This window comes from Grus americana, chromosome 3 (assembly GCF_028858705.1).
Source record: "Grus americana isolate bGruAme1 chromosome 3, bGruAme1.mat, whole genome shotgun sequence".
In the NCBI taxonomy this organism is placed as follows: Eukaryota; Metazoa; Chordata; class Aves; order Gruiformes; family Gruidae; genus Grus; species Grus americana.
In genome coordinates, this window is record NC_072854.1 from 1,931,410 (window position 1) to 2,812,800 (window position 881,391).

The 881,391-nt window shown below is 44.7% G+C and overlaps 11 protein-coding genes and 2 long non-coding RNA genes across 47 annotated transcripts; 6 read left to right on the top strand and 7 right to left on the bottom strand.

Annotated features, from left to right (window-relative positions):
- Positions 1-259: 259 nt before the first annotated feature.
- LOC129203975 (uncharacterized) lies at positions 260-4,704 on the top strand. The gene is made up of 4 exons (XM_054819079.1): positions 260-366; positions 669-726; positions 2,207-2,327; positions 3,711-4,704. The coding sequence occupies exons 1-4, from the start codon at positions 260-262 to the stop codon at positions 4,208-4,210; spliced, it is 786 nt and encodes a 261-aa protein (XP_054675054.1). The 3' UTR covers positions 4,211-4,704.
- Positions 4,705-12,660: 7,956 nt separating this feature from the next.
- On the bottom strand, positions 12,661-14,660 carry LOC129204924 (uncharacterized). The gene is made up of 3 exons (XR_008576537.1): positions 14,080-14,660; positions 13,858-13,950; positions 12,661-12,935 (listed from the first exon to the last, which is right to left on the bottom strand). It is a non-coding gene; the product is annotated as an uncharacterized LOC129204924 (long non-coding RNA).
- Positions 14,661-18,269: 3,609 nt separating this feature from the next.
- ZNF395 (zinc finger protein 395) lies at positions 18,270-34,364 on the top strand. 2 transcript variants are annotated; one of them, XM_054821922.1, is made up of 10 exons: positions 18,270-18,372; positions 23,361-23,619; positions 25,659-25,888; positions 26,268-26,380; positions 27,102-27,337; positions 27,455-27,555; positions 28,655-28,919; positions 29,837-29,929; positions 30,149-30,252; positions 30,438-34,364. In XM_054821922.1, the coding sequence occupies exons 1-10, from the start codon at positions 18,287-18,289 to the stop codon at positions 30,547-30,549; spliced, it is 1,599 nt and encodes a 532-aa protein (XP_054677897.1). In that variant the 5' UTR covers positions 18,270-18,286; the 3' UTR covers positions 30,550-34,364. The 2 variants fall into 2 exon arrangements, with proteins under 2 accessions (XP_054677897.1, XP_054677898.1); XM_054821923.1 differs by lacking the exon at positions 18,270-18,372 and adding an exon at positions 18,645-18,675.
- A 1,363-nt stretch (positions 34,365-35,727) lies between these two features.
- Positions 35,728-45,712, bottom strand: PNOC (prepronociceptin). 2 transcript variants are annotated; one of them, XM_054821559.1, is made up of 4 exons: positions 45,667-45,712; positions 41,715-41,851; positions 37,748-38,183; positions 35,728-36,781 (listed from the first exon to the last, which is right to left on the bottom strand). In XM_054821559.1, the coding sequence occupies exons 2-4, from the start codon at positions 41,832-41,834 to the stop codon at positions 36,732-36,734; spliced, it is 606 nt and encodes a 201-aa protein (XP_054677534.1). In that variant the 5' UTR covers positions 41,835-41,851; positions 45,667-45,712; the 3' UTR covers positions 35,728-36,731. The 2 variants fall into 2 exon arrangements, with proteins under 2 accessions (XP_054677534.1, XP_054677535.1); XM_054821560.1 differs by lacking the exon at positions 35,728-36,781 and having other exon boundaries at positions 37,071-38,183.
- A 9,529-nt stretch (positions 45,713-55,241) lies between these two features.
- LOC129205353 (serine/threonine-protein kinase PDIK1L-like) lies at positions 55,242-66,089 on the top strand. The gene is made up of 5 exons (XM_054822744.1): positions 55,242-55,302; positions 57,093-57,719; positions 58,743-58,959; positions 60,939-61,191; positions 64,044-66,089. Exons 2-4 carry the CDS (start codon positions 57,174-57,176, stop codon positions 61,172-61,174), a joined length of 999 nt encoding a protein of 332 aa, XP_054678719.1. The 5' UTR covers positions 55,242-55,302; positions 57,093-57,173; the 3' UTR covers positions 61,175-61,191; positions 64,044-66,089.
- An 11,247-nt stretch (positions 66,090-77,336) lies between these two features.
- On the bottom strand, positions 77,337-166,715 carry ELP3 (elongator acetyltransferase complex subunit 3). Its single transcript, XM_054820511.1, has 15 exons — positions 166,609-166,715; positions 165,158-165,257; positions 163,797-163,935; positions 162,432-162,502; positions 159,995-160,058; positions 158,265-158,333; positions 156,301-156,455; positions 136,767-136,928; positions 133,027-133,153; positions 115,540-115,733; positions 109,853-109,943; positions 106,465-106,530; positions 101,640-101,867; positions 99,019-99,100; positions 77,337-79,345 (listed from the first exon to the last, which is right to left on the bottom strand). Exons 1-15 carry the CDS (start codon positions 166,625-166,627, stop codon positions 79,269-79,271), a joined length of 1,644 nt encoding a protein of 547 aa, XP_054676486.1. The 5' UTR covers positions 166,628-166,715; the 3' UTR covers positions 77,337-79,268.
- A 5,448-nt stretch (positions 166,716-172,163) lies between these two features.
- On the bottom strand, positions 172,164-216,909 carry FBXO16 (F-box protein 16). Of its 3 annotated transcripts, none has more exons than XM_054820513.1 (9): positions 216,821-216,909; positions 209,260-209,411; positions 202,065-202,100; positions 194,197-194,403; positions 192,570-192,734; positions 191,712-191,917; positions 182,475-182,580; positions 176,658-176,883; positions 172,164-174,442 (listed from the first exon to the last, which is right to left on the bottom strand). In XM_054820513.1, the coding sequence occupies exons 2-9, from the start codon at positions 209,353-209,355 to the stop codon at positions 174,375-174,377; spliced, it is 1,110 nt and encodes a 369-aa protein (XP_054676488.1). In that variant the 5' UTR covers positions 209,356-209,411; positions 216,821-216,909; the 3' UTR covers positions 172,164-174,374. The 3 variants fall into 3 exon arrangements, with proteins under 3 accessions (XP_054676488.1, XP_054676489.1, XP_054676487.1); XM_054820514.1 differs by having other exon boundaries at positions 176,666-176,883; positions 216,821-216,883; XM_054820512.1 differs by lacking the exon at positions 216,821-216,909 and adding an exon at positions 215,221-215,317 and having other exon boundaries at positions 172,181-174,442.
- A 195-nt stretch (positions 216,910-217,104) lies between these two features.
- Positions 217,105-280,059, top strand: FZD3 (frizzled class receptor 3). Of its 3 annotated transcripts, none has more exons than XR_008576639.1 (8): positions 217,112-217,200; positions 222,079-222,599; positions 247,194-247,390; positions 248,947-249,964; positions 272,468-272,616; positions 274,463-274,696; positions 275,381-277,748; positions 278,675-280,059. XR_008576639.1 is itself a non-coding variant. In XM_054822390.1 (7 exons), the coding sequence occupies exons 2-7, from the start codon at positions 222,411-222,413 to the stop codon at positions 275,592-275,594; spliced, it is 2,001 nt and encodes a 666-aa protein (XP_054678365.1). In that variant the 5' UTR covers positions 217,105-217,200; positions 222,079-222,410; the 3' UTR covers positions 275,595-280,059. The 3 variants fall into 3 exon arrangements, 1 of the variants encoding a protein (XP_054678365.1); XR_008576640.1 differs by having other exon boundaries at positions 278,719-280,059; XM_054822390.1 differs by having other exon boundaries at positions 217,105-217,200; positions 275,381-280,059.
- Positions 280,060-288,960: 8,901 nt separating this feature from the next.
- On the top strand, positions 288,961-447,285 carry EXTL3 (exostosin like glycosyltransferase 3). Of its 17 annotated transcripts, none has more exons than XM_054821145.1 (10): positions 288,968-289,061; positions 335,435-335,509; positions 350,305-350,401; positions 383,032-383,134; positions 404,540-404,668; positions 408,587-411,211; positions 436,855-436,982; positions 440,542-440,686; positions 441,608-441,736; positions 443,139-447,285. In XM_054821145.1, exons 6-10 carry the CDS (start codon positions 409,064-409,066, stop codon positions 443,346-443,348), a joined length of 2,760 nt encoding a protein of 919 aa, XP_054677120.1. In that variant the 5' UTR covers positions 288,968-289,061; positions 335,435-335,509; positions 350,305-350,401; positions 383,032-383,134; positions 404,540-404,668; positions 408,587-409,063; the 3' UTR covers positions 443,349-447,285. The 17 variants fall into 17 exon arrangements, with proteins under 17 accessions (XP_054677119.1, XP_054677120.1, XP_054677117.1 ...); XM_054821128.1 differs by lacking the exon at positions 288,968-289,061 and adding an exon at positions 313,051-313,245; XM_054821130.1 differs by lacking the exon at positions 288,968-289,061 and adding an exon at positions 313,515-314,083.
- Positions 447,286-455,019: 7,734 nt separating this feature from the next.
- INTS9 (integrator complex subunit 9) lies at positions 455,020-525,302 on the bottom strand. 2 transcript variants are annotated; one of them, XM_054822267.1, is made up of 17 exons: positions 525,245-525,302; positions 520,975-521,102; positions 516,159-516,219; positions 513,599-513,661; positions 510,127-510,266; positions 508,407-508,493; positions 503,270-503,390; positions 501,095-501,229; positions 496,046-496,157; positions 490,435-490,615; positions 487,155-487,215; positions 477,718-477,889; positions 471,817-471,941; positions 470,468-470,635; positions 458,804-458,902; positions 456,432-456,569; positions 455,020-455,485 (listed from the first exon to the last, which is right to left on the bottom strand). In XM_054822267.1, the coding sequence occupies exons 1-17, from the start codon at positions 525,251-525,253 to the stop codon at positions 455,309-455,311; spliced, it is 1,977 nt and encodes a 658-aa protein (XP_054678242.1). In that variant the 5' UTR covers positions 525,254-525,302; the 3' UTR covers positions 455,020-455,308. The 2 variants fall into 2 exon arrangements, with proteins under 2 accessions (XP_054678242.1, XP_054678243.1); XM_054822268.1 differs by lacking the exons at positions 520,975-521,102; positions 525,245-525,302 and adding an exon at positions 513,262-513,458 and having other exon boundaries at positions 516,159-516,174.
- A 374-nt stretch (positions 525,303-525,676) lies between these two features.
- HMBOX1 (homeobox containing 1) lies at positions 525,677-648,965 on the top strand. Of its 10 annotated transcripts, none has more exons than XM_054819934.1 (12): positions 525,677-525,892; positions 574,183-574,266; positions 586,169-586,365; positions 587,345-587,824; positions 589,781-589,866; positions 598,875-598,985; positions 606,083-606,236; positions 628,455-628,537; positions 630,756-630,851; positions 632,545-632,639; positions 632,848-632,979; positions 636,362-648,965. In XM_054819934.1, the coding sequence occupies exons 4-12, from the start codon at positions 587,358-587,360 to the stop codon at positions 636,497-636,499; spliced, it is 1,362 nt and encodes a 453-aa protein (XP_054675909.1). In that variant the 5' UTR covers positions 525,677-525,892; positions 574,183-574,266; positions 586,169-586,365; positions 587,345-587,357; the 3' UTR covers positions 636,500-648,965. The 10 variants fall into 10 exon arrangements, with proteins under 10 accessions (XP_054675909.1, XP_054675905.1, XP_054675911.1 ...); XM_054819935.1 differs by lacking the exons at positions 525,677-525,892; positions 574,183-574,266 and adding exons at positions 583,589-583,645; positions 584,960-585,070; XM_054819930.1 differs by lacking the exon at positions 586,169-586,365.
- A 9,627-nt stretch (positions 648,966-658,592) lies between these two features.
- On the bottom strand, positions 658,593-792,902 carry KIF13B (kinesin family member 13B). 3 transcript variants are annotated; one of them, XM_054819275.1, is made up of 41 exons: positions 792,761-792,902; positions 780,871-780,964; positions 737,698-737,713; positions 735,820-735,880; positions 734,013-734,105; positions 733,187-733,367; positions 732,715-732,802; positions 731,227-731,361; positions 729,765-729,877; positions 729,214-729,325; positions 724,293-724,505; positions 721,313-721,423; positions 718,613-718,747; positions 716,545-716,675; positions 715,443-715,529; positions 713,236-713,426; positions 712,194-712,404; positions 710,885-711,047; positions 708,652-708,798; positions 708,006-708,155; positions 707,216-707,344; positions 705,571-705,741; positions 703,887-704,044; positions 702,418-702,550; positions 701,224-701,370; positions 698,726-698,755; positions 696,794-696,893; positions 696,335-696,461; positions 694,779-694,834; positions 693,353-693,477; positions 692,038-692,214; positions 690,348-690,440; positions 689,234-689,386; positions 688,197-688,274; positions 687,518-687,571; positions 686,536-686,556; positions 679,204-679,321; positions 678,098-678,231; positions 668,940-669,002; positions 666,375-667,395; positions 658,593-663,745 (listed from the first exon to the last, which is right to left on the bottom strand). In XM_054819275.1, the coding sequence occupies exons 1-41, from the start codon at positions 792,813-792,815 to the stop codon at positions 663,453-663,455; spliced, it is 5,868 nt and encodes a 1,955-aa protein (XP_054675250.1). In that variant the 5' UTR covers positions 792,816-792,902; the 3' UTR covers positions 658,593-663,452. The 3 variants fall into 3 exon arrangements, with proteins under 3 accessions (XP_054675250.1, XP_054675252.1, XP_054675251.1); XM_054819277.1 differs by lacking the exon at positions 701,224-701,370; XM_054819276.1 differs by lacking the exon at positions 686,536-686,556.
- A 24,293-nt stretch (positions 792,903-817,195) lies between these two features.
- Positions 817,196-819,870, bottom strand: LOC129204871 (uncharacterized). Its single transcript, XR_008576520.1, has 3 exons — positions 819,545-819,870; positions 818,408-818,504; positions 817,196-817,852 (listed from the first exon to the last, which is right to left on the bottom strand). It is a non-coding gene; the product is annotated as an uncharacterized LOC129204871 (long non-coding RNA).
- Positions 819,871-881,391: the final 61,521 nt, after the last annotated feature.

The following is an 881,391-nucleotide window of genomic DNA, read 5'->3' on the forward strand; positions in this document are numbered from 1 at the left end:
TCCTGCGCCTGCAATCACCCCCAAATCCTCTGCCCCCATGAAGGCAGAGTGGGATGGGATGATACTGGGCACCCCGGTGGGATGAAGGGATGAGGAGGGATCTCTGGAAGAATTGCTCCTGATATTAGAGGGGGAATGGGAGCCCCTCTCCAGCACCCCCTAACCAGCCCCGAGCACCCCGTTATTACCCCGATCCCCCTCCACCGGCCTGACTCAGGGCTCATCTCTCCCCCAGCTCTGCCTCCCTGCCGGGGGCTCGATGGCACCGGCGCTGGCAGAGGGCTCGGTGGTCCCGGCTGCTGCGGTGGCCTGCGGTGCTGGCCTGGTGCTGCTGCTCCTGCTCCTCCTCTGCTCCTTCTTCCACAGGTGCGCTCGCTTTGGGGGGGCAAAAAGCGGGGGGGGGGGGGGTGTTGGCTTCTTCCCAAGGGTTTGCCCTGGATATCGTGGGCTCTGCGGACGTGCCACGGATGGGGAGGGGGGTCACCATCCCTCCTGGCGTGGGATGTGGAGCGGGGAGCTCCGCGGCCGGGGATGCTCTGGGTATAAGCGACTTCTGCGGGGTCAAGCGGAGAGGGGACAGGGGATGGGGGTGTCCGTGTCACCTCTGAGCCCCCCCTGGCCCGGGCATCCCTGGAGCGGGTGACCTCCTCTCCCTTCTTCTTCCGCAGGGAGAACCGGAGGTTTTCCACCCAGACAATGAGAACGACCCCCGGGCTGGTGCGAGGGGTGAGTCCCCCGGGGTGGCTGGGGGGCAAGGTGGTGGGATGGGGGCTGGGGGGGCCGTGGCCTGGCCCCACTCGTCCCCTGGCCCCACTCGTCCCCTGGCCCCCCGCGTCCCACGTGCTTTGACAGCCCTCCAGCGTCAGCACGGGGAACATCCCTCTCCTCGCCCCAAATTCACCCCAAATTCACCCTAAATCAGCCCCAAAAAAGCGTCAGGGCCGGGGCGGGGGGGGCAATGGTGCTGGGAGCGGTGGATGGGGGCGCTGGGATGGGGACAGGGGGTGGCCCTGGCCGTGGGTGGCCCCATGGGTGCCCGCCCCGGGGGTTTGCAGGGGTTCAGCAGAGGGAACGTGGGTGTCCGTGGGTGTCCGTGGGTGTTCCCCCCCCCCGCCCCGGAGCCGTGGGGCCGGTTGGAAGCGGTGAGTGCCGGCAGAGGGCAGCCGCCCCCCTCCCCCCATGTTCCCACGCTGACACCCCCCCCTCCCCCCAAATCCTGGGTCCCCCTGAGCCCCCTGACACCCGGCACAAGGGCTGGGGGGGTGCACGAGTGCTGGGGGGGTGTGGGGTGTGTGTGGGTGTGTGTGCACAAGTGCCCAAGGGGGATGCACGAGTGCCGGGGGGGTGCACAAGTGCTTGGGGAAGATACAAGTGCCAGGAGAAGATGGAAAAGTGCTGGGGGGGTGCACAAATGTTGAGGGGGATGCACGAGTCCCAGGAGACATGCACAAGTGTGTGGCAGAATGCACAAGTGTCTGGGGCGGGGGGAGTGTGCAGAAGTACTGGGGGGGGGCACGAGTGCCCAGGGAGGATGCACAAGTGCTGGGGACAGAGGGAATGCACAAGTGCCCAGGGAGGGTGCACGAGTGTTGGGGGCGATGCACACATGCCAGAGAAAATGCACAAATGTCTGGGAGGGGGATGCACAAGTATCGAGTGGGGGTGCACGAGTGTCCGGGGTGGGGGGGGGTGCACGAGCAGCAGGGAGAGTGCACAAGTGGAAAGGAGGGGTGCACAAGTGGAAAGGAGGGGTGCACAAGTGCCAGGGAGGATGCACGAGTGCCGGGGGGGTTGCTACGTGAGTGTCCACTTGCTGCAGGTGAAGCTGGCACAGCTGGGCTCCAGCGACGGCAGAGCAGCGCTGCAGCGAGGTAGGTGACGGCACGGGGACGAGGACGCGTGTCCCTCCGCCATCTCTGGGATCCTGGGTGCCACATGCCGGCTGGCCCGTGGGCCCTCCCTGGCTCCCGCTGCAGGTTTGGGGTGCAGCAGGACAGGGACCCCCCCACACACACACACCCCCCCCAGGATGCTGGCCATGCCCCGGGGAAGAGCCGCGCCGGCGTAACGGAGCCGGGCGCCGTGGGCCGAAGGTCCCTGCGGCTCAGCCGCGCGACGCCGACCCAGCGTGGTTAATGATTTGCCCGGGCCATGAACTTGGAGGAGCTCAGGGGCTCGGCGGGACTTTGGGCCGGCCCTTGGCCAGACATGTGGGGCTGCACCCCCGCACCCCCCGGCTGGGGTCACGGCTGCACCCCTGCACCCCCCCCCCCCCCGGCCGGGGTCACGGCTGCCAAAATGGAGGAAATTAGTGAAGCTCGTTAGCGGTAAGCGGCCGCTCTCAGTTCCCTGGCACGGAGGAGAGGATGGGGATGCCCCACGGCAGAGGGGTGCGCGGGAGGCCGCGCGGGCTGGCGGCTGCATCCAAAATCAGCTCCCAAAATCCCCAGTCAGAGCAAAACACCCCAGTAAAACCCGCTGCGAGTCCCAGTCCCTCCGGCAGCACGGCGTAAGCCGCTCCAAAACACCCCCCGGCCCGCTCTGTGCCCGCAGAAAGGGAATTGCCTGGGGAGAGCTTTAAAAAAAAAAAAAAAAGATGTTTTAATGCTCCAACCCCTCCCGCCAGATTACGCATTCGGCCGTTTGCGTTTCCACGCGGCGGGAACAAGGTTCTCTTCCCGTTCGCGCCAGGAACGCTTCATTCGGCATCGCTGGGTGATGAGGATGATTGAACCCCGTGTATTAATTGCCCCTTTTCGCCACGTCGTGGCTGAGCTTCGAGATGCTCGATTAAAATTCCTGCTCCTCCTTGCATGGCAATGGGGAGTTCCCGAGTATTTTATGGGGTGCCCTCCCTACCCCCCCCCCACCGTACCCCATTCCTGGGGCTCCCCCGACTGCGTTTCCTTGGCGAAACACCCCTCGTCCTCTACTGCTTTTCTGCAGCGGGACAGGGAAGGGACACCCCGAATGCGAAGCCTTGGCCCCTTGGGGTGCACCACGGTGCTCACGGCGGGGTGCTCACGTTGGGGTGCTGATATTGGGGTGCTCACGGGGCGGGGGCTGCTTTCTGCCAGGACGGCGTTGGAGGGCAGCGCGGAGGCTGTGCTGACCCCAGGGGCTCTGGCCTGGATCCGACCCTGCAACCATCAGTGGCCTCCACCCCCACGCACGCACCCCGTACTGCGTCTGGGGGGGGGCAGCACCCGGGGTCTCGCACCCCAAATCCCACGGGACCACCATATCCCTGCATATTTAAAGCAGGAGGAGAAACACCCGGTTACGCAGCTTTTCCAGAGCCTCCTTTGCCTTCGGAGCCAACAAACCGGCCAGGCGTCCTGCTCTGCCAGCTCCCCGTGTTGACAGATCCTGCACACAGAGCAGAGCCTCCTTCTTAAATAAATATTTGACCGAAGGCATGAGCCGCGGCGCGGGAAGGCGGGCGGCAGGTCCCGACGCCGTGCTGGCCCTGCGGCGGGGAGCACGGCCCCCTGCCAGCAACCCCGGGGATGCTCGCTCTGGTTTTTCTTTGCTTTTTCATATTTTTCTTGCTAAAAGCAGCGAGCGGGGACAGAAGCAGGAGCGGGATCCGTTTAATCCCATTTCCTTTTTGCTATTTTACCCTCGCATTAGCCGGGGAGGTTCCCCAGCATGGCAGTGATGGGGGTACCCTCCCCAGCTCAGCACCCCCCCCTTCTCCCTCCCTGCAGGCACCCCCTCTCCCGGTGAGCCCCGGCAGCAGGCGGATGGCCCCGCGGTGCCGGAGGACCCTGGGCTGCACGTGCCGGGCTGGACACCCCATTCCCACGCGCTCTCTGGACCAACCCCAAAGACCCCCGAGTTTCTGCGGCACCGGCAGCTGCCAGTTCTGCCTGGGGATGCCGGCACACCCGCAGCGGACTGTGTGCCGGATGCCGAGGGAACCATCTACGAAAGCATCCGGTACAAATCCAGGACAATGAAACACCCCCGGGATGCCGGCAGCGCCCCAGAGGACTCCCCATCCCTGCCTGCCGGTGACAAACTGAGCATCCCGGTGCCGGAGGTCATCATCCGGGAGGAGCCGGGCAGCGAGGGGAGCCCCGTCCCCGTGTACGCCCGGGTGTGCAAGCCACCTCGGGTGCCGCAGCCCTGGCAGCCTGCCAGCCCCCCTGAAGCCCAAGAAGAAACACCGCCAATGCTGCCAGAAAAGCATTTCGATGTGGCATAGGATGCCCCGGAGATGTTTCGGAGCTGCCTTGAACCTGGCCGGTTCGTGCAAGTTTGATGGAGGGTTTTCCCGGCTGCAGGCAGGAGCGTGGGCAGGCACGGGCAGCGGCCCTGGAGAGCTGCCTGCTCCCTTCCCAGCTCTAAAATAAAGTGTAGGTGGCCCAGGTTATCCCCCGGCACCCGGCACAAGGGTCCCCAAGTGTCCCTCTGGGCTGTCCCCGTCGCTGGGGAGCCCTGCGTGGAGTGAGTGGTGGGGTGATCCCCACATGGAGTTGGCCGAAGAAAAATGGCAGAAGAAAAACGTGTGATTATTTTTTGGAGACACTCCAAAAAAAAAAAATCCAAAAAAATACTTCCACGCATTATCCAGCTTGGATCTCCTGGGAAAAAAAATCACCTGTAACATGGTCTTGCTTCCCTGGAGCAAGAGGTTATGGCTGGGGAGCTATGTAAATAGTCCTTAATTGCTATTTTAATCATTTTTAATGTGTGTGCTGTGCCCTCCTTCATCCCTGGGGTGGTTTGGATGGGCTCTACCAGGGGGGATGAGCATCCCACAGCCGGGGCTCGGGCAGGGGTTGGGACAGCGGCCGTGTTTTGCTGGATCCTAGTTGTGGGCTGGCCTGATAGAGCGTTGGGACTTGGCTTATCTCCCCCTCCCAAAAGGCAGGCAGGGCCCCGGGGAGGCCTGGGGGCAGCATGTAATGGGAGCAGCGGTTACGTGGGGTGACTGAGATAACGCTGTTGTGCCTGCTCCCGGGATGTACCTGTACCGCCGCTACAGCTGCAACCACCCACCGGCCCTGGACGGCTCCATGGGGACCGGCACGGCCCCATCATCCCCTTCCCCACTTTCCATCACCCCCACTTTGCCATTTGGGGCCACCAGTGGATGCTCATCCCAAAGCCGGTAGAGCCCAGGAGACCCCTCATCCCTATCCCGCCACCGAGGCAGGAGGGTCTGGCTGCTCCCTTCTCCCAGCTCTCATCCCAGCAGTCGTCCATCCTCTCCTCCCTCCTTCTCTCATCATATAAACCTCCAAAGCAGCCTGGGCTACAACCCCAGCCACTCCTCCCTCTCCCCTTTTTGCTCCAGAGCTCTGCATCCCAGCAAAACACTGAGCCATGTCCCACTGGGATGTGGCATTGTCCTCCCAGACCCGCCTCACTGGGCTTTGCTTCTCCCCTCCCGCATCCGCCCCCACAGACACTGGTGGCTGACGTGCCGCAGGCCACAGTGGAGAAGCCAGGGAGGAGACTTTGCCACTACACAGTGACTTTATTGGGGCTGAGTCAGAGAGAATAAAAAAATCACAGAATCCCAGACTGGTTTGGGCGGGAAGGGACCTCCCAGCCCACCCAGTGCCACCCCTGCCATGGGCAGGGACACCCTCCACTAGCCCAGGTTGCCCAAAGCCCCATCCAACCTGGCCTTGAACACTGCCAGGGAGCCAGGGGCAGCCCCAGCTTCTCTGGGCAACCTGTGCCAGGGCCTCAGCACCCTCACAGGGAAGGATTTCTGCCTCACATCCCATCTCCATCTCCCCTCCTGCAGCTTCAGGCCATGCCCCTTGGCCTGTCACTCCCTGCCCTTGGCACCAGCCCCTCTCCAGCTTTCCTGGAGCCCCTGCAGGGACTGGAAGGGGCTCTAAGGTCTCCCGGGAGACCTGTCAAGGATTTCACTTTAGAGGGAAAAAAATAACACCAAAAAAAAAATAGCCTGCGACGTTATTCCTGGCTCAGGAGCTGGGGCCAATTCTATTTTCACTTGTTGCTAGTTGGAAGTGTGTTGCTGCAAGCAGTGGAGAGAGTCATCTTGGCACAGCCCCGGCACGGCTGTGCCGGCGTGGCCGTGTTCGGTGAGGCGAGGTTTGGGTGGCTCGGAGCCACGGGGAGTTACAGGTTTCTGCTCGCCTGAGTCTCGTACCCTCCCGCAGACCCTCCACCCCCCGTAAGCGGGCTGTCAGTGACGGAAGGTGCTGCCACTCGCGGCTACAGCTAACTGACGCCCAGGTGTGGTCAGGGCTGGCAGCGCCCATATGTTCACCTGCCTTCCTATACACTCATCCACCTTCCCATACACTTACCTGCCTTCCTATATGCTCATCTGTCTTCCTATACACTCACCTGCCTCACTATACACTCATCCAGCTTCCTACACACTCACCTCCCTTCCCATATGCTCAACTGCCTTTCTATATGCTCACCTGCCTTCCTATAGTCACCTGCTCTCCTGTACACTCACCTGCCTTCCTGTACATTCATCCACCTTCCTATACACTCACCTACCTTTCCATATGCCCAAATGCCTTTCTATATGCTCAGCACCTTCCTACACACTCATCTGCCTCCCTATACGTTCACCTGCCTTCCTATATGCCCATCCGCCTTCCCACACACACTTACCTGCCTTCCTATAGAGTCCTCTGCCTTCCTATAGAGTCCTCTGCCTTCCTATCCATAGGTGCTGTTGGTAGCATCCCCCCCGGAGCTAGGGCAGCGTCTCCGCGGGCAAGTGGCGAGGCAAGTAGGTGGCCACGTACCAGTCCACACCATCTGCAACCCTATATAGAGAGATTAAAAATGGAGATTAAAGGAAAAAATAGTGTCTTCCCCAGCAGGTTTCTCTTCTTACGGCTTTGCTGTCACCTGCAGCGCACGCCCTTCTCCTCCACCACGGGGACCAAGGTCCCGAGCTGCATCCCGGCGCTGCCAGGAAGGCGAGAGGTGACAGTTCGCTGTCCTGTGAGGAATGCGTGGGGGCTGGAATCGCCTGAAATGCCCCTAAAGGAGATGAGGTCTGGAGCTGCTGGTGGGAATCCATGAGAAACATCATTTTAATAAGCAGTAAAAAAAAAACCTCCAATGGAGGTTCAAGGGGATGCATAAAGGGGCTGACTCCAAACCCCTCGCACCCACGTTTCTCCAAGTAATTTTAGCAGCATAAGGGAAAACACTGAATTTTTAGGAGGGTGACACGTGAAGATTAGAAAAGACTGAAGATTTTCTTGGTTTGAGCCTGGTTTGCACCGGCTATCTCAGGAGGGGTGTGATGGCATGCTCCCTGTCCCTTCATAAATATTAACCCATCGGCTGATTTGCACTGGGATTTAACACTAACAACATCTCTACGGGTGTCGTAAAAAAATAAGGGCGTGGGGTTAGAGCCTTTGCAAGCTCACCCATCAATTGGAAGGGTAAATCTTTATGAAAAAGGATTCCCTTCATCCAATTCTGTCAGGAGTATTTGGATTTTGATTTAATATATCTAAAAGAGGTGTCTTTGCTTCTCTGGATGTTGTTGGAGTTGTCCTTGAAGCACCAGAGAAGGGGGCGCTGATGTTCCTGGTCTGTAGTTGACTAGGGATGGGAAATAACTCAGGACTTTCCTTCTCCACTGGAAAAGAAAGCCAACCTTCTCTCTCCAGCCAACCAAAGCATCTTTCATAAAAACAGGGTAATACATGAATTAGGTGAAAAACAAGCAGAAAGAGATCAAACCACGCAACTCCTACCTCCTTTCCTATCGTCCTTCTGTATCCCAAAGTTCCCACTTCACTAGGGTGAAGTTGCTTACCATTCCACCTTCAGCGGCTGGAGCATGTTGACGTGCGTTGCAAGATGAGTACAAGAGGACTGAGGTCAGCGAAGGTGGTGAGATGCTGCAGGGGGTTGGTGACCCACCGGCACACCTGGGCTCGGAGGGAAGAACCTGCAGATGCAAAAAGACATTCATCCTCTGAAATATTTATAATATTTCACAAATACTACGGCCAAGAGATGCATTGCAGTAGGATAGGCTTGTTGCAAAGAGAGGTGGCTCTGGCTGGTGGAGGAAAGCTCTAGGGCGGTCAGGAGGCCACCCCAAAACACCAGCATCCTGCTTGGGGAGAGCAGCTCACTGGAAAAACAGACTCCAGGGTGACAGACAACCCAGTTAATTATTAATTTCCTATTTTAAATGGAGCAGAGTGAAAGAAGGAGGGTTGGCTGGGTGAGAAGCTTGGGACTGCAGGGAAAGGCAGGTTGAGATCGAGACGGGCAGGCCCAAGAAGAAATGTCTGTGATCCTAAAAACCCGCTTGGGGAGCGGCACTGAGATCTCATCTGCTGTCAGCAAGCCCCAGGAGAGGATGAATCCTGCGCGTGTCCAGCCAGAAGTCCCCAGCCCCTCTTCTCTAGCTCAGGTGAAGGAGATCCAGGACAAGAAAAGCCTTTGCTGATGTCCCCCATGAAGGGTCTTCCAGCCTTTAGCAATCTGCAGGTCAGGAACTTTGTGAGCCAGAAGCAATGTCTTTGTGTTTAAGAGCCCTCGGTGGAGTTTTCTTCCGTCTACCTGTCCCGCGAGTTTCTGGAGCCACGTGAACCTTTAGCACCCGGAGCATCCTGCGGCAAGGAGTCCCACAGCTCCGCAGGAGACCGAGATGAAAGGCTCTGCGTGGTTCTGAACTTGCTGCAAACCAGTTTCACTCATTATCCCCCCTAGTAAAGGAAAATTCAGCGCCTCTGAGCTACTCACCATCTTACAGACCTCTGTCACGCTCCTGCCCGGTCTCCTTCCTCCTCATCAGTGACATAAGCTGCACGGATCACCGTTTCCCCCTTACATCAGAGCTGATACAGCTTCTTCTTGTAGATGAGCTCCTCCACACTTCTCCTCATCTTCATCGCATTCTCCAAACAAGACAATTTCCCCCCAAACTGCCCCGCTGCGCTGCCCACTGAGATGCTGTGGAGAAACTCCAGCTTGCGTCCAGCGGTCCGACTCCTTAGCCTGACTGCTCTGGCTTTTTCCCCAGGAGCTCCGTATCTCACCGGCTTGGATCCACTCAGCTTCCAAAATAAACCAAGCTCAGACGTGAGACAGAGCCCGTGCCCAGTGCACTTGACTGAGTACTTTGTATACACCCGGAGATTCCTGAAACCATGTGGACTGCAAGGCAAGAGCGGTGCTGGGAGTGAAAGCAAAGAGTTAAAAATGAGCAAGCCAAAGGAAAGCGGAGGAAAAAAAAAAGAGCAAACAGGCCAGCGTTTAAAAAAAAAAAAAAAAAGGCTGCAGCAAAGAGCAGAAAAGGAAACCTCGTGAGCGTCTCTTCCCCTCTTGGCTTCTCCTTGCTCAGGCGGTGAAGAGAAGGGGAGGCTGGAGCCCGCGGGTCTGTTCCCGCAGCCGGGCTTTTCTCCCAGAGAAGTCCCTGCAACTCCAGCACCGAGCAAACCTCTTCCCTGGCAAGAGCAGGAGAGGGGCTGTGAGCTCTTTAACGCATCCGCGTGTTTCCTAAACACCCTTAAGAGGCGTACGTGCTGCAAAAAAGCTGGTTATTGCTGGGTTTGAACGTTTCCGCGAAAGCCAGGAGCTGCGGTGAGCGGCTAAAAGCACCATTTCCTCCAGCGAAACACGGCTGGGGTGCTTACACCACAATTATGGAAATGCGGGTTTTGGGACAAGCTCTTTAACGCAAGAGCGGGCTCCGCTTCCCCGTGGGTGTCTCGGCAGCCGCTGGAGCAGGAGCCGGGAGTCGGGAGCCAAGCGGCTTCGCTCCCTTCCCCCTTCCCAGCTCCGTCGGCAGCTTGTTGAGACGAGGCGGCTCTGGCTGCCGCGCGTTTGGCAGCGAGGGAGCGGGGAGCCTTGCCCAGGTTTGGCTGGGCGAGTTCCCTGGGTCGCGCACGACGGATTTGGGATAAAATACGGTCAATCTGTTGTCCGCCTGTAATTCGGGGAACAAGGAGGTGCTGCCACAGTGCAGGAACACTGACAACGGGGTGCGGGCACAGCCGACACGTGGTGCCTGGGGGATGAAGAATAACCACGCTCGGTCCCATTATCACATCAGAAAATAATTATACAGTTGCAGAAAACTGGAAGGAAAGATAAGGGGGAGCCGAGGGATTCCGGGATGATTTTTGAGGTGATTGCTCCCCAAATGAGCTTGTGCCCATGGGGCTTGATCGGTGACCTGCAAGAGAAGAGCCCCCTGGCCGAGCAGGTGCTGGCTTTGGGGCTTTTGCTTTTACATGGCCCATATGGTGCCTGTCAAACACTGTTTCTTCAGACTATCAGGGAGCACTTGCATCACATTTCCAAACATTTTCCTACTTGCATTAGAAAAAGCAAATTTTTTAATGTGCGAGTGAGGTGTCTCCATGGGCCTTAGTCACACGGTACCTGAAAACAGCACCCCGACATTGATTTTTCAGCTAACGGTGATGCATCCAGCAAAAAAAAAAAAAGATCATTTCCCCCTTTTTTTCCCCCCCCCTAAGAGCTTGTTGCAACAAGTAGGGGCTGAGGGCCAACAGCTGGAAGCATGAGAGGCAGTGGAGGCAATCGGGAGATTTGCAACCCGGCCAAGGGCTCTGCAAACCTCTGCCAGCGCCCGCCTCTGCTTCCACGGCCCCCTCGGAAAAGCTGGAGGAGAGGAGGAGCAGGCCTGGGGTGCCGGCGGCACCGTTTGGAGCCCACCGCGAGCACGGGCTTCGTTACCGATGTTTACATCGTTCTTTCCTGTTTCCTTTTTTGTATTACAATTGGAAATCCCGAGCGCGGCCAGGCTGCCGTTGAAGGCTCCTCGCAGCCGCGCCACAAAGCATAAACAGGCGGCGAGCTCTTTATTGCACTATATATGGACAAGGAGCTGAACTCCCTTTTTAGTTTTGAAATTAAACGCTCCAAAAAAAAGCGCACACTTTCTTTTTAAAACGTGCTTACTCCTTGCAGTTTGTTTCACCTGAGACAGCTGCGCTGAAAAGCATTCCCTACAAACAAAAAGCAGAAGCGCAACCCAGAACGAGCGTCCAGGGCACCAGTTTCTGCCTTTTGCATGAAATGTTGCAGGCTGTTTTGCTTACTATGTGGAAAAGAGCCCAGAGGGCGTTTGGAAGGAAGCCAAATGGCAAACGGCTGAAATTGCATAACCAGGAATCACAGCCGCGTATCACCATCTTCTCTGTAACTTAGAAACGACACAGCAGCCGGCCGAGAGCTGCAGGACGTGCGTAGGTCAGAGCTTCCTCCGTGGATGCTGACGTGACGGAGCTTTCCTGGGTCCCCCTGCTCATGCAAGACGCCACGAATAACTGCGTCGCTGAAGGCTTTCCCCGACATCACGTTTCACTTCGGCGTACGCGGCTTTGCGGGATAATCTTTTCAAGCACCTCCCAGTGTCCCGCTCGGCATCCGGTATGCTTCCGCATGGGAGAATTGGCAAAATTTCATTAAAAGGGCGTTAGGATCAGACCACCAGCTTTCGTGTCAGTGACTGGAACAGGCACGTTGCAATAATCGGGTAGCTGGAAAAAAAAAAAAAAAAAAACCAAAAAAGCTGGGATTATTTAACTTAAAAACAATAAGCACGTAAATTATTCTTTGTGGATACCTACTTCCCTTCTCCCCAGACCAGTCCCTGACCACACAACATTTACCACAGCCGCTCTGGATCAGATGAGGGTTTGTAGCTGCTTGTAAATCTAGGATGTAAATCTGGGAGGCTTTTCCCCCTCCAGCTCGTTGAGAGCGTCGAGCCTGAGAAGGTCACGTAATCTGCTCCCAACCAGAGGCTGCGCAGAGGCACACGCTCGAGCCCACCGACCTCCTGCTCCCTACAGTGTGCAAGAACTTCATCTCCTCCTGACGGCCTGATTCGAACTTTTCCTATATGTTGGAAGAAATTACGCTCTGCAAAACAGAGATGAGCAAGGCAGGTGTCCTGAATCCCAGCAGTTGGCTGCTTGCAGGAGATGATGCTTGGCCATGGCTTCCTCTCGCATTTCTCGGCCTGGCAGAAGTCATCGGGAGGAGATGAACCGTTTTGCGCGGTCGCCACAAAAACCCTCCTACCCCACAAGAAGTGGTTTTGCAACCCTTGCTTCAAGAAGGTAATTAATCGCTCGCGGCGTGTGAAGCAAGAAAGTCCCGTTGAGACGTGATTAACTTCAAATCGATGGAATCGCTCACGCTGTTAGCACAGTCCTCAGCATAATTTTGCCGTGGGTCAACTTGCATGCCTCCAAATAACTCCCAGGCATGGGTGAGGAGTTAGCACGAGCTGTGGATGATTTCAGGAGGCAGCTGGAATAAAGCGTCTCTTCTCCTGGGGCTAAGAGAGTTCAGTAGTGGGGACGTGGCCAGACTTTGTCAGTGGCCCTCAAGGCCCCCAGAAATGGGGGGAGCAGTCTGGTTTCCCAACTGGATGGCCCTGACAAGATGCGACTTCAATGAGAGCCAGTGCCTCGAGTCTGGGAGGGCATTTAGCTCTTCTTTTGCCAGTCTCAGCGGTCGACGCTCGATTTGGGAAGGAGGGCAGTGAGCAACGACGGGTCGGTTGACTTGCGTAACTCAGAGCAATTGCAGCCATCAGGAAGGCGAGCTTGTGTGTCTCAGGAAACTCAAAGGGCAGCATCCAAACTCACAGAGGATGCTTTTTAGGATATTTTCATACCTTTCTTCAACAGCATGGTTGATAAATTTTAGTTTATTTTCTCCTCCCCTCCCTACATTTCTTCCTCAAATGTATCGATCTCACAAACTGAGGATTTTAACAGCATCACATTCCAACAACTGCAAGAATTAGCAACTTTAAAATTGAGATCTCGATTTTCCCAGTCTGGAGTTGCTCAGATCACAGTACATGTCGATCCTTTGTAACAGCAACAACATGCAGGAAAATTTAGTGAAAAACCTCCAGTTTATTTGGTTAAATTGGTATTGGTGGCTTGGCTCTGATTCATCTCCTATCAAAACAAAATGAATTATATTAATGGATTCAAAACGTCAGTTAAGCAGTTTATCCTGAGCTCATGTATTCAGAAATGAATAATCTCTTGAGGTCAAGGGACAGAGGCCAAAGTAAAATGCCGGGCAGAGCAGTGGGTGGGTAAAAACAAGCCAAACTTATTCAACTGCAAAGCTTTGTTGGACTCAAACTAACATTTAATATTAATTGAAATTAAAGCTGGGAGTAATGCTCATGCTGCAGACACAGGTGGGGGGGTTTATGCATGGCATTCTTCTTTCCATTGTGGTTTTTCCCCCGTTTCAAAATGTTGCACAATTAATTAAAAAATTGGGTGTGTTGCTCACATTGCATATATAGCAATATTGGGACCACTACAAAGATTTAAGAGTCAAAAAAAATCCCCCCAGAAATAGGCATATATTAGTTCTATTTATGTAAAACAGGTCAAACCATCATAAAATATTTTTAATTGTGATTTTTCACTTACAGGTGCACAGAAATTTGCCAAGATTCCCTGTCAAATTTTGAGTGACCAACTTTTTGTGGCATAGGGAAGGAAGCTTCTCTTGTAGATAACTGGTTAAAATTTTTTGAGAAACCAAGGGTAGGAATAAACAGTTTCATGTCCATTCCCCAAGGCGAGAGAAAAACAGATGGGATCCCTCATGGATCTGGACAGGGCGATCTGTTGTTCAACACGTCATTACAAAATCTGACCAGGGAGTGAGTAGTGAGGTGACAACATTTACAGGCAAAATTATCCCAAACAGCCGTGCCTGAAACCAGGGAAAGATCTCACAGCACGATGCAATGAGGAGACAGAATGGCAGATGTGATTTTATGTCAGTAAGAAACACATCTTGGAAAAATTATGCTAATCATACGTATACAGTCATGGGCTCTAAATCAACTATTACCTCTCAGGAATAAAGAAATTTGAGGGTGATTGTTGATAGTTGTCTGAGAAGATCAGCTTAACGCTCTGCAGTAGTAAAATCAAACGTTGGCAGCTGTTAGGAAAGAAATAGAAACCAAACTATTAAACATCGTTATGCTGGTGTATAAAGTATCACATTTTGATGACCGATGTCAATCTGGTCACCCCATCCCAAAAGCATAGGTAAAACTACTAAACTTACGGCGAAGGGTTCTCAGGGTTCATCAGAGGGAGAAGTCAGCTTCTGTGTAAGGGAAGACCAAAAGGACGTGACTGGTGGGGCAGGGAAGGAGAACATGATAGAGCTCCTGAGTCACGAATACTGAAAGAATAATTAGGCAGTAAACACCTAAGACAAAAGCTGGAGACACCAAAGAAATTCCCAGGCAAACAAAAGCAAGGTAAGTTTTTCACGTAACACATTGGCCTCTGGTGAAGCTGTGGGGGCAGGACGTGGCGGAGCCAAGGGAATTAAAAGGGTTCAAAAAGGGACTAAAGAAATTAATGGATTAGAGACACAGGAATTAGCTGCCCAGGACTGGGTAAATATCTGGGATATTTAAGCAGTGGATTGCACACACATACTGCTTTCGCTGTATTATTAAACTCTGTGTAATGCTATACCTATACCAGGGCTCTGAATCTGGACTGTCCACAGGCACCATTAGTACTCACTCTCCTCAGATTTAGCCTATTTAGCTTGCTTTCAGCCAAGATTTAATCCAACATCAACCCCAAACTCTTGACAATAAAGGCAGAATTAGTGCAATGAGAATCAGTAAAGCTGGGGAGAAGTCAAATAATGTCCTAAGGTGAGAGTTTTCCAAGGTCTTCGAAGAATTTTGCAAGATTTAGAATGGACAGTTGATCAGTGCAATTATTTATTCACTCTTATGCGTTTATGGCATTATTTTAATGGGCTGTAAATGGTCTTTTAAAACATGGGGGTGAAGAAACATCTCTGGAAGCAGGAAGCATCTGTGCAGGATGCTGTGGCCATACTGAGCGCCTGGGCTGGGTATCCAGCCTAGATAGGACAGGGCGTACTTGCAACGCAGAGTGCCTGCCGCTCACCACCTCTTTGCTTCTTGCACTGAAAGTGAAAACACAACATCATTTTCCCTCAACTTTAACCGAACTTTTCGCTCTTTTAATAAAATAAAACTGCAGTCCCCACACGCCAACCTGAGGTCGAACCGTCACCTTTATTCCCCCATTTCCCGGGCTGTCCCCCTCTGAGGAGCAGCTCGCCCGTGCCTGGGCTGTGGTAACGCCGGGGCTGAACGCAGAGCTCCCCCGTCCCTCAGAGGGAGCTCTCACCCCTCCAACCGGGAGGGGAAAGCGGCAGAGCGGCACGCAGGACCCTCACGGCTCCTCAGGGAGGCCGGTATCCCGCGGGAGACACTCCCGGCACGGAGGACGAGGCCTAAGCGGGGCCTCCGCCACGCCCCCCCCCCCCCAGCTGAGGCTCTGGCCTGGGTGAGCGGCAGCGGAGGGAGGGAGGGTCGCCGGCGCCGAGCCATAACCCCCACCGGCTGCCGGGAAGGGGGCCAGCTCCTGGCACCCCTCACGGGACAGGGGGCGGGCGCCGGGGCCGCCGGCCGAGGGAAGGCGGGAGGCGCTGCCCGCCCGCCGCAGCCGCTCCAAGCTGGCGCCGCGCTCGGCCGCAGCGCCGCTCGGGGCGCCGGGGGGCGGGGCCTCTCCCGCGGCCCCCTCGGTATTGGCTACCGCCCGGCGCCGCCTCCCGTCATTGGTCCCTTCCGGCTCGCCTGCCTCCCGCCGATTGGTGGCTGTCCCTCGGCGGGCTTCCCCCACCCCACCCCGCCTTCCCCCGGCTCGCGGACGGGGGCGCGAACGTGCCGGGCGGGCTGTTCCCTGGCCGGGGGGCGCGCGCGGCCGCCACGTGGGGAACTGCACGTAGTCAGGGCGGGCGGGGGAGCGGGAAGGGCACGCGCCGTTCCCGCCAGCGCCGGGGAGCGGGAGGGGGACGGGGCGGGGGGGGACACACGACACGTTCGGGACGTCGGTCAGAGGGAGAGGGAGGGGCGGCCATGAGGGGTGAGGGACGGTCCTGAGGGGTGAGGGATGGTCCTGAGGGGTGAGGGACGGTCCTGAGGGGTGAGGGACGGTCCTGAGGGGTGAGGGATGGTCCTGAGGGATGGAGGACAGCCATGGGTCATCGGGGACATTCCTGAGGGGACAGGGACAGCTGTGAGGGGTGGCCATGGGATGTGAGGGGTCACCATGAGGGATGGGGGGTGGCAGCTATGCAGTGTGAGGGGCCACTGTGGGGGGAGATGAGGGGTGGCCATGAGGGGAGATGAAGAGCAGCTGCAAGGGGTGGCCATGGGGACATACGGGGCAGTCGTGGAGAGATGAAGGGTAGTTATGAGGGGTGAGGCATGATGGCCATGGGATGTAAGGGGCCGCTATGGGGGGACATGAGGGGTGGCCATGGGGAGATGAGGGGTGAGGTGGCAGCCGGTGCAGTGTGAGTGGCCACCTTGGGAGGAGATGAGGGGTGGCCATGAAGGGTGAGCGTTGGCCACGAGTGGTGGCCATGGCCGCTTGTGAGGCCAGGGGAAGGTGACTAGCATTGCCTCCCTCTGAGGAACAGTGCTGAGGTGCCCCCAACACCACCCACCAGCTCCTTCCCCCAGAGCCTGCTGGCCATGGGGGTCCTGCCCATCGCCAGCCCCGCTCCTCTCCCACAGCTGCCACGCCTGACCCCCAGGCCTGGAGGGGTGACAGGCCTCGGCATGGGGCCAAGCATCGCCGGGCTGACTGGCTGCCGAGGGCGGCCTCCACCAACGCTGGTGGGGTGTGTGGTGCCCTCCCAGCCCCCCGTCCCGGCTGCTTTGCGATGTCTCTACTCGCATGTTGCAGCAGCACGTCTCTGCGGAGCAAACTGCCTCCTAACGTGCGTGAGATCGCAGGTGAGGGTTTTCATAGGCACCTGCCCTCATCTGCATATGTAATAACTCGCTTTTCATTTGAACAGGTATTGAGGTGACTTAGAAATCCAAGCCTGAGGAGCTTGGAAGGAAATTTAGGAGCACTGCTGGAAGTAGAAGATCTTGGCTTCTGTTTGGGTGCTGTGGAAAAGGTACCTTATTTTTACTGGACAAAAAAAATACATACATATAATACTAGAGTCCTCATACAGACAAGGCAGGTTTCATTTTTTATACAACGAGTGGATGATAACCCCTTCCTGTCCCAACAATTTACCTTGGACAACCGTAGTAAAACCCCGGTTGCGTTGTGTATATTAGTTGGTGGTAAAAATACATTATTTTTTTTTTTTTTAAGTTGGCAACAGGCCCAGCGTTTGTCCCCGCTAGCTGACACACATTAAAATAAATTGCCTTGCCTGTACTGAGGTTTTAAAGGTGATTGCCCAAACGGGCTGCCTCTCACTGAAGGGAGGGATATCCTGGGGGGTATGATTTGGTGTTTGGGGGTTCCCCAGTAAAGCCTGAAGATGTTGTGTTGGCCGCTGCATTTGTAAATCAACTTTCTGTTAACATGCTGTAAAGGGACAAACAGCAAAAGTGGGAATTTTTGTCACTGGGAACCCAAAAGCCAAGGCTTTGAGGGGGTAAATTCAGTGCCTGAACCAAAATAAACCCCAAAAGGAGCATCAGTGCTATTGATTTAATTACTTATTGCTAAACAGGCTCGGTGAGACCAGTGAAACTGCTCCAGTAAAAGAAAAACCTTCGAGGTTTGTGTGTGGTTGTGCAGGAGAGCTGTGGCAGGGACTCGAGTTGGGGGTCACCTCAAAATTAAGATAAATTAGCGGTAGGGCCCATTAAACGCAAACCGAGAGACTCTGGCCACAGAGCCGGGACCCTGTGAGGTGTCTGTGGGGTGTAAGGACAGCGGGGTGATGGGGAACCCCGTCCCTTGGGCAGGGGGGTGCCGGGGTGTAGGGGGAGCCCCGGCCCTGCAGAGGCAAAAAGCCCCAACAGACAAAACTTAAAATATTAAAAAAAAAAAAAAAAAAAGCGCCTTTCAGGCCAATACAGCTTAGTAAGCAACAAGAAATCGCATGAGCGCTGCCAGCCGCCACGCCTGGCGTCTCCCCCCGCTCGCCCGGCCCCGACGCTTGGGTAAACAGCGGAGCCCCGGGGGCTGCGGGGAGCCCAGGCGGTGGGAACGCGGGGCCTCCCTCCCCCTACCCGCCGGGAGCCGGCTCGCTTGGAGGCGAGAACCGGGAGGGCAACGGAGGGATGCATGCGCCTGCCCGCCTGCCTTCCCCCCGCGGTGGGCGGGCGGGGAGCGCCGGCATCCCCCGGGCCGGGGCGGTGCGGTACAACCCGGCGGGAGCGGCGGGGCCGGGGCTGGGTGGCGGGGGCGTGCATTTAAAGGGAGCCGCGGAGCCAATGCGCAGGAAGGGGCCGAGCATGTGGGGAGGTTGTTTACACCAGCCCGGCCCCGGGAGCTTTAACCCGGCCGGCGGCGAGGCGCAGAGCAGGGCTCCCCGGACGCTGTGAGTAGCGGGGCTGCGGTGCCGGGCATCCCCCGCCCGGCTTCCCTCTTTTCCTCCTCCCCACCCGGCATTACCGGGAAAAAAAGCAAAAAAATATTAAAAAAAAAAAAAAAAGCGCGCGCGGGAGCGGTGGTTCCCGCCCGGCCGGGCCGCGCCTCCCTGGCCCCGGCTCCTCCCCGCCCCGCCCGGCGGGGCTCCAGCCCCGGGCCGCCGCGTACGTGAGCCGGCCGCGGCGGGGACGGGGATTTCAAAACAAGCTGCGGCGGGGGAGGAGGGTGGGGGAAGGCGGGAGCCGCGCCGGAGGTAAGCGCCGAGCCGCGCCGGGCCCACTCTCCCGCTCTGCGACTCCCTCCTCCTCCACGGGGGGCAGCCGGCTTTGCCCCCCCCCCCCCCCCCCCCCTCCCCGTCCCCCACGGGTCTTTGCCGTCCCCAGCTGCGCACACCCCCTCCCCCGAGTCCTGCCCGCTGCGCTCCCTCCGGTGCCTGCCCTCCCCGCCCCGGGCCTGCCCGGTGCCTGTGTCCCTCCCGCCCCCTGCCCGGTGAACTCTCCCCCCTACCCCGGTGCGTGCCACGCCCCCGGCTGCCCGGTGCATGCACCCCCCCCAGCCCCCCCCCCTTTTCGAGTCTGCCCCCCTCCTTCCCGTGCATGTCCCGCCCCACCGGGGCCTGTGCGCGGTGCACGCCCCGCCTCCCGGCTTGCCCGGTGCATGTGTGTGTCCCCCCCTCCCCGTGGACGTCCCCCGCCCGCCGCAGCCCGCCCCGCGCACACGTGCCCTGCCCGGTGCCTCCCTCCGCGGCAGGCCCGGACACACGCCGCCTCCTCCCCTGCCTCCGGCCCTGCCATCTTCCCCACGTGCCCTGCCTGTCCGCACGGCCGCGGGCCCTGCACACGCATGCACGCACATATGCACACGGGTGTGCATGCACATATGCATGCCGTGCGTGCCCTGTCTCCTGCTGCACGCTCGTCCCGGTGCCCGCATGATGGCTTCAAGTCACGCTCCGCCGGCACCGCTCCCAGAAAGCAGCAAACTCCCGCCCTTTCCTTCCTGGCTGTCCTTGCCGCCAGCGCACACCGGCCCGCTGATGCCCAGGGAAGTTGCACTGCCTGCACCGGCATTCCCACCTGCACCGACATTCATGCCTCTGCTGGGAAAAGTGTCTTTAGGCAGGCGGGTGTTTTCAAAAAGCGTTTTCTTCTGGAATCACCCACCGGTGGCAAACGCCGTCGTGGGTGAAACGGCAGGGTGAGGGTCAGGGAGCCCTTCCTGGCACTGCTGGTGGGGATACGGTGCAGCCCCGTGGTGGTGACATGTCCACGGGCAGAACCCAAGCGGTGGGCAGCAAGCACGGAGGCGGGATTAGGAAGAAACTGTTGGGGAAGGTGCCTGTTTTGCGTTGTTTTCTGTGAGGGTTAGGTCATGGATGGTTTTGGCTCTGTCTTGGGGTCAGTAGATCCTTGCCACTCTTTTTTTTTAAATAAAGGCCCAAACTTTGCAAACCGCTCCATGCGGATATCTTGTTTCCCAGTCACGTGTGCTGATGGGCGCAGGGCCGGAGTGCGGTTTGCAAAGGGCTTTGGGATGTGTTGAGATGAGAAGGGGCTTTTTGGAAACCGTGGGCTGGGAGGGAGGATGAAAAACTGGGGTTTGTTATCAGTTATTGCAGTGTTTAGGGTCTCTTATAGGGTGGACTTTGCGGTCTGGGTTGCTGATCTTGTGGCGTGGTGGTCTGTGGCAGGAGTTAGGCTGGATTTGAGGGAACCTACCAGCACTTATTCCTGAAAAAATGGGGGGTGCTGTAATTGCACATTCCCTGGGAAGGGGATTTGTGCCAGCCGCCCTGGTTTGCGCAGCACCATGGGTGCAGGAGCTGCCTTTCTACCGGCAAACCCCAGACAAACAGCAGTCGGGGTGAGCGCCAGGGCACCCTCCCCGCTTTGCCGCACGCCCCCCCGACCTTCCCTGCTTGCTAAATGAAGTGTTCCTCATTTGCCAAATGAGGCACCTTCTTTCCCAAAACCTCTACCCGGGCTTGCTCTGCCGGCAGCAGCGGCAATGCCGGTAGTCACAAGGGCTGACATTTTTCCCCGGCGAGCGCTGGAAAAATGCTGTCCAAAATACACGCCCGGCATTGAAGCAAGAAATAATTTGGGATCTGTGCCGGCTCTGACCCCTGCGGCGCGTGATTGCTAACAGCTGGGAGGGCTCGCGGCGGCAGCGTGGCCTCCCGGCTCCGCCTGTGCCGCTGACGCCCTCCCAGCTCTTGCTCCTCTTCTTGCTTTGTGTTTTGGGGCACGGGGGGAGGGGGGGGGAAGAAAGGATTTTTTTGGCGTTGGTGTGTCACCCTCGGCTATGGGCTGAACGCTGAAATGGGATCCGGCATTCAAAGGTCTGCTGGAAGCAGATGTGGCTCCCAAAACTGGCTTTTGGGAGGGCTTTCCTTCCCTTAGTTGCAATCGCGCCTCTCTCCTCCTTCCCGCTTCCCCACCCTCCCCCAGGCCGGAGGGGAAAGGAAAGGGAAAGCGAAATGAAACCCTGAAGGAAATGAGAAGCAGCCTCCCACCTTTGGCGCTGCCCTCACCACACCTGGTCGCCAGCCAAGCACTGCCTTGAAACCGGTGTGCGCTGACCGTTGTTGAAGTGACGGAGATTTGGCGCCGTTTTCTGTGCCGTGGCAGCAGTGACATTGCTCCATCGACTCCCTGAGCCCTTGGAAAGGCAGTTCCCAAACACCCCCCCCCCCCCCCCCCGCCTTGGAGATCTGAGCGCGAGGTTTTAAGGTGATGCAGGAGGAAATGTGGTCTGGTGCTAATTCCTGCGGTGAGGTGGAGGGGCTTTGCCGCAGCTTTGCTCTGGGATTTGAAACAAACCGCCGTGTCCCTCCCTCCCAGCCCTTTCGGTTTCCTTTTGGATGAGAAAGTCCCGTATGGGTATATAGGAAATTTAGGAGCAGAGCTGCTTGGCCAGGTCACTTGTCTTCATCAGAAAATATGTTGCACCATGGAAAGAAGACATTATCGGACAGAGTGGGCTCAGGAGCATCCCCCGGTGATGCCCATACGCTGCGAAGTCCTGCATGTTTCCTGGGCAGGGCAAGATGAGAGGGAAGCGGCTCTGCTCTGCCAGCCGCTGCGGCCTCTTTGATCCTGCTCTGGAGGCAAGGCGGCGACGACGGTGGCAAAGTCCCCGTGCGCTGCGAGACGGGCAACCCTGGCGCGAGGTGCTGTCCCCAGCACGCCTCTATCCGTTATGCACCCTATCCTGCTCTTCCTGCTCTATTCTTTATGGCTCCTAAATAGCTGTTAATTTTCTACTCGGGGATGGCTGGATTTCGGGGGAGGACAAAGTGAGCTGAGGGCATACAGTTATTCATAAAACCGCTTGTAAATCTTGGGCGTCCTTTGAAGCGGGACGTGGTTTGGAGTAACCCTTCCTGGGACAGTTGGAGGTCAAGAGGAGCAGCAAGCTCCCCTTCCCTTCCTTGGAAAACTTTTCTCATCCAAGATAGTATGTAAGACAGTGCTACATAAATCAGATGTAAAAAAAAATATATATATATATTTGATCTGCCATTAAAATGCCATCACTCTGTAACGGGGAACTGAGCCATCTCTTGCAGCGACCCTGCACGAGAAGAGGAGGGTCCGGGTGCAAGCACCTGGCAGCTCAGGGTTAATCCTCCCTCTTGCACAAGTAGCAGCTCCTCGGACTTGGACTCTCCGTGGCCCAGGTTACACTCCAACCCGGACGCCCGACAAACACCCGCAGCCCCCATCCAGCTGGGTGACGCTCGCTGACAAGCCCGGGCGGGGTGGCAAAGGTGACAGAGTTGGTGGTGGTGCAAAAGCACACGGCTTTTTCGATGTACCCCGAGACATGGGGCTGCACCAAGCCTCTTACCTGTTCTTTCTCCTCCCAAACCCCGAGTGCCGTCACCCTTTGGCCTCACCATGGTGTGCATCCTCTGTTCCCGTGCTCCTCGGAGAGGGTGTTGCAGCAGAGGAGACTTTGGGAGGAGGATGGGATGGAGGAGGATGGCGAGTGCTGCTGGAGCTGTCAGATTTATCAGGGCTGGGTGCATCGTCTGTCCCCGTAACCTGGGTGTCCCTTGCTTATAAGGAAACCTGTAAACCTTTGTTTCTTTTGAAATGGCAATAAAATCGAGAAATCCAAACAAACGAGCCAGGCAAGCTGCTCTCTTGATAGGCTTGCTAGCAGAGCCACACTGATATGATGAAAACCTATGTCAGAGGAAAAGGAAGCTATTTTGGAGGCAAAAATAGGTTAGTTACAGAGAAACAGTTTAGGATAAAAATGCACCAAACTTTTAATTTTCTAACAAAGCAGGGTAAGAGGATGCTCCTGTTTTGTTGCGAGACTGACCCTGGGAGTGCTGGGCATGAGTTGTGAGCTTGGAGAAACCTCTCCCAAAAGCATGAGAGCTCTTGGAAAGGGGAGGATTGGGGTGCCAGGTGAGAATGAGCGCTGGCTTTTGCTGCCAGAGAGCTTTCCTCCCCTGCCAGAGCGCAGGCAGGACAGTTGCAGGACTGCGCTGGGAATGGGCCCAAGTCTAGAGGTCAAGGTTGAAGAGCACCGATGGCGGGTTTCAGTGTGATGCGCGGGAATAGCCGTGGTGGCCTCCGGAGTGTGCACCAGAGGCAACTTGGGTGGGGGACATGGGCTCCAAGGGCTGTCCTGACTCCATCTGCAGGGTTTCCTTTGGGCTGGCTCATCCCTTTTTTTCCAGAGGGGTTTAGACAGTGAAGAGCTGCAGGGCAGGGGGAGCTCAGGCACGCTGCTGTCCCCATGTCCCCGAGATGTCTCTGTGCCTAGGGGCTGACTGGAGCCCCTGCGCAAGTGCGTGGGGATGCCGGAGCAGTGGAAAGCTGCTTTCTTGGCCGCCAGCATGGCGGTGGGGGGAAAACACTGATTGACCATCATGGTCCTGCACCAAAGGTAACATCCTCATGTCTTTCTCTTCTGCAGCGTGTCCGAGATGGCGAGTGTGCTGTCCAGGCGTCTGGGGAAGCGCTCCCTGCTAGGCACTCGCGTCTCTGCCCCTGGCGCCTTGGCCGAGGGGGTGCTGGTGGCCGCCCAGATCCCTGGCTTGCAGACTGACCTCGGCCGGGCATCTGCCCACGTGGCGCTGCAAGAGGACGGGTCCAGCATGCCGTTGGCGGAGGAGAGCAGCCAAGCACCCAGGTTCCCCAGCCCTGGCCACCGGCAGCTCTGCACTGGACAGCAAGTACGTAAGGAGGCTCTCAGTGTCCTTGGCTGGTGGGCTGCGATCCAGTGGGGGGCTCTGGGGAGGAATAAAACTCCTGGGGCTCTCCTGATGTATGGTGCAGTGGGGTTCTGTGATTACCGAGTCATTAGTGGGTGTTGGCATTAGTGCACTCGGCCCTCGCCATGCCTGATGGGTTGGGACCATACCAGCTCAAACGGAGATCTATCTCTTCCATGAGATGTCTCCAATCCTAGCCAAAGGTGAGTGTCCAGAGAAGAGGGTAAGAAGACCTGACGCTTCCCTCCAGCGTTCTCCGGCTGTCTGAGGCTAAGGGAGATGATTTCTGTACATTTAGTGACCCCCAGTGGACCTTTTTTCCATGAACTTGTCCTGTCTCCCCGTAACCCATGTTAATATCTGCAGGGAAGTGGCAAAGAGCCCCGCAGCTTAGCCAGGGTGGCAACGAACCTCATGGCTCAGGCCTCAGAGCTCAGTCTGCAGCAGCTTTTTGCTGCTGAGAGTTGACGATGTGGATGTATGTGGCAAAGAAGCTCTTAGGGAGGAGTGAGGAGCAATGGCTCGTCCAGAAAAGACATCTAGTCCTGCTGGGCTCCACCATTTCTTGTACCCCAGGCTCCTGATGCTTAGGAGGGCTGTGCCTTGGCTGGGATGCTGCCTGGGGCAGGGAATAGTGTTCATTCTCAATCCCACCGGAACAGTTCCTATTAATGCCTGGCCAAGCAGCACTGTCCGAGGGAAGCCGTGAGCTGCCGACATAGAGCCCATTTCTTGGCTGCTACTTGCAGAACTGTAAAACTTTTTCTGGGCAGAGCTTGTGAAATGGAGTGTAAATAAGGTCCCTGTTCAGTTTTGTGGCTCCTCCTGCCCCATGTTTATTAACCACAGGACAGTGAGAGTTGTTTTCTCGTACGTGCTCCGTGGTGGAGGATTTTGCTTGCTTGGTTTGCTGCTGGGAACAGCATAAAACCAGTGATGGGGTGCCTTCCCCTCCCAACGACAGCCGGGACCTGTGCTGGTGCCTGTGCAAAGCCTGAGGAGGTGTCGGCTCCTCGTGCTGTGCGCAGTCCAGGGACAGCCCTTGTGGTTCACGCGGAAGCCTTACTCCTTGTTTTCAGAAAGCAGGGTCAGCGTCTGCCGTGTCCTGATCCTCGCACTGATCCCCTTATCCCTGGTCCTGCCATGGGTGGCTTTTTCTGCCCGAGGTCCCACCTGAGATGGTCTCGCAGGCTCCTCCCCAGTCAGAGTATGGGTGCGCGTGTCCATCCCATATTGGCTTCTTGGTATGACACCCATGGCGCTTCCATAAAGAGATGTTCCTGTTCCTATAAATAGCCGAGGACACGTGTAGCGTCTTTTCGACACAGATACATTTCCATTAACAGAAATAGGCTCATGGGTGGTAGTGGTGGAAAACTGCCCATCAGGAGTTGGGATGCTGTGAAGCAGGAGGAGTTGAGGTTTCCACATCTCCTTCTCCTGCCTGAGACTGGACTGGAGCCGGGACTGGAAAAGCCAAGGTGTGAATTCAGGATCACTTTGCCCAAGAAACCTCCATTTCCATGTCCCCCTGTGGCTTTAAATCCTTTTATCTACATACTTCAGTGTTTAATAATTGTGGGAGTCCTTGCAGCAGGATGGTGTGAGAACAAAGCCAAAGCAGAGAAATTCATTGGAGAAAAGTCCACCCAAAGCCGTAACACTCAGAGAGGCAGCTGACACCGCCTCAGGAAATCCCTCAACTTGGGATTGCCAGAGTCAGGGAGCTTGTGCCCGGGAAGAGCAGATCTCTTGGTGGTGGGGTTGGGATGAACCCAGGCCACCCCTTTGGTTTGCTGTAACAGCAGTCTGAAGTCCAGGCCCTTCAGGACAGGCTCTGTCTTTGTCCTAAAGCCCTCTGTGGCCCCCTCCGCTGTGGGAGGGAGAGGAGGGGGGATACTGTGGCAGGTGAAGTCTTGCTTGTGCTGTGGCCTGACAATCCCCCGGGAGCAGCGGGGCAGTGAGTGACACTGACAAACCACCCCTCATGCCGTTTTCAGGTCCTTGTCACCTACAACGGGCAGGAGTGCACCGGCCTGGTGGAGCAACACAACCCGCTGAGCGACAAGGTGAAGGTGCTGCTGCCAGAACAGGGCTTGCAGGCGTGCTGGAGGGCGCAGGACGTGCGGCCGGCTGCGCTTCAGCCCCCGGCCCTGCCCGCAGCTGGTGGTCCCAACCCTGCCGAGGCGCTGCAGAGATCCGTATCCAGCAATATCGATGTACCCAAGAGGTTTGTGCCTTTGGCTGGTGGTATCTCACTCAGGTGGGAGAGCGGCTCTTGGTGGCTCCAGTAACACGATTGGTTTTACACCAACAGAGCAAGCAGTGATGCTGAGGATATATCTGCCTTCCTAGCGCAGGATTATCTGGAGGACGGTTAAATTTAGGATTAAGGGGATTTTATTTTTTTTTTCCTCCAAATGGGGAGAAAACATCCTTCCCAGTGACTTAAAAATGACGCAAAGTTTAGGGGGGGCGGGGGGAAGAACCTGCGCTGCTGCTGCAGGTTGTGCTGCCCTTTGGGTGCCCAGTGACCCCCTGGGTTATACCCAGGCTGTTTCTCTGCTTTTTTCCTCTATGTGGTTCACATCTCTCCCTTCACGGTGCAGGAAAGCTGACGCAGCTGTGGAGATGGATGAGATGGTGGCAGCCATGGTACTGACGAGCCTGTCCTGCAGCCCTGTGGTGCAGAGCCCTCCCGCCGGCGAGAGTGGTATCCCCCGTGAGTGTGCATTTAAAATATTCTTGTATATTTATTAAAAAACCCCAACACCTGAAACAAAAGGAGATGCGGATAAACATGCTGTGCCCTTTGGATCTCAGTGTCAGGGCTCTTGCTTGCTGCAGAGGTGCTTTGCGGGGTGCCAAATAGCTGCCAGGACAGGGACCGTGCTGGGCTGGAGGTGGCCAGGGAGCAGCACCAGGGGCGCAGTGGCACCCACGGGTGCAGTTGCTGGTTGGAGCCAAGCAAGCTGGGACGCCCCTGGCAGTGCGTTGGGGGTAACCCTGCTCTCCACAGCCGTCCCGGGGGGCCGGGGAGCCCCGCGCAGGAGTCCCAGGCCGGGGAGCACCGCCCGGTCGCTCCTTTTTTTAGAGACAGTTTCATTCCTGAGGAGTCAAATGCAGCCAGAGGGATAAAAATAGCCGCCTGGAGCCGTGGGAAATGTGCGTGCCCCGGTGCTGGCTGCTCGCCGTGTGCTGGCTGTGCCCGCAGGATTGCACTGATGCCAAGGAGGATGGGGAGGGGAAAAAAGGGATAAATGACCAATAATTGGGAGCTGGCACTGAGCAAAGGTGCAAAGGCTTCACTTTGCCAAGTTTTTAAAAAAATAAATAGAGGCAAACTGTTGTTGCTGGTTATCCAACTTCAGGGCTGGTCTCTGCCCTGGGGGGGTTTGGTCAGCCTTGAGCTGATGATGGCAGCGTGTGTCCCCTCCCCACAGCATCGCGGGTGGCGTGCGATCCCTGGAAGGAGAGCGGCGACGTCTCAGATAGTGGTAGCAGCACCACCAGCGGGCACTGGAGCGGGGGCAGCGACATCTCCACCCCTTCGCCCCCTCATCCTGCCGGCAGCCCCAAGTACTCCAGCGAGGCCCTGAGCTCCCCCCAGGTAGATGATGGCTTCGAGACCGACTCCGACCCCTTTCTCCTTGACGAACCTGCTCCTCGCAAGAGAAAGGTACTGCTGCCATGGGGTGGGGTCCCAGCACTGGTGGGGTGGCTTGAGCTAAGCTGGTGTCCTGTGGAGGGGATGCTGCCACCAGGCAGGGGGTGACACGGGCCGTCTCTCTGCCAGAACTCGGTGAAGGTGATGTACAAGTGCCTGTGGCCAAACTGCGGCAAGGTCCTGCGCTCCATCGTCGGCATCAAGCGGCACGTCAAGACCCAGCACCTCGGGTAAGGTGAAGGTTTCACCTCCTTGATCCCTTCCCAGTGCCAAAGCCGCACACCCTGCCACTGCATAATTCATAATTCCTGCAGCAAATATCCCTAGTATCAGAGATGGCCACCTGCACTGAGCTTGGCAGTTCTTAGCTGAGCAGTCTGTGTCACCAAAGCCACTGCTGTATTTGTCCCCACCTTCAGGGAATGCAGGGCTTTCCGGGAGGCACGGGAGCTCCATCTGGGGTTCGGGACTGCCCAGCTTGGGTGTGCATTTTCAGTCGGAGGGGTTCAGGTTACACGCGAGCCCTGGGCTCCTGGGCAGAGGCAGAAAGGCACCACCCCAGCTGGGTTTGGCAAGGGCTGGCAGCATGAAAGCTGTGCCTGCTGCAGCAGCAGCAGCTGGCTCCAGCTTGGCCGTTGGGGCTGCCATGGGCACCTACATACCATCCCGGTGGTGACCATCCCGGTGGTGACCACCCCTTTGGCAGTTTGCTTTGTCCTGACTTTCTGTGAATTCTTCCCAAAATACAAAGTAGTAAGGGTGTGGGGATCAGCTTTGCTATGCTCTCCTCCTGCAGCCCCATTGCATTTCTCACCTCAACCTCAGTTTTCTTGTGCTTTTGTCCATGTTTTCCGGTATGTATTTTTCTTCTCCCTTGCAAACGTGAATGCTCAGGGAAAGGCGAGGACAGAAGGGCCGTGGCGCAGTGGGCAGCGCTGGACTGCCATCCAGTGCCGAATAAATGCACTGGGAAAATAATAAGAAAGACTTCAGAGGCTGTTTCCTGCTGGGTCAACCACAGGGCTTCGGTTGCAGCTGTGCTAAATGAACTCGATGAGAAGTGAGCAGGGGATTTTCAGTGGCACCCGGTCAATATGCCAGCATTTTTAAAGGCCCTGGAAGAGTTATTGATCTTTCTTGGAAGCGTGAAGTGCCGCTGCAGAGGCAGTGGCCGTTGCTGATTGTGGCCGATGTGATGCTTTTGAGCCTGGGAGTGGAGCTTCTCTGCCAAGGAGGGCAAGATCACTCTCCCCTGGGGAAGTTGAGGGCTTCTCACCTAGGTGGACACAGGAGCACCTTTTCATCGCTGTCCCCCTTTCCTCCCTGCAGGGACGGCGCAGACTCTGACCAGCGGAAGCGGGAGGAGGATTTCTACTACACCGAAGTGCAGGTGAAGGAAGAGCCGGCGCCGGAGGCGGCTGCTGCCGTCAGCCCTACGTCCGCGTCCGCCCCCATCATCATCCAGCAAGCCCTGGCAAAGCCAGAGGCGCTGCTGGTGGAGCAGCCGGCGCTGGAGCCCGCCCTGGCCAGCAGCGCCCTGAGCCAGTCTGCCCCCAGCTCCTTCTGGCACATCCAGGCTGATCATGCCTACCAGGTGAGCTGGTGGCATCTCCCGGGGACCAGTCGCCTCCTGAAATCTTGCCAAAGGGCAGGTCATGATCCGGTTTGCTCCGCAAGTCCCCCCTGCGGCAGGGACGTTTCGTTGCCACCCCCACAGCACGGAGAGGCTTTGGTGCTGGTGTAGCACAGTCCCCTGCCTGCCTGCCCTTCAGCCCTTGAGCAACCAGCTTTGTTAACACGCTTGGTTAAGGGGCTCATGTGCTTCTGCCACCGTTCCTGGGCTGGGGGGGAGCTGCTGGCCTCTGCTTCCCTGCAATTACCCCGTGCTGGTATGTAACACGCCCTTCTGCCGGCAGATAACACGGGGCTGGAATGCAGCCGTGCCGGATCCTGCACGTCTCCGCTGCACGCTTGCTGGGGCACGGGCTTTTGAGGCACAGGAAACTTGGGGACCTGGAGCAGTGGCCCTGTGGGTACCCTGAGCCAGTGGCCCTTGTCCCAGGGACTGTTTGAGAGCCAAGTGCTGTTCTGGAGCTGCAAGCTAGCGCAGGGACAGGGTATATAGATCCATAAGCTGCATGCATATCCATTCCCATTCCAGGGAACAGATATGACATCATCTAAAAGCAGAAAGCCTACGTAAATAGGTGCAAAAATGCTTAAATACAGACCAGGGTGGTGCACGAGGTTTGGCATTGCCACCAAATGCGGTTGCAGGAGTGAAGAAGCTGCTGTTCCCCTGCAAAAGGTGACACAGCCTGTGTGCCGTGCCCTGTGTTAGCAGGATCCCGTGCTGGAGCAGAGGTTGCATGGGGATTTCCATCCCACCCCCAGTGCTCCCAGTTTACGGGTACTCCAGGATGGTCTTCACAGGGAGATGAATGCCTGTGGGGTGGCACGTGGAAACAGGGGACCCCCGGGGCTAATGCTGACCCCTCTCTTCCCCTACAGGCGTTGCCCTCGATCCAAATTCCAGTGTCCCCCCACATCTTCACCAGCATCAGCTGGGCCACTGCCACCTCAACTCTCCCGTCCCTGTCACCGGTGAGTCCTGTAGGTGTTTTCCCTTCATCCTTTTGGGATGTAGGGTTGGGCTGGGAGCTGTGGGGACCTTGTCTCTGCATTCTCACTCCCCACTTTAAACATCCGGGTTTGTGGGCTGGGGGCACCCATGTCTCCCGCTACCCCATCACAGTGCCCAGGGGCTGCATAGCAGGAGGACAGCATCGTCCCACATACCCTTTGACACCTGATTCCCTGCAGGTGCGGAGCAGGTCGCTCAGCTTCAGCGAACCCCAGCCACCGACGCCGATGCTCAAGTCCCACCTGATCGTCGCCTCACCGCCCAGGGTGTCCATCGGCACCAGGTGAGGGTCCTGCTGGCCAGAGGGGAGCAGAGGGAGAGCCCGTCAGCAAAAGGGGTGCCCTGCATCTCCGCTGAGATGCAGCAGAACGATGCTCAGTCGTGGTTACGGGGCCTTACCCTTAGATACATGACCGAAACTCTGCAATGAGTGGGTAAATGTTATTTCCTCTCTTCCCCCTTTTGCAGGAAAGTCCGTGGTGAAGCCAAAAAGTGCCGTAAGGTGTACGGCATTGAGCATCGGGACCAGTGGTGCACGGCCTGCCGGTGGAAAAAAGCCTGCCAGCGTTTCCTGGACTGAGCGCAGCACCGCGGTGCCGCGTCCCTCCCCTGCTCCTGCCCTGGGAGCACTGGAGTTCCTCACTGCTGCAACCAGGGACCTTGGAGGTACCTCTTGTGACCCCAGAAGACACCTCCAGAGCTGCGTGTAAATTCTTCCTTCTGTATATTGTACATCTGCTGGGTTTGCTCTCTTTTTTTTTTTTAAAAAAAACTTTTTCCAACTTTTTCTTTTTTTAAACCTGAAGAATATCTCCCTTTGTACAGTAAAAGCTGGGGCTGGGAGGGAAGGAAGCCAGTTCCTCGGGGTTCAGGGGAGATTGTAGGCGATTTGGGGACCAAAGAACTACCTGCATTTCCCAGATCAGCCCTAAAAATCTCCTGAACGGTTGCAGCGTGGCTGGGGTGAGGCGTTGAGGCAGCTTCCCGTGTCCTTTGACTACCTAGAAAGTGCCAATCCCTTGTACCCTTTAAGGGAGGGGATTGGTAACAATTATAGCTTTAAAAAAGAAATGCTCTCGGGTTGCTGCAAGCAAGGCAGGAGCGGTTCTCGGGGCAGGAGTCAGAGGTTTCTCTCCCTGCGTGGATGTGGTATTTGCTCATGTCGCATCATACCAGTAGCTCGAGCCTGCACGTACCTCCAGTTGGTTCCAGCGTGTCATTTTTGGAGGCATTCAGGGGAAAAAAAAAACCACCCTAAACACTTTAATCAGGAAAAATATGAGAATTTTTAAGGCAAAACCTGGTGTTCCTTCTCATTTTAGGCTTTGTAAGTCTGCTTAGCTCTGTGAAAGTGTATGTTGTGGCCCTCGCCATGTCTTTCAAAACTAGGCTGAGCAATTTTATTTTTTTTTGTTTAACAATTCCACCAGTAAAGGCAGCTGGGAGGACTGGGAAGGGCTTTCCCTTAGCATCACCATATGGTCCCAATTCAGCAAAACACTCCAATGTTTCCTTTTGAATCCCATGGAGCCTGGTGGGAGTCAGTTTTCTGACTTCTGTCTTTTAAAACATTTATTTACCCAACCCGAATTGCTGCTGGTTTCTCGTCACTGTCGCGACTGTCCCAACTAGACCAGCATCACTGGCGCGGGGCCTTGCACTTGGTGTTGGGCCAGAATGCGTGTGGCCGGGGAGTCGGATTGCCCCGTCAGTTTTCTCCCCTTGCCGGGGCAGGCAGCCATTTGGATTTGTATTACTTTTTTGCTGCATTTTTGATAATCATAGGCCGTAACCCACAACCATTGAGCTGAGAGCAATCCCTGCACGCGGCTTGAGCCCGGGGTGTTTTTTAAGAACCCCACGCTGAGACTCAACTTTCCTTATAAAAGCGAATCAACTGGCTGGGAGAGTGCGATACTGCTCCTGGATTGCCATGAGCCCCGTTGTTAAAGGGATCGAGTGGGCAGGCAAAGCGGGTTGAGATACATATAGATGTATTACTTGGTGCTTGTCGACGTGTTTGGGTATTTTTCATTGTTTGTTTGTTTGTAGTTTTGTACGTATAATCAGTATATTTTCCCGCAACCTGATCTTCTCTCCGATATCCAAGTGGCGGATGCAAAATTTGGCCATTGGAAAGCAGGAGCAAAACTACCCTGGGCAGGGTGTGACCCTGTGGGGGGGGTCAAATCCCAGCTCAAATCCCAGCAAGGAGAGGAGGTTTTGCTCCTCGCTCAGACTCCCGTTCCTGCTGGAGCGCGGTGTTAGCAGCAGGATGTTGGGAAAAGCTTTTTCCTCTCCCACCACCGTTGGAGACTCTTTGCAGGTTCCCAGGTTGAGCGTTTTATTGCAAGAATGACTTCCCAAAGCACGTTGCAGGTTGGTGCTCTGCATTCACAGCCCTGGTAACAATTAACTGTGCGGTGGGGTTGTTGCACTACTCAAAAATAGGTATTTTTTTAATACAAAAAAAAAAAAATCCCCTGCGCCTTTGCTTCTGTGACCTCCAGTGTTTGAATGGCCAGGCCGGCGTTATGCGTCCCGCGTTGCCTCGCGGAGCTCAGCGTGTTTATCCTTTCAGGGAAGGGCCCTGCGATGCCGGGGCGCAGGCAGGTTTTCGGTGATGTCGGAGTTGCTGGGTGGCTCTCTAGAAGCGAGCTGGCGCTTTGAGAAATCACATACAGCACCTCGCTGCATTTTCATTTTCCAAATAGTTTTTAAAAACGGGGCTTGAAGCAGCGCCCAGAGCATGGAAGGGCGGGGGGGGGAAAAAAAGGGTGAATTTGTGCTTTCTTCAGACCTTGTGCCTTTGCCCCCACCACTTGGAGAGACCTGGGCAGGACCAGAGATTTTACTTCTTGCTTTTTATACCTTTTCTGCCCCAAACAGCGTCAGGCAGAGCCAGATCTGCAGCAGCACTGGCCAGACACAACTCTGCTCCCAGGGCTCCCAGCTCTATCACTCAGGAAATGTCAAACCAAGCCATCGGGGTGCAGCATCGCCCTGGCGGGGGGAATTCATCCCCCCGAACTCGGGGTGTAGCATCGGCCACCCCTAGCCCCTCCCAGCGCAGATCTGCCTCAGAGATCAGGTTTTTCACTACCGGGAGCTCGGGTATCCAAAAAACAAAGCGAAAAATACCTTTCTGCTTTTCTGTTAAAGATGTTTTTTAAAAAAAAATTATATAAAAAGGAAGAAAAAGGTGTCAATGGCATTGGAACAAGCAGGCATGCGTGGCGTGCAGCATCCCTGGGTGAGACGGGGGCCGTTTGACCCCCCCCCCAGCAAATATGGGGGACGCTGCCCCTCGGTCCCGGTGGTGCCACCTCCTCCCGCAGCGCGTAGCACTTACTGCCCGGCAGCCGGCAGGGATTATCTCGTGTAGGAGTATTTTATATCAGTGTGGTTTTATCGTGGGCTTGGGAGGGGTGGGAGGTGCGTACAGCTGCTTTTCCGAGGGCTTTTGCGGTACGGACTTAACTGGACAAAATTGTCCTTGTGCTCATGGCTCTTTTCTGTTGGGTTTTTTTTTATTTTTTTAATGGAGAGACTGGTGCAGGTGGGTTGGTCGTTCTTTTTTCCTTCTGGTTTGGGAGTATTTTGGAATTTTTACACTTCAAAACAGAAAAACCTTGTATTTTTTCAGAAACGACAGCAGGCTTCCACCGTGTCTATCGGGTTGGTTGGCATTGGATATATAATTTTTTTTTTTTGGTCCTTTCCCTGTTATTTCCCTTTCCTATTATTTTTAAACTCACTTCCAGCCACCTCCCGACCGTTGGACTTTTCCTCCCGATACTTGAGTCTTGCTGGTCTCAAGAAAAACCCTCTTCAGCCCCAACCGCGGGTAACCCCGACCTGTAAATCCACCCCACAGAGCTTTCCCTTTCGCATCTGGCTGTCTCCCGGAGCGTGTATATGTATGTATATAGGAACCTCTTAATTGGGCACTAATTAATTGGAGGCTGCTCCCCCTTCTCCAACCGGGACACTCTGCCCACCTCACAGCCGGTGGGGGGGGTAGTTGGACCCCGAAAGGCAAAGCGAGTCGGTTTAGTGCAGGGTGACCCCGCGTTGTCACTCGGTGCCCCGTTGCCGGGAAATGTCGTGGAGGTGTCGGGGGCGGTGGGGGAGCAGGGAAGGGGTTGGGGACACTTGTCAGCGTGGCTGTGCCCCCATGGGGCCACCGGCCGCCCGGCCGAGCAGACGCGATGCCGTATCAGTGAATTTTCTGTCTTGTTGGAGCTTTTCTCAGCTGTCTTCCAAGTATTATTTTTATTGGTTAAAAAAAAAAAAAAGAGGAAAAAAGTTTAAAAAGAAAATAAAAATGTGAAATGTAATTTTTACAGCAGCAATATGAAATATATTTTATAAGAAATAAAAAGAAATGTTGCCTGATAGCTTGCTGTCTCATCCTTGTAGCCCGGTGCGGTGGGGGTGCCTCCCTGTCCCCCGTGTCCCCCGCCATGTCCCCCAGGGACCCCGTGTCCCCCGGTGCAGAGGTGGGGGCACTTTCTGCTGCCGCTCGGCCTCCACCCGCAGATGGTTTTTTCTGGCACCACTAGATAGCAGTGTGTGCCTGGCGCTGGGAGCCGCCATGGCAGTTGGCAGCCGATGCTGCTCTTTTCTTTTTTTGTTGGTTTTCCCCCCAAAACCCCCAAATTCATCAAGTTTTTAACCTAGAAGCTGCAGGGAAGTGTCAGTATGTGCTAAACCCGGCAGGTTTTTAATCGGTGTCCTGCCGTGGGCCACTCCGCAAAGTCTTGTGGCCCGGAGCCCTCCCTTGCTGAGAGTCGAAGGGCGAGCTGAGAAGTTGCCTTTTGATGCAAAAAACCTGGATAATTTTATATATGTATTTTTTCATGTGCATGTTGAAGTGGAAAAGGACAAAAAGGGAGGGGAGGAGAGGGGAAGGGGGATGGAGGGTGGGGGGCAGCATGGGGAAGGAGCGGGGAAAAAAATAGACTTTTTAAAAAATGGCATCCTGGGAACACCAAATTGATGCAATTCCTACAAATTCCACGGCTGGCCCTGTACCTGAGCCCTACCTGTCCCACAAGGGACCTTGGGGACTTCAGGTCCCACCTTGCTGCGGGCAAAGCAAACTCTGCCCGGAGCTGGTTCTTCACCAGCGTTAACCCAGTTTGCAAACTGGGACCCAACTGGGGCCACTGGGGCCAGCCTGTGGCACGGCCACCGACCGTCCCTACCCTGTGCCGGAGCCCGGTGAGACCCAGCCGCCTGCTGGCACCGTTTCTATGGCAATGCTAAAAATAGCGCCCAGGCGTTTGGGCGGTGATGCTGGTCCTCTCCCCAAATCCAGGGGCTCCTGAGAGAGGTGAACCCCCAAATTCCCAGCGGGGTCACGGATACCGGGCGGCTGTGGGAGCCTTCATTATCCATATGGAAAAGGCTCCGGATGTGATGGAGCCAGGCAGAAATTCTTCTCTCTCTTAAACCCTAAAATCCCTTTTTTTTCCCCAAATAACCTCCCAATCCGTCCTGTATTTGGCTGAGAGGGTGTGAGCAACAGGACCAACACCCCGCTGCACACACAGCAGCTCTGGGGGGGATTTCTGCCATCCCCAAAGCCTCCACTCTGGAAATGATGCAAATTTACAAAAATCTCCCTTTTTTCCCCTAAAACTGTTCCCCAGCTGAGTGGGCGGTTCAGTTCCCCCCCATGGCTGGAGGGGGGGCGGCAGCAGGGACCTGCTCTGCAAACGTTGACCCAAGTGACGGTCGCCAGTCGCAATAATATCGTAGAAACAGTAAACTAATTTATTAATCCTTTTGCTATGTACAAGTTTAATGGAGAAATCTTTGTATGAAACAATTAAAAAGAACAAGATCTTGGGGTTTTTTTCTTTTTTTTTCTTTTTTTTTTTTTCCTGTAGGGGTTATTAGGGTTTTTTTTTTTTTATTTTTTTTTTTTACAAACAGTGAAGGGCAGCACTGCGGGTGAGACCCGGGCGAAGTCGCTCCCGGGATATGCTTTTTGGATAGCAAATTAGGCAGGAGAATTAACCGGCTTCGATTCTTCTCCTGGGAGCGACACGGAAAAACCGCATCCCGGCGCGGGGACTGGGACGCGATGCATGCCGGGGAGGGGGTGGGGGGGGGGGGAATGCAACGAAAACACGCGTGTGGTTTGTATTGCTGAGCAAAGAAGTCAACCCCGGAGGTTTTACAAAACTTCAAGGAAAACACTTTAAAAAAGGGAAAAAAAAATAGAAAAGGGAAAAAAATTAAAAAATAAACATTTCCAGGTGGTTTCTGGGCGCTGGGGTGGGATGGAGCCACGGCGGGACGTGACCCCTCGGCATCCCCCATCGGAAAAGCTGGAAATAAATCCCGTGGGAAGCCAAAAGCCCCAGCCGGGGGATGCCGAGCGCTGCCGGGGAAGGCACTGGGAACGTGGGGCAGGGGCTGATTTTCCGCTGGATCCAAGGTGGCTTTTTCACAGTGGCTGACACCACCCCCCCAAAAAAAAAAAATCCCCCAAAATCCAATTTTTTTTTTTCTTTTTCAAAAATCCCTTTTTTTTGTTTTTTTCCCCCTTATTTTGTTTAAACTTCCGCTCGCTCCCCCGTGGTCCTCTCCCTCCCTCCCCGCGGCATCTCGCTCCTGTCGCCGGCGGAGGCCGAAATTCGTCGGGTCCTGGTTTAAATCGGGCTTAGTGAGTGAAGAGCAAAGTGATTTCTGAAGCTTTGGGGTCCGTCAGAGAGAGGATGGAGGCTGCTGGGGTGGACAGGAGCAGGGTTAATTTTGCCTGTGCTTGGCAGAAGGTGCTGGGATGCGATGCCGGAACGCTATAAAAAAAATAAAAAAATAGAGAAAGGGGAAAAAAAAAACGAAAACAAAAGAAGAAAATAAGAAAAAAGAAAAAAAAAGGGGGGGAAAAAAAGGGGAAAAAAAAGCAGCTGAGCCGAGAGCAGAGGGAGCGGGGGGGGCTCTCTCCCGGGGGGCTGCGGGGCTGGGGGTGCATCCCCTAATTTAGGGAGATGCTGCCCGGGGTAAAAAAAAAAAAAAAAGAAAAAAAAAAGGGGGGGGGAAATTTGAAAATTCTCCCAAATCGTAAATTTGGGGGGATTGGGGATGGGTGGTCTCGGCAGCTGCAGAGTAGAGGGGCTGGGGGCTCCGAGCATCCCGGCGCGGAGCTGGCGGAGGGGGGGGATCGCTGGTCCCTGGGGAGGGGGTTAACCCGCTGCTCAATTTGGCAACGTGAAACTGGAGCATTTTGGGAGGAATTTAATTTCTAAAAGGAAAAGGTTCTGCTTTGGTTTAATCTATTTAATTTATTTTAATTTATTTTAATTTTTAAGACTTTAAAATTTATTTTAATTTTTTTAAAAATCAATTTTTACAACTTACTCAATTCTTTCATTTTTAAGTTTGGTTTTGTTCTTTTTTTTCCTGCTTTTTAGGGGACTGAACCATCCTTCAGACCTATTTGGTGGCGAGGACAAACCCGTTTTTGCCCGTCCTCCCTGGGGTGGGGTTGGGGGGGGGGGGCTGACAGCAAAGGGCCTTTCCCTGAGCACCCTCCGGATGCCGAGATGCCGACGGGCCACCCTCAGCATCCCTCCCCGGTCTCCAATTCAACATTTTTCAAACCGTTTCCAAATTTTTGCCCCCTTTTTAATTTGCGCCTATGGACACGTGGTGTAGAGGGGTAGAGGGTTGACTTTTTTGGCCATGGCGGACCTAGCCGGGCGGCGCGGGTCTCCGTTAGATCTCGTTGTGCTCGCTGATGCCGCCGGCAATGTCGTACTCACTGGAGCGGGGTGACATGCCCAGGTACTGCTTCAGGAACTCGCTAAACCTCTTCTGGTTGTTCCACTTCCTCGCCGACTTGCGGACCCCGATGAAGCCCCCGTATCGCTTCTGCACCCCCCTGGCTGTCGGCGCCGGCCGCGAGCCGTGCGTCCCCCGCGGGAAACCACCGAGTCGTCGGGAAATGTCCTCGGGTGGCTGCGGGAAGGCACCCGGCGCCGGTTCGACGCCTTCGTCTTCGGCTTCCCGGCGCCGCAGGAGCTCGCTTACCTGCAGCGGGCTCACCGGCACCGCCGGTACCGCCGCCACCACGCCGCGCCAGGGATCGCCGTCATCCTGGAGGTCGCGGGGCCGTGGGATGGCTCGGCCGGCGGCGGCGGCGCACAGCTCCCAGGTGGCCCGCGGCACGGCTTCGCCTTCGCACTCCAGGATGCAGACCTGCGTGAGAGACATGGGGATGGGCGTCGGAAGGGGTTTGGTCCACCCAGAACTGCGGGGCACCGGGCAGCGCCGGGTGGTGCACCCCAAATGCCAGGGCATCGCCCTGCTTCCAGCCCATCCAGTGATGCAACGCATTGGAAGACGCCCATGGGAAGGCACTGGCAGCTCATCAGCCCTTGCCTGGCCTCATTCAGGAAGGTGTCCCCTCCCAAAACCCATTCCTGGGCTCCCAGAAGTGGTGGTGGTGGTGGAGATGCTGGGGAGCCATGGCAGCTGCTCAGCACCCCTCTCCCGACCCTCCCTAGACAGGCTCTGCTCCGCACTGGACACACTCCACACTTCCACATGCTGCCGGCTCCTTCAGCCAGGCATGAGCCCAAAAAATCATCGAGTCACAGGATAGCAGAGGTGGGAAGGGACCTCTGGCATGTGCCCATGGCATGTCCTGGTGCCTGGGATTGTTCGTCCCCAGGGCAGGTCTTTGCTCTTCTCCTTGTTGAACTTCCTGAGTTTCCTACCAGCCCATTTTTCCAGCCTGGCGAGGTTCCTCTGGATGGTCGCATGACCCTGCGGTCTACCATCCATGCCTCTCAACTCTGCATCATCTGCTAATTGCTGGAGGTGCATCCACCACATCATCCTGGTCATTAATGAAGATGTCAATGTCCCCCAGGTTTTAGTCCACGTCACTGCCCATTTATCTACCCTGTGCTTCAGCAGCTTGTCTATGAGGACGTCATGGAAGACAATGTCAAAGCCTAATGAAAGTCAAGACAAGCTGGTTGTCTCAAGGCAGAAAGCTATCAGGTTGGTCAAACACGATTTCCCCCTCATAAATCCATGCTGGCTGCTCCAGATGACATTCTTGTCCTTCATATGTCTGGAAATGCTTTCCAGGATGATGTGCTCCACTGCCTCCCCAAGGGTTGAGATGAGGGCAACTAGCCCATGGCTTCCCAGATCCTCCTTCGTGCCTTCCTTGAAGTCAGGTGTGACATCTGCCTCCTCCCAGCCCCCAGGAACCTGCCACATCCCTTCAAAGGCCATCAAGAGCAGCCTCGTCAAGAGGTGCCATCGGGTTTCCTCAGCACCCGTGGGTGCATCCCACCACGTTTGTGTCTCACGTCTTTAAAAGAGATCTTGTCCACCAAGGCAGGACACAGACCTGGCACCGTTTTGGGGTGATAGCCCCAAGTGGGCTGCTACCACCAAAATCAGCACCCAGGGGAAACCATCCAGGAGAGAACTGTAGAAGAAAAAATAGGCCATACTAAATAAATACCCAAAGAAACCAGGGCTGGAGGGCCCGGAAGGGAAGGGTTGTCCTCCCTCGCGTTGAAGTATCTCCATCCCAGCATTAGGTTCATGGTGGGCTCTTTGAAATGCTTAACACCAACTGGGGGACCCCATGTTGAAGCACATTGGCGTGTCTCGTTGCTACAGGCTGTCTGCAGGACCATGGGCTCGTTAGCTTTGCCAAGAGGGAGGTGCTACAAGTCCCAACGTGGTGTCTCAGGGCTGCAGCTCAAGCACATGGCTCTGCGGCAATTGGCTATTTCCATCCCGGAGGGCAGACAAAAAGACAAAAGAAAAGTAGTTGTCCCAAAGTGAGGTGGTAAGGAGGGTCTTGTAGGCTGGGACACCTACAAGGGTCCTTGTGGAGACACTGAGGGCATTCTGTGCTGAGTCAGGATCTTGTCCTGGGATCTCCAAGGCTTTGGCGGGATCTATGGCTGATGGACAGTGTCCTGGCAGTGGCTCGCACTGGAGATGAAAGGTGATGGATCACATGCAGGGAACAGCTCTGATGAGCACCAGCTAATAGGCTTCAAGAGGAATTACCCCAGGCGTCAGGCTGAAGACCATCCGTGGTCCTACCATCCATCCACAAAGCAGCACGATGAACATCCCAGGGTCCTCGGCCATCACGCTGTGGTCTTAATTCACATGGAAATGGCTTCTGCCACCGGGCCAGCTCACAGTGTTTTGGGAGTCCTCAGCAAACGCCAGCCAATGCTCCTCCACATCCAATGCCGAAACTATGCTCCTTCTGATCTTCGGTTGGCGTTAATGGTGCCACCCTGGGTTTGCACCGTCCCTAGATGACTCTGGGGACCAGGACATAGGTGATTCATCCACATCTTGAAGACCAGCTCCATCAACTGGTCCCTGTCCTGCCCCGGCAGCTGTGATACTGGTGCAGGCATGCCTGTAACTTCAGGGGGATCTCCTAGTTCTACCTCTGAAGGATGGGTCAGCCATGTCATTCCTTGGCCGGTGCTTTGGAAATGGTGGACGGTTGTATCAAATCCCACCATGATGCTTCTTCCAGCTGAAACTGAGCCTTGAAAGACCCCAGGATCCTCCGCTCCTGGTTCAAACCACTCTTGCTTTGAGATATAACCTTGCACGGGACCCGTGAGCCACCAACCATCCCATGTCCTCTCCATCTTGCTGTCCAGAGAGGACAGAGCAAAATGCAGCTCCAGAAGCAGGACCAGGCAGGAAGTGGGGGGTCACTGCAGAGACCCTGGTGCCTTCAGACTGCAAAACAGCATTTTGGGGCAAAACCAGGGAGATTGTGCCCCAAAAGTTGGTGGCAGCAACGTGCAATTGCAGGAGGCTTTGCCGGCGAGGGGGTGGCACTGGGGTGGCTCCAGCATGTCTGCGCTGCCCTGGAAGTCACTGGTCCCCTCTGGTTTTGGGGGGACATTTCCCAGCCCTGGGGTCTTCCCAAGCTGCCAGCTCCTTTCGGGTTGACATCTCAACCCACCGTGATTTATCATCGATAAGAAATAGGTGAGTGGGCAGGGGGAGCGACGGATAATCCCCTGGGGGGTGGAGGGGGAACGGGAAGGAAAGAAATGCTGCTGGCCAGGGCACGGCCACGGATCAGCAGAGGGGAAAAGAAAGGATTAGGGGCTGGGAAAAACCCCAAAATGCTTTTTAGTGGCTCTTCCCATCCAGCGTTGGAGGCAAATCAAGAAAGTGAGAGGGGCTGATGCCCAGACCCCAGAGACACCGCAGTTCTCCAGCCATCTGCAAAGCTGGTCCCATCCCGATGGAGCTCAGAGCGGGATTTTGGTGCCTCCTTGGAGGATGGGGTGGGGGTCCGGGGGGTCTGGGGTTGACATAGGTGCAGACGGCGATGCTGCTAGCCATGGGCGCAGGAAAGCTGGGGATGCTCGGGGTCTCGGGACCCTCCTTGGGCCGTTGCAGCCTTGTCCCCATCACTCCCAGCAGCTGATTTGGGGTCTGCATCCTCCCTCGGGACCGTCTTGTCCAATGGTGTCCCCAGGGGGTGCCCAAGGAGGGGGGACAGTGGCAGCAGGTGGCACCTTCCCCTCGAGGTTTGGCACCGACCGGCAGCCAAAGCCTCCCCAGACCCCAAACCCCAACCCCGGCACAGGAAGGAGGGTGCCCACCCGGTGTGTGTGGGGGGGGATGCAACTGGCACAGCACCCATGGGTGCTACCCCTGTGGGTGCTGCCCACAGCGGGGGACAAGCCAACGGGCAGAGGGACTTACGAGGACGTCAAAGCTGTCCCGGTAGAGGTGGCGGTCGCAGCGCAGGCAGTCCCCCCGGCAGTCCCCCCGTGCCCGGGCGAAGAGGCAGAGCAGCAGGAGGTCCCAGAGCACAGCCCTCATGGCGGCACCGGCAGCAGCTGCGGCGCAGGAGAGAGAAAACCCGTCAAAGCGGGACAGCACCGGCACCCCCGAGCCCTGCACCTGCACTGAAATGTGCCCGGTCTCAGCCCGTCCTCCCTCGTCCCCCCCAGACACACGTGTTCCCGGTCTCCCTGCCAAAAATTATCCTTTCGGGAAAGGAGCTCGGTTGCCTCCTCACCCCCAGAACAGATCCGGCGTGTCCTGGCTTGATTTTTTCCAGGCTACCGCATGGCACAAGTCCCGGCCGGGGCTTATTTTAGCAGGTGGACGTGGTGGGGCAGCACGTCCCCAGCTGTCCCCTGAGCAGGACACTCCTTATCCGAGCATCGCCGGAGCTGGGAGAGGATGCCCCTCTCCGATTTCCCCTCCTGGCCATTTTTGGGGTGCTACAACCCCTGTCCCTATCTCAGGAGGGCCATTGCTGCCAGCAGGGATTCCGGGATCTGAGCCTGCCCGGTGCGGAGCAGCAAAGCCAGTTCTCAGAGAACCCCTCGCGTACCGTCCAGCTTTGCCGACATCGGTGACGGGTGACGATTAAGTGACGTGACCAAGGCTGTGCGCTTCCTTCCCCATTCCTGGAGATTTGGTCCTCCTGACCCCCCCCCACCTCCCTCATCCCGTCAGGAAAAGGGATCTGATGTCCCCGTGGTCCTTGGGAGCGCGTCCCGGTGCTGCACGGCATCAGGTTTCTAAGCCAGTGATGGGACGAGATGAAGGTGATGGAGAGGAGCAGGACAGGGACGTGGAGGTTGGTGCCACCCTTGGTGGCACTGAGGTCCCTCCATGCTGGAGCAGCACCCAGAAACCCCCGTACCGGGATGCTTGGAGGCGAGGAAGACCTCGGTGACGGTGGCTTTGCAACCTGTGTGTTGCTCCAGCAGCATTTCAAGCCGCTTTTGGGGAGGTTGGGGTCCTGATCAGAGGGTCCCCACTTATTTCCCACCCCACCAAGGTGGGGTACACCCCTGCTCCTTGCAACGGAGGCAGAGCATCCGCTGGGGTCCCCAACCAGCGTCACGGTCACCTTTCGTCCCCGCCAGCGGGGCAGTGACACAGAGCCTGGCAGCTCCGGGTTGTCATTTGCTGGAGGGTACGAGGGGAAGCTGAGAAGGAGCAGGAATTGAGGTTTAATCTTTGTCGAGTCTCATTAAAACTGGCTGGCGGCGTGAGTCAGAGGCTCGGCAGAAAGCTCCCAGGAGAGGGCAACACCCCCCCCCCCCCCAAAAAAAAAAAATTAAAAAAAAAAAATCACTCAGCCCCAAAATGGGGTTCAGCGGAGCCGGGGAGGGGTCTGCAACCCACCGCCAGCCCTGTGCCCATGTCCCCGAGAGACATCGGCGGTGTCCTGGGAAAAGCAGGTCACATCTGGCTGCGGAGGACGCTCCCAGATTACGGCTCGGCTTTTCTTCCCGGTTAATTGAAAGATGCTATCGGGCGGGCGGGATGCGGTACCCCGCCAGCAGCGCCGGCCGGGGCAGGGGTGGCAAAGAGGGAAACAACCCCCCCTTTGCGCATCGGTGGGCCCCCACCCCCCCAAAAAAAAAAAATTAAATCAGGTCGTTAAAAGGGAAGGAGCCGAGTGCAGCGGATTTTTTTTCTTGCTCCTGCCCTTGCGTGTTTGGGGGCGAGGGGGGTGGCAGGGTTGTGGGGCGGTGACGGCACGAAGCCCCTCTCTGAGTTTCGCAGTCACAGACCCATGAGAAAAAAAGGAATGCCTTTTTTCCCGTTTTTCCCATTTCTTCCCTTTTTTCACCATTTTTCCATTTTCCCCTATTTTTTTCTCATTTTTTTCATATTTTTCCCCATTTTTTTTCTCTGGGAAAACTGAACCTGGGCCCTATTTCTCAAGGGCTGCACCAGCCGGCCCCGCTGCCCTCACGCCCAGGGATGCCATCGACCCTGGCAGAGGATGTGCCGGCCCCGGCGTCACACCACAGCCACCCCCGCCGCTCCTCGGACACCGGGGCTGCTCCTGGGCACGAACCTTCCTCTTCCTCCCTGAAAACTAAAACCTTTCCCTCCCAGAGAAGGGGCGGGGGGGTCAGGATACGGCCACCCCATCTCCCAAACCAGCTTTGGGACCCCCCCTGCTGCTACGGGCTGCCCCAAAGGCGCATCCTCTCGGGTTCTCAATCCAGTTGAATTACCCACATTAATATTTGGGGGGGGGGGGGGGGGGGGGGATTTTTTTTCTAGAAATCCAGCTTGCGGTTCAGATAAGGGCGGGGGTCCGGTTATCCGTCAGGACAAGCGGCTTTTATTTATTGCTCCGGGTGGGATGATGTGGGAGATGGAGCCGTAGGAAAAGGGCTGATTCCAGGGGCAGCGGGAAGGATGGAGCGGAGCTCGTGGGACGTGAATAACCCGAGGAGAAGAGGTGGAGGGGGAAGCAGGTGCTTGCTGAAATGGGTTTTATTCGCTTGATTTGATGCGATTTGGGTCGGGAGCTCACGGACGGCGCTGGGGAGCTGCTCCCTGCCTCTCCCCAGGGATGCTCCATCCCCTTTTCCCATGGGAGACGCTAACCAGGGCGGGAGCAGGGATTATCCCGGCAGCGGGATCACCATCCTTCCCCAAACACCTTCGCAGGGGTTTGCACGCAGCGATGCTCTCGCTTTCCCAGGTCAGGATCAGTCCCGCCACGTGGGGAGCACATTTAGGAGCTTTTCGCTTCCCACACCCGGAGCTCAACCGGCCCCAATTAATTTTTGCCCTACTCATTTTTTGCCCCACGCTGCCCAAAGCCAAGGCCTGATCCAGAGGGCAAGAGAGATGCGACCGGGCAGGATCCGGCCCCGCTGGGACCCAGCATTGAAGGAGTCAAAGCTTTTTCCAGTCAAAAAAAGCACAATATTGTCCAACAGTGTCCCCCGCTGGCACCGGGTAAAACACTTCCCCTGCTCCCCCCAAACCCTGGCGATGCCGTACGGCTTCGTGCCGGCAGCTTTTGGGGGGATTTTTAGGGAGAAATGGAGAGGTTTGGGAAGGGGGGGGGGGGGGGTTGGCTACAGATGCCCGGCACTCACCAGAAAAATAAGCGTTTCCTTTTGTCGATCCCCTTCAATCAGGTAATTGGCCATAATTGGCCGAAATTAGATGCCGCGGCGCGACTATAAACACAGATGTGGGCTCCAGAGACCGAGAAAGGCTGTTTGGAGGTAAAAAAGCTCGGGGAGAACGTTCCTCCCCGCGTCCCCATGTCTCAGCCATTCGTTCCTGGGTTTTGGGGGGGACTGACAAAAATCGAAGCAACAAACAAACCCCCCCCCCTCACCCTGTTTTCCTCCTTTTTGTGCTTTTTGGGAAGGAAAAAGGGATTGCTCGCAAGCAGGGCATCTCTCGGAGCATCCCGCAGTGATCCCGGTGAAGTCCCGGCTAGAAGAAAAAAGGGGCAGAAATCGTGAATGGGGAAAGTCGTGGTGTGGCGGCTCCCCTCCAAAAAAAAAAAAAAAATCCCCTAAAAAATCCTCCCCATCCTGGAGGAACCCACCATCACCCCGCGGGCTTCCCCCCGGCTTCGGGCAGGCGGCCCGCGCCGACTCTTGTCGCATCCCTCCGGCTCCACTCCGGTTGATTTTGGGGCTGGACAGTGAAGCCGAAACTTTTTCTCTCTTGGGATAGAGGGGATGGATTTCTCCCTCCGGGAAGATATTTCATTTAACCCTTAGCAGGGAGGGGATTATCTATCCATGAATCGAAGCCGGACGGACCATCTTCGGACTTAAAAAAAACCAAAACCAAACCCCAAACCCCAAAAACCAGAAAACCAGCCGAGCCCCCCCAGGATGGAGAATTAAAGCGGATTTCCTACCTGCGGGTGTGCTGTCGGCTGCCAGCTCCTCTGATCTGTGACTCCTCCGGCGCCTGTGCCACGGTGGTATATATAGACGGTGTACACACACATCCCCACACCTCCCTCCCCGAACACGTGCGTCGCTGAGCCCACCCCCGGGGGCTGCCGGCGGAGGGATGAGCCAGCCGGCAGCTGGGGACCGGGGATGTTCATCCTTCCCCTCTCCCGCATCCCTCATCCCTTCCTCTTCCTCCTCCCCAAATCTGGGGTGGGGCGGGGGGGGGGGGGAGCGGCCCCAAAAGAGGCGAGGGGTGGTTAGGCGAAGGCGGGGGGTGTCTGAGCAGCCTGGGGATGGAGGGGTTGGGATGGAGCCCCGGGGTGGGGGGGGGTGAAGCTGCTGCTCGGTGGCCCCGCTGTGCCCTGGTCCAGACCTGGAGGGGTTACGAGGACCCGAAGGCACCAGCAGCCAGGTGAGCCCCAAAATCACCCCCCACACCCCCAGAGCAACCCTCAGCCCTACCCGGGGGGGAAGGCTCTTCAACCCCCCCCCCTCAGAGGTCGGGAAGGGGCGAAGGGGGGGTCCCCGACCCCGTTACCAACCCTCTCCGGCACGGCCGCGGCATCGCCGTGCGGCTACCCAGCGCGTCGCGCGTCGATGGCAGGCGTGCGGGTGGGAATAATTGATTTCGGGCTCGGTGGATGATGGAAGGGGAGCGGGGGGGGGGGGGAGCAGAAAATTCCAACTTTACATTTCACGGCTGATGGAAACGCCTGGTGAGCCAAATGCAGCCGCGTGCTGGCACCTCTTGACGCGGGGAGCCAGATTTGGCCGCTCCGGCGGCAGGGATAGATGCCGCCTTTGGTTTGGAAAGGCCGAATGGATCTCGACCTTCAGTGGTTTCACCCCCAAAACCAGCATCACCCCATTTTTTTAAGTTTTTTTCCCCCCATTTAGGTGACCTGCAGCGGTAACGTTCATCCCAGCCAGCACCGGCATGGAGCCAGGACCCCCCCCCACCCCGAGCATCTCTCCCTGCCCCACCTCGGCAATTAAATAATAAAATCTGCCGCGGCGCTGTGATCCTATCTTGGTAATTTCTTGTAACGACTCCCTAGGAAGGGCTGGAGATCAGAGCGAAACGCCTTTCGGTTCGGCGTTTAATGCCCCCCCGGGTGAGACCTCGGCTGCGCTGGCGCTTGGGCAGGCGTTAAAAAAAAAAAAAAAAAAAAAAATCTATAAATTGATGAAAATGCCCAAAAAGTGGTGAAATGGCATCGTAGAAGTAGGTAGAGGGAACCTGCCTGGTGCTGGGGGCGAGGTGTGAGCCTGGATTTGGGGTGTTTTAGGGGAAAATAGGGCTGGTGAGGAACTGCCCGTGGGCAGCCTGGGGCGAAGCGATTCCCCATCACGCTCCCTGGTGAACACTGGAGATAAAGAAGCTGGGGTTTGGTTTTTTTAATATATATATTTATTTTTATTTTTTAAAAAAAATATAATTTTTTAAAAATTTTTTTTTTCCTTCCGTCTTTCCTTAACGCCTTGGTTTTTCATTAAGGACGTCTTCCCCGGCTCTTATGCAAAGCCGAGCAGCAGCTGAGCCGGAGCGAGAAGGCTTCGGGCTTCTTTTGTCCTCTCCGGGGGTAATTTTACAAGCTCTCAGGGCTGCCGTTCTCCCCGCAGCCCCCCAAAATATTCACTTTTTGGCATTTATTGAAGTGCCAGAGCCTTTTCTCCCATAACCCGGCCGAAGGGGATTGCCTCCACGGCCCCTTGGTTGAGCCGGTGATGATGATGCTGATGCTGTTGAGCTGGCGGGAGCAGGAGGCAGCAAATGACATCGGGGTGACGTCGTTTACAGTCTTGCTAATTAAGAGGGGTGGGGGTGGAGGATGATTGACAGCCAAAGTGCCCAAAGCCAGCACGCTAGGCAGGAGAAATACCCATTTTTGCAGCGTTTCCAGGTTTTTCCAGGTCTGTGTGGGTACCAGCAGCTAAACTCCCATCAGCAGTACCGGGGAGGGAACAGCTCTGGGATCCGGGGACGATTCAATCCTTGTAAAATTAGCATAGAAAATAGAGATGTGTATTTTTTTACAAGGTTTTTGGGTACTTCTGTTTCAAAGTTGGGTCCGACCGAGCGCTCTCCTCCGCAATTCGGGCGGGGGGGGGGGGGAAGAGCATCCCTGGTGAGGTGGAGCAGGAGGATTGGAAGTGACAGGCAATTAGCAGCGAGAAGCAACGATCCTTTTCAGAAAGAGGACATAAAGCAGATGGGATCTGGCGCAAGGGAAACATGGAGAGGCTTCGAAAGCTGCCTGGAGGACGCAGGAGCTAGAAAACTCGGGAGCCGGGAAGTTGTGTTGTTCCCCTGGTCTCGTGGATCCCTTAAACGTTGCGGCCGGAGGGGCTGAGGACGTACCCAAGCCTGTGTGATGCAGCCCACGTTCACTTCTGGATGCTGCCTGATTATTTTTGTAATTAACTCTGGGCGCTTATAGGGCAGCTGTCCCCTCCTTCAAGAAAAACAGCCCCCCCACCCCGAGCATCCCCCCCTCTCCCAACCCCTGCTCAGGTACCCCCACCCAGGAACAGCCCCCACCCCGAGCATCCCCCCCTCTACCAGCCCTGCTCGGGTACCCCCACCCAGGAACACCCCCCCACCCCGAGCATCCCCCCCTCTCCCAACCCCTGCTCGGGTACCCCCACCCAGGAACACCCCCACCCCAAGCATCCCCCCCTCTCCCAGCCCTGCTCGGGTACCCCCACCCAGGAACACCCCCCCACCCCGAGCATCCCCCCCTCTCCCAGCCCTGCTCGGGTACCCCCACCCAGGAACAGCCCCCACCCCGAGCATCCCCCCCTCTCCCAGCCCTGCTCGGGTACCCCCACCCAGGAACACCCCCCCACCCCGAGCATCCCCCCCTCTCCCAGCCCTGCTCGGGTACCCCCACCCAGGAACACCCCCCCACCCCGAGCATCCCCCCCTCTCCCAGCCCTGCTCGGGTACCCCCACCCGGGAGCTGATTCTCCAGGAGCTTTGCAAGGACCAGGCGCTCGATGCTGGGGCCACATCCTGCGCACAGGCAGCTCGGTGAGAAGCTTTAATAAGATGAAGCAGCACTTTAAAGGGCTTCACTGCCCCCAGTTTTGGGTTGATAAACGCCAGCAGCGGGGTGCAGACTGGTGCCACTGGTTTACTCCCACTGGCAACGACGGGGAGCTTTGAGCTCTGCCCTGGCAGGGTGAGGATGAGCGTGACGAAGGCTCAAGCCATTTCTGCCCCCCTGCAAGCAGCTGGAGGCTGGGCAGGGGAGCGGGGCCAGCACGCTACACCTCGTCGCCGAGCTTGGGGCTTGCCCGGCCGCCCAACACCGCGGGCGGCAGAGTCCCGCTGGGCGACGGGTGAGGACTTGCCGGGCGCGACGGGAACCCGTTTGCATCCTTCGCTGCCGATAAACCTTAACCGTGGCCGCTGGAAGCCCTGCCAAGGATGCCGAGGGTTGCCTGGAGACCTGCCTGCGCTGAGCAGGAGGCAGATGCGCTGAGCAGGGGTGCGGGCGGGCAGCGAACCCCGAATTTCAATGCAGGGGACGGGGGGAAGCCACGGGGACGAGGCGCATGGGGGGTACCCTCCGGCTCCATCGCCGTCGAGGCGACGGGTGCTGCGGGTAATAGCGCAACCGGGCTGGAGCCGATTCAATGCGCCGGGTGGAAAATAAACCGCTTTTTGCTCAGGTTGGTTTTCCACCACTTTAGCGAGTTGGATGAGCTCGGGAAGGGGCCTGATGGGCAGCGGGAGGATGTGACGGGGCAGAAACCATCCTCCCGTGCAGATGTAGCTCTTCATGGACGAAGCCGCGCAAACCTGTCTGGTTTCCACCATAACGTGGGCAATAATGGCTTCACCGCTGGGTCTCCAGCAGGTCCTGGCTGAAATGAGGAGTCTGAGGCCAAGAATGGACGAGTTGAGGGATTTGGAGACATGTTAAGAAAAAAAAAACCATGAAAAGGAGGGGAGAGCAATCCCTTCCTGCACTTTGCACCAAGCAGGAAAGAAGGAAAGATGATATTGGGCAACCTGGTCTGGTGGAGGGTGTCCCTGCCTATGACAGGGGGGTAGAACTAGATGATCTTTGAGGTCCCTTCCCACCCAAACCATTCTATGATTCCATGATTCTGTGATCTCTGAGGTCTCTTCCAACCCAAACCATTCTATGATTCTATGATATTTCTACAAGGGAAGAGGGACTAGAGCAATTCAGCTTGAGGCAACATCTGAGAAGATCATAATTTCTGCACGGTGCCCTTCATCTCTGCTGCCAGGAAGGGCCAATTTGGACATGGGAACTCCATTTTGTGTTGAGAAAGGGAGGTTTTACCCTCAAGCCCTGAGTGACATGGCTGCTCCCCTCTGCATAACCTCAAGGCTTCATCCTCGGAGATGCTGGAACCATGTCTGGATGGGTGCTGCATGACCTGCTTTGAGGTTGGTCCTGCTTTGAGCACAGCTGGGACCAGAGTCCCTCTGGAGATCCCATCCCACCTTCCTGGGACTTTCTGACCCAAGGTGGGCGGAAGGAAGCAGGGACCCAAAATGGGCCAGGAGGACCTTTATTAAAAATAATAAGCGAGGAGATTATTTCATCTCCCTTACCTGTAGCAACCCCCAGTAGTCACAGGACAGTGGCCATCTCCATCCATTTCCATCTCCATCTCCACCTCCATCTCCATCTCCATCATCTCCATCCCTGAGCTGGTCCCGGTGGGGATGTGGTGGCTCTCAGGGAGCTGCAGTAGCTGGGCAGCATCTCTGGCCCACAGCAAGGTGATGGGGAGAATCCATCCTGTTCTTTTCTGAATTAATTTCTGGGACCAAACTGCCCTGACCGAATCAGAAACCCTCCACCAGCACCCAGTTTGCTTGTGGATGGACCTGGAGCCCCCACCCTTCCTCCAGTGTTGGTTTTGGGGATCTTGTCACATCAACCTATACAAAGAACAAAGGTGGGTGATGGTTTTTTCTTCAAACATCTCAAAATTTGCCATTCAAGGCAATTTTTGCCCCAAAAGCTCTTTGTGGACCATCCTCCTGGTTACCCCATGCCGAGACACACCATCCCCAAACGTGCCCATGGCTCTGCCCTCCTCAGCTCCGTTCTCCCACAGAACACACGGGTGTTAGCTGCCACCACCATCACCATGTACCCACCTCGGCGTGAACCCACAAAGCAGAGAACGGCTGGATGACGGTCTGCGGTCTTCTCCAAGCAGAACCATGAATAGGTTCCTCAAGAAATAAAGACAACGGGAGATATCGCCAGCAACACAAGAGGTCTGTCGCTCGACGCTCAGCCTCAGCGAGCAGTGGGGGCTTGATGGGGCCCTGCCAAGTATTTGTGTCACCTCATTAGAAATTGCAGTTTTATTGAAAGCCCGATTGCGCTCATTTAGCTGTCACTCAAACCCTTCTGCAGCCGCTTATTAGCGCTGGAGCGAGGAGCAATAAGACTTTGCTGAAGATCACCCATCCTTTCACAAATTACCTCTTAGTGATGAATTAAGGCCGTCGAGACGATGGTGCCTGAGACAAGAGGATATCTGAATTTCAGAAGAAGTGCCTGAAGCCGTTCCCCCTGTCTATTCATCACCCGTGGAGCCACATCTGGAGCGTGGCATGGGATGTTCGGCTCCAAGGAGAAACGCAGGGACTGGGAGGCCACGGGGATGGTCGGAGGCTGGAGGGTGGGATGTCGGCGGAGCTGTTAAAAGAGGCTGCGGAGCAGTTTTTTTGTTCAAATGGAGGGGGGAAATGGTAGATCTCACCCCACGTGTGCTCCAACGTATGGCGTATCGTCCCTTGTATGTCCCCTCCACGCCGGGAGCAGGGGGGTCCAGCTGGAGATGGGCTTGATCCCGGCGTGGGAAAATCACCTTATTAGCACCATAGGCTGATTTTTTTGGCGGGGGGGAAGCTCTTGACTTTAGGCAAATCTCAAAAAACACTTCAGGGCGGAGAAAGAGCTTTGTAGGGGAAAGATTTCAACCCATGACACAGGAACGCGCATACACGTACGTGGGTTCAGGGGTCCAAACAGCACCTTGGGACCAGCCGAAAAATTGCCGGCTGAGGCTTTCTGCCTCCCAGAGCATCCGGGAGCGGCGATGCCGTTACCCCCCCGATCGTTATCTTTTATGTTCAACCCCTGGGGCCAGCACTTGAAAGATGGGAAGGATGATGTTTAAACCATCTACTGGCTTCTCGCTTTGGGGCCACGGCACCCTCCGTCTCCTCCTTCCCGCGAAAAAAATCTTCCCCGGGGAAAAAAATCTGCTCGGCTCAGCCCCGTCTGATGGATGGTGGCGGGGACGGGCTGGCGAGAAACCAGATTGAAACCGGTGACTCATTTCCCACCGGCGGCTATTTCGGGGGAGAAAAGCGGCCGTCCCCCCCCCCCCCCAACATCCATCAGGTGGTCGGAAAGTCCCCGCAGCCACCTCCGACACCCGCCGCGCCGCCATGGGGCGGACAAATGAGTTTTTGCCCTAATTGGATCTTTTTCTCTCTTTTCTTGCATCCCCGCCCCGTGCTATCCTCTGCCGGCCGTGGGATGAGGATGCAGCTTCGTCCCCGCTGGTACCCAGACCCCCCGTGTCCCCCCGCCGGCTGTCGATGGGTGACATTTGGCTGCGATCGAGCAGCTTTCCCCGGGAGGGGAGATAATTAGCAATCAGCTTCCCTAGGAGACTGCCGTCGCTTATAGACGCTATAGATATCTATAGGCGCTGCGATGGAGCCCGTAACCAACCCAGAAATTCCAGCCAGCACAGATGCGCCTGGCGGTTTTGGGGCAGGATTGGGGTTTTGAGGTGCCGATGATTCCATCCGAGAGCGGAGGATGGCTCTGAGCCCAAAGCACCGGCACGCATTCATCCTTGCACAGCCCCAAACCCTTGCGCTGCCTCCGGCCAGGCTGACGCCAGGAAAAAAAGAGCACGAAGTTTAATGAAACGGGTTCAGCAATCAATAATAAAAAAAAAACCAACAAAACTGATAAGGGATTTCTTTGCTCAGCAACAACTAAATCTCTTCTCCCACCTGGCAGCCCTGCCCAACCGACCAGCCTCGCACCCTTCGCTCACCCCATCGTTCCCAGTATGGGTCCCAGCATCTTCCCAGCAAGGAGCCTGGGCTGGTACCCGCTAAACCACGATGCACCAAAAAAATAACCCCCAAACCCCAGCATTTAGTGCTTTGCGAAAGAAAAACTGCTACATCACTGTCGTCTTTAGCACATAAAACCTCTGAGTCACCGGAGGAATGTGCAGCGCTTTTTAATAGAGTCCAAACTGTCCCAGCGGACCCGATGTTTAACAGTCAGGGCTTTGATTTATTTTATCTATATTTATTTAAATTGCTTCATTAAAACATCCCCCCCCCCAACACCCCGACACGTGGGACGACGCGATTACGGGAGAGAGGGGGATGCTGCGCGGGTGAGGATGGACACACTGACCCCGCCACTGGTCCTCTTGATGTTGAATTATTTTTTTAACCCAAATGTAAAAATAAGGATTCTCCCTGATAGTGGGAGTGGGTTTCTGGCGACACTGGGCGGGAAGGATGGGGTGGTCCCCCCACGACGCATGGGGATAGAGGCAGCTCAGGGCAGACGTGCTCAAGCTCTTGGAAAACCTGCAACAGGCAGAAAAGTTAACCAAAAAAAGACTTTTTGTCAGGATAAAATACAGAAATGCGGCGAGCAGATGGGTGGCTGGAAGGGGAGAGCAGGAGGGATGAGCTGCGGGCTCCTTGCTGCGGGACATCGCGGCGGCTGAAGGATGCTGCCGTGATAATAAGGGAATAAAAATCCAGCGGAGACAATTAAAACCCTCCCTGCCAGCTGGCCACGGCTGGGAAGGCGATGGAGTGACACCCGACATCCCATCGGGCTCAGCTCCACGCGGAGCCAGGATTTGGGGCTGCTGTACCCCCGGGGGGGCGGGGGGTGGTACCGCATCCCTGCGTTTGGCTCCTCGTTTTTAAGACACAAGGCAATATTTCAAATGGGCGCCGTGGGTTTATTTCAGATCGCGAGCGCTGGCCGTTATTAAATCCAATATTGAGGGGGTGCGATGGCCACGCAGAGCGCGGCAGGGCGGGGGGGAACTTGCCCAGCCTCGCTGATAAACACGGGTGGGGGACGGACCGGGATGCTCCGGTCCTTGGGGCTGGCACCCAGCTGCGACCCCCGGATCCCCATCGCTGCTCCCCCCGGGATGACGGGTGGGATCACTGCGGGGTTTTCTTTTTTTTTGGGGTTGCAATTCCTCATGCAAGTACAACCAGGGGGGATGTTCCAAGTGGTTTTTTTTTGACCGGAGGACCACAACAGCCCTTATTGCTGGGATGGAGCCGGTCCCAGCTGCCTCTTGCTGGTCCTTCTTCCCGGCCCCATCAGTGCTAAGGGCTCGTTTAGGACACAGATAGCTCCCACACCTCATAAAATAATATTTTAGTTTGGAAACGTGGCCAGGCAGAGTTTAACAGGAGCAGGAACAAGATGTGGAATGGTCTGAAATCCCCCTGCTGAGAAATTTGCACCCGCCCCCAGGCACGCAACCCAATCCAGGCGCTCTCTATACATTAAAATCTTAGCAAATGGCTCCATTTTCTGGCGAAATCGGATCATTGAAAACTGTTTTGGTTTATGACTTTCTGCAGGTGTGGTGGGGGAAACCCCCGTGCACACCCGGTTTTCTCTCCCGGCCGCAACAGGGAGGGAAATAAGAAACCAGATTGCAAGGCACGTTCCCACCGCCTGAAAATGCCGTAAATTAACGGAGATGAGCTAGAAATCAGCCTGCCCACGGTGAAACCCCAACCTCCTCCTCGGGGGCACGGGCCAAACCCAGGGCTGAGAACAAGGGGGTGACGCACAGGGCAGGGGGAACCCCCAAGTGATGCTCTGGGATGCGGGCACATCCCTCTGCCGCTCTTTTTGAGGCGTTCGATGCTACCGCTTCTTTGGGGCCTGCACCAGGACCCTGATTCGTGGGGGAAGTGGAACCCGGGTGGGCTGGGTACCCTCTGGGTATCTGCCAAAAATTTCGAAGAAATTGTATTTATTTATTTTTTTTTTTACCATCGGGGCCAAATCAGAGGTAGGAGGTGAGGGCAGGGAAGCGGTTGCGTTTCCCTGCGTTGTACAATTGCCTCGCTAACCACCGCCGGGACAAGGGGACAGACGGACGGACGGATGGACAGGACACAGCCTTTGCTGTCGCGCCCAGCGCCCACGCCACGCCAGTCAACAGCTCCAGCACACGCGGCGTTTTGCGGAGGTTTGTCCCTAGCGGGCAACTGTCGTCCGCCGCAGAGGCTGCTGGGAATTGTAGTTTCCTCCGCTCCACCACAACCACGCAGGCGCAAAACTTCCCCGCCCGGGCTGCTTGAACCGGGGAAAGCGAAGAGTTCGTCGATTGGTCCGGTGACAGCCTCACCTCCACTGTCGCTGACTTGTGATTGGTTAGACCGCGCCTCCTTCCTTCTGGTTGGTCGGCTGCGGCCAGTGGGCGGGGCGCACGGCGGTGGCGGGAATTGCGGCGGCGGGGCCGGCTGTGAGCGGTCGCCGGTGGTGAGGGGCCGGGCTGAGGTAACGGCTGGGCAACGGGCTGAGGCGGGTGGAAGCGGGAACGAGCAGGGCCCGAGGGGCTGGCGGGGAAGGGGGTGGTGGGGCAGGACACCTAAGACTCGTAGGTGCTGGGACGAGCTGGGCCTGAGGGGATGGTGGAGGTGGGGAAGGGGCTGAGGTGGGGAAGAGGCCTGGGGTGGGGAAGGGGAAGGAGTTTTAGGCAAGAAGAGGGGAAGAGCTGGGCCTGAGGAGACGGTGGAAGAGGGCAGGGGCTGGGAAGGGGGCTGAGGTGGCCGAGGGGTCTTTGTTGAAATGCTGGGGCCTGAGGGGATGGCGGTGCCGGGGAGGAGGGGAAGGGGTCTTAGGCGAGAAGCGGGGAAGAGTTGGGCCTGAGGGGCTGGTGGAAGAGGGCTGAGGCGGGGAAGGGGCTGGGGAAGGAGCCTGAGGTGGGGAAGGGGTTTTAGGCGAGAAGCGGGGAAGAGTTGGGCCTGAGGGGCTGGTGGAAGAGGGCTGAGGCGGGGAAGGGGCTGGGGGTGTGGAGAAAGGGCCTGAGGGGACATGCTGGGAAGAGCGGGGCCTGAGGGGCTGGTGGAGGCGGGAGAGGGGGCAGGGGCGGGGCTGGACCCCTGTGGTTTTGCCGTAGGACCGGGGGGCAGTTTGGGGGGAGGTCGGGCTCGGACTGTGGGGGGGCTGAGGGCTGGAGAGTGGGGAGTAGGGTGGGAGAGGGTTGGGAAGGCTGGGTGAAAAGATGAAAGGTTTGGGAAAGGAGCAGAGCTGGGGGACGGAGCTGGAGGAGGGGGCATTGAGAAGGAAGCTGGGGTGGGCTGGGAAGAGGGGGTAGGTTGGGGGAGCTGGACTGAGGGTTTGGGATGGGAGGAGAATTTGGGGGAAGTGGGGGCTTTGAGGGCAGCAGCAGGTGGGGTAGGGAGTAGCAGGGAGGTTTGAAGGGGGAAGGGTTCAGGGGATTGGGAAAGGAACATGCGGGGTATGAAAGCAGAGAGTTATTAATGTGTTATTAGGGAGCGAAACTTGGGATGGTGCTGAAGAGCACTGGCGTGAGGAGAAGTGAAATGAGAGGCTGAAAAGGGAGCAGGGTTATTGGGGGGCTGGGGATTTGAATGAGGGACTGTGAGAATTGCGCTGGGAACCTGTACTAGACAGTGAAGTGAAGAATGACCTGGGGTGGGGGGCCTCGGAGTGGGACACGGAGCTTGACGTGGACGGGAAGCGCAGTGTAAGGCTTGTGAAGGGGTTGGGAGAGGGTGAGCTGGAGAAAAGGGGGTGAGTATCAGGACATGGACTGGTAGAAAATTGGTAGTGGAAGTGCAGGGGCATGATGTAGTTGCTGATGGATAAGTAAATTAATGAGGGGGGAAAGTGAGGGTGAAAGATCTAGTGCCAGACTGGCACTTCTGGCTAACTTAATTTCTGTAAAAGTCAATTCTGGTAAAAGTAAGTTCAGCTGTTACCCAGGAGGTCTTGTCTTCTTTTTCCTGCCCTGCTTAGGAAACGTGTCTATAATACCTCTTTCTTTCTCACTAAACTTTGTCTGCTGTGGACAAATCAATGTCACTTCCCAGGTGGTTGTATCCCACTGTGCTGTCAGGATTGTACTTGATAATGTCTCAAAGTTACCATGGATATAGGCTTTCTCTTAAAACTCCGTTTTAGCTGTCGGTCCTCATGCAGCTGCATCATGTACCGATGCTTATACTGCTAAAATTGATACCGGTTGGAAGTATTTGCAGTTGATCGTTGGTAAGCTGCTTCATTTGGGAGAGTTTTAAGCTTTTTATCCCCTTCTCTTCCAGGGTTTTACTACAGGTGACAACTGATTGCCATGAGTTCAAATATTTTCCTCTGATTTGCTGTTTGCTGGGCCAAAGTGAGGGATGGCTACGGAAGCCAAGTATAGCATTGTTCGAGAAGTGGGCCGAGGGAGCTATGGGGTGGTTTATGAGGCCATCGTTAATCAAACTAGAAGCAAAGTAGCTGTTAAAAGGATGCATTGCAATGTGCCTGAAAACGTAGAACTGGCTCTGCAAGAGTTCTGGGCCCTGCAGAGCATCCAGAGGCAACATGAAAATGTGATCCAGTTGGAGGAGTGTATCCTGCAGAATGGCCAAGTCTTTCAGCCAATTAGTCATCGTTACAGGAAATCAGATAGCCATTTGCTGCTAATTGAGACCTGCCTGAAAGGGCGGAGGTGCATGGATCCCAAATCGGCCTGCTTTCTCTGGTTTGTGATGGAGTTTTGTGATGGTGGAAACATGAACGAATACCTGCTGTCTCGCAGCCCGGATGCTCAGCTGAATAACAGCTTCATGCGGCAGCTCAGCAGTGCCGTGGCTTTCCTGCACAGAAACCAGATAGTGCACAGAGACCTGAAATCCGACAACATTTTGATTTCTCATAGACGTGGAAGTCCCATAGTAAAGGTAAGGGAATAAAATTTTGCTGTAACAAGTGTGTGATCTGTGCGCTTACAAGTCATGTGCTTTGGAATAGTCTTTTGGTTAAGTCTTGTGATACTTGTCATAAGTGTACCGAGAACATCTGATATCAGTTGTGGGGTTGGGGTTTTTTTTAGGAGTTTTGGAAGGAAGTAGAGATCACAATGGTGTGTTTCTGTGTCGTCCTTCATCCACTGCTTATCCTGTTGAGAGGAGCAGTTCAGGGCTGTCGAACTTCTGCACGCTAGATAATCAGAGAGATCACGATCAGTCAAAGATGAAGCAATATTTTCTGTGCCCTTAAACTTTGAGAACATACTGCCCTGTTACAACAGCTAGCGCTTCCGATATTGCTGCCTCAAGCACATGCTGACGTTCAAGGAATGATGGGGAATTTCTTTGTGCTTCATGTGGGTTGATGCCCTGATTGAGATGAAGACTGGCTACCTGCCTTTTTTGTAGCACCAGACTTGAAGGTCTGCGTGGCTGCTTTTCAGAGAGCTGGGAAAGCTGGGAGCCAGTTCGCTCCTGAACTTTCAATCCCGAGAGTTCCCGTAGTTAGACGTAAAATAACAGCTCAGTGCCTGGCAGATAATTCATGTCTTGACCATTCAGATCAATAATGGTATTTGTACTTCAACCTATAGAGCCATCAAGGAATATTTAAATCAATGTCATCTTAATCACTATGGATAGTAATGCAAGAGATTCAGTGCATGGGAGATCCAATTTTTAGGAAGAAAATGGCAAGATGGCCTTCGTCAGATCCCAGTGGATGTAATCGACAAAGTAGCAGCCATGTCTCCACTGACTAGCAAAAAGGAAAGACAAGCCGCCTTAGACGTTGTGGGCTTTTGGAGAATGCATATTCCAAATTATAGTCTTGATTGTCAGTGCCATGCTGTGGTGGATTTCAGAGTGGAATTCGCTGAGCTGCTGTTTGTAAACACGCTGGTAAACTTGATGTTTGTGAATAAGTTATTTTGCTTTTCTTCTTATGCGTTGCAGGTAGCGGATTTTGGCCTCAGCAAGGTGTGTCAGGGGAAAGGGAATGTGAACCAGCATCGCTTCTCTTCTGCGTGCGGGTCAAACTTCTACATGGCTCCAGAAGTATGGGAAGGTCACTACACTGCGAAGGCTGACATATTTGCCCTTGGGATCATTTTCTGGGCTATGGTCGAGAGGATCACCTTCCGAGATGGGGACACTGAGAAGGAATTGCTCGGTGAGGATCAGATCAGTGCTGTCCTGTTGTCAGTGGACGTTCTGGATCTTTAGGGATCTTCTAAGAGGTGTTTTTCCCAGGCATAGTTACAAATGCTGTGGCATATATGCTTTGGATGTGGCTTTTTCCAGAAATCTGCAAGCACTTTGCAACCCAAAGAAATCCAGAGCTGTTTTTTTTGGGTGGTTTGAGTTTTTGTTTTTAAGAGAACTGCAAAGAAATCTCTTTTTCTTCATCATGCATTGCTCCTAATTTGGTTGCTTCTCATGCAGGGTTTCCAGGTCTTGAAGAGATATCACTAAGGCAGAGGGAATGCTTTTTATATTTACAAATCACTTTGTTTGGAAGATCATTGCTTCTGCCAGAAATACTCTCTGGGATTTAAAGGTCAAGGGAAAGATCACTTCTGGCTTTTCTGCTGTCAGGCCTCCTTTACCCTAAGGAACACTCTTAAAAAATGGATTTGGCCCTTATTGTCACTAAAGAACTGTAAGAGAAAAAACTCATAGCTGCTGGTGAGGCATCTGTCTTACAGTGATGCTCTTGATAGACAGTTTACTATCTGTATACTTCCATTTGCTCAGAAATACTTTTAATGCTTTTTTAAAGCAAAACCTTTCTGGAATTGGGCTTACGGGTTTGCTTGTATCCTTGACTTGGCATAACCAAGGGACGGGATCACTCAGAGCACCGAAAGGATGTTCCAAGGAGCCAAATAATAAACTGGAAAAGGATGTTTAGATATACTTCACTGCCATCTGGCTTGAGTTTCCTCGCAGTTTAGAGATGCAAGATCTCACAGGGATGACTCCTTTGATGGCCTGCGCTCGTTCTCTCCCCGCCTCCTCCTTCCTCCAAATCCCCCACATATATGCACGCTTGAAACACTTTATACTAAATGATTTCAGAAAAGTATATTGCAGTGGAAAATCCATCTCCAGAGGAGAGAATGCCAGTTATGCACATTAGCATAATAATTGAAGACATCTACCCAGGCTCTGAGATCATAGTATACCTGTCTGTCTGTCTTTTAAATGTTTAAATTCTTAAAAGGAATTTTTACAGAGGAACTTTGAGAAGCTATTGCGCTACCCCTTTAATTTTTTTTCATCTTCAAGTAGGCTCAGTTCTAATTCTATTATTTATTTCTTTTTAAAATGCCAAACATTGATAAATGTTTTAGTTCCTGCCTACAGAAACAAGCAAATGGCTGCAGCTGAGACCAAAGCATGAACAGATTTCATTAAAATAGCTACCCGCCAACTTGAGATAAGGAGTTTGCAAGGCCAACCTTTTCTATACACAGACAGGTCACTGCCTTTGAAACATTTATTCTTTGCTTGGTGCAGGGGCAGAACAGCTTGAGTGAGCAAAGCTGTTTTTACTGTCTGGTTTGGAAGCTGGTTAATCATTTTCAACAACCGGTGAAATTATTTAGATTACCAGGAGCAAATTTACATTTCCCTTCCTTAATCTTGCTGAGGAGAAGTTGGCTAATGGTAAAAGGCATATGCTGTCATTTTAATTGAAAATTGTTTGACTAACTGAGCAAATAACTTTTTGGTTTAACTCTTTCAAGTCACCTCAGCCAAGCAGAGTCTCCCTCCTTCTTCTAGAGCTTCTGAGTCTGCTAGTAGGGTGAAACGGAGTAAAATGGAGGAAATTCACTTCAGCAGCCCATTTTCTCTGCACATGGTCCGTATAACTGCTCGGTGAACAAGCCCTGTTTAACTTGCTCCCTCTGTTCCATGCATGGTTACGCACACAGCCTTGTGCAACATCTTGATTACTATCTGAAAGTGAAAGCCTCTTCTGATAACAACCTCTCCTAATATTTGACTTGGCGGTCGCCTCTCAATAAGTGATCTTTCCGGTAATCTTTCAGATGTTTTGTTTCCCAGATTGCTTCTCCACACTACAGCATTTTGTGTAGACTGTCCTCTACCTGTATAACCTGACTCCTTCTAACCTGTGTTCAGGAACGTACATCTGCCAAGGCAAGGACCTCATTCCTCTCGGAGAAGCGTTGCTGGAGAATCCCAACATGAAATTGCAAATTCCCCTGAAGAACAAGAAGTCCATGCCGGATGATCTCTGCAAGCTCCTGCATGATATGCTGGCTTTTAACCCAAAGGAAAGATTGGATGCCTTCCAACTGGAAGTCCGAATCAGGCAAATCTCCTACGGTAAAAAGCGTCAACACTCTGTCTCGTAGAGACGAAGGACATTCAGGTTAGTGTCTTTGCCAGGTTACTCCCTATTTAGGCTGAGCTTACAGGGGATTTTCTGTTCTATTGACCTCCAGGCCAAAGCCCTCTAAATCAAAAGTGATCTGTAGCAGTTCTGAAAATTCAGCAATAGAAAGATGCAGTCAAACTAGATGAAGTAGAGGCCTCGATAAACATTTGGGAAAAGGAATTTGATTGAAGTACGTCTAACAAAGAAACTTTTGCCTCCTTAATAGTGTTTGTTCAGGGAATGGGCTGTGCCATCTGTATTTGGGCCAGATCTATTGCCACAAATGAGGGCAGATTTCTGCCCTTGCTCCAGCGTTTACCCGTGCTTGTTTGTTGCTTTTACAACATATTTGCTAACTAAATACAAGCGGAAGTGGGCAAAGTTACTGTGTACGTGTAGGTGGTATTCAGGTATGACAGTAACTGTCAGATTAAAGACAGATTTTTTTTTTTTTTTTAAATTAAAGCGCTGTTAATGCTCAGAGTGTATCAGAGCTGGGTGCACCAGGTGATAGAGGAGCTTTCTGTTCTGACCTGTTTAACATGCAAAGGCCTTGAATAATGGCTTGGAAAAGGCTGGACTGGAGGTCTGCTGGTCTTGTTGAGTCCTACAGTGAGATTGTTGTTTTTATGTGCCTGCTTTGGGGGGTGGGGGGGGGAAATCTGGTCCTTATTCTTGTGAGTTCTTGACAGCGTCTTCAGTATGTGCCTTGATGGAAGTTTGAATGTCCAACATAAAATTCAAGATGGTCTGTCAGATAGATTCTGTGTCTTTCAGCGGAGCAATGAAAATACAAAAGGGAGTTTCCAGGATTTTCAAATCCTGTCTTCTGCTGTCATGGGCTTCGTATCCTAGAATTTATTCGATAAATGCATTGTAGAAATAAAAGGGTTTGTGTCTGATACTGAGACTGAGCATCTGGCGGTCCTTATAGCTAAGGACATTGTCCTTTGCAACACAAATGCATTTCTGATGAGTTTAATACTCTTGATCTTGTGACAGACTTGTCCTTTAGCTTAAAATGTTCTTCTCCTTCCCCAGTGTTTGCCAATTCTGAACTATTTTATAGAGAACAATTGTAACCTTAGCAGCATTTCTTCCTGCCCAAGGTTGGTTGGTTGGTTTCTCCATCTCCTCTATATACAAATAAGTTCTGCACTTACTCTAGACGAGTCTTTTCAGGTCCTTATAAAGCACTGGCATTTACCATCTAGTCTGGAAATATCCTCCTGATGTATTCCAGGATAGCATCTCCTTTCATATCTATATCACTTAATTCTCTCATAATTACTTTGTATCCTAAAGCCCTTTTTGACTTAGTAGCTTCAAATCAATAACATTCTGGGTTACAGCAGTTACTTTTGTTCACAGATGCATGACCTTATTTTTTCTATTACCGTGTTTCATCCCCCCGTCAGTTAGAAGCAGCGGTGAATTACCCTGAATATTTCCTCATCCTTTTTTATAACTGTAATACCTCCAGCTTTGTGTCTCGGTACGCTTCTAATTGTGCCAAGGCTCTTAGTGAAAACATTAATTAAACAAGTCCGTTGCCAGTGCCAATCTTGATAAAACTCTACTCAAGCCTCTTCATTTCCAAATCATTCGTTTCAGTTTTCCCTTGGGACAGGTTAACTGCTTTACATCTTCCTTTTTACTAATCCCAGTTTTTTCCTGTCTATCTAATGCTTTCTTGTGTGGTACTACATCAAATGCTTTACTGAAATCTCAGTGGACAAGACCAACGCTTTTTTTTTAATCTAGAAAAATCAGTTTTATCGCTGAAAACTACTTGATTAGTCTGGTAGGATCTGCAGTTCTGGGGACTCCCACCTGAAACAGGAGGCCTGGCATACTGTAATAGCAACCGTACCACTAGTTGGCAGGCCAGCCCTGAAGTGGTTAGCCTGCTATAAAGGAATTTGCAAGGATAAAGAGGGAAAAGAAGGCTCTAACAGCACAGTGTCAGGCTTACTACTGCTGACTTTCCTTTTTCATTATGAAACCATAAAGGTAAACAGGTTTGCGGGCAAGGTTCGGAAGAAAAATGCCAGCACAGCCAGGATATATCGTTGAAAACCCCCTCTGTCTCAGTACTCTCCATTTATTTTATTTTCCTGTTCAGTAGGAAGCTAGCTGAATACTATACTTGCTTTCGGCATGTAATCGGAGTTGATGCAGCAATGACTTGTGGCACAGCGTTCCATGCCACGAGGCGCTAGTCTCGCGTTGTTGAAAATACTGTCAGCCGCTGTGTTAAGCGTGGAGTGAAATGAAAACCCAACTCACCTTTCAAATGGGCTTGTCCTAAATACCAGCCCATGGATGCTTCAGTCCAGAAAACAGACCAATTTCATATCCGACTTCCCTAATCTAAAACTGGGTAGCACAGAAGCTGAAAAGTGTTTCTTGCAATGCTAAATCTAGGTGCTTCAGAAGAAATTCTCCAGTAGCAAGTTCAAATCAAACAGGAGATACCTTTTTTTTTTTTTCCCGTACTGCTTTGTTATCACAGGGCGATGAACCCTACAACGTAGGGCAGCCAAACACTAAATCTCCTCAGAGCAGTGTGAAAACTATCTAAATGAGTTTTCTTTCATGAATTTAAAGACAAGGATACGGATATGACTTCAGAGGACTTCCTGAATCACAGGTTAAACATTGCTTACAACTGGGATTTTTACTGAGGAAAGCCTATTTGTGTACCTGCCCTGTGCTCTTCCCTAAGTGTATGTCTGTGAGTGATGTCCCCGAGGCAGAACAGCGGGCTGGGGGACATGTGGTATGGGCCAGTGCTCTCGCCGAGAAGTATTTTATTTTGCAACTTTGGTGCATTTCTTTTGCAGGTATCACGTCCCGCTGTGGTCTGGGAGCCTCGGAGGCGGTGAACAACTCTGCCTTCCTTTGGAATGAGTGGGTCAATCAGAAGACCATTGCTGCCTTCCAGTTTTCCCGAATGGTTATATTTAAATGGACAATAACTTTATTTATTTGTACAGTAATTTTAAGAGGAGAACTACAAAAAAAAATCTATTTTTATGCAACCTTTGGTGTTTTTATATTTGCGTTCTTTTATGCAGCGAGTGGCGTAGGTGCAAACTTGACTGGGGTGACCTTGACTGCTTGGCCATACTCAGCACAGTCGTAGAGGAGTTTTTGAACTTTGTCTTCTTAAAGCATCCCTTGTGTGTCCTTTTGTTGCCATCCCATGACCATCCTTCTGAAGGATGGCAAAGAAACATGTAGAAACCATCTGGAGACAGACTTCTCTGCCCTGTTGCATGGTGACTGCCTTTCCAGCCCTGGCTTCTCACTGATAGCTCCATGTCGCTTGTCCTTGGCACAGAAGTTGTCTTTAGAAGGTTGAATTGGAGTTTTTTTGGTGTAATTCTTCACTCCACGTTGCTTGGCCACGTAACTGAGTGATGTCTGCTGAATGAGCTGGCAAAGCGTTCAGTGTCTATTCTGAAAAGTTTGAGCAGAAACAAAAATGTATTTTCTTCACAGTAGCTTTTGAATATTCTTGCTTAGATTAACTAAAATGCTTTCTTAAAATAAATACAAAGAATGTTAAAGATGCCAACTCTTGATTAGAACGTATGCGTCACTAACACTTAAAGTAGTTTAAGGAATCATGCTTCCTGCTGTGTTAGCTGCTTGTGCCAGCTGTTCTTACAAGGGAAATGAAAAGGACTGAACTGGAATCTTGGCAGGTAAATGGGGAGTCTAATTTGCACCCTGTTTGAAACATATTTTAATGTATCTGTGAACTACTGCTGATCGTCGCTTTTCTTAAGGAGCTGGGAGCTCCTGGAAAAGGTTCCTCCTATGCTCTTCTGTTGTGCAGAGGTGAAATAGCGTCCTTCAGGGAAGGCTTCCTTTTGTAGGAGAGGAATAAACTGCCAAATGAAAGATAACATGGGGAGCCCCTCTGCGCCGCCGTGCCACGCAGGACAGACATATATTTGTTAGAAATAGATTATACATTTCTTCCCCCTGTCCTACTCTACTGAGATTGTGGCTGCTATATAGAAGACTGTTGTTATAAGCAGCGTGTCGTAAGCTAAATTAATGGAGAGGATCTTTCTTCTGCCATGACTTTATCCAGAGGCTCCACTGGTCTTCCGTGGGGAAGCGTCCATTTTCTCATCTCTTCCTCCAGGCTGTAAAATGTTTGTCCTGCACAAACAAGGATTAATTGACCTCTGTCCCCGTAACAGATAACAAAGGGACTACCCGATAGGAGTGGTCCCTGAAAAGAGCTGTTGTGGGAACGTATAAAAAATAAGTTAATTCGACTTGTTTAATTAAACTTGACTCTTGAATTTAGAGAATCCCTAGTCCAATGGTGCTAGTGCGTGCAGCGATGATAGGGTTGCTTTGAAGCTTATTCAGCTCTTGACACCTCTGCACAAGACTGCATGGTGACTGGAAACAAGCTGAAACTGGGGCTCTGGATCTTTTGTTATTACAAGTTCTGGAGAGCGCTTCTGTCTTCTGGTAGGAGACAGGTCTGGCTTTCATTGCAGCTCTAGCTAACCTTGGAGTTCTGGGGAATTGGGTTTTCCTTTCCGCAGCTTTCGCTTATAAATACTCTTGTGCTTTGGAGAGCTGCTATTCTGAAGTAAGAATTCTTCCTCCTTCTCTTTCTAACCCTATTGTCTGCTTTCTGCCATCTCTCCTCCTGGTAGTCTTCCAGGGCTGTTTTTAGTTGAGACCAGGTGCATTTTTCTGGAATACAGATAGGTTTGTCCACCCTCGCAACACGTGAGAAAATTGCAGGGCACAAGAAGGGCTGTTTACTCATTTTTTTTTTCTCCTTGTTTTGCCATGCTAGGCGAGTATCCTCACAGCTGCTAGATATTTTTAGCTAGTCTGTACATATGCTTTAATCCCCTGAAACTCTGTATTTTATAAATTAATAAAGTGCTGTGGTTTTTTTACTAATGGATTAAAAAGTGTGGTAATACTGAGCATCTCTTTAGAATCACATGCGACACTTCTTTTTATGTTTTTAGGTACCACAATTTAGTAAGTCTTACTCTAATACCTAGTGAATTGGTAAATGAACATATGCAATGACAGCCTCTAATTTAAGTGACGACTACTTAGGGAAAGGGGCGGAGGGAGCCGCTGCGTGTAGCTCTGAAAACAAGCTCGATATTCAACAGCGATCTAAAGGGTAAATGTAATGTCTGTAGCAGGGAAAGGAACAGAAAAAAATGGAAGAGTGCGTGAATCCATGGTATTCTGTTTCAAAAGCTGTGTGGAGCTCATTAATAACAATATAGCTGAGAGGGAAGAAAAAAATACAGTTAAGTTTGTCAAAGACCTACACTTTGGGAACAGGGGATGGGAAGTTTGTTAAATTGTCTATGTTATGGAGAAAATGAACTCCGCTTTATTGCTTTATTCCTCTCGTGCTCTGGGAACTAAGGGGTTGCCCAGGGGATGCCCAGGTTTCACACAGCGCGTCCCTGAATTGCTAAACTCCCTGGTGATAGCAGAAGTGGCAGAGGGCTTAAATCACACCTACTTGTGGAAGATAAATCTATGAGCGGCTATTTAGAGCACCCTTTGGTTCAGGGAGTTCCTCAAGTGTTGTTCAGCTGCCGATGGAGCTGATCTCTCTGTGGTACCCTGTTCGTACGCAGTTTTTCTTCCAGCTCCTGGGGGAGATGGCGATGCTGCTGTCTTCCTTTCTCACCGTAAAACACTGAACCCTAAACATTGCCGCCCATCACTCCCGGCATGGTAAAGCAGCTGGGTCTGGGTGGAAACCGCTGCTTTGGTGACTGGAGGAAGACGTTTGCCAGCGATAGCTGCTGATGTGACTTTGTGTTTTGGGAAGAGAACGGGGCGACAGGGCTGAGAATGGGTATCTCGGCTTGGCACCTGGCTCACGGGGCTTTGACGCTGTTTGTTTTTCCCTAGGGCAGGCAGTGGTGTCTAAGGATGCATCGCTCTGTTTTTTTTAAATCTACGGTCATAATTTCTCTTGAAGAGAAAACGGAGAGAAGTGTGGATCTGTGATTCAGCCTTGTGTTTCAAACGAACAGATAGTGGGGGTGAAGCTTTGTTCTGCTGGGAAAACTCTGTAAGTTTGCTGGGTTTTTTTTATTCTCTTGAGCCTCGTGCATCGCCGTGGTTTGTTAGAATCGCCTCTAAATGCTGGAGTTGTCCATTGAGGCAGGCAGCTAAATTCATTGCTTTGGATTAAGAATGCTTCAGACTATTTTTGTTTTCTTTCTGTGGGACAGATAACATCACTCACAGAGATGCAAGATAGCTAGGGGCTGAATTTAGCAGGGGAAGAATTAAAAACTTGCTACCGTCCCCAGTCAGGATCAAGTCAGTCAATACTATTCTATTTTTCTCTAAAATTAAGCATTGCCTCCAAAGCATTCATTTGCAGAATCCTCCATTAATCATAAATCCCAGCACATCTCGCCAGCCAGCAGAAGCAGAAGGTCTTTTTTCCCCTATGTCTGTTAAATACATCATTGTAGCCGATAGTCTTACAGCTGCTGGGAAGCGGAGGGGGTTTTTTTGGAACTAAATAAATTCACAGGTCTGTTAATCACAAAGACTAATGAAGGCGCTCCTGGACGCCTGTCACTGAGCAGTTATCTGCAGGCAACCAACATGCAGATGGGGTGGCTGGAGGTGGAGATCATTCCAAGGGGGGGGGGGACAGGAGCTGCTTGGATTAAGTGTTTCATCTCAGCAGGGGCTCGGGACGAGATAAGGAAAGCAGATTTGTCGACCTGTTCCGGTGCGGCGGTTGGCTTCGGTGAAAGCTACAGGCCGCGGCATCCGTGATACCGATTCATCCCCTAGAAACGTTCCCTTTGCGAAGGGTTCAGAGAGAGAATTTAATTTCTTCACGGCTGGAGAGTTAAGGAGGAAGTTATTGACTTGTGTGGGTGCAGAAGTGAACCAGGCGTCACTCGTGGACTGATGGAATCTAAAGAAATATTTTTGCAGAATAAAGAAAAAATGGGGAAACCTGCAGCTTAACCCATCGGAGATGGATCCGGACTATTTCCTAATTAAAACCTTTAGCACTGGAGCGCTCAGTTCACATTGTTCCTCCTCTCTCAACCTAAACTTTGAACACGTTGCTCCTTTGTTCTGTTAAATAGCTGCTGCCTTCTTCCACCAAAGGAGGCAGAAACCACTAACGCTGTATTTGCATTCTGTTTGCAAAGCATGAGCCAGGTACTCTCGCCGGCAAAATGTAAAGACACCTACGTGCCGCGGCTGACGTTGCGCAGGAACATCATGGAGAGGATTTGAAAAGGTAATGAGCTCGTGCGGTTCAATCTGTCAGTCCCCGTTGTTCTTGCACAATTCTTTGTACACTCTTAATTGATTTTGCTGGGGCTTTTTGAAGTTGGAAGCAGTGGTTTGCTCTCTTTTAAGCTTACTTAGCTTTCCTTTAGTCTCAAAGAGCTGCAGGATCAGAGAATTTAGATGAAATGGGTTTTAAATGGAAACAATGTGCAGTCTACTGGCATTATTCACACCTCCTCGCAGTGCTCCTGCTCAGCGACAGCCTTACGCTTGCTCCCTCATCAAAGGGCTGTTTGCAGAATAGCCTGCAGCGTGGAGCGGCCGGGTTTCCCTAAAAAAACGGGCAAGAGGGAATTTGAAAGTCAGTCCTGCCCTGTGCTGGTGGACACACAGAGGCGTAAAACCCAAAAGCCATCAACACCTGCCCTCTTGCAGCTTCCCCAGAAAGTTTGGGGTTTGAGTTGTTGACAAAGTGGGGTGGTTTTTTTTTTTTTTTTAAAAGTGGTTTTGTGGATGTCTTGCAAGCTGCACGGAGCTGTGATGTGGGTCCCAGCCACATAGATGGGGGATGGAGAGCAGCCCTGAGCAGAAGGACTTGGAGGTGTTGGGGGACGAGAAGCTCACCATGAGCCGGCAATGTGCGCTGGCAGCCCAGAAAGCCACCCGTGTCCTGGGCTGCGTGTCCAGCAGTGTGAGCAGCAGGTCGAGGGAGGGGATTCTGCCCCTCTGCTCCGCTCTGCTGAGACCCCCCTGCAGTGCTGCGTCCAGCTCGGGGGTCCCCAGCACAAGAAGGACATGGAGCTGTTGGAGCCAGGCCAGAGGAGGCCACGGAGATGAGGCGAGGGCTGGAGCACCTCTGCTCTGGAGACCTCAGGCTGAGAGAGTTGGGCTGGTTCAGCCTGGAGAAGAGAAGGCTGCGGGGAGACCTTAGAGCCCCTTCCAGTCCCTGCAGGGGCTCCAGGAAAGCTGGAGAGGGGCTGGTGCCAAGGGCAGGGAGTGACAGGCCAAGGGGCATGGCCTGAAGCTGCAGGAGGGGAGATGGAGATGGGATGTGAGGCAGAAATCCTGCCCTGTGAGGGTGCTGAGGCCCTGGCACAGGTTGCCCAGAGAAGCTGGGGCTGCCCCTGGCTCCCTGGCAGTGTTCAAGGCCAGGTTGGATGGGGCTTTGGGCAACCTGGGCTAGTGGAGGGTGTCCCTGCCCATGGCAGGGGTGGCACTGGGTGGGCTGGGAGGTCCCTGCCCACCCAAACTGTTCTGGGATTCTGTAGTGGGGGATGCAGCCACCCACGGACCCTGCTGCTGCCATTGCCCTGCTACCTCCAGCTCCCAGGCAGAACAAAGGCCTCAAGGTTTACTTAAACTATACTGATGGGAAAATACATACGTGTAAGGCTGGTAGGGTCTATGTGTCAGGCTTGGACCTAGATCTAGTGCCCGAGAACCACCAGCAGGTACTCCTGACAACTGCTCATAGACATGGCCAGAGCAAAGCTTGTATTTAATTTTCATCATGATTACCAGCTGGATTTAGACTAAAACTAGATCTGCATCGATTCTGGAAAGAAGCGTCAATGAAACCGGAGGAATTTGTACACATTGACTTAAGAGTTTTATTTTTTTGAAGCTTTTCCCTTAATAAACCAGCATCAACTTGTGCTGGAAAATGACTGTGCTGAATGAATTTAGCCGTCACTTTGTGACTGAGGAGTCTCAGCCTTTGCTTACATGAAAGACTGAGACTAAACCCACCGCATTTGGTTCTTCCCCACAATTATAAACAAACTGAAAGAGAGAGGAGAGGGGGGAAAAAAACCAACATAAACCCAAATGTGTTCCTGCAAGTGTTTAAAACCAGCACAGCGGCTCTGTAAGCCAGTGCAGGGGCTGGTGGCCTTCGAAGGGGACTCTGGGCATGAAATCCCGCAGAGCCACCCGCGGCCCTGCGCCATCCGGCTGAGACGGGGAAGGGACAAAAGGGGAAGCGGGCAGCGATGTCGATAAATTGGTGCCAAACCTCTTCTTTCCCATTTGGAAAAGGATTCGAGATGAGCCCAAAGATTTTGTGCTGCTGTTTACCCAAGGTCTGAGTGGTGCTGTTTCACCTCGACTTTGTTTTTCCAAACCACCAACTCCTTATTCATTAAACAAAGCTGATGAGCACATCTAGATCGTGACTGCTGTATTTTTTAAAATCAAGCTCTTTTCTGGCTCCTGCTTCTCTTGATTTAATTTTCTCCTTTTCTAACAGATTCGCCGCAGATTCCCCGAGCCCCTGGCGTGACTGCTTATTGCACTGAAGGCAGGAGGCAGCCCCTGCTGCTGCCGCACGAAGGATGCGAGTGAAGAAGAAAAACAAAATCCGTGCTGGCAGAAGGGGATCGATCCTCGAGAGCAGGTCAGACCCCCACCACCCTGTGCTGCTGGCAATACCTGGCCTCACCAGAGAGGCTGCCCAGTGTCATTAAGTAGTTCTGGGTTACTTACTTTTGGGTTTTTTTTATCTATTTCTTTTTGTTTTTTTTTTTTTTTTCTCAGCTCACTTTCTTTATAATGAATAGAGCTGCTGGGGTCTTGGGAAGCAACGGAGGTAACCGTGGTTTAGAGTTTGCAGCCAGATGCAGGATGTGCCAAACCTAGGATCTGTAAACAGATAGTCTTTTATTTTCCCCAACCTGAGCAGCACCTATTCTGCTAAATTCATCCCTTTCAAATGTAGACTGGTCTACTGGATGTAAACGTTGCCCTTAACATTAATGGCAGCAGAGCAGCTGAGCCGCTCACACCCTACTTTACCACGTTTATCTTGGTGTTGGTGTCCTCTCGTTTTACGGCTCAGTTCCTGTAACGGTAATGCTTCGCCTTGGCCATCTTAGGCTTGAACACCTCGAGTTTTTGGAGGTATCTCCCAGCTGCTCTTCACTTTCCAGCTTCCTGCTGCTGTTAGGCTGCAGTCAGACATCCTTCTACTGGAGCCAGCTCCTCTACCTCGCAGGATTTACTGCGCGGAGTCGTTCAGCACCGTGCTCTGCCAAAAGCCATGGGCACGTCAGATCCCGTGGCTCCCAGCAACAGCTTCTTTTTGCCCAAAGAAGTTGTTGAATCACTGTGTTCACCCAGTTCATCTTGCCTGATCGGGGTTGTGCATTCACTGACGTAGCCTGCAAGCTACAGGCAGTGAGGCCAGGTATTGCACTGGGATGACCAACAGGCAGCTGTGGTCGGCAAGGCAACCAGCTGAAGGTACCCACGAGCCCGTTTTTGTTGGGGATACGGGACAGGGGTTGTGCAGGTGCTGGCAGATCTGGGGTTTTTTTTGCTGCAGAGCTATACGAGTAGGTGATGCCCATCAGGTCCTCCAAGCTCAGGCTGAGCACCAAAGCTGAGGGAACAGCGGGGCCCAGATGTGCCTGAAAGGTGTAGGCATAGAACCATAGAATTGTTTAGGTTGGAAAAGACCCTTAAGATAGTGAGTCCAACCGTTAACCTCACCCTGCCAAGCCCACCACTAACCCATGTCCCCAAGCACCACATCTCCACGTCTTTTAAATCCGTCCAGGGATGGGGACTCCACCACTTCCCTGGGCAGCCTGTCCCAGGGCTTGACAACCCTCTGGGGGAAGACATTTTTCCTAATCTCCAACCTAAACCTCCCCTGGCACAACTTGAGGCTGTTTCCTTGTGTCCCTGCCTCTCTCTCCATGCCACTAATTGAGAGATTGTTTGCAGCCAGGGCAGAAGGCAGGGACTGGGAGAATGCAGAACTGCCCACTGGAGGAGATCAGGTTCGAGAATATCTAGGGAACCTGAAGGTGCACAAGTCCATGGGACCTGATGAGTTGCATCCGCAGGTCTTGAGGGAAATGGCGGATGAAGTGGCCAGGCCACTCTCCATCATATTTGAGAAGTCCTAGCAGTCTGGCGAAGTTCCCGCCAACTGGAAGAGGGGGAACATAACCCCCATTTTTAAGAAGGGTAAAAAGGAAGACCCAGGGAACTACAGGCCGGTCAATCTCACTTCCGTGCCTGGCAAGATCATGGAGCAGACCCTCCTGCAGACTATGCTCAGGCACACAGAAGATAAGGAGGTGATTGGTGAGAGCCAACACGGCTTCCCTAAGGGCAAATCGTGCCTGACAAATTTGGTGGCCTTCTATGATGGGGTTACAGCATTGGTGGATAAGGGAAGGGCAACTGACGTCACCTAACTGGACTTGTGCAAGGCGTTTGACACTGTCCCACATGACATCCTTGTCTCTAAATTGGAGAGACATGGATTCGATGGCTGGACCATGCAGTGGATAAGGAATTGGCTGGATGGTCGCACTCAAAGAGTTGTGGTCAATGGCTCAATGTCCAAGTGGAGAACGGTGACGAGTGGTGTTCCTCAGGGGTCGCTACTGGGACTGGCGCTGTTCAACATCTTTGTCGGCAACATGGACAGTGGGATCGAGTGCACCCTCAGCAAGTTTGCTGACAACACCAAGCTATGTGGTGTGGTTGACACGCTGGAGGGAAGGGATGCCATCCAGAGGGACCTGGACAGGCTGGAGAGGTGGGATCGTGTGAAGCGCATGAAGTTCGACAAGGCCAAGGGCAAGGTCCTCCACGGGGGTCAGGGCAATCCCAAGCACGACTCCAGGCTGGGCAGGGAATGGATGGAGAGCAGCCCCGAGGAGAAGGACTTGGGGGTATTGATTGATGAGAAGCTCAACATGAGCCAGCAATGTGTGCTTGCAGCCCAGAAAGCCACCCGTGTCCTGGGCTGCATCACAAGAGGTGTGACCAGCAGGTCGAGGGAGGTGATCCTGCCCCTCTACTCTGCTCTGGTGAGACCCCACCTGGAGTACTGCGTCCAGCTCTGGGGGCCCCAGTACAGGAGAGACATGGAGCTGTTGGAGCGAGTCCAGAGGAGGCCACGAAGCTGATCGGAGGGCTGGAGCACCTCTGCTGTGAGGACAGGCTGAGAGAGGTGGGATTGTTCAGCCTGGAGAAAAGGCGGCTCTGGGGAGATCTAACTGCGGCTTACCAGTACCTGAAGGGGCTCCAGGAAAGATGGGGAGGGACTGTTTATGGGGGAGTGTAGTGACAGGACAAGGGGGAATGGGTTCAAGCTGAAGGAGGGTCGATTTAGATTCGATGTTAGAAAGAAATTCTTTACTGTGAGAGTGGTGAGGCACTGGCACAGGTTGCCCAGAGAGGTTGTGGAGGCCCCATCCCTGGAAGTGTTTAGGACCAGGTATTGGATGAGGCTTTGGGCAGCCTGGGCTAGTGGAGGGTGTCCCTGCCCATGGCAGGGGGTTGGAACTAGATGGGCTGTGAGGTCCCTTCCAACCCAAACCATTCTAGGATTCTATGAAACGCTGGGGGTAGGCATTCCTGGGCAGTGGGCTCAGGGTTCTCTTTACCTGGGCTCTGCTTTCATTGCAGGTGGAGCCTGTGCTGGGTGGACCCACCTGGATGCCTGCGTGACCCAGGGCAGCAGCTTCGGTCCCTCCTGCAGCTCCCAGCTGCCCCTCTGATGCAGATCGGCGATGCAGAGCGAGGCAGTGCCGCAGCCTCAGCGGGGTTCCTCTGCCAGCAGCTCTCCTGGGCAAAGATGGGCTTCTCCCCCGGCCCTGGGCAAGCAAAACCCTGCCCTGCAGCGCGAGAGGTGCACTTAGGCACTTTACTAATCGCTCCAGCACCACCAAGGCAGGAGCAAAAGATAATTTTAAAGCAATACAGAAAAGGTATATAAATAGAAGCAAGAGAAATATTGAAGCTGGCAGTGCTGCTTTTCACATCAGAAAGCACAGGACTACAGCAATGAAATCACGGCGCGAGCCCCGATGCTCCTGCCCTGAGCAGGTTATTACTGCTTGAGCCGCACCTGAGCTCCCCGCCAAACATCACCCACGTGCCACATCTTCACCACATCCCACCGCAGGCAGAGCCATTAGCCTCCCAAAAAGTTAGAGCAGGAGTAACGCAACAGGCTAAAATTAATGCAGACATGAGCATGACTCACCTTTTTCTTCTTTTTCAAAATATTTTAAACTGGTCAGCTTCCATTAATGACTTGCTTTCTTCATGCCTGCTTGCTGCTTTTTCCTCATCGACTGTGAAGTTGCTGGGGCCAGGCAGTGGAGCTCAGCCCTCGCTGGTGCTCTCTTGCTTGAAAGCATCAGCCTCAAAACCCTCTGCCTGGCCAAGGCTGCGATGGGTTACAGCGGGGAGGATGCAGCATGAGCGCCTGCTCCGTGGCAGCCACCCGAATCCTCCCTCGGCACCATTTCAACCTGGAGCAAGGAAATTCGTGGCCTTCCCAGCCCCAGGTTTCATTTCCACAGGCGTGGGATCGGCCACAGCCCTTGCTCTGTTGGATTTTTACAGCCAAATTGTGTTTTCTTGACTTCTTCGTTTATCTTTTGACCAGTTGCAGAAGCTCTTCTCTGCTTAATCCACCTCATTCCCATCATGAAGGCAGGAGGAGCCGCAGCTTGTCAATACAAATCACCTGGGGCGGGGGGGGGGGAGGGTTGGGGTCTTTTTGCGGGTGTTGGAGGAGGTTTTTTTTTTTTTTCCATCCACGAGGCTTCAATATGGTCTTCCACATTCCAACAGATGCCGGGCTTGGCCAGCGAAGGCAACGCTGGCCGCATTTAGCCAACCTCAAACTGCAGGACGATTCCCGGCTGCACAAGACACATCTCACGGGCTGCAGCGAAGCGCAACTGCTCCTGGATTTCAAGGCTGCTCTCCCTTTTGCAGTTAATTACAGGATGCTATTAGTTGGTTTCCTACACGATAGCTCTGTAAGAATGATGTACCTGTACTGAAATGGATGCTGTTTTCAGGGAGGAAAAAAAAAAAACAAACCAAAGCCTAACATAATAACCCAAACTTTCAGATTATTGCAAAAACCAGGTCAGAGCCAACTGGAAAATTCCTTGGCGTGGCCAAGTGGCTCCCGGGACAACATGCCTCATCTAAACTAAATTGTAACTGGCCATTTCTCTTACAGCAAGGGAAGTTTTTGGTGCTCAGCAATGCCTCCTCCTCCCTGCACGCCTAGGGGAAGGCCTCTGCTCATCTTCAGCCAGAAGTGTGAACTTTTAAGTGGAGGGGAAAAAAAACAAAAACAAAAACAAAAAAAACCCCACCAGAAAAAAACCCCAAAGACCAAAGACTTGTTTGATTTATTTCCTGGCAGGGCTTGCAGAAGAGGTTAGCCATGAAGACTGCCAGCACCAAGACTGCGCTTTGCCGGAACACGAGACGTTTGTTGCAAAGCAGCATTAATGACACAGAACGCAGGCAAAGAACACGACCACGTCCCTCGTGTACCTCCCTCCTGTACAACCCTCTTGACAAAGAGCTGCCGTCTGTACATCCGCGCCGTCGCAGCCCCTGCAGGAAACTGGCTGTGTGTCTAGCCGCATCAGGATCCCCTGGGGTCCCCAATTTGTTATTTGGGTACCTGGTCCCATGCTGTCACCCCCTATTAATGAAGTCTAGCTCAAGAGGTGTCCACAAAGCTTCAAGCATCACCACGGGAAGGATCTGCTCAGCCCCTTTTCTCCTTGTAGTGTCTCGTTTCCTCTGTGCCTCCCTTTTTTTGCAGCTAAAGCTGTCTGAAATCTTACAAGACTTCGGCTTTGTTACTGTTAATTCCTGGCGTACTTCAAACCCAAGAAAGCCTGAAACCCTTCAGAACAACTTTAGAGGGAAGCGTGGTTTTGCTTTTCCCCTCCTGGCAGCCAGACCACAGGCAGCAGAGCGCACCGCAGGAACCGAGCTTGTCTGAACTTACGTCCAGGCAACCGCAGACCCCACAAGCCACACTAAAACCCATGGAAAATTCACACACACCTGCTAACGCCTCCCTTCCCCGGCTCTCTGCGGGTGACTGACACATACCACTAGATTTTTAAACTCGGGCAGACAGACAACGGGTGAGAAGCCGCAACTCAGGCCCTTTCCTCAAACCATCGCGTCTCCAGGGCCGTCCCTGAGACCCTCTGAGCCCATCCCAAAGCCCGGCAGCGCGTGGAGCGGCAGCAGACAGGACGTACGCCAGGAACACGCGTTGGAGGAACTCCCTGTCCCTGGCGAAAGCAATGGCTCGGAGAGAAGTACAAACCAGCTATTCATTTGGCTGCATTTATATCAAATGGGCAAATCAATACATCACACTTCAAAACAAACCCGAGCCTGTGCAGACAAGCCCGCAGAGTTTCGCAGAAGCTGAGCCAGTGCAGCATGAAATCACCCCAGAAAGAACACACAAATGGGAAGCTAAAAATAAGACAACCCCCCCCCCCAATTGCTTTATTTCATGATAAAGCTGCTAGTAAACTCAAAACGCATTGACCTTAAAACAAAACAAAACAAAACAAAAACAAAAAACCCAAAACCCAACAAACTTATCCGATATTTCCTAGATTTGCCGGAGGGCCATGCTTTCAGACGCACGGAAGTGGTGAGCTTTTCTGGCCAGTACCTGGAAAAAAACCTGGGCTGTCAGAGCTGAACGCGTCAGAGTGATTCATAATTATGTCAGCAGTACCAGAACAACAAATTTTACGGAAAATTTTAAGGATTCTGCACAGAAATTGCATCCCCTCTCAATGCATCCCTTTCCATCTCCTCTGCTTTTATGGTGTCAGAAGCTTAACATGCCCCATTTACCAGTGTCTTGGAGGATGAAAAAATGGTTCCACAAATCAAGAAGCAACAGTCTCCAGCTCCCTTCTGTAAATCAAACGGGGCAGGAGGCTCAAAACACGCTTGAGGTTTAGGTACCAAGAAGCTGATCTGTGGTTTTCATTCCCCCCCCCCCCTTAAAACACAGGCCACCAGCCTTTACCTTCAATAATAAAAAACTTTATTGTCAGGTATTTCGGTTCTCCAGCAAGGGCGCGCGTTTTCCGCGCTGCCCGGGCAGCCGCTGCCTTTGCCACTTGTGCGTCAGCAGACGTCAGCGCGGTTCTGGCCACTGACCCAGCGAGTCGCCGTTCGGGAGCAGCAATAGATCACGGTGGCAGAATCGCATTTACTGCGCGGCACCGCCGCTGCCGCGAGAGCTTTGCTCCCGGAGCCTCTCCTCCTCCGAGTCAATCACGTGTGTCCGAGCGCTCGTTATTGGCGATGTTTCCAGAAGGCTCCTGACAGCGTTATTTATTAGAGCAACACCTGAAATGTCAACTTCTCTACAAGCTGCTACTCCGGATTTGAACCCTATTTTTGATTGAAATACTATGAAAAGAGAAGCGGAGGAGGTCAGAGCTCTGGCTGCTCCCTTCTGATGTTGTTAAGCGCAGCGGGCAGCACCAGGCACGCTGCTTTGGGAAACCCTGTGTCGCTGACGTCAAAGGACACCCCACCTGCCCTGCATGTCCAGGGCCATCCCCACCCCGCCAAAGGGCTGCGGAGAGGTGAGAAAGGGGCCGAGCTCTTTCCCCATCTTTCTCGCATCCCATCTCACTCTTTGCAAAAAGAAGCTTTAATATTTCTACCATTCCTGATAGAATTCCCAATGCCTGGAAAAGGCAACCAAGGAGAACCAGGAGGAGGATCTGAGGGGCTACAGGGCAGCCACTGCCCCACCTCCGTGCTGGGAGAGAGGGACCAAACCCTCCCTGAAGCCCTTCTCTGCCGTGGGATGGAGAGGGGAAGGGTTGGGAACAGCCAGGAGGGATCCCCCGGGGGCAGAACGTGCCTGAGCAACCCAAGCACCTGCTGGGGGGGGATGAGGGCAGCGCGGATGATAAGGGAGGGCCATGGGTGTTGTACAAAGGCCTCCGACGCTGCTACCACACGGCATCCTCACGCCCAAATCAATGGGTTAAGGGCTGGAGAAGCACCTGGAAATACAGACTAATGGAAGCGGAAGCCACCAGGACGGTTACGGCGTTGGAGTATGCCATGTGCAAGGAGAAGCTTGGAGACCAGCAGCAGACTTTTCCCAGAAGTGCACAGCGACAGGCCAAGAGGCAACAGGCACAAGTCGAAACACCGTAAACTCCAATCGGATATTAAGAAAAAACTTTTTCAACACGTGGGTGGTCAAATATTGGAACAGGGACTAGACACTGAACTCTCCATCCACATCCATTGAATATCTCCACCTTTGGAGATATTTGAGCATCATCACCCTGATCTAGTTGGACCTGCTTTGAGTGAGGCTGGAGCAGAGACCTCAGAGGGCCCTTCTAACCTCAGTTACTCCATGGTTGTGTGTCCCTGGAGAGATTTGGTTTAAATTTTAATCTCAATTCCTACCGCTAGCAAGGGAATGCCTTCCAATCCTCACGGCCTCCTACTGTAAAAGGATCAAAGGGTGTCGCTTGCGATGGACAGAAAGCAGCCAAGCCCAGCATAAATAAATACGCAGAAAAGGAATTCATTCATGTTGCACAATAACCCACACCATTTCAATGCTGAAACGTTAAAAGCCCGCTGATAGCATCATAGAAACAATGGACGTTTTTAGTTCACCTACGCTTCAGTCCTCTATCGCAATGCATCAGAGCCCACCCCGGAGATCCGGCGGGTTTACGCAGGTAACGAGACACGTGAAACGTCCCCAGCCTCTCCTGGGGCAACAGGCAGGTCTCAGAACCGCTCTCCCCAGAGAAGATGCCCTATTTGTTGCCGTGGGCTCTGGCATAAGCAAGTCCTTCGCGGTTGGCAGGTTTTGGTCTTTAGCTTACGTCCGTCACCTTGAGCTTCTTTTCCAGGATGAACCTCATCTCCTCTTCTCTCCTGGGTTGGGGTGAGGACCTCCTGGGCCATCAGTCCAGCTTTTTCACCATGTAAGGCCCTTCCAGCTCGTAGCCGATCTTCCTGTAGTAGTTCCTTGTGCCAACACCTGTGAAAAGAATGACAGAAAGGTTTAATTCAGTGTGTGACAAAAAGGTTTAATTCAGTACGATGACAAACCAGCTGGAAAAGGCAGAGCCGGGCAGGAAAGTCACTTCCATGGAGGGTCAGTGCCGAAAGGAGCTCAGCCTCTCCGAACAGTCAGCTCTGGGCCGCCCTGGCTGCCGTGCTGTGCCGGAGTGGGGGTGTTTACTCGTTAGCATCTGGACCGATTACGGTGTTTTTAAGTGGGGAAGTGCAGGAACATAGCTGTTCTATCTGCCCTGAATCATGCACTCTTTGTCCTGAGAAAGGCTGCAAGGCAGAGAGGAAACGACACAGGAACAATGGTGAAACGTGAGTCAAGACTTCAGAGTACCCCAGGTATAACAAGACCCAAAGACAGGCTCTTGAGAGGAGGCGGCCCAGCTGCAGGCATCATTACCAGGAACAGAAGGGCTCTAAAACCTGACAAACTGTCCAACGGCTCCTAGAAATGAGCTCAGCTCCACTTCAGATAGACAAGTGGGCTCCGCAGCCGCAATCCAATTTCCTCGTTGAAAAGGATGGCTCCGATCACCTCAGTTCGCAAACAGCCCCTTCCCTCTCCTTCCTCTCTTAATGAGACATCGCAGCATCCGCACGCAGGGTGAGCCCAGCCCCAGCGACCAAGGCTGCCTTGCTGCGGCAGGACAGGTCCAGCACAGCAGCCTTCCCCCTCACCTTATCTAATTACTCACAGATGCAGACATTAGTCATCAGGGGAGGGAGGAGGAATTCAGCATCACAGCATCATCGTCAGCGCAGCTGGTGGGTAGGGACAGAAGGACAGCTAGGACACTGCTCTCCATCAAGAAAAGCAGCCCCTCTTTCCTCTAATCTCATCCCTCCAGCCAGTTCCTGGAAATTGCGGTGCTTGCAAATGGCTCTCCAGGAATCGGCTGCATCTCCTTGGGCAGGGAGCGACCCGGTGCAGCTGGTAACCCCTTCCTGCCCACGCATCCCTGCGGCGATTTTACCCACTGCTGCTTTGACAGATTTGTTTAAAATTGCAGTAACGTGTTTCCTGAATGCACATTACAATAGTTACCCAACGGCTTAAGCACCACAGCTCCTGACAAACCTCCAGCCAACATCCCAGAGAACCACTGTATCAATTTAAGGTATGGAAAGGAGACCTGAAACCCAGACCTGAGATGTCCTCGTGCTCCTCATTCCAGCTGAGGCTGGGAAGAGCTTGAAAAACCACAAGGAACCCCAAACTGGGGAAGACCTGAGCAAATTTACTTCCAAGCAGTGGTAAAACCCCTGTGACATTGCAGCAGAGCACCGTGCTCAACTGAAAACATCCTGAAGGGACCCAAATTCACTCAGCTTCAGTGTGAACCTGAAGCCAAGGAAAAACTCAAGTCCATTGCACAAACGTCCGCTCGCCTCTTCCTGGTCTCTGCTCAGGAGGGTCAGGATCCTGGAGTAAACCATCACCTTTATCAATATCTTGACTAAAAAACGTCCTCTGGGTTTGTTAGCTGAGATGCTGGGGTATGACATACAGATTTTGGCAGTAAAACAGCAGAGCCACCTCCTCCATGGCCCAGAACAACTTGGTTAAAAGGATTAGCGAAATCTAAAGCTGAAGAACAACCCTCTTGGAGCTAAAGGACAACTGAATAAGTCAGCTGATGGTTTTAAAAACACCTTGATTAGAGTTATTTAACACTTCCCCTTTTTTTCTGAAGCCCTTGGGAAATGTGTGGATTTTAAAGAAGGCTGTTTAGGTTGCCTCGGAGCATCGTGTGCTGCGTCCATTAATCTCAGAGCTATTAAGTGGCGCTAGTTAAGCGCCAACTCTTCCTCGTTTGAGGGCAATGGGTTCAAGCCATTAACAAGAACGATGATGCAGTTGGCCGGCCCCGTGCCCCAGGGGTCCCACGCTGCGCCGCTTTGCGAAGCATCTCAGTCGTCATCTCAGCCCTGCTCGTAGCAGGAACTTCTTGCACAAAATTAGTGTCCTTCAACAGCAAAGTCTGCCGTGAAGAGGAGGCAGGAGATGCCTCAAGCTGAAGGGTGCAGGTGAAGATGCAGCATGGTTTCCCTGCTGCCCAGCCCTAACTTGGGATGTCTCGCTAGCTCCAGCGCTGCAGGAATGTTTTCAAGGCAAGAGGCTTTTGAGGGGAAAAGCTCTCGCCAAGACATCTCAAAGCTGCCGTTGGGTTTGTGTCCAGAAGCGTGAAAGCCAAGCGTCCAGGATTACGTCCCCTGGGCCATCAGCCTGTAACATCACGCTGCTGCGCAGCGGGATGGTGGCAGGCTGCCCAGGCACGGGGCGATACCTACATGTGGAAGCAGGAGAAAGCAGGCAGGTGTGGAGGCACCAGCCAGGGACAAGGACTTCTTGCAATCTCACCTGGTGTAACAGGAGTGGATCAGTAGATGGAAGCACTTGGTGCTCAAGCCCATACCTCTGTATTATATTGGACGGGCAGGTGACTTCAGACTGGATTTTTGGTACCCTGGACCGCGTGTCCCCACCACATGCTTGGTTTGAAGTTGGCCAAAGAGCCGTTCATTCAGTCCCCTCTGCACCCTCAGCTTAGCTCCTCTGCATCTGGAGCAAAGCTCATGGTTTAGTTTCCTGTGAAAGGAACTGCGCTTGAAACGCACCAAAGCCTCCCCGTGAGCCAAACTGATGCACAAGTGAGGATGAGGATGGGATTCGCTTCAGCTGCTCTAAACCTAAAGGCTAACAAACCCAGCCTACAATATTCACTAGAATGCCATTAATATGAAGGTATCTCCTCGTGGTCAGAGTGCATCAGGGAAATCAGAACGAGAACAGAGAAAGGGTGTTTTGGGATCAGCATGGCACAACTGGAAGAGAAATGGGGTGACAGCCAGAAACCATCCATGGCCACCTTCATCCACAAGAGAAATGCAACACAGCCGGCACTGCTAAGTGGAATAAAAGATCTGTGGGACACCAGTGACTGCTGATAAATCACACAGAAGGAACCCATCTTCACAGACATCTCCATTGTGAAATGATCACAACCTTGTCTGAATGCAAAGTCCAAAAAACCACAGAGTTGCAGGACAATACTGCTGGATTCTGATCACAAGGACAGGATGAACACGCAGTCCCAAGAAAATCAGAGCTATTAAAACAACGTGCCGTTTCATCTGCTCACAAGTCATTCTAGGGGTAAGAGCTGGAGAAGCAATTTGTCATGACCAGCACGCACTCAAGCATACCTGAAAGGAAGGTCTCCATGGCACAAGTTCTCTTCCCAAATCTTTGCTGCTCTAATTTACAGCAAACATACAACAGAGCTGGTGGGATTTGTTCAGGCAGCACCCTTCCCACTGCTCCAAGTCACACCCACGCCTTCCAGTGAAAAGAAACATCATCCAAGAAATATCATCCAAGAAATATCACCCAAGAGCGGAAGAGTAAGCCCAAAAGCTGGCCCAAGAAGCTTTTTGACTTTCAAAGCCAGAACTGGTTGCATTTCTCATTCTGGGTCTTTAAAACAGGGTTTTAAATTTTAAATATTGCACATCCAACTGTGCAGGGGAGCTTAGTTTGAACTCAGCAGAGCAGATTCCAATCACTCCCTTCCAGATTCACCACCAGTGATTTGGTTGAAGGGCCGAGGCTCCGATCACGCCTGCCTGGAAGGAAACCCGTGGCCAGGGGCCAGCTGAGGCTTTTTGGAAGCGTCCCTCACCGCAATCTTCAAATGACACATCATCTGGCAACGGCCGCTGGTTAATTTAATTGCCTTTTGTTCTCTTCTTTTGGAAGCATCCGAATAATGGTGAAGCAACGGTGAAGGCTACTGATAAAACCCCAAACCTGGCTTTTCACCATAACATTTAAACCTCAAAATTAATTCATTAAATAAGTAAAAGTCAGCCTGTAGCAGGGGACAGAGAAAGGTGACCGCAGCGTCGGGGTTAAACACTCTCCTGGCCCAGAAGGACAAGCAGTGGGCACGAGACTGCTACCCAGAGGACGGCAGAAATCAGATTTCATTGCACACGTGCAGCACCCCCTGCCCGTGACCTTTTCTGTGCAGAGCCCATCAATACGCCCTTCTGACTCAGCCCTGCCACACAGAAATATTGTGATGCAGCATCCGAGGCTGAGTATCCTCAAAGATTCCTTTCACCACGGCTCACTAGTCACAGAACTAAGTGAAAATGAGATTGTTTTCAGGATCATTAAAGAGCTACTAATAGTTCATAAAATTTCCATAGCAGAGACTTACTGAGGCACACGAGAGACTTATCTCTACACAGGCCTCCGCATCTTTTGGCAACGACTGAAATCTTTTCCGAAGATGCACAGTCAAGGCATATCGTGTCTCGCGGCTTCCTTCCCCCTCAAGATATTTCTTAGAAGCAGTTAGCGGGGCTCTGTGTGCAAGGCAGCGAACCTGAGTCAGCTGAACTTTCCAAATTGCCTCGATCCATTAACGTGCCGGCTGCAAATCTGGTGATAGCGAAGCCTCTTCCAGGTTTTTTTGGGGAGTAACTACCTGGATCCGTGCTTTGCCTTAGGAAGGGAGAACCCTGAGATCACCACGTGGACACCCGGATCGTCTGTAGGATCTCTGGCAAGTAGGATTATCCTTCAAGGGTGCTGAGAAAAGGATTCGTGGTTAGCGCAGGCAACAGGACAGGGAAGGGTGATGCTACGTTCACCCAAGCGCTACGGATTTCACCCGGAATCGGCAGCGAGTCTCAAGCCAGCCACTGGGATTTGGCACAGCCGACGTTGCTTCTCCTGGTATCAGAAAGGGCGTTCCCCCCATGACCACTGGTGTTGCTGCTGACGCAGCGATGCTCTACGAGGGGAACGCTCTGCCGTGGCTGGAATATAATTTTTGTGGTTTTGAAAAGGCACAGAGAAGGAAGCAACAAAAGCTTCTGCAGTCACATACGGTACTTCCACAGACATCGGTAAAACACAGCGACGGCACAGAGCCGGGCAGGAAGCTCAGAAGCCGCTTCTGTCACGGGACAGACCGTAAACATCTGCAGTTTCAACACAACTAGAAAAGCGAAGAAAGAAAACAAGAGCTCTGAGAGAATCTCCTTGGCCTCCAAGCGCGTCTCCCATGATCAGACTGAGGCTGCCAAAGCATTAGGAGGATTCAAAGGCCATCATTCAGAGATCACAAAGCTCACATTTTAGAGTCTTTCAAGACTTGGGGTCGGGTGACTTGGAGCCTGATGTCAGCGGTGAGCGAGCAAACACAACCCTCTTTTTACCATGGGTCTTGGTGGAGACTCAGGCTACTGAAAGAGAAGTTTTAGGTTTTTCTTTATACTCCTTGCTTTGACCTCCACCAAGTCCAAGACGACTCTTTGCCAGCTGTCAAACAAACGCCTTGTTGTGAAATCCACTCCTATCCAAAACCCACGCTCTGCGTAGGACTTCAAAGCAAAGCCGACACTCACCGGCACTTGGCAGCCACTTGAGCAAGCGTCCAGAGCTTGCTTTGGAGCAAGCCCTTGCTCTTCAAGTTGGCAAGACCTGCTTATCTGACAAAGGGTCACAGACTCACAGACTGGTTTGGGTTGGAAGGGACCTTAAAGATCATCTAGTTCCAACCCTGCTGCCATGGGCAGGGACACCCTCCACTAGACCAGGTCAAAACTAAAGTTTCCAAACACATAAGAATGGTAGGAAAATAAGATAAAGAACTTCTTCTTGTCTATCGTGTACTGGAAGCTGACCGAAAAACCACACGCCACATTTCTGAACGGATGCACGAGTTAAGAATGCACAGCAGATCCATCCGTGACCTCCGATGAGTTTGCTTTGGCATTCATGCTTTTCACAATGCTGGATTTTATCTTCAGGGAAAACATGCGGCTGTTTCCTGTGAATCACTACCAACCGACCGCAGAGGACGGTAACAATGGGGAAAAGGCAAAGGATTTGAGATAACCAAAACGCCTTATCAGCACCGAGGAAAGAGAAAAAAAAAACAAAATTCTTAACACCGCTGAGAAAACGTGGGCACGTCAGAGCAATTAGAAAAAAAATATTAATTTAAGAAACCAAGAAACAATCCTTACATCAATCCCTGCAGCAAAGATTTTTTTTTTATTATCTTTTTTTTAAGATTAGATAATTGACGACTCATTTCCCAAAAGTTCCTAAAGATACTGAGAGATAAACATCTTATGAAACTCAGAAGTAGGGGCTTTTGGAAATGTTACCCAGTATCATACAAACACAAGACTCCCAATTTTCAAGTTATCATAGAGAGGAAACACAAACATGCTCACTCTTCTTTTAAAACAACAGATTCTGCTGAGAATTACTGAGAACTACTAATACTTTGGCAGCCATCAGAAAACGTAATCCAGGCAATGCGAATGGAAAATAGGAATGTGATATTTTTATTATTTTTTTAAAAAAGATAATTGTAAATATTTTTATTTCAATAAACATACTTTAAAAACGGAGCACTGGAAACTCTGATAATTTTTTGTACCCATAAGCGCACGGCAGCGCCGGGGCCTGAAGCATTCTCGCCGCAGAGCGACTCCCCCCATGTGCTTCTCCAGTCTCTGGAGGGACTAAACCCGGGGACGGGAGAGTTCAGTGTTTCCTGACCTCCTCCTGCTGCAGGAACCACAAAGAGCTAATCAGCATCGCAGTTAGAGCTGTGATTTAAACATATCTTTACGGACTTACACAATTGTTAATATTGCTGCGTGTGACGCATTTCATAATCCTGTCTCTAGTACGGGCTAAATGATTAGCAGCATCAAAGCCACTAAGAGCAACTGTGCCTAACCTGTACGTAGTCTGTGGGTTGCTCTTTGTTGGACCTGGAAGAGAAATCTGCACCCGAAAACCTCATTTCTTTTTTTCCTGTCAAATGCAAGTTGTGCTTACTTCCTGCCCGGATTGCTTCTCAGAGATTTTAAATTACTATTTTCACAACACCTCTGTCTAGCAGGGAGGTGCTGTCATCGCCACGTCCCAGAAGAAGAGCCAAGATCCCAGGCAGCTGGGTAATTTGTCTGAAATCACAAAGCAAGTCGGTGATAAAAAAAAAAAAAAAAAAAGGGTTTTGAAGCCTAGGTCTCCCTTCATCAGCTCAACAGCTCACTTCCCTATTGCAAAACACTGATGGCCTTTCAGATTCAAGACTGGATTGTTTTTGAAGCCGTGCCCCACAAGCAAAAAGCCCTGAATATCTCCAGCAGCCCCAGCCTCCCACGCAAAAGCAATCCCTGCTCCATTTCAACCCGCTCTGGATTTGATGCGAACGAAGAGATGCAGTCCCTTTCTGATAGAACTGATCCTTCCTCCAACTTGTGGTCAGCTCTTGGGCTTGATAAATAAAAACGAAGGAAGAAACCACACTGCGTAAACAGCACAGGAGACCTTGACTCTCCCTTTTGCAACTTAACTCTTTATACAGTACAGCTTTAATTTAATTTAATTTAACTCGATTTAAATCTAGAATGGCATGGTCTAGGACCTGGCCAATTTAACTCTTTTTCTTCCTCTTTTGCATCTCCCACATGAAAGGCAGCAGCCCCTCATTTACCTTTAGTCCTTTCAAACAGATCTCTAATCTAGCAAACGAGGTCCAGGGACCTGTCCTACCCCTGTCCCCGGCTGCAGATGGAGCATCAGCAATTACTTCAGAGGAACCACCTCAACTTTAAAGGTCAACTCGAGCTGTAACAGCAGCCACACTGACTCACCGGCAATTTCAAGGTGAAAGAGAGACCAGTTCTACTAATTTGCTGGGGGAGGTCTGCGAAACACCGAAACCCACCAAATACTATTTAAGGGGGAAGTTTCTGGGGTGACACTACAGGGTGGGAGCCTGGCACGCTCGAGTGCTTTGTGGGGTACAGATGCACCAGCCCCGCTCCGGAAAGGTATTTTGTTTGTAAGGATTATAGTACCTTGATAGAATAAATTTAGTGAACTGCTCGTGAAGCTTTACTGAAACAAAGCAGCTATACCGTATTTCCTCCTATCCTGTCACACTGCAGAATTTGTGTGTTGGTGAAGCAAAAAGCAAAAGCTTTATCATTAAGAAATGGATCGCTCGGGGATTTTCTGATTTGTTCTAAGGCCAAATCTCAAACCCAAGACTCTCGCCAATAACTTTTTTTTTTTTAAATAAAAACAATTAAATAAATGGTAAAATTAAAGAACTGATTTTGCATCATTCAACTTTTGGGGTCCCTCTTCGCACACAGGAGATGCCCTGTTTTTAAATGGCAAGTCTGCAGCCAAGACCCATCCTAAAGCTTCCAGATGGTGAGATTACATCTCATTGATCTCTTTATTATAGAAGCAATATTTCATTAATGACTACACAGGCCTGCCCAAACCCAGCTGCACTGAAAGCATCCACTGTCAGGAGAGAGAAAGCCACCACGCCAACACCACCTTTAACTGTGACAGATGAAGCCAGAGGTGACAGATCTTCTGACCCTAAACCAAGCAAAATTAGATATTTAAGAGCTTCTCTTACACTTTAACAAAGTGCTGCTACTGAGGATTGAGAGAGATGGGGACAGTGAAATGTGTCTGTTACTCAACCCCAAATTTCTTGGGTTAAATGTTTGCAAGATTTTAGATCTACAGGCTACGTAATGTCTTGAGGCTTCTTCCAGAGATGGTTGCTGAAATATCCAACCCAGCTGGTAAGGTATTACCGGGAGTTCGGGGATTTAGGATGACTCACCAAGCATGTGAGGCATTCACGATCGATTTTCTTTCCTATGGAGATTTTAAACGCCATTGAAGAAACACTCAGCAATCTTGAGAGTGAGCCTACCAGTCATTAAATCAGCAGCGTCCCCATATATCTACTTTATCACAGAACCACAGAATGGTTTGGGTTGGAAGGGATCTTTGAAGGTCATCTAGTCCAACTCCTCTGCCATGAGCAGGGACATCTTCAACCAGATCAGGCTGCTCAGAGCCCCATCCAACCTGACCTTGGACATTTCCAGGGATGGGAAACCTCTGTGGGCAACCTGTGCCAGTGTTTCACCACCTTCAGCGTAAAGACACAGCACATGGCTTCAGGAATCTGTTTCGGTACCTCTCCAGTGCAGGGGTCAGAAACCAGCCTTCTCCTCTGAACTCTCCCTCTTACTCATCAGAACAAGAATGAGATCATTAGTGTTAGAAATATGATGTCTCTGTACCAAAGAACAACTTAAAAGATTCCTGTAGATCTACAATTTAATAGTGCAGATTGCTACATCAGACGTGAATCGCTTCTGGTGAGTAAAAGTAATGTGAGAAAAGAGCAGAAAGACCCCAGGTGCCTACCAGGAATCCCCGCAATGTGTTCCTGTACGCAACAGGCACACTCAGCAGTTTGGGTGGCTCCACCTGAAAGTTATTACCACAGGTATTTTTAATAAAAAGCATCAAAACACTGAAGAAAAATAGTGCTACAGCGAGAATGACTGGGCAGGGAAAAATCCTTTATGATCTCTTCTTGGTTTTGCTCTATTGTCCCTCTTGCAAGCTGCTGATAGGGTTCCTACAAGTTCATGTGCTTGTCTGGACCCAGCAGCAACACAAGCGGAGAGGGTCACTCGAACATCAATTACGTTTGCATCTCTGCAGTGCAAGGAGGTCCTAAAAAGGCTCCAGTCTGGCATATAACGAATTAATACAGTTAATATAAGTCACTACCAGCTAGCCTCTCGCTTCCAAATTTTGCAGACAGCACCGCTTACCTGCTCTGCAGAAATACCCTTCAGCTTAGTTCTGAACAAAGCACACCGAGATGGGCGGTTAATGAGGGCTGTGCATGCTATGGGCGATTTTTCTCCAGCTTCTCCCCAGCTACTCGACTTCTCTGATGATCCAGCTAATGAAGCGGGCCGGCGACGCTTGACATCACCTGATCCTCCACGCCTACCATTCAGAAATCCATCCTGCCTTCCCATCGCCACCTTCAGCCTCGGCGCACTCAGGCGTGAAACATCCCTGGCCTGTGTCCATGTTAATTTTCTACTTGACAGAACACAAATAGAAACCTGGTCTGGGGGAAAACTGATCATCTTGCCGCATAGTAATTAGCTTATAGCAGGGGAACGGCAGCGGTGCCAGACCTCCACACCGCCGTGATAAGGCTGCTACGTCACCGGGATGGAGCGAGGCTACAGTGAAATCTCGCTGCAGGGAGACATTAAACTACCGCTTCAAAAGATGAAGCGTGCTGGTGCGGATTTGGCTGCGGTTCCAGACACCTCTCCAGTCTTGGGAGTAAATTACCAATGAGGCTCGTTTAAAGGCTTCTAGAGATGGCGTAGGCACAGGTGACAAAATGCCTGCAGTTTAACGGAGAAAGGAAAGGGTGCTTATTAATGGGCCTCGGTGCATCCGATTCGAACAGGGCAAGCACCTGCGATAGGGGAATTCAATCTCATCCCCCAACCCTGAACAAGCGTCTTCTGTACAGAGATAAGGAGACAATCCTGTTGGTACAAGCCAAGCTAGTCTGCTTTTCTAATGCCAGCATAAACAGATAACGCTGACAGACGTCACAGCAGATACTGCAGCCAAAAAAGCTCTTCCGTGCAACAGCACTGTATTTATAGAGCTAGCTTTTCGTGTTTGAAAAGCAATTTGCAGTCTTAGAGCGCATATATATTTGGTCTGTGCATTCCTGGTCCTTGCCCTTGGAGTAGCCAGCAGCCTCACCTACAGCATCTCAGCTTTCAGATTCACTAAACCAAGGAGGTAGGTCCCCTGCTGCGACCCGCACGCTCGTCAAGGACAGTCAGTGAGATGCCAACCCTTTAAGGACGACACGGCAGTATGAAGGTGCTGTCCTTCTCCTTTTGGCAGCTGATTTAGGCTAGGTAGAGAGGGATAGAGACAGCTACTCAATAGCTCGTTACCTTCAATTCCTCTGCTGTAAAGGGAATACTCAGCGGCAGCTCCATCGTACCTTCATACAAGAAACTCAGGTTACGGAGTCAAAATAAATAAGCCATGTACTGTTAAATGCCACTGGTACCGAAACCACCACCCTCTGCTGTGTCCATAGAAAATGAAGTTGGAGGCAGCTACCTGTGCTCTGCACGTGCCAGCGGTGTAAAGTTTAGAGGAAAGTGGCTTTCTCGCACGTGTGAAGGGCGCACAGACGCAGTGGTGGACAGTACAACTAGAGGTTTGGAGATGATAGCATTGAAAATCCACACGTAACGCCAGCCGCTATCCCTAAGACAGCAGGAGACATATCCTTTTAAAAAAAACCAAACTCACAAAAAAACTCCAACAGCAATGTTACGTGCGGAGTCAAAGCAAGATATTTTGGTGCCAGGACAGGATGTGAGTTTGGCACAGCCCCAACGCTTCTCACAAAGAGGAGCAGGAGATTAAGGACTTGGCGAGGAGCTAGCAAAGCATAACAGCCCAGAGCGTACTCGGAGCCAGGAGGAGCGCGGTGTAGAGCCAGGCTGCCCGGGCGCAGGCAAGCTCTGACGCGTGGACGTCTTGTGTCGGTTATTGCTAAGCTGCGTGTTGGCACGGGCTGGCCAGAGCCGCTCAGGTATCGGTCTTCAAGGTAGAGACATGAAGGCCACGAAGCCCAACCAGAAAGACAGCAGCACTGAGCAGATCCCATCGCTGGCTCAGCTCTGGGTCGTGTGGCTTTCTCCCTCCTCGGGCAAGCACCCGGGCTTGGCCAGCAGTGCTGGGCACTTCCAGGGGCAGTAAGTCCTCATGAGTGATCTTGAACATGTGTGTGCTGCTACGTTGGCTCGCTCGCACCCTTCTGTCTCTGCAGACCTGCTGATTACAGCCTCTCTCCAGCTTTCCTAGATTGCTATAACAGATGACGCATGCATTAAAAGAACAGAAATACTCGAAATGGGAACTTTCCCCAAACTACACCTGCATAGACATTATTTATGTTCACAAAGATTATTTTAAAAGGAGGTAGGGAAACATTTCTGCCACATGTTTTTCAGTATAAAGTGTAACTGCGAGACTTTAAAAGAGAAAGGTATCAGTCTTGTAATTTTATTGCTCTGGCGCTTCAAGTAATTGTAAAGCACCAACTCAAATTTCTCTGGTCATTGCTATTGCCAAAGGTAACCACCAAAATCAGAGGATGACATCAGAACAAGTAAGTTGCTGCTTAGAGGAAACACAAAGGACCCACAACGTATGAATTTGTTTAAGCACATCCAGTCAGGAGCTCTACGCTTCTGTCCTTTAGGAGGGGGAGGACCCAGGACTTCTAATATTTCAGAATTTGTTGTATGTTACATTTCACATACTCATCACTGGTGCTGTTTTAAAGAAACAGTTTGAAGTACTCGCTACAGGATTAGGGTCAGAAGGGGCTAATTATGGGATGTCAAGCAGCAAAGTCAAAACAGTGGCGATAGGAACCCTCAAGGAGACAACAGGAAAGATTTTAACGGAGGACTGTCCTTCATCCACCTTCACTTGGACCGAATGATCACTCCTCTCAGGCTCAAGGTACACCGGCGAGGCAGTACAACCGACCCAAAAAATCTCATGGAAAAGGACGGGGAGATAAGTTTATCAGTTGTTACAGGCAGACAGACTGGCAAGGCAGAAAAATCCCTCGAGGGCTATCAGACACAAAGGCACCCTCTCTGACTCCAGAAGTCCTTGGGCAACAAACGGCCAGAGGCCAAAAAAATGTTTGCATGCCTACCCGGCATTTACTCCCTTCCCCAGACACCCAGCATCGGCAGCGTCAGAAATGACATATTGATCCGGCCCGCTGCAGCCTACTCGTAGTCTTTGGGCAGGGGCAGAGTCTGAAGCGAATATGCTGCAAGTTGGACTAAGAGACAACAGGCACGAAGGCTGCGTCGTACGTACGCCATGGGAGGAATGCAGGGAATCAGTGCAGAGCTCGTGTGTTCGTCTGAAATCATCCTCTGGAAGCCGCGCGGTTTCTGACAAAAAACCTGTAGTTGAAGTCACTGCACGGGACCGCTCACCACCAGCTCCCAAAGGGGACCCTGGCAAGTGCCAACACCTACGGACCGCAAAATGGGAGATAGAGCCTCAAAACAGAGCTCACAAAAATCCCACCCCAAACAGAAAGAGATACAGGTCTGTAACTTGAATGGTAAAAGAGGACAGGAAGGGAAAGCTTCGTTAGGGATTGGAGTAGCATGATCAGACCAAAAGGAGAGAAAATCCTGAATACAGAATTCAAGCATTGGCTATTGCCAAAAAGGAAGAAACAATTATAAATTCAGCAAGTTTACGAGCTCGTCCACTAGCCTCAAACACCAAGGTGCCTCATGTTTTCAGTGCCTAAGGACTTGTGGACATCAGAGGAGTAATGTGTTTAAAATTGTTTTAGCATAATTTAGGTTTGGGGGGGCTTTTTTTTTAAAGACAAAAAAGATGCAAATTCAAAGCAGGTAAAACTAAAAGCAAAAAAAACCCCAACAAACACACGCCACAAAACCAACAAAAGGCAAAGAAAACACACATGCAATTACAAATGCTGGAAAATGGAAAAACAGACATTTCAGATCAGACCTCCCCAGAGCACTGAATAATGGAGTGATGCCTCCAGGGTCTACCATTCAGCTACCCAAGCCTGCATACTAATACACTACTCACATCAGAAGAGTAGAAAGGCACCACTCATGCAGAAAATTACCTTAAATGAGCAACGACTTCATGATAAACAAGCCACTCGCTTTTTTACTTTGCTCTTTGATTTAGGTGGAGGGGGGCACCTCCTCCCTACTGCTAAGGAGCAGACCAGCACCCCTTCTGGCTCTGCACAGAAACCTTGCAAGCAGGCCACAAACCCACCTCGTTATTGTGAATATTTAATTCTGATTGGTTTGGTCAAACGTCCAGATTGCATCTTTTGGGGGAAGAATGGACCTTGCAATCTTACCAGCCAGGTTCCAAAGCATCAGGATCACTAGCATCCAAGCTTTAAATAGAGCAGAGAATCTGCACAGTGGCAATACCAGAGGTGTAACTACAGCATCACGCACAACACGAAACCAGAGTATCTACGGCCGACATTGTTTCCCATCCCATCGGTACCGTAATTTCCCCATGTGCTGCCAGAATCCAAAATGCCCTTCCTAACCTGGCTTGCAAGCGCTCATCTTCCCTTACGAATGTGCTCCTAGTGCATTTGTCACTGAATCCACAGTCGATGAAATGCAGTTCTCCCACCGGTCCTCTTCAAATGAAGTGATATTTCACTACACAGACCACGAGGCAGCTGCTGTACAGCCTCGCTGGCTTTTGCATCATTCCCCGGTTCATTGCCTGTGATGACTCCTGAGTGCCTGATGCAGGGGACCTCAGATTTTCCATTGTTTGAAAGTAACCTTGCATGGGTTTAGGTACTGTCCTTATAAGCAACAGCACTCCTGTTAAATCCTGCTGCGTTTTTCCTTTTCTGTCCGTAAATTAAATATTCCTAAGAGCAGAGAAGACAGGTTCAGCTGAACCTCTTTACTCCAAGAACGGCAGGGAGAACAAAATGCTTTGGAAAGAGTCCGTTGGGAAACTCTAAATTTTTTTTTTTTTTTTTCCTAGGATTGCTAACTAATGTGCTCTGAAGAAGCGCAGGAACTGATAACATTTGTGCAGTCCTGGTTTGAATGTGCTTTTAAAGGAAAATCTGCTCAGTGTCTCATGAATAAGTCCGCCCATGACGCAGGGATAGGTCCTCACCCTGCGCCGGGTAGGGTGATTGCAGCTGATGAGGTGCAGAATGCTACCCAGATGGCAAGGTGAGACTGGTAAACCAGGGAGGAGCGTTAGTCTTTCTATCACAGCCTGTAAAGACGAAGAAAGCACACCGGAGATAAGCCTGCCTTAAGCCAGAAGTAGATTCTCAGCTAAAGCAGCAGCTGAAAAGCTGGACTGCAAGCGTGCGCCAAATTTGGGTTATAAACACAACAAAGATGAACCCCACAACTCAACGAATTCTGCACTTGAAGCCTGACTAAGAACAAGCTTTAAGCCCTTAACCCCTGGTGCAGCCTTGAAAAGGAGGATTATCACTTGCGGGCAGTGTACGAACAGTGCCAGTCAGAGAGGAAGATTCCCATGAAAGAAAACGATATTTATTTTTAAATCCCTGAAAACTGCTATTGCTCACAGCTCTGATTCAAAGCTATTTATACATGCTTGTATTACAAGTCACTAGGATGGAAATCACCTTCATTTTGTCATCAATCTGATTTCTAAATACTTCCTACCCAATCTAATTTCAGAATTTGTGGGGTTTTTAGTTGTTTGGGTTTCATAAACTTGGGAACAGTTTGGGTTGAGATTGGGGAAAGGGTTGTAGAAAAAAGGAAACAGCATGAAGGGGGTATCCCCACGCATTTAACTCCTGCTCCCTAGACTTTGCGTAGGGTTTGTCTTACTGGTTCTTCCTCTGCCCGCTCCAAGGAAAGCTCCTGCAGACGGAGACCACGCAAAAGCCTTTAACAAATCAAGATAGGTTCCAGCTTCCCAAAAAATGCTCAGCTGGGACGGATGCAAGACAGGTGGAAGCCTCTGGTCTGTATTACGCAGAAGTTAGGCCACATTATAAATCTGTATTTGTAAGGTATATGATGATTTGTATATATAAATATAAAGCTTCCTACCAGAACACCCTTGCAGAATGCTGGCTGTTGCAGAAGCGTCCTTGCTTAAGGACAGCGATATTCCTGTTCACGCCTGCGCCAAAATCCCAGTTAATACGCTATCAAGCCTGTTTTCAAAGCTGTTACATTATTAAACCTTCAAAATTGAAGTTCATTACGAACTAGAGGATTGTACACAGCAGCTATTCCACAGCACCAATCCCCTAGTACAGGTTTATCCTTGGCTTCTTCCAAATCCCCCTAATTAATTTTTTTTCAAAGGCCATCAATCTGAAGCAGACAAACATCAGAGAGTCAATTCATTAACATTCCCATATTTCCACTTATCTTGGACCACTTCTCTTATTAATAGCTAGTAAGATTGGCATTTCTAAAAATAACCAACCAGAGCTGGAAGGAAAACTCCCGGGAGCCCTCCCAAACGCCATCAATCCTCCCAGCAATACTTGGGAGTCTCGTCCTAAGGTCTCCCGAGTACACCCTGGCAGTTGGCAATCTCCAAGGCAGCCCATGAATCAACATCCAATATGAACTATGAGACGCTGATTGCTCAAGTAATTTATTACTTCTAGGGTGACCAAAAGGCTGTTTACATGAGGAAATTAGGATGCTTTAGAGTACCGTTGAATGCGCCCTGAAAGTTTACCTCTGATTTATACGCCAGCTCAGTTTCTCTCCCCGTAATGTTCTTGATCGCAGGTGAATTTAACACTGCTGTGATGCATCGGGTTTACTTTTAGAAAGTTCTGAACCTCCGTTTTCTCCCTAACTGCAAAAGGCGAAGGCAAGAGTAGCACAGTTCCCTTAAACACATGAGACAGTGTGCTCGAGCAGCACCAACAGACTGGGAGATGAGTCACCGACTGTAATGAACAATTTTATCTCTCATGGAGACTACAGAAAACAGGTGGTATTAGTTTAATTTCTATTCACAGCCTTGCGATTGTGGATTCCTGGCTGCTGCAGCATGCTTAGGAGAAAGATGTTGGGATCAGTCACCCCAAACCGATTATTATGGTCCTACCGATCTTAATCAGGAGGCAATCATGAATTACTCACTTGTTTCCCATTTGCATGTTTGTATCAAGTGATTTTTACAGTACTGCCTGATAGAGAATATAAAAATGCGAACGCTTCACACTGAAATACGCCACTGACTCACCGCTGAGGGGGAAGGAGTTTTAGCCCTCCTTGAAGCAAGAAACGGGCAAGCACAAGAGACGACACCTGACCTAACGAAGGGGACATTTGCAAGGCAGAGAAATAACGTTTAATTAAGAGTATTGACTAGGTTATACGTGGGAAGGAAGCAAGCGGAGGGGAAAAGATGATGCCTGAAGTTCTCCAGGGAGCCTGGACAAAAGGAAAATTGGCTCTGGCAGCTAACACGCTCTGCCACGGAGGAAAGAGGTTTCTGATGAGCGAGGCTCTAATGGACACAGCCTGAGATGTCAGGAAATGTTGAATACTACCTTGATCAGGATGGGCAGCAAATCAGCTGGACAGGAGAGAGGCATTTCTAATGTAACCTCACTAAAAGCAGATTAGTCATGTGGTGGGTGGGTTTTTTCCCCTTTCTTTCCTGTTTTTCATAACCACTTGTAACTGTATTGCCTGCTTTTATGTTGTACATACATATTTTTATCTGAATTTACCTTACTCTGGCTTGAGTTAAATATCTTCAGTGATCAACAGTACGAAGCAAGGCTCTGGCATACAGCAGGATACCGGGGAGCGCCCAGTCGTTTGGCGTCCCAAGGAAATGGGCTAAACCAAGTGGTATGAGATACCCCTACTCAAAGCCAGGGTAGGGAAAGTTACAGAAGATCATGGAATCATTTGAATGGTTTGGGCTGGAAGACAATCCCCCTGCTAATTTCTAATCAGAGCTGAACCTGAACTGATCTTAGAGATAAGCCCGTCCTATCTTAAAAACACATATATTTCTTACTGAAGAAAACAAAAAGAGAGTTTGCTACTGAGACGTAACTTTCCTAAAAATTGTTAGAGTACAGAAATTCAACCATTCACTTTGTTACTTTGCTAGCAGGAGCCCTGAGAAGGTTTCGGCACTGCCCCACGCACGCAGAGTGTATGCAACGGGTCAGGGACCATTCCCTGCAGAGGCAGTTTGCATGTTCTGGCACTATTTAGTCAACTAGTACCGATGTAGCCATTAAATGCAAGACTGGAAAATACTGTGGAAGAAAGGACACTGTTAAACAGAACACTGCAACAAGGCATTCATAAAAGCATGCAGTACTAATGAGATAGAGTCCTGTGAGAGACATCTTCAAAGCAGGTTTCCCTTACATGCTTCTCTCTAAAACGTAGTCCAAATTTCACAGTATGGTGGAGACCTAACCTTGCAATGGGTTCCCAAATTAAAAATCTATTTTGAAACCAAAATTAGCAAAACCAAGTTCATCCTCCAATGCAGAAAGAAGTTCTGACTGCATTTTTATTTCAGATAAAACCTACGGGAGAACTGAAATTCAAGTGGTAACATCTCCAAGGAAACGGCTGGAAAACTTGTGGCCCTTTGCAGATGCTGTAGTATTTTGTATTCCAAGACAAATTGTACCATGTTGTACTTTGCGCTCCAGGGTGGTGGTGGTGAGGAAGGGAATAAGGTCTTAGTAAAACGCCACAAACTGCGCAAGCAGCAAAACAAGACTTCTTGCACTGGATCTCGATGCAAAGAATATATTCTTCACATCAGTTTGCTAAAATACAGCTACAATAAGCAACACAAATGCTTTCACAAATCATGTTTTAGTAATTGCTGTACGCTTTCTGTTCTCAAGCGTTCTTTAACACAGAGGAATTGCGACCTCCTCTCTCCGCGCATCCCAAGCCAAGATGCTACTAGCAAAACCAAAAGAAACCCTTTTTGCTTTCACCTCTCTCCTTACCGAGGAGTGACGTGGCATGGATGTTTCTTAACCATGTGAAATCCCCAGTTCAAATTTACACTCATGCAGCAGCAACAGAGGAACAGGACTGGCATATGTCTTAAGCAAAGAAAAAAATAGAGAGTCCAGAGAATATAGAATGAATTATCTTTAAGCATCTGGCTACTGCCTGCCCTTGTCACAAGTACTTGGCGAGACGGCACACTTTGGTTTTTCAACATGCAGGGACATTACACAGCTGGAAACACACAGAAAGGCTCTTCGCTTCAGCACTCAGCAGCCTGGATCAAAGTTGTGGTTTTTCTGCTTTTCAGGGGTTTTTGGTGCGGTAGCAGCAGATTATTGTTGTTTTTTTTAAAAACATCTATATTACAGCTATTCTAAGTCCCCCAGGATACATTAATCTTACACCAACAAGAGTTTCTCTTCCCACACAATCCGCCAGCTTCCCCAGTTATATACCCTATATGCCTGTGAAAGCTTCCTATAGCTACCGTAACTGCTAATATAAGACAAATTAAGGCGCAAAGGTAGTCCCGACCTTGACTTCACACACACGTACACACGACAAACTGATCCCGCTCTTAGTCACAATGCCTTGAAATTGAAATAGGAGAAAGGGCTGCAGCTCTTTCTTATATAGCTCCCTCCTTCATGATAATGCTTAATGTATCCTAAAAGCACATCTGTCCACCCCTAATGACAGTACTTGCAGAAAGACTCTAAAATGGAGGCCGGCAATTTTCTATCCTCATAAGCCCTAGAAAGCAGCCCTCGACAATAACAACCTGCGACGGGGCCGAATCAGTGAGGTCAGAAATAGCAGCGTTTGGAGGAGGAAGACACCCATGGTCATGCAGTCTGTCTCCGTCGGCGCTAAGAGCAGGATGGTTCCCCGCAGCGTGTCCCCTGGTATGCTGCTTACAGTAATAGTATTGTCCAGACAAAGCTACGATGGAATTTGACTCTGTTACGAAGAAGCATCTGCTGATGCTCATTTTTTACCTAATACGATGAATGTTCACAGCAGTGGTGCTGGCTGCAGCGGTTTTATTTTCAGATTAAGAGAGAGAGAGAGATATATATATATAAAAAAAAAGGGATAAAGCAAAGGTACCTGAAATTACAGCAATTTTCCATGACCCATGCTCCTCCTTGGCTATTCTTTCTGCCTCCTCCATTAGTAACATACCAAATCCCTATAATGGGAGAAATAACAGGAAGCAAAGATAAGTTGTGTAAAAATAGAAAGCATAAGCAAGGTCAGAACGTAAGCATTAGTACAGTTCCAAAAGACTCATATTTTTGGCACAAGAATGATCCTGTGATCAGAAATATTGCTAAATATTGCAGAAGAAGGCTTGAGAAGAGGTGTACCAACACGGAGCTTTACAGCGGAGCTTTCTCAGGGTTTTTTTTTCTGATCATGAAATTATTCACAGGCACTTCTAGTGTCTGATTGCTTCTCAATGGCAGGAACAGACTGAAGTTAAATCCATTGATGGTAAGTCAACTTGGTAGGCATCCCGTAATTCCTGGCGCCGAACAAGTCTATCCTACCAGGATAACTGACCCTAAACAACAGTCTCCCATCCTAACGGCTACCTTACTAGACCTGGGTTTGTGCTAGGGAATTAAACAAAGCCAGAGCACACACGCCAGATGCAATTGCCTACACTGCGCAATTGCTGAAGAATCCCAGTGCTATTCTGACTGGGACATCAGTCAAAACAGACGTGGTCAGACACTACAGACCCACGGACGAGCCCTGCTGCTGGTCGCTTTTCTGATCTACGTGTTGCCTTAGCGCCTCACAATCTTTATTTCCACAACCCCTGCAGGAGTCAGGAGTTGTTCCCCATCCCGTTTCAGGATGAAGAATTGAGGCATGCAGGGACCGCAGGGCTTGTCAGGGCTACCCACAAAGGCTGCACCCAAATGCTGCGTGACCCTCGCAGACCTAGGCTAGGCTCAAGCTCTGTACCGCTCTCCTAGGCTCGGCTTGTGACGCAGGGAATGCCAAATGAAAAAGAATTGCAGAAGAACACGTTAATATTCTGGCCCAGTTCCATGCCTCTGTGTTTGGATATCTTGCACAGCAGGGCTGCTACTGGAATCACAATAATGCTGCAAAATAAGGGAGTAGCCTTTCCACTCTATTTAGCAACTTTGTTGTCCTATATATCTGGGAATAATCGATCGGATTAATTCACTCCTAACATTAGGATGCAGGAATGATACTCGGCTTTGTTCCTCTCTTTTCCTGACAAGATGCACAGAATGGGGCTGTGGCGACACTGAAACAGATGTGATTTAATTCTAAAAAACACTTAACACTTACAGGCATTTTTAAATAACACACAGAAATCTTCATTCTAAAATGGCCTTCTAATCAGAAATTGCCCCTGCAACTGTGAAGAACACTTTCTGATTAACCTCTTGAACACTGACTATTCCGAATGAACATGAGTGCATCATATGCCATGAAATTTCAATTTGCAACCTATTTTCATGTTTGTAGTTGGCTACTTTCAATTGATTTTCTTTTTTTTTTCCCCAAATACTTAAGATGAGCACTTTTTACTTCCTAAATTTTTAAGTGTTAACTATTTTACTATTTTATAATGCAAACATCCCCTTCTTTTTCTTTTTTTTCCCTTTTCTGTCCCTGCCCCCCGCCACTGCCTTATGGTCACACATCACCAGCATCTAGCAAAAACTGCATCTTAATGCATATACTCAGGGAAAAATTCATAAATACAAGGAAGTTAATTTAAAACATCAGCCCTGAGCACTTCTGGCAAAAAGGACAAACTGATTGCTTTTTCTAAAAGCTCAGTCTAAAGGTTCAAAACCTACCAGGGCAAAATTTAATTCACATTTTTGCTCATTGCAAGCCACAGCATGTTACATGCAGCAGAAGGATAATGTGCCGTTTTCATACGAGTCACAGCAAGGAATTAGAAACACAGCTTTCCATTCCGTTCTTCACATGCTTTAACATCTATATGAAATGGTCTCACAAGCATGTCTGAAGCAAAAAAAGCGTCAGACCCAACTAAGAGACTTTACTCAGGAGTCTCACCAAATCACTCAAACCGATAAACCTCTCGGAACCAAAGCTGGATGCCTTCTGTTTTGGTAGGAAGAATGTATTCACAGTAAATGTTCCTTTGAAAGAAAGCTGGGTAGTACCAAATAAAATCTCACCTTCTCATATGTAATTATTTCTGATTTCAGAAATGAAATTAATCTATTGAACAAGATCAATTTTAGAAGGAAATAAAAAGACACAATGGATGGATCCCCTTTGTCTTGTTTTTACTCAGTTTGCAGTCAAGTCAGAAGTACTGTACAGGGTATCAAAGGGAAGATACTTCAGAACCAAAGATGCTTAGCACTCAAAAGTCATTAAATTAGCACCAGCATACATGAGCTGACATTGTATGGGCACGAAGCAACACTGACAGCATTCAGCCATGCTTGGTTTTTTTTATCTCAGAGCAGTTGCAATTACCTAAACATGATCACACGAGCAAAAACTCAGAAGCAGCGCGATTGCAGCACGTGAAATGCGAGAAGGGGCTCAAATTCAAGTCTCTCTTGCAGCAGACTAGTATTCAAAACAACCGAATGAATCTCAGGTATTAAACAAAATTCTTCTCCAATTATATTGGGGAAAGGGGAGGAGGGTGCAAGAAAGAGGCACAGATGAAAAATAAAGATGGCTTGGAGTACCTGGTGCTGAAATTTTGAAGGATCCCGACTGCTCACGGGGACCACGCTCCCATACACGTGCAATTCCCGGACAATGGAAACGCCTCCTTTCAGCTCAGGTCTGAATGACTCCTCTGAACACTTCCGCAGTCGTAGAAGGCCAACGAGAATATCCTGCTCTGGATCTTCATAGGACAGGAAGGTCTCCCAGCCACCATTTGCCACATAATCTCTTCTAACTAATTCAATCTGGTCAAAGAGAAGAAGCGATGATGAATACAAAGAGGAAAAGAGAAAAGAGAAACTTTAAAAATATTTAAGCAAAATGTTGAACAGACCAAAACCAATTTCATGGATCCATAAACTATTATGATTCAGAGAAAACATGAAGTGCTTTCTTAAAGGCCAATTTAATTCTAGATGGATTTTAGCAGTACTGGATAAGAACTGCTGTTACTGCAGTCATATTAAAGATAAAACATGCAACTACTTTAATAGAAATGTATTTGCCAGTGGGACAGAACTAGTCTTCTATCCCTATTCGCAAACTTTCAAGAAGGGCTGGTAACCCACACACTTACCTGTTTGTCACTCAGAAACCTAAAACCTGAGTTACTTGAGTTTCATAATATCTGCAAGACCAATGGGGGCAGCAACTCCTGCCTCTAACCAAGGGACTTGCTCTAATTGAAATTCAGCTTCAGTTACAAACTTCATAGAATCCCCGACTGGTTTGGGTTGGAAGGGACCTCCCAGCCCATCCAGTCCCACCCCCCTAGTGCCACGGGCAGGGACACCCTCCACTAGCCCAGCTTGCCCAAAGCCCCATCCAACCTGGCCTTCAACACTGCCAGGGAGCCAGGGGCAGCCACAGCTTCTCTGGGCAACCTGGGCCAGGGCCTCAGCACCCTCACAGGGAAGGATTTCTGCCTCACATCCCAACTCCATCTCCCCTCCTGCAGCTTCAGGCCATGCCCCTTGGCCTGTCACTCCCTGCCCTTGGCACCAGCCCCTCTCCAGCTTTCCTGGAGCCCCTGCAGGGACTGGAAGGGGCTCTAAGGTCTCCCCGCAGCCTTCTCTTCTCCAGGCTGAACCAGCCCAACTCTCTCAGCCTGAGGTCTCCAGAGCAGAGGTGCTCCAGCCCTCGCCTCATCTCCGTGGCCTCCTCTGGCCTGGCTCCAACAGCTCCATGTCCTTCTTGTGCTGGGGACCCCCGAGCTGGACGCAGCACTGCAGGGGGGTCTCAGCAGAGCGGAGCAGAGGGGCAGAATCCCCTCCCTCGACCTGCTGCTCACGCTGCTGGACACGCAGCCCAGGACACGGGTGGCTTTCTGGGCTGCCAGTGCACATTGCTCATGGTGAGCTTCTTGTCCCCCAACACCCCCAGTCCTCTTCCTCAGGGCTGCTCTCCATCCATCACATCCTAACAGTGGAGTATAGGATTGATGCCTATGTATATCTTGCTCTTCCCAGTACTACTATAAAGACTAAAGCCAAGGACCTCAGTATTTTTCCTGCAAATCCTCTAATACCCAGAAATACATGAATTAAAGATTTGTTTACAGAAAAGCCATAAGGGATTCTGTCACCTGCCTGCTCTACTCCATGACAAAGCCTGGGTGAACGCAGCTCACAATTAAATCCCTTACTGACTACAGAAGCGAGGCTCATTTCAACAGTGACGTACAGCTCACAGGGTACAAGCTCACAAGCACCCAAGCAGATGTCTAGCGATGTGCCAAGTTCTCCAAGGGCACAACTCCACTCCAGATTGTGTGTCGGGACGGGTGACACACACTGATCCAGATCTACTGTCAGGTACGTAATACCTCTAGTAAAATGGAAATGTACAGGAAAATAAAAGAATATGAGATTTTTAAAAATACGCAGATTTGGCAGTTAGTTTCATACGTGGAAAAACAGTTAGGTTAAAGCTTACCGCTAACGCATCAAAAAAGCAGAAAATATTGTTAAACACAGCTATACTAAGAGTTCGAAATGGCAGGATTGCAGAACAACTGGATTCTCCTGAGGACAAAACAAGTAGAAAACATGGCTCCATTGCTTGTCCTCCAGCAGGGACTACATGCCATGTTATGCCCACATCCACTTGTAGACAGAGCCAAAGCAAAGCTACGGGAACCTTCACTAGGAGGCTTTATACTGTGTGCATTTTATAGCACCATAAACATGTACCAGATAAGCTGACCTGCTCAGAAAAGTCCCTACTGGATCGAGTCTTTTGTCCTCCCCACCTCCCTGGGCACAGAGGACCCTAAGATACAGAAATCCCCTCAAAGGGTTTTCAGGGACTCGGGAGACGTACAAAGCCTTTTCCTTCTGGGATACTGGTATAAACGCAGCAAAAGCCAGCCTGACTCACCTCCTGGGCAGCTGGTGCAGAGCTAGGTGCGGCAGCATGCTGAGGTCCCTTGTCCCTACACCATCCTGTGCGCCGGGTAAGAACAACCCTCACCAGGGTGGATCACCAAGTCGGTGTGCAGTCCTACTAAATGTCCGTCACCATCCGTTTTAAACTTACTTTAACAAACAAAGGGAAAACCCAGTTGCAGATTACACTCTTAACCTAAACCAGCTACTCCCAGTTTAAAAAATCTGCCTTATTCCTACTAAGGCTCTATATCGAGATCATTATCTTGATACAAACCCCCCCGCCGCTTTGCAGCAACAGCAGCTTCTACATCTTACGCTTTCTACTTTAACACTAACGTAGGTTCCCACTCGTAACAGAGCTGTCATTGCCCCTTGCCTTTCAAAAACTGTCAATCCAACGTCTCTTTACAGCAACAATTCACCAGAGCGTTTTTAAGGCTATTACGTAGCGCTATGCAGCCTTAACCATTCCGAGAGCAAGCAAATACCTTCCGCTGCTATGGAGAAACGCCACTAACTGAAAAGGCAGCTTAGAGACAGCTCTGTAAATAACCAGCTATGGGCAAGTAATCTACTTCAAATTGATTTTTGTTTTTAAATATTTTTAAAAGCAGACACACCATCGGCATTATCAAAATACATCCAGCCTACTGCTCCTTAACAGAAAGAAGTTGCATAAAGTGTAACTAATTACAGCAAGTGATTAATTTATTTTAGATCTGACACGATAGCCTCTCTTATCAAGAGGATACATTGTTTACTCATGAAGCCAAGAAAAACATCATACCTTGTCATTAGTCTAAAGCGCATGAAAAATTATCCCATCTTCGGAATATTTCTCTCGTTTGCTGTCACGATAAATTTTGCTAAGACTACATAATGACATCCTCCTGCCACTCAGACAGATGAGTTTAACAAAGGGAATTTTCAACATAATGTTGCTTTGAAAACCCTGTGATAAGCTATTTGCTAACTACTCCAGAAATTTACAATTTAAATTAGATTAGCGCTGCTGACAACAGACATCTTTGGAAGATATTTCGTGAGATGACCGCAGATTAGTTAACAGGAGCAGAGCACAAAGGCTGCACGGCCTATGTACAAATGAGTCTGTACAGGCTCAGTTCTTGCAGAAATCTAGTAAGAACAAGATAATTTATTGGGGATTGTTATACATTTATATATGTTACGTCCAGTTATACTGGATTTGCGTTCTGCAAGATGGGAAGTATTGCACTCCATCTGAAGTCGCATAATGGCAGGAGAAAAACAGAATATGGCTCCTAGTAATCTCTGGTTTGCAAAGTGAGAACATCTTTCAGATGCTAAACTCAGAATATTCATTCTACTTAACTCCTGGCACCAAACTCAGAGCCTTTTTGAAGCCTAAATAATCAGTGGAGGTTCCAAAGCACAAGTGAGAGGACCTCTGTTAGGAATCTCTCTCTGTGCTGACACACAGAAAGCCTAACCCCAGTTTCGTGGCTCACATTTACAAAGCGAGTACGTGCCCACTGCACAGAAGAGGAGAGAGGTACGTAAGCATCATTCTGGTTCAGCTTTCTACCTGGGGGCGGCAGTACCTGGCCCAAACAATTCTTGTTTAAAAGGAAAGGCAATACATGATGGACAAATTCCAGAATCATTTCAGTCCGTCCTTAATGTCAGCAAAGGAACAGGAAGAGAATACTTCCAGGGTATGATTTATTAGCCACAGAATACATGTATAGTAAGATGGATCAGACCCTGTGTGATCTCAGAAAGCTCATCTCCTTGGGTGCCATGGACCTCCTGACCACTTTCTGGAAGGATTGATCCCTCCTTGTGACTACAGTGAACTGGAGTATTAGTTTCCTAAATTGGATGCTTGAAGTTCAGAAGTGAACATTTGCCTTTCCATAAAATAAGCACAGCAATCTTTTTGCAGACTATTTAAGGATGTTAGGAAGGAAAACTACAACATATGTGTCGTATGCTAAATGGATCTACTCACATATAAATATATACATACATGTGCAGAACTGTATATATACATATACTGTTTGCCTATATAAACACACATCTTCACAAAAAAGGCTGTAAACTCATCTTGCTAAATGTTCGTTCCTGTTCAGCACGCACACACGGTGTTACTGGTATTTTCTAAATTCAAATTTGTAACGAGGAGGGAGAAAAGGGAAGGCAGTTATTTTGTTATAGCAGCGCGAACACCAAAATAACTGCCGGCTGCAGTCAGTTTATTGAACATAGTGGTCCATAAATTTCAACATGTGACTGTGCTCAAACAAAAGACACCCAAAGCTGCTGCGAAAATAAAGGGAAAATTGGATCCAGCTACAAAGGCAAACCACAGGACTGGACATGCAACAAATGGGTCCCAACGCCTCCGCACCAAAAAACGTGTAACAAACTGTGTCCGAAACAAGCTCCTAGAAAAAAAGACCAATCTTACCTGATATGGTCTCACTTTATGGTGAATTTCTTGAATTCCAACCTCTCTTGTCCTTACATCACGACACTACGAAAAGAAAGGGAGGAGAAAAAAAATTGTATAGGAGAAAAACATTAAGCTTGGAAACATACAGATTTCCAGCCACCTATTGGGTTCAAAACTCAACTAAAATAGCATGAAGTTGCATGGATGAATTTCAAATGGGTAGACTTCAAAATAAAAATGCTCACCGATCCATCCCTAATACACCTCAGAAAGAGGGCTGAGTGCTAAATGGGAAGACATGCTGGCAAAAATCAATTCACTAAGCAACCATTATGGCTCATGAGGAAATGTACCCTTTGATTCACAAACAGCAGGGTCTGGTGGCAAAGTCAACATACTTAAAAAAATAACAGAGAACAAAAAAAAACCCCCGACTTTGGCATAATCCATTTTTACCCTACATCGGAAAGGTCTAACATTGGCAAAATCTACGCCAAGGCACCAGAGAGTCCTTAAACAGCGAGTTTTTGAATTTCAGCAATCCTGTTCTTGCTTTTAAATGAGAACTGTTGCAGAAGCCCTACCCAGATATCAGAAAGTAAAGTTAATGCTGATCCGGCATCCACAGAGCATCACTGAGGCTTGGGACCAACGATGGAGAAAACAAAGACGGCCAAAAGAAACCTTCCCTCCCTTAGAAGTCAGACAGAGGAGGAGATGAGGCTCCAAGCTCGGCGCTTGAGAGATGGGTTGTAGCTTGTGAAAGTTGAGTAATTTGGCGCCCACTCACATAAGCGAACAGTTGTGATAGTATAAGCACTCCTACTGCGGGAGACTGCGTGCACTCACGTCTTAGTGGGTTTATTGGGAAGTCCAACGCTAAGCTTAACCCAACTTCTGTCAGCAAAGTGCAGTCACAACAGTTTTACCCAAAGCAGCTGAGCTTCAAACGCTCGTTTCATTCCACTAGCCCTGCTGTACTTGGAGGGAAGGAAGATAACCTCTATCAATCGGCTAAAATTGCTCTAACAGCAACAACATCTACCTGCCCACAGATTGCCAAAAGCCAGACTTTTAGACAGGGAAAGAATGTGTGAAAATCCAACTCACACAAACTCAGAGTACACAGAACAAGCACAGCTCTATCTCACGCCCTGTCCTCCTCTGAATGCTTTTAAATCCCATTATCAATATAAAGCAACGATCTCCCAAATAGCAGAAAAAAGTGGGGGGTTGTGTTTGCTTTTTTAGAGTGGGCTATGGTAAAACAAGGATTCACTGTCATACCAGGATTCTAGAGCAGACAAACCCTTCTCTGCTTTACCATTTCCTGGCGACACAAACAGCACAGTAAAAGGCAGAGAAATATCCACTCTTCATGAACAACCCCAGAATTGAGGAAGGACAATGTTTTCTGGGATGCTGCTTTAAAATTCTGTGTCCCAACTGCCTATCTCCACTCAGGCTGGAGTGGAAGGTGAGCACTGGTCCCTCCAACAAGGATCCTCAAGAATATTTTTTTTTTCCAACAACCACAGACACAAGTTGCAGTGTTGGCGTGCCTGATTCCCATCCCTCAAACGCACTCCTCACCAAAGATAGGTGCCAGAACTGCTGGAGCTGGCATGTTGGCTGAGCTTTACTACTGAGCCTGCAAATACATAAGATTCCTACAAGTCCCTTCCTTGCCTTGGCCTTTTCCTCTCTTTTTCCAAGCTAAGAGGCAAGAGGACAAAAGCATATTTACAGTTTTCTCCTACGACACAAGAAAAACACACCATTTCAAGCTATATTGCAGTAGACTGTTTGGTTCCTTACTCCACCAGCTGCAGTGTTTCTGCCTCACTAAATTAAAATCTATAATCATCTGCACAGCAGAGATATTTACAGATCTGGTTCTTCTAAAAGCGATGACTGCCAGCCCGGTCAGCTCAGCTCTGACTGCCATGGATCAGCTATCCCTGCTTTTCCAGCTGGTCTTGATCAGGTTCAGATCAAATGATGTGGTTTTAGCATCAAACCCAGGGAAGAGTTCACTAGTAGCCCTAAAGAGCTCTGTTGAAAAGGCTTAGCTGCACCATGAAGGTTGTCTCCCCTGCTTGGTTCTGGAGTGAAAAGTCAGCAGGAGGGATGGAAGCTTCTGTGGCTGGCAAAGCTATCTGCCAAATCCTGGCTTGCTGCTGGAGAGAGACTGGGAGGAATGATTTAAGGAGAAAGTCCACGGCATCAGCTTAGGAGAGGTTAAGTGGTATGGAAAGCCCAGCTGGAAGGAAGACAGCCTGGAGTTTATTTTCTGATCTTTTGCAGCGCAACCGCAAGATCCAAGTGAGATGTTGAAGGCAGTAAGGAGCTAGATGCAGCTTAGAGAACTATCCATGTTAAGTACCAAAAATGTAAGTCAGCAGCACAAGCTGATGTGGGACTACAGGCACACACGCAGTAGCTGAAGACTTTACTATTGCTGAATGCAGGAATGCCTTAAAACCTCGTTAAGAAAAGGTAAGCTAGAAAGAGGGAGCGCTAAATCACAGTACAGACACATGGAACAGTTGTGGTGAGCATCTGCCCCCACCTGAACGCCAGGACACCAAAGCAATTAAACCTCTTTGGAATAGTCTCAAGGAGCACGGGGTTTGTGTGATGTTTTGTCTAGGAAGCTGGGCAACCCAGAAAAGGCAGAACTTGGGCATAACTTTGCTGGAGGATCTGCAAACTGTGGCCAATAACCGGGTTTTGGAGGGAGGTTCAAACAGCAAGCGATGTCAGAGCAGACCATGAGAGGCACCGTGAATGCCGACTGCCACAGCAACCTTCCGAAAGAAATCAAGACTGAGTATATGTCCCTCCTGGTGACTTCAAATATAAACGCAATTCCTTCCTCCCCTTCCTTCTCTCCACCCCCACTTGTATTTTTATTTGACCTTAGAAATATCAAGACTATGAAGTCTCATTTGTTTGTGCTGAAATCTCTCTTGCAAGATTTCTCCGGCCTCAGACTAAGAGCTTTTCTTCCAATTTTTCAGTCAAGTAAGTGCATGCGTGGGAAAAAGAAAGGAAGGAGAATTTCTAATAGCATAAATTAAAAAGAAACCTTCCTGCCTTCTCTCTGATTTAAAGGTTTCATTCTGTTAAAAAATAGAATATCACAAACTAGTTACCAAGTGCCTTCAGGAACGAGGTGAAAGTGCTAAACTAAAAATCAACCAAACACAACCAGCTTTTCAGAAATATCATCAAGGTGCTTTTTAATCATTAGCATTTTTTTTAAAGACCTTTGCAGATCATTTCAATTCAGCCGTAAACCTGGCTCCTATCATATCTTCTAGTCACTACTTTCCTCTCTGCTACTTCATCTAAAGTTGTCAAGCAGCTCTCCCTTGATACCAACTGACAAATATTTTACCTGTGTCCCAAGATCTTTCATCCTGGCCAAGGCAAGCTCTCTCAGGTTCCCGTGCTCCACTCCAGAGCTGACTAGTGGCATCGGGATATCTCTGCATATAAGAGGAAAAACAAAGACCTCAAACAACTGCATTAGCAGACAATACACCATAAAGCATCATTATGGTCACCTAAGCTAAGAGCCCAAACAGCAGACTACAGAACTTAGCTGAATTACCTTTGTTGCAAGTCTTTGGTTGAACAAGAAATAACACAGGCAAAACACAACTAAAAGCAGCAGAAAAATGAAGGGGAAAAGCTACGGATTTTATTTCAGTAAAAAGACTGAAGACAAAAGTAGGCTTTTACAATCCTGAGAAATAGGTTATAATTTTGCTCTCAGTTCTTCACTTGGGAGTCTGGGGAAAAAAAAAAAAAGGATCATCCAGCCATGCCTGCGCCTCGCCTAGGACTCCAGGTCAGATGTTCTGTACGGTATCTGCTGCTGGAGACGAGCAATTGGGAACCAGACTGCGTCCTTCTGCAGTCTCAGAGTTGAATGTCCCTCAGGGAAAATTTATCATAATTACAACATTTTTATATTGGGACGCTACCTGCTTAAAAGTGAAAAAGTTCTGTTTAGCAAATGATTTGCAGCAAAGCCCAGCAGAAAGCCAAGGGCCTTCCCATGGGAACGTCAATCACGACTCTACAAATGGCAGAACTCCTTCCTTCAGTTCTCCAAGGGAGGTACAAAACTGAAATTTGAAAGCAAGACCAGGTTTGGCCTCTCCACTGCCTTCCAGGGCAGAGCGTCCCACTAGAGATTCGGAAAGCAGGACACCATCCCTAGGGAAAGGAGGATTTATGCATCCAGATCAAGCTGACAAAGAAACATGCGGATTATTGGCACATCCCACTCCACACATTATATCTAATGCCGTACTATACGTTGATTCCAAATGCTTCTCCCTCTCCCTGCTCAAAGTCCACCCTGGCACCACTGATAACACACCGCCCAAGTGCACCACTGTGTAATCCAAACCCCTTCAGATCTTCTCCAGGGAAATAAGGACTACACAAGTGTGAAAGGTACTCAGTATACTGTACAACAGGTTGGTCTCAAAACAGGGCTCAAACATTCCTTGGCGAGTATTCCTCCTTTTTCTTTATCTATGCAAGCATTCAACAAAGAAGAGAATATCACAAAAACCACACAGAGAATGGGATGGTTCAGGGAATTGGTAATGTAATTAGCTTAATCCATCTTGGTTCAGTAGTGATTGAAAGTCATCACCATCTAGCAGCTGTCTGATGACCTCCGTAAAATGTATTAATTGATCTATTCAGTTCCTGGAGGACTTGCATTCACACCGTGGCCCCCATTAACAATCACTATTTTTGGCAGTAGCTGCATAGAAGATAAAGACGGTCTTCAAGGGTCCTAAAGACCTGATCCTTATGCTGCTTCAGAAGAAGTCCAAGACACTGGCAAGGGGGGCAAGAAAAGGAGTTCTCCTTTACTGTTAAGAATGAAAACAAGGGCTTCAGGACTCCAGAATTCTCCTCCCGTTTCAGCATCACACTCCAATTTTGGTGCAACTTTCGCCAGCATAACGGAGGCCCAGTGTTTTACTTTCTTCCCCTCTTTTCCCTGCTCTTTTTTCTATAAAAGCCAAAGGGTCTATGAAAAATTCCTCGTTTCTTACACTCACATGCCAAAAAGTTGAGACAAAATACAATTAGCTAACCAGTTCATTTGTTCAGTGGATTTCTTTGAGTAAATAAGACACTGCAGATCCAACACAACATACTTCAAAGAGCTTCAATTAGAGGAAATGAGCACTTCACATTGTGACTAAAGGACACACTAGAGGAGAACAGCATTTTCATCAGGGTATGTTAGATCTACAGTGATAATCTAACTAAACGCCTTTCTTCTAATTATGGAACGACTCCAAAAAGTCAGGCTGTACGTATTTTCCCTACAGGGACACAGATAAAACATCCTGACATCTACCAGTACCAGGTCTTTGGCTAAATCCAGAGTCAGCTATGAACTAGTAAATGAAGTACTGCAAATAAAAGATAGATTACAACGTACAGTAACTTGAGCCTCTCTCATCTGCCTACCAGGGAGCAAACTAAATTAAAATATGAACGTGAAAAATAAGCTTTTTAAGAAAAAGAAAGCAAGAAATAGGTTTTTCTATCCTCACTTCAAATTAGGGCAGAGTATTTAAATAAGTACCCTGTGCGCATGATGAGTGCACACACTAACTGCCTATTTTGGACAGCCACAAGACAGCATTGTACCAGTGATTTTAGGACTTGTTAAAATGCTAAACAAATTCAGGGATACGGGGAATTAAATCCTGACCCTATTAAAGTTAATGTACAATTTGCCAGAAGCTTCAACAGGCCTATTTAATCTTCTATTTTTCAAACATTTTGCATTACTTAAGACACTTGTGAAGCAGTTGATTGAAGCCCACAATGAAAGTCTAAAGACCTTGAGTCTGCTCTAAGCTCTGACTTATTATATGATCTCAGTTGAGTAAGGTATTTTATTTCTTCATACCTACATTTCCCCATCAGTACAGTGAAAATAACATTCATATAAAACACCGAGATCCACGAAAGAAAAAGTCTCAAGGTGTGTGGCGTTACTCCTGTCATTTCACACCTTCTCACACACCAAAGCACTTCGGTGATAATGAGGTTCGGGATAAATACAGTATTAAGCATCTCTGACAGTTACAAACCACCCTGGAAGATATATTCTCCCCCAACCGGCCATTAGCAACAGGATGTCATTAAAAAACCAAACCGAACCAAAAACATATTTAACCTGGTTTCATGAAGCAGAAAGACTTCTACAGTGTTTTGTCAGTGACACCTCTCCCATGCTCACCTGACTCATTAAACTGATTATTTTGAGCATATGACAGACTGCAAAAACATTGAGTCCCTTATGTTTCCTCAAATAGGGAACAGAGATCCCAAACAGTGGTCCTAATGAGGGAGGGCATAGACAGCTCAGTCTTTTCCTGGTGGTGTTTGCTAGGAAACCTGAATGCAGGTACCAAACAGTCAGCGTGCAGAGAGCTCGAGACAAGTTGCCATCTGGGGCACAAGGTGAATTCTAGAACAGTTTGGGTTGGAAGGGACCTCAAAGCCCATCTAGTTCCAACCTGCTGCCATGGGCAGGGACACCCTCCACTAGCCCAGGTTGCCCAAAGTCCGAAGGATTTGGGGATCTGAAAGGATTGTGGAAAATAGAACCTGAAATGCAAGACGTGAAGGATGAAGGACTCGTGGCAGCAGGCTGGAGGGCGATGGAAGGGGCCTGGGGCAGCAATGGAGAAAGGGAAACAAGTGGCTGTCCTCAGTGAAGCAGTGTTGGGAACAGACCACCGATGTTTTTAGAAATCTGGCTTTGTCTGTTATTCCGTTACAGTCACACAATGGCCCTGAAAGCAATTTAGATCAAAGTAATAGCTTTTGGACTTTGCACTGCAGGTGTAAAAATCTGTAATCACCACAAACAAGTTTCTGATAACATGAGCCAGTCAGTAAGAAAACAGCTATTCCACTGGAACATAATAACTGACAACCGGATGACAGCTGGATGGAGGCTGCTGCTGTTGAGAGAAGAAATCAGAGTCAAGCTCAGGCAAATCAGCACACCAAGCAAAGATTTTTCCAGGCCTGTGTTCCTTAGGAGAAGACCTGCTAGGCTGCAAACTCATGCTGTCCTTTAAGAATAAACCTGTTAGTTTTAGATATGACGCTATGGTGATAGTACCATGAACAAATGGTTCATTGTGTCTATAGCAGAGTTGATGAGGAAGGAGGAGATGTGCGGGGAGAAAAAAATAGGAGTTTTGCCTTTAATAACGCTCCTACGAGTGATGTGAAAAGCCTGGGGGAATATCAAGTAGATATTTCTTGTAAGTCATCTTTTGTTTTCTTCATCAGAATCACATCCTCTTCCTCAGAGTTCAGCTACAGCCACCAGTTTCTCACAATAACAAAGATCTGAAGGAAGGATCTCCTGGTCGCCGAAATCGTGTCTCAGTTACTACAGACTGCTGTATCTCAATCACGTTCACAAGCCTAATCACAAGCCTTCACCACACTCATGTTTAGCATCTGTTCCTCTTTGGTAACTTTGGAAAGCTACTCCAGAATCTCAGTCCTGACCAAAAATTCCCAGCTTCCTGCCTCATTTTATGCAAGGCTACTTCTTATTTTCTGCCCAAATCCATGTTTCTATTTCTTAAAAGGTTATTTTCCTTCTCTCATAGATTTGCAGGGGTCATTTATGCCCACATCTATCCTTTGGACAAAAGGATATGCTCTTTGATGCTCCTCTGCACATATTTCCACAGTTTATTTTCATGAAGATGGGGATTATTCCAGACAAGGTCTTGCCAAAAAGCCTTGTCTGGCTGCTGCATTAATACTTTCATCTCTAAGAAGAGTTATCCTGAAAAAAAAAAAAATGCTTTTCACGGCTGTATCCACCAGTGGCTTATTCATATTACAGACCAAGACATTAAGAACTTCTCCTCCTCTGCTGTTTTCACATGGTGATCTCATGGTTCACAGCAAAACCCCCTCTGAGTTTGACTTCAAACTTCCCTGAACTGCAGCTCATCCCATCTCTATCACTCCAGCTTCACCACCACCACATCCTGCTTGTGCACCCTCTGTCTTTCAATGATGCTTCCCAGCCCTGCAAGGTTTCGTCAGCGCCCTACTACTCTTTGTGTCATTGTAAATAAATACAATTTTGAGGAAGATTAGTTTTTAAATGGATGTTTGAGAAATTCCACTAATAACCCTGAGTCCTTACTGTCTTTGTCAAAGCTACCCAGCGTTTCTTGCCTTCAGCCACTTTCTTCTCCACCACGTTTGTCTGCTTATCCCTGCTCCATCATATTTCTGGTAGGGCATGAAAATCAAATGCCTTAGAGAAGTCCAAGCAGGCGAGGTCTAATACACAAGGCTTTCTCATGCTGCACGCTCTTGGAGAGCTAGGCATCGGCACTGCTTCCAGCTCATGTAGCTGGAAGCCAACCGAGTATTGTCTGCACATGCAAAAATAGGCAAGTATGCTATAGCTTCCCTTCCTAATATCAGACAGATGTAGGAGATAACAGAAGAAAAATACTCCAGGGAAGACCCCACACTGAAAATACAGCGCTAAAGGGAAGTATTATCTATCGTCCTGGGAGGTGAGTGCCGGAAATAACGGCACGACCATAGTACATTTATGAAAACTCTGAAACACCCACGGGGAAAGAATAGAAGTCTACAGCCAAAAGAAAAAATTACACACCTTGCAGCTCCTCAATAAATGTAGGAAACTTCACCTGCAGCCAAGAGGCAATTATCTATCAGTATCATTAAAGTACTGTGTGCGCCACATCCTATGCTCTTGTCTGACTGGCAGCGAAAGCGGGGCCTCCAGAAATCTTGACGTTTCTGGGTGCATTAGAGAGGCAGTTCAATTTAAATAGCTTCTCATTCCACTTGGCCTTTCCCGTTCTGAATAGATCGGAAGTAGTTTTAAAAATATTTAGTGCATTAATGATTAAGACTGAAAAATAATAAAAGCCTGAGTCAGATCTTGCTGTAATTAAAGAAAGAATCCCTCCAAGTGTAATAAATCAAGATATGAGGCCCACCACAGAAAATTACCTCTGAACACGGTACACACGTGTCCACGGCGGGACAAGGGCCAGGATTCTGGCCACCAGATCCACAAGAGTGCTGGGGGGGTAGCTCTTGTATCTTCCAGTCTTCCAGAGCTCGTACAGACCAGTGCCACGGATCACTAGTGTCGGATAAAGCTTCATGCCATCTGGGCGAAAAGCAGGATTCTCAAAAAACTCCTGCGAAAGCAGAACAAAGAATGTAAGTCAGGGCAAAACAAAACTACATTTCCTGGGGCTTCAGCGCCCCAACAAAACTAATTCCAAGATAGATTTTGCAAAAGACAATTGTAAGTACATTTTAAGAAGTACTGTCTTACATCGAGTTGCCAGTATTTGTCAGTTTACGACATTTTTTTGAAATAAAAGAGCATGTTCTAGATTTAAAGAGAAAGCCACGAAAGAAAAAAAATCCACATGACAATGCTACGAGTCAAATCTGTACATTACTTCTACCTTTCAGCACGAATTCAATAGATATTGCACCATTTATTGTAACACACTCTGCTCAGAATTAGAACAATAGAAATGAGTGTACTTATCTTCAATCTCAGCAGACCACATTTAGAGATTAATCAATGTGTCTGGGACACATCATTTGAATAGCAATGAAGAAAAACAGATTTATTCTACAATGATGTTATGAACAATCCTGGAGAAGGGGAGGACAAACTGTATCTTCTGCTAACTCCTATGACTAAATCCCAGCACAGAACTGCAGATTGAACAGCACTAGCTCGCACTACACAACAATCACATTGGTTTTTTGCTGATTAAATTTCGGTAATGACAATTAAAATCACTTACAAAAATAATCAAAACCCAGGCAAGGCACCCTGAACCGAGCAACCATTAAACTGACGTAAATGATAACATGGCCCTCTCGTTATAATAGCATCGACGGGCCAGACCTAATACTGGATTAGACTGTTGCACATTTGAAATCCACCGCTTCATCCCTCTCCAGCATGGTATTCTCATAGTAATAACAAAAATAAAATACAAGTTTGTTAAGCTGAGTTAATGGCAGGCTATCGTTGTCCCACCAGTTGCAGTGCTAGCTTTGGTACTCACCGGCATTTTCCTGAAGTGCTTCAACACATTCCTATGGCCCAGACCCACTCATTTTGCTCCGTTTTCTACTGCTGCTGCGTGTTAAACCTGCTCCTGGAGTGCTCCAGCAAGCCCTGACATCGGAATAAAGTGCCTTCAGCAGCCTGCTGGGAGCAGGACCTCCCCACCTGGGCAGCTCTATTGGCTCCCTGTGCTTCACAAAACCATACTTCAACATGATAAAAAGCAGCAAATGGCTTGCTGCTAGCTTAAGCGCACCAAAATGGATCTGCACAGACTTGAATGCGTACTAGATCCAGGACAAGGACGGGAAGAGGCGAGGAAGGTCAGAGAAACGGCAGAACTACGTCAGCCCAGGCCGTTTCTGGCAGACTCCCTGCCTGAGCCTGGGGCCAGCTCCAGCAGCCCCTGCCCTGCACGCCTGCGCTCCTGTGCCACCCTACCTGCTGTGCAGCTACAGAGCAAAACAGACCGGAGAGCTAATCCAGCTGAAAAAAGAAACCAGTTAAAAAATACCTTTTCCAGGCAGACCAGCCTCCTGAGCCATTTATACACAAACAGAGAGACAGGGACAAAGGAGTCAGTCTAAGAGACAAAACAAGGTCTTGACCGTGGATAAATCGCAGACTGGTTTGGGTGGGAAGGGACCTTTAAAGCTCATCTAGTCCAACCCCCCTACCATTGGCAGGGACATCCGCAATGAGATCAGGTTGCTCAGAGCCCCGTCCAACCTGACCTTGGATGCTTCCAGGGATGGGGCATCTCCCACCTCTCTGGGCAACCTGTGCCAGTGTTTCACCACCCTCAGCGTAACAAATTTATTCCTTCTATCTAGTCTGAATAGTCCTTTAGTCTCAAACCATTACACCCCTTGTCCTATCGCTACAGGCCCTGCTAAAACGTCTGTCCCCAGCTCTCTTATAAACCCCCTTTAAGCACTGAAAGGCCACAATAAGGTCTCCCTGGAGCCTTCTCTTCTCCAGGCTGAACAACCCCAAGTCCACACCGCTGCTGCAAAATTAACTGTCAAATCCTGCATTCATGGTCCAATGAAGCTCCAGCCATCACCATCCCAGCAGCACTGCTGGCTTAAGTCCTGGATGGCTCCATAAAAAAAAAAAAACCAAACAACAACCCCCCCCCCCAAAAAAAAACCCCAAAAAACCCCCAAAAACAAACACAAGGGGGAGGTACTGGGTTTAAATTTTGCAGGACTGTTTTAAATCAGATCAACTCACTGACTTGAGTTACCTGCAGCTTTGCAAAACGGTTGTGCCAAAACCTGCGGCTGCTGAAAGAACCCTGCTGTCCCTGCCCATGGCAGAGGGGTTGGAACTAGATGATCTTTGAGGTCCCTTCCAACCCAAACCATTCATTGATTCTATAACCCCATCCAGGCAGAGGCTCGTTGCACTCACCTCGTTACAGAATCGCTAACCAATTTGGTTCTCCACCCTCAGCCTCCAGGAGGAATAACTAACTCATTTTTCCTCAAAGAGTATTCAAGACACAAGACCAATCACCCCAGATGGGTAACGCATCTTGTATCCCATTAAGCTGAGCTACCTGTAAGGTACGTAGGTTATGAGGAGGTTAGCCAAAGGCAGATAAGGCCAGATGACTCTGAACCCCAGTGCCAAGGTGCTCAACTCTGGAGTGTGTGTAGAAATAAGGTTGGTCTCCTCCTTTCCTCAGGACTGGTTACACACTCCATAAATATTCCTGTTCGTCATGAACCTCACATGGCCACCATGAGATGAAAAACCATACTTATCTTGCCAGCTCCACAAAATAATAAAATTTTCATCACCTCTGAGGATAGGACATAGATGACTTATTTGGCATCAGATGTGATGGCTCCCTGCCCACGCTTCCAGCCATGCTGTCCTGCTCCCAACCTCTTGCCAGCTCCAATTCCTGATGGACCCCTGACCAGGATGACTCACCTCACTAATGTGAGAGAACCCAACATGCATTTTGGAGAGAGTGTTTTGCTTTTGCCTCAGCATTGGGCTAGGTTACGGAGCGGTCTGTTGAGCACCACTGATGAATCATACAACATCTCAAGTGGGAAGGGACCCATAAGGATCATTGAGTCCAACTCCCAGCAAGGAACCACAGACTTGTAAGGGGTGGAAGGGACCTCTGGAGATCATCTAGTCCAACTCCCCTGCTAAAGCAGGATCACCCAGAGCAGGTCGCACAGGATCATGTCCAAGTGGGTTTTGAATCTCTCCAGAGAAGGAGACTCCACAACCTCTCTGGGCAGCCTGTCCCAGGGCTCGGTCACCCTCACAGTGAAGAAGTTTCTCCTCATGTTCAGATGGAACTTCCCGTGTTCCAGTTTGTGCCCATTGCCCCTTGTCCTGTCACTGGGCACCACTGAGAAGAGTCTGGCCCCGTCCTCTTGACCCCCACCCTTTAGCTATTGATAAGTGTGGATCAGATCCCCTCTCAGCCTTCTCTTCTCCAGGCTAACCAGCCCCAGCTCTCTCAGCCTTTCCTCACACCAGAGATGCTCCAGGCCCCTCCTCATCCTCGCAGCCCTCCGCTGGACTCTCCCCAGTAGTTCCCAGTCTGTCTGGAACTGGGGAGCCCAGAGCTGGACACAGAACTCCAGATGTGGCCTCACCAGGGCAGAGCAGAGCAGAGGGGGAGGAGAACCTCCCTCGACCTGCTGGCCACGCTCTTCTCCATGCACCCCAGGACACCGTTGGCCGCCTTGGCCACGAGGGCACACCGCTGGTCATGGAGAGCTTGGTGTCCACCAGGACGTCCAGGCCCTTCTCCGCAGCGCTGCTTCCCAGCAGGTCACCCCCACCCTGTCCTGGTGCTGGGGTTATTCCTCCCTGGGTGCAGGACCCTACACTTGCCCTTGTTGAATTCCATTGGGTTCCTCTCCGCCCAACTCTCCAGCCTGTCCAGGTCTCGCTGAATGGCAGCGCAGCCTCCTGCTCTGTCGGCCTCTCCTCCCAGTTTGGGATCGCCAGCAAACGTGCTGAGGGCACGCTCTGTCCCCTGTCCAGGTCAGTGATAAGTTGAATAAGACTGGAAGAAGCACTGACCCCTGGGGCACACCACTCGCTGCAGGCCTCCAACTAGACTTTGCGCCACTGATCACAACCCTCTGGGCTCTGCCATTCAGTCAGTTCTGAACCCACCTCACTGTCCACTCATCCAACCCATGCTTCCTAAGCTTGCTAATGAGGATGTTATGAGAGACAGTGTCAAAAGCCTTGCTGAAGTCAAGGTAGACAACATCCACTGCTCTCCCTTCATCTGTCCAGCCAGTCATGCCATCATAGAAGGCTATCAGATTGGTCAGGCATGATTTCCCCTTGGTGGATCCGTGCTGACCACTCCCAATAACCTTCCCCTCCACATGCTTATGGATGACCCCTAGAATAAGCTGTTCCATCCCCTTTCCAGGGATGGAGGAGAGGCTGACTGGCCTGTAGGAAGTAAGGTCAGAAAAAGGATCTGCCCCCATGTGACAGCAGGGGACCATTATGTCTGCTTAATGCGTCTCTTGGAAGCGTGTGTCCTCCCCTCTGCTCCAAGGGTTCAGTTTGACTTTGCAGGTCAATACTGTTGCTGGCGGCTGTCAGAGAAAGCAGACATGCTCTGCCCTTGGCCAACCACTCTTACTACTTCTTCTGTGCCAGCCCTGGTGCGCATCTGATGCTCAAGATGCAAGCAGGGGGAAAAGAAAAATAAATCACTGGACTTATTTTCAAACCAGCCAGCTGAAACAGGTGTGTAATCCAAAGTCAGATAGCATATGAGGCGGCGTAGGGTCAGAAAAATAACTCAGAATCCTGCTGTCCTGGAACAACCCAAAAGGACAGACTTCCATCTTTTGTGGGTGGTTAGAGGTGCTCTAATGTAAAACAAAGCAACTGTGAAAGAAGGAATAAGAAAATCGTGTAAGAGGTGATTATTCTGATGAGAGGAGCTCTATGGCCAAGTGGCACTGAAGAAGAGAAAGACATTAAGGTAAGGAAGCAATGATGCTTCCCCAATGAGAGACAGGAAGGCAAATAAACCACTCCAGCAAGGAAAGAAGGCTTCTAGTAAGGTTATGTATTAATATTCGCAACAATACTGAACTGAATGCAAAAGCATGTATGATTCACCCGTCAGAATATTTAAACATTCCCTGATTTACATTGCAGATTAAAGGCAGCCATCAACACAGCACTAAGGTTACAGCCATCCAGCAGGCAAAGGCAAGGTCAGAAGTTAAGGTTTCTAATTCACATCGTGAATTTTGCCATTTCATACACACTGCATGTTTTACGTCAATATATTAAGCTCGCTGATAATGCTACTTTATACTTCAGCAACACTAGCATTAAAAAACCCGACATTTTCATATTTATTTCTTAAACTATTTCTCAAATTATTCCTCAAGTTTAATTATTTCAAAAGTCATTAAATTCAAACAATGTAACAAAGCAGTATCTCCTTTATTCCCCTGAACCCCCTTTTCCAGCGGTAAACTTTAAATAGTTTCTGCAAATCCCAATATTTACAGGCTTAACCTTTTCCCATTTACAAACAGTTTTGATTAAGTCTCATGCAAAATAAAGGAACTATAAAATGCTAACACATGCCAAGCTTTAGTAGGAATTGTAGCCTTTTCTTTTTTTAATTAGACACCTTAAAAGGTGTCTTCGACTGATAAAAACGTTCAGAACAGTTTCCTGCCAAAACAAATTCAATCCCTAAAACAACATTTGTTCCGGAGACCACCATCCATAGCATCACTGGAGTCAACGGGAGGCTTTCCATCAGCTCTAGCAAGCGCTCAATCAGGGCTTAAATCCACGTCTGCTAACGCACTGTGAAGTTAGAGGTTAAAGATGACCTAGAGAGAAAGGATCCTTACGTATTTCCAGTCTTTTTGAATCACTCGAGGATGCGGCGTAGTGCTCTCACATGCATGAATATTCCAAATGGAAGCACATACAACTTCAAAGCTACTAAACCAATTTTCTTTGAAGTTTTCTCCCCTCTAGCTAAAGACTGTAAGCCAACTAGCATTTAACACGTCTCGTGTAATAAAGACGGATGTCAGAGTAAAATTTTAAATTGGTGCATGTAGACAATGGACAAGATGTAAGAGATCATCATAGCAGTTTAATTGTAATAATAATAAAAAAAGGTCAATTCAGATCAGCTGAAATGTAAAGGATCTGGAGGTTCATAAACACGGACCTTTTCATACCCTAAAATAATGTTCCTCATAACCTTGCCTAATTTATGCGATATTAGAGAAAAGTTGAGTACTTTTGCACAGTAAATAATATAATGAGTAACCAGAGAATCCTGGAATTCACAAATTTTTTTTTTTTTGCATCACCTGAGTTCCATTAAACATACTTTACTTGTTGGAACAGCTGCTCTGTGAATTACAAACAATGAATCTTAATAAGATCTCATCAACACACATTCAGGCTACAAGGTTATACAAGTTAGCCACTAACATGTTTTATGAGAACAGTAATTGATTTTAGTAGCATATGCCTTTGTTGTAGAAGTTCCCTGTTATTAAAGCTAATGGCATCTATAGGATCCATTCATCCACCACCTCATAAACTCACTGCCACTATGAATAATCAGGGTCCAACGGGTGTAAAATTAGTCATTTAGATGCCAAGAAGCCACTGATTTTTCCATCAAGGCAGACGTATCAAAGCGCATGATGGAATCCTTTTCTCCAACTCCCATCGATTGCTTTGAGTCTTAAAAATTGCATGCCATTGTAATTACTATCCAAGAAAACAGACATCGGTTGAAAACCCAAAAGTCAACGTGACACTACGTGAACCAAAAAAAAAAAAATCAGAATATAAGAGGAGATGGAATCAGAAGATGAAGTTCTGAACTCAAATATTTCACTTTCATATGCGTTTGCAATAACCTTTTTAAATTAGAAACCCTGTTCGTCACCCATAGAGCTGTTCAGAGTTGCAACGAAAAGGTCAAACGATTTGGGATCGTAATGAGACCACACAGCGGTTCGGTCCCATTTTCAAGTTCGGTAATAGCACAACTCAGCCAATATTAAAAGATCATACCTTGCAGTTTTAATCTGATTTTACTGACCACTTTAAGTACAGAAGAAATTAGAAACATGTTTTGAAGACACCCCAAAGCTGCAGTTCTCCAAAGAGAAAAAAAAATATTTTATGGGATTCCACTTCATCTTTTTACAGACCAAAGATTCAGTTGCCATCTTTAATCTTCTTGCTCTCAAGATGTTCAACTGTTTGAGGAGATACCAGTTATAGGTTAAGCGCAGCAATTTTTTAAAGCTATTTACTAAAATGTCAGGATTTGTTAAAAATAAAGGTCACCAAAATCTATTTTTTAATGACTGTCCACTAGCAATCAGGCGCCACTCAACCTGATTCTTGAATTGGTTCCTTTACTATAGTCCTTGCATTACACAGATGATTAAATTCACATCCGACTACATTAAAATGAACATTATCTTAACTCTCCACATTACAGCACTCCTTATCTCCATCAGCTGTATTATTTATAACTATGAATACTGGTAGCACTTGAAAGCTACTGCGTCAAATGACACTTCCAACTCTACAGGGAACGAACAATCACTTAGTAGTTTAATTATATGCATTAATAGAAGCTTGTGGCTCAAAAATGTGGCTGCCTTTTAGTTCAAAATTTGCATTTTCCCCTCTTTCTTGTAAATGCTAGGATAATTAAAATGTAATGATAGGATCTGCATTCGCTGATACTGACAATGGCCTACTGACCGAGAAGTACAGACTAAATTGTGCCTTTTTACAGCCTGGGAACACACGCGTTGTCAAGCACAGGGTGTCACCTGGGAAGCAGGGAAATGCAGTGCCAACAGCAAGCCAAGAAGTGGTCATTTGAAAGTCACTTAACATCAATATCTTTCAATTATGTGACCTTAGACTTCCTATTAAGTTACCAGAAGATAGGAAGATACTACTTGTTAGCTGCTCCGAACACCAGCTGTTGGCAGAGTCTGACTTGTGATAAATGAGCAGGTTTTAGATTGAGCTTATCACTCAGTGGGATAATGATGAAAAAGAATCGTGTTTACTGCGATGCATATTAAGGGCATATATGTCACATACCGTGATCGTACACAAAAACCAGCAGAGCACACGTGAGCGCGAAAGCAATGCAGGGCATCCAGTGATGATAAAGCAGATCAATGCTCCTTGAAAGGAAAGCAAACTCTCTAGTATTTCACCTGCGGCAAGCTGGAGCTTGTTGTTCTGCTGACTGTGTGCACACCCACTCTTCAAGGTATCTCTGCCTGACACTTATTTTAAATACACAGAATTAAAATATATTAGAAAAATGTTCTGATTGTAACCTGGGGAATTCCCCAAGTTGCCCTGGGTTTATATGAAGATGGTATGTTGATATTACTTGTGCCAAATACACCACTGTTTCTTAGGTCCATCGGGTGTTATCTTGCCTCAAAGAGCAACGCTTTCTGTCCATTCAAATATTCTTTGGAGGAGTGACTTTACAGTGCAATTAGTAAATCCTGTTGCCGAATCAGCAATGTTTGATGCAAACACAGTACAACACGGCATCATTTTTAATTAGGCTCTTCTGAAATGCACACGTTACTTTATATATGGTGCCATGAATCTCTATAAAACCGACTCAAAGGTTAACGTAAAGGAGAAATAAATAAGTCACTTCTGCTTAACGTCTGCGCTCATGACAAAGACTCCTACAGATGGAACGAGGGGGCAAAAAGTTTTTAAAAGCAGATGATCCAAATTTCCAGCTCTCCTGAGAGCACCTGTAAAGCACTCTGCAGTCAAGGGAGGAAAGACCATTTCCCAGTTAATTGTTATAACTTTCCTGACTATTTGACAGGTACATAATAAAATCCTTTCAGTTCCTGACACATTCAAGCTGTCAAATTTCACCATACAGTCTGAAAATATGATTATGGAAACTACTAAGGTAAGGAAACAGTGACATAACCCCCAACATTTCTGCCCTAAGGGTCAGTTTTGCAATGATGAACAACATCTATTTTTAGCCCATCTGCCCGCAAATCTCTTCAACGCTAGTACATATTAGTGTGTAGAAAAACAGCACGTCAGAGGTTGTAGCATGGTAATGCACAGTAGGTGAAATGGGAAAGTTTGTTTTGTATTAATTTTGCATATTCATTTTGCTAGTCTTTAAATTCCAAAAGGAAGAGGCTCAAAATGCTGAAGAAGTTTAGCAGTAGCACATCACTGAAGACCTTGATGTGTCTTATTGAACTATTACAATAGCACACATTAACAAAAACTTATGTTTTGGGTTGCTACTTAACAGAATAATCTACGTGCTTACTTGAGGATGTTCTATAATGCCTCATATGTAAACTCTGAGCGACAAATAAGAAAAGTGGATTTGTCTGCTAACGTCCAGCGGGAAGAGTGTAAAGGACCTTGTCATTCACCCTTGCAGATGCAGAAAGCTGTTATGTCTCCTCCCTTCCCCGACAGCCTCAAACCCCCCAAATCCACATGCCAAAGGGAACTTTTCCAGAAGGGTCTGACACAAGTGAATCCTCACGATCTTGAGCTTCGCTAAGAACACTTTATCACATTGAACCCAGGAACAAACTGCTCTTGGGGTGCAAAGCAACAATTACAGTGGAGACAAACTAATTGACAGGAGCATTTAGCCCACAGATGCGAAGCTGTTTTCAGCGAGTTATTTACTAAGACTATGCACCTCAGTGTCATAAATACCCTAATTCTCTACATGGTGTAGGAAACTGCTGCTGCCAGACGAGGAAGGAACATGCCTGCCTCCCATCCCATCCCTCCCACGGTCTCTTTTTACCCCCAGACTGTCAGGATCTACAGGTTGTCTCCTATCTAACACTGTTGGATAGCTGCTCTATCCAAGTTTGCACAGAACTTACCACAAGGAGATCCTAGTCTGTGACAGTCCCTGCTGCTGCTAGAATACAACTCAATAGTGAGAGGAGACATTTAACATTTGGAAGAGGCCTTGGGCATCAGCAGCATGACCTTGGAGCGTGGTTTTGACTCCTGAACACAGTATCTATCCGAACACCAAGACAAATCTCTCCAGATTGTGCTCACTGCACCGAGCAGTCCCATCTGCTTAGTCTTGCAGGTGCTCCAAGTGAGTCTCCATTTATTACGCAGTTTTGGAGAAACCCATGAGAATACCTCAATCAATTTGCTGTGAAGTTTCACCTTCACTTTTACCAAGCACAGAACTCTGGGTTTTATGTTTCTGGGAGGGTCAGCTTTTCCCTAGGGCTAAGAATGGGAAATATAGCATTTTTCATTGTCTTAAGTACACGAGTTTTGCAACGCAGATCCCTTTAAAGTATGTCTTCTACCCTAAAAAACATTGAGACCAGCAAGTCTATAATGTTTTTGATAATCTAATCCTCCTTCATCAGACCTTTCCATAAGGAGCATCAATACAGCCATGTGCTCTCTCCCACCCCACTCAGCTCTGCAAAAGCTTCTCTCATTTATTACGCTCACAATAAAACCATTATGCTTTTCCAGTATGCTTTTTTTATTATTATTAAAAAACAACCCCAACAACTAACTCCTCAAAGATTTAATTTGGACATCGTGGTTTATCCACCCTGACAGCAAACATTCAGTTGCTGCCGATGATTTGTGGCAATACATATTTTACCAAATGATGCTCTCTCTGCTTAAATGCCTGGCAAATTTGTACTCTCTATTGAAGACACATCCCTTTATTCCTGCGCTTCTTTCCATTTGGCTGTATGTTCCCAGCCATATGCTCATTATTGACTTCAGCAGCAAGGGGCCTTAGTGAAAGAGCCCCAGAAAACAACTTCTGAATGCTGGCTTGAAAAACCTCCGCTTGAATAGACAGAGCAACCGTATGGACCTATGCAACCTGCAGCGGTCTGGGGACTGTTAAGTGCAGAAATGATCTTTTAGTTCAGGTATAAAAAGGGTCTCAACTGTACCTTTACATTTAGCAGAAGCTTTTTCTGGATGGGAGGCTATTTTAAAGGTAGCGATTGTTATCGTAACTTTTACCGCTGGCACACTGGAGGGAAACGTGCATGTGGGCAAAATACTAATTCAGAAAGACAAAGGAAGCAATCCAAGACCCATAAGAAATGTGGTTTTTCCACATAGCCTTGCAATTTATCACGTCCATACTATTGGTATAGAAATACATACTGTTTCTGTGCAGTACAACGCAACATAGCAAAGATCGCTCTTACTACTGAAACTCCCATCCTCTGCATTTTCTGGTTTAAATTGTGACACCCTATTCAGGTTAAGCACGGATCCCCAAACGATGCCGAAGATAAAGGACCAGTTTTACCTGTACTATTCAACTGACTCAGCTATTCTGCTCCTGCGCATCAAGGGCCGCAGCTTTAACTTCTACTTCTTTCCTACGTCACACGTATCCGGAGAGGAGTCTGACCCAGAGCTGCAGCAAACACACTCAGCGAGCAAATAAAAGTTATTTCCACAGAGCCACTGGAGAGGGAAAGAAGCTTTGTACACACAATTCAACCATCTGCAGAAGTGGGCACACACTGGGGCTTTATCTAGATATTTTATCCGCAGAAATACGAGTGCAATTATCTGTGAAAATAGTTTCTAAAAATAGACTGTTCCTTACTACCATGATTCTCATTAACATAAAAATTACCATGGCGTTGGCCATAGTTCATGAAACTATAATTGTTTCCAAAGTGAAGAGCTTTTTAGCTCTAACATTTACTAAGACTCCAAGAGAAGCTCTACTAACTGAAGGACTGATCATTAAATACTGCCTAATCTGTTTCTGTAAATGTGCCCATGGAAAAAAAAAAAAGATTAATTTTCAGAGGTAATGCTGGCTACCTGCCAATAATAGTGTTTCAATGAGATGTTTAGTAGGAATTGAAAGGAAAATCATATGCCCCACTAAACATTTCAGAGCTATATTTAAAAACACAGATAATTGTCTTCCCAAAAGAGTAAAAATCAATGTAGATCAACAGTTTAACTGTCTTTTATTACAGTTATTAAAAGCTCCTGATAGAGGTGCAATATATTAGTTTCATTACAAATTTCATCTCTTTGATAAAAATGAGAGCCCTCAGGAAAACTATCTCATTTACAGCTAAAGGCAATACAGTAGTATTTAAAGTTTTACAACAACATCAAATACGTTGCAAAGAGAAAGGACACTTGTATTACCCGCTGCATTACTTGCCCATTATTTTTCTCTTGTGTTCAATACACCCAGGGAGGCTGTAGCCCTCTGCACAGCTCACACTTGGATCACAGATGCATCAGGCATTTCACTAAAATGAGGCTATTTCTGGGAAATGCTTATTTTGCAATTCCTTCAGGAAAAAAAAACCCAACCAAAAAAACCAGCCTGACATATGACTGTAAGAAAAGGAATTTTCAGCAGACTACAATCATTCATTGATTGCATCTTCTTTAAAGCACGTAAGAACAGCTCTGCTGAATTGAACCAAAAATCTCTTCAGTCTGATACCTGTCTCCAGTACTGACCATTAAATGGTCCTGCCTATGCTCTTACCCTCATCATCTTATTTCTACGAGGCTTTAGATGGAGAGTCTCAAGCCAGAGGACCTCCTCATCGATCTCCTCAAGGAAAAATAGCTTCTCAGCAACTGAAGGCCTATCCAATATTTCCAAGCAGCATCCACCAGCTCCCATGCGCCTTCAGAGCTGGAGGGTTCTGCCAGCTGACACTTCCCCTGACGCTTCCCACACTTGAAATTTCTCATTTTCTGGCTCTCCTCCCCATTTCCTTTCCTTTTTTCTGCTCCCCAGATTTATTTCATCTATGAAGGGTCTTTAAAGTTGTTCAAGATGGGCTCACAGCCATCCCTCCCAGAGGGCCAAGAGGAACAGCAACAGTAAATCATGCTTAGGCAAAGACCATAAAAATAAAATAAAGGCAAACCTAGCAATATCTGCTCCATTAATAAATGTTGCTAGCTTAGTAATATTTATTCTAGAGCAGATACGGTTTGTTGATTACACTATTGCCACTCAGTGGCTTTGCAGAAACAGAATGAGGAATTAGTAACAGCATCCTGGGAATTCTTTAGCCTCCTAAAGTTTTTGCTTAAATCCAAAGTTCTGCTTGGTAGCCCTGTTGGCAAGTGTGATTCATGAATCCTTCCAACCATTTACCCCTAGAGTCACCTCATCTCTCTCGTGCTACAACAGCAAAGCTGTGTGTTTATCGCGTTCCACAGAATGAGGTGTCTGCTCTGGTAACAATTCCATTATTCCCGCTGAGTCCTTGATTTATTCTAGCTATTATTCTAATTATTTTCTCCGACCACCTGCTACGTGAGGCACTGCGAATTGGTCTTATCCGTTATGCTTGCATTTACCAACAATAAAGTAGCAGTGTGCGCGTGTATATGTGTACGCTACCTGACACTCCTGGCACAACGACACGGGTGGTGGGAGGAAGCAGAGCATACTCCCTCCCTGCAGCATTTTCCCATATGTGGAATGGGGTGGAAAGACCCAAAGTTGAAGGGAAATCCTCTGAGGCTATAAAAAGAATCAATAATAAGGGAAGAAAAGAGGCATGACGGGGGAAGGAGTGGAGAAGCACAATGTAACTGGGACACAGGACTAGTACAGCCACTCTGTTTAAAAAAAAGTATAACAATCTTCAGGATGAAGGCAGGAAAAAAAGTCACCTGTCACTTACTGTAAAAAAGTATACATATAACCAAGTTTTGCATAATTAGTAATAAACTCTCCAGGAAAAGAGTTGCTATACACACACAGAGAACTTTAAAAAAAAAAACCAAAACAAAAAAACCCCAAAGAAACCCAAAACCCCCAAAAAACCCCCCAGATAGGCTTGCAAACGAGTGGGCATCCTAGCTGCTGGATGGAAGTAGCAGGAAACACTTTGAAATCAATAGGTCATAAGGGACAGAAGCAATGTTACTCTTGAAACTGTAATTACCTGTTCAATTTGAAGAAGCACCCAGTATTTTCAGTATGCAGTCAGCACAATCAGCAAGTTATTATCTTCCCAGGAGAAGCCCCTATATTTAATATATCAACTGGTAACGAAGGCAAGGCGCTTAGACCTCCTTCTAAAGTCATCTGGTTCCTTTTCATCCTACCTTTCCCTGGTCTGAAAAGCAGGATGGCTAGAAAGGTTAGTATCACAACAACTTTTTTTGCCCCAAACTTATTTAGAACTATTACAAAATCCAAAACCTGTAAGGATCCTTGATAAGCCGCAGGTGTCTGTCCCAAAAAGTCAGAGGTATCTGATAGGAAGATTATGTATTTTTGTGAACTAGGAGAATACTGCATAAAAGCGCATGACCGCTGCTCGTGAACAGCTTAGTACTGTTGCAAGAACACAAACTCCGTTCCCCTCTTTGCTCTCACATTATTTTTTATGTAGTAGAAGTGTCTAAATATTTACCAGCGCAGACTAACATTTATACAGCACAACATATAAAGAGGTTGTTTTAATAACTCAAAACCGTGATACAAAATTTTAAGGTAGGAAATAGACAATGTACTATCTAGCTGAATTCCCAGGAAAGAAGGAATTACTGTCTGTTGCATATTTCTATTATGTTCACCAGTGCAGGGCTCTGGGAAAAAAAAACAAAACCACAAAACAAGAGGGTTGTGTTTACCCTCTATTCTCTCCTATTCAAGACAAAGGATCTTTTAAAAACAAATTAGAAAGCATTTAAGATAGGATGAGAAAGGCAGGGAAGGTAAGAGGAAGAGGGTAGCTCTCTCTTGTTTACCGTTCCATCTTGAAATATGTCAGAGTGATCCACAACCTCTCCACTCTCATTCCCTGCAGCTCCATTCTCCGAAATGCACGGCCATCAGTTAGTCGGGCATCGACTCTGCAGCTGCCTCTTTCACACAGATCTCTTTTCATGTGCCATCTGGTCTCAGACCACAGTGGAGACCCTGTGCACCTCACCAACACAGGCATTTTTGATTCCTCCTTTTGTCTCCTTTCCCATACTCCCTTCTCTAAACCACGCAGGTATAATTCTTCTCCATGTTGATGTGATCTATCACCTCTTCCCCACCAGCCCGCCTCTCCAACTCCCATTTTTCTTCCTCGCTCTGCAGCAATCACATTACTTCTTGAGGGCTTCATCCTCCACACCGATTACTCATCCTCCAACTTCTCATCTGTATTTTCACTGGCATCAAATCTTAATTTTATCTGTGAGTCCCACTTCAAACTTCTGAACTCATTCACAGGGCTGTCACTTGAGTTGGTCTTCACCCCATCACCCTCTCCGTATTCTTGAATCCCCTCTCAAACTATCACCTAGTTTTCTTCCTCCTCTGCTTAGCATTTCTCTTTCCTGGCCCTCCAACCAGCCTTTTTGCCAATGCCAGCCCTTCGGCAAAAAATTTTGGTCTTATCTTAACCCCTCCTTTTCAAAATGGAAAAATTTCTTAATTCTCCTTGGGTCTCATTCTCGTGCACTCTCATTTTTCCCCATCACAACATGCAAATTCCTTCCTGCCACATCCTGGAGCTGTCCCACCATCAACATTGGTCTTCCCAGCTCCTAAATCCAAGAGACTTCTCCGACAGAAATAGTCTAAACCAGTTGACCTTCTCTCCTCTGTTTTCTCCTTCTCTTGCTCTTCTACGCTCAGCTATTTTTCCAGCTTTCTTTTAATCCCTCCCTCTCACAATTCCAGCCTCTTCACCATATTCTTGACTCCTCTTTCTGAAAACTTTGCCTTCTGCTCCTTCTGTTTCTGCAAAAGTTGTCATTACTAAATGGACAAAATACAGCATTGCATTACCGTTCCCCTAACAAGCAGGGGAGCCTGCTGGCCTGCAAAAACTGGAGGCAGCTCAGCATCACTTGAAGTTATACCTTTTAAACAGACTCCTCAAATCTCCTACGATGAAATAGGAACAACTCCAGATCCGACAGTGGAAAAGCCTTAGCCATTTATCATGAATAAGCAGCAAAGCATAATAATAATAATCACTAAATACTTTCTATGGAAGCTTGTAATTCTGCCTTAAATAATCCCTCCCTCTTCAGTTTTACATCTTGCAAATACCTTAGATTATGGTCTCCTCTTTGCTGGGTCTTACCCAAGGTTAGCTCTTTAAATCTTTTAGTCAGTGTTGCTATTCTTCCTCCACAAATTCTCTCCAGTCTATTATTACCTCAGTAATGACAGGCCCATAAAGAACCCAGAACTACAGCTAGAATGGGATATTAAGTAAGAGACTCGGGTTTTGCTGTACCCTGCATAACAAGTAATTCTATGAAAACACAGCTAATGTGATGTCCACCCTCTATCTCCTTCAGCACGGTAAGAAGATAATCCAGGAGCAGAGTCTGAGGCAGGAATTTTGAATTAACTTTCAGCTCTGTCACTGATTTCCCCTCTAGTTTCATGCACATCACTTTGCCCCAGCCTCTTTGTCACACAAACGTAATATTTGCCGAGTACTATGACATTATGTTTATGAAAAGCTCAAGGAATTCTGCACAAAACCCCTTACATAAAGTACTGACCACGATTTTCAGAATTTCCTTTGTGTACTGTACAGCTGTGGTTTTGATTGCTTTTTTCTAGACGTGTCTGTTTGCAGTGTACCAAGCTAAACCCCTGCTTTCTGCCTGCACTTCTAATCAATATATTCCATCGCATTGATAGCTGTTTAGTGCCAGAAAGCACCTAGTCTGACCTTGCACAGAAATGTACCTGTGATTTCTCTATCATGACTGCAATTTCTGCACTATTTTAAAAAGATGACCAGTTTTGACTTTAAAAAAAATGAAAAAAATCTACCATGCTATTAAAGTGGTTAATTCCCTACACTGTTTACCATTTGTTCTTTTTTTTATTTCAATTTCTCTAGAAATAATTTTATATTTTCTTCCACATCATTGATAAAGGTATTGAATAGCACTAAGCCAAGAACAAGGATACTATATAATACACGTACCTATACGCTCTACTTTGCGATTAATTACCTCTGAGATAGCATGCTTTTAACTTTCAATCATTTACTATTGTAAACCCGAGGAAAGAAAACCACCTTGGAAAAAAGTAAGAGCCCTAGTTCATATCGGAAGAGCTATATTCCACAGAGAGCCGAGTGACTCAGTCTTTCATGAGGCAAGGATATAATTTTCTGGATGAAGTAGTTCAACAAATCTTTCTCACCCTCCACCTTCAAAAATGAATTTTAAATTATTTGTCCTTAAGAAACAATTCTGGCCTGGATCATAACTAATAGCGCAGCTAAGAAAGAGAAGCTGGAACAAACCAGAAACTCCCGGTTATTTCAAGCCATACTCACAACGAACTGGTCCATGTCCCTTTCAAGCCCCATGTTTGGTAGATCAGGCATCATGTGTGCCACAACTTTAAACCCGGCATCCTTGGCTAAGTGAAAAGACTCGCACACAGCCTTCACGGTGTGACCTCTGGGAAGAGAGAAAAGAGTTCCAGGATTACACAGAAAAAGATATATTTTGATAGAGATTATTCTCTAGGAAGTGAGAAGGGTTGAGTTTTATTATCAGTTTATCACCACTCAAGTCTTGGAACGTGGTTGCTAATAAACTACACTAGGGGCTAAAAGTAGTCCAGTTTGCTACTTCTATAGCAGGTGAACCACACCAAGGCTGCAGCTATTCAAATCACAGCCTGAGAAACTTTGGAAAGCTGCTGAAATTCATTTTGTAAAGCAATGACACAAGTTGAGGCCACAGGACAAGCTAGGACACGCGGCACCGAAGACTGTGTATAATCAACATGAAGCATAACCAGAAACAAAAGCAACAGAAGAGGAAAAGGAGAAGGATGGGGTCTAAGTAAAACCAGCTAGCTAGAAAATCATCCTGCAACATGCTTGCCAAAAATACTCAAGTCCTCGTTCTTAACTCTTCCTAACTTCTGAAAGGTGCCAAACTGAAACATAGGCTGGATTGGGACTCTCAAAGGATTTCGTGCTGTTCTCCACCGACATCAAACCAAACTAACTCAAGGCTTGCTCTGCTGGAGCTTGGTAAGAGTAGGAGCACGAATGACTGTGGGAACAAAGGTTGGATCTCACATAACTCACTAGCCTTAAAGCAAACTCTTCTCTCTCCTTCCACCTCTATGGTGTAGTAGCCTTCTGCCTCCACAACAGCAATCGCTATCACTATAAACAGCAACGAGGAGGTCCCCATCACATGTGACCAGTCTTCCCACAAAGTCCTTGCTTTTGCTCTTCCACAACTGGGACGGCTCTCCTACTGCTGGCTGACATTTCTGGACATTTCCTTCCTCTCCAATCCCCATTTTCTTCCCATCATACTTTCACACCAGCTCACCCCATCTTTTGGAATTCCTTGCCAACAGTCAGCAGGCAACTCTTCTCTGCAGTCCTTTGGATGAAAAATTAACACCATCTGGGCATCTAGCAGCCTTCCAGTCCCTAAAGGGACCTACAAGAAAGCTGGAGAGGGACTGCTGACAAAGGCAGGGAGTGACAGGCCAAGGGGCATGGCCTGAAGCTGCAGGAGGGGAGATGGAGATGGGATGTGAGGCAGAAATCCTTCCCTGTGAGGGTGCTGAGGCCCTGGCACAGGGTGCCCAGAGAAGCTGGGGCTGCCCCTGGCTCCCTGGCAGTGTTCAAGGCCAGGTTGGATGGGGCTTTGGGCAACCTGGGCTAGTGGAGGGTGTCCCTGCCCATGGCAGGGGGGTTGGAACTGTATAGGCCTTAAGGTCCCTTCCAACCCAAAGCGTTCTAGGATTCTAGGATTTTTACAAATGCATGCCTTGTGCCGAGACCTAACATTAACCAAACCAGCTACCTCCCTTGTTTTAATGGCCTCTTCCTTCCTCTCTACTGGAAGATTCTGCCTCTGTTAAATCCCTACATGTAGTTTTATACCTATAGTTTTATTTATGATTTTTTTTCAGAAGTATTAACGGTGTTTTTCTGAGACTGTTCAAGGACAGTATTATTCAGGCCCTTGAGTAGCCTAAGGGGAGTAAATGGAGACTTGCTTCATAAATAAAAATTATTTTCTTATTAGAAGTGGAATTTGAGCTGCATCAATAACTTGATTATTTGATGCCTAGATCTGTTCTTGAATATTTTTCTGCCTCACAGCCACCAAAGGCAATCAAAAACCTCCACTAATGACTTATGGAACATAATAGAAAGTAATTTCCAAACAGTTAGCCTAATTGGTTGTAATCTGACATTTTGCTACAAGGAAAATATTAAAAGTTTAAAGCCAAAACACATCCCCCACAAAGTAAAACAGAAGCAAAATGAGGTAATTTCAAAAGAAAGAGAAACTTGAATCACCCTCCTCTAAAAGTATGTTCCAATTCATTGCTCTAAAAAGTTGGAGGGAGATATTTGAGTGAACAGCCTGCGTTTTCCCTGCTCTGAGACAGCCTGCAGCAAAGCCTTTTAGGAATTCTGCAACCAGCTTTGAAAAGTGCCAAAACCCTTTAAAAATATAATAATGTACAGAATTACTTCTGAGTGAAATCAAGTCAGTAATATACTATTTCATTCTTCTTCTGATTCATCAGCAGGAAAGCAAGGGTTCATTAGCAAACGTAGAAGCCAAAAGTGACATACAGCTTTGAATGATTTATGGTACCGGCTCTGATGTGACTGACAAAATTGGAGGAAAACTGAAGATGACTGAAGTGATAGCTAAGTGAGGTTTTAAAGTTCTGCCTCAGGATAGGACACTTGTAAAAGATCTGAGGTGGAAAAAAGTAAAAGCTGAAGAGAAATTAATTGTTAAATTTACAGTCTCTGTCACAATTAACTGTAAGTGAATACATCTAGCCTAAAAGTGTGATCTCGCTACAGTCCTTAGTATGGATCTTTTCCTTTGGAAAGCTCTGACATCTAGAGGAGGAAAGTACCACCTATAAATATTAGCTCTTAACTCTTGGACTACTCAATAAATGGCTTTTTCTGCCTACTGAGACCTGGAGCCTGACCATTTCATAGCAGTGACATCCTGCACTTCCATGCACCAGCAATACTACAGCTAAACCCACAGGAGGAAATTCATTTTGGATTCCTTAAGCCTCTAAAAGAAAGCATCCAACATTTTCAGTTTTGCACTACTGCCTTTAAGGTAGGTATTAACAAAAATGTGCTTTGCTTATTGAACCATAATCTCTCTGTCATTACATATGATTATGGTTGTTAAACGTCTTTGGTAGGTGACTGGAATATGCAGTAAGAACGAAGGCAAGTTCTATGAGTGTCAGAAGTGAAAAAAAAAATCAGGAAAAAAATCACTTCTTTCAAAATCTGAACAGAATTATGAGACTTGAGATAAAAAATAATAATAAAAAAAGAGATTGACTTACTTGCCTGTAAGGGATGAGATGAACAATGTGTTGCGCACTCTCCTACGTAAGACAACTGTTCTTTTAGCCATAGGTCCAATATGACAAGGAATACATCACAGACCTCTTGTCAATGTATTTTGCAATCCCTAGAGACACTGTATGCCTAGAATGACTGTGGTTAATCTTTCAACAGGTGTTGTTTCTGGTTATGCCTCAGCCTCTGTACCTGCCAGTGTCATCTCTCCTCTCCAATACTCAGCAGAAAAAGGTGTCTGGTGTAAAGAACATGCTGTTTGCTGGTATAGTACCTCCAACAGATTGTACTGCATTTTATCTACTCAAGCCTACAGATTATGAGTTATGTAGGACAAGAACTACGAGCTCTCTCTGGGCACATGCTCTACTTCACAAAAACACATTTACTTATAAAGCAATAGTAATAAAAAAGAGAAATGTACAATACAGGAAAAATATGAGTTTAAAATAAAACATCACAAATAACTCCATTTTCTCAAGCTGCGGTCTACACAAATTCATGAAGCCATTGCAGTTTATTAGTTTTTCTTAACAGACATATGGCCACACAAGCAAGGAAATGAGCTCAATGTTTCAGCATTCAGTGCTAAATGGATGTTCAAGCAAACAGGTCAAGACACACTACTCAAAAGCGGACAACGAGCAGCCACGCTCAGCTTCACACTGAAGCTTTCTCCTTACCTGTTGGTGTCCCTGGCCACGTCCTCGTACACGCTCTGCACTCCAATCTCCAGCCTCGTACAGCCGTAGGATAACATATCACTTAAATGCCGCTTCAGGCAGTAATCTGGTCTGGTCTCTATCGTTATCCCAATGCATTTTGTCAGGCTTCGTTCTGAATACCTGCAAAAAACCCCCATCCTCTATTAAAACTGAGGTGTCATAGGTAATTTCAGAAGAGTTTCCAACATCTTCCAGGTGAGAGTTTCTGTGTCACTACCAGAATTAAAAACCAGGTTGAAACCTTCAAATATCCCAGCAGCAAGGGAACCCTCAACCTTATGCATGGATGGATGAAATGATACACAAATATGCACACTAATACAAGTCTGGGGTTTGCTTTGTGTAAGAGAAAACGAGACTGCAGCAGCCTTGCAGGGCTTTTTTAAACAGTACTTGTTAGGAAGATGCTCCCAGACCAGACTGAGCCTTCAGTACTCATCATCTGAAAATAAAGCCTAGGCAAAAGGGAAAGTCAGAGTAGGCAATGAGAACTCTGTTCAATTTGGGGACAAATCAAAGGCAGTCTGAGCACTCGCTCCTGCTCAGACACTGACAGTAATACAGGACCTCACCTTAGGGAGAGTTTGTATAGTTGGTACCTTTTCATTTGATTCCCATGGTGTACAGATAGACTGCAGGGACTGGGACAAGATCCAGCTGTGTTCACACAAGAAAACATACAAGACTGTCTCTGAAAAATTCCATAAATCGCCTCCCTTTGTGAGCAAGTGGCATGCTCTCAACTTCATTGTAGTCTAATGCCGAAACAAAATTCATTGATAACCTTTTTCCCCCTCCTCTCCCATTTATCACTGGATGTCTAACAGAGACTAATTATTCCAGCTAGTACAAAAATCCTCTACTGATGACAAATGGTAAGTTACTGACCTACAAGTGAGTAAAACAAAAGAAAAAAGGAATCCAAAGCAGTCTTGAACCAAAATTCACAAAAGGAAACCATTAATCAACATAATCTCCAACACCACCAGCAAGGCTAACATTCCTTTCCATACAGGAATCACTCCACCTCACCATCTTTCCTGCAGCATATGGTGGTTGTATAACAGAGGACTGCAGCACAGGAGAAAATATTTACAGCAGGAAGAAGGAAACTTCTTCTTTTGAAACCATTTGAAACTGCAGAGAATCTGGATAAATCCCAAACCAGGATGTGGGCAGCATTAACAGCCACTGTTTGAGAGGAATATCGGTCTCTTTAATGGTCCCAAATGATGAAGATCTCAGTATTAATATTAAATGTTGCTGAAAAGAGGACACCTTGAATTAGAGAGAGATGTTATGCCGATACCTGAAAGAATATTGCACACCAAAATCACAAGGATGACTAACTTCAGCTCTTTATTAGGTGTTCTATAAAGATTCATCATCCAATTTCCAGCTCCGGATAGCTGGAAACTTCTGAATCAAAATAAATCTCCAGAGCCTACCTTAGAGCATGATGGAGGTCCCACTTGACCAAAAAAACCCCCCAAAACAACAAAAACACCCCCCACTCTCAACCTCCCCCCAAAAAACCAGCAAAAACCCCAAGTGGGCTCAGACTCACAAGGAAAATATTAACTCCCTTCAAACTGTTAAAGCCTAAGATACATAAACACCAAGATATTTGCAGGATAGACTGTAACAGCTGTCGAAATAAGCGTCTTAAAAAACCCAACAACAAACATGCAGAACATTTCAGAGTTTGTGGCTCACTAATCTGACAGACTAACCGAACAATTGTTTATCACGTCAGGGAAAACATTGCCAACGTGTGGTTCATTAACATCAGACTGAGAAACGCTCACTTTTAAAGACGTGATTTGCAAGAATTAAAGAAAGAAATTTTAGCTAAGGGGGAGAAAAAAAAAAGAAAGTGAGCAGATAACTCACTCATTGTGCCAGAGGGTACACGTTCACATGAAGCACCTGCAATCATGGCTAGAAATACTGAGGGGAGAAAAAAATAATTATATCCCCCTCCCAAGCAAATTTATGGCCAAGATATAAAATGCTGAATCTAATAAACACCAACAGACCCTAAAGTTTAGCACCTGCTAGGGCACCAACGGGATTTCAGTATGGTGTAATGGCTGGTAAAGTTGCCTTGCCTAACTCTACGCTGAAAAGAGAAGCGTGTCTTAATGAGAACCAGAAAAGCAAAACAAAGCCGAACCCAAACCATATTTAAAAAAAGACCACAGATTCCTTTTAACTAATGGAAAACAAGGAAGGAGTGAGTGACAGCCAACCTTCAATGGAAGGTGATTCTGACAACACATCTCCATCATTTCTCGAATAAAGAAAAGAAAATTTGACTTTTCTTCTGTTTTTTCTCAACTTTTAAACTTTAAACACTCATTTGGATATTCAATTTTTTTCCTATTTGCAAAATGAGCAATTCTATTTCACTTGAAATCCAATACTAAAACTAAGAACAGGTACAAATTGTAAGATTATAAGTTAAGAAGCCAAACACAGAGTATCAGAAGTGGACATGAATTAAAAACTTTACTAGATTTACGTAACCTGACATTTTATAGAAGGAGTTATCAAATAGTACCCATAAAAGCTGTATGGATCATCATTATGCAGCACAAAGCTGCACTATACAACTAAGTTAAATTTTTCATTTTTTAAAAATAAATCTGTCAGCATTTAACATTTAGTTTCACCATTTCCCTATGCATGATCAGCACCTCCTTCGCTGACCGAATCCATGGCAAACTATGAGAGAGCGCTCGGGTGCCCAATACGATCCCCTGCCACGGGCACTACTTCTCACCCCAAGCCACCACCTAGCAAGAGCAGATCTTACAAATAAAGACCAAGGCAAAGAAATGCTGCATATCTCAGCCTCTTCCTGTGTCCTTCATCATGGAGCTGCCTGCCTCATCCAGCAGCAGACTCACATTTTCTTGTGTCTTCATTTGCTGACAATGTACCTATGGAAGTCCTTCTTGTTGTCCTATAATCCCTTGGAGTTTCACCTCCAGCTAAACTTTCCTAATGTGCCTGTATCCTTCCTGGGTATCCCACATCTCCTTTCACCTTCTGCACACAGTCCTTTTCCAACGTTTGAGCTCTAACAGGACTTCCCCATTTAGCAGTTAAGCAAAGCTGAGGACCTGTCAGGCCTCTTGGTTTCCTGCGCATCAAGATGCAATGTGTTTGCAATTAGAGGAGGTTGTCCTGGAAAATCAGCTAAGCTCACGTGGACTTATTCACCCTTCAGGGCATCCTCCCTTTTGGTTCAAGTCTGTTGTCCTGAATTCTGACTTCTTTATTCTGCTACTCACATCCCCCAGGATCTTAAACTCTAACATCTCAGGGTCATTGTAGCCAAGACCACATCCCTACCCTCAACCAGCTCTTTGCAAGTAGCAGATCCAGGAAAGCACCTCTCTTAGGCACTGTATGAGCCAATTATTTCAAATCATCATCAAAATGCACTCCAGAAATCTCTTAAATTAATTGTGTTCCACCATACTGCCATTCTAGCAGGTATCAGGGTGCCAGGCTAGATTCAAGGAGGTTTGTATATCATTCATTATGTGCATATATTCTAATGCTTACATAATTTTTATAACCTTTTCTTAGCACTAGCTCCAGTTTTTAAGCATTCTTATTGTTGCCTTTGATACCAAAAACAGCCACAGAACTTTGCAGACACACCAGTACTACATCCAGATGGGATATGATTTGCCTATCCCTATCCAATTTTCCACTATTTATACAGTCAAGGGTAATTTGGCTGCTGAATCATACAGAAAGCTCATGATAATGCAACTTAACTCCTAAATATTTTCTAGATGTTTCGCTGCTTCTCAGAATAGAATCTTGCACCATTCCTAGAAAAACAGCTTTACATTTTCCCATAATAAAGTACACAGCTTGCTCGTATACAACTTACTATGGAATACAAATTTATCCCTTATTTGCCCATCTCCAATACTGATAGCTCCTGCCAACCCTTAGAAATGACTATTTTAACACAAGTATTAAACAAAAGCCCAGAGGCAAAAACAACAGAATCCTATTAGAAACCATTCAGGTCAATGACAATAATTTTCTGCTATGCCTGTTTTGAAAACCAGCGTAATGGGTGACATGTTGTTCTAGTCTCTTTTTTAACGTCAAAATATCTCACTGTACCAAGTCAATTCTCTCGCAGAAGTTTATGCATATTACACTTCATTTCTCCAACCCCCTCTAAGCTCGCTAACAGGATATATGACTTATGATAATGGACACGATGGATTTGCCTTCACTTAATCTTTAAAAACAACAGACATCTAGCCACATATCCTGCTGGAACAGCACGCTAGCCAAGGCACTTATGAAGTCTCTATCCAACTAGGCAGACAGCCTGAAAAACAAATATCTTGAGCACTGAAGAGAGTGACTTCAGGATATTCACACACAAGAGGTTCAGGCAACCTCGATGATGACCAAGACAAGCAAAACTATTACTAACTGAAGATCAAGAGAAGCAAAATAGAGAAAGCCCTGAGAAATCAGATGAACCCACACTGGAAACTCCACCCGTGATGGTCCTGTATATACAAGTTCACCTGATTTCCAGGTTCATTCTGGCATTAATATTTTTCTTCTGGAACCTGGGAGCAGAAATGGATTTTATCTTCTCAAGCAGCAACAAACATCTTACAGTATTTCTCCTCCTTCCCTGGAACAGTCTTATTTGTTATTTGTAATACAGCAGTGCTGAGGAGCCCCACATCATAATCAAAAGAATAATCAGAAATCAAGACAACTGTATAGCACAAGATGACAGTGAGGCAATTTTAATAACAGACTGACCAGAAGTGAATTATGCAAATAAAATAGATGCTAAGCCATACAAATGAAGAAAATGAGATACAGAGAAACGTTAAGGTGTGCACAGACATAGCTGTTGCAGAGTCAGTTCTTTTCAGCATGATTATACAACTGTCTGAAATAGAAAGGAGAGATTGTTAATTTTAATAGAGAATATTTGACTGAATTTTCAAAGAAAGCTGATACATTAAGCAGACCCTCAAATCCGAATCTGCCTCTAAAATAAGCTTGGGGTTTTTTTCAGATCAAAAAAGCATCTACCTTTCCACCAGACACAGCAGTTTGATACAGGGTCTCAGATACTTTCTCACTTAAAGAAAAAACAGACAGAACAGTTCTGGCAGAAACCAACTCATTTAACAAAGCCTCTACTCACTCTCAATTAAACTTTGGTCTACAGACAAAAGTCTCATCAGCTAAGAGACCTAAACGTCAAAGACTCAATTATTTACAATCCATACTACAGCAGCTTCCAAACTCCCTGGTTGGGATCAGAGTGGCAGGATGCCAGACAACACAGAAAGACTTGCCTCATCCCAACAAGCTCAGAAAAGATAAACTATAAGACTAAAGCAGGTGGGTTAACACAGTGCATATACAGCATGTTGATCACACGCCTTTAAACCATTTATCTGTTTTACACATTTCAGAGTAGGAGAGTACATAAAGAGGAGGCAAAAGAGCAGAAAAAGGCACAAGAAGCAGCAAAAATGGTTCAAAGGCAGCATCAAAGAGAACCAATCACCAAGAGGAAGAAGTGTTTAGGTGTACCCATCTATATAGAAAGAAGGGAAGAATCTAGAACAACTCATCCAACCCAACAGTCCCCAAAAACTCGCCTGCAGGACATTCCAGCGCTACTTCAAAAGCCAAAGAAAACCTTCTTGAAGGTGAAGATGGAATAAATGACAAAGATGATCATAATACTTGATCAGCATTGCTGCTAATGGGTTATCCAACAGCAGCAATTTCAACAAAATGTGGTGCTCCGTACTCATACACATTGCAATGAGTGGTCACAGCTTACCTGGGAAGGGGACGGCTCTGCTTCTCATCTGCCCTCAGCCTATCCCAAAAAACCCCACAGTTTGCCCTAGAAGAGGTGCTTAGAGTCTTGTGGAAAGAGGGAAGTGTTGGAGGGTTGGGTGGGAAAATTAAGAACTTGGCAACAAGTTCCTGGCCTCAACTTTGTGAGCCACAATGGTTGTCAATATCCCACATCTTAAACAAGTCTAATACCTTGAAAAAAAAGAAAACCCTTCTTGTGTCCTTGACTAGAATGAGCATGGTCCTAGGTGTAACGCAATTACAGGTGTTCAAGACAGACAATGCTGTCTATACATACGGAATTAAGACAAAAAAATGACATCATTGGCTTCTGAAGAGGAAACTGCTGATGTAATACACAAGTACCTTATGTACCACATCCTCACCTATTACTTCAATGACCTCCTTTTTCTTGATCCCTAATAGCTCTGCTTTATCACAACACCAATCTCTGAAACATAGCTAGCAATGAATTAATTCAAGATCTACAATTTCCTGCTAGTAAACAAAACAGGTGGCATCTTACTCATCCGATATGTTTCAAAAGTTGCATGTTTGATAATTGCCCAGAGCAGATATTTCTGAAAGCTCAAATGCTAGTTATTTGGCTTTATACTGCTCCCTTTTTATTACAACATTTCAGTGTTTTCTTTATCACTCCTACCAGGAGTACAACGGACTGCTTTGGTTTCTTAGCAGCATTGGTTTCCCAAGATTCAGTTTTCAAATACTGAAAAACTTAGTTACTTAAAATAGTAATTTATTGACTAAAATATAATTTTCCAATTTTGATGAAGTAACAGTATTTATACCTGCTAAAAGATAAGCGAGTACGAATCCTTTCTTTCCCTGTGAAATGCCACTAACAGATAAGTCATACGCAATTATGCTCCCTCCTGCTGTGTCACTTGGTGTTAGAAATCCAGGATAGGATCTGTGTTCAAAATAGTATCCATTCTGAAGCAAAAAAATCCCCTAGAACTTACCAGTTTTCTCTCTTTCTTAATTTGTTTACCAAGTTGTAACCACAATGAATGGATCCGACATCTGAAAATCCTCCAAAGCAGCAGCACAGCACGAGCAGAAACGGCAGAGTTACGTTAACACGCTTCAGGCCTAATCAAAGTAGGGTTATTTGCATGGACTAATTAAATGCCTGGCTGTAACGACAAGGAGGTAATGATGTTAGCTATAGAGGGAAGAGTATGGAGGGGGTTTGTTTGGTTTATTTTTATATCATTCACAGCTTTCATAGAGCAACGTGGTGTAGAGGACCTCTGGGCAAGGAGGCTGCAGCTTTGCTGGAGGGACCCTGCCAGTGAGGACAGAGCCGCGCATGAGAGCTGCTCTGCATCTACCAGGCTGGGCTAATAAATGTGCAATTATTTCAAAAGCTACAATCGCTATTCTCAGAGGACATCTGAGCAGGCCCTGAAAGGTTTGTCTTAGCTCAGGAGGCAAAAAAACCCAAAAAACCCCAGAAAACCTGGACAGGACCTTCTAACACTGCAGGCTTATTTTCTAAGCTCCCATCCATCAAGTTCAAGGCAACAGCAATATAGATAATGTTTTTTTCAGCAACAAATTATTAGCAAGCTGTAACTGAAAACACCGGGATGAATAAGCATATGCTAGAGTGAAATATTTCAAACAAGAAAAATTGCATATGCGTGGCTCTAAGAGGAGCCAAGTTGCAACCTCTTTTTTACCTATGTCTGTCAAAACTAAAGGTTTAAGGGAAAAAAGCGGAAACAAGGCTAATACGGGCAAGAGAATGCTTATCTCCCCCTCCCTTACTGCTAGCTCTTTGCCTTTCTCAAAGTTGCCCCAGTGAGCAGAGCTAACTTATAGTCTTGGAGACCAAGGCCTTCATGTTTCTCCCAGAACAAAAGCAGCAACACGAGCCACTGGCATCCTCGCACCATGGTTTAGGGAGGCTCACGTCTCCAAACTGCCTTCAGATGGCAACTGGAACACCACTAACAAACTGAACCTGGTCTGGAGGTGGAACAATGGACCTGCAAGCTCCAGGAACACACGAACAGTGCCAGGGGCAAGTCCAAAGGTCTGTTTAGCCCAATATCCCACCCGCCCACGGCTGTTGCAGATGCTTAGACCAGAGCAGTAGGAGCAGGGCAAGCTGCAGTGCTATTTTCCTTGAACACTCTCACAATTGCCAATTATTTCCTCTTCAGGGACTCCCTGAGCCAGAGGTGATGTCTATAGTAGCAGTAGGTGTCCTCAGGACTTAGCAGCTCTCACTGGGTATTTTTCCTAGGAACCCCTCAGCCTAACTACGTGCTGCACAAAGAATTGCCTCCTTTGTATTTAATTTCCATCTCTTCTGATACCCCTAGTTCTTGTGGTGTAGGAGATAATCAACATTTATCCTTTTTCTGTCTTCTCCATGCTGCTCAGGTTTTCATAGATCTCTATTATACCACACCCAAATATTTTTTCCACAGTATCATTTTCCTTCTCCCCTCCCTTCTTTTTAAAAAGAAGAATTGAATATAGGTTCAAGCTGTGAAGGCACTGCTGAATTACGCAGTAGCATAACAATATTTCCCAGTTTGCTCTCTATTCCCTTCATTATAATTCCTCACACTGAGTTGCTCTTTTAACTAATACCAAGCAGCAAGCCTGTGTTTCTCATGGTTATCTACTATAACTTTAAAATCTTGTTCCTGAGTGGCATTAGCCAACTTGGAGCTCATTGTTCTGTAGTAAACTAAGGAAAAATCTTTCTTATACCCATCGCTCTGTATCTACACTAATTTTTACCTGCTCCTTCACTACCTATTCCAGCACAGATTCCTCTGGGACACCACTAATAACCTTCCTCTGTTGTGTAAATTGATCATTTGTTCCCTTTCCCAATATCTTTCAACTATTTATGCATGTGAGGCCTTCACTCTCATTCCCATGATCCAGGTAAAGTTAACACATATTTGTCAAATGCAACGAGTACAACCTAGAAGTTTCATTGAAATATTAGCCCATTTCAAGTAGCCAGATGAAAAGAGTTCATCTGCCTGAAGAGGAAAACGTGTACTATTGAAAGAGCAACCTCTCTATACTTATTCTACATACAGGGAGGTGGCTTGGCTTTTTAAAGCTACAGAAAACAAAACCTGTTATCCTAATAAAGACAATTTAGGTCCGACACATCATCAAAACACAACTTTTTCCAAAATGTCCGAAAGAAGAAAAACACATACAATGCTTGTAAAATGTCCACTTCCTAAGCTGATAATCTCTTAGATGAGGACCGTACACATGTTCTTTCACCATGAGGCAGCCACTTTAAATTTCAGACTAATATATGAATGTCAGAAAACCACCAACCATCTGTTGTATATATGGAAGGTGCAGCCAGTCCAACACACCACGCTGATCATTCCAGCTTGGGCTTTCAACAGCCATGACAAGCAGATCAATGAGCCACATGTAGATGAAACGCTAACTTGGTTGCCTACGTGCTCCACCAGCCACTCTAAAACTCCCGTCCCTGTTTACAAGGGCAGGGAGTGACAGGCCAAGGGCAAGGGCCTGAAGCTGCAGGAGGGGAGATGGAGATGGGATGTGAGGCAGAAATCCTGCCCTGTGAGGGTGCTGAGGCCCTGGCACAGGGTGCCCAGAGAAGCTGGGGCTGCCCCTGGCTCCCTGGCAGTGTTGAAGGCCAGGTTGGATGGGGCTTTGGGCAACCTGGGCTAGTGGAGGGTGTCCCTGCCCATGGCAGGGGGTGGAACTGGATGGGCTCTGAGGTCCCTTCCAACTCAAACCAGTTGGGGATTCATTTGTCCGTTTATGATGCAGAAGAAAAGCTTGGAAAAAGTATTCTCAGCACAAGATTGAAAACTGGACACACTAAGCTATGAAGTTTTAGAAAGAATCAAAGGCATTTCTCTGTAGCAGTTTGGGAATTTCTGTCCAGTAATCCAGGAGAAGCACTAAATACAGAGTCCCACTCTTTGCTTTAAGCATCAGAGCTGTGCAGCACAGTGACCTTAACCCACACGGTATTTCAAGGGAAGAAAAGCAGCAGGCTGTGTTTGGTTACCATTTCACTTTGGTCCATTTTGCCTGTCTGGTATCTTTTCACCAAGCAATATAAAATCTAACAAGAAGTAGCTCTTAGTCCCATTTCAGCTGTCCCTTATGTGGATTCCAGTACAATTTGATTTGACCTTTAGTTAAATTCCACCTCTACCAGGCAATCAATATCAGCTATTCCCACAGGACAGGTTTTACTCTACATACCTTTCTCTTTTTATCTAAGTGTACAGAAGCGGATAACACATCCCATGAACAACAAACCATGTCACCACAGTGACGCCGAAGTGCGAGCAACTCATCACATACTGTGAAACAAAAGACTGTTACAAAACTTGCATGAGTAGATGCCCAAGATTTGCCCTTGATTTCTCCCATCTTTGCTGTGCAATTTAGTTCAGGGAGACTTGAAAGAACAACAATTTAAATGTCTGTTGCTAAATCAATATGATCAACGATTAGGTCATAATTATATAGACAGTTTACCACAGAATAGTCAATATGTAGTTATAGACACAGGATAAAAAGAGATTCAGGAGGAAAAAAAAATCTTGTATCTAAAATTATGAAAGAAATGACACGACAGGCTCTTTTATTAAATCTAAACTGAAGTTCAAGTTTTTCTTGCTACAGTTGATGAGACAGCCAGCACTAGGTGAGACTTGTATGTATTTAAAAAAAAAAAATCTAGTTCCAATTTCAGTTCTGATGTTGACTCACTGTGGCCTAAGGAAAGTTGCATATTCTTAGTAACAACCACTTCCTAGCTGTTATTGAGGAAAATAACCACTTCTGCCACTGCGGTGCTGCATATATTTTGACAACTAAATGCCCTAAAAGCTATTCTTGCACAAAGACAGTGTCCAGTAAAAGACCTTGCTTTGTAGTTTCTGCATCTACCTATTAAACAGAATTCATCTCGCCCCCATCTGACACTCGGATATAAACATTTAGCTTGAGGAAGGAAAACCAGCTTGATTGCTGTTTTGAGGAAACAAAGAAATTGTATCAATAAAATTATAAACAGAGCTAATAAAAAGCAATCATCAGCCAAAACTGCCAGGGAAAAGCTATGGCTTAGCTAATCTTCTCTTGCCAAAGCAACTCCCTCACCTATAAAGCTGCAATATGATCTCCCTCAAAAAAGAGTGCTACAAAAACACACACGTGCTTGTAAAACCACAGGTTCAGGAAGAGGCTTGCTGGAGCAGACTGCAAGAACTGATGGTGCCATTTCCCCGGCTCCATTTGCCGTCCGTCATAGCTCCAACTAAGGCGCCAACAGCTACTCAACTTTTAACAGTGATTGAGCTGATTGCTTTGGAAAAGTATTCCAGCTTTTAGCTGTTACAGTAGCTTAAAACTGCGTTCTCCCTAGGCACAGACATCCTTTGCAACTCCAGTGAAGATGTGCTGGTCCCAAGGAGCAAATTCCTGCTAAGGAGTGAAGCCAAACGTTTCCCATCACAGCTACAGCCCCCTCTGAATGGCACAACCTGGCTTATGAGACAAATACATAGAGAACAGAAAAAGAGTACAACCAAAGGTGAGCGACCACTTGTGTCTTCCTAGAGGTGGGGAAAAGCAAAGACCTAGAAAGGAGAACGGGACCAAGAACCAACACTGGAATAAATAGGAGTATCTTGCAAAAAGTGACACTGCATCAAAAACCAGCATGAGCTCAAGGAGTCAGAAGTCAGAGATGAAGAATAAAACACCTGCTGCACAAGCCTGCGATGGAGCCAAGACTCTTGGTGTGGGACCCAGCTCACGGATGCAAACACCTACCTACACTGAGCTGGGGTTCTCGTCTCCCACACTGGGTCAACAGAGCCCAGAGAGCAACGCAGACCCAGAGCTGTCTTAACCCACAAGCTGAACCACATCTCACCTCAGAGCTGTTAGAGGAGAGGTGAATCTCATTTATATCAGAGGAATAAAGGTCCTTCTCACTAATTCTGGAATTTTTATAGCAGCATACAAGATATCTTTGGAGACAAACTAAGCAAAGGCCTTGCAGAAAGAGGAAAAAAAAGTAAGTAATCGTATAATCCAAGGCCAGACAGAGGGTGACCAAATTAAGGCTGCGCAAACCCCCCCAGCTATGCCAGCCCCCAGCTTTTGAGTACTTGACTTCACAAACCGATGGGCCATGAGGAGGCCCAGAGGCCCAGAGCGCGTTAGCTACAACACATTGCACAAAGACGTATTTCAAAAGCAAACAGCCTCTGCTCTGCCTTGTACAGCATTCACAAAACAGTCACAGGATGCAAAGAGAAGATGTCAACCACTTCTTGACATCCTTCCATAAAAGTATGAAAATTAAACCTGGGTTGTTTGGGGTTTTTTTGCATGCCTACTGCACCCACCATGTTACTAGAAAATGACTTTTCTTTCAAATTAATTTAGCACTGTTGAAAGGCAGTGGATCTCAGTTTACAATACCAATGAGGCAAGCACAGCACAGCTGAGGGAACTATAAACCGTATCTCACTATTTTACCAGCCCATTTTAATTTGGGCTGGAAAGCAATCTCTGCTGAAAGACAGGGGAAAAAAGGTAGCGCGGGTCTCACGTTAGCTCTCCAGGGCACGGGAGCATCAGTCTAGGATCGTTTGCATCCTTACAGAGCTCAAAGCGACCGCAAATGTTTGATCTTCTTCCCATCAAAACCAGAACACAACAGCAACTAAAGCAATGCTTCTGAATACACAGGATGGTGTAATACTTTCTGTGTCAGGGAGGGAATTAACCCAGAAAGCTTATTTAGCACATGCCACGCCATCTCTTTGTGACATTACCTTTGGGTCACCAGCACAATTTGAACTGGAACCGTGTAATAAACAGGCCAGGTTCACGTTCATACAGGTGACCAAGCCATTGAATAAAACTCCACCTCCAGTTACCGATCCCAGTTGACCATTCAGATCCCATCCTAGCATTAACATTTTAGTGCAGGTCACCGGAGAACTTGTTATGCTTGCCAAATTACATACGCACAGCAGTGAAGCAGCAAAAATGAGAAAAGTATTCCCTTTGGCAGGTGTTCAGCAGTAATTTGCTGAAAATGTACAAAAAAGGGCATCGAAATTCATTATTTAGCTTTGACAATGTCATGACCGCTAAGGCCATCATCCTTTCCACCAGTGTAGGATAAAATACAGATCAATAACATTTAGAAATATTGCTAGATTTGGTGTAGCTCAGACTTCTGTTATGAATAAACAACTACCACCTTGTGAACCTACGTGACAAAGATATATTTGGTTCCAGCATCCACCTTACAAAACCTGAAGTCACACAACATCAGATGCTCTGTTACATACGCACAGAATTACGTGGGTATGGCTTCCTCATATCTACCTTCCCTAGTTGTCTATGTTCAGTCACAAACCTGAATATTTTACTTGCAGGAGAAAATGCTGCGGAAATACTGAACAGGACAGATAACTGGATAGGTAATCACTTTCCATAGCTGCAGGAGGAAAAAAGATGAACAGCTACCCATAACAAGATTAGGATCTGATGAAATGACTTTCGTTTAAATATCTTCCAAATAACATGCACTTCAGCAGCTAAAAGTTGGGTCTTGCGGTAGAAAATAAGCAATGCAAAAGTAACAGGATGCCAACAAAGGCCAGCCAGCTTTGGAGTAAATTTCCTCAAATTCTGCAAGCTGGAATGATGTTATCCATACTGAAGGCATTTCGGGGTAAACACTCAGCAACAAACATGTTTTAATGGCAAACATGGCTCCTGCACCATGAAAGAGTCACATCCAAAGCTGGAAAACAAAGAAAATCTGCTTGCTTCTCCAGAACGTTAGGAACTAGTCTCCAAATCTCTGGGAATAAAAGAAAATTGAGGCAGAATCTCTGTTGTAAATGATCTGGCACTAAAACAATAGCCAGTTATCTCCTGCCTGGCACAGGAAAAATCACTGCCCAGTCAGATGTCCGGAGGGATTTGACAGACAAGCTCTGATGGATACAGCCACAGCAATTTGCAATGTTGCTGCCTCCTGCTATTCACTTCCTTCTCTGCCCAAAGCTGCTGCCTGCACAGGAGGGGACACAGAACCGCAGAAGTACCCCCACACCTCGGTTGCCCAAATTACTGCTAGAATAGGAGCTTAAGCCGACAATTACCACGCTTCGTGCTGGAGCTGCTGGAGCTGCAAAAGCCTACCTGTCACAGTACCTACTCATTACGGCAAGTCAAGAGGTGAGATCTGACTATCAAATTCTGGCAATTTGTAGCAGGGCAATTTAACAGGCTGGGCTCCCCGCAGCCAAAGAAGTAGGATATCTTCTTAAAGCCCTATCCCTTCCAGATTACGTTGATTTGCCAGAGGGTGAACTCTGGCAGTTGAAGGGTGGACAACTATGTTTAGCTGCCTGTTTTGGAAGCGGTAACCTCAAGCAGAGGGTCAAGGTAGATAAAAGGAGAACAGTAACCTCTTAAATCGCCCCAGCATGAATCACTGGAGGTAGTGAGTCAAAGCTCTCGGTTATTTTTGCTAGAGTCACAATTCATACTCGGAGAGCACAATTAAGATATATTAATATAACAAGCGACTATATGTCAATTGAGCCATCTGAATTGTAGGAGAGCATCTTCTATGCTTATGCTAACTGCAAGGTAAAGCACGTTTGCTTAAATCTCTTTCCTTTTGATTCACAGTACACTAGAATTTCTCACAAGTGGGGCCAGCAAAATATATACACAAAGCCAGCTGCAACAGCACAGGCATAACATGCCCACTTGTTACTCCATATAACTTCATTGCGTGTCTGTGCCCTAAAAGTTAAGCAACCGGGCTAAACCTTGGTGAAATTACAGCACGGGCAGCAGCAAGACTAGACTTACCTGCAGAAACCTACATCTTCTAACAAAACTCCTAAAGTCTTATGTGGGAAATTTAAGGCAAACTTCAACAACACAGAGTGACGTTTTGAAAGCAGATTTATTCCTCACTATTGAAAAGCAAAATTAGGAGTTGCTTAGCTGTCAACCTTCAAGATCACTATAAATCTTGTGGAGAAACTGCAGCTCCTATTTGAAGAATTACTGATACATGAGACCTAATGTGTGTATTTAAGAAAAGAATATAGCGACCTTTCCAGCAAACACATCAGCTGACAACCACACAAAACACATTTTTCATGGGTTGCTCTGATCTGGCATGTTCAAGAGGAGTGATTTCCAGCTGGGTTTTAAAACATATCACGAGCTCCACATATCAAACCAACTGCTGCTGAAACTGCCAGTGCTTAGGGGTTTTTTTTTTTCCCTCAGATGGGCTAAGAGGTCTTAAACTGGACACACAATAATCCACCCCTAAGCAGTGGTTATTTAAAACCCACATCTTCTCTTTCAGCAAAGGCTCTGAAGCAGCTGGATCTATCTGCTCGCCGAAAGATCAATACGGCTTTTGGGATACCTAAAGGAAATTTCCTCCTGCATAATGAAAGATTTGTGGCAGCGGGAAACGTTGCTGCCTGCTCACCAGCCCAGAGGAAGACACAGCTAATGGTGGAAACACAAAAGGACACTTGGCAAAAGCAATCGATGACAAGCCTAAGAAAAAGGCAGTCTCACTGTGCCGGCCGCTATTAGGAGCTGCAATTTCTCCACGAGGAATCAAATGCAGCCGACAGTACTCACTTCTGCAAGTTCTGAGTTTCAGCTCATGATGCAAGTGGAGAATGAGACTTTTAAGAGATTACTGACTGATGAGTAGATGTAAAGTCGAACGAGTCTTGGATTATGGACCTATTATGGAAGTAGTTATTATGTCTGCTGTGCACCTGAATACTGTCACATAAATACCAGGTACACAAGATGCTCGAAGTACAGAACATGAGGTTCCAGTAATTTTATCCCCTACTTTCTTTGCCATTAACAATGTGATTTACAACCAGATTGAACATCAGACAATGCACGATACTCTTAAAATAAAATTTAAAAAATAATTTCTGTGCATTTTTAAATACAGTAAGAGAAGCCAGGCTTGATGTTGCAGTCCAAGGAGCTGCATGGGCACGTAGCCTAGGGGGACCTTTCCGACACCTGCCTTTCCCAACGCAGGGAGGTTCTCCTTTGGCCTCGTTTACTAATTAAAAGTCAGATCCTGGCTCAGAGAGGAGGTGCTCAGCCCTTAAGTGGTGAGTCACGGTGGCAGTTAAAATATGCCCAGAACCTCTAATGACTCATGGGTCAGGTGAGAGGAGCAAAATGATGGGGAGCAGCAATTCTCATTTGCATGTGTATTTTACATCTTCTTGGTTCACTGTCCTCACAAAAGAACAAAGGCAGCCACAATCAGTGATCAAGTCAACACTTTGGCCTGATGGGAACAGCTCCCAGAGGAAGATCTATTTCTCTGGTGTACAAAAAGAAAAATCTGTCATAGCGAGTCTTTAGCAGTAATTACAAATCTCCTCCTAAAGAAGGCAAGTCCACAACCTTGCTTGAGAGACATCCAGAAGTGCACTAAAGTCTCCCAAGTGGTGTTCTCAGCAGATAAAAAAATTAAAACTTCTTAGTCTTGTTGCACACTCTCTACAAAACAAAGATCCCCTCTGGCTCTGCAATTCCTTACCCATTCCTCGGCCAACTTATTTCTCAAGCATACCAAAGCACCTCAAGCAAAGACTTCTGTCTGAATAGCCTAAAAAGTGTTTATTACCTCAGTAGGGAGGTGCTGCAGAAATACTAAACACCAGCAACACTTTCTCAGGGAAGTCATTTCCTTCCTCCACTCGCAACAGTCGCTAGGAAAGCCCAGCGGTTTATCCTTTTAAAAATCACACTTTTGGTTGGCAAGTTCACCTATGTAAATACAGTGACTTCTACATTCGTTTTCTGTTCACGCATCCATAAAACTCAAAATCCTAACTCACTTCAGGTCTCGCTCATGCAAAAAGGATCTCCTACCACTTTATAAACAGAGGTATAAAGGGAGCTCTTCACACCCCCCAAGTCAGCTGCCCAGTTTACCTGGGAACAGTTTAAACCAGCAACCTAGCTTACATGCTCAGAGCCATCCCATGAAGATCCTGCTCTCTCCACTCACTATAAACCCACAGTTTCAGACTTATTTATTCAGCAGCAGCTGGTTAGAGCAGTGCCCCACTTCCCTGAGACAGATCACGGGGCCAGATTCACCATAAGACTCCGAATCTGTAAGAAAGCCATAAGCCAACGCAGAACATGAGCCGGAGTCCGAGGGCCAACACAGTTTGAGGACTTACTTCTTTAGTCAGACTCGTAGTGCCAGTTCCTGGCAAGGAACAATATATAACTCCGCGGCATGCTACGGTCATGCTCTACTGCTTGAAATTGCAGAGTCACATCCTTTTTATCAGATTAACTGGGACCAGAAGCTGCAAAGGGCTGATCAAGAGAAAAATATTATATGAAGAAAATTCAAAACTACATCAAGAGAACACCAGATTGATGAGCCCTTCAGTGCTGCACAATTCAGACCGTATAGGTGAGCGTATCACTATCACTGGATAGCACAGGACATAGAAGCAGAGCTCAAGTTCAGGACAAAGTAACGAAATGACTGGGCAAAAGGGAAAAAAATGTGTTCACAGTTAGGTGGACTGAAGCCTATACAGATAGATGCTGCACTGGTTTAATCAAAGGTCATGCTCAGAAAGACTTTTTAAGAAGTATCCCAGCTGAAGGTCTTTTTCCTCAATAGGGAATCACTGTACAAAATGTAAAATTAACTAATGATTTCACGAGGCCACAATAATGGCTATCAAAATAAGGGGCAAGAGAGACCAGATCTCAGGTTATTACCTAACGCAGTGCCCACAATATGAAACAAGTAAAGTATTGCCAGTATTCCCCACGTAGTATGGCCTCTGTCAGTGGAAGTAATGAGGGAGAAGGGCTGAATCCTCATGTACAAAGAGAAATAAAACTCAACCTTGACTGTTTATTCCAAGTGTCATTGATCATCTCAAAACAGTACTGCAGTGACACAGTACAACTAAATGCAAGAAGCACAAAAAGTAAAAGGTCTGATTCATCTTGAACTCAATTTTCTCGCCTCTAGAATATTTAGGAAGTGCAACTTGAATAACTCCCACATACCTCCACTTACTAAGCATTTAAGATGTATTTTATGTTAAAAATATAAACCTTTATTTATCTGCTGGAAAAAAACCTAACCAAACCACAAATTGTTAGCGCAGGTTTTCTCACATTGCTCAATCCACGTGCTTGCAAGGCAGTACACTGACTTCAGAGTCGCTTCATTTTTGCATGCACTTAAAATTACTTGGTCACACAGTCTGTGTCATAAATAGTTTCCTCAATAATCTGCAAAGGACAGGCTACTGCAAAAGCAGTTTTGGGTCTGATAAAATTAGCTGGACACCTGCAGCAGAAAAAATACGAAATAACCACATCCCAAACCACCTGATGTACATATAAGCACAGCATTAATTTGAATAGACGATCTGCAAACTCCACCCTCCTTCCATAATGAGCTGTGTCCTTCTGTGCTCACAACCAGGGCACTAGAGCAAAAGAAAAGCAATTTTTTTCCCAACCTGTTTGTGATTTTATCTTGATGAAATCCATTTGGAAAGAGCAGCATAGCACTTTTTGTCTGGTCTTTGCATGACAAGAAAAAAAAAACCCACAAAGAAAACCAACAAAGTGTTTGCTGCCCTCCAGAGGAAAACCAAATGAAATTACAGATTTAAAATACGAAGGTAGACACGAAGCTAGACAAGGGCTTGTCCTACCCAGTTTTAAAATCTTTCTTCAGTAGGCGATAATGATATCAAGGAAAATCTACTGCACTCAATAAAGACAAGGTAGCAAACCAAAACAGTCAGTAGAGATGCTCACGCAGTTTTAACAGCTCCAAAACTGCAAATCTCTCATTTTTCTTCTCAGTTTTATACTGCAAAATGCACTGAAAAGTTATGTATTTAATGACCCCAAGCACACGTAAATCCATCAACCTCTGATTTTCAGTTCATCAACTATAAAATGAGAAGAGGAGCATCTCCCTGTCACAAAAATACTGCAAGGGTAACTGCGTTTGAGACTGCAAGGGGCTCGGAGATCCTGATCACTGACGCTCTCAGGGGTGAGTCATCCCTTACGGGAGCTGACGTCTGGCCTCCCTCCAAGACAGGATCAGTTCCCCTTCCCAGCCAAAGGAAATAAATCCCATGGCAATGCAATTCGTCACAACTCCAAATCAAGGTGATGAGGCATAAAAGGTAGAAGTCCAGATGGAATGCCAAGAAATTAGAAGCAGCTTAGCATTTCCTACATGAGAAAATAGATAAACCATGGTCCTATCTTCTGCTGGTGCTAAGCAGTACACAGAGCAATGCTGCAAGTTGAGCTATAAATTCTCTGTGCCTAAATACGTATTTGGATAAACATGGCCTTTCAAAAAAAAAAAAAAGAAAAAAAAAAGGCCTGAATTTTTGTCTTCAGTATTTTCTGTTCTTACACTAGTTAAGGAACACTTTTAAACAATTACATTAAGGAAAACCAAGATGCTTACTTGACGGCCTCTGCTACATTATTGGAAGTGTGACCTGATAAGGCATCGTGAAGGTTTCTGATGAAGTAATCTCTGTAGTCTTCAGGCAGGGCCATGAACGTTCCACCCATCACAATGAACTCTACTTTATCCACGCTGTGGCCCAACTGCTTCAGCTGTAAAGTTAAAAGTACCAGGGAAAAAATTACCAATCAGGGACTTCTCTGAAAACCGTGACATTCTTACACCACATTTCCTTCTTTAGTTGTTGTATCTTTTATGAATGACAAACCATTAATGCTTCTGTACAGATTTCTTACAATTCCCCACCCAAAACCATCAAAAATTCTTTTTCTAATCAAAGAACATAGTATAAATATTGAGCCCAGCGTAACAAGTTTTCTTGACAAAGCAGAATTATTTGAGCCTAGCATCTTGCTGATGGAGCTACACTGGTTCCAGTTTGAAGCTAGCTTAGATGCGTCCAGTAGGAAAAGTTTCTTCACGTCTGCTTCAATCCATGTATAACTAACTCTCCTTAAGAACTTGTGGGAGAATAGGACTATACTGAATCCATAGAGAATTTTCCAATGGATTTGGAGATAAAACAGGAAACCAGTCAAAGCAGAACAGGATTGAGAAACTCTTCAGATCTAATTCTCCAGCAGAGACCCCAAAAAAATTCATTTTGATAGGAAAGTCACTATTTCAGTACTAAATTCTGCATGTAAATAATCATCAAGAATGAGCAACTGCCACAAAAGTTCAGTATATTTTTGTAATAGGATCTCCTATCAATAATTGGGTATTGTAATATCTTATAAGAGGTTCCAAACTTGTCATTTATCGAATGGAGTGACAGTTAGACAATTAAAAGGTTTAAAATTATTTCTCTGTGGGAATCAAGTCAGCCTAATGTAGCATTACAGAATCATGAAACGTTGAAGTTGGAAGAGACCTCTGGAGATCACCTTGTCCATCTCTCAGATCAGATCAGCATCAGCTAAAGCAGTTTGCTTGGCGCTGTGTCCAGACAGGCTCCGAGTATCTCACAGGATGGAGACCGCACAACCTCTCTGGGCAACCTGGTCCAGCGCTCGGTCCCTCTCACTGTTCAAAACTGTTTCCTGATGTTCAAATGCAATTTCTGATGTTTCAATTTGTGCCCATTGCATCCTGTCCTGTTCTGTCACTGGGAACCACTGAGGAGAGCCTGGCTCCATCTTCTTAGTGTCTCCCACCAGGAATTTGTACACAATGGTGAGATTCCCCCAAGCCTTCTCTTCCCCAGCCTAAACAGTCTTGGCTCTCTCAGCGTCTCCTTGGATGCTCCAGTCCCTTCATCATGTTAGCGGCCTTTTCCTAGACTTGCTCCAGTACGTTCATGTCTGTCTTCTTCTGGGGAGCCCAGAACTGGACACAGTTCTCCAGATGGGCCTCACCCTGACCTGCTGGCAACACTCCTCCTAATGCAGCCCAGGAGGCCGCTGGCCTTCTTTGCCTCAAGGACACAACGCTGCTCATGGTCAACTTGGTGTCCACCAGGACTTCCAGGTCCTTTTCTGTCAAGCTGCTTTCCAGCTGGTCAACTCCAAGCACATACTGGTGCCTGGGGTTGTCCCTCCCCAGAGGCAGGACTTGCCACTGCCCTTTGTTGAACTTCAAGAGGTTCCTTCCAGCTCATTTCTCCAGCCTGTCCGGGTCTCTCTGAATGGCAGCACAATCCTCCAGTCTATCATCTGCTCCTTCCAATTCTACATCATCTACGAACTTGCCGATAGCATGCTCTGTCCCAACACCCATGTCATGAACAGAGAGGTCAGCACCAGTATCAACAGCTGGGTTGTATCACTAAAGACTGGCCTCCAGCTGGACTTCATGCTGCTGATCACAACCCTTTCAGCCCACCAATTCAGGCAATTAAAAGCATTCTCATTATTTTAATCACAACCACAACGTGTTCCCCTTTCACTGTAAAAATGTACCTGTTCCACTCTGTGTCTTGTCTGGAGATAGGGGTCATATCTAGCCCGAATGGCCCTCATGGACGTTGGCTAAAAAACACAAGGGAATTCATTTTGTACACTTTTTTTAAGAACACGGTGAAAAAGAACAAAAGACAACTTTTAGCATTGAAACGGATGCTAAAGTCTTCAAATCCTAATGGACCCTAAAGTCTTCAAACTCACAACCAAAGAATCCATCCAACTATAAATTTGAATTTGGCTCCTGAATTTTTTAAAAAATGGTAACAAAACACTTTTTTGCTCTGAAATGGTAATATGATATAAAAAGAATGACAAAATTGTTCAAATTTTCAGTGCATCACGACAGGACGGATAAAGAATTTCTGCAGTGATTCGCAAAAGATATTGCAAAAGTCACAAACAAAATGTTCTTCAAAATAACAGTTCTTCTGTCCCACTCATTTCAGATTTTCTTCACTTGTACCACAGTTATCCAAGGAGCAACCTCTAGAGCTCAGTCTAAACTTAAAATATTCTTTAAGCTCAACATATTCTTTCAACTGAAACCTCTAACCACTTTTTATGTTACTACCTGATGTAAGCCTATTAATAATACCCTAAGATAATGTTTTCAAGTATCTTGCGTATCCTGGATTTGTTTGGTATTTCAGATCTGTTCTATTAAAAGCTCTAAAGAACGAGGACTGTTCTGGTCATGCACAGCTCCTGCACGCTGTTAGTACTAAACAAATGAATACAACATATCCAAACCAACATGAATTATGAAGAAGTTACATATACACAGGATTTTCCTACTTTGCACTAACGGGACAAGTTTCAAGTCACTGGAAAGTGGGTAACAACAGACAAAATCCATACTAAAAGTATGCTGCATCTGTTTACCAAATTAATCCAGTTTGTACTTTACCTCATTTTACAACTTTACATCTGTACTATAGCTATGAGTTGTTCTGTTAAAACCAGTCACGATAATTTAGTCACAACAAGATCTTCCGCTGTTAAACTTTCTCCAGACAACAGGAGAGCACAATTTCAGAAATATATATATATATCTCTCTATTTAGTGAGATATCACTGCAGATACAGAGACATAAAAGGGCACGGATGTAACTTCAGAGGCACTAACAGCTAAATAATCAGCTTTCTTCCCAAGCTCGACCTTCGTTAATCTGTAGCGTCTTGTAGGTTGGACAGAACTGAAAGCAGGTCCAGTTAGGGCAGGATGCTCAGGACTGTGTCCAGTCAGTGTTTGAGCATCTTTAAGGATAAAGATCACAAAAATCTCTCTAGATCCCTACTAAAGTGTTTGACAACCAGAATGCGAAAATATTCTTATATTAAGGCACAAGTTTCCACATTCTAACTCATGTTGGTTGCCTCTCATCTTTCCACTGGGCAGCTCTGAGAAGGAGTCTGGTTCTGCCTTCTCTGTACCTTTCCCTCAAAGCAAGTCACTTGCCCTGCTCAGGATCACAGGCTGCTCACTCCTGCTCTACAGCATATTACACGTATGACGGTATAAACAGCAGCAAGGTGAGGAGAAAGAAACAGCAGGTACAATAATTAAGAATTTCCAGTCCTGTAGTTGAGCTGCTTTAGATCTGGAAGTTTATGAAGACTGCTTTGGGTTTTTTTCTTGCAACACGGGTGAATTTGTAGAAATAAAGAGCTGCCTAACCCAAGTTTATAATGTGTAGGCAATGTGTTACGGCAGACAGAAGCAATACCTCATATCCAGTGTAAGACTGTGTTGAATATTCAAAATCAGAATCAGGTCCACCTGGGCAGTATCTGAAAACATTAAAAACAGAACACAGGCATCAAACTCGTACAACTGCAATGACTTAACGTGTCTGTCTGAGGTACGGGTACACAAGAAGGTGCAGGCTGAGCAGACGCTGCTCTAACTACCCCACCTCTCATCAGAAATGCAGGGAAACACAGATTCGAGACAGCTTGACCACAGCACCATGCCAACCGCTCTCCTGGTACTTGGGAGCTCTCATACAGACTAAAACAAATCCACAAAAGGAAGGCCTGACTAGCTCAAGCACTACAGTACCTTAACACTGTAATACAGCTTCTAGACTAAAGCTGGCTCACGACTGGTCAGCTGAGAGGGCAGGACGATGAATGAATTAATTCCCATGTTTCTGCATCAGCCAACATAAATATAGGTACAGACCCAAACGCACATGCTGGAGAGAGGGATTCCATGATATCCAGTAACACTGAGAGGAACTGAGCCTATGTATGTTTACAAACGCTAAGTATACAGTGCAAAACAGTTGTTTCATTTAATTTTAATGAGAATGGGGTGTCAAAAAACAGTTCAGACCTGTCAAATGACTACAGCCACATAAAACAACTTGATCAGACTTACTAGAAGCAAAATGTACTGTGAACATGTTTCTGGAACATGGCATTCTCTTAGGGCGCCGTTTACAGCTTTGGAGTAATAGTTACATACAGATTATTAGATTTTTAAAAGTAACTTTACAGTCATAAACAATTTAAGTATTTTCCACCATTCTATCAAAAACATCAACTCATTTGATATAAAATGTGATTTTTGTTTGGCATGGAAAGACAGAGAGACATTACCCTCTTACACAATCTCCATTTCTTTTCCAGAAATTTATAGAATTTAACTGTCTTGATGGTGAGAACACTAATTTACATTTGTTTTCTGAACTTAAGAACATGCTATTTAATGAATATAGCATTCTAAGATTACTTCAAAAGAACACAGTCCATCTACTCTGGATAACTGTAGGGCAGTTTGGTATTAAATTACAGTTTCTGTGTCCAGAGGCTTGTTTGAAACTCTTATTCTGTGGCACAGCAAGACAGACTTGCTGCTATCACCGCATGGCTGCTATCACCACATGGCTGCTAGCCAAGAGAGGAACAGTACGTGGCAGATAGTAAATAAAAAGAATATAAATTTATTCTGAAGGGTCCTTAGCTTTCTTTCAAGGGCTGTGGGATTAATCTACAGTCATTCTGTGCTCAAAGATGACCTGAGACGGGTAGGTTGACAACCCCTTCAGCTTTAGCTGCAGGCACTGCGCACCTCCAACAGACAAGGTAATCGAGCTGTCAGTGTATCGTTACTTACGGCGCAGATCTCAAATGCACAGACTAAGATAATGCCATCTCTATCAATCAGACATGTTCGGTTCACAGTATAATTGATTAGTTTCCTCACTGTCTGCCCTGCAAACTCAACCCAAGTCATCTGTCACCATTATAAAATTAATTACCATATTACCACGGCCAAATTAATTTGCTGGCAAAATTTGTGCAATCCAAGCGAAGACATTTCATATCCATAATTACCTGGAACACCTCAAACGCAATATCTGCTCATGTGAAAACAAGCACAGAGCCAGCTCGCTCTCTGTTAGGCAGCTGGTAGTGAAACACACTGATCTTTCAGGAGTGACGAGGTGGGAAAGGCAAGCAACATTTCGAAATAGAAGAACTGATGCAGTTAGAAAAAAAAGCAGGTGAGATTTCAGGTGCACAGACTCTTAAGTCAACCAGAGGTAACATACTTCAAGGTAAACCCAGCCTGGGTTTCTCAATTCAAATAAACTCAGAAGCTATTCCCTTAAGGCCACAAGCTCCTGGCAGCTGGAGGCATTCCCATCCATCTGTGCTCTCCTTTCATTCCAGAGCCAGGCAGAGCCAGACTGTCACATCGAGCAAGTTTGTGCAGACACCACCTGCACCTCCTCAGGTGGGTCTCAGCTCAGCAGTTTTCAAACTCTTCAGATTGAGCACTGTTTCTTTTCTGTAACAGCCTTCTCCAATCTGCTGAGGTACTCAGCCACGTGCACGCCACACTCGCGCACCCTGACACAGTAATACAACTTACATTTGATCATTAACATATTCTCCTGGTTACTATTTCACAAAAGTGTGTATATAGCTACTAAAGGTAAGCAGGCTTTGGCCCACAAAAGAAAAAGGTGTTGTCCTCGAAGAAAAACTGACAAGTAGATTTTTTTTAAATGTAACGTGCAGGTATCAGCAATCTGTGACTTTGCACTTGTGCAGAAAGGAAGCTCATCCCTGATACAATGCTACTGCAATACTAGATTTATACAGAAATACTGGAACACAGTCCTCTTAGGTCATCTAAGCTGTCATACTTACACACATATGTTGCCTGTAAAGTTAATGTGAGGACACCTGTGCGGTTTACACATGACTGCAACGACAGCAATCTGCAAGAAACAAAGTTGCAGAGGAGAAAAATTACAGTAATTGCTTCTGAAGTTACTAAAGCGCATCTTAGAAGGCTACGCGTACGTGTGCATCTATGAGAGACTAAAGATGTTTTCTGCATAGTCTGCCACCTAGAATATCTATGCATTAACTCTTGAAGGAAATAAAAAAAAGCATCAAGAAATAGGAATCCTATTATTTAATATTTTCACAATTCAGAATAAACTGGCAGCATATTATAAAGAATCAGATTTGGTATAAGACACCTGGTTAAGCACCTTGCCGAAGAGATGCAGACTGACATTCAGGTATTCCCTCAGATCATCTAAATTGCATCTAAACCAGTGCAGGGGTGAGAGCATGCCACCAGGCATACCCAACACCACCTGGAAGAAGAAAATGGGGGAAGAGATGAACAGAAATAAAAAGATATAAACCAAAGATAATAAAACTAGCTTCGTCCCTCCACCTAACTGAGCGAAGCCTTTTTTTTCTCCCCAGGCTGGTCTCAGGCAGCTTTTCACACATTAAATGCAAGCACAATGTAAGATGCTATCTTCTTTTTTGAAAGGGACCAGAGGGAAGAAGAGACAGACATCCTAAGGTTTTGTAGCGTCTGCTAATTTGGGGCACCCAACTTGGAACACCTCACTTCCAGTTGTCAGAAATCCTGGTTGGACTAAGAGTTTAATGAGATACTCTGTGGCTAGAAAGAAGAAATTAAAGAAATTAAGGGGGTTTTTTGGGGGGTGGGTTTTTTATTTGTGGTTTTGTATGGGTTGGCTCGGGTTTTTAGTTCTAAAAATGGAACGCTTCCTGGGATTTTGTTTTCTGGTTTGGTTTTTGTTGTTAGTAACTTGAGTTTAGGCGTGCTACACATACAGTAGGGAAGCTTAAAAACACACAGCTGCATGTTAGCTGTACCTCTATTCCTGCTTTCAGCCTGAACTACCTTTGAAAGAAACAAGTTAAACACTAACATTTTACCTTTGCTCACTGAGAGAGCCTGCAGATGAAGCTGCACTGTTTCTACAGCAACTAAAAAGCAAGACATGCTGCTCAGACAAAATCTCCACACCTCCTCTTTCTCTTCTCCCAAATGCTTTGAAAGCAATAGCCCCGCGGGCACATCATCCCAGAAAAGGCAACCTGGAAGCTGGCAATGCAGCCAGCACATCTGTATTAACGCTTCTGGACAGTTAATATCCTGGTCTTTGAAAATAATTAAATACAATTTATCGATGAGAGCAGAGGAGGATGATAGGGAATGGAGATAACGACGTATGTGCTTACCCCGCTAGCAGTTCTTATTGGCTTGGCCTTCAGCTTTGGTACCAGCACCTTGCGGTACTGTGGCGGAACAGCAGCGATGATGTCAACCAAACGTGGCTGTGCTGAAAGTCCATACTTTGCTGACGTCTTGGTTTTCAGCCTGAAGGCAGAAACACCTCAAATTAACAACTCCATTCTGACTTGCATACCTATATTCCACAGCTGTGCTATCACATTACTGTTCAGTTACAAGGAGATCTAGGTAGGGTCTCCCAGTTTGCCTTTCCAGGTAACTTACTTAAAAGTAATTTCTTGCAACAGGGGCATTGCGTATTAAGATACAGAAAATAAATTCCAAGTAATGTTGATATGCAACAACTGCCAATTTTTTTAGTTTCTGTATATTTTTCTTCTAAATATGGTTTTATCCAAACATTGTGAAAGCTGCCCGCAGACTCTAGTTTATCAGTTTTCAGTAATTTAATTCTTTTCATATAATCATAGACTGGTTTGGGTGGGAAGGGACCTCACAGCCCATCTAGTTCCACTCCCCCTGCCATGGGCAGGGACACCCTCCACTAGCCCAGGTTGCCCAAAGCCCCATCCAACCTGGCCTTGAACACTGCCAGGGAGCCAGGGGCAGCCACAGCTTCTCTGGGCAACCTGGGCCAGGGCCTCAGCACCCTCACAGGGAAGGATTTCTGCCTCACATCCCATCTCCATCTCCCCTCCTGCAGCTTCAGGCCATGCCCCTTGGCCTGGCACTCCCTGCCCTTGGCACCAGTCCCTCTCTAACTTTTAATGTCTTCCATGAGATTAACCCCTACATACACAGACTCTAGCCAAGTTCATTTCTCAGACATTCGTGTCAGTTATTTCCAGCATCAGCAAAAAGTTTCCAATTATATCGTGTAAATGAAATAGAAACAGTGGGAGAAATTCAGGTTTTATTATTCCACATATGTAAAGAAGGAAAAACTTTCTATAAACAGCAACTTAATTTATAACACGTTGCTAAGAAAACTTGATTTAAACTTTATCCCTGAACTAATCTCTCCTTGCCCTGATGGAACTGACTTTGGGACCACTAAAGGATGAACACAGGTGGAAACACAAAAAGACAATGACAATTTTCTTAAGAGCTTTTCACCAATACAACCCATTTTGTACTCCAAGCATTGCCAGTCAAGTACCAAGTCGTGATTTCAAACCACCACACAATTTACAAATCTTGGTGGTGGTTTTTAATCAGATAACAGTAAGAGAAATGACAGTAACCCGCAAAAATAAAACATTTTAAAATAAAGCCTGAATATAAGAGACTGCACAGGACACGTTCATCACTGGTGGACCAGCTCTTGTGTCATCCCAGAGTGACTTACTTGTTCAGATTCACATCTTTTCCCTGCTCGTGAGCTTCAATTAATTGCTTTATGATGTCAGCTATCGTCATCATCATCAGCTCTGCATGGCTGAGGTCTGCTGAAATGCGAACAAAACAACAAGCCACGTGTATAGCCAGTGCTTTCTAACCACTTTTGTGACCGTCGAGGTGCATCTGCTCTGCAGTTCATTTTCAGTATTTCCTACAATCGTTGCCTACAGAGGGAATTTTGTCACTGCATATCACTCAATTTGCAGCATTCCCCTGAACAAATGACATTCACCACCTCATATTGCTGCTTTTCTTTTACTTCTAGGACAAACCCCGCCTTCGTATGTCAGAGGAATCCACAACAGCCAGAAATAAGTCACTGGAAGTTAAAGACAATTAGTAGACTAGTCTGACTCTACCAGAACGCGTGGCAAGGGACAGAACGTGTTTTGAGAAGAATGGTGGGGCAAGCCAAACAAAGAAGTCAGCTCTATGAACTCCTCTCCATCACAGAGAGGGTACGCCACTGCGTCAGGCAGCGTATCAGTGCCTTAAAGCTTCCCTGCTGCACAGTATACACTGTACACATTGCTTACATTTCTTCCATACCAGCTTTGGGAGAAGAAGGGCACTGCTATTAAGAGATCCAGCCACGCTTCCTAACAACAATGTGCATTTATTTCACCTCGCACAGCTCTGTCTACACCAGCAAGCATTGGGACAGTAAAACATACACACCATACTTGTCAGAAAACCCACTAGCAGGGACATAGCTGGGTGCACGACTGCTCCAACAAGCTTTTGTTCACGACAGCTGTGCTGAGATCCTACCTGAAAGGAGCACCGCAGCGATGCTCCCAGCAGGTCTCTGCAGGCAGTTTTGTGGGACAGCCTGTACCCCTGCCAGTCCCACACTGCCCTGCATCGTCTTTGGTGCCCCATATCCTTTCCCCTGTTTTGGTTTTTTTTGTGATTTTGGTTTTTTGGGGGGTTTTGTTGTTGGGGTTTTTTTACCTTTGCCAGGAGGGAAAAGCCCAGCAACACCCGGACTGCCCTGCCAGTCAGGAGCAAGGCAAGACAAACTCCTCAGAACCCAGCGCCAGGGGAGGTGGTAAAGCTTTGCCACCCCACAGCCGCCACCCTCACAGGGCTGGGGGAAGCATGAGGAGCCCCGTCCCACAGACCCTCTGCCATGCCCAAAAACAGGCTAAAGTGTTGCTCCTCATTTCCCCCCTACACACACACACGGCCGGGGAAGGCGGCAAAGCTCTGCCCCGCTGCCCCCACACAGGGCCGGGGGAGGAGGGCAAAACTCTGCCCCACAGCCCCTCCTTCCCCCTCACTCCCAGGGCCGGGGGAGGCAGCAAAGCCCTGCCCCACTGCCCTGAGCTCCTGGGAGAAGGGCAGGGGCTGCCCCGCCGCCAGCCCCCGGGCACCGTGATCCCCCCACTCCGATACCTTTCCTCTTCTGCTTCATGCTGCCGGCAACTCCTCAGCCGCTCCCCTCACGAGCCAGGGCAGGCTACGGACCCCTGCCGTCAAGCGACACCACCCCTCACCGTCGTAAAAACGCCGCACCTCCAGCCGCTCTGCCGGAAAGCGACAGGAAAACGGCGGGGGGGTGTCACCGTATCGCGCATGCACCTTCCGCTGGCGAGGCGGGGCGGTACCTCCGCCAGGGGGCGCCGTGGGGAGCGGCGGCGCGTGGCTGGGCGAACAGCGCTCCCTCAGTGGGCGGCCGGTCCCGCGGGGATCCCCCACGCGTGTGCTGCGGCCCCGGGGTGCCTCCCCGCCGTCACTCATGCTCTCCAGCGTTAATTGTCCCTCGTTGCAATACTCGGGGTTTACCCATATCTGTCGATATTGCGGAGCCGCCAGCGGGGAATTCCCCCCTCCTCCGTCCGCCGGCCTTCGGGCCCTGCGCCCCTTCAGCGCTAGGTGGTAGCAAAGCACCGACCCGAGGGAGGGAAAAACCAACTCGATTTTCCTGACCGAAGGGTAAAAGTCCCTTCCCCGAGAGCTGGAGCTGGGCTGGCTCCGGTCTTGTTCAACGTCTTCATCGCTGACCTGGACAGGGGACAGAGCGTGCCCTCAGCACGTTTGCTGGCGATCCCAAACTGGGAGGAGAGGCCGACAGAGCAGGAGGCTGCGCTGCCACTCAGCGAGACCTGGACAGGCTGGAGAGTTGGGCGGAGAGGAACCCAATGGAATTCAACAAGGGCAAGTGTAGGGTCCTGCACCCAGGGAGGAATAACCCCAGCACCAGGACAGGGTGGGGGTGACCTGCTGGGAAGCAGCGCTGCGGAGAAGGGCCTGGACGTCCTGGTGGACACCAAGCTCTCCATGACCAGCGGTGTGCCCTCGTGGCCAAGGCGGCCAACGGTGTCCTGGGGTGCATGGAGAAGAGCGTGGCCAGCAGGTCGAGGGAGGTTCTCCTCCCCCTCTGCTCTGCTCTGCCCTGGTGAGGCCACATCTGGAGTTCTGTGTCCAGCGCTGGGCTCCCCAGTTCCAGACAGACTGGGAACTACTGGGGAGAGTCCAGCGGAGGGCTGCGAGGATGAGGAGGGGCCTGGAGCATCTCTGGTGTGAGGAAAGGCTGAGAGAGCTGGGGCTGGTTAGCCTGGAGAAGAGAAGGCTGAGAGGGGATCTGATCCACACTTATCAATAGCTAAAGGGTGGGGGTCAAGAGGACGGGGCCAGACTCTTCTCAGTGGTGCCCAGTGACAGGACAAGGGGCAACGGGCACCAACTGGAACACGGGAAGTTCCATCTGAACATGAGGAGAAACTTCTTCACTGTGAGGGTGACCGAGCCCTGGGACAGGCTGCCCAGAGAGGTTGTGGAGTCTCATGGAATCATAGAATGGTTTGGGTTGGAAGGGACCTCAAAGATCATCTAGTTCCAACCCCCCCTGCTGCAGGCAGGGACACCCTCCACTAGACCACGTTGCCCAAAGCCTCATCCAACCTGGCCTTGAACACTTCCAGGGATCCAGGGGCAGCCACAACCTCTCTGGCCAAGCTGTGCCAGTGCCTCACCACTCTCACAGTAAAGAATTTCTTTCTAACATCGAATCTAAATCGACCCTCCTTCAGCTTGAACCCATTCCCCCTTGTCCTGTCACTACACTCCCCCATAAACAGTCCCTCCCCATCTTTCCTGGAGCCCCTTCAGGTACTGGTAAGCCGCAATTAGATCTCCCCAGAGCCGCCTTTTCTCCAGGCTGAACAACCCCAACTCTCTCAGCCTGTCCTCACAGGAGAGGTGCTCCAGCCTTCTGATCAGCTTCGTGGCCTCCTCTGGACTCGCTCCAACAGCTCCATGTCTCTCCTGTACTGGGGCCCCCAGAGCTGGACGTGGTACTCCAGGTGGGGTCTCACCAGAGCGGAGTAGAGGGGCAGGATCACCTCCCTCGACCTGCTGGTCACACCTCTTGTGATGCAGCCCAGGACACGGGTGGCTTTCTGGGCTGCCAGCGCACACTGCCGGCTCATGTTGAGCTTCTCATCAATCAATACCCCCAAGTCCTTCTCCTCAGGGGTGCTCTCCATCCATTCTCTGTCCAGCCTGGAGTCGTGCTTGGGATTGCCCTGACCCCCGTGCAGGACCTTGCCCTTGGCCTTGTCGAACTTCATGCGCTTCGCACGGTCCCACCTCTCCAGCCTGTCAAGGTCCCTCTGGATGGCATCCCTTCCCTCCAGCGTGTCAACCATACCACACAGCTTGGTGTCGTCGGCAAACTTGCTGAGGGTGCACTCGATCCCACTGTCCATGTTGCCGACAAAGATGTTGAACAGCGCCGGTCCCAGTACCGACCCCTGAGGAACACCACTCGTCACCGTTCTCCACTTGGACATTGAGCCATTGACCACAACTCTCTGAGTGTGACCATCCAGCCAATTCCTTATCCACTGAGTGGTCCATCCATCGAATCCATGTTTCCCCAATTTAGAGACAAGGATGTCGTGCGGGACAGTGTCAAATGCAATGTCTCCTTCTCTGGAGAGATTCAAAACCCACTTGGACATGATCCTGTCCAACCTGCTCTGGGTGATCCTGCTTTAGCAGGGGGGTTGGACTAGATGATCTCCAGAGGTCCCTTCCAACCCTGACCAGTCTGGGATTCTGTGATTCTGTGAGAGGTGCCTGGGGAGCACAATGGGGGGCACTGGGGGCCAGAGGTGGTGCAAGGAGCAGGGGAGGGGAACGGGGGTGTTTGAGGGTCCCTGTGGGGAGAGGCTGAGGGAAGGGGCTCATTCCACTGAGAAAGCATGAGCTTCGGGGGCCTGACAGCAGCCCCTGGTACCTCCAAGGAGGTTATGTCTTCACAGCAGTGTGTGGTGGGAGGTAACAGGTGGAAGTTTTAAGGACAGTTCAAACTGGGTGTAAGGAGAAACTTTTTCATTGCGAGGGCAGCCGAGTGTCAAAGGTGGGCTGCCCACAATGGTTCTGTCATTTTCTTTGGAGCATTTGAAGACCCAGCTGGGTAAAACCCTCATCAACCTGGGCTGATGCCAGAGCTGACCCTGCTTAGTGCAGGAGGTTGGACCAGAGACCTCCTGGGGTCCCTTACCACCGAAATCCTCCTACAGTCCGATGAAATGAGCTCGAGATCCTTCCATGAATCTCCAGTGACTTCTAGGGCCCATGTGAGCTTCAACATCTACAACTTCTCGGGGCAGGGAGTTCCACAGCTGAATTACATCTCACATGGAGAACTCCCTGCTTTAGTTTGGTGCTGTTAGCCAAAGCCTCGCTGGTGCCACCAGCTCCTGCCTCTCCTTGCTGGTGGCATCCTGGTCAACCAGTAGATTCTGGTGGATCTCGTCATAAGTAATGTGAGCAGAGAGGAGAGGCCACCCAGACGAGAAAACAGAATTGCAGAGGAGAACAGGCTGCAAGGGAAAACAGGCCCCCAAAAAGAAAAAAACCACACCGCCAAATGACAGGAAAAAATGAAGAGAGATGCTGGCAATGGCCAAGTGACCTGCTCTTGTGATTCATGAGCTGGTAAAAACCCTTCTTGGAAAACCTCCTGATCTGAGGGCTGACCTGAAGATTTTTGGCATCACGCCGATGACCGGTGTGCACCCGGAGACTGAAGGTTCAGGAGGGTTTGCAGGGAGGGAAGAAGGCACATGGAAGGAGTTGCAGGTCAGCTGTTCCCTCTGTGTGGGTTGGTTTATCAAGCAACCAGAGCGTGCTCTGGTGCCTGAGGTCCGCATGCGCAGCCCGGCAGGCACCTTGTCCTGGGATGTATGTCTCCGCGCACGTGTTGTGAGACCATACGGCCTCCCCCACTTTGCTGGGTGGATTTGGCAGCATCCTGCCTCTACAAAGCAAGATCCCAGGATGGAACAGGTTGAAAATATGGTTTAGACCATCTGCTCCCGTTGCTACTTCTCTCCTGCCTTCAGGGCTTTTTAGAGAGCTGAATTCAGTTTCCTTCCTACAGGATGTGGTGGGAGTGCCCTGCAATGTCTGGACCTGTCTGTACCCGTGATTTTACCTCCCCGGGGGTCTCCCAAGCATCCCGTGCCAACCAGCAATTTATCAGTGGTTTGGAGAGTGGCTGTGACCGGGCTACAGGCTGTGCAAACAGCTACAAAGCATCTATCCAGGCATGCATCTCCTGCCATCACCTCTCTCAAACCTCCAGCAGCAGCTGCTGTGCAGCACGGGACATTTCGGATGCGATCACGCAGTCGGGATGTTTGTGTGTCTAGCCGTGCCCTGCCTTGGGCTGACTGGGGTGTGATAGCAATTCCTTCCCCCTGAATTATTTGGTGGTGCACATACTACACAGCAACTCTCTGGAGGATGCCTTCGTATGTTGTTGGGGATGGCACAGAGCACAGGACAGGCAGGATGCCTGTGCTAGACGCACGGTAAGGGGATCAAAGAGCATGCCAGCGGGGACAAGGCAACTGGTTTCAAACCACTTCTCATACCCCCTCCCTCCTCTTAACCCACATCCGCCTAAACGCAACCCTACGCACCGCGTCACTGCCTCCTCGTCTCCTCAGCCCTTTGTTCCATGAGCTGAGCTATGCTCTCCATTCGTTATCAGTTTCATCCACCTATTGCAGCAACTTTTTATCTTGCGCTTAGCTACTCTCATTAAGTGCTTTCCCTTTGCTGCAGGGTCTCCACGTTCTTCGGTAACTGTCCTTTAACCTATTACAACCCCAGCGTCGCTGCTGAGACTTTGCTCTCTGAATGCTCTTACTTCCCTGGCAGCAGCTCGTGTTCACTCATCTTCCATCTCACCGCACAAGTCGGGTGTTTCCAAAAAGCCTCGGTTTTAATCCAGCTGTGCTCCCACCTGCAACTCCCATCAACTTCAATTACGCATATTCCTTTTTCCAAGTTTTTGTTTCTTTAGCTCAGAAGAGCAATAATTAGGAAAACTTCATTTTGGCTACAAAGCCAAACTACGCTACCAAACTCTGCCATTGCTTCTGGCAAGGAACACCAGGTAAATGCAGGTGGAGTTTTGGGCAGAAATGGATGATAAAGCTTGGGTAAAAGAGCGGCTGGCATGTTTGGGTTTGTTCCCCACATCTGAGCAGGGCTGTAGCCTAGGGCTCACATTCTGATCTTGCTCGTACTGGTGGAATTCAGATGCAGCAGTGCTGATTCATTGGCCTCTGGGCTTTAGAAGGTACTTTCAGTTCTTTAATCGAAGGCTGCGGCTAATGAGAGTTGGGCAGGATCTGGAAATGCCGAGCAGTGCGGGGAAATGTGCATCTACAAGGAAGGGCGCAGGCATAACAACCTTCCTCTGTACTCGTTTAGCAATTTCTTATCGGCATAGCTGGAAGCGCACTATAAAGGCGGGTAAAGAACCATCTGCCTCTGCAGATCAGCAGCCCGGGGCACAGAGGGTGATACGGCCTGCCTGAGGCCAGTGGCAGAGGCAGGTGATGGAGACTCTATCTCTCTGTATCTTTTCTCTCTGTTTCAGATTCTGACCCATTTTGTGACTTCGGGAATGATTTTAAAGTACGTTGTGAGTACGTACATTTTTATTCTGATAAATCATGCTAATATCATCATCGGTAGGAGTTACGTCAAGGCATTACATAGGTCTGCTGTTCAAGGATAGACTACTTGGCTTGGTATGCTCCTGGACATTACTGTTAGTTATTTTACAGCATCATATATACAAAAAAACTTTATAAATCAGAGAAGGCCTAAGCCTTAAAATGTATAGCGAGCACTTAAGACGCATGATCTGCTGCAGCAAAGGCACAGGGTCCGCAGTAGTGCCCGAGCACTCGGCTCCGAGACCGGTCAGACCCTGGGAACTTTGCGTTTCCGATGAGGATGCTCATTGATGAGAAAAGAAAAAAAACATTGCTGCAGGGTTACATCATTTCCTCGTGTAGCCATTTGGTGTTTGTAACACGGACCTAGCGCTGAACTGCTGCCACAAGAAGCCACATGCTTCCTAATGGAGACAAAAAAAAAAAAAAAGCTGGAACAACAAATTGCACTTAAGAAGCCAAGGAAACACCCATGAAGCAATCAGTTTAACTTGGTTTTCTGAGGGAAAAGGCTTGCGAGGAGAGATTTGCAATAGCAGGGAATGATGCCGATGAATGTTTTGGATGGGATTTACCCCATCTTACTTCAAATGCTCAAAAGTTAGCTTTCTTAATCAAAATTAGTCAGTCTGGTCTCTTGTATAATCAACAGATCCTAAGATATATGAGATAATTGCCATCTGCGAGTTCATCTTTCCACTGATTGCTGGAGAGGTGACCAGCTTAGACTTAATTAGCTCTTAGGCCATCGTCTTGGTTGAGATGAACTCCCCCTTCCTTACAGAGCAACTAGAAAAATGAAAGAATGAAGTTTGGAGAGGGAGGTGCACTGAGTTACCTAATCATTGATTTGGAGAATTCACATGACACTCGACCAAGTACCCAACAGGCAGAGTCTCCTGCTGGATGCTCTCCCTTCAGGTCAGATCCATGGTGCGTCGTGCCCGGTGCATGGTCTTGACGATGATCAATATCTCTCGCACCAAAAAACCTGAAACCCTCAAATGACGCACTGCAGAATAATCTGCTCACAGAGCAGAAGTCTCCTCCTAATCCTTGTCGATTTGTAGTTGGCATTTTCTCTGAAACGTGATTTCTAGTCTATAAATGTTGAGAATTCACGGGCGTACTGTGACTCTTCCTACCATGTGGAAAGGTTCCATTTTATCCCAGCTCTCTCACTCTGGCATATGATAAGGCAATGAGTTAGAGTTGCTGTGCATTCAGTCCTCTTAGCCTTAAAAACTACTATTTGTTACATTTACTGGTTATTTCCTTAATTGCGAAAAAGACAAATAAGAGCACATGATTTACATTTTCTTAAATAATTAGACTAGTGCCAGCTCCCCACACAGATCCATGTGCAATGCTGTAATCCAGAGTGTGGGATTTGATTTCCTTCTCACTAAACATGATTGCAAAGATGGAGTTGCCTTGTTTAACGTGAGAAAGAAATTCTGTCTCCCTTGTCTTCCACAATCCCCTCGGAGCCCACAGAGACAGACAACTTCTGTAATTCACTGGCAAAGCATCACAGAGCAGCTCAGGGCATGGGATATGCCCCAAGATGTCTGAGTGACACGCAGGCAAGCTCACATGAGGTCCGGCAGCTCTAGCAAGGATCTACGGGAGTGTCTCCATGATCAAAAGCCTAGGTGAACTCCGCAGAGACGACATACCCAGAAGAAAAAGACAATATAGCACCAGTTCAAGAGCAGCAGCGACAGGAAACCAGGCTGAGAAGCACAACAGGAAAACAGACGTAGACCGTACTCCAGTTTGGAAATGAGAGATCCCACCTGGAGATCCCAAAGGCTGGCAGGAGTCATCGCACCAAGTACAGTAGTTCAAAAAAAAAAAGGTATAAAGCCATTGCTCCAACACCTTTCTGTCCAAACTGGCTGCAAGGTAGTTAACATTTCTTTTGGGCAGCCTAAGCGAGAATAGACACAGGACCTCCATGCCCATTTCTTTGCATTCTGTGGTGAGGTCAACGAAGAAAGTCTTTTCTAGCAACAGTTAAAAAAAAATTAAGCTGGGTCCTTATGAAGGACTCAAAAGCAGCTGTTCTTCACCGAGCACAGCCTGTGACTCGGGCAACACCGCTGTTGTTTCTCCAGTGCCAGGCAGATAAGTTTCTGTTCTGCTGGGATGAAAGATACTCTGGATCATCCCTTACTCTGTGTCAGATCCTTGGTTAGATGGAGGAATGTGCCAGGGCTGAGCCTCAAACAGTGGAGATGCTAGATGAAAAAGAAATAATGTAAGAATCAGATTAATTTAGTCAGAGAATTCAGATTCTAAATATATTTAGGTACTCAGCCAATTCTTGGGATTTTGGTGGCATTTAATACCTCAAATACCTTTACAAATCTGGATTGAGTGGAAAGACAGTTTCCGTTCATCATCTCAATACAGAGAAAATAATCATCAATCAAGATGCCTTTACTTTGCCTGCCCACCGCTGACAATCTGCAAACACGCCCTGGTAAAGCCCAGCTGGAGCACTGTCTAAAGCTGGTTAAGTTTACCTTGGGTAAAGCCTGGCAGAGATCACAAAGGTCCAGGAGAGGTCACTGAAGGAATTAAGATAGGATTTGTCTCCTTCTGATATAAAAAAAAATATAAAATAGTTTTGCCTTGCAAATTGCCCCTAATCCAAATGCAACCCCTCAGGGATAATTCACCTTGGCAGTTTTTATACTGCAGCAACGGTGTTCGTAGGTAGCTCCCTTCCCCGCTCTCCCCAGCACTTTCCTCCTGCACAGTTTTTAAATTTCTTATCGTGTAGAAGAAGACAGTGACTGCAGCAGAGCTCAGAATGCTGCACGTCCCTGCATACGCCGTTATCCTCCACCCATACGGAATCATTAATTATCACTGGGCGGCCACTTCCCTGCAGGAGCCCCCCTGGCTCCATCTCCCACCTCCTCTTTGACAACACTGAACCGCACCTTCAGCAGCAGTTGCAGATTGGTTCGCGGAGGGTAAGAGACTTGAGAAACACCTTCTTCCCATTCCCAGTGCCTCCCGGGTGGCAGCAGAGCCGAGTGCCACATTCCTGGGAGGCCACAGCAGCCGGAATTCCCTTGATTGACTGGAACAACCCATAACTCAGCCAAGGCTCAGAGCCCACACTTAACTCTTCCTGACTTGGCCCCAGTCCACTGTACCACCTTCCAAAGGCTCTGTCCAGGCAACATGATGTCAAGATGAGGGTTCTATTTTACAGAAACCTTGTATTGCTTTAGAAATATGTGGCACTGTAACCCTCTACCCTAATCTTGATGTTTTCCTCTCTTGGCTTTTATGATTGGGATGCATTTATGTACTGCTTCCTACATGAAGCAATCTAATGTGTTTTCCTTGGGCCTCTTACTCATTCCAGCGCTTTCCTCTATGTAGCATCCTTCATCTGTGGTTGGATTCTTTCTTCCACCTCCCACAGAAGGATTTGTGATCGCTCATTTGCGCTGTGGGTCCTCCTTACGGGGGTTAGCCTGTGCCCCTGCTAAAAACACTAGATGCTAGGGAGACCCAAAGGGATGCTGGAGGTCTCCATGTGCTCCATTATCTCCCTTCTAGATGGGGTCATCAATAATTACGGGATAGTCATTGCCCTGCAGGAGCTCCCCTCACTCTACCCTCCGTGTTCGCTTTGAAAATCCTAACAGTATCACACTGGAAGCCTCTTTTCCTTTGTGCATTCCAGTTTCTTTATCTCCTACCCTTCCTGCGCTATTAAAAATCATCAGGGGTCACAAATTGCGATCCTTATGTGGGCAGCCCGCTTGTGAACTAATAGGACTTTCACCAAAGTCTGCACAAACATTGTGTGCTTCTGAAAGACATCCAATCCTTTCCCAGCCAGCTGCAGACATTAAGGACCTTCAGGAGATGCTGGCTGTATCGAGAGGTGAGATCTTCATGAATAGCTGCCCAAGCCAACCCTAGACTGAAATGGCATCAAATTGGTTTTGATCGTGTCAGTCTGCCTTCCTTATTTTTGGAAGGCATTCACACATCAGCTGCTTTCTCAGCTGTTGTTTCCCTGGAGTTGATTGCTTTCTCCTGTAATTTGCTGACTGCTCTGATTCCAACCCAACCGCTCCAGCTCCTCCTGGCATCTATCCAGGACCTGGCAGAGTCCGTGGACTTTGGGCTGAGCCCACTGTCACTTCTAAGATCTCTTGCTCTGCCATTGAGTACTAGTGAGTTAAACCTGTGTGAAGCCCACGCCAGTGTTCAATACCAAGATGACAGTTGTGACAGACGGGTGGATGTAGCAAGTGCTAGATGTGACGTCTTTGGCCATATGTTCTCTTTTGATGGAGCACATCACTGTCATCTGGATTCCCACCATCCAGAATTACCGTCTTCTCCTTCCCTCTGTGCGCTAAATTTGGGTATCGGCAATCTCTACGCTAGCCTCCGCGTGGGACAGGGCAGCATACTAACACGGAGACCTGGTGTTCGTCCTTGTGAAGTCTTTCTTTCCTCTTTCATGTGCCTTCGGCACTGGAGCTCGAACAGGTGCTGGTCGTATCCCGGCGTTCCACTGGGAGCTCTGGGCCAGGGTCTTTGCTGCTGCTTTGGAGGGCAAGCTCCCGCTTGACTGGGGAGTGGCCCAGCTGGGACGAACTGGTGGTTTTTGGACAGACTCAAGATGTGTGGAAAGTGATAGCTAGGAAGAGAAGGCAGTAAATATCATGTCATCCCAACAGCTTCAGAGGGACTGAAAATGTTGGAGTCCATTGAGAACTTCTATAAATTCTATACATTCTATAAATTACATCCCTGAATTATATTCCTAAACGATACAAGCATAATCTGCATTGTTTGCAGTGACCTGTGCTCTGTTACAAGTTTACCTTAAAAAGGGCCCAATTAGAAATTGATGCTCGTAAAGCCAAACCCACATTAATTGATTCTCCACATCAATTCATATGTTAATGCGCAAATTCTCCCCCTGTGCAAATGGCCGCGACTGATCCCAGTCTTGCTTGCTGTTTGAAGTCTTGCAGTGTAAAGGATGAAATTTATTTTAACACACTGTTCAACGAACATTTTACTAAACAGTATAAAAATCAAGCAAAAAAAAAAATCATCTTAGCAACACAGCGATTGTTTATTCCTCGAGAAAGATCTCAAATCTTCAAAAAGCGCAGGCTCTGCGGACCAAGACCTTTGGCTTTTTTTTGACCGATACAAATTATTTGGTAAGAATAACGTTAACAAAACCAAACATTTCTATAAAAAGCAATGTGGGCAGATATTCTTATGTGAAACTGGTGTCCATAGTAAAATGGCTGTGCAGAAAAGTCAATGCTGTTCTGTAATTCCTTCCTGCCTGTTTCCCCCTTCCGTTATTTGAATTGGCAACAGCGGCAGATTGATGGGGCTTCGTGCCTAATGGTCTAGTTATAAAGAAGCAATCCAGCAACGGCTGAATATCAACCTAAAGAAAGGCCAGTGATTATACAACCGCTGAAAGTGGTCTTGGATCGTAGCAGTGCTTGATGTGCGACAGAGATGGTGCGCTAAAAGCAGCTGCGGTTTTTCTGTCCTAGTGAGACGAGCACCAGACGACAGAAGCCGTAGTAGTTGCAGCACAGATCTGACCATTCCTTGCTTTTCAGCTCCTGTGTTGTTGCTGGTTCAGTTTTAGAGCTCAGAGGGACAGCTAGGCATAGACTATTAAAGCCAGGCTGTACTTTTAAAATTACAGAGACATGTATAAGGTGACTTTGAATACGCAAACATTTTACTGAGTTATTTTCACTTTCAGGACTAGTCCCATGAAGTTCAACAGGATTTTTTGTATGAATAAATAAAATTCAAAATAAGGGTTGCAGAATATTGGTGGTATAAATATACACGGGACAGGACGGTGTTTCAGTGCTGAGAGTCCTGGATCTTCACGTGGGCTATACCCACACAGTACATAAATACGATCCATACTCAAAACATCAATTCCCTGTCAATATGTCATAGGGAAATTTATTCCTGACTTCAAATGCTGCAATCTTATTACCTTAGGATATATGCAGTGAGGCAAGAATGACTGATCCTGTCAAAAAAGATGTTATTTAGTAAGTACTAAAAATAAGTCAATAATTCAGGAGCAGCTGTGAGGGTGGAGCAGTCTCTCGAACAGAAACAAGCAGCCAGCCTGAAAGGCAAACCCAGCCCCTAATTGCTGACATTGCAGTCATTTGCAAAGCTGTCAAAAGCATCAATCAAATTTTACCTTCCTAATAAAGTATCTGGGAATTTTGACGTTTGAGCATGAGGCTGCCTGTTCTGCTGAGAAGCTGCAGAAGAGCATTGGAAGTGCTCGAGGACTCGTGTGAAGGACACTGATGTGACAGCAGTGACGCCTGCGAAGGGACCCGGAGGGCCAGAGCTCCGAAATCCCAGCAGGGCAGCGCAGCTCCATGTCAGAGTGAGCAGGAGGGATGATATAGTGACCCAAACCAGAGATCCGGTTTCCACGCCCAGCCTCGTAAAAGCTTGGAGAAGTCACCGAACCCGTTGCATTCCTCACTTTTCTTTATATAATCCTGGGAGAGTAGCTGCTGAAGGCAACGGGAGCGTCAAGGTGGTAGAGACAAGCTATAAAGCCCTGATCCAGCGAAGCGCTTGAAGAGATGCTTAACACTGAAGCTATACGTATCCTTCGAGTAAGGCATCGCTGCCCTGGGTAACGATAGAGCAGGTATTCCCTCCCCCCTTCAGAGACGTGAGGGTTGCACGTGCCTTCGTAAGAACGAATGTGTCCCTTCATTCAGAGACCTAATTACCTTAATTTATTGCAATTTACTATTTATTGCAATTGAGCTAATTTACTTTAATTAATTCTAAATTAAGTGTGAGCCTGGTCACATTTTATGCTACCGTTGCCATGATTACTAATAAACTCCAAAACCTCACAAGTTTACTGGGAGGGAGAACTGATTCACCGCATGCAGACGTGGAGCCAGTGGATGTAATTCCAGGGCTCAGTTCATCACCTTAATTACGTGTTTCTTCTGTTTTAGTGTGCTGTTGGTCAGCCTCCTGAGCTTGGAGCTCCGTATAATAACCCTTTTCACATCTTCATTGTTGGCTGTAATAGACTTTATTCTCACCTACTTACTGTACATGGATCATTGATCTATTTAAGAGCTTCATTTTAATTTGACTTGATGTTTGTTTGCTTGGGGCACTTAGTCTTTCATCATAGTCTATTCTTCTTCTAAGGATTTACTAAAAGATTTGAGCATTAAGCCTCTTTATTTGGATTTGATTAAATAAGAGTCTTTTCACAGGTCTTCATTTCAACAAGGCTTCCCAGTGCTACCTTAATAATAAATGGAAATTAATTTTGGATTGTTCCTAGCGAGTTATATATATATATTCTTTTTCTATGCATCAGCCTACCGTAACCTAACCTTTATTGTCATGTGATGATGTAGTCATTAATGGCCTGCGTAACAGCAGGCTTCTACATCAGAGGATAAGAAACATAGATCTTCTACTGAAATTTGGACAACTCTCAAGTCCAGAGAAATACAAGTCTATTTACAACGTAAAGGTCTAGGAAAGAGTGACACAGGCTACCCCAGGCTACCCCAGGTTTTTAACACAAAGAGAAGCCAGTGCTACCAAGATTGCATCACACAAGGGCGTGGAGGCTGTTCTGGGCTGATGGCACCAAGGTGTAACCCCCTGGATTTTCAGGACTCCTACTCCTGGGTTAGGCTTTCCTAACTGCCTAGGAGGGACCAAGGGAGGGTGGTGGACCTGTCAGGCCTGTGGCAGCAGGCAGTGGCTTTAAAACTCTTCCCAGGGCTTTTTGTGGGGTGAGAATTCAGTGCCCACTAACTCTGCGTGCTCCCCCTGACATCTGGGTGAGCATTTTGTGTCAGCTAAATGCTTTCTGACCATTTGCTACAGGAATAATAATGTCCCTTTTAAACTGTGAGCAGCCAACTGAAGGTGACACCTACATCCACACCATTCAACCCTACTGCCGCAATTTATAGCAAAAACTCCCACTGACATCGTGCAGGAGGGTATGGACTTCGTGGTGGAAGTCAGAGTAGATACTTGGGCCTTCTGATTGGGGGTTGCAGGTTAAGTTACTTTGAAGAACTTTGGGGTTACAGCGTTGGTGGATAAGGGAAGGGCAACTGACGTCATCTACCTGACTTGTGCAAGGCGTTTGACACTGTCCTGCACACCATCCTTGTCTCTAAATTGGGGAGACATGGATTCGATGGATGGACCACTCAGTGGATAAGGAATTGGCTGGATGGTCGCACTCAAAGAGTTGTGGTCAATGGCTCAATGTCCAAGTGGAGAATGGTGACGAGTGGTGTTCCTCAGGGGTCGGTACTGGGACCGGCACTGTTCAACATCTTTGTCAGCAACACAGACAGCGAGATCGAGTGCACCCTCAGCAAGTTTGCCAATGACACCAAGCTGTGTGGTATGGTCGACACGCTGGAGGGAAGGGATGCCATCCAGAGGGACCTTGACAGGCTGGAGAGATGGGCCTGTGTGAACCACATGAAGTTCAACAAGGCCAAGGGCAAGGTCCTGCACGTGGGTCAGGGCAATCCCAAGCACGACTCCAGGCTGGGCAGGGAATGGATGGAGAGCAGCCCCGAGGAGAAGGACTTGGGGGTATTGATTGATGAGAAGCTCAACATGAGCCGGCAGTGTGCGCTTGCAGCCCAGAAAGCCAACCGTGTCCTGGGCTGCATCACAAGAGGTGTGACCAGCAGGTCGAGGGAGGTGATCCTGCCCCTCTACTCCGCTCTGGTGAGACCCCACCTGGAGTACCACGTCCAGCTCTGGGGGCCCCAGTACAGGAGAGACATGGAGCTGTTGGAGCGAGTCCAGAGGAGGCCATGAAGCTGATCAGAGGGCTGGAGCACCTCTCCTGTGAGGACAGGCTGAGAGAGGTGGGATTGTTCAGCCTGGAGAAAAGGCGGCTCTGGGGAGATCTAACTGCGGCTTACCAGTACCTGAAGGGGCCTACAGGAAAGATGGTGAGGGACTGTTTATGGGGGAGTGTAGTGACAGGACAAGGGGTAACGGGTTCAAGCTGAAGGAGGGTCGATTTAGATTAGATATAAGGAAGAAATCCTTCCCTGTGAGGGTGCTGAGGCCCTGGCCCAGGTTGCCCAGAGAAGCTGTGGCTGCCCCTGGCTCCCTGGCAGTGTTCAAGGCCAGGTTGGATGGGGCTTTGGGCAACCTGGGCTAGTGGAGGGTGTCCCTGCCTGCAGCAGGGGGGTTGGAACTAGATGATCTTTGAGGTCCCTTCCAACCCAAGCCATTCTAGGATTCTATGATTCTAAGAACACATAACTTTCCTAAAAGCTGGGGAAAGACAATCAAATTCACCTCTTTTTTTACCCTGAACTAAGATTCTTTCACTTCTGGACTGACACTAAAACAGCTTTAAATTTGCAATGGGAAGCCATGGCGGAATGAAACCGTGTACGGGCGCGCTGATCTAAGGGCTACAGAGGAAGCCTTTGGAGAATGGCAATTGTAAGACACAGGCTGAATAACTTTAATTATATTTTCTGTTCTTTAACACTGACTGAATCGGTTTCCTTGCAAACAGGCTGTATTTGGGTCAGGAGAATGCCTCCCAATCTCGGGAGACAATGCCTCTCTTTTATGTAAACCTCCTTTAGCTCAACTCACATGCGTTCCCTGGCTTTCATCGCTTAGGAAACATGCTTCCAGGTCTGCAAAAACCCCCGATATGCTTGTGAGCACGTCCTTCTTCTGGCAGTTATTTGTTGCCGTATCTATAAAAGCTTAAACCCATGATGCTTTCTGGAAAGCCAACTTCCCCAGCCTCCTTTCATGTGAGGATGCCCTATTTTTACCAGTGATGAGCACAATGAACCCTCAGTATTAAGACCTTGGGGCTGCTTGCTCAGGCTCAGTGCAACGAACAGAGAATAAACTAACATCGAATTGTAACGTTCAAAAGTTGCGAGCAGAGAAATGAAGCTTTGGGAAGAGATGCAAATGTCGTAAAAGAATTGAGAGATCGCCCCCGGAGCAGCCAGACACGGGTTGCTTTGTGTCCTCCTTCTGCCCGGATAATCTCCCTTCGCGATAGGCAGCAAACGTGCCTGGCAGCCTGCTTACAATCAGGAGCAAAGTTTCACAGTTACCCAAGTTAAGTCAAAGCTCTGAGTGAAAATGTTCCTGGGTGTACGCGACACTGGGCCCCAGTTGGTATAATTACAAGCCGGTGATACTTGCCAGTGATTTTGCCTTCTGGAGTTTATTAGATCCACCACCCGCTCTCTTTTTTTTCTCAGCCGCCTGCCGGCTAAGGTCTGGGGTCTCCCCTCCTCCTTTCTTTCTCCTGCAGAGTAGAACAGACTGGTATTAACAATGCTATGCAGTTGGTTCCCTGGGGTTGAGAAGAAAATCCCTTATGATATTGCCACCCGAACAGCCACAGTTTAAGAGAATACATTTTATCCGGCACCTGGGGCAGAGCGAGAGCGCACAATCAAGATACCGTGGCTCAGAGGAGGGTGGTAACTTGCTATTTTTTAAGTTATGATAAGGTTATAGCACTCAGACATATGCCTTTAGCTCGAGCCTTACTGATTTAAGCTAAATTCACATACCATGTTACATCAGCTTAGGGGAATACACAGAAAGGCAAGTTTAGCTAAATCAATTTGTGAGTTTTCAGTTAAATCCATGTAACTTATAAATAAGGCCAGAGGACTGCCTCTCCATCAAGCGCTTTTATATCAAAATACTTCTTGTATATGTTACGCATATACATTTATAAGCAGCTCTTAATAAAGTCAATATAATTAACTGGCAGAACAGGAATATTCCAGAGCGTGAAAATTAAGTACACCCGAATATGGCTAGTTGTTACGTTTTTCCAATATCAGGAGTTAAATCCATGCTACGAGGAGGATTTTTCAAGAGCTCAGGCAGGTTCATAAACACATTTGCTCTGACGGTATTCATTCCCCTGCCACACTCAAATTCTGCAATATAGAATTAGTGAATTTAACGCAGCAACTCTGTGTACTCTCTGGGTTGGGCTCCTAGCTCCATCACCAGCGCCTCTGGGCTCCTGGCAGGCATGCTAAAAAGCACATTCTGAAGAGAAAATCATAGAATCATAGAATCACGGAATCCCAGAGTGGTTTGGGTTGGAAGGGACCTCCCAGCCCATCCAGTTCCAACCCCCTGCCATGGGCAGGGACACCCTCCACTAGCCCAGGTTGCCCAAAGCCCCATCCAACCTGGCCTTGAACACTGCCAGGGAGCCAGGGGCAGCCACAGCTTCTCTGGGCACCCTGGGCCAGGGCCTCAGCACCCTCACAGGGAAGGATTTCTGCCTCACATCCCATCTCCATCTCCCCTCCTGCAGCTTCAGGCCATGCCCCTTGGCCTGGCACTCCCTGCCCTTGGCACCAGCCCCTCTCCAGCTTTCCTGGAGCCCCTGCAGGGACTGGAAGGGGCTCTAAGGTCTCCCCGCAGCCTTCTCTTCTCCAGGCTGAACCAGCCCAACTCTCTCAGCCTGAGGTCTCCAGAGCAGAGGTGCTCCAGCCCTCGCCTCATCTCCGTGGCCTCCTCTGGCCTGGCTCCAACAGCTCCATGTCCTTCTTGTGCTGGGGACCCCCGAGCTGGACGCAGCACTGCAGGGGGGTCTCAGCAGAGCGGAGCAGAGGGGCAGAATCCCCTCCCTCGACCTGCTGCTCACACTGCTGGACACGCAGCCCAGGACACGGGTGGCTTTCTGGGCTGCCAGCGCACATTGCCAGCTCATGGTGAGCTTCTCGTCCCCCAACACCTCCAAGTCCTTCTCCTCAGGGCTGCTCTCCATCCATTCCCTGCCCAGCCTGGAGTTGTGCTTGGGATTGCCCTGACCCACGTGCAGGACCTTGCCCTTGGCCTTGTTGAACTTCATGCGGTTCACATGGGCCCACCTCTCCAGCCTGTCCAGGTCCCTCTGAATGGCATCCCTGCCCTCCAGCATGTCGACCCACCACACAGCTTGGTGTTGTTGGCAAACTTGCTGAGGGTGCACTTGATTCCACTGTCCATGATTCCACTTCTCCTCCCCCAACGCCCACAAGTCCTTCTCCTCAGGGCTGCTCTCAATCCATTCTCATGAACATAAAGGGTGGAAATAGACTCTAAACCTTCTATTGCTGTATTCTAGAATCGTAGAATTATAGAACATTGGACAGGCTGGATCCTGGGCCAAGGCCAATTGTCTGAGGTTCAATAAGGCTCAGTGCCAGGTCCTGCACTTGGGTCGCAACAACCCCAGGCAACGCTACAGGCTTGGGGAAGAGTGGCTGGAAAGCTGCCTGGAGGAAAAGCACCTGGGGGTGTTGTTTGACAGCCCACTGAATGCGAGCCAGCAGTGTGCCCAGGTGGCCAAGAAGGCCACCAGCATCCTGGCTTGTATCAGGAACAGTGTGACCAGCAGGACCAGGGCAGTGATTGTCCCCCTGTACTCGGCTCTGGTGAGGCCACACCTCGAGTTTTTTTGTACAGTTTTGGGCCCCTCACTCCAAGAAGGACATTGAGGTGCTGGAGCGTGTCCAGAGAAGGGCAACCAAGTGGTGCAGGGTCTGGCGCACAAGTCTGATGGGAGCGGCTGAGGGAACTGGGGGTGCTGAGCCTGGGGAACAGGAGGCTGAGGGGAGACCTGGTCGCTCTCTGCAACTACCTGGAAGGAGGGTGCAGCCAGGTGGGGGGTGGTCTCTTCTCCCAAGTAACAAGCAATAGCACAAGAGGAAACGGCCTCAAGTTTCCTGCCAGGGCAGGTTTAGATTGGAGATTAGGAACAATTTCTTCACCAAAAGCATTGTCAATCCCTGGAACAGGCTGCCCAGGGAAGTGGTGGAGTCCCCATCCCTGGAGGGATTGAAAAGACATGGAGATGTGGTGCTTGGGGACATGGTTTAGTGGTGGGCTTGGCAGGGTGAGGTTAATGGTTGGACTTGATGATCTTAAAGGTCTTTTCCAACATAAATGATTCTGTGATTCTATAAAAGCAACATTTATTCTATAAAGAAATACAGCCACACCACATAACACACACATCCTCAAAAGCAGCCAACACCAGCACATGTCTGTTATTCACTTGTCCCAGATCAGCTGCAGATCAAGAACCATAAAGACAAATTATTTCAAATAGTAAATTGAGGAAAACTACAATCTGGTTTTAAACACTTTGCTAACAGCCAAGAGAGAAAATTCAATCGAAAATATTATTATAGGGACTGACCTGGTCATCTTTAGATAGAACGCAGACCTGGCCTGGGGGTCATAAATTAAGTTATCAACCTTTACTGCTGTATTGTAGTGTCCATCAGCGTTCTAGCTGATGGTGTGAGAGCATCCTTCTGCAGCAGGTCATCACCATGATCTCACTTCAAGGTCAGGAAATTCCCATCCCTGGAAACACTCAAGGTCAGGTTGGACGGGGCTCTGAGCACCCTGATCTAGTTGAAGATGTCCATGCCCATGGCAGGGGGGTTGGACAAGATGAGCTCTAAAGGTCCCTTCCAATCCAGATTCTATGAAAATGTAAGCAGTAAGGATGAGTTTCTCAAGGCTGCAAAGGAAAAGGGCATCAGAGCCGAGGTGCGGACGGCAGGTCTCTCACTCCCGGTGCTGACCTGGGTGTTTCTCACCCCACTTTCCCCCCTTAAGGAACGTTTTCAATTCCCACAAGCCTAACAGGCAGTACAGAGAGTACTGGGCTGGCTATTCAGAAACGTGAAAAGCAGGAGACAAGCGTTAGGATTCGGAAGGACGGTGAAACACCATGCCCTTCTCACGCAAGCCAGCCCCTTTTTTGTCAGAAACTGGGCTCAGGCTGCTGACAGAACAATTACTGAAAGTAATTATTTTCTCGTTGGGTAAACACTCCAGTACAATATGCATCTGTTTTTAGAGCCAGCCTATGTCCATAAATTATCTAACTGAATTAGTGCTGCCTTCCAGAAGCCCGAGCTGGTTGGGGTGGGGGGAAGGAGCTTGCATTTTGGCTGAGCTGTTGTCATGAGAAGTAGCAGGGCTCTTTCTTGAGGCACAAGGACACAATCTTGGCGGGGGTCCAGCGCTAGGCTAGAATCGGAATTCATTATTCATGATAAAGTGGGAGGCAAATCTTTTGATTTATTGGCAACAAGCAGCACAAACACCAGATGCCTTCCAGCAGAACTGCACACGCATGGAGTGAAAGAAACGCCCCTCCCGGTCCTTTTTAGGCAGATCCGAGTCCCAGAGAAAATTTGCTAACTTGGTTCCACGCTTTAGATAAAAATCTTGCACTTCACCTTTGCGATATTGCTTTGTGCCCAAAGAGACAAATCCATCCTTGCTAGTCTCCGTTTGCTTTGTATATAAACAAAAAGCTACCTGGACAATTCAGGCAGAAAACAAACCAGCCCTACCAGAAATCATCCTCATGACAAATTGCACACGTACATGCAGCAACACCAAAAGTCACAGCCATAATTCTGCCATGGGATTTTGATAACCCCTTCCAGGCAATTTGTAATTCAATCCCTGTCTGTAGCTCTTCTATATCGTCTCACCACTCCCTCGACCATGCATCTGATCATTGCTATTCTTAATTTCACTGCTCAGTGACTACGAAGCTTTTCCCACACCATCCCATCTAAACAAAATAACCTCTCAGTGAACGCACTCAGGGATCTCTGTCCCTTCTCCTTCATGCTGCAGCGACGTTTGTCACGGAGGCTCTTGGGTGCCATTCAGTTTTTAGAGTACAAACCCATCCCTTTCTGAGCGAGCAGCAAAAAAAATCCATCAGAAAAAAACCCCCAGTCAAGTCTCAGTTATCATCCAGATTGCAAATTAGCACCGTTCGGCCATTATTTGGGCACTACCCAGCTGTGGCAGTGTTAGGGTTCTTCTCCCCAGTGACATGAAGCACCAGCACTGTTCCGGCCAAACCCTCACTCAATTGCTCCGTAGAAATCTATTCATTTGTTTTTCAAAGGCAAACACCCAATTATCATCTTAGAGCCCAAAGTATTTGTTTTGTGTTACCTCTTTTAGGTCTCCCTTCGTCTCCTCTCTCCTGCATAATTGAGAATTGACTGTAGCTTGTTCCATTTCCCATGTTTCACATTTTTTTTTGGCTAAGCAAGGATAAGTTCTCTGCCGTGAATTCACAGCAGTGTAGTTTTGATAGCATGTAGCTAATGACTCCTCCCGAAAAGCCAGCAAAGAAACAGATGACAACTCTGCCATTCAAATGAGATCAGTGTGGACACCCTGTTATGATGAACAGGAGAGTTCTCACCTCTCTTTGGACCAGAAAACAAAGGTAGAGTGAGCCCTGGCTCAGAGGAGATTTTAACTAGGTACAAGAGTTAGGAAAAACTTTCTTTTTTTTGGTACCTCTTAAATTCTGCAAAATTTAACCTGCCATTAGGCAGGTGAACTTTGATTCAAAAAAGTAGCCAGTGACTAGTCTCACACATTGCTTTGATGATGGCGTCAGGTATTCCTTTGATGTAATCTTGTTTATTCACAAAGAATTTTCTATAACTCGGGTTTTCCTCAGCACAGCAGAACTCAAATGGGAAGGATGGTTTGCTGGCTCACAGTTTTCCCGTCAAGCTGCTGGCCTACAAGCGCTCTCTCTAGTCCTTCTCTCTCAGCCATCGCTTTGGCTTTCTGCTGCTTTTCTGCTGGTTCTGCTGCGTCTTTTCACACATGCTCACGACCTCAGGAAAATACTCATTCCCCTCTATATGCATTCAGACTGCAGCACAACTCATTTCCTCTCCCAGACTGCCTTTGCAAAACCCTGTATTTTGGGAAATCACTCCTGGTGGTTTAGGAATCTCATTTTACATAGTTTTCATTACTTCTGACATTCATTTTATATGAAGACTGGCTGTTACGCCCGTGAGCTCCAAGAATTCATCTAATCTGAAGACTAACTATACCTAACACAGCCTGGGGGGTCAGAGATTTTTATCTTGGTTCCCTATTCTGCTTTACAACCCTGCACACTGGTCAGGCAGGGTCTGCCTGAGCCTGTAGGCTGCAGTGAAGGTAGATCATCTTGCATAGCATTCACATGAGACTCCCTCGCTCAACCGACTAGACGTTCACTCACAGTTGGCTGAGCATGGTCTTCATGAGCCGTCCAAAACAAAGCTTGGCATCACAGCGGGGCACTCTGACAACTTTGCCATTGTGCTGCTGTTGACAGGCACCCACCACCTGCCCAAAACACCCATTAGCTGCCGCTGCCACCTCCACCGAAAGCGTACACTTGAGGAACGCTCAAGCATGAAAGGTGGTCCTACTGTTCCTACCACAGACAGGGAGCTGAGTGAAGTGCTGAAGACCCAATCCCCAGGAAGCTGCCCAGAAGCCAAGGGTGGAGGATGCAATATTTAGATGGGGCATGAGGAAGCATTTCTTTATCGAGAGGGTGGTCTGGCTGGAACAGGCTTCCTGGAGAGCTGGTCGATGCCCCAAGCCTGTCAGTGTTCAAGAGGCATTTGGAGAACACCCTTAACAACAGGCTTTAACTTGGTCAGCCCTGAATTGGTCAGGCAGTTGGCTAGATGATCATTGTAGGTCCATTCAACTGGAACAGTCTAGTCTAGTCTAGTCTATATAGACCCTTAGCAGGAGGACTTCTGGGAAGGGGCTTCAGAGGGGACTCTGTCGGCAATGTGTCCACACAAAAGAAGCACCAGAATATCATTTTGTGAGTGGGAAGCTGGGTCGGCACGTGAAACGGCACACCTGCGTTGCTGAATAATTATTACAGACAAGACTACACACTAGTAATTACTTTCAGCTTAAGTGATATTAAAGGGACATCCTTAATAAACAAGCAAATCTCATAGAATTCATTTCTCTCCTTGCAATAATCCTCTATAATTACGGCTAAATGCCAGATTTGCTAGAACACTCGGCATTAAAATATTCTCCATTGCACAAATGGATAGAGGCTCAAATCTCACTTAGGAGAAGAAAACAGTCAGTGTGCTTACTGTATCATTAGCAACTCAGAATTATTTGCATCTGGTTGTCAGCTGCATCTACAGCTCAATGCTGGAAGAAGTGACTTCTAAACTCTTCAAACAAGGCTTGTCCCACTTTTGACACTGGGTCACGGCCACCACAAGGGAACCCTAAACCTCACAGAAAGCTCGGGGAGCTGCTAAATAGAAACATTTAGCGCAACTGATAAGTAATATCAGGACATTCCTTTGCAACGAGAGGCATTTTGTCAAAATATTTAGTTAAAAGCCTCAAAGAACTCTACCCAAAATGGTGCTAGAGTTTGGAAACATACCACAGAAAGAGGGTGAGGTGGAAACTGGAAAACTCTTTGAAGTACTGCAGTATCCTAGGACTAGGGGACGCGGATTAAAAAATGATTCATAAAAGGCTTGTGCTCAGACACTGGGAACTTTGTGGAACACCCCGGAGGAGCGGTGGGTCCAGCAAAGTTAATCACATTGAGAAAGAGCCTACGTGAGTGCACAACTGCTTAGCCAAATAATCACTGGGCTGGGGTAATTCATGGGTTGATTGTTCCTGTGCACAGGGCTAAACGCAGCTCTATCAGTTCTTCACTTAAAGTACAGTCTGGATACTTTCATTGCGGCTCAATTGGTTCCCAAGGTTTTTGTTGGCACAGCGAAGAGGAATCTCCTCTGCTCTGCACATTCGGTTGGGTGAGAGTCTGCGCAGCGCTTTTCACAGGGACTCGCACAAGAACTTGGCAATGGTCATGCTAATCCATTACTTGTTCACCAGGCTCAGATTAACGATAGAATTACCAGTTTCACAACTTAGCGCTCATCAGCTGAACTGAGGTAACTGCTGTGAGCCCGTGAAAAATGAGAGAACGTATTAACCAAGACTTCAACAAGAAATGAGCCAAACACTGCACACAGGTGACGACCGCAGCCTTCTTGCTATTGCTCCTACTGATGCTTTTCAACGCACAGAAATTTGCCCACAGATCTAAGATTCTGAAAATATCCAATGCCAGATGTGTCAAAGGAAAACATAGGGCAGGCTTAACACAAGTTGATGTGCAAAGCTATACTTTGGAGTGGAAATGCCTTTTTTAGCCAGTTCCTGACCAGATAATCCTGGAAGCCCAAGAACTGATGGATCTAGGCACTCTATCCCAGGCAGCATAGATGCAAATACTACTGATTACTTAAATAGGAAACATAATCTCCATTTTAAAAAAGCCAAAAAAGGCACAACTCCAGGCTGGGCAGGGAATGGATGGAGAGCAGCCCTGAGGAGAAGGACTTGGGCTGTTGGGGGACAAGAAGCTCACCATGACCCGGCAATGTGCACTGGCAGCCCAGAAAGCCACCCGTGTCCTGGGCTGCGTGTCCAGCAGCGTGAGCAGCAGGTCGAGGGAGGGGATTCTGCCCCTCTGCTCCGCTCTGCTGAGACCCCCCTGCAGTGCTGCGTCCAGCTCGGGGGTCCCCAGCACAAGAAGGACATGGAGCTGTTGGAGCCAGGCCAGAGGAGGCCACGGAGATGAGGCGAGGGCTGGAGCACCTCTGCTCTGGAGACCTCAGGCTGAGAGAGTTGGGCTGGTTCAGCCTGGAGAAGAGAAGGCTGCGGGGAGACCTTAGAGCCCCTTGCAGTCCCTGCAGGGGCTCCAGGAAAGCTGGAGAGGGGCTGGTGCCAAGGGCAGGGAGTGCCAGGCCAAGGGGCATGGCCTGAAGCTGCAGGAGGGGAGATGGAGATGGGATGTGAGGCAGAAATCCTTCCCTGTGAGGGTGCTGAGGCCCTGGCCCAGGTTGCCCAGAGAAGCTGGGGCTGCCCCTGGCTCCCTGGCAGTGTTCAAGGCCAGGTTGGATGGGGCTTTGGGCAACCTGGGCTAGTGGAGGGTGTCCCTGCCCATGGCAGGGGGAGTGGAACTAGATGATCTTTGAGGTCCCTTCCCACCCAAACCATTCTAGGATTCTAGGAAATGTTCTATATTACATACATACTCTTACACTTGCACCCCCATTCAATTATCTAAATCTCTTTTCAGCCAGAAGATCCTTGAAGTGATAGAATTATATTTCATCACAATTAATTCATTCTTCCTCTTCTGTGCAAAACCCGCAGATTCCTCTCAATCTTGCAGCTCTATTTAAAAACTCTTGAACAACCTCTTGTCCTGATTCTTCCCATTACGTCTGTGTAACATCCCCAAGTGTTACAGCCTGTTTTACAGGCAGCCGCTAACACGCTCTGCCCATGCTCTGCGCTGAAATGACACAAAGTAGTGCAGCTGCAACTGCAACTGGACCAAGATCAATCCAAGAAACGCCAAAAGAACAGCAAGGTTGTTTGCAGCCAGGTTGCTGAAGCATAAGACTTCCAAGCAGCTTGGAGCACAGGCAGAGCTAGCTTGCAAAGCACACGGACATACGCTATGTCACAGAAAAAGCGAAAGGGAAGAGATCAAGCTCTTACGCCTGCCTAGCCTGCTCGATGGGATCATAGTTGTCGAGGTAGTTGAATCGGATGGTGTCTGTAGGATGCCTGTCCGATGAACGCCATGGTGGGAGCTCTTTTCTCTCCTTGTTTTTTCTCCTTCCTGGCATAGAACGTTTTGCCTCTGGGATGTTGCTTCTTACCGGTTGCACATCAATAACTACAAACTCGTCCTTTGAAGGAGTCTAATAAGAGACATTAAAAGAAGAAAATAAATTTTTAGCTTATAATGAAAATGAGATTTATTTTGCCTAACTTTAGACTTCTAAGAATTTGATATTAACTCAAAATTAGTCCGTCCAGGCTCTAATATGGTCAGTGGACAGAAACAGGCACCCTAACAGTGCATGTCATCGCCCGTGTCCCAAAATCTGTGTTAAGATGAGCTGAGCTGCTCTCGAGATGCATTGGCTTCTCTCTATTGACTACAGAGAGAGTTTACAGGGGAGTTTGGTTAAAATTAGAGGGCTATACCCCACCTTGGCTTATCAGATTGAGGCAAGCAATATGCTCTATAAACTGGGGAAAAAGAGAGAACAGCCTTGTGTGCTGGAGTGAGAAATTTAGAGGATTACCCTAAAAGAATAGAAGAGTGAGACGTTGGTGACTGCTTCTCCTAACCAGTGAGATTTTCACTTCCCCTCTACCAGGGATGGATGATGGGAAAGTAGAGCGTGTGGCAACACATGAGTTTAGATTCTAATTTAAAATGATGTATCTTGTGTGCTACTAGTGGGAGATTACAGAAAGATAAAGAGGCAAAGGGGTTAGGAACCCAACCAGCCCAGTTTTCCCACTGGCCCCGAACACCTCTAGAGGTGGTAGGTATGTATGTACCTTTGGTCTCGTGACATGCAGCTCCTTCACCATCTCAATGTAATGTTTCTTCCAGATTCCTTGCTCAAAGGGGGTTGGAGAGAAGTTGATGTACCAGCCAAAACGCAGGCATTTCAGCATCCAGAGCTGATCCAGTTCAGACAGGTACTTCCAGTACCAGCTCACCTGTGAATGCCCAGTAAGTTGAAAACCTTTGGATTTCAAGCATCCAAGATTGCAGCTAGAGATTTCTGTGCCGTGGATGTAATTCCCCTATGTCCTTAAACTAGTAGAATTCTTCAGCACTGCTTATACTCCATTTAAACCTTTCATTAAACCATTTAAACCATTCAAGGTCTTCATGATGTGCTCAGTACCTGTGTTAGCTGATCTCCAGCACAGGGTGAAATATTCCAAAAATCACAGGTCAAGAGGAAAGATTTCAGCTTGTTTGGAGCAACTTCCTGCACTTCTACTCAATAAACCTACAGTAGTTGGAATAAACCCTTTGTTTCCACTGAGAAAACAGCATCAATAAACTCCCCAAGTCTGATAGACCCGTTCTGAACTTTTCCTCCCTACTCATATTCTGCTATTATACTCCATCACTAGATTGTGAACTAGATGGTTGGGTTGGAACTAGATGATCTTTGAGGTCCCTTCCAATCCAACTCAAACCATTCTAGGATTCTAGGATTCTAGGATTCTAGGATTCTATGATCACAGTCACCTTGCATGCAACGCTTGGTCCAGCTTAAGGACAAACATCATCTATTGGCACTGCCATGCTTATAACAGCAGCTGTCCAACGATATCACACAAGTAGCACTGGAAAGACCTTTCTCTCGAAGTAAGTAATTTCCTAACCTGTCTTCTCCCTGTCTGCGAATGAGTAGTGTGAGTTGCATCCACATAAAACATGAAATGCTGGAGAAAGATACTAGAGCAAGCTTTAAACACACTATTTTGATATATTCATAGTATTATATGGAGTACTGCGTTAGTGCAGTCATAATGTCACCAATATCTGAACTTATTACTTTGGAACTACTTTGGGCATCACCTCACAGCACTTTATCTCATGCAAACATATTTTTTGAGTCTTAACTGCTGTGCTGAAAAGACTGAAGCCCTAGCCACTGTGCTCAAAAGCACATCTGTAACTTCTCTGCTTCTCCCCATCCAACACTTTAACCTCAAGCATTTTAAAGGATCTGGTTTTCTTAAAGCATCGTGTGCAGTTCTTTGCAACTAGCACAAACCAATACTTTTCAAAGCAACTAATGAATGCTGCACACAGTGCAAGGTACTTTAAACTAACATGATTTTCAGAAGGTACCAAGCCTCCTTCTTGGGAAGAATCAGTCTTGTAAAGTGCCACATTTTAAATGCTGAGCATCTAAAATTACTCTTCACTTTCGTAAATCTTGGTCAATCTGGCTTAATTTAGGATCTGTGGAAGTGTTGCATTCGGTCTCATGCAAGCGTCACTAAGCATTTGGCACCAGGCTGCCAAGCCAGAAGACATCCTTGCGTTATGAACAGCACTGGTATGTCCTTGCTGAAAACTAATGCTGTTTTCTTTTTTTTTTTTTTAAATTAGCTTGACCTGACTTTCTGAACCTTAGGTACGTGTTGGCTTTTTTACCTGTGCACATCGACAGAGGCTCCGCGGGTCCAGGAAGGAAAAGATGTATAAAGACAGGACTCTAGGAAGCTTTGTGGTAAAATCTAGAGCCTCGGTGGGGATTCGATCCTGTAGCTGCTTGGCACAGAATTTCTGCTGTGACGGGGAGCAGCGTTCCAACAGGTCCACCAGGATCCTCCGCCTCTGACCATCTGTCCACTTGTCAAACTGAAAAAAGGAGTTTCAGGTTCTGAGAAACCGGAGATTCAGCTTCTTAAAATAAAGCACACATTTAAGGCAAGGGAAAATGCATAAGCGGCAGCTTCTGGTGACTCATTCAAGAGCAAAGCACGTAGGAACTGGGAACAAATGGAGAGGCTACATTAAAAGAAACTCTGAAGCCACTTAACATATGATTTATAATCCTCAAAGGATCCAGGATGGCCTAGTCCAGGACACACTCATGCTCACAAGACTCTTTACTCCTGGGACCTGCTCCGAGACTTGGCTTCACTCGTGGTGTTTACAGGATCAGGTCCCACCTTACCTTACAGTGAGTTCACTGCTGATTCCTCATCAGTCCGGACACTTCGATGGCCCCCACTACTGCAGTATTTGAGTGCCTCACAATTTGTAAAGTATTTATTCTCACAGTCCCACTGTAGAGGAGAGAAATCCCCACTACAGAGAAGCAGAGCAAAGAGAAACTAAATCAGCTGCCCATGTCTCACAAGGAAAATCTGCGGCACAGACCCGGCAGCGCAGTAACAAAGATTTTTCACGGCATTTCTGTGCTTATAACAGGTATCTAAGGAGGAAGATTCAAACAATTGGGGGAAGAAACGAGCACTTAGGTAACCACACAAGCATGTATCGCTTTGCCATGATGGCAACAACAACGCAGCATTGAGCGGAGTGGGGCAGAGCTGTGTAAACAGAGTGGGAGCAACGGTGGCGGTGGCTGGTGTTTAACTTGCGTTGATAGCGGAGGATGGAAGGGGCCCTGTCAGCAGGAATCTCCTGGGAGGAGACTGACCTCATCGCCACAATCTGCGCAATCTGTCTCAAAACCTGCAAGAGCGGTCCTGGCTGCAGGGCAGCGCAGAGCGCCAGGAGGGAGGAAATGTCAGAGGACCACAGCGGCTGCAGGCAGGATCAGCAGGAATTCCCGGTGGGAGCTGCCCGCAGCAGAACCGCAGGGTTAAAGATGGCTTTCCGGAGGTGAAGTACAGATTTTGGAGAAGTCCTGCTTCATCTCGCTTCCAGCGAGAGCAGCCTCGACCTAAACTCAACTTCTTTCCAAAGAGAAAACTGAGCTGGCTGGGGAATTCCCCTGTTTGGGGAATGCTGCTTTCCCCTCTTTGTTTCTCACGCGTTGGCCATCCCCAAAGCACACGCTGTGCTTTCACAAGATTGTTTCCTGAAGCCTTTCCACGGCTGACAACTTGCTCCCCACAGGTCAAATCACAGCACATTCATTTTTGCATTTAACCTCAGGGGCATTCAAAGTCCTTATTTAAATGTGACCTCCAAAATTAAAAAAAAAAAAATAAAAAGAAAAAACATGCATTTATTCCAGGTTTTTTTTTTTTTTTTATTACAATGGGTAAATGGTTTAACACCCAATGTCCTCTCTTTTCCCTTTCAGAACAAAACAGACTAGAAATTCAGGTTTGGGGTTTTTTTTCTCTGCTTCCCCCCAAAAAAATCTATTGTTAAAATCTATTGTTAAGTGGAAGACTGGCAGAATAATAGTTTAAAATACACTGTGTGGATGAAAGGTAATTGAGAAGTAATTTCTTTCCAGATCATTTTAAAGAACCCTTTGTTTCTTTCTTTCTTTTTACTTGGATGTATTTCATTCCAGTAGTGAAGAATAAACTCTAAGAAGTAAATAGCTCTTCTCCTTCTTACAAACACCTCTACAAGAAGGTCAGCATGAAGAAAGAGTGGAACTGGCATTCCTGAGATCCCGGAGAGACAAAAAGCCAAATAGAAAAAAGCTCCCAAATGTCCATGCCTTTTCAGACACACACAGTGAATTAAGGAATACACCCTTTCCCTCTCACCCCTGTTTTGCATATAACTTTCACCTCTAATGATGTTTAGCAGAGCACTAAGGAAAAACTGAAGCAGGACCTTTGGATTTGGGGCTCAGAAACACGTTCCCCTAGAATAAAATCAGACAAAGGTGTAGCAGAGGGGGACGGGGAGGTTCTGCCTGTCCCCTTCTCACCCTCAGCTTGATGTGAAAGGCTTCCTCTGTCACATGGTGCTACACAGACATCCCATTCATGATCACAGCTACATCCTCTTCTCATTAAAACAATCCACAGTCATCAATTTGCAAAGATAAATTTCTCCCATACACGTTCCAGAGACACGGGGGTAACTGGGTTACTCTCTTCCACACAAAGAGATTAAGGGAACTGATCAAAGCAAATCTAGCTTCTCTTTTGAGGAGACAGACTATTTGCTCCTATTTAACTCTTCCCATTCTGCCACGGGTTTCGCAACAAAGCGATTCCTTCCAGCACCCTCGGCCTGTGCTTACGCTCGAAGGGAAACTCCATTTAAATCAGCGCCATACAGTCAGGAGCATGGGAACACGCAGCTTCTTCTCCACGGCATTCAGCAGCAGCCAAGTAGTTAAGTAGGCATAATTTGTCTCTTTTCCAGTATTAACAAGCATGTCCCCATCCTACATTTGGCTGCCTTTCTCCACAGTTCCTCCCCTTGCATCTGATTACAGCAACCCAACCAGTTGGACCGGATTCCCCTTTTCAAGGTGCTGCACCTTCTCTAGCCGCAGCTAGGAACGGTTTTTTTTTCCTTTTCTGTGCCTTTCCTGGAGCCCTGGTGAACAATGTCTCCCCGGGGACTGTATGACATAAGGCTATGCTGGCAATTCAGAGTGCTCAGTCCCTGCTTCTGCGATCAGTTTACAATTAATCCATGAGTGCACACACACAAATAACACAGCCTGACACCAAGGGGAGAGCCCAGGACCTCGGTGCCAAAGTACAGAGGCTCTGCCGCTTAACCTAAAGAGGCCCCTCTCTGTTGTAAGAGACAGGTTGTTTTACTGACTTCAACTACCCACCGAAATGGGACGTAATCCTCATCTCCAAACCAGCACATCGACACGAGTTCACCGGGTTACAATCACATGCAGGCATCCCTGTGCTCTGCAAATGTAGGACCGAATTCTCCGGTCAACGAGGCTCTTTGGCAGCATGGCTTGCAAGCAGATGGAGATGATTCACCTAGGGAGAAGCGATTTTCCCCTCCCTCCCCAGGCATCTTCTCACAGTCCTGATAAAGGGATTTGTTGGAGATGCGGGACCTGGGTGAGAAGGGATGAAGCAGACAGGCACCTGGTATCCATAAGATATACTAGTCCACGCCACAAAATCCTAAACATCTCTGCTGCCAAGCTGCTCCTTGCCAGCAATTAGCAACTAGCCCCCAGGACCTGTTCCGTTTTGTTTTCGCCACTGTACTTAAACAACTAAACCTGAAATTTTGCAAGAGGAAACTCCTGGGAAAATTGCTAAGGAAGGCAAGCCAGCAGCCTGGTGACAAGAAGCAGCCCTAGGCAGGAGCCATTGCTCCTTGACCTTGGCACCTACCATGGGGTCAGCTCCTGGCTGAAGAGGTGTCTATAGGTGGGGGTCTGCAGGGACTAGGGATGGGGTTCAGCTGCGCGAACATCAGTGCCCTGTGTTGTGGGCTATCCTGCAAAAAACCTAGAGCTGCCACTCCAAGAGTGACAGTTGCCTGCAAGTCCTGCATCGTATCTGCCATGATACGAGAGACCAAGAGGCAGATAACGAGACCGAGAGGTAGATAATGCGTATGTCCACACTATCATACTCTCACCCTTCAAAACAAGGTGGTTGGATCCAAACCGTGTATTTGGCACGGTTTCTGGCCCAGGCTAATGTCCAAATTGTGTCTGAACAATGTCTGGAAGAGCGCTACCGGCCCAGGCCAAAATCTTGCCAGGGAACGTGCTAACAATTTCATAGCGTGGATGAGCAAGTTCCAGTACCTGGGAACACTCAGATGTGCTGTATAAATTACTAGCAGAAGATGTAGCCCACAGGGTGAGCTGAATCACTGTCTGGGCTCCCCTGTCTACATCTCATTTGGCTATAACGGAAGCTGAGACGCTCAGATCACCTGGAGACACTGAAGCTTAGGTGTCTTAACCTACAAGTTCAACCCCAGCTTCATTGTCAACTTATTAACCTGGGTGTCAGCATGATAGCAACGAGCATTAAGGTAGAACAAAATGCTTTTATGTTTTTTAAATTAATGGGAGGAATTTTTGGCTTGCAGAACACAGCGGAAAGGAAGGCTGAGAGACCGCATGTCAAGGCATCTGCCCGGCGTGCAACGCAGAATAAAAGCAAGTAGAATAAAGCAGAAAAATTAACAGAGGGATGTTAACCCTTTCACAGTTTAACCCTCCAAAGGGTTTCAACTGAAAGACAGCAGCACAATTTCTCTTTTATATATATCTGGATAGTATTTGGGTAAAGGAGTTGGTGTGAAGGAGATTCATGGCAAATGCCTCCAGGAGGATCAAAGCCTGCAGATACTCATGCATGGGAACAGCCACGTTAGAGAGGCAGCAGCCTGCTGGCGCTACACACCACCACTGCTTCCACTCTCTGCAGCAATAATACTTTGTGGAGCTGAGCACAATCTGAGACAGCCAAAAAATTGCAGAGGGTCCCACTGCGCGTCTCGGATACTGCAGGTGACAGCACAGCCAGTCCCGTGCCCTTTGGGGCTGCCCAGCAGCGCAGAAACAGAGAAATGAAATCCCTTCAGGTCAGCTAGTTCACTGTTTCTCAACCTGTGCTTCATGGACCACAACAGCCTGGAAGACATCAAAGATGTTCTGTGACACAATTGCAAAAAATTAACTAAATGAAAACGCACAGACATAGTCCCTGAATGCATGCAAATAAAATCAGGAAGAATAAAATAAACAATGAGCATCCGAAGTTTAATCTAATCCTTATTTGGCTGTAAAGGAAAACCACCGTGGCAATGCCACACGAGGCGACCTGTTCTGCTTTCCCAGAAGGTTAGATGGTCCTTCAGCGTTAAAAGGTTGAGAAACACTGAGCTAGTTCAGCTCCTGCCCCAAGGCGGGATCCACTCTACTTAAACCATTCCTGACACGAGTTTGCCTAACCTGTTCTCAACAGAGTCCAGCAGTGGACATTCCACCCCTAGCTCCTGGGCAAGCTGTTCCAGCAGTGAATTATCTGTAGCACTGGATTTTGCTGGTGTCTGAATTGTGTCTCCATCATTGCAATTCAAGCCCATGTTTTCTTGGCCTATACAATGTGAACAGAGAGATCAGATCGTTCCCTTCCTCTTTTTGGACATTTTTGTGTGTCATTGGAAAGACGTTATTACGTCTTTTCTCCATCTCCCCTACAGCAAAGGGATCGTTTTCATATTTTCTGGGCCTGAGACTGTTCTCACATATGACTTGTTCTCAGAAGTATCTCCCGTTGGTCCTCAGCTTTCTCAAAATGCAGGGACCAGAACTGGGGACGGCTCTGCCTTTTAGACAGCTCTTTGGGATATTTCCCTGTATTACAATTATAAGACACTGTCAGCTTATATTTGGTTTGTGATCCGCCGTAATTCCCAGCAAATTTTTTTTTGCAGAGCTGCCACTGGGTTTTCTCAGATCTGCAGTTTTTGTAAACGTCATTCATACACGCAGCACTTTTCACTTGTCCTTATCAAACTGCAGATCATTTCAATCTGATTTCTAATCTCCAAAGTGCCTGAAATCCCTCCAAGCCTGGTATCATCTGCAGATGAGTATGTACTTTCCATTCCATCATCCAGATATTACTGAAAACATTTAACAGTTCTGAACTTAGGACAGACTTCAGCCTTCCAGTTTCATAATAAATCATTTACAATTACACTGAATCTGGGTTCCCAGCCATACAAACCCACCCTTCAGCAGCTTCATCTAGTCCAGACTTCCTGAGAGCACTATGAGAGGGTCATGTGAATCGATGTAAAAAGCCCTGCCCAGAGCACTGTGATTTCTTGACACGGTTTCTCCCAAACTCAGAGTGCTCTAGGCTTTGCATACCACATATTATAATGTCACACACTTTGAAGGGAGTTAAGAGCAGCTTTTGTGCTTTCTGCACCCTTTTCATTCGTATGATGGATGACAGAGGCACAAGGAGAATTGGCTCTGAAGAAGCGTGATGAGAGCTACTGATCTAGTGTCATATGAAGGGTCAGAAATCTAACCTTCCAGAAGATGATTCAGCATTCTTACGTGTGTTTGCAGGAAGGTTGTTTCCAGATTTTGGCTCTTTCAGTGGGGGTTCTAATGAAAACAGTTTTGCCCTTTTGCTATGGGCGATTTACAACATCCAACAATTTTCAAGAGACAGGTTTTAGGTCTGCCAGTTACTGACTATCATGCTAACAGATGTTTTTTGAAGAATAATCATTAAATTCTTTTGTTTTCTTGCTGTCCATGAAATTCCCTATTATCAAAATGCATGCATGCACATCAACAAGTTATGGAAAGCATATTTCCTATAAAGATGAATAATCCTTATGAGCTTAAAATCAAAATACTTTCTGTAAAGGCCAGTTCATATGCAAAAAAATTTCCATGAGTGACCTATTAGGCATAAAGAATAAGCATCATAGTTCAAATAAAGTTACTGTGCAAATGCTCTTTATCAAAGAGTGCTGCTAAGGAGCATCATTTCTGTATTTCTATTTAGCCTGTGTATCACATGTGACCACGTAACAGGTTCTTTGGTTCCATTTCTAAAGATATTCACAGAGCTCAACCACACAGTTACTACCAAGCCACATTAATACTGAATTCACTCATTTATTGCAATAAAGTCCCTGTGTCCGTATTCCTGTTTGCACAGGAGGCTGAGCAGATTAAGCTGCTTGCCCACAATGGCCTGTAAATGGATTTTGCCTTATAAAAGAGAAAGCACAAAGCGATATTTAAGGGGTGAGCTTAGGACTTGGGGCAAATCTTGTGCCATTGCATGCTCTGCCACCAGTTTCCTGGGTAGGTCAACTGGAGTTTTCATTTCAAGCAGGAAGCTATGATTCCCTTCAGAGGCTATGGAAAGAAACAGGCATCTCTAGAGGGCTGTTCTTTTATCCTACATTAAGTGAGATGAATAACCCTCTGGAAGTACCACTTTCACTCCATTGACTGTAGAAGGAGCCTGTGATGACCAAACCGGCCAGGCTTAAATATGATGTTTCAGACATACACACCTCGCCAGAGAAACCCCATCCCGAATGGCTAACTTGCAATCATTTGTGGTTGGGGCAGACAAATCCTATCTCATGTCCTCCTGTGCCTTATTTTTTCATCTGCAAAACAAGGTGACAGCACTTTTCTGTCTTGTGCAGGAGCTGTGAGGATAACGACAGGAAGAGATTGTGAGGTGCTCAATGATTACGGTATTAGGAGCCATACGTGTGCACTTGGCAGATAACACGCTATTTATTATTAGTTTCAAAGACCTGCTAGCAGGCAATGGCAACACCTAAACATCCAGAATCTTCTCTGAAGACTTCGCAGGGCTTCTTATCCCATTTCAGATCGTTCTGATGATGGAATACGATTTCCCAAGTTCAGAACTTACAGAATGTGGACACTGAGGGAATTTACACATTTACATTCCTCAAAAGTAAAGCGGTTACAGCTCACTCGCTTTCACATCTACATCAGGAAAACGAACCCCTTTTCCAAAATAGGATATGCTTTACATTCCCATTACAGTAATCTCCCGATCGGTTCAGAAATCTAGCTGTATTTAAATATATATTTAAAGGGAAAAGTTTACCCATTTTCCAAGCAGGGCTCTTCTTTCTTCGAATACCTATAAAACATACACATACAAATAAAATTGAATGCTTAAAGGGGATTCAATATATCCTGAGAAAAATACAGCTTGAAAAACAATATATGTAACCTACAAAATATAAACAAAATCACTGAATGGAAGAGTGTGGAAGGAACCTGTGGAGATCTTTCAGTCCAAACTCCCTGCTAGGGTCAACTAAAGCAGATTGCTCAGTGCCACGTCCAAACGGGTTTTGAATGTTTTCTTGGATGGATACTCTACAACCTCTGTGGCAACTTGTTACAGTGTGTGACCACCTTCACAGTAAGAATGGGGTTTTTTATGTTGAAATGGAATTTCCTGTATTTCAATTTGTGGCTCTTGCCTCTTGTCTTTTCACTGGATGCCACCAAGAAGAGTCTGGCCCTGTCTTCTCTACCCCTTCCCAACAGATATCTATATACATTGATAAGGTCCTCCGTGAGCTTTTCTCTAGGCTGAACAACCCCAGGTCTCTCAACTCTTCCCTATACATCAAATTCTCCGATTCCTTAATCATTTTTGTGGCCCTACACTGGCTTTGCTCCAGTCCATGTCTGTCTTGTACTGAGGAGCCCAGAAACGGAAACAGCATTCCAGATCTGTCCTCACCAGTGCTGAGTAGAGGAGAAGGATCACCTCCCTTGACCTGCCACCTGTACTCTTCCTAACGTAGCCCAGGATGATGATGGCCACCTTTGTTGGCTCGTGGTCAACCTGGTGTTCACCAGGACTCCCAGGTCATTCTCTGCCAAGCTGCTTTCCAGTCAGACCATTGCTCCAGCCAGTCAAAGTCCCCATTAATCACTACAACAACCTCCTCAGGGACGTGGTAGAGACCCCACCACTGGAGGTTTTCAAGATACGACTGGTCGGAGTGCTAGATAATCTCATCTAGACTCCCTTTCCCATGAAATGTTGGACCAGACAATCTTTTCAGGTCCCTTCCAACCTGGGCTGTGCTATGATTAATGACAGCACAAATATCTGGTCTATCAACTACTCCTCCCAATTCTGTATCGTCTGCAAACTTGCTGAGGGTGCACTCTGCCCCATCGTTCAAGTTGTTAATGAAGATTTTAAATGATCCTGGCCCCAGCGTCAACCTCTGGTGTACTCCACTAGTGACTGGCCTCCAAGTGGACTTCGTGCTGCTGATCACAATCCTTTGAGGCCAGTAAGTCAGTCTGTTTTCAGTCCTCCTCACTCTCCATCCATACTTCATCAGCTTGTCTATGAGGATGTTATGGTAGAGAGTATTGAAAGCCTTACTCAAGTCTGAAAATCAGTTTTCCTGGACCTCTCTTCTCTCCAGGACCATATCCCATGTGATTCTTCCACATAGATCCCTGAAGAGGTCAAAGCCTGCTCTCCTAAGTCCAGGGTTGTGATCCTGCTATTTGTTTTGCTCTTTCCTCTTGGTATCCTGAACTCCATCATCTCCTGGTCAGTGCAGCCACCATTGCCCCTGACCTTCACATCCCCAACCAGTCCTTCCTTCTTTGTAAGTATGAGGTCCAGCAGAGCATCTTCCCTTGCTGGTTCCTCGATAGCCTGCATCAGGAAGTTATTATCAATGCACTCCTGAAACCTCCTGGATTGCATGTGCCCTGCTGTGTTGCCCTTCCAGCAGATACCAGGGTGGTTAAAGTTCCCCATGAAGATCAAGGCCTGTGAACATGAAGCTTCTTCCAGTTGTCTGAGGAAAGCCTCATCTACTTCTTCCTGATCTTCTTCAACTCTACAGGTTGGTTCCTGTGGAAGGTTCCTTTCCCTGAAGAAGACTTCTAAAGTTCAAGGGCTATGTGTGCATGACTGTGAAGGACAGCTCTGCAGACTGGCTGCAATGTGCTACCTCTCATCTCCACTTCCCTTCTTTGCAGCTACTGCACACATGATGTGCCAACGTAGCGCACTATTTTCTTGGGTATACAGTGATGTGTGGTGTCTCACATGGTTAGGTAAAAGCAGAAACTGGGCTTCTCATCTCTTTGTTTTAGAACTTTCAGTTTTCCTGAGTTGGAGATGTTGGGTGCCTGAAAGCTCCTACAATGGATACAACATGGGTAGCTATCATACAGCCCTGGCAATGCCTTCAAACTCAACGCAGCAAGACTGTGAGGAGTAAGATAGTAAGACCTGTCTTTGTTCCCTGGCCACTTTACAGTGATAACTAACAAGAAGGATGATCAGTATGAAAACACAGCGGAGGATTTATGATGTTGACCTTTATCCATAGGGAGCTAGACCTGAAAGCACTAGCACGTGGCTTCCCACTACCACAAAACTGCCTTCTATACTCAGGATTGTGACCTGGGAAGTGAGGAAATCCTGTAGATGATTTTTCCAGAAGACAGATCAAAGAGGAAAAAGCCCAGCTTATAACTGCACATAAAAAGAGCTATTAACCACAACTAGGAAAACGTACTTGATCATTATAAACTCCAAACATGTTATTGCTATGACAGCCTGCAAAGAAGGTTCCTGCAGAGAAAGACATTATCAGTGCTGATGTCTGGTACAGCAGTTGACAGTGTTAGCTCTGTCTCTCTCAGCAGGAGTGTCTCTTGCAAGGGGTGGAAAATGACATTTCTTTTATTTGTATGTTGACAGTTATTATTTGCTTTATTTGCATGTGGGACACTTGGCAAAGTAAAAAAAACCCACAATCCTAACAAGCTGAACTTGGAAAAGGATTTGCTACAAGCAAGTGATGAATAGTCAAAGATCTAAGTTTTGGGTTGGATAATTCAAGTGAAGCAGGGAGCTATTTATATAACTGAAAGCAATGTTAATGGTCTTTGATCAAAGACAGACACATATTTGCTCTCAGCATTCTTGGAGATACATCTGAGCCTACTCTGTTAGAAAGTTCTGCCTACTCCAAGAACTTGGAAGTATTAATTAACAACAGAATGGCCCAAAATTGGTATAATCATGCACTGCCTTAATCAAGCCCATGTTTGCTGTCCTCTCCTCCAGGGCCTTGGAGTTATACCTATAGCATACCTAAGCTTGCTGGCTTTGGACGCAGACTGAGGCCTAGGTTGCTCCTGAGACCTGCCTTCTCACATCCATGTCTTCAGGTGATTTTAAATAAGCTCAAGTTCAAGGCTACCTGGCAAAATCCTCCAGCCCTTGGTGCAAATGCCACTGGGGCCTCTTCTACCCCATGACTGAATCACTGCCCAACAGAAGGCAAATCATCTCCCAGCTTCATAGAATCCTAGAATGATTTGGGTTGGAAGGGACCTCAAAGATCATCTAGTTCCACTCCCCCTGCCATGGGCAGGGACACCCTCCACTAGCCCAGGTTGCCCAAAGCCCCATCCAACCTGGCCTTGAACACTGCCAGGGAGCCAGGGGCAGCCACAGCTTCTCTGGGCACCCTGTGCCAGGGCCTCAGCACCCTCACAGGGAAGGATTTCTGCCTCACATCCCATCTCCATCTCCCCTCCTGCAGCTTCAGGCCATGCCCCTTGGCCTGGCACTCCCTGCCCTTGGCACCAGCCCCTCTCCAGCTTTCCTGGAGCCCCTGCAGGGACTGGAAGGGGCTCTAAGGTCTCCCCGCAGCCTTCTCTTCTCCAGGCTGAACCAGCCCAACTCTCTCAGCCTGAGGTCTCCAGAGCAGAGGTGCTCCAGCCCTCGCCTCATCTCCGTGGCCTCCTCTGGCCTGGCTCCAACAGCTCCGTGTCCTTCTTGTGCTGGGGACCCCCGAGCTGGACGCAGCACTGCAGGGGGGTCTCAGCAGAGCGGAGCAGAGGGGCAGAATCCCCTCCCTCGACCTGCTGCTGCTCACGCTGCTGGACACGCAGCCCAGGACACGGGTGGCTTTCTGGGCTGCCAGCGCACATTGCCGGCTCATGGTGAGCTTCTCGTCCCCCAACACCCCCAAGTCCTTCTCCTCAGGGCTGCTCTCCATCCATTCCCTGCCCAGCCTATAGTTGTGCTTGGGATTGCCCTGACCCACGTGCAGGACCTTGCACTTGGCTTTGCTGAACTTCATGCGGTTCACACAGGCCCACCTCTCCAGCCTGTCCAGGTCCCTCTGGATGGCATCCCTTCCCTCCAGCGTGTCGACCCACCACACAGCTTGGTGTTGTCAGCAAACTTGCTGAGGGTGCACTCGATCCCACTGTCCATGTCACTGACAAAGACGTTAAATAGCGCCAGTCCCGATACCCACCCCTAAGGAACAGCACTCGTCACTTCCTTAAAGGCAGCACAGCCCTGCTGTCAGCAGGACTGACACTGAAGTCTGTCCGGTTTCGCTGCAGGCGAGCAGGCTGTCCTGACTCCTACCTTTACTCCATCTTTAAGTGTAGCACAACCTTAACCTATTTTAAGATGGCACCTCTGGTTTTCTGACCATGAATGATGCATAATTCAAGGTTTCCTAATTCTGGCTTCTTGACTTTGGTCTGTCCCAGATGGTTATCCTGGCTTTAAAACAGTCATGACTGCCCCTGTCCCATTAGTAACACCCTGGATAGTCTTTTCTGTTCTAACAGCTGATGTAAAGGCAGAAAACCCTAGATGGAGGCAGCAGGACTCCTGATGTACAGTAGGTAGGAGAGAGTTGGGTCCTATCAACAATGCAGACAAGTGTACTCTTGAGCACGTTTGAAAATCCAGGGAAATCTACAGGAGCTATGAATGGAGCACCCCCGGGATTGCCCAAAATTAGGCAGGTGGCAAATTTATGCTACCAACTGTATTTGGGTCTGCTCCTAACTGAGGTTTAGGTGGAGCTTAAACGCTTCTGCCTTGGATTGGCTCTGATTTCCCACCACTGCTGCCCTTCATTGCCTATTCTACTAACAAGTACCCCTCTTAGGCATCTCTTCTCTCTATGCTTTCATCTTCTCACTGTTTCTCACATACCTTCTACCTATAAACCCTTTTCTTTCTTCATGCTTCCTCTTAACTCAAGAGTGCAGAAATGAACAGACATACGATTCTGTGATATATATAGGTTGCTCCCTATATATATCAATTGGATTATCTCCTGATTTCAGCTGTCAACAATATTTTTGTTGCAACTTTTTCTTTTTTCTCCTAAGTCTGCAGAGCCAGCATTGAAAGCAGTGGAGTGATATAGGAAAAGGAGTTTCAAATAGGCCAATGCTTTAAAACCTGGATCAGAAACAAGAAAACACTTTTAATCATTAGTTTCATCACTGAGCACAGGTCTGGGAGATTATAGTAGGTTATATCTTACCTGGAACATCATTAAATGTTGGAGTATACAAGAATCTAATATGAGCTCCTGAAAGTTTTGCTGCAGCCCAATGCAACATCAGACTGCCGAAGGAGCAGAGGAGTAAGAAGGCAGGAAAAGGTGGTTTTACCCACAGACTTACGGCTAGTCAGATCACACTTTATTGCACAGTGATGTGCATCTGTAAAAATATGTTTTAAAGGGTGTAAGACACAGACATTAAAATGATTCAAAGGCTGGAGGATATGCCAGATTGAAAGGACTTCAAAGAGCTCAATCTGTTTAGTTTATCAAAAAAAGTTCAAGTGTTGGCTTGAAGCAGAGTAAAAGTCCTTCCACAAGGAAAAAATACTGATTACAGAAGAGTTTAATAAGCTAGCAGAGGAAGATTTAAGTGATGGAAGCTAATGCTAGAAGTATTCCGACAGGAGACAAGGTTTCATCTTTTCATGGTATAGGGGATTAATCATCAGAAAATTATTAGGGAAGTGATGAAATTTTCATTTCTTGATAAGCCTAAAGGAAGTCTGGGTACCTTCGTGGAAGATATATTTTAGCCAAATTCTAGTTACTGAGATCAAGGCTGGGAGAACCGTGCGAAACAAAAGGGCCCAAGAAATCCAGGAAGCCAGACTACATGACGTAATGGCCCACTCTGGATTAAATTCCATGAATCATCAACAGAAATTTAAACTGAATTCTGAGAGAGGAATATGCTCCTGGTGATACATGAGCCAAAACCCCCTCAGTTATGTTAGCAGATCCCAGATATAGTATACAGAGTGGGAGGTTAGGAAATGCATCTCGTTATTTATAAATTGAGTGCATCACTTCAGTTTCCAAAATATCAAGGTAGTCTCATCACTGCCAGGCTTAGCAGAGAAGCCAGAGCGTGGGTATTAAGGTCTCTCCTACGAGCTGAGATGGAGCACAGCAGCCACTTGGAAACTTACACTGACACTCGGTTTGCTCTGGGGTTAACTTGAAGTCTTCTGGTGCAGAAAAAGAATGATTTGGCAACTTTCACTAAGAAAATAATACACATTTTTTGTTTAAAGACAACAGATTTGGCAAAATAACAACACTTGAACTAAATACTTGTACGTTTTAAACAATTTACTTTAGAACTTTCAGTTTTTACATAACATTAGGTTTTATATATATGTATACATAATAAAAGACTGTATGCGTGTTTAATATATACACAGTTCTAATAGTAAACAAAATCTTTATGTTGTTATTCCATTACTCATGATCTACAAAGGCAAAAACATATTCCTCATGGGGGACTTCAACCACCCCGATATCTGCTGGAGGGACAACACAGCAGGGCATAAGCAATCCAGGAGGTTTCTGGAATGCATTGATGATAACTTCCTTCTCCACATGATAGAGGAGCCAACAAGGAGAGGTGCCATGCTGGACCTTCTTCTCACCAACGAGGAGGGGCTGGTGGGGAACTAAACTTTAAACTAAAAGAGGGTAGATTTAGATTAGATATTGGGAAGAAATTCTTCCTTGTGAGGGTGCTGAGGCCCTGGCCCAGGTTGCCCAGAGAAGCTGGGGCTGCCCCTGGCTCCCTGGAAGTGTTCAAGGCCAGGTTGGATGGGGCTTTGGGCAACCTGGGCTAGTGGAGGGTGTCCCTGCCCATGGCAGGGGGTTGGAACTAGACAGGCTTTGAGGTCTCTTCCCACTCAAACCAGTCTGTGATTCCATGATAAGTTAATTTTTTCTGCGACTTAGGAATTTGTGAAGTGAACCTGAGAATTTGCCTTAAGATTTGAGAATATTCAAAATCTGACCAGACAACATCCTGAGCAGATGATCTAGCTGACGTTGCCTTGAGGGGTCGGACTAGATTTTCTCCAGAAGTCCCTTCCATCCTCAACAATTCTGTGATTCTATGAATTTGACCCATGTGTGCACGGAACTTACCTTGTCATTCATGAGTTGATGGTTCAGTGGAGTCCATGTGCTCATCTTGGTTTGTAGCTTGGGGCCATCCATGTTTCTAGGAGGTGCAAATGCCATAGATATGGGAGATGGTGGGTCCTCTGATGTCTTGTCAGCACCAATGGCTATAACAACTGAACAGTACAAAGACCAGCATTATCTCTGTGCTACTCCATTACAGTATGTTAGTGAAAAGCAAATAATTTTAAGAAGGAAGCCAGTGATTTAATAGTATAGCAATGATACAAGTAAAATTATTTGAAAGTCAGTTAGGATAAGGCCTTTTATTTTATGTACCCACAGTAACCATGACAGTAAAGACCAGATTTCCTGATGGAACCTCAGTGCACTAATGTAATATAAATACTTAATAATTAAGCAGCTCTTCCCAAACACAATTATTATTGAATATGCCTTTGATTTTTGCTGCATGAGTGATCACAACAGGGTATTTGCAGCGAGCTAGAAAGTACACAAAATTTCTCTTTCCAGTTGTTGGCACCGAAAATTGCAGATAACTTGTGCATCTACTTCGCTGACATTAGCTAGGTTTTTACTGATTTTGATGGGCATATAATGACAAGTCTCAAAGGGTCAATTTTTTTCTTTAACACTTAACTGAAAGAATGAAATCCAGAATGGTTCAGAACTGACTGAAACCTCGCAGAGTCCTGTGTTCAGGCAGATTGGTTTTGATGGTTTAGACTGACTGTGCTGCTCTTTTAAACAAAAATTCCTGTGTGAAGTAAATAGGAAATTTCACAAAATTTTCCTTTCCCTTTTGTGACACCGAATAACTGGACAGTGTTCAGACAAAGCCATTTCTTTACATATTTTTGCCCAAACATAGGAAAAGCTTTTTTTCCCTTCATCTTCTATCCTGCAGCTGGATTCAGCAGGATAATGTTATTGCTCACCCTAGGCATCCAATTTCCAGACTGCAGGCATAAGCTGCAGCATCCTGAAAACCAAGTCACTTCTTTACCACATTAAAAAATATCTCAGTTCCCTGTGTATAGTTATTAGGCAATTTTTCTGTAAACACTTCAGATTCCTTTAAAGCTTCATGGTGGCAAAGTGAATAATAGCACTTTTGGAACAAAAGGGAACGTAACTCCACTAAGTAACTCCAATATTGTGTTGCTAGCCTACCCTGAACCCAAGCACCTCAAATCCATCCAGCAAACAGACCTTTCTAGCTAATACAGCTCTGAGGTTCACAAGACACATCTTCATGAAAGCCCAGTCCCCCGTTCCTTACCCAGACAAAATTCTATATCAATGGAAGATTAATCTTCAAAACCCACCGCAGGATCTGTCTGAGCACATCACCTTTTTGATTAGTGTTTCCTCCCTTTCTCTCCTAAGCTATGATGGAATCAAAGAAATATAGAGAAAAAATGAAAAATCTGTTACATCTTTCTCTCTGCATCTAGTGATGTTATATGGTCTGTGGTTAGGAAATAAGTTCATTACAAGAGTCTGAGTTCTTATATTTTACTTTTTTTTTTTTTGCTAGAGATCCTTAAATAACATTGTCTGCACACTGCAATTTTAATTTCCCACAGAGAAGCCACTGAAAGCTAAGAGACTTAATAAGGTTTCAAAGTCTCCCATTCTCTAGTTGGCCAATGTTAGAGGCTTCTTGTGCAATAGGTACATTCGGTATACGCATTAATGATGGGATCACTTACTGGGTTGTTTTTGTTTTGTTTTGTTTTTCTGCAAGGTCCTTGCCCTTTTCAATGCACAGAAACACAACATTACAAGCTAGAGAAACAGCTCCACTGCCAAAAAAACAGGTTCAGGCAACCATGTCCTGTTTTTCAGGGACAACCTTCCACATTAGTCACAAAAACATCAGTTGTCACTGCAGCACACTCCCAGCCCTGGATTCGTGTTCCAGTTTCCCTACACAGACGCTGCTTTCTTGGTGCTGGAGCAGCTGCGTTCACAAAGCACCTCCGTGAGCTGGCGCATTAACAACTCGTAACCCAGAGACAGTTGTGCCTCCGGACCCTCTTGTGCTCCTTCTGTGCCAAAAATGTGGCTCACAGCACACCTGGCAGAAGTCATATTCCCAGCTTCACATGCCATAAACCTGCCTGAATTGCACTTGATGTTTGAGCACGATGTGGAAACAGGGCTGCAAAGGCAGGTACCATCAGGCAAAAAGGTGAGCGTAGCCAAACATTTTAACTTTGTTCACGATGTGCCAGCCTGCCATCCCGCCATCCCTCCCTCACTACCCCATTGCTAGCACAGTCACAGAACCACCGTCTGCTCTGCTCCTCTCCCCAGCTACACTCAAAATCACCATGAGGGCAAGGAGGTAACTCCAAGTCCAACCTCAGCGGCGCGTGTTTACAGGATGAATTCTTTGGTGAAGTCAGGACTGTGCAGTGTCACTTTAGAGCACGTGTTTTCCCTGGGTTCCTCAAGGGCACGCTGTACATGCTGGGACTCACAGAATCCCAGACTGGTCGGGGTTGGAAGGGACCTCTGGAGATCATCTAGTCCAACCCCCTGCTAAAGCAGGATCACCCAGAGCAGGTCGCACAGGATCACGTCCAGGTGAGTTTTGAATCTCTCCAGAGAAGGAGACTCCACAACCTCTCTGGGCAGCCTGTCCCAGGGCTCGGTCACCCTCACAGTGAAGAAGTTTTTCCTCATGTTCAGATGGAACTTCCCGTGTTCCAGTTGGTGCCCATTGCCCCTTGTCCTGTCACTGGGCACCACTGAGAAGAGTCTGGCCCCGTCCTCTTGACCCCCACCCTTTAGCTATTGATAAGTGTGGATCAGATCCCCTCTCAGCCTTCTCTTCTCCAGGCTAACCAGCCCCAGCTCTCTCAGCCTTTCCTCATACCAGAGATGCTCCAGGCCCCTCCTCATCCTCGCAGCCCTCCGCTGGACTCTCCCCAGTAGTTCCCAGTCTGTCTGGAACTGGGGAGCCCAGCGCTGGACACAGAACTCCAGATGTGGCCTCACCAGGGCAGAGCAGAGCAGAGGGGGAGAAGAACCTCCCTCGACCTGCTGGCCACGCTCTTCTCCGTGCTCCCCAGGACACCGTTGGCCGCCTTGGCCACGAGGGCACACTGCTGGTCATGCACTTACTTATTGGGCAGCCTTGAACTTCATGGGATGCATCAGAGGAACCAGCAGCATTTAAAAATCTAGAAGCATCTTATCCGTAACATGCAGCTAGCCTAAAATTTGATTGCAAGCTCTTTATAGGCTCTCTAAGAAGAGACTTGATTTACCAACACAGTTTAGCTGCGCTTCTTGTCTTCACTCTGAATTCACTATCCCTGGCAGGATTAACAGCTAATCCTGCTTCTTCAAGAGTCTAGAGTAACTCTGATCAGAGTTAATCTATGACACGATACTGAGTTGGCTGCAGCAGCTTGCTCAGTATGCTTTAAAAAGCAGCTGGTGTGCCGTGCAGACCAGCGATTGTCAAGCTGTTTAGCCAGGGCCCCACTTTTCTTCTCAATAGTCGTTATCTTTGGACTGGTTGCCTGAAATAACATTCCAGAGATTGCTCCAGCTTGTTCTTCACGTATCCTGGGATGAAATTCATCAAGCTCAGCTGATCTGAAAACATTCAACCAGCAAGAGATGTGAAATGAGGTTAATAAGAAATGGAGCTTTAAATATATATAAGGACAATGCTGGTTCACTAAGAGAGAGGAAAAGTTATTGACACATGACACTTAAAAAAGAAAATCTAATATCCTTCTCCAAGGACAAGTAAAAAGGCAACGTAGGAACAGGTGGCAGGCATAATACATATCAGTGCAAAAGAGGTTTGGGGGAAAGATTTGGGAAAGACTAGGTTTATGAGCGTATACAGTGTTTTCAAGCTGGTTGTGTTTGATTAACTTCATACCACGTTGGTCAAAGATCTCCAGCTGTTTCAAAGCAGTTATGCTACAGAGTTTGCAGAGAGCAGGTGAGTCTGGCAGAGCGCAAATGTTAAAAAAGAGCAAAACTGCCTGGGTTACTAGATCCAGAGAGCACCTAGGAATGGCTCACAGTTCGACTGAAAGGATATACTGAGTGAGGACCCAAGAGATTTGTGCTTTTTGAGATGTATGAAGAAGGTATACGTTGATTTTACAGGGCAGGAGATGCGAATGGCGTTGTCTAACAGCAAGACAATTTCAAGACTGATCGAAATCCTGCTGAAGCCAATGGAAATACTTTCACTGATTTCAGTACAAGTTGGGTCATGCCCTTGGTTTAAAAAAATGTGATTGCATTTAAGAAATATTAACAATACATAATGATCATATATTAACTAAGGGCATTGGAATCATTTCCTTTAGCTGGGTTAATCTCTGCTTAACCCTCTGGAATGGCATTCCATAGGTTTGTAGAACAAGTCCTTCAGAAGCAGACCCGCTTTATTAATGTTTTTGACCACATCTCTATAGCAGTAAGCCTTTGTGGTTCAACAGAGCCTGGTGCACTCAGAGGCTTAAGGATGCATTTTGCAGAGAAAGAGCCTAATCACATTAATCCATGTGACGACAATGGCACAGTCGAGGAGTTCAGTTGCGAATGAACAGAATTTAACTGAATCAATCCCAAGCTCAGACAGGAAAGTAATTTTTATTGTATATAAATTATTGTATAGACAATAAACAGCGCGATGATTGATGCTGTGGAAGAAATGCTTTAAACAGTAGGAACAGAAAAACAATCTAGAATGTAGGCCAAACTATGGGGCATTCAAAATGGGAAAAATTCAAGAAGGTAGCCCGAGGTGGAAAAGATAATGTGAAACAGATCCTCGGATGTAGGGGGACACCTGGAAAGACGACAGGAGGAGAAGGGCAAGAGGCAAAGTGCACATTCGCAATGATTTACAACAAGGAGGCCAATACTGCCCTCCTCCTTTCCCTCTAGCTAGCCCTTCACCCACAAGCTGCAAAGCACTGATATCATCTGGCCTTCCACATTTGTCACCTGCACTTCGCATAGTGTCGCCCTGTCCTCAGTGAACATGTCCACTCTGACTGCATGATATTGCCAGTGCTCCCCACTACCGCACTGGTCTTCTCACAGTTGTCCCCAGTCCCGTGGAAGGCTCTGTGACCCTGACACAGACGTCTGCCCAGCTGGCTTCGAGGATCTCTGTGGTACCAATGCAACAGCATCAATAAAGCCCAGAGTATGGCATTGCCACGGTACTGATAAACCCAAACACCTGCAGCACCTGGTGCCACTGATACTTCTGCCTCTCCCCAGCACCATCGCCTCTGTGCACCTTGCACTGCACGGGACCAACACCCTTACCCCTCCCAGGGTGTGCAAGAAATACCCCTGTGCACAAGAACCCAAGGTTTGAGTACCCCTGCAATCCCCCTTACTCCGGGCAGTGAATAACTCTGTGTTCCTCCCTGGTCCATGACGTCCACCAAGGCACCATACTATCCCAGAGGAGGTACCCTCCACTGATCCACAGACCCTAAAACCCTTACCCTCCTTCATACCATTGCCCTCTAGCAATGCCCCTGCTGTGTTGCTTTAACTTCCATACCCCTTCTCCTCATAACCATGGCTCAAAGCTGCATCAGAGGAGGTTCACACCAGACATTAGGAAGCATTTCTTTACTGAGAGGGTGGTCAAACATTGAAACATGCTTCCTAGAGAGGTGGTCGATGCCCCAAGCCTCTCACTGTTTAAGAGGCATTTGGACAATGCCCTTAATAATATGCTTTAATTTTTGGTGAGCCCTGAAGTAGTCAGGCAGTTGGACTAGATGATCATTGTAGGTCCCTTCTGAATGAAATATCCTGCTCTGCCCTGCCCTGCCCTGCCCTATCCCATCCCATCCTATTCCCTTTACCCCACAGCATCACTCAGCTCCAAAGGACCGGTACCCTCTTTGGTCTCCAATAAACCCAGCAATCTCCCCTCTCCAGTGGTGTCAATACCTGACTGCTCTCCTCTGTGTCCACATTACAGATGTTCTCCAGGATCTGCTCCGAGCCCAGAAGCACTGACTCCCACTCCTGCTCCACTTCAGTCTCCTTGGGTCCTGCAGGGCCAACATCCTCCCAGGAGCTGTCACAGCACTGCATAGTCCCAATGACATTATACCCAGGGGAATGGATCAGCGTTGATCCCTAACACCTTTTTTCCCTCCTAAATAAGACAACAGCAAGGTCCCTTTTATCCCTAGAGAATAAAGCATTTCCCTTTCTACCCCAAACCTTGCTGGATTTATAGTCATAGAATCACAGAATCCCAGAGTGGTTTGGGTTGGAAGGGACCTCAAAGCGTATCTAGTTCCATCCCCTGCCACGGGCAGGGACACCCTCCATCCCTTCCAGGGAGCCAGGGGCAGCCACAGCTTCTCTGGGCAACCTGTGCCAGGGCCTCAGCACCCTCACAGGGAAGGATTTCTGCCTCACATCCCATCTCCATCTCCCCTCCTGCAGCTTCAGGCCATGCCCCTTGGCCTGGCACTCCCTGCCCTTGGCACCAGCCCCTCTCCAGCTTTCCTGGAGCCCCTGCAGGGACTGGAAGGGGCTCTAAGGTCTCCCCGCAGCCTTCTCTTCTCCAGGCTGAACCAGCCCAACTCTCTCAGCCTGAGGTCTCCAGAGCAGAGGTGCTCCAGCCCTCGCCTCATCTCCGTGGCCTCCTCTGGCCTGGCTCCAACAGCTCCATGTCCTTCTTGTGCTGGGGACCCCCGAGCTGGATCCCAGGTATTCTGTTATGCAGTTGGATGATCCATGATGCTCTTACCTCACAGTCCATCGGAACTTCCCTAGTCCTGCAGCACATACAGTTGCACTGCCCACTGTCCCCATGTCCTGTAGTGCCCCGATAGCTTTCCTCACCCCTCTTTAAAAGGCAGTAGCAAACCCCAGCTGCTCGGTACTTGTGTCTATAGATACTAGTGCTTTTCCCACCCATTTACTGAGTTTATGCTCTTTGCATGACTTCTTTATGCCCTGTCCCTTTGAGCACTAATATTTCTAAGCATTCCTTCCACTCAGACACTAAAATCTCTTCTGGGACCAAAAGGCAACAAAAATCCCCTCTGGCCCCAGGCCTGACGATGCTGGCAGATGGGCAGACCCCAGGCCCTTTGTACCTCAGTGTCCCCCACCGTAGCGTTATACTTTCTCTGCCGGGTACATCAGAGCCCCCGTTCCGCACAGCATGCTTGGAGCACGCCAGGGTCTTCCATCTTCCCATCAGACTTCCTGCATCCTATCAAATCTGTTATCCCCTCTGCATATCCAGTAGCGTTTGTACTCCCCTCTCTTTCCACTGTCCCACTGTGTCCCACTGCATTTGTATCCCCCTCCCATGCCACACTGCTTTCGTCCCCTCAATGTCCCACTGCAACGTCCCCTCGGACGACTGGAGTTTTACCCCTTCCCCATGCAACCCCCTGCCCACCCCCGTGTGCCCCACGCTCTCCCAGGGGATTCGTCCACCCCCTTGTCCCCTCACACCTCAGTCACCCCCGAGTTCGGGGTCCCCGCGGCCCCCAGCGCCGCGCCGGGCCGGGCCGCCCCTCACCTTCCTCCTCCCCGCCCGCGGGCGGTGCGGCCTACTCCTCCCGCAAGGCCGCTTCCCGTCGCTATGGCAACCGCTTCCCGCGCCCCCCCGGGAAGGCGCCAGCCAATCAGATCTTACCAGTGGGGGGCGGGAAGACAGAACGGCCGGAGGTTCCGATCTACCTAGCAACCTGCTCGACCCATTCTGATTGGTTCGTTCGCTTCGGCAGGGAGAGGGGCGGGGCGCGGCAGGGCGTGGACGGCACGAGGGGGCGGGGCGGAGGCGCGGGGCGGGGCGGGTGCTGCGGCGGGGTCGGGCGCGAGGAGGCGCGGCCGTTGCCTCCGCCGCCGCCGCCACCTGAGGGAAGAAGCGGGGCTGCAGCGGCGGGACCCCGCGCTGAGGTAACGGCGGGGACCTGGGTCCTGGGCGGCGCGGAGGGGGGCGCGATGTGCAGATGGGCAGGGGGTTTCCCTCAGGGATGTCGTATTTTCGCCCTCACAGCGACCGCCTCGCTCGCCAAGGGCAGAGACACCCGCTCCCGGAGACGGCGCTGTGGGGGGCGGCCATGAAGCGTCCTTTGGGCGGGGAAGTGAGCGGAGCAGAGGGTTAAGTTCCCCCCACTCCGATGCGGCGGGCGACCGAAGGACAGGGGATGCTAGTCCTGTCCTCCGCTGAACGACGTGGAGGTGCAGGATCCACCCCCTCTCCCTCTGCAGCGCCCCGGGGCCGGGAGATGCTGGTCCCGGCTCCCCCACCAGTGCGCCGGGGAGCCGGCAGAAGGGGATGAGGCTCTTCCCCCGAGCAGTGCACTGGGGACCCGAGGAGGAGGGGATGCCGTTCCCCCCTCCGCATACAAACACCTTTTCTTCTGTGGTGTGCTGGGGACCCAGGAGGTTGCTAGCCCCATGCTTCCCTCCTTTCTCTTTGCAGTGACCCAGGAGGAAAGGGATGCTAGTCCCACGCACGCCTCCCTCGCCCTTTTCCTTTTGCAGTGCAGCAGAGACCCAAGGGGATGCTAGCTCTGTCCACGCACACTCTCCTTTTCCTTTTGCAATGAATGCAGTGAAGACCCAGGGCGGCAGGGGTGTTAGTCTTACCTACTTATATCCATCCTTTCCCTTTGCGATGCAGCAAGAATCCAAGAGGATGCTAGTCCCATGTGTACACTTGTTCCTTCTGCCTTTGAAACAGAGCGAGGATTCAAGGGGAAAGGGGATGCCAGTTCAGTCTGCACCCTACCTCCTCTCCCAGTCTAAGGGATGCTAGCTAGCTTCCTCTCCAGTTCCTTTAGCTTGCCATGCAGTATGGACTCAAATGGAGAGAGATGCTAGACCTGTCCCTCCATATACGTGGAGAATCTAACCAGAAAGGGTTTCTGCCTTTCCATCGTCCCTGCGTGGAGTGGAGCAGGGACTGCCGTGGTGTCACTGTGCGGAGGGAGAGGGGAAGAGGAGATACTCTGCGTCTTTCTTCATTCTGCCCTCTAGTACAGTGAGGAGGAGCATGGAAGAGTGGGAGAGTGTAGTATGTGCCCTCCTTCCTCCATGGACTCCAAACTGAAATAGAGGATGTTGGGGATTATAGTGTGGTTCTCCCTTAATATGTAATACAAGTGGAACAGGGGAGTACAGCACTGGAGTTTCTTTCCCACTGACTAATTAAAATGGAGTTGGGAGAATAATGTATTCTCCTTTTGTGCCTTCATGTGGGTGGGAATGGGTTGGGGAAACGCTGCCAGTGCTTGTATGCAATGAGTGAGTTCCTTTCCTTTCACCATGATCAGAACTGGGTGGGGAATGACTAAGGTGACATTCTCCTCTTGTCTTCTCACTTGTACAGGAGGAGTCAAGCTTGTTGTTTTGTCACCTAATTTCTCTGGGACAGATAACTGAATTAATCCACCTACATACTTTCTTTCTAAAGTCTGATGACTTTTTTTTCTTGTTGCCCCCCTCTCATTGCCCCCTTAGTAACTTTGAAATTTATTTGATTTGAAAAAAAAAAAAAAAGTTGTGGGATTCAACCCTCTCATTTCATGATTTTCATTCTTTATAATAGTCTTCTAGGCATGTCTTAATTTATGCTTTACAGCAGGAATTGGATGGGCTTCTGATGATTATAAATAATGTATAAATCCATAACCACACTAACAAACTAGCTGTTTCCTACTCCTTTTGCCCACAGGTTTTTTTGCAGTGCCTTGGGGTAGATGGGTAGGCATCCCCTCCTCCTCTTTTATTCCCAGTGTCATTGAAAGTGTTTTGTTTTGTTTTTATATACATATAAAAATAACCACAAAATTTCATATGTAGAGGCTTAAGTTCTGTATACAGAACTGGATTTGTGGTAAGAAACTATCTTGACACTAAAGATTGCTTATTACAGCATTCATCTGTCTACACCAATTAATAGGTCATCTATATACTTGTTTGCAAAACTTTCGTCTCCTTTTGCAATGATATGGTTATATCTTTTTCTTAATTTCACCTAGATTTTTTTTTTCCGCGAAAGGGCACTGCATGACGAGGCTATATAGTTTGACGTTCTTTTTTGGCTCTAGAAAATACGTTCTTCATTTCCTTTATGACACTGTATAGTAATAAGATCTCAAGCATAAAATGGAAAAAAACTGAAAGAAAGTGATGAATTTTTTTCTGCTTTCTGCACAGTTATAACTCTTCATGGCTTATTGTGTCTGGGGTTTTGCATGTTATTTTCAGTTTGAGGTTGTGAGGAAGTCAGAGGATGGGTGGATTTGTTTTGGAGTCTCTACTTTGAATGTCATTAATATGATGATTTGTGTGAAGTGTTCTTGGAGTTTTTCCCAAGACTTTAGATCCTGACATGGATTTGCCCAATGTTTGTGCTTCCAACTTTAACATAATACCTGGTATGAGTACAGTTCATATTATGTTGCTTTTGAAAGCACTTATGAAGCATTATCTACTGATCACTACTGGAATGGCATCTGGATTACAGGGAGTACACTAAAAAGTCCGTTGCTAATCCACGCTACAAGTTGACTTTGCTGAAGTTGTTGGATAAAGTCTTTTGGAGTTGGTGGCCAAAGTGTCTGGGAAAAAAGAAAATAATTGCTTGAAGCCAGTGTTTTGGAGATGACAATGAGCTGAAAAGGCTTCTTTTCCTGAGTTTGGGAAACTATTAGTAAAATGTCAAAATCAAAAGGCTAGATTCAAAGGGGATTAGGCACCTTGTACAAAACTAAGTAGGAATTGATTTTGTCTGTAACTTGTAATCTTCTGGTCAGGATGTGAGAATATGGAGAAACCTTTAGGGTTAAGTGATGCTTGTCTGTCTTTGGTTTTTGACGGCACCAAATTCTTGAAAAATAAGTCTGAGAAATGGCTTCCTCTGATCAGAAGGACATAGCTTTTCAAGGCCATGTGAACTTGAAATTGGAGTAAAATCAGGTGTGGTTAGATATAACATGTCTTATATATAGTGGCTAATTTTGATCTTTCAAATTCAGTGTCTTGACTTCTCTTCACAGCAACACTTGCTTGCTTCAATATATAAGCAAGACACTGTAATTTGGGCTGTGTTGGTTGGTTCTACCACCTAACTTAAGGTGTAGGTAGTTCTCTTTTCTGCTTTTTTTGGTCAAGTTTTATTTTTCCTAGGTTTGGAACAGTTTTACTGTGTGTATTCTTTTCTTTATGTACTTCAGTGCTGCTTCAAACATAGATTCCCCGTCAATAGCTGTGAGAGAGGAAGCAGCCTGTGAAAGCAAGTTGTCAATGAACTTAATTTAACATGGTTATGTTTAGCATCTTGGTCTTTTTCCTATTTGCATGTTTGTTTTTACCAGCCTGTCTTGAACAGCTACAGCCAAAAACATTGCTGCACGTGATCTAAAGAGAAGCACAGAATTGTTTAGGTTGGAAGGAACTTCTCAAGATTATCTAGTCTAACCCGCAAAGTATATGAGGGTTTAAAGAGGTATATGGTGTTTAATTTTTCTGACCATAAGATGGGCCTATGTAAACAAAAGTGTGCATGCATAACTTTTTTGATCTGCTGATACCAGCCGAAGTCTGGTAATTTAACTCTTTCGTATCCCTCACTAAGCTTGCATTAGGGAGAAAGGAAAAATTTTTTCCGTCTCCGAGGTATAGAATTTCTTTCCCTTCCTGAATATCTAAGGAAAAACATTGTTTTCTCAAGATTGGAGTTCTGCTCAGATTGGCCTACTCTTGGGAATATTGAAGCAGTATTTGGGTTTTTCTAGTTCAAACAGATTTCTAAATTCTTGTTACCTTTAAGTGCAAACCATAATTTTTTTAAATGCAGTTGGTTAAAGACTGAATTTTGCAAATTTCATTGCCGTAAGACAAAATTGTTATAAGAAAAGGGCCTCTCTGTACTCTTACAGCTCTGTCAGCTTTTTCTATGCTTTAGCCTCCAATTTCAGGGTTTGTTTCTCCAGTCAATGAGCACGATATGCTGAGTCCCTGGTTCTGCTTGTTCCACTCCAGCCCCTTAATGCTGAGAAAATGCAGATCCAGCCCTGGGGAATGTTTGCTGTTTAAATTGGCTCGATAGGTAGAGTGGAACTGGCAGAACAACCATACGTAGCTACCTTCGCAGTTTCCATCTTTAAGAGCGTGTGGAGAAAGGGGCAGTCAAAGAATGCTGTCTTCTGGCTTATCCGCAGCTGTTATGATGGTTTCTGGAGAGGAAGATATGAGATACATGTGCAAGTAAAATGGGTTAGAGACAACAAAAAAAGCTGTTTACAACTGGACTAAAATTACATATTTGAACACAGGTAGCCAAACCATGACTGTAGCTTGTTGGACAGAACAGTAGTCTTCAGTACTGCAAGTTGGGACTTGTGTATTGGTGGTGGTGACTGTTTTGTTTTTGTTTTATAATTATTCAGCAGAAGTTATAAGGCCATGCAACCAAAGAGATGCTATCGCTGTGAATGTACCAGTGGAGATGCTGAGTCATAAATAGCTTGGTTTCAGTGTGGTCAACAATTGTAATGCTCACATGGTTAAATTTAAAGTGTGGAGTTTTCTAAAAATATTTTCTTCATAGTAAGTAGTACATTCCTCTTTTTTCCCTCCTGTGTTTTGCTGCATACCAGCTTTTTTTCTGTCAGAAATAGTCTGAACCCAGGATTAAAACTTGTCAAGGGACCCTCTAGTCTTGCACATGAGAACTTGAAGCAATTTGTCTGACAGGCTATTTAGAGTTAAAATATTTTAATCAATTACAAGGCTTTTTACTGTTTGTTGTGTTTTTTATTCTAGGTTACCTAACAAAAGAAGAACGTAACTCGGCTGCTGTTCTGTCACGATGGGGTCAGTTGTGTGGGAATGTGGTTAAACATTTTAATACCTTAACCTAATAGATTCTATATAATACTGAGAAAAGAAAAGGCAAGACTTCTCACACACCTGTCTCAAATACATCATCTTCTGGACTGAGCTAACAATGCTGTATACAAAGAGTATTCCAGTTTTGAAGAACCTTAAACAAGGACTGAAAATATCACCATTGAAGTGAAATCTGAGGGTACATGAGGCGTTGAAAGAGCTTTCTGACTGGTCTCTATAACTGGCCCAATTCTCAGTGCGGAAGGATGGCTATTAGCTGGATGTTCTGTTACCTTTGGCTTTTGGATGTTTTGGTGGGGCACACAAGAGGGCACAGTTTATTTTCTTGTGAGCCCATCATCTTGCGGATGTGCCAGGATCTGCCTTACAATACCACCTTCATGCCTAATCTTCTGAATCATTATGACCAGCAAACAGCAGCATTAGCAATGGAGGTAAGACTAGTTTTTACAGCAATATATATGTTTTTGGCGTTTACTTGACAAATAATTGGTAACAGAAACCAGGAAGATATTTGTATTAGAAATAAAAATGAAAAAATCAAGATAATTAATAATTTAAATAGAAAAACAAATACCACTTGCATAAGATGTATTATAATATATACTAAAATATTCTATGACTACAAAATTTGCCTAATTTAGTATAACTGAGTGTGAAATACTCTGGATGTGTTTGTATGTTAGTCTGTTACTTTAAATATTTAGACAGATCAAGAATGCATATTTTGAATGGTCTGTCATTTAACTGAATGCTAGAAAAATAGCATACTGAACAATGAATAGAAGATTTTTAGTTCTGAAAACTTACGTTCTCTGCTGGCTTTGTAATATTTGGCCTTTTCTTACTTGCTTAAAATTTGGTGTGAAGAAAATGAGAATAATAAGACATACCATGAAAATAATGCAAATTGCTCGTTTATTAGTACTGCTTTTCTCAGCTGCAAGAAAGTCTGTTGTCTTGCAGACAATTTAGTGAACCTGTTTCTGTTCTATGTCCAGACAGACAAGCTTTTAGACTTGTACTTTGTTTGTTACCATATTACTGTAACCATTATTCCCCAAAACCTTCTTTGGACTTATATATCATTTCTCCTTTTAAAAAAAAACCAAACAACACATTTCCACTGATATTTGTCTAACCTTTCTTTGGAGAACTTTCCTGATGGGGTTTCAACCACGCATTTAGTTTCTTTTTATTTATACTCTAGCTTATCCAAGACTTTTAAGTTCACTTCAGTATGTTCTCTATCCTGTCACCCTACCTAAGGTGTTTCCTTACTTGGTATTCTGTGATATGGCTAAAATTCAGAATATTAGGCAAGTCTCACTGTCAGTCTATTCAAATTTTCATGAGAGATTTGTGCAGATTAGGTTTATTTGTATTTTTTAAATGCTTGGGAATCCTCGCGGGTAGATATGCCGTGCTGTACACTGAGAACAGAAACAATAATCCTATGTTTTCATCTTTCAATGTTCTTCCTGGCACTGTAGAAACTTAATTTAATTGCTCTTTTTAAATAATATAAATCCAAGGCTTTATATAGTCTTTCTATGGAAGAGTTGTGACTTGCCAGACTTGACAGGCATTTTACTGTAAGAAGAAAATAGAGATTCCTACCCTTAAATTTGCTTCGTTTGAAAGAACTATGGACAGCTGTTTCAACGGCTCATTTGGATGTGGCCAGGGATTCCAATTATACTAAATACATAGCAACAGGAATTAATTTTATTTTAGAATTGCTTCTGGTAAGTTCTGAGCACCTTTGGAGATCTAACTGTAAGAAGGAAAAATGAAGCCAAAGCAAGTAAGCAAGTTTAACAGGATAACAATGTGAATGACTAGGTGTGAACAAACTGTTTATTTCATCTTTGAAAGGTGGAACTTAGGATATTAAAGGAATTGACAAAGCCAGCTGGATTGAAGACTGCTGGGACTTGGCTTGCAGAGGTGTGGAGATAGTAGGTTTTGGTTTTGTTAGGTGGTTGGAGAAGTAGATGGTCACCTCTTGGAGCAGAAGTAGATTATCAGTCGAAGTCTTTTGGGATCTGTACAGTTCAGTATTTTCTTAAATGATCTAGAAGAGAAGACTAGCAGTAAGATGAGAAAGCCTATTGATACTGTTGTGACTAACTTAAAACTAAGGTCAAAAGAATGAAGAAGTGTAAAGATCTTGAGATTATGTTTGCGATACCTTGAGCAGTAAAATTGTTGAGGAAATTCAAAGTTTATGTGTTGGAGGGGAATAATAGTTTTCATATCAGTGGTGGTGGTCAGCTTATTTCATTGGATTTATGACGGCTTGTTCTATTGAAATATGAGTTGAAAGCTTGACTGAGCGGTAAGAAAGCCAAAAGGCAAATCAGATGTGGAATTAGGAAAGGAATAAAGACCAGACATTACAGTGGTGTTATATAATCCTGTCACTCACAAATAGCTGGAGTGTTGTGTGAAGTTCTGAGCTATCTCAAAAACGTGTTCGACCTGAAAGAGATCCAGAGAAAAACTAGGCTCCATCAAATGAAGTTACTAGAAGCCAAGTCAGAATAAAGAGGAAGAGGTAGTTCTTCAAATAGCTGGCAGTAGAGCCATGAAACGCTTAGACAGTACTGTGTATGCGAAAAGTTTGAGGAGACTGGACCAGAACTTGGAAGATAATGCCAATGAGGGTGACTAGGTAGAAATAAAACACTTTGGGCTCTTCTCCTCAGTTGTCACAGGTAGGGAATGTAAGAAATGTCCTGCTAGCAGCCCATTTTGCCAAGTGCTCTGTGTCTGCTAATGAGAAGAGGAGATACTATTTGGGGAAAGGACGCAAGCCTGGCCACTTGTCTGTGGGCTGGTGCTTCCCCAGTATCTACAGTCCCTGAATTATGGATGTTAGAGGGTACCTCCCTGCCTGTTCCCTTTAGTATCATTTCATGGCTTTATTATCAATGGATTTCTCTATTTTATGAATACAATACTGTCAACCAGTTCGCTAGCCACCACTTACTCTCTAACCTGTTTTAAACCAGTTTCCTGCTAGTTTCATTTAATACCCTTTTGGTCCAGTATTATGCAATATTGTGCTGCAGTTAAATCCTGTTACACTTGTGATTTTGGAAACCTTGGTTTTATCCCCCAGGCTTTTCCTCTCCAAATTGAAGTGTTCCAGCTGTTCGGGCTTTCTTCTTGCAATTCAACTGCTTCATTCCTGTAATAATTTTAGTTACCTTTCTCTGTCCCTTTTTCTAGCCTGGGTCTTGCTGAGGTGTGGAGATGAGAATGGCACATCACTCCAGGTGTGGACACACTAGGGATTTATTTATAAATAAAATCACGTTTTTTGCTGCTAATAGCTTCCTAGTAATGGCCAACATTATGCTCATTTTTCTGGCTTTTGTTGAATGTTAAACCAATGATTTCAGAGAACTGTCAAAAATATCACTTTCGCTAACAGTCTGTTTATGGCCGCTGTTGGAAGCAGAGCAGTAGTTATATGGACCCTCAGTCTGAGCCAGAATAACTGCTGTAATTGTTCTTATCTTCGTAAAATAGCCTTCCGCTACAGAGAGAGAAACAGTTCAGAAGCAAATGTTACTTCTGTGCACTCTGTGATATAAAAGCTCAACTTGATAGCATAAATTAGCTTGCCTGAAACACTGTGGTGCTGCAATTCATATACTAGCTTGATGCCAAAGCCATTCTTAGACTTAGCATGGGTGTGTTGGTGTTGTGGGTGTATGTATAGTACCCCCTTCTGCCAATATAATTAGCATATAGACCAGTGGTTTCAGTCTGGGGATGGACTATGGGCTACTTCTGAATGCTCTGTGAAAAATGGTGAAGGCTGTGCGAGGAAACGAGGCTATTATCAAGCTTAAATTCACTATGCAGGGGCCTGTGACTCCATTGCAGAGTTTTTTTAGGGATTTGAACAGAAAGAAAAAAAAAAAAAAGAATGAAAAGCCACAGGTTTTCAGAAGTATATTTCTACTCCTTGTATTAGCCTAGATTGCCCCTTAAAGAGGGCAAGAAGGAAGTTTTTATTATTTGGCTTTTTAGACATTATTTAATGGTGCAGTCAAATGGATGGAGCACTCAAATTTTGAACTGAATGAAGTCTATTAAAACTTGCATTGTGACTTTTTCCGGTAAACGTTTCACATCTCCAAGCACTCCCTAATTGCTGCGAGCATAAAATAACGTAGCAGCAGAATCAGTGTGATTCATCTTGTGTATTGGGGGGGAGGGGGAGACCTTGTAATTCTCAGTTTTTCAGTACTAATTTTTCACAACAGTTCCTAATAAAACCCATAAGAAAAATTCAGCTTGCTTGTACTGAGAGTACAATACAAGAAAGAGTGAATGTGAAGCAAAGAACTACTACAGCTGTTGTCTTACTATCAGTAAATTGAATGTACTTCTCTTCCCATACCATTAATTGCTTCATTGAAGGAACTGTTAAAAAACTTATTGTTATTTCTTGAAAACTCAAAAAATCATCAAGTTGCCTTTTTGAGACTTTGTGGTAATATGATTCCTTCATAATTATAATAAAGGCTAATAAGTCACATCATCAGTGTTGTCTTGCTATGATGCAGCAATATTGGTATTAACCACCTTGATTAAACAAAGAAAAATAGAATGTTACCTCAGGAGTCCTTCTTAGTGAATACTGGTCCATACTGTAATGAGTTCCTCGGTCTTTATTTACTCCTAGGAAAGATAATGCCTTAAGCTTTCTGCTGTGCTACATCAGCAAGGCCTACTTTAATCCGGGAAGATTGAAGGGAAGGCTTTCTGCATTCAAGGGCCTGGAGCATGATTTTATCCCCAAGTGTCTCTGAAAGGGCTTACTCCTTTTGATAGGGAACAAGCACCAGTTGCACTAGTCCAACCACTGTTAACATCTGCTTGGCTTTAGCTGAGCCTAAAATGAGTCCTTTTACATCTGCTTCTTTCTAAAAGGAGTAATGCCGGCTAATATAGACAAACACACTAGTTGTGATAGAGTGTGGAGAGATGATGGGTGTAAAGGGTAGGTGTTTTTCAGAGCCCCTGCCCCAGGCTGAGCTGTCCAGGCAGGAGCGGAGCTGGGAGCTGTCCTGCCCTGCAGTACTGCACAACGGCAGCCGCTGCACACATGGCAGGCCACGCGTTTCCTGACTCTGTGGGGTCATGTAAAACATGTTGTAAAGGTATTTTAAAAATTTTCTATAATCTGCTAACAGGTTGCTTTATTACAATAATCATCTAGCATAGTCTGTCTCAGCTATGCTGTTTAAACTTTCCTCAAAATATATTTGTGACGCTAGTGTGACATTGAGATGATGTTGCACTGTGCTGCTGCCACAGTTCTGCTGTGTTATATAGATCGTGTGCTGAATGAGGCAGTGACAATGGAGAAGTTAAATTACTCCTATCCCCCTGAGGGATCTGACCTTGTTTACCCATCTCTTGGATTATTATTGCTACAATGTGAAGAATTATCTTCAGTCCCTTTTTCACTTAATATTCCTCTGGCCTTGAAGGATTTGCTTATGTGTAAGACTAACAAGAAGTGGTTTTTACCTACCTTAATGCAATTTTTGTAAACAAATACTTTTTATCAGAGAGCATTTAACTTTTGGTAGCCTGCTGGAGCTCGGGAGCATGCCATTAAGTCATTTATCACTCATGAAGAGAAGTGGTTTAATATGATGATTGCCAGCCTTTTTGCAGTTAAATATACTGCCAGCACTTCCTTCTACTTACCCTGATTTTTATGGGACCTCACAAATGATACTAGGGATCAAAGAGGATTCAAAGGAGAAGAACCAGACATAGTTGAGGGCTAAATGGGTCCCTCTGGGTGAATGCAGAAGCATTGTCTTTTGGGAGGGACCTATTAGAGGTCAAATGCTCCAGAAATGAGACGATACAGTCACCATATGGGCAGAGGAGATAACATGTTATTCCTTTGCACTCTCTCACAACTCCTATTCCCATTTTGCATATCAAAAAAGAGCAGTAGTAGGGACTTACGGATGCACTGTAGCTAGGTTGGTAGTGTGTAGGTGGGAGATGCAAAGGGAGAAATACAGAAATAATGTTATCCTGCAGTTGATTTAGTCTTTGCACTGTGAGGGAGGTAGCTGGAAAGGGAGAGGAGTAATGTTGACTCATATGCTCCTACTCCATCAGTGTCACAGGGTTCACTAGCTGGGAATCATTGGATTAATATAAATAAACTATCCGGTCATGGAGTTTTGAATATTTAGAAGCAGAGCTAGTGGCTAGTTAATGGATTTTGTCACCGAATATGCAACTACAGATGTGAAGACCCATTTTTTCATACCCTATTTCAAATTTAGTGGTTTCTTGCTTGCACTGATTCTTGCAGAGGATAATGCCATTGACCTGCCGCAGAGCAGAGTGCATGCTGCAAGATTTGCATACCCTTGCTAACTATATTTCTGTGTGTATAGCACAGTTTCTTTTCTGTGGCAATATTTTTTTTTCTCTTTTTCTCCTCCCTGCAGTGATCTTTGGAGTCTAGTTCATTTTTGTGTCTTTTTTTAAGCGAAAAAGTACCTAAGTATGCTTAAAAATGGCATCAACAGAAGAGATAGCTGTATTTATTCCCATCCTGGTCTTAGCATGTGGGATAGGAGTTAGGTATTTTTTTCCAGTATAGGTCAGTCAAGTATTAAGTGACTCATTTTAGTGGTGTTTCTCAAATAGCTTTTCTACCAGGCATATATTACTACTGATTTTAGATAATCAGGGTTTGGACTCAACATGAAATATTGTCTCTTAATTCTAGATTTGCATAAGGGCCAGGGCGAAGTGTGCAAAATTCACTGATCTTGGTTTACGTGATTGTGATTCCTACCTTACCTGGAGCTGGGAGGTAGTACAGCCCCATTCCTCTTCTACTTCTGAGTGATTTTTTTTTTTTTTTTTTTTTTGGATACAAGTAGGAAGCATCTTTCTTTGTTTCCTACTGAGCAGCAACGATGGGGGGAATGTAGGGTGGAAGCTTCTTAACTTCTTACCCCATTAATTCCATCTTTATTCCTTTCTACCCCCCCCCCATGCCTTCTTTTGCCTTGCCTGTGCACTATACCCTCCTAAATCTCAGCACTTTTCCTTGGCTTTCTGTATTCTTCACTTCTGCATCCAATACTTGTAGAAGTATAATATAAAGGTAATGGAAAAGTAGGTTTTAAGCAGCTGGTGTTTTGTAAGCACCCTAATCTCAGACACTAATTTGCAGTAAGGATTCATTTTCTCTTTAGTGTGGAAGATTATGATGCCTGCAGAACAATGGAACTGTATGTGATCATAAGAATGCAAGCTGTGCATTAGCTGATTAAAGCCTACTCTTTCATTAACTTTATATTCTCTTATTCCCGCTCTGAATTTTCACCTTAGAAATAGCCATGTAAAGATTTTAGATTGTTTTATTGTTAAACCGGAATGTCTCAAAGCTAGAATTGCAAAGATGATTCTGCAGAGTACAGGCAGAGCAAAGGAGTGCCTAAGAATGTAGTTCTTAGAAATTCTTGATTTAGGAATACCTGAGGCTTGTCTGTTTGAAACACGTCAGTTTGCAGTGTCAATCTTGACCTATAAAAGCCATGAGTGTTGTGCAAAGGTGGTAGAAATCCTGAGTGGGTAAGAACAATTTGGGAAGAACTAGAGTTGATGCATCCCCAAGTAGATCCATACAAAAATTAGTATGATCTGACAATTTTGTAAAACGAGGCTTCTGAGGAAACTGTTTCTTGAACATAGCCCTAGATGTCTCATGCTAGGACCATCAATCTGATCCTTTTTACATTAAGGTCCAGTGAACTTCAAGATAATCTGAATGAATAATCTTCAATGAATACTGAAGTGTTTAGACTCTTTGGACAGGAAGTGCAGCCATGTGAGATAATCGTTTGCATTCAGATAAGGCATAGAGCTATGCGTATGTACCTACTTTGAAGTTGGTAGAGGCTTAAAGAAGGAAGAAAGGGAAAGAGCCTTGTCTTTGGCTATAAATCTTTTGAAGCAGTTAACCCGAACAGAGTAATGTCCGAGAATAGATGCATAAAAGATGGACTTTTTGGCTGCTGTTGCATGCAGTGTTTTGTGTTTGGGAGAGCGTTGTATTTCTGACAGACTGTCAAATACAGACTTACTGAGGAAGATATTTGTCAATGTGGAGGTACCCAGATCCAGAATAGCAAACTGAATGGATTTGTGGACCTCGATTATACTTGAGCATGTGGTCCACCCTAGTACAACAATCAAAGTGAATATAAACTGTAACTGGCATTTTAAGGAGGAATGGATGCTTCTTTAATGTGAGCAATCACAATGACGAGTCTCTCATTTTTTTTTTCTCCAGGGCCATATCATTACCTTCAGATAAAGGTATTACAGTGTTATTGCTGTACAGAGCAGCATGAAAGAATAGAGTACTAAAAAGATGCTTCCTTTTAAAACGAATGCAAAGAACACAAGGGTTAAAACTTCTGCATGTAGATCATCAGTACTCAAGTAGTAGAGCTAGATAGCAGGTGTTAGAAACCCTTACTTTCTGTTGCCTGGCTAACAGACGTTCTCCAGAGAATAATTTCAGAAATACTGTTTTCTAGTCTTTTATGTTTGTTAATGAGAACAAGATGCCACGTGAATATTTTCAAAATGCAGACTAGTAGTGAAAGATGAAGAGAAGTAGGGTTTGGGGTTTTTTTTGATAAATCGATAAACTACTGCTTGCACATTGAAGATGAACTCTGTCACCATGTTCATATTTTCTTGAATAAAAGATTAATTCTGAATGATGATTCAAGTGGAAATATGGAAACGAAGTTTAGCCTTAATAGTTTAGTGCAAGCCTATGAAAAAAACATTAGTTTTATATAATGATTCAGTTTAAAGTGAATGATCTACATCTTAATCAACATCTATTCACAGTGGGCTTGTTTTCAGGGTCGTGAAGGCAGATGGCTCTGCATTGTGGCTAATTCTGTAGCATCTGGTGGAGGCTTAAAGAGGAATTATTAGGAAAGGTGGAACACACATGAATTTATTTTGAATAGTTAAATGACAATGTACCGTATAGTCAGTTGTAGCTTTATATTGGCAAGTGTAAACTCAGAAGCAAAAGAATGTTGTGCTGGAGCATCAAGGGAATATTGGTTTTACCATTTACCATTCCTCTTACCTACCACAAGCGTACAGACATTCATTCCTGTCTTTGTATGGTTTTTTCTCTACCTTAATCAAAATCAGCCAGCTGATTCTCTTAGATGCAGCTGCTGTGAGACAAAAACCATATTTATATTGTATATTGTATGCTGTAGTAGTACAGGTTAGTATTTGTTACAGTGACTAGACTTAGCCTTATATCTAGTAGTATATATAACTTGGAGAATATAGTACTGCTATATTAGTACTGAAATAGCTACCTTGTATTCTGCACGTATACGATTCGATTCTGTCCCTCATAAGGCAGAGATCTAGTGTGTCTGCTGTAGAGTCAAGTCACCACTTCTCTTTAGTCCAAGTTACTAGCAAGAGCTTTCTCTTCCCCCTTTACACTTTTCTGATACTAAGATTATTCAGATATCTCAGTTATAACTTGTAAGCTGACATAATAGGTTGGAAATTCTGTAGTTTTCTGACCTTTCAACTTGCCTTTCTTTCAGAACATGTTTTTCGGTGCAAAAAGTTGGCGGTGAAGTTGTGTGGCTTGGCTAGGACGTACTTTTCATTTTGCTGGTCACTTGGAAGTGTTGGTTTTTTCCTTGCTTTCTCTAGTGTGTGATGATGGTTCCAGTTACAGGATAGTTGAATTCAAAAAGCAAGCCACAACAGACTGACAAGACAAGAGAATAAGTACGAAATAACAACTTAAGCACCAAGGGAGCAGTTGTCATAATTTTTACCATCTTCCTGCAGTTTTCTTCTTTGTTTTGGGAGACATTCGTGGTGATTTTAGAGAAAGTTAGGATGGCTTTTATGGATTTGAATCATTTTTTGTATCAATGGGATGTTCCTGTGTGGCTGTGAAGCTATTGTGTTCTGTGGTATAAGAAGAAGAATTCACCAACGCACATTTTTTAATGTTCAAAGGACAAATCTTAAATTCACATGTGCCTCATTTGCGCACTGCTGCCTTACTCCCCATTTTGTATCCTGATCACTAAGAGATGTAAATGTAGGAGAGTTTTGCAACTTTCTGAAGGAAACTGTGTCAGTGTTTGTCCAACGTCTAGCACTAAACTAGTACCGAAGGGAAGTAGCCTGTGAGCTGCAAAATATCCCTAATGGTTGAGGAGCCCAGTGCTCTTGAACTGAGTTCATTATTCAATCTTGCAATGCTTTGGACCTGCAAAACAATAACATTTGTATAAAATAGGCTTTTAAAGAATATATTTGGTGTGAGAGACAGGCTAGTAGAAATGAATTTGGGGAGGAGATGGATAATGTAGGAACCTAAGAACAGTGATACGAAGTCAGACCAGAGGTCTGTTTAGCCTGGCATTCTGTCACCCAATGGTGGCCCACAGTGGGTGCTGCATGAAGCAGGTCAGGTATGTAACATACATCTACCCAGGCTGCTCTTCAATGTTCAGCAAGTTGTGGCTTGGAAATGATGTCTTGCATTAGTAACCTTTGACGTCTTATTGTTCTACCAATTTACCAGTTTTCTTCCTGAACTCATACATTCTTTTAGCATCCACACAAATCAGTGGCAGAATTACATAAGTTAAAGGTGTCATGTGAAGAATTTGCTGTTGTTGATTTCTTACTTTTCTCTTGAAACGAACCACCTGCTGCTTTTATGTTCCCCGCTTCTTATGCTGAAAATACAGTGAACAATTGGACCATATTTTTCCTCTATGTATCATTTGTGATTTCATAGGGCTGTCTCATGCCTAATCCTCCTGTTGTACAGGTACAAGAATAAAAGTATGCCATATCTATATTTTTATGTAGTATATGAATGTGATGCCATGTTAATATAATGTATGTAAATCTGCTGTCAGATTGCTCTTGCAATAAAAATAATAACTGGATTGTCTTCCATATTTTGCAGAACTGTTAGTGTAAACTGGCTCTGCATGTAAACTGGCTGAAGCCATAGCTCAGTAGCAGTCTTCCAGAAGCTTTTGTTTCCAGTTATCTGTGAGACATTTAGAAAACATCTTCAGAGCCCATCGGAATCTAAGGGGAATATTCAACATCTTTTCAGGAAAACATTAAGTACTTGTGTCGAATTTGAGAATCAGATCTGCCCAGTTCCTCTGTGGTCTCGTATAAATTAATTTGGTGCCATTATCTGGACTTAAAACCAGTATGAATTGGATACTGGGTCCTTAAAGTTTGATTTTAATTTTTTTCATTTGTAAGACCCTTTTTTTTTTTCACTGTAGGTTCTAGCATTGCATTTTTTAACGCCACCTATCCCGTTTTGTTTACCATCTTGTGAATTTGGCCATGATACTCCCTCCTCCTCTTCGCCCCTGTCCTGCAGAGTTAGTTCCTATGGTAACCCCCGCTTTGTGGGGTGACAAAGGTTGGCATCTTGATTCTCCCGAGCCAAATTCTGCCCTTTGACTCTCTCCCCTTTTCACACCCCTTGCTAAGCTTGGCCTCTTGCTCTGCTCCGAGGCTTGTCAGCGAGGAGGTTCCCATGGAAACGAGGAAGGAAATTTGAAAAGAGAAGAGGAGCGAACAGAAGCACAAAGGGCTGGTTAATTTGAATTTGAACAAGGAAGGAAGGCTCCTTGTAGTTCATCTTTGTGTGTTGTAGAAACCTGAAATTTATCTTTTAAAAGTTGCTTTCAATTTGTAAACTTGTTTATATTCCCTGTTTCTTGATTTATAGAACAAAAGTTGTCATGTTTGTGGCACTGAGCAAGAAGAAACATCTTTCTTTTTAAATTCAATGAGAGAATTCTGGTCAACCATTCATTTAGCTTTTTATACCCTCACAGGTCCAAAAGCATCATTCACATTTTTAATATTTTTCTCTGAAAAGTTACATGTATTACATTTTTTCCCTTCGTAATGATTCAATCATACTGTCAATTATCTAACATCTGTGCATCCTCTTTTGTGGAGGAGTGGATGAATATATGCCGTTCAGAATCAGCAGACCCATTAGCTGAATCCCTGCTCGTGACTATTCCTTCTGGTTTCTTATACATTTTTAGCATTGTGGTCTGATCAGGACAGGTGCGATATGGAAACGTAACTGCAGAGAAGAACATGGCAACAAAGTTTGGTCTTGGATTTCAGTTTTGATGCTCATTGTTAATAATAAAGAGAAAATTCAAGAAAACAAAAATATGTGTCTTTGAGACGTTTTATCTGTATACTTTATAAATGTGTTCTTAAAGAACAATGAAGTTACTTTGTCTTCTGATTTTCCACAGTAGCTTTTTGAATGACAAATAGTCTGTCTGGTTCTTACAGAAAAAGTGTCTTTACCTTATGTAGAAGAAATATCATTTAAATGTTCTGATTTGAAAATTTGTCCTCCAGCTGCACTTTTACAAAATCTTGTGGCTAAAATACTGAAAAATGTCAGACCCTGAAGAGTGCCCAGACATTTTCCTTCGTCTTACTTTGCAACTACGGGCAAATTATTCCTGTTATTCAGAATAACGTTAATTAAGTGGCATGACAAAAAAGGCGACATAATTCTTCAGATCCATCAGTTACTTTTTTCTGACACAACGGGAGGCAGTTGCTTTTGTCTGGAAATAGTAAGCTTCCAGGCTTTTAAAATTTAGGCTTTGGTTCCCCTCCCACTTTGTACTAGTTGCTATTAGTAGCCAGGGTCACGGAGCGGACTCAAGAAAGGGGTGTTGAATTGAAGCCAGGACTGTAAAAGATCTGCGGCTTGTGGTTCTCCCACAGTGGTAGCCGATTCCTCTGACATAACCTGTTGTACCCGTCAGAGAGGAACCAGTGTGATGGATTAAAGGACACGTTTTTGATCTCTGGGTGTTAGTCCTCACCCGTGAGGTAAGCATGAGTGAAATCAGCAAAGGGCTATTGAGCAGAACTCACAATGAAACATTAGCAAATGCATGTACGTACACTCCTATCCACTGTCCTGTCCCCATCCTGCTGCTTTTGAGGCTTAAGAGACAAAGGGAGCTGGAAAGCCAGCTCCGCTGTATGAGCTTCCTATGTTTCTTCAGAGCAGAAACGCCCTCTGACTGGTCTTCTGTGGTCTGCCAGGTGGCTAACCAAATGGGGCTTATCACAGCAGGCTTCCAGCTCTTTTTGCCTTCCCTACCTTATAGCCCCACACCTGGGCTTTGCTCAATTGCATTTTCCAGCCTTTTAGACACAGATATATATATATATATATGTATATATAAAAAAGGCATTTTGCAGTGTTGGGCAATTATTCAAAGAGGCAATGAATGGGAAAATACACTTACCCCCTCTTGTCTCTTGCATCACCCTCAGATGCTTACATCTCCAAGCAATTTAATGCTGCAGTCTTTCCTATTTATCTGACCTGCTCTTTTATAGTTTGATCGCACTAATTCTATGTCGATTCTCCTGTTGCAAGCACCCCTGCAGTATCTTCCATACAGAACCTGACATACAGAGTACATTTACAGTGCTTGTGTCCCTGTTTGAGATACCTTTTGAAAAGGTGGTACTTCCGCTGCACCCATAGATATTTGCTTCTCTTTATTCTATTTCTTTAACTGGAAAAGAATTTGGGTCTATCATCCTGGGTAGGGGCCTCACAGAGTAGCTGCATAATCTTTTTGTCTTCCCTTGTTTCCTTCCATCCGTGTCCCCTCTTTCCTCCCACTGTCTTGTTAATCCTGTTATTGTGTGAGGTCTTGTCCTACTTGTCTAGAGCGTTTCAAAGACATGCAGGATACACTGTGGGAGCAGTTTTTCCTGAAACTATGTTAGCCATACAGAAGAGCCAGGCACAAACTTCTGTCCTCAACAGGGAGAAACTTCTGGACCTTTGAGGGCAAAATATTATTTAATCTATTTTGAGAGAAGCAAGCACGCTTTTAGGGTGCCGCAGAAACAAATAAGCGGAGGCACTGTGGGAATTCCTGTCAAATATTTATCTGGTAAATTATTAACTGTAGGGGAGAAAAATCAACTTCAGGAGCTTGGGTTTATTCTTAATTTGATAGTTTTGGTCAGGCTTTCAGAATTGGTCATTCATATGCTCGTGAGGCAGAAAACAGCTTTCTGTCCCGTGGAAAAGTGTTGTACAATTGCAATTATTTTTTCAATTCTCTTTCCCTGTCCTCCCCTGTAGAGTTCATCTGTGACCTCATTAACTTGACACTAAATGGGAAGGATAGTATCTCCTGATGATTCTTAAATTTTAATTTACAGGTGCTGTGTTCAGACATGTGTTTTAAAAATGGTTAATTATTAAAATTGAAATCACCAACTAATTATCTTAAAGCTTCTATTTTGAGCAGAAATTATTTTTCATTTAATATGTTGGAGTAAATTGAGATTTTTCTGTCCTAACTTTTCTCTTCTTTTTTGCTCTTTGATGGAGTATAGAGGCCCTATTAGCGACCCTCTTGTAATTCTGTCATTAGGTAAAAGAAATATATATTGGGATGGACAATCTCTTTTAAAAGTTAAAAAAGCCATCCTAGTGGATGGAGTCAATGTTTGGTCAGAACGTGTAGACTCATTGTAGAATTATAATAGTGAAAGAAAAATCTATCTCCAAAGACTGAAAACTTCCCCAAAAGCCATCACATTTTCCCATTGTTTGTGTCCAGCTGTACAGATAGCACACAGGAAGAATGTCTTGTGTAATACCAAAATATAGAAAGTTGATCTGGATATTCAACTAGCCGGGTCACCTTTTTTTTTTGTAATGACTTTATTGTGCTTGCTCGCAGTAACAGCAATAGTACAGGATGATTCTGCATGGAGCCCCTGGTAACACTGAGAGATACACTGTTGTTTTACTCAAACTTCCAGGTACATATACAAATTGTCCTGAATAAAATCTGGATTATATCATCATCTGCCCATGTCTACCCAATTAATGCATGTGAAGAGTACTAAGTACTGCAGCCTTACTTGTGTTAGAAATTGGCTAAAATAATCGCAAAACCAGATCTAAACCCCTGAGAATCCTCACAATCAAAATAGTCTGAAAACTGTAGTTGGTATATGAGAGAGAACTAGTAACATCTGCAGTAGAGTAACTGTGAAATGAAGTGGAAAGTGCTGTTGAATTGAGATTTGGAGATGATACAGCTTGATTTGATTTGATCCTACTCTAGTAAACGCATATAGGGGACAGCAGGGCTGCAGAGTTTGCAGAGTGTAGACCACACATCCAGGAAACTCATCCTGCATTATTTATGCATGTGAAATAACCTGCTAATTTTTAGAATTAACTACACCAAAACACAACATAGTATACTAGACTGATAGTGTAGCCTTCCTGGAAATTAAGTGTAAAGGAAAGAAAAGAAATAGATGTCAAGCCAACAGACTATATGCTTTAAATATTGCCCTGTGAAATATCCTTAATTTTGAGGCCTGAAGATGCAAATCTCCCTCCTATCCAACTGTTGACGTGTGTGTGTGTGTATGTCTGTGTGTGTGTGTGTATGTCTGTGTGTGTATGTCTGTGTGTGTATGTCTCTTGGTGTGCGGATGTGTTTTTGCTGGTATGCAGATTTAACAGATGGTTTGTAATGTTAGATTAAGACACAGCTGTTAAAATATTAGCATTCATTTTACAGATAGGTTTAGTTTGCTATTTAGAATAATTTTTATAGCTTTAATCCAACAGATTATGTTCTTACTTCAGTTTGCGTCATGTTATTTATGTACATAGTTGTATTGGATCAGTGTCACACTCTGCTTCTTTCCAAGACATATATACCAAAACCCCTGATTTTTCCATTGTTAGAGATGCATTATTGTATTCCATAAGTATTCCTTCTCATTTTCAATTTGGACAATAAATATTGGGCAGAGTCAAGAAAAGTTTCAATATGTAGCCAAACACATCTGTAAATTCATTTGGCACAACTCATTTTGGTTTTTTTATATAATAGTACATGACAAAGTAACAGTCCTAATGGATATTACAAGATCATTCCCTGAAGTATTTAGGTTATATTTATTATGGACTTTCATAGGAGCAAAATTAAGTCATTTAACCTATGCCCAAGGAGATGTTGACCCTAATGTAGTCAGGTAAGACATGAGAGTTTTTGAATGATGACTCCTGTTTTGAGAACACTGACTGATGTTCATAGCTCAAGCAGTAAATTTATTTATTACAATGACTGAATTGGCCATTCAATTCTCATATATGAAACCAGGTGTTTTGGCTAGTCAGAGAATTTTGTGAGAGAATTTTGAGAGCAGACTGGCTGCCAAGGGAGTAGTAAATAGAGCTTCCTGAATTCAGTGTTGCTTTCATTGTATTTAAAAATCCAACTTGTCTAATTTTATTCTACAGGGTATTAATGTTTATTGTGTGGCAAACATTGTCCTTCTGCATGTTGATGGCAGTAAAAATGAAAAGGTGAAGCGAATCTGATTGGTGATTTTGAAACTTGGCTATGTCCTTATCTGTATCTTCCCTCATGTTTCCTATTTTTAGAAATTCCCTTTTTATGAGCTCTGAAGAACTTGATCTGGCTACCGACTCCATTGTGTGCTCTCAAGTTAGTGTCAAGCCATCTAACAAATCTTCATACCAAATGCTTTTCCTCCTTCACTCAGCAAGATAAATTTTTGAGCACCGCGCCAACAGTGAATTGTTTATACTCTTCACTCCTGCTATTCTTCAAGGAGACAGACCTCCCTTGAGCTGGCAGAAATAGTCCATGAGTCCCTGACATGCAGATCAGTCTGCGGTGGCAGAATTGAGGGGAAAAAAAAGGTTGTTATCGCTAACACTCCACTTCTCATAAGGGGTATCTTTCTCCTTCCCACAGCGACAACAGCACTGGAGCATTTTTCGGCAGGCATCAAAGAGGTGATCACACTCAGTTTGTACTTGGAAGGTTGTCTTTGCAACCATAGGAGATAGGAATGAGTCATTTAAATGAAAAATATTATTTTGTCAAGACTTACAGCTCCTGCCCAATGGTGTCTTGCTTGTCCAGGCAAGTGTGCTTTATAGTGTCTTAACTTAATAGTATCTAAAATATGGTCCAAAAGACTTTATATTTATTTCTCTGTGATACTTTGGAATTCTCCCAAGCCCATCACAGCAGGCATATGGAGAGGAAGGAGGAAGTCCACGCCATCTCAGCTGTCTTATAAAAACTAACACTTCTTGCAAATGGAAATTGTTACCAGGACCACCCATTCGCATTCATCGGTTCCTAAAACTTAAAGATCACATTTAGGAAAAGTGCAAATTGACAGATGGATGCCATCTTTTCAGTGTCTTCCAAAGGAACTTCAGAATTTAAAATGAAGCAGGAGACATCTTTAAAGAACAAGAGCAGATGGCTTTGCTCTTTAGTCATATAGACAGAGATTAATGTCATTTGCTGTCTTTTAACTACTTTCATCTTTATCCTACTTTTTTTTTCTGCAGTTGAGAAATTAACCTCAGCTGTCTGTTTACAGACCAGAAAGCTTAGGATGGTTTGCATGATTGCTGCCCTTTCACAATTAGGGCAGGTAAAATAATTGGTCTTAGGTTTTAAAGTGAATAACAGGGTGATTGTCTGGTTCAACCTATAGCATGAGAAAAATATCATTTAAAACCATACTAATTACTTGACATTTTTATTGTTGGAATGACTTAATAGCTATGTAAATGCGGACATGTATTTTTAGTACTAAGGTAAAACAATCCGATTTTTTTTCCTTCTCAGTCCCTAAAGTAGTACAGTGTTAACCTAATCCTCATTGCAACCAAAGTTTTTCCAGCTAACATCAAATTATGAGACATGGGACAGCAGAAGACAGTGGGTTATGTGGTTTGTAAGGGTTCATACAGACAATGTGAGAATAGCTTTTTTTCCATTCTGAAGAGGAAGGCTTAACAGGCAGCCAGAATTGTGACCCCATTTGGCTTTTCATACATCACTGTGCAAAGCTAAAAATAATTACCAAAATAAGTATACCTGAGTTTCTCCAGACAAGTAAGTTAAAGGTGAGGTAAGCTTTGAATGTACATTATGGTAAGTATTCTACACTGAATTTGTCTTGGCACTGTGCATTAGAAACAGGTTTGGGCAAATTAGCCTATTGCCTTTTGAAAACAGAATAAAGCATGTGTACAATAAAGCTGCATTTCCATAATCACATTAAGCTGAGCAAGTGTGGGTTGATTCCAAAAGAAGTGGACTTTTACACACCTGAACATGTGTTTTTGAAGGCCAAACTGAGTGGAAAAAAAGTAGCTTTCCGTTAGATTTGGCTTTGGTTTTTTGAAGAAGTTAGTGCCCCAGACCTCTGCTCTTTGTGGATCCCCACTCTGCTGTGCCTTAATCTTCTTTAGGAAACACCAGCTAGGTTAAGGCAGGACTCTCAAGTGCAGCCTTGTTTGAAGTTAGCATCAGCAGTTGAAGTACTACAGCAGTTGTTCAGCTTGGGATATTACCTTACAACAAATATTTTCAGGTTAACTTTGTGTACCAGCATGACTGTGGGCTATAGGCTCCAGCAAACCTAGCAGGACTCAGAGGAGTGTGCAGGTCAGAGCCACTGGAGAACAAATTTCCACTGTCTCAAGAAAACCAATTCTGCTTGTAACAGTCTCTAGAGAGCATTCACCCGAACTGTCAGAGCTGTGAGAGCAGTTCAGTCGAAGACTTGTAGTTATCAAAAACAGGAGGCAGTAACATGTTCAGTCTAACTAGCAGTTGTCTGAAGAGTTAAATCTAGCTGCAGCTTCTGTGATTCTCCTCGGGAGGTAGCCTGGAAAACATTATTACCCATGCGCTTTGAGATACAATTCAAGATTTTTTCCTAATAGCAAGCTAAATTCAAACATAGGGCAACACAGGACAGAAAGAGCAGATCATGTGGCTGGCCTGAGACAAGGATGCACCCTCAGGCAGTAGCTTCCACCAGAGAATTGCAACAGTAATTGATAGTCATAGCATCACTCTTTTCCCATGAGCCTGAGGGAAGAAAACTTCCCTCCTTCCGTCCATGAGTTTATGAGAATGCTTTCTGTTTAGTTTTCTGTCAAAAGAAAGGAATATATAAACAAACAGAACAGTGAAAGATCACCAAAATAGTTTTGTTTAAATCTTGCAATAATGTCACTTCCCAAATAACAGCCGGTTAAATGGCTACTGCTGTGTAAAATAAAGGGTAGAATTTGGTTTATTATCTCTCAGTAATATGAAAAGTCTGAAACTGTAACGCAGTTCCATAGTGTATTTAAAGTTAGAGTTATTGCTCTAGCTTTGTAAGCAAAAGTGAGCATTTTTTAAAAAAAATTATTTTGGGGGAAAAATCTACACATAGCATTCCAGCTCTCCTTTGTCTTTCATCCCCTTCTGAAAAAAAAAAATCCCAAAGAAAACCAAAGGCAAGCAGGAAATTTCTACTCTCTGTTAGAGCATGGCCATTAAAACATTTTCAGCAGGTAGGAATTGTAGGGAGGGAAGGATCTGGAGCCACACTGCTCAGAATCGGAAAATTTCTTAAGGCGACTTTGCTACCAGCAAAGAAAGTTCTGAGAAAGAGGGAAAGAAGAAATGGCTAAGGTTGTACTGCAAGTTGGCCTGCTCTGAGGAAAGCAGTGATACAGGATTGTGGTGTGTTATTTGGTACACAACACCTGCGTGGTGAAGCAAAGGAGGGATGAGAGTGTTCTGACTTAGCCTGGAAAAAGTGGAGTTCATAATGCTGCTGTTATCTCTGGGTTTGAAGGAATTTGCGTGGTCATAAAGATTGTTCTCAGAGGTGGAGGGACCAGTGGGTGTATGACTAGATACAGAGTTATGTGATCTGGCATATTTTAAATACGTAAGTACCTTCAGGAGCGAAGAAGTGTTTATCTCTTCTTAAACGTTTATCTCTTCCCTTTCTTGCATTTCCCAGGACTTGGCCTGAATTATTAAATCAGTTTGGCTCTCACATCTTCTCTTGCCCTTGTTATTTTCCTTTTTGCTCTGTATGTTGAGTTGTTCAACAGGCATTCTTCAAAAGCACGTCCCATTTAAACAGAGAGCCTTTTGTTAAGTACCAGTGGAGTAGGGCTAAATGTCATAACTTGCACTGCATCCTTGGGCAAGAACATAAAAACCCCCTCTTTTAATCTCCCTGGCTTTATTTTTAATAGTGAACAACATAATCAGTAGATGGAAGTGACTTTTCATCTTGGAAGCCGTAGCGGAGTAAGATAATTTTAGAGATAGGGTGCTTACAGACTGAGCTGCTTCCAGGCACAAATGCTGCTGTTACAGGTCGAAAGCAAGTGAGTCTCTTTTTCTCCATGAGGAGTAGTGGTTGTAGGGTTTTTTCTTCTTGTATTGTCTAGCTTAGCCTCTTCATGATTTTAAAATAAACTGATTTGATACAATTTGTAAGAGTTTTTGTCTGCCTACAGTCGCTATTTTGAGAGACAGAATGGTGTGAGAGAGGCCTGGAGTTGCTGAGAAACAGAACAGCCAGCACTGGGGGAACACTCCTATTAAATTACCCCTACTTAAGTGTATTTCTTCAGTGTTGTTGGGGTTGAGTGTATCTGTACTGTGTTTTGAGGAGGATGCCAAGGCCATACCAGACTTCTTTTCTGCAGCTCTGAAGAACCCTAAGTTCAGCTAATGTGCCCTCCGGGGGACTTTGTGAGGGAAGATTCAATTACACTGGTGTTACTTCAGATGTTTCAGCACCTTCAACCCAGCCTCCAGCTGCCAGAAGTGAGTGGGTGTCTGCATAGGTGTCCCACCTGTCAGGCCCCAGAGAGGACAGATCTTGTGCCAGATCGTCCAGGCCCATCTGGATGTCTTGGAAAATAAATGGCGTCTAAGATAGCAGGAGAAGCTGGTGTTTAGGCAGCTGTCTTGCGTCTTGTGTGTTTGAGCACCATGTAACTTTGCCCTTGGGCTGCTGACGGGGACAGCCACGGAACGCTGCTCTTACTGAGAGTGCTCTTTCAGACCCTGGAGTTTGGATGTTTCCTGTCAGTTCCAATATTCCCTCGGACACCGTTGCCCAGTATCCTTTGGAGTTGGCTGAAAGCCGTTACAACAGCCACCTCCCTGTAGTAGGATCAACAGGATACAAGGAAATAGTGGTACCTTTCTGTTCCCTTGAACTTGCTTTACTACTTTTCCTTTGCTTTGCAATAGCCATGATCTGGAGCTCTGCTTGCACAGTTTTCTTACATGCACACCGTGAAATAGGTTGGGATCTTCCTAAATGGTACAGCTTTCTGCAAATCAACTGAAACCGAACAGATCTTTTAATGAAGGTGAAGTAGTAGGAAAAGAGAAATTTCTGAAACATTTTTTCTTAATAGAAGGTATCTCGGAGGAGAGTAGTAGAGCATTTGTCAGGAGAACTTGAAATTTAGGTATGGGTACATGCAAAACTGCAGTGGCAGGGGGCAAGAGTTTGGGGTGGGACATGCATTAAGCCAGTAGCTCTTTTTCATAAAGATCTAACTTCGTTTTCTTATTTTCAAGGTTCTTTGGAAAGAAGGAAAGTTAAACACTTCCCAAAATAAAAGTGGAGTTTTCCTTTTATTTTCCCTTTCCATCAAAGGAAGACTATTATCTTAAGCTTTTCCAGTCATATCAGGTGTCATAACTACCTAGAATCAATTTCTTGGATCCTTGTTGTCAAACAATAACTTTAACTGTGTTATAGGCAATAAGTATTTAAAAATGAAAACATATATGCATCTGAAGTAAATGTCCAGCCAAATAGAAAGTGTTCCTTGAGTAACAATGAGCTTGTAAATGTAAATACTTTCCAACTGTTGCTTCCTTTTCCCTTGTCAATAGCTCCGAAGGCTTATACCGCTCTTTATACAAGCTATTGCCAAATTGCATGGCTCTGTTGTCATGCAAAACCATTTTCAAAAATGCATAGCACTGAAGAGAATTTAATCAGCTTGGTAAATAATAATTATGTTTAAAAAATCAATAAAATCACAGCATGGTTGTGTCTTGTATTCCAAAAATTAACCTTTTGCAGAGCAAAGGAGGTGCGTAGGAAGAATTGGAACTTTTCCTCATCATTTCTAATAATTGTCATTTATATTGCCACAGAAGATGACCTATTTTTTGTTGCTGGGTCTGTTCTGTTCTATGGTTTGGAAAAAGAAAATGGTTTAAAATACTTCTCAGGAAATTGCTGTTTGGAAATGTAATCTTTCTACAGCTTCCTCTTCAGCTTCAGTTATAATAAGATTTAGGTTTTTTATATATATAGAAGGTTCATTTGTGCTTCTCCTATTGCACAACAAATTCTGAAGATTAGGCTTCTTGCTCGATAATCCTGCTAGGCTGTGGAGAAGAGGAAACTCTAGTATCAAGATAATGGACTTTTTATAAAAACCTGTTGTGGTGGGTTGACCCTGGCTGGAGGCCAGGTGCCCACCAGAGCCGCTCTCTCACTCCCCTCATTCACTAAACAGGGGAGAAAAGGCATAACGAAATGCTTGTAGGTCGAGATAAGGACAGGGAGAGATCACTCACTAATTATCGTCACGAGCAAAGCAGACCAAACTTAGAGAGGGAATTCATCTAATTTATTACTAGGCAAAACAGAGTAGAGGAATGAGAAAATAAAATCAACTCTTAAAACACTTCCCCCCACCCCTCCCATCTTCCCGGGCTCAACTTCACTCCCGGCTTCAACCTTCCCCCCCTCAGCGGCACAGGGGGACGGGGAGTGGGGGTTACGGTCAGTTCAGCACACGGTGTTTCTGCCGCTTCTTCATCCTCAGGGGGAGGACTCCTCTCATCGTTCCCCTGCTCCAGCATGGAGTCCCTCTCACGGAGTGCAGACCTTCAGGAGCAAACTGCTCCAGCGTGGGGTCCCCCACGGGGCCACAAGTCCTGCCAGCAAACCTGCCCTGGCGTGGGCTCCCCTCTTCACGGGTCCACCGGTCCGGCCTGGAACTTGCTCCAGCGTGGGCTTCCCACGGGCCGCAGCCTCCTTCAGGTGCCTCCACCTGCTCCGGCGTGGGGTCCTCCACAGGCTGCAGGTGGAATCTCTACACCCCCTCATCCTTCCTCCATGGGCTGCAGGGGGACAGCCTGCTTCACCATGGCCTTCACCACGGGCTGCAGGGGGATCTCTGCTCCGGTGCCTGGAGCTCCTCCTCCCCCTCCATCTGCACTGACCTTGGTGTCTGCAGAGTTTCTTACATCTTCTCACTCCTCTCTCCGGCTGCAAAAGCTCTCTCTTCAAGTGTTTTTCTACTTCTTAAATATCACAGAGGCACTGATTGGCTTGGCCTTGGCCAGCGGCGGGCCTGTCTTAGAGCCGGCTGGCATTGGCTCTGTCAGACACAGGGGGAGCTTCTAGCAGCTTCTTACAGAAGCCACCCCTGTAGCCCCCCCGCTACCAAAACCTTGCCACGCAAACCCAACACACCTGTCTAGAACAGAGCTCATGTTAGCATTGCCATCAGTCAAGCAACTGTCACCTTTTCCCATCAAGCTATGATTTGAAATATAAGTCAAGGAAAAGAAGTGGCTTACTGAAATGTCACTGCTGTTTCTCCAATCTGGAGGTAGCTGAAGAATTCAACATTCACATGCTATTTTGTTTTATTCTAGAGCTGTTAAGTCCTAATGTATTTCATCTTCTGTATTACCAGTCCAAAGAGAATATAATTGATCTTATATTACTATCTGAAGATATGGCGAGGCTTTGTATAGTGGTAGGTGCCACGCAAACTCAGAATAAGATACTGATTGACTCCTGGAGTGTTTTAAAGACAAGCCATAACAAGCAAGAGCAAAATGAATCCATGCTTGATAGTAAGAAGATAATGTGGATTATCAATGTGCACCAGTTTTTATTAAGACATAAATCCCTGTCCTACTTTTTTTCCCTCTTTTTCATATTCAGAAATACTTAAGAACAGCTCTACATTGGCTAATTGTGATAGGTTTTCTCTTGGTGCTTCCAAGGAATGTTGCTATCACTGTTATTTAAACCTGTTACAAAGCAACACAGTAGCGCAAGACACTAGTTATTTTTTCTGACTAATTTTGTCCAGGCTTTGATTTCATAGTGCTTTCTGATGATTAGTCAAGAAATGACATTCTTAATGTGACTTCATTGTGATTACAGCAACGTTCTGTGTCTGTACAAGAATTTATGTAACAATGATAGCTTGCACGTTGGGACTGTTTTCTGTCTACGGATATACTCTGATGATAGAACTGAGATTTTAACAGATGGATTCTCTTGAGTTGGACAAGGTGCTGTGGGAAGAACACAATGGAAAATGTCCTGTGTTTGCATTTCATAGAAAGATATGAAGAGCACTGCCCTGCTGAAGAAATTAACGAAATAGGTTATTTACAAATATTAGGTTGTGATCAGAAAATAATATTTGAAAGATCACAGTATGCTATATTTCTATACTGTCAAGGAGTCTTGCATTATCTAACATTCCTCAAATTGTAATCTCATCAACCAAATGCAAGTTTTTTGTATTATCCTACTAAATAAGCAGCTAGCAATTCATGATGTGTCTGTCGGTTACACAGGCACTAAAAGGAATCAAGTTTATATGACTGTTATTGGAGAGTGTGAAGCTAAGCCTGAATCCTCAAAGGTGTTTAGCTGTCTAATTCCCATTGATTTTAATGCAAATCGAGTACGTAAATGTCCCTTGTGAATCCTTGTCATTGTCCCCAGGCTCCTTGATTGCCTGTCTTCCTAAAATACCTAAGTGCTGTATTATGACGATCACTTCTTCCAACAGACAAAGTTCAGAGAAAGAAGGTCGTGGTTATGGTTGTGAAAGCCCTGACATCTCGTGAGACAAATTATAGCTTACTGCTGAAGTGTTCTACAAAATTGCTGTTTGTAGCTATTGAATTCTCCTTTTTCTTTTCTAGCCATTTCATCCCATGGTGAATTTGGAATGCTCTAGAGATTTTCGACCGTTTCTTTGTGCCCTCTATGCTCCTGTGTGCATGGAGTATGGCCGTGTCACTCTCCCTTGTCGCAGACTCTGTCAGAGAGCATACAGCGAGTGCTCCAAACTCATGGAGATGTTTGGGGTCTCTTGGCCTGAGGATATGGAGTGCACCAGGTGAGCAAATTTGGGTTTTTTCCAGAATCCAGGATAAAATTTTTGTATGATCTGGGATGTTTTATGATCTGAAACAGACGTTTTAAATGTGTTCCATTCCAAGTGCCCTTATTTTCCATTCCATTTGTGTAACAGCCTGTTTCCTGGGGTGGAAAGCGAGTTCATATTTCTATCATCTGCCCAAGAGATAAGTTGAAAATACCTGTGGGCAATTACTGTAAACTGCACATGCGTGTTCTTAAATGAATGAATATACCCATCTATTTTTCTTCTTCTTTGTCATTTGTGCTGACCTGGTTTTGTCTGCTATACCAAAGTTTAATAGGTGATACTGCTATAAATTTCTCTGAGAGTTAGGCAAAATTACATACACTAGAGATTTATGGTCTCTTTTTCTGAAGGGGGAGCTGGCTGTATTTGATGAATATATAAAAACTCAAAGCTCTATTTTCAGAGCATCTACCTGTTATTGAGCTTGTGTGCAAACAGATATTTTCAGCTTTGCATTACACAAATTACTTTATAGAACAGCATTCGATGATGTTCCAATCTGTTTGAAACAGAATATACATGAAATTGAAAACAGCATGCTTTGTTTTTTTTATAAGTGACTCGAACAGCTAATAAACAAACAGGAAGAAATATTCTCTCTTATAGTTGGATTGGAGAGAATGAAAAACGGTTAAAACTTCTTTTAGCAAAAAAGTAAGTCAGAGGATGATTCTAGGTCCTGGTAATCTGGCTCTAACTCCATACTCTGAACAGATACCTTGGCCCTTTAGATCCTCCCATCTCCTCAGTAAGGCCCAGGTGGTGAAACTTCAAAACCAGAGCTAAAACTACTAAAACTTTGCTGGTGCTGTGTTAGAACCATTGTGCCAGAACACGAACTGTGGCAGAGGAGCAGGCATACTTAGTTTATGCTGCGCTTGCTGAGGCGATAACATCTAGCAGAGGGAGGAACTGGACAGCTACGCGTGGAATCCCTCCAGTCTCTCATTCAAAACTTCAGACTTCTTCTCCAGCAACCCTTAGCCTCCAGTCAGAGCTTTACTTAATTACAGAAATATCTTCATCATAATTTCAATTTATTAATGCTAATAGCAGTACTAAGTTGGATTTTTGGTCTAACTAACTCACCATCCTGTCTGATAGCAGCTGGTACTGTTGCTTAGGGAAAGGTTTTAAAATATTCTATAAAATCGTGCTCCTTGGGCACATAGCCTCAGTTTACAGTAAGCCTAAATTTATAGACTTCCTGAGATGGATTTTGTATCCTCACCTTTATGCTTAAAGTCCCAATGGGCCCCATGTTCACTTATTTCTTTGGTTTAGTTTTAAACGTATTTTATAGTTTCAACATCCACTGCATTCTAGGACAATGAGTTCTAGAGTTTGTTTAAACGTAGTGTAGTATTTCATGTATTACCCATTATTTGGATTGTCTTTCTTTTCACTCCAGTTAGCGTGTCTAAAATAAGACATATAAATAAGGTTGCTAGTCTTTGTAAAGTATGTGTATATTTCTTGTAAATAATTTCTTTCTTACTTTTTAGATTCCCAGATTGCGATGAGCCATATCCTCGTCTTGTTGACCTCAATTTAGTTGGGGAGCCCACAGAAGAGGCCCCAATGGCAGTACAGAGGGATTATGGTTTTTGGTGTCCTCAGGAGCTGAAAATAGACCCTGATTTGGGTTACTCTTTCCTGAGGGTACGGGACTGTTCTCCTCCTTGCCCAAATATGTATTTTCGGCGTGAAGAGCTCTCCTTTGCTCGCTACTTCATCGGAGTGATCTCCATCGTCTGCCTTTCGGCTACCTTGTTTACTTTTTTAACTTTTCTGATCGATGTCACAAGATTTCGCTATCCAGAAAGACCGATAATATTTTATGCTGTCTGTTACATGATGGTGTCATTAATTTTCTTCATTGGCTTTCTGCTTGAAGACCGAGTAGCATGTAATGCATCTAGCCCTGCCCAGTACAAGGCTTCCACAGTGACACAGGGCTCTCACAACAAAGCCTGCACCATGCTTTTCATGGTGCTCTATTTCTTTACCATGGCTGGCAGTGTTTGGTGGGTCATTCTTACCATCACGTGGTTCTTGGCAGCTGTGCCAAAATGGGGCAGTGAAGCAATCGAGAAGAAAGCGTTGCTCTTCCACGCCAGTGCCTGGGGCATTCCAGGAACTCTAACCATCATCCTCTTAGCAATGAATAAAATTGAAGGTGACAATATTAGCGGCGTATGTTTTGTTGGCCTCTATGATGTGGATGCATTAAGATACTTTGTACTTGCACCTCTCTGCCTGTATGTCGTTGTTGGAGTTTCCCTTCTGCTAGCTGGCATTATTTCTCTCAATCGGGTTCGCATTGAAATCCCATTAGAAAAAGAGAACCAGGACAAACTAGTGAAGTTCATGATCCGGATTGGCGTGTTCAGTGTTCTGTACCTCGTGCCACTGTTGGTTGTAATTGGCTGCTATTTCTATGAGCAGGCTTATCGAGGTGTGTGGGAGACAACATGGATTCAAGAACGCTGCAGAGAATATCACATCCCATGTCCCTATCAGGTGAGGAAACCAATATGACATATTCAGGAGTGCAGAAAATGGATAATGAGGGGATATGTTAAGACTTACTTGTCATCCCTAACTGAAAGTGCTGCTATTCCTACAAGGGAAGGTTCTTGCCATACCCAAATTATTTGGATAATGCATTAGGCCTTCTGGAAGACTAGGTGTTATTGGAAAATTGGAGGCTGGCTTCAGCTGCTTGGTGGCTTTTTGTGGAGTTTCTGGGCTGCATGGGACCTACGCAGGATATAAAGATGCTATTTTAAACCAACTTTGAGAACAGGATGTGATGAGTTTATTTTTGGTCATTAGAGACATGTGAGAAGTTTTGATCTGAAGGAATTTTGGCATTTAAATTAAGTTGTCATCAGGCTCCTTACTGCTTTTTCTAGTTTTTGTTGTTGATCTGTAACAGTTTGGTTGCCTTGATTAGTCAGAGGTTCGGTGCTCATTTTAGAGCAGTCTATGCATGTGTCAGAAACGTCTATATAAAATCTTACTTGAAGTGTCTTCTGAAGAAAACCAGAGCTTACAGCTCATCAGTTTTGTTTTTACACTCACCTGCTCAATTTGTTTAATTGAGTTATCCCAGGAGCAGAAGCCTCTAAGAGCACTAGATATCAAACTGTCCACTGTTTGCCTCAGTATTATGCTGCTGTAGTTGCAAAGAAAGTATTGCAAGTATTAATTACTTGAAGCTTACTTTCCTTTTTGAGCTAAAGTGGCAAATTGTTTTTGCAATGATATTGCATAGATATTTTCTGCAACTTATTTGAAAGCAACTTTATTTCAAGAAGGTTGTATAGTGAGCATCTATTATATAGCTGTGCACACAGGGGTATAAAAAAAAGTTACTATTTTGGCTCTAAAGCAGTTAAAACACCAGCTGGATCATCAAAGCTCACATTTTAATGCAATAACATATCACTTAAAGGTTTGGCTTAGTCTATATAGCTTGATAATAATCCTTTTATTACCTTTTAACCCTTTTTATTGTTTTCTCTGTTAGATTTTATTAGGGTGCGACTCTTCCCTCCCATCCAATGTGTGAGCATTTTTATGGCAGGAAATATCTGTCAGTGGGTGTGCTTAGTTTCATTTGCTTGATTGACTCTTCTTTGCTGCCAGGTTTTAATATGTTAACCTGATTGATGTTTAAAAAGAGAGAAAAAGAGGGACGTGAAGTTTTCTCTCAGTTAATTTCAAATACCTACCATATGCCAATCCACAATTTGTATAAGAGTCTATAAAATTGAAAGGATATTTCTTTCTCAGAACATTGAACAAAAACTATTTTAAACCTTGAAACTTCTGATGTCTAAGGACTAAAATCCTGGCCAGTGGAATAATGAAAACATGTAGTAAAATGACACTCGGATCTCTAGAAAACTGTTAAGCTAATGGCTCAGCGGGAGTCAAAAGAACAATAATAGTTTCATTCACATCAAATTGGGTTGAAGGACCCGTAGACCCTAGGGAGTTTTTCTTCTAACGCATCCTTTTTTTTTTTCTTAAACTAAACATGCTTCCCTAATTAAACTATCCAGACTTATAATTGAAACAGATTTCCAAAGCTGTGGGGAAAAATAATTTTATCCTTAGACTGTGCTAGTAAAATTTATTATTAAATTAGGGGAAAATTTAAAGCTTTGTAGAGAGTATCACTCGCAAAATAAGATTGTATTTTTTCTAAGCCTTGATGTTATCTAACTTAACTTCACATATTTGAGTATCAGTGTCAGAGACCAGACTCTCCTAAATTGAGAGCTGTAGTTGATTCCACAGCGGAAATAGGTTTTATGTGCAAAACTTATGCAGAGTTGCAGTAGTTGGAATTCGCTGCTTGCATAGGCACGCTTTTTCCAACACCAGCAAATCTGAGGTTAAAAATTCATTAGTCTGTTTAACAATTACATCATCTTTGTCATCATAGGATGATGCCACAGTAACTCATCCTGGAAAATTGCTAATGGGGGAGTTCAAGTGTGCAGCTGCTACAGGCATGCCTCCCCGCCTCCCTCCTGTGTGACTGCTCCATGCAGGAGATACCGCGGGGTTAATGATTTGCTGCAGATTCTCCTGGCTGCTGCTAAACCAAAGAGTGCCTCTGCAGCTGGTGTTCAAGTGAAAAACAGACATCACGTTTCTTTGACTACCAAAAGGGCTAAATACTCCCTGGAAGACCCCAAAATGGAGTTCAGGCAGTAGCTTTAATCTGTTGCTTGGGCAGCAACAGCAGGAAAACCAGCAGTCGCTCCTCTCATACCATGGCTGTGAGGGCTCAGATGAGCTCTGAGATGAGCTGTCAAAAGTTGAGTGGAGTGAATATTGTTTCCTCGAGTCTCCTTTAGTAAGGAAAAAAACAACTACTGCATTGAGAGGTGAGGTTTATTTACAGTATATACAACGTATCTAACATGGTTAAGAAATTTAGTTGAATTTTGCCCACTATAGGGGAAATGCGTTGTTTCTGTGGATGTCAACTTAAATGGGCAACTCGAGGAGTTGCGTTTCATATCAAGCTGGTTAAATCTCTTAATTTTGTTAAAAATATCAAGGTTCCTATACTAAAGCATCCTTTTTTCAATGTGAATAAAGGCAAATTGGCTAAGTGTCATTACTACAAATAATTATTTTAATGGTTTCTGATGCTAGGACTATTCACAGTGATGTAATCCATTTCCAGTCAGTATTACTTCTCTGTGAAATACCTGCTCACAGCAACCTAAAAATGTCTTAACCAATCCTCCTCCATTTTCACCAAGGTCAAGACATTTTTCTTTTTCTGGAGGGGGGACGGTGCCTTTGTAATCTACTTTCAGCACAGTAACATTCAAATGAGGAGCTGAATTTTATGTTGGAATCGCACTTTTCACTCATTGCCTTAAAAAGGGAACTCACGCTTGGCCTCAAAAAATAGATTAATGTTTTTGTGCAAGAGGAGTTCATGCAGCAGAAAATGAAATTAATTTTCACTAGCTATGGAACCTGGTACCCCCATCAGAAATGTAGTATTTTAGTCAGGCTGTGTGCATTACAAGTCTGACCTGAAGAATGTGTATCTATCTCATGTATAATCTTTTTTATGAGAGTATAGCGCAATTTTACATCAAGGTAAAATGCGGAAATGGAGGGAAAAAAGCAGGGAACTATGACACAATCCAAACATAAAATAATCTAGTCATCTCTCTTGCTACGGTTGAAAATACCTCCTTTTCTGCTCCTTCTGCTTCTATTGGTAATGGTGATGGTTCTACCAATATTAAAGCGTCGTTCAGAGGGCAGAGCTTGGAGCAGAGAGCTAGAGTTCTGTAATGTTGGGCTCAAGGAGGGACATTTGGTGAAATAAGATTCTGCATGCTCCTAATGCTTTTCTGTATGGCTATCATCATCATCTCTTTAATAATTTTACCATTCTTAACAAGTTCTTGGTACTGGCTTGACTTTGTAGTCTGCAGTCCCAACCCAAGAGTTAGCTTTCGCAGTTTGTCTCTTTCCTCTCTTACTTTGCGGTTTCTACCTTGTATGTCAATGGAACATGTCGTGCTACAGTGACTAATTCAGATGAAGTGGTGGACTGGGATAAGATTTTGTCCAGTCACTTTACAGCAGCACAGAATCGCTCAGGTTGAAGGGACCTCTGGAAATTATCTAGTCCAACCCCTCTGCTCAAGCAGGGTTGGCCCAGGACCATCTTCAGACAGGTTTTGAATTTCTGTTGCCATAAAAGCTGGAAGTTCCTTTCTGTCAGACATCTAACCTCAGATGTATCTGATGTAAGATCAGAAGTAGGGTAAAAGGTTTGAAGTGCATTTAGCTGCTGTTACATATTCGTGTCCTCCAGGCACTGTGATGTTTTGTTCTTTACAAGGAGAGCGTCAGAGTTTTGTTCCTCTTGGAAATGACAAAGGCAATCAAACTGGGACACAGTGACCTGACCCAATCTATGAAAATATGTCCCAAAACTGGGATGAGTTTGGCTACAAAGTGAAATAGATACTTGGCAAAGTCTGTCTCCAAAGCTGATTATAATTACGTTTCTCTTATGAAAAGTAGGAGTTCAAATGCTCAGTACAGCTTTTCTAGCCCAGAGAAAAGGAACGGGCTGCATCAAGTCAGAAACATTCAAAGATGGAAGAAAGTGACAATTGTCATCTTCCCAAGATAAGGAAGTTGTGTCTGCTTTCTTGGAATGACAGACCATGGTGTTAAAAGCTTTTACCTCTTTTATTAGTCCTGCAGTTGAACTATGTAAGGTAGTTTAGGCCTGAAAAGGTTTATTGGGCTGAACCACAAAATCAGATTTTCTGCAAGGTAAAGAAGGTCCTGAGTTAAGATTTGTTTCTCTTAAATCCAAATAGACTCTCCAGTTTTCACTAATGCCTCAGGGCTAGGCTAGGCACGGTACTGATGGGAGAGACATCTAATTTAGATATTCAAGAGAAAAAAAGGAAAATAAACTATTTCAAAGACACTTGCTACTCTACTGGGAGTCCTTGAGAAATGAAACTAAGCAGTATGAATTATCTTTGCTTGTGATCTGATATTCATAATTTCCCTACTCATGTGGTTTTGCCAGATTAAGAGACTTTAGTGCTAACTAAGAATGAAGGTGGTGCTCTCCGCTTATCTTTTTGATATTATTTAGAGGAATGAAAGCAGATGTGGATAGCACGTTTGATTTCCCGCTGATGGGGAAGACTTGATAGCAGGGTGAGTTTAGTATGAATTGCAAACTCTGGTTTTGTATTGGAAACTCACTTTTTCTTTTCATTAAGAACTTGATTTTGTGCTGGATGCTGAGTATCCATCCAGTCTTGCTCAGTCACTGTTGTAAGGTACTCCAGGTAGATTGCTAAGCCCAGAACCAGAAGTAAAAATAGTGACAAGAGTACATTTAGACATGGAAGGCATTGAAATGTGTAGATCCAGCAGTGGAGTCTGTTTACAACCGACTTAACCAACGAATGCCACCAGGCCTGTGCAGTGTCTGCTTCCCTCTATCATCTACTTCTTTAGCTTTGGGGCTTGCCCTCAAATAAACCAGTGGAATTTCAGAGATAAAATAATGGAGCACATATTAGAATGAAAACAATGTGAAAATCAAGAACAGTTACTGAGAGCAACAGTCATTTATCTAATTTCGGGTGTCTCCATCTAAGCCAGGCATCCTAGCCTCCTTTTCTAGCTGAAGCAGAGAAATGAGCATTTTTATAGTGATACATCGGCCGTTCAGATGAATTGTACCCTGACTTCATTTATTGTCTGTTTGAAGGGGTCACATTCGCTCTTGCTGGACATATTTATGTTAGGATTTTTGCTGCAAAATTCTGGGGAAGTTTTTAGGGGGAAGGAAGAGGAGAGATTGAGGGGGGGGGGGCAGTTTGCAATCTCTCCCCTTCAGATCAGGAGGTGCTCAGCACCTTTTAAGAACACTTTCTAGATCCTGACCAGTCCTGATCTGAATAACAGTCATCCCAGAAAGAAAGCTTGGTAACATGTTTTTCACTCATTTTTGAAGAAAGGACATAAATAAGCACCTAACACCGCAGTACCTGGAAGGACATGGGCTTGCATTTGAGAATCCCAATGACAGATAATTTTGCTTTGCTAAGCATATGCATGCTTCAGCTACTGATGGAGAAGACCTCTTCTGCAAGAACAATGAGCATAACTATTTTTGCAAATGTAATTTGAACCAACTGAGTTCTTGAAGCAGTTACTATGCTTATCTCTTTAAATCTTTTCTGTTTTCCTTCTGATCTTCACTTTAAAAAAAGTAAAACTGGCTTGGTACTTTTAAGGACTTAATTGTTGAGAGCGATACTGTAAGGTGATGTAATTCTGAATATCATTTCTATCAGCAACAAAAATAGACAAGTCGACCCAGCCAATTTTTTTTTCCTCTCTGCCCTACCAATTCCACTCCAAGGTCCCAGTGTAATAATATCAGATGGATTCTTACTGAAGATTGGAATTCTCACCCACTCACTTCTGTTCCTTGCTGGTGTCAGATAGAGAAGAGAGGATTAATTGTGGTTACCTAAGAGACCAAAAGTGTAAATGGAAAGAATGTTTTGTTGATAGTTCCTCTTGTCTGTCAATGGCAGTTATATGTATCTAGTACAGGCACAAGGGAAAACAAAGTACAAGCTCACTAATATCTTTCTGTTAAGACTGAAATTATATCGCATTACAGATTATTTTAAGGTATTATTTGACAATTAACATTGGAGAAATGGATTTTAATTCTAGGATTAATCTCTGTCACCTGCTACTGATTTTGGCTCAAGAATTTGTTAGCTTTCTTGTTTCCCATTTTCACAAATGTACTTTTTGATCTACTCTTATTTTTTTTTACTGCAAATTTTCAAGATCATTTTAGATGTCTCAAAATTAACACCATCATGATAAAAACCTCTTCTATTTCAGACTGGTTTGGATTGCTAACAACTATAAATTGCTTTGTTTGTTTTGCATCCTTTTTAAAGATTGCCCACGTAACATTTTCAAGTGTGTTTCATTCCCCCTTGGCGTGGCTTTGTCCTTCCTTTACTTTACATCTGGTGCCCTGAATAAACACCACAGGAACGTTACCAAAAGCGGAGACTACACGTAGCCATCTAGCAGAACCATTTCAACACAGGGAAGCTTTCTTCTGAGCAGGTGCCAACTGAAAAGCAACTATGGTGGTAAAGTAATGGTAGGCTGAGAGCCAAGAGTATGGGAGTGTTTAGTCATCTGCTGTTACTTCGCGCTGCTGAATATAGTGAAATAGCTTATAGTGCCTACTTCTAAATAAAATTGGGCAGAAGCAAAGGAAACGCTGAGACAAGCTGCTGTAAGTTCCAGCTCAGGTTTTGCAGCTACATCTCTTCATTTCTCCCCCACAAAACCAGAAGATAAACAAAAAAGCTTTACTTAATAAACTATATTTGTATTCAATTTTTATAGTACTTTTATCCCCAAAATTCTTGATAGACCTTTGAATTTAGTGTAGAGATTTTAAGTTTTGTGATGGCAAAGTTGACTCGCATGCACTTAAGAAACGCTCTTGTAGCAGACTGTCTTTTCCCATGGCTGCGTTATGGGTGAAGTGTAACCCCTGTTGACACAGGCTTTATTTTCATGCACAAGTGCTTTAAAACAATTGCACACGCGGACCAAAGAGAAGAAAAGATGGGGCTTGCAAACATCTTGCTGAAAACAGTGGCAAGAAGTAATTGTTGAGATGGAGAGGCTGCGGTTTTGGGGGGCTGATTAAGTTGGGGTGGAGTTTCCCCATTTTTATTGCCGGCGATATATGACATTTTCCAGGTTTTGCCATTTTTTCCACTAATCAGGGGTGTTGCCACTATCTTTTTAAATACAAAATGTCTCGGCTGTTTTACCATCTGTGTTACAGTGCGTCTTCAGAAACGTGGGGGAGTGCGCTAAGCTGGATACAGAAAAGAGGCTTTGTTACGAAATGTCTTAGCATCGTTTGTGTGTGGCACAGGCATAAAAAGAATATATTTAGAGATGTCTATAAATCTAGATTTCTCCTCCCCCCTCTTTTTCATTAGTTATTGTTCAGAATTCCTCTTAGAAGAGGTAATAGATTTACTTAAATCTGCCCTAAGGAATTGCTTCTTGTTGAATGTAATTATTCTGTCCTAAAAAAAAAGGAAGGAAGAAAAAAGAGGTTCACATAAAAACATATTTTCCATATTGCTATTTACTCAGAAGAGACAGAGCAAATCTGAATTATGAGTTAGGCTTCCTTCAAAAACAAAAGTACCGTCAGCTCAGAACAGCAACATTAATCACAGTATTACACTGTTTCCTAGCAGTGATTCAGTTAATTTCTCCTGTTTGAGATGCTTAGGAAAAAGAATATATTCAAGGAAAAGAATATACTCGAGTTAATTTCTCAGAATTCTCCTTTTACACATTAGTAATATCAGCCCTGTCTCCTCCTTGCACATCCAGGGCTTTGATAAATCCTACGCAGGATGCAGTGTATTCTCTTATCTCACCTTGGCATGTATGCAATTTCCAGTCAATTAACATATTGAGTGAAAGCAATCATTTCATTGACATGACTCATTTCTGGCTGGTTTTTTTTAATTGGATTGACTGAGCTAGAGACAAAGGGAAATGCTCATTTCTCCACCATTATCTTCAGACAGGTTGATTTGTACTTGTACCCAAGTATGACTCCTCAAGGTTCTCTTTTTCCTTTTTTTCTTTCTTTTTATTCAGTGTTTTGCTGAGGGTGAATTGCCAAAGGAGGTCAGATCTTGCTATTTTTGAGTTCTCAGTTTCATTTCATTCTCTTTTTAATAAGCATGCTTTATATCTAGAACAGCCTTTAATTCTGATTATTAAGGAAGCTTTCTTTTTCCACTGACTTTTAATTGCAACATTAAAGTGGCAATAAAAACTAAGTTAGGATGTCTGATTTCTCTGGTTTTGAAGCACCAGTCACTCCTAACTGTCAGAATTGAATGTTGCAGTACATGTGTTAGGATATCAGTCACCTTGAAAAAGATTTCACTTTTAATTTTAATAAATTAAAGGAAATTGCCTATAATTTGCATTTGAAAATTCTGAATAACAATGCATTTGTTAATGAGTATGACTCTTGCACTGGGTTTCAGACTCTTGCTCGGAGATGTTGGACAGTCACGTCAAAATAGCTGTAGACCAACTTGCAAAGAGCAAATCTTTAATGGGCAGTTAAGTGTAGATCTCTGCCAAAACCTCAGCAAATGCTGAACCTTGACGTTTGTCAGTCTGAATATTCTGCATCCAAGCAAATTTCAGTAAGATGGCTTTGTTGTGCTCTCTGTAGCGCTCCTTGACTATTGAATGACTTGTCCTGTCAGCACAGAAACACAAGGTACAATAAATTTCGGAGATACTTCACTTCGGTGCATTTATTCCTCGTGATTCCAGAGTAACATTATTATTTTCAACAAATTTTTAAAATTTCAGTTCTGGAAGGGTACTTACATTTGAATATCGTTGGTCTCAGGAGTAAGCAGCTCTGAGTTATACTGCTGACAGTAGATTTTCTTCTGAAATCTTCAGCTTTTCAGCAAACTGTGATTGCCGTCACTGTATCTATCATGCCGCGGGGCATAATGTGGGCAACCAACTCCCACTGTGAGTGTTTTGAGAGGTTTTCTTAGTGGTGTAACATAAAGCAGTTCAGAATACAGTCTGTAAATACACAAATATAGAAAGATGTTTACTCTCTCCGTTAAAACAATTTGTTTCTAGACCTGAAATCAGTATTAGTAAGTAAGGACTATACAATAATAGATCTATTCTAGTGATGGAATATAATGAGATATACAAACTAAGTTCACCTGTAAGACTGGTCCAGATCTCTTGGACATGTTCTGTATGTATCTTATCTTGGTAAACATCCGCTTAGTTTAGACATGACTGGGCTATATAGCATGAAAGTTTAACAAATACTTGCACATTTCAAGTTTGATTTTTCTTTTCCATTTTTCATATGAACAAACAGTGCTCCCCAGCATCATCCTTCTATTAGTTATTTTCTCTTAACAGACAATTATTCTGTTTCCTGGAAAAGTAAATGCAGACAAAGAGTACGGTATCTCTTCCCAATATATATGAAGGTTTGCTTTCCACATGAGCTGAGCCAACCCAAGAATCAGGTGCAGTTTCAGAATTTAACTGAGGAACATAAAAATACTTTTTTTTTTAATAAATAAGAATCTTTTAATGCAAATTATATATTAGTGCTATATAAAGAGCTAGGTTATTCACATGTTTTCCAATAAGAGTTTATATTCTTAGTAATATGGATATATATTTACTTGTGTTTTGTTTATGTAATTTTTCTTTATCAATAGAGTTTCTGAAGTCATTATATATGTAGTCTTTAATGCTGAATTATGTGAAAATATCTGTTCTGCTCAAAAAAACCTAAGACCAGTGCCAATTTCTCATTTTCACCATGAAAGAGTCAAAGTATGAACACAAAACTGATAAGCGGTACCATAAACTGATGAGTATCAAATTGATAAGCGATATCAAAACTGATGAGCTGTGTCATCTTCCAGGATGTAGAACAGTCGCAGATCAGAGTTATAATGCTTTGACCTTGTGTTTGAAGTTTGGGACTTGGCTTTCTAAAAATGCATTATTGTATAGGTTTAAAAGCTCAACTTTAATATATGAAAATACTTTAATATCTAGTCCAGAAGCAGTTCATTCAGAGAGAACTAAGAGGATTTTTAAGTAGAAATAAGTCATTAATAACTGTTGTTATTATATTTGAGTATTTTATACTCTTGTATTTATGTGAGAATAGCTGAGAGTGGAAGGGACCTGTGGGAATCATCTAGTCAAGCCCCTACTCAGAGTGGGGTCACCTAGAGCAGATGGCTCACAGTTGTGTCCAGCCGAATTTTGAATAGCTCCATGGACGGAGACTCCACAACCTCTCTTGGCAACCTGTTCCACTCTTCAACCACCCTTACAGTATTACAGTATTCAGTATTACATTGTAAAATTTTATCAATTGATGTAATAACCCTGACACCAAATTATTTTTCAAAGATTCAATTGAACTGGATTTTTAAAATCAAATAATATAAATTTGTAAGTTCAACATGAGCCGGCAATGTGCGCTGGCAGCCCAGAAAGCCAACCATGTCCTGGGCTGCGTGTCCAGCAGTGTGACCAGCAGGTCGAGGGAGGGGATTCTGCCCCTCTGCTCCGCTCTGCTGAGACCCCCCTGCAGTGCTGCGTCCAGCTCGGGGGTCCCCAGCACAAGAAGGACATGGAGCTGTTGGAGCCAGGCCAGAGGAGGCCACAGAGATGAGGCGAGGGCTGGAGCACCTCTGCTCTGGAGACCTCAGGCTGAGAGAGTTGGGCTGGTTCAGCCTGGAGAAGAGAAGGCTGCGGGGAGACCTTCGAGCCCCTTCCAGTCCCTGCAGGGGCTCCAGGAAAGCTGGAGAGGGGCTGGTGCCAAGGGCAGGGAGTGACAGGCCAAGGGGCATGGCCTGAAGCTGCAGGAGGGGAGATGGAGATGGGATGTGAGGCAGAAATCCTTCCCTGTGAGAGTGCTGAGGCCCTGGCACAGGTTGCCCAGAGAAGCTGTGGCTGCCCCTGGCTCCCTGGCAGTGTTGAAGGCCAGGTTGGATGGGGCTTTGGGCAAGCTGGGCTAGTGGAGGGTGTCCCTGCCCATGGCAGGGGGATGGAACTAGATGATCTTTGAGGTCCCTTCCCACCCAAACCAGTCTGGGATTCTATGAAATGACCATTAACATTATTCTGCTCACACTATAACTTGAACAGAAGGCCTTTAGACTGATGAACATAGTATTTATGTCTGTGGAGAATAAGAACTATTTTCTAAATACCATGTTTGCTAAAATAGCTATTTGTTTCTTCCCTGAACTTCTGTACTTTTGCTTTAAACTATGGTTTGGCTATTATTTGCATCTTTACAAAATTACACTAATCTGTTTCTTACGACTTTGTCTCCAGCAATTTCACAGTGTGGCAATTACTCATTCTGAAGCATTATTGGAACAAATATAATCTCACGTGCAACTAGTTTTTTCTGTATGGCATTATATGACTGACTGCATTGTGTTGGATCAAAAAAGACTGGAAGAAGAATACAAAAATAAATTAAAAGTAATGAAAGGGTGCCAGGAATAAAGTTCTATTAGAGTTTGTCTTTGGAGGATGAGGGTGTAAGAGTGCATGTAGCCCTGCCAAAGGAGAGTAAGAAGGGATGTAGTTGTAGTTTTAGAAGTCCATAAAAGACATTAAAAAAGAGCTGTAAAAGTCAAATGGCAGTGCTGGCAGAGTGGTAACGTGGTCATGAATAAACTTCAATTGGAAATTAGAGAATTACATGATGAATTGAGGAGGGGAGCTCATGATTTCAGGATAAAGCTGGATAACTGAATAGGCTTGTGTGCCATTGCTGGCTGCAGCAGTGGAAGACTTGACTTGGCCAAGGATGTTCCTTTTGTTCTGTGTTCTTAAAGCCAAGTGTCTTCATTCAAGTAGTGGGAGTTTATTAATGGGGATATATTCCAAGCCTGGGTTGTAGTAAGCTTGCTAAATTTTGCCTTGTAAGAGTGGAATAAATTCATGAAAGAATATCTACTGCCAAAACAGATATTAAAGCTTCAAAGATTTTAGTCCAAGTACATTTTTAGCAGCAGCGTTGACAGAAAACAGATTTTCTGATTCATTATGGTGGGTTTTTTTCCCTGACTTACTGTTTGATTCCCAATGAATTGGTAATATCTGGAGAAAAAACTGCTGGTTTTTCTGAATGGCAACAGGGAGCTTCCAACCTCTCTGGCCATGGGACAAATCTGCAAATGCAACCTACCCTAACCCTACTCCTACCCCTAACTCTAACCCTAACCTACTGCAGCGACCCCTCACTATCTCTAATGTGACAGATTTGCCAGTAATTCACGTTGGCATCTCTTTAATCTTGTCTTAATCTTTGTAAAGATAGGTATATCAAGCAATGTGTTGTGGGTGCCAGTAAAGATGCATTTGTTTCAGCTGTAAGTTTATTGACCCATTTTAGCCCATGCCAACTGGAATCCCAGTTTGCTCAAAGACAGAATACTACAGTAACGCCATCTGGTTCCACAACAGGGGTAAGGACAACTGCATGATGTTTGTTTTGGTCAGCATTGGGATTTAAGTACTAGAAAGTGTAGTAGATCGAGATTGTTTCTTCTTTGTATTTAGACCCCTTTGGGAGAGCCATGCCTTGACTCAGAGTGACACTTTTTCATTTTAATCCGTGCGTTAGTCACAGGTCTGTAAGGGAAAAAAGGGCTTATGGGTCCTTGGACCTGTTATGAGCTACAGCTCATCCAAAAGGGGGCATTCAGGAGAGGGGCTGAAATGGTCCAAAATGGAATATGTTCAAGAATCATGCCGTGATTCTTTTATTCCAGTGACAAGAGGCAAGATAAGCTGTGCTGGGGAAAACAGCTGTGTGGCGGCTGGGGACCTGTTTGCTTTTTCTCTCTGCAGAGGACACCCCACTTCAGCTTGTATATGTCCACAGGAAAAGGAAAGAGAGGTCCAAGGCTTTAATGGATAGTACACCCAAGTAGCCTTGCTTTTCCCGTGCTTAATGCCTGCTGGTGGTGCTAGGAGACTTGTGATACCGGTTCCTCATAATGGTATAACAGAAGGCAGGTGCTTGGTCAATCTCCTAATTACAAACTGTGGCTAGCACTTAAAAAATTAGTTGCTGTGGTTGAATGCTGTCTTCCATTTCAAGATAAAGCCACAAACTACCAGACATCCTCATAGCTTCATCAAGATTCAGCTTTCCCTTGATAAACAGGGCATTGAAGCTGCAGAATCATCCTGTGCTGGATTGTTAGGAGATACCTGTGAGATGATCACTGAAGGTCGAGCATTCCGCATTCCCATCCCATGAATGCAAGAGTGGTTAGCGTCAAACTTCTTGATGATTGCTGGTTACTGACACTGTGACTAACTACAGGGCCTGAAGGGCAAAAGCGTTGGAGGCAAGTTATTAGACTCTAGTCATGAGTCAGGACCTTTTTAGTTGTCCTCTGGGATCCCTTTTCAAGAAGGAGATAGATGAGGAAACCCCTGCAGCATTGCCTTATGAGAGGCCGCTCTCTGCTGCGTTATTCTTTATTCAAGCTATTTTTCCAGTAGAAGATTAGACTCCAGTGTGTTGCCCTGGCACATCGCAGACAAGAGATGACTTCTGGTGAAAACTGGTGCGGTTCTTCTATGGACCGAATGATTTCTTTCCCAAAGATTTATTTCCCGTATATTTATTTCCTGTAACATGCCAGAGAAACTCAAGAGAAATTCTTCTAAAATTTAATTCATTGCATTTTAAATGTTCTGTAGAGGCAGTTTTCGTAAAGATGTAATTTTTAGGCACTTATACAGGTTAAATTCTTGAAAATAAATGTATTGTAGATGAGTTCAGCATGGCGAGATGAATCTACAGTGCCTGGGCTAACACTCAACTTCTGTGGTGAATACGTTTCCTCCAGAATAACCTCTATCCCATTAAGATGGTAATTTTATAAGCTTTTATTACAGTGTCTTATTTATTTATTTTTTGCTTGGGTTAGGTTTCGAAGCTATCTGTTACTGGCCCAAGTCTTGCACAGGCCGATCACTTTGCTTTAATTTCCACTCTGGTTATATAGCAACTCAGGAGTTGTTAGGTAAGTCTGGAGAATAGTTAGTAATGCTTTTTCATAATTGTTGTAACAATTTAATTGTTTTAATGTGAGCCAGTGGGCAAAGTTAATGCACGGTGCTTTCATGCTCCTGCGGCTGAGGAGAGTGCGACTGAGAGCAAGAAACAAAAAGCATCCGTGTTCTCACGTGGTAATGCAGAGCTGCACCTTCCAAAATCCTGCGGTCTGAATGATGGTGTTTATTCTGCTTGGAGTACTCTGGATATCTTGTGAGCCAGAAAAGTTGCCTTTTGTTTCTTTTGGATGCAGGGAACTCCCCTGATCCTGCTGAGACTGTTTCACGCAGGCTTGAGCTATTCTGAAGCTCCTGAAGCGTCTGTTGGCTTTGTCATCAGCTCTTAAACAAGGGCTAAATCAGGTTAGCCGTTACTTTTTTTTCAGGTGCTTTTAGTTTCTCAATTCTTCAGCTCGTGCAGCCTCATAGCCAGAATGGTGGCATGGATTTGCTTGTTGGATAAAACAGGCAAGTTGCAAGATTTTTATAACCTGGAAATGTGACAAATGCTACTACGTTTTACTGGGAAACGAGCAGCGTGAGTATAATATTCTAAGTCTCAAAGTAATGACAGTGATGGAAATGGTTATGAAAGTGAGACTGTTGGATCAGATTCCCTTTGGTCTTTCCCCCACTTCTCCCATTTTCAACAAAAAGATGAGTTAATTTGAATTTCATTGCTTTTTATCCTTAGGGAAATATCAAATGATCAGCGTTATTGTGGAACCGTGCCCCAAAGGAGGGGGACAGGTGTTGTGTTTGTGCTTTCTCTTCACATATGCAGCAAGCTTATTAATTCGCAATTTCATACATTTTAGTGGGAAGAGGCCGCCGGTCTCTGTCACTAAAAAGCAGCCGTGATTGATCATTCAGGGGCAGAAGGGGAAAATATTCAGAAATTAGTTATATAAGCATCTTAAATTAACAGTGTGCCTACAAAGAAGCATTGTTTTTCCCTGGAGGAATGCTGAAATTGATGTTTTTAACCTCCTTTCTGAACACCTGCCACTGTGTGTTTCAGTAGGGAAACAATGCATTCGAACTAATGTCTTTTTGTATTCACTAGGGCAAGTACATTTCTGTTTGATGATCTGTACCAACCCAGCTGCTACGCCAACCCAGCAGATGGGGGGAAAAAAACAAAAGGGGTTACAGCAATCTCACTATCGCATATGCAATCTTTGTATCTGACAGAACTTGTTTGTTGGTCTTCACTAGGTGAAACATCGGTGCCCATGCTGCTTGCGAGACGTGTCTGAACAGAATAGAGCGGAGTGTAGAGCACACAACCCAAACCCCTGCCTTGACATCTCGGTGCTTATTTTTTTCTTGTTAGTCAAATGCCTCTGAAGGTCTAGAGCTGCATAGCAAGACAAATTCAGTTCAGGGACTTAGATCCATGCAATTTAGCATTCATGTGGATGTCTGCATGAAGCCTGTCAAGGTTTTCCAATCACATCCTCGTGTGTGGCTGCCTTAGTAGTGGGTTCAAGTCAACATGCAATGAACAGGCTGTCACTCAAGAGCGATGCTAACTTGATTCGTGCCGGCTTGGCTAAATTGCCAAGTTCTCATGTTGCTAGAGTGCACGAGCCCCTCTTGCATCTCCAGGAAAGCGATTGGGTATGAAGGAAAACGGAGAATCACCACCTGTATTATCTTTCCTCTAGGAGAGGTTCTCGTCTTGAAGGACATCGTCACTGGCTGCCTTCTGGTCTCTGTTTCCTTGACACTGTCTGCCCTCATGGAAAGGCAGCTCCTGATGTTCAGAGCAGACCAGCGGGCTTGTAAGACAGGCTTTTATCTTGAAAGAAAGGTATTATCACAGTTTTTTAAGGCCCAGAGGAGATCTGCAGTGTCTCTAGATTTGAGTCAGTGGCTTGCCAATATATAAGAGGTCTTCAGAAAGCCTTTGATACATGATAATGAGGGGAGTGCTGAGGTTAAGGGACATAAAGAAGGGGCTGGCAATGGTGCCAAGGGGGAAACTGAAGAAATGACTGAATTAAATTACTTAGTAGATGTTCACAATTATCGTTTCGGCTGATAAGGTGAGTGTAGCAGGCCTGAACTGTGGTATTAGTTTAAGAGTTTTTTCCCTCATTGGCTGCATCTGCAGTGGAACTCAATTTCTAATATTAAAAGGATCGCTTTTCTAATGGGATTTGTGCTTCTCCATCTGCGCCAAAAAAGTAATACTATTTGAGAGGTGTTATTTTATAGCTGAAACAGTGTTCGCCCTCTATTTTTAGATGCACGTTGGGACTTCTAATTAGCTCTTTTGCAACTTGGATTACTTGTGGAACAAAACTGAAAGTTGAAGTTGATGCTCATACAGAACTAATTTCAGGTGAAATTACTGTCACGCATAATCTGCGGTTAACGTTGAAGTCCTAAAATCAAAAAACTAAGGTGAGCTGGATGGTCCTGCAGTTGCAGAGGGTATTTTGTGATCAGGTACCCCTTTAGATCCCTGCTTTGAAAGCTGAATACCTAAAACTCCTTCCGTCTTTAAACCATTGGGGGAGGACAGTACGAAAATATTCTTAAATCTTTAATTGTAGCTCCAGAAGCTACATAGCATGCACTTAAAATCAAAGCACAAACAATAATAGACTATATTTCTTAGGCTCTTTTTCCCTTGTGCCACTGAGAGTGCTTTTTATGGTATTTAACAGTCTGTCTCCCGAGTAAATTACAACATAATAATGATTAACAGTGCTTTGCTTGCGTTGTAATTCTATAAAAGACGAGGAAATTCTGCATAGAGAGTTCAGATCAGTGATTTTTACTCCTCATTATTACAGTATTTGTTATGTGTAGTTATATGGAGCTCAGCATAAGTCAGCAGCTGTGAAGGGTTTTGTAGAAAAGTAAGAGATGAAAATATATTTTAAATTCTTAGTAACTGCATTTCAGTTTCTTTTCCTCCTTTCAATTATGTCAATAATTTAGCTTTTGGGTATTTTTCTTAAATAAACATTTATATTTATAGCAAACAGTATCAATGATTTAACTTTACCCATGTTGTTGTTCTCATGCAAGGACTGCAACATTTTCATTCAGAACTTCTCACTGGAGAGAGATTTTTATCTGAGAGATTTTGTCTGAGAATAGAGTTTTAAAAGGAAAACTTGTCTTCCTGTTCTTGCCATCTCTCAATTTCCAAATTGTATATTCTACCACACTTCAATTTTAGTAGTTTTAACATTGCAACTGTTTTTCACTCAAAGTTGAAATATTTCTGTTAGAAAGAACAATAAACACATACCGTTTCTTTAGATGCTTCCCTACATCTTCACTTTTAAGGAGCTATATAGGCCCAATTAGTGCTTAAAGAAGTTTGCATTTGTTTAAGCTCAAACATATTTGCTTATTTTCTGAATTTTTAAAAACACAGATCAAAAGTGCACGAAGTGACCTTATTACATAAGCACAGACGGCATCAGAGACCTGAGTGTCTCAGTTGTTAATTAATCAATCTTCCCATTTTTCTTCATTTCTGTTGTGCCCCAAGTTTGGGTGACTTCTTTCTTCCCTCAAATTTGCAACATGCTTTCTGCAAAGAATCAAACAAAGCTGAGCTAATGGGCTGGAGACGAGAAAATTATAATCTCTGCAGGGATGGGAGGATGCTCTTCTACAGCATCTAGGACTGCATGATATGTTCCCCACATCATCTTCTCTCTCCAAGAAAATAAACAGAAATGGGGGATCTTGTCCAGTTTTCACTGTTGTCTTCACAGGTGGTTACACGTGTCAGTCGTACGGTTTTGCGGAAGTCTGGGATTTAGTGAAGCGTCGTCTCCACTTTTACTCATTCAGCTGAGATCAGTTGTAAAAATTAAGATGCTGATTATTTTAGAAGTGTGGACAGCATTACTTTTTGTCTAAGTAATCCCTCAGAAAATTTTTGAGGTTTCCTGTGTTAGAGTTGGATACTCCTGGAGGAGTTTGGGTCCTGCACAATGAATTCATCAAGAAAAGGAAGAGCAAGTGATGTCGTGATGCTGGAATTGCTGGCACTGTTGCTTTGGCTGATCCATTGTTGCCTCAGTAGTACCAGTTACCTGAATTTTCTCAGCAGGAGGCATAAATATGAATAGGCAAGTGAGCTTTGGAAGCTGAGAGTATACAAAAAATGGTTTTAAAATAGCAGAAGTGCTACTGAAACAGTTTCAACATTATACTCGCTGTCAGTGGGGATTTGCTATAAATAAGGACCCTTATTTCTACAACTGTCAATGCTGTGGTTGTGCAGCAAAGCAGATCACATTAGCAGGTGCTTTTGGAAAATGTTTTGCATTTGAGTAAAGTGGTGTGTGAAGTTTGGATATTCCAGGTCAAATTCTACTTTCATGTATTCTGAATATATCTAACCATGTCAAAGTCTGCAGTACTTCACTGCTCTAAGTTGTATTTTTTACTCTTCCTACATAGCCATGCAGCATAGCAAAAGTTAAAATCTCCTGGATTTCAGTTTTGAGGGTGAACATGAGTGAGCTTTTGCGTAGTTTTACTGCTTGTAAAAACTGTACAACCTGGTCTCTGTCCTAATGAAAGGAAATGGGCAGCGTTTCGGGCTTAGAGTTACATGAGTGCCATGCTTCTGGGAAACAGGCTCGCAGGCTTTGGGTTTAAACACCTGGTTTTTTCAGTTTTGTAAGCCTGGAATAGTAATTTCAAGTTTTATTTTCCCTAGGTTAATTATCATGAATGTCTCCTAATCCGCGGATATATGTTGTTTAAAACAGGTGCAGTACTTCAGTATAAATGATCAGTGAGTCTAATATGTGTTACTACTTGAATTGCTTTGTGCAAAGTAGCTTATTTTCAAGAAATGTATGTAATGATGTTTAATAACTTGCTTTGCCAAAAAGTAGGATGTTCTTCCTTTCACCTGAAGGAATTTGTTGTACTTATTTTAATTTTCCCTTGGAATTATTTGTAGCACCCAGCATGACTATGTTGAGCCAGAAGTTTTGATATCAAGTGATTTAATGTAATAACTTCATAGAAATAATACCATTTACTTAGTGCAATAGGGATTTGTAATATGTTCAGTATGGGCAGTAGTACACATCACAGCACCTGATTTCTGTTGGCTCTAACATAAAGCAGTATGACTCAGTCAATAAAATAAAGATGTCCTGTAGTACAGTGAGCAACTGAGAGCTAGAGCTCTTGTTTCATTCTTAATGCAAGAATCAAAATTAAATTCCCTTCAGGCCAGCAGTTATGCCAGGGGAGACTTGGCCCAGCGGACACGCATTATATGTAAATATAAAAATTTACCTCAATATTACCTTCATTAAGAAACAATGAATTTCACCATTTATTCCACTTAATGCCACATTTGCCCATTATGAAATGAGGTAATAAGGTTAATTTTTGAGAGCTTAATTTTGTTGGATAATTTTTTATTGGGTAATTGTTAATGTGTTGGTTTTTTCTTGAGTGGAATCTCACAGGTTGACTGGAAAGCCTCCAGACTCATTTTGCATGGTTAAATGGATGCAAGCGTAGGAAGGTCCATAGTGTCATCAAAGACCTTCAACACCAGTGTGTTTCTCCTGGGGCATAGATTGATGGAAAGCAGGCTAAGCAGTGCTGGGGAAAGAATTGACATGGGGAGAGCCTTGGTCCCACTTCATATGAAGATGAACTCCAAGAAATGTCTTATAAAAATGCTCATCATGTTTCTACATGGAATTGAAAGATGGGCACGTAATTGCTGAAGAGAATAATCAATGGTCCTGAATTCTGGCCGTGTTCTAGTCTACCACAGTTGTGCTGTGTGATTTTGGGCAAGACACTGAAATTCTCCTCATTTTCCATCTACAACAGTGATATTATTCAAAAATGTGTAATAATACAAAGCATTAAAACAGTGATTGCTGTATTTTCACTGGTTCATATGGAAGCTGTGCTGCCTGTCAGCATTATATGGTTGAAAAGTCATGGGGCGTGAGCCTACTTCTGGCAAATCATCCTGACACAGCGACTACATTGAATTCAGATTTTCAGTTTGGGGGAAAAAAATGGTTCTTGATGTCGTTTTAGGAGGCTGTATATATGTTTCTACATTAATACAGGCTCGTGGGATCAGAGGGAAGCTCTGACTGTCACTGTCAACAACATCTTTCATAAACTGATAACCTTAAAAGATAACGCTCAACCTTAAAAGATGCTTGGGGTTTGGTTTTTTTCCTATTGCTTAGCTTCAATACTGCTAGGTGGGGGTTTTTGCCATTTCAGTGTTTAGATATGTCATATTCTGTAGCAATTATTTTTCTCGCACCTTTGAGTCTTTATAGGCCAGACAAGACCGGCTGGCTGCTCCCTGTCACCCCACCAGCCCTTCTCTATACCCCTCTGCTTTCCAGGAAGGTGAACTCAACCTGAATTCCCAGAACTGTACCAAGTATTTCAGTCTCACTCTTACCTTTCAGAGCAACGTTCCCCTGACTTGAAACAGCTTGTTTGGTATTTTCTTCTGTTTTAAACAGGCTGGTAGATATCCAGATTGCTTTGTTAAGTATAATGGTTTGTATCAGCTGCGTCACCAACAGTCTGAAAGCTGTTGCTGCAGGTGCTCCTTGTTGGAAAGAGACTTAATTTCTTGAGCAGCTCCCCACGATTAAACAGCCCCATATACTAATCCTTGAGCCATCTGTGGACCTTTGTTATCCTGTTACATGCCTACTTTATTTCTGTTGGGATCAGAATTTAACAGAAGAATTTCCACTTGTTTAAACATATTTCCCAGCCATAGCATTACATTCTAGTGGGAACCTCATACTGTCACATGTCACGACAGGAGACAGTCACTGATATCTTCCCCTTGCCTGTCAAGTTCCATTTCTGCCTTGCGTCTGCTGCTTTTAGCTGTGCTCCTGTCGGGCAGAAGACCCTTCTGCTCGGGATCTGCTCTGGTTAAAGGCCTGTCAGTCCTTCCCAAGGAGGCCCCAACTACAGTATCTCCTCGCCTTCCTTCTGGTCTGCTTTCTGCTCTTGCCTTTACGTCTCCGTCCTTTCATGTCATCTGCTTATCATTCGCATACCTTCTTGGTCCCTGGCTGCCTTCATTTTCTTGCTCTGCTTACAGGACTACCTGCTCTTCTCCTTTATTGTGCCACCTCTGTTCATAGTCCTCGTCCCCTGCTGTAATACAAATTTTCAAGGTGTTTTGCGGACCCATTCCTTTAGACTCAGCCTTGCTGCGGGCAGTTTTATTGTCTTCCCTGGTTGCTATGTTGAGTCTTTTGACTCATCCCTCATTTAGGTTTCCTGACCAACTCTCCCTCAGCTGTGGTGAAAAGCAGGGAACCTCTGCCGATACCCCAAGGCAGTGGATGCCTGAGATCTAGAGTACCTTCTTCCATGGTCATAGTGTGATAGCGTCACACAAATGCTTACGGAGGACTTAATTACACCAGGGTAAGTTAGTTCCTCTCCTCTATGGCCTTCGTGTAAGAAGATGGTGGTATCTTTCAGGCTTGCACTTGGTTCTCTGTCCTTGAAGGTTCAGCATTTGAGTTGGATTACCGATTCAAGAATGTCCCTGGATGACTATTTGTTTTAAAGCTACCTTACAGACCTTCCTGGAAATAACACCTTTGCATCTTCTCTGCACCTTTTCCAAACAAACCCTTTGCATATCAAAATGTTTGCAAAACTAGACGTGGGGAGCTTTTTCAAATTCAGTTGATCCTGTTGAATAACTGGAGAGAGGTCGGAGTTTCGCCGGGTCGCTGAGAATCCAGCAGCGTACCTTGCCAATGCCTTGAGTTCTTGAGGGAGGGAAATGACGGGTATAACCCTTCACTGACGGGCAAGGAATAAAGGATCAGCGCTCAACATCCCATGAAGCATTTCATTGGGCTTTTTCCCAACAGCGAATGCAGCACCTGGTTTTATATAGGTTACTTCCATCAAAGAAACGAGTCTTTATAATTTCTAGACTAGAAAATATTTCACAATTACTCAGGGCACAGACAAAAGACCAGAAATACAAATGAAGGCCAGGACCTCACAGCAGTTGGATCTTTTGTTTTACTCAACACTGGGCTGCACAACAGACTCGGTCATGCTCCCTAGAGCCACGGAACAAAGGAACCCTGTTAATGTTTACTTTGGCTCAAGGCAGAGACAGTTATTTTAAATGAGTTAATAAATGGAGTAGTGCACTATGCTGGTTTGTATAATCATCTTTTCTCTTTTTTCCCTCTCTAGGTCACTCAGATGAGTCGTCCAGATTTGATTCTCTTTCTCATGAAATACCTGATGGCTTTGGTTGTTGGGATACCTTCCGTCTTCTGGGTCGGAAGCAAAAAGACCTGTTTCGAGTGGGCTAGCTTTTTCCACGGACGCAGGAAAAAAGAGTGCGTATTGATATCTCATAGATAACTAGTTGAGTACTGGCAAATCATCTCCTCTTCCCCTGTAGTCCTGGAAGAGTATTTGGTTAGTTTTTCATGGAGGCAATGACAGGCACAGATGGGGGCACCTTCTTAGAAATCTCTCACTGTCCAAAATGGAGCAAGGAAGGACAAGACAAGAAACAGCTCAAAAAAACACAGAAGAATTGTCGCTTATTTTCCCATAATTATTCTTTGGTCTCAGAATCAAATTTAGATTACTCTGTCTGTTTTCAAAATATTTTTTAACAAGAATTAGGTTTCTCTGCCATTTACTGAGAGGTGGAATTGAAAGTTTTTATTTATACACCTGCTTATCTAGTCAACTGAATCAGACCTTTACACTGAAATTAAACGTAAGTTCTTTTCACCGTGATTGCAGTTAAAGGCAACCATCTCTGCTTTTAAACTTCCCTTATGCATTAGTGCCAAAGCAGGGTTTGAGAAAATGACAGCAAGGATGTCTTATAGCTTCTGTGAGACGGAAATTAATTTAGACTAAGGTATGGCATAAATTTAGAGATGATCTATATGATTATGTAATAGCTATGAATATTATCTTGCAAGTAGATGTTTCAAAATACATGCACAAATATAGCAAGCCTTTAAGTGACTACTCCATGACTTTGACTTGTACGTCCTTACAAGAACTGGCCGCCTGCTGAGGTTAAAGTAAAAGTACCTTCTGTAAAGTTGGAGTAAATTTCTCTTTATTCGCAAGATAACCTACTAAGATATGCACGGGGTTAACAACAACTGAATCTGATTTTAATACATGTACATACATTTAGGTAGGATTTACGTAGAGGTGACATACTAGTTTGGTGGGTAGAGGACAGGAATAGAGTTACTGAAGGCAGAGGAAAGCTGTTTTACAGGACTGTCTTATCTGGGACATGCTATCTCAGGGAGAGCTGGGTGGCTCCTGGAAGTGCCATCCTCTCTCCTGGTGCGGCTAGGCAGCAGAGCAGCTCCCACGCGCAGCAGCGTCTGGCTGGAGCCAGATTCCTTTGCATTCCTAGAGCAGTAAGGGGCAGAGCCGATACAAACCTCCCTCCTTAGGCAGCCTGCGATCCTCTGTGAGCAAGAAAATGAAGAGGAGGAGATAGCCAGGCAGAGGAAACGGAACATGAAAGAATGTAGAGAATGGGGGTGAGGAAAAGGCCTCCCCACAAGAAAAGAGATTATAAAAAAAGAAGGAGAAAGGAATGTTGAGGATGTGGTAGCACCTCCTTTCATCAGGCTATGGTAGAGCGGCTGAGTGTGCGTCCCTCTGCCAGCCCTTCCCAGCAAGGGATGTCGGCTAACAGAAGCTGTGGGACTGTAACCGCTGATCTAAGGGCTACAGGCCAGCTGCTTATGCATTATTATATATGTTGTGTATAAATATAATATGCGACTCCTGCTGCCGTTTTAAATGCTCATTGAAATGAGGAAGCAGGTTCCTGTCTTCCCTGAGAGGCAGTTCCCCAGGGTAATCAGAGCTTGCTGAGTCACGGGGGTTTTCTGGTAGCAATATTCGTGAGCTAAGGCCGTGAGCAGATACACTGCCGTTATTCCATGTGCCCAGGCTAGGGGATCAGATCAGGGAGTAGGAAGGGTTCAAGGATATGAACTTTGCTATAATATCCAAATGTACAGGTGCTTCAAAATTAGGCAAATAGGGACATTATAAGGTAAATAGATGGTCTTTTTTGCCAAGCTGTAATGTGTTTCTGTTCTGTTTTTAAAATAGTTACAGTACTATTACTGTGATCACTTTTCTATTGTAGTCATCGATGTTAACTATTCAAATTGCATTCTTCTTCAGAGTTGTAAATGAGAGTCGTCAAGTGCTGCAAGAGCCAGACTTTGCTCAGTCTCTTCTGCGAGACCCCAATACCCCCATCATCCGAAAGTCGAGAGGCACTTCCACCCAGGGCACCTCGACTCACGCTTCCTCTACCCAGCTGGCAATGATGGACGACCAGAGGAGCAAGGCAGGCAGCGTCCACAGCAAAGTGAGCAGCTACCACGGCAGCCTGCACCGATCGCGTGACGGACGGTAGGTTTCTTCTCTTTAAAATCGTGTCGAAAATTGGACAAGCCTCTGCTAGCTGGATGTTTGGCCATCGTGTCGCTAAAACTGCAAGTTCTGCTAATATTTACTTTCTCTGATTGCATCTCCTCTCCTCGTTAGTGTCTGGATTGGAAAGGGAAGAAAATACCATGATATTTTTCAGAGTCTCTGCTAGTCTTCATGAATTACATGGCATGAACGTGTTCGGCGCTGGTTTTCCTGCAAAGGCAGTGATCTGTGTTACATCATCTAAGTGCGTGGGAAAACAGATCCGTTCCAAAGTCCGTTTAGTATTTTTGTGGCTGCTTTTGTCTGTGTGTAAATTGATTTTATTTCCATAAATAGTCCTAGCCCTGCTGAAGTAAACAACAAGTTACCCACTCTAACTTGAGGTGTAGTTAAGGTTTATAACATAATTTATCATCAAATATTTTACTCACCTAATTGTCAATACTGTAGGTAGCACTGTAGTAAGAACCAAGCTGCGTAAGGAGTTGAAACAATTTGCCTGGGGGCTGTCTAAGCTAAATGACTGAGCTAACAACAGCTTTTTTCACAAAGCAGAGGGTTTGTGTGCATGTGCGTGCACATGCACCGAGATTTATTTACATTCTTTCATGGCTGCGATGGTAACAATAGTAATAATTGTCCTCTGTTTTTATAAATTAGGTACACTCCCTGCAGCTACAGAGGCGTGGAAGAAAGACTACCTCATGGCAGCATGTCACGACTGACTGATCATTCCAGGCATAGCAGTTCTCATCGGCTTAATGAACAGTCACGTCACAGCAGCATCAGGGATCTCAGCGGCAACCCAATGACACACATCACGCACGGGACCAGCATGAACCGCGTTATCGAAGAGGATGGCACCAGCGCTTGAGCCGCTTTTATCGGAAAGGAGTGGTTGATGCGGTTGCACGGCTCGCGGTCCCTTCCTCAGTGATGTGATAATAATGCTCAGTATTATCATGCCTCTCATTGGGTGCTGATTTTGTGCATCAGGAAGCCGAAACTGGCTTCTTCGTGTTGAAGCCAGCGTTCTTGTGCTTGCATCAGAGCTAGAGTGTTCAGCAATCTTGAATTATTGAGTAAAAAGCTGGTTGCCTCATTTGAACCTATCTGTAGGTAATTATTTATTCGATAACTGTTACTCATCAGACACCATTGCTGAATTTCTTATTCTTTGTGGCAAAAAATCTCCCTTTCCCTCCGATGGCTCTGCATGTCGGTAGGTGTTACCCCGAAAACTCGCTGGCAGGGTCACGCTGAGATTTTTTTTCTACGGCATAAGGCAACTCTTGAATATTGAAGGAATTCCTCCGCGCGCCTCTCTTGATTCGATAACAAACTGGTACTTGTTTTTATCAAGCAGAGGGAGAGGGGACGCGTCTTAAATGCTGTGTAAAGGACACCTGTGCGAAGTCGGGAGGCATTTTTAATGATTACACTGGAAATGTGACACAGGAATGAGCGTTTTGGAGAAGGAAAGGAAAGGAAAGAAAACTCCACTGATGATCACCAGCTCTTACCGGAGCTGTTCAGGCTCAGTTGTTGGGATGGGGTGGGATGGGAGGGTGGGGGGAAGAGAGAGGCAGGGAAGAGTGATTTTTGTATAACTTGTATTGTCCTTGCTTTTTTACAAAACACTATTTAAATTTTCTACTTGTTTACAATTTATGTAGGAAGAGATCAATTTTAAAATCAGTTATCTAGATAATATTCAGCCACTTATTTTTTAGATTAATGTACAAAAGCTGAGATTGCCTGTTCCTGATCTATTTAAAAAATAATAATAATAATAGAAAAGCTGAATTTGTTGCCCAAACTGGAATGTGCAGCCCTTTCCTTACAAACAGAACAAATCCTGTTTACAAACCCCGTAGCCTGGGTGAGGAAGGCTGAGGCCAAATCGGACAGGAGGAGTTTGATCAGGGATGGCCCACCTTCCTTGCAATGTCACGGCTATTTTTCTTTTGGGAGGATTCTCTTGGCGCTGAGCAAGCGGGGAGCAGGAATTTAGACACGGGTGGGAGAAATCGAGCCAGGAGGGTGGGGACAGAGCAGGAGGCAGCGGCTGGAAACCCGCTGCATTGTTGTCTTGAGGAGGAGAAGACAGGTATCCACCACAAATTGTTGGCTCGTTCCCAGCCAGGAAGCTTGCATTTCTGATCGACCTCTACTTGTAGGTTATTTTCTACTCGTAGGTTATTTTCTTTTCATTCCCCACTGCAGATTCACAGTAGAGAATTCTCAGTTTGGGCTTTTTTTTGTGTGTAAATAATCTGTTGGGGGACAGCGAGTCTGTGTTGACACTGCAGGCAAAAGTCAAGGCATGTCTCCAATGGTGCGGTAGATCTTCTGAAGCATCTCCTGTAAGATTCATTCAGCATGAGGAAACACTGATTGCATTTAAACCTACCTCAGTAATTACTACAGATCACTGCTGGGAAATGAATACTTATTTTTTCATTGTCCTTACATAATTCCCTTTTTGACCTGTTTGAGGCATGTTGAAAAGCCTTTGTACACGCTTAGATGGCACAACCTCAAGGGCAGGAGTAGGGCAACAGCCCGTGGTGCGTACTTCAGAGGCGTTCGCAAACAGCAGAAGCTGAGCTGCGCTACAATTACTCGTTTTAATTCTCGCTGATGACACAACAGCAAAGCACGTAACCGTGCGCTCTTTGAAATCAAAGGTCGCCCTGGGAGTCACCGTATCTTTTGGAAATGTATTTACTGTAATTGTCTTTCTTGCTCCCACCAGGCTTTTGCTCCAAAGGAGAAGCACAAACCAAACGCAACATCGAGTAACAAAGCTTAGCAACGACCTCTGCGTTGTAAATCCAGGAGGGAGGTTGCTGCGCCGACTGCCCCGGGGCAGCGCAGAGTCTGCTTTGCCTTTTCTGGGCACACGGCCCCGGGGCACGGCCGCGGGGATGACTGTCCTGAGAGGCTGGATCACCTCTTTCAGAGCCGATGGGTGTGAAAAGTCTTTTGAGCGACTGAAACCGGGGAAACTACAATTCCCACAAAGGTGGACCCTTTTTTTTTTTTATTTTCAAATTTGGCTTCTAGTAAATAACTTGCTGCTTCAAAGGGATGAGAGTTTTAGGAATCTGAATCTACAAAAGGAGCTGAGTTTTCCTAAACACTGTAACTGAACTAAAGAAGCTCAAGTATTTATGTTGAGCTTCTTGGCTCAATTTCCAGTACTTTTTTTTTTTTTTTTTTAATTGTAGCAATGCTTTGACTTGTTTAGAGTCAGGGAGGGGAATGGTGATGGAGGTTTGAAATATATCCTGCTTGAAATCTCATTAATTTGTGAGGTTTAGTCCCCGTATTGTTTCCAGATGGGAACATCTAAGCTGTTCCTTGCTCGTGTCTCCTGTTCTCAAGGGACAGGCTCCCATCACCCCAGAGAGGTGATTAAAATGTAAAACTCGAGTTCTGGCTGGGTTTTATTCCCCCTCCCCCGTAATCCCAAACCCTCCCTTTTGTCTGCCACACCTGAATTAGCATGCTGCTCTCTATTTCTGCAAAGCGTTCCTTCCTGGGATTTCAAAGCCCTTCACCAATGACTGTTTCAGGTTTCACGTGTAAGATTCCCTGGCCGGGGCACTTGCAGGGCTTCAGCTCCCAAATCATCGTGCTTGGGGGCTCTGAAACGTGGCTGAGATATTGAACACAGCCCAGCCACCATCTCTGGCAGAGGTACCAAGGCATGTTTTTGGGGTGCTTTTCTATCTGGCACCCCCTGCTAAGCGGCAAGAGCTCCAGAGTGCCTGGTTTCTGGGACCAGTGCCAATCTTTAAATTCCCCGGGAGCTGAAACCCCCACCCAGGACAGCCATTCTGCTGTTCCTGAAATGCTCTGGTTGTTTTGGGCTTGGGCCGACCTGTCGTACCTGTAGCTGAACGCACGTTCCTCGGGATTTAACAGCAGCGCCTCGTCCTTCTCCAGCAGATGCATGCACTGAAAGCCTGACCCTCTCTCCTTTGAAGCAGGCCGAGAAGTTGTACGTAGCCCCGTTTCTCCAGCTCATCCCAACGGCAGGCTAATGTATCTCCATCCCGCGCACACCACGACTGAAGCCCCAAAATACTGCCTTGCAAGATCGTGATATCAAAGCTTCCCATAAAATCCATGGCTGCTTCTTGCCAGTATTCACAGGGAATTGAATCGCCATTTAATTTGTGAATGCATCGTTTCCTTGGCAGCTGTACGTCCTCGAGAGGTGGCGGGTGGTGGCAGGTGACTCCTGGTCTTCCCTGCAGGCTGTTCGTGATGTTTGTGATGTTCTTTCTTCCATAATCCTTTCGCAGCTCTCATCATTCATTGAAATATGGTGAATCAGAGATGCGGTCACGTTGTACGGAAAAGGCTGTCTCAGGACCACGCACAGCCGCCCTCTTGTTGGATTGGTAGTGCTTGTCTTTTTAAAGCGTAAAAAAATCCAACAGCAGCAAAAAGCCACATTTAGTTGTAAGTTTATTTGTCCGCTCTCAAGTGCTGTCCATTTTATTAGCGCTTAGACCTAAATTTTGCTACGGAAGCTTTAGCTATAAGCTGAAATCCAGCCGCAGCCAAATGATTCCAGCAAGGAGGGGAGGGAACACCCCTCAGGAAGGGCCGGGGGGGCACAGGAAGAGATGGGGGAGTTGGAGCTGGCCCTTAAGCGATGCCCACCCTTCCGGGGGAGCCAACTCCCCAGCCCAGCTCCAGGGGGCCAAGGACCCCCAAAAACGACAGCAGCAGGGTGTGGGCATCCCCAGCTGTACCGTGGACCCGGGGTGCAGAGTGGAGCAGCCCCCGTGCGGGAGACATCCCGAGGTTTGCTTTGAGCAGCAGAATGTCAACTTGAGTGTGAAATTTCACTCCTGTCCCAATGTACTTCTATAACCGGATCGGGATTTATTTTCCCCCACGGCGGGATGTTTTACGCGGTTTCTGCCTGTTGCGAGCGGCTGTCGGATCCGTGTGCTGGGGAACTCGGTGCATGTCACAGCGCTGCCGCCACTTCCAGCGCTTTCCCTTGACGCGCTCGTGTACGTATTGTAATTTCATCCATTTCTGCGTGAGAGAGGAAGCTTTCGTGTTCGTGAGACCTGTACGTAGAGAGTGCACGTGGCTGTTAGCATGGGGTAGTACCTGACCGTAGCTGACTTGACTTGCACTCAGCTCTTGGTAGACTTGTTTACAGTAGTCCAGTGTCGGTTTTGTAACGTTTAATTTTTTAGCACTTTAACTGTGAGTGTACAAACTGTTTATATTGTAGTAGGTGTACATTTTCATTTTAGATCTTTAAAAGTTTTTAATAAAACGATGGAAAAATCCTAGTCTCTTCATCAACAGGCTTTCAAACTCTCTCTGATGTGTGTAACTATCCCCCTCCCCTTTAGAAACCCAGTTCAGAGGCAGCTGAGATTTAAATATAAAATTTTACGCTGGCTAGCGGAGCTCTGCATTTGAAGAAAGACTTTCTAGACTTAATCTTTCCCCAACATCTGGACTCGTGGACGCCGGGCACCCTTCCAGCAAACGCAAAGCTCTCTGCAGACTTTGGGCTCTGGTTTGTTCCACCCTTTTATGAGCAACAGACCACTCAAACCACCGGCAAAGAGACGAGCGAGGTAACGAACGGCGGCCAGGTTTGGGAGCAGCGATACTAGGGGTGTTTGGGGGTTCGTGCTGGGTGTTTTATTGCCAAATTAAACCTGAGAACAGGATGACTTCTTTTTTTTTTTTTTTTAAAGTAGCTGTCTAGCATTCAGGCAGATATGCAGTTATTTCAGTTTGGGAAGCTGTACGCTCTGAGCCTTGCATGGCTGGTGATAAAATAACTAGTTTTAATAATCACAGATGGGGCTGGTTCAGCACACGGTGCTGTTTTGGGTCTCTTTAAGAGAAATAACTCAGTTCAGGGATGAACCTTTGGGAGCTGCCAGTTAAGACACGGGTTCTGCAGGGCCACATGGAGACACGGGAATCAGCCCAGTGCCCGTGCACACCCCTGCGCAGCATTCTCGGTGGAGTGGCTCCATCCTGAAATGTCCTTGTCCGCGGAGATGCTGCAGCTGCAGCACCCGAAGAGCCCCCGGAGCGGTGGCAGTCAGCTCTGGGAAACTCCTCCTAGGGAAAAACCAAGGTAGGGCTGTCGCTGCCGGGCACTGGGGACTTGCAGAGCTGCTTGGGGACACTTAAAGGCAGCTGCCCGTCCTGCCGTAAGGACCTGCGCCACACCACAGCGGGCAGATGGGACAAGATCCCTTCTCCTCCGTCTTCCCTGAGTTTAAACTCTCGCTGTGCTGGTTTGTGAGCGTGCCGGCTCCAAAGTTGATCAGCTGAAGAAATGATCCACCTCGGCCTCCTGGGGCAGCCGTGGGGATTTGTCACTACAGCTAAAACCATCGGGGTGAGGAATCGGAGCTCACATCATTTATCTTCCCATTTTCGTGCTGCAGTAGCAGGTCCCAAAGGGGTGAATGTAGAGGATGAGGGGGTGGGGAGGAGAGCGAAGTCACCTGGAGTGTGCTCAGCCCACAAGATGTGCAGAAAAGAACTTTAAAGATGATTTTAATGACCTGCAGGCAAGAGAGATGGGACGGGCATGAAATAAGAGAGAGCAGATGGGAGAGGGGCCAGAGCTGGAGGCAGAGGGCAGCCCAGACCCCCCTTCCTCCCCGGGCTGGGACGAGGGCAGCGTATATGAGTCGCTGTTGTGCTCCTGATGCACCTCAATGCCCTGTTTGCTGGTTTGGAGCCAGCTTTGCCCCTCAGCTCTGCCGACTCCTGCCCTCATTGTGATTTCTTCACCCATTTGAAGGGAGAAGAGCATCCACGCACGCGTAAATCCTACAGAAATTAAGATCTCCAGGAGATCCATTGAAACAAAATAGGTGGAAATAGAAAGATCTTTGACAAAAAGTCATTTTCTTTAGGTGCTATCGCCAACTCAATGCCACTCCCGTGCAGCGGGACAAAGCTGCCGACCCTTTGGCGTGACCGTGTGCTGGGATCCACGTTTCAGCCATGCTTTGCTACCAGTCTGACTGGTTTTTATGGTAATAACTCCAAGCACGTTTGATTGATATTCAGTCTCCAGTTTCAGTGCCTGCGCGTATTCGCCGCCTGTTCCCAACACCCACATCCCGTGGTCCCGCCGGCGTCTTCTGCTCCCCCTCCATCCCACGGGGACATCTCCGAGGGCTTCGGCTCGGCGTGGGGAAAGCCGCTTTCTCCTCGCCCATCTCTTTGCTTTTATTTTATTAAATCCCACCTTCCACCGAGACCTTTTACTTCACGCCCCCATTTATTGCATCGCCTCCGCAACTCCCCCTGCAGCACTGTGATGCATTTTGAAGTGGCTGCCTCCGCATCGCTGCCGACTTTAAAAAGTTTCCTGGGTGGCCGGAACGTTTCCCGAGGGGAGGGTGTGTGGATGCTCGGCAAATTGGAGGTATCGTGACACCTGAAATGGTGGGAAAGCCAAAGAAGGATGGATCTGCAGTGCCAAATGGTTGCCGGCCTCTTCCCAAGCTGCTGTAATAGAATATTTTCAATATTGTTAATATTTTAATATATTTTATGTATTTAAAATACAATATAATTAACATAATGTAATAGAATAATGATGTACTGTATATAACATATACTTATATATATGTTAAAATATAAAATGCAATAAATATGGCCTAAAAATAATCCCGTCACTACAAAATGTGTTTGCCAAAGCACACATGTGAATGTGGGGAGAGAGTCCACAGACTGAAGTTGATCCACAAATGATTTTTGGGTTTTTTTCAGAAAAACATGACCTCCCTTTTTGTAAACCAGACATATATTAATATATAAATACATATTTAATTTCCCCATAAAATAATCTGGACTTACAGCCTCGGAGCTGAGCTGCCCTGTGCAAGGCACAGCGGTTACGTCTGGATGCTTTAATTCTTCATTTCTGGCTCCCAGCGTTAGGCTGATGTCTTCTTTTCATTCCCCAGGATCTCCTTTCTCCCCAGTTTCTGACGGTTTAGGGTGTGGGGTTTGGTTGCTCTATTGTCCTTTGGGGGTGATGTTGGTTTAACCAGAAAAAGGACGCGGGTTTCTCCCAGGGCAAGGGCTAGAGGTGCAGTTGAGAAGAGCAGCTGATGTATTTTTTTATTTCGCTTCCATCTGTGCAGGACAAGAAGGGTGCAGGGGGCCTGGCCAGAGCCCATCAGTCCGCCACAGCTTCGCGGCTCTGCTGAAAACAAGGGGATTCAGATACATTTTTGGCTCTCAGAGCTTCAGATATTGACTTTATTTCTTACTGTTTCGTCTTAGGATCTACAAACCATTCTTTGTTTTCTTTCTTTTAAATCCATCTTGTTTGGCATAGATGTATCCTCCTCTGCTTCTCGTGCTTGTTGGCCCAGTGCTGGTGTGGAGGGTTCCTGCCTTCAGGAGAACGTGCTGAAAAAATCCCTTAAGGCTCTGAATTGCAACATAATCCAGCTACAAATCCCACCTGGAATCTGTCAGCAGTGACAAGCCCCGACATACCTCCACCGAGCTCCCGCGACGCCTTCAAAGCCCTCTGATCTCCTCCGTGGAAACGCTGCCGTCAGATAAGGCTCAGCCCCTGCCAAAAGACACAAAACATCTGCTTGGCTGCAGAAAGTGGGATTAGGCAAAAGCTAACCTTGCTCCTAAATTTTTTTGGGGAACCGTCCTCTCGTGCAGATTCTCCCTTGCACAGGGGGCTTTGGGGCTTTCACGGCGGCCCGCGAACCCTGAGGACGAGGTGCTGCCAAGCCCTTGGGGATGGTGACACCAATGCACAGAGGGAGCGGAGTCGGCGATGTGCCAGCTCATGGAAGAGCAAGAAAATCTGGGACTAACCAAATATTTGGACCCCATCAAAAACAAGAAATCATCTTTATATTTCAAATCTTTTTTTCCACTTGAAAAGTTTCTCCCTAAATGCAATTCTGAAGCACCTGGATGTCCAGAAAAGCTCCTGGGGCTCCCTTGGGGCACCCAAACTTGGCATCAGCCCAGCAGTGAGCCCCCAGCGCTGCTTGGGCATGGCATGGCAGACGAAGGGTTAACGCTGGTCTTTGGGTGCCTTTAACTGTGAGCAAAATCCCCAAATCCTGCCAAACCTCGTTAGCCCGTGAGCAGGGTGAAGCGCAACAGCGCTAATTGGAGTGACGGTCTTGCTGCGGCAGCCTCCGGAGCTGTGATAAATTAGCAGTGGCACAACAAGGAGGTGCTGAGCTCTGCTGCTGTTAACAGGTGCTGGGTCACCCCCAACCCCCCCCAAAAAACGCCCACTCTCCCCATCACTCGGGGTGAGTGACCCTCTCAACCTGTCCACAGCGGCATTTCTCCCTCCAGCTGCTGGAGAGGGATTTTGTTCTGTCTGTGCAGCATCGGCAGCGGGATCCGCGGCAGCAACCCGTGTCCGCAGGGCCGTGATGGGGTACGGGGCCCCCCAGTCCCACACCCCGGACATCCCAGGGACACTCAGCAGGGATGGGAGGTGCTGTGGGATTAGGGGCTTTGGGATAATGGGGGGGGAAACGCGGAGCAGCTGCTGCTGGAAATGCTGTGACTGGCAGGACCGAAACTTTCGTATTTTTGCCGAAAGCCTGGGAGAGAGGAGCCCCGTGGCCCCGGCAGTACCGGTGGCTGTCATGAGGCCGTCTCCATTCCCTCTCCTTGAGCAGCAGTAAATCAAACTCCCTCTGGGGCTCTGCATTAATCAAATTAGTCGGACTGGGGATAGTACAGGAGCAGGCCAAGAGCTGCACCATCCCGCAAGCTCGTGTGCCCAACACCGGGATTAGGCTGCGCTCAACCCAGCTCCCAGCATCAGGTGAGCCCCTGTCCTCATCCTCTTCTGCTCCCACCACAAGCAGAGCTCATTGTAAAACATTTGCCCCCCCCCCCCGTGCCCTGTTTTCCCAAGGACAAACCATCCTTAAAGGCCTTTCCTCCCTCCTGGGACAGTGGGGAATTGGGAGCCTCGTAAAAAAACTCTTGGAGCAGCCTGGGTGCCGTGCGGGGATGGAGGGATGGTCATGGGAAGGAAGAATGCTCACAGGGACGGATGCTCGTGGGGACGGAGGGACACTTGCAGGGATGGAGGGATGCTCAGGAGGATGGAGGGATGCTCCCAGGGATGGCGGGATGCTCCCAGGGATGGCGGGATACTCCCAAGGACAGAGGGGTGCTCCTGGGGATGGCTGTTCATTGCAAGGAGAGTGGGACCTTGGGACAGGTTGAGATCTTGCCTGCTTGGAGTGAAGACAATGAGCCCAGACTTGCAAAGCTGTTGAGTGATGTCAATAGCCTTGTAAGACCAAACCGGGCAGGTTATGAGAGGACGTTATGGGAGAAGCAGTGATGTTAATCCTGTGCAAGGTCCTGAGCGCGGGTGATGTCTCACCCCATCTCTCAGGTGGCTGCTGCTCGGGGCAGTTTGGCAGGACCCACCACTGCTTTTCCACCCAGGACAGAAACTCCTCCGTCACCCCCGAAAAGGAAAAGCCCCAGGGAAACGCAAGGTGTCATCCTGGCGAGGCTGAGCTCCAGGCTGGGCACTATCATCTGCCCCAGCTTCTCCGCTGTGTTTGGGGAGCCCACAGGGAAACCCTTGGGGCCGGGAAGGCTGCGGGGAATCATCCCCAAAAAAGCAGCATCCCCAGAGGCCAGCTGGGATTTCTAATGCAATAGTGCCACCCCGTGCGCCGTGCAAGCCCTGGGCTCCTGGCTCCGGTGACAGGCGGCACCGGTGGCCCAGGTGGCCTTGGCTGGGATGTAGATGGGTGACAGGGAGGATGAGGTGGCCTGCTGCAGTGGGGTGGTGGCACTGGGGGTGAAAACACCCAGGGGTGGGAGACACAGCCATGGGCATGGCAGCGGCAGGGAAGGGGTGACGGCTGTGTCCCCACGGGAATCACTCGATCCCTTTGCAGTTTGGATCCTGCAGATGCCAGAAACCTCTGTGGTTTGTAGGGACACCATGAAAGCTGGAAAAACACAGAAATTACATCAAACTCAGTGCTTTCTCAAGCTGGAAGAGGGAGTTTTATGTTGTTTTATGCTCTTCTCTATCTTTGCTGGTGGACTGCGCCAGTGAGCAGCTCCTGGACCACGCGGCCCCTTCTCTGCTCCGTGTCCTGTCCTGGAGGGACACGCGGGGGGGGCACATGGGAATATCCCCTCTCTGACCCCACAAGGGGAGTGTCGTGTCCACAGCCCCTCCCTGAGCCCCAGGAAGGGCCAGCACCACCTTGGAAGAAACCTCACGCGGGATGTTTGGGATTATTTAGTTGTCACGCTACATTTGCATGGCCTATAGGAGGGTCGGGGGGGAAGCAATTATTTTGTGCATGTACAGGGCGATGTTTAAGGCAGTGGTGATACATCCTGAAATCTCGCTGCTGGATAGGCTACAGCAGCAAGGACAGATGGGTGATGGGTGTCTCCCCAACACCCCAGGGACCAGAGGCACCCCGATGGGTGCCTCCTCAACAGCCCAGGCACCCGAGGGTGCCTCCAGGTGCAGCTCAGCTCACGCAAGAAGAGCACCCAGGAGGAGGAAGCAGAGCGATGCTCCTGGTTTCAGCTCCCTAAAATTTCTTGCCACGGGAGATTTCAGCCCACCATGACCCAGCTCCCTCTGTGCCCACATATTCCAGAGACCGTTTCAGGGCATCAAAAGGGGACAAGAAGCTTTCAGGACAGGACCCCTCTGCCCCTGAGCATTTTTAGGCTCAGGCTTTGCTATTTTAGTACCCTCAAGGGTGCACACTCATAAGGGCACACGTGCAAATACATGAACATGGCCAAGCACCCCGTACGATCCCACTGAGGCTGTTGGGAGGGCACCCCCATCCTAAAGGGTCCGTGTGGGATCACTGTGCCCTCGTCGCTGGTGGAGGGATTTGTTGGACACATGGCTGGAAGGAAGGAGAGGGCCCCTCGGGCTGTGCAAATAAATACAGAGCAGTGTACCATGCTGCTGAGTAATGGGGGGGGAGACATGGTTTTGTGGCTGATCACTGGTACAACGCACACCCCCAGAAAGGCTTGAGACGCAGCCACCTCCCTCCGCTCGGATCAGAAAGGCTAATCCTCCAGGAATAATAGATGTAAGCCTCTTAGCCAGCCGTGCTGTCAATGCCCGTTGCTGATGAGCTGATTAAAATCGAATGGAAAAGATTAAACTCACCTCCTCCGGGTACCCCGGGAGCCGCCCCAGCGGCAAGCGATGGAGAGGAGATGCGCCTCGGTGGGCTCGGTGGCTTTGCTCTGCCCTGTCCGTCTGTCCATCGTGGGTCTGTCCAGACCTGGGTGCTCTGTAGCCAGGAGGAACGTTTCAAGCTTTCATAATCTCTGCAAATACCCCGCGCTGCACCGGTCGGTCCCAGCAGCAACTGGTCTCTTTGAAGACGGCGGATAATCTGTGTCCAAGCTGCCACCCAGAGATGAAGGAAACGGTGCCAGAAAAATCAGTTATGGGCAAAATTTCTCATAAGGGGCCCCCTGTCCCAGTCCTCGGTTAGCCTCAGGGGACAGCCCCAGTGTTTTACTTCATTTAAGCAGTTGTATGAAACAGCCGTTGCTGCTCTGGACACAAGACGGCAAACACACTGTGTCATAGCAGAAAAACATGGGATTCCCTTGGATTTGAGAAATTTCTGCAGCCTCCCCAAGATATTTGGGCCGAGTGTTGGTTGGGAGAGGGACCAGGTCACTTCCCTGCTCCTGGGAAGCAACTGGAGAATGTGGAAAGGCATCATGCGAACAGAGCTGACAGGATGGGGAATTTGGTTAAAAAAGAGGCTTTTTGAGCCAGAGCGAGCAACCAGTGGGATTTCAAACGTCACTTCACATCTGCAGCAGACACAGGGTGACATCGGAAAGCACGGTCCTACCTGCGAGGCTGCCCACGGTCGCTCAGCTGCACTTGCCCTGGTAAGGAAGCGAGACAAAGCTGGAGATCAAGCTGTGCGCACTCCCACTTGCTTGTGTCACTGGTTTTCCGTTGATTCCTCCAGTAATTCTCCTCCGTTGTTGCTGGTGGCTCTTTCCCAGGTCTTGTCCATGACCTGCAGTTGCTTCTGCTGTGGGAAAAAACCCAAACCAGGAATTATATTACAGGAGCCTGCTGCAAACTGGAAATGTGGATCAAAGCACGTGGGGTCTCCTGTTGACCCCTTTGCAGAGCGGTATTTGGGATTTTACCCCATTTTTGGGGTGATCCCACCCTGGCTGGGTGTAGGGTCCTGTTCTGCCATGGTTGTCACCCCTTTGGGATCCCTTTTCTTTGGGGTTTTACTGAATTATTGATTGGCCTTCGAGTGGGGTCCCACCACTGGGGTGACCAGAGCAAAGCTCCTCCAGCCATGAACCGGGGACATGACACCTCCCTGCCAGCCACAAATGCTTGTTAATATTTAGTTGATCATTCCACGGAGCTGCGTTAATTACCCACCCGAGCTGCATTAATTACCCATCCAGCAGAGAGGAGAGGAGATGCCTACAGGGAAAAACAGGTCAAAACCAGTTGGGGCTGGGACTGGGACCCCAAGACCCCAGATCCACCCTGGCCCTACATCCCTCCTGCAACACCCATGGCATATATGTAGTATATCTATACATTTCTATAGCTATATATTATTCTGCATATATGGTTAATATAAGCTCTTACAACAAGGGGAATACTCCAGCTGCGAGCTGCACCCCAAAAGCTGATATGCCCCAGCACCTGCCCCTCCAAACCGGTGTGTCGCACAGCACTTATTGTCTCAGAGGTGTTGTAAGACACCTTTTCGGGGTGCTTTCAGGGTGGTTTTTGGCAACGGGCAGAGATTTTGGGTGCTGTGTGGGAACGGGTGAGATTTGGGGTGCTGCACTGGCATGGTTGAGTAAAGCAGCAGCTTCATGTGGGCCCCCGCTTCTTCCTGGCACCCTGCTTTTGAGAAGCCCCCCCCCCCAAATTTCTTGTAGGGGGTCAGAGCCCATCAAGGGTGTCAAATTCAGATGGAGATTATCGGGGGAGGGGGTCATATAGTTTAACATACACACCGACCTCTCTCTATATCACATTACAACCCCAAAGCACCCCCTGGGTCCCAGGGACCCCCCCCCCCGCCCCGCCCCTTCCCACCCGAGGAAACCCCACGGAGGACCTGCCACCAGAGGGCACCGCGCCCCCATTTTTGGGTGCCGCTTCCCACAATGCAGCGAGCCGGGCCGGGGGGCTCCGCGCCGCTCCGCACGCCGGGCTGCGGCCGCAGGGCGAGCGCGGAGCTCCGCGCAGCTCCGCGCAGCCCCGCGCAGCCCCCGCCGCCAGGTAAGCACTGCCCCCGGCCCTGCAGGGCGAGCTGGGCTACTTTGGGTGGCTTAATTTAATTTAATTTAATGTCTATCTTTTATTTTACTTATTTTTTTAATTATTTTACTATTTTATTTATTGTATTTTATTTATTGTATTTATTTATTTTATTTTACTTTATAATCCCTCCCCCCGGGGGCCCCGGGCTCTGCCGGGGAGCAGCACTTTCCCCTCCCAGGATGGGTCCCGGCTAGAGGGGACCCATCACCCGCCCCCCCCCCCCCCCTTCTCCTCCCCACCCCGGGCTGGGGGGGTCCCCGGGGGGGGGGGGGGGTGTTCGGTGCTTGCAGCATCGGCAGCGGGGTGAGCCCTGGCTGGGCTGGCGGCTGCCTCCTTGGAGAAGGGGGACTGGGTTTTCACCCAGACCCCCAAAGTTAGGGGAAACTTGTGCCCGTGGCTCTGGGGTGGCACTGGCTGGTCTCTGGCTCCTCCAGGATGGTGCAACTTAAATTAGGTTTAATGTGAAAGCAGCGGGCGAGGGCTCCTCTGCTCCCGGTGGAAGTTGCTTTGGAGTTTGGCAATTTAGGCCATGGGGGATGCCAGGAGAATTGGCTGCTTTGAAAGGGCTTTTGAGCCACAAGGAGAAATCCCAGCCGGGATGGCTGGAGAGGAGGTGAGTGGCCCCCGAAAGTGGCTTTGGCTTCCCCCTAGAGAGGGATCTAGCCCATCGCTGCTGGTGTAGTGGTACCTCTCCATCGTTTGGCTATGGCTGTGTTAACTCCTCGTACTGGGACGTGAACCAGGGGAGAGCAGAAGGGCTTGGAGGAGTCAGGATGCCTCAGTCTCGCTTCCTTGTCTGGTTCCCTCTTTGTGTGATGGATCTGGAGGTGCTTGGGACTCACCAGCTCCCTCAAATTGTGTTTTGGGTTGGTTGGTTAGTTGGTTAAAAACTTCAGTTTTGCACAAAAGCCCCCAGCCAGAGCAGCATTTTTCTGTGCTGGGGAGGGAAGCTGGACACAGGCTAAAGCAAATAAACTTGTATTTCATCATCATGCTGGGGTTGGGTTTCTTTGTTTTCTGCTCTGGGCAGTCTGGGCTCCCTATGGCTGCAAATGTTTCCACGTCCAACCTTCACCTTCAAATGCGTCTCAGTGGCTGAGCAAAAAAACTTCTGCTCCTTCTTGCAAAACTCACTCCCTGTGGAGGCTGCTGTGTCCTCTGCCTCCCCTGTGCTCTTCCTTTGGGTGTTTCTCCTCTTGGTTGCTGCAGGGAGGGGGTTTGTGGGGTTTCTCCTCCAGCCCCATCCCCACAAAGCAGCTCAGGACCAGGCTGAGAGATGCTGCAGCTGTGGAAAGTGCGAGCACGGCTGACCTGACAGCGGCTGTGCGTCAGTCGGGGCTGTGCGCTCTGCCGAGGGATGCAGGCCAGCTTCGTGGCTTGTGCTCCTCGGCTCGGGAGGTAAAGGATGCTGTAAACAAGGGAAGCTGGTGGTGTTTTTGTCCCTGGAAGGAGTGTTAGAAAAATAAAAAGCCCTGAGATATTTCTTTGCTCATCCCCACTGCCTCAGACCTGGCCAGGTATGGGAGCCGGAGCCCAGATGCATCCCAGTGAGCGCGGGAATGTGCCTCTCCAACTCAGGAACCAAGGGGTGAGGGGGCTTCAGGGCTGGAAGCTCCAGTACAGAGCATTTATATGGGGCTGTAAATGATCCCAATTGCTGGTGCAGAAATCTCGAGCGAGAGCTTTCTCCTTGCTGGAAGAGTCTGTGCAGTCCCAGTGATGCAGGATGGACACCGTTTATGTGCGGGAGCGATAGGGTCAAAGCACAGGACGCGTGAGGAGATGCAGTCCCATGCTATCCAGGCGGATGGCAAAGACCAAGGATGCTGGGGAAAGTGGGGTGTTAGTGGGGAAAACAAAAAAAAGATTAAAATTAAATGATTTGTTGTGCCCTGATGTGCTCTTCCAAAATAAATGGGAGGGGACGGGAGCCCACTGACCCCATTGCAATGGGCCGGGAGGAGCCTGTGGCTTCTTTGCTGCAGTGATGCCAGCGCAGAATCTGCATCTGAAACTTAAAATCAGTGTAATTTGTTAAATGTATTCCATCGTTTTATAAGAAAGCAGATGAAACGTAGGTGCCAACATCTAAAGTGCATGCAAAATGCTATTACATCGGGAGAGAGAGATTTTTACACACTGCGCAAGTTCCCATCCATTAGTCATAATATTTCCAGCACACAGACCGTTTTTTTTGCCACGCATGCACTCGCATTTCTGTATAAACGAATGCATGGAAAGCAAAATCGGAGGTGACACGAGGGAATGGAGAAACCCAGGTGGGTTTTTCCTCAGGAGGACTCCTTGCTCTCCAAGAGGGAGAGGGACTTCCAGCTGATCAGGCCTGATTTCCCAGCATTTGTGGTTGGGGTAGGTGATGCTTTCTTTCCTCCGACATGTTTTTGACTTCTTTATACCAGTCTTCAAGCTTTGGGTGGAGGGAAGGTGGAAATGCAATCATCCCTGTAGAAAAGTTTGACATTTTGCAGCAGATACAGCCAAATGTAGACAGTTGCTTTGATGTGGCTCCTTTTTGCTGAGTTTAAGGGGAGGCAGGAGGGGATTTAAGCTAGAGATGGAGAAAGGAGGTGGCACATGCACCCCTTGCGTCACGATGACATCCAACTCTGGGGTTTTTTAGGAGAAGTACATCTCTGGGAACAGGCTCTTTCCAACTTTACTCCTGCTCAGAAACTTGAATCAATCATATCCAGCCAAAATCTGAAGGTGAGGGAACCTCTGCTCCTGTGTCACGAACATCAAGTTTTGTGGCAGCTGTGATTTGATCACTGGGGATCCCAAAAAGGATTTTGTGGTTGTTGGGTGAGTTGGAATTGAAGGTTCACGGTTGTGTCCTTCATCTCTTCTATTTCTTTTGGAAAGGGGAAAAGGGTTTCTAGTCCTGTGTCAGTATTTGGCTTTCTTACATCTACAGCTATTCTCCAGCGGGCCCAGGGAGCAGCTGACTGGAAATGATCAAACAGAAAGTTTTATGATGTGTGCTACCTTGTAGCAGGACCAGGATAGGGCCCTGGTGGCTTTTTGGATGGGAGGCGAGAGATGGGCACAGGTGGCTGTCACAACGGGGTGGGCACAGCTGCTGACTGCTCCCACCCAGGGGTGGCTCTTTCTGGATGTGCCGTTTCTTTGATTTCTTTCCCGAATGTCTGCTGGCTTTTCCCAGAGAGGAGGTACTGGATGTCCAGTTATGACTGGGGCAGAAGGAGACGGTGGCATCTTGCCCAGCTGCTCTCTGGGCTGCGTGCCGCCTCCCTGTCCTTTCCGTATTCCCCTGGAAAAACCACAGGGCTTGCCATGGAGCATGGCCTGGGGATGCTTTTTCCTCCAAAATAGGTCTGAACCTGCCCATTTCTGCTGCAAAATCTTCAGCTGCTTGTGTGGGCCATTCTTTAAAAATAAAGGCACTTTAAAAACTCTTCTCCCCCAAAATAGCGTTGGTGTCTGAGATTCTCACTGGGTTGTATACCTGATGGTTAGAGGATGGCTTTCTTCTTATTAGTTAATGAGGCAATGCTTATGATAGGAAATTAATAAGAAATGCTTAAATTAATTAATTTAATTAGTAGGAAATGCTGACGAGCGTTTGTCCTTCCCTGGGGCTGCCAAGGGGTGATGTCTGCGCAAGCCTTGGCTGGAGGTCAGAGCCTGCGGCAGCCCAGACATGGGAGCGGAGGGGCTCACCGGGGAGCTGGAAGTCCTGATTTGGGCACCCCTGTTTCGCACGGGGATCATTCACTCACCAGCCAAATGGCTGGCGTGGCAAGGTGCGCATCCAGCTCTCGGCGGGAGCTGGCGGCAAAGCGATGCTCACTTTCGGTCTGGTCTGGCTGGGAGGTGGAAGCATGTCCTGGTGCCAAATGAGGAGAAACTCTGTATTTCTGCAAATACAGCAGAAGGAGGAATCACTTCTAGTGATGTAAAGGGGCTGAAAGGAGGCAAAAGGGATGATGAAAAAGCACAAGATGGGTACTCACCTCCAGCGTTGCCTTAGGAACAAACTGATCCACCTTCAGGAGCGTTGGACTTGTCCTTCTGCCTCTTGGTGGGAATTCCTTCAGTGAGGCCCCTCGGGATCAGCTTTAAGCCATCTGCTGGCACTGGCCCTGGTGAAGTGGCTGCAGAGAGCAAAGAAACCACCTGGGAATCGCTTTGGGTCTTGGACTGGCTTTGCTAGCTTGAAACCAAATCTGTCCCCGCAAGCTGTGGCAGGGGAGGTTACACACTGGGTTGCAGGCAGATGTAAACACTGTTATTTAGCAACAGGTAAGGATAAAGTAATGAAATAATCAGAAAGCTATTAAAAAGCATCCTAAAGCGAAGGTAGTGGGTGCTAAATGCTGCTGCACCTTTGCAGTGCTCTCTACCTGGCTGCGTGCTGTGGGTTTGCATAAGCTTCTCACAGGGATCGTATTTTGCTCCAACTTCGTCAAACTTTTTGAATTTGCTGTATAAAAATGGTTTAAAAAAAGATGTTCCTGGATGCCTTGAGTCCCACTGGTCTTGTGCTTTGCCGTCCTGTCCCGGGCTTTCACTAAGTCCTGGCTCTGGCATCGGTTTGAAAATCTGAGTGCGTGGCTTTGTGGCGCACAAGCAGTGTTCCCCGAGCCTAGGGATTTGCTAGAGAATTACTAACGCTGGTAAAAGGGGGAGGAAATGTCAATGCATTTGTATTTGAAAAGCGGCTCTGCGGAGGAATCCTGTGGGGATACGCGTGCTCGCCTCAGTCGGAGGGTTTGGCCACATATGTCAGCAGTAGGATTGGGGCCAATACTTTGCATTTCCATCACTTTCAGCATATTTTCTTTTACTTGGCTGGCATTATAGAGATTTCTTATAGCTGAAAATGAGAAAACTCTGTGAAAAAAAAAAAAGCCCAAGTAATTTTTTCTCCCCCAGCTTTCATTTCACAGTTCACCTTTCTTTCTGGCTGTAATTTCTGCTGGGGCTTCTGGCTTCCTAGAGAAAGGGTAAAAAAAAAAAAATAGAGAGCAGGCGTTTAATAATAGATCAAAAATGAGATTAAGCAGTAAGTCAGCCCTCCCCTACATTCTCCCTTCCCAAAAAGCAACCAAAGAAATTGCAAATTGTCTTGAAAAAGGGGAGTGAAAACAGTGAAGATCAAACCTGATGTTAAGTATAGATGAGGTGTTTATATTTTATTTAATGACTGTATACTGCCACCCTCCTAGAAAAGCCCCCCTCCCCTATATTTCTGTATGTGATTAATAAAACAGTAGAGACGAACTGGAACGGGGAAAATTCAGCAAGTATCGCGCTCCAAAGGTGAATGTAACAGGCAGCATTAGCAGGTGTGGGCAGGGGTTGCTGCTTGGTACACTTGGAGGTCTCTGCACACCAAGTGACATTGGTGGTGGCTGTAGTTAGAGGTGGCTCCCAAAAAACAGGAGGCTTAACGAGGTGCTGTTAGTTCGTCCATCCTTGATGACTCTTTGAATCAATTCTGACCATGTTCAGTAGAGCGGTGGGGTCTCAGAGTGAAGGGACCCCCACGGGCTTTGTGCAAGATGCATGGGCACTGGCAGAAATGGCACGACGGAGGGAAGAGGTGAGCTCATGCGTTATTAGTCACCAGCCAAGCTGCACCAGGAAGAACCTTTTGGCATGCCTCGGCCTGGGAGAGCGTTCAGTCAAGGCTTGCGCTTGATGAGACATGACTTCCCTGGAAAGGAGGCTTAGCCCTGGCACTGGGTGTTGAGGCTGTCAACCCCAGGTCTGTTCCTGCTTGCTGTAAATCCTCTGGCTCCTTTGGGTCTTGGTTTTGGTGGGGCCGTTGCTGCAGGCCAGGCAGGAGGGTGGGAGTTGGGACTTGGCATGGCCCCAGCTGCCTCACCAGCCCATGGGGCTGCTCTCCTTCTGGCTCATCCCAAAGGTCTCCAGAGCCAGCGTGGACATTGTGTGTATCAGCTGCATGGGCTCAAGCAAGCTGCGTTAGGAGGATGTGCAAGGGGAAAGCTTGCACCGTGTCTCCACCGGAGACAGGACAGCAGAGGAGAGGACCTTTAGTCTGACCCAACCTGTGGTCCTGTTTGCAACCTTGATGAATAAAATACCAAGAGGGACATGAGGCATAGCCAGTCCTCTCCACTATTGTCTTTGTCCAACACGAGATAACCCAACCTGGGTCATGCCATGGGGATGAAGACCTACACAGGCAGCTGCAGATGTTTTTCTTGCTAAATCACCCACTTTTAAATACAGATTGTGTCACAGCCCCGCTCGCTCTGCAACCACTGCAGGGAAGCGGCTGAGGAGCTACATCCATGGCGGCTGTGGGTGGTGAAGGCATGGGAGGAGGAGAATGCGAGCAGCAAACCCTTGCGTGGGTCTGGCATGTGGGGCTGTGCATGTTCACCAAGGGCTGCCAGAGCATGAGACGAGGCAAAAACTGCCCACTTGCTGGAAAGAACTGCTCCCACGTGCAATTAGCGTCTTCTAAGGTGTTAATTTATCTTCTTTGTCACCTCCTTGGTCTCAGCTCTGTACTTTAGAGTTGGAGGAGAATCTGTTTCGTTACCTGCTGGGCTGCTGGTCTTCTTGTTCATTCCCCAAAAGGAGGAAAATCAGACATTCCAGAGCTTAAACTTAAAAAAAAAAAAAATATATATATATATAAAAATCCAGACTTTGGAAACAACCACTTGGAGGTAGAATGAGCCTCAACAAGAGAAGTGTTTGTCTTCCACCTTTTTTCTGAGGCTGGCTGGAAGTAAAGTGCAGGGAGAAGACATGGCAAGGTCTACTTTCTTTTAATTTCAAATATATTCCAAAAGTGAGGCAGTTGGGATTCCTTTTTTTTTTTTTTTTTAAAGTTGCTTTGCCAAAATTTAGGTGGAGAAAACCAGCTGAAAACCTTGCCTTGGTGGGTGTGGGATGGAGGCAGGAATGCATTTATTTAATTTATTTACCTATTTTTACCGGTGAGGCCCTGAGGCAAAACACCAAAGCCATGGCCACGTTGCCTGCTGCGTGCCGGCAAGAAGAGCACTCTTCCCCCCAAATTCTTTTTCCCGGCACCAACCAGATCAGCACCAAAGATATGTGATTGAGTCAGCAATGCAGATGCCATCAAATGTCTACTTTATTCCAGTGTATGAATCAGAGCAGAGAAGTGTCAGAGCCTCATATCCTGCATCTCCTGATAAGAGTGCAGTTACCTCCGAGGAAACAAAACACGGTGAAATCCCATTATCCTGCCTGTTGTGAGCACCTATAATTCACCGGGGCACCAGCAGTGCTTATTTTATTGCAACTCTTGCAATAGCACGTGTTGATTTTATTTTTTTTAAAATCCTACATCCTGAAGCCAAAAGATTTTTTTTTTTAAATATTTGCAGAAAAAGTGATCCAGCATATCTATATGCACACCCATGTATATAAATATAGAAATGACTGTTGTCTGGCGCACAAGCCATTTGTTTTAACCCCTCTTAGACCCAGAAGAGCAGTGTGTGCCACTAGTCTGGGTGCTGGTTGCTTACTTTACAGGTTTTTCCAATGTATCGTATTCTGGGGGAGAAAGGGGGATTAGCTTCATTTGACTTTCCAACCATGCGTTTATCTCCAAAAGCAGCTTAATTTCCAGGCTTAAAAATTTTCCCTTTTGATTCACTGTGAAAATTATATGCAAAAGTGAAACCCTTTATCCCCAGAAGGTTTCTGCTTCTCTTTTGCAAGACTTTTCCATCCCCAACCACTTGTTTTGAAGACACAGACCACAGCCAGCTCAGCGACAAGCATTTCCTTCTATTGTTCGATGGGGGCAGCTTCTGGCTCCCTCCACAAGAGTTACGCGCGGCCACTGGCTTTTGCATCAGCTGCCTCCTTTCTCCTGATCCCAGGGGACCATCTGTGTCCTGTTCCTGCTTCGGTCCTGCTTCTGGACCCGGCCTGGGAGGCCTCAGTGGTAGGGAAGGAGACTTGTGATGGTGCAGTTTATATCCCCTAAAACCAGATACGATAGCGAAATTTTGCAAAGATCTGGCTGTATTGTCCCCAAAGGACAGTGTGGAGTTGTTTAAAAGACAGTTATGCTGCTGTGGTAGTGGCGGAGGCAGAGAAGGACAGTTTTCACCCAGAATCCTCTTTTGAATTGCTTGCTTGTTCCTTGCGGTATTTTACACTGGAGACTGTAGAAGTTGTGGGGATAAAAAACATTTCTGTGGTTCCCCATCTGTAGATTTGGGGGAAAAGTAGTTCAAATCCACCACCCTAAGCTACATCATAAATCTTGCTGCAGAAATATGGAGACTAGACATTAATAATTAGAAGCTTGCACAATAAAGCGCTGGAATATTTCACGCATGACACAACATCTTTTGATCCAGCTGATGCTGCGCAGAGATCTGTGTGAAAGTTCTGTGCAGCCAAGTTGGAGAAGGTTTTGCTCCCATGTGAGTCTTTTGAAGAAGAAGAAAATGGGAAAGAAAAATCAGGTTGCATCCCAAAAGTATTCACTAAGGCTCACGTGTGGGGGTTTTAAGGTGCCTCCCTATTGTAGAGTGTTTGTATGTATTGAAAGAAAATGATGAAAATGTTTATTCTTTCCTTACTTCCCACGTCTTCAAATCATTCCCATTTAGCCAAGCTGCCTCCTATCAAACTTCTAACACGAAAAAGAGAATATCTTCTGGACTGTGACCAAACGTGACATGTTAGACCCCAAGGGTCTGTGTCCCTGAGGTTCGAGGGCTGGAGGGTAAGAGCTTGGGGCCGTGACATGACAAATGTAACTTCACAGTTGCTCATTCATGCTCCGGCAAAGGTGTGTTTTGGGTGTAGGTATTTCCCAGCAACAAAGCTGAGATCTTACCAGCTCTTACATTAAGTATTCTTCACCTTTTTTTTAATGCAGTTAAAAGTAATTGGAGGCCTGGTGGTATTTTGAACAACTGTATCCACCTAGGAAATGATGACCTTGGATTTATTCACTCAAATAATATCAAGATTAAGAGTGAAAATAGCTGAGCTTGTCAGTCACAAGGAATTGTGTTGCAGCCTGGGCTCAAATCCATCACCTGAAATCAGGAAACTCTGGCAGGGTATTCTTCATTCATCAGCAAGAGGCATCACAGCGAGATCATTTAACTGTAATTCATCAATTTACCAGGCTACTCAATTAAGTGGGGACTGGAGAGAGGATGAAGGGAATAATTCTGCCTGTTGTAATGAATCTTTGGCCACCTGAGGACTTTTTTTGCTTATTGCTGTGTTGTGTTTCATGTTGCCTTGAAGGCCCATCAGGAGGAGAGCCCAGACTGGCGATGCGCTGCCATTAGTGGCCCTGGGTTTTTGTGTCATATCTGCACACTTTGTGCATGGGGAAGACTTGCACCATGCATTGACCCATGCTGATTGTGGGAGAGGAGGGGGGGGATGCTGTCCAGTAGCTGTGTACAAGCAACCGTCATGTGCAAATACAAGTTCTCACCCTGTGACTGTTAATGAGGAAATATGCATAATATGAATCATAATTTCTGAGTGTAAAGTAGGCTGGTACCTCAGTATAGGCTGTGTTTGCTGTTGAACTTACGTAAATCTCTCAACTCCTTGTGCCTTGGCGCTAGCTTGAAGTAGGAGTACTGGTTTCTGTGCTCTTTCCTTGCTGTCCAGGTCAACCTTGTGACTTTTAAAACTGCACAGCAATCTCATGACTGCAAGGCTTCCTACATCTTGATGTCAAAGTGAGCCTTCAAGTGGTATATCTCTCATCACTCTTCCAAGCTTTGTTAAAAGGAAAATGTAATCATAATGGTGGTGAAAAGAATGAGAGGGATTAATGAGTCAGAGCTTTTCGTCTACATGGTTTGTCACTGACCTGAGCCTGACTTAACCATAGTCTGAAGAGATCCTGGAGAACCTTGGGTGGACATCTGCAAAAAAATTACTTAAGTAAAACTTCGTGCAGCCTGGAGTAAAGGGATAGGCTTTTTCAGGTCCATCGTGGCTCTGTTCTTCCTGTGTTTCTGTGGTCTGACCCCAGACTCATTGGTGAAGCAGTTTGGGAGCTTGGTGCAACCTCTGATTCTGCTGAGTGGTCCTGTCTGCCATCAGCTGCCCTGAGACCCTTGGAAGTGTCATTCTAGTGCTGGCTGATGCAGCTCTTCATCAGTCTTGAAGAAAGAAGCTGGGCTAGAGGTTTCTTCACGAATGTGGTATTTTAGACATTTGCCTATTCCTGAGTACATCCAAATACTGATTTTTCTGTATTAAATCTTTAGGTTGCTTCACTGCGGATAGCTCACTGCTTGGGATCTCTGCTCGGATCCATGATGACGCTGCCTTGTTTTGCCCTTACGATCAACATCCGTGTTGTTTGTTTCCTTACAGAATGGGACTCAGTCTCATCCAGGTTTCTTATCACCCCATATGTATGTATGTTTGCATCACCTCAGTAACTTCTGAACCCGTTGGCCTGTTTCAGTCAAGCCTGGCAAAGAGATACAGGTCTGCAAGGGTAATTAAGGTTGCATAAGTTCATGAAAAACAGGCAGTCAGGCACGAGGAATAGCTCAGGTACTTACCGAGCCTCCGGGAGAGATGCAGCTCGAGCTTGCCTGACAGTCTCCATGAGGAAGAGATCTTCCAGTTGTTTTGGTCATGAGATTTATCAACTGGAGCCAGAGCGTGGCCCCTCTGTTGCTCTGGTAGACCCCAGGCCCATGGATGGCAGTCTCTATTTGCAGTAAAATGTCTTCTCGGTTTAAATGCGGAGGTGGTTCAGGCAAAACTAGCCCTAGAGGAAACTGGCTGGTGCCAGGGAAGCCTTCGGCTCAGTGGGAGGTGTAGCTGCTTGCCTGCTTTCTGTAGAAGCACAGCAAAAGACTTCAGCAGGTCCAAGGACTCCAGATTGTGAACATTTCCTCCTAGCTGGGTTTCTCACAAGTCCTATTGTTTTCTTTCAACAAAAACAAGAGAAAAGGATAATTCATTTGATATTAATAATCAGATACATCCAAGGAGATGAAGCAAAAGGAACGGTTAGCAAGAGGAACAGGTGGAGATTAAAACCACATTCTTTCTCTTGCTGTCCCTTGCACACGCACACGCATTATACAGACCCCTTCTCCTTGTGTAACATGGGAAAACTAAATTGAAAAGGAGACAATACAAATCAGGATGAAAGGGAAAAAAAGAGGATGAGTCAGCTCTACTCCTGCCTATCTGAACTAAGGGGAAGCCTGCCTGGTGCTCATGACAGATTTTTTGCAAAAAAGATAATGCATCAGACTGATGACAGCCTATGAGATATACTGTGAGCGGTGTGAAAATTGCTGGTAGGTACTTGAATGTCACTGCCTGCACAGAATGGATTGTAGGTTGAGTCGCAACAATTTCCCTAAAGCTGTGTATATTAACATAAAAATACCAAGGAAGTTCAATCTTTGAATTTTTATCTGCTTCAGCTTGAGAGTCAAATAGGCGCATTACAGAAGTGTCATCCATTTGAATCAATTGTGGCTGCTGCATTTGTGGAAAGGATGCATCTGGGTTTATTGATAATGTTATTGAGGTGCTTAGAAACACAAGTGTGTTGGGTTTATTCTCCCTTCAGTCACTTATTCTTGTTTCTGGCATTTTGTTAAAATATTTTTTCAGATCTGGTCTCCTCTGGAGATCTCTGCTGAGCAGAGCATTAGTAACGGAGATGCTCTGTACATCCATATCATCTTTCCTCCATGAGCTTGTTATAAACCTGAATTTATTTCATAGCTTTCTTGTAAATTTTAAGGTAATTTTATTTGATGGAGGAAAAAAACTGAGATGGAGAAGAGAATCTAGGAATCGTGATTTACTGACCTTCTAGTGAGGAGGCTTAGCTGCTTTTTTTTTTTGTCTTGGTTAAACCACATCAGCTGAAATGCAAATTAGTGGCCAAAACTTCCTGTTGATCTCCATCGTACCAGCACTGCACCCATTTTACTTCCTCTGCTGCTCTGCTGATCCCTGCCTGTGCAGAGAAGATACAAAATCAGTCTTACACCCACTTGAGAAGTAACTTTACATATGAGGTTTCAGGTTTGGGGGCAAATATTTTAGGTCGTAGGTGTCTCCTGCTGTCAAAGAAACACCAGGAGAATTCTGCCTAGTGAAGGGGCTGTGGGACTGAGAGCCCTGAATTTCTGCCTTGTGCTTAGCTTGATTTAAAAACTGCCTTTTAGGAGCTGTGACCAATGACTTCACCATTTTGCCTTTGTTCCCATCTTTATAAACAGTTCCTGCACCTAAGGAGGTGGTTGTGAGGATTAGTCATTGGTTTTAAAGCTCTTTGAAGATAGCAAGTGGTGTATAACAGCTCGATGTTTATTAATGGAATGGCTTAATATGATGAGAATTTTTTACAGCTGAGTTTAGATATGCCAGGACGGAGTCTCGGCAAGTTGAAATCGGCATTGCTTCATTGATCCCATCCCAGCTGTGCCAGTTGATGACACCTGATTATCTAGCACATCGTACCTGATCTGTAGGCTGCAGCAGGGAGCCCTCCCTCTTGTTACTCCTCTAGCAAGTTCTCCTTCCACTGGCCTCCTGCCACAGCATATGCCAAGTTTAAATCTGGTTCTGTGTTTTTGGCTTCATTCCTTCTAAATGTTTTCAATTTTGTTGGCTTTAACTGATCCCAGTGGCATCTTTTTATGATGCACTTTATTCAGCTTCTTCTACTGCTTCAAATACAATAACACTCCTAAAGTTCAACCTATTTTTTAATTACAAAAAAAAAAAAAGACAAAGTGTAGTATTGTTCTGTCACTGCTGGGAGAAAGGGAGGACTTTTCTGAATCTTTAAATTTGATTGAATTTAAAACTTGACATAGTGGTTTTAGTGGAACATTGCTGTAATGGGAAGGACAAATTATTGCTTATTCTTCGTAGAATCATAGAATCACAGAATGGTTTGGGTTGGGTTGATCTACTTCCACCCCCTGCCACGGGCAGGGACACCCTCCACTAGCCCAGCTTGCCCAAAGCCCCATCCAACCTGGCCTTGAACACTGCCAGGGAGCCAGGGGCAGCCACAGCTTCTCTGGGCAACCTGTGCCAGGGCCTCAGCACCCTCACAGGGAAGGATTTCTGCCTCACATCCCATCTCCATCTCCCCTCCTGCAGCTTCAGGCCATGCCCCTTGGCCTGTCACTCCCTGCCCTTGGCACCAGCCCCTCTCCAGCTTTCCTGGAGCCCCTGCAGGGACTGGAAGGGGCTCTAAGGTCTCCCCGCAGCCTTCTCTTCTCCAGGCTGAACCAGCCCAACTCTCTCAGCCTGAGGTCTCCAGAGCAGAGGTGCTCCAGCCCTCGCCTCATCTCCGTGGCCTCCTCTGGCCTGGCTCCAACAGCTCCGTGTCCTTCTTGTGCTGGGGACCCCCGAGCTGGACGCAGCACTGCAGGGGGGTCTCAGCAGAGCGGAGCAGAGGGGCAGAATCCCCTCCCTCGACCTGCTGCTCACACTGCTGGACACGCAGCCCAGGACACGGGTGGCTTTCTGGGCTGCCAGCGCACATTGCCGGCTCATGTTGAGCTTCTCGTCCACCAACTAACTCTGTCACGCTCTTGGGAGCCAGTACTAGTATTGCTTAAACACAAGTATTACCATCTGTTGGATGATCTCAAAGCATTTCAGGACTGGTGAGTGAAGAAGACTTGGAGAATGTCATGACTTTCTCTACTGATAAGGAAGCTGGCGCAACAACTACTGGAGACAACAATTCCTGATCCATAGCAGCATATTTATTGTGCTAGATCAATTCCCTTCCCACACCAGCTGAAGTGATTTCCATGTTTGTTCTCTGGTTTGCCCCTCTCATTGACCTCTGCTTTTCTGCACTTACACCGTAAACAGCTTCGTTGCCTGGTTCTGTAGTTGATGAGATTTCAAACTGACGTGGTGTTGTCAGCCTATGTCTTTCTGCAGAGTTCCTGTGAGTAGAAATGAATTTACAGAGAGGGAGAGAAGGGATGGGAGGAGGACAGCATCTGTGTTTGGGGCTGTGTGAGTGCACTGTCCTCTCTTCCACTAGGTCCAAGCAGCTTGCATCCATCTCTGCTGAGAACCACAGTCTTACTGACTCAGTTGTTGTCAATCTGCTGCTAAGGAGATCTATGAGTAATAACCAATTTAAAGCACCCAGCGTTTGCTCACCCATCACTGAGCACTGAATACATGGGTTTGCATTTAGGAAAAAACAGAAGAGAAATCACTTTCCTTGGCAGGCTTAGTTTTTGATTAGCTCCTTGAACTGTTTTGCTTTGCAGTCTTGCCATCACCAGCGCTAACATAAGACACTGCAAATGCAACTGCCCATTGAAGTTCACAGGACTGTAATGACTACAGTCTACATCAGCTCAGTCTGCCCCAAAACTACACCTGTAATTATATTTTCACAAACATTTTAGGCAGGACTACAATTAGCAGAAGCAGTCCTGCTCCCCCCTGCCCATCTTTGCTCGCTGCTGTTGCTCTTCCTTCGTCCTGCTAACAAAAGCGTTGCTAACAACTCGGGCATGGCTGCGTGGGCAACTGAGCTGCAGAAGTGATCTGGGTTAAAAGAAAATGTTTGACGAAGTAGTTTTTGTCACGTTCATTTTAATTGAGCATCAGCTCTTCCTTTGCATGAGAATAGAAATTAATTTTGTTTCAAGTTTTGAAAACCTGAAGACATGCTGAATAGATAGAAATTGGTTCTATTTATAGGCTGCAGAATTCCTTTGTACAATAAAAGAGTTTGTTTTAATTTAAACTATGTATTCAGCACATTTAGCTTAATTTTATTTAACTACAAGTTTTACATGCCGTTTTCCTGCATTCTAATTGTTTTTTAAATTTGTGACATAAATCCTAAGTACAATTAAAAAGACAGACTAGTCATTAAGAAACTTCATTTACCATTTTTAATGTAAAACGTGTTGACTTGCATAGTTTATTAATTTTTACAAATGTCCAACTGTAGAAATAGGACAGCTTTCCAGTTTAGCCAAAGGCCTGAATTGCAGAGAAATATACCTTTGTTGTTCTCTACCAGCAAAAGTCCATCTTTGGTTAAGAAAAAAAAAAGACAAAAAATGCAAAGCAAGACAGTTTAAATCAATCAGAATTGAAGCATTTTGTGCTCCGTTTTGCATCAATAAATCCTGTAGTCACAGTAGAAAAGGTAGGATGGTTGAAAAAGGATTGGCAGACAAGTTAGGAATAGTGTTCCACAAGGACTGGTCTCAAGGCCAGTGTTAATCAATGTATTGACTAACGATATAGCAGAAATTAATGGGATTTGGAGATGTCATCAAAGGAGGAAAAATAGGACATCCCGTCAGAAGAATGAATGACTTTAAGACTATTTGCCTGTAAGCAAACGTAATGCAAGCTCTGATAGAAAGGTGGGGTTTCTATATTGGAATTGGAATGTATTAATCAATCATAGGATAATTCTGATGTCCTGGTTATAAACATACATACCAGGATCACATTTGTCAACTGAGTTATTTCCATGAGCGACAAGGAAATGAGAATGGCACTGCAACAGGTTTTAGTGAGGCATTGTTTAAAATGTACTATGCGTTCCTTGTCCATGTAAGAGAAAGATTGATTTCAACTGTAAAAGGTGCAGGGCAGAGTGTCTTCTAGAAATGATCTGGAGAACAGAGAAGTCTGTTCACAAAACGATTAAAGGAGCCTGGATGGTAAGCCAGTGACAAAAAAAGGCAGAGAAAAATTATATTCCTTCTCTATAAATACACTGGCATAAATAACCAGAGAGGGAGAAGAGTTATTTAAGTTAAATGACAATTCTGGCACAAGAACAAATGGCTCTGAATAAGTTTAGGCTGGAAATGAGCAGAATGGCTTCAAACCAAGTGAGGTTCTTGAATAGCCTTCTAATGGGAATTGTGTAACAGGGGCTAAAAACCTGATTACTGTGAAGATGGAGCCTGATAAATGTATTAATGGGATTACGCAATGTAGTTGACTTCACTATTAAGGGATCAGACTCAGGATTTCCGGTCCTGTGCTTTTGTAAATACACTTAAGAATTCTGCAGGTATGAGAAAAAACATAGGAAGTTTTAATTTTAAGAAATATTTTCATAATGATTCAGCTTTGAGCTGGTTTCTCTGTTTCTAATGCACGAATAACTGAATTGAGTGATCTGCAGAAAGAAGGAAGTAGCCTTTCTGCACAGGGAAAAAGCAGCAGCTGGCAACTGTTTCCCTATTTTAGTGGTCGATTTTGGCAGCAGGCCTGTACTACTTAATTTTATTTTTTTTTTAATTTAAAGCATTTTGGTCCATTATATTAAAGTTAGGCCTTGAAATACATTGTGCTCAAAACGATGACAATTATTTATTGTTCTTAACTTTGTAATGACGCTTTTTAAAAAAAACTGTAGCACTTAATGCACACTAGTGTTTATTATCGATCTCACCGTTCTCTTTATCGATCCCCATTTTCCCCCTTTCCTAATGGTCCCCAGTTTTCTTGTTGCTTTGCTAAAAATCCCAATAAATAAGACCGACTGCCTTTTTGTCAAAAGAAACTGGTTATTTTATCAAAGGTGGGTGCCAAGTAATTTTAGCACAATGTAACTTTGATCTCACAGTGCACGTTACACTATTTCCATGCCTTTTATGTTTTGATTCAGGCTCTGTTCTCAAGTCTTGTCTGCAATTGATAGCTGTGGCTTCCCTGAGCGCTGCCGCCTCTAGTCCTCCTTCCTTAAGCAGAGATATTCTGCGTAGAGGTCTCCGTGATTTGGGAGAGACGCTAGTTGAAGTAGGCTGATATTGATGGTATGCTGTGTTGTTACATGAGAATGTCAGACACGCACGCTGGCACTTTGATACATGGGCTGTGGGACCAGGAGGTTCATTCCAGCACTTCTAAGTGCTTATTATGAAGATTTCTGAATTTTAGTTGGGGGATTGTGTAGACCTGCTAGAAGTCCTTGCTAGTGGACGTGACATTTTGGCAGCATGGAACAGAGTGGACCATGCAGTGTAGTTGACTTTCCCCTGGCTGGGGGAAATTGCAGGCAGACTTTCTTGCAGCCCACCCTCCCTTCACCCCTCTGTTCTTCGCTCTCCTCTTTACTCAACAGCAAGGCAGCATCTGTATTCAGCCTGGGGGCTTGACCGTGACTATCTCCAATCTCCAGGATGTTCTCGTTGCTTCCTTGCGTGTGCTTTTTATTCACCTCCTCTATTCCGTACACAAATGGCAGATGGTTTTTCTTCTTTGATTTCCAGATCTTCTCATTGGAGCTTTTCAGCCATTCAACCCAGTCAGCTTCACCAACTAGTCCCCTTAATTACCTCACCTTTTCTTTTTGAAATTTAAAACTTTGTAGATCTTTTTTTTTCTTAAACTGAGCCGATTTGTGGAGAATAGGCTCGAATTGAGTGATCACAAGCAGCTTTTATTACAACATCCTCACTATTTGCCGGAAGTCTACAGCAGAATCACCTCTTGTTTGCTCAGCGCCTGTTTTGTAAAGAAGTCTGTTGGCTATTACATCCCGGACTTACAGGGCCCTGCTGTTAGTATTTGTTCTTCCTTCTCTATCTGGAATTTAAGACTCCCTTATCAGCCAATTCCTAGGAGTATTTCTTTCTCTCTCTAGTCATTTTTAAAAGCTCTCTGCACACATCCAAATCTGACGATGGGGTCTCCAGCGGACCTCTAACACAATCCCAGCAGACAGCCTTTTACAGTCTTTTCCCAAAGTGACTTTAATCCAGAATGATCGTTTTATGCATGCTATCACTTTGGATTTCTAGCAAACACAGATGATTCACTCACTTCACAGAAAGAACTGCAGAGCAGTGTCCCAAAAGATTATTTAAATAGTTTTGGAAGTGGATTTGGGGTTACGTGGGCAGTGTGCATGCTCGGGTCTGACTTTGGTTTGGGGCTTTGAGGGTGGGGGTTTTTTTCTTAACCACCTGTGTATGCATTTACTGCCCTCCTTCACTGTATGATGACTATAATTTCTAACAGATTGTTTTTCTGACAGTCACGTAGGAAGAATTATCCCCAGTTTACATTGCGGTAACTGAACCCAGGGACAAATGAAACAGCTGGCTTAAGCACATAGGTCTCTGTGAGTGGAGTCTGTGTTCCCTGAGTCTTCTGTCTTTTCAAGCACTCTTGGCAATCTGGCAGGTTGTCAAGGCCCCTCAAATTGCGTGGACTCAAGGGTGAGCTGAAGCGCTGGAAACTCGCAGCCTTGAATCTGGTAGTCTGGTGCAACAAAGCACACGCTTAAAATGATGCTTTTGTACTTTACTGAACTGCTTGTTTTGCAGTCACTTTTAATTTAAGTTTAGGCAGTGCTGAATGCTTAATTAAAAAAAGTGCTTTTGGTAGACAAGAGTGTAATGCCCAAGCTATGCTGCAGTTACAATATGTAGGTGTTTGGGGATTATGTTACATACAAGTGAAATGATTGTTTCTTTTTAACTCCTGTTTAAATATAGTTCAAATTATGGAATATTTAGTAGAACAGAATAAGCTGTTGCTTGCCAGCTTTTTCATACCAGTGGTTACCAGATGCTTCTGTATTTATAACCTCGCCATCTGTTCCAGGGTGGAGTTTGGGGGTAGTCTAGGTATTTGGATGTGTCTTCTTTCTTGGGTATCTCTGGAAGACTTCAAAGCATCTGTTTTGAGATGAAGGGAAGCATGGTTAGCAGTAATACTCGAGGAATTCAAGGGAATTTTACAGAAATGCAGCTGATTCCTTAGTGTAGCTGGACACAGAAGGGGAAGGAGCCTTAAGCAAAGACGCAGTGCTGGTATTTTGTGCTGTTACTCAGTCATCGCCAAGATCCACTCAGAGTTTTGCTTGGCTGTCACTAGACTGGGTTGCCTCTTCCTGCTTTGGATGGCATCTTTCTTATGAAGAAATTTCCAGGAGTATTGCAATATGGAAGTATTCACTGAAATTTCCAAGAGTATTGCAATATGGAAGTCTCATAACATTTTTTATTATTTCTGTAGATAAATTTTATATAGGTATGCTTTAGATAATTTTTTTGATGCCGGGTGACTCATCTTTTTTTTTTTTTTTTTTTTAGAATGACAAGAGCTAAGTCTAGCTAAAAGAGAAACAAAGATAGCACATTCAGACACATTCAGCCTCCATATTGTACATCCTGCAAGGGCCCAGGAGAGGATGGGAGAGCAATGACACTCTGTAGGATTGAGAAAGTAGCTCGATTGGTTATTTAGCTCCTTTGCTGTGAAGCCACCCTTGTAGTGGCTTGTGTGCAATATCTCTCTGTTCCCAGGGTACCACTGTCCTGTAGGCTGCTGGTGGTAAGGGCTTGCTGTTAATGTAGCCAATTTGTAACCACTGTCCTAATCTCTCTTAATTTACTTCTTTGCTGCTGAAATATGAAAATTACTCTTTTAGGCATTGTGGTTCTCGTGAAGAAAATAACATAGTGTGGTTATGTATGCGTTTATAAACAAAGCATAATACAGTCATTTAATTAATCTATCGAGAATGCTGCTTCTTAATAAAATGTGTGGCGGTGCAACTTGACATACTCCGAGTGTGATCCATAATATTCCACCTTAAACCAAAACCTTCTACCCCATTTTGTGCCTCGTGATTTTTCTTTCAAATAGCTGTGTAAAATAAGAAACACTAACTGTGCCTTCATTGACAGGGGAATGGACATTTCTTTTCCTCACCCTGTTTAAATACCGGGCAGCATCCTCCAGCATCCCAGCATCTTGCAAAAAGCTTTCACGGCTTTTATAAACTCACTTTCTTCTGCCATCAGGATGTGGTTCCCCTGTGCAGGATGCTGATAGCTCATTGTATTTGCTTTTTGGACCCCAGCTGGGGCCGCACTGGGTCCAAACTAGAATTAGCATCTGGGAGGGAAAAGTCTTTATGTCCGTGTGTCCATTCTTATGCTAACTTTTCCTTTCCCAACATAGATATTGCTGCTGAGTGTTTCATTTCATGCTCTAGCCCTTGCTATGCTTTATGGCCAGCAGTAGGGTGGATTGTTACAATACTTCTTGTGCCCATGGGGTCCTCAAAGTGCTTTATTTAAACGTATCGAGATGCCTTCACCTACCACTGAAATGCAGCTACTTATGCTGCAAAGCCTGGCAGCTGCTTTAACAGCAGGAGCAGGACCAGGCCACTGCTTTTATGACATAAAGTAAGGAGAAAAAAAAATCCATATCCATTAAAAACTGCAGGGAGAATGTAAATTGTCAGAATGTAATTACCTAAACTGGAATTTGGCCAGCATTCCAGATTAACATTTCCTCTCTTGTGAAGCATGCTGTGGGATACCTGATGGCCAAAAGCAGTCAGAGTCGCAGCAGGATTAAAAATTGAGCTTTGCTGTGCATTTGTTCCATAGTGGCAGAGAGATGTCTATTATCTGTTTAACACCTACAGCACACTGGGGCTAAAAAGTGACTGAATCCTATGAAATCTGATAGGAGTGTCTGAGGTTAAGAGTGTGGTCTAAAAACATTCCATAAAACTTGTAAAATCTGCAGATGGTCCCGCCTTGGTACTGTCTCCTGTGGAAGGGGGGAGAAAGAGTTTAAGAAAGATTTACCAAAAGGACTGTAGCAGGGAAAGATGAAAGTTCAAGGTCCTCCCCTTGGATTGTTGTTCCCCTGAGGAGCGATGGATGTTTCTCTTCCATTTCAGGCCATGGAAGCATGTCATGGAACGGTGCATTAGCTGGCTCTGAAACTCCTTAATACCTGCTTGAAATGACTCGATGGAATTTATAGCAGAGAAGAGACACCAGTATGTTGGATGCAAGAAATGCTTACGAGTAAAGGAGATGAGGAAGAGGGAATTTGGTGCAAGTAAGGAAAAGAGGTAAAGTGGGGACCATTTCAAGTAGAGGAAAGGAGAACATGAAGGTGTGATGGCATTCACTGTATTCAGTTGCAGGTGCTAACTGCAGAGCTACTTAAAAGGTAATATAAGGGAGGTTCCCAGCATGAAATCATAGAGACTTGTCTAAATAAGTCGTTCTGTGAGCAGTGGCACTCATGAAGCCAGTTTTTTTTCCCATAGCCTCTGACTACCACCATTTCTTCTGCCTAGGGTGTGTACCATCAAGGGCCCTCAACCCATTTCCCTTTCCCACCGCCCCCAAACCTCCCTCCTTCTTGCTCTTACTGTACACCCCCAGATCCCTCTTTATCACTACCCCCTGGCAACCCCCCGAATCACCAAACCTCCTATGGCTGTTTAGGCTGCTGGCTAGAAATACATCACTTGCATAGTTGGGTGGGCACCATGCACAAGCTCGCAGCTTGGTTGGTGAGCAGGTCGAACAGAAGGGACAAGATCTGAACTGCTCCCGCTTTTTGGGTGTCTTTGCATAGCATCTGCATGCTTTCATATAGCAAGGTCTCGTATTTTTAGACCTCTGCCCCTCTGTCAGATTCAACTAAAACTCGCTAAGAACTTTCAAAGTCTTTAAGAACAGGACTGGCACTGTGCAGTCAGTCAGTGCTGTGCGTGAAGGCTTGTTCCTTTGAGAAACCAGGCTGAGAAGCTGGTAAGAGTGAAAGGCTTCTCCTCACTAGGAAAGGAGTCAGGCAACTTCCTATGCAAGTTATTTTCTTGCTTAAACTATTATTCATCATAGATTATAGACTCTCCCCATCAGGATCCACTTCCGAATCAAAATTTTACATGTGTTCTTGGATACTGTATATGAGAAAACAAAAACCCTGATAGCAGAAAGGGTGGAAAATGAAGATATTTTAACATAGTAATTTTTCTGTTGGGATATATTGAAGGCAGTTGAGGAGTTGGAGGATTTTTGGCTTGAAGAGAAACTGAAACTCCCCTTTAATACTGATCTCCTGTTACATGAGAAGAAGGGTAAGTCCACAGAGAAGGCGATTGAATCTGAAGATGTCTTCGTCAATATAATGTGTAATAGCCTTTCAGCGCTTTCTGAAAGAAAGGCTTGCCAGACTGGCTGCTGATCCTGAAAGCTTGTTTTCTTTTGGGAGCTGGGAGAAGAATTGTTCTCTTGAGTTGTGTCCTGAAGTGCACGTTCTCCGTTTGTATTTCTTTCTCAGTGAGGTCCTGAAGGGAATTTATTGCCTCCCCATTTCCTCACGCAGAGCTGCAGGTAGGGCAGGGTAGAATAGCAAAACCTCAAGCCGTGGTAGAGTGGGAACAGATGCGTGTGCACACACACGGGTGTGTTCAATGATTTGGATGTTAATTTTGTCTTTATACTGTACAACACAGTCATAGTCTATCTTTTTTTCCCCCAGAAAAATATAAAGTATTGTTTCTTAAAGCCTTTGAACCTGCAGTACCTATTCCTGCCCTTCAGTACAGCACGTTCCCTGCTTGTGAGATTGGATTTTGTATTGTTTATCCAAGGGTAGACCTGTGCCCCCCTCCTTACACTCCCCCATTTTTTCATCTCAGTTCAAAAGTTAGTTTCTCCTGGCATTCTTTACATGTGTGTAAATGACTGTTAAAAAGTGCAGAGCGGTGGAAAAGTGGTTTCTTGCAGTTTTGAAGTGCTCATGTTTTATTAAAGCTGAGATTCCTGGAGCTCTGTGGCCAGAGACACACTACAGTTGCCACCCTCTCCACTCCTACAGAGATAAAACCTTATTTCTTCCTGTGAAAATTCTCTAGTTCCCCCCCAAAAGTTGTCAGTTTGTGTGCTTTGGGGTGAGACTTGATTCCCATAGATACAAATGCCTTTCATGGGGCTCCTAAAATACAAAATTAACGTTAAAATGCATAAAGCAAGGAAGCAGAGTACTGAACCTGTTTGACTTGGCTTTGCTGTGAGAAGATGCTGGCACCATTACTTGTTGTTTTCCCCCTTTATTTCCCATTGCAATTTTTTTTCCTTTTGCTTCAATTACCATCTGTTGCATGGTATGCTCAGTACTTGTCAACCTAAATTTTACATAGCTGCTCTAATTTAACAACATTTAACCACTAATGACTTTTAACACCTCTCTAGTATTTAAAAGTATTTTGTCCAGAATGAGTGATAATTTGTGCTGTTAATGAAAACCCTCCAGGTTGGATCTTGATGTAATTTTGTAACAAATTCAAAGCTGTAGGGCTATTTTAGTACCTGCAAGGAGGCTCTGCAGTCAGTGCCATTATCTTTAGATCAGCTTACCACAATACAGTTGTTTTTGTAACTCCTTTTGTCAAGAGTCACCTGAGCATCTGCCTAGGAGACTGGTGGCAACCTTTGCAGTCACCACAGCGGTTTGACTGACACAGCTGAGGTGTGACTGAGCTCTGTGGGTGCACCCCCAGCCTCACAGGGGTGCTGGGGAACAGCCAGGGAAAGGCAGGGCTGCCGTGGCGAAAGGCCTGGGACGCGGCTGCCCGTGCGGGGCAGTGTTGGGCACTGAGGGGACGGCGGCTCCTCACGGACGTTCCTCTGTGAGGAGGGAGAAGAGGGGTAGCGGAGCACGTGCCTGCCTTTAGGCGGGAAAAGCGCCTTCACACAGTGCGCATGCGCAGTGGCAGGTGGGTGGGCTCTCGGAGGAGAGGGAGCGGCTGCTCCGCCTCCTCCACCGTTTAAAGGGACAGAGCTCCCCTTCGGTTTGCCGTCCTACTCCCCTCCTCTCCACTGGGAGAGGGCGAGTAGTAACTGTGTGAGCCATTGCCAGCGTTGGGCGCTCTCTGTCCGTGCTGGAGGCGGAGCAGAGCTGGGGAGCTTCGGCTGTTCTCGGTAGGTTCCGGAGCCAAGAGTCTCCTCCTCTGTTTCTGCTTCCCGCCCCTTCAGCCCTTCGGTTCGCTCCGCCGCCTGTTCGGCTATCTCCGCGCACCCTTCGGATAAGGCCGTTAAGTTCCGCCACCACTTCGGCAACTTCCGCCGTTTTGGTCGGAAATGGCCGAAGACGTGAGAAATCCAGCGGTTTAGGGTAGAAGACCGGCCGGCTTCTCGGAACAAACCAACTGCGTCCGGACTCGGGGGGGAGGGGGGGGAGCAGGGGAGGGCGGACGGAGGGGGAAGACAAGGCAGCGGCTATGGCTCCCCCCCCAGCTACTCGCGGAGGGCGGCGCTGCGGGCGCCGGGACCGCGGCTCCGCCAGGAGGGTGAAGTGAGGGCGCCAAGAGGTAGGGTGGACCATACCACGTTAGGGGGGAGGGGGAGGCGGGGGGAGAGCGACTCGTGGCGGTAGCACACCCCCACTGCCATCACCCCACGGGGAACCTGTGGGGCCGGGTGGGTGGCGGGAGTGGTAGAGTCCGGCGAAAGCCCCCTCCTCCCTGAGGCGGCGGGGGCGGGGGGAGGCCTCCAGCCCGGCTGGGGCGTCCCTGAGGGGCAGGCCGGGGGGACAGGGTCCGTCAGGGCTGGGGACACGGTGAGGGGGGTCCTTCACAAGGTGAGGGACATTGTGAGGGTCTCACAGGGCGAGGGACGCTGCGGGGGGGTCCCGCAAGGCTGAGGACCCTCATGGCGGGATGGTTGCGATGGCACCTGGTGCCCAGGCGCTGCTGACAGACTCCAGCCTTCCCGCCTGCTTTCCCTCCCGCTCTTTCAACTAACTCTGCGAGGGGCCGGGGTGCAGGCGGCTCCGAGACCCCCTCGTCCCGTCTGCCCTGGCTGCCTGCGGCATCTCCTGCACTTCGGGGGGACATCAGCTCCCCCACGGCCGGTGCAGTCCCGTTCCTCCAACTCTGAGGCAGGTTTTGGTGTGGGGGCTTGAGGCCTAGCGCCCGGTCCGGCTTCGACGGTTGACGAAAGCCCTGACCCCGACACGCTTGTCAGCGACCTGCGAGCTTGTCCCGTGTCTTGGAAACTTGACAAAGCTCCTGCGCTCACCGCTGCCCGTGGCAGCGAGTTCTCCCGGATCGGTGCGTGCTCCCTGTTGCTCTTGCTGGGGTTTTGCCTTGAGAGATGGTGAGGACAGAAACAACAAGGCTGATGTCTCTGAGCTTCTCAGCGTTTCTGGTATGCTCATATTGCGCTCCTGTGAATTGTTTGCTGAAGTTGAGGTTCCTGTTTTTTTTTTTTTTTTCCCCCAGCTGTTTTCCCCCCCCATGAGATCTCTTGCTCAAAAATGTAGGGGTCTTAATAAAAAATTGTAGCAGTGTGGGGCTAATACATTATTGCTGACTGCCTAACACCCTGTTATGCTGGTATAAACTCAAATGATTTGGATCCTGGAGGAGCTGAAAATGGTTAAAATTGTATTAAGGATTCACAAAGATGCTGGGAAGCATTCTAGGTGTGCTGTTCTGTTCAAGCATTGAGAGTCTCACTGACTAGTGTCTGATCTCTTGTTGCTTGTGCCTGTGCCTGATAAATTGTGTGTGTTGATATCCTGATGTGATAGCATGGCTTTAAAATTTCTGTGTTTCCCTGCTGCAAGTCTAACATCTGTATGAAGAAGATTAAACAACTTTCCTTCCTGGAAGGGGTGTCACATGCAGGTGATTATCTTACAGATATTTCTGGTTTTGTGGAGAAATCTATATATGTGAGATGTCAAAGTTTAAAACAGATGTTACAAATGTGTTTTAATCAGTATTTCTATTATGTTTAAGATAGTAAGGTTCTGGGAACATGGGTGTGTTTTGTATGTTGTCAGGTTTTATCAAGTAATGCGTATTCTTAAGCTAGTTTCTATGCAGAAGTAGCATGAGAAATGGACCACAGGTTGATTATGTGGTGATGGGGTGAGAGAAGTGTTCTCCCCCAAAACAAATCCCTTAACTTCATGTGCCATCTGAGGGTCTAGTTTACATGTAACTTTATCCGTATTCACTCACAGCTTTGGGATGCCTCTTCCTTTCAATTTTTCATTCCAGAAACAGGAGTTTGCATTGGTTCAGTTCAGTGTTAAGAGATTCTGGTTTTGGAGTAATTGGCTGTCTTCATTTGAGCACGGTACAGCCAAATTCTTCTGGCAGCTCAGCTGTGGTACAGACAGTTCTTGAACTTCTCGATGCCTTGTTGCAGAAGGCAAGTCCAAAATAGTTTTCTGAAATTCTCTGATTTTTCAAGTGGAGACTGTTAGCTCTCATATTTCTTTGCATGTGAGGATGGATTTTGGCAGTTGTCAAGTCAGAGCAAGAGCAGCAAATACGCAAAACAAGATAAACATGATTGTTCAATTGCCTTCACTTAGACTGTTTCTCAACGACATATGGCAAAATCGGAGGGTTGTTTGTGTACTGTTAAGATGCAATGGGAAAGATCATCATCATCATCATCATCTTCCCTTGAATATTTGTATTGTGGATCTCTGGGACTGTTCAGCCAATGAGTTGAACGTTGTTGATGCATTCCCAGGGCAGAGGGAGAAGTAGAGCCAGAGCCCATCTTGAGTCTGCCTTCCATGACTATGTCTTGAAACACCATGATAACCATCATCTTAAGTTTTTAGAGTTTGTGTCTTTCCTTCTGGCTGTGTATATATGTGTTCTTGTTTCCTTTCAGTCTCTGCCTGATTTTTCTCTTTGCTGTTTGACTCCTATCACCTCTCGCAGTTGCCTTGCCTGTTTTCCCAGGGCATTCCTCCCCCTGCCCTCAATAACGATTTTACCGGGGTGGGAAATGCAGCTAACTACATATGCTGGCTGTTTGAAGCCAAGATCACAGCAGTTGAGTGTGAATTGGTTGCTAGTCCAGAGGCAATTTTTCTGCTTTGGAAACCCCACCAAAACACTGAACTAGAGAGGATCTCCTCCTGATTGTTGGATCTTGTCTCCTCATCAGCAGATAGGTTTTTTTCCCAGTGCTTGCTCTCTCACTTCTCTACCTGTGATCTCTGCTAAACACCCCTGTTTTGGGGCAGGAACAGACTGTAAAACATTTTGAAGCAGTTCTTAACTCTGCGGTTTCAACCCAGGGTGGAATTTTTGCTGAAACGAAGGAGTCCTAACCTAGACTGGGATTCCTATGTCTTAACCACCCAGCAAGCAAAATACGTGGGGTTTTTGTTTGCTTTCTTGTGAAAAAAGTGATACTCATAGGCAGATTTCAGTACAGATAGGCTAGTATGTGGCTAGTAGGGAAGCATTCACGTGGGATTTGGGGGAAGCAGCTGGCACTTCCAGTTGTCTGTCATAACCCGTGCTGACACAGGCTCTGCTTGCTGGGCTAAAGCTAGCATGAATATGCTTGCAGTTCTGTGGTTGCAATTTAGATGTATCCTCAAAAGCAAAGAGCCCGTAGTTTTCTTCTTGGAGAATACTTAAAAGTAGTGTTTACTGGGGATTGTCGTGGTTGAGTTTGGCTCCTGCAGCTTAGACGGCTGTTTGTCAGATGCAAATGATGTTGGTGGATGTTGCCTGAGAAGAGGTGCAAAGCCAATTTGAGGTTTTGGGGGTTTGTTAGGAAGGATAAAGACAGAAGCGTGTACAGCTCCGTGGCTTACAGCTAATCAATCCCTGGATTGCATGGGTGTAGGAAGCCTTGAAGTGCTGGCCGACCAGGTAAATTGATGTTATTACGCAGCAGTTGCAGGACCAGTTTTGAAGTGGAAATTGAAATCCCATTTTTATGAAATCAGTGCTATTAGTTAATTGATGTCTGTTACCAGCAGGAGTGGTTTAGAGGACTGAGAAATCTATCACAGATGGATTTGAAGGGACATTTTGTAGCTTCTGCCTTGACTTGCTGGACATTCTACCAAGACTATAGCAATTTTTAAGTAAGTTCCAATATATTTATGTGTTTTAATTCAGTGTTTACCGAGGAAGTTTATGTTACTTAGCCTTTCATATAAGTATGTAGGTGTGCTGTGCTCCCTCTGCTGGCATGTGCCCTTGCTAACTCCTGGTCATTGGTTTCTCAGGGCTACATTGGTGTAACCAATAACACTACAAACTGAGTGGTCCCTCATTGATAAAATCAAGTGAAATACAAAAAAATCGAGCCTCATAAATCAAGCAAATGAATCTTATGTTTGTCAGGCAGGCGGGAATCCTAAAACTCCAAACCAACAGATAATCTGTAGCCACTAATGGATGTAAAGGAGTTTTTTTAAGGCACGTGTTTTAATGAGTCTCAGAATTTCTGCCCTTACAGTCAGTTTCTTAAATGGTTGGGATCTCTTTTCCTGGAGTTGGGGGTGTGTGTTTTCTCTCCCTGTCCCCTGCCCGCCCCCTTGCCCATGAATTTTGGCGCATTAAGAAAGCGTGTCACTTTTTTCTAATGCAAATGGCTGCCTGAGAGTAGTATCAGAACATGGGATTAACCCATGAACATAAGAAACTCTCTCAAGTTTCTTCTAATACAAAATGGTAATAACATTTCCCACTGCACAAGTAACATTTTTATTTCCTTTTTAATGTACAGTTTCCATCTGGTTAGCCTTTTATCTGTCTTGTTTCATAAAATGCTTTCTTTTATTATTTTAAATACTTGCAGATATCTTCTTATCTGACTTTCTTTTTGGGGATAGTGGCTGTGCAGGTAGCCTGAGGTTTGTTTCCACTCCTGTTGTGTTTTGGTATGAATGGTGCTGTGCTGAAGTGTATATCCTGAAATCTGACTCTGTAGGATGAGCTTTCTTACTGTGTTGTGCTAGCCCTTCTGTGTAACAGGAAAGGATTGTGGAGCTGTGTAGTCATCTCAAATCTCTGCCAGTATATTGGTCATCTATGAATTCATTTGAAAGTGGATTGTATTTATTTGAAAGCCAAGATGTCATGGAGTAGGAAATAAATTGTTCTATTGTTGCCTTTCTTTGGGGATGCTTCTCGGCAGGTTGACTGCTTTCTAACTCCAGTCAAATAGATGATGTATTTGGGTTTGGCAACTTAATGTGGAAATTGGGTCCTCTGCTTATATAAAGGCAGTACAATTGAAACCGTCAACGCCCTCCGTTATGTTGTCCCATCAACGTGTCTCCATTTCCAATGTGAAGATAAGCTTTTCTTTTCCCCATCCCATATGTACCCCACCTGGTGGGTCCAGATCCAAATGTGATGGAATTAAGGACGTCAGTGAACGTGGGAAAGACTTCTTTATCTTTTCCTCCCTTGATTAAATGCCTCCGCATCATATGTAATGCAGGAGTGCATCAGGATGAAATTTGTACATGTCTTTTAGTGTTTCTATTATGGGTACGAGGAAGTAATTATACTGCAGGTCTGCTCTGTGTAGGCACTTAGTGGGAAGTGATGTGTTCTGGATTGTGTTGGTGTTGAGTGGAGTATATGCTGTGGAGTACTGCTGACATGCAGATGACGCCTGGAAAAGGTTGGCATGAAAGCGTTGGAGCTTGTGACAAGAAGAGCTGCCAAACAAGTGGGGAGCCTTGGAGTTGAGAGCAGAGCCTAAAAATATAGAGTAATCGTGTGAGTCTCTTTCTGAGGGGTCTATAAAGTTTAAGCAAAGCAGTCCTGAATTTGCTATTGGGAGCCTTTCTGTCTGCGGGGAAACTCGTAAGCATCTGCAAATAAAATGGGCCAGAAACCTTTGATATAAGTGGAGTAGTAACATCAAAGCCGTGATGTGTAACAAGCAGGTGGGCAGAAGATGGGACGGTATGATCCTGTCTTCCTCATTCAGGGGTAGTTTGCTGGCCAGAGATAACATGTGATACAGGAGCCCATTGACTCCCAGAAGTGCATTGTAAATCTGATAATATATATCAGTGGATAGGTTAACATCATTCTCAGATTATTAATAAAGATAGCAGCCCCATAGCAAATGGGGGGGGGGGGGGAAACCCCAACCAACCCATGCATTGTTTAGGCAAGATATTTCTTTCCTTAGGCATCTCTCCTGGGAAGACCTCGGTACTTGTAAATGAATCTGCCGCCTACCTTGTATGCCTTCATTTTAATGTGGGGATTGAGGAGGAGCCAGCTATCAGAAAACCAGCCAGAGATGGATGCGTTGGAAAGTTGCCACTAATTACTGTGGCGTCTGACAATTAGTTGTTGTTAAGCCTTTCCTTGCAAGTTCTCAACCGTGCATCAGGAAAAAAAAAACTAAGGACCTGGAGAAAAGCAAGAACTGTCCTTGTAGTAATCTTGTTTTAAAAAAAAAAAAAAGTCCTGGGTGGTTGTTATTTCGTTGATCTCGCTAAAAGCAGAATGTAGAGTTGATTCTGACATGGTTCCTTTCTAGCAGAGCAGGCAGGATTTGATGCACCCAGAAGATCTCTGGGTTTGTTGTTGTTGGGCTCTCATAGTCTACAGCGTTCTTATGCCTCTTACCTATAAAACAGGTTTGAGGCTACCTTACTTTGCGGTAAATCAGTAACATCTGCAAAGTGTTACTGATGTTAACCTTAGAATTCTTAACAAAAAATAAGATTCAATGAAAATAATAAAAAGATTCAAAGACATCTTGCAGTTGGTTTCTCACATTTGCCTCCAGGGTCTTCTGACTTTGTTTTTACTTTGTGGCAGTGATAAATAGCAGCAAGCCTTTTGCAACTGTCTCAAGGGTGTATTTAGTTAGGAGTAAGGATTGAGCTGGAGCTGGCAGGTATCTTGAGGCTTTTGTACAGAAGCTAATTTGCCCCCAACCCCTCAGGATTCAGACCTGCTCTTTCTCTGGAAATGACTTTTACATTGCCAAGACAATGATGATTTTGATTAGAAAGGCCAAACAACACAATTATTTCTTCCTTGTCAAAGGAGCTGTCGGGGAAGAAGATGTTTTTGCCTCAGTTGAATGTCTGTTTTACTGAGCTTGCATTTCAGATGACATTGCTCAGGCAGCAAGGCCCACAGCATCTTCTGGAGTAGTTTATACAAGTATGACCCAGGCTGTGCACCGACCTGCGTCTCTGTATAATTCCATTGAGTTGGAAGGAGTGACATGTAATCTCTAGACAGATCTCCAGTCTGTTTTAATATGTATCTCTGATTTATAATACATGCGCAGACACGGCGATCCTTTTGGTTATCACTGAAAGCAGTTATATCTGGGACAGAAAGTGGCAGCTGTTTGACAAATGTAATAGAGTAGGTATTATAAAAAGAACCAAAGTGAATTTCCTCTTCTTAAAACTGATTAGAGCAAAAGCAGCGTTGCCAATGTTTCTTGCGAGCTTAATGCCACTTTGCAGGGGTGTCTTGCTTGGATGCTTTGCTGTCCCTGTACCTATTCTTAGCCTGTTTACCAAAAGCTGTTGTTTACGTATGAGGGAGAGCTGTGTTACCTCATACTGTGTACTGTCTATTTGTGTGTTTATGTAGAGCCTTTTGGGGAGGGAGGGGATTATACCTGAGCTCTTCTGTCACCTTCCCCTGCTTCTGTGCTTTATAAATCTATAGGAAATAGAGATTAACGTTTCCATAGTATCTGAGTGTATTGCAGTGCTTCTCTGGTGTAGGGAAGTACTGCCCAGTACTTGTTGATGCCAACCTTTGGATTCAGGATTTGTGACGTGGCTGAACTGATTCCATAGTTTGCTGCTGGAAGGGATAGCCTTGATCCCTTTCCCTGTCTCGGCTCTGTGGTCCTTGTCATCTAACCCCAACACCAAACTGCTTGTGGGTTTTTTGCAAGGTGTTCCCTTAGTAGTAGAATTTGGGGAGGGCGGTTGCTAGGCACCCCTTCTCCCCTTTTCATACTGTTAGTTTACTGTCTTAATGATCCTGCATTAGGATATTCCTGTCTGGAGTCCCAACCTGGTTCTAAGATGATGTGAGATAATGAGCATTCGCATTGCTGAGGAGGCAGGGAGTATCTCTGTATTTTGATATTTTTACTCAGCTCTGGTACTCTGAATTTTGCTGCCCCATGGCTATGAGGAATAGATGCCCGGTAGGAGCTAGCCTGTTTCTGTTACTCAAAAGGCAAAGCAAGAGGCAGAGCAGCATGATGCTGGGCTTGCTGCTGGAGGGGATGGTAGGGATGGGCACCTCCTACCTGGGGAGGGCAATGCCTGTATGTGCTTGGCCCCTTCCGCTGGTAGTGATAGGAGTGACTGAGCATTGCAAGGCTTGGGCAGATGTAGGGTAGGTAGTGGGACAGTGACAGAGCTGCTGTGCTGTGTCAGAGGTCTGCTCTGCCGCTCTTATCTTTATTGCAAATCTAGAGTCTGCTCAGGACCAACAAGGGTAATTTAATGAAGCGGGGGGACTTGTTACAAATGAACGTGCTGAATGGACAAGAATGGTTCGCTGTTGTATATGACTATGAAGGTCACTGGAAGAGGATGCTCATTTTTCAGTTCCTGCATGCTGCTGGATGAAACCGAGGTTTGTGCTGACACATGCAGTTCCTGTTACTGGGGACTGGAGTTGCACTGAAAGAAGAAAATGCCCCATTTTGAAGGCTGCTTGGCAGTGAGACAACTGGAAAGATGTGGTACTGGCACAAATCTTTTCAGAGTTTGGCGCTTCTTTTTATTGCCTGACTCTTCATTCTGAGGCCTTCTTACTATGACTTCTGATCTTCTGTTTTGAGAATTGAAATTAATAATATCCCTTATTTCCCATACATGGGAAGGAATGCCTTAATTTTGGCCCAAGTTTAACTGCAGATGAGATCTGTTTTGGGAACTGCATTATGCAAAAGCAGAGTGAGAGGAAGAGGAAACAAACAGTTCTGTAGCCTACACACGTTGAAATGCAATTTTAATGGTTCCCTGGTACTCATAATTATTTAACTGGCTATGCAATCCTTGGCATTATTACTCTTTCGAAGTAACAACTAGAGCAGTAAAGATATCTTGTTAATTTGAAAAAAAGAATCAGCATATGTTGTTTTCAGAATTGCATTTTAGTAATTGTTTGCAATGACCTTTTGGAATCTCGTAGAGAAAATTTGTTTGCTTGACTCTATTCCAGATCAGCTCCTGGCTATCTCGATATAGAGCATAATTGAGTTGTTTTGGTTTTTTTAATTACATTCTGACAGCAAAGCCTATTTTTCTGTATTTTTTTACAGTTCTGGCTTTTTTTAAAGGTTAAGCTGTCTTTAACAGGACTTATACAGATGTAGTTTTCTGAAACTTTGGGGTGGGTTTTTTTTTTTGGTTGCTTGTTTTTAGCCAGAATTGCTTGTCCTTGGTGTTATTTCAAGATAATGCTTTATTTATTAATTTAGGGAGAAAATTCTCACTGTATTTTTGAATGTCTAGAGGCATGATGATGAAAGGGCTGTGGTTTGTTGTTGGATTTTGTTTGGGATTTTGGTTTTGTGTATCTTAAAAGGTTGTGATGTGATTAGGTCATAGAACCTTGCCAGGTTTAGAACAAATTTTTGTTGCTTTCTTTTTTTTTTTTTTTTAACAAAGGTTTAGCAAAAGTTTTGTGAAATCTTATTCCTCAATGTCACTGGATTGTGGTCACAGCCCACTGCAGGTTTGGTATGTAGGAAAATATCAAACATCTGAGAGGGTGTCAAACTGTGCGTCTGTGTGAAACCTACTCTTCTCGGGGATGAGACCAGTGGTTCCTCCTTTTACCCTTTTGAAATGTCTCTTCTGGTGTTCTTCCTCTTTCCTCTCTAAAATCTGACAACTCTTGAGATTGAAGGGTCAGAAAAACAGATTGCGTGAAATCTCTCAGATCAACTCAGTGTTTAAGTGTGAGTTTTCACATGAGAGCCCATTGCACCGTGTGTTTTCCGAAGCTGTACTTGGAGAGGCTGTGAGAGCTTGGTCCTTCAAATACACCAAAGAAAGCTCTGTGAAACAAGCGTCAAAGAGCAGGTGCTGCAAAATGAGGGTTCTGCCAAGTTTTGAGAAACAAAATTGCACTGACGGAGATCTGCATCTCTCAAGGGAAAATAAGTCTCCAAAATGAGTGTCCAAGCTGGAACAAGAGAACAGACACCGAAATATCTCCAGTAGCTCAGTTCGCAGCTGGTCCGTCCCTGCCTCTCAGTCTGGTCCATTAAGGCAGCATGGTATCTAGTAGGACTGAAATGCTGGAGTTACTTGCATAGATGACAGAAATGAGTGGAAGAATCAAATGGGACCCAACCACGCCTCCTTAGATCGACACTGAACTGGAGCTGGGTGAGCAGAAGCATATGTGATTTCAGCCCCCTAATCAGGCTGATTTTTGCATATTATTACTTGAAAAAGTGGGCTTTTCATCCTGGAATCTGAATAGACCTGAGGGACACTCTGTATTTCCTGCTAAATTTTAGATAAGATCTTCTACTGTTTGAACTTGCAAAGCAGTTTAGGCGTGTGCTTCCCTGCTTGCAGGGCTCCTGCAAAGAGTTTGATCTACCCCTTGATTTTGTTGAGTCTGTTAGGTTAGGAACGAATGATGTTCCTCAAGCTGTGAGCACAAGAATGGTTTACCTTTAAAAACAAAATAAGAAATCCCCTCCAAACATACAATGAATGCCCAAGCACCACGTTTAAACAGTAGCTAATTTGCGAGGGGATAAACTAGAGTTAAAATCTGTCAGGCTTTCTAGTTCCCAGATTCAGCAGAGCTTTGTGCTTTCAAATGCAGGATATGTATGTGTGTCCACTGCTGTCGGTGTGATTTCCTTCAGCTTCTGTAGCTAAAGAGTTTGTCCAGGGGCAAGAGAAAATGTTGCTATAAACCTTGATATGTATCTTTTTAAGTTTTACTCAGTGACAATTTAAAAACAACAACAAACCCAAACAAAGCTATCTCTTTGAGCAGCAGCACTGTGAAACAGTTTCTTCTGAATTTGGATCTTGTGTCTTTGCAGGCCCTTTCCTTTTGCCAAGCAAGGTTAGCTCCCTGCAAGGTCCTAGAGCCACTGCTGAGTGGGAGACTCCATGCTCTGCAGCTGCTTTGGGCTGCACATGCACTGCTTACTTGGTGTTTGGACTCTCCTCTCCTAGACACTTCTGTACAAAACAAGGAGCGCTTAGTTTTCATGCGTGTAGCTTTGTGAGCAGCTTTCTCTGCTGGTGGCAGCTCTGACCTGTGTAATACTTCGTATCTGCTGACAGGAGGGGACTTACTGTGGTTAGTTGTGTCAGAGGGAGGTTTGTATCAACAATTCCCCCCCAGTCCCTCCTGGGATGTTCTGTTTATTGGGATTTTTCACTGACCTATTCCTTTAATCTTCAGTTTTGGTACCATTTCCCAGGGTTCGTGTGGGCAAAGCACTTTGCCAACAAGCAGGATGAACCAGCACATGCAGCGGGGTTAGAGGGATCCAGAAGCTTTAGTATCTGCCTGTGATGATGGAGGAGAGAAGATGCTATCATGAGAAATTGAAGTGGCAGTTAAAGGAGTTGCTGCTTTCTTTTTTTTTTTCCCTAGCTTTTTATATTGAAAAGGGAAAAATGTCAGTCTTCTGACTTGGAACAGCTTCATATTAAAAGTTGACACAATCTGGGGCAAACCTATTTCTTTGCGATGTCATTAACCAACTTGGCATGCTGGGTGGTTTCAGCATTTTTTCTTCCTCTAAACAGTGCTGGCAGAAAACTCTTGAGAGCGAGTTGCGCTGACGCTGCGCTTGGTCTGGAGATGTTGCTCTGGAAAACAGGCACTTTGGGAGAGATGACATCTGTGAAGAGACATTGCTGACTCACAGCATCGATATCTGCTGGGATGTGCTCGTTTTAAACAACTGGATTTCAGAAGCTTATAAAAATTGCAGAAGGGGGTGGGAAGCTGAGAGACTGTCCTGCGATTGATGGTTTCTTACTTTTTCCATGGTTTCTGTTGAAAAGCATGAGTAAGAGTAGTGGGCCAGTTGCAATTTATGGTGCAATTGTGCTTGATCTGTTCTGTTTATTATTATTTTATTCCTCACACTCTGCTTGCTGACTTGACTTGCTCCTCTTTGGCATTATTTTCACATAAATCCTTTTCCTCAGAATTTCCCTGTTCTCTGCCAGCTGTGGAGCAGCTGTGAAGATACCAGAAAACATTAACTGCTCTTAAGAACTGCTTGGAGATGCACGGTTTTGCGACAGAGACTGAATTTAGCTGGAACTTCTTGTATGGGCTGAACTGCCCTATAGCTAGCAGTGATGAGGATGTGTTGAGAAATTGTGGACTGGTTCAGACAACAGTCCTTTTGTTTGATTGCCTTAGCAACCCTGCCTCTCTGAAAGACGAGATGTTTCGCTCGCGCATAGTGTTGTTTGCAGGAGGGCTGGTTGTTTCTCGTGAAGCAGGCCTGGTTTGGAGGACTGATCTCAGGAGAAGCTGGTCCTTCTATTCCCTCAACCCCTCTTTTTTTGACAATGAGATCTCCATCCAAAATAAATCTGTGGTTACCTAGTGTTTGTCCTCCAAATCCCAAGCAGCGTGTCCTGCTGTCTCTCATCCTTTGCTATATCTGCTCCTGTGGGCACAATGCAATTTAAATAAATTGTAGTCTTTGCTAAGTATCTGTCAAATATTGACTTAGTCAGCTGACTAAGCTGAAATTAATGGTGTAATTCTAGCTTGTTTGGCACATGTGTATATGCAGTTTCATTGCAGATGGAAGAGGAAATTAAGATCTTACCTTCACTCCATCTCAAGGGGAAGAAAGAAAAGCCTCAGGCTTATAATGGCAGTAAGGAAAGACTTGGCGAGGACTTGGGGGGGAGTGTTTGTAAAGATGTTATTTGAGGGTGAGAAAAACTCTTCCTAATGAGTGAGGTCATAAGACAAAATTGAGGAGTTGTTAATTGTGTGCTATTACAGATGTCTTGGAAATGATCTGCATTCTGGTCTGATGCCATACCCCTGGGATAATTTTTCTTAATCTGTTGAAAATGAGATCCAAAAAAATGAGACAATCTGGCTGGCTGAGGTTTCTGCATAGATCAGCAGACACAGTGCTGGTATCTACTGGCCTCACGGGTTCTGTGGAAGCTTTACTCTCTGTGGAGATAAGGGTATCTAGAAAGATACCATGGCATCTCCTTTCCTTGGGTTGAGGTGATATGGACAACTGCATGTGTTTTTTGAGATGCTACTGCAAAATGACAAAGCACTGATGTCTCCAAGCAGACAAGAAATGGAGATGTCAAGAGGCGTCTGAAGTCGTACGAGTCATCCGAATGAGCTGATGGCAGCACTGGAGCAAAACATGCAACTTCCCTTGTGTTTCAGAGCTACTGTGCAGCCTGCCCTTCAAATGCCTGGGAAGCTTGTGGTTTTTTGAGGTTATTTTTTTTCAGAGGTTTGTTGCTGGCAAAAATGAATCTTGGGATCCAAAACAATAAAGATGCAGCTGTAGGACCAGTCCTGCTCCCTTGCAGGGATCTCACTGCTGGTACAGTGAATCTGGTGGAAGCTTATATAAACAGTGAGCTCATGAGTTGTGTTGTTTGTTTTTAAAGACACCTTTTTTTCTCTTCACCCCTCCAACTTTTTGCGCCACAGTTTTGATGCAGGCAGCAAAGTCTCCGTTGTAGCTTTCGGCTTCGTGAGAGATTTATGCCTATAATTGATCAGTTCCTAGCTGATCCTCAGTAGCCCAGAGAGCGAATGTAATGCAGCAAATTCATGATATGCTAAAATATTTATCGTATTACTGTAAAGGTCATTGACAGCAATGAAGGTTCAGTGCAATACAGTTCTGAATCTTTCCAAAGATAGTATCTATCACCACTCTTTTTTGAAAGCAGCATTCTTTAAAGTACCTGGAATAACTTATCCTTGGCACATGCTTTTGAGGTACGTGCTTGGATCCTCCACAGGTCAATAAATAGCTGTTATAACTGCATCTGAAAGTTAACAGCTGTATTTAGTTTTGTTGTGTGCGCTCTCACAGGCAGGCATGAAGACTAAGAGCAGAAAAGGAGTCTTGTGCTTTTTTGCTTGATTTAAGTAATTTGCAGAGTTGTATAATAAAATCTCTGTGATCTTATTTCTGTTAAGATTATAGTAATCTAGAATTGTTATTAATGCTGAAGGGCATTTTTGTTCCTACATGTGTAGGAGTGAATTACTTGTTGCATAACATGATTGGGAAAGATAGCAATGAAAAGGCTTCTCAGCAATGAGGTGGCCTGTGATTTGCCTTCCCCTGAACCACAAAATGAAGTATCATTTGGCAAATGAATTTGGGACTGTGAGGAACCTCTCAAACCATTTTCACAGGTGCATGAGTGGTGATGCGTGACTGTTCCCTGTTGGAGGGCCCTGAATGGTGTAGGATATATGACTGACCTATTTGCTCATAGTTCTAGCATCTGGCTAGGATTAGTTGCTCAGCCAGCTGATACCCAGTTCCTTCTTATAATGGTATGTCTTTAAGCAACAGTTAGATGATTGGATGCTGAGGAGCATTTTGGAGTCTGGCAAATACAGCTTTTTAATTGAAGCTACACTTGCTGTCAAGGCTGCCTTTTTAAGTTCTGGTATCTGTCCTCCTAACGATATTCCAGTCTCTCTGGCTTCTCATTGACTGCAGATGAAGTGCTGACTGCGGTCCGCCTCTGATCCTCACTTTGTTAGACGGGGACTGCAGTTTGTCTGCCAAGCAGCGGCTGCTGGCATGCACATTTGTCACCTGTGGCCACTCCTCTTGCTGTGATGGGCTCTTTCCTCGTTGCACCAAGAGTTTTGCTAATTGGAAGTGAGCATTGAAGGGGCTGCGTTTATTGTTCGGTGTCACGAGTAAGCTCTTTGCCTGAGCGTGCATTCAGGCAGCTGCATGAGGTTCAACAGCTTTGTCTGTCATGATCAGACAGATCTCTAGATAATCTAGCAAATCTCTTGATTATGAGGGTGGAAAATAATATGCTTTGACTTACAGATGTTGCTGCACAAAAAGTGCTTCTGTGAATTCTCTGAATGGCAATATCTGGGTGTGTTTGGCATCCTCATTTTCTGTGTACATCTATTTTTCTGAACATATCCAGAATTTCTGCATACTTTTCTGGACAGAGTGTGCAGTTACCTGTACATATAGCAGACAGCTGTTTTACAGACAAGCAGATTACTAATAATTTTTCAGTAGCATTTTAAGCCAAGTTGAGGGATTACATTGAGTCAAGAGTCCTTGAAGTTTATGGTAAAAAAGACAAAGGATGATAGATGCTATTGCCTTATGTCTGATTTTACAGGCAGGGTTGAAAAAGGGAAGGGGGCGAAGCGTATTTTGAAATAAATCCTCTAAGCACCTTTTCCTTCTCTCCCTTAGGAAGTTGTAGACAAACTTGAAACCATTTTCCAGTGTCTCTACCTCTATGAGCAGTGGAAGGGGGAAAGATGCAGCAGGCAGTGATATTTTGCATCTGCAGCTCGTGGTGGCTGTTTTGGTGAGGGTGCATGAGCAGCAGGAGTGGTGCAGGTATTTGTGGAGGATATTGAAATATTTTCTCCTTTTGGGCATGTAAACTCTTGTGGTTATAGACTGACTGACAGATATACAGAACATCAGGAAATGTTTTCATAACCCCTTGGAAGTTGTGGTAAGCTGGAAAAAAGAGGTCCTGTGGTCTCTGTTGCCTGGCTGTGTGGTAGACCAGCCTGGGAAGTGATCAGATTGAATCTAAGCTTGCTTCTTGTTTGCGAGGTTAGTTGTAACCTCAGTTTGCTGTGCAGCCACACTGTGCTTTCACCTGGACAAGGAAGAGGAGAGACGATGGGAGGGTAGAAATACTCTGGCTTTGGTTTGAACTCATGAATTTATGGTGTTAGCTTCTTTGCTATTTAAGGTGAGGGCATTTGAGTTGGAGACATTTAGGTTGGGACTCATTTGTATAGGTGTAGTTGTCTACAGGGTTGTTTCTTTTTTTGTTTGTTTGTTTTCTTTTTCTGTGGTCTGCTTTATAGTCAACAGAGAAAAACAACCATTTCTGTAGCGTGGTTCATCTTGTCCTAAGTAGACATCTTGAACCAATCAAGTTTTATGTGCCCCAGAAGTGCCTGTTTCTTTTGCCAGCCGTAGAGAGTGCCAGACCAGCTAGTTTAGGTGTAATGGTAATCGGTTGTGGCCAACAGCGACACCTTATTGAATGAGAAGTGTCTTATGTGAGGCCAAACCTTGGGTTCTGGGGAATTTTGGAGACTGTAGGAGCTCCTTGAAGTTGCAACTTCCTCTTCCTCTGAAGAAGGAAGAGCTGATGTGATTGTTGCATCTGATTATACCACACGGTAGCAGAACTGAGGTTTGAGGCATGTTTCTGACCATTTTACTGAGAATCATTGTATGGTGGTTCATATATCTATGAAGAAAGTTGAAGGGTGGGCTTCGTTTCACTCTCCTGACCCTGGAAAGATTGGCCAGTTTGTGAGCTGTGATCCATCCACAAGGGAAAGGTCTGGCTAGATGGGGTGGTGTCCTGGTAGCCAGCTTGGAGGGCTCTTGCTGCACTAGCAAAGGAGGGAATGAGATAGTGCAAAGGGTCTTTTCCCAGTGATTATTGTATCTCTGATCAGATGTGCATTGGTGGAGGAAATCACACTGAAAATGACCACAGTGCTTTTTGTTTTAACTCTCTAACTTGAGACTAGATCATACAAAGCAAACCCTCCGAGCCCTGTGAAGGGGGTTTTGTGGAGGAATAAAGCTTATTGTCAGCTGCAGTGTTCAGACCCTTGGGAAATTGTGACCATTGTCTGGGCTATTATTGCTTAATAAAAGCTTTGCATTTCCTCATTCAGGGTCTTGAAAATCTGGTTCTTTGCTTTTAAAAATAACTCAGCATGAGCCACAATTGGGAGCATTCACAGAGGAAATTCTTCAGCCGCTTAAAACAAAGTGAAGGGGGGAAAAAAGCCCTCTTTAAAGTGCTTTTACTTGTCAGTGAAGAGTGAGTGTGTCCAAGCCGTGCTCCTCCTATCTGGAGGAAGCACAGTGTGGTGGGAGCCTGGTTCTGCTCCTGCTGAAGGCTTGTTTGCCTGCAACCTTAAAGGATTTTGGGCCCAGTGCTATCCTAATTGGGGAACCTGGGCTGGTACAGGGCCGGATGCACTGAACACATCCTCTTGGGATGGAGGGGATAGTGTAGTGCATGAATGAGTTTCTCTGGGCAGGTGGGTGGACCAGCATTCACTGATAGGTGGTTTGTGCTTGATGCAAAAGGCAGGAAAATGTTTTTCTTTCTGCTTGTAACAGAGGCTGCTCCAGAAAAGGTAACGTTAAGCACACTGAAACTCGGTCACACATTGAAGGATGTGTAGGATTTTAGGGCACCTGCTACTGCAGGCTCTGCGTTGCCTTTGGGGTGCTTCCTCAGTGCAGATGCTACTGCAGGCTGTGGGGGGCAGAAATGGAGCCAGCACTTGAAATGGAGCCAGCGCATTATTGCAGCGAGCCTCAGTGCTGTTGAGATTTTGGGCAGGGGAGTTTGGGTTTTTATGAATCGGCCAGCACTGGGGTGGGGAAGGGGGCAGAGGAGGAGATGCTCTGGGCTTATAGCAGTGTGCACCAGCCCTGTAGTGTGGTTTATCTGTAGCTGTTGCTCTTCCTGACTTCTGCTGTGAGGTTATAGCCCTGCATGGAAGCCCCTGAACTATCTTGCAAATCCAGTCTTGGAGGCTTTTTTCTTTCCATATGTGTGTTCTTGGGTTTATTTTCCTTCTTGTGTGGAAATAATTATATTGCTTGTTTCTTATGTTCTGGCTTTCACTATGAAGAAGAATGTTTTCAGGGTTTTTTTTTGTGTGGTGGTGGGTTTTTTTCCTTCTACAGCAAGCAGTACAGTTTCTGCTGTTAAAATATTCTGGACAGCAGTTGCTGCCCACGTACAGCACAGAAACGTGTGTTTAGTGGTTGCAAGGCATGCTTGCTCTGGGCGTGCCTTCTTGTTTTGTTCAGTGCAAGTGTCCACGTATATGATTTGCCGTAATTTATCATCTCTGTTAAGCTAGGGAGGTGTCATTTACATTAGTAACTTGTGCTTTGTGCAGGCCGGAATTATATACATTGACTCTGGATTTGTTGAAATAGGTTTCCTCTTGGAGCTGTGTGTTTCTTGCAGGACAGAGGCCATGGCATGAGGAGGGAGCTGCCTGGCATGACACTGGGCTGCAGCAGTGCTGTAGAAGACACTTGGTAGTGAAGAGGCTGATGGCTGGGATATCCGCTCAGTTTTACCACTGAGATGATAGGAAATTAATTTAGGCAGAATATGCCTCTTCTGTGCCTCAGTTTCTCCACTGGAAAATGAATACAGCATGATTTGCCTTTTCACTGCATTGGACTGCTTGTGAACTCCTCAAACTCTGTGTAATGAAGTCAGAAAAAATACAAATAGGAGCATTAGAGAAATACCTTAACTGCAAGGTGTGGTGAGGTCCTAGCACAAGAGTGGTGAAAAGCCTAGTGTTGGTGTGTTTCCAAGCTGTCTTCAAGCAAGTGCTGAGATGCCTCAGATATGTATGCCTCAGGTATGCTGTGAAGTTCAGCATTAGTTGGACCTTCTGCTTACAGGCAGTGCTGAGAGCAGTTCCTTTTCCTTAGAAGGATAGAAAGGGTCTGAGTGTGCGTGCGTTTATTAGGAGGAAGCAGGAGTTACTCTTCTTCCCTCTTACTGTCTTCTGTAGTATCTGTGATGTGCACAGGTGTGTGCGATGGAAGACACAGCCCTGCAGTAGCTAAATCCTGTCACACCTTTGTGTGGATTGGTATTACTTGAAATATTCTAGGTCATGTGCACCATTTAAAATGATTTCCATGCCCGTGTTTGGAGGATCTGCTGTGCCTATTTTTGTTTATATCCATGTGACTGATCCAGGGCCATATGTTAAGAATATAACTGCTTTTTCTTTTTTTTCCCCCTCTTTTTTAACTGTTCGTGTCTAAATATATCTAATAAAAATGCAGACTGGAGCTCTTTAATCAAGCGATAAGTCATTCCTGCCTCTTCTTTTTAAGACAAAACCACCTCTACACACTGGCTTCTTTTTGTACGGACTTCTGCTTTGCATTTCTACACATTCATCATAGCATGAAGCCTCTCACAAAAGGCAGTAAGAAAAGACTGCTGAACAGAGCATTTTGGCGTGCATAAACCTGAACTCTTGCAAAGGGAAAATCCTGAGCTTTAGCGGGGGAAGCAACAGGCTGTGTGTGAGTGCCTGTGATGATAGAAAGTGTTTTGGGGGGAAACAATAAAAAATATAGTGCTGAGTAAGTTTAGCATGGTCTTGAATTGTACAGCTAAGAACAGGAACCACCAGGAAGCAGTTTGCAAGGGGAAATATTTCAAATTTTGTTCTGTCCCTTGGCAAAACTCAAGTGATTGTTGGAAGTTTCTGCCACCCAAAGGAAAGGCGTCTTTGTATTGTTGGCACCTAACTTCTTGGTTAAGTTGATGGTCAAGGTTGTGTGCAGCAGCGTGGGAGTGGCAGCTGGCTTGTGCATAGCAGGGCTGGGCAGTGATGTACAGATACACTGTTTCTGATTTTTGAACTTCAGGTTCTGGGAGGAAATAGCTTTGCTACAGGAACAGCTCTGGTTTACAAGCACATTGCTGCGCCCGCCGCTGCAGCAAATGTACCATGGTTGTGGTTTGACAGCTGAAGTCAGAATACGACTGCTAAATCAGATTATGCTTGCACATGGTGGCTGGGTGTGAAATCCCGGGTGGCTGAGTGGCACCGTCACTGACACACTGCTGTGCGGTTGCACAACATGTTTTCTGGAGTGGCAGAGTCGTCTCCTCAAGTTGCCATGCCTGAACGCTCGTTTGCGTCCCAACGCGGCCGCTCGCCACTTCTGCCAGGACATCTGTTCGTGGGCTTGTACCGTGAACTGCATTGCTGAAATGTCCGAATTGGGGAAAAGAGAATATATACTTGTTCTGGAAGGGCTTCTTCCTTTTTTTTTCACCACTCACAGGTTGATCCCGTGTGTGGTGACAAGCTCTAAGTTGGGGTTTAGTCTCCTTTTGCTAGAGAAGACCCACCATGTGGCTACACACCAAGACTTGCTTCACCAGGCTTAGAGGGAGAAGGAGGAGAGGCGAGCCTCGGCAATCCCAAGTAGTGATAGAGCATTGAAAACCAGAGTTTTGTTATATAGAACAGTAGATCTGTGAGTAATTGTTCAACCATGAAGTATGTCAGAACAGCTGAAAAAGAAGTTGAGTTCTCCGAAATGCTGGCCCACATGAAAAGCTTCTGAGACAAGGTAGTCCAGGCTGTGTTTTTTAATTTAATGACCTCTTGAGATGGGTAGTCAAACCTTACTAATCAGATTTAGCAGGGCCTTGCATAATAAGAGGTCCTTTATTCACAGGCTGCACATTCACTCATAGACATTGAGGCACAATGATAAACTATTTAACTATAGATATCCAAAGAAGTGAGCCAGGTGTCTGCTGGGCTGTGTTGTGTCTCTGCTTCCCAGCTTTGCATGTCCTCTCGCTGGCTAAATCACTAAATCCAGCCGTTTACAGAAGTGGTCTCTTGGTTATTATTGTTAATTAGGAGATCCTGCTCTATGACTGTTCTGTAGTATGTGCTTTCAAAACATACAAAGTGCTAAGCTCTTCACCCGTGTAACGAGCGTGTATAGCTATATGGTTAATTAGCTGCATCCCTCCGAGGACGTGTGCCCCTTTTGGGAGTGGTAGTTTTGGTGTTTGGCTGCTTGTGGTAGTTAGAGCAAGTCCCCTCCAAGACTCACTTGCAGACTTGTGCTGTAGTCAGGTTGTCAGATTTTTGGCCTCTGTTTTAATCATTAGTTTCTCCTCTGTGCATTCTACTTAGTAAACAGTGCGGTTTCTAATATTAGTTATTTTCAGATTTGCCATTGGTACCTTGTTTTAATCAGTGCTGAGAAAGCACCTGACTTGACTCCAGGTAGGGGTTGGGATTTAAGTGTTCTTCAAAAAAGCTTTTATGCTACAGGAACGGTGCCTCTTGTGCTGACAACAGTTTTATATCTCTGCCTCCTAATAACCATCCTGTGATAACATCTTTTTCCTCCGTCTCACACAAACAACTCTGTTCCAAGGAGAAATTTCCCCCTGAAAATGTAGAAGTGCTGTTTGTTCTGAAAAGTCTGGCTGGAGCTCTGTTATTGCTCTGATGTAATATCCTTGCTGAAGGGATGCTCCTGTTGTGGGTGTAACATCTCTGAGAAATATCCTCTCTCTACAACTTGATAGAAAAACTTACACCACACCCCCCTACCCCTTGTTTTAACACTGAGGGCAATAGAGTGGAAGATGATACTCTTTGCTGTATAGGTAAATAATACGGCTGTAAATGAGAACCAAGTTATACTTTAATTTTTATATATGTTCAGGATGAAAAAGCAATATGAGATCAGCAGGTCTTTCCAGAAGATGAGGGTTGTTCTCAGATATGTATGCTTTGTCCCTAGTTTTATGTTTTCAGTATCATTCAGAAAACTTGGTTTTGCCATTTGATTATAATTTGCATTTAGATTGGCTGCCTGAAGGGGAGTTGCCTGCAAGGGGAGATGGCGCTATATGGCTCAGAGTCTCTTGCAGATCTGGCTGAAAGTAATGGCATTTACATAAAAACCATTAGCTCTGTTATTGATAAACATGAAAGGCATCCATATCATTTAATTTTCTGATGAAGAGTCTTTAATGTCAGCAAACAATAGCACTGCAGTAGTAACATTCCTGCCCCCCATCCCTCCTTACTGACGTCTTGTTGTTCTAAGGGCAAGTTTTGATTGGGATTTTGTTGGTAGAGACATGTGGAGTTATTTTAATTCCAATTCACTGAAGTAGCCAGTTGTCTTGCTACATCATAGGGAATTATTTAATGCTCATCTTAAGAGGTGACTCTATTAATTGAACGGGGATTTAATGTCTCCCTGAAGCATAATTGGTCTGTGTGTGATGTATACTAACATGTATGTCTAGCAATGGGTTTTCCTTTTGTCTGCATCCCAGCACCATTCTATGGGTAATCTTTTGCTCAATCGAAATGGGTTTAAGCAGAAGTTCAGTGCCCCCTTGTTAAGGGCATAAAGTGTGGTGAAACAACAAATCTATTCAAGGAATGTCTTTGGTGCACACTACATCACATCCCATCTAACCCTTCAGGACTGTCTCTTGATAAAGTAGTTTTTGTGGGCAGTGAGGAAAAATTTGTTTCCCTGTGTAATGCTCTTGACTACGTGTATACTGGTGCATTGGTGATCAGCAAGTGTCAAAAAGAGCTGTGATTCACTGTCTCTGTACTAACTGGCTTTATGTAGCTATTACTGCTACTCTCTTATTTATATATCTTGCTTTACTCTTGTGTTGGATCAGGTCTGACCTTCTCGAGAACCTCCAGAGGCAGCCGGTGCCATAGTTGTTTTCAAACATCACAGCATTTGCTTAAGAGACTTTGCTGGAAGCTTTGCAAGCTCTTTCAGTTCTTGACCTTAGGGGTGGGTGGGTGTGTCTGTGTCTGTTTTGCATTGCTTCGCTGGCCTGCTTCTTGATTACTTTTTTTAATTTTTTTTTTTGGGTCACTTTTTGTCTTTACTTACAACTTTTTTCCTCTCTGATAGGCTCCAGACAAATGAATAGAGAGTTGAGTACAGAAGAGGGACAGATTCCAGTTTTCCAGTTGATCACCTTGTACAGTGAGTACCTTAAAATTTCAGGAATAAGATTTTCTATAGTGCTTAATGTGGACTTAAAACCGACTTCACTGGGGAGCAGTGGTAAGTCTGCATGCTTGGACAGTGTTATCCTAGAAATATAAGCTCCCTTGGCTTAACTCTTGTTTTGGGAGAAGTGGATGTTGACAGCTCCAGCTCCTTTTATCTGAAGTGATAAATTTTATTTGTATCCCACTTAGAGTAGCGTGTACGTTTCAGCAGAGCGGACAACTGATGCAGTTACATCTTGTACCTGCTCAAGGCTGTGGGGAATCAACACTAGCGGTGTTGCCATGTAATTTAGCAACGTGTCATGTGTGGCTTCCTGTGCTGCAGAGCAGAGGAGGCTCTAGGGTCAGGAGAGCAAAGGTTCACCTCCTCTATTCCAGCCTTGTCAGAGGTGTTGGACTCAGCGAGGAGGGTGGATGAGGGACCTGCCACGGCACACGCAGGGGTTAGTCATAAAGGCTTGCTGTGAAATCAGGCAAATGAGGCTTGGCTTGAGTTGTGGGCTGGAAAGGGTAAGAAAAAAGAACTGGAAAGTGTTGCCTAGTTAATGGTAAGGATGAGAGTAAAGGAGAAAATTGTTATTTCATGGGAAATTTATACACATTAAAATATCTTGCATGCATGCTACTGGGCTGTAATAATGAGCCCATGCTTTATGAGGTGTCTACAAATATTTCTAAACTTGCTACTGTGAGAGGCTTTAAGTGCTGGTTCATTGGAACATCTTGGCCCATCTGGTGCAGTGGCATAGCCGGGCTGAAATAGTTAACTGCCTGCTGTAGGCATCTGCAAGCCGGGAGGACACTACTTCCGCATGTAAAATACAGGCGCAGACACCGCAGGTTAGTGCGGGAGCTGCAGTGACTGACTGAGACCACGGCACAATTAAGTTTATTGTAACAGTCCTTGTAGGCGACTCCCCTAAGGATGACATGGGATGATGAATTTTAAAGCTGAGGGTGTTCATTGATGAAGAGGATGAAATAATACACTTTAAGACTGGAGTGTGTCAGCAGGTTTGGTTTAAATACATCCTGGGAGCAGGGCAGAGAATTCCTGTGCTTCTGTGCAAGAAGGGGAAAAAGAGGCTTACTTATTTGTGGCTTCCTAACTTCTCCTAGATCTGACCAGTATAGCGTGACACGCAGGATGTCCTTGGTTCAGGAGTTCTATTCCAATGTATTACGCATCGATTTAGCTTTTTATACTTCTGGATTCAGGACAGTCATCTTACCCCACTTTTGTAACGTGCCAGACACAGTGAGGACTGTCTTCTCAGCTGGTACATAGCTGCTGTAACAAACGCAATGGTGAAAAATAAAACTGGAAGTAGCGGAGAGGTCATATGAAGAACAAATGATGCTGTTATTGACCAATGGTGCCATCGTGCCATGGTCTTAATCGACAGATCTAATCCCAATGTGTGTTTAGAGTCAGATCTGCTGACTTCAGTAGCTAAAATAAGTCAATACCATTGAATTCTCTTTCTCCTTGCATATCTTAAGTAGAACATAGTAAGTTGTAGCCTGACAGCTGTGCAATCCGCAGAAGGCCACAGGGCTGCATAGGCTTCCCCCGAGGGCGTAATTTGGCCTGCAGAACATTTATTACGGCTGGTGTTGTGTGTAGCAGGCTCAACGTTGACCTTTAGAAGCTGCTACGCATTTGTGGGCTGGATAGCTGGAAGAATGAACATAGGAGACAAGGATTTCAGGTTTGGAGTCCTTTTGTAGGGCAGAAGACTGTGATTAAAGCAAGAAGACTGCGTGTATGAATTTAGGTCAGTAGGAGATAGCTGAGCTAAAGGGCTGTTCTTGGCAGAGAGCTGGAACAGAAGAGGTGCTAGAAATGTGGTCTATGATTGCCATGGAACAGAACAGGAAAACAACCTGTTTCAAGGGAGTCCTTAACAAGTCATTCTTATGCAAGACTGTCTCTGTGGCATTAGATATCTGAATAACTGGGCTGTGGCTGTCATATAAAAATATTTCCAGGAGACTCCTCTTCAGGCATCACCTGAGGCTTTCTGGCTTGACTAGCAAAGCTAAGTATTGCGGGAGGTGGTATTGCAGGTCCCTTCCTATGAGGATGTGGCATCATCTGCATGAACATGAGCATAGGTCTGATGCTTCCTGTGCAAGCACTGGGCTTAGCTATGTACATCCTTCTGGTCTTTGTCTGCTCACAACTGCAATTAAGAAGACTAAATGAGAGCAATTAGTTTGATATTGCAAGGAGGAATTGTGCTGCCTGTACCTCCTGCCCGCAGTCCTCTCGGAGCGCTGGGCAGTGGGGGAGATGAATTTCTGCTTCTTTCTCCTCTTCTCAGAAGATGCCATGGACTCTTGCCTGCTTCACTAACCACTTGGCACGTGGCAAATGAACACCTGAGCTGTGGGAGGCCAGAGGTCTGTCCTGTCTCCAGCAGTGGCCAGGAGAAATGACCTTCATCTCGCATCAGTTTATTTAGCTGTTATTTGAACCCACCTGTGCTTTTGGCCTCTGTCCTGCTCCCGGTTGTTTCAAAGTTTAACTGTAGCTTTGTGTGATGAACCACCCTCTTTTGGTAACTGAACCTGCTGCCAACTGGTTTACTGGAATAAGCTCCTGTTTAGGGAATTGTTGTTTGCATGTTTGCCAATTCCATGCTGTAGATCCCTACCGTGTCCCCTGTCAGAGGTCTCTCTTCCAGAATAAAACATCCTAATTTAATTCAACTGCCCTTCTTACAGAAGATGCTCCATGTCTTTGACCATCTTCACTACTCTTCTGTCCTCTTTCCTTTTGATGGTAACTTTTGCTCATGGTGCATGTCTGTTTTTTCTAGTCATGAATGTTCTTACAGTCCTACTTACTAGAAGCTTGAAAGAGCCATTAGGTTTCTGAGGGCCTGTCCTTTTGCTTCAGTTCTTGGTATTTATAATCCCGGAAAAGAAACCAGGAATTTTCTATGTGCCACATAATAATAAGCCATAGACTTATTTTTTTTCTAAAGCAGAAGTTTGTGTCTTATCTAAAGACTCTATCAGAAAAGCTATGAATAAACCTGATACATTCCCGTGCACTGAGTCACTAGAACAATATAGCATTTAACAAGGAGCCCCAGCAGACATTGTGTGGCTTTGTGCTAAAGCTGTCAGCCAGGATATGAGATGTATCTTTGTATCCTGCAGCAATTTGGTGAAAGTAAATGGCTGCTGGTGTGCGCTGTATCTTCTAAATGGGGACAAAAAACACTCTGGATGTTAAACCTTCTCCTTCTCTCCATTGGTTAAGAGGGGAAATGATATCAAAAGAGAATTATTCTTATTTAGATAAATATAAAACAGCATCATGAAACAGGTACTGGTTCTGCAGGGGAAAGGCATGCCCCTCCATCCCCTGTGCTTTGCATAAGTGATATTTATTTTATTAGTGCTGTGGCTTCCAAAAAGTAGAGCTGGAACATGCAGGGTCGTAGTCACGGGTCTGCAGTGACAGTCTGCAGACTGACAGGCCTGGGGCTGTGACAAGTCTGTGGTTTTGTATATCTGCCCTGACTCATACCCGTGGTTTTTGTGCTGCCCTAAGGTTTCCCTGTGGGCAGCCTGGGAAACCTGGGCTTAGTTCAGCTAAGGAATGCTTGGGTGTTTTCCTTTTCCTCAGCACTGAGTCAGAGCTCTGTGCATCATCCAGAGCAGTTCTTCCCTCTGGGGCTTATCTTCCAAGTCCCAGGGCATCTTCCCCCACACCTCAGCTGTTCCTGCCATTGGGCTTTTCTTCCTCTTTCCTCTCTGCCACCCTCCCCAGGGCTTCCTTCCTGCTTTTAAAATCAAAGAACCCACAGTGTCATTCTGGCTTGTCTGTGCTCTGCTGTTGTTGAATCACAGGCTGGTTTGGGTTGGAAGGGACCTCAAAGCCCATCTAGTTCCACCCCCCTGCCATGGGCAGGGACACCCTCCACTAGCCCAGCTTGCCCAAAGCCCCATCCAACCTGGCCTTGAACACTGCCAGGGAGCCAGGGGCAGCCCCAGCTTCTCTGGGCAACCTGTGCCAGGGCCTCAGCACCCTCACAGGGAAGGATTTCTGCCTCACATCCCATCTCCATCTCCCCTCCTGCAGCTTCAGGCCATGCCCCTTGGCCTGTCACTCCCTGCCCTTGGCACCAGCCCCTCTCCAGCTTTCCTGGAGCCCCTGCAGGGACTGGAAGGGGCTCTAAGGTCTCCCCGCAGCCTTCTCTTCTCCAGGCTGAACCAGCCCAACTCTCTCAGCCTGAGGTCTCCAGAGCAGAGGTGCTCCAGCCCTCGCCTCATCTCCGTGGCCTCCTCTGGCCTGGCTCCAACAGCTCCATGTCCTTCTTGTGCTGGGGACCCCCAAGGTGGACGCAGTACTGCAGGGGGGTCTCATCAGAGCAGAGGGTTCTGTTTAGAGAAGCCAAAGGACCCTGCCTCATCTGCCTCAGCCAGCCCCTTGTTTCAAGGGGCCCATGGTGATCACCGTTAGGGTGTGGGTGGGGTATGGTGACCATTTCTACCGTACCAGTAGGTGACCATTTCTACCATATCGTCCCATGCCAAAAGCCCTGCAACTCTTCTGCACCAGTCCATGGCATAGCAGTACTGTAAATTAGACCTACAGATGTATGTAGATAAAGTCCTCAGAGCAGTTTTCTCCTGAAGAGGCCAGTATTGCTGCTGTGTCCAGGAAAGTATGTTAACAAATTTACAATCATCTCACTGCACAGATTTGTCCAGGCGCTGGTAATAAAACACCAGCTACCTAAAGCCTCACCTGGCCTGCCAAGATGTGTCACCCTGGGCACATTGAGCTGCCTTATACAGTCCTGAATCCAAGCTGTGGAGTCCCCCTGGACAGGGGTCATGTATGGAATGAGGAGGAGGAGAGAGGGAGAGAAATACATCCAGAAACCATAGGTTGGTCTGTCACTACCCAGGGTGTCCCAGCCCCTGCTTGTTCAAAGTTATGGACTGTTGGCAGGAGGTTTTTTCTTTTTTTTTTCCCTTGCCTTCTTCATATATATATTATATACATATATTTATGTCTCTCTCTCCTTCTTTTTACCCATGCTAGTTGCATGCAGCTAGCTTGCCAGCCACAGACAGCCTACTGTAACAATTTCAGATGTGGTTTAGTAAGATAGTAAATCGAGAGTAATTTTTAATCTGGTTGGGATAAGAACAGCCAAATTGGCTGTTTCTCTTGTTGGTTTCAGCGTTATTTTTGGCTGGGCAGTCCTTAGAGGGTGTGAATGTGCAGACATCGATCTCTGTGAAAGAGAGATCAGCTCTTCTTGGACAGCACTGAACACTGCATCTAATTATTTATAATATTTTTTAGTACGTTGCCTGAATAATATAACCAGCATGGAGAGGGCTTGGAAAATGCTGAGTTACATGTTGGACTCTTGCTCTGCCCAGAAAAATCTCTTGTGATGGAGAGACTCCACGCAGGGGAAACCTCATGTGTTAACTTGGAGCGAGGGAAGGTTTGGAGACCTTGCCGAGATCCCTGCTGTGATGCAGTGATGCTCGGAAAGCAGCGTGCTATAAATGGGGAGTTCCCAGAAGCCAACTAGCACCATCACCCAGGGGACTTTTTCATTTAATACAGCCATTGAAATTGAGACTTGAGGCTGCGTAGGACAATGCTGTAATGGTAGAGCTGTAACAGGCTGCCTTTGTGGCAGAATTACAAAGCCAGCAGTATGTGCTGAAGTTTTTCTGCTTGCTAGGCCTGTAATGTCAGTTCGGGTTCTGTTCTCCTCCCTTCCCCTCCAGGAACTGGTTCATATTTAGGTAGAATAAGTCACTGTTTATGTGTTTATTTCTTTTCTGCTTACAGTTCTACTTGAATCACGTGACTGGTTAGAGGAAGAGAGCTCAAGTGAGGCTAAAACCATCAGGTTGCATGCAAGATCCTCCATAACGTATTAATGCAAGTCTGCAACTCTCCGTTCCTCTCATTCCCTTCTGTTGCTATTTTTTTAGTATTAAATAACACAGCTCAGCTGTCCCCTTTTGGGCTGTGGCTCCAGGTCCCCTGCTGCTCTTCTCCAGGCTGTTTCCTGGGTTCATTCCTGAACTGCTCCTGGCAGAGTATCTGAGCAGATTCCCTAGCTATATTTTTCATGCTGTCTCTGCTACAGGGACAAGGCTCTAGACCAGTTTCTGCTCCTGTCTTGTGCTCCCATCCAAAAAGAAGGGGAGAGAACCTGACCATTCCTGTCCTTTTGAAGCAAGGATAAACATTTACTGATACTTTAGAAGCAGCAGAGGTAGACAGGCAGAGAGTTACTGAACTTGTAGCTGCAATTTTTGTGTTGAGGTAGAGGAGGATCATCAGGGTTTTCACATGTTCACTGCGAGGGGCTGTTTTCTGCCAGCCTTTTCCTCATACTTACCTACAAGCATGGTTTGTGGGGACCTCTCACTATAGCTCTCTGCTGTAGGGGTGACAGCGGCTGATCAGAAACCGTGTCCCCTGGAGGCTAGGTAGCCTGCTGGAGCAGTTTCCTAGAGCTATTCACAGAATGAGTTCGAAGTAGAGCTGGATTATGCCAACCTGGAGAACTGTGGGATGACATGGGATCTTCCTGCAACATAAAGAATATCTTGGCTCTAACCTGTGTCCTGGCCAGGCAAATAAGTCCAAATTCAAATTACATCCTGATTTGCCAAAGGATGTTGCATGTGGATGATAGATCATCTTGGAAGCTGGATGGAGGCCAGGGAGTTGAGCCTGCAGTAAATGACTCCTTGTAGTCAGACAAGCCTCACTGGATCTGGCCTGATGGTTCCTTTGCTTTGCTCTGCTCCATTTTCTTCCATCAAGTGCCCCAAGTGCTGTAGCAGTGACGTGTGCTGGCTCAGGAGGTGCTTCTGCTCCTGAGGATTGTGTCTGTGCCAGGCTGGTGTAAGAGGGCTCTGTGTCGTGGGTAGCATCAGTTTCCGGATAATTTGTAAAGCAGAGGCCTTGACTGTTGGTGCTCGTTGGAAGCTTCTGCCGTAAGAATGGGGTTAATAACCCAGGGGACTGGGCAGATTTTGGGTTGATTTTAAGAACTTGTGGCTTCCCTCAATTTCTCGTGAAATTTATCTAAAAGCAGGCGCTGGGAGCCTGTTCTGTTGGAAGTAACTTAAGTATATCTGGACTTTGACACCTAGGAAGGGAATGGTGTTGGAGACGAGAATACTCCCAAGATACAAAGCGTGAGAACAGATTGAAACCTACTTGTGATATGAAAATGTTGCAGTAATTATTTACTATAATAAAGCTATTTCAAAGTGGTTGACGTAGTATTAAAGGAACTCTCCAGGCTTGCATTACTATAGTAGTGATTGGGAAGTAGGGAACAAGGTTTGCCAGTAGCGCAAGGTTTGCTTCTGCATGTAAAATCTGTAGACAACTGAACATAAACACTTTCTAGATAACCTCAGACTTGATAAAAGATTGACTAGTGAAATTTCAGTTTGGATAAAAGTGTATTAGCTCACGTTATCAGATGACAGTTTTGCTACACCGATTGTTCACGTGGTAGTTTGGAGAAAGGCCCCTGGGAACAATTGTGGGAAGCGCAAGCGAAATCCTCCTTGCTTTTGTGGGAGCAAAGAAGTTTCCAGTGCAACTTCATCACAGAAGGCCCTGATATGAAAAGGATTTACTTTGTGGAATTGTTCTGTCATCACTCTGCAGGATAAGTGACTTCTGATTAGGAAGAAAATATAGCTGAACGTTCGTGTTTGAGGTTATAAAGTCCTCTTCAAAAGGCAGAGCTCTTACTTAAACAGCGACTGCTCTGACAAGAACAGGATGCTTGTAGCTCCTTTATACCGGTATTGATGTAACAGCTGTTGTTGTTTAAACAACTTGTTTCTCCCTCCTTCATGCTCCTTTCTCCTCCTGTTGCAAATGAAAGGAAAAGTGGGAACCAGTGGTGTTATTTTTCCAAAAATAATAACAAGGTTATTAAATGTTTCACTTCTAGAAATGTTTTTGTCATGTGCTTCCTGTACTCAGTGGGTCTGGGTGTTGTCTGGGTGTTTAGCTGGTGATGCTGATGACTGGAAGATACTTACTTCTTACAGACCTTTCTTCTGTTACCACCTCCAAAGTGACACACGAGCTAAAAGCAAGCCAAGATTTGTACCTCCCACTGGCAGCAGAAAGGCTGATGTGGAAGTCATGGGCATATCACTGTGAAGATGATGCTTAAAATTTTAAAAGAGGAAATCTAGGTCCAGAGTGGTGGGCAAGGGGTGCGGGTTACCTCGCTGGGAAGACTCTTGGGCAGAATAGGTTGCATTTCTGGCTCTGTGAGCAGGCTTCAGCCTGGACCTGCATTAGGCAGCACTGCAGAGACTTGAATCTTTGTTAGTAATCTATGAAAAGTCAGATTATTGTTTTACATGTTAGTGTTTACTCTGTTGAAAAGAGAGGGGGAAGACTTTGAAAGCTGGCGCTAAGTCGGTCTGGATCTGAAATGAATTGAGAGGCATTGCACAGCGCCTCGACCCTCTGTGCAAGTGTCCAGTAGTGGCTGTTGCTCTGGACAGTATAGATCTTATGGGCTATAGTTCAGGTCTTATAAGGCAGTTCCTATGAAAGCATTTTCAGAAGAGAGATAAGTTGGGAGGGGTGGAAGGTGAATGTATTGCTGTACTCAAACTGCCCTTAAGGAAAGGAGGATGCACTTCTTCCCCTCTCCCTCCTGTCTTCTATATGGGGCTGCCTGGATCCTCTGCTTTATCCTGCTGATCCAGCTGCTGCCTTTCCCTGTGGACAGATTTCGTGTCCTCTCACTTCTGTCTATCAAGTGCTCACTGTGAGGCATCACAGAGCTGGTGCCTTTGAGGAGGAAAGGAAGCGTTCGTTAGGTCTCTAGGGAGCTAATTTATACTGATACTCTTGGGTTCACCAGTCAAGTGTGTCTTTGTTTCTATATGCTTTTGCCTCCAAGATCTTATTGTAAGAGTGAGATGAAGTGTTTGCTGCTGTCTGTGGGACTGTAACCACACAGTTCATCCTTTCGGATATTTAGCAAAAAGGGGAGGGAGAGCTGACAAAATATTTGGGCTGAAACTGGAGGTTTTAGCCTTTGTGGTCAAAGTTGGGTTTTGTTGTTTTCTCTCAGCAAGTTGTGGATTCTTTCAACCTTAACCTCTAGACTAAAGCACTTTTTAATAATTATTTTTAGTTTATTTTATCAGTGATACTAGCAGAAGATTAGAAGGTAAGTGGGAAAAGAGTGATCACTGATATATTCCTGTCTGATGTTGGATTTCATTTCAATACAGTAAAAAAACTTAAGTAAGCTGCATTTTTCTGAGACATGATTAGAAAGAAAAAGAAAAAAACAAAAAAAAAATTGGGACAGAAATTGGCTACTTGCTATTGAACACTGAGCTTTGCCTAATAGTCAAAATTGAAAGTTTTTATGTCTGCCTTGAACACAGTTCACTCTCTCCAGAAACTTCTTAAAACAGAACGTAGCCTGGATGGGAAAGCTTTTAAAAAGTCTGTTGGAAATCTCAAACTAGCAGGGGGTAGATAGAAATATCAACAGGAGAAAGCAACCATGTCTTCTGCCCACAGAGCCCGGAGTTTGTTTTCAGAGAGGTTTTCCCTTTTCTGGAGAAGGTGGAAATTCGGAGAGCGACTTAGAGAAGTGAGTGGTGAAACCCAATGCCATTGCTGGGTGTCCAGGTGTTTTTTCTTGCTCAAATGAAGGCCCTCAGTTTTTCTTTCTTTCTGTTCATTTTATTCAGAGTAAGTGTTCCCATTATTTTGTGTGTGTGAAAGGGTACTGGCCGCTGTCTGAGATGGATAATAAGGGAGTAAGCCAAGAGCAGTATAATTTATAACATGTGAAGTGATTCTCTTCAGAGCATTAATGAGCAGTGACCCAAGCAAAGGTAAATTGTCTGTAGGTTTTTTCCCCTTTCCTCCTAAACCTATGATCATTTCCCTCCCCAGGCAGTCTGTCCTTCACCACCATTAGCTTTTTCTCAGTTTTTGTACGTTGAAAAGTTGAACCATTTTATCTGCAATTGATGTGTGCTCCTGTAGGGTGGAGAGCGCTAGAGTGATATAAAAGCATTTATCATAGAATGGCTCATTCTTGCGTTGGGAGAGGAATAATGGACGTGAGATACAGCTTTATAGTTATAAAGCTGTATCTAAATATAGAGTGTGGTTGTGCATTGTAGCTGAACTGATGTAATGTCAAGCTGGTGCTGCAAGGGAGGGTTTTGCTCCCAGCGTTGTGCCCCCACTGATCTTTTTGTGCTGATACATATCCGATTCCTTCCTTTTCAGTACAGATAGTTTCCTTCCAGCTTTGCTCCCTGAATCAGCTCGCTGTGGATCCAGGCTTGGAAGCTGGGGAAGAGATCTCTCTTTTCGGTAGCAACAGGCCATTAGATCAGTTGTGCGACAGCATGAAACGACATCCTAGATGAAGTCTCTCGTGTCAGTATTTGAAAGGTATTTGCAGTTGTTCTTTTTGCCTTGTGATAAGTGATGTGTGGGACAACCATTGTAAAATCAGTGCTTTCATATTACTTTGTTATCCCAAGTTAAGTTACTTCTGGAAATAGCTGCATTTGCTTACAACCACTAAAATAAGTGCAGAGAATTGTGGGCAGATCGTTTATATGGCATATGCTCTGTGATGTTCTGTGTGTTACAGCCAAGTTGAAAAAAATAATTGGAAAAAAAATAATGTTTTTCTTTTTTTTGCTGGATGTTGTTGGATACTTAATGGAGCTCGTTGGCAGTAAAGCGCTCCCTCCCCAGGGATCTGCTGAGAGTCATTAGACTCAGTGAAGGATGATCTGGAAGAGTCTGCCACATAAGAAACTGCTGCCTCTCTGAAGTGAGGAACATTTGCTGGACATGGGAGCTGCAAAAGGGGCCCTATCAGGCATCCCTGAGCAGCTGCATGGTGATAAGAGGTGTGCTTGGGATGCTGACAGGCAGCAGAAGGGTTACTATCTCTCTCTGTATATATGTAATACGGATAATACCACACAGGGGGGAAAAAAAATTCTTTAATTTAAAATACAGTGTTCATCCCCCAAAGGAAAATGATATTAGAAGGCCACAAATAAGCAGTGACTGAGAGTTAGAATGCAGCTTTTAGTCATGAGATACACAGCTTTAAAATAGTTATTTGGGTGGAAAAAAGGTGAGTTCAACAGCCAGTTGGGCTCTTTCTAAAATACGTTGATACTTTTCCAAGAGAGCTTTGAGTTGGTGACTGTAGCAGGTTGTACTTGATGTAGGAGGTCCCAAGCTGTCCCATGCTTGTTTATGCTCAAGATTCAAGACTACCGAATGATGCTTGTTTTGTGTGATAGATGTGTGTGTGTGTGTGTGGTGTTTGCCTCCCATGAGGGCAGGAGAAGGTGAGCACAGGTGGGGGATTATTGATCTGTAGAGAGCCATGAGGACAGCCTGCCAGGTGGCCTCTGCAAAATGCTTCACCTGCAAAGGGATGTGGTGCAAAAATTTGCTGCTCTTCTGCTCGGTTGGGTCTTTGTTCTGCAAAGCATAGACTTTCAAGACAGATTTTAATGCAATTTCCAGATGTTAATGCGAGAGTATTTTTAATGCTGTATTTTGAGGGAGAAATCTTTACTGAATGTAACCTTGGGCAAACTTTAATACAAACAAACCAAAGAAGTGAAATGGGAAGCGATAAAGAGTTGGCAGTCGTACAACTATGGATTTGTGTGGGAAGGCCAAAAATGTGCTCTCTTACTGTAAAGAACCAAATAACAAGGTCTTGCCCCTGCCCCTTGCCTACACAGGCAGAAGGGTCCCCCCTGCTAGCTCCAGTCCTCAGGCAGCCTTGAGTGCTGAGCCTCAAACCTCTCCTTGAAGTTTAGGAGAGGAGGGTTGCTCAGATGGCAAAGCACTCCATGCACTGACATGTTGGCATGTGGCTGTGAATTTGTGGCCTCTCTATTCTTCTGCAAGCTTCCAGCCCCTACCATCCCTGCGGGCAGAGCTGCACCAGGCCTCAGTGGTCGCAAGCCTCCCACCCTCTCCCTATGGGCAGAGGCATCAGGTCATCAGTTATGCTGCCTCTCGGCTGGTACCAGTCAGCTGCTGCTGCACTGTGCCCATGTGTGCCATGTTGGAGGGTGCTGCTCTGTACCATGTCCTCAAAGGGCAGTAGAAGTCCAAAATCTGCAAGTGTTTGTTGGAAGGACCCCAGAACGGTGTCCAGGAAAGGTCAGTGTGGCTGCCTTGCGTTGCAGTGTGCGTTAAAACACAGCAACGTTTCTCATCTGGAATTGCCTTGGTTCAAAGTTGTCCTCAAGATGAAGTGTACTGCAAATACATACATTTCTGCGGGAATTACTCCCAATGCACCTTTAATAATGTCTCAATATCTACCTCCATGTGCAGTCTTAATTTAACCAGAAACCAAGGGCATAGATGAAATTTCAAGCCAAAAATCTTTGACTCTACCTACCACTAAAAACTTATGCATGCAGTTGAGGTGCATTATTTTAACCCCTGTATTACCACCATCCCGAGTGAGCAGGTTGGAGAAGCAGCTCCCGGATGGATGGTGAAGAAAGTGGGTGTCTGCATGGGAAGAGCCCAGTGTGGATCTGGCACGTGGGGCTGGGTGGAGCAAGCAGTTGGGGTTCCCTGGGGGTCCTGCCTCCCTGCAGAGGGTCAGAGAGGGGGTAACTAAATGCAGCAGCAAACGTCTGCTGGCTCTACCCCAAGTGTTTCTGGTGTCTCTTGGCAGTGCCAGATTGCAACAACATATGTAATACTGGAATTGCACAACCAGCTACCTGGTTCCCTGGCTGTGTTTCAGGTTTTCATGGTCTTAGGAACTGCCTCTGCCTTGCATTAGCAAAGAGAAGATGGTGGCCACCTGTGCAGCCACTGTGTGGCAGTGACAAAGCTGACTTATCACTGGTGGCCCCAGTATGCTGCAGCATATAGCAGCCTGGTTTTGCAAGCCATACCTTGCAGTTCCTATGGAAAGTTGCTGTGACCTTGCAAGCTCCCAGGAAAGCCGGTTGAGGCACTGGATTACTCTTGGGAAAGCTTTCCATCTTCTGCATTTGATCTGAATGCTGCTTGCAGCCCCAGACAGTCTCCTGAGTTCCTGAGCACAGTGGCCAGATGGTGGTGAAACCTGTGCAGTGCCCTGTGGGGCATGGTGTTACACTATGAACATAAATGGAATATGAATTTATATAAACATAGTTACATTATGCCTGTGTAACTAGTGTCTGCTGTTGGGTATCTGAGCTCTCCAGAAGGAACGTTGTCCGACAGCATTTCTGGTGGGTGGCAATAAGATGGCCACACTAGGAGGTGGGTTTTTAAGCCAGGCAGGCTGGCCCAGATGGCCACTGAAGTGGGGTTAGGGCAGCTGGAGATGTGATGGACAACCTGAAGATGTCCTCACCTCCACTGCTGTAGGAAAACATAACCTGAAAGACCTTGAGTTGGAGTAAAATACAGTCTGGAGCATGAGACTAGGTGATTTGAGTGGCAGTGTGCATCCCCAAATTCTTCTGCGATAGTTCCTTTAGGTTGAAGAATGCTTTAACTCTGTGCGCTCACTGCGTACTAAACCAGTGGACCTGTAATTGCCGCTGAACTGGCGTGTCCAAGGGATCTGCAACACTTGGCTGCATGTGAGCATCTGGTTTTGCTGTCAGAAGTGAGGGAGCTGTGTTTGCCCAGCTTCAGGGCAGCAGCCATCACTCAACACCTGACTGGTGGGGGAAGACAACAGTCTTCATCTCTGCAGAGATCCTCCTTCCGTGTTCAGCAGCATGAGGCAGAAGGGGTCTTTGCAAGTATGTGTTAGACAAGAAATTAGAATGGAAACAAGGTTTTAAACTACATATTTTACACTATTATGTTCGTATCCAAGCTTCTCCTAGGCTATACATATGTTGGGGTGAGATTTTTGAAAACTAGTGGATTTTATGCATTTTAGTGTCTTAAATCTTTGAACGCGCTCCACTTATTCTTAGGTTTCCTTTCCAACTGCATCACTAAGTGTATTTCCAACTGAAATGTATACTTAATCAGCTGCTTCAAGGGTTCTTTTTTTTTTAAACAGGGAAGAACTCCAAATACGCTTATTTTCATGGTAATATCACAAGCATCGGCCACCACTGTATTTTGGCTTTTTAGTTCACCTGTGTGTTTATGTATATTCTTCCTCTCCTTGCAGATGTTCTCGGCTACCCTTTGTAGATTCAACAAACTGACCCTTCTCCTCTTTAAATACAAATTTTTCCATGTCAATTTGGCAAATAATTGACTGATTTTCTTTTGAGGATAAGCTCTTTTTTACAGCAGACAGCAATACTACTGCCCTGCCAGTATAGGTGTCTCAAATACTTCATGCCTCTTTTGCATTTTTGGTAAATATTTCACTGTTCCTTTTTATCTCCACTGGTTCTCTCCACTTTAACTCAGAATATTGGATTAAATTTACACTAATACTGTTTTATTTTATCACATTGGAGAGTAGTGTATGCATATCAATACATGGAATAGAAAGCTAGTTTGGAACGGTAGCTGTAGCTGTTGATTGCTAGGCATAAAGCTACTTTGAAATACTTATGTGTGCTGATATAATGTCTAATTAGAGGGAATATGGATGAAACCTGATTGTTACTGGATTCACAGGCGCTTGCCTTGGGCTCAGTGATGAGGAACTCAGCCAAAGCTGAGGACTCGAGTCCCTAATTGGAGGAATATTTCTCCTTTTCCAGCAGGAGTGAGCTGGTGCTGCAGCAGGCAGAGCTGGGGGTAATGAGGACATTCCCTACCTGCAGTGGAGCTCTTGAACTGTCAGCGTGTGGGCTGAAGGTAGGTAGTGGTCCAAGAGCCTGGGACGTTTCCCCAGAGAGTGGCTTTACAGAGGCGGTTGTCTGTAAAGCGGTGTTGAGAAGCAGCAGTCTTGCATGAGTGGCTCTTATATTGGGGAGACATTTCACAGCATGAAGCCCAGTCAGTCTGGAAAAGCTGGATCACCTTTGTTGAAGAGGAAAACCAAAGGATGAACCGTTGAATTATTTTTTTACAACTCATAAAGGGATGGTGTTGCTTTAAAGCTTGTTTGTAGTGCTCGTATTCACCTCTGCTGATCTACATGGCCAGAGCTAGCTTGCTTTTTCTGCAGAGTCAAGATTTCTGTTGGGGCAGTAGGCAAAGGGAAAGAAAAGGTATCATGGCTGTGTGCTGGGGAAAGGCTGCTGGACTGGAAAGGTTAATTTGTGTTTTTAATAGTATATATATCTATGGGGCACTTCCAAAGTAGAAAGAGTAGATATGTTAAAAGTGCCTAAGATATTCATTTCCTTCTCTGCAAAATAAGGATAAATACTTCTTGATCTGCCAAAAGGGGCTGTGTGGGTTTAATTAACGTTCGCAAAGTGCTTGTGGATAGCATCTTTCATCTGAGAATCTAAAGGCAAAATATATTCTAGGCATTCTCGCTCAGCTTTGCAATTATTCCTCCAGCTGTCGTGAGCTGTGCCAACGAAAACTACTCTCCTGTCATCAAGGGATTGTTGATGCCTTGTGACTTGTTTTGATTTTGATATTCTCTTTCCCCCAATCCTTCTCCCCCCACACACTTGTTAAGCAAAATATAGCATGCTCTCCAAATCTGGGGGAGAGAATAAAACCTATTCTTTTCCATCAGAAACTATTTGTGTCTTGTTATGCCCTTTGAAGGGGGTGTGTCTCTTTCTTTTCTCTTCCCCCCCCCCCTTTTTTTTTTTAGTTATTGCCATAATTTATTAAACCCCAGTCACTCTAGAGAGGCATGCCTGTGCACTGTCATTTTTTATTTTAAAGTGGATGTGAAATACTAGATGAATTTCTCCATTCCCTGGACTCAGGTTCCCCTGAGTTCATACTCACAGCATTTGGGGTGTTAAGACCTACAGTTTTGTTCTCCCAAATGCTAAATTTATTGCTAACAGAACTTTGTGAAAGCCTCTGTGTAAGAATCGATATTACTTAAATTTAATTTTAAAGGAAGGCTTTTATATAGTCTCCAAGAGAAGAATATTAAGCCTTACAGTTTTTTAGATTACTTAGTTACAGGTTCAGCCTAGGTTGAGGTACAGCCTTTCTACAAGACCATAAACATATATTTACCTTTTTACATATATATCTCTAGTTTCCGCGTATGTTTGCTGTTGTTGATACTTGCTGTGGGACTGGGTCCTTGCCCTCTGTGTCCTGCTCTCTCCATCCATTCCAACATGCCCTTGCAGCACCATCACACAGTTGATGCTTGGCACCAGTACAAACATGGGAAACTGGGTACCCCAGAGCACCCCCACAAGTCTATTGCCTAGGTAACTGCGGCTATTACTGTTATTCTTGTGAGGATTCATTAATCCTGACTTAAAAAGCATAAGATTTTACTTTTTTTTTTTTAAACTTGAAGAAAGTGCAAAATATCATTTGAAGTCTTGGAACATTTAAGCTCATAATTATCTGTGGGAATGAAGGCTACAAAGGAATGACTTCAAGAGTAGCTATGTACGGCCGCTTTCATCAACCTGTGTGTTAAAGCTAGATCTGTTTGCTTTAGCGCTTAAACTCTTGCTCCTGTTTGCCCTTCAGACGAAGTAATGCTGTGGGAGAACGAGCTGGAGTCTGTCCCACCGCATGCATCTCTATCGGAAAGTGAGCTGGTTCTTAGGGACAAATTCTTTTATTATTGGCAAGGGTTTAAGAGCCAGAAAAATAAAATGCAGTGCGATTACTTGTTTTCCCCTCTCTAAATCCTGAGTCATACATTGCAGAGTACACAGCAAGATGTGGTTATTCTCTGCCTGGTGCTTCTGGCTTGAGGGATTTGATGCTTCAAATTGAAATTAATATCCCTGGTTCCCACTAAGGGTGAGGGGAGTTGTGTGACTTCATGAAGATTTGTGTCCGTGTTTGTCGGTGTGAGCTTCATTATGTGAGTAGAGATGTCTGACTCCCCCGTAAAATGTAGCAAGTTGCTTCTCCCCAGAAGAGAATTCTGCCAAGTGTGTCGTTGATGGTTTTCAAAATAATAAATCTTAGTACGGTGCGTGCACTTCACTCCTTAACGGAGTCTGTGATATTCGTTGGGTGAGGACAGCAGTAGCCGAGATGCAATCCACCACTGCCTCCCTGCGCTTGATGCCTCACAAGAGAATGGAAGATCTTTGTGTGAGTGATAACCAACGAGTTTGATTGAAACAAGAGATGACCTCATCTAAGCATCCTAATAATAATATACTCTTTTATGCAACTGCTGAGATTTGTGTCTGGCAGTGCATTTCCTGCTGCCCCTGGGCTGCCTGTCCTCCATGGAAGTGGTGGACTGAGAAGGGTATTCCTAGTGCTGCTCTCAGCCAGGGCAGGCTTTCCAGTTACTTTTTTTTTTTTTTTTTTTTTTTTTTTTGCTAAAGAGCTCTTGATGTTTTCATGAGAAATGTCATGAAATATTGCCTGGTATTTGGAAAGAATCTTGCTTCACTGTCTCTTTCGGAAGGATTGGGTGTTCTATCCTACTAACCCCCTTTCCCATCTGATGACTGTGTGCCCCATTTGCCACAACATGCGTGGCTCTGGCGGCAACTTGGTCATTCATGACCAGCAACCCTGGGTGGGGGAATAGGCAAGTGGCTCCAAGGAGAGACTTGGAGGAGGAAATTGAGTAAAAGACAAAAACTCCATGTGCAAAGTTTGTTTCTATAAACCCAGGCTCAGATAATGTGCAGTTTGCAGCGTGATCTTCACAGCTACAGACAAGTTCAGTGAGACGAGCAACCAGGGAGGCTGTTGAGCTGTATTCCTGGACCGGGAACCAAACTGCTTCTCCACCGTGCGTTGTCTTGTGGTTTCATTGCTGAAAAATGGGGCTCCTACTCCTGCTCTTAGGGGACTTTTTGATGTTCCAGTAGAGCTTCATCATCTAAAGAAAGCTCAAAATTACATCTCTGAAATTGTCATTCTGTCATTCCAAGCACAGCCTAGTGTATCACTGCCAGATAATTCCTCTGTCTTCAAGTATGGGGAGCCATGGACACATGGTTCCTCTCTCAGCTGCTTTTTAGCTACTCTTAGCTCTGGGGCTCTTCTGTTCCTGGAACAGAAGAGATCACCAATCAAGTTTGTCATGATTTGTTTTTTTACATACGCCTTAATTACAGCACTTAAGAGGGGGGATTTTTCCCATCTCTCTCTCTTGTTTAGTTTATCTCATTGTAGGCCTTTCCTTTTGGACTGGATTTAATTGGTGAGCCATATGTCAGGAACTTCAGCTGGTATTTAGTCATCCCTTGCTTTAAAAGTTGGGTGGAAATCTGTTCCTTCTGTTTGACCTCTGTGCTGCCTGCCTGCCCGCCCCGGTGGCCTTTTTCCTTTTCCTAGCAGACTTGCCTTTCTGAAGCTGAGTGAGTTATTCCCTCCCACCGCTGTGTCATGTTTTCCCTAAACTGGTATGATTGATTCAATTCATACCCTCTAAGCAGTCTTTTTCTCTTAACAGAGTTGATGCAGTAAAATGAACTTGGAAAACAAATTCGTTATTCCTTAATATTTTCAAACTCCCTAGTCCCCCATATTTATTTTTTTAACAGAAATCTCCCATTGAGCTCTACTGTAAGAGCTTTATATCTCGACTTTTCTCTTAATGGCTGGCTTCTGGGCTACAGCACTCAACGCACAAGTATAATAGCCTTAAGCATCGTCTAATGCTTTCCATTCCCAGGATTTCTAAGCCCTAGACAGCTATACGTTCACAGCTCTGGAAATATAACCATCTGGGAGGCGGAAAGATGATTATCGACTAGAAGAGCAGTATCTCACTTCAGTCTTGGAAGCAGAAAGTTGGGCTGAGACTGCTACGAGGTGTTTGGAAGAATTGCTGGGAGGTTCATGGCTCATCTGCATATGGATATGCAAACTAATCGGAATTCAACTTCTCAGGTTCAATTGTTTGAAGTTTATGAAATTTAGTTCTTACTCAGAATGAAATTTGCCTGAAGGTTTGTCTTAATTTACTTCCAGAGTCAAATGAAGCTAATTTGAAAGAAGGTCACTTCCACAAACAGTGGTTTAGGATGGTTGAACTAATTGGCTTGGATTAATACCTTTTAAGTTAAAATAGAGTAATTTTCATTGAGTAGCCCTGCAGTGAAGTCAGTGCTGGGTTAGGACCCAGGAATTCTTGCTGTTGTCAAAGGGTTTTGACTTGCTTTTATTTGTGCCCCATTTCTGTGCCTTTTGATGTGGGCATGCTGGCTGGGTACCAGGTGGTTTGTATCGCTTACCACGTGTTCATGTGTGCATTTTCTCTCTGCACGGCAAATCCACCACATCATCCAGTGGGATCAGCCTTTCTAGGCAATAAGATGCTTTGAGTCTAGCAGAGCAGTATCCATTTTAAACTTATTTTAAAGCAAGTAATGTTTTTTCTTTTTTTCCAGAGCAGTAAAGCAATAAATTAGAAAAGCTTCCTTGATGCTTTTAGGAAATTACAATTTTTGCTTCTACTTTTTCTGAAATCTACAATGAAAACATTAATGTTTCTGTGAAATGTAAAGATTTTCAAGATGCTCCAGAAATGAAAAATGGTCTAAAATGAAAGCTTGGGCAGCTCATGGATCTGTTTTCCCGTGGAAAATGCTTTTCCCTTGTGAACATAGTAAAAGCTGAATAATCTTACTTAGAACTTGATTCTCAGGTTTCATGGCAAGTCTGCTTTAAACCTCTTGAATCTACACATATAATTCATCCTTCCTGGAGAATGCTCTGGTGCTGGTTTTCCTTCTAAAATCAATAAACGGAGATAAAGAAGAAAAACAAGTGTTAAGATCTTTGAGTGAAGGGGAGAGATGCTGCTTTTGCAGGTACTTGGAAGAAATGAAATTTAAGCCATTTTCCTCATCTTAAGCTGCTCTTCTTTTTGTATGTATTGACTTTTAAAATCTTGTTCATTCTCTAGTTCTTGCTAGGAGGGGAACACTTGCACTCATCTGAACTCTAGCAGATGGCTGTTAGGTAAGTGCATGAGCAGGAGACAGGGACCTATAACTTCTCTCAAACACCACAGATTAAATAAAATTTCTCTCTATAAAAGCACCTAGACATGCTCTTAATGTTAGACCTTGTATATTTTTATCTTGAGTAGTCATCCTTTCTGCCTGACTTATGTTACTGCATTTTAATTGTAACAAATTATCTAGTTTGACTGTGGTGACTGTTTCATAAGCTGGGATCTTACATGGCTATAATTTGTGTGGACAGCTTTGAGTGGCATCAGGAATTATTATCTGAGCATTGATTTCAGCCTGTGAGTAAATACATGAAGCTTGTAGGAGTTGCATGGCCGTTGTATGCAGCTATCAGTTGTCACTGACACAGATAATGCTCTTTTGTCATGAGGATTAAAATTAGACTGCTCCCTTCCCAAAATAATGAAATAATTATTTAAATATTAGATAAAGGATAAATGGGCTTAGTAGGTGAGGTTTATTTAGCCTGATAATTTAGTTTGATGTTAACCTGCTTTTTACATTTCAAATGTTTATATTGTTTCAGTTAATTTTGTTTAGTTAATAAAGTAAATATAGCTAGAAACTTCTGTGTATTGGTTCCCTTCTTGCCAGGAACAGACACAAAGCGAAAGCTATACCCCAGCCTGCATCCAAGCAAGCTCTGTGAGCCTCTGGAGAAGGCATCTCTCTCTGAGTGCCAGTTGGTCTCAGTGCATCCCAGACTGTGGGAGCCACAGAGACATGTGGCTTTTCCCTCCTCTCACCTTGTGTTCATTTGTAAGCACTTAAAAATACATATGATACATAAAAATACATATGTTTCAAAGGATGAAGGCTGAGAATGGTGGGTAAGGGGATGGACAGTGTGCTGGTTCCTAGTGCTTCTTCAGTGTTACATGTTGATTTCAGAGCAATTTGGGAAGAAGAGAAGCATTAGCTTCATTTATTTTATTTTTTTCTTTAGGTCAGGAATTTTTTTGGCCCTGCAGATCAAGGGTTTTCCCTGGCAAGAAGATAAGGATTATCAACTAGAAGCCCAGAGCTCTTGGAACCAAGAGCGCTTGTTCCCTTGGGGCCGAGGTGTCTCACGACGATGCTGGAATATGCAGTGTAGAGAAACTTTGAAGTGTCTCCAGAACGGCTCAAAGAAAGATATTTCTTCAAGTCTTCTATTATATAAAGTACGTTTTAGTCATCGATGGTGGCCTGTTGGAAGGGACTTTTGCTGTGAATGCTCTTTCTTCCCTTCCTGATAGGATCAGAATGTGCAGGCTGCTGTGTGGCAGACAGTAAGCGCAGTCCTGTCTAATCTCATAGAAAGTAGTTGCTGCCCGCAGGAGAGGATGTGAAGCAACTTCATAGTCTCTCTTATGTGGAGTACCTGTATTCCTATTCAGTGTTAAGTGAGCAGATGCTCAAAACACAGATGTGTATTTGGAAGACTTACCCGCACAGAAGTATTTATCTGCACATTCTCTTCCACATCCATCCCCAGAGTCTGTCAGGGTGCAGCTCTAGGGACTGGGACATCACTGGTTAGGACTGTCGGCCAGGCTGGGGCATTCCTGGCCTCTTCCCTGGCCTCAGCCCACCTGGCACAGCCTGGACATGGTCACGCTGTTAAACTTCCAACCTCCAAATCAGGACAGCTTGGTCCCAGCTCCCTTTGGGGATGGTCCCCAGCCTGTGCCATTTCCTGACCCTAATCTGTGGGTCCACTCTGGCATGGTTTAAGTCACTACTATAGGCACAGCCCCTGGGTTTAGTCCTTGTCCCTGTCATTTAACCACTTGTTTTTTCTTCTGTCCTCTCTCTGTGTAGGAACCAAGCTTTTCTAGGTGAGGGACTCTCTTCTAGGATGGTGCCTGGGGACCATCTCTGTTCACCTTGCAGTAGTGCACAATAGTATCACCATTAAACTTGCTGGTAATAATTGGTCTTCCCGTGCCAGAATTGTCCCTATTCTATTTTCTCTCATCTGTCTGTACTATAAAAGTGTTGCTTTGTCTTTCTCTGTTAGAAAGTTGTTCTGTAGTCCTGTTTGCAGCCTTAAAACTTATTTTTGTGGTGTATTGCCTGTCACAACACAGGATCATTCTTTGATTGGTCTTTACCCTCAAATATTGGTGTTGTAATGCCAAATTCCCTCCCCTGCTAACGTGTCCAGTCCTTAACGTGAAATGAAAACACAGGAAATCCAAACTGTTTCGCCAGCAGGTTTTCCCTGCAAGTTCTGGTCACGAGCTGGCCGTGGCCCAGGGCTGGGTGTGCAGTTCAGGGTGGCTGGAGAAGTAGTACCGATAGAAACCTGTGGTCTGCACCACCTGAGGGGCTGGGCTCCCTCAGCACAATTGCTGGGACAGTGCTAAAATCGGCGCCAAAAGAGGGAGGCAGGGACCTGAATATTTCTCAAGCTATATGTATATGTTTTTAATCTATTAAATCATTTGAAAAATGAAATCCCACATAGTCTTAAGGGTTTGGAGGAGAGAGAATGAGGCTGATTTCTTTTGATGGGCAAAGAAGTTAAAAAGCAATAGGTTGCCTCAGATGATACTAACTATATTTCTTCATACCATGGCTAGAACTTTACAAGAACTGTTTTGTTTGGGGGTTTGGTTTGGTTTGGGTTTTTTGGGCTTTTTTTGGGAGAACTACAAGACAAGTACTGAAACCTGTTTGATACTCATGTTTGAGACGTGTCAAACGTCTTGTGTTAGCAGAACTGGACGCAGTTGAGGCTAGTACATAAAAATGTAGTAAAAGTGAATATTTTACTCCTGTCTGCTGTTTCCTTTTCCGAACAAAATTTTACCTCCTTATGAATCCAGATCCATAAGACCTGCTATGCTTTCAACCTTCATATGCACCTTTCTTGGAGAGGATTTCTCATCTAAAGGATATGGGACTCTCTGGACTGATACAGTGAAAGCAAGTCACTGTTTTTTGGTTTGATTTCTCTTTAGTACTTCTTTAGTTTTTGCAGGCTAGAACCACCTCCTTGTAGAAGTGAAATAAAATCAAAAGGAGATCTGCGACTTTTCAGTCTTGTGGTTATTCTTTACAACAACTGGGTGCTTATCAGAGATGTACACTCTGGAAGAGTTGTCTCCAGATAGTAAAGTTAAAGCCACCAGCTTTTATCTGTGTGGCCAGTGTGTGGTGATTGCACGAGGTATTGCAAATTCCAAAGTTAAGTGAAATTACCAGGAAATTACCATTATTTAGGTCAGCTAAATGTCTTTGAGTTGCCTTTTGTGTATATCTATTTCTTACTTAAGAAAAAATCATGGCTGAAGGAGCAAACTGCTGTATACGTGATGTGGACAGCACTTCTACACCAATAGCCTTTGGAGTTGGCATAAAATATGTGTGGGAAGTGGACTGTTTTGAATAGCTTTGCATGGGGCGAATTACCTGTGCATAATTTTCAGTGAGTGTTAGATACAGGTGTTCAGTCTCTTCTGTTTAGTTGACCCTGTTGATCATCTGTGGAGATGCCGAGATTTTAGCAGAAGAAATGGTTGCATGGAAGTCAAAGCACAAAGGTAAAACTTACTCATTGGGAATGACGGTTTATTTGTATGGCTGAAGTCTGAATCTGGGTTTGTTGTCCCCAGTTTGAGCAAAGGTGAAGTCTGTGTTTAAGCCTATGCTGATCCAGTTCCTGACATACTTAACACGATTGCCTCTGCCGAAATGTCTCCATCATGTGAAGTTTCCCAGGTTACGGTTCCCTTCACTGCAAGGGAAATTCTGCGGAGGCTTTGGAAAAGTCTGTATTGTATAAAGTGCATGGTGCAAAATTAAAGAAGATGCAGAGCTCCCTTTGTCGTACAAAACGGAGACATTTTAATTGAAGACAGCGATGCTTGCTTTAATGGCATGCAGCTGCTTGTCATTGCGCATCTTCGTGGCACGTTGAAGCAGTTCAATTCCAAACAAACATCATACAAGTCTCAGGTCTTCAAGAGATCCTTTGGGGGGGGTGGAATGGAGGGTCTGTCAAGTCTTTAATGTTTATTCAGATGCTGCAATGTCTGCAGTGCTCTTGTTCCCTAACGATGGCTCTGCCTTTTGTTCTGGGCTGAATGAGAACAGCTCACTGGGGGACAGGATTTAGAAGAATCCAGGACTGAGTGAGTGACTGAAGCTCTCGGGGCTCCAGTTGTGCCTCTCCGGCTTGGAGTGATCCCCATGAGCTGCCTAGGCTGCGTCTCGCTGCCAGTCTGAATGCCAGATCTGCTGAGGAATGGGCTGCTGTGCGTGAAGCCTGAACAAATGGTTCATTTGCATGGTTAGTTCATATGTTTGCAAAGTCTGTTTCATGCTATAAAGCGCTAAGCTTCGTTTCTGATGAGCAGGTGTTTGGCAAGTAAAGAGACATCACACCATCAGCTGGGATAGAGGAGGAATCTGCTACTGGAGTGTTGATTCAGAAGTTGTGGCTGGTGTTCAGGAAACTTTTATTTGAAGAGTTTTCTGAAGTTCTTTGCTTGCAAATGAAACAAGAGAACCCTGCAGGGCTCCCAGTCTTGTAGTTATAAATGGTGCTGGGCAGCAGGATCTGTTTCTAGGAAGTCCTAGGAAGAGGTTGGTGGTAGGGTTAGCTGGGCAAGTCTAAGGAGGGGTCAAGTCCTCTCAACTTTGTGTGTCACTGCTGCCCTGCAAACTAATCAGTGTCTCCTTGGCTCTTCATTATTATGAGTTACCATTTAGCCTTTTGCTCTTTGCAAAGTCTGCTCTAATACTGAACTTCTGAACATGACTCAAAGCCACAAGTAAAAATTTGATTCAAAGTAAAGCCCTCACTTCAGACCTCACAAGGTGCCATGATTTGGGTGTGACGCTTTGATTTAGGTTTCTCTTGGTACCCTGCTTGTATACAGTGTGCTTCTGAGCTGTCAAATGAATGGGCTTAGGCTCTCCTGCTCTCAGTCAACAACTGTGCCGTTTCCCCTGACTTTATTCTGACTCCACATATGTATTGCTCGAGTGATGGCTCTGGCTCGAGCAGCAGCAGGTTGCCTGGTCTGCTGCGGCTGGGGCTGTAGGGCTGTGTAATGCCGCTTGCTGCGCGGGCTGTTTCTCTTTAGCATTCCCATGTACTTGCATGTGGGTTTTTGTTTGGATTGGCGAGCGTGAATGATCATTTTTGAAACACTCCTGCAGATTTGAAAGCTTTCCTTCTGAAAAAATGAAGTCTGTCTGCGCTTTCATCTTGGAATGATTACAGAGAGGTCTTAACATTGGGGAGCTGTTGGCCAAAAGATGCTGTTGGAATGCAAAGGTGCAAAGTTGGATTTCCTAAATGCAGCCTTGCTCCGACTCTGCCCTCGCAGAACACAGTGGCAAAAGTAACAATTATTTTTGTGAAAGCTGGAGTGGTCTTGGAAGGTCCCAACCATGCTGTATTTTTTGTAGTGTATTTTCTAGAGATTTTGGAGCTGTAGGAGCTGTGTACCGTAGCAGCGCATGACATGGAATTGGCTGTTTGTGTGGCCCTTTTTTTAGGGACGAGTAGATCAGTGTTACCGAGTGGTACGCGTGACACTTTGCCCTGAAAGCAAAGCATAGCTGTTGGTCTGCTCTCTGGCCGCTTGCTTCATTCAGTGTTACATGTTTTGCCTTCAGACTGGCGTATGATGAATTAAATCTGTGTGAAGCATTGCTGTGACACTGCCTTTCTTCCAGTCGTCTGAGCTGTGAATCCTTTAACACAAACATGCTGATTAACTAATTGGATCACCATGCTGCAGGTAGGTAAGGATATGCAAAAAGAGATGGGAGCAGATGCTGATGATTTCCATTTCTGCCACATCTTTTCTTTCCAGATTACCCCAAATAGCTTTTGTGGTGTTGAAGCTCCTCTGTGGAGTTAATGGGTTATCTCAACATTTTGCAGTCAGTGTGGTGCAAGAGTTTTGAACTGGAAAGCACACCATTAATTGGTTTTGGCCCTCTTTTTGAGGACCTCAGAGCATTTTACAAAGAACTAGCACTGCTCTGCCCCCTGCAAAGGAAAACCAGCAAAAGTTCCCAGATGCTAGAATACGTTCAGTTCCAAACAAACCTCAAACTTGAGAGCTATGTGAGTAAAGTGTCACAAATAAGCACCTCTTTCCTTCTTCCTTTTATTCTTTTATTGTGTTTAACTTGGTGTCCATCTGTGTCATCCATCTTTTATTTATTTATTTTTTTTAAAGCTTGAAGTTTGGGTGTGATTGAAGTTGAGGGGCTGGAAAGTCTCCACTAAGAGTTCTCGCGTGTTCGGGGCATGTCTCGCTCCCATACTTGGGTTTTATTTCAGAGTTAGAGCTATGAAGTCACTTCAGCCAGACCAGTGAAAGGTGCTTGATTTATTATTTTTTTCCACTGTCTCATCTTTTGAGACTATCAAGATATATGTCATTAAATAATGGGGTAATGGGCGTGGCTCGGCATGGGTGTCCCCTTTCAGCCCTGTAAAAGTGGGATGGTTGGAGTGTGTGGATCGAACAGTTTTGTGTAGTTACATCTGTTGGTCTTGTTACAAGCAAATTTGTTATATGCTTTACATCCTGCTGAACAGGAAGTTGCTCTTGATTATATTTCTAGTCTCAGCTGCTATTTGTAACCCATGAGATCCCTTGTGAATTACTGAGGAATGCTGCAAGTGAGGGAACCAGAGCGGATGAAGCGAATTCCCCAAGGTTGTGGAAGGTCTGAGACGCAGCTGGGAATAAAACCCCAGTCACCCGACACCCCATCCCTTGCTTTAACTACTGTACAAGAATTTCCTCCTACTGTGTCTCTAATAGAAACTGGTAAATTAAGTGGGCAGACTGTAATCACTGCTGCTGAGCTATCCCAGCTGTAGAATTACTGCAACCCTCTGCTCTTTGCTGCTAATTTGGAAAGTTTGCTGCTTCTTCCCCTCCAGTGCTCCACCTTGCCACATTCCGGGCTCTGCATTGTGGGAAAAGAGCTTGAATGACCATAAAGAGCCCAGATGTTGTGTCCGGGGGCAGGAAGCACGAGTCAGCTACCCCTGATCTGTGAAGCTAAAAATAGTGAGAGCATTAGTACGGATTGCTCCCTACAGCTCGCTGGGCAGACTGGCCTCTCCGAATGCATCTTTGTTGTAGGAATCATACAGCGCAGGGTGCAGGCAGGCAGCTTGTTAGATTAATTTCTTGGCAGTTTGATTGATCCTTTTATTTGTATTACAGGAGTGCCTGCAGGTCTGAGTGGAGCTCAGACCCCCTGTTAGGACACCATGTCATGACATGGGTGCATTGCAAGAGACTATCTGAGCCTAAAGATGTTCTAGATGAATTTAAGAGTGAGCAAGTGTAGCAAAGGAAACAGAAGGCAGCAGCCATGTGACATAGACCAGCGATAAACCTAGAGTTGTTTGTTATCTGTTACCAGCACGATTAATGTCCTCAGCTCCTCCTTGGCCAAATCATCGCTGTCACATGCTCGCCTTGCTGGGAGCGCTGTGGAACAGCTGGTACTTGGTGGGCCATTGGGAGAGCCAGGCATTGCTCCCTTCCTAAACCAGCTCAGGAGCATGGTCTGTCAAGAGTGGCTGCTTAGGCAGAGTCCCTCTGGATGGTGGATGCACTGGACAGTCTTTCAAAGTCCCACTGAGTCCCCTTTTCAGTGATGTTTATGTCGAGGGTAGCGAGTGGAAGAGCACACATGGGCATTTGCGGGTCTGGAGAGTGTCTGGCGTTGCCTAGCGTTACAGCTGGAGTGGAGAGGGTAGGGAACAAGATCAAAGTAGCTTTTGTTCCCTGCAGCATATAGTAATGGTGCTCTGGCCACAAATATCCCCCAAATTGCTGCAGCCAATTCATGAATTTCCTTTTTTATTACATCGTAACATTGAAAATCAGCTAGGCTGCCAGAAACCTTTCCCAAGAAAATCTCTACTGCTGGAGACGTCAAGAGCTGCAGCAGCAGTTGGAGTATAGGTAGTAAGTATTGTTGTACGAGGGGGATGCTGTAAAGAGAATATCTTGTTGCTGTAATTTTGGGATGCTTTCGAGGCTGAGGTATTTAAATTAATCCTAAATATTTAGCTGCTCACTTATATCCCATGACTCCCTATTAATTAGCTACTCCTTTCTCCAGGGTTATTGGAGTATCAGGATACCTGAGTCATAGGTGGTCTGGTCCTGTAAGCTTTATCCTGCTCTGTTCTGCTCCCTGTGGTGCTTTCTCAAGGAAGCCATGGGGCCGGACCAGCTTCATCGTCCCCTGCACAGCAGCGGGCTTCCCAAAGCTGGGCTGTGAGATCCCTGGCGATGCCTCCTGCTGCCGCAGTGCTGGAGAGGCTTTTTTTTTTTTCCTTCTGTTTGTAGCTTTGCTCACTCACAAAAGAGCATGTATCGTATGGTGTGCCTTGGACAGCCCAGCCAAGAAAGTGTCCCTTCGGCTCTCTGAGCGACAAGCACCAGGGGGTGAGACACTCTTATTTGTTTTGCTTTCTGTTTTCAGTCGAGTTCTACGTCTTGCCTGAAATCACTCAGCCAGCAGAGCTCTCGTCTTTGTGGGTGGAGAGGAAGGGAGCAGGGAGAAAGTTGGTTTTGGCTGCAGCATGGCTTTCGCACCCCACAGCAGGTTTTGAGATGCCAGTGCTTCATCCTGGCAGTTCCCACATGAATTGGTCTCACGGGGTTTGTGTTAGGGCTTCAGGAACAGGGATATAAACAAGAGACTCCTAAATGCCACTCATTTCTCCATTACTGACTGCCTTCTGTGGCCCTGGGCAAATCATTTAGCTCTTCCTTGCCTTAATTTGCCTAATTATCGCCTTCTGATATCTCAAAGTTCTGGTAATCGGTGCTGCTGGTTGTACATCGAGGCAATGACAAGGTAGCTTGCGGCTTGCAGAGAAGACAGTTTCAGCATGGTTCCCTGTTAGTCTGTAGCCACATAAACAGCAAAACTCCTCTTTACTATGTTTAATGTGACAACTTAGAGGTGATGACTGTTTATAACAAGGCTTAGCTGGCAGTGCGGGGTTGCTTGTCCATTCCAGCATGGATGCTAACAGGTGGTACTGGTGTGACTGGTCTGGTAATCAAACTGTGTGTTATTTTGATCAATTTGTCAATTCAGTGCTCATTGAAACATATCGTTGGTACTTGTCCTCTTCTGAATCATGGGGTAGATTTTGCCATGGTTTGAAGTGACAGAACAAAAGCTTTAGTAGATAAAACAACCTTGTTCATGCCATGAGCTTAGAGTTGAAGTCTTCTGCATGTCTACAGTGTGTATTATTTGAGGAACTGTGAGATTGATGGTTATTAAAGGTGATCAAGCCTTTCTGCCTGGGAGAAGAAATGGTTGTACCCTCCAAGTGTCTGGGTTAAGCACAGCTAGCATTTTGCATCTTTTATGTCCACTGGCTTGTTCTTCTTGGGCTGCCTTGTTTTTGTGGGTGGTGTTGATCTCTTTTGTGTAGCGTTTTTGAGTTTGCATGCACACGTCAAAGGCTCAGCCTCGGTGCCGGCATCAGGAATAGCGAGCTTTCAGCACAGTGGTTGGGTTCAGCTGCTGGATTGTATATGAGGTGTCTGGGGTGAGATGGACCTCTGAGGCATCCAGTTTGGTGCTGGAGGCACAAGGGAGGCAGGTGGAGAGTTGGGGCAGCAAGGCTGAACATTTTGAGTTGACTCTACATAAAGAAGTAGAGGAAGAAATCCTAGCGTATCTACTGGAGCCTCCTGGAGCACTTCTCTGATGGGAGGGAGAAGACCAAATCTGGAGGAACTGGATGACAAATGGAGTAAGGATTGTGGTGGAACTGGAAGCAAAGAAGTGTCCCAGATGAGGAATGGTGGACAAGGAGACGGGTTCAGATTGTAGGCAGAGGCTGTATGCCCTGATTTCATTCCTTTTTTTCCCCTATTTGTTCTTACTTCCTTCTCATGCCATTTGTACTAACTGTACTGACACTTTTAGTTAATTTCTAAGAAAAGAAAAAAAATTAAACTGTTTCTGCAGCTTCAAAAGCAGGAAATCCTCATTAGCTGTGGTGTGGCCTTATCAGCCCGTTCTCACACTGGCAGTCTGATCTTTGCTGCCCTGAAGTCCCCTTCCCATGGCACAGCAGGCTTGGATCGGGCTGTTGTGGCTTTTGTGAGCTGCATCAAACATCTATAAAAATCAAGGCTACGCTGAACGGACAGACTTGGACCACTCTGGCTGCTGCTGGCCTGATCAGTGCGAGGGTCTTTTGTCTCACATCTGTGGCAAGTTCTCACGTTCACCCCACAAAGCATTAATGTTCTTATAACTGATTTGGCAATTAAATTTATGTCTGAGGGAAGTCATAAATAACCTCTTTCCCCACCACTTAGTGTTCTAAATGTTAGTGGGACTTTTTTTTTTCCTCCCCGAACATTGATTTGAAGTGTCACAAATGTGTGTTAAGTGTGGATCCTTCATAGCCTCTTTGGCTACCATGGAGCAAGCAGCACATGTGACTTTGGGTGTTTCCCACGGGAGAGGCAGATCTGTTCCTCTAGTACAAATGATTCGCTATCATGCAACTGAATACAGAAGGAATGTGCTGCTTCTCACCCAGGACTTGCTGCTTATTCCTTTCCTCATTTGCTGCAAGACCACCTTACTACCCTTCTGCCTCCAAATCATCTGCTGCAGGACTTGGTTTGGCTCAGTATCTTTTTTTATGAAAAGCTTCCAGCACTACTCCCTCTGCGTGCTATCAAAATATAGATAATAAATACCACGGATTCTCCTTTTGTGTGTGTGTGGAGGCGGAGGGGGGCTGGGGAATGTTTTTGAGGAAGGACTGTGTAGAAATCTTTCCCAGTTCCGTTCGTGTAATCAGTGTTTAGCATTCTTATTATGTGCTTCAGCCCGATCACCTTTAACTCGATTGTTCTGAGATTACTTATCTGAAAGAGACGGAGGTTCATTATGTTAATTGGCTTTGAAATTACTGCATTAAATATCTGTAATTGGTGTTATTATTCTGGTCTTGCTGTGTCCTAGGGTTTTCAGCAAGCAGAAATTAGCATGGAAACCTGCGCTTTCCGTTGTGGTTGCTGGCGGAGCCTCACGTGAGGTTGGTGTTTAAAGAGCCTGTTCAATGTTTCTTTTAGCAAAGAGTGCCTTTGGTGACATGGAGGGTGGTAAAATCCCTGCCTGAAGAGGGCTGTGTTTAATCCCAGTTCCAGGGAGAGCTCCCTGCCTGAAGAGGTCTGTGTTTAATCCTGGCTTCAGGGAGACCTCTCTGCCCTGACTGAGGTGGGGCTTCTCCAGCAGGACTGCTCTGGCTTGGATCCCAAAGTGCCTTTTGGAGAAAAGAAAGCACCGTTTTGGAGAAAGGAAAGCACCGCTTACTCCCTGCTGTACAGAACCAGGGCCAGAGCTGTCTGATCGCAGAGCAGAGAGGGAAGCGCCTGCAAGGGTCTGCCGCAAAGCTTGCGGCCATTGAGGGGTTTCTGATTGCCCACTTGGGCTAATGGCCCTGGGATTAATATTGCGTATTTTGTCTGCTTGAAGGAAGCTTTTTTAATCGTTTTAGAATAAGAACTGTGAATACAGGGAAGATGGGGCCACTAGGAGAAGTATGGATGTGTGGTTGGAAAATTAATTTTAGGAGGGAACAAGTGTGGAATAAGCTGGTGTTTCCACTCCTGACTGCGCTGCCCAACATTGTTTGGAGAAGGGATAACTTCTGCCAGCATTGTGTGTCCTGCTCCTTTCGACAGCACAATTTCTACCCTGTTATGAGATTCTCTTACAACCAAAGCTATTCTCTTCCCTCCCACCTCTCCAGTTTGGCCAAAACGGTTTTCTCCTTCATCAAGCAGAGCGAAAGCTTTCTTAACAGTTACTGACAGCATCATGAACTTGGATGAGCTGTGGCATAACTTGATCCTCTCTAAACTGCAAAGCACAGGTGACGTTTTGGTAATCTGCTGTAGCAGGATCTCTGCCCAGCAAAAATCGTAACATAGATTGGAACTTGGTGTTGGTGGGAGGATGTCAAAAAGAAGGGAGGGCTGCTGGAAAATGGGTGAGGAAAGTAAGGCCTTTGGGGTAGGAGCCAGAAATTGGGGTAAGGACAGCATTAACAGGTAGGAGATGAGGTGGATGGGGAGGAAATGAGGAGAGGTACTTGAGTAAATGGGAGGAAATGAGGATCTGCGTTCAGTTCCTCCCAGGCATTTCTTTTGAAGCAGACGCATTTGTTTCTGCTCTGTTCCCTGGTGATCCCTAGGGAACTTCCTCTGGCAGAGGACAACATGCTGAGGAGTGCTGGGCTGCTGTTGAGTTCGGCGGATGACCATGGCTTCTTGCCCTGGAGTTGAGCAAGACACCCAGGCGGTGTTCAGGAGAGGCGTGCAGCCACCCTGGCTGGACTGGAGTAAGACCAAACCTTGCACTGTATGTGGGGCACGAGAGTAGTTCCATCCATACGTTGTATCTCCCATGGTAATGACTTTGATCCTTGAAGCCTGATTTATTTGAAGAGAAAATATGCAGCAGGCTGTTCAGAGCTTCATGTGAAAGAAAAGACCTGTAGTACTTGGTTGGGCCAAATGTCTGTTTAGAGCAGTGTCCTGTGTAGACTTGGGGAAGAGTAGAAGAGCAGGTGTTTATAGTGATTCCCCTCCTGTTCCCTCCTACCCTGTAGCAGCCAGTGACCTCCAGAGCTGGAAATTGCCAAGTGACCCACTCTTTCCATCCTTGTGGTTCTGTAGATCAAACCGCTCCTACATCTGTCCTTACCAAATTACAAATATGTGCGATCTCCTCAATACCTGGAAGATATGAATAAAGCCAGGTGCTGAGTGTACTTCTACCCTCACGTGTAGCAGAAGTACAGCTTCAAGGATCCTGTTTTCATCTCCTGTATCTTCTCCTGTTCTCCGCTTTTGCATGTATTAATTTGCTTGGCAAAAATAAAATGCACAGCTCTGCATCGCCTCTCCAGCACCAGAATAAGAGATGAGCTGGACTATCGTCTGCATTAGACGTTGCTGATGCAAATTAAAAGCTAAATTCAAGCTTTAGAGGTTGCTTCTTGTTAAAGTGCTGTGAGTTGGGAAGAGTATTAGAGCCATGTTATACCTATATGGGACACTTAAAAAAAAAATCGACTTGCAGAAGGAAAGCTACTTAGAGGCAGTGGATAAGCACAGTGTGGGCAAGGGAATCCTTTTCCCACTCCAGCTGCCTGTGTGGATGCCTGGAGCTTTGTGAAGAAATTTTCCACAGTCTGATGCACACATTGTAGAATTAAGGACAAACTTTGCTGCCACCGTTTTGAAACTATTTCCTTATTATTTGAATCTTTGATCAAAAAATCTCAAGGCTTTTTTTTACCATGCCTCTGAGTCCTCTCTGAGCAATACAAGACACTGTCAGCCTTTCTGTGGAGTCAATTTTTCTGAAGTTTTGCCTGTTTTTTGTTGTTTAAAGTATTCTTTAGGTTGAAGTTGGAATGATACAGCTTCCATCTGGGAACTATTTTAGTTTTAATTTGAAAAAACAGACTATAAAACACACACTCATAAAAACAGTTTGTCCTTTCCAATGTACTAGAAAATGATTCTCATCAGCCTCTTAAGGCGCTCTACTTTCATGTATTTAAGCTCCACGACATGTTCAGAGAGATAGTTACTGTGGGTTTTAATACAGGGTCATACATAAATTTCCAGTATGGATCATCTGGGGAAGATTAATACGGAGAATGTGTTAATAGTAAAGAATTTGAAGTCATTGCAGATTTTGCAGCTCTTGCTACGCACGAGTAGCTTAGTGACCGTAAAGTTGCCGTCTGGTTTTTGCTTGAAAATGAGATGTACTGAAAGGATGTTACTTATAACTTTGAAAATCAATCATGCCTGTGCATGTGCATGCATACTGCTACCTGGATGTGGAAGAATAGTTGACATGTATCAGGTGTTGGCTGTGGGCTAAGAGTACTTCAACCTGATCATCTATCAACTCCTTTCACTTCGTTGCCATCTCACTGGAAGCTGCAAGGTTTAACAGCAGGTTAAACTGGGAGTTTGCCCACTTGGCAGTAGCGTGGCACTATCCAAATGCGTTAATCATTTTTCTGCAGACTTCTGGAAACCAGCTCTCTGATTTTGACTTTTTTAGTGTTTGTTGCATCTCCAGCTCTGCTCAGCACAATTGAGTTTGTGGTACAGGGGCCAGAGTAAGGCACCACTTAATAGGTTAAGAATTTACCGGCTATACCGTAAGTTTTCCATAGGGCAACACCAATTTCCCAGGCTTTGATTTGATGCTCTTATTCATGAGCCTGACAGAGCCTGCATGCCTCCCTCACCCCCAGGGAGGTCCCTTGATTAAGTCATTCATGCTTCATGGGACCTCATGGGGAGCCTGTGCTGCCAAAAGTAATGAGCTGAAAAGACCGGCAGTGTCAGCTTATATCGGCATCCTGCAAAAGTCTCATTCATTTCTGATCTTTGTTATTCTTGCTGGTCTTGGTTAGGATGCTATCAGATTTTTGCGATACAGAATTTTTTTGCAGCTTGGATATGGAGAAGCAGAGTTGGGCAAGGGATGGTGCGAAGCAGGAAGGTGTCTGGCAGTGTTTGATCTGCGAAGGGTTGGAGCTGCCTGCCCTTTTCCCAAGTTCCAAGCAGTACTTGCTTCAGGGATTCTGTGGTTCTATGATTGTTGGAGACTTGAAAAAAAACAACAACAAAACCAAAAACCAACCCAAAACCAAAATTGCTTTTAAGTAATGTGAAATCCTGATCATGGAAATGTTAATTGTGTATCACAACATGCATTGATCTTCTGCCTGCTCAGGAATCCTGTTGGTGGCCCATGCATGAACATAGGACATTTAAAGAGAATTTTGCTTAAAATGCACTTGTTAGGATGCCTATGTAAAACTGGTGCCTTCATGGCTAAAATTGATGGGTTTGTTTGCAAAGCAGCATTTTAACTTTTATGGATAAATAAAATGTCGAGGTCTTTTTCCAAAGGAGCATGCAGCCTAAATTGGATAATGCAGCAAAACACAATGGCAGGGAAAGGTGAGTAAAGAGTCCTGAGAGGGGATTGACGCAGGTTTTTATCTGGGAGAGGTGAACAGTGCCATTCCTAAACTTTTCCCTGCTAGCATTTCCCTGTAACCAATCTTATAAAAATACTTGGAGTACATGTAACTTAAGGTGTGATTCTTATATTTGGAGCAGAGTTCAGTTACACTTTATATAGTACATGGTAGTTACACTATTAAGAGCTTTCCAGCTAGTTGTCATCTGGGAGATGTGCTTTTTGGGAAGAGTCTAGTGGAAACTGTCCAGCTGTTTTGGAGAATAAGACTAAGAAAATGCACACTTTCTTGCAATTAAAAATAAATAAATAAAGGCAGGCACAGTGACCATTTCAAGTCACCATGTCCCTGCACTTGAGAGCAATGATTTGATGTTTGGCAGATGTCTCTCTTTCAATTCCCATGAAAATCCCCCAAAGTTGGAAATCCACCAAAAATTTGGAAATATGTGGGGGAACAGGGGCAGGGAACTGGAGGAGGGAGGAGAAAAGCTGTCTTGCTTAAGCATTGCTGAATACTGCCCTCGAGTTGGATCGTCTCCTTTCTGTTGCCACGGAGTGTGTGATTTTGGGGAAGCTGCTGGAAACAGTCTCTTAAGAAACAGTGGTTTTGGAACAGTCTATGTTTTTGGAGACCCTGAATCTAGTTTTGCAGGGCTAGTGGGTTTCAGTGGGACATATCGCCTCTCTGTTTGCCTGTATATGAAAATGCATATCTATATATAGCTGTATGTTGGTGACGATGGTAAAATATATCTATATGTAGATATATCGAGGTCTGAGGCATCCCCACATTAGCAGAAGCTGCTGGTCCTAGTCCCTCCCTGCTCTGAGGCTTGTGTCCTAATGGAAGGACAATCTTAATGCCTTAAGAGCTTCATTCTGGCCTGGATTTGGGTTGAAACTGCTTCAGAAGATTTTAGAAGAAGTGAAAGAAAACAAAGTTGTAGAAGTCTTATTTCTGTAAGAATCTAGGCTGGAAGTGGGCTAAGGGCGGTGTTTCACACCCTTTAGTGTTGGGCAGAGCATCAGTGAGACACAGAGTGTTGGATACAGATGCTCCAGCACCCACCTCTACCCTGCTGGCAGTCAGTGCCTGCAGGAAGCAGACAGGGAAATTGCTGTGGCCCTGCAGAAGTGGAGCAGAACCTCCCCCCCTCTCCAAGGGACATCTTGGATCAGGCTCTACAAGTTACATTGAAGAAGGCATGAGGTATCAAAATAGTCCGGAGTTCTGCAGGAAGCCCTGTAGCTGCTCTGTACCCCAGCAGCCTGGGCTGGTGCATTGGCCTCTTGGAGCATCGTGGGGAACAGTAAGAGTAATGACCCTTCTTTTCTGGTGGAGGTGGTTGTGACCAAAAGAAATAAGATGAGGCATTACAGAGTGTTTTGTGCCTGTCTTCCTCATAAAGGGAAGTTGGTTGTCTTTTTTTTTTTTTTTAATAGCAGGTTGGCTGAGATGAACAGACATCTCATCTCTGCTCAATTTGCCCAGCAGGAATTAGTAAGCGCATCAGATGTTCCTCTGTAACAAAACAAACCAGCAAACAACCTACTTGACTTGAAGATTGAGCCTGCGTCAAAACGCAGCACTCAGGGTAGGTGGAATCAGAGTTGCCCGAAGAGCCTCTGGATTTTAATGATCTTTTAAACAGCTTTTGTGCGTGTTAAAGTTATAGAATCAAGCATCATTGATGGTAGCACCAAGCATCATTCCTGTGGTGGCAAAGGCCCGCAGAAGTACTGAATGGGAGGAGAAAAGTGTGAGAGTTGTCGAAGGATGTATTTGTCTTTATCCCTGGGCAAAAACTTAGATTTGCCAGTTTTTCAAGTTATTTTGATTTGGTAGACAGTAGATAAACAGATTTATTTTTTAAGTATGACTTCTCCTGCTTAATCAATTTTCTGTGGCCATAGTGAAAAGAAATTGAGTGTAATATCTCATGCTTATAGGTAAGAGTGGGTTCTCTGTGAGCTTGCAGTAAAATGCGGCTCTGAATGAATTCAGTTTTGTGTGACTAGACGGTGTCAAAGTTGTCATGAAGGTAGTGTAAGCCCATGTCTCTGCTCTTTTTTCATCAGTGTAGGAAATAAAAGTCATATAAAGGCTGTGATAAAGCTGTAGCTCTGTAAATATGATCATGGGAGTTACTAGGAATAGCTGCATCCTTGCTGTTCTTGTGATTTTCATCAAGTATAGAGTCGCTGTTGAGAAAATCTGTGGACTTCACAAAACTGACGGAGTAATAGATTGTTACGAGAATATGATAAATGACTTGGAGTAATCCAGATGACTTGTAAACTGCAGTCCCACAAATCATATGTGAAATGACCCACGACGAAGTTGTTTGGAGGAGCAAGTGGCATGGGTCATACCTGAGGAAGAGGGCTCTGCCCTGGAGAAAGTCGCTGTGAAAAGATACTTGTGGTTGTACCGAGCAGCCCAGATTACTTGAATTCCCAGAGTGGTAGTGCAGTAAGAAGTGTTTAATGCCATCTATGGACATGTGAACTGGGAAATAGAAACAAAGGATGTTTTTACTTCCAAAAACTGCATTTATGAAAATACTGTTGGAATAGCTTCTTTAGCTCTGATATCTATCTATATTTTTAAATAGACATGGGAAAAGCTAGAGAACATGCAGAAGGAGCAGCAGGGCAGTGTTTGGAGCGGGGAGAAAATTCTTAGACTTCAACTTTTTAAAAAATATCCCGCCGTGTGTGTTGAGTCAAGAGAGAGACCAAAACACAACTCTCTGTTGTGGGGAGAGGGTGCTGGATGCTGCCGAGTCTGTTGGGAGAGGACTGTGAGAAGTTCCGGCTCTTTGGAAGGTGACCTTTCGAAGGTAGACGTGGGCTGCGATTAATCATTGGAGCAAATGACCGGGAAGGGATGAATTCACTGCCTCTTTGGATCGAGGCTGGATGCTTGGAAGTCGTACTTTAACTAAAAGCAGGTAACTAGGTTTACTGGGAGACACATAACCAGTTACTTTTGCTTTACTTATGGGAATGCTGAGATACAGAGAGGGTGAGGCTGTTCTGCTTGCACAGAAAGTCCATGGCATGGTCACAAACTATGGTATGTATCAGTCCAGTGTCTGCCACAACATTGAGACCATGTCAGGAGGTGGTTTCTGCACACCTTGTGCCAGCACAGTTCTGTGCAGTGACACCAATTTGGTGGCATTGAGCGAGGGGAGTTTCTGTTCCCTTTCTTGAAAGCAAAATCCCATAGCACCATTTTTACTGTGAAAGCAAAATGCTATTGTGAAACAGAGGGTGGTTTAGCACAGTAAAATGCTGGAAGTTCTTGCTTGGACCGCTTCCTTTCGACTGAATTTCCACAGTGGACTTGCAGCTTAGGACTATTTTCTGAAAGGGAATTGTTGCTACTTCTGTGTTTTATCTACCTGTGGAAGAGGGAAGGACTTCTGTGCTGAGACAGACTCTCATGTGCCTCTTGCTCTTCTTTGAAGCAGCTAATTTGCCCCTGCTGAGCATCCCTCCGCTTGCATGATAATTCTTTGTGCCACCCAGATGGTTTTAATGTGAAAAGGATTTGTAATATGTCCAGCAGCGGCCTATGACTTCAGGTGAAGGAGGACAAGCCAGCCACAGAGGACTTCAATTTGGAGGTCCAGTTTTTAGCCCTAGACATCTCCTTGAGCCTGAGTAGCATGTGCTGAGTGGCTTCTTCTGAGTTAGCTAAGGAAAAAACTCCTTCCTTTTTTTTTTTTGCTTCCTCACAAGGGAATCCTGATACTGTCTCTTGTTACTCCTTGTTGATAAATGGCTTGGCTGTATCAAAAGCAGCGTGACCAAGCACCCAAACCGTTCTATGATAAATGACAGCAGTAACAGTGCCAGGGTAAATGTCCTGTTTTCCTTATCCACCCTCATTTCTGCATTGAGCATCCTTGTGCATTCCTCCTTTTCTTATGCCAAGCCTGCCTCTCTCTCTGCAAAGCCCTCCTTGTGCATTGTCATATCAGCTGATTGGCAAACTTGAGCTTGCCAAGGGAATTTAGGGATTTTTAAAGGGGATGTTTGTCTGTTTGGGATTTAGATAGTCACTTGGTCATCTAAAGGCGTACGATCGAGAGTTACGTCTCCTGCAAGAGGACGTGAAAGGGAAATTGTGGCTTCTGGAGTAGGTGGTTAAGGACACACAGACCTTTTCAGTTGAGCATCTCCAGCACGAGCTACACCCTGCCTGTGCGTTGGCAAGCTCCTAGTGAGCTGTAAGGTAAATTATTACCTTAAATGCCTTTCCCTTCCGGTGACTCAGCAGGCAGGCAGTAGCTTTTAGGACATATCTAACCAGTCTGACTTTCGATTGCGAGTCTGAACCCAGGCTGGCATAGTCTTTAAAGGTTAAGGGTAAGGAGAAGGGAGTAGAAACTAATCCTTTGCTAGCAGGGTTGGACTTGACTCTTGTGGGAGAGGAAATAATTTCCTGGTTTGTTTCTGGGAAATCAATTGTTTTTGTTTGGCTTTGCAGAAGAAACTAACTGTTTATCCCTGTTCTTCACAAGCCTTGTAAAATTCCTTTCTGGCAATGGGATCATAAAATCTTTGACTTTCTTTCTGCTCTGCAACAACAGATTTTAATTTCACTGTTTGTATGATTTTGTTTGCTAAAATGGAAGCTAGATGGGGCTCTCCGGGGTTTTCTTCTGTGCTTTTTTTCCCCTATAGACCCCTCCTGCCTTATCCCACTGTAACTCTGGCATAACAACAGGCACCCCAAACAGTCCTTCATTTCTAGCTCTGTTTTACATGTTCTTTTCCAGAATATTAATATGCTGGGTAGCCTCTGTGCTCAAACGAGGCATAAACAATTCAGACAGCAAATGCTATAGAGCAAGTGCAGTTAATGGACCCAGATGGTTATGTTGCCAGTTTTATGTGACATGTTGCCTGCATTAGCCTGGGAAACTTTCTGCTCTTAAATATCCAAAAGCTCTATTTAATGTTTTGCGTTGTCCAAACTTCTGCTGGACTTTAGCATCTCCTTAATGGCCCTTGGTACTGCAGGTATGGGGGTGCCAGAAATGCCTTCTGCCTGACCTTGTGTAACATCTCCGTCCCAACCATGGTCAGCTCAGCAGCTTTGGTGGAGAGACCCTTGGAGAGAGGCCAGCATGTGTGTGCACAGCGGAGCAGATTGCAGCCTCCTCTGCCCTTCCATGGGTGGATGGATGGAAGGATGGACGGATAGATGACCCACCAGGGCTGTAGATCTGGGCCTGCGCTGCTGCATGTCTTGATTGCCTTGGCCTTCTGCTCGGATTAGGTTAGCGTTGCATGCTGGGAATGATTTCCACGGGCATATTTCTATGTTAGGTTACAATATTTGTCTATATTAGTGCAGAAGAATGAGCTTAAATAACCATATTGAAACCAAATTTTGGATATGCAATAGCATACTTGACAATGAAAAATAATGAAGGTACAGGCAGATGAGGGAAATAAAAAAAACCAGCGTGGACGAGAGCCTTGAAAGAAGAGAAAATAGGGAAGCAAGTGGACATAACTGTCAGGAGAGGGTGAGATGAAAGCAGATTGTGATGGTTTTGTGACCGAGGGGTAAAGGAAAAAGCTTTTCAATGGGCACTGTGAGGATGAGCAAAAGAAAATGGACAAATTTATCTGGATAATGAAGAGAGGAGGTCAGAAAATAAAACCGAGATAGTTAAATATCCCAAGATGCCATTTAGTGTTGTGTGTTTCACTCTTGGCCTTTCCCAGCCCCCACTGACATGGATTGCTCCAGGCCACCTGGGGCTGCAAATTCTCCATCCCAGTTTCCTGCTGGGGAGAAGGAGAGCTCGTCTATGTACATATCCGAGATGCTGTTTTTAATTTCCAGGAGGATGTAGATCTTATTTGTTTATGTTGGAGCAGGGAGTTGGAGACGCCAGGAGGAGACCATGTGTTTAGGAGCAGGGCTGGATTCCCTGGGAAGCAGAGGAGCTTTCCTGGGCATCTCTCTCCATAGCTGCTCTCCACATCAGCCCTGCCCCGCTCTGCCTTCAGCCTGTGTCATTGCTGCCTTCCTCCGGCCCTGCATCCCAGAGACACAAGGCACTGACTGTGCCTGTTGTACGCGGTACGGTGTTAACATTTCTCTTGTCGTAATCACACAGATCTTTGAGACATAAGGACAGGTTTAATCCCTTATTCCAGCAGTCCTCATGCTGGACTTCTCCCACCTCCAGCACTTGATGGTGAGCTCAATGACTTAGTGTGGTTCCTTAGGGCAAAGGTTCCTTTTTACTTTTCGAAGCGATTCTTACATGCACACACGCTCGTTGAAGCTCTCTGCAGCAGACATCTGTCACTTGCTTTTGTCCGATGGACAGTAGTGGTGAGGCGAGCAGTTAAAGATTGACGGTGGGGTGAGCGGCAGATGTCAGTAAACGTCTCTGCGGTGTGTGTGCCGTTCTGCTCCGTCTGTGCCAAATGCAGTCCTGTTTGCTGAGCAAAATAATTGAGGGTGAAAGCCAAGACTGACATGAAAAAATGCAATTTAAATGTTCTTTTAAAAAGACAGCAATAAGAAACTTCTGTTTCAAAGGATGGAGGGGTCTTTATCCACTAAATAAGTCATGCCACTCAGATTCCTGTGATCTCGAGAGACCTTTGGGAGCTCCAGCTCACCAAACGGTAACACATCAAACAAGTGTCCGTGGGGCTTGGAGTACAAACGTGTAATATGCAGATGGCATAGGGAGTTCACAAGGCTCTGAGTCCATGCCCAGGGAACAGATACTCCCTTGCTGAGAGACCATCTGACAGCCTCCTCCTTTTAGATGACTCTCTGCATCAAAGGTGACCTGAAAAACTTTTTTTCAATACATTAAAAAAAAAAAAGCTTGCAAACTTTAAAATCTCAAAGTCCAGCTACAAGAGCCATCCCTCTGCTTAAAAGATCTTACTTTGCAAAGTAGGTTTTGCTTGTTTCACAGAGTTTAAGGTATGGTTGCCTGGCACAGGGGTGTCTTTAGCTCTTGCGCAGACAGACCTGGAGCTCTCCTAGCACGGTGTCCATATGTGCCAAGGGGGACATGGAGGGACCCACAGCAAGCGGGCAGTTGAGAATGACCCGGTCTCCAAAACTTAGTGTAGCGTGACATGATAAACTGGAGGGAAGGAATGCTGTCCAGAGGGACCTGGACAGGCTTGACAGATGGGCCCATGTCCACTTCAATGAAGTTCAACAATGCCAAGGGCAAGGTCCTGCAACCCCCAGTGTCAATATAGGCTGGGGACTGAAGGGGTTGAGAGCAGCCCTGAGGAGAAGGATTTGGGGATGTTGAGGGAGGAGAGGCTCACCATGAGCCGGCAATGTGCACTGGCAGCCCAGAAAGCCACCCGTGTCCTGGGCTGCGTGTCCAGCAGCATGAGCAGCAGGTCGAGGGAGGGGATTCTGCCCCTCTGCTCCGCTCTGCTGAGACCCCCCTGCAGTGCTGCGTCCAGCTCGGGGGTCCCCAGCACAAGAAGGACATGGAGCTGTTGGAGCCAGGCCAGAGGAGGCCACGGAGATGAGGCGAGGGCTGGAGCCCCTCTGCTCTGGAGACCTCAGGCTGAGAGAGTTGGGCTGGTTCAGCCTGGAGAAGAGAAGGCTGCGGGGAGACCTTAGAGCCCCTTCCAGTCCCTGCAGGGGCTCCAGGAAAGCTGGAGAGGGGCTGGTGCCAAGGGCAGGGAGTGACAGGCCAAGGGGCATGGCCTGAAGCTGCAGGAGGGGAGATGGAGATGGGATGTGAGGCAGAAATCCTTCCCTGTGAGGGTGCTGAGGCCCTGGCACAGGGTGCCCAGAGAAGCTGTGGCTGCCCCTGGCTCCCTGGCAGTGTTCAAGGCCAGGTTGGATGGGGCTTTGGGCAAGCTGGGCTAGTGGAGGGTGTCCCTGCCCATGGCAGGGGGTGGAACTGGATGGGCTGTGAGGTCCCTTCTAACCCAAACCAGTCTGTTATCTCAGCTGGGGATCATGGTGTTTGGCAGTTTCATTGGAGGTGACAGCAGTGGTGGAGTTGCTATGGCTGTGGGTGCAGGAATTGTTAATACTGTTTTAAGGCTTCTATCTCTGCAAGTCAAACAAATTTTCTTTGGAGCATTGGTTCCTGCAGAAAACTTCATTTTTGTAACAGAGGCACTTTTGAGGCACCAATTAATGCTACCTTATGCTTCAGGCAATGTAGGTTGGGCTCTCGCCGCAACTCAGTGGTGTAACTGAGATCTGCAGGCAGTGAGGCTGCCTCTGCCCCAAGCATGGACTGACCCAGGTTCAGCTGGTTTTACCTTCTGCTGCATCGGGATCCACGACGCAGATGAGAACACAGCCCTCTCTGCCCTTCCAGCAGAGGTTTGTCAGCTTGGGAGTGACCCCTTGCCGCAGGCACCCTGAGGGGCAGGGTAAGGAGGTCCACGTGTATTTCATGGTTTGCTGGTGCGTGGGTAGCACTCTGGGACCTTGGGAAAGCTCAGCATCCCATGGAGCAGTGGGGAAGCAGGACTTGAATTCAGTCCTACAACTTGGTGCCTGAAGTAACACGTGCTTTGACCAGGAATGCCCCCACTTGTTCTGCCCTCCCACAAAGTAACATCCCCGTCCCATTTTCCAGGTTAGTTTTCATAACTGGAATTGGAAGCGAGTCCTCTGCCAGGCAAGCAGCCAGCAGACGTCCCAGCAGTGGGATGTTCTCTGTCCTCCAGCCCCACGCTGCTTGGGGCAGCTGGGTGAGGATGAAGACCAGCATCTCGTACCAGCTCGGTCTAGGAAGGAGAAGCTGTTGGGTTGGTCCGTCAGTTCAAGGGATAGCTGATGCAAATTAAATCGCTTTTTTATCATCTGTAGGGAAGAGTCCAGCAGAACCCTGGGGGGATGTTTGGACAAAAAGCAGATGCCTGCTGTCTCGGGAATCTTCAAAACATTTCTCCTTTTGCCAGTACTGTTTGAAGCTTTCCTGGGTTGGGTCTGCGCCAGCCATGTTGCACTCCAGTCCTCTGCTTATCCCCTTCAGGGGCTGGCACAGCGGGGAAGCACAGTTACCTGCCATGATTGATGGGGTAGTGCTGGGCACGGTGAAAAAAAATACCCCGGGGATATCTGGTGTCTCTTCTCCGTCTCCTGGGACTGGACGTGGAGGACCCCAGCTTGCTTCTGCCGGGTCCCTCGTGCGTGCCAGCAGCACCTCAGTGAGCCACATTTCGATCACAGCACACGTTACAGAGGAGCTAATTTTTGCGCATAGGGATGAGGATAAAGGAGAGATTTGTTTAGAAGCAAATTAGCACAAAGTCGCGTTCAATACCTAATTACAGTGTGTGCCGTCAGCCTGTCCAGACTGTGCTCCGTCCCACAGAGAGCCCATTGCACGCTACCACGCTTGATTTTAGCCCAAGGGACGTGAAGCAGCATGTCACCTGCATTGCCGTGTCGCAGCAGATGTGTGCCAGAGCGCTGTTGGCTCACACCGATGGCAGGGAGAGTCATGATGTGCACATGTGTGTATGTATGTTTTGGCAGAGCTGCAAAAAATCAGCTTTTACCCATGTATTCCGGAGCCACCTCCCATTCTATCAAGTGAGAATAACATTGTAGAGAGTGCACATCCCTGCAAGGGAATAATTTGGTAACGATCAGCAGTTGTTGACTCTTGAACAGCTTCTACTGGCCCAGCCAGTTCTTCAGAGGCTGGGGTTTTTTGGTTTGTTTTTTTCTTTTTTTTTTAAATGGCAGCTTGCTAAGGGCCAGATATTGTTGTGACAGTACCTCTAAAATCCTTAAGCTGCTTGAATCACTCCAAGGAGCCAAGCAATAAAAGAGCTAGAATAAAATGTATCCCACAATGTCCTTCACTTCTGCTGACAACTGCAGTTTAAATTACTGGTGCAACCTTTTAGCATAGCCAGCTTGTAAAAACTAATAAAAAATAAAATGAAGTCATAACAGCACTTGCCACTGCTTCTCCAATGGGGAGTAGGGAGAAACTGCATTTCTTCTCGAGTAAGCCTGTGCTACTGTACTATTATTGCTGTTAATATTATATTCTGATCACTGTCATTAATATATGCTGTAATTTTTACATTATATAAGCTATGCAGTGTTTATTAGAGAAGGGACTTTGCTTTTATCATAAGGTAGCATTTATCCCATGAGCACCCTAATGTTTTTTAGAGCTTACATTAGAATTATGCTTCTTTTTTAAAAAAAAAACAAACCAAAAACCTCACCAGCAAAAAAACCCTAAGCTCTCAGGAGAGTGGTTTGTTCGGCTGATGTGAATTTGGGCATCCCATTTCCAAATGCTCTGATTCCTTGAGTCCTTTGCCCCAAGAGTCCAGAGTTTCAGTGACCGAGAATAATTTGTGACTTAAAAAATAATTTAACCAACATGGATTTTTTTTTTCTTTTGTAAACTGTATACATTTAAAGCTTGCAATAAAACATTTCCAGACCTCAAAGAGCCAGCGAGGGTCCTGTACAGATGCTGGGTTCATGTAGTGTGGGTGAGCATTGAAGCATGTATTTTGCAGGGAACGTTGAAATAAAATCCTCAGCTGGGGCTGTTGAGTAACATCTTCACTCGTGATTTCTGGAGAACTCTGGAAAGAGCTTTGCAATCCAGGAAGGAGCAAGGGGTAGAGGGGTCGTAGCTGTTAGTTCTTGTTTCTGCAAACATCTTGTAGCCTTGTGTGGATGGAAACATGCCACATCCTGCAGGCTGCCAAGAGAGAGAAAAACTCCGTTCACGATATGTTTCCTTCGTTGTAGCCCGGAGATGTAGGCACTTGGGAAGTGTTTTGCTAGCTGAAGTGAAAAGGATGGAGGCAGCCTTTATAAACAGCTGCCAGTCTCTCCACCAGAGCCCAGCACCAGCTCCCTGCCGGGAGTGGCGGCGGAGCTGGGACTGTGTGAAAGGCTGTGAGTATGGAATGCATTAGTAAGAGTAGGGGTGGGAAGAGGGAGGCTTGGGACACTCCGCTTGTACTGGCTGCCAAAGCTGCGACTGGCCAAAAGGCTGTGTAGGAGGGTGAAGGCAGGATGTGGATGGCCCTGTATGCGCAGCGCTTTTTGTTCTGAAACAAAAGGAAATGCCACCTACAGCAAAGGCGTCGCCTGCTGAACGATAGTCCTGAAGCCTTGGACTTCGCTTAGCAAAAGGTATTTTTTTTGTTTTCTATATGGTCGGCTGCTGAGATCAGACAGTTGTTCTCAGCAGAAATGTGTCTGAGAGAGGATTTGAGCTGGGGAAAAAGCTGGATGAAAAAATCATTGTGAGTTACTGGGCTCGAGGCTGGAACTGGCGGGTGGAGCTCATGGTGTGTCATGCAACAGGTCAGATTGGATGGCTTGCACTGGTCCCCTTTGACCTTGGCACTTATGGAACAGCATAGTTGATTGATTTTTTTTTTTTTTTTTTTGGTGGGAAATGGTCAAATCTATGAGACTTGAGAGCTAGCACTTGCCAGGTGTTGTAGCAGAAATGTTTTCTATGAAGGAAGCCAAGAACGCCTGCAAGCTTTGAGCTGATGAAGTGCAGAGCTGGCGACCCACATCTCATCCCATTTAGCTGCAAAGGATTTGAGGTATCCATTCTCCAGGTTGTCTTGTTCAGAGAGAGGTATCAGTTGCAGCATTTGTAACACATGCTGATCATTTACCTTTGCAGTTCTACCGCTGTAGCTTGTACTGGCTATAAGAAAGCAAAGTATCCTTGTATCCTCATCCCTGGCTTCAGGTAACAGGTCAGGGTTTGGTGGAGTGAAGGTAACTCAGTGAGTGAGTGGCAGGGCTGACAACCAAGAGCGTCTCTCACGTCCTTCTTCTGGACCTGGCTGTCCCCGTAAGCGTGTATGCTGCCCTTGTAAAACAAAGCACCATATTCGGGTAGAGGAAGATCAGGGTTCATTTTCTTGGTACTCCTGCAATAGAAGGGGCTCAGGACCAGGAGTCCAGATCATCCAAACTTTGCTTGGGGAATTTTGGTCAGTTTGCTTGTTATTACAGGTGTCCTACCCTCCCTTTGTGAGTCTCTGCCGTGCTGAGGAATATGCAAGAGCTGGGGATGTGCCTCATTGCTCTAGGCGTCATAGCGCCCAAGGAGGTATCCTTTACCTTGGGTCTAATCCTATGCCCATTTCCTCAGCTAGTATCCTCCAGCCTCTGATACTCCTCAGCAGCCCAGATTGTCAAGCCCATGGGAGCTTTCAGGCTAAAGGCTGATTACGTCGTGAATCTCTCATCTGTTTGGAGATGGTCTGGAAGGAGCCTTTTTAGCAGCCTCTCTTGCACAATGCCTCTAGGCAATGGGTAATACGTTTCTTAAGTACATGTGGGTTTGTTTGTGTTTTTATATTAAACAGGAGAAGAACCCTTGAGATCAACACTGGGGGAAAGAAGAAAAGTAGCAGAGGAGTCGATGTGTGATGCACGGCAGGTCTGAGCCAAGGAGCCGAGGTGCAGAAGGTAAAGCACAGACAAGCCCCGCAGTGTCAGTCTGCTCCATGCCTGGCATTAGATTACTTCTTCCCTTGCTATATTTCAATGCAGACTACCAGAACATCTCTGCACTCCTCTAGCAACCTCTCCCTTCTCCTCACAGTCGAATTAAAGTAATGTTGAGATGGGGAAAGCTTGTAAAAGTTGGGCAGCACCAGTATGGTGCCATCCATGGAGTCTTAATCAAGCCCCTTACATATTTTTTGGCCATCGCCTCTTTTATTTAATCATCTATTATTTGCTGAAAGCTTTAGCTAAATTCAGTTGGCAGAACTGCAGGCAAAAAAGTGGCATTTCACAATATTCTGACTTCAGCAATTTAAATTCTGATTTTAAAGGCAGAGTTGAACGTCACTAATGGTCTGAGCTCACTGGCTCAGTGTCTGGGTGCCTCGGGATCGAAATCCCCAGTCACAGTTCGGTGGGGGAGTTGGGTTCTGAAACTGCATTCATGATGTGAAAATTTTTCTTCTTTAGCATCGTTCATTGGGCAGATTCTTGTCCCAAAACACTTTGTAACCAAGGTAGGTTCACCGTGTGAGGATTAGTCCGTGGACTACTGCACAGCTATTGCGGGGATGTGTGACTGACTGTGAACCACGGGCAGCCTCACTGCAGAGGCTAGAAATTGCTGCCAGCGGCACATTTCTCCTTCTCCAGTTTTCCTCTCGCTCCTGTAATGAAGCCAGAGGATGAGATTGTGTGCCCTGTGCTGAGCTCCTTCAGGCAAACTCCGGAGTGCTGTCAAAACTGCTGATGAGTTTGGGCTTGAGCAAAGGTGTGAAGCATGAAGCGGAGTGGCTGGAGCATGGAGTCATTTCTGCCTCTGCCGGGGAACAGCGTTTTCTGGCAGAGGGACACACGGGCACCAAGGGGCAGTTGCATCCTACGCAAAGCTGCTCTGGTAGCCTGAGTTTTTGAGTGGAAGTACCACGTGGATCATTACTGAGAGCCACCACAGTTATTCAAGTTGGGATTTGGCTGCCAGATCTGACTCCTGCTCTTAGGAAAACTTGGATGAAATGTAGTGCCCCGTGATACAGCAAGAAGCAGACTAGGTGCTCTCAAGGTCCCTTTTGGCCTTGAACTGATACTAATCTGTGGGGAAAAAAAAAATCACAGCTGCATCTGTACTGACACACGACCAGTTCAAGCCCCTGTTTTGACTTGCTGTCAAAAGATTTCTTCAGGAGCGCTGCGTCCTTGCGTGTCATGCTTGGAGCATCTGCTGTGTATATTCCTTGGTTGAACTGCTTCCAGCAGACTTAGCAACTGTGCTGGTGATTTCCTTCAGGAAATCCAACCATGCAGGATAGTGTTTAGCTTATGGGATCATTGCAATCAAGCCCCATAACAGCACTCTTAAGTTACCTTTTTATGGTTTTTTTTTAACCTGTTAACTGTCTCCCTACCCCCAACCACATATCTGTACATCTGGGGGTTTTTCTGCCTTGTTCAAGTGAAAGAGTAAATCCTTTTTGATTTATTCCAGAGCAGCCCTCGAGCTCAGCTCCCGTGAGAGCCTGCTGACTTTGAGTTCAAAAGATCTCACATCTTTGAGGCCAGGCTGTGGTCTTCCATCTTGCCTCAAAGTTAAACTGAAAGAGAAAATTCTTTTTTTTTTTTTCCCCCCTTAAAAAAAGAGAGAGAAAATAAACATGCTGTGTAAGGGAATCTTACCTGCAGCAGAAGAGAATGCCAACATGCAGAATTTCAGGTTAAAATCTGGTTATTTAGCAAAGGCTTTATTTTCAAGCACCTAGCATGTTGTTTAGTAAGTGTTTCACAGAGATAAATATTTCCTTTTAAAGCAGTGCTGTTGGCTGGCTGGGATCCAGCCTGTGATCCTACATTAAAGCATTTTTTGGTGTTTAAACCACTACATTACCATGGTGGCTAGAAATGGTAGTTCTGATCCCTAATTTCCTGCAGATCTGCTGGTAACAATGTCTGGCTCAGGGCAATTTTACATGTGCAAACTCCTGTGTTTGGTCTTCACGTCTGCGCTGAATTTCACCGTGGGCAGGAGTGTTGGTCACCGACATAATTGCCTTGTTGCCTGGTTGATGTTTTCAGGAACGAATGCTAAAATAGGCCAGTGGCATCTCAGTTCAACATTTAGGCTTAAGATCTGCCTCAATCTCTGCATTTTGTTTTCCTTGCTGCCCAAATCGAGGCATTCAGAGGTGGAAGCAAAGCTGCTCGATTGTGGGCTCTAGTGCACATGCCGAGCAAGAATGGCTTGCCTTTAAATGTGGATTTCTAATGCTTAACTTCTAACGTCATCCTGTGGAGCAGTATTAAATGTGTCCAGCAGTTGTTGTGCGTGTCAAATGTCCGTCTTGACATACCAGAGGGGTTGGGTGTGGTTGATACCTTAAAATGCCTGTCATGCTGGAGAGTATAATGATGAATATGAAGTGTTAAGCCCTGTACCAAAGATGAGCTGTGCATCTTGAGAGGAGATGCAGACAGCTATCTGGCACCTATATATATATGTATGTCTATCTATTTATATGCACATATAGAGCAAAATAAGTATATAGGAACTACTATATGCTAGTTTTCTTCCATAGGGCCCCGCTTAGTCCAAATTTATGCAGTTGTTGCTACAGCTGTGTGTTTGGAAGGGCAGAGGTAATAGATGGAAGACCTTTAATATATGAGACCCTCTTAAAAAACAGCTCTTCTGAGCAAGGTGACCTTGGCTCTGCTTCTAACTTGGGAAACCAGCACTGCAGTGGAAAGGAGGTGCTGATCAGTGGGGATAAAAACAGCTTTCCTACCTGCCTCCAAGCAATACAATGATTTGCTGGCGGAGTAAGCAACAGCTCAGCTAGCCCTTGCAGGCACGGTGAAAGTCTCGCATGATGTTTTGCAAGCCGTTCTCATCAAGTCTTCGTTTTGAGAAACCCTTTGAAAGCTTTATGGTCCATGGAACGTGTGCAGGAGAACACCTTGGTGTTCATACCCCCCTTTCGGAAAAAAACACGTCTAGAAAGCCAGCTGAAACTGCAGTCATTTTTTGGCATGTACAGTAAATCCACACAGCTCAGGTTACAATACAGGGACAGGTAATAGACTGACTCTTCTTTTGTTCTGTCACCACTTCTCCTGCTTTTTCTTCAGTAGAGAAAAACCACGTATCGACCTTCTCCCACAAACCTGTGTTCTGAGCCAGCAATAAAGTAGGAAAATGTTTTTTCCCAAATCTAATTTGAAACATGATGACTGGACCACTCTTAAACAGCTTCCAACTTAACAATAAAGAAACTTCACAGAGTGCTTGGCAGGAGCCTCTGTACATAATTTAGATCATAATCAGATGCATTAACACATTTTATATGGATCTCATGGGGGCCAAAAAGATGAGGTGTGCTGGGTAATTTCTTTCCAGATTTCTTTACCTGATTGTTTATTACTCTTGGGGACTTCATTTGTGGTTCACATGTCACCAGCGGAATCCTGCTGCTTCATGTGCCTGCATTTAGAGTAGCTAGTAGCAAGGCTTCAGATAACCTAATTGGGGTGTTATCGTCAGTCTTTCCATCTTTGTGTCAAGGGGAGGATGGAGAGAGTATGTGGGGAGGGAGAGAGGCGAGAGGGACAAAAGCAAGGACCCAATTCTGCAAATTGCTGAGCTTCCCCTGTGCCTGCAGCTCAGGGGGAGGGAAGGTGCTGAGAGTGCTCGACGAGTAGCGTGTTTCCCGCTGAGTACAATCATGAGCTCTGCTTCTAGAGAACTGCACGGGGGAAGCACTCCCTCCCCACCTTTTCGTTTTAGCTGTTAAACATAAGCAGCTCTAATTTTATAAAGCTTCTGAAGGCTTTTCGGCACTCTGTGCAAAGAAACCATCGTATATCATTCGCATTGCTTCATTGTTTTGCCATGAATCCACCCATGCCAAAAGCATCCTTATTGTGAAATCTCTCCTTTGACAGAAAATTCTATTGCTGCTTTGATAAATGATGTTTTGGATTTCTTTCTGCTCTGCTGGTTTGTATTATCCCCTCAAAAGGTGGGAAGTGAAGTTCCCTGTTACTTCAATGTCTCCTTTATACATGCTGAAGTAATAACCCTTCCGATGTGTTTCAAGGGAATTTATTTGTTATTAAAAGCTGTGAACTAGTGTAACATCAGGATTCCCAATCCTTCCCTAGCTGTGGGCTGTTGAGGCCAGGCTTTGCTCCAAGACGCACAGCTCAGGGTTGGGAGCCTGGTCACTGGGGCATGAGGGGATGCTCCTGGGCGCTGGGACTCGCTTCCCCAGGGCATAACCCACCCTACAGTGGCTCAGCTGGCTCCCATTGACCCACACTGTCCCCGTCCGTGGACCAGAAGTCAGCACAACCCAGGAGGTTGGATGTGGCCACTGTGTTCAGGAAGGTGAGAAGGTTTAAGAGCACAAAAGTGGCTGGATTATACTAGCTGGGCTCGGGGCCAGAGAACAGGGGGATGTACGGGCGTAGCCTAGGGGCCACGGCAGCAGGTACCAAAACCACAGAGCCCCTCTTTGCCTTTCTTGCTGCAATGCTGGAATCCAACCCTGACTGGAAAGCGACAGTGTTTTAGTGGCACGGTGCTTTGGGTGCTGCGCACAACCTACAGGCAAACTGCACCAACTAAAACCCTTGTAGCCAAAATGGGTTTGAGTGCAGAAGATCCTTTGGAGGCCAAAGGAGAAGCACTGATTTCTGTTTGCCTCTTTCTTTTGGGGTTTTTTTTTTTTCTTAATGTTTATCAACAACATTTTCCCAGGCGATGATGAAACTCAGCATCCCAGACAAAGCTGGGATTGTAAAGTGACTTACGACAGAACATAATGATGACGAAGAAATGAGTATCCTTAAAAATCAGAGGTGATTGGGTTGTTGACTTCCCATGTACCGAGCGAGTCCCTGTGTCTCGCCCCAGTAATACCAGTGTGTTGTGCTGTTGAAATGTTGACAGGGAGAAAAGAGATGGTGAAGAGCTGAGTCACCTGGCGCCTTTCCCACAAACACCTGCCTTTCCCTGGCTTTTCCAGCTAAGTACTGAGGAATGGTGTTACTTGCAGGATATCCTGCCCCAGGGTATGAAAGTTACAGTTGTTGGACTCTCCTGAATAAACCCTTTCCCCTCCATCTGCTGCTTTTTTGAATCATGAGAGCATCAGAGCAGGCTGATACAGGCTCCAAAGGGTTTGTGCAGCAGGGCAGGCAGGCGTACACGAGAGGGAGAAAATAATCCCCAGTCCCTTTGCTATTTATAGCCAGCTCACAAGCAGTTTCACTGCTTCCAGTGCCCAAATTACCAGCTGTGACTGATGTATTCTCCTTAGGTCAGCAGCACATACAGCAACCGACTTGTCTTGACAAGCTTGAGGGGTTATCGGTTCAGCTGACGAAGTGAGCACAGCGGCACGTTGATTTGGCTGGGGCATGGACACACTTGCTCGGTTGGGCAGTGGAAGGGGGTCTGAGCTTGCTGGGGCGATGAAGGAAAAGGAGTGGTTTGTTTCCTATTTGCTTAAGATCTACTTGGGCTGGACTTCAGAATTATTGATGTTCAACCTGTCTTTGTACCAAAACACTGCGACTGTTCAAACAATTGCTCAGCTGAAACTATTGGATTACCTCTTGCTAAAGCATTATCTGATTTTGGCTTTCTGTTTTGTCAAGCCTCTGAAAATAATAGCTTGCTTTAGCCTTTCATCTCCATATAACCTGAAAGAAGCAGCCATCAGGAGGGGATGTGCTGCTGCCTTCTAACTTCTGTGAGTTAGAAGCACCATGGCTTATCTGCATGGCGCAGGATCCATACAGCCTTCAGTTGTCTTCTCCTTTATATCCTGCATGCATGGCTTAGCTGGGTAAGAACTTTGTTTGCTGAAGACCTGCCAGGTGCTGATCTGTTTCTGCTAGATCACAGCTACTGTGTTCTGTTATTGCATAGTTTGGGTAACCCATTACAGCTCAGGCCTCGTATCTGGAAAAAAAGGTGGTGAAGCTGTTCCAGGGATGTTGTCCATGTGGTTATATGCTGACATGCAAGGGGTAGGCATTGCTTTTCTGCTGTGTGGTTCGCTTGTGTGGCCTGGCAGGTCCTTCTCATGTACGGAAGGAAGAGCAGAACTGCTGCTGAGCAGGGGAAGTGAGGAATTTCGGTTCTCTTTTGCCTAATTTCAGGTGAATATAATCTGCTGTTTGGTGGATGCTGTTTAAGTGTCACAGGGAGGGCCATAGACCTAAGTAAGGCAGAATGGGAAAGATGGAACACTTAAACTCTGCATGTTTTTATTTATCAGGCAGTAGTATCCTCGCTGTTGTGTATGTGTGTGGTTGCCCTCCGCTGGTTGATATTAGAATGACCTCCTTATTTCAGACACTTTTTTTTTTCTTGCCAAGATCAATGTGTTTCTTCAGATTGACTTTGAAGAGAGTCAGAAGCATTTTAGATGCAGAGATGAGTTGCTGAGAACAGGTCAGTGTAACTGCTCACTCTTCGTCTGCAAAGCCACCCTGGGCAAGAGGCAACTTCTGAGCTGGTAAAGCAGGAGGAGTTGTTCAGTACACAGGGATGCACAGAAGGCAACTCTGTCACCGAACGTAGCTGAGCTTTGCTGAGGGGTGCAGGTGCTTGCAGCGGGGTACCCAGGGCTTGGAGAGGTTGCAAACACATCCTGCTGCAAGATGTGGCTCTGAGCAATCTGTCAGCAAAGCCTGGTGACCCCATGGGGCACATTACACCTCAAAATAGGCAGCACGCCCCTTACTCCTGCTCTGTTCAGTGGAGTAGGCTTGAGTTATGCATCAGGCTGAGAATTATGTGACAGTCTTAATTACCAAATCCTTTGCTGACCTTCACTTTTATTAAAATAATCTAGAAGTGAGTTTATCAGCACTTAAATGGCTGTTACAGCAGAGAAGCAGAGGCTTAGAGGATTTAAGGGAACTGCATCCAGCACTTGTGACTTCCGCTCTGGTGTGTTATGCTGTGTCCTTGAAGGTTGCTAATGTTCGCTAAGTTGGATAATCCTGGTCAGCAAAACCAACGACTTGTGGTTTTGGGGTTTTTTTTCCTTCTGGATCAGAACCAGCAAAGTAAGGAAGATAGCTATGTGCCTTACGAGACCATATTAAAGGTGAAAACTTTACTCTGTGCTTAAAAACCTTGGCGTACTGGTATAGTGTATACTAGGAACTATAGATTTTTGACTTCTATGGATTTTGGCAAGACAACTGTTAGAGTAAGGTGAAAGGAAAACGAACCTGAGAGGAGCTTTTGATTTTGGTGAAACTCAGTAGTAACACTTTTCAGTAACAGCATAAGACATTTCTAAAATAAATCCCAAACCTCGTGACACTTAGAATTCAAAGACAGCATCTTATCCATTCTTTTTTCATATTGCTAAAGCAACCAGACAGGATCCAGTCTGGGATGTGCATGCCTTGTGTATCTCTCTGCGTGTTGGATACATGAAGTTGGGGAAATTATTATGTAGTGGTTGAGCAGAGAGATGGGAACGGAGGAGTCCTTAAAAGGATGTCTCTTAACATCAGCCCAACCCATTTAATCTCACAGTGTTGCTCTCATGAATGTTTATCACCTCCTACAGGTATTAAGTCTTATGATGCCACTAAAGCACCTTGAATTTTGATGTGAAAGTGGTATATGTGCCTTAATTGAACAGATTTATTCCTCTATCAAGGTGTAAACATTAACGAAAAGGAAGCACAGTGTGCTGGCAGACTTCCCCCTGTCACCAGGTCATCAGTTCAATGAAGAGCTTATAGAATCATGGAATCGTTTACATTGGGAAAGACCTTTAAGATCATTGAGTCCAACCATTAACCTCACCCTGCCAAGCCCACCACTAAACCATGTCCCCAAGCACCACATCTCCACATCTTTTAAATCCCTCCAGGGATGGGGACTCCACCACTTCCCTGGGCAGCCTATTCCAGGGATTGACAATGCTTTTGGTGAAGAAATTGTTCCGAATCTCCAATCTAAACCTGCCCTGGCAGGAAACTTGAGGCCGTTTCCTCTTGTGCTATTGCTTGTTACTTGGGAGAAGAGACCACCCCCCACCTGGCTGCACCCTCCTTCCAGGTAGTTGCAGAGAGTGACCAGGTCTCCCCTCAGCCTCCTGTTCCCCAGGCTCAGCACCCCCAGTTCCCTCAGCCGCTCCCATCAGACTTGTGCGCCAGACCCTGCACCACTTGGTTGCCCTTCTCTGGACACGCTCCAGCACCTCAATGTCCTTCTTGGAGTGAGGGGCCCAAAACTGTACAAAAAAACTCGAGGTGTGGCCTCACCAGAGCCGAGTACAGGGGGACAATCACTGCCCTGGTCCTGCTGGTCACACTGTTCCTGACACAAGCCAGGATGCTGTTGGCCTTCTTGGCCACCTGGGCACATTCAGCGGGCTGTTGACTAACACCCCCAGGTGCTTTTCCTCCAGGCAGCTTTCCAGCCACTCTTCCCCAAGCCTGTAGCGTTGCCTGGGGTTGTTGTGACCCAAGTGCAGGACCTGGCACTGAGCCTTGTTGAACCTTACACAGTTGGCCTTGGCCCATCGATCCAGCCTGTCCAGATCCCTCTACAGAGCCTTCCTACCCTCCTGCAGATCAGCACTCCCACCCAACTTGGTGTCAACTGCACACTCGCTGAGTGTGCACTCAATCCCCTTATCCAGATCATTGATAAAGACGTTAAAGAGAACTGTCCCCAGTACTGAGCCCTGGGGAGCACCACTTGTGACTGGCCACTAACTGGATTTAACTCTATTCACCACAGCTCTTTAGGTCTGGCCATCCAGCCAGTTCTTTACCCAGCAAAGAGTACACTTCTCCAAGTCATGAGCAGCAAGTTTCCCCAGGAGAATGCTGTGAGAATGCTATGAAGAGTTACTTTTACTATACATTAGAGCTTTATCTACTTCGGATATCTCACAGAAACACATGGAATGGTAGGGGTTGGAAGGGGCCTCTGAAGATCATCTAGTCCAACCCCCCTGCTAAAGCAGGATCACCCAGAGCAGGTTGCATGGGATCACGTCCAGGTGAGTTTTGAATCTCTCCAGAGAAGGAGACTCCACAACCTCTCTGGGCAGCCTGTCCCAGTGCTCTTGTCACCCTCAAAGTAAAGAATTTTTTCCTCATAGTCAGATGGAACTTCTTGTGTTCCAGTTTGTGCCCATTGCCCCTTGAAAGGGGCAGGAAAGACTTCCGCCTTCTCTTTGGCATTTCTTCAAATCATAGAACAAATGAGGTTGGCAGGGACTTCTGGCGATCTCTAATCCAACGTCCTGCTCAGAGTTAAGTTAGCTGTAAAGGTAGGTACGGTTGCTCAGTGCTATGTCCAGTTGATGCTTCACCATCAATGGGGTGGAGGCTCTACCACCTCTGTGGGCTCCTGTTCCAGTCATTTGTTTTTCCCCTGTATATCCAGTCATAGGAGACTACATCAAAAACCTTGCTGATGTCAGGGTGATCAGCATCAGTTGCTGTCTGCATGTAGAATCACAGAATGGTCTGGGTTGGAAAGAACCTTTAAAGACCATTTAGTCCAACCCCCCCCCCCCCCCCCCCGCCCTAGGCAGAGACACCCTCCACTAGACCAGGTTGATCAGACATGGTTGGCTTTCTGGGCTGCCAGTGCACATGTCCAGTTTTCATCCACCAGTACCGACAAGTCCTTCTCCTCAGGACTGCTCTCCATCCATTCTCCGCCCAGCCTGGAGTTGTGCTTGGGATTGCCCTGACCCATCTGCAGGACCGTTCACCTGGCCTTGTTGAACCTCATGAAGTTGACATGGGCCCACTTCTCGAGCTTGTCCAGATCCACCTGACATTTAACAAGCCAGTCACTTGGTTACAGAGGGCAATCAGAGTGGTGAGGTACAATTTGTCCACAGTACGTCTGTGCTGTTCCCAGTCACCTTCTTGCCCTTCAAGGGAACGGCGTCCAGGAGGATTTCTCCATCCATCGCTGCTCACGGACTGCTGCCGGCAAGAAGGTGCCGTGCAGGCAGGTGGGCAGGGTAAGTGCAGCCTTTCCAGTTGCGTTGCTGTCTTCTTTATTCCCCCCCTCTGAGGTGTAAATACCCTCCAGAGCGAGTTTATATTGTTAAAGTTAATGCTTGGAAACTTACTGCAGATAACCTTGGCTTCATCTTGACTTGGCTGCTCATGGGCTTTCATTGCCTTAGCTAATAAAGCCTTTACAATTGCTCAGAGACATTTAAAGTTGTTTAGTGTTTAAATAAAGGGATTAATTTCAGGCACCCTGCTGCTAAACTTGTATGTTTGAATTTTGAAAAAGTGCGTTTTCCCTGTGAGGTGTGAACAGGCTCTGAAAACCGGTTAACTTTTATCAGCTAAATGGACTGTAGCTCCTTGTGAGGAGCTGCTGAACTCTTCGGCATCGATTTACGCTTGCCAGGCAATGGAAACAATTACATTGGCTCCATGAAGAATAAATAGAGAGGGGGTCTTACAGCATGAATACAGGAAGGTGCGTCAGGAACGCCTGCCCTTTAAACCTACTCCTGCTGGTGGTTTTATTGATGATTGAGTCTGTATTTTAACATTTCCGTGCCTTGGTTTCCCTGCCTATAAATTACTTGCTTCTTCCTTTTGGATTATTGAGGACTGGTTGGCTATCATGTATAAAATGCTGTCAAGGTAGGGTGCCAAGTGAATACAAAGTATTTTATTTTTAGTGCCTTTTGAAATCTTGGACTTTTTGTTCTCCCTTTTATCTGTCTCTTTTTCTTTTTAATCACACAAAATGGAAATAAACTCAATCACAGCTGTTGCTGGAGAAGAATCATTAGGCCCATCCAGCTGGCTCTCTCGGGGCCAGCGCGGGATTGTTCCCTGCGCTGCATTTCAGAAGTATTTTATCTCCTTTAGTCTTGCGTGTGTGTGGAGTGATGAGCGTCTTTCACTTCTGTCAGCTCTCTTCATTGATCCAAATGGGAAGGGCTATTTTTAGGTGGCTGTAAGTAAACGGACATCAGGCACTGCAGAAAGGGAACTGGGTTATTTTTGGAAACCTATCAGCAGCCGTTCTGGCAGGTTCTGCTGCAAGTTTTGTCTTCGGTTGGGCTGTCTCAGGTTGTGGTATCAGTTCCCGAGGTTGTGAGCCTGGTTTCTTGGGTGTGATTTGCAGTCCGAATTTGGAATTAGCAGCTGCTGGGGATTGACTTGATGGCATCAGTTTATGGGAATTAATTCCCCCTAAACCAGGCTTACTTGGAGGGAGGCAGGGTGGTGACTGAGCTGGAGATTTTGGGGCAGAGGATGAGGTCAGCTTAGGGGCAACATAAGAAATACAGCTCAAGTGGAGACAAGCCCATGGAGACAACCTCACAGTTCGAGCCCTGGATGAACGTGCAGAAGACGTGGCATCTGTTAGTGGCCACGTAGCAGGTTTTGGTGTGCTCTTGGGCAATTTGCTTGCATTTATTCTGCTTCAGTGGATGGCAGAAGGATGATGTTTTCTTGGTTTTGCTTAGGTTTTTTTCATAATCATTTTGGGACAGCTTCTGCCTCTTGTTGAATTTGTGTGCGGAGCTTGCCAATGCTGCACGGAGCCATTAGGTACTCCAGTTACTCGGCTGTGAATGTGCGAGTGGGAGTCCGTGGGGGCAATGACTAAACCTACACTGTTGCTGGTTGGAGAGCTTGAAAAACCCAAGCAGAAAACATTGTGTATGTGATTTAGTTGCACATTATCTTCTCTCTCAGCAAAGACCCAAGTCTAATTTCAAAGGTCAGAACATGCTCTCACCTGGGTGTTTTGGGCCTTTCATAGAGCAGTTGGAGGCCATTACCTAAAATTAGCTTGTTGCTTGGGGAAAGCTGATATTAGCTCTGTATTAGGACTCTTTTCAAAGCTCTTGATGATCATTAACTTGATGGGCTGCTATTGAAGCTCGTGGGTACAAGGTAGAAAATGGAAGACAAATAGCACCCGATACTGCTTCCTAACTGAAAAAAAAAATCGAGTGGGCTTTTTGGTAAAATTCCTTTTCTTCTAGGGTGGTTTTTGGTGGGGGGTGGTTTTTTGAAGGATCTCTAGTGAAGCTTTCCTAGGCAGGCCAGTGGACTGCCTTTAGCGATGGGCTTATTTTTATTTTCCTCAAAGTTCCTGATGCTCAGACGTGCTGGGGAGCACTGGGGAGGGGAACATGTGATTCTGAAGCAGGCTTAAATTGTAAAGCACAGTCAGATCTGCTATGCAACAGCATTGACACGTTTAAATAAATCTGCTGTTGAGTAATATAGAGTGACATATTGAGAGCAATTAAAAAAAAAAAAAGAAACTCGGCACAAATTTGGGAAATGACTGGAATGGAAACAGAACATAGATGTTAGTGAGGACTTTGGATAAAAGAGAGGGAGGGCTGCTCCACAAAAACAGTGTACTGGAGAACCAGGGTGTCCATCAGGATGGATGACAATAGCAGAAGTGCAAATTATGCTGAAATTATCCCTTGGCACTGGGATCCTTGTATTTCTACTTCTCTACCAACACTGATGGTCATAAGGATTGAAAAGATTAATACTGCCTGGTTCAGAGAGGAGCATGTGGTGGGATGTCAGACAGCTCAGAGAAGGTAAGGTGGCAGTTCTTGTTCTGGTGGCTTTCTTACTGTTGTTCCTCTAGGTCGGTAGTGAGTTGGGTGAGAGTCCCCTTGTACCCATCACTGTAGAGGTACGTAATGCTGTAGAAGGCGGCACAGACCGAATTAGGAGGGTTTGTATTTGAAGCCAGTGAAAGGCAATGGCTTGTGGAGCTTAGCTGTGGAATTTGCTATGAAACCAAGTGCTTGATGTGTGGGTTTTTTGGTTTTTTTGTTTGTTTGTTTGTTTGTTTTAAACAGTTCAGACAGATGAGAATGTACATGATTGATTGCTTCAAAAATTATTTTGGTGGGCAGCTTCGGTTTTTCAAGGGCTCATGCAACTCCTGTTTGCTAGTGGTTAGGGAAAAATTGTTCTGAATAAGCTGTTCTCTGACTATGACTTATGAGTATTTTGCACCAAAGCAGCTGGAAATGAGCATTTAGGAGTAAGGGGTTGAAGCGGATGGATCATTGGTTTGATCTAATACAGCCATCCTCGTGCTTTTTTATTATTTTTATTGGATTCTATACAGTGGTCAAATTGAGTTGTGAATTTTGTGGCTATCTTAATGACTTTGTTCCAAGCCGACACCTTCATGTCTGTCCGCATGGCACGTTCACAGTGGAGTTGGTGGCTGTATCGCTGCGCCTTTCAAAGCATGTGTTTACCGGCAGCTTTCCCAGGCTCTGGGAACATCTCCCCTCTTCTTGGCTGGACATCAGGTATTTACCCTGGACACACGAGCAGCTTTTGTCCTGTGGATGGCAGTAGTTAACTCACATACCAGCCAATCTATTACGGTATTAAGTATAAAAGGGAGATAGCTGTGCTGCCCCTTGCAATATTTTTGTGCGATCTGAGCCATTTATGCCTCAAGCCACTGAGATGAGAGTGAGATGGCACAGCATGAGAGATCATAGGCCTTACTGTTCTGTCCACAGTAACTGATGCAAATGGCCAGAAGAGAGACATTTGTGGCTTCCTTGTCCATTAGGACCTCTCGGCATCTATTCTGTAAATGGTCCCTGAAGCTGACATGAGTTGGAAATGATCTGATCTTTGGGATGATGGCTGGGAGACAGCAGCTTGCGTTGGAAGCGATTGCTTCATCTGCACGAGTGTTGTGCTGGCAGAGTGTCCCACTGCCCATTTCTGAGCTGCTCTGAGGACATTTGGCCCCACTAACCCAGCAAAAATAGCTGTTGTGCACTGGAGGTTTCTGCCTGGAGTATTTTTAAGCCTGATGCGTCCTTGCCAAAGTAGGTTCAGCCTTCCCAAATGTACCCTCTCTGCTGACATTTGGATTCTCTTCACCTTCTGTTGTGAAGGGGCAGGTGGGACTGCGCAGGGTGAGGATTACTTGGGCAATCTCTGAAATGCAGAGCGTATCTGCAATATCCATGGAGCACAGTATCTCTGGGAATTTTTCCTCTGGGCCATGAAAGTGCGTTAGCAATGAATAAGATCTGTCCTGCACATCCTACTGCCAATCTCGGGAAGCTGTTAAGCCATTAACTTTGCAAAAACTTGGCTGGTTTAAGCTGCTCGTTGCTAGCACTAGTCTCACTACTCGTTGCAGTGGATGAATAGCTAAAGCATTTGGACATTACATGATTACATCAAACAGATTGTCTCAAAGCCACAAGGTATTTAGTTGGCTTGCGTGTTCGATACTAGTTAATAAGGATTTCTTTAAAAAGACACTATTGCTTAGCATTACACGCTCTTTAATGGTGTTAGAGTGTTCTAATAAAATGGGACTTTGGCATCTGGTCTTATCTGTTAGTCTTCCAATAACTTTTGAACCTATCAGTTGTTTTCACTCAAATTAGAGGGATAGAGCTCACCAAAGCATTAACTCCCTATAAATGTCCTGAAAATAGGAAACTGAGGCTCTTTATGGGATACTGGAGAACCCCATGGAAGCTTGACGGCATCAAACAGTGAGAATTCAGGCTTCATTTGTGCTGGTGTTCCCAGAAGTACTTGTTGGGGCTACAACAGATTGTATTTTTCTCTGAGTACAAGTGCTGAGCATCGCAAGGGGCCGTTCCGAGTGCCTGACTAAATTAATAGTCATTCCAGCTGTTTCTCCAGCTAGCTAACAGGACACTGTTAGGTTCAGGAGAGCGGCTGGGAAGTGCCTTTGGACCAGGCTGCTTGACAGGTTTTTGATTTCAAAGGCAGAGGATTTTAAAAAAAAAAAAAACAAAAAACCAAAAAACCCACCGCCAACAAAAAAACCCGAATAACCCCACAACTCGCACAAGGAGTCATGTTTTGGTGCCTTGGCCTGGAAGGCAGTGTTGAAGCTAAAAGCTCTATTTGTGGGTTTCAAATTGCTCAGGCTGTATCCTTCCCTGAGGATTACTCATGTTCTGTAGAATTACAGAGTTTGGTGTGATAATGTTTTTCCCCTTTATTTCTCTCTTTTGCACTTTCTCGATGCGAGCAGGCAAAACAGCAGCAAAGCTCTCACAGAGGCTGGAGAGGAGTGAGAGCGCTCAAGGGCTTCCATGGGAGCGTGGCTCTGTTAGACCAGGAGATGTGTGGGCACGGCAAGACGTGGTCTAAGGAGATGAGCAATGCTTGCAGGCTTCAGAAATAATAAATGTCAATAGAGGAAAGCAGTGCCAGGCATCTGCCCTCAAACTGCTGGTCGTTAGCTGACTTATCGCAAAGAAAGAGGCTGGAGGTTGATCACAGGGAAGAAGGACATGGATGAACTAAAGCGATGGGCTGACCGTGCTCATCCGCGGAGAGCGCAGAAGACGCAATGGGGCAATGGGGTTGTGGGAGAGGGAGTACAGGAGAGACTCAAATGGGGGAAGGTGGGATTCAGGCAGTGGAGGAAAGGTGGCGAGAGAGGGGCAAAGAAAACGATCTCGGCAGCTGCATTTTGCGCGGCTACTCCTGTATCCTGCAGCTGTTCATTAGAAATTCTGTTTATGCCACAGGGAGTTTTGGAGTCTCTGAAGCTGACACAGTTTTAATAGACAAAGACATTTTGAGTGCAGCACATCTGCTCTGGGATGCTAAGGAACAGGCTCCATGCGGCAGTGCCATTGGTTGAAGCATTTCACCGTGCTTTTTTTATTTTAAGATCTCCTCTCTTTTATCCTAAAAAGTAATGTTTGAGGTCAAAAGAAGTGCTGTGTTTGCTCATTAAGTTTGCAGCCATTAAACAGTCCTGCCCTATTCTTCCTAATATCCCTGAGTTCCCAGCCCTGAGAGTTGGCAGAATCACTTTTTACTTTGAAGGATCCCAAAGCATTTCACAAAGATGGCCATCGTGGAGGTATGAAGCAGCGGTTCTATAAGAAATATGCTGCATAACATGTGGGAGTGAAAAAAAAAAAAAAAAAAAATCAGTGTGAATATGGGATCACACTCGTGCTTCCCAGAGTACGGTGAGGTGCTGATGCCTCCTGAGCCCCAGGTATGAGCTGGGAACTGGAAGAGTCCAAATAAAATTAAATATGTAAATTATATATATTACAGGAATTTCATAAAGCTAGGGAGTTTTGCTATTAACAATTTTGATGGGTTTTTCTCCTGTTAAGTTTCAGGTATTAAGATACGCTAAAAGGGAGCCAGTCGGTTTGGGCTGCGTCTCGCCCAAGCTGTGACGGTGAAACTCTGCAGGAGGGAGCAGCCCCGTCGGGACCCTCAGCACGGGCACAAGCTCAGTGCAGGAGGGATGCTGCTGCACAGCAGAGGCCTCTTTAGTTGCCTGATTGCTAATATAAAGCTGCATTATTAAAAATTTGGCAAGCTGGGTATATTTAGTTGATCCATTTATTTGTAGGCAGACTCAATCTAACCCTTAGCTTAACTCTTATAACCTGTGGCTTCCCAAAACCCATCTAATCTTGCTCAGTGATTGAATCTACCTTATACAGGTAAAAAAGTTAATTCCTTCCTTCACCTCCAGCTTTGGCCAAGTTCCTTTGCTCCCTCTTTTCCTGACCTCTCTCTTAGACCTTCATTAAACAGAGTAGTGTAACTTTGCCCTTCCTAACTGGTCTGTTACTACTGCATCTGTCCTCCGGTGTTTTCTGTTACGTCTTTCTACCTACCCGTTACAACAGGAGCAGTCTCTGTGCCGGACGGACGTGCTGAGCAGAGTTTGCTGTCTCCCATCCGGCTGCTTCCAGGGACTGGGTGGTGTTAGTCTTCTCCAGCCACGCAGCTTGAGACTAGCTTTGTCGTTTATGTTTATGATATGTTGAAAGCAAAAGTCTGGGCACCAGTGACAAGACAGCACACAGTGTGTGTCAAATTATCCAGCGTTTCAAATCCAAGTGATGACTTCACTTTGTAGAAATTTAATTATCATGCATTCTGCTAGTGCTTATCTTTTATCATACACTCTTCTGCTGGTTAATAACTTCGTTAAGCACACCCACAAGCTTCAGGCACCGTGTTTCATTTTCTCTGTGTATTTTGAAGTGCTGTAGTTGGCTAGTTCCACATCTGCACGTCCTAACCTGTATAGTGCAAACGTCCTGCACAGCCTTTCTTTAGCTGGACTGCAAACATCTGGTATGTTAGGCTGGTCTCTTGGTCAGGTTCCTCTTTGCTTTGCATATCTACAGCAATTAAATTGTATTTCTATTTCAGCCATCATAACACTGCTTTAGCTGGCAGATATCTTACCTGAAAGATCTGTCCCAGTGGCACCTCTTGGTTTCAGAGGAGTTCACCTGGCACAGCGCTTACACCAGCAGCATGTTTACAGCAAGGATGCTGCACGCCGTATCGCTTTGTGGGTACTTGGCAGAGGAGGGAGATCTGTAGATACACTTCATGGTTTTCTCTGAGTGTTTTAGGGATAGGCCACGCCCTGGGGAGCTTGCAGGTTAAAGAGGTGGGGATGAGAATGGCCAGACGTGCATGTTCACTGTGACTTAGTTCACCACTGAGCTGGGTCTTTAGAAAGCCTTGGTGTTGGTTTCATGAGTGAAAGTTGCTCCTGGAGGGGTCCAAAAAAGAAACAGGAGGAAAACGCTGTATGATGCGATCCAGAAGGACCAGTAAAGCTGGGGCCGTTTGTGTGATGGGCGAGGAGGAAGCAGGACAATTGTGAACCTTTCTCAGAAGACTAGAAAAGGCAGAATATCCTTGGATATATTTTTGCCCTATGGCTCGCTTTTTGTTGGAGGTGTGATTTCTCCAGAAGTGGTTATTGTGATTCAACCTCTCTGTGCAGAGTGCGTTTGCATTCTTGTATGCGGCCAAATATGCACAACCCAAAGTCTACCCAGTTTACCCAGTGCTGCCAGTATAACAGCAGTAGTGGGGCTAGGATGCTGTTACAGTTAAAGAGGGACAGCTTTTGCACAAGCCCAGTGGAGGTGGTGTCATGATGGTGTGTGGCATGGTGACATCTTTTTCCTCAAACCTCTGCAGACAGTGAAGATGCAGATTAGTTGAGCCACTGGGTTCCTGCTGTGTTGCATGCCTGTGAGTGCAGCAGAAAGGCATTTAATGTCCCTTCCCTAATTGGGACTGTGTGACTCGAGTGTCTGGTAATGAGAGAGGGGTTTTTACCCATAGGACCCTCTTTGAAGCTAGTCCAAATTAATAGAGTCCTGGCAATAGTTGCGTTTGTGCATCTGAATTTCTAGCTTGCTTTGTAATGAACTGTGTCAGATAAGAATCCGCCTGCTATATAAATATGGGTGATTACGGCACGTCAGGTTATTTAGTTATTTGGCATGATCGATCGGGCTGTCTGAAACAGAGCGGCCTCCACCTCTGTAGTGATGAAGCATTCTCCAAAAAGTGCAGAAGGCCGTCAGCTTGCTAATGAGGCTGTGTGCGGCTGCCCGCCTCGCGCATCGGAAGCTTTTCTGTGAGGAGGGGAAAAGCTGCTGTTAGACGCACAGCAACAAATGGGAAGACAGGGAGCGGGTGAAAGAGCTAAACAGGGAGGGAAGGTACGTTTGGAGTTGGTTAGCCTGGTTAATTTGGCCGTGTAGCACTGATGAATTTAATGTCACTGCACCTAGCTCGGATGTAGCAGCTGGGGTTCCCTGATTTTTTCTATAGGCTTTCCCTGAATGTAAACTTCCCGGCGTGTCTGGGTCACGAGGACTAACTGCTGACCTGCTCTCTTGTCTGCTGAAGTCCATGAGAAGCCACATGTACCATTTCGTGCTTGTTAGAGGCCCTTCGGTGGACATGCTCGCTCTCCAGAACTGGCTTATTCGCTGCGTGTGGGAAATGGGCAAACTTTGCAGAAACCCCACAGACACAGGTTTTTTCCCACAGTGACCCACCTTGCTCAGTCAGATGCTGTTAAACGTTGTGTGTCTTTCTGTGCTGTTCAGGCAATATTTCCTTTTTCTTATAACCTATCCAGGACAAAGAAAATTTTAAATTTGTGCTTAATTATGACCTGAAGAGAGAGGTGTGTAGTTTTGCCTTGGGGGAAAATAATGTGCCTGAACTATCTAGGGCTGAAAACCACAAAGAATACCAAGGGTTTGAGCTGTCTCATGAAGTCAGCATTTGGAAAGCCAGCCCTCTCCTGCCTGGAGTTGACCTCTGCATGCTTCTCGTACAATGCAGAGCGCCTGGCTCTTCACTGTGGTTTTACCTCAAGACAGTTCTTGTTCATTAATTGCTTCAAGGTAAAAGCAAAAAGAGTCTTCCTTCCTCCCACACCTAATTTATCCCTTTTAGTGGTGAAGAAAAATCAGCCACGCACCTGCTCCTCGAGTAGCTTGTGCCATTGCACACGATGGAGCAAAGTACCCGCTTCCTCGGTTTGCTTCCTGCGTCCCAAAAAATCTTTAGCACTTTGTAAATGGGAACGTGGTGAGCAATACAGCATCAACCGCTGTGTGGTTGTACGGATTTACCAGCTTTCTTGTAAAGCTCTGCCCTGCGGTCCCTTGCTCTGAGATTTGGAGGGGAGAGAACTTTGCATCCAGGGTCCTCTGCCATACAGTACCGCAGAACGTAAAAAGATTTGCTCATAAGCTGGGTATTTCTTTGTGTGGAGAAGTGTTTGTGTGCAGCCTGGGACAATAAATAAAACAATATGGCTGGTTTATTACCAGAAAACAACACTAAATAATAAATTTAAGAACTAAAAGCTCTATATGTAAAGTAGATTTTGCAATGCATTATGCAAAAAGCAAGAAGGCACCAGAGAAGGAAACCACTGGAAAAAGGCAGGCTGGGAGGATGGGTGATCTTGTGAACAGTTAGATGTAGAGTGAACTCCAAGCTGGTGCAGCTCCTAGGGTGACCTTGGGCAAGTTGTTTCTCCATACCTCCATTACCTGCTCTCTGAAAACTGGATGCAGTTTTACTGTCTTAAGAATTTCATCAGAATAAATGAATGTTCACGAACCACCCAGTTAACCTCAGCTGAGGTGCATGACAGACCTTCAGCGGCTGCTTTTCGCAGAGGGCAAAGCAGGTACCCGGAAGCACTTGGGGGAGAGAGATCTGCTTGCCACAATACTGAGCATCTCCTGGAGCATGCTCTTGTCCCTGTGCCCCAGATGGGGAACAAAAAGAACATGGGGTGGAAAGCAGCTCTCAAAGGATTTGTCCTCAAGTACCCAAATACCTCTCTGATCCCTCTCTCCTCTCCCAGTTAAGGTTGGTAGAGAGTCTGCAAAGGAGAGGAAGTCAGTAAAGCTCCTGTGAGGTCCTGTGTTTTCTGTTCGGTTGCATTTCTTCCCCCTAGCTCTGTTCCCCATCCAGATGAGCTGTTGGGGCAATTTGCACATGCAGCAGGTTTTTTTCTTTTCTCTCCTCACCCCCAAGGATTTCTGAATTGCAGGAGATGCATTTGTGAAGCCTGTGAGATGAAATGATGCTGTACTGGGAACACTGGTCCTATGCTGTCAGAGCAGCAGGACACCTGGCTGGAGAGAAGGTAGCAAGCACAGTTCGAAACCATGCCTGTGTTGTCTGGGACCTGTTTCCAACAGAGCACGCAAGCAGCACAGGGGAAGAGTAGAAGACCAGGGTTCAACGTATGTGATACTTCCCTTAATATCAGTCAGCCACTGCCTTCTTCAGCACACATGGTTTTCTGACTTTCCTGGAGCAAGCACATGAAGGAGCTCTCTTGGAGTGCGTGCCCAGGACCCCTTTACCCCGCGCATGCCCGGCTGTGGATGGGGAGCATGGCTGGAAGCAGGTCACGCTTTGCAGGGAGCTGCAAATGTGGTGAATGTTCCTTGGTTTAGATAAAAGCTTCCTAAAGCTGGGGTTGCAGTTTATCCCCTGAATTTACAGATTACGAGACCTTTTACCGATTGTGCGTGTAGCAGCGTTGATCTTAGCCTAGGAGAATTTCTCTGTACCTGTGAGCTCTCAAGACGGTACAAATCCCTTGTGATGATCCCTAAGGCTGTAGCACGTGAAGCATTTCAGAGTGAATTTTCCATCTGCTTCTTTTAAAGATCTGCTCTCAAACGTACCTTAAAGCACACACCTAATAGATTTATTCTCCTTGTTCAACTGCAGAAGGAAAATCTTCCAAATGCTTCTGTTCCCAAAGTGATTGGAGATTTGGGGTGTAATCCTTTTCTTTGAGACAGTTAGGAAGTAGAAAGTTGTCATTGCTGAAGGGCTGTTTTGTGTTCATTTCTTTTCTGTTTCACCTGAAACTCTTTTCTGAAGGGGCAGGAATGTGCTGTATTTTCCTTTTTTAGCAAAATGATCTGCTTCTTTTTAAAAAAAAGAAAGGTAATTATTTTTTTTCTTTGATTTCATTTCTAGTGCTGGTGAAAAAGAGACTTGGCAATAGAAACTGTCTATTCAAGACTGCACAGATAAAGCAGAGGAGCCACTACCACGCGCTCCCTGACATCCTTTGCCGTTCATCAGGAGGGAGCCTGTGTGACAGAGGTGGGTACGGTGTCTCGTTCTCCGTGGAGGGGGCTGGCACAGCAGAAAGTTTGTGGAGGTCACATAGCAGTGATAACACTGCAAACCCGTCATTTGATGTGGAAGGAGGGTAAAGATGAGTATGGGTGCACATAGAGTTAGGGAGCTCTGATTTAGCGAACACAGGTTCCCTGTGGATTTTCCTCCTGGAATCACAGTACAGTCTGTGTCACCATATTCTGCCTGGTGGTTAATTATTGCTATGCTGTGCTCTGGAGGACCATAAGTTTAAATTTTCCAGGCTCTGTTCACAAATTTGCTGAGAAAGGGACAACATGTCCCTCATTTTATAGGGAGATGGACAAAAGGAGGTGTAAGCAGGGAGGAATAGGTGTGCTCAGGTGTTTGCAGAAGGACCTTGGTGACTGAACGTTTGCAGAGTAATGACTCTGCGAGCATCCACAGATCCGTTCACTAGAAATGCAAAAAGGAGAACCTCAGGTATTCCCAAAACTTCACCGGCACGGGGAGCACCCACTGTGGAGTTGAGGAAAGCTGGGAACGCTGCCCAGGATTTGAACTAAGATGTGACAACATGTCCAAACAGCAATTTAGTCTCACAGCTCTGCGCTGTGGGAGAAGGAACTGCAGCATGCAAACCTGTCGTGCCTGAGAAGTCGGTCAGGTTGGCATTTGGGAAGAGGCTGTGGTAATTATTGAGCTTCTGATTTCCCAAGAGCTCTCCCTGCCTCTTTTTGTGTGTGTGTGTAATTCGGTCTATCATCAGGCAGCAATGTTGTGTTATAACGTCAACAAGAGTTTCCTCAGTGTGGGGCTCAATCAGTGTAAAGAACTAAATAGTACTTGGGAGTGAGAGGAATGAGTTGGCTGGAGAGCCCAGCAACTAACCCCTTTCTCCTCCCAGACTTCTGTTTGGGAACTCTGGAAATCAGCAGCCTTTTTCCCCAGGGCTGCTTATTGCTCTGAAATACAACACTGAAGTCTCTCTTGGTAAAACCACAGGCTGGGTTTTTAGTTTGGGTTTTTTTTAATTCCTAATAACAATGTGTTACAACCTCAGGCTCTATCGAGTTGATGAGGAATAAAGTCTTAGTAATGAAGAAGAGTCTGAGAGTGTGTCTAAAGTGCTTGCTTTATCACCAGCACATATTTCATACTGACAGTCAATACTTTTTAACTGATCCCAAGCCACGCGTGTTGCATTTCAAATCCCTCCCCAGCCTGCTCTGGTCTTTCCCCTGTGGTCTTTTCCAAGCTAGTGGCAGAGTTAGTTTGTTAGCTTTGGGTTTCTGACCATATGGATTTTTTTTTTTTAATTCACAGCCCACGTTTTTAGGTCAGGAGGATAAAGTTTGTTCTGTGTCAACTGAATGGAAGGACCAGAGGAGCCACTGGAAGGATTAGGTGGCAGAACAGCTGCAGAGGATCATGTGTAGGGTGATGGATTTAGCTTTTCAAGGACCTCAGTTAGCCATTTCATCACTGTTTAGGGCTCATAAATGGGCAAAGCAACTACAAAGGAACAAGATTTAGATGCAGTCTCAGCTGATAACCTTTGGGACTGCCTTTACTGCCTCTGGGGCTGCGGTTTTGTCTGGCCAGTCTGAAGCAGCACATCCACGTGCCTCCTCATTCTTTCTTGGCCACATTTATGATCCCATGTTTCTGTGTTGTCTCGGCACCTTGCAGGCTTTGACCACATTTACCACATGGCATCCCCAAGAAAAAAACCAGCAGAGCTTGTTTTCCCACTTATGCCTTGAAGTCAGGCTGGTTTTTAAATTCACTGGTGTTTGAGTGAGCATGTGCTTTGGTGTTTCCCCTTGGGAAAAGGGTTAATAGAGCGGTGCTCATCTCCTGGCCAGCTGTTTGCAGAAAACTAGTACCAATTCTAGAATCTTTTCAGACCCTGTAAGACTAGGTTCAAATAGCAGGGACTGACTGACTGGTGCATGCGCACGGACAGTGACAGCATCAGCTTTATTTCCTGGGGAGAGCTTTAAAAAGGCGAGGGGGAAAGTCTTTAAATGCTTTTTTTTATTACTTATTTTTGCCTTCAGTCACCTGGTTTGTACACTGGTGCATGCTAAAACCCTTCTGTTATGTAGCAGCAGTCCCAGAGGCACAGTACAAGTGTGCTGCTACTGCCAGGGCTCCCTGTGCCTGACTGACAGCCCCACGCAGAAGCACTGGGAATTTACATTCATCACCAGCCTCTCTCCCAGTCCGGGCAAATACAAGTTGGTGTACAGAGAATAGTATTAAAATGTCCTGCCAGCAGAGCCGAAGCCTCCCCCATCTGCCCGCAGTGACTGTGCTGCCAAGATCTGAGAAAGCTGATTTAGCCTTTTCCTGACTTTTTAGCCCTTTTATCCTCCTGGCTTTCTGAGATTTACACCGGTGCTGCTTGCCAGACAATGTTAGGAATATTAAATTTGTCTTAATTTTAAGTGTCCATACTGCTGTGCAGCTCCCAGTTGTGGGTCGGGTTGGAGGGGATTCCCATTTAATCTTGGGGCGTTATCGGGAACAAATGGCCTTGTAACAAAATAGGCCAAGGAGTTGTGCTTTATTACTCCACTTGTTTCCCCTTTCATTATAATTTTTCCTGGTTAAAATAAAATCTTCCTTTTTATTTTTTTTCTGACACGCACTTGTGTAGTACACTGAAAATTATTCGTGACTTCTCTCTGTTCCTTTGAGGTGAACTTCTGTTTTGCTTTGGCCCGTTTCCAGATCTCTGCTTTAGCTGAGATTTGCTTTTTGCCTTCTATCTGCTAATTCTTGATGAGTAGATGAGAGGAGTATTAAATAGATTTAGTGAAAAATGACCGTCACCAGTGTAGATGACTTTCCTCTAATTAAAAATTGAAGCGGAAATGAATAAGCTTCTCTTGAGGCTGTGCAAGAGTTGACGCTAAGCCCAGCACTATATTCATCAGTGCTGTAGGAAGTCCAGTATATGAAAGAATATCCCAGAAACTTAGGTATCTTGGAGGATGCTAATAAAAGGGAAGGGAGAATTTCTAGTGGCAGCAATTCATGTAGCCTAGATTTAAATCTGTTGTCATAGACCGAAGACTCAGAGCTGAATTTGCCACGTCCTTGATTTTTATGCCCATGCTAGGTGGGCATTCAGCGCCGTAGCAGAGTTTTCCAAGCAAAAAAGCATATCTAAGCAAGCTGATACCACTTGGGTGGTGTGGTACCCAACGGATCCCAACTTCAGCATCTTTGCTTTGATGTACGGTGTAGACTTTTCCAGTTTTGACCAGAAGCTCTCTCTCGTATCTCTTACCTCAGCTAGCCAGCAGAGGTAATCATAACCAACACAAGTACGTTCCCTTTAAACTTTCTCTTGCAACAAATCAAAATTTTCCAGCAGGAAATGAAAGCAAAACACTTCATCTAAAAATTCCTCATCAGCTCTAGTCACTAGACCAGAACAACAGTGATTACACTCAGTTATGCAGTACAAATTCACAGCACTGCTGTGTCCCAGGATCACAACATGCCGTTAAAAGGTGACTAGAGGGAGCAGGTGTACATTAATATCTCCATTTTGTACATGATGAGACAGGGGCTTGCAGATGTTAAGCAGCTTCTGCAAAGTTACACAGCAAGACAGTGGCAGAGGCAGAAATAGGAAACCACATCCAAGGGCTGTGATTTTTCTGGTCTGGCCACTGAAGCATGCAACCTGATGAAAAGCAGAGTGCCCAGAGAAAGCCATGTGTCTGCATCTAATGAATCCTATCACTTTCTCAGATTTACTGGTATTAACCCTGAAGGTGTTAGACATCTATGAAAGTTGCTCTTTTGCAGAGAGGACAGTTGCTTTTAAAAACTAGCAATGTCTTAGGTCACTAAGGGGTCGTTTTGTTTGCATTGTCTGAATATATGATTGTTCTCTTATAGGAATGGTAGAGCATCAGCCGCGGAGCAGCGATGACAGAGACTGACATTCATACGAGTCTCTTCTGGCTCCTTCTCCACAAGGCTGGTGCCTCTGCATATTCATTGGATGGTAATGCAGGATGTTGAGAGCAGCGGTAGAGTTTGGCTTGATCCCATTGTGTTTTTCTTCTGCCGGTTGAGACTTTGAATCACCATGACAACGCTGTGACACTTCCAGCAACGGCTGACTGCAGACCAGGGGTGGGCTGGGGGTGGGTGAGAAGGTCAATGATTGAGTCTAACGGGATCAAAAGTTGCGCCTGCAGCAAAACAACTGTAGAAAAGCCGTCAGCACGACAAGAAGATGAAATTCCCCTTCTATTGGCTTCTTGTTAAGCAGGCACAATAACATTTTTTTTCGAGAGACTTGCTATAAAAACTTTTTTGGTTATGGCTACTGATCCAACGTGATTGGGCGTGCAGCGATTTTTTGAACTCATGACTGGATATACGATGTTGCGGAATGGGGGAGTGGGGAACGGAGGCCAGCCGTGGGTGTTGAGATGGTCCAGTCGGATCCGGCTCACCTGGCTTAGTTTCACCCTCTTCATTATCCTCGTCTTCTTTCCCCTCATTGCCCACTACTACCTAACCACCATTGATGATGCGGACGATGCCGGCAAGCGCATCTTTGGCCCTCGGACCGGCAATGAGCTGTGCGAGGTAAAGCATGTGCAAGACCTGTGCCGCATCCGCGAGTCGGTCAGCGAGGAGCTGCTCCAGCTGGAGGCCAAGCGGCAGGAGCTCAACAGTGAGATTGCCAAGCTCAACTTGAAGATTGAGGCCTGCAAAAAGAGCATTGAAAATGCCAAGCAGGACCTGCTGCAGCTGAAGAACGTCATCAGCCAGACTGAGCATTCCTACAAAGAGCTGATGGCTCAGAACCAGCCCAAGCTCTCCTTGCCCATCCGGCTGCTGCCAGACAAAGACGATGCGACTTTCCCCCTGCCAAAATCCAACCGGAACTGCAGGCTACACAACTGCTTTGACTACTCGCGCTGCCCGTTGACATCTGGCTTTCCAGTCTATGTCTACAACAGCGACGATTACCCTTTTGGTAGTTCCTTAGACCCTTTAATTAAACAAGCCTTTGAGGCAACTGTCAGAACTAATGTTTATGTTACTGAAAATGCAAACATTGCTTGTGTGTATATAATTTTAGTGGGGGAAATGCAAGAGCCTGTAATGCCAAAACCTACTGAACTAGAGCAACAGTTGCACTCTTTGCCATATTGGAGGACTGATGGACATAACCATCTCATCATCAGTTTATCAAGGAAATCGGAAACTCAGAACTTCATTTACAATATCAGCACAGGGCGCGCCATGATTGCCCAGTCCACCTTTTATGATGTGCAGTATCGACCGGGGTTTGATATTGTGGTATCGCCTCTGGTCCATGCTATGTCTGAACCCAACTTCCTAGAAATCCCACCCCAGGTGCCAGTCAAGCGTAAATATCTGTTTAGTTTCCAGGGGGAGAAGATCGAGTCTCTCAGATCTAGCTTGCAAGAGGTTCGCTCTTTCGAAGAGGAAATAGAAGGCAATGCCCCAGCTGACTACGACGATCGGATCATTACCACCTTGAAGGCTGTTCAGGACAGCAAGTTGGACTTTGTTTTGGTAGAGTTCACGTGTAAGAACCAGCCTAAGGCGAGTCTGCCCACTGAGTGGGCTCTGTGTGGAGAAAGGGATGACAGACTAGAGCTACTGAAGCTATCTACTTTTGCACTGATAATCACCCCAGGGGACACCCGTTTAGTGATCTCCGCCGGGTGTGCCATGAGACTATTTGAGGCTCTGGAAGTTGGAGCCATCCCGGTGGTTCTCGGAGAGCAAGTTCAGCTACCCTATAACGACGTGATCCGGTGGAACGAGGCAGCCTTAATCATACCAAAGCCACGTATCACAGAAGTGCACTTTCTTCTGAGAAGCATTTCTGACAACGATCTCCTTGCCATGAGGAGGCAGGGCCGCTTCTTGTGGGAGACCTACTTCTCCACCTCTGACAACGTGTTCAGCACAGTCTTAGCTATCATAAGGACTCGAATCCAAATCCCGGCTGCTCCTATCCGAGAAGAAACTGCTGTGGAGATTCCTCACCGGTCTGGCAAAGCTGCTGGTACGGACCCCAATATGGCAGACAATGGTGACCTGGACTTGGGGCCTGTGGAAACAGAACCACCCTATGCATCTCCCAAATATCTCCGCAATTTCACCCTCACTGCAATGGACATCTACAGGAATTGGAATTCTGCTCCAGGGCCTTTCCACCTCTTCCCCTACACTCCCTTTGACCCTGTTTTACCATCAGAAGCAAAATTTTTGGGGTCTGGGACTGGATTTCGACCAATTGGTGGAGGAGCAGGTGGCTCTGGGAAGGAGTTCCAGGCTGCTTTGGGTGGCAATGTCCCCCGAGAGCAGTTCACAGTAGTGATGTTGACTTATGAGCGGGAGGAAGTGTTGATGAACTCCCTAGAAAGGCTCAATGGTCTCCCGTACTTAAATAAAGTTGTGGTAGTGTGGAACTCTCCCAAGCTTCCCTCTGAGGATCTCTTGTGGCCAGACATTGGCGTCCCAATCATGGTAAGAATGATGTATTTACTTTGGTCTTGGTTCCCAGTGGGGTTTGTGCATTAAAGTTGGCTGTGGCTCTTCCGTAGCGTGTCAGCTCGGCTGAAGTCATCTAGGACAACATTCATCTCATGTGGTTTTAGATGTCTGTACCTGATCTGGACTCTTTTATTAAAGGAGAAAATAGGGGAGATTACAGGTATGACTCATCTGACCCATTTTAGGTGTTTGCACGAGAACACCATGGCTCGTGCTCTGGAAACGCCTGTTTCTCTACTGGCTTTGAAGGGAGGCCGATGTTCAGAGGCGGATGGCTGTGCTGTGTGGATGTGTAAACTTAGGCCAGATGAATTGGTGTCATGAGAGAATTCATTCGGTGGCCTTTGGGTTATGAAATACAGGAGCTGATACACACAAGAGCCTAAATTGTAAAAATATGGGATCTTTAGAGGTGCCAGGTGTTTGGCACTCATGAAACAGTAATTACTTGTATGGAGCCTAATACGAATCTCAGAGCTTAAAGCTAGAGATTGTAGTTTATTGAAAAGCTTGCGTAGGCTCTTTGTGTTACACTGTGAGGACAGTTGGCACCTTATAAATACCTAAGAAGTGACTGCTTCTGCACTTTACCAGATAAATCTTGTATAAAAACAAAAGAGGAACCCACTGAAGCCGTGCCTATTGCAAGGGCCTCAAAAGTAATTTATCACTTTCTATTACAAGGGGTGGCAGAGAAGGAAATTTAAGCCAAGGCTGACATGACCATAAGAGCTTCCATGCTCCAAAGGTTGTAATCAAGTTTTGCTTAGGTTTGGGTTGATTATTTTTTTTTCCCCAGCCAAACTGAAGAAGCGACACCGTCAAAGACTAACATTCATTTTCATGCCCAGCTACTCACTTGCGTATTGGCAATGTTGCTTGCAAGGAGTTAATTCTCCCTAAACTATTACTTACATATGTATGTATTTATTTATTTTAGGACTTCTCTGTCATCCCAGCATAACTTTCTGCGCTGGCCATTGTTAACAATCAATATTAAATACAAATCTCCACGTGCCCTCGTAAAGAGAGCACGAGCATAGAGCCACTAACAAGAAGCAACACTGTGTTGTCTGAATCCGGTCGTGTTTAGAGGACAAATGGAAGGATAATGCCTTACAAATTAGGGAAGGGAAAAATAAAAGAAGGAGATGGTACTTAAGTACGCAAACTGTGTGTGGTTTATGTGACAGGACGCTACTGAGCTTAATAGCAATGTGAGCTTTATGCTTCATGCAAAGAGATTCATTGATTTAATATTTCGTTTTATTATTATTGTGATGAATAAATCCTTCTGCTCACATTTAAAAACCCTTATGGTCCAGGGACAATGAGGAGAGAAAATTGCTTGGATAATTGCAAACTAATCTTTCACATTAGTCCTGGTGAATGCCTGAATTCTGCAAAATCTTCACATTGTGTCTGCTGAAAAACCGTGTACTCCTTCAGAGCTGAAGAGTGGGGATTGTTCTTCTTGGAGTTGCTAATGGGTGTTATTTGTGAAAGAAAAATATGTTTCTGTTGATGGACGTTAATGCCTGTTTTTTACTCTGTTCTCATCTGCACATCTATTGTGTTGGAGGCCCGCTGGCTTTCTGGGGGACTTTGACACACACGAGTAGCGGCATGTCATGTTCGAGCGTCACGCTGGGGTTTGTACGCTCTGGGGGATGTTCGGTACGGCTCCCTTCAAGAGGAGGAAACTGTCTCCTGTCTGTTTTGGGATGTTGGATGGTAACAGTGTCCTTGTGGCCAAGTGCCAGGGAATGGCTGGAGCACAGCGAGCTTCTGCCTGGGTCCTTTCCGAAGGAGCATGTTGGTCTGATAATAGGTATGCTTTCTTCCCATTTTTCTAAATCCCATTTTTTAAAAGAGCCCAAATTCCTTGGGATCTCCATGGGAGGCTTAACCCATTGCAGCCTCCAGGCATCCATCCCACCAAAGTGCTTGTTGCTAAGTCCACATCCAGACTGGATGTTTAAATCACGTCGGGACTCTGTAGTATTCATCTATATGGATGGTTTAGTACTGTAATGATATAAAACTTTACCTGGGCTTCATCAAACAGTGACAGATCCTACGACCTGCAGTGCAGAAGGGCAACAAGAACTTGGGGAACAGAGGTGAGGCTCAGTTTGAGCCTTGGCAGCTCAGACTTGGGATGTGCTAGCCAGGGAAAGAAGCAAGTACATGAGGTTGGTGAGAAACACAAGCCCTTAGGACTGCTGATGTCAAAAGAAACTGCAGAGCTGTGAGTTTGATTTCCTTACAGGGAAGAAAGTGTGTTTTGATGGGGAATATCCAATTCTCTCAGATCTTGAAGCAGTGCTGTATCTCTATGTAATAAATACATTCCAGTAACTTCGGGGTGCAAGGAATTGCCCTGTGTTCAAGTCCCAAAGCACAGAGCTATGCAGAGGAAAGTCGAGGGAAAGAGAAGTGGACGGGGGCGGATTTGGGCACCCCCCCTTTGCGACTGAAGTGGGTCCAGGCACCATCTGACTGTGAAGAGCAGCTCAACAGCAGCACATGTGCGTCGGCATGATCCAGGATCAAAGCACCTGAAGCCAGAAGGTTATTGAAGTAAATCGCGGCTTAATGAGACAAAGCAACGTGTGTAGCATGTCCTGGGCTGAAATAACCTTCTCCTATGGAGACAGGCTGAGAGAGTTGGGCTGGTTCAGCCTGGAGAAGAGAAGGCTGCGGGGAGACCTTAGAGCCCCTTCCAGTCCCTGCAGGGGCTCCAGGAAAGCTGGAGAGGGGCTGGTGCCAAGGGCAGGGAGTGCCAGGCCAAGGGGCATGGCCTGAAGCTGCAGGAGGGGAGATGGAGATGGGATGTGAGGCAGAAATCCTTCCCTGTGAGGGTGCTGAGGCCCTGGCACAGGGTGCCCAGAGAAGCTGTGGCTGCCCCTGGCTCCCTGGCAGTGTTCAAGGCCAGGTTGGATGGGGCTTTGGGCAACCTGGGCTAGTGGAGGGTGTCCCTGCCCATGGCAGGGGTGGCACTGGATGGGCTGTGAGGACCCTTCCCACTCAAACCACTCTGGGATTCTATGAACCCTTCAAAGCATAACGTAGTCCTAAGTCCCACCAAGTCCTTGGGGAGTGGGGCTTTCTCCTTTAGCTTTACTGTGCGGGCTGACCTTCATTCATCAATCAGTTTCTTGAAACTTCATTTGCAAGCCATGCTGCTTGGTTGTAATTTGGTCTTCCAAAGCAGGTTATGTGGTTTCTTTTCCCTGGTGGCCTGGGAGTTAATCAAGAGCAAAGCTTGAAGCTGTGTTGGATCTTTGAATCTTTCATGGATAATGAGATAAACAGGGCTACAGAATAGATTTGATTTTTAAAACCTTTTACTTAGATATAGATTTCTTGTGATGGCATAATTTACAAAAAAATCAGTAAGATTTCTTAGCTGCACAGAAGTCTCTGATAAAATATTCTGGCCCTGTACTGAGCTTGAAGTGACTAGGTGCAAATATAATTTAATATAAAGTTGTGTGTGTAGTCATTCAAGGCTGCCCCTGGAACAGATGTAGGTAGATTACCCTTTAGTTTAAAGTGTCCTTGTGCTGGAGTTGAGCTGTAAAAATTGTTCCAATCTCACATTAAATAGTATCACAGCAAAACCCAAAGGCTGTAAGTGAGAAGTCTTTTTTATGCAAGCTTAAAAACTTGCTTTCTGCAAGTGTTTGTATCCCTAGCACTTCATTAGAACTTCCCCAGACAGAAGAACTTGGTGAGCGTGACCCTACCAGCGCCGACAGCGACACTGCAACCACTGCTTAACTTCTGAGCACCTTCCTACAATATTTATGCAGCACTGATGCATCCTTCAGGATACGTCCTTCAAGATGTCTGTGGCAATATACTCAAGGAATTAAAACCTGCCTGGACCACTGATCCCTGCCAGCATTTGAGCTCCGCTCCCTTGTGGGGAGGGTAAGAGTCTTCCTGTTAGACCGCATCGCTGCAGCTGCCAAAATCTGCTCGCACCTCACTGCCGTTGCTATTTCCATGCTTACGGGGAAGAAAAGGGGAAAGGAGTTTGGAATAAATCTCTGCTCTGAACAGGTGGAAAGACTGCATTTAGGGTTTGAGGGAGGTGGTGAGACTTGGCTGCTGCTCCCGCACTGCCCCTGCATGCACATTAATCTTGGAAAGATTTCCAGTGGCGGAATAAAGAATGAGTCATTAAGGAGAAGATCTGGCTCGATCCTGGGACAGAGACTTCCAGCTTCCCCTTTCATCATCTCCGTGTCAGGATTTCTAAATAGCGTACAGACGATGACAGCAGAAACCTCACTCCTTGCTTTGCAGTTCCTTGACAGCATTTGCATCCACGTGAATAAAAGTGAAGGGAAACAAATGAAACAAAACACTCAGGCAACCACACACCCAGCCCACGCAAATGGTAATAAGATGCACCCAAGAAGATTCAGATCCTGCTGTGCTTTGCGGTGTGCTCGGCACTGATGTGCTGCTGCTTTCTGGTTGCTGTAGGGCACTTGCTTGCAATTCCTCAGCAAACTTGAAGCATAGAGCCCAGTCCAGATGCTGAATAAACCCAGTACATGTTTTTAGCAGCTCTTCAAATCCTCCAGAGCTGGTTCACTGGCCGTCTTCCATGCCGCTCTGAGCAGGACATGGGTTGGGGCAGGGGAACAGGATTCATTTCCCTGTTCCTGCTCTGGTTTTAATCCCAGAAACCTAAAAGGATGAGGTGAGCTTGAGCAGCCAGAGTTACCTGAAGAGAGTTTGGTTTTTATATATTTAATAAGTATTTCAGAAGGCTGCCAGTGCTGCGTATGCCCTCAGTTTGGTGGGGAAAGCACAAAGCCCCAAGCAGCGAGGTGATTAAGCTGTGGAGCAGCTTGTGCTCAAAACAGCCGCAGATCCTCTAATGCAGCAATTAAATTATCCATTTCCCTTTCAGAAACTTCCTTAAAACCCCCCAGGAGTTGCAGCCCGAGCCAGGAAAGCAAACGGTGTGCTCAGCAGCCTCCTCTTACTTCCTCTCCTGGTCACATTTCTCAGCCTGTGGGTCATGCCCTGGAGATGAGAGGAGACTGGGAAAGGGAAGACTGAGCTCGGGAGAACCCTAAATTTGAGTATAATCTCGAGTAAGAATAATTCTCGGCCCCTTGTAGGCACCCCGTGCCATCCAGCTCCAGCATCTTTGGGTCCTTTTGTCTCTTAAACTGGACGAAGATGCATTTTTAACACTTTTTTTCCCTGTCATTAGTAGAGTAAGGAGAAACCATCTCATTTTAAGTGAAGGTTTTGCCAGCCAAAGAGAAGGAAACCACTGCTTTCGAACTACAAGGGCTTTGTACTGTGTGTTGCCAGTGCAGCGATCTCTGCTTGCCAAAGGCCGCAGAGGTCCAAGCAACGTGAGAAAAAGATTTGTGGAAGACAGAGAACTTCATGGGGACAAATGCTTCATTGGTTTACAGAGGTGTTTGAACCTTGACCAGTGATTTCCAAGCAGCATTGCCTTTATTTCGTTTTATTTTCTCCTGTCCTGAGCCCTTTGCATGCAGCTCAGGGTGGCTGCTGACATTACTGATCTCAAATCCATCGCTTTGGATGCGCAGGCTGAGGAGTGGCACCGTCTGAATGGTGGTATGCCATCTGCGCCTGCTGGGCTGGGTATGTTGGAGGCAAAGGAAGAGTCAGACTTATCCTCGTTAGCTGATAATTGAGATTTTGTACTGACGCGGTGTTGGGGTTTATTGCTGGGGAGGTGGGTTGGACCAGGACTATCCAGTTGTGCCGTGGTTTTACTTTGGTTTGAGCCAGTGTAACGTCTTTCCCACTTTCCCAGTAATGCCTGGCTTTCCGTTGGATTATTTTGGAAGCCTGAGGGTTTTGCATGGGCTGCTAGTGTCATGTGTGGAGTGTTACCTATGAACCCAGCTCAGCTGTGAAAGGGCTTCCCACATTTGGGGCTAAACCTTATTCAGCCTGAAACACTATTTTCACAACCTGTGCTCATGTTCTAAGAAATTACAGCCTGAACTTCCAACTCCTTTTCTGCGTGCATGCCGGTCCTTCAGTGACAGAGCCGTGGCTGGAAAAGCCCTGCAGCACTTTGCTTTCTGCTCTTCCTCCGGGGTTAGGTGGTGTGTGCTTGTAGGCATTTCTGAGCAATTTAGCTGGCTTCACTGCCAGCGCCAGCTCCTGTGGTTTTCAGCAGTGACTAATCCTTTCCTTCAGCTTTGTTAGAGAATAAGTGGCTGGCTTTGATCTCTGCAGCCAGTTCCAGTGGCGTAACGTCCTTTTCTGCTGGCTTGGTGGCCGGCTGAGAAAGCTCATTCAATTTAGCTGCTAGTTTAAAAAGGAATAATCTTTGGAAAATGTCTAATCCGGAAGCATTGCTGCATCTGCAGACCTGTTTGGCTGGCCGTGGGGTCCCTTGAAATGCCACTTGTTAATCAGGAGCAGGCTGGGGGGGAAATGCCGTCATGACTTTCCCTTCTGTTTGGGCAGCGTCTGTACAGCCGTACTGCGCTGAGCTCGCTGCTGAAGGATGGATGCCTTAGGTTTGCGTGTCCTTTGTACCAGAAGTACTTGCAGGTGCTTTGGTATGTCCATTTTAAAGAGCACAGTGGGGTGCCTACGTGATGCTTCTGGCTAAGAGGAGGAGGAGCAGAACCTGGTCAGACTGTAAGATCAGTGTGCAGCCTTCCATGGCAGCAGCAGGAGCTTCTCTGCTTGTCCTTTATCATCATGTTTGGTTTTCTGGTAAGAGCAGAGCCAACCTTGCAAACTAACAGCGCGCACAGTCGCCAGTAACTCGAGCTAAACTGGTGTGGTGTGTGTGATCCAGGGTGAGGTCCTCAAGGGGACTGTGAATTAAACGGGAGAATGAAACTCTCTGTGCTGACCACACCACCATCTCAACTGATCCTTTTGTTTCCTGGGAGCTTTGCATAAGTACCAGCTGGGGTTCTGACTCAGCTAGCTACTTAAGCACATACCCAACCCTTCCTTGGTGACATGACTTGTGTTTTGCTGGACCAACTCATCTGCTGAAGCTCTTTGATGAGCCAGAGCTTTACAACGGGCACTCAGCGCTTTTCTCTGCCTTACCCTGGCTTCCAACTCTTCTGTACAAAATCAGGAGGAACTCAACTTTCAAGTCCTGGTGTGTATATGGGAGTGGGGAGCTACAGGTTTGCTTCCCAGAAGGAACAATTCAGGCTATGCTTTCCATGACAAAATCAGCTGAGAAATCACCTTGTTTCTTAGCACTGAGTCACTTTACACAAGAGATTTGCACCATCCGTGGGTTAAATGGGTCCCATGTGGTGCACCAGCTTTACCGTCAGTGTATCACAGGTTTACAAGTTAAATTTCTCGATGAGAATGATTTTATAAGGCAGGGCGATGTTGCACGAAAATGTCCGTGTGCTGCTGTTGGGTACGTAGCACCACCTGCTGCCTGCAGAGCATGGTGCTGCTGGAGAGGCAGATTACTTCTCAAATCTGTGGGAGTTTTGCTGTCTCGATATATATTTTTACCGTTGTATAGCAGAAGAAGGAGCAAATTTGCTGCTTAGTTTACCTGCGATGCTAAAATCCAGATGCTTGTCACTGCAGGGCCTAAGCAAAGGTGCACTGATGCATGAATGTACGCTGATAATGTAACAAGCAGTGCCGACTTCTCAGGGATTCGCGCGCTGAATATTAACTCAAACGCCCTTGCAATACTCTACTGCTATTGCCTAAAACCAGAGCTTAATTCTCTTGTGTGCCATATGCTGGTTTGTAATAGCTTCTCCATAGACAAAAGTTACCGTAGCCTCAGCTCTCCGAATTCCCTGGCTTAGGATGCTGCTAACGGGGTCGGTGACCAGAAGGAAGGCATTACTTTGGGGCATTGGAAAGGTAAAACAAGGGAGGGAAACGTCCTTGTACACTACAGTGTACATCATCAGATGGTTTTTCTCACACATAAAAGCTTGAAGATGTCACTGTGGCCAGTCACCCTGTGGTGAAGCCTTTCACCATCGACACGTAGGCTGTCTGTGCACCTTTAAAACGCTCTCTGCTCCGGAGCAGACTCTGTCGCAACAGCTAGGGGACAAAAGCGGCACGATGGGACTTGGCACCAGAGTCAGTGCAACAACAAAATACCGCATTGTTTTTCCAGGGCTGAATTCTTGCTGCTTTTAGGGTTTTCATGGTGGTGTGTGTGTGCCTGTTTAAATAACGAGAGAATATATAGTGTCCCCAAATTATTCCATACAGGGAAACAAGCATGGGGGGGAAAGTGAGCCTGAGGATGCATTTTCTCTATTTTTTTCCTTCTGTTTTCACTTTCTTTTCATTCTCTGTGACCTTGTTATTGCAGATCTTACTTGGTTCATATGGCCCCACGTGTTGACAGGCACTTCACTGCAAGCTACGCCCCTCTTCCGATAATGTCCCAGAGCCTGGGTATCTGTGTTTCCTTTCTTCCCATGCTTTTAACTGTCTTGGTGGAGTGGTTTTGCTGTGCAAAATGATTTGATTGTGCATTCTATACAGGTTGCTTTATTTCTGAAGTGAAGACAGCCTTGTCTCCCAGCGTAGCTATAACTTGATGCAGTACCGCAAGAAATGGATGGGCCCCAAGGCACAGGAGAGAAGGAGCGAGCTATAGTCACTGAGGTCATGAATTTGGCTTTGGCTTGTGGGTATTAAATAGATGGGATGAAAAAAACCTGTAGTGTTAAAGTTTGTTGGAATGGGAGGCATTGGGACATGAAGGAGACAACTGTGAAGGACACGAGAAGGTTATAAAGAGGAAGGCAACTCTTGGATACAAGGTTAGAGAAAGAGATGAGGAGCAAGAGAGAGGTTTTAATCACTCTGCTTGTTCTTACGTGGCTGGTGTAGCTCACAGATGCCTCCCCAAGCGCTATGGGATTGATCAGCAAAGATATTGCAGCTCTCAAATAGAAGATGGTGACTTATTCCCAAGTTTACTGGTGGGCTGGTGATGGTGCAGCACAGCAGCCACAATATTATTCACCTCCTGGACAGTCTCCTACTCCTTTTCCCCATGGTACCTGCCTGTATCTGGTGAGGAAACAGATGCTGCTCTCCCTTATCTAATTGATGGATGTTTTTTCTTCAATTTTCTTGAAATCAAACTCTGCAGTTAACGATAAGACATGACAGATTTCCCTGCCGTGCTGTGCATATGGAGCACTCCCCTCCAAAAATCAGCACCTGACTCCTTCCTGTGCTTCTGAAGTCGGAGGCTCTTCTCGTGCAAAAAGCGATCGATAAGCAGAAAGGTGATGGAGTAGCTGGATTCAGAACCAAGGGCTGCAGTTTGTTTTACTGTTGTCTTGACTGCTGTATCCCTGGATTCAGTCCTATTTCACTACAAGTACCCAGAAAGGATGGAGCTTTTTATTTTTCTTCTTACTGATGACAGTGGGGGGGATGCCATTTTAGAGAGCATTAAAGATTTCTAGAGAAAAAGCAGTAGTTTTAAGTCACTTCCATCCATTTAAAACCTTGAGTTAGTTAGTAAAAATGTGTGTTACCCTGTGAGGAATATTTCCCTTCTCTTGAAACTTGTACAGAGACCATAAGCAACAAGCTAATAAGCCAGAGGGAAACTGAGGCACAGAGAACAGAAAACCATGGTCACTAAAGTGTCCACTTGTACATCTCCTTGTAAGCTCACAGAAATGCCGTAGAAAGGTGTTTTCACCTATTCCTAGATTTACTAGCAGCAGAAAGATGGGAAGTCTGGTGAAGCAGTTCTTAGGCTTCCCAGATAACACTTTCAGATCAAAATAGTTTAGCAAAGTTTTTGGGTTTCTGACTGCTTATCTGAATTGTACTCTGAGGTTTTTTGAGGTTTCTGTAGGGAAGGGAAATGAGTTTTGTTCTCAATGTTGAACATTAAAAATATTCTAGGCAGGGAGGTTCAGTTTGCAATGTCGATGGAAAGGGACTAATCATCATTTTGATCTCCTGAGCTGCCTGGAGCCCTGGCTGGTGGAAACCTGCCTTATCTCTGCAGTAAGGGACAGCCCCATCTTTTACTGTGGAAGAAGAGAGCTGACAGGGAACGAGAAAAGCACTTTGGGGAACGTAACAGCTGTAAGCTAGATAATTCTTTGCAATAAGGCTCATTTTCCTCTTGCTCTTTATACAGGTGACAAAGCAAATTGGTTTCAAAACACTGGTAATAATTAGGTTGATTTTATCAGAAATTTAGAAAAGGAATTGTTTTTAGTTATGCCTCATTTACGCGAAGTCTGTAATTTCTAACACATGCTGGTGCTTAATTCCCAACCCATACTGTGGATTGTGGGAGGTGGTTCTGGCAGTCTGCATTCATCCCAACCGTGTATTTGTCAGTAATGTATTAACTACCTCTTGATAGAAGCATTTGTTCCCGCTTGATTTTGTTTTACTTTTTAATTGACTAGCAAGAGAAGTTTAAATAGATCGTTAAGTAGTAAAATTCTCAGGGCAGGCCAAGCTTTGAAGAGTGTGACGTTGCCCACCACAAAACCCATGGCTTGGAGAGCGTGGGGATGGTGCTCCTCTCGCTGCTGCCTTCTGCTCCTCTGGATGGAAGGAGATGGTGGGCTGGTGTGGGACATGGACCAGGTGAAGTAGGATTCAGCCAAGGGATCCAGCAATTAGGATCCAGCAACTGAAGCCTCTGAGCAAAGGGAAGATCCTCAGAAACTCACCTGGGGCTTGTGTCCTCGTTTGTCATCAACTGGTTCTGCAGCGTTGAGCGAGAAGGCATTTATTTATTGCTTGCTGAGGCGAGATTGCGTGTTTGGTGAAAATGCCTTTCCCCTTTATTTGACCACATTCAGGGTAATATCCTGACCCTATTCTCTGATATTTGAGCGGATGGAAATTGCTTTTCTCCATGAGCTGTACTTGTGGAACAACGAAAACAAAAAGAGATAAAATGCTGATTAGGGAATCGCGCTATGGTTTTGCTAGTTCTTTTCTTCTAACGTTACATAAAAGAGCTCTTGTCTCTAGACAATGGATTTGAGGACAGACGTGCTGGCAGAAAGCTGTCTTCGTTTCATCCAGACCCATCAGAACTTTCCCAGCGAGATCTCAGCCTTCTCATCTCAGAGGTCCCCAAAAGGCTTCCAGTCTGGAATAAACCTGGAAGCCAAAAGTGGGTTTCTGTGCCTGAGTCGTCTTTATGGTTGCTGCTCCCAGCCACGTAAGCATTAATAAATCCTCTGTCCTCTTCCCGTCAAAAAATAACCTACCTGCAAACTTGATGGCTTCTTGGCTCTGCTTATATACCAAGTTTATATACCAACTGTTTTAGTAGGTGCTCAGTAAGTTAATAGTGTGACCCCAGTTCCTTCCTCAGTTAGTTGAGATATAATGTTCATTTTCATGCCTTCAGCCTCCAGATATGAATGGCAGCGCTAAAGCTTTTCTAGAAAGGGACACAGCAGCTTTTAAATGTTGAACAACATCACTGGGCATCGTTAGATGTAATATATTCCAAACAGTGAGGCGTACCAATTTCAACAAATTTAAAAATAATCGTACCTGCTCTGCCAGGCGTTTTGTTTTACTGCTGTAGTGGAAATCCTGCTTGACAGATACTGAGTAGAAAGAGAAGGAGCCTGCTGAAGAAGTAATTGCACAACAATACTGAGGATTTGCACTGACGAAAGTCTCTGTTAATTAAAGCCGCTGGGCTATAAGCCAAAGAGCAAAGTGTGGAAAGATAAGCTCTGCCTCACTTGGTGAACAGAAAAAAGATATTTCCAATAATCCCCTGGGACTGCATCCCTTGGGTTTCAAGCACTTTCTTCTTTCACTGGAGATGCTCTGACTCTCCGTTGTGCGTTGCTGTATCTCTAAGATGGATGTTGCTGTATTTCCTTCCCTTCGATGCTGATGACCTGGTATTGCACAGCAGCCGATGGCTTGGCAAGAAGAGGATACCCCAAGGGTGCTCCTAAACCACTGTGCTGACTTTTACATGCTCTCTGTCTTGCAGATGAGATGTGACAGCCCCTCTCAGATCCATCCCTGAGCTCTCAGTCCATTTGCTGCCAGACTTCTCAGCATGGACCAAGGGACTAGCAACATGTCTTTTCCAATGAAATTAGAAGAGCATGAATTAGCTACCAGAGTCTTTTCAAGAGGGAAGGGCCGAGAGAGATCTGGGCTTCAATACTTCAGAAGTTTTTTAGTTTTTTTAATAGGGTCAGGGCATTGCACGTTGTGCATCTTTTTTAGGCTCTCATATGGATGTTCCAGGCTCTTGTATGGCTCTTCCAAGGAGGACAGTGTGCTGAGATTGTACCTGGCCTGACACGTCTGTGGTGAGTGCTCCACCTGCACAGCGCAGCTGGGAAGGTAAGGCAGGGACACTGAATTTTTTTGCCAAAATAAGGTCAAGCTTTCGGACTCAGTTCCTTTGTGAGGTGCTCAGGTTTTTCTTCTTCGTCTGTACGGGCTGCGTTACACGGCATTTCTGTGGTTAGTTCAAGTACAGGAACAGGATAGCCCTGGCCGTGGGCACTTTCCTGGCCTGCTTTCCCTCTGCTGCTCTGAATTTCACAAGCTGCCCTGAAAACAAATTAGCCAAAGCAGCGTGCAGCAGTCCTGGCTGCAGGTATCACTCCGACCTTGTGCAACTCTGCCCTGCGTGGTGCAGTGCCAGCTTCCCTATGATACCCAAAACAGATCCAGGGTATGAAAGCTAGTTCAGAGCAGTGATCACTCTAGCCTGATGTGCTTCTCAGGCTCTGCCTGCCTCCAGGGACCGGCCAGGATGCCACCAGGATCTGCAGCTCCTCTGCTGGCAGAACCAAACTCCTGCTGACTCCCAGGAGTCATAGTTGGCTTAAAGCTGAAGTGGAAAGGAGATGTCTGTTCCTGAGCTGTTAGTATTTACCTTTCTGGCTCTGGAAAGTTTTTGCTACCCACAAGCAGTTTGAATCCCCCATCCCTGAGCTCCAGGCACTAATACTCCACCTTGTGAAAAGAGTTAAAAGATGTTCCTGCCCTCTTTCTGCCTCTTTGCGTGTTCTCTTTTTCAACAGCAAGGGCTAGTTAGAAATGGCATCTCTGTGTTTTACCTAATATTAGCAAAATGGCTTTGGTACAGAAAATGCAAGGCAGATGTCCCCATTTCATCAACTCGACTCTCTCCGAGCATGCTGCCGGATCTCATCTGGGGAGAGCTCAGATGCCCAGGTTGGATGGAGACACAGAGCTGGAGAAAGGATGCTGTAGAGATGGGGAGATCAGAGTGGGAAAAAGCTTCCCCTTGAATAGAATTTTATAGTGCACATAAAATTTATCTGGGACAGACACGGGGAGGTTGACGTAAGCCTGCTATTTTTTTCCTGTATTAAATGATACAGAGCTGTGCTTCTCCAGCCCTGAGCTCCTGGGTCTCAGCCTTATGTATCCAACCCCGTTGTTTCACCACTTAATTGATGCTGCATCGGGTGAAATTTGTCAGTTTTCATGACTTAGAATCTGAAAGGGCAATATTCCTATTGTATAGGACTGACCTTTGAAGATCCTCTAACAATTTACTTCCATCCAAAAATCTTTGAGTTGTTTGCAAACATTCGTCAACCTAACAGCTGTCCTGCGAGATTAGGAAACGCTAGACGGCATCAGTTTGTTAAAATGCAGCCACATCAGCTTGGAGCGTGCCAGTAGTTTCAACAGTGCATTATATCATTACCCCGAGCTTTAGAAGAGCAAGCTCTTTTATTCAGCAACCTTTTTGCTATTAAAATTGCCACTATAGCAGCCAAGGGGTATTTGGAGAGGTAGAAGAGGCCCAGATGATGAAGTTCAGAGTTGAGACGGACTGCCAGAAGCAAGAGCTTGAAGATGGAAAGGGTAAAATGAAGGCTGAGAAGACAGTGAGTTTTTCTGAGAAGGTACTTTTGTCGATAGGATGAGTGTTTCAGTGCTGTCACTAGAGAAGTCTCAGTGGCAGGATCGTTGTCCTTCCTGCAGAAAGCTGGATGCTACACCCCACATGGCCTCTTGCAAAGGGTCCCTACAGGAGCCGTGGACAGCAGGATGAGCAAAGCCCCGCAGCAGAATCATCATCTGGTAAGGGCCATGCTGCAGGCAAGTTCAACACCGCCACTTTTTGCAGAAACCCCGCGGACAGGATGTTTCTAGTTTATTTGCCATACTTTGTCTTACAGAAGACACATAATTGTGTATGTATGCCCCTCTTTGCATTGAATCTGTGCGTGCTCTTGCTAGAGACACTCCTGCTGCAGTCCATTGTCTCCCCAGCGTGTTTCACGTCTGAGCTCCGGGACTGCTTCTAGGCTGGGCAGAATTTCATCTGAATTTTCAGGCTGTGAATACCGAGACAGGATTTGCCAAGTGAAAGCAGGTTTGCAACATTCATCTAGGTCCTAACTTGAAACAGCATCAATAAAGAACTGTGACGTCTGTTAGAACATCACGCCTTTGGATGTTGCATATTTCATTGCAAAAAAACCCCACTGAACCCAAAATTGGGGTTATGTGTATCAAACCCCTGAGCGCGAGATCTTCCCTCCTCAAATGGCTTTCTCTCTTTTCCCAGCAAACAGCAACTTGTAAATCTGGCTCATGATCCCAGACATGCTAATGGATGTTGGGTCGTGAGCTTTTCTGTCCCCTTGCGTTCAGCAGTTTTTCCCTGTGAGCTTTCATGTAAAGCACAGAGTGAAGTTTCAGAAATTTGGGAAAGGAGTGAGGTGAAGCAATGGGAGACAAGGTATTTGAAAGCCTCAACCGCAAGTGACAGCATGTTATCCAGGGACGTTCTTTGGAGCCAAATAATTACAAATAATTGTAAAATAAATCTAATCGTACAACCAACTCAACATGCATCTTTAATTGCACAGCCACTAAGAGTAACACACAGAATAAAAATGAGTATCATCTAGATACCTTTAATGTTAAAATAAACATTCTTCTCCTTCAGTTTCCTAGAAAGATGCAACCCCTGCTTCCATATGAAAATGAATAAATAATCAGTTTTATTTGTATCGCAAGCTGTTATCTCAGAGATGAGCAACTCACCGATAGTGGTCGAGTAGTTTAAATAGAGACCGAGTGTTTGTACATATTATGTGCACAGACACAGTATCAGTTTAAAAAAAGGATTTCCACTACTATCTGCCTGTGTGGTTTTGTTCTCAGTGGGGGATAATTTATGCTTGGCTTTATATTGCATTATTTAATTATGTGTATTTTTAAAATGCATCTGTTTTGCCAATTTATATGCAGTATATGCTGCCTTTGGATAGCTTCATAGCTAAATACCCTTCCAGTGAAACTCTTTTCATACCTCTGGAGATAAGTCTTAAAATAGTCTATAAATCCTTTTCATTCAAATTTTGAAAATGCCTTAACTTGGAGGTAGCAAAGCACAGAAGTCTGGAGTCTAGCTAGGCTGGTTCAGGGCATGAAGGAGGGGGCCATAACTGCGTCAAGGTGAAGAGGAAGCGCTGGGGAAGGAGCAGCAGAGTAATTAATAGATGAGAAAGGGGATAATGGTAACTTTCCAATCCATCTTTACAAGTGAAGATTAAAGGGAAAACAAGAAGGTGAAGAATTGCCAGGGGAAGCCACTGTAAAAACCAGGGATGTCTCATCAGACAATAGATGACTATTGAAACATCCCACTAAGAGCATTTCTGAAGCTGTTTTCAGGTGGACGTTCAAGTAAATGACCAATATTTTTGGTGCAAGTGCCATCAAATCAAGCAGGAGAGCAGATGCCAAATAATATGTATGGAGTAGGTGAGAACTGATGTGGAAGGGGTGTGGGAATGAGCGCCGGCAGCAAAGTGCCGTGTCCTTTTTCCTGGCCACTCTCCTCCTTGCCTGGCTGCAGCAGATGCTGGTGCATCACCATCTGGAGCCAAGCCCTGCATGGCCTGGGCCTCATCCAGACAAGCTGGACAGCGGGATGTGGTCAGAGTAGAGAATTGAGCAGAGAGGAACCCAATGGAATTCAACAAGGGCAAGTGTAGGGCCCCGCACCCATGGAGGAAAAACCCCAGCACCAGGACAAGTTGGGGGTGACCTGCTGGGAAGCAGCGCTGCGGAGAAGGGCCTGAGAGTCCTGGGGTGCATTAAGAAGAGCGTGGCCAGCAGGTCGAGGGAGGTTCTCCTCCCTCTCTACTCTGCCCTGGTGAGGCCACATCTGGGGTTCTGTGTCCAGTTCTGGGCTCCCCAGTTCAAGACAGACTGGGAACTACTGGGGAGAGTCCAACGGAGGGCTGCAAGGATGAGGAGGGGCCTGGAGCATCTCTGGTGTGAGGAAAGGCTGAGAGAGCTGGGCCTGTTTAGTCTGGAGAAGACTGAGGGGATCGGATCAATACTTACCAATATCTAAAGGGTGGGTGTCGAGAGGAAGGGGCCAGACTCTTTTCAGTGGTGCCCAGTGACAAGACAAGGGGCAACGGGCACAAACTGGAACATGGGAAGTTCCATCTCAACATGAGGGTGACTGAGCACTGGAACAGGCTACCCAGAGAGGTAGTGGAGTCTCCTTCTCTGGAGAGATTCAAAACCCACCTGGACACGATCCTGTGCAACCTGCTCTGGGTGATCCTGCTTTAGCAGGGGGGTTGGACTAGATGATCTCCAGAGGTCCCTTCCAGTCCCTACTAGTCTGGGATTCTGTGGAGCGGAGCTGGGAGCCAGCCAGGTATGGCAAGGTTTCGTGGGGAGACACCAGCATGAGAGGAGCGCATCCCCTTACAGCTGCACCTCACATGCAAGTGGTTCCGTGCAGCTTGGATCTCTCTCCAGGATAGCTTTGGCTGGGGTAACGGGGCTCGTTCAGGAGCTGTGGTCGCATCTGTGTCCCTTTATCAGTATCTTCTGGATTTGAGCATGTTAACCCTAGAATAATGGCAGATTGTTGTCTTAACGAACATCTTGAGGTTTTGAAAGAGCTGCTTTCTGCATCCATGATTTTGCCTTTGCATCCCAAGTTTTTTAAACATTAACTATCATAAATGCTCACAATCAGAAGAACATCCATTTCCTTACAAGATGCCAATCTGTTAAGATATGCCTTCTGGAAGGAGATTTAACACCAGGTTTCATGTGTGTCAAAGTGCAGGGCTGCAATTTCCCCTGGATTTGCAGCTCGTTGGGATTTGTCAGAAACATCCTGTTAGTCCTGTGTCATGCTGAACTCATTTTCTCGAGGTTTCAGGTCTGGGCTGGAATGAGAGCATGATTGTGAGGAGGAGAGGCATCATCCTGGGGGCTTGGTTATGGTGGAAAGGCCGTGCTAGCATCCTATCTGCTGCCTGCCCGCACAGCCCCGGCAACGTGCCAGGAGGAGCATCATGTTGTGTATCGGGTGAGGCCGGATTTTTTTATTTCTCATTAAATGAAGAATTGCTGGCTGAGCTCAAGGATTGGTTCTGCGCTTTTCAGTGTGGTTTTGGCTTTGGAAAGCAGGATGTTGGCCAGTAGGAATTGAATGAATTTCTGTCCTCTGCAAATCGGGAGGATTTTCTTATGGTGAGAGTTGAGATTGGCAGGAGGAAACAGTTCTGCGCAGGCAGGGCAGGGCCTTGGGGACTTTGAGTTTGATGCTGCACTTTCAGGAGACAATTGATAGTTTTCAATAAGCACCACCGTAGTTGTCCTTGGTAAGGGCAGTCAAATAGATTTGAGGTCTGGGCTGAGAGCCATGATGATCTTGCCAGCTTTTGTGGAGCATCTCAGCTTGCCCAGGAGCAGGTAGTGATAAAACACTGAGAAAATCAAGAAAAAAAAGACTGCGGTCTTGGTCAGAACCACGTGATTCCCGCAAACATCATCTAACTGGGAATGGGTAGAGGGCTGCAGAGATTTTTGGTGGCATCTGTAGCGATGGCAACAGCTCCTTTGGCTTCTCCTTGGCAGCTGCGTTGGCAGAGAACTTGGCTTCTCGTTGTGCAGCCAACATGCACATGCTGTTCCTGCCTTGGGACTGGCCTCTCTTTTCAGCTCTCTGACATGTTAAATGGGGGGAAGGTAACACGGAGCATCAGAGAAATCAGAATCAAAGTCATCTTTAAGAGAGTGAGCCTCAGGTGTGTAGTTTCCATATGGAGCCTCTCCCAATGCCAAAATCGCCGCTGTAGCCGGGGATGTTTACAGTCTGCTGTAGCCCCATCTGACATCTCAAACTTGTTGCTTGATTTCCAGCTGGTCAGTGCAAACCCATTCTGACAACTGCGTTCCCGAAAAAATACACAGCTTCAGGGATGCTGCTGTTTCGTGGGACCAGGCGACTTGTCGTCTTCCTCATCTGCATCTCTGGTTGCATTTGGAGAGAAGCAAGTGCCAGTTTGATCTAACACCTCGATTGCAGAAGGAGCAGGGGATGGAGTGGGCCATGTTAAAAAAAAGATGTGGTTTATCCTGCTTATGCGTACGTGAATCTGCACACACACATAACCCCTTCTAAGGAGTCTTGTAAATAATCTTCTGACTCAGCACTTGTCTGCTGATGCATAAAGGGAAGGGACCTAGTGTATCTGATAGTCTGCAGGTCTTAAGGGCTGATCTCTGCAACTTTCTTAATCAGAGGATGTCTGAATTTGTCCAAACTAGGAGTTGAAAATAAATGCCTGATTACAGAATAGTTTCAAGGATAGTTGGTACCTGCTCATTGTTCCCCTCTGCTGGAGTTTGCCATCTCCCAAAGTCTGCTAACAAAGCTCTCCCTAACTTCTATTATGCCTAGTTTGGCTGATTTTTAATTGCATTCCTTACTATGTTAGCCAACGGTAGCAGCCGCATGTTCTGTGAGCCTGCAGACACATGGGAGAGCTGCAGAAGTCTTGGCTTCCCATGTGCTTTTTGTAGAAAGAAAAAGCCGTCATCAAAGTTGATGGCAAGCACCCTACTTGACTTGAAATGAAGATGTGGATATGGGTGAGATGAAGATCATCAGCTCCCAAGTATGCAAATCTTGTTCTTACTTGATGGGTGGGGATGATGACGGTGGCATCTCTGGAGCCAAGTCCCAAGAGGTCAGACTGGTCACCCATGATTTGGGAGATACATTAGCCCTTTTCTTCATGGAGAGGATCTGAACTACCGGCTCCTCCATGCAGTGTAGAACAGCAGGGTCCTCGTTGAGAGCCCCAGATGAAGTACTACACAGGTTCCACCCCTGAGGTCAGTGCTGTCCCCATCGGGCTAAGCTGTGTTCTGTAGAGGGCTTTACTCTGGTCCAGCAGATCAGTCCTTAGGACAGTCGCAAGGAAAAGGATACAACCCCGGAGCCTCTGGCTAGGGTGCTCCCCTGCAAAGCAGGAGACTTGCTTCACTGAATGTTATTAATAAATATTCAGAGTCAGTGCCAAGAAAAGGGATTGACAGTGTTGTAAATCTGCATCCTCCCTGCAGGACTGCACTGGCAGGAGCTCTCAGCTTTTTCCTTCGAAGTGTAGATCGAGGTCAACTCTTCAGGCAGATGCATTTGGCTCCCGCGTCTTCAGTGCCGTAATTCTCAACTGCATGGTGAAAGCGAGCTCATGATGTCCCCATCCCCACTCTGCCTATGGTGCTATTTATCCCTAGCCCATTTGGGTTGAATTTACACATATTTGGGAATGATGGAAACGGATCCTTTTCCCAAGAGCTTGTTCTTTGCCTTCCCCTATTATCCAGCCCTCCTAAGGGCATCCTTCTGGTTTAGTTTTTTCTTTTTTTTCTGATGAAAACCTGACGTGAGCAATGAGGTTCCTGATTTCTTGCAGTTTGCTCTTTGCCCAGAAATCATTTCAGTTCACCAAGTTGAACTGTCAAAACTTCTCCAAGGGCATAGACATTCTTCATGTTTTCACTGTCAAATTATATGTGACACTTAATTTAAAGCCTAAGCGTAAAGCCTCACTAGCAAGGAGTGGAAGATTGCTGGAAAATATTGGTTTTACTGCATTTTTGTATTTATGTATAAAAACGTACTATAAAGTATTGGTTAGGGACATTAGTCCTGGGCATATTGTGAATTTATGCTCTGTTTTAGTTCTGTCTAACATTTTTAAGATCCATTTGGCCAACGTAGGTATGAACAACATGAGGAGCAAGTGGGTTTGCCTGGAGTTGTGGGGTTTTATTCTCCTTGCGTAAAAAAAAAAAAAAAAAAAAAAAAAAAACCAAAAAAACCCCCCAAAAAACCCCAACCACGTTCTGGAACTGAATCACCTTGAATTGACTTGCTGAAAGAAGCAGAGACTTCTAATGTGTGTTGGGAGCCCGGAGACATTTTAGGTCTTGCAGATTGTCTCAAAAGTTTGCAAACTGTTTAGGAGGTTCATGATTTTGAGCTGGGGGCCATTTAGCTGATGACAAAGTGCTTTTAAAAAATTATTCCCAAGGAAAATCCCAAAATAACCAAAATAAAGACAACCAGAAATACACAGTCTGGGATGGTTTTGAGTCTGGAGGGGCTGGGGTTTGCGTACAGGTCCTACCGCTGATGCTCTGCTCAGTGCTTAGAGCCTTAACGTTTGCTGTAAGGGAAGGTGGCTTTTGGGTAAATGTGTTTGTGTCTGTCTTCTAGCTCGATGGCTGATTTTGTGTCCTCCTCACTATATTAATCTCCTTGGGTAAGAGCAACTGCTGACTGTTTTGCTGGAGCACAGCATTTCATCTTTGCTGAGGGAACATCTTTTGTTGGATTTTGACAGAGCTCTTGGCTCGAGACTTGAGAAACAAGATTATGGTGAAATTGGTCATTAAAATGATGGAAGGGCAGAAGAAACAGCCCTGGGTGAGAGACTGAGACCTCAATCTGCTTGAAAAAGAACAGAGAGAGGGTTTGGTTATGACACCTATGTAGTTTTCTGGGGCAGATGAGGCCCACCAAGGAGCGGCGGCTGAAGGCAGATAATTCATGAGGAGCAAGTTGTTAACATTTGAGAGTGAACATCTCAGAGGAAGGGTGAATTCCCCTACTCTTGATGTCTTCACATGGAGACACGATGCCTTTCTGGCGGAGATGCTGCTACTGGTGACCCGGATCATGCAGAAGGTTAACGTAGGTGACTTGAAAGTCCCTTTTGGCTTAACTTACTGCTGTCAACCCCACCAGCCATCCACCGCTAGTTCTCCAGAAAGCATTTAGAGTTCAACCAGTGCCATGAAGTTTGAACTCATGACTTTGTAACTTGGTCTGAGTTGTCGTTTCACAACTGTTTTACGGTGCCATGTGATGAGTCTTCCAGAAGAAGGGTGGCTTCATCAAGTCTCCTGGTCCACCATGTAAGGAGGTCACAGCAGATTGACCTCCTCTGGCCTGTAAATCCCTGAATTTGGCAACACAACACGCCTCTTGTCTGTACATATAGATCTGTGGTCACCGTGGTGTCTGCTGGCTTTCTCCACCCAGCCCCGCACGTGGTGGAGGGAGATTAATTAGTTAATGCTGGAAGACTGCTTTGAGATACCTGCAGCCGAGGACATGGCACAATAACGTGTCATTCAGCTGTATTTTAAGTGTGTGATGAAGTAATGAAAAATTGCTAAATCTCACTTAAGGCCACGTGAGGGAGAGGATGGGACTTTTCCTGTATTTTGTGGGTATAATAACCCTTTTTTTCACCTGGCCTAATAAGCTTCTGAGTACATTTGTACCCATACTGTCCATTTCATGCCTGAGAAATCTGGTGGGTTTAGAGGCCCGTTGAAATGTAAAAACTTTTAGTAGAGAGAGAAATGTTTCAAGTCCCTGAATCAAATACTCTTCCCATTCCCTCTAACCTGTTTTTACAGGATTAGTTGCTTGTATTAAAGCAGAAAAGTATCCCAAAAATTCACTTTTATCTTTCTCAAGAGTCATATTTTCTGTCTAATAACACGATGCCCTCGTTTCCGCAGCTCGGGATGCAGCGTATCTGGTTGAGATCAAAACCTGGTCTTGCCTGGGGAGACACCATGCTTGAACTGTCTCGGGGGGATAGAGAGACGGGAGGGAGGTTTTGAATCTCAGCCCCATCGTTCCCATCTCAGATCACTGCCTGCAGGTCCCCGCACGCTTCCTTGGTGTCATCGCCCAGGGGAAAGTGCAGAGCTTTACAAAAGTCACTGAATTGTTGTCTGACAATTAGCTGCATCCTAAAAGTGCTGTAAATCAGGATGGTTTCTTTGAAAACAAGTCATCAAAGGCAATACCTTTAAGTTGATTCTAACTTTTGCTGGAGCTAATGTGTTGAATTGAATGTGGTTATCAAGGCTTGGAGGAATCCAGCTCCTTTGTAGCATCCTTCTCTTTAGGGAAGAGTTTAATGTTGGTGCGCTGACCTCTCTGTCCTCTGGAGTTCCCAATTTCAGACCTTTCAGGCAGGATCCACTTTCTCAATTGACAGTAGTCGAATCATGTTATTGTTCAGCAAGTTACAGGAAAACAAGTCAATCAATAAATTTGCTGGGTTTTTCCTTGGAATCTATCGATTTACAGGCCGCTTAAATTTTAAATACTCCCAGATGAAAGGCAGGAGTACACTTATTTTCTGTGAAATGCGAAAGCTGAACACTAGCACTTCCAGTCCTGCAAAGCTTCAGACATGATGGAGTAACCCGAAACGTGCCCCTTGCAGAACTTGTGCCGAGTTTTGCTTCCTATCCAGATCTTTACAACACGAGAAGGTGGACCTGACTCCAAAGCTCAGCTTAAAACCAGCCTGACTTTGTTGGGTCGTTGGACCTCTGAGCTGAACATCACATCTTTACCTCTCCCTCGATTTTGAATAGCAGTTGCCGCGAGGGCTCACTCTGGCAGCAGAAGAGCTTTAAAAGTGGCTTGACCACAAATGCAGGACAGTGCTGTGGGCAAAACCTCCATGCTGCCGTTTTCAGCTTTGGGGAGCAGAAATGAATTGACGTTTGCAGACGTGGGACCCGAATCTTTCCCGAGAAGCTGAGATGAAGACTTGCAGTGAGTAGGAGTCTGATCAATTCAAAGTGGTACCCACTTCCCAGGCCATCAGTGAGGCAGGGAAGGGTTTCTGCTGCTCAGCCTGGTGGTTCTCGCTCTTCTTTTGTCCTTTATCCGTTCATCCATCTTCAACTGGCAAAGCAGGACCTTGCCTGGAAAGCATGATATCAGTTTATTATGGACTCATTCCAACTTCTGCTAATCCTAATGAGTAGGACGCCCACAGACTTCACTGAGATCAGGCTTTCTGAGGAAATCCCATCGTGACAGCAGAGATGCAGCGTGGCACGTGTTCTTTAGCAAAAGGCTAAATGCTGTATCGGTGCTGGGTTTAAAAAGTTTACAAACTTCTTAGAAGACTGGATCTGCAACAGGAAGAAAAAGTTGGTGGTCACAAGACTTCATCGGGAAAAACGGTGCTGCTTTCAGAAATGCTGCGTGACACCCTTGAGGAGCTGAAACCCATCATATATCATCGTTGAGCTGGAGAGAGCGATGACCAGTTCCCAGCTGGACCAGGCTGGAATTTACTGGAGGGGTCCTTGCCTGTGTCAGAAACCATGAAAGCTGCTCTTGGGTGGTTTTTGCCATCACTGCCGATCCTGAAGACTTCGTGAAGCAGCTGAGAACTGGTGTGCCAGGTGGGCTACCGGCACTGACCAGAGAAGGAGCCAGCCATGTGTGGGAGGCAGAAAATTTCCTAAGGCATTTAACCACTCACACAATAAAAAATGGATCCTGTAAATGCCACGATACACTGGGTGATTAATTAGAAAAGGGCTGGAAGTGGGAGCTAATGGCTCTTGATGGAAAAGGTGAAATGCCCATGTCCCACTGGAGGTGTTCAGCGGCCCCCACCAAGGTCTGGTTTGCTGCCCTGTGCAACGTTCTTGGACTTGTCATTGTATCGGTTTGCCAAAGTGCTCTTCCAGTCCAGAAAGCAACTGTGAGCAAGGCCCAGCTGCCCCATCTAGGGCTGTGTCCCCTCTTTCTGAGCCAGCAAACCTGGTTCTCCTGCTGCAGCTGCAAAAGCCCTTGCATTTGTAAAGCCAGTTACAGATACAGCCGTGGCGATGTAGAAGGTTTAAATTCTCCTTATTGTCAATTTGGGGACCACTGTTGGCTCCTCTCCTTTCCAGGTTGACGCATCCAGAGGATGCCCACAGAGTGTCGAGTTTGGTGATGTTTCTGTGGAGGTGATTTTCTCAAAGCTTGTGTTGGCCTCCTTGTGTCCAGGTCTTCCTTGGCCTCCTGGGCCAGCACCTTAGGGTTGTACCATTCCAAACCTCCTGGGTTTTTGATTCCTGTCTCACCAGCTGCTTCTGCCAAATCAGTTTGTGCAGTTGCCTCCTCATCACCCGTTCCCACTGTGATTCCTGCAACCTCTCTTTTCCAGCAGTTCCCAGATAGAGAAGATATCCCTGGGAGCATCTGCTGGCTCACACTAACTCTGAAAGTAAATACAAACACCATGCTGATTTTTGTCCTGCTTCTTCACCTCGGGAGGGAGAGGGGAAAGAAATTCCTGCGCCGGCATTGTCTGTCTCTGCTTTTGCCTTCTCCTATGGACACTAATTGCATCGCAGCCCTCCCGGGGTGGGAGTGCTGCCGGCTCGGCTCTGGCCCTGCTCCACCGCGGCTTAGAGCTGCATAATTTGTTCACCTCCCTGCAATAAACTGTTCGTGCTTTTGATGGATCTTCAGTGAAATATTTTAATGCTTTCTTGTCAAATGTTCCATTTCCCCCCCCTCCCAGCAGCTATTGACAGATGAAAGCACTAACACTGGCTTTACATGGCAATTTAATCGTACCAGCTGTCATGCAGATCCCCAATACAAATATTTTCCACTGTTAATGGTTTCAGTGTGGGCTTTTTTTTATGTGATCAAATGTGATCTTATTCAATGGAATTTTATTGCCGTGACGCCTTATTCTTTTCACCAGGCTGGACTTTGTTTTTAAATCAAGAGAGATTGTTCAGAGGAGAGCCAGAGAAAAAACTGGAGGGATTGAACAGGACGGGAAGCCCAGGATGAACTGAGTGTCTCTAGATCAGAAAAGAGCAAGGGAGAGAAAGGGTCCAGCATGGAAGGGGCAATCAAGGAGAGGGAGAAATTCAGTCTGATTTTACACACATATGGCTGGGGATAAGGGGAATTGCACGAGGTGGGGGGTTGGAAGAGTTTTGAGAGGGCGTCATTGCAAACGAGTTGTGTCCAAGGCAGTAAGCGTGGATAGTTGCAGAAACAATTTGGTTTAGATCAGCACTGGAGAAATGCTGCAGGAGCCACTTCTTCAGCAGCTGCAGGAGAGACCGGCTGTAGCTGCTGTGTTTCCTTCTTTTCATGATTGCAGAGCCGCCCTCCTGCGTGAGAGGGCAGGCGACCACGAGCACAGCCGATCCAGCTGGTACCCGGCATCACGGGCGCTGGGTTCGGCTTTGGCACTCCTGCGAGACGGGCAGGAGGCAGCAGATGAAAGGGCTGGACGCTGGAGCTGGCGTCCGAGCGAGCTGATGCTTTTTGCGTAGAAAGCATTTCTCCATCCCAGGGGCTATGAAGCAGTGCTGAAATGCAGTCCAAAAGGGACCGCTGCAGCTGGAGTGCACAGCCCCTAAATCTCTGTGCATGTACAGCCACCGTACATAACTATTGTGTGTTCATCTCTTAGGTTGTCCGCACAGAGAAGAACAGCCTGAACAACCGGTTCCTGCCGTGGGATGAGATCGAGACAGAGGCCATCCTGTCCATCGACGATGATGCTCACCTGCGCCACGACGAGATCATGTTTGGGTTCCGGTGAGTAGCCTCCATGTATGTAGCCTTTGGACCCAAACTGATTTTTTCTGCATCCAGGGTCTGCTCAGATGCAGCGTGGCCTCGTAGCTAAAGGTGTGACCAGAATTAGGACTAGGACATCCCTTTCCCATGGCTTTTCAACTCGATTTCTTGGAGGAGTAATATGTGGTAATGAACTGTTTAATGAGTGCAGATGGGCGGCCTGGTTTCAGGTTGTCCAGGCAACCCCGATTCTCACGCTTCTTAGCCTCAACTCCTCATCTTTTGCTGTTCTGATAGTGTTTCCTTAATGGTTTGGGGGGTATGGTTTTGGGGGTACATGGCTTCCTAGGGCGAAAGGAAACTGGAAAAACAAACCCAAGAGACTGTTGCACTCCATCCTTCATCTGCCATTGGCAAGGCCAGGACGTTCACAGCTGCTGCAGGACGTGATGCTCGTGTGCTCACGGTGGGCTGCCATCCTCTTTGCTCAGTGTGACATTGGGATGTGACAGCTATTTTGGCACTTTTTCTGCAGAGCGTGGAAAAGACAGATGTTACAAAGAACAGGCTGGTGCTGGTTGTCTCATTCCCACCCCCTTTCTGCTCCAGCATCTACATTTTCCCTTGGCTTTGCCCTGGCCAAAAACTTGCAGATGACGTGGCCAAGGGAAAAAGCAGTTACGTGGGCTCCTGCCGTGGCAGGTTTCTGCAGGCTGCTCCTGCATCTCGTACAGCTAAACCTCACTGACTGCCAAAGAGGTGTCAGGGAGTGAGGATGGCACGAGGAGACAGTGCTGGAGCTCGTTTGGCTGCGGCTCGTCAGTCCGCCAGGCCAGGGCTGGGGGCTGTGATTGCTAATCTGAGAGCACCCAGCAGCTGGTTGTGGGGTGGGAGATGGGGACCAGCTCTCTGCTGTCACTGAAACGTGTTGGTTCATGTTTGGGAGGAAGATTAAAAGGCACAAAACGCCTGGAAACCCAACAAGCTCTTGCTGAAAGATGAGAAACGAGGTGTTAAAGTGATTAAAGCAGGGGAGTAGGCGTCAGGACTCCTGGCTTCCCTTCCATGCCCTGTTTTAGGCTCTTTATCTGAACTTGGCCATTTTCTCCCCCTCTTTGGTCTCTGTTTTCCTTTGCTCATCCACAGCACCTGGCTGAGGCTTTACCAATTAGCCCTGGAGAGCATCAAATGAAAATTGTAAGTCCTGTGTATTATTCTCACTCATGTCCCTGCTTACAAACACCTTGTTCCTACAAAGCCTCCCTGTGCTAACGCATTCAGCCAGGGAAGAGACAGTGTCTCGGCGATGGAGTGAACCTCTGCCCATAACAACTGTGTTCTGTTGAAACTTTGCTTTGGGCTGTAATTCTTGGGGCCAAGAGCCTCTTCCTGCTCCATTTGCTGCTCAGGAGCGAGCTGGAGGTGGGCACCCAGAGCAAACCTTCGAGGAGCACACCCAAAACGATTCTCTGGAGAAACTCTTATTTTTGTGGCTGAGCTGAGATAGAGAAAGTGTCACGTTCATAGGAAAGTGAGACGTGGGAGAAGTGAAAGGGAATGAGTAGTTTCGACTCCGGCTTTTCAAAACAATCACATTGGATTGACAGAAACTGCAGCAAACAAGTGCTTGCTGGGAGGATGGTGCCAATGAAGCTGCTGGCAGTGTTAATTACTCAGTTTTCATTACCAGGTTGTGTCAGAATTTCATTAATTTGTGTAGGGGCTATAACAATAAACACATCTTTGCTCCTGGCTGTGTCAGTAAGTGTGATGAAAGCTCAGGGCTCTTGGAAACTTGGTGTCATCGGCAGCCTGTGATTGCCCTGCAGCCATTGCTTCTGTGGCTCTCCACGGGAACAGGGGCTGTGGGAGGAACCGGGAACTCGCATCCACAAGGGAAAAAAAAAAAAAAAACCCCAACAAAAAGGCCACTTTCTGCCCTAATTTGTGCCTGTGAAGAAGGGAAAATCCCTCCATGTCCAACAGGCTCCCGCCTGGGACTTGATTGTTATAGCCCAGAGTCACTGGGTTTGGAGATGGGGCTTGGACACTAATTGTTAGTGAGATGGGATCGGATGATCTGAAGGAAGCCGGCACCCCTGCCAGTGGAAGCTGGATTTATTTCACAGGTTAGGCATTGGGCACTGACATTTGTCTTAATTATTCCTGCCAGTGTTGTAGTTATCCTGTGGGATTTCTCTCGAGGAGAGTGAGCTTCAGATGAGAGCAGAATGTTAAGCAAGCCCATGCTCTCACATGCGAACCTCAGGATTTAATTCCCTACGGCTCGACTGCGAGCATGTGTTAGGGTGAAGGATGTGCATAAGACCCCAGATGTTTTTCCTCTATGGACAGAGCCTGGGAAGCCGCCGCGTGCTGGTTTGGGATGAAAAGCTGGCAGTTTGGCACTCCAGATCTTCCATCTGGAGACACCAGGGTCTTCAGCATCTCAGCAGCTTTCCTAAAGGGAGCCTGATGTTATCTCGACTTCACCGAGGAGGAAGCTGAGCTTGTGGGAGATGGAAAGTCCCAAGGATTTGGGGAAAGAAGCCAGGAGACCCTGGGTTCCTCCCAGGCCAAGCCTTGGCTACTCTGGACTTTCCAAAGAGTGGAGATGAGAGAGAAGCAGCGCTGGCATCTGTGTCGTGCAGTGCTGCCCCTGCGTGGGCTGCGGGAAGCTGGTGGCTAAAGGAAGAGTTTCCCGTCTCGCTGGCTTTCTCTGCCTCTTTCTCTGCCTTTCCACCTGAGGTCTTAAGTTTTCCATTCTCTGTGTATTTCAGAAATTAATTCTGGGCCACTGGGCTTTTTTGTTAGTTTTCTTTTAAACCTACAGAACAGCTCTTTTGAGTTAGAAAATCCCTTATTTATGACTTAGGAGCACTTTCCTGTGAATAAGCAACTTGAACGTGCCTCTAGGAGAGGACCGAGGTGAGAAGCTCAGCTTTGTACCAAGCGACGTTGGTCTGTGCTCACAGCCCGTGGTTGGGAGTGTTGGCTGAGGGATGCTTCAGTTCACATCTAACAGCTTTTACCCTTTTAACAAGAGAAGGTCAACAAATTCTGCCTGTCCGTTAAAGCCAGGATTTCTGCGTTCAGCCCTTTCCTGCAGTACAGTAAGAAAGGAATCGGAGTTATCTCGGGGAGGGACCTTGTTCATGTGTCACTCAGGCAGCTGTGACGGCCGGTCGGGCCCTCCTACCGACAGTAGAGCTTCAGTGCTGTGGAGGTGGGCGAGCTAGTACTCAACAGCCTACATAAAAAACCATCTTTAGCACATTGGAATTTTCTGTATTTCTATTTAAAAAAAAATAAATGGACTTTAAAGCAAGGTAATTACACGTTTTAACAAAATTTATCCTTTTTGCCCAAACTACAATGTATGTTGGCCGTTCTTTAGATGATCGGTTGCCAAACTGTTTTATGTATAGGCGTCTCCATGACTGGGAACCCCCCTTGGGAGCGGGTCCGTTGGTGTCGAGGGCGTAGTCCTGTGTGTAGTGGTTCTCAGCCAGAGCCGTGCTCATCTCCGTATGGGCTCCCCGGGTTTGTGTCTCACCGAAAGGCTTTGCGTTTGCAGCGTCTGGAGAGAGGCAAGGGACCGCATCGTTGGCTTCCCGGGGCGCTACCACGCGTGGGACATCCCCCATCAGTCCTGGCTCTACAACTCCAACTACTCTTGCGAGCTCTCTATGGTGCTCACTGGTGCTGCCTTCTTCCATAAGGTGAGGTGTCATGGCCACAGAGCCCTGAGCTTTCCCTTCCTTCTCAGAGTAACCAGGGTCCGATGTTAGTAGGGTGGGGTGTTTTCTTTAAAGAACAAATCTTGGAGCTCACCACTCTTTTTCCCGTGCTTCGTCCAAACTGAAACACAGCCAGCAACTGGTCTGTGTCCCCGCGAGCCATCTCCTTGAGGAGCAGCTTATGTCTGTGCCGTGTGAGAAGCACCGTGGCACTGAAGAAGGTGGATAGAGCGTGGGGCTGAGCGCGTTTCAGTGATGCTCTCGGTCATGGCAAGGGCGAGGGATTCCTTACCCTGCATCTTTACCGTAGCGTCTTTAATCTTACAAAGTGTTGCAAGGGGTAATGCGCAGGGAAGTCATGGGTTTCTGCACCTGCGTGGTGGCACGGGCTGGCTGGTAGGTGTGGGAGGTTTATGCTGGAAGGGAGCAGCGCAGAAAGTGGCTCCGTGAGGTGTGCCTCTGTACGGGCGAGACAACAGCGAGGGAACAGGCCTAGAGAAAAGGGAGGGATGTTTTCCTGAGGGGACTGTCCTGAGCTGTCATATCACGCTGGGAAGGTTATCCACTAGCTACTGCTGCCATGCTGGCTGCAGCAGCAAAGACAGCCAGATCCGAGGGGGCTGAAACCGTTGTTCCTGGATGTCTGAGGATACAGGAGCCTCGGGCGTCAGGGTGGTGGCTGTGGGGTAGATTGCCGCTGCTCTACAGATCTCCTTGGGGCAGGATTCACTCCATTGTGTGCCATCCTTGAGCTCTGAGCCAGACACGTCCCAGCGAGTGGTCTTGATACTCACCCACGGTGCCATGACTGCTCCAGGTCTGGTGCAGATGGCACCAGCGATGGGTGGGCGCTTCCTGCTTGGGACCACCTTGAGCGATGTTGTGCTTTTTTATCCTTCCCAGTACTACGCTTACTTGTATTCCTACGTGATGCCGCAAGCCATCCGTGACATGGTGGATGAATACATCAACTGCGAGGACATCGCCATGAACTTCCTGGTCTCTCACCTGACGAGAAAACCTCCCATAAAGGTAAAGCACCGAGCGGGAGTTTGTACTGGGCTTTGTGTTTCCAGAGAAGCAGTGGTTTGTTCAATGTCTTTGAAAGGCGAGCGGTCTGTTAGGAGGCTGCTCTGCTCCGGGGGAAATACGCACTGCCCTTACCAGAATCCGGCTGCGTCGTATCTCTGAAGTGCTGCAAGTGTGACGTGCTCGAGGCTGTCAGCATGTCCCCTCTCCGGCCGCAAAGAGGTGTCGTGTGTGTTCAAAAAGGTGTGAAAACTCAGTACCGCCCTTAGAAGCAGCCACATCCTCACCACGGCAAGTGGATGAGTTGGGGTTTGACTCCTGCTGCAGCTCAGACCGGAGGGTTCCTAGGCCGTCTAAGCAGCTGATCACAAAAAGACAAATTTCTTTCTTTCTATGACATAGAGCACAAGTGGGAATGATTTCCTTGCTGATTTTGTGTGGCTTTCCAGAGACATTTAGGCCCACCTGCATGCAGAGGGCTGTCGGTCCAAACACTGAAGCCCAGCTGAAATTTCCCTGCCCCCTGATAACAAATGAATGTCACGATTTGGAGCGTGAATTTTGGATGCAGATAATTCTGCTCTTTGTCGCTGCTGGCAAACTGCTCTTTACAGCCCTGCATATGTCTCACCATCGCAGGCCAGCTGCCTTGGAGATGGGTCTCGGCCATAAATATAATGGCTGGGCTTTTCTGTGTGGTGTTCTTCCCATCTGGAGCTGCTATGAAGTGAAGGTTGTAGATTTTGGTGCAGCTGAGAGAGAATGAGAGCAAAGCCAAGGGCACTGCGATGGGATGTCTCGATCAAGACCGACAAGGAGGCCCTTTAATCAACTGGTGGGCCCTCAGCACCTCCTGAAAACTGGAGCCCCCTCCAAAGATCTTGCTCTGGGATCCTAAATTTTTCATGATGAGGGTGCCAAAACACTGGCACAGGTTGCCTAGAGAAGCTGTGGCTGCCCCATCATCCAAGGTCAGGTTGGACCGGGCTCTGAGCAACCTGATCTCGTTGAAAATGTCCCTGCCCATGGCAGGGGGGTTGGACTAGATGAGCTTTAAAGGTCCCTTCCCACCCAAACCGTTCTGTGATTCTGTCTGTATCCAGCAGAATGGAGTTCCTTTCCTGAGGTCTTTTTCCTCCTGAAACAGCTTCACAAACCTTAAACCAGAAAAAAGTAACTAAGCGTTAGTAGATCATCGTGTCCCCCTTTAAGTCTCTGCTGTGATGGAGCTGGCGTGGACCATGTCCTTCATGGCCTGGACACCCTCCAAGGGACACCTGGCAGCTGGGGAGAGCACGGCCGAATCTGTGCCCAGTCTGCGGCACATCACAAAGGGCATGGTGTCCCCCTGGCCGGGGTGTTGGGGGCAGTGTGGCAGTGACCGTCTTTGTCCCTCTCGTTGCAGGTGACCTCCCGCTGGACTTTCCGCTGCCCCGGGTGCCCTCAGGCGCTTTCGCACGACGACTCTCACTTCCACGAGCGACACAAGTGCATCAACTTCTTTGTCAAGGTGTACGGGTACATGCCCCTCCTGTACACCCAGTTCCGCGTGGACTCGGTCCTCTTCAAGACCCGCCTGCCTCACGACAAGACAAAATGCTTCAAGTTCATCTAGAAGTGGGAGGCAGCCGGGCGCCCTCGGCTCTCCGAACTTTGGCCGGCGGCGGGTGAAGGCAGAGGGTGGCTTTTTGGTGGGGCTGCGAGTGCAAAACGCCTTTTGCTATTGACTCCGGCCTCCCTCCCACGGAGCGAAAGGGACGTCCTGGATTTGGACGGGCACGTTTCCCCCTCCCTTCCCGCTTTCCCCACAGCGACTCGACTGAGTGACAGGGAACAGGATCTCACAGCTTCTGTAAAGACACTCCCTACGATCGTACACTGAGGAATGGCATGTTGGCTAGTGGCTCTGCCCCTTCACTAGCCAAGGGCAACCATTCTTTTTAATTATAATTATTGTTATTTAAAATGAAAGTGTTTTAGATTTGCTGCGTGAGGCTTTCTTTTTTTTTCTTTTTTTTTTCTTTTTTTCTTTTTTTCTTTTCCCCCATCCCCTTTTCCCCTCTGGACCTGTGTGCCCACTCGGGCTGGAGGCGTTTGAGTGCAGAGAGGTTATTCCCAGCATCAAGGCAGCTCCGGTCACCACTGTCATCCCCGTCCTTTCTCCCATGGGGCAGCCCTTGTCCTCCTCCCCTCCTGCACACCACGTCCTGGCTCATCTTGCTCTGAGGACTTTAAGGTGTCATCCGGTGACAAGCTCTTTGCTCTACTCTGCTCACTACCCTGCCCTCGGAGAGGGGTGAACAGGGAAGAGTTTGGCCCCAGAGGGTCCTTCCCCAGCTCCCAGCACCATGCCGGGTCCCATGCTGCAACCACGGGGCAGTTTGGTTGCCACAGACTCCTTCTCGGTGTCCTTTTCCGCCCTGTGTGGCATATCGCAGCCGCTGCTAAACCTCCGAAGATGGGGAATGTGTCTGGGGCTTCGGAATGGTCCGTCAGCAGCAGAGTGGGGGCTGGCAATGCCCCAGGCTCGTGCGTTTGAGTGGGCTGCCTTGGCCTGCGGTTTTCTACAGCCGCTGCAGTGTCCAAGCCAGCTCTAGAGAGTCTGAGTGTGGCCTGGGCTTCTCACAAGCACTTGGGGACTTTTCCTCCTGCCCTTCAAGGCCCTGGAAAGCTGTTCCAGCAGCACCCTGAGATTGGCCTTTGCTGATAAAATAAACCTTTTTCCCCAAAGCCTCCAAGCATGAATGCAGTCTGTCGAGAGCCGGCTCTTCGCAGTGCCTGGTCCCTGCCGGGGCAGCAGGCAGTAGTTCAGCTTACAGTGCTGGTGCGATGGCAGTCGGGGTGTTGGGGCCTTCTCTTGAGATCGTTTCGCGTTTTGCAGAGCGGAGGAAGGAGAAGACGCTGACCCTTAATTTGTGCGTGGCCAAGCAGAGCCAAAGCGAAGCGCCAGCCCAGCCCGTGCGTGCTGGAGCCGGGGCTGCTCCGTGGGCCGGAGTCCCTGCTCTGCCTCATCCCTCGTCCCCCATCCCACAGCGAAATGTGCCGACGTCGGGTTTGCCAGTGGGCCTCAGCATAACTGCCTTAAACCCCCATCCCAGCCACACTCACGCCTGGCTTTGGGCTGCGTTTGAAGGTGAATCCCGCCCAGAGCTTTCCTTCACGTGAGCCAGGAGACGCTGCTGGGATCGTGTTCACGGGGCTGTTCTCGGAGCTGGTCTCTCTCCCACCAAAGCCAAACGCCATTATGTCCATGTGATCGCTCAACTTGCTGCTCGGTTCTGCTTCGATCCTGGCCTGTAACGAGAGGGAAGGACACGGGTTGTCCTCTTTTGTGTGATGTTCTCCTTCAGCGTGTCTCAGATGTTTAAGGGCAGCCTGGAGAAGCTCTTGCTGGGTAGACGGGAAGGTGAAACTTGTGCGATTCGCCTCGATGTCCCCGGCATTCCTGGCTCCGCTTCCACTGAGGCAGGACGCAGCTCAGCATCCCGGCACCCTGCAGCAGAAGGATGTCACCGCCTGGTTGTGTCTCGGGTGTCTCCCAGAAGAGGAGGAGCAGGGATGGTCCGTCAGCAGCTCCTGGGCTCAGTCCTGCCCGCACTCCTCTCCTGCAGCCTGCACCACGTTTCGGGGTGCTCGGTGGCCTCTCCAGTTTCAGCCAGTTTGTCATGTCAGCCCCGCAGGTGGGGGTCACCACCACTTGCTCCTTGGGAAGGGGAAGGGAAGGGCCAGCCTGTCCCCAGCAGAGCCAGCGGCTTGTGCCTTCACCAGCGCTACAGACCGCAGCGAAATACGGCTCAAGGTACCTGTTCCTCTCCGTATGGTTCTTTTCCTTTCCGCTCTCTTTTTGTTTTAACATCAGGTGCTCAACACGCAGCATGCGAAGGCTCACAGTCTCCTTAAAAATGGGATTGGAGACCCCTGCGAGGCCCCGAAACCCCTGGAAGGATGTTTTCTGCCCCTGCTCAGAGTGGAAACGTGGCACTTGGCAGCAGCTGCACCAGCTTCAGCATCCCCGAGGGGCCTGACACTCCTCTGCTGCTGGCTTTAAATCTCCCCTCGTTACTAGGTGGTTCGTTAGCAGCGACGCAGTCGCTCGTGTACAGCACAAGTCCCTGGTGTCAGCCAAGGGCGGAGGCAGCTCTGCCTTTGCCACCCCTCTGCCTGCACAGCAGGAGTCAAACAGGAGTAAGGCTGGATGCAGGCACGGATTGCACTTTATATAGAGATATGCTTCTCAGCAACTGATTTTCAAAAATCTTAAGGGAAATTGTATTATTCTGGTGAGAGACAGTAAACCAGGGAGCTTGGAAAATGCAGATGTGATGTGAAGTTGTCGTTTGCATCGTGGGGGCTCGGGGTTTGCCGAGCCTCGTTGCTTGGCTGCAGTCGGAGCTGGCGGCGAGCCCGAGGTTGGGGGTTTCTTCCTTTGTGTTGATGCGTTTCAGTTCAAGGCCAGTAGAGATGTAGAGATCAGCGGTGGAAATCCAAAGGGTTCTTCCTCCCAGGCTCTTGACATGCTCGCCTCTTGCCCAAAGTGTTTTTGGAGGATCCCGAGCACTGCGGGAGCCAGGGGTCAGACCTGGAGCATCGTGGTTGAGTGGGGAGAGGCTGTGCGATGGGATCACTGTGCGGGTCGTGGGATGGTTTCACCTTGTTGAGACCCCCCCCAAAGGGGAAGGATTTGGGGGCGAAGGGGTAAATGGTTGCTCCGAGTCGCTGACAGCAGCTCAGGGGGGCCGTGCAGGACAGCAGCAGTGGTGGGAGGGATTGGGTGCCATGAGGAAACTAAACGGCCAGCGCGAGCATCTCCTTCCCCACCCGCAGGGCTGGTGCTGTCCCGCCCGCTCCTCTGCTGTTGGCTCTTTCCCAAATCTGCCCAAACAGACACCAAAACCCCTCTGGGGTACAGACCAGTGATTGACACCCCAACTTTCTGCTCCTGAGACATCCCAGGATCTGAGCTGTCCTTAGGCTTCCTCCACCATCAGGGAGGAGAGGGGCATTTCTGGAGCGCTCCAGCCCGTGCCACCGTCCCCAACGCCCTCCTTTGCCCCTTGTCGCTCTCCCGTGATTTTCAGGGAGCCCCAGGGTAACTCCGAAGCTCAGGTTAGCTTGTATGATTCGTCCCAGCTCCGGCACGGAGCAGCCTGGGGCACGCGATCTCACCGCCCCAGCCCCGAGGAGACGGGAAGGTCTCCTTCGGCAGCTGCGCCTTTCCCCAGGGAGGGGCCTCTTCCCCTTTCCAATGTTTCTGCCGCTTCACCCAGGACCGGGGGTCGCAGTCGGCGGGTGCTGGGTGCAGAGTGAGATCTTTCTCATGTTCGCTGTAAATAGCATTGTCTGCGGTGACACGGACCCCCCCCCCCCGGACCCCGTTCGTGTCGCACAGCACAGCCCCTGCCCTCGCCTGCGCCGTGGTTGTGCTAACTGCTCCGTGAGCACCAGGTTTAAAAAACAAAAACAAAAACCGAGAGAAAAGAAACACTCCTTCACCACGAGCACAATGTTGAGGTTTTTTTGTAAAAGGATCCAATAAATGGAGAGTTTAACTTGAGAGCGTCTCCGTGCCTTCTGTGCCAGGGGCGGGGAGAGAGGGGTTGGGACCAGAGCGGGGCTTGCAGCTGTGGTGCTGCTCCATGGCCCTGGGTACCCCAAAACCAGGTGTCTCCCCAGGCTTGCATCTCCCAAGGGGCAGTGAGCTGGTCTGGAACGGTGCAGACCCCTCGGGGATGGCAGCGTCTGGTGCTAAACCCCGTCGCATCCCTGGGCGAGCTCACTGCTGGGCCAAGAGAGCCCTGGTCCCACCCCGGGGGGTTTGCACCCTCGTGTAGCTTCAGGGCACGTCACATCCCAGCCGCCACGCTGACACAGGGCTGCTGGTGGCATCGGGGACATCCAGCCACGACAGCAGATTTGGGGGAGGCTGGAAACTTTCATTTTCTGCATTGCTGGTTCAGATCACAGCCAACCACAGCACCTTCCCCAGAGCCCTGCTCTGCTTGCAGGATGTGGTCCTGGGGCCTCTGACCTGCAGCGAAAGCCCCCCCAAGAAGAGTTGTCTGGGTGTTTCCAGGCAATGAGAGCAGCAGCCGAGCTGGCAGTGGGACTGCGAACCTTCCCATCCTGAAACGGGAAGGTGGGAGCCCTTCCCTACGGCACTCGCAGGCATCGCTGGCTCCAGGGATGCTCCTGGCCCCTCTCTGTGCAGAAGGGTGAGGTGGAGAAAACCAGGCGGCTCTGTGTGATTTCCAACCCGATCTCCACCAGCTTCAAACCCGCGGGAGGAACGGAGCTGGCTGGGCCAGGGGCCCTGGGCTCCCCCTCCACGCTGGGCTGGAAATCCCCCAGGATTTCCTGCACTTTGCTGCATTTCCTCTCTCCTCCTTTCTGCTGCTTTTTTTGGCCTTTCCTCTGGAGCGGACGGCTTTCTCCGTGGTTGGTTGTTCACCTCTGTGTCACCTGCCCTTGCTGCTGTCCCCGTGGGAAATGCGCCCTTTATTTTCCTTACTGGGAGTGTTTGTGCTTGGGTTTATTTCCAGGCTAGGTTTCAGGGAAACCCCAAATTATTTTGATCCCAGGAGGGAGGAGGTGGATGCTCTGCCCAGACCTGCCTCCCAGATGCCTGGGGGTCTCTCCCCAAAATGTTGCAGAAGGCAGGGACATCGCTAATGGCGTGAGGGCACAGAAAACCTCGCTCAGAGGCACAGACCCGGCTGCTGTGGCTGGATGCCGTTTCAGGGGTCCAGCTCAATAAGCCCAGCGGCATCTTGGGCCCCATCTCGGCCGCGGTGACTCTGCTCCTGGGGCTTTTCCAGCCCTTACAAAGCTCCTGTTAAATAATTTTTACAGCTGTAACTAAGTTGTCCTTGATGAGATGAGCCACAGCATCACAGCTCCCCTTTGGTTTTCTCCCCCCCCCCCCCCCCATATGAGGGTTTGTGCCTTGGGATGGGGGGAACAGACACTGGGGAGAGGAGGAGGAGGGGGTAAATCCCCCTAATAACTCATTCCCTTCTCCCAGGAAGGACGGGGGTGGGGGGGACGCGCTTTACACTTCACTCCTCTCCCCAAAAAATGTCCTTGATTTTCCCTTTCAGATGACACATTCCTCGATAAAAGCAATTTCACTGAAATTGCTCCTTGTGTTTCCGTTCTGCCTGTCAATGCCATGAAGGCGACCAGCTCCTGCAAGAGCCCAGGACAGGACCCGCAGCCACCGGCGCGGATGCTGGCACCCTCGGCGGCCCTGCCTTCTGCTCCAGCCACGCCGAGACAGGCGGGAACAGGGAAATTACTGTTGGCTTTGGGGTTTGTTTTTTTCCCCAGCTGGAAATGCAGGAAACACGCCTGCAGGGCTGGAAACCAGCAGCAACACAAAGCCGAGGTCACGTTGTGTCCATCGCTCCCAGGTTAATTAGATGACCACTTTGCCACCCACGGGACGGGACAGCCAACGTACCCTGGCATCGCTTCCCTGTTTAGGAAAGAAGAAAAAAAAAAAAAAAAAAGGTTTAAACCCGAGAGCGTGTGGGGCTGTGGGGAGTGGGACTGGCAGGGAAAGGGGAGCGCTGGGCTGTGGGGGTGTTACAAATCTCTACAGCCACAGAATTTCTCAGCAGGGTCTGTGCTAAGCGACGTGCGGGATTTATACCTTGCAGCCAGCGGTGGACCATGAAAGGCTTTAGGAAAAAAACCAGGATTTTATCCCCAGTGTTTTAAGAAGTTATTCCGGAGTCGTTAGCAGGCTGAAGAGTAAACTGCTGCTGCATTTCCATGGGTGCCCAACGCACAGAGGGGTTCACCCATCACCCTCCTCGCTCCCTGGGTCCCGCTTTTAGCCTCAGGGCAATGGCACAGTGGAAATACGAAGCCGTGTCAGGGCATTTGGGAGCCTTGGTCTTGGCTTAAAGCCCCTGAGCAAAGCGGGGTTTTGCCCACGCTGCAACCAAAAGGCCGTGGAGCGGTAACGAGGGAACTGGGAAGCGAAACAGGGAGGTAGCACCGCCGCAGAGCACCTGCAGCCACCCAGTGAACGCGTGCGTCGGGTCGACGGCAGCACACTGTAATTTAGAGGCTCAAAATAGTAAATATTAAGAGCAGTCAGAGGGAAATGAGCAGTTATTAGCCAGGCAATTAATAAAAGACCTATGCTGCGCTCGGTGTTGTGCCTGCAAGGGAAGGATAATTGTCACCGTTCGATTTAACCCGCCAAGTAATTTAATGTAGCAAAAAAAAAAAAAAAAAAAAAAAGGGAAAAAAGGAACACAACCCTCGATCAATCGCTGCCGGTCCGTGTGAACACCTCCCTGGAGCTGGCTCTGCCCTGGGGATGCAGCGAGTCCTGGGGAAGAAACCCAACAGCTTGGGTTTGGTTGTTTGGGGTTTTTTTTTTTCCCCTATTCCCTTCAAGAATAAAAAAGTGAGGTGTCACACCAGTTCCTTCCATCTTGGTTTTGGAGCCTTTCAGATGCTCTTCTTGCAGGTGGTTCTTGGCACAGGGCCCTGCTCTCTTGCGTAGCTGGGTTTTAAACTCTCAGCCCACAATTTTGCTACTAACAGGATAATAATAATAAAGTTTAAATAAGTTGTGATGTCTTTGCTTGTGGTTGGGCTTCCCCATGTAGCCCCGCGCAGCACGGGGCTGCTTTGCTCCGTCCCTCACCCTTTTTGTTACCAAATACCATTAATATCAAGAAAATAATAAAGATCCAGAGTTTTACCGAGCGGGAGGCTGATCGCACTGCATTCTGTTCTGCCTCAGTGCATTCACTGCCGTAGCTTTGCTCGCCCACGGCAGCCCCGTCTCACCACGCTTGAGATGGAGACATCACCCCTGCCGGGCACTCGGGGGCAAGGAGCGGAAGGTGTCCTCGGGACACTCAGGGACGGTTGGTGATAGGGCCAAGGGAGAGAAAAGATGGAGGAGTAATTTAATTTGTTGCATTAATCAAGGCAAAGAGCTTTTAATCGTTCAGCCCTACCAGTAAAAATGCAGCAAACCGATGCCGTGATCTCTGAAACAGGAGTTCGGGAAGATCGCTGCCTCTTAGGGCTGGGTGAATCCCTCGTGGTTTAGGAGCCTGCTATGGTGTTGCATCAGTCCGTGGAAGAGACGCAGGATGTGGCCCGTGATCTCCGACCCTAACGAAGCCTTGCCCAGGGCAGGCTGCCTGCCACCGGTTCCTGGCCCATGGCCTCCGAGTGTCCCCGTAGCAGAAGTGCTGTGTCCTCACGGGCAAGAGTCCCCTGTAGCCCACAGAGCCACCCCCCCCCAGCCCTGGCACGGAGGTCCCAAGAGTTGGCTTGTTCCCTGTGGGCCACAAGACTTGGTGATGGGTCCCCAAAGTGATGGGGCCCAGGTGGTGGGTCCCCAAGGGATGGGTCCCCAAAGTGATGGGGCCCAGGTGGTGGGTCCCCAAGGGATGGGTCCCCAAAGTGATGGGGCCCAGGTGGTGGGTCCCCAAGGGATGGGTCCCCAAAGTGATGAGGCCCAGGTGGTGGGTCCCCAAGGGATGGGCTCACACTGACTGCACCTGGGCATGGTGAGCCTGGAATTAAACGACTTGGTCCAGTTGTTTTTGTTAAGGCCGACATTAATAGGAAGAAAACACAGTGTACTGCTCTCCATCCAGGAATAGCTGTTCCATAAAAGCCAGCCATGTGCAGAAAGCCGATTTTAACTTTTTCTCCCCATTATTCCCCAGCGCAGTGATGCAGCCCTGGCTGCACTGCAGGAGCGCAGGTTGGTAAGCGCGCTGGGAATTAACCGCTTGCTGGGGGCCGAGGTGCAGCCCTGCGAAGCGGCTGCTGGAGAAGCAGCCCAGCTGCAAACACCACCATTTGCGTTTAATGTGGGGAGCTGCCGAGAGAGGCCGGTGAAGTGTGGCACGGGATGCGGGACCCCCGTGGGGCCTGGGGATGGCTACGGCAAAACGAGCATCACGGGGTGGCCAAGGGGATTTTCCCCCCCCCCATTCTGGAAGTGAAACCAAGTCCCTTTGCTGTTGTCTGTCCGTTCGTGTACACATCGCGGGTTCGGATTTATTTGCCATCCATCGTATTCCATCCCCTCCAGTCGCATCTCTCCTGGGCTGCCATGGTTACCTCTGCAGGACTGACCCAGCCTGAAGAAATGCTATTTATTTTTCTTCCTCTCTGCAGAATGAACAAGCATTTATTTTGGCTAGTTTAATTAAGATTTTTTCATTAAAGAATTCCCCCCCCCCCAGTATGTTTATTTTTCCAGCAGGCACAACCTATTTGTAAGAATTGAATCAGTTTTCAGATGCTGGACAGGAGCAGTAAGAAGTTTTCCTGCCAAAAACAACAAGAAGAAAAATGTGCAAACTTTTAAATTGATTTCCCCTCCCCACCCCCAGGAGGCTGGGGAAAACCTTTGGAAAGCCATTAGCTACTAGATGACGAGACAAAATATCAGCTTGGCTGTTACTGGTCTGAGCTTTGCACCTCAGCTAAGGATTTCGGTATGACAGCTCAATCACATCAGTTGTCTTTCAGTAGTGAACCAAGCTAAAAGCTACCTGTTGAGCTTGAAGACATTCCTCATCCTGTTCATGAGCACAGCAGCCCACTCCCAGTTCCCAAATTACCTTCAAACCACTGCACTTTCGATACAATTTCTACTACTGCAGCAGCTTGCCCCTCTAAGTCTCGAGGCAGCCTGCGAAGGAGGATGGTATGATTTCTGTTTCACATGAGGGGAACGTGAGGCACTAAGCCGGGAACGTGTCCGAAAGTGTCCGTCAGAGGCAGGGCTGTGCCGCATCTCTGCAGTTCTGTCAAGTTAGGCAGCACAGAGACTTCCACGGGGAGCTCAGAGCATCGGGGTTTATTTGACCCAATTATACACTAGTCGCTCCTGTGGAGTAGCTACTGTGGCTGATACAGGTCATATTTAAATATTTCACATTTAAATATTTCCTTCATACCTTGAGATCTGTAAAGCCTCCCTGTCTAACCTGACTTTCTGTGTAACGAGGCCATGCTGAATGAGTACGTGAGGAGGTTATTCTCCCCCGATACGCAAGGCTGCTTGGACTGCGTGACTTCAGCAAAGCCAGCAAACCTCTCTGGCCGTCCTGCCCTCATCACCTGCGGAGTCAGAGAAACACAGAGCTCTGTTAAATCTTTTCTGGCAGTGAATCCGCAGCCCTGTTACTGCAGGGCTCCATGTCATAAAATCACATAAATGCCATAGAACGTGTCTTGGCACCTGGCTAATTCGGCTCTCGGGTTCTGGCTCACGGGAATCATCCCTGCTACAGGTAGCTACTACTCATCTCTACCCCCGCCAAGGACTTCTACCCTTTGTAGATGGGCTATAATGCTTCTCGCTCCTTGGGTTACAGGCACTGAGCACTCAGAGTCTCTTTACACCAGGGAGTCGCAGCTCTGCTCAACCCACGTGGCCTCCAGCAGCGGTTTGGTGAGGGGAAGAGTCATGGGCCGGAGCCCACGCAGAGCCAAAAGCTCGGAGGAGCCAAGCTGGGAAGGTCAGCCATGGCTCAGAATTACAGCGTCACATGGCTGCCATGAGGGAACAGCATTGGGGCTCATAAGCAGCCATCAAGTGCTAATTACTGAATTTGCTTCCCCTTTCCCAAAAGGCATCAGGAAAAACGGAGGAGGAATTTCAGGAATTTCAGGTTTGTGGTGTGCACACTCGGGATGTCCCGAGACTCGGCTGCTCCAGCACAGCCCTCACCAAGCGGAAACGACGGCCTCCGTGGCGTGCCCACCGCCGACTGCCCGTCCTCGGCCAGGGGGATGCAACAAGCACAACGCAGCCTCGGGTCTGGCTTCTTAAAGCAACAAGTGAAGTCCCCTATAATTATAAATGCAAATGAGTACATTCACACAATGAAGGCTCTGGAGCTGGTCTAGGTGACAAGTAGAAAGATGTTCTCGAAGACTCATATATTTACTACAAGGCCCGCTCTTCCTGCTGCCTGCTCAGCTCAGCTGAGTTTATCACGTGGCCTCTGTGTGTTAAGAATAATCTTTTTGGAGATTTAATTAGAAAGTGAAATATGTCCAATTCTTTTATTCCATTTTCGAGTGATGATAAAGAAGCTGAGCTACTGCATATGTTGTAAACTCTTACGAGGATTAATGCTACTGCAACAAGTTTTTTATCACATTAATGATACTATTTTTCTCACGCCCGTGACATACGCACAAAGCAAAGGTATGGATGCTGGAGTCTGTACATCCAATCAAACAGAAATCCTTAATGTGTACGAAATGCGATGTGGAAACTGCAATAGCAAATAGTTTTTATTACAGAGCTGTTCTTCCACTGCCTTAATCTCCCCAAAGCTATAAAGTGAAGGACTAGTTATATTTACAAATGTGTATATACACGCACAGGCGGATGTGGAATAAGCATGCAGATGCTTTTATAAACCACAGAATGTGCTTCCTCCTTGGCAGTCTTACTATGCTTTTTATTTTTAACACCAAATAAATACAAAACAATCCAATAAAAAACAAACAGCAGTAAATCTGAGAAATCGGTCGCTTTTAAAAGCAATACTATTAACTAAGTTTAGGCCCCAAATAAATGAATTTGGGAGTGAAAAACCTCCCCAGGTCTGCAGTACAGATGGCTTTGTATAAATGACTCAGTATTTCAAGCAGGATTTGGGAATGTTGGGCCTGAAAGGACAGGTTTTTGGAAGGTAACAAGAGGCACTTAGATCACAAAGGTTCTTCATGAGCACTAGGAGTTTAACTACTTTATGGGCTTTGGGAAGTGTCTTCCTGAGATACGTCCTCCACTGATGACGGAGGAAGCCAGGAGAAAGCAGTCTGTTGCATGTCTCGGTGAAGAGCCTGGAGCTAGGTGGACAAATCTGGTCGTAACAGCGAGGGTGCAGCATCAATAAACACCTTCCCTTGCTAAAGCATACAGCTTTTCCAAAAATCCCTCTGCTTTTGCAAGGAACGGCCAGGCTCTCACTGCTTTGAAGCTATTCTACACATCCAGCGTAGCCCCCCTTTTCTATTTTTAATTTTATAGTCTTTGCCTTACCAGCTTTCTCATTCCTCCTCAGTGAACCACACACGCACAATGTAAATGGAGGACAGGCAGGAAATTGGATCTGGTAACTGGGAAGCAGCAGTGGGAAGAAAAAGAATATCTTAATATCTGAGGCCATTGTTTCAATGTTTTTGCAGTTTTCTCAGGCAAAGGACTGGGCCGTACAATGCCCAGAGGGTCACACAGAGAAATGTCTGCGTCTGCGCACAATTTCACTCTGACCTTGTAAATATACACTCTATTTATTTACTCTGCAGTTTATATCTCCTATAAGATTCCAACTCCCAATTTTACAGAACAAGAATCCCCTCAAAAGTATTCCAAAACCAGTTAAAAATAAAATTTAAAAAATAGATATTAAAAATACATCCTTGCTTCTCCATGAAGGGAAGGTGGCTTCTGGTCTCTCTGAATCAAGAAATTCTCTCTCCCTCCCTGGGATCACACTCTGGAAAGCTTTCAGCTCTGCTGCTCCGGGATCTCTCTTTGCAGAGCAGGATGATGTCCACGAGCTAAAATTTCTGCAGGAATTTGAGAACCAGGTCACGCAGTTTCACCCTCAAAGGTTCATCGTTGTCGCAGATGATGTGCGTGGAGTCCTCCTCAATCTGAATGAGGGTTTCTGCCTCCTGGAGGAGTACGATGTGGCCCTTGGCTGTGTCCTCCACCTTCACGTCACTGAAACCGTGCTAGATGTAGTGTTGGGGAGAGAGATGTTACTACAACTTGGGAAAACAGGTAGAGATGAAAGACTAGGGCACAGGGAGGGAGGAGAGGGGAGAATGGCTACAAAATAGAGAGTGACATTGCAGATATCCTAGATCTCTGGGATAAACAGAGGAAACACCCACAGGATAAGCCAAATATGACCCTCATTATACAGATGGATAAACTATAGAAAAGGGAGGCTAAAGCCAGTATTCTCCCTACACCAAGTCACTGCAATTGCAAAATCTTGAGACAAAGAGGATGAATGACTCCTTTAACTATAGAAATGACCATCCGCTGACATTACTGCCTCAAAGAAGATGTAGCAAACTTCCTCACAGACAATCCTGCCCTTTTCCCTACCCATTTTCTCCAAGGAGGCATGCAGGCAAAAACAGGGCTCCCCAGAGAAGAAAACAACTGCCTGCAAGTTTAGCTACCAAGTCCTGTCCTGCAGCTCCCCAGAAAGCTTCTCCATCAGTGGAGACATTTCCATGATCTCTTCTTCACTCGGTCACCTCATTTTCACAAAACTTGCAGGAACTTAAATAATTTTGAGCCTCCTCCCCACTGTTTAAATTTATTGGAAATCAGCAGATGAATCTAAAAGTTACATGGGGGAAATTTACCCACCCAGTGTGACCCCAAAAGCTCCCCTTCCATGGGAAACTGGGAGGAAATGACTGACACAAAGCCCTTAGATCAGGACATCCCTCCACAGGGAACTAACTATTCCATCCATACTCAGTGCAGGGACACACATTCCCCAAAGTACTTTGCAACTCATTAGCCCCTCTCCATTTCAAGCCACACTAAAATGATTTAAATTATAATAATAAAATTATTTTCCCTCTGCTAGCAAAGCAGCACATTTCTGAGATTAGTAGAAATCAGCTTGAACCTTGCTTGCCACCAAAGACTTACTACCTTCTCGAGCGTCTGCACAAACTGGTCCACAGGGATGGAGCCGCTCAGCAATGGCTTCAAAGGTTTACACTCCGGCACGTCATCACTCACTCGCTTTCTCTTCTTGCTGGTGGGAGGTTGCGGAGGTTTTGGTGGGAGCTAATGGATGAGAAGGTGCACAGTAATGCAGTGAATCACATCAGCTTATTATAATTTAGTTGGAATAACAAGCACATAAGATAGAAAAGGAGTAGCAATTTTGATTTCTGTGACTAATGGGGAACAGTGCAGTGCTGAAGGGGAGAGGAGAAACCCAGCCTCAGGCTCCACTGCAGCTCTGCACACACAAGCAAATTTCCATCACCTTAAAATTTCTGTCAAATTCGGTTCTGTTCAAATTTCTGTCATCTTAAAAGGCCCGCCTGCCTCAATTCTAGACTGAAGCTTTCTATTTTAGCATTCAAGTATCTTGCAATATTTTCTAGGAATCATGCCTTAAAGAAGCCAATGCCTTGAAAAATGGCACTCTAAAAGATGCAACAGGTTGGGAAACAGGCAAATTCAGAGCAAGTAACTACTCAGGAAATGAGAAAAATTGGTAATTTATTTTTCACTGGCCTCAGAAAAGTGAGTCTTTAGGAAGAACTTGAATACAGACAAGGAAGCGAGAGAGATGCTGCAGTGCCTGAAAAATCACTGGAGTGTGATCTGGGTATAATTTTGTGCTGCTTCAGAAAGCTGTCTGCCTTTCTGTCCCCGAGACCCTTCTGACAGCAGGGAGGGGGAGGCAGGGTTAGCACCTGCAGCGGTACCTAACCTTGCCCTAAGCAAGGCAAGGCATGGAGTTAACTGAGCACTTCCGAAAGACTGTTTCGTGGAGATGAAAACCAGATTCCTATAAAAAGAATGGTGAGGAAATTGTTGTGTAATATAAGTCTGTGTGTCCCGTGCCAAGTTAGTTAGGTCGAGGAAGTGTCAGCACTGGTCTCTTCCAGTGAACTAGGAAAGTCCCTGGCAAAAAGGTGGTTGGGAAAATTTCGCCAAAATTTTGGCAAGACTGTTTGCCAGGGATGCGTCTGCACAACACAAAGGGAATTTGCCTGAAGCAACCCCAGTGCCTTGTAGCCCTGCACACTCCAGGGGACGGACTGGGCTCCTCTAAACTCTGTGTCTTTCCCATCACGTAGCATCATGTCTGAACCTCCTGCTGCGATGTCCCTGTGTTTCTTTCAACAGCCAGGGAAGGGTGCTTTTCATCCTTGGGAGAGAAATGCTGCCTGCTCAGGCTCCACTTCCACAAGCAGTGATGCGCTTGAGTCACTTCACAAACCCCATCATTTTCCCTGAAGTTGGTGGGCCTACGTGCATGTATCGTGTTATTTCTGCATGAATCACTGACGTGGTGGGTCCCAGGCTCAGCCAATACTGACAGATACCACCGTGCTGGCTTACCTCCATCCATATGTGAGGGCTCTGGTATTTTAAGCCTCGGTCTAACTTTATTTGGCATCAGGAATCAGAGTAGAGAAGGGAGTAAGTGAATCAAACAAAGGAGAAAGCAGCCTCAGACCAATTGCATTTTAATATTTCAATTTGTTCAGTGTTGCCTAGTGTTTCTAGGGAACTGACTTGGACAAAGTAAGACAGTCTGTCTGCTGCACACTGATATAAATCCTTAACCAATCTTTATGCCCCTGCATTAAAGACATCACCATACCAAGTGTAGTGGGCCCAGCCCAGCTCTACCACCAAGTGGGAGAGGCAGCATCATGCAGTGTGGCTTCACGGAGTTCCCAGCACCTCACACATCAAAGGAGAAAGGTGACCGGGATGCCCACTGCTGAGCGGGTCCACCAGACACCATCTGCCTCTGCAGAGAACTGATGCCAGGAATTGCAGTGTCAGCCTAAGGGAGGTGGTAGGAAAAGAGCATACACTCCTACTTTGTACAAGGATGCACAATCTAGTTCTCTGGGAACAGGGCAACTGAAGGAAGACAGTCCCTTCACATGTTTTATTTTTTAGGTCATCTCTCCTCTCTGACCCTCCGTTCTAAGTCCATGAGAGGCTGGCTGATGCTGATGCGGGTGTACGGGTTATGGAAGAGACAGCAGTATGATTTGTAGCCTCTCTTCAGGAATAATCTCACTTCCCCTTTTATCTTAGCCAGGCACATGGCCAATGAAAAAAGGGTAGAGAGATTTATTTGCATCCCACTCTCTACTCTAAGTGTAATTCCACACTCGCACATGCCAGGACAAAGCATCTGACAAGGACTCTGCTCCGGTGGGGAAAGAGCTGTTGGTGGGGTTGCCTCATGAGAACAGCTGGGGTCCCAGATGGCAGGAAACCCGGTGTAAGGATATTTTTCTCCCTTTCCCATTATACTGTACCTGCAGCACGTGCTTGTTGTCTTTAGTATGCAACACGGCAGAAACTGTTGCTAAGGAAATACCAGGCTTAATCTCCAAGGGCACAAGTGAATCTGCAAGCTAAAGCAAAAGAAGGATTTTGTTCAGCAAGTGATAATCTCAAAATTTGTATGAATCCAGCTGTGATTTAAATTGGCAGCATGATATTTTTAAACATGGACTAATGAACTGTAAACACAAACCCACTGATACAATGACAGAGCGCTCCTCTTACCTGCTTAGCCTTCCTTCAAGCTCTTAAAGCTACCGACTCTCATACCGTTGTTATCAGAGCAGTGCGAGGTTTTCAGTAACCAAGGCAAGTCTCAAAAACCATAACAATTAAAGACAACCCTTGTTTAAAAAGACATCAACTACTTCATTAATAATTTTGATTAGTAAAACTCATAATCTAATTCGCCATTATTTATTATGTTTGTTATGTTGATGGACAACAGAATATCAAAGCCAGTTTCCTTTCAGTTCCTTATGCTGTGGCATTCTGGCTGCAGAATAGCTGGGAGAAAAGGGTTTGTGCTTAAAAACCCAAAGGGTCTCTTGACTGGTTTGAAATTTTTCCTTACAACACTGCATAGAAACCCTTCCACTGCCTTTTATATAATTATTCTCTGAAAGAAATAAGATTTAGTCTTGGCTCCAACTTCAAATTCAACGGCAACCTCCAAAGACCCCCAGCATTGAGGGCGTTGGCAGTGAATGTGGGGTGGGCAGCACTGCACCTGCTGAGACTTGTGGAAGTTGGCCAGCTGGGAAGCACCTCTTCCAGCCATGTTTCCAAAGGAATTCTGCAGAAAAGGGTGCTCATAAACACAGAAAAGTATTCCCTTTTTTTCCAAGGGAGTTCTAGATGACAATACACTGGACACTGGGTGCCCTGGAGTCCCATCCAGGACTGCAGCCAGGATCTAGTCCTAGATAAACAGATACCTTCACACTGCATGGGCCAGCAGCCCGAGCAGTTCCCAAGTATCACTCCCAGCCAGGCACGCTCCTGTCATTCACTGTGGACCTGAAGGTAAGGATCCATGAAGTGTGCTCTGCTTCTGTGAGGAAACCCTGCAGGTGCCTCACAAAACAAAAGTGGGTAAGATTGTTGACGCGTTATACTACTGGATGGAAGGACTTCTCAGTTGTGAAGACAACTAACACCTAAAGGGACAGAATCTACTCGACTGTTTTTCCCAACAGCTACATCATTAACCTACCCAGACCATCGCCCCATCTCATGCAGAAGGAGCCTCTACAAGATGATCTTCATCTGAACTCCATTCCCTTTCATCTTCAAACATGTGGCACCTCCAGTTGGAGCCAGATATTGGGAAGAGCTTAACCTCCAGGTCAAGGAGCTCTTTTGAAACTTCAGGCACCTACTGGAGCGCTTTCATGGAGCAGAACACTGGAGAACTAGCTATCATCACTGCCCTGCCAGCAAGGCAACACCAGCTCTCTTTAGAGATGCTCCCACGGATGAAAAGCAGGGAGAGCAGCAGAATGGATTTTAGAAAAGCATGGTATATTTCCATTTTGGAGATAGTGCATCTGAGGCAAAGGAAGATTAAATTCCTTACTAAAGGCCATCTAATGAATTTTCAACAGGAGCCAAACCAGGAGAGGGATGGAGCAGAACAATGGAACCCTGCCATTTCTCAAGAAATGTCAGGTACCAACATTTTACTGCCAACTACTCTGGTCTGCTGTAAATTATGATTATGTAGGTGATCGCGCTATTACCGCAAAGCTCTAATCCTTGTGAATACAGAAGCAACTGACCTTGACTTCAAAAAACACTCACTACTGGCTGAATACTTTTGCCATCAAAGCACTGAGAAGGCTTTTCTGTTGGTTTCAATGGCAGCAGAGTTCAGCTACTTCTAATAACCTCTGAAAAAAAAAAATCTTACCTACCACGATCAAAGTTGCAGGAATGTTTTGAGAGCACCTCCTTGAAATAAAACAGTTGGATAGAGGATTGTGTTGGAAACCCAGACATTTTAAGGCTGCATTCAAATCCCCTAATTTTTGCACATATTGTTGGTGAATCTTAGAAATCAAAATTTCATGGAGCAATTCAGATTGGTCTCTTTCTGGGACTGAATACAGCCTTTACAGTTTGTTGTTGAAGGCTAAGAGGATGAAAATATAATCATAATCATCGCTTCAGATTTCCCCTGGGACCTAAAAACAGTAATGCTTGCAGCAGTGTGTTATGGTGCACTTTGCAGTGGTCGAAGGCACTTTCCATTCCCACCACCTTCCAGAGGAGGATCAATACAAAACGGGCTCTAATGAAGAATACATGGCAAAATGACAAACACTATACAAAGAAAGATCCTTTAAAAACAGAGAGCTGCTTAGAATCAAAGTCCTCTTCTGCCACAGAAATACTTTGATATCAACATTTATGCAGGCTTTAACAACAGTGTTGGTAATTAGCAACACTTTAATTTTTAACAGTCAAAAAGACAGCAAGACAGACATTCATTTTTATTTTCTCTAACATATTGCTTCATCTCACAGCCCTCTCCATGTTGCGGCCAATCCTTTTATTATAGGAGTTCACTGACCCAAACCAAAAAGGTCATTTAATCACATCCAGTAATTCACCCACCAAGACCAGACAGCACTGTTACACTCCTTTCAACTGACCTCCTGCACACACAAATCACAGAACTCTTCCAAAATGCTGGATTAAAGAAACCCTTTTCAGAGAGACAGCAAATCTTGTCTATACTCCAAGCAATGGCAACTCCACCATTTCCTATCAAAAGCTGTTCCAAACTTTAATTTTCCTTGCAGCCAGGAAACCGTGTCTTATTTCAAGGTTGAATTTGTCCAACTTTCAGTTGCTGGATCTTGTTATGCCTTTGTCTGCAAGATTGAAAAGCCCCCCACTATGCAAGAATAAATGTTTCTTCCTTCCAGTCATTATCACAAGGCCAATGCCACATGCTGGCACCAGGAAAGTCACGAAAGCAGAGAGAGACGCATGGCACTGAGAACTAACATCGCATTAATCAGTCCCCTACCTACGGATGAGCACTTGGACTGCCTTAAGACAAACTTGTGGGTATATATGTACTGGGTATTTCATTTTTTTAAAATCCCTCCTGTTAAGGAAAGTTTAAAACCAAAAAACAAAAGTCATTGACTCTCAGCAGTCTGAAACTGCAAGTGTTGTCATGAACCTTGTAACAGTTGAGGGAGAGAAGAGTCAGCTTGGGAAGTTCTGCTCCTGTGATCAGAGCTGTCCACCTATGCTCTTACAGAGTAAAGACATTTTTACCGTAAACTGCAGTTGAATCTTTTGTGTAGGATTGCATTTTCCACAAGAAAATGAGACCTGACACATACTATGTGAGCCCTAACGCTGTTGTTGGCCAAAGTATAGTTGTTTATAAAGAAGAAAAATGTGCACAGGTTAGGTTACTCTGAAGTCTCTACTAAGGCCATCATCAGGGACAACTCTCCCTAGACTTAAGGTCATATGCAATCACCAGCCAAAAATCCTCTTGTTGGCCACGAAGAGCTGAACAATGACTGAGGATGGGATCTCAAACTCCTATTGTAAAAAAAAATAAATGGAGGCTGAATGATCAGTGAATACAATCAGGAAAGGACCAGAATTTTAGTATATATATACACACTAAATATATAATATTTACTATAATATAGTCAATGGAAGGAAAATTTAAAAAAAGTCATCAGAAGTGGCCACCTGCGACGAACACACCAGCTTTCTCTGATAAGACAACTGCCAAGGGAATTGGGGCAGCCACAGTCCATGCTTCATGAAGCACCAGCAAGGTACCACATGTGAAATTACAAACTGTGGATTTCTACACCAGTCCTGAGGTGGGGAAAATGGTGGTTAAAGTGAAGATATCCCCAAACAACTACCGGGCTGTTGCTGCAATTCCTGAAGGGTCTGTCTTGAGCCTACTCCCATTCAATTTTTATTAATGACCTCAGTACAGAATGAAGAGTGTGTTCAGAAGGCCCCACTGAAGTTTGTAGAGGCATCCTTAATAGAAAGAAAGATCAGGCTGTCATAGAGGAAGAACTAGATGACCTCAAGAATTGGAGTGAGAAAAACAAGATGAAATTCAATAGCGTGAAATGCAAGGCCAGGTATTGGGCTAATACTGAGAATTTCTGCTGTGAGCTGGCAGCTGCTGGAAATGACAGAGGTGAAGGGTCCAGGTTTATTAGTCCACCCCATGAGAACTGAGAGTCACAAATGTGACACGGCCATGAAAAAGCTAAATGCAGCTCCAGAAAATATCAGGTAATTCTACCAGAGATGAGCTATTGCTATTTTATTGGGCCCAGCAAGATCTTACCTGAACTACTTGTAAATTGTGGGTAATTTAAGTTCAAGTAAGAGATACTGAAGGGTAGATTAGGGCAGGAGAAGCTGTCTTGTAAGAAGAAACTAAATATCTTGGCTTGTTTAGCCTGGCAGAAAGAAAGCCAAAAGGAGAATTTCATTATTCTACATAAACACCACAGGGAAAACACTAACAAAAGGGAAAATCTATTTATGCTAAAACATGACGTTAAGAATAAATATATGCAGACCAGCCATGAATATGTGTAGCCTGGAAATTAGAATGTTTCTAGCCATCAGAGGCAGTGGGGGTTTGAACAGCGTTCTAGTGGGAACAGCAGGGGCAAAAGTCTTCACAGTTTGAAGCTGGTGCCTTATACTTTTTAGGGCTCATTATAAACACTATTACTAACTGCAGCTGGGTTCTGGCCATGTAACCCATGGGGGCACTTCCATTTCTAGGTGGAAATGATTGCTTACAGCCTTGGAGCTTGCCAGGTATGGAGAGATTCCCACCCAGATCCTAGCCCCTAAAAAGGATGCAATTGTATGCAACCGAAAAATATCCTCTCCCAATTGTTAGAGAAGCCCAAAGATTTTCAGATCTGCCTGCCTCCAGAGGGAGTCTACCAGGCCCTAGTGATCAGAGTTTCACAGAGGTTTTTACAATAAATAGTCCTCAGCAAAATCTGAATGGACAACAACCTGCCTCATCCTCCATCCCTCCACTCACCTTGCTCCTCACTCACATCAAATCCAGTTTCCGGATGCAGAAAAGCACCTTCCCAGTGTACCTTTAATGGGAAAAAAACGCCCAAATATTCCACATGTTTAAAAGCCAGGCAATAGCCCTTTCTCAAGCAGGGATGATCTGTACAGTCAGTTTTGTAAACAGAAGAAAAAACATGGTCTTCATCCTGTCACTTATATTTGGAAGGCAATGTTAGGAAAGGCAGACAATTTACCTCACCTTGTACCTCCCTGCCTCTTCTTATCCCTTCACTAAGTACCAGGACCTCTAGTCGAGTCGCTTGAAACCAGACACAGAAATGCACAAGAGATTATAGTGTGGACAGAAGTCTCAAACAGATTCAGCCTTGGCTTTATACCATCTGTTAAATCAGGCAGAGTCTGAGTGCAGGAAGTCTGCAAGGATCAGATCCTGCACAGGAAACAAAAAGATCTGTGGTCAAACACATGCACCCAAGGGGAAAGGTCTAAAGATTGAAATATGCCTGTGGAGTAACCATTCATGACCAGCAAGCACATTAAACAAGGCACAAGCACGCTGCAGGTCATTGTGCAGTAGAATGGAAATAGGGGAATCTTTCTAATGAGACTTAAAGGAACAAGGGCATTTCCAACAGAGAAGAACAAACATCTTTGAAATAAAGGCATCTATATAATCACTAGTGGGTGATCCGAGTCATGTCTTGTTGGGGTTTCAGCCTCAGATTTTGCAGAATACAAGTGTTTCAAGTGGGATGATTAAGTTGCTAAACTAAACTTACTTAACAGATCTTTCAGTCTTTGTGGGTCTGCTACAATTCTCTCTGGAGCAGATTTTAAAGTCTCATTAACTTCGGTAGATGAAGAAGGTGAAGTAAATGATGACATATGATGACGTAAAAGTTATTTTATTACTTGCAAATGCCTACATCTTAGCTTTACTCTTCCACAGAGCCAACATCTAGTGGAGAAATAAACAGGCTGAAGGGTTAGTCCTGCAGCTTTGAGCAATGAAACAAACCCCTTCTTTTCCATGCATGTGTTCCATGTTCAACTAATGGACCAGGACTCCAGATTAACATGATGAACCTTGGCCCCAAAGCATGAAAATCAAACTAGAAAGAGATGTACTGACCAACCAACAGGAAATAATCCTGGGTGGGATTATAAACAGTAGCCTTAGCACAAACGTTAACCACTGGCTTTTTGCCAATCCTGTGCCAAGAGACAGTTTTAAGGAGGTATTTAAAAAGTGTAATGAAGTAGATTTATGGCTGTTTAATGAAACTCTTCCCCAGTACACTGCACAGCCTGGGAGCAGGCAGGAAACAGTTGTTTGAGGAACTCATAAGAGGACAGTGGAAGCCAGAACCAGCAGAAGCCGAAATCGGCCTCAAACTTGAATGAAAAATGACAGGAAGGGGAAGCAAGGATGTGAAATATCTTCAAGGTAAAGGCAAACAGCTCACAGATGCAAAAGATGAGTCATTTGAAAGACATGAAAAGGGCATCAATCAAAATATTCTAAATATAGTAACGAGTTTATGGGTCAGAATGTCAAACCAGAATGTGATGTTGTCGAAGCTGACTGGGAAAAGGTGAGTGCCTGGCTAGAATAGCATCATCTTCCAGCCAGCCATCAAAAATGAAGAAGAAACAAATCTAGATATTAATGTGGGCAGGCAAAGTCAGGCTGAGAGCAGAAAAGTGAGCCCAATCAGAGAAAAGGTGCAGGAAAAAAAAAAAAAGGAAAAAAAATCTAAGGAGATGAGGGATAACACATTCAAAGCCCACAAAAGAGGGGAGGAGAGAGGAGAATTCTCTGCAGAAGCAATGGGAAGTTGAACGGCCAGGAGAGAGGTGGGAGAATGGCTGATTGCATTGAACACTAATGATGTAAATCTGGAACACGGCAGACTACAGTGGTTCTGGCTTTGTCTAAGAAAAGGTTGGTAAAAGCTGGGACAAGAGCAGTTTTGGTGGAATGTCAAAAGGTGAAGTCAAACTCAGAGAGGGCCTGTACTAGAATGGGGAGGAACTCCAGGTTTACAGACAGTGGATTCAGTGAGCTTGGAGCTGAAGGGACGAACGACGGTAGCAGAAGCAAGCAGGATCGTTGTAATTCCTTTTCTTTATGTAAGTGAGGCTACAGCATCTTTATACAGGGGGGAATAGTCAGGGGAAAAGGAATAGAGGGGTCAGAAGACTGGATAATGTGGGGTCACCAAAATAAGTTGAGGGTTAGAAGACAGACAGAAATTAAAACTCTTTTGTCCCTGAAACATGGAAGGAAGTTGGAGAGGTAAGATGAAAGCCATGTTTTGGCTTTCTTTCTCTCAAAAAGGAATTGGCAAGATCCTCTGTGGAAAGAGAAGTCAAGACAGGAAAAGAGGAGGGTGGAGTGAACACTACATAATTATAATGGGCTGCCAAGTGGCTGTTTTCCTCATTATTCTCTGCAATACTTCCTTATAATTTCAATTCATGTTGGGCTGTGCATTGCACATTCACACTCTCCTACAGTGGTCTGTGTCCTGAAGAACTTACAAATAGAGTATTTTAAAAACACAGAGCCCTCACTGAAGTCAGTCTGCTGCTGAAATCAAGTGATCCGCACCATTGTCCAGCTGTAATTAAACTGGAGGCACATTATTTGCTCAAACACTACTGTTTAATTTATCTGTTTGCTCCAGAAGGTGTTTTCCATTTTCCCATCATTCTCCTGAGAATAGACAATGCCTAACCAATTTCCAGGAAGCAGTCTTTTTTTTATTATTATTTTTTAAAGTGAAAGGCAGATGCTGAGAAGAACAAATTAGTTAAAGAGTAAAGGTTTCCACAATACCTCTGAGAGGCATTTCAGCCTGGTGCCTTGGGACTGTTAAAACCTCTCTCTAAACAAAGGCTGCTCTGAGTGTAAATCTCATTAACATACAACAGTCCTGCTTGACCTGACTTTGCTCTTCGGTGAAGTGATTGAAATGTAGACAAGCTCCAGCAGTATAATGAATTTACATCAGTCTGACAGGCCAGAATCTGAACCGCTGAAATGGTTTTGGAAAGGAAATTTCACACTACCATACCATCAGGCTGTATTGACTGAAAGCACGCTGAGTCAACTGTTTGGTTTTCAAAAGCTTTAAGAATCCAGACAGAAGTTTGAGCACATGTCCATTTATGAGAAAGGGCTGTGGATGTTAGGAGAGGGCCCTGATCAGGACTTCATTGAAGCAGACGTTCTTTTATGAGACTTTTAGCTGTGCTTCAGACAAACGTCCTAACCCTGGAGCAGATCTAGCAATTACTTTTTTTCCCAGGGTGGATTTCATCATTCCATTTTTTGCTAACATGGTTTTGACAAATAACAAGCCTTCACAAGGTTTGCTAGGAGCTCTAAAATACCCTTTCCAACTGCCACTTGAGCCTTCACAGAACCCCAGAGCTGGTGGTAGACATCTGAAATAAATGCCCTCTCCTCACAGTATAGAAATTCCTATATATTTGGGCACCATTGAAGAGTCTTCCTGGATGAAACTACTGAAAAGGGGACAGGGAGCCTCATCTATCATATTTGCAATCCTGTCTTGCACAACCTATCCAGCAGAAGGGGAAGTTCCTGCCATTTTTTACCACCACTATGTAAACCCTGCCTGAACCCAACAGGTTCTCTCACAACCAACATCCTAATGACCCTTCTGCACAATGGGACAGACAGACAGACAGACAGGGCTCTTCTGCTGGAAGGGGGAATGAGGCAAGCTGTGCAGATGGCACCATATAAAAATTGTTAGGGAGGTATGGTGCTTATTTAGGGGGTTAGCATCAAAGGAAATACAGGCCCCAGAAAAAGACAGTCTTTTCCCCCTTCTCCCATTTATTTGAAACCAAACAATGATCCGTTGGGATTAACTGTTGTGGCTGGTTACACAGAGCAGGAGAGATGAGACAGTTACACTTCTCAGCAGTTATCAGCTATGCTGCTAAGACTCAAAGACCAAAGTCAGAGAGGGTGGGAGTCAACGCGCCAACCCTCCCATGCCTTATCTCCACTCTGCAGGTCAAGCTGGAACCAAAAACCAGCCGCACACGGTGATGTGATGAAAACATGCTGAAACAGAGATTGTCCTGGGGAGACAGTCTGTGATCACTACAGATTTGGCATTGCTATTTCTCTAGCAAGCTCCTTTAAAAAGAATGAACAAAATCTCGTTTTGAGGATGCTTTGCATATCTCAGTGCTGGGCAATCACATTCTATTAACAGCTCTGAATCACAGCCTTGCTCTCAGAGGCAAGCACATGACCACTGATGGGTCTAACTCTCAAAAAACCCCAAGGCAAGCAAACTCTACCTCCCTGACACCTAGGAGGAAGGACAAAGCTTTCCCAGGAGTCTCAAAGATGATCTGGTCTACTTAATTTTTTTATCATCTTAAGAGTCTTTTTAGGAGAGTCAAGTAGTTTGTTACAATGAGTTAGTACCCACAGCTTTGGAACCAGGGAGAATACCTGGACATGGAAAATCACATGAGATGTTTCTACTCCCTGAGTACAGATAGCTTTGAAATTAGGACTCCTGTGCGAATATAACTTGATGTTATTTGCTAGAGGGAAAAAAAAGGGCCATTTCTGTCGATATTCCTGTCTGTGCAGCTTTCTGCTCGAACTCTCCAAGTTAAAGTGAATGCAATAGAAACCAGCTCTCATTTTCTACGTGCTTCTTTGATACCCATTCCCAGGCTGGCAAATACCACAGTGTGTACAGTGTATCCTCCCTCCAACATCCCAGCAGTTTTGGGAAGTGCTTTTATTTCTATGAACTGGTTTTACCTAGAGGTATAGGAATAATCCATTCGCTTCGGTGACAGACAGCACCTAAAAACCACTGGAGGTCTGGGTTTGAGAAATGGAGAGCATCTTCACATTGGTGACAGCCTCTGAGGTTGAATCCACATGGTCTCCTGAGCCTCAAGTGAAAGGGATCTTGCTGCAAGTTGCCACGCTAACAAGAGAAATACTGACTTGTTTTCAGATGCAGCCCCACAAGCATGGCACTAATAAGCTCTGCCAGGGAACTCTGTAGTCCTCAGTGTCCTTTTGCCATTCTTTTCCAGTGTGAACTGCATTTTGAGTTTTAAACTTGTGCTGATCATACAGGAAGACCCCAACAGAGCGAGAAGCTGAACTTGCAACTCCCATGGACTCCTAGCTATCTTCTAGACAGCCCTCCCCCTTGACAGGAACTTCAAAATGTATGATATGAGGGTTGGTGAATATTCATCTGTGGCAGCTGTGCTAACTTGCATTCTGTTTGCAGGGAAAGCTGTATCCACCCTCTTCACAGGGCTGACACAAGGGACAGGCTCGCATGCCAAGGCTCACTTACGCCCTCACGGTTTAGGGGAAAACCCAAAGCTTCAGTGGAATCTAAATAACAGGTAAGCCGTGTGCTGGCTCTCTGCACTCAGAATGTAAGATTTGTTTTGGTCATGCTGGTGAATGGAAGCCACGTTTTACTAGTCTTAGGTTTTACAGGATCCAATAAATATGCAAATTTCCCAAACAATTAACTACACATGCCATGATGGAGTGGCATCCAAGTACATTTTCTAATTAAAAAATCTCCCCTTGTCTCTGGCAGTCTTCTAACCAGTGGGCTGGGCAGGCTCCTAACAGCACCGATGCACAAAGTAAACACACATGAAATGGTAGGAATGGGTGTTGTGGACTGGCTGAGGGATTTTGTTATGTGGGTACCAGTTCTGTACTTCATGCTGGGCTTACTAAGGGTACTTCCTCCCTCTACCTTCTGATTAAATGTAGACTCACATATTCAATAGTTTCCAAAGGGCAGTAACACCTGCTTGTAAAAAGCCACTGTCGCCTTTGATCCAAGGACACATTTGTGCTGATTGAATTGTCAAAAAAATATTTTAAGATCATGCCTGTTAGAATTGTATTATGGGAACATTTATCTTTGATTTACAGGGTTAATAAATTATTAATAGGTGTTGCAGGCATAAGTAGCCCACATTACAGATGGCTACAAGCAACCCATTAACCTGTTGGACTTTAACATATGACTGAATACTGCTCCTCAAGGGAAAGGGTATTTCTCATGGCAGGTGCAGCTGGAGGAGGAGAAAGACAACTCCTGGCTACTAACCCCCAGATTCTCTGGATCTTTCCATGGCCCTGCGCCATTATTCAAACTGCAGTGCCTCTACTTACTCATATTCAAACTGGAGGTGACTGGCTTGCCTCACAGGTGGCTAGCAGAGATTGCCCTTTGTTCTGTATTTTGAGATGTGATATATCCTTGCAAAGGACAATTAACCTGAAGATATTTTTTGCTTGTCCACAATATTTTTTTCAATTCCCATTAGTTTACACAGAGAAATTCTCTCTCAGAAATCCTTCTTTCTTAGCCCTCCACTTGACAGAAAGTGCTTTACATGATCATAGTCAATAGTAAATCACAGCCACAAAATATCTTCAATCAAAAGGGCTACTGAAGCAGTAGCCTGAATTTAGCTGTATGAGCATCTTTTCCCCCGCTTTTGATACTCACTTCTGGCATGATTTCGATCTTCTCATAGCGCCGCTTGTACGGAAGAGTCAGCACCTCTGCTCTGCGGTAGGACATTGGTGGAGGCTGGCAGTCTATCATCAGATCTGTGCGATGAGACTGGGTGGGAGGTGGCTGAGTGTACTGCTCCGGGCAAACTACATGGAGAGGCTGGAAAAGAAAAGTGTGGTGACTTACAGAAATGTCTGGTTGATTCTGTGCACTGCCCTACAACAGTAATCATTGCCATAAGGAGGTTTGCACATTGTCGTTAGTAAGCTTATTTATTTGTATAAAAACAACATCCAAAAGATGCGATCCAGAAGATCCAGTCAGTATTGGAACAAACTACTCAAGGAGCAGGCAGCCTTTGCTTTGTATACAAAACTGTCCACAGTAACAAGGCCTAAATTTGTGTCTTTAATCACCACTTCAATATCAGCAGTCATGTTAGCTGCCATAAGGAGAGACCAAAGAAGAATATTCTTCCAAATCCTTGTCATCTAAATTGGAAGCAAATGACAGTAGCGGTGGACACCATCACAAAATGGTATGGAGTGAGTCAGATGTATCAATGTGCAAGGCTGCAAAAACATTAGCACAATAAGCAACTCTGAGTTTTCATGACCTGTCAGAAATATATTAACAAAGCATAAACAGGCTGGTTGCCACAAGGATCACTGCAGGATTTAAGGAAGCCAAAGGACAAGACAGCGTTTCTGCAAACTGTTTTGGAAACAGTGCTATACTTCAGTAGTAAGATGGAAGAAGCAGCTTGTCAGAAAAACAGGCAATGGCAATTGCTATCAGTTGTGTGGTGACAAGCCGGATGACAGAACAATGAGACAAAATGATCCAGACATTGTTAACCGGTTTGGAAGAATACGTATTTTTGTGTTCAACAAGTTGAAGATGGATCAAAGGGAAAAGCTCAGCCAGGAAAAAAATTTATTATAATTATGTCGTGAGTCAGAAAGCAAATTTCAGTAGAAACAAACTGGATGGACAAGGAGAGGCCACTAAAGCCAAAAAGAGTCAAAGGGGGAAAGCAGAGACTACATGAACACTCTGGCTTTCTTCCTAGACACAAGAAGGACTGTACACACCATTTGCTCTGCGGTTTAAGCTTTTAAGGATCTTCCAGCCACTCTGTGCAGAGATTGGCAGTCATTTCATACTCATTTTGGAGCAGGATGATAAAGGGGAGCTCAATGCTGTGTGCTCTCTCATGGAAAAAAGGATCTGGGTGTTGTCTTGATTTCGCTGTTGTTTAATACAACAGTTGTACACAATCGACCTATTTATTTCAGGCATGTGAAGGAACAGAAGAAAAGGCAACAGAAATTCATTACCTGGACTTCTTTGAGTAATTTAGACACCTGAATAAAATTCAGTCTTGTGTCAATGGGACAGTAAACACATTTCATCGCCAAAGGTTGATAAGGAGCCAGGGCATCCAGATAAGAGAAATCTGGTTCTGAAAAGAGAAATGTTGAAAACACTGAATGCCTATTAAGAACAAAGATGGCCCAATTCCTCTCCCATTCCACATTCTAGTCTAGACAAGCTGTTGTTCAGCAATGTTAATTCTGTTACAGATTTCTCTTCCCTTCTTCCTTCTCCCACCCGTTATTTTCAGTTTATTTGATGAAAATTATGCCCACAATTAGTCTTATCTTAATCAAGCAACAGAGCAATACTATTTCATTTGAACACATTATTGCATGATTTTTATAACAAATTTAATCAAGACAAAAACATCATCTCTTATTTTTAATCAGACCCTGTACATGAAGGCAAGATGTATAAATTTTTAGTATCATAAGGTAACCCAAATGTCAGCTTGTTTTTCACTATGACAAAAATGTAGCATAAAGATCATATCTTGATAAACCTGTAGCAATGTTCTCTGCTGCAAACACATTACATCCCAACTCCTCTTTTTCCTTACAGTGTGTGTATATATATATATTTTTAAATCTAAGTGCAGCAGAGCAGTTCTAGTTCAGGCCAGTATGAACTGAAGGTTGCTCGTGGTAGGGGCTATCCAGGAGAGACGGGCTGTGACAACTTTATTAGTTGGTATTTTTAGTAGAACTAGCAAGTCTCAACTTCCCTTTCTACTCTTATTACTGACTTTTAAAAATCAGATTAGAGGTTTGTCAGGGAAACGTCATGCACTGAATGGGCTCTTACTCACACAGACAGTAATACAACATTGAGAATACTACAGAAAAATACCTTTTTTTTGGTGAATGAAAAACACAGGTCTCATAGGTAACATAGTGTAGGATACATGTAGCCACTTGATTCTGGGGGCCACCAACTAATGGTGTGGAAAAGCTTATGCCATGTCTATCTACCTGATAACTGTGGGATAGATCGCATAAAGGGAATGCTAGAAAAAGAAAAATTGGTATTAGTTTGGTAAGTACAGAATGAGAAAAAGGGAATGCATGAAAGACTTATCTGCTAGACTATTCTGAACCACAGGGCCTCAAAGGACAACCTGTGGAGTGAAGTGCAGCTGTGAACCGCCAAGCCTTGCTAGAAAATGGTATGAGGTATTTCTCTGGTATCTGCTCAAGCTGTGTAAAAGGATGAACTTAAAGGAAACTTAAGTACAGAGACTTCAGTGTAGATGTAGACAGCCATCTTCTATGTTCTTACATCACCCTGAGGAGAGCACAGGCTGGATTTCTCATGTAGGCAGTGTTGTGGTTTAACCCCAGCTGGTAACTAAGCTCCACGCAGCTGCCAAGGCTGCCAAGGGGATGTGGAGGAGAATGGGAAAAAACCCCTCATGGGTTGAGATACAGACAGTCTAACAGGATAACAAAGGAAGATGATGATGATGATTGCAGGAATGCAATTGCTCACCACATGCAGAAAAAAAACCCAATGCCCAGGCTGTTTCTGAGCAGCGATTCCACCTCCTGGCTCACTTCCCCGGTTACATACACAGCATGACGTTCTATGGTATGGAATATCCCTTTGGCCAGTCTGGGTCAGCTGTCCTGGCTCTGCTCTCCCAGCTTCCTGTGCACCTGGCAGGGTGTGAGAAGCTGAAAAGTCCTTCACTTATGTGTAAGCCCTACAACCACCCAGCAACAACTAAAACCATCAATGTGTTATCATTATTCTCATCCTAAATCCAAAACATAGCACTATACCAGCTACTAGAAATAAAATTAACTCTATCCCAGCTGGAACCAGGACAGACGGCAAGAAAAAATGTCCTTAAAACTTTACCACGGGAAGTTCAGCACCCAGCATGGCATCCGATGTGTAGTTATTGGGCCTCATTCTACTGATAAGGACAAGTTAATTGCTAGTCTAAAAATCTGCTGCTGGCTTAGTACCAGTGATCCTGATGCGGTTCTATTTACCCTGTGAGAACAGAATAGAGCATCAGCCAACGATACATACGTTTGGAACTGTCAAGGGGATCATTTTCCCAAGTTTAAAGCAATTGTCAGAATAACTTCCCAGGAACATCAAGGTGAGAAATATTAACAAAAAATGATAGTTGTACAAGAACATCTTACTAGATGCCCAAAAAGCCATGAATCCACAAACATAAAATAAAAAAACTATACTGTGCAAAAAGCCATGCAAATTAAAAGCAGATGTGTTAGTGGCAATGAAACAAAGCCTAAGATATCAATGCAAAAAATAGGAGTTAATGGCAGTAAGTTTAATAGCAATGAATAGAAGTTTAAAAATAACAATAGTGAGAAGGTAGCTGGATGAAGAATGATCAGTGGTCAATTAGAATTAAATCAGAAGACATTTTAAAACTCCTTGGGGAAAACCAGAAAACTTAAGTCAGGCATAGGCTCTCTGCTAGAGATGGATGATGAAATTGCAAACAGTAAGTTAAAAAAGTTATCAGAAGAGAGCTTTTCCATCCCATCTGGTGTTGTGGATGACACACAGATTTGCCTGCTTGTATCTGAGAATGCCATGAGGCAGCACCTATTCAGACAACTATTTTTGAATAGGCTCAGATAATCTACAGATGCAGATTTTTTTTTCCCAAGAACCCAAAACGGCATCCAGTCTATGGTCTCTCTGAAGAATAAGAACATCAGTAGCCTTGGAAAAGTGAGAAATTCTAATGAAGAAATTCTAACACAGGACTTTGAAGATTTTGCACATGTGAAAAACATAACTTGAGCTAGTCTCGTAGTGAACTCACGTGACATAAAGGAGTAGCTGTTCTGAAACTACCAAAAAAATGGAAGTCACCTGTCTGATGGAAGGGAGTGCCTGTCAAGGACACATATTGACTTTTTCTGACAGAATTGCAGGTATTTAGCTTTTCCCCCAAGATGTCTGATTTACTACTGTGTGACACTGAGTTATAAAATCTTCCACTGTAGAGCACTAATGTAGCATGCATGAGCTGTTTTTAAGATCTCCTAGGGAGTTAGTTTTTAAAGCATTGTTGTTATCGGAGAGAGAGCAAGAAGTAGACTTTTTTCTACCACGTTTTCTTCTACAATTTCTTTGTGGCTTAGTGGTATTCAATATTTTTAATCAATAATCTATTCAATACTGTTTCAGCGGTAACATTTGTAGATGACACAAGCAAGCAGAGCAGCACTACAGCTCACTCACAGCTGGTGTCCTGTCTATTGGCTGCGGCTGCTGTTTTAGTCTATATTGTCTTGTAGTTGTTTTTTACGTTACAAATTGGAAAGGTGGAGACCACCTAGGTCCTGTGGACTGAACAAGCAGTGTCATCATTAAGAATACTGCATGGCCTGTAGTTTAAAGGTCCTAATTACTAGAAACTAGGAGTCTTTCACAGGAAAAGCTAGAACATCATCTGCTATCACATACCGTTTCAATGGACCAAATTTCTTTCATAACTCCAAGAGATTTTATCTTAAAACAAGAGAAGCTAGGTAATTAAATAATAAAACCCCTGGGCATCAGTGGAGGTGCTTTAGAAGTCCACTGGAGTTACTAAGAACAGAAGAATTTAATCTGCTAGGCATTTCTGTAGACAAAGATGTCTGCTCCAGCTGAGACAGTCATAAGGAACTTGGAACATCCTGCCGAGTGGATGTGCCGACAGACAGTCTCCAAAAGCCATGGATAGACAAATTTAGGAAACAAATCACCACAAGCGCCTGGAATCATTGTGCACTCCAAGGTCACCACAACCAAAGCAGATCTCAACTGGAGTTTCATTTTAAGTATAAACTGGGAATGAATATCAAAGATCATGACCTAATGTATCCACAGGTTGTTACGACCGCCACTCAGATGCTTTAACAACTTGTCAGGGCCACGTTCTAACAGAAGTCTGCTCTATTTCCTCATTTCATGGAAAGATTACATTTTCATATAGAAAGGTCAATTACCTCTCCCTACAAGAAGGCATAAAATTAGAGTTCTTGCCATTAAAGACCGGTTTCTGACACCCTTGCTGATGGTGGGTAGCACATTCAGAACATGATTAATGCCACTGATTTCCTAGGGTTTTGTGGAAAACACAACCTAGGAGAGGGTATACACACTGGTTTTAATTGAAGTCCTAACTGGAGTAGAATTCACTATTTCCAAGACAATGCATATCTATATTGTAATTTGACCAATTACTGTAATTAGAGCATATCTCCTGAAACTACCTCAAAGGTCAGGAGTGATGGGTACTGTAACAGCTATGACGTTAGTGCTGTGGCACCACACACCATTTCCCAGTATAAACACAGTCTAGATTTAAATGTCTTACCTTGTAGGGCTAATTACACACTTCTTTAAATCCCTCCCCATTTTAATAGTATCATGATACTGAGACACTTTTTGTTAGCAATATGGTGAAAGAGTCAAAGGGACTTGCTCATCTCTTAAAAAGAGTCATCTCATCTGACTCATCTGATAAAAGAGTCAAAGGGACTTGCCTCAAGTCTACAGTTAAAAAAACAAGGAAGGAAGGAAATAACCCTTTCCCAATCCTCTTTGCTTTAGGAGGTTATGTGCTTTCCAGCAGTTCTATTCACTCAAAAGAGGAGGAAAATAAGCTTAACAGTGGGACTCCATCACATCCTTGCTGTGAGAGTAGGTTTGATCAGTTACTCAGTGTTCTCCTTCCCATTTCTAATTACTTTGTCCTAGTCCAAAATCCACACCTTTTTAATCTGGCTGAGTTATATGTAACACATTTCCCAATTACACCAGAGCTCTTTATACATAAAATCAGTAGCAATGGCCTACAGGATTATTTCCCTTCTCAGACCTGAAGAGTGCCCACTGTAGGGTTCTGTTTGGATGACTATAAAGAGGAGGCGGCACTTGGACAGAACGTCAGTTTGAGGGAAGGCCTTGAAGTATTTTTAAAGGACATCAAACTCTGGAAGATAGCCCCATTTCTAGATTTCCCAAAAGCTTCATATTCTCTCTTAAATACTTTGTCTTGCTGTTAACGATTGGCTTGGTCCCAGGATGCAGCTGCCCTGTGGATCTCAAACCATAGCCCATTCTGAGGCAGGTAGGGCTTGATTCATTAAATCCATTAAAAGTAGCGTCAGCACTAGAAGCAGACTGGGAGAAGTGGAGGAACTTAAAAGACCTGTTGTGCCCCTGGCAGCCTGAGTCATTGAAAAAGGAAACAACTCCCCAGGGTATTAGCTAGAGCTGCACCTTCAGCTTCAGATACAAATCTGTCTGTCAGCCAAAAAAGCATCTGGGGAAAAAAAAATCAGCCAAAAGGCAGCAACAGCATAGATCACTACTGCCAGGTCTGTATGGGGTGCGCACTTCTGAAACAGCAGAGATGACAGAAACATCTTTAGAAACAGACTGTCTGGTTGTCTGAGGTTTTCATGAAAGGGCAGGAGAAGGGATGAGGGAAGGTTTGTGATTCCAATGGAATATGGAGAAGAAGTGTTTCTCTCCTTTCTGACCACCATCAATTAGGTCTTGCCTGGGTTTAACTTGCAGCCAGCTGCTTTTAATCCAAAGATTAATTTCCTGTAGGCATTTTACTGCTGTGCATAACAAAGATTTTGCTTAGAAATGGCAGGAATGGACTCAGCATGGCGAAGGTTGGCTCTGCAGGGCTAAAATGAATTAAATGGCACAATAATTACATTTGTCCCTATAGTCAATCCTGGGGTCTCTAATTTAGATGAGCTCCTACTGAAGTCAGAAACTTCTGCCTCAGAACAAATGAGTAAAGCCCCTAGGATGTGGCCAGACTTAACCAGAGTGCACAACCTATTGTTAATTTGATTACTTACCTGTGAATATGACGGTGTTTAAGCTAGATTTTCCCCATAACTCCATGAAATGAACCACATCCCCAAATCTGAGAGAAGGATGTCCAGTGAACACAACACACGGCTGCTTGAAGTCATTGCTGAAGTCTCCATGAATGCTGGGATAATGTTTCAATTTGTTAGTCTGAATGAGCTGAAATAAAAACAAAAATCCAGACATTACAAACTTTTCATGCCTCTGTGCTCTGTAGTTCAGTGTGTTTATTTACATGATTTTAAATATTCTACAGTTTATTTCTAATTCACCACAGAGTCCCTTCCTGCATATCCCCTAGATTTTCCAACAGATTTAGCCATGACTATCCTAAGTGTTATGAAAAGGAAGTCAGAGTATGAGGCCAGGTGCCTCCAAGTCCTTGCCCTCATTTCTTTGGTACCAACAGTACGGTAACGGAGAAAAAACTCTGCAAATGTTCCCTGCTTAGAGTTTCCTGGAGTGAGCACAGTGCTCAGCTGCCAAATTCAAAATAAGCTACTTTTTCCTATTTGCCATGTCCAGAAAGAGCTCGGGGCACTGATGTTTAAACTGGTTTTCTTGCATCACAGTAGCATCAGACAATTTTGCCTTCAGCAGTATGTTGCTATGAGTTTCATTGGTATAACGGGTTTGCACAAAGTCAAGTCCTCTGAAAAAACTTAAGAAAGAGACTGACTTGCCCTTCCTTAACTATCGCTGAAACTAGTAATAACAATGAATTACGAGCAATAAGAAGTACTTGTCACTAGAGCTGGCCAACAGATTGTAATCAACTATGCATTTGGAACAGATTTCTTTACTAAGATGGGGAATTTTATTTATCAAGGCCCGTTTGGAAGAAGAATTTTGCTTTATTTCTCCTGCCACTGTTTTCCAATCTGCAAAGCAATGTTCAACTTAAAAAGCAATTTAACAGACTAGTCCGCTAAGCGCTTTCATGCAATATTTTGCAAGTGTTTTCTTGGCAGGTATATGCTTCCATTCCCAGCCTCGAAATAACTGTAAATACAATTTTCTTTAAAAGTATGCAATTTAACACAATGAAACCACACACTGAACAACTAAGAACATACATGGAAATAAAAAGTGTGAAAGAAGGGAATGGTACTTCCTTTGTCAGCCAGTTTTTAGAGGAGGTGGGACTGTTCATCAAAGATCTCTCCATACGTTGCTGTCTCCTGCCAGGCATTCAACATTGCTCAAAATATACAATTCCCATATGCAGGGTTCAGCAACACGTTTCTGCAGCTGTTGTGCTGCGGAACCGCAGACGATAGCACTAATTAGCAAACAGCATGTTCTTCACTACATGTCATAACACGATGTATATATACATCATGCCTTTCTAGCAGAAAACCCTGCCACTCAGGACGTTCCTCTTCTTTGCAACATATTTGATTTTCAAAAGAGGAACTAAGGAAGAACATTACGATAAGCAACTCCTCTGGTCTCTCAAAGCTGTAATTCATCTTTCCAGATTCTCTTTTATATGTTACTTTTTACCACAGTAGATCTAATTCAAGATAGTGTGCCTACATGGAAATGAAAAGAAAGCTGAGAATTCTGATGCTTCTTTAAGACTCTTAGCAACTTACGCACGACAAAGCACTTTGGAACTTAAGGTTATTACACAATTAGGTTCTTAACTGAATTTAGCATCACTGAACAAAAGTATCGACCTTACTCAACTTCTAGAGTTTGTTTTGGTGCTAGAACAGACAATGTACAAACTTACCCTCAGTACCTTTTAAATAACGGAAAGTTGGCTGCACATAGGTGCAATATTTATATCTTTCTCCTTTGCTTCCTCGAGTTTGGTCTCCTTTAAGTTCCTAACAGCAAATATATTGCTGTGATTTTGCATTTGACTTCCCGCACGTCCTGTTTATAACTGCTGTGCAATAGCTAAATGGCTGGAATGGAATGAGAGTGGTATCGTTCCTTCTAGGGTTTGACGTAAGATGGAAACTGTAGGTGGACACAGCCTGTTATTTCCATGCGGATCTTTGGACCACGGAGGAAGGAGCTAGGGCAGTTTCTGCAGCTTACTACTCATATCAAATTCCTGTTTAATCTTCAAGAGAGAAATTTGAAAAAAAATCCAATAACTGCTCTGGCAGTTAATATGCACTGAATCTTGAAAACAGCTCTGCAATTAAGACTGGTAAAGATTTCTGATTAACACATCTGGAGTGCAATATTTAGAATCTAAACTTAGCTTCGGTAATAAAAACTGCAGTTTAGCAGACAATGGGCAAAACAAATTTGATCCCATAAAATACTGGCATTTAAAAGAACGAGTAGGAAATGGCCCCATGAAGCTTTTCCGTGTTTTCTTTGAGGGAAGCCAAAAGCCTCGAAACTAAAGTTGGAAAAGCAGTTGCAATTGGGTGAACTGGAAGAAGGGGACAATTTCTGCTTCAAATATTAAATGGGATATGTGACATTCCAGGGCAAAATTTTGTCAGGGACCAGCAGATAGCTAAGTGAAAGACATTTCTACAGCTAGCATTTATGTAACGCACTTCTGAAAATCACAGACTGTTCTTCCAGCACTCTGTTTCACAGGTTCCTTAGGATTATATATATATTTGTATACAGCATTCAAACCTTTGCTAAGATGTGAGAGCAGCCCTCCATGTGCAAAAGCATTCTCAACAGCCTGTTTCACCGCTATACCTATACAAATGTTCATTGTTTATAAACATAAAAGCCAGATTCTCTTCAAAGCGTTATGGAAGCTTCAAATCCCTTCCTATTACTTTGTAGAGAAACACACGATCTCTAATCCTGTTTTCAGGACCTTGGGTTTTGTGTGTGTAATTCTTTTTGATTTTTTTTTTCATTATTTCCAGCAACAAAATATCTAGCATAACACTGGGGTGCACTGCTTCTAACTGGGGTTCCAACTCAGGAGGGAGAAGGGACACATGTTGAATCCTCAGCACCATGTCCTGAGGTGCGGTGATTTTTTTTTTCATCTTATCTTTTTATCTTGGAAGATCTTTTCTGATAAGTCCATCGAAGCTCCATACCTTAGCTCACAATCTCTGACTCTTAGAGCTGGACATAGAAGGGGTGAAAGGCTACAAAAACAAGTTTAGAGGCATTCTACTCACTCCAGTGATAAAGCAGCTGGTAGATTTTAGTGTCTAGAGCAAAGTCTTTTCTAATTACCCAATCAAAAATATATGGAGCTGAACTTGCCAAACACGTCCAACAAAATTTCACAAATCATTAAGAGGACTAAATTTATAATGATTTGTACAGGCCTTTTAGATCTACAGATGAGATGGGTTGTATAAGCACAAGAGTCGTTACTGTGTCATGTTTAGGTGTCCAACCTGTACTAAGCCTGGGCCAAAACCAATGCCTGGCATTTAGCCAACCAGTATGTTCAAACCTGGACTGATTTCTGGAAACCAGAAACAACATTCAGAGCATCTTTCTACAGAAAGAACCATTATTGACTGAAAGCTTAAGAGATAGAGGATGGTAAAGTACCGAACCGAGACTGAGGAGAGCTGTGTTTTTTTAAAATCCCAAATGGTTATGCTTCCTTTAAAGCGGTAGACTTGATTTACAGGGTCAGCAACTGCTGCTATAAACAAGATAAATCTCCAGAGCCTTTGCGTACCCTTTATTGAAGTGAGCAAAAATACACTGCTATTTACTCTGTGTGTTTGTGTGTGTGTTCGGTATCCAGAATTTTGAACAGATGTGGTTCTTATCAATGAATGAGTGATGCATTTATTACTTCACCTCCCTCCCTCTCTTCATAAGACCAACACTAACAGGGGCCTAATACTATTTAATACTACAAGAGAAAACATAATACTATACAATCACCTGATTCCAGGTATTTATTGCTTTGAATGTGTTATGCAGGAACTGGTACATGGAGGAGGGAAGCAAAGACGAAGAAGACAAATGCTAGTATTTAAGACCACAGAATCAATATTACTCCCACCCTGGCTATTTTCAATCAGAAAAAGAGGCTTTTCATAGCCATTTCTCTTAGATGTTGCTAACACAATCCTTAATAAGAGGACAGTAAATCCAACTTCTTCCTCCACTAGCAAATACTGATCAGTACAAATCACCTCTCAATTTTTTCTGTTGTGGGCATTTAGAGAAGTATTGTAAACTCTGGATTCACGTATCTTACAGCCTGAAATTGGCCATGTAAACATTGAGCAGAAAGGAAAAGGAGCAAAAGCTTCTCATTTTGCCTTGCTAGAACAATTCAGCTATTCATTTATAAAGCCTCTACCTCCACAAAAGGGATGATGCAGAATGTAGAATCCATGGTTCCTATTGAAATGGTCAGGGAGATGGCCAATTCCTCAGCTGTGGCAGTGTTTAGGACGGGATGTTCCCATAGGCTCAAGAAATTTGGTAAAACACCACAAGCGGTTTCTGGGGTACCAGAATAACATTTCTAAACAAAACAAGTTATTGATTTATGCTCCACAGCATTTTGGCAAGGCATAGTGGAGCTTAAATCTAAGCCGACTGAGACAGTTGATGCTAGAATATAACAGATACCGTGCCATGGAAGTGAAAGCCACCACCTCCCTTGGTCAGCCTGCTGTGTTCACAAACATTTGGAAACTCCAGTTTTCAATCTTTGCAGAAGCTTCCAATGTCACTTCAGTTTGAGCTCCTTCTCCTCTCTTCTCCATCACAATATCTGCTGGTGAAAAACTAAATTGCCACTTTTGTTTAAGTGTAGGGGAGAGCCACCCACTGTGCGATCCATCCCTTCCCTAACATTGTTTCTCCACCCCACTTCCCCAGTTTTCCTCCTCAAATCACTGGCTGGAACGTACAGCAGTCGTGCTTCAGATCCTAACTTGCTCCAACAGAGTCACAGCAACTCTTACTCCAGCGATCACAGAGAAATACCTTTAGAAAGAAGATCTTTTAGCTTCTGCACCAGCTAAAAGGCTGCAGATGAGACTTCAAAAGCTCGTACAAGAATCTGGACGCTCCAGTCGTATTAACTTTAGTAGGAATCATTGTCCAAATCCCCCCTACTGGAAGCACTTTAGTCCACATTCCTTGCTCGTAACAGAGGGAAAGAATATTCCCTGCTCACTCGGACTGGACACTAGGAAACAAATTGCCACCCCAAAGCACAATAAATTGCACGCAGTGATTTTGCAGGAGGAGATATGATGAACACCTGCTACTACATTAAAGCAGAAGTAACAAGGAGAGAGTAGAAGTGTTTTGGGTTCTCTGCAGAGTTGAACAGTGTGTCTGGTTTTATTCAGCACAGCAGAACAAAGAATGAGTTCAAAACAGGTAACATAAAACTGGAAAATTTCCATGTGAAGAGAACAAAAAAAGTGTCAAACAACTTAGTATAGAGAGAACAGTAAGATGAAATAAAAATAATACTTGTAGAGAAGATGAAGATAGTTTTATTTATCCTCTTGTAACAATAATAAAGGGATAGTTAAGTGAAATGCAAAATACAATCATGACTGATTAAAGGAAATAAATGCTCTTTTATACGATGCATCAGGCACCACAAGAGTTTGGGGGATTTGAGGGAGTTTTTGCCTTGTTTGTTTTTAAATTTTGCTGTTTATATAGCTAACAAGAACATTGAATTTCAAGACCAGACAGCATGCTGGGCTGGACTTCTTCCGTAGATAATTAGAAGCTTATTTCCTGGCCTGTCCCCTTCTGATGTATCATGCCAGGCATGTTATTAATGCTTGCTAATAACTAAGAGGCATGTCTGAGTAATTCCCTATTTTCTTCCAACAACTGAGCAGCTAAGCACATCTTTTCATGATAGGCAATTTCCGTATAGTTTACATTGCACAAGCCAACCATTACTTTGAAAAAAGTAAGGCAATTCTCCACTAACAACCTATCCAACAGAAATGATCATTCAATGTCTGTTTCTGATACTCATTAAAAATTCCCTTAAGTGCTAGTATGCAGAGCCCTGATTGTGAGGTTATGGAGTCACAGATTTAGAAAGACAATGTTTATGTGTCTTTCTAGGTTGTAGTGAGGTGGATGTTGGTCTCTTCTCCCAAGTAACAAGCAATAGGACAAGAGGAAATGGCCTCAAGTTGTTCAGGGGAGGTTTAGATTGGATATTAAGAAAAATTTCTTCAACCAAAGAGTTGTCAAGCACTGGAACAGGCTGCCCAGGGAAGTGGTGGAGTCCCCATCCCTGGAGGTATTTAAAAGATGTGGAGATGTGGTGCTTGGGGATGTGGTTTGGTGGTGGGCTTGGCAGGGTGAGGTTAATGGTTAGACTCGATGATCTTAAAGGTCTTTTCCGACCTAAACAGTTCTATGATTCTATACCTAAGACAAAAAGGCTGGCTGCTGACTAAGGCTCTACCTTAGTAACTGGAAGCCTTGAGTCCAAGTCTTTGGTCCCTCCTAGACTGATGCTATGACCACGGACAGGTTATTCAGGCCAGGTCTGTATTAAGACCATTTTGCTTAGTAAAATTATACCAAAAGATCATAGCAGCTGAGCCTACGGTGGATACTCTTTGCATAGGCATAACAGGGTTTCTGCCAGGGAATAAATAATACATTTGTTAAAGACTGTACTGGAAAGAGGTTATATAGATGTTTCACATTATATGAGTTACATATACAGTGTCAGCTGTGAGATTTTGCCCCCCCTTCTGTTTACACTGTTCCAACTTTGTACTTCATAGAAGAAAAAGAAACCCAGCTCCTCTCCCGTGCCTTAGAAACAGTATGACAGCATTAAACCATAACCAGCTGTAGGTACCACTAAAACTGGAATGCAGCCCAAGGCAGCTGAGAGTTACAGGAGCAGAATGATGACAGTAGCTGTCCCTCAGAGGACGGCAACAAGGAATCAAAGGCACGAGCTGAGCGCTGGGTACCTGACATGGACATCTGTGTTGGTGAGCATGCGTCTTACATGTCAGTCACCTCTACAAACCTCAATATGCTTTGATTGTTTAAAACCAAACTAAACCAAACCAAGATCTTACAGAACAGAAAGGAGCAATCTGATCTGGTGTTCTCAAGTGTGTCTAAACTTCAGTAATTTATGACCTTAAGAAAAGCCCTAAATGAAATAGCAGCCTCAGTCTTTCTTTGCCTGGGTATTACCTTGTTTTGGTTTTGCTATTAAGCCAGGCTTTTGAAAGAGTGCTGCTGCATGCATAGGGCTGTTGCCTCCCACCACACACACTGGTTTTGTGAAGCAGCCAATATGTATCAGGAATTACCAGGAATTAGCAAGGAAGAGACCCATTTAGTCCATCATGGAGTGGAGTTACTCCACTTCCCAGTGTTTACACAGCAGCTGGAAATGAACACCCAAATACAGCATCTAAGTTGCGTTAGAGGACTTACTGGGAACTGTGCAGTACTTACTTCAGATGGCAGCTCCGCTGAAATGTTGAAAGGCTACAGCCATTTCATAGTTTGGGAGCTACAAGGATGTGCATACACAATGTATTGTGTCATCCGGCACATTTAAGGCAACCCTTAAGCAAAAATGGAAGAAGCCTAAGGATGGCTTCCTATCAGTGATGGGACTAGATAAAGCTGTTTGTGCATATCATGATAAAATGTCCCTAGCGTTGTGGGTCATAACCTGTATGATTTGGCCTTGGCAACCAAAGCCTGTACCTGTAACAGGCACGTTACTCCCTCTGTGCACTGCATTTTGTCATAGAAACGGATCTGTGAGTCCTTTCCTAGATAATTACCTTGATCTACACATGAAGCACAGAGGAATGTCTCAACAGCTAAACAATAATTTGGCAAAATCTCATTATCAACAGGCCTCTGGAGAATATAAAATGTCCTAAAAATTAGAGGACACAGTTATCACTCTATAAACACAAAGACCCATCATATAAAATGGGTTAATTAATCCAGTCTTTGACAACTGCATGTTTGGCTTCTCATTTTTGGAAGGGCTTTCACTTAAACCTGCCAGTTCCAGTGCATATTGTGAACTAAAATGTCAAAGCAATGTCTTTGGTAGAATATAGGCTGTCAGTGAAACCAATGACACTGCGGATCAACAAGGACACCCCAGAAAGCAGAGATGCAGGGGAAATTGGAAAGCATAGCCAGCAGCATGGGTACAGAGTCTCCTACTCAGGGATCAGGCTTTGGAATTGATTTATCAGTGTGAATGAGTTTTTTGGTTACAAAAAAAGTGGTGAATAGGTGGCTTGCCCTGCAGTCTGCATTATTCTCGGTAACAGATTATACCTAATTCACTGCGCATCCTGCTTGAAATGCATTCAAGCATCTGGAAAGAGTGAGACCTGCTGATCAGATCCTACTCCCAACAATGCCTTTGAAGCACCTACAGATGATAGATATGCTGGGTAATGGCAATTTCCAGAACAAGGTCCTGGACAAGATATCTCAGAGGGAAAAAAACCCAATGCCTGAAAAAGCATTTAATCTCTGGGTTCTTAACACCTGCAATGGCCACTCTGCACATCTCATTAAACAGTTTTGACCACGGGAACTAAAAGAGCCAGTTTTCTGAGACCACCACCCCAAATGGCTCACTGTCTCACAGGAGCAGGATTTAGCCAAAATTATTTCTCATTCCCATTTCTTCCTTTCCCAGTCTGCCTCTCATTTACTTCAGTGGGAAATCTACCTGTTCCCCACGGAGAAAGTAAAATATTTCCTTTCTTGATATGTGAGATAACTCTGAAGGCATGAGTTATACCACATTTATTTAATGTCTGGTTGGCTAAAACTTCCCCTCAAATTATTATTTTGTTGCAGGGAAGATCCCCTCAACATATGTTGCAGGGAGATCCCCCCCAAAGATAGGAACCTTACTCCTCTTTGCTTCACTAAGATGCTAGCTCAAGTAATTTCATTTAAAATTGCCAATGACAGCACTCAGTGCTGCGAGATTTAACTTTTTTAAATCAAACCTCTCTTTCAAGATACCATTTCTCCTGCAGCAGACAACACGGTGCCTGTTTCAGCTAGGGAGGCAGGAGCTGGGATGACTAAGCTATCTCTGATAACAAGTTCTTAGTTTTACAGACTTTGAAATAAACTGCTTGGACAAAGGGGATATTCGTGGTTCCAGTCTGATAAGAGCAAACATTCAACCATGTGTACACCAGATAGTCTTCTGCGGGGGAAGAAGTAAAACAGGCGAGCATATGTAAGTTACATGCTGAAATAAACATCATGATAATTTTTGAGTTGAGGGAACACCATCATTCATTCCACCCCTACGCTCCCAAATTAATCACAGAAAGGAGAAAAAACCCCACCAACTTGTACGAATAATGACACAAAACTATTAAATAGCTGTAGAAGCGTTCATCAGAAAAACAACAGCCACGCAGGTTCCAGAAACCCACTCACTCTGTGATCTTAGCAAACAGCAAGACCATGGTTTACTTACCTCAGCATGGGGAAAAGGAGGTTCTGGAAGATATACCTTTGTTTGTTTGTTATGACACAACCTTTAAAAGCAAAGGAAAATAAGCTGGGTTAGAGAGCTGCAGAACATCCTGCAGCATCTGCTGCCATCTACTGTTACCCGTTTTTTGGAGAAAGCCATTTCGTATCTGTGGCATCAGGTGCAAAATCACTGATTTGTTTTGTTGCTTCCAGTTTTTCTATTTCAAGGACCGACACCTAAAGGACATGACAATTCTGTCACAGTGAGATCATTTAGAGAAGGTGCAAGACAACTGGACTAATTTTGTACACACTATGTAACAGAACTCCTTTGCTGTTGAAGACGTATTTGTAACTCAACATCCATGTCTTCTCATAGTCCAGACCTCAGCAGTTTTTGCAAAGCTAAATCACCTGTCAATAGAAAAATTCCACTTGCCTCATCCCACTTCTCAGCAGTGACTTGGTCTTTTTCTTCATTCTAATCTAATTCCCCTATACATTCTATTATTGCAGCTACAATGTTGGTAAACTGCGTCTCACCATGGCATAATGCTCACTGTTACCTGCTACTTTACATCAATCATTTATTTTTAAAGCATAAATACTGAAAGTTGTTGATTGGCTCTAGCCAGACTCCTGATTCATCCTATTGTTAAAAACTGATATTTGTCAGAGGCCTGTGTGACGTTACAATTATCTGTAGTGACACTGTCCTGGTGGCTTTTTCTGGGAAACACTACCTGTCTCATACTTTCTTTGCTTTATTATAAAGCATTAAGCCTGGGTCAAATTAAATTTGATAAAGTCTAAGAGATACTAAGAGCAGAACATTTCTTTTAGTTGACTAAATAGTAGAATTGGAAGGCTGAAATCCCTGAATTTCAGCCCTAGTCCTGACCCCAAACCTCTATTTTACAGATGTTCAACCTCTGCCTCCATTTCTACCTCAGTAAAACATTCACCCTACACAATAGTGTTTGGAGATAAGCTGACTTTTGAAGATAAGCCACTACAGCAAAGTAAAATTAAAAAAAAAATGGTGTCTGAACACTTGGGTGCCTGAATTGTGCCAGCTAGACACAGCAGACAAATGACCCAACTGGCACACCAACATTCCTGCTACTTTGACAGTATTATTATAACAAGAACTATGCAGCTACCACTTCAGCTGCTACTGAAATGAAATCACCATGTAAGTACAAACCAAACAATTGTTTAACTATAAACTAGATGAATCAACACACCCTGGTGAGTACACCAAGGCTTGATTTTCCTACTTTTGCTGAAAGCAACGTGATTAAAATTCACCAGATTTCAGTCCTCTCTAGAATTCTCCTGAGGGATCAATTCACCTAAGTTTTCCAGGACCTCTCTTTTCTTTCCTGAATTCCAGACTTAAAAAACCTGGAGAAGAAAGGAAGGAAAAGCTAACTTCCTCTGTTTAATAACCTAGAGCATCTCTTTGTTTGTAAGAATTTAGGACCAGTCACAAGTGGTTGGGTTCTCCTTTCCCATGGCTCAGAATCACAGAATGGCTGAGGTTGGAAGGGACCTCTTGAGACCATCTAGCCCAAGCCCCTTCTGAAGCGTGGTCAGCTAGAGCAGGTCATCCAGGACTGCATCCAGATGGGTTTTGATTCTACAACCTCTCTGCACAACCTGTTCCAGTGTTTGACCACCCTCGCAGTAAAAAAGCATGTTTCTTTTGTTCAGATGAATCATAGAATCATAGAATCACAGAATGGTTTGGGTTGGAAGGGACCTTAAAGATCATCTAGTTCCAACCCCCCTGCTGCAGGCAGGGACACCCTCCACTAGACCACGTTGCCCAAAGCCTCGTCCAACCTGGTCCTAAACACTTCCAGGGATGGGGCCTCCACAACCTCTCTGGGCAACCTGTGCCAGTGCCTCACCACTCTCACAGTAAAGAATTTCTTTCTAACATCGAATCTAAATCGACCCTCCTTCAGCTTGAACCCATTCCCCCTTGTCCTGTCACTACACTCCCTGATAAACAGTCCCTCACCATCTTTCCTGGAGCCCCTTCAGGTACTGGCAAGCCGCAATTAGATCTCCCCGGAGCCTTCTCTTCTCCAGGCTGAACAACTCTCTCAGCCTGTCCTCACAGGAGAGGTGCTCCAGCTCTCTGATCAGCTTCGTGGCCTCCTCTGGACTCGCTCCAACAGCTCCATGTCTCTCCTGTACTGGGGCCCCCAGAGCTGGACGCAGCACTGCAGGTGGGGTCTCACCAGAGCGGAGTAGAGGGGCAGGATCCCCTTCCTCGACCTGCTGGTCACGCCTCTTTTGATGCAGCCCAGGACACGGGTGGCTTTCTGGGCTGCAAGCGCACACTGCCGACTCATGTTGAGCTTCTCATCAATCAATACCCCCAAGTCCTTCTCCTCAGGGCAACTTCATGCAGTTTGCACAGTCCCACCTCTCCAGCCTGTCCAGGTCCCTCTGGATGGCATCCCTTCCCTCCAGCGTGTCGACCACACCACACAGCTTGGTGTCATCGGCAAACTTGTGTTTGAATTTGTGCCTCTCAACATGCTGCTGTGGGTGGGTGCTACTGAGAAGAGCCTGGCTCCCTCATCCTTATTTCCTCCTATCAGGTATTTCTACACATTGCTAAGATCCCCTCGAGCCTCCTGTTCTCCAGGCTTGAAGAGTCCCAGCTCTCTCAGCATCTCCTCATCTGAAAGATCAGCTTAGTTGGCCCTGTGCTGGCCTCACTCCAGTAAGCCCATATTCTTCTTGTACTGGGGAGCCCAGAATGAGACATGGCACTGTCCATGCAGCCTCACCAGCGCGTAGCAGAGAAGGATCGCCTTCCCTGACCTGCTCTGCCTAATGCAGCCCAGGATAATTTTAGCCTTTTTTTGCCACAGATATACACTGCTGGCTCAGCAAAATTAAGCCTGAAAAATCTATTTTGCTTATACACAAAGACCATGGTTTAGTTTTGGGGGCCCTGGATAAGATGTGCAAACAGCCACAGCTAAAATTCACTCAAGTCAAGTTCATCGTTTAATCATCAGTGCAAGTACCAAAAAGGACAGATTATTTGAGTTTGTATATTCTGTAGGAAACGATGCTTCCCTAATTATAGAACATCTACTTACACATGCACGCACACCCTTTTGACTCAAGAAACGTGTTCACAATTCTAATCAAGTATATATTAGAATATGTCAAGTAGAGATAACCTGCATGTATCTATTTACCATAGCTGAGTGTGTGAACTGAGGCTGATGAAGCAGCCCTTTAACACCTACCATTCGGCAAAGATCTGGGAGAACTCAAGGGAGCTGTTGGCAACAGGTGAGATGAAATAAAAAGGGACATTGGAGAGTCCAGCAGAATCAATATACTGATACAGGCACTCTAGCAGATCGTATATTACTCCAGAGGGGTAACAAGGAACTAGCACATTTCCTCCATTCCGGACAGTCATAGCTAAAGGAGAGAGAAAGTAAAAATCAATTAACAGGGAACATATTTAAACTTTTTAATAGAATTCCTTTAATCCAAATATTACATAAGGTATAGAAAGAAGCTATCGCGTGAATTGGCAGAACACATTATGCATATGAATTGGGAGGAACACTTCTGATCATTAAATACATATATTTACTGCTTTCTCCAGGCTTAGTCGAGCAAATGATTATACTCCATTAGCTGAGGGGCACATAACAGACTGAGCACACGCAAAGCTCCTGACACAAGAGGGCGGTCTTGCACTGGCACAAGAGGATGAATAAGCGACACAAAACACCTTACCATCGACATAAACCCTGCTCCATCTATTAGCTGTGAGCAGAGTACACCAGTTCACAGGTCTCAGCTGAAAGTACTGAACATGGTAAACTGTTCTGTATTGAGTTTTCAATACTCTAGGTGAAAGGCTGAAGATGTGGTTATTTCAAATAGCCCTCAAAGCTAGAAGGGGGTGGGGGAGTGTTTCTCCTTAAAAACTCTAAATATTTCTGTCCTTTCAATATAATAAGAACAATTTAAAACCTCTATGAATTGTAGACAGTATGGGACTAGAGAAAAATGAGGAAAAGGAAAAAGAAAAATAGCTTTACTCTGTAATCAAGACAGATCTGAGTACAACAGCAAAAGCAAGTACAGAGCAAACATTTTGTTCTTTTGGCAGAATGAATTACAAAAATGCTGTACCTTTTGGGAAAGTGGAAATACTTTGTCCAGCTCACCAAGCAATTGCTGCCTCACTAGGATTTCATCTGTAGTTGCGGGGTAAAACCATCTACTGATGTTAATTGCGGCGCAGCAGCAGTAACATTATGCATCAAGGCACTACACAAAAAGCTGTGAAAGAACCTGAAAACATATATTACCTCCCGCCATAATCACTTCCTTGACTTCAATTTATTGACAAGCTTTGATGGGGTATGGATTTAGCACATTAAGGGTCTTTTTGCCCCACCTACATGCTCAAGGAAGATTTTTATGGCTGAATGTTTAAAGGTTTTATGGAGTCTAGGGAAAAGCACAGACTCTGTAGCATGATTTTTCACACGCATTTAGGTGCTTAACTCCTTTTAGCAGTCAGTGCCCATTACAATGCTGCTCTCAACAACAACTGGTGGTCAAAGACACCTTCTATATCAGAATTATAATATAACTGCAGTGTAGTGGATTTTTATTGCCTAAGTTTTCTCCAAGTCACATACAAACTACCATCAAATGTTTGTGAATATGAACAGCAATATTTTACATTTGTCTAGAACCTGAGATGTTACAAAACATCCCAGCAACACGTTATATTATCCCTCTTACATGGCTAAGTCTAAACTATCCCATCTGTAAACAGGATGTGAAGAGAGGAATGAGGAGATTAAGAATGATATTTTCAACCCCATCTGGGGGCTGAAAGTTAAGCCTCTGGCTCCAGGACCAGAATTTGCATTGCTTCATTGTGCACCCAAAATATCTGCAAAAAAGGAAAGCTAAGTACCTGTATCCACAGCAGCAAGAATGCTGCATGGGGCAGAGAAAGGGGACGCAGAGTACAGGGCGCATCAGGGATCAGTGGAAAATGCTAAGGAAAGGGTATGTCTGCAGTTCTGTCTCTGCTCTAAATGAAGATACTGGCTGAAACACCAAGGTGTGTGTCTGCATGAAACGCATTCCTTCTTCCACTCAGGCACCAGCTAGCTTCACTCTGTCAAGACTAACGGCTCACTCCTCCCTTTGAAGAGGCAGGAGGAAGAGCTTTCATCTAATGGTGGGCTGGTTAAAGAACTTGTCCAGGCCATGAAAAATGTGGGTTTTATTCCTAAGCCTTAGAGTTTGAATTCACAGCTCTCCCTTCCCTGCAACCACTGGTTCACCATGGGAACCTCAAGCCTCTGCTGTTGAAAACATGTATGTGGTCAGCACAGCTGGGCATTACTTCTTGAGGGTGCTCTTAAGTGCTTCCATAAAGGGCTAAGAATTACCTCCCAGCTTCAGCAAAACAGGGATGAAAACCTTACAGGCATATTGCAGGTCCAATCTGGTGCTCTGCACCACTCCAGCAACTTTCTACAGTTGTCAGTAAGAGGACACGTATATTTGAAAGCTCTTTAAAGCCCAATTTATCTCTGTGACTGATGGATGCTCTCTCTTGATAAAAGTTGTATAATAATCTTGGCATTTCAAATTTAGTCTCCTTCAGTAGTTCCATAACAAGTTGTTCAATTTACAACTCACAATGAGATACTTGCTTTTCGAACAGCTGCCACCACAAGGTCAAGTTGGCACCTAAAAAGCAAACTGTGCTCTTTTCTGCTTTATATAAACACACGCGCGCTCACATAGAGGCACGACCGCGCACGCACACAAAATATCACAAACTGTCCCTACAGACAGTCTGGCAATTTTGCTGATGATGCCCAAGGCAATGTAAAAATACAATTGCTTTTCTTGAGCTGCAGAGTGCTGGTGCTGCAGTGCTGAGCTCAGAAAAAAGGGGTTTGGGGTAAACTGAGAGGAACCTGGAGACGTGACAAAGCATGGTTTCAGTGCTGCACACACAATGCGGAGAGGAAATCATGCATGTGACTTGGTAATAATGGGAATCAACGTCTACAACTTGACATGCTGGGATGAAAACAGAGATCAGGGTGAAATTTTCACACTTCCATTTCTGTGCTTCACAACACTTACTCACAAACCTGTCGTTACCCCATGATACACATTTTCAGCAAATTTCCAGTGTCTGCTTTAGATTTTTTACCTAGTGTATTCTGAGCTTCTTGTGAAGTCCCCTGAACATTTTGGAAATGGGAAAAATATATGAAAACTACTGTTTTCAGCTCAGCTTGCCTACTCTATTGCTTTTCCCAGTAACCAATTGCTTTTTGGACTTTTGTATGCATTTGAAAGAAAGCTGATTCCCTTTTTTTTTTCCTCCTGATGTAGGGGTAGATGTGTAAACACTGCTGGCGTTATGTAAAAGACAGCCCTGCCACTACATTATTCATAGAACTATTTCGTGTCTTCAAGTCGCTGTGTTTTTTGGCAAATACTGCTCAAATTCCAGATTCTTACAATGGCATCACTTTAAGTATATATCATCCTTCAGTCTTTAATAATTTTCTAATTTCTCAGAGCTTGTCTCATTCAAGAGAGAAGCTGGCTTGAAGACCTTCTGCAAAATCCTCAAAATAGTTCAGAATGTTTCTGTAAACCAGAACAACTTGTGCAGATAAACACCCACCTGTACCTACATATGTAACACATTTATTTATATGCATTCATCTTTTGGATTTTCCTTTGGCCCAAGCTACATCTCTAAGACTTTGTTTCATTTTTAAAAGCATTTTAATTAACAACAGTCTCACTCTTGTTTACTCAGCATACAGCTGTTGGAGTTCAAGACACGAGAGACCACCAGGGTGCTTGCTAGAGCATGTTTGCAGCAGACTTGGCAGCACAGCAACATGTACCACTCCTCAGCCTCTCCAGTACAAAATTCAAAGTACATTTCAGCTCAAGACTTGCTTCCTTGGTGGTTTAAGGTAAGATGATAGGGTGTGATCGTGCTACCATCTGTCAGGGGGACAGTTAACCCCCATAAAGGGACAGAGAAAGGAGCACATCTGGATCTAGCACAACAACGTCACCAAAGCTTATCTGCAACAACTCATAGGGCAATAAAATTAACAATGCTTAAACCCAATGAAAACAGAGACCACAGTACACACACACACACATATAAACACATGTATCGCTTAGGAAAGGAAGTCGCAGGTGTTAAGAATTTACACAGCTTCAAGGGGAGGTTGAACAAGTTCCTGGAAGAGAACATTGCTGAACATTACTAACTACACAAAAATCAGCCATGACTGATTCAGGAAATCCCTGAAATAAAAATACTTGAAGGTATGAGATTATAAGGGGAAAGTATTACATAGTCTCCTCTGTTCTTCTACTCTTCTCTAGACATCTGCTCATGATCCCTGCTGGAGCGAGGATGTTGGCAGAGAGGATCTTTGGCATAATCCAAGACTATCATTCTTATAAAATGCCAAAACACACTCCATTAATAGGTATTTACACTACAAGGAATCATCCTGACCCTGTTACTCATCTTTTCATATAAACAAAACCACATAATTTCACCTTGTACATCCCACAACAGGACCTATGACTCCAATTTGAACTGAAACTTGTCCCAAACAGGGATATCTGATTTTGATTTAGAGATGGTGGTTGATAGAGAAATCTACCACATCCCTTGTGTTGTTTGCCTTCCACTACCATGGCAGTCTCATACCGGGCCTGTGAGACAGTACATAGATATTTACCATCTGTGAATATGCACAAGGATTTTAAAATGGGGAAAAATCCAAAGTATTATGTTTTTTTTCTTCTCCAAGGGTACATTCACATGTAAAAAGTAAGACTAAGAATTGTTTGCACTTCAGCACTGTTCTCAGTCTTACTCTGCAACCTTGGGTAAGCCACCTAAATACTACAGCTCCAATTTCTCACAGGTGTTTAATGGAGACCAGAACACTTCCTTACAGTGAGGATTCCCCGATTTAGACCTCTAACGTCTTTTGGTAACCTGTGCAACAATTGTCCTATCAAGAGCTTTTTAGTCCTTTTGGTAAAAAGTAGTTAGTTTAAAATAAAGGGAAGATCTCTGATAAAAGAACAGGCAATATACAGCAGGACAGACATGAGAAAGTGGTTTGATGGCAGAAGGGTGAGGGCACAGAGGAACTGAGGTGGGGGAAGGGGAGAAAAGGAGAGAACAGCACTGGATGTGACATTCCGAACAGGCTGGAAAATGCTGCCATTCACACTGATATCGCAGCTTTGCAATTATCAGCTTTTCCAGCTGTGAAAGCGTCTGATTAGGTTTTATATTTCTGGGGTCTATAAATATATCTTGATTTTTTTTTAACAGAGATTGTGCTGTTTGCTTTTGATAATATTTAAAAATCAGGTGTAAGAAGGGAAGCAGATGTGCTTGTTTTCAAAACTGAAAGTCATAAAAAAGCATGTAAAGATTTTACACTGGCTGATATACAGGAAGGAAATAGTAATATTTCAGCTGGGAACAATATCCAAAATCTAGGCAACACGTAGTCTGTTGGCAGCTAAGCAACATAGCAAACCAAGAGCAGCAGATGATTAAATCTCATTATACCTGTTCCATTCCAAAACATTTTAGGTACAACTTGTGTCTCTCCAAGCACTTACTGTATTAATGACATCAGGAGCACATCATAAAATCTAAACAGCTAGTTTTATGCCAGAAGCTATAGCTGGACAACTTATTCAATTCCAGGAATCTCAGAATTATTTCCCACCCAAAGCAATGAATAAGATGATAAAATAGGCAAAAGACTTCTTTCAACGACCTACCCAAGTTGCTGCAGAACTCTCCTACCATTCCATCTGGGTTAGCAGTAGGGATTTGAGTAAGACCCGTCAGGATGAGAACATCACTATTTTTAAGAGAAGCCTGGTCCATGGGCTGAAATAGAGCACAGTGAAATAAAATGAGTAACGTGAGAGTTACAACACAGGTTTTTCTGCCTGGCACCAAGAGGATTGCAGTATGTAACAGATACAGTGACCGAGAAGGAGAACACCTGGAACGCTTTAAACTTAACATCCGTCCATCTCTGGAAACTGAACTGGAGTTAATAAAAACACACACAACTGTTTACCTGCTTACTACAGCCCAAAACAAACAATGGAACTGTAACCAGATCCATCTCAAAGTAGTCTCCGTAGACTAATCATTCCATGGCCTTAGGAGCCAAACATTGAAAAGACAATCATTGCTTAGGATGTGGCAGTGCAGTCAGGAAGGGTTTAACACTTGCATTCCAACTCGCTTCCCTTTGCAAATCAAGGTGTCAGCTTTAATTTCCAGGGCTCACTGTCTACAGGGGTCAGTGACATTTTCCTCAGCTATTCAGTGGTTTCTTTTTAAAAGAGATGAGATCAGCAAAGGACTTTGGGCTTGAAGCTCTCAATTTTGTGTATGAATCTGAATGCCACACAAGGCTCTCCCCTGACTGTGAAGTCTGCTCTTCCACCTGCAGTATTCCAACCGTGACTTTCAAAAACTAATTTCAGGTTGTTTGCACAGGCCTTTTTAGAAGTCTGATTTTGTGAAATGGTAAATGGCTACTGCTGGCAGAAAAGAGAAATTGGTTTACATTCCTTAATATTGATAAATTTTATTTATCTAAGAAATAATCACATATTGTTTTTTTAATGTAGCTATTAATATCAGGCCAAAGAGACAATTATTTCCTTAAAAGCTAGTAGCTGAAAACAGGTGAAAAATCATAGTTTCAACTGCACAGAAAAACCCCATACAAAAAAGTAGTGCTTCCAATGCAACGCCAGAGCTAAAAGAATAGAGAAAATAGAACTTGGCTCACCAGTCTCCCCCAGTGAATCAGATTAGCACTATGCCCTCCTCCAACACCTTTCTTTGAAGACTGTGCTAGAGGCTAAGCTATGTCAAAGTGAAATAGATGTCTACACTGGGCCATGACCTCTAATCCGCTGGGTCTACAGTGCATGTTGTACTGATGACCTACAGTCATAGGTACAATCCTAGATTACGTGGTTAAAGCGCCGAAGGTAGCTCTCACAAGCATCTATCCACGCCGTGTCTGCTTCCTGGGGGACCGAATGGTTTACATCTGCACAGTCTATCCTGTGGCTCACAGATGTAGCAGAGGGAACGACAATGAAATGGTCCAAGGAAATAGCACGGCACTTGGCCACTGGCAGGCAGGCTAAGGTCAAAGTAAACGTTGCTTCTGCCTCAACTCTACATAAAAGCTCACGGTTTTTTCACTGAGGTCAATCAGTTGACATGTTTTATACTGGCATTTTATTACAGTAGAATGAAAATGCATACCCACTGCTCTCCATTAGCAAACATAGAGTAGATATTCAGAAATTATACTTAAATGTGACCTAATACTAAATTTATATTCCTGATGCTCAAAATTTAGCATAATTCAATCTTGAAAAGGAAAAATCCACTTCTCTCTCTGCAGATGCACTACTGCTAAAAGTTAACTTTTAGCCTCGCTCTGGGCTGGGATGCACTTCCTACAGCTACTCTTCAAGCAAAGGTGGGCAACTGCAGCCAGCTCTGTGGTACTTTATCGTTATTTATTCTCAATAGACCCTCTGCAGTCTCACCAAACAGGAGAGATTTCTACCAGAAGAGACTGATGAAGAGATTTCCTCTACGGAACTTAGAAGATCACTGTGCAGTTAATTCCCTTGCTCACAGTCCCTCAGTGCCATTCTTAAGTAGTTAAGAAAGACCTTGCTCTGTTAAACATGCAGGGGAATTTCAGATCAACTTCAACAGAAGTTTACGCTGTGTACCACCTTGTAGGACCAGACCTGTTACGTGAGATTTATTGCAATCTTTGACTCTCCATAGCGTGTCCGTGAAAATGAAATGTCACTAATACAATAAAAAATAATATCGAATCTGCCTGTGATAATGTACATAATGATTATGCCATATTAGATACGCATAATTTCAGCTGCTATTGCACTGAGAGGGCTTGCATCGATTTTTGTGTGTTAATGTAAAGAATATGTCTTAAAAGGCTTTTAGTGACATGTCTGAACCTGTGCTGTCAACTCCTGCTCTCCACTTCAATGGCAACGGTGTCAATTCTAGCCTCAGTAGAGGGTGAGGCAAAATTTTCAATAGAAACCATCTGCCAGAAGGCAGAAGTAAAGGGAACAATTAATAGTGCCAGACCGAACTCTCAAACAAACCCTTTAAAGCTCTTCAGTTATTTTCAGCAGCTATGAATAGTCTTGCTGAACCCTTCACTTGCACTTCCTACAGACCTGCTGAGGATTTCACAAGATATTCCCACTGCCGCATCCAAGATCAACCCAACTGCCAGCATTCACTGCACCCAGTTCCAGCTAATCTGTACATCCTGGGCCATGTCTAAGATAAGCTAACTGCTTCACTTTCTATCTGCTGTTAATAGAGATGGACTGATTATTACAGATGTACCGTAACTCTCTGCCGATTATAGATGTAACCTAGATGTAACTTACTAATTCAAGAAAACTTTAAGCTGTAATTTATACCAAAAAAGCGATCAGACTCTCTTCCCATGACTGCTAATTGTCACCCATGCTGCCATCTCCACTATGTCAGCACTTAAATCCCAGTGCTGGTAGAAGGGAGGAGGAGGGATGGATTGGGTAGGGGCCCAGTTGCAGTTAGGTGAGATGAACCTTATCCTGTTTGCGCCCTGAGAGAAGAAATACTTTCCAGGCTATTACTGCCTATATTAGACAAGACGTAAGAGGACAAAGCATTTTACCATTTGCATGCCCAAATAATCTGTGTCTTGTCACCCTAAACAAACAGCTGATGGGAGCCTAGTCAACTGAAGCTCATTTTTAATATCTATGGGGGGAGTTCCAGAAGACTGGAAAAGTGCTAAGGTTTTACTATTATTCAAAAAGCTCTGGATGTGTTTTTACGTAAACGTATGCTGATTAACTGGATATAATTTTTAAAACAAAACGCAGTGACTGTTTTCATACACTGTTAGAAGACAGGAATTTCATTATGACTGCTCACCATGACTCTATGGAGAAACAGGTTCGACAAAGAACTTTTCACTCCCTGATGAAAAAATGCCGATTTGTTAAACACAATGTTGACTCTGTGCCACTCAAGATATTGTTATCTTTACATAATGTCTGTCAAACATCAAACAGAGGAAGAGCTGGTTGGAAGCTCACAAAAACCACTAGTCATTACAGAATTGCCATATTGCAGGAGCTTGTACTGGCATTCACAGGGATTAACGCTAGGACAAAAACTATCCATTGTCTTCAACAACCATCTGGAAGCAAATATAAGACAATGATAAGACGATGATATCTGATATGCAAATGACATCTGGTCACATTTGTGATGTGGTAAATAACAAGAAAAGGGAAAACAATGTAATTTCAACTATCTGGTAAGCTATTCCTTCAAACCGTGTGTTAGTATAAAATAACGCAAAGTGCAATGGGCTGTAGGCTAAAAAATGAGGCTCTCGGAGCGCATGTGGCACAAGCAACACTGTCAGCAGCATGAATAGTCCAGATTTCATCTTTTGTTAGCAAACTGAGTAAGTCCCTAGGGTTTCAGGTGGGCTTCCAGGACATTTTCCTGCACTTGTTCAAGCTGCAACTGCCCTGTCTAACTGGTACCACTTCTCCTGCAGGTTGCAGTAAGTGAGTGCAGATCTGCTGCCCATGGGCTGTGCTCTTACCAGGCAGTTCGTTCACACACCACTCCCTGCCACAGGGAGGGAATTTCCTTAAAAACAGGGATTTTACCAGAAGTACCCAGAGGAATGTTCACCTCTGGAAAATGATGAAGCATGGCCAATCTAACCTGACACACTGAATCAGCATTTGATGTCAATGAAGAGAAAACACTCTCCGTTACCAAATCACTTCCTATAGTGCAAAGTTTCTCCTCAGTGAAATATTCCATTCATATATTGTCAAATACTGCTGCCGCCCCTTCACTTAGAAGGTGACGAAAAACACAACCCCGGCCAGTCTGAGGCTGATGAGAAAAAGGAATTTAGAGACTCTGATCATTGCAGGCGTCTGAGTACAGCCATAATATTAAGGCTGGTTTATCTATCGGAGTTGTTCAGCACCTGAGATCAAGCTTTTAAATGAAGGATGCTCAGAAGCAAAGCTCTTTAGAAGATACTCACCTTGGGGGAAATTACTTACTGATCATGAACCTGACACATTTTCTAAATTATTTTTAAATACCTCCTGCTAATATTGCTTTTAACTATTTTGACAACTTCTGAAGCACACAATACTGCAAACTTCAAGCCATTCTTTCCACTAAGAATTTATGGATCTAGAGAGAATTAATTTACTGGAAATTACATCTACAGCACTATAAAGACTTTGCCCTTAGCAGAGCGGGGTGGAAAAGTTGGCAGCCAGTTAGCTATCATTTCTCCCAAGGAAGGATGTTTCAGAAGTGATATAGAAGCAGTCTGTGAACTGTCTGTAAAGACTCTTCAGTGAAATATGGATATTACGAAAAGTCACTAATGCTCTATTGTTTAACTCTGTTGAAAATTTCCTATTTAAGGTGAAGGAGAATTTCACAGCTGGTGAGTAAGCTAACATCAAATCATTGATAACAAAGAATTTCAGTTCTTTTTCCCTAGTAACTATTGATACCTGTCCACGTATCAGGGTAGGATGTCTTCTCAATGCCTGTTAAGTCTAGCCAATTGCTAATAGAGGTGCCTTAGTACAGCTTCTATACTACACCTGATTCCAGCTGCAATAAGCCCTGCTATTTTTTTGGGGCAAAGACACTTCCCCCTGTAGAAGACTAACAAAAGTCAGTGGCTGTACCTGAGGGTGTGTTGTGAGCAGAGAAGATCCTGAAACGTAGGAAACCTTTTCATAGTGCGACTGGATAATCCAATTGGAACTTCCAAGAGCATAGCCTGAGCTGAGAGGGGTGACCTGCACAGCACCAAACAGCTCCTGAAACACACAGTAAGACATTAACTTGAGCGAGCCCCCAACAGAAGTCAGAACAAGTCATTTTAGAATCACTTTATTATCGGTGATATCAATTTTAAAAGTAGTTCTACTATTCCAAGCCTTTATGTAGCTAGTTTCCCGAGCTTTATGTCTGCTGTTTTTATTTACCTGTCTCTAATAGGACCCATGCTCTGAGAAAAGCTTTTCCTGAGATAGGGCCTTCATAAAGTCTCTCTTCCATGTGTATCCTATGGCATCTGAGGTCACACTGAACCATAACTCTAAATGGAGGAATCAACCGTGATCTTGATCCTCTGCCTGCCTTTGCTGTACTGAAGAAGCTTTACATCTTTGAAGACTCTACACTCCCTTAGCCGAATTTTATTGATACTGGCCAGCAGGAGGGGAAAAAAGGACAAGTAGTTCTGTACTAATATAAAACTCTGTCTGGGTTACACATTTTGCTGTGGAAAACATAAACAAATTCAAACTCACTCACTTTCTAACTTTATTTCTTTTTAAATGCTATCTACTGGTGATTTAGAAACAACTCCCTGCAAACTCAATCCAAATTTCAGTTTCAGCTCTGAGCATAAGCAGCCTGACAGTTGTCTCCTTTCCAGGTGTAATTAGAAAGTGTATTGCTTTATCTGTACACAGTGATGTGTTATACTTGTTTTGAGAAAGGAAAGTAAGCCTCCATGTATACCTCACTAATGTGATCTACTTTCTGGTTACTGAATAATAGAACAAGTACCTGATTCATGCAGCACTAATGATTTTTCCAGTATCTCAATACATATTTGGATTCCCTGCAAAACAAAACAGGGACTTCTTCCCTCAGAGTGTGTAAACCAAGGCTTTAGATTCTGCTGATGTGCAGACATGTAAAGTGGACAACAAACCATTCTTGATGCTGTCATATTTTGGGTTAACTGGCTAATTAGGATTTGATTATTTTAAAAGTTTGCTTTGGGAAGAGATAAAACATGCTCTAAAAATGTCTCATTTTTCTCAGTAACTATGAAAGAATGATTGGCTCAGATGCACAGGTCTAAAATTAGGTGAGATGCATCCACACAGTGAGGATAGTCAAAAATGAACAGTAATCACCTATGGATACCGAGGAATCCAAATGCCCTCAACCTGTCCAGTTCCTAGACAAAGCTGCAGCTGTTACTTATGTCAGCAGCCACGTTAGTGGTGACTCGGGGTCTTTTTTCACCAGCTGTAATGCAAATCCACCAAATTTCGTACACAGCAGCACTGGTTACTCTTTCAAACTATCTTAATCATTAACAGTAGCCTCCAGACTTCAGTGGCCCATTGCTTAAGAAAAGGAAGCAAATAAAAAGCTTTGGGCACACAACTTACTTTAATCCACCTTTTTATTTCGTACAGCCCTGAGCAACAATAGCAAGTATCATGGCCCACATGCTGCCTACAAGCAATAAGGGAACAGTATATCTGCAGACTACTGAACTGTTGGTTCAGTTCATTCTAGAAACTACCCTGGATTATAGTCAATGGCATTATAGACAACATATGTTAGCTGGGAAACCTGGGAAAGGAGTTTTTGAAGTTCAGGTTGAACCATTAGGTTTTGTTTACAATGCCTAATTTGCAGTATAAAATAAAGTGGAGGCTAAAGCACTCAAAAGATTCCCAGAAGTGAGATACGGTAACTCAGAAGGGGATGTGGCTTACAGACCGAGAGGATACATTCATTTGGTACATCCTCCCAGCTCTCAGTGGGCCAACCATCAGCTCCAAATTCACAGGTTCGCTGCCTTAAAATTGGCCTCCCCGAGGAAGAGGAGAAACAAATGGATACTCCCTGATTTCACGAAACAAGAACCCTTCCTGGGATGCAGACTGAGGCACATTTGATATAATCTTGTCTTGCTTTCCTAGGCGAGGGTAACTAGACCTTAGACAAGATCTAGAGGGAAAATAGAAAAGGAAGGACATTTCCAGAGAAAAGCTGGGAAACAACAAGTTGTTACCGTTGACCTGAGGGACAGCTTTGCAGGTACTCACAATTTTCTGAGAATACCCCACCAGCTGGATCTTACTGAGTGCAGCATTCACTTCTGGCATGGTGTAGCACTTCCTCCACATAGACACCTCCACTGCATCCTTCAGCGGGGCAGGCAGCAATCTGCAAAGATCAACGGGGTGTGGGCATTTCAGAGCTTCCTGAAGGACCACCAGCTTTTATTCCCATTTATGTTCTCCAGATCTTCAATTTTCTCTTTTTTCCTTTTCATTTTAAATATGCCTGGTGCTTCAAAGTGAGAAATGAGACTTTCTGCCTGTTGAGGAGCCGAACTACACTGCCCATTTTGCCTCACCCCAAAGACCAGTCTCCTTCAGCTCTCTCTGTTGTTGTTCCTATTCAGCCCTTTCATCAAAGAAGTAGCTGTGATGAAGGTGTTATAGCAACTCTTGTGGTATTTTCACCACTGATGAAAGCTGTTGGCTGATCTGACATGGGAACATGAAATGCATCACTAGAACTGGTAAAGATGACTGGGATCTTAGATCAGTGTCTATTTTGCATATCCTAAGAATTTAGAAACAAAAGGAAGCCACAATCTTGTGATTAAAATACAGGTATCAGACCATGAACAAAGGCTGGCTCTGCTCTCATTTTTGTCACCAGTGTCTTGCAATAGCCCATGCCCCTGCCCCTCGGCTTCTTTGCCTTCAACTCAGATACCCCACTTGCCTTCCGAGTGTACTGGCAAGGAAGGATACATTAGCTGACACTGCAGAGCTCTTTGAAATCCTCTACACGGAAGTATTTAAGATGTTTTACACCAAAGTAAAATCCATCTATTCTGCTCTTCATAGACATTGCAAGTTAGCTGGACAGCGTTGTCAAGGGAAGAAGTGAACTGTAATGTCACAGGCTGTAAGAGAGATGGCTAACTTCTGGGAAATAAATCTTCCTTAGCAACATGAACTGAGGCAGGAAGCAGCACAGCTGCCAAATGCATAAGAAGAATAGGATTTTTTTGTATATTAAACCAATGCTAAATCAAAGGCTAATTCAAACCAATTTCCAAAGATTTATGGAAATTGGTCAAGTTTCTTTGATCAATTTGTTTAAAGGAATTTAATTTATTGTTCTATCTACTAGGTCAGTGAACTCCTCCATAATTTAAGATACTGAAGAAAGGATTAAGGCCAGCTTTTGCCAAGACCGCTGTACAGGTCTAGTGCGATAACTGTAATTCCAGCACATGCTGGCTGAAAGCATACTGTGCTTAAGGAAACAAACAAAGCGTTCAAGGTCTTTTTTGGGAAGTCATAAGCAACAAAAGGCCAAACAACGTGGATAGTTGTCCACCATTGCACTGAAGCAAATTGCCTGTAAAAGCCTTTAACCTACCATAAGAAGCATTTAGTGTTGGATGCTTTCAGGAGCTGCTCTTCTGGGAAGAGGAGAATATATCTCCAGGTAATGGAGAAAAGTGGGGAATTGTCCTTGGTGATTGAACTACGGTTTCTATTAGCCTTGACTCTGTGGCTACACTGTAAATATACTCTGATCCCTAACAGAGACCAGTCTCCAGTGGTTTCCTTCTTTGCTGAGTGGCTCACAGAGACAATGAGGACTGCTGGTTCCTCAGATGTGCCCCTGCTGGCATTCTACTTGTCACCCACGCTTTTAAAATCTGTACAGAAAGTTACTAGAGGATATTTTAAAGTCTGGAGTGAATCTACTAACACTATGGCGCCATCCTCTTATGAACAACCTCATAACAACCAGATGTATGTGAGCAGCCACAAACAGGAAGGTATCGAGAAGCAGCATGGTCCAGTGGTTAGTGCACAAAATTTATGCTTAAGAAACTCAGAGGTTTGTATTCTTAACTGGGCATCTGTAGAGAGAGAGTTCCTCCTCTTCAATGCAAAGGATAACATTTAGTATATGACATAACATGTTCTTGTCTAAAGGGAGAGGAGGATACCAGTACCAAACTAGATTGAAATGCTGTACTCTCTTGTCCACTAGTCCACTTGTCTCAGGAAACAGCCTTTTCAGACACTTTATAGAAAGATAGAAGAAACCATCAAACAGGTAATCGACAAAGTGTCTTTCATAAGGCAAACTTCCTCTTTAGCCTCCTGAATCTCAATCAGCATGAAAGATATCCCGGTTGAGCATCTATGGAGCTTCCATGAGATTGCTCATTTAAAATAAAAAACAATGGTAATAAAACTTGCTAAGCAATTAGTTCAGACTGGATCTGATAATGGCAAAACGTAAGCCACTATAATGAACTTCTTATATTTTATACAGTATTTGCATTTAAAATGCTTCAATGTTTTATCTAATGAAGATGATAATACTTTGTGTTTTATACTAACTATTCAAAGTAGAACTAGCTGAACTGTAAAGCAGTAATGGTGATTGATCGGCCTGAAATATTAAAGTTAGACTCAGAAGTAATAAGTATTCTGTTCTAGCAACAGCCAAGTATTAAAAAAAAAAAAATCACCAAGGATCACATTTTCTTAAATAACGGATGTCAGTCCAACCCTGCATGTGCTATTAGCCAGGTGTTAATTTGTGGATCGGTAGATGTTTGCTCACATGCTATAATAATCAGTTCCATTCACGCTTGCGTGACACTTGTCACCAGGAATCTCAAAACACTTTGCAAACATTAATTAAGTCCCTGTATACCCTCTATGGTGGATAGGAGCTCTGTTTTACAGAAGCATAGGGAGCTGAAGGGGGAAACTCAGAGCACAGGTGGGGCACAGTTGGAAAGAGAATTCAGATTTGTCGCCCTGTTCCAGCTCACAGACAACACTGGTTTGTACCAGTCTCAAGGCAGAGTTTATGATACGTAGACTTATGTTACTAAACAGCTGCAGGGCTAGCAGTTACGTTTTGCTATCCCCACTAGCATAGCATTTCTTTGCTCTGCCTCTATCTCCTATTTGGGCAAGGTGTGCATTTTACTTCTGGAAGTTGAGGGACCTGCCATCCGATCAAGGTTCCCAACAACACACCCTGTTGTGGCGGTGCTCTGTGCTCTGCAGAGGTCCTGTAAGTGGGACAGAAGGGTTGGTCCTGCCTACCCCGAGAGGTGGGCTCTTATACCTTCTCCTACCTCCACTGGTACCCCATTGCAACAGCTACTTAAGAGTACCAAGGAGGAACGGTCAATGTTAGAGTACTTCCCAAGCAACATAAGACAGAAAAATGTATTTTAAACACTGCTTCAACAAAAAGACTCTAGCCTTCTATAGCAGTTGAATCAGAACAAAGATCACCTCTCTGTGTTCGCCTCTGGAATAGTCAACAGCACACAAAGTGCTGGGTAGTACTTTTTCTAAAATACGACCACCAGGAAAGTGACATTAAGTGAGCTCCAAGATATATGATCCTCCTTTAAACCATGCATACAAAACACATGCAGCACTGTGACGAGAATAATGTCTCCAATCCTCTATCTTCATATCACTGTGAGCTTCAGAAGTGGTTCAGGTCAGGCCATCGGACTCCAAAATTAAAAAAGACCCCACTATTCTGATCAGAGTATACATCAACCTGCGCAAAATCCTGACCAACTTTATTGTCTTTAGTTTTGTTTTACATCTATGTTTTACTTGCTGCCCTTAGAAGAGTGAGAGCTATAATGCTGAGATAAGATTGCTCCTAAGCTCAGCAGGGGAGTATAATATATAGCTAAACATATGTTAATTGAGATTTTTAATTTCTTTGCTTTGTGATATTGGAAAATATCAAGACTACTTTTATAATATATGAAGTAATTCATTTTTAGTAAACTTTTACATCAAGACACGTATCCTGGTTCCAGCTGAGATAGAGTTAATTTTCTTTCTAGTAGCTGGTATAGTGCTGTGGTTTGGATTTAGGATAAGAATAATGTTGATAACACATTGATGGTTTTAGTTGCTGCTGGGTGGTTGTAGGGCTTACACATAAGTCAAGGACTTTTCAGCTTCCCATACCCTGCCAGGTGCACAAGAAGCTGGGAGAGCAGAGCCAGGACAGCTGACCCAGACTGGCCAAAGGGATATTCCATACCATAGAACGTCATGCACCGTGTATAGCTGGGGAAGCTAGCTGGGAGGTGGGATCGTTACGTATTATTATTATTATTATCATCATCATCATCTTCCTTTGTTATCCTATTAAATGGTCTTTATCTCAACCCATGAGTTTTTTTCCCATTCTCCTCCCCATCCCACTGAGGATAGGAGGGGTGAGTGAGCAGCTGCGTGGGGCTTAGTTACCAGCTGGGGTTAAACCACGACACCACTTTAAGAATTAGGATTAGAAAATGGGAGATCAATTAAAAATGCACAAAGCAGCTTTTAAAAATAACTCACTAATCAACCGGCCCTATCTTTAAAATGTGCTAAAATGAAACTGTCTCCTCCATAGAACATGCTGTGAAAGTTGTTTTTATTTCCCAGGAAAGCATTATCTATAATTAGTAAACTGTATGGATAATTTTTAGATTACATAGCTTTCAAAATTTTAGATGTATAGAAGACCTCAATTTTGAGCACCTTGTTTTTATGTATAGGTGGAATAATGGACACAGAGTTTCCAACTAACCCTTTTTATTCAGATTTCAATTTGCTTCTAAGCTTTGAAAAGCCAAAAAACCCCACCTCTGCTGTTCAAGTGTAAACGAGGTTGCGGTCCTGGGAAGAAAGGTAGCACTGCTCTGTGGCTGGCCACCAGTGACATCCAACAGTTGTGTCTTGACTTTGCATTTCAGCAAAAATGAATGTAAATATAAATTTAAATTAAAATTATTCCAATATAATAGAAATAAGTTTCAATAGCTTGCTAATTTCAATTAATTAATACAAAAATCTGCAGGTTTTATCTACCATCATGGAGCTAAACTATGTGAGGGGAGATCAGGGGAGACTTTTGTGTTACCAAATCTTCCTCCAAGAATCAAACTTGTGTGGTTATTTGGAAGACCAACAACGTGCAAACAATTAAAGAACGAACTGACTCAAGGAGTCATAGCTGTAAACCTCTTAGGCTTTTTTTCTGCTTAATGGTAGTAGCAAATCTCAACTGGTGGCAGCTGACCCATCATTACAGGGAATTCTAAACTTTGGTTAGTGTTTTAGGACAGTCACCATTTCCAGGTGGCTTGTTCCTTACCTCTGTACCTCCTTGTTCTTCCACATGGAGGCAGACTGAGCCTTTGGCACACGTTCAATGGAATTCACCAGTTCTTCCATGAGGAGTCTGAAAAGACATCGTAACTAATTTAGTTTTGCAGCCTTTCTCACAGGAGAGAAATTTGTCCCAAAAGCTTCCAAAATATCACACAAATTGTAACACTATTAGGCAGTTTTAGAGAGGTTCTTCCCGCAAAGGCATCACAGCAATTACCCATCACCAATACTACCCCCTTTCCCCACTGAGTGCGTGAAGCTCAAGTTAGTCCAATTCTGTCTGCATGGTTGCAACAGCAAAGGACCTGGCCCACTGGGTTATGGGTTATTGGGAAAGTGGCAGGACAAGAGGAACTCCCAAATCTCTCTCCTGCTGTGCAAGATGATTTCTATATTACTGACTGCTTGTCATACAGAATAAGACAACATATATGAAGAAAACCCATTAGCTGATGCCTGTTTATCACTTAGAGAAACCAAGCACATTGTCAGAGTGAACTCTCCTCATCTACAAATGCACAATGCAGCATTTGAGACAGAAAAATATGTCAGGCATTAAAAACTGGCACTACAGATTTCACTGTCCAAAACTAAACAGCATTTATAATTGTATGCATGCTTCCCCTTGAAGGTGGGAAGTGACAGATTTAACTGCAGAAGAATAGCATCTGGAATTACTTGGGGTGTGGAGAACCATGCCGTATAGTCTCCAACAGGACTATGCTTGTTATCTTCAGCTATGGGCCTGCAATACCCGAGAGTTCTACTACTAGTTCATATTTATACAATCCCCTTCTCTTACACGGGCCTTCAGTTTCTGTTTGTTTTTACACAAAGGGAGAATTACTCTGGCGTGGAAAGTTTGTATAGGACCTTTAATAGACAAAGATTCCTGCCCTAAAGTGCTTACAGAGTCGTTCAGATACCATAGCCTAATCTGCTTTCTAATTACTGAACATGGCAGCTGTTCTGCATGAGAGATGCACACAGCACAAGTCCAGTTAACTTCATTGAGGGCTAAGCCTGCAGCCTTTGATATTACTTATCCAATCAACAGACAACTTTTAAGAAAAGACTGCCAAATTTGATGACCAAGTAGTAAGTTGGGACTGTATTGTCAGGTCTTACATGTTCTACTTCAGTCTCATATTTCTGCTGTTTTTCTTAGTGCTTCTGTTTGGACTTCAGAGCTTATGTATCTCAACTGTCATTTGAGATGAAGCCAGCTTAAATTCCCTTCCATGGTGCGGAAGAAAGTGTGATTATAAGAATTTTGAATGCTGAAAAACTACAAGGCAATAATCTTAAAAGTCACTTATTGTTGAAAAGACTGGTGGTTCCTCTTTTGTTTCAGAGGAGCAGAGAGGAGCAGGAGAGATCTTTGATTCACGGTTTTTGAAGGTCTAAAGTTGGCTATAGGGTAATTGCTGCTCAAGGTGTCTCAGTCCACTCAGGATCTACTATCCCACAGCTACTGCCTGGACTCAACACAAAGCACCTGCTGTAAGTGTTGAAGACAGATGGAACCAGAGGTTGGGAAACATTGAGTTAACACATTTGCAGCACTAAGGACTTGGCTGGCATTCAGCTACTGCCTAAGAGCCTCTTCGGAACATTAGACCACTCCTCTACCCATATTGTCCTTTACACCTTTTCCTTAGCAGTGATGCAAGAGGAGTAGAGAATATTAAGGGGCTTTTTACCTGCCGATTTGAACAGTGGGCTCAGTGGCATACACTGTTCCAGTGAATCCTGTGTACTCTGTGATATAGGGCAATGCCATCATGCAGTGATAGTTTGAGATCAAGATTACATCTACCGTGGAGAGGTCAAGCAGCTCAGTCTGAAAACAGAGGAAAGAGATAAACAACATGTAACCCTTTCATGCAGTTTAAGAAATGGCAGAAAAACAACTTTTTTTAAAAAAACTTTATATTGCAGCAATGTAACAGGTTTATTAAAAAAAAATAATGGGTGGTGGGTGGTGTGGGGCATGTCTCAGCTCAAAGATTAACGTTTCCTTTAAATTAACAAGATTTATTTAAAAAGCCCCCTAAAATTATTCCCTTCACAGCTCTGAAAAGGAAACCACGTCCTGGGTTTGTCTGTCTTTCACGTAATGAAATGGCTGCCGTTAAGAGGCACGATGATTACACTTTTATCAAAGAACTGATGTGCATGTTTCTTTAGGGACAAACATTCTGCTCAGACACCAAAACTTCTGCAGTAGCGATTTAGCAGGGCACCTCATATTTTTTATGTGGCACATGGTACTGTACCCCAGGACAGTGGGAGATGAATGTAGATTGTATTTATTCATATGCTTAAAATAATACTTGTATTTTCCCATACTAAATGCTTGGCATCTGTATCATTCACATTTTCTACAGCAGGAGATTAAGCTCATTCATAGGATACAACGAACAGACGGGTAGGTCCAATTTGTTTTGATGTGACAGTTAAGACAGCAGTTCAGAGAGTAGAAGAAGATTTCACACATTGTTTAAGGAATTTTAATTAGAAATATTTACTGGTAATGCTATAACACAAATGGTGTCAAGTCAGAAATTTACAAGATATATGACCTCTAACTCAGTTATTATAGAGCAGCTAATGGAATTCAACACTCATCAAGCACATATTATCTGATTACAAGGCTTGGTCCAGCAATTTGAATAAAAAAGGCAAGAAAGTAGGTCACTTGGCTTTTCAGAGGGCTGACACAGTGCTCTTAACTCACAGCTAAGCGTTCATGGTTTCAATCCATGATCACAGCTGATGTGGGAGGCACGATCTCTGAGCTGGGTACAGTAGGTGAAACACCATCCTCAGATTCATGACAGGGCACCCTTTTACCTTACTAAGCTTGTCTGGCACAAATACACTCCCTACACGGTATCAGAGTCTGCTGACGCCTGCTCCTACCAAACTGGCCCTTCACGGCTTTGTTTTCAGCCGTGTCAGGACCGTACAGAATGAAATGGGGCGTCACTCAGCCCTTAGCTGAATCCCAGCCCAGCCAGCCATCAGCAGGATACAGACTACCACTTCCCAAGCTTAAGCGTCCCACATCTCAGCATCCTAGAAGCATTTACTAATAGGATGAAAAGGGTGTCAAAACCAAAACAAAGTAAAATCTTCCCTGGGACTTGCGGCAATCTCACTAAAAGTGCCTATGAACTGCAGAGGTTTAAAAATGTTTCCTGAATGTGGAACAAGAGAGACCAGAAGGTTGCCAAACAGAGGGCTGCACCCTGCACTCTGACATGTGGAAGTGTACTCTGCTGCTGAGACAGCCTCTTATCACCTTGTGGCTTCTGGATTACATTCAAAACTTGGCTTTCTTTGGCAGTGGTGTTCCTGGATGTGATACCATGATTCTCAAACTAACTGCTTTTGCAGACAAGTGTCTTCAAAAGTGATGTGGAAGGAGAAAAGACGACGACAAAGCCTGTTTCACACAAACTCCTTCTTATAGTGTGCTGCCAAACACCAGCAATATTTCTGCTGATGTGTTTGGCTGGCCATGACATCTGAACCATCCTCCAGACAGAGGAGCCTGTGAAGCTAGAGATGCGAGCTGTGTATCGCTAGAGGATCTGTTCCTAGCGCTCGCAGAGGAAACTTGGCATCTGTTGGGAACTTTGGGAACCAAAACATTTAAGAGGCCATTTGTAAAGTCCCTACAATGGTGACACGTGCAGCTGGTTGCTGTCTTCCAGTTGTAACATGGACTGATGGAAAACAGAGTTAGATTCAGTCACGACACTGGTATAATGAAGCAGCAACTCCCCATCAGTCATATTTAGAGCTACACATGTGCGTATTGTCCAACCCAACAAAACCAGAAAGCCTAACTGAAGCACTCTAAACCCTAGCAGATCACCACTCCCTGTGCATGGTCTCAATTCAAAGGGAATCCAGAAAGTAAACTCCTTCCTTCCCAAGATCTGGGGCATACAAATGCTTCCTACATCCCCCCCTTCCACAGGACAGTAACCAGAAAGCACACAAGAACCTAGAATTATTAGGGGGTTTTTTGTGTGATTGGATTATATCTATTCCTGTTAGGGAAAACAAGCAATTGCACACAGATCTGTTGATATCACTTGCCAAAACTAGTACCAGAGCTGCCAACTTGCTTTGAAGAATCAAGATGACAAGAGTCAGAAGCTGCAAGAGGTGAGTTTTATGGAATCAACAGACAGAAACGCTATTGCCAGAACCCCAGCAAGCTGACAACAACCTTCCAGGAGTATTTTGTACTTCCTGTCAACAAGGTCAGGCAGAAAGGAAAAAAAAAAAATTGCTGCCCAAAAGCAATCCTCTCCATCTTTGAAAGACAAAGAAAACATCCCAACGTGAAATGAAAGAACTGGTGTTATCACAGTCCGAACACAGCTGAGGAAAGAGGATACTACTCCCAGACTATTCCACACCATTCTGCTCAGCTTTTTACTTCTTCAGTTCTCCTACATACACCGTTAATCTGATCAGTCAGGTAAGCCCAGTTAATTCAAACATTTTCAATAGTCTTGCTTTCTTTTTTTCTAAAACCCAGGTATTGCAAAAAACAGCTTGAGAATCAGCTACTCGCAGTTATGCCAGTGGATATGAAGGTACAGTTCTTCTTTCAAAGAGGCAGTAATGAATAGCCAAGGCAGCAGCAAAACTTAACCTGAATTTGCTGCCGGCAGAACAGCACATCTGACTGTAGCCCAGCAGAATCAAACAGTGGCTTGACCACACGGTCAGCTCCCCAGGGCACACCACTAGGCAGGTCATGCATCTGTGGTTAGAGACAAGCAGCTTTCCTTGCCTTTGTTCACTGCCCTTACCAAGATCAGCACATGTATCCTGTCATAATCGAGTCCAGCTCAGTCATATTGTCTTTGGAAGGCCCATAAAAAGGGACAGTTAAGTCTTATTCTTCTGTGAAATACTGATCTGCTCAAGGAGACCTTCCAGATCTTCCCAAACCATTGTTGAAAAGGGCTGTTTCCATCCTTTTGCCAGTCATAGATACTAGAGGCACCTTAATAACACAGAGGTTTTAGTAGTATTATTTACTGCGTAGTAATAAATTAGCATGAATCAGATAATGATAATTTAGCAAGTTTCTCCCACATGATTGAATGGAGTCAGATTTTTTAGTAAAGCTTTCAGTAAACTCACCTCTGGTAAACAGAACTCAGGCACAGAGTCTACAAACACATGGCCAGAGCATTCCTTTAGTTCCTGTGAGAAAAGCACATCAACAGAGAAGACACAAAAATACACAGCAATGTTACTCCAACACAGCAGCTTTTGCACTTTTAAAACCTTTTCTTGATCACAGGTAATTTCCAGCCTGTTACTACATTATGTTTATCCCCCTTCTAGATACAATTTGCTGTAAGCAGATCTGGTGAAATTGCTTTCATGTGAGATGAAGCTGCTTGGCACTTCAAGGGATCCAATCGTCGTTTGGAGGAACAGAGACAGCACTCTAGCAGGGAAGGAAAGAGACCCTGGTAACCACCCACTGTTTTTTCTGGGGCCGTGAAGGAGGGGCTGTCCTATGGAGCTGCGTTTTTCTCTGCTCTTTCCAACTGCAGATGTGTTGGCTGGGAAATCTGTAACAATACAAGTTGCCTTCAGCTGTAAGTATCCGAAGTAAAGTATGAACTGAAAAGTGGGTCATGAAGACCACTCTGCTTGGAACTGCTGCTCTCCTGACTGGAAGGTGTGCACAGCACCATTATAGTGCCCTGCCTATCTTACAAGTTTGGAATTTAGTTTTGGTTCCCAATAACATCAAACCGTTTCTGTCTTATTAGGAGCAGAATACAATTTTTAGCCTCTGTCTCAGAGCATTTGATGAAACATCTTTTGGGGATCTAAGCCCCACATGGCACTTTTTGTTAGATTTATCTCTACTGGATCTCTAGTCCTCTATTTTCTTCCTATTTTTTTCAAGGCTGACACCAGAAATCTTTGTCACATGAAAAGTCACATTCTTCAGGATTATGTATGGAACAAAAATATTCCCAACTCTAGTCCTAACGCACCTCACAGGCTACCTACCACCCACTCTGCCTTCTCTCGTGGATGCTTCTCTTGCTTGTCCCAAAGTGAGTGGTCTCAGCCAGCTTCAGACTGACAGAATTAAAGATTGAATCCAATTCTTAATAATTACAGTGCACCTGCCAACTAATAACGAATGAGCAATTACATCTAGTGGCAGAAGTCTCCTAACCTCATCTCAAGGGAGTTCAAAATGATTAAAACTAAATCGCAGCAAATTTCAATGCCTCTCCAGGACTTAAGTTTTATAACTGTCATCCAGAGAGTGCTATAACAGGAACGTCCACCCGACATGATAAAACATCCCCCTTTGACTCCTTCCCTTGCCTTTTTCCAGCACGGGTCAAAGAATTTACCATTCCAAGCAGTTACAATGGTCAAGGTGAAGGTAAGAGATGCTGCCTTTGAATTTTTAACACATGATTTCCATTGATGCTATGTGAGTTTGAAGATTTCTCCTGAGCACACACTGCAGCAGCAGTACCACAGAAATGTAAATACATCACATATAAAAATATACTGACAGCCTGTCCGTTCTTTGGACAGAACGGAGCCCAAAGCTCTGAGACCACGGCTGGGGTTCAGGAGAAACAAATTCCAGGGAATTCCAACTGGGTAACTCCACTCCTGTCACCGAGCCTCTGCAGCTCTGCGATTGCCAGTTGGCAAGTGCTCTGAATAGAGCTGTTACTATTTTACTAACAGAAATGCTGCCTGTACAGTTTCTTTTGTCTCCAATGAGAAGAAAAATCAGGTCTTTAATCTGTGATCTTCAGCTCCCTTGTCTGTAAAAATCAGATCAATCCATTTTGTCCACCTCAAAGTCCCCTACAAAAGCAACTATTATTACTGTTTTCCTTTAATGTTCACGTAGTCAGAGAACAGTCTATTAAAACAGTATTTTCTCTACTGATACCTATCGCTGCACACATTTGAAATTTATCTGCCTATTTTACTAACATCTGACATATTTTTGTGTTCATTGTTCCCCTACGACAGATCAAGCTGGACGCTGCAGTGCCTAGTTTTGGTTGAAGCCCCAGATAAATTCTGCCTACAAAACTAATGGAATGAAAAGAGGGGAAAAAAGAAAAATTCTGTGTCTCTCATGCAGCTGAGTAAGGCCTGCGTCTTAGAATTAGGAGGCTGGAGATAATATCCTCCCTGCTACGTCCAGCAGCAGAACACGTGTTGATATCAGAGGCCAAAGACATGCTTTTCCTCTGCAAGAGACCTCCCATGGGCAAACCATTCACTTTCTCATAGTTCTCCTGCCTAAAAAATGGTATGATACCAACCTCATTTATAAGCATGCTATGCAGCTTTAGTATCAGAAAAGTGAGACTGTTGAATAAAAGGCACTCTAAGAAGGCAAAGCACTATTATTTATGGAGCTCCATGAAATAAGGAAATATTCATACTGATGATTTCTGCATTTTAAAAGGATTTTTTAAAAAGCTAGGCTATCTCTGCAGACTGAAAGCCTCAGAGTTGCTATTAGCATTTTGTTTCAAAATGTTCTGCTCTACAAGGACATCATGGCTGGTAAGGGTACACATAGAAACCTTTGCGATGAGTCAGCATGGAAGTATCGTTCCTGCAGTGCACGCTCCTAACCTGTCAGGTAGCTTTTTGCATGGCAAGAAAATTCTAACCATCAGTATAGTACCTTGTCGAGAAATGTGCTTCCATCTTTCAAAACCCAACCAGGAAGTTTGGACAGCCTGGGGCTGCAGAAAGAGAAAAAAAAAAAAAAATTGCAGTATGAATTGTATCATTATCAGTTGCTACGCATAGACCTTCTATTTGGTGTCATGCAGGAAGAGAACACCATTCCTGTCTCAGGGAACTAACAATCTCAATAAAACAGACAGACAGTTTCACTGTGTTTAAGTGTTCACTGAAATGACTTTTACAAATCATGATTATGACACTTATAAGTAAAAAGAATAAGAGGACGACACATGCAGGGAGTTTGATTTTAGTAATTTACAGTGAGAATTTCAAAAAGGCTCAGTGCTGCTTACGTTGCCCTGTGGTGAAACTGGCTGTACAAACAGAAGAAGGGTTAGGGCAGCAACAAACTCTATGCCTGAAACAACACAACAGCACCATAAAACTGCTCTGGGACAGAAGATGACAGACAAGTATTCCCATTAGCAATGGCAGGGAAAGACTGATGCTGTGGACTAAGTCATTTGTAGACACAGAGGTTACGATTTTATATCCACATAAACCATGGTTTCATGCTTAGGTCTCATCCTGAAGACTCACACCCACAGCTGGACAAAGGCGCAAGGAGGTTTTGCTGTGAACCGCATGTTTTAAGCTGGCAGGTCTGGCACCAGTCAGCAATGGCAGGGCCCCTTTTTTTAATTGTTTCAAATGCTAATAAAGAAACTTCAGGGATGACATTGTAATCCTCAGTTTACAGTACTAATTGCTGCAGCATTTCTTGCTACTGTAACTGAGAGACTTATTCATACTTCACAGTGACATTTCATTTTTGTGTAAGCCTACAACGTAGCTTGAAAACCACTGTCTGCCCAGATTCAAGCATATCTACAGAAATCCAAAAAAGAAAAAGTTGAGGAAACAAGAGAATTGAACCTACCTGGAATCAAACCCTGCAACAACCTCAGATTTGGATACACAACTAGAGAATGCAGTTGCAATGAAATCTGCAAGTGTTGTGCACTAAACTCTATAGACAGGCATGCTTATATGCTATAAGGGCTTTCAAATTTAAGATCTTGAAAATAGATAGTGATTCAAGGGCTCAGAGGACTGCTGTGTTCAGACTAACATCAATATAAAAGAATAAATCCTATCTGGCACTCCAGAAAGTCACAAGGAAGGGAAAAGGGGAAATCTAAGACTCAAGGAGTGAAGACAAGGTAAGAGCAGAAGTATATGTCATTGAGAAGCTATGACAGACAAGTGCAACCCCCTTTTGAGGACAAAGAGTAAGTCTGAAGAAGTCTGATGATAGAAAAGATGAGGTGGCTAAATGTACTCCCCACTGACACATTCAAAAACACAATTTAAGAGCAGTATTTTGGAGACTGAGGGGGCTGAGTAGAATTGGTGCAGAGAGACTAAAAGAGCTACGGAAAAAGCAGGGGAAAAGCAAGAACAAACTATTTTGATATGCAACAACTTTGACAGATAAAGGAGGAGAGGACAGAAACCTTGTTTGGAAGGGATATCTGGAGGTCTGTAGTCCCATGTCTCAAACCCAGCACTAGATCAGGTCAACCACAGCTTTGTCCTGCTGTGTCTTGCAAATCCCTGGAGCATGAGATTCTAGAGCCTCTCTGGGGATGGGTGAAAGAGCTAAGAAAAACTTAATTATTGGGAGGCTAACATCCAACCTGAGCCTCCCAAGACACAATTTGTGGCCACTAGCCCCTATAGTGCTTGCCACTGTCGAGAAGAGTTTGGCTCTTTTGCCTTTGCAACATCCTTTCAAGCAGATGTGGGTGGCTGTTAGCTCCCTGTCTAGCCTCCTCTGCCAGACTGAACAAGCCCAGCTCCCTCAACCTCTCCATGTAGTTGTGGGCTCCGGACCCTGACCATCTTGGAGCTCCCTGAACACCCTCTCCAGTTTCTCAGCATCTCTCTTTCAATTGGGAATCCAAACCTGGATCCATTTGTGGTTTCACCAGCATGAGACAGAGCGGAATAAACTTTCCTTGATATGCTGGCCCTACTCCCCCTAATTTAGCCTAGCATGCTGTTTGCCTCATCCATGATGAAAGAGCGCTATTGACTTGTACTAAACCTGACATCCACTGAAGAGTATACAGTCTTGTCAAGAGAGGCAAAATTAACAGATAGGTCTTGTGTGTGGCTGAAAGTGGAAACAAGCAACACAGGACAGAAAGGACTCTTTACCTTGAAGCCAAGAAGTAACACAGTTCTGGCCAACATAGTTTTGACATTGTAATAGAGTGATTGATTAATCCAAAATAGGTAGAACTGTCCCATAAATAATGTGAGCAAGCGTGTCATGGCTAGACAGGAAAGGTTAAGAGCTTCCCACATGTTCATCTTACCGTTTTGCATTTGACTTTGGTACAGGGGAGAAAATTCCAGTTGACAAACCTCCTTTACAGTACATGAACTGGCATAAAGTGTTTGGCAACTGCAAGTACTCTGCGCATGTTCCATGGGCTGGTGGGAACAAGGACTGCCATTTCTGGGACAAGGTGGAATCTAAATACTTTTTCACGGGCTTTTTTTGAAGAGCAAAGAACTCCAAAAAATGTCCAGTCCCTTTAATGATACAAACACTACAGCACTTTCCTCTCTTATAGATTAAAGTGCAGGCTCTCAAAATGTTTGCTCAAGGAGGATTCCATGCCAGGTATGATGCAGGCTCTAGCTGCATAGCAAAGATCCTCTCTGATATCACACCTTTATGCTCCACAGAGGTAAAAATTATGGCACCTTTGCAGACCACATACTGAGAGTTACAGAGCCCAAGTGGTTCATGGATCCTACTTTGGGGACCTCTGGTTTAAAGACAGCATAGCTCCTCTCTGGTCAAGGTTTCATGTGGGTCTGTCTCAGCCTAGCTGCAAGAAACAGCACTCCTGTTCTGAGAGAACATACAGCTGGTAATAACCTAAGATCTGGCAGACCTATGTTCAAATTCGTGCGCTGCTACATGCTTCACGCAAGACCTCAGGTAGTCAGTCCCTCCTGCAGTCTCTCACCTGGAAGCTGATGATAATGTCAGCTCCCTATCACCCCGCCATGTTATGCTGATAATACACATTTGAGTTTCAGAGGTATTTAGACATCCTGGTAATAGAGACCTGATATATAATGGTGCAACTATGAATACTATATAGAGATAAGGACTTCTAGTGGCAGTCACATTCCTCCTCAAGTTTCTAACTCGTTTCCACGACTCCCTGCAGAATGCCTGTTTTGTAGAGTACTGAAGAGATCAATTACTTGCCCAAGTCCATGTGCTTAGGACAAACCTTGCTGTAAGGGGTGTTCAATCACCCTACCGACAAGATTGATTGGATTTAAATCCAACTGTTTGCTCCGATTCCACTGGGCCATCAGGGGTCAAATCTGACATCCTTTCTTATTGAGTTTGAGTCATTTTAGTGCAGACATTCTGGAGGTACTTGGGGAATTCCAGGTTGTGACCTGCAATTTGGCTGTTCATTCCTAGGGTCTGCTATCAGCAGACAAAGCTGGCATATCCCTGGGGAGCGTTGATGCCTGCAGTTCTAAAGAACCTCTTAAGCCTTTCTTCAATCACCTAATTTTGCTACTTATTCCTCTCCCAATTTCCTTTTTCTTTGGGGGGGGTGGGAGGAAGCTAACGCAAGGCAATTCTCTCTCTACCTGGATTTCTCAAATTTTCTGGATCCCTTCAAAATCTACGACTGCCCCTAAATACTGTAATTAGCAATTATATTATGGAATGGGAAAAAAATCAACTATAACACCGATCTGTCTTAAGGTACCTGTTGCCTACTCTACAGCAGATCTTGAACTCCACATTCTTGCAGAACAATGCATACATTGTCTATTCTTTTCCTCTCCAAAAAATAACAAATCATAGGAAGTGCTGGACAAACTCCTTTAACCTCATTAGGTCACTTAGGAAACTTGGTTTCCCAATCATATTCTCCCCCTCTCAATCAAGCCTTCCCTGAACCCAGAACGTTCCTCACCTGTTTCCTCGTGGATCAAATTTACTAAATGGTTTTTGTGAAAACTCCTACTGTTTCCCATCACCAGGAGTTGCTCATTCTCACCTTTCCAAACCCTTAGTTTTGTAATTTGTTCCATTTATGCAAGACATAAGCCACCCTAACTGAATTATCCAAATTTATCTAAAAAAACCCTGGGAAAATATGACTTTGTAGTTAGGACGTAGAAGGGAGAGTCTTGATCTCAGGATTCTCTCTACTTTTGTTTCACTGCCGTTCCATTCCTGTGCCCAGCTGCACTGCCCTTTTATTTATTTAATTTTTAAAAGGGAACAATTATGCCATCAAGTCAACTAACGAGGACTGTTAAGTGCTATTTTTCTTTGCATTAGTCTTTGCTCCCAAGAAAAGCCTGAGAAGATGATGGTTAAACAGTACTTGCTGGGCTCCACGCACTCCATCTCAGTTACCCATTTATCTCATCCTGCATGAAGAAGCCAGAAAGATGACAGATATGTGACCTCACTTGTGCTGAGCAGTTGCAGCAATACTTTACTGAAGCTTAGAATAAATTATCTAGAAAAACCAATCAATAAATCCATAAAATGTCTTCCGTCTACTGAGCCAAAGGACGTTATTTTGATAAAGAGAATTTTTAAGTGAACAAAGTCTATTTATGATATCAGATGATGCTGTTCATTTGTACTCATCCCCTCCCTCCTTCCAATAGACCGTTTCACGCAGAGCACTCCAACTGCAACCCAAGAAGACACAGACTAAGTGCTTACAGGCCGCAGAACATACCTCTGAACCAGCGGCAATGGGAGGAAATTGAGAGTAGACGTCATATCCAGTCCGCAATCCAACATGATGGTGGTGGATTTGAACTTGAGTACATTGCATGGTAAGGTTGGATGTCCTGACAGGCAGTACTGAAAGAAAAATACGAGGATGAGTTACTGATGACAGTTACCAACAGAGCAAACCCCCCTGAAAATTGCCTTTTCCCCCTTAGTTTTAAGCACGTAGTTTCCTACACACCAGAACAAAACCTGATTTCCTATGAATCTGTGTTTCACAGCTGTGTGTGTTTGTTGAAACTTCCCCATGTCAGAGGATTAAGGGGCAGATTTTCTTCAGACAAGGTTTTCTGATCACAAGGGTTGAGAGGATGCCATAGCTCCTCTCTCCAATTTAGGACACGTGTAGAATCACTTTTCTAACAACCACCCATTTCCATAAAAAAATCCAGAAAATCAGTTTCTTTACAACTCAGTCCTACTGGCAAAACTTTCCTGAAATTGGCTAGCAAATTTGTAAATTACTTGGGGTGGAAAGGAAGAGAATCCCTGCAGGAACACAAATTTTATTTGTGTTTCTTCCTTAAGAAACCAGCCTAAACAACCAAACAAGGTGCAGCCCACACCTCCTGTGGCTGCTTGGCACAGATCAGTGGAGGAAGCTGTCTGTGTACACCGCAGCAGCTCTGGGGCATGCTCTCACCTGCTTTTTGTCTTGCTAAAGGCAAACAGGAAACGCGAGGGAATGGACAACCATACCTGAATGGAAGGGTTTGTGTACTGAGAAATCCCAAATGCTTTGCAAGCTTAATGAGCCAGTAAGCAGGTTATGTACAGGGGCACTTCAGCATCATTGAGATGCAGTCACCTCTTGTATGGAGAGTGGCAAACATTTAACAAGGCACAAGAGCAGCTGAAGCTTTGAATAAGAAGAGAAGTGAATAAAAATGCCAGCTTTAAAATGTGGGATTAGAAACGTAAATGACTGAATAGAGTGTGGCCACCTTGGCATGAGGGTTTCTCTTCTTTTGAGGAGGGATTCGATGGTTCTTCAGGGATTGCAAGAATAGGAGATTTTGCATCTCCGAAGTCTGGGCATCTGGCAACACAGCAATGCTCAGGTGGTGAAACTTTAGCTTTTAAATTCAAGTTTTGTCAATTAAGATGAAAAATATCAACTGGCGGGCCATGCACTGCACTAAAAACAGACTCAGTTGTTTTCTAAGTCATTTATACCTTACACTTGCTTTCTATACTTCACTCTACAAAGTGGAAAGAAGGTAGATTAATCAATTCATTTTCTACCTCTGCTCACACTATGTTAACACAGGACTGCAATTGTCTGGATTAACTATTCCCAAGGAGTCTATTTACATACATTCATCAATACCCCCTTTTAAATTATATTTAAATATTAAAGAGCTACTAAGCCCCAAATATTAAATTAAAAATATCACAAAGACTTTTGTTTTAAATTCACAAAGCCTTAATTATTAAGGGGCAACATTACATTTGCCTGCTGCTAGCAAAGTTTAAAAAAAAGTGAAAAGCCAAGAGAAGAGAGTATACAAGACAGGAAAAGCCAAGAACAGGAGGGTATACAAGTAAGGAATTCAGTTGTTTTATTCGCAAATGTAAAATATGCATGTGAATTTAAGTTTTCACCAGACCAGAACTTTGACAACTGAAGCTATAAATCCATATAAATAGAAAGAAATTAAGGAAAAAATAACATCTAAACTATTTTTGTAGCTTTTAAACTATCGGTAATTAAAAAGGGCGATGAAATATTACCGCTTTTATCAGCAAAACACTTTCTTGCCTTTTTTAAAATCATGAATAGGATCATGACCCTGACATCTACGAGCTAACTGGAAAATCTTCCGTTTTTCTTCTTTAAAAGCATCTAAAATAATCTATATCTGTGGCTGTCACGCTGTGGTAAATGGATTCCTGGGAGTCAATGGACTCTTTCTATCAGACTCAAGTAAAATGACTTTTAAAAAAAAAAAATAAAAAGCAATTCATACATGCTATACAGCTATTTGCACAGGTGACATTTCTGGGCCTGTTAGAATTTTAGATTAGGAATCCAAGAATCTGAGTGTCTGCACTATATATGTCTCTATACACACTATAAATGTGTAATTTCCACCCAGTTTATACTTGTTACTATTTAAAACAGATCCAGATACCTCAGTCACTAATATTCCTGACTGGACTAAAATGCAAGTCCTTTTTGTTCTAAGATTTATTTGCTTCCATCTTTATTCCCTTATGGCTAAAGGCCGGTGCAGCTAACACGCTAGGTGCCTCATCTCCTAATTAAAAAAGTCATGTAAAAAAGTCACAAAACCTACAAAAGACATAAACATGCCCACCTCAGCTCACAACTTTCTTGGCAGGCTTTGTAAATTGGAACAAAGTTTGACAGAGCGGGGCACAAAGAGATCAAGACAAGGGGCTAATTCCAGGTTTTAAGGCTCTCATAGAGGCAGGTTCTCAGCAGACATCTGGTTCATGCTGAGCGCTCGCCAGCTCTGAGCGTCTCTGGTGATCTCATGGATGGCAATGTGACAGAGAAAAGAGATGATGTCTCACACTAGCAACTCCAGAACATTCAAAATGTTGCAGGTTAAAGCCAGTACTTTGAATTCCAACTGAAGCCAACAAATACTGCAGTGCATTCTTCCAGTATTGATATCACATGCTGGTTTAAAATCTAGGGGGAAGTTAGCAACCGGTTTTGCCTGGATCAAAGCACATTCGAGTTTGTGGGAGTCTGACATTTTCACTGGATTCTGAATCAGGTCCGGAGGCCATCACCCTCTATATTGTTCCTCTAAATTCAACCCAAATAGGTGAGAGAAGAGGATGAAGTAGCATCCAACTTCTCCGCCCACAACCCCAAGATTCAGCCACATCTCCAGACCAATGCAAGATGAAGAATCTGGTCTTATGATCCCTGGTTTCCAAATTTATACATGGGTCTAAAACCATTACAATACAGATTTCAGACAGCTTGTATTCCCCTTCCCTTTCTCTACCCATAGAGAGACATGATAAAGAATTCTGCATTTCCACTGTGGTCTTCATGTAAAGATTTCTCAGTTTCCTCCCCCCCAGCCCCCCCGCATTATATCAGCCTCTACAATCACGACCAGAAGTGCTTAGCTTTGCACAGTTCGTCCCACTAGTAGTATCCATCCACGCAGAGACTTAATCGCATCCGTAAGATTATGCAGGATCAAACTCTTCGGCTACCTGCCTACCAAGTTAATTTTACACAGTTACACCACAGATACTGATTTATTTGAAGTCTCAAAACAAGCCCAGAATCCAAGTTTACTTCTATGAAGCTTCTTCAAGACAAACTGCTCAGTCTCAAAACTGAGACACAATCTTATGGTTGACAGTGGTGTAACTTCAGATTAAACAAATGAAATGGTATGCTTAGGTAGTTTGCAAGCTGCTTTGGTATTCATCTCCCAAGAATTGCAGCACACTGTGTGAAACAGGGAAATTCTTCCTGGAAAATACTTAAATAATTGAAAAGGGAGATCTGGAGAGGAGACCAGTAATATGGGCAATGTATTTTCTGATAACTTCCTTTTAAAAGATTGCAAATCAGAACCAAAATATTTGACAAAACATAGTGCACCCTTGTCAAAGCTATTCCAGCCTGATCTTCTTATTAGTAATTATCTGGTTTAACATCATACTGCCGATGGAAAATTATTTTATTATGAACCATGGAGATTTATTACTATTCCTAGAGCAACCCAGTAGAAGTCACACATGGAACGGGCTAGCTCCAGCACTGCTCCGCGCCGAGACTCGTGTTTAAGGGTCGGAAGGCATAGAAACACCTCCACCTCCACCTCCTCCTCCTCTTCCTCCATCCCACCGACCCTTCCTTCATCCGAGCCCAAGTCCGGCGGGGGCGGACGGCGGCAGCGGGCCGTAGGAGAGCCGCCCGCCCAGGCCTGTGCCCGCTGCCACACCGCGGTGGTGCCTAACCCCCACCTACCCCGGCCCCTCAGCTGGCAGCTCCCCGCCGACCGTTTAACGGTCGCTCGCGTGCCAGGCTGCTGAGGGGAGCAAAGCGCTCGGGCCCGCCCCGGCTCCCTCAGGGCCGCCCCCCTCAGTGCCTCAGTTTCCCCTCATGCCCGGCGAGGCTGAGGCTGCTGCAGCCCAGGGGCAACCCTAGGAGCCCACCGCCGCCGGGGGCAGCCCGAGGCCCCCCCACAGCGCCCCCAACCCCACGCACTCACCAGCTTCATGCTTCCCCCGGCTCTATTTACGGGGACAATCCTGCCCCCACCTTCCTGCCCGGCCCCCACCCCCCCTTTCGCGCTCCCCAGGGCATCATGGGACTTGTAGTCCCGCTGCCTCCTCCGCCCAGGATGAAGTCATGGCCGGGGCATGCCTGGAGTTGTAGTCCGCTCCGCGCTGCTCCCCGCGCTCCATTGGCGTGCCGTGCCGTCGCGGCATGCTGGGAGTTGTAGTCCCCGCTCGGCGGCTCTCCCCGTCACCCTGGGGAGGGGGAACTACAAGTCCCAGGGTCTCACAGCTGCAGCAGGTGGGAGCTTGGATGTTGATATCAACATGGCGCTTGTCAGACAGACAAAGGCAGTCAGTCTGGTGTGATTGAGCCAAAAAAAAAAAAAAAAAAAAAAAAAGAAAGGGGGAGCGAGCGAGGAGGAGGGAGCGGCAAGAGGAGAGCCAGACGGGGAGGGGGGCCCTTGTCCTCGGGGGGCTGGGGAGGGGGGCTCGGCGGCCGAGGGATTTCCTCCCCCCCTATTGTTCTCGTCCCTCTGCGCCCCCGTTAATCTCCCCTCACGCTGGGGCGGGGGCAGGCGGGGGGTCCCCCCCAGTGCTGCCGTTACATGGTGAGGTGGGGACGCCGCCAGCACCCAGAGGTGAGTGTTGCTTGTGGGGGAGGAGGGAAGTGTGGGGCCGGGTGGGGGGTGGTGAGAGCGGCGCTTGTGAGGGGAGGGGGCGGGCGGGTGGGTGGGCTGGAGGGAGGGGAGCGGGAAGGGGGTCCCCCCTCGGCCGGCACCGCGGCTGCCTGCGGGGGAGTAGCGCCGAGCCGGAGAGCGGGTTTCCTCGCAGCCGCGGGATGTGCGTGAGGGGGGAAGCCGGGGCGGGGGGCGGCCGGGGGCGGGCAGGGGCAGCCCCTCAGCCCGGGCGGCCGCTCGCCCGCAGAGTTTGAGCCGCGGCTCGGGGTGGCTCCGCGTATTCTCGGCGCCCCGGAGCGGGGGAGGAGGAAGGTGTCCCCGGGAGGCTGCTGCGGGGGTCTGCGGGAGGGCAGGGCAGCCTCTGGGTTTTAAAGAAGAGCCCTCCATCGTTGTTCCTGCCATTTATTTATTTATTCTTATTTTTCCACCCCGTCTCCCAGGTGTGGGGGGACGGAGTCCCCTCATCCTGGGTGGGTGCTTTTTTTTCTTTTTTTTTTTTTTTTTTCCCTGGTGGTGTTTCGGTTTTGTTCGTCGCTGAGTTTGGGGCTGGGCTGGTGCCGCCTCGGAGGCTGCGAGCCCCAGCGCGGCTGCGAAGGGCGTCGGGGGCCCCCGCTCCCTGTCTCCAGCACCCCGGGGAGGGGGAACGGATCTACCCCGGCCCGGCTGTAGTTCGGCCGGGGGAGGCAGAGGAAGGAGGGAGGGGAGGGTCCGACCCTGCGGGGATGGAGCCCGGTGCGCTGTGTAGATCGCGCCCGGCATCGAGCCCCGTCGTCGGGGCTCTGCCGAGGAGCTCTGCCCTGGCTGGGGGGGGTGTCTGAGGGGCCGTCGTGGGTGTACGAGGGCTGCTTTTTAGGGGAGCCCCGGTGCTTTGTACCTGTTGGGGAGAGGGGGAACAGGGGCACCCCAAACCCCGCTGGATCCCAGGGCTGGGAGGCTGCGTGACGAGGAAGGAGGGTGAGATCTGTTGCAGCTCTCGGGGCTTTGAGAGGGGGGGTCTCGGGGAGGGCGAAGGCGTGAATGCGAAGGGTGTCTTGTTGCTGGAGAGTTTAACGTGGAAACGGGTGGGGGAGGAGGAGGAGGACCCGGAGGGAAGTCATTCCCAAAATGTGCGAGGAGAGCTTGGGTGGGGTGTCATAGGCTTGTTTATTTTGTACTTCTGGGGAAGAGATGATGGGGTAAATGCTTTTATATCCGTGCCTGGGATCTTTTTTTTTTTTTTGAAGAACAGTGTGTTTGACCCCAGGACCGGTTGGAGGAAGTGGCAGGGAATGCTGCTGAACTGTTTTGCTTTGGTTCGGGGTTAAAAGAAAACAAGAGGCGAGTGTTTTTAGGTGCAAAATACACGGGCGAGTCAGACCGAGCCGAGTTCTTCAACCTCAGTTCTGTCTGATGGGTTTTTTCTTAGTTGTTCTAAGAGTGTCTCTTGGTATGTTTGCAGAGCACTTCTTCGGAAAGCATTTCTTCCTTGCGATAGATCTGAAAAAGCCTTGATCGTGTGTGCCTTCGTGTTAGGGACAAAAATGCTTTTTTTTTTTTTTTTTTTTTGGGTGTGGGGAGGGAAGAAGGAAGAGGAAATGAAGATTGTAAGCATGTTTGCTGTTTGTCTGTGGAGTCGGGTATATCTCAATTTGTTCTCATGCTCAAGTAAGACTGGGAGTACAGATAAGTGGCTTTTACATACAAAATGTATATGAACAAAAGCTGGAAAGATTTAAACTTTGTAGGGAGGAAAGCGTTAAATTGATGGCCAGGGCACGCGCTTGAGAGCACTGTCGGAGTAGATGCCCCTGCTTCAACCTAATGGGGATGGAGAGAAAAGAAACTGGTGGGAAAAAAAAACCCACCACCTTACAATTTGCATTAATGATACTATGTAAAATGTATCGGAGAGAGGGATTGTGCTCTGCAGACGAATTGTGGGCTGGCAAAACCCTGAAGTGCCTGCTTGCGTCCCGTGATATGACTAGCTCATTTCTGCAGGGCTCATCAGGTACAGACTCTGCTTCCTTCCTGGGATGGTGCAGCTGGCATTTGATTTCCTCCATGGATGGGAGAGGAGGAGTCCTGTGCAGTTTTTTTCCCTGAGATGATTGCATTTTCTTTGGCCTTGCTGTACCCTGCCTCATTAGTAGGAACTGCATCTATATTTATTTACCATTATACCATGTCCCTTGGGATGTCGGGTGTAGTTTGGAGTAGGTATATATGGATTTATCACTCTTAACATTTTTTTTTCTCCCATCATGCTAGGGCCAAATCCGTCAACAGCAGAGAACAAACTTAATTTATTTCTGTGTTTTGCATCTCCCTTTTTGCCATTTCTCTTCCAAATTGCAAAGAAAACGTCTCTGAGATGCAGGTGGGGGAGGGAAGTAGGGGAGAAGTGAGGAGGGGATGGAATATGTTATCTGTGCAGGGATACATTTGTTATCTGCATGTTCTGTGAAGGAGCAGGGTTTGATACTGCATCTGAAAACTGGGGTTTGGGAATGTTCTTTTTCCTTACGTGAAGAGTCTTCTTTAGCCCCACGACAGCCACAACTTTTTCTCTGTGGTTGACAGAATTGTCTGACGAGCCTGGGCATGAGACTAGGAACAAGGAACTTGTGTTTTACTCAGCGGTGTCTGTTCTTCCTCCTATCGTTCCTTTAGCACCAGTGCAAGCACCAGAACAGGCATCAGCATTTTTACTCCTGTGTCATCCAACTCTGTACAGAGCAGGTCTAGACGACATTGTGGTTGGTATGCAGACTGCCAGCTGTGCTGTAGGAATGCTACCATAGGTGAAACTGCAGGATTTTTAAAGAGTGGTAAGGAAATCTTGAAGAAAATCCTATGTGGATGAGGCCTGCTTCTCTCCATAACTACTTTACTGAGTGGTCATGAGCAATTCCTTTCTATTTGTTGACCTTTCTAGAAAACGTGCATCTCTCTAGCATTGTGATTCTGGTAATTCCATGGGATTAGTAACCAGTGTCAGCTGCAGAAAGCCTACTTCTAAGGCAGTTTCTCTGTGGGTCTTACTGGTCTCTTTCAAAGGGATATTAAAAGTTCATGTCTGTCCAGTGTTTTGAAAATTAAATTATTATGAAATGTTCACTTCATTGTGATAATCCATAAGTTCACAGAAGTGTTTGATATGTTTTTTCACTGGTATCTGGAGCTGGGAAAACAGTGGGGTTCTGACATTTCACTTTTCAAACAATTTTTATTTTTAATAAAATCATTTTTAATAAGCATGAATTTCAAGAATTGTTCTATCATTAACTTTTGGGACTGCTCTTCTTTGTTGGGTGTCATTGGGGCAGTGGTGAAATTTTGGGTTTAGGATATGATGTTTGGGAGGGGAATTGGAAGAATAACTGAAACATGAGAAAGGAATAATGTTGTGCTGTCCCCTTCATAAAGGGATCTCTGGAGATGTTTGATTGTATATATTAGAAAACAAAACATGTTGCATGAAATGACAGCAGATTTTAATCTAAAGAAAGCAACTTGTCCTTTACAGTAATTTCTGTGCAGAGTTTTTAGGGATACTACAGAATTGCACATTACAGTGTTGGGATCTGTGTCAAATATTTTTCATCTTCTGCAGAGTTCGGGATTTAAAATCGAACACTTGAAGGAATGCTGTCAGCTTAAGAACTCTACTGCAAAAAAAAACCCCATGCCTTCGTTTATTCTACCGATAACTTTATGCAGCTTTGACACTTCTGAAGTCGATTTTACTTTATCCTGATTTTAAAGGAGCGGGCACTGGATCCGCATACACATCTTTGTGGGATTGGGCTTTAATTATACCTATGCTGATAATATTATCTTGCGGCTTATCAATGAAGTGAGACCAATGGCATGATTATAGTGGTATTTTTAGGAGTTAATGAGGAGAATTTGAATTTTTTTTGGTCTAATTCGTATCCCTAAAGCTGGTTTTATACATACGATTACTAATAAACTGTATTTTGGCCTTCTAATATTCCTTTATTGACTAAAGCTCCCTTCTGACATATAAAATTAGGAAGGCTGGGTAGCAAAGTATACTAAGAGTTCATATTTGAACACTCAGTCATGCAAACAGATTGTGTGTTAGCTATGAATGCCATTTCCAGCATTAATGCTCAGGATAAGTGTTTTGACAAACGCTTTTAATTTGGGGAACGATACAAGCAAGTATAACAGGATACGGAAAGAAAGTGTTATTTTTCATTTTGCAGGTGGCAAACCAAGGAGTAGAGGGATTAACTTGCTCAGGCTCCTACGTGGAGTCTGCGGCAGAACCAGTAATCAGTCCGTGATCTCAAGGGTTTGTCAGGGCTTTAATCAGAGTTTTTCTTCCTCCTCTCATTAATTGTCTAACATCTACATTTTAAAAATAGGGTCTAGAGATTATTTTTCTTTCTTCCAGTTTCAAACTTTATAGCCTTAAGTTTTTTCATTTTCAGTCAAGCCTTGAAAACACAGGGCTGGAAAGCTCGGTCTGAACAGCACCTCCCTGACACATGATACTATCTTGAAACAGCCTCTGACAAGTGAACCCTCTCATTGAAATCATGTGAGGAATTTTATTACTCAACTCTGAAGATCTTCTGGGGGAAAGGAGGTTGCAAACTATTAACTATGTGGTCTTCATTGCAAGTTGGCACATAAAATGTTCTTATGAGGCAGTCATGTGGTCCACAGTAAGAAGTAAAGAATTGGCTCTATAGTTGCTGGCCAACTGAAAATTTCAGCTTGTAACTGTGAGAAACACATTTCTCTTTCTGTTGTGCCTGCTAAAAAGAGAGATATTCGCTTGAAATCTGGTCTTTCTTTAATGGTATTGTCTGATTTCCTTCCCCTCTCCTCGCAATCAACTGGGCGCTTATACACGGTTAGCCTGTGACCATAAAAGCATGTGGAGAAGCTTTTACGGTAGATAGCCTTAAAAAGTATTTTGTGTTTGGGATGCTTCTGATCTTTGCTGTTGCAGTAGGGTTTACCAAAAGCTCATTGTTCGTGCAGGCTTCCTGCATAATACGCTGCTGAGCAAAGTGCTTGTTTCACAGTTATGAAACTGCTGCTATCGCAATTACTGCATCATAAAGTCTAACCTAATCAGGAGTGATCGATTTATGGCCATAACTTGTGTGGTGTGTTAGTGGAGTACGGCTCTGATGTTTCCCATTTGATTCATTATGGCCGAGCTACTGTCCTTCTTTACTACTCTATGATAAAATAATACTTTGTACCTTGGTTTGTAAGTCTTTAAGTGCTTTACAGAGGTATCTGTATTTTACAAATAGAGAAACTGAGGCTTAGGGACCAAGTGACTCACTCAAGGTCACGTACTGAGTCAGTGGCAATTGAACACGGCTGTCTCTATTCCTCATCTATTGCACTTTTACATCTGTGATATATTAATATATATTACCCATGCAAGGAATTTATTGGCTGATCTTCTAATGTGCTTGATCAGAATACCTAAGTTGATGAGATTTTTTTACAGCAATGGGAGGATTTCCCATGTTCCATTGACTTCTGTGGTTTGACACTCATCATCCTTATTTATTCAGTTATTTTTATTGCTTTTAATCCATTAGATTCCCCTCACACTCCTCAGGCCAAAAGCACTACTAGGGTAAACTTTCTTACAAGACTGTAAGAGAGATGCCCCTTTTTCTTACATAGTTTTTCTTCTGCTTTGTTTAATAGGAATTTTTCGATGTTGGACTTCAAATCTATCTCAGGAATGCACACGCATGTTTGTTATTTGTTTTGATTCAGCACCGTGTTAATGTAGACACCAAAAAGTTGAACAATTACTGTTTTGATGTGCTTTTTTAAGAATTAAAAAAGTAATCCATGACTGGTTATTCTACCCGTCTGTGTGCAGTTTTCCCAGTTCCTAATCAAAGCTGCATGCAGAGTCTGAAGTTAAAGACTGCTCTTAAAACTGGGAACTGCTGTAGTGCAGTGCTTCTGACAAAGTGTATTCTGCTTTATCTTCCCTGTGCAGCCGGCCAGAAGGTATGGAAGGTCAGTTAACTCTTTCTCCTACAGAATTCTTCTATGAATGTTTACTTCATCATTTCATATTGGTTTCCATGCAGTTAGTAAGCTGAAACTTAATACTAAGCATGGCCCTTCATCAGGTTGTATGTATGTATACGCCTAAATGACTTCTGTGATATGACTTGAGAAAGACCGAGCTTTTCGTATATGTCCATGATATGTTCGCGAGTTCTTCTTCCAGTCAGTGTTTGCCTGATGGGTGGAGCGTTGTTTCCAGGTCTACTGAAGAGTTTCTTGGAGCCAGAGGAAACAGATTTTATTAACCTGCTTCATGCATGGAGGTGGCATTCTTTTGTTCTTCATAAATATGTCTATTTAGGCTACATTAAACTTATGTGAACCCCGTTCACTGCTGTGGGGGTAGATGAGGTCTTACACTGGGCTAAGGAAGTAATTTAGAAGCCAGGCATACAAAAGATGTTAATTATGTTTGGCTCTACCGCCAGCTGAATCTCACTTGCCCTGAATTCCTGACATTGGTTTTCTCCCCACATTTGAACTTAATATTTATTTAAGAAGCCTTATTTTCTTTTCACTTCCTTAAAAAAAAAAAAAAAATTGAATGTTAAGTTCAGCAGTAAAACAACTCCTGCTGAAACAATACTGTAAGCTACTCTTTCAGCGAGCCTTGTGAACAGCCAGTTTTATTCTTCTGATAAGCCTATGCCCTATCAATAGGGAAGTGTAGCATATAGTCATTTCCTGCATTTTGAGCTGCCCATTTCTTACGAGCTCTGAAGCAAGGACTGAATCTGCTTTTTGTTCTTCCAGTGATACTGTAATACTAATGGAAGCAGAAAGCATTTAGTTAGTTCATAAAATACAAGCGCTGTTCCTACTTGGATATTTTTTCTGACCTTTATTTTGGACAGTTTCTCTGCCATGATCAGATTCTCTGATTACAATGTCAGCTTTCACTAGAAATCTCTTTGTGATTTAACTGGCAGGGATTTGGAGTTTGAGCAACTGGGTATGCAGCAGCTCTGACATGCAAGTAGTACTCACATGTTGAAAAGAAAAGCTCTTCCTGGCCATGAGGTTGCGCTGGGCTCTCATTTCTAGGCTCTACCTTCCGTCTTACTTTATGACCCAGGGCAAACTTCCTGACTTGCCTGTGTTCCAGCGCGTAATACGAAAATAATCCTTTCAGGGCTGTTGAGATGCTTTCACGTTCGTAAAGTATGTGAAGATTCTTGGCTGGATGGTAGTGCATGCTGCTGCTCTCGGTAGTATAAACATGAATCTCATAAGTGTATTTACACAGAGTAAGAACTAGTTATTTAAGCTAATACTCATTTTTCGTGGTGCAGATGGGAGAGGTAAGTAGTTGATCACAGTTTTCTCAACTAAGTTATATTATGCATGGTTTCCAGACATTGTAGTCAGTTCTCTGTCTGCATTTCATGGGGGCTCCATCTGTTTGATGGAGTGATGCTGTTTAGTGATAAGTACAGCAATCTGAAAAAGAGGGAACTTACTGAACTTGAAACTGATTCCTCCCTCTTTAATTGCCTCGTCCATAGAAGTAGAATGATGTTAACATATTGGAGACTCATAAAATTTAAGGCGAGAACAGACAATTAAATCGCCTTGTCTGATATGTTTTATATGCTTTGTATCACAAGCCTTTAAATTTTAATCATTTACTCTGAAACTGAGACCAGTAACTGATGTTTGGCTAAAAACAATTTGAAAGCTTTCCAGCATTGAGTGTCCATCATTGGTAATTTCAGACTCATCACTTCTCTTGGTAGTTTGTGCCATCTCACTGTTAAAAATAAGTGACTGATTTCTAATTTGAATTTGTCTAAGTTCTGCCGCTGGTTCTTGTTACGACTTTCCTGACAAGATTAGAGCCCTTCAGTATCCAGTGCTTTCTTGCCATGGAGGTACTTACACTCTGTAATCAAGTTACTGGATTGATAAGGAAACAGAGTTGAGCTTTTAAGTCTTACTCTGAGGCATTTTCTCCAGCACTCAGATCATCCGGTGATTCTTCACGGTCTCCATTTATTTTTAACATTGTGGAAACCAAAAATGGTGAATGTTCCAGCCTGTGTCTGATCCATACTGAATACTGGGGTGCAACAGCCATTTAAAAGGTTCACAGCAGCCCTTTTGCAGAGGGAAATCCTGTTTGTCAGCCTTGCTGCTCTGACACCAAGATTCTTTTTAGTAAAGTCTGCCATTTAGTAGTTACAGTCTGCATTTCTCAGATTGTAAATTTGCCTTTGTGTTCAGATGTGTTTTGCTTTCCTGAGCTAAGTTAAAGTAGATATTCAGGCTTCTTTCTTTTGCTGTCCTTTCCTCATAATAACGTACTGTTCCTGTAGTCCTGGTGTCAGTCGCAGATTTTTATCTGCAGTGATAAAAATGTTGAACTGCATCAGACCTTAAATTTAGTGACAAAAAAATTAGCATGATGCAATCCCAGGAAGTAGATTAAGAACTGGCTAACTGACAGCTCTCAGAAAGTACCAGTCGATACGGAGCAGCCAATGTGGATTTCCACTAGAACCAAAGTATGTTCTGTGCACGTCCTTTCTTCTGTTCGACTACGTTTGTAATCTCAAAGAACAAAGTTAGTCCTTTATCAAGACATTTGCCGTTAAAACATGCTGACTGGCACTACTGATGTCCCTGTTCTCTAATTCTTTACTGGGAAAATATTACTGATTTATTTTTTTTCTTGTTGGTTTGCCTGGATTGATACCCAGCTGACCGCCATACAGCTCTCCAGATTTGCTCCAGCTCCTTCTTGAGTATTAGCATAATATGAACATGCACCTGGCCTGGAGTTTTACCCTGGTTTTCTAGAGAGTCCCTCATTAAGAAAGACAAAAACCCCCACCCTACAAGAGTGCAAAAAGCCCTCTTTGGTGCATGTTTTGTAGGATTTGCCAAATATCATCTTTTATTACTGATGAATTAGAAGGTGCTTTGTGTGCTGAAAGCATGTTGTCCCAGTCTGAGAGAGAACTGTTCACAGTAATCCTGATTCTCCCTTCCACTAGAAAGTTAGTTTTAAAAGTTTTATTATTAATTTTTTTATGTGTGTTGAATCTCGCACTTTGGTTAGCGAGAGGAACATCCCAAGACCTTTTGTTCCTGAATGTCTGCGAGTATAAAACCACAATGCTTTTGGGGTGGCCGTGGTGCATCTGCTGGCAGATTGCGTAGCGTGGTGGAAGTGACAACCTCTCCAACCTTTGCAAGCAGCTACTTCTGAAAACACTTGTGAATTATCCTTCAGTTCGTTTCATGGGCATGATTCTGATAAATATCGGTGTCACTCCTCTGTCACACTCAAGTAAATTCTGGTTTATTCATAGCAACCTGTGCTGCCTTTTTGTTAAAAATGCAGCTGCCTTCACTTGCTTGCTGTTCCCTTGAATTTCTCTTTTCCTATCCCAAACTGTTTTAACTTTTAGTCCCTCCATGTTGCAGCTGTAATCAGCTGTGCACATGAATGTCTCTACAGGAGAGGCAGTATTTTTGCCGTTGATTTTAGGACACAGTGTAATGTGGGATCTTGAAACCAAACCTCATTTAAATACAACTGTCAGTAAGAAGTGTGTTGTATTTTGTTTGTTTGTTTTGGTTTTTTTATTAAGGTAGGTGTTTGACAGGACTTGCTCCATGAGAAAGTCCGTGTTTTGAAACCTGCAAATTCCAGGCAGATAAAATGCAAAGAGGTTGGGCGAGTATCTGAAGTTTGGGATGTCTGCTTCTTTTCTGACTATCGAGTGGGAAACCTGCCATAGTGATAGGCTTTGAGGAAAGATTTGGAAGGGGGAAGAAAAGGAAGAGGACTGAGGCATGGGATCTCGGAGGCTGGGAAAGACACTGTAAAGTAAGTTATGCCCTTTCTACTGCTTGCAATCTGAGGTGTGGCACTGTGGAAGTCCAAGGCAAGGACTAGACTCAAAAATGTGTGCTGCTGTGTTGGGCCCAAGTATTTCTTATAATGCAAGCCTCTGAGCTCAGCCAGTGGCTTTTCTGCCTCCTAGCTAAATCAGTATCTGATTTTTCTGTTCCTCTGCTGTCTTCTTGCAGGAGTTGTTTATTGACTGAAATTGTTTCCATATGGCTGCAATGTAGAGCTTGATTACATTAAACGTGGTGCTTTCCTGTGGCATTGCAGTGCTATGGAAAGATCATCCCTCTTTCTCCCCTTCCTCCATAAAACCTTGGTTTTGGAACATGTAACTTATTTAGGTATTATCTCCCCTCCCCTGCCCTGAGGCTTGTAGAACTGGAAAACTGGAATCCAGTTCTTTTTTGGGTCTTTATATTTGATTGCTTATGTGGGTTAAGTTTGCGTGTAAATTGCTGATAAAATACTGAACATGAAGATTAGAGTGACAGCGGTTGCAGTTTGAGAGCGTTACTGGAGCTGAGGCCCCAGTGTTTTAAGCACTGAACAAGTATGCAGACAAGAGAGAGTCTCTACCTCCAAAGAGCTTGCTGCCCGTCAGGACAGTCCATTTAGATTGTGTTTGTTTATACTGATGATCAATTTAAATACTTCAAGAAGGTGTTAAAATTCCTGTACTTGGATGCTTCAAGATGCTGAAGGGCCAGATTCACCACTTGTCTGGAGCCTGGAAGCTACGTCTAGTTTGCGGAAAACAGATCTGTTTAATAGCAAATGGATGCATTAGTATCTTTGATAAGAATAAAAGCTGATTGTTGGCTAAGTTAGCTAATAAAACCAGCAGTGAAGCATCTCCACCCTCTCTTTGCAACTATGTTGTCTTTTACAAACTAGTTTATAAACTGGATTCAAAATTTGGGTTTTGTTAAAAATGTTTTCTATTTAAATAGGTTAAAATATATAAATACCTTTTTCTTAAGTCTAAGCCATCTGATGTAATGCCTACATTTCTTGCAATGTACTTAAACAGAACCTAGGCAATGCATTTTTACTGCTGATATCTCAAATAAAGTCAAACCAGTGAAATGATGGTAGTCACTCTTGGCTGAGCACATGGAATCAGAATCTGATGAAGTAGTAAAGCAGCTTTTGACAGAAGTAGCCTCTTCTGCATGTGCATAGAGAATATTTTCTTCATTTCAGTATATTCAGATAGTTCAGCTCACAGACTAGTTAATTCAAAACTGAGAAACCATTTGGGAGCTGTAAATGCAGAAATGCTTGTTTTCCTCACCTAACATAAGGTGGAAAAAAAGAACAACGAGGAAAACGATTCACTAATACTGAAATCTTTCTGTGGAGGACACAGCAAGGTTCAATTCACTTAATAAAGATAATTCAGTTGTTTTCACTAAAGCATTTTAAAATGCAAACCATGTTTCTGTAACCCTTTTATGCGTCCAGCACATATGATGCATCATTCAAGATTAATAAAACTATAATACATAAAAGCTGGCATTTTAAAATTGTTTTATAAACTGTCTGGCTAATAACCCAGGGTGGAAACTGAAACACAGGTATGCTCTTCGGGCCTTTGCTAGAGTGTGAAGCGCCCTTCAGTCTTTTTTTAATTCATTGTGGAATGAAAGGTTCCAGGGGACAAGCGAAGCGTTCCTAACCACAGGGTATCCAGTGAGTTGCTGGGTGGTGTACGGCACAGTATTAGATGTCTATGAGGCACGTTCAAGCCGCCAGTTATTTAAATGTCCCTCATAATTTAGAGGTGTTTGACTGGTGAACTGGCAGGTAGAAGACAGACAGTGACCATGAAGCCGTTGTAGCCATCTCCTCTGCTTGTCCTTTTCCTTAAAGGACTTGCTGCTGCCCAGTGCTTGGAGTAAAGGCTGTCGGCACCTTCTTCCACTTGGGATATTAAAAGTCTTAAAATTGTGGTCTGATGGAGCAGGCTGCCTTCAGCCCACACCAAGGCACCTCACTTCAACAAAAGGGTGGATTAAAAACCTTTCATTCTCCTTTGTGCTGCTTCTTCAGATGGCTCCCTGTCCAGCATGCCAGGTTTGTGGGTCCCTTGATATATGGCTTGTATATGTTGTAAGGAGAGAACTTCTCATGAAAAGCTGTGGATCCTGCACCTGCAGCAGGATGCCTGCAGATCCTGGTTTAGTTTGAAGATCTTTCTACTCCCTGTTTCGCAAAATGCTGTGGGAAAGGTAGGCTGGAGAAGCCTTAGTTTTCTTCTGTCCCCCACAAAATGCCCTAGCTATGTGGGAGCAGAAATTAAGATGAGTGCATTTAGTTTCCAGTGCCGTCATCTTCACAGAAAGGGAAAAGAAAAGGTAAATTGTGACTGTTGCAGACCTTGTCTGTTCTACTTCTTGCACGTCAGAGCTGCATCTGCTGGTGGATGACCAGCTAAAACAAAACCAAAACTTGACCTCTTTAAACCACTCCTTTACACTAATGACATTTAGCTGATTTGCTAGTTATTTTTCTGTGATTTCCGGAACTGCTGAAACAGCAGCAGTTGATGAAGACTCTCTTGTGTATTTTATGTGAGCTCAGATGTTTGAATATGGAATAGAAGTAGTACTGAATATCTGCAATTTCCATTAAATTTCAGTGCCTTTAAGGGATGAGTCCTTAAAACAAGATGTAACTAATGTTAGAGGCAGTGGGAATGCTCGCTCTCTGTTGACTTTCACAAGAACTGAACTGGAACTATATTGAGGATATTTTCTTTTTTTTAATTAACAGGAGATCATTGAGTTCTAGGTCCTTTCATACTTAAGAATAATTAATTCTCCATTGTTTTTGCTTTTGACAGACTTCTACTGTTAACCTTCCAAAGGAGACATTGGCCCTTCCTCCAATTATTTGATGAAACAATTTACTACGTGCAGCCTTACCCCCCACCCTTCGTGGTAGAAATCTGCATCTGTTGTCCTCCTGGGTGCTGCTTCCAAACTCTGCTTTATGCTCGCTATCTTTTACAGATAAAATCCTGCACAGTGTTGGGATTGTAACACTTTTATTCTTCTTGCACACTCTTGAAAAAAAAGTCCATAGTGCTGGCCTCTTAGTTAACAGCATGTGTCAAATGTCCTGCAAATAACTGAATAAAGAGGATGATCCTTCAGTTTTCTTCTAATGAGAATTACTTCTGAGAAAAGAGTTCAGGCTGGGGCCCATACTCCCATTGCAGTATTATCTGTACATTTTGGCTGCAAATGTGATTTCTTTTTTCTTAAATATTAAAAGGGGAGGGGCTATGAGTTCTGAGGTATAACTGTGAAGTTACTTGGGCAGACCTCCTAAACTCTCCCGCATTAATTTGGATGTGCCAGTTTTGAGCTCTGTGCACTTACACTTGCTAAGGACAATCCTGGACCATAACTGGTGTTCCCAGAAACTGGAGAAATTGCAAATAATGTTTCTGCTTGCTACTACATATTGAGTCCCCCTTGCCTGGTTTCCCTGCTCCTGTTGATGGTCTTTTTCTTACCTGTTCCTATACTTTTTGCAGTCAGAGTTTCCAATTATAAACTTAGCTTAAAACCCATTTTAACTAACTTTTCAGTTCCGGCCTTAGTCAGCCACATAGCAGAAGTGATCTAGTGATGTTCTGTCCAGTATCTGAAGCCACCATGCCAAAAAGTATGGGCATCCCTACCTCGCAGATCTGACATAGTTTGTCTTCGTAGGAAGAGGTGTCTTTGTAGTCCAGTCGTTACCCCAGCACCAACCTAAATCCAGGTGGAGCATCATGTGCCCACGCACTTATTTTTAGAGCAAGTTGCATGGGAAAATTGCATATGCAGGGAGGTTAGACCTGACGAGCTTCAGGTGCTATCCAACTGCCACAATTCTGTGGTGTGTGCAAATGGGGAAATTAATCTAATAGCTTTCATATAGGTACATCCTTGTGCTTTCATCCTGTCCCCCATTCTTTCTCTCTCCTTATTTTTGAAAGTGGACCTTTTAAAGCTTTTTATAAAAGTTCTTAAAGACACAGTGCTCTCTCTGGATTTTACACCGTGGCTGACACAAGGGAGAGTTAGAAGCCAGTTGGTGTTTTACATGGTAGACTTTGAAATTGTGAATTCAGTGAGATTCCTGCTTTACTGCTCTTTTTCTAAAGAGCAGCAGTGGTGTACACACGCAGTACTTCTAAAAATAAGGACCTATGTTGTGAAGGTACTGCTTGAAGCTAGGCTCTGATCTGCAGTAACGGCAGAGCTATGCTAATTTGTACCTCTGAATATAGGCAGCTACAAAATAAGATTTACTTAAGAGTTGCAAAACAGGATATGGAGACTTATTTGAACTGAACTTATTGAACTTACTGAACAATAAGTTCAGTTAAAATCAGGTTTAATAAATTAATGGCTCTAGTGGTCAAATCAGAAGTTTCCCTTATCGCTGCGCAAGGCTAGATAACCAGCAGCCCTGGATGCTGGGGAAAGCCTGTAGGAACTGGGCAAACATTTGATACCTCCCCAGCATATACTTGCAGATATCCACACTATGTGCTTCAGGCATTCGGTAGATCTTTAGTATTCCATCTTCTCCACTTAAAGAGAGGTCTAGGCATGTTAAATCCTTGATGGCCCGTTTGTCTAGACAAACTGCCATCCTGAGCTGTGTCCATTACACTGTTTTCCACCTGCTTAATGTCGCGTACCTGGAGGCTAGGTAGCCTTTGTAAAGCGAGGTGCTTTTTTTAGTTCAGTTCCTAGTGAGCAAATGTCCTTATTTATAAATTAAGTCACCTTTTTGTTTGTTTGTTTTATTCCTTTTTTTTCTGGCATCCCTGTTCAGTGCTGTCCTATGCCACTTAAGGCATGAACAAATACCCTCTTCTAAATTCTGCCTGGCGGATACTGAACAGTTATCCCTCTGCCCCGAAGTTACCATCATCACCGATCTGTTGACAGGGCGGCTTGTTTAATAACTCTCTCATTTGGTTCAGATGTCATCGCTTGGGATAACATGGACCTATACGTACCTTCACGCTTGATCTCACCTGAATAGTTTTGCTGAAAGTGATTTGGGGAGTGCTCGCAATGTAGTATGCCAGCAGGGCTCTGCCAGCGCTGGCTCCAGGCAGGGAGGTGACGGCAGGAGAGGCAGGGCATGCACGGCTTAACTTTCTACTGACATACCTGCATCCAGACAAAATACATCCGTCTGTGTCCGGAGTGACACGAACATTGCAGAGCGATGGCAACAAATGGTTTCTCTCCATTCTAGGTCATCTACAAACATCTATAGGACTATGAGTTACTGTTTAACTTCAACTCTGCATACCCTTCATGCATAAGGGCTAAGTCTGCTGTCATTTAGAAAATGAAGTTTCTTTTCTGACTTGTCAGTACCTTTTTGGTGTGGTATGATTGCTATTTGGCTGTCATTTCTCTAACTTGTAAAGCTGTCTCCAGTGTATGCAGTTTTATATCCCATTAGCTCACTCTTTCTCGTGCTCATCATACTGCACTGCAATCATCTGTCCTCTTTTCTGCCCTGTAATACTGTTGTATCTCTCTCTTAATACTGTGTTTTCTAAAAACCTTCTTCCTATAAAATACCACTGTGTGAGTCTCTTTTCTTGGCTACAGTGACCTTTGTAAGTCTTGAACAGGGAAATTCTCATTTTAAAATTTTTTTCTCTAGATACGCGTTTGATAGCCTCAGCTTTTTGGACCCTGCCTGCCTTCTAGTTTACCTAAAATGTTAGTTTTTTATAGGATATGTGTGAATATACTGTTTCAAATGCTGTCCAACAGTGCTAGTTCTTCAATCGAAGGGGGGAAAGGAGCTGGAAACAGCATTGCAAGTGAAGTTCCTGGGAGTTGCATCATTGGAAGCACAAGGGTTAATATTTTTCTCCAGATGTTAATCTGTTTCTGGCTTTTATTTTAATGTATGCTTACAAAAAGATTTTGGTTTCTTTGTCCCTTTACACTTGAACTAGAAACTAATCTTTTTGTGGTGCATAGTAGAGAAGTATTCTTTTTAGTACTTTTGGTTTAACAGTTTCTCTGTAGAGGAAGAAAAAACAGATCAAGACATCCTTCCAGTGGAATATAAAACGAGAGGACAGCAGTATATGAACTAAGCGTTGTCTCCACTAATAGCAACAAAGATGACAAAATAGATTGAAAGGTCCCTTAGTCCCTCTGTCTTGGAGAGAACAAGGGAAAGAGGTAGGCTGAGGAGAATAATCTGCAAATAAATTGCTGTGAATGACATTTGCATTTCTCCTTGCAAGAAGCTGGTAACAGTTCTAATAGGAATGGATTGGAAATGGCTTTTCTTAACCCGAAATGAGTAGCATGCTTAAATTTCATTGCTGCTGTGGATTTCTGTCCAAAGATTTCTGTTTTACAGCTGTTATTAAAAATTTATGGGGCAACTTGAGAGCAAGGCAAATATATATTCTCTTTATTATGTAAACTTGGGTTTTGTGGAAAATATGCATTGTATCTATACACTTTATGCAGGAATTCTAGCAAAGGCAGTCACCCTCTAGATTGTGCAGTTAGACCCGAGATGTGGAAAACCAGGATTGTATCCCAGTGATTAACGCTGGTCTGATTCTCTGTCTTCTTCCTTATCTCCCAAGTAACTTCTTGCAAAAGGTAAGCTCTCTCCTGCAGTGCTGTACTTACCTGTTTCCTAGTTGAAAACTTCTGTGCTGTGCTTCATACTGAGGTTTTTCACACTTTTTTTTTTTTTATATGTGTGTTCCATGTAACCTAAGTTTCGCACTGGTGTGCTGACGGTCTAGCTTTCACTTCTTAAAGCCTGAAAACATTTATATAGATACTTAGCCTTATGTGACAGATCATCATCTCTCAATTAGAATTTTAGACTATAAGGGGTTTCCAGGAAGGGGATGGTCTGTCTTTCATGAGTTTGTTCATCACCGAGAACAAAGCAGTCCTCGCTCCAGGTATTGCAGAAATGGGCTCCAGATAAATAAATGCCTTCTGTTCATTCATATTTATTCTCTGAATAACAACTTCCTGTCCTCCATTCCCACCTTGCTGCATATGAAAGCAAGCTGTCAATATTGGCATCTTTTTATCAAATTTTTAGGGTGGGTTTTTTTAATATGTCAGCTTTGAGAATCTACATGTTGCCTAACAATCTCAAGTTTTGCCAGGACAGAAGATAGCACTTTTGCAGTGAAAAGCTTGCAGGCGTGAACTGTGAACCCTGATGATCCAGTTTGAGACACAACTGAAAAACCTAGATGTGCATGGGTTTGGAAGGGCTGCAGTTGCTTTATTCAGGCATCTCCTGGAGATTCATACATGCCAGTTCTTCCTTGCTTTGTATTCCTTTTCTGACCTCTCCTGTGTCTCTGGCTGGTTGGTGGCTGAGCTCTTACACGAGCTGTTGCTTTTGCACCTGATGGGATTTGTGTATGCAGACCTGGGTGTAACTTAGCCCTTGGTATGCTGTTACTTTAAAGTACTGATAAAAAGACTGGTAAAATGGGGGAGGGAGGGAAGCAAAAATCTGAAAAGCTGCAAGATCTTCAAGATTAATCAGTCTGGTTTAAATAGCAAGCAAAGCTACAAGCATTCTTTTCAACATAGCACGGTTTTTTTCCATTCTGCTTTTGCAAAGTTGTTTCTCCAGGGGAAGATTTCAAGCTCCATAAGACTGTGTTCTTATATTAGTGTCAGGACACAGCCTAAGATTATTTGTGTGAATATGTATAAACAGTTACATTACCTGGGGTTACTTTTATGCTTTCTCGCTCAGTGGAATTATGGCCTCATATTGCACAATTGTTTATCTATTACTCTGTTCATACATATCTGTATTTACAAACTCATACCAGGGAACTCTTGCGTATGAGCTTCCATCCTAAGCAAAAGAGAAGTCAGCGTAAATGATAGGGATTTCCTAGCCTGTGCAAATGATAAAACCATTCCTGTTTACAAATATTATGAAGAATATACAATGGTATTCTTGCAGAAGGGGTACAGTCAGACCCAAGGTTGCTGTAATTATTTGGTTGATTAGTGAGGTTTTTGTTTTTCATTTGAAGAGTACATCCCCCATGCCTGTAAACGGCTTCCTGCACCCTTATAACACACAAAGAATTGTTTCAGTTTTGCTGCAAGGAAAGAAGTGATACAAGCAACTTGAAAGATTGGGGCACTTCCTAAAACAGATCAATCCCCGATGCTGTCTTTGTTCATATACCTGTTTTCTACCATCAGCCACTCATAGAATAAGAATCATAGAGTCGTTTAGGTTGGAAAAGACCTCGAAGATCACCAAGTCCAACCATTAACCTGGCACTGCCAAGTCCTCCTTCCTTTCATCCTCTCTCCTTTGCTCTATGCTGGGGGTTTTCGCCTCCTCTGCTCTGCTGGTTTGACTGCCTAAGTAGGCTCAAAGAAGGGTAGTAAAACTATGAAGGGAGCAGGAGGAGCAAGGGAAATGGGTAGAAATCAATTTATTCTTTTACATTTTCTCCTCTCTTCCAAATTGATAACCAGTTGTGCTTACGAAGCACCATTTAAAACACACATCAAAAACCGAGGAAGCCTTGTTTAAATCTGTATCAAACAGCAAGTTTCCATATCAGTGTTAGTGACTTGCTGACTCTTGGCGGTCTATAAGTTTTTAGAAAAGAGGACCTGAAATAATGCAGCAAAATTATATGTTCCGGACTCTATGGGCATGTTCTCAAGTGCTGTCAATGCTTGCTGACGTCTGAGAAGTAAAAGCTGAAGGAATGCAGGTTTTAATCAACATTTTTAATTAAGAAAATGTTTTACTGAAAAGGTTAGTAGTTTTATGACTCTACCGCTTCCATACGTCTCGGTGTTAGTGGGATACAAGGTGGCCCACGGAGCTGTTTCAAAAAAGTTAGACTTTTTAAGGTTAAGAAATGTGATGATCTTAGCCTTAGGCAAAGGGAAGCCACTGTGCATAGCAGGCAGCACATCCTAGGTGGTTAACAGACCTCTGTGGATTATCTATAAAGTTGATGTGTTTTGCTACCATCTAGGGTTGTAATGAGAATTAATAGTTTCCAGTGTGCTCTGGCGATTGAAAAATATATACACACACGTGACTTATAACTGAAAATGTGTATTCATTTATTGCATAGCGTTTGATACAAGATCGGAATTTTCATTTATGGGGACACCAGCAGCTTTTTTGTCTTGCCCTGTCAAAAGCAGAGAGGTTTTTTTGGGTTAATTTTTTTTTCTCTTTTTGCTGAATAGTGGACTCTCAGATCCAGGCAGTTGAGGGAGAATAAGAGTGTTGCTCTATTTGGAACATCTTGGAAAGGAAACAGTCTTAAAGGCAACAATAAACGCTCTGGTATAATGCAGACTAAACCATACTTAAAACGAGTCTATATCCATCACTCTGATATACTGAAATCCCAATCTGCTGATTTGATGTCAAGATGATGAATTAGGACCTTTTTTATTATTTATTTTAAGGTTTAGTTGCAGACTTTATAAAAACATAAAATATGTCTGGCTCTGGTTGCAAGGTTTATTGAATGGCTGGGAGAAGCCTTCAGATTTGGGGCACAAGTGGTGGTTTGTTTTCATATATTTATATACACACAAATGCATTTACAAGTAGATAACAATTTATGTGTGTTTATGTATGTAATTTACAATGGGTAGAATTACAACCAGGTATAAATCACATGTAGTTACATGCATGGTAGTAGTTAGAGATCGATTCATGGGTGTCACCTTGCTGTGCTTAGGAGAGCTCCTACATGTGGAGAGACAAGTTTAAGCTGATAAGGAACCAATTTAAGATGAATCGGCATAAGGCACTCACAGTGACACTCGGGTTGTGCAGATTTATTTAAATTGCTCCGAGGTGTGGTTTAATCCTTCCAGTTTGCTTAGACAAGGCCACTTGGAGAACATCCCTGAACATAATATGCACGTGCAAGGCTTCACATAGCAAACGCTGTGCGTGCCGCGGTGCTCCTGGACCTCTCTGGTCCCAGTGGTCCCAGTGGGATAGCTTTGTTCAAACCCCGTTGGCTGCATTGTGTCCCAGCAAACACAGCTCTTGCAACACGACGCTGCAATGTCTACCTATGTAAGATTGTAGGATCTGCTGCTTTGTATTTAATCAGGTATGGATGGAAAGGTTCCACCTTACTTGTCCTTTGTTGTAAAATAAAACTCTCTGAAACAGCTGTTTGGCCAAAGTTCAAGTTGTTCGTCCAACTTTGGTTTGCTGGTATGGTTGCTGGACAGATTTGGTGCTCAAGGTGTTTGTTGGCTTGTCTTAGTGTTGACAGCTTATTTTGATGTCTTGAATAGGTCTAATATGAAATGTCATCTTCCTCATTTGGACTAAAACTTTCTCTACTTCTTGTCAGTGAGTAGATCTTTACCTAAAAGTTTCGACATTGCTTTTGCCGCTTCCTTCAGTGGGAGTGACCAACTTTTGCCTGCTCAAGGCACAGTTTAATAGTTCATAAACAACTTGTTACACCTGTTTGAGCATTTCCTTTATATCCCATATGAGACAAAACTGACAGCCCCAGCCCCTTCAGGTTTGCATTGTTAGAAGGAGGAGGAAAAGGTGGTTCATTTTCAATTTGCATGTTTCTTCCTAAAGGATGGTTGCATTTGTTTGCTTGAATTTCACGGTTTAAACATTCATAAACTGTTGGTCTGAACAACCAAATCTGGTCCAGAGACTTTAAATCTAGCCAGCTCAAACCGCAGGCAGCAGCACTCCTTCCTCCAAATACAGGCAGGACCTTGTACTTGAGTGTTGCCTCTTGGCTCCTGCTCATCCAAGTGCAGTGGTGGCAATGCTTTCTAGCTAGCTTATCCTTGGGTGTCCACAAAGACTAGCTTTGGCCTTTTAGAAGCCAGAAGTTTCTCCAGGGAGCAGCTTGTAGGATCTGCAGTTAGGCTCCTGTTTTGAATTGCCTGTAGAGGACTTCTGTCTCCATCTCTCCTGGAAGAGGAGCCTAAGGAAACTGTTCTCTTGTCTCTGCCCTTTCTAACCCGTGCAGAACAGGCGCTGGCTAAAACACTCAAATGCCTCTGGTCTTCCTGTTGTCTTCTCCCAGAACTTCCTTTGTTCCCCTTCCCTTAGCTGCCTAAGGCAGAAATAGGATTGCCTCTGTATAGATACATCCCAGAAGTTCTCTTCCCTCCGATAAATACATCATATAGATGTCATATTGACCTAAATATGGCTTCAGAGGGTGGTTGGTTGTATGTGTCGATCGTCAAAGTTAACACTGCAGCATGTGGATCGATTTAAATCAAAGTGGTTTAAATAGCAGGCAGGAAACTTTGGTTTGAATAATTGATCTTTAGTTTTGTTTTGCACATGTATTTCTTAGGTTCTGCTGATAACTTCATAGATTTCTGGGAGGTGTCAAGAAGTAACCTAAGCAATTACATTACTTCCTATACATTTATGGCATGCTGAATTAGAAAATGGTTAATTCTCTGCATATTTCCCAGCTGAGTCTTATTTACAAATCATGTCAAGCTGCATTTGGATGGAAACTGGAATTCAAGTGAAAGTGCAGTTTTACTTAATGTTAAGACTGTGTTACACTTATGTCAAAATACAGTTTTTCTTTTAAAATACACTTATTAAATACAGTGAGTCTTGTCTGGATAAGGTAATTTTCATATAATTTCTGGTTGCCTTGCCCTTCAAAAACATAAAGCTGGCAGAGCTCATCAATTTACCTTATTTTTATACCTTATTTAAAAGCGAGAAACTGTTTTTCCTGCTTTCTGAATTCCCAACTGATTTCTCAACTTTGAAAGCAGTAGTCATTGAACTGAGCTAAATAAGCAAAGTAAAAAGAAAATGTTTGTTCTTTTGTACTTGCAGACGAGGATACTGCTTGAAAGATGGGTTGGCACTTAATCAGACACTAGTTCCCAGTGCTTACCAAGTGACTTCCACTAGTTCACTGGCTTGATATTCTTTTTCCCTTGGCAAATTTTTGCTAAATATGCATCTTACTCGTTCTGGTAATTTAAATTATTTTAAATTGGAAAGTAATTTTAAAGTTTTTATTTTTAATCTGCATGACTCTGCAGTGATGCAGATGCACCTTTGCTTGTAAGTATTGCAGCTGTGTTTGTGAAATCAAGGGCATGTGTAATGGCAGACCCAGCCCTGTCAAATCCCAGAATCACACAGATTGGTAGGGGTTGGAAGGGACCTCTGGGAATCATTTAGTCCAACTCCCCTGGTGGGGCAGGATCATCCAGAGCAGGTTGCACAGGATTGTGTCCAAGTGGGTTTTGAATGTTTCCGGAGAAGGAGACTCCACAACCTCTCTGGGCAGCCTGTCCCAGGGCTCGGTCGCCCTCACAGTGAAGAAGTTTTTCCTCATGTTCAGATGGAACTTCCCGTGTTCCAGTTTGTGCCCATTGCCCCTTGTCCTGTCACTGGGCACCACTGAGAAGAGTCTGGCCCCTTCCTCTTGACCCCCACCCTTTAGATATTGATAAGTGTGGATCAGATCCCCTCTCAGCCTTCTCTTCTCCAGGCTAACCAGCCCCAGCTCTCTCAGCCTTTCCTCATACCAGAGATGCTCCAGGCCCCTCCTCATCCTCGCAGCCCTCCGCTGGACTCTCCCCATTAGTTCCCAGTCTGTCTGGACCTGGGGAGCCCAGCACTGGACACAGAACTCCAGATGTGGCCTCAGCAGGGCAGAGCAGAGGGGGAGGAGAACCTCCCTCGATCTGCTGGCCACGCTCTTCTCCATGCACCCCAGGACACCGTTGGCCGCCTTGGCCACAAGGGCACACCGCTGGTCATGGAGAGCTTGGTGTCCACCAGGACGTCCAGGCCCTTCTCCGCAGCGCTGCTTCCCAGCAGGTCACCCCCACCCTGTCCTGGTGCTGGGGTTATTCCTCCCTGGGTGCAGGACCCTACCCTTGCCCTTGTTGAATTCCATTGGGTTCCTCTCCGCCCAACTCTCCAGCCTGTCCAGGTCTCGCTGAGTGGCAGCGCAGCCTCCTGCTCTGTCGGCCTCTCCTCCCAGTTTGATATTGGGAGTATTTCGTACCTCAGTCATCCAACCCACACTTCCTAAGCTTGCCTATGAGGGATGGTGTCAAAAGCCTTGCTGGAGTCAAGGTAGACATCTGCTGCTCTCCCTTCACCCACCCAGCTAGTCATGCCATTGTAGAAGGCTGTCAGATTGGTCAGGCGTGATTTCCCCCTGGTGAATCCTATAGCTGAATGCAAGATCAACAGGTTGTACTCCTACTTGTCTGTCTTCTGCTGGCTGGGGAATCTCGTGTATGCGCAGTGTCTGTCTTGCTCTGGGGCCTCGTATCCCAAATTTGGCCACTTGTCTGTGATCAGCCTTTCACTGGTACATGGGGTCAGGGACAAGGGAAGAAGTGATGCTGTCCTGGAGCTGCAGAGGGGAAATGTTCCCTGTTTAAGAGATTCAAAGTATTGTCCAGTTTGAATCCAGTCTAGGGACTTTCTCTTGGAGGAAAAGCCCTGCACCTGAGAGTGTCTATTCATGATCTGCAAGTCTGGACTCAGAAAAGAAGCGACCACAAGTAACGTGCTTGAGAGTGAGCTCTTCTTTTAAGGTAAAGCCTACGTGACATCCTTTAGCTGTGTAAGTGAGAGGCTTTGGTTTAGCTTTTTTGTTCTGCCTGCCCCTAAGTTTTTAAGGAAGATTGCTGGAAAGGAACTGCTTAAATTGCTTCTGTTGAAGGATATACATTGACGGCAGGATGCTCGCTGTGTAACAGGGCTCTCTGCTGGCTATTTTGAGCTTGTTTATCTTTTTAGATAATGCTTGCCCTGGCATCATTCGTAGTACTCCTTTAACTTTTAAAGGCTTTAAATGCAAGGTAAACTTAGACCATCTGCTTCTACTAAATCCTCCTTTCCCGTTCACGTGAGACGTTAAAGATGGCAGCAGCATGTCCTTTCACTGACAAAGCAGTGGGTCTTGAGCGAATGGCAGAGCGGCAGTCTGTAAATCCTAAATTCGGAATTAGTGCATAGAAGAATAAGAAAAGGTTTGAGCTCTACTGATGGCAAGATGGGAAAGGTGCCCTGCAGGCCCTAGAGCAGGTCAGTTTGCAAAATGAGCGTTCTTAACAGATGCAGGTTCTGTGCAATAGTTAAATAAATTGAGGAGGTGTTTTTTGTTATTTGTTTTTTTTGGTTTTTTTTTTTTTTTTTAAAAAGGGGGGGTGACACAAATCTGGGCATCAGTTTATGGCAACTGTAGTTTTCTGAGTGTATTGGGAAATGAATTTCTGAGATCTCGAGGCAGGAAATGTCTCTATGCAGCCATAAGAGCTTCTTCGCTCTCCTTTTGGGATATTAACTTTTCCTATTGCTTAGTTCTGGGCTGTTTGCTCTCCTGACATGAGCTAAACTCCATCTATTGATTAAAAATGAGAAAAATGGTGGTTTGCTACATAGAGGGATTTGGGGTGGGGTTTTTGTTGGTTTGTCCAGCTAGGGTATTTTAAGACTTGGCGTAATAATGTAATATTTATAAAGTTTGTCTTTTTTTTTTTGTTGTTGTTCAGTCTTGAAACCTTTAGTCTGATCTGAGTTTGTTATCTAAAAATGCTGTCTCTTCCTATTGCATCTTTTATTTTATTTACTAATTAGCGATAAATGCATAGGTTATAAATACATGGATTTAGATAAAAACCTCTTTTAATAAAGAGTATTTGGGTTTCATTCCTTCCCTCTTGGTTTGAAGTCAAAAGCATAAAGCCACTTAGGATGGATAGCTTCCTGGTTTTCTTGGGAACAGATTCCTTTTTCCTTCCCTTTTTTTTTCCCCCCACATGTGTGTGTTGGAGATACCGTTTAAACTCTGATCCTGAAAATGCTGAAGTACGCTAGTAATCCTGCTAAATCCACTTTGAATCTCCCGAGTGGAAGAGCTCGCACAGTTCTGGCCATGCATTCTCTAACCAAGAACTTTTCAGATTGGTAACTTTATATGAGAAATTGTAGCACTATTTAATCTTTAAAGTACTGTAATACTTTAAAATATATTGTAATTGGATCAAAATGACCGTAATATAGTTATTAGCTTTGAGCTGTCGCCTTAAATGATTTTAAAAAACCTGCTTGGTACTCGAGACAATCTTGTTTTTCTGTATACCAATAAAAAAGGTAAAAGCACTCAATGTTTACTCTTCATTTTTGAGAGTTGTAATTTGTGTAAAATGTTGTGCGTGCAAAGCATCGCCTGAATTCTTAGTAGTAGATTCCTGTGCTGTCCCAGTGTGCTTGATAATTGTTTAATTTGTATGATCCTGGCACTATAAGTTTCCTTAGCGTGCTCGCCTCCTTTCAGTTTCTCCAGCATTTCCTTTCTTCATTGTACCTCGAATTAGAGGCTTCAGAAAAGAAGGCAGAACCGTGGAGAAGAGTTGGTATTTTGAAGGGTGGCTTACTGTCCAAATCCTTTTGTATCAGAATCGCTCGAAAGCTCAGGTGAAGTCTGAAGCTGAAGAAAACTGGGTGAAAATTATGGTAACTAGGAAAGATCTAAGGACATCAGAAGTGGTTTATATAGGAAACACCGAAGCAGGCCAGGGAGAACTGGAATGAAAATTTAGCTTACACGAGCACAAAGATTGGTAGGGTCTAGCTAATGTTTTTGTTGCCTTTAGAAAAGGCAGTTTTTCTTTAACGAAGGAGAGCCTACGCTATGTTAATCCCTGCTTTGGTCCAATGATCAATGCAGGAAAACAGCATGCTGTGAAAATTTACCACTGTAGATCAATAGCCCCCAGCTACCCAACTGTATTAAAGGTAATTGATGGGCTGAGGGGATCTTGTAAACACTTGTTTGTCCCATCAGCACGTTTGCTTATTTGTTGATAGTAAGGACATCTACAGAGCCACTGTCAGCTGTAATATATTTCTGGTTTTACTTGGGATTACTGCAGAACGTGCATTCGTTTCTCTTTCAAACCACTTCAGCATCTCAAATATGAGTAGACATCAGTAATGGAAATGTATTGGTTGATAGCAAATTTTATAAATTTTTAAATAAGGACACAAAAGCCTTATTTATGTTGGGTGAATTGAGATTTAGAGAAATAGCCAACTAACTTTGGCCCCTAGATGACATTTTAAGGGATAAACGATCAAGGTTATGCAAATGAGTGAATTGATCAAAACTGGTGATTTAAATCACTTTGATTTACATCAGCAAGAGGGAAGCTTTGATTTAAATCATTGATTTTAATCTTGTTTTGGGATTGTACTTTCATTATTTTCCTAAAGACAGGTTGATTTTCATTGCCTGGTAACTATTTGAAGCGTGTTTATTTGCAAACAAGTATAGCTCTTAACTTAATTTCTTAATTTCTTTCTTTGGGCAGGAGGGGGAAAGCTTAACTGGTAGGGTAAGTGGGGCAGGAATATATCCTTAAGCAGGTACATAATTTAACAAATCCTCATTTAAATTCTTTAACATTTACATTTTCTAGAACTGGCAAATGAGTTCTATATAGAGGAGGATTGGAACTGAATGTAAAAAAAACCTCACAGTTTTGAGATTTGTATTTAAATGTAGCTATCTTAAAAAGCCAGCTAAAAAAAAAAAAAAGACAAAAACATCTCATAAATGTTTTACATTTTAAAACTGATTCATTAAACAAAGCAAGCATTATCTGCAGTTAATGAACTGAACTGTTTCTGGATACCATGTCCTTCAAGGTTTGAGAGCTGGCAGATCTTATTCTCTTACCTCTTTTATTATTCACAGATTAGAAGAGGAAAACAAGCTTTCCTACTGCTTTTTTTTTATTATTTTTTAAAATTTTTAAACTCCCAATTGGTTATTCATCTTTTGAATGAACAACACATTGATTTGAATTAAATGAATAAACTAAAATGAACAGAATATTCCTTATATGTGCAAAAGAGGGCAATAGTGGTTTAACACTTGAGACTCCTTCCTGGTGCTTATGCTATACCTTTGATGAGGTCAGGAGTCAGATTTTAACCTCCCCAAAAGACAGCAATAACTAATGCTACTAAATATTTTACGTGTAATTTTAAATAACATTATTAGTAAGCTTATGCTTTGGAATAGTTGGTCAAAATTTTAACAGTGCTTTTTAAAAAGTCAATTAAAAATAATTCAAAGAACTTTGGTTTTAATCTTTCCATATGCCATCTAATATGAATACAGATATTTTCCTACCATATTTTTGATGGTGAATGCAATCTACGTTTGGTAATCAAGGTGAAAGAAATGTACTAAGCTAGTTTTCAGCATGGAATACATATTGAATTTCTTCTTTCTTTTTTTTTCTTTCCTCTGAAGGACTTTAACAGCAGATTTTTTTTTTTTTTTATTAGCGTAGAGTGTGTCTGTCTCGCAGACAAGTTCAAGTGGTTTGGCCGCTATTTAAATTCACAAAGCTAACGAGGCAGTTCTTTTTTTGCTGTGATTAAAAACAAAAGTCTTTCACACTTTTATATTTTTGTTCCTAGACCACAGGACTTGTTGAAGCCATAGAGCAGTTACAATGAAGATTGAATAAGAATAGACAAGAGCTACTGGTCTGTTTAGATTTTCTACTACATTTATTTTATTAAAATTGATGGGATGATGACTGTTTAGTCTCAACTGTAAAGAGCACCTTAAATCCTTTGGTACTTAACTGGTTATTGCTCTGCATTCTCAGGCACTGCGTAAACATTTATGGTTAGGAAGAAAGGTGACAGTATTGGGTGAAGCTGATGATACCTTCGCTTCTTCCTCGACAGCATCAAACCTGTGATACTTCTTAAAGCACAGAGCTTGTATTCTGCTGCAAACGATGTCTGTATTTGGCTAGAAGATGCTGCAAGGCCTCTCTTTTTCCCAGAAAAAAAAATATAATTAATTGTTCAGAATGTACTTTTTACTTTTGTACCGCCTTAAAACAAATGCCTCACCAAGTTGATTTACCAGCACTGTGGTGTTGAATGTGCTGTACTGTAAATCAGGACGAAAAGTGAGGTCCCAGCATTTTGTCACTCTCAGTTTCACTTGAATTCTGTATTGTCAGGTCATTCATTTGCTGCCGTTTGTGTTCCTTGGTGATGCTATGATAAATAGCTTTACCTTCCATCATTCGAGTGACTGCTGCTGGAAATGACAAAGCAATACCTTTACCAGGCTTTTTTGGATTTTTAAGCTCTGTTTAATAAGTTAGAAAATACTTGCCTTATTCTGATGGGGGGGAAAAAAGCCTTTATATGAATGCAAAATACTGTTGCTGTTCAGATCTGTAAAACTAGGAGGAGGAAGTAATGGCACGTATGACTTTATGATAAACTAGAAACGTCTGTTGTTACATCCTTGGGTGCTTATGTCCCACGTCATAGATTAGATTTTTACTTCTCCGTCTCAAAAAGCCTTTGCACATATCTGACTACAAAGCATAAGTTGGTGGCTGATGCAGCGTACTGAGCCAGTTTGTATGTATTGGAACATCCATTTAGAAATAAAAACAAGGTGAGACAGAGTAGAAATATCAAGGGGTAAAGAGGAATTAAGTGGTAACTGCTCTTTACCCATACTCATAATACAGAGACTGCTAGATAGAAAATGAAATGGAAAGGATATCCTTCAGGGTACGTGCCTGCCTTGCTAAAATAGGAGGATGTGAAACCCCTGATTCTTGATACTGTTATGTATGGTCCCTCAGAAATGCGGTCATAGGAGTGGGCATACAGATTTGCAGTCTTTCCTGACTGTTAATGAGTAGCATGGAGGCAGGTCCTGAGCAGCCGTAGCACACGCTTTCCCTTGCACAGTTGGACAGACAAACAAAACCAGGGTGGGAACGTGGGGCAGGAACAGGACTGGAAACATCACGATGCAAGGCTAAAGCAGAAGCTGAAAATGCAGCAGTGAGAGGATGGAGAGGTGAGTTGTGAGAGGATTTTTACAGTGGAAGGAACGGGCAAGGACGTTTAAAGTGAAACCTTTAATAACCCACCCGCTTGCCAAAAGTTGTGTGAACCTGATGTGAAAGTTTCTTGTAAGGAAATGAGGAATACACTGTTTTCTGTGTCTGCTGTGGGGAGTACAAGAAATAGTCGACCTAATTTTCAGCAAAAAGTAGGTATTAGGAAAATAATTTCTAACTATGTTGGGCTTCTGGAATAGCTCAAGTGGGGAGGCTTAATATTCTGGTTGCTCTTCCCTGAGTTGCTGTAGGCTTTTCCTGCCAGTAACTTCATCTCAATGCAGCAACAGTTATCTGTAAAGTCTAAGTGATCCCGCAATAAAAGGGCCTTCTTAATCAAAGATGGTAAAGTCAGAGACAGTCAGTGCTTTCAGTATTGGCATCCTGTTCTGCTAAGGCAGTCCCACGTAGGAGGAAGACAGACACAAAAAGTGATTTGGCTGTAATGCAGCAAAACAAATTCTGGCCAAATTGTGGACTTGGAGTTAATGGGTACACAGTGTTACTCTGCAAGTCTCTATAATGCTGACTGGAAATCATGGCGAGTTTTGTAGCCTGTTAACTACTTAAGACTGTTTTGTTATTTCAAGTTTGGCTTTAGCTAGTGAAAATGCACTTTCATGTCTTGTATTTCAAAAATAAAAACATTTTAAGAATATTAAAGGCAAATCTTACTAGCTTGCTTTATAGCAACTGTGAGGCTGTGATCTAATCCATTTATATGCATGTGTGTGTCATCCCCCCTTCTCCCCCAGCCAACTGGGTGTTGACTTACAGTGTCAGTTTTCTCCTTGTAGATGTTGAGCAAGTCTTTTCTGATGTACCATGTTTTACAATATATTCACGCTCTCTGGCTCGTGGAACAGCTATACATAAATTGTACCCAGGCCACTTAAGAACGTAATATCCCTGCTGGGTCAGACTGACGGTCAGACTAGCCCAGTAGCCAGTCTCTGATTACAGTAAAAATACTACTTGCAGAATCTTAACCTTTTTCCCCACAATTAAAGTGGCAGAAACACGCTCAGGGCTTCAGCTTCGTATCTTATGACTGACAAAGCTGAGGCCATCAGGCATCCCTTCTGCACCCTTGCCCAAATCTCTCTCTTACCAGTTTTCCCCATAAGCCTGCTTGACTTGACCCACTTTCTGCAGCTCATCTGCTGTGCAGCTCTTCTCAACAAGGCCACTTGCTGGTTCTTGATGGATCACTCTGTCATAGGTAAGAGTGGCTCCAAAATCCCTTTTGCAGGTTACCAGAGGTTTTTAGACCAATCCAGATTTTTTTTTCTTCCCAAGAACTTTATATTCCCAAGTTCCAGTTTAATAGGTATTAGGTGTGAGCAGTCTTTTGAAATTAACTGGTGTATGTTATTTATGGCCTCAGATATACAAAACAATTGATAATCAGGGTTTGGTGAAGGGGTGATTCTGTCCTAAAGGTATGAGATGTATTTGATCGCTTTACATTTCTCAGCTTTTCTTTTTTTACTTTTCTTTCTATCATTTGACTCCAGGAGCTGGAGCTCAAAGAAGAACAAATGCCTACTGTGAATGTGAGGCCAGTGGGAGAATGGATAAGGTGTTTTACTTTCTAATTTGGATTCTAAAGAAAGTCCTAAAAAAAAAAAGACTGTCAAAGTTCTCCCCCTTTTTTTATTATTATTTTTTTTTCCCCAAAATCCTTATGTGGTTCTGTTAGTGCAAGTCCTTGGTGAAAATTGCAGGGCATCAACCAGCCCTCTGTAGTCATTAACCCTTTCCAGTTATCCAAGGAATTTGCTATATGCATCATACTCCTCTTATAAAGCTCATTATGTGTAGTCCAAGCATCCCAATGCCAGCAAGAGGGGAGAAGGTAAAACCATCCTCTTCAGATTTTGGAATAGAGTTGGTGGGCTGTGTTTGCAAGGTGCATAGCTGTGTGGATGGAGGGGAAGGGTGGTTTCTGCTGGAATAGTAATATTGCATAGACAGTGTTGACAAGGTGAGGGATTACTTCAGTATACTTGTTCCCCTGTTTCTGTAGGAATAGCAATAAAAGCATCTTTATATTACTGGAAAGAGATGAGGGAGGAAATTCTATCACTTTAAGTAATGCAATATTGTAATTTCCTAGAGTGGAGAGGTCTGGGTTTGAGGCTTAGGTAATACTGGGTTGTAACTTTTCCCACTAAGATCCTGAAGGGATTTTGTGAGCTTTTCGAATGAGTGGCATCTTAGCCCTACCGCTGTCATAGCGGTCTGTTGTGGTATTCACCAAACTCACTGCTGTGGATCCCCCCCCTCTCCTCCCCCTCCCGCTAGATTTTGCTTTTAGAATGTTTTAAAATACCTTCCCCATTTGATAACTGGCATCTTCTTATGGGGACATAATGTCCCTTCTATTGTCTCTAGCTAACGAGAATCAGACTTTTTAAATGCAAAGTGAATCTAGGAAGATCCATCTATTTTGACTACTAGATGAGAGAGAACTTGTAACCAATGTGTGCAGTGAACTTACACTCATGTCCTAAAAAAATGGTTTTGGTGTTTGTTTAGAAATTGAGAGAGAGATGTAGTTCATGGTCTCCAAACGCCTACAAAGATCGCTGTCCTGTTTTGTTCTCAAGAGGATTTTGCAGCAATCTTATTGCTGTAACTTTTGAATGTCTTCCAGGAGTTCTTTAAGTTATATGACTAACCTCCGTCATGGGAATTTAGCTGTGTTGTCAATGGTAAGTCATATTTAAACAGGGGTTAAACTGGCTTAACAAATTGTATCCATGTGTGGATGGGGACAGAGATTTATGTAACAGATAAGTGAGCAAATACGTTATCAACTAGGTGTAAAGATTCATAAAGATCTAAGTAATAAAGGAAGTTGAAAGTATCCCTTTATATAAGTCAGTATTTTGGATAATATTCTTAGAACTAACTAAAATGAAAAAAATTCATCCTACAATCTCCTGTGCTTGGCAGCAGAATTGTTAGTCAGCAAGAATGTGCAGAACTTTGTGAAAAATTGTTTTTTAGATAATTGCCTGTTGCAGACTGTCTAGAGGAACTCACATTTTATTTTTGGCACATTGCATTAAATGGTAGCTTTTATATTTTAGGACTGATGTGTTGATTTATATATCCTCCAGTCCTCTGGTGGACGTCCAATTTCCAAACTTGGATACTTCTGTTGAGTAACCAGAATAAAAATTTTCAGTTCTCAAACTGCAGAGAGACTTTCCAACATACTACCTGTCCAGCTGAAAGGAAAATAATGAGATTATGAATGTGATAGGTCTAAATGTGTGCATAGAAAAGGCTTTACGCTCATTCCCATCTGGATTTTGGTGTGTATACCTTTGAATGGGTTCAGTATTTCTCTGAGCAACATATATGCACTTAGGGAAGGCCAGGAAACTTATCTGAAAGTTCAGAATCAAAATGCGAGTAATGTGTGAATGAAAAAGATTTGGTTTTTTCTTTCATTGCCCTTAAAATTGGAAGCTTTTAGCATGGGCGATAGGGCTAAATTAAAACAGCAGCTTATTGCTGGTATTGCCAGTTGTCAGTGTCACTGGTACACAGGAGATATTGCACAGATCTTTTTGAATTATAATTGTTAGAAACTTGTTAACAGTCTGTGTCGCAGCAGGATGTAGAGGGAAAGTGCAGTTCCCACCTTTGATGATACAACCGTGCCTCTTGAAGCATGGTTTTGGGAGGATGCTGCCGACTCATCTCTGGTACCACAGCAGCTGGCAATAGAGGAGATAGAAGCATGCATCCGCACCACAGAAAGTCTTATGGCTTTTTTTTTAATTGGCAACCATTGTAACTTTAATTCATATCTGAACTACACGTGTGTGTAAAACTGCTGGGGTCCTGGGTTTCTCTCCAACAGCTGCTTCTCTTTTTTTGAGTGGTGGGGCTAAATGGGATGAGATTAATGGACTCTGTCGTTTATTTGGGTTTAAATTAAAGTGTGTGTATAAAAATATATAAATATAAAAAACCCCTCTGGAAGTCTGAATGGTGAAAGATAAAGAATCTTCCCTGATCTTTGGAAATACAGAGTGTAGCATGGAGACAGAGTAACAGAAAGACACATCTAAAATGATGAAAGTCAGGGCTGGAGTAATTCTTCAGCTGGTTTCTGTTCATCGTGTTATTGCCGTACAACAGAGTGGTCTGCAGCTTTGAAGGCAAGTCAACCTTGCTCTGAGATGATCTCTTTTGAACCACCGTTTGAGCTGGTAGGTACCTGACCCATTTGGACAGGAGTGAGCAGATACCTTAAGACTGCTTGACTGCATAAAAGGGTTGAGAGCTCAGCTCAGGAAAACAGCTCTGAGAAAATGCTTGTGCAAGGGGATTTTAGAAAATAAGCTGCATTGTAGCTAGGAAGCTTTTTGGTTAGGGGGAAGTTTGTGGGGTTTTCGGAGCTTTCTGTAGATTGTCAGTCCAGCAGATAATACAGGTTGAGGGGAAAAAGGGTTTGCACAAACCCTGGATTGTCACTGGTTAACTTTGGGAGCAAGGGGAAATAGCTTAACAGCTCGTAGATGTTACAGAACAGCTCAACGCTTTGGAAAATATGAAATGTCTGAATGGGAGGAATAAATGAATGTCTTGCTAGCTGTCATTTTGGCCACTTCCCTGCTGCTTCCCCTAGCACCAGCCTGGGCCCTGTGTTAAAGCTAAGCACAAATGTTGCTTGGTTCAAAACCAGCTATAGCAGATAATGCATTTTCTGCTTGTTTCTGGAAGTGGAAAAACTCCATGATCAATCAACTACAAGAATAAATTGATGGTGACTCTGCCCATCTTCAGTACAGGTGATTTGTTCTAATTCTTCCCATACCTTTGCCTTCTGTGTCTCTCACAGTTACCAAGTTTCCTCCAGAAATTGCCTGCGTTTCAATTTTGAAAAAAAGTTTTCAGAGAAGTTAGCAAGTGAAAATGGAGTATGTAATGGTGGCCAGAACTGTAGCCTTTGCTGCCAACAACAGCTATAATTATATGTGGGGCACATACATTCTAGCAGATGCTTCCCATTTAAACCACACTGGTTTCAGCATAGACCAAATTTAGGATCTAAGCACGGTGACCATAGCACTCGCTAAATCTCTAATTCTATCTTCTGCCATTTACTGTCTTTCTCAAATGCTCAGTGAGACTTTTTTTTCCTAGTTGTTCTATGGAGCAGCTTTGATTTTTCTCACTTTGTGGTTATTTTAAGCTTCAGAAAACAATAAGAATGTACTTTTCTTTTTTTCCCCCCTCTTTCCTCTGTGCTTTTATGAAAGTAGAATCTGTGTAGATAAAGCACAGTTGATCTGTTAGGGATTACTGTTTCTCGGTTATTCTTTTGCTCTTGCATATCATGCCTTTATGTAGAAGAATATTTAAAGGTGCCATGTAGAACAGTGAGATGAAAGATTCTTTGTGCATTGAAGAATTCTGGTGTCACAGGAGTCCACCTGTTCTCCTGTAACTTTTTTTTTAAAACTGAAGTTTATTTAAAGTGATTTTTAGTGCTTATAAAAGCTGCTGGGTTTTGACAGCCTTAAAGATTGAAAGGCTGTCCCCACAGGTGGTGGCAGCAGCACTATGGCCCTGGTATTCAGGGCACAGGAGTAGGAATCAGAAGATGCACGTTCTGTTCTCATCCTTATCCCGGGTGACCTTGAGCCAAGTAGCATGTTGCTGAGGCTCTGTTTTCTGTGGAGAATTTTACCCTGGCTCATGAGGACATCGTAAAGATTTGCTACTCTCTTAGGAAAGAAAAGACAAGGATAAGAACTTCTTGCATCGTCATCAAGCAGCAGACCTCATCACTGGTAGTCTGGAGATCCAGTCTACCAGTGATGAGAATAATTGGCAGTTTTCAGGAGAAGATAGTACCAACAGTCCGTCAGAGGTCTCAGAATAAGTGGAAGTACTTTGTGCAAAATTGTCTAAGAGGACCTAACCGAACCAAACTGGTTTCGGGCAGGTCCAAAAGACTGTTTCTGTTGGCGCATCCTACATGATAATCTTAGTAATTTCTGTGGAGAGTCAAGCCAGATCAATCTGGAGGTCCGTTTGATGTAGCATTGTGTGTCAAGTGGTGGTTGGTATCAGACAATTAATGCACCTAGCTAGCTTGCAAAACTCTTCCTCTGATGAAGTACAAGGGGAGTTTTCTTTTTGACCCTTTCGGGCTATCAGCTTAATTCCCAGAAGCTTCAGATTTAATTACCCATACCATTACCACAACATGCATAGCTGCAGATTTTATTAATGACCATAAAATTATCAAATCCTCTTTAAAATGAATGCAGATTCCCAGCCAGAAGGTCCTTTCACACATCAGCTCCGGTACAGGTGAATCCCACAGGTTGGTGTGGCACCTTTCATATCCTTTGTCAGATGCCGAGCCCAGCTCATCTATCTTTCTGCACCTGATTTCCTGCTAATTTACCAATCACTAGTAATACCACTCTGCAGTTCTGTCTCCAGGCGCAGGTATTCTTGCCTCTAAAATGGTAGCTAAGCTGAAGCTTTACCCTCCTCAGAGCCCATTTTTATGTGTTTAGCAGCAGACCGACCTTTACACCTCTCTGTTTCAGACTCCTTCCACTCACTGCGTTGCTTTTGTTCCTATCCCTAAAATGTTCTTTAATCCATTTCAATTCCTTTTCCCTGCCCGATGCTTTATGACTTTGTAAATCAGTCTGAGTGGTACAAAATCAAATGCTTTCCTGAGATCCTGATAACTTATGTCCACTGTTTCACTCTTGTCTAACCTAACGATTTGGTCGTATAATAAAAAGGATTTCAGCAGATTTGTCAGGCATGACCTTCCTTTTATGAATCTGTACTGGATGTCCTCTACTAAATTATGCATTTCCAAATGTTCTGCAGTTTTGGCTTTTACCAACACTTCCAATACATTCCCACAGCTGAAGCTGGATTTCCTGTTCTGAGCGAATTCAGCAGAACTCTGTCACAGCCCAACAGAATTCATCAGTTTTTCAGAATTCTCCATAATAAAACTTCCTTGTTTTCTGCTTTTTGTTCTCATCTTATTAGATTCTTGACACTGGAATTAGCATTCTGTTTTATATAGCTCTGAGAGTACTGTGTGTTCAGGAAATAACCGGCTCACCGTTTGCAGTTCAGCAGCTTTGTCGCCACATGTGGAATGAGTTGCTGAGTCTCAGCCCAGCCGCAGGTGGGAGGATGAGGCTGATAGCTGAGAGTCTCAATTTGGTTCCAAGCTTCCTAAATAATTTAATTTGAGACTAGAGGTTGGTTCACCTCTCTGTGTATTTGTTTATTTTTCTGGCCTGCTTCCTAAAGAGTGTTTTACATTGCAGGCTTGCCTTGTGCTTTTATCTGAATATGTATGTGTGAGGGGGGAAGGGAAACTCCAAATCCTTCAAGTGTTCTTGCTTAAAGCCCTTATGCTTCTGCTTATACCTACTTTGAACATATAGTTTGCCACTTGGGCTATGCTTCCAAATACGGATTTCTCTTGGAGGTATGTTCTGACCCACCTACTTTGCACTGCAGATATATTTAGCAAAGTTTTGCCGTAATAGTCCTACAGTGCTGTCCCAAAGCTGTCATCTGCTCTTCTGCCTACCTCTTTCCCAGTTACCTTCCATGCGTCAAAAGCCGCCTGCCAGAGTTCTGCGTCTGCGGTCAAGGCTTTCTGCCACTGACACTGCTTTTTTTCAGCAGTAGGTAGAGCACCGAGACTAAAGAGCCCTGTCCTCCCTGTGCTGCCGCTTGCCTAAACTTGGCTTAATCTCCCTTCCTGTCCGCAGCAAAATAGGCAAAGTCTCCAAAGTTAGGAACAAGACCAGTAGAATTGGAGACTTCCGTGATTGAAGCCTCAAAGCAGAAGGGATTTTGGTTTTTTTTTTTAAGCAAAACGCACAAATGGGTACATGGTCCTTGCCACCAAGCCTGGCTTGTACAAGGCAAAGGTGCTGCTCAGGTGGGTTAGGTTGAGAGCAGTGCAGGAGGCTCCTACGGTTGTATCATGATGCTGGAGCAGATCATCAGGGGATATGGGGTATATCTTAAGACCCCAGGGAACGGCTCTTTTTTTTTTTTTGCCCTGAACCCAGCCTAGAGTGAAAGTAGCACTAGAATACTGGTTGGGTATGTGTCTGCCCTATATCTGCTGTTTATTGCAGGAGGAAATTGCCAAGTTATAGAGGTACTTAAGTTAACGGCAAAATTACGGAAGACACCGCATTTAATGGCCCGTCTTTTCTTTAGAAAGCCAGATTCTGCCTCCCTCCTCCAGTCTTCCTGTTAGATGTCATCCAAGATGGATTCCAAGTGAAAAAAAAAAGTAAAGCAAGCAAACCTGCTCCGAGTGAATCATTCCTGCTAAATTTAAACCACTTATTATGGGGAGGGGAAAAAAAAAAAGAAAAAGAAAAAGAAGAAGAAAACTCGGATTTCAGGTTTAGCAAGCGTGAGCACATATTTCAGCATGTATTGCTGTATTTGTAATTGCCAAACTACTGATTTCTTGGAACTCTGCTATTAGCATTGTTAAGCAGTGTTCCAGACAGTCACTCCTATAAATCCCTGTTAATATGTTAAGCAGGAGAAGGCCTTTGCAAGAATATTTAGCTGGCCAGCGGTCTCCATCTGGGGCGTGCTAAGGGGACAGATCAGGGAAGTAACTGTGCTTGCTGTTAGGATGTCCTGCTTGAGCATCCCGTTGATGGCTGCTTGAATGTCGTTGCCACTTCTAATAGGTGCTCAGGACTTTTTTATTTATTTGGACAGAAGCGTTCGAGAGTGTGTGAGGTTTCTGTACAGGGTGTACTTGTAGCAGTAAGGCCTATAGTGTACTGATCTCTTGTTCTCCTTCATATGCTGTTCAGGCAATAAGTAACCACATGAAAAACACCTCAAACAAACAAATAAATGTCCTTTTCATAGGCAGATATTGTTCTTTTTCAAGTGTGCAGTTCTCAACAACGAAGTGCCTCAAACCTTGAAATTACAAAAGCAGATTACTAAATGCCCCCTTTTTTAATATAATTTCTTTTCATAATACCAGTATAACCAGAACATTTTCATCACTGCCAGTCTGCTGACCGAAGTCATCTCTGTCTCTTCGAAACTAGTCAGTGAGTAGAAATAAGATGGGAGTGTCCTGAGAATAAAATTGCCAGAGTACAAAAAAGATTTACCTTGGACAAAAAAGATTGTCCTCTTCAACTTGCATCTGCTGAAGCATGTACCTCTGCAGGGGTGAGACAGCCCCACAGGCTTTCTGGGGAAAAAACACTTGAATCGGACTGTTCGCTTGACATGGATAGTACTTTTAGAGGTGGGCCTGATGAAAGTCTGGGTCATCAGAGAGGAAAGCAGAAAGGGAGAGTAGAGCCGCAGATCAGTATTTTAAGCACAACCAGTTGACAAGGGCATGGGATGGAGAGGGGCAAGGAGATGAGTTTGATCTGCTGCTGCAGTGAGGACACATCTGCCAGATCCCAGCCCAGTTCCAGCATCACTGGCGGACGTGCAGATTCTCTGATAACTAATTGTATTCTGAAGTGAACAACAGATGGGTGCCCTGGGTGCCCTACGACTGTCCATCAAACCTACCTTCAGTTGGAAGGCAGAGGGCAGGCGTCGGCGAGACTGCCATGCTTGTAGTCTCCTTTTATGGCACAATTTTATGCTAACTTGTTTGGCGATGGAAAAAGGTTGCATGCTTATTTTATTACAAGTAACTGAGAGCTTGCAGAGCTTTTCTGAACACCAGATAATGTTTTGTAAAGTTCCGAACTAGTTTATTGTTTGTGCAGCTTGTTATCAGATTACTGTTTGGGAAAAAGGGATGATGATCTTAAATCCAAAACCTATTTAAACAAGATAATACTTCTCTTAAATTTTATGCAGTGTATTTGCTATTGGTAAGTGATACCACATTCCTCTTCACACTTTTTTGTGCTGTACGGAAGTGCAAACATAAAGGATCATAAGGCATTACTTATTTCTCTTCTATGCTTGTTCCCGGAACTAGTGATGAGAGATACACTTCTGGTTTCTTTTCTTAGGTCAGCAACTGGGTGTATGTTCTTCAGCTTACTTCAGCTGAATATGCTTGTGTCTTGTCACCTTCCGATTTGCACAAGATTGTGTAGTAGCGGGTTTTTGTGCTCGCCAAGGGGTTTGCGGTACCCCTGTCTTGCAATTAATATTCCTCTGTCAAGTGGCCTGATGGCAAGTACGATCTCTGGAATTCTGCTGAAGAAGGTTTGGTGGCATCTACTAAGGTGTGTAGAGGTCCCCTGGAGAGCCATGGATGAAGAAGGGGCTCCACCTGACCAGTCAGATGAACGCTCCATTTTCTTGGGACTGTTGTACGTTTTTGCAGTACCTCCCATTTTTGTGCTCTTGAACTTGCCTGTCACTGGCCATGACCTGCTTAGCAACTGAGCATTAGTCTTTGTTGTGGACGTTTGTATGCTCTTTGGGACAAGCTAGCTGCAGGTCTGAGCAGAATTCACAGCCAAAGAGGAAGGCCTGTCTTTAAAAGACTATACTTAAAGTATGTGACCAGCAGGTCAAGGGAGGTGATCCTCTCTCTACTCCACTCTTGTGAGACCCCACCTGGAGTACTGTGTCCAGCTCTGGGGGCCCCAGTACAGGAGAGACATGGAGCTGTTGGAGCGAGTCCAGAGGAGGATCTGAGGGCTGGAGCACCTCTCCTGTGAGGACAGGCTGAGAGAGTTGGGATTGTTCAGCCTGGAGAAAAGGCGGCTCCGGGGAGATCTAATTGCGGCTTACCAGTACCTGAAGGGGCCTACAGGAAAGATGGTGAGGGACTGTTTATGGGGGAGTGTAGTGACAGGACAAGGGGGAATGGGTTCAAGCTGAAGGAGGGTCGATTTAGATTCGATGTTAGAAAGAAATTCTTTACTGTGAGAGTGGTGAGGCACTGGCACAGGTTGCCCAGAGAGGTTGTGGAGGCCCCATCCCTGGAAGTGTTTAGGACCAGGTTGGATGAGGCTTTGGGCAACGTGGTCTAGTGGAGGGTGTCCCTGCCCATGGCAGGGGGGTTGGAACTAGATGATCTTTAAGGTCCCTTCCAACCCAAACCATTCTAGGATTCTATGATTAAAATATAATGGATGTTCTGAAGGCACTGCTGACATCTTGGACCTGCAGGATGCTGCTGCTGCTCTTGCTGATTTTCCTTCAGTTGGTTACCTCTTGCAATGTGTGGCGTGCAGGGCAACTCTGTTGGGTGGTTCTCCAATGTGAGCGAGCTCCCTGCTGAGACCTGGAGGCTGTAATAGCAGTAGTTTCTTTCTTGTTTCTAGTGTGCAGTGCTGAGCATAGTATGCTTGGTCTGCATCCTGTTGCACCCAAATTGCAAACAGGGTAAGTAATTCATTGAATCCCAGACTGGTTTGGGTTGGATGGGACCTCAAAGCCCATCTCCTTCCACCCCCCTGCCATGGGCTAGGACACCCTCCACTAGCCCAGCTTGCCCAGAGCACCATCCAGCCTGGCCGTGAACATTTCCGGGGAGCCAGGGGCAGCCACAGCTTCTCTGGGCAACCTGTGCCAGGGCCTCAGCACCCTCACAGGGAAGAATTTCTGCCTCACATCCCATCTCCATCTCCCCTCCTGCAGCTTCAGGCCATGCCCCTTGGCCTGTCACTCCCTGCCCTTGTCACCAGTCCCTCACCATCTTGCCTGTAGGCCCTTCAGGGACTGGAAGGGGCTCTAAGGTCTCTCCGCAGCCTTCTCTTCTCCATGCTGAACAAGCCCAACTCTCTCAACCTGTCTTCATAATTCCTGTGTGCCAAAACTGATACTTGGTGCTAACTAGAATAGAGAGATGGCAGACTTGGGACACTTCAGGAGGTCAAGTTCTTCCACAGCATACTGGATAGTAATTAATTTGAGCAGTTCCAGTTGGTGAGAAATTTAACTCCAGCGTTATTGTGGTTATAACCGCACAGGTATGCAGTACACGTGAGCATGCCTGAATAGACTTAGTAAGCTGAGATGCTCACATCTAACAATGTTCTGCAATGGAGGTGTACTCACAGTATGCTTGGCAATACAGAATCTCATTTCAGTTGGCATATCCAGTGCTACTATGTCACTGTATTCCTAGCAGAAAATTGTCAAGGTAATTAGTGTTAATTAGGATCTTTTTTTGAATGAGCCTCTCATTTATTGTATGTTTGGCCCAGGCTTGGACTCGAGGACTTGGCAATCTCCCATCTGCAGTTTTGTCCAGATTAACGTATGTGCCTTATGGTGTGCATATCCACAGAGTGCAAGGTATAGTCCCTACTGCTGGCACGTAAGTGCTTTAAATCTTCATTCTACTTTAGGGTATATCTTGCCCATTGTAGCCCTATAGGAATTAGCTGGGGTGGGACTGCTCCTTCAGCTCTCTGCTCCTGCTTGTTGTCTTCTGACGCGCAGTTACTAATTTTGTGACAGCTTCTGCTCCGTTGCAATGCAGCGTCAAACATTCTGAACTGAACCACTCAGCTGAGAGTCACCATCTCCTTAAATTCTCTCACGTGTGAATGACCATCTTGCTCTTCCTCATCTGTTTCAGTGCTCAAACTGATCTAAGTGGATTAAGATAACCTATTTGATCATTAAGGAAGTGGTCTTTGTAGCAGCCGTTAGCTATCGCTATTAGCCGTGAGGTCGTGTGCCTTGCTGTCAGTCTTCCGCTCATGAGATTCACTTATAATTTTAGGCAGAAAAGCTAATTCAAGTCTGGCCTTTGGTTCCAGGCAAGCTTTTAGACATGATTGTAGGGGACAGCATACTGAAATTCAAGAGATACAACAGCATAGGTGCTTGGTACGTTAAGGCCTGAAGCTCATTTGTAAGCAATCATGATAATATAACCCGGGGTTCTCTGCTGGAATGTGTCTGCAGATGTATCTCAATGACAGCATTTCATTTTCCAGCTGCCATTGAGGACAAAGCAATACTAAATTATGTCCTTTTACTGGGACTGTATTGCCTTTTATATACTCTGGGACTTCTGGAGCAACTCGGGGTCCTTTCCAGTGAAAAACAGATTAACTTTTCTGCCTTTCTGGAAACCTTGGGTGAGTTTGGGAAACTTTGTAATTCTGTGACCTCAGTCTTTCCGTAGAGAGGATCCGTTGCTATTCTGCTTCAAAATGGAGCCTGGCCTCTGGCTTGCACTCTAGGCAATTCCACTAAATTTGGGTAAGGAGGTTTCTTTTGCATGGTGTTGAAGAGGGAAGAGAAGAGAGAAACAATTCTAACTGCAATCCTTGGCTAATTGTTCTGTGGAGATCTACTGCAGGGCATGTTGTGGAAGCAATGATTTGCTTGCTTGCTTTTTTAAGTTTACCAGCTGTGGCTTTATCACAAGATTGAGGCATGTGTTTTCTGAAGGGGAAAAGGCTTGTTGCAGTGGTTTCCTTTCAGTTAAAGAGTTCGGAGGAAGAAGAGGGTCCCATCAAAAAATTTTTGCAGTAAGCTTAGCAAGATGCTGCTGTATTCCCTCACCATAATCCCAAATTATGGCATTCTCCTGGGTGGTACTGTAAAGGGTTTGGTAAACCAACACAGTCACAGTAAGACTGAAAACAGTGTTGGTTGGAGGTAACTTCTGAGCAGTATCTTCAAGAATTTTTGTGTTCGTGAACTGTATGCTCTCTTGTTCCCTTTGGCCTCCTTTGATTCACTGGCACAGGTTGCCCAGAGAGGTGGTGGAACCTCCAACCTTGGAGATACTCAAAAACCATGTGGACATGGTCCAGGACAACCAGCTCTGGGTGGCAGGAGCTTGGACAAAATGACCTCCAAGGTCCCCTCCAACCTCAACCTTTCCTTGAATCTATGATTGGAAGGTCACAACCTGTCCTTTAAGATAAGGTCTCTGCCATAGCAATTCCTGCCTTACCTTGCAACTGAGCCAACACGCTCCTTGCAAACATCGGTTCAACGTAACCCAGAAGCTGCAGCAAATGCAGTGACTGCGTTGCTTGTTTAGCAACGAGTCTTGATGAGACCTGGTGCGCGCCTTCTTGAGGGCCTGCACAAGACCATGCTCAAGGTACGGATCAGTGTACTGACTTAATGTAGTGATATTTAAATAACTTGGAGCCTGGAGACTTCAGAAACACCCCTACTCTTTGTGTTGCAGTACAACGACCACCTGAAACTGGTTGCTGCACATTGCCAAGCCACAGTGCGTGCTCAGGAGATGGCAGCTCTTAGAGAAGGTTCTTAAACCTTGCTTTCCAGGGCACAAATGTGACACATCCTTAAGTCATATGGCAGAGCTTTTTTTTTTTTTTCCTTAATAGGCCTATTTTGGGAAAATGGGCTAGAGAGTCCTAGATTAGCTTTAGTATTTTGGACACTAGTCCTACTTTTGTGCGTGCACCCAGATGAATTTATCTTTAGGTTTTGATACAAATGCCGTAGCTGGAATTTTAAAAACACTGGGTAAACAACAGCCTGTCTGAATATCTCCCAAGAATAAAGGGCTCTAAGCTAGCAAAGAAAGGCTTAACAGGAGCTACTGCCTGGAGTCTGAAGCCAGAAACATTCAGACTAGAATTCGGGTACAAATTTGTAATGGAGAGGGTGATTAACCATTGGAATGAACTAGAATGGATGGATCCTTGGTCTCTTGCTGGGTTTGAGGCAAGATATCTTCTGGACATAAGTTAAGCCAGGTAACCGGTTTGTTTTACTTTATTCTGGCCTCAGCATAGAGAAGGTGAAGAGAAATGTATCAGCCCAAGTTTATAGACACGTACACATGCACAGAGTCCAGCCCGAAGACCTGACAAGTGCTACAGACTTTAAGCTGTACATTAAGTAAAAGGTTTAAATTTTGACTTTTTTTGTTACTTCTAGGAGAGGATTGGTTTGTAATTCTGCATGGGGTTGGGAATCTGCCTTTATTGCAAATTCAGCAGTGGTAGAACTTTATTCTCAGGGCTGAATTTCTTCACCATCCAATGCACCAGGGTTATCAGCAAGCTGAAACTTGGTTGTTCTGCATTTCAGTAGCTGGTTGGTAATAGTCCTACTGTAGTAGTGGGGCTTGTGTCCTTGGGCAGATACCATGTTTAGCTGCTGATACTATCCTCCGTGGCTTTAAGCCAAGAATTTAGCCCCTCTGTTCATATTTTACTTTTGACAAATTCTGATGTTTCTCTTCCCCAAGGACAAATTTGTTATTTGTAAAGCCCTTTTTAAGAACTGACCAAGGAAGGTATTAGTGAAATACAAAGTGGTAGCATTATTTTTTACTATGTGACTCATTCAGAAATTAAAAGGAAAAATGAATTTCTCTTCCAAATAAGTGACATCAACCTCATCTTTACCAAGTGACTTCCTCCTTGCCTCTGCAGGGCATTGTGGATCAGGGTGAACTATACTTCAAAACATTTAATTGCATACAGTGAGAAATGAAGAAAACTGAAGTGGATCCCAAGAATGTATTAAAAATCTGAACTAAAATGAGAATGATTTCATGTCAAGTGAGACAAATGCAGAGTTGATACTCCAGTGCTTCACACTTCCACTTGTCCTTGGCACTGAGAAAATGAGATTTTTAATATCTGAAAAACAGATTGCCATGAAGACTCATCCATTGTAAATTTAAGCTGCCTTTATAGCAACTTAAGCTGGGGACAAGATTGTTCATTACATCTGATTCTACAACTGTGGCCATGATTTCCATATTAATATTGAATTTTTTTTATTGTCTGTACCAGAAATAGGAAAGGGAGCTGGTAGTGTTTTCCCTGTGTTAGCAGATAATTTATTTAATGAATAATGCGAAAAGGGCAAAGGTTTGTGAATTCTTACTTGCATATCAACTAGAGATTGTGGTGGCACCTGCTTTTGCTGCTGTGATCAAACCTGGTTTGCTGCTTCGATTTTGTCACAGTTTAACCCCAGCCGGCAGCTCAGCCCCACGCAGCCGCTCGCTCACTCCCCACCAGTGGGATGGGGGAGAGTAAAAGTGAGAAAACTCGTGGGTTGGTATAAAGACAGTTTAATAGGGAAAGCAAAAGCCGTGCATGGAAGCAAAGCAAAACAAGGAATTCATTCCCCACGTCCCATGGCAGGCAGGTGTTCACCCATCTCCAGGAAAGCAGGGCTCCATCACACGTAACAGTGACTTGGGAAGACAAGCGCCATCGCTCCGAATGTCCATTCTTCTTCCCCCAGCTTTATATGCTGGGCATGACGTCATATGGTACGGAACATCCCTTTGGTCATCGGGGTCAGCTGTCCCGGCTGTGTCCCCTCCCAACTCCTTGTGCACCCCCAGCTACTCACTGGTGGGATGGTGTGAGGAGCAGAAAAGGCCTTGGCTCTGTGTAAGCACTGCTCAGCAGGAACTAAAACATCTCTATATTATCAACACTGTTTCCAGCACAAATCCCAAACACAGCCCCGTACTAGCTGCTATGGAGAAAATTAACTCTATCCCAGCTGAAACCAGCACAGGTTTATGCTAAAAGGAGACTGAGGGAAAGAGGGATTCATGATTTCATGATTTCAGACTCATGATTTGGTGGTGGTGGAAGTTATATTGTTCAGGGCTGAACTTTGGCTAAAATTACAGGCGCGGGGTTGCTTGTCTCCTGGCTGATGTGCCCGTAGATTACAAAAACATTTAAGCAACCTTTACGTGGATGGGGGCAGGGAAGGTATTTCTGTGCCACTGAACTTTAGACTAACGTTGAGTCAAAGACTATTTGTAACCCTTTTCAAGTGCAGCGGTTCTGTTCTGGTATCAGACGTCGGAAGCACTAGCTTCCTCTCCTTCCTGTGTAACTGCATTGGCTTTCCCATGTCCAGCCACCAAGGCAGAGCTGAGGATTCCTCTACCTGCCTGGCTGCTTGGCTCTGTCTGTGACAGTTTGTGATCGCATTCAGGCTGTAATGGTGCTCCCTCAACCTTTAATACAGCAAAAGTGGAGAATTTCTCTTATTTTCTCATGAACCCTCCCCTGTTTGTTTCTGCTGATGTGCTGTCATCCTCTGTCTGCGCTCGCAGATCTGGAGTCTCTTGGAAAGGTTCCTTTTTCCTCCTTCGTTCACATCCAAAATTTGGTCTAGGTCCTAATGGCTCTTCATTTATAACATCTGAGGTCTGTACCATTTTTTTTTTCCCTCTTCCATTAGTATCACTAATATCATTGTCCTGCCTTTGTCATCTCCTACCTGAGTTACTGCAGCCTTTTTCTTTGGCTTTCTATCTCGTCTCCTCGTGTTCCAGTTTTAATACTGCGTTTCACGATGATGGAAGGTGATCTTTTCTTTCCTTTGTGGGTTTTGTTCTTTGCTTCTTCCACGCTCCTCACCCTGGAAGCAAATCTTTCTCTGAGGAATCCAGTTCTCTATCATTAGCCTCTCTGACCTTCAGAAAGTTTGTATATATTTAAGGGTAATTTGTTCCTCTTTGGAAAACAAACCAGTTCTCTGTATTTAACTCAAAATTTGGCAATAAGTCAGCAGCATGATCTCATATTTTTTGTGACTGCTTCAGGAAAAATGTTTTAAATGCAGTTAAGAGCTTTAACAGAGAAGTGTTTTGGTGTAGAACTATCTTTAAAAGGTTTGGGATGGCTGACTGTGAGGCACCTGTGTCTTTGTCTTTTCCATCCACCTGTACTTCGGTGTCGCAGTTTCTCTCCTGGGCCACAGTATGTGACCTGTGGTCTGCTGGGACCACTCATCTTGTCCGTGACCTTGCTCTTGGTGACCTCCTTTCCTGGAGAGGAGGAAGGCAGCTTGAGACCTAGATGTGGGCCAAATGAATTGTTTTGGAAATGGCAGCAGCCAGCTCTCAGCAGCTCCCTCTCTGAAAACACCCAGCGCTTTTCTTTGCCACGTCTGGGTGGGGGCAGGATTAAACCCCCTGGGAAAGCTGGTGGCCAGGAGATGACTGCTGCTACTTCTGGAAAAGCTCATTCAGCCCAGCCTTTTGCCCTCGGAGGTCCTAAGATTTTTTTTCACAAAGGAAAAAAAAGAAGAAAAAAGCCACATAAACGATAGTCTGTGTATGCCCAGTGGACTCCATCTGGAATAGCTGCAGATCTTCCTCAAAGCCTATAGCAGGTGTGATCAAGGAAGAGTCATGCTATGGGATCTGGACCACTCTTAACCACGGAGAAGAGCTGAGATGTGTCCGTCCACAAGGCTTGGTTGCTAATATTACAGACGTCTCTTTATGGAGCAGAGTAAATCATCCCATGCAAATCCCTGTACTACTCTACCCACTTGTTTTCTATTCCAGCTCACATACGCCCATAGCCTGAAGTGTAAATATTCTCTCTAGTTCTTCCTGCATCTGCCTGGATATATTATCCTGCCTTTCTCTTTCCCATTGGTTAACAGTTTGACTTTTGAAGCACTTTCAGTCCATGTTAGTTTGTGGAGAAAGACATCAGCAGTGATAGCTGAAGAAAATTCTATTAGGTCATTCCTTTTCAGAACATAGTACCTGTCTTCTGAGCTCTTTGCGGATGTTAGCCAAATAATCCTTTTAATAGCTTTTGTGAGTTAAAAGGGTAGGTAACTGTCATAAGGCTAAATGATTGCATAGATTAATTTACTTGTGGCCAAAAGAAATCAATTGTAATTTAAATTTTTGTCTCTGGACTGATTACCAGACATCAGCTTTCTCCTTAGGAATCTACCATGTGCATTGAAGTATATGTCTGTGATTATATATGGGTCTGGATTAGTTACAGATTATCCAGAATAATGTGATCGAACATTTCCAGTTTTTAACCTATGGGTGTACACAAGCTCAGAATACTCAGCCTTGTTTAGATCTGTAAAGTATCCATTTAGAACTTGAGTCGTTATAATTCATAGGCTGTTTGGATGTAAAAGATTATTTACCAGAATTTAAGACCATGGGTTTGTTGCAAACCATGTCAAAGCTCTCGCTGAAGGCAAAGAGAAGAAAGAGGGTGAGGCTTTAATGATCCATTTAAAAAATAAAAATTGAAAGATGATATAAGAAAATTCAGTGCTTCTAGGGAGCATTTTTCTTAACCGTGGTTATATTTAGTGATTGGTATACATTTTACTGCCTTGTAGCAGAGGGATGGGTTGGGTGATTGAGAACGATCCTGAAGGGGCCTGTCTTGGTGGGTTTTTTAATGAGAAGTGATTTGGTGCTACTGCCTGGTGAAACTTCCGTAAAGTTGCCCTCTGTAAGCCGGTTGCATAATTGTACACCGGATAACAAGAAGTCAGAATGTATTTGCCTTTCACAGAGATCTCTTAACGTTTTTGTATGTTTTAATTGTGTCTTACAGAATGGTGAATAACATTGAAGACCCTCAAGAGGCTTTATAACGTCCCATCCCCATGTAAAGTATGCTCAGAACTTTTCCAGTAGTGTAAGTACAAGCTAAAAAAACCCACAAAAATTAATTGTTTGGTGGGGTTTTTTCTATTAATTTGTCTAAAAAGAATAGAGAAATGGTTACAGTGATTATCAGCAGTTGGCTAAATTGGAGAGAGTTCCAATGGTTTGGTATTTGCTAGACGTTTAAACCAGGGAGCAGTAACATCTACTTCCTCACTTGGTCTGGCTTATATGTTATTTCTACTTCTACTTTTGTGTCACTGAAAGAGAAGGAAAACGATGCAGTTCTTAGAAACTCAGCCTGGATCAGCAAAAAGGTAGTGTTAAAAGAGAATCTCCATACATCTTCTGAACATATGAGAGGGATGCCAGAGCTGTGCAAGAGAGTTTAGCACCATTACAGACTTGGTGAATGGGGATGAGTACACCATTGCCGTGGTATTATATAACAAAGGCAGAAAAGGTAGGGCACCTAACCTAACGTTAGAATTGGATGTGTTGGTCCAAGCAACCACTGCTGTACCTTGAATCCCAGTACAAATTGAAGTCGTCCAAATCTCATTTTTGAATTTGAGCCCATTAGTTTGTTCTTTTAAATGACTTCTGTCATGAATCTTCAATGTAATTGTTATCCATGCTATTCCTTCAGTAAATAAGCAAATGAATTCAAAGTTTGAAGCTTGTCAGGCTGAAAGGAAAGGCTTGACCTGTTCCATGCTGTCATCCATCTCTCTCACTGGCCCGTCCTATATCACTGTTCCCCATCCCTCTTTAATAGGCACGACCAAAAGCTTGTCCACTGGCAATCAGCTTCTTGAGATACTTTGACCTCTTGACTTCTGATTGCACCTTCTGTCAGACTGAGTTGGAAAGAGAAATCGTGTCTACGGAACAGGTAGCAAGAAACTGGGCTCCTGTGAATGCAATCAAATTTTCCCAGATGGATTATTTCAGGGATGAAGATTATTAGTGCAAGTGGCATGCAGTCACAAGCTTCTGTAGAGGGAGTCACAGCAAAAAGTAACGACTGCCAGGGGTTTTGTGTTGGAAACTAAACTACCGATGTATTTCAAAAAGACTTCTTGATACAACCATTAATTAGTTATTTTCTATTGCTGGTGGCTTGTCTTCTATTCAGAACTAGTGGTTTCCTACTTCGTTACCAGTCCCCTGAGCCACCTCATCTTCTTTCTTTTAGCTGGAAATATGTTGGATTTCAGTATTAAAATCACCATTTGAAATTGTAAAGATCTAGTTCACAGCAGGAAAGAATTCTGGAGGTAAGGCCACACTGCCCTGTGCATCTTTATTGTACTGGTAGTTCAGAGTGTGCAGAGTGATCTTAGAGCTTCTCTGTGCTTTGTGCGAGCACAAGGATGGTCTGTCAGCTTTAACTTAGAATCAGACTTTTACCATAAATTTCCAAACTCTGTGTTATATCATTTCAATTTCCTGTTCTTTAGCTAGATTTCAGTCATGTTCTGCCCCTTTGCGGTTTTAGTTGGGTATCATGTTGTTCTGTTGCTTTCTGGAATCGTCGCGGCACATTGACATGCCCTGTTAATCAGCTGCCACTAGAGAAGTAGCAGCTTTTTCGATTTATTCCAGTATGTGTGCAGTTAGTATGGTCATCGAGAATGCAGTATAAGTATAGGTGAATAATTTTTGACTGAGTGAAAGCTGGGGTGAACCTATTTGGAGCGGATTAGAGAGAATTAAATTAGAGGGAAATGGGCCAAGATGACCCAGTTAGGTATAAAGTTTCCAGATTAAAGCATAGATATCTTTTAAAAAAAGGTGGGCGTTGTGGGTTCGGAAGGGGGAAGAAGAAAACAGGTCTTTAAAAAACCTAAAAGTTTTAACTTAAATACCAAATAAGATTAAAATTTAAGTCTTAAACCTACCATGGTTAGAGTAGTTTGGTTACCCCTACCATGGGGCATCATAGAATCATAGAATGGTTTGGGTTGGAAGGGACCTCAAAGCCCATCTAGTTCCGACACCCTGCCATGGGCAGGGACACCCTCCACTAGCCCAGGTTGCCCAAAGCCCCATCCAACCTGGCCTTGAACACTGCCAGGGAGCCAGGGGCAGCCCCAGCTTCTCTGGGCACCCTGTGCCAGGGCCTCAGCACCCTCACGGGGAAGGATTTCTTCCTTATATCTAATCTAAATGTGCCCTCTTTTATTTTAAACCCATTACCCCTTGTCCTGTCACTAAAGTCCCTGATAAAGAGTCCCTCTCCAGCTTTTCTGTGGCCCCTGCAGGGACTGGAAGGTCTCTAAGGTCTCCCCGCAGCCTTCTCTTCTCCAGGCTGACCAACCCCAACTCTCTCAGCCTGTCTCCACAGCAGAGGTGCTCCAGCCCTCGGATCATCTCCGTGGCCTCCTCTGGATTCACTCCAACAGCTCAATGTCCTCCTTGTCCTGGGGCCCCCAGAGCTGGATGCGGTACTCCAGGTGGGGTCTCACCAGAGCAGAGTAGAGGGGCAAACATCCGCTGTCAGAAGAGCAAAGTAGGCAGCCGGCTGCAATTACCATTTCACCTACCTAATTTTTATCCACAATTGGATGAGAGTCAGTACTCAAGAGGAATTTGAGGCATGGTGTGAACACAAGGCTCTTGATTTTGGTCTCACAAGAATTAGTTATTTATCTGAAACTAAATCCTGTAGCCAATGCAAGTATATCTCTATTGGGTTCTCTGTAAATATAATGAGAGTAATTACTTGTACTTCACAGGCTCACAGCAGTATTGATTAATTAATATGTGTTAATAGTGAGATATGACCATTGATATTTGTGTTACATGCTTCAAACTATCTCTCAAAATATGATTTCTGATAGAACTAGACGGTTTCAACATCGTCACTTAAAGTTTACCTGAATTATGAGGCCGGTGCTTATGGATATGACTGCCAGCAATGACAGAGCTGTCTTGGGAGTGAGTAAAAGCCTGCTGAGTGGAAAGAAAATCAGTGTGAGTAATGCAGATGAAAAAGGACTAGAGTGAAGCCTTGTCATGGTTTAGGAAAAACAACAGAAAGAAAGGAACAAGTATGTGAACGCTACTGAAGTCAGCACACATTGAAGAACAGCCGGTGAAGTTACAGCGGCTTAGCAAGTCAGCACATGGCTGAGCTGTGTTAAGTGTCCAGCTTCCTTGAAATGTGACACGAAACACGTTAATTAAACTTGGGTGAAAGAGGACTCGGCTAATTTGCTCTTTTTGTCTTCAGTGACAAGGTATCGTGTAAATGGTTGGTGGCTGTAGGAATGTTCAGTTGGCATTTTAAGCTTCCTTAACTGAAATAATGTCTTGTCTGAGCCCTTAGTTTTCCTTTAAGATAAACCAGATGAGTTAATTCACGATTTCACAGGCAGCTAAGCTGCTCTGAAAGGGACCTAAAAGAAATCTTGTTGCATGTGTGCCTCTTGTGCCTACTTCTGCTTTTGGCGAAATCAGCTTGTCCCTGTGTGTTGAGTCTGTAACAGCAATCGTCAGAGCCTTCTCTGAGTTAACTGAGCTGGCTCACCAAGGCAGGAACTATCTATGGGTGGGCTGGTTGGTTGGTTGAGTGATTACTTTTTTTTTTTCCTGCTGGGTTCGTGAACTGGACTGTCTGTGGAGATTTCCACCAAGTCCTGGAGCTATGCAGAAGGGCAGAAGAACAGGTTATAGGTCGGTTCACCCTCTGTCAGGCATCTGCAGCCTCAGGACTTGCATCTGTAGGTGTTCTCCTCCTGCTCCGAGCAGGACACAGATTTGGACCTGCTCTGAGAATATAGACTGGGTCTTCTCTATGTCATGTAAGAGGAAATTTCCCTAGTTCAGGCCTGGGCTACAAAGAAATGTTTGTTGCTTTAAGAGCATTAATTAGGACATATGTTTCTTTTTGAAATGCTTTTAAATAAAATAAAACTAATATGGAAGCAACTGTGGCCAAAAGCCCATGGTTTTGCCATTATGATTTATATTCTACAAGGAGCCGCTGTTATCTATTCCTGCGTTGTTCTCCAAGTATAATCTCTGTCTTCACTAAGACTGTGTGCCGGTAAAACTACACTTGCAAACTGTTTTCTAGTGGGGGGAAAAGAAATTTGCTTTGTAGTTAATCACAAAATCAGGGATAGCTAAGTTTCAGTTATTTGCTGGGTTTGGATTTTAGTTTTCTGAACTAAGAAATTTCTCTTTTAAGAAAGTGTTTTGATTGTTGCTACTGTTGATGGATCCTGAGAGAGAATGAAGGTGGCTGGAATACTTCAGAACGTCTCTTTCTTTATGTGTGGAAGAGAGGTGGTGGAAATCCTGGTGATGGCATCTTTTGAAACTTGTCCTACACCTTGTCACGTCTGATGCTATAGATGGACCCTGTGGGATGGCTGTATGTGTGGTGAGAAAATGCTCAAAAGTTTGGCCAGGCAGTTGGTCTGCCTTCTTGCAGAATGCCTGTGTGACTTTGAACAAGTCATTTTGACTTGTCTGAAGGCCAGTCCCTTTCTGTGACCTCTTGCTCTCACAATTAGCATAGTTTTACTTCCCTGCCTCACAGGGATATTCTACAGAAAATGTGTTTCAAGTATTTAGATGCTCCCAACTAGCAGACTTAATAGAGAAGAATTCTGAGATTCTGTCTGGATTTTTTAATAAAGGATTGGTCAAATTCTGGAGTGAACTGTGAAGGCAAAAGACCGCAGTATACGTACCCCTGTAATGGTGACAGCTGAAAATACGTGACCTGCCAGTCTGGTATCTGGGTTAGGCCCACATCTCGGTTTTATTCCCACAATGTCTTTGTTCTTTCAGGTGGGTTAAAGAGAGTATTTCGGTGTGTTGGTGAGACTTGCTTAGCGGTGTAACTCAAGTGCACAAGTCCTGCCCTGATTCCGTTACAGAGCTTTTATCCGAAGTTTAGTCTTCGGCTCCCGAATCCAAGAGCTCCTCCTTTGCTCTTGGCACAGGGTTGGGCTTTGGGCCCTGGTTCAGCACTCAGCTGCCACTTCAGCTTTTCTCTCTGTTTGTTAGTCCTTCTGCTCCCTCGTTCTGCCCTTGAATTCAGCCTCAGAGTTTGAATTCCTGCCTCGTTGCTGTAGAATTGCAACAATAGTAGGAAACCCAGATTTTAGAAGAAGGGAAGGTTAGGGTTAGACAGATAAGGTGTCAGTGTGAATCAGTCTGTGTCTTGAGTAGAATTCAGAAGTATCTGGCTCCCAGCCCTGTGCTTAGTCAGAGGTCAGTCCCTTTTGTAAGACTTGGATTATGACAATAATTGGCATTTATATTATATTTTTCCCATGTAAGATCGATCTCAAGTTCTCTCTCTCTTTTTCAAAGATGTCAAGCGGATACTATAAAGCACAGTAAGTTACTCACCCAAGTGGAATCAGTGGCAAAACTGCTAGGGTTTGCTTACTGCCAGTGTGCCAGCATCCAGTAAAAAATATTTTATCATCAGTGAAGAATTTAGAAGACTGAGTGGAAGAACAGCTTATATATAAGTAGTGAATCTGGGTTTGGGGCTCTTTAACTAGCTGAGAAACTTGAAGCCTCCTGAAGAAATGATATGTTGATATTCTGCTCTCAGCTTGCCTTCTATAATTTGTGTAGCGGTGAGTATTTGATTACGTTGGATTTATTTTCAGAAGTTTCAGGCTGCTCTTATTAACTGTCACCATTTTGATCGAAAGCGTATGGCAGTGTTCTGCATTCATAAGACAGTGTTTTGCATTCATAAACAGAACCGGTGACGTTTAACCTCGATAGATCAGCTTGTAGTCTGATTTCACTCCTTGCTGCAATGTGAGGCTTTCGTTTCCCTGGGATGAGAGCAGTCATTACAAGCGTTACATTTTGTTTGTGAATCAGGATGAATGGGAGTAGAGTCCTCTTTGAAAATCAGAACTAAGAGATGCAACTGCAGGAGATAATTATGCTAACGTATGGATAAGGATGGCTCTGTGTTCGTTGACATGATGAGCACTTGAGGCCTGATTTTTTTTTTTTTTTCTCTCTCTCTCTCTCTTGGAAACTGGTACAACTCCACTGAAAATACTGGAGTTGCAACTGATGAGCATTAAGTGTTGGCTCAGATGAGTCAGATCCTTAATCCTCTGTTGCGCCCCAGAATTCATAGCATCAACTACTGTTTTGAAGGCAGCTTTGCTTAATATGGTGCAAAGCTTTGGGCGTTTCTGAAATATTTAAATTGACTGCGAATAAAAGGAGATGCACTTGTTCAGTAAGAACAGAAAAGGCCAAAGCTTGAATTTGAGAAAACTAGATAGTGGTATGCCCTAAATGTCCCAGTTTTGTTCCAGCAGTTCCTTAGAGCTGCGCTTGATGGATCACAGTCTTTGCCTCTGACTGTGTGTGCATGATGTGCACCGTTCACTTCGTGATATACGTCAACCACTCTGTTTGTGGAACAGCTATAACTCAGAATGAAAGTTCCTCTCTTGAGCATCTTGTAAGAACCAGCTGCATCCTTTGGGATGGGTAACGGTGGGTGAGATGGAGGAAAGGATGGAGGAGTGAATGAAACTTTGCTTGGGTCCTTGGATCTCATAAAAATATATGGAGAGAGAAACAAGCTTGTGTAATATAAAGCATAGTTAAAAAAATTAACAGACTCGGCAACTGGAAGTGGAGTTTCTTTGTAATCACTGGTTCTGACAGAAAGCATCCAGAACAGTAGTTCACGTGAATCATGTTGTTGAATATCAGGCCGGTTGACAAGCAAATTATATTGCCTTTGGAAATAGCAATGCCATCCTTAATATCCATTTTTACTTGCTGTCTACGTGAGACCTCACGTAGAAGGGAAACACAGCAGCGCAGTCACAGCGAACAAGGGTCCTTCTGCCAGTGCATGGTCTGGGGACTGGGCACGCAAAGCCAGCGCCGCTGTGTTCTCTGCTATACGTTTTTAATAGCTGGAGGACATCCATCTCCACAGTTGTTCAGATAGCAGTTCTCACTAGCACTATATGCCCACTTACACAGGGAGAAAACCTGGCAAGCTAAGGAGTTTAAGCTGTGAGAAAGACTGCAGTTAAAACACTTGTCTAGTTAACTACTTGTAGAAAGTAATTTTTTTGCTCTATACTTTGGGGTAACCTACTTCAGCTGAAAAGCCACAACTTTACCTTGTGATTTTGGTCTTCCATTTAAAGGGAAAGATTGCGTTCAATGACACCAAGAAAGTGCATGTTACATTAACAAAAAATGATGGTGCTATAAAATATAAGATTACAAATTCTGGAGATACTGTTAACAGGAGAGCGCAGTGCTGTTAGGGTCCTCCCCTGGACTAGCTGTATGTCAAAGAAGGGTAGAAGTTGGCATCTCTCCCCGTCCTGTTTGCCACAGTTGATGTGACTTTATCAGAATCGTTCTTAAACCAATTACCAGACCTTAGATCCTGTTCGGAACACTTTGGCTCTAGCCCACATCCATATTATGCAGATTATATCAAATATAGGTCTTATATCAAAAAGCGCAACTGGTTTTGTAAGTCTTGAGCTTTGCAGAGCTTATTAGATAAAGCAGTGAATTTTAGTGGAAATTTGGAGAAGGATCTCTGCAGAAGAGGATCTCTTCAGTGATGCTAGAATACTTCCTACTCATGTACAGTGCGTAGAAGAGTGGAAAAAATTATTTCTTGTGATCATTAAAGAGTCCAGAGCCATTTTCTCAAGTGTTAGAGGTGTTAAGGCTGGTGTCTGCCCTTATTCCCAAATGGGTAATTGAATTGCTTTGAACTTCTGCAAGTTCAACTGGACATGGACTTAGCTCATAGCTGTTTTTATGGGATTATTCTGCTCTTTTCCCTCACCTAGAAAGTTAGCATCGGGTAAATTATTCTTGTATCTCTGTGGGCTTGGGCTATGATAGTAGGTGAGAAAACCTTGCTGCATTTTTCCTTCCTTTTCTCTGTGAGACGCAGGAAGATAAGGGAAGAGAACACCTCTGTGTCTGCCACGTACCCCCATTCAAGATCAGCACTTTCAAAGTGGAGAGGAGGCCTCATATCTAAAGAGTGAAATAAGCTAAATATTTTTGGGGGTATGACAAGGAAAAACAATGGTATTGAGAGCAATTACACCCCTAAACAGCCTTCACTCCAGGAAGTGGCTTTAGAAGTGAAAAATAGTGATGCTGTATCTGGCTGGTTGAGACCTGCTGGATGTTTTGTATCTGTGGATTTGGAGTGAAAATAGTTCCTGTTTCTTTTTATTTAGCTCCTTATAGTTTTCTGTTCAATCTGATATTCCGGTACCTCAGGTTCCTTTTGGATGAGCCATGAAAGATAAGCATGAAGTTTTAATGCTTTCTACATACCAAGAGGCAGTAAGTGGAATTGGCCCATCTTACTTGGGGTGTGACTGCCGACTTAATGTAAGAAATGTAAATAAGTTTGATAATTCAAGCTACCTTTTTTTCTGTCAGGAGCTAAATAAACTTGATTCATTTTAAGGGCCAGATTTGGTTGTTAAAAATTGGTCAGTTTTAGGTATGAGCTTAATTAGTACTTTGCAGAGGTCTTGCCTTCAAAATTTCAGGGAGAATAATGCATGGCGATTCTGCCTTGGTAGGCTCTTTTCTTCAGATAACTCCCCAAGGAAATTTGACAGCCCGTTGTAACTGGTGAAAGTTTTGCTAACTGATCAGAAGACAAAACGTGATGATAAGCTAAGATCTGCTAGTGCTGAGAATATTTTGCTACACTGGCAGCAAAGTTTGCCAAAGTTAGACTACAGCAAAGCAGTCAGTCCACGGTCTTTGTTCTCAGGAAAAGTATTTGCTATCTTTTTTTTTTTTTTTTTTTCCTTTCCTGCACACCCCCAATCATTCTGCTTGTGTCTATCTTATTTTACTTCTTGTTACTTTTGCAGTTGATTGTATTTCACAAGGAAAAAAAAAAAAGGGGGGGAAGCAAATTGAATTATAGCTAGCCAGAGGAGTTCAGGAGATTAAGAGGCTCTTATAGCAATATGGGGGGCATGAAGTAGTGGAGAATATCCATTAATTAATGAGGTAAATGAAATTATGATGATTTTAAAATGGCAGATTTACTTAACTGCTTTTTAAATTGATCTTTAAACAGGGTAAGTTTATTAAAGTATTTTAAAAAAGGAAAATAACTGAAGCCCTGCTAGAATAACAGTTCTGAATAATGTTACTGTAGTTATTCATTAAAAAGCAATAGATAGTTGGAAATGTTGGAACATGTTCAATAATACCACGTTTTGCAATATTTGTTTTGGGTTTTTAATGGAAAATTCCCAGTTCCTGCAGTTGTTTTCAATACATAAAACTCACTCAGAAGCACTGTTTCTAGATCTCACGGTTGTGTAGAAAAGCACATGAAAATGCGAGTAGGAGTTCAAAATCAAGACGACCCATAACAAGTATGTCAGATGCAATATATGCTGTGTATGTAAGTATAAGCAAGGCAGTTTTTACATCTGTATATGACGTGAGACCAGCAGTGAGATACTGTATCTGATTTTGTACTCTTACCTTTTTAAGTGTTGAAAAATTATACAGAAGTTGTCTAAACGGGTTGGAGGGCTAAAAGAATACTTTGCATGGACAGACAGATCATTGGTTTCGGTTTTGGTTTTTGGTTTTGTTTTTTTTTTTTTTAAATTGCTAACATTTTTCTAGTGATTGTGTTAAACATAGTATAATGGACTTAATTTGACAGTAGGTTTGCTGCTCTTAGATCACTTTCTGCAAGCCCTTTAGAAGCAGTCCACAGATTAACAGAACTCTGTAGAACACAGGTGGGAAGTCATTGAATCTCTTATTCGTACGGCAGAGGATGGCCTTGTCCAGCAGCCCTTGTGTCCCGGTGCGACTGAAATGTCTGCACATGCCCAGCGGATCCCTGCTGCATCAAAGCGGGACAAATTGGAGGCCAGATCACTTTCCCACATGCAGCTGCGTACGACAGACAGAAGGTCAACCATTTCTATTGCATATAAGAACACTGGAGTTCATTATGTGTAATTCAGTAGTAATTCACTAAAGGATACTTAGGATTCACTAAAGGATTATGTGTAATTCACTAAAGGATATTAATTTGGCCTGAGAACCCAGATCTGGAAGCTCAGCCCTGGCATTTTAGACATATTAGGGATCACACCCAAGTTCTAAAGCAAATGACTGGCCGTGGCAACCAACTGCTGCAGGAAATGGTAAGTTCTGTGGTGTTCGACATTTTTGAAGCCATCTGGAAAGTCATGCTTTTGTGAGATGCGAGTTTTTCAGTTCACAGGGTAGAAGGACAAAAGTTTTGGCTTTCTAGGTCTGTGACAAACTGGAGATTAAACTGGATAATCTAAAGTATGTTTTGGTATTAAACATTGAAGAGTCAGTAAAGTAGGATTTTTGAGTTGAGGCATTCTCAGTGGAGGTTCTGGTTCATTAAATCCTCCAGTTTGACAAGTACTTGAGCACATGACACTTGGTGTTGACAGATGAATGATCCAGGAAATGGTGACATGAGAAATACAGGTAAGAAATGACAAAAATGGCTATATCTCTAAGGAAAGGCGAGCTGACATATCTAGTGAAAACCATCTCAAGGCCAGATGTTTAAGAAGAGATTTTCTATTTGAAAACCGTGCTGCTCAGAGCTGACGTGGGGGGCTTTCAGGCTGTACAGGAGTTTGTGATGTGAGTCAGTAAGTCAGCGTGACACCTCTCTTCTCACAAAGCTTGGAGAAAAGGACTGAGCAGCCCTGCCTCCCCCAACGCAGAGGCCAAACCTAGAACACAGTGTCTGCTTCCAAATGCTCCTTGTCAAGCTCTGAACGTCTCAGTCTGAGGTACGACTTCCAAATTTTGGTTGTTACAATTCCAGTCAGTTGCTAGTCTACTGCTGCATTGGCTGCTGTGCCCTCCTTTTAGTAGAATAATCTGTGTGCTTGTCTTTTAAAATTTAAAATGGCTCGTACGTTTTCGGTAATCAATTGTCCAAAGGACAGCACATTCCTGTTGGGCTGAAGCACTTAGATGGCTGTAGTCCCTCTGTCTTCTCACATAGTCATTTTCTTGGATGGGAGTCGTCCCCTTGCATTGTCCTCCTGCTTCTTTCTCCCATGTACAGGTTGATGAAACAATGAAAGGGGTTTGATAGTTGCTTTATGAGACCAAAGATAGGAGCTTCTTCTCATTTCTGTATTTTCCAGGCTGCAAATGCCATTCTTTGTAGAACTGTGTTTGCACGGCTACATTCGAGCTACAGCTCTGCTAAGCGAGCCAGTTCTTGGTGCTGTCCTTCAGCCCCAAGACCACTTGACCGCATACATCCATACTACCAGACACTCTTAGCCTTGAGGCGAGTGGCTGCATCCAAACAGAGCGTTTGTGTTTTCTGCTCCATGGAAAATCTTGAAAAAAGCCTGTGAACCAATCAGGAGTGCACTGGTCGTGCTGGACCAAGACCATGCCAAAGACAATTACAGCGATTTAATAATGCTGCAGACAACTGTGTGTAGATGCTACAGTGCCACTTCCCTGGGCAGTATGTAGTTTGCTAGTTATACCCTCTGTCTCAAGGATAGACCTGTTCCCATTGCCTGGTCAGGTCTATGCTGTGAGATGTTACTTCCCTGAAGAGATTCCCTTGCTACGCCCCCAAAACCTATGGGCTTGGTTTACTGTGATGCATGTATCTGAAAAAAGACTAAATACAGCAATTGAAAAAGTTCTGTCGCTCTGTGGCTCCTATTGGGGACTTCTCTGTGCTAGTGCAGAAATGGAAATGAGTGATCTTCAAAATTTGTGGAGAGAAATAGGCAGCCCTGTCCCTGGAAGGTCTAGCATAATTGTGACAGCCATCATCCCTCTTTTTGTTTTCATAGGGTCCTTGGAATTCTTACTTGACTTTCCTGAGGCTGCTATTTGTCTGCTCTCGCTTGTAGGGATTGTACATTAGCTCTGTCACGTCTCCTGGAGTTTGAGTGATCTCTTCACCCTGCTCTCCTGCAGGAATTGTAATAAACTCTTGACTCGTAAGAAGATTCACCAGAAGGATGGAAAATGCCTTGATCTCTTTGCCAAGTTCTGTCTGCCCTCCATCTGCCAACCCTTCTTCTCAAGATCTTGAGTTCTGAAGGAGGTGATCTTGTAATTTGTATGCCATTTGGATCTGTAGTGAGGAGACTTAGGAAGAAAAAGAGATTAAGGGAGAATATTGTGATTTTTCAGTTCCATTTCTGGGCTTTGCAGCAAATACATGTTCATTGTTCTGGCGCCTTGGGAAGTTTAGGAGTTAAAAATGCTTTTGATGAGCCACCATGATGACCGAGTTACATGAGAAGCCTGCCTTTGGAGGGGAAAAGGCTGTAGACTTATTTCTTTAAATGAAAGCTCAGTAGTAATTGGATGTGCTGCACTTTCCTTGTTAGGGCAGGCGATCTGTGACAACATTCCAGGTTCAAAAGTTACTAACTTCAGAAATGGGACTTCAGTCAAATCAACTTTGGTCCCACAGGCCACTAGAATTTCCGCTAGGTGTGTTTTTTATCTTCTTTTTTTCAAGGTAGCAACAAAAAGTTGGGAAAACTTGAACTCTTTGTACTTAAGATTCGAAAGAGTTGAGACTCATAAATCTCATGTCATAACTGGTTAAAACTTCTCCAGAAAAACTCAACCTCTGGCCTCGACCTAACCGTTTTGGAGCTGGGATTTCTGGCTGGTAGATATGGGCAAATGGGCAAAAATTTGACTGAAATGAAGTGGCAGCCTTAATTACTGAGCAACCGCTGTCTCTCTGTAGCGGCGGTTTATCAAAAGCAAAAGCATACTAACTGCAGGTTTATTGTAGAAGGTGTAGGGAATGTTAGTAGAAGAGAGAAATGCTATTTGAGCACTTCAAAGAAAAGAAGCCCTTCTTCTACATAGTGAGACTAGCATTCATGGGAGGTTGCCTGCTGAGCTTGTTTGGAGGTGGACTGTTGGGCTGCCAGCTCTTGCCACATGTGAGACTTAAAAGTTTTGGGCCAGAATTGATCTTTCCTGCATGTAAGGTACTTTCCATGTACCACAGAGAACTATTGAACTGAAATACTTGCTTTTACATTTTACCTTGTTTTTAGTCTGCTGGAAACCATGTCTCACTACACAGACGAACCAAGATTTACCATAGAGCAGATAGACCTGCTTCAGCGCCTGAGACGTACAGGAATGACCAGACATGAAATCCTCCACGCTCTGGAAACCTTGGATCGTCTTGATCAAGAGCATAGTGACAAATTTGGAAGAAGGTCTAGCTATGGGGGCGGTTCCTACAGCAACAGTACCAACAATGTCCCAGCATCTTCCTCTACAGCCACAGCTTCAACACAGACCCAGCATTCTGGGATGTCCCCATCACCGAGCAACAGTTACGACACCTCCCCACAGCCTTGCACTACTAACCAGAACGGGAGGGAGAGTAACGAGAGGTTGTCTGCATTCAACGGGAAGATGTCACCTACCCGCTACCCGCTTGCAAACAGCTTGGCTCAAAGGTCATACAGTTTTGAAGCTTCTGAAGAGGACTTGGACATTGATGACAAAGTGGAGGAACTGATGAGGTTAGTAGAAGTCTTTGTAAAATGTTTGGAAAGTCAGAGTGAGAAATCCTTTGGAAGAAATCTGTATGTTGGAGGAGTGCTGTAGCAGTGATAGGTATTACCAAGAAAGCTGGATCTGAGTTAGACAGCTATCTCCCGGCTAGTTCCCTAATGGTCGCTACCTCAATACCTCTCCTCCTGCATCTCAGTCTTGCGTAGACAACCCCTGGCCTTGTGTGGGTATCCCACAGTCTGTTTTACTGTTGAAACATTTTTTCCCGTGCTGTACCAAAAATTGAAACTGATGTTAGCTTGCTAATTTTCCACCCCGCTCTTATTCCGAAGACTTCTGACTGTCAAGACACGTCTCCTCCTCCACTACTTCATGCCAGTTGTATTTTCTTCCATAGACAGGGGGAATAGGGAATCTGCCTGGTTAATGCTTTCCACTGGGATCTGCAGCGCATATAGGTGATCTGTTCATAGTTTGTGGCAGGGGCTGACTCTGGGATTTGCACAGTCTGCAGATTGGCGTAGGAAAAACCAAATAATAAAGCAGAAGCAGAAGTCTTCAGTGAGACCCAGTTGGGTTTGTTGGGGTTTTTTTTCCAGACTGACCTGCCTTTACTTTTAGGGGCTTCCTTTTCAGCATTATGGCAAAGATGAAAGGAGGGGATTATGCCACTGAGGACGAAAGTCAGAGTCAGTGGGCTTGATAACAAAAAGAAATAAGAGAAAAGGCCAGATGTCTCAAAACAATTTTGGTTGTAATGTTGGAGTGTCTTCCCCCCCCCAAAAAAAAAAATTGCAACTTTTATGAAGTTCCTATGCGAGAACTAGGGTCCATAAGCTCCAGGATGAAAATATATTTGAAGTAGTTTGGAGATTAAGGGTAAAGGTGTGGCTTTTGGGGGAGAGGATTAGAGATGAGCAGTAGGGAAAGCCAACCAACCTCACTGTTGGCTGCAGGGGAATGGAAAAACACAGGAAGGTGGTGAGTGTAGCAGTATGCAGGAGTTCCCATTGCTGAAGTTTAATCATTCCTTTGAGTTTTGGGTTCCTATGCAATAAGTCTCAGGTAATGCTTTTAGTGCTTATTTAAACTGAAACTGCTTTCATTTGCAGGCATATGGAAGATGAGTATTGGGTATAGAAATAAAAATGAACCCACAACATAGCATTTATTTTACATTTGCAAGCTTGAATCTGCCTTGAATGCTGCTGGGGCAGGAGGGGAGAAGGGGAAGGGAAATTACCAAATAATGAAGCCTAATAAAGCCTGGCTTTAACTGTCTGCCCTTCTCAGGAAGGGAGGGAGGAAGAGGAGGGAAAAGTATGTATTTACTGCCATTGAAATTTGCTGCATATCCCAGTCCCTGTGTAACCTCCAAATTACTTACTTTTTAGCACAGTTTTAGTCCCTTCTGAACTATCTTTGCACGCATTGTAAGAATCATACCAAGGCTTTAAATAACTGGCACTTGTTCCTTCAATGCAAGCTGTGGACTAAGGAAATAGGGGTGGGGGGGATAGAGGTTGCAAAATCTCTTCTCCTTTGGGTCTTTTCTCTGAAAGGTTGGAGAAGGTCTGTGTATGTATATTCATTTGTGTAGCTAACCATGCAGACCCTGCTATCCTTTATTTTTTATTTTTGTGCCTCATTTTTATGACTGAGGTTTTTATGCTGGTATGAGAGATTTATTCATCCCTGTGTAATGAAACTTTGTACGTTCCATATGGCAGTGCTGCACCTAATATGAATTATATAGGACACGAGTCATCCATTCTCCTGCTAGGGTACTTTGATCAAACGTGACACTTGTTAAAAGAAGTGTCCACCGGTGAGGCACTTTGACTATTTTCATGCCTGCCTTCCCCACTCCTTCCTAAATAAAGGAAATAAAGCCATTTTGCATCTTCAAAGTGCGCTTTGGTCTGTCCGTCTTTTTGTGTGTTCTTTTTTGTTTGTTTTGGTAGGAGGGACAGCAGTGTGATAAAGGAGGAAATCAAAGCCTTCCTAGCCAATCGGAGAATTTCCCAAGCAGTTGTTGCACAGGTAACAGGTAAGAGCTCGGGGAGTCCTTTCTTCATGTTGGTGAACTGTGTCTAACTGCCTGTCTGTGCACGGTGCAGATGTTGGAATATTGCTTGGCTTTCTGCATTGCAGTGCAGATCTGTCAGCTTAGTCATGATAATGTATGCCTTTGATTTAAGACCCATTGTCCTGCACATCATGGCACTTCCACAGTGAATCACTTTTTTTTTTTTTTTTGTGGCTTGTGCAAGCAGATTTTATTTTACAGCTTTATAATAAGCCCGAAGTTCTTATCTTAAAATGAAAATGGTTTTCCTTAATTCTTAAATTGTTTGTTGAGTGTGACAGATAGATGTGTATCTGCATCTCTATGTATGGAGAGAGAGAGGGACATAATATGTATCTATATTATAAAATGTATATGAAAAGTCAGGAGACAGAGCTATAGCTGGTATCACTGCATCCAGGAGTCAGATTATGGTAGTTTGAAGTTTTTCAGTCGCTTGCCTTTGAGTGACAATTAATGAAAAAATCAGATGTGAGGTTGAGGGGATGACCATATTCGCTCAGATTTCACCTAGAAGGAGAAGTAGTTCTCTGTGTTTATCCTCTGCCCTGGACCTTCTCTCTCTCACATTCAGGGCAAGTGAACAGACTGCAGTGATACCACTTCTTCCTTGGGTGTGTTTCCAGAGCTTTACACAAAGAGTAACGAAGTCTTAACTGCTCCTCTATGGGGTGGGGTCCTGTTAGTTCTCCTTTACAGGCTCACAGTGCTTGTTCAGAACAGCATAGCTGGTAGCATATTTAGGATGAAGACTTGGTGATAAAATACAGATAGCTCCATCCCATGTTATGCCTATAACAGTTATTCATTTTTAAGCCCAAGCTTGAATAAAGATCTTGAAATAGATTGTTTTTAAGGTTCCTTGGTGACTAGGAATGCCAAACCAGCAGGAGGGAAGTTGTTCTTTTATGATATTTCTAGTATTTGAAATGTCATAAGAGCCCATCTGTCTGGGAGATCTGGGTTTGCAGACATGCTAGCAGTTGAGGTAGGCAGGCAGAAACGGGCGTTTGAGCCATGGAGCCAGGAATTCCTTGCGTGTCTCCAACTCTTCGCTGTGATCTTGGGCAAAATTACTTGTCCTTTCCTGGTTTTAATTTCATCTGTAAAATCATCAGATTAGCATTTTGTATAATTCTAGGACTGTTATTAGCCTTGTCAGATGTTAGCACTAGTACTTCAAAACTTAAACGCTAAGTCTAGTTGCTTAAATTGTACCTGAACTCTGAAGTTTTGGTAGTTGGTGTGTCATTCACCTACTTTTGTGCAGTCCTTGCCTGAATATAGTCCTGTAATAACCCATCTCTGAATTAAACTCTGTGTAACACCCTTCACGCCTACCAGCAAGTCAAAGTAGTTTCCCCTTCAGAAGTAATGCAAAGAGGAAGAAGTTGCAGAAAAAGTCTTTCCAAAACAAGCCAGCTTTTTATTTTTTTGTTAGTGGGACTACTGCATGCAGGGCCATTGAATCAGAATCACCACATGAAATCTAAGACAGAGTCTGTATCAGTAAAAGGAACTGATCTAATTATAATCAGCCAGGTGTCTCGGTGCATGTCGTAATACCCCAGCAGGCAGACTGTAGCAGAGTCAAGACCAGTCTCTTCACACCTGATTACTTTGCTCCCTCCATCCTCAGCCTACTCTCCTGTATTTCAGTTGTTGAAGTCATTAAGTTGGCATTTAGCCTTTGGGAGCTTTCATCGTTTGCCACGTTATTCCTCCTGTGAGTAAACGACACCATCCACTTCATATGGTTGACTAAGTTTCACACCCATCCCACTCAACCCTACTTTGTAACGTGGGGCGGGGGGGAGTCCGGAGTGATCAGAGAAAATACTACTAGATATTTCTTTCTAGCCTGTCAGTGGGACAGTATGAAGACTGAACTAATGACAGACACTGTGATAATATCTTGTTTTCAAGTCAAATCAATGGGAAACCAGGTATATCTAAAGGTTAAATGGTCACGTCCTTTTGCAGCTGACCCAACAGTGTTTCCGTGGACCTTTCAAATAAGAAAACAAAGTGGTATTTTACACACGATGCAGTTTCTGAAGCAGAGATAGCCGCAGGGCTTGTGCTACGCTGTGACGCACCAGTCTCTTCCTCCCACTACCCTTTGCAGTTGAACTGTGTTATCTTCCATATGCTTGGTGGGACGGTCTGCAGGAGCTGATTCATTTTAAATATAGCCCATAGCCTTGTGTGAGCAGATGCGTAGTACTTATGTGCCACTATTAAGTACGTAGTTATGGCTTATCGGAAAGAAATAGTAAATCTTAAAGAGATGTTTGAAGGGATCAGACTAAAGAGTGTGCATAGCACTACCAGGAGAAACATCAGGTTCCTTTCAAAAGCACAGTGCAGTGAAGAGTGACTGAAAATAGCTCGGGACAGAGACCTGGAGCAGAAAGCATGTGTCCCAGGGCTCTCACTTCAGAGTTGTCGTAGGCCTGATGAGTGCTGGTTGACTTGTGTGTTCTTCAGATGTATCCAACATCCCTTCCCATTCAGCTGTGAAACAGGCTCCCAAGGAAGGCCTGGAAACCACTTCTGGTTCATTAAAAACACAGTTTATATAGACAGAGGTCATGCTTTGCAGGATATATGAACCCAAATGGTATCATCTCAGTATTTACAGACTTAGTCTTAGTGGTAAAGCTGTTCTGTAAATCATTCAGTAAACAAGAGGAAAAATAGATAAATAAAATCCAGAGTGGTCCATAGCAGATGGCGTAGGGGAGGACCATGAGAGTGAAATGGTATCTTTTCAGAATACTGCTCGGCCTCCAGTGATCCACGTCTCAGGGTCCCCTTTATTATTTTGCACATCGAGGTAGAACCCCGTTCTGGCCAACAAAGAGGCTGTGAAAGGGGGTAATTCTGCAAGAACAGATCAGCAGCCCACAGAGGCTGGTGTGCTTACAGCCTCCATCGCCGTTTGTTGTAATACAGACGTTGCAAGCTGTTTCTGGAGGCTGCGCTGCAGATGTTGGGCATATTTGACTTGCCCAACCACTGGCTACCACCCTGCATCAGCTGGAAGTAATTTGTTTAGAACTTGAAATAAATGCAGAATAGAGTGGCCTCGGTGTTTAGCATTCATCTCTTCTGTCCTGGGAAGGGAGGCAAGAAAGAAATGAAATGAAAAATTTATGGCTGGCTCTGTCCAGAAGGAGAGTTGTTTGGCTTGGCTACCCATGCTGTCAACTTTCTCCTTTCAATCTCTACCAATGTATTTGCTGCTCTAAAAAATTGTGTGTGTAACGGGAGGGGAGAATGGCATGGAGAGGGGAGAGTGCCTCTGAAAAGACCTTTAGCTAGGAACCTAAAACTTTGCTTCCTTTTCTTAATTATGGCTGGCTTTGAAGTTGGCCAAACTGGACATATAAGCAATGAACTTTAGCTAAACCAATGCATTTGCATGTCTTCAAATTGCAGGTCTTGGACGAGCTCATCAGAGAGTGTCATGTTTCCCCATATTTGTCCCCATTCTGTACCTTGTCGTGTTCTGGTTTTGGTGCAGGAACCTCTACTGCAACTTCTGCTCCTTGAAACTTCCATTTTACCTTATTTCGCTAATTCTTCAAGCTGCTTAGGATTTCGTTCAGAAATACCTTCCTCCTTTTTCTCATCTTAATTCTAATATTGCAATGCACTTATAGAATACACATTTCTGCATCAGCCAGGATCCTGCAAAGCACACTGAGCAGCCTTGTATCTACAGACTCTGCAACAGTAATTCGCTTTTCCTTTTGTCTTTCCTATGCTGCAACACAAGGGGATGGGACATGATGGAGAGGAACGTGGAGCTGAAGGTTAAAGTCAGCTGTTCCGGTAGAACAATCTTTTAGGCTCTCTTAGTCTTTAGAAAATTACCAGAAACTTTAAAAGTCATTTAGATAATGAATCTGACAGGGAAAATTAAACCTGGAAGACATTCTACGGGGCTGCCTTGTGTACTGAGAGAAGAGGGCAGATTGGAAAATAGTAAGAGAGTATTAAACAGTGACTTGAAAATAAAGGAATGATTGATAAGAAGCAAAAACCTAGCATAACACTTATTAGTGCTGGTCCTAAATACAGGAGCTGCTTTTTATAGAAACTTTTTTAATGGTGTCTGTAATAAGATAAACAAGAAGCACTTGGGTTGGGCTCTGTATAAATAATCTCCTACTGATAAGAAAAATGACAGTATAAACAGGAGCTAATAATAGTTCCTGCTGAATTTCCTATCTTGTTATTTGAAGCTCCTTTTAACATAGCTGCAGCTTACTCGAGGGTAGGTATTTCGCCCTACATGTGGCAGGTGGGATGCCAAATTTTTATCAACAGTAATTTGAAGTCGTGTGCTGCAATTTGCTTTAATTGCCACCAGAATTGTAGCTGAGTACCAAGTAAGTTATGGTCAGAAGGCAAAGGATGAAGAGATAAATGCCAACTTACGAAGAGATGCTCTCTCTTAGCTTCCAAATCTAGATGGAGGGCAGGGGAAATGTTTTCAGAAACAAATGTCTGTCTTATGTACTACAGTAAAGGAGAGAGGGAGGAGTGTACATGGGCTAAATGCTTTGATGGATGATGCCTCTGCGAGGTTTGGAAATATTACCTTTTCCATTTTTCACACATAGGGAGTGAAGGAACAAAACCCCTGTACTTTCCTGAGAGGTCATAGTGGAAGCAGTCAGTGGCACAGCAGGAATTTGAATTCAGATTTCTCAGTTCTTAAGCTAGAACCATAAAAGTTAACCCACCATTTAAAAAAAAAAAAGGCAACAACAATAAAACACAGAGGTCATTTTTTTTTTTTTAAATACATAAAAAATAGAGATTTCCAGTGTGCAGTTCTGCTAACCTTCCCAATTATTCTGTTTGTACAATTCAGCCTTGTCCTACTGTCTCGGTCTTAATTGATAGGAGATCTTCAGGACTTAGTTTATATTATGCTAAACACACACAGCATCTAGCACGGTGGAGGGCAGCCATGAAGCACTGCTGTAACATAAATAAAATCCCTTAAGTTTTCAAACCTACACACAGGGATGCTGAGCAAATGCAAATACAAAGTGAAAACTTAACTATTTCCATTGTGAAGAGAATTCAGAAAGTTACTGAATTACTAATTGTCTGAAATGGCAAGAAACTAGATTTTGAAAAACATCTTCCTTTTTTTTTTTTAATACTCATGACAACACAGGGAAAGATTTGTTTTTCTGTGATTTTGATCTTTGCAGGTTTTCTGTAAACAAGCTTTGCTAATCTCCTAAATTGATAGATGTCCTTTGCAAGCACGTATTATATGAATCTAGGACTTTGCTTACAAACTGAAGAATTAAAACACAGTCAGTTACTTTCTTCTCCAAATCTGACGTATTCCAGGTGCTTCTAAAAATCTCTCCTGAAAGAAACATTAAAGAAATGCAAAGTAGAGTCACTGAACAAAGCTGTCTGTGAAGGTGAAAACCAGTTACCGAAGACTTGATGAATAGCAGTTTTGAGGGTTCTGAGCAGATTTGTACTGCAGATACCAGTTGCCTTCTCTTATGATGCATTTTGTCATTTCTTTTATGTATTTGAAAGGGAAAATTTTTCCCCAGGTAATTTATGTAGGAGAGAGTGGAGCTGGCCAGAAGAGCATGAATGCATTGTCATCTCCATATGGTTATAATTATGAATTGTAACCTGCTATGGAGAGGAGTGACATGTGACACAAGAAGTCAACATTTGAATTGCTGTAATCCTTTGTGATTTCTTTCTTCAGTATTTTCTGTTAGAAAACTAGTTGTGCTCATTACGATGTGTTCGTGTCCCTGTTGATGCTGAGCCCAGAGGATGGCAGTCTTCCTTGAGGTCCATGATTCAGTTTGAGAGTGAATTTCCTCAAGACAGCTGGATTTTCAGTACTCTGGAGAACTTATTTCATTAATCTGCTTCTGGCAGCAGGATGATTTCTTTTTTCCTGCCAGTGCAATTTCCTAAAGTAGTGTGATTACAGACAATGTGACAGGATAGTACTGGTGGTGGTACTAGTCATTGTCCCTATGAGTCAACTGTATAAACCCCACTTGAGATGCAAGAAACTCTGATGTGACAATTTGGGGTTTTTTTAATTGAAAGGAGTGAAGGATGGGTTTGTGATTAAGACACTGTGCTGGGATCTAGGAGATCTTGGATCAGTTCTGCTGCTGCTGACTTTGCCTGTGACCTTGAATCGGTCAGGCTGTTGGCGTATACAGGTTTGGGGCCTCTAAATGCAGTTGATATGCAGATGAAAGATATTTTATATCCTAAAAACAAAAAGAGGAGGAGAGGTATAGATAGAAGAAACCTTTAAGAAGCTCAGTTCTTACCACAGATCTCAGAAACAAGGAGAGAAGGTAATGAAAAGCAGAGAAGAATGATAGGAAATGGGACATAAAAGGTCTTCTAGAGGTAATCTGCTATATTCCTGTGGCCAAAAGCAAGATCAGCTGCCTAAGCCACACTTGCCACGTTAGCTGGGTTGCTATACAAGTCCGCTGGCTAAAAAGCAGAATGGGCTGTGGGCTTTTTGCTAATGCAAAAAATGTTATGGACTGCAGTGCCGTTCATGAGATACTGTAGTCAAACTGAGAATTGTGCTGAGAATTTATAGTGTGTTCGTTGAATCTGTACATCTCGGTGTCCTTTACAAAGCTCCATTTTGCAGAAGCGACTTTATAAACTGTGGGGACTTGCAATGAGTCAAATGTGGACATGGCAATACACAGCTTGAATCTTTTGGCTCCTGCTCCTTTGCTTTGTCTCGAGCACATTGTCTGAAGTGGCTAACATCTGTACCACTTCACGGCAGTATCAGGCAGCCTCTTGAGCAGAATTTGGATTTTCCACTATGCGACTCTTGTTGAAGATACTTAATCTCTGTTTATAATTTTTATCAAATAATGCTTTGCATTTATATCTTACGTCGTTATCCAAACACTCAACAAACGCTAATTCACTGCAATAAGTGTAAGTGGACTGTAGTAAACAAGTAAATTAATGGTGCTGTTACCCATTGATTAATAGAAGCCATGCAGCCAAAAGCAGAGAGACACAAACGTTTGTCCCCCACAGCACTGTGTTAAAGAAATTGCTTTTATACATCATAATAGTAGATCGGAAGCTGCAAATTTTCAAAACTTGGTCTTTTCGTTGACAATCAGGCATCTAGATTGCATGATTTCAATTGGACTGAAGCCTTGTTTTGGGCTGGAGAGTTTTCTCAACTTACATTGACTTCTTTTAGTATTAGCTTGTGTGCTTCCACAGTTCCTTGATTTAAATTGGCAGAATCCACTAAGGTTTGTGTTTTGGTTGAATAATTCCACTTCCCTAGTAGCATAAATGCAATTATATATTCCAATATGGGTCCTGGGGATAGTCAACTCCTGACTGCCCCGGCTGTTTTGGAACTCTTCCAGTTGTGGGGCAAAGGCAGTCTCTGGGAACAGGCTTTAAGAAAGAAGATCAATAATGTATGGGAAAGAAAACCAAAGCAGGGTATGTTTTATTGGCAGAGCTCTGTTGAATAGCAGTAAGCTTCTGTACTCAAAACACACCTATCCCTTTTCCCCAGGACAATTAAAACTTCCTAGGCTCTGGGATTCTTTATAAAGAAGAACAGTTATGAGCATAAACGCCATGATTTTAAAAATCTAGTTGGAGTAAACCCTCCTGAATATGATTCCTGAGAGTAAGGTTTAATCATTCTAAAGTTAACTAGTTTCAGTGTTCAATGTTAAAAAAAAAAAAAAAAACAAACCACAAAACAAAAAAAACCCCCCAAACCAAAAAAACCCCAAACCATAGTAAACCCCCCCGTAAAACTACAGGGGTTTGTTTTTCATGAGTTCAATATGATTATGAGATCTTATACAACCTTGATGCATCTCAGGAGGGGAGAGGTAGTTGGGTTTCCCTGTAGAAACCAGCCTTCTACTTGCCTCAGTAGTAGCACCAGGCAGGTGGTGGCACAAGTGGTGTTCAGCAGTATATTGTTACTTGGAGCACCTCCTAAACTTTAGTTCTCAGGAGAGTTTAGATGTTGTTAACCCCTTTTGATAGCTGAAAAGCCTTGTGGAGAGCACAGGGAGTCCTCCTACCTGAAATGCTGCTTCAGTTATTCAGCAAACTATATAGTTTTTTGTATTTTTGAATGAACCTGCAGTTTATCTCCTAGTGCACTTTCAAATCTCTTGCTTTATTTGGTTCCTTTCCTTATATGACTTCTTTTCCCTCTCTGCATTGATCCTTCATTCAGTGTCATGCTTCGGAAAGAACTGTGTTAAATTCTAGGGCTTTTTTCCCCTTTTACTGTTTTCTTAGAAGTCTTGCTTTAAAAACTCTGGAACCTTTTGTCCCTAATCTTGCCCGTAGATACCTGGAGCTTGGATCCTTCTTTGCTGACAGACAGCTGCCCTTTCTGTTTTGTTTCTTGCTGGTTTAGCTGCTGATAGTTGGCTTGCTCCATTTCTGGGCTGATTTGATCTATGTCACATAAACTGTTTCTGTGTTTATCTCCCTTCTTATTCAAGCATTGAAGGATAACGATCTCCTAACTATCATTATTTATATATAATAGTGGGTGAAGGACTTGTTCCCCTTTCACAGACAAAGAAATTTAAGACAATTTAAGGACAATTTAAGTCAGCGGTAGATTTGGCTTCCCAGTTTGTGTCCTATTTGCTTGTAGATTGATTGTGCCAATCCCAGGATGGACCTTGAGTAAGGTTAAAAATAACAGCAGGGAGAAGTTAAAGAAGTTAGTGATGGGGATGAAGCTTGAACTCCACTTTTTCTGTGATCAAAACATTATGAGTTCCTGGGCTTTCTAAGACAACACCTTTTATGAGTATATAAACCACTTTAAAATGTTTTGAAAAGAACAAGTTTTCTCTTCCTCTTTCTCTTTTTTTTTTTTTCTGTTTTGTTTTGGTTTTTTACAGGTATCAGTCAGAGCCGGATCTCCCATTGGCTGTTGCAGCAGGGGTCGGACCTGAGTGAACAAAAGAAAAGGGCATTTTACAGATGGTACCAGCTTGAGAAGACAAATCCTGGTAAACAAATACAGCCTAAACATCTCCTGCTGTTTTATTTATGGAAAAGAAGCCTTTTGTCACTGTTTTTTATTATCGCTGATCATTCCCTTCATGGTCTGATGTACTGTAGAGGTCTTCCCTCTGACCAGTTTACTTTTTAGGAGGGTAGGAACAAATCTGTGCATTGCTTTGCAGCAGATGATCCAGAGCTGACTCATCCATAGCTGCGTGTCTAGCTCCTCGGTCATGGTAACTTGTCCTGTCCTCTCACCGCTGGCTAACTCTGGGGATCAGAAGCAGGCTGTGAAGTTGTAGTCAGCTAATGTGAAATATATGCTGAGGCTCTTCAGAATGAACGAATAAAAAACCATTAATAATGGCTGCATAATATAAAGTTGCAGCAAAAAAAAATACGCAGTTTGGCAGAGAGGAACTTTGGGATAACTTCAGAGGGTTTTGGGTTGGATCACAAGCTCATGGATGGGATGTTGATAGTTACAGTGATAAGCTGGAGATGTGTCTCTCAAATCCCACCTGCTTCTCCAAATCTCAAAATAGATCTTAAATATAAAAAGAGAAATAAAGCTCCTTATTATCTTTAACCAGCAATCTTCAGATTCACAGCTGAATTAATTTCCTTGCATTGTTCTCCGTAGATTTTGTTTGACCGCAATTCTTATTTTTCCCTTTAGTGGTTTTATTGTAAAGATCAAAATATTTATGTTTAATTTCCTTTAAACAATAGCATGATTAAATTAACTGTGTAATTGTTTTAAGAAATTTAAGACTCAGGCTCTCTAATGTGAACTTGGCTTCAATATCCAAAATTCTATTAAGAAAAATTCTAGTGAAAACAGATCCTCAAAACTTCTGCTTTGTGTGTAAGCTGAAAATCAAGAGGCTCCAGCTGTCAGTTGGCCTGAGAATACTTTAGCTTAAAGTTGAGTGGGTTCAAAGTGATGGCCGAGCTTGTCCTTTCTGTGAAGCACCTAGAAAATTGTTTTAAAGAATGAAAGTGCCCTTGGTTGTGAGGCAAGCTGCAGGGATCGCCAGCAAGCCTTGATTTTTGCAGGGACTGGAATCGTGATACTAAGGATCAGCAAAGTTGCTGGATACAACCGTTCAGTGTCAGCTGCTTTGAAAGCCTCACATGTTGTACTCTGCAGAGTAACTCTTGGCCATTTCCCCTTGAAAATAAAACCCAAAAGTCCTCTCCTACTGATGAAAACTGTGTGGATCTTTTATAGCCTTGCATCTTTTCTTGGCAATATTGTTTGGAGCTGTTTGAGAAATAGTATTTGGTGCTGGGATAAGAGAAACGTTGTCAAACTCAGCACTAAAATCTTTACTACTTCCTTTTAACCTTCTTTTTTTCCCCAAATCCACAAGTTCACATCTTGTTTGTCTTTTCGCTCTTGAGAAGTGTCTAAGGAAGACTTGCAACGCTGAAGGTTATGGCTTAAATTGAAGTGAATCCACGTTAACCTCTGCTTTTCTGATGCACTGTCTTGCTGAGGTCTTGTTCGCTTTTCTTTATAGGCACATGGAAAAATTCCTGAAGAATGGTTATTTCTGTAACCTTTTTTCAAATAAGAGATGTTATACAGCATTTTCAAGAAGAGGCAAAATGGGTCCTCTGCTTATGCCAAGGGGCTATTTGGATGCACTTAAATTCCCTTTGGAACCAAATGACATTTGATTTCTTTTTAGAGACTGAGGTAAAGGGGGGAAACTCTCAGTTTTCCTGTAGCTGTTGGAAAAGTCTACTTGAGGAAAATATGGTTGTATTTATTTATTTATTCTAGGACAATCCACAGCTTTGAATTCTTGCCATCAGTCAGACTGGCTAGCCAAGAGTTAACTAACATGTATACGTGCAAGTGTATCCCGTGTATCAAGGAGGATACCAACCTTGTCTACAGAATCTTGGATTGAAATTACTGTTACAAGACCAATTTGGAGCCTAAGTTTTGGATACTACTTACAGTATCCTCTGATTAGTAGACTAGACTAGGCATTCTGCTGCCTTCTTTTGAGTCAGAAAATGAGGAGATCAGTTGAGCCTCCTGCCACGTTCACAAAGAAGTGATGCCATCACTGCGCTCCCTGTAGAGTGATAGAGATTGTCCTCCTTTGAAGAAATTTAAGAGATTAAATGCCTGGCACATGTTTTTTCTATTCGCTCACTTACTAGGAAGTGACATTTGACTTTCTATTCTCACGTATCCCATCTTTTCCAATTCCAGCTGCTGGGAATAGAACCTCAATCCTTCTCCTTTGGGTGATAGAGTCAGGTCTCTCTGTGCAGAACCATCTACGTGTTTGAGTTACCGATGGGCAAAGTGAGGTCTTCAGGAACTTTTAGTTCCCTCATTTCTTTAATTCCTTATTTTGGAAAACTGCATCTTCAGAGTAAGTCCATTTTCTGACGGAATTTGTTTGTGTAGTAATGGAGAGAAAACTTTCGCTTAAAATTGAAACAGTTTTGAAGGACTAGGACACCAGATATAATCAATTTATGAACTGTAAAGAAAGAATAGTTGTTTTGTGATGAAAGAACTGGAGATCCCTTGGCAGACCTGTAGCCTTTCCTTGGCTCTGCCAGTTCTTCTGTACAACTCTTAGCAAATGATTTCACCTTTGCACCTCACTTTCCTGTCCCCTGGATAAAGATGAGACCGTTTCCTGTGCCTGCCTTGCCTGTAAGGTCCTCTTTTACTATGCTTATATACTGCAGCCAGCCAGGAGTTTCTAATAATCCAGGGGACAAAAGATGACTTATAAATACATCAAAAGAGATTTTATTTTTCTTTTTTTCAAATCTATAATGGTGATATATAACACTTTAAATCATCCACAAGCAGTCCTGCATCTGCTAACCAAAGAACGTGGTGTTTGTGGAGCCTTAGGGCAGTTTTGAGATGTTACTGCTGTTGAGATGTTGCCAGATGTTGCTCTTATACAGAAGGGACTCAGCAATTCCATCACATTCATTATTTGCCAGCTTGCTTTGACCTCTTTGAATATGCTGCTTGTTATTTCCTTGGTTTCGATTGCTGGTTTACATGGGCAATTTCTGTATTTCTCCTGTCTTTGGTGGTGGGTGTTCACAACAGCAGGCTGGAACATTGCAAAAGAGACCTTAGTCTCGTGGATCAGAAAAAAACCTACTTTTCCTACTGTATGCAATAATCTTGCTCAAAAATTTCTTGATCAATGTTTTCCTGGTAGGAGTGATGTCAGAGTTAATAGCAATGCTGCGAATTCCAGTGTACTAGTGATTATAAATTTTTCTGGAAACAGTTGCCAATTAGGGTGAAAGGCAGTTTTATATTGGAAGAGAAGTTCAGTGCTAAATGCTAGTGTTTGAAAGGTCTTTAATCCGATTAATAGGGATGCTTTTCATTTAGATTGGGCTTTTTTTGGACAGGCACCGCATCTCTTGTGTTTTGTAGAGGACTGAGAGCATTTTGGCAGTAGATAAATAGTATATGTTTCAGAAGCCAGTATATGAGTGCGTAGAGTCTTCTAATGTACTGATTATTTTATTTTCAGAGCCCATGGGTTTAAAATAAATAAATATTTCATTTTACATTGCTAGTTGTTAGCCTGATCGGTTTGGCTGGCACTGGGTCTTGGGCAACATGGAAAGTTCGTTATGGAGTGACCTGAGCATGTCTTTTGCTTCTGTGTATTGCAAACTGAAGCTGGCACCTAAAAATGATGTCTTGAAGTTACAGATGGATACAGACTGCTTCCATTTATGCTGGATATTTATTGCTGCCAGTCTTCTGTAATAGGAAGGCAGCTGTGGTCACCTTGGAGAAAACCATGTGCTCTTCCTCCTTGAACAAAAGGGAAGAAGAAAGGTAGTTATTATCAAGATGTAGCATCTCTTGTGTTATTCCCATAGCAGTTCTTGTTTAGCTATAAAAGAAAAGCCTACCAAAAAAAAAAAAAGAGAAAAACCAGGGGCTGGATATCCCACGAGATTTGCACTGGAAACGTATTGTTGGTGATTTACTATTTTACAGAGCTGCTGAGAAAATAGTCCCTGCTCTGATCCTTTCCATCCAAGCAATGAGCTCTGTAGGGAACCTTTTGCTGTGCAGGCTGCTGATTCAAATCTATCCTGGCTCAGTAGTAACTGAAAGGTGTTTATCATGTGATCACAGGTCAGTCTGGCTAAAAATAAAGTGTGACATCTGTTCTTATCAGTATAATATATGATAGGTACTTGCTGCAAAGGCTTGCTACTAAATGGGGGTTTGGAGCAGGGAGATGGCCTGAGGCTTGCTCCAGCGATTCTGCGCATCGCCCCTGTATGGCAGGGCCTCTCTGAGCTATGTGATGTGGATCAGCAATTGCACGTGACGCTTTTAAAAGCAACGCTCTTTCTTCAGGCTGGTGTCTGGAATGTGCTGAGAGAAGGGCAGGTCTTTGCCGTGAGGAATTTTGAGTACAGAGAGCGAGCTTGCATTCCAGTTGGAGAGCACCACTCTTGCCTCCTCTCCCCAAAACCCACCTGCAGCATCCCCAAAGTCATACCCTGCGTTTGAGAAAATGCTGGCTCGCGCAAAGAAAAATCTGTATCGCTGCAAAAGGTACTCGGCACTGGCAGGCGGTGAGAGATGTCGCTTTTCATTTTTCTCTGCGAAAGGAGTTCTTCCCAGACGGTTCACCTCTACACCCCTTAGAGATGTCTTGCTTTTTGATGCATATACGAAGATGAAAATCTCTCATACTGCATTTGCTCCGCTCATTCTGCTCAAGAGAGAGTTTCACTTCTTAAAAGCTGTTTGAGGAGTTTGTAAAAAGAATCTGACCTAGTAACTAGGATGTAACTTATTAAGTTGTAAAGAAGCGGAGCTGGGTGGCGAGAAGATTGCAATGAAGCGTTGGAACAGCAGAATAAACAGGATCCCCAAGTGCTCGCTTAATTGAGGGGGATGAAGAAAAGCTCCATAGTTACCTTATCAAATGTGGCAGCAGTGCATATATCCACTGCTTTTGCCGCTCACAGATAGAGCCAAATGCATTTTATGCCTCTGTGTGCATTCACATGCTTCTGTCTTTATGTGTGTGCAAAACCAGCGGTGGGTACTTGCTTGTAATTCTCAGCATACTTCTCTCTTATCTGCTGCTGATATTGATGTTACCCCATAGAAAAGAGAAAGAGGTAAATTGACCTAGCAAGGCTACTAAACCAAAAAAAGCGTCTTATATTCAGTAAGTGAACATATCAGTAACAGGAGCAAATTTATGCTTTAAATGCAGATTTTTTTTTTTTCAACCTTTGTCTGAAGAATTTAGAGCAAATTTAATGGAAGTGCTCTGTGTCTCTTACCTTGACGTTAGGCATCACTGATATTCCTATATTTTCCCTGTGAAATGAAATCCTCAGGTAGGGAAAGTATATTGTTCAGACAATTAGCAGGAAAAGCTAATTTCTTGTCCTGTTGTCCCCTGCCTCTTTTACAAAATTTTATTTTAAAAGTTTTTTAGGTTTTGAAGTATATTTAAAACCTAACAACTTGATACTGACCCAGACCCCTAAACTGTGCAAGTACTAGAAAGAGTAGGTAAGGAACTTTCCTTTGAAATGGCCTCCTGATAAATTGGCAATATAGGAAATACTTCATGTGTCAATAAAACTAAGTAGTCTATGTAGGCTCGTTAGCTGGGAATTAGTAAAGAGTTCCTGTCTGTTGTGCATGCAAGGCAGAGATTGCGGGCTTCACTTCCTATAGACTTCTCCTGGGTAAAATTTTTAAATTATTTTGGGCTCCGCTGCCTAACACAGATGCAAGCCCCTGGCAGTAAGGAAAAGACTCATTGTGCATTTCTGGAAAGGAACACCTCCAAGTGCGTAAATAGCTAATTTCTTGCTTTTTAACTGTAGGAATTTGTTTCTTGGTTAAACTCTAAATTCCCTTAACCCTTTTACTCTGTTTTAAATGAAATAAGCAGTGTTGTTTCACTAACACAGTATGTTTTTAAGATTAAATCCTAACCATTCTGAGCAAGCTTGCGTACCCAGAGGGATTTGCTGTCTCAGCCTTGCTTTTACGTGGGCACAATACTGTATTCCTCCTGTGAGCAGAGCTGCCTGCTTCTCTTGGATCTATCCAAGCTGGTTCAGTGCATGAATTCTGGTTGAGCTCAGTATGCATATGGGATATAGGTGGTGATTCATCTCTTCAGACGACTGAGCTTTTTTTATTTTTTTGCACGCAAGAAGAGCTATTTCTTCCCTCCAGGGGAAGTCACTGAGCACAAAGCTGTCCTTCAGAACATACCCTGTTGTACGTACTAATGTCCTATACCAGGTTCCCATCTTCACCAAGGGATATAGGTAAGATCAGTCTCCCAGTGTGTCTTGATTTGTCTTGATTTATTAACTGAGAGGCTGTTGTGGAAAGAATCAGGGTTAAGTTTCGAAGGGCCTTTCCTGAAGACATTTTGCCATGTCCTGTCTCTTGCTTGATGCTTTCCAGCTCAGGCTTCTTGAAAGGAGAAATATGTCTGTAGAAGGGGGACAGAAGAAGAAAGGTGTGGTGTTAATCTGCTTTCAGTGACTTTTTCAGACAACCCAGCACTCAGGAGCCTGTGTTTGCAGGTCACAGGGTGTGTTTCTATCAGTGGAGCTATTTCAAATGTTTACTCAGCTCTTCGGAGACGTCGAAACACCTTTGGTATAAATTTACATTTTGCTTCCTGAGACTGCTGTACAATTAAATAGAAACCTGCCATTTCCCGTTTCGAGGCAGAAGAGGTAGCAGCGCAACCTAAATAAATCCCAGCTGGGGCATAGCTCACCCTTTCTGTAAGATGTTTTTCCTCTTGATGAAGACAGGACTATTTTTCCTAAGTGGTTATCAGCTCAGTTATATCTCCCTTAGATTTCCATGATCGCCTGATACCTCTCTGGCTCAGAGGTTGGGGATGGGAATGAGCTGGCTTTGTATATCTCTAAGGTGTCTTTGTTTCATAATGCTTTACTTTTTTTAGTTTTAATGGTTTCATCATCTGTCTTGTCTTTTTTTCATGAGCAGGAGTGAGAAAATGGGCATGATTTTTAATCCACTAGGAAACACAGTATTTATTATTCTTAGGGGCTACGTTAAGCATGAGACCCGCTCCTATCCCAATAGAAGAGCCAGAATGGAGACAGACGCCTCCCCCAGTCACAGCTACCTCTGGGACCTTCAGACTACGGCGAGGCAGTCGGTTCACATGGAGAAAGGAGTGCCTGGCTGTTATGGAAAGGTATGTCACTTTGGGGTTACGGAGATGGGCGTTTTAAAGCCAGTACAAGTATCCTTTTTCCTGCTCTGCTGAACACTAGCTTCGTTTTCATGGATGTGTTTTAGCATCACGCAAGCTAATAACAGTGTAATCATTTGATTCTAGGCAACAGAGTAGGAGGAGCTATTTCACCCCTTCTGTTTGAAAAAATGTTATACCGCTTTGGGCAATTTCTCATTTTTTGTAGCCCCTAAGACATCTTGCCCTTGGCTCAGGCTGAGAGTGTTCAGCTCTTCCTTTGCTTTTGCAGAAACCTTTCCCTCTAGCCTAATCCAGGCTCTGTCTTGGTGGAGGTCTGCACACTCTTTATGTTCTACATTTCTCCTTTCCCAATTTATTGATTTGTCCTCATAACGTATCATGTTATTTTATAGTTGATACTGGCATTTTGGCAGCACTGTAATTGTTCAGGATGCAGAACTTTGCCTAACAGGCAGTAGATTCCTTGTCCAAAAAGGCTCTTACAACCCTTTTACATGAGCTGGGAACAGTACAGAGCAAAGTGGATCTTTCAAATACGTATGCAGAGTGGCGGGTGATCATTAGAGCTCCCAGCTCTTCAGTCCTGCAGAGACGAAGCACTCTCTGAGCCAGGTCTCCTGGCTGCCTGTGTGCTTTGCCTTTCCCTCTGCTTACAGTAATGTCTCTTTTGTGGCTTATATCATGTAATAGAAAAGGGCTAGTGAACTCAAACATAGTTTAGGGATGAATGCTTATTTCTGTTAAGGGCTAAATGGCTGGGAGGAGTTTTCTTCCCTCCGAGAGCAAGAGGAACCTCCTTCCATGAAAGCACCAGATGACTCTCTGTGCGTGCTGTGCTCCTCTCTGGGTTGCAACTCCATTGAGTCTTTGGCCAGCGGATTTCTAGGATGTACTTTTGCCCCTTCTGTAATGCTTCTCTTTCCTCTTTCTTGCACCAAGGGTCTTTGGAACTGATTCGCAGCAGGAGTGTGTCTCCTTTTGCCTAAGCTAAGACCAAAACACTGAGCTCCCTCAGGGACCCAAGCCTTTTTGCACTGAAGATGGGCATACTTCTGTGTGGCCGCAGGCCATCAAAGGTCTTGGCAGGGCTGAGACCAGTAACTCAGTGTTTGTTCCCATATTCTGTCCTACCACTGCACTGACGTCTTCAGGTTTGGTGAGCCTTTCTCCAAAGGAAATAATGTAAATGTTTGAAATCTGTTCTGCTTTGCTAGACCCAACTAATGCAAGTCCCGAAATCTGATAGTACAAGGGACTGTGTTTTTTCTAATGCCTCCCTGCACAGAGGCAATAAAATGTGCCGTATAGGTTCTTTAGCACTTTAAAATGCATGTGTGACTGTCCTGATTGCAGTATGTAGAATGACAAAAATGCTACAGCTCAGTGTACCTTCAGGACAATACCATCTCCTTATTAACCCTCTGCGTGTGAAATAGTTGCTCTGAAGGAGAAGTAGAGCTCTTTGGGCATGGGTGTTTTCCTTCTGGCTTTTTGTCAGTGTGATAACTGCTATTATTTGCTGTTTGAATCGTGATAGTGCCTTAGACTCCTTTGTGCTAGGTGCTGTGGAAACACAGAGCAGAAAGAGAAAGCTAAGCAAGCAAGTACTACCCTTTCCTCCTTCAGATCTCTCCCAAAGCCAGTCTCTGCCGTGACACTCTCAAGAAGTCCAGACAACCTGTAATGGTTTGGTATGTGTCTGTTAGAAAGACGTGAGATTTGGTTCTGTATATGGAAAGAAGCAAGTCGGTGTTGACGTTGGAAATCATCCAGTTGTGTATGCAGATACATAATCACTTGATCTAATTTTTCATTACTCCCTTTCTTCTTCTTTGTCATTCTTGGGTTTGTTTGCTGTGTCTTGTCTCGTGCTCTGTAAGGTCTTTGCTGCTGGGGTTTTCTTCTTATTCTGCTGGTAAATGGAGACTTCTGCCGCATTGCCTTAATCCTGGCTTTAATATTCATTTGCCAACCTCTTGCCGGGTTACCGCAAGCACTGAATTTCACAGCCTCGTGTGTGGGTACTGGAAAGTACGGCTGAGGAGTTTTACTTGAGGCGAGAACACAGTAAACTCGAGCTGTGGTAAAAGCTTTGTATGACAATAAAATTACACTGTAAAGCAAGTTGGGAATATGGTTGTTTAACTGTGATACTTTAATAGGCCTAGTTGAGCTGTAAGGATGAGCTGTTTTATGTGACAAGTTTTGAAAGAGTGGGAGAAAAACACTCTCTAGGGAGCCCTAGGAAGGAGCTGACTAATTTCACTTACAAGTCACTGGAGTCTTCCAGGCTTGTGTGTAATACGACTCGTAACTGCAGCCAGGATGAAGGCAACCAGACTCCTGGCTGTCTGGCCCAAGCAGATCAGGTTCACTTGATGCCGTAGGGTCAGGAATAAGCATTTGGCCCACTAAAATGGGGTTTGGCCTTGCATGTGGTCTGGTGCCGTTTATCTGGTAATTTGCATTTTCCTCTGAAGGGTGAAGTTTTGAGTGGGAACGGAGGCATCTTAGTTTAACGGATTATTTTCCTTAATGAAATGCGAGTTTCGTTGCATTGCGTTTGTATGTCCTGCAACATCTTGATGTGCCGTTTGTGCACGCAGGGGATTTAGGCACCTAGTTTTGAGCTTCTTATTTGGGAACCTCAGTAAAGTGCTTGTTCACCTAGGCTTCTAGCTATTCAGCGATGAGAAATAGAGATCTAGAAGACAATTCCATCCCACTAATGCAACTCATATGAGGGCTATATGCGTCTTCCTCTCTGGCTACAACAGAGGAGCCTTCTGCAATTAGACCTGACTTTGGTGAATTAGTTAAATGCCTGAAGATAAGAGGACTGAATCAGGACCTTAATGGAAACTCTTGCGTAGGTAATGCAGAACTACTTCTTCCTATAAACTTCTGAAACGTTGCTGCAAAGCTGTATAAACATTTTTTTTGGTGAGAATCAAAGTCTTGGGCTTCTCTATTAGTTAATTGTGGTACGTGCTTTTGACTTGGATTCAGCTGGTGAGAAATGCAGTCGCTGAAAGTTGATGTGTCAAACCAGCTGAGAGCACTTCAAGGAAAGAATCTGGCTTTGATTGCAAAAATTAGAGAGATTTGCTTTTAGGAGCAGGCTTTCCAACTGAAAATGCTCAGCACCGGTCAGGATTTGGCCCATGAAGTGAATGACATGGGTGAAGGTTGAAGGACTAGTTTCTCTTTTTGAAAAGATGTAAATCCACAAAAATTCCAGTGCAATTAATTACTATATTGGTGCCAACCTGATGTAATTAAGATTAGAGTTAGGACCAGCACATATACTTAAATGTCTAATGTACATAAGTGTCTGTATACAGGGTATGCGTATTAAAGAAACTAATTGGTTTATACTGGATTTCCAGAATGCTGCTTGCGGTTTCTGTAATTCAATTCTCCAGTCTTTACTGCTTTTTTGGAAATTCTCCCAGGGTAGTTTATTAGTCACTAGGCTTAGATTTCGGACAATAGATTCAGGACTCTCTCCCTCTCTCCTTTCTAAATTTTTTTTTTATATATCTGTCCGAATATTTATGCTCTGAAGGTTAAGAGGAGCAATAGTTCCAGAAAGTAAAGTTCTATATTTAACTGCAGACTAGGTGTGGTTCAGACAACTGCAGTGCAAGCTCCCTCTCGCTGCTGTGCTAGTGATATCAACCTTGACCTGTTCTCTTCTTGAGCCTCCTGCTCATGAAATATGCTGAGTTTTGTGTGTGGTGATGTTGTCGTGTGGCTTGCCCTCCTTTGGGAACAGAGCTAAGACTACAGTAGTCCTTTCTGTGAAAACCTGAGGTTAAACTTGAAAGTCTGTTTCTGGTTCAGTTTCGTGGTGTTCTTCGTTACGTCTTGTCCCAAAGATAATTTTTTTTTCCTTCTCTCTGCTTTACTACTTCTTTTCAACCCCTCTCCATGAAATTGAAAATTCCCTTAGGGTTTTCTCTTTTTTAATGAAGCACTGTTGTCTTGTCTATCTTTTTTATTTATTTATTTTTTAAAAATGATTTGTGCTTCTCCTCTAATCATATGTTGGAGTTGAGGTTTATCTTCTTTTTCAGGCAAAAAAACCATCTAAGATTGGCAGCAGAATCAATGACTGTATACCCGTTTTAAGGCACTTTTGTTGAGTGCCATTAAAGACTTGTGGGAGGGGGGGAGTTGGGTGTTGTTTTTTAAGTATATGCTTTATCCAAAGATTAAATTAAAATAACTGTAAATTTGGCTCTAAACAAAATGAATAATTCATCAGTTGAAAGTATTTCACTTTGTCTAGGGAGTAGGGACTTTGCTTTCTGGTTGAGGCTTATTTGGTTTGATTTTATGGGTCTGGTTTTTTATTTTAACACTTGTCTGTGCTCTCGAAGCAGCCTTTTGTAAAGATGTATTTGTAGATTAAATAAGACTAGATTATATAGATACCTCTTATCCCCATTTCATAGATGGCAAAACTGAGGCGGGTGTTTCACTTGGCTTTGTGACGCAAGGCAACTTTATTCATAAGAAAATGGGTTTAGATTTCTCAAGATACCAAGGGTATAGTTTCATGATAAAGCTGAGCTGAATTAACGGTTTGTCACCATCTCATCCTTAGGTGTTATCCTGTCTCATCGCCCTTCTCAATTCCTCCTCCTCAGTTTCCTCAGAAGTTTCCCTGCTTCTGCCACCCTGCGTTGTGCCAGATATGTTTCTTGTCTGATTGAAATATCAGCCAATTCAGCTCGGTTCAGAAAAAAAAAGAAATCCTTTTTTATTGCCCCCTCCATTTCATTGAATTGGTTCGGCTTGCCGTGCAGTGAGGGTGTGCCAGAACTGGCCCAGGGCGAATGACAGGAGTGCACAACGGAGAGCACAGGGAAGGGGAGGTTTAACAAAAAGATGTACAAATTTTCCATGGTGGTTTTTTTTTTTTTTTTTCCCTCTGCTTGGGTTTGTTCTGATTTCGTTTGGTTTGAGTTGGATGAGTTCCTGGTTGGTTAAAAGCATGCTCGTGCAGACAGTTGTGCTGGCACAACGGAAGAGGCGTCCCTTGATTTTTGCCAGTGAGCGGCAATGCGTTACCCTGGCATCTCTGCCAAACTCTTTGTCCAATTTGACCAGGTTCTATTCTTGTTCCCCCTTTAAAACGGGCCCGAGTTGGCGAGGAAAGTCATCTCCGTGCCAAAACCAGTCGCTGTGTTTCCACCACCTGCATGCTTACGCTGTACAAGATCTAGCGTCGCTTGCCCTCCCGAAGAAGCACCTTCTGCAGTGGTCCCAGCACGCTGGTGCCGGGCTGGGCCAGCGGAGCCCTGGGCATGGTTCTGGCCCTGAGTGATATCAGTTCTGACATGCGTTATTAGAAATTCTTCCGATTGTGAAAGCGCTATTACTGCAGCTCTCCTGAGCGCTGGGGCTTCCACGGCTTCCCTGGGGAAAACGAGAGCTCTATTAGCTCCTGAAATTCAGTTAGGAAATTTTCTTAGTTAATTTTATCCCATTACTCTTAGTTATGTCTTCTAGCAGAACCTTAATACTGGCCCCATAGGGGATCTAAGTTTCCTGTGCAAGGCTTTGGAGGAGATTTAAGTTTTGGATTCATTGCATTTCTCCCTTTTCAAGCTGACAACAGAGCAGGAAGTAATGTCTTTCGGCCTCTTCCATTAGGCTTGTACATTGTTAGAAACAGAACATCAGTTTCTCATCAATATAACGATGTCCACCGGGTTGGCTCGGGAATGCTGCTCGTCTTCTTTGGGTTTGTTTTGCAGGCTGCTAAGAGGTGAGGAGTGCTGAGAGTTACGCTCTGCTGTCCCTGGGACCCTCAGATGTCATTGAACCTTTTGGTGACTCGCCGTTCTCAGCGGTCAAATGTCTGCTGTCTGCTTGGGAGACTGAGCCAAACCAAAGAAAGGATGAGCAAGATGCTAAAAGCCTGTAACTTTAGGAAGATTTGTGTTAGGCGTTAGGAAAAAACCTTCTAACTTTAGGCATGGTTGAGCAGGTTATCTACAGAAATTATGGAATATTTCTCAGGAGTGCATTAGGTAAAATCCATCAGGATGGTTCTGATATACTTGATCTTAACACAGAGGGAAACTTCAGGTGACTTCTTTACGTTATTTTCCAGCTCTTTCTATTCTATTCTATCATAAGGTGTTTGTTAGTCAGCAACTTGCAGTGGGAGGTTCAACTTCATTAAGCCCTTTGAGATGTTGGGAGGGTTTTTTTTAGGATCTTTGTGTGCTGTTTGTGCTTCCGAAATGCTTTGAGATCTGTGAGTGCAGGCAGTTTGCAAAGGCATTCAGTAAAGTTCACTTTACAATTTAGACACAGGCAAGATCTTTTTATTGTCTGGAAGTTCAAATGGTTTGGCTCAGGGTCATTGCTGTATGTCTTCATAAAACGCAAGAGCAGCCATTTTATGCTTGCTACACAGTATCTTTCTTATTTTGCATTAGATCAAGCTATGTTCCCTCTTAAACATGCATAATATGCAAGCTTCCTATTCTAATCAGCTGTAAGCAAATCCCAGTTGTTTGGCAGATTGCATGCAGTAAAATGTAATGCTAGGATGTCTGCCCAAAGTGCTTGCCAGACTCGCGTCTCTTGAAGGATCCAGCACCTAATGAGTTATTTTTTTTTTCAGGGAGCTCAGGTGCTTTTTCTATCCTTGTGTTCTCTCTTTCTCTCTTTTTTTTTTTTAACTAATAAAAAAGAGATCTGTATGAGGGGCAACTCCTTGCAGCAGACTCTAGATAAAATTTTTGTACCTGCCAAGGTCAAAATAACTGAAATCAACATTTGCAAAAGGAGCCTTGTCAATCTGACTTGCAACAGCACTGTCTGGTGCAATAAACCCACATTTTAAGAATGGGAATTCTCTAGTCCCGATGCTCTCCTGCATTTCTCCAGGACCAGTTGAGGTACATCTGTATTCTGACTCCCTGCTCCTGAAGATGAGAAGCAGGATCTCGTCCTGAGTTACAACACTGTCTTCTCATAGCATCAAAGCAATTGTCATACATTTGGGATTGGAAATGTCTACAAGTGCCCAGATGCTTTCAGTGAAGATGTAAAAAGGCATCGTTGTTGCTTACTGTGCAGGCTAATGTCATTTTTGCTGGTTCCAGTAGCACCAGTTTGTGGAAGGATCTGTAAGACCAAATTTACCACTTAACCTATCATTTGCTTTTAAGAACATCTCCTTCAGGGGTGTCCCAGCTCACAGACCCCATATTTGGGAGCATAGCCCCGAATGCTTACACACGCAACATCCAGCTGCCCTGTTTGCCCTTGCAGTGATTTCATGTCACCGTCCCCAGCATGTGAAGCTGTGCTGGGGCATTGCCTAAGGAGAGGAGGTATAGAGCTTGAATTCCTTCTAGGAAAACAATTCAGCTTGAGTTCCTACTAGGAAAACATGAGTGTGACGTGGCAGGTCTGAAGAGCACCGTGAGCTATAGGCTGCTTAATATCGTCCTAGGTCAGCCTCGTTCAAGAGCAGCCAGTTTGTCCTTGGGTGCCTTTTCCAGCTCCATCTTTGGTCCCTGGCACAAGGGCTGGCTTTGTGATGTGTGCTGGTACCGCACCAGCACTGCGGGGTTCTGGCATGTGACTGAAGCTTCAAGGCTCGGCAATAACCCAGGTGGTGGTGATGATGATGATGGCGTTTGTCGTTCTTTCTACTGATCCTCTCCAGTCTGTGACTAGTTCACGCATGGCTAGCAATCATATGACTGTGAACAAAAGCTCTTATCTCCTACCCTCTTTTTTTTTTTTTTTTAAATCCTACTATTGCAGCTGTGGGCATTCTTATTATTCACATAAATATGTAATTCCTTCTAAATCCTGCTATGGTCTTCAGGGTACTTCAGGAGAACTAATTATACCTAGTTTCATTTTATATGCAAAAATGTGTTTAAAAAGTTGGAGGTCCCTTTTGTCTGAGTATCATGAGAAAGAAGAAGAAAGAACATTGCATTTACCTTCCCGTGATCATTCATTGTATATACTACTATCAATGTGCTGCTTATTTATCTCTTCTCTGAACTAAACAGTCCTTCTCTTATCTCTTCTCAGATGGCAGGTCTTCCCTTGCCTCTAATAACATTCATTGTGACTCTGCTCTGGACCTTTTCTGTTTCTGCATTCAATTTTTAGTGACCCAGGACAGGAGCAGAACTGATTACCATATTTCTAGGCTGAATAGTCCAGCTTATACAGGCAGCTGAATCTGATTCCTGTTGTTCTCTGACCTCCAGCCTAACATCTGGTTTTTGCTGATCGCTTTTGTGTATTGATTGAGAGGATGTTTTCTTTGAGTAGCCCACAATGATCTGCGTGTCTTTTTCCTGAACGGTCACAACTCCATGTATGTGAGGAGTTTGAACTTGTTCTTTTCTGTGTGTATTACCCTGCTTTTTGCGAAGATAGCAACTGAAGTTCAATCGTGGGAGTGTTTAGATATTTTTGAAATTCGCAGCAATTATCTGCTTTATTTGTTTCCAATATAAATAATTCAGTTTCCAGAACATTATTTAATGTAACTGTGAACGCAAATCATTTTAGGTCACAACTTCTCTGAGCCAAGGTCTTTGTATTCTGTTCATACACAGAGCGTAGTGCAGTGGGCTCTCTACAGTCGTGTTGAGACCTCTAGGTGCTGCTTGCTCTAAGGACAGTGTAAAAGTATAAGTCTAGTGCTGTGGGTTATCTCTCTGTGGATTATCTCCCTGAGCTTTCTGTAATCCTTCATGGTGTTCTTCTTCCTATGACTCTTCTGTTCAAAGTACACAGAAACAAATAGTAACAAAAAAGCTCATGCATTATTTTCTTACCTGTTAACATGATTTCAGGAGGCAGGGAAAGTCATGACATACTTGTCACAGAAACCATGTGAACTGGACCCTGGCATATTCAGTCTACATTTTGTGTAGCCATTTTATAATGACTGTCACTGTAGGCTGTCTGGAGAAAATTTCTTGCTCATATTACAACCTGTGCAAAGGTGATGTGTCTTTGGATGTGCTCTGGTGGATGGGTGTAACAGTTACACTCTGCTGTCGCTACATCTGTACTGAAGGAACTTGAGACAACACTGAGGGGTGTACTCACTCTTCGTGAGCACGTTCCTGGGGAGGTTAGAATTACAGAATCATAGAATCCCAGACTGGTTTGGGTTGGAAGGGACCTCAAAGCCCATCCAGTCCCACCCCCCTAGTGCCATGAGCAGGGACACCCTCCACTAGCCCAGGTTGCCCAAAGCCCCATCCAACCTGGCCTTGAACACTGCCAGGGAGCCAGGGGCAGCCCCAGCTTCTCTGGGCAACCTGTGCCAGGGCCTCAGCACCCTCACAGGGAAGGATTTCTGCCTCACATCCCATCTCCATCTCCCCTCCTGCAGCTTCAGGCCATGCCCCTTGGCCTGTCACTCCCTGCCCTTGGCACCAGCCCCTCTCCAGCTTTCCTGGAGCCCCTGCAGGGACTGGAAGGGGCTCTAAGGTCTCCCCGCAGCCTTCTCTTCTCCAGGCTGAACCAGCCCAACTCTCTCAGCCTGAGGTCTCCAGAGCAGAGGTGCTCCAGCCCTCGCCTCATCTCCGTGGCCTCCTCTGGCCTGGCTCCAACAGCTCCATGTCCTTCTTGTGCTGGGGACCCCCGAGCTGGACGCAGCACTGCAGGGGGGTCTCAGCAGAGCGGAGCAGAGGGGCAGAATCCCCTCCCTCGACCTGCTGCTCACGCTGCTGGACACGCAGCCCAGGACACGGGTGGCTTTCTGGGCTGCCAGCGCACGTTGCTGGGTCATGGTGAGCTTCTCGTCCCCCAACACCCCCGAGTCCTTCTCCTCAGGGCTGCTCTCAACCCCTTTATCCCCCAGCCTATATCGATACTGGGGGCTGCCCCGACCCACGTGCAGGACCTTGCCCTTGGCATTGTTAAACTTCACGCAGTTCGCATGGGCCCACCTCTCAAATAGCAGATAGGGATAGTTAATAATAGTTACTAACTAATAGATAATTAGTTAGTAACTAATAGATAGTTAGCAGATAAGCAGTAGCAAACGGCTCCCTGGGCAATGACAAGCACAAGTGGCCACAAAGCTGTGATCATTCACCCTTTGGCTCTTTTTCAGCCTGCTTAAAGTCCTGAGAAAGAACTAGACAGCCCTGGTCTGCCAAGGAGGGTCGCTCCAGGTCCAAGTTCAGTTAAAAGGGATGGTCATTGCTCACAGTGAGATTTACCTGACCTGTATGTAATATTATCCATGGAATTACAAAATTAACTTCTTGAGTGATCTGGAAAGCATTCGGAAGGAATTAGTAATCAGGTTGGCACCTTGTCACCCCTCGCTTTGATGCAGCCAGCTGTCGGGATGGAGCATACGTGAGCGCCATCCAGCTCAAAGCACCGTTGGATTTGCCCATTTCTGGTTTCTAGAAGTATGCAAAGTGTTCCTGCCGACTCGCTGCAGCTAGTCTCTGAACAGAGTCCAAACCTACCTCAGTGAAAGAAAGAAAGGAAATTCTCTGCCATCTAGTAACAGATGTGAGGTCTTTATGCAAGTATTAAACAGAGTAATTACAAGGAGAAGCGAGGGAGGAAAATTCCTAAGTAAAACCTGTAAGTTTGTTGTATTATGTATTTATGGGCTCTTGGTCAGACTGTGGAGCTCTTTAAACAGACTAAAAAGAATGCTTTATCAGAGAACCATATGGGCTTCAACCACAAAAGTCACATCCTAGATTCTTTTTATCCCCCCCTTTTTTCTTTTGTACTCCAGGATAGCACAACTGACCCTTTTTTGTTGGATTTTCCTTTGGAATATGCATAAGTTTTAATTTGTTTTGAATTCTGTGCTGTTTGTGAGGAACTCTGTCAACAGAATGGAAGACATGGATGTGTTCCAAAGAGCTTGTTTAATATGATTTCCTTATAAAGAAAAAAAGAATGAGAAAATAGGGTACATAAGTACAAAACATATAGAAAAAGTCATCTGATTTGTTGCTTATTATGTACATAAGCTGGCGCTCTTTCAGTTTCTAAATGTTCCTTGATATCCTCTTAGTCACAGGAGCGTGGGACTGGGACTTCCAGTTTCATGTTCAGCTTCTCTCATTTCAGTCAACCTTTATTACATCTTTTTCAGAAACTGATGAAATTCGCTATCGTAGAAGCAGGTATGGCCAAGGGCAGAAAAGCCCGTTGGGAGATGACTACCCAGTGGGCTCTTACTGTTTCAAGCGGTTAGGTATCTAAATTCCTGAGACTGTTTGTGACCCATCCTTCTTGGATCAGTATTATTATTTACCTAAAATAAATCCTTACCTCCATCTCTTGTCTCCAGTGTTGGTCCCCTTCATTTATTTACGCTAAACCATAACCTCACCTCTGCCTTGAGGTGTGCTCAAGTAAAACATGCTGTATCTCTTGCAAGGTAGGCTTTCCATTCCTCTGTCATCCTATGATTGCTCTCTGAGATGTTCAGTTTTAAATTCATCTTTCTTGAGTGTAGGAAACCGGATTGTACGTGGTCCGAGTGAGATCTTGTGCAAGTATTTGAATGCTTTTTCTTTCTGGATTGGAAATAGCTGGCACCAGCTGTATCAGGCTTTGCCTTTTTGGTGGTTTTGTTGCATTGTATTTTTTAGTCATCCTACAGTGACTTAACAGACTTCCAGCTGATGATCTTTTTGTGTATATGAGTTGTTGTTGTTCCCAAAGTGTATGACCTTGCATACTGCACTGTTAAATTTCTTTTTAGTTCTTGCCCTTAGGTTTGCCTATTACTTTTTATGATACTCCAATTCCCTGTATTGACATGGCTTCTGACTTTGTCATCAGCGGATTTCATTACCATGTTCAGGCTTTGTGTCAAGATCATTAAGTGTGTTCATTCTTAAGATACTCCAAAGATGCTACTTGAGGAATATCGCTGATAGCCATCTTCCAAACCGTTATTTTAAATCTTCAGCCCAGTTCTTAGTTATATGGTTCCTTTCTACCCTATCTCATAATTATACTAATCTTTGTCTTTTTCAAAATTATGAATAATTTCCCATTTGTGATTGTATCAAATGCTTTTCTGAAGGTCAAAAATAAGAATTTATTTTTCTAGACATAGGACATACAGTCAACAACTCCTTAGTTGCTTTTCATAGAATCCCAGACTCGTTTAGGTTGGAAGGGACCTCACAGCCCATCTAGTTCCGACACCCTGCCATGGGCAGGGACACCCTCCACTAGCCCAGGTTGCCCAAAGCCCCATCCAACCTGGCCTTGAACACTGCCAGGGAGCCAGGGGCAGCCACAGCTTCTCTGGGCAACCTGTGCCAGGGCCTCAGCACCCTCACAGGGAAGGATTTCTGCCTCAGATCTCATCTCAATCTACTCTCTTTTAGTTTAAAGCCATTCCCCCTTGGCCTGTCACTCCCTGCCCTTGTCAACAGCCTCTCTCCAGCTCTTTTAGAGTGTTACTACCAGTACTGGTTTAGTCATGCTTCCTGAAGAGGTGAGATTGTCCCCAGGGAACTTGCTTTGCTGAGGTGGAGTGGCAATGACATTTAAGAGGAAGCACATGGCAAAAAACATGGCTCATGACAAGGAGCACAAATCTATGGGTATGGAGCTGCAGACTCATTTCACAGCTCTGCGGCTGGTTTCTTGTGTCTGTATCTCTTAACTTTGCTGTTATTCTACCTCTGAATTCTTCTAATAATATTGAAGAGTAAGATTAAAGAACACAATTTCAGAATACTTTTAAGGAGTTTATGATCTGGTTATAGAGAGTATTCTTGAAATACAAAGCATCATGAGTGTTTTTTAATGAAGTAATACTTTTGAGGCCTTGGAGTTGATTACTTCCAAGGTAATTATTCACAATCCTGTAGGCAAAAAATACGTAGAAAGTTTGATAATAAACTCTGCTATCTCCTTTACCCAGGGATGGTGAATGGTCATTGAAGAACCTGTAGAAAATAAATAAAAAGATGTTGCTGCTGCCAGACTTGAGAAGTAGTATTCTTCAAGTATCCGCAAAGCTACCTTAATTGCTTAAAACTTTCCTTAAACCTTCTTTGCTATGATGTCTACAAAGAACATCATTAAGCTGGTCTTGGCACTGTAGTAGCTTAATGAACTAGCATGCTGGCCTATGCTGATTCATTATTTCTTGTTCTGATTTGCTTATATCCATCTGTTGCATTGCATTTCGGTTGCGAGGCAGGGAATAAATTGATATTTAAAAAAAAAACAAAACCACAAACCAAAAACAAAACCAACTTTTTCTGCTTTGTGTCTGTACAACACTTAATAGAGTAATAGTTCTAGTCCAGATCTTGAAGATACTGCACATTAGGGAAAATATATGTACTGAGCCCAACGTCAGAAGCTTTGACCCTGAGCCTTTTGGCTTTAGGCACTGGATATCCTGCAGAAATTGGCCCTATCTTGTCTTTTGAATCCGGTAGGGTCCTTTCGTTAGATTAATCAGTTCTTATTTTCTGAAAACGCAGCTTCTAAGCTGAGCAGACCCGAGTCTGGTCCAATACTGGAAACTGAAAAGAAAAACTTAGGGATCTTTGAGGGGAAATGCTAGTGATTACCTTGGAAGTTGTGAGCCCATACTAAGCTTTATCACAAATCTCATGTTTGGTATTTTTCCTCTCCTGGAGGCTTAGGACAAAGTGAGACTTCAAGCTTCATAGCCAGAAGGATTATAAAATTTTGAAAAACTTGACCTTACTGAGGGTTAACTAGTAACTTGAGGGACCTTGCTGCTTACACTTGACATTCTGTACATATATTATTTTGTGATCCAGTGCTGAACATGCTATTAAAGCACAATTTTGAGGCAAAAGTAGGCTATTCTTCTAGAAATATCTTACTTTAGATGAGCAGAAAACCAAGTTCTGACTCTGAGTTTAATATTTTCTTCAAGAGAGCAGAGAATGATGTTTTGGTTTGAGTAATGTAAAATCCAAGTCATACATTTTGCTATTTATTTGTGTTGCCAAATAAAGCCTTGGAATCCTCTGCTGTGGCATCTCTAATAACCACAGTGTTGATTACAGTACATCTCATTGGAAAGGGGTCACCAAGCAGCAAAACAGCCCTTACGAGTGGGTGAGCTCTTACTGAAGTGCCAGGGCTGATTTCTGCAGGGTCTCACCACTTCTTGAAGATGTTTCATCCACGGACCGACCCTGCCTTAGCTTTGCTTGCTTTGTTAGAACTCGATAATCCAGAAGATGTCACTTAAATAACTCTTCCCCTGTACAAAATTAAAAAATGTAGATGAGATGCTTGTTTCACAGTTGTCTTCATAAAGGTCTTGTTTAGCATGGGGTTAAGTCCAGAGGATTTAATGCACATAAATATCTGTGTAGTGTGTAGGTTTCAGTTTAAATATTGCAAGTAAATAAAGGAGGACAAGGCATACTATTATTCATGCTTAGATGCCTTGTTAGGAAGAGCTTTGAAGGTGCTATATGCTCACACCAAATGGTTGTTGAAATATTATAGAACAATTCTCACTTCATCATGTCTTGATGTGTTAGTTTCTTGCTGGCTTTAAAAAATTTTCCATCTTTTTTCTTTCCCCTTTTATTTTGTGAACCATTTAGTTAACTGTGTTAGTTTTGGGAGTCTGCGACACCATAAAGCCTAAGGAGAGTCATAAAATTTTAGCCGTTGTCTACTGTCAGCGTCTTCAAGGTGCCTTAAGTAGAAAGTACCTGTGTGTTTCAAATTGCTAAAAACTCCAAACCTTTCTACTCAGAAGAGAGCTGTTGTGTAATTTCAAAAATATTCTTATCACCAAATCCAATTACAAGGAAGAGTAAATCGCCACCTCCGATGTCTTAACTATTCTTTTTTTAATTGTTAATTATCTTGACAGTAGGGTGCTATAGATTAGGAGGCTTAGATTATCATTTGCAAGTATGAGACTTTCAGAGCTATTATCAATTCTGTTTTTAAACAAATTTTTGGATAATATTAATAGCTTGATAGGATTGTGTTGATGCTTGAAACTGCTGTCAAAATACAGAGAAAATGATTTTTAAAAAATGAGAAACTTGATGATGTTATAGTAGCTTTGAAGGTCATACAGTTTTAACGCACTCCAGTGAAAGGTGTATTTCTGGTGTTTTAATCTACATTGCAGAGTAGATTCCTGCTAAGAAACATCAGTAAAATGACTGTCTCAGAGTTTAGCAACTGATTTGTAAAACCAGAATAGAGAGTCGGGTCTATTGCACAGGTTTTTCAACGTGTACCGAAATGACTATGCAATTTATATACACGAACACACACTGACGTGCAAAATAATTACAATTGATATCTGTCTGGTGTTCTAAGTGATTTAATCCTGTTGAGAACTCTCCTCCAGGTTTGCACTTTTCATGAAAAGAAGTTCAAGAATGAAACATCTCTTATAGTTAGAGACTTAAAAACTGTTCTCTCTCTAGGCGGAGAGTATGGCAATACTCTGGGGTCGAAAGCTCGAGTTAGGAATGCGATGTAGGTTTTTAAAGAATGAGGATTCCTACAGTTTGGTTCCAAAGTGATGATAGATTCTGCATTGGATAAAATCCCAAATTTTTATGTTGAGACTGGATATCTCTAGGTCAAACAGAAGATCTGGGCTTAATGCCAGAATTGCTGAGAGACCTCTGGTCAGTGCTGTAGAAGAGGTCAAGCTGGACTCCTACCGTGGTTTCCTCAGTCCTTAAAATCCACAGACGTATGAGACCCCCTAGCTAAAGGGTAGTGCTATAGGGAAAACAGTAGAGAGCTGTAGCAGTTGCGTTCATTGGTGTTTTTTCTAGGTTTAGGATTTTTTTTTTTAATTTGTCTTTTGCCTGGATGGAGGGTCTAGTTGAGCTGACGCTATAGGAATGTCGAGACTCAACTTCATCTGCTCGCGTCCAGAGAGCTGCAGTTTTTATCCTTGGCTGATCTCAAGTGCAAAAGTGGCTCGCCAGATGTTTCTTGTAGCAACTAAACTGGTGGTTACATTTTCAGTCCGGGGGGAAAGAGAAGATGGTCACTTCAGTGTAATTCTCAACTCTGTCAGAGTTTATCTGCTCACTGGATTATCTTTGAGCTTTAATTTTGCTGTCTGAAATAGAGATGACTTCGCTGTATATTGTGGGGTGCACTGTTTAGCTGACACGCGTGCCATTATTATAGAATCTGTAGAAATATCAGTAGATAAAATGGATGGTGTCATCTGTTGACCTCGCTGAAAATGGCATTGGTGATATTTTTGGCCAGTATTTACTGGGAAATAAACTAGTCATTACACTTTCCGATGAGATTATGCTTTGAATGTCAGTTCTCTGACAGACTGTCTCATGCCATGCAGTGATAAGATCTCAGGCACAGATGACAGTCTAACTTCAGAAATATTTCCATTGATGTGACAGCCTGAATAATAGTTCTGTTAAAAGCCACAAAGACTGAAACAATGACCTCTTGCTACTGGGTGATACTATGTTGATAAATATACTAATGAGAGATAAAGTTGGTAACTATATTTGAGTGTTTTATGTAACTTGTCAGTGGAAAGCAGAGGTACTGTTCAAAGGGAAACTAGATAGGGAGCTGAAATTACAGGCAGTCTTATCGAAGACAAAAGAGCAGCTTGCACTCTCCTGTATTTTGAGACACCAGAGGGTTTGGCAGGGAGCTCAGTCCCTGGTGGCAGCAAGATCTTCTGTTCATCAGCAGAGGTGAGATGGAAGCTGAGGAAAATGGCCAGTTCTTGTTTTCCATACGTCCCTGGGCCAGTCGCCGAGCCCATCACTCAGGCTTTGCTTTTAGCATCGGTTGAGAAGGATGTGTGTGAGCTGCTGTTGAAGGAACTGGTCCCAGCTGTGTGTTTCGGCTGTCTCCTGCCCGCCTCCCTTGGCTGCACGACCGCTGCTCTTGGCATGTGTGGAAAGCTGGACCGGAGAAGCAGCTGGGCAGAAAACCTTCCTGCAAAAAGGGAATGAAGGAGAGGATAGGACTATTCCTTTCAGTCCCTGCTTAAATTGTGTTAAGCTGGACTGCAGCCCGAGTCTCGGGGAAGATGGTCTTCGGTGGAGGAGTTAGAGCCCCAGCAAGTGTGCTGGGATATTTCACTCGCGGGCGCTTCCCGCATTGGCAGAAGTGGGAACCCAGAGACACAAACACAAAGTTGAGCGAGGGACTGAACTTGCAGCACGTCTTCAATAAATATCCATCTGTGTATTCTTACCTCCCATTAATTGCAAGGTAAATTATCCTTCTTTCGATGAGTTTGCCCTGATGTACGCATACCTGAATTACCTCACCTTGAGTCTGTGTAATTCTGCTGTAAGAGCTGACCCGCGGTGAATTGTTACCCTGCAACACATTTAAGCCTCTCTACTTTGAATCACTTCCACACTTTGAAGCTTTAACCATTATGTCATGCTGTAAACTAAGCCTTTTCCCAACCCAGGGTCTTCTGAGCAATTCTGGGTTTTTACCTGTTTGTGTCTGACATCCAGCCCTATGAAAAAGCACCAAACCTGCCCGTCCTTCCGCTGCTCCGTAGCTTGGGTCGTTTCAAACGCTTCCCTGGCAGCTGCAGAGCTGATACGAAGCAGCAAAACTTCCACTGTGGATTATCAGGAACACTACTGAGGCATTGCTTAATGCATCTGATATCTAAGCCGGGATAACAGAAGCCATACAGCCGAGCAAAAAAAGATTGGCAGCTATTGCAGGAATTCAGATAGGGGCACCTTGGTAAAAAGTGGGGGGGAATGCATTTACTTCCATTACAGAGCCCAGGGCTGAGATGGATTCTCTCTCCGTCATTGTCCTAAGCACATTATCCCTGAAAGAAAGAGGGTTTCTCTGAATCTGCAATTTTTCTAGGCTTCAGTGTTATTGAAATGAAACCGCTTCAAGGATATCTACGTTCTTTACCATCATATGGATTCTCATCTCATGTAAATTATTTGGCCACTTTTCATTTTAATCCTCCACTGTCATTTTCTACAAAAGAGATCATTTGGTTTCTTCATTGAAGGTATTCAGCTGACAGCTGCCCTTTGTCTAGAAAGCAGTGTGCCTTTGCAGGATTTACTTGTGCCTGCTCTCTTTCTTTTTCTTTCTTCCCCCCCACCCTGCCCTTTTAAGTTCATATTGCTTCATATTTTTCATCTGTAGTTTTGTGGAACTTTTTGGATTGTGAACAGGCTGTGGTTTGTAGCTGTGAAGGGAAAGTCAGACATCCTGAGTACTCTCCCTGGCGCTTAGCAAGAGTATGCCTGACTGATAAGTAGCAGAAGTGGAGGCAGATTAATTAATTTCCTGCGTGCAAGAAGAGCTGTAGTCAGAAATTCACAGCGTGTTCACAGGTTCTACATGAGCATACCAAAACCGTCAACGATGAAGTCTTGAATTCTTTTCCATGGCTTCCTTGTCTTGAAAACTCAGTTATTCTCACCTACTTTCCAGAAATGTTGGGAGGCTTTGAATGTTGTGGATTGTGTCATGGTATATCACCCACAAGTCCTGTTAAGACCTTGAAATTGGTGGGAATGAAACACGAGGAGGAAAATCAGCTCTTACAGAATCATAGAATCCCAGACTGGTTTGGGTGGGAAGGGACCTCACAGTCCATGCAGTCCCAACCCCTGCCATGGGCAGGGACACCCTCCACTAGCCCAGGTTGCCCAAAGCCCCATCCAACCTGGCCTTGAACACTGCCAGGGAGGGAGTCGAGATTGAGATTGTATGGTTTTGGTTACCTGTAGTTATGAGACCTTTTCCTTTGAGATTGAAAACTCCTGAGCGTGATCTCTTCTCTTATAAAACCAGCTGTCAGTCTCTGTCAAAGGTTAAAAGCACAATATGGACATGGAGAAGAATATTCTCAGAAGTTGAGGTGAAAGTTGAGAGTTGGACAAGTTCTTAGGCAGCTTGAACAGGGGAAGGAGGAGACATGTCATTAATATGGGTAAGGAATAAGCCAGCAGATGGAAGGTGAGGCAGCTACTAAAATTACTGTGCCAACTACAGAAACCAAATTTACCTACTTGGGTAGTTCCCTTCCAGCTCCTCTGTGGTACCTGCTTAGCTTTGTGGTCTCCATGAACACGTGAGAGCTGCCAGAAAATGTGAAAATGTCTTGAAATTTTGGTGGTTTTTCGTAAAACCGGGTTGCAGGATTTCAGCTTTTCAAATGGGAATCACTTTTCTGGTAGAAATTTTTAGACATTTACATTAAAAGATAAGCTTGTGTTTGAATTTAAACAAAATGTATCAGAATGATGAAAAATACATTTTTATCCAATCAAATAAAAAAGTTTACAGCTTATTCATTTGTAAAACATGTTAAGAATTACTGTGTCAGTGGCAAGTTTTTTCTAAATCACAAAAACAATTGGACTACACAAAGAAAACTTCCTCATTTGCCTGAAGAGGTGTCTCATTCATCAGCCAGTTCTGAAAGTTAACTCCATCACAGTGAGATTTCCTGTTATCCGGGAGAATTGTAAACTTGAGCCTAAGTTTAGCTGTTACTAGAAAATGCAAGCTTTTTTTGCTGGAGCCAGCAAAAGCGTATGGCAGTCAGTGGCTTGCTAAAAGGGTGGTGTTTAGTTACGTGCCAAGAGAAGGATCAGTGGTGCCTCCTGCGTTGGCTTTTCTTCATTAATTGGTGTCTCAGTTTCTTGCATCAGCATAAGAATGGGCAGTTCAAGTAGATACTGTTTCTTAATTTGACATCATTTGTCATTTCTGCCATAAAGTTAGGCATCGTCTAGCAGTTTAGTGACCATGGATGATCTAGATCCATAAAACCGCATGATATCAGGGTTTCACCTTCTGGTTGTAGTACACCACTGTGTAGATCCATCAGTTTTTCTAATTTTATGGGGTTTCTTTCATGGTGTTCTTGAGTTTTGACAAATATGTATAAACAAAACAAATAATGTTCAGCAAAGGGAGTCTGTAAAATAGCTGCTATGGCTGCGTTAATTTTTGTACGTATGGAGATAACCTGGATTCCTGACTAAGACTCCAGGTTAATCCAATATATACATGTAAATAATAGTATAGCAATTTTCAGCTGTGATGTCTTGACGTTCCTTGATTTCATGGCACTTAAAAGAGGAAATAGTTCTTGGCTCTGGGCAGAGAGGGGAGTTTTCTCTATTTTGTAGGTGGGAGAGCTGAGACACGGTCATGAGGCAGTTGGACTGGGATCCTGAGCTTCTGCATCCATCGCTAACTACTAGAAAATGCATTTTCTAGTCTCTTTTTGGAGAGTGAAGAGCTTGGAAAAAACTTTGTACAGAACACGACCCCTTTGAACAGAATGTACAAAGACGTACATATCACTTTAAATGATAGCAAGGATGATATGTCTGGAAGAGGACAGAATGAATTTTAAAAATGCCATCCCCAGAGACTGGGGATACCACTGGAGGCGGGGTGGGGGGAAAGAAGATCTCTTGCTGACAACTCAAGGAGTGTTCTGCTGGTGCCAGAGTTGACAGTGCTATGTACTTAAAGCTTCTCAGAAAGTAAGTGTAACCAGGTGTCCTCCTCTTCAGATCTAATGGCAAATATCTCAGCTGTTTTCAGAGTAGGTTCAAGTGGGAATTGCAGTTATGGTCGGTCTCTCTGGATTTACTTCATAAGAGCAATTTATGAAGTCCAGGGAAGAAGCAGTAGATGGTTACGTGTAAATGTGATTTCCTGCAAAGCCCAAATTGGTAGTGCAGGCATAGGCTGCCCTTCACTTAGTGAAGATGGAGCTATTTCTGAGGTTTTGTTTGCTCTCTGAGCTAGCAAATCAAGTGGAAGCACGTTAGCAGTGGAACTAGCTGTGCTAATGTGTGATTTCTCTTAGTCAACGAGTAGCAACTTTGAAATTGGACTGCGTTTGTGGGCATAGCTGCAACAGTAAGTGACGCTGTAAACAATGGGATGAAGAAGCAGTACCTAAAATTCAAACTGAATGTTCAAAATCTGTATTTACAGTGAACAGAAATAAACTGGAAGTGAAATAGTGAGATCTGCATTAGTACCTCTTTTTCAAAAGAAGGTTGGACAGAAGGAATTGCTGTATGGAACAGAATCCAGGTTTCCGTATAAATTAACCGGGGCCGATCCACCGGAGGAGAAATACAACCATGGAAAATAATAATTGCCTAAATATGCCTAACTCTCCCACTACCAAATGATCTACAATTAATATCTTCCTTTCAAATACAGAGCAGCTGTCCCAACAGCTGAACTTGATGCTGATCAAAGTTGATCAAAGAATTCTTAAGATTGTGTATTACGGACAATCTACGGAAAAAATGTTGTAGTCCCTGCTTATGGCATGCTTATCAGAGTCGATTGAAGTAAACAGGACTTTTTGTTGGTTTTAATGCAAATCTGATAAGCTCTGTAGAATGTAAATCAGTTCATTAAAATTTGTAAAGCACTTAAACTGTTTTCTCTTTTACTTCATTTAACTTTTATGGGATGTTTGCTTCATATAAAGTACAATAAAATCACAATCATTCTGCAAAAAATACTGTTAAAATATGCTATACTCAATATGTTGTTCCGGGGAAGATTTAAAATTTTGAAGTTGTGATTTTTATAAAACCCACACTAGTCTGACTCTAGAAGTCTTACTGTATTACTGTGTAATTTTGTCTGTACAATCTTCATACCATATCTGTCTAAAGTCCACAATATTTCTGTGTGTGCGCACAATATATAAAAGTATATATGCGTGTATGTGTGTATATATTAACCCAGGGATCTTGAACAGCTCCTTCATTAGTAGGACACTGGCTAAGCTGGGGCTATGTCAGGAAAAAAAGATAAGTAAATGATAATAAAAAAAGGCGGAGGCATGGCCTACGATGTCTTCTGACACGATGCTTCACTTGACAGTCTTAACTCTGATAGTCGTGGCGTTGTCTACTTTGTTGTATCTCCCAGTACAATATTCCGAATGCCGAGGCGTTTGGGAAGGTTTAGCCAGTCTGTGTGGATCCGAGTGCATGCCGATAATACCTTACACGTATACAGGTTTACATAAAATTTACTGTGTCTGTATTATGTCTGTAAAAGTGTTACATAAACTAGCAGTTGACATCTTTTAGTGAAGCTGCTTTGAAGCATTCATGCTCTGATTTCTGAAAAAATACCCTTCTTTTTTTTTTCTCCTTGCAGTTACTTCAATGAGAATCAATATCCAGACGAGGCAAAGAGAGAAGAAATTGCAAACGCCTGTAATGCAGTTATACAAAAACCAGGTGAGGAGCTGATCGTGGTGTCCTTTCCAAAGGCAATTGCAATTAGATTTCAACATCTCCTGCTAAATTCAGCAAATCCCATTTTGTGACTGTTACTAACAAATGTAGTGCTCTCAACTAGTAGTAGGTTTCTTCTTGAGCATTCTATAACTCGTGTTGTTCAGAGCTGCCGTACTTGGATGAGCATGACAGTCAATGCAATTTTCAAACCTAAATGCTGATGTCTGAAACTTAAATTCCCATCAGTTGAGATACGAAGTACAAGTTGTGCATCTGAACATTTCACTTATATAGCTTTGTGAATGGCATTGCTAAGAAAATAAACATGTATGAAAGGTTTTCATTTTTTGCGTTCACTTATTTCAAAGGACTTCTATAAGCACTCAGTAGTGATCTGAGAATTTTATTACACTCCACAAAAAGTGGCTTTTACTGGTTCTGTTTTACAGATGGGCAATGTTAGGTTCACAGACTGAGGCTTGCTGGAGATCATAACAGCAGGTCCTCGGAGGAGTAAGGAGCACAGCTTTCCTGTCTTTCATTTTTCTCTACAGCTTCTAGACAGGGATCTTGTATTAGAATCTGTGTATTAATGGAGAACCTTGTAGTTGGGTCAACAAGTCCCATTTTCCCTGTTCCTGGAGAAGTCGTACTTGGGAGAAGAGCGTGAATATTCAGTGTAGTATTAGTGGATGCACCTGCCTTTGCTTAGTTTTGCTAACCAAACACTTACATGGTTTTCAGAACTTGTATTTTGGATATGTTTAGATGTTATATAACCAGAATAAAAATGAATGCAAAAGGAAGCTAAGGCATGACTCCTGAACCTGGGCACAGTCGCAGGATAGCACAGAATCCTAGAGCAATTTAGGCTGGAAGTGACCTCTGGAGATCATCTGGTCAGGCAGAACCTTGTTAAGCTTTGAATATCTCCAAAACCGGAGTTCTTCCTGCCTCTGGGCCCCTGTTCCACGATGTTGAGCACTCTCGTGGCAAAATACTTTTTCTTAATACCTAGTCAAAATTTCCTTTGTTGCATCTTCTCTGTGTTGCCTCTTGTCTTTTCATTGTGGAAGCAGAATGATCTATCGGGTAGAGCACCAGAGAGGTTAGGATTTTATTCCTGGCTGTGCCTCTGGCTGCTTGAGCAACTTGGACCAAACTGCTTAAACACTGTGTCTCAGGGTTGGTAAAATATTATGAGTGGTACTGATGCAAAGCATTAGGAAACAGCGTAGCTATCTATTTTCAGATTTTTCTTTCTTTCACTCGTCTCATCTCTCCTTATTTATTTAAGTTGGCAGATTGCTGCAATTACATGAATATTTTGAATGCTGAATAAATAAACTTTGAGAAACAATCTGAAGCAGGGGAGTCTCATCCCCGTGTAGCCTGAAGAGGACTGAGGATGCAGCTACATTGAATGTTTTATATAGGGTCAAGGCCAACTGAAGAGGTTTCCACTTGCAATGCTGAATCCCTCCAGTTTTCCCTCTTTTATGCAGGTGATCAGAAAAAGGCATTGTTTCCTGTAGCTGCCTGGTGTTGATGGGATTTTTTTTTTTTTTTTTCTGATTTAACTGTAAAATTTAAAGTGTAAAACTCCGGTGATCTGGTTTCCAACATCCACCCCCATTCTCCCAAAAGATCGGAAGTGTCCCGGCGTAATTGGGAGGGTGTGATTAGCACTGCGGGAGCACGACAGCGGCTGGTGGTTGAGAGGAAGGAAAGCAGATTGGAGGGGATGACATAAAATTTCTTCATTTGTTTTGCTGCTGAAGAAAACACCGTCATTGAACTATATCCTCGCGGCACATAGTAAGAGAACTAGCCCAAGGGTATGCGATTTGTGGCAGGGCTGTGAATTGAATTTGAGTTTTTTGAATCTCGGTTTTGTGCTTGAACTAGAAAAGCAGCCCTCTGTTCTCCCGTGGCTCTGGATTTAGTTAATTGAAGCTGCAAAGAAATTCCAGTATTTCAGGGTTTTTTTTAAAAAAGAAGAAAGGCTACTTTGTTTTTAGAGAGATATTTGGCATTTGTTACTATAGCATCTGGGCACAGTACTTTGATTCATATAAAATTCTTTATTCTCAGCTATAATAACTTTGCAGTGCTGTCAGTATTTCAGGGGTTTATCACATGTGTGAGGGTCTTTTGCCTACCTCTGGAACCAGTGAGTAACAATGCTGTGTTTTCTATTTCCCCATTACTTTCATAGGAAAAAAGTTATCGGATTTGGAGCGAGTTACCTCCCTTAAAGTGTACAATTGGTTTGCCAACAGAAGGAAGGAAATCAAGAGAAGAGCCAATATCGGTAATGTATCAGAGAGCCTGTTTTCAAGGTTTAGTACATAGACTTACTCAGGAGAGATGGAAATTACGTAAGATTGTACTAATGAAAATACTTGAGGTTCTGACGTTCTTAATAGAAATGTGGAGCAATTTTTAAAATTAGTCTCTTATTGTTCCAGATTTTTTCTGAAATACGAGTAGGAATTTAATTGATGGAATTCCATCATCAGTGCAGGAAAAATGATGCAGTTATGAAGTTTTACTGGAAGATCAGGTTTAAAAACCAAAGTGAGAATTCTGTTGGCGGAAGGAGAATCATATTTCCCTATGCTCAGGCTCCTTTGGGTACCCAAAATAAAACCTAACATAAACCCTCAAAATATCTGCATTGGAAATAAGGGAGATTGAGACGATTGTGAGTTCACAACCTTAGCATGCCGTTTAAATGAGAAGTGGCTGTTGTGAAGAGCTTTTATCTGGTTGTAAGTTTTCCTTGTGTCTGTGTTCCACTGAAATGTCCTTGTTTTTTCAGCCAAAACCTGTGGGTGTCTGTCTTACTGCCATCCCCGAGACCCCACAGGGATCTAAGAGTCCAGATGAGTTGTTTTACATCTCAGATACAGCCATTAGGACCAAAGGTTCTGCAAGCCAACTGCTTATTCTGCTTACATCTGCGCTCCTTATTTTTTTTCCAAGGGGTTGCACAGTGACAAGTGGCTGGAACATAGTAATAATTTTTCTTGATGATCAGGATTAAACAAAAATCACTTCAGAGTTAGCCCTGTAGGTTCTTTGCGTGAGTAGGTGATCGTAAGGAAATTAGAGGTGACTCTGAACTTGTAAGAAGTAGACCTAAGCATAACACATTCTAATGAGAATAAACTCACGTTAGTGGCCAGGATTTGACAAACTTCTGCAGTGCATGCAAGATGTTATGCACTCACTTAGATACTGCAAACATAATTCTGCATAGTATGTAGAGAGAGATCCATACCTGCCTGTTAACCACTATTTTTGTAAACGTCAAACGTTATGCTGTCTGCTATGTCAAATGTTTGCTGTCTGCTTCTTTCTTTTCTTATTGTGAATAAGACAGATTTCTTTTTACATCACGTAATGTGTTACTGAAATTTAACCTACACTTATATTTTTAAGAATGAAACCGATCTGGCGAAGGGCTGGGGGGAGAGCAAAGCAAAGTCCAAGGTGGACAGAGTTATAGCTGTATCTGTGCTGGATGGGGAGGAGGGTTGGAAAGAGATTAAAAAGAGCCAAAGGGAGCTTTAGATGCATGGATCCTACTGGAAGATGAAGATATGTATGTTTTTAAATCCCTTAAGTGCTTTAAAAAATTTCTCCATCTATTTTCAGACACTCCCCGCCCCCCTCAAGTCCTGCCAGTCCAAACTATGTGGGAAGATCTACAGGGAATGCCTTTGCCACTCCAGTGCCTTAGAAATTAAGCTAATTTCTAATAGGACTGGCTGGAAAACAAGGATTCTTACTTGCAAACAAGTCTGTTAGTTGGCAGGGAAGGATTTCAGGCAAACCAGTATCTGTACATGTGCTACCTTCCCAAATACTGGAGAGCGAAGAGGAAGAGTCTAAGAACTAACTCTGTTCTTCCAGTTACTCTAACATCTTGAAAAAAAGTAGTTACTTTTAATTACTCTAATGCATCAGATAAATTAGGGATCCATTTGCTTTTTTCGAAGAAGCAGCAATCCTGGAGAGCCATGGAATAGATGTACAGAGTCCAGGAGGTCATTCCAACAGTGACGACGTTGATGGCAATGACTACTCAGAGCAGGTAAGCATCGTGGCTGCGCTGCGTGGCCCAAAACGAGAGAGTTCATGCGACACATGAAGAGGCCCTCTACCTCTCGCAAATCAGATGTCTTTTGTTTTTGTTTTACTTTTATGTAATTGTAATGGGGAAAGTGGAAGAGCACAGCTCCCCTGTTTGAATGTGTTGAGCAACCAGTATTCACCCACATGGATTTATTGTCATACAACAGGACACTTGGCAAGTACGCAATGGGGAGGAGGAGGGAAGATGTTCAGAGGGAGGCAGAGAAGCAGAGAAGGTAGAAGAAGACAGGAGGATCTGCTCCAAACAAGCAAGTTACACCATTCACGCCACACGCAATGTATGAAAAATGTTAGGAGAGTGTTAACTCACCCAGTGCACCATGCGTAACTTGCGCTCTCCTTACCCCTGGCACCGTTCTAGTTATCCACCCTCAAGAAAGGATGTACAGGTCTTTAACAGTTGCTCCTATATATCAGGCACCGACATGCTTCCGTGCAAAACTAGGCATGTGTGTTCCTCTTGCACTTACTATTTCTTTCTGCAAGAAATGTCTCCGTTATAGCCTGTGCTACAGCTACTGTGAGTTTCTTACCTGGCACCCAGACAAGTACAGCAGTAAGCCCCTGCCATTTCTTATAATCCCTTTTCTCAGCCTTGCCCAGGAAGACACTGAGCGCCCTCCTGTAAGGTGCTGAGCTCCCTGTTTGTCCGTGGGAGTGCTTTTCAGGAGCGTCTCAGGATCAGTCCCTAAGGCACTGACAGACAAAGGGTGAAGGGTGGGGGGAAAGGAGTTCACTAAATAAAGTTTGACATTTATTTGGCCCTGTACCTGTTTCATATTGTTCTGCAACGATGTGCCACTATTTGGATTGTTTACATATTATCTGTCTTTTTTTTTTTCTTTTTGCATTTTAACTCTTACCTATTCTCTATTTTTCTTGGTTATTTTTAACCCTTGACAGCAACTTCTTTTTTAAATTCTCTAGCAAAAGAATACCCCTTCCCGCACTCTGAGCCCTCACCTACCCTAAAGTTGGTGACCCTTCCTTCACACACCTTCCTGACAGGTATTGCATCCCCTTCCCAATTTTCCTTCAGGTGTCAGTTGGCCAAAACCCCTCAGGGCTCTGTGTGCTTGTAACCAGTGGATTTGTTGAACAGCTCACATCCTTGGTTCTAGTTTGGATAGGAGCTGTGTTCTGCGCTCCACCCAACATCTGGGGTGGGCAGGTCGCTTTTAATTGACTCGTTTGGGAGAAATAGGTAGGTCTCCCTCTATAAAGATGGAGCGTAATAGCAACTGAGCGTCCTGGAATGAGTCCCTGGCAGGTTTGGCTGTGGCCCAGTACGACGGATATCTGGCAGAAGCATTCCCAGCCGCTCTGCTTCTGATGGGTATTAAGGCCCTTTTTATAGGTCATCACCGGCAGATTTGGTGGAACCAACCTCCCTAGCTCTAGATGATGAGAGGCTGCTCTCTGACTGGTATAAAATATTTTGAAATTGCTGCCGAGCACAGAGGATTCCTTGTCGGTCAGATACAGGACCTGAATACTGAGATGAAGTGTTATGTAGACTCCCAAACTATGTTTTTCTTATGTGTGTTATTCAGAATACTTTGAAAAGAGAACTAAATTGGTTATTAAAATTTAAAGACCTTTGTTTAGAGGCCTTAAAAATTACATTTCTCAGTAATCTAGCTGGGCTCCTCTGTGAAGTATAATTAGGCATTAGCAGCGAAGCGGATTAAATGGCAAGCTCTCCTGATGACCGTTTAACATCCCTTAGCTGTTAAACCCATAAATTCTGTTTTCTACAGTGACACTTAAACTCTAGTAAACTTTAAAACACAAAGTTCATCCAAATACCAATGAAACGCCTAAAACTCCAGAAGTCAGGACTTTGTAATTCTTACCGTGGTAAAGATTACTGAGAGGCCCTTAGAGTGTGTGCACATCACAATATTTGCCTGACATTTGTTGTAAATTAATGCATTCCTTTAAATAACCTTAGGATTTTATCAAATCCTGGTTTTTCTGTCACCCTCCATGTTTGCCACCAGTCATCTTAATTTAGAAAGGCGTAATACGCATTTTAAATTTTAAATTTAAAAAGTTCATCACTTCAAGGCTGTTGGAAGACTGATAAATGTTTATTATATCCTTTCTGTAAATGAAAAAAAAATATAAAAAGGCGAGATCATGGTGCGGTAACTATTAGTACCCCATTTTAAAGATGGGAAAACACCACAATTTTGCCCAATGTCCCAGAAGAATTTATTTGACAGATGGGATTAGAGAGCGGATATTGCTGGTTCTCCTTCCTATCATTCAAATCCAGGCCCTACTTCTGATGCAGACCGATAAACACGTACGACTCGCTATAAAATTTATGCTAAAATTGTCAGACTTTTAGGTCTGCTATTGTATGGCCGTTGTGCACCTGTAGAAGGGAGCCCTTGGTGTTCGTTGGCTTTAAAAGTTTTAAAAGTTTTAACTGCAGTCCTGTAGCACCGCAGTGTCTCTGGATGAATTTTGCTTGCCAGCCATCACAGCCATCCCCACAGTGGTCCTCTTACAGCTGGGAAGCTTTGCTTTTTAGAAAATAAGGAAATACAGAGTAGTTCAGTGGACTGGAGAACCTGGAAGTATCTGCACTTGCATATTTGAATTACAGTGGTTCCAGTCCCCTAAAACCATTGCACTGGTTTTCTTTGCAGTCTAGGAGTTTTTTGGCATCTTTTTTCCCTGTACCTGTGTGAATTCAATGTCTCCACAGGATACCGGCTCACACCAAGGGTCAGGCTAGGTTTGTATCCCGCTTCTGAGTGAAGTCAATAGCAGTATTTAAAGAAAAAGTATTGTTAAGGAATATCTAGAATGATTTTATTATAGGAGCTTCCAGCTTCTGGAAGTCAGTAGCTTTGAGAGGCTTCCTGAGCCAGGCAGTGTATCTGCTTTCAGTTTCGATGGTTTCTAGTAGGCGAATTTTCCCTGGACTTGTCTACCCCCTGCCTTCTAAAGCTGTTTGTGCTTTCATCTGATCTAAAAACCAGTGAATCCCACAACTGCGCCGTGATAAGTGAAGCAGTGCTTCCCGTTGCTGCTTTGGAATATATTATCATTCCAATGAGTGCCCTTATTACATCATGAGAAGCCACAAACAATTGTTCTCTATTTACTAATTATTTGTAATAAACATTTACCATATCAACCATCAGCCGTTTCTTTTCCAAACTGAAGAACCTGGGTCCGTTTCGCCTCTCCCCTGCCTCTCTTCCCCTGGGTTGCCGCTCTCTCTACCTTTTCTAGCTCTGTTGTGTCCTCTTTAGATGGGATGACCACAGCTGTCTATGCAAAATGCAAGCGTAGCATGAATTTGTGCGGTGCATAATGATTCCTATCTTAGTTTGGTTTCCTGACATGCCTTGTGTATCACTTTTATCTTTATAATTTAATATTTTCCTCAGAATATCGCCCAATGCCCCTCAAATTTCTCTCTGGAAAATTGGGTACGCCACCCCTTGCCTTGCTTACCTTTGTCTGCACAGTGAGGGAAATCAGGCCTAAATCAATTTTGTAAATTCCTTTCGCTTTCTACCCCTGTAACGAATGTGCAATTCGCTGCCCCTAGTCCGTTACTTTACACACTAGTTTTATCTGCTGGTTTTCTACTTGTGGAGTAACAATGCTTCTCTCTTCTCCTTTCCGCATGCACAGGATGACAGCACTAGCCATAGTGACCATCAAGACCCCATTTCATTAGCCGTGGAAATGGCAGCGGTAAACCACACCATCTTGGCATTGGCCCGGCAAGGAGCCAACGAGATCAAGACAGAGGCTCTAGACGACGACTGATACAAAGAAAGGGGAGGGTCAAAGCAAGAAGTAACTTAGTTTTAGACGTAGCACCTTAGCAGACTTTCCTCGGTCCTTAATATGTGTTCTTACAGTATAACTTTGCAGTTTCTTGTACGTCAGTTAGCTGTTAGGGTCTTGTTCTGTGAAGATGGCATGGTGCCCTCAGCCTTTGCATATACTCTCTCAGTATTAATTCCCAATAAATAATCAATCAACCAACCAACCTCCCTCTCCCAGCCCCAGTGGCTAGAAAAATCTTGCTGCTCTGTCTTAGCATTCAAAGTGCTTCCAGGTATTTTAGACAGCCCTCAATTACAAGTCTTAGGCTACACTTAAAAATCTTGGATACCCTTAGAGATCGTGTTAAAAAACCCCCTAGTCTGTACGCTTTTCCTTCTCTGAGACTGAAAGGATGCAAGCTGAGGTAGTGGCACAGGGTCGATGGACACCAGATCGGGAGTATCAGCAGAGAGTAAAAAGAACACTAGAAACCCCACTTCAGCATGGGAATAAATGATTTCCAGCTGCAATAAGCCGTGCCTCACTGGTCATACAGTGACTCGATATACTTTTGGGTGCTGTGCTGAGAATGTCCATTGGAAACACATTCACATATTTCGGTTGATGTTCACATATTCAACACAGACATCCTCTACTCTCACGAGCTGCGTGGCTTAGTGGATGAGTACTGCCTTCTGCCTCTGGGACCATGTTTGAAGCCCAGCCTTGGGATCATACGAAAAATGAGCTGAATGTCTAATGGACAACAGTCCACTTCTCAAAACCACTATTCGTTATTTGGCATGGCTAGCAGTGCCTGCTCAGAAGAGGTCTAGACTCTATTGATCTGTCATTAACAATTTCACCTTTTCTTCTTCCTCTCGCCTTTTCTGTCCCCACCCTCCTCCCCTCTCCACTTTGCCACTTTTCAAAAGCAATGTTTTCCAGGAAGGTATTAAGGTCATAAAATGGGTGAGTGGATTTTTACACGTCTGTGTAACTAACGCCTACGTCCTGACTAGCCTGAAAGGTTATTGGAGAACTTTTGCAGCTGACCTTTGCTAGATAACCATCGTAGCGTAAATATTCTCCTAAATACGAACTTTTTTTGTTTGTTTGTTTAAAGGCAGGAGGATCTCTTACCTGAGAAATGGGGTATGAATGTTTTGTGTTCTCTTTACTCTGTCCTTGTTAAGATGTGAGAAAGCTATACTGCTACGAGCAATTTAATTAATAATTGGAAGCCATACTGATAATGGATGTGGTAATATTTGTAAAGCAAACCTACTTTAAGTAGCAGAAACTAATGGAATTGTTTTCCTTGATCATATGTAGCACTTTTGTTACTTTTTTCTTAAAGATATTTATATTTGATAAGTCTTTTTTTTATCATTTGAGAATTCAAAATACCAAACAGCAAACTTGCATTACAGAGTCACCCTGCGATCACCTTGTCATCTAGTATCTAAATGATGAACTGTGTGTGCATCTAAGAAAATTACATCTGCTGGCATTGTGTGGAAATGATCTCCTGGCATCCTGATAAAATGATATGTTGCTGCCGGTAAGAGGAAACATTTCAATGGAAACAGCACGGGAAGTGTTAGAGACGGGCAGGACTGTGTTACATTCAAAATAAAAATAAAAAACCTATGTAAATTTTTGTATATAGATACGTAAAAATTTGCATAGCGTTTTCACAACATTCCATTTTTTACCTTCCCTGTTTATATGGGAATAGTTTAAAAAGGGGAAAACGGCTTAGTCTGAAGGTTGGGTTTCCCTTTTCTCCCCTCCGCTTCTGAAGGTGGAGGCAATCAAGGGAAGTTGCTGTTACTTGGCTTGTTCTCATCCCTTCCTCATGCTTAACTATCAGATGGCATTGCGAACTCCTACAACGTGGCTCCTCGGTGAGTTTTAAGCCAGCCTAAACCCCTCCAAGGCATAGGCTAACTAGATCATCTTTACATCTGTTAATCTTGTGAAAATTGCTTAGGTAAGTGCGGAGGAGATTTTGTGCTTTCAGAGGGCACAGACTTGGCACCTCATTGTCTCTGCAACTTTGAGGATAGATAGGTAGGGCTTGGCCTCGTCTTTCATTTATGGATTTCATTGGAAAATTTATGTGCTTTCCTTAGATCTAGATCGCTGAAGCAGAATGAAGCCGTCTTTTTTTCTGTTTTATTGCATTTCTTGAGTAGGCAAATTCATAAGTAGCATCAGGGCAGACTCAGGAAAGAAAGGAATTGGATCAGTGACCATTGCAGTTTTTTTCTTAATGCGTGTATGAATGTTTTGGTACTAAGGAGTGAAAGGACGGGGAGAGCTTTTATTTCTATTTTTGCACAGCGGAATGATCGAGCAAACTATAGCCTTAGTGGAATTTTACCTACTTATTCATACTACAGTCACACACCAAGCTGACAAGCAACATCCACGATTTATAGTAAGGAGATTTTAATAATCGATGGCCTCTTTATGTTGGGCTTGCCACCACCATTTGTTCTGGCTGTTTCATTTTAAAAAGAACAGACTCAAACTGTTGGACAGCTGCAATTTTAAAAGAAATATTGCTTACTATACCATCTTTTTTTAAAAAAAAAAAAGTCATTGTTTCAAGCATTGGCTTTTTAAAACAATAGGGAAGAACAAAAATAGTACTACAACTTCTGTATCCTGATTATAGGTGTATCCTGATTGTGGGTTCACGTGACGGAGGATTAAAGGAACACCACTAAAATTGTACGTCTGTACCGTCTAATGTAGAATAATCTGGTCTTAATTCTGTTTGTCACTGTCAGGTAGCTGCTGGTCTCATCGTGCATCACTACTCTATCTGAAGGTTAAACAGTTAAACCCCTTGTGAGCAACTGGAGATTGGCAGATCCTCCTTGTCTTGTAGCTTCCTGGTAAACACCATCTTCTCACCAGAGAAAATAAATGACTTAAACTGGGGAATCGGACACTTTAGTTCCATGGTGTCGGTTTTTGGGTTGCTCCTGTCTATTTTGGCTTTTCTTTGACCATCGAGAGGTACGAGGAAAGAGTAAGACTTCAGCTCTTACCAGGACGCTCGTGGCAGTTTATTTCCTTTATTCTGAAAGTTCACAATGAACAATTTGCAGCTACTAATAACTTTTGGGTTTGATGTGAATTAGCTAAAATGAAATAGACACTGGTGTGATGATATCAGGAGACGTGTATGTGATCTGGAGTAAGTGAAAGAATTGGTGGAGAGTGTGTCCTGGAATTTAGCCTTTGTTCTAGGGTGTTTTGCGCAATACGGGAGTCGTCTTTGTCTTTCTGTCTCTGGATTTTCTTGAAAATTATGCCTCATTTTTGTAGCTTTGCAATTCAGTTGCAATTTGTTGTAGCCAATCTGGAATTACTGCAATTTGTTCTCATGTGGGTTCCCTTGAAGTGGATCTGGTGGCAGACTAGATCTACCTTTTTGTTCTGTGAATAGAGAAGAAATTATTTAAGATGCTTCTCTTCTGTGACGGGCTAACTTTGTAGAGTAAGTTTTGACTGTTACTTTGTCGCTCTTAAAGTCCTTATACTTGAGTTGTTCTCTCTCACCGTCTTCTTAAAACAACAATTTCTACCTCCACTTCTTTTTTGGGTTGTTTTGAGTTTTTTGTTGGTTGGTTGGTTTTTTTTTCCAATTCCCCCAACTTTTTCCTGAAGTCTGAGATCCCAGGCGTTTGCGAAAGCATTTTGAGATGATAAAAGTAAGTCGACATAGCAATGAGTAGACATGTTATTTGTTGATGCTCTAGCATTTTATAGAGACATCTTCTAAATACTCTATAAACATTCTTACAGTGTAATCCCATTATTCATATGTTGGGTGTGACCAAGTTGGTCGTGAGTCAGCAGTGCACCCTTGCAGCAGTTGAGGACTCTCATTAAGAAGAGCCTTCAGCAGGTCAAGGAAAGTGATTAGTCCCCTCTTCATCACTTGAGGGACCACATCTGGAGTACTGTGTGCAGTGTTGGGCAGGAGTGAGTCCGTTGTAGGGCTGCTGAGATGAGAGGGCTGGAGCACATGTCATGTGGTGAGAGTTTGCGAGAGCTGGGTTTGTTCGGACTGGCTCTGGGGGCATCTTGTGTTTTGTTCTTCAGCTGTCTTAATGGGCGGGTTTAGAGAAGACGAAGCCAGGTTCTTCTCAGAGGTGCATAGCAAAAAGGTGAGGGGCAGCGGGTTCAAGTTGCATTAAGGAAAATCCCAGATGAATATAAAGAGAAATATTTTCATAGTGGCCCCAGAACCGTAGAATAGCAGTGGAAGCCCCATCTTTGGGGATATTCAAAACTCAACTGGACATGGTTGGACTAGAGACCTCCAAAGGCCTCATCTGACCTCAGTTATTGTATGATTCTGTACAAACCTGCTCAGGTTGAAGTGTTTCCTAGTTCTGATCTATACATGTTGAGTTGTTTAAAGAAATTCTCTTCATTTGCCGTTGGCTTTTTTTTTTCCTGTTTTGGTATTGATAAAAAGTTCTCTTTCCTATTCTCCTAATAGAGGGGAGCTTTATTTGCAGGGTCTGGCTCCAGGTTCCAATCAAGCCATAAGTAATAAATTTCATTAATTATTTGCTCTGTTTACACAGTTCTTCAGGGATATTTGAATTATTCTGTTTGTTTCATTGCTCAACATCAGACTGGTAAGTTTTCCATGTTTTCGTAACATTTGTGCTGTAGATCAGTTTTTGCCTTCGTTTGTGAGGATTTATCGTTGTCTTGCTGCTGTGAGTGCAGACTTGAAAAATTTCACAGAGCTGAACATATTACAGGAAAAATTGTAGCTAACTTAGGCCCACTGGTGACTTCTACGATAAGCTAGAAATTTTTGGTTCAGTAATTCATTAATTGGTGATTATCAGAAGCTGAGAGGGTATGACTGGGAAAGAGTCACATTATACTCGCTTGGATCCTCCTTTTCTTTCCGTACGTGTTTGCTGTTGGCAACTGCTAGGGAAAAAAAAAAAAGGATACTTCACTAGGCAGACTTTACCTCTGAGTTGGATGTTATTTTGAAGAGAAATCACAACGATGTTTGCCAATATGGACTGCCATGGGGTCACTTAGACTCCCAAGTGTTATTTTTTGCCTTCAAGGTGCATACGAACGTGGAGATGAGTTCACCAAGATTTTGAGTTCCCCTACGCGGTATAAAAATTTTCCCTCGCAGTGAGATGCTGCTTGCAAAGAAGTAAAATGAAAATGTTGTTTCCCCCAGAGTCGTCAAGTCACCAAGACATGTGGTGGTTGGAACTGGGTTTCATGAGCAAACAGTTCTTTATTTTTGATATAGATAAGCCCAGCAAAATTGGTATAAGAGTTTTCAAACCTCAAAACCACTGCCCCTAAAGCACTTAACGGAGGATGTCATTGCCCTGTGTGCAATCTTAACACGGATACAAAGCTGGATTCACACCTTTCTCTGCAAATTACTAAGATTCAGCATGAGATTTTCCCTGTAGCACTGAGAGCTGTGGATCTTTATTAGGAGAAGATTTTTTTCCCCCCCTTTATCCCTGGAATTCTGCTTATTTTAGATAATCATTTTCTTACCAGAAGGTTTATGTTCCTCCTCCCACCCCAGCTACATCATTGTGCAGCCCTCATTCCCCAGCGTTCATCAGCTTCTTTCAAGTTCATTGGATAATTACCAGCAAATTCTAGGGGGTTTTTTGTCGAAAGAAACTTTGCTTTTCTTTTAGACAAGGCTTCCCACCCAAGTAGCTCTCATGCTCTTTGAAGTTATTTAACTTGATAATGTTATTTTGATCAAAGTCTTAAGCTTGTAGACAATAATCTTGAGTTTGGTGTAGCTTTTATCATTTGGCAGGAATCTTTATTCACAGGATTGGTCTTGAAAACTGTGTTACATGTCAGTGACCCAACGTGTTCTTTCTTATTAGACAGCTGAACATGGTGTGTGTGTGTTAGTAGCAGTAGTCCGGGTCGTATTGTGATCCCGACTAATTTAATGGAGTTTTGCAGAGTCAGGCGTTTTCACTGTGATTTCTTGGAAGGGAAGGTTGATGGCCTGACCAAAAAGTACCTAGCAGTTCCCAAGAAGAGTTGCAGAGACATTTCATAATACAACATTCCCCCTTGGGCTTTTTTGCAGCTGGGATATTTACTCAGGATATTGAATCAGTTATTGGCCAACAGGCATTTGGCAAGCTGAAAAGCATGGTCCTAAAACCTTCATTTTAGCGTCTATTACTGTTGTCTAATTTATGGGGTTTAAACTGTCCGACTAAAGATGTGGCACATTAGTGAAAAAAAGAGGCATTCTAGAGATGGCAGCTATAAACTCGAATTGAAAATACACAAAAATTATTTTTCTCCATTGTGAGAAATGTGTTATAACTAGAAAAGTGGAATTGGTTGTTTTGAGGACTGTCAATAAGATGACAGCATTTTGATGTTGGTTTTTGTCCAACAACTACAAATTAAATTGAATTACTGTTATGGCAGTGGCACCCGTGAAACAGAGATGTGGGGAGAAAAATTCAAACATCTGAAGAGTTGTTGATCACTAACCTCGGTCTTAGGTTTTATGACTTAAAAATAGCCTAGAATTGTTTGTTCGTGCCTGTTTTCACAAAGGCGTCCATTGAACGTAGGTGATGCTGTAGCTAAGATGGTATCGGCACAATTACAATAATCACTACAAACTACTCTCTGTTTTTGTTAAGGTTCTTCTGTCGCACTCTCTTTATGAAAATCCAGATCGTACTTTAGCTTGAGCTTGCTGGAAGAAGTAAACAAATGCATTCTGCTTTTTCAAGATACGCTCCGTGATGCCTGCGGTGTGCTTAGCGGTGTAGTATCCAGGAGATAATATTGACAGCTTATGTCATGGAGGTGGAAAAGGATTTGCCATTTTGGGTGCGGGGGGGAAAAATTCACAAAGCGTATTTTAAGTGCCCCTTTTAATCAGGCTGATCAAGAAAACGAACGAATTGGTTTGATTGCTGCAAGGTTGCGCTCTTCCCCGTTTTTCCAGTGAGCTTTGGAGCGCTCCGGCCAACAGCTAAAGCGCGAGTGAACTAAACCCGTTGAACTGGAGTGAACTGCGTAATGGGCCTTTGATGTTTCTGCATGTACGCTGCATCTTTCACTCAGATGGCTTGGCAGGAGGCTCGCGCTGCCATTTATTCCCTCTCTTCCCTCCGCTGTTAAATGGAAGCGGGTGTATTCTGCTGATCAAAACATCCAGCGCACTTCTGCTAAATCCTTTCAAACTGCAGCCCGGGTAATTGGGATGGGTAGGATAAATGCATAAGAACATGGCAGTAAAAGTGATGGCAGTTCTTTTGAATGACTGGGTGTCCTCCTGACATGTAATTAGCTGCTTTAGAAAGATGTGGATTGGCATGGTCATAATTAAAAGGATTTCTGTCTTTTCTGTGATTGAAAACAGAAGATCTTCCGCCCCCTAATTCTCTTTAATACCAGTGTTATTAGTGACACTTGGAACACAACTACTTCGTAAACTTAAATAATGACCTGTTCCTAATGGTAACTTACAACAGCAGGGACCGAAACCGAGTTGAGTTTTCTATGCAAAGCTGCTTCTCATCCTTTTAAGTGGTTCCCCGCCCCCCCCCCCGCTCATGTACGTATTGCTCCTCGATAAGTTTTAGAAACAAAATGGACATTTAGTTCCGTGACAGCATGATTACAGATTACCCAGGGTGCTGGTTCAGCCCTTCTGGATTTGTTACTCGGTTGTAGCGTTGAGGAAGATCAGCCATGGCCCAGTACTCTGCTGAATTACCCTGCCCGCAGGCAGAGGGTACCGATTGCGCTCCTGCCCCCGGTTCCTCAAGCAGGGAAGGTAACCAGCTCTTCTGTGCCACTGCAAGTTCTCCCTCGTCGTGTCTCGGTTTGGAAGCCTTATCAGCAGTTATTGCCAAGTTTATATAGAACCGTATTGGCCTCGAGCTGTCTGCTGTCTCCCATTGCAGTTAGCGCATTGTGGTGTTACGAGCTAACTCACCTTTTTCTTCAGAAATCTCAAAAGAGCCTGCAACTGGATAGTTGACTGAACAGCGTGCTTGCCATTCACAACGGGAGAGGATGTACGGTGATGACCTAAAATAACATCGTAATCTTTCTTGATATGTTGCTGGATTCTCAAAAAGCATCTGTCGTAGGGTGTTACGTGCCTTTTTATTCTGTGTTTTTTGTGAGAAACGTTCTCTGTTGACCGATCTTGAGCACTGCAGAGCCTGTGCTCCGTTTTTGCCCTTAAGTTTCTTGACCGTATTTTTGCATAGTGCTGTTCGCCTGCCGTAGTTCCTTATCAGACAGGTTTCCGGAGGTTTTTGGTATGCAAAGATGTGCATAGAGACTCTTAGTCAAATTTAGAAAAATTAGCAAGTTCCTAACTCCAACAGATTTGCAGAAGAACTTAGGAACATAACTTCCTTAGGCTCTTATTTAAATCCTTCAGTTACTTTTCAGCTTCTTGGTGCTGGAATACTTGCGCAAATCTCATCCAACGTCACTGTGGTTCAGAACAGACCTGTGGGTCATGGCTACTTCGGTTCTTCCGGCGCGGTTGCCGCTTGTGGTACTACGCTCACAGTAGCAATGGTAGCAACTGCTTTTCTAGGATGTACGTTTTGAGACGTTAACTTGCTGCTGTCACTGGTCTCAATCCAGCTTCCTATCCTCCTCTCTCCACCCTTTCTCCTTTAACTAATTAAAGTCTTCCATGTTATGGCAAGATGGCATATGTAGCTTAAATAACCCACCTCTATAATTAAGAGGTTGACTTTAGCCTTCTGAGATATATTTTACATCATCTGAGATTTAAAAATACATTTTACTTACAAAGTTTATCTGTCAAATCGCTCAAGGAGGGCAAAGAGATAATGAAAGTAAATTATTAATTAATATTTCTCACCCAATATATTCCATTAAGAATATTAAGCATATATTCCATTCCTCAAAGCATGTTTGACTTTGGATATTTTTTTTTTTTTTTTTTAAAGTCTGCCTGCTGATAAAGCTGCTGCTATCTCTCTTTGACAGGACTGTAGTGACAGTACTGAAAATACCCTTCAGGAGCTAACCAGAGCCAGGAACTCAGAATATCAACTCACTGACCAGTTTTTCCTGTACCAGAGTGCAAGCCATTGCATTTATGCACTATGGCAAGTAAGCAGATCTTTTCAAGACCAAAGCGACATAGGCTCTCCCTTGCCACATTCAAGCTGTTCTTCTCTTCAAAAGGTTTGATACGATTTTGGAGTAGAAGGTAGCAGCGGGAGCATCTTACCTTTCTGCGTATCGGAGAGTGATCTGAGTTTAGGCGGAATTACAGTGGGTTCAGAATGGCAAAGGCGTGTTGCTGGGAAAGACCGGGTGTATTGCACAACACGTGTAGCTACTACCCGAGAAGGGTAAATATCTTGGATGCTTTATTGATGAGATAGTTGAAGCCGCTCATGAAATGCTCTGAAATCTCCAACGTATGTTTCTTTGTGCCAGCGTGTCTTCGTGGCACACCATATGGCATTACAAAGTTCGTTTAGGAGTTGTTACTGGAATTTGAGACGTGCTTTTGTTCACTTTGTTGCAGAGGTAGTTGCCTGTCAGTTTAGCTGACATTGAGATCTTGGCACACAGCTGCTCGCTGGGCACTAACAGTTTAATTCTGCAACTCTTCCTTCCTTTAGAGTTCTTTTAAGTCACAGTCCTCTTTCTCCAGGTGCTTGGAGAAAAGAAATACTATTGAGACGAGGGAACAGATCCACTCATTTGCAGAGCTATCAGAATTAACGTCAGTTGAGAATCTGCCCCTGCATCTCTACAATACTCACTTGTTAATGCTGAGGTTTGTAGCAGAGCAAGAATAAAACAGTCGTGAAGTTGCATTTGCCAGTAATTCAGTTCAGTCAAGTAGGCTTGAAAATGAGGCATCTGATGAGGAGTTAAGAGGCAATGAAGTATCCATGGACATTAAGAAGTTGTTTGTAAATGTGTTGAGAGAAAAAAAATAATGATTCCATTTATGTTTCTAAATCCATTGGATACAAATAGTAAAATTTGTAAAAAGTTATGGGGAAAAGGCAGACACTCTCAATTAGGGGATTTATTTATTTTTTTTTTTTTACATTTGGAAGGGCAGGATGGTTCATTCATCCCGTTGGATGAAGTAAATAGAATAAGGAGTTTGCATCAGGATTGCGGGAGGCCATCTAATATTCAGGGTCTCCTTGCAGGTGATAGACTGGTCCCTTCTGGCCTTAATTGTAAAACTATGATTCCAAAGAGGTAGACTTGTCTTCTACTCTTACCGTTATAACCTGTTCATAGTATTTAATACTTTATAGAGAATTGAGTACTAGAGGGGTTCTCTGCAGTAAGAACTTCTTTTAAAAGTATGACTTTCCATCAGAGAACATATTGTGCCTTATGTCTCTAAACCACGTGAGGTTCCAGTTATGTATGATAAATATCTTTTTACGCTTTGTACTTCTGCCATAATGGGAATCAAACAAAGGTAGTTTTGGTACCAGGTGGTTTCTGTTTGCTGCCGTATTACTTAGATTTGCTCCAGTATCTTACAGGTTCAGTCTCTATTCTGCTGACACAGCGATGCATACTTTCATACCAGTCAGTGCTGAGCAGCTAAAGTAGCGCTGGAACGGCATTATTCTGTTCAACTGTTATTTTTGGTTCTTATTTGAAAATATACAAACAAAACCCCTAACCAAAAGCCCGGGTCAATCCGAATTTCTGATCCTTTGTTGCCATTCATTATGTTAGACATTCGGGTACCTGAATTCCAGTTGTTAAGTGGACCTTGCCGTTTTTTTTTTACTCCTACCCGAGAACATTCAACATGAAAACCATTCGACATGAAAAAAAAAAACTTGATCAGTCATGATCATTTCCTCTAGCTGCAGTGCCCCAAGCAACTGGTTTTTACAAATACTTTCATCAATTGCCAGAGTGCTTCAAAAAATATCACAGCCACCAGAATCCTCTTGCTAAACCGATGTCTCCTCCTGTTTCCTACACTGAGCCCGTGTTTCCTTGAAGGAATTCCAGACGAGTGTTTTGAGCTATACCTCCTCCAACTGCTCTGAGCCATTCACTTTCCTCTGAAGTTGATTCTTGTTGGTACCGATTTTGTCGCACGTTATTTTCCCAAATTTCTGTTCTTCTCAGAGGGAACTTCTTTGATCTTTCATCCAAGCTCCTTCACACCCCGGTAATCCCGTTTTACCTGGTTTGCCAGTGGTTTTCTCATATTGAAGTGCTCTGACCTGAACCCGTTGTTCTTACTGTCTCAAAATAATGGCTATATATTATTTCCATCCTGATAAAAAGCAATCCAGTGTAGCGCAGAGGTTTAGATTTGGTTCAGTCTTAGGAAATATTCCGAGCTTTCTGCTAGCCAAAAGGCCTTGGGTTTTTCCAGCACGGTTAGTTAGCAGCCCCCTTCCCTTCCCTCATTTCAGTTTTGACACTTTGATTCGAAAATCAGGGAAATAGTAACTTTTAAGTATAATTTTTTTTTTTTAATGACTTCTTGGACTGTGGTGGTTTTTTGGTTTTTTTTACTGGGAAGACTGGTACTGAGCTGTGCACTCCAGCAGATACTCGACAACGTTCTAGCAAATTACTTGGGAAAACAAAGCTCCATCCTAGATATGGCAGTGCTTCTGAACAGACTCATTGGAGGTGTCTTGCACACAGCGGGCGTGCTCAGGTTTATCTCTTCGCTTTGGTTCTTTGTGCTGTTTGTTGTTCGCTGCCTCTCCCACTCCTGTTAGGACTCTCCGTGCCCTTTCTCCTCTTCCGCAGGTGACTTTTCCGGTGTTAATTTTGTTCCTCCCTGCTTTCTCTTTGTTTCTCCTTCTCTTTACCCTGTACAGGCACTTTATTACCTTCACACCGTCAAGCAGCATATTTATGGTTATTTTTTAATTCCTTTAATCCTACTTTAGTCCAAGTCAAGAGGCATTCCCCTTTTGCCTATTAGATGGTGCTGCATCAATTGCTTACTTGAAGTCTGGATATATATTGTCCACAGAGAATATAAATATGAAACATTTTGTCTACTCCGACCATTAAAAAAAAAAAAAAAAGCTGATAAATTCAGTCAATTTACAGCAGGTTCTTCACTTGCAACCTCTTGTGTGAAATAAGGTGGTTCCAAGGTGTTGGACCGTGGTTAACAGAGAGGGACAAGGTAGTGGTATTTTTTTTTTTCTTTCATTTTATTTCGTCTTGCTTGCACTTTGTGTTGGCAGCTGTCTTAATTGGTGCAGTTGGTTTTTCTTGGTTAGCGTGCTGTCGTCCGCTTTTTTAATGCGAGGGTTTGGGACAGGGTGCGTGGATTTGCTGCCTACTGTTTCCCCTTGTACTTCATTCACCCAGGGCTTGGGAACACTTTTTACAGCCAGAGTAGCTTTTTATTATTATTTTTCACCCAGGGCTTGGGAACACTTTTTACAGCCAGAGTAGCTTTTTATTATTATTTTTCAAGTTGGTTTAGATTTGAAGATGATTGGAAAAACTTGGAATTACTTTTCCAAAGAGATTATGACAATGAAAACAGAGTTTGGATTTTGATCTTCCTGTCTTTCAGCAGCATCCACTGAATTTTCTCTTTCTCTTTTGGCTTCTGTGTAAATTAAGATGTCATCTTGAGACTTGCGCCGAACTGAAGCTTGTGACTTGTTTCTCGTTGCTCTGGGGTCAGAGCCCTGTTTGTTCTTTCGAGAGGGACAGGTTTTCGATTTCATCGCCCGTTGCAATACAAACTCAAAAGCAAAAAACCCTTTCGCCTTGCTTTTGGCTCTAGCCGTACCGTTAGTAATGTCTTTCCGAATCTCGTCAACAGCCTTAATTTGCTGCCAGAGTTGTTCTTGAGGGTTACGGGCAGCACTTCTCTCACCAGTGCAAACGCTCGGCGCGCTGCTGCTGGCTTCAGCTGGGAGAGCGCCGCGTCTCTTTGAAGTCAGGTGTCGGATCCGATGTGATGAAGCGGATGATCGTGCCACAGAACCACCGTAAGACAGGCTTTTACCTTAAAGATAATACAGGAATAACAAATTTAAACTAGATTTAGTTCAATAGCAGTTCTATCAAAGGGTGACAAATAAAAGTCAGTTGTGTCCATGGGGAGCACTATTTTCTTGACAAATCGCCTTGGCTGTCTCCCTCTTGGTCTTTATGATCTTCCCAAGGCTGACGAAAGCCCGGGAAGTGTGAAATATGTGCAGTACTTTTTTAATTTTATTTTTTTTCTTAGTGTCAATTTAAAAAGTGCCTAAGTGAGTAACAGGACTCCAGAGTGAGCTGGAGGAATAGGATTAGACCTCATTTCCCTCTTAAGAAAAGAGCCCTCCCCGCGGTCCCTCCGCACATACGACTCCAGCCGAGCGGTGGGAGTCCAGAGCCCTGCAGAATCCGGCTGGAAAGAAATCTCCGCTCCTCCCTCACACTGCTTCCCCCTCGGTTTTCAATCTGTTGGTGGGGATCTTCTTAATGAATCTCATCGTCTCAGCCAAACCTTAGCAATCTCCGATTTGGGGTGGACGGTAAAGAGGGGAGAAGCTTGGATAGAATTCGGTCGGAAACTGCCTCTTGGATTGCAGATAGGAATAGCTTCGTGCATTGAACGCACGCCTCTGGATAACCGTACGTCTGGATAGAAGAACCTAATGCACGTATTTAATCATCCCTTTTTGGAATCACAGAGGCAGTTTCTTCCTATATTCTTAATTATTTCTAGGCTTATAATAGTGGCACCTGCTAAATGTTTTGTCAAAATAATTGTAGCTATTGGCAGGTGGTTATAATTTTGTAAACGTACATGAGAATTTTATGTGGGGGAAAAAAAAAAGATATGAATGCTACTTTAAAAAATTGCATTAAAGGAGAATTTCTTCTGACCATAGTAAAAGGAAATAACAGAACACTATTAAGATGTATTAGTACCACTTAAGGATTCAGAAAATGAAAGCAATCCATATGTAGATGTTTTATTTTTCATTAGTAACAAAATGTTGTTTTCACTCTGACAACTTAATAACGTATGAGTTGGGAAAGCCTAGGAAATTACTATTGGCAAGAAAAGCTGTAAGGACATCTCTTTTGCAAAGAACAGAAAATTAGCTTGTAGGATGTTGATGGGTGTTGATATAAGCAATGATCAAATGGGAATCTATTGCTGGGGTACTAATGAAAATAAAGTATTTGTGGAGCGTATAATACACATGGACTGTTCGACGTCGTACTGTCACCCTGCTCTAGAGATGCCTTTTTTTAACAGTGATTTTTTTTTTTCTAAACCAAGTGATTGTCAATAGCAGTGGTTGTAATTAAAAAAAAAAAATAAAAAAAAAGATTAACGTAGTAGTGAGTGTTGCAAACCTGGAAGTGAAAAGACAGTGGAACAGTATCGGAGGCACACAAAAAAGGAAGCAGAACGCCCAAACAAAAACCCTGGCAAAGCGCCGGGGAGTTGCGTTTTTCCTTTCAAAAGTTTTGCGCGTCTTAATTTTGTTCCGCTGTCGCGTTGGCGGGGGGTGTCGTATCAACCTTGCATCTCCGGTAAGGGCAAGCGAGCGTGGCTGTAGCGGTAGTGGTGTGTGGTGGGCGGCTGGCAGTCGCCTACGGTTACTTCGTGTGTCTACCAAACGCGTCGATAACATAAGCTGAGCTGCGTCCCATCTCTGCTGGTCGCCGTAACTCGCCCGCGGGTTCTCACCTGTCTGTCCGTTCCTCTGTCGGCATCTTCCACTCGCATATTTGTTTCTCCCGCCATGTGCCCCGATGAAAACGGCACCTGTGTCTCATCTGCTGTAGGTGTTCTGCCTACCTCAAGAGGTAAACATGGTATCCTAGAGTCGTATGTTCACACTCTGTTCTTTTTTCACATGAGCACTAGCGCACACACACACACTGGAATGTATATTCTCCTCCCCCCCGCCCCCAAATAACCTCTTGACCTGATCCTTGCTGTAGCCACCACCAACTCCTCTTGCAAAATTGGATGCTGCTTTAAATGTGAAAACAAATGTTCAAGAAGCTATAAAACCTGAATGAAAGCTAAAGCTGAATTTATAAAGCCTTGTTGCATATGAGCCAAAAGTGCAAAAAGCTCTATATAATGAACTAACCTGCCACTCATATAAATATAAATATATATAAATATATTAAAATCAGACTGTTCTACAAAATTGTGTATTTGTATTTTTGTGTACGTACAATTTTCTGCTAAGCAGAAGGAGGATGTAGTATAGGATGATGTGAGAAGAGATTTTGTTTAATCATATTTCTTTGTTACTTATTTTTGTTAACATCCAGATGCCTGTCTTTGTCTTATGTGTATGACACTGTTCGAAAGGTGCAGTATCTCTCTCCCGCCCGCGTATTAAACCTCTTCCACCGTGAAAGGGTCGGGTAACGCTTCACGTCGTCGTCAAACCCCGCAAATACGCCTAGGTCTTGATCTAAACAAGGGCTGCTCGTTCAGCTTCAAGACTATTTCACGTTGGCATTTAACGGGCACGTTGCCTCGTTGCTCCTAATAGTAACGTCAAATCTTCACGCGCCCGTCGGTTGCTTTTCACACAGGTGTTCTCCAGGCACGCTGTCTACGCCATCCACGGCCTGTAGTATCTTTGCTACTGGTCCTCAGCCAGAAATTTCAGGGGGAAAAAAGCCCCAGTGAAGTGGTGTGGATTGGGAGGATGAGCAGATCCTTGTGGTAGGAAGCTGCTTATGGAAAAAAAGCAGCAGCCGGGGAAGCAGTACTGTATCGCCCAGGGGAGCGAATCTCAGGTAGCACCACCACGGAGGAGGATGGAGGAAGGTGCCACGGGGAGCTCGTGTTCCCCACGCTGTGCGCATGCTGGGGAGAAAAAAGTGCATTTTGGCTTTCAGGAGGGCAAGTTGGCAAGGTCGTAGGTTGTACCTTTCCCTCGGCCGCTACAGACGCGTCCTTCCACCCCAGGAGTTGCACGCGAGCCGTGCGCGTCTCGGTCCATAGCTGTAAGAACAGACGAGGTCCATCTTCTCATGGCTTGATGCCCTTGCAGTAAAGATACTGATTTTTAAGAAGAATATTCTAAAGTCTTCTCCAAATCACTGCATTTATCTGCAAGGTGCCGATGGGTCTGCTCCATCATTTGTTGCGAGGAGAAAAGTGATTGGTTTTCTCCCTTGATGCACTTCCAACCGTTCGTTACGCATTAGAGAGCGGAGAACTGTCCGGGGAGAGGGGGGGTCGAAGGACAACTAGATAAACCAGAACGTAGTGAGAAAATTGCCGCCCAGCTTTGGGCACGAGGTGACGGACGTTCACCTTCCAGTTCCACCGCAGACTTCCTCAGACCCTTGAGGCAAGCCGGTCCTTTCTGCTCCCAACTCTGCAGTGCAGGTGAGAGTTAATGTCACCTGTCACATCTTCCTCATCATCTGTCACATCATCTTCCTCAGGCGGCACGTGCTGCGAAAGTCCGAAGTATCAGCTTCTTCCCCTGTGTCCTTTGTTCCCTTCCTATTTTCTTTCTTTTCTTTTTTTTTTTTTTTTTAAATTTAATTTCTAACATTGAACTGAATTTTGGCCCAGGGAGAGCGATACTGCATCTTTACATGTAGGGCTCATATTTATAACAATGTGTAATGACTGTAGCAAAAGTCCTTGTTTCTGTATGTGAATGGACAGAGAAACAAGTGCTCTATTGTATTGATTAAAATAGTTAAAATGAGTCCTGTATCATTGTATCTCCTATTCTGGATTAGTGCCTTTTGGACAGTAGACTGTTCTGTAATTAAAATGTAGTATAACTGCTTTTTTGTACAGTTTTGTTTTAATAAAACTTTTTTTTAATTTGTGTTTATTTTAGTATTGTACCTATTAGAAAATAAAAATGTATAACTCAACAATGATGCATGTCTTCTATAGTCCTTTTTTGTGCAAAGCTGTCCGGGCGTGACAGCCCGAGAGAGGCCGGGGGCACAAGTTCAGACCTAAAATGTGTCTTTAGAACTTCATGTAGAAAAAGGAAGGTGTGGGAGAGAGACTTCGGTCTTTGTGCCTGCCCGTTTCCCTGAGGACGCTCTCTGGGAGGAGGGGGGTGGACGCTACGCTGGTGCATCTGAAGCAGTGGCATCGCTTCCTCGGAGTCTGAGCCATGGGCTGATACCGGAGGCGGTTGGGGGCTCTTCTCCCTAAAACGAGGTGTTCAGAGCGGAGTTCTATCATCTCCTTCGGGTGCAGCTGCGTTTGTTCAGAGGTGAACGTACTGGTCATACGATATCCTGGACAGGCTGGAGAGCTGGGTGGAGAGGAGCCTGATGAAATTCAGTAAGGGCAAGTGTAGGGTCCTGCACCTAATAAATCCACCTCCTAAATATCTAAAGGGTGGGTGGCAAGAGGACGGGGCCAGACTCTTCTCAGTGGTGCCCAGTGACAGGACAAGGGGCAACGGGCACCAACTGGAACACGGGAAGTTCCATCTGAACATGAGGAGAAACTTCTTCACTGTGAGGGTGACCGAGCCCTGGGACAGGCTGCCCAGAGAGGTTGTGGAGTCTCCTTCTCTGGAGAGATTCAAAACCCACCTGGACGTGATCCTGTGCAACCTGCTCTGGGTGATCCTGCTCTAGCAGGGGGTTGGACTCGATGATCTCCAGAGGTCTCTTCTAACCCCTACCAATCTGTGAATCTGTGGTAATGGCCAAGGAGATGGTGCAGGCAAGGCAAAAAGCTTCTCTTTGGGAACCTCCCTCACCAGGAGCCTCAAGAAGGGCCATGGAGCCCCATACCCACACAGAAGCTTTCTTGCCCGAGGAGTTGTTGAAGGTCTGCAGGGAGCAGATTTGGGGCTATTTGGTAATAAACCCCAAAAGATGTTGAAGTAATGAGTACAGGCATCATTTTGAGAAGCCACAGGCAGGAGGAGGTGGCTCCCCTTCCATCCTAGCCTGGTAGGGCTCAGCGTCTCGGGGGTCTCCAACTGGGGTCTGTGGGGTGGGGAAGAGCTTCACAGAAACAGGGGAAGGGGTTCTGTGGCTGGTGTGTAGGAATTAGCCAGGTAGCAAAGTCTCAGTACCGCAGAAGCTGATTTCTTTATTGCAATGGTGTCTGGGTTCCGCAGTACTGGTTAAAATCCGTGTGTGCAGCTGGGGTTTGAGGGTGATGGTGGGGTTTGCTCAGGATGGACACCCCCAAGCCAAGGGGCAGGGCAGCTCTCGTTGCGTTGGAGCTGCAGGTGATCGTTAATACACCTCAGGGGTGGAAGCACCTTTCAAACTGGTCCTTGTGCCTCTCAGACATCATGGGGGAAGGGGGTTATCTAACACCCCCACACCCCCCGCCCGTCATCAGCTGCCGGATCTGCCGTGTGAGCTGAGGTGGGTTGGTTTTTTTTTTTTTTCTTTCTCCCGGAGGGAGCAGGGTGGGGATGGGGGGACCAAACCCGAGGGAATGTGGGGCTGTGACCACCCGCCTGGCCCTGCTGCCTCCTCCTGCCTCTGGAAAGGAACCGGTAAGGCAGTGGCCGTGCTGTAAATCAGTGTTGGCTGAATATCTGGGATTGAAGGCTAAGCCCCCCCAACTGTTGGCTTTTCGTTACTTTTCTCATTGGGGTTTGTTTCTTTACAAGTGAATCCCAACACGTTTCCGTTCATCCTCATTTCCGTTGTAAGAGTGCCCCACTGGAACAACTCGACCGTTACGTTGCTAACGCTGCCGACCATCAGGGCTCTTGTCCCCCAGCTCTTTTTTTATTTTTTTTTTTTGGAGGGGAGAGGGGAAGTGTGCTGGGCTGGTGGCGATGGGGCCTTTCCCGGCACGGCTGCGTGCACACACGGAGGAGAGCGGGCCCCAGAGCTGCCCTGGGCAAAGGCTGACGGACAAAGTCCTCGCCCTGCTTCACAGCTGAAACTCAGGAGTAAGTACAGAAAAGCACTGTTTGGTATTGGGGTGGGGTTTGTTGGGGGTTGTTTTTTTTTTGGTTGTTGTTTTGATTTTGGTGTGTGTGGTTTTTTGGTTGTTTTTTTTTTTTTTGGTTGGTTTTTTTAAATAAAAAGAAACACACACTTCAGGCCTGTGCTTTACAAAAAGCTCCACTTCCAGCCCATTTTGTGCTTTTTTTTGTTTGGTTGGGTGTGGGTTTTTGGTTTTTCCCCCCCCCCCCCCCCGGGGAACCAGATGATTGGGGGCATTTCTTAAAAAAAAAAAACCAAAAACACCCAAACAAACAAACAAAAAAAAACCCCCACCCCCACCACAAACCCAAACCCGCATCACAGGTCAATATCCAAAGATAGGCCAAAAAAAAAAAAACAAAAACAAAACAAAAAAAACCACCCTCCTTAGCCCTCCCCCCCCCCCCCCCCCCCCCCCCCCGCCCTGGCTGCTTCCTCCAGCCACATTCCGCCGCCCTGTTGACTTCCCCGCTTGCCTGGTGTGGCAAAAAAGAGCTTGAAGACAAGAGGCCAATGAAAGTGGTATTAATTTGAAGGAAAGTGGGGAAAAAGGTGTTCTTTGTGGTTTTTTTTTTTTTTTTCCCCCCCCCCCCTTCCCCCAGCCCACCCCCAGCCCTCCTCTGCTCATTTTGATCGGTGCCTTTTAAAACCAGCTTTGGCTGCAGAACAGAAAGAGGAGCGTGGTTGCAGTGCGGAGAAGGTGTTACAACCACCTTCCGGGAAGAGCGAGGTTTGAACAAAGTAACGGCACTTCAAAAGGCTTCTGTGTTTCAGCCAAAGAGTATTTTTTTTTTTTTTCCAGAAGGTAAAACATTAAAGGGAAGTGGCTTTTTTTTAAAAAAAAAAAAAAAAAAAAGCAGCTGTATTTTTCGTGCACTGATTGCAAGACAACACTGATAAAAATATCCTTTGCTAAATGACTGTCAGCAGGGATTGTGGAATCAACACAGCATTTGTTGCTTTAAAAAAACCAAAAACCCAGACAACGGCAAAATAAAACAAAACCACCACCCCACCCCCCCCAAAAAAAAAAAAAAAAAATCCGTCAAACCCTGCCAGTTGCTTCCAACATGAAGGTGGAGAAAAAAATGTCACCAAAGAGGAAGAAAATAACGTGACCGAGGGAGGGGAGTTTCGAGGACGCCTCGCTGTGCTGAAACCTGGTCGGTGCGTTGGGTTTCTCATCGCCCCGAGGCCTTTTTGGCTGGCGGGGGTGGTTGGAGCAGGGTTCCCCGCAGCACCAACCTCCCTGCCTGGGTCTGTACCCACCAAATAACCCCCTGAGCCCCCTGAACTCCCTGGGACCCCCCCCGCCCTGCGGCGCCCGGGGCGCGTTGGCGTGGGAGGCAGCAGCAGGGCGAGGACGGGAGAGGATCAGTTCTGGGAGAGGCGCTGCAGAGCGGGGCACAGCCGGTCGCGGTGTGGCTGGTGGCACCAAGAGGCTCCATCGGTGCCGGTGAGAGCCACGGCCACCCCCGCGCCTGCGGCAGGTCCCGTCGCGTCGCCACGGCCCCTCCACGCCACCAGCACGAGGGGACACCCGGCAGCGCTGTCCCACCCCGTGCGAGCGGCCGGGGGCGAGGTGGCACCGGGCAGCTTTGCTGAGTGACGGCATCGGCTTGGAGGGGCAAGGGCCTGGGAGGGATGCTGCAGCACGAGGCATTTGTAATTTTTTATTTTTTAATTCAAATTATTTACCATGTGTTGGGTTTTTTTAGTTTGCTGCGTCACTTGCGTTATGTTAAAGTCATTGATGATCTGTTAGAGACACCGGCCCGGCCTCTCCCCACGCTGCCCCAACCCACCCGTGACACAGCCCGAGGGCAGCCGCCTCCAGCGGGGTGAGTGCGGGGAGGCCGCGGTGGGACACCGCCAGCCCCGACGGGGAGATCTTCTCTTGTTTGGTCTCATTTTTTCCTGTAAGAGCTGAAGCTTTTACAGCCCAGACCCAGGCAAGGCAACCGCTGGGCTCCCCCACCCGTGGGTCCCTGCTCCCTGCAAAAAACAGGGCCAAGTTTTTAAGCTGCGGGACACAAGTTGCCCTGACCACGAAGGAAATGAATTTGCAGTTTTCATTTGTCTACGCTGCACCTCACCTCACCGGGTAACACTTGGCATCTGCCGTGATCTTCTGCTGCCACGGACACGATGCCTCCGGGAAGCACGTGGCTGCTCAAAGGACAATTTTTCTTTTGCAGACAGCGGCTGGACAACCCCAAGACCATCTCACGGTTCTTAATCTGGATACCTGATCATAAAATAAATAATTTCTTCAGTCTTACATCCTAGTTCTCGTTGCAAGTGCATAGCCAGGACAGACCGGCCCTGGCAGCCCTTTCCCCTCCTGGCTGGCCGGTGCAGACCAGAGCGGGGCTCGCTGGAGCAGCCCCTCGTTCGATCCCTGCTGCACCGGTACGGTTTCGGGGAAATGGGGCAACACCAGGCTGTGATCACGTTACAGTCAGCGTTAGCACTACGTGCGGTTTCCAAAAGCAGCAATCTGCATCCCAGCTCCCTCCCCACTAACCAGCTTGGGGATTTTTAGGCGGTTTCCCTGCAAAACTTGCCCCCTCCCAGCCGGCCTCCCCTGCCCCCCAGCACTGGGGGCACCTGCCCATCTCGGGGGGGCACGCAGCTGGTTTTTACAGCCCGCAGGGGAACAGGAGGAGCAGAGGAAAGAAAAAAAAAAATCACTGCAGCAACTACGGGCAGGACCAGCAGCAACAACCCCTCGTGCAGACGGAAGCCCACCAGCTGGAGAGCACAGGGGGAGCACGACCAGACTCCACCTGCTTTTATTTAGTGTAACGACAGGGAACATGAGCGTGAAATAAAGCCTTCCCCCCGCTCGGCGTAGCTCTGTGGACCCGTGGTCAGAGACAGGGGTTCCACCCCTCAGTGGCTGTAGCAAAGGAGGATGGAGGGAAGGTAAAGCCGTGGGCTTGGGCACGTCGACGGAAGGTCCCTAAATTGCAGGTAACGGCAAAAGCCTTGTCTGACACAGATCTCAGCACCCTGGCGTGATGCTGCTCCAGCCTAGGGCTGCGAATGCGTCTAAGCATTTTGGTGACAGGAAAAGGATTAACAAAGCGCAGACTTACAGGCTCTAAAGAAGATGTTTATTTAGGTACTGCAGGCTGTGTTGCATGTATGATACAATATTACAGTAATTTAGTATTGTACAGAAATAATTAAAAACTTTACAGCTCATTACAAAGTATCTTTGGATTTTAGCTCATTTAAAGGACACGGATCGACGGGTAATACCACAGGGTAAATAGCCACTCGTTATATACAGACCCACGACATTTACAGAAATCAACAGAAAGACGAGCTGGAAGAGGCTCTCCCAAGACACGGCGGGGAGGAGCGGCACCGAAGACAAGGCTGTCTGGAGGGAGGCGGGAAGGCGCTGGCTCACACTCTGCCGCTTATTGCTCGGAGCGCGGCTCCTCTATCAGCTTCAGAATCAGTTTGGCAGGGGAAAGCGAGGGGGAGGGCAGCTGCCGCCTCCTACCCAACAAAAGCACGGCTCCTCTGGAGCGGGGAAGGCCGGTGAAGGGGAAATGGCTCCAGGCATCCCTCCCGCTCGCTGGGGTTAAGGAGCCCCAGCCCACGTCCCCGCTCTCTCTGCTGCGGCGTTCGGATGCCAGAGCCAGGCTGTGCCAGGAGGCTCCGCCAACGGCTGAACCCAGCCGAGCCGGGGGCTCGCGGCAGAGAGCGGCAGCCGAGCCTTCCTTGGGGGGGAAAAATATGACGGTGGTTTAGGAGGAAGGCGGAGAGTGCAGAAACCAAAGATGGATAAAGGCGATCTAGGAACAAGACACTTGTCTGTGACCCCAGCTCAAGAGTATTTTGTAGTGTGACCAGTCTGCACCTTATCGCGACCTTCCTCTCCTACAGGGTGGGCAGGCTGGAGGCCGGTACGAAATCCGGCCCCTTGCTGCCTCAGGGATAAGGCACTGCGAACCCCAAACTTCTTTTGTGCAAAGAACTGGCAGTACCAGCGTAAGGACAACACAAGCATCAACACAGAAAAGACTCTGCAACAGCTCCACGACAGTGCAAACAGGTCTGTACAACACCCAAGCTCATTTCGGACAGGTTTTCACGACTGACGGGCAGGAGCGAGGGGGGGTTCTTGGTTTGTAGGAGAGCAAAGAGGTGTTGACCATCCCACCTCGCGGGGAGCTTCGACTGCTGACAAAACTGTCATCTTAAGGACTCGGGCGGTATTATCACGCAGAACTCATTTCTATTAGTTTTCCTCAACTAAACTACATCATTAAACAGGAAAGAGCCAAGGCCCTTGAACTGGAAAGGTATTATTTTGGACATAGAGATCAAAAGACCATGAGAGAGCCGAACATAAGACAGAAAAAAGTCTTGGCTTGGTTTGAGAAAACCCAAAAATGTTCCTCCAAAAAAATATCATCCTCTTGGCTGACTCGGAGCAAACGACACGACGCTTCAGACCCCGGTGCGGAGGAAGGGACCTGCAGAGCCTCTCACAGGTTCAGACCAACACGTTTCCTACCCACCAACACGATTTTCAACGCCCAGAATCCGAGGCCCACCCACGGCTCAGGGATACAGAAAGCAAGCTTGAGCCACCGAGCAGACACAGGAGATGAGACACTTGCTACAAATGACAGTTCCTGCATTAAATATTCTTCTTCCCTGTATAAAGTGCATGAAAATCTTAGAAAATATGCATAGCTATTAATACACCAGCCTCAGTCGCTGGGCAGTTCCAGTTAAGAGAACCTCCTCCTTTACGCTGAGAGTAGAGTTTTTCTAATGTCATCAACAACGACAACAAAGTATTACCTTCATTATGGTTTTAAACTGTTTTCTGGTTAGTTGGCTTGGCTGGTGCAAAGGAACAGATGGCTTTGAGAAGAGGGATGGGCACTCACTGTGCCAAAATCTTGGAAAATAGAAGAAATCTCACGTGCCCAGGAAAGCTGGGGTGAGCAGGAGGGAATCGGAGAAGTCCTCCAAGAACGTCCTCACGGCCGGCTTCGATTTGGTGTTTGGTTTTCTGGAGCTTGCGCCGCACCGGGGTGATTCGGTTAGGATGGCTTCGTTTTGGGGGCAGGCATCAGGGTGGGATTTGAGGACAGGTTTAGTTTCAAAAGTCAAACGAGACGGTAAAACCCGAGAGCTATGAGTAAAATCCTCCCTCCACCAAAGTCAACCAGGTGCTGTGTTAACAGAGCCACTTTGTCACGCTAATCATCCACTGAAGTTTCAAAACATACCAGCCATATTTAAGACGTTTGCTTCCCGGACAGTTTAGGTTAGAGGAGGCATCGAGTACGTTCTGTTCAAACTGGGTTTCGTACCCCTCTAAACACGCACAGCACGGTTTTGTAACACGACCGAGGGCGGGTGGAAGAGGAATTCTACCCCGTACCAGTCGCTTGTAGCCTCCGACCACATGCTCCAGATGTGCAAACACTGAAATACGTCCTTACGCGGTCAGAGCTGTAGTACAAACACGGCCAGAGGAATTTATAGTGGGTAGCGTAAACAGTGAACTATTAACCCAACTGCCTTCGGCTTGACCCTTTCGCTCCTGCGACTTTGATACCTTTACATCAGTCCCGCAGAATTCCAGGCTTCAGAGACAGCGGTGCGAGAAAAGAGGCTTCAAAAGGACTTGGACAGGTTCTTCCCTTCATGTCTCCCCCAAAGGGGCTGCCTAGCAAACATTAAGAAATTTTAAAGATATCCCTAAATCCAGTAAATGAAATGCTGAGACTAAAACAACAACTATGGGTTCGGGGGCTGTTTCACATCAGCTAACTTCCTGCAGCACATCAGAACAAAGTGCAATTAGAAAAATGGTAAAGATGGATTTTAGAAAACTTACAAGGCAGTTTAAGAGGCATCATATTCATTAGTGGGTGGTCTTTCATCAGTGAGACTCGTCACACCCCAAAACGAAACGTCGTTTTGTTGCATGAGTCACGTCTATAAAAACAGTTATGATTTTTAAAACCAGGATTTTAGCGTCTGAATTCTTCACTACTAAATTTCTCCCATCGTCTTGGCTTGAATGGACAGGAGCTTCATGCAAAGGAAAAGGAGGAAAAACTGTACACTAAAAATATCTTCAAAAGCCGGTCTGTACATTTTATATTAAGATTTCTTTACGAAAATTTAGGGAACACTGAAACTAGTTACACAAAGCTGAAAGGATATACGAATCCCTGGCAGTACTACGCATGCTGCATTGTGACCCATCCCACTTATTTCTGCTACAAATTAGTTTCTATTTTAATTTTATTCCTTCTGCATAAGTGATATTAATTACAGTAAATCAGCATAATTATCTCCTTCACTAAGCATCCCTATCTCCTTTGATGACAATGTATCTTTCCCTTGGACCTCTGAACCAGATGGCTAAGGCACTTAGATACCAACGTGCAGCACGGGCAGCGACTAGATACGTATTAAAGTTTAATCATTAATTTAGCATCCTAAATATTCCCCACGTAGATAAAACGTCTATTGCTCAAGCTGTCCAATCCTCCCGTGACAACTAAACAAGACATAAACAGCTCAGAATAGAAAAGTCTGTGGCTTTTCTTGATTTGTTAGAAAATGAGTGTGTGTACGGCGATATGTGTGCACGTATAGATACACGCGCGTACAGTACTATATCATTTGCGCCACAGGCAGTTAAAAACGAGCAAGGGTTACCAAAAATAAAATCAAGTTTTATAAAAGCTAGCCCAAACCTCCCACTTTCAAGAGAGAGATTAGTTTTGGGGATGACTCTTGTTCGGCCGGATTTGCTTTCGTGTGCCGCTGGGGCGGTTCGGCTGGCGACGGAGGCACCTCCTCTTTGGATCGACGCTCGGTATGGCGCTAGTGGAGCTCCTCTGTGCAACGTCAGGCGGTGGATGATTGTAAAGCGCAAACGTTTCATATGTTTAAAACAATAAATAAAAAATAAATAGACTGGATTCATCCCGTTACAAGGATAGCGACCCTCTGCTTCACGTAACTGGTAAAGAGCTAAGTGTCTCCAAAGGCTGGGTGGGAACATGGAAGCACCGAAGTGCTGACATCTCTGCAAACATCGCCTTGGCCCACAGGGCAGAACCAACAAGAAGAAGGTCCTGCCACTTTGGGGCAAGCGAGAGGAGGGGATCCTGTCATGGCGAGAGCGCATGTTAAATGGATTAGACAGCAAATTTGCTCAACTCCCCTCTTTCCTAAAAAGAAGGGATCAAAAATATTACAGAGCGGGTCACAGGCCTTCTCCCGTTCCCAACAAATCAGCTGGAAAGATTGTGTTGATTTCCACAGAAGGAGAGAGGGACAACAGGACAGTAATCAAAGCGGGCACTGGTCACAGAACCAAAGAGCTGTTGCTTTTTTAAACAAAGGAGGTTTTGGAGGTTATTTCCAAATAAAGTTTTCTGTTCGCTTCTCTGCCTGTCTGGAATCATTATAACCTTGCCCTTTCACCATGTATTACATGATACGGACACAGCTCTTAGGAAATTATAAAAGAACTGTTATTTTGGGGAGGGTTTTTTGGGGATTGCCAGTCACACAGAGAGAAGCATCGGTGCATGGGTAGTGTTTTGTAGCTATTGGAAAGCCATGCCATAATTTGAACAATTTATGTGTCTCTTCCTTCTCTGAAAGGTGGAAGAGAACAGAGTTTACATTACACCCACCCACCGCCACGAGCTTTCACCGGCTGCCATCAGTCATACCCTGAAGCATCACAATTTGTAACAGGAAACGAAGGACGTAGATCCAGCACCGTGACAAGGTGAGGAATTAACATGTCAATCACCCAAAGCAGAGAAAAAAACCCCTTCATTAGTGTTTGCCACAAACTAGAAGTCCACATGGTTGGTTTAGCTTCCCGAAGGTAGAAGACCTGCTCCCCTGGTTGCGTTGCACGGTGTTTGCTGCGGTGGGTAGGGCTGTCTCAGTTTGCCCAGGATTTCCTGTTCTCCACATTTTTCTGGCTCTTCTCCGGTCGCAGCGTGGATCCTCCTTCTGATTTCGCCAGGGCTGTGAGCGAAGCCAGGTTGGAGGCTGACCCGGAGAAGTTCCCGCTCTTCCTGTTCTCAGCGGCGGCTCCTCCTTGCAACCTCAATCCGGTGCTCCGCCGCCTCGCTGGTCCCGTGGCCTTTTTAACTCTGCCTGGTTTCACAAGCAATCCGTAGCCTGGGTTGCATCTGAAATACTGCTTCCCTCCAATCGAGCCATCATTCTTACCTTTGACAAGGAGAGAAAGAAAGATGATAGACAAAATGGCTTTTATTGCGTGCATACGGCGTGCTACTAGGACACTGGAAGAAGCAAGCAAGAAGAAAATGCTGAGATGGAAGACAACTGTTCCCTACAAATACACGGTGAGCACCCAGGAGGAGAGAGCACTATGGGCACTAGAGCACAAAGCCAAACTGAAGATCAATACACTTATTGATATAAAGAGAAATCTTCCAACTGCCAGAGGAGTAGAGAAGTGGGAGTAGCCTTCCCACAAGAGTGAAGATTAAAAAAACCCTCCTCACCATCGCCTGGTTTTATATCTGAACCTGATAAAATTATAAGATTAGAAGAAGCAGCTGCTTGCGACAGCAGAAGGCTGGACTCGATTCAGGTGGCTCCCAGCTGCAGGCTTGTGCTCCAGTGACACCAGTACGCTTCACTGCCGAACACCAGCAAAGCCACTGCACGGAGACAGTTACTCTGAATGGGACACTCCACCTTGTTCTTCCTCCCCGCCTGCTATTCAGGGGAATTCTTTCATTTCACCAAAAGCGTTCAATAATCGGTTTCAGCAATAGATGCATTAGCAAGCTATCAGGAAGGAAAGAAGGAAAAAAGGAAAAAAGACATTTAAAAGAGCTTTTGGACTGCTTTCTGAGTTGATGAGAGTCTGAAGTTGAGAAGAGTTACTGTTTCCATGTCATAAAACACGCCATCCATTTCTTTACAGTGACGCTATTGAGATCTTTCTGTTTCTCCCTTTAGAGCATTTAAAAGTCTCACGAACACTCTTCTGGGTACTGGGACAGAAACTGCTCCCATCCGTAAAGGGAACGCCAAATGACACAACAGCTCTTTAAATGACATAAGGTCACCCCTTCTGTTTTACGGGTGTTTCCTTCTCTCTACCATGTTGGGTGCGATATACCCTCACGTGGCCAAGGACTTGGACTTCTAGCCCTGTTTGCAGCGTGACAAAGCTACACGTTTGTGATCATATTTCCCAAGTGAAGCTCCAGATGTGTTAGAAGCCAGTCATGCTCCAACAAATCAGGGACTTAATCCTTCTTGAAACAGAAGGGAGAAAAAAATATCCAGTAACATCAGCAGTTGAGTCCTCAACAGACTAAAAATCTGGTAGCCATTCGACTGTTTCACGGACGGTGAAGCCGATGCTTACTGGGTGTGTGCAAACAGCCCAAGAGCATTAGCACTGTGGACCAGAGCAGCCAGACAGGGAGGGAAGGTGACTTTCCAAAATTGAAAGGAGTCTGTAAATACCTATTTTAATTTACTTTTTTAAAATAAGGCATGAATTCAGGACTGAGAGTCGGGTCTACAACTTTCAAAGGGATCAGAGATACAGTTTGCTTTCCAGGATGGCAAACTCCAGACAGTTTTCTGTAACCAGCTGAAAACACACCATCCAGTTTAGCTTTTATGAGCACACCATGTGCAGGGAAGATAACTGCTCATTTAATGGGAGCTCTGGATCCTTGACACAGTATTTATCTTGGTGAACGGCTCCAATCCCAGGGAAACGTGCAGCAGAGAGGAGCATGGGCAACTCCCTGGGACGTGCTGATTCACCAAACAGAGCCTGCACTGCAGACTTGGAATGCTACAGCTCGGTTCAAAGGATTTAAATAAGGAGCTTTACGTGCGCTTGGTAAACCAAACCCTCTTACTAGCAAAGGCAGCAGTATCGACTGCTTGTCTCTTGAATTTTCCACTAGCACGCCCTGCTTTCCCCCCAGTCCTGCCTAATCTTGGAGAAAACGAGTGCCATAAAAGTGGACATGAACCTGCAGAGGAAAGGAGTTATGAAGCCTGGGGCTCCAGCAGAGAACAAACACCAGCCATCATCTTTCTTTCATCTCCCTCACTTTAAAGGGCCTGTGCTGAAGTCACTGTTTTTCCGCATCATGCTACAGCGGCACATACGAACAGAGCCTCCCCAGGAACAGCACCCTGGTTTCCAAAAAACCAATGTATTAGAGCCTAAATTCTGGGAAGTCTACAGTTGTACAGGGAAGAGTCGGACAGGAATGAGAAATGAGAAGCTGAAAGAAATCTTAAATCATCTGTATGTCCCGGCAGTCAATGTGTGATTATTTCCTACTGGTTTTCTCATATATAGGCACACACACAAATTGTCTTTTGTAATTTTACAGCTTATTTTAAAATAGCTTCTGAGAGACTAGGTAACCTGTTAAGAGACTTTACATCTCATTTAGCCTAAATATTCCTTTGCCCATTTGAAACTCCTGTTGCGCTTTGGTCACCCTTATGGAAGTCCAGAAGATAACTCTTTGGACACAAGGCGTACCTCTTTCAACTACGTACTTACTGAGTTGCATTGTAAAAACAACCCTGATTCCTACCTCCATTGTAAGAAGCCAATGAAATAACTGAGAAGGGACACAATTCAGCCAGAGGTCAGTCAGACTAGGTTTACAAATGCAGGCTGGAAGAAAAGATTACAGCAGAGAAAGATCTTCTATATTTCCCTTCTCAAACTGTACCCAATAAAGGCTAATGAACCCTCCCCTTGACAAAAAGCAGCATTAAAATGAACACTGCAAACTCTGACACGCTGCCTGCTTTGCACTCAGTCTAGAGCATATTTTACCTGAAGGTAAATCCAGTTCGACACCAACCCACGTTCCCTCTTGAAAGTCTGTGGGCCCAATATATCTAACGGTGCCCGTCTTATTTGCGCCAACTGTGACATACTCCCCTTCTTTCAGCCACTCGGGAATTTCATTGGCATCTTCGGAGTCAGAAATCGCCTCCAGTTTTTCTTCCGCCATCTCCGATCCATTATGGTTGAGTCTACGGGCAGCTGACGTGCTCTTTAGTTCTTGCTGCTCTTCTGTGTTTAGTGAACACGTGGGATCTGTCTCCAGCATGCTTGTAAAGGACTTCAGTTCTGATGTCTTGACTTTCTGGATTTTGAAGGGGGAGGCTGCAATGCCAGGCTGGGACAAGTGGTCAGGATGAATCTGTGGTTTGGAGAATGCCAGTTCTGAAGACCCAGAAGCCGTTTCTTTTTTCCTAGCTTGTCCTGCTGACTCCATTGATTGTTTGGCTAACAACTCCTTCTTTGGAGTGGAGGTAGAAAGAAAGGTTTTTGCATCAGTGGCTACAGAGGCATCATTTGCCTGCTCACTTGGAGTCACAGGAGATGTCCAAGATTTTGATTTCAAAGCATCATTTCCATTTATTTCACTGCTGTCTTTAGGCCTTGCGTGAGCACTTGGAAGGCTGAAGGTGGGTAGACTCTCTCTCTTAGTACCAAGACAGCTTTCTGAAGAACTGTCCGAGTGCCCTGGCATGTCAGAAGAAGAGACCTGAGCCACAGCGGGAGCTGGGAAGTCACTCACTGCAGGCATTTGACCTCCTGGTTGAGCCACAGCATCACTTCCCGCTGCAAGGGCTTCAGAGAGGGTGGCAGTCGAGACACTGTGAGAAAAGTACCCACTGGAGGCTTCGCTCAGAGGACTTGGAGGTCCTTCCTGGGAGTCCTGCGCCTGGGTGTCTCCTGTGGGCTGCTGCAAAGGCACTTTGGGCGTGATTTCCAGACTCTTGTCTGCCTCGGACGTCTGCGCTGCAGTTTCAAATGGCTGTTTCCCTACTTCCTCTTGGTTAATCTGAAACAGAAGAGGATAGGGACCGTGGAGCTCTGTTATCCAAAATATCTGGGCTAAAAGGATGGATACAAGGTCTCTGGGAAGTACTAAGGCCTTCAGCCTATCTAAAACCCTGTGTAGCTGCAACCTCCACAAGATGGAAGCTGATCCCAAGTCAGCTTTGCAAACCTGGTAGGATTGTCAGCTCATTTCTTCCATTAATAAGAAAAGTGTCGACCAAAAGAAATACGTTCCCCAATATTTACTGAAAAATTATTTATATTACAGGAATGGTCGTTTGCTGTTTGAATAGCAGGATTTATATGAAATGTGAAACAGCCATGATCTATAAGTCTCTCTCAGTTATTTGGCTTAACTCTCAGGATTGATAAATCATCCCTCTCCAACTAAACTGTCATTTATGTCCCCGTTTCCAAATGCCATTCCCACCTCAATGCCGCCAGCACCACACACTTTCAGAGTATGAAATTAACTGCACCTCATGAGATTAACAGCCCATTTTTGTGATGTATGTCTTGGCTGTAAAGTTTACTAAATCTGATAGATCAATATCTTTTGCCAGCACATGTACTCTAAAAGATGAGGATGTCTCTAAATCTCTTTGGGAGGGAGGAGGCTGCTGATATGAAGGGGAAAAAGAGTGGTTGGAGGACGGCAGATTTGTACATATCCTGTCTTAACTCTCAGGTGGACATTTTTGTTTACTGTTCAAAATCTTGTGGTTTATCCCATCTAGTGGTTAAGTGTCTCAAACGATGGGATTTTCACCTTACTCTGAAGTGCCTTTTCCACTGGAAACGTAAGTGGCATTTGAAGAAAGAGGGATTTGATTGAATTATGGGAATTTCAGAACCAAAGGCTAGCTTGCTACTGCTAAGTGAAATGTAATAAAGAAAAGTTTTTTGAAATATTTCTGTGGATTAAAGACATATTTTTGCTTTTCTATGGAGAGGATGATGTACACGTGGACTCTGGAGCTCTGCTCTTTCTTTGGGTTTTCCCTTCTAAGTGTTCAGATAAGACCCATTTTGCTAAGACAATAAAAGCACAGTGGGAGAAAGCCGATTTGCTATTCAGAAGACTGAAGTTCTGCTGAACGGTGGGGATCATAGGGTCTATTTTCTCTCCAGCTTAGCAAGAGCCTTTTTTCACACCGATATCATGAATTGGCTTGAAACGTAAAATTGAGAATTAAGCTCAACACTCAGAATAACAGACACGTTCTGTTTATAGAAAGCGTCACAGCCTAGCAATTTGCCTTTTAAAGCAGAAAAACAGCTAAATTTTAGCTAGTCAACTGCTAATGCAATCATATGATTAACCAGGCTTTCATATATAAAAATGCAGCCAGTGATATAAGGGGGAGATTTTACCAGGACCTAAGAAAACACAACACCACACACTGCATTTCGTTGTCTCACAGTGAAGCAACAGTAGAAGTGCAACAGGTTTTAAGCAGCTAACCCAGCAGTTGTTCTTGCCACCCCTGGTTTCCAGGCACGTGAATATGAAAATGGTAACATCACATCCTGGGACGTGCTTACCTGTTTTGGCTTTGCAGCGCTGACATCAATACTGGCAGACTGAACCATAATTCGTGGGACAGGCTGCAGGAATGAAAACAGAGCATCGGTCACTTACAGGATGAAATAGCGTCAAACTGGTGAACATTAAAACTTATATTTGGAATTTTGGAATCACAAACAAACCTTTGTCACAAAAGGACGGAGCATTGCTATTTTATTGCATTCTGATGACGTGCTCTGAAGGGGTAAAAACCTTGGCCAAGGCATCCCTGATTTTAACACATGAGCATTAACAAATACAAATTCACAGTGTACAGAGTTTTCTTTTATGCAGTCGGTCAAAGCCAGACCACTGAGCAACCAGACGACAGAGAGATCTGAGGTCACGCTGGTCTGGCTAGTGAAATCCTCAGCTTCAGTCCCTCTCCAAAACGCTTTCTCCATTCTCCAGTATCTTAATTCAGTTTAGATATTAGCACTGTTCACTTTAACTCAAAGTGGAAGCCAGAAACAAGATCTGTGCATCCTCTTTTCAAAGAGGGCATCATCACTGCCTGCTAGAGCGAAGACTACACGTGCCATCTGCTAATCCCACATACTGGTCCTGTGCCAGGAGAACCACTTCTGAGTTTCAACTGTATCTTTTCCTTTATAGCATGGGACTTGATATGAAGACATTGACAATAAATGTCCCTCACTTGCTCCGTATTCAGGTTTTTATGTTAAAGATTTGAAATAATCACTCTCCTAAGACTGTAACAGCAAATTGTGACACTTGACTATAAATCTTTGACTAAGCCGTCAACATGGGCTGTCATGCACTGTTGACGCAGGAGTGAAAGGGACCACCAGTTCAATGGAGAACCTTGGGAAAAGGAAGCATGAAGAACAGGAGAGAGCGGAAAAAGGCAGAAACATCTCTCTCAAGCACTGTTAAATAATGTCCCACAAGCGCAGGTTCATACTTTCAAGGAAAGAGCTCTTTAAGGGAGACATATTATACAATTATTTTTTTCCTTTTTTTTTTTTTCCTCCTTTTTTTTCCTCCAGGGGACTTGAGAACTCCTTCTGTAGAAATACACAGGCAGTGCTCATCTCCGAGACAGCTATTTCCAGAATTCCACAATCTGTTTAAAGAACTGAAACTTTCCATCTGAAAAGCAAGGTACTCTTCTGTTGCATCCTAAGTACAGTAAAGCAGGAATATGACTAATCCTGTCTCAAAAATAAACAACCATGGGGGAGAAGAACAGCTATTATTTATCTAGAGATTGCCAGGCATTAAATAAAAACGTGGTTGTTCAAGGTAATTAAAAAAAAGAGACAAAAGATGGACAAAAAACCCAGCAGCTTTACAGTGGATCAAAATAACTTCTTGTAAAGACATTAAAGCTCCAGTTCAATAAAAGAAAGCAGAAGAGAGGGGATTTGCTTGTCTTTAAACCTACTAATTGCAAGTACACCGGTGAAGTGGGGTTCAGAGCAAACTGGCTCTATGCCAGGCGCACAAGGTATTAGCATTTTGAGCTCCTTACTATGACATCCACTCCAGGAAGCAGAGGGTGACCCAAATCAGAACAAATCAATGAAGCCTAAAAATAAACACAGCTTTAGGGCTCATGATGCAGTGGTTTTCAGACACCTCGGACTCCAGACCTTCAGCTTCCTTTGGCATAAAGTGGCAATCTTCTACGGCAAAAGTATTAACCTGAAAGCCACCGTAGTACTGGCTTGTGACAGAGTCCAGAGACAGCTCAGAGCAATGAGGTGCAGTGAGTACTCTGACTCGTCCTAAGTATTAACTCAGACATGCAAGGATAACTTGATTCTCATAACAGTCAAGTGTTTCACTTTAACAAAGACTAGAGAGGGATTAACTGTCTCATGAGAAAACCCTGCAAAATTTAGGTTTAATAGAGGCTTATCACGGTGTTAAAGGGAGCAGAGTATTTGGCAGAACACTTATTCTCTCCTCTTCAACCATCTTTGAACCATGGGTTGGTCCACCCTGGGAGTGCAAAGCCAAGCTATTAAATACCACCTTTTAATGAAAAAAGTATCTGTAGTCACAAGGCATTAGGGCTAATCCCTAGGCAGGCACTTACACAGCACTTTAAACCTTTTGCAGAGGTGCAGCTGAACTTCAGCGAGAAGCCAAGACTCTTGAATTCAAATTATCCTAGTTAAATATCTCCATGGTCCAACGCTAAAAGCACTGCATTTTGGCATCTCTGAAAGGCTGTGTGAAGGAAAAACACCGTCCTTGTTGCTTCCACACTACTGTGTGTGATCCCACACAGCAGCAGAAACAGCCTTTTTCAGCAAACCTTGTATCAGGAGCTAAAGCCAGCTCCAGGCTCTCGCACTGGCACCGTAACACAACTTGATCTTCTTGCCCCATTTTGTCCCAGAATGCAAGCCACCTCTGGGAAGTGGTCTGAGGTCTAGCGTTATTATCCAGAGATAGGCACTCAGCATTGGAATAAGTATTTAAAGAAATATCTGAGTTCCTTTGATTTTCTTTCCCTCCCCTTAAAACAAATGAACAGAAGAAAGTGTTCCTTTTTTTTTTATCTCTCAAAAACCTTCATCTTACAGCATGTAAATCCATGAAATCTAGAAATCCAGTTGATATCAAATAGCAAAAGAAATAAACCCGTTACACTTTAATCATTCCCCATCAAGTTCTCCTCCTGAAAGGATGACAAATCTCAAAACTACAATAACTTTGCCAAGCAATGTTTAGAAAAACATGGAGAGAAAATCAATTATGAGAAGTGGCACTTGCCCAACTTTGGTGTTGACAAGAAACAGATGGGCAGAAACACCCCCACTGGGGTAGCAAGGGTACTAAAAGCTTTGTTACAAAACGTAGTCAAGTTACTTGGGGGGGGATACGGAAAGCAATGTGTTTGACTGTCTGTGAAGACAGTTACTGGATGAAAAATATTTCTGATTCAAGAGCCAAATTCTGTCATTCATTAAACGTTTGTAGATAGCGACTGCTAAACTAGACATATATATTTACCCGATGGCAAAACATGACCCTTTTACAGTGATAATTTTTGGCACAATTTCTTCAACCAAGCTGACAAAATACGGAGTAAGAGAGAACATGAAAGCAACTCACTTTAAAGCATCTCTGAATCTTTGTAGAACAAAAACTGTCTTTTTCTCAAGAGCTGCTACTCTGTGCAGTGAGTTTATGAGGATTTCTACGAGTGCGTGTTTTCTGGTCGGATGGGAGGTCAGTTTGCACATACTTTGAGGTGACCAAAAGCCATGTAGTTACTAGTGAGTAGCATAATCTGGAGACAACCTGCTATGTTGGTGAGCTCGAACGGGAAAAGCGAACGTGTCTCACCCTGGTTATAGAGGCACCAAAATCAATCCGAAATGAACTCTTTCATACATATATTACATATATATAATGGCAACCTCTTCGACGAGCTCAGAAAAAACACGCTTGGTATTTCAATGTCATTACACATTTTGTAAAATGCCTCTGACAACGAGGACTGATGACTTCAGTACAAAGCCTCTTGACTTCACGCCACTGGATAAAAATCATTCAACGTTAACACCCCGTATGCAGAAAGTTCAGTGGCAGTTAACAGAACAGACTGGGCCAGCGCATACAAGAATTATCCTCCAAGCTCCAGCAATGGTCTAGCCAAGGTTACAGCTGATGCGATCCTAAAAGGGCATTATCAGAAAACTTCCACTGCTCTCGTCTGTGCTTTCCCACCCGCAGATAGGAATGACTGAGCTCAAGGACTGTCGCACTGGCGGTATTATGTTCACATCACCATTTAAAAGCAGCTATTGGAAACTTCTGCAGCAGGGCATAAAAGTCGCTTCATTAAATGTAGATTTAAATCAGTTTTGAGCACTCGGGATAAAATACTTTCACAAGATGGACAGGGCAATGCAGTAAGAATTCTGAATCCCCTAGTACCTAGCCAAAAAAGTTGAATCCATTTTAAAAAGGTCCCCCATTTTAAAAAGGTCCCTCCCCTCCCCAACAATTCTCCTCTCTGCCCTCAATTTTAACATAATTTTCAAGTCATTAATCATTCAAATCTAAGATCTCCTGCATACCAAAAGGAGATCTGAAACCCAGTATAAGTTTGTTTGTTGTTTTTTTGATGTGTGTTTGTCGTCGTCTTTAAAGACATTTAAATATTAACCCAAACAAAACCCTCTTTTTCCACCTTCCATATGTGGAACATTCAGCCTGTAATAATACTTTTGAATTCCACATTTCTAATATACTTCATGCAAAATTAACCATACCGTTTTCTATGCAGTTAAATTACTTCATTCCTAGGTCCGGGCAGATTAAAAGGGTAATTCATAACCATTTCCAAGTTCGTTCACAAAGAAGTTTCAGTGGTTTGCTCTAAGAACTTTAAAAGCCAGTTTTCCATACTCATTCTCATTAAAAACTATTTGTATGAGGACGATAGCGAAAACTGAACTCAGAAAGAAATCGCAATACCAACAACTCAGTCACAAGAACTAGACGCATGAGCTCAGCTAGCCACAGAGGATCTGTTGAGCTATGCTGATTACAGCATCCAAACGATTCTTTATTTGAAACTCTGAAAAAAGCCTTCGAGATTTTAAAGAAGGTTCTCTGAGGCCACATTATTTACATTTGATTAAGGAATGTCAGTTCTAGCAATTATACGATGCACCACGCGCATCCATGAAACTGTTATTTTTTAATGCACTGCCAGAAAAAGGCTTTTGTCTATTTAGATAGCTTTTCATTAACTGCATTTCATTATTTTTTAAGATTAATTACTACGTCTACATCAGAAGGTGAAAGAGAAAAAAATTGAGAGCTGCCCTCTCCATGTGTCACATCTCTGCATTTCTATACCACAAACCAAAAATGAATTACATTAGCACATGGAAATTCAAAGAGTTTATTTTTTTTTTTTAAGATAGCTGTGACTCAAGATCTCTCATTTAAGCCACGTGCTAACAAAAAGACAGTTGAGCATCCAACAAGGTTCTCGAGTATGAAGGTGACCAAAATCCACTTACCAAATTGGTCAGAGGAATCTGCTTCTGCCACAGCAATGTCAAAAAACAGAAACTGAAATTTAATATGTACATTTTTAATGTCAGCACCCAATGATGCCCTAAAATGTAATTATACGGGCAGTTCCTGGAGATCAACAGGGTCATAAGGTAAAGAACAGTAATTCTGCTCGGTGCACACTCTGAAAGCCTCAGCACGTTAATAAAAAAGACGAGCTTCAAGAGCATGTACATAATATAATTAAGCACAGATAGATGAAACTCTGATTCTCCATCCACCTGCATATTTTACACAAGTATTTTAAACTTTTCCCCATCAGCAATAAGGGTTGGCAAGGCTTTAAATCTTGCATACTGCAGTACTAAGCTTTTTAAAGAATAGCCTAGGAAAATAAAAAGCAATTCCAGCAATCCAAAAAGGTTTAAACTGTTGGCTTTTTTTATTTACAGACTACTGGCAATTAATTTAAAGGCATCAGATAATGGAGAAAATAGGCATTTTCTAACTTAAAAGTATATAAACAGCTTCATCAGAAACCAATCTTTTAGGTACATAAACAGCTTCATCGGAAGCCGTTCTGCTAGTTACATAAAGAATCCTATTATGCCAAATTAATTCAATCTAACTAATTAGAGAGCAGGAAGTTCTTTCAATTATTTTATGTGCTGTCTGAGAAACACACTTGAATACGAAAGCAGATTTCATTAATTGCGGTTCATTATTCTCCAGATTAGTTACTAAACTTGCATCAGAAGGTCAAAGACAGCAATTTTGTTAGCTGCCACCACCTTGACTGGAACGTCTCTGCATTTCTGAATCTCGGGCAACCACTGACTATAAACAAAAACAGCGTGGGGAAAGACCATTTTGTTAAGATAACTTTTGTATGTGCTCGCTTACTTTGAGGTTAAAGCCTAAGCAACGGCATATGATTGAAAGAAAAAGCTGCTAAAATAAAAAAAAAGGTATATTTGGAAGGAGTGATCAGAATTTCGTCTCCTGTTTACTCACACAGAATCAGAGATTCGGTAACACATCCACTCGGAGAGCTGCTTGGTCATGATGAACTTAACTTCAGTTGGAAAAAGGTTAAGTACTGCTCCTTGGAAATGACGCTCAAAAGCACTAAAATCAACTTAGTTGTAAGACCCAGCTTGCAAGGCGCAACAAAATAAATGCCTTCTGCTGAGATGTACAGCCATCTAACCCTGATAATTTAGCTACAACATATCGGAGATTTAATACAACAGCTGGGCCAGCCATCTAGTTCAAGATGGTTCACCAGCATTTTTCCAGCATGGGTTTTACTGACATTAGATAATTAAGTACTCTCAAATAACGTAACAGATACGTACTGAAAAGGGAGCTTGACAAAAACTTCGGAAATTCTCTTTCATGTAGTTGTTTGATGAACCAGGAGAAAGTAATAAACTGATCCACTTAGCTTTTTGGTATTTATGTTCAAAAACTTGTTACTACCTATCTGCTCATTTGCTTTTAGCCACAAAAGCATGATTTAGGTGTTTCTATTTGCTTTGTATAGCATTCCTTTAGTCCTTTCTATTCCTCAACCTAGCTCTCCCAATTTATTGTTCACACCAACAGAAGTCCCTCAGTTCCCGGTTAGGGGTCAGATTCTTTTGCAATTACAGCCAAAAAGTCCTTTTGGCTTCGCCTCCTCCTTAGACTTTTTGTAGTTTACCAGCTACTCTCACCTTGCACGTTCATTTATGTCTGCTGCCACTGTGTATCGAAGTTTCATTCTTCCACAGAACTAAGATGCATTGTTCTCTATTTTCTGAGACTTAGAAATATAATTTTTTGTGTCCTCTCCATTGCGTAGTTTACTACGGTTGTGCAAGAATTACTAGCTTGCTGTCCCACTCTGGCAGGTTAGCGATAAGGTGTTAAAGCTGATTGTCAAACAGTGACCCCCGTAGCAGCCCCATCATCCACCGAGTACAACAGCCATTCATCACTGCCACCATTTAAATTCTTCCAGCCACATTTGCATCATCAGGCCATTATAAAGAAACAGTAAGAAAGATTACGAGACATAATATTTATGATCTTGAAGCCAGTCTTGCTACAACAGCGCGTATTTATTTTTTGTGCTGCACAGAAGAAGCTATAGCTAATTCTGTAGCAGTTCCTTCAATTTTTGCTCTCTCTTCTATGCACTGTGATTGCTAACAGAAGTGAAGAAGCTCTGTTTCCTTACTGATAGGGCTGCAAAGAATATCTATAAACCTCTCAAGCCAGTGAGGTGTATTTGTAATACAAGTGACTTGTTCTATTACAAAACTAAAAGTAGCAAATAATTTTAAGTTTTCGTTTTATTGTACAGATCCAGTGGCCGTGGAAAAACTTGGGTTGCTCTCCAATGCAACCATGCATTAAAACATCACACACTCCTGTTTATATATTAGCTTTTGTTTTTTAAAAAACAAAGCAGAAATAGCATTTTCCCTCCTATTAAAAATTGTTGTGAGCATGAACTGATTACTTGAGTTTCCATAGCAATCCATAATATAAATTAAAATCTCTTTAAATAGATGTCTTTGTAGTTTAAAAACTGCTTTCAGGATAAAGAATACAAGACCCATCTTCAGCAGTCGGAAGGAGTGGGAACAGGTGGTTAGACTAGAGGCAGGAAATTAGGCCTCGCTTCTAAGCTCAGCTCTCGTTGATTCAGTAAGAATTCAAGAAGTAGTGAAAGGCTCTCAGTGCAATTGGAAAGAGCATCTATTTGCATCTTTTGATATCCGAATACCCTTAAGAAAGCCAGTGTCTTAATTTTAATTCTCTAAATTTCATAGATGAGTATGGTTATATGATTCCAGTCTCAACACTAAGGCTGTTGTAAGAAAAAGGCAACATGAAAACGTAAAGCATTAAATTAGGTAAGATTTAGGAGTAAAATTGGCTCCTTTTATTGCTTTCTAGAGAATAAAACCACAGTCAAACTAAAAATATTTTGAATCTGCCTTACTTTTATTTGTGCTAGGTCTGTCGTAAGTTACTTTCAAAAATATTTAAGTCTTAGTGGATTTATTTTTAGTCTATTTATTTATTTGATATTTAACTGTACTTCTACAATGACAACATAACTTCCTGTAATCCTCAGACATTCTTATAAAGGCAAGTTTAGTTCTAGCAAACGACGGAACAGAATGCCTGGATCCAATCACAAAAAATAGTCGTTCGAGGATTTGGGGATTTGTTTTGCTTTGTTTTTAGAAAGATATCCTTCAAAACATTTGTCTGCATGTGAAGAGGTATGGAAAGGTCCAAGTTAACGGGTAACACCCTTCCAGAACTCCAGACGAGTGACCCAGAGAGCAGCAGAGTGGATGGTTAACAAAGCACGGACAGAATGGACTTCCACAAACTTTAACAACTGAGATCTGGCTCCAGATTTATCTTCATAACAGTTTTTTAAATCTTTGAGACTTACACTCTACAGAACTACTCCTTTATAAATAAACTACAGACTCTCAAATAAAGGAGAAAATATTACTTATAATGAGATTTTGTATTTCATCTGTTTTCTTTAAAAGGCAGTAGTGTTTTCTAGTCTGCTTGACCATGCACTAGCTACTGCTCAGAGCACAGAAGCCACATCTGAGGCAGGTGGAGTTTTGCAGGACAGCATCCAAAAAAACCATAAATGCTTCTCTGACACATGGAATAGAGAAGAGAATGAAGAAAGCAACTGTCCAAAGTACACAGCAGATGATGGTAAAAGGTGACATGAGCTGGAGCGAGGGGCGGGGGGAATGGTGTATGAAATAACGAATTAAAAATAGAATTACATTTTCCACTTGGCAATACACAAACAACACTAAGTGCACTTCATAAATTTTACTATTGTTGCTGCAAGTAGTATTACCATAAATCACGCTGGTAGTGTACTTGGCACTTTTAAAAAGCCAAGTGGGCTGAGTGTATCAATAAGTTTAAACAGCTCCACTATCTCTGGACAGAATGGAGGGGAAATGCATCACAAGGCTTTACTATGACTAAAAGCTTGGTTTGCACTGCAGCAACACAAAGTAGCACTTTGCCAGAAAGTCTAACAGCACTCACCAATATTACTGCATAGCCGATTTAATTTTTTTACCTGTTGTGCAAGAGGAGAAGTCTGTCTGCCCTTTTTCTCATCTCTAATAGGAAAGAGAGACTTCAGCAGCTTTGGCATCTGAGGCACAAAGGACTTTACAGGATTCAGATAGGAAGCAGCAAGGCTACCAATCCCTGTTGGAAGAATTAAAAAATGAGAACACTTATGCTTTGGGGAAAGGACAAGAAAAAAAAAAACCCAACTCAAACCCCTCTAAAAATATTACGAAACTGTTATCAATTTAGTCTAAGATGACATCTTCCAGCGGTCAAAGCATTAGCCAACGAAAAGCATTGAGTGCTTGCTCCTCCCTTGAAAGGGACACATGAATTCAGGTAGGTCCTAATATCTGTGTCCCTAGTATACAGGAAATTTTTTTCATTGCGCGGTGTGAAAAAACTTGTTGTTTGCAATTGGAAATATAAAATGCTTTATAACTTGCAGAAGCAGGGGGAAAAAAGAAACATAATTGAAAAGGGATGTCCATACAGCACACAATTTTAACGACAACTACAAAACTTACTAGAAACAAAAGATGAGAAGATCCAAGTTAAGAAAAAAAGGTTAGGGGGCATTCAACTCTCCTTAGTCACACTGCCATTTTTTTCTACACCACTCCCCTTGAGAAAACCTAGTCAGACATACAAAACATCACTACTATACATCTCTGCGCTCTCAGTTACACATTAGGCACATCAGCTGCAAAATAATCCATCCAATGCCAGCGTTGCTTATTTTCTAAACCATGAGCAGCCTTACTGTCTTCTTTGCTGGTTTACTCACATAACAAATAGCAGTTTCTGAGCCCAGCTAACTTCTGGCTTTAGAAATTGAGCTCCTGAGATAAGACTGCATCTTCAGACAACTTTAACCAGGTGGCATTTAGCAGAACTAGTACCAGAGTTAAAGTCTAGTTGGAATAAACTGGAGTCTGAGTAGCTTTGTCACAACTGCTAAATATTCACATAGAGGGAACTGCATGAACATTGGTCTGGAAAAGTTTCTGTGCATCCCTGAAAGCAGCTCAGCTTTATCTGACGTTCAGGAGTTGGGGTAACTTCACTCCATTTTTAGGCAAGTTGTCTCAGCGTTCGGAAAGCCCTTACCCGGATCAGGAGAGTGGTTTTGCTGTCTAGAGTCTGGCAGAGAGGTACGAGATGGACTAATGCCTCTACTGGAATTTGTGGCACCTTGGGATACATCTTGCTGACTCTCCCATCGGCCCTAGGGGAAAAAAAAGAAAAAAGGTTGTGTTTTTCAAAGTTAGCACACCAGGAAGAGTACAGCAATCCTTGCATACCGTGCCAGCCTGCACAGCCCCTTTGCAAAGTTCAGAATGCAGGGCGCTGAGGAAAGACCCGTCCCCAGAGGCACTTTTAGTTAAACACCCAGTCCTGGAAAGATAAGCACCCTCAGCATCAAGGCACAGAAAAAGTCCACTTAAGAGATTTTAAAGCTGTATTTCATTCAATTGTGCAGCTGTGTTTTGGAAGTGGAGTACATTACAACCAGGTGAAAATAAAATAGTACTGTCTGCCCGAAACTCCTGAATATTTTGCATTATCTACTGTGGAAGCATTCGTGAGTGAAGTCTGGATGTAGAGTGTCAGAGGGAAGGGGTGAGGACAGACAGAGCTCTAAACAAGAAAAGAAATAGGATCTTAGACCTAAAAGCTGGACATTAGTGCCTGGCGTCAGAGAACGGATGAGCTGATCAGATCAAGAGGAAGCAACTATAGTACTGCAATTTTTCTAACAGCCTGGAAAAGAGAGAGATGGAATACACAACAACAAGCTGCGGATACCAGGAGCCAAGAAAAAGATTAAGTAAAAACAAGTTGGAGTTTTGGCACGGTTAGTGAAGATGAAACATGGTGATTTTCAGACCTGCGAGAGCCTGAGTGTAGACGAGGTGGGAAGAAGCGGTGACTGAGAAGGCAGTAGGGCCATCTGCCTTCTCAAGGCCCCAGGGTTCTCTAGTTGGGTTTTCACATGGATCCCAAGGGAGGTACACACTGTTCTGCACGTGGGGTGCGATTTTGCTCACTTTTACAAAGGTCCACTGTGGTTTCGCATCTTCCATCTCAACCTTATGGGTCAGAGACTGCCTCAATGACAAAGTCTCTTGGCTAACAGTCTCCAAGCTAGTACTTCACACCAGTGCACGAGTGTCAAGAATCTATGTGGCCAAATTGGTTTTTCCTAACTTTATCATCTTGACATGTAAAACAGTTTACAGATTTGTCTGCAACGATTACATTAAATGACCGGCCAGAGGGTGTGTCTGCTGAAAGTTTCATGTGGATACAAGACAGTGCATTGCTTCACCAAACCGAGCACCACGTTAGGTGTGCAGAGCTGACAGGTAGGCACTGAAAGCCACCTGGCTGTCCTGCACCCTCCTGACACGGGCACACTCGCAATGCCTGTCAGAGCGGTCTCAATGTCTTGTGGAAAAGCGTTGTCCTGTTCAGGTAGCAGAGTGCCCTCGGGACTACAAGCTTGCAAAGCTTCACCTTTCCAGAAACAGAGGTTGCAAAGGCAGGATGGTGCAGCCAAACCTATATAAATTGAAGTCTGATCCCACTTCTGGTAAAGAGTTATGCTATGATTAGTACAATAACTGTACTCGTCTGGATTATATTGTATCTGAATCTTGCTTGTTCTTTTAAAAGACACAACAGAAAGAGAACTACTTTCACAACAAGATGGTACAGTGAAGACACTACAAAGGAGTCACAAGGGATGGATAGACCTGCTACATCCCAGATGACAAGTTTTATCTATTTTTTTCCTGGGGGAAGAAGGGGAAATGTGCCTTTTCAAGAAGCTTCACGCTGTTGGATGCAAGGAAATAATCCGACCTTGAACAGAAAAATGACAGGCAGCTAAACTAATCTTAACTGTAACTTGAAGTCATGAATGTTTCACAAATAATAAATAAGCCAGGATAGGAGGAATAGATTTCTCCAATGGGTTGAAGGTCACACTGAGCAGCCCAGAGCAAAAATCGTTTCCATTTGGATCTATAAGCTAGTCCCACAGAAGCTCTCCTGCTTTGAATAGCAAGTAACTTGTACTTTGGCAGAGCAGCACCCATCTTCAGACCTCTACTAGCTGACCTCTGCATTATCAGATGTAGAGACAAGAGGTGCAGTTCCTGTGAAGTAACATTTGGGATACCTAAAGACTAACGGATGTCTGAGTTGACTGGAGGCAGCCATCCTGAATGTCAAAACTGATGCAACCCAGGCTGGGACTAGCAGTAATACCAGGGGTTTGTTTAGTCTTGTATTTTTGAGGACTTTGGTGTTTAAGCCCTTCTTGAAAGCTTCCTGCTCTATCAGCATGGATGACAGAGCTGTTCTACCCATACCTTAAGCCCCCAACTTAAACATTATCTTTGACCTGCAACTCATTTATGTCTTACACACATCAAAAAGTCATGCCTGTGTCTGGAAAATTCCACAAAATGCTTCTATGAAACAGTCTTTCCTGTTCCACTCCCCAGAAACTCTTGTTCAGGCTTTTGCTGTCTTGGGTTTCAACTAGTGCAGGTTTCTTTCAGGTGGCCTTGCCGCACGCAGTCTTGACCCACTTATATCCATCCAAAATACTGCTTCAGACTGCTCTCTTATCCTGCCATTTTGATCATTTCACGTGCTGCAGCAGACATTGAAAGCCAGCATGGAAACAGCCAACGACTTCAGTCTATGGACAAACTATATTCCCCTTCAGGATGTGAAATGTTTCCTGAAGTCTCCTTTTCTGGCTCCCACTGACAGGTTAGTTTGCAGGAGGAGTCAAAATGTGAGAAAAGAGTTCATACTCTATCCAGATGAGGAAAATATCTCAGTGTAATTCAGTATTTTTTGGATGTGCTAGCTCAGTGGTGCTGAAGAAGTTTAAAAAAAATAAAAATAGAAGACTATTTGGTGGGAAGTAGTCACAAGATTGAAACAATCTTGAAATAGTTTGGTTTTGTTGCCTTCTGGTCTGGTCTGCCATCAGCCCAGTAGATGTTGGCGTTAGGTTAAGAAAAACAGCTATGGAAGAGTGCAAAGCATCTGAAGGCCGCTTTTCTGGAGGACATAACAAAGCTTGATTAGTGTTGCTTTTGGATCTTAGGATAATGATCCACTTAAATGGATAAAGGTGACATGTCTTACTAATTTGTATCTATAGGCCAAGTGTAAGTGCTTCTGGAGACCACGGAGACATAAGAAACAAAGACTATTACGGGAAAGTTTTCTAGCTTACTAGAACAGTGATTCAATGTAGGTAAGGAGCAACTGAATCATTTTATGAATCACAATTTGTTGAGTCAGAAGTGCCCTTCATTGACTGTTCCAACAAAAATAATTTCAGGCAAGTATCTTGACTTTCTAGACCTTTTTGGAGAATGATGAAAAAAAATGGAGTAGGTAAGAAACAGTGCAAACCATTTTCAGAATATTCATCTTGTACAGAAAGAATGGCAACGTTTAGTGACTTTTTCCTTAGGAAAAGCCTTTTTTTGTAGGATCTTTAGGAAATTTTGCTTCAGCCTTGATATAATGGATGACTACATTTTCTATGTAATTTTAAATATTTTGCCAGGTTAAATAAAATGAAGGTCCTGAGAACAGGAATGTGCACTTCAGAAAAGGATTGGTCTGGCCATATACTTAAGGCATGCTGAGTTTCTAAATAACACTTGCTTTGGAGAGAGCAGAAAGATCATCATTTTAGACTGAAGGTCAGATTTGTTGGGGGTAAAGTGAGCCTCAACTCCGAGATGACAGCAAACCATTAAAAAGTAGGTAAATCAGGGCAACAGGTGGAGTAACATTTGCAAAAGAAAATACTGGAGACAACTGAAAGGGTCAACTGTTGTGCGAAGAATCTGCAGAGGCAAAAGATAGTTCATGAATGATTGATTTTACTAAGCTGGATTGAAAGGTAACCCATCTCCATCTCATAAAAAGAAAAAAAAAAGAATTATTAACTATATTAACTTGATGAAGTTCCCAAGTTTCAGATATGCATGTTATACAGCACTCTCACATGATTGCTTTGTGCATTCACTAACTGAAACACTTAAACTTTAAGTCTAGAAATTGGTATTATTTAAGTGCTGTGAATCTTTCCTCTATCAAGAAGGGTGATGAGAGAAAGGAAGGAAGCTTGTAAATCATTTGCCCAGAGGAGCCATCATTTCATGAATACATTTGGTCCCTGCCAAGTGACCAAACAGAGGTCAAGTGACTTAATTTAACAAATCAAAAATAGCCACTAGAAGAATGCATATCCCTTAAAGTATTTTGATACAGAGCTGTTTAGAAAGTGTTTTATTTCTAGAATACTTTTTCCTTTTTCTCCTCTGCCTTCCCTTCTTTCACACATCCTCCACAAAAAACACCAGGGAATTTATATCAGGTCAGCACCGACATGCACAAAATCTTTAGAGCAAATATGGGAGATCACTACCTAAGTCATCTGCAGGCTTTACCTGACAACAATTCTTTTCTTGAAGTTGACAGACCATTAAAATGCTGCCACTGGGTAAGAGAAATGAATAGTTCTTGCGTTTTATTATTTTAGCAGTTCAGAAAAGGCTTAGGAAAAGGTGACCATGTAGCACTTAAATATAAGCATACGACTGGGACAAAAGGCACTTGGTTCTCACGAACAGCAAGGTTATTCAAATTGATCTACATGGTATCAATTTGGTGAAAAAACTGGTGCCCAGTAAAACCTGAAGGTTAAGTGGCACAATCATGTCTTACGTGGCTTTTGAACTCCAAACTACTGGACCTTTGGGAAAGGAAGGATGACTGTCAAAGGGGTTGTTGGGCATTGAGGTTGTTCAGCCTGGAGAAGAGAAGGCTCCAGGGAGACCTTAGAGCACCTTCCAGTCCCTAAAGGGGCTACAGGAAAGCTGGAGAGGGACTGGTGACAAGGACAAGGGGGAATGGCCTGAAGCTGAAGGAGGGGAGATTTAGATTAGATATTAGGAAGAAATGTTTTACAATGATGGTATACAGGTTTCCCAGATGCCCCATCCCTGGAAACATTCAAGGTCAGGTTGGATGGGGCTTTGGGCAACCTGATCTCGTTGAAGATGTCCCTGCTCATGGCAGAGGGTTAGACTAAATGAGCTTTAAAGGTCCCTTCCAACCCAAACCATCCTGTGATTCTATGAAAGACAGAACAGCTATTGTGCAAAGACATTTTAAGAACAGCTCAAGAAATTTTTCATCAGTATGTGATTATAGTCTGAAGAAGACCTGTAAAACAAGTCAGAGGTGTCTTCCTTTCTTTGTGCACCTGTTCATCCAGTTTAAGTCAACTGAATTTTTAAACTGCCAATGCAAACACCCTGGAATGTAAAAATCCAGCTCCGTATCTTATATCACCACTAAGACTCTACTTCTGCATCACCTGACATGTGCTGATGTGCAAGATGAAATAAAACTCATCTCACTCTCCCGTAACCATATCTGGAGAGATAACAGGAGTAAAAATTGGCTTTTTCTCATTTAAGCAAGAAGATATAACTTAGAACTGAGACCAAATGCAGTCCTGTTAACACAATATGAAACATCTGTAAGATTGTATTCTGAAGTAAATTTAGAAGGCACCTCCTTGCCTTCTCAGCCAGTTAAGTAGCTTAATCTTATGAGTTATTATTAAAAAAACAAACCCCAATGGTGACTTAAATATTTCACATGAATGCATATCTCGGTGTGAGAGTCATCCTGCTCTTTGGAAGCTCTCTGTGGTGTCAGTACACAGAGACATTCTTCAATGTTTTTTCAGGATGTGCCAAACCCACACTGCTGCTCCAATCCTGGAGAAAGACTTTTCTAGCTCTTCATGGGGGTGTGACGTTTGTAGTAAAGAAGATTCAACTATGGCTAGAAGATGAATCCGGGTCCTAATTCTGGACACTTCCAATCTGCCTGTTTTATTTGCACCAACACCATCTTCACTTCTTGTTCTAACTTGTTTAATATTCTTGTTTACAGGGGAATGAGTCCTGGCTATTCACAGTGCTGAAGAATGAAGCACAGTCCACATTCATAACATTACCAGAATGAATGGTGCTTTACATACAGGAATGAGACTCAAGAGCCCTTTCCGCAAAGCTAAAAATCCATGGTAAAGACAGCAGGAATGCAAGGAATAATAATGTTAAAATTAGAGAGAAAAATGAATGGAATAAAAGTTAAGGAGAGGAATATTCTGAAATGGCAGGGGGGTTGGAACTAGAAGATCCTTTCCAACCCAACCCATTTGGTGATTCTAAATGTGTTGAAGGCTTCCGCTAATACTAAAATATGCAGGCTTGACAGATCAGTTCTGCACCCAATTCAGGATGCCATTACTATCCTGTGACTGATGGTTCTTATTATAGTCACTTGTTAACAAAACCAAATTCCTGGTAAAATAACGATGTGTGACTGCTGGAGAAGACTTCTTTTTCACTAAATTTCTTTGCAAGTGACAAAGGCATCTAACTTAGCTGAAACTCTGCATATCAAGCCATTCTCAGACCTTTATGCTAAAACAGGACTGCTATCACCAGTGTGCTTTATGATGTCTATGTGCTATAAGAACATTTAAGAATTTGTTTAACATTTTTGTGATTAAAAATGTTCATCTCCCTATGGAAACTGAACCAGAGATCCATTCAAAACCAGAAATTTCTAACAGGGGAGTTTGCACCCCCCATGTCCTGAGTAACAAGTGCCTTGAAACGAAGCACGCTGCAAGCAAGGAGGTAAGCCACGCGATCTCAGCACCACGTTGTAACAGTACAGTGTGTTTGTCAGTGATGACGTCAACCATGGTGAAGAGCTGCAAAACCTCATGCAAGCCACGACCAATTAACTCTGGTACAACTAAGGGGGCAAACAGTCATTCCTCTGAAAGCGTTAACATGATACGAAGGATAAACATGCATTCCATTGGCCCAGTATTAATTTAAAAATCCTTCTTTCATAGAAATTAAGAGATGTTAACACTGAACTATCCGAAGCCATAAAGCCTAAGAGAAATTTGGAAGAATCTCCTCTCCAGGCTAATGTGCACATGACTGGCATATATTTGCTTGCTTTCATGTCTATTTTTTTTTTTTTTAAGCTGAGATGGGGCCATTTCTGAAATAACTTCACCCTGTCCAAAGAGCTGTGAGAAATGGCATTAAATAGCTATAGCTCTGTAACAAACCATAAGAAGCACCCAAGAAGGAGAAAGTTCTCTCATTTGTACCAGTTTCACACTGCATTAAGACAGGCTTTTCAATGGAAAAACTCATTTGCTGTGTACTATGCAAATGAGACGCCACCAGCCGCATCTTCAAAGCAGGAAGTAAAAGCGTTTAAGTGAGCAAAATAAACTTTATAGTGAGATAAAATTATTATCCCACTCATTAGGTGGACCTAATGCATTACCTCTGCTGGGACCTTTGGACTCTGAAACATGCAGTGAGAGAAATCATTGAGGGGAAGGGAGGAGAAAAAACAGAAATTATTAAGAACTCTGGTCTTTAATTTTTGCTTCAAAACCCTACAATATTGCAACATCCCACAGTTCTCTCCAAATAGAAGTTGCTATAAGCACTTTATCACCTGCACATATTTTAGCATTCTCTCCATGGATCAGATGTAGCAGATTTAGCAACCAATGCTAGAGCACTACATCAAAATTCTATTATTCCGTGCAACTGCAATATGCATTAAAATGCCTTGTCACCACTAGATTCTCCTTTTTAAAATGACTACACGCTCGCTGGGAAGAATATCTATCAGGAGAAGACCCTTCAGTTTATCTAGGCTTTGGAAAATAAGTTCAAATTTGATCTTTCACTTTTTAAAGAAATAGTTTTGATCTATACTTTTATTTTAAGGAGTGTAAGGGGCTGAATTATCGCCCCACCGCAAGCTTAAAACTGCTGGTTTCCATCTGAAGGTCAGAGACTCTCTTCATAGGCCTGTATTCTGTCCTAGAGGTGGACCCGACCTTACACGTGAAATTTGTCCCTTACCCAGAATGTTTGCATCCACCCAAGGTGAAAGCTTTGGAGGAGCTCTGAAGCTTGACAATGAGAAAATTTCCTGAGAAGCACACTCCTGTGTGATGAATGGCTACGTTTAATCTCGTCTGCTCAGCTCAGGTCTGCCGTTGTACATCCCACAGCGGCTGGCAGCAGCGCTCTATGACTGATGATGGCCAGGGAACTTTCCCAGAGAGCACAAGTGTAGCACATCTAAAGCTAGTATGTCCTAGGAACAGTCCCGAGGACACAAGAGCACATGGGTGTGCTCCATCTTTCACAGATGTTTCCCACTTACGCCCCTGTAACTGGGATAGTGTAAGTCACTGTAGCTACCTTTTTTCTACAGAAGATTTCCCAAGAGACCTTCAGATACTTACCCGGTTACTGCTCAGGTTATAAGGGAGTGCTAAATCTTGGCGGCTTCCAGAAAGCTGAAATAGTTAAGGCAAGCAGAATTATTTCTTAATAAAAACTTAAACAACTGGTAAGTATGCCTCTTGGCAAACATGAGGAAGGGTGAAAAGAAATCATTTTGCAGTTAAAGCAGAACTGAAATCCAAGACATGAAAGGTGAAATCCTGACTATTGACCTGGAAGGAGCCAGAATTTGCTAAGTTTGATTACCAGTTCTACCAAAGCATTTCATTCCAAATTTTGGACAACGGAAGTCTCATCTCTCTTCCGCACTAAACAGGAAAAGACAGTGTCCCTACAACACTGTTACAAAGTTTAAGTTCAGTAAATACTTGTAACTTGTTTTCAAATCTTCTAGAGAAAAAGAAAAAACAAATCTTCAACTTTATAGCTACCAGTGTTCCAAAAAAAAAAAAAAAAAAAAAGGCATAAGTTCTTTTCATATTGCATTTTCAGATGAGTATGTGCAGGTTTGTCTCTGCTTAGTGATTTACGTGCTCACGAATAGCACGGATAAATAGAAGGGTCAACCAGAAGGAAATTTATTGCTCTGCTCCATGACTCCGGCATCATAGGGACCTGTAAGCGCAAGACTGGACTGCTGCCCTAAATAGGATGCCAATGCCAGCATGGAATACTCACCCGATTCACGTTGGGAGAGCTCAGGCTCCTGCGGTAGAGTTTTCCTTTTCCCATTAGCTGCTCTTTTACAGCAACTTCCTGCCAATCACAGAGAAGCAAAACAAAGAAAATACGCTTGTTTTGCAAGAATCCAAGCTCCAATCATCCCAGTATAGTTTTGTCTATACATGAAAAATGTTTCTAAACAGCTTTATTGCACAGGCTCCTGTCTGTAAAGTCTATTGTCATCTAAAACTTGCACGTAACGTGGCTAGAAACGTAGGAGTGGATAAACTTTAACATACATGTTTTCCAGCTAGTTCTGATTCTAGTAGATGACTGTTACAGAAGCAAATTCTAAGAGTCCCTTTCCTAGTTGAGCTCCTATTTTAATCCTTTAAACTAATTATATATGACAAGGAACTTGTTTTCAATACTTAGAGTGCATCACATTTCACCAATAATTTATAGTGGGCAGGCACATACTCTAGCTTGTTTTGCATAACTTTCTTTTGTGCTTGCATAATTTATATCCAGAAGAATAATTTTCAATAAATGTTTCTCTCTCCTTTTTTTTTCCTGGTAAACAGATCAAGTTACAGTACTTAAGATTAACCCAAGCAATGTCTTATTTATTGACAGAACGGGTTTGGTTACTTCAAGGCAGAATATGGGCAAAATGACAAGGATTCTGCTAGCAACTTTGGAAACTATTACTAAAGTCCAAGCTTCAGAAAACAAAAGCTAATGCCACACAACTACTTTTTCAGAACCATAATTAGCAATGCACAGTCTTAAAAACAAGCCAAGGATCCCATAATGGCGCATTTAACATAAAGCTCCCAGTCCCATCCATCCATATCGCAGGTACTTGAGTGAGAACATCTCTGCATTTGCTTCTTTGGATGTTTGCCACACACACACTTTGTGAGGCTGAGGTATGCACCGAAGCGGTGTTTTTGGTTTGTTCACCATTGTACACACTTACGAGAACATTTGCATCGCCACACACTATTCTCGGCAAGCATATTCTGTCTGCTACAGCCTTAAAAACAGACCTGGCGCAGACGATCCAAGGTGAGAATGTTCTCCACAGCCAGCACGCTCCGCAAGTACTTCTCAATATAAGCTTCAGAGTCAGCTGAAGCTGCATCTTCAACATTTGCTGCCATTCTGGCTAATGCCTCCCGCTCTTCAGCTCCTTGAGCATCCTAGGAAGATGAAAAGAAATGACATCCTTTTAAAATAAAATTAAAATAAAAAATTAAAAAAATCTCCCCTGTCAGTCCTGAAGAAAATGCATTTTTAAAACATGCAAGGCAGAGTCAACGTTGTCTGTCTTAAGCTCAGGGGCGGATTCAGACGTCTTGTTGGGGATTTCTAAATATAGGCCTCATTACATTGAAGAAACTTGTGCCACGTGAACTGCATGGGTGTTCCTACCGCTGTCACGGACAGCTCAAACTATACGTGGTCACTGTCCTTTTGGTTTTGGGCTTTTTTTGAGTGTCTTACAGTGAGACATTGCCATTGATTAGCAAAAGGGCTGCATTCAGATATTTTAGAATTAAAAAGTGCTCAAACACATCCAGGGCGTTATTTATTCTGTGAGGAAAACAAAATGTCGAGTGACTTGCAAGAAAAAAAATAGAACATTGCTCGAGAAACATTTCACTGCAGTGCTAAATACAGCAGAACATAAAAGACAGAGTCAGGCAGCAATCAGACTTTTGGCTCTTCATGTGTTAATGTTTTTACAAGTGCTCTGATAGAGCATCTGTTTGGAAGGAAAGGATTAGCATCTAACTAGGCACATGCTCAGGAATCAAGACATGCATAAAGACATGGCTTAGAAAATGCCAGTTTGTTATTTTTTACATATTCTCATGCTCCCTACATTAAGCACTTCACCTACCCATCTCTACTCCCCTTTTTCTCTCTCTTTAAAAATGGTTCTTTCAAGGACCTGAGCAAATAGATGCTCACTCAACAAAATGCATAGTGACACTGATAACACATAGGTTGCTGCTAAGTCACAGCATGTAAAGAAATGCGCTTAATCTTTTATAAGAACCATGGTTTATGCTTGCAGCAGCAAGAGCTAGCATACTCAAAACAAGGGAAAAAATTAGAGGGTCTTAGCAATTTGAGACACTCTGATTCCTTATTTACCTCTGGAATATTTGAGACTATCTCAAAAGTGACACCACAGCCAGGAATGGAACTTCGGTGAGACATTCTTCGGAGGAAACTCTGTGCAAATCCCTGTGGGAAGACAAAAAAAAAAAAAAAAAAAAAAAAGCAAATATTTTTTGCTTTAAGGAAAACACGGTTGAACATATCTCAACTAATGTAAATATAGTTTACAAAGAAAGAAGTCCAAACCCAAGAGACTAGTCAACAAATATGTAAGAGTCAAAAATTTTAACTTGGAGACAAATCATTTGCTTGTCTGTATTTTAGATACAGAGAAAGAATTAACTTCCTTCATTCCAAGGTGACTGCTTAACCAGCACACAAAGCATTTGCTTGTTCTAGAGGGTGGAGGTTTTTTTTTTTTTTTGGTAGAGCCCTAGGTGACTTGTCTTGAATATTGACAAGTAGAGGCATTAAATTCTTGACCAAAGAGATCGTTATGAAGAATGATTTAAGGGGGCATGGTCATTGTTTATGCTGACTTGGCGCCTTGCAGGGTTAAGAACTGGACTGTTGAATTAATGCAGAGATGAGTCATTCAAAGATGCTGCTGAGACGAACACCCAGGAAAGGTTATTGACAAGGATTTTTAGAAACCTAGCAAGGAAGCCAAAGATTCCGTGTTGAATAAAAGTAAAAACCATCATTGACTAAATCTGTAGAAAACAGAATTGATGAAGACTTAACACAACTGTAATTATTGGCAGGCTCAATTTACCTATTGAATACACTCTTCCATTCTATATGACAAAAAATTCACTGTTCCCTTTCTGAGAAAAAGCTTTTGCCTCATCGAAGCACCAAGAACTGTAGTTCTTCTATTCCTAGCACTAAAAGCGGTTTTGAGTTGCCTACAGGGTTTCTGGGTGTGACCACACCTCTTCTGCTCTTGCTTCAGATTTTAACTACAGATGTGCAAACAGAATAACAATTCGGGCTTTCTGCTTTGTCATTACCACTGCTAGGGGAAGCTGGATTCTGAGACAATGCTGAACAAACTCTTCCTTACCATCTTTCTCAAGAATTAAATATTTTTCAGGACATGATGCTGTAAATGGAATGACAACCTTCTGCTTTCCATTTATCAAACATCCTGCTCTCACCTACCCAGTATCCTAAGAGCACAAGCTAACTGGAAAACATAAAAGACCAGGAGTAATTGACTTTGACAAATTACACAAGGGGACCTCTGCTCCAACTACTGCTAGTTTATCTCTAAGTATCTGGATGCATAAACAAAAATGGATAGCGAACGCACTACAGGAGGAGGGAAACACACAAGTTTCTTCTGATGCACAGTTTTTGCAAAACACAACCTCCAACCTCATGAGAAGTTAACTCTTTCTAGTTTTTCCACTGACTGGGGACAAAGCACTTAGCGGTTAATAGAAATAGTACTGAGTCTCTCATACTTAGATGCCATTGAGCCTTTAAAAAACCCCTGCATTATCATCCACAATATAAAAGAGTCTATGAAAATTATTTGGCAGTTTAAAGTCTCCATGCATGCCATTGATACGGTGCTTCCACTCAGGCAGAGGTGAAGGTAGATAAAAGAAAATAAGAGTCATAGCAGCAGCATATTGCACAAATCACAGCCTTCCCCTCTTCAAGCTGTGATAAACACGGGGCAGAGCAAAAGTGTGAAGGATTATAAAAGATATACCTGTCTGCCGTAGACGTTAACACAAATGCGCTTGCGTAACACCAACTGCATTTCTGCAGGATGGCTGAGCTGGACAGTGGCTCTCACAATAAGGTAAACTCTTTCATCTGCTGCTGTTCCTTTACTGAGCTGGATACAGTCGTGGACTGTGGAATCCCATGAGGCTTCTGCTTTCACCTGCAAAGGAAAAAAAAAATGTATCCTCTAATAAGCATAATTAGGTGTATAATTAACTGTAATTAATTAAGCATAATTATCAAAAATACATAATACATAAATTTTGAGAGTCAGCTTCTCCATTTCACTCCCTATGAAGAAAAATCCCTGCACTTTAGAAGAGGCCATTTAAAAATCAAGATGAGTTTGCCAGATAAAGACATTGAGATTAAAAATGCCAACTTGCTCAAACTCTGGAACATTTCCTCTTGATAAAAAAAAAGATCTTTGAATACCCAGGATCATTGCAAATAAATTATAAAATATGCAGAACTACAGAACCATTTGGCCTAATTTATTAAGATAAACCAGAGCGCAACAGAGATTGCAGTGAAAATCTTCCACCATACCACACAAACTCTCCCATCTGTATTTGAGAAACAACTTTGATGAAACATTACTAGCAATACAGCAAAAGCTGGAATTTCTCTTCTTGAATGTTAAAATCTAAGTATCACTGAAGATTTAAATGGTTTATGTTCAAGCCATGAGAAAAACGGCCTGGTAGCCATCTTTCCAGACTTTAAAAGCAAAACAGAACAAAAAAACTACCGAAACCATCAGGAATAAAGCTCCTCGAAAAATATAAAAAGAAATAAGTTTCAGGGTAACAAGTAAAATTTAAAGGTAATAAAATAAATCAGAGATTATTCAAAACCCAATAGCAAAAAATTATAAACCTACAATTGTACAGTTGTAAAACTATGAGCTGTGTGGCAAAATGGAGCGCAACGGATGTAACAAGGCAGAGGTAAATATGTTATCGGGAGCAACAGCGAAGGTTGTTTGGGTTTTCAGCTGGGGGCTCCCATAGTCTAATTTGCTCAGGGGGGTGGTTTTGGTTTTTTAAACATGAACTCAGAATCTCAAGCTTCTGTAATGCTTGGAATTAGACGAAGGAAGATCCCTGAGTTTTATTATTTTCCAAATCATGGTTATGCTCCTAGCAAATATTCCTTGAAAACACAAAGTCAATCATATAAGAAACAAGCGTTGTATCCTTTGTATGCCATCTTTGATGCATTTTCACATCTGAATATATTAAGAGAACAATTAAAAGACTCCTAAACTAAATATACTGGTCTCTATCTCTGCTTACCTCACTATCATGATGCTTCACGATCTGCAGTTCGAAGAATTCCTCCTCCTCTTCTGCAACAAGAGTAGCATCCCAGCCACCAGCTTCTGGGTCATCAAGGTTATCTTGGGAACTGAAGTCATCAGCTAGAAACAAAAGCGAACACAGAAGGTGAGGAGACACAAAGCAATTACCCTTTTTAAGAACATCCCGCAAGTCATGAATTCACATTTGCATCACTAACTGCCAGCTTAAACTCTACCTACATAAGAAAAGCTCCTCCAATTGTTCCACTTCAAAAAGGATCCCTTTTCTATACAGAAAGCTGCACAAAGATTTGGGGACACAGACTCAGGGTGCCTTATCCAGTCCTCCATTGTGCGGGAATCTCCCCCGGTTGTAAAGATCCCCTCCTTGCCCACAGGCGTATTTTCAGCTCTCCTGCTCAATCACACTGAGTACATTGCTACGTTGGCATTCGTTAGGTGGTATGGGGGGTTTTTTTAAAAACTAAAGATAAGCTGCTGGTTCTACAACTAAAAACGTAGCACATTTAGATCAAGATTAAACAACCTGTTTTTTGAGAAGAAGCTCAACCTGTTCTGGCTCCAGTCCCTCACCATGAATGAATTATTAACTAGCTCCTCTCTGAAGCCATCTGATATATCAACGTGCTTTCTGAGGTGAACAAACCATAAATGTAAACAGCACTGCAGCAAATACCTCCTCCAACAGGCAACCTGCCACCTCCCCACTCTCACCTGATCCTTCTAATCCGAGCATTAACCCTCTTTTAAACATCTTAACAAGGATTTGTTCAACTGATTGGGCGCTGCTGGCTCTCTGGACTACTTTGGGGTTGCCACTTTCTGGGCTACAATTTGCCATCTTTGGTAGAATATCTGACAAAGACATTGTTCAAACTGGATCTTGTATTTGAATGCATTGAAACATATATTGTTTAAAGAAACACGATCACGCTCTGTAAAACTAACTTGAGCTTATCATGCCATGCTTTTTCAATATGCAGACATTATTACCAGTGACTCCACATTTTCTTCTGTGTCATCAGTAAAGAAATTCTAGGATATAGCATCAGTGCTATATCCTTGTGAGACCTCAGAAAGAACATTCCCAACAATAATTTTTAATTTACACTGGCTCCTGCTGTTCACTCCCTTAGATGTACTCATTCTACTATTTCTATTTTATTTATTAAATATCTGCAAAATATCGGGATTATTAATACCTACGGTTCCTTCTATATAAAATGCTGTGCATTGCGAAACATTAAACAATATGTTTCAGTGAAAAAAATGCACTCTCAAATCAATCTACCTGCCATTCCAGGCATTTCTTCATTTTATGAGCTTGCTTAAATTCTATAATGGCATCAGTTGTACAAAATTTGTTTCAAAGTACTCTGTCATTTTAAGAACCAACTTACCATTCAAGTCAAGGAAAATAACAGGAATGTGAGTTTCCATACCAGGCACAGGGGTCCTAAAATGTAAGACAGGGACAATGGCAGCTTTTAAACTAACGCAGATTTACCCAGCACACGTACCTTATGATACAAGCCCACAGTAAATTACATTCTAAGCCAGACCATTGATAACCTTGGCAAACAGCTTTATTTTAATTCACTGTTGCAGATTCAGAGACTCAACTGAATTGGTATTTCTTTTATACCAACTCTCTTACAATTATTATATCCGTTGACCTCTGCTTTCAGAAATGTTTTCTCCCTTTAAAATGCTAATAGCAAAATTAAGTTTATTTACTCTGACACAGACATTTATTAAATGCAAACCCCTCTGCATTAGTGATGGCAGCAGAATTAAGTGTCTGAAAATCCAAGTTTCTACCCTAACATCAATGTTGCCACAATACACCGTTGTTACTCTTTCTTGTAAAACATCAAAAGCTGCCATACAAGGCATGTCTTCCAAATAATGGAAGAAAGGGTAACAGAGGTGGCAGTCTGTTTTTAAAATGAACTATTCCGTGGCCTAGCACTTTTAAGCTACACAACATTCATAAGGTACTAAAAATGTAATATGAAGCACAAAAGACTTTAAGACTCCTTGTTGCAACCTTAGCTGTGAAAAAGGCTGTAGCATCTCATGACAATCTTGGATTTGATGATTTTTGTGGTGAACAAGAGCAGGCTGGAGTCATATGCAATATATAAGAAGCTTGAATCATACTGAACATTTCCTCTGGTGCAAATGTGCTCAAAACAGACTCTTCCTCAAGTAAGTTTCCTGCAGCTCCACTCTTTTCAAACCTAGTCAAACACTTTGATGGGACAATTGATGTATTTCCAACAAACATTTGCCATTTTTATGTTTCAGAAGTACTAGCTTTAACAAACTTCAGCTTAAAACTCCATGACACCCAATTTCATCAATAAATATTGTTAGAGGTTTGCTCAGAAAAAAATTTCAGAAAGTTGAAAGCAACTTAAAGACAAGAGGTTTGAAGTGAAACAACCTTGCTTCCTTATCTGTTGTTGTTACTTACAGCTGCTACAGTGCAGCAATCTCTGTAGTTTACTATTTTTAATGTTTAGAAAATTACATGGAACACTTGCTGACTAAACAGACTTTGTGCTCAAACCAGGAGTGCAACAAAATGCTCCTGTAGATGCAGTTTTATTATGATGGAGCAGCCTTTTAAGTGAATGAACTAGGTAATTAACATATTAGTTAATTTTTTTAAATGGTAAGTGCAGTGGTAATAAATATCGATTCTGTTTTTTTAGAAGGTCATAATTACACCCTGATCAATAATAGTATCGTTTACTAAATAGCATTTCTGGATTTCAGATACACAGCCTAATAAAATAATTTATGCAAGAGGCCTAATTTTAACAACTTTGCTCATACAGCACACAGAGGCCAGATTAAGGAAAGCAAAAAATGGCAACAATCCAAGCCAGGACCAGGTCGTGCATCATTTTTTACATTCGTTCTTGCATATGGCAATGTATGTTCGTACCACTCCGCTGGAGCTCCAGGGATGCCACTGCCAGCCGAAGGAACCATTACAGCATTCCTTTCTTCAGTGAGCGTTAGCCTCATCTCTAAAAGCTGCGCCTCCCGATCTGCATCATCTTCTGTTTTATCTGGAGAAGCAGGATGTCAGTCAGGACAACAGAGAGTATTTCTTACTCGTGGCCTTTATCACGTGTCGATGATCTTACACCATCCATAATAGAATAAATCCCACTCTGCTCAGAAATTCAACGCACAAAGAAGAAACACGCAGTATACAAGAAAAACAAGCAATTTTATATAGGCTTCTCTAGTTTCATTGAAAGCAAATTACTGGTGAGTTCAGAGATTCATCTCTCCATTAACTTCTTTTCTAAATTATACAATATATTCAGATAAAAAGCATGCACGCACGTGTGTCTCAACCTATCTCTATTGTTCCCTTTAATAGCATTTTGCTTACCAGGCTTCCCAACGAGTTTTTGCAATTGCTGATCGAGATACTCCTGACGCTTTGTTAAGGCACATAGCCACTTCCGACGGAGCCTCTCCAAATCCCTATCCTGGAAAGGGGAAAGTATTCATGTTAAATATTGACCCAGGAAAACCAACATTTCCTATTTGTGGCTTACACATTTCCTTAACCCTTCTACTCATCCTGTACCCAAGAAGCAGGTAAGAAAGACAGAGTAGAACTCTAAGAAATCACTTAGCTCTTCTCTATTGTTCTCTTTTGCACAGGACAATAGAAACACAGAATAGCTGAGGTTGGAAGTGACCTCTGGAGATTGTCTAGTCCAACCCCGCTCTGTGCTCAAAGCAAGGTCAACTACAGCAGCTTGCTCAGGGCTGCGTTCAGTTGGGATTTTAATATCTCCAAGGACGGAAAGTCCACAACCTCTCTGGGCAACCTGTTCCACCACCACAGTAAAAAAAAATAAAGTGTCTTATGTTGAAGCGGAGACTCATTGTCTTTTGTCCTTTCACTGGATACCACTGAGAAGAGCCTGGGTCTGACTTCTTAACTCCTTCCCATTTACATAGACAAGATCCAGCCAGAGCCTCTTCTTCTCCTTGAGGCTAAACAACCCCAGCTCTCTTAGCCTTTCTTCACAGGTCCAAACCCTTAACTTCCCACAGCTCATTTGAAGTATTTTTGTTTGCCAGCCTGAGGCATCTCTTCTTCTCCAGCTGTTATTCTGTACTACCCAGCTGAACAAGCTTCAGTTTACACAGCATCTTTGCCCCCAAACTAGTCTAAAACTCACTAACCATTACCTTGTGGCAAAGCTGGAAACCCCAGTCCTTATCCGTGACTTCCCATTTACACCCAGCGTTTAGCAGTCTCATCTTAGGAATCCATCCCTGCCCCACATCATGTCGCTGCCCCTAGTTATGGCATTTGCAACTGAGCCTTTCAAAATATTTTTTCTTAAGTGCTCATGTCCTTCAAAAAAACCCCTCCGTGTCCTTAAGAACATTCAGTTCATTTGCCTCTGGTGTAGAAATGCTCAGAAATGATGACTGATACTCTATGTGCAGCATGTTGGGTGCCACAAAGATAAGCTCTGGGATGCCTTCAGGCAAGCCCCTTTCATGGCAACAGCAGTTCCGATTCATTTCACATCAAACTATAACAAATACTTTGTCAAGAAAAAAATGGCTGGATGCAAGACTATAAACTAGAGTTGTATTACTCACTCGCAGACCCCTACAAGTATGCTGGAATTTGTTAGAGAGCATTAAACCTAAATCTCTGGTTGCTCACATTACACAAGGTTGAGATCCATGATGACGATGACGTGCTTTTGTTAAAGTTATATTTTTCACCTTCTTGTGAGTATCACAGATATTGTACATCATCAGTTTGCCTTTAAGGCTCACATTACTGACATTACATACAAAAAAACCAGTGTGCTGATTTCAGTTGTTTTACCACTGCTGTCTTAGGGCTCCAGGAACAGAATCCTCCTTGCTCGCCCAAGGGTTGATTACTATGCAGTACACTCCAGCACTCACACATAGCACATTCATGAAGTATTTTGACTGCATCTTTCAACACTGCCATGTCTGTTCTTGTTCTTAATGAGCACAATCTCAATCTAACCACAGTTTGTCAAGAAGGAAGACTTCTTCCCCCAAAACCGAAAAGCAATTGGATCTTGTTTTGGAAATAAACATTAAGGCACCCTCTTCTTTCCCTTCCACCTCTCTAATCCACCATATGGCTTTGTAGCATAACAATCTATGCAATTCTTAAGCTTTTAGTCTCTTCAGAAGACAGGTTCTCTGCATATCCAACCAGCAGAGCAAAGATAAAATGCTGATCCTCCTCTAACATGTTTTAATCTGAAAATGTCTGAGTTTGTAAAAAGAGAGAATTCAAAATTTTTACCTGATAACTGTCCATTTCATCGTCTTCTTCCTAGGCCAAAACATGCAAAACCATGTCATTAATTTTTGTTGATAGCAGGAAACACATTGAATGCAAAAGGTGTAACTATTTTAGCAATATTACACAAAAGTCTGAGCTCAGCAATGGTATGATCATAGAATTAAAACACAGTGACATCCCAAAGATTTTCTGCTATCAGCTCATCTAAACACTAACTAGAACAATCCAACAATTATAATGGAAAAATGACACAGAAATATAACTATTAGAAATCTTCATAATTAGAAGCAAGTGGAATACTTATATTGACCAAAGAAATAGGAGTTATCGCAAAGCAACTTGAAACCTGCTAATCCTGGACAGCAAAGAAAAATGTGCTGGTTTACCTGTAAGAGTTACGTAGGACTGTTACAGCAAGCACAAAAAATCAAAGTCTGGCATAAAGGATTTGAGGTAAGCTTGCTGTAGCATTTAGAGGACAAAAATTGTAAATGTCTAAGCCAATTGTTAGGGAATTAGAATAACTGCATCTGCCACACCAGGAGTCGCAATGTAGACCTTCGACATTTTGATTTCCATTATTTTCTGATGGGAGACACCACCTTTCATCCTCGACATTCATCACAAGCACAGCCACTTGCAATGAGTGTAAGCAGAACTGCCGCTCCTGCGCAGTGAATGGAAAAGCAATGAGGGCTCCAAGCCTCACCGAGTTATTACTTATCTATTTAAGTAACAACCAGTCACTGGAGTTTATTTCTGTATCTTAATATTGAAAGCAAAAACTTACTTAAGCTATAATTAAAAAATCATATAAAAGAGGCATCTTCTTAGTTTAAGGTCTTTAGAAAAATCTTTCACATTCCATAGATACAGATTTACTTCAGATAGAGAAATACTAATAAGGGGACTAAAAATCCAGGTGCTCAAGTCAGAAGGCTATTGTAAGCAACAGGACTAATAAAACCTGGTTTCCAATAGCCCCTTCCCATGTGGGTTACCAGTGTCAGACACAATTCTCTCTCAAGTGGAGCTTAAGTCTTTCTTCTGGAAAGAACTTACTCTTTTGTGGATTGCCAGCTCTGTTGGATACGGTTAAAACTGGTTGACAGATAAATTCACTAGGGAAGAAATGGCACAAGACAGACAGGATGCTCACCTGGGACTTGTCCTTGTGCAAAACAGGCTAAAAGGGGCACGTGTATGTTGTGGGTGCGTAACAGCTTGCAAGTAAAATTTGCAAGGAATCAATCATTCTGTCTCAGGAGAGATGAGTCTCTTAAGAAACTTGCTCCATTTAGGAGAGAAACAACAGTTTACTTGCTTTATAGGACGTGGGTATCGGGGACTGCTGTGACAGAAAGGCAGGTAGAAAGCCTGCAGGCAGAGTCTCTAGCAGAAGTATAACGGGGAATAAAAGCAATAATCTGCCCAGGATGCTGCCGAAAAGTGAGATCTCTGCAAAGGTGGAAAAAATTCCCCTTTTTGTGCTCCTGACACATGAGGGGCAAGGGATTGCTGAGGTTAGGAGACAACAAAAAATCAACTACTTCGGACCTCACAAAGGGAAAAACAATAGTGATTAAGCAAAAAAGGGGAGAAGACATGCATTGAATCAGACTCTGTCAACAGAGTAAACATTATGGAAAGCTGGGAGATGTCCCAAGAACTACTTGACATTTAGTTGGCCTTGTCTCAAGCAGGGCAGCTAATCAAGCAAGCCGAGAGACTTGCTTGTTCTGTTGCACCAGATTTTGGCTTGCTAACTCAGAGAAGTGACTACATTTCAATTTAGCTTTTGGGGGAAAAAGTCAAACTGCACTAGAAACTGATAGAAGCATCTCAGAAAGACAATCCCTAAAACCAGATCCAGATGAGATGCAGTGCTGCTGAGGTTGTCAAACAACTAGCCAACATATACTATGGGTCAACAATTGGCTCATATAATCCTAACATTTGTAACTCAATGCTATTTGAATGTATGTTCCGTTGATTTATTTTAATTTGAATAGTTACTTAAAATTGCTGCCATATGTAATATTTGAAGTAAAATCTACTGGACAAACTCCTAATGAATTTTAGAAACTTTGGCATTTTCTTCTTTGAATGGTGTGTTAAGGCTGTGCTGCTTTTAAGGACAGGAAAAAAAAAACCCAAACCAGAAGAGACACAGAAGATAGTCTTACAAATATTATTTTTGCCATATAAAGTGATTTTTGATTAAGAGGAAGGTCTTCCACAACACCTTCTGAAAAACAAAGGTTTAGATTTAAACTATCCCAAATAATCCCTAAAACCACTATCAAAGCAATTCTGACAAGTCTTCCTGACATTGCTTTATAGGTTTAAGAAGCAGGTTCAAAAAATATCCCACCAAACCAAACTAAAACTTGAAATGAATGGAGTTGCCTCCAACTACAACAAACTTAGGACATCGGTTTATTCTTTTACATGTCTTGGGAATAGCCGTGGGTGACAGGAAGCATTCAGACTCTTACCTGATAAATTTCAGGTATTTTTTGTGACTTGGCATGTTTTATTTGAACACAGCCAATGCCAACAGATAATATTGATTCCTCCATCAGTGGTAAGGTCCCAGATTCCTGCACAGATCTCACTTCAACCTGAATTCGTCGAGATTGCCCCTGCCCAAAAGAACAATTTGAAATGCTTGGAAAAAAACCCAGAATATAAAATGCTGAAAGCTTAATGACAGAGAGACCTCTACTGGCAGTCATTTGCAAGCAACATGATATTTTTATTTTGTGAAGAACAAAGTGGTGAGTACTGCAATCGCAATGGCCCAGTGTTCAAGAGATACCCCTTCTGTTGCAAGGATTTATGTTTACAGGATTTATGTATTTACAGAGGGGAGAAAAAAAAAAAAAAGTTCAGCATTCAGCAACTCCCCAGTTTACTCTTCTGGAGGGTTTCCAAAACATACACTTACAGGATTTTATTTTTAATACTTCTTAAGGCAGAAAATAGGATCTCTTTCCCATGTACGAAGGAAGAGAGAAAATAGTCTAATTTGGTGAGCTACTGGAATTTCAGTGAATTTTTCTTGACTCTGGTCTCCTTGACTGAAAATTCTTATCCACTGGTGCTATTGGTGCAGCAAAGTAACTGTTCTTTAGTAAAACCCACAGGGGAAAATTTCAAAAAAAAAAAAAAATTAAAAAATCAAAGGAGTTGGGGAGTTCAGAGGTGCAGCCTGTATCTAACTTTTACTGATTCATAGTGTTCTCTAGGCAATAGCTTATCACTTAAAAATGTTAACTACTCAGTTAAGCATTAACAATTTAATGCAGGTAGAATTCAAAGAACAAAGGAGTGGCTGGCTGGAAGGATCAAATAAAGGGGAATTCCGGACCTCTTTAAAAAATAATTAAGTTCAGTCGAGACTCATGTCCTTTCTACCAGGGGCTGTCACAGAACTGGGAACAGAACATAGCAAAGAGATTACAGGTAAGCCTTTGATCACCTTTACACCTCAGCTTACACACACTGGCAGTCTCACAAAACACAGAGGGACTCCACTGTCTTCCCCTTTACATCTGTTTTACACAATATCGTATTTTATGTCTAAGCTTGACAGTTCCTTGGACACCATCCCTTTAGCATACAAAACAGAAGCTTCTTAGCTTTCCGCAGGCTCTTTTCACAGCTGAAATCCTGACATGGCACCTTACCTGCCTGAGCTGGAAGATGCCTCCTGTGCACACATCCTTGGCAGGAGTCACCTCAACTGGGCAGTATTCCCCATTCTCATTCAGCTCTAGAATTTGAACCCAGAGTTCTACTTTTCGGGTTACTTCACTCCACCTGCAAAAAATGTCAAATACTGTTTTGATTTTTTTCCCCCTCGCCTCTAAAGAAAAAGAAAGACCCCCCAAAGCATTAGCTCTGACTGGAGATTGAAGAAGCAAAGGAACACTTCAACAGATGCACCACTTGTGAGTATATAGGGTTACTAATTGTGCAGTGCTTATAAATTTTACTTGATAACCATTTTAGTCAAATATCAGAAATAAGCCTTTTCTTGATTCCAATACAAAAAACCCCAAAACAATTCTACTATATTCTAACATTTAAGCTCTGGTCTCAACTACTGCCACAGAAGCCCAGTGTTGTTAGTGCAATCAGGTTCATACAGAAGACAGCAGAATGAAATATGGCATTGTCTCACAAGCTTTCGAGATTCAGGGCACTTTCCTTAACTTCATGATACTACTGCCTTCTCTCCAATTCTTCCAAGAGCTTAAATAAGAAATGGCCGCTTTTGTAGTACTTCAAAATTAAAAAGGAAGGAGGTACTTACTACTCAGCTACCAAACGTAACTCACTATTTTATAGCATCCTTTTTCCATCTCCTCTTTGCCATATTTTCCTGACTTCTCTTTTAAACTTCTCTCTCTATAGCTTAATACTCAACATGCTCAACACGCTCAACACAAGCTTAGGCTGGAAGTAAAAAGAGAAATAACTGCCAATAAATTAAGGTGCAGAGCTGCCTTCTAATTGGAGAGGCAAAACAACTTACATTTAAGAAAATGCTACTAGGCCTACTTTGGGGACAACAAACAGCTGCCAGCAAAGAAGCAAACCCTTTCAGTCTAAATTACCATACTGCTGCATATTAACTCCAATTGAAGTAATTAGCAATACAGCTCTTCCAATGGAAGCATTACAGTGATGACATTTCATGGCCAAAACCAAACTGGAGTCAGACTTTGAATAAATATATCAGCCTACAGTCAGAAAAACATCTTGCTGGTTTAGATTTGATAGCTCTTTCCAGTGCAGACTAGTGTAACAATATAAAGGAAAATAATCAGCTTGCTCTTTTGTAAAACACCACTAATGCGCTTGAGTTTGCCTAAATAAAAAGGACTTCAATGTCTTTCAAGTTTTGCCACTTTTACCTTGAAACAGAGATGGGCATTTCTCCTCTTTCACCTTTTTAAAGCCTACTGACACATCGCGTGGTGTTTTTCCAATGAAGAGCATCTATTTATAATAGTCTAATAGACAGAGTCTCAAACACATGTTCAGTTGTCTTCAGTTCAAAATTTGACTACTTATCCCAAACCTGCTTCAAAATTGGGCACCTCAGTGATTTTCAAAATTTCTGAACCAAGGGTCTATTTTCCATATTTACCTGTCACGAAGGCTGCGTGTTTTGGCTTGAATTATTCCCAAATCCCACAGGGCTGGATTTTTGCGGTCACCGCTCTGCTTGTTCCCATATACTTCAATTGCCAAAGCACCATCATAAAGATGTTCCATGAAGTCTTCGGAAATATTTACAGAAACTTCCTGTATGCAACAAATTGGTTGATGACTGTGACTACACAATGACTTAGGCTTAGAGATTTACTTTAATACGAGCATGTAGTAAAGTCACCCTGGTTCCCAAGACACAATATAGACGAAAGGAAGAACTGTCACCTCAGTTTGTAAAATCAGGAAGCAAGGCAAAGATACATGATTCAATGAAGATTAAAGTCTACAAAGAGCTCAAAAATGATCGCATGCTGTTCTAAGTCCTGATCCAATAGTTAAAAAAATAAAAATCATATGTTCTAATGTTCAGCAGAAAATCAAAACTCATCAGAAGGCATTATATCTGTTTTACAAATGGTAAGTGGAATAAATTGCTCAGTGTAATGACAAATGATAGAAAGAACAAGTTGAGAACTCAGGTGATTGGCTGGGATTCATCTAAGCTGACTTTAGATATCTCTGTTAAAGATGCCTCCACTCAGTTGCTCAAAAGTCAACAGGAACAAATAGTCTGTTCTAAGATACATGACCTCACTTCAACATCTACATTAGGATAACAGGCATCATGTCCCAGGACTGGGACATTTCTCTCCACTACTTCAGAGTGTAGAGTGATCAGCTCAGATATGGACATCATAAAATCATGGAATCCCAGACTGGTTTAGGTTGGAAGGGAAGTCCATCCAGTCCCACTCCCCCTGCCATGGGCAGGGACACCCTCCACTAGCCCAGGTTGCCCAAAGCCCCATCCAACCTGGCCTTGAACACTGCCAGGGAGCCAGGGGCAGCCACAGCTTCTCTGGGCAACCTGTGCCAGGGCCTCAGCACCCTCACAGGGAAGGATTTCTGCCTCACATCCCATCTCCATCTCCCCTCCTGCAGCTTCAGGCCATTCCCCTTGGCCTGTCACTCCCTGCCCTTGGCACCAGTCCCTCTCCAGCTTTCCTGGAGCCCCTGCAGGGACTGGAAGGGGCTCTAAGGTCTCCCCGCAGCCTTCTCTTCTCCAGGCTGAACCAGCCCAACTCTCTCAGCCTGAGGTCTCCAGAGCAGAGGGGCTCCAGCCCTCGCCTCATCTCCGTGGCCTCCTCTGGCCTGGCTCCAACAGCTCCATGTCCTCCTTGTGCTGGGGACCCCCGAGCAGGATGCAGCACTGCAGGGGGGTCTCAGCAGAGTGGAGTAGAGGGGCAGAATCCCCTCCCTCGACCTGCTGCTCACGCTGCTGGTGATGCAACCCAAATGCACTCAGTATCACTCTTCCATTTACGCTCAGGAGCATTTTTATTATAGGTAAACTCTACCATAAGTCTCTCTGCTGAACAGATTGATTTCCTTTATTAATTCACTCTTCACCTTCTGTGATTTTTGTATAAGTGAAGAGTGTAGTACAATCAAACCTACATGGACTCCGAAGATGTTTCAAGTTCTTATTAAAAATGGTATTAGGGTATCAGCCTCAGGAAATATTATACTGACAGCAAAAAGGTAACTAAAACTGTTATGCTAGCATAAACCTGCTTTGCCTGTCTACAGTTTCATTAATAAAATAGAAGAAAGTTTACATTGCAGTGATCGAAGACAACCATGCACCGCGGCTCCTTGCTGATGGAAGATAAGGAAGAATCCACCTCAGGTGCAACCTTAACTGGCTCCAATTGATCCCAGAATGTATATTTGCAGAACACAGAGTTGGAGAGGTGCTGTGGCAAACCTGTGGCCTGAAGTATTTTAATCTAGAAAAGAGATGAGAAACAAAGAAAAAGCACTAATTCGTTAGGAATAGAATTAAAAATATCTTCTGTTTGAACAATCTCACTCTGTTCCACTGCAAAATACAGTATTTTGAGTGCATCAGCTGAACATCGCCACTAGATGTCACCGGGCACCTATTTCTTGGGAGTAAAAGCTAAAGGTATGAATATCAAACACACCAAAACATTTTGTTAATTTTTCATGGTGAGATGCACCAAAAACTTTATAACTGAAGAGGAATACAATAAAAATTTCATACTTCTACAAAAGCTGGCTCCTTTATTCTCCAAAATCCTTGTCTGAAGATACTACGTGTCCTTATTCTTTGATGCTAGAAACAATACAAAAATAACCCCAACAATACAAAAGTAGCCTGTCCCCTCTTTTTCAAAATCAAGGCCAAACAGAAACAAAATGTTTTGAATAGAACAAAGCCATCATATTAACCATGTTATTTAATAAACTATTTGCCATTTGTCAAACTAAGTTCTGATGAGTTAGATTCCTATGGTAAGACACCACTCAAGAGCCTCAGAACATGTTTTCTGCAGCAATGCCCCGTACTGCTTGCAAGCACACGGAGCTCTATGGGACAGGATAAACAGTGAAAAAGAGTACAGCTGCCCGGAAATTGTTTATATGTTCCAGAAGCCAGAAAAGTTGGGGTTCCACTCCCTCTAGTGCTTTTTGCCTCCCTCTTTTCTTATCTGTAGCTTGGCCTATCTTGCATTTTACTGCAACACAGAACTGCTAGTAAATCCTTCCTGCTAACTTCCTTTTCATTAACAATAACAAACACAACTGCATATATTTCACAAAACATTGAATATTTAGAAAGAGAGAGATTGAAGGAGAATGATTCACAAAACAATGGGAGTTTATCAGATCCTATGACTCCTTTTGAATTAGATATGGTAGCTCTGATCCTAGTGCACAGATGTTCCATGTGTTCCAAGACTACAATAAACTGTCTGGGGTAAGATGTACATGTATGCATATAAATATAGTTTTAATGAATATCTTGCATACGTAAAATCATGGAGATTGAAAGGAACAAAGCCCTAGTTCTCTTGTATTATTTCAGCCACTCAAGAAACAAAATATTGTGAGAAAAGACCACACAGCAGCACTTCAAGACAAATGCTGAGCACCAGGACATTACACAAGGCCATGACAACAAACACAGCAAAAATATTAAACTCCGTACATACAACTGATTAGGTACAGCTAAATTATTTGTTCTTTTTTATTTTAAATCCTGAAACATCAACAGTTTCATATAGTCAAGACAGGACTCTGCCTGTGTAGCTGAATACTGGAAAAGAATACGGCACAGGAAGTTACAAAGAGACATCTAACATCCAGAAGTCAATGTACCAGGGACTGCTTTATTTTTAGGACATGAGACGGAAGCAGAGAAGATTGCTCAGAGGTTGGGTTATGTCTTGAACTCACCCTGCAGACAAGTTTTCTCTCTTGAGTGTCATTTTCATTTAAATAGTCTGGACTATCTTCGCCTCCAACCAACCTGTCGTCTATCTCTCCACTCACTCGAACAACTTCAACGTGGAGACGACCTGATACCTGGTAAGAAAGGATCAGGAATTACTTGTGTGTCAGAGAACAGCGACAGGTTCACCCCTTTCCACTAACTACAACTATTGCTGTTTCCAGTCTGTAAGCAGACATTTTATTCCTTTCTATTGTTTTGCCCTGTGCATTTGTTGCACCAGGTGAAGAACGCTTTGGAGCAAGAATCAAAGAGCCTTAGTTGTAAAACCACAAAGAAATCTGCCACTAGAGTGACTTGGGAACCGCATACTGCAATCTCACTCACCTTCACACCAGTCTCTAGAGAGCCTGCAAAGCGCACGTGATGCAGAGCACAGATAACATTGCCTGGTATGCTTTAGCTGCGATGAAGTTGTTCTTACAGAATATATTTAAAAGCTTATTCTTGATGGTAGTCAGTGAAAGCCAGTGGAGCTATAGCTCATACTTGTTCAAGTAAGTATCTATTTTGGGCTGCTTCATTCAGAAAGGTGCTCACACAGCTTCTTCCTCTCACAATCACTATGTTGGAATTCAGAGCTGTCTAAACAACTCTAGTAAGGTATTATGGGATTTGCATAATTCAAAATTGTTAGCAAAGAGCTTGTGCACATGAAACTGGAAAATATCTACTAAGATCCATGGGCTGTAATTAAACAGTTGAGTAAGGACAGATTACGGAAGAATGACAAACCTCTCCCTTCTGATTGATGATTGGAACAGCATATTGTAGCTTCACGTCGTAGAACAGGCACTCAAGAAAAACATTGGCTACTCCGATAAGGCTGTGGTTTTCCTGCTCATCGTAGAATGGATCAGCTCGCCTGAAGTAAGCTCTCACCACCTTCAATCAAATTCAAAAGAATGTAAGAAAAACAAACTTTTCGTGAAACAGTTTTCAAAGTGTTGCACAACCAGCCTAACGACAGGAAAATGGACTCAAGAAGAGGCTAGATTAGATCACAAGAAGAATGGAAGCTTGAATTCAACTTTGGACTGAGCAGAAGGCTTGTCCTCAGTGAGTTCTCTTTAGTGTTCTCAGCTTCAGAGACGTCAGCCCGAACACCAACTCCTGTTGTGTTTACTTACTGCTTCTCATTGTACGCTCGGTTTGATCACCAAACTATGCATGCAAACAAGCATCAGAGTGACAAGATAAGGGTTAATGAAATGCTGAAGATCTGCTTTAGTACTAGGAAAAACAAAGGCTCAGGAACACTTACCTCTTTGCATATCTCCCTCCCCTTCTTCCCCCAAAGATTTTCTCACATCTACTTAAACAAAAAAATTTAACAGGGATGTAATTCTATCAGCACAATACTAGAGTAATTTTTACTTACTGGGTTGTCTTCCTCACAGTCTTTCCACTCCTGGTAAAGATCCCTCATATCTACCAGTCGGTTCTCCAGCTTTTCCAGTGACCAAATCTGTTTGCCTTTCCCTTTCCTTCTCACCTGAATAGCAGGCTCACTGAGAATTGCACCTCTCTGTGGAACAATTAAAGAGATATCAATATGGAATTTGTGTCACAACAATAAAAAAAAAAGTTTAAAAATAATATAAAACTGAGAACATCTTTGGGAAAAGTTTGGATTTGGTTCTTTTTTCATTCTAGCTTGAGCAACCAAATTCAAGTGTGACAGACTCTGAGTTCTGCTGTCAGAGCACATTCGTGTTCAGCTGAACTGCAAAGTCTAATCACAGCTAGGGGCACTAGCTTCCATGGATTTTCACCGTACGTAACTGTTACAAATAGGAACATTGAGGATATTCGCGTAATGCTTAAAGTTACAGCAGGCCTGGAGTTCCAGCTAAGGTTACTACTGTCAGCAACTTTCAGCTCCTGCAGACACTTAACCCTCTTTACCATCCCATCTCTAGATGTGTGTGTTGGGTTTGCATGGCAGGGTTTTGGTGGCGGGGGGGCTACAGGGGTGGCTTCTGTGAGAAGCTGCTAGAAGCTCCCCCTGTGTCTCATAGAGCCAATGCCAGCCGGCTCTAAGACGGGCCCGCCGCTGGCCAAGGCCAAGCCAATCAGCGCCTCTGTGATAACATATTTAAGAAGTAGAAAAACACTTAGAGAGAGAGAGCTTTTGCAGCCAGAGAGAGGAGTGAGAAGATGTAAGAAACTCTGCAGACACCAAGGTCAGTGCAGATGGAGGGGGAGGAGGTGCTCCAGGCGCCGGAGCAGAGATCCCCCTGCAGCCCGTGGTGAAGACCATGGTGAAGCAGGCTGTCCCCCTGCAGCCCATGGAGGAAGGATGAGGGGGTGTAGCGATTCCACCTGCAGCCCGTGGAGGACCCCACGCCAGAGCAGGTGGAGGCACCTGAAGGAGGCTGCGGCCCGTGGGAAGCCCACGCTGGAGCAAGTTCCAGGCCGGACCGGTGGACCCGTGAAGAGGGGAGCCCACGCCAGGGCAGGTTTGCTGGCAGGACTTGTGACCCCGTGGGGGACCCCACGCTGGAGCAGTTTGCTCCTGAAGGTCTGCACCCCGTGAGAGGGACTCCATGCTGGAGCAGGGGAACGATGAGAGGAGTCCTCCCCCTGAGGATGAAGAAGCGGCAGAAACACCGTGAGATGAACTGACCGTAACCCCCACTCCCCGTCCCCCTGTGCCGCTGAGGGGGGGAAGGTTGAAGCCGGGAGTGAAGTCGAGCCCGGGAAGATGGGAGGGGTGGGGGCAAGTGTTTTAAGAGTTGATTTTATTTTCTCATTCCTCTACTCTGTTTTGCCTAGTAATAAATTAGATGAATTCCCTCTCTAAGTTTGGTCTGTTTTGCTCGTGACGATAATTAGTGAGTGATCTCTCCCTGTCCTTATCTCGACCTGCAAGCATTTCGTTATGCCTTTTCTCCCCTGTTTAGTGAATGAGGGGAGTGAGAGAGCGGCTCTGGTGGGCACCTGGCCCCCAGCCAGGGTCAACCCACCACAATGTGCCAGAAGACTGCAAGGAAAAACAAGCGGAGAGAGAACCTTATAAAGCAATTGATAAAAATTCTAATCCTGGAATAAACTACATCTACTGCACTAACAACAGCCTGACTATTACCAAAATATTCCTCAAGAACGGAAATAATAAGCCAGCTTAGGTAGCCAGCCTGAGACATGGAAGTCTGGGTTCAGTTCTGTCCTTCCAAAATTTCTAAGATGCCTGGAACAAATCACCCAAATCCTCTCTGCTCCAGTTCCTCCCTGTACAAGGGGGAGATGACAGCATTTTCTCAACTCACTAGGATGATGTAAAGCCAAATGCCCACAAAGTGATGGTAAATACTTGAAATAGAGGTTACCTAACCTGCACAGATTTTTATCACTCTGCAACAGAAGGAAGCGTGAACTTCAACACCAGTGGAAAGGTCTCGCACCATAACATTATCAGCAAGCTAGTGCACTGTAAGACTTTCATGGTAAGAAAATAAGGTAACGATCTAGCATGCACTAACAGAGCCATGTTTAATGCACACCAATAGACTGGCAAACTATCTAGACCATTAAAGTCAGAATACGACAAATATGAACGCTGAAGTGCAAACTCACTGAACAATGATTTAGTTCTGTTAGGGCTACCTTACCTTACTGTTAGCATTAAGGCTTGAAGCTGGGATCTGGAGGGTAACTTTATACTCTGTCCTCTTGTCCAGTTCTTCTCCGATAAAATTGGCTTCTCTCACGTACAAATTGGCTTTAACGATCTGCTCTCGCAGCTTTCTCAGGCTGTGGGTCAACATTTCTTCTCTAAAAGAAGGGGATTTGGAGGGGGAAACGGGAAAAATCATGGTATTCAAGTGTTGAAACTCAGTACAAAACAAATGATCACTTGACAGAAAGGAGCCTTAACATTCGGCCTTTTAACACAAAAATCAGGTGAATTAAATTGCATTTCTTCTGAGGGGGGGAGGGGGGGAAGATTATCTGTATTAGTTTAGCAGCATGAGCATTAGCATACTGCTGGCTTTGGAGACTTCTTCATGCATCTGCTGAACAGTCAGCTCTTGTGTGGCTTATTCCAGAGTTTCCCCACCACAGACGTGGATGTTCCATCTTACAGAGAAAGATTTATTCAGACACCATGATCCACTTGCTCACTGGCCTTCCTGGCAAGCGTGAGAGCACGCCAACTGTGCAGCACAGGAATCTGGTACCACAAAATATTCCAGACACACAGCTAACACCTTGTTAGACTGTCTCAAATATTTTCTATTTCAAAAGTTGCTTCTCTAGCAATACAAATTAGATTTGTATTTTCTCATTACAATGTCTTTACCATACTCATTGTTTTAGGGTACGTTTCATCTTCCTCCTGCAGCTGCTTTTTTTGACAGTAATACTGGAAATGATCATTTAGAGGGTGAAGTGAATAACCTCAGTGCAATTGCCTAGAAAAGGCAAAGAGGACAGTGGCCCCTCCGTGGTTATTAGAGTTTTTGCGATGCTCTGGATCAAAATTCTTTCTATCATCCTCTTACTCCCTTTTCTTCCTGCACTCTTCTAGTTGCCAGGGCCTGCCCAGGTCAGACAGATGGACGTGAATCAAGAGGAAAAACAACCTTCTGGCAGCTGAGTCATGATCCACAGAAGAACAAACTCCTATACGAGTCCCAAACTTTCTTCCAGTCACCTTACCTTTAGTCAAATGTGTTGCCGATCAGGATAGAGTTTCTCCTTAACAACTAAGCAGGCACTCACTCTTTCTCATCTTTCCCAGCATTATAGGTCTGGTTGTTCTCAGACTAATATTTTTGCTCTGTCCTCCCCAATTCCCTGCAGGAGCCCTCTCAAAAATCTGGCAGAGGTGTGCCAATGCCACTAAAATCTTGCGAAATTCACTAGCACCGAAGAACTTCAAACGAACACTCCCAATGGTCAGATTTGATTACCCACCTCTCCTCTGCCCACTGCCGTAAGCGCTGCTGAGCGCTGGAAGAATGAAAGGAGAACCTGTCCATGCTGCGGAAATGCTGCTTCTCTGGCGACAATCGCCTTCGCAATTGCTCCAGTTCATGTTCATACATGAGCCTCTGGCGTTCAAGCGCAGATCTCTTCTCCTCTTCGTGTTGCTGCTCCAGGCTTTGCAAGATTGACTGCATTGGATCTAAGCAGATGTTGAAAACAAAGAAACTAGTACTTCTGGTGGTCAAATACCTGGTAAGCATAAAATTAAATGGAAACAGTCACACAGTGAATATGGGGCAGAGACAGAGGACTCAGAAATATGAGATCTTTCTCACATTCTGCTACAGATATGCTGTATGACCTTGGGCAAGGCACAGTTTACTATGATTTGTTTTTTCCCTTCACCGTTTTTGCAGCTATCCACGTTAGGGACTGCAGTAGGCACTGAAATCCATGGTGAAGAACGTCCTAGAGAGTACACATAGTTATCATATAAAAGGAGGAAGAGATTATATTTTTGTTATCATGCACATTAAAAAAATGCTGCTGAAATATGGAGTAAAATAAAAATCTACAAAACAGATTGGATCGATGATTTAAGAGAATTGAGGCAAAAGGAAAGAGCAAGCTGAAAAAAACCTTCTTCCTGTTTCCCAAAATAATGCCGCTCTGGGACAGCATGTAAGACCACAAAAACTAAGGAACATGGTTTCAGAGACAGAAATCACTAGTTAATGCCTGAGCGAGACATAAACGCAAGAAAAATAAACAACAAAGTGAAAACACTTTGATTTGAGGCTGCAGTTCCACCAATATTCCAGTTTTGGCTTTTTCCTCAACAAGATCTGCCAAACAAAACATTCTGTGGTGGGGTTTTTCCCCCCCTCAAGTGCTAAAATGGTTACGATGAGTCATTCACAAGAAAAATTCTCCAGCAGGAAGTTTTAAGGGAAAAAGTCTGTGGTTAGGAGTCCTGAAGATGTAATCTCATATTCTGTACCTATTTCCAATAATTTCTGTTGCTTCTTACCATTACTTCCAAGTGCCTTCATAGTGACTTCCATCTGGGCATATTCATAGCTGAAGTTAATCTCACTAGACACTTCACTGGAATTGTCTCCATCTATGTCCAGCTGCTCAACACTATTACTGCACTTCATAGAGTTGTCTTGCTCTTCATCTTCATGATCGGCCTTCTTTTTCTTCTTGGGCAAATTCAGCCTTTAAATAAGAGGAAAAATTTTAAAGAACTATTGATTGTTCAACTCTGAAACAAAGCATTGCTTTCAAAGGTTATATAAATTAAGTTGATTATCCAAATCAGATTCTTCTCTTTCAAAATTGGTTGATCTCCTGTGAGTGTAGTTTTCCCCAGGGTAAACCGGGGAGTTCAAAGCAAACTAACAAATCCATTCTACACTCTAATAATAGAGAGTACCTGATATTACCAATCATATAGTTTAGATATGATTTTTTTCAGTCATCCCGTATCTAAAAAATTTAGAGGCAATAATGAAATTGTATCATAGAATCCCAGGTTGGACGGGACCTCAAGGATCATCTGGTCCTTTCTTGGCAAAAGCTCCATCTAGACAAGATGGCTCCACACCCCGTCCACCTGAATCTTAAAAGTGTCCAATGTTGGGGAATCCACCGCTTCCCTGGGGAGATTATTCCAATGACTGATTGTTCTCATTGTGAAAAATTTTCCTCTTGTGTCCAATCGGAATCTCCCCAGGAGTAACTTGCACCCGTTACCCCTCGTCTTTTCCATGTGACTCCTTGTAAAAAGGGAGTCTCCACCTTCTTTGTAGCCACCCTTTAAGTACTGGACCATGGTGACGAGGTCTCCCCTAAGCCTTCTTTTCTCAAGGCTGAACAAACCCAATTCTCTCAGCCCTTCCCCATATGGCAGGCTTCCCAGTCCTTTGATCATCTTTGTGGCCCTTCTCTGAACCCTCTCCAGCCTGTCCATATCCTTTTTGTATAGCGGGGATCAAAACTGAACACAATATTCCAGGTGTGGCCTGACCAGCACTGAGTAGAGTGGGAAAATGACTTCTTTATCTCTGCCAGTGATGCCCTTGTTGATGTGACCCAGCATCCTGTTGGCTTGCTTTGCCACAGCAACACTCTCTTCACTCATACTGAGCTTCTTGTCCACCAAGATCCCCAGGTCCCTCTCCACAGAGCTTCTCCCCAGTCAGGTAGATCCCAGTCTGTGCTGCACTCCTGGATTATGTTTTCCCAGGTGCAAGACCTTACACTTGTCCTTGTTGAACTTCATATGTTTTTTGTTAGCCCACTCTTCCAACCTGTTCAGGTCTTCCTGCAGGGTGGCTCTCCCTTCCAAAGTGTCGACTTCCCCACTCAGTTTAGTACCATCCACAAAATTCATCAGGGTGCACTTGATCCCATCATCCAGATCACTTATGAAGATATTAAGCAGCATGGGGCCCAGTATCGATCCCTAGTGGACTCCACTTGTGACAGGCTGCCAGTTCAAAGAGCTGTATACCACAACCTGTCAGCCAGTTGCCCACCCATCACACGGACCACTTGTCTAGATCATAATGTATCTTGTCTAGACCATAACACAAAAGTTTCAGATTATCATTTAAATCCACTGATCTTTAAGGTACTTCAGCCACAGAGGGTCTCAAGAATACAGTCCTTCCCAGAAAACTTCTACCAGTGATCCTGTCTGATACAAGAAGGTCGTAGGTATGGCTGGAGCTGGAACTCTGAGGAACAGAGAACACAGTCACCTTGTAAGACCCAGATCACTGTATAACATAGGTCAAAAATCTAACACTGTATCTGAAAAATCCAAAAGGCAACCTATTCAAGTCAAAGTTTGGGTGTAATATTTTCACCGTGGAAGAGAGTGTACTTACTATTAATGTGGTACCAAACCACATTAAAGTTACCAGCTCAAAAATGAAATCTCTTCAGTGAGATAATAGCATTGATAACTACAGCAAAGTCCTCATCAGCAAGGTTACAGTTCCTTAAAAACACAAGAAGTTAAATCGACCTCATGCTCTGAAATTAAAACCACACACAGTTGCTATAGCATTTAGCAATCAAGAACAGTCAGTCATCAGCATTGCCTTTATAATCCCAAAACGAAATCGCCTCCTCCTGCAGCTCAAACGCTCCACTGACATCTTTCCTTATACCTTAAGATAAAACAAAGTTGGTGCAAACTTACAGATTCTTTAATATCTATTGTACCTGAAGAAGTGGTTGTTTCCCCACAGTATTCTGTCTCCATGATGTAGTTGGATAGGACACACGACAGCAGAACCATTTACAAATGTCCTGTGAAAAGACAAAAATCTAAAGCAAATGCATCTATATAAGGCTTAAATATTTTTTTCCAGCAGTACTTTCCTTATTATAACTAGCTAAGGTAGGCAAACATGTTTATGGATTGCAAACAGGCCAGAACATCCCCATAAACTTCATTGATCTACCCTGTGCTGTTTCACAAGCTCCTCAAACTCAGCTTCTTTTGATTCCTTCAGCTTACAGAATTCAGCAGTTTTGGATAGATATCATGACAGCTATGTCTGGGGAGTATAATTAGAGCTTAAAAATCAGAGGCCTGAAAAAAAGATGATCTCACTGGAAATAAACACCTTTCACATCACTCTGAAATAGAGACACAAAATAAAACCATTTGAATAAGACATCAGAGACCTTTGCTATATAAATAGCTCAAAGACAATAAACTAATTAGAATAATCAGAAACTACTTTTATTTCAGAGTCAGGTTAAGTCTGAAAATAGGATCATAGGATAAATCAAATTTGAAGGGAATCTCAGGATGTCATCCAGTCAAATCTCCTGCTCAAAGCAGAAGCAACTACGACTCTCAGTAAAAGTGAAATTGTTGAATTTTGTGTATCTAACAATAAATTATTGGAGATGCTGACGATGCATGTCATTTTGTGATCAATTTGAATATACCATCTGCTTTTCAAGTACTGCTACTTAATCAAATAAAGCAACAAATGCTTCAGCAGCTCTTTGCATATCAACAGATTTCCTAGAAAATTAATTCAAATTTTGATAGTTACATCTACACAGCTGCAAATCAGCAAGTATCTAGTTGCTGAAAGCATACGCAATTTACTCATCCTCTCTTTGAAAACTTAGACTACAAACACCGTCACTAAGAGAAATCTCATTAGAACAAAAGATGCGAGTTGACAGAGGGGTAGACAACAACTAAAACAAAAACCGGATAAAAGTAGAATTTTCTTACTTCAGAACACATAGAAAAGTGTAACTACAATTATTATACAACTGGAGCTGTATTTTATTCCTTTACCTAGTATTTTTTTGAGGTGTTAACATAACCTGTCCTTCTGGGGTGATGTCTATAATGCAGTGTTCAGGAAGAATTCCCATTCCACACAGCTGGATATCTTGAGAGTTGTCTGAGCCTATTAATGTGTGCTCCTGGGGAAAATTGATTCAGATTTTAGCAACGGATTGCAAAAGTTCACTAGTTCTAACTCATCCATTCTCCTTCTGGATATATCATTTAATTCCAAAATTTCAAAGCTGTTCAATACTTCCCTTAAAGGGAAAAAGGATAATGAAACATTGCAAACAAATCCTCACTTTGTCTTATAGTAGCAAGTAGGGAGCACTCAGGAAAGTTTACAGGCAACAGTTAAACCCAAAGATGAAGAGGTTTCTGTAATTTAATTGTGGAATTCAGTGCCTCAGGATGCTGCAGAAGCCAAAAGTATAGAGGAGTTCAAAGAGGAATTAAGGCAGGTTCACAGTGGTTTGACCCATGGTTATTACACGGGTTCCATCTAGATCATCCAACAGCTTAGGAAATTCCTGAAGTAATAGAGGCAGGGGGGATTTGGCGGACGAAGGATCACTCCACACACCCCCCAGTTCATCCATTTCTTTTTTAGGCATTTTAAAGCAATTTTTGAGGAACAGATACAACAGTTTACCTAAGTCAGATGAAGTTGTTCTTCGGTACTTACAAGAACCTTGTAAGAACTAGTACACATGCAGCTCAGCATTAAAGAGAATGTGGGCAAGATTTCTACTCTGAGAAGCAAGAGAGTTTAATCACAGGATTTTAGGCAAAACAGGTGTAAGTCATTTTATGGAGAGCATTTCAAAGCACAGGGATTTCTACACCAAAATTCTCAACTGACAAAATTAATTTGCATTATTAAAAAAAGAAAAACAGTACAAACAGACAAAACTTACGCCATGCAACGGGGTTTTCTCTAGAAAAGGAAAGAAGCATAGTACCACCTGAGAGTTTTCTACTAGTACCAATGGGCAAGGTCTATTTTCTGAGCAGGTGTTGTTCTCAGTGCACTCTTGTCACGTGTTCACAATGAACACCGCAGAAGTCGGCTCTGCTTCAATAGCTGCCAGCGTCGAGGCTGATTTAGCAGCTTGAGTCACACTCTGGACACCTACGTCCAAGGCGCCTGGAAAGGATTCAATTCTTCTCCCGAAACCTCAGCTCAACTCTTTTCTCCTTTTTAATGCTTTTTAGCAGATGCAACACTGAGAAAGTTCTTTGCCTTCATTGAGATATCACAGAGCCAATTATGACTGATATAAAAGAGGATCACGTACTTCCTAAGACTGACTAAACCAAAACCATCTTTCAGTCCAATTGCTAATTCCGTGGCTGTTTTGAGAGTTACTATAGACCATTTCAAAGAGAAGAGAATGATTTAATGGGAAGCTCAAACTGCTGATGTTCTTACACTCCTAAATTTTTCAAACTTATATTCTAAAACATGACTTAAAAATGGTTGCATCCCATTTCTTCTCCTGGCTCCAGATCACGTCTACATAGTTTGTTAAACTAGAATAAACTGCCCAAATGTTTCAGTGCAGAGTCCAAAAGCCACGTTACACGTTTTATGTTTAACATCAGTAACGGGGACCGCACGTCAGCAGAAATGCTAAAACAGAACAGAACTTGATTTTCACTCCTGGCAAGTTGCACGAGGAGGAATAAAAATGTATTTTTTAAACTGAATGTTTACATGCAGAAGCAAGCTGATACTGATATGCTCAGATAAAACACTTTTCTGGGTAAAACCTTGTGAAAGCTGGCATAAAAAACCCCCAGAAGACAGTTCCTAAAAGAGAACAGCTCTAAATTTCTTTTAAATATCGAAACAAAACCATAAAAAATCCAAACCTTCATCTGCTACAAAGAATTAAATTTGAAATAAAAAGGTTGTACTCATTTTTAATGAGGCAGTGACTATCGGAGAATGCTTTAGATATACAGTTTTTATAACATTCTGTAAGTACACCTCTGTCAATGGCATTAGAGGCCCATCTCTATTTAAAAAAACCCAAAATATTTATATATGTATATCAATATCTATTTTTACCTTTAAATAGTATACCAGAAGTTCATTGAGAGCTGGATCTGCATTCAAATTAACCAGGAAGCACTTATTATCCCCAACTTTTATTCCAGAAGACTGAAGAGATATGCCAAGACTTTCCAACTGTTTCTGACGCTCCTGCAAGAGAGTAGCCATCAAAAAATTAAGCCGATTGATGTATAGCCCTTTGAAAACGCATTCCTATCAGCCAAAGCCACAAGACAAAATGATGGGCAGCTACTTCTGAAAAAGGTAACTCTTCTGCAATAGATTAGCCACAAAAGCCTTAGTTATATCAAGCTTTGATCGGGATATCTGTAATTTCTCTTGTCCTTCCACCTCTGGTCTCGGAGGGCTACGTGCAATGGTCTCACGCGGTTGCATCTTCCTAGTGAAAATGGAAAACAGCTGAGAGCAGCACACTGCAGTACTGTAGGAGCTTCTCCATGACCTCACTGGAACAGCAAAATGCTACCACAAAGCCATCTCTAGAGCCCTTTATTTTCTCTTTTGAGCTAAAAAGCAACAAGTTAAGTTAAATCCCTGCCAAGTCAAGCTCCATGTCTATCTTTTATTCCAGAGCAATCAAAATGACAAAAAACTGGCAACCTGCTATTTAAGTAATGCAAATAACACTTCCTGCTGAACAAGAATAGTAGCATTTTGGATGGTGTTTTGTTCTTGTCAATAGACTTCACAGAATTCAACAACAAAGCATTACTGTGCAAAAATGTACATCTTTCAAAGGGAAGTGTTTGAGTGAAGACAAGAGCAGTGAAAGAGGAACATTAAACATTTCTGACTTAAGAACAGAAAGGGATTCTTCTACAAAAAAATTGAGACAGAAATGTTGAGAATTGCTCTCAGGATCGTACAGAAATTGAAATGAGACTATCCACAACAGCAAACAAAATTTAAAAAATAAACATATGAGGCCTCTCACGGAATTACTACGGGGAAGCACAAACAAGTGAGTAAAAAAATACAAGACACCTGCAGGGCCTTCCATGTGATGCTGAGACTTAAAAATAATAAATAAATTCAGCAGACATTACATAGGAATAATGCTGGAACCTTTATTAAGTTTCTGATCTTTACCTATCACTCTGCTTTGTATGTAAAAACTTAGTATGTCATTCCATTCAGTATAATTCTCTGTTCAGCACTGGTCTAATCAAGATTAAAATAGCAAAGAACAGCAAGCACAACTCCCTCTTGATTTTCTCTACCCCGTCTTCCCACACACTTACAAAACCAACATAATGTCCTTGTAAGGAAAAGTCGTGTGTGTGTATGTGTGAGAGAGAAAACAAAGAACAGAGGAAAAACTGTAGTGTGATGTCAAAGATCTCTCTTCCGATCATCAGTGCCAGGCTCTGAAGTTCACGTAATTCCTTATTATCTACAGAGATAAAGAACGTGTTGCCCAAAGGAGGACTTGGCCCAGTCTAAATCTCATAGGATTAACTTAAAGAAAATGAGCCAGTTTCTGCTGACTTTTGCTCAAGACCTAATGTTAATTAACTTAAACATTCAAAATACATTAAAAGTATGTCAAATACTCAATGAAAATGTGAAAAATTGCCTATTCACCTAGCCTTTAAGGCTTTGAACCCTTCTTGCCACTCAATCTCTACAAACTGCCTCTTCAATGCCCTTCATTCTTTATGAGGACTCATCCTTTCCACAAAGATTTACAATTATCTCTCCATCCTACCTGCCTACCCTGCCACAGTTTGACAGACAGATGTTGGTGGATGCTGGCCAGAAGTAAAATCAGTTGACAGAGCCATGATATAAATGCCATTACTCCAGTTTTTCAATCTCCTCACACGCTCAGGGTTTCTATGCCTAGAAACTATTGTGTAGGATAAGAGCAGAAATTCATCATTATTATTATTATTCACCCTTATACACACAGAGGAAAATCCAGGGTACGAATCTGCTTTGAAAGCCCGACGCCCTCATAGTCACAAACAGCATTTCTGACAATGGATCTTCAAAACTAAAGTCAACACAGTCTATTCTGATTGTGTCATCCACAAGAGGGCTTTGTATCGGAGGCTCCATTTTCTCCTTATTTATTACATGCTATTCATCACCTTTCAATAGTCCTCCCCCCTCAAAAGCTCCCTACTGCAAATTTCTACATCAGCGTTTGTGTGGTAAGAATTGGAAGTGTCATGCAATAATCGTGGTGACCTGTGCAATTTTTCAACACAACCATCTTATTCGGTTATGGTCTGAGGCCCTAAGTATCAGTTTAAGAAGTATTAAAATACACAGGGATCATGAACAGTTCTATTTTTTAATATTCTGAATGCCCTCTGCCTTGTGTATTGAGGCATTCTGTACATAACCTTGCATTTAACGCTCTCAATGCTCCATCTTTCATCACAAACGATTTCACTGTCTGAAGAATATAAAATCCCTGTAATCCTCTCATCTACGGATTATTATTTTTTTAAATAACGTCTCCATTTGCATACAGTGACAATTTATTATTGTCACTGGAATAGCAATCTAGGAGGCACTCAGCTATCACAGGAATTAAGCGAAGCTTTTCAAAAGGGCAATAAGCTTGACCTACTTACCCATAAATGTGGGGAGAGAGTCAGACAATCTCTATGAACTGACAGACAAAGGAAACAAACCTATTTTTCATAAAAAATGGGAGGGTGGCAGAAAAAGAAAACAGCGAACCTGTGCTATCTCCTCAGTTTTTCTTAATTTTTCTTCCCAGGTCACAGTCATTTCCTGAATCAACTTTTCTGATTCCTCCAATCGTTCTTTTAACTCTGGTGATTTCATAGCCTGTGGAAATAAAAGCAAATAAAACAAGAAAGGCCGTTGTGCTTTGGGTTTTTTTCACATTACTGTCACACAGATGGGGGGAAAAAAAGGAACCATAACTTTACTCATTTTCCAAGGCATACTTACCGGTAAGTAAACGGTTTTCTAAAATGCATGTTGCATATAAATGCAGAATCCATGAAAAACTTAGTTTAATTAGTTTCAAGTACAGATGCTAAAGTGGAGCTTATATACGTCAATGCAAACCAATTACACGATGCTGGCAGATTTGCACAAAGATATTCAAACGCAAACTATTCTCATTTCTATACCAATACAGGTATTCCAAACAACGCGTATCTAAACCAATCTTGTTTCTCAAGATACTGCTGATACGAGCCACCATCTCAGCTGTCGCTCCCTCAAAATGGCATTTACCATCTGAGTCACTCAAAGTGCCACGGCCACCAAAATATCTTTATTGTTCATTTTGATAGGGCCTGATGGGCGTGGTATTTTTCTTTCTATAGCAAGTATGAAGGCATTTGAGGTGTTCTGGTTACTCACCTCTACATACACACATCATAAGGCTTCTTTTGACAACCGCTTTGTAAAAATGCTCTAATTTTGTTTTGTGAAATAGTCAAAGGCCCATGTTCTGTCCAAGGACTAACTTGAGAATAAGAAGATACCCCCACCACCGCCCATCAGACACCCCAAAAACTGAAACAACATCAACATTTTTATACTACACATATTTACTTCCTCCAGTCTCAGTACTGGCATATTCCTCCTCTATAACCTTGAACAGGAAGCCTATGGACTTCCTTACGTCGTTATTTCATTACCGCTAATGAGATGAAAATGGTTTTGGATGGTAGGTATTTATGCAATGCCAATTAATGCAAGCATCATTCTCCATCAGATATTCCCTTACTACAAACCCAAAACTCCTCACAGGAATCCAAATCAGAGTGGCCTCATTACAGTGCAGTTTGTTCAAGAAACGAAGTAAGTGCCAGGAGTGGAAAATCCTGTTTTAAGACAGGAGATTCCTCTGCCTCAAGACACAACAGCCTAGGAACTGTCAGCTGACGTGTCCCGTGTGGTCTTTTTCTGGTTGAATATCTCAAATACCTAAATACAGGGTAAAAGAATTCCACCCAGGAAGGAGAGTGAAGCCAAGGCGATCTTCAGAACAAAGACAAAACATTATCAGTGCAAAGGCGCTGGACACCACAGACCAGGACAGGAAGATGAAGCCCAGTTACTCTCAAGATGTAACTCTTGTTTATCTATTTATTTGGACCTGGGGCAAAATTACTCAACATTTTCACATGCTTCAACTGTAAAATGAGCTAGGTAATTCTCCTCACTCCCTACAACGCTTACAAAAACAACAGACAATATGGCCCCAGGTTCACACCAGACCAGTAGGTGTGCTGCTCTGCTGAAAGCAGTTTAAATTCCCAGCTTAGGAAGGACAAGCCGGTGGCCTTGGCACAGACGAATTAAAAGATATAATATTAATTTTGACAAGAAAAGATCAAAATGTGGGGATTAAAAAAGAAAAGGGGAAAAAGAGTATAATGCCTTACTCTTCTGGGGTGGGGTGGAAGTAAACTGTCAAGTTCTGTTCTGCCTCAGCTGTTCAGGAGAAAAAAGGAAAAAGGAAAGGAAAAAAAGGGGGAAAAAAACCCCCAACAAACCCACAACTTGGTAACCTCTATATTTGGAAATGAACTTTGAAAATGTAACCTGACTGTCGTAACAGGTCAATGGTTTTGTTCACTAAAAAAAAAACCTATTTATGCACATTTGTGTAAGAACAATTAGATGAGCTACAAGTGTAAAAAACTGACAAGACAACGAAGGTGGGTTTTGACCCTCACTGTGTAGCCTCTTCATAGCAAACTACACGGGTTTTTCCATGCTCTTTGCAATGCCATGGGGATGACAGCTAGGGTGGGATTTTAATACTTGGGAAAGGAAATATTTATTACTTCATCTTTAGGAAACATTACTTCATTACTTTGGAAAGCTGTCATTATTTTGGAATTAATGCTCACAAATTAAACAAATAGGGAGTACTTGCGTCATCTTGAATACTGTTAAGTCTGTGGCTTATATTTTTGAGGAATTTTTAGATATTTAACTTGCGATACCTTAAAGAAACCGATATACACTTATTGGATGCTTAGCATATTAGGCAGCTCAAATTAGAACAGTCCAAAATTCACCAGTCATTTCTAATATTGCAGCCAGCATTCCCTGCATACCTCATGAGGCAAATACTGTAATCCTAATTTTTCTGAATTGCAAACCAGACGGATTATATCACCATTGCTTTGTCGCATTTGAGAATAGAACTCAGAATTACGCTATTTCTTGGCCTTCACCTCACATTTAGACCATGCTCCCTTCGCAATTCATTGAGGTAGCTATGCAGATATTCATAATACTAAGACACGTAAGAAAGATTCAATTTAGAACTGTTAAAGCTTGCAAGCATTATTTAACTGAATTCACTATTGCAGGATGTAGCAACATTGAGTTCTTAAAATACACCAGCAAAGCTCTACCTAAAAACTGCACAATCTTAAGACACCACCCCTTCTCCTGCCTCCATGTCCTCTTTCTTTTGATCTGTATCTTGCAATAAAACCAAGATTGCTCAATGGGTTAGTCAAACGCTACCTAGAATCTCACGTTATCACTCGTGTTTCAAGACTGATGTACAGAAAAATGGAAAGAAGTGATATATCCAGAGGGATTTCCCACTGATACCATGTAGTAAATCTTTGTGGCATTCATTTTCGAAAGCCAGGTAAGAAAGTCCTGACAATGGGGTTTACAGGACTTACTGGCTAGTCAAGACTAAAATTTGTACCTCTGCTTTTGTGAGCTGTTCTCGCAGCTTCTCCACTTCCTCCCGGAGCTCCCGAATAATACGAGCGTTGGGGTCTTCGTTCACCACAGCATGATTAACGATGTTCTTGGCCCGGTCTGCGTACCTCAGCGTTGAAAGGGTCTCGTCATAGTTGTCTGCTGCTGGGCTTACTGTTGCTACCATGGCAGTCTTGCTGTTACCACCAAGGCTATCCTGGAAAGTGGTAGAGGTTTTAAAATTAAAACAGAAGGTTGTTTTGGTTTGTCCGGTCAATGAACTTAGGTAGCAAATAATAACCTGGGGTTGGGAGTAGATGGGGGCAACTAGTAACAGAAACATTCCTCAGTTCAGAATTAATATTTGAAGCTGGGTAAATCAAGGAAAGCTGTTATTTTCAATCTTTATTTATTTATTTATTTTTAAAGCACATTTAGGAAATGTCATTCTTGGCTTTCAGAATCAGTTTTAGTTTAAACAGGACTGAAAACAGTCCCTTTTTTGGGCTTTATAGTGCCTAGTAAGAGCTTCTAAGGTTTACTTCTATGTTTTCTTCTTAGGCTTATGAACCAGAAAGATGAGCACTTCAGCATTAGACTTCTCAGATACTACTGAAGGAGCTCAGGAAAGATCATGATAAATCCAAAATATCTTATTTTAAAGACTGGAAGTGAGATGTGTCCAATAAGTACTTAATTTAAATTACTTAAAGATCTCCTCATAAACAATATAGTTGATTTATTCTTATAAATGTTTCAGAATGGGACCTATCCCTTCCCCCCACTTTCACAGCTCATAAATCTAAATCGAGTTATGTAAGAAATTACTCTTTTGGAATTTGGTTGACAGAGAAGAAGGGCATGAAACCACATTCCTGCAAGGCAGCGTGCTGGGGGAGTGGGGGAAGGAAAGGAGTGTTTAATCTTTTTATTGATTGCCAAATTGTGTTTTACAATTTTGGCCAGTCTAAAAGATAAAATATTCTGCTTTAAATTTTGCAGCAAATCTTTTTATTTTGGTTGGGTTTTTTTTTTTCTTTCTTCCCCCCCAATATCCCTTTCTGAGATGAACCATGCTATTAACTTCCATCTTCAATCACCCATGAAATCTAGGTCAGGCATTGCCATTAGAACAATCTGACTACATTAGCTGCTTGTCTAACCATTTCAATTACAAAGCACACATGTAGCTTTCCCTAGCAATCATTAAAACGCCCCTTTAAGTATTTCCTTAAGACTCTCTTTTTTGCTGCATGATGCCTAAGCCAGTTTGACAGCAGTCTGACTGCTTCGGTGGTCAACCAAGCATTGACCACACCGACCGATGTTGCTTTGCTGCTCCACTGGTAACACTCTGCCGTCTCTGGCCATGCAAAAGGGCTGTCAGCTCTTCGAGTATAGAATATAAAATTTCATTTGTATAATGTTCAGCACAGCGAGATACACCAGTGTGGTTAGCACTTGCAGATAAGAGTATTTAGAGAGAAGTCAATTGAAAAGAATGGCTTTCTGACTGATACAAGTGTGGGTTTTTTCTCTTCATCTGAGGAGCAGCCAACGCTTACTCCAATACATGGCTTAAAAGGACCCACTCTAACACACAAATGTTTTTCCAAAGCATCTACTGAAAACTTTAAAAAGACTAACACGAGCACATGACTCATTCGATGGGATTTCTGGCTCTACAGAAGCCAGGACTTTTCTTTAATTTGTCAATCGTTTTCAAAAATTAGGAACAACACTCTGCAACTGCAACCCCTCTTCTGCATAAAAAGATGAAGTTTATCAGTGTGCTGGCCAGGTACTCTGCTTCCAAATCAAACCTTAACAGTTTGCACTTTGGGAACTTCCTTCATTGCACTAATTAGCTCCAAAATAGGATTAATTCATTATTTGAATTACAACTCTGCTGTACAGGCAGCTGAGAACGCCGTTACAGTGATACACCGTAATTCACAAAACACCCATTATGAGCTGGGTGAAGTTCCTCTTGTACTGTAGCTATTCAAGCCCAATGCCAGACTGGCCGATGAAGTTTTATGTAGAAAAGCGTTGTGCTGATTTCACTGGTTTCTTTAATGTTACGCAAGAAAGGTAGACGAATAGTAAGCCAGCCTCTCATTAGCAAAGACAGCATCTGCAAATTACTCTGGAATGGCTGGGCTTGCATGTGACAGAGACACAGAGTGGAAATAAGTAAGTTCAGTTATTTCTAAGACTAAACTAGCCCAGTCTTCTCTAGCACCAAGATTACAGTGAAAACAACTGAAAATGTAGAGATCAGAAATTACATTTTTAATAGCAGCCATCTGTAAAACATACAGGCCTTCTGAATAAAATGGGAAAACAAGAAGTTTGTGCCACTACAATTTGATAAAACCAAGAAGTTAAAGCACTCACAAGCTACTTTGCTTCCTACACATAACCTGATACCACTCTTCAAGCCTCCTCTTGCAACAGTATTTTTCACCTGGTACTTCAGTCTAGAGATCCTCAACAAAACTAAACAAAAAGTGCTAAATCTTGAGGTCTCCTGAACTCTGCTGGTTTCTCAGATTTGTGGAGAGACCCTATGTGACAGATATTTCTAGTGTTAGAACACATTTACTCTGCTTTGGCATCATAATTAAAAGTTGAAAGCTAGAGAGAAAGATAGCCCGCCATCTCATGGCTTCAACAAACAGGCCTCTCTAAATGAATAAATCCCTCCTTTGATCTTTAATTAAAAAAAATGTTTAAATTTTCCCCTTTCAAAATAAAGCTTCTCTTCAATGAGCTTGTTTGTAAAAAATCCAAAAGCCCCAAAACCTTTTGTTTGCACTTAACATAGCTGGATGTTAAAGACACAAAGAAGGTTTGCTTGAAAGAAGGCAGAACAAAAGTGCACTTCTATTTATGAGCTAAAGCAAGTGCTGTGTACGGCCATCGTCATTGCAGCTACAATGCATCAGACAGGTGCTAAACAGGAATTTCACTCTTCTTGCTGGATTTGTTTAGAAACGGAACAGCATAACTAATTCTAACAACGAGGCTAGAAATCCTTTAGGAAAGTTTCCACTCCGCTTGCTCAGACTATTCCGGCCACATCAGGAACCCAAGCACACATGCCATGGGAGCAAACCCAAGCAAGCTGCATGTTGGTTTTGTTCCCATCTACAGAGAGCCAAAAAGCACTTGTTTAATTAGAGTAAAAACTCAGTGTAAATATACAGAGGCAAAAATATATTTAAACACTCAGAAAGTCTTAGGGCAAGGAACACTGTGAAATGAGGATTTTACTGTAGAAAAGCATGGACACTATTTCTGTGATGCCATTCTGATTTTTATGTAGCTCTCATGACTGTATTATTGGATGTCCAGTATCTGTAATGTTTACACCGGGGAGAAGAGAGAAATCATTTCACAGTAGTCATCCTAAAAGGTTCATTAAAAGACAGCACTGAGAAAAATGAAAGGTGTCAAGGGTTTACATGAACAGAGATTTTATTTTATTTAAGCACTGAAGTCAACTTTGTTTTCAGACTTCCTTATGGAAAATAATCTTTCTGAATTTCCACATCTCTGTATAACCTGCAAGTAACATTCTTTTTACCTTTTTTTTTTTCAAATGTGCAATCAAATCATAGGACAGTCAAATTTCAACAACATTTTAAAACATTACTAAGAATGACTGGGTGAAGCATAGCTTTTGTCAAGATAAAATCTATCCAGAGCACACACAAAGCAAGAGGACAGAAAAAGGCTGGCAGTGCCAAAAATCCATTTCTTCTTTGCAGATTGTATCTTTCTACTGACAAATATCTTAGTTACTCCTTGATAACAATAAAAGAGAGCACAAGAAAAAAGGGAAACTTACTAAGTTGGTATTTTTACGAGACATGGTTACAAAGTATCCTGGCAATTAAATGATGAAAGAGAAAAATTTTAACGAAATGGCAGGTTATAAAATGAAACTGAGGTCATCTACATATGACACCCCATTCAATAATCCATCAAAATCCAAGTCAATCCAGACCACTCAAGCTGTAGCAGGTAAGATATGAAGACAGACAGAGAAGGCACCTGCAATAGCAGGGGGGCTTTTTTTCGGAGAGAAGTGGCTACATTTGTGCTTGCCACTCATTCAGAGAACAGGAAAAAACCCAGAGGATGACAACACCTAAAATCAAACCTGCAGTCCCAACATTCCTTGTCATCACGCTATCATGCTTTTAAGGCCACTGTATGTAGGAAGCGGGAAGAACAATGAAAACAAAAGCTTGCCTTTTAATTCAACATACATAAAACTCAAGTATTTAACAATTTGGTTTTTCATTTAGACCTTACAGAACTTCATCCAAGTACCCTCACCATACAGATTCTTTTTCCCCCCCCAAAGAATATCAAATAGCATCCTATGCAGTACAGATATTGATTTAAATTTCACGTGAACACGATGTACAAACTCTTCTGATCTGATCCTCAGACTGTAACTGGGATAATGCTGTGCAATTACACTCTGCTGACAAAGCCAGAGCATATTAACAAATATATTATACAATTAGAAAAAGGTAATAGTTTTAATCAAGATCCTCAAAGCTAACCATGCCACTATATAAAATTCAGTTGCATATGGCAATAGCCCAAATTAAATTAGCCCCAAGGTTCTGTGTGAAGCTGTATGTAAACCGATCCACAAAAGACAATGCTTTTTTAGAAAGTTTCTTATTCTTTAGGTCATTACAGGTCAGCAGAAGACAGGGCACATATTTAGTCTGTAGCAATACTTGTGGCTTGCATCCAGATAGTTTTTCAAAGACAATTATGGTTAACATCAAAACCAGAAAATGAGGTAAAAGAACAATGGTTTATTTCACTGAATGGGACTCTTCTCCCCTTTTCCTCCCTTTTATTTCTCTTTAAGAAAATAAGATCAGAGTACTTACTTTAAGTAACCAAGTGAGCACAGAATCACGATAAGGAACAAATTTGTTCTTGTTCTTGCCAGCAGCCTGATCTGCCAGGGCAGAAATAACCAGCCCAAGCGTTGTGAGGGACCTGCACAGAGAAGACAAGCAGCCATTAACAAGTGTAAATACTCATAAGTCAAATGCATATTTAGACAGTGACTTTCTCTCCAAAAATGAGCTCCAAGGAAAAAGTTCCTAGTACGGTTTTGATCATTCTTTTCTCACAAAAAGCTCTATCCTTGTTTTCAGTACGTGTTTTGACCCTTAATAATCACATCTTCACAATGTAATTATGCAGTAGTTGCAGGCACACAAGTACAGAACAAAACCCACCATTTTCAATAGGCAGAGATCTCACTCAAACATCAAAGAGTATTATATGTCAGAAAGAGAAGTAGAGAGAGGGGAAGAAGAAAACTGGCTACAAGAGCTTATATTGACTTTATCCTATTTTACAAGTATGCTGTATTTAGCAGTCATGATTGTACTGATGAAAAAAAGGAAAATAAATAATCACAGAGTCTTACTTGTTAATGTTGCTGCCTTCTTTCAGCCTGTCTCCCGCAGCACCAGTCTTGGTCGCCCTTTCACTCCCTGCTAAGTCAACCAGACTCAGCTTGCCCACCTTCTCACCCGACGTCTGCAGAAGGAACCAGAGAACAGCTACTGTTGGTTCACTCAATTTAACTTATGTAGTTTGATGTATTTTCTAACAAGAATCAAGCTTCATTTCTTGGTGTGGACTCTCTGCAGCTGTTCCAACACCTCTGGAAGGGACTGGACTTGAACAGTATCCTGTGTTAACTCACTAGCTGCCGCTTCAGGAACAACAGGAGGATTTGAAGTCAGATACACTAATATCTTCACGATATCTCAGAAATGTCCACAGGAGAGGTATGTAGGGCACATTAGTAAAATGTTAAACCAAGAAAAATGCAAGGGTAGTACAGGGCAAGGAGTCACAAAGACAGACATGGGGTTTACAACCCCATGTCAGAAACACTCTCCTAAAAATCTCTAGGTTTTATACCAAGTTTTTTTCTGTTTTTCAGAAACTAAAAATGAACATGACAAGAAGCATGTTATAATTTATGAAAATCATTACAATTGCAAAGTCTCCTATATCCTCAGCAGCCTCCTAGAAAGCAATCCAAGCTATTTGAGTATTTAAACCTATAACACAGATTTTATTACCAATCCTTTTATCTCATTTGACCCAAAATGACATTCTGAAACACTCCATGAATTTCATATGTCAATCTGAAGAGCTAACTGACTTTGAGAACAGTTTGCTCACATCATGCTCTTCTGCACAGAATCTATCAACAAAGTTTAAAGAGTTTTGGTATGGGAGATCTATTTCAATTTTAGTTTATCACTATTTTCTGTGAGGGATTAAATAATATTAACATAAACGTACATCACACACCCCTCCAAGGAATATTTACATATAAGGAAACGTCAAGAAAAACATTTTCACATTTAAATATTTTTTAGATATTTAATATATATATACACACATAAAATATTAATGCCATACCATGCAAAATTTTTGGAATGAGTGCTTCTGTTTACAAAGTTGATCATTTATACATATGTGCATGAAGTAACCCCTTGAAGGAGACTACTAGATGTATACTCAGGTGTTTTTCTATTTTTCAGCTACACGTTGTATCTTTAGTTTCTGCTCCAAGTCTGTAGTATGCACCGTTATTTAAAAGAAGTGTTTCTTTAGTTTAGATTCTAGGATTAAGAGATCCTTCCTGCACCCTCCAGCAGGTCTGCTGCAACTGGGGGTTTGCATTTTTGCTTTCTGTTTCAAAAAATGCATTTCCAGTTACAAACCTCCTGCACACAAGGGCAGGAGACTGTAGCAAATGACCTCCTGAGGTCCCTTCCAACCAGCACTTCTTAAAGTCTGGGAATATGTTAAAGCAAGAGACAGACATTCAAGCTTAACACTTGGACCTTGTAACTTGTTTTACTTACCCCTGATTGTACATCATAGAGCGTATGGGTGAGGATAATCTTGAAGACTGCATGGGACCGACTGCTCTCCTCATTCATGTTGGTTGCAGCCACTGTTCGAGATTTGTTGCCCTCGGACATCAAGGACTCGATGTCCTAGATACAATTTTCACAGGGATAAGCATATCTGCATTAACATTCTTTTCAATTATCTACCTAAACAATCTCATTTTGGTATAAAATACAGCAAGTATTTTCCCACTGTTTATTCATAAAACGTGAGAAAAAAATATTGTGATCTCCCTTTTAAAGACTAGAAATTACACAATGTTGTGACATGCCTATTCATCCATTACCTCTACCTAGATATTAAATTATCAACAAAAATAATGCTGCTGCACACAGCAATACTCAGAAGCAAAGAAAAAAGTGAGGAAATAGCAATTCATGTCTGAACACTGTAACATCTTAGCCTCAGTTGTCAAACACATGGTCTTGGAATCTGTAATACTGGCATAAGGCTCCAAGTTTTATAAAACAGAACCACACTGAGCGGGGTCATTATGTTCCTCCTGTATATAAAAGCTATAAAGTCCTTTGATATATTAAGTTGTGATACTTGAGAAATATGCAGCTCCCCTGCTTAAGTGTTTTACAGCAATCCTGTAAAATAGTTACAACTGTAGAGTCTTGGGCTTAATTTTTATTTAAGCATCTTTAGCTGGATGATGCTAAAAATAAAAAACCAACCAAAAAAAAACAAACAAACAAAACACCACCACAGACCATTTTGACTCTGTATGCTGTATTACACAAAGCTGCTGGGCAACATGTAAAGGAAAAGCATGCCATGTGTTTTGTCTTAACAGAAACCACCAAAGAGAGGTAAATGAACGCCTGGGGAGACCACAATAGGAAGGGCTACACCATTTTCATGTTCTGCTTAAGAAGTCAGAATTCCATCCCATATTTACTCATTTCTCCCACAGTATATCAACGCTTATTAAAAATTAGGACATTTTGCAAGTGCACACATATACATTTGCTATCCAGCTAACTACAGCACTCCCAATAAACAAGTTTCATGCTATGTTCTCAAGTATTTGCCTTGTAAACAACCATTAGTTTGTACTTCCAGTGTGTCTGTGTGCTACTGGTAAGTGACATTACTAGGCAATAGCATGACAGCCAAAAAGTGACAAAGCGTGGTACTGAAACCCTGTCTCTGCTAAATCCTGGTTCTGTAATTAATCATGGAAAACAATTTCTCATGGATACAGCCTGCACTCATCTTAAGGTTGGGAGGAAAGCTGTGGCATTAAATAGTTGAATTACTTTCAGAATTATTGAATAATACAGAATGAAAACGAGTTTCTGCTCTTAACTCTGTTCTCCCCAGCTCTCTTGCTCTAAAATCTGTGTTACTGCCATGGCAATTAGGTGTAGCTTAATATTTTTGTCCTAGTGTTTAAGGTGCCAACACAAGCCTTTCATAAAATTGATCCTTACCTTGTAGCTAGCAACAGCTAGTTTGGATAGGCCATCTACGTAAGGACCATAAACACTGTGTTCTCTAACTTTTAATGACTGACGGCTTCTGGTTGGAAAAAAAGAGTTATTTGACTTAAGACAACATTTATAGAAAGTCAATTTCTCACTGACAGATCTCAAACATGATGGTCTTACAAATATCATAATAAAGCACAGAACAAGGAGTACAAAGCAAACAAAAAAGCCTTACGTCTACACGTAAAACGCTGACAAACATTTTTGTCACTTCATAAAAATTCATTAGGGTGAGTTTACTCCAAGCTTTCAGTCTCACTATTTTGATTTAAAATGAAAGTACACTGAGATCAGGAAGAAGCAAAAGCCATCCTACGCAAACGCCTTAGATGGGATCCATTAAGGCAAACTGGTTATGGGAAGGAAGAGTGTATGACAACATTATTACAGTGCTGTTGACACACAGATTACTTACCCTTTTGGGTCAAGAAGATCTCTGACTTTCTCATTGTATATCTCCATGTAGGATACTTCCACTTTGAAACTCTGCTCTTCATTTTCCTCCTTTTGTGCTCTTTCGAAGAGTCCACTGCAAAGTCTTGGGATTAATCCAGGCTGATCAGCGGTACCCATCATTGTGTATGATTTTCCAGATCCTGCGTGATTGAATCTATGATTAGTGTACATGCAACAAAGTATCTTGCTTTGCAGAACATGGAAAGTAAATAGAGAGAAGAGGTAAAAAAAAAAAAAATTTGCATTTCAGTAGACAGACAATTGTGTGGTTTTCTATTTCAAAGTAACCAAAATACAATTTAGCTAAAGACTAATTAAAAGGAAAAGCAAAACAAGAAATTTAGTTCAAACTGACAGAGAAGCCTTTTTCAGGTAGATACAGTCATACTGTAGAAGACAACCCACTAGCACCCACTTCTATGCCACAATGAGAAAAATCAGTTGCACAAGCATACTGATTTTTGCATATTACATTTAAAATGACGATTAAAGATTATTCCAACTGCAGAGGCATATGAGTGATGCACTGAACTCAAGGACAATCAAAATCATGCCAAAGATTATAATCTCAGGTGTGAGAAATAAGGGTAGCCAGCAGCAAAATCCTATTTCTCATCCTGTCTACCTCACATCTAATGCTGCAAAAGAGAAAAACATTTCTTATCTACATTACAAGGCACTTCTCCTGAAACAATGTCACAACAGACGTGAAAAGAGTCTCCAGTCAGAAGGTAACACCTTTTGTGTCAACAATTATTTTTTGCTTACGTGCGGAAGGGACTTACCAGTTTGCCCATAGGCAAAGATGCAAGCGTTATAGCCTTCGAAGGCATTCTGAAGAATATTCTCTCCAAGGCACTTGAAAACAACATCTTGACCTAAGAAATAAAACACCCAAGCTAACATTGTAACGAAGCAACAGATTCCCCCCGCCCTTTGATTTGGATCCTTGAATAATTACGTAAAAGCAAACAGTTAGTGTTTTCCTGCTGTTGTTGCCCAAATAACATGTTTAGCATCCAGTACTTGCTCCCTCTACAAGAGCAAGACCATCAGCCGGTAGACGTGCTCCAGATTTATGCTGCTGTCAAAATCAGAAGCTGCAATTCTCATGCATATACCTGTATATGCTTAAACCAACATCTTATCAATGGTCACACTCAGAAGTTTGATCAGCAGGAAATCTACTACCAATTGCAGAATTTAATCCACTGGTGAGTGACACCACCTCAAAATATACTCAACCTGTACGTTGTAACAGCTGTCAGTTGATGTTAATCTAGGGCAATGAGTAAAGAACTAGATAATTTTACTGTATAAGGTATTAAATAATACCATGAGGAGATTTTTGCAGAGAAGGAATCACAGCTATGTGCGAGTTATTATAGCACAAGACATGCGTTAGCAAAATACAGGGTATATCACTTCTTTTGTAATTGAACTAAACCTGTAGGAACAGCTTTTCAGCTCCTTTTCCAAGCAGAGGAAGAAATGCTTAACATATTTGGGTATTATCTATTTAAACAAATGCGGTATTTTCAGAATTTCTTTTACAAGCAGAAGAACTAAAGTCTGACCAAGACATGGCAGAACTTTACGGACTGAGAAGTCCTCTCAAATATGTTAATGCTCCTGAAAGCTCTTCCCTTCTCTCATTGACTGAAGTCCATATCTTTATATCCAAGTCCACTCAGAATTTTACACGTGCAAAATTCCTCGTCAGAATTACTAATAGCTGTGCCTAGCTAAGCGCAGCGGAATGGTTTTGGACCAAACGCTTCCAACAGACCAAGTGACACTAAGATGCCTTCATTAGCGTGAGAAACAAAAAAATTACCTTCCTAATTTGTATGGCTGAAAGTGTCATGTTTTTCTCAATTCCTCACCAAATTACTATTCATTAGTTATTTGTTAAGAGAAATTAAAACCTAGAAGCACATCCCTCTCTTATTTTCCTTGTGATTTTTTTAAAAATAAATGTAAACAAGCTTAACTGATTCCCAATTCTAAGAGATAACAAGTATGAAAAGACAGATCACAAGAGTGGTAAGTCCACATATATTTCATATTTTACCATAACTGTTTGCCAAAATGTGTCATAATAATACACAGAAAACTTTTAACTAAATACATTACACATTCTCACCAGACCATATGAATTCACACCCCCCTATATTAAATCAGGCTTTTTTTAATACTCCATTATTAAGTTCTAATATGATGTCACCACTGTGAAACATGAAATTACGTTTAGCAATGTTCCTCAAAATCCTGCAAAGAAATGGAATTGATGCTTGTAAAATGATGGACTTGGAACAGTATTTTAAATAAAGATGTAAATATGAGTAACCCATTATTGTCATGGATTTCTGTTTCCTACACCGCAAACAGGAGGCAATGGCTGTTGCTATTACCATCTTTAAAGAACAGAAACAGGAATGACTGAAGATCTTCCTTTCTCTTTTGATAAAAAGCAGTTATATAGGGGAAGGCACTTCGTGCCGTATGGTCTGTGCCCTTTAGCAAATACTGTATTTTAATCAGATCGCTCGCACTTGGAGACAGCAAGCACCAAGCTACAGTAAATATTACCTGCATATTTTTCTTTGACAGATTCATCCATAGACCAAAAACAGTGATCGTAGGCAAACACCTGTAGGAAAATAACCAGGAGGATACCTTATAAAAACTGCTGCCAAATCAAACATGTTATCCAAATTCTGACAGTGCTGTATTACATTGGCTAACATCATACTCCTTGGGGCCATTCTGAACATATAACACGCAGTCCCACAGAATTACTTATTTTCTATGAGTCTGAAGCCTAAACACACACCTCATCTTCCTACACGCAAGCCTGCTCCTTGCTTTTATTTCTTCCTTTCTACTGTGTGAATCCCACCCTATGCTCTCCAAAAGCTCTTCATGTAGCAACTGAGTGGATGTCAAGGAGCTCTTTCCTTATCTTCCTTTAAACCCATCTTTGCAATTCATTTCTCACAAGACTTTCTATTTTGCAAACTGACAGATGTCCCCTGGCTGTTTCTGCCTACCATCTCCTTGTGTCTTGTCTGCATAAATTAAAAATACGCCTTAGGGTAGGAATCTCTTTCCATACAACAGAAGTATGTATTTATGTACTGCTGACAAACAGCATGTAAGCAGTCGTCACCAAAAATCTAATACTTGTAAAGAACAATATAGAGTAAATTAGTTTTCTCACGAGAAGAGTAGCATTATAATATTTTTAAATAGAAAAGTTTAAATTTTGTGGTAAAGCCATTTGAAGGTCCAGAGGCACCTTTCAACATGAAAGCTGACCAATAAGACGGTGCGTATTTTGGGTCAGACGTTTGCAAAAACAACTCCCCTGAGTGTGAATTTGCAAAAAAAAAAAAAAAAAGGAAAAAGAAAAAAAAGAGGGTAGTATCTGACCTACATTCATACGGGCAAAATTTACTCTGTAGGATATAGGAGAGTGCAATGTATTGCTCTTTGGCTGTGTATTTCTCCTCTAAGCATAACAAAAGCTCCTCTTTCCCCTTTAGATGTTCTGCACTGCTACGCAGCTGACGTTTGCATCACTTCAGATCACGTTGGCAGAGCAAGCATGCCATGTCAGCATCTCACATCCACTTCCTCAACCCTCAGTCCATTATTTCTGAAAATTTCACTTTATCTGTTAACACATTTTCATCTTTCATTTTAGTGAAGTAGCAATAGAGCAGATCTTCAAGTATTTAAATGAAAATAATTTGGAAGATCATGCAAGAGTTGAAAATCCATACTACCAACACATCCAAACTTACTACATACATTTATGAAAATGTTTAATATAGCAAAACTCTTGAAATTTAAATAACTTTTCTTCAAAAATACATTGGATTTTTCTTCCTACACTACATTAGTGTCCCAGCATCAAGAGATAGAAGTGGTTATTTTACATCCTCTAATTGAGGAAACAACAGCCTGTTTATTAAAGGTTTTTGGTTCTTTGAGATCATTATACAATTAAGCATATTATTATAACATCCCACGCCTTCGGAGCATTTAATAAAACATCATTGGCTACATGACCGCATCAATAAATCTGAATCCTGATATGCTAGAGTAGCGATAGTTATCTGCATACCAAATAGAGTCACAGGATCATAAGCCGTAACAACAGAATGAGTTTGCTTTAACACAGATACCAGAAAATGCTTTAAAAAGCCCACAAATAACAAGTACTCTTCCATTCACAGTCTGTTATGCTGAGTATGTATGTTCTCATCTGTTCCTGTGACTCATTTTTGGCACAGGCTGTACAGTGCTCTTCTGCAGCAAGGAGATGCTTCGAGTTTCCTACTCAACAGCTGATCAACTACAGAGCTGTTTTTTGAAATGCTTTTAATATTTGGATAACCCAAGACTGAATAAGTGATAGAACAATTTTCACACACTGATTTAATGTGCAGTAAAAGCTCTTACCTTTGGTTGGGTCCTACTGTTTCCCGAAGCATCGGGAGCAGAAAGGATTTGGTACACGGACAGGATAAGAAAAAGACAAAAGAAAAACAAAGACAACATGTTAGTTGTAGTGATTTTAGCTTCATTACTCTATTATTAATACCTCATCATTGGGATGCTGCGTTTAAAAAGTTCATTTCTCTCCTTACAGATCCTGAGTCATTTTATAAACCAATGCTTATTTCTTTTCAAGAGTAAGATTTGAGATGCTGCTCTGAATAAGTTGATTTTAAATTCAAAGCCACTGATTTTCCTCATCCTGCCACCATCTTTTCCTCATTCTCTCCCTTTTTTTTTTCCCCTTGTGACACCTCTCTCTTTCTAGTTTTGTGGGTGTCACTGTCTCTTAAAAACAAAGCACCCAAGCAACATAAGAATTTCCAAAACCACTTGAAGAGGAACTTCAGGAGAGTTATTCAAGAGGAAATTTCAGAGTCCAATCCTTGGACTTGCCCAACTCTGTTCTCTCACGGTTCCTGGGACAGCAGAGCAAACATTTGTTTCCCTAAAAGAATGAGCAGAGAATACCAATTCCTTTAGCCTGTTATGTACGTAATTTAAAAGTTTGTTCAGATTTTTTGGTTTTGTTTGTGGAGTTTTTTAACAACAACTACAAAATTACTGGAGTGACCTCTAAAATAAGAGCATAGGTTCAGTTAATTCCCCGACAGCAGGTTACACAGCCTTCCCGCATGCAGAAGGCTGAATAAATGCAGCAAACACACAGAAATGAAGAACCGATATTCTCCTTGTGCTGGACTTTCCAAAGGATATTTGGAAGCTCTTGACATCGGTGACAAGTCAAGTCTTGTGACAAGCCTCATTGATTTCTTTTGAATAGAGCAGGAGAAAGACACGGGAGCCACATAAGATTACTCTCAGAGTTCTTGCTGTTCATATGGGTTGAGAAGAGAGTTTAAAAATAGCAATTTCTCAGCGTTGCCTCTCAAAAGTAATTATTTATTAAGCAAGACCATCATCTCTTTTTACTCAGGCCTGGATCTAACATGCATATCTGTTAAGAGGAATGATGGTGACTTTGGATAGCAGTTGGCATTACCAGCTACGCAGGATGATTATTTAAGTCGAGGTTCACCTGTGACAGCCGTGTCGCAGGGCCATTTGAGTAAGCAGTAACACCATGACCACTTTTCCCCCCCGCCATCTGGCTACGTTTAAATAAAAGCTCTCCCAAAGTCCTCGGCAGAACGCTCGGTGCAGACTCTTGACTGTCACTGTTGCTCCTGGGTGGGTCACAGACGTGGAGGCGGATTGAGGGAATCTCCTTCACCAGGGCTTTGATTCAGACACAGAAGACACCAGAGAACCCGTGTGGATTACTCTGAGACACAAGCATTTTGTTGGCTTTCTGGGCTCTGAAATGCTAGCGGAGCAGTCTGCTGAAGGACTTCACTGGAAACTGCTAAGTGGCTTTTAGAGGTGCTCCTGCTTACAAAGCAGGCTTACTCCTATTCCTACAAGATGATCATTCTCATTGTAAAATAAAGAGAATAGCAAGCCTGGATTCCGAGTTTGAGTTTAGCACATGAAGATGAGATGCTGCTCTTTAATTCAGCATGCACTCATGCTTATATTCCCCAGCCCAGTTCCAAGGCAGGACTATATTGTGACAATGCAGTTAATCTTTCTAGTCCTCAATACAGCACATATTATTGAGTATTTGGATTAAAGCAGTAATAAGGATATAATCTCAGAAGTCATATCACATATACAATTTTAAGAGGATGGATTATAGTAGGCTATGTAAATCATCAAGCTTAGTTCAGACTAAAGGTCTTAGTATCTCATTTTCTAAAGACCTGCACAAACACACAGACCCATGTCTCACTCGCGGCTTCACCTAATCCAAACACGTGCAAAGGGAAGCCCTACATCCGAGAAACCCAGTGTACAGCATTTAGGATACAGCACAGCTATCTAGAGCCACAGCTTGTCCTGTGTAATTTGGACCAAGAAGAGAGTAAATCGGACAAATGTTTCCCTAAGGAAAGCATTAAGGGTGCATACCGTATTACACAGCACTGTGCTGTGCACATACCAACCCAGTAACGCTGCAGCTGTGCGCTACTATAGCTGGGGCCAGAAACCCAGGAAAAGATTTTCAGCCTGATTCGAAATCCCGTGGGAAATGAATAGATATGGGGATACAGGACCCACGGCAGCTACAAACACACACTGGAAGTGCTGGGTGTTTCGAGGAGGCTCCATGGCCAAGTACAGTGCATGGCTACGGTCCATCCCAGAGGTGATGAAAAGGTAAATGCCAAGCAACAGCATCACCTACAGAACAGGGAAGTATCTCCTACAACAAAACACTGATGACAGCAACGTACGCAAAGAACATTTCCTATGGTTAAGGTTGGCATTAGCAAAAAAAAAAAAAAAAAAAAAAAAGAAAAAATCCCAGAGGATCCGAATATCGGTAACTTGTAACCGTAACAAATAGTAAAGAATCACAAGTAGTTCTAAAGCAGAAGAGATCACATACAGTGGTGTCTCCTGCCAACAGCTTACGCTGAAACCCGTGTCAAACCAGTGTCGGCAAGGTAGAGAGCGAAAAGGAGCACACAGTGAAATGATCCCTGCAGGAATCAAAGCACCCGTCCAGCGGCTAGCCAGGATGCTAGCCATTTCCCCCAAGGATGCTGCCATTTCAGTGGAGCAGGCAGGACTTGCTATCATTCCTCAGCTGACAGCCAATAATTTGCATCTATCTCAAACGTAGCAGAAACGTCCAGGACAGGAAGGCAAAACTTATCTTTTAGCTACTGAAGGATGTCGTTGAGATGTTTTCAGCCCTGTATTTCCACTTGAATCCAGACTGACAGGACTTTCTCTCCCCAGCTCCCCTCTTTTATCTTTTTTTTTAACTCAATGTCAAACAGAACTAAGGGGAATCTAATGTATCTAAGGTTTCTAAAATTAAAAAAGGAGAACAAATACTCTAAAACAACTGCCTGCATTTATTACTATTTTATTTGTTGCAGCCAAGTGAATATATATGCTGTTTCAAGAGCGAATGAAGACATGCAGGCCTGAGTAATCATTTCTTTTTAAGCTAGCTCTTACACGGTATATATGCTTCTTGACCAGCACACATTTGCTTTCCTTATCGCTATGCTAGTGGTTTCACAGATCTCAGGCACAATGTAAACACCAGATAAAACCAGAGCAGTTCCCAGCTGAGACCATTAGTATATGTCCAATACCACTACTGCTTCTGTGTTTTTTTTATTTTAAAAAGAATAGCATCTCCAATAATTCAATCATCTATTCAAGTACAATAAATCAGTCTGTTCAGCAACAGTTATTAGTGCATTTTGATAACATCTCAGATCAGTTTTTACTCTGGCTTTCCAGGTTCAAAAGGAGAAGGAAGGCATAGTGACCTTAAGCATATTTGAGATTTTACAAATCTCGTGGGGAAAACACCACAACAAATGAGTAGAGGTGAAACATTACTGGGAAGAGATGAGGATAGCTCAGCCCTTATCTATTCTGTTTGGCTGACCCAAGGACTCAGGAGATAGCAGCCAGCTGGCAAATCAGCGCATGCTCTAAATCAGTCACAGCACATCCTGCTTCTTGCTTAAATCAGAAATGGGCAGATGGGGCAAACAGGAGGTGGCAAGTCAGAAAGCAGGGAAAAGAGGTACAGAGGCTGTAGGACATGGTCTGACAAGCCAGGCTTCTTTCTTCTCTGTTCTTGTTCTTTAAAATATATAAATACATATATATTCCTATGCTAACAGTGACTGCAACAACATCCAAACTATAAATTTGGCTGATATTGCTCAGTGACACAAGGCTATGCTGGATTTATGGAATTGAAACATAACATTTTACCATTTTCAGAAACTTCTGGAATAGCAAAATATAATACGAACTTGTAGGTTAAAAAAAGAGGGAGAAGGAATGATTCCAACAATAGTTATGAATTAGGAAAGTCTCAGCAAATCTCCAGAAATTCTTACTGCTTTCCACTTTCAATCTTCCATAACCATTGCAAAAATAAGCCTATCAAATTCCAATGAAATTAGTGCTGTTTTATGCCCTTCAGCAGGAACTGCTTAGCATAAACTCTAGAAAGTAGCTAAAAATACAATTAGAAAAACCATACTGATGGGGAAAAACTACTTGGGGCTTAACAGCAGAAAGGTGTCGGTATCTCCCAGTGATCACTCTGTAAGACCACATCTTCATGCTCCCAGCGCTGAGTTAGCTTGCCTTAAATCAATTTGTATTCACACACATTTTATTAGAAGTAAAGTTGGCATCATGTGTCATAGTAATTTCTCCTTCGGATGCAGAACAGCTCCACTTTGTAGCAAGTTTATTCTTTTTAAAGTATGTACAGATATAGTCCAAATCACTGTGTTTCTGATACTTCTTAAATCTAGTATCAGGTAAACTGTTCATACCCCACATTCACAGACTGTTAAAACACTCACAGTCCCCATGTCAGCTCCACATTTCCAAGCAAATCTGGAAGAGAAATGCTATATTGTAATTGCACCCTCAGTACACAGGGGAATATCAACACAATTGGACAAGCAGCGGCAGCCCTGGTCTTCGTAACAAGTCAAAGGAAAGAAACTGTAAAGTAGCACCTAAAGGACAAAGGGCCGATAACCTCCAGAGGTCCCTTCCAATCTCAGCCATTCTGTGATTTTTATTAATAATTTGTTGCAGATAAAAGCAGTACAATAACTGTGCTGGGTTCTGACACAAACGCACAACTGCATCGTATTTCAGTTATTCCCTGGAAACAAATAACTAACACTACACTGGGCAGAATTAGTTCTCCCCAAAGATCTTTCCTTCCTTCCTTTCCCTGCGTAAGTATGCCCTAAATAGTATCTGAACGAAAAACGTTGCATTATAATGCTCAATTTCTTTTGTGGCTTCTATACAGTGTTTTCCCTTGCTCTCTCTCACTCACCTGCCATGAGCTTTCCCACTCAATCTCACACCACCACCTCTGGGGAAAAAAACCAAAACAATACAGCAGGGTAAGGATGCTTGGGAACACCTCAGAAAAATCAAATATTGCATTCACAGAACCTTAGCGCAGAGCTTTACTAAGCAAATGTAGGCTTTGTTTGAAGAGCAATGGGTTAAAAGGCAACAGCTTTCATGGGCTGAAGGGTTTTTCAAGAAAACTCATTCTTCAAAGACGACTCCTGAGTTTGACCCCTAGCTATATCTTGGAGGGTAAATACCGGGCGTGGATGGAGCGGAATACCAAAAGGGCCTGTGCATCGCTCACGTTGTCTCAGCATTCAATACCTGCCTGTAACGGGAAGCAGGATTTAACAAACCACTACTTTGCAGCCTTTATGTTGGAATAACAGGGCTTATGCAAGTTTACCTTCCACCATGAAGAAACAAATATATCCTCCACTGTACTAGGGGAGCTCCCTAGTGTGGAGAAGCTGGTAAGCGGTGTAGGAATTTCTGAAGAAGTCTAGCACCAGCAAGTCTCAAGGCAGACAGCTTCAGGCACACCAGATAAGGATGCAAGGCACAAAAAAAGTATCAGGAAGATCTTGCATTTGTTTGAAGCTTGGGAGCCCAGCTATCTTTCTGAAGCAGATCCTTTAATTGGCAGCATTTTCTTTTCTATATGAATAAAGGATTCAGAATAAGATTTTTTGATGAGCCAGCAGTTAGTTAGAAAAGGCACTGCGATGTTCAGAGCTTTACTGTTTGAATTTTAGCTCAGAATTTCTTTCCCAGAATAAAAGAAAGCCAGCCAATGGTAAAATAAAATCTAGACAATAAATTTGATTATTTTACTAGCATAGACATAACTGAAAGACAGCAGTATGACAACTGATAAGAAATAGCAGAATTAATTGAGAACCTGTTTCCTCTCTTTCTGTGTATCAGACAAATACAACTTGCAACACATTTTGCTGCTGCTAGGTATACAATGAGAGGAAACCTCAACTAAATCAAGTGTGATCACTTTAGGCTTCTTTATCCTATGATTCTTAGAAATCCACCTTCCCAGAATATTTCAGAAGGTAAAGTCCTTAAGGTTGTTGGGTTTAACAGTTTATAAATATTTTTTACCCATTTTTCACACGTAGACCAAGTGGTATCAAAATACTGAGTCCCACTAGACTCCAATTTCTGGATGATATCCTCCAATTAATACTGTTCTTACAGAGTCTCTATTTTACCTCCATAGCAATACTGAGCTCTTTGGGTGAAAACCACGCTGCCCTATTTGAGCAAAAGATTTTTTGCAAACAGAAACACTCTCTTTAAAACAAAATCCCCCAATACGTCAAAGAAAATGTGAAAGAGCAGACACAGTTCAAAGCCTAAACTTGCATAGCTAAAAGGAACAAAAGTAATCACTGTTACTTGGAAAATTCCTCCAGTGCTCCAAGGCATTCCAGGCATAGTTGGCCGTTACTTAGTTTCTACTGACAAAACTAATTTTTGCCAGCTCACTCAAAGAAAAAAAAAAAAAGTGCCCCCAAAAACAAGAACTCAGGTTGAACAGCAGCTTTGTGGGTTTGGGGTGTTTTCCAGTTGGAGCTAAATTTTCTGTATTGTTAGTCTCAGTACAATAATCTGCTTAGTCCTGACCACATCCAAGTGGTGCATGTATCCCATAAAGCTCCTGTTATGACAAGGGGATTACAACTTTATCCTTTTGTTTGTAAACACTTAGATGTGGGGATACTATTGTGCTCTGGAGAATGTCTGGTGAACACCCAGTACCCAAAACTTTCAATTACTATTGTGAATTTCAATATTTTTTAATAGACCCTGACGTAGCTACCATTTTATAACCACAGGAGGGAGGGAAAAAGCCCTCTTATGATTTGGCAGTCTATTAACTCCACTGATCTCCAGATGGAAACATGACAGTCCTAACCCTGGGATTTGGCAGAAAACCTGTTCTGCCTCTGGGACAACTGCACAACTTGCTTAAGTCGAACACAATCTCCAGCCAGCCAAGGAGCTGTGTGATGAGCTCCCGAAGTGGCAGAGAGCACAGTGTGTGCGTGTCCGTATATGCCTCTAGGTGTACGGAAACACGTATGATAACGATAACCTTGTTTTACAGCATCAACTAATGCAGGCATCTATACACACAGAATTCTCGTCCAGTATAACCTTTAATTTACTGCAGGGACTAGAAAGCCAAGTTGCTGTTATGTAGGATTAATCCTAGAACGATGTACCGTACACAAGGTTTACACTAAAAGCAGCCATTAAAATGCCCACACAAGCGTATAGGATGGATCTAAAGTCAGAGAACTCCAAAAGAAGAGGCGTATTGCAGGCTACCAAATCACTGAAAGCAGTTTGGAAGAATATCTCTACACCTGGTAGAATAGCTAGTGGGATAACTGTGTAGAAAAGCCTTCCTGATGTGGACATAAAATAATTACATGCTGTAAAGATGCTTTCAGTACCGGTATTTTACAGAGGGAGGGGGGGAACCAGTCTGTGTTTTCACAAGGCATCTTTTTCAGTGGCACAACAGAGTCTGCACAAACAGCAGTTGTATGAGAATAACTGTGCCGTGAGAATTACTTCATCATACTTATCAGAAAAAAAAACCCCAAACAAACCTCTCAGCAGTATGGCCATACGAAGAGTGAAACCAGCTCAACAGATCAAAGGCTGACTTCTCACTTGGAATTCTCCAGGATTACCATCAGAGCTACCCCAAATGTCGCAGCACCAAATAGCTGATTCTGTACTTCCCTTCTCCCACAAAAAAACCCTCCGCAAACCCTTTTGGCTGTGATATTAGAGTCTAATAGCAAAGTTTTTCCTTCTTACTAAACTATTGCCTGAAAACACACATGCAGAATTTTTCACTCAGAAGTGAGGGTTGGAGTTTGTTTTTAAAAAGCATTTTCCTTTCCAATTAGATGAGTTCCAGCCTGCCCCCTTCACCTTCCCCAAGTCACAAGCTCCTTATTTCCAAGAGGATCCAAGACTCCCAGTTCAAGGTTTTGTTCACACTGTTAGCCCTAGTTCCTGTCAATACACAGAATTAATCTGCAATTAATGCAGAAACTGTGTTATGAAGCCCCAGAACAGCTACCAGTCTGACTTATTATTTTTTTTTTACTTTTTTTTGTGAGCAAGTTGACAATTCATCATGCAACAGTCAGTGCAACTTGTCTAACGCAAAGGTAAGCTGCAGAGAAAGAACAACTGTGTTTAGACCTCCTTAACTCCAGCTTCTTCACAGTAAGATTTTAAAATGCCTATTTTGAAAATGTAGGTTTTTTCCTACATTTTTTTTCCTTGGGTGGCAGGTGGGATTTAGAAGAGCTCAAGACGACAACCATAAATGATTAAATTCTTTATCAGCAACTTTCTTCAACTCTTTGAGATTAAATACACCGAGCATACTCACAAAACAATGAGAAAATTATTTCAAACACAAGGAGAATTTTCACCATATAGATTTTTTTTCTTTGTGAGGCCATTCCAACATCAAATAGCCTTGCCCTACTTCAAACAGCTTTCTTCCTAGAGAAGTGCTTTTGAATTCAGTGTGTGAGTTTGTGTGTGCACTTAGGGCAGAGGACCTGTCACCAGGTCTCCTGGGGAAAAAAAAAAATTTTTTTTCAAAACAACTTTTTCTGTGTCTGTATTCAGTCAGCTAGAGCAGTCTAGAGCAATATTTTTGAAATATTTGCCTCACTCTTCCAACTTAAAAATGATCTCAAGGCTTACTGTGATTCCTAGTTGCAAGATGTTTTTTCTTAAAGACTCAGCAAAAGGGTAAAAATTGGGAACAAGCCAAACCAATGCCAGTACCTCCCCCACCCACAGAAACTGCACCAAACAACCTCCCCAGGCCCCCTCCCTGCTCACTTCCCTTGTGCGGGATTTGAGAACTGTCAACGCTCCCTCACAGAAGAAAGTAAAACATGCTGACATCCACAGAAATTTCTAAGGGGAGTCTACTGGCAGCTAGAAGTAGAAAATAAAGGTGGGAAAGGGGGTGGAGGGAGAGAGAAGTCCTTTATGTGCATCTAGGAATAAGAACAAAATTTTTTAATCCATGAAAGAATATTTTAAGGACTCTTTCAGTTCCACCAAGCCTGGTATTTCCTCCTTTTGTAGATCAGCCAGCTGTATCATCCAATTCATAAACTCATTAAAGCCTCTACCTTAAACTAGTTTGAGTTTGTCTGTCTGCCTTGAAAACACAAATATATCATCCAGAATCACCCCGGAAGAGAGCTGAATTCTTCCCACGGACTTGGTTATATTTACACACACCTACCTATACACAAATGTGTGCATCCAGTATCCTTTGACAAAAAAAGAATCGACTTCAGGACCTCTCTGCTTCAAACAAGGAAGAGAAAAAGAGAATGGTCCATGACAAAGAGCCAGAAAGGATCTGCAGCCATGGAGGCTCCAAGCCTCCCGAGTAGCCCACCAGCTCTTCACCCTCAGATTAAGCAGGCAATCATTGCAAGCTACAGAAATTACTGTAACGACTCTTCAACCCAGGGAAACAAATGATTCATCAAGAGCATTCTGAAAATTTTCATAATGTTTTCTATTACTTTTAACTATGCACTAACTCCCTCTGCACACAATGTGTAGAAGAGGTGTCTCTCCCATGCTTAAGCGTCTCTGAGTACTTGCTAATTCCCTCTCTACTCTCCTTCCACTGAATTACTTAGGCTATGAAGAAGCTCTATAGTATAACACCTGCTACTACCCATTTTCTTTACAGACCACATGCCCAAAGAACTTACAGTCATTTATCTCATGATTGTCCATGCAATTTATGTTAGATAATCGCAAAGACGGCAACTCAGGAGACACCTTCCAGCTTGGTGGTCTACATAATAAGTCAAACTACCTCCTTCACCTTGTTTTTTGGTTCCAGAAATCTGCCTTGTCTTCAAGTGAAGAGTGACAACCCGCTGTCTTTGGAAAGGGTGATGCCTGTTTGAGGAGACGCGTGGACTCAGTTCTCCAACTTCTTTAGAAAGTCCACCAGCCACTAAGCAAGTAGGTAATGTTTGAAACGACTGCAGTTCAAAAGAGAACATAGCTGTGGCCGCATTTTGTAAAGAAATCAATCTTAGTGGTGTGTTTTGTATATGCAGTGTGTTTACAAGGTTGGGAGTTTCAGCGGATATAGTGTCCAGTTACTTTCTCAATCTCAGTGCACTTTCAGCATCACTGGGTCTTCAGCTGTCGAGCAGGGCAGTTCTGGGCAAGTGCACAGTGCAAAACTCATTTCTGGCGTGTCTAGAACTGGGCAGCTGCTAAGCAAAGTGTTGTTTTCATGTGGTAAGTCTATTCATGGCCTGTTTTGGATCCAACTCTACTTTAGGGACTCAAACAGTATTTAAAACTACTTACACACACTGGAAACCAGAAATGATGTTGATTTAACAGTGTATGGGGAGGAGAGAGAAGGTAAGAGTTCTAGGCAAGAAGGGTTGGTCATTAGCATAAAAGTTATTTGTCTTGCCTCCATGGTTCAGTAACCGCCTGATTTTCCTTACTTCAGCACGTACACATTTCACGATCACAGTGATAAGCCAGAGGTTGTTGCACAATATCTATGTACTCTCAACTCAAACCTCCCATGGACGTCTAAGGGGCCTGGGAGGTGAAAGAACAGCGCAACACGTCTGAACCACTCTAGTAAAAAAGGAATTCGAGAACGGCAGCTTGTCAAGAAACTGGCATCTCAAAAAGAGCACTTCAAAAAAATCTTGACATGTATTAGAAGCTTCAAACATTCAGCTGTGGTGAAATTAGTGTTTGATATCTCTCAAAAAAGAAAAACGTTTCATACTGTCTTTGATTCTTCCCAAGAGCACAGGCTACATATAGACCTTCCCTCCCTGCTCAGCTCTTTCAATACTGTCTATATTCCTCCAACCCATTTTAGCAAATTCAAGTGATAACGTGAAGATAAGAAAGCAAGCAGCAATCAATATTCACTTTGACGTCTTCCATATGCTGAATGTCAACAGAAATTTGAAGCATTTTGGCATACACTGATACGTTACTTTTTCTTCACAAAGATTTCAAGCCTTTTTACCCAGCACTCTATTTATGCAAACTCACTCAAACAGTTTGGCAGCTGCAAGATTACAGTTCTGCCACAAATGATGGTAAGATGGGATTGCTTTCCTCACCTACCCATATCCCCACTATAGAAAGCAGGAGTTACTTTCTCTTGTCATTTTTCCAAACTATAATGAGCTCTCAGGACTGAAATCTTACTACGAGGGTACCTGGCATGAGGAAATAAATAAAATCTTTGTCCCAGAGAAAGTAAGACTAGAAAGACCCATTAAGACAAACAGTTTACATCCCTCCATAGCACCTCTGACTGCTGCTTTTCAGGGTAACATTTTTGCACCAAGCTGCTCTTCTGCCTGACCTAGAAAAGAAATCCTTATTCTCATTGTACCATTCAAATCAGCTGTTGTTTTGCCAGCACAAGGATGGGGACATAAGCTATAATTGACCTGTTTGCTGAGAAGCAAAGGGAAAATACAGCATATTATGAAAATTACAGGCAAGCCTTCACCATGACAGCTTGGTTCCCATGTCCAATATATGCCCTACTAATGGCTCCAGACTGCTGAAAAAAAAAAGTCATAGTGCTCTAGGCAGAATTAAATATTTGCTTAAACCTAGAATTGCATGAAAGCTTATAGATCTGCATCAACAACTTGTTCTGAAGACAAAAACCATCTTTGGAGTGAAAAGGAAAGACAGATGCCAGGCTCATGGGCACACAATGCATACAGTAAAGCCAAGGTACAGCTAAAAGGTACGAGCCTGAGGTGCAGTAGTCCTTAGCTACAGGACTAAAACATTGCTTGCATATTCCGGATTTCCATTTCTTTCTGCAAAATATCAATTTCTTCAGTATCCGGGGGTAAAAGCCCAACTATTTCTTCCTAAATAAGTGCTACTGATTCACTGTAGCATTCCTCTGTGCCCTTAAATTTCCTAAATTCATCTTTAGTCCACATAATGAACTTATACATCTGCTTTGTCTATTCTTCTCCCTCCCACCTCAGCAAATCACTGTGGTCATTTTTAAGTGTAGGAAACACTTCGTGAACTATTCTTGAGTCAACACACCACATAACTATTTCAAAGCGCTGCAGTTCTTTCATGCCCATTGTGTTCCAACTGAAAGCTCTCATTTGGGGAATCAGATAATCCTAAAGTATTTAATGGAGAAGGTCATTTTGAATAAGCTTTTATTCCCTACTTCTTTTTCCAATGATCTTTATTTATTTTTGTGTACAAAAAATTCTTCCATTAAACCCTTGTATCAACACCCATCACCTCCAAAACCAAATCTGGCAGTTGCTTAAGGGCTTGCACATTACTGTTGGTAATTTATTCATGCTGGGGAAAAAAGTAAGAATCAGTAACAGGCATTAGCAGAGATGCATGACTAGTGGTACCAACTGCAGAAGCTACAACCTAGATAGCGTAAAAGCATTTGGCCACAAATTAATTCATAAGTTAGCTAGCTGAAATAGGCATTGTAACTGGGGTTGGTAAAGCTATATATATTTTTTGGCTGACAAAACTTTCTTCCAGATACTATGGCCTGCAGCACTGTAAGAAGCAATCAAGGATTAAGTTATCATTTCACAGCTCTGGCAAGAGAATTCAGATATTTAGCATGGTGAAACACGCACTGTACACCATCAGTTATCCCTTTTATCCAAATAAATTGTGTCAGACTAAATCCCGCCATGTACTTTCCTGCCAACCAATCTCCTGTGCTCTGGACTTTGGCCAATAACTCATTCACTCTTGCCAACTCTCATGTTGTCCCACGGCAGGGCAAAGAAGTGTTTGCAAGGAGGATACAATTCCCACCCTATGGCAGACCAACGGGAGACTGTTCCTAGTACTCGTATGAGGCATCTAAAAAGTGCAAACGTGGGTCCTTCAATCTATCACAAACTTATATCACATATATTAAACAATGCCTGAATAAGTGATGCAGGACTTTTAGAGACATGATGCGAAGTTGGCCCTGCAGGTTTTCAGCAGATTTCACTAAGTCTTGCAAAGGGAATCGAGGTCAATCCAGCGCCTCCGGCAGCAAACCTTTCCCCAGCAGCTTCGAAGCACCTACAGGTCAAGGTCAGGGGCACTGCTGAATGCAGAGCAGCTGCCAGCCAGACTTCCTCCTTCCTCACCCTTATCATTAATTACTTCTAAGAGCTTCCCACAAGCAACGCCATCTATTTGCTTCCTGCACTGCTCTTAAACACAGAGCTGTTTATCTCCCCAGCATGCCTTTTCTTTTGAAATCCCTTTCAACACCTCTGCCTCCAAAAAAAAAAAAACCAAAACCAAAACCAAAAAACCCAAACCAAAAAAAAACCAAACCAAAAGGCAACCCCAAAAGGAGCCTTAAACCCTTTCACAACACTGTTTCTGGAGCAAAAACTGTTTATGATTGCAGATACTAAAAAAAGTCCTTTTCATGACATTATACATGTGCAGTTCAGGCCAATTAAAAGTCCATTGTATGTTCAAGTGCCCTGTCCTGCAAGAATGGAGCTAACAGGCTATTTAAGTACCCATCCCTTGCTTATAGAATATAAAGGACCTCAAAACAGGGAAAATACCATGCAGAGCAGGGAACTGCAGAGCTGGCAAACAAGAAATGCTGCACTAGGGACTGTGTAGGAATGAGTCTTCATGTAGCCACCGTCAATAAACATATACCAACCGCAGGACAGATCCTATGTTAGCTGTAAATTCAAAGCTCAGAACTTTTTTCTGGACTACAGCATCTATGACTTCCATCCTGAAGTTGTTTAGTTTTTCTGTAAACTCAGCCATAATAAACGGGCTTTTTAGAAAGTCCCGGTGAACAGAGCAATCGATCACCCAGAAACTGAGACCTGTGTGCTGGTTCCCACTGCCAGGAGCGATTAATACAACGTGCATACTCGGGCATTGCAGAAAATGTAGAAGTAGCTCAGTTCTCATCACTGACCATGTGCTATAGCCCTATAAGATATTAATTTGTTAAAGCTGAGCCATTGCTTTAGAAGAATTTGCTCTCGGAATAGCTTGTGGCCTGGTGACACAGGGATAGTTTTCATTCACCTTCAGAAAACTTATAGAGCAAAAATTTCTGTAAAGTAGAATCATAGAATGGTTTGGGTTGGAAGGGACCTCAAAGATCATCTAGTTCCAACCCCCTGCCATGGGCAGGGACACCCTCCACTAGACCATGTTGCCCAAAGCCTCATCCAACCTGGTCTTAAACACTTCCAGGGATGGGGCCTCCACAACCTCTCTGGGCAACCTGTGCCAGGGCCTCACCACTCTAACAGTAAAGAATTTCTTTCTGACATCTAATCGAAATTGACCCTCCTTCAGCTTGAACCCATTCCCCCTTGTCCTGTCACTACACTCCCTGATAAACAGTCCCTCCCCATCTTTCCTGTAGGCCCCTTCAGGTACTGGTAAGCCGCAATTAGATCTCCCCAGAGCCGCCTTTTCTCCAGGCTGAACAACCCCAACTCTCTCAGCCTGCTATCACCAGTATATCACCAGCCAATACTGCCACAAAGCACTGTAATTAAAGAGGGGGAAAACCTAATAACCCAGAAAAGCAATCATATTTCCCTGTTGTAGTCTGATGAAATTGCTTGCTCATACTTCTAAATTCTTCACCTAAACATACAACTTTTAAAAATAATTCTACCATCACTAAAAGACCACAGTTACAAGCAAATGCTGTGTAATTTCTTTATGAAGTGAAGGCAGATGTAGCCTATGCTCGATGTGGGTTCTGTCACATTTTGGGCACAACACTCTCTGCAAAAAGTTGAAACTCTGGAAGTATAAAAACCTAAAACAAGATAAAGAAAAAAAGTCAACTCCAACCTAAAACTTGAACTAATGTTTACCTCCTCACACTGTTCTTTTGTTCCACAGTAACCACTGGCACCAGATACTTGCTAGCAGCAGGCAGCTGGTTTCACTTAAACTTCCATTTTCCTTTTCCAGCTATCTATTTGGGAAACAGAGTGTGGTGGTACATGCCATGTGGAAAAGTGTTTAATATTTTGTGGTCTCAGTGATTATTTCTGTGATAGCATGATAGTTTGTTACTCTCACATACACAGTAGAGGAGCCGTTCATTTTCCTGAAAAAAACACATAAAGGTGATATCAAATAAACTTGTCAGCTCCTGATGCCAAGTTTGCATTGCAAAGAAGCTATTTTAAGTCTGCAAGTGTAGGCTACACAGCTAGTTCCTGGTATTCATAAACAGTAATGAGATGTAAGGCTTTCATGTGTACTGAAAGGAGCCGAACGATGGGTTTTGCTGAATTCTAACTTTGAACTCCCAGATTGCCAGCTGGTTGTCTCTTCTAACTGAAACATCTTGCTTGTAGATGCAACTTGTCGCCTGCTTGACTGCGATTCATATGGGATAGCATATGCAAAAGCACTTTACATGACACAATCATGATTTAGCACTGTACGCAGCAGTGCCCTTACAAACAATACTAAAAAGCAGATGTTTCTACACGTTATCTCGAGAATCCCTTTGAATTATTTTAAACATACACATCACCAAGAAAAGCATTGGTTTTTCTAATGTTAAACCAAACTTGGAGATTAGAAATGGACTGAACAATACCTGCAGTTAATCCTGAATTACAAAAAGCAGTTATGAATATCTATGTTGAGGAATAGGAAGACATTGGAATTTTAACAGATGAACAGGACTGACTTACTCTTAGTTTGAGAAGAAAAGTTATTGCATGAAAATGTACTAGTACTCCTGTTAAAAATAAACTACGGTGTATTTGTGGATTAGCTGTTCCACAGAGCTCACACTTTGCCCACCACTATAAACCATCACATGCTCATAAAAGCAGTAACTGAAAGGGAAAAAAAAAAAAATCCCAAAACAGTACTACTGATTAGTTTACAAAGAAGTTTGCTATACACTACAAGGTAGCATGTATTTAAATAGACAAACTGAAAAAGCTGCAGCACAAGGGAAAAGACAGACATGCAGCTAATATTTCCTAACTGAATGGGACCGGGGGGAAGAATCAACAGCCAAAATTATCTTTGAGAGTTACCACATTGTCCATTTCACCTGGAGCACTGGGCTGAGATTGGAGAGACACGTACGCACCATGGCAAAATCACTTTAAATAGCCCTGCATATACTTTCCTTTTTCAAATTCCCCACTCTTGCTAGCACTGGTATCACGCAAACCACGGTGGCAATGGTTAGAGCCATAGTGAGAAAGAAGCTATTTAGCTGTTATACCATCTACAAATGCTTTTCCATCTTTTTTACCTCCACTTAATGGACCATAACAATTTTCTAAAGGACCTGCGAGCCCTGAGTAAACAAATTTAAGTTTACAGACAATAGACTTTTTCTTCTGCAGACCCTTTAGCGACAGTGCGTGACACTCATGCCCACCTCCCACAGTCAGTCCTACAAACATGGGTTGAAAACAGTTCCTTTGGATGTGCTTGGCTATCCTCCTCCTCCTGCCAACAGGCAACAAGAAAACGTTGTTAGTTTGCAGGCAGGTTGGGAGATTATCCAAGGTCAGATGCTCTAGGATGAAGCCTGTGTTGCAAAAGAAACAATTTGTTAACAGTTGTTTTCCCCAAAACACAGCCCTGAAAGCGGTGGGTAAAAGAAGTCTCTCTCCCCCAGCAGTTTTTGGCAAAGGGAAACGACTTAGTAGCTTGCTTTGATAAAAACCACTTAACACATGTGAAATTAATATCAGGCTTTCAGATAAAAGCTTGTGGACATCATAAGAACTAAATATAACATAAGAGGAAAGAGAAGCCCAGGGATATTCATATAAAGATCAGATCACATGTTCCAGCTGAGAGAGTTCCTCAAAAATCAGGCTTCAGCATACTGGCTTGTTGTCCCCAGCTACTGCTATGAGTTCTTTCTGAACACAGGCTCGATTTTAACATGCTAGCTAGGTTATCCAATTTTGGTGTTATTCAACCAGTTCTGGGTTTTTTCGGAAGCACCTTTAATTATGAGCATCAAATTCTCAGCCATGTAAACACAATTATTTTTCTTTACAGAAAACTAGTCTTATGGCAGTTGTGCACACATTTAGCAAAGCTCATCTAAAAGACAATGTCATTCATAAGCACCAATACCCTAAAAAACGTTACCCGTTTCTCTGTTGCACTCAGTTTTCTGTAATATTAGACATATGTTTGCCATACCCAGTAGCATGACAGATGATGCGTTTCTAGAGCCGCTACAGATGACCCACTGCATAAAATGAACTTTAGAGATTGTCAAGTTATTTAACAGCATTTAAAAGAGAAATGAACTCTGAAAAATAAGAGAAATAAGCTCATATGGCTTCCACACCAGGCCACGCATTTGTACCATTCTGTCTGCCTCTAAATGTCACAAAACTAAACATATGCAGAAAGAACATCCTAAAATCAAATTATTCAGATATATACAGCAGAATGATGATGGCTTTTAGGTACGTAAATTTTGTACCTCCATCAACTTGTCAGTATTCCTTTAACCTCATTAGTGTTGTGCAGCCAGTATAACAAAATAGACAAGATGTCTAATTAACATAATTTGGCCACTCTGGCTTATAAAATCCCTCAGTGCTCATTCATGCAGCTGATTGAATGAGTCTGTCCAAGCATAACCACAAACACAGAGAAGATGTTGGATATTCAATTTTGTCATTTGATGCTACAAAAAACAGGACGCACCAATAAAATTCCTCTCTACAGGTATTGGAGCAACAGTTACTACCATGTTAGAACTGTTCATGTTCTTGGAGTGCATCATCCATGATTTCATAATTAGCTCCCACAAAAAGAAAATCATACAGAAGTTTAAGGTGCTATTTTAAGCACAGGATGAAGAAAGGATGTTTAAAGATGGAGCATCACTGCTAAGTCATCACACCCGGTTTCTTTTCCTTAAGTAACAATCAATACTAGCTTCTTACCATGCTTTTCTTAACAGCAGTGCAAAGTGGAGTTTACTGTCCTAGTTTGCAGGATTTGCATTACCGGCATGAGTTACTGCTGCTAAAACATGTATAGAATGAGTAGGGGGTATTTATCCTTGCTGGCAACCTGTACTGGCTCTAGTTATTGTAGTGCTGGATGGAGGGGGAGACAGAAATGCACTGCTGCTATTGTGCCAGTTACAGTGGCCAGGAAATCACTCTCCAGTGAATAAAGCACTTTATATAAGTGGTACAATTATAAATCAAAGGGACGGAGGGGGAGCATCTGTATGGTTCTCTCCCTCCACCCTCAACATACAATCCATAAATTAGCATTTATGCAAGACTGGAGCAGCACGTAGGAATGCAGCTTCACCTTCTCGGCTGATACGACTATCAATGCACGTAGCACCACACAGTTTCAGGCAGAACAGTGATACCAAAAGGAGACAGGCTTTTGAAACTCTGAGAGTCAGAGTTGGAAAGAATTCAGACACTTGGCCCACACAGAAGAGGTTCGAAACACAGCGTGTGTTTGGCTGTATATTAAAAGCAAATACCTGAAGAGACCCTCCCTTGCTTATGTCTCTCTCCTTACACCTTTTTTTTTTTTCCTCCTTGAACTTTTATTTTCCCATCAGCAATTTAATGACTGAACACTCCCAGAGGAAGAGTTGGGTTGTGTAATTCCAAACATGCAAGTTTCCATTTATTGTTCCACAGAACGAGAGGAAAATCTAGCCTCTCCAAGTACAACACAGCATTTCAAACATTACATTTGCCTTCCAGAGTTGAAACGGAAAGAAATCTGTTTAAAACATGACTTGCAAAAAGAAAGGAAGACAAAATATGTTGCAGGCATAAAGCTGTATTGTCAGAAATTGCTTGAAAGGCTGCCAATGCTGTAATTCCTCACATCTTCTTTGTAATAAATACACATTATAAACTTGAGGAATACCCAATATGATTTTTTTTTAGTTTCAAGTAGGGCTCCAATACCAAAAGAGAGATTTTAAAAGTCTCAAGCTCTTTTTTAAGACTTTCAAAGGTCCTAGCTTGTGTCAAGTTCAACAGTCCTTTCGGAAATCAGGCAATTGCCTTTGCCTGCCTAAAATCACTGCACAAGATCAATAGAAATTAGCAGAAAAAAAATCAGATACCTTAACATCCTCCCCAACCTATTTATTCTTCTCCAATGAGAATGGTTTTTTTAAGTTCAACTGCTAAATATATTTTCTCCAATGACTTATGAGCGCCTAAAGAAAGATTCAATACTAAAGCCTTTCAAATAACATATAACCCTTCATAGCACAAGTTCATTAAAAAGAAACCCAGGGACAAGTACACATCTAAACATTCCTGCACTTCATGCGAAGAAAACCTTCATTAAAAATAGCCCTGCTTAGTTTAACTAATGAGCCCAGAGACTGTGTTTATCAATTAGCAATATACAATGAAGCAGAGAGTCTTTTAAGCTCAGTGAGCTTATTTGCTTGTTGTGTAATGCTTTATGTTCTTAAACACGTCCTATAGAACTATCACAGCATATAGATGTTAAAAAAAATAGAAATCTACATTGAGATTTTATATACCTTATATTAGGCAATGCTCAGGATCATGAGTGCATTTGTCACCTGGTTCAATGGCATTAACTCAGCTACCTGTGGCATCAACAAAATCCAGACAGGTGATTCAAAGCCAGATTACTTAAATGTGAAGCTTTGCTTTTTTTCTTCTTAAATAACAGAAAAGCATTGAGTCTCTTGAAGCCCCTCGCATTGTTCCCACTGTATGGATTTGATAAAGGGGAACAGTAACTTCTCCAAGGCTGCATGTGTTGGCAGCAGAGGCAGAGCTCAGAGCCTCCTTTATCCCCCCTCCATGTTTTATTGCCTGTCATGCCAACCTCAGGAAGAGGGTTTCACAACACAAGTCATTTTGTCCAGCATCTAAGGGCTTTAGAAAGAAGGCAAGAGGAGGGAGATTGTCTTTCTTAAGACCTCATAGCAATGTATTGTCCTGCCTTTTCCCAGATCAAGCCCTCCTTTCAGCCACCAAATTAACCGAGGTTTGTTCACGGAGCTGCTCATGCCAACGCAACCAGCTTTTTGAACTGAATATAAACAGAGACTCCAAGGAGATTATCAGACAGCGTCACAGAGCCCATGTAAAACTTGACTTAAACGCAATTGCAAACAACTTAGAGTATATTAAAACTGAATTAATTAAATACATCATTAACGTTTTGTATCCGTAATACAACCATGCACCATACTTTAAGTCTTACCATCATGTCCTCTATATACTCAGAGATATTAAAGCTAGAAAGAACTGTTAGACAGTTAACCTGACCTTGTAACACCAGCTATGCAATTACACCTGTCAACTTGTGTTTGGACATCACAGGTCCTGAAAAACATCCTTATTCTTGCAAACAAGAGCCTACCACTATCCGTCATAATTGGCTCCAATAATTCATAACCTTTGCTGTTAAAAATGGGACACATAAATTACTAGTTTGTATTTCTCTAGTTTCAGGTCTTCCTACAGTTAGTCTTTGTGATATCCTTCCCTTCTTACGATGTGAGTTTCCAAGATGACAACAGCACTTTCTATCACACGTGAAAGTCACATGGTAGCTCCAGCACGTGAAGTACTTCATGATTCATGATCCTTCCTTATGATTCAAAGCCTATGGTGTGAAGACATATTTGAGCAAAACAAATTAAAGTAACGAGACAAATACCTGCTGACTGCACGTATCTTACACACAAAACATCACATTTTATGCTCAGTCCTATGTTAAAATGTCTTCTACTTCCAAAACTTTCCATGAGCTATCCACATCAACAATCGAATCAAAAGAATTAAGAAACAAAGGATAAGCATCTAAAGCCATTTCATACTACTGACCTGAAGTTATGTGACAAAGACTATCTGTTTTATATCATGGGAACAAATATTGTACTGAATGATTCTAATAAAATCCCAGAATTAAAAATGCCTTAGCAAAGAGCAACTATACAAGGCTACAGCACAGAAGATGGGCTTGCTTTTACAGAATGACTACTGCAAAGAAATCCTCTCATTTTCTAATACCAAAGGACAGAAATCAAAATTCTTTCCAGTTTTACAGTTTTAGCTAAATAGAAAGCATTAGTCTATCAACCTGCACTTCATGTGTCTATCAAGGAAAGTGCAACACTAACACTCTACTTAAATAGGGAACCCCAGAAGAGAGCAGCAATCATCCTCAGCCCAAACCTCCATGGTATCAAAACAGTGTTGAGTGCCAGCAGATTAGCAGACAATATCAGTAAACAAGTGTGATAAAGTAGAATAGAGAATATAATTAATCAACATCACCTAGACTGCTAGAAAACAACCTCATCATTTCAAACAACTCATTTGCCCTCTATTTACCTGTCAGCCCACAGGATTCACAGTTTAAGTGAACAATGTTAAACCAGCATCACTTTGTTGCTGACACCACAGTGGTTATCAGCAGTAAATCTTTCACTGCGATAAGCAGTCTTACATGATTAAAAATAAGGTTTCTATCTGCATCAGACCCTCAACCACTGCTAATTAAAAACCTGATAAAACAGAACAAGCTATTCTGAAACAGTGATTTATGAGACAAACATATTAAATACACTGTTGGTTCTGTGTGCCAGGCCTACATTTAATTACCAGGAATAAGAAGTTATAAAATGTAGAGACATTAAAAAAAAAAACCAACATAAAAAGCAACTCAGTCCAGCCTATCCAACCTTCTAAGCATGTGGACAGATTAGTTCAGTTCCTTCACAGCACAACCCAGGAGGATCATACACACTGTCAAACTCCTGGACAGAACATTAATAGGTGATTCTTAATAAAGACACTTTTAAAAACAAAGTATTTGAGCCATGAAAGTGAGTGTTTACAGGAAGGAACCTGCTCTGCCTGGACCTCACTGCTTTTAAAGCAAAGTCACTTTGAAGTTCTCCGTGGCTGCATTGTTTCAACAGTTAAATGGTGAGATAAACCTTCCAGGGGCGTTAAAATAAAACTCCAAGACTTGCAGCTATTTTAGAGCTTCAGGGAGAAATGCCAGCCAGCAGACAAAACTGTCACGTACTCACTTCTCCACTGATTTCATGAAATATTCCGATTTATTGATGAAGTAACTCATAGTTGTGTGACACTTCAAAACTACTAAAACATCAACAGCGTCTGTGGTCATATAAAGCAGTTTCTCTGGCCTGATATACCTATGTCCTCCAAAAAGGGAGACTGACCCAAGAAGAGAGGAGATGCTGCTTTCTGATGCTTCCTAGGAAGTGCTCAAGGTTGTTGGTCGGCCTTCTGGAACTAGATCAGGTTGCTCAGAGCCCCATCCAACCTGTCTTTGAATGTTTCCAGGGATGAGGTATCTACCACCTCTTTGGGCAACCTGTGCCAGTGTTTCACCACCCTCACAGTGAAGAATTTCTTCCTTACATCTAATCTAAATCTCCCCTCCTTCAGCCTAACACCATTACCCCATGTCCTATGCAGTACAGGTTAGGGGTTTACCTGCTGGGAAGCAGCTCTGCAGAGAAGGGCCTGGACGTCCTGGTGGACACCAAGCTCTCCATGACCAGCAGTGTGCCCTCATGGCCAAGAAGGCCAAAGGTGTCCTGGGGTGCATGGAGAAGAGCATGGCCAGCAGGTCGAGGGAAGTTCTCCTCCCCCTCTACTCTGCACTGATGAGGCCACATCTGGGCCAGTGCTGGGCTCCCCAGTTCCAGACAGACTGGGAACTACTGGGGAGAGTCCAGCGGAGGGCTGCGAGGATGAGGAGGGGCCTGGAGCATCTCTGGTATGAGGAAAGGCTGAGAGAGCTGGGGCTGGTTAGCCTGGAGAAGAGAAGGCTGAGAGGGGATCTCATCAATACTTATCAATAGCTAAAGGGTGGGGGTCAAGAGGACGGGGCCAGACTCTTCTCAGTGGAGCCCAGTGACAGGACAAGGGCCACGGGGCACAAACTGGAACACAGCCAGTTCCATCTGAATATGAGGAAAAACTTCTTCACTCTGAGGGTGACTGAGCCCTGGGACAGGCTGCCCAGAGAGGTTGTGGAGTCTCCTTCTCTGGAGAGATTCAAAAGCCGCCTGGACATGATCCTGTGCAACCTGCTCTGGGTGATCCTGCTTTAGCAGGGGGTTGGACTAGATGATCTCCAGAGGCCCCTTCCAGCTCCTCCCATTCTACTCCGTTATCACAGATTATCACTCCCTGCCCTTGGCACCAGCCCCTCTCTCCAGCTTTCCTGGAGCCCCTGCAGGGACTGGAAGGGGGTCTAAGGTCTCCCCGCAGCCTTCTCTTCTCCAGGCTGAACCAGCCCAACTCTCTCAGCCTGAGGTCTCCAGAGCAGAGGTGCCCCAGCCCTCGCATCATCTCCGTGGCCTCCTCTGGACTCACTCCAACAGCTCCATGTCCTTCTTGTGCTGGGGACCCCCGAGCTGGACGCAGCACTGCAGGGGGGTCTCAGCAGAGCGGAGCAGAGGGGCAGAATCCCCTTCCTCGACCTGCTGGTCACGCTGCTGGGGATGCGGCCCAGGATATGGTTGGCTTTCTTGACTCAGAAGAGTAGGGAAATGTGTATTCAGTGGCACAAGTATGGACAGTAGAAGCTTATATCTGTCACATTTGCAGGATGCACTGTGAAACAGCGGCTGCAGACCACAGGTAACACCAGGGATTTGGAGAGGTATTGCATGTATGTACACTCCCTACAGCAATGGTTCTCAGTCAGCATGGGCGCACGCAGCACATCCCAGAAACCACAAGAATGGACAAAACAAAATGTCAGAGAAGTACTGACATGTTGGGTAAGGCAAAGCCTAATGAGGGCATTCACTCCAGTCTTTCCATCCCTCAACAGACATCCTCCCCAGCACCATTATGAAAAACTTAAGAGCCCATTTGCTTTCGTTAAAGTTTGGATGAGGTACAAACCTCCCAAACACAGCCTCACACACCAGCTTGGTGTTACAACTATTCTACATCATTGAACAACTGACTGTAACCCATAATATTAGTAATTCATGTAACTGATCTACCAGACAAGAACATTGTTTCAGCAGGAATGAGAACTGTGCTCCTCACAATACTTCAAAATTTGTAAGTCATTCATTATTAACACTTGCAGCGCATCTAATTTACATCATCGTACATACACACCACTGTCTTAGGTCCACCGAACATAGATTCTGCCAGTATGAAATCAGTGATGGAAAATATACGTGGTATCAAAAAAATTAACATCATCTGGTGCCCTGTCTGCCAATTCCCACGTCTTCACAAGTCCGAATAACTTGGATTTATGCACAGACCCAATGCAAAGAAATACGTATTCCATTCTGATTAAGCCAACAGTTTGCTTTCCCATGTTTACACATCACATCACCTGGATGAAAGGGAAAGGAGAAGACTGGGAAAAGAAACAAAGGCACCTCCTGAACAAGCCTCCAGACTGAAGTATAGAAAACACAACAGATTCTTCTTTATCCTTTGCAATGACTACAGGCCCTCTATCTCTACAGAACATGTAGCAACAGATAATTGTCTATTTTGACAAGTTTGCTTTGTGTTGAGAGCATGTCTTGGTCACCATGCTTCTCCTAGTCAAAGACAACACCATGGCAACAGTACAAGGTCACTCTAAAGTGAGTTTTCAAGGCCATCTTGGGGTCCCTTCCCATCTACCACTCAAATACCGTTGACTGGAGGTTTGAGACAGGGAGGAAGTCCTCCCTCCCCTAAAATTCAGATGCACCGTCGGCAGGACTTTTTCTTACAATGTTTAGCATTAAGTAATAGAAAACAGCTACAAAGGAGTCTTACAGGAGAAGCTGTAATTTAAACATATATTCAGTTGGTTTAGTAATGAAAAAGATTCCCTACGAAGCACTAACGGCCAGAGACTCACATAAGAATAGGCTGCAGCAGCTTGGAATTCAAATAATGAAATAGAGGTCTCCTTTTAAGGAAGGACAAAGATCTTCTACTGTACTATTATCATTATTACTCATTTTACATACTGCCTTTGTTACTGTATTCTAAAAGAATCTGAATTTTAAAAGGTCTTCAAATGGCATTCTTCAAATCACAATTAAAAATCCCTGTAGTAACTGTTTCAGTGTAAGATTTTTCTCCCTTTTTGAGTTCACATTGATTTTCAAGTCTGAATATAAACTCATATTTCATTACAGTTCTGTGCAAATGCACAGATTAAAAACTTGCTCAAAAACTGCAATTATAATCCAAATCATAATCATTTGCAAAACAAAGATATTTAAGTTATGGCCATTTCATTCATTTTTATCATATTTTATAAACCACTGTATACAGAGGGGGATGACAGCAGGAGAAAACCACAATTATGTTGTAATTCGTTTCTAGTTGAGCTAGAGATGCCAGGACAGACAAAGTTGTCAAGTTAGTTTCTTTTGTGATAAAAAATTAACTTCATTTTTCTGCAAGGATGGATTTCTTCAGTACTTTTCTCCAAGAATCAAGCTCTTTCTAAGCATTAGCCCTGACAATAAACAAGGATTAATGACTTTTATGCAACTTGGCAACAGTTTTAAAACTTGTTAGTGCCAATGAAGTCTTCAGAATTATATCTGCCAAAATTCACAACAAGTATAAGACACAGGCACGAACAGAACCCATGAGTCCTAAATGCTAATCTTCTTTCTACTTAACCTGCAATGTCTACCTGAATATATTCAAATTATAGCTTCTCCTTTCCAACACTTTTCTTTATAGCTTTTTTTATACTACAAGATTTTAGAGGTATGGACTTCACCTTTGCAAGCAGTTGTAAAATACTCAGCATAAAAATCTAAACATTTATGTTTCTGCATAGTATGAGTGGTAACTGCTAAGGGGCAAACTGCTTTTTTTTTTTTTTTAGGATGCAGTTAGTCCACTGCATTAGGCAGTGTAAAATCCTGTATAAAGCATCTCTGGATTGGCTGTTCATACAAAGGAAGCTGTTTCAGTCTGTCATGTGGGGTGATGCATTTGTTACCTCTGCAGGATCCAGCTGAGTGACTATCACTTAAAAAACACTTTACCAACACCTGCCATTGCCAAGGTTCAAGGATCCAAGTAGTAGTTAATACGTTGGAAATGCAAAGAAAAATGTTAAATATTTCAAAATCCATGGTAACCTGGAGTGTGTCTGGCAAATTTTGCTAAAGGTTGTAGTCACTAATGTGCTGAAGATCTTCCCAGAATTACCCCAAAAGTGAGGCAAGATCTTCCCCAAACGACAAATGACTGAAGGAAAAAAGAAAAAAAAAATAGATTCCTTTATTATTTAGGACAAAGGATCATGGGAATTACCCCAGACTCACACTGGCAAGGGCAAAATCATGACTGAGAACACTGCAGGGCAGTATGGGTTTGCAGATGAGATAACCATACGAAAGTGGAACCTGGGTGCCTGTCATTAATGCCCAACGCAGACAGTACTGTCGGTGATATCATCATTACAAATGGAAACATTTCAAGGACGCTCGTGAGCAGAATTTAAGATACCTGTACTAACCATTTCCCAGCTAATTTTTATTTGAATAGACTACATGCTATTTTCATTGAGTGCCACAGAAGATGATTTCGGTTTAGCAGTAGGACAGTTAACTGAATTCAAGATTTGATACAATGAAGAAAAGGAAACTTGATTTTTGCCCTCCAGAAATTGAAGGTATGTCCACACTTACTGATGAAGGAGAAAAAAACCCCACAGCCCCACCTACTCTCCATATGAAGTCTCTACCTCTTCTGAGCATCAGGGTTACCTCACGTGATATCCAGAATGCTCAGTCTTGCCCAACCTGTATTTAAAAACCAGCAGGTTTCATGATGCTTCCATGGATCGTTGTCACAGAAGGCATTGGTCATATGATACCCGATTAAAACGTCAAAGGATCAATGTCCTATCTCCAGTGCTTAGGAAGGCTGAAACCTTTGACATCCTTCAAAGCTTGTTTATACAGAAGATAAAGCAGCCAGCAGCTAAAACACAAGAACAACTCAGCACTGAGGCAAAAGCATTCAGCCTGAGTTGGAATTTCTTTGGGTCCTATTCCAGCATGAGGTATCAACTAAGTTTTCATTTAGAAAAGAATTATTCAGGAAGAATATTGGATAATCATGATTTTTTTTTTTTTTTTTAGTTCCTGGATGGATGTTCTGCTAAAAATAATTTACCAAAAGGTAAAGACTTGTATCTTGCCAACAACCTCTCACTAATTAAGTTACAATTAACTGCCAACATCACTATTGCCTTGAAAATGAGCCTGTCTCTCACTTTCAAACATATTAATTATGGATACAATTATACAGAGACAGCTAGTATTTATATTGAGCACTGTCAGCCAGGTTACCACATCTCAGTAAGGCAGGTGTTTTCCAAATTCTACCATTCTGAATAAGGTCACTCTTCAACAGTATAAAAACAACTTTGATTTTATTCATACACAGAACTCCATGAATTATCCATGAAGATACTAAAAAAAACCTGGACATAGTCCTGCGCAACCAGCCCTAGGAGACCCTGCTTGAGCAGGAGGGTTGGACCAGACAATCTCCAGAGGTCCCTTCCAGTCTCAACCATTCTGTGACTCTACACGTACATTACTATGTTTAAGACTGCCATGAGCAAGCCTGCTATCACTACAACAGCAATTCTAAAATATTCTGGGACTCCACTGCTTCCCAAACCTCCAATCTGGAGGCAGGCAGCCCAACTCCCTGCTCAGCAAAACAGCCTACATGGCATGTGCTGAATCTCAGCAACGTCTTCAGGAAGGGGGTTGCTGGTATGACCTTACCTGGGAAAGAATCACCTAAGGAACCTGAACAGGGACTAGAAGCACAGACAAGGAAAATAAAGGTATGAGGAAATATCTGATTACAAAGTATACAATATTCTTAGTTCAAAAGGCTAACACCATTTCACAAGAACGGCTGTACCAGGATAGACACCATGTGATATTAGTGAGCTCTACCAGTTTCACCTTGTGTCACCTTTACAAGTAAAACACCTTGCTACATAACCACGAGACTGGTTTTTGTCACCAGAGATTGAGTCACGGAGGACTCTCCTTTGCCTGCTTCCAAACCTACGTCAAAGTGCTGCAGTAATGATTCAGCATGCAGAAGTGTGCTTACTTCGTATTGCTCGCGCTCCTGTATTAGTGCAAACCTGTCACAGAATCCCAGACTGGTTTGGGTTAGAAGGGACCTCAAAGCCCATCCAGTGCCACCCCCTGCCATGGGCAGGGACACCCTCCACTAGCCCAGGTTGCCCAAAGCCCCATCCAACCTGGCCTTGAACACTGCCAGGGAGCCAGGGGCAACTCATGCTTCTACTAATTCAGCATAACTCTGTGTGTTGGATACACTGTAAAGGATTTGCCAGTGCTCTTCCTGAAATTTGATTAAACCCTCAGCAAAGAAACATATTTTAGTGGTGACAGGAAGAGGTAATTACTACGTGTGAAAACTTTGCAGAGAGCAGTTGCACAAGCTGGCACGAAGCTAGGATGTAAGCTGTTAGCATGAAGTTACCGCATAGCTTATTTGCTGTTGTGGGCCGTACAGGTACTAAGATAGCTTGTAGGCAGTAGAGATGCTTGTAAGTCTCAGCTGGTACATATGTGGTTTCAGCAGATGAGTAAAACAATCAGATAATTGCTTCCTCCCAGAACCATCCCTATTTCTCTCTTCTCTGCCACAAAATTTGCATACGCTTTTTCTTGGTCTCTTTTTTTTTTTTATTCTTCACACCTCTGAAGTGTTTCTTTTTCTGCTCAGCACATTGTAATTCTCCCTTCCCGTGGTACCATGGCTGCAAACTCTGCAAAGTCATTATCTTTAGCTGCATTTTCAGGAAGAAACCAGAATTATGAGCTATCAGATGAAGGCTGGCTGCTGACAAATACCAGTCAAAGAGCTCAGAGGAGTAGAGAGAAGAGCCTTCATACCAGGAAAAGACTGGACAGAAGAATAAAATAACTGATAATGTCACTTTTCATCAGTTATTCACGCTAGGTAACATTTTTGTAAGTAATTACATTTGTTACCAAGTATAAATAACATTCAGATCGTAAACATATACAAATAATGCTTAAAAAAATTCAGAGAGCTGGAAGTGCTCATCACTGAAGGGCTATTCAGATAAAAGCTGGGTGGATATCCTGTTTCTTCATTTCATTTATCTGATCAGCACAGTAGAGCCACAACTGCTGAAGAAGAGAAAAAAATGCTGGCAGAAATCTATGAACCCTCAGGAGAAGGAAAATGGTATTGTGCTTTCCAAAAGGCTAAAAAGGAAACTAAGTGGACTAGCCTAAGAACCTCCAAAAACACACATTAAGATGTAGGGTTTCTTTACATCACTACCACAACATAGAGGCCCTGAGTTCTGGCCACGGAACTATGTGACCTAATTAATTATATACCAGCAGAGGAAGCTTCCTGCTTAAAAGAAAAAACAAGCAGAAAAAGAAAAAAAAATCATAAAAGTAACCCCAGACAACAACAACACAAAAACCCCAAACCAAAAACCACCCTCCTCAAACAATAAAAAACCTACCCTTCCCAAACTACAAAACCCTTCTTGTACTAGATCACAGAATCGCACAATGGTTTCGGCTAGAAGGGACCTCAAACCCATCTAGTTCCAACCCCCTGCCACAGGCAGGGACACCCTCCACTAGCCCAGGTTGCCCAAAGCCCCATCCAACCTGGCCTTGAACACTGCCAGGGAGCCAGGGGCAGCCACAGCTTCTCTGGGCAACCTGTGCCAGGGCCTCACCACTCTAACAGTAAAGAATTTCTTTCTGACATCTAATTTAAATCTACCGTCCTTCAGCTTAAACCCATTACCCCTTGTCATACCACTACACTCCCTGATGAACAGTCCCTCACCATCTTTCCTGTAGGCCTCCTTTAGGTACTGGAAGGCCGCAATTAGATCTCCCCGCAGCCTTCTCTTCTCCAGGCTTAGCAACCCCAACTCTCTCAGCCTGTCCTCACAGGAGAGGTGCTCCAGCCCTCTGATCAACTTCGTGGCCCTCCCTCCTGGACTTGCTCCAACAGCTCGATGTCCTTCTTGTACTGGGGCCCCCAGAGCTGGACGCAGCACTGCAGGTGGGGTCTCACCAGAGCGGAGTAGAGGGGCAGGATCCCCTTCCTCGACCTGCTGGTCACACCTCTTTTGCTGCAGCCCAGGACACGGTTGGCTTTCTGGGCTGCCAGTGCACACTGCTGGCTCATGTTGAGCTTCTCATCAATCAATACCCCCAAGCCCTTCTCCTCAGGGCTGTTCTCCACCCATTCCTCGCCCAGCCTACAGTTGTGCTTGGGATTGCACCGAACCCACATGCAGGACCTTGCCCTTGGCCTTGCTGAACTTCATGTGGTTCACACAGTCCCACCTCTCCAGCCTGTCAAGGTCCCTCTGGATGGCATCCCTTCCCTCCAGCATGTCGACCACGCCACATAGCTTGGTGTCATTGGCAAACTTGCTGAAGGTGCACTTGATCTCGCTGTCTGTGTTGCCGACAAAGATGTTAAACAGTGCCGGTCCCAGTACTGACCCCTGAGGGATGCCACTCGTCACTGTTCTCCACTTGGACATTGAGCCATTGACCACAACTCTTTGAGTGCAACCATCCAGGATATCAACCGAAAGAATGGAAAAAATGCTAGATTTATTTTAGAGTCTAGAAAAGGAAGAAAAGAATCTGCAGTGACTGTCCTACAGTCAGATAGGCAGTGTATGACAGAGCTGAGGCAAAACCTAAATCCCCTAATGCAGCCACAGCTCTTACCAGAAGTCCATCCTTCCTCCCCCCAGACATCTTTAAAGTCCAGCCCTCTTCCTTTATGCTCATTTAGCAAAAAAATCACTATTTAACCTGTTTGCTTCTCTCCTCAAAGGAGTGCTCATTGGACAATTAGGCTCTGCATTTTTCTAAGATGGTATATGCTTATCAAAGCTGCCATGAACTTTAAAGCACTAATTAAAATGTTGTTACTTTACTTCACGTAATCCCAGAGCACTGAATGCAACACTCATACCCTAGCAGTGCACTTTGTCCTGCTCTATACCAAAAGAATGGATAAAGACACAAGTTATTTTAATGTAAATTAGAACCAGGGGAGAATAGTTTGGTACCTCTAAAACTGCAAAGACAAAAAATTTAGTGTGCCTTTTAGGAGGAGGCCATAAACAGCCATACCTCTGTAGCTTCCTTCCAGGAAGGACAGACATTCCAACCCAGAGGGAAGGGTGCTGCCCATGCAAGAGCAGCAGATGCTGCATTCCTGCAGACCTAGCTCATGGAAAACAAAAAACAAAAATACCTACAAGATGTTGATTGTTGATTTCTCCTCATGGGAGGAGGAGGAAAAACAGTTCTTGTATCTCTTTCCCCATCTACCGAAATTAAAATAGGTAAAGGAATATCGAATATTAAAGCAAATCTTGAGGTGCTACAGCAATTGCAGTTTTCCCTTCTTACTGTAAGAGCTTGAAAACAAAAATACACAGAAACAACTTCCTCTATTCAGTAGTTATTACCAACTTGACAGAGCTGTAAGATGGTGGCAGTCAGGCTAATGCCTGTAAATGTAATGAAGCATCAAGTGTAACAGTGTCATCTTTTGAACTTCTAATTCTAAAACCACCACCACAACAAAAAAAGGACAAGTTACCTCTAACTGATGCACACAAATAATTCCAAAAGCTTCTTCAAAGTTCCTCAGGACAATGAATATAAGACACTAAGAGGTACAAGGTTTTTCCTTTTCTTCACTTTTCATAATAAGCCCATAAATAATTTAGGAAACAAACCCTGACAGATTTTATACTCCATTTTCCAAAACATAAGGAATTCAAAAGACTATATGTGATATTATCTACCTATGTATTCTAGTTGCCCATAAAAATACATGTGTTACAGTCACTGATAATATCATGAGGCATTTATCCACTTGCTTAGGAGAGCATCAAAGCTCTGGTTAGTGTGTCCTGCCACAGATACTCAACTCCAAACATGCAGATTAGCTGATTTCAAATTAGCTTGAGGGACACATTGATACAATCTAAAGTGATTGTTGCAAAGAGCATCAGAGTTGTTCAGCACGAATAAAATTATTCTGGCTATTACTAATCAATCACACTGGATGGCAAGAAATGTCCTCTCTTGCATCTTTTTCTGATATCTCATCATATTAATCTGAGATCAAGCTTTTGGAGTTTAATCTAAAATATCCTCAAACCAAAATTGATAGGCATAAAACCAGTTTAAGGCAGTTAAGAAGTTTAACAAACTCACTGTAGATATATTATAGATAGAAAAGAAATATATATTTAAGTTCTGTTTTTAAATTGATACAAACTTACTTGACAGGCATGAAATGTCACTGAAGGTGCTAGGTATTCGCTGATACTCCACATACCTTCCAATGCTGAGGCTGTAAAAGCTGTCCTGAACTGCATCTATCACCTTCCACAGAATCCTGTGGCTCCAGCCACTGAAAATAATCCTTCAGCCTGCAGGAGCACTATTCAACACCATTCTGACCACTAAATCCATTTTACAGTCTTACCTCATGAAGCACTATTATTTAAGAGTTGAAAATTAATATGGAATAATTCCTCAGAAGCACTCACAGTGGCAACATTTACTCAGAAAACTGAAGGCAGATCTTAAGATCTAGCTTGCTCCTCTACCCTTATTCAACTTCTCCCCACAGTTTATGGCCACTAGGTCAGCCCCCTACCTTTCTTGATTTGATTTAACAGGAAATATACTTTAAAGCCTTTAAGTATTCTCTTAACATATCACATCAACATAGGAAACAAATATGTCAAACTTAAAGCTCAGCTTTCATTATCTATCCAGTGTTTTGTTCTGTTCATGCCGTCAGAATAGCACAGGGTAATTTGTTAGTGTCATTTCCTTATTTTCATACACTCAAACAGAGTTTTGACTTGATTTCTACCATTTCAAAGAATTACTGCAATCAAAATAAATGTTATGCCCTTTTAAATTATTTTCATAAAAGAGAAACCTACATTGCATCAAAGTCAAAAAAGTCATTGGGCTAAACTGGAAAACACCGGGTCACATCCTAATTCCATTGAAACCCAAGTCCAGTAAAAGACTGACACTGAGCCAAATTCCAACTGACTCTTCTTAAAGCAAATGGATTTGTCTGTTTTAACTTGTGGATTTAACAAGTCAAGAAAACAATTAACACATCACAGCCTCCTTGAAGCTTAAACAGCCCAATATTCTAAGCTTGAGATATAGGCTAGCTTTAAAAACAAAACTGCTGACAGTTCTCTCAAAACTGCTATAGAGATTTAAATAAAAGATATGTTCCACTCAAATATTTAATATGTTCATTCTTATAGCTTCAATTTGCCACAGAGGATTACTTTGAGGTTTTTTGGGGGGTTTTCTTTTAAACTCTGGGAACTGGCCATTACTGCTGATACCGCTTTGCAATGGGAAGGGACTACAAATTACTTTCTATTTGCAGCAGAAGTCCACTCCTTAGATAACTCACAATCAGAAACCTTTGCCAACTCCAGAGAAGTTTGCATGAAGGACAAGCTGCTTAGCAACTATCACCACCAACCTCCAAACACTGTCTGCAAGCAGGTCAACAGTGTTAAGGGTACTCCAGAACTTGCTGCTAGATTACACAGTCTATTAAAAGCCTGCAATGGAGAGAAGAATTAAGGTTGCAGGTACTTTACAAATGTATTAGGTTTTAAGAAGAAAAAGTACCACAGATTAGGAATCCACGAAACACAAGTTGAAGGTTATACTTGAGATCAGATGACATGCAAACCAAATTAATTCTTCATCTATTAGCTTTACTCTTTCCCTCAAGTACGGTAGGTTATTACTGAGTTGGCAAGATCAAAAAAGGCTTCTTTCATGTTCAGCTAAGAAATCTAAGGTGGCCAAGGATGATTCCTAGTGGTGGCGTGGCCACCCACTTCTCATTTCAAGAGGATATGGCTCATGTTATAAGTAGTTTTCACTTACAATATGGACACAGAGTTTATAAATAACAGATAATTCTAATTTTCTGTGGCTACGTTAGCCACAAAAAAGAGGTAAATAGGTGTGACCCAACTGGTGGGAGAAGAACTGTCTATAAAAACATTGTTAACACAATCTCACTGTTTTATTTTCTTAAGCAAAACAAAACAGGTTACAGGTTTCTAAGCATATTAACATACACAAGCACAGTTGAAAGTTTTGAACTTTTTTGTCTGTGTCATGAATTTGTGGAGGGTTTCTATCTTGCATTTTCACTTTTACTCAAGTCAAAGCACATGAGTTGTAGCAAAAACACTTCCTCAAAAGCATAACTTGAAGCACAGCAACTGCCTTCTCCCCTGGCAGAACTCCTACTTCTCAATTTTGCACAAGGTAAGTATTTTATATGGTAAGTGTCCACCTCCTTCAGCAATGCAATCCATCACTCCTGGAACTAAAGACTCACAGGGTGCACAGTAACAGCCTTGCGTGCCAGCCCTGCTGTCCTCCAGACATCATCTCCATCCTTTGTCTGTCCCAACTCCTCTCTGATTTCAGATCTTTCCAGGACAAACAGATTGCCTTCAAACTTTTAAGAAAGAAAATGATTTCTAGGTACTGCAGCAACTCATCAGAAGTAGTCAGATGTAAAACTTTTATATCAGAAGACATTTCTCAATAAAACATAGATGACTGGCAGTTGGATGCAGCCTAGCTTTAATGCACATGGATGGAGTGTGCTCCATAATATAGGTTTAATATTACTTCCTACAAAATAAACTCTGATAGTAGACTGAAAAAACAATGGTTTTACCACAGTTTCATTCAACCATTTAAATGACTCTTGTCCATTTTAGGTGAGGCTTATTTTTCCCCCCTCTTCTAACTTATTTAGGCTGTTCAGTAACCTGATCCATAAAAAGCAGCAATACATACTTGAGGGAGCTCATCAGAAATTATCATTTTAGAGAACAAGGTCACATCTGAAGTGAGAGTTGTATACAGAGATGCACAGAGTTGTACAGGCAACATCGGCAATACAGGAAAATCTCATAGCACTGTCTTTGCAAACATGATTTTCCTGTGAGCTGTTTTGTGCCCAGTATGGATGCTGAGAGAGGAAGGCTTCACTTTCTTCTGGATGTCAGCTATCAGTCACAAGAATACTCTTGCCCTCGCCCCACAACCTCCTGGAAAATTTCTGCATTATAAAACGTTGCATAAATCTGTTCCCTGTAAGAGAAAGCTGAACTAACATCTAACCTAGAAATTTCATTCTCAGAGTTTTATACATCAGTATGAACCCTTACCCACATAGCAAGCCATTCCCCTTAGTGGAAGGAGGTAACACAGCCAAATATGCAGTTAGTGTTGTTTCCACACACTCACATCCTCATCTGAATTGTTCCTATCCCAAGCAGTTTAACACAGCAAGAATTAATACAATGCCAGGAAAGACACAGAGAAGCAAAGGCACATGCAGTGCAATTAGTTTTCACCCATCTTCAAAGACAATAATATTTCTTCCTTTAAATTGCTTTGCTGTCAAATAGCAACCATACCACATTGTGCAAATGGTCCACCAAGCTCAATATTCAATTTCTGGCTGTGTCCAACAGCTGATACCTCTAAGTAAAATGCATGAACAACTGGGGACACATACATAAACCACTGCCTAAGATGAGGCAGCTCTTCAAGTGGTTCTTACCTAACATCAGACAGGATCCTGGTGTATTTTCAAGAAAATGCATGCATTTTTCCATGACTATATGCCTCTCACTGTTTTCTTGGGGCAAGGAGTTCTGCAGATTAATTCCATATATAGCATTGCCTTCATACATTTTCCTCATTTCCCTATTATGCACATTCTTTCCTAAGGTAGAAAAAGTGAAGTGTGCACCCCTATGTGCTCCTGCTATCATATATTATTTTTAAAAGTCAAAGTCTTCCTGGTTACTCCTACCAGTCAGCTTTCCCAGTTCTTATTTATACACACATACAAGAACGCCTATATAATCACGTCAGCACTTCCTCTCTAGGCATCTTAACTGTCTGCATGCTGTTCTGGAAGATATGAGAAGAATTGATTAATTGTGCAAAAATTGTAAGATATTATAACCTAGATAAACAGGATCATGGTATTTTCAAATTTTGCTAAACCTTTCTTTAACTGGGATTTTTGCCTACCATTCCACATATCTCACATATTTTAGTGAATTATACAAGTAATATATATGCTTCTTTATGTCACAAAGAGATTATTTATTTATAATTGGTTAATGCAAGTTTTTCACTGGTTAACCTACATTTTCCACACCCAACACACTCCCTACTTATAATTTTTGCAAAAGAAATCCATTTATGTGCAAGTTTTACCACCTCACAATTCAGGCATTTCCCATGTAGTCAGCTACACCAAGATTAACATTTTCCATTTTTATCAAGAGAGCACAAGATCTGTAATACTCCACACAGCAAGGGCTGATAAGTCATGACTTATTTTGAGCTCTTAGGCCAACATTAAGGAAAGTTCTCGAGTCACACACACAGCAGCCAGATGATAGCCGGCTTCACCTGCGTTCTGTGCAGACCAAATATTGTGTAACTGTGAAGGCTGTGCCAAGCAGGAGCTTATCCTGCCTCCAGCACGCTCACTGCTGCTGCCTCCACGTTGGGCAACACCATCACAAGATTTCTGGCTGAGAGCAGGCAGAGGGAGCTTACGTGGGCTTGCACAAACCCCGTATTCTAGTTTTTAGTAACTGAGCAAAGAATAGGTGAAAGCAGAATCTGATAAGAATATGCTTAGTTCTAAAATACACTTTCTGAGCTTGGCAAAAGCTCTGGGTCCTTTACCTGTTATTTAACATAGTATCTAGGTATTTTGTAAACTTCCACGTTAGTGTAGAATACAAAGCTTGGCTCAGATAGGTTTTAATTCCCAGGACTGCAGCAGTACTGGTTTACAATTAGTAAGACCTTCCAATCCTTCTAGTTTTCTAAAATTTAGAAGTTGCATGTGTGTGTTAACATTCATCCACTTCACACTTAACCTTTCAAAATCAGCGATCTAACATTGCTTAGTCCTTGAGACTCCATAATTTTTTCCCCTAGTATCATTTTTTCAATAGCTAAATCTTTGACAGTATTCTGTCTGTCTTGGTCTTAATCTTCATTTCTTCTTCAAAATGAATAAAAGCTTTATAAGAAGAAAAAAACCCTTCAATATGAAGACAAACCATGGCAAGTTTTAACACACTGGGCTGGCTATTGGCCTGTGATGGGGTTTCAGCGTTAGTGGACAAGGGCAGAGCAAGAGATGTCATCTACCTGGACATGGGCAAAGCATTTGACACTGTCCCGCATGACATCCTGGTCTCTAAATTGGAGAGACATGGATTCAATGGATGGACCACTCAGTGGATAAGGAATTGGCTGGATGGTCGCACTCAAAGAGTTGTGGTCAACGGCTCAATGTCCAAGTGGAGAACGGTGATGAGTGGCGTTCCTCAGGGGTCGGTACTGGGACCGGCACTGTTCAACATCTTTGTCAGCAACACAGACAGCGAGATCGAGTGCACCCTCAGCAAGTTTGCAAATGACACCAAGCTATGTGGTGTGGTCGACACGCTGGAGGGAAGGGATGCCATCCAGAGGGACCTTGACAGGCTGGTGAGGTGGGACTGTGCATTGATTGATGAAAAGCTCAACATGAGCCAGCAATGTGCGCTTGCAGCCCAGAAAGCCACCCGTGTCCTGAGCTGCATCAAAAGAGGTGTGACCAGCAGGTCGAGGAAGGGGATCCTGCCCCTCCACTCTGCTCTGGTGAGACCCCGCCTGGAGTACTGCGTCCAGCTCTGGGGGCCCCAGTACAAGGACATCGAGCTGTTGGAGCAAGTCCAGGAGGGAGGGCCACGAAGTTGATCAGAGGGCTGGAGCACCTCTCCTGTGAGGACAGGCTGAGAGAGTTGGGGTTGCTAAACCTGGAGAAGAGAAGGCTGCGGGGAGATCTAATTGCAGCCTTCCAGTACCTAAAGGAGGCCTACAGGAAAGATGGTGAGGGACTGTTCATCAGGGAGTGTAGTGACAGGACAAGGGGTAACGGGTTTAAGCTGAAGGACGGTAGATTTAAATTAGATGTCAGAAAGAAATTCTTTACTGTTAGAGTGGTGAGGCCCTGGCACAGGTTGTCCAGAGAGGCTGTGGAGGCCCCATCCCTGGAAGTGTTCAAGGCCAAGTTGGACGAGGCTTTGGGCAACCTGGGCTAGTGGAGGGTGTCCCTGCCCATGGCAGGGGGGTTGGAACTAGATGATCTTTGAGGTCCCTTCCAACCCAAACCATTCTATGATTTCCACCCAACCACTGCCTAAAGTCCATCATTCATCTGAAATCAGCAATTTATTACCTACTTACTGCATAAATAGGAAATTTTTTTGTTCTTTTTCATTAAGTTCTGTAAGTATTGGTTTTGTTCTCAACAATCTTTACATTCATTATGGAAGAAATTTCTCTTTGGGTGTATTCTTATTAGTAGCCATGATAAGGTAAACATCATTTACCTACAGCTCTGAAAGGTGACCCTCTATTAATTACAAGGAAAGCAGTCCAAAATTATTTCTCCCCACAACCTTTTTCAGGGCTGTCATTGGTCTCAGCAAGAAAATGGGAATTGGAATGGTAAAAGAATCTTAGAAAAGTCTTCTTTTATAAGTAAAATATACTTGGGCTTCATCCAGTTCCTGAAAGCAGAAATCATCAAGCTCAGATATTGCAAGGCTACGAAAATCCTCAAGTCTAAGATAATAGTACCCCCCTTCTCAGTTTCCAGAACTCCTTAGAAAACAATTAAATTGAGTTTAAGTATCATGACTTCATAAGCAAAAACATTGTCCGTGTGGATATACAAGAGTAAACTGGTTTAAATCCAGGAATAGATACCTTAAAAGTAAACCACTTAAAAAATACTTGTAAAGATACTCAATTATTGAAATATCTATTACAAAGCACTAATTATTAAGATATTACAATAGCTGAAAAGGAAAAACCCAGCTTGGTTTAACACACTTGTCAGCTTCAGTTAGCTGCACTCGTTCCTTGGAATAGTTTTTACCCTGTGCCAGCCTTTGGAATCTCTCTGTTCTGCAAAACAAGATGGAAAGCATCTATAAACCACAAATTGCAACAAAAGTACACAGGAGTCAGCACTCGTTTCATTTTTAAGCATATTCTCTTAATAAAAAGGCTCAAAGGTGGTTTGTTGGGCAGATTTAATAAATGCTTTGTTTTACAAATATTACGGCTCATTCACAGGCCAGTGCCAGACTAATACGCAACTGATTTCTGAGCTTTTATCAGTTACACATCAATTACAGTTATGGCTGCAGTATATAATAAAACTCCTTTGTCTGACCTGTCAAAAATAATAGTTTTTTAAGTCTTTTTAACAGGTCTTGTTTGGGAAATGTAAAATGACAACATGAGCAAATTGATAGTAAAAAAAAAAAAAAAAAAGAAAAAAAGGAGGGAGTCTATAAAAGAACCTAGAGCAATTAGAGTCTATTTGGAGGTTTTTTAAAAAAATAATTCCTATAAACATTCCAATTGTTGCCTAGGACTTATCTATTCACTTCAATCAAAATGAGTTCACACCCTCTTTCAAGCCCTAGCTGCCAAGTAATAATGCTTTGAGTAATCTTTGCAGCACCCAGTAACTCCCATGTTGATAAAGAAACTTTAGCCTTGACCTTTGCAACAGAGAGAACAGACAGCTACATAAGGCAAACAAAAAAGTCGACAAGTCATGCTAATGATAGCATTCATTTACAGGGAATCCCTGGATGTTCACACATCCTTGAGAGGGGAGGTTTTGATTTAAAGAGGGAAATTTGTGACAAAACTCAAGGTTCTGTAGCAAATCATTTTGTGAAAGCAACTAAAGAAAAGGTTGATCATTTCCACACAGTATAATTTTCATTTTAATACAAGAAACCACTCAACCAAACCAGTCCCCCAACAGCCCAAGGTTAGTAACAAAGCCTATCTAGCCTGGAAGTAATCTGAAAGATTTTAAAATTGATCTTCCGTACACGATCAGATTACTGAAACCTACACAGCACTATTAAGGATTGCTCAATAAAGTAACTGCTGCATTTCTCTATCACAGGAAAGGCTGTTTCTTGGTTAAGGAGTAACAGGAGGATGCTAGATTTTTGAAGCTGTATGAAAATAGACTTCCGTTCTGGAGAGTGAGCGTTTTACATGCATTTATTAATCCTCAAGTCTCTAGAAAAACACGTAAATAAAATATTCAGTTTGTAGACACAGGAGAAAGTGAGGTCAATCACTTATCACCTGAATTTTCAAAACATTCCTTCATTTTTAATGCAAAATTATAAACAGCTAGAGAGACACTTTTTCTGAAGACCTGGAAAAATTTCAGTAGCAATTACATCAACACAATTCACTATCTCCGCAAGTCAGGTCCCACATACCTCAAGTTGGGTATCTGTCAAAATATGAAATACATAAAGAGAGTAAGAAATACATTTCTGACTTCTTGACACATTCATTCCCAGGTCCCGTGGGAAATCAGAAGGAGAGGTGGGTGCATCTCTTGGGAACTCCAAGGAACTGCTTCTCCTCTAACTCAGAGCCAACTGGAAACAACACGTCAGGTATTTGCCATTTTAAATGATGTGACTGGGAGAGATTTTTTGCAGACGGACACACGCAGTATGTAGATCTCCAGCCTGCGAGGACCACCTTGGGGAGACTGGACAAATATATTTAACTGTGACACGGGCTAATTCACCCATTAAACTATTTATTTACACCTACCCATCTCCCAGACTTGGTTTCTACCAGAGAGGATGGAAGTGGGAAAACATGCATATTTCCTGAAGTCATTGGTTGTTTTTCCAAATGTCACTCCCTGCCACAGCATGGCTGAGTCATGACAAGTGGGGATGTGGCAACACAGATTTCTGGTTTTAAAATTCTTTTACCAGTTCCTAAATTGACCCTGGTATCTTAACGAGAAATGCAGTAAAGCTCTTAAAATTTTCAAACTTATCCTGCTTTGCAAGCATCTAAAGAGCATATTTACAGTATTATTTACTTTCCTCTGAGTAAAAGCACTCTAGGTTTGCCAGAATTCCTTCAGTTCACCTTAGACACCAGATAAGTCTGAAATCAAAATTAATTATTTTATAGCACAAGGCAAAGTTGTTGACGGCGGATTTGGAAACAGAAGCGGAACCTGAGCATAAATTAACCCCAAAATTTAGAAAAACCGTAACTAAAACTAATCTTTTCCTTGAGCTGGTATTTAAGATTCCTCTGATGGAGCTGCAGAAGCCAAGACAATTTCGCAGCAGCCTCTCTCAGAGGTATTACATTCTAGATAGGACCCTGTTCCAAATTCTTACTACTCCAACTATGATTTTGAGATATGCTGTCTCACTGTTTGCAAGCAAATCTTTAGTGTAGTTTACGTGCCTCCACTTTTCCCTCTTCTATTAAATCATCCCATATAAATTTACTGTGCTTCCTGCTTAGATTAGCAATGGCTATTTGTGAAAATGCAAATGAAGTATTCTTCGGTCTGGCACGCTGGTTTCTCACACTAGGCTCACCATCTTGTCTGGGACGTCAACGCAATTGCCAACCGATTCCTCCCTTGCCAGGGGGCACGATTTGCATTATGTATTCTCCAAAGGCTGCGGTATGAACATTTTTTAAACATATATCAGTGAGTATAAACTATGCAGCATTTGATTGGTTGTCATGTTTTAGAGAAACTATGAGTAACATTCTTAATGCAGCTCTGGCTGAATAGGCTTCTGAGAATCTCAATTTCCTGCCATTTTTAGCAGCTTTAAAGGCTCAAATCAACATAGGTATTTGGCAGCTAAACAATACACTTGTTTCTGGAGGAGGCAGATATTGACACAAACAAAAACACCCTGCCACACACAGCCTATTTGATCTGAAGCTCCAGTCCTACTGTCTACAGCGAGTCTTTCAGCTGATGATGACAGTCCATATTAAACCTGATGATATCTTCGCTTTTCCATTTAATACCACTTGGGTTTGAGAAGTTTAAATAATCAGAAGTCAGGTAAAGAATACTTCTACTGACTGCTGACATACAGTTCAGCTTTACATGAAAAAGCTATGATATGCTGCATTTAAACAAAGCTCTTCTATGTGGTTAACTGAATTTCTCTCATTTCTGTCACTCTTAAGACCACTTCCTTTTTTTTTTTCCCCAGAAAACAGCTCATGATGGATTGTAGATGTCCAGTAATGGGTCATGCCTTTTCCTGCACCCCTGTTATTCTGTTTCATCCATACATTTTTTCATTTCCTCCCCTTGCAAACAAGCAATAAATCAACCAGTCACAACCTTAACCCTATCAATTATTACAGGACTTCTCAGTTTCTCAGCAGTTTAACAAATTGATGCCAGTTCTGACATAAACTGGTCCCTAGCCACCTTTGGGAGTATTTTTGCTGCATGTAATGCCCCACTGTCAAGATGCTTCTAGAGCTACACCTCTCCAGCATGTTCCCATTCCCCTTCTTATATTATACAATGAATACAAGCCATTAATGGAAAATAATTGTGAAAATTAATTTCATTCCAAAATGACAAACTGTGCCCCGCTCAAATTATTTTGCATTTTAAATAGCACATGAGAAGAAATGAAACAGTTAACAGACCCATTAACTGCTAATACATTGTTTAGAGCAGGAAGCAAATGCTCACTTCAAAATGCAGTAAGAACTAGGTTTTCAAAGCATCTTCCCAGCACAGTAAAATCAGCCGTATTTTATAGATGATGACAATTCCATTGCAGAAAGAATATATATTGTTTTTTAAACTGAAAGCCTTCTATCAAGGCCTACATTTCCCAGTTGTTAGCCTCATATTTAATTTATGAAATCTGACCTTCCTAATTCAAAAATCTTACCTGGCATCTCCTTTTGAAAGGTTGGTGTTTACAGGATGAAGAATAACCTTGTTTGCATCCACATCCACCACACATTTTGTATGCAGATCAAGCTCTATAAAGAAATGAGAAAGTGTCAAGCGCTGCTCCTAAAGCACTAGGATTATATACACCATTACTTCCTCCAGACACCAAATTTATTCATGCAGTCTGACAGCCACCCATCAGCTAGAGAATAGAAACAGGACTATTGCCAAATTCCACTTCTAGAGATATTCTGACGGGATGGATCCTGTCCAGCTTTAAAGCATGCACTCTTTTCAAAACAAGAAAGAGCACTTCGGTTTTACTGAGGGACAATCAGCATATACAAGGCAGTATGAAATTTCTTGTGGGGAAAGACCCATTAGGCATGGTACCACTTTGACAGCTCTTCTTATTGCTGTCTCAATGCCTCACACGCTCGGAGGGAAAACTGCCCCTACCATCTGCAGCACATTTTCCCCGGCCACTGTTGTGATACTGCAGTGTGCCATGCCAGCTGTCAGTCCTGGGGCACCTGCTCGGAGAAATTCAAGTCCCATCAAAAATAATTTAGGTGCAAGTGTGTAGAAAAGGGCTTATCCTTCCCCACAGGCTCTTGGTCAGCTGGAAAGCCCAACACTTCCAAATAACGCTAAGCAATGGGATATACACTATGAGTAATAAGAATATTTGGAATGTATGAGAATTCTCAGCCGTAGAGGCGGGGGGGGGAGGGGAGGGGGGGCAAGGGTGGAAGAAAAGTTCAGATAGCACTGACAACCATCCAAGGTATCCACCCAATGACAAATGGAGTTAGATATTAAAAAAAAAAGCACACAGTCACTTGCAATCAAAGTCACTGCCTACAGACATAGGGGCCTGGATAAAAACAAGTCCAGTCCTATGTTCTTACATTCCAATGCTGAACCTGGAAAGTGCACCCAAATGCCGATACCTATAAACATGACACACTAATCACACCCAGTAGGCACTGTGCAACGCCCTCACACGCTGTGATGACGAGGGGCTACATCAAATAACTTCCATATGGGATTCAACATCTCAGCTGAATCACCGAAATATGCTCCTGTCTAATCATGTTAATTATAATCCTCATCCTCCTTCATCTCTGCTCTCTCCTTCTTTGTCACCTGTACTTGCTCTTTCACCTTACAGCACCTTATAAACTCAAGACTGAAAATCTCTCAGGCAAAGACTACAGATCTTAATTATTGCACGGTACCTTGCAGACTTCTTGCTACTGTTAAATAACATAATAAGAGGAAATTTCTTTCATTAACATTTTTTGAAAGAAATGTTATAGCCTTTTGCTGCTTGAAACGCAACAAAGAAAGCCAAAGCTTGAGATTACTGGTCATAGCAGGCAGGCACATGAAACTGAAATCCCTCTGAACAAAATGACTCCTCTATTATTAAACTGTGCTTTTGCAGAAGGAAGAGACGGACAAGCTTCAGAAGCTAGTGTTTATCTTAATTTCTCTCCCCACCCTGAAAGCCAATTTACCTATCATTAATATGCAATATGTGTTTGCTTAGATGAAATTATATTCTCCATACATCCCATATCCGCCAAGCCACTTTATCTTGGTCTGGGTGGTTAGTGATTAACATTCTGTATTGCAGTGACCTGCTTTTCCTCAACTGCTGAGGAAGGTTTTTATATTTTACCTCCCTTATGCAAAGCATAAGGTATGCACACTCTGTATATAAGCAGTATGACCTCTATCACATTTTTTAATCCATCTTGAGAGAGAATGCTGATGGCAGGGCTTGCATCCATGACTGCCCAGTGAACTCAAGGTCTTGCTAGTATTCATTAAACCTCTCTTTGTGAAATACCTTTTAGAAAGCACACAGACAGGATACAAGAGTTCCTTAACGTTCCAAGTCCGCACAGGAAAAGAAGAAAGCCAATTAATCACATACAACACACTTTGTCTGATTATCATCATCACAAAGGTAACATTAAACTCCCTCACCTAAGCGTCCTGCAGACAGGGGACAGCACAGTTTCGGCAGATGTGGTGAGCCAACCTAAGAGCCATTGCCAAACAGGGAGGTCTCCAACCTTCCTTCTGGCTACCTGTGCCTGCTGCTCCCCTACCACCACTCACGCACTCAACAGACTCCTCTGTAAGTCACTTGAAGTTACTTCAATGGCAGAAAACTACCCAGCATGGAAAACCGATGTATTCAGATGTGACAGAAAGTGACCTCAGCCCAGTGAAAGCTCTGAAGAACATCAAAGGCCACACAAACAAGTGGGTAGACCTGTACGGGGAGGAGAGAGGAAGCAGAAGAGTGAGGCCTTCTCCCAGCAGAGATGAACCGCTACATCTGGTCATGGTGTCCCATGAGATAAACCCCTAAGAAACAGTTATATTCAGCCTCTAAGCTGGGTTAGGTATCCAGACAGCCTTAAGGCTACTTATCCCAGTTACCTTGTGTGTTGGGTTTGCGTGGCAGGGTTTTGGTGGCGGGGGGGCTACAGGGGTGGCTTCTGTGAGAAGCTGCTAGAAGCTCCCCCTGTGTCTCATAGAGCCAATGCCAGCCGGCTCTAAGACGGGCCCGCCGCTGGCCAAGGCCAAGCCAATCAGCGCCTCTGTGATAACATATTTAAGAAGTAGAAAAACACTTAGAGAGAGAGAGCTTTTGCAGCCAGAGAGAGGAGTGAGAAGATGTAAGGAACTCTGCAGACACCAAGGTCAGTGCAGATGGAGGGGGAGGAGGAGCTCCAGGCGCCGGAGCAGAGATCCCCCTGCAGCCCGTGGTGAAGGCCATGGTGAAGCAGGCTGTCCCCCTGCAGCCCATGGAGGAAGGATGAGGGGGTGTAGCGATTCCACCTGCAGCCCGTGGAGGACCCCACGCCGGAGCAGGTGGAGGCACCTGAAGGAGGCTGCGGCCCGTGGGAAGCCCACGCTGGAGCAAGTTCCAGGCTGGACCGGTGGACCCGTGAAGAGGGGAGCCCACGCCAGGGCAGGTTTGCTGGCAGGACTTGTGACCCCGTGGGGGACCCCACGCTGGAGCAGTTTGCTCCTGAAGGTCTGCACCCCGTGAGAGGGACTCCATGCTGGAGCAGGGGAACGATGAGAGGAGTCCTCCCCCTGAGGATGAAGAAGCGGCAGAGACACCGTGAGATGAACTGACCGTAACCCCCACTCCCCGTCCCCCTGTGCCGCTGAGGGGGGGGAAGGTTGAAGCCGGGAGTGAAGTTGAGCCCGGGAAGATGGGAGGGGTGGGGGCAAGTGTTTTAAGAGTTGATTTTATTTTCTCATTCCTCTACTCTGTTTTGCCTAGTAATAAATTAGATGAATTCCCTCTCTAAGTTTGGTCTGTTTTGCTCGTGACAACAATTAGTGAGTGATCTCTCCCTGTCCTTATCTCGACCTGCAAGCATTTCATTATGCCTTTTCTCCCCTGTTTAGTGAATAAGGGGAGTGAGAGAGCAGCTCTGGTGGGCACCTGGCCCCCAGCCAGGGTCAACCCACCACACCTTGGCAAAAGACTCACATGGCAGCTCTCCTTTCAGATGAAGAAACAGTTTAAATTCTGTTTTAATAGCACATCATACGCTTTCTACAAATTCTGGCTCCATCACAAAGCATGTTCTTTGACTGATTTCTGATTTCTTTAATGCTTCTGTAGGTTGAGAGATGAATCTTGTATTACCCACTACTGAAAATCCTATCATCATAATTTCCACCTCATTGTGTTTTTAATATTACTAAAGCAGGTTAGCCTTATAGACAATTTATCTTCCTGCTCTTTTGCATATGATCACACATGGACTCCACCCTTACTTTTACTAGTTTCAGTATCTCCTCAGTAAGTAGTGTACTTGCTGCCCCTGAACAACAAGCAAAATTAGGATGCATCAAGATAAGATGATAAGCATGCACATCCAAAAACACCAATTAGTTCATCTTGTAGCAAGGACTCATTTGTCAAGGCTTGGTATTACTATTTCTTTCAACTATACAGGTGGTCTTTCCAGGCATCACAAAATTTAGGAGAAGTGAAAAGGTGACAAGTGGCTCACTGTCAAACTTTGGAGATTTTAAATCTTGTTAGGCTACAATATTTGTGATAAATCTCACCTATTGTTATTGCTAACCTGCTTCTACCTTCAGTCATTACCAAGCAAACACAATCAATTACTCATTTGCTTCATCAAATCAAGAAACTAATCAACTAATTGCTTTTTGAAAATTTAAAACTTTAACTCTCATCATCTCAAGAAACATTTACTGCAGGGAATGAAAGCCTCTTTCATAGCTTCAGAGTAAGAGAGCTGTGACGTCCATAATAAAAGGGTAACACATATCTTAGTCACTTTTCCACATTTACATTTCATAGCTGTAGAAGTGTTAAACAAAGCTGGGCTTGGGCTGAGTGCAAGAATAATGAAGTCATGTGCATCCAAGCTACTCACAGACAGTCTCTTGGATGACTTCTTATTTTACTTGTGAAACTGGAAGGTGGGGCTTGAAAGAGCCCATTCTCCTTCCCGTTTCCCTTGATTTTTCAACTCCTCACAAAAGACAATGCAGATCTTAGCTGAAACCACACTTGTGTAAATCCTAAATGACTATGCCTTTGATAAAAGCCTTATGGGTATTGTAAAAAAAAAATTCACACCACCCATATACTCTTTGGACTCTTTCACTAGCCTAAGAAATTCGGTGTGCTTCAAACAGGGCGGAAAAGTCAGTAAGCAAGAGAGAGCAGGAAGAGCAAGATGAGGAGCAGCATACTGCCGCACGCAATGGTGGATTCAGCAGGCACTGGTATATTCCCAACAACAGGTAGGAGTTTACATTCTCTCTGTAATAGCAGTCACACGTCTGGTAATCATAAACTCAACGCAGCAGATTTTCCACAACAGTGTTAGGAAACACTAGCAAAGGTGCCACTTTAAAACATACTAATCAGGGTCGGGGCAGAGACAAAGAGTGTACGTGAATCCTGGAGGAAGGGGAGAGGAGTATTTTGGAAAATGTTGGATGTTTTCAACCCTGGGAAAGCTCCACCTTCATTTACAGATCAGTTAGGGAACTGTCTTCATAGATTAGCTGCAACTAATGACAACACTGGTTGGATAATGATGCACCCAACTCACTCTAGTAGGGTGCGGAATCAAACCCAGGTGAACAACAAAAACATCTGAACTGCCAGGCGGTGACAATGGAGCTTTTTCAGCCACTACACTAAAAAGTCATCCCACCTTTAAGGTTACTGTACTTCAGAACCAAACAAAATGATCCTAATAGATAGCTTTTACAGGGTGGTTTGAAATAATCTTAAAATGAAAGATGATACAGTAAATAAGCTTGTCCGCAGTTTATCAAGCTAGTGGTTAGAACATGGCATCTTAACGGCTTTTAGCACAACAGCCACGGTAGCTGAACAATCTGTTACAACTTATTGACCTTCCATATTTTCCTCTTTAGATACTCTATTTTTTCACATTGCATAAGATGAATTAAGGGAAAGCATTTCCTAATTCTTCAAAGACCCTTTATTTCCATATAAATTTTTCCATCAGATTTCAATTTAAGAAATTAGTTTCTGATGGTTGACAGTTTTTCAGGTCTTTCAAATACCATCTGATCCTAAATCCCACTGAAACAAAGATGTGAACCTGGTGTTATAACACAGGTTGAATAAAATTTGTGACAGATTCCTCCTGGTCCCACCACCAGGTCTAGGGCAGCTACACCCCCACTGACACCTAAGGACCCCTTGGAGACAGGACATTAAACTCAATACCGTCACTGGGAACTGGCACGGCTGCTCTTGTACAGTTTCGGAAAAGCTAACAAGTCTAAAAAATAAAATGTGAAAGGTTTGAAGTGCATGTACTAAGCTCATAAGCCAAAACTGGCCCCAAATACAAAAGCTCAAAATAATCTCCTGTCAAGACAGACGATAGAAATTTTATATTTTAAATTGCCAGTAGATTTTCAGGAGATTAACATTCCCTGGAAGGTTAGAACTGGAATGTTGTGGCCTGAGCCTTCAATTGTATTGAGTGAGAAATTACAGTTGGTTTCTTGCATCTTTCTTGGTCTAAAAAAGCAAAGAGCAATAACACCAAGAAGTGTTTAAATAGTAACTTAGAAATATTTAAAAGTTTATTTATCACATAGATTAAACAAATATCACCCCCCAAAAAAAGAGGCTGTTGTTTGGTTTTTTGTTTTTGCTTTAAAAAGAAATCTGAAAGCAAGTTCAAACACAACAGGTCCTTGAGTTTCCCTGCCAATATCTGTTGCCTCAGAGTGACTTTTCTCTTTGCCCTTTGCTATGTAGAAGCCAACACAAATAAAGGAAAAACTAACCGACTATATGAGAGTGTGTGAAAATAACTTACATCTAAATGACAATGCTAAGAGATTAAATGGAGAAAAAAATTAGTTAGTGTAATGGCACTTTTATGGTATTAATTACAAGACATAGTGACCGATACATTCTGGACAAAAACACAGTAATTTGACTTGTCCCTTAAGTCTACCAACATGACATATACGCAGGCATCTTTCAAGCTCCTCTGCTATATATATGAACTGCGCAAATATAATTCATTAAATTTTCAGTTTGCAGCAATTAGAGATCATTAAATATGTATGAGCGCATCTGGAAGAGCACACAATACTACCTAATCTTGATGATGAGGTCTAAGTCAACTCAAACTCATGAGCACACTGAACGCAAGCAAGGTCTCCTTGCGTGTTAACACTACGTTGTCCAAATGGTAAAAAAATGTATTCTATCTTCTGCTGTTCCATTTTCTGCGAGAAAAGAGCTTGTCAAACGGCTTTAGTAAAGGCACTCTGTGTATCTGGACATTAACCTTACTCACAGTTGGTTCTGCTGCTGCATGCACTGCTCAGCTCACGGAAACTAAGTAAATAAATCACTCTGGTGACCTTCTGATGCAGCAAAGAGCTCTGAGGAAGTTCAACACACGACTTGGTGCTGGTGCTTTGCTTCAGGCTTCAGAGTTAACAGGAACAAAATGTAATAGTGTTTGCTCTGCCACCAGCCACCCAAGAGCCAAGACAGAACTGTTCACAGTGGTGTATCTGATCTTCTGTTGACTTCAGGAGAAGCAAGCAAACATGAAACCAGAGCAGCGAGGTAATCTCATACCGTGCTTCAGGCTAGCTCTAAAGATGTAATTAGCACAAGAATTGTTTGCCTTTGTGGCATCCACATTGGACTGACTAGTAGTCTCGCCAGAGACTTTGGCTGTGGGGAGTAAGCTTGTAATGCCATAGGAGTTCTTAAAATACAATTGCCTCACTGAGGAACGCAAGATGAAACACTAACTTTACATGCTTTACCCATTTGTCACCGTATCTCTAGGTTAATCCTGCTCATACTACAAACACTGTTTTATAGGGTATCAACCATTACCAGAAAATATTAAAAACTAGGTGCTCATGGATAATGGTGAGGAAAAGTCTTGTGTTTTGCATATTGCCATCAGGATACAACAGGTGCCATTTCATTTGCTCTAATACCATAATTAATCTTATAAGACTGCTTGCACAAACTCCAATTTATAGATAAATTTATTCTGTTGTAATCTCCAGTGGGGAAAAAAAAACAACAAACAAAAATACAAGAACAATCCCCGCCTCCTCCCCCAAAACAAAAAACATTTCAAGTAACTGGAAATGCAACCTCCTCCAAAGAGTAGGAGGACATAAAATTAGCATCTAACATCGTGGTCAGAAGCTTGCACAGATACAGAAGTAAATTTCTTCCTTACAAGCACTGGAGACAGAATTTTTATCATCAAAGCACAAAAAGATCCCTGTTTGAACATAGGAACTAGTCTGGATGAATATACACATTAACATAACAGATACCTGAATGTGTACTTACAGGCAATCTAGATATTTAAACTGGAAGCTATAGGTCTTACACCACACTCCTACAAAGAGTTTGATCTGGTGACGTTGCCCGAATACAGGCTGTGGTCCCATACAGTTTAAACCTAACCTGGCACACCCACACCACCACTCCCCACCTGAGCTGTGCAATGCCACCACCCGCCCTGCCCAGCCTTGTGCCAGCGCTGGTACTTCTATTGCTCCTCAATAAATTAATTCAAAACACTAAACATTTTTTTTTTTTGCAGTTAAGTTTCCTGCCTTTCTTGTTCAAACAGAAAAGCATTAACTCAAGTGAGATGTAGCAACACAATAGCAGTAGTTTTGACTGGCTTAAGGTGTCAGCAGCCATACCCTTGAGCAGAAGTCATATTCTTTTAGTACTGATAAAAGATGTTATATTTTAATTAACACTACACTGAATTGATTCAAAGGCACAGGGAAACACAAGGATTTAAACGTACTTATGGGATGCCTGTACATCAACATCACCTGAAAACAAAATATTCAGTAAGACAAATCTTAATTAAAAAGCCTCCAGCTGTCTTTTGCTTTGCTTCATGGGATGGCTTGAGCTTTGCACAGCATTTATCTGAAATATAATGAATATCTGCTAAGTGAAGACAAACACTGACAACATTCATAAAAGGAAATCCACTGCAACTCTAAAATACACCAGCAAAAGAACTTGCTGATTCTTATCAAAAACCCCTCTGAAAAAAGCAGCGCGCTAGGAAATACTTCAGTGAACGACAAAACCAAGAAAACAGAAGACTAAGTCTTATCTAACAAAATAGTACTGAATTATTTAATACATAATAGCATGCTAATCGAGAGCCCAGTTTGCAAAGTAGAAAGTATGCTAAAAAAAGTAAAAAGTCACAATTGCTACCTAGCAGAGCCCACAACTTCAGACGTGACGCTGCAAGCGCGTTGACGTAGTAGTAGTTTTACCAAAGCGTGGCTTCCACGCACAGTTTGCAGGATTGGGGTGTAATTTGAAGCAAGATGCAAAAAAGTAACCTAGATGCAAACCCTCAAGAAACTCAAGCACAACTATGAATGCTGTCCTTCACTGCCAAAAATTAGTACTATAAACTTACTTCCTAGATTACCACTTTGCATGAGAATGAAGCAGGACCCTCAATACTATCACCTTGGAATGTGAATACTGTGAATAACCAACTATTTGATACAGAAATCCCTTCAACATGCACGCAAGGAACCTTTTACACTTTTATGAGCTGTATAAATTAGTAACAGTTAAACATACCACTTTTATTAACCTAATAAACCCTCGCCTAAAGAAATTCATAATTCAAAAACTAAAGACAACCACCACCACCACAAGTAAACACTGAGAATATTTTAAAACTTAAATTTCAACAGTTGTAACAATCTGACACGTTTGCAGTTTTAAGCTTTTCGGTACAGAGGGAAGGAAAGAACATTACTCGTGATCCTGAAGAAAACAAATACTTGCTTCAGGTCCAAAGCCCCAGAAGTTCATACAAATACTACTTAGAACAAAGTGCATATTAGAGAGCTTCCAAGAAAGCTGCCTCTTGCCTCAAAGCTTATTAAAAAAGCAAAGCCACAGAAGTCTTACAACAGGACGACTCTTCAGAGAACCAGTTACACAAATGCTTAAATCTAACATCAAGTAGGTAAGAAAAATACTAGGCTTCATATCACCGTTGCTATAAATTCTAGAAGCATCAGAAATACTGCATGGAGGTATCAGTTGTTTAGAACAGACCAAAACATCTGGGCTGTGACAAATAATCCACTTGAAAAAAATCAATTCTAGGACATTTTGTTTCGGGGAGAAAAAGGCATTGATCTTTCAGGCTAGACTTACATGGATTTACGTATTGCTCACAAAATAACAGGATGCTCAATAGCTGTAAAGCGGTTCTTACAGAGAGGAGGTACGCCCTGATTGCCAAGCAACGTGCCAAGAGCGCGGGGTTCAGGTCCCTCTTCTCCCTGACGAAGTGCAAGGACTGATACTCAAATATCCCTCACTCCTGGATGAGCCTCCTAACAATCAGGCTACAGCCATCCTCTCTGGCCCATAACATTTTTAAGTTTATACAGAATAAAATACCTCTGATAGCCAGATACACTCTCCTGTTCTCCCAGATTTATGCAGCTCAGTATTAGGATATTCCCCAGCAAGGCTTCAAATAGATATAATGCTCAAAATCTATTATCTTCCATTGTTTTTCCCCTTTACTTCCAGCACTTCTTCCCCAGAATTCTCTGCAGAATTCAATCCCTAGCTGGAAACAGCTTGAAGACCAGTACGGGTGCACAAACTGAGGCTGGACATATGTAGAATATACACCAGAAGGGAGTGGTGCATTGCTCATCCTTGGAAATTCAAAACCTGACCAAATGAGGCCCTGTGCAACCATATCTAATTTGACCTGCTCTGAGCAAAGAGTTGAATTAGAGACCTCCGGAGGTCCCTTCCAACCTGAATTATTGTATAATCCTGGGGTAAAGCACACTATACAGTCCGAAGATGCCTGGGTCACAGCCAAGGAAATGACCTATGACAGGAAAGGGACATGAGCAAGAGGAAAGGCCACATCTATCACTGAAACAAGGCACCACTTCTCAGCTCCTTTCCATCCCAGCTCCCACCAACGCCTCCACACTGTCACTTAATCTCCTTTCAGCAATTCTCCACAGGGATGGGTCCCTCCTCAATTTTGCGAACTGCTGCCTGAAATTTAAGAAAATGTAGGTTTTGGTCAAAATATCCTCGATTGCCCTAACCCACCAGAACTCAAGGACATCAACTCCATCTCCTCTGGTTTGGATGTGGGATTCCACAGCTCTTTTGAACCCAGTTTGACATTCCCTTGCTTTTATTTTAAAAGGTATGGAAATACTTTATTCAATGCTTTACCTTTTTTTTTATTTATTGAAAGGAATTAAAGACTTATTTTGTTTCAGATCACAGAGAAAATAAAGTGCTTCCCCACCACCACCACTTCTTGCTTCAGCTAGTAAACTGGCTTCACTTGATTCCCATTCCCCAAAAGGAATTATTGGCATACTTCTGTGAGAACGTGGGGGAAAAAAAAAAAAGCCACCCTACACATTTCTTGGATTTTTGCCATCTTCACCTTCCCATTCCTTGGCTGAAGTTGCCTTTTCGTACTTGCTTCCTCATAATTTAGAGCAAGTTTTTCTAATTACAACAAGTAATAAACATTTAAACAGATGCCCAGACCGCAGTCTGATTAACATAACCCTTAGGCAAGTTTCGCTGAGGGGAAAAAAAAAAACCCAACCCAACCCAACAACAACAAAAATGTTCTCCTGCAAATTCATGCTTCCTCTTCCATGTTTTCTTATTTGTTTTTGTTTCTTTTGTCCTTATAGTGCCTCTGTCATCTGGTTAACTCCATCCCACTCAATCACCGAGGGGTAAGAAGAGAGGTTACAGAGCTGAGGGTTGAATTAGCACAGGAAAAAATACAGAAAAAGAGGTATTTTCCCCAAAAAATCCCAGAAAGCAGGAAGACTTCTCCCAGCAGGGAACAGGGCACAGCCCAGCTGTAAAGCAGGTGCAAGGTGTGGGAAGGGGGTAAAAAACACGAAACAAAACAAACAAAAAACCCAAACCATAAAACAGGGCGGGTTTAGGAAAAAGATGTCAGGAGAGGGGAGTGCAGTCAGCTGCACTGTGAGAGCACCTCGGCTTCGCCCACAAACCTACCTGTACCTACACACGCGTGCACAATAAATAAATAAACACCTACACCTGTAAACACACACCTGCACACCCACCCGCAGGCACCCCTGCCCCTACAGACACCTATGGGGACAGGCACCCCCCGGCCTCCCGCCCCGCTCTGCCCCTCAGGCCCGCTCCCCTCACACACACCGCGGCGAGCGCCGGGAGGGGAGAGGAGGGGAGGGGGGTCGCTGAGGGAGGAGGGTCTCACCTCGCCGGTTCATGGGGCGGACGCGCACCGCCACCTTCACTTTGGAGTCCCCCATCGCGCCGCTCCAACCTCCCCGACTCCCTCGTCCCTCCTCGGCTTCCGTCTACGGAGGGACACCCGGCGGCACGGGGAGGAGCGCGGAGCGGGGCGGGGGGGTGAGACCGGGGGCGGTGGGAGGGAGGCACCGTGCGTGACCAACGTCGGGCCGGACTACAGCTCCCAGCGTGCAGCGCGGCGGCTCGCCGGGAGGGCGGGGGAGCAGCGTGGCGCGCTGCACGCTGGGAGGTGTAGTCCTGCCCGCAGCCCCCGCCTGGCCGGGAAGCATTGCATGCTGGGATATGTAGTCCTCTAGAACTGAGGCGTTTCGGGGGAATGCACCCCAAATGGCGTTTGTGGGTTGTGTTGAACAACAGGGCACTGACGGAGGGCTCAGGGCCACCCCAGGTCCTGCCACTCATCCCCTGGGTGGCTGCGGGTGACCTCCTCGCACCCCAGTCCCCACCAGTGCCTCGGGCCCTTTTTTGGGGGAATACTGGAATATTTTACGCCGAGCTGACAGCAGCATCACTGCTGAGACCAAAAACCTCACCGCAAGATTTACTCTGGGAGTAACAAAGCCAGACGGCGTTGCTTTGCTGGTCTGTGGGGTTTCTGTCTGTTAGAAATCGCGTGGCATTGAGTACCACACACCGTAACCCGGCACACAGAGCGTGGTTTTCAGTGATGGCTGGGTCTGGCTTCACCGAGCAACCTCTGGTGTTCTGCCAACACAGTTATTAACGGGCCCGTTACGATTCGCTTAACGAAGGTGGCTCACTAAAAGAGCTCAAGAGTAATAATCGGAGACGGTTAGAACAATATTACAATTTATCCCCATTAGACAGCTCGACTGCTCAAGCGCAGCCGCTGATTGCAAAGACCGAGAATGAAACTACAATGCAAAGATCCAAAAAAAACCCCAAACCCCCAAACCTCATTTAAATGGTCACAGTTGAAAACCCTTGCAGCTGCTATTTTAGTTCAAAACAAGGATTCAGTTATTTTGAAAGGCCAGATTTCAGCAAGGACAGGAAAAAAAAAAATCAGAATTATAATCCTTTGGCCCTTCAACATCAAACAAGGTTTTATGACAGAAATAAATAAATAACACATTTCCAAGTAGTCTTGAGATAAGATTTCAGAAGGTAGCACTTTTTACCCAGAAGAATTGAATTTAATATCTAGCATTTCATGCCTGGCTGACCTGAAGAATATCTTGTCAAGGCAGAGAGAAAACGAATATGGAGTTGGCATTTAAGTGACACTGGGATTAATGTCCATGTTCTTAAGACGACTGCCAGAGCATCTTGAGTTAGGAAGCTGTCTTGAAGTTAAAAAAAAAAAAGGTAAAATTAAATATCAGCAGGTCAGACCAAGCAGGGTGGCAAAAACTTGAAATAAAAATCGAGTTTTTGTCCATAGCAGCAGAAAGCATCGGCTCCTCTGCACACCGCGCTGGCGGTTCAGCCCCGCGCCACGGAGGGTTTCTGGTTGGGAAAGGGGACGTCCCGCTCTCAGCCTGCACAGTTGGTTCTTGCACTTGTGAACTTGAGGATCCAATTACAGGATGAAACCGGGCTTTGAACTTCTTGTGGTATTTTCCAGCTGGGGCCTCAGCAAACCGCACCAACGTTTTCTGAAACCGAGTACTTCGCGATGGAGATAAATATAATCATGGCTTTACAGCTGGGAGTGTGCGCAGCAAGTGGAGAGTGGGTTGTTTGTTTTTTGGGTTTTTTTACGTCAGGTTGAGTCACCTGGAATCTGATTTAAATAAGTGGGGTGAAACCCGCCAGATGTGCATGCTGCTGGGGATAGCAGGTGTCACCCAAATCCAATCCTCCTGCATCTTCTCCTCTGGTCCTAGTTACCACTGGCCTCTCTGTTACATGTAAAATTAAACAGTAAGTCTCTTGGGGAAAGGATTGCATACCACCTCTTTATTTGGTAGAAAGAGGTGCCAGTGTCTTTCAAGTACAGGGACAATAACAAATGCAAACATACAATTCTTGCAAGCTTTGCTCCAGTTTTCTACTCGGAATGAAGAATTTATTTTAAACTCTGGAAAAAAATCACTCTTTTAGCCTTCCTTCAGTTCTAATTCACATATAATCGTTGCTACTTTCTGCAAACTTCTTCAAAGATGGGGACATCCTCAGAGCCCAAAGAACCATCCTCAGCTCCGACGTCGGGTTTTATCAGGGCTCTGGGAAGGCGCGTGGGAGCAATAACTTCTCATGGCTCTCTGCAGTCCTGCCTCTGGACTTTTCCTTTCTGCAAGCCCCTACCTCCTGCAACGAATTTACAGCAATGCAACTTATCTTGCACTGGCACAAGCTACCTCAGTGTAATTACCCCACTGTGAATTCCTTGACAAGCCCTTTCCCTGGCTCGGTTGTTTCACAATCTGTGGGAAGCATCTCCCTGGAGGGGCACAGCTTGGAGGGAGGATATTGTTTCCATTCACAGCACTGGAACATGCTAATTATGCTGGGAGGAAAAGGGGGGGGGTGGCAGCTTTCACTTGGGAGGGACAGGCTGGGCAAATAGTTTGTGAAACGCCAACTTAACCCCATCTTGTAGGGAATTGTCTCCAGCTCTTTTCCCCCTTCCTAGTTACTGTAATGAGGGGCTGACTTCCCAGATTAGCTCTGGCTATTTAAATGCTAATTTAATTAACAAAACATCCTTGGGGGAGAGGCATTACTTGTCCCTCCCATTCATTTATCGAGTTTCTGAATGCAACACTATTTTCATCAGGTTGAGGAGCCACAGTTATTGCTGTACCCACCTGATCATAGAGCAGGGATTAAAGCAGTGATGGGGAGAGGAGAAAATCAGGTCCTTCCTCTCATTTATTTATTTATTTATTAATAAGTAGCTAAATACAATTGATTGTTTAGAAGTAACCAAGTTAAAAGGATTTCATGTGTCCCGCATAACTGTGATGCCTGGGGTGTGCGTATCACCAGGCTGCGATGGACAAAGTTGGCTTTTGGTTTTATCTAGATGAAGGTATGAATGGTTTAGATCTCAGATCATCTAGATATAATTATATCTCGGGGCAAGACAGAAAAGATGACAGTCTTTTGGATGTCTTCTTCCAAACCATAACAAGTAACAAATCAAGCGTATTTTAAATCCATTTTTTCATTTGTTAGACTGTGTATCAAAAGAGATGCATCAGTTATGAATTTGCTGTAGACCTAGTTTCTGCCCATAAATCATTCAGGCGTTGGAAAACTAAAACAGAGGATCTTATCAGTGTTAGTTGCATGCAAACTCTTAAGTGTCACCGGGGTCCATTTTTGCAAGAAGCTGAGCGCCAACTGGGACAGTCCCAGTCAGAGACTGGGAGGCATTTAGGGCACCCAGCAGCTCTTGAGCATCTTCAGTGATCAGATCCCCAGCACAAAAGTATTTGATGAAATATTTAAAAACTAAAACCTGTTGCTGTTGTACATTTTTCATAGATTTTTGTTTTGTCCAATCCCTGGGGTAATGAGTTTTATTCTGATCTGCTAATTTTGATTTCAGGTTTATCTTGCTTTTCAGTCTGAAGATATAAATATATAAATGTAGTAGAAATTTGGAGGCACTTATAGGCAAAAACAAAAGACAAGTTTGTTATAAATTTCTTTCAGCTATAATTGAGAAAGAAAGCACCAAGGGAAATTGGTGTTAAGAACAGGTAAAAAAATCTGGGTAAAGCAGAAAATCAATTTTTCCAAATTAGTTGTGTCAAAATTCTGCTTGTTATAATTTTTCTTTTTTTAAAGGGATTGCTGAAATTTTTCATGCAATACTTCGTGCAGGTTCAGGAGACTGACGTTAATTTTAGCAAAGCACTTTCTGTGCTCTACTATTTTAATAGGAATTTTGTAAAATCAAAGGATTGATCATTTCCAGGGTCATTCATAACTGTGAATTTTACTGATCCTGAGATGGACTTTTAAAGTGTGGCCTCCTGCCCTTGCTGTGAACAGTATCCCCGGGCAAATAAATGAACTCTTGAAGTCTTCTTGCAATACTAGATTATAACAGAGTAAAACCTGAAACCAATTTTTTTAGACAGCCCCCACTTTTTTAAAGTTATTCCAAAGTTCAAAGTCCTGGGCATAAATATCATGGCATTATAGGACCTAATACTCTTTCCTGTATTACCCAGAGGGGATCCCAACTCGACAGCCAGGTTCTGATCACTCCATAAACCTGTTTATGGCGGTGAAATTTCTTATAGCTATGCTTTGGCTGGGGTGCTTCTCCCCTGCAGTGGCCCAGCAACGCAGGGCCAGGTAATATTAGCAATTTATGTGCTCGTAGAGTGAGGCTCTCGATGCGAATTTTCTCATCTTACCAAAAATTTTTATTATTTTTACCAGCTGTTCAGTTTGCTGACACAGCGTGTTTCAAAGCGACTGGTTTTACCAGGCGTGTTGCATTGTGTTTGAGCGGTTCTTTCCTCAGATAAAGATTCAACATTGGATTTCACTTGTTTGAAAACAACATGGCTTTTCTGTCCATGGAGAAGATGGACAATCTCCAGAGAACTTGAAAAATACAAAATTAGCAGGAGAGTATGTTTAACGGTTGCAAGACAAGCTTGTAGTCCTAGAAAAGTGAAAAAACCCAGCACAATGGCAATTGCCGTACTCTGAAGAATGCAGTTAGAGAGCTGTCTAATGTTCGCAGCGTTTATCTCCTAGTACTTCTGAGATTCGTGATGGGTCAGAGCTGAACTGCCTTGACTTCAAAGGCTGGAATATGTTATGGCCTCATGTGCTGAATCATGTTGTTCTTGCCCACTTCTGCAGAGGACACACCTGCAAAAGCCACATTTTTTTTGCTTTTCTGCCCATCCACACTTTTTCTGTTCTTCACCTGCTCTCTCACCAGGAGCTGTACAACTTCAAGGCATGTTCTAGTGATCCAGACACCGGCCGAGCTCCTAATCCAAACCCAGATCTAAATTTTCCAGCTGCATTTACACTAATAATACTAATAAAAATGTAACGTGATGTGTTTTGCCTGTCTTCAGCAAATAGCACCGCAGGCTAAAATGCCAACTCCAGATACCCCCAAATTTAATGAGCTGGTGATTTGATGTTGAAACCTGGGAAAATGTGATAAATGGGAATGCTGCTGTCACCACTGGGAGCTGCAGAATTTATTGATGAAACAGGATTTGAACAGCGACTGAAAATTCCTTTCTGACTCTATAGACAAGAGTGACACCCGGTGGCTAAGGAGCAAAACAAACTCAGGTCTAATTGTAATGTTCCCCTTTCCTGTCCTTATTTACTGATTTTCTTTTGCTGCTTTTATAAAGCTGGAGACATGGAATTACTTCTTCAGGGGAAGTGCAAGGCCCGGCAGATGAGTCGGCACAATCCCAAGCAGGACTCCAGGCTGGGTGGGGAATGGATGGAGAGCAGCCCTGAGGAGAAGGACTTGGAGGTGTTGGTTGATGAGAAGCTCAACATGAGCCAGCAATGTGCACTGGCAGCCCAGAAAGCCACCCGTGTCCTGGGCTGCGTGTCCAGCAGCGTGAGCAGCAGCAGGTCGAGGGAGGGGATTCTGCCCCTCTGCTCCGCTCTGCTGAGACCCCCCTGCAGTGCTGCGTCCAGCTCGGGGGTCCCCAGCACAAGAAGGACATGGAGCTGTTGGAGCCAGGCCAGAGGAGGCCACGGAGATGAGGCGAGGGCTGGAGCACCTCTGCTCTGGAGACCTCAGGCTGAGAGAGTTGGGCTGGTTCAGCCTGGAGAAGAGAAGGCTGCGGGGAGACCTTCGAGCCCCTTCCAGTCCCTGCAGGGGCTCCAGGAAAGCTGGAGAGGGGCTGGTGCCAAGGGCAGGGAGTGACAGGCCAAGGGGCATGGCCTGAAGCTGCAGGAGGGGAGATGGAGATGGGATGTGAGGCAGAAATCCTTCCCTGTGAGGGTGCTGAGGCCCTGGCACAGGTTGCCCAGAGAAGCTGTGGCTGCCCCTGGCTCCCTGGCAGTGTTCAAGGCCAGGTTGGATGGGGCTTTGGGCAACCTGGGCTAGTGGAGGGTGTCCCTGCCCATGGCAGGGGGGTTGGAACTAGATAGGCTTTGAGGTGCCTTCCAACCCAAACCAGTCTGTCATTCTGTGATTCTACTCCCTTGCAGTGTAAACACCCACCCCCCCGGACCAGCTCCTTTGGGGTGAAACTGGGAGAGCAAAGGGATGCTGGCAACCCTCCCATGGCTCCTAAACCACTGCAGCCAAGCAAAGAGGCACAGATACGGCCCTGGCACCCTCAGTTTGGGCAGAGGATTTCCACTCATCCTGCCACAACCATTATGTGGCCCTTCCCAGGGCTTGCGCTCATTAGGACACAAGATGGGATATTTTTAAACTGTGTTTCAGCTAAAATGGTGACAAACTCAGTAGCGCAGGTTATCAGAGAGAGATAAATATTGGGGGGGCTCCTTTTTGCTTTGTGCCTACTAGGTATTGCTTCTCATATACTAAAGAATACCTGGTAAAAAGAATGAAACACTGTTTTTGACTACCAGTGTGGACGAAACCCTAATAATACCTTCAGCTAAGTGATTATTGATAGGTATTATGAATGGTTAACTACCTCAAGGAAAGTGTTAAAAAAAGAAAAAAGTAGTAATCTTTGGTGAAGGGCTAAAAATGTACTTTATGTGAACTTTAATTTGGACTTTCTAAAAATGAAAATGGAAATGCCCAGGTAATTACATCACTCAGTGAGCTGTGGCTTTAATAAAATGTCAAGTGTTGGCAGTGTACTGCTAAAAGCTGATGTCATGGGCCTCTGCTGGAAATGTGCCCATTGAACAAACAAACCTGTTTGGCTCCTAAATCAAAAGCCACTGTGGTATTTCTGTGTGGGTGAACCTTGATAGTAGATGTTCCCTCAGGTACCTATCCATATCTCAATGTGTTACACAGAGGGAGGTCAGGATGGGGTCTGGTGTCTAAGCATTTTGGTTCAGCTTACTCTCATCCTTCACTCAAAGATGGCTGCAAACTTAAGAAGACACAGAAATATTTCATCTTAAAATTTGGGAATATTTTTCCTGAATGAGAGTAACTGGGATGGGAAGGAGCATCGATTTTGTGCCAATAAGTTTTTAGAGTTTTCAAAAAGGCAAGGAACTGTGTTATTACGAGCAAAGAGCATGAAGGAGAGGTTGCTGCACAGCACAAGGCCATCGCAACCAGAGAAGCAAGGACCAGCGTGTAGCTGCTAGAAGGACCAAGCCACCTCTTCCACCATGTCTCAGCTCTAAGGCCAGCTCTTTGCAGAGACATCCCTCTTGCACAGAATTGCTTCGTACAGCATGTGGCCTATTGTTTGCCTGTAGTAGATATTGTCTCTTAAGAGGTTCTTCCATAGTCAAACAACTTCACAGCTACAATCTTGTTCCTAGTATTCAGCAAATATTGAATCAAGAAATTGCATCTGGAGAAAGTGGCTCTGGAATGAAAATGTCCCCCAGGTTCTTCTGTGACAGACTGCCCTGTGGCTTTTTCTTCTTAACCATTCCCTTCTCTGCCTCCATCTCTCTTTCCCCTTCATGAAATATTGTTACTGGTGAAGATGTAGCAAAAGGTGAGTTTTCAGAATCTTTATCTCAGAAATACACAGGCCATGCAGAGATCCTTGCTCAGACTCAATGTAGAACCTCGGCTCTCTGAGTTTTTCTGTTTCATACTCTCCCTTGTGAAATTAAAATAATGAAAAAGCCAAATAAGGGCATCAAAATGTAAAGCATCAGGAAGAATCAACCAGCTAACAAGTCCTAGAGCTGATACAGATGTTTCACGACGGTTCTGTTTGGGGACTGTGGTGGAACTGACGTGCTCAGGGCTTTGCCAGATGCAGCCAGCCTTCACTGCCTCAAATGAGTTGAGAGACCTCATGTAACGTTAAATGTTTCACTGTACGTGCTCCAAGTGCTAAGTCGCTGCTAGGCTATGGTCAAATAATGAATTGTCAGTATTAAAAAATATGAGGGAAAGCCGTCTTGCTGACCAAGAGGTTAACGGGATCTTTTCCCACTGCCTTCCACGGGAGCTCCTCTCCTTTCAGCTTTGCACATCCCTTTCTTCACCGGCATTCAACTGCTCTGCTGTGCGGGAAGTGGCCATCCCTTACTCTTCCACCCCATAAGTCATCTGAGTTCACGGGTGATGCTGTACACATACCTGAGGGCAGTACTTGGATTGTAATAGACACCCGCAAGTTAAATATTCACATGAATTAGCTTAACAAATTACCCTGCACAAGGAGCACGCTTTCATTAATTCGAAGCAGAACCAGAAATACTGGAGTGGTTGCCGCTGGACTTGTCAGGGCACACCAGGATTTATCCCGTATCAGAATTTGGCTTTAGCGATATATCCTATAGCCAGGAGAGACCACTGAGGTCTCCAACCCCTCTGCTCTACACAAACCATGAATGTGCACGTGAATCCATGAATGGCACGAGGGTGGAACTAGATGGGCTGTGAAGTCTCTTCCAACCCGAACCATTCTATGATTCTATGACTCTCACTCCAAACAACCCGGTGGCCCTTTTCCATTTGTAGGTTGCAGATCTGCGATGTTCTCCATTGCCGTCTTTCCAAGTGTTACAGAAATCAGTGGAGCTGCTTTTCCCCTACCCCGCCAGCACCGATATGATGAACAAAGAAGTGTGTGGCCCTGGGAACAGGCTGGTCCTGCTTCTCAGAGATGCTTAACACATTTCCTGGTGTATTCTACAGGAACTGTCAGTACTTGGCACTTCAGAAAGTCACCCTGGCCCTTCTTTTTCATGCACTGATGTTCTCAGGCAGAAGGGGGAGCCCATACATTATTTTTTGTCTGTAATCATCTCAAAATAGTGATACAAAGCCATCAAATCAGTAGGGTTTTTTGATCATGAGAGCTTCTGCTTAGCTGATGTTACAGACACATACAACTAGGGGAAGGCAGGCTTGTAGAGCCCAGATTACTGTTATCTATTCCTTTGCAACAATGAAAAATCAAGGAAAATTTGAATTCTAAACAACTTTATCATGTGTCATCACGCTAGTTCAAATGCTAGAAAACAGAATTTAATTAGGAACGCGTTAAACAAACAAAAATACAGAGGGAAAACAGATCCTTTACAAATAGAGTAAGTCATAGCCGCATGACATTTATTTTTGCTAATTTACTTACACACCCACTGGGAAACCAAGTCAGTCATCTGTACGGTACTGCTACGGTTCTTTGTATAGAACCAGTACGTCAGATGTTTCCTAAGGATGCATGTGAACGTTAAACTGTTAAACAAGCTTTGGGCTTTTGTAGGGTACTTCTATCAGGATGAGCAACTAAATAAAGGCACTGTGCAGTCTTTTTTATCACCGCCCAAACGCCCTTCAAATCCTTTCTCAGCGCAGAAGCTCCCAGGCGTGCCACTGTCATGTCCTTCAGTCACAGCTCCTTCTCCACCCTATAACCGACAGTTTGATCCATGGATGTCCACCCATGGAAACCCATAAGTCCATTTTAGCGCTGAGGACCTCTGCAGTCCATCCGTGGCATGGGTTTCTTGTTATTTTTTCTCCAAGAAAGGTTTTTGATTGCTCTTTCTGATGAGTTTGAAAGCAAGCAGGTACTTTTGACTCACGGCTGTAACACCATCTGTGCTATCCTTTAGTGGCATTACCCACCTGCTGGCTGCCATTAATACCTCTGAGAATGACACAAACAAAGATTTTGGCCCTAAAAACCTGTGACATGTGAAGTTACGTTAATACAAGCTCAGGTTACATTTAACCCACACCATACTTGCAAGTGGGGTTTTTCCACCTGGTTAATTGATGCTGTGTTGGATTTGGTATACACCATGGAGTTTTACTAACTTAGGTAGATTTGTTAGTCAGAACTGTGGTTTTATCCCATTCTCCTGGCCGTGCAAATAAAACTGCAGAGATGCAGTTGCACCATTGAAGCAGTCCTTTTGCTCTCATAGCTCCTCGTGTTCAAGGACCTGGCTAATGAACACCTAGTATGTGTTAAGCTAACCTGGACTGGGAGTGCTCATACTATCTGTTTGATAATTCTGAATTTTCGTGAGCTCTGAAGGAGATGAACTTCATTACCAGCTTCACATTGTGCGGGCTTTCGTTCTCAGGTTTCTCCTGCCCTTGCTGAAGGCAACATCAGGGAGATTCTAAGAGGGATTATGTGGTCCCTGTAAGGAAGGAGCCTGGGTTCTCTCTCACGCCTGATGTCCTCTGAAGGATGGAAGGATGGAGCCAAGAGAGACCCACCAGGCCCATGCCCATGGGCCGCTCTGACCGCAGCATGCAGCTCAGCATGCTCTGGGTGATTGCTCTGCCCCCTTCGATGGACAAGCCAAACAGGAGTCCACAGCAGCGCAGACGCAGCCAAAATCCCCAGAGAATCAGGAGGCTGCAGGGAAATATCCAGGTAAGAATCTTGGCTTTTTCAGAGGGAAAATGGTGCTGCTGAAGTGGGTGATGAGTGACAATGTTGCCACTAAAAAAACCCCAATTTAGGGGTCTGAGAATTAAATTGGTTTCATAGCTTCCATTTAAAAGAAGAGCAAGTTGTGCTGCAGAAATGCAATGACAATGTACCTCTGGAAGGAGTGAAACTCCGAAGAGATATCAATTCTATGTTGGAAATTTGGTTCATGATAAGGGTTTTGAGACTGTGGAATTAATACGCAGGTTTGGAGGGTTAAAGGGATCTCAGGTCAGAGTGGGAGCTGGAGACAGAAATCTGAGCTAAAGGCTGGCAGGAGATCCCTTAAAACTAGAAGGAGTGAGAATTTGGAGAATGCAGAATACAATCTGCCCAAGAATACAAATTGAATTCTTCTTACGTACAATTAACTTTTATTTGAAACTGCAGTGCCAGCTTTGCTAAGAAAAACCTCATCCTGTTGAACGGGGACAGGTTTCAGACTACATGACAGAGAAGTCCTTCCTTGAGTTGGTGTTTCTGCACCTGACGCAAAGATAAACTCAAAAAAGATAAACTGCAAATTGTTTCAGGAAATGGTGTGTCTGTTCAAAGGCTGAAAATCTGTCAGAGTCTGATGCACTGATAGGGATTATATGCAGAGGAACTGGAATACAGGGAGATAGAAAGAAAAAAAAAACCCCAACAACAAAACAAATAAAAGGCAGGCCTACCTGTAAGAATTGAAATAGCAAAGGAAAGGCAAAATTTTGAAAAGAAAAATGCCACAAATAAAAATGTAGGATAGAAAACTTTAGCAGAGAGGAGGTCCGTTGAACAGCAAGACTGTGGTCCTGAAAAGTCTGCTGGTTAGTGGTTTGATGAAAAGGAAAACAAATTTTTCTGTAAGAATTAATGTAATAGAGCAATTGAAATGCACAGGGACATTATACTGCAGCTTAAAATCACTCCCATCCAAAACCCATCCCCGAACAAAGGCACAAGATGATAGTGTCGGTGTGATGCTTAAATAACATAATATCGAATTACTTAAAATATTGTACTGCAAACAACTGTAGCCTTGCAGGTATTTTAATGCAAACAAATATAATACTAGAAAAAAAATTGTATTCACCAAAATAATTTGGTGGCAGGAGGACGAAGGATAGAAAAATAGTCTAATGACAGCAGTTAGCAGAGCAGGGTATCAAATGATTGACAGTGAATCTGCAAAATATTGGGTAGGTAAGTGATGGAGAGTAGGGTATTACTGTGCTATTAAAGAGCTTCCTCCTTCTTTCAGGAGAAATTTGAAAAAACGTAGCACAGAAAAACCAGACAAAAGAGCAGAGGTTTATGTTGTAAAGGTAAATATATTTAAGAAATCTACAGGCTTTTGGACTGAAGTGGTATACATTTATTTGCTTATGCTGTAAGAAAATGTCTGTTAGTTCTGGATTAGAAACAGAGATGCTGGGGACTCACATAAACATCGGGGGAAAAAAAAAGTATACTGTGAGAGGACTGCATGGTTTAAAGCCTTTACAGCCTTAGAATAATGTATATATGATGGTAAAATGCAGGTAAAAAGAGCAGTAGCCTGTAGAGAAGTTGCTCCGCACTCCAGTGAGGAAGGCACTGGGCAAGGGTTGATCTCTACATCCCAAGAATGACTGTCCTGGAGGAGGCTGGAGGTCCATCTAGCCCAGGATCCTGTCTCCAAGCATGGTGATGTGGTGTCTAGGGAAGAGTAGAAGAACAGAGAGTGTGTGTGAATGATCCTGCTTCCCAGTCTGGAGATGTGATGTCCATGTACAGACTTCAGTGGGTAGGGAAAGTGAGAGACTCCTTCTACATGGGGGGGAAGAAGAGGTGGATTTTCAGTAGTCAGGGAAAACTGGAAAAACTCAGGCTGTGGAGGACTTGGAGGAGCAGACAGCATTCATGGCTGAGCATTTTCTTGGACATGGAGACAGCCATGTTTTTAACTGTTCAGGCTGTACTGCAGATTTTCTCCTGCCTGTGTCCCAAGAGCACTTGCAACAGGAGGTAACAACAGCAGAGCTCTACAGGACTAACTTTAGGAAATTCAGATTTGTGTTGGCAAAGCTGTAAGCAAGCCCAACAAAGTTTTACAGACTTGTTTTAAGAGTGGCTGTAAGTCATTTAGAAGATTCCCTCTCCAGACATGTTCATTTATCCAGGTGCTGCTCTGGCGCTGGAGTTGCCAGCAGTGCTTCCCAGCCAGGACTCTCCAGCTGGAGCTGAGCTTCCCTTTTACACTGCTCCTGGGGTGTCCCAGGACCTAATTCCTTGGCTGAACCTTGGATTGCACCCTCATGGCATCTGTGTCCCAGAGCTGGTGTGTTGGGGACCAGCTGGGCTTGGGCTTCCAGTCCCTGAAGGGGCTCCAGGAAAGCTGGAGAGGGACTCTTTATCAGGGACTTTAGTGACAGGACAAGGGGTAATGGGTTTAAACTAAAAGAGGGCACATTTAGATTAGATATAAGGAAGAAGTTCTTCCCTGTGAGGGTGCTGAGGCCCTGGCACAGGTTGCCCAGAGAAGCTGTGGCTGCCCCTGGCTCCCTGGCAGTGTTGAAGGCCAGGCTGGATGGTGCTCTGGGCAACCTGGGCTGGTGGAGGGTGTCCCTGTCCATGGCACTAGGGGGGTTGGAACTAGATGGGCTGTGAGTTCCCTTCCAACCCAAACCAGTCTGGGATTCTGTGGTTCTACGATACCATCCCATGGGAGAGTCAAGGAGTGTGGCTGAGCTCCCACGCTGGAACACCACTGGATGCGGATGCCAAAGCAGAGCAGCGTGTTTCCTCATGGGCTTTTTGGCATCAGAATATCCTGCAAGGCTGGACGCACTGCCACATCAGTGTCAAGAGCCTTTTGGGAGCAAGGTCTCAGACACCCTGGGGGAATTCAGTGTATGGCCACACAACCAATGTGGCAGTGGCACTTCAGTTCTCCCCGACCCCTCAGGTAGACAGCACTGCCTCTACGCCAGCCCCGCTCCTACGTTTCCCTCTCGAGTGCTAAGAAGTTGCTAAGCAACCTCAATCCATCTAGCAACCAGCAGCATCACCACCACGAGGATACCACAGCGTGGACTCTTGGGTACCATTTTGTCCTGCAGCAGCTATTGCACCTGGAAAAGCCCCATCTTTCCCCCCACTGTCCCAGCCAAGAGCAACCCCAGGGCTGTCCCCAACTTTGTACAAACATGGAGGTGTATCAACAGATAAAAAATGGACAGACCTGGTCTTTACATGGAGCACCTTTGCTTTGGTTCACAGGGAGTCATTTGGGCATGGTGTGGATTTTCATCAGTATGAGCAATATGGGATATTTCTAGGTCCAGCTCCCTGCTGGCACCCAGGGGCTGGGTGATGCCATGTGGGGTGATGGGCAGTGCATGGGACACAATGGGTGCTGGAGAGGGGAGTGCCTTGCTCCTGCAAACCGTCCAGCATGGGCTATTCTCTTAGGCTGATGGACCTCACCTGACCTAGCTGAGATGTTAGCTATGTCCATCCAGGCTTTTCAGCTTTAGCAACCTAAGCACGTGGCTGACCTGGCAAGTCTTCATTGCTGAGACTTTTTGTTCCATAGAAAGTAAAAAGCTTGACTAAAGGGATGTAGTAATGGATATTTATGGCAGCTTCCTTTAAAACTAGCAAATAGTTGCGGTGTTTCTTGTGAAAAAGTTTGCTCATTCTTTTCCTTCTACTGCCTCCTTCCAGCAGTGCAGCTTCTCAGTATTGTTAGAGGGGTATCGCTTTCTGCAAAGGCATGCACAAATATTTAACGAATGGCTATATTGCTTGGAGACAGCATGATGGTGAACCATATAGGCATTTTGGTGTGGTTTCCTTTGTGCATCGCTTGCATCGGTCCATCTTCGCAAGCCTCCTGCCTTCCTTCACGCAGAGTTTTGCATTGCTCCTTCTTCCCAAAGGCTGCAGGGATTTTCCGAGTCCCACTCCCGGACCGAGCTTGCGGCTGTACAGCACTGAACCCTCCCTCTAGTGGCTGCCGCACCGAAATGTCGAGAGATGCTCTGCACGTTTCAGCTAATCTCTGCTCAGGAATGGACAGCAGTGCCAAAATCAGACCATCTGCCAGAGGTCCATGGTTCCTGCAGGCTGGGAGGGCAGACCCATAGCACGCGCTCCACTTGTGCCGTGCCCTGGCTGCGTTGGACGGGGTTCGGCCACACAATGCAATTCCTGCCATTCCTTGATTTAGATGGACTATTTGCAATGCAGGATTTGTCCTCTTGAACCGGCAGAGAGGGGTGTGAATGGGAAGAGCTGTGTCAGGCTTCCCGTCTGGAACTCACTGTGCGTCTGGTCAAGGGCGCTTCTCCTTCTTGTGGGTTTTGTACTGCTGACATTTTGGATTCATCCAGACCAGACATGCCAGGGTAAACACTGGTTTTATTTTAAATCTCATTACAGTTCCTCTGTGTTTCATCATCCTGCAGACACGCTGTTTGCTGCAGCATCACTCCTTGCAGCGGGAGGAATTGCAGTGAAAGCCTCCACGGCTGGTGGGAAGGGAGAAGTGCTGCGGTTCAGCACACAGGATTCCCACTGACGTCTCCACCTTTTCTCCATCACCGCAAAGCCCAGCCGACGTAGCTATGTGCAGCGATTCTTGGGGTTAAACTACCAAATCTTGTACCAACAATGTGTAATAGCATTTTTCTGGCCACCTGGGAGACGCTGCATAGATGTTGTGAAGACAAGGCTAATGCAGGGGTGCAAGGCAGCATCTCTTCCTGTCTGAGGTAGAACCAGAACAGCACATCTCACACTACCCGGTACGAATACATCCGCCAGGGGCTGCTGGAGCCTGAACGGTCCTTGGGAGGTGTGTGTGGTGTCACTCATCTCAGTCAGTCGTAGATCCAGAGCCCTCAAAGGGGAAACGGCTTCGAAAACCCAGGGTGACTATTTAAATGTAAACACCGCCAAACCTTCTGTTGATGGTTTGAACAAAACCCATCCAGATTGAATGGAGCAATCAGTCTCGGTATCTATCCACAAACCCGCTCTCCCAACAAGCAGAACATGTGGCTGTGCTGATAAATGCCAAGGATGATTTCTGACTACTGCAAACTTTTTGTAGTTGTCTTTTATGATCATGGATCTTCCTTGGACTATTTCTGTTCCAATCTCAGTCTCAGGGCCGTTCCTCTGGCTAATTAAAGGACAACCGTTTGTAACTACTGACCAAATTTTTTCAGCAGTCATCAAGTTATTTTGCATTTCGCTCAGCGTGACTATTAAAATAAACTGGACAATTTCCCGGTTATTGCTGACTCTCAGGCACCGGCACAAAGCTGTGCTTGAGTGTCTGTTGCTGCAGGGAACACATAGATTTGAAAAAAAAAAAAAAAAAAAATGCCTCCCTGTTGTTTCGTATGAGAGATTTCTCTATTTAGCATGAAGAAAAAAATTAGGTTCAAAATGAGCCAAACTTCTGTGCTCTGGGTACCTCTTCCTTACACCGAGCAGGTAGCGCAAAGCCAATGTGCCAGTTCCCCTAAAGCTACATCTGTGCTAGTTAGTTACTAACCAGCAAACTAACCAGATGAGGTTATTAAACTCTCTCCCCTCCTAACTGCATCCAAATTGTCTATTGGGAACAGTCCCATGCCTGTGCTGCCCCTTTCCCTGCGTGGGGACTCCTTTTTACTGTCCGTATGGAAAGGACCGTCTTTTGATTGCCCTCCTGCTGCTGCTTGTGAAGCCTCTCTTGCACCTCCCAGCCTTTCCCTGCTGCGACGGGGACTGGAAACTTAAAAAAAAAAGTGAAACAGAGAAGCAGAGATTATCCCTTGAATCCAGGAGCTGGGGCTTTGAGGTTACGCACACAGCACGACCCTGTCCTTGCAGAGCCTCTGGAGATGTCTCCGAGACTGCAGGAGAACACCATGGCCACTGCACATTGCACAGGACAACAGGCAAATGGGAGCCACCATTTCTCTCTGGCTTTGCTAATGTTTCCTTATGTGCTGGCACATGGATGGATATATATGATGGCGTATATTATAGCACGTGTTATATCTGCTCCAGGCTGGAGTGAGTTGAGGCTCAGGGTGTTTGGGGTGTGATACAAAACACAAATATAAAATTATGAAAACCTCTATCTTAACACTAAAATACATTAACAGCAGCACATTTGCCACCTTTGCACGCTCACAGAGGAACCCCACCGCCTTTCTTTGTGCTCTTCATCACCAAGAGTGCCAGTACCACCCAACGTTGTCTGCATCGAGCCATGGCCAGGTATTTATAGGCAGCAGATCTAGGCAGTAATTAGGCCATAGGATAATTTCAATTTGCACTGGGACCCCTGAGCGCTGCTGGAGGGGAGTAGGAGATCTTTGCCCAAACAGCACTGAACCCCCTTCTAGATGCATTGCTCCTCAGATGGAGCAGAAGATGCCGGCTCGGTGTGTTTAGTGACAATCCCTACCCACTTGTCCCTCTTGAAGGTCATCGGGGGCATATAACGGGTAGAGAATAGCTCCTTTCATGCCGTGTGAGATATTTATATCGATAAGGGCTGCCGGTCGCTGGGAAGCTGCCCAAGACTTTAATGGCTTAATTGCTGTTTCCTGTATGTTCCCCTCTCTGTTGTTCATCACAGATGACAATTGTGGTTTCGTGTCCATGGGGCTGGGCTGGGTCTCCCTGGGAATTTCGGCTCCTCATGCAATTACTGCTCCTGGATATCTCTGCTGGTCTGGGTATGTCCTTGAAGTCTCCCCCCAATTAAGATCATCCGTATGGGCCTTATTTCCTGATGGGAACTCCCACAAGATGACGTTGGTCCCTTTTTTTACCCTGAGGCACGAGTGAGGGATGGAGCGTAGATTTGGGCATCCTTGCAATAACCCATAAAACACGCTGTGCACGATGGGGTGAGACCGGGATGGACATGACGCACAGCAAACGAGCACATTTTGGGTACCCTGGTACTCGCTGGCAGTGCCACAGAGCTGCATTAGTGTAAAGCAGGGCACAATTAGACCTTTTAAGACTTGTGTGCGCTAGCAGATAAATACACCATTTGCTCCACCCTGATATCGATCCTGAAATAAAACCATGCCGCCCTCCGCTCCCGGTTCCATTATCTCCAACCCCAACCGCCCAGAAATCACGGCCAGAAACCCCCAGATCACAAAATTGGTTCAAAGTTCTTGATCGTATTTTTAGTACTCTTTCTAATGTGCTTTGAATTTGCCTTCTGGTTTTTTTAGCTGCTAGAGTAAACTCAGCTCATCCCTCAAACCTTTTGAAAATTGAGGTTTTTAAAAAATCAGTTGCCTGCAGGGCCTTGGGCTTTAAGAAAAACAACATATATGTATGTATATGTATTCCTACATATATTTATACCTTCATAAAATGAGATGCATGGTAAAATTACACGAGCTGGCAACACAACCGCCCTGTCACAAGCATCTCTTTGAAAGGGTGACAAACCACCTACGCCCAGTGCACCATGCTTTGTCTTCCCGGGACCGAGATGAGAGGACAAATGTTGGCTCGGCTAAATGGAGTCCTGTCAGCCCTGATCCTTCATGTCACCCACCGGTGGGTTTCACACGTGCACCCCCTTCCCTTGCCCTGAGACATTTAGATACCTCCCTGAATTCGGGCTGGGCTACAGCCAAGGACTGGATGTTTGCTTTAAATCACAGAGGTCTTCTCTGCCGTGCTTTAAAAGCTGATCCTGGGCTGAAGTCATGCCAGGATGAGTTTTATCAGTGATAGGAGGGAGAACCTAACAAAAATATTATAAATCTTTCAGAGCTTAAAATAAAAAAAAAAAAAAAGGCTTTTCTCCCATGGGCATTTTAACAAAGCGAGTTGCCCCAGGATTGAGTCGGTGCCCACCGCGCGCCCCCGCACACGTCCCTGGTTAATTCATTCTCTTGGCGCTTCTTCCTCGGCACTGTTGCTGGGTGAATCTGCTGGAAAAACCTGCTGGGAAAGTGTGTGCGGGCATTTGTGTGCGCGGGGATGGTGCCGCCTCTGCCGTGGGCACTGCTGACCCCCTGGGGAGCTGTGCAAGAGGCTGATCTTTGGGGAAAGGCTGCAGCATCAGGACCAGCACTGGGTAATTCCAGCCCAGAGACCTGCTCTCCTGCCTGGCGTGGCAGCACAGGAAGGCTGTGAGCCGTCATATTTAACGCATAAGGAGCACTGGGACGATCTTTTTATAGGTAGCGCTCTCAGGCTTCTTTTTTTTTTTTCAATTGTTGGGTAGTAAGAGCTTGGAAATTAGAGGTCGGGTCCTCAGGTTGGTTGGAGAGGTCTGTAGGAGCAACATCTGGACCTAGAGCTTTGCTGGAACCCATTCCTCATCCTGGGCACCAGGGACACTTCTGCTCAGCCGGGCAGGGAGCAGTGATGGAGGGGTGGATTCAAACTCCTTTTTTAGCAGAGTGCACCTCCAGCTTCCCCTTCCTTGAAACTAAGGAAAATCTTTTTTATTAAAGGCTGGTATTACACAGTTAGGTTTTGTTCTAGAAGAACGGGAGTCTGGAGATCTGGATTATATACTCTGTTTTGCCAGTGATGGGCTGGGTGAGATTTTTTCCCTCTGTTAAACACACCTGTAATCCTCCCTGTACCTTGCTGGATTTGGCCACCAGCTTGGAGATCTACTTGCACCGTCTGATTTCAGCAGATTAAACCCAAGGACTGTCCCTTTTACCTCTCCAGAGACCATATTGCCATTTCTTCTCTGCTGATTTTCATCTTGCTAGTTTTAAAGAGAAATCCTTGAATAAAATACAGCACATCTGGATTGGTGGGTTTTAACCCCTGGCCCATGGCTGGCTGCTGGTCTGGACTATGCTGCAAGCCAGCTCTTGTTATATAGATATTTTCAACACCATATAAACGAGGCAAGAAAGCAAGAGAGGGGAATTAAGGGTTAATTTTACGGGCATTTCAGTTGTAGCTTGTCTTTTCCATTGGCTGCAAGTGATGGCAATGGTACACAAAGAGCCTTTGGGATTTTAATCTTAATTTACAGGGTAGCTAGACTCAGGGACCAACGTAGATTGGAATGAGACCTTTGGATATGGGAGTCTTGGTCATTTGGTCCAGCTCCAGAAGCTTTGCCGGTCCTTAGGTATTTTGTGAAGTCATTTAGTGTTTTTTCCAAGAACAGGGGGAAATACGGGGCTCTAACCCACTCCTTGTCCCAAGGCAGGATCAAATATTTTCTTATGTCATTCCCGACACACATTTTTCTAGCCTGGTATTAAAACCTCCCAGGAGCAGAGTCCATCCCAGCTGCAGGCAATCCATCCCCACGCTAAACTAACCTCATCAGAGCAAACTTTCCTTATAGCAGAATAAGAAAAGCTCGCAGTATCCACTGAATCAAACACCATTTATTTTACTGACTGTCTTGATAACCGAATCCTGGTTTTGTCTGGGCTATTGGGATCGTTAACTCTATGCTGATGAGGGCAGCATCAAGAGGACGCTGCACTGGGGAGTGTACTTGGAGAGAGGATGGAGAGGTGAATTCAGGTCCCTCGTAGGTATGGAGATATCGCCGCTATATGGCCCCGTCCCACTGCGTATCGCATCCCATCACCCCGTGTTGAGCAACCCAGGATATTTGCCTTCTCCCCAGGAAAATCTGACCATCTAAATTCCTCGCTATATAGCAGAAGTCAAAGTAGTAGGGGAAAGGACAAGGAAACGCAATATAATAAGCCACGATATAGTGCTATCTATAAATATTTTACCAGGAGAGGTATGCGACTGGTATTTTGAACAAATCCCCAGTCACAGCTTTAATAAAGTGCCTTTAGCATGCCACTCTGCCATGTTTAAATCTAATTCCAGTTGTCAGTCAAATCGCTGTATGTTATTAACCTATGGGCATAATTGCCTATTCCAAGTCTGCAGCTCTAAGAGGCTTTATGTATGATTGTAATAAATGAAATAACTTTTATGATTCCAACTCACAGTTGAACACATTGACATTGAAAATTACACATGCATACGTATTACTTTTGTCTTTCCCTATCTAAGATATTATCGGTGCGACTATGACTGCAGAGGAAGACCCGTGTTAGTGGCGGGGCTAACGTTAGCTCATCTCCACAGCTGATGCCACATGGAAATGCTTCATCCCATCTTGGTTTAAAAGAAAAAGTCTTCCTCCAAATAAGCAAACATTCATAAAATTGCCACCGTGTGTATCAGCGATGGAGAAATCCTCATACGCTGCCATGGCTAAAGAGATTTATATCTGATTTAGGCATGATGGCTGCTGTGTCTCCAGCTCCAACCTCCTCCCTCTCTCTCAGCATGTCATATTTTGCGGCTGTTGGAGGCAGTGATGCCGAAGGGGAGATTGGTTTGTTGGTTTATTTTTTATTTGTCACCACTGGGGCAAGGTGAACATGAAACACAAAGGGCAAACTGGCATTTTCCAGCCTTTTTGTGCTGCAGAAAGCCACAGCACAAGTGGGAGGGCAGCAAAGGGTCACTGACCACCAAAGGATGTAGGTGCTGCAGGCACCAGGTCCTGAAAAGCATCATCTCAGCCCCTCTTGGATGTGACCAGACTTTACAAGAAGTTATGGCCCCCTCAGCAGTAATCTGTGTCGGGAGCATCTCGCTTGGCAGTGCTGGACCCGTTGGCCTTTATCACTTACCCCAACCATTTTGATATTTGTAGACCGGCGCTGAGGAACACGTCTCTTCATTTCAGCCATCTGAAAGGCAGGTGGATAGTATCCACTTGCCTGCTGGACTGCTTTCCACAGGGGCAGAGAGACGGTCATCTCCAGAGGGTGGTTTGGCTTGGAGACAAGGGATGGCTGTCCATCAGCGATGGACATTCACACAATGGGATTCACGGGCACGAGAGGACCTTTGGGCAGCTGAGATTTGGTAGGGTGAATCCCACCTCTGCAACACCTCTACCTCCCTAACCTAAAGGCTGCTGAAGAGAGGTTGGGACACTTGGAAAACATTTGATGAGGACCAGACCCTGCTTAAATACACAAGGTATAGGAGGAGCATCCTCCACTGAGCCTCCAGTCTGTCCCCAGCTCCCTAAATACCCTCGGGAGAGACAGCAAGAGGGGGATAAATCCCTTAGCCAGGCTGCTCAGAGCTTGCCTAGGGTATGGGGAGAGGTTGTGCTGCTCTTCACCTCCAGCAACCAACCACTGGGGCATTTTATCCTCTCGCTGTCCTGCACTTTGGCTGAAATGGTCCCAAAACACCCCGAGAGAGACCCAATTGCAGCCTTCGCACTTGGAAACACTATGTCCTTGCCACAGGACAGGAACAGCCCAGGCTCCCGCTAACGTGGCTTTTAGTGCTGGGATAGGTTCATGTCCTAAAGTCAGGATGTTTCCACTGAATGATGTGATGGACAGTTTAAGGGACCAGGTTTTCTGGGGCCATATAGGTGTGTTTATGTATCACAATGTATATGTTCACCACTCACATCTTTCCTGGCATTGCTAGCAATTAAAGAACTGTGATTTCGCCGGGTATCATGTCACCGCTAAACCTTCGGATGAATTTGGACTCTTGCCCTCCAACCCATCAGATCTTCTTGAGGAGGTCGGGATCTGCCCCGCCAACTGCAGTGCGGTAGGAACCACGGGAATCCCTCTTCTTTACTCATCCCCTGGTGTGTGGGACCTCTTGCTTCAGAGCAGCCCCGTCCCCACCCTGGGATTCAGCCCTGGCTCCCTTTCCCCTCTGTGCAGTGTTTTTTTGGCTCTGACCCTTGGCTGCAGAGCAAAGCATGCAGAAAGCACTATAGGTACCAGGATACCGCCATCACATCACCGCCCCGTAACCGCAGCACGACTTGGGACCGTATGTACGCACGACTGTGCACATGCCACGGTAACGGCGTATCCTCTGTCATCACCAGCCGCGTAGCAAAGGCTGGACCCGCCTTCCAGCTCCGGGGTGGCAGGAGATGCGAGTCGCCTCTCCTCCCAGCCTCCGCGCCGGGCAAAGCTCATCGGCTTTGCTCGTTTGGTTGCTCATCGCCTGCAGGCTCGGAGTGGACCCGGTCACGCTGAGCATCTCGGCAGTGCTGATCCGTTGGGTCCCCACGGTCTTTAAGCACAGCTCCTGATTGGAATTAATCTAATTACCGGGCTGATTCTGGGCATTTTGGGTGATGGGAAAAATATATTTTGAGGGGCTGCTTTGAGATGGCTTTAATGGGAGAAACTGGATGGCCTTGGTGTGCGGGAGCATCATTAAAGCGGCGTCCGCGCTCCTTGGGGTGCCGCGTTCAGCTTCCCTATTTGACCCCTTAATTTCCAGCAGTGACGTCATCGAAATCCCTGTTTGTGGTCTCCCTGGCGGTCTAAATTTAGAGCGTTTGAGATGATTTGTGACTCTGTTGCTGGGGGGAGGCGGGAAAGGGGGGGGATCGGGGAATGACATGTGAGCCCTGTGTCACTGAGGCTTGTTTGGGCTTTGAAGACGATGGAGTGGTGTGCGGAGGTGACGGTGTTGTCCAGGAAGAGCACAGGGGAAAAAAAATATGGGACTCTTGATCCTTTTTATAATCTAAGTAATTTAATAGAGCTTGTTGCTTAGCCAGGACATTAAGAAAGGATTTTCCCCTCGAATCCTGATTAAATTTCCCAATAAAATGCCCGCTTTGACTGCTGCTGCTAGGAGATGTGTTGGTTTGTGGTTCAAGGAGATATGCGGCGTAAAAATAAACCCAAAAAAGGAGCTGGATGCTGCGGGGATGTGGAGGAAAAGACCTTTCCACATGAAGACCATCATCCTTCATGAACAGGTGAACAGCAGAGCTAGATGGGGCTGGGACTCAACAGAGAGCTGGGAAATGAGGGAAACAGAGGAATTTCCCACATCTTCCTTTCCGCCTCCCCGCCGGAGCCAGAGCATCTCGAGTCAAACCAGCGCTGCAATCGCGAGCGAATCGGTCAGGGGGTGGGCGTGGGCGGGGAGAAATAAAAATGGCATAAAATTGCAGATGGAAGGATCTGCGCGCCCTGCTTCTCCGCTCCATCCATCCCTTTCCTCTCCCCGCATCGCGGGTACCCGAAGGTCCCTCTCCCTGGCCTTGCTGGGCCCTTCCAGCGCGCGACCTTGAGGCCAGATGCCTGAAGGTTATTCGGGGGCATCGCTGTGTTAATCAAACGTTCGCACAAGCTGCTTAATTCCCCCTCTATAATCCAACTGGGGATGGAGCCTGGCAGGTTTCTAGCCGTTATGTTTACATCGGACTGCGGGTGGAGGGAGGAAGGAGGGGATGGGGACACGGAGGGGGGAAGCTGACGTGCTTGGAATAAAATTGTGCCACCTCCTCCTCCATCCCTCAGAGAAAAAATCAAACGCATCTGTCCACCCACCCCCCCTGCACCATTTCCCTACCCAAAGTGTCCACCCAGAAGAGGAGGGGCTGTGCTGCAGCTGATCTCAAGGGGGCAAAGGTCTTTGAGAAACCCCCGGCCTGATTTATTCAGGGCATAGCAATATTTCTTGGGATTAATATTAATAAAAGCCTCCTGCCCCCTCTTATCCATCCCCCTGAGCTGAGCCCGAGGGACGCAGCCGGGCCCCGGCGGGGTACCAGGCCTCCCGCCTTCGGGTGCGAGGTGATGGCGTCTTTTCGTCCCGGCCCTTTCGCAGGCAATAAACTCGTTGTTTATTTATTTGGGGTTATTTAGATCTTGTTTGTCTCTCCAGTGCCACAGCTCCTTAATGGAAAAGCCGTTTCGCTGGCTCTCCGGGTGAGGGCTGTGTGCTGCGGGGGCCGGCGGCGCCGCAGAGGGATGCTCGGCGCATAGTGCGGCGGGGCCGGGATCTGCCTGCGGGGATGGAGGCGATCCCAAATAGAAGGCACCCCAAATCTCTTTCTTTTCGCCCCTTTTATTCATTAAACAGGAGACCTCTGGCAGTTTAGACTCTCCTGGAGGTCCAGGATGCGAAGGCGCCTGCCCAGGGTTGAGCAGGTGACCATGGGCTGCCAAATTCAAAGGCTGAGGTTTTTATTTTGGGGTGGATTTTAATATTCATCCCCCACCTGGTGCTGAGTGTGGGTCCTTCGGGGGGAACCTGCCTCCACCGCTGGAAGAGATGGGTGAGAAACCTCCGCGAACAAAGGAGAGGATGCGGGAACCCGCAGCGAAAGAGCTTTATTGGCACGGCACGACCCGACGGGCTCCTTGCGGCATCCGCACCAGCTGGGATGCAAGCCCAGGGAGGGCTGCCCCGAAATACCTGCGGCACCCCGGGGACGGGGGTGCAAAGAGGCGTCCCAGGGACCCTGAGCCACTGTCAATGCTCCCGTGGGCACCGTCCCAGAGGCGAGGGTCTGCACGCAGAGCTGCAAAGAGAGACGGACCCCCCCACGCCATCATCAAAGGGCCCCCAGCCCGGGCGCAGCTCTGCAGCCACCCCGTGGGGTGGGGGACCGTCCCCTCCAGTAAGGCCCTTCTTTGCCCAGTGCGAGGCACCTGCTGGGAGCACTGGGACGGTTACTGGGCCGGCCATGGGGATGGAGGGATGCGGGACAGGGTGGCCTCCAGCTGCAAAGAGAAGGGAAGGGGGGAGAAGGGATGGGAGAAGGGAGGGAGATGAAGGGCAAGGGGGTGGCCATGGGCTCCCGGACACCTCTCTGGCTAAAAAGGTGGAGAAAAAAAAATAACTAAAAATAATAAAAGATGGAAAAGGAAGGGAAAAATAGAAAAGCGGGGTGGTGGCGGAGCAGCCCCTGTGCTGCAGGCAGCTCTGCGGGGGCACCCGCTCCGCATTAGGCCGCGGGGTCGCAGCATCCCTCTGTCACCCTCCCCTCCCGCCGCCTCGGGCTTCCAGTTTCTTGAATTTTATTTTATTTTCTGAATAATTCAGGTGCTGGTTTCCCCCCCCCCCCCTTTCCTCCTTCCTTCCCCTCGCTCCTTCCCCCCCAGCCCCCTCCCCTCGGCTGCTCGCACACACACGCCTCTCGCCGGGGCTGTGTTAGGGGTATAATGAGGCAGCCGATGGGTAATTGGGATCTTTTGTAGGGAGGATGTATGGCCGGGGCAGCTGCCGGGGGGGTGTGGGGGGGCAGCCGGGGAGGGGGGGGGGGGGCACAGCATTACCATACAAAGGGAACAAATGACATGTTTATCCCTCCAAGAGATTTACGCCCGGCCTCGCCCTGCAGACACAGCGCTCCCCCTTCTTTTCTCCCCAGCACTTTTGATTTAAATTATAAGGATTAAAGGAGAAGGGGGGTGGGGGGGGTGGGAGGGGGCGGGGGGGGTGTGGAGGGGAAAGACACACAAACATCCACCGGAAAAAAAAAAATTAATAATAATACTAAAGCTTGAAAAAATAAAGGGAAAAAAGCGGCTTTGCCCCAGCCTCCCCCCCGCCGGGGGAGCAGCGTGAGCCCCCGGTGACCCCGAGACCTGCCCTTGCTTTTAGCGGGGGGGGGGGGAACCAAAACCAAACCACCGCTCTGCGGAGAAAAGGAGAGAAAAGGCAAAGCACAAAGCGGCGGCACCGGAGCAGCCCCGGGGGCAGCAGCCGCGACCCCCCCCGGGGCCCACCCGCGGGTCACCCCGAGTGACAGCTCCAGATTTCATTCCCGGGGTGCGTGTGCGCGCAGAGACCAGACCCCCCCCCTTTTTCCCTTTTTCCCTTTTTCCCAGGGACCCCCCCTCCCCAAAAGGTGTCGCTCCCCCCCCTCCATCCCTCTCCGCCCCCCCTCCGCCCTCCCCGCTCTGCGGGTGCCACCTGCGCCGGTGCGCAGCGCTGCCTGCGCGCCCCGCGGCCGGGCTTGGGGAGGGTTGGGGGGGTTCCGCGGGTGCGGAGAGCCGCGGAGCCGCCTCCGGCCTCGATGCTGGTCAGCCTCGTTCTTGGCATTCACCGCGTGCCTTAATTGTATGGACATTTAAATCAAGGTCCGCTGTGAACACGGAGAGAGGGGCCTTTCCTCGGGAGGAAAAAAAATATATATACATAATAAGAGGAGGGGGGGGAAATTATTAAAAAAAAAAAAAAGGCGGGGGGAGGGAAGGAGAGGAGGTGGGAGAGGGGCCGCGCTGCCCACCGCCCCCGCGGAGCCCAGCCTTTGTTCTCCGCGCCCCGCGGAGGGCTCGGCGCGCCCTTCCCGATGGGCGGGGGGGTGTGTGGGGGGAAGAGAATAAAAATCCAACCTACCCCCCACCCACCCCCCCCTCCGAGGCAAAAAAAAAAAAAATATATATATATATATATAAAATAAAACAAACCAAAGGCTGTGGGGTGCTGCCCCGGGATGGGGCCGGGGCGGCGGGGGGGGCCGGCGCTGCCCCGTTACCTGCCCTCCGTCTCTGCCCGCCGCTGCCCGCTCTCTGCCGCCTTCCCCGAGCCCCGCCGCGCTGCTATAAAGGGGGGGTCTGGAGGAGCGCAATAAACCTTCCCCCGTTCGCCTGCTGCAGTCAATCCTTTCGCTCAGATCCCAAGTGGTGCAAAAAAAAGAGGAGAGGGGCCCATCTGGCTTCTCATCAGCTTTGTCAAGTCTTGCATACGCTAAAATGCTAATGACCTAGATAGCTCATGCAAAATGCAGCAGAGAGAGAGAGAGGGAGGGAGCAGCGAGGGAGGGAGGAGGGAGGGAGGGAGGGGGAAAGGCAGAGGGAGGGGGAGAGCCCGGGTGCATCACCCCCCCTCCCCATCATCCCCCCCCCCCCCCCCAGTCTTTGCTGGCCAATGCACCTTGGTAGGTACGAGCCGGGCTTTGATTTGAAAGGTCACCCGGGTACGATGGCGGGGGGGGAGACGGGCAAAGCCCACGGATAAACCGCCCTGGCTTCATCCCCCCCCGCCCCAGCCCTCCAAGGGGGGAAAGAAAGGGCGCGGGGGAGGGGGGGGGGCGCAGCCCCCATTGCATCCCCCCCTCCCCCGTGGGGTGCTGAGGGGTGTCGTGTCTGTCCCCCCCTCCCTTCCCGGCCCGACCCCAAGCCCGAACACCCCCCCCCAATAAGAGGAGCGAAGGCAATACCCCCTGCGGCAGCCCCGCGGTGGTCCCTCCGTCCGGCAGCCGGTGCAGCAGCGCGGCCAGGCGCGTAATTCCGCGGAAGATGCTCGGGGGGGGGGGGGGAAGTGCCCTCCCCCGCGCTATGCGGGGAGGTGAAAATTATATATATATATATATATACAAAAAAAAATTATATATATCAAAAAGAAAAGGAAAGGGGGATAAAGCCAGGCCGGCGGCAGGGAGCGGAGCGGGCGGCTGGAGGGGTGCGGAGGGAGCGCGCAGCGCGGAGCAGCCGGGCGGGCGCTGCGCGGAGAGAGGAGCTGTCAGCGGCGCCTTCTCATTTATCATTAGCCAGCCCTAATCTTGCTCGCTGTCCTCCTTCGGTGATGTTGATCCACTTTCCCTCCCTCCTCCCCCAGCCCCCCCCCCCCTTTCCCCGCACACCCCCTCCCCGTAAAGGATTATTCAGCCAAAAAAAAAAAAAAAAAAAAAAATCACAGCTGCTGACTCCGTGCGCCGAAAACAAGGCGGCTGCAGCCCTCGCCCCCAGCCCCTCTCCCGCAGAGATGCTCCGGGTGTTGTCCGCAGAAATGCTGCCTTTTAAAACAAGGAGCGACCCGCGGGGAAAGAGCCTCCAGCCCTGCCCAGCTCCCCCCCGCCGCCCCCCGCCGCCTCCCGCACCCTCCACCCGGTTGTTTGGGGGGGGGGGGGAACCCCTGCCCTGGCCGTCCCCCCCCGGCCTCCCCCAGCCCCGCTGCGGAGAAAGGATGCTGCAGAGCTGGGTGCAGCTTTGCAAGGGGAGGGAAAAAAAATTAAAAAAAAAAAAAAAAAAATAAAGGACCAGTTTTGGATGAGGCTTCGCTTCCCCCCCCTCCACTGCTGGTTTCATGGCTACGCTACTGTAATTATGAATTCTTCTTCTTGCGACTTGTGTGTGTGCGTGTGTGCGAGGGGCTGGGGGTGGAAGTGGCTGTGTTTTGCGGCTGACATCACTGCAGTGGCGTGGAGCTGACAGCTCCCAGGGCTGCGTTCAGGCTGCAGTGGCTCCTCAGCTTTTTTTGCAGCCTCTCTGCTGACAATTGTCAGGGAAAGGGAAGGGGGGGGGGGGGAACGACACACAAGAAAAAAAAAAACCCACAACCAACCAACAAACCCACCGCGTCTCACTGTTCAAGGTGAATTTCAAGGAGAAGAGCGGGCTTTTTGTTTATGGTAAGGTCCTGATGTATACTGGTGATAAGAAACGCATGCTGTGGCTATCTATACGTCTATATCGAGGGATATGTATGTATTCCCAGCATCACCGGTACTTACTGAGCGCCCTGTTAGACCCTGTAACCTTGTCAGGGTGCTGCGCAGCGTAACCCGGGCTAAACCCCCGGCTGAAGCAGGCTCCGAAGGCAGGAAATCCTTTATTACTCGCCGGGTGATTTCGTATCAAGGGCATGTGCCCGCTCCTGGGATCTCTTTGCACAAGCCGCAGCTACCGTGCCGTTGAGATCATTTCAGCTGCGTGTCGCCGCATCGCACGTATATTCCTTCCCATTGCATGAAGACAAATACACGCTGGTTGTTTTTTTCCTCCCCCCCCCCCCCCCAGTCTAGGCCTAGAAGTTGCTGCGAAAAAAACGCATGGAAGTGCGAGTGCGCGGTTCATACCCTGCGCACAGACAGTGTGTGTGTGCGCGCGTGTGTGCGTGTGTGTGTGTGTGTGTTCAGAGACGGGCAGAAGCATCCGGCTCTGAATAAGCACAAGAGCCCTGTGCGCATTGGGGGGGGGCCCCCACCGATGCACTCGAAATCTTCGTGCCGAGCTGGCTGAGAGCTGCGGCCCTTTCTTCTTAGCGCTGTTTAACAGTAGTACCATTTTGTTTCCATTACGTTAATGACATTTCATCTAATGCACCAAATCGGAGGAGTTTTCAAGGAAATACTGGAAATTAGATGTCAAAAATTGTTCGGGAGAGTCACCAGCCCAGGCACAAAAATCTCCCTGCCTGCCTTTTGTAATGCCCCCCCTCCAAAAAAAAGATGACACAATATTATTTGTTTAGGGAAAAAAAAAAAAAGCAAACCCGATTTACCCCGAAGGAGCAACTTCTCATATACCTCCTTTAAACTGTTTGCAATTCAAATCAGAAATCGTATAGCACAGGTTTTAAAGGTCTCGCTGGCAGAAGCCAACAGCCAGAGCATCCCTCTGAGACCGCCGCGCTTCCAACCGCAGCTGGAGCCACGGACCGCGCGAGCATCAGCCCCTGCCCGGCAGGCAGCTGCCCGATGGGGACCGCGCCGGCAGCCTGCGCTGGGGATGGGGTCGCGGCGTCACGTTAGTTATCTCCTCCTCAGTTTTCTGTCTGGGAGATTTAGAGAGAGCTGAGCTGTTTTGCCGAAAACTAAATGTATGTGTTTCACGGGAGGTAAGTTGGTTGGAGGTGAAAAGTTGTAATTTCAGTACCGCTCCAAAATGATTTCTAGTTTTTTTTCTAAGTAACAGTGCTTTATCTCTCCGTAAGACCTTCCTTCGGAGGATCCCAAAGCGCTTTGGGAATCTGCGTGAGCACGGATCCCAAGTGGCAATAGGAAGGAAGGAACTGCAATTCTCCCTTCACCCAAGCGGGGAATCTGGGGGTCGGGGGCCTCAGGGACGTTTTGCCGCCCATCCTTCGTGGCTGCAAATGGCAGGGAGATGCCTACGGAGCCCAGCCGTGGGGATGGAGCCGCTCCTGAAAACCACGGGGGCAGCTGGAGGTGCAAACCCCGACCAGGGCTCGCATCGCCCACAGCGTTGGGCAAAATGCCTTTGTAAAACGGACACGGGGATTTTCAGCCCAAATTTCAGCCCGCTCGCACAGGGTCTGGGTGCCGTGTTATAAACCTGCGCTGGATTGATGCGGAAAGGGATCTTTCAGGGTCTTTCCTAGTTCACACTCTTGCCCGCTCCCTGTCACGTTTACCCGGGGTATTTAAAGCCCACTCCAACCCGCTCGAAAATACATTACGCTCCCTTAAAAACACAAATCCTTGGACTTAACCGATGATCCACTCCCTCCCTCTGCACTATTAGCACATTAAGAAATTAAACGATAAAACTCCTAAAGATCCGATTGACCAGAATCGCGCCGCTCCATATGGCATGGCATATGTGTCCGGCCCTCCCGCGCGCCCCGTTCGGGATCGCCTGGATGCGCACTCAGGCAGGCTGGGATGGGAAAAGGGTTTCAAGGCAAATTCGGATGGATTTAGAGTTGCTTTTTTTTTTTTTGTTTGTTTTTTTCACGACATTTCACTTCTCTGCTCCACCTCCAGCGCTGGAGGAAAAAACTGTAGAGGTGATGTATGTCCCTAAATAAGGATGCAGAGCTTTGCTCTGCTGGAGGAGGTCAGGTGAGGCTATTTAACGCTTTGCAGGACGGCTCCTAAAAGACGATGGGCTTAAGAAAACTACCCCAAACCCCAAAGCTACATCCCCACAATCACCTTAATGACTGCTGGAGCCGATGGCAGAGGTGACTCTGGGGGAACCGGTGCCTGCGGGTGGGTGCTGAGCACCCAGCCGGGGCGGGGAGGGGGGGGGGAAGTCCCTTTTCTGCCCTACGCGCTCCATGATAAATCACGTTGCAGCAAACAATAGGCTCTGGGCCTCGCTGGGAGCTTTCCCCGAGCGACGATGGGTTTCTAAAAGCCTTTACAAGCTTTTTCACCGCTTTGGTGAAATTTAAACCTTTTTTTTCTTTTTTTTTTTTTTTCCCCCTTTTCTGGGGCTCACCTGAATTTCTGGGTGCTGGGAGGTGCGAGGGAGTGAAGATCGCAGAGCCGCAGCCGGCAGCACCTTGCTGGGTTCAGCCCCGTGCCCGGCACTGCGGAGACGGACGGGCAGAGCCTGAACCGAAAAACTTTAACTCTAAACATGACCTAAACCAGCTTAGCGGGGATATACACGAAGGAAGGGATTAACCCCCCCCTCGCCCCCCAACCAGGAGCAATAAATCCCATTAACTTCCCATCCCTGGGAGGGGAAACGCCGCATTCACTGACCACCCCCCCCCCGAAACAGGGACCCGCTGCATTTATTTAGTTATTTATTTCAACTAAAAATCCCAGCCCGTGGCGATGTCTCCTGCGGAAGCTCTGCACGGAGAATTAACGCTGGTTTCTGCGGAAAGCGTCGGCATCGCTGCGAACCAGCCTGACCGTGTTACCCTGGTGCGACGCCTGCGTCGGCTGCTCACCTCCTAAATAGTTAATTCCTGGAGCCTGCAAGAAGGTTAAATATGTATCGGGATGAGATGCAGTCACCTATAGCTCCCCTTCCCGCAGGATTTCTCAGGGCTACGTGGAGAATCGGGAGCAAAATTCAGCAAGAAGGGGATGAAAAAGCTCTCTCTGCCTGAAAAACCCGGCTCGCTCCCAAGTTGTAATTTGCTTGAAACCAGGCGAATTACTCACCGAGGTGATAGGTAGGAATCGCACAAAATATAGTGGGGGGGGGGGAAGAAGCTGTTAGAGACAACAGCAGAAGAAAAACTGTTATCTATGGTAACAGTCTGGAGACTGATTTATACAGCGTATAAATAGAGCAGGAGAAGCTTTCTCGATGTAGACACTCCTGTGGGGAAGTGAGAGTTTCTCTTCTCCGTTGCGGGTTTCACCTTCACACAAAAATTTCCCGTCGAGGTAGCGGCTCCCGCTCAGCAACGTGCGACATCGCACCCATTTCCATAGGAAACCGGCCCAAACTTTCTCCCCTCGACGCCGTGCCGGGCGCAGGCGTGGGATATGAGCCCCGTGGTCCCCCCCGCTTCCCCACGAAGCCATTTCATCCGAATTAACCCCCCCAGCACCCCCCCCCCCCAGCAACCCCCTCTAAGCCCCCAAACATTATTGCTTTGTTTACTACCGGGCTTCGTGGCGCATGAAAGCCGATGGACTAGATCCCTATTCCAAGTACTTATTCCCTTTCACAGTTTTAATAATATTATTTCGTCTACTGGCTGTAGAAAAAAAACCAAACCATCCCCAACAACCAAACCCACCCCAAATCTCTTGTACTCTGTGATTTATTTCTGAATTTTGCTCGGGGTGGGGTGGGGAATCATTGCAGGGTCTGCATGCCAAGGGTTTAAAATAATGCATCATATGTGAGCAAATTATATCGGAGTAAGCACAGGGAAAACAGGGAGGATGTGGTGCCCGGCTGGAGCCTTGTTAAGCGTTTTGAGTACCGTAACACATATTTTAGAGGATATAAATGTGAGGGGTAGCAGGGAGATTTCAGGGCTCGTCTCAAATATACCTGGGCTGTTCGTATTTGGGAGCTGCAAACCCCACCGCGTCACTCGTCCCCTTCGCACTTTGTGCCTCCGTCGTTTTATGAGTATTTGCAAAGCAGATTAAACCCAAAAACTCGCCTCGCCTTGCTGGAATTTGCTATTTATTTTCCAAGCTGCTCTGCTACGGCAGCAACGGCCTTGAAATCCCGCAGCTTCGGTTTTACGGTGACATCTCCCGGCGTATACATTATCTTGGCTCCTATTGTTCTATAGGTCAGCCCGAGCGCCCCGAATCAGGTAAAAGCAGTTTCCCAGTCCCTTTTGTGCCGTATGCCACGATATAAATGTCTGCCTAGCGTGTGTTTCCCATACGCAGATTCAACTGGCATCGAGGAGCAGATGGTTCAGGTAGCGGATTTAAAAGCTGTCCCAGCCAACCCCCAGTCCTGACCTATAGCGCAGGATGAATGCCAGGCATACCTTTGCTTTCCCTTATGTCGATCGTATATCTTTGGATATCCACCCCCCCCCCCCGCCGCATCAGCTGTCACAAAAAAAAAAAAAAAAAGGAAAAAGAAGGGAAAGGAGAAAAAAAAAAAAAGCAATACCTTCATGACTGATATTTACACGAGTATATATATTTTATGTATATACAGGCAGTACGAAATGATTTTTAATGAATTATCTGTGAGTGAAAACAGTTCTGTAAATCAGCAGGGCTGCAGGCAATTTTTACCATATGTCGGCTTGCATTTGTATCACAGAATTTGTTTTTGCGAGGACGAAATATCTGCTTTTCTTTCGTTGCTTATGTGCTAGAATTAGGATCTACATAACTCAATGCATTTAAGCAAGAATATTGTCTGCTTTTATTGGACTATTATTAATGCAAAGGCGACCATATCCTATACTGCACTGCACACCCAGAGAGCAAGGCAGGCACTGAGAGCTGCACGTTAGCAGGGAGAAGCCGAACGATATTAAAAAAAAAAAAAAATCCCTTTTTTTTTCCCCCATAAAGCTTCCTTCAAACCTTTCTCCAGGAGGTTTCTTAGAGTAAATCAGCAACTTGCACAGCATTAAAAAAAAAAAAAAAATTTGCAAAATATAAGCTGCGCTCTGCACACATCCCTCCCTTCCCCCTCTGTAAAATCGCATCTGAATTCCTAATGGCAATAAGGGTGAATTACTTAATGTATGGAGGGGGTGCTGGGGCTAAACCCACGCTCCATAGTAAGGCTGAGCTTTATCATCGCTGTATTTACCCATAGAAGTGTAAAGCTCGTCATGGACAAGAGAAGCCGGAGCCCGAAATGAGAAATCACCACTGAAATACCCTGCAAAAGGCAGGTTAAAACTTCTCACTGATCCGGGTTAGGAATAAATCGTTCTCCCAAATTCAGTTACAAAACCAAGATGAAAAGTAACTGGGGGGGGAACACAAAACCAAACCCAAATTGCTATGGAGATCTCTTCTTCCTGCTTTATTCCTGAACTCGGGGGATTTTATTCCTGAGCTGGTAACGCCGAGGAAATGTTTCGATTCTCTTTTTAAAAATATTGCTGCAGTAAAAATCGAAAGCCAGATTCTCCATCGTTTAGATGGGGCTAAATCGGAGCGGCGGGGGCGGGGGGGAACGACTTCACCCGGCTTGCATTGATGCTGGGAGGGAGGAGAAGGCCTCTGGTGACAGTGGTCCTGGCTCTGCCGCGCCATACCCCGAACAAAGAGCGGTTGCCCCTGTTTGTATACGGGTCCTGTATATCGAGCGATTCGCCGCTGACTTCAATGGGAACAGGATGCTTTCCATTTGCCCACGGGAATATTTCTGGCCGTGCTGCCCTGGGCAGGGGGGGAGGGAGAGAAGTTGAAAAAAAAAAAAAAAAAATTTTTTTTGGTGAGAGAATAAAAATAATAAATAATAAAAAATGAAAAAAAAAAATCCCAATTCTTTCTCCTCTGTCCCCGTTTTCATCCCCTCCCCTCTCCCTCTCTCGCTGCGTGGCAAGGATGCAGCCATGAGACAGAAGACGACGATTATATAATAACGTAATGCTTAGATGAAAAATGTCATAACCATTTGTCACCAAATGCCCCGTGTACCGAGATGAAGCAAACAGTATGAGACTGACAGGGCTGATGAAAAACAGCACTTAAGCTAATTTTTTTCTGCTAAACTCTGTTGTGCACTATGCAAATATGATTGCGAAAGTGGGACATTATCAACACTTTAACGCTAGTTAACTTTCGGAGATGATACTCAGAGCAATCAACATAAACTTAGCATACAGTAACTTAAATAACAAAAATGTTTTGCCGCTCGGCGCTGACATTTGGTTCCAGCCGGTGTAACGCCGTGTGATGGATTGCGCCGTGCCTGCGAACAAATTAAAAATACATCGCTTCAGATCACTTGTGGCAGTAGCGAAGAGGAACTGGTTTTAAACCGGAACAACAATAATAGCAATTATCTACCAATCTGGCCTGAATCATCTCACCCTGCGAGCGGTTATTGATTATTAATAGGATAATATTTGCACGAGCCCGCCTTAGACCGCATCCCTCATCCCGCTGGCTCCTGCGCTGCTGCACAGCAAGAACCAACCCGCTCCGGACGAATTCACGGTCCAGCGGCGGGCGCTCGCCGGCTCTTAAATTTATCAAGTTCCTCGACAGCCTGTTTTTTTCCCTAAAGGTCCAATTCCTAACTCCACGTGATCATGTGAGAATTGCAGCTTTCCTTTCCTTTTTATTTTTTCCCCTGGAAAACAAATTTCTCTTTATCCATCGGAGCTGTGCGTTGCGAACCCTAAAGGTCATCCTTCCAAAGGAAGGAAGAACAACCCGCAATTTGTTATTTTTAAAAGCTCACAGCGGTGGGAGAGGTGGCGTATGAAAAGAGGAACTGATTTACAGGAGGGGACGGGGCGCGCATCTCCCTCGTTAGCATTCGCCCCGTTCCCTGTGGCAGCAGGGAATAATAATAATACCTTAATACCTCCCAGCGGGGCTCAAAGGAGCTGGAAAAATAGGATTTAGGGTGCGAGCTAGGCGAAAAAAACCAAACCCGCGCTGCAGCTGAACCCGCGGAGAAAAGTTGAAGCTGAATTTTATGTCGCGGTGTTATCGATTGGGATGTTAACAAATCCGGAGCGCGGGGAGCGGAGGGAGGTTGGACGGCGGCCAGCTGCCGCTGCTGGTCCAGGCCTGGAAGGATGCCTGCTCAGATACGGCAAAACCCACTCCCCGTCCTAGGTCTTCCCAGGGCTTCTTCAAAAACGTTAATTAAGACTCACACGCTGGGTAAAGTACTGAGAATTAGCACTATTTTGCATATGCAGAATTGAGGTGTGGGGAGGAGAAGCACCTTAACGAGGGTGGCCCAGGGAGTCCACTGAGAATTGAGTCCCATCTTCATGGTCTGAGCCCTCCTCTTCGACCGTGCCTCCTCTGGTCTTCTCCTTAATCAAACCGCTGGCGATCCTGTCTAGTTCAATAATGAAACACAAGAATTTGTAGGAAATACTATGGATTGGGGGAACAAATGGCACCTTTTCCAAAATTCAGGAGGGATGCCAACACACGCTGTCGCTGCAGGGACCAGAGAGAGGAGCAGAGCACCACTCTACCATGGGATGTCTGGCAAAGGAAATTATATCCAAGGAAAAGTCTTCCTTCTTGTCTCGAGGGATGGCTGGCCTCAGAGATGCACAAAGTGCAGGGATTTTCCCCTTTTTGAGACTAGAGCTGGCATTTTATGGATGAAGGAACCAAGAAGGACCCTACTGGATTTGGTGGATCAGCTCTGAATTTACGCCAGCCCCGTGGAGCATGGGCTAGGCTTGCTGCCGACAGGATCAAACCAGAGAGTGGAGAAATCCCTAGCTAGACCCTTCTGCACGACTTAATTTTTCAAAAAATAATAAAATGTGCTTCGAGTCTTTGACAGAGGGGAAGAGCAAAGCTTAACCGTCACTCAAGTCCCTCTGCTCATGGTAGGGTGGGATTCAGCCCTCCAAACTTCAGCTATTTTGTTGCCCAGTGCCAAGACCTGCTCCGAGGTGTCTCTGGAGCCATCAGCTCTTTGGGAGCACCAAGGAAAGACTCAGACTGCACAGGCGCCCCATGGTCACAGCTCCCCCACCCCAAAGATGTGGCCTCATGGCCAAGGCTACTGCACAGGTTTATTTATTAGTAAATACATAGCTAAATTCTGTGATCTATCCCAAAGGGTCTGCATATCTGCTCTAGTCCTGGCCAGGGTGAATGAGAGATGGGGAACAGAGTGGTCCGGCTTTTTTGGGTCAGGGATGGGGCATTTTTGGTTCATCAGCTTGTGTTGCCTCAGCAGCTCAGCTTGATGCTTTATTCTGTTTCAGCTCCCTGCTCTCTGGTGGTAGGGCATCACCAAGGTGGTCACTGAAGCCAGGGTCTTGCAACCGCCTCCAAGGTACCACTGAGGTGAGTTAGCAGCCATTTCCACCTTCCCCCATGTCCAGGGTCTCCCTGGGCTTCACCCACCCGCAGGTCCACACCTCCGAAGGGATGTCTGACCCTGGGAAGTAACCGTAGACCACCTCACCATGGCAGAAAGCCTTCTTCTGTAGCCGTGGCTGCTCGGGAGGGGAGCTGAGGTCAGCCAGCACGTTGCTGTTCGATGAGAGAGCTCTCCTCGGTCTCACCCAGCGCAAGGGCACTTCGCCGCTGAATTTCTGAAGCTGTTACAAGCCCGGTCCTAGTCCCCGGCTGCCTCTCACGGCCATCAGCAAGTCCTGGAGTGAGAGCATAAATGCACTTGTTCTGCCTTCCTGAGTGCAAGGAAACTGTCTCAACAAAGAGGATGAAATATTTCTCGTGGCTTCCCGTAAATGAAGGGAGAGAAAGCAGGGCAGACGGCAGCTACTCAAACCACTCCACCCGGCGATTCGTAGCCTACAAGAGCTTTGCGGGACCGCTGGGACAAGGATTTTCTGCCACGGATGAACCCACTTCTTTATCATCTCTGCCCAGATTTCCTTTTCATAACAAATAGCGGCCAGGTCTGTGAAGGGTGAGCAAGAACAGCCCCACAGGACCTCTTGCTTTGCTCTCCAGTGTACCCCCAAAATCCATGTCCCCCTCTGCAATGGGTTTTTGTTGGGGGGGGACGGACACCACCACTAATGTCAAATATCAGGAGCTGTGTTATTGGAATTGCCTTGGACCTCATTTTCAATAAGGCAGGGATTTGGGCACGATGGAGCCATTCTTCACCAAGCTGACGTTCACCCCAAAGAACCTCTTTCAAAGTCCCTTTCTGCACTTGAAATGGAGGCCAAGAAAATGTCCCAATCGCTGTCACATCATCTCAAATCACTGCTGTTTTTTCTTTTTCACTTCAAACAACCAGCGTCAGCTCTTGTCCTATGTTTTATACATGGTCAGCAAGAGACAATCCCTCTCATAATAGGGCAGGAGCACATCCAATTAAACTGGCAAACAATATTACGTTTTCCTATTACTTCGTGGAGAACATCCTTTCTAGTAAAGAGAAGCCCGGAGGTTATAGAAATTTTAAGGATTTCTTTTTCAAACTGTTACATGGCTGAATCTGTGATCTCAATTTGAATTAGCTGGTACCTGCTGGTTGGGCTGTTTGTTGTTAGATGTCACCAGCGATGGTGATACCAGAAAGGCTGTAACACAATAGACTCAAAAGGATCTGAGGTCAAGGGCAATGAAGTTTAAAATATAATCTCTTCTTGCTTGGAGATATTTTTGCACATGTGTATCCTGAAAAGAAAACTCAGAAGAATAATGCTTTCCACTGCAATCTGAAGAAAGTCACAGGGAAAAAGGCAATATATTTTGTAATGAATTCGTTTAAGCAACTGAGGTGATATTGTTGATTTGCTGCTCCCTGGATTGTAATTTATTAGAAATTGCTTCTGATGTTTACAGGATGCATAAAGAGTAGTTCAATGTAAATAAGGTGCTGCTGTATGTTTAAGTGTCCCTTCTGGTGAATTAAATAACTTTGTGAAAAGACTTCTTGCATATATTTATCCCACTTCCTACTTCAATGTCATCTTGGCTCAGTTAACTGGAGGAGAAAAACCAGATCGCATGTGAGTATTTTCCCATTCTTGATGGACCCACACTTCGATACAGTTTGGAAAAACCCCAAAATCGCCCTGTGTGTTCTGCTGCCGTACTCACCCCCTTACCGTTATCACCCCGGGGACCCGGGCGCTGCTTTCTTCTGGGGCGAGATGCCACCACATGAAGCAGAAATGGTCCTTCCCCTCCCTCGACCGCTCTGCCGGCGCAAAGTGGCGAGCCCAGCAGACGAAAAGCTTCTGCTGCCCAACGGGATGGGACCGTGGCACGTAGACAGGGCACACAGTATTATTCAAGAGTCACCCTTTCAGCGGAGTGATTTGCTTCGTATGAGGCTTGCTTTCAACGCAGAAATAAATCTGAAAATCTATATACAACCGTCTCCAATTGATCAGACAAATCTTGCATAGCCAAGGCTAATCAGAAGGGGTTGTAATGCACGGATTCCTTAAAGCATCTTAAAATTAATGGCAGGATCTATCCCAGAGCTATAATTTTTTTCAGAGCGCTTAAAGGGGGTTACGCAGACATAATTCAGCTGGATCAAACGGTCTAATCTGAGATTTACATGATTGGTAATGCTTACTTCTCCGGTAATCAATTCTCGCAGTGCAAGGAGCTCTGAAACGCGCAGCCTCGGTGTGAGGCACATTAATTCTTTCCAACAGGTTTATTTCCCCACCGTTTGTTTGTTGAGCGCGATTTCGCGTTACACCCCTCACAGACAAGCCCAACAAAGCAGGTCTGTTTATTTAACCGATTTACAGCCAAACTTTAAATACCAGCACTTGCTTCTATTATTAACCGTGCCCTTCTGTTAACGCAGAAACACCTGGCAAGCCCCCAGCCAGGTTTACAGCACGGCGTCCCACGTTTTCTCCCAGCAACGGTGCTGGCTTCCTCGAGCAAGCCCTTGGTCCGGTCTGCTGATACGGTGATCACCCTCCTCTCAGCACCGAGGCTCGGCACAAGCTGCACATCCCTTACAGTCTTCAAAACATAGATTTTTTTTGACTCATTTTCCAGTGTCACCGCAATATTCCAAAAAACCCTTTAGCAAACATGAAAATTCCCCTTCTTCAGGGCAGCACGTGTTTAACCTTATCCTCGTGCTTCTCTTGGAAGGATTTGGGCAAGTACGGGAAGCTGAGTTTGTTGGGGCTGCTCCTCCAGGCTGCAACCACACGACGCTCACTGCCCAGCCCAGGTGCAAACCCATGAAGGTATCTGTGCCTCCACCATGGATCCTAGCACATAGGAGCAGAAATTTAACTTCATGCCATGTAAGCCTCACTCTGGAGATGTAGGTGGCACATTTTGTGCTCCTCGATGAGACTAGGCTTTGGTAGTCACCCGCATAAACGAGTGAATTTTTAAACATCTCAGGCTCCTGGTTATGGTGTTACTTGGTGGTGGTGAGTCCCTCAGCACCTCCTGACCTTGAAATGTTTGGATTTAAAAAAATAAGTATTTGTTTTAGCTGTGCTGTTTTCATTCAAGGTGATTTAAACCCCTTCTTCTTGACACCAGATATGGTCAGGAGGTTCTACTCTGTACTGGCAGTGTAAAAGGAACTTAAGAGAGGAGCAAGCCAGGGCTGAACCCAGCTGTGACCACAGGCTCATCTGTGGGGGTATAGCAGTGCTGACACTGCGCCCACGTGGGGCAGGAATATGAAAAGATCTTTCTTACGCTGAGGCTGGTCCATGGTCACTAGCTCATGGCAAAGGTACTTTATCTTCCATATTTGAATGAGTACATTCATAGAATTGTAGAGTTATAGAATGGTTTGGGTGGGAAGAGACCTTTAAAGCTCATCTAGTCCAACCCACCTGCCATGGGCAGGGACATCTTCAACTAGATCAGGTTGCTCAGAGCCCCGTCCAACCTGACCTTGAATGTTTCCAGGGATGGGGCATCTACCATCTCCTTGGGCAACTTGTGCCAGTGTTTCACCACCCTCAGCGTAAAAAGTGTCTTATATCTAGCCTGAATCTGCTCTCTTTTAATTTATTACCTTCAACTTTTGCATTTTTTTTTTTCTCCTGTGGCTCCATCTTCTTCCCACTGGCAGAAGTACCGTGAGATGCAGGACATGGCTGTGGGCTCTGTGAACTTTCTTGTGAGACTTGCATTTTCTTTTGAGGTCACAGCTTTTTGTCATCCCTTCCTGGGAGCTTTCCTTCTGAGGGTGGTGATGGCAAGGGAGCAGCTGGTTGAAGAGGAGCATCATATGCAGAGCACACTGTGAGAAGGCAAATGCTCCTTTGCTTCAGGCTTTTGAGCATGATGCAAGAGAGAAAAAAAAAATAATTTCCTCCTTGTTAGCAGATGCAGCCAAAGCTTGTTTTGTTCTGATTTGTCCAAATTCAGGTATTACAGAGGTGCTGCGGCATGGATGTGATGGGGGTGACTTGTCACTGGGGTCCTGCAAGTTCAGGCTTGAGTCTGAATGCAAACAAGATTCTCCCACTCAGTGGTCAGGACATTTCTTCATTTTAAAGAATGATATAAAATGGTAAAATTCAGACAACAAGCTCAAAAATCTCACCCTGCTTATGCCATTAAAATCGTCTTTGGTATTTCAGCTTCCTGAAAGGAGCAGGGCCACAGCATGGACTAGAAGCTTGCATGTCCTCCAGGAGAAGTGTGTTAGGGGAGGCTGCATAACAAAAAAAGAAATTGCAAGGTGGTGATGGGGGAAACACTAAAAATGTGGAAAATGGAAAAAGCATTTCTAAACCAGAATAAAATGTACAGTCATCAAGCTACGGTCTGACATCTCTTCTGGTGGTCCAGCAGGAATGGCAACACGGCTGTGCATCTCCACACAGGGGTGGGCATGTTTGGTTGGGGCAATGTGCCAAGCGCTTTGGGTTCATGATGGGTTAAGAGCAGGTGTATGAGCAGCTCCTCCTGCCACATCGATCCACGGGAATTCATTTTGCCTGGGAAGCGTGATCACATTGGAGTTTGAAATGATGCTAAAAAGACATCATGGAGTTTCCGGGTGATTGTCCTCTATAGTTTCAGATCAGCTAAATTCAAAGAAGCCCCCTTATAGGCACAAGTCTTTAAGCTCTGCTTCAGGTCATCCGGAAATCAAAATCTCTTCTCTTTCCGCCTCTTCCATCCTCCGTGGCCATACACCGAGTCAGAATCCAATCACCAGTGCTGGTTCCTGAAGCAGAAGAGACTCCAACTTATTCTTCCTTCTGTATCTAGGCAGAGAGAGGTTTGTGACACAAGCTGAGTTAGAATTAGACTGATTCATAGTTTCATTTTTCTAAGAAGAAGTCTAATGTTCCTTACATTTGATCTTGCAAAACGCTGGTTGCTTTGGCCCTGATCCATGACCAGAAGTCATGCATGATAGCTCGTAGCATGTCTGGGGAATATTTGCAATGTGCATATAAATTCTGGAAAATACATAATGTGTTGTTAACGTGAAGCAGTTTGTTCTAGTGCCTCTGCTGAGTCAAAAACATGAGCAGGAGTGGTGTCCAGCCAAGGAAGGACTGTGCCCATGAACAGCATTGTGCTTGTGGAAGAAGGAACACCAGAGTCAATCGTGGGCCGTGAAGAAAAAGGAAAGATGGTGTTTGCCACTGTTGATGCTAATGAGCTTACAGAACCTCGTTCATCTGAAATTAGTGTTCTTTTTTGAGTTTGTAAATGGCTTGTAGTGACACAGAAAGGAAAAGGATGGGGAGATGCATTTGGACCATGTTGTCTCTCCAGATCCTCATTCTCTGTGTGTGGCACTTCTGCTAACGGAGCCATGTTTAACGGCAAGAGGCATCATCTTTTTGCAGCTCAAATGCTCATAGGACCTCTTAGATTTGGCTTTTCTGGATTCTCTGGTGGGACAGGAGAGAAGAAAGCAGAGAGGAGATTAGAGAGGGAAAGAGCTCTTTAGCAGACAGAGTGGTCCTACTCTCTCCTTCCTTCCAAAGCCTGATGGATGCCACAAACAGGAGAAGAAAATCAGAAATCAGCTCTGGGAGAGCTGTTAATACCTTGGAGTTAGGCTGGGATCCTGCCATCCTATGGCTGAACCGTGGCACCGTGGAGAATGAACCTGCAAATGAAGACTCCCCTGCTACGCTGTGCTGGTTCGGCTGAGTTGAATGTGTCAGCAGTCAGCACAGACAGTTTAATATTTATAACATGTTTTAACCAGTAATATATTCAGCCCGTTTTCAAGCTGCACAGCTCTGCATGGAGGGACATCTCACGTCTCTGAGCCCTGTGGAAAGCTCCTGGCCCCTGGAGGCAGCTGGAAGAGCTTTGCAGCTGGTGTCTACACTTGAAGGAGAAGGTTTCCAGCCTTGCTTTGGTTGGACACCCAGGGCTGGGGATGGGATATTGCATGATGCACGGGGTGGGAGAGAACACGGCGTTGGGTTATGGATACGGGATGCCTGGGAACGGCGTGGGCTCGGCCAGGGCAGGACCAGCTGCAATTGCATCAGGTGTATTCACCTAAGTTTGCTCTGGTTTAGGTTATCCTGGAAAATGCTTTCGCTGTTGCTTTAGGAAGAAATTCTCCTGGAAGCAGTTCTCAACCACAGGTCAGTTTATTTACATGAAGAAGGACTCGGGCAATAAGAAAACACCATTGTGAGCCCAAATAAGCATCAAATCAAGGTTTTAAAGCCCAAAATAATTTTCCAGCAAACAAACTAGTTAAAATTCAGGTTCTAATGAGAGACCAGGAGGAAAATCTATAGCAAGAGGAGATGAAACCTGTCTCGTTTGGATGATGTGATTAGAAGTTTTATTATTTTCAGTATCACTAATCTGAAAAAGTAAGCAATGTCAGCAGAAAATTAGTCAATGTGGGAGGAAAATTTGGTGAATATTTTGGGGTTTATTTCTGCACTGGAAATCACTTGTTAGCTAAAAAACACACAGGGAAATTCAAGCAGTTGATGTTTCACTTCTGTTACATGCAGAGCTGGGAGAAAGCAGCAGCTTTTTGCAAGGGAATTTGCAGGACAGCAATTCCTTTCACATGAATCCTAATATCTCCAAATACAGATTTTTTTTTTTTTTTTAATAATTGAAATTTTGGGGGCCTAAGAATTGTTCATAATTTAGTATGTGAAAGATAAGTGACTGGTAATGAGGAGGCTTTACTTCATGTCTCCAAACAAGCCTCACCCAGATGAGATATGTGCCCACACAGGTCTTTACAAGTGGTTGTACATTATTTGAAATGTAAATAAAATATCCCCGACTGCTCAGACAGCGAACAGGAGGGTGAGAACAATCTGCGAGGTGCCAAAATTCAGGATTAAGCCAGAAGATGGGGTTGCGGGTCTCCTGACTTTCTGTCTCATGACATCCTACACAGCGTGCAGGAAGGAGTGAGAGGTTTGGAGGCTGCTTTTCGAAGGAAAAGTCACCCCATTTTCATCTCCACGTAACCTGCATAGCAGCTGATGCGGCTGAGCTGAAACCAGGCCCCCTACAATTTTGGGGAAAGCTGACGCAATGGGAACAGGTCTAACCCGAAATGCAATAATAGGTTAGGATGGGTTTTGAGATCAGAGATCCTGATTTGTATTTATACTTAATTCTTTCCCATCTGTCTAACAATGTAAAACAGCCTTAAAATGACCGTGCAGCATCAAATTCTTCCCTTTTTTCCCCAGTGGTGCAGAGTTCTCTAAGGACAAGCCCCGTGAGCGGCTGTGTTGAGCAAGGGCTAAAGAAGAGCCGGGGGATTTAGGCTTTATCTCAGAAAGAGTATTTCAATGCATCACCCCGAGTGAACCGTTGCCGGAGCTGCCGACGGGTCAGCGATTTCCTCACCAAACCTCAGAAACAGGTGAAACCCTGAGAAGGGCTTGGAGCATCATTCAGCCGAACTTTTAAAATAGCAATCCCTGTAATAGGATTAAACGGCGCCAACCAATAGGGGCAAAGGCTCGAGGAGATTACGCGAGGCATGCGAGAGGAAGGATTAGCGGGAGATACAACAAAAACGGAAGCCAGGAGAGTGCACTTAGCGCTAAGGGCGAGCGGTGCCACGCGCCGCGCACGCTTGGGGTTAACCTCTCCACCTCCGCTCCAGGACAGCCTGGACTCACGCTCTCCATCCATGGCACGGTCCCTGCGCTGTGCCTTGAGATGCCATCCTCACTTGGACAGCAGCTCGTGCCCTACGCTAGTACCGACATGGTCCAGGACTCCTTGGGGCTGACATCCATTGGGAGCGTGGACAGCTGTATGCACCAAAACTGTGTTGTTTAAGGCCACTTCTCTTCTCCTTTGCAGTCTGGTAGCCATGGAGCGGACGTTCTCTCAACTACTCTTAGCTTTCTCATCCCAAAATACCCTGACAGGTGGGACAGCAAATTCAGGCATCAAAAATAATCATCTGAGTATGGGCCCAGGTTCATCCTTTTGCTTCCCTTGTGCCTTCTGAAAAATGAATCTGTTAATGTATCTGTTCCTCACGTGATACTCTTAATAAACTGCATGGAAAATATCTTTTCCTCAGCCACCCTAACGAGATAGAGGTATCCACAGTGGAATAATCTCAGGTCTGTGAATTTACATTCTCTCATGGTCATGTTTTAGCCACAGATGCTGATTTTAAGTAAGAAATGTGAGTGTGTCCTGCCTGCTGCATAAGTTGTGCTTTTATATTACGGTCTTGGTGACTTCACTGGGTGAGATCTGAGCTGTTGACAGTCTACACCATCATCCCTCGTCAGATTTTTCACATATACAAACGTGAGGCCATGCTATGTAACTTCAGGCGTTGTCAGATAGTGTTTCCTGTAGAAGGTGGAGGTTTGCACTCTTGGAAACCACATGGCAGGAGTCAAGGGCCTCTTTCAAACTTAAGGACTTTTTGGGGTTTCCTGGCTTTGTAACTTGAAATATAGTTTCCAATTAGCAGAAATCCCACTATTTTTAACTTACAGAACAGCTCAGCTGGCCATCCTTCCCACTAAGGTGGGGATGGTGTGCTCCTCTCCCATGCCCCTGAAGATTCCTTTCCAGCATCCCCAGGGCTGTCAGGGCAGCCCAACTGCACCCTCTGCACCCAACCTGCACCGGAACCAGCTGATCCTTTCAAAGTACTGTTTCCCTTTGTTGATCTAAATGCATCCCCTACACATTTGTCCACCTGTCTGTGACTCTACTGGTGACACGACTGTCATGGTGATGGCTACCTCCTGGTATGCAGAACAGTGAGCAGATACTTTGAAATGTCTTTGTTAATAGCAACAACAGCAACGATGGTATGCACCAAAGTGCTTTAAATTGGCAAATTTTAATGACTGATGGACGAATGCTACGTAGCACCGGGTGTTGGTACTGATCTGTGTTCGCTAAACAGCGATCCTGAGCAGACACACGTGCATTCCTGTGTGCAAAGTTCTTCAAAGCGGAGCACGACCCTGAACACAGCAAGGCACTGCTGCTGCCAGCGCTGGCTCCTGCTGCCGCCGCTGCTGCTACCGGCGATAGCATCAAATAAAAAGTTGCTGCCTTTCACATACACCTCTTCACCTTTCCTTTCCCAGAAGAACGTACTTGAGACACGTCCTTACTGCTGAGAGGTGACAGCTTTCCGAAAAACATTGGATACCGTGACCTGCTGGCATTAACAGCTCTGCCTTTTGCTGTTCCGGCAGGTAATTGATAGCTGCTCCAGCCCTGGACTGCACATGTGGGGTGTCACTGATAATACAGTGCAAAACATTTTTATTTGCCTGTTTCATCTCTGGGCTTCTGCTTAGTCTGCCCTTAGATGTTTTCTCAATACAGCTAGTTCCAATGGAAAACTAAATGATTACATTTGCAAGGAACCTCGGCGCAGACACAGATATAATGGCAATTGATGTGGAATAGTTCTTTTTTGTGTGCGCTGTGTGCCATCAGTCTAACGCCTGTTTATATGACAAAATTGTATCTGTTACAGAAAGCTGCAGTTTTCTGTGTATAGTGGAAGTAAACACACTGTGTACAGGGATGAAATGGTTGTATATTTATTCTCAACATGTGCAACTGGCTCTTGGGCCATTTCGAAGTTGGTCTTCTACTTGAGACTAGGAGTTCATGTCTCCACTGGAGAGAAAGACTCACTTCCAGAGGGCAATTTTTCTTACCTACCGCAGGATGGGATGACCTGACCTCTGGCAGCGCCTGTCTTCTGCTCAGGAAAGCTTCCTTCCACGGGATGACCTTTGACAACTACCAGCTTCTTAGGTCATGAGACATTTCTTTTTAGCCACCTTAAAGAAAACTCAGAACAAGCCCATGAATCCACTTGGTACTTTGGGGCAACCCTAGAAAAGTCCTGTACTGACCAGATGCTGTAGAGCTGCCATGGGCACGGAGCAAACACCCAAGGCATCCTGCAGACCATTAGTCAGCCGTGCTGTGCTTGAGCCGAGGGGCTGCGAGCGTGAGGGAGCTGCTTCTCTAGCTCCTCTGAGAAAATCCATGATCTCTCGTGCACTGAGCCATCCCTGTGTCATCCTCCCAGGCAGCCTGCCTGCAGCAGCAAAGACAGCTTTATGGGTCTGCTGAGGTCATACCCGAATGTTCTGAATAATCTTTGTGAGCGATGGGGAAATGCTGGTGTGTTTTGGTAAACAGCTGCAGGGGGAAGTGACCGTAGTTTAAGATGTATATCTGATTTTGAAACTCACCTTGTCATGCAAACTGTGAGCAAGACTGAGTCAGCCAAAGTGCTGTCATTAAGATTGCATTTATTTTATGTATATATGGATAAGATTAATGACCTGAGGCAAATTTCTATGGAAAATATTTATTTTGGTAAAATACTCAATGGCCCTATTCTTCAATGAAGATTTTGGGGAAAAAGAGAAGGAGAAACTGCATATGAAAAAGCCTCCAAAACCAATCCCTTTTTTGTTTGTTAAAAAAAGCCTTGAATACCCTTTGAATAAAAATGGTATAAGATTATGTGTTTGTTTGCTTCCTTTTAAAATGTCTTTGGAAATGTGTCTTTGAGCATTTCTGACAAGCTCTGAAAATAAACTTACCCAAACAAAGCTTAAGTCAGTCATCTATAGAGACATAGGATATGGAAGGATTCCTTCGTCTAGACCCAAATTTTTCACTTTTTCAGCTAATCCCGTTTTGATTCCTATGCTGACCCGTTAATATAATATGTGAGCTTCAGTCTGCTTCTGAACAGGAGCTGAGCATCACTGCAGGAAGCAGAGACTACCCTTCGATAGCAGTCTCAACAACTCATATTTCTCCTAACACATTTTTAACATCTCATGAAAAGTCACGTATTCAAACTGTTCTCTGCCAGCCCACTCCTCCCTCTTGAATCCAGTCAGGAGTCACAAGATGAGGTAGATATCCAAACCTCAGGTAAACACGTAATGCTGATGAGTTGTGGGAGGTGAAGATGAAGTACAGAGTCATACCCACATGAGGTGCTCTGCAGAGATGGGGTGTTGGATGTGCAGCTCCTCAAAGCCTCAGTTGCTCCATTGCTTTGAGGGATTAAAGGACCTCCTGAAGGAAAGAGCTCTGCAGGTGACCATTTATATCCTTCCTAAGGATGCATTCAAAAAAATGTCGATTTGAGGGAAAGGAAGAGGAAACAATCCCAAGATGAGAGCATCAGCTTTTGGAGCTCCTAATCTGCTGACTCTTACCTCTGGAGGTCCTGAACCTATCCAATACTGGGAACAGGGGATTTCTTCCTGCCCCAGAGGACATCACAGCCGTACGCTCTATCCTGACCCTGCTCATGGCAAGGAAAAAAGGGTTTCCGCACCGTGTGGGTCTCCGTGCTGGGCTGGGTTGAGGACCACTGTCAGTCTCCACAGCCCATGGCCCTGCTGAATTTCAGAGGGTGATTTCCCCAAGCACTTATCATCTGTGGCTGAATTTTCCTTGCAGACTATTAGATATGGAGGGCCTGTAACATATAATAAAAGCTTGATGAAGGCTGAAGGGCAGTCACGTTTTTACTGACTCTCATTTAAATTTAATTTAAATTTAATTTAAGCATTACTGCATGGCCCATAAGCAAACAGCTCCAATTGATGCTGCTTCTTGTTTTACCCAAGTCTGAGTTTTAGCCAGAGAGGTGGCAAGTGGCCCTGGATGACTGGTGGGGTTGCCGACTCTGGTGAAGGTTTGCCAGATCGAGAGCCTCCCGTTGTGGCTGCATGTGGGTGATCACATGTGGCAGCTTATTGGTCCTGTTAAAGCCGGCTATAGCATAATCTTCTTGGCAACTCTGGGTCAGGAACATGAGATGTCACGCAACCCTTCGTCGCCCAAGGAGCCGCATCTACAAGTTGGCTGAAAGTGGACGCAGCTGGTGAGCACTCGTGGTATGCTGTGGGTTATTTTTGGAGGCAGAGCCATGGAAAAATGCTGAGGACTCTTGTTTTGATCACTGCTGCTGTCCCTTGTTGGCCTCGCCGAGTTCTGCTTTGCATCCACAAACACTGTCCATACTCAGAAAGCACAATGATGTTCTCCACTGTGCCCGTCTTGCCTACAACCCCACAGAGGTGGCTTATCCTGCTCCATACTAGGTGCAGGCTCCTCGTCCACATCTTAGAGGCTTGTTAACCTTTATCCTGCAGATTTATCCATGTAGCCACCCAACATAGGACCTCTTCCTTCCGAGAGGTGCAATGCAGTCGATGTGGCTAGGAGCCTCCCTCGAAATCAGAGTTTCATGTACTAATGCTTTATTCCCTCTCCCAAATAATCCTGAAGCACCTCAGACCCACACAATGGTGCAATCTAAATAGACCACAGGCTGGTAGAGGAGATTAATTGAACAATATAGTATAGCTGCTCCGTGGTAGAGATGAGCTGCACCCTGGATTTTTGGCTACCTCTTTACGAGTAACTTCATGTCTAAACCCGGGAGCCAACTGGCAGAGTCATGCCATGTCCATATTATCAGAATCTCCCCAAAACCAGGTGGACACATCCCAACTGCCTTTTGGGATTGGCACGTGTCCTGCTGTGCTGAACAAGCCCATGTTCTGCCACAGTAAGATCTACCAGTATAGAGGTGGGGTTTGAGTTTTCCATCTACATCCTGCAGGTACCGTTCTTGAATTCCTGCGCTGCCCTGCGGCTGGGATTTGTTTCTGTCTTTCTGACTCAAACATCTCTTCAATGCACTTTCCATGTCACTGCAACCTCTATATACGGTTATGCTTCAGACACATCCCTGAATACCAATATGGCAAAAAAGAAGAAAAAAGGAGCTGAGAAGGCACACATCTCTTAATGACTTAAAAAAAACCTTTTTAAAGGACTGCAGTTGGATTTTTCTTAGTATAGAGCCACTCTTTTGGGACCTACTCTTGATGTAAACTTGTGCTGTTACAATCATCTGAAATAAATCTGAAGTTGAGGTAGTCCTTTTGAGCTCAATCTTATAAGACACTGAGTACCATCCCCACCTGGAATGACTTTGTTTCTTTATTTCACCTCTGGGTGCAATGGAGGATCTTACTGACCTTTTTTATAGGGCTGAACACTGTGTTCCCGTCTTCACGATGCTCCTGTTGCGAACCTTGAAGGTGGCTCTGACACTTCACTTTCCTCTCATGAGAAACACAGGCTACAAGATCTTCCTGAACAGCCTCTTGTTATAAATAAATACATTTTTTTTCCACAAAATTCCCTTGAAACACAGCAAGTACTTTCACCTGTTTACTGAAGTGCATATCATATTATCCGTATCAACATTAATGTATAACTTACATATAGTAAAAACCTCTCAACATATATCAAGGGTTTTCTCAGTGCTTTCTGTAACAGTCGCATTTTCAAGAGGAAAGACCTGATCAACCTAAATGTTAATGCTGGTGTTTCTCTGCAAAGCAGCCTGTTTGAGTTCAGTGCCACTTCCCTCCGCTCTTCCATCGCCCGCAGGCTCGGGTGGGTCTGAGGCCTCCATCTCCATCGCCTTCTGCCTCGGGCAGTTACAAATTGGATTTAAGACCCAACTGTCATGTCCTTGGAGACCAGCGTTCATCTCACAGTAGGGTCTGTCAGAAACAGTGAATTTAATGGATGTTGGAGCCGAATGGTCATTGGCAGCATGTCCCTGGCATGGTTTTGACCTGGGACAAGTAGTGCTGAGCTAAGGAGCTCTGAGAAGCCTGATCTCGTTGCAGATGTCCCTGCTCATTGCAGGGGGGTTGGACTAGATGAGCTTTAAAGGTCCTTTCCAGCCCAAACCATTCTGTGATTCTATGAAATAATTCTTAAACCCAGATTAGCACGGGTTAGAGATTGTTCTTAATAGTTTTTCTGGGTGCAGTCACCCTGTTGAGGGGAACAAGGGGGTTTGGCAGCATGGATGTGGCTACATCAACCCAGCCGTGCTGGGGCCAGAGGACAGACCTCGGCACTATTTATTTTACCCCGATAAACGCAGCCTTGACATTACCGTTACATGTGCCGGCATCCCAGTCTGTTATTAGAGTAACCATCTTCCAGTGCTATTGTGCATTTATTTTATCCTGGGCTTCGGCTGTATTTTCTAAAGCTGTGCTGTGAGAAAGTTGTAATTGGACTCTTGAAATTTAATTTAGTGGTTGCCTGGTTGTCGGGCAGTTTTTTTGCCCATCATACGCCAGACGTAATCATATTCCATCAGAGGCGGAATAAGCCAGTATGTCCTGCATTACTAAGTGTAGGACAAGTTCATTGTCTGCTGGGTTTCCTTGGGTTTTGGGTTTTTTTAATTTTTTCATGACAGATGTACCTATTTGTTTTTGTGACTCTTGCCTGTGGACCTTGGTCTATTGAGTTATGATGGTACATGGGGAAATCAAGAGAAGATGGTGAAAATACCAAGATGGAAAAGCCAAGCAATGGTTTAGGTAAGAAAAAAATAACAGACAAGCTCATCCCTGTGGTTGTCATATTGCTAATAACATATTTTGCCAAGATGAGGAGAGGGAAGGAGGGGAGTGTTTGAGAGGATGGATAGGAGCTGGTGTTAGAAATGAGTCTGGAGCAGAAGCAAAGTGATTTAATGTCTGTCCGTACGGATTATCTTCACTTTGCCTGTGCTCCTGAGATAAGATCACCTCCAGGAGATGTGGCAGCTCTGCTTGAAGAGGGACATGGTCACTACCCCTGTCCACGCTGGCTTGTCGATAGCCAGGCTCCCTGCCCGGTCCAGATCAGCTCAGAGGAGTGGTGAATATACATCTGTCTGCACCCATAGAAATACCCATAGAAACCCCAAGCAGCCATATAGTGAAGTTAACTGGGCTAAGGTGCATTTTCCAAACATGCATGGAAAGTTTGAAGTACAGGGAAAACCCACATATTTAGGCTGTTCTTGCTTTTATTATGTAGTTTTGAGTCAAAATAGATAAAATTGAAGGATTGAAAGGAACCACCAGAGAACCAGGTATGTTCAATGCAAATACATTTAAGAAAATGTCATCTAAAATTAAAAGTGAATTAATGGATACCCCTATTACAGTTTAAATTTATTAATAACCACTGAAATTACAAAGTGACGATAAACAGCATCATTTAAGCCACGACTATTTGTGAGCTGCTGCTGAGGAGTCCTACGCAGGCTTGGGGGAAGCACCGATTCAGGTTTTGACAAAAAAATTCCCTCTTTTGCGGGTGTAAAGAGCATATTTTCTTCAGCTACTCATGTCAGCACCATAACACCATGTGGAGATGCTCTTGGCTGGAGGGCTGCTGTGAAGACGGTGGAAGATGCCCAGATCCCTCGGAGAAACTCTGCTGCAGTCCCCTGGCAGCTGCCTGCTCCTGCCACGGTCCTCAGTTGACATTATCACCTGGCTTTGCCTCTAAATGCTTCTCTGTCCTCTTTTGCTCCCTGTTGGAAGCCCTTTCCCTCTGGCAGATTGATGGTGTTCTGGGGGTGTCCCCAGCGGCCGCACTGCCATCTGTCCCCCCCCCCCAACTGGCACAACCCGGAGGCATAACCGCTTTGGGATGGGTTTCCTGAGTGCTCCCAGGGGTCAGGTTTTCCCTCTAACGACTGCCAAGTGGAGCAATCATCTCTCCTGGTGGGATGCAAGCACCTGAAAACCATGCCCTACTACGGGACAGCCAAGCATCCTGCCTAGTTAAGACACAGTGGATAGAGTGGGACTTCCCCTTGGCTGGACGGTTTGATCCAATCTGTTATAAAAATAACTTATTCCAAGACGATCCGGTCCCAGGAGGGAGCAGAAGACCAAATCTCCTGGTTCCTCTCCTAGCTTCATCTTTTATCCATCCCTGTGGCTTTTCTATCCCCCGCCTGCTGCTAATCAGCATTCCTTGCAAAGAGCAGCTGCTAATCTGCCGGCGGTAGTTAGTGCGTGAGGAGGGTGGGGAGGTGGTCGGGGCAATGAAGCGACACCCTCCTGGCAGCTCCTGCCTGGGCTTCTGCCTCCAGCATCACCAAAACGTCCCCAAACCGCTCAAAGCCACCATGGCAAAAACAGATTCAACCCGGTGCACGTAGTCCCATCCTTAAAAAAACCCCAAAACCCAACTGTTTCGTAGCACTTGCATTTTAGGTAGGAAAAAAAGCATTTGTATATGTGTATGTGTGTTTGTGTGTGCGGGCGTGTGTGTATATATAAATACATATATATATTTTCCCCTCTGAAACAACTCGCTTCCCTTTGGGAATAAAGGGGATCTTTAAAAATGCAAAAATTCCTTCCAGACAGTTTGTCATGTCTTACTAGAAACAGCCGATCCTATTAGCAATTTAAATGATGTCTGCTATTAGCATAATTTTTAATGAAGCAGAGCACGTGTTTCACATTTGTGTTTCTGATGCGGTGGGGAGGAAGCACTCGGACACTCAATGAACGTAGTAGAAATGGGCTTTGAGAAGATAAAAAGTGATGCCACAGCCTTTTGACAGTCACTCAAGCTGATGCCATGAAATTCAGTGTGTGTGTGTGTTTGTGTGCGTGATAACGGTCCCCTGCTACCGCAGTCAACGGTGGCCACGTAGCCATCGTAATGGACCTGCCTATAGACAACACATCCTGCTTCAGTGTGACACCAGCTAGATGCTTATATCAGGATTAACACTGCACGCTCTTGACCTGCTCGTATGATTTCTGAGTCCTGGCCAGGACTTTATTTTACATAGTTCTTTGCAAGTGGGTTTGCATTACAATAATTTTTTCCAAATTCTATATATAATTGGTGGAAAACCTGCACTGACAAAAAAAAAAGCCATGGGAATAAACCATCACCACTGTTGGTCAGTCTGCCAGATTTTTAGATGGAGGTGGAGTGAACAAAGGAGAAGCTTATGTGGGTTGTGCGTGTGTGGTTTTGCTCCTAGAGCAGCAGTTGTGAGTTGTGGGATGTGCATCCTAAAGGTCTGTGCATTATTTCTGCAGGGGCTACCGTTGGTGAATAGATGAGCAAAGTCATCTCCACCATGCAGCCAGCTTCACTGGTGAATATACAAGAAGGGCCCACTGGAATATTTTTAGGATTCAGAAAAGGTTGCAAATCACCCTCTGTCAGATGTGCATGGAGAAACTGTGATTTTAATTTATATGGGGTTTTTTTCTCCCAAAATCTTGAAAAGAAACTCTTTAGTAGCTTTTAAACATGATCTAGAATCTTTCTCAGGCCGTTGCCCTACGAGCCAGGCTGTGATTGCAACCCCAAGTCCTCCCTACCCAGGGGAAGAGCAAATCTAGAATGACTGACGGCAATAAATGCTAAATAAAATCACTTGCCACCCCACATCTGTTATTATTATTTCAAATTCTTATTTGCTTTACAGTACCCTCGTGGCAGTGTGCAGGAAGGGAATGCCAATGGGTTTTCAACTCGATCAAACATCAGATAAAGCAGGGTTGGGTTTGTGTTTTTTTTTTTTTTTTGCTAAAGACCTCATGATTTCTCTCAGATGAAATGGTAACTGAAATTTGCTCATCTTTTTCTCTGTTTTCACCCTGTTTTTCCCACCTCTCCCTGCCTGCAATGCTGATCTGTTGCACTACGCCAGGTCCTTGCGCACGAGCCATTTGCGACGTTAGAAGGGAAATTGTGCGTGGGTGTGAAATCTTGTGTGCACACATGTTCCACATTTTGTTTGCTTAAAAGCCCGTGCAAAGCTTTTTTTTTTCTTAATGGGAAAATCCTCCTGGGAACTGAAGTTACACAGGCAATAACACACAACACAAACCAGTAACCGATCCCTTACGGGGAGGACAGAAATGCCCTTGTGCTGGGTCACCCTTTGGAAAAGCAGAAGGTCACTTGGACCAACCTTTCCCCCTTGCCAGCCTCCCCGTCTCGTGCGCGAATGGTCTGCCACGATACGGAAACATCCTCATTAGGATAATAGGCAGATTTCCAGGATCCACTTCTGATTCCCTCGTCCTGGAACAGTCCCAAATACCACAGATGTTTTGACGGCTCTCCCAGAGGGTGGCAGCAGCTCGTCCTCCACTTTCGGCACGTTGAGCCCTGGCATGCCGCGAGCAGCGGGCTGCTGATGCCCTGCTCCGCGCCTGGGACAGCAGCCACCCTGGTGCTCCTGGTCAATCCAAGACCTTCACCCCAGCAGAGCGAGGTCCCAATGTGGGCTAGTGCCCAGTTGGGTTTTTCAAAGCCGTGTGGCATCCTGGAGACACCACCTCCAGCCTGTGCGTGCTGCAGGAGCTTCTGGGGAAAAAAATATGGACAACCTGAAAGCAAGGGCTGCTTCTTGAGAGGGACTTTACTTTTAAGAAAGATGCAGAGGAGATGAGAAGGATGGAGGCAGGTCGATGCCTCCTTTCCACAGGCCAGGAAATTATGGCTAGGAAGCAGTGCTGAATTGCAGCAATGACAGTTTGAGCATTAGGGGAGAAAGCAGGGAACAAACCTTCAGCATCAAGGTGGCCTTCAGCATCAGGGTGACCTTCCTCAGTCCACCCCAATGCCGAGCAAATGCAGCTCTGATTTCCATTATGGGTCCTAATCTGGTGGCTAGAGGATTGGACAGTTGAGAGAGATGAAACCATGTCTTAATTTGTTGGGTAACCTCAGGAAATTATTTCCCTTCCACTTTCCCTCCTATCTTCCCCACCTGCCTCAGGAGAGGCTGTGAAGCTTACTTCATTCAGGATTGCAAAGTGCTTGGGAAAGTTCAAGTGAAAGACAGCATGGAGCTGTTATTGTTGCTGATGCTTTATTTTTCTCTGCCAGTCAATTAAGGAGGAAAACCTGACAATCAGAAGTTATTCATCACGCTATATAACAGCCTCTTGTAGGGCATATCTTCTTTGGGAAGGAAACAAGAGCCGCCTGTTTATGAGAAGACTGGAAATATCAGACAATAAAAAAGAAGCGTCTCTGCACGTTGCTGACCTGGCCCATCTCCCACCTGGTGTCCTCATTTATATCTGCTCAAAGTGATTGCGAAGTGGGTGCAAAGTGCTGTTCTGGCAGGGTAGCTTTGCTGGCTGGCGCGGCACTGACGTCAGTGCAACGAGTCAGACCCCGAGTCAGAAACCACGGGACTCGCCTGTGCTTGCGAGCAAGCTGAGGTGGGACAAGGTGGGCTCTGAAGGGCTTTAACTCCCAGCCTGGAAACCTGGTGATGGGGAAAGGGAGAAATGTGGCATGTGCTGCTGCGGTGATATGGGACTTGCACAGGTCAAGTCCCTCAGTGGCAGGCACAGAGATATTGTTCATCCTTTTTCATTCCGTTCATCGGAAAGAAGATAAAAAAAAATCTGGAGCTGCTCAGAATTGCTGCACTTAGTTGACGTGTCCTGCTCAATGAGATGCCTGTGGATTTTGTGGCATGGCAACAAATTCAAAGCTCACGATACAAATAATAGATAACCAGGAGAATAACCGTCCTTAGTGCTGCATGCCTCATACACTTGCAGTGCCTTTATTCAAAGCCCTTCACAAATATTAATCAAACCAAGTGCATTCAAGTACCCTGTGAATTAAGTTAGGGAGATTAGGGTGGTACCTCTAATGCTGTGCAGAGCGCTCCCAGGCCACGCTGTTTGCCCCTACAGGACCATCCATCCCTGGGGGAAGCCACTGGAGCAACCCTGCTGGTGTTCCTGGGGAGATATCATACTTGGTCCTCAGGTTGTCCTCTCACCTACGCTCTCGCAGCTCCTGGACCTCGAGCTAGTCCTTGGAGAGTTTGCATTGCGTTTGAGTGAGCAACTTGGAAAGCGCTGTGTGATACAGCACGGACACAGACATAAAGACTCATTGCTACCTTAGGGATAAAATATAGCTCTTTACCTACCTTCTCCACATATAGCTTTTTCCTTAGAAAGAAAGCCTGTGGTCATTCATGGTAAGGAGGTATCCATGAGATGGGATCCCACATGCTCATGAAGAACGTCTCCTTCCTTGGAGCACCAAACTGAATTCAAGTGTCAGAGAGAAATTCCAGGACAGACCACAATTATTCAACCTCGAGCTTGGCCAGAGCACTGGAGTTAATTCTACCAATCAAAATGTGTGCTGACACCATAAATTATCACAACTGATTACAAGCCAAACTTGATATCTCCTCTGGAGGATCTTGCCATCAGCAGCACAGACCTACCCAGGACCGTTCAAGCACAGATGGAAAAGCTATCTGCTTGTGCCAGGTGGGATGGCATGGTCCCACAGATCCCAGTAAGCCACTGGAAACACATGGCAGGGTCAGCATCCTGCTGTGCCACAAACTCCACAGAGGCCCAGGAGGATGTGCTTGGAAATGACAGAGAAGTGACAGTGGCAGTGCCATTCACACTATCCAACTGTGAGTTTTAGGTCAGGTCCACAACACTTCAGAAGACGTCAACAGCAGATGGGGATACACCACACTGCCTGCACCTCCTGGTCCTTCTGCATCCAGGTCTCTGCTGACTCTCCTGCAAGGTCCGGCACAGAGGAAAGCCCTGACTTTACTCCCACAGAAGCTGGGCTGGTTTATTATCCCTGTTAGACTATCTGTCTCCCCCCATCACTTGCACAGAGCTTTGGGGAGATAAGTGTTTTGAGAGCTGGAGTCAATTTCATTTATTTTATTGTCCTCATTTTATCTGCCGAGTGGAGGTCAAGAGGAAATATTCTATTTTATTTTGGATTTTAATTTAGGAATATCTGAGCTATCTTATCTGATCGAAGCTAACCCCTGCAATGCTGCCTGCTAAATATTTCAGAGAAAGGTGCAAGGCATCTATGAGTAGGTGAGGATGAGATTCCTTGCTTGTCAGTAAAGTTTTTGTAAACCTCTTAATCAGAGTTGATCTTACAGCTGAATGATTACTTAGGTGGGGGCTGTAACTAGCACTAGTGATGCAAGACTATATTTTATTTGTCCTACTGTTGGGATCCCCTGGTTGCTCTCCACTTTCTCCCAGCGGTTGCTTGCTCCTGCTGTACTATGCTGTCATCTGGAACGCAAACTAACGGCAATTGGCTGTTTAATAACATCAGTACGTTGTCCAGCATGACCAAGTGCCAGGACTGATTTGCGCCCCTAACACTTTATTATCATGCAATCTTCCAGAAAATTAATTGCCATCTCTGTTGGTGATAATTTGGACTCAAAGATGAGTATCTCCTCCTGGTTTAAATAGTAAACAGTGGAAGAGGGGTTGCCTTTTGCTTTTTTTGCTTAAACAAGATTTAACTTGCACTAAGGAAGATCAGTATAAATGAGAGTTTAACTTCAGAAGTTGAAACCTGGGTTTTGAAATGAGTTTTCTCTCCTTCCTTCCTTCCTTCCTTCCTGTCCATCTACAAAAAAAAAGTCTCCCAGTGAAGAGAGGACTCCAGGGAGCAAACAGAAGGGTTCACTCTAGCTTCTGCAATTTTTTGGCCAATGCCGGTCCCGTGGGGTTTCAGAGGAGCTCCCACCCAGCAGGTAGCTCCTGCGTGTACATTTTGCACTGGGCAGTTTGTAAAATGGATATGAAATGCCTTATCAAATGTGCTACAGAGTAAATGTTTTTTTCCTGCTCGTTTGTTGCTAGGCTAATGTTGTGAAACAGCAGAACAGGCCATTTGCAATTGTAATGCTGAGCAGTCAGGCACAAGCATGTTAGCATCTAACGCCGGCTGCAGCGCCTGCAGATTGGCAGCTGGCACTTTAGGTATAGCCTTTAAAGCTTATTAAATTGATAGGTCTTTGGAGTTTTAAATCTTTCCTACAGCATCATATTTATGGGCACTCATGCCTACCAGTTGCTCTGCTGAGATTAATTGGCATGTCTTTGTGGGATCTTAAACTTTGATCCATGCCATATGCAACAGTGCCGTCTTCACAAAGTCTTCTGAAAGGACTTTTGCAATAAATAAACTAATTTTGTTACAAATTCCTGTTGTTGACCTCTCTTATACAGCCATCAAAAGAGGGAGGGACTGGCTCAGGACTTTTCCACTGACTGTGGATCCAGAACTTTAAACCTTCAAGCCAAAGCTTCAAATCTGGAACCAAGTTGATGGGAATCAAAATTTGCACTGAGAAATCCTAACTGAACAAAATGTGAGAAAAAAGACGGCGAAGAAGTAATTTCTTCACAGATAAGTGCCCACAGCATGAGACTGCCAGAGGAAAAGTGCTGTGCCAATAATCCATTTTCTGCAAGGCTTTCCTAACTTTACACGAATCCCATTTGGAGATCCATCCAAATCCAACAGCTTCCTGGGATATGGCATGTTGGTGTCTCTCCTCAGATGAAGCAGGCGTGCACTGACTTAGAGCTGGTGGTGAGCCTCCATGACGGTGGTGCTCCAGAACACATATTGTCCCATTTCTTGCCATGAGAGGACTGTAGGTCTTAAAGTTTGACCTACATTTATTTTTCTTGCTGATGCAATGTAATAATGTCCTTAAACGGACCTCCCTGTATTCTCTGGCCTTCCGAGCTCCAGTTTCAGGAGCTCATTAAGCTTTTTAAGAATCACAGTTACATGTTGTCTCCTTCCTCAGCAAAGGGAAGTTATTTCTCTTTATTTTTCTTGTTCCACTCTGCTGTGGCACAGGAAGAGGAAACTCACCGGGTCTTACAAGGTTCACAAGGGGTTGTCCTGGCACTCTGGTTTGGAGAAGCGATGGGAGAATTCAGCAGCCCAATCTGAAGCTCCGATGCTGTTCATGGAGGGGACAGTATGTGGATTTATTGTCCTGTGCAAACTGCTTGGCAGGAGCGCTACTTCTCACCCACAAGGATGGTGGGAGGCACATCGTCTTCCTCTCCGCAGAGTTGCTGGCGAAGCCGTGAAATTAATGTGACCATATGGAAGTAGGCTGCAGATCTTGACTGTCTAACACACTCCGGTTTCCAAAATCATGCTCCTGACACAACGCAACCATAGGCTGCTCCAAACCCAGGGCTTGTGGCAAAAAGATAATTTTGTTCCTCTACATCAGCCAAGGTACTCTTAGGTGTGAAAGATAAAGGTCTCTAGCAATTTATAACTGCTAATGTTCTGGCCATGAAATAATCATGGAAGACATTTTATTTTCTGTTTATTCATCCTGACTTGAAGTGAATCAACTTCTGAGCTCACACCATGTGACGGTGGCAGTGGCGCATGTGTTTTCTGTGCCAGGAGAGAGTATCCAGGCAACTAGACCAGATATCAAAATCTTGTCAGATTTTTCCCACCCTGTATTTTGTCTATCTTATGGCCCTTATTACCACTGAATTTAGGACCCATTGATCTCTCATGAATTTAATCTCACAGCTGCCTTTTGCAGACAGAGCGATGCCTCCGTTCTGCAGATGGACATTGGAGGCACAGAGAGCTCTGTAGGAAACTTGGATGAAGTAGAGATTGAAGCGGGATGTCCCAGGTCATCAATTAGCAACAGAGACCCTTGTTTAAAGGTGGGAACAGTTCTGAGTGTGAGGGGTTCAAGTCAAGAAAAGGAAAATTAATAGCAAGGTGTTGTCTTACTGGATCGTAGGAGAATTTGGGCTGGAAGGGGTCTTAGGAGGCGGACTCTGGTCCAACCTCCTGCTCAAAGCAGGGTCAGTCCTGGGTTTGGACCAGGTTGCTCATCCAGTTTGGTCTTGCAAACATCCAAGGACAGAGACTGCACAACTGCAACCTACTCCACTGTTTGTGCCCTTTGCCCACCGTCTGAAGTCCTTCTGCATCCGTCTGCCAAGCTGTCCTGGTTTTGGCTGGGATAGAGTTAATTTTCTCCATAGCAGCTAGTACGGGGCTGTGTTTGGGATTTGTGCTGGAAACAGTGTTGATAATATAGAGATGTTTTAGTTCCTGCTGAGCAGTGCTTACACAGAGCCAAGGCCTTTTCTGCTCCTCACACCATCCCACCAGCGAGTAGCTGGGGGTGCACAAGGAGTTGGGAGGGGACACAGCCGGGACAGCTGACCCCGATGACCAAAGGGATATATCATATGACATCATGCACAGCATATAAAGCTGGGGGAAGAAGAGGGAAGGGGGCAACATTCAGAGTGATGGCGTTTGTCTTCCCAAGTCACCGTTACGTGTGATGGAGCCCTGCTTTCCTGGGGATGGCTGAACACCTGCCTGCCATGGGACGCAAGGAATGAATTCCTTGTTTTGCTTTGCTTTTGTGCGCGGCTTTTGCTTTCCCTATTAAACTGCCTTTGTCTCAACCCACGAGTTTGCTCACTGGTACCCTTCCCATTCTCTCCCCCACCCCACTGCGGGGGGAATGAGCGAGTGGCTGCGTGGGGCTGAGCTGCCGGCTGGGGTTAAAGCACGACACAAGCACCAGCCCAGTAAGTCCCCACAAGTATAACCTGAGAGAGGGACCAAACTCACTGGACAGAGGCTTCTGCTTTTTCTGCTGAAACCAAAGAGTTCTAGTCCCAGTAACAAAATAGGGATCCCTGCGCACGAGTTAGAATTAGGATCTAATACAGGCACCCAATCTACACCTAAATTTTGCTCCTGTCCTGAAACACACATGGACGTGTTACCTGCTCAGGGCAGAGAGGCAGACACTCTGAAGACCTCCACAAGAAGTTCCTTAGACTCTCTATAGCTTCTCTGCACTTGTCATCCATCCCTGGGCAGGAAAACCAGATCAATTCACTCATCTCCCTCTCCATCCCTATTAGGGAAAGAATAAAGTTTCTTCTACTTTAAGTAAAAAAAAAAGTGCTGTTGACCCAACAATCTCAAAATGATTCCTGGAGGGCGTGAGGGGAAATCAGGAAAATCATATGCATTTTTAATTCCTTGTCGTTTTAGTTTAATGTCCTCAGGTTTTATTTCTTTAGCAATTTTTCTTAAATGCACTTTTTCCAAAGCCTATGTCCTAATTAAAAAGCACAATGCCCTGAAATAAGACATGGCATGCATGAATGTCCTAAATAAAGAAAAATAAATAAATAACGGGCCTGTTAAATTTTCTACATGAAGTCCATGAACGAGGAAGCATCCCCCTCTTCCTTTTTGACCCATGGATATCATTAATATGGACTGTTCCAGCACAATGAACTGGAAAGAATGGTAATATTTTTAATTTCCTCTCTTCGGCAGAAATTGTTACTTTACCATATTAATGTCCGCGTGGGTAATACACCGACTTCTGGCTGACATGAAACGGGACTTTATCTTGGATTTTGTGGGTATGTCAGAATAGAGTCTGATTACTTTGGGAAAAAATATTCACGCTGCAAATTCTAATAAGTCTTCCAGAGACGACTCACAGAGGATCTTCCCAAGTGAACAACGGCTCAAAATTCCTGTGAGCAGCTTGGCCACCCTTGGTTATAAAGCCAGGCGCTTGGCCGACGAATCCACAGTCATCCCTATTTGGCAGCAAAAATACAATTTTGCAGTAAGTTACAGGTGTAATTCAGCATTCATGAGCTGGACTGTGAGCCCAACTTTACCCAGATTTGCTGTTGTTTTTCCCAAGAATATTTTACAGAGAATTGGAAGCGATGCTAATGAGTTTGAAATCAGATATTAGAACAGCTTTCATTGACCGGTGACCATGCAACCGGGCACAAGTGAAAGGTGAGATGTGAAAGGGACTCAGAAGTTTGCAAGGGAACTTCTTCATTCCCTCAGCCTTTCATTTTCCTGCTTAAATTTATTTTGCTAACAACCTTACTGAAGAAACGCAAGAATAACAGCAAAATCAATACACCTTTTCTCTTTTCTCCCTTCCAAAGAGTTTTCTACTTGCGGGCTGTGTGGTCGCATCTGATGCTTGCTGTGGAAAGGAGCGTGTGCTGTTTGTTATAGGGCTGAAAGGAACTGGTCTAACTCTTATCTCTGCACTTTGTCTTTTCAAAGTAGAGGAGCAAAACAGCTTGGAGTTTAGTTTATATGCAGAAAGTCACACTGTAAGTAACACACTGCAATTTTCCAGCCCCCCATCGACACATTTATGTTTGATCTTTCTTTGTTATATTTAAAATATATGAAGATTTATCCAAGGAATTACTTAGGCTGAAAAAAATCCTTTTGCTGCCCCTCAAGGTTTCAGTGGAGGAGAAAAAATGAAAGAGCAAGCGCACTGCTTCCACGCAAGCCAGGATGGGGATTCGTGGAGGAAGGAAGGAGTTGCCCATCCCCATGTCTGATCTGGACACCACGGTCGTGTGATGCCTCCACGCAAAGGCATGGATGCAGCAAGGACAGCAGCGCATGGGGTGAAACCCAAACCCTTGACCGAAGCCATCCCAAACAAATAGGACAAACTGAAAACATGAGCCAGAGCAAGAGCTGACAATGTGTCTCATGAGCTTTCTGCTGCTTCAGGATTAATGAAAGAGGAAGGAAAGAAGAAAACTGGATTTTGAGGTCCTTTTTGCTACCAAAGAGAAAATACAACAATGGGACATTGGAAGACCATACACTTGTGAAAGGCCGTTCTGGAGCAAATGTAGGTTGCTCCCCAGGAGGAGGACTGGAAGAAAAAGGCTTTATTTGGGGGAAGGAAGAATTAGGTTAGATATTAGGAAAACTTTTCCACTCTGAGAGAGGAAGGAGACATTCTCCAAGAAGGTCTTGAAAATAAATAATGCATCAGTATGACTGTGACCTGTTCAACAGGAGTGGTTTTGGGCTTGAACAGGGAACTTCGCAGACCTAACATAATTCACGTCATGTTTCATACAGGTCCTAGCTGTAGGTGATCACTCTCCCATGTTTTTGTGTTGGTGTGTGGCCTGGAGAAGGCCTCTGAGAGCCCTTGTTGGGTTGAAGGGATGAGACAAATATCTGCTGGGAGCGGGCTGAGCCTACTTCATCCCACCTCGGTGCACAGGGAGACTGAACGCTGGCCAGGAGAGCCTCTGGAGGTCTGTCCATCCCTCCGGCTCCCAGCCCTCGTAGCAGCACCGAGCATTTCCCCTTGCTGCCTGGCTGAGGCACAAAGCTCGGGAGATCTAACACGAGCACACAGGAGGGGGCACGGCTGCGAGCATAAATGATCAAAGTGCAGAGCAGGCTGATGTGCATAAAGACTCTCTGATACAGCAGAAGAGATCCCCTCTAGCCCTCGCCGATGCTAATGCATATATTTACCTCCTGATTGACTTCCTAATTAATTGACTGCACGGGGTAGATCCTTCTCTCACCTCTCTTGCTCTAAATAGGGCTGCAGAAGCCTGCAGAGTGACATGGGTGTAAAACCAATGCATGCAAGGAATGAATGAGGCCTTTTGTCTTTATTTTCTCTGAATACATAAAAGCCATAAGGAGCCTGTAAGGATATAAATGAGGGCAAAAGTGTATTTATTTCAATCCCCAAAATGCAGCAGGAGGAAGTCAGCATACAGAAGGGCTTAGGCAATAGTTAAAAAGAAGAGGGGTTTGTGTTTTTGACTCTAAGGTGGATATATTTAAAAAAATACGGTAGAAAGGTAGGGGAAATTAATACTTCCATCCCAAGCAGAACAAGGAGAAGAAGCATTTGTTATGCAAATCTTTTCATTATTGCAAATCCTGAGTGCTGATAAGAGATAAGCGTTGTTCTAGCTTTATTTCAAGTAGCTCCTGCACAGACGCGGGTATGTGATTATATTGCTGCAAAAGAAAGAAACAAACATACACATTTTCCCTGTACATTTATTTCTGTTACTGGAACATGAATTCTGGAGCCTGCCTGAAAAGGCATTTGGTCCATTGAGGCTTGTTCATTTTACTGCTTTGTTTTCTGCTAAGGTGACATCTGCTCCTGAATGACCTTAGCATCTTTTCTCTCTGCAGCCTGGCCCGGGTGGCCGTTCCTTTTATGCGCATACATTAATGTTCGGGTGAATCGCAGCTTCATGAGGTCTGTTCTTTATCCTTTTCATTTCCACTAATCCCGGAGTCTGCAGGAAACAAAGGGCTGGATCCTTGTGGTGTAAACGGCCAGACCTGACTGTAGGGATTTACATCGGCTACGGCGTGACACCGGTTATCTCCAAAACCCATTCCCCACTTTACCATCTCCACCATCAAATTCCTTGTCCTTGTTGATAATTTATTGCTTTCTCCCCCCGCTGCTTTTTGTCCGCTTAGGAGGCAGCTGTAAAATTTGCTTGCAGCAGCGGGTGCATGGAGCAGTGGGAGCACCCATCGCGGGTACCCCCAGCCCCGGTCGGACACGTCCCCGCTGCACGCTGCAGCACGAGGGAGGTTGTTGGTGGGTCGAAGGGTTGATGCCACCTGAATGGCATGGGATGCTGCTTTCTTCCCCGTCATTGTGCTAAGGTGTCCCGTATTTTTGTGGCACCGGTGCAGGATCTGTCCCTGACCGCTGCTGCCCTCCGTGGAAATCAATGAGGTTTGCTCAGCCCTGCATTTAGCTGAGACACAGCTATCAGTCTCCCTGGCTATTAAATTACTTTTCCACGTGACAACGGAGCTTCCAAAGTTTGCAGTATAATTTCAGTCTTCATGTGCAGCTCTTCGAGCCATTTTTTTTTTCCCTCTCCCATTGTTTTACTGCTCTCTCCCCATTCAAAAGCTTGGTGTTGCAACAGGAATATTACATTTGCCCCATCTCCCTTTGTCTGGCACCTTTGTTTTTTGCATCACCACCAAATGAAGTCAATTTTATAACTGATTTCTCTGACCTGGCACCAGAATGACATGCCTACAGTTTCTGCTACAAATTCTCCTTGCTGTCTGTAATAAGTTACTTAACCATTCCATTATTTCATGCCGGCTCCCGGTGGGTTTTAACTGCACAGGACGTCTTTCTGATGAAATTGGCAACGGCTTTTAAAAAATCCAAATCAATTATATCTCCTGGGCCTTGCTCAAGACTTTAAAAGAGGTTAGTTAGGCAGGATCTTCATTTTACACATCTGGGTGGAAAATGTACAGGCATTTTTTTCCCCCGCCTGCACGTACAAGCGGCTCACATTGTTTCTTCGATAAAATTGTTTATCGTTGGGAGAGTCGGGAGCTCACTCAGGGAGGAAATTTGGCTGATATATATGGCAAGACTCCAATGGCTTTAATGAATGCAACGTTGATCACTTGAACAACAGGATCAGCAATATGGCACGGATGTGATAGCCCTTTTTTCCAATCCTGGTTATAAAGTACCAGATAACACTGTTGTGTCAGAGGGCAACTCCCATTAGAGGGGAAGAATTATGATCTGGGTGTTAGATCTGGTTTCTTCTCCCATCTTCTCCCTAGCAAGATTTTGTCCCTGGAGCTGGTCCAATTCTTTTTCCATTCAAAGTGATATGGAAATCCAATATTACCTATCTTGACAAGCTTTCTGGTAAGGAAACAATTAGTCCCAATGAACTTTTTAAACAACAGTTTCACTAGATTTCTCAATCTTCTCAACCAAGTCTTACTCGAAGTATTTTCTAAATGAATACTGAAATGTTCATTTATGAAAAGGAAAAAAAAAAAAGACTCCCTCACTTCTTCGAGGTCATATCGTTATGCAAAAACCCACATGTGCACAACTTCCCACTTTTTTAAAAAATCAAACCTAAATTTGACTTGTTCTAAGTACCTAATGGGAGCTGCAATTTCTTGCTAATTATATAATTACTCCAGATTGTTATGTAGCACTGGCAATTAAACACTCGAAATACTTTTAGCTTGAAGAAAGTAATTACGTAATTCCAGTGAATCTGTGCAAGCAAAGCTGCATTGGTTGCTGCTCCCTTTCCCCTATGACTTCACGTCCACAGCCGTTCGCACAGAGATGCAACCATCAATTCCTGAGCTGCTGCAAACCAGCAGAGCTCGGCCAACGTTGGCGCATCACTTGATAGCACCTGAAGACCAATACCTTATTTATACAAACAGACAGAGCGATATGGATGTGTGAATATATACATATGTGTGTGTGTGTATCATATTCTAGTTTTAGTAGCCTTTTTCTTTTTAGAGCCTGGCAGGGCCTTGCTGAAGGGAGCATCCCAGCACCGCGGTTCCCCAGAGGACCTCCCTGTCACACTATCCGATGCAGTCCAAGTCCTGTGACTTCCCAGTGTGTATTTTCACGGCAAGTGTTTCCTTAGACCCAAAAAGGAGTTTATTTCATGGTGTAGCATCCCCTCTACAGCCACAGTGAGAGCTCAAACGTAGCCCAATTGCTCTTTGCCACCTCCTTCTGCGTGCCTGGACCAGGGCCCCACAGTCATACATGTCTGACCAACACAGGAAGAAGAATGTCCTTGTCCCCATCATCCCAGCGTAATGTCCCTTGACACCTAATGCTTCTAATTCAGGTGACAGTTCTGTCTCTGAAGTCTCCACAGTCCCTGCGCTTATGTCAAGACACTCAAAAGTTGCATTAGTCTTCAGTCCTACACTTTAACTCCTTCCCTCATAACAGCCGTAATAATAATAAAGAAATCTAGAATGTCTTTTGGGTCTGGGACCAGCGAGTAGCGATGATGGCAACAACTGCCAAATACTGTGACTTTTCCCTGCATCCTTCATGGAGAATGAAGCTGTATGTGCATGCATAAGCTGTACGAGATTTCAACATTGCATTAACATCTCAGTTCAGACTTCAGGTAGGTTTATAAAGACAATTATAAGGCTCCTCATAGGGAGAAGGGGAAAGGAAACACAGGTTAAAAATAAGTAACAAGAACAAAAACAGTTAAACAAGACATTTAATTTTCCACAGCCCTCTAGAAATTAAAGAAGCTGGGACTTGATGCCCTTCAGTTGAGAAGAATTCATTGATGTCCACTGATTTCAACAACAAGAACCTCCCTGCTGTATTGTTTATATGGAAGCTATCATACTTCAAAGACCAGGAATTTTCATGGATTTTGATTCTGTCCCAATTTATGTCCCACAGTCCCAATGACTTTTCCTTCTTGCCTAATTTTTTCTTTTTTTCAAGGGAATAAGAGACAAGAGTAGAACCCCTAAAACCTCTAATCCTTGGCCCACTCTTGGAAGAAGACAGCATGGACTTGGAGCCTCCCTGAGGCTACTTTGCTGCAGATGTTTCATCAGATCTCATCCTCTCCATGCTGCCATGATGTGAATTTACCAGCTTTCTCCTCTGGGAAGCTAAAACTCAGCCAAGCCCCTTCTGGGCCTGGAGGCTAGAGCAGTGGCCCCATCTTTGGAGGGAAAATCTCATCCCACCCTTGAAGTCTTGATGTGATGCTCTCCTGTATGCAACGTAGGGACCACAAGAAGGTTTTGAGCAGGTAACTGGAGATCTTCATCCCAAGTTTATTGCATTGATCGAAGTATTTGGCTTGGCTTGGCTCCAGCAGACTTTGGTTAGTCCCTGCATTATACATATGTGTACATATAAATATCTGTATATGTAGACACCACTATATAGTATATATACATCTCTATACCACTGATTGCTTCAGGGCTCTGTCTTGCTGGCCTGGTCTCACTGAAGTAGACATGGCTTTTACTTGCATGAAAACCAACAAGTTTAGTCCTCACTTTGCTAGAAAGCATTTCCATCCAAACCCAGCTAGTGCAAATCGACCTGGAAAAAATACCTCTGTCACTGAGATGATCAGAGATGATCTGTTGTGACTTGACAGTCCCCCCCAAAAAATAAAAATCCAACCTCTTTCATTTTCCTTGCCCCTCCTAAGCCGGGGGCAGTTCTCTGTTTAGTCATTCCTGGGGCTGAAACCAGCATGGAATGCTAAATGGATTAATTAGTACTACATCACTCTAAATTTAGACAGCTTCCTTTCAGAATTAGATTTCTTCAGGTTTATGCCATTACATTTCTTAAATGTACATTCTCAATCACATTAGCAATTATGAATACATTACATTTATTTTCTTTTTGAAATATTTTACTGTTGTACCTTAGGATATAAAATACACACACTGTCCTACCCAGGCAGAAATGTGAGGTCACCAGCGCTCATGATTCTATTGCAAATCTCATGATTTTAAAGATAATCCTCAGACCACTCCCCCAGGAGCTATCAAGTATCTCCTTGTATGAGAAAACGAACTTTAATTTTTCAGGCAATTTTTTATATCCTGGAGTTGCAGAGATATTCTTGAAAAAGAATGGAGCATCTGCAAAAAACCAGGAGGTGAATAAAAACATTTGTTTGCCATTCAAACTAAAACTCTCTTTACCTAAGGTAATCACATAATTCTGGGGACTAATTTCATGACTTCTCACCACTGGAAGTTAACATTGCTGAAAATGATATAAATTGATAGATAACAACCAAACAAGCAAACAAAAACTCCCACAGGGAAGGATCCTGGAGCAAGCACATCGTCCTAGAAGCAATGTTAGGGCAATTTCTGTGCCTATGCCGTAAGCTTTGCAGTTCTGGTCTTACACCGGAGACTTTTTCTCTGTTCTCCATTCCATGTGAAGACAACTGTGGACAACAAGAATAGACGTGTTGTGTTACGTCAAGGTCTGCAGTGTAAGCTGTTCAAGAGAGTTTGAGAATTTTGTATACAAAAATTAACTGTTTCAGAAGTGTTCAGCATTTGGCTCCTCATGTGGAATCAGATTTTCAAACCAGGCAGGAGTATATCCAATATAAGTTATGCATACTTGAACATCTGACCTTGTTGAGAGCCCCTGGCAGTTCTGGTCATAGTGATTCTGTTGATGTAAATGGGCTATTCTGTAGGAAATCTGGTGATTAAGAGAGATAGTGACAGAAACATATTGAAAATCTGTGAAACTATTGCAGAAAGTGAGGATAGGCAGCAATACGTTAAAAATAAAAATTACAGTATTTTGCATTCCCTGGTGTTATAGGAAGTGGAAAATGAAACAATAGCTATTAGCTTGGCACACCGAAAAAGGCCGACTGTATAGTGTTTACTCAGATGTTGTAGGAGATATGGTGTGCAGCAAATCAGTTCGTGGTGTTATAGTAGCGAGTGAATTCAGAAGTGATTTCAGGCAAAGGGAACCTGAACATGTTTTGGGAACAGCAACATTAAAAACAGTGACAGAAGCTACAGTGAAGAATTTACAAGATTTGCACACATAGCAGGAGAACTAAACCTGATTCAAATAAAATGCCAAGGCAGTTTACTGAGAAGGATGCTTCTGCTTTAGAGAGCTCATTTTTACCAGTTTGCAAATTAATAGTGACCGAGAGTCACAAATGCTTCACAACTGGTGACTGCAAAGCTAGAACATGGAAAGACAACAGCTCAGCAGCCCCTTTAGAGACAGCCAGCGTGGCTTCACCGAGGGCAAATCGTGCCTGACTAATCTAGTGCCCTTCCACAATGCATCTGTGGACAAGAGCAGATCCACAGATGTCATCTACCCGGACTTCTGTGTGATTCTGGTGTAATAGAAACCTGCACTGATTCTTCCTCAGTATCAGGTGATTTAACCAGTTTCTTTCTTCTACGCTTTCGGACCCCCGCCGAGCCGGCCCTGAGCACAGACATCCCCCTGCTCTGTGCCAGGTGAGCGGGAGCTTGCGGCAGGGACGATCCCTGTGGGGTGAGCTGCTGTGCTGGTGGGATGGGGTCGCACGCCGGGGAGGTGAAATGGCAGAGACGGCCCTGAGCTATTGGTAAATTATCTGTAAGTTATATTTACTGGGCAGGCCTTGTCCAGGCGACAGCAGGTGCGTTTGCTGGGTCTTGCTGAGCCCATGTGCCACAACTGCCAGGGGCACAGAGGTGCTGGGGATGCTGGAGGTGCTGGGGGGAGGGAGGAGACAGGGGAGCCACGGGTGCTGGAGGCGCTGGGGGACAGGGCAGATGGGGTGCCATACCTGCCGGGGGTGCCCAGGGTGCAGGGAAGGGCTGCCGCTCCTGCCCAGGCAGTCGCCAGAGGTTGGTCGATCCTGGAAGGGAGACATGAGCAAACGCTGGCCCTCATATCCTAAGCTGGGGCGGGAGGGCGCAGGAGGGGACTGAGGAAGAGGAGGGAGAGGTGCAACGGAGGAAGGGCTGTGAATTTCCCCAGAGCGCGTCCCTGGGCAGCCAGGGTCAGGGTCAGGCCTTACCTCTGACGTCGAAGGTTTTGGGGAAGGCAAATGGCTTCTTGGGGAGGGCAGAGGGGCCACACGATGTGTGCCACAGGGCTGGGAGTGCCATGGCTGGCGGATGGCCAGTTATGTTGGGTGGACGCAGGGCTGGCTGCTTCTGTCTGAGTGTCTCCCAGGTAGGAATGTGGGAGCTCCCAGCGTTCTGTCCCACCCCCAAGAGCTTTGCCAGCTCTTCATGGGGAGAGAAAGGGTTAACAAAAAGGTTAAAAGAAGAGTTACAGTAAATGGCTCAATGTCCCAGTGGAAACGGGTAACAAGTGGTGTCCCTCAAGGGTTCGTACTGGGACCAATACTATTTAGTATGTTCACCAGTGACATGGACAGTGGGATCGAGTGCACCCTCAGCAAGTTTGCCAATGACACCAAGCTGTCTGGTGCAGTTAACGTGCTGGAGGGAAGGGATGCCGTCCAGAAGGACCTGGACAGGCTGGAGAGGTGGCACCGTGTGAACCTCATGAAGTTCGACAAGGCCAAGTGCAAGGTCCCGCACAAGGGTTGGGGCAATCCCCAATAACAGTACGGACTGGAAGATGGATGGATTGATAGCAGCCCTGTAGAGAAGGACTTGGGGGTGTGGGTGGATGAAAAGCCAGACATGAGCTAGCAATACGCACTTGCAGCCCTGAAAGCCAAATGTATCCTGGGCTGCATCAGAAGAAGCACTTCAGAGATTGGCTGGTGCCACCTGGGACAATATCAGCTTCCAAATTTTGCCCAGCAACAGGGAGGACCAACAAGGCTTGGATATTGGGACAAATGTGGAATCCCTTGTTCAGCTTTATCTCACCTAACGTAAGCCCTTAACAACATGCTATGGGTGGGATTGTCTCCTCCTACGAGACGCTGCAGAAGTAACTCACAGCCGGCAACTTAATAATGTTCGTCAATGGGCAGTCAGTGCCAAAAATGAATGTGGCTTTTTGAGTAAATACAATGTCCTTGGACTTCTGTAAAGCATTTAAATTAGCACCATAGAACACTACAATGTCCATGAAATCTCCTTTTAATGGATTCGGTACAGGAAGATCTCACCAAGCAGCCCGCAGAGAACAATCGCTGTCAAAAGGAGGGATGTTTATGAAAGTTTCACGTAGATCAAAACAGGCTCTGACACTGTTCCACATTTTTATTAGTCACTGAGAAATAAATATAGGAGCACTGCTGATGGATGGGCCAGGTATCCCTTAGATTTACTGCGGAACGGTAAATCACAAGAAGGAAGGGACGGCTGGTTTTATTGCACCCTAATCCAAACTTAAATGTGTTAGGAACAAGAAACACAAGATGAAGCTACAAAAAGGCAGATTGCTCTTGGAAAGCAGTGGCTCCAGAGAGGTGTTAGAGGTTTAATAGATGGTGAGAGAACGGGGGCCGTCATGGGATATACTGCTGCGATAAATCGCAACTTCGATGCATGGAGGCGCACACAAGAGGGATCAGCTTCTCCCGGTCCCTCTGCATGCAAGAAACCTGGACTTTTGGGATGACCAGAGATTTTCCTTGTCATGGCCATGCTCCTACTACATTGCGGTGCTCAGTTTTGAGTGCAAGCAGTAATCATGACCTTCTCTTTTTGTACCGTTTAAAGGGCGTAAGGCAGGTGGATTGCAAACTTGGGGTTATGTGAGATTTCCAGGAAACAAATGTGTTTACTTTTGAAACAAAACACGGCATGTTGATGATCTTGGGGTGTATTTTCAGTGCAAAGACATTTCTCCACGGCACATACCAAATGCAGACATTGTCCCAGCTGAGCAGGGTGTCAGAAGTCCCTCTCTGAGTTGGTCTTCACTTGCAATGCCTTGAAGAGGGTGAAGAAGGAGGTACCGTGCTCAGGGAGACAGTGTGGATTTTGGAAACAGCCAGAACTGTAGAAGTCTTACCCTTGGTGTACCAAACAATAACCTTGCTGAGAACCGACTGAACCAAACTCTTGCCTGCGTACATCTGACGTGCCTTGACTCTTTGCCGTCAGCCCCCATAGGGGAGTCGGGATGGGAGTAGTTGGTAGAGGCATCAGCCCTGCCATTTCAGCATAGCTCTGCAAGAGCGAAGCCTGGGGAATTCAATGCAGCCACTCTGGCTTGCTTCCAGCCCCTTGGCAACCTCTTCGTATTGCAAAATATAAAAATAAGAAAAGAGATTCTTTATGTGCTGTTGGCACTGAATTTTCATTTTTTCCCCCAATCCTTGTGAGATTCAGACATAATGAAGGTGTTGAGCAGATCAGCCCTGCAAAGGACACGTTCAATCATCATAACATTCATCAAAGCTGTCCCACGTTCCCTGGCTTGCGGCTGTTTCTTTGCAGGCATCATTCCTCTCTTTATACCACGCCAAACATTTGGATGGCCGTGGGTTGAGCCAGATCACAAAATTGCTCTGAATTAAAATGAACTCAACAAATAAACAAACAAATAAATAAATAAATAAAATAGGAGTTCTATATTATATATAAATATATAAATAGATATATTAGGAGTTTCTCAGTCCCACTCCTAAAAGTCTTTGGAGATGACTGCCACCAAAACCCAGTGGCATTGTTGGTCTGCACATTCTTGACGAGCATAAGGCTCTGGTGGGGTCCGGGCTTCGTCTTCTCCCTCCCGCAAGAGTGGAGCTGCTGATTTGGAAAAGGAGCTGGAAAACATTCAGATGCTGGGAGGTGCACGTTCTTGCTGCAAAGCTCTTACAGGTGTGCTAATGAGAGGCAGCGCTCTGCTCATCACAAGCCTGAGACCTTGGAGAATATTAGTAAAAATGCCAATTTGCATGTCTTGGGGTTAATTGAGGAAATCTCCGATGGAAAATCTTGCTGTCACTTCTGAAGCCTGTTCTGAATACAAATTGTATGTCTCCATGGGATATTGTGAAAGCTTTTCAACTTCTTTGCAAACCTGTAGAAACAAGGAAGGTTGTTAGCTCCCAGAGCTCACAAAGGAAGTTTTCCCCAAAATTTTGCAGTCTTTTTTTATCTGTGTTGACATTAACATGGGACTCATAGACCAAGCATGGAGAATATGTGGGATCCTCTACCAAACAAACAAAAAAGGGGCATGAATATTTTCTCAGATATTACCTAGGCTACATGTTTTTCAAAGGAAAAGAGAGATTTCTGCTTGCAAAAAAAATTATTTTCAAGTGGGACAACTCCCTTACTTTATGCCTTTACTCTATGCTGAGTTTCTTGTAGATAAAAAAAAATTCTGGAATTTTTTTATCTTTCATTAAGATGAGAAGTTGTTTGACAATATGCAGTTGTCTCATGAGAAACTTAGGAAAGCGTAGAAGAAACTTGTTAATTCACCTGATACTGATGAAGAATCAATGCAGATTTCTATTACACCAGAATCACAATGTATTTTTTCTTCATCTGATCTTCTAGGGAGGCTTCTTCGCTTTTACAACTGTTTTATTGTATGCCACTGTAAGATTACCACTGACAGTGCAACTCACAACCAGAAATCCAGAATATTTCTATGTTTAATTGCAAATGCTGTGTGATTCTCTGATCATTCGATCAGCCAGTAGGGGATTTTATAAATGTCTTGCTCCACATTATGCCTGTATAATTAACTGTTCTTGTTGAAACACCTAATTTTTTGAGGAGTTTATGGAGAACACTAGGGAGAGGCATTGGTTTGATGCTGATTTTAAATGAATTATTACTTGGTTTTCAAAGTTAGCTTTTAGTAGTTTTGACATTCAGTCTTTTTTTAAACCAGCATGTCCTATGGAACAAAAAGATAAAAAATTAATTAGAAAAGGCAAGAAAAGAGAGCAAAAAGACCAAATTTTGCCCTCAGCAAGAGTTCCATAAAACCAAACTCAATTCCTGAACCTCCATCAGAACAGGAAAGTTTTACCAAATTCCTTTCACTTACATTTTTCCAGTTTTCTCATTTGAGCATTCAGACGTGGCTGTGCAATGCTGCTGATTTCAATGTGTCGCAAAGGGTATAATTAGAAGCAGAATTCTACCTTGATTATCGCTCTGATATGTGCACTTACCGGCAGTCACAAGATGATGAGCTGCTAAAACCGTACAACCATGCAAAGTATTACGGATAAAGCGGTGTGCCCTCGTTTGGGGTGGCTTTCTAGTTAGTTCCACAGAGGCATCAGTGAGAGGAGAAGATCTTGGGGTGAAACCCCCCTGAGGAGGATGCCAGAGCCACATCTCTGTTTGGTGGCGTTGAGATGCCGCTCTGATGCTTTCTTGGGTGAGTACCAATTCTCCGTGCCTAAGCACCACATTGATGAAGCAGGGACAAGCACATGTTATTCTTTCTCTTGCAAAGGTAATGGACATTGAGAGGATAAATAAAATTAATTAGTGCCTGAAATAGTAAAGATGCATACTACAATGGTTAACTGTACAATGAGTACAGGTTTCAAGATCCGTCACAAGCTGCTGAAGGAGAAGTAAAATTCTATTTTTTTCACCGACGTTAACATAGGAAAAGCAACCCAGGCAGTCATTTTTGAAGAGAAATTAGGAACAAAAGAGAACACATGTGGTAAAATGTTATAATAGTCAGAGCCAGAAGATCCTACTCATTTCCTGTAGGAGGAAAGTCAGCAAGAATTGGAAAGGGGAAAGCCCACATGATTAAAAGAAGAACAAGATTGACTTCTTTCTGACTGACAGTCTGTGCATCAATGCTATTCTGTTTCAAGACAGTCGTGCTCGCAAGATAGTACAATCAAGCCAAATATAAAGCTGCAGAAAGGCACAATGACTGGCAGAGACAACTTCAAAGATTCACTTACTGATGTAAGAGAGAGACAGAAAATTAAATCCCAAGTGGGAAACAAAGTTTCGACCCTTACTAAGGTTGACCAGAAAGACCAGCCCTAAATATGAGATATAAAACTGCAAGACTGAAAAAAAAAATAGGGTGTTGTGGGTGCTTTTAGCATGTGACATACATGATTCTCACAAGGTGTTGGGCTCCATTTCTTCAGCTTAGTCCCAAGGTGGGTATGAGCCTGGTGAAGCCATAGCAAAGTTGCTGCATCCTGAAGTTTTATGCTATAAAAAATATTTTGAAAAAGACATACTTCCCTATTTACTCTTTATTGTGAAATGGCTTTTAAGTTTCAATGATTTTTTTAGGTGAAAATGTGTTTATATAGTTCTGTTTACACACAGTCATATTAAAATGTGTATATGTATTTGTATAAATATATACACATTCGTATATACTTCTATACACAGCCTTGTCCCAAAAGAGATCTGAAACATGGCTGGGACGTACACACTGAACTCTTTTCCTTGCCAGACCACAACCTCCTTTGACCACAGACCTGTGACTAAATTTTCTAGGATCAGAACTAGATTTTCAAAGGAGGCCTGGCATGTGCCCAAACCATAAAGCCATGAGCAAGGGCTGTCTCAGCACCTTAATGTGCTGTGTCTTCTGAGAACCACGATGGCTTATTCCCCTCCAGTGGGGTAGAGCTGGGATGGGCAGCACCAGCCTCTGCAGCCTTGTCCGTGGCATCATAACAGCACTTGTTACTGCACAAAATTTATAAGGGCCTTCCCCCTTATAGGTTTCACAGTCCTGCACCTGCTCCAGGTGCTTGAGACTTTGCTTTCAAGAAAAAGAAGGGCCTTTCTTTTCAAACTCAGCAAGTGGGATGGGTTGACCCTGGCTGGAGGCCAGGTGCCCACCAGAGCTGCTCTATCACTCCCCTCCTTCACTGGACAGGGGAGAAAAAGTATAACAAGAGGCTCGTGGGTCAAGGTAAGGACAGGGAGAGATTGTTCACTAATTACCGTCTACGGGAAAAACAGATTCAACTTAGAAAAAAATTCATCTAATTTATTATGAAGCAAAACAGTAGAGCAATGAGAAATAAACCCAAATGGTACACCACCTCCCCCCACCCCTCCCTTCTTCCTGGGCTCAACTTCACTCCCGAATTCTCTCCCTCCCCCACCAGCAGCACAGGGGGACGGGGAATGGGGGTTGTGGTCAGTTAATCACATGGTGTCTCTGCCGCTCCTTCCTCCTCAGGGGAGAACTCCTCACACTCCTCCTCTGCTCCAGCCTGGGGTCCCTCCCACGGCAGACAGTCCTGCACCAACTGCTCCAACGTGAGTCCTTCCCACGGGCTGCAGTTCTTCACCAACTGCTCCAGCGTGGGTCCCTCCCACGGGGTGCAGCTCTTCAGGAGCAAACTGCTCCAGTGTGGGTCCCCCCCGGGGTCACAAGTCCTGCCAGCAAACCTGCTCTGGCGTGGGCTCCTCTCTCCACGGGGCCACAGGTCCTGCCAGGAGCTTGCTCCAGCATGGGCTTCCCATGGGGTCACAGCCTCCTTCAGGTGTGCTGCAGGTGTGCTGCCTTCAGATGGGCTGCAGGAGAGTCTCTGCTCCCCACCATCCTCCAAGGGCTGCAGGGGGACAGCCTGCCTCACCATGGTCTTCTCCACGGGCTGCAGGGGAATCTCTGCTCCAGCACCTGGACCTCCTCCCCTCCTTCTGCACTGACCTTGGTGTCTGCAGTTTCCCACATCTCACACTGGCTGCAAAAGCTGCTGCTCCTTTTTTCCCCCCTTCTTTACTCTGTTACCCCAGAGGTGCTACCACTGTCACTGATGGGCTTGGCCTTGACCAGTGCCGAGTCTGTCTTGGAGCCATCTGGCATTGGCTCTGTCGGACATGGAGGAAGCTTCTGGCAGCTTCTCGCAAAAGCCATCCCTGTAACCCCCCGCTACCAAAACCTTGCCACGCAAACCCAAACCAGCAAGTGCGTGCTGTTACAGTGCATCCGCCCATCAGAGCATTCGCAGCACGTGGGATAGACAAGCAAGACCTTTCCAACCTGAAGCAGACTTGTTCTCCCATTTCCTTCTCTCTGACCTCACTCTAGACTCCTCTTGGGGAGGGGATGCTTTTACCTCCTTCTGCTGAAGCTGTTGAGATGGGTCTCAAATGTGCCATATGTTCATCGAGCTGCTGGGAGAGACCTGTGACCCCGACCTTGTTCCATAAATTAATCCCTCACTTTCATTCATACTAACAAACTGAGCGGGGTGTAGCAAAGGCAAGAGAATGGCTCTTTGCCCTGAGGCCAAATGATACAGCTAAGTTCACTGTCCCAAAACAAGGGTGGCCATGTCTGCACCGTTCATGGGGAATGACCCTGGTTCATGCTGTACCCCCTACTGTGCCTGGGGATTATTTGGGTCAATGTTAGTTGGCGCAGATCAAAACTGTGCCAGGGAACATGCTGACAATTTAACACTGCCCTTGTACCCTTACAACCTAACGCCATAGGCATAATCAGAGCCTCCCCCCTTTCAAAGTCAGGCTAAAGGGTCGTGTTTCCTCTTCCTCTGTCTGAATATTTAAATAATTCGTATTTAAATGCCAAGTAAAGCTGAAAAGCTTCCACTGAAGGGAGATAACACACCTACATCCCATCCTGGGATCACAGCGCAAGAGCTTTGCAGAGAGATGGGGGCTCAAACTCTTCAGAGAAAGGAAGGCATAAAACCCTGGTATCCAGCATCCTGCCAGAGAACCCCATTCCCAGAATTAATGAAGAAAAACCCAGTCCTCCATTGCTCTGTTTTGTGCTAGTCCTGACTCGCTAAAACCTTCCTACCAGATTGAACCTCTGAAATGGGATTGATGGAGGAAACCTAAAATATGAATCATGACAGGCTCAGTGCCTAATAGCATCCCCTTCTGCATCTTGATTTTAGCGTCTCTCTGCCTCATTTTCCTGCCTATAGAAGGAGGTTCACATCTCTCCCCTCCCTGCCAAGGGATGTCATGAAAATAAAGACATGGGATTGCTGGGTGATGAGATGTAGAAGTAGCCAAGTGGGTAAGAACAACCATTTGGATGGAGAAAGGAGGTGTATTTGAAAACAGAGGAATGAACCCAAAAAAGTGAAAATTCAGTGCCAACAGCACATAAAGAATCTCTTTTCTTATTTTTATATTTTGCAATACGAAGAGGTTGCCAAGGGGCTGGAAGCAAGCCGGAGTGGCTGCATTGAATTCCCCAGGCTTCGCTCTTGCAGAGCTATGCTGAAATGGCAGGGCTGATGCCTCTACCAACTACTCCCATCCCGACTCCCCTATGGGGGCTGACGGCAAAGAGTCAAGGCACGTCAGATGTACGCAGGCAAGAGTTTGGTTCAGTCGGTTCTCAGCAAGGTTATTGTTTGGTACACCAAGGGTAAGACTTCTACAGTTCTGGCTGTTTCCAAAATCCACACTGTCTCCCTGAGCACGGTACCTCCTTCTTCACCCTCTTCAAGGCATTGCAAGTGAAGACCAACTCAGAGAGGGACTTCTGACACCCTGCTCAGCTGGGACAATGTCTGCATTTGGTATGTGCCGTGGAGAAATGTCTTTGCACTGAAAATACACCCCAAGATCATCAACATGCCGTGTTTTGTTTCAAAAGTAAACACATTTGTTTCCTGGAAATCTCACATAACCCCAAGTTTGCAATCCACCTGCCTTACGCCCTTTAAACGGTACAAAAAGAGAAGGTCATGATTACTGCTTGCACTCAAAACTGAGCACCGCAATGTAGTAGGAGCATGGCCATGACAAGGAAAATCTCTGGTCATCCCAAAAGTCCAGGTTTCTTGCATGCAGAGGGACCGGGAGAAGCTGATCCCTCTTGTGTGCGCCTCCATGCATCGCAGTTGCGATTTATCACAGCAGTATATCCCATGACGGCCCCCGTTCTCTCACCATCTATTAAACCTCTAACACCTCTCTGGAGCCACTGCTTTCCAAGAGCAATCTGCCTTTTTGTAGCTTCATCTTGTGTTTCTTGTTCCTAACACATTTAAGTTTGGATTAGGGTGCAATAAAACCAGCCGTCCCTTCCTTCTTGTGATTTACCGTTCCGCAGTAAATCTAAGGGATACCTGGCCCATCCATCAGCAGTGCTCCTATATTTATTTCTCAGTGACTAATAAAAATGTGGAACAGTGTCAGAGCCTGTTTTGATCTACGTGAAACTTTCATAAACATCCCTCTTTTTGACAGCGATTCTTCTCTGTGGGCTGCTTGGTGAGATCTTCCTGTACCGAATCCATTAAAAGGAGATTTCATGGACATTGTAGTGTTCTATGGTGCTAATTTAAATGCTTTACAGAAGTCCAAGGACATTGTATTTACTCAAAAAGCCACATTCATTTTTGGCACTGACTGCCCATTGACGAACATTATTAAGTTGCCGGCTGTGAGTTACTTCTGCAGCGTCTCGTAGGAGGAGACAATCCCACCCATAGCATGTTGTTAAGGGCTTACGTTAGGTGAGATAAAGCTGAACAAGGGATTCCACATTTGTCCCAATATCCAAGCCTTGTTGGTCCTCCCTGTTGCTGGGCAAAATTTGGAAGCTGATATTGTCCCAGGTGGCACCAGCCAATCTCTGAAGTGCTTCTTCTGATGCAGCCCAGGATACATTTGGCTTTCAGGGCTGCAAGTGCGTATTGCTAGCTCATGTCTGGCTTTTCATCCACCCACACCCCCAAGTCCTTCTCTACAGGGCTGCTATCAATCCATCCATCTTCCAGTCCGTACTGTTATTGGGGATTGCCCCAACCCTTGTGCGGGACCTTGCACTTGGCCTTGTCGAACTTCATGAGGTTCACACGGTGCCACCTCTCCAGCCTGTCCAGGTCCTTCTGGACGGCATCCCTTCCCTCCAGCGCGTTAACTGCACCAGACAGCTTGGTGTCATTGGCAAACTTGCTGAGGGTGCACTCGATCCCACTGTCCATGTCACTGGTGAACATACTGAATGGTATTGGTCCCAGTACGAACCCCTGAGGGACACCACTTGTTACCCGTTTCCACTGGGACATTGAGCCATTTACTGTAACTCTTCTTTTAACCTTTTTGTTAACCCTTTCTCTCCCCATGAAGAGCTGGCAAAGCTCTTGGGGGTGGGACAGAACGCTGGGAGCTCCCACATTCCTACCTGGGAGACACTCAGACAGAAGCAGCCAGCCCTGCGTCCACCCAACATAACTGGCCATCCGCCAGCCATGGCACTCCCAGCCCTGTGGCACACATCGTGTGGCCCCTCTGCCCTCCCCAAGAAGCCATTTGCCTTCCCCAAAACCTTCGACGTCAGAGGTAAGGCCTGACCCTGACCCTGGCTGCCCAGGGATGCGCTCTGGGGAAATTCACAGCCCTTCCTCTGTTGCACCTCTCCCTCCTCTTCCTCAGTCCCCTCCTGCGCCCTCCCGCCCCAGCTTGGGATATGAGGGCCAGCGTTTGCTCATGTCTCCCTTCCAGGATCGACCAACCTCTGGCGACTGCCTGGGCAGGAGCGGCAGCCCTTCCCTGCACCCTGGGCACCCCCGGCAGGTATGGCACCCCATCTGCCCTGTCCCCCAGCGCCTCCAGCACCCGTGGCTCCCCTGTCTCCTCCCTCCCCCCAGCACCTCCAGCATCCCCAGCACCTCTGTGCCCCTGGCAGTTGTGGCACATGGGCTCAGCAAGACCCAGCAAACGCACCTGCTGTCGCCTGGACAAGGCCTGCCCAGTAAATATAACTTACAGATAATTTACCAATAGCTCAGGGCCGTCTCTGCCATTTCACCTCCCCGGCGTGCGACCCCATCCCACCAGCACAGCAGCTCACCCCACAGGGATCGTCCCTGCCGCAAGCTCCCGCTCACCTGGCGCAGAGCAGGGGGATGTCTGTGCTCAGGGCCGGCTCGGCGAGGGCCCTGGGGGACTCCCCCAGCCCCCAGCCCAGCACATCTCCCGCTCCTCCATGCAGGTCTGCAAATGGCTCCGTGTGGCAGCTGCTTCAACTCCCACGTCATCCGCTTTGAGTGGATGAGCACCAATCTGCCTCTGTCAGCCATCTTCGTGATCGGCCACAGTGCTGCTTCTCCGCCAGGCACTGCCCTCTAGGGACTCCACGGCTGCGGACTGTCCCCGGCATGGACAGAGCAATGGGCTGCCCAGGGCCAACCACAGCTCTCCCTGCCCTACCACCGTGAGGCAAGAGCAGTGGGCCCAGTCCCCCCAGTGCTGCCAGCTCCCCCGCACCACCTCACAGGGCACCACACAGAGCACAGCCCGTCCAGCGCAGATAAGCCCTTGGGGGCACCCCTGGGCAGTGGCAGCCCCCCATGAAGTGATGTCCCCACTGGGGGTGGTGCTGACAATGTAGTAGCTTTGATGATTGTTTTGTCCTGTTTTTCCATTAAAAGCCATTTACCCAGAACCTTTCCGGGCCTGCATGGGATGGGGAGTGCAGGGGGCACCAGGAAATGGCACCAAAGAGGTGCAAAAGCACTGCTGAGCCCCAGATTGGATCCACCAAGCCCCGAAGGGCACCAAGCTGTCCCCAGGGCTGAGTCACCACCAGTGGTGCGGGCAATCATGGGGGGTGTCCCCTTCCCCAGGGCAAGCAGCCCTTTGGCGGGGCAGCCAGGAACAGATGGCTCCATGCAGGACTCGCGGACACGGCCTCACACATGAAGCAGCACCGGCCCCTGCCAAGCCCAGGTGCCATCCTGCCACCCTGGGGCTTTAGCAGGGTGCTGTACTTGCTCCCAATGACCCCACCGTGTCCCCATGCATCCCACTGCAGCCCCAGAGATGGCTCCTCCAGGCAGGGTCTGCCCACCATGAGGCAGAGGTATGAATGCTGTGGGGCACTGTACCAAAGGCCTCACAGAAGTCCGGGTAGATGACATCTGTGGATCTGCTCTTGTCCACGGATGCATCGTGGAAGGGCACTAGATTAGTCAGGCACGATTTGCCCTCGGTGAAGCCACGCTGGCTGTCTCTAAAGGGGCTGCTGAGCTGTTGTCTTTCCATGTTCTAGCTTTGCAGTCACCAGTTGTGAAGCATTTGTGACTCTCGGTCACTATTAATTTGCAAACTGGTAAAAATGAGCTCTCTAAAGCAGAAGCATCCTTCTCAGTAAACTGCCTTGGCATTTTATTTGAATCAGGTTTAGTTCTCCTGCTATGTGTGCAAATCTTGTAAATTCTTCACTGTAGCTTCTGTCACTGTTTTTAATGTTGCTGTTCCCAAAACATGTTCAAGTTCCCTTTGCCTGAAATCACTTTTGAATTCACTCACTACTTGGTTTTGGTGGCAGTCATCTTCAAAGACTTTTAGGAGTAGGACTGAGAAACTCCTAATATACCTATTTATATATTTATATATAGAACTCATTTATTTATTTATTTATTTGTTTGTTTATTTGTTTATTTGTTGAGTTCATTTTAATTCAGAGCAATTTTGTGATCTGGCTCAACCCACGGCCATCCAAATGTTTGGGGTGGTATAAAGAGAGGAATGATGCCTGCAAAGAACAGCTGGAAGCCAGGGAAGGTGGGAGAGCTTTGGTAAATGTTATGGTGATTGAACGCGTCCTTTGCAGGGCTGATCTGCTCAACACCTTCCTTGTGTCTGAATCTCACAAAGATTGGGGAAAAAAGGATTTCTGTGTTCTCCTGGTGGGCTCTGTGTGGGAGGAAGGTTTCAAGGTATAGCTGCAATCTCAAGTTCTCTGAAAATGTGGTGAATGTGGTCTACCATAAGGTGTCTGACTTCTCTACCCCCTCAACGGTTAAAGAAAAGCAGCAGTCTCTCCTTTTCTCCTTGTGCTTTTGAGGGGTGTCTTTCCTCCCTGCATGTGAGGGATCTTCCAGCTACAACCTGTAAGAGTATGGAAAAGTCCTGCAGCACTGGAGGAGATCTCTCTGCTCTGGAGATGAACATGGCTTAAGACACATTTTCCATGGGGAAGATCTGGATGATGTGTTGACTAGGACTATGGGGCATGATGGAGAAGTTATGTGCAGCTGTAGCTACAGGGGTATCGCTGGAGAAGGCAGGCATCTAAAAGGTTGGAGAGGAGTCCTCTGCCTATCCATTTTAAGGGTAACGAAATGAAGTGCATGAACAGCATTAGAAACAGGAGCTCCCACCCTCGAGGTAATGTCCTTTCCTCGCCACAAGCCCGAACTCAAGCTCCCAGCTGTGAGGTTGCTCTCTTGACCTTCAGCTTGTCCTTCCTGGCTGTACAGTGCCCAGTGTGAATATAAAGGATGATAGTTGTCTGAAAACTGAATCCTGGCCAAGACTTGTGTGTTCTGGAGTGAAGGGTATGACTGAAGGTGAGAAAGAGATAGAAGCTGAGAAGGCCCCTTTGGACAATTCAGATCCTACTTCAGTGGGCACATAAAACAGGCAGTTGGGGCATACGTTGATGTACTCCTCATATCAACACGAATAGTATAAAAGACAAGCTAGATGAACTGAATGGTCTGCTTTTGAGTGCAGAACATTAAGAGGCATTGCAGCAAATTACTGGAGAGAAGATAATCAGGACACTATCAGAGCAAACTATAAATTATACAGGACGGAGAGAGTAATTTGCATTGTGGAGGAGTAGTGCCACAGTTAAAGAAAACAAAAGAGTCACATCAGATAAGTAAGTTAACTGTATCGACAAGTAATGCTGATGCCAACAGACTGAAATACCACACCTAAGAGGAGAACTATAACTATTCCTCAATTGCTCGGCCAGGATAGTGATGCTGGAGATGCAGTCAGTGGAGAAGGAACTCCTGGTGCAGCCCAGATTCACCATGGTATTATCAAAGAGACAGTCTGTACGAGAAACCATAACGTACTGAGATTCAGTATTGTCGTAGGAAAAAGAAAGCCAAAAATATCACCAGTGCAGTCTCGGGTTTAAAAAGGAGCCCTAGAAAAAAAATGAGGCAACTTATTAAAAGGAAATTAGTAAGAGCCATGACTGGGTGAAATGTTTGCAAGCAGCAGAGATATTGTTTAAAGACACCATATTAGAGGCTCACAGAAAATACACAGAGTGTATCAAAAAAGACTTTAAAAAGACCTGAAGAAAGCTACTGTAATTAAAGATCAGAGCGAAGGAGGCTATTACAAGTAAGAAGACTTCATGTTCAAACAAGGAAATAGTAGAGAACATACATTCTATTAAAAAGGTAGACTAAAAGATTTGGAGAACAACTTCCTAAGAGCGTGAACAGATCATCAATCCTTTTCCAAACATGACTGGATTAAGCAGGCTGCCAGGCAGTACGAAGGGCCAACGGAGGGCCAGGGTGTAAAATGAGTAACATCAGGCCGTAGTGTACGCATCGAAGAACGCCAAGGGAACTTGAATCTGAACCGTTCGTACAGAGGAAAATGCTAGTAATTATAGCAGAAAACAGAAACGTTAGAGTGCATGAAGTTGGGGAAGAGTCCACATGGGTTTTTCAGGCTGAAGTCTTGCTTAGGAAAACTGCTGGAGCTCTTCACCAGCACCATTGTGTACGTTAATCCGGTTGTGTTGCGTATGTGACCTTTCAAAGGCCCTTACCAAAGGCTGTGAAGAAAAGCAAGCTGCCGTGCGCATGAGATGGTATGAGGTATATGGTATGTCACTGATTAAAGGACAAGCAACAAAGCGTTTTGCAAGAGAGGGGGATTGTTAACGGGATCCCAGGGCTGGGAGGTGGGCTGCTGAACAAATCTGATGATACGGATGATATATTTGCTGACGATACTGGATTATTCGAGGTCGTGCAAATGAAAACCGGTTGCAGAAACCTCATAGCACTGAGAGGCTGGATGATAAAATGGGAGCCGAGATTCAGCATCTGTCATGGCAAACTAAAGTGCGTGGGGAAAAGCAACTCTAAATCTCAGAGAAGTACTGAAGCCAAGTACTGTACTGACAACTACTGCAGCCGATGGAACTGCCATCCTTGGAGATATCCAACACCCTGATCAGCCTGGGCTAAGCTGGCCCTACTCTGAGTGTAGGATTTGAGTGGAGACATCCAAAGGTCCATTCCAACCAAAACCACTTCTAATTCTTTGCTTTCCATGTCTGTAGATCATGGTGCCCCTGCACATTGAAAAATGTGTGTTTTTCGGGTCCCCTTTCTTCCCCCTCAGAAAGGACACTGTGAAGCTGGGAAATTGTGAATGAAAGGCGTAAGGATGATGGAGGCTGTGGAACAACATCAACATGAGAAGACATGAATTTGACTGAAATGGACAGTTGAGGCTGGAGAAGAAGGGAGAGATGTCTGCAGATCGACAAGTGCTGTAAGGAGATGAGCAGAGAACAATTATAATTTCATAGTACGAGATCAAGACAGCATCTGAGGAAATGTTTACAAGGGCAAGTAGTGACGGGACAAGGGGTAGTGGCTTTAAACTAATAGATTTAGATTGGATACAAGGAAAAAATTCTTCCCTGTGAGGGTGGTGAGGCCCTGGCACAGGTTGCCCAGAGAAGCTGTGGCTGCCCCTGGCTCCCTGGCAGTGTTCAAGGCCAGGTTGGATGGGGCTTTGGGCAACGTGGTCTAGTTGAGGGTGTCCCTGCCCATGGCAGGGGGTTGGAAGTAGATGGACTTTGAGGTCCTTTCCAACCCAAACCAGCCTGTGATTCTGTGCAATGCCTGAGCTGCAGGCTCACCACAAGGCAAGAGGATGTCCTCGGGAAGTGTCATGGTACGTTTGCCTTATTCTGAAATTTTTCTACAAGTGTTTGTGAGTGACCTCATCAGAAAGAGCAGACTCCTCAGAAGAGGCCGTGCAGTCCTGCCAAGGCTGGACCCATGCTCCAGTGAGCCTGGGGGGAGGCAACAGAAGACCCAGACACATAAACACCTTTGCAAAACTTGACTCAGCCGAGCATTTTCTATAAACTGGTATAGAGGGGAAGCAGCTAGCTCAATCCTTTCTCTGGCCTCAAACGCTCCTTGCACGTGTTAGCGCATACCCTGCCTGCTGACACGTTCCTGTAGGTGAAGTCAAGATTAGTAAAAGTGTTCAGGATGGAAGCTCACGGTGGATAAAGAGAAAACCTGCTGCCAGGACCCCTAGGCCTTGTAGCTCTGAAACCTTCTCCCTTCCCCATCTGCCTTTTCAACTGGCAGAGCACTCGGCAATGTCCGTATTTTCATCCAGCAGGTTGTGAAGGGCAGAGGGAGGAGGAGGAGAAATGGTGGGTTTTGCAGCGGTTATTATTCTCTCTAGTGGCAAGCTGTATTTGTCTTTGGGGAAAGGTGACTATTGCATGCTTTCGTGACATCAAGTTAGATCTTGGAATGCTTAACATAATAGGAAAAATGCATTTCCCATTGACTTCTTTGGGAGCAGCTTGCACATTTCTGCAGGCAGATGGTATGATGTATATTAAATTATCACTTATGTCGGGGGGCTTATTTTAAGGATGGAAGTGTCGTCTCTTGGTATTTGTGCCAGAACTGCTCATCCCCAAACCAGGATTTTTGTATCCTTCCAGCTATCCTGGAAAATATTTGAAGGAATGTGCCCTTCCCAAAGACAGGTAAAAACTGTATCATCTTGTTCTTCTTTTGCATCTTTTAATGAAAAGGGAAAGCAATTTTTTAAAATCTCCTTTAATAAAAGAAGGGTCCAAATTGGCATTAATTGTGCCAAAGGCAAATGTCTCCCAGACTTCATTGTAAATCCCCTCCACTTGGGTGAAGGTTCACATTGACAAATGGTGACAACATGAATAAGAAGTGCAAACACAACTAGTAAAGACCAAGGCGTCTAAAGCAAATGCTGACTCATCAACAATATTTATAACCTCCCACACTGTGAATAGAAAATACCAAGGGACTGCAATTACAGAGATATGACAAATGTTGAATTTTTAATGACTCCAGCTGTAGGACACTTCATCGTCCAAGAACATTGCTGCTGAAAGTCATGACCTATGTTTAAGCTGCGTACGCTGGTTTTAAGTTACGCTCTGTCCAGTTTGTCCATAAAAAGTATTGCTACTAAAAAAGTATTGCTACCTAAAAAGTTATGCCCAGTTTTCCAGCTATCCATACCCCATTTTTCCCTGTTCTCTCCATAGTCTGGTCTTATAATAGACCACTCCCTTGTGTCACTTGCAGCCCTCTTACACTTGTTTTGGTGCCTTATACCGTGCAATTGCTGAAACACACTCTTCTGTGGATGATCTGTACTTTAATCCTCTTCATGCCACTGTTGCTAAACTAGCTTAGTAATTCTGCCCCATCACCGTGAAAACCAACGTAACAGCACCTGCACTGGGCTGATTATGGCTTTGGGATATTCTGTCCCATTTGGAATGTAAGTTCCTGGGGGCAGAAGAGGTGACAAAGTCCCACTCGTTCCCCTGGGACTAAAATATTGCTATCAACAGAATTTCAATACCTAAGAATCTCTGATGAGCCGGATCCGTGCCTTCCTGTATGTACTGCATAGCAATGTGCTGCGTAGCAA

Excerpts from the sequence above, each read along its gene's own strand:
- LOC129203975 (XM_054819079.1), top strand. The coding sequence starts at position 260 with ATGGCACCGGCGCTGGCAGAGGGCTCGGTGGTCCCGGCTGCTGCGGTG. Across the intron at positions 727-2,206 it reads CCCCCGGGCTGGTGCGAGGG|ACATGTGGGGCTGCACCCCC; the intron begins GTGAGTCCCCCG and ends GCCCTTGGCCAG. Across the intron at positions 2,328-3,710 it reads ATTAGTGAAGCTCGTTAGCG|GCACCCCCTCTCCCGGTGAG; the intron begins GTAAGCGGCCGC and ends CCCTCCCTGCAG.
- ZNF395 (XM_054821922.1), top strand. The coding sequence starts at position 18,287 with ATGTGGGGAGGTTGTTTACACCAGCCCGGCCCCGGGAGCTTTAACCCG. Across the intron at positions 18,373-23,360 it reads AGCAGGGCTCCCCGGACGCT|CGTGTCCGAGATGGCGAGTG; the intron begins GTGAGTAGCGGG and ends TCTCTTCTGCAG. Across the intron at positions 28,920-29,836 it reads AGGCTGATCATGCCTACCAG|GCGTTGCCCTCGATCCAAAT; the intron begins GTGAGCTGGTGG and ends CTTCCCCTACAG.
- PNOC (XM_054821559.1), bottom strand. The coding sequence starts at position 41,834 with ATGAGGGCTGTGCTCTGGGACCTCCTGCTGCTCTGCCTCTTCGCCCGG. Across the intron at positions 38,184-41,714 it reads GGGACAGCTTTGACGTCCTC|GTCTGCATCCTGGAGTGCGA; the intron begins GTAAGTCCCTCT and ends TCTCTCACGCAG. Across the intron at positions 36,782-37,747 it reads GGGCATGTCACCCCGCTCCA|CGTTCCGGCATCGCATCCCA; the intron begins GTGAGTACGACA and ends TTTTTTTTATAG.
- LOC129205353 (XM_054822744.1), top strand. The coding sequence starts at position 57,174 with ATGGCTACGGAAGCCAAGTATAGCATTGTTCGAGAAGTGGGCCGAGGG. Across the intron at positions 57,720-58,742 it reads GTGGAAGTCCCATAGTAAAG|GTAGCGGATTTTGGCCTCAG; the intron begins GTAAGGGAATAA and ends TATGCGTTGCAG. Across the intron at positions 58,960-60,938 it reads CACTGAGAAGGAATTGCTCG|GAACGTACATCTGCCAAGGC; the intron begins GTGAGGATCAGA and ends ACCTGTGTTCAG.
- ELP3 (XM_054820511.1), bottom strand. Across the intron at positions 163,936-165,157 it reads AAAGATGTGAATCTGAACAA|GCTGAAAACCAAGACGTCAG; the intron begins GTAAGTCACTCT and ends TTCTGCCTTCAG. Across the intron at positions 106,531-109,852 it reads TGAAAGATCTTGGGACACAG|TGTCGTGATGTAAGGACAAG; the intron begins GTAAAATATTTG and ends TTCTTTTCGTAG.
- FBXO16 (XM_054820513.1), bottom strand. The coding sequence starts at position 209,355 with ATGGCATTTGCACCTCCTAGAAACATGGATGGCCCCAAGCTACAAACC. Across the intron at positions 191,918-192,569 it reads TGCATGTCACGAGACCAAAG|ACTCCTTCAAAGGACGAGTT; the intron begins GTACATACATAC and ends GTCTCTTATTAG. Across the intron at positions 174,443-176,657 it reads GACGAACACCAGGTCTCCGT|CATCTCCACTGTTTGAGGCT; the intron begins GTTAGTATGCTG and ends TTTTTCATCTAG.
- FZD3 (XM_054822390.1), top strand. The coding sequence starts at position 222,411 with ATGGCTATTAGCTGGATGTTCTGTTACCTTTGGCTTTTGGATGTTTTG. Across the intron at positions 247,391-248,946 it reads GAGGATATGGAGTGCACCAG|ATTCCCAGATTGCGATGAGC; the intron begins GTGAGCAAATTT and ends CTTACTTTTTAG. Across the intron at positions 272,617-274,462 it reads CACGGACGCAGGAAAAAAGA|AGTTGTAAATGAGAGTCGTC; the intron begins GTGCGTATTGAT and ends ATTCTTCTTCAG.
- EXTL3 (XM_054821144.1), top strand. The coding sequence starts at position 409,064 with ATGACTGGATATACGATGTTGCGGAATGGGGGAGTGGGGAACGGAGGC. Across the intron at positions 436,983-440,541 it reads GAGATCATGTTTGGGTTCCG|CGTCTGGAGAGAGGCAAGGG; the intron begins GTGAGTAGCCTC and ends TTGCGTTTGCAG. Across the intron at positions 441,737-443,138 it reads CGAGAAAACCTCCCATAAAG|GTGACCTCCCGCTGGACTTT; the intron begins GTAAAGCACCGA and ends CTCTCGTTGCAG.
- INTS9 (XM_054822267.1), bottom strand. Across the intron at positions 501,230-503,269 it reads TGGGGTATTCTCAGAAAATT|GAGCTGTTTGGTGCTGTGCA; the intron begins GTGAGTACCTGC and ends TGTGTGTTTCAG. Across the intron at positions 490,616-496,045 it reads AGAGTTCTGCAGCAACTTGG|CTATGACTGTCCGGAATGGA; the intron begins GTAGGTCGTTGA and ends TCTCTCCTTTAG.
- HMBOX1 (XM_054819929.1), top strand. The coding sequence starts at position 574,515 with ATGCAGTTCTTAGAAACTCAGCCTGGATCAGCAAAAAG. Across the intron at positions 598,986-606,082 it reads GCTTGAGAAGACAAATCCTG|GGGCTACGTTAAGCATGAGA; the intron begins GTAAACAAATAC and ends TATTATTCTTAG. Across the intron at positions 632,980-636,361 it reads CCATTCACGCCACACGCAAT|GATGACAGCACTAGCCATAG; the intron begins GTATGAAAAATG and ends CCGCATGCACAG.
- KIF13B (XM_054819275.1), bottom strand. The coding sequence starts at position 792,815 with ATGGGGGACTCCAAAGTGAAGGTGGCGGTGCGCGTCCGCCCCATGAAC. Across the intron at positions 721,424-724,292 it reads AACAGCTCACAAAAGCAGAG|GCTATGAAATCACCAGAGTT; the intron begins GTACAAATTTTA and ends TTATTTCCACAG. Across the intron at positions 694,835-696,334 it reads CCTGGAGCTCCAGCGGAGTG|GACCCCTGTGCCTGGTATGG; the intron begins GTACGAACATAC and ends CTTACATTTTAG.